This window comes from Periplaneta americana, chromosome 13 (genome assembly GCF_040183065.1).
Source record: "Periplaneta americana isolate PAMFEO1 chromosome 13, P.americana_PAMFEO1_priV1, whole genome shotgun sequence".
In the NCBI taxonomy this organism is placed as follows: Eukaryota; Metazoa; Arthropoda; class Insecta; order Blattodea; family Blattidae; genus Periplaneta; species Periplaneta americana.
This window is the reverse complement of record NC_091129.1, coordinates 121,296,008-122,378,870: the sequence shown is the minus strand read 5'-3', so window position 1 is coordinate 122,378,870 and position 1,082,863 is coordinate 121,296,008. Positions and strand designations below refer to the sequence as shown.

The 1,082,863-nt window shown below is 36.1% G+C and overlaps 2 protein-coding genes across 9 annotated transcripts; both read left to right on the top strand.

Moving 5' to 3' along the window:
• Positions 1 to 6,165: 6,165 nt before the first annotated feature.
• On the top strand, positions 6,166 to 110,585 carry BicC (protein bicaudal C). Its single transcript, XM_069843982.1, has 16 exons — positions 6,166 to 6,497; positions 35,807 to 35,850; positions 43,001 to 43,070; positions 68,999 to 69,078; positions 74,435 to 74,647; positions 76,109 to 76,348; positions 78,108 to 78,326; positions 79,505 to 79,670; positions 80,611 to 80,727; positions 86,721 to 87,140; positions 88,944 to 89,057; positions 91,413 to 91,553; positions 93,928 to 94,064; positions 94,827 to 95,028; positions 97,160 to 97,279; positions 99,810 to 110,585. The coding sequence occupies exons 1-16, from the start codon at positions 6,278 to 6,280 to the stop codon at positions 99,884 to 99,886; spliced, it is 2,580 nt and encodes an 859-aa protein (XP_069700083.1). The 5' UTR covers positions 6,166 to 6,277; the 3' UTR covers positions 99,887 to 110,585.
• A 2,837-nt stretch (positions 110,586 to 113,422) lies between these two features.
• On the top strand, positions 113,423 to 1,065,675 carry bsk (mitogen-activated protein kinase dJNK). Of its 8 annotated transcripts, XM_069843974.1 has the most exons (12): positions 472,488 to 472,712; positions 549,340 to 549,395; positions 705,918 to 705,945; positions 885,232 to 885,299; positions 1,026,265 to 1,026,462; positions 1,048,962 to 1,049,091; positions 1,051,128 to 1,051,325; positions 1,053,076 to 1,053,210; positions 1,055,398 to 1,055,527; positions 1,057,253 to 1,057,411; positions 1,059,620 to 1,059,744; positions 1,059,863 to 1,065,675. In XM_069843974.1, exons 5-12 carry the CDS (start codon positions 1,026,323 to 1,026,325, stop codon positions 1,060,067 to 1,060,069), a joined length of 1,224 nt encoding a protein of 407 aa, XP_069700075.1. In that variant the 5' UTR covers positions 472,488 to 472,712; positions 549,340 to 549,395; positions 705,918 to 705,945; positions 885,232 to 885,299; positions 1,026,265 to 1,026,322; the 3' UTR covers positions 1,060,070 to 1,065,675. The 8 variants fall into 8 exon arrangements, with proteins under 8 accessions (XP_069700074.1, XP_069700076.1, XP_069700075.1 ...); XM_069843973.1 differs by lacking the exons at positions 472,488 to 472,712; positions 549,340 to 549,395 and adding an exon at positions 113,423 to 113,563; XM_069843977.1 differs by lacking the exon at positions 885,232 to 885,299.
• Positions 1,065,676 to 1,082,863: the final 17,188 nt, after the last annotated feature.

Here is a 1,082,863-nt window from a genome sequence, read left to right as displayed (position 1 = left end):
GGACCGGGATTCGAACTTGGGTCATCTGGTTTCGCGGCCAGACGCGCTGACCGTTACTCCACAGGTGTGGACAGGACAATATCGATGGCTAAGAAGTGATACCAGTACCTCTCATCTACAAAAAAAATGGTCATTTAGTTTAACTATGTGATATTATTGTTTAGATTAACTACATTATTATAATGTTCACAAAATTGGTAAGTTGACTAATATTTTGTCCTCAAAACAGAAACATAGGATATGAAAAGTTTGAGAGAAATTAATTTTTAAAACAGTTTTCTGATTCACCTGCAAATTCACAGATACGAGGTATCACCACAGTCTAGTATATACAGTCACGAAGCTTGAGTTGTAAGGGTGCTAGGAAGAATAGACTGTGCCGGTAATATTTCGCATTGTCTGTAATGAGGCGATATTAGCGATCCTAGTAGTTAGCAACTATCTATGGATGCATATTTACTACGTATTGAGCTTCGTGACTGTGGTATCACTTCTTAGCCATCGATATGCGACTTAATACACCCCACTTTTTTAAAACTCGGTTACATAACGATGCTGTAAAATCGAACCCACGCCCAAGGGCGCCCGCAGGATCCAATCTCAATGGTAGCAAGATGGTTAGAAAATTAGAGGAAACAGATGGACGAGGAGAGAGAAAATTGAACATGAAAAATAGCCAGTTCTGAAATCTAAATTACCTTGCGCACGCATTCACAGTTTAAAGCACTCGCTTTTGTTGAATTGTTTACCGAGGGTTTGAGAAAACATGTATGGGATACGTAGAGAAAAATTTCGAAAAAAAAAATTGCGCCCGAGCGCAACAGCAAGCAACTGCGCTACCGCATGAGCTACGCCGGTGACCAGTGTTGGGTATAAAAGTGTTAAATTTAACCCATATAATTGGCGATTATGGAGCGTGTGAAATGGACAGACAGAATAAGAAATGAAGCTGTGTTGGAAAGAGTGGGTGAAGAAAGAATGATGCTGAAACTGATCAGGAAGAGGAAAAGGAAAAGGAGTAACCTATTTGTTGGATCCCTTACCAAGAGCTGTTATCCAGGACTTGTTCAGCCCAGTTCACTCGAATCCTGAAGAATAGCTCTTGGTAAGGGATTCTGCCTACTTTCATATTGGAGCCAATACGTACAGTCCTATTTTATAAGTAGGGACCGGATTTTTATGTAATATCAAGGTGTGAAATATGTAAATATTTATGTAAGAAAAAATAAGCTGAATATGTACCAAAATATGTAAAATCATGAAAATATTTAATATCAATATGTGGCAGGTATAGGATAGGCAAGACTCTCCAGTTGTGATTTCATAGAGCACCCTAATTTTTTACCGCATACTTGACACATTGCAATTTTTCCATCTGTAGTGAAACCTTCGTCCATCGCAATCCATGATTTTATTTTTGTCGTTAGGATTGAAGATACAGGGACCTTTTTGTTAGTTAAAAGCAGTAGATAAACTCACTTACGCTTTATACTGTAAGTACTAAAATCAGAGAACTGAGTGAAATGAATGACACAATAGTACTGCAAGCACTGTTTCGCTTTACTGGATTAGGGAAAAATAAGAGGAGATGTGGGACACATGCATTTTAGTTGCTCCCTGTAAGAAACAAAGTAGGCCTACCTACTAAAACCTCAAACTATAGGCATTTAATAACTGTTGTTTGCCTGGAAATATATCCTTTCTTGGGTAGATAAAAAGGCTTTTTAAATCTGTGTATTTCAAATTGTAAACTTCCCTAACGGAAGCTTTTCCTCTTAGAGAAGTAAAAATGAATAAACCCCCTAAATATGTAGATTTATGTAACATCAAGCCATAATATGTAATGTGGGATAAATATGTAAAAATATGTAATATCAAAATTTTATTATATTAATGGTAATTACAAGATTCGCAAAGATTTGTTATTTATATACGGTTAGGTTGAAAGGAATATAATATGTAATCACATAAAAATCCGGTCCCTATTTATAAGTCTCAGAAACGAAGCAGTGCGCATGATCAGAACAACGAAACAAAACTAATTTCATTACCTAAACTAGTCGTTCTGTAAACCAGGTAGCTTGTCCTTCGATCGTGCGCACTACCTCCTTTCTGGGTCTTCCGAAATATCTGTGCGACAAAACTTTTTTCTAAGACTGTCCCTGATGTCCCTACATCTATGATACAGAGCCACCGGCGTAGCTCGGTCGGCTAAGGCGCTTGTCTGCCGATCCGTAGTTGCGTTCGGGCGCGGGTTCGATTCCCGCTTGGGCTAATTACCCGGTTGGGTTTTTTCCGAGGTTTTCCACAACCATAAGGCAGGTAATTTAAGGCGAATCCTCGGCATCATCTCGCTATCACCAATTCCATTGACGCTAAATAACCTCGTAGTTGATACAGCGTCATTAAATAACCAAGTAAAAAAATAGATGATACAGCGGAAATACCCCCAACCAAAAGAAAATCTCGAACCGCGTTGATGACTGTTAAAGTCTGAAATAATATTAAATTTGTATTTTTGAAATAAGCCGGACAGTCAAGAAGGAAGTGCCTACAGTCAGCGCAGGGGATCGAACCCAAGTTTGTGCAGTAGTAATCCTGCGATCTAGATTTCTAAGGAGTGTGTAACAACGCCGCACCGTTTTTGAAAATGCGACATGGCAACACGAACCTCTCAAACAAATTTTTGAACAACAGTAATGACTATTTATAATGCTGGTGTATAAAAAATGAAATGTAACAACATGGATGATGATCGCAATAACGGTAATAAAACGTTACGCCAAAAAGATTAACAAATATTATGTGAAGTTGAATCACAAAACCCAGAAAGCAGCTGTATTAATTAGCCTACGTGTCATAAGAAGAAATTAAAAATAAATAAGGGAATAGACAAATCCGTGGAGCAAGACGACTGCTGATCTCACGTCCACATGACTCAGCAGAGGTGAACTATCATCCAACCAGTACTGCAGTAACGTGTGCTTAGCACGAATATCCCCCCCAGCCGTTATAGCTAGCTTTAGAAACTGCATTTTCTTACTGTCTGTAGCTCCCTAAATTCACCACCGTGCTGGGTGAGCACCGGTCCAATATACTGTCCTAAATTTTATTAGAAAATTCCGTAATGAAAACTCGAATCACCGCTCATTCATTATTGTTAATCTAAGGTATGACGCCTTAAATCACGCGGCTACGCTGCGGGATTAATCATAATTTGCTTGTCTTTAGAAGCTAGTAATGCAGTGTTCGAATTGATAAAAATGTACAGGTGGGAAAATTTCTCGTTGACATTACTTTTTATATATATTTTTAAAGTATGTATATCAATTATGATCAGGGCGCGGATTTTGATGACATATCATCTTTTTTTTCTTTACATCCTTTGCAACGCCAATAAATATAGGCTATACATCCTGGATACATACTGCTTGTTACGGAAATGTAGAGTTTCTACGTCATTTTTGGTCAATTTTCGCTGTTTTAACCTTTTAAGTATTTTTTTTAATATTGAAGGCATTTTTGGTCAATTTTTTAAATTTTGAGGGTATTTTTGGTCATTTTTTAAATTTTGAGGGAATTTTTTTGGTCATTTAGATTTTCAGATGATTGTTTTAGTCACGTAAGCTAAGACTTCAATGACGAACTAATATAGGGAAACTCGCAAAATTAGTACGACATTACCCCATTCAAATGAGAAATCTGAAAGGATTTTGTCGATAGTAAATGCTGTCAAAAGGAAAAAGAGGAATAGAATAGTAGCTGAAGCTCTCGGCTCAGTTGTTGTACGCTCTGCCTTCTAAACAAAAGGACTGAACTGCAGCTCCTTTGAAGTCACCAACGTCCATTTTAGTATCCGCCATTGAGATACACTATGCTATATATGGAGGAGGTTTGGTGACTGATACATTTATCTTTCTCTTTTATTGTAGTTAAAACAATTATAGCCTAATTATTAATTGTAGCTCATACTGTACGTTGTGGGAAAATTTGTGTTCGTTTGGGAAATTTTATACCTTTATGTGGGAATACCAGAGTAGACAGTTTGGAGAGCTGTTAATTTAGGGTAGGATTTTGATTACGTATGTATAGGATTGTTTATTTTTAGGTCATTTTTTTCAGCATTTTAGGTCATTTTCTAACATTTTTTTTGTCATTTTATGGGTCATATTTAGGGTTTTTAAGATCATCAAAATCCACGCCCAGATTATAACATATTCGGCTTTAAGGTTTATTGCTATATAGTTAGGTATTATTATTATTATTATTATTATTATTATTATTATTATTATTATTATTATTGTTGTTGTTGTTGTTAACGTCCATTTTAATTACTGTGGTAACTGACATGGTATTTTGAATTTGTGATACCTACCACGATAACTTTCTGTTCTAACTTATAATTTAATGGGTACTAGATAATTCACAAATTAATTACAAAATTACTCCACCGGCGTAGCTCAGTCAGCTAAGGCGCTTGTCTGCCGATCGAGAGTTGCGCTCGGGTGCGAGTTCGATTCCCGCTTGGGATGATTACCTGGTTGGGGTTTTCCGAGGTTTTCTCCAACTGTAAGGCGAATGTCAGGTAATCTATGGCCAATCCTCTTCCTCATGTCGCTATCACCAATTCCATCGACGCCAAATAGCCGAGTTGTTGATACAGCGTCTTTAAATAACCAACTAAAAATACAAAATCGTATTATGAAGACCATTGGTATTTCTGGCATAGTTCTGAAAAAGACACAGTCTAAAATGTTTTAATATACTATATCCTATAACTTTTTCTAAGGTCAGAGGAAGAACAATTGTTTGTATACATCTGAAGTCTGATTAGTGTAATATGTAGCTAGTCAGCGATGTATTCAATGGAGGGGGAAAGGAACTGGCCATCCGATCCCATTACCTCTTGTCTTAATTGCCTCATGAGTGGTGCCTTGTTGGTATCACTTGTGAGGTTCAGACCTGTCTTCGGACAGTTGATTAAACAAGAACAATGTTGAAGTCCAGATGATATTTACAAACGAAGTTCAGAATAAGCTCACTATAGCAAGTTCACTCTGTAGGAGGAAATGTTTTGCCCACCGTTCAGTAAGATTCCGGAAGTGCAATTTTAGGAATAACATCGCTATTCATGCCGGTATGGTACTAATTATATTAACCCATTCAGACCTGAATTTATATTTAAAAAAATTGAAAAACAACTGGTCACATCATCATTCTGGGGATCCAAAATTCCCAAATCAAGTCTTCACAGAAAATCAAAATTTCGGGACAATTTTGACCCCTGGGCCCCAAAATTAAAAATTTTTGTTTGTAATTCAGGTATAGAAATGTTTCAAAAATAATATTCTCCATTTATATCACATTGAATTTTTCAAAATATTTGAAAGTATCGAAGACATTCCAAAAAAAAAAAAATAATAATAATAATGTACAATATAATGTACATCAGGTTTGAAGGGGTTAAAATATAATTAGAGGGGAATTTACTTTCCACGGTTGGGGAAGAACACAGAGTGTGCAGAAGTTGGGGAATAAAATCCAGAAGCGGATAATTCCTCGGTTTCTCCCTCTTCAATTTGATAACTGCGTTAATGATTTGAACTTTGACCAAAGCATTATGTACGACCTGTTTGCTTGGAGGGATTCATTCATTCGTAGTGTTCTGCTCAAGGCCAGGTCTTTCACTGTAAACCCAGCATTCTCTAGTCTTTCCTATTTTCTGCCTTCCTCTTCGTCTCTTCATACGATCCATATATCTTAATGCCGTCTATCATCTGTTGGAGGAATGGTTGCAAAATATTGATTAGTGGGTAGCAAAGTAATAGTTAGTATGGAATTGATTGGTACCGGTATTTTATTTTCTAAACAAGAAACAATTGAAAGCTAGCTTGGCTCCAAGAGAGATAATTCTAACAGTCCGAAGTACAGACGAGAAAGGACAAGGGACAGTGGGAAGAATAGAAGAGAATGGCTAGCCGAATTGTGGGACTCATTAGTGATCCGCGAACTTTGACCGATGCTTTACGTAAATTCTGTATAATTACTGAATTTTGGCCGAGAGAGATTGAGCGTGTTTCATGTACACACGTATAGATGGCAGTGCTGCGCAGGTGGTGGTGCCATTATCAGAGTCACATCGCGTATCGTGCTATCACATATCAGTCCGTGCAGATACTCCAACCGGCGAGGTTGCGTCAGTGGCATTCAGAGAGGGGCGGTTCCATGTGGCGGTGACAGAGTACCCGGGTTCACGTCTAGATAACTGCCGTGCAACATGGAGGATCCGATTATTAACAACAAGTGTTCCGATACATTGTCGGAAGTGTCTGATGGAGGAACGGCAGGAACTAGTGCCTCCGGACAGGAGAGCAGCTATGGGGGCAGCAACGAGAACCTCCGGGACATCGCGGGACTTCTAGGACTCTCAAGCATGATGGAACTGCACGAAGAACGATTCCGAGTCGACAGACGGAAGTTGGAAGAAATGATTCAAGGTGAGAGATATTTGTTCTGTCGAAATTAAAATTAGAGTTTTCTGTAGGTGTGCACTGAAGTCCAATTATATTGCGGCTCATAATGAGAATTTTATCTCGCTATACATTAAAAGTGAATTAATTGAAATATATAATATGTTACAATTCTTCTGGTAGGTAGACTGAAAAAAAAAAACTATTACAGTTTCATTTCATGACTAGAAAATTCTTTCAGGCTTCTCCCATTGTAATTATATTTTCTGATCTATTCAACCGGAACGGTAATTTTTTTAATCGGTTTGGCGAATCCAGCGCTCTGGAAGTTCAGGTGATTTTGGAAGTGAAAAACGTCGTATTTATAATGGATTGTTTTTAGATGAAGTGTAATATTTAAAGCGCTATACTTCAGTGACGGCGTGGCTCAGTCGGTTAAGGCGCTTGCCTTCCGGTCTGAAGTTGCGTTTGGGCGCGGTTCGATTCGAGCTTGGCCTGATTACCTGGTTGGGCTTTTTCTCGAGGTATTCCCCAACCGTAATGTATGGCGAATCCTCGGCCTCATCTCGCCAAATATCATCTCGCTATCACCAGTCTCGTCGACGCTAAATAACTTAGTAGTTTATACAGCGCCGTTAAATAACCAACTAAAATAAAATAAAATACTTCAGTGAAACACAGTAGCATTTTCGTAAAAGAGAGTATTTTCCCTGAACCAAAAATACGATACAAATGGAGTAAATATAGTGTTTTGTCGTGGACCAAACTAATAAAAAGAATGGAGTATTTTTCGTCTATATTTGTGCTAAAACGATTTATGTACACATTATCGTGACTCAGTGAAGTTCATCTCGCTTAAGGTATTTGCTGTAAATTCGACAATATGCATTTTCAAAATCACCTGAACTTCTCGTGAGCTAGAATTTTCATTAGTTCAACATTAAATTTGTGCATTTTATTATTTTTTATTTCTAAAAAAAGTTTCTTTGCTCTGTGTAGGCTCTCGGGTACTGCAAACTGACAGACCTGTTAGGTTTCAATTCGTGGTTAAAACATTTATAGTTGAGGCGAGACTTGGTATGTGAGCTGTGCGATAGGGAAAGTATGAGCTATCAGAAAGAGAGTTCGTTTCACTAAGTTTTCAAGGAGTATTGAAATCCAATCGGTCTCGGTGGCGTAGTCAGTATAGCCACAGTCTACTATATACAGCCACGAAGCTTGAGTTAGGGTGCTAGAAACAATAGACTGCGACGGTACTATTTTGCATTGCCTGTAAAGAGGCGATATTAGCGATCCTAGTGGTGAACAACTATCTAATGTTTGCATATTTACTACGTATTGAGCTTCGCGACTGTATATACTAGACTGTGGTATAGCACTGGCCTTCTGTGCTCGAGATTGCGGGTTCGATCCCGGCTGTTTGATGGCATTTAAGTGTGCTTAAATGCGACAGGCTCATGTCAGTAGATTTACTGGCATGTAAAAGAACTCTTGCAGGACAAAATTCCGGCAACTTACGACCCTGATATAACCTCTGCAGTTGCGAGCGTCGTTAAATAAACCATAGGTAATTTAAAAAAAAAATTCAAATCGATTTGAATACATTTACTGTACTGAATACGGCCCCCTCCCCGATCTCCGTTTTCATGCAATATTGAAAACGATCTGAATACGGAAGCCGAAATTTCGAAAGTAGTTATGTTGGTTAACATGTCGTCGACATTAGCCTGTTAGTCACTCTATAGGCCTTCCCTATAAACATTGAGTTTTCTTAATAAGACGCATGAAAACTTAATATTATGGCTGTCAATGAAGAATGGTAATGATGATTTTCAGGAAAATACAAAATGTTGTGTATTATAACACGCTTTTTGAGCTCGCTGTTGATAGAACCGCTGACGCATCAAACAAATGACGATCGATCACGCGCTTAGCGTATTGAGATCGTTTTGAATAATATGATACGCTTTTTCATGCAAATTTGAATAGGCCTACGATCCGATTCCACTTTTTATGTGTATCGGCCTTCAAATTCACATACTTTTGAATCACAGTTTTCGTGGAATTTTAATGCGGTAATCATATTCAAATCGGAAAACATAGTTATTACACGAATCTACCGACACGGAAGTTCATCTCAGACTAAAACCGATCTTCCCCCTCCATTCGTGATATAGCCACGGCACATAAGGTCATAGGACAGATCTTGCTTCTCTACTCTACCGAATGTAGGCTTCTTCATATTCTGGAATCGGGGTAATATTTTCACGGGCGCTTGGTATGGCTACTGCAACGTCATCTGAAATGGTTACTATGTGAATGAAATTATCCGGAATTATTGTTATAAATGTTGATTAATATTAACTATAATTTTGATTTTGGTTACCGTACTATTAATTGCGTTGTGGCTTTGTGGATAGCGTGCGCTCTTCCCAAGCAAGCGGTCCGAGATTCGATTCCCGGCGTGGATAATGACTGAAATGTACACTCTTAGACAAAAAAAAATGACCGGGCTCCAGATTCAATGTCCGATTCAGAAGACTTCGGGTGCATTCGTCAGAGCACGACACACGCAAACGAATATCTTCTGTCATAAATGTTTCCAACACTCCACTGCCACCACTATATGATGATTATATAACATGCTTCTTAAAGAGTCACTGTCTCTCTCGGATAGCGTAGTCTGTAGGATTGTGACCTTGTATTCGAAAGGTTTCGAGTTCGAATCTCAGTCTAAACTTTGTTTTTTTCATTCTCATTTTTTACTTCTGGTATACTGATAATAACCAGTATTGTGAAATATTTAACAGAAAGTTGAATATTTACAAAGGGCAAGTTAGATACATAATAGCAATCCTTTCCCTTCTATCTTGTATTTAGAGAGACTAAACGAAATCTTCTCGCATAGAAATAAAGAAAAATAAACCTTAAGTAAAAGAAATCCTCCTCGGATAGGAATAAACAAACATAATTCTTTTCTTTGTTTTAAACAAAATAAAGAAATACATCTCGGAGATCAATAAACAAAAATCAAAATAGACAAAAAATTCAATACCGGGTATGTAATCCCTCCGCATCTATAACCGCCTGCATCCTACTTGGTATGGATGCGATCAGGCATCTCAGGTACTGTCGACGTGAAGATACACGATCCCAAGCGTCCTCGATAATGTTCCAGAGTGCATCTTTTGTGGTCGGCCGACGTGGCATTGTATTTATAATCGCGTTCACAGTTTTCTTCACCTCCGACCACACATTTTCTAGAACATTCAGATCTGGTGAACAGGGAGACCATTCTATCAGTCTGATATATGGCCTCTCTGAAAACCATCTCATGACCTCGACACATGTGTGAACACGATGATTATCCTGTTGAAATATATCATCATCATCATCATCATCATCATCATCATCATCATCATCATCATCATCATCATCATCATAATCAGGATACATAGACTAACATCCGTACAGAGGGAAGCATAACATTTTCCAATAAGACCTTGTGTTGGGTATTAAGATTTCCGTCGAGCCGCCATAGAACACCCAGGCCGTCACTTGACATCCAGCCCCAACATTGAACAGATACACGGCCACTGCGAAAGCGAGTTGCCACATGCGTAGGATCGTATGGGATCCCCGTGAACGGTAGACTATTTGCCGCCCGTAATTGTTAGAGGAAAAAGTAACTTCGTCTGAAAATATTACCTTATTCCAATCGAAATTAACATTTTCCTGTCCACACCTGTGGAGTAACGGTTAGCGCGTCTAGCCCCGAAACCAGGTGGCCCGGGTTCGATTAACGGTCGGGGCAAGTTACCTGGTTGAAGTTTTTCCGGGGTTTTCCCTCAACCCAATATGAGCAAATGCTGGGTAACTTTCGGTGTTGGACCCCGGACTCACTTCACCGGCATTATCACCTTCATCTCATTCAGACGCTAAATAACCTAAGATGTTGATAAAGCGTCGTAAAATAACCTACTAAAAACATTTTCCTCTGCAAATGCAAGGCGGAATAATCTGTGGTCATCAGTGTTGCACCCTTTCATTGCTGCCACTCTTGGATAACGTCCTACGTCCCGCAGACGCCTTATGACAAGATCCAGCGAAACGGGCATTTACTCTAATAGAAGAAGTGGGTTCGCTTCTACTTCTGCAACTAAAGCAGCGTCCTGTGCACGAGCTGGCTGACGATGTTCAATTCCTTCCCTGGACAATCTCACCCATCTTCTATGTAGCTGTGGAATCGTGCACTCCTAGTCGCCTACCTGCCTCAGTAGCGGAAAATCCGGCATCCCTCACAAGAGAGAGAAGAGCTTGCCTACACGTATCTGGCCTATGTCTTCTGTCAGCCATGTTACCCCTGATATTGACAAGAGAGAATAGTTGTTTCACGTTTGATATGCGCAGTTACATGTGCGCAGAACTATGTTTGTTTTCAGAAGTTCCAGATGTCTCTAAATAAATTACACATCAATATAGAAATAAACAACTGACGTCCTTACGGGGTACACGACCTTGAATCGCCTACACAAGAAGCAAGGCTGTTACCACAGAGCTATTACAAAGCAGATATGTAACGGCATTATTTACGAGTGTAACGCATTGGTTTTGTCTTTAACATAATTCATCTCGTTTTTGCAATACTATTAACTTTGATTATTATTATTATTATTATTTTTATTATTATTATTATTATTATTATTATTATTATTATTATTATTATTAATATTATTATTCTCGGGTTTGTAATACTATGAATATTATTGTTATTATTCTTGTTGTTGCAATATTATTATTATTAGACTTTATTATTACTACTACTACTACTACTACTACTACTACTACTACTACTACTACTACTACTACTAGTACTACTAGTACTACTAGTACTACTACTAATACTAATTTTAGTAACTGAGCAATACTCCTTATGGAGAAGGGAGAAGATCCAAGAACTTGCATCTGTTTTAATTCAAGAGTAATTAGGAAGAAGTCTCCGATATTACTGAACGTTTTTGTTTAATTTCCAAACTCCTGTGCACGTTAATAAATGTATCATTCGTTTTCAGCTATCAGCTAGAGAAAAAATAAAACGAAATAAATATATATATACTTATCCGAAGGCGGATACGAACCCGGGTTTTCTGCGTGTGAAGTCAGAGTTTTACCACGGAGCTATGACACATACACAGTTCAAACCGTTGTTTACCGGCATAAGAGTATGTTCTTGGATCTGGCTGGTTTCGTCCTTATTACTCTGTGATTTTAGTCTTGTGTATCAGGCGCACAGTCGAACGGAACTTTGACAAATTTACGCTTCAAGAGTCCGGTCATTTTTTTTGTCTAAGAGTGTACAGGAACATCATTTTGTTTTTACTAACATTTTTAATATTAACCTGGCTATACCTTTGGATTAATGATTGAGACCCGGAAACACCGTTTGCTACCTCCTTCCATGATTGGAGTTCGATGATACTGGCGTAAAATACAAACAAATCACTTTACTAGGTATAGGAGGGAAGAAAAGTAGTTCATCCATTTACGTAAAGTAGGAAATATCGCGATTTTGAGTGTGATAATTTTCATTAGGTTTTGTTTAATCAAAATACAGTACAGTATTAACAATAAGTGTTTTTACTCACGAACTGAGTTATCCATGCGAACGTATTCATTATGCAGTGTATATTATACTGTCTACAGCACATTATCGTACGATGTAGAGAATGAAGTTAAAATGAAAAATAATCATAATATGGATATTTAAACACATTTTTGAAAATGGTGGCCGTTCATTTCGATACAGGCTTCAGTTTTCTTGTGCGTATTATGGCATTATAGACTACTATAACTAATTCCAATTACCAGTTTCGTCCTTCGTATTAGTAAGTCATGTTGAAATAAATCTGTACCTACTCTATAAAAGAGTACCTTACGTACTGTAAATTCAGACTTCACTTTTGCCCGACCCGCACAGATAAAATTACTCAGATATGCTATCTACTGTCCGTCCAAGTGGTTATGTCGTAGGATCGTAGAAAGGGGGGGGGGAATCACGTGATAGTTAATTACTTAACGAGGCCATTTTATTTAATTTATTTTAAACAGTTGCATAATATTACGTAGACGTCCAATTAATTCCTAACAGAAATTAATGTTTTCAGAAAAGAGCTAAGACAGCCCAGCCACTGGTCTTTACAGTGGAGCGAGCAGAAGCAGGTGGGGGAAATCGGGGTCGACGTAGGCAAACGGACGACAGTACCTGTGCGAAAATATGATTCAGTATTGGAAGCTTTCGTCACTGGAAAACGCGAACATATTTCTGAAACGTACTATAATCACTAACTCAGTACTGCGGTCTTGGCTCTGTGTGGAGGACAGTTGGAACTTCGTTAGTAGAAGGGGTGAGAGTGAAGTACATTCAAAACCTCAGGTACAATAAAAGTTGAAGTAAAAATAAAATGATGTCCCTGTATCTACCGTCCACGGGACTGGGTATATGCTTATGATTATCCTGTGATGTCTCTGCGGTGGTCCTGCGTCACGCCGATGACCAGGAATGTCTGCATTTGTGGATGTCTAGTGTACGATCGAAAGAATCTACCTCCCTTACCCGCAGTGTTGTGTAAATTAGAGAAAAAGAGAAGGTTGAAGAGACAAAGAAAGAAAGAAATAATATTAATTGTTTATACAAGGACATCATTTTATTTTTACTTCAATTTTTATTGTACCTGAGTTTTTGAATGTATTTCACTCCCACCCCCTCTACTAGTAAACTTCCAACCGCTCTCCACACAGAACCAAGCGTATACAGTCAAAGTCGTCTTACGGTCTTAGTAAAAACAAACAGTACTGAGTTAGTGAGTACAGTACGTTCCATAAATATGTTCGCTTTCAATATTAAATCGTATTCTCGCACAGGTACTGTCATCCGTTTGCCTATGTCGCATCCCGGTTTCCCCACCTGCCCTCCCTTTGTGACTGGGCTGTCTTAGCTCTTTTCTGAAAACATTAATTTCTGTTAGGAATTGGACGTGGACGTAATATTATACAAGTGTTTAAAATAACTTAAATAAAAGGCCTCGTTAAGTAATTAACTGTCACGTGATTTCCCTCCTTTCTACGACCCTCGACAAAACCACTGGAACGGACAATAAATAGCATGTCTGAATAATTTTATCTTTTCGGATCGGGCAGAAGTGAAGATTGAATTTACAGTACGTTAGGTACTCTTTTATAGAGTAGGTACACAATTATTTCAACATGAATTAGTAGTACGAAAGACGAAACTGGTAGGCTAATTGGAATTAGGTGCAATAGTATATATTGCGATAATATGCAAAAAAGAACAGAAAATCTGTACAGAAATGAACGGCCATCATTTTCAAAATTGTGTTTAAATATCCATATTATGATTACTTTTCAATTAAACTTCATTCCCTGTATTGTACGCTAATGTGCTATAGACAGTATAATATGCGCTGCATAATGGATACGTCTGAACGGACAGCTCAGTTTGAGAGTAAAAACACTTATTTTTAATATTTTACTGTATTTTGATTAAAGAAAAACCTAATGAAAATTATCAAACTCAAAATCGCGATATTTCCTACTTTACGTAAATGGATGAACTACTTTTCATCCCTCCTATACCTAGTAAAGTGATTTGTTTGTATCTTACGCCAGTATCATCGAACTCCAGTGGAAGGAGGTATGAAACGGTGTTTCCGGTTCACAACCTTTAAGCCAAAGGTATAGACAGGTTAATATTAGAAATGTTAGTAAAAATAAAATGATGTCCCTGTAGAATTTACTTTACATAGTACCACCTGAACCGATTTCGCAACAGCCATGATGGCCCGTGAAGTATGAAAGTACGTGCATTCTGTTGGCATGCTTCTTCCAAACTGATCTTTGCAACCAGGACGACAGGTTGTTTTTTTGTGTAGATGTTGTAATTTAATTTTAAATTAATGCATTTAATTTTTGTAGTTAAGAAGTTTGTTTTCCTTTTACAAAATTTATTTCTTTGTTCTGCTTAACCTTTCTAAAACTGTACGAAGAATTTATTTTTCAAATCATAATACGAAAATTGTAATAAATAATTGAGAACGAGATATTATTTGCCAAGGTCGGCAGTCAACAACTGAAAGCGAGGTCTTGTTTAGTAAGAACAGACTAAGATTATTTTGCATCGTGCTATAGCTCGTATTGTTTTAAAAACTAAAAACTCCGCACAACGTAAAATATAGCGAGAGTTTTGAACCCCTTCGGTTAACAGAAATACACGATTTACTTTTGACTTGTATATTCGTGTCGCACTCGATGGTCTAGCCCAGCCGTGGCGAAAATGTGACTCACGAGCACATTGTGGCTCGCAATGATAGCTATGCGCTTCCTACCTCCCACAACCCCCACCCTCTCACTCACTGGAGTCAAACTCCGTTCCATTTGTATTTGTCTCTGACCTGCGAGTGGCGTATCGTCGCAATGTCTCTCTAGAAACCATGCACCTCTACAAAAACGAAAGTTTCAAGTAGGATGGGAGGACGCATTTTTCTGTTGCCATTTAAGAACAGCTTAAAACACCTTTAAGAACAGCTTAACACCTTTAAGAACAGCTTAAAAGATAAACTTATTAGCATTTCACTCCAATCATACTGATTTAAAATATTACTGACTACACTGTTGCTTTTTTCTTTAGACATCATCCTGATTGTGCTGCATTCTCAAAATTGTCTCATAATAATCTCTTTCTATTATCTAATATCATTTGAAATATATTAACATTCTATGTATTTTAGTTTAATTCTGCTACACATTTTATTTCAGTGTTTAATTAATAGTGCATAGTATTTTGTTGATTAATTCATAAATAACTCTTGTATATATGTAACTCTCACCTAAATCAAACTGTTGAATTCTTTGTAAGTTCATGCATATGTATATACACTTTTTGCTGGTTGAGTGGAAGAGAAGGCCTTACGGCCTTAACTCTGCCAGCTAAAATAAATCATTATTATTATTATTATTATTATTATTATTATTATTATTATTATTATTATTATTATGAGGAGAATATTAAATGTATGATTTGTTCACAAGTATTACGAGGAAAACAGTTGTATAATATTAAACGGCATTGTAGTACATGTTACTGATGAAACATTAAAAGGTTAAATGTTATCATCATCATCATCATCATCATCATCATCATCATCATCATCATCATCACCATCATCATCTCCTCTGTACTTAGTCTTTTTCAGCACATGTACGAATAATGCGGTTAGATCTTCAATTTAAAGTCACAGATTTAAAATGTGATCTTAAAGGAAAGCTAGATGTAAGGACTTGACAAATGTTGAACTTTTCAAATCTTTGCCAAAAAATAAATATCCGAAGCTTCGTTCTTCGCTTGCTCTGTTGAAGCCATGTTCGCTACAACTCACATTTGTGAAAAATTATTTTCAAAAATGAAAATAGTAAAAACCAAATTTAGATCACGACTGACAGACAAATATCTTCGTGATCAACTACGACTGGCAGTAAGTGACATAATTCCTTATTTTGAAACTCTGTCGCAGAGAAATTCTGAAGACAATTAATAGGTTGTGACAATGTGGCCTATGTTTTCTTGTTCATTTCTTTCTTCGTTACACGTATTAAACATTAGTTTGTAGCCGTATACTGTATAAAATTATATTTAAATGCTTGACGTAAAGAAAATGAAAATCCGTTAATAAGTCAGACAGTTGCTTCACTTCCTCTTTGGGTGTCCGCCTCCCTCCATAGGTGCTATGCACGTTGCAGGTTACACAGTGGCTCGGCGCACGATCGAATTTTCGCCACGGCTTCTAGCCTAAGAACATGCTTAACATTTGGATCCGAGATCCGACCGAAGCAATGAAACTTTAGCATGGCTTTCTCTGGGAAAGTAGTAAAACTTCAGGTCCATTTATACCTTGTAAAAGACCTTGCCCTTGATAAGAGGGCCCCATACAAAATTTGTCTCTCATTTCTCGTCCACGACCGTGTTTCTGCAAGTATAGATGTTCACCGACTACGTTTTCATGGAGTACCGGTATTCAAATCGATCTGATTACATTTTCCGTACTGAATACGATCCCTGTTTTGTGCAATTTTCAATACGTATTGAAAACGATCTGAGTGCGGAAGCTGAAGTTTCGAAAGTGGTTATGTTGGTTAACATGTTATCGACATATTAGCGTGTTGGTCACTCTGTAGGCAGTAGCTATAGACCAATGGTGGGCATTCCTGCGGCAATGCCGCAGTGACGTAAGACCTCAGCGAAGCATCAAACTTATCCCCTACCTTCCCCTTCCCCCACTCCATGAAAATACTGCGCGTGTACGTGGCGGATTATACTGGATTGCTGTACTTCGGAGCTTTATTAGTGATACAATATCTTTCGTAGAATCATATGAATAGAGAGGATATCACACTTACAAGAAAGACGGTTCTTTCATTTCTCATGTTTAGGATTAGTTACAAATATTCAGAACGCGAACTTAAATATGTACATTCTTAAAATAATCACCTGTTATACGAGTTCAAAGAACACAGATTCAGTGATTTTCGAAGGATGGAGAAAGATTTCAATATTTTTTCCACTCCTTTTCATGTTTAAATTGAAAATGTTATCCCAGAATTGCAGTTTGAGGTACTGGATTTGCAGAATGATGGCTTCTTGAAAGCAGAATATGAAGGTCTACTGGGGGCTAAAATTTTTTTTAAAGATGTCCAGTACTACATATCCACTGCTTAGACAGTTTGCTTCAAAAATGAGTACCGTCATTTCCCATAACTATGGTCCTGGAACATAACTATTGTCCACGATACAACTATTCAAATTTTGTACTCCATAACGTAGTACCTCGTTTATCTATATTATTGTTCTACTGTAGTTTGAATTCAAGTCACTGCAGCTATCTACGAATGGTTTGTTACTTCTACAATGATATTTGAATGGTTGTATCGTGAACCATAGTTGTATTCCAGGACCATAGTTACGGGAAATGACGGTATGTATTCATCAACCTACCAGTGCGAACAGCTGTTTTCTAAAATGAAATTTATAAAGTCCAGCCACAGATCCCCCTTAAGCGATGCTCATCTCCTTGCGCAACTGAATAGCATGCAGAGATATAAATCCAAATTTCGAAGAAATTGCTTTGAAAATTATTAATTAAATATCAAGTGAATGGACTATTCTAATTACATATGGTAGGTAGGAGTGTAGTAGCGCAACTGTCTGTAAATCCGTTACTGCACTGTAGAGTGCAACCCCTCCCACAGTATGTAGTTGCCATTTAAATCCTGTCTTGTGGGTTGCGTTCATTTTGCCCACCACTGCTATAGACTAAACAATGTTGCGTTTTCTAAATGAGACGCATGAAGACTTAATATTCTGGCTGTTAATGAATAATAGTAATACTGACTTTTAGGAAAACACTCTTATTCAACATACATATTTCTCTCGCTGTTGGTAAAACAGCTGACACATCAAATGACCATCGATCACGCGCTTAGCGTATTGAGATCGAATTGAATACGATACTCGTTTTCACGGAACTCAATTCGAACTGAATACGATCCGATCCCACTTTTTAGGCATATCGACCTTGAGACTCAGGTCGATTTTTCTTATTTTAGTAGGTTATTTTACGACGCTTTATCAACATCTCAGGTTATTTAGCGTCTGAATGAGATGAAGGTGATAATGTCGGTGAAATGAGTCCCGGGTCCAACACCGAAAGTTACCCAGCATTTGCTCATATTGGGTTGAGGGAAAACTCCGGAAAAAACCTCAACTAGGGAACTTGCCCCGACCGGGAATCGAACCCGGGCCACCTGGTTTCGCGGCTAGACGCGCTAACCGTTACTCCACAGGTGTGGACGACTCAGGTCGAATCGAATCCCCGTTTTCATGGAGATTTCAATACTGTAAGTGTATTCAGATCGATCTGAATACTTCATCGATATGAACACTTCATGAAAATGTAGTAAATATTTGGTGTCGTCTATCGATTCAGCCGAATGCTGTTTCGATGAAGTCCGCGTTCAACGCCTCTTCGTCCCTCTGAGCATTTCGCAACCTCCTCAAAATGATGCCATCTGTACGCAAGTCAACGATACTACAATCTGCTGCATACTTTGGATGATCTGGAACTTCTGAATGATAAATGAAGTAGAAATCAACCAGACGTCCTTCGCCTTATAGCCACCTCCGTAAAGAAATGACAGGGAATTTCAGGAAATTCCTACTGTCCGTCCGAGTTACGTCGCATGCCGGTTATCCCCACCAGTTTCTGTTGGCCCCTCTGTAAAGGCTAGTTACTGAGAGCTGTTAGACTTTTTCTGAAAATATTTGCTCTACGGAATTAAAGTTCTACGTAATTTTATACAACTTTTAAAAATAATTTAAAGAAAGAGTGGCGTTAAATAAGTGACGTGATTTTCCTCGTTTCGATGACCTTGCGACATAACCACTCGGTCGGACAGTAACGTCTATACAGGAAATAGGATAAAGAAATACAATTTGCTAGTTCTTTATTACTTTTTGTTACTGGTTTTTGTTTTACCTTTAGGACCATTCTTACAATGTTCAGTTTATGTAGGAGTAAAATTAGCCTCCAGTTAATTTTAAGGTCAGAGTAAAGTTGCAGTAAAAGTTACTTCGTTTTTTTAATTTTCTATTTAAAGTTTACTCCCGACTAACATAATATATTGGTGCGAAATTTATAGGAATTGGTACATTTGTCAGATGTTTATTATAGTCATTTATTTTCATTTTTTCCCGTGGCTGTTGATATAAATCCATATAAATTAATATGACCGACATCAAAAAGACATGGGAATTTCATTTTAACGAAAAAATATATATTACTGAGAATTTTTAATGATGAGAAACGGGACATTATTGAAAATAAGGAAATGGACACTGTAATGTGGGAGCAAAATAATAGGTCTAAAGCATGGAATGAGGTATGCGAAAGATTTGAAGATGTGACACTAGGAAGACCACTTAAGAATTGTTTATTGAATTTGGTAAACTATTAATAGAAAAAAATCTCTTGATTATCCAAACTTAAGTAATAATTTGTTGTTGTTACTATTATTTTAGGTCTTTTTACGTGTATCTCGAACTGTACATCATGAGTACCGGTAACGCTTTCAAAGAAACTACAAGATTTCTTTTCGCTATTTTGTTCAGTCCATCAGAACATAACCTCAAAATATCATCCAGTTAGGACTTTGCTTGAAGATATGGAACGGTAAAGATAAGTTCCAGTTAGGAGATATTTTACCGAGGAATGACTTCTAACCGAATATTGTAAAAACAAACTGTTAGTAAAGTCTCAGTAAAATTAACCGTAAATTTAGAACTGGCGATCGTAAAAATGGGCCTTAGTAGTGTATGTTTTTGCCCCCGTGTATAACCTATTGCCACTCTTTTTTTAATTTAATAATTTTCACTTTCTTCTACGCTTCCTACAGTTAGGTATGTATCGTGCATATGTCTGTTTCGCGTCCATGTCAAAGCATAACTGAATAGTGAATAACGTGGATTATAATAAACTCGAGTAATCTGCCTTTATGTATAAATAGAAATGGACTCGTTAAATTGCTATTTGATCGGATATGGCGCAAGCAGTTCTATAGCAACAGACGTCTGATTTCCTTTCCATAAAATCCTTTCATTATTCTGTTAGCGTAAGTCGAATATACGTAATGTTACACTTCAGTAGAGGAGGGGGAAGAAAAATAGCTTCCGATAAGTTAGCGGTGACCAAAACTCGAATGGCAGTGATTACACGCGAGAGACAGTTTATGAAGTAAAGAGGCGAGGGAGAAGTCCTTGGCATGAAAACTACAACCAGTGGTGGTTCGTGCACTAACATTGAGTTCATCAACCCGCTAATAAAAATCGCAAGCTTTGCTGTATCAGTAATGTTAGTACTGGCATCAAGAGCCAATAAAAAATACATACAAATTTTCTTGCTTTTTTAAAATATTCTTCATGAACGCAATCAGAAATCTCTTGAATTCTCTTCTGGATATTTAGTCGAGAAAGCGCAGTTTTTCCAAATTAATTAACAACTTTCATTGGACAAATTATTTCAGCCACCTTGATCATTACACTTTTAAAAAACTCTCCTTCGTTAAGACTTAAGAGAACGAGCTGTTTCGTTCGCCACTAGATAGCTGGCTTCCTTACATCTGATTGAATATTACGTGCTAATGAAACTAGCTGTTTAACTCCAAGAACTGAAATCAGCCATAGATCATCGTCATGAAGAGAAAGATGACATAAATAAAATGTAAGGAAGCCAGCTATCTAGTGGCGAACGAAACAGCTCCCCTTACCAGTACGAATGTCTGTGATTACGCTGAATACACAGGCATAACAGGTATTATTATTATTATTATTATTATTATTATTATTATTATTATTATTATTATTTATCAGCAAGTGTTACCATAATTCTTATATACTTGCCTGAATATATAGGTCTACATCTTCCCTTGAAGGATAAAATAATTACTAGACTACGCTATATCTCCATTTTATTCTCTTTTTTTAAGTCTTAACGAAGGAGAGTTTAAAAGTGTAATGATCAAGGTGGCTGAAATAATTTGTCCAATGAAAGTAACACTTGCTGATAAATAATAATAATACCTGTTATGCCTGTGTATTCAGCGTAATGCCCTGTAATGTCGCTTCTATATACTACTACTAATTGAACCGTTGAGTAAAGCAACATATTACATTTTCTCCGACAGAACAGCGAATAAATTCCTCTTCCCATTCTGTACGAAACCTTCTGTTCCTGCTCGTAGAGACGGAGGGTTTGTAGAGCGACAAGGTGCCGACACTGCTTACCTTCAGTACGTGAGCGAGACAGAGAGCAATGTATAGGAAACTCCCCTTACCAGTACGAATGTCTGTGATTACACGATGTAATCACGACACTCGCTTTGGTCACCGCTGCTTTAAGTACAGAGACGTGTGAAATGGAGCCCATGTTTTCGTTGAGCTTATGGATGCAGTATTAAACACTATATTAGTAACCAACATTTTACAAGCTGACTAGAAGTACATACGTTTATTTACTAATTTCATGAGCCTGCCAAGATACAGAGTGTGAATATTCGACGAAATATTTAAAAGAAAACAATAATGAAAAGTTCCTTTGTATGGTTTATTATTTCCTTCTCTAGAACATTCTTTCATTTTATTGGCTGGTCAGATAGAGATTTCCTGCTTTACTTAGGATATTAAGGATAAATTCAAAGTGAGACTCGTGGTCAGTTCTTGTACTAAATATGTAAACAGACACGCTCCCTTCATCAGATTGACTCAGAGACGCATGAGCTATTTTATTACAATATTCCTTACTTTTGAACCACCAGGTCCACCGCTGATAGTGAAGTAAACAAATACTGTTTTCTTTACATGAACGGGCAGCCATAGTAAGAGCTCGAGAATTGCGGTCACTAGTCTCTACGCTGAATAACCTCTACTGTTAAAAGCGTCGTTGAATAAATACATGATACGCATTTTCTGCATTTCGCGACTTCTATACGATGTGGTAAGAATAAACATGAGTATATAGTATATACTGGACTTTTTTTTTAGTAAATACTCTTGTTAGTAAGAATAAACATTGGAGTTCCTACTCATTTTTTATTACATACTCATAACATGGAAGCATAGTAGAATATACTCAAGCGTCCATCTTGTACAGAATATATACTCATCTTGATAAGAATAAAAGCTAGTATATTCTCATATTTATAAGTTCGTTCTCATGTTATTCTGAGTACGGTTTGTAGCAGGCTCAAAATTCTGAATATTTGTTGAGTTGTGTTCAGTTTAAAGTTAAATAAAAACAAATGGCAGAATTTATGAACGATGTAGTGCCTCATGGAAAAATATAGAAAAAGACGTGAACTTCAGAAGCCTTTAACACTTCACAAAAGTGAACGTGAAAAAGGTTAAACACGTATTTGTTATTCATAAAAACATAACCTATAAAAATATGAATGACTATCAAATTATAAGGTTAGATTGTATTGTTAAATATAATTAACAATTACAGTTTAGTTTGTAAAATTTGAATTGCAAAATGCAATTACTTGTAACTTTAAATTATATAACTCTCCATAATAAAAAATAGAATTAGCATAAATGGAATTCTAGAAATGGATTGTATCTCTATCCAACATCCCGTAATGACGATTTCCCAGTACTATTTTTTTGTTTCCTGTTTTATTAAAGTCACTTATCTGATTCACCCTCTCTTTCATGTTTATTTATTTATGTAATTAATTAATTTAATTAATCTATTTATTCATTTTATTATTTAATTTATGTAATTATTTATTTATTTACTTATTTATTTTATTTATTTATTTATTTATTTAGTTGTTTTAGTTATTTATTTATTTTTTATCAAAAAGCAAAACACAAACCACTACAGCATGCGGACAGCATGTGAGTCTATAAAAAAACTGAGCATCACAGTGCAATGTGATCAAAGAGGATAGGTAACATGAGTATATACTAACTTTCAAACGACCAAGAAGGCTGTAGAGATGAGTATATATTCGCGTTAGGTAGAATGTCTTTATTCTTACGAATATGAGTATGTTCTAGTGGTTACGAGTATATAATCACAGGAAGTGCTCATACTCATAAGTGTAAATATCTTGAGAACGTACTTAAGCTTTATTCTTACTACCCTATTTAGGCTCCGTATTCCAGCTACCTATAAGCTGGAATGAGGTTGCCTGTTTCGAAGTATATGTGACGTCACAGCGCAGGTACAGGTACGTTCGTATACAAAATAGTTACGCATCCTCTGCCCTCTTCTGAACGCGTCATAGTGAGTAGTTTTATCTATCACTGCTCTTACTAGTCGTATTATTTAAATAACTACATCTTTGTGGCTGATTGAAGGTTCATTGCAGAGGCAAAATGCCTTAGGTAAGACGCTCAAGCGTGTAATATTGCAGGGCATAGTTGAGGATATTTGAACTAATATTTTCACTATCAATATAGACAACATTACATATAAATTGTGTAAAATAAACTTAAAAGTGACAAAAACAGTGCACTGACAGACACTGCAATACCAAAAGGCGCAGAAAGTGTGTTGAACGTAATCCAAAAGAACCAGTACCATCACAATCTGAAAAGTATGAAGATTAACTCGACGTTTAGCATGGATTTGTGTAGCGTACCATGATGTTCAGTGCCAACATCCCAATAATTAATATATTAAATAATCAACATTTCAGGGAGTTTCTAGAAAAGTAGACGTATATCGAAAATTAGTGGTTTTCAGTGATGGGCGACATATGCAATATCCTAATGAAACACGAAAAAATATCACACAATGGGAATATCTTGTACTACATCATGCACCAATAACGTCATGTGCTATTGAAAGAATTTCTTGCAATATAAAATCATTCACTGCAAAAATCACGACGACAATGAACATCACGGCTCAAGCATGATTGTGTTTATTAGTATAGCTTCAGAATGTCGGGGGTTGATTGTACTCCACGAACACGCAGCGACGACCTGTTTGTTTATATCCTTATCCGTTGCATCACCAGTGTTCGGCGTACTATAAACCCAATGTGTTTTTAACTTCAGTCTTTAGGTGGCTGGAATACGAAACCTAATAGTAATTAATAATGATTGTTCAAACTAAAATCGTAACGAGTGAAGTTCATCCTCCCAAGTGTTTAGAGACTGTATACACTGCCTGGTGATTAGTGATGGAAGTTCGGACACCGAACCTATTAAGTTAACTACGTCGCGTGTTATACAAATCGTGTTGTTTATATCAACCCATGGAGGAAGAGAGCACTGCTATGCTTGAATCAAAACATTGCTCGGTATAGTCAGACTCAGGTGACTAAAACACATAGGGTATAACACACATTTACGAAAGCACTGATATAGTGCAAGATAAATGCTATACGCGAGGTGTAGCAATAGGAAAGAAATTATGGTAAGAGTAGTAAAATTTTGGTTTAGAATTTAAAAAATGGAAGAAAGAGATTGTTAATATTTGTTACAAATATTTGATAAAAATGGCAATAAAATAAATTGGATTAGCACTTTAAAAAGTTAACTTGACGATTGGACTGGGGCAACTCTGGAGAGAAAATCATGAAAGTGAAAATAATGTTTTGAATATTATAAGACAAAGGTGTAACGATATAGGGAACCAATAAATGGTAGTTACATGTATGACAAAACTTCACTGCAAATTACAGGAAAGTTAAAACTGTACGGAGTCAAGAACCATATAAAATGATTTGTGGTAGAAATGCTAGAGTTGGTTTTGCATGGATTAGATTGGGAGTGTTGACATTGAGAGGTTTTAGGGCAGGGGCGTATTTTGCGGACTACCGGGGCTACCGGCGGAAGCCCAAGGAAATTACAAAAGAAAAAGTTTATAATATAACATAATGTAATAATTTTGTATTACCCTATTAGTTTTACCACAGTAATTAAAATTAAAGTAATTGTTAGATTTATATGCGCTCTCTGCTCTCGAAAGAAACAAGTTGTCAAGGCGGCATCACTGGAGAAACCGCTGCTACGAAGGGTAGCCTGTGACCGTTCCGCTCACGTCGCACAACTCCCCGTCCCCCCGCTCCCTCCTATTTCCATCGTGCACTGTAGGTGGGTGAGTTGCCGCTCTCGTGATCGGTTTCTTGGAAGGCGTGAAGCAACAATATGCTTAGTACGCTAGCTCATTAATGTGATTGTGTTCTTGCAGTGCAGTATTTTAAATTTGTGATTTGTTCGAATGTCTAAGAGTTATATTAATTGTGAATTATTAAGTTTTTAATTTCCCAATTAAGTGATATTGTGAAAAATATGGCAGAACAAGTTTCTGGAGAGGTTTGTGTTGAAAAAGACTGTGTAATAGAAGGTTTATTAAAAGTGCCTTTTAACCGTCGTACATACAACGAGAGAGTTGAAATTGTGAAAATGGAAAGACCAACTCCTGAGTTAAATTTGTCCATGGACATAAAAGAAAAACAGCGTGAGTACACACGCCATTTCACTTCATCATATGGTAAGTGGAATTGGTTGTGTGGTAGTTCTAAACTGTCTAAACTATTTTGCTGGCCATGTTTGTTATTTAGCCGCGAAACTAATGTGTGGTCAAAAGAAGGGTTTTCTAATATGAACTCCCTTCGAACGGCAGTCCTAAAACACGACAAATCAAAAGCTCATATTTATAGTAGCATGAACTTTGCAAACTTTGGGAAGACAAGAATTGATTTACAGCTAGATAAGCAAAAAGTTCTACACATCAACCAACACAATGCTCTTGTGAAAAAAAAATCGGGAGATTTTACTGCGTCTTATTAACGCAGTCTGCTTTCTAGGAAAACAAGAATTGGCTTTTCAGGGTCATAATGAGAGTGTGGAATCAGACAATAGAGGAAATTATGTTGAATATTTAAGTTCCTTAAGTAAATTTGATCATTTACTGGCCAATCATCTTGAGAGTTCAACAGTATTCCGTGGTACTTCTCCCGCAATTCAGAATGACTTAATATTTGCTATAAGTGGGGTTATGATAACGAACATAAAATCTGAACTAGAAGAAGCACCTTTTGTGGCCATTGTTGTTGATGAAACAAGTGACTGCTCTAATCAGAGTCAATTGTCCACTGTTTTAAGATACGTCGACAGTACTGCCAATGTTCAAGAACTGTTTATAGGATTCACAAATGTCAGTTCGGGCAAAACTGCTGCTGCTTTGTTTCAGCATGTGGAAGGTGTTATAGCAGAATACAATGTCGGCAATAAGTTAATTGCACAGACATACGATGGTGCTTCAGTTATGGCGGGAAATATTAATGGCTTAAAAACAAAAGTTCAAGAAAAGTATCCTCAAGCACTATTTGTCCATTGTTACAGCCATGTTCTCAATTTAGTTTTGCAACAAACTACTTTATCCATTCCAGAATGCCGCATTTTTTTCAAAACACTGTCTGGTTTAGCTGCATTTTTCTCATGATCTCCTAAAAGATCAGAAAAACTCAAGGAATTTATGAAAAAGAAACTCCCAAAAGTAGCACCAACTAGATGGAATTTTACATCTCGGCTTGTAAATACAGTAAAGTAATACAGAGAACAACTGACTGCTTTCTTTGAAAATATCATTTGTAATGACTCTGAAGAAAACTGGGATGATGATGATGTAATTGTGCAGGCTCAAGGATATTTGTATTTTTTCACACAGTTTCAGAACATATTTCTTCTTGAAGTCTATGCTAGAGTGTTCGCACATACAGATGTGCTCTACAATATTCTTCAGACAAAAAGTCTAGACATAGCATACTGCTTGCAAGAGGTATCAAAGTTAAAACATACTATATCCGAGTTCAGACGTAGTGGGTTTCCGTCCATATGGAGTAATATGGAAAATAAAAATTCTTCAGACAATACAATGGAACCACCATTAAAGCGAAGAAAAGGAGATGATGAATTGAAATACAGGCAGCTGTACTACAGCATACTAGATCGTATGCACATGGAAATTACTGACAGATTTTCTGATTATGGAAAGCTTCAGTTCACACATCTTCTAGATTCTAAAAAATTTTCTGCTTATAGAGAAAACTTCCCGAATGAGGCACTAAATATATTATTTCAGTCCCATAACAGTCACTTTGATCAAGTACGTTTGAAAAATGAATTAAGTGTAATATATTCAGCAGAAGTCTTTGATTTTTCGAACAAACCTATCCATGAAATATCTGCCATATATGAAAACCAGCTGAACCAAGTTATTCCTGAAGTCCTTAAATTGGCAACATTAATTGTGACAATACCAGCTACGTCAGCATCGGTAGAAAGAACATTTTCTGCGTTGAAGAGAATAAAATCCTACTGTAGATCAACTCATACACAAGAACGTTTATCCGGCTTGGCACTGATGTCAATTGAAAAGTCGTTTCTACAGAAACTTCGCAAGCGGCCCAACTGTAATTTCAATGACGAAGTCATCAAAGTATTTTCGTCCCAATCAAGACGTCTGGAATTCACATATAAATAGGTAAGGAATTTTATTATAGGGTTTTTAAAATATATTTTGTGTAATAATAGGGTCAGTGGTAGCCCAGACCCTTAAACCAGTATACGCCACTGTTTTAGGGGTAATACAGAAGATGACGGATGCATATTATGTGGCGAAATAGAGACTATGAAGCATATATTGTTAACATGTGTCAGGAAAGATTGGAGTGAACGCAGTTTTATGGAAAGGTAATGGCTAAATTTTAGTAATGCAATTGAGGGGCTGGGTGCAAGAAGGGCATTTTAGAGGATGCGCCCTTTTTGAGTAAAACGCTTTATTGTGTTCTCTGATCTGTTATGCATATGATCACCAAGTTGTAGTTCAATACTGTGATTATAGACGTCAGGAGTAACCAAAATGTAAATGCGTGCATAGGTAACATCATTACGGTTTGAATTTTCAACACCAATTTTCTCAAAACTTGCATTTAAGAGAAGTGCCTTTCTTGCACCCAACCCCTCAATTGTTTTAGCCATAATATCAAGAATTACAAATGAACATATAATAAAATTCTTAGGAACATACTTACTTCTGAAAAGTTAGAGAAAAACGAAATAGGGAAATAAATAAGTTCGAAGATTTGTAAAATAAATTTTAAAACGTATGTGTGTAGCTATATAATATAAGAAGGTCTACCTATGTATATATAAATTGTATGTTGATAAATGAGTGATAGCTATATGACCGGAGGTCAATGCCGTCATTCAACATTGTAACGCACTGCAACCAAATAAATACATTATAAATTATATAAGTTAGGTCAGATACAACAGTGTTCATGAGTGGGATAGTTATATACAATAGAAGTGATTTAATACAGTTATATGAACACTTTTTAATGATTGAATAAAATTAATAAAATCGATTAAAAACCAGACATGTTTCGGAGGAGCATTCCTCCGAAACATGTCTGGTTTTTAACCGATTTTATTAATTTTATTCAATCATTAAAAAGTGTTCATATAACTGTATTAAATCACTTCTATTGTATATAAATAAATTACACATTGTAAAAAAAGTTATCAAGTGACACGATGGAGAAAGATTCAATTTTCGCAGCTGTTATCTCTCGATCTCTGAAGCTGTATCAATGAACAGGAAACATTAGCGACAGGTTATAGCCATAATTAGCGTGTCGACTTGGTATCGCTGCGATAAGATAGCGGCCATCTCATAAACACACTCTCATACAGCCTGATAACCTGATAATGTCAGTAGGAAATTTTATGTCTGTAAATTTGTTCTTATGACCTGCAGAGAGGTCAGATACGAAGACCTGTGCCAGCTGCTACAACCTGGAAGCAGATAGTTGCAAACAATGTTGCTTTCAGGGTTGCCAACTCTCCTCTAGACCTACGTCTGAGATTGCTGTAATTAATATTGTATGTATAATGTTTGCTAAATGTTTAGTGTTAAGAAGCTTCTGCTTATCTGTTCGGCAGCCCATCAGTGAGATGAGAACATGTTTAAATTTAAGTGAAGTCATAGTGATAATTAATTATTAGAAAAGCAAATAGATTTTTGTGTTCGAGATACAGAAGAGAAAAATCATAACGTAACATGTCAAGTTGGCAGCATGACTAGCTACCGAACACTTAACTCATAAACGAAATTGCTGAGTCACCACTTTTCATGATACTTTCAAAGTCTATACTTGTTTTTTTGAAAGATGGGACATGACAGGGGCGTTGCGATCGGAAAAACAACTGAATGCCACATAGCGTGGTAGGCCTGTTGCTATGGTAACAACGGTTGAGTTGCCAAACTTACCGTTCCAACGTGGCGAGTGCTTAATAGCTCTCTTGGCCCCATTTATTGTGCACACAATGTTAGCATTGGTACGTTTCGTGTTTGATTCTGTCGATTTTTGTATTGTTTTCTTACCTTCGCGTCAGTTGTCAATGAATGTTTTAACGTCAGCCATCTTAACGTCAATTGCTACCTTCCATCAGCTGGCAACATGATAGTCCATACTGGCAACATAGCACTGTAATTCCAAGCTCGGCCGCTTAACTGTCATGTCCCATCTTTCAAAAAAACAAGTATAGTATATACAGTCACGAAGCTTGAGTTTATGAGGGTAGTAGGAACAATAGACTGTGCAGGTACTAATGTCTGTAATGAGGCGATAGTAGCGATCTTAGAGGTTAGCAACTATCTATGGATGCATATTTACTACGTATTGAGCTTCGTGACTATATACTAGACTGTGATACTTTCATGAAATGAAGAAATAAAACGCAATCTTCTTCTACAATGTGGACATGGAAAGCCCAAAGCAATAAAACTGGGTTACAACAGTAATTTCAATCAATTACTCAACTTCTGTTGATGATGTGCAGGCTTCGAGACTTCGGACCCGATAGAGCAGTAGAGTGGGAAATCCGCATAACGGCGTACTGAGTATAGTGGTAAAGCGTACAGTGGGTGGGGGTACTGTAGAATGAATGACAACAAATACGCAAAGGAAAACGCTCTGGATTTGAAGGTTCTGAGGAATAATTTGGTTTTCATACAAACTGTGTCTGAAAGTATTACATGGTTAGAAAAGTCAGAGCAAGAGATGCCGGAAGCCCTCAAATTAATTTAGAAAATGATGCAGAGAATTAATGAGACACCAAGTACACCGGTTACTGAACGTGTAAAACAGAAGTGGAAATCAATTTTATGTAAAAATAACGGATATGGAGCATTGTGTACCATAAACAGCAAATTAGTAGACATATAGTCAACCGAGAATAAAGGACTGTCTCTTAGAGACTGCAATGATGTTAGGTTTTCTCGTTTCGCCCCTATCACGTCATGCGACGTACTGTAGAGCGCAGCTTTCTACAGTACAAACTTTGGCAGATAACCGAAAAAGATTTACGTTTGAGACACTGAGAATGTATCTTGTAGCAGGTACATTGCAATTCGGTACTGTAACTGCACTTCCTAAAGACGACCAATAGGATAAATGAAAAAAAAAAATTCTACATGATTATTTCCACCATTAACACTGTGTATAATTAAACACAAATGCTTATAAAAGACAGGAGAATAGACTAAATGCTTTTCACATTATTTTGACATTATCATTGTGTAATGTATATTTACTTTCAGAATCTACACATGTGTGTTTCCCCATACTACCGTACTCTACTCTAAATAGCAACGTTGTTACCTCAACACATCTCTATCTACCTGGAGCGAGTCAACAACCTATAGTGCATGCACAGTAAACTTATTGTATCGGGTCCAAAGTCTCGAAGCCTGATGATGTGTAACGAGCAACGAGCAATGTGTCCTATTCTACTGTTATGAAGAAAAGAGACTGCAGTTCGAAATTATAACCTTTAATTCTGTGAATTAAGTCAACTCGGTTCAAGTGTATCTTATCTATGAATATAGTTTTTCACAATTATAGGCACAAACTGCAGGGGTGACTAAAGAACAATGAAACAAGACAAAAAAAAGTCCCAATAGACATACAGTACATAGGTCTGGAAACCCACAGTTTCCGAGTTACAGTTGATTGTAGTAGTATTCGTCCACCCTATCTTCAGAAAGAAAAATTAGTAAATTTGTATGAAAATCGTGAGGTATGACCCAGAAAAAAAAAATCATCCGAAGTACAAGTGCTTAACAATATGGCTACAGAATAACTTCAGTTATTCGACTTGGAGAATAGTAGGTCTTACTTACTTACTGGCTTATAAGGAACCCGTAGGTTCATTGCCGCCCTCACATAAGCCCGCCATTGGTCCCTATCCTGTGTAAGATTAATCCAGTCTCTACCATCATATCCTATCTCCCTCAAATCAATTTTAATATTATCTTCCCATCTACGTCTCGGCCTCCCCAAAGGTCTTTTTCCCTCCGGCCTCCCAACTAACACTCTATATGCATTTCTGGATTCGCCCATACGTGCTACATGTCCTGCCCATCTCAAACGTCTGGATTTTATGTTCCTAATTATGTCAGGTGAAGTATACAATGCGTGCAGCTCTGCGTTGTGTAACTTTCTCCATTCTCCTGCAACTTCATCCCTCTTAGCCCCAAATATTTTCCTAAGAACCTTATTCTCAAACACCCTTAATCTTTGTTCTCTCTCAAAGTGAGAGTCCAAGTTTCACAACCATACAGAACAACCGGTAATATAACTGTTTTATAAATTCTAACTTTTAGGTCTACATAAAATAAATAAATACAAAATTATGAAAAATGAATCCTGCAAATGTATCCGTCCACTTTGTTTACAATGCTTTATTACAACTAAATAGTACGATCTCACTACCTGAGCGAGTCAAGGTTACCTGCAATGTCTTTGAGTAAACATTTGCATCAGGAGCAAAATCATAAAACAAGAGACAGAACTGTCAACTGAAAGAGAGCGACTTTTTCAGTTACATAAAGAAGGAAAGCCCCAACGAAACATTGCTGAAAAAAACTTGAATACCACGAACAATAGCAAGTATAATTAAAAGTCTAAAAATCGTAATTTTAAAACATTTATACAAAAATACACTGAAAGAAAACTTCTTTGTGCAATAACACTGCGTTAAAATCACTTTGCGACCTGCTATGGAAATATTTCAACATCACAGAAGGAACGTTATTGGAGATAAGGAACTATGGGTTTCGCCAGATGAAACAATACATGCAACTGGGAGTTTCGAAGGTCATGTTACAGCGGGAACATTGCTACCGAATAGTATGACGATGCAGATATATGTGATAAGTATTCCAGATTTTGTATCAGTTACTTCTTAGAGGTTGAATGAAGTTTTTCTAGATAAAAGCATAGAGAAGAAGAAATCTTTCATTTGAAGCACTAAGATTATGTAGTTATTTGGTATTGTAACGCCTGCAAACATGATCGCTAAGTAAGTTATATGTATAATTTCGTTTTTATGTAGTAGGCCTAATTTACAATTTTACAGGGTTTCCCATTTGATTTTAATTTAATTTTAAGTTTTGTATTTATTACGTAATTTTTATGAAGCCTTTCTCCTTACAATAATGCCCTCTTGTATAGGCTATATATGTAGAATTACATGGCATGTGAAATACAGGGCTATTCATAAGTCCATGAAACATTTTAAAAATTCATAACTACTAAACTACACAACGGATAACATTTTATTTTACACTAAAATAAAGAGGAAACTCTCAAAGTTTTGCTACATAGCTCACAGATGCTCAATGTGTCCACCTTTGCTAATACGTCATACATCCATGCGGTGATCCATCTCGTCCCATACACGCTCCAGCATATCACGGTTGAACAGAGCAACGGCAGCTGTAATCCGGTGGCGAAGTTTCTGGAGATCCGCGGTGAGCGGAGACACATAGACAAGATTCTTCACAAATTCCCACAAGACGTCACACGGAGTTAAATCCGGTGATCGTGGTGGCCACTTCATTACAGTCATCTTCTCGTCTTGTGCGTCCGATCCATCTCTGTGGAAAATTTTGATTAAGATACCCTCTCACGTTGTGATAGTGTCAGGGAGATCCATCTTCATGAGAGATGTAATCATTGCTGTCTTCATTCAGCTGAGTCATCAGCCAGTTTTGTAACATGTCCAAGTAAATCATCCCAGTGACGGTGGACACTACAAAAAATAGCCCATACACCTTCTCTTTCGAAATCACATAGAAGATATTTACCTCGCACATGCTCAATGACATTGTGCCGATTCACTTTTTTGGAGAGATGAAAAATTGCTTTGTCGCGATGAGAAAGTCTGCGAAATCGTCTGCTTCAAATCTTTGACGAGGTCCTTGCATATTCCAACATACAAAAGGATTGCTCACGTTTAGTAAACGTCATTTTGCCATTATTGATAACTACTGCCACCTAGCGATAAATCAAGGCAACTAAGAGCGAGCTTTTCTTATTAAAAAACTTGGAGAGTTTCTCGCTTTCGGCATGTCAATTAAAATGTTATGTTGCGTATTTTATTTGTTATTACACTTTAAGGGTGCTATGCATAGATACTTCGCTAGCCCGCGCTACGTGTGTGCTAAACTAGCCCCGGCTATCGACTGATTACTTGTACAGGATTCATATCATATATCGCTAAACTGATTTATGAATACGAAATCGTTAGTTCGCTGATCATCCACAGGAAGCCCGCGCTAAGAGCGTCTATGAATATGACCCTAAAATGTTTCACGGACTTATAACCCCGTATTACTGAAAGCATTGTTTACAGTTGCATATAATTTGTCAACAGTAATAAATATATATATATATATATATATATATATATATATATATATATATATATATATATGATACGCAAGAGAGACAGAAGTACCCAGACGGACCGTTCCTCCTTTTCACTGCATACTTGGTGTTACATGTGACCAAACACTGGTCACTAGTCATCACTGTGGCCACTAATTGAATACACCTCGTACATCTACAACCTCATTTCTTACCTGGCAGATTTAATGGTCGTGGGTAAGTCTTTTTCCCCAATATGAGCTATGTGACCTTCAATTTTGTGGATTTTGTATGAAGATATTTTAAATTTTCAGTATATTCTAGCCCTGTGGATAATGTTAACGAACTCCGGAAATGCATTGCCAATTGTCAACACAGTAGAAAGACGCTGGGGATATTCCAACATGTTCAGCTGTTAAAAGAAAAAGTGCGCGCTCTCGAGAAGCTAAGTTCCCTTCGGGTATCTTCGCTACAATGCGGAGACAGGCAATGTTACATGTTGTTGGACCACATTGCCTGATATCTACAGTTATAATTAGTCTTCTGCGTGTTACTGTTGTAGCGTAATGGTAGCGTTTCGGGCTGGTATTCGTGCGATCGTGCATTCGAACACAATTAGTGCTCTTTTTTTTTTTTAAGAAAGAAAATATATTTGCTCCTGTTGCTTTTATGACTGTTCTAGTAATTAACATCAGGTTCATGAATGTATTATGCCATGACTTTATCATTATTATGGCTGCAAATGGGAAGAAAGATTTTATTCTCAACAAAAATATATTTCGTGGTTTAAACAAAACAAACTTACTGGCGTCTGCCTTAGAAAATTGAAACAATTAGAAGTTAAAAAAGGAAAACAAAACAAAAAGCCACGATTCAGTATTTAGTCCATCTTCCTTCCATATCAGTCACATCTTGCAGTCGAGTGGGCATGGAATCGACTAGTCTTTTCAAATAGCCACAACATCCTGAACGAGCATCCCAGGCATCCTGAACGAGCTTTCACAAATCATCAGGGTGGAGGGGATTGCGCCAGTTTTTCCACATATGCTTCTTTGCTTATGCCCCCGTAGCTCAGTCGAAAGAACGTCGGAATTTAGATGTCAACGTCTCAGCTTCAAATTTTCTTCATCTCTTTTCATTTTATTGTGTTTCAGGATAGTTTAATGTAATAATGTAAGAATAAACAACTAACAATAGTATTATGCAACTGTATTGTTTCAAATTTAACATTAAATTTATATTATTTATATCGCTAAAGAACGATAGAAGAATACAAGCGATGACTTGAATATTATTTATATCGCTAAAGAACGACAACAGAATACAAATGATAACTTGAATATTATTTATATCGCTGAAGAACGATAACAGAATACAAATGATAATTTGAATATTATTTATATCGCCAAACAACGATAGCAGAATACAAATGATAACATGAATATTATTTATATCGCTGAAGAACGAGAACAAAATAAAATAACTTGAACGAGGCTCGAACTCACAACCTTCGAATCATTAAGCGAGCACTCTACCGCTGCTCTACGAGACGGTCGGCCTGGGTAGCGCAGTTGGTATAGCAATGGCCTTCTGTGCTCGAAGTTGCGGTTTCGATCCCGGCCCAGGTCGATGGCATTTAAGTGTGCTTAAGTGCGACAGGCTCTCAAGTCATTAGATTTACTGAAATGTAAAAGAACTCCTGCGGGACAAAATTCCGGCACACCGGCGACGCTGATATAACCTCGGCAGTTGCGAGCGTCGTTAAATAAAACATAACATTTAATAACATCGGTTGCATCTCTTGAAGATTCACCCTGTGGTTGTGGCATAAGTAAAAGACAAAAAAAGAGACTAATCGTCTACTGAACTTGTTTGTTTCCACTCTTAAATGCTTTGACTTGGTTTGGATTTTATTTGACAACACGGTTGTTGTTCACAGAATCTGGTAACTGATGTTCTCTTATTCTTTGCAGGTCAAAATGACTATCCGGAATCTGCGGATCAATTTTTCCAGAAGGTAAGAACGGAAGCACTTTCCTTTATACTTTTTCTTCTCGAATAAGGCCATTTATTGAATAGTAGTGACCAACGTATTTGAGATGCTTTTAAGATAGTTGGAAATGTGGTAGGTATAGATTTTAGTAGGTATGCCAAGTATTGTAAAAATTTCAAACATTCAAAGGACAGAAGTAAAATCCTTTCAAATATATATTATCATAATACTCTGGTCTCTTAAACTGACTGAGCATATTGAAAATTAAATCATTTGCTTTTCCAAAACACGCATCTAAAATATTTCATATAAAAATGTTTATCTCGAAAAGGAAGCAAAAACGAGTAAAAATTGTATTAAACTTTTTTGTTTGAAATATCTCGAAGAGTAACCCTCTGAAATTGAAATTACATACAGTTCACGCTGCATACTGTTTAATACAATACTTACTTACTGGCTTTTAAGGAACCCGGAGATTCATTGCCGCCCTCACATAAGCCCGCCATACGTCCCTATCCTGAGCAAGACCAATCCAGTCTCTATCATCATAACCCACTTCCCTCAAATCCATTTTAATATTATTCTCCCATCTACGTCTCGGCCTCGCTAAAGGTATTTTTCCCCTCCGGCCTCCCAACTAACACTCTATATGCATTTCTGGATTCGCCCATACGTGCTACATGCCCTGCCCATCTCAAACGTCTGGATTTCATGTTCCTAATGATGTCTGGTGAAGAATACAATGCGTGCAGTTCTGTGTTGTGTAACTTTCTCCATTCTCCTGTAACTGCATCCCTCTTAGCCCCAAATATTTTCCTAAGCACCTTATTCTCAAACACCCTTAACCTATGTTCCTCTCTCAAAGTGAGAGTCCAAGTTTCACAACCATACAGAACAACCGGTAATATAACTATTTTATAAATTCTAACTTTCAGATTTTTTGACAGCAGACTGGATGATAAGCTTCTCAACCGAATAATAACAGGCATTTCCCATATTTATTCTGCGTTTAATTTCCTCCCGAGTATCATTTATATTTGTTACTGTTGCTCCCAGGTATTTGAATTTTTCCACCTCTTCAAAGGATAAATTTCCAATTTTTATATTTCCATTTCGTAAAATATTCTCGTCACGAGACATAATCATATACGTACTTTGTATTTTCGGGATTTACTTCCAAACTTGCTTCAAGTAAAATTCCCGTGTTTTCCCTAATCGTTTGTGGATTTTCTCCTAACATATCCACGTCATCCGCTTAGACAAGCAGCTGATGTAACTCGTTTAATTCCAAACCCTCTCTGTTAACCTAATGGCATACTCTAGAGCAAAGTTAAAAAGTAAAGGTGATAGTGCATCTCCTTGCCTTAGCCCACAGTGAATTGGAAACGCATCTGACAGAAACTGACCTATACGAACTCTGCTGTACGTTTCACTGGGACACATTTTAATTAATCGAATTAGTTTCTTGGGAATACCAAATTCAATAAGAATGTCATATAAAACCTCTCTCTTAACCGAGTCATATGCCTTTTTGAAATCTATGAATAACTGATGCACTGTACCTTTATACTCCCATTTGTTTCTCCATTATATGTCGAATACAAAATATCTGATCAATAGTTGATCTTTTACACCTAAACCCACACTGATGATCCCTAATAATTTCATCTACATATGGCGTTAATCTTCTCAAAAGAATATTGGACAATACGTAGTAATAAATTACAATTATTATTTTAATGTGTATAAACAAGACTAATTGTTATCGGATACTGTTAGAAATTGAGTTTCTTTATTTGAAGTAAATCAATTTTTAGATACAGTTGATAAAGTATTTACAATTTTAACTTGAAGAATCACAGGAACTGTGCGTTTAGTGAGTTAGATGCTTCACTATGCATTGAAGACGTTTGAAACAGCAACAAAAATTTTGTTTCGAGCAGCCTGAAACAGTTTGTTTGCCGCAATGAGGAACTAACCTAAGTGTTAATCCTACTATCTGAGGACTATACTTTTAATTCGTAAGCAATATTTCTTAATAATTAAATGACTAATTTTTATCAATGTTTCAGCTAAGTTCCTTTAATAGTAATTCCGTATATTGCAACTTTTAAAATTGAAACTGTAAGTTTTTATTTAAGGGGGGAGGATGGTATTTTTTAAAACTTTTTTCCTATTTTGTTTAAAATATTAATTGTTTGTATGTAGAAAGCTCATAGCTGTGGCAACTCAACCAAATAAAAATATTTAACAAATATTTGGGGGTCCAAATTTGAAAAAAAAAATACACAATGCAAGATTGTACTAAAACCGATATATCTAAACCGTTTTTAAAAATATATTCAAACAGTTTTATGCAATGTATTTGCAAAAGCATGTTCTACAAACTATCTGTAAGAGAATTTTGATATTAGTCCCTACGTTTGTAAAATAAACAATTAAAATTTAATAACAATTTTCTGAGTTCTTTTCTTGCAAACAAACGGATGTATTTTTAAAATGAAATCAATTAACAAAATTCTGTTACAGAGAAAAGTTTCCTAATAATCTAAAGAATGTGTGTTCTAAATTTAATGCATGTATCTTTAATAGTTCAGAAATTATATCCATTTTTGTCTGCCAATGTAGTAAAAAAGAAATGAAGTTACTGGAAACCGATAAAAGCGGGCGTGTCATTTAAAAATCCATAGCGCAGGAAGTTTAAAAATGACGCCTCAACATCCGATAAGGCTACAAATACCCACAAAATGTTATGCAATGCATTCCACACATATCAAAGGGTATTTTAAAGAAAAAAAATTGAAAATTTAATTTACCGGAAACAACAATAAAAGTGGGAGAGTGATTTAAAAATCCATAACGCAGGAAGTTTAAAAATGGCGACTCAACATCCGATAAGGGCACAAATACCCACAAAATGTTATGCTATGCATTCCACACATATCACAGGGTATTTTAAAGACTTTTTTTTTTAATTTACTCATTTTTCACCAAAAAATACCATCCTCTCCCCTTAAATTTCCATCAGTAGTGATTGATAGCCTGTGATATTTTTTTCTTCATTTTTCATTAACGGATTTTAGTAATTATTTATAATGAAGGCTATTTTCTGCGATGTTTCAGATTTTCTTTATTACTTAGAGCCACGTGTTTCCGAAGATGAGGCAATTGAACTATTATCTTTCCATTATCTTTGTTTATAAGATTTGAGTCTTGCACAGGGGTCACTTGTACAGCTTTTATCTCGATGTTAAACAAATTTACCCAAGAACTGGGCACAATGTAATCAGTACAGCGTGACCTGTTGGACATAATGAAATCATTAGCTCGTAGTTTCGGTGCATACTGATATGAACGTGTTTTAGTCACTCTGGAAGCTGTGATCGTACTACTGTTATTGTTGAAGGAGGAAATTTTGAACTTCAATTTGGTACGGATTATGTTAGAAGACCACAATGGCACTGGATGTTATAAAGTCTCTTGTAAGTAGGCCAAACGAAAAATTAGCAATGCAACTTAAGAATTAATATTAGAGGAGATATCCCGAGGTTCACTCAGCCTCCTATAAAATTGAGTACCGGGTCTTTCCCGGGGGTAAAAGGCGATCAGAGCGTGGTGCCGACAACACCACCTCATTCTGGTGCCGAGGTCATGGAAAGCATGGGTCTCTACCTCCATGCCCCCCAAGTGCCTTCTTGGCATGTGACGGGGATACCTTTACCTTACCTTTATTATATTAATATCATATTAAGTCAACTGTCATTATACAAGGAGCGCACTCACTTGAGCGACTTGGTGGCCGGGATTCCACAGTAACGAATTTTTCTCCTCTAATATTATTTGTTACCATAACAGATATATCTTTAGGTCCACACCTGTGGAGTAACGGCTAGCTTGTCTGGCCGCAAAACCAGGTGGCTCGGGTTCGAATCCCGGTCGGGGCAAGTTACCTGGTTGAGGTTTTTTCCAGGGTTTTCCCTCAACCCAATATGAGTAAATGCTGGGTAACTTTCGGTGCTGGACCCCGGATTCATTTCACCGGCATTGTCACCTTCATCTCATTCAGACGCTAAATAACCAGAGATGTTGATAAAGCGTCGTAAAATAACCTACTAAAATAAAAAAATAATCTTTACGTAGAATGTAACTTAAGACTTATCGTCGCGTCGTTCAGACAGTGTAGTATAACAGTGGTTTTTATGACTAGAGTTAAGAATGACTTAGTGGACGAATGCAAGAATGAAAACTGAAGTCTGAAGGGATATTTTACATAAAAGTTTTATATAATGTCGTTGTTCCTGCAATAACTCCTATGTGACATATTGATCGATTTTCAGATTTTTTCTCTATTAAATAACTTAAATAATGATACAAAAAATAATAAAATCTTCTATATGTAATTATATTCCTTTCTTTCGAAAAAAAAGTTAAGAATTCACAATCTCCTACGCACTACTACCATAGAAGAATAAACGTGTTTTTTCTTTCTACTGAAAAATGTCATATTTTGCACATGGGAGTTATTGCAGGAACGACGATATACTCTTTGCGAGCATAACGCCAAAAGTTACAAATTGGCAAGTTTTAGAATTTTATTTTCAGTGCACTTTCAGCGGACATTCTAGCAAATTTCCCTTCAATTTTAAAAGAAGTTCAGAGAAATTGAAGGCTGTTGTGGAAAACGGATTTCTGATCCAATCATTAGCTCCGATCATTCATGAAACGTATAAGCTTGTTATAAATTTCATGTAACCCCTAAAAAGTCTTCGCGCATCCCGGATTGAATACCACAGGACTAGAGTAGCTATAAATAAATTCCTAGGGAACTATAGGCCTACATTGTAGAAATACGGACCTTGAACTGACAGGTTAAATCAACATACTGTGGCTGTTTTGAAATGAGTGGGTCTGGAGTGCTTATCACTATATGATTTTGTGGGCGGAAATATCAAACATAAACATGTCGGTAGCAGCGACCAATATCCATTATGCACGCCAACTGGGCGACAGGTCTTACAGGACACTGGGACTGAGTTTTGAAACTTTTAAAATTTTTGATTAATTTCTCTCAAATTCAGCGGGCTTGTTATGTCTGTACGTTTAAATAATAGTACCAAATTTCATTAAGTTTCATTCATTAGTAATACACAATATTTCGTGTAATGAATTAACAAATGATTATTGTAATTGCCCACATCTAACACCTTCCACACAAGTCAAATATTTAGGAATTATCATAAATCAGCATTTACGTTGGGATAAACAAATTGATTTCATGTGTACAAGTATAAGAAAGACAATTTATAAATTCATAATACTTCGAAATTTTATCACTAAGGAGGCATTGAGAAAAATATTTTTAGCTTTCTGTACAATCATTAATACAATATGGTATAATAAATTAGGGTGGAGTAGCATCATTTGTACTTAATCCATTAATTTTATTACACAGGAGATTAATAAAAATTTGTCTGACCAAAAATACGGATTACCCAACAAATTTAATTTATACAGATTTTAATGTATTGCCTATTGAAGAAATTTATAAGTATAGTTTACTAACTTACTACCTCAGAAATAAAATAAAACATAGATCTAATGGACATGAATATCGTACTCGAAGACAAAATTCTACTTTCCCATTAATTGAGCCAAAATGTCATACAAGTGCATCTCTTAAACATGGTGCTAGTTTCGGCCCAACACTTTATAATAAAATTACAAACCATTTCCCAAATTTGAAATATTTTAAAATTGAAGCTTTTAAAAAAGAAATTTGTAAAATTATCCATGATATATAATATTAACAAATGTATTATTTTTTACCTTTTATTTCTGTCGGCTATATTCATGTTTTTATTGAATATCACTGGCCTCTGTCAGATTGGCAATTTATATTAAATGTGTATTTTTCTCTATTTTCCTCTTTCTTCTTTATTTTTGCTCTTGTGTGTTATTTATTGGTTTGAATGAAGTTACTTGCTGTATTTAGTAAACTGTTTTTGTAAATTTTATATTATATTATTGGCTGAGACCACACCGTACACGAGCCTGGCTTTTACGGTAGTGGCTAGAAACATTTTTGTTTTATGTAATTTGTACTCACTAACTAGCTAGTTAAATAAATCAATAAAATAAATAAATTAGTTCCTTAGATATTTATTTTCACGTATTTAATTATATTAAATTATGAGTAAATTCAAAACATCCCTGTCGACTTCAGAATTGTTGTTGCTTTTAAGAATCTTCAGTGAAGGACTTACTTTTCATGATAAAGAAAACTACACAAGGAGTTTTAAATTTGAGAATTGGTTCACGAGATAAAAATTTCCTTACAAATCGTAATTTTGCTTGATAGTTTTCTTCAATTTTTAGAAGTTAAAAATCCATAGCATGAAAAGTTTTCAGTGAAGAGCTGATTCCATGCACAACTTTGTGTATTGCAATATGCTGAATATTCTTGCAAATTTTCATGTAAATCTGAGCAAATGGAAAGCGCTAGGAACTTTATTATTGACCAAAAACGTAGTTTTGAGAAAACGCAATTTTAAAAATGGTCTCCAGGCCTTTAAAAGTAGTAGGCGGGTGATATATATATATATATATATATATATATATCTCATACCTTTAAAATATTCCAAAATGATTCATTATAACGTTATATATATATATATATATATATATATATATATATATATATATATATATATATATATATATATATCATACCTTTAAAATATTCCAAAATGATTCATTATAACGTTGTAAAAATTACATCAAATTATTGCTGAAAGTTTTTGTACATCTGGAGTTTAAATATTAAAAAAATATACAATTATTTTTTTCTTTGTGTTCTCCTTAGAAGAATTTATTTCTTGAGATAGCTTTAGTGAAGTTAATTTACAAATTTATACCAAAATCTCAACCTCGTTAACTATATTCGACTTAATTGTATTTGTTTTGAATGTAGGTATACTAGTTCATAATCAAAATCTGTACTTCGTCATGTACAAGTAGTTTAAAGACCACTAATTGTAATACCTATTCTTATTTCGGTAAAATAATGTGGTCGTCGGCAAGTAAAATTGCATGCGTCTGTGTAGCTTCGTTATTAAAATGTGACTTCAACACCATCTCCTGTGCACAGTTTACTTAATTATAATTTATTTTGCAGATCATGGATCAAACGAACACCTACATCCTATGGCCATCTCGTCTCAAGATAGGAGCAAAATCCAGAAGGGGTAAGTTTTTTCTTAAATCACGTATCGTATCGCCGCATATTGTCGCATTGTATCGCTCCATGTCTTCATTGTGTCATATCATGAAAAAAGAAATCATATAGCAGAACAAGGGAAAGCTTCAGACGTAAATTTCCTGGCCAGCCAAGTTCCGTGTAGAAAAACATTACTAAATTTAGTGAATAGGTACAATGAAACGTGTTCTGTAAATGTGTGGAGAATTATTATGTATCACACAAGATGGGCAATACTTCCAACAGTTACTATAAGGAGGGTGAGTACCGAATGTTACTCATATAATATAACCTAGGCCACTTCCATGCGCGAACAGTTGAGTAGGGGAAATGTGCGTGGAGATCGTACATAGTAATCTTAGCTAGGAGGAAGAAAAGAAAGAAACGAATGCTGTGGTTACTGATATGTTAGATAACATTGGTCATACCTGCATACTGTGAGCGATGACAAAATTTACTCCCGTCGACAGATATCCCTGTATTATTTTGAATACATTTTATTTGGCTTCCTCCAAGTGAAGGCTGCCTAGAAGACAAAGCTTACCATAAAATTGTTTTTTTTTTTTTTTTTTTTTTTTTTTTTAGTAAATGGTAGGTAAACAATTATAATGGAAAAAAGAAAACAATGGAGAAGGAAAAGAAAAAGTAATAACACAATTATAAATAATTGAAAACGACTATACAAAACATCATTAATTTCAGAAGAAACATACAATTTTCTAGTATCTACTGTATTTGCTATCAGGTGATCAGTCTTCTATTTAGCGCTAGTTGCAGGACCTAACTTAAGTGAGCAGATCGCCATAGGAAAGAGGTCAATGTATTTAAGTGTAGAGATGGTTTCTTAGGATTTTTATAGATCCCTTCACTGCAGACAGAGATACTTGTCCTAGACCAAACTGCTTGCAAAAATGCGCGAATCTTGTTCAATACATTGTTCACTTTTCACTGACAGTGACCCAATAAGTTATGACGTAGTAGATATGAAGAAATCCTATAGTGTTTTCAAAACGTTTTCCGCATTGTCGCACGTAATATAAGATATTAACTCTGTGCATTAGTATGGCACACTTGTATTTGCACCCGCAAGAATCACTTGTGTACGGTTATTGCTTTATTAAAAGTGTCTTATTGTTCTAATTTTATTTGGTGATAAAGATGCTGAGTGTTTTTTTCTATGGACATTTAAACATCAGCCTATTTTGCGTTAGATGAAAACATAATTAAATTGTTCTCTTTTTAAATTTGATACCGAAGTTGTAGACATAATATTTTTCTGTGCAAAATTATCTTCTAACGACTTAAAGGAAAGGTGTTCTGTACAATTTGTCTGACCGCAATTTGTTACAGTGTCGAGTATATGTTGAATTTCGGAAGGTCATATTTAATAGAATACATAGCGTTTAGCTTTGTTTTCGGTCTGCAACGTGCGCATAAGACATGCTTGCATGGCCGATGTAGACTGAGTCGTTATCATCCGTAACCTCTCGTGCATTCGTACTTCTACTCCTATAACTTCGATTAACACACTTAAACCTCCGTACAACGAAGATCAATATAACGATAAACCCGCATTAAACGATATTTTTTTATAATTTCGGAAAATTTCCTATATAAATAACGTTAAATATCCCTCATTATAGCGATGAAGAAATTTTAGAAACGTCCTGTTACAACGATAGGCTATGTATTTTTAACTTCAAGATTTTTCGTAAATCAGCAGCTTGGTTGGGAATTTCTACGAAGGGATGGACGTGTAACCAGTCTTTCTAGTTATTTTCCAGTGTACAGGTGAGGCGGTGGGAGTAAGTAGAGATGGCGATGGTTTCTGCTAAACGGAAATCAATAAGTTTGGAAACTAAATTGACTGCATTTAAAGATTTGGATGGAGGAATGAAACAGACAGCAATTTCACAAAAAAATGGATTTTAACAATCTACATTGGCTACTTTTCTTTAAAAAAAATGAAAGAAACTGAGGAAAGTGTTACAAGTGGCAAATTTGATCCAGCACGAAAACGATTGAAGATGGCAGTTTCAGATGATGTGGACAATAAAATGGTTTGTGTCAGTGGATGTTAGTATATCAGTGTTTGCAGAGTGCAGTGATGAATCTATAATTGAGGGGCGTTTTCACAAAACTCGTTATCTACAAAATCTTTTTTTTTTTTTTTTCTCAAGAGAGCTCTTTTGTAAAATACACAACTGTAGATACCGAGTTTTGAAAAATCTCTTTTATATCAAGGTCAATTTACTGATATACTTACCAACTTTAGCTTAATTCTGATAGCACCATTGGATTGTCCTGACTCAAAAACATAAGGATACGCTAAAACTTCAAAATCGAAAAAAATGTAACCTTAACCCTTAATCAGTAAACAGAATATCACAGTAAATTTGGTTTAGTACAACCGGTGAAGTGAATGGTCGTGAAGTAATAATAATGATGATGATGATAATGATAATGATAATGATAATGATAATAATAATGAACCCATTTCAAAACTCAGACTTGTTTCTTTCCCGTAGAATGTGTTATCTACATTTTTTTCGATTTTGAGGTTTTAGCGTATCCTTATGTTTTTGAGTCAGGAGAATCCAATGGTGCTATCAGAATTAAGCTAAAGTTGGTAGGTATATCACTAAATTGACCTTGAAATAACCGAGATTTTTCAAAACTCTGTATCTACAGTTGTGTATTTTAGAAAAAAAGAGTTGTCTTGAAAAAAAGAAGATTTTGTAGATAACTAGTTTTGTGAAAACGCCCCTCAATTGCAGAATTGAAGGATGGGAAGGTAAAAGGCAGCGAAGATGAAGATTCCGCAGATACTGATTGTGGTGACAGTGATGTAGGAAACAAAAAGAAAAGTATCTTATTTAGAACTGCTTGGATACATAGAACAAATTCAGTGTGGTGCATGTTCTCTTCAATGTGTTATAAAGGAACAACTAATTTCTTTGGAATCTTAAAGATAAGCGTTTATTAAAGAAGCTGTCAAGAGCAAAAAGCAAAGAGAAATGTCAAGTTTTTTTTTTTCGAAAATAGATGTATGCAATAAGAGCTTACGTAACAAATGCTAGTACTCGCTATGAAATTAAATTATTATTGTGTGTATGCTATTATTAATCAAAGATGCAGAAGAAAAATTCAGGTACAGGTCGATAATGACCCCATCTACGCCGGCCATGCAAGCATGTCTGATGGTGCGTGTTCCTGGCCGGATCCAAGCTGATCTCTGTTCTTACTTTCTAATGCTTATCCTCGACGTAATCCACTAAATTTTGTAGTATTTCGGAAAATTCTACACTTGTGGTACTCGTCTCTTGGTTGAATTTTAATTCTCAAGTTTTGTGTATTTTAAATATTGTTTTCTTTAATTTTTAAGCATTTAATTAAAATGATTTCAATAATCTATTTTACAGGTAAAACTTAAGAAATTCAAATACTATAAGATTAAATAATTTAACCGATATGTTAATATGTAACGGCTAACAAACAGTCTGATGAAAAGATAGTGTCCCGAGAAATTCTCAAGAATCGCGCCTACTTTCAAGCGATGCGTCCAACAATAAGATGATCTTATCTGGAGATTCTGAAGTGCACGGTGGATATGGCGCAATTCGTCAGTTAAACGTCTGTATTAGTTTACGTAAACGATTTTTCGTGTTGCTTCAAATTTAAAGTTACTATTTTTTTTTGTTTAATTAATGTCTATATTTTTTTAGTACAATTTTCGAGTGTAATTCACGTTTAGTTTGGCATAGTGTTGATCTTGCTTTTCGTAATCGAGAGGAGCCATTAGTCACGATGGAGGCAGGATGTATGACACATTTTGCCGCAGATAATCTTAGCCTGATTTGAAACCGATGTCGGTAATTTAATCTTGAAAGATATATATGGAAAATAATACTTTGTGGCGTGTTTTATGCAGTGAACTTATCAAATTAGTGAACGTTTTACCAGAAGAGATGATTGTGAAAGGTAGGAAGGAAATTTTACAGTTAATTTCAATCGTTTGTGTGCATTTAGTTATCTATTACAAGGTGCCAGTGGAATTTTGATTGTTCTACAGGTAGCTTGATATTAGAATAGATAAAATTTTGACTACGTCATTCTGATTTGTTTTAATGAGTGTTCATAATAGTTCGTGGTGTTCATAAATTTTTGGTGTCTCTGTCGTTCACCTTGAAAGATTTCTTTGTAAACATTTAATATAATATTTGTGTTGGTAACATAGTGACATTTTGTTAGCACGAATTATGCGTACGACTGCGTAATACATGTGAAATTGATATTGCTTGGAACTGAACGTTTTTCATAGGATCGATTCTTAGCTGTCTCGGAGAAATTGGGATTATGTATGTGAAAGTGGCGGGAAGGTGGGGAATGACGTCACTTTAGCAAATGCAAAATACAGTTTTGTAAATTCTGATAGCTGAATTTTGCACAGCAGTTATTTATTTTATAAAAATTCAGTTCGGAGCAGATCTCTAGATGTGATTTTTTTTTTGTTTAATATTTCAAAGGTACATACGAAGATATTATCCCAAGGGCTGGGGTAATTTCGCTACAGCATGCAGTATCATGATGAGGGAAGTGAGTTCGGTATGTTTCTTCATTACTCACTTATTGTAGTTTTATCATCTACTGATAGTCTTACGTAGTGTCTATAACAACTGGCTTGTCATAAAGGGGTTAAAATTAGAAATTTATATAATATTTTATACAAAATTATGACAAATTACACAGAAATGAATAAATAAGGACATGTGTTTTATCGATAGATCGATTTATGATAAATACATACAATGAGGCGTAAGTAGAACGAACCATAATTATTTCTCAAATCTTTTCTGGTCTGTCTTCGTGATTAAAATGCATAAATTACCTGAATAGTTGACAGGAGAGTCCTAACTGCAGTGCAATTTGAGTTATTAGTGTGTGTATGGATGTTTTTCAGTAAGAAATTCTATATATTTTTATAGTAAATTTTTCATTCTTACGCTAGAACTAAATTATCACGTGTTTCTGAAGTTATAGTAAGTTAAAGCTGAGAACGTGAGATTATTTAAATTTAGAATTAATTTAAGTGAACAGTTATATTGTCGGCCATCTTGTGTCAATTTTCATTACGGAAGTAATACATTTTTGTTTGGATTGTTCCCTTTCAGTAGGGTTACCAGACATCTCAGTTTCAGGAGACAGTAACGGAAAATTACTACGGATTATCCCCAGAGAATAAACGTCAGCATATTTGTCCGCGGAAAAAAAAAAAAAAAAACATTGTCCCCTGAACTTCAGTTTCGTTGTATTAACATCTTACTTGTAGACTGTATATCAAGTATGTTGGCGGAACTGTTGCGGTTAATTGACATTTCTGAACGGTGTTCTCTGTTGGACCAAAAAAATCTGATCACTCCACCTTTTAGTTTCGTTGAAACTTGGGCTAAGTCTAAGGAAGCGTGTACAGCGTGTTGAAATAAGCAACCATGAAATTAAAATAATAGGCTATATTGTTGTTGTGAGCAGGAAGAAATATATAATTTTTGTACTTGATACAACATATTAAGAATAATGTGAAGGTGTACAGTATACAGGGCTTTCATTTCAAAACTTCCCAGTCTAAATAAATAATTGTTTAAATTGAATTCAATTTAAACAAAAAACACGTCAATTTAGATATTGAAGGGGAAGTCTGAAACCAGGCTTAATTGCATTTTAAATTCCCCCCCCCCACCCTCAGCCGCCTCCAATTTGAAATTTCAAATGGCACCCCTATATTTTTATACTTAAATATGAAATAGCATTTTTATCATCCAGTCTGCTGTCGAAAAATCTGAAAGTTAGATTTTATAAAACAATTATATTACCGGTTGTTCTGTATGGTTGTGAAACTTGGACTCTCACTTTGAGAGAGGAACATAGGTTAAGGGTGTTTGAGAATAAGGTTCTTAGGGAAATATTTGGGTCTAAGAGGGATGAAGTTACAGGAGAATGGAGAAAGTTACACAACACAGAACTGCACGCATTGTATTCTTCACCTGACATAATTAGGAACATTAAATCCAGACGTTTGAGATGGGCAGGACATGTAGCACGTATGGGCGAATCCAGAAATGCATATAGAGTGTTAGTTGGGCGGCCGGAGGGAAAAAGACCTTTAGGGAGGCCGAGACGTAGATGGGAAGATAATATTAAAATGGATTTGATGGAGGTGGGATATGATGATAGAGAATGGATTAATCTTGCTCAGGATAGGGACGAATGGCGGGCTTATGTGAGGACGGCAATGAACCTCCGGGTTCCTTAAAAGCTAGTAAGTAAGTATAGCATTTAATTGTTTATACACCTCATTCATTTGTTTTCACATCTTTTGTTTTCTATCGTCGCCTGGCAACCTGGATTGTTGTTATTGTTGATTAGAGCTGAAGAGAATAAAGCTACAGAAACTTACTGAGCATTTCATATAATAGTTCTGTGTATTAAATTATTTTAAAATGGCGTATACCCTTCAAGAGAGAACATAAATCATCCTTATTGATTAAATTTAGGGAATTACACAAAATAAGCTTTGTTTTTATCCTACAATCAACTAATAACAACAAAAATACAGGTTGCCAAGCGACGATATAAAACAAAAGATGTGAAAACAAATGAACGAGATGTAGCTATAAACAATTAAATGATATTTCATATTTAAGTACAAAAATATAGGGATGCCATTTGAAATTTCTAAGTGGGGTGGCTGGGAGTTGGGAAGTGAAATCTAAAATGCAATTAAGCCTGGTTTCAGACTTCCCCCTCAGTATCTAAATTGACGTGTTTTTTGTTTAAATTGAATTCAATTTAAATAATTAGTTATTTAGACTGGGAAGTTTTGAATTGAAAGCCCTGTATATTCCCGATCAACTGTGAGGTACATTGAATAATTTCGAGGAAAAAATTGTTCCGGGGCCGGGTATCGAACCCGGGAAATTTGGTTAAACCTACCAACGCTCTACCAACTGAGCTACCCGGGAACTATACTAGACACCGATCCAATTTCTCCCTCTATATCCACAGACCTCAAAGTGGGCTGACAACCGTCAAACAACCAACATTGAGTGTACACTAACTCTGTGACTTAAATTGTGGTTTTCTGTTAACGAACAATGACGTGTATTATGCAAATCAAGTGAGGCGCATTAATTTTAATGCGTTACGTTTACATTCGCCTAATCTTTCAATTTGAAGTTCATAAATATCTGTTCAAGAATTTGGTAGTGGAAATTTTATTAGGTAAATATGCTGACCATTTTTCTTAATAATAGCTACGTTTGACTACCTTCAGTAAGAAGGAGAAGACATTTATATTTTCTATTAACATGCCTATATGAGAAGGTCTTTAACTTCAGAACTGAAATTTTATAAATCCTAAAATGAAGTAATATTAATTTAGGCCAGTGGTCGTCAGAATTCGCTGAAATGGGTAACGGGTAAGGAGTGTATCGCAATATATCACTGTCGTGCAGAAGGGAGAGGGAAAGAGAAAGCATAATCGCCAGCAGCCACGGATGCACGATAGTGCAATTTCTTATCCCCGGGTAAGAGACGCTAGCCCGAGGTTGCACTGTGCTGATGATCGCTGATTTAGGCAATCAGCATAGCGCAGGCGGTAGGCGCGTATACCTGCTGATCCGGAGCTGCGCTCTGGCTTGGATTAGATTCCCGCTTGGGCTGATTATCTGGTTGTTTTCTCTCTCTCTCTCTCTCTCTCTCTCTCTCTCCCCCAACCTGTAAAGCAAATGTTAAGTAATGTACGGCGAATTCTCGGCCTCATCATTCTAAATAGTAAATACCATCTGGCTAGCACCAATTCCATCAACGCTAAATGACCTAGTAGTTGATCCAGTTGTCAGGATCTATAAACTTTTCCTTAAACCAAAGTCTTGCAATAAGAGTATCACACTTTTTAAATGAAATAAATTGTATAAACGAAAGAGGTTTGTTTATTTATTTAATTATTACTATTATTTTGAAGCACAATTAATGCCACTACGTATGGAACAGAAGTCAGTTAAATGGCCGCCGCGGCTTCTTTGGGTTACGCGTATACGGGTCTTCCAATTTTCAATAACAGACAAAAATAAACCAGGCTCAATTTCACGAATAACGCACGTGATATTGTTCCTTAGGTCGTGACTTGTTAGCATAAACCCGTTATTTAACATAACCCCATAAGAAGTAATCCATCGGCGTAAAATCACATGATCTTGGGTGCCAGTTAACATCACCACCACGCGAAATGATGACGCTTGAATTGAAAGAGGAGGGGAATTGGGAGGACAATTTAAAAGGTACGCAAAACGCGTCCTTGCAAGGGGTTCGGGGCTGTATGAAACTAAATATGTGAGCTCCAAGCCTGTTGGTCACTAGTCTCACTCCGGGTTACGCTGCTCCACTGATGGAGCTCTAGAAAAAATTGAAGGGGAAAACCGAAAATGGACGTAACCTCTTGGGTACCACATACGCGAGGGGACGGAAATGTGATCAAAGTGATCACGGGACGAGAGGAGGAGGAAATGGCTGGTGTAATCTGCACATTGAAATGAACTGTGTCATATCGCAGTGCAGGAGGAGTCGAGAAGACTCTGTCGTCTGTTGTTCTATGACAAGGCAGGTGAAGACCGTCAGAAGAGACGCCATGAATTCTGAATCTGCAAATTGAAAGGTTCCCTGTACTTTCGTATTGCGACTACATGAGTGACCTTGCACATTTATTTCGTAAATTTATTGACTCTGAACTAGGACATTAAGTCGTTTGTTAGAAAAAGGGGGAATTTATGGGGAAGGGCATATAGGTCCGTGGCCCATTTCTCTTAGGGCTCATCCCGACATTTGTCTTAACGCCTTAGGAAAACCACGGAAATACCTTAGGCAGGATGAGTTGTCTCAATATAAGAGACTAGCCAATTTGGCTTTTAGGAAGCTTCTGAACTTCTCCCTTAAAAGGTCGACTGTTTCGTGAGCAGTATGACACGTGATGCCATCTTGCTGAAACGAGACGTTTCTGAGATCCATACCTTCCAATTGAGGCCAAAAACAATCCCTTATCATAGCCCTGTATCTTACACACACCGTTCACTTCACGTGATACTAATGACAGACTACAGTCGCTAATCGCGATTAGCATTATCGCGATTATCTCCAATCGTGATTACCAAAAAAGTGTTGACACACTAGGTCACGCTTGGTCCCGTCTGGTCAACAGCTGAATTACCTTAGAGTAAATAATTTTCTCTATGTACATTCTTATCACAGTCTAGTATATACAGTCACGAAGCTTGAGTTGTGAGAGTGCTAGAAACAAAAGACTGTACCGGTACTATTTCGCACTGTCTGTAATGAGGCGATATCAGCGATCCTAGTGGTTAGAAACTATCTATGGATGCATATTTACTACATATTGAGCTTCGTGACTATATACTAGACTGTGTTCTTATGTTTGTTTACCTCCTGGACAACATCTGAAATTCATACTTTGTTTTTATGTTTGTTCATTGTTTTTCCTTGTACTAATGTCACAAAATAGTTCGCGAGTACTTAAGTGTTAAATACTTCCTGGGCTGTCCGAATTCTTCTGGCTTCTTCTGTGTTAGTACTAATTTTTCGAGTGTTTCTATATTTGGAAATTTTAGTTCGTCATTGAAGTCTAGCTTAAGGTGAGAGGATGGTATTTTTTGGTGAAAAATGAGTAAATTAAAAAAAAAAAATTCTTTAAAATACTCTGATATGTGTGGAATGCATTGCATAACATTTTGTGGGTATTTGTAGCCTTATCGGATGTTGAGACGTCATTTTTAAACTTCCTGCGCTATGGATTTTTAAATCACACGCCCGCTTTTATCGGTTTCCATTAACTTCTTCTTCTTCTTCTTCTTCTTTTTTTTTTTTTTTTTTTTTTTTTTTTTTTTTTTTTTTTTTTTTTTGCTACATTGCCAGACAAAAATGGATTTAATTTCTGAACTATCAAAGATACACGCATGAAATTCAGAACACACATTGTTTAGACTATTAGGAAACTTTTCTATTTAACAGAAGCTTGTTAATTGATTTCATTTTAAAAATACGTCCGTTTGTTTGCAAGAAAAGAAATCAGAAAATTATTAAATTTAAATTGTTTATTTTAAAAACGTAGGGACGAATATCAAAATTCTATTACAGACAGTTTGTAGAACATGCTTTTGCAAATACATTGCAAAAAACTGTTTGAATCTATCTTTAAGACGGTTTAGATATATCGGTTTTAGTACAATCCTGCATTTGGTATATATTTTTTTTTTTCAAATTTGGGCCCCCAAATAATTTTTTCAAAATATTTTTATTTGGTTGAGTTGCCACAGCTATGAGCTCTCTACATACAAAAATTAATATTTTACACCAAATAGGAAAAAAAAAATTAAAAAATACCATCCACTCCCCTTAAAATGGCGAAAAATAGCCAAATAATGACCTCAAAACTCTAAATTTGTCACCAGCAGCTCGTATCCAGGATTTATATAATTACGGGCGAAGGCTGTAAAGAAAAAAGATGACATGTCACCAAAATCCGCGCCCTTATAATCAGCAGGCCGCTACGTCAACGTTTAAGAAATCGCGAAGCAAGAACACATTAGATGGAAGATAAATTTGCGCTTTTGCAGGGATCGAACTGAGCTGATTTAACTTGCAGCACGGATGAATGAAATCGCTTTGGCTTTCTCGAGGTCGTATTAGATTAGTTTCTGGGAAAAGAGGAGTTTAGAAGACTTAAAACGAACTCTCTGAACCAAGCTTCGCGCAGGGACATCGAATTAACCTGGTTGAGCATTATAATGACAGGCTTCAAATGGCGATACACGACCCTCCGGCACGGAGCTTACGACCCCACCGGAGAGGTGACGAAATAGTTGCGAACTGTGTGGCTTGGCTTGCGCAATTCTATCTTCATGGAAACAGATACAGCAGCAACTTGGCCATGCTCACAGTTTCAATCAATGATGGTAACTGGTAAGTCCTTTTGAGAAACTTTGCCTTTTTCTTCACTAGATTTTTTTTTTCTCATGCAATAACTTGTCTCATCTTGTACTGGTCACGGACTGGCTGGGACTCTTTCAGCATAGAAAGGGCAAATTTAGTTTGAGAATTACTGAATCAACTAAATTACATAATTTTTACTGATAAAATAATGATAAAGCTGATCAAATTTTTACATGGTAAACTTGTTTTTGTTTTTGTTTAGTCAACTGTCCGAAGACAGGTTTAAACCTCATAAGTAACACCAATAAGGCATCACTTATGAGTAGGGAAAGGAAGTTCATGCATTTGCATATTAGTTCTCTATCGTTGTGTGAATATGCTGAAAGATTATCTACATGAATCACAAATTTCTGAATACAAAGATATTACTTTTATTGTGTATAAAAGTGCATATTTTGCCTTTATTTATAAAAGCATCATATTTTAACATTTATGCAGGGAAACTGCATATTATGTACAGTATGTTTAAGCTCGACCATGCCGGAATGTAGTAATTATACACCTGCTATCAGCCCTTTAATGGACCTCATTAAAGTACACCTATTCATTAAAGTTTAGGTGTTCCACCAATTAGAAAATACCATTGTAGCAATATGAAAGCGCAAGTATTGATTATTCCCGGATATGCCACGGAGGCTGGAAATCCAATACTGTCGCAGAAGGTTATGTTGAAGAATCGATTCAAAATAAAATTGAAATCTCAAATACAATATTAAACTCAGTCGAAAGAAACAACACACAAATTAACATCAATTCACAGTCATCTTCCAGCCTTTCACAAAGCACATTCCCGCAAATTCATTTCACCAATTGCACAATAAATCACCTATATTTGAAATAAAGTCAGTTCTGTTACTATAATAATTAGCGTTAATTTGTAAATAATATTCAAATAAATTCAATTTGTCATCTCGTTTTTCAATGTCTAATTCAATTTCAAGTTTATATCAAGATGAATGTTTATTTTACTCTCTAGATTATATAAAGGTCCATGTCGACATTTGTTTCTCGGAAGAAATCAATACTTTCGCGTCTGCGCACATCTCACAATTTACGAGGTATTGCACAAGGTTAGTTCCGCTCCTCAGTCAGATAAGAATAACATGAATACTTATGAATAATTTCAAGTTAGAAATATGGTCGAGCATAAAAAGTCGTATGAAACTTGACTATAATGGTAATTAAGACTCTCATATGAAAATTATGAAACTCGCTTGCGCTCGTTTCATAAACATACTCGCGTCTTAATTACTACCATTATAGGCTCGTTGCATAATGTACTATTATTTGTCTTTCCCTAATTTTTAAAAGTGTGTAACCTCTTAAACACGACTAATTTATGTTTATGAATTTTGAACGTAACGATGACGCCCTCACAGGGAGCCTCTCAAGTTAGCAATTAGTATTCCTTCACTGCAGTCTTTAGCAGATTTCGATAGAACAATATCCAGTTTAACATCAGTTCCAGGAAATGTAGGAGATAAAGTGAACTAGAAAACAGCAAATATTCTTTCCAAAACCTCTGGCTTGTATCAACTTAAAGAAATTCAATATATTCTCGAAGGAAAAACACCACAAAAACCAACAACATTTTCTATAGAACAGCTCACAACTTTTGCGCAAGCCCCTCTTGCTTCTTGTGACGTAGAACGAAGGAGATAATGGGGTGAGGTGGCCAGTTCCTTTACCCCTCCATTGCATACATCGCCGATTAGCTACCTAATTCCACTAATCAGACTTCAGATGCATACAAACAATATTGTTTTTTCTCTGACATGTCGTCAAGTGAGATATACTGTAAAGATCGATATTCTGGCGGAAATACAAGTTTCCGTAGATTTGTCAGTGGTCTTTATAATGACAATGCAGACATCGGCAAAATTGTAATCGAAATCACTAGCAATAGTTACGTCGCAGGGGTAGCGCAGTAAACTGTCTTTGCTTCACCTTCCTTCCGTCCAACTCCCCTACAACGCTAATACACAAGCATCTATCAATGGCGCGTTTTTTGCTTAGATTTAGATTGCTTCTTTCTTAAAATCTACGTCTGTTTGGAAACGTGTTTTTAAGGAAGAATGGAAGGAAAAATATTTGTTGTGCACATGGTGACAATGTAGATGCCGTGTGTGTGTGTGTGTGTGTGTGTGTGTGTGTGTGCGTGCGTGCGTGCGTGCGTGCGTGCGTGCGTGCGTGCGTGCGTGCGTGCGTGCGTGCGTGCGTGCGTGCGTGCGTGCGTGCGTGCGTGCGTGCGTGCGTGCGTGCGTGCGTGCGTGCGTGCGTGCGTGCGTGCGTGCGTGCGTGCGTGTGTGTGTGTGTTTTTTTTTTTTTTTTTTTGTATATCAGCATGCTCCATTACATTGGAGTAATACTACATGCTTTACATAAAATATTACAATAATTAGTTACATAATTTATGAGAACAAGATATTTACAATTTTGATTGCGATCTTGAAATTCTTATAGATACAAGTGTTGCCTAATTGTACTTCTATATATTTTAGGTTACCATCATTGTTAATATTATTTCTAATTTCAATTCTGTTACATTTTGCCAAATTCTATGGATTTTATAAATTTTCTGAAGCTTTTGAGGTATGCTGTTGTGAACTGATCAAAAGGTGGAGGCCAGGTTTGACCTGTGCGTATTATACTAGCTCGTAGGATTCTTCTTTCTTTTATCAGTGTGGCACATCTTAGTAGTATATGGTAGACTGTCTGTTCTTCTTTTAGTCTGCAAGGGCACGTTGGAGTTGGAATAATCTTGAATCTGTGAAGGTACGATCATTGTTTGTATGTATGTATGTATGTATGTATGTATGTATGTATGTATGTATGTATGTATGTATGTATGTATGTATGTATGTATGTATGTATGCATACTTCTTCACTGATACAACACACTTCACTGACACAACATAATTCTTCACTGATACAGCACTTCAATAACAACATATCATTTACACCCTTTAAATACTGTGTATAATTACCGTCTATTAGTAAAGTCCTTAAGACTATTTTTAAATACATTTTTGGTTGTGTTCTGAATTCTAACAGGGATTTATAAATAAAGTATAGAGCGACATTATGACCATGCCATAATCATTATCACGAAATCATAGGTAAGCATGAACATATATAATCTAATTGTAAACGGAAATGTGTTTAGTAGAAAATAAGAATAAAATAACTTTCGTTTCGTAGGGTTGAACGGAGCGAAGCAATTACAACATTTAAAAAACGAAATTCAAATAATGGTTCTGGTACTAAAATATGATTAAACACGATACGAGTGAACAAAACTCTATGCCAGTTATGTTACTGCTTTCGAAATCGCGAAATCATTGAAGTGCAATAATGAAAGAGAGTTCATGCATCCACCACTGATGCACAGTGCCTTCTGTTTGTTTGTAAAGCGGTGTAAGCAGAAAGGACACGGGCGGGAGTTTCCGAGTTCCCTTGTATTTCTCCGTTGTGCCTAGGGCTGGTCTTGACTCACAAGCTTGTGTTTGTGAGGAAAGGTTGACGGCAGGCGAGCGATACAGTGCGTAAGCCCACTCACGAAGCTAAACAGTTACGGGCAGGCCTGAATGAGGGTTTGCCTGTCTCTGGCCTACATATATTTTGGTGCAAAAGTTTTGTTAATCATACAGGAAAGCAGAAATTTATCATCCGAAAAATTGAAGAATTTGAAATCACGATGTTTGAATTTCCTGATTAGAGGGTACGCATCATCTATACCAGTGGTCGTCAGCACTCGCTGAAATAGGTAGAGTACATGGAGGGTAAGAAAATATGCTCCGTCGTGCATAAGGGATAGAGAGACAGCATACCCGCCTGCAGTCACGAATGCACGCTAGGGCATTGTCGTGTCCGCGGGTAAGGGACGCTAGCCCGAGGGTGCAGTGTTCTGATGACCGCTGATCTATACGGAAGATTATGCTTCTTTCAGTGATAATATGATAAAAATTAGCCAGTAAGATAGTCCCACTTCTTGTCAACTTTGTATTGAATTTTCCATTATTAACTAAATATGTTACAGGCTACAAGATATAAATGCGTAGCCACCGGCGTGACTCAGTCGGTTAAGGCGCTTGCCTGCCGGTCTGAAGTTGCGTTCGGGCACGGGTTCGATCCCCGCTTGGGCTGATTACCTGGTTAGGTTTTTTCCGAGGTTTTCCCCAACCGTAATGTGAATACAAGATAATCTCTGGCGAATCCTCGGCCTCATCTCGCCAAATATCATCTCGCTATCACTAATCTCATCGACGCTAAATAACCTAGTAGTTGATACAGCGTCGTTAAATAGCCAACTAAAATAAAAATATAAATGCGTAATGGGCGGTGTTAAGGAACACTGCAATAGAATTGAAAATTTCAGCTTAACTGAATCTTGGATTACGGTCCGAAAGTGGGACACCCATGTTTTCAAAAACTCTCAGGTTTTACGATGTCATTTCCGTGTCCGTCACATTCGTCAGCCAGTGTTAAGGATGTTTTTGATGGTGAACAGTATGAAAACAAAAGTAAGGAATCAATTAGGCAGCCAAAGAATATTTGGACTCCACATTCAAACACACACAAAGAGATTCGTTGTGATTCGTTAAAGTTGACACAGAGCTATTACGTCGTGTGAATGGCTTCATCTACAAACGGATTAGAGGAGCAAGGTGAATTCTTGGAATCGTGAATGGAGTTTTTACATTAATTTTACACATTACAGTTCTGGCCTTGAAATATCAAAGGTTAAAACTGTCATTTCTTTCGAAATTGAGATTTTCACATTGATATGTGCCATGTACCATTCAATCGGGGCAAGTGCCATGAAACCTCTAACGAGTTCAGACCATGACCGGTACATGATGTTAGACAATACTGTAAGGACGTTTTGTAGTAACAGTTTTTCTCAAATAACTCTGTTCCTTATTTTTGGCATTTAGCACCTTTGTTACTTCAAGGCCTCAATTTATAGACGACTTACACTTGTACGATAAAGCATTTATTTCAAGGCTTACCCAACTTTTAATCCATCCTTCCGAATTTTTAATATCTTCCTATTGGTCTTTACGATCTGCAAACACTTCTGAGACATTTTCCCGCAATTTTATGTTCATTCTGAAAATTTCTAATTATGAATTTATTAAAAATGGGTTAAAATTCTATGTTACTTGAATTATTGAATGGTTGTTTTCATCCTGCATTCTTTGATATCGCACGACTAATTAGTCTGTTTACATTATCGATATCTCACCTTCAAAACTCGTTAAATATATTTTCGCAGTATTATTGCAATGCTGGTAAGATAAAAGTGTAATGGCCTCTCGATTACAAATCACAAAAATAAGATAACGCTGAAGTGGACAGACGAACTTGTCATATCTATGATATGGGTGTAACATACTAGAATAAGTCTCTATTAACCACACTGTTACAATACAGCAATAGGAAGGTCCACCTTAGTCACACCAGGAAGATATGACGTCGTTGCAAAAGCAAGAAAAGTTACGTCACTTTATCGGACTCGCAAAGCAACTTAATAGCTCGTGTCAAAATCTCCTCTCAAATAGGTCACATAGCTCTTGCACAGAATGTTAACATAAGAAACTAGTGTGGCTAAGGTAATGCGTACTTCTTCATTGTAGATTTAGCACATTCCGAAAGAATTTAATGTGTTATGTTATCAATTACATTTCTGTTTGTTACGTAACAACATAATTTACACTTTACGCTCGATCTCCATCCCAGGTTCATACACGTTGACACACGTCCAAACACGCAAACCCATAGAACAAACTGTTCGTCAGAGAAGAAAATAAAAGGGAAAAGGAATAAAAATGAAAACATGAAATACGAAGTGTAACACGTGTAAAAAAAAAAAAAAAAAAAAAAAAAATTTGATAGGCCTATAATTTATAAACTGCATTGCTTAAGTAGATACAAATATAATAAAAAAGTTTGTCAAATTTACATAAAATAGCTATACGCCTATATTAACAAAAACATCGCGAAATTTTTTGATTTGCGCTGGTTGTCCTGAAATAAGACCCCTTTAACACGGAAATGACTAAAAACTTCATTCAGCGCGGTTCTAGTCTCTATTTATTTCCCCCTCCACCAGATGGTGAGGAGGATGGTATTTTTGATGAAAAATGAGTACATTTTCAAAAAAAAAATCTTTAAAATACTCTGTGATATGTGTGGATCGCTATTTTTAAACTTCCTGCATTATGGATTTTTAAATCACTCGCCCACTTTTATTGTTGTTTCCGGTAAATTAAATTTTCAAATTCTTTTTTTCTTTAAAATACCCTTTGATATATGTGGCATGCATTGCATAACATTTTGTGGGTATTTGTGCCCTTATCGGATGTTGAGAAGTCATTTTTAAACTTCCTGCGCTATGGATTTTTAAATCACACGCCCGCTTTTATCGGTTTCCAGTAACTTCATTTTTTTTTGTTACATTGCCAGACAAAATGGATATAATTTCAGAACACACATTCTTTAGACTATTAGGAAACTTTTCTCTGTAACAGAATTTTGTTAATTGATTTCATTTTAAAAATACGTCAGTTTGTTTGCAACAAAGGAAATCAGAAAATTGTTACTAAAGTTTAATTGTTTATTTTACAAACGTAGGGACTAATATCAAAATTCTGTTACCGACAGTTTGTAGAACATACTTTTGCAAATACATTGCAAAAACTGTTTGAATCTATCTTTCAAAACGGTTTAGATATATCGGTTTTAGTACAATCCTGCATTGGATATATTTTTCTCAAATTTGAGCCCCCCAAATAATTTTTTTTTTCAAAATATTTTTATTTAGTTGAGTTGCCACAGCTATGAACTCTCTACATACAAAAAATTAATAATTTACACCAAATAGAAAAAAAGTTAAAAAAAAAAAATACCATCCTCTCCCCTTAAAACGTCCATCCAGAAATACTAAAGCCTTGGTTTTTCTGAACCAACGAGTGCGAGGTGCGAGGCCCGCCTCGCACAAATCTGGACTACATGAGAGATAGTGAGTGGTTTCTATGGCTGCGATCTGCGGAGGTTCGCAGAGAGGTCTCGCTGCGTCGCCTCGGACAGATTCGTCCGGCCGAGTTTGTGCGAGGCGCGCACTGCGAGGCTTCAGCAAATAGCTTTGCATCTAGAGGGAAGAAACAATGGTGGGTTGTATACGAGAGATGTAGATTGGATTATTTTTACATTACTTAATTGTGAATTAATTCGGAGAATGGTTTTATCTTCGTCATAGGTGACAAAAGGAGAGTGAGAAGTTGAAGATCAATATGAGAGTTCACATAAATAGATAAATGAAGAAAATAATGAAGTATATAGGAAAATAATATTATTATAATTTAGATATGTTGAGTAGGGAAAACTTCCATTCACGTCCACGTCGTGGTCCCGGGGGCAGTGTAATCCGTGGTTACACTGAACAACAAATTTTTAATTTTTCTCTCGCTTCGAAACAAAAATAGGTGAATATTACTAATGTGTATCCTAAATATGAATTTAAAATCCAAATTGTCCCATCACGTACCATTTTCCGCGGAAAATGAATTGAATTTTTTTACGAAAACTTCTTATTTTTAATTTTTCACTGCTTCTGGTAAAATGACAACACACTTGGGATTCAAAACGCCTCATAATATTTGATAAATGTGTACTGGATACAAACATGATGTTATATAGTTTAAAACAGAACGACAATAAAAATATTTCATGCATATAATGAGAAAAATTTCGGAATTTGAATTTACATTAAACGAATTTTCTGGATCACTTCCGTTTATAACTAGACCCGATATTGTCTTTTACAACGAATCAACAATAGTTCCCAAGCATCCTGGATGATGCTCTTCCTTTATGTCGTCTTTCCATTTCAGATATTTCTTGATGAACTTTTTTCCCATGCTCGTCGCTTGCCTCTCCAAGGTTGGGAGAAAAGAAATCCAAATGAGAATGTAAAAAGGTATTTTGAGAGACATATTACACCCCATTTTCTCATATGCACATGACATGGCTTCCACAACAAGTTCTATGTGGTTGTCTGCCATAGAATTTCCAAGGAAATTTCAGCATACATCTTTGAAAGGGCGTCATGCCATTTTTCCTGTAACGGAAAGTTTTTCCTCAAACAAAGAGTCAGCCATAACTTTGTGAATTTGTGGACCGATGAAAATGCCCTCTTTTAATTTGCCTTTACTCAAACTGGTAAAATTTTCTTTTAAATACTGAAAACCACACCCTTGTTTATTCATTGCGTATGCCTCATGTTGAACTGTCCTGAAATTTATTGAATAGAAGGGACCAATATCTGTTTATTTATTAGGAGTACAAAATAAAATGCCAACAACCATAAGAAACCGGAAATAAGTTATAATCTCATAAAATGCATTCGCTTTAGTTTTGGTTTACAACCTCCAACCCGCGCCAGATGTTTCCTAGGACAAGGCTTATCGAAAAGTGAAATCATAGTATCTCTTAAAACCCTTATGTGATTCGAAAGAAAGAAATGCATTTTCGGATTCAGCGCACACAAAACCATAAGGAACACATTGTTTTAAGTCGGAGCAAAATTCTTGTTGTTCAGTGTTATAGCAAACTGGAGAGAATGAGAGCGTGGGTCCGTCCCTCACAAACTGGAATCCTCTGGCTATGGGATCATACCTAGATAGAAAAGCAGGCAGGTTTAGAGGCCTTAAGGTAACAGTCCCACCACGAAACTCAGAAATTGAGGGACTAATGCCCTATTCTGAGGATATTTTCAAATATTCGAAATTTTCAGGCGAAAAGTCGGAAGCGGTGGAGAGACCAGCTTTTAACCAGCGTTCAGTCTGAAGCGGAACAGACGAGAAGGCCTAATCCAAGATAATTAATGATGATGATGATGATGATGGAGGAGTAGGGAAATAGTGTCTACTGGATGCAAATAACCGTGAATCTAGTAGTAGAATATCATGGGGAAGCGTAAATCTGTAGAAAATGTGTAAAAAAAAAAACCGGAAATCAAACCTCAGGAAGGTTTAAACTCGGTCGAAGTTTTCAGATGTCCCCATCAAGCAACCGACTTTAAACCTCCCTGGCGTGTGCTGAGCTATCATACAGCAATATTAAAGCTAAATAGAAAATATTACAACGCCATCCCACGTGATTCGTTTCGCAGCCGGAAGATGTAGGTTAGTTTATTTTACGACGCTTTATCAATATCTTAGGTTATTTAGCGTCTGAATGAGTTGGTGATAATGCCGGTGAAATGAGTCCGGGGTCCAGCACCGACATTTACCCAGCATTTGCTCATATTTGGTTGAGGGAAAACCCCGGAAAAACCTTAACCAGATAACTTTCCTCGACCGGGAATCGAATCTGGGCCACCTGGTTTCGTGGCCAGACGCGCTAACCGTTAATCCACTGTGTGGACCACAGATCATAGAGAACTACAGTAAGTACATGGGTTAATTGGAGCATGATAACTTGTTAGCAGGCAAATATGCGACTTCAATCCATGGAAAAGAATGGTCAGAAAATTGGATATGGATATAGTAAATGGTTGGATTATGTACCTACAGAGAAATACATGGACGAGATTCCCTGGACCTACTTGAATTCCGATGATACTTGGCTGTTCAATATCTCAAGATGTTTTCGAACTGCAAGAGAATGAGGCGCCCTATTTCATCACCTCGAGGAGTGAAATTTGATATGATGTTTGATAATAGAGATCATTTCATGACAAATCGACCCTCTCAGAAACACTGCCGGAAGGAATGGTGTAAATGCAGACCAGTAACATTTCGCAAGAAGTGTGATGAAACTCTGTCAAAGATGCTTTGAGCCTTACCACACTCGGTAAAGACAGACATTACTAAAATAAGTGTTTCATTATTGCTGCAGCATTGTATCGTTGCTTTAAATACTAAAACCGTTATAAATATATTTATTTATATTGGTGTAAATGTTTCTGGTTATAAAACATTAAATATACAAAACATATATTTACTTTATAGCAAATGAATACGCAGATATCATAAGTGCCCACCGGTCTATTTATAGACAGGATGATATTCAACTACTTGGTGCACGGCAGAAGGAACAAAACATAATATTCTTGACATCTTATGGATTAAATTTATGAAATAGATACATTCTTTTAGTTTTTTAAATAAAAATAATTTGGGCTTTAATGGGTTAATTAAATACAAAATTCTATAGAAGAGGTCCCTTGAGATTCCAAAATAACTTTTGAATTTTGTTTCACTGTCAATCAGATGGCGGTTTACAAGAATATTGTAAGCACCCTCGCTTTTCCTATTATTGAAGATATCACTGTCTTCACCAAAAAGAATGCAGGATCAGGGTCATTTTCCTCTTCATCATTATCTTCCTCTTTCAGCATTAGCAAACAGGCGACGAGATCCACCATGCGCTCAGCGACTGATCCACGCGATCTCACGGCTAAAGAAACCACAAGCCTCGCAGCGTCATTGCGAAGATGGTTCGCAGCGGCGGCCTCGCATCTCGCACGTCACATGCGTCGGTTCAGAGAAACCAAGGCTTTACTGTATGCTGTATGTCGCAGGCTGCTATGATAGTTAATATTTATGTCGCTTAATTTGGCATTAGTTATTTTTGTCGCTTGATTTGGCTTCTCTGCGTGTAACATTCTCGTTTTACAATCTGCATAGGTATACCAAAATACCCAGCGACTGTCGCACAGTCCTTGGTGCAGAAAATACTGAAACTATGCTACGAGGGTTGTTTGAAAAGTTCATAGTCTGACTTGGAAATTAAACCAGAATTATTCTGAAACAATCTTTATTTCTCAACATAACGTCCCTCCCCCTGGAATTCACACACTTGGTCCCTTCTTGTACACAAATTCTTCAAAATCTGCAAAAAAAAAAAAAAAAAAAAAAAACCTTCTGCTGTGATATCCTCTTCATTTGACGAAAATTTCTTCCCAGTCAAATGGTTTTGAGCTTTGGGGAAAAGAAAGAAGTCCGAGGATCCCGAGATCTGGTGAGTAGGAGAGGAAGAGTGCGGCAAAAATTTGAACCGTATTTCGTGTAGTTCAGCAACTGCGATTGCAAACTTGTGAGCAGATCCATTGTCGTGATGAAACGATACTTTCTTCTTGGTCTCTTCTCGGGAATTTTCCCTTTCAGTTGCTGCAGGAGATTTGAATAATTTTCCTCCGGTTATTATTCTCCCCTTTGCTAGTTGGTAAATCATGATTATCCCCTTAGAATCTCAGAACACGGTCGCCATGACTTCCGCAGCCAATTGAACAGATTTTGTTTTCTTGATTGGCGGAGAATCACTGTCCTTCCATTGTTTCGACTGCTGTTTTGTCTCTGGTATGTAGTAAGGATCCAGGTTTCACCAGTAGTCAAAAACCGCCTCAAAAAATTGGACGCATTTTTCTCGAAAAGAGCCAGATATTTCCTCGAAATTTGAACTCGGGCATGCTTTTGTTCCGGTGTTAACAAACTCTTAACCCACCTTGGGGAGACCTTGGACATGCCCAAGACATTGACTAAGATGTAACTCACCCGTTCAGTTGAGGTACGCATAACCTCGCACTTTCAGTCGACGATCATTCATAATCCTTAAGCCAGCGATTAACTTGAGCCGAGCGCTGTAATGTAATGCTCACAGTGAGCAAATGTTACAAAGTGAGCATTCGCGTGCTCCATATTTGAGAGGTCGGATATAGAAGTCGCGAGTACCGCTTTCATTCTTATGGAATGATATTATTTGTAAAAAAAGAAGAATCAGAAACGATTGTGGCAAGTGTTGCTATATAGAGCCAGAAATGTTAATGGTGCATCGAACTTACGGAATATTTTGAAAGAAATCAAGAAATCAGTGATCAATATAAAAATTCGTTAGAATATATCTTCTACAGATTTCGAGTACTTATTTGATTTAATTGACCAAGAGTGGCAAAAGAAGACACTACGTTCAGTTTCATAAAAATTGTTATATGAAGAGTAGTTGCTCTTACAAAAACATAATAATAATAATAATAATAATAATAATAATAATAATAATAATAATAATAATAATTTTATTTTAATAAAAATTTAATAATAATTTATTTTATTGTAATAAAAATTAATAATAATGTATTATAATTTATTTTATTTTACCTGGAAAAGTTAAGGCCGTAAGGCTTTCTCTTAAACTCAAGCAAATCTATAATAATGATAATGATAATGGGAGTTTCCACAGAACAATATTTATTTATTTATTTAATCTGACAGGATTAAGGCCATAAGGCCTTCTCTTCCATTCTACCAGATAGCACATATAAATACAACAAATAAATGCAAACACTGGTGAAAATAATACAAATTAAATTAAAGCCCTGTAGAGGGTCAACAGAGTCAAAAGAACACTGTAGAGCTCTCATCGAGCTAATACAAGGAAAAAAGAAAGAAAAACAGAGATAGCAATGATGATGGTGATAACATGATGATGATAATAATAAATATACTATATTATACTTGGGCTTGAGTGGTATATATCTTTGAGCAGCACAAGCCATGGCATTTCATTTGCCATCATAATGAGGATAGCTGAATGTCGTACATTTTGTTGAAGCAGATTTACAAAAATGGCGATTCTGTGATTGCAAACCAGTGGCAATTTCGTACCCATTTTAGAGTAGGTCTACATGAAAGAATTCCTGTTAAGGAAACCATATTGTTATGGGTGAAAATGTCTAGACAAGACGTTCAACTGTCAAGCAGAAGTCGTCTGGTAGATGTCGCAACGTTCAGACTTCCGAGAATATCGCAGCAGCGAGGCATGCAATCACTTCAGCCAAATGCGACCTTCAGCCAATGAACATGCTCTGGTATTGGGAATATCCGAGCGGAGTTTCAGACGAACCTTACATCTAGATATCAAGTTCCAGCACTGCAAAGTTACGGTAGTTCAGGAACTTCGCCAATGTGACTGGCTCACCCGCCAAGATGCTTACGAAACCATATTGGAAAAACTGTTCCAGTAGTGCTCAGTAGTGACTAACAGCAAACATTCTGATAGGGCAGATAAAAAAGTTAAATTTCTTTCTTCCACCATGTTAATAATGTCAAAAGAAGTGCTTATATAAATTTTGGCCACTCGACTACAATTACGAGGGCCGTAAAAAATTAAGTTCGCCAGGGGCCGTTACTAGAAAGAAAACGCAATTTTATTGGAAACATTTATTGGAACAGACAAAGCAATTATTATTACGCTATTTTTCAACATATTTCCGATCGGAATTGTGATATTTGTCATGGCCTATCATGGAATCGACAGAAAGATGAGACGGCTGTCACACACTGGTTCCGATCCCAGGTGGCAGACTTCTACAATACAAGAATAAAAAAATTGATCCTATGGTATGACAAATGTTTCAATTCCAGTGGGGGATATGTTGACAAATAGCGCAACAATTGCTATATCTGTTTCAATAAATCTTTCCATGCAAATGTGCTTTCTTTCTGTAAACCGTACCATGGAAAATCACTTTCTGGACGGCTTTGTAATTGCGGTCGAGTGGCCAAAATTTGTATAAACACTTCTTCTAACATTATTAACACGGTGAAAAAAAATTAACTTTTTATCTGCCCCCATTAGAATGTTTGCTTGTAAGCTCATTCTCATTTGTCGAGCTGCGTCACCAAACAAAACGTTCGGTATTGAGCCCCAGAAAATCCTCGAGAAATGCATTAGCGACCTCTCCACAGAGAGCGTGTCATTGTTTGATGTGCTGTTGCACAATTTGAAATGATAGGGCCATACTTTTTTGAGGAAGAAGGACGCACAGTCACTGTTTCAGGAGTGTGTAGCTCTTGAGGGTAAGCATTTGAACGATATTGTCTTTAAAACGAAGTGATATCAAAATGGCAAGCATTCTTCTGTAAGATGGTAAAATAAAATTCTGAATGTGATCTATTTTGTTCTTTTTATTTGTGTTTCAAATCGTGGAGATCATTCTGCCGGACCTTGTAGAAACGAAATCAGAATTTATACACAAATATATGCTACCTGTAACTCTTGTACAAAGTTTAATGCAAACTTGTTATATAGGAGAGAAGTTGTTAATTTTATCCCACTAGTTTTGCGTTCTGACCCACTGTGCAACTGTGTGATGCAAGCCATGCTCACTGACTTGTAATGTAACACTCACAGGGATCGCGAAAAACCGACAACCGAGTGGAGCACTCATGCTCACATTGAGCAGCTCGGCTCGACTCTCGTTTCCCTACACTGACCAGCGAATGCTCGTGTTACATTACAATGTTCGACTCAAGTCAATCGCCGGCTTTAGGCCTACAATCTGACATTCAAGAGAAAATTGCTTTAGTACGTACCTATGTCATGTTGTATTTTTTTTTTTCCATAAAATACTACTCGTAACTTGAATAATTATAGTAGCGTCGCTATTATTTCCGGCGTGACTCCTCCTCTTTGCTTACGCCTTAGGAAGTGAAGGATCTATAAGTCTAGGTAGGTAGTATCATTCGCCATTTTTGTTCTTTCGTTGCCGAGTTACCAGACGAGGAATCTATTTGCCGCACCGTTAAACATTATAATGTCGTAGCTCCTATGATAATAAATCAAACGCACTGTAATTGAGCAAATAAATGAGCGGCAAATAACGTCCTCATGTGGTTTCTGCGAACGCCAACGAAAGACCCAAAATGGCCGGCGATTATATTAAGTATTTAGGAAGTGCATAACGTCATCAGCAGCGAATGAAAAGACGCACACGTGATTGGCTGCCGGAAATAGGGGCGACGGTACTTATAGATGTATGATGTACCCTACTGATGTTTTAATGATATTTTTCAGATCCGCACGTTAGAGTCGCTGGACGACAGGATGATGTGAAGGTGGCCAAGGAGAAGGTGTTGGAAGTCCTAGATACGAAGGTACTGCCGGTAATTAGGCTATTTCTTTTATTAGAATCTCCGTTCATCAGGGTCTGAGAGCATGGTCTATTGTGGTCGCAAGGAAAGAAGCACCTTTTGACAGCTACATAATGTATAACGTATATTTTTAATTTCCGTTCCCCGAAACTCTCAGCCAACGGGAACTGGATTCGTCACTAGACTTTCTGGTGCCACGCACGAAGTAGACACGATGTTGCCCTGTATATAAGATTCCCTAACTTCCCTTCCACGTTTATCTGACTGCCCGTCCACACGCCCGCCCTCCAACTTTCTGCCATCAGGGTGAAAGAAGGGAAATGATGTTTAGTTGCAACATCGCGCTTTGGCTCTAACATTCCATGTGCTTTATTAGACACGTCAGAAGTTGCATCCTTCTCTGCGACCATAATAGTCTTCGCTTTTATTTTGCTATGTCAGATCTAGCTATCGGTCTTTGTATAGGCTACTCATTACATGAATATGGTTAGTAATTCGAAGATGCACGTTAACCCCAACAAGTCCTAATGGGGGTGGAAATGTAGTTACAAATATTTTTAATTGTAATTATATTAATAATAATAATAATAATAACTTAATAATAATAACTTAATAATAATAACTTAATAATAAAATCAAAAATAAAAAAATATATAAATTAAATTAAAAATTAAAAAAATAAAAATAGAAAAAATGAAAAATAAAAATATATAAATAATAATGCCACTGGCGTAGTTTGGTTGGCTGAGACATTTGCCTGCCGATCCGGAGTTGCACGTTCGGGCGTGGGTTCGTTGGTTGTTTTTTTTTTTTTTCGAGGTTTTCCCCAGTCGTAAGGCGATGTCGGGTAATATATGACGAATTCTCGGCCTCATCTTGCCAAATACCATCTCGCTATCACCAATTCCATCAACGCTAAATAACCGAATAGTTGACACAGTGTCGTTAAATAATAATAATAAAAAATGATAATGATGATGGCAAAGGAAAGCACAATTCAGCCAGTTCGTCTAGCTTCCGCAAAGACGACATTGCGACGCGGAAGATGGAGCATGATGTGGAATTACATGATAATGAAGGCGTACAGAATTGACAAGGAGGTGGTTCGTGGCCTCTAGTAATAACAGTATCCCGGAATTCACCAGGAGAGAACTTGAAAACCACAAAAAAAAAAAAAAAAAAACACACACGTCTCAATAATCGGCCCTTGGAATCGAATCTTATTGTTTCATTATTATTATTATTATTATTATTATTATTATTATTATTATTATTATTATTATTATTGTTGTTGTTGTTGTTGTTGTTGTTGTTGTTGTTACTGTTATTAATAGTAATGTTGTTGTTGTTGTTACTATTATTAATAGTAATGTTGTTGTTACTGTTGTTATTACTGTAATATTATTATTGTTGTTACTGTTATTATTAATATTGTTATTGTTATTGTTATTATTATTATTATTATTATTATTATTATTATTATTATTATTATTATTATTATTATTATTATTGTTACTGTTGTTATTAATGTTATTGTTATTGTGTTACTGTTATTAATGCTGTTATTATTGTTGTTATTAATGTTATTGTTATTATTATTGTTGTTACTATTGTTATTAATGTTATTGTTGTTACTGTTGTTATTAATGTTACTACTGTGTTAATGTTGTTAGAAAACTACAGATTTCAAAAGTCAGGTAGTAAAAACAACGTGGATATTGGCAAAAGAACAGATCAATGAGTGAAGATGGTAAAAAAAAGAAAATAGAGTATATGAAGCAATAGTCTTTCCCTGTATGGCTAAGTGGCTGAAGCTAAGCATATGCTATAAAATTAAACGCTCGAAGTGAAAATATTAGGCAAACAGGTGAATCAGAATAGTAGGCTCTAAGTCAAGATATGAGACAGGTGTAAAGTCCAACTGTAAGAGAATGAATACTTGGATATAAAAATTATGTAATGCTCACATCACAAGAATGAATGAAAATATTGAAAATGAATGGTAAAAATAGCAGTCTGATGGAACTAAGCTTGTAGGTTGAGCAGACTTTAAACTTAATTCGAATGTGCATTTCAAAATATAAAATGAAGCTTTTAAATTGGGAGAAGTGCTGAAATTGCAAATTGGGCATTTAAATGTGGTCTCTTGAAAAACCTTAATTTACGGTATAATCTATTATTTCATGATAAAGTGAAATAGGCATTAAATTTCCGACTGAAGTGTGACAATATTAGTCAAAAGGAAGTCTCGTATAATATACATGCTGATCCAGGTTGTGTGTTACGGAAATGAGTGCTTCTGTCACTACAGTTGTTTTTGTTGACAAATGCACGTTGTGCACTTGCAGTCTTGTTGTCTTATTCATTGTTTATAGAAATGGCGTACAGATGCAATTGAATCATTCAGGCTGCATAATGAAAAATAACCAGTTGTCATAGTGAGATTTTTTTGTATGAGGGATTGACAATGCATTAGCTAAACAAGTACCTATAAGTGCACTGAATAATCCTTTTAACGAAGGTTCAGAACTAAAATACACTCCGTAAAACAAATCTACAAATGAAGAAAACGAGAAAGAAAACTTAAGTAGACTATATTACACAAACTGTAACACTGTTCTTCTATTTGTTGAAATCAATACCAAATATAAAATTTAAATTTAAAGAAGAAATTGGCAAATGTCTCCAGTAATAATGACACTATCACCATTATCATTATAATAATAACAAATAAATTTAATCTGCACTATACTGTAAATACAATATGTATGTATGTATGTATGTATGTATGTATGTATGTATGTATGTATGTATGTATGTATGTATGTATGTATGTATGTATGTATGTATGTATGTAGGTACGTATGTATGTATGTAGGTACGTATGTATGTATTTATTAGCCGTCAGAATACAAGGATTCATGGCATCGTCAGATAACAATTACATGTTAATACAATAGTATAATAGTAATGTAAACAAATACAATAGTAATGACAACAATTATAATTACAACATAATAATAATCACTTTCTAACTTGGCAGTTTGTCTTATGACCAGCGTGCTTCTACCAGGTACATGAAGAGGAAGGTAAGGAGCAGTAAACAGAGAAAACAACAGCAATCAATAACAGTATATACTGGTACTTAGCATTAAAATGCATTATTTCAAAATTTCTTTGAAATACGAGAACATTACATTAAACTAAACATAAGGCATTTAATGTTAATTAAAAATATTAACCATCCCAATGATCATAGTCTGATGCCTGAACTTCAAAGGGAAATTATGCTGTTCACAACTGAACAGGATTCGACTAATTAAGAAGTAAATCTGAAAGAGGAGATAGCTGTTACCAGTGTGATGAATATAACATGTAATTTCATATTACCTGTGTTAAGAGTTTCGAAACAGTTCAGTTTATAGGAAGTTTGTGTGTAGAATAATTAATAAGCCATTCACAGTAATGGTTCATAGCCGATTGTGACAAACTTCGATACGACAGTTTCGAGGTACACTGTAAAGCTATGTTGAGGTAAAGAATATTTAATTATACTATCTATAATAATGATTGCATTAATTTTTAGATTTGTTAGGTAAATAATTGGAATATTTTAAGCCTGCGTGCTTGAAACTTCTAGGATAAATTATTTGTTAAATACAGAGAAAAATTCGCTCCAGTGCCAGAGATAGAACCCAGGACCCCCAGTTCTAAGCACTGGATGCCCTACCACTGAGCTACGCTGAGGCTCAATCCACAGCATCGGATCGAATCTCTCTCCTTGGGTTTTTCCCTTCGTGTCTTTATTCCATGTTTGACATATGAGCTGTTCAGAGCAGAAGTGGTGTAAGTAAAAAATGGGTAATGAGGGTTAAAGTAAACATTCTGTAAAATACAGCGCAAAGTAGCAACTAATATTCAATTTATTCAGACTATTAGTAGTCAGTGAATAGCAAGAAGGACATATTAATTGCTACTTTGCTCTGTATTTTGCAGAATTTTTACTTTAAACCTCATTACCCAATTTTGACCTGCACCACTTTTGTTCTGAAGGGCTCCTATATTAATCATACAAGGAGTGCACTCATATGATTGACTTGTGCGGCCAGAACTCCACCTACTTCTAATTTCTTTTGATCAAGACTTCTTACAGTTGACTTTAAACATGGGCATAGTTCATAGAACATATGATATTTAATGTTAAATTCAATGGCTACTCTCATAATGTAACAAACATGCTATAATTTCAAGAGACATTAGAAGAAATTTAAAGTACCAGAAGATACCGGTAACTGAAAAAGTATAATGTATGAAAATGAAATGTCTTGGGAGTTGCTGAATCAGGCTGTAATCAGGCTATATGTAAATTACCACAACCAGAAGTCCTAGAACAACAGGCAACACTCGACTTTAAAATAAAATATGAAGGAAAAAACTGTTTCTGATATTGTTTTGATAAATAAATTTACAACAACTCCTAGTTATCACTCTGATACCCATAACCATCCACTAAAAGCTTATTTTCTAGTAATTTTCTCATTACTGATTATCATGGATACGTATTATATTATGCAATACCGAGACCTAGATAACAGATATAAAAATTGACATTTTTAAAAATAAATTACAGAAATTTGGCGCTACAGACCCAAGAGCAATATACTTTACCTGTTATAGTCATAACCCAAGGGCGTCCACAGGGGATAGCCAGGGGTAACAATTGCTACAACAGAGATTTTTATTTTTTACTTGTTTTTTTTATTTTCTTTTTACGTGTTCGATACATGTTTTTGCAAATCCTCGGTAAACAATTCAACAAAAGCGAGTGCTTTAAACTGTGAATGCGTGCCCAAGGTAATTTACATTTCAGAACTGGCTATTTTTCATGTTCAATTTTCTCTCTCCTCGTCCATCTGTTTTCTCTAATTTTTTAAACATCTTGCTACCACTGAGATTGGATCCTGTGGCCGCCTTTGTTATAATCATAAGAACTTAATTTAAATATTACCGGTATTAATAATAGCAAACTATTGTAACATTTCGATAATTGGGCAATTGTACGTACTTATTATTCCAGTTAGTGAAAATTGTCAAGTGTAATTAAGAATTACTGGCAATTTTATTGTTACAGTTATATGAGCCTAACTGCATTCGTCATATGTGCAATGCTTTATATTCAGACTGCTTCTAACTTTCCAAACAAAATATCTTCCCCAACTACAGTTGGGAATTTCATAATGGAGGCCCACTTTATGCTTAAGTTTTCAAAGGTTATTGTGACTCATTAATTGCCAGATGCATGCTTCGAGCTGAAACAGTGAGTTGTTTATACTGTGTCTTGTAATAAATTGTGTTGCAGAGCAATTGTGTGCAGTTGAAACTGGACGTGAGCTACACTGACCACTCCCACATCATCGGCAAGGGAGGGCACACCATCAAGCGCGTGATGCAGGAGACCAGTTGCCACATCCACTTCCCAGACTCGAACCGCACCAACGTGAACGAAAAGAGCAACCAGGTTTCCATCGCCGGGCAGCTTGAAGGAGTTGAACAAGCCCGGGCTCAAATTCGGGTAGGGTTACATGTTCAGTTATTGGTGAAACTCTGACTGAGACCTGAAGCTTTACAAGCAAAAGTCGTACAAGAGAGCTTGGAGGAAGGGAGGAAAAATACTGTTTTTCTTCTGGTAGCCTGTTCCTCACAAGGGGAGATTGTATATGATGGTTGTAGTGGTGATAATATTTTGACGATGCTTTCAACTGCAGACGGCATTGAATTTCGAAATGTTACATGGCCGAGAAATGGCAGAAAAATGTTGCTTGAAGCTTTCTTTCTGGGACGAGATTCTTTGAAAAGCTATAAATGTGTGATTTCCTGAAGAAATCTGTGCTAATAATTTTAGACAAATTGATATCATATCGATAAGTTAGTCTAGACCTCAACAAAAGTATAAACAAATATCCACTCCCCTCTGAATCAAAAGCTCTTGCAATAGAAACAATCCATACAAACTATCAATCAGCAGAATGAACATTGCCAGAGTGTTCACATTGTCTTCTTTCATGTTGAAACGTAAATCACTCACTGTCTTGAGTAGGAAGAAAATAAATGTTCATTACCAATATTGACACACTGATACCAAACTGACTGAAGAGCTTTGCTACTAAATTCACGGTGACTGAAGCAAACTGCTGTATAGTCAGAACTTTCAGAGTACCGGTACACATCTTGTCATCTCGTAACTTAATTAGATTGGTTTGAACCCTTGCAATTCGCTCACTGTACCCTTTTATGATCACAGAATAATCTTGATTTCCAAAGAATGAACGGAATAGCTTTCACCTTTCCGCACTAGGGTCATGTCTACATTAAGCCTAGCCTACTGTTAATGATGAATTCTGGGTTGAATATTTAAAGTGCTGAATTCAAAATGGAATGAATGAATGAATGAATCGATCGATCGATCAATCAATCAATCAATCTGAAATAGATTAAATTAAATGAGAAAACAGATGAAATTAAATGGGGGATTAGGTGAAATGAAATGGGAAAATTGATTAAAAATGAAAAGGAGAAAATTGATTAGAAATCGGAAAATTGATTAAATGAAATGGAATGAAAGAGTAAATAAAATTAAATCAATATTAAAATAAAGATTTAAAAACCACCAAATGCGATTTCGCGCTATTATTAGCATGAAGTTTATAATTAAAAAAAATCACGTTATTAATCTCACGTTTTTCTCGCAAAAAAAAATAATTTCAGTTTATTACTATATATAATGCCTAGAAACAGTTCCCGAAACATATTGGGATATATGTAACAAAGATCGGCTTTATCGCAAATGCGGAAAATGTTGGTCCCTATAGTTTGTTCTGCTGATGAAGTGTTTTAATTTTCCCAAATAGTATCCAACTACTGAATTAATGTTGGGAGCAGTAACAAAAGTAAGACCTGGCCTTTGCGGAGGATTTTTAGATGGCTTCATCGATAGAAACAAGTAGCCTAAGCAATTGTGAACATCATGTTGCAGAATTTGACCCCACTGATCTTCAGTTTTGAGCTGCCAATCATAGGAACTCTGCAGCCTCTGCCAGATAGCAACTCCCCGATCCTGCGCAATATCGAGGAGAAGTACAACGTGCAGGTGATGTTCCGCAAACGCCCTAAGCTGTATGGCACTATAGTTCTGATAAAGGGCTGTGAGTGGGAAGTGGCCGGCGTACAAGAGGCCACAATGCTAGTCATACATCACTTGTGCGAGTCTCTTGATGTGAGTATGGCGTTCATCTTCTTTCTTTCTGCTCTCCATTTTTGTTCAATGCAAATTTTTGCTCCCTTGACCTACTTTCTCTCTCCTCCCTTCCGTCACTTCTTTTCCTTCCTGATTTTTCCTTTTCTTCCATACTGCATTTTCTATTTTTCGTACGTACCTTTCTTTTTCCCGCTTTCTCTTTTCCGTCCTTCTCTTTTGTATCTTCTCTACGATTCTTCTTTTTTCTTCTTTTTCCTTTTCTTCTTTCCTCAGAATCTTCTCTCTCTTTTTTTCTTTCTTCTAGTTCTCTTACTTTTTTTTCCCTCTCTTTCGGCAACATTTTTCTTTCCTTTTCCTTCATGAATTTCCCTCCAACATTGCTTCCATACCGAGAGGATCCATTTTGGTACAATAAGAGTAAATACATGTTGGGTATTATTGATTCAACAAAATAGAACTCTCTTCATAATAAGGGTAATATTGTTCTGGAAAATTATGTGATAATAACTGAAGACCTTCCTGGAATAAGGATGTAACCTATAAAACTGTAATTTATTCATGTTTCAGGAAGGAGGAAACTAAATTCAGGGGCATATTTCTTTAGGTCTATATTTACCATCGCAACCATTTGACTAGTCAATGATAAAAGTTTATTCAGCTACTGAATACAATAATTTATTTTTGTAAATAAATGCTTCAAAATTACTTTTTTCCATCTAAATCACATATTTCAAGAATATGATGTTACATTCTTTTTCTGGGGAGGTCTTCAATTCTAAAACTGATAAGATTAAATTTAATTTAATTTGGAGCACAAAAGATAATCTCGATATTGTAATATTTTGTGTTTTCCATTGTTTGTGGAAGAATGAATAATTTTTCACAGAATACAGTGCGGTGATAAAAGTATTTTATTATTTTAGTAATGTTATTGAAATTATTTCGATAATTTAGCAGTTAATATTCTTCTAATACTTAGCCCTTCAATTGATATAACTGTAGTACTTACCCAGTATTGTACTGAGGACCTATCGTGCTTAATTTGGTGAATATATTATATTCTGGTTGATAGCTCAAATAGTGAAAATAAATTTATATCATACTTGAATTACTTTTATAGTATCGATAATTTTAAAATTTAAATTGGAATATTGAATTATCAGTTAGAAAGTTTCAAAGTTACCATTTCAATAGAATCTAGTTTGCTGGAAAACATGAGAAGTAATAGAGATTTCTTTGATAAGGTGATCACTGTCTTTGCATTGCAAGAAAGAACAATGAAGTTCAACTCTTGATAAAACTGATGCTATAGTACAGATGAGTCAATTTTTTGTAACTGAAACAAACAGATGCTATTCATATGAAATAAAATAGTAGTGGTAGTATTATTGTAATAATATCATTATATACCGGTATCAATAATAATAATAATAATAATAATAATAATAATAATAATAATAATAATAATAATAATAATAATAATAATAATAATAATAATAATCTAGGAAATTTCTTCACCTATATTTTTGTATCACCTCTCACCACTGTCGTCCATGGTCTCGAAGTTAGGTTAAGTTTTGATTTAAGACCTCTCTTAGCGACACGTAATCCTGATGATTCCATCATATCATTGGGGTAATGTAACTCCACCTTCTTGGTCCCTCAACCTCAGAAGTGGATTGCTGCTAAGCCACTACCAGAAATGGACCAGAAATGTCGAAAGACAACCTGGGGGCATTTGGAAAAAAAATAACATCTGCAGATGTTGTGCTTTCAGACTCAAATACAAGTGCAGATGGCGCTAGAGATATCGCCACAACACCACAGCATTGTACTGGGCAAAGGCAGCGGCAACTTGAAGATGATCATGCAGCAGACGTCCACGCAAATCATGTTCCCTGATGCAGACGACCCCAACATCCCGACCCTCAAAAAGAGCAACATCTGCATCACGGGTTCCGTGCACAATGTGTATCTCGCAAGACAACAGCTCATGGTGAGAAGAGCATTCTAGTTTGCAATGAAGCGATTTGATTTTTGTAAATAATTGATTAAATGCCGATCTTACTCGTGTTAATTATCATAATTAACACGAGTAAGATCGCCATTTAATCATTATTTATATTCAAGTGTTAAAAGTAGTGTACGAAAGATTAAACATAGATTAATTTTTGTCTTTCTCTTCCTATTCAAACGTCCCTACATTCTCTCTCTCTCTCCCTCTCCCCTCCCCCTCCCCCTCTCCCTCCCTCCCTTCCTCCCTCCCTCTCTCTCCATTCTCTCCCTATTCTTTTTCTCTCTAGCTCTTTGTCGAGCTCTTCTTCCTTTCTCTCTCTGTCTTCTAGATCTTCGCCAGCTCTCGTTCTCTCTAGGTCTTTGCTCATTATCTCTCTCTTTCTCTTCACCCCTAGTCTCCCTAGCTCTTCGCACCTACTCTCTTTTTATTTCTAGTGCTTCGCCTTTACTCTCTATTTTTATATCTAGCTGCTCTTCGTCACTTTTCTTTCTTTCGCCCAGCCACTGGTGTAGCTCACGTAGTAGACGCGTTTTTTTTTTTTTTTTTTTTTTTTTTGTCAATTGAGTAGGGATTTGATTACCACTTTGGCTGATTACTTGGTTTAGTTTTTTCCAAGATTTTCTTAATGCAAATGTCACATAATTTATGGCGAATCCTCAACTCATCTCGCCAAATACTATCTCATAAACTTCATCGACCTAAATAACCTGGTACTTGATACAACGTTGTTAAATAAGATTAAAAAACTTCTCTCCCTCCCTCTTCGCTGTCCTCCCTATCTTCTCTGCCTCCTCTTCCTTCGCCACCTCATTTTCTCTTTTTCTTTCTCTCCATCATCCCTCTTTTTCTCTTTGCGCCTCACCTTCTCTCTCTTCTTCGTCCTTTCTCTGTCCCACTTACTCATCCTTTTATTGAAAGATATCTACCAATAACTATGCAGGTCGAGTTAGATTGAGTCAACAGGGCTTACTGAGGAGAGCTAGGTTGGATTCTGAGAGTTTGTGGGACAGGTTTTTTTTCTGCAAACTTACCTTTCTATACCGCGATTGCTGCAGCATTATGATTATATCACCTTGTCTCTGAATAGACCCTATAGTTGAAAAATGAACCAACTTGCGCCAGTTAATGATAATTTGTATTCCTTTTTGTACTTGCAGGGATCGCTGCCGATCACACTGATGTTTGGGCTACCCGAGAACATGGTGGTGGATCGGGAGAAAGTGATACAGCTGATGCAGAAGTTGGACGTGGACATTACCATTAGACACAAGCCCAAGCAGAACGTCGTCACCGCAGTTATCAAGGGCATCGAACGCAACGCAAGTGCGTCCTAATTCTCTTTAAACTTTGTTTAGTATGTTGCTCACTGTGTCCGTCTTAGTCTGTACATGTACATTTCTATAGATTTCTCATATAATTTTCAGTATTTCCTTTCTCATATTTGGTACCGGTACTGAATAATGGTAGCCTACAAAATAGATCAACTCGTATTTGCCGAAAACTAATTTTCTTGGAATTGGTGTGTTTAATACTCTTAACTTTTCTATTTAAAAATTAACTCTTATGAATTTTTCCAGTCTTCAACTATTTAATATCCCAAGATTTTTCTATTCTTAGGAATATTTACTCATTTTGAATGAAACTGGGTCACACTTTTAAGAGATTGTTTAATGCAATAATATCATGCACGTTAGAATGGGATTAAATAAGGTCCTTTTGAGAGATTAGTCAGGACATGAGTTAAACAATGAAGTCTAATATCATTGTGGTATTTTGTGAACAGATTTCGAGAAAAGTATAATTTTCAATTAAACTTTGGAATGCATATTACAGGAAAACTAGGGATGTTGGAGAGGTAACGTTCGGGGATTTTGTGGAGAAAATACCAACAAATGTGTCCTTTAAGTTATTGGTTTGTTCTGTAGCATCGACGGTTTGTGACGGTTTGGCCATAATTTCATTTCAGATTGGTAATAAAGTGTGTGACAGCAACCATACATTCAGTGATAGTAGAAGCAAGTCGGAAGCAAGGCTAGAGTGGGAAGGAGGAAATGCACAGCCATCAATGCCCTTCTGTGACGGGTTAGGTTACTGAACCTTTTGTGCATTACATAATTTGCGACTCAACTGCTACTGTTACGAGAATACATATTGCAGTATTGCTATGTGTTCAATTTTATTTGTATGACGACGCAAGTTTAACTGCAATTCAATAATACTTATTCTAATAAGGAAAGATTAATGTAAAAAATCTATGTTACAGGTAATGTTTATGAAGCAAGGAACAAGCTGCTGGATCTAGACGAGCCTAAAGTTGTGGCTGACATACCTGAGACATACAACATCCCCAACAAGTTGCCTGTCGACGCTATTAACAATGGTGAGTACTGACATTTCCTGAGATTTATATTCGATATATTGGTATATAGTCCCTAGTTTAATGAGGACTACGTTGGGATAAGCTTTCTCGTGGTGTTGCCATTTACTTTCTATCGTTCTGATAACTAAACATAATCAACCATCATCCATAAAGCAAGTATACAGACAGGAGTACTATCACTGTGTTACGTCATTGTCCATGGATCTGACGACCGACAACAGATACAATTATTTGTCAAGAGAAATAAGCTTATCCTTTCAGATTTCGTAGCATAGGTATAACGGTACCAGCTGTTATCTTGTCATATAATTTTATTTTACTCAAATAATAAAGGATTTAAATACATTAAAATATCTCAATCTATATAAATGTTTTGCGAGTTAATTTTAAAATCCAAATACTTGATTAAATGGCGATCTTACTCGTGTTAATTATGTAAGCATGTGCAGCTTACAGCTGTTTCGGTGCTACTTAACACCATCATCAGAGCCTTCTGTGTGTCAGCAAAACAAAAACTCAACAAACACACAAAACACAACACAAACACAAGAACACAAGAAATACACCACACTAACATATGAAAACAAAAACACACACAAGATTGCATCCTCATTCAGAAAACAGAAATACAACCAGTGGCGGCTCCTGCATATTTCTTAAGAGGAGGAAAGAAGTTAACAGCACGAAAGGACACCTTCTTGAATGAAACATGCTACAAATTAGCCTACATGCATACATGTAAGACCAGGTAGTGTTGGGGTTGGCCTTCCCTTCTGTATAGAAATAATCTGTTCTTGTAAACTGAGTTTCCTAAATTGTCCAAAATATATTATGTTTTCACTTCCATTCATTGTTGAATAATTGCGCAAGTTAACAGTTACAAGGAAATTCACAACCTCGTAGCATTTTTCGAGCACACTACAGCATCACACGTGTTGGAAGAGACTAGCTACTAACTCGTAACTGGAACCGTTTTACGGAAATGGAAATGGGAAATAATCTGAGGAAAGCGAGAACACTGCACCCACCCACGTGGTCTGTGTTGCTACATGTATATTTTACAAGTTCAGTATCACATGCTTTTGAAGAATGTCAGTTCTTGTAAAGTCATACTATCATTATTGTTCAAAGCTGCCGGTGGCCGATTACTTTTTTATGTTAAACATGATGTAGTTTGGAGTACCTACTTTCAGTTTCAAATATATTTGTACAAAACTGACAACTTGGCTGTTGTCCTGTCTAGTAATAGAAGTGAATTTCAGGGGCCAACTACGTAGAACTACTTCCTCTTTGGTGCACATAAACCCGACTTTAACTTTGAAACATCCACGAAAGTTTCAAACCATGAATAGTAGTAGCCTATGTAAAGTGCTATGAATAATATTTTTGATTTATAATTTAAAAAAAGTTTACATGGTGTCTTTCATAGCGCTGCGTTAAAACTGTTTTTATTGTGCCTCCTCCTAGATGTGTTATAGTCTGGTTGAATGCAAGATCGTTAGATGGCAGCGGTAGCAAGCTTGCTGCATGATCAGTCAGTTTCTATTTCCCGCCCATGACTGATTCAGAGGAGGATCTCCTCCCTCTCCGTTCATTTACTTGCTTTAAACTCTGCTTCTTTCTCTGGCCGCTAGTGCGCTGTTGTCTATGTGTGTTAACTGCAGTAGAGGAGGAATGGAGTGCCTTTCCTCTACACATACAATCTCGTATCTTTCTCACAGTTTTCTACAGCACATGAGCGCGCGTCGTTTAAAACTCGATCAACCGAGTTTTTCTTATAGCTGTGAACTTAAATATTATCGAATCTTCCTCGAATTTCAAGGCACATATTTTATTTGGTATTTACTTTCAAAAGAAGAAAATATGAGGAAGACGTTCCTCCCTTTCCTCCCCCGAGGAACCGCCACTGAATACAACATAGCATACAGAACAGAAAACACACTACAAAGACATCTCAATACACAAACAACACAAAAAAATAAATACAACCACACAGACATATACAAATTCACATGCAATAGTTGCGACAGTTTCTACATTGGACAGATAGGCAGATCATTCCAAACTCGATACAAAGAACACATTAAAGCAATAACCAGAGGACACAATACATCTACATATGCCGAACACATAACTAATGCTAACCACACATACAATAACATACAGATATGGAAATCCTACACATATAACCCAAAAACCAAAAACTCAACACACTAGAACAATATGAAATATACACACACACACACACACACACACACACACACACTAAAACACACCCTAATATCAAAGTCTCAACACACAGATCAATTTCAGAACACACACACTATTTGATACAACTCTTCATCACACGAACGCACCTACACAACAGGCAGCGAAGTTGAGATGGCGCCGAGACACAGAAGGCTCTGATGATGGTGTCAAGTAGCACCGAAACAGCTGTAAGCCACACATGCTTACATAATTAACACGAGTAAGATCTTCATTTAATCAAGTAATTATATTCAAGTGTTAAAAGTAGTGTACGAAAGATTCAACATGTATTAAAATCCAAATTGTACAGCCTTCGAACTTCTGCGATAATCAGAAGTTAAATATGGATTATGTAGATATTTTTTCAATTCTGAATTTTTAGTTACCCGGCATCGGTACTGATTTTGTGACTTCATTTTTCGTTCCTTTTGGTTTTTTTCTTTCTTTTCGTATGTTTTTTCTCTTTTTCTTCTCTTTAATATGCATATATTCATAACATGCTGGTATTCATTGCGAAACAGTTTATTTCTTAAATTTTTATTATTTTTTAATCCTATTAAAATTATTTTTCATTTTAGTTATTTTTGGAGTCGAAGAACTTGCTATAGAGTGAATGGCTTGCCTTTAAGCCACAGAGCACAACGGCATTGTTAAATTTTATAAGTTCCTAGAGGAGCTGTTGTATTACAATATGTATTATATACATATAATCTCCAATTTAATAAAAACTTGTGATAGCTTTTTTGACACTACTGTAAAAATAAGGAAATAAAAGTATAGAAAAGTAAGTGTCTGTGTAGTTAATATCTCAAGACCTGTAAGAGTAGTGGATAACACCCAAATCCATGCATGGAAAAAATGAAACCAGAAACAGAAGCATTCATAACCACCATTTAAGATTAAATGTTGAGAATAATGCATGTAATGCTGGTAGGCCTATTCGAGAACATTTTGAAACAATCGGAAACGTGATTTCATCAGGTTTCATGTCAGTAAGTTGGTCTAATAAATATTTACGACGAAACAAGACCAACAATGATGTACTGGTAAGTATCTTCATTGACAAATGTATCAGATTTATCTTCCTGACATATATCAGAAATGGTATGTTCTTTTACTGATACCAGTTGATTTTGTACATGTTGTTGTTCAGTCAACTGTCCGAAGACAGGTCTGAACCTCACAAGTGATACTTATGAGGCAACTAGGCCAGGAGATAATGGGATAGAGTGACCAGCTTTCTCCCTCCTTTGCATACATCGCCGATTAGCTACATACTTCACTAATCAGACTTCAGATGCATACCTTCCTCTGACACATATCGTCAAGTGAGATGTACTGCCTGATAATGTACCTACATAATCGTATGATTTTATGAGTTAAGCAGATGTACACTAACAGGCAATAAACTGGATATTTTAATCTGTAATTTTGATAAGAAATCATGCTAGATACAGTAATTGACTTTGCTGTAGGCTACTGTGAAGATCTCAGAACTTGGTGTGTAAAGAGGAGAGCTGGAAAGGAGCTAATATAATAATTTGGAATTGTGATGAGTCTAATGTTGTGAGCAAAAACTGAGATTATACCTGTTGTAATTGAATCAATTGGTCACACATTCCGGAAGTTGGTACAACTTGACAAAACTACCAGCACAGGGAGAGGAAAAGGAAAATCTAAGACATATTTTTGTAAATGTTTGTACTCCTATCTTCAAATCTGCTTCTGAGGAAGCTAATTTATCTTCGAGTGAATCTTCTATATACCTACAACCTTCTAGTTGTTGGTAATAATGAAATGGTGGTATGAGATGTCTACAACGACAGTGATGTAAGATGAGAGAAGATTTCGAGAATGATATGAGCAGAGATGATGATATAGTATGAGTGATGATGATGATGATGATGATGATGATGATGATGATGATGATGATGATGATAGATATTGGTGGAGAATGATGATGATGATGATGATGATATTGGTGGAGATTGACGATGATATGAGATATGATGATGATGATGATGATGATGATGATGTGTGATGGTGATGTACGATGATGATGATGGCGAGGATATGAAATGGTGATTTTTGACATATTGATGATGTGATATAATATGATATGTTGACAGATGAATATGATGATGTTGACTGATGATGATATGTTGAAATGATGATGACATGATGATGATGATGTGAAATGGTGTATTATTATTATTATTATTATTATTATTATTATTATTATTATTATTATTATTATTATTATTATTATTCCCATTCTATCCTCTACATAACAGAAAACAAAATCTGTTTCCTTGGGACGGGCACTTCCCACTACCATCAAATTAAGCTGACAAACCATGAATTCTTGGGACTGATCTGCATAGAAACACTATGTATATTTTTATTTATAACAGTGTACCGTAACATAATATGATGTAATAAAGAGAATATAATTCAATCCACAACAGAAAACTTGTCACTCAAATGAAAAATCAAACTATTAAGTCAAATTGGCGATGGAAACTGAATGATACAGGGTCTTCAGTTGGAGTCTGGAACCCAATCTCCGCCTTGATTCTGTGAGTAAGTATGTAAATCATTTTTATGCTAAGAGGTTGCTGCTCATAGTTTGGTGCTTAGTACTTCTGTGATAATTCTTATTGTTTTTTTTTTTCTGAATCAGTAGGACTTCAATTTATTACTGTTTCCCCACACCAGGATTCCATACTTTAATATGCTATGAAAAAAAGTAAAATAAACACATCTTAGGTACTGCCCGGGTATTTTGTCTCTAATTACTCTTAAGAAGTAGTACAGGACTCTGGACAGTCTTCGAGAGATATATTCGATGTGGCAATCCTAGGTTAGTTTTGCATCAAGATGGATCTATCACCTTTCCTTCAGACCCTTCTTCTTTTTTCAATGTCAGAATTAATTTTTGAGTCTTCTTTTCCTTTAAAATTAACTTATTTGCTCTGAACCATTCTGCTGCTTCCACAAGTGTACTTGAGGTTAGCTGACGCAGTTCTACTGCACTAGTCGAACATGTTATGAAAGAAGTGTCATCTGCATATAATGTTGATTTATCCATAATGTTACATTTAAGTGACTTTATGGTCATTTTTGACAGTAGTTTTTTGAGTCACTGTTAACATAAGAATATATCAATGTTAACAGTGACTCAAAAAACTGTTGTCGAAAATGGCCATAAGTTCATTTAAATATGCGCTCCTGCATACATTACATGTCTAAAATGCAGGTAGTAGGCCATTGATGATACAAAGGAGGAGAGTTCGGACGGCACCATGAATTGGGTCTCGGCATAGCTCAGATGGAAAGAGCGCTCAGTGCACAAAGCTGAGAGGTCCTGGGTTCGATTCCCAGTGCCAGAGCGAATTTTTCTCCAATAATATAGATATTAAAATTACGTTTGACTATAATGTGTTTTAATTTTATTTAAATTACATTTTACAAATTCGTTTCTACCTTTGGAGTTTGTTTCATTTTTTTTCTTCTACCATTCATTTCCTATTCTTTCCACATGCACATATTACTGTACTATATTATAATATTTTCTGTTTCAGTAATGTATTTATCAGAAAAATTCAGAGTTACTTTTTCTGAGATTAGGTTATGGTTGCCTGTAAGATTGACACCAATGAAAATCTGTTCTGAACTAAATTTGTATTTTGAAATGAAGGGTATACAGCCTATATTTGTGATCAATCTCTTTATGTTGGCAGACATGTATAACGGCACTGGGAGGTGTCAGTTTCTCCGCAACCACCTGACGCTGAACACTGCTGGCTGTGTAGGCCTCCCTGGCATCAATATCTCCCCACTGTCAGCCCCGATGTCGCCATCATACCCCTCTCTTGTGGGCAACGCATGGGGCAATGGCTACACCTCGCCGGTGTGCTCACTCATGCATTACCCCATCATGTCGTCAGCCTCGGTCAATCCATTCATGAATATGCAGCAACACCAACACCAACATCCTCTAATGATGCACCAAGTGCCACAGACCGTACCCTCGCGGGGCTCGTCTTGCAGTGCCTCGGTGGCTGGCAGTACCAGCAGCAGTGGCTATAGCAGCCACCGCATGCTCGGCAACTTCTCCAACAGCAGCTTGTCTTTGGCGTCAGACACCAAAGATAGCAATGGTGAGAAACTATACTTCTCTGAGGAGGTAGAGGAAATTATGTTTATTCGTTACTATCTTTAAAATTAAAACAATTGAAATAATGAAACAATAGTCTTTAGAGACAATTAATATTAGGTACCCTCCACAAAACTGGCTTCATTTATACACCGACGGATCCTTGATCTCCAGAGAACAAGGTGCTGGTGCAGGTGTTATGTGCTGTCTCTTCTCACTTTATAGATCTCTTGGATATGGAATAACAAGTTTTGATGGAGAAATCATTGCAATAAGTGAAAGTCTCAGGAATCTTCTATGCCACATAAATAAATTTAAGAATGCAGTTATATTGTCAGACTCCAAAGCAGCTATTCTATCAATAGTCTCTAAACACACACCTTCATCTCAAACGGCAGAAATAACTAAAATGCTCTCTCAATTAATATCACTCAATAAAAGAATTGTATTCCAATGGATACCATCCCATTGTGGAATCCTGGGAAACGAGAATGCAGATGCTTTAGCAAAGAAGAGCAGCACAGCTACTTACAGACCTGTTACTAAATCTACATATTACTCTGTGAAAAGATTTATTAAATCTACATACTTAGACATCAACAAACAAAATTTGATAACATAATCCCAAGGGAAAAAATGGAACTCTCTGCGTCATAATCCAGTTAATTCCCGATTTACCACGAAAATCGGTTGTAGCTGCATTTAGATTGGCAACAGGCCATGATTGTTTGGCCAAACACCTGCATAGAATTGGAATACATCAGTCTCCTAACTGCCCATTGTGCAACTCAAACCAAGAAATGGATTCGGAACACCTCAAAATCTGTGCTTCATTGGCTGGCCAGGAGACTATCTTTGAAAAATGTTGAAGTGCAAGAGGTCAAATGACTTTATTGTCAAATGCCTGGCATTAGAAAACAGCAACAACATTCTTTGCTGTCTGGCATATTTCGTCCTGCTCTGGAGTGTCGCGGTTTTTTTTATGTTCACTTCTGCTATTAGACTACTGAAACCGTGATTAAATAATTATTTATGCTATGAATATTAGTGCAAAATGCTATGGACAGAGTCAAGACAAAATACAAAGATTGAAAACATATATTAACATTAAAATATAGAAATTCAGTTACATCATAAAATGGATTAGGTATTAATTTACCAACAAAAAAAGTACAGTTTGAAATCTTAAAACATTTACAGTAAAAGCCTCTTGACGTAATTTATTAAGCAACATAGTATCCAAAACATTAGGTACGGTACCTTCATTTCATTTTAGTTAATCTGGCAGTAGGCATCAGACAGTATTGCATCTTGTTGGATAATCATGAATATCAGATCTAATATAATGCTCACTTAAGGTAGACTTAATTCTTATCAGAATTGGTTACTTACCAGTACTTACAAATGGCCTTTGTATTAAAACAATTATATTTTGTGAGGAGGAATAGAAGTTATCCCTGGCAGGGATGTTAATATGAATTTATGAGAGGGAGATAACTTTCCAACAGGGGAGAACGAAATCCTCCTCATCCCAACTGTTAATTCACACCCAGCGAACAGATAATTTTTATGTATACTAAGATTTGAACAGAGTAGCTCTACCAAGTTTCAAATTGAATTGGAAACATAGTAATAAAACTGTTCAACTATGAAATTTTTTTGGAAACAGCTCTGATATGAGAAAAAGATCCATTAAAGGAACGAATTGCATAATAACTCCTTTTACTGTGGTAACTTAAATTTCTTAGTTATTCAACTCAGAGGATGTAAGATGACATTCTACATTGTCAGAATTTTGTTGTTGCAGTATTTTCATCTCTAAGCAGTAACGCAACTCCTTTGTCAAGTCCTGCACTGAGTCCTCAGCGAGGTAATTCACCAGTTCAGAAGAATGGGATGCAAGCAGATTCGACCAATGCTGGTAAATAAAAACCGACTTCTTGATTTTAAGGTTACAAAATGGGAACAATTTTCAGCTCCAAGTTAGCTGTAGAATTTAACTTCATTTCGAATGAAATGAAATGGGTAATGAAATCTTAACTTTTATTTAAATATACCAGTACTTTCTCTGAACAAAGGTTGCCGAAGAGATACAAAGTGTACGAGAGAATTTTAATGTACAATTAATATAATTTTTATTATTGGAATCGAAGTTCTTTAGTTCTTCAGAGGAATAGTAAGAAGTGCCAATGAGATGGAATAACAAAATTACGTAGTAAGATTCCAATTTACAAGGGTATCATGTAGAAAGATAGTATAAGTAACAAAGATATTGGTACATAATAAGATAAGAATACAAAGTTGTCATTTTTTAAATATTGGATAATAACAAAGACACATATAAGGGCGCCTATGTGTATTTTCCTGGTGGGGGGGGGGCTGATGAAGGTCTGAGCTACCAGAGTGATGTGAGATCTACCATGAAAAAATGTTCAGTAATTTGCCCTTGTGAAAGGAATTTTAGAGCATCTGAACATAAGTATTATGAGCCAATTATTTAAGGGTTTCAAGCACAAGTTTTCATAAAAATGTGGCTGAAAAATAATTAACAAAAGATAAAATTAAGACACCTGAACACAAAGGAAATACATATATTTTTGTCAATATAAATCAAAGTAATATCTTTGTAATAAATTTAAAACAATAATAATAGGTAGGTAAATTTAAAAAATGCAATCTTCGCATACAAAGATTGAAGAACATAGTAACTCTTCCAGAGTTTCACATTGAATTGAAAACACCATAATAAAATTTTTAAAACTACATAATTCCTGCTCTCTTTACGAAGTCCAGACCTTTTATCTCTTCTACAAATAATTGTTAGGAAAGAAATTATGAATTAATGTTCTTAATATTAATTTACAGGCAATTCCAACATACATAATTTAATTTCGGAATATAAAGTATATATCCTGGGCTTACAAGGAAAAGATACTAAATCCAAGAAGATAGTACCGGTATTGAGATAAATCAACTTGAAAGTTTGAATGTTTATGAAAAATCTGGTTTTGCATTTAAAATTATTTATTCCTTCTTGTTAAATAATACATGTATTAAGCTACATATTAGCACATTTTGCAGATGGAATTATGGTTTTAACACAGCTAGGGCAGAATTGAATGAAACTATATATTCACAGATTTTGGACTTCATGATATAAAGAGTGCGTTAAATGAGCGATCTTTTTAGAGGCTAAATCACAAGCTTCCTAAGAGTACCAGTACTCTTTAGAATCAACACTTATCATTTCCACAGTAATGCACAGCAGGTACTGGAACTGTGTCACATGTTGGCAGAGTGTTGTACCAGCCATGCAAATTTTCAGGATATTTGCTCGACAGACTTTTATTACCATAAATAACTCATTTTTCGCATTTTTGTACTTGATACCTTTTCCTTGTAAGCCCACGATATATGCTTTCACGTGTTAATTAACTAGTCAACAAGATAACATAGTAATCTTCATCTTACGATGTTTGGTGACGTAAACACGTCCGTTGATGTGACATATTAATGAATTTAAATACTATTATAGTCACAATCATCCCATGGTATGAAAGAAAAATTTCACAACCTCGAGCGGGAATCGAATCTGCGACTTCCTGTTCAGTGGTAGAGCGCCTGACCGGAGAACAGGAAGTCGCAGGTTCGATTACCGCTCGAGGTTGTGAAATTTTTCTTTCATACCATGGCATGATTGTGACTATAATAGTATTTAAATTCATTAAAGATAACATAGTTAATTAACACGTGGAAGCATATATATGTACTTTATATTCCGAAGTGATATAGCGTTAAAAGTTGTGTAATCAAGATATATACATAATTTAATATTTTACATAAATAAAGCTGAAAAGTTAATATTGTAGAGCTTGGCAAGGAGGATTCTTTTTTTCTCCTCTTAATCCGCGCCCATGGATACATAATAAGATTACAGTAAGCAAAGTTTATCATCTAAGATGATTTCTTAGGAGAACCAATAAAGAGATGTTCTTAATGAAATGATTGGTGAGGTTCAGTTTTTCACAGAAACTTGCAAACAGAGGTACCGGTACACTTCCCCTAGTATGCGACTTTTAGAATTCCTTTATTATATGTCCTTATCTTTCATATCATTATTAATGAATGCAGATAGTGGTAGGTTGCCTTGTCTGACTTCTTTATTAATAGATACGAAAATCTTTATTACAAATAGCCTATTTATCCATTTCGTCTTCAGATTGCATCGGAAGTTATAAGAACAAAAATGTGAAACTCTTCGCTCCTTCTGTTTCAGCTCTGTGTAACATGGGACCGGACCTAATGACTTGTACTGACCGCAGAGCCCCTGGGTGTGAGAGGAAGTCCCGGGAGCTCGCAGCCCAACAGTCATTCAACACATTTGATTTCGACAAAAAGAAGCTTCTGGCTTACCAAGGTATTAATTAATGTTACTTTAAACACCCGGTTTTTGCTGGTCTCAGGTTCACATAATTATTTCTGTCATGAACTGAAGTGATCTATCACTGCTGTTAGTTGCACGTGTTAGAAGCTGTTCCACTGTAGTTGAAACATGGCATAGTCATCTCGCGCAGGTTACGTGGGTGGCAGCACGTGAATATCTTACGGAGTAGATGCATTTTCGATCACAGCCAGTGGCGGCTCCTGCATATTTCTTAAGAGGAAAGAAGTTAACAGCGCAAAATGACACATTCTTGAGAGAAAATGCTACAAATTAGCTACATGTAAGACCAGATAGTGTTAGGGTTGGCCTTCCCTTTTGTATAGCAATAATCTGTTCTTGTAAACTGAGTTTCCTAAATTGTCCAAAATATGTTTTCACTTTCATTCATTGTTGGATAATTGCACAAATTAACAATTACAAGGAAATTCACAAACTCGCAGCATTTTTCGCGCACACTACAGCATCACAAGTGATGGAAGAGACTAGCTACTAACACATAACCAGAACCGTTTTACGGAATTGGGAATGGGAAATATTCTGTTAGGAAAGCGAGAACACTGCACCCACTCACGTGGTCTGTGTTGCTACATGTACATTTTACAAGTTCAGTAGGCTATCACATGCTTTTGAAGAATGTCAGTTCTTGTAAAGTCATACTATCATTATTGTTCAAAGCTGCAGGTGACTGATTAATTTTTTATGTTAAAAATAATGTAGTTTGGAGTACTTTCAATTTCAAATATATTTGTACAAAACTGACAACTTGGCTGTTGTCCTGTCTAGTAGACAATGAATGGAAGTGAATTTCAGGGGCCAAAAATATCTGCGATACTAACGTAGAACTAACTACTTCCTCTTTGTTTTATATAAATCTAACTTCAACTTTCAGATATCCTCGAAAGTTTCAAACCATGAATAGTAGCTTATATAAAGTGCAATGAATAATATATTTTTTTTTATAATTAAAAAAAAAAAAGTTTATATGATGTCTTTCATAGCTTTGCGTTAAAACTCTTTTTATTGTCTCCTCCTAGATGTGTTATAGTCTGGTTGAATGCAGCATCGTTAGATGGCAGCTGTAGCGAGCTTGCTGCACGACTAGTCGGTTTCTATATTTCCCGCCCATGTGCTGATTCAGAGAAGGATCTCCTCCCTCTCCGTTCATTTACTTGCTTTAAAACTCTGCCTCTGTCTCGCGCCGTTAGTAGCCTACTCTGTTGTCTATATGTGTTAACTGCAGTAAAGGAGAAAAGGATTGACATTTCTCCACACAAACAATCTCGCATCTTTCTCACAGTTTTCTAGCAGCACATGAATGCGCGTCATTTAAAACTCGATCAACTGAGGTTTTCTTATAGCTGTGAATTTAAAAATTATCGAATCTTCCTCGAATTTCAAGGCATATATTTCATTTGGTATTTACTTTCAAAAGAAGAAAAATGTGAGGAGGACGTTCCTCCCTTCCCTCCCCCGAGGAACCGCCACTAATCACAGCACACACAAGGTCATGCTTCAACCACCGTGGAATGGCTTCGAACTGTGCCAATCTGCCCTTTAAAACTGGAAGTAAAGGCACATCGTGAGTCAGCTAATCATTAATGCATTTTACTCTCTTACATTGTCTTGTGTCGCAGTGGTTATACACAACGAACCGTGAGTAATGTATTTAATTTAAGAGGATTATTCTTCGAGATATTTCAAACAAAATTTTAATAGAATTTTGATCGATTTTGCTTTCTTTGGGAGATAAAAATTATTTTATATGAAACATTTCATAGCGTGTTTTGGGAAAGTCATTGATTTAATTGCCAATATGCTCAGTCAGTTTAAGAGAGCAGTGTATTATGATGATGAAAGATTGAAAGAATTTTAGTTTTGTCCTTCAGATGTGCAGAAATTTGATTCGAACAAATGTAGCATTGTAGAACTTTTTGCAGAACAAAAAAGTTAAATTTGTTCGCATCAAGGACAAGCCTTGTGTAATAATTATTGTCAACAGATCAAAAACTGAAACTGGGAGTGATGGTTCAATACATATAATTATATATATATAGCTTTATATTGTCTAATGTCGGGTACTTGACTGTTCCTCATTCACCCACGATGGTTCAATATAAATTTTATTTCACTTGTTCTGCAGCATTCACTATTATGCATTGTTTCTTTTGTTATTAATGGGATAGTTTTAATTATTTTTCTGCAAACTGGACACTGGTATGATCATTTCAAGATTAACCTATTATTTCTTGTATAACCAGTAATGTTGTTTTCAATTATTAGTTTGTTATGAACATTCGTCCATTTTAATAGTAGAAATGATCGAGATAATTTGTTATTACGTTGGCAGCTATGCAGAACAACAAGCCGGTGCCTGGGGACCTGCGCATACCAACATCTGCGTGGTCTGGCTACGGCTTCAGTCAGTCCAGCCCTGCACCTAATGTGGACCACAAGCAAGAGAACTTCGCCTCCCCAATACATGATGTAATAAACTTCTTTTTTGGTTTAGTTCTTGGATGTCTGTACCTTCTACACCCGAATGCATTTGTTGCATTGGAGTAATACTGAAATTAATTCATAATGTTTATACGAATTACTGGTACCTTCGAGATACAGTTCATAATGTCTGATGAAACATCATCTGTGGTTTGGGTTGGTTTGATTTGATTTGGTTTGGTTTCTATCATACTTCGTCTCTTCCCCCAATTGTCGGGAATTCATTTTGGCTCAGGTGGATTTAAGGTAGAAAAAATACGATGTACAGCTTTCATCGAGTCTCAAACTAATATGTTTGAAAACTTGCAGCAGATTTACTCCATATGAAAGATGCCTTTATTCATGAATGAATATGAACAAAAGCAAAATTCTATATTCAGGTCCACCATTACTTTTTCAATGTAGATACAATAATGATTCTGGTGGCCTTTGGTAAAAAATTAGTACTAGTGTTATTTGCGACTCATGGTGTTAATCATAGTACAAATTTAGTTATTTTTGCATTGCTGTTCATTGATGCTTAAACATTCAGCGCTTTCATCGTCAAGAAAGTTGGGGAGAGAGAAACTTACTTGTTACCAGCAATATGTAGCTTTGTAAATTTGGTGTGTGAAAGATACTTGTGCTTCGTAATTTTACATAATTTTCAATAGCGAAAGTACAGTAGAAGTTTCAGAACTAAGCATTACAGCAGCTAGCTGGTCACAAGTTGAAGCTGTAAACTAATTGCATTAGTGTTGTTGGTTGCAGGAGACTCCTGGCACTGAAGCAAGTCCAAACCAATATTCGCCCTCGATGCTTCCGAACTCCACTGCAGACTTGGAGGGCCCGTCTTTGGGCACAAGTAACTATTTAGATTCCACCCCGACCTCTACTGTAAACCAGCTAACTGCATTGAACGCTCCAGATATGGTTACTCTACTCACGACCCTTGGGCTTGAAAAGTATATACGTAAGTTTAAGGCACAAATGTGCTAAAGAAACCAGAATAATCAATAACTTTAAAAGTTGGTCAATAACTTATCTGTTATATTTGATATAATTTAATAAGTAGTCATGTTTTATTTAAAAATTTTCTTTAACTGGGCAAATGTTTTCAACTTTATAGTTATCGTCAGATCCTTTTATAAATATTTTCATTTATGAACATACAGACATTGAAATTAATCTCTTAAATAAAATTATATAAATATGTATAATTACAGTTCTTAAATGTACCCTGGTTTTACTATTTGATCAAAATTATTTCATATTCATTTAAACATCCTATGTTAAAAGTGATTACCTCTTCTATAACGAAAAACGTGTATGATTCCTCTGGCTACATGGGAGATGATCTGAATTTGTTGTCTGTTGAAAGTAGTGCACGTAAAATACATGTACGTTTATTTTCTTTACGTAATTAATAAATTAATTTCGACACGAATGTTTTATGAGCAAGTTTAATACTATGATCTGAGACAGTCACGCTGCCGGCATTAGAACTGACATACAGCAGAGAAAAACCACAAAATTGTTCATTATTATCAAATGCATATGTGTGTATATTTTTAACTGTTCAGTATTGAACATTGATTTATTACTACATGAATTGTTTGATTTATTTATGACTAGATTATTCTCAATATTTTGTAGCCGTAATGTAGTTTCTTTCTCCTCAATTTTTGCCTCAGAATTAAAAAAAAAGGGGGGGGGAGAGAAATTACGCAAGTAAATACAATATTAGCTTCATACTTTTCCCTCGTATAGATCCTTGTTAACATTATACGCACTGGTATCTGTTCAATTTTTGTTGTGAATTTTTTATTTTTATTACTTTATATGGTATTTTACATCTTTGTCGCTTCCTAAATCATACTCAATTTGTCTATATAGTCACCATCCTTATCTTCCTTCTTTCTAATCTCTTCCTTATATTTTTATTTTTTCTCTTGAACTCTCTCCAGTTCCCCTCTTCAGCCCTTTCTGTCTTCCCCTTTTTAGTTCTCTGTGCATCTTCTCCTTTTTCTAATTCTCTGTTCATCTTCCCCCTTTTTCCGACTCTGTCCGTCTTGCCCTTCTTCCATTTCTGTCCACCTCCCTCTTCATCCATCTCTCTATTCAGTCCATTCTCCTTTGTTTCAACTCTGTTCATTTCTCTCTTTCTGACAGTTTTTTTTATCTTCATGCCTCTCTTTCTGCTTCTCCATTGACGAATTGTTGTTGTTGTTTTCTAATGCCAGGCGTTTGACAATAAAGTCATTTGACCTCTTGCACTCCAATATTTTTCAAAGATATTATCATGACCAGCCACTGAAGCACAGATTTTGAGGTTGTTATACAGCCAGTATTCCATTGTAAGATGTTTAGTTGATTCTGTACCATTAAAGTAGTCCCCGCCCTGAGGTCTGATTGGGGGACTATTTTACCTCCGTATAATTTTACCTTAATGGTACTCATTTCATATTGGAATTAAATGGCAAGTTGTAGCCGATTTAAGTGAACACCATATTTTAACGTTTTGGTGGCTGCTTCATTCACACACAACCCCCAGAATGTATGGAGGATCACACCTGCTGTTGGTCGATGGGTCCATTGGACCTAGCTGGGAGATCTTGTTGATCACCAGCTTTCCCTCCTTAAGCCACTGGAGGACGATTTTAGTGCCATAGCAGGTCAGCACTAGGAACAGAAAAGTAGAAAGAGGAGGAAGGAAAGGGAAATGAACCCCTAGGCCTCGAATGCTCTAATGCCGTCAGGGTCGAAGAAAGTAAGAGTTCAGTCAGAGGACTGGATAGGAAAGGGTAAAGAGGGAATTAGGTATTGGATAGAGGAAAATTATACCAAATTCAGTCTATAACTCATCAAGATGACCAGTGCTAATGGATGAGTAGCCCCTCCCTTTAGTTCAGCTCGTAAAATTATGCTTGACGAATTACAGACGGCTTTTTACCTCGCAGATCTTCAGTCGGAGGTCTAAATTATTTTCCCCACACCTCTGAACACCAGATATATAATTCTGTTAAATGAACATGAATGATTTTGAATGGAATGTACATGTTCCTTTGTAATGTTTTTAATGTTGATATTCTCGTGTGTTTTAGGTCATTTTTCTAATCATGAAATAGATCTAACTACATTCGCTTCACTCAATGACTCTGATCTCCGTGAAATTGGAGTGACTGCTTTGGGAGCTCGCCGAAAGTTACTTTTGATAATTTCTGGTAAGTTGAAAATTGTATCTTTTGATAGATACGAAGTGTATCCACTGTGTAGTCTTGAAAGTTTAAATTTGACACTTACAAACTTCATTTTAGAATGTTGTGACTGACTGAAAATGCAGAACATTTAAAAAACGATGACTCCTACTGTGAGATGACCAGGTCTCTTCTGTCGAATTGCATTATTAGTCATGTCAGTGTCTCGCAGTAGCATTCGGCATTGACGGATCTCCTCTCTCCTAATCATTGTCCACACCCAGATCACGATCTTTTACCAACAGGGGTTTTTTAAGTTCGTGAAGCGGGGGACAAATGCATCAATGTCTGTTGGGACTATGTAGAAAAATAGACGACTAATGCTTCTTTCTACCCACATCATCTAGTATCTCGTCAATAAAGTTCCCTGAACTGACTAGGGGAAACTTATTTTCCGATATCCCTCGTATTTTGTATGCATCATTCTCAGATAAATAGACTCCTAGAAATGCATAGTGAATATGAACAAAATTCTTCCAGTGCTTCAGGAGAAATTGCATAAAGAGACTATATGCCCGAAACTACTTCTTCAATATTGGAGATGCTTAAAACGTGTATTTCCGTGAAAATCTCGAAATAATAATTTTGTAGTAGTACAATACTTCATATACAGTACCGGTAATTAGAAAGTAAATAAATCTATGAAGTCAATCAATATAGCAAATAATGGAAGAAAGCATTTATAAACAAAATCCAATTGCAAACAGGTTTTTTAAATGTACGTACTTTGAAAATGGTTCAGACAAATTTTACAGTCACATTTGCTTTATCGGTACGCATTTTATTTATGTATTAAAATAATCACTGGTTGTTAAAATAATCAGTGGTTATTCCTATCTTCAAAAAGAGAGAAACTTTTCCAGAAAATTACAGACCCATATCACTTCTACCAGTCTTCTCCAAAGTCCTTGAAAAAGTAATGTATAAAAAATTATATCATCTAGAAAGTTATAACATTTTCGTCCCAAACAGTTTGGATTTAGGAAAAATAAATGCACGGAAAATGCAACATTTAGTTTAACTGAGAAAATTCTGGAGGCAGTTGACAAAAATTACAAGTCGGAGGGATTTTGTTTCATTTATCCAAAGCATTTGACTGTATAAATCATAATATGCTGCTAGGAAAATTAGAATATTATGGAATTAAAGGCATTGCAGACCTATGGTTTCACTCATATCTCACAGATAGAAAACAGAAAGTCGAAATCAATGCAACTATGAAATCTAGTTCAAGTTAAAATTCAGCCCATAATGTCCCCTCAGGGCACGGGCCTCTTCCTAGGAAGGCGGCTGGTTAAGGTGATCCTGGTTAGCCATGCTGGAAAGGCTTCTCCTTTAAGTTGTAACACTTTTTGCACGTGTTTGGGCAACTATTAATAATGAAATTTCTTAAGAATCAATATTAGATCCCCTACTTTTTCTAGTGTTCATATTAATGATCTTGCCCCCCCCCCTTAATAAAAAAGACGTAGGTTATCCCGTATTATTTGCAGATGACACAATTACAGCCAATAACTCCAACGCATTCCAATCCTCAACAGAGGTAATTATCCTCAAAATGTGATTTTTTTTTTCAGCCAATAAATTAGTATTAAATTGTAACAAAAATAGAATAATCCAATTTAAATGCTGTCAAAATTCAACCTCGCAAATATGAAACCCAATAATTAATAACAGGTTACTAATAGAAACAACAACAACCAAATGTCTTGGCTTACAGATCGATAATGTGTTAAATTGGAAAAATTATATTAAAGAGACTAGGCCCAAACTTGCTAGCAACAGGCATCTATAATGAACATCGATCAAAATACCCCTCATTTCTCGTGAAAGACAACTGAATAGACTACAGTGGACTATATTGGACTTTATGTTGTCAGCAAACAGCTGGATACATTAAGAAGATTGATTGATTGAAACTAACCCCAAACTAAATTCAGCATATTTTGCTATTAGATTTATGCAAGAAATAGTAAATATCAATACCTTAAAAACAATGTGAAGAGTTCGCGGGAAAAACGATGAATGTCACAGTTTTCTTAAGGTTGGTGTCATTATCTAATTCAATGGATCACTGCGAAATTTAATGTTGTTCTTATGAAAAATGGTAAAAAGGAGAATTATCACCACGAATACAGTGATCCTTTCCTTTATTTTCTATAGAAACAGCACTACATCTTGCAGTTATAGACTCAATTAGATCATTATCTAATCCTTAACAGAAATGTGACATTCATCATTTTTCCCGCGAACTCTTCATATACTTTGCATTCATCCACTCGGTAATGAGTTTTAGAATAATATTCTGGGGAAATTTCACAGATAGTAACAGTATATTCCTACTACAAAAAAAGAGTAATTAGAATAATAGTAGGTAGCTGTATTATGTCTTCTATCATCAGTGATCATATAAGTGTTAAAAGAAGTGTATCCAAGAATAAAGAGTGAAAGAAATAAAATCAAATAAAATAAATTTATTGCGGATTTATGTTTACAGAGTTCAACAGACGTCAGAACCGATTTTGTGGGAGTGCTGCACCAGGTGCTGAACGCAAAGGTTCGAAGCGACTCTAGTAAGTAACATTGCTGCTGCGGTCTAAGTTTGGCATGATCTCAACACGGACTTGTTAGGAATTCGTTACATGACAAATATTTATGTATAAAAACGTCATATTTCTATATTGTTTAAAGACTAAAAGACTAACACTGTTGGTTCAATATTAATATATAAAGCTTTACACAAATATAAAATGTTATACGAATTTGCTCAAAGATAGCAGACTGTTCCAAGAAAAATTACAAGGGGAGTTTCGAATCCCCACATCTAGGATGTTGCAATCGTGTTACCATATTTTTTACCTTTGTAGAGTTTTTGAAATTGTGATACTTATGATATTAACTTTAATTATGTATGATGTTTTTATTTAAACTATATATTGTATTTATTTACAGTGTGTATGTGTGTGTGTTTAGTAGTAGTTCGTAGTATGAATGTAGGAATTTGAATACCATCATGATAATGTGCCTTAACAGAACTACACTTTAAATTTAGAATACTCTTCATTCCGAGAAAAATTTTGAGACTCCGAAATGGAAACTGTTGTAATGCATTGGTTCCACACTTTGAACGAAAGCTTTAAATCAATTTGCATCTGTAATGAATGACAGCATGGTTTTATAGTAGTGTTCTCTTCGTGAATGATGTTCGTTAGTAACATAATGGAATAGTAATTTTAGACTACTATTTTACATTAACCTATTTTCACATCCATTTTAAACTTGTATTTGTGTGTGTTGTCATTCGCAGTTACCAGGTATTAACGCTCAACTTCATGCAAATGATTTGTGATGTTACTTTGCATTTAAAAATATCATTATAAATTTGTACAACTATATTTGGAGGTATATCAACGTGTCTCCATAGATGTAAGTTTAATATTTGTTTATTTATTTTTCTAGAGTTTTGATAAGGTTTTGTATGTTAACATGTAGTTTTTCGGCATTTAACTTGTCAATTTACTGGCAGAGTTAAAAGTAATCGAATGATACACGGTTGAGAATTTTTGTATTAGATAATTTGTTGTGGGCGTTACAGCTTATTATTTCGACCTGTCAGTGGAGAAAGAGATTTTGTATGTGCGTGTTTGTATTAACGTATACATTTCTTGTATTCTGTGTTAATCATCACTTATTCCATCTTTTTAGCGATTAACACAGCATACAAGAAATATAGAGTGATAAACTCGAAATAAAATTAGTTTGGTTGTGCAACTCCATTACGAGTTGTATAAGGTTCATTTGCTAACAATTTCTCTGCAGAAATTTGTGATTTTGAAGTAACGATTTTCTTAGTCCGTCTCAGATTTCAAATATATATATATATATCTGGGTTAAGATGTTAAAATTTTGTTGTTTAAATGAATTCATAACTTAATTTAATTCGTCTAAAATTTCAAGTTTTCTCGATTTTCTCAAATCTATTATTCTTAGGATCAGAAAGCTCAAAGCCTTCACAGTAACTTTTAATGAAGTTTTCTTCATTTCATCTCGTTTTATTAAGAAATATTGAATCTGTATTATATTTACTAAATTTTATAAATTAAATATTTGGTTTCATTAGTTGATTTGTTCTGAAATAGAACGGCTGCATTCAGCTAAGAGCATAAAAACACGGACACTGCACATCCAAAACTAAAATAAAATAGTAGTAGTTCATAGCACTATGCTGGACATGTGGTGAAATGCAGCAGTATGTTGTATGGTAGTGTTATAAAGTCTGTTTATGATGATGGATAGAGACTCGGAATGTGGAACCTTGCATTAGAGACGCGTTGTGTACAGGAGCAAGCTCTCCTTCCTCTATTGATATAATATGTAATTGATAAATGTCTGTCCGTCCGTTTCACCATGTTTCTCAGAAATTGCACTTCGATGGAATTAAGGATTACATTCTTATAAACCACCGATTCCCAATTACTTTTCTTCAAGGGTCATGTAGAAATATTAATCTTCAGATGCGGACCAGAAGATATATGACCATGTAATACTTAAATACTTGAGACAGAATTTTCAATTTTTGGTTAATTACAGTGTTGAAAATGTTTTTCTTGATGCTTGATATTTATTGGTAGTAACCTTTAATTCGTAGGTAATAACTTCAACAAATTGTTTTACATCTGTTTTATATTTAAATTGACTCAGGAACATCTTATTTTTTATTTTATTTTCACCATAAATTTCCATACAGAAATATCGGTTTCGTCAAGATAATTGAAAATATTCTATATTGTCATTTACACTATAAAAACAATGTAAAAATTTTCTTACAGCGTGATATGAGCACAATGTTCATTGGGAATTTCATTTAAGGGGTGGATAATCTCAAAGCATTTACAGAGGAATTCAGGAGAAAAAAGGGCCATTACATTGAGGGATTATAGTACGGGCGATTCTAAATGGGAGGGGGGAGGGAACATTCTATAAACACAAGTCTTATTCACAGCGGTTTTGGACAAGATCAATCAAAACCACGAGGAACATGAACAATGTAGGTGATAGTAAATTAAGTAATTGTTACCTGTTGTATTTAATTGCTCATTTCTCTTTACGTAACATGTTCAAAAGCACCACAATCAAACTCGATGCACTTTGCAGCTCGTGTAGCCAGGTACCTTGCTGCTGCTAATTTGAGCTGGTTCGAATATTTCTTAATGTGGTGATAATCATTTAAAACGTGGCCAAGTAATTGCTCCCTTGTTTCCACTTTGCGCTCTTAAGTCAACCCCACAAACAGTTTAATGGTGTAAGATCAGGTGACTTCAGTGGCCAAGAAATGACACCATCATGACCGATCCGATGCCCAGGATAGGTTTCATTGAGATACTGGATCATTAGACAGCTGGAATGTACAAAGGCCTCATCATATTGTCATGCTGAGAGTATATACTAACCTGTGTTGCCAAAGAAACATCCTCCAAGTATACTGGTAACACATGCGCACATGCACATGGCCAATATAACAAAGACAATAGTGCAACCTAATGTCGTTTTGGTTGCGTCTGCATCAATGTGAGCCATTATGTGAGATTCATGCCTGTTATTTTCAAATAGCTATTTCTCTCATTGAAAATAAGACATAATATGTTTATTTAATGTTTTTGCTTTAGAATTGCCCATACTATCACCACTTAATGCATGGCCCTTTTCTCATGAATGATCTTTTAGAAGGCAGCTGTTTGGCGTCCATTTCTGAAACATTCTTTTATAATTTGTTTGTGTCACAGAAGCTTGATTGACACTTGTAAGTTCATGTAAATATTTACAAAATGTATATTGGTATTGAAAGTTTCTTGAAATTTGGAATATTATTCAACAAATTTTGCCCAAAAACAGTAATATCATAAATTTAAAATTGTAGCAGGATAGAATTTGCACAATTAGTTTGGTCGAAGTTAACATTGATAATTATAAAAATCTTACATTATAATAAATCATTCGTTAATTGGAAAATTTGATACAGTACCTAGTCTCAAATCTTCATGAAATCTATTAAACTAGTTTAGTGATATATTAAAACAGTTGAATTCCCCTTACCCCAGTTTTTATTTAACTTTCCTTAGTGTTTAACTTCATTGAGTTGATCTTAAGTTGCAATTGCTTTTCTTGGCAGAATTGTAAATATGCCGACATTCTTCCATCGTAATATAAAATATTATATACTTCCCATTTTGTCTAGAGTGAATTCTAGGCAAAAACTAGTTACAATGCGAATTTGAAGGCACATTTCATGCTGTTAAATTTAGCCTTTTCTCCTGTGATATTATTGCTGTAATACGCAGTTACAAAGTTTGTTTGGGACCACAATATAGCCTATATCTGGTAATGTTCATAATGCTGACATAAATGGATATACATAGCTGACATCGAACTGAAAGATATGAATGACGTTACACATTTTCTACAAGAATGTCTGTGTATTATGCACAGAATTGACAAAGGTGTATACTGGAAAATTTTCGTGCTTTAATGATCTGATTTTGAAATAAACACTGACTTGTGCAAATGAAATGCACTGCAAGAATTCTTTATACTGGTACAAGTTTGATCTGTGGACTAGTGAAAATTACACATATTTTTAGTTCTCAATTTTATCAGATTTTGACTCTGAAATCACAACTGTTCATTTGGTGTATATTGATAAAATTTTTGATCTTTTATGTTATTAACTACTGGTCCAAGATTTACTGCAATAATGTTATGAGATTGTCAGTAAAGCCTCATTTGCGAGAGTATTTTAACATACACCTTGTTTTCATTATATGCCTTTGGAGGTTTCTCCATTTGTATCTCATTCATATTAAAAATTAAGAAATAGATTTAAAGGTTATGGGTTACATTCTGCAGAAAGAATCCCTCTATAAATTAGAAAAAGTAACGTAACTAAACATTTCCTACATTATTATTATTCCTATATTTTAAACTTCTTGTTTGGGAAATTGAATTAATTTTTAGGTACACTGGAAGCACGATATACCCCTAATAGATTGTTTGAAGGACATACTTCTCACCTGCATTGTAGCTTACCCACTGTATATCAGGTAAACTGTAGAGTGACAAATGATGAGTCGGAAACGGTGGAAAGAAGACTTTGCACTTACTTACGGCTTTTAATAAACCCGGAGATTCAGTGTCATCCTCACATAAGCCTACCATCGGTCCATATCCTGAGCAAGATTAATCCAGTCCCTGGCATCATATCCTTTTACCCTCAGGTCTCCCAGCTAACACTACCGGTATATACATTTCTGGATTCACCCATATGTGCTACATGCACTGCCCATCTCAAACGTGATTTAATATTCCTAATTATGTTAGGTGAAGAATATAATATGTGCAGTTCTTCCTTGTGCAACTTTTCCATTTTCCTGTAACTTCATCCCTCTTAGCCTCAGATATTTGCCTAAGCACCTTATTCTCGAACACCTCTGTTTCTCTCTCAAAGTGAGAGTTCAAGTTTCACAACCATAAAGAACAACTAGCAATATAACAGCTATTTTATAAATCCTAAGTTTGTTTGTTTGAAAGTAGACTGGATGACAAAGCTTCTTAACCGAATAATAGCGTTTCCCATATTTATTTTCTGCATTTAATTTCTTTTGAGTGTCATTTATATTTGTTATTGTTGCGCCAAGTTACTAGGGAGGATCGGAAAGTAATGCACAACAATTTCTTTACGGTATACAGTACTATTATGGTTAGGACGTTTGCAGATAGTTAGTTTGAATCTTGCGCTACAGACAGCAATGGCTCGATTAAGTGTCGCCCTGGTGGAACAAGCAGTAATTACTGAGTAAAGATAGAATGTGTGCTAGCATCATCTACTTGTGAAGAGCAGTGATGTGTAGTCCGTTTTTTCTGAGCAAAACAAAAAAGCCCGAATGAAATCCATAGGGAAATGTTGGAGATATATGGTGCTGATTGTCTGGACCATAGCAACATCTCCAGGTGGTGCATGTTCTTCAAAGAGGGCAGAGTAAATCTTACCAACGAAGCACGTTCCGGCCGACCAGTGACTGCTGCAACACCATCCAATGTCAGAGGCATTGAGGCGGCAGTCACCCACCCTACAGTCCAGACCTCGCTCCATCTGAGTTTCAACTCTTCAGACCAATGAAAAAATTCCTAGAAAGCCAACGTTTTGGTTCGGATGAAGAATGAAATCAGTCGTGCACAGGTAGTTATACGCCCAGAAAACGGAGTTTTATGAATGAGGTGTACTGAATCTGGTGTCACGATGGGGGAAATGTGTCGAGAGGCTTGGTTCATGTGTTGAAAAATAGGTAAAACCTGTAGCTTTTTCTGCATTATTTCGTTTTGCTTACCTATTAAATACGTTGCTACAAAAAATTGTTGTGCATTACTTTTCGATCCTCTCTCGTATTTAAACTTTTCCACCTCTTCAAAGGATAAATTTCTAATTTTTATATTTCCATTTCGTACTATGTTCTGTTCATAAGACATAATCATATACTGGTACTTCGTTTTTTCGAAATTTACTTCCAAACCAGACTTTGCACTACTGTACATAAATTTAAGTTCTCTCTCTCTACTTCTCTGCATTTAAACCATTAACAAGTCCATACACTTGTAAACTATTTAGAAACAAAACAATCGACCATGCTCCATTATAGTAATAATGGGGATGGAAATGGCACGAGACCAACTCCAAATAATGGGGTTAGCGATAAATTGTAATGCAGAATCTTTCTATGCATGCTAATTTACTGAAACTCTGAAATTAATAATTTCACTAATAATGGTGTTTTCTCTTGGATAACATACTCATCTCCTCATTACATCCAAATCCTTGGAATATTAGACTGCATTACAGTGTGTTATTCAAATATAGATATAAACTGCAGAAGTGACGAGAGAACGGTGAAACAAGGCAAAAAGTTCTAAAAACCATAGGTCCGTTCCTAAGATATGTCATCACTGTGGCCACCAACTGAATTCACTTCCTACATGTTCGAACCTGATAGACTTAATGGTAGTGCTTACTTCCATTTTTTATTTACGTAATCTTTTGGATGATGTGCCCCTTCGGGAAAAGCAGCTGCTGTGGTACAAACATGACTAAGCTCCGGCTCAATATCATTTGAGCGTTTGTGAGTTCTTACACACAAGCTTCCGCAATAGGTGTATTGGCCATGGCTTACCAAAACCATGGCCTCCCAGGTCCCCAGACTTGAATCCTCTGGATTTTTTAGGGTATATTTGAAATATTTTGCGTATTCCAGTCCTGTTGATAATGTTAAAGAACCCGGGAACTCAATGTCAGTGGTTGTCAGTATATTAGAAACACACGAGGGATATTCGAGCTTGTATGATTGTCTAGAAAATGTCTTGATGCCTACCTTGTCATGAACGGTGGTCATACTCATAATTGAGCACAAATTTTAACACTCTCTTCTTCCAGTGCATATCGGCTATTATGTTACCCCAGAGCACCTGTACTAACGAGACATAATAGAACCCCATAGATTTGGGAAATGACTGGTTTCTGGATCTAAGTTTATCAGGACTTTTTGCCTTGTTTCATTGTCCTCTACTTACCTCTGTAGTTTGAACTTGTAATATTATGAAACATCCTGTATATCAGACTTGTACTGTAGACCTGTATTTGATGGACTTATTTTCTTTTTAATTCCTTCGCAATTGTCTTCAATTTGGAAACTTTTAGCCTGCTTGAAATCTAGCATTCCAGTAGATCTACATTTAGTAAAGATGTGAATAGGAATGATTGCGGGGGGGGGGGGGGGGTTCAGTCAATGTTAACCTGTATCCACTATTCTGTCTCCTTCTCAACATCCTGGTTTCAATCCACATATAGAATGAAAATGAAGCTAAACTTTTTCCAAACACTTCCAATCCAATTTACCCTTTATTATTATTATTGTTTAGATCACAACTTTATCTTAGCATTTACTTTACAGCTTAGTTTTTCACTGTGCATAAACTGACAATGTCCTCTTTAAATAATAATAATATAAAAAGAATCATACCGGTAGTTCAACTTCATCTCCTTTTTGTATATCGGTAGGTGATGTGTATATAGAAAACTAATCATATACTACTACTTACTAAAATTTCATATTAATACTTACGTTTGCTCATAACAATTTAAATTATGTGGCGCACAAGAAGGATGGTTGCACACCTTGGTTAAATTCAGCTCATTCGAATTCTTCCTTTCCAATTACGAATGCTGATGCCAATACTTGTTCGAAAATCACGTTCTATGGGATCCAGTTTCTCAATACATTGAAAGTTTTGTTGCTTTTTGCAGAATGATATCCAATTATTCATAGCAAGTATTTTCATTATTTGTTAAACACTATAGGTGAATAGTGTTCAGATCAATAACAATTATATTTGAGTATAATGGTTGAGATGGTAATTGTTCCTCTCTTAGGTTTGTATGTTTCATTCATTATACGAAAGTGGTTTCACAATTACAAGATAATTACAAATGACATTTAGTCTATTTTCTTATCGAAAAGTAGGCCTACTTATCTGCCTCGTGGGCACACTACAATTTGTTGGCTTATTCTATTTGATCTAGCTTGTTTCAGACGAATAATTCCAGTCTCAGGTCCTTTATTTGAAAGTTGCTAACCTATTTTGGTTATATTCCAATGTTTCAAAATATGATCACTACTTTGTATTTTTTACGTAATGTCAGACTGTTGCTTAAAGAAGATTTCCATTTAATTAAATTCTCGGTTTGTGGAAGAAAAATGCAAATTACACTTAAATTTAACTCTTAAAATTTTGTATATAACTTATTATTGATTTGGTTTTCGAATTGTAACTGTTTTTTTCCCTCATTCTTCTGCCAGTAAACAGTTCGCAGTTATTCTTTCAAATTTGGTTTTTTAACATGTGTTGAAATCTTTAGATTCTATATTGCCATGCATAGTCAACTGTGTACACCATATATACGAGGTAATATCCAAAATATTCAGCACTGGTGCTGCCATCTGGTCAAAAACTTATTTTGGGCTTAATGACCGCCATCACCTTCGAAGTAGCCCCTTCCGCATGTACACATCAGTCTCAACAATGCTGTCGTTTTTAAAATCCATCCTAGAAGTCTTGTTCTTTGAGGGTGTCCACATCACTGACTGCATTTCTTCTTGAATCATCTCAATTGTGTCGAACCGACGGCTTTTCAACTTGATTTTCAATCAGGGAAATAGAGCAAAGTCGCAGGGTGACAAATCAGGCGAGTAGGATGGGTGGGGGGCAACAGTCATCTTGTTTTTGGTAAGAAAGTTTCTGGTGAACAAGGAAGTGTGACAGGATGCATTGTTGTGATGCAAAAATCACCAAAGTTCGGACGACCTCTTTGCACATTTGCATGAAACCATCGCAGAATGTCCCAGTAGTACGTGGAATTGACTGTTTGATTTGCTGGGACGAATTCTTACTTAGTGCACAATCTCCTTGTCTCGCCTTTTTTTCTTTTTGTCTTGATGAGATTAGGCTCTTCCACTGGGGGGATTGTTGCTTGTCTCAGGGTCATAACTGTAAATTCAACTCTCATTGCCAGGGTCTCCATAGTACTTTTCTCGAGATTCGCACAAAATTTGATGCGCACTCACTGTTCCTTTCTCGGATCGCTCTTGAAATCGCAACACACCACAGATGAATGAAACGCACAAATCTTAAGATTTTTGTAGGCCTATACAATTTTCATTGCCTGATATGGCTAACATAAATTTGAAATATGTTGCTTGAACTGAGGTATAGTGGTTGATTACATGAACAAAGGACGTTTGAAGAAATATGCAGATAGTGTATTTCTTTGAAAACTTGTTATCTTGATACTTTTTAAAGGACTAACCATGTAATCAGTATTCTTGGATTCATTAAAGACATTTGTGGGAAGTTAATCTCACGATTGGTGCGATTTCACCTGCACTAAATAAGTGTCTTGTCAAACGGAAACCAAATTTAGTTACGAAATGTCTTCTAATTGTGTAATAAATGTTTCCTGACAATGATAACGTGGCATCAACTATGTCAACTTTATAGTGCTAGTAAGGTGGAATTACAACTTGTGTTTTGTAAGTATAGTATAGCCTAAATCAGTTTTGTTACAATGTGACCATGGCGATAAATAACGACAATGTAAAATACAGTCTAGTATATACAGTCACGAAGCTTGAGTTGTGAGTGTACTAGGAACAATAGACTGTGTCGCTACTATTTTGCATTGTCTGTAATGAGGCGATATTAGCGATCCTAGTGGTTAGCAACTGTCTATGGATGCATATTTACTATGTATTGAGCTTCGTGGCTGTATATAATGTTAATGTGAGCAGTATTGTTACACTTGATATTCAATCTACTGACTTGAATGTATGAAAGACTGAATGGTTCTGTGGAATTCAGACATCACAATGACACGAAAGAAAAAGTAGCATCAACAGAGTTGGCTACTGTATGTATATTGAATGTGGTATGTAATTCCTTTTATTCATGAGGTGACATGCTGTATAATTTCTTAATTGTCTACAGTAAACTGTTTGCATTGGACATAAAGTTTCTTTAAATATTTTGTATGAGATACTTTAACATAATTATGTTTTGTTGGCAGTGTCTCATAAAAACTAGGTAGGCTTATTTTTTTTTTTTTTTTGACTTGTGGTAATTTTCATACACACATACGAAGGTTAAATGCAAGTTTTCTCAACTTAGCATTAACGTGTGAACACTTACTACCCTTTTTTACACAAAATGAAAGATTTTTTTAAGTATTGATGTACTAAATACTCTTTATTCAAAGTCACTGATATTACGTTGTTGCATTTATAGAGGTTCCTTCTTGTCTGTCAGCAACTTTAGCTAAAAACAAAATAGAATTAAAATTTAAAATGCTGGTAACACTCGATTGGAAGACAGTACCAGTATTTACATATTTCGAACTTTTGTTCGTCATGATTTTATACGTCTTCCCCAAAAAATATTCCTGTTTCAAAATTATTCAGTAAAATTTTCTCTTGTTGACATATAAAAATATGATATTTGTAAATAGCGCCTGGAGTTTTCTTTTTGGACTTACGACGCATAATTTTAAATTAATGAGAAGTTAGCTCTAGTAGTGATGCTGTATCTTGTTACCTAAAATCTGATTAGACTTGTTTTCTTAATCAACACAAAATTTTCGTATGGTACTCAATCTGCTGAAATCAAAATAAAAAAATAATGTATTTTTAATCTGTGACAATTACATCATTGTTAATCGGTTTTGATAATTGTTAAACTGAAACTGACTATAGTACCTTGTAATGTTCTTATGGTTCCTCATATTAACCTTAACGTGGATGTTTATAATTATTACTTATTATATTATTGACTTGCATCACAATGAATCAGAACTAGACAATATATCTCAAACATTATTGCTGTGCTAGTATTTAAGCAGCTGTGACAGGGTTTGTTGCCCTAAATTAGATTGTTACTGCCATTATCATTATTGTAATAAGAAGAATAATTGTCGTATAACAAAAATGGAAAAAAATGGTTTTGTAATTCTATATTTCTGAGACAAGGTAAATTTGTTTTAAAACTTTGATAAGAGGAATTTCTTCCGAAATTAGTTTTCTTCAAGTTACATTTGTATTTTGATATGAAAATAAAAATATTTTCTTGAAAAAAAAAAAATGCTGTTAATCTGATTGAATCTAACTCCAACCAGACTCCTTCAACAAGAAAATAAAACTTGATGGACATGATGTTCAATGTTAGGAATGTTATGAACGAACTCCTACATCCTGACCCGATGTTCAACGACTTCTTCCATATTGCTTTTAGTAGCGAAGTAGACCTTACCCTGTTCTATTGTAATAAAACAGTAAAAGTAACTTTGTACAATTTCCTTCATGAATCACAAGTGATTGTCTTCATAAAGAAAGTAAGAAGCAACGCATTTGCAACCACAATTAGTGCTGCCAGCATCTTCATTCAGTTCCTTTGCACTGGTCATAGTTGTCTTTGAAACTAAACTATGTACCAGTACCTATAGTACTTGGCTGCATAAGGTCCTATTTTAAAGGAAATAAAACGTCACTCAATGTAGGTAAGTAAAAAATGTAGACCTGATCAAGTTCCTGACATACAGATTTCATTTTTTCCTTTCATTTATTGTATTCCATGGATTTTATGTCAGCATGTAGCGTTGAAATGTGGAACAAATAAAAAATTAGACCAATACAAAAAATATATGACTTGTAATAAGCAGATTAATTCAATTTTCAGGCATAAACAATTAATAGACACATAAGATACGGTACACTAATTGCTTGTCTTGTCATAGATCAATAGGTCTACTCTCTATTTGTATGCCGAAACACGTATATAACATTTCAACGAAGATAACTGCAGTTTCATTCCCGAAACTGGGTGACTTATTCTATGTGCTGGTGTATTTCTGATGCAGCGGAAAAAAAACAACTAGATCTAAGAGGTAACATAAATACCAGACTAAAACAATGCATGGCATATGCATATCATATAATAATAACCAGAAGAAATATGCCAGCATTAGTTGGAACTTTCAAATTATTGAAAGGAGAATCAGGCAATTATGGATTGATAGTTAATAATGCTAAAACTAAATATTTAAACAATAACACAAAAAATAGAGCAACAAAAGATCTTAAAATAGAAAATATTAGTTATCAAGGAGTAAATTCGATTAAATATTTAGGTTCCATTATAAACCAAAATAATAATATAGAAGAAGAAATAAATGAGAGAATTGCTCTAAGCAAATAAAGCATATTTTGCGAACAAAATGTTGTTCAAAAGTAAATTAATATCCAAGTCAGCAAAATTAAAACTATATAAAACAATTGAGGCTATCAAATGCAAAACTCGCCTTTTCCAGGTAAAGTGATTTGTCAGAAAACAGGAAAAACCGTTATGGATATGGACAGGTTTGCACTTGATAGTAGTTTTCTGAGCTCTATGGAAGAGGAATTAGACAAGATTTGCATAAACTGACTGTATCAGTAGATAGAGAGCTGCAAGAAGTACAACATCCCGTATGCACCACTGATATATACTGTATATCTGTGTATGTTTGTGTGTGTAAACAAAACTGATAGTTTTTTTTTAATTTTAGTAGGTTATTTTACGACGCTTTATCAACAGCTTAGGTTATTTAGCGTCTGAATGAGATGAAGGTGATAATGCCGGTGAAATGAGTCTGGGTCCAACACCGAAAGTTACCCAGCATTTGCTCATATTGGGTTGAGGGAAAACCCCCAAAAAAAACCTCAACCAGGTAACTTGCCCCGACCGGGAATCGAACCCGGGCCACCTGGTTTCGCGGCTAGACACGCTAACCGTTACTCCACAGGTGTGGACCAAAACTGATAGTATATGACATTTCTTCCAAAATACAAATCTTGGTTTGATGTGTAGAGAACAAAATAACATTTTGAATACCGGTACTGTGTAACAAACATGTTTTATGTTGCCTCATAAGGAGGTATAAAGTTATTCTAACTTTATTTGAAGATTATTCAGAATTGGGCATAATATTTGCCTCCTTCCAGGGCCAAAAGTACCTGTGGAGAATAAGTAATTCATATGAATTATTGAATTATTATAAATGTTTAATACCAGTACTGTGTAATAAACATGTTTCATGTTGTCTCATAAGGAGGTATTACTCGACCAAGGCTAGTGGAGTCCTGCAGCCAGGAGCTGTTATGCTACTGCTTCTGCGTTCGTAATATCGCATCGCGATAGTTCACATTATGTCCTCGGCTTCACTCGCCGTGGACGAGTAAAACTTTATTTGGAGATTGTTCAGAATTGGCCCTATATTTGCCCTCTTCCTGGGCTAAAAGTACCTGAGGAGAATAAATAATTCATATGAAGTATTGAAATGGCCAGTTGTTATAATACAGAAATATGACAAAGCAATTCAAAAATTCGCGCCAAAATAATGGTTTAGCTACTTTCCGAAGGCTGCCACCTGCCTTCTCGAGCATCGTTGCTGTGAATGTATATGGTTTCATGTTGAATCTCGAAGGCTGTCGCACTGGTTGACGTCATTGAATGTTGCATTGCTGTAAAGTGGGCTGTTTCATGTTTTGGTGAGGAAATGGGCTGGAATAAGAAATTTGTTGGTGAATCGTGCTTCCTAACATTATAAATTCATCATATAAAAAGGTAGGAAACTTCTTTTGTAAACCGGCATTCTTAGATGAAGAAAAATATTTAATGTTTGATTTTTCTCGTGGGTTACATTGATTTGTAGAATGACACATGACGGTGAAATGATTCGGCTTGCGAATTCGGGAGTTGGGCGTGTTGTAACTTGTCAAGTACACCCGGCATCCATAATATCTCATTTTACAATACTAGACCTGTTAAATGTAATTGAATATCTTATTGATGTGTTAGCATTGTGTGAAAAGTGCAGCTTTTAATTTATTTTATGATGGCAAGAGACTTCGTAATTACAGGTTATGAAGTTTAGGTTATCATTCTGCAATATATTTATTCCATTTTGTATGGTCTAAACTTTGCTAAGCCGTACGTTGAAGTAAATGTTATGTATAAAAATGTAGTTTTTAAAGTAGCTGTGGTGTTATTAAAAATAAGACGCGAATGAATTGAGTCAATATATTTTGGAAATAGCTGTATAATTTAATTTGATTGTCGATTAGTTGCCAAAAATGTTTTTTTGATATGCAAGTTGCATAGTAGGCCTATAGTTGTCAATGTTACATTAAGCATGTACAGTATTTGGGTGGAGATTGTATTCGGTTTTAACACAGTTTAATGTCGAAACATTTATAAATTAAAATAATATCTTGGCTAGTAGAGGTATTTGATATTTAAGCGGTTTTTACTAAAAATTATCTCTAAGGTTGTGAATAATAATACATACTTTGATTTAGTCATTAATTAAGCTTGTTATGAAAATGTATTTTTTTTTTTTTCGTGGAAGTCCTTTTGAATTCAGTGTACCGGTGTCTCCATAGGCCTAAGTATAGTCTTAAGTTATTTCTGTTGTATTCTTTGATTACTAAAAGAGTGGTGTGATAATCTCGCGCGTGTTCGTGACATCTTGTGGTTAAATTAAATAAATTTATGTTTAGACGTACCTCTCAAGACGAACCTTTTTGCCATGAGGTCACCCTGCGGAAATAGTATTTCTATTAATCGTTGTACCTAGCTATGGTGATTTCAATCTCTCTCTCTACAGGTGTTGGGTTTTTATTATTAATGTAGCTTCCCCCCCATCATGACTGAATTTTAACCACTGAAGTTTTGTCTTGAAACTCTGCATGGTTGGTTCCTGTGTTTTTCATAATAGCCTAGCTGGAAGCTTTTCTGCGTTGCATTTTTCTCTTCATTCTGGCGTTCGTTTCGATGAAATGCGGACGTCAGCAATGGATACAATTATTTATAATTGCCTGTAGGCTAACTTTATATTTGTGGTAATTATTTTTAAATGCCAGTAACTTTATATATTTACATGTTTGTTCGTAATATTGATAGTCATATATTGGGTAAATGTAGGAGTAGACTAATTGTCAGGCAAAGGAAATAAAATCACAGATATTACTACAATTTTATTGGCAAGTAATTTTAAGGTCATTCTGTACTTGGTTTATTGTTCACGGTATAAACTTATAATGTTTATTATGTAAAATGATATTTCATTTTAGACACATGCAAATTAAATAGTAATAGACAAAAAATGTTGAGGTATAGATTATCAGAAATTGACATAGGTAGTAGTATTTGACATTGTCAGGTTATGAGAATTTTTTTATTGAAATGACAAATTTTTGCAGCAGTAACACAAAATGCAACCTTCATTGTAAAATAATTATCCATGTTAATCTATAAAAATTGCAGGAAAAATGGTTAAAGAGGAAGAAACATAATAAGTTCAAGCCAGAGAGCTTAAGAAGGAATAATATATTTTCCATTTTTGGGATCAAAAATGCACATGGACGATTTAAATAAGCGAGAAAGGCCAATTTTATGTTTAATACAGGATTTGTCATAGGTAGGCTACTTAAAAATACATTCTCTGTCTGGCCATTTCCAGAAACTTTTCATCATATTTTGATACAGTATATAAGAACCTGGCCAGGGTAGAACTCTTCATTGTACTGCACGTGTCAAAATCATTAGTTGCAATAGGATTTGATATTTTTCAGGAACTGTGCCAATATCACCGTCTTCATCACTGGGTTCTCTCCGTAAGCCTACTTCACCTTCTTACTGAAGAACCATTTTCTTATTCACTATCTGAAGAACTGGAATTATGCAGATTTTTTTTATCATTTTAGACAACATATTTTCTTTCCTATTCTGATTTGTTTTTTGTTCAACCTCTCGTTTATTCTTCTGTTTTTCTTCCCGTTTTCTTTGTATTTCCCTCACTTTTCAGATGATGCAACAGATGGAATTTTATCCCTTTTTCTTTGGTTGTACTGGGTCGTGCTTCTGGCCAAAGTAATGTTGACTTAAAGGTGATGAGATATAATCTGTGATTTTCTGGCACTGTTTTCCTTTGAGGAAGAGAACTCTACACTTAGTTGTTCATCATCTCCATCTGCTCTTTCTTCTTCAACCACATTTATCTGTGGTAGCCTATCTCTTTATCATTTCCTACCTGTGATAATTTTTCTCGTCCATCATCTCCATCTGCTCTTTCTTTTTCAGCCACATTTACCTCCATCTCTTTATCACTTGCTGTCTGTGATGATTTTGCTCTTTCAGTTGTAACAAGCTATGGAACAGTAGTCTTATTCCAAAGTTGTGCTGTATTATTCCTCAAATGTTTTGAGGCTGTGTCTCAAAGCTCAAGTCCAAACTACACACTAGTGACTAGCAACTAGTTGACTTGTAAACTACACACTATGGAGCCTTGGACATGTATGTTTGAAACATGGCCTTCTTCATAGACTATTTTTCTAAAAAAACATGACATCACGGTGCAGCACTGAATTAAGAAGGCAGTGTCCTAATGCAGTTTCATTACAAGTTATGTGAAAAAGATAAGGACTTAATATATTACAATATTGTTTAAAACATTGTACAGAAGGTACTAACAATGTCAGTGTTCAAAGTTAACATGTTATTCTAAATTATATTTACATTATTTCACTTCCAAAGCATTTTCAGATTTCATAACCCCAATTGCTGATGAGGTATCCATGTTTCTTTAGTGAACAAGTCAACAATCAAGAAGCATTTTCGTTTACTAGCTACTACGGACTTGATTGCTATGCACTATGTAGCTTTGGATCATAACTTCTGATGTCACATCCGGCTATTTAGTCAACAATCTAGTTCACTTCAACTGAAAATGTAGCTTTGAGATACGGCCTGAGTTCCTCATCAAGAACTTGCTCTAATTCCCTTAGGAAAATCTTGGGAACTTTTGTTGATTCTCATTCATCTGAAAACAGACAAATAGTTACTAGATATTTAATAATACGTGAATTAATTTTAATATAGCTTATGTCTAGGCCTACATTGCAGTAGATCGTGCTTATGAAAGAAATCGTGTTCATTGCTACGCTGTCAATTTTTTTAGATGGTTATTTAACGACGTTGTATCAACTACTCGGTTATTTAGCATCGATGGGATTGGTGATAGCGAGATGGTATTGGCGATCTCGCCATAGATTACCAAACATCGGAAAAAACCCGACCAGGTAATCAGCCCAAGCGGGAATCGAACCCGTGCCCGAGTGCAACTCCAAATCGGGAGGCAAGTGCCTCAGCCAACTGAGCTACACTGGTGGCCTCCCGTCAATTGACATGGCTGTCAATTAATACAAAATCATTGTAATCAGGTGTTAGTAATTGACATCCCTCCTAAACATACTATCATGATGCACTATTATTGCGATCTAACTTTAAATTAGTATCCTAACTTTTATCACCAACAATGAAACTGTGATGTTTTTTTAGTTCGGGAAATTGTTTTGTTACAGAAAAACGTTTACTAACCTCTATGAACTTATAAGAATTTCTACAAGAACAAAATTTCTCCATCATCTCTCCTAAGACGCATTCTAGGCAACAGCTATCAGTAAATTGGTCTGCACAACTAGCTTTGTATGTTAATTATTGTTTAAATAATTACCTTTAAATGTGTTAGAATGAACCGGTATTTAATATGTATTTTTGTAATAAATAATATTGATCGAAAAAAAAAAAAAACTAAATAAAATACTTACATATTAGAGATCAGCTGTCCACCCTACTGTAACACGTGGAGCCAATACGACATCACTTTTGACTGCATGCAGACACATGACTGAGTTGTAACATACAACTTCTAAGCATGAAATAACTGTGCATCAGTTGCATGAAGATTGTTGCACTCAGTGCTATGCTCCGTATGCCGAGGGACCGAAAATCCTCTGTCTGCTTAATAACACTTCTAATTTATATTGTTGTAATGATTGCGTGTATCTCTTGAGATGAATTACTATGGACCAAAAAGGGAGAAGTGTTGAAAACCAAAAAAATGCTGGTGCGATTAACTTTAATAATCAGGAGATAGAATGGATCAAAGACCTAAGCAGTGACGTTATTGGTGGTGGCAGTATGCGTGAATATATTGGTCGAATTTTAATGGCGTGATTCTTGATGTTTGTGTCAATGTTATGTAAATATTTAATTTTTGCATTGTGATTGAAACCTTAATCCAAATAATCTGAACTTTTACTGACAAATCAATCTTCTGTCCAACAGTGATATATTGTTGCTGGCAGGTCTCTGGCAGTGGAGGTACCATAGGCAGATTCCATATTGAATTAACTAGCCTAATTAATTTCTTCTAAGATTCCTCACATTATAGATAAGGTAGATTATTATAAATAAAGACCAGTTTGGAAAGATGGAATTATTTATTGACACTAAAACGACTTATACAATTTGGCACAAGACAGAATTATTTATTGACACTAAAACAACTTATACAATTTGGCACAAGATAGAATTATTTATTGACACTAAAACAACTTATACAATTTGGCACAAGGTAGAATTATTTATTGACACTAAAACAACTTATACAATTTGGCACAAGATAGAATTATTTATTGACACTAAAACAACTTATACAATTTGGCACAAGGTAGAATTATTTATTGACACTAAAACGACTTATACAATTTGGCACAAGATAGAATTATTTATTGACACTAAAACAACTTATACAATTTGGCACAAGATAGAATTATTTATTGACACTAAAACGACTTATACAATTTGGCATGTCATTGAATTTCCTCCTGCTATGCTAGCATCTTCCTTTTCAGCTCCTTTAGATACTGCATCTGAATGGCGTGATTCTTGATGTTTGTGTCAATGTTATGTAAATATTTAGTTTTTGCATTATGATTGAAACCTTAATCCACATAATCTGAACTTTTACTGACAAATCAATCTTCTGTCCAACAGTGATATATCGTTGCTGGCAGGTCTCTGGCAGCGGAGGTACCATAGGTAGATTCCATATTGAATTAACTAGCCTAATTAATTTCTTCTAAGATTCCTCACATTATAGATAAGGTAGATTATTATAAATAAAGACCAGTTTGGAAAGATGGAATTATTTATTGACACTAAAACGACTTATGCAATTTGGCACAAGATAGAATTATTTATTGACACTAAAACAACTTATACAATTTGGCACAAGATAGAATTATTTATTGACTCTAAAATGATTTATACAATTTGCCACAATATAGAATTATTTATTGACACTAAAACGACTTATACAATTTGGCACGTCATTTAATTTCCTCCTGCTATGCTAGCATCTTCCTTTTCAGCTCCTTTAGATACTGCATCTTCTGCTTCCACACCAGCAAACCACCAGTGGACACCTTCTGCTTTTCACTTTCTTCTGCTTATGCTTCCTGCTGCAACACTCGCACTTGTGCAGTTTCCCTGCTGCAATGTCCACGTCTTCTGCAGCTCCTTTAGATACTGCAGTTTCTGCTTCCCTACCAGTGGTACCTTTTGCTCCTCCTGCTTCTCGCCTACTTCAGCTTATGCTTTACAATGGCGGCAGCGATATCCTCTTCAAGATTTTTTCATTGTAGTGTCGCCTATACATATCTTATGCTTGTTCGACAAAGATTTCTCGTAGTGAATTTGTAGAGATACTTCGTAGTGAATTTGCAAAGATATCTGTAGTGAACTTGAAAAGTTACCTTGTAATAAGTTGCAGAGCAGCAGAACGAGACAGAGCATCTAGCTGTGTCATCCATCTTTTTAGAGTCAATAGTGACTCCAAAACTGAATATTTAATTTTTTTTGGCGGAATGACAAGGAAACACAGACATCAATGATTTAAAAACGCTCATAGTAGTTTGATTGGCTTGATGTATACTCCCAAATTTCATATATTTATCCTGAAGTAACCAATGAAATATACTAGACCACTTTTATAGAGAGGATAACTGTTCATTCTCATACTTTGCAATTTAGGCAAAATAAATTTGACTTTTTTGGTATAGATTTCAGTAAATTACTTCCTTCGCTTTTTGCTTCGTAACACTTTCAATACACATGACGTCACCATTGTTGAGTCTGTGCCAGGCAATCACAAAAAATTGCTTCTTGCTTCTTCTCTAAAGTATAAGATTTGAATGTAAATTTTATTAATCATGCAAATATTAAGTATTTTGGCTCAAAAAATTTGCAATCAGGCTGTCTGCTGCCTAAATAATAAACATAAATTTTCAAATCATGCAATTATTGGGATTCCAGTACAGTCTTTCGGTTTTCGTGTGTGACATATGGTTGGTGAGTAGAAGACGTACATACAGTATGTATGCAATGAAGAATTCATTCCTGACAGGACTCTGCTGAGGAAGTATGAGATATTTCTGTTGGATGTATACTATAATAGAATACAAATAAATTGATTAATTAAAGGAAGAAAATTTCATCTAAATAAGAGGACTCTGGGAAGGATGCAAGAATACTTGTGGCATTACTGCGCTGAATGGCAATACCAATGCGCTGACGTAGATATTGACTGCTTCGAGGGTCCCCAGAAAGCTGCACTAAACTTCTGCCTATGGTGGATGAGGCTTCACTACACCATGATCCAAACGTTTCAACCGCAAAAGGGACAAAAATATAATTATCTGCAAGATGTTTATATTTATGGTGTTTACTGACAGCGGCACTTTCTGCTGCAGATCCTGGTGTCTTAGAGGTTGAAGGGGTCAGTGTATCCACACATGTGGAATCCCAAATTAAGGATTTGCCTACTCGCCACGGGACTAGAGTCAGACCATCGGGTCTCTTGCTGTCTGAATGGCTGATTCCAGAAGGTTCTAAGATGGATGGAACCCCTGAGGATGTTAATGCTCTTTTAATGATGTCATTGAATGATGAATGACGAGAGAGACGCTCCTTACTCATGACAATTTAAGGCATGGTGGCCATAAGAATCTACAATATTGCCACAGATACATTTATGAATGTGACAGATTTTGCAACCGAGGCATAAAGCGTTGGTATACTTGGCATCTCAGACGAAATCATTCTATCAACCAGCAGTTACTTCGTATTTTATATATATAGTAGACCATGCTTTCACGTACCTACATATAAATCACTCTTGTAGTCTCATTGGTAACATCGTCACCGGACGATCATCCTTTAGTCCTTCAGTATTTTTCTGTTTGGGCGATATTAGGAATTTAGTTTAGAGCTCTTAATGTCTTGCATTCTATTGATATGTTGAAACTACGTTGATGTAAATCTAAATTGTTGTGAAGTATCCAATGTTACATTGTCTAGAAGCATGTGTCTCGTCTTTCGATGTATAATCATTCTTTTCAATACTTAATTCAGAATGCCCATGTGGACTCACTTTATTTTATGTGTTATGTTACTTTTTTTGTAAGCAAAAATATGCGATATTATAAAACATAAATGTAGTCATTTATTTCAGAATCGTCTAAGTGGGAGTTTATAAAATATTTCACAAATAAACACAATGATTTATTATCATAAAGTTCAGTCTTATTGAATATCGCGTATATTTGAACCCAGGACACTTTGTCGAGCACAATTGCGACAGTTGTTCCACAACAACTTATAGCAAACATATATAATATCTATAAAACAAATCAAATTGCAGTAAGGTGTGACAATAAATTATCACATTGGACAGAAATTCATACAGGAGTAAGACAAGGCTGCAGCCTTTCACCGTTGCTATTTATTATATATATGAATCAAATAATTAGAGAATGGAAACAATTGCTTCATGGATATATACAACTCAGTAGACATTTACAACTAGATTCATTACTTTTTGCAGACGATTTAGCTCTGGTGGCATCCTCAGAAGATGAATTACAACAAAATTGGAATTAAATATGATATGAAAATCAATAAAGAAAAAACTAAAATTATGGTCTTCTGCGGAAAATACCCTGTGCCAGCAATATATGTTTAGATTCAAAAATATTAGAAAGGATAAATTATTTTACATATCTCGGATACACATATTTTTTCGATGAAGTAGACATTTCACAAAAAATTTCTAAATACACAAAAACAATGGAAATAATTAACACCATTATGAAACCTTCCCCAGTACAAAGGCATACTCGAATTCGCCTTTACAAGACCTTGGCGAGACCTGTACTTTGTTATGGCAGTGGGGCATATTCATTGAGGAAGAAAGACGAAAGCAGAATAACAGCTAATGAAATGAAATTTATGAGATATACAGCTGGATATACGAAATGGGATCACAAACGCAATGAAGATTTAATGGAAGAATTACAACTGGATAAATCATCTGCATTGCATGCATAGAGATAGAATCCCAAAAGTCATGCTCCACTATTGTCCAAACGGGAAGAGATCTCTCGGTCGTCCAAAGAAGCGCGGGATTGAAAACTCAACTGTGAGATCGTAACAGGCCATTTGGCCTAATACGTGAAGGGGAGAAGAAGAAGATATTCTTACTGCAACTACCTTTCCAGTGCTTGGTCTGTAATACATTCAGCAAAAGACGGTTTCTGTTAGCATTTCTCTCCAATTTGGATTTCTGGCTATCTGGTTGCATAGCTCCAGGCCATGTATTGCTTTTTGAAGCCTTCACAGCTTTAAGGTCCATGGATCAATTACGAACTATGTGCAACTGTCTGGCTGGTTTCTGGCCTTTCATGTGATAACAGGTTGTAATAACGGATGTAGTCCAATCTCCAGAATATACAGTAAATAGAGTTAACCATTTGTACAGCTTGAAGGATATCAAACGCTCATTTATACAGGTGAACCATAAGTAATGTTATTAATTTCTTTGAGACATTTCAAACAAAAAAGTTTAATACAGTTTTGCTCGTTCTTGCTTTCTTTTCGAAATAAAAATTGTTTTATATGAAACATTTCATAGTGTGTTTTGGGAGTCATTGATTTAATTCCAAATAGCCTATGCCCAGTCAGTTTAAGAGAGCAATGTATTATGATAATAAATGATTGGAAGAATTTTAGTTTTATCCTTTAAATGTTCAAACATTTGATCAAACAAATGTAATATTTTAAAATTCCTTTGCAGAATGAAAAGTTACATTTGTTCACATCAAATTCCTGGAAATTTTAAGGACAAAACTAAAATTCTTTCAGTCATTTATCATAATACATTGTTCTTTTAATTGACTGAGAATATTGGGAATTAATCCAACAACTTGTCCACACTTGTGGAGTAACGGTCAGCGTGTCTGGCCGCAAAACCAGGTGGCCCGGGTTCGAATCCCAGTTGGGGCAAGTTACCTGGTTGAGGTTTTTTTTTTTCCGGGGGTTTCCCTCAACCCAATATGAGCAAATGCTGGACCCCGGACTCATTTCACCGGCATTATCACCTTCATTTCATTCAGACGCTAAATAACCTAGATGTTGATACAGCGTCGTAAAATAACCCAATAAAATTAAATCCAACAACTTTCCCAAAATAGTCTACACCATGAAATATTTCATATAAAGTAATTTTTTTCTTGAAAAGGAAGCAAAAACGAGCAAAATTGTATGAAACTTTTTTGTTTGAAATATCTCGAAGAATAACCCCTTGAAATTAATGACGTTACTTACGGTTCATTCTGTATAGCCCAGTTGTTATTCAGGTAAATGCAAGATAAATCGAATTAATATCGGTCATTAAATTGTATGTAAATTAATATGATACAAGCACAATGTATCAAAAGGAAGGTTGAACGATATGAAATAGCGATACGTAATTACTAGGGGATGGATGTTGATGAAAAGTCATCTTCTTATTTTTCACAATAGGACGATGCCTATTAATATAGAAATCCTTTCTATGTTAATATCAACGTGAAAAATTAATGTGTTATATTGAATTTTTTTGCGTTTTTGAACTAATGGTTCATTTTTATATTTTTTTCGGCATTTTTAGTCATTTTTAATACTTTGCAGAACTTTTAGATCATTTGGAATGCATTTTACTTTCTTCTTTAGAGACAGTCCTCTTAAATCTTTTTCTATGTAAATATATCAGTAGTGAATAAGTGAATAACAGTGAAGTTTGAGTTTTATAATTTGGAACAGACTCTAAAGTTCATCCCTCATTCCACTGAAGGCTTCGCCTCACAGAACTGCAGTAATATAAAATGTTTGTCAACAGCTTAATTAAGTGAGAGCTTTGACAGCTATAGCCTATAACCAACAGTGGATAGAGCATCCGCATGTAGAGCTGAAAAACCCGGGTTCAAATCCCGGTGCCGGAGAGAATTTTTCTCCGTTCCACTCATCTTTCTTCTTATCAAATGAAGTTAATATATAGGGTTTTTCAAAGTAATAGGTGACTTTAATTCATCATATTTTCTTCATTTTATACACTGTCTTAAAAATTTTGGCACTAGCTTATTGCACAAGAAATGTTTTTTTTTTTTTAACTCTACCATGGAACGAACTGGTTTATTGCTAATTGTTCTGGTGGTAGTGTTATCAGTAGGCACTTTCCTGTAACTTGGCCTGCAAGATTGTGTATCTGTTAGAAGAAACGAATATTCTTGAGCAAACCTACGACAATTGGTGACATGAAGAACTTCATCGCACACACTGTGGCAGATATTTCAGAACATAAACTCTGAGCTGCAGAAGACAGCATTGAAAAAAGGCTGTTGTGCAAGATCCAAATGGTGGACACATACAACATCTACGATGAAATTATGGCAATGGGTGGTTATACAAAAAGTCCCATTTCTTGTGCCAGAATGTTTAAGATTGTGAAGAAAATTAAGAAAATATGAGCAATTCAAGTTACTTCTTACTTTTGAAAAACTACATATTTGAGGCCCTTGGACAAAATCAGTATAAAAAGGTTGATAGAATTCGTATTTAACTATTCCTTTTGGTTTATTTCAAACTTCGGAAACTTGTACATTATGTGATACCCGAGTGCTATTATACCCTACAGAGATTCCCAAACGTTTTGGTCTGTGGTGTCCCTAATGTGTCTGTCACGTTAAAGAGTAGCCTGTTGTAAAACGTTCTGCATGTGTGGTCATGTGATGCCATTTAAGCCTATCCGTTCAGTCGCTTGCTAAATTCGTTGCTTTATACAGTAATGGTGAAATTTTGTTAGTAGACTAATACGTGTTACAGGAATTATAACATTATAGATTACTAAATTTCACCATGCAAAGTGTATTTAGCATGGATCAGGCTCTTCATAGGCAGGCGAGAGCGTTGGTTTTCTTTGTCTGCAGACAGGGCTGTTTACATATTCAATGTTGCTAGGGTATAGGAACGTACTTCTGAATCTGGTTTAGAGTTTTACTTTCTCTTTCTTGACTGTCACTGATTGGCAACAACGCATTTAGTATCTACAGTATTTTGTTTCCCTGTGCGTCACTAATCTTCCGACACGAGGAACTTTCGAACGTTTGCGCAGTACCTATAGGAAAAAAAAAAGTATCACTTCTTTTTCTTAAGGAAGGAGTTGATGCGTGAAATTTTGGCCATTTTCGAAAAAAAAATTATGTCAACAAATCTACGCACATTAATGACATAACATAGATAACACGGTTCCTTTTTAATATTTCTGTTAACTTTTTTGTGAGTTTTATGTTAGTGTACTGTATTATCTGGAAAAGTGCTATAATTGAGAGATAATAGTCAATATTGAAAGTTACATAGCTTTCCATGGAGTCAAGAATTAGATTATTCTTTCTTTGAAAATGAATTTGATATATTCAGACTGCAAGAATTTGTGAATCTTGATGAACTGTGTGAGGCTTTTTGTGAGATTGAGTTGTTTTATTAGAACGTAATCATTATCAAGGAAGTGATGTTGGTAAGGGGCTTTATTTTTTTCTAAAGTTTATAAAGAAAGTTTTTCAATCATAAATAAAGTCATAATCAAGGTTCCTACTAGCATTCTACCTTCTAATACCTTTGTAGAAAGAGTTTTACAGTAATGAAAAATAAATGGACATTATTGTTATAAACAGGAGTCATCCTGAATAATCAAAGCATAACTACAAATTGTACTGAATTTGTCTTTCATTTGTGAACATTTTCACTAATTTGCAGGAATGAAAAATTGTTAAGAGCAGCTAAATCTCAAAAGAAATATTACAAGGAATAAATTCAATGTAAATTATGTTTTTTATTTTTATTTATTTATTTCTCATCAATCTTGTCTGGACATGGCGGATTGATGCAGTCCAGTTCAAATCCGTTATTCCCATATCAAATACAAAGTAAATACAGTATAACATAATAATTTCACAAGTACTAACCTATGAACTACTACTTAATTTTCCAGCTCTGCTAATAATAATAATAATAATAATAATAATAATAATAATAATAATAATAATAATCCGTGGCGTTACAGCCCATGAAGGGCAAAGACCGACCAGCCGGCTGCTGGCCTCACGGCCACATACCGAAGCAGAGGTGGACGATCATCCAACCAGAATGAAGATATTGTGTGGTTAGCACGATGAGCTCCCCAGCCGTTATAGCTGGTTTGCGTAACCGGATTTCGCTACCTATCGTAGCTTCCCAAGTGCATCACGATGCTGGGTGGGCACCGGTCCCCTACACTGGCCGAAATTTCATGAGAAAATTTCTTCCCCCATGAGGACTCGAACCAGCGCGCATTCCGTAACGCGAGTCCTAGGCAGGATGCCTTCGATCACGACGCCACGGCGCGGGACCTAATAACAGTATAGTACTATTTAATATCGTGTATCTACCACATACAACACGAATGTAGTAGTAATCAAATAATAATAATAATAATAATAATAATAATAATAATAATAATAATAATGATAATAATAATATCGTAATAAACACACTTAACTATATTTATTATTCCTAATTGTTTTACTATTATTCTGTTTCATCTTTTCACTTGTTTACTAAACTGTTTAACAAGTTATTAATTTGGTTATTCCTTTACTAATAGCTTTTGTAGAATGAAGGATTCTCTCACATCATAATCTGTCTTCACCTAGTTCTTTTATCTTCTTTTTCCCATTTAATTTTGACTCTGAACATAAATTTACCTAATGTAGATTATGTAAACAGCAGTGTTTATTCAGTGTAATAAAATAAATATATTGTGGCAAATTTTCCGTTTTTTTTTGTTCACAAAAACTTGGCAGGGTGTTTGAGTAACCTGACGATGTTCATGGACATGCTGTGGTATGTTGTGTCAATCAGCTTTTGTATCATATTAGTGAAGACAAAATCCAGTTCAATTTCAGTGTGGATTATCTTGAAGACGTGTTAGTTCCGATGGTAGTGTGACACACTGCAGACTGGAGGGGCATGAATTCAAAGCCAGGTGGACATGGGACTTTCGTTTCTTTATAACTTCCAGAACGGCTCTGGGTCTGTGAAATTGAGTACTTTGTCACTGCCAGGGGTTGAAGACCTCTGGAATGTGTTGCTGACCACGTAATCTCCTTCCAGTGCGAACACGGAAACTTCACTTCCTCCCTTCTGTATGCTTTAGTGACGTGAGCAAGGACATCAAATAATTATTAAGATGCCACATTCGCATGAGTATTTTAATATACGATAAAAGGATTATCAAAGAAACTATTCGTAGAAGTTGCATGTGGAAAGTTTTTGCGATTTTGCTGCAGAGGTGCCAACTATTACTGATTTTCCATAATTATTACGGAGTTCCTCTCATTATTACGTAATTACGGCCAGAGGGAAAATGATTATGGAGTTGCAAAATTATCAAAACATTATTATTATTATTATTATTATTATTATTATTATTGTTATTATTATTATTATTATTATTATTATTATTATTATTATTATTATTATTATTATTATTATTATTATTATTATTATTATTATTATATAGATTAGGAACGCATTAGCAGCATCTTCCTGTTTCCAAAATCTTCACTCTTTATCTTCTTTCTTCAATCTTCTCTGTCTCCCATTTCCCGTTCCTGTCACACATTACTATCTTGACTTCCTTCATCCATAGGAATTTGCAGCAAACCAATGGGATACTTTTCTGAATAAGTACCTACATTATAAGTGGGTCTAGAATTATGCGAATTAGGCCAGTTTTTTTCAGAAATTAAAGTGGACAAGTAAAGTATATTAGAGTCTCGATTATCCGGACTATATTTGTTTCTGGGTCTGTACATAATAAATGAGTAGTTATTCATAATACCGTACAGTATGCAATTCACCTAAAAAAACGTTCTTATTCAGTACGTACTATATATACATACAGTACTGTAATTAAAAGAAGCAATCCGGATAATCGGGACTCTTATATGAAGATGCAAAAGATCACGATATCACAAGAATAAGTATGTCTCAAGAAGAAATTTGCAAGAAAGAAGATGCAGAACATGCCACAAAGCATTCTTCTTCGTAGAAGTGGCAGATAATGTGTTATTAGGAAACGAAATTGGGACACCAAAACTTTGCCTAGATGCGGCTACAGATTTAAGAAACACAGGATAAAGGATGACGTTAGCTGTTTACTGATGTATCTTCAGGTTCGTATGGAAAATGAATGACTTCGCGTGAAATGATCTCTGTTCGTTCGAAATTTAATGGTGGGGGTTTTGTATTGGATCTAGTGTCGGAGTGAAATTAAAGTGTTAAATGCCATTGAAATGAGTCCAAAGTCCAGTGCCGATAGTTACTCAGTATTTGCTCTTAATGAGTTGAGGAAAACCTCAACCAGATAATTTGTTCAACCAGGATTCGAACGCGGATCACTCGTTTCATAGTCAGACATGTTAACCGTTATTCCACAGGAGTGGGACCGATGGTTTATTCCAAATGGGACCGATGGTTTATTCCAAAAGTCTGCTTTTCATCAGTTAATACAGCGCAATAAGTTTTGTATTGTTTTTTCCTGTAATGAACTTCGAACATGTTGGGAACGTTTTGCAATGGACCGCTGTTCAGCGAAATCATACTTGTGAAATTACTGAAGTTTGCTTTTGTTGTTGTTTAGTAAACTTTCAAAGATAGGTTTGAACCTCATAAGTGACACTAATAAGGCATCACTTACGAGACAACTAAGTTAGGAGATAATGGGGTAGGATGGCTAGTTACTTTCCACCTCCATTGCATACCTCGCTGACTAGTAACAACACTCATGTTTTGAGATCATATTGTTACTAAATTCACTGTTGTTGCCCTCTCAATAAATTTTTTATGTAAGATAAAATAATTTTTGAAGTTATTGTAATTTATGGCAAACCCGCTCTTTCCTGGTACAGAAACCCATGCATTTTGTGTTCCATTCAAAGAACTTCGATATGTGCACCACAGTGGCATGGCAGATGTCCAACCTGTACTCCACCTCCACCCAGATATTCAGAAACATTTGCAATGTGAAGTTGTCGATAGCCTGACGAGTTTTACGTCCAAAATCAATCATGTTCTCCACAGGCGTCACTTGGTCCTTCACAAAATCCCACAGGAAAAAGTTCGGAGAAGTAAGATCTGTAGAGCATGGAGGCCTACGTCTTAACTCTTATGTCAGATTGACTTTATCAGAATTCTTGTGAAGGTCGTGCGAATCTTTTCCGCGTTTTCCTCGGATATTTCCCGTCTACCATACTTCCCATGCCACACCAGCGCCACGGTGTGGTTCTTTTCATAAATTGCCACAGATACTGTATCATATATAGGCCTACACAAGGATTTCCAACCAGAATGTAATACAACGGAAGTTATAAATGTAATGTTGAGGTGGACACGTTGTTTATACAGTAATTAGTATGACCTCTGTGTTATATTCATAAAATTAATTGAAGTTATTTTTTTTCCACACTAATATACAGGGTGATTCAAACGTTTACTTACAAACTTTATATAGGCCTACGTGTTCCTGGAACAAAAAAATTCCCTCTCGACATGTACTCACAAATTTTGAACCTAAGATAGTAGCCTGACCTCTGTTTTGTATTCATAAAATTAATTGAAGTTATTTTTTTCCACACTAATATACAGGGTGATTCAAACGTTTACTTACAAACTTTATATAGAGGCCTATGTGTTCCTGGAACAAAAAAATTCCCTCTCGACATGTACTTACAAATTTTGAACTTAAGATGGTAGCCGATATAAATTTCAATGAGTTTTCACTGCAGCGTATAAATTCAACGTATTAAGTCCAAGGTTGTTTAATTAAAGCAAATTCTCGTCCGCATGTTCTTAGATGAAAATAGCAGAAGTGCTTTTAGATGTTTTAATTCTAGAACAGTAGCTACCGAGGTCATCGGATGTGACTCCATTGGACTTCTGTGGTGTCATTTGAAGTCGTTAATGCAACACCCATAAACAAAAGACGACCTGTGGGAACGTGTGCAGAATGAATGCCAGTTGATTTGGGGAAGCCCTGATGTATACAACAGAATCCGCCGATCTTGTGTATGTCTTGGTCGGGGGCACATGTGAAGAGGAAAGAGAAGCCATTGCACATCCATTATAATGCAACATCTCTATCCTTTTATACGTGGGAGTGAAGACTTATCTTGAAACTCATTTTAGGCTATCATCTTTAAAGTGAAACATTTGCAAGCATATGGCCAAGGAACATTAATTTCTTAATTTTGGTACAGGAACATCTACATCAATGATTGTAAATCTGTAGTTGAAAATGTAACTTAAATAAAGAATTGCGTTTTTAATCAATTTGACTAATATGGTATAGAGGTCATATTATTGTGTACTAGTATAAACTGAACTTAACAGGTGATAAACATGTCACTGTATTGATTTAGTTAACGAACTGTGCTGACCGTAACGTCATGTGCTATGAAAATGTCAACTTTGCGGTCGGTGAGTTCTCGGCATAGTTATGAAACGTTACATTGGAAAGGAATGTAATTTTTCCGCATTAGAAATCGGTGTTGAATGCTATTACCTTTGTAGGCGGGAGGCGTTAGGATGCAATTAAACTGCTTAACCCAAACACTGCATTCATCGCATGTTCACTTATTCACTTGTTAATTATTCATGTACGAACTTATTTTCAAAGAATGTTTTATGTTTAAGGAGTTCGGGAGTAAAACGTGGTAAGTAGCGTTTTAGTGTTTTGAAGTTATTAGGTAGGTAAACATTTATAAATGCAACAGTTTGTATAGTTACCAGGAAAGTAAAATCTGTATGGGCTATTCGATATGAAATCGATCAGTAAAAAACTTCGCATTTTTTATACTCTAATTTTTTCCCTATTTATACAAGGTGCTGAGGAGAGTGCATTTGAAAAAATATGCTATCGAAAGTCAAACGGTTTTCGTATTGTTGAGCGACAAATTTAGCGTAGTTTAGAAAAACAAGCCTCTTTCAGCGCTCAGAATTCGAAACCATTTACTGCAGAACATTGAACGAGAACTCATTTTGAAGCTGACATTTGGTAGGTTATGATAAGAAGTAATCCTTATTTTTATTGTCTACAGAGAGACAGATAATCTGATTTTACTTAGTTTTAGGCTTTTTGCCCATTTGGAAAAAAAAAAAAAAATTGAGAAAAAACCTTGCATTATTAAGAGGGATTCGGCATTGTTTGCTTAGTGTCACGGCAATAAGTTTCGGGAGTATTAAATAATTTTTTTTTTCATACGCCTAGACTTGAAAGGCGCAACACAGCACGGACTGGCCGAGAGATGAAGATAAGCGAGCGCTGGGCGTCATTTTACTCCTGTGTTTATGAAAACCTGTGATAAAGCTAGCCCAGCTATGCGCTACTAGACGAAACATCACGTGTTGATGTCTCCTGGCCTTGCTTGCCTAGGCTAGCTCCCGCCTTACAGTCAGCTGGTTAGCTCACGCGCGTACTATTTATTTTCTTTATTTGATTTTTCAATACTTTCGTATTAATGGTGCACCAGTAAAAAATACGTGTTTATTTGTTCTTTCAATGCGGAATCTAACCATATATTTTAAAAATATTTTTTCGTGGGCGAAGGTGTCTTAATTAAGAAAAATCTAAATTTCTGTTTACATGTCAATATAAACTTTAACTTTTCAGCATCAAAATAAACCATGATTTTGATCATTGAGTGAAAGGGTTTCGCAGCCACAACAGTTTAAAGTTGCTAATTTTATGAAAATACGATAAATTAAAATATTTTTAATTTAAACACTATGAAGTTCTGATGCCTCAAACTTTGCACAAAGCATTGTATCATAGTTGTCTACGGACAGAAAAAGTTTCATTGTATTTAAAAATTGCAAAGTCAATTTTCTCTATATTTCGGTCGATGTGAGATGGAATAGCCCGTATATTTCTGCCATGTGTTGAGAAACTAACTACTGCATTAGACGCAGAATGTAAAATACGGTACCATATTATACGCTACATATCTCATTTTTTTTTACTAAATGTTAGTTACCATATTTTACGCCCGAGCCCCTCATTTAGAACTTTAAAATCGCAAAAATAATCCTGAAATATGGACACGTGAAAAATAACGAAAGGAAAGACTGGAAAAATATGGACAAAACTGTCGATCAATCAGTCCGTGAATGACTCATTCATTGAATGAATTAACCGACCGATCAAAACTAAATTCCTCCATTCTATTTTCCCTTATTTCAGTGTATTAACCCATGTTGTTTATTTTTTCACGCAATTTTATTTCATTATCTTTTATTTAATACTTCCTACCATTGTAGGCTGCGTACACAAATTATAAAATAACAAGGAATAAAATTTCATATTCATACAAGTATTCTGAAAAAAAAAAATTTGATAAAGTTGAAAAAGTGATCAAAACTAGTAAAAAAGAAAATAATTTTAAATTTTACAACAGTGATTCTTATAAATTTGAAGCGACCTCTTTATGGTTAATAGCGCTATAGTTTTCATGTTTTGGAGGTTTAGTTGGAATAGTTTCCAAATCTTGGCCAGGTGTTTCGATATCGTGCATGTAGTTCCAGCTAACATACCGTATATATGAATCCTTTTGAGGTGATATTTTTCCAGCTAATACGGAATTGTAGGCCCGTACATTTGCCGTTTCTCATTATCTACCTCTTCTAGTTGACCAATACTTTTTCTCAAATCCATAGCCTACACGACTCGATAAAATAATGTTCTAATTTTATATTGTGTATATTGAACTACTACTAATAATTATAATGCAATATACAGTAGTATTTATGTCTTTGCATTCATGTAATGTAATGGTGTATTATTGAAGCTTGATTGATATGGATTGTTGCTATATTTATAATTTTATTAACTTTTTATTTATTTAATTTTATCTGAAAGAATAGGAACTAACCGACAAATCTTATTTGTAACACAAACAATAAATTCAATCGAATGATTACAATTATATGTTTTTTTCCTCTCATTGTACGGAGGAGGGATCCGAAGGCTTATACTGCAGCCTGAGGCTTATTGTGCTTACCACTCCTATTCTGTGAATGACTGGGTAGCCGAACAGCCGCGTTCTTGTACAAGTACAACACGCTGAACCGTGAACTTAACTCGGGCTATTGTATGAATATGGTAATATGTGAATTACTGATGGCGAAATGAGTCTGAGGTCCAACGCCGAAAATTACCCAGCATTTCTACTTCAGTTGGTTGAGGGAAAACCTCAGAAAAAACCCACTAGGTAATTATTTGTTCCAACCAGGATTTGAACGCGTTTCATAGCCAGACGTGCTGACCATTACTCCACAGCGGTGGACATGTTATATGTTATGTTATGTTTTGTTATGTTATGTAATGTAATGTAATGTATTGTGTGTTTAGGCCTATGTGTATGCATGTATGTGTATGTGCGTATGTATGTATGTATGTATGTATGTATGTATGTATGTATGTATGTATGTATGTATGTATGTATGTATGTATGTATGTCATCTGAATACCTGCATTCATTAACATATGAAGATTCAAGCTGAGGGACAATCTGTCGTGTACGTGTAGAGCAGGGGAACAGACTGTCGATCACCTCCTTTTCGAGTGCCCGAAAATGGACAAAGAAAGACTAGCGTTCCAGCGGGAAATGTTAAGGAAAACTGGCAAATGGACTTTCACAAAGCGTAAACTAATGCAAAACATGCGCATACATTCACAAACTATGTCAGTACCATAAATTTAGAAGAGTAAACCTAGGATAATTTAATCTAGGATAGATAAGAGTAGGCACTAGATATAGTGAGAAACTCAGATTTTCACAACAAAATAACAAACCTACATACGCCAAGAGAGTGACAGAAACGAAGCATAATGTATTATATTGTAAACATACATCTTGTGAGGCATGTAGTAGGCCTATTACCTTTATTGTAATGGGACATGCTGTTTAACTAATATAAAAAGAAAAGACTGCCATTTTGGTGTATGTATGTATGTATGTATGTATGTATGTATGTATGTATGTATGTATGTATGTATGTATGTATGTCATCTGATTACCTGACATTTATCAACATATAACTACCATTTTGGTTTATATTTGTTGATTTTTCAGCTTCTTTCTGTTATATTATGTGTTGTAAAGCTGTATCTTTATTTCGGAACTTTAAACAAGTATTCTAATATGGTTTCTTTATTTCTGATTAGCACATTTTCTTGTATAAATTTTTATTTCTCGTAGAAGTATCATCTTTGCTGCTTACATTGTCTTCGCACATATCTTCTCGTTGAACACGTTTCTCAGCTATGTTGAGGGCTATGAATTGTAACATTATAGTTCAGTTTTCATATACTTATGCGTGACAGTATAAATACAGACTTAAGGAAGATAGCTGATATTTTCATCAGGCAGCGTTACCTCAGCCAGATTTGAACCCGTAGTGCTTGGTTGAAGAGTGCTGAGTCCAGAGTTGTGTCTGTTGTAACAGCTGCTTTGATACTGGCTTGTATAACCAATTAGCCTGATTCTTGCCGATGAGCCCCGAGCTCAACTCGGTGTGTGCTGCATTGTTTCCAATTAGGCTGATCAGTTGTGTGCCGCTGCGCACTTGTTTGCTTCCGGTCCAAATTGGAGATAGGAAAGAGTGCGGGATCACTGTTAACGACGCTCTGTATTCTTACCAGGTAGCTAGCACTCATTTGCACGGTACATCGTTAGCCACACGGCTAGACCACAATCTCCTCTGTAATAAAAACTTCCTCCACTTCGTATTTCGTTTATTGCGGAGTTAAAAAGAACCAGTAATATAATACACAGACGTTTTTGTTTTCGGATTTTTTTTTCACAATATCTTGGTTCTCCCAGCACATTTTGCTGGATGTGATACTTTCCAGATAGATAGATAGATAGATGCTATGATAATGTAGGCTATGAGAAGTGATGGTGAAGGGTTAATTTGGTCCGGAAGAAGGCGAGTTGTGGCCCTTTAAATTGGTGATATCTTAGCATTCGCCTGGAGATGTTTTTTAAAATATGATGATGATGATGATAATAATCATAATAATAATATATTTATTACAAATATAAAAATAAAATATAATGCAAAAACACAATATCGTAATATAAAATACAGTAATAAAAAATACAGTGTGACGGGGAGGTTGAAACCCTTGCCCATGTCCTGGGAGCCTGTCCACTCGGTGAACTTCTACGAAATACGTGGCATCATACAGTGAGATCTGTAATAGCAAATGCCTTAGGGAACAAAGGTTATTCAGTATATGAAGAAGTACACGGCATATCCAGTGAGGGCAGTAATCGAAGAATCGACATAATTGCATTTAAACCTCCCTCTCTTGAAGGTTACATCATAGATCCTACTGTGAGATTCGAATCGCACGAATACCAGCCAGAAGAAGTACACGAGGAAAAATGGAATATATATGAACCTTCCATCAGTTTTTATAAGGACAAATACCATGTGGAATCCATCGTCATTACGGGACTAATGGTAGGAGCCCTTGGGACCATACCCCAGTTCCTAGTCGACTTCTGTAAATCTTTTGGCCTGCATAAAAATATTTTAAGAGATCTAACAATTGCAGCACTCAAAGGCTCAATAGCTATTTTCAGGCATCATACATATGAACCATGAATAATTCGCATCTCCTTGACATTACTTCGTTTAATATCATGTGTTTCAATATAATTCAAATTGTTATTTTTCACTCTAACAACACTGTATCACTAAGGCTGAAGGCATTTACTCTATTGTATCATGGTACTCTGTGTCGATGGCAACCTGTAGTGGTTACAGGAAGAAATTAAATAAATATAAATAATACAATATACATACAGAAACCATGTAAAACCCGAGTGTCTCGAATCAGGAGACCAATTCATTAGCCTACCCGAGCTATATAGTTAGCCAGATTAACTCTAAAGTCGGCCTGGTTGGCGAATTGGTATAGCGCTGGCCTTCTATGCCCAAGGTTGCGTGCTCGATCCCGGACCAGGTCGATGACATTTATATGTGCTTAAATGCGACAGGCTCATGTCAGTAGATTTACTGGCATGTAAAAGAACTTATGCAGGACAGAATTCCGGCACATCCGGCGACGCTGATTTAACCTCTGCAGTTGCGAGCGTCGTTAAATAAAACATAACATTTTTAACTCTAAAAGAAATTGAAGTTTTTTTTAACAAGCATATTCCAATAACATACATTTTCAGGAGAAACAAAAAAAAAAAACTATGATACTTCAATTGAAATGCATCGTTTCTTAAGGTGTTGCAGAAACTTGGGAAAACTGAAGTAATTACATTTATAACTTAAATTGCCTCATAGAAATATATGCGTAAATGCAAGTAACTGTGGACAGTGGTTGTTTTAAGAAAAAAATACTCTGTTGTGGCTGAAGTGTGATTTTCCTTTAATCTTCTTTTTCTTTATTATATCCTGTTTCTACTCCTTTCTTTGCTTATGTTTCTTTCATGGGGTTACTTCTGCACCTAAAAGATGACTCTATAACTAATACAACAATTCACGTGCTGAAATAAAGTAAGTTTAAAATTGTATGGATAAATGTTTCAAGATGGTGTGAATGGGATATTTGTAAATGCTACCATCGTCGTGGATAATGGCTGTTTTCACAAAAAAAAAGTCTTTGGACTATGGTTGTTTTATGAAAACCACTGAAAATTTCCGCTTCTATGACACAGGGCAATGTTTTTTTTTTTTCAACTGACAACTAATTCAGTACGCTCACCACATGCTTAATATTTCAAATTTGAATTTTTTGGACTATGGTTCTTTTAAAAAAACCCTTCAATTGCATATACTGTTGCTATAGGTCATTCTTTATCTCATGAAACCAATAATTGCTTTCGTGCGTCGTAGCTTATAGTAAGAAACTTATGGTGGGAAAAGTGAGCTCGCTAGCTACGAGTAGAAGCGTAGTGAGGGAGGGAAGCTCCTCAGTTCACTTTCTTCTTACCCTGACGCGCAGGTAGGTTTTACGAGATAACGAATTGCCTATTATTGCTCGTACGTTCGATAATATATGGTTTTATATCGATGTGTGTTCAGTTGTTAGGGATTTTGTTTACGAAGGACAATATGTGATTTAAAAAATGCATGTACATATTCGATATTGTATTATACAAGGTGTTCCAGAAGGTGTATAAAATACTTCGGAATAATGTAATTTGAGTTAAACTACATCGATTTAACTCTATACATCTCTGTCCGAAGTCGTAACGGTTGGGGGGTAATTAAGGGAGAAATATTGCAATGTCTTGCAGTTTCGTGTACTTCCACATTATACCAGCATAGCAGCTGAAAGAGGATATTTCGAGCAGCTAGCGTAAATTGTAACTTACTGTACAATTCCAGCACTTTACTGCATTATAGCTAGCTACCCGGTTGTATAAAAAAACCTGTGGAAAAATGTGACTGTACTCTAGTACAGGGATGTCAAGCGCGTAACTGCGTGCTCTCAAGAGCCCGCACATTTCCTTAAGAGTGATGATATATTTTATCTTACTAAAAAATGAACCTTGTTGGATTTGCAATGCTTGTAGAATGAGCACGTCATACATGCACTTTGACATCCCTACTCTAGTAGTATAATACTCTGTGCTCTCATACAGAACGTACTGATGGAACTTGCAAGCATTTTATATGTGCACTGCATTTTATATCTGTGCTTATCCAGCTGGTAAAATGGAAAAAAAAAAAAAAAAAAAAAAAACAACCGTGTGATCACGGAGACTTCCTGGGCTGTAGTGTGAAGGTCAACGGTCACATAAAAGTAAACATGAATACACCTCCAGCTGTGGTAGGTCATGGAATGCATAAGAAGGGTAACTTCAGTAAATTATTTGTGTAATTACTTTATCTTCTTATTGAGTTTGTACTTAGTGTTGAATAAATTTCTTAAAAGAGCACTAGATACATTATTTTCAATAATGCGTCGTATTACTTTGTTCTAAAACGTAGAAATACTTGTATAATGTCTCTGCACTTAAAAGTTCTATTATAACCCATAAGATTTCGATTAAATCGATGTAGTATATCGCAAACTACATTATTCTGGAGTTTTTTTACATTTCACCATTTTTATCTTGTGCACCTATTGTAACTTTCTTGTTTGGATAGGTATTGGAATTTTTGTTTTTGAGAGTTATATTAGAAGGAGGGGCTAACATGAGTGTAGAGATTTGGTGCATGTAACTCAGTATGGTACAAGATACACGTGACGTCATCAATTTTTCAAATGTCACTACATACTTTAATCATGTTACATTGATTACACACATTAAGACGAGTTCAAAAATGTATCACAATGTCACCTTCACAATCAATAACAACAAAATGCGTGCTGGGTAACTTTCGGTGTTGGACCCCGGACTCATTTCACCGGCATTATCACCTTCATCTCATTCAGACGCTAAATAACCTGAGATGTTGATAAAGCGTCGTAAAATAACCTACTAAAATAAAAATAAAAAAAAAAACAAAATGCGAGATGAATGACATCAGAATATGCCGTTTGTTGTGGTGCTCCTTTCATCTTGTGTATTAACTTACACAAAACGAAAGACGACTGACGTCCGTACACGTCGTGTTTGTGTGTTTCCTGTCTTAACATGTAAATAAGCGACAACAATTGTCGACGCCACAATCCACATACAGTGGCCTGCACGATCTCCGGACCTGTCGCCACTCGACTTCTTCCTGTGGGGAACTGTAAAGGACAATGTGTACCAGAACATTCTGACAACATCAGACGACATGCAGCAACGCATTCGACAGGCTTGTGTGTCCATTCAGCCAGCAACATGCCGGGCAGTCATACAGTATTTCGGTGAACGCCTTTGTATGTGCATTAATGTGAATGGTCACCATTTTTAACATCTTCTATGACTCTCAAAGCATAACACTATCACATTGAAAGTATGTTTTTGTTTCGTTTTGTTGTTGTTATTGATTAGGAAGGTGACATTGTGATACATTTTTGAACTCTTCTTAATGTACGTAATGAATGTAACATGATTAAAGTATGTAGTGCTATTTGAAAAATTGATGACATCACGTGTATCGTGTACCATATTGTAGTTACATGCACCAAATCTCCACACTCATGTTAGCCCTTCGTTCTAACACAACGCTCAAAAACAAAAATTCCAATGCCTACCCAAACAAAAAAGTTATAATAGGTGCACAAGATAAATAGGACACCGTGTATAATTTTATATGGGTTATATATAAGTGCTTCGGCCTCGGTAGCGTAGTCGGAATAGCGCTGACTTTCTGTACTCGAGATTGCTGGTTCGATCCCGGCCCAGGTCGAGGCATTTAAGTGTGTTTAAATGCGACAGGATCATGTCGGTAGATTTACTGGCATGTAAAAGAACTCCTGCGGAACAAAATTCCGGCAAACCGGCGACGCTGATATAACCTCTGCAGTTGCGAGCGTCGTTAAATAAACCATAATTTATTTTAATTTATATATAAATGCAATAATTATTTGTTGATCTGTATACAGAGATTATCTTTGAAAGAAATTGAATATAATTTTTCATATCACAGATTGCAGAAAAACGATTTACAGTAAATTTTGGAGTAAAAATGAGATATCAAACTATTTTGAGAGTTGCAGCAAGACCTTACATGCCTCGTAACGGCGCTGTATGTTTCGATATGTATCATTTTTAAAGCTGTAGTCGTGAAACGTGTTTGTGGCTAGGCTGATGAAACGAAAACACTCTAATTTTAGGAAATGCATGCGTTTAATGCGCAACATGTATTAATAAAAGTTAAAAATTGGCCCCATTGACATTATGGCAAACAAAAGATTGGCAAAATGATTGACTCGTTCTCTGAAAGATGCCAGGGATGTCTGGGTTATTTTTGCTGCAGCCATAGTGTGCTGTACCAAGATTCCTTCATTCTCAACTAATGTGTTTTAAATTGCGTCCTTCATTGCATCTCAGAGGAAGAAATCGACCGGTGTTAAGTCAGCTGACTAGCTACAAAAATGTTTCACGAATACAGCTTTAAAGGTGATGCATCTCGACTAATGAGCGCTGTAACGAATCGTCTGCGGTCCCTTGTTCCTATCCTCAAAATACAGAGTTTAGTACCTTCATTTTAGTCACTTTTATGTAAGTCGCTTCACTGTAATCTGTATATAGTATAAATCTCCGTTCTTTCTCTCTTAAAATCCGCAAGCCAATTTCAAACAGCAGTGTACGGAGGACAATGCTCCCTTAATGTATCCTCTATATGGGCATAAATTTCCTTGCAGATCAATGCTTTCAAGCATAAGGTACAGCGATACCCAGTTTTATCAAAATTGAATACAGTATTTATCTGACGGTTTCTTTAAAAATTCATAATATAGATCATTTAAACTTTTTGTCACTAAATATGGAGTAACTATTTATCAAACAACATAATTTTTTCCATAGTGACAGCTTTCAAGGCTAATTACATATCAGTATGATTTCATTTCTGTATATCTTGTCAAAAAAGAAAACTACCAACAAGAATGTCGTTCATAACATAGTAGAAAACTAAATTATTTTAGAACACACAAAGCAATGAAGTGAGAGAAAGTAGTATGTATCATTTTATATAACGCTGACTTTGTTTTGTTCCCATTTATCACCGATACCGGTCACTGAGAAAGTAGAGAATTTCATGAAGAAAGGAAGGCCGTGGTTAAAAAAATCGTGTGTTGGTACTTCTTAGATATATTCAATACAGTGTACAATGAGGGACATAATAGTTGAGCGACTCGAGTATTTTCTAAGTACTCGTATTTGCGCATGTTCCGAGTAGAAAGCTTTGGTTTAAATGAGGAGAGATTCGTTTCGCTTTTCTGTTTAAGTATTACAGTCTGTGCCGAGAAGGAATTAAAATTGTAGCTTCTTATGAACTGCTCTAAAGGTTGAAACAGTTTCTCTCGCTCAACAATTATTATGTTCCTTACTGCACATTACACGATTATTTGTACGTTCTTTGTTCATTTTCTACGAATTTCGGTTGAGAAATTGAAGAAGTATCCTTGTATAGAGTTGCTGGAAAATTTCATTACTAAGGATTTACGAAACAATACTTTACGTGTAGTTGCTATGTAATTTAGAAACTGTATTTGTGCTCGGTGACTAGAGAATTCAGGTATGAAGTAATTAGGAAGTATGATTAATAGGGGATTATAAAGAATATAATGTGATAGAAGATGCCCGAATTATTGAAGCACATACAACTAGATGGCTAAAGCGAAAGAAAGAGAAGATTGGAAAACACTTCTGAAGAAGGCTAGCACTCTCGAAGGGTTGTTAAGTCGATGAAGATGATGATGATGATGATGATGAGGAGGAGGAATTAGAGAATTATACTTACATTGAGTTGTTAGGTATTTTAATTATTGAGACATTTTGAAATTTCATTTGTGACTCATGGGTGGGAAATTCTGATATGAACAAATTAAAAAGAAAGCTATTCTTGTATTTAGTTGCTCTAAGATTCGGTTAGTAAGGAGTCGGACAATTATATTCATGCTTTGTTGCTAGGTAATTTAGTTACTAAGGGATTTGCGAACTCTTGGACAAAGTAAAATGTATGCCGGCTGTAATTTGCTAATATATTTTGTTATTAAGGAACTACAGAACTGTCTTCATGTCTAGTTGCTGAGAAATTTGGTTACAGTGTAACTTGAAAACGATTTAAGAAAATATAATACATTTGGCCAGTAAGAATCTGCAGAACTGTCTTCGTGCCTACTTCCTGGGAAATTTAATCACTAAGGAAATTGAGAACTTTGTAGCGAAATACATAATATAATTCTTGTCTGTGTTCACTTACTAATATACTTGATTAGTAAATAATGCAGAGCTGTCTTCATGTCTGATTTTTGGGGAATATAGTTACTGTGGACCGTGAGAACTATTAAAAACTAAAATTTATATCTTATAAATGGCTTTTAGAGAATCCCGAGATTCATTGCCGTCCTCACATGAGCCCTTTATCGGTCCCTATCCTGAGCAAGATTAATCCAGTTCCTAGCATCATATCACAACTCCCTCAAATCCATTTTAATATTATTTATGTTCACTTAATAATAGATTTGGTTAGTAAGAAACTGCAGATTTGTCTTATATCAAGTTGCTGGGAAATTTAGTTAGGCCTGCTAAGAACTTGAGAACTATATAGTAAAATACAGTTGATGTCTGCATTGACTTATTAATAAATTTCGTTAGTGAGAAGCTGCAAAGTTGTACCTATTTGGCGAAAAGTTTACTTACTAAGGAACCTAAGAACTATAGGTTAAAGTGCAATAATTGATGTGTTAACTTAATAAAATTTTGATTAGTATAAAAATTAAGATTGTCTTCATGATAGTTGTTGGGATATATGAAAAATTTGGTTAATATGAAAATGCAGTTACAAAGGAACTTGAGAACTATGTAGTCAGATACAATTGATGTCTTTGTTTGCTTACAAATAAATTTGGTTAGTAAGAAAATGCATAATTAGCTGTCTCAGTGCCTAGTTGTTGGAAAATTTAGTCCTAAGGAACTTGAGAATTATTAAAAAAATATTTTTATGCTCACTTGCTGGAAAATTTAGTTTCTAAGGATGTTGAGTACAAATTAAAAGTATAATTTAAGTTTATGTTTACTTACTAGTTGTTTGAAAATTTGATTTTGAAGGAACTTGAGAACCATTTAAAAGAATTAGATTTATTTTTTATGTTTTCTTACTAATAAATTTGCTTATTGAGAAATGTAGTTGTGTTTATTGTAGTCGCTAGGAAATTTAGTTAGGTACTAAGAAACTTAACATGTACCGTATATAATGAAGTACAACTTATGTCTGTGTTCACTTAGTAATACACTTGGTCATTAAAAAATGCAGAGGTATCTTCATGTCTACTTTATGGGAAATTTAATTACTGAGGAACTTGAAAACTATTAAAAAAATTACAAGTTGTAATATCTATGTTCACTTACTGGAGTTGGTTAGTAAGAAACTGGAGGCCTGTCTTTGTTAGTAAATGTAGTTAACAATTAGCTTGAGAACTATATATCGAAATAAATTTGGTTATTGAGAAACTACAGAACTATCTTTATATCTCGTTGCTTAGAAAATTAGTCGCTAAGAAATTTAAGAACTATTTATTAAAATGACTGTTCTGTTGCTAGAAAATTTGGTTAGTAATACTTTACAGGACTTTATAAAATAATATTTACTAGCCGTACCCGTGCTCTCTGCTGCACCCGTCAGAAATAAATATAAAGTAATTACATACTGTAATTAAAATAGGACATTTGATCCAGGGAACATTCGTGTTTGATAGAAGGATAAATCTTTTATTATGTTACTTAATTGAAATCGTATTAAAAAATTAAAATGCGATCACTTTGATCCAGAGACCACTCATTTGGTCATAAAAATTATTTTAGGAAATACAGGAAACGAATGCCTATCAAGTTTTCTGTGCATAAGAAGCTATTTTAATCTTACCTGTCCTCGATTCACTTAGAAGTTACTGTAATAACATTATAGCATTATGTCCATCTAGAGAAACTACACTTTCCAATGGTAAATTAATAATTAATTAGACAAATCGGTTAATTTAGCTTCCGATATTACTTCATACAAACACAGAAACATTCTCTGTAGGCTACCGTATGTTTTATAGCTTTCGATTGTTGTTGTCCAAGGCCCCTTATAGACGAAGGCATTTGTTTTTTATTCCATTACACCGCCTTAGATGGTGTTGTTATTGTAATTTTGAAACTCATTTATCTCATTAAATATCAGTCCTATCAAAATTTTACATGGAATAAAACTTATCGGAAATTATTTTTAAATAAACTTTTGTTATGTAATATTTTTCATGAAAATTAATAATAAGGGAGATATTTCGACTTATTTAATTCAAGTCCCCTTATAACCCCCCTTTTAAATAAAATATTTTGAATGCCATATAGCCTAAATTCTAAGTTACAACGAACTTAATTTATATTCCAATTTTCATATAAATCGGTTCAGCCATTATCGCGTGAAAAGGTAACAAACATCCAGACAGACAGACAGACAGACATACAAACAAAAATTTCAAAAAAGTGATTTTCGGTTCAGGGCGGTTAATTGTATATGTTAGGACCAATTATTTTTGGAAAATCGAAAATTACCAGAAAAATTTCGGCTACAGATTTATTATTAGTATAGATATTCATTTTCTGGAGGTTACAAGTGTTTATCGATCTCTGTGTTCAGTGACTGAGGACGACCGTCTTGTTTGGCAGTGTGGCCGGCGCAACTTTGGGATACGATTGTACTCGCTATTGATCTGCGCGGTGTGGTGCAAGGCAGCCGCGTGGTGGGAGGGCTGCGGAAAGAGGTGGAAGTATAATAGAAAGAGGGTGAACCCTGCCACAATACTTGAATCTAGTTACGTTGCACTCGATTGTCTTCTGTTTTACCTGAAGGTCGGGAAGAACTTAACCTCCAAGTAGACGATTACCTAAATGATATTGCTGGTTAATGTTGAAACTGTATGAAGCAGAAAAATGGCAATGAATTATTGATCTAACACCAAAACCCGCGAGGACGTAATTGCATTATGAAAATTACGAATGTATGAAAATATAATTTGGTCACGGATGCTGAAATATGCATAAATATTACTATCATTTGTGTGTTTATATGCATTTGCAAGTAATATATGTAGAGCTTCACGTCGTTGCTGGCATTATTGACAGAGAGATAGACATTTATTTATTGTAAGCACACATATATAGACGGAAGGATGGATGAACAAATGAATGAATAAATAGACGAATGAATGGGAAGCCTGATAAATGAATGAGTAGATGGTCCGCCGGATAGAAAGATGGATGATGGGTGGACGGTTGGTGGATGAATGAATGGATTAATTGTTAATGAATAGATGAATAGATGAGTTGTTAGACGGGTTGATGGACGGATGGATAGATATCTTGGCATTTGTGTATGTATTGTAATTAACTTCACACGAAATTATTGTTGGTATGTGCAAAGGAACTGGATGTTTATGAAACGCTTAAACATAATGAGAGAGTATTATCTTCCTGACATCTGTTTTTTCGTATTCATTATCTTAAGGAAACAGTCTGCTGTAAAAAAATCTGAAAGTTAGAATTTATAAAACAGTTATATTACCGGTTGTTCTTTATGGTTGTGAAACTTGGACTCTCACTTTGAGAGAGGAACATAGGTTAAGGGTGTTTGAGAATAAGGTGCTTAGGAAAATATTTGGAGCTAAGAGGGATGAAGTTACAGGAGAATGGAGAAAGTTACACAACACAGAACTACACGCATTGTATTCTTCACCTGACATAATTAGGAAAATTAAATCCAGACGTTTGAGATGGGCAGGGCATGTAGCACGTATGGGCGAATCCAGAAATGCATATAGAGTGTTAGTTGGGAGGCCGGAGGGAAAAAGACCTTTAGGGAGGCCGAGACATAGATGGGAAGATACTATTAAAATGGATTTGAGGGAAGTGGGATATGATGATAGAGAATGGATTAATCTGGCTCAGGATAGGGACCAATGGCGGGCTTATGTGAGTGCGGCAATGAAGCTCCGGGTTCCTTAAAAGCCAGTAAGTAAGTAACGATTACGATACTTCAATCCTACGTACTTAGATTATGAAATCTTAACGTTTAGTTTATTTTTAATTGGCTAAATGTGTTTTTATCTAATTGTTGCATCGTTTTATGATAAAACTCAAAAATCCTTTTATTTTAATTTTGTTATTTCATTGACAATATTGTGCAGACCTATAATATTACAAGAAGTGTGTGAGGTACATATCTACATCAATATAAATTATCATATGCTGGTGCTATAATCTGACTCTCTGGAAAATAAAATCACACGACATAACTTTGCAATGTAATAAAATGAAAAATGTTTAAGGAGAAGGTATGTGCACTTTATGTATTTGTACCATCAGCTTTCAGTTCAATATCCATAAAGAGTTCATGCTGTATCGAATTCTGAAATGAAGCCTGGAAATTGTATTAATCGTTATTCCAGACTACAAGCATAGTCAGTGTGCCGGAGAAGTTACCGATCGTTCACGGGGAAATGTGTGCTTCTTGCATCCTTTTTCTTTGAAAGTATCTGTGTGTTAGAACGAGGAGTTAGCCGTGTTTTTATGTACAAAAATAATAAACAGCACATCATTATAACGTCTAATGGATATTCTGTAAGATAATAATAATAATAATATTAATAATAATAATAATAATAATAATAATAATAATAATAATATACTACTACTTTTAAATTTTGGAATATTGCAGAGAATTTTGTATTTTATATAAGGAAGATATAATCTTAGAATTAATATGTTTCGACGAAAATGACAAAGTCTGCGCTGAAATCTAATACCTGTATTTTTTTTATATATTATGAAAGTAACGATGATTTCAGACTTGAAAAAAAACAGTGACTGAAAGTATGAAGTGTCACTGCAGTGGAAAATGGGAATTGTCTCAATCTACGATCTATTGCGATATTATTGTCATTTCATTGACAACAATATTGTGTATAATATTAAAAGAAGTGTGTGAGGTACATATCTACAAAAGGTTGGATAAAAAGTAATGGCAACAGTTCGGTATTTCTGAAATGGCTTTATTCACAGGGTTACAACATTTACGTATCTTCAATACAGTCGCCCCCCTTATTTATCACCTTTTGCAAAATGTTTAGAAGGCGTCGTACACCATCAGCGCGTCCATGTTTGTTGATGTTCCGTACTGACTGCTCTATAGCACAGATAAGTTCATCTCTGGTATTGCACCGGGTCCCTCACAGTTGTTCTTTCACTTTGACGAAGAGATCGTAATCGCATGGACTCATATCGGGTGAGTACGGTGGATGTTACAGAATTTTCCATTGCCAACGGCGCAAGAGGTCCTTGACAGCAGTAACTGTGTGACTCCTTGCATTATCATGAAGAATGATGGGGTTCTGTACCACCAAGTGTCGTCGTTTTCTCTTGAGCGCTGGACGAAGGTGGTGGTGCTTCACGCAGTCCCTGAAAACATTATTGTGCACTACGACCTCGTGCCACATCAATTTTGATGCAGGAACTTTGCTCTAGTTTTGTGGTCTTAGGGCGCTCGCACTATCCCTATGAAAGTCAACATTCTACACAATGCAGCAGATTGACAGAGTACTGTCGCCGCTTGCTGCTCTAACTCATCTGATAGTCCTTGTTCATGTCCACACAGCTGGCAGCTCTCAAACGCATCATCGTCATGTGACAGCAGTGTTGCCAAAACTTTTTATCCAACCCTTGTATATCAATATAAATTATCGTGTGCTGTTGCTATAATCTGACTCTATGGGAAATAAAATCATACGATATAACTTTGCAATGTAATAAAATGTAAAATGTGTAAGGAGAAAGTATGTGCACCTCATTTATTTGTACCATTTGCTTTCAGTTCAATATCCATAAAAAGTTCATGCTGTATCAAATTCTGAAATGAATCCTGGAAAATGTATTAATCCTTATTCCAGACTACACGCATAGCCAGTATGCCGGAGAAGTTGCCGAGCGTTCACGGGAAAATGTGTGCTTCTTGCATCCTTTTTATTTGAAAGTACCTGTATGTTAGAAGGAGTTAGCCGTGTTTTTATGTACAAAAATAATAAACATCACATCATTAGAACGCGTAATGGATATTCTGTAAGGTTATAATAATAATAATAATAATAATAATAATAATAATAATAATAATAATAATAATAACAATAACAACAATAATAATAATAATAATAATAATAATAATAATAATAATAATAATAATAATAATATACTACTTTTAAGGCGGCCGGGTAGCTCAGTTGGTAGAGCAGCTGGCTACGGACTGCAAGATCCGGGGTTCGATCCCGAGTGATGACGGGATTTTTCTCATTGCCAAACTTTCAGAACGGCCCCGAGGTTCATTCAGTCTCCTATAAAATTGAGTACCGGGTCTTTCCCGTGGCTAAAAGGCGGTCAGAGCGTGGTGCCGACCACACCACCTCATTCTAGTACCGAGGTCATGGAAAGCATGGGGCTCTACCTCCATGCCCCCCAAGTGCCTTCATGGCAAGTGACGGGGATACCTTTACCTTTACCTTTTGCTACTACTTTTAAATTTTGAAATATTGCAGAGAGTTTGTATTTTATATAAGGGATAAAATCTTGCAATGAATATGTTTGGACGAAAATGATATGAAAGGCTGCGCTGAAATCTGATACATGTTTTTTTTTTAATGTATTATGAAAGTAACGAGGATTTCAGACTAAAAACAAAAACATAGTGACTGAAAGTATGAATTGTCACTGCAGTGGAAAATGGAAATTGTCTCAATTTACGATCTAATAATAAATTTAAAAGATATGAGGAAATCAGAGGAGTAGCCGACACTGTTAAGAAATCAAATTCTACCGTTCAGTACCTATGTTAAAAACAGGTATGAATAAAAAATCTTTGCAAATGGGAACGTTCAGGACATGGTTCAGACAAATGCATTTATAATGTGTCAGATGAAATCGAGATACAAGTTTCTTATGAACTTTTACGCTTATATATGAGCATAAATGAATAAATTACTTTCTGTCACCTTCATTATACAAAACATAATATTATCTGTGTGTTCGTCTATCAATCATTTTATACTACAAAAAATAATTTAGGCAAAGTATATGGAGACTTTTCTATCCAACTGTATGAATCTACAATGTTATATTCTCGTATTAAAACCCGAGACTCGTGTCGCAAAAGGTTTTTGTGGGAAAAATGTCTGATGCCAGGCACAATGGACACTTTTGTGGCAAACCAGCGACTGACGGTATCTCCATGGGAACATTTCAGATGGGGGCCTGCTGGTAAACATCTGCCTACAAAGAAGACTACTCAATAGCTTTTACTTCTTCATGGGAATGAAGTCACGTGTCCAGAAGCATGCAAATAAACTGGTCAGAACTGAAAGCAGAGAGACGAGGGACACATTCAATTACTACATTTGCTTGTGACATGGTATTCGTGTATAAAATGCGCATTTGTTGTTGGGACACTTTGTTTTAGTGCCTAACTTTCAGCTTATAAACATTATATAATAGAGATTGACGAAAAAGAAAACTCAAGTAATAAAAATATTTTCCTTAATGCCATTCTAGAATGTCTTCATTTTCTCAGAAGGAATCTTTGTCGTTTGAAGAACTCATCAATAACACCATTTTCACGAGATTCTTCATTACATCACTAAAAATTCGAATAACTGAAAGTGTGTAATTGTTCAGATATAACCTCTGATACATTATTGGATCCAAATTAAGATACGGATAAAAACCTGCTGGTAGAGCTCTGGCTTACGACGACCACGGACCAGAGTTCAAATCTCGGCGATAACGTTATATTTGTCGTAGTTTTTCTCGGCGTTCTCCCGTTTTCCCTCTGCATTCATCTAACTCCACAATTCCTCATCATATCCGTTTACAAAAATGTGGCGTCTCCTGTGTTTGTGAGACGTCAGCGTCACCGTCACCGTCCACTGCAGTAGATATTCCTCGCGGGTTGTATAAAAATTCGAAGATGGCAATGGTGGTGATTTCTGAAGAACTTTGAATACGATATGATATATATGTATAGATCTGTGAGGAACGGCACATCGCCACCATAGGTATGTTGTACGGATTAGAATGGTATCACTTTAAGTGGAGATTTTCATAAATGAAATTAATATTAGACAATATGTCTGTTTTATGTAAATTTGTGTGAAATTTATACTGCTTAAACCGTGCGGTAAAGTCAAATGTCTTGGAATATAAAAATATAAAAATTGGAAATTTACCCTTTGAAGAGGTGGAAAAATTCAAATATCTTGGAGCAACAGTAACAAATATAAATGACACTCGGGAGGAAATTAAACGCAGAATAAATATGGGAAATGCCTATTATTATTCAGTTGAGAAGATTTTGTCATCCAGTCTGCTCTCAAAAAAGCTGAAAGTTAGAATTTATAAAACAGTTATATTACCGGTTGTTCTGTATGGTTGTGAATCTTGGACTTTCACTTTGAGAGAGGAACAGAGGTTAAGAGTGTTTGAGAATAAAGTGCTTAGGAAAATATTTGGGGCTAAGTGGGATGAAATTACAGGAGAATGGAGAAAGTTACACAACGCAGAACTTTATCGCATTGTATTGTTCACCTGATATAATTAGGAACATTAAATCCAAACGTTTGAGATGGGCAGGGCATGTAGCACGTATGGGCGAACCCAGAAATGTATAGAGTATTAGTTGAGAGGTCGGAGGGAAAAAGACCTTTGGGGAGGCCGAGACGTAGATAGGAGGATAATATTAAAATGGATTTGAGGGAGGTAGGATATGATTATAGAGTCTGGATTGATCTTGCTCAGGATAGGGACCAATGGCGGGCTTATGTGAGGGCGACAATGAACCTCCGGGTTCCTTAGAAGCCGTAAGTAAGTCTTGTTTTTTTTTTTTTTTTTATAATAGAGAACACCTTTTGTGTGCAATTAAGGAAACAAAAGTTCACTTTATTTGGGGGCATTTTATCATAATGAAGGCCATTAGGCCTTTTCCGTTTTCAGATGAGAAGAGGTTAAGACTGTTTAAAACTGGTGATTTCATTTCCTTTTCATTTGTCCAACACCTTCCTTTTGGTTTACATTTGTAGAGTATTTGTGGTAAACGTGTTGGTTCTATTCAGAGCACATGTTCTCGCCTCTTTGTGCATATTGTGTTCATATCAGAGCGTTTAATTTGTACTGTGTGTACCATAGTTTACATAGTGATTTAACATAGGAAATTAATTAGACCTGTTTGTAAATATTATTTTTGATGTATGTTTCATAGGACAGTTTCATGAGGGGAAGCGTTTAAGGGACTAAAATTATATTGCAGTGCATTAACAACTATTTTACTTCCTTAATAAGTTCAAAGTTGTTAATAAATAAAATTATTAAGAAATCTAGCTTCATTTGCTTCTAGATTTTGCCTTTACAGACGTTTCAACAACTTTATTTCATTTTACGTTTTCTGCCGTGACCCCATTAAATTCGATGTTACAGTAGAAATAAAAAACATATTATTTGAGAAAATGAGTGGAATAAAAATATTACTTTTTCAATTACGCAAGCATATTGAGATAAATTTCCATATATTCATTTTGTCCTACAGAAATAGAACATCTCTCTTCACATTTTCAGTACAGTACTTGAATTAAATATTTGAAAATAGTAGTCCATTCATTTTGAAGAACTATGTAGTTTACATTAACGTACAAGATTTTAGTCCTTTATCTTAAGTAGTTTCTGAGTAAATACGTAGTTCCTGAATTTAGAACATTTTTTTTCAATACTCTATTTTACTGCCATTCCTGTATTGAAACAATGAAAGATAATTTGTTTTTATGGCCAGCTCACAACTCACCAACATTTATTTATCACACGGTGCAAAGGACATTTATTTATATTTATTTATTTATTTAATCTGACAGGATTAAAGCCACAAGGCCTTCTCTTCCATCCTACCAGATAGCATATATAAATACAAAAAAAGAAATACAAACACTGATGAAAATAATATATATTAAATTAAAGCCCTATAGAGGGTCAACAGAGTCACAAGAACACTATAGAGCTCTCATCGAGCTAATACAAGAAAAAAGAAAGGAAACAGGGATAGCAATGATGATAGTGATAACTGATGATGATGATGATGATGATGATAATAATAATAATAATAATAATAATAATAATAATAATAATAATAAATACATTACATATTAATTGTCAATTTTACAACAGCATAGTTACAATATTTACTGTATGTTGTGGGTTAAGGTGAAGTTGCGCAACCTGACATGTTCAACAAGCAATTCCATGAACTAGAATGTGTTTTTTTAATTTAAATTTGAATTTTGATATTGTCCGACAGTCTCTGACATGGTCAGGGAGAGAGTTCCAGAGGCGTGGAATAGATATACTGAAAGATGAGTAGAAGGATGTTCTATGCAGAGGAATAGAGAGAAGGTACATGTTCCGGGTTCGAGGTAGTAAAAGGTAAACAAAACGAGATGCTAGGTAAGAAGGTGTGGAGGTGTGGATGATTTTAAATAGTAATAAGAGATTGTTGAAGAATCTTCTTTCTTTAAGTGGACTCCAAGACAACAATTCTAGTGACGGTGTTACATGATCGAATTTTCTAATGTTACAAACGAAACGAACGCAGATATGTGAACACGCTTTAGTCTATGGGCAAGATCAGTATTTAGAGTCGTGAATCGCAATAATCGAAGTGGGACATCACTAAAGTTTGGATCAGGTTCTTTTTAAGGCTGAGAGGTAAAACATTAGTCTGTGTTTGATAGAAACAGAGGAAAATATTCATATTTATATGCGAAAATACTGTTAACAGTCTACCTAGTACCCTTAAAAGGGTACGAAACTAGGGTAATGGAGTTTGCTAGGCCCAGGTGAGCTAGAAGTTCTGCGCCACGTTTCTAACGCCCACAATTTTTTCAATTTTCTGAATGGATCCAAAAACGTACGTTGTTAGCTGCTTGTTTGTGTTACGCGACGCTCTGCTGGAATGTCGTGCGGAATACAGCGTTCCTTTGTTCTTATTAATTGATAACGCTTTGGTATGTTTTACAGTTGATTGGCAGTCAGTCAGTCATAGGAACGCAGGGAAAACCCGACATCGGTGTTTGAAGGTCAGATGTGTTCCGTCCTATGTTCTGTGCCGAAACACATGACGGCGCTGCTGTTGCATCGTTGCACAATTTGCTTTTAAAATAATGTGCCATATGCATAATATGGAAAATACATTTTTGTTAGCTACCGAACATGTTTAGACGTGTTCAAGGAATTTCATGTCCTTGTGGCTGTTCGTCTGTGCTGTCCGATAAAGCTTTTTCCATTTCGACTCTACAAAAATATACAAAACGTGGTAGTTCTATTTGTACTTGCTTATGATACGAAATGTAAGTAGAAGGTTGACTGTTCTGTCAAGCTTATTTGTATTGCATTGCCATAATTCAGAATTGTGTAATAAGTAGTCTGTTTGGCCTATAGCTAAATCATCTGCATGTCCGGTTATGTATGGATATATTCTGTTTCCTTCGTTCTGAATTTACAAAGTAATCCTCTTCGTTTTCAGTTATTCGTTTTGAATTGGTTATAATTACATACGATATTTTGAAAATGGCTATGTTACAGGTAGAGTCACGAAGCTCAATACTTAGTAAATATGCATCCATAGATAGTTGCTAACCACTAGAATCGCTAATATCGCCTCATTACAGACAGTGCGAAATAGTACCACCACAGTCTGTTGTTCCTAGCACCCTCACAACTCAAGCTTCGTGACTGTATATGGGCTATTCCATATGAAATCGATCAGTAAAAAACCTCGCAGTTTTTATACTCTAATTTTTTCCCTACTTATAAAAGGTGCTGAGGAGAGTGAATTTTCAAAAATACACTATCGAAAGTCAAACTGTTGTATTATTGAGCGACAAATTTAGCGTATTTTATAAAAACAAGCCTCTTTCAGCGCTCAGAACTCTGGAACCATCTACTGCAGAACATTGAACGAGAGCTTATTTTGAAGCTGACATTTGGTAGGTTATGTTAAGAAGTAATACTTATTTTTATTGTACACAGAGACACAGATAATCTGTTTTTAGTTGCTTTTAGGCTTTTTGGCCATTTGTAAAAATGTAAAAAAAAAAAAAAATATTGAGAAAAAACCTTGCATTATTAAGAGGGATTCGGCATTGTTTGCTTAGTGGTACGGCAATAAGTTTCGAGGGTATTAAATAAATTATTTTCACACGCCTAGACTTGAATGGCGTAGTACCGCACGCACTGGCCGAGAGCTGAAGATAAGCGAGCGTTGGGCGTCGTCATTTTACTCCTGTGTTTATGAAAACCTGTGATAAAGCTGGCACAGCCATGACTGCTAGACGACACATCACGTGTTTGTCTTCTGGCCTTACTTGTCTCGGCTACCTCCCGTCTCACAGTCAGCTGGTTACTTCACGCGCGTACTATTTATTTTCTTTATTTGATATTTTCAATACTTTCTTATCAACATACCATCAGTAAAAAATATGTGTTTATTTGTACTTTCAAAGCGGAATCTAACTATATATTTTTAAAATATTTTTTCCTAGCCAAAGGCGTCTTAATGAGGAAAAATCTAAATTTCTCCACTTCCATAAAAAGTAAGAAAATCTGTTTATATGCCAATATAAACTTTAATTTCTCAGCATCAAAATAAACCATGATTTTGATCATTGGGTAAAAGGATTTCGGAGCTACAACAGTTTAAAGTTGCTAAGTTTATGAAAATACGATAAATTTAAATATTTTTAATTTAAACACTATGAAGTTCTGATGCCTCAAACTTTGCACAAAGCACTGTATTACAGTTCTCTACGTACAAAAAAAGTTTCATTGTATTTAGAAATTGTAAGGTAATTTTCTCTATATTTCGGTCGATTTGAGATGGAATAGCTCATATACTAGACTGTGGTAACACGGAGGACAAAAATTACATACTACACATTTTAAATATCATGTTAAACCTTTGAGTTGGTTACCGTGTCTTTATGACTTTATGTACCAAAACACAATGTTGCATTCTGACTTAGTATTCAACAGCTGTTTATTTACTAAACATGAAGCTTCTGTTCGCATACACAGCAAGTTTCCAAAACCGATTCGAATGTGCATTGGAATGTCATCTATTGAGAAGCATGTGTGCTACGTCATGCCGATAACGTATTTTAAAAGAGTCCGAGCAATGAGTGATCCAACGCTAGAGTCGGGCAGACTGCCTCATATTATCGCCCGTTCTCGGTTGCGTAATCACCGCAGTCTCGCCCAGTGCGCGAGTACCTAACGTAGCCAAATGACTCATTGATAGAGGACACGAGATTCTCTTGCTCCCGAGATTACCGATACTAGATCACTCCCGACAGTCTCGGACGTCTATGCGGGACTGTTGTACTGATAAGCAAGCAATATCGCTCGGGCCGTGCTCCTATAGGAAGCATTGGCTTATGCATTTCCCGGTTCTTTAAATATATATCATGTCGTAGCTCCTATAATACTTCATCAATCGCGCTGTAATTTTTTGGATTGATAGCTCAATGTCTAAGGAAAACATAGGAAAAAAATCGAACTGAAAATATTTTTTGGAAAGTGAGAAAAAAAATATTAACTTCGATGGAGATTGATGTGTTCAGAATAGACATTTGCAACTTCACCTTTCACCTTTGAAAGCTTTTTTGTTTTTCACGTTAGATGGGGGGTCAAAGCGAGAGAAATGTTGAGAAAGGATGGAAATTACTTTTAAAAGTGATGGCCACTCAAAATTTTTACTGGTTCTCGAATAACTGCGAGTTAACCTGTTAGCGCAGGACTCATGACTCAAACGTTTGTTCCGTAAAATTTGTGCGGAATCTTTCAACGCATGAAAACTCGTTATTGGACGGATAGTATTAATTGATATTTTAATAAAGATAGTTGAAAATGAGGCTATATAGTCCAAGATGGTTTACACTTTATAGTAATTAGGCTATCTTTTATAGCAACTAAATAAAAAAATTGTTTGTAACACAATGACATGAAACATGAAAATATTAAAAGCTGGTTCACAATAAACCGAGAACGGAAACGGCAACGAGAACTAGAACGGAAATATTTTTAAAATAAATGTATTTAAAGGTAAGCATTCACAATTAACTATTCTGAATGCTCACATTTAATACTGTACATTTATTTTAACATTATTTCCGTTCTCGTTTCCGTTCCCGGTTTATTCTGAACCAGCCTATACTATAGAAAACTACACTTTCTATTGGTGTGCACGTTATAAATTATTGTTACAGAACAATCATTATCGTATTCTAGCCATGTTACAATATAAAATTATATAGGCCTATATGATTTACAATAATTATCCTATGTTATAGGAACGAGAATAACAAATTAAGAATTAATCAGATTTCTAATACTTGTACCTAATGATAACTTACAAGACAGTAATAAATAATAACCATCATAATAATCCTGATAATCATAATCTTAATCATCCTAATGATTACGATAATGATGATAACAGTAATACTACTAATAATAATGATATAATAATAATAATAATAATAATAATCGCTGTAGAGTAAACGGTTAGCACACCTGACTGTGAAACGATCGGCTTCCGGTTCGAATCTTGGTTGGGACAAGTTAAGACTGGTTCACAATAAACCGAGAACGGAAACGACAACGATAACGGAAATATTGTTAAAATAAATACATTTGAATGTGAGCATTCACAATTAACTTTCACGTTCCCGTTAATCTTCTCGTTAATTGTGAATGTTCACATTTAAATACATTTATTTTAACACTAGCTGTACCCGTGCGCTCCGCTGCACTTATTAGAAATAAATATAAAGTAATTACATAATTAAAATAGAACATTGGGTCCAGGGAACATTCGTGTTTGATAGAAGAATAAATCGTTTAATATGTTACTTAATTTAAATTGTATTTAAATAATTAAAATGCTATCATTTTGATCCAGAGACCACTCATTTGGTGCAAATATAACTCGTTTAACATTTTTCTAAATTAGTCTTGAATGCATCCTTTAATAAATCACTCCAAATTAATAGAGTTGATTGTGTAAAAATGTAAAAATTCACGATCTTCTATGCACTACTGCCATAGAACGAATAAATTTGTTTTTCTTCCTACTAAAAAATTTAATAGTTTGCACATAGCAGTTACGGAACAACGACGCTACAATCTGAGGCGGCGGTGGAAATGTATTGTTATTTTAAAACTCTTTTATATCCTTAAATATCAGAGCTATCAAAATTTTGCCTGGAATAAAACTTATCGAAAATCATTTTTGAAGAACCTTCTGTTATGTAACATTTTTCACAAAAATCAATAATAAGCGAGATATTTTGGTTTATTTAATTCAGGCCCCCTTACAACCGCCCTTTTAAATAAAGTATTTTGAATGCTACATAGCCTAAAATCTAAGTTACAACGAACTTAATTTATATTCAAATTTTCACTGAAATCCGTTCAGCCATTATCGCCTGAAAAGGTAACTAACATCCAGACAGACAGACAGACAGACAGACAGACTTAAATATCAGTCCTATCAAAATTTTGCCTGGAATAAAACTTATCGGAAATCATTTTTAAAGAAATTTTTGTTATGTAACATTTTTCACAAAAATCAATAATAAGCGAGATATTTCGGTTTATTTACTTCAGGCCCCCTTATAACCCCCCTTTTAAATAAAGTATTTTGAATGTCATATAGCCTAAAATCTAAGTTACAACGAACTTAATTTATGTTCCAATTTTCATCGAAATCCGTTCAGCCATTATCGCGTGAAAAGGTAACAAACATCCAGACAGACACAGACAGACAGACAGACAGACAGACAGACATACAAACAAAAATGTCAAAAAAGCGATTTTCGGTTTCAGGATAATTAATTAATTATATATGTTAGGACCAATTATTTTTGGAAAAGCGAAAATTACCAGAAAAATTTCGCTTACAGATTTATTATTAGCATAGATTATTTCTCGTTGTCGTTTCCGTTCCCGGTTTATTGTGAATCAGCCTTTACCTGGCTGAGGTTTCTCGCCTCAACCCATTGAGAGCAAATGCTGGGTAACTTTCGGCGCTGGACCCTGGACTCATTTCGCTGGCATTATCATCTCATTCAGACGCTAGATAGCTATAGCAGTTGATAAAGCGTCGTAAAGTAACTAATTTAATAATAATAATAATAATAATAATAATAATAATAATAATAACCCTCTTTTATTCTCTGTTGTTATAATAAAGCAAATATAAATGACACTCAGGAGGAAACGCAGAATAAATATGGGGGGAAATGCCTGTTATTATTCGGTTGAGAAGCTTTTGTCACCCAGCCTGCTCTCAAAAAACTTGAAAGTTAGAATTTATAAAACAGTTACATTACCGGTTGTCCTGTATGGTGGTGAAATTTGGACTCTCACTTTGAGGAACAGAGGTTAAGGGTATTCGAGAATAAGATTCTTAGGAAGATATTTGGGGCTAAGAGGGAAGGAGAATGGAGGAAGTTGCACAACGTAGAACTGCACGCATTGTACTACACCTGACATAATTAGGAATATTAAATTCAGAGGTTTGAAATGGGCAGAACATCTAGCATGTATGGGTGAATCCAGAAATGGATATAGAGTGTTAGTTGGATGGCCGGAGGGAAAGGACGTTTGGAGAGGCAGAGACGTAGATGGGAAGATAATATAAAAATGGATATGATGGTAGAGACTGAATTAATCTTGCTCAGGTTAGAGACCGATGGGGGGCTTATGTGAGAGCGGCAATGAACCTCCGGGTTCCTTAAAATGCATTTGTAAGTAATTATGATCAATTTGTGAAAGGATCTACTCTATTTCGTAATTCTGTCCTTCCTCTTGCAAAAGTGTTTCCATTTCACATGCAGCATTTTATCAGTTGGGAAACAAAAATATCTTTTGCCAGAGTCTTTGGTCCTTTATAATATAAATAAGTATTAATTATTTTATTTCGTCCTTACACAGCACAATAATTACCCATGCTGATGAAGATGCCGTTGCATAACAACGAAACATCCAGATGTGCACGCGCAATATAATAATACAGTCGTGTGTTATCCATTACTATAGCGTATACAAAACACTATCGAATGATTAAATATGCAATGTCAACGAAATGCTGATAGCGAGAAAGTATATCATAGCTCCAACCATAACGTGTTATTGTTTTAGACTAGCTTAGGATTAGGTAACGACTGAAAGTGCTGCATTATTTTGCTTCTCCAGAAAGGCAATAAGTAGTTCATTAAAACAGTGTGACTTCTGTAAGAATGTCGACAATCATAATGTGCTGTATTATTGCATACCACACTGCTGTGCCTTCTTAAATTACTTTATGAACATTAATATTTCAGAAAGAGTCACGAATTGCAGTGATGAGCGGCAATTAAGCCGGCAGTCAGTGTACGCATTTCGTAACGATAAGTCGGCCGTGCGATAACAGGCCGGGACCCGGTATTCCTCGTTCCCGAGAGTGCCAATCTCGAGATTACGATTCTCGGAACTGGCGTTATCGGCCAGCCAGTCTCGCCTACGAGACGAGCGGGAGTAAGAGGCTGTTTGCCCGACTCTATCCAACGCTATGTGCGAGGTGCTTGGGAAAGAGGGGGGGGGGTAATAAAGACTCCTCGAAAGGAGCGAGAGTCAAAGAGATAGCTCGCATCAATGAACGATTCCGACTCATTTCTACTTGTAACTGTTATTTCTGAACTGTTGTTCGGAACATGGTATTTTTCCGGAACCGGAACAGTCGGAACTGTTCTTGGAAAAAACAACTTCGCCCATCCCTTGTGGACGACATACTGACTCTTTATACGGATGAAACTTAAATCATTTTGAGTCCTCGTAAAACAGATCGTTGCGATATAATTCCTGCGCTGTCTAGAACAGGCCTGCACAAACAGCGCTCGACGAGCGCTCGCGCTCCTTCAGAGCGGGAGAGCGGTGTTTACCGCTCGCCGAAACGGAGAGGAAGATAAGTCAGAATGACATAGATTTGCTATAGGTAAAGGAGAGGGAAACGACCACTCAGCTATCTAGTGGAGTGCAGTGTGTAGGCCTATTCTCAGTAACTGTTTCACGTTGCTTACCTACTGCTACAGTACAGTATGGAGGAATCTAAAAGACGGAACATAACATTTAACATTTAACGATTTACAGCTCGAACTTATTGATCTTCAGTGTGACCTAAGGGCTAAAGATCGTTTGAATAATACTACTAGCCTGGTTGAGTTTTACAAGACTAAACATTAGCAATAATATCCACGACTACACAGGCTGGCTGTGAAAATGATTGCTATGTTTGGCTTAACATTTATATTTGTGAGCAACTGTTTTCTATAATCAACTTTAATAAAGGCAGGCATCGAACATCTGTAACTGATGTTTCATTACGATCAGTAATGTTCCTTTCAGCTACCAACAGCATAAAACCTCGTTTTGATGTACTGTTAAATAAAAATATAACAAAATGATATTGTACATTTAAGTAGCTGTAGAATTTCTATTACTTCTGTAAAATAAATATTTCTTTATTAATTAATAATAGTCCAAGATAGTTTTGCAAACTGAACGGGAATTCATTTCATAAGCACTAGTAATAGTACTTCCTTTTGCGTATATTTTTTACGAGATCACCCCTTCTTCCAGTCCACCCTTATACAGAGCGCAGGTAATATCTGCTTCCGCTCATGAGCTGTGAGCCGGCTCGGAGAGCGCAAACCTTGTGCAGGCCTACTCTAGAAGATTCGACTTCGGACTTCGCACCAATCTTGTTCGCACATCGTCTACATTTTCTGTGAGGGCTCTCTTTGCATATTGACTGGGACGGTTTCACACCACTTCTTAAACAAGTGAAGGACATTATTGCTTGGATTTTTAGTGCATCATAATATTTTCTCTCGGTACATCGTGTGGAGAGAGTGTTAAGATCTCATACTCAAGTTCAATAGGAAGATGCTCCTTAGGGGAATTGAGCATTTGCATCGGACCCGGCGGTACAAGTGGTCTTTGTTGATGTAAATTTAATCTGCGTGGCGATGTTTGCACAATCTTTGGCACTGATAATGCAGCGGGCTGCGATGCGGAGACACGGACGAGCTCTCAAATTACAGGAAGCAAAGACACAGGGCGTGCAACACAACCGCCAAGTGTATACAGTAAGTACGTACTGTAATATTTTATTTAGCAATAGATAACGCTGGAACGATGGGGCGTGAGTGGCAGTGAAAACTAAAGTACTCGTTAAAAAGCATATCCGACACTTTCTCCAGCACAGGGCTCTTCCATGACTGATTCACTATCCTATTGTCGAAGGGCCGTCTTCTGACTGAGCCAGGTGATGGTGATGCGAAACCGGATCCGTGATTACTCTCCCTTTTCTCCAATTGTTCGTGGGTCTCTTTCCTAGGTGTGTCTTCCTGACACCCTTTTCCCGTCTTTTTATGTTCCACGTTCTCTTCTTGTTTTATGCTCCAGCCTCGTTTCTTCCTCCTATCTCTGTTATTGTCCGATCTCACTCTCGTCCCACCTCTCTCTTCTTGTTCTAGCTCTCTTTCGGTATTTCTCTTCCTGTCTATCTCTTTGACTTTCTACACCATATCTCTATACTATTCCTTTCTTCATGTCCTGTCTCTTTCTTTTTCTGCCCGATCTCTTTCTGTCCGTTCCTGTCCGATATCTCTGTCTGTCTCATTTCCTCCTTTTGTCTTTCTCTTATCTTTCAGTTTCTATCTACACATTTCTTCCCTCTTGTCTCTCCCTATTTCTACCTAGTATCCCTCGCTTCATGCCTTATCTCTGTCTCTCTCTCCTTCATTTATCTCTTTCACTTCCTACACGATCTCTCTTTTCTTGTCCGATTTTTTTCATTTCCTTTAATCTTTAATTTTTTCTGCAGTCTCTCTACATCTCTGTTTACCTATAAACTCTATTATCCTGCAATCTATCTTTTTCTTTAATCTCTTTCTCGCTTCTTCTCTTTTTTCTGACTCTCTCTCTTTTCCTATCTTCTCTTTCTCTTTTCCTGTCATCTATTTCTATTTTCCTATGTCATCTCACTTTATCTGATCTCTCTTTTACTTCTTGTTCTAGTATCTTTTTTCTATCTTCTTTCCTCTCCTTTCCCTGTCCTCCTGTCTCTATGCATTTCTTTCTCTCTCTATATTACTTTTTGAACTCCCTTTTCCTGCTGTCTTCCTCTTGTTTCTTTCTGACAGTCTTGCTGTTTATTTGTCTTACTCTAGCTGTCTTTCTTCCTGTGTTTTTCTATCCGTCTTTTATCTATAGTTCTATGTATTTAATGAATCTTTTCACATCTTCATCTCTCTATCTATTTCTGTCTCTTTCTGTGTATTTGTCTCACTTATCATTACATCTCTTCTTTCTTATCTGTGTTACCTTCCTCTTTGTCTCTCTTTTCATGTCTACAGCTGCTCTTTTCTTCCTGTTTTACTTTACCTCCACATTTGTTTTATTTCTTTTTATCTCTTTTTTTTGGTTTGTCATTTTCTTCTTTTTCACTCTTCTAATTTCTCTTCCTCATTTTCTCTCCCTGTGACTTTGCCACAGCCTTCTTTCTCTCTTACTCCTTTTTATAAGTATACCTACAATACAGATATGTATATATGTATGTATATTATAGTGCTTTGCGCACGTATTGTTCTCTATGCATTTTCCTCTTCAAGTGGAGTACAGCACCAGTAGGATATATGTAGCCCATGGGAAGTGAAGCACAGTTCATTATTGTGTTCGGGACATGTAGTGTACAGGCTCAGGGTCGACTCCCGCGCGGGCTCGTGTTTTCCTGTCAATGGACGTTACACCGCCGGAAGCCGCACTATCACTCACTTCAGATTAATAATACAGACACTAGCACCATGCTGCTCTGTTGTGCCTTCCTGTTCCGTTGGTAGTTTCCGCGTTGCTAGAAGACGAAGTATCAGACAGGACAAACCTGTGGAGGCTACCATAATCCTACCCTTGAATATTTATCTTGATAAATTCAGCATGCAATCCCGATTTTTTTTCCATCCAGTAGGTACCCACGATAGGCTTCAGGTATCTACCGGGCATTTGAGGTAGAAAAAAACTTCGTGTGATCAATGGTGAAAATTTTTATTTTTATTATTTTTTTTTACAATAATTACAAAATTATAAAAATTGGTAGAATATGTAACGTCGAATGGAATTCATGATAGTAGGATGGTTTTTGGCAAAATGAGGCAGGATTCGCCGTGACAGAATATGGCATTCGTCTTACGTTTGGGGGAAACGTCGGTAAAAAAACAACCAGGTAATCAGCCCGAGTGAGATTCGAACCCACACCCGAGCGCAGTAGAAGAACCCGCTATCTCCTAAACTACACGGGTGACTTAGGAATTACTATAGAAAATGGCTTTGTGTACAGTGCAGAAAATGAAAGTAGTTTTCCATATTTAGATGCATAGTAGTCTATACCTATAAATTTAATTTCAGTTCCTCTTGTAAATGATGAATAAGGGAAAGAAGCCACAAACAGAGTATCGTTGGTATCTTGTCATTGATTTTTATTATTAATCAGTGCTTAGATTAAGGTCGGTTTCCTAGACAACTTCAAATCTCTAAATTTATACCTGTATTGAAATAAGATGATGTATGCTTGCCAGATAATTGCAGATCGATTTCGTTAATTTCTGTACTGTCTCAGGTTTTTGAAAGTGTTATATTGAAACAGTTGGCTACATATTTTGAGGAAAACAATTTACTATATTAGAACAGTTTGGTTTTATATCTGGCAACTCAATCATTTTAGCTACCGGTATCGAATATTTGGTCCGTTAGATATTGCAAGTGCAGGGTGGCAGTCGCTTTCCCCAAACACTTTCTTACATTTAATTGCATTGGACGTTTAGACACTGATTTACAGTTGGCAGGACACAACTCACGATTTTAATTGATTTTCACGAATGACTGTTCGATCATCTGTGCAACTGATGCAGATCCTGCGGTTTCTAAGCCCCCCCCCCCTCCCAAAGAAAAAAAAAAACTTTTTTTCAGGAAACCTCACAGCGAAAAATCATGTGGCGTCAGGTCACGTTCTGTGGTTAATTTGCAAGTCATTGCAAGAAACCAGTTTTTGCATAGAGACGCAACCCAATACAATAAAACAAAACAACAACAGTAACAAGATATGACATAGGAAAAACAATTGACGCACGAATATGGTTGTCAACCCACCAGCTACTTTTGACCCACCTTGTATTTGAGGATAAACAAAATGCTGCTGATTGTATGTGCGACCTTAGCAAAGCCTTTAACTGTTTGCCTGATGATATTATGTTAAATAAGCTTTCATTTTATGGTGTGAAAGGAAATGAATTACCTTTAATTAAGTCGTATCTCACGTGAAGACCACAAATTGTAGATATAAATTCTTAAAAAATATGTGTCAGAGAAGGGCAATTGTTTGGAGTATACATCTGAAGTCTGATTAGTGTAATATGTTGCTAGTCAGCGATATATGCAATGGGGGGAGGGGAAGGAACTGGACACCCTACTCGTTATCTCCTGGCTTAGTTGTTTTATGAGTGATACCTTATTGGTGTCACGAGGTTCAAACCTGTCTTCGGACAGTTGACTAAACAACAATGGTAAAAAAATCTTCTATCCAGCCTATAAATATAGGAGTTTCGCAAGAGTCCATATTGGGTCCTTTTCTATTTATAATTTTTGTAAATGATTTTCCAGCTGCCATAGCTGATAAAATTATTTCATATGTAAACGATAAAACTATTTTGAAAGCTTGTAATGACATAGATATGAATATGACAAGCACACTACATAATTTATGTGAATTGTTTAGTGCTAATGTTATCTTCAGTCTTACCTGAGTGAAATCAAATTTTTTATTTAACATTTATAATAATGTTGGCAGTGATAAATATGCTAAACTTTTAGGCTTTTATCTCGGTAGCAAACGTACTTGGAACATGATCGTTGTGTGTCAAATTGTCAAAATATTATTTTACTTATTAAGAAGATTAAAACAATTGGTTCGTGTCAATACCTTATTAAAAGCCTGTCTTGGTTTTTTTCAGTTCAATTGAATTATGGAATTTTTCTGTGGGGAAATAGTGCCACTGCAAAACATGTTTTCTCCTTCAGAAAAAAAACTGTGCGCAGTGCTAAGAATTGTAACAACATTGTAAGCCCTTATTCAGTGAATTTGGAATTCTAACTCTCTCTTCATTTATGTTTTTGCTAATATTATGTTATATATGAACATTTACGTGAATATGATTCTGATAATACGGTACATTCTCATGAGACTAGAGATAACCAATAACTGTTCCTAAATGTACTGTATATTAGCCAAGGTTTGTAATAATCATTTTGTTGTGCGCGTAAAACTTTGATAAAATTCTTAATATTACACATACTAATAATATTAGAATTTTTAAAACAAAATTAAAATACACATGCTCTTAAGCAAAAACTTCTACATGGTACAGGAACATATTTAATGTAATTTTAATTAATTTGTATGAAAATAGTTTTAACTTTGGCTAAGCTTGTTGTAACTTTGTATTATTCAATGGCTTTTTAAATAAAGTAAATAAAAAATAAAAGAAAATATAAAGATAAATTAAAGTCAACCCCATTACAGGCCAAATGGACCTAGAGGGTGGCGGACGTTAAAATTCCCACCTTACAGACAAACTGGACTAATGGCAGTAGGAACGTATGTCCTACGTCTCCGCCGTCTTTACCCCCAAAGAAATGCCCCTGGTATTCATTTCTGTTGAGGTTGAATAAATTCTAGGGCCATTGTGCAGCCGAAAGGATGGGATCAATGGAGGAAGTCCATGTCACCATGTGAAATCAAACCCGCGATCTTCCGGCTTTGCGGCGTTGCGCCTAACCACTACGCTACCGCGCGCCCCAAGCGAGTGTCATACGCATTGAATTAAAAAATAGGATTTCTCTTGTTTTTTACTGGATTGGATGAGTCAGTGAGTGATGTGTCTAAATTCTAAATTGTGTTCTCATCTCTTTGCTGGTCTTCCCACTTGTCTTTTGGTGCTATTTTTGACAGCCCACTTTTCCGACGTGTGCCTTACATAAAAATAGTAAGACAGTGAACTGCAAACTGAGTAGTTTTGACGAAATTATCTGGAAATGGTGTATTTTTTTTTTAAACATGCTTTTGATGTTGCACCACGTTTTCCTCTTCATTAGGTATAGGCTAACTTAGGAATTGACTGTCACATAGAATATGCAACTCTTTCTTGTTATCCTTGTATACCCCCTTTTTCTCCTTGTCTGTCCCTTGTTCTCCTCCCATTGTTATCCTTGTATACCCCTTGTTCTACTTGTACATTCCTTGTTTTCCTTGTATACCCTTTGTTCTCCCTATACAGGGTGATTAATAAATATCTGTACAAACTTTGTGGGTGTAATGTAGAGGTAAAACTAAAACTAAAATGTTTTATACAACTTTCCCCACAAATCCTTACTTTCAGAGTTATGATGCAAAATGTCTTACCTTTCTAGGTATCAAAAATATGGACCAGTAAAGCCTTTGGATGTGTCATGTTCTCTTACATAGCAACTGCATTAGATGTTTGTATTCGTACACCCCACTGCATTTGATTCCGACCTGATAGGTCTTTGTTTACTGTACGTAAGTATGAACTGATCTTGAAATTTTACAGACCCCGTTCAACTCATTCCGAACAGTTTCATAGCCATTTTGATTTCACTGTTGTAGTTCTGCTACGTTCGGAATTTGATTGACATCAACGAACGCCTTCAGACGACCCCAAAAGTAGAAGTCCGGTGATCTGGCTGGCCAAGTGACTGATGTTGCACGATCTATCGTACCGCACACAACTGAAACCTACTGAACTAAAGTCGAAATGAATGCGTATTTACGAAACGTGGTATTGTAAGAACTGCAACAGCGCCATACAGCTACATACCTACATACCTATCAGATCGGAAGTCCACACCTGTGGAGTAACGGTCAACGCGTCTGGCCGCGAAACCAGGTGGCCCGGGTTCGAATCCCGGTCGGGGCAAGTTACCTGGTTGAGGTTTTTTCCGGGGTTTTCCCTCAACCCAATACGAGCAAATGCTGAGTAACTTTCGGTGCTGGACCCCGGACTCATTTCACCGGCATTATCACCTTCATTTCATTCAGACGCTAAATAACCTAGATGTTGATAAAGCGTCGTAAAATAACCCAATAAAATAAAATCAGGTCGGATAGTGGGGTGTACGAATAACAAACATATACCGCTATGTAGGCGAACGTGACACATCCGAAGGCTTTACTGGCCCATGTTTTTGATGCCTAGCAAGGTAGGACATTATGCATTATAACTCTGAAAGTAAGGATTTCTGGGAAAAGTTGTATAAAACATTTTAGTCTGAATTCTACCTCTACATTACACCCATAAAGTTTTTACAGATACTTATGAATCACTCTGTATACTCCTTGTTCTCCTTGTATATTTCTCGTCCTCGTATTCCCATTTTTATCCTTGTATTTCCTCTTTTGTATTGCCCCTTTTCTTCTTGTATTCCTCCTTTACTCCTTTTATTCCGAAATGTCGGAAACTGATTGATTGTATATGCAATGAGATAAAAGAGGTGGAGATGGTGAGCTCTATTGAGTTGTTAACAGTGCCATAATCATAAACATGTACATTTGGTGAAAATCGGTAAATTAATATTAAAATGCTTGTCCGCCGAGTTAGCTCTGTGCTAGCACGTCTGCCTCCAGACTAGCCGGCCCGGGTTCGATTCCCAGCGGGATCAGAAATTTTCATGTAAAATTTCTACCTCGGGACTAGGAGAGATGGCGGTGCACAACTTCTAATCACTAGATTGTGCACCAATATCGCTGTGTTAAATCCCAAATCTCTCCGCAATGCATATGAAGAGAAGGCATATGCCACTGTTGATAGTGATTCGTCCGTCGGATGGGGACGTTAAGCCTCACGGTCCCCTTGCTGCTATTCGACAGGAGTGGGCTAGGTACCGGTACCTCGTTTCTCCTTCTCCCTTCCTCACCTTCACCATCATCCTCACCCGTTCCCTACAATACACTTACACATACACTCACCTAGTACATGATATAACTCTTCACAGATACATATCATGCATAACGTGGCCCGCCGAAATGGTGTGCAACTTGAAAATGAGTCACAGTCCTGCCATCTATCCGCAGTATGTGGGATCCGAATCACGTTAAGTGAAGTGGGTAGGCATTACACACACGCACACACACACACACACTTACTAAAGTGCTGAATTTTTTATTTTTACCACATCAATTTTGCATTCTCGACCACTGTAAATATATACAAATATTTCACAGTTGTCATAAGTTTTTTTTTCTACATAACCTGAGTCCTGTATTAAGTGGAAAAGTGTGTGCAATTTACATTGGATTTTTTTGACGTGTCATTGATTCTTTATGTGCGAAATAATTTATTACTTAATTAGCTATGTAACTGGTATCTCATTATTAATTTTTTTCCTTAACAATTTTCAACAAGAGTTTAAGGGCAATAAACCTTAGGAATCCGTGTCTATAGCGCTCACCTCCAAGTGCCATAAAATCGACGTGTCTGGGCGCAGACCGAATAAAATGCTACCCGGGGCCAGTACCGACAGTAATTCACAGAGGGCGGCATTCCCAGTTCTGTTGTTAAAAACGTGCGAACTCTGCAATTCCTTTTGTTATCTGATATAAGCAGGCCGATCACGCCATTTGCCCATCACGTCGAGTTATCGATTACCTGGCACAACACAAGATTACCAATTCCGTAACATGCAAAGCAGAAAGCTGCGGAAAACCATCGCAAGTGATACTGCGCCTTTTTGACGAGCGACAACAATAGGTGCTTAGAAATTATGTAGCGAGACTATCGTTGATTACCTTGCGAACTTGTAAAAATGACTGTAAGCACGAGAGTCAAATTAATAATCCCTGAAGTCAAGTAAATATTGTACGTAAGGAAATGGACATAGGATGCTATTAAATTACACGTATATCTCATTATTAGTGTTACTCAGGTGTGTGTGCATAGGGAGTGGAAAACAAAACATGTACAGTAGTGGCAAAAAAAACCGGACCGACGGAATACGAAGTCCCCGAAACGAGCCACTGTGCATGCCACGCCCGCATTCACAAGATAGCGAGTAATCTATTGAAATTGTTGTAGTCTCGACTGCTGACGTAGCCTATTTTGAAAGCCATTAGAAAATAAGCTGGTAAAATTCTTGTTCTGGGAATAATAAGTTAATTAAGTAGTAAAATATCGCTGCAATCGAAAAGTATTGGGAATAAATTTGAATAAGGAACAAAAAAAAGTTTCCTTCCCAGGCAGGATTCGAACAACGAAAGTCTTAGTTACCAATCTATCGTGCTGTCACTGTGAACAAGGTTCTGAAATTTGTTACAAGGGTCGGTTTGGTTTTTTTTACCGATACTGTACTTCTTATAGTCTCAGCATCTCAAGTTATTTCATTCATATAGAAAACACACTGCATGAAATATTTATTTATTTACTTATTTATTTAAACTTCACCACCAACACAAGCAAGCTTCCAATTATAGGTGGTGATACATATAAAAATACATAAGTGAAAAAAACAAAACAAGCAGCATAAACGAAAGAAAGAAAGATACATAATAGATGCTAGAATATACTGCAGTTAATGTTACTGCCAAATGTCAATATAATAATGCAGAATTATTTCAAAATTAGAGTAAAAACATTTATTTATTTTATAAACTTCCCCTAAAATAGGGGTTGCCCAATTTTATGAAAATGTTTTCGTGAGAAATATAATTATTATTATTGTGTTATTAATTTACGTTATATATGTGATTTCTCAGAAGATAGATTGAATATTTTAGAGCTATCAAAGAAACAGTCTTGGCCAAAGAGGATTCAAGATTGAACTCTTTGCAAAAATTAATAATTTTTGTTGTAATAGTGCCTCTAGCACCCACTAATAACCCAGTAATTTCAATGGTTTGTAACTTATACATATGTAAATAATAAGGTACACTTATTCATAGGCCGCCGGTGTAGCTCAGTCGGCTAAGGCGCTTGCCTACCGATCCAGAGTGGCACTCGGGCGCAGGTTCGATTCCCGCTTGAGCTGATTACCTGGTTGGGTTTTTTCCCCGAGGTTTTCCCCAACCGTAAGGCAAATGTCAGGTAATCTATGGCGAATCCTCGGCCTCATCTCGCCAAATACCATCTTGCTATCACCAATTTCATCGACGCTAAATAGCTTCGTAGTTGATACAGCGTCGTTAAATAACCAAGTAAAATAAAAAAAAAACTTATTCATAATTTAAATGCCTAAGGAAATATAGTTCTTTTTAATATTTTATGCTCGACCATGCTGAAATGTAGTATACACCTGGTATCAGTCCTTTAATGCATGTCATTAAAGTACACCTACTCATTAAAGTACAGGTGTTCAACCAATGACAACTCAGCTTACAAGTGTTCAGCCAATGACAAGTCAGCTTTGTACCGTTATAAAACCGCAAGTATAGATTATTCTCGGATATGCAATCGAAAGAGAATTAGCGAAAAGTCACGGAGGCTGGAAATCCAATACTGTCGCAGAAGGTTATGTTCTGTTACTATAATAATTAGCGTTAATTGTAAATAATATTCAAATAAATTCAATTTGTCATCTCGTTTTTCAATGTCGAATTCAATAATCAAGGTAATATCAAGTTTAACGGGATTACATCAAAATCAATGACATTATGGTTCCTCGGAAAAAATCAATACTTTCGCGTCTGCGCACATCTCACAATTCACGACCTAGAACAAGGCCACTTCCGATCTTGTCAGATACAAATAAAATGTATACATCTGAATAATTTCAAGTTAGAAATATGGTCGAGCATAAAAAGTCGTATGAAACTCGCCTATAATGGTAATTAAGATGCTCGTATGAAAATTATGAACCTCGCTTGCGCTCGTTTCATAAACATCCATACTCGCTTCTTAATTACTATCATTATAGGCTCGTTGCATAATGTACTAGTATGAAATTTTTTAACTGATAAACATTAGTTGTAGTGGATTTTAAACTCAGATTCTTTTCACTTTACATGTAAAAATACCAATTTAAGGAAATGTCTAAATGAAAGAAAAGTTATAATGAAGAAAATATTTTATTTTATGGAATTCACATTGAACATTAGAAGAAACATTGCATTGTGTGTATCGATACCAGCAACATCAGCAAAAATGCAAGGAGCCGTCCCGGGTTCCGTCCTCAGAAAAAACTGAGGTTGTAATGCCAGACAAAATGAAGCTCTTCTTAAAACTCAGGAAGTAGCTATTTTGGTTTGTTGTCAGCAATTATTTTGCCAATTTTTTTCATCAGTTTTCAGTTAGATTATGATGTGGACTGTATCCCGGCCATTGTTGAAGTCTTGATAATTTTGAGTAGTAATCCATTGTTTTGAAATGTGTAGATGAAGAACCATCCAAATATGTAAAACGAATCAAAATCTTATAAAAAATTATAAACAAATGGAATTATAATCCACCTTGACCATTTTAGGTCATTCGTCTGGAGCTAAATCGTCCTGGAAGATACAGCCACTGGTATCCCCAAGGCGTTCTACCTATAAAATTTAATGAGCATAGTTTCAAACCATATTAAGGTCACCGGCAGACGAAATTGAAATTGAGTTTGATACTTTTTCGTAGGCTATATTTTCATATTCAATCTTTCATGCTATAAAGTCTGATAGTGTCTAAAACGTGAAAACAAGCATTTAAAAGTGGCTGTTGGTTCTTTTCTCCCGTTCAATCTCGCTGTGACGATAAAAAAAACTTACTTACTGGCTTTTAAGGAACCCGGAGGTTCATTGCCTTCCTCACATAAGCCCGCCATTGGTCCTTATCCTGAGCAAGATTAATCCATTCTCTATAATCATATCCCACCTTCCTTAAATCCATTTTAATATTATCTTCCCATCTATGTCTTGGCCTCCCTAAAGGTCTTTTTCCCTTCGACCTCCCAACTAACACTCTATATGCATTTCTGGATTCGCCCATACGTGCCCATCTCAAACGTCTGGATTTAATGTTCCTAATTATGTCAGGTGAAGAATACAATACTTGCAGTTCTGTGTTGTGTAACTTTCTCCATTCTCCTGTAACTTCATCCCTCTTAGCCCCAAATATTTTCCTAAGCACCTTATTCTCAAACACCCTTAATCTCTGTTTCTCTCTCAAAGTGAGAGTCCAAGTTTCAAAACCATACAGAACAACCGGTAATATAATTGTTTTATAAATTCTGACTTTCAGATTTTTCGACAGCAGACTGGATGATAAAAGTTTCTCAACCGAATAGTAACAGGCATTTCCCATATTTATTCTGTGTTTAATTTTTTCCCCGAGTATCATTTATATTTGTTACTGTTGCTCCCAGATATTTGAACTTCTCCACCTCTTCAAAAGATAAATTTCCAATTTTTATATTTCCATTTCGTACAATATTCTCGTCACGAGACATAATCATATACTTTGTGTTTTCCGGGATTTACTTCCAAACCTACCTCTTTACTTGCTTCCAGTAAAATTCCCGTGTTTTCCCTAATCGTTTGTAGATTTTCTCCTAACATATTCATGTCATCCGCATAGACAAGCAGCTGATGTAACCCGTTCAATTCCAAACCCTCTCTGCTATCCTGGACTTTCCTAATAGCATACTCTAGACTAGAGCAAAGTTAAAGAAGTAAAGGTGATAGTGCATCTCCTCGCTTTAGTCCATAGTCAATTGGAAACGCATCTGACAGAAACTGACCTATAAGAACTCTGCTGTACGTTTCACTGAGACATGATAAAAAAGAACAGCTGTAGAAATTCAAAAGTAACAGAAATCCTCCGGCCACTTGGTGAACATGGTTCAAGGTCACCGCTGCAGACTTGTGAAGTAAAGTCGAAATAACGCTTCATTGCCACTACCGGGAATCAAACCCGAGTGCACTCAAAACTCTACCTCTTGAGTTAGCATTTAAGAATGAAAATACAGGTGATATGTAGCAAGTTAATTTCGTAGAATGATTTCAGTCATACCTACATATTTGACGACTAGAAGCGCAGCTGTGTTGTACGTGTTATACACGGCCAACTTGACATTGTAGCGGAGTTTGGATTAGGTCAGTGCGTGGCGTCTTTATTTACCTTATAGCATGCGTAAGGATTACGTGGCAGTGTTTAAAAGTGTGGCGCCCTTTCTGCAGTGAACGAAATATTAATAGATTGTGGGCCAGGAATAGCGTCCGCCCGGAATAACATTCTATGCTTAACTCATTTCCGTAAAATTGATGACTAAACTTTCTTCTGTGATGATGATGCATTATTCACAGCGGCTGTTATAAACACTGACCTAATACGAATACAAGTACGCGTTGGTTTGGTTGTCATGGAAATTAAATAACAAAATAAATGTGCACCGCTCGTTTGGTAGTATGTATAACCTATAAATTATCGTAAGTATGCATAAACTCCGTTTGTTAAGTTGGTTGCCATGGGAACAAATTATACAATAAATTTCGTACGTGCGTATTTGTTACTGAGACCTGTAGATAATATGTGTAAACTGATTTGTTGGGTTGGACACCATGGAAAGAAATAAGCAAATAATTTATATACGCTTTTGACAATATATGCTGTTGAGGGATACATGATTATGTATTAACTGATTTATTGTGTTGGTTATTATAGGAACAAATAAATTTATTTCCTATGCGCGTTTTTGTTGTTTTATTTTACTTAAAGGGACGCAGTTATGTTTGCATGGGTTGGTTGGCTTGATTACCGTGGAAGGAAATAGTAAAATTACAGCAGAACCTCTATTATCCGTGGTAATGAAGGGGACGGGTTGGATGGTTAATCGGAAAAAGTCGGATAATCCGTTTCATAAAAAATTTTCTTAAATTTAGTGAATAATAGTTACACTTTCGTAATTTTCTCTATGGTCTTGTATTGCACATGCTAGGTAGTGGATCAGAAATTCACAGATTTAAGTCTCGTTGTTAACAAAGGTTTTTAAGAGGCAAGCAAACTCCTTGTAATGGCTCTCTGTAAAATGACAGGAATAGTGGAGGTTTCATGTTGTAGATTTACATTTTTATATACTTTATCCTTGATTTTTATTAAATTGCACACAGTTGTGATTCCAGTCTCATATATTGAGATACTGTATAACTTCTATATAAAATGTCTTCCACGGGTAATAAAAGAAGTGTTGTTCTAAGTATAAAAAATTGCAAATAACTGAGTGGTTTGGGGAACGAGAAACTGTGGCCTTATGATAATGATAAATAAATAAATAAATTTATTAACACTGGAATTGGGTATAGTCCCGGTGGCGGTGATATTTATTTCATCACTACTACAGAACATGTTTCAATTACAGTAGGATAATATATAACCAATAATAATAATAATAATAATAATAATAATAATAATAATAATAATAATAACAATAATAATATATGTTAATATAATGTATAATAATTAGACATCGGATTTTTAGGCACTAAAAATTGCAGTTTTAGGCGCCTAAAATAAGCTCAAAATTTGTAAATTTAGGCTCTCTTTTAATGAAAATAGGCATTTTAGGCACATCAAGGTATAATACTTATTTCTTTCACTGAAATTTTTAGTTATACACTAAAATACGCACAAAAAAGTATGTTTAAACATTAAAAAAGAATACTATATTATATTTATAAACAGAGCTGCACAAATTTAATATATTGAAACTAATGAAATAATGATTATTGATGTCAAGATTACTCATTTTAAGTTATTGAAATTCAGTTCCATGCTCAGACTTTATTATAATTATCTGCACAGTACACCACCAGAATTTTTTCTAAATTCTCCACAGTTAACCTTTGCCTTTTGTCACTGAGAATCATTTTGAAAGCAGAAAAACTTCTTTCAACCGAAACTGATGTGAGAGGCGTAAATTTTAAATTAGGTACAATAGAAACATCAATACTTACTGGAACATTTACACTTTCCCCCGATATCACTCTTGATACTTTTTCCAACGATGAAAATCCTACATTCTTATTTAATACGTTGTCACACTTATTTTTAACTTTTTTCCCAGTTTCGCCCAAAGCAGAATGTATGTTCACTTGAGCTTCCTTTACTATTGCTTTTTGGCTACAAAGAGATTGTTTTTCACGTTCTAATTGTTCAATGCTTGCAGGTATGAAAGAAATGTTTGATGTTATGTAGGCAATATCGTTTTTCACTCGTGAGTCATTCAGACAATCTTTCACTGCTTTCACACACGCTGCACTCTCAGTTTCAGGTAATTTATCAATAACTGTGACCACTTCTTTAAAATACTTAGAATAATACACCACTGACTGAATCCAGGTTCCCCATCGTGTAACAACCGGCTGAGGTGGGAGTGGGATATCTGGAAAGTTCTCTCTGAATAATGAAATCCTGGATGGGGCTTTACAAAAACACTTTTTTGTGTTAGAAATAAACGAATTGACAAGAGGAAATTCATTCCGGATTGTTTCAGAAACCCTGTGAAGGCCATGTGCTAGACAGGTTACATGCGTAAGGTTAGGATAAAATGTTTTAAGAAGTGGAGCTGCAGCAACCATGTATGAGGCAGCATCAGTACAAAACAACAGAACTTTAGAATCGTCTATATTACCTGAGTATAAAGACTGTAGGCCTTTATTTACAAAATAAGCAATGGCTTGGCTATTCACTTTCGAAAGTTCCTTAACACATACGAGGTGTGGAATCGAAGATCCATCAGGACTAAGTTTTCCTACTACCATATTTGCTATATACCTATTCATAGGATCTGAGGTTTCATCCACAGAGACCCATATGTAAGAATCACCTATATCCTCCCGAATGGAAGCTAAAGTTTCATTGTATATTCTGTCTAAGTAATTTTTTCTTAGGGTCGACTCAGATGGGATATTTTGTTTGCAGTATTTTTGTAAAAACTGTCTTAAAACCGGATTTTCAATTGCATTCCAGGGAATGTTAGCAGCAACAAACGCTCTGTTTAAATCAGCATAGAAATTGGCAAAAAACATTTGAAGAGGTTAATAAATGTACTGGTAACACAAGGGCTAATAAGGCATGGAAAGTGGTCAAAGGGTTAAGAACACAGAACAAAGACACAGCAGGATTGAATATTATTCAGCTGGAACAGTGGAAAAATTACTACGCAGATTTGATGAAAGAACAAAGGAAGGAATTCCTGGAAGTTGGAGCTACAGATGGGAGTGAACAATTTGAGGAAGAAATTGAAGAAATATCTGTGGCAGAGATAAAATTAACTTTATCTAAGATGGAAAATGGTAAAGCTCCAGGACGTGGTGGTATAAATGTGGAACTCTTAAAAAATGCTCCAGATGTGCTAATTGAAGTTCTGGTCGAATTATTTAATAAATGTTTGAAAGGCGAAAACCCCCCTGAAGATTGGAAAAAATCAATCATAACATCGGTATACAAGAAAGGGAACCGACGAGAATGTAGCAATTACAGAGGTATTAGTGTAATCTGCACCATGGCAAGATTATATGCAAAAGTCATTAAGAAAAGAATAGAAGGAGAATATACAGACTTAGAAGAACAAAATGGCTTTAGACCTGGGAGATCGTGCATTGATGGGATATTCACGTTGAAACAATTGATGGATAAGAAGGTAGAGAGGGACAGAGAGGTCCATTTTACATTTATAGATCTGCAGAAAGCGTATGATAATGTACCTTTAGGTAAACTTTGGAAGCAATGAACATAAAGAAAACCTATATAAGGGCGGTTAAAAAATTATATTGTGGATGTAGTAGTGTTGTAAAGGTAGGAAGCCACTTATCAGAAGACTTCGCAGTTACAAAAGGCCTACGCCAAGGATGCTCACTTGCTCCAACTCTTTTCAAGATTTATCTCCAAGCAATTTTGGAACAGTGGAGGAAGAAATGTGGTCAGATGGGTGTACCAGTCGGGGAAGATACTTTATATAGCCTACATTTCGCTGATGATCAAGTGCTGATAGCGGCAGATGAAGAAGATTCCAGCTATATGTTTCGTAAATTGAGTGAGGCTTATAAGGAAGGGGGCCTATCATTTAATTTCAAGAAAACAAAATACATGGTTGTGGGTAGTCGCAGCAAGGTAAATTTAGATACTGGTGATACACAAATAGAAAACTCTGAGTCATTCAAATATTTGGGTGTTACCCTCAACAGTCAGGCCAAAAGTGATGAAGATATGAATAATAAGATTGGTCAAGGAAAGCGGGCCATAAGACAATTAAATACACTCCTGTGGAATGACAAGGTAACAAGGAAAACCAAGACAAGTATATATAAAACTATAATAGAAAGTATATGTACCCATGGCTCTGAAACTTGGGAAATGAGAGACAGGTTGAAGAAGAAATTGTTGGCTTTAGAAATGGATTACTGGCGCCGTAGTTGTCAAATTTCGAGGATGGACCACATTAGGAATCAGGATGTCCGTAATATAATGCAAGTATCAGGAGATATCTTACAATCAGTGGAAACTAAACGCCTGATATGGTATGGGCATCTCCAGAGAATGTCAGCCGACCGCTGGCCTAATAAGGTCTTCAACTGGACTGCCCCGGAAAAAAAGAGAAGAGGAAGGCCAATGAAAAAATGGAGCAAGGAGGTTCAGGAGGATATGGTCTGCAGGGGTTTACAAATGGGCGATTGGCAAAACCGGAGTACCTGGAAGTTGAGAAGCGGGAGACGGCGACAGCCGTAAAATTACTCGCAATACATACATACATACGTTACGTATGACGACTTGTAAAGGCAATTTGTTTACACATCAATTGCAGTTATTCGTTTCATACAGTACTTCAATCTGAAGTCTGATTAGTTAAATATGTTATTAGGACTTAACTAGCGCACATACTCCTTGCATATACGAATTAGTTTGGTTAATTTAGACTTTTATTATGCCTTGTTTATAGGATCAAATGCATTTCCACAAAAAAATAAATTGTACGGTTTTTACTTCCGAAATCACAAGAACTACCTCAGCGCTAGTACTCAGTGACGTATGCAATGGAAGGGAACAGGAACTGGCCACCCTACCCCCATTATTTCTTGGCTTAGTTGCTTTATGAGTGATACTTTATTGGTCTTCGGACACTTGACTAAATGACAGCTGTATTGCAATAAGGCAACCTCAAAGCAACCAGATTTACAAGGTTATGTTGTCATGTCGAATGTGAATGTGATAGCACAATTATTCAAATTACAGACCACTGTATTAATATATGTATAAATATATTGCTGAATAATTTTTTTTTACAGCGAAAGAAAGCATTTGTGTTGAGAAATCTTCACATATAGGCTACTAGTTATGGACACTGATAAAGCATTTCCGGAAAATATCAGGAATGCTTAATGTACTCAGTTCAAATTAAGAACCAGTTATATAATATAACCATTTCTGTCTAATTTTGATGTTCTCCAATGCACCGGCATTCCATAACTACGTTATGATACCATATAGGAATTATAGGTTATGTTTACTGTATTTACCTCATATTTCTATATCCGCAATTTTAAATCATAATTAAGCATAATGTCACGTATGATACCCCGCACTTTCAATTGTATTTAATTAACTTATTTATTATGATACTGAGTTGTATTGAATTGTATTTATCGACTATCTACGAGGGAAAGTAATATACAGTAAGCCTAACCTATGTAGGCTACATTTCATAGGAGAGACTGTGGTGAATTTTCTACCTACAATTAAGGATGGTAATCGTGTTCTGAAGTCTATCCTAAATATATTCTTCTTTATTAAATCTCAAAATAGCTTTCGTTCTCAACTTAAAATGTTAATGCAAACAGGTTATGTTAACATGCTGAATTCTCTTCACATTAAAATTAACACAGTTTTATAATTATACCTGCAACATATTATGCAACAAATAAATGGAACTTATGCACACTTTACACTAAATAAACATTTTAATTGTATTATTTATTTGTTTCTTACTATACTGGGTTGTATTGAATTATATTTATCTACTATCTACCAGAGGACGTAAACTAATATCATAGAAGGGACTGTGGTGAATTTTCTACCTACAATTAAAGAAGGTAAATGTGCTAAATTCAAATAAACTCTCACTTTGAGAGAGGAACATAGGTTAGGCGTGTTTGAGAATAAGGTTCTTAGGAACATATTTGGGGATAAGAGGGATGAAGTTACAGGAGAATGGAGAAAGTCACACAACGCAGAACTGCACGCATTGTATTCTTCACCTCACATAATTAGAAACATTAAATCCAGACGTTTGAGATGGGCAGGGCATGTAGCACGTATGGGCGAATCCAGAAATGCATATAGAGTGTTAGTTGGGAGACCGGAGGGGAAAAAACTTTTGGGGAGACCGAGATGTAGATGGGAGGATAATATTAAAATGCTTTTGAGGGAGGTAGGATATGATGATAGAAACTGGATTAATCTTGCACAGGATAGGGACCAATGCCGGGCTTATGTGTGGCGGCAATGAAACTGCGGGTTCCTTAAGAGTAATTTGTATTGTTATTTGAGGTTATAAGGCTGTTTTGGTTTTGATTTCTCTTTTCGGCTGAAATGCCATCAATTTAAAGTAAATCAACTATAGTGAATATGATTAATGAATCAAAGGATATTTTATTCGATGCTTTTTAAAGCATATTAACAAAAATGGTAAAGTAAACCAATGAACAAAAATGTTTGTAATGTTTGAGGCTATGGAACTGATACCTCAGAACAAAGATTATGCATACGTTAAGAAAGCAACTTTGACAAGTACAAATTCAAGTTCACAGTTAGTATCATAATATGAACATATTATGTAGCCAGTGTGTCTACTGCCAACATGAATGCCACTTAATAGGACTTGATGAAAAATTCGCAATTTTTTTCAGCTTTACATTGATCTATTCATAAACTAGTGTAGCTTTATATTTAATTTGTAGGCTAAAGTTGACAGGTCAGAAGAACTGGCGGTGGAGGAGGGAAGCTAGCAAAAATTACTGCAGTTGATGAATTGATATTAGATTATTAAGAAAAAATTCTGCAAGTGTTGCTGGTCTAGGACAGAAAGACCTGATGGCATTGGAAAATATGCCAAATAATCAACATTCCAATTTGTAGAGCAACTTGTATTTGAAGCTTTGCTCATAATGCATGACTTCTATTTGTTTGTCTTGTTATGGCAGGTCCCACTATATTTAATAACTCTTCAAGTTTTTCAGCACTTTACCTAATCTGTTCATTATATTTAAACAGTGCTTCCATAATGGAATAATTGTTCTTTCTGGATATGGTTTTAGCTCTTCTCACAACAACTTCATCACTTGAATCGCAACCAGTAAACCACATATTAAAAAAATAACTACAATATTTTGTTTTGATTATCTGAGAAAGGTTTTCACTGGTAACTGATAATATAGAAACCATCCAATCTTTAGAGTCTTGTAGCAATATTCCTGTTCAATACTAGTATAATCAACTAAATCAGCATTTTAAGAAACAGAAACACTTATGAACTGGTGAAATCGAACAATATTACTAGTCTGTGAACTGGTAACTGCTACTTTACCCTTGTAGTTTCTAGAAACACAGACTTTATAAAAATTTTATTTAATAAACTAATATTACTACTGTGCAGACTAATATTATTACGGTAGTCCATGAGTTTCGAGAAACAGGCCCCTGGTCTAGATCGAGAAGGCCTTGATATCAGTCTTCAGTTTGAACCCAGTCAGGGCTATATTTGCCAAGTTCAATCTCCGACATTAATTATTATGTTTGGCTTCACCAGAGTCACATTCGCTTCCATCGAATATCCGTCTTCAGTTTGAACCCAGTCAGGGCTATATTTCCCTAGTTCGATCCCCGACATTTAATTACTATTTGAAGGGCTCACAACCAGAGTTGACCAAGTCCACCCGTGATCAGTTTGTGGATTAATACAATCTCGGATGAAGAAAACTTAGATTTATCCATTGCCATAACAAACAAAGTCCATAACTCATTTGTTACTCCACAGAGGACAGCATTTCCTATGGAAGGTGAATGAAGACTCAATATCTCAGAACTATTCCAGATGAACTTGGTCCACTCTGGTTGTGAACCCCTATGTAGGTATAATGAAATCGCTGGAAAAATGTAAAAGCATGTATAGAAAATGAACCTCTCACTTTAAATGTCAGTCCACAGTTGGAACCCACTGACGGCTATATTTCCTCAGTTCGAGTCCCGAAATTTAATTATCCTTTATTCTAGGTATAATACAATTGCTTGAAAAAAAAAGTATGCACAATTACCCTCTCACTTTAAACTTCAGTCCACAGTTTGAACTCAGTGACGGCTATATTTCTTTGAGTTCGAGCACCGAAAATTAATTATTGTTTTATTATAGATATAATACAATTGCTGGAAAAACCTAAAAAAAAAAAAGTATACAAAATTACCCTCTCACTTTAGACATCAGTCTACAGTTTCAACCCAGGGCGATTATATATTCTCAGTTCGAGACCCGAAATTTAATTAAATTTATTACATTACTAATTTTGACAACAGCTTTGCTTGTTAATTTAAAATGGCTGTATTATTACATTATTGTGTATACAAGTTTTTAGATTTTTACAGCAATTGAATTATACCCCCAATAAAAGTAATTAATTTTCGGGGCTCGAACTCGGAAAATATAGCCGTCACTTGGTTCAAACTGTAAACTGAGATTTAGAGGGAGAAGTTCATTCTGTATACACTTTATTTACATTTTTCGAGCAATTGTATTATATCTATAATAAAGAATAATTTAATTTCGGGGTTCGAACCGTCGACTGACATTTAAAAGAGAGGTTAAAGTGACAGACATTCATTGTGTAAATATGTTCATAGACAATTAATATAATTGCGCTTTTTATATACCTATAATAAAGAATAATTTAATTTCGGGGTTCGAACCGTCGACTGACATAAAAGAGAGGTTAAACCGTCGACTGACATTTAAAAGAGAGGTTAAAGTGACAGACGTTCATTGTGTAAATATATTCATAGACAATTAATATAATTGCGCTTTTTATGTACCTATAATAAAGAATAATTTAATTTCGGGGTTCGAACCGTCGACTGACATTTAAAAGAGAGGTTAAACCGTCGACTGACATTTAAAAGAGAGGCTAAAGTGACAGACGTTCATTGTGTAAATATATTCATAGACAATTAATATAATTGCGCTTTTTATATACCTGTAATAAAGAATAATTTCATTTCGGGGTTCAAACCGTCGACTGACATTTAAAAGAGAGGTTAAACCGTCGACTGTCGACTGACATTTAAAAGAGAGGTTAAAGTGACAGACGTTCATTGTGCAAAATATATTCATAAACAATTAATATAATTGCGCTTTTTATGTACCTATAATAAAAGAGAGGTTAAAGTGACAGACGTTCATTGTGTAAACATATTCATAGAAATTGATATAATTGCGCTTTTTATATACCTACAATAAAGAATAATTTCATTTCGGGGTTCGAACCGTCGACTGGCATTTAAAGGAGAGGTTAAAGTGACGGACGTTCATTATGTAAATATAATCATAGACAAATTAATATAATTGCGCTTTTTATGCCACTCTAGTGTCAGCTTCGTAAACTACGCCGTCAATTGCATGCATAAAACCGTCAGACTTCTTTTACAGTATTATGGCAGTGCTTTTGAATCCCGTTGTACTTGCATGCGTGCAATAACGACCTAAGCAGGGACCGCTAAACTTTACGATTGCCTAGCTCAGTCAATGTATAAATATTATAGGCCTACTCATTAAAATTAATAGAATTTATATATTTCAACTATTGTTACATACCTGTTTGCTACAAATCTTGCAGAATATTATTTTTCCATCATAAGTGAATTCTGAATATTCTGTTAGCCATTGCCGGATCGATGTAGAGTTTGCACTTATATTTTTCGGCATTATCGCGTTAAACTTCACAGGAAAACGTCCTACCGCTCAAAACTTCTCAACACAAATAAGGTGAGGGAAAGAGCAACTGTTAACGAGCATTCAAATGAACCGTTGTTATTGAGATTCAATTGGACAAAAATACAAAGTTCCACTTATTGTTGCATTTCCTGGTAGTGTTAACACTAGGAGGGCCATTCTTTTAAATATTTTGTAACGGTTTACCCTACTAATTCGCAGTTTTACGACTTTTCATAAACATTTAAAAAACACTCTTTCTCCAAAAATTGTGATTTTATGACACTCTGAAGGGCAATACAGCTAATCGGTTTCAGACCGAAAACAGTCATTTTTATAGTATAGTATATCTCTGAATCGGTAGCAGCACATGTTGTGATTGTTGCCTGCTTCAAAACTAAGGTTGGTTCTTTGTCGGCATTTATGCCTCCAAACATGTTAAATTCGGTGAAATCTATTGCGAGTGTCGTGAGATTCAAAACATTTTATTTCCTTTATCAATGGTTTCATGGCCGGTGTGAAGCAAACTTTCCACTTTTTAAATGCCTTAAATTTCGCAGTGAATGCATGTATAAATTATAAAAAGTAAGAGTAAAATGCGAAACTTTACAGTGAGTTAGGCATTTTTAGGCGAATATTAACAAATTAGGCTCTAATAACCGTTTTAGGGCATTTTAGGGCACTATAAAACTCTTTGAATACCTTTCAATTTCCATGAAACACAAATATTAATAATTATTTTTACTTTTCTCCTAAAGAAACAAAATAGGCATTTGCCCTAGAATCCGATGTCTGGTGATCGGCGTATGTAGATGTATTGTGTCCTCTGGTTATTGCATTAATGTGTTCTTTGTAGCGTGTTTGGAATGATCTGCCTATCTGTCCAATGTAGAACTTGTCGCAACTATTACATGTGAGTTTGTATACACCTGTGTGGTCGTATTTATTTGTTTGTGTTTTTTGTGTGTTGAGATGTCTTTGTAGTGTGTTTTCTGTTCTGTATACTATGTTGTATTTCTGCTTTCTGAATGAAGATGCGATCTTATGTGTGCTTTTGTTTTCATATGTTAGTGTGATGTATTTCTTGTGTTCTTGTGTTTGTGTTGTGTTTTTGTGTTAAGTTTTTGTTTTGTCTGTCTTATGATGATGTCTATTATGTTTGGATTGTAACCGTTTTCTTGTGCTATGTATTTGATTGTGTTCACTTCTTCATTGCAGTGTTCTTGGTTCACGGGTATGTTGAATAATCTGTGTACCATTGTCCTGAATGCAGCATGTTTGTGTTGTATGGGGTGGTTAGATGTGTTGTGTATGTGTGTGGTGGTGATGGTTGGTTTTCTGTATATTTTGAAGTCCGCTAGTTAATCAATTACTTATATTCAAGTGTTAAAAGTAGTGTACGCAAGATTCAAAATGGATCAACCAGATAACTTGTCCTAAACAAGATTTCGAACCAGGGCCCGCTCGTTTCACGGTTAGACATGCTAACCGTTACTTCACAGCGGTGAACTATGCTGTTGTTAGAATACCAATTTCACAGTGTTTGTTTCTTCAAATATATTAATTTTTTACCCATGTTTATTAGACTTTTCTTGTCTTTATGAATACTTCCACCTTTCACAATACAGAGTGCACATAAAATCTCGATCCATTTTAATGAAGTAATGGTTCCTGCAAGAAGGAGGAGGAGGAAAGACCTACTGCACTAAAATCACAGTTCATCATAGGCTAAATGCTTACGAGTCTCTGAAAGGATGTGTGAAATGATTGAACTCTCAGCAGGGCGAATTTGCAGAGCTGGAAGTACCAGACATTTTTCCCAAGTAGCGGAAAAACAAAGATCATCTGGCTTTATAATCCGGCTATGTTTAAATCATCGACACCTGGTTTTGAGTCGAGTAGTAATCTGACTAAATACCGGTACACATAATCGTCATCACCGGCATTCTTACGCCACTCTGTGGAATATATTTTGGAAAATTAATGAAGAGAAACGTACGATGAATTAAGAGTTGGTGGTCTGAAAATTGGAAGGTTGAAAAGGAGTATTATACTAATTAACACTGTCCTCAACTCAATACATCTCGCCAAAAAATTGTAGAAAATTGCAAAATTGTAAAAAGTGTAAAAAAAATTTAAAATTGTAAAAAAATTTGTAAAATTGTAATTGTAATCTTGTAAAATTTTGACTTGTTCCATATCGTAAAGCTTCATTGCTAATGTAAGATTTATGCAATATAATAAATGAAATGAAATAAAATGAAATGAAATGAAAATACCCTTCGCAATTAACAGCAGTTTAATCGTAATTAACATTTCAATCATAACAACATAAACATTCGTAATAATCAGTAACATCGGCAGTATCATAATCGTAATCGGCGTCATCACATTCGTAACTAGCGGCATCACATTCGTAATCTGTGGCATTGAATTCTTAATTGGCGTCATCACATTTATAATCTGTCGTCAGATTCGTAATCGGCGGCATCATACTAGTAATCGAAGCCTTTACATTGCTAATCGGGTGAAATTACATTGACAATCGGCGTCATCACACTCATAATCGGAGTCTTCAGCTTCATAATCAGCGTTATCGCAGTCATCATCGGCGTCGTTATTTTCATAATTGACTTCATCACATTTATAATTGGCTTCATAACATTTATAATTGGCTTCATCACATTTATAATTGGCTTCATCACATTTATAATCGACGTCATCACACTCGTAATCGGAGTCATCACATTCGTATTCGGCGTCATCACATTCATAATCGGAGTCATCACATTCATAAACGGAGTCGCCACATTCATAATCGGCGTCATCATGTTCATAATCGGAGTCATCACATTCAAAATCGGAGTCATCATTTTCATAATCGGGGTCATCACGTTCATAATCTGAGTAATCACGTTCATGATCGGAGTCATCATGTTCATAATCGGAGTCATCACGGTCATAATCGGAGTCATCATTTTCATAATCGAAGTCATCACGTTCATAATCGGGGTAATCACGTTCAAAATAGGAGTCATCACGTTCATAATTGGAGTCATCATGTTCATAATAGGAGTAATCACGTTCATAATCGGCATCATCAGATTCATAATCGACGTCATCATATTCATAATCGGCGTCATCACATTCGTAATCGGTGACATCATATTCATAATCGGCGTCGTCACAGTCGTAATCGGCATCGTCACATTCCATACAGGCGTAGTCACATTAGATATAGGCGACATCATGTTCATAATCGGCGTCATCACGTTCATAATAGGAGTCATCACGTTCATAATCGGAGTCATCATGTTCAAAATCGGAGTCTTCACGTTCATCATCGGAGTCATCACGTTCATAATCGGCGTCATCAGATTCATAAACGGCGTCATCACAATGACAATCGGCTTAATCACATTCGTAATCGCAGTCGTCACATTTGTTATCAGAATCACCACATTCGTGATCGACGTCATTACATTGGTAATCAGCACCATTGTACTGATAATCATCAGCACCTTAACAATGAGCGGAAGTACCACCAGTATCATACTCATAAACGGCGTCATCACAATGATAATCGGCTTCATCACCTTCGTAATCGCAGTCTTCAAGTTTTTTATCAGAATCACCACATTCGTGATCGACGTCATCACATTGGTCATCAGCAGCATTCTACTGATATTCATCAGCACCTTTACAATGAGCGGCAGTGCCATCAGTATCATAGTCATAAACGGCGTGATCAGAATAATAATCGGCTTCATCACCTTCGTAATCGCAGCCTTCAAGTTTTTTATCAGAATCACCACATTCGTGATCGACGTCATCACATCGGTAATCAGCAGCATTCTACTGATATTCATCAGCACCTTTACAATGAGCGGCAGTGCCATCAGTATCATAGTCATAAACGGCTTCATCACCTTCGTAATCGCAGTCTTCAAGTTTTTTATCAGAATCACCACATTCGTGATCGACGTCATCACATTGGTCATCAGCAGCATTCTACTGATATTCATCAGCACCTTTACAATGAGCGGCAGTGCCATCAGTATCATAGTCATAAACGGCGTGATCAGAATAATAATCGGCTTCATCACCTTCGTAATCGCAGCCTTCAAGTTTTTTATCAGAATCACCACATTCGTGATCGACGTCATCACATTGGTCATCAGCAGCATTCTACTGATATTCATCAGCACCTTTACAATGAGCGGCAGTGCCATCAGTATCATAGTCATAAACGGCTTCATCACCTTCGTAATCGCAGTCTTCAAGTTTTTTATCAGAATCACCACATTCGTGATCGACGTCATCACATTGGTCATCAGCAGCATTCTACTGATATTCATCAGCACCTTTACAATGAGCGGCAGTGCCATCAGTATCATAGTCATAAACGGCGTGATCAGAATAATAATCGGCTTCATCACCTTCGTAATCGCAGCCTTCAAGTTTTTTATCAGAATCACCACATTCGTGATCGACGTCATCACATTGGTCATCAGCAGCATTCTACTGATATTCATCAGCACCTTTACAATGAGCGGCAGTGCCATCAGTATCATAGTCATAAACGGCTTCATCACCTTCGTAATCGCAGTCTTCAAGTTTTTTATCAGAATCACCACATTCGTGATCGACGTCATCACATTGGTCATCAGCAGCATTCTACTGATATTCATCAGCACCTTTACAATGAGCGGCAGTGCCATCAGTATCATAGTCATAAACGGCGTGATCAGAATAATAATCGGCTTCATCACCTTCGTAATCGCAGCCTTCAAGTTTTTTATCAGAATCACCACATTCGTGATCGACGTCATCACATCGGTAATCAGCAGCATTCTACTGATATTCATCAGCACCTTTACAATGAGCGGCAGTGCCATCAGTATCATAGTCATAAACGGCTTCATCACCTTCGTAATCGCAGTCTTCAAGTTTTTTATCAGAATCACCACATTCGTGATCGACGTCATCACATTGGTCATCAGCAGCATTCTACTGATATTCATCAGCACCTTTACAATGAGCGGCAGTGCCATCAGTATCATAGTCATAAACGGCGTGATCAGAATAATAATCGGCTTCATCACCTTCGTAATCGCAGCCTTCAAGTTTTTTATCAGAATCACCACATTCGTGATCGACGTCATCACATTGGTCATCAGCAGCATTCTACTGATATTCATCAGCACCTTTACAATGAGCGGCAGTGCCATCAGTATCATAGTCATAAACGGCTTCATCACCTTCGTAATCGCAGTCTTCAAGTTTTTTATCAGAATCACCACATTCGTGATCGACGTCATCACATTGGTCATCAGCAGCATTCTACTGATATTCATCAGCACCTTTACAATGAGCGGCAGTGCCATCAGTATCATAGTCATAAACGGCGTGATCAGAATAATAATCGGCTTCATCACCTTCGTAATCGCAGCCTTCAAGTTTTTTATCAGAATCACCACATTCGTGATCGACGTCATCACATCGGTAATCAGCAGCATTCTACTGATATTCATCAGCACCTTTACAATGAGCGGCAGTGCCATCAGTATCATAGTCATAAACGGCTTCATCACCTTCGTAATCGCAGTCTTCAAGTTTTTTATCAGAATCACCACATTCGTGATCGACGTCATCACATTGGTCATCAGCAGCATTCTACTGATATTCATCAGCACCTTTACAATGAGCGGCAGTGCCATCAGTATCATAGTCATAAACGGCGTGATCAGAATAATAATCGGCTTCATCACCTTCGTAATCGCAGCCTTCAAGTTTTTTATCAGAATCACCACATTCGTGATCGACGTCATCACATTGGTCATCAGCAGCATTCTACTGATATTCATCAGCACCTTTACAATGAGCGGCAGTGCCATCAGTATCATAGTCATAAACGGCTTCATCACCTTCGTAATCGCAGTCTTCAAGTTTTTTATCAGAATCACCACATTCGTGATCAACGTCATCACATTGGTCATCAGCAGCATTCTACTGATATTCATCAGCACCTTTACAATGAGCGGCAGTGCCATCAGTATCATAGTCATAAACGGCGTGATCAGAATAATAATCGGCTTCATCACCTTCGTAATCGCAGCCTTCAAGTTTTTTATCAGAATCACCACATTCGTGATCGACGTCATCACATCGGTAATCAGCAGCATTCTACTGATATTCATCAGCACCTTTACAATGAGCGGCAGTGCCATCAGTATCATAGTCATAAACGGGTTCATCACCTTCGTAATCGCAGTCTTCAAGTTTTTTATCAGAATCACCACATTCGTGATCGACGTCATCACATTGGTCATCAGCAGCATTCTACTGATATTCATCAGCACCTTTACAATGAGCGGCAGTGCCATCAGTATCATAGTCATAAACGGCGTGATCAGAATAATAATCGGCTTCATCACCTTCGTAATCGCAGCCTTCAAGTTTTTTATCAGAATCACCACATTCGTGATCGACGTCATCACATTGGTCATCAGCAGCATTCTACTGATATTCATCAGCACCTTTACAATGAGCGGCAGTGCCATCAGTATCATAGTCATAAACGGCTTCATCACCTTCGTAATCGCAGTCTTCAAGTTTTTTATCAGAATCACCACAATCGTGATCGACGTCATCAGATTGGTAATCAGCAGCATTATACTTATAATCATCAGCATGTTAACAATGAGCGGCACTACCATCAGTATCATATCCATAACTAGCGGTATCGAATTCACACTCTCAATCAACATATAATCGCACAATAGATAGTCATAGCACAAACTGACTCTCCATCAAGAACATCGCCATTACCATAGTAATATTCCACATTGTCATTGCCATAGTCACGGTCAACATTGCCGTTGCAGTTACAATTAACCTATTAGTAGAACAATCAGCTCCATCATCATCTTTAACATAAGAAGCTGCAGCATCATTGTCATGATTATAATAGTCGTGATTATAATCATAGGAATGTATTCAAAATTATCGTTAGCATAATCGTAATCATCAGCATCGCCACAGTAGTATTTATTCTCCGTTGTGAGCTGTAATAAAAGTATAATCATTATGATCAATTAATACTGTCTGTAGGTGCAACTTGTACTTTCAAATATCGGTCCCTTTGAGCGCATTTAGGCCTACATTCTCATTCCTTTGAGAATAATTGAAGACTTAACATTCTAAAGGTGCTAAGTGCCAAAAACAACTTTGAGATATTGATTAAAATACACTGGAAATGCACCATCTTTTGGGACATGAATGAGTTACAGTTGATCCACGACAAAGACAATTTAGTATGATATGCTCATATGAATGTACTTCCCTTAGATTCAATGAAATAAAATTTGAAAATTTGGCACTTAACACCTTTAGGAAGTTAGGTCTTCAATTAAGAGCAACATTGCTGTAATAATAAAATTATGGTTTTATGCATCATTTCTTTAAATCTAAATATAAACTTAATGTATATTCTATTCTTTTTATTAAAGTATGACATAAAGTCTTAAGTTAAATTTCAATTGTTTAAGTCCTAAGAGACGGAAAATCTTTCAAATTACTTTTGTCATTCTTTTAAACCGATTATTGTTTTCTAAATTTTTTATATTTTGTATCAGATGTAATAGCGAGCGTGAACTTGTAACTAGGTGATAACATTTTCCGGGCTCTTCCGTGAGTCGGGATTTCAGCCGTGGCTTGGATATCCTCCTGCTAAAGTCAAGACTACATTTATCTTAATGAAATGGAGGAATTTAAAAATCTCGATTAAATTTACGCCCTTAAACATTGGAATGGAACTAGATTAAAGAGGGATTTCAACTTAAAGGAGACGTGTTGAGTAAGAATGAAATAGACGGAACAAATATGTGGGCCTGATCGTATCTTCAGGCCTGAAAAGACCAGTACTCCACTCCGGAGCTCTCTTTTTGAGTCCCATTACAATTTTTCTTCTCTCGTCTCGTAATTAATTCACGACGGCCGCCTTTTCTCTACTTTTCTCTCCTATTCCCATTCTCCTATTCTTTATTTTCCGGTCATTATTACTCTTCTTCCTTAATTTATTCATTTTATATTCCCCCTTATTTTCTCAAGCTTAGTTTTGGCTTCCTCTACCCCGCCTTCAATACAGTACTATCTCTAACCTTTGTTTTTCATGTTCGTATCCCCAGTAGTTTGAAGGCATCGTGTCTGACTTCATCTTCCCATCTCTTCCTGGAGTTTTCAACCTTGAAGTTTCGAGAAAATGGCCTTTTACGGTGTGAGGATCTCAACATTAATGCCCAACCCCCCAACCTGGAGGACCAGGTCTCCACACTTATGTCCGCTGGAGACAGTGTGATTCGGTTATACACCCCTGTCACTGGGTACCCATTTTAGTCGCCTTTTACGAAATGAATGGGCTATATTGGGACTGTTCTTCAACCCAGTCACCACACAGAGTATCTCTTTGAGTGGGAAGCCTTAATACTTCGTCAAACTAAAGGCCTTTCGGGATCTCTAATAGAATGAAATTATTATTATTATTATTATTATTATTATTATTATTATTATTATTATTATTATTATACTCTCTATTATTAACTAAGATTTAGTACAGGGACATAATTTTATTTTTACTAACATTTTTAATATTAACCTGGCTATACCGTTGGATCAACGCCGTTTGCTACCCACGACTGGAGTTCGATGATACTGGCGTAATATACAAACAAATCACTTTACTAGGTATAGGAGGGAAGAAAAGTAGTTCATCCATTTACGTAAACTAGGAAATATCGCGCTTTTGAGTTTGATCATTTTCATTAAGTTTTTGTTTAATCAAAATGCAGTACAGTATTCACAGTGAGTGTTTTTACTCACGAATTGAGCTGTCCATGTGGACGTATTCATTATGCAGTGTATATTATACTGTCTACAGCACATTAACGTACAATATACAGAATGAAGTTAAATTGAAAAATAATCATAATATGGATATTTAATTACACAATTAGAAGAATGTATATACAATTAGAAGAAATTAAGTACTCTAATACAACAAAATATGAATTGACTTATTGAAATTCTATTTCACTAATGTTAGCTACACCAAAACATTTGAACGCAGCCGCCATTTTCAATTGACTGTCTATGCTGTAACCAAATGACGATTGCAAAGCATGTTTTATAGTACCGTAAAGAATTTGGAGTTTGAAATGTTGGCAAACAAAGAAACAAATGCTAGGGTAGTGATGAAAACAAACAAATGCTAGGGAAGTGATAAAATTAAACAAATGCTAGGGAAGCGATAAAATTGTGCGATATGCGGCCATGATTGGTTGAAAGACGAACATTCGTACCGTTTTATTGGTCAAAAGTAGTATAATAATATGTTTTAACAGATGTGTCAACACTCTTGAAAGAGAGCTATCGCACCCAGCCGGGAACTCACCAGTCAGTCCAAAACCACTTCAAACAGTGGTTTGTGTTACGCGATTAATTGAACGAATAAACAAGTGATAATGGTTGAAAATATTAGCACAAAGTGTAAGTTTTAATAGGAATATTTAAGTTTGAATTGGTTTATGTTTAGTGTAAATGTATGTGATAGCTATAAGGGATATAATTTAAGATTAATTCAGTTTGCTATTTAAAAAGAATAATAAAGTGCATGTTACTCGATGTTACGAGAATAGTAATAATGCAGCTGTAGATGAGTTCGTTATTTTAGAATTAGAATTATTACATGAATATTTTCTAAAATATATCTTCAGAACTACTTCTCTTTATCTAAAAGCAATGCCTTGTCAATGAAACCATTCTTCTCTTCTTTCGGCTACTCTCCATTTCTTGATTATCTTGACATTCTGTGATTGCCATCGTAACTTTCAGAATCGTCTTCAGAGGTCTTCTCTGTTTTTCCTCCCAAAATTTTACATTCAAGAGGTATTTTAAGGTAATTGTTGTAACATTATATATAATCAGAAATGATATTTTTCTATTGTTGATTTAAAAAATTAGTGATCTATCTTCTTCTGTTTCATCAAGTTTGTTATTTCGTTATTTTATCTGTCTACCGTATCTTTGCCATTTTTCTCCATTGCTACATTTTAATTGTATCCAATTTCTTTTTGTTATTTTTTATTAGAATCCAACTTTCACAAGCATATAACAGTAATTTATTTTTAACTAAAAAAATGTTCATTTTACAATAACTTTAATAAAATCTGACGAAAGTGCTATAGAATGAAAAATAAAATGAAAGAAAGATATAGCAGTAAGATGCATCAAGAATTTAAGCTCTCTCCATATGATTCATCTGAAATTGAATCTGTTGGTGGATGTTGGATGTCTTGTCGTCATGGCCATTCAAGAAAATTGTTCTCTTAATTTTCTAAGAAGAGCTAAAGGAGGAAAACTGAATATTCCGAAGAAGCTGCTGAGTTTGCTCTTGCTTTTGTAAGTTCAAAAAACAGAAACTATCGTATTTCCCATTTCGTAGTTATACACTAACAAACTTGTTTTTCTCTGCATGGGACAATGAAACTTTTGATAGATATGCGTGCAGACACATGAATTTAACACTTTTTTTTAAAGGAATTAGAAGAGTTTACTGGGATTTATAATTTTTAGCCTATTCATGTTTTCATATTATTTGAAAATCTCGCGAAAAATTAATATTCATAATTTATTTTCTTTGCATCGAACCTCGAAACCGATGATAGATATTGGTATAAACACACGAGTTTAACACTTTCTGAAAGAATTAGCACAATCGGTTGGAATTTATAGATTTTATTAACGTTTATACAAATCGAATTTTCGTCGCCTGAAACGATCTTTTGTGCGAGATAGTGCGTATTTGCTTGTTTTCCGCACAGAACCACTACGCGGTAAGTGTGAAATACCACATTCAGTATTCCCAACGTAACACACATAACAATTTCCCTCTTCTTACCGCTTAAGCGCGACATTCATTTTACTGCTTTAGGCTTTTAACATATTATTTTTAGAGACGTTTAACATAGTAATAATTATAAATTGGAAACTTACCACTGCAATTTCACCTAAATTGCACTCTTAATTGTTGTTTTTAAATATTTGCAAAAATTAAGTAAACTCTACAACACCACAAAAGTTACTGCATTTTAATGCAAGTAACATTAAGGAAGCCGTGAAAAAATCAACAAGATTCCAGATGCCGATGTTATTAATGCAATATGTTATATAAATAATATTGTTAAAATATTAAAATGAAAAATAAATCATTACATAACCTTACCGTTTGTTTTAAGTTCGCATTTATAGACTGGGGGAAAAAAAAGACAGACGTATATCACGGCCTGCTGGAATATAGTAAACACAGAAAACATTTTATAGCAACAATGTTGAAGATAGATATTTTTGTTTTTAAAAGTTGCCATCATTGAACAGAAACCAAGATGGAGATTTCATTGCAACTAATTAGAAATTCGTCTCTCAGGTATGTAATAAACGATCTTCGCACAAAATAATGTACGATACACGAGCGGTATGTTTGTTTTCATGTTCTCGGAAATTAAAAAAGCTCAACTACGTTTCGCTTTTCCAATCTTTTCCTCGACCATGAAAACGTCAACATACCGCTCTTGTAACGTATATTACTATTTTGTATCTGTGATAATATTTTATTAGGTATGTTGTTTTTGGGTTTAGAAATATCGATTTAATTTAATCGCTGTTCAGTGTAACTTGAGTCACAAAAATCCTGGTTTTTTATTTATACCAGAACAAATATCAGAATATATGTAATTTTAATTTACTTCTTACATTAAATTATGCTAAACACTGGTAGAAAGTTTGAAGATTATATTTGTATATTTAGTATTTTGTCCCACTTTGAGTCATTTCTGCCCCACAGTGACCGGCGGAAACTGGTTGTATTGATCGCACCCTCGTGCTGTGTTTCAGGATAGTTCGAACCCCGCTCAGACTGATCACTTGATTCGGCTGTACGAGGTTTCCCCAAATATAAAGTAACGTCATGCAATCAATCCATGACGAATCCTTTACTCGGTTGTTGTTTGTACGACCTCAGTTCTTTGGTCGGCGGGAAAAGGCACATAAATAAAAAAAAATAGATATTTTTTTCAGGAGATACTTTTTTTTTTAATTTACTCTTAACTGAATATAAGTATAATAATGAAATTCATGTATGTTGGTCAAAGTAAGACCCTTTTAAATTTAACGTACAAGAAATTTAGTATTTCAAAAATTAGAAAAAAAAAAAAACCTTGAGTTATGTGATTAGGTACAACTGAAAAATCGACTTCTTCTTACTTATGTTCCTTTTTCCGCTGACCAAAGAATTTCATCGACGTCAGATAACATCGAAGTTGATAGAGAATCCTCAAATAACGGATTAAAAGCCAAGGTACATTCATCAGTATTTATAAACAAATTAACGTTTGTTTTATGTAAGACATCCAATGAAAAATGAATGCCATTTATATGAGTACTTGGGGACGCACTTGTAAATTTTATGGTGCGAGTTTGTGTTATTAGAGTTTAGTGTAGAGGAAGCCATATCCAACAGGGAGCTCTTCATACCCGCCTTTAATTTATTTCGCCGTCTGGATCACACGCACACATGCTCCCCGCTATTGCCTCGTGTTCAATTTACTGTCCCTATTTAATCAAGTTTTGAAATGCGAGCCCCCGCTCTTTCTCTAGCAAACATCTGTAACTGGCTGAGTGGCCATTTCTGTCTCGTATTTTCCTTCTTTTACATAATGGAGCCGTTCTCTTTGTATATTTTGCGAGTCTCGCTATCAAATTAAGTAACTCCTGAGGCCTGGTCTGGTCTCAGTTACGCCTTCGCTAACGTATCGATTGCACTTCCGTTGTTTAAATATTAACTGAAGGTTAAAGAAGGTCCCATTCATGGAAGGTTTTAAGTTGCTGCATGTCACAGAAGTTTCGTCGGTTCACCTTATGTCCTCGAGTCTCTTCTTCGCCTTCTTCTATCTCGGCTTTCTTTGTTTTTGAATTATTAATGCCGGTAGTTGATTGCAGTTGAGAATTTGCAGGATTAAATACCGGCCGAGCTCAGTTACACAAATAGCTAAAGCGTCGGCTTTTCGGGTAAAAGACCAGATTTCATATTCTTGCAGCTGTGTCGAACTTGTGAAGAACAAACGGTGTTATTCTCACGTGAACGGCTTAGTTGAACTTTATATATAAAAACTAGTGTCAGAGGTTGACATGTCTTTCACAAGATCTTAGTTTGTTTACCATATTACGGATACTGTTGGTATTTATAGTTTATTTTATTGAGCTATTATTCATAAATGTAATAATTTAGTATAGATACTGATGAGAAAATGAACTTTCGTAGTCTGAATTGCACACAAAAGCATTTATATTCCCAAATTACAACATCGCTTAATTTATACATTGTAAGGATTAAATACTTGTAAAAATTGTTTAAAAATATAACCCAAAATAGTTAAAAGTAGGTTGTAATCATTTATAATATTTTATACTCGACCATGCCGAGATGTAGTAATTATACACCTGGTAGTAGCCCTTTAATGCACCTCATTAAAGTACACCTATTCATTATAATTCATTTTTTTCAGCTAATGAGGAATCTCCATTGTACTGAATTGTACCATTATAAAACCGCAAGTATCGATTATTCTCGGATATGCAATCGAAAGACAATTAGCGAAAAGTCACGGAGGCTGGAAATCCAATACTGTCTCAGAAGGTTATGTTCTGTTACTATAATAATTAGCGTTAATTGTAAATAATATTCAAATAAATTCAATTTGTCATTTCGTTTTTCAATGTCTAATTTAATTTCAATATTACATCAATATTAATATTCAGTTTACTCTCTAGATTATATCAAGGTCAATGTGAACATCTGTTCCTCGGAAAAAATCAATACTTTCGCGTCTGCGCACATCTCACAATTTACGAGCTATGCACAAGGTCACTTCCGCTCTTCAGTCACATAAGAATAAAATGAATACTTCTGAATAATTTCAAGTTAGAAATGTGGTCGAGTATAAAAAGTCGTATGAAACTTGACTATAATGGTAATTAAGACGCTCGTATGAAAATGATGAAACTCACTTGTGCTCGTTTCATAAACATACTCGCGACTTAATTACTACCATTATAGGCTCGTTGCATAATGTAGTATTTATTCACCGGTACGAAAATCCCCATTTATAAGTGCAGTTAATGTTAAAATATAGGACCATTAAAAAGAGTACACCTATTTCAAGTGTTACTAACAAGGTCATTTGCATAGATAGTATTCGGTTTATATTAGTTGTAGAGAAACGCTCCAAATTTAATCACTGATCTTCCATATGTGCACTCTGGCCACATCGTACACATGTAGCACTCGCTGAAATGGGTAGAGTGCATGGAGGGTAAGGAACTCTGCTCCGTCGTGCACAAGGGATAGAGAGACAGCATATCCACCAGCAGCGACGATTGCACGTTAGGACTGTGTCTTGTCCGCGGGTAAGAGACGCTAGCCCGAGCGTGCAGTGTTTTGATGACCGCTGACCTAGATGAAAGATCAGTGCTATAACGCTGAGCCACAGGCATGGCACTTGGTAATTAACACTGTAATGTTGAGTTTCCATACGTGACGTTCCATTAGAATTACATTTCCAAAAAACGCTGAGATGATAATAATTGTATCTAATTGTTAATTATTTAACGTGCCTTTTAAGCTCGGAACTTATGCAGAAAAAATGCTAATTGTAAAAAATTATTCATTTAGCGTCCCTTTTAAGTTATACAGTCTGTTTAGAGACGAATTGGATGGCACTTAATTGTAATTATTTTTAACGTTCATTTGCAACTGTTAAACTCTGTCGAGAGGTGAAAATATGCTTATTATAATTACAGTTATTAATTTTCATTTCATTTGAGCTACAGAAGTCATTCATTCATGTACAGCATGATAGTTTTAATTTTAATTCCACGGGGAAAACTTACCTTGCTACAAGTCTCGAAGCCCTCTTTGCGAAAAGTCCTTATGTGACTGAGCTGCTGCGGTTGAGTCTTGCCGCGAAGTTGGAGACTTACCGTGTATTTGTAACTTACAGAAGTAGTCTGCAAGACTTCAAACATCCCTCCCTTGTAAGGGAAGTAAAGCCGCAGGTGTCGTGTAGTTTCTTCTTCACAGATACTTATGTTCCAGGTTATGAGGCCGTGCAAGTTGCTATGGCAATTGATGTTGCGCTGTTTGAAGTAAGACGTACAGTTGAGGACTATAATGCGAATATGTTGAATGTCGTTTTAGTTACTATTAGAAAGTACGCTACAAACCATGAGGAATTACCAAATCTGTACTTGTAAAGTAGTCTAATGTAATTTTAATGCTGGGTTGCAATCAGGATTCAGCGAGTAAATTACCTGTAGGTACTTTACATGTAAAACACGTAATGTAAAAACAATTTTATACATCATGATATAATAAACTAACATTCAATTGATTTTGACGAATTAAACAATAATTGCTTTATTATTTTTATGTCTATAGGCCTAGGTCAGCCCTGGGCATAAAGGGGAAGGAAAGAGGAAAGGAGTTATCTCCGCCCATTGTTTTAGAAATGAACATATAGTAAAGCACTGTGCATCAGTGGTGGATTTTAGACGACCAGGGAGAACTGAAAGCTATGATGCATGCCTTATAAAATCCGTCACTCTGTAATGCTTGCCTTCAGGTCTACTCGTATCGATCTGATACATAACTGTCTCTGCCGGGGAATATGGAGTGGGGGGTTAAGGGATAGTCTGCAGTACCTTAATTGAGGTATTAACGCCCAGGACTGGCCTAGGTACTTCTGTTTGACATGATAGCAGACTCGAGAGGGAGATTTCGCGTTTCGATTGGTTAGCGTGAGCAGAGGAGAGGATGTTAGTTGGTTGGAAAGAAAGCATGACTGTTACCACATGTTACTTTCATCCCAAGATAGGGAAGAAAATTTGTGTACTTTGTTATGTATTTTAAACGATGTGCTCGCGTTGAAATCAGAGCGTCAAATGCCCTATGTGACAAACGTGTTAATCCTCATATTCCATCCCGATATCCCCACGCGCAGAAAGTATTTTGGCGAGCTATATTTCTGTACGTGTCTATTTGGGTCTATTGGTCACAGAAAGAATGTTCTGGATTACAATTATATGACTTGAATTCCGTATATTTCAGGAACAGGAATGCATGGGACAGCATGTCAGTATAAGAAGATGACTCGATTACTTCGTAAATATTAATTGGCTCCTTTCACATGGATCATGCAACGAGTTAAACTTAGCATAATACTGCAGCCTTATGCTGACGTTGATTTTTCGACATCACCACTTGCACGCTGAGATTGGAACTCTATATCAACATGTTTCAGTTCTAATTCTTGAACAACATTATCATCATCATCATCATCATCATCATCATCATCATCATCATCTTCTTCTTCTTCTTCTTCTTCTTCTTCTTCTTCCCTTCAAGTATTAGGCCAAATGGTCTGTTACGATCTCACAGTTGAATTTTCAATCCAGCGCTTCTTTGGACGACCGAGAGATCTCTTCCCGTTTGGACGATAGTGGAACATGACTTTTGGTATTCTATCTCTATGCATGCGATGCAGATGATTTATCCAGTTGTTCTGATAATGTTTTACGCGATTAATTACAATTATCAATCCGGTTCATCCGAGGCTTATTGTGAGATTTGAAAGCAGTTATGAAATTACTGCCCAACGGGTTGCCGGCCCGAAGGGGTAGAATTGGTGAGGTGAATATCACTTAGGGCCGTATTCATAGACATTCTTAGCACGGGCTTCCGGTGGATGATCAGCGAACTAACATTTTTCGTATTCATGAACCAGTGTTAGCGATATGATATGATATGAATCCTGTACAAGTAACCAGTCGATAACCGGGGCTAGTTTAGCATGCTCGTAGCGCGGGCTAGCGAAATGTCTATGAATAGCACCCCTAAAATATATAATGAAGGTTAAAGGTTGTTAGAGGTTTTTCTTTACTTATTTTACGTTACGTCAATTGCGCATAGAAAAAAAACTTTGGTTCGCTATAAAGTTCCCTAACTGACATGTCTAATTTTAACTGTCCAATAAGTTAACGGTCCCGTTAATAAACTGTAAAAAATCTACTAGCTTCTGAAAACAAAAGCGAAAGTTAAGATTTCTTGTATTTCAAGACTAAACAGAAAACAAATTTGCATTTGTGCATAAATGATAAAACGAATTATAGGTCATCTTTGTCATACATGGATATGGAAAACTTATATTTACGGGGAAAAGGAGGTTATTTACTAGCTTATCAGTATACAGGATGATTCACGAGGATTTACCGCCACTTACGGAGCTTATTTCCGAAGATATTCTGAGCAAAAAATGTCATGTAAACATGTGTCCTAATCTCAATATTTTCAGAGTTACACTAATTTGAAGTTGTTTGTAAAATACCATTATTCTTTAGTTTTAAGTGGAAAAGAATATTACAGATAGAGAATGAACTATTCAGAAGTATCATTTCTTCAATTAGCTAGTGTTCTGAAGCTAAAAATGTGTTGTGAATTCCATAGTTGCTTCGTACAGATTTTTTTTTTTCGATTTTTAACTACAACATTACATTTTCCTACGCATTTATCACAATTGTTACAAATCACGTCACACTTGTAAATTCTTTAAGACTGTACATTAGGATGCATAATTAAACTGTAAAGAATCAAGTTCTTTAAGTCATATGGTTTGCAATAATTTTTAGTTAAAAATTGAAAAACAAAATCTGTACAAAGCAATTAACAACACAGTTTTAGCTTCAGAATACTAGCCAATTAAAGACATTATGCTTCTGAACAGTTCATTCAGTGGCTGTAATATTCTTTTACCTCTGAAACTAAAGAAAAAAAGGTACTTTACTAACAACTTCAAATTAGTGTATCTCTGAAAATATTGAGATTAGGATACATGATGACTTTTTTTTTTTGCTCAGAATGTCTTCGGAAATAAGCTCTGTAAGTGGCGGTAAATCCTCGTGAATCACTTTGTAGATTAACTACTGGCAGATGGTCTTACGTCTAGTGGCGAAAATCCTTCAAGACATTCGGCCAAATTTCAGGGCTAAACTGCAGGAGTGCACAGTTCTGATTTAAGAGAAATGTATGACAATATTGATTTTCTTCTGTAATGTTATTTTACGACGGTATGATAACTACGAGGTTAACTAGGGTCGGTAGAATGGGTGATAGCGAAATTGTATTTGGCGTGATGAGCCCGAGGATTCGCCATAGAATTACGTGCCAATCGCCCTGTAATTAATTCCATAATTGTATAGCATTGTTTTTACTGTGGTCTTGTGTTGTAGTCGTAGTACTGTGAGATACGACGATTGTCTGCGAGCAAAAGTGGCGACAAGCCGGACCGTTGCCTACGAGGAGAATAGCGTTTAAACAGGGCGTTTTCATGCTTCTGTCACTATGTAAGTTACACCGTCTTTCAAAATTATGGTGTTATTTTCATACGATTATTATTAATTATTAATGATACAGTAACTTTGCACATATAATATTTGTTTAAGAAACTCTCAAAACTTTTCATTGGTACATTATAAACGCTCAATGTGAGAACATCTTACGCGACATAATCAACACGGTAGTCAGATTCTTTCCTCTCCAACATATTATCTCTGTTTATGGATGCAGTCGCAGTAATGATCCGATGTCTTCTTCAAGGTTTTGGGGTTTGGTGGCACATAAACTACATTCTACACATACCCACAAAGACAAATCACATGGTGTCAAGTCTGGTGACTCGGGAGGCCAAAAGCGAGAGACAAGATCAGCGACGGTAGCACGTCCAGTCCAACAGTGTGATAGGTTGTCAGTTCGGAAATGCCTACCCAACAACTTTTGTTATTGAATTTGTTCCCGGAAGTTGCGGAACGCAAAACGATTTGTGTTATAGAGTTTCCATATTTCAATAATGTCTTCTGTAGCAACAGAAATATAAGTTTTCTGAAACTTAGGACATGAAACTTTGAGAGTTTGACTATCAAATGATGTGTACCATGTTAATTTCTCATTAATACTTATTATCAATAATATTGATAATAGAAATGAATAAAACTAGCTGCCGCTCTCGCTCGTTGTGTTCGCTGCATATGTCTTTCGAGTCTCGGCTCGTCATTCCCGCTGCGCTTCGAGTCTCGCTCGTCATTCTCGAAACAGCATTTGGTCGGCGTGGAAAGATTTCGTAACCTTGAATAACATACATCATTTAAATAAATAACAAATGTTTAAATGAGACAAAAAGACAAAACAGAACAGTATCTTAGTTATCAAAATGTTCTGGTTCTATTATATGATCTGTGGTTATATAAATAAAAAAAAAAAAAAAAACAATTTGCAAATAAATTTGCATTTCTAAGAAACATAAAACATGACATTAATATCTTTTTACTTGAGATTGCACACTTGATCTTAAACATATGAAAAGAAAATTCCAAGCCTTTTAATAAGGGTCTAGTAATTAAATAAAGACTGGGGAACGGATTATTATACACTGAAAGGTAGAGATGTTTCAGATAGGTTACTTTATTGTTTATACATATATAACAGTTGCCAAAGTAGATAAAAGTTCGGTCAGGTATAAACAACTGCTGACTTCGGGACGTCGGGACTTGATCACAATATCGAGTCTTGGAAGATCCCAACCTGTCTTTACGTCAAGGACGCGACGTAATACAACATTGTCGAGCTGGTTTTCGGCTTTGCGGGCGCTGTTAGTCTCGTTTTCTCGATCGTTGTTCATCTGTAATTGATAATGCTATTAATGATGATGATAATAATAGTAATAATAACCTATTATTATTATTATTATTATTATTATTATTATTATTATTATTATTATTATATGAAAATATTTCTATCATTTTGAAACACATGGTATACAGAGTAAACTGTAAGCAATGTCATTAATTTCAGCGGGTTATTCTTTGAGATATTTCAAACAAAAAAAGCTTAATACAGTTTTGCTCTTTTTGCTTCCTTTTCAAGATATGTTTTATATGAAATATTTCGTTACGTGTTTTGGGAAAGCCGTTGATTTAATTCCTAATATGCCCAGTCAATTTAAGAGAGCAGTGTATTATAATAATAAATTATTATTGAAAGAATTTTAGTTTTTTCCTTTAGATGTGCAGAAATTTGATACGAACAAATTTAACATTTTAAAATTCTTTTTTCAGAACGAAAAGTTGTATTTGTTAGGATGAAATTTCTGCATATTTAAAGGACAATCTGTTAGAATGCATTGCCCCTTTAAACTGGCAGAGCATATTGGGAATTAAATCGATGATTTCCCCAAAACATGGTATAAATGTTTCATATAAAATAATTTTTCTCTCGAAAAGCGAGCAAAATCACATTCAACTTTTTTGTTTGATATATGTAAAAGAGGAAAAATAATCCCCTGAAATTAATAACATTACTTACGGTTCACCCTGTATATGAAGAAATAAGAGATAGAAGTGATATGTGTAGAGACAAACAAGAGACTGAAGAGAGACATACGTACCAAAAGAGATGGAGAAAAAAGACATAAAAGAATCAAGAGAGACAAGAGAGAGTAAAATAATGAATATGCAAACACACAAGAGGTAGAAGAGACACTGAATAGAAAGGGAGATGAAGCGGGCACACATAGTGACAAACAAGTGATAAATGCAGGCAAGAACAGAAGATATAGAAAGGAGAAACAAACGTAGAGATAGAGGAGGAACTCAGTTTTGTTATTGAGATACCCACTGAATTGCTGTTTGCAGCGGTGTATCTGAAGAGCCTTACAGCTTCAGTGTTGAAGCACTGCTGTTAAAACAACTGGAGTCCTTTTTGCAGTTGCATGAATGTAGAGTGGAGGATTCGTTGTGTAGCGTAACGAGTCGTTACTGAATTTTTGTGTTTGCCATATTTGGCGAATGTTTGGGATGTCCTCTACGTCGCTTAGGGCTCTGTTCGGGCTTTGGTCTACACAGGAGAGGGGGAGATGGATGAGGGGGTGCGGAATCGATCGTCTCTGAGGAAAATGAGGATTCTATTGTCTACACAACAGTAATTGAATTGCAATTTAAACGCAGGCATCACCAACCACTTTGCAGGATAACTACATCATGGAAGGGTTGTCGGCTTCCAACAGTTTTCACGCAGTGTTTATCCCAAGAACCGGTCAGCTAGGGGAGGGCTGCCATACGCAGAATTTCATTCCACTAGATTTATCAGTAAATACTGGGGTTTTGGCGGATTTTAGCAGGAAAAGTTTGATACTAGGTATTTCGTGGTAGTGCTTGAGCCAGTAAATATTTGCAGAATTGATTTCCCGTGTGATCGGTGTTGTCACAACAAACATGTATTCTTGTATTATCTCTTTGCTTGTTCTCGATTAATTTTTTGATTTTATGCTTTTGTAGTATTCAGTTCTTTATTAACTTTTTGACTTACTATTATTATATATATTCTCTCTAATATGTATTGATTTTATTTAATTAACATCCCCTTAACTCCCACATATATTTGAGGTTTTGTTCTTTGTTTTGTACTTCAGTTGTTCTGAACCATGAGTTTGATTTTTATTGACGAAGTGATCTGGTAACCTCAGTACTTGTGAATGGTACTACAAGATGTCTGTTTTAAATAATTTTTATTTGGTTTCTTTTACGACGCTGTATCAACTTGTACAGATCGAGTGGAGAGACCTGGCATGTGAGCTACGTGAGAGGGAAAAGGATACAAGATCAGAAACAAATTTTGTTTCTGTTTGGTTAATACTAGACAAATATACCAACAGGGATTTTCAATTCAGACTAAACCTTATTTTCCCCTTCCGTATCCACTGCGTGTGATAAGGCGACAGGACAGATCTTACCTCCTCTACTAAACCACGCACGAGTTACTTTGTCTGGAGGTGCTTCTGTTGGATATTTCGTACGAAATCTCCGTTGTACCGTCACAACCGACTCACATTTAGCGAATTCTAAGACGCGGAAAACTTCTTTTTTACAATGAGGTCTATACTAACTGGAGGCACCACCGCAATACTCTTTCCTGTCTGAAAGCGTGACTGTTGGTGAAGGTATTGCTCTCTCTTTCTAACTAATGTGTTTCAATGAGTCTTTCGTGAGGTTCATGTTGCACATGCGCAGTAAGCAATAAAAATACCGTTAGTGTAAGGTAGAATTCACTGCAAGAGAGACAAGGACAACACTATGTTAGAAAGAGATAGCAATACGCTCAGACGCTCAGCATTCGCGTCACGCTTTTAAAGCATTGAGTTGTGCCTCCAGTTTAGTTAGTATAGAGCTCACTGTTTTTTCACCACTGAACGCCATGTTTTCGTTATGACTGCCCTCTAGTGGCTAAATCTATAAGTACGCCATGGCGCCTGTTACAAATGCAAACTTAGAAAGATTCTCTGTCTGCTGATACGATCGTTTGTGCTGTGTCTGTCAAGGTTATTGTGCTGTCGACTTCCGAAACTCCGGAGGGACTTCGGAATCACCCCGTATTTTAGGATTCGTGATAGCGTGAAAATTGTTTTCTTCAAGGAAGCAGCATAAGTAATTGAAAAGGATCCTTTAATTGCTAATGTTTCGAAATATACAGGAAATATTGTAATGCTGTAAAACATCTATGGGGGCGAGCGGTAGCGTCGCGGATGAGGAGTAACGCTGTAAGACAGAAGGACACAGGTTCGATCCTGTATCGTGGATTTTTCAATTGATCCAATCCTTCCAGCTGCACTATGGCCCTGGGGTTTACTCAGCCTCTAACAGAAATGAGTACCAGCGGCATTTCCTTGGGGGTAAAGGCGTCGGGCACGTAGGACTGACATCCCTACTGCTATTAGATGCCGATTGTCTCATCACCCTCTGGGCCGTATTGAGCTGTCATGGGGTTGACTTTACTTTTAAAACATCTCTGAGAGTCTACCTCTGTCTCTTAAGCGTTCAGAAACTTGGTGATTTGTCACCAAACGGGACAGTGCTTGATGAACGACTTCTATATATAGGTTATATTTTTTTCCAATCGTTAATTCTGAAACATAATCTAATTGTTATTTTTTCTTTCTGTTCTAGGTGAGTCAAATGTGGTTTCATTTTGGATGTAACAGCTATCAATTATTGTAAAGGTAAGGTCGAGGCGGCCGCCGCCACCACCACCACCAACACCACCACCGCCGCCACCACAACCACCACCACCACCACCACCACCACCACCACCACCACCACCACGTCCATACCTGTGGAGTAACGGTCAGCATGTCTGGCCGCGAAACCAGGTGGCCCGGGTTCGAATCCCGGTCGGGGCAAGTTACCTGGTTGAGGTTTTTTCCGGGGTTTTTCCTCAACCCACTAGGTAACTTTCGGTGGTGGACCCCGGACTCATTTCACCATTATTATCACCTTCATTTCATTCAGACGCTAAATAACCTTAGATGTTGATACAGCGTCGTAAAATAACCCAATAAAATAAAAATAAAACCACCACCACCACCACCACCACCACCACCAAATTTTTGTTGTTATTTCTGTACTGTGGCATAGATTGTAATATCGTTCCTTTTCCGGCACGGGGTTGGACATACATTTTTTATTAGGAACTGGAAGTGTGTCCATAATTTTGTGTTTGATCTGTGTTGTCTTAACAGCAAACAGTCTCATGGGGCAGATAAAAAAGTTAATGTTTTTCTCCAACAATGTAAATAATGTCAAAACAAGTGGTTATACAAATTTTGGCCAATTATGAGGGTCGTGTCCAGAAAGTAATTTTGCATGGGGCCGTTTACAGAAAGAAAACATTTTCATGGAAAGATTTATTGGAACAGCGGTAGATCTGATTCAAACTTAAAAATCGTGTTTCCTACAAGGACCCTGCTGTTATTTTGGTTGCATGCACAATCATATCGTTTTTCTGGCAATAACTCCTATGTGACATATTTATCGATTTTCAGATTTTTTGCTCTATTAAATAACTTATATAGTGATACAGCAAATAATAAAATCTCCTGTATGTAATTATATTTCTTTCTTTCTTTTGAAAATGTAAGAATTCACAATCTCCTATGCACTGCTGCCATAGGAGAATAAATGTGGTTTTTCTTCCTACTGAAAAAATTCATTTTTCGCACATAGGAGTTATTGCAAGAACAACGACAATATATTCCGCTGTCTCCTTAATTCCAATACAATACTTAAATGTCATTTGCATGAACATACCTGTGTGAGTGTATATTACCTGCTTTGGTCATCTTGAACAAAATAACATACAAAAGTAAACATAATGTTGAGCTAGATTTGTGACTTGGAGCATCTACATTTGAGTCAGATTTCACAAAACTGACAGCTGCAAGATAAGATCAACCATTCCATTGACAACCTTATAACACGTTTAAAAAACTTTTTTTTTCACAGCAAAGACATGATGTAACGTAAAATATCTTTATATTTATGTAGTTTCAGACTAGATTTAAAACTAATATTTTATATCGCTATCAATTTGTTAAGAATTCTTAATTCACTGCATTAGCCGAATATTTAATGAGTATAATATGCATTGTGCCTAAATTATACGAACCTTTTTAAGGAATCTGTGAAAATGAACCGTGAGCTTCAAAGGGCCCGTGACATTCAAAAGATTGGGAACTGCTTGGCTACGCTGTCGTTTTGCAAGCAAGCTGTAAATGATGGGTAATGATGAAACCTGACGAAAACACTTCTAAAAATGGAATCTTTCGAAAAATATGGCTGAACATGTTTGGTTGTAATCTGAATCTGTATGCGTTCGAGTCTTTTATTTAAACCCAACAATTTGCTACCGGTTTCGTTAAAATATCTCGTCCTCCTTTTGTGAGTTGCTGACGGATCCTCGAAATGAAAGAATGAATGAAAAGAACTGTACATAGTAATATGATAAATGAAAACTTCAACACACTCAGGTGGACAGGATGGTTGATGACAAAATGGAATGAATTCTCTGTTAATCTGAAATGCTGGAAACATCATGCTAATGCAAAAGAGTTCAAACAGAGGACTTGCTTGAGAACTTCCACGCCCCTAGGCGTGTGACGATGATGGATAGGCAGGAGGGGTTGTTTCTGTATTTTCCTTCGAAATTGCGTACTCCTAAGCTTCCAGGAATTGAGATCATTGTTAATTTCCACAAATAACGATTCTTACTCCATCACTCGTGCTTTCGTTTTTAATTATTACGAGAGGCATTTCCAGTGTTCTCAGAATCGCGAGGTATTTATGTGATGTTAAGATTTAATTATCGCCATAAAAAGGCAGTCAAAACTGTTTTTATTTTTAGATAATGGGTGCATTGGTTTCACATAGTTTTACTACCCACACTGTTGGGTTTCCCAAGTAATATTGTAAGAAACATAATCGTAAAACTGCCTAACACATGTAGGCCTATATATATTAAATATTTATGTGTATGTATACGTGTATGTTTAGGTACCGCTATGTGACTTGTACGTACACGTATGTAACATAATTTACTTATGTGTGTGTAATGTATGTATGCATGATATAAAAGCTGTAGGCACAGACTAATTCATTTTCTATACTCTGAGCTGGTTTATGAGGGCTCCCCAAATCTTTTTAGTCTAAGGAATGACCAGCAGATCAGCGGCGGCTCGTGAGTGTGGCTGGGTCGCTTACAACACGTGTGGATCTATGTCGATATTAAAGTCGTACATATTCGCCTCTCTTCTTTCAGTTTTCATGGATTTTGAATAAGTTAATAGTATATTTGTGAAACGGGAAGCACATTTGTTAGAAAATAATTGTTTTATTGTTGTAGAATTACTCGTATTATCTTTAAAAGTTAATGGAAATGAAATATATTGGCAGATTGAGGAAAAGATGGCTGGAAAAATGTAATAGATTCAAATTCGTGAGACTGGAGCAAGCCTATAGAGTTTAATACTGTACTAGTAGATGACGATGCTGCGGCATGTAGTCTACACATTATTATTATTATTATTATTATTATTATTATTATACGTTATCATCCGTATTATCACAATCAGAACAGACCGTAGGTCCTCTCTAATCCATTCATTCATTCACTCATTAATTAATTAATTCATTCATTCATTCCATAGTGTTCTACTCAAAACCAAATCTTTCATTGTAAACCCAGCATTCCACAGTCTTTTCTATTTTCTGCCTTCCTCTTTGTCTCCTCATATGATCCATATATCTTAATGTCGTCTATCATCTGATATCGTCTTCTGCCCCGAACTCTTCTGTCGTTTACCATTCCTTCCAGTGCATCCTTCAGAATGCAGTTTCTTCACAAACAGTGACCCAGCCAATTCCTTTTCCTCCTTCCGATCTGTTTCAGCATCATTCTTTCTTCATCCACTCTTTCCAACACAGTTACGTTTGTTATTCTGTCTGTCCACTTCACAAGCTCCAACCTTCTCCATATCCACATTTCAAATGCTTCTATTCGCTTCTCTTCACTTCGTCGTACATGTTTCTGCCCCATACAACGCTACACTCCACACAAAGCACTTCACTAGTCTCTTACTTAGTTCTTACTCCAGAGGTCCGCAGAAGATGCTCCTTTTTCTATTAAAAGCTTTCTTTGACATTGCTATTCTTCTTTTGACTTCTTGACAGCAGCTCATGTTACTGCTTATAGTACACCCCAAGTATTTGAAGCTGTCCATTTGCTCTACTGCCACATTTAGAATTCGCAAGTTTACACTCTTTACTTTTCTTCCTATAACCATGACCTTCGTCTTGTTGGCATTTATCTTCATTCCATACTGTTTACAGTTGTTACTTAACTCCAGTAACATATCCCTTAGTATCATCTCTTCTGCTAACAGCGCCATATCATCTGAAAAGCTTGTACATTTTATTATTCTTCCTCCTACTATCACTCCTTCCATGTTGTGAAGACAGTTCTTTACTAAATTTTCCAAATAGGTGTTGAACAGGATAAGTGATAAAAGGAATCCTTGTCGTACCCCTCTTCCTATTTGACTTCCTTCTGACATTTCTGATGAGAAAAATTAGTTTTAGCGAACTTACACAAGAAGTTTAAAAATACACGGTATAACTTAAGGAATGAGTTTCTCATATGTAGGCAATAAAAATAATTTGCCAATATAGGGCCGGAAATACATTTTTCTCGAGTACTTTCCAGACTCAACGGGGCAGGTATACAGACATTTTGTGAAAAAAAAAAAAAGAAACATGCCTGATTTTTTGGACGATACGCTACTGAACATTCATCAACGAGCACACATACGCAGGATGGCACTCTCACATACTTTGGTCATGCGCTCAGTTATCTGAATGAATCGAAGGTTCCCTGGTTGGGGGATTGGTGTAAATGGACCAGTTACCTGGTCTCCACGCTCACCTGATTTAAACCCACTAGATTTATACTTGTATATTCGACTGTCATAGCTGATGTGAAAACTCTGCAATCGAACTGTTGCAGGCTGTGAGACAATACGAAACACGCTAGGAATTTAAGATCGTCTTTCACGGCCATCAGACACTTGTATTCAGGCAGAAAGTGAAAATGTTGAACATTTAAAGGTGATATGAACAGTTAGGTGCCATAGGCAGACCATTGTAAGGTTATGTAAAAGTTAAATGTCATAGACCATTGTAAGGTTATGTGAACAGTTAGACCTAAGTGTCATAGACAGAACTTGAAAATTCGGAAAACAAGCATTTGCGGCCCTATGTTGATATAAATATTATTTTCGTTGTTTACATGTGAGGAACTCATTTCTGAAGTTATGCTGTGTATTTTTAGACACCCTGTATGCTGGTTTTGTAGCAGAATACATTACTACTAAAGCGAAAGAGGACGATAGATTCATGTTACTTAAAATCTCTTTACAATTCAGACGTTATTCATGTAATTTAATTTAGAACGTCCATCGTATTGATGCGAGATTTTTGCCCTTTTGCACATCCAGATTTATGGAGATCCCTGTCGCCTTCTTCATCTGAAAGTGTTCTTTAATTCATATCAACCACGAGTTGCTTTTGTTGTTGAAGATCAATGTTAGAGGATTCTCATTGCCAGCACCTAATGATATGAACTCTGTGAAGTCGTGCTTTTCTGGCAGGATTCGAACTTATGTCCGCCCGGTTGCCAGCTTGATGTTTGACGTCATAGAACTCTGCCCACACCTACCTGAGCTGTGAGCTATGTGTGAACGTAGTCAGGCAGCATTTGTCCGATTTGATATCGCACACTCTTTTTGTCGGTGTACGAAGTTCATTGTTGTGTATTTCATACAAAAGTGACGGAATTTTTAATTCCTGTCCGTCTCTGTTTCTATTTTTATACATTCAGTTCAATATAATAGCTCTCTGATCCAAAACCAGTTTAATTTTTAATTCCTGAAGAATATCTGTATTATTTTATTTTCTCTTACACAATTCAGTTCAATATGTAACTCTCTGGTCGAGAAGTTGTGTGAATTTTAATTACTGAATAATAAAATATGTTTCTTCTTATCGAGAACCTGCTTTCGTCACTTATTAAATTCATTTAACAACACAATTTCTGCCGAAACTTGCATAAACTCGTACGACTTGTTTTTCTGTAAATACGTTTCAGCAAAGAAAATAAGTTACTTTAATGTATGTCTAGCAATTTTTAAATGTATGTGTTTCTCAATAAAGTTCAGACAGCTGACGGTGAACGCTAGCTTGGTGCAACATTTAATATACAAAACCCACGCATTGTGTCCTGGCCCGACCTTTAAACTAAGCTGCAAGCATTCTTACCCAGCCGCCGAAATTCCTGTATGGGAATTGATGCGTTGAATTTTCGTGACCTCATATTATATATAGTGTGTCCCAGAACTAAAAAATAATAATAATAATAATAATAATAATAATAATAATAATAATCCGTAACGCTACAGCCCATGAAGGGCATAGACCGACCAGCCGGCTGCTGGTCTCACGCCCACATGCCGAAGCAGAGGTAGACCATCATCAAGCCAGAATGGAGGTATCGTGTGGTTAGCACGATGATTTCCCTCCCCCCACCCGTTATAGCTGGCATTTGCAACCGGATTTCGCTATCTTTCGTAGCTATCGGTCCCATACACTGGCCGAAATTTCATGAGAACATTTCTTCCCCCACGAGGACTCGAACCAGCGCGCATTCCGTAACGCGAGTCCTAGGCAGGATGCCTTAGACCACGACGCCAAGGCGCGGGACTTTTCGATCGCACTGTATATATATATATATATATATACAGTGCGATCGATGTATATATATATATATATATATATATATATATATATATATATATACAGTGCGATCGAAAAGTCCCTCCGCAGCTTTATTAGTTCTAGTAACTCCAGAATACAACTCTAGAAAGTTGGCACTTCCCGATTCATACCGGTTTGACAACCTCACACCCCCAGTCAATCATATGTTTAATGGCCAGTACTGCCACTTGAATTCTCTACCAAATACACTTGAATTCTCTGACTATTGGATTCTCGGCTACAGAAGCACTGCGGAGAGACTTCTGGATCTCACTGTATATATATATATATATGTATATATATATATATATATATATATATATATATATATATATATATATATATATATATATGGAACGTAATAGAGGAAATTTTGAGCAATTGTTCCGAAAATTCAGATAAGTTCTCCACATTTTCGTTAATAAATAATTCACTAAACGCTGAAAATCATTTGCCAGGCTGTAGTTCCGTGAGACTGCAAGAATTTCTTTCCGTGGGAACTGGCGATCTTTTAGCCAGATTGTAGTGCCGAAAGACGGCAGGAGTGCTGTACCTTTGGTTTCATTCTTTTTGTATTAGGGTATAAACAGGGCCGGATTTAGATATAGTGCCGCCCCTAGGCAGTGCTAAAATTTGTTGCCTTCCCCCAACTCTCACAAACAGTTTATAAGCAGCTATTATACAGGTCATATTTAGTTTAAATTAGTTTTAAATGAAATGCTACTATTCAGAAAACAATAAATTACTGGAATCAAAATACATGCATCTTACTTGTGAAGTATAAAGATTTACTTCTCACTTTCTTCACAGAGGAAGTACTGATGATGTCATCAAAGATGATCTGACGAAGCACATCAGACTCGATGCATAGAAATATGTTCATTGTTGAAACAAAATTGATTTGTGAAAGGTAAGCTATGGTTTATTTTTAAGCATTGGTTTTATTGGTGGTATAATTATTACGAGTATTTCTTACCTCGATAGGAAGTATAAAAGAAATTGAACAATGAACTCCAATTCTTTGCGAAATAAATCTTTCATATCACATTAGATAGTGCACATGGTGGAAAGTGATAGTATTGTTGACGATATAGGGTAAAGGTTGGTAATATCGTGATAATTTGAAATAAAATGTAGTTTTGTTCAAAACAAAATTTAATAATATAACTAAATTGACACTGATGGAAGTTCAGAGTGTTCCTTACACATATATTATAGAATAAACTAAAAAAATTTAAGATTTTGGAGGAAAAAAGTTAATTGATTAAATGAAATTATACCTAGTAATATCTTGATATATAGAGTATTATCGTGATAGATGTTTGGTAATATCGTGATAATTCTTTTAACTTAGACTGCAAATATACAAATTCAAATTAAACTTAATTAAAGGTTGGAATATTAACTTCCAGTCAACATAGTATCTAATACAAAGTCCCTTTCAAGTAATATTGCCAACCTTACAATTAAAGACACTGAAAGGTCCTTGCAAACTGAACACTTTAAGCACTAATCACTTTAGTCATTTGAGAATTCCACGGATTTGTAGCATTCAAAGCACGTGAACTGGGGTGAATTATCAGCATTCGCACATAGTTCATGATACGATCTTGTGCAAAATATGGACTGAATCCACTGTGCCCCATTACGAGCTGCAACATCTCTTGAATACGTGCCATGACACACTTTGCAAGCCGTTTCATTCTCTTCAGAACTAGACGATGAAGGCTCTGTTGAGGGAGCTGCGTTTCCTGCTTCTGTCTTCTTTGGTCTACCACGAAGTCTTTTCTCTGGTAGTGGAGTAAGCACTCTGGCCTTTGGATCTACATTTCTGCGGCGCTCACCAGCATTGCCATCAGTGCATTTGGGCAAGCACAATATGTTCCATATAATCCCGTTGGCACTGTCTGATGGAAGTGTTCCTGTTCGAGTTTGACTGAAATCTCCATCCCCAGCTGTTAGGCGAGAAGATGCAATTGCTTCAGGTTGTACTGCATTACGATTCATGGGATAAATTCCAGCTTCTCTCAACCCATTTCTAATCTTTTCTGTACTAAATGCAATTGCATACGGCACAGAAAACAACTTGCCAAAGTCGAATCTAGTTGGAACACCTACAGGATTGTTATGCTTGTAACGGTCAAGTTCGTTGGCCCATACATTCTTAAATGATTTATAAACGCTGAGATCCAGTGGTTGAAGACTGTGGCTGCAATGACTCGGAAATGTCATGAAGTGGATATCATTTTCACGAGCAAAATCAATGACGCCTATTCCCACATGTGATGCGTGCGAATCTAATAATAGAAACACTGGTCTGGCTGGTGAAATGTTCCTTACAAAGTGATTCATCCATTCTAAGAAAAGTTCTGAACTTATCCAGCCATTCTTCGATACTCTGACTAGTGATCCTGTTGGAGTGTCTTTGTCCAAACCATTTAGTAGTCTCACACCTTTAAAAATTATCATAGGCGGAATTGCAGTTCCAGAGGCACTACAGCAACCTAATACAGTTTGTGTTACTCCCGACTCTGCAAAAGTTTTGCTGTAAATTATTTTCTTTCCTGTTTCCGCGACGATTTTCGAAGGCTTCATCACAAAAGTGACTCCTGTCTCGTCACAGTTAAAAATTCTTTCTGGCTTCTGTTGCAGCTGAAGCTTGGCTACTGTCTGTTCCAGTTTATCGTAGAAGTCCTCAATGTTTTCTTTATTAGCTGTAACAGCTGGACTTCCTGCCAACTTTTCTGGTGTTCTCAATGATAAGCTATATTTTTGTCTGAATGACCACCATCAAAATGGTCCTATTTTTTCTTTGTCTTCATTAAATGAAGATTTTTTAAAATGTTTTGATAACTCAAGTGCAAGACGCTTTATTTTGTCATATTAAGCCCAAAATCTTGCATTTCAATTATGTACTTCACTAACCTCAGTTCTACTAATTTAGGTAGCACGAACGGACACCCGAGTTTAGGAACATCAAATGGCCCGCCCTCTCCAACATCAGCATTTCCAACGTTACGACTAATATGATCCTTCAGTGTACTCCAAGGTACACCACACTCCTTTGCTCCCTTTTATATAGTCCAATTATCATTCAACACCTTTTTCACAGCATTTTGTAGGTTGACAACACTGTACGTTCGTTTTTTTTTTTTTTACTTTCCTATCACCGTTGCTAGCAGAAAACGGAACGGAACTGTAAGGAAGAAGGCATAATTCGTAAGCCTCCCTCCGCTATATGTATCAAGCTATATAAACTGCTTGCACTCTAAAAAATCGAGACGATGTTACACTTGTATAAAATCATCAGAGTATGTGTCTATACAGCATATTAAAGACGTACTGCTAATATATCGATAGACACTAAGTTTTATGTTTACTCACTTGGTTTCACTACACTTTTCATTCTTTGTTGAAGCCTGTACACTCACACGTGCCTTCTTCTGCGGCGCCATTATGCTCACTAAAGGGCCAATGTCTGTCGGTCGGACTGCCTTGACAAACGCGCTTCTATTCCGATTGGTAATTCCATGGTAGACCTTCAAACATAGTATCACAATATTACTGCTATCACGATATTACCAACCTTTACCCTATTATGTTGGAAATGTAACTGAGAGTTTTGGTTACTATTCATAGCGATAATATAATAAACACACATCCAACTTGATTTTCAACAATGCATTCTTGTTTATACAAGCAGTTAAATTTAAGCAGTTTCACAGTATAATAATGTGATAACGACAGTACAATAACTATGCAGCTTTCCTTTTACTCTCACCTTGACCACGACAATGCGATAACAAAACAGTATCCGGCTTCCACAAGGTGTTTAAAAACAAACTTCAGAAAAAGTTTACTAACAAGTGTTTTAAAAACAAATTTCACTGTAAAATGAAAAAAAGGAAAGAAAAAAGGAAGAGAAAGAGAGAGAGAGAGAGAGAGAGAGAGAGTAATTTTTCGTGTGAATTCTTCATAAAACCTGTTTGTTGTTGAAAATATTGTGATTACGAAGTAGTTTCATGGATTTTATCATTTTTTGCGAAAATTTGCTGATATATTTCACTTAATTTTGGACTTTCATTATGAGATTTGCATTTTTCGTGCATAAAATTACGTTTTTAACACATTTTGCGTATATCGGTAAGGGGAGTGATAGTGAAATTCTATTTTCTACATTTCTCAAGCTACGTCCTTGATATTTTGTAGGCCTACACATAATCAAGGTGTGATAGATAATGATGTGAAGTTTCATTTCTGTAAGTGAATTAGTTTCTGAGTTATTAACAGACATATTTTGAAAAGTTTGCATAATTCGAAATGAAATATGTCGCTCAATTTTTCAGTGAAATGTTTACATTTATTTTTGGCAAAACCAGTGGCATATTTAGAAAAACATCACGCATTAGTTTTCCTATATCTCTACTACAAAAGGGGAGAGGAATTTTATAACCACTCTATACATAAAAATATAAATTTTTCATTGTCACTATAAATATTTCATTTTTTATTTAAAAAAATATTCATTTAATCATACAACCCATGCGCTGTTTTGTTAACCACAGTGTATAGAAACATGCAGTAAAAATTTCATGTTCCTAACATCACAATTGTAAGAGGCTTTACACTTCGGACCTGACAAAATGTGCCGAAAAAAATGTGAGAAAAACTTGTAAAATTTGCATGGAATTAAAGTTCTAAGGTGCAGCCATTTATATATTGCGTAATTTTTATGCTTTCGAGCGCCGCAGAGCATTGAAACTTGCTGAGCGTATGAATAAGAGGTCGCTGATTCATTTTTACAAGAAAACGACAATGCGATTTTTGACTGAAAAAAGACCAATTTTGACCCGTCACCCCCCTTAATACAAAAAAAAAAAAAAAAAAAAACGCTCGGAAGTATTTCTATCACTTGAAAATTCTAGATCGTTTTAATGAATTTTCACCGTAGGGCTAATTAATAAAATGAAGAGATTTTAGCTACTTTTTCTGATCAAGATACTGAAATATACAGCGCTGCGTTGGCGCCACATTCACGGAATATCTCATTTCTCTTTCATTCTGGAATGGTTATGTTGAAATGACAGAAGCTTAACGTGACCAATCGAAAGAAGAGTGAATACAGCTCCAACAACGTAAAGATACGTGCTGCTGTATTCTGAGAAACATTAATAATTCCTATACTCGGCCAGTGCTAGAGGAGACTACGAAGATCTCGGCTCCGAAGTGTGCATTTTCTGACCGAAGCATTCATCTGTGCGGGTTGCGAAAATTCTCTTCCCCAGTGTTGTAGCCAGCCAGCAGTAGCTGTGGCAGCGGTGGTGGACGGGTGCGGGAGAGGAGGAGTGTGACGTCAGTAAACGATCAATGAAAACTCGCGGGTGGGCACGCCATAGATAGGCCGAGGGTGGTCGAACTTGTAGGGTGAAAGGCTCTAATAAATGGCTTATAATGCGCCCTTCCCGTCACTTTAAATTATTTCTGAAGGGTGGTTGTTGGGCAGAAAGGGCTGGCCTTGTGTTGCGTTTTTTTGTGCAGCTTTGATACTTCCAAATCTGTGAAATGCAAGAAGACCACGCCCTTTAATAGAGATTTTGAAATCGGATTTCGTGTAGGAGGAACATACGCATTGTATTAGCTTCGCGTATTTACATTTGTTACATTTTGCATAGGATTGTGTGTACAGAGCCCGTGTACTAGTATGAGGGCAGTTGTCATTAAATTAGCAGTTTGACGGAGCCAGTGACTGAACCGTCCAATGTTTGACATTAGAAACTAATCAACCATTATGTGGAGAGAATATACCACTACTACTGCTGCTACTACTGCTACTCCTACTACTATTACTCCTACTACTACAGGGAGTCTACCGGTACAACGAAAAAGTAACTAATTTAAGCAATTGAAGCGGCTGCTCAAAAAAGGGCCCAACTAGCAAGTTTTTTAAAACTGACTTTCTTCCATTTTATTGTACCTCTTCCGAAGGCGCATCTGGTCTGTAGAAACAGGGCCCAGTCATAAATAAACTAATTCTAGCATAAAGCACAATTAATATCCCAGTTGGTAGAAGGGCCCAGTTGTTACTTTTGAGACCTCATTGCAGGCGTCTCAAGGCCAACGCATAAAAGTTGTTACAGAGAGCAAATGTAGATAGCGTAGTCAGCTGAAGAGATAAGCGCAGTACCCGAAGATAGCCGATCGCTGATTCATGTCACACGCATGAGTGAGCTAAGTTGTAACTGTCGCGGGAGAAATGCCACAAAGCTGCACTTTTGAGTTCTACTGCCACAATAGACGGTTGTTTTCGGAAGGAATAAAATGTCGGAAGTAGTTTGCGATAATAATAATAATAATAATAATAATAATAATAATAATAATAATAATAATAATAATAATAATAAATTTATTTTTTAGTTATGTATTAATGAGTAAAAGGAAGATGTCTGAAGCATGAAGAATCATACATGTTACGTAATTATTTAAGCACAAGGAGCTGACCACCCTACCCCATTATCTCCTGGCCTAGTTGTCTCAAAGTGGTGCCCTGTTGGTATCATTTGTGAGGTTCAGACCTGTATTCGGACAGTTGACTAGACGACAACAATACTTCATTTCTAGTAAATAGTTTTTGGCATCTCTCTTTGTTTTGAGTTTATACTATATTTAATAAAATAAAATTCAATTAAATAATAATAAAATTACAACTAAACTTGATTGTTGTTAAGGTACGTATTCTTACGATAGGTCGATATTAATATATTAATTACAATAATAGTTAAATAATATGTGTCGTAATGTTTTCAATAATTAACAATAACAAAAACATCTTAGAAATTCACAATTATTTTAAATTAGAATTATTCAAATCTTAAATCTGGTCTCCAATTCTTTTCTTAAGTCCTTCAGTACTTCATTATATTTGTTACACTGGTCTTCATTCAAATTAGGTAACAATTTTAGATTAATGAAGTGGTAACAGTTACCCACTGAAACTTGCGATTCCCACTTTCCCTATGAAAGCTTTTATTTCTTCATACATCTGCGGTAATAAGGACATTCTTTCCTCGGAGATGGAGACAACATCGTAGCGGTTGCAGATGTCTATTCAAACGACGCGGTCAATGACGTCATCCGGAGATACACGAACTGCGCCCGCATCTTGTTCCACTCTTACATTAAAAAATAGAGAGAGAGAGGAGGAAGTGCTCCGAGAAAGCCCTATTGAGACGTCTGCCTTATTGTAACAATACCATATTTTGGTTTGTAGAAAAACGGCCCAGTCATTTACAGTTGGGCCCTACTTCTGCCAGCATCGATTCATAAGACTGTTATTTAATTAATATAACTCGGTAAATTCACAATATGATACACTTTGTAATTTGGAGTTCCAGCTTTCTTAGTCTCATCTATTTGAATTTAGGCCTACTTAATGTAATAGCTTAGAATTTGGTTTGTGTTCAAACCTATTAATAATAAATATTTAAGAGGAATTTTGTTTCTAAAATAGTAGATATTCTAGAAGAAGTATCCAAGTCTCTTATCTTCAAATTACAATTAAACCCTTTTCAAGCAGTGACAGGAGGAATAAAATTGTCATATCTTTTTGGAAATGATTTAAATAGCCTATGTGATAATAAAGAATTAACTTTGTACCGGAATTTAGTACTGAGATATTCAATTTCTTGTTTCTCCTGTAAAATTTTAAAATGACGAGTTTGGGAGTTGACACGTTGGCATCTAGAATATAAACTGTAATACTTGAAATAATCACAGTTTTCCTCATTACTGTTTTTGGATTTACGGTACTGGTCACAAATGTAACGATTAATAATAATAATAATAATAATAATAATAATAATAATAATAATAATAATAATAATAATTAATAATAATAATTATTATTATAATTGTTATAATTCTAAATTTAAGTTTATAAAAGTTCTTTAGAAATAGTTATTTTGCAATATTATTGTCTTCATATATGAATAAGAGGTGACTTTTCCAGTCGTCTTTATAAGCGCACATGTTATCATTTTTTCTTATTCAAAACCGCATATTTAAATCAGTCAGAAACGCACTCATAGACAAGACAAATGTACACAGTGAACTCAGTCAGAAGACACATTTTCCTTTCCGCTTCACCAGACTTAGAACTGTCTGTGAAATACATTACATATGCGGATAAAATATTGTGTGCATATTATTTGTCAGAATGTTCTAATCTGGATAGTTACGTTAAAATGGTAATGATTTAAAACAGACTTTCTTAAGCGTGTGATATTATTTTCGCTCTACTTTGTTAAACACTCTTTTAATTTGTTATGCTCGGCCATGCCGAAATGTAGTAATTATACACCTGGTAGTAGCCCTTTAATGCAACTCATTAAAGTACACCTATTCGTTAAAGTTCAGGTGTTCAGCCAATGCCAAGTCACCTTTGTACCGTTATAAAACCGCAAGTATCGATTATTCTCGGATATGCAATCGAAAGACAATTCGCGAAAAGTCACGGAGGCTGGAAATCCAATACTGCCGCAGAATGTTATGTTCTGTTACTATAATAATTAGCGTTAATTGTAAATAATATTCAAGTAAATTCAATTTGTCATCTCGTTTTTCAATTCTAAATCAATTTCCAAGTTATAGCAGACTAATGTTCATCTTATTTTCTATCAAGGTCAATGACATTCGGCCTCGGAGAAAATCAATACTTTCGCGTCTGCGCACATCTCACAATTCAGGTCAGTTCGCACATAACCATAACATAACCTAATTTTGAATAATTTCAAGTTAGAAATATGTCGAGAATAAAAAGTCGTATGAAACTTGCCTATAATGGTAATTAAGACGCTCATATGAAAATTATAAAACTCGCTTGCGCTCGTTTCATAACCACTTGCGTCTTAATTACTACCATTATAGGCTCGTTGCATAATGTACTATTATTCCACTGATAGACATTTCTTCTTAGAGTACTAGATTTATTCAGTTTTCAGTTACGTTTGCAGCTGTTCTTTTTGCACTGTGTCTATCACCAGATGAATAGGCATTTGCTTTAAAATTACGATGGAAACCTTCGGCGCCGTTAGTGTTACGAGGTAAGGCTAATAGTGTGTCTACCCTTAATATCGGCGGAAATACGTCGTTTTCTAAATAGTTACTTACAATTAGGATGTAATCAGCAAAATTTATTATTAATTGGTTAATTGGATCATCTGACATTAATCCGGTAAATGTGTGCGTCTCTGACTGCATCACATTTCAAGAAATGTAGGCTAGTCCAAAAAACTTGTTTCATTGATGTACTGTTAGGGTAATATTATTTATATAAACGAGGAATCCCCAATTCAGAAATTTCCCTACACCAGCGTTTCTCAAACTATGGTCCGCGGACCACCTGTGGTCCTCAATGTCTGCCCTTGTGGTCCTTCAAAAAAGACAGAAGAAAAAATAAAATTCAGTCAATTGCGTATCACACTATAGCTGAAAATCTCAGAGTATGTAAAAGACACATGGCAATCGCCTTTAACTTTTTCTCCCAGTGCTGATATTTTATGAAATTTATTTACCCTACCCGTCTATCGCTTTCCCACTCTACTCTCAGCAACAAAAGAGGGATTTAAAGCACTATGAACATGGTGTTTCTCGCCATCTTTCCCGTGCAAATCTGGCGCTGTGCCTGTTACCCAGCTAGGGACCACCCGAATTCATAACAGGACCAAAGTACCGAACCTTTTCATGTATTTATGACTTTGTTAATAGTTTTGCTGACAGCCAGTCTGCACATTCAAACGGTCACGTACAGTACTTAAAAAAAGTTTAAGACCATGAGCAAATTTCATATAATTATTTTCTGGTCCTATATTTTTGTTTCTATTTCCCTCATGAATATTTTGTCAATTATTTGGACTGTGAGATATCTATCGACGCAAAGAAAGTAAAATTATGACATTTAGTTTTCGAGTTATGATTTTAATGAAATATTTTGTTACTGTAAAAAATGTTACATTTATAATTACGGAATAATTTATTCATGCTAAACCAACATGTTTATTGTAGTGATGATTTTTGCAAGCAATTTGAGAAGTGTGAGAACACATTGGTACCAGAAAGAAAAATTTAAAAAATTTTATTTTCGTTTTATAATTTTTTGCATATTTTTCCAAAATAAGGAAAATAATAGTAGAAATAACGTTAAGTAAAGGCATTCATAGCTTCACTGTGGAATAAGCTATGAATGCCTTTACTTAACGTTATTTCTACTATTATTTTCCTTATTTTGGAAAAATATGCAAAAAATTATAAAACGAAAATAAAATTTTTTAAATTTTTCTTTCTGGTGCCAATGTGTTCTCACACTTCTCAAATTGCTTGAAAAAAATCATCACTACAATAAACATGTTGGTTTAGCATGAATAAATTATTCCGTAATTATAAATGTAGCATTTTTTACAGTAACAAAATATTTCATTAAAATCATAACTCGAAAACTAAATGTCATAATTTTACTTTCTTTGCGTCGATAGATGTCTCACAGTCCAAATAATTGACAAAATATTCATGAGGGAAATAGAAAAAAAAATATAGGACCAGGAAATAATTATATGAAATTTGCTCATGGTCTTAAACTTTTGTTAAGTACTGTACTGTACGTCGTACACCAATAATAGAACATGCAAAATTGCATCTTTACTTGCTGAAAATCGGGCATATTTTCTGCATTATTTTTTTTATTTCTGTTTTTGCAAATGACGATATAAGAAATTTTCTTCTATTAACATTAACTTAATTAGTTAATACTAATATAAAGTTAATAAATTAAATTAATTTTAATTAATTATTTCTACATTAAAATGTAAGTATACTGGTATTAAAATATGCTACATAAATAATAAATTTGCTTTCGAAGGGAACAAGAGTAAGGTGGTCCGCAGAACTGTTCTGACTTAAAAAAGTTGTCCCCACTTCAGAAAAGTTTGAGAAACGCTGCCCTACACCATTTTCAGCCGAGTTGAAATCGGTAACATCTTCATACTTTGTTAGGAAGGTGTCCTGCCACCGCAGTATGTGAAATTAATACTTTTCATTAAAAGTGAACATTTAATTTGGGCTTTTGAAACATGGAAGAATTTTCAGATGTTCTCTTATGATATACCAGGAACAGTCGTCGTTTCACTAGAAACGGCAAGCTTGCAATAGCTCCATCCCGCCTTAACTGCGGTTATGCCTTGACTTAGAGTATTTCACAAATTACAAATTTGTTTTCCGGACCTTCTTCGCATTTGAGATTCAGAGGATAGCAGACTGCCCTCATCTGTTACAAGTTGTCATCCTAATAATTAGAGTAACTCTACGCGTACCTGTGATACAGAAGGTGTGCTGACGAGATTAAACTGTCAGAGACAAGCACTGTGCCGTTTAGCAGTGTATGTGTGTAACAAGATTTCTTTGTCATTGTACGAATGTAATGGCCATCTACGATGAGGGTTTTAACCCCATTACGAGAAGGCGTGTACAGACTGCGGCAAATGTCTGCCAGCCATAAATAACCGCGCAGCAGTCGGATATGATAAGACCCAAGAATGCTTGCCTATGCACTGATCTTTGTTAACTGATAAACTTAAATAAAGCTTTGGAGCTGTAATGGTCATTACTAGGGGGCGGATATTGATGAAAAGTAATCTTCTTATTTTTCACATTAGGACGATGCCTATTAATATAGAAATCCTTTCTATGTTAATATCAACGTAAAAAAATAATTTCTTATAGTGAATTTTTTTTTGCATTTTTTGACGTTTTTGAACTAATAGGTCATTTATATATTTTTTCGGGATTTTTAGGTCATTTTGAATACTTTGAAGAACTTTTAAATCATTTGGAATGCATTTTACTTCCGTTTTTACCGATAGGTCTGTTAAATCGTTTTCTAAGCAAATAGGTCAGTAGCAATTACCTACTGAATAAGTGAATAACAGTGAAGTTTGAATTCTATAGTTTGGAACAGACTCTAAAGTCCATCCCTCATTCCACTGAGGACTTCACTTCACACAACGGAAGTAGGCTAATATAAAATGCTTAACAACAGCTTAGTTTAAGTGAGGACTTTGACCGCTTCTGTTCTTTTGTCGGTACTAGGGTGTCTTTAGAATTTATGTTAGGAAGGGGGAAAACTTTCACCCTGTTCTGGACAGGACGTGGTTCGCAAGGAATGTCTACTGTAGTAGACAGTATTTTTAACACAAAGATTGCAAGAATGCACGCTGCGCCCACAATTTGTTTTGTCATTCACATTCCCGCATTTGGAAGATCTGGTAACAAAAGTTAAGCGCGGAAAGAGACAGAAAATGAAGGCACTGGCATGGACCACCCCTGATTGAAACACATTGTAAACCCTCATTAAAATCTAAAGTTTTTCCTTAAAACCTTCATTTTGTTGCATATTCTTTTTTTATCTTAGCTAAATTCCAGGAAGTTGCCTTCTCTCTGGGGGTAATATAGGCGTAATATCCGATTTGTATTGGGGGAAGAGTGCTTTATAACATGTGCTCAGTATGGTCACCGTTCATGATGAGTAGGCTTCGTATTTCATACCTAAACTAGAAAGAAGTTGCCTGATTCGAAGTATATGTGACGTCACAGCGTAGGTACAGATAGGTTCGTATACAAAATAGTTACACATCCTCTGTCCTCTTCCTCTAGAAAGTCAAAATCGAGACGCATTCATAGTGAGTAGTCTTATCTTATTTAAATAACTGCATCTTTGTGGCTAATTGAAGGTTCATTGCAGAGGTAAAATGCCTTAGGTAAGATGTTCCAGCGTGTAATATCGCAGAACATAGTTAAGGATATTTGAACTAATATTTTCACTGTGACAACATTACATATAAATTGTGTAAAATAAACGTCAAAGTGACAAAAATAGTGCACTGAAAGACACTGCAATACAGAACACAAAGTGTGTTGAACGTAATCAAAACCAATACCATCACAATCTAATTATTATGAAGATAATAACTCGACATTTAGCATGGATTTTGTAGTCTGCCAGGATGTTCAGTGGCAACATCCCAATTAATAAATTAAATAATCTACATTTTAGGGAATTTCTAGAAATGTACATAGAAAATTAGTGGGTTTTCACTGATGAGCGACATGCATTATCCTAATAAAACACAAAAAAATGTCAGAAAATAGAAATATCTTGTTCTACATCATGCACCAATAATGTCATGTGCCATTGAAAGAATTTCGTACAATATAAAATCATTTCAAGTTCCGTAATTTACAAATGCGCGTTATTATTCAATGCAAAGATCACGACGAAAATGAACACCACTACTCAAGCATGTGTTTACTAGTACAGCTTCAGAATGTCGGGAATTGACTGTACTCCACGAACACGCAGCGACGATCTGTTTGTTTATATCCTTATCCGTTGCATTACCTGTGTTCGGCGTAGGCGTATATACGCAATGTGTCTTTAACTTCAGTCTTTAGGTAGCTGGAATACGAAGTCTAATTGTGAGTCAGGTATCAGTACGTTTCCTCAAATCCCTTTTAATATTATCTTATTTGAAGGATTCGTAACAAGCTGTTTTTTACGGTGATGGGTTGTTAGCCCTTCGCCCAACCCCCAACCTGGAGGACCACACTTCACCGGCTGTCCGCGACTGCATATTCAATATATTCACAGCTACCCTCCATATCTGGAGGCCGTCTCCCCGATCCGCAATCTGAGGACGCGCCATGCCGTGGTGATAGGGACCCACAATACAATAATTACTAATTAATAATGTTAATATTGTTGCTCAAGAAAAACCATTTGCAGTAGCCTACAGGTTTAGTCACTTGGAAATTTTTCCAATTTGGAAGACAAAGTGATTTCATTTATAGCCATTCGGAAAAGCGGATTTTGAAATAATGTTATTCGGAAAAATAGCCATTCGGAATAATATTTTTCGAAAATGATCGGCGATGATACAGATATGCAGGGTGTTTCATAGTTATAGATACAAACTGTAGGAGGTGACTAGAGGAGAACGAAATATATGGGGTTTTATTGCTTCGTCAGTGTCAGTACAGTACTCTGGGAGTAATATTAGGCCTAATATCCGATTTGCATTGGAGGAAGAGTGCTTTATAATATGTGCTCAGTATGGTCACCGTTCATGATGAGTCAGGTATCAGTACGTTTCCTCATTGAAACTTGTATACTTTTGTATATCCCTGGCGTGTCTCTAATAAGTTTTCAGCAATTGGCAATGCGTTCCCGGAGTTCTGTAACATTATCAACAGGGCTGGAATACACAAAACTTTTCCATATTCACAAACCAAAAACATTCAGATGATTGAAGTCGGGGAAACTGGAAGGCCATGGTGTTGGTAAGTCATGGCTGATACAGCTGTTGTGGAAGCTTTGTGCGTAAGAACTCTCAAACGTTCAAATGAAATTGAGCCGGTGCTCCTTCATGCATGTACTACAGCAACTGCCTTTCCCAAAGCGACACGTCATCCGAAAGGTCGCGTAACTCATGTTGGAAAAAAATGGAGGTACGCACGACCTCTTGGAAACTTGGTTTTCGGACCTATGCTTATTAGGACTTTTTGCTTTGGTTTATTGTCGTCTGCTCACCCTTGCAGTTTTTACCATGCGTATACCTATGGAACGTTCTGTATAAATAGATAGGCAGGCAGAAGATAGCCAGATCGATAGACAAGCAGATGAAAGTGTATTGGCGTTTTGAGTGGTAGTCCTATATCGAAATCTCCATTACGTTTTTGACTCATATTCGAATGAATAGTTCGATGGGTGTGTGGGTAGGTAGATAGCTTGTTAGATGCGGATGTGTGGACGAAATTTTAAGTGTCTGGCTTGCCCTCAGGGGGAGTTGGTCATTATCGCATGCAAAATAATGGTAAAAATAGCCTATCTTCTAGCAGTCATAAATATATTTTTTTTATTTTAGTAGGTTATTTTACGACGCTTTATCAACATCTTAGGTTATTTAGCGTCTGAATGAGATGAAGGTGATAATGCCGGTGAAATGAGTCCGGGGTCCAGCACCGAAAGTTACCCAGCATTTGCTCAGCTTGGGTTGAGGGAAAACCCCGGAAAAAACCTCAACCAGGTAACTTGCCCCGACCGGGAATCGAACCCGGGCCACCTGGTTTCGCGGCCAGACGCGCTGACCGTTACTCCACAGGTGTGGACAGTCATAAATATAATAGTCTACTATTTTTCAGTGGTCTTTCATTTTTGTTACCTATGTGTGTATACATATTAAGCTTTAAAATGAAAAAGAATGGTGACTCTAGAGTAAATATGTATCCTTAAATTAATTTTTTTAATTAAGCACAATTTTTTTTTATAAATTCACTACTTGTCTGTGATTAGGTACACTCTATTCACTTATTATAGCACATACTGAATTGAAAATTTGACCACTTACTGCTAATAGATACTAAGCATACCCTACTAAAATTATTCATATATCTGTAATATTATGGGCATAGGGCTTATAGTAATCATCACCGTCAATAAATTAAAAAAAAATTGAAAATTAGTGTAAGCCCTATGCCCATAACACTACAGATATTTTAATAATTTTAGTAGGGTATGTTTTAGTATCTATTAGCAGTAAGTGGCCAAAAGTTTAATTCAATGTGTGCTATGATAAGTGAATAGAGTGTACCTAATCACAGGTATGTAGTGAAGTTATATAAAACATATGTTTAAATTCAAAAATTAATTTAAGGGTAAGATTTAAACTAGATTAACCATTCTTTTCTCATTTTAAAATTTAATGTGTATACATATATCACTAAAAAAATGAAATAGCTGTGATAAATAGTATTACATTTATGACTGCTTAAAGATAGGCTATTTTTACCATTACTTTGCATGCGATAACGTCCAATTCCCCTCAAATCTGCAATATGTATTTGGATGGATGGGTGTAAGTTCTGAGGACTGCATGATTGGATGAAAGGATGAGTTGTTGTACGTAGATTTTCTTTTGAGAGGTATGTATGCTTACCCTTAAAATGCCGGTCAGCCAGTGGTTTTTTTTTTAACGGGTATGAGAATGACACGTCTTTTTCATACCATTGTCATAGAATAATGTGTATACTGTATATACGTGTATTCAAAGCATTATTTGAATGTAGGAAATTTACGGATTTATTTGTACGTCTGCCAATTTTCGACAGTAATCTCACTAGAGGTTTTGATTTATCTAGAGAAAATCAAAACTCGAGTGGGATTTAATTGACTATTACACGATTAGAAGAAAGTATATAAAGATTAGAAGTAACGGAGTACTCCAATACAATAAAATATTAATTGACTTACGAAAATACAACTGTCTTCAAATGTAATATTGTACCATCTCAACATTACAAATATTATGCGAGATGGCAGTAGTGTGTTATGATTAGCTGTTTTCTTGTTATCAGTTGTGCCAACTATGGAATCTTCATTGAATTCTGTAGACGGTTACTAGTCAAGAAGGCTTTGTTGATTCAATTTAATTTTTATTAAAACAGTTGCATTCCGCTTCAATTATCCGGATCCCAGTAATCAACGTCACTTGACAGATGATTTTCAATAAATCTTAGTATTAAATAATCTCTGATACGTGACTATGCATAATATCATATAGCAGAAGCTATAACAAACATAACCTAAATAATATAAACAAGTGTTAGAAACGTTTTAATTAGGGATGATGAAATAAACAAGAAACGTTTTAATTAACGATGATGAAATAAAAAATAATCATGAATAATTTTAAAAGAAACAATTATTGAAAGTACAATTTTCAAATTTTAATGTTTTAGTTGTTGGTGGTTCAGTTGATATTATATTGGACGTGTGCGTAAAAGAAGTGGAACTCGTTGATGTACATGGTGTATTCCTCAACTTATTCAGGATTTTCGAATGGTGCTCTTCATTTATTTTTAAATAGGGATTCAGGGAAGATGCCAGATGACCAGTGATCTTTATTAATTCTTGTTCTTGAATGCCAGTGCGAGTCATGTTTGAACTGCTGTGCATCGACTGGAGTGGTTTGTAATTTTGTGTGTGTGTTTTTTTTTTTTTTTTTGACGTCCAGACCTGTGTAGTTTGAAATGTTGGCAAACAAAGAAACAAATGCTAGGGTAGTGATAAAAATAAACAAATGCTAGGGACGCGATAAAATCGTGCAATAAGCAGCCATGATTGGTTGAAAGACATCCTTTCGTACCGTTTTATTGGTCAAAAGTGTTATGACGTAGTAAAAGTGTAATAGTCATTATAAAACATTGGTATATATTACCTTTACTTTCAGTTATGAGGGTGTAGTTGATGCGCCATAATTTGCCCATACATTTCTGAATTCATTGCTATATTGGTCATACACTGTTAATATTTTGAACTAAATAAGACTTCATTTTTAAACAAAATAATTGAATAAACGAGACTTTTTTCATTATTTTAGTTTGGAGTAAAATAATTTTTTTACAGTATTTTAAAAATTTATTATTTTTCTGTAACGGATGTGACATCCATATCTGACGGGTGACAAGCAACAAAAACAATTCAATTTTAATTTATTATTAACTAATTATTGCTTAAATATATTATAGACAACAGTAATTTTATACAGGAATTAAGGAATATAATTACTTAGTTATACAAAAAATTATGCAAACATTTATTTTAATTTTTTTACTCAAAGGTGTCACTTATAAAAGAACGGCCGCAGTACGTTTTCTTGCTAACATTTCGGCGTCTGGTGGGTGTGTGCGCATTGCTATAAAAAAAGTGAATGTAGGGATTTCTGAGTGGAAGTCGATTTAGTACTTAAGAGATACCCTTACTCCCAAATCTCGAATATTTTTCCGGTAATATTCGGACTGTCGAATGGCTGGGTGAGAGTGTGGTTAGATTAATGCAAGTATGACTATTATATTGATACATTTTTGATCGGAAGATGTCGATTTTAGTTATTACAGATAATATGCATACCCTTAAATCTCGAATATATTTCGCCGCTAGTATTGAATATTAGATGGATAGATTTTGATCTGGAGGAAGTCGGTTTTATTTTTAAAAGATATGCTTAGATACTTAAAACCACTCTTATATTCATTATTATTATTATTATTATTATTATTATTATTATTATTATTATTATTATTATTACCGGTATATATTGGCTTCAATTTATATTATTTTATTATTAGTGTATTAATTAAGGTAGGCTATTATTGGCCAATGACTGTTGTCTAGCACATTAATATCGTAAGAAATAAATAAATAAATGAGTAAATAAGTAACTAAATTAATGTATAAATAAATAAATAAATGAGTAACTAAATTAATGTATAAATAAATAGAGTAATTAAATAAATAAATAAATAAATAAATGAGTAAATAAGTAACTAAATTAATGTATAAATAAATAAGTTAATGTATAAATAAATAAGTAAATAAATAGATAAATAAATGAATAAATTAATTAATTAATTTCGCATACGTTTTTCCCGCATATTCAAAGGACAGACGGAAGGGCGATTATAGCCTATTTATAGTTTATGCAGGGGTGAATATTAGGATGGATAGATTTCTATTCGGGAGGAAATCGATTTTATTGCCAAGAGTTATGTTTATCCTGGCTTATCCTGAAATATGGAATACGTTTGCCGCTAATACACAGACGAATGGACGGGTAGTTGGGTGATTGTGTATGTGTGTGTGTGTGTGTGTGTGTGTGTGTGAATGCATTTTAGAGTGGAAGCGAGTTAATTTACTCGCACTTGTTGAGAGATAAATTTACTTCTAATTTCGATTAAGATTTGCTGCCAGTATTAGGACGGACGTATGGGTAGGTAGTGTGTCGATAGATTAATACAAGATGAACATTAGATGGATAGATTTTATCTATGAAAGTTATACTGACCTGAAATGTACAGTATGTTTTGCCGTTTGTGTTCGGACGGACGAATGAAGAATGGTTGAACGCATGTGTAAATAGATGAGTGGATGAATTTTTGAGCGGAAGGAAGTAAATTTTGTTTTTAAGACGTAGACCTATGCTTATTTCAAAACCTCTCAGTATGTTTTCCCGCTAGTTTTCGGATGGATGGATGCAGATGAGTGAATGAATATTTTAGTGGAAGTAGATTTAGTTTTTAAGAGGTGTGCTTACTTTAAAATCTGCAGTAGCCTACGTGTTCCCGCCTGTTTTCGGACGGACGGGTGTATTAATAGATGAATGCATGTGTGAATTGTTAAGTGGATGGATTTTTGAGTGGGAGTAGATTTCTTCTTTCATGATATTGTTACTATTTACTTTGTATCCAAGGTATTTATAAGACTTTGCACCCTATACAATGCACTGTCAATGTTCAAATTAGTTACTTCATTATTCTTGCCGATACATTTGAGATATTTTGTTTTGTTGCTGTTCATTACCAAACTATATTGCATAGATTGTTCTTAAAGATTCTGAAATATTTCAATTAGTGCTTGTTTTATCCTTGTTAACAATAATTCTATCATCTGCATAAGCTAAACACTGCTTCAATCGTGTACTTACGTTACTCCTTAAGTCTAATAGCTTCATTATTGTATCTATTACTAGGTTGAATAATGTTGCATAATAGTGCCTTTTATGAATGTTGGTTTGTAGAATCTGGTTTTTCCACGTTATTTGTCTATTCAGAAAGAAAATGAAAGAAAGGTACCGGTAATATGGTTTCGTGGCATCTTACTTGACAATTAGTCTTTGGACTTTCCAGTAATTCTTCTTTTTGTTACACTGGAATTGTCAATCGCCAAATTTCGCTCGTTACAAGCCGGGAGCCAAAATATTTTCTTTTTAAGAGCTATGTTTACACCGAAATCGAGAATGATTGGTACTAGTGTTCGTTATGTTAGGTTTTCTCAAGAGGCGGCGAAAATTTCTTCCCTGCTTTCTAATCTCGTAAATCTTGGTCGATACGCATATTTATAAAAAACGACCCAGCATCTCTACGAGGCACTAAGGAAGTAGTTTGCGCGAGCCCCGCGAGATGGCTTATCGTGTCTGTTGCGGGTTGCAGCTCTTGGTCGATAATTTGGTATGTGGGAAGCTGTTCTCTCGGCCTCTTCTCGTTAATTCTGTTACAGAAGCGTAGGCTTGTAAGTGAATACAGACTATACTTTCCCCTTGAAAGAAAATTCTCAGGTGTCTGTCAGAATTAGTATTTTCTGTTCTTTCCACGATCGTTAACAAATTATTATTTTTTCTTTTCATATTCTTAGACGAACGATTAACAGTGACATGAGCCACCTGCGTAGCTGAGGCCGTAGCGCGTTTGCCTGCTGGCCCGAAGTTGCGCTCGGATGTGGGTTCGTTTCCCGCTTGGGATGATCAATTGGTTGGGGTATTTCCCGAGGTTTTTCCTAACTGCAAGGCGAATGTCAGGTAATGTATGGCGAATCCTCGGTATCATCAATTCCATCGGCGTTAAATAACCTAGTGCTTTATTCAGCGTCATTAAATAACCAAGTAGAAAACAGTGATATGGAAAACGTGGAATTTCCTTCTGGATGTGTGTAATAATCGCTTCTTCTTCTTCTTCTTCTTCTTCTTCTTCTTCATTGGATACTACAACTTCGTAGCAGTTTTGGCCTTCTCAGCTCTTTTGCGCCATTCATTCCTGTCTTGGATATGTTTTTGGCCAATTCCATATTTCCATATTTCTTATGTTTTTTAAGACGTCAGCTATTCATTTTTTTGTTCTTCCTCTGTTCCTTGTGTTTATTGGTTTCAAATTAGGAGATCTTTCTGACTAATTCTGTAGTGCTCGGGAAAAGTGACACAAGTCAGTTTCCACAAACCTTTTTTTGATAATTTATTGACAACGTACGGAACATCTGTTCGCTTGGAAAAAAATACATAGGTATTCCTCCCATTACAATAATTCATACAGAAAAAAATCAAATCGACATAAACCAGAGTAAGTTGTCAATAAATTATCAAAAAAGGTTTGTGAAAACTGACTTATGTCACTTTTCCCAAGCACTGCAGAATTTATCTTCGTTCGTGCGGTTTATATTATGTTCAAACCAAGCTAGTCTTTGCGCCTTTATGTAGTTTATTATATTTTCATTTTGAATTAGTTTGTTTAATTCATTATTATTCCGAATTCACCTATTGACATCTCTTTCTTTTATTGGGTCAAATATTCTTCGTAATATTTTCCCTTTCAAAAATGAATAGTTTTTTTTTTGTATTGATTCTTATTTAAGAACCTGTGTTATTACAACTGGTCTTACTGTTGTTGTAGAATCTTAATTTTGCTTGTTTAGATGGAAGTTTACTTTTAAATAGCATTTTATTGGAAAATTAGGTTTTGTGTACATAAGACAATTCTCTATTTGATTTCTTCTTTTATGTTATTGTTACTATTTACTTTGGATCCAAGGTAGGCCTATTTGTACGATTTCACAATCTATACTGTAGTATTGCACTATCAATGTTAAAATTAGTTATTTCGTTATTCTTGCCGGTACATTTGAGATATTTTGTTTTGTTGCTGTTCATTACAAAACCATATTGCATAGATTGTTCTTAAAGATACTGAAATCTTTCAATTAGTGCTTGTTTTATTCTTGCTGTTAACAGTAATTATATCATCTGCATAAGCTATACACTGCTTCAATCGTGTACTTATGTTACTTCTTAGTCTAATTGCTTTATTATTGTATCTATTACTAGGTGAATAATGTTGCATAATAGTGCCTTTTATGAATGTTGCTTTGTAGAATCTGGTATTTCCACGTTATTTGTTTATACAGAAAAAAAATAAAAGAAAGATACCGGTAATATGGTTTCGTGTCATCGCACCTGACAATCAAGGCTGATTCACAATAAACCGGAAACGGAAACGACAACGAGAACGAGAACGGAAATATTGTTAAAATAAATATATTTAAATGTGAGCATTCACAATTAACTGTTGGGAATGCTTACATTTAAATACATTTATTTTAACAATATTTCCGTTCTCGTTCTCGTTGTTGTTTCCGTTCCCGGTTTATTGTGAACCAGCCTTTAGTCCTTGTACTTTCCACTAATTCTTCCTTTTGTTACAGTAGAATTTCCAATCCCCAAATTTCACTCGTTACAAGCCGGGGGTCAAAATATTAAAAGAAAGGAAGGCAGAAGTAGCATGCTTGCAAACTGCAATTTTGTATACTTTTGTGTCGAATTGTGTAGTGTTGCTATAGCTCCTGTTAGAACTGCAGGAAGAGATATTGTGTAAAAATGGATTGTGGGAAAGGAATTTCTAAAGACGGACGGTGATGTATTTTATTGTGATTGTTGTAATAAAAACGTAGGTACTTGTGTATTTTGGGCGGATAGCGTCGCGGTTAAGACGTTATGCCGCAAAGTCAAAGTCGCGGGTTCGATTCTCCATAGGGTCATGGTCATGCGGAAATGCAAAAAACTTACAATTCGACATCACTTTGCCTCATATTACCTTACTTAAGTACCTGTCACTTCTTATGATGTAAAAAGGTCACTTTCTGTGTTCAAGAAAATTTTGTGAAATTAGTTGTAGTAGGTTGTTTCAAAACAAAATATAAATGTAACCTAATGTAGAACTGAATTTTGGTAGTACCGGTACATATTTTTACTTTTTTATTTTTGGCTTCATTGTGGCTGTTTTGTCATATGATAGTGCATGAATACATGCATGTTTTAATAATAATAATAATAATAATAATAATAATAATAATAATAATTTATTTAACCTCGCAGAGTTAAGGCCATACGGCCTTCTCTAACACTCAACCAGGAGTAAAACTGCGTTACAAAAAACACTACAAATTTACAAAGTACACTACAATTTTATACACAAAACTGAATTGAGATAATAGTAATAAAATGTAAACAACAAGTAAGTAGATATCAGACATAGTATATAACATACAGAAAGAAAGAAAAAAGCATAATAAAATGTGAACAGCAGGTCAAAATAAATGAGACATACAAAGTATAAAAAAATAAGACAATTATTGATAATAATAATAATAATGATAATAATAATGATAAAAAGAATAATAATAATAATAATAATAATAATAATAATAATAATAGTAATAAAATAGTGCAGTACAAAGCATACAATGAATACAATATTTTTAAGTACACACAGTAAGGAAAATTATGATTATATATAGCTCAACTTATCACATTATAGATATACCATTATCGGAAAATATGGAAACAAAAATATAAAATTAGTTCAATATCACTAGAACGTAATATATATATATATATATATATATATATATATATATATATATATATATATGAATATATATATATATATATATATATATATATATATGAATACGTGGAATCATGCAATACAACACTTTTAAGATTTGAAATCCGTGCTCTAGTCATTAGTTATAACCAAAGCTCGGAACTTGGGGACTTGTGTCTTTGAACGTGGCTAAGCGACCGGACTTCAATGTCAACAAACTCCCGCTTCCAGCACGGAGGTACTGTCAGGTCTGCTATAAAGGTGGTTCCCGGCTGGAACAACATATTGATAATATTATGGTAGGTTGAAAGACGTAATTTTATAGCATATATATAAATAAACGTGCAAAATATATCAAATTTACAGTTCTGCTCTGTACATTTTATTACAGTGTATGACTACATACATTAGAAGATTTTCGAATCCATAACTTCTTTGTCTGTTAGTTAAACATGATTTGAAACGAAAGAAACTTATTTCCACGTCACATGAAGTGACGGGAGCAAACTTAATTTTTTTTAATTTTATTTATTTTAACTAGCTAGCTAGCGAGTACAAATTACATTTATAAGATAAAAATGTTTCTAGCCACTACCGTAAGAGCCAGGCTCGTGTACGGTGTGGTCTTAGTCAATAATATAACATAAAATTTACAAGGACAGTTTACTAAATACAGTAAGTAACTTATTTCAAACCAATAAATACAACACAAGAGCAAGAATAAAGGTGAAAGAGAAAAAGAGAGAAAAATACACATTTAATATAAATTGACAATCCGACAGAAGCCAGTGATATTCAATAAAAACATGAATATAGTCGACAGAAATAAAAGGTAAAAAAAATATATATTTGTTAATATTAGGGCCTATATATCATGGATAATTTTACAAATTTCTTTTTTAAAAGCTTCAGTTTTAAAAATTTTCAAATTTGGAAAATGGTTTGTAATTTTATTATAAAGTCTTGCGCCGAAATAAAATACTGAATGTTTTCACTGTCACTGTTTTCTGTTCGATTTTCAGCAGTTGCTAGCTGATCTCGTATCTGAGAAAGATAAGCATCCTAAATTTTTCTCGAAAATAGTTTTCAATTTCTGTGTCACTACTAGGGAAGGTTCCACTACGAGTTGATCCATGGCTATGGACAAATTTTCCACCGATTTAAAGGACTGCAATGTATTTCAATGAATGCCCGTTTCCAGTCTCTAGCTTGTGTGGCACAACTTACAAAATATAAACTCTCACTCGAAGAAAATAATGTATCTCCTCAGAATTCCTCCACGAAATTCTGTACCTAAAATTTAAGAAATATATTTTCAAACGTATATAATACCCGGGGCGGCTGGGTAGCTCAGTTGGTAGAGCAGCTGGCTATGGACTGGAAGGTCCGGGGTTCGATCCCAGGTGGCGACAGGATTTTTTCTCGTTGCCAAACTTTCAGAACGGCCCCGAGGTTCACTAAGCCTCCTATAAAATTGAGTACCGGGTCTTTCCCGGGGGTAAAAGGCAGCCAGAGCGTGGTGCCGACCACACCGCCTCATTCTAGTGCCGAGGTCATGGAAAGCATGGGGCTCTACCTCCATGGCCCCCAAGTGCCTTCATGGCATGTTACGGGGATACCTTTACCTTTTTTATATAATACCCATTCGAATAATACGTATTTTCTAATTCCTCAAATAGACTGTTTACCTCTAATTATCTGAATGTCATTGGCTTCGACACGACAGGGTTTCCTCGTCCCTCTTCCTGTCATTCGATGTGACCACTTTCTTAGTACATACGACTGTCCCTGAGCACTTGCAGCGTGAGCTTTGTGTACGTTGTACCTGTAACCTTACTCATGCACACGACACACAAGTCCCCAAATTCCCAGCTTTGGTTATAACACTTGTTGTAAGACATTTTAAATAAAGCTTTATACTTTAGTTTTATTGTTAATAAAATGACTGTCGAAGAGATTCTTTTACGTCCATCTTGCGGGCAACATAACGGATGCCGTTAGCGCAGCTGCGGAGAGTCAAATACCGCCTAGTGATGAGGAAATAAATCAAGCATTCTGTATAAAGACACAAATAAATAAACCCGTAATAAATACATAAACACAACAGTCGAGATGTCGGTGCTCTCTTTATCATTTTCTTACTTTTTTTTTTTTCAAAGAAATAAACCAAATTAGAAACAGAAGACAAATTTTAAAGGGAGGCAATATTAGTGACATGTTATTAGGATTAGAATGTGTTCGCATCATTACCGTCGCTGTAAAGGGATTAGTCAAGCCGCGCCGTTGCTCGACACGGTGCAAGTAGCCGAAATCCCCGCATCATTGGCGCGCGTCAGATTGCAGACCCTCCCGTCCTGCCGACAGGTGCGCGAAGCACGCAATGGAGCGGCTATTGGATACGGAGGAGCAGGTGGATCTGCTGGGCGCTGCGGAGATGACAGGCCTAAGTCTGTCGTGGAAACAATTCAAGCGAAACGTCATAATACTTCGGCTGTTGTATGGACGGATAGATGAACGTATCGAAAGAAGGGACAGCGCATAACTGCATAGGCAAAAGAATGTGAGTTCATAAGTAAACGGGTCCATAAATGTTTGTGCAAGTAAATGGATGGAATACAAGGAAAATGAGTGTATGATTATGTTTACATGGATGGATGTGTAAATGGATGTCGTAGAAGACCGTTGGAAATGTAAATGGGTGGTTAGGTGAGCGTAAATGGAGGAATAGACGAATGTATAAGTGGAATTATGGAGAAGAATGGAGCATTTGAAGTGGACAGACAGAATAAGAAATGAAGCTGTGTTGGAAACAATGGGTGAAGAAAGAATGATGCTGAAATTGATCAGGAAGAGGAAAAGGAATTGGTTGGGTCACTGGCTGAGAAGAAACTGTCTACTGAAGGATGCACTGGAAGAAATGGTGAACGGGAGAAGAGTTCGGGACAAAAGAAGATATCAGATGATAGACGACATTAAGATATGTGAATCATATGCGGAGACTAAGAGGGAAGGCAGAAAATAGGGAAGGTTGGGGAATGCTGGGTTTGCAGTGAAAGACCTGCCCATGGGCAGAACACTTATGTGGGTATGTGTGTGTATGTATGTATGTATGTATGTGTATAGATGAAGTAAATGGAAGGATGGCGAGAACGTAAATGGAGAGAGATGTGAAAGTGTAAATGGAGGGATGGGTGACAGTATAAGTGGAGAGATGGCCTAAATAGTGAGATAGGTGAAAGCGTAAATAAAGGAATAGTTGAAAGTGTAAATGGGGGGATGGGTGAAAGTAGCCTATAAATGGAGAGATGGGTGAAAGTAGCCTATAAATGGAGATATGAGTGAAAGCGTAAATAGAGGGACAGTTGAAAGCATAAGTGGAGGAACGAGTGAAAACGTTAATGGAAGGATGGGTGAAAGTGTTATAGGCGGGATAGGTGAAAACGTAAGTGGAGAGATGATGAAACCATAAATAGAGTTATAGGTAGAAGTAAATAGAGGGATGGGTGAAAGCGTAAATGGAGGGATAGGTAAAAACGTTAATGGAGGAATGGGTGAGACCGTTAATGGAGGATAGGTGAGTGTAAATAGAAAGATTTGTAAAAGCAGAAATGAAGGGCTAGGTGAACATGTAAATGGAAGGATGGGTGAAAGTGTAAGTGGATGGGTGAAAGCGTAAATGGAGGGATGGGTGGAAACGTAAATAGAGATATAGGTGGAAACGTAAATAGAGATATAGGTGAAAATGTAAATGGAGGGATAGATGAGAGCGTAAATAGAAGGGTGGGCGAAGACGTAAATGGAGGGATGGGCGAAGGTGTAAATGAAGGGATGGTGAAGGCACTGATGGAAGAATAGGTGAAAGTGTAAGTGGAGGGATGGGTGAAAGCATAGAGACTTGGGTGAGAGCATAAATGGAGGGATGGGTAAAAATGTTACTGAATGGGTATGTGGAAGCGTAAGTGGAGAGATGGGGGTAAGTGTAAATGGATGGTGAAAGGGATATATGAAAGCGAAATTGGAGGATAAATGAAATTATTTCGAGGCAACGAGTGGGACTCGTGACGCGAGATTGCCTCGGACGTGGGTTCTTCTAATAACTTTGGCCGATTACTTGGTCAGGATTTTTCCTTTCCCCAACTGTAAGGTGAATGTCAGATAATCCAACGACAAAACCTCGGACTCATGTCACCAAAATACCATCTAGCTATCCCAAATGAGTGAAGTAGTCATTGTTATTGCCGATGTACAGCTTTGCTGCAACAAATTGAATGTGTTTTCTCTTTTCAGGTAAGCGGTTTTCGAAGTTTAATGGCCAGAGAGAGTTTCGGAAGTAAAACATCAGGGGCTATGAAGGTATGTGTCAGTCTCTCGTTTTCTGAACGAATGTAAATGCGTTGACGTGTGCCACTCTTGTTGCGAACCTTGTTCTCGTCAAAAGAGCAGTGCCACGGACCGGACGGCGGGCAGGTAGCTGAAATATCGACGCTGTAATTCGGCATGAAGTTGGAAGACCAGTTTTTGTCTCGTCGTCATTCTGAGATTGTCATTTGTCTCATTAATTCCCTCTTCCTCTCTCGATGTGCTTCAGCAATTTTGGGCGCCTTGTTCCCACTTTGAAAAGGCTTTGAGCAGTTCCGTATCGCACCAGACATTGAAAGTCCTTGGCTCATATCTAGTCGATTGTGTGAATGGACATTTTAGGCAACGTCTGAGCTGATATTCAGAATCTAATTTCTTCAGTCAACACTTGGAATAATTTAGGTTTATGCCAGCATCAATATATGAATTCTGAAGAGAGTAATATATGTAGTTATTTCAGAACTTTTCAGATTCGTTACGAGTCCACACCTGTAGAGTAACGGACAGCGCGTCTGGCCGCGAAACCAGGTGGCCCGGGTTCGAATCCCGGTCGGGGCAAGTTACCTGGTTGAGGTTTTTTCCGGGGTTTTCCCTCAACCCAATACGAGCAAATGCTGAGTAACTTTCGGTGCTGGACCCCGGACTCATTTCACCGGCATTATCACCTTCATATCATTCAGACGCTAAATAACCTAGATGTTGATACAGCGTCGTAAAATAACCCAATAAAATAAATAAATAAATAAGATTCGTTACGAAATATCATTAGTTCTTTACGATTCTGTTATCGGTGTTATCGCCATTTTAAAACTAATACGAGGGAGAGTCAGAAAGTATCCTTAATAATTGCTTTATTAATTGAATATGTGTGAAATAAGACTACAAACACTTCATCAGTTTTCAGCATAGTCTCCACTACGTTCAATGTAAGTGTTCCTGTTATACTATGTTGAAAAGTGATGGAGTGTTTGTAGTCTTACAGTCTTACTAATAAACCGTGTATAGTTTTTATACGAGACTTATGCAGAGTAGAGACAGAAAACTTTACTAATAAACCATGCATAAGTGATGGATGTATAAACAGACTGTAACTATACAATTGGAATTGCTTTGCACTAGTTATATACACGAAACCCCATGTTTAAGCGTTGTATATAGAGAGAAAATGGCCGCCCCGCTAACAGCTGTTCGTATCGACTGTCATTTTATGACGATGGTTGCCTTGTAACCACACAAGAAGAAGCCAAAGAGCACAGAATAATTAGAATAATATTGCTATAGCTTGTACTCTTTGACCAAAATATAGTGTGGTAATCGATTAGAGCCAGTTGTACTATCGATACATAACACGCCACACTACAATATTTTCGCTGTAAGAAAAATCGTAATAATATATACAATGGCACGTGACTGAAGTGAGGCTTCATTGGCCACTGTTTGGCGCCATAGATTCTCAGTACGTGTTCCCGCCTACTGTTGTACATTCTGTTCCATGTTAAACATTTCCCGTTCCTCGTCAAGTAGGCCTAACCTCGCTACTATGCATTTGTTTGCTTAGGAAACATTTACTTTATAATTACTGTAATTAAAACTCACTTAACTTATTATATACAGTTAAGACTATTTTGTTTTTCTCCGTTTTTGAGAGGGTTTCCACTCTTATGATTAATAACCAGGAACACTGAGAAAGCAGAAGCCATACTTCAGTACCACGTGCTTACGTGAACAACTACGAGCTCAAGTGACGCCAGCTTGTTACAGGAACAGACTACTTCGGTATTACTGTTGGTATTCATCCGCGTTCATAGTACATAACAAAATATAAAAGTAGCTTTTCTTTTACATAACGTTTTACATATAAGTGAAGTTATATGTTTAATCGTATTTAACAACTAGAATTCAATTGTTTATTTTCAAATAATACAAGATTATGGTTTCCAATTACGAACTATATTTTCCTGCGTCATGTGAGTGTTTCGACTGGGAGCCAATCATGGGTATGACAGCAACGTACTCATGTTTACATTAGGATTTTTCTAACAGCGAAAACAGTATAGAGCGCTCTACCAGATGCAATAGAGAACCTCAGATATTCTGTTACCTTTCGTAACGAAGTAATGACGAAACTATGACGTAGCTGTGTAACAGTTATACTGTTATACACCACATATGTAGTGATTATTAATAAGGAATTTACACACGACGTATAAACGACCTACTCATTGTATAAGTATAAGACAGTTAAACGTCTGTATATAGAGTTTTTATTAGTAAGATCGTTAGTGTACATATTTAATTAATGAAACAATTATTAAGGTTACTTTTTGACTCTCCCTCATATACCGGTACCGGTACCGGTACACGTTTACATTTTTCACTTATAAGGTTATTGATTATTATCCTCGTCGTCGTCATTCTCCTCCTGCTCCTCCTCCACCCACTCCCACTACCATTATCACCACCAAAAAAAAAAAAGTTTTCAATTTTCCACAACGCAATTAGGGATGTGTGAGCTAGTGCACTATCCTGAACGAACAGCACATCTTTGGAAATTTCATCACATTTCTCCACAATTTTGTACTGAAGCGTAATTAATAATAAAGAGTAATACATTCCAGGTCACAGTAAGTTTAATTTCGTATTTTGAATTTTAGACTGCAGTAACAACCCTTTTACAAGTTCTTTAACAAATACTTAAACATATTTTATGCTCGACCATGCCGAAATGTACTAATTATACACCCGGTAGCAGTCCTTTAATGCATGTCATTAAAGTACACCTACTCATTAAAGTACAGGTCTTCACCAATGATAACTCAGCTTAAATGTGTTCAGCCAATGGCAAGTCAGCTTTGTACCGTTATAAAACCGCAAGTATCGATTATTCTCGGATATACAATCGAAAGAGAATAGCGAAAAGTCGCGGAGGCTGGAAATCCAATACTGTCGCAGAAGGTTATGTTCTGTTACTATAATAATTAGCGTTAATTGTAAAAATATTCAAATAAATTCAATTTGTCATCTCGTTTTTCAATGTCGAATTCAATGATCAAGGTTATAATATTATAATATTATCAAGTTTAACGGGACTACGTCAAGGTCAATGACATTATTGTTCCTCGGAAAAAATCAATACTTTCGCGTCTGCGCACATCTCACAATTCACGACCTAGAACAAGGTTACTTCCGATCTTGTCAGATACCTACAAATAAAATGTATACATCTGCATACCGGTAATTTCAAGTTAGAAATATGGTCGAGCATAAAAAGTCGTATGAAACTCGCCTATAATAGTAATTAAGAAGCTCGTATGAAAATTATGAAACTCGCTTGCGCTCGTTTCATAAATATCCATACTCGATTCTTAATTACTATCATTATAGGCTCGTTGCATAATGTACTGTTAATACGATTATGAAATGCGAATGAAAAGAGTGCTTCAAAGAGAGCTGTGTCATTTTTTGGTTTCTTCAGAATGTGGGGACGCAAATTTAACACATTCCCAAAAAAAAAAAAAAAAAAAAAAAAAAAAAAAAAAAAAAAAAAAACTGGCTATTCTTGAAACGAAGTTAGTTCTTTTTTATGTTTTGGTTGGCGACATTGCGAATCACAAACGATTTTGAATACGTGCCGAGTACTGTTACAGTAACATAGTTAGCAGCGATATTAACTAGTGGTCAGTCCGTGGTTATGGGAAAACTTGTCTTTTTCTGGAACTGATCCATGTGCTTCGAGTCACACGAAATGGAGGTTTCAAGCAACAATATTATAAACGAACTGTGAGCACTTTGTCTGAGTTGAAGTTCTAGAAGGATATATCTGACAATATGTTGTTCCTTATATTTCGAACGCAAGCAGTCGTAAGATTTGTTGTGTTCGTTGGTAGAATTGGTGATTGCGTGATGTTACTTGGCGAAATTAGTCTCCGTATTCGTCATTAAAGTTTGCTTGCAAATCGCGCTTATTACTACTGGCTTAGATGCCTCTTGAGTGATGCCTTATTGGTGTTACTTATGAATAGATTCCTGCGTTTGGTTACGTAGAGGCTCCACGAAACCCGCAGCAGTGTACGTATGTATGGAGTATAGCGCGTCGTACCCTGCGGTTCAGTGAACGTAACAAAACAGAGCTACGCGCTTGGATCTCGTTGTTCTAATAGAAGGGTTTGGAAGAGAGCCCTTCATTAGGAAAGAAGAAAACTACTTTATTAGAAAGAAGAAATTTTTCTTTTGATACACTTAAAATATTTACCGTCTCTCGTAATTTGTGAACACTCGTGAAGCAAGTGGTCAGTGTAAATAATTTTTTTTAGTCTGATTTATTCTATTATTGTAATTTCCATCATTTATTTATTTATTAGTGCTTATTTATAGACGCGTTCATACATAGACTGTGTCCAATTACAACGTTCACGTGTAAAACAAGTACAATATTCATAATTAATTTCTATTATCTGGCATTAGAGACGGTAATACATGGAGACAAAGAATACCTACAAACGTTCCTAAATGAACAAATGTTGAAACATCATGGCCGAAATGTATTTGACATATTTCAGTATTTCAATAACTTTTCTTATTTACTTCTAATAAACTCATTTTCATTCTGATAAAATGTATTTATTTATTTTAGAAAGTTTAATTTAAATATTTAAAACTCTGTAAATAGGAGACAAATAATGAGGATTGGATTTTATTTTTTAGATGAAAAATGTATTGTGAAACAAAAAACTAGGTCTATATAGAATTAGAAGCGTTTTACTTATTGTGAGAACAATCTTCTGTTGACTGTAAGGTGGCTAAATATTTAGTTTGTTATTTAATCCATGTGACAGTATATTTTGTATGTGGGTACTATTCTCATTGTTCAGTCCTATGCGAATAAGCAGATGTGAACACACGAAACGGACCGGGGAGACTAGTCAGAGCTCTCCGATCCAAGCGAAGCTCGTGTGATCTATGTACACCTTACTTATGCTCAAAGCAACTTAGCTAATTTCACTTATCATCTTCAGACCATTATTTTTTACTTTAGTTGAAGCGTTTTCTCGATAACATTTATTCAGAACTTCTTGATTTCGCTTAAGGATATATATGTACGTATTGCTGTTTAGTCAACTGTCCGAAGACAGGTCTGAACCTCACAAGTGATACCAAAAAGCACCATTTATGAGGCAACTAGAGTAGGAGATAATGGGGTAGGGTGGCCAGTTCCTTCCCCGTCCATTATATACATCGCCGATTAGCTACATGTTACACTAATCAGACTTCAGATGCATACAAACAATGACTACAAATAATATCAGAAACTGAAGGCTATACATTTATAAAATTTTACAAGAAAATGAACTCACAAGTGGACAAAAATTACAATGTACCATAACAAGACTTATTACAGCTTAAAAAAAAACCCGTTAGTAATAATAATCTTTTAAAAGCTAGTTTTATCAGAGTATGAAGAATAATTATGCAGTTATATTATTTGCTAACCATAGTATTGTTAGGGTTTCTTTGACATCTTTAATTTTCTTACTGCATGTAAGAAACACTTATTTTTAAAAAGTGGAATACTCTCAGACATGTAGAGTTATTAATTTTAATACACTTAATTTTTATGTGTCCTATATAAAATATATTAATATTTAGTTTTTATGTGTCCTATATAAAATATATTAATATTTACGTCATGTTTTGTGACCTAATTAAAAAAAATATGAAAATTATTATAGTCTACTTTTTGCATAAATTGATGTGAAATTAGTGTGCAAAATTTCAGCTTTCTATCTATAATGGTTGCGGAGTTATGAAATAATATGTGTGGAAAAATTACAACTTTTGGGAAATTTAATTTAAAGTTAAAAATGAATGTCTTAGCTGACCTGTATTGTGTTGGATACATGTCCATTTAAATAGCACAAATAAATAAATTAACTATATAAACTGTGTATCACTGGATTCAGAAAACTCTGCGTAATCTTTTAGTACAAAAAACATGAGTTTTTAAAAAAATACTCACGTATATTTACCCTTAAGGGATATGTATGAACTATTTAAATTGAGTGGAGGCACTGTTTTTTTTTTTTAATTTAGCGCGAGGCAAAATGGGCAGTCCATCTCATTAATTACATTACAGCGCCCACTATAGAAGGAACACAAAAACACCAACTTCAATCGCCTCCTGTCAACAATACCGTACACTGAAATCTACCCAAAAATACAGAGCTTAAAGTCGTACATAGGCCTACCAGCTAACTAGATAAAATGAAATTAATTGTTTCCGCTCAATTTTAGTAGTTTGTACAGTAGTGGCAAAAGAAACCGGACCGAACCTTGTAGCTGATTTCAGAGCCTTGTTCACTCCAGAGCACGATAGACTGGTAACTAAGACTTTCGTTGTTCAAATCCTGCCTCCGAAGGAAACGTTTTTTTTTTCTTATTTAAATTTATTCCCAATATTTTTCGATTACAGCGATATTTTACTACTTAATTAACTTATTATTCCCAGAACATGAATTTTACCAACAATAAAAAATTATTGGGAATAAATTTGAATAAGGAACAAAATAACGTTTCCTTCCCAAGCAGGATTCGAACCACGAAAGTCTTAGTTACCAGTCTATCGTGCTCTGGAGTGAACAAGGCTCTGAAATCAGGTACAAGGGTCGGTCCTGTTTTTTTGCCACTACTGTACATATTCTTCAAGTCAAATCAAGGAGTTCTGAATCAATTTTGTCGAGAAAAAGCGCCGTCAGCTAAAGTGAATAATTACTACAGGTTTTACCAAAGACCAGAAAATTAGAAACGGTTTTTCGCTATAAAAATGAAAAATACGCATGGAATATACTCTTAATGCCCAAATATGCACGTATATGCACGAACAACCATTCGTCAATCATTTTAATTATACATGTAACATATAATTACTAACATATGTTTTATTAAGATATGCAGCTCCGATATAAATAATATGCGTTTGCATATATTTCTCATCACTAGTCATATTTTTTTTTTAAACGAGACTTGGGCTTGAAACGATTAAGACCCCCTTCACCGTAATGGTTTCCATTTCTTTAATTTTTCTGTTCTGCATAATTATCTAAAATTATTTCTGCCACATGACGATACAAGACCATGAGCTATCAGTTCTAAATGCGAACACAGCGACTGTGTAGGCTAAGACAAAGAAACGGGCCCGTACTAAACAAAAGGAGGTGCGGTACAGTGATGTGAAATCACCCCATACAGACGAAAGATCACGCTTTAAATGAGGCTTAACTAACCTTCTCTACAACTTGGCAGTCCCGAGAAAAGGAATAAAAGATGGTGCCACGATTCGTTTAATAGACCGCATAATTTTTATATTGCACATCTCGATAATCCCTTTGTGGCGCCGACAGCTTCCTTAGTTCACCATTCGTCTTCATTTAGTAGATAACACCAACTGTTCGGCAAAAATCTAAGACGACTGTAAGTTATTACAGGGGATTCTTCTTTTTCTTTTTTTTTTGACCGGCAACAGGCACGTAACTACATGCATTTCAGTCTACGAAGTCCAAGTTTTCGGATTAGAGTCTCAGTAAGGAAGTGACAACTTTGCTGCCTTCTGTGAGGGTTGGATATACGTATAGTATGTATTTATTTAACCTGGTAGAGATAAGGCCATCAGGCCTTCTCTTTCCTTCTACCAGGGGATTAGAACTACAATATTAAGACTACAATTACAATTAATACAACCACCCCACACAACACAAACAAGCTGCATTCCGAACAATGGTACACAGACTACTCAACATACCAATGAAGCAACAAGATTACAACGAAGAGCTAAACACAATCAAATACATAGCACAAGAAAACGGATACAACCCTAACATAATAGACAATACAATACGTAAGACAAAACATAATCACAAAAAACATAAGAATACAACACAAACACAAGAACACAAGAAATACATCACACTAACATACGAAAACAAAAACACACAAAATTGCAACCTCATTCAAGAAATTAAATTACAACATCGCATACAGAACAAATAACACTCTACAAAAACATCTCAACACACAAACAACACAAACAAACAAATATAACCACACAGGCATATACAAACTCAAATGTAATACCTGCAACAACTTCTACATAGGACAGACAGGCAGATCGTTTCAAATACATTACAAAGAACACATCACAGCCATAACAAAATTACAAAACACCTCCACATATGCAGAACACATCACAAATGCTAACCACACCCACAGAGACATCAACACAGACATGGAAATACTACACATCCAACCAAAAAGCCAGAAACTAAACACACTAGAACAATATGAAATATACAGATACACAAACACACACCCCAACGAAATTCTCAACACACGACTCAACTTCAAAACACACACACACTCTTTGACTCTACACTATACCACAGGAACACACCCACACAGGAAACAGAACAAGTGGCGCTAAGACCAATAACGACCAGTTCTGAAGATGACCCATAAATAGGTCAAAACATGTAAACGAGGTACGTTGAAATTTAACACATGGAAGTCTTACCATACATATTCCGAAGTGATACAGTGTTAAAAGTTGTGTATCAAGATGTATTAATATTAAATTTGCAATTACAATAAAAATCGAAGTACTGAAAGATTACGAGATTAATAAAGGCTAAACAATTTATTGTAGCAGTTAAGAACAAAGAAATATTTGTTTTTATGTCCGTTGTCCTGGACCGGCACATCTGCTGTCTGCTATGCTAGACTGGCCGGCACAAAAAGAAAACGCAGCACATGACAGAAGTTTAAAAAAATGATAATGTACTTTTCTTTTTAACAAAGGTTCAGCACTTTCTGATATTTTGTTTTATGAACAAGGTTGTCGTGTTGCCGGCTATGTTGCTGTGTTTTGTGAGAGGTTACTGCATTAGAGTCTGGTTTATGGCACTGTACAGTTTACGTTACGTGATCTCTTACTAGAATTGTAGGCTATGGTAAGAAATTTCCATATTCTTCAGAGTGTAGTTTTAAAACTTAATCATTATTGAATGAGAGGCAAGTTTTAAAACATAATCATCATTGAATGGGAGGCAAAGATGTAGAAAATCATCTTTGAGTAGGCTATTTCCTTTTTAATGCAACGTTTAAATTCTAATACATAAGCTGATGTCAATAACGATAACTTGATTAATTAATTCATAGTGTTTTACCCTAAGGAAGATCTTTCACTGCAAACCCAGATTTCTCCAATCTTTCCTATTTTCTGCCTTCCTCTTTGTCTCCATATATGATCCATATGAAGGATACACGGGAAAAACGAACAATGTCACAATTCCTTTAAGGGTGATGTCGTTATCTAATTCACTGTATTACTACAAACTTTAGTGTTATTTTTACCAAAAGTGGTGAAGGAGAATTAGAGCCACGGATTCACTCATCATTTCCTTCATTTCAAGTAGAAATTTTGCAGTAATATACTGAAATACTGTAGATTATTATTTCAACCTTAATGGAAATGTGACATTGTTCGTTTTTCCTGTGTACCCTTCATATATCTTAATATCTATCATCTGATATCTTCTTCTGACCCAACTCTTCTACAGTTCACCATTCCTTACAGTGCATCCTTCAGTAGGCCTAGGCAGTTTCTTCTCAGCCAGTGACCCAACCAATTTCTTTTTTCTCTTATGGTGCCGATTATTTTGAGTGTTAATTGGATGTTTCAGGGTGCATATAATTATGTGTGTACAGTACATATGCGTGTATTGTATGTATGTATGTATGTATGTATGTATGTATGTATGTATGTATGTATGTATGTATGTATGTATGATATTTATATTTTGCTTGTGGTCGACCTGGTTGGCGAGTTGGTACAGCGCTGGCCTTCTATACCCAAGGTTGCGGGTTCGATCCCGGGCCAGGTCGATGGCATTTAATTTTGCTTAAATGCGACAGGCTCATGTCAGTAGATTTACTGGCATGTAAAAGAACTCCTGCGGGACAAAATTCCGGCACATCCGGCGACGCTGATATAACCTCTGCAGTTGCGAGCGTCGTTAAATAAAACATAACATTTTTTTTTGCTTGTGTGGGGAATAACTATACAGGGTGTTTCAAAAATACGGGGCATAATTTCAGGTATGTATTTCCCACATGTAGACAATCAAAATAGTTCATTACAACATGTGTCCGGAAATGCTTCATTTCCGAGTTATGGCCTTCACAACATTGAAATTCACCGGAACGTTTTTCTATCCGCAGGTCGTTGTCATTACAGAAGATGTTCAAAATGTCCACCTCCTGCTTGAATACAGACCTCACATCGATGTCTCATTGACCTGCGAACACGATCCCAAACTCCAGGAGTATTGCGTATGTCCTCAGAACATGCCACAATTCGATTCCGAAGGGATTCCAAATCAGGCACCGGAGACGAATAAACCAATGATTTTCAATGGCCCCACAAGTAGAAATCGAGGGGTTCAGATCAGGTGAGCGTGGAGGCCAAGCAATTGGGCCACCTCTACCTATCCATCGATCAGGAAACCTTCGATCCAAGTACCGGCGAGCCGTACGACTGAAGTGTGCAGGAGAGCCATCATGCAAGAAGTGAATGTGTTGACGATTGATCAGTGGAGTGTCTTCTAAAACATGAGGTATGGTTCCGGTGAATTTGAATGTTGTGAAGGCCATAACTCGGAAATAAAGCATTTCCGGACACATGTTGTAATGAACTATTTTGATTGTCTACATGTGGGAAATACATATCTGAAATTATGCCCCGTATTTTTGAAACACCCTGTATATATATTTTTATTGGAAAAATAAAAAATATTTCTCGTATATGAATGTGGTAGGGCTGTAGAAAATAACTAGGTTGACTGTAGGTAAGAAAAAAAAGTATTTACTTAATCTTTAGAATTTCGGTGCCTCGTGCTAGTTATACTCCGTTCTCTAGCACATTTTCATAGCGAGCAAGAAAAATGTGTTCATAGCATGGAGTCTGCTTGTACAGGTACAGTAATTACATTATGCGGCCGCTCTCGCCAGATGGCTGTGGCGGCCGAGAAATTAATGCAACGCACAGGCGTTAAAAAGTGCTTACCTCGCAGGCGTGGGTTCTTGTGTGTTTGTCTGACAATAAATAAACAAGGAAACAGATAGCTAGAGAAATAAAAGACTAAATGACATTCTGAATAAATGAATAGATGTATGAATGGGGAAATGAATTGAAAGAGATAAGTGCTTTAATCTGAGGTCTGATTAGTGTAATAGGCAGCTAGTTAGAGATGTATGCAATGGAGGAGGAAACGAACTGGTCACCCTACCCCGTTATCTCCTGGCTTTGTTGCCTTATAAATGGTGCCTCACTTGTGAGGTTCAGACCTATCTTCAGACGGTTGACTAAACAACAATAACGACTGAACAAGTGCCCAAATTAGTGAAAAAAAAAAAAAAAAGAATTGTAGAAGAAAAAATTAGTGAATGGATACAGCCGTGAAAAAATTAGGAATAAATTAGTAAAGGGTAAGCGAGTGAGTGAATAAATGGCAGAATAAGGAATGTAGTGCCTATATATAGTATATATATGTGTGTACATAGGTTTATGTATATGTGTATATACAGGGTGGCGCAGGGAAACGATAAATTTTGAATTAACGCGAATGGCACGAATAAACACAGTACAAACATTATTGATGGAAGTGCATGTACATAATATGCTATTTATGTTGCCATTATTACACAGTGTCACTTGTCATATTACTTCTTGAAGATGACATCGGAAAGATGTGCTCCATTTCGGCCTACACATTCTGATGGCCTGGTGTGGAAACAGTGGAATGCTCGGTGTATCATGTCTCGAGGAATGCCAGTGATTTAGTTCAGCAATGGTTGCAGGACGTTTGCGGTACATATTGCTTTTAAGATGTCCCCACAGAAAATTACTATGCTTGGAACATTCTTTTTTTACGGAGACTGCACAATCTCAACATCGAAAACATGTGGTTTTGGCAGGACGGAGCTACGTCACATACTGTTCGCCAGTTGTTCGGAAGGCGCATCATATCACGTAACGGCGAAATTCCATGGCCTGCGAGATACCCTGACCTCAGTGTTTGCGATTTATGAATGAAGAAAATGACAGACTAAAGGAATTAATAGCTGAAGAAAATAAATGGAAATAAAAATGAAAGCGGGAATGAATTAGAGAATAAATGAATATATGAATGAAGAAAATGACTGACTGAAAGAAATAATAGCGGAAGAAAATGAATAGTATACATTTAAGAAGGAAATGAATGAGAATATGATTGAAGAAAATGACTGACTGAAGGAATTCATAGCTATAATATAACATAACTAGAAATAAATGTAAATGGGATAGTATGAATGAATTAAGAAAATAACTGCCTGAAGTAATCAATAGCTGAAGAAAATAAATGAAAAAGGGAGTGAATGAATGAAATGTCTCCCTGAAGAAATTATTAGGTAAAGAAAATAAGTGGCAAAGGGAAATAATGAATGAAGAAAGTGACTGCCTGAAGGAATTATTAGTTCTGGTAAAGAAAATAAGTGAAAAGGGGAATGAATGAAGAAAATGACTGCCTGCAGGAATAATTAGACCTTACTTACATTTGCCTGTTATAGAACCTGGAGGTTCACTGCCGCCCTCACATAAGCTCGCCTCCTGAGCAAAATTAATCCAGTCCCTACCCGGTCGCGCCAAAGAATCAGTCCCATCCGAAGCTTATGTTGGAGTTTTGTAACAAGTTCTTTTTTACAGTGATGGGTTGTTACATCTTCGCTGAACCCCCAAGCTGGAGGACCACTGCTTATCGGTTGTCCGCGACTGCTTATTCAATATATTCGCAGTTACCTTGCATATCTGGAACCGTCTCTATCCGCAACTTGAGGACGCGCCATGACTTGGAATTATTAGACCTAGGTAAAGAAAATAAGAGAAAGAGGGAATGAATGAGTGAATAAATGAGTGAATGAAGAAAATGACTGCCTGAAGGAAATATTAGGCCTAGATAAAGAAAATAAATGAAAAAGGGAATGAATGAGTGAATGAAGAAAATGACTGCCTGAAGGAAATATTATTCCTAGATAAAGAAAATAAGTGAAAAAGGGAATGAATGAATGAATGAAGAAAATGACTGCCTGAAGGAAATATTAGGCCTAGAGAAAGAAAATAAGTGAAAAAGTGAATGAATGAATGAAGAAAATGACTGCCTGAAGGAAATATTAGGTCTAGAGAAAGAAAATAAGTGAAAAAGGGAATGAATGAATGAATGAATGAAGAAAATGACTGCGTGAAGGAAATATTAGGCCTAGAGAAAGAAAATAAGTGGAAAAGGGAATGAATGAATGAGTGAATGAAGAAAATGACTACATGAAGGAAATTTTAGGCCACATAAAGAAAATAAGTGAAAAAGGGAATGAATGAATGAAGAAAATGACTGCCTGAAGGAAATATTAGGCCTAGATAAAGAAAATAAGTAAAAAAGAGAAAGAAAGAATAAATGAATGAGTGAATGAAGAAAATGACTGCGTGAAGGAAATATTAGACCTAGATAAAGAAAATAAGTGAAAAACGGAATGAATTGATGAATGAAGAAAATGGCTGGAGATTATTAGGTAAAGAAAATGGAAAGGTAATGCAATTAATGAATAATTTTGTAAAGCTGTAAGTGAACTGTGAGGCAGGCAGACGACGTGCCCAAAACTGTTTTTAAGTATCGACTGCTTAAGTGTGATTTTTCGTAAAACTGTCGAAATCATAGGCCTATCAACAACTGAAATAGCGAGAAAAAATCACCATAAGTATAAAAAAAATATACATATAACGACTTGGTGGGACATCATCGAGATTGAGGAAGCATTTATTCTGCTTAGACAACATTGTTCGCGAGTTCATGGGCAGAAGAAATGGAATTGTTATTGAATGCATCTTGATTTTCTAGTAGGGGTGATGTTCACTTACTTTACGCCCTACTTCGTTGTGTTTTATAAATATACTTATTCTTACCGCCTTATATTTCATAAAGAAGTTTCATTTTCGCTGATAATTTTAGATTGTCTGTTACTGACGAAATCGAAAGGCTGCGTACTATTCCAGATTTCCGTTGGTCCGAACTGTGAGAATTCAGGCATTGTTCAACTGTGCGGACAGTGCTCGTTTTTAAGCCTCTGTTCCAACATATACATTAAAATCAAGTGACATTATTTTATCGTTCCGCGATACTCTGTTGAACGTGGTTAATGAAGTACAGAGGCATTTCCCGTGTGTGAGTGGGCCGTCATTTCGACGCTTCATTGTTCGAAAGCCTCCGGATTGTCCTATCTCTTAGAGACCTCACGTGCAATTTAGTTCCGGACATTTTCCTGCAAATGAAGTTAGGCAGGAAGGAGAGGTGAGAGCGCTGGTTGATTGTTTAATGTCGTTACCTGTGGACGGGTTTGTTCGGCTCCTCATGGTAATTACGCTGCCCCAACTTTGTCTTGTCTCTACAATCCTTGGGCTGAGAAAAGGAACGGGCCCGTGCTATTAGGTGCTCTGTGCACAATATGCCGCTTGAGACAACACAGCTGGCTGAAGTGGCTGTGTATAGTTCTCGAAGCTCTAGTACGCTGGTCGTGAAAACGTCCGGAAATCATTGTAGGTTGGTCGTATGTAGTTCTGCACATGAGTCCCCAACTGGTTAAAAAAGAAAATGAAATATTGCTACTGAACTCCCGGCACTCCAGGCAGTACGCAAAGCTCTCCCGTCTTGCGAACTGCCTCAGTGTTGGTTTAACGAATGTTCGATTTGTTTCGCACTCCTTATGGGTGGACTGCTCTGGGGTATAAAAGGCAGGTCACATTGAGACATCCAGGTTTTAAGGGTATATGTATATGAACGACCACAAATATTATCAGAAGCCACCGGCGTGGCTCAGTCGGTTAAGACGCTTGCCTGCCGGTCTGAAGTTGCGCTCGGGCGCGGGTTCGATCCCCGCTTGGGCTTATTACCTTGTTGGGTTTTTTCCGAGGTTTTTCCCAACTGTAAGGTGAATGCCGGGTAATCTATGGCGAATCCTCGGCCTCATCTCGCCAAATACCATCTCGCTATCACTAATCTCATCGACGCTAAATAACCTCGTAGTTGATACAGCATCGTTAAATAACCAAATAAAAAATATATATGCAGGCTCTAAATTTCTAAAGTTTTATAAGAAAATGAACTCTCAATTGGACAAAAATTACGAGGTACCACAACAAGACTTATTAGAACTTAAATATGTGATAAAAGTATAAAAAAGAAATTTAGAGCCTGCATTTTCTGATAATATTTGTGGTCGTTCACGTACATATACCCTTAAGGTATTACAGTTGGATATCGTCAAAAGCAGCAACCATTAGGAATCTGAGAGGACGGTTATGCGTAATCTACATCGCATCCTCTGGGCACTGGTATAAGTGACGTTCTTCCACTCAGCAGTTGAACGTTACCTCGCTCTGACATACTCCTGCCGATGCGACATACACAGTCACATTTCTTGGGAGTAAGAACTCGCCGTTAATAAATTGGCATGGGCGCGCGCCTTTGTCACTTCGTGTAGTATATTTCCATTGCTGTAGCAGCGACATTTAAAATTTGAAAGTAATCTTAAAATATTAATTATTATGTGTAACAGGTATAATAATAATAATAATAATAATAATAATAATAATAATAATAATAATAATAATAATAATAATAATAATAATTTATTTAACCTGGCAGAGTTAAGGCCATACTGCCTTCTCTAACACTCAACCAGGAGTAAAACTGCGTTACAAAAAACACTACAAATTTTCAAAGTACACTACAATTTTACACATAAAACTGAATAAGATAATAATAAAATGTAAACAACAAGTAAGGAGAAATCAGACATAATATATAACATACAGAAAGAAAGAAAAAAGCATAATAAAATGTGAACAGCAGGTCAAAATAAATGGGATATACAAAATATAAAAAAATAAGACAATGATTGATAATAATAATAATAATAATAATAATAATAATAATAATAATAATAATAATAATAATAGTAATGATAAAAACAAGAATAGTAATAATAATAATGATAATAATAATAATGATAATAATAATAATAATAATAATAATAATAATAATAATAATAATAATAATAATACTAATAGTAGTAATAAAATAGTGCAGTACAAAGCATGCAATGAATACAATATTTTTAAGTACACACAGTAAGGAAAATTATGATTATATATAGCTCAACTTATCACATTAGAGATATACCATTATCGGAAAATATGAAAACAAAAATATAAAATAAGTTAAATATCACTAGAACATTAAAAAAAAAATGTGAATACGTGGAAACATGCAATACAACACTTGTCATAATAGTAAGTTAGTTTGGCAACTCGTCATAAGATAATTTTCTAATTTGGATTTGAAAGATTTCAATGTTCGGCAGCCCTTGACTTCAGGCGGAACGATGCATACAAAATAAAGTACCAGTAAATAACGATAAATATTCAGGGGATGTGACACATCACCTGCATCCATGCACGCTACGCCCCTGATGGGACGAGCAGTGGCAAAACCGGACTGCTGACGGTAGACTCCACTTTTCGTTGCATCTGTCTGTATATTGGGTTTCATAAATAATCCAATTTGTAGGAAACGTGGGTTGGATGTTAAGTCATCACTTCACATTTTGTTGGATTCTCCAGGTTTATGCCATGTTAGGCATATCGATACTTCGGGAAACACATGTCTCCCGAGAAGATTCAGGAAATCAAACCCAGTAGCATCATGAAGCTAATCACCCACTACTGGATGATTTCCAGTGTACGGGATGCACAACGGGCCATTCGTGCCTAAATGCTTCAATATTTGTTTGCGCTCTTAGCTAGAAAGAAGGCGATAGTTTGAATCTACTCTTCAAGCCATGCAATCTTCGTTTTAGGTGAATAATTGAACGATTAAATTAACAAATAAAAGGCAAATAACGAGAGAACTGTAACGTAACGCACTCCTGCTACAGACACTGGAAGTGTGTGGCGAGGACTTCTTTATAGCTGTTCACCACGCTGACAAGCAGATGAGCGCGGTTTCTTTTAACAAGGCCGTGGCGCTCCTTTGTGCGGCTCAGCCCTCGTAATTGGATATCCCGATAATTGCCTATTATCTCGGCTCCTTCCTCAACAAAAGAAATGTAGCAGCCGGATTCCTTTTATTACCTGAGATTAATGAGTCTTCCGTTCTGATGATATCTAATAGTAATATTACTAATTGCCGTCTTTTCCTGCAGATAAATCTCAAGTGGATATGTTTTATTGTTCCTTAAGATACATAGTTAAATAAACAGTAGCATATTCATAATATAATTTTAAAATTGCGTGAAGGGTTTATTAAATTTTGCAGGATCAGTTTCTTACTGATAGGATTTCTTTGTGTTTTTTCAAAACTCACAATTTGAAACTGTAAAAATTTGATTATCAAATGACATGTACCATACTAATAAGAAGAGCTTTCTCCCAAAACGAGTTAAGTCCACAAAAATGAAAAAAGACGTATTGCTGTATTCTTAATATTCTTTGAAATCGTCAGAGATCTGCTGTATGTTTTGTCTCGAAACTCACCTCCATGAAGTAAACATCGAGGCTGAAATGTGACGATTTAATGTAAAACAAGTTAAACCCATAGCCCGATTTCCATCGGAACACTTCAACTCCTTCCCGCATTTGTGCAGGAAACAAGTCTTTTGCACTTTCATATTTGTTCGGGAAGCAGAAGTCCTTCGTGAATGCACATTTGTTCAGGAAGCAGCTGAATGTGAAGATGGCCGCTGTCAGCCAAGACATGGAGAACGACAAAGGTTTTCATAGTGACAAATCGGAGGCTATAGGTAAAATAGACATTGGTGATTCGGTTTATGGGCCAGAAAATATGCAGGAGGCAGCAAACAAGTGCGAGGTGTGTCAAAGTATCATGTTTACATGGTTCCACGTACTGCTGGATGTTTCGCCCTGTTGTTGCCAGATGTTCGCCGTTGACTGTAGGGCAGTAGGCAGTATCTTGTTGCATGTATGTCGAGGTGTATGATGAAAATTTTGTATAAATGTAAGGTATAAATTTGATCTAAATGAGGGGTTGGAAAGCAATGGTGTATCATTAATGTTTAGGTGAGGGGTTTGGACTTTTTCCATTGCTGGTTGTCACAATAAAAAAATTAAGACAACGTTTCGAAGGGTGGTTCTCCCTTCGAAACGTTGTCTTAATTTTTTTATTGTGACAAGCAGCAATGGAAAAAGTCCAAATCCCTCACCTAAACAAGGTATAAATTTACGAACACAAACATGTTTTGTACTGCTCATGAGATTTTAGCCAATAAAAAACATCACACAGAATTTGTGTTAATTTAGTTGTTTAGAAATGACCCTATTTAAAACGTGTATTTAAACTGAGGATTTTATTTTACCTATGCTGAAAACATATATTTGTGTATACCTTATTTTATTTCAAGGAGTGCAGTTCGGTGGCTCCTTTGAACACCTACTTACAGATTTATGCCTTTCTACACAAACAACTCTGACAGTTCCATCCTTTCCCCTCGTCCCAACATTGCACATTTGCCACAATCCTGGTGACCCTCGAAATTATGCAGTGAAACTGACGGGATTCTTGGAATTCGGAAAAGATGCAGCAACTCTGCCTCCACGTGGATTTGACGAGTACCTGCCAATTCTTCTGAACGAGGGTTGTGATTTGTTACTAACAAGAGAAGACAAGATTTCCGTCACAATAAGGAAGACATTTATTTATGACAACCAATTAGTAGGGGGCAATAGGTCTGTCGGCAAAGTCCTTTCTATGAAACTGCACTCCATGAAAAAAAAATAGAGCATACAACGATAAGAAGCCATCTGGAAATATCCAGCATAAATCGAAACAGCATCCAAAATTTGTTGCCCTTCCTGTGAAATTAATGAAAATAGACTTAACTCGTTTTGACAAAAAACTCTTTAATTTTTCATCAGTACTGTTTAGTAATCCTCTGATTGAGGTTCTGGCTGATATGTACCTCTGTTGAACTATTGTTTGTATGCATCTGAATTCTGATTAATGTAACATGTAGCTAATCGGCGATGTATGCAATGGAGGGGGAAAGGAACTGGCCACCCTACCCCATTATCTTCTGGCCTAGTTGCCTCATAAGTTATGCTTTTTGGTATCACTTGTGAGGTTCAGACCTGTCTTCGGACAGTTGACTAAACAACAACTGTTGTTTAGTAATAATATTATGAAAGTGTTACCATAATTTTGAAACAAGGTTTATTATACTATACACACATTGCAATGTAGCAAAGTCCTGTGAAGGTGCCTCTGATGACAGCTGCTATGTCACATTCCGTCAGCGCACTGTAACCAATCAGCCAGTTTTTGTAAAACGGACAGACATGCAGTACGACAGACCGTAGTTAATGGATGCTTTTCGCACCGATGGAAGTGCGAACGCGCGTATAATAAATACCTAACGATGTTTTTGTAACAGTCAGTGCAACTGCGTAAGGAGCTCCAGGTACTGGAGGGAAGGCAGAGGACATTAGGGAGCCCAACTACCAATATAGCTTGCGCGTACAATACCGCCTGACGTGTTCCGGTGACGTCTGTATCTTAATGAGTGATCGTATCAATAAATAATTAATAGGGCTCGAAAGTTGATTAAATATATTTTTTTCTGAGATATCATAGACAGTGCAGGATGCTACATAAACTCGATTCACTTCAACACGAAGCACTATAGCCTTTTATTTTGCATCTTTTTGCATTTTCAGGTCTTTATTTATCTATTGGTCATATTTTTTAAAGAAAACTTTCCATGTTTTGTTGCATTTTTTCCCTTTTCTGCTTTTGAACGAACTTTTTTTTTTATGGTGTAGTTGTATATTCGAGAACCTACTGTAGATTGCTTGAGAAATTCGATTCATACAGGAATTTTCCTTATGATTGCCAGCCGTGACTCCTGATCACGTGTGTTACGCTCTTCCCGTACAACAGAACAAATACTGCAGCCGTAGTGCCTGCAGTCAGCATATTGTGTATCACAAGTGAAGACATGAAAATGCCGAAAGTAAAGCAACCAGCGATCCTTCAAACCCGAGACCTTACGAATGGCGATGGCTCTTTACTGCAATGCTGAATAAGAGGCACCGTCTGGGAATTCCAGTTCCTCCTAATGTTTAAATGTGCATTGACGTAATTTCGGAGACATTATTGTTATAATAATAATAATAATAATAATAATAATAATAATAATAATAATAATAATAATAATAATAATAATAATTAATAATAACTAAAGCCCGGATTCTAAGCACAATCAACCAGTAAAATAAGCAAGCAAATAAGCACGAAAAATGGTGAAAATAAGCAGCAAAATAAGCAAAAACGAATACACGGAAACAGTAAAATAAGCAAAAACGAATACACGAAAACAGTAAAATAAGCACCAAAATAAGCAAAAACGAATACACGGAAATATGGTGATAAATTATTTGTTTCGTAGAACTCTTACTTTATTGAAGGCTGTTGCAGTATACAAGGAAGGTCATCCTGAGATTTTCCTGTGAGAAGCTCCTGCGTCTGTCAGTGAAGAATGATTGGTAAAGTGAAAATGTTCTTTCGACGTCGCATGACGTCACAGGTGCATGTGAAAAGCACCACAGTTCTTCTTCGCTGAATTCCTCTTCAATATCTGTTTCTTCACCAGCAAGCTTTTTATAAATTTGACACAGTGTTTTGGCGGGGAATCCCAAGGTTTTCTCGTCATTAGAACTACGCAGTATTATTTCACAACATCCTGAGTCATACTCTAGCATTGCTTTCTTACGTATTCGACTGAAGTTAATTGTTTATTAGCCAATAAAAAAAAAGGGAATCAGTGATAAATGACGGCTAGAGTGAAATAGGCACTTTTAAAATTGCAGTTTTGGGTAAAATATGCTTTTTTAATTAAAAATCGTAAAATAAGTAAGCAAAAACGTTTTCCTGCGAAATAAGCATTTATAAGCACTAACAAACATAGTTAAAATTGCTTATCTAGGCGTGTCTTACGAAGTATAAGCTTTCTGCTTACATTTAAAAGTGTGGAAAAGAATATGCATTTTGCTTAAAAATCCGGGCTTAATAATAATAATAATAATAATAATAATAATAATAATAATAATAATAATAATAATAATAATAATATACTTAATAATAATAATAATAATAATAATAATAATAATAATAATAATGTTAAAATGTTGGTCTTTTTTATTTTTAATGTAATATTTTCAGAAATTTATGGTCTTTTATGTCATTTTTCTGTGTTTTTTTAGGTCTTCAGTTTCTGAGCCCTGGTATAATTAAAAGTGCTGTTCTAGCGATACGATGAGTTAATTTTTAGTTGCTTCTGCGTGATAATGATTACAAGGTATGGAGAAATAGGAAAACAATAACAAAGAAAACTGGAGTACCTCGAGACATACGAATATCGTGTTTGTCCACAAGTTCTACTTGTTTCGCCGATATTTGAACCTGTATCTCCGGCGCGTAGGGCTGACACCAGGAGTTCGCATTCCCCATGTTTTAATTGGCGCTAGTACAACTGGGGAAATCAGCTGCACTCCAATTACTGTCCTGCGGGCGGATCCATTAGCAAGGAAATCCGTCCCACCTTGAATTAAAGATGCGGCGCGCATTTCAAAAGCTTCCGCCGCTTTGACTTACTGCCTCGCTATAAAACGACCGCAGGTCGACTCAAATTCCGTGTAAAGTGCGAGATTAGTGCCTTTGGCACAAATTTTAGTGCCTGTGGGGTCATCAGCGAGAAGCGCTTTGATTTTATGACTCTGTTACGGTTCTTTGAGGGCTTTGAAAACGGCCCTTCCCACTCCTCGACCACCTCTGCGTCTGCAGTCCCATTGTGTGCTGATAACACAAAGGCACAGAGGAAGGTGTGACGAAGGAGTGAAGAAACGCAATTGTACAAACTGAAGACCTGGCCGTAACTCGTTTTGCTGAATAATTGTCAATAACGAGACTGCAATTCGATTTATTGCAGGTTCAGTAATAGTACATTATGCAACGAGCCTATAATGGTAGTAATTAAGACGCGAGGATGTTTATGAAACGAGCGCAAGCGAGTTTCATAATTTTCATACGAGCGTCTTAATTACCACTATAGGCAAGTTTCATACGACTTTTTATGCTCGACCATATTTCTAACTTGAAATTATTCATAAGTATTCATGTTATTGTTATGTGAGTGCAATAGCCTACCTCATAAATTGTGAGATGTGCGCAGACGCGAATGTATTGATTTTATCCGGGAAACGAATGTCGACTACCTTGATATAATCTAGAGAGTAAGATAAAAATTAATCTTGATATAACCTTGAAATTGAATTCGACATTGAAAAACGAGATGACAAATTGAATTTATTTGAATATTATTTACAATTAACGCTAATTACGAGTATTATAGACTATTGGATTTCCAGCCTCCGTGACGTTTCCCTAGTTGTATTTCGATTGCATATCCGAGAATAATCGAAAACCTGAACTTTAATGAATAGGTGTACTTTAATGACATGCATTAAAGGACTGCTACCAGGTGTATAATTACTACATTTCGGCATGGTCGAGCATAAAATATGTTGTGTACGATTGATTCGTTTTTAAGCTTCTTTTTCGTAAACCATTGCGCATAACCTACAAATATCTTTTCTATACATATTTATTTTATATTATTGAAGTATGGGGAGTATGAAGGTGAAATGTTATATAGCCGCAAAAAATCGATTTGGACAATTTCACTCATGCACCTCTCCTGTAGGCTATACATAAAATGGTTACAGTGGTTTTGGTCATTCCATCTGTCTGTGCAACCGAAACCTTTCAAGCAGTGGTACGCCCACTTTTAAAAAGGACTTTTCTGTTAAGATATATAATTACGCAAATTAAACAAGTTGCTTAAAAAACTACAGAGTCCGACAGAAAGATCTGACTTTTTTGAAATGAGACAATACACTTGTATTTTAATGTAAGTTGCTTTTTATTCTTGAGGCATCATTGCCATTAATTGATACAAAAGAACAAAATTAGATTTTGAAAATTACACTGTCAAATGACTTCCATTTTTTCTAATGTACTCCTGGAGCATTGCCCTTCTACCATGTCTTGCGGTATCACGTATCTTTGGCCTTCCTGTTGACTTACGTTTAGATGCCGAAGAAGTCGTTCTGAAATTGTTTACCGACAATGACATTGTGTTACGCCTGGGATCTCGCCCATGTCGACCCACACTAAAATGGTGCCGGAACCTACGCTACATCTCCATGTGAAACGCCAATGTGGTGCGTTCCACGGATCCATTGCAACTGAAATGATATCAATGTCGTTCATACCCTATCCTCCCACTGCTGCGCGATTGTCTTAGCCTCAGTTACCGCCAACCTAAAAAGGTCGGATCTTTTTGTCGGTCCCTTTATTTTATCGATAATTAAACAATTAAGAAATGTTATTAAAAAGTTAGGAGGCAAACGAATTAGAACGAGGGATCTCTTGATCTGCAGTGGAATATGCTACCACTGAGCTACAACTCCGACTGCTTTTAGCGTGACTATTGCATTTTTACTACGTCATACTACTTTTGACCAGTAAAACGGTACGAAAGGACGTCTTTCAACCAATCGTGGCTGCTTATCGCACAATTTTATCACTTCCCTAGCATTTGTTTATTTTTACCTCTTCCCTAGCATTCGATTTTATCACTTCGCTAGCATTTGTTTCTTTGTTTGTCAACATTTCAAACTGCAAATTCTTTACCGTATTATGAAACGTGCTTTGAGATCATCGTTTGTTTCCCGCATAGGTAGTCGACTGAAAATGGCGGCTCCGTTTAAACGTTTTGGTGAAAGTAACGTGAAATAGAATGTTAGTAAGTCAATTAATATCTATTTGATTTTATTAGAGTACTTTGATTCTTCCTTTTTTTAGTGGGTTATTTTACGACGCTGAATCAACATTAAGGTTATTTAGCGACTGAATGAGATGAAAGTGATAATGCCGATGAAATGAGTCCGGGGTCCAACACCGAAAGTTACCCAGCATTTAATTCTTATAATCTTTATATACTTTCTTCTGTTTTATCACCTGCCTAGCATTTATTTGTTTGTTTGCCAACATTTCAAACTGCAAATTCTTTACAGTACTATAAAACATGCTTTCCAATCGTAATTTGTTTACTGCATAGAGAGTCAACCGAATGAAACTCATAGAGTACGTACTTACTGCAAATTCGAAGTAAAATAGCACTTTGGTACATCTTTCATGTCCTGCTCCATGGAGTAACTAATTACCATCTTTGAATGAATGACTCCATTGATCGTTCTAGTGTTGCTTACTGAATGAATGTACAAGCATGAGTAATTCGTTGCTGCATGTCCTCTGGTGTTGCTGAAACAATTCGAAATACAGCGTCCTTGACAACTCTCCAAACGGAAAAGTCTAGTTGCGTAAGGTCAAAACACGCACGCTAACTGGTCTACCACGTCCAATCCACCTACCAGGATATTTTCGAAACTGAACACGACAGGTTCATAAGGAGCTATGTGCTGGGCATCCATCATACCAGTACCACATAGCCATTCTGTTCCTCAAATATATGGGCTCCAAAAGATCTTACACATCTGGCATATCGTCTGCCATTTAGGTACCATTAATAAAATTAAGCCCAATAACGGTATTGCATTGCGAAAAAAAAAGAGTAATTTTACTTTGGACTAGCAGTAAGTACGTACGCTTTGAGTTCCATATTTTTTGCATCCCTCAAGGTTTTGTTTATTAGAATGGTAGCCATATTATTATGTATTTTTGAACAGGCATTAAAGAGATTAAAACAGAGGCGGGAAAAATGTGTGTTGCAACACAAAACAAACTCTTTGATCGCCGTGAAGTCAGATTTCCTCCAAGCGAAAAACAAAACCAACCTAGATATCAGTGCTGTATTTCTTGTTCTTTCCACCTTGTCACTTTGATGTTATGCAGGCTGTATCAATTGCTCCTTACATTTTGTCCGCCTCTGGGTTAAATGATTCATTGAATAAAATGCACATGGTACCATTTAAAGAAATTGTCATTAATTCCCCATTGTATTTAAATAATTTTTGTTTGAAAACAATTTCAGCAAGATAAATGAGACACTCTGTATAGACCTACATTAAAATTTTATGCTAATGGACACTATTGTTCCTCAACGTAGTATTGTCTATGTATTTTCCCTTATATTCCTGTGTACAGTCAGTCTCATTTATGTTAAAGTATATTGTTTCTTATTACCTATATTTTTCTTATAATTTTCGGTTTCCAGGTAAGCAAATACACTATCAAACAATCCTTCAAAGTGTCAATATATTGTAACTAAATCACGTAATAACTGATGCCATAATGTACAGATTCGGAATCTAAATTTTGCAATATGAAGTGACGAAAGAGACGCCATCGTTATGGTCCCATCCGTCACACGACAGAGGTAGATTTATAGTACCTGCGCCAGTAACTCATACTACAGCTGTTACCGAACAGTAAACAATTACATAAATTACCGCACGTGGCGCTGCTATGTCTAAATTTAGCAGGCTTTGTAGCTGGGTGGTAAAGCGAAGCACTGCCAAAACCAAGTCACAATGAATGGATTACGTATCATTATCCAGACAAATTAACAACACACATAATGACGCGAAATCAAAATTCCTACTTAGCGTCTGAATAAACTAAGCCAGACAGATAATTTATGATAATTATAGGACCTCCCCCCCCCCCATACGTAAATTTGTGGCCAATCGGCCGTGACTTGCACGCACGGCATCTGCGGAGGCTGCTGTATCCATTAAGTGATTAATTTTAACCGGAACGGAGTTACAGCATCCAGCGGAACCCGGAACATAACTCAGATAGATGCCTTCATCGCCGTTAATATTATTTTTAAACCTCCCACATTCGAAGCGGTCCTGTAACAGTACCTTTATTTGAAGTCCTGATTTGCTAAGGTAGAAACATTTGTCGGCGGTTTTAAATATCTCTACCCCATCAATGTTCTTCATAGATGTGCTGCCCAGTCGTTGGCGGAAGGGCTAGAACGTCGGCTATTCTACGTCGGAAACCCGAGTTTAAATCCCCCTGTTCTCCTGCAGCGAAGAACCCATTGTTTACACCTAAAGGAAATAATAAAAGTCAATTAGCCTACCATATGATATATAATATAGACATAATATAAAAAATATACATAATTAGAACAGAAAAAAGTATATTCGTATAACCTCATTCTAGAAGTCATACTCACATTTCTTTATTTATTGAAAACCGGTAGAATGGCTTTGGCTTGCTTTGTTGTCTGTAATTATTATATCCATATACAGCACTCATTTTTATGGTGTTAATTGTCAGGCTTTGGATCCGTGACACTTTAGCAACCAATGTACGAACAACTTGACTATAGAGTTCCTTGAACATAGTAGACAGACATACTGTGAATGTAAACAACGACGTCAATGTGCTGCGTTATATTCTACTGTTAATAGTACAATCTAGTGACGGTGGAAAATGATGTAGAATACATACTTCACAAGTTTTCATGTCCTTCGGCGACGTTGAAGGCGTTAGCGTTACAATGAACAACCTTGTACATATTTGCATCTAATTCGAAAAAAAAAAAAAAAACTGTTCACTGTGGTGAATTGAAAATGCACTGTGATGGCCTGAGTTCGTTGAGACGAAAGGATACTGTATCTCCGATCACGAACCGGATTGTACGGTAACGCACAGGTAAACAAAACTCAATACACCACCTCACTCCATCTGTACTCCGTTGCACTGTAACTTCACTTCATTCTTAAGTTATCTCGGATCCTAAGCCTGGTAATTATTATATCATCTTCACATTGGATAACAGCTGATCAGGGCGGGATGTTAGTGTTAACTTCGTGCCACTAGAGTGAGTTGGTATCGGTGTCGCAACTTTGTAGGTAGATGAAAGATGGGTGGAACGGAGAAAAATTCTCTCCGACACCGGGATTTGAACCCGGGTTTTCAGTTCTACGTGATGGACGCTCTATCCACTAAGCCACACCGGATTCCCATCCGGATGTCGGATCGAATTGTCTCAGTAACGCAGAATATCTGCACGGAAATATATGTACTTCGGTAAATCATAATAATATAGGCCTATGATATGCGAAAAATAATCACTTAGTGACTTAAAAGACGCCGCTTATTGCGTCGGATCCCAGCCACTTAGTCACTCATAACGAGTGCACCTCTGCACATGTGTGGACATTGTGCCACTGTCATACATCTATGACGCAGTGCATGAGGGTAGGCCACTAGAGGGAACCCAAGAGGTGGAACTTAAACTGAGAGGATTCGATCCGACATCGGGATGGGAATCCGGTGTTGCTTAGTGGATAGAGCGTCAGCACGTAGAGCTGAAAACCCGGGTTCAAATCCCGGTGCTGGAGAGAATTTTTCTCCGTTCCACTCATCTTTCTCCACTCATCTTTCATCATATGATGACGCAGAATATCTTCACGGAAATATCATATGTACTTCGGTACAGCATAATAATATTTGTAGGTAGAGTTTTCGCTATGATCTTTATAAGCTATTTGCTAACAGTTCAGTAGAATCGCTCTATACATAAATCATACCGAAAACCACTTTTCCTGTACCAGGGATCCTGAAAATGTGGTTTTTTTTTCAACCTGAAAACATTTTCTACTTGTACTTCGTATAACGAATTGAAAAAAAAAAAATAATAAGTACTACTCCATGATTAATTTCGAAGCGTCAGTTAACCCTCTTGTTCCGTCATTGAGGTACAAAAATTACGTGTTATGTGAGGTCAATGAAAGGAAGCGTGGAAGAAGCGCGATGTTGGCAATTTTCAGTGAGTAATTAATAAATTTCTAGAATACTGTTTAATATAGACAAATGGTGTTTCAGCATTTCTTTTCCTCTTTTCGAGATGTGTAGCCCCTGTTAATTTTGCTCATCATTTAATTCCCTTTCACCTCGCATATGTTCCTCTTTCCAGTTCACAGCGAGGCTATGTAGCAATTATACTTAGTGATTAAATCAGGGCTCTTAGCTGGATGAAACTCACCCGCCCTCTTAATAAATTATGACGACAGTTGAATAAGTACATACAAGGCTCTTTAGTGCCTTACGTGCTTAACTTCACTTGCTACATACGCATTTAAGCTGCAGTTACTGTACATGTGAAACGAACTTCAATAGATATACAGAAGAAGGAAATCTCAACTAGGAAGGATATAAAACATAATGATAAGCAATTAGTTGGATCTAACTTTACGTAAAATGATGGATTAAATTAATGCTTATAAACTTAAATGTTCTTCGCTATTGCTAAAGCAATAACGTTCCTGGTTACAAATCCTGCAGAATTAGTTGGTTCCTAATTCTGACATGAGTGAAAACGAAATGAGAATATGAACCTGATCCTTGAAATAGGTGGTAAAGAATATGTCAGTAGTAATCTACAATTTCTTTAAACTTTCTTTTTATACAAAGTATGAATAGAAAGTAACGTAAAGGAGTAAAAAAATGTTTTAGTAGTTTTTACACCAATACAAGAATCTCCGATACCGGAAGTACTGGTATGATTTGTCCATCTTATCTACATGTTGATTCAGGAGGAATAGTAGACCTAAATATTTTAGGGGGCGGCAGTGTTGACTATCTTGAGTGAAAAAGTTCATATACGAGTAAATATGTGTCCAATTTTCATCGGGTGTGGCGATACACCTGTTTGAATATTGCATATAACAAACCTTACAAATAGTATGAAGGAACGACAAATGACTATACACAAAGAAAGTAAATGTTAAGTGTCGCTATTCTGAGGTCTGAGAGAAGCACTGTTCAGCTGCTTGTAGATGCCTTGTCTGCAAGAATGAGCGTATTCTTCCAACATGACGAAGCCCCCGTATATTTTAACTGTGAAGGGACATATCATCTAAATATCACATTCCCGGAATGATTGATCAACCGCTGTGGTGACGTGCATTGGCCAAATAGTTACCAGACCTTATTCCTGTCGAGTTTTTTTTCTGTAGAACTGGATGAAAGGCGAAGTATACAAAAAGTAAACACAAAGGACGAATATTGTTCGCTCACACTATAAATAGTTCAACCCTAATAGGTAAAAGAACAAGACGACCTCTAAACAGCAACACATTATGTTGCCAACAGAGCCGAAAAGTGAATTGAACTGTTGAAATGTAACGAAAGCATGCAAAAAAAGAAGCAGTATACTTGTATGTAATCAGTAATCACTAAGTGTTTTGTCTTTTCTTCTTTCCATTAGTAACGATTGTTATGCGTAACATTCAGACAGCTGTATTACCACACCCGTTGATACTTGAGCACATGTTTGTATGAACTCTTTTACTCAGAATAGTCCATACTATCACCCCTTAAAATATTTACTATTCCTCCTGAACCACTCTCCATATACGGGGTGATTCATAAGTCCCTCCAGGGTTTCGGAAGTCGTTAGCGCAATAACTATGACACACACAGCAGAAATGCTCATATCAGTAGATAGAGAATCTCTCAAGTTCGCCATGGCGTGCTTAAGACTTCGTCGCTAGGGAAAGTCATAACGATGAGATGGCGAGGTGAACCGTCACAAGTACGCATTTGGGGCACGAAACATTCTCGTGTAACTGTGGAACACATCCGTGCTTACCATAAAATTAATGTTTTCGGCCGGCCCGGTCGTCTTGCAGCGCACAGGCAGCCAGTCTTCTGGAACTTGTACCACGCAAGAATTGTTTCGTCGGTAGGTGCTTCTGTTCGATAATTCGTGCGAAATCGCAGTTACATCGTCACAACCGACTTACATTTAGTGAATTCTAAGACGCAGAAAGTTTTCTTTTCACCCGTGAACGCTATGTTTTCGGTAGGACTGCCACTCCATATTGTTTGTAATATGTATGTATGTATGTATGTATGTATGTATGTATGTATGTATGTATGTATGTATGTATGTATGTATGTATGTATGTATGTATGTATGTATGTATGTACAGTAGCGTGCAAATTAATCCGAACACGACATATTTTTACATTTTCTGTCATTGTTGGCCTCACAGCTGCTCATACCGCTTTAATTGACATATGTAGTACGTGTAATTCCATTGTTGAAGGTATGTCATTATTTTTTTTTATAATATGTGACATTTTGCCTGTCGTTTTGTACTTATAAGCATTTCAGTTGTGTTGAAGACTTAATACTGCAATCCTATGTACATTCTGTCGTCTTCACAAATGGATACAACTCCACGAAAACGGTCTAAAATTATAACATTAGCAGAGCATTCTTCTATGACACAGAGGCAAATTGCTGCAGAATGTCACATCGGTTTGGCTACTGTTAATTCGATCATAAAACGATACAGGGACACTGGATCCATCACACCCCAGAAAAAAGGAAACTGTGGCCGGAAAAGGAAGACTTCACCTACAGATGATCGTTTAATTGTCAGGAAAAGTAAATTAAATCCTAGACTAACTGCTGTCGACTTAACCCGCGAGTTAATGGCTACCACTGGGGCGAATATTCACGTCACAACAGTGTGGCGTAGGCTTTTGGAAGCTGGACGAAGGGCTCGTAAGCCTATTAAGAAGCAACTGCTAACCCCTGTTATGTGCAAAAAAACGCTTAATGTGGGCAAAATTACATCAACACTGGACAGTGAATGACTAGAAGAATGTACTTTTTTCCGATGAGTCTCATTTCGAGGTCTACGGCCACCGTGTTTCTTACGTACGGAAAGGATCCGAAAAAGTAACAGCAGCTCATTTCCAACAAGCACCCAAATACCCCCCTAAAGTAATGTTTTGGGGTTGTTTTACACATGAAGGGCCTGGAGCATTAATACCTATCAAGGGAATGATGAATTCTGACAAATATATTCACTTATTGGAAACCAGAATCGTACCCCAGCTGCAAAAATCATTTCCGGATGGCAGAGGTGTGTTCCAACAAGACCTGGCACCATGCCATACGTCTCGAAAAACTACAGAATTCTTCAACAAGAAGAATATTCAGGTACTCCCCTGGCCAGGCAACTCACCCGACATCAACCCCATTGAGAACTTGTGGTCAATTTGCAAAAGAAGAATGCAAAAAATGGATTGTTCTACAAAGGAGAAGATGATTTCTGCCCTCATTGGTGTATGGTTTCGCGATGAAGAAATGAAGAATATTTGTGGGAAATTAGTGGAATCCATGCCAAATCGTCTCAGAGCTGTTATTAGGAACAAGTGAGGCCACATAGATTACTGAGGTAAGTCTTAGATCCTTTTTTTTTTTATCCCGTTTGAGTGTTTTTGCATAAGTAATTACATTGTTCGGATTAATTTGCACGCTACTGTATGTATGTATGTATGTATGTAGTAGTAGGTTTATTTTGCCTGGCAGAGTTAAGGCCATGAGGCCTTCTCTTCCACTCAACCAGGTTTCAATAATATACATGAGATACAAATTTGATTAAAAAACAACACAAAAGAAAATACTTTAGAAATTACATAAAATATAGTAGGAAATTACAATAGACAAGATCAGTTACATAATATAAAATTACAAATGTGTATGTATGTAAAAAATTAAATTATGGTTTATTATCGACGCTCGCAACTATCGAAGTTATATCAGCGTCGCCGGTGTGCCGGAATTTTGTCCCGCAGGAGTTCTTTTACATGCCAGTAAATTAACTGACATGATCCTGTCGCATTTAAGCACACTTAAATGGCATCCACCTGGGCGGGATCGAACCCACAACCTTGAGCACAGGCCAGTGCTATACCGACTACGCTTCCCAGACCGACTGTGTATGCATGTATGTATGTATGTATGTATGTATGTATGTATGTATGTATGTATGTATGTATGTATGTATGTATGTAATACAGAATATTTCAAAGTGATGGTCAAAAATTTGTGAATGAGAAATAAAAACTAAGAGAACCAAAAAAGTTCCAGTATGCATGAATCCGCAAATAACCGTTTATGATATAGGCCTAATGCCATTTTTATGCTGGTTGGGGCCGCCAATAAACTGAGCGCCTCGATACGGTAAATCGGCAACATTCATGCTTCGTACGCATGTCGCTATTCCTTTTTCTTCTAAATGTGTAACGATATCTAAACAGACGATATGATGGACGGTGGGTAGAGAAAGATCTGTACCTAGATCACCGGATTTAAATCCTTTGGATTTTTATGTTGTGAAAAAAGCCTAGTTTACACAACAGACATCATCACATCTGCAGCATCGAATTGTAGATGCCTTCCAGCAAATGAAGAATGACCGAGGATTTCTCGAGCGCATTCTTGCGTCTTTGCGGAGAAGACTAGACAGACAGATGCATTCAAGTGCATGGTCAGCATTTTGAACACCTGCTGTCAAATTCTTCAGTTCACATGTTCGTACTGTTCTGTGCCTTTTTTTATACATAACTTCACTATTATTCAAACAAAAAAGTTTCTTTTGTGTATGTTCAATCACATTTCTGTGGTGTTGAAGCCAAACTTACTAATTTTACTGTCTCTTGATTAATAAATTAAATAAAATTGTCACTGATTTTGTTGGGATTAGTACTTAGTATTCATCGGGCCCTAACCAGCACAAAATGGCATTATCTCGTAAACGTTTGATTTGCGGACCCATGTTTACTGGAACTTTTTTGCCTCTCATCCCTAAATTCTTTACAATCACTTTTGAAACACCCTGCATGTATATAATTGAGATTTCGCCTAGTTTTTGGATTTGGGGTGAATGTTATTTGCAGCAGTCGACAGTTTCAACTTGAACCAGAAGATTACATCTGTAATGTATAAGTCACGAAATTATGTTGTCGAATGTTATCGCACTGTATCACTACTATTAGGCCTACATGTCCATTTCACTTTTTGAACGGCGTCGTACTGAGCGAAACCTGTCCCCAGGCGTACACTCGCTAATATATTTTGTCCCTGCCGGTGAATGACCGTTGTGTTTATGGTGTCTTGTCTAGATCATGTGTGTTGAGTACTAATGAAGCAGAACAATAGACATCTGCTTGACTTGAGCCTAGCAGATCTGCTCTCTAATGTGCGTGTCGGAGCATTTGGGCTAGTACAACCGTTCCACCCCACCGTAAAGTATGACGTCGCTCACCGACAGATAAAATACAGGATTTGTATGTCAAACTTCAGTTTGCCCTATAGAGGGCAAAATTTTAGGGTTGGATTTCACACATGTAGAGGATCAAAAAATGTTACACAAACATGGATCTAGAAATTGATAATTATTGAGGTATCAATCTAGTATTTTATGTTAGTACGTTACTAGCTCCAGTTTACATCACATATTCATTTTGTATGAGGTCTCGCCCACCTCATTGAATATTACACGGCTACTATGAAGTAGCCAATATGTATTATTACTATTTAATACGACAAAAATTCGTACCGGCACCGGGAATCGAACCCAGGACCTCTCAGCTCTGCGCGCTGAGCGCTCTTTCCAACTGAGCTATGCCGGGACACGATCCACGGCGCCGGCCGAACCCCTCTCGTAATGCTTTTACGGCCCTACTACCTGCATTTGAGACGATACAAGTCATATGAATATGTGATGTATTAACTGTTAGCAGTTGTCACAAACTGATGTTGAATATGGCCATAAAGTCATTTAAATATGCGCTCCTGCATATATTAAATAGTAATAGCTCCGTTTAGTTTTACAATGTTACACCATGGTCAGTACCTTACAAGTGGTGTTCGAAATTCCCACTCTGCCATATTGAGCTTCTTCTCGTCCTGGTGTACGTATTGTTTGACAACCCTGCATAATTCTTGCGTGAAGTGTTGCTTCATCCACAGCAGTTGAGCCAACGACTTTAAATATTCCAACACAAAACATCCAACGGGTTTAGATCAGGTGAGCGTAGCGTGGAGGCCAAGCAATCGGTCCACCTCTACCTACCCAGTGATCAGGATAACGTTCATCCAGATTGCTGGGGCACCATCGTGCATTAAGTACATCTCTAGCCGGACTGCTAGTGGACCCTTGTCCACAGTACAGTAATGGTGAGCCCATGCCTACTTAGTGTTTAAACTAATACAATCCATCTATCAGTGCTAACAGATTCCGTTCAGCACTGATTTTTATTAGTCACGACTAGCTACATGTAATGTATTAAGTTCATTTCGTGCAATTAATTTGCATCATTAACATACTTCAGTGTCTAATAATTCAATAATTGTCAATTTCCGGACCCATGCTTTTATAACATGGTTTATTGTTTCCTTGTGTGGAATCCAACCCTGAAATTTTGCCTTGTATTTTTTAAACGATCTGTATAATGTGAGTGTAAGTGTTACATAGAAACTTACGTAATGACATTCGTTTTTCATAAATATAGTCTTACACAAGACAGGCAATACATTGGCAATGAGATAAGCCGATAATGGAGTAATAGTGACATGAAATACTAGCAGATTCCGCCAGAGTTCGTCGTTCCTTTGAACCCCGCGGACTCGAAACAAACATTTGGTAAGAAGCCGCGTCATGATCCGCAGATGGACCCCGCACCAATGCATAAACAAGAGTTATCTACACTACATACCGAAATGCAATTTCCCGCCTTTGGCATGACTCTCGGCTCCGGAAATGAGGGAAGAGGGTAAATATGCGGATGTTTGGGAATTCGGAATGTAAAAATATCTGCAGTAATACAAATATGCTTCTGCCCAAAATAAACAAGCGGATATAATTCAAATATTGCAAATTCCGTTGGTTCATACATCACAAACCGGATAACATACCTCATCAATTAGTGAACTTTCGAATTAATTAAAAGACTTAAATCGTGCCAAAATAAAATTGTAGGCCGAAACGTAAGTAGCAGAATGGTTTATCTCGCCGGGCACCGGCGTTTATGCACACTGTACATAATACATAATACATACATACATGGGCCATTTCTGAATTTGTATAACAAATGATGTCCATCAATTCTTACCCTTCCCATTATTGCATTTATAACGATAGAGTTATAAATTCCTAACAGTGAGTAGTTTCAATACTAATGTAGTAAACTTCACAAGAATTATTTCCTTCATGTGAAGTAATTCACGAGAATAAAATAAAATTCTCATACTGACAGCTAAAATGCAATGTCCATACTAGTTAAGTTTTTAAAATGGAGCATGATTATGTCCAGATAAATGTTTGTTTAATAATGTAATTGAGAAAAAAATTAAAGAAACATTTGGTATTATCAAAACTTCTTCATTTATGTCTGAGTTTATATTTCCTTAAATATGATTACATAATTACTCTAGTCCAGTAAATCAGTCAGGTCTGTTACACTATTCTTCCTATGGATACACAGTTGAAAAAGAAATCCTACAGGTGTCAGCACAAGCCAAGATGATGCACAAAGACCCATTTTGATTGTACTGCTATGTTCACTCATTTTGACTTGGCGAGTTTATGTGTCAAACTCTTGCTTTGTGTTTTAGTCTAAGCGTGCATTTTTACTCTGTCAGATCTGTTTGTGTTGTGTTTTCCACAAATAATAACATATAAAGTCAAGATCAAGAGGTCTTTAACAGTACACGTGTCCAGTAGTTAAGTTGCTATTTTGAAGATTTTTAAACAAACATTTTAGGTTCCCACATGCTTGTTTTCTTTGTCATGTCTGTTACCTGTCAGTTCTGTTACTCCATGTCATGTCTGTGACATCATTCAAAAAAGTGCTGTGAAGCAAGGTGAGTGTACAGTGGTTGATTACTATGGCAGAGACATTACACTATATTAATACATGCAGAATATGCACTAAATAGTACTTTAATTTTGACGTTCTCAATCGTCCTTTTGTTTACAATTTTTGCAAATGACCCACATACATACATACATACATACATAATAGAGCAAGTCTTTCACTGCAAACCCAGCTTTCTCCAATCTTTCCTATTTTCTGCATTTCTCTTCGTCTCCTCATATGATCCATATATCTTAATGTCGTCTATCATCTGATATCTTCTACCCCGAACTCTTCTCCCGTTCACCATTCCTTCCAGTGCATCGTTCAGCAGGCAGTTTCTTCTTAGTCAGTCACCCGACGAATTTTTTTCCTCTTCCTGATCAGTTTCAGCATCATTCTTTCTTCACCCACTCTTTCGAACATAGCTCCATTTCTTTTCCTGACTCTTCACTTCATACGCTCCATGTTTCTCCATATCCACATTTCAAATGCTTCTCTTCACTTCGTCGTAATGTCCATGTTTCTTCCACATTCAATGCTACACTCCATACAAAGTACTTCACTGGTCTCTTCCTTAGTTTTTTTTTCCAGAGGTCCGCAGAATATGCTCACATTTCTATTGAAAGCTTTCTTTGCTCTTGCTATCCTCCTCTTGACTTCCTGGTAACAGCTCATGTTACTGCTTATAGTACACACCAAGTACCTGAAGCTGTCCACTTGTTCTAATGCCTTATTTAATATTCGCACGTTCATCTTCTTTATTTTTCTTCCGAGAACCATAGTCTTCCTCTTTGTTGCATTTATCCTCATTCCGTACCTCTCCCAGCTGTCATTTAGTTCCAGTAGTAGAGATCCCTTAGTATTATCTCCTCTTCTGCTAACAACGCCATATCATTAGCAAATTTTATACACTTTATTCTTCTTCCTTCTACTATCACCCCGCCCATGTCCTTCATTAAATCCTCCAAATAGATGTTAAACAGGGTTGGTGATGAAGGTTATCTTTGTTGTTCAGTATAGTAAGTACATGGTTTAAATTAATTTTTCTTCTTAGTATACTTCAAAGCACCATTTACAATTTTAGGGGGAGATTATAAGTGAAATTTCTGGCTACAAGTATTCATTTACCCGTGTCATTTTGCAACGTTTTTACAAGACTGACTGGAAATTGTAATCTGTCAGGGTTTCAAAGTAACGTCTTGCTGCTACAATGGTTGAAAGAATAATTTGAGCGTGTACGTACGGAGAAGTCGTTTATTGGAACACATGCACGTCAGAGCTCGGTTTGAATGGAACATGTGTCAGGAATGTTGCACTAATTTTAGATGTTACACTTTTCAGATCCGTGGCAATTATAATTCGAGCGCCGCGCCAGAGCATTCCGCGGTGTCATCGCCAGCATGAATTATGCATACATTCCCGGTGTCAAAATACACAGACATTGCTTGGCTCGGATCTTAGCAGAATAGATATTAACTGCATCCATTGTAGAAAGAAAGGGAAAGAGTCATTGTTGCGTCATGGACTGCAGCGCAGTCGAGCGGAAATCCGTTGTACTATGTTATAATCTCAAACAGATTTCAAGATCCGTCGAAAAATCTGCCTCAGATGCTTGCTGGCTTGCTTTCAGTGTTGTCAGAATGCGTAATGTTCCCCAGGAAAGAGTTAAAACGTTGTTTTAGATTGATACGAGACCCTCTATGTAGCAATATCAAAATGATCAGCCGTGTGTGGTTTCATGAATGTCAAAAATTATTATAACATTGTAGACAGTTGCAAGAACACGAACTACTACATTACTAAACGGTCCCCCGAGTTAGCTCTGTGGTAGCGTGTCCGCCTCCAGACTATCCGGCCCGGGTTTGATTCCCGGCGGGATCAGAAATTTTAATGTAAAATGTAATGTTAAATCCCAAATCTCTCCGCAATGCATTTGAATATAAGGCGTATGTCACTGTTGATAGTGATTCGTCCGTCGGATGGGGACGTTAAGCCTAGCGATCCTCTTGGTGCTATTCGACAGGAGTAGGCTACGTGCCGGCACCGAGTTTCCCCTTCTCCCTTCCTCATCTTCATCATCACCACTCATTCCAGACACTACACTTACACATACACTCACCCTAGTACACGACATAACTCTCCACAGATACACATCATTAGGCTTCGAGACTTTGGACCCGATACAATAAGTTTACTGTGCATGTGCTATAGGTTGTTGACTCGCTGCAGGTAGGTAGAGATGTGTTGAGGTAACAACGTTACTATTTAGAGTAGAGTACGGTAGTATGGGGAAACACACATATGCACATTCTGAAAGTAAATATACATTACATAATGACAATGTCAAAAGCATGTGAAAAGCATTATTATTCTCCTGTCTTTTATAAGCATTTGTGTTTAATTATACACAGTGTTAATGGTGGAAATAAACATGTAGCAATTTTAATTTCTTTCATTTATCCTATTGGTCGTCTTTAGGAAATGCAGTTACAGTACCGAATTGCAATGTACTACAAGGTACATTCTCAGTGTCTCAAACGTAAATCTTTTTCGGTTATCAGCCAAACATAGTTTGTATTGTAAGAAGCTGCGCTCTACATCGCATGACGTGATAGGAGCAAAACGAAAAAACCTAACATGATTGCAGTCTCTAAGAGACAGTTCTGTATTCTCGGGTGACTCTATGTCCACTAATTTGCCGTTTATGGTACACAATGCTCCATATCCGTTATTTTTACATAAAATTGATTTCCACTTCTGTTTTACACATTCAGTAACCGGTGTACTTGGTGTCTCATTAATTCTCTGCGTCATTTTCTTAATTAATTTGAGGGCTTCCGGCTCTCTTGCTCTGACTTTTCTAACCGTGTAATAGTTTCAGACACAGTTTGAAAATGGGTTTGTATGAAAGCTAAATTATTCGTCAGAACCTTCAAATCCAGAGCTTTTATCTTTGCGTATTTGTTGGCATTCATTCTACAGTACCCCCACCCACAGTGCGCTTTACCACTATACTCAGTACGCCGTTATGCGGATTTCCCACTGAACTGCACTATTGGGTCCGAAGTTTCGAAGCCTACACATCATGTACAGTGTGACCCGCCGAAGTGGTGTATAACTACAAAATGGATCATATGCCATCTATCCGCAGTATGCGGAACCCGAATCACGCAAGTGAAGTGGGTGGGCATTGGATACACATACACTCATTACTAAACGGTAAGAGTAATTTTATTGTTATTACAGTTTTGTCATACTTATTAGTATTATTATTATAAATTTAATTTGAATAAAAAGTACGTCAATTTAAAGATATTGAGAGGGAAGTTTAAAACCATTGTTAATTGTATTTTAGATTTTATCTCCTCAACCCCCCCCCCCCACGCCTTCGACATTTCAAATGGGACCCATATATTATAAAACTGAAATTTGAAAAAGTATTCAATTGATCTCATACATTTGTTGTAACAAGTTATGTCTGTCGTCGCCTTGCAACCTGTATTGTAATTGTAGCTTGGTTGTAGGGTGAAAACACAGTTAATTTTACAATTCATGTTGGAAAATGTTCAGTTAAGCCTCGTGTTAATAACAAATATCAAAATATGATTAATTATTATTCAGTCAATATGGCTTAAGCATTGCATTACATATGAAAAGAAAAACATATGAGAAAAAATATATTGATGTGTTACATCCTATTTAATCTTGATACAAACGTTTTCGCCCCTAATGGGGCATCTTCAGGTACAAAATATAAGTATCATCTAAAATCAATTACAATACAAGCTTACATTTAAAACTACCTTGACTAGAATAAAGTATGACATGGTGACTATGTTATCTATATCAACATCACTCCACATTTGATAATATTAGATTTTAATTTGTATAGTTATAGTATTTTATTGACAACACAATACATTTGAGATACCATACGAGTGATCTACTTAGCATGGCTAAGCACAATCACATTGTTTTAAAATGAATTCGTTTTTAATTTTGACAGGACAATTAATGTTGATATAGATAACATAGTCACCATGTCATACTTTATTCTAGTCAAGGTAGTTTTAAATGTAAGCTTGTATTGTAATTGATTTTAGATGATGCTTATATTTGTCCCTGAAGATGCCCCATTAGGGGCGAAAACGTTTGTATCAAGATTAAATAGGATGTAACACATCAATATATTTTTTCTCATATGTTTTTCTTTCATATGTAATGCAATGCTTAAGCCATATTGACTGAATAATAATTAATCATATTTTGATATTTGTTATTAACAGTTAATTTTGTTATAACGTAAATCCCAACTTAGGTTTTCATTATCCTCTATCCTGTTTAAAATTTTTATAGAATATGTTTATAATACACAGCCATAATAATCCTTAATATTAGTTTCTGTTATACCCTGAAATAACCTGTAATCAACAGTGGTTTTTGTAGTTTTATTCTAATTATGGTTTTGATATTATGGCAATGCTATGTAGAGGAGTTCCGAAATAGGCTGTGTTAATGTCAGCCAACAGTGAGGTACATTTTCAAGATTTAATTTAGTAAATGTAATTAATTAAATGTAGGACCTGAAATAAACTGTGTTTTCATCCTACAATGAATTGACAATAACAACAGTACAGGTTGTCGGAGAACGGTAGAAAACAAAAGATGTTAGAAGAAATGAATAAGATTACAAACAATATTGAATCCTCTTTCAAATTAAATTATCAAAATATAAGGATGCCATTTGAAATTAATTTGTAAGGTAGTTGTGGCGGTGAGGGGGTGGGACCTAAAATGCAAATAATACCGGTTTTAAAGTTCTTCCTCAGTATGTACTAAATTTACATGCTTTTGTTTAAATTAAATTTAATTGAAATATTTTTTAGACTAGGAAGTTTTGAAATGAAAATCCGGGTATGATATATAAAATTATATTATATACTATAGGAAACTTGATACATGATCTGAACTCAAAGAATAAGCGGTTCATATTGTGTCCTCGGATGAAGGGTCTTATAAATGGACGATATTTTATCAACAGTAATCTCACTAGAGGTTTTGATTTATTTGAGAAAATAAAACTCGAGTGGGATTTAATTGACTATTACACAATTAGAAGAATGTATATATATACAATTAGAAGAAATTAAGTACTCTAATACAATAAAATATGAATTGACTTGCTGAAATTCTATTTCACTAATGTTAGCTACACCAAAACATTTGAACGGAGCCGCCATTTTCAATTGACTGTCTATGCTGTAAACAACTTGTTGATGGGTCAAATACTGAAAATAAATTACTTATCATTTCAATATATGATTTTTATATTAATTATTTTTTTCTATTAATGATTTAATTGTAATATATGAGAAGTTATTTATAGAATTAAATAATGTAAATATAATAGAGAAGAATAAAAATAGTATTAATCATCTTAAAGGTATTATTTGTGCATGTTTTATAGTACCGTAAAGAATTTGCAGTTTGAAATGTTGGCAAACAAAGAAACAAATGCTAGGAAAGCGATAAAATTAAAGAAATGCTAGGGAAGCGATAAAATTATGCGATAAGCAGCCATGATTGGTTGAAAGACGAACATTCGTACCGTTTTAGTGGTCAAAAATAGTATGACGTAGTAAATGTATAATAGTCAAGGTATAATATCGCTGATAAAATCTTCTGTTACTGTAGTAACTCGCATAGAAATGACACTGATATCAGCGCCTGTTATTATTTTTGATAATGAAGAAAAATGATTGCGGGGAAAAAATGTATTTTTTGAACAGTGGAAGAGACCTGGCCGCTTGGAACTGTGGGAAAAATACGCTTCGAGTTTTAACAGCGGGTAAATTTTAATAAGGGATGGTTATAAATCTGTGTAATAAATGTGAATCGTAATCTAAATTAATTATGAACGCGTTCGTGTGCTACATTTAATGCTTATGTTATTTATTGGAGCAGGCTGCCCAACATTTTTGGCGTGGGAGTGCGTAACAACAATGCGTAATCCTAACTCACGACGATCAGATTGCGAGGGCGGCAATCGTTGATGCAGAATTTGTGAACTGTTACGGAAATCAGAGCTTTCGAATATTACATCATTAACTTTTAATGCAGAGAGTTGTCATTAATGAATTCACTGACAATTTTGTAACGAATGAAATTACGCCATATTAAGCTCTGATTTATTTTAGCGTCATAGTTGCATATAGTCCAGGGTGAATAAAAAACTTAATTTGAATGAACATTTGGATAATAAACGTAATGGACGAGACTTTTAGTAGGTCCTACGTATGTGTATTATTTAATAGTTGCCGAAGTTGAATGTTTTTACCTCAAATAGAATCCGGAGAGTATGAAATGTTGAATGGTTTTAGTGAATGTAATATAGAAAAACCAACACAATAAAATAAAAAGGATAATTACGCGGTCACAAATTAGCGACAAGATGAGAACTGAGACGAAGGAAAAAGAGGAACAGTGAGAAAAGAGAGGAATAGAAGTAAAGGAAAGAGGAAGATTAATAGGAAGGAGATGGAGAGGAAGAACAGGAGTATGGAGAGATGGAGCAGAAAGATGGAAAGGAAGAGCTGGAGGTTAGATAGAGAGAGAGCACGAATGTGGGAAAGAAGAGCATTAAGCTGGGGATCAACTGCAGAAATATGATGACGAAAAGAAACAGGAAGATGAAGAAGAGGCAAAGAAGAATGCGAGGAGGAACGAAAAAATTAATTACTGGAGGAGGATAAACAGGAATATGAATATAAAAGGAAAGATAAAAGAAGATGAAAAAGAAAAAGGAAAAGAAACAAAGATGAAGAGCGGCATGTTGGAGAAGAGGAGAAACGGGGATATGGAGAGAACAAGCGACAATATGAAGAAGTGAAACAGATGAAGTGAAGAAACAGGAAGGTGGAAAAGTAAAGGATGACGAGAAGAAATTGGAAGGTAAAGAGGAGAAACGGGAAGATGATAAGAAACGGCAAGATAGATGTCAAGGAGGATAAGTAGGAAGATGAAGTGGAAAAACAGGGAAATGAAAAAGTGGAGATACAGGAAGATGAAAAAATGAAGAAACGGAAAGATGAGATAGAGGTGAGAAATAGGAAGATGAAGAGGAAACAGGAAAATGAAGAAGTGGAAAAAAAAGGAAGGTGAGGTGAAGCAGAATTATAAAATGGAATAGCAGGACGATGAAGTGAAAAATAGGAAGATGAAGAAATGGAGAAATGGGAAGATGAGAAGAAGCGACAAGATGAAGAAAGAAGTAGGAAGATGAAAGGGAGGAACGGGAAGTTGAGGAGAAAAACGATAAGCTGAAAAAGAGAAGTAGGAAGATGAAATGGAGAAGTGGGATTTGAAGAAGTGGGGAAATGGGAAGATGAGGAGAAGCGGTAAGATGAAGAAGCAGAAAGATGAAGTTGAGAAACGGGAAGGTGACGAGAAGTAGAAAGATGAAGTGGAGAAGTGGGAGTTGAAGAGATGGGGAAAGTGGAACATGAGAAGCGGTAAGATGAAGAAGAGAAGAAGCAGAAAGATGAAGTTGAGAAACGGAAAGGTGAGGAGGGAAGCGATAAGGTGAAAAGGAGAAGTAGGAAGGTGAAGTAGAGAAGTGGGGAATTGGGAAGAGGAGAAGCGACAAGATGAAGAAGAGAAATAGAAAGATGAAGTGGGAAAACAAAAATGAGGACAAGGGGCAAGATGAAGACGAGAAACAGCGACGTGAGTAGGAGAAACAGGACGATGAAGGAGAGGAGGAGGAGAAACAGGTATATTGAAAACAAAACAAAAAAAATAATACCGTATTTACCGATGTTTGTAGACAAGAAAGTTTTAAACACGGTACCTGACTGTAGCATTGCAGTGAGATGAGGAGCCCCGCGATCTCTTTGACGTCACAAGTTGGAGGGCTCCAATACATCACGAGAACTTCGTTGGTGAGATGATGGATTGCGTGGCCAAAGGTTGTCTGCGATCTGTTTGACACTAGCGCGAGGGGTCGTATCGTTTGAAGTGCTGCGTGAAGCGCAGAGTTGCCATATATTGAACCAGTAGAATTTCCATTCACCCTACGTAAGTCTACCTTGACGGTTGCTGTCCAGTACTTAAATATTTACATGTTGTCACCGCATCCCGGATGTAGGATGCATAGTGTGTGTAATATTAGGAATTACAGGGTCAAGCGATTCTTGGTTGCGGTTTTGACATGCATTTGATAATGGTCGTAAGTGCTTATTCTAGTGAGTGTAAAAGGTGGAAGGTGACCGATGCACCATAATTTAAGAGGTGATTCTACATGTTAAATATAACAAAACTTTTATTACACTTCTCCTTCGATGAAGCACCGTTAAGCAGGAAGAAAAAAGTCTTTGTCCAATGTTTGCAGCGCTCTGTACAAACATATAAGTAAAGATAAGCTGAATAGTTATTGTATTCAGTGTTTTTTTTTTTTTGCAAATTAAACCGTTTAGCCATGAATTTAAATTGAATAATTGCGAAAATCGTTAAAAATAAATCTTGCAACGTAGCGTACTGTCGCGTGTCACCGATTGAATACAGCAAATGAGGAGGGAAAGGTAAGAGATGGGTAGCCGCTCTTGCTAGAGTTATTGCAGTAGCCATGATGTTGCCAAATTTTTATTTTTATTGGGAACATAAGTATTTCTTCTAAAACGGCGAATGCTAGAAAAAAAAACTTATTTAGATTTTTGAAACCTCTCCTCATGTTCTATTGTCAGTTTCATTTTGGTGCAGTGGTTACCTTCCATCCTGTGTAAGGAGATTAAGTGTTTTTTTAAGTATGTTACTTGACGGTATTTGGAGCAAAAAACCTTACTATGCTAAGTATCTGTTCTCACGTTTAATATGAGAAACCAAAAAGAATGTTTTCATATTTCATTTACCTAGGTTCTTATATCGTATTAACTTTCAAGGTAGACGGCAGCAGTGTTGAAACAGTAGGCAATCACTGGCTGCCGTTTTAGCGTATGGGCGAACGGGGGCCTCAAATCATGGCCATAATGATGGTGGTGATGATGATGATAATAATAACAATAATAATAATGTTCCAAGAATTGTATTATCGTCACTGCCATTCTCGAGAACTTAATACTTATACTCACATTTGCAGATTGTCAGATTAGTAATGAGGAGCTTAGGAGATGAAAGGAGCTCAGAATATATAGATACATTCTTTCCGATAATAAACACTCTGGTTTCTAGCGTAGAACTCCGAAATGAAGCTTCTGTAAACATTTCAGAGATTTTTTTTTTTAATCTGCGTGTGTTGGGTAGTTCAGAAATTTCGAAGTATTCTGAAAACCTTGCAAGTTTTTATAACGGATATCTTATTTATGCTGAATTGATATCTGAATGTCACCACTTAGCTGCATATCTGAAATTGAATATTACATTTTTGCAAGAATTCCATGTCCCAAGGCCAGCCTCTTCCCACTTCGGTTAACTCGTGATCGGAGAACTGCTGTGAATAATATGATAATGGAATGAAGGTCGGCCGGAATTATGTTGTTGCCTATCATGGGGAAACAGAAGAACCTAGAGAAAATTGCTAACTGCGATATTGTCCGCCTAAGTGTTGCTTTGAATTCTTCAATGAAAAGCCGGGATTCGAACCCGGACTGTCCGCTTTACAGGCTGATGGTCTAGACCACGTAGCCACCTCAGGAATAGGTTTACTTTGTTTCATACGCCGTACATGGTGCAATGGTTTATTCTTGTCCCTTAAGGAAAACTGTCACATTCCTTCCCGAAGAACTGAACTCAAATCCGGTCTCGTGTTGATATTAGTCACCTGCTTATCTTCGTGTTTTTATTGTATTCATGGCGAGTTTCTGTCGTTCATGCATGACTCATTGTCTTTTAACAAGTCTGTCGAGTAGCACTGTGCCATATAATTCTCTCTTTGTCAGAGAGATAAGCTTGTTGAAAGATATTATTCCAGAAAGACGTAAACACCACCATAACCTTGCATTTATATATGTCATTTTATAATTTCCTGCCTGAATCATTGCAATCCTACTCTGTTAACTGTCTAGAGGCAGTCTCTATGTCCGGGCTTGTTTGGAAAAATAAAGTAGGCCTATATTATATATTCACTTGTTTGTTACTCAGTTTATATACTGTTAGGAACAGTTTGGTTATATACTACTTTACAGTACGATTTTTTTAGTCCTGACAATCGCCAGAGATGTGCGCTTGGGACAGGCGAGTTCATTTAGTTACGCCAAGGGGTGTTTGGGTTATTCACTCGCTTACCTTCACCGACCGCTCGCCCTTACTCTACTCCGGAACTCTCCCCACTCCTCCTATTACTTCCCCTCTTTCGCGTCGATGAGCTGTCAGGACTAAATAATCGGTCTGTACCCAAATTCGAGGGCTTCATGTGAAATTAACGTACCGTAACTATAATCTATATTTTATTCGCAACAAAATTCTTTACAGGCAATAAGTTTATTTCACATGAACTAAATCATCGTGTTTTGTAGTTACGAATTGTATTATATAAAAGACTAAGTTAGGATTTTTTGTGACCAAGTAAAAGAACGAATTATTAACACTTGGTATAGAAACCTAAAAAATCAATTTTTGATTAACACCTAAACAGATGTATTAGATATTTTCAATACAATTTAATCAACGCGTATTCATTACAATTTAATCAAATACATGAATATATTCACAATGCATAAATACAGTATCTTATACCAGAAAAGTTTGATGTTGATTCTCATTCTGATTCAGCTAACAAAGAGTGGACTCATTGGCTGAAGGCTTTTGATAATGTATTTTCACTGTTATCTGTGTAGCGTGGGGAAATATCGAAGTTTCACCTATAAATACTATAACATGCCGCAATGTAATAATGATACAATATTACATCGTGATTAGATCATTGACTAGATAGGTGTCCAATGCTATAATTTCGAATTCATGTTTTCATGTAAATAGCTATCTGTGAAAGTGAATTCCACTTCCCAGTGTTTGTAACAGTTTACAGTATTTCACCATTATAACGGAAAAATTAAAGAAATATAATTAAAAGATGTACTTCTTTCAACAAAACAACCATTCCCTTATGAGTTAGAAAGAGAGAGAGATACGCTTCAGGTGTGCCAATAGTACGGAAGTTACACGTCACTTTTTTCAGCATTTGTCTACAGGAGTATTTGTAATTTTAGTTAATTTTTCTGTACTTAATTATATTTGAATTTCTATTAGATTGGTTGTTGTGTATCCAGTTTATAATGTTGAGATGACTGGTTGCATGCATCTCGACCCAAGTCTTCCGGTATTACGTCGTGGCGAATACGTTATTGCTATTATTGTCACGCGTGCCATAATAAACCGATTACGAACGATATTGAATGTAGTAACAACCTGTTTATAATGGTAGGATGTAGAAATGAGATAAACTGTTCTTTTTAAGAAACAGTTTCGACTGTAACTGTTTCATGAACGAAGCTCTTCCAAAATAACAGTTTGAAAGAAACAGTTTCATAAAAATATGTTTCCAACGCCTTTGACAACGTCAATGCCAACTGTTTCAACTTCTTATCTGCTTCAGGAACATGTTTCAAAGCCCTTGAATCGTCTTTAAATCAGCTGTTCAGTGTATTATAGCGACGAAAGTTATTGTTAAAGATACATAAATAACTATAATTCAAAATTAATCGTTTTTATTAAAAATAACGCATATAGCCCTAGGAGAGTTTAATAACAATAAGACATCAGCCGATAATATTTTCGCGGTATATTAATAATTAACACTATGTTTGGGCACCATGAACATATTCTTCATCAATGGGCGGCTAATAATAATTAATGTCACATTTATTAGGGAATTTGATTCATACAATTAAATTGCGCTGTCCTACATAGGCTACTGCTGCACGAAGTTCGTGTGGAACATCGATATTATGTCTACTTTCGATTGGAGGTCGATGGTAGCGCTACACGTGGTCTTTGCAGACAGCAAAGAACAGGGAAGCTGTTAGAAATTGAACTGTTTATCTCTTGAAACCATGTGGAACGTTAAAGTGATCACTGGAACAGTGTAACACTCTTTGGAATAGTTGGAACAGGTTATTTCGCGAAACTGTTTCAATTGTGAAAAGTTTCAAAAAACTGTTCTAGCTTTTTTTACCCATCTGTAGTAGGATGGCACAAATAACTATTGCAAAATACGTAAAGCCTTCGTTTTAATGAGAAGATATGTGCAGTCTTTATGACAGTAGGTTCTTTGTCAGTTTGTCTCATAAATTATAAAAGTTGTTATAACTTACTGTAGTTGGATCTAACGACTCACTCGATAGACAGTCATGTAGGCCTAGGCATGAATACGAAGAATATGAAGTCCATGTCCATCAGTTTTCTTTAAAGTATGTGGGGAAGCACTGAAAAGTATTGACACGGGAGCGTGATGCTGAACCCTTGTGCCAGACCACCCACTCGGTGTGACTCATGCGCACTAATCGAGTGTCCTCGGTTCTTTCGATCGAGAGGTCGTTAGCTGGTCGTTGAGGAATCTGAAGCTGACATGTGCTCGTAGCTTGTAATGACAAGTGTACTCCGCATTGTACGTCGGGCATGGAGATCCCTTCTTTTGTAGCCCCATACACCGGGATCAGCTCCCCCGGGCTACGCGAGGGTGGACTTGTCGGTAATCCTCGTTACGTTCTCTGCGGTCTAGTGCTTGTAGCGTACGCAAATTCAGTCCGAGTCGAGAATGGTGGTTTGTAAAACGTAATGAAAAGCTCTAACGTCGTTTTCTTCGGAATGGAAAAAATTCCAAGGTATGTACCGCGTTTCAGAAATATGCCTCGTCTCTGAGTGAGAGGTGTCCAAGAAAGTCCCGGTTCTCAATTTGATAGAAGGCTGAGTGAACCTCAAATATAAAAAAATATAGTTTAAGAAAGATCATAGCTATATAAATAATTTCATTTAAGGAAAAGATGCAAAGAGAATTGATTTGAATATACAGAAAATTTATGTAATATATGCATGAGATGAAAATGCACATGAATCATCCACGAATTATGAAAGAAAAATGACGTTGACTTTATTCCACATCAAGAATCACGATATGATTATTTTCCAATATGCCATATCAATAAAAGGTGCTTGAAATTCCGCAGTCTAATAATAACCATACCAGCACCACCACCACCACTATTTTCATCTTCTTCATCTTATATCTTTTGTGTAGGTCAGTAGTGTCAGAGTTGTAAGCTCCGAAACCGGTTGTGGAGCTAGAGACGTCCAGTCGGAGCGTGAACTTGCTTATGTCTGTGGAAGCACCGGAGCACGCAACGAGTTATAGTGGAGCACTCCGCTCCGTTTAGGCTCTGTCTGACAACGCTGGTGTAGGTAGTCAATTTCATTTTCCGTTCAGAGTTAAAAATTACTGCACTATTTTAATACGTAGTATTGTCATGCTTACGGTATGGATTTCTAGGTAGGAAAGACTATTGTACCTTGAAACACTTTTCACATTTTATTTATTTAATTTTTTTTGTAAATTCTGGGAAATTAAATTTTTTAATGAAAAAAAAAAAAGCTTGAGATAATTACAGAAGATTTAATTTTATAACTTCCTATATATATTCTCCTGTTTTAAAGCTCTATTAAGGATAGAAAAAATAAAATGAAGGGATATACTCGTATCTGCAGTGCTTGGGAAAAGTGGTATGTCAGTTTCCACAATATTTTTTTTTATTAATGTATTGACAACTTACGGAACATCTGCTCGCTTGGGAAAAGAGACATAAGTATTTCTGCCTTTAGAATAATTCATACAGAAGAAAATCAAATCGACATAAACCTGTGTGAAGACAGTTTTTTCCTTCTCCTTTAAAATTAACATTTTTGACTTGTGCCACTTTTCCCGATTAGTACAGATATAATATGTTCGAAGGTACAACAGGTTCATGTACCTTGGAACATACCCTCTTGTAAGTTGTAACACATGGTGGGAAAAACTGATAATCATATTTAAAATATATTTGCCATAATAAACCAGAGAAGGCTTCTCTGACTGAGATTTCATTTCTGCAGGAGCAATAACTGCTTCAACAGTTTTCTTCAAGACATCCGGATTAATTGGGGGCCTCTTAACTCCAGACATACTTCTACTTATCTTAAAATAAAAGAAAAATAGAAACCGATAGTATCGTGTACCTTGGAACATGTTCCGTGGTACAAGATGTTTTGTGTTCCAAGGTAGAAGAGGGTGCAAGTTTAAACAAATATGGGCTCCAAGCGACCCGCAGCAGTGTACGAGTATATACTGTAGAATAGAGTACAGCTCCGTGGCACTACCCCCCCCCCCCCTGCACAATTGCGTTCTGCTGTTCAGTGAATGAAGTACGCGATCAACATGCCAAAACAAACCAAAGGTAGGCGCTTGACGATCAGTGCTCTGGTAGAGGAATTTGGTAACGAGTATTTCATGCAGAAAGAAGAAAACATTTTGTGTAAGGTATGTAACAGAAATAAAAGTCAACAAACGGCGTTTTATAGAGAAACATTGCAACACGAAAACACATGTTGACTTAAAATAAATAGTTTATTCTTATTGAGTCTTATAAAATAATAATTTATCGCATGTTTACTGTAAAATATGTCGTATCTACTGTTCACAAAGTACACACTCAGAGACGCAAGATGTAAACACACAGTACAGTAGCGGGGAGACTGATTCGCTGCTGCTTGCACTGTTTTGCTTGACAGGACTCTCCACAGCGAGATTAGAAATGCTCGACTTATGCCTAACTTGTATCCAAAGTGACTGAAGGCAGGGCTCTAGTTATTACTCACCAGATGATTGGGAACACATTGGACTTGATTGATAGTCACAAATACAACTTGTTTTTGTGTTAGAAAACATATATCAACGAACGAAATATTTACTGTACGTTTGCTGGTAAAAGAAATTGTTTTGTCCACAGGACTCACACTTTGCAATAAATCAAACCGAAACTATGACCAGAGATACTTAGCGGCTTTCTCTACATTATACTTCAGTTTGAGTCCTCTAAGTAGCAGCAAAAATTGAAAAACAAAAAATGTTCAAAGGTACACTATGCTGAAGGTACAACAGTCTCCCCTACTAAAAAGAAAGATGTAGGACTTTCTAAAATCCAGTTTAGGACTTTACGTGTTTATATAAAATTAACATTTAATAACGTTAATTTTAGTAGACTAAATATTCAATTTTAAGTGGAATTTCTGTACAAAGAACTGGTGCTGACAATGAGTGCTACTGAACTGAAGACTCAAGTTCTATTAGTGTTAGATACTGATTGCTGATTGGTCAGTTTTATTTCGCATAACGAGGGATGCACCGACGCGAAAACTAATTTTTAAGCTCTCGCCTAACCTGAAAACCTACCACCCCTTTTATGTTAAATGGACTTTTCCAAACGAACTTCGGTTCCAAGAAATTAGGTAAAACCTTCTTCCCTCTCCTTCAAGACCAATATGGAACGAACTTGCCCGACCAGTGTTTGTCTCTAAGAGTTTTCTCCTTCGTCTTTGTTTTTTACATTTAAATACTAGCATGTTTCGTTTTTTTTTTGGGGGGGGGGATTTTTGCATTTTTAGTGTCGATATTTTTATTTTAAATATACGCAAAATATTAAAAAGGTGCTGTTCAGACACAAGCATAGTTTTCAGGTATCTCTAGGCGTTTTAGGTCCTATAGAATTTGAATGGCAGAATCCTGTGTACATGAAACGTAGAGATACGTATCTGAATAACATACAGCTAAGGGACTACAAATCCGTTCCCTAGTCATGATCAGGCTTCGGCTTAGGGACACAACCAGTATGAGGTTTAGAGTACACGGAGTATAAATGACGTCAAGACCCGTGTGCAGTCATCCGACTGCAACAGCACAGTTGGGTCCGTAATATGCATTACCGTTGTGTGTATTGCTGCTTGGCTGCGGTACGTGTAACAGGCTTCGGCGTAGGGACACCTGATTGAAGGTTACAACTCACGTTAATACTTTAATGGTAGACATTTATTGTATACACTAGGAATGAACTGTATATTACTGCATCTGTACAGAGTGAAATATATTTTATGCCGTATTGTGACGGACTGTTTACACGTTGAGACACGAAGTAACGGTGCGCTCCATCTCCCACTCCACTCGACCAACACAACACTATCTACTGTGCGTTCTGAACTTCATGCGTTTCTGTGCCCAGGATCGAAGCATGGTCATAATATAGCACGCGCATTTGGGTCACAGACTGCTGTCATTAAATTCTTGAGTTCGCATAAAATTTATGGTAGCTGTCACTTTTTCCTCAGATTCATTCAAAAATGAGTACGTGGTATATATCACAGTTTTTAATTGCGTATGTTTGGCTACGTCTTTTTGTTATCCTAACCTGGTTTACTGAGGGACCTGACTTATGAACACAAATTGTATGACGTGAGACATACGGCTTGTGCGACTACAGCTTATTTTATTAAAGATGAAAGTATCCACTTTACACGACATGTAGACGCATGGGGGCATAGCGATAGAACTCCATGACTTCATGGCCTCGGCTCTAGAATGAGGTGGTAAGATCGGCACCACGCTCCGACCGCATTTTACTATAGAAAATACCCGATACTCAATTTGACGGGAGGTTGAATTGACCACGGGACCTTTCTGGAATTTCATGCAACGGGAAAAATACCGCCACAAACCGAGATTGAAACCGAAATCTTCCACTAGAGATGAACAACGATCGAGAAAGCAAGACGACAGTGTTTTATACGTCGCGTCGTTGACGTAAAGACTGCTTGTGAGTGTTCCGAGACGTCGAGATTGATCACTCCCGAAGTCTCGAACGTCAAGCAGTCTTGAATCGCCACAGTTGTTTATACCTGACTGGACTTTGATCTACTTTGGCAACTGTTATACATGTATAAACAATCAAGTAGCCTATTTGAAACATCAATTCTACCTTTCAGTGTATAATAAGCCGTTACCCAGTCTTTATTTAATTACTAGGCCCTTATTAAAAGGCTAGGGATGTTCTTTTCATATGTTCAAGGTAAATGTGCAATCTCAAGTAAAAAGACAACGTTATGTTTTATGTTTCTTGGAAATGAAAATCTATTTGAGAATTGTTTTTTTTTTTTCCTATTTATATAACCATAGGTAATATAGGAATAGAACCAGAACATTTTGTTAACTAAGATACTGTTCTGTTTTGCCTTTTTGTCTCATTTAAGCGTTTATAATGTTATTTATTTCAATGATGTATGTTATTCAAAGTTACGAAATCTTTCCATGCCGACCAAATGCTATTTCGAGAATGATGAGCGTGACTCGAAGCGCACGAGAATTACTAGAATGATGAGAGAGACTCGAAGCGCACGAGAATGACTAGACGAGACTCGAAAGACAACGAACACAGCGAGCCAGAGCGGCAGTTAGTTTTGTTCATTTCTACTAGGTACTCTTCCAATTGGCTACACGGCCGTCCATTTATTTAAGTCGCCGTTTTGTGTGCTTTTTCATTCAAACAAAGGCACAGTAATTTTTGTTTATTAGAAATGATTTGGTGTACACCTTACGCGCTTAAAGTGACTTATATTAAGTATTGTATATGAATTAATCCAGCTAATAGATTAGGAGGAGTCATTGTACAGACAAGATAGCTTGACGGAAACAACTTTTGTCTCTCTGAAAACATGTATTTCTGTGAAATTCTGGCAATTTGTATTTTGTAACATTACAGTACTTTCTCTATATGTGTAATATAACGAGAAAGTATATATATTTTAAGTTAACCCTTTTACTGTGAATGTGCTAAATAAATTGCAAAGAACACTTGATTTAATTCTGTGAGATTAGGTTGGACGATGTGTGGAAACTGCAGCGGGAACTCCGTTTGAAGTACAAGCAATAAATGAAAAATATAATTCCTGGGATTGGAGAAACCAAGAATTGGAACCATTTCTCAATGAACCCCTCTGCCGTCCCTGCGGGGCAGTAAATCCACCCTTCTCAGAACGCGTTACGCCCTCTGCAGCAACTGATCCGACCAGGAATCCATTAGCCGCCACCCTTACATAAATCATTACCACCCCTCGAAGAACGGACCTGCTGTTGTTTACTTCGGATAGGATTGCTGCCATTTCTATCATGTCAGGCAAGTCCTGCAAGAAGTGGTACACCTTACACTCCGTCGGCACAATTGTGGCTCGGAGAACAGACAAGCAAGGATTGGGGTCCTGCCTGTGCAATAACTTTTTCCCCACAATGCAGCTATATTTTTGTTTTAAGAGACGTTGTTAGAAACGGCTTTCAATTTGTATTGGATACATATCTAAATTTTTTATTTTGAACTTACGTGCTACGAATATATCCAAAAATTTTAATAAAACTTACTCCCAATCATCAGTATGGATTTGACGTCCAACTGTCCAGCAGTACAAGATGGATAGGTAGATAGGTGTGTAGGTGCGTGGGAAGGTGGGTGGATCTCAGCAGCAGAACAAAGGCCACATTAATTAATAGCTGTACAGTAGATGCAACAGTGGGTGGGAGATAGATGACAGTTGCGGATGTATGCACGAATTCCAATAAATCCTATTCATGCTTAGCTGTGCATTGCCAAATGTCCGTTTTGTAAGTGTTAAAATATTAATTTGATTATACATCTTGATTACACAACTTTTAACACTATCATTTGGGAATATGAATGATAAGAACTTTCTTGTGTTAAATTTTAACGTACCTTGTTAACATGTTTCGACCTATTTTGGGTCATCTTCAGAACTGATCGTTGTTGGTCTTGCCGCCTCTTGTTTCCTGTGAGGGTGCGTTCGTAGTGTAGAGTCAAAGAGTGTATGTGTTTTGAAATTGAGTTCTGTTGGGGTGTGTTTTCGTGTGTCTGTATATTTCATATTGTTCTAGTGTGTTGAGTTTCTGGCTTTTTGGTTGGATGTGCAGTATTTCCATGTCTGTGTTGATGTCTCTGTAGGTGTGGTTGGCATTTGTGATGTGTTCTGCATATGTGGAGGTGTTTTGTAATTTTGTTATGGCTGTGATGTGTTCTTTGTAACGTGTTTGAAATGATCTGCCTGTCTGTCCTATGTATTAAGTTGTTGCAGGTGTTGCATTTGAGTTTGTATACGCCTGTGTGGTTGTATTTGTTTGTGTTGTTTGTGTGTTGAGATGTTTTTGTAGAGTGTTATCTGTTCTGTATGCGATGTTGTAATTTAATTTCTTGAATGAGGTTCCAATGTTATGTGTGTTTTTGTTTTCGTATGTTAGTGTGATGTATTTTTTGTGTTCTTGTGTTTGTGTTGTATTCTTTTGTTTTTTGTGGTTTTGTTTTGTCTTACGTATTATGTTGTCTATTATGTTGGAATTGTATCCGTTTTCTTGTGCTATGTATTTGATTGTGTTTAGTTCTTCGTTGTAATCCTATTGGTTCATTGGTATGTTGAGTAGTCTGTGTACCATTGTTCGGCATGCAGCTTGTTTGTGTTGTGTGGGGTGGTTGGATGTGTTGTGTATGTGTGTTGTTGTTGTTGTTGTTGTTGATTTTCTGTATACTTATTAATTTGAATTGGAAAATTGCGCCATGTAAGTCTTAATATTAGGTTTGTTCCACCAAAGCAATTCAGAACGCGTTCCGAACTAATACAGAACTTCTTTCGATGCATGCGCCAGTTATGTACGGTGTGAGAACTAGTTCGGTATTTTACGTTGTCGGAACATATCCTGAGCTCTTATTTCACGGCATTCGGAGTTTCTTCTCATATTAAAATTATATCAATCTTTGGAACTTAATTCTTCGTAAAATATATCGCTATCACCTTCCAAATCACTCATGACTATTTTTTTTTAATTTTAACCTGCCTAGTCTCGAAGCATTTTAACCAGAACTTCAGTTTAAACCATCTGCGCATGCGTCAGCAATTCAGAATTCCTAGTTCCTGCTCTTAATCTAAAACCAACTTCACTCGTTTCGAACGAGTTCTAAAGCACGTTGGAACAGGGAACTCAGTATCGGTTCAAAATCAGTTCTTGTCTTGTTGGGAAACGCATAGAGCTACTGCGCATAAGCAGGCAGTTCAGAATCGATTCTTTTTTTTTATTTGGTTATTTTACGACGCAATATCAACATCTAGATTATTTAGCGTCTAAATGATATGAAGGTGATAATGCCGGTGAAATGAGTCCGGGGTCCGGCACCGAAAGTTACCCAGCATTTGCTCGTATTGGGTTGAGGGAAAACCCCTGAAAAAACCTCAACCAGGTAACTTGCCCCGACCGGGATTCGAACCCGGGCCACCTGGTTTCGCAGCCAGACGCGCTGACCGTTACTCCACAGGTGTGGACGAATCGATTCTGAATCGTGCTGGAACAAACCTATGTTCCCTCGCTTACTAATAGATATTCAATAGTGACGTCATGAGAAACCGGAACTCCGGATATTCACTTTGATTGGAAATGTGTCTTTATCATGTCTTTGTACTTTGTGTTTCTGTTGTGTGGTCAAAGAAGGAACTGGTAAATCCATAGTAATCGATATTTTAATTGTGCTGTCGAAATAGCTCGAGAAGCGAAATTCTGTTGGTGAGGATCCTTCACTAAATAAATAAATAGATAAATATATAAATAAGTAAATCGGGCAAATCGCAATATAGCGAACGTAGAAGCTCCGCCCACAACCCCTTCCACTTTTCCCCTACTAGCTCACCAGACACTCTACGTGATAGGCGAGTGTTGTATCGAATGCACATTTCATGTGGGTGGGATAACTTCCCCTACTGGCGTTCGCTATATTGCGATTTATCCAGTAAATCAATAAAATATATAGATAAAATAAAATAAATTGTTTATTTAAAGAAGTGGGAAGAAGTCTATAATTAATTGCTTTGTGCGCACGCGGAATAACCGCACTGAAGCTCACAATGGACCACAAATGGTCAAACACCAGGAACAGATGCTTCACTGTTTTAATTAAATCAAAATTGCAAGTTTGTGCCAATTCCAAATTGAATTGTCAAAATTTTTATAATGTAAAAAATAATATGTCATTGTTAAGAGATACTAGATCTTCAGAGGAATATAAACAATCAAACTGGGGTAAAATAACTCTTCTCGGGTTCTCAGCCAGGTGAGTTGGAGATTAGCTTCCAAGCTTTCGACGGCTAGCTCTGCCATCTTCTTCAGATCCCTGAAGAAGATGGCAGAGCTAGCCGTCGAAAGCTTGGAAGTTAATCTCCAACTCACCTGGCTGAGAACCCAAGAAGAGTTATTCTACATCAAACGCCGGGAAAGCCTCAAGTCATAAACTGGGGTAAATTTGAAAGTATTCTTTCTTTATGAAAGTCAGCATTAACATTAGTCTTTTTCAGTTGTTTTTTTAGTTGGTTATTTTACGACACTGCATCAACATCTCAGATTATTTAGCGCGTGAATGAAATGAAGGTGATAATGCCGGTGAAATGAGCCCGGAGTCCATCACCGAATGTTACCCAGCATTTGCTCATATTGGTTTAGGAAAAATCCCGGAAAAACCTCAACCAGGTAACTTGCCCCAACCGGGATTGGAACCCGGGCCACTTAGTTTCGCGGTCAGATGCTCTAACCTAGTGTTTCTCAAACTTTTTTGAAGTGGGGGACCACTTTTAAAGTCAGAGCAGTTCCGCGGAGCACCTTACTCGTGTTCCCTTCGAAAGCAAATCTATCATTTTAGTAGCATATTTTAATACCAGTATACTTAATTTTTAAAATTGAATTATGGTCCGGTACTTTGATCCTCCGTTATGAATTCGGGTGGTCCCTGGCTGAGTTACAGGCGCAGCGCCAGATGTGCAAGGAAAAGATGGCGAGAAACACAATGTGTATAGTGTTTTAAATCCCTCTTTTGTTGCTGAGAGTAGAGGGGGAAGTGGGTAGACGGGTAGGGTAATAAATTTCATAAAATGTCAATACTGGAAGAAAAAGTGAAATTCGATTGCCATGTGTCATTTCCAAACTCTGAGATTTTAAGCTGCAGTGTGATATGCAATTCGTTTGAATTTTATTTTTTCTTCTATCTTTTTTTTGAAGGACCACAAGTGCAGACCCCGAGGGCCACAGGTGGTCCGCGGACCATAGTTTGAGAAACGCTGTTCTAACCATTACTCCACAGGTGTGGTTCAGTTGATAGGGCATTCATTTTATAAACAACCTTAATGAATTTAATAAACAGTGCCACAAATTTAAAAATGTTTAAAATACCGATTTCCCGAATTTTTGTTAAAAAAGAGGGTATTTTCCTAATTTTCACGAAGTCCATGTGACAACCCACTCACCACTGCGTGCATGTCTGTGTCGCATGCAATGCGGCAGCGTTATGTAACAAGAGAGAGTTGGGCTGTTTTCCACTCGGTCCGGCTGCTCAGAAACAAAGAAGCATCTACGTGCGAAGCATGTTCATAATTGCTACGCTTTGACGTATCCTTGCGTTTGTTTCAGTATTTCTGCCCTCGGGACAGATTTCTTCCTTCCTGCTCTCCACATAAACAATGGAGGAAGGAAAGGAAGAGAGTACTTTACTTTCGTCTCCACGTGATGGGAGATAGCATTGATTGCACAGAGCTCTTTTATTAAGCAGCAACACAGTTTTCAAGAGCACCTCACAAAGACAGCTGTGTATGTGCGTGTGTCCGCCCTTAATATTGACGGGCATTTGTTTTTATCCCATCTTGTTATTAATAGCCTTATACTGCATCGCATGTAGTAACGTCCGGTTGGAGTGTTGGCTGACCTGAATTCGAGTCTCGGTTCCTGTGTGTTGTTTTATGTCCTTGTATTACTGAGACAGCTTGCAAACCTAATAGGTCAAGGAAAATTTATTTGGTATCTATAAAATTTAAATCAAGAGCGCCAAGACGTTTTTGTTTCGAGGGTCAGTAACTACAAAGATGATCGGTCGCAGGCCATATGTTATACTAAAGACAATTCCAAAATTTACAAATACATTTAACGTACGATAAATTTTCAGTAAATATTTCGCAGGAAAATAACAGTATATGCATTTAATTTTCCTTCTAATACTAGTTAATTTAGCAAATTTTTGCAGTACAGTGCATGAGGCAAACCAGTATATATTTTTAAACGTATATGGTCTATGGCTTAAAAATATATGAGCCGTTCAGAGCAGAAGTGGTGTAAGTCAAAATTGATTAATGAGGTTTAAAGTAAAAATTCTGTGAAATACAGCATAAAGTAGCAATTAATATGTCCTTCGTGCTATTCACTGACTACTAATAGTTTAAATAAATTGAATATTAATTGCTACATTGCGCTGTATTTTACAGAATATTTACTTTAACCCTCATTACCCATTTTTGACTTACACCACTTCTGCTCTCAACGGCTTATATAATGGTTTGCCACATAAAATTAAAAATACGAATGATTTAAGCTATTTTAAAAGATACGTCAAAAGAATTTTAACAAATCTCTGTCCTTAAAATTTAGATGAAATAAGTGTGTTTACATTGGTCCTAATTTATTGTATTTTATCTGTTTCAATTATTGTTTTCTGTTTTAATTAGTTTTTTCTATCCCCCTCTCTTTCTCTCTCTTTGATAATCCTATGGTTTTAACTCTTTTATAGACAAATAAAAGTGAAATGAAATGAAAATATACAGGGTGTTTCAAAAAAGGACCTATTGTGCTAAGCTAACCTTATATAGGGATGGTAGTTGAAGCCCGCAGGATTGAATTCCTGTATCATGATTCACTACTTGGTGCCATCTATCGATTCAGCTACAACATTCAAGAGTTCGCGTGATCAACCAGGAACGCTCCTCCTGTGATGTTACGCCAACTTATTCTCATGTAATTGAATCATTTTTATAAGGCATGGTTGCGTATGACAATTAACGAACCCTGAACCCCAAAAACTGATGATACTCCTTGGTCTGCTTGGTATATTGCAACAGTTGTTGATGAATAGAACCCCTCGTACAAGTACCACGAAACCACGAAACTTGTTGGAACTATTTCATCAATTGTAATTGGATTTAACCAGTAGCTGACTTTGAGAGTTAGTCGATAAATATCCGTGTAAAGCGGAATATATCTTTCTGTATCATTGCTTGTGTGAGGTACGTCTGTGATCCTGTGACAGACATACCAGGATTAAACATCAGAATAAACCATCGTACATATTTACTCAACTTAGAAATTCTACTGTACGTTATTTAGTCTCCTTGGATCCAAGGACCCCAGCCACAATCCCGAAGATAGTAAAAGAGTATCCACTACACCACACTCCTTCTCCCTGAGAGTTCTGTAGCATCCTCAAATGGATGAAGTCTGTTTGCGAATGCATCCCATATTGATCTCAAGATCGCATTACTGCGTCATGATTCACTATTTGTTGGCATCTATCGATTCCCCTACACATCCAAATCCGATAGGGTCCATTGGGACTTTGCACTTCCCTCAGATAGCTGCCGTTTGAATGAAAACCATGACACTACACCTGTTGGATCTTCGGTCAACACGAATCTATTGAAAGTTGAAAGATGAAGTTGAAATTAATGAAGGCGAAATGAGTCCGAAGTTTTTTTACTTGGTTATTTAACAACGCTGTATCAACTACGAGGTTATTTAGCGTCGATGAAATTGGTGATAGCGAGATGGTATTTGACGAGATGAGTCCGAGGATTCGCCATAGATTACCTGATATTTGTCGTACGGTTGGGGAAAACCCCGGAAAAACCCAACCAGGTAATCAGCCAAAGCGAGAATCGAACCCGCGCCCGAGCGCAACTCCGGATCGGCAGGCAAGCGCTTTAACAGACCGAGCTACGCCGGTCCAGCGTCGAAAATTACTCAGCATTTTTGCTTAAAAAAAAAACAAGTAACTTATTCAAACCAGGATTTGAAGCGGGGGCCCGCTCGTTTCATTGTGAGACTGCTAACGGTTACTCCACAACGCTACTAGGGCTCTAGGCGGTCTTTTCTGTTGTCTGCCATCTAGGAGGTCTTTTCTGTTTACGCTCTAGGACAGAGCTGGGCATCGGGAGCGGAACTAGACTCTAAACGGGGAAGCTTAATATTCATCCGTTACTGAATCAACGCTGCGCGGTGTTCAGCGGGGAAGAAAGGGGATGAAGAGAAATCATATGGCTCCCCGTGAGAGAGTAGAATCCGCTCTTGCTGCCCAGGCCTGCTCTAGGAGGTCTTTATACTTTGGTCCATGTCATTTAAAAGGCTTTGTTTCTCGCTAACTGAAACTTTTTTTTATTTATCTTCTAGTGTTTAGGAGGCGGTTGTTGCTGTCATGGATACGCGTACTTTCAACATTATAAGGTTCAGACTGTATTTCCTTTTTTTTTAACACGGGCCTGTAATAATGGGCAGGAAAGCAGACCAGGGCCTGGAATAGCCATATCATTGCAGCACCATTAAATAAAACAAACTCCTGCAATTAATTTTGCTACGTTTGCTGGAAATGTTGAGTTGTTCTCCGGTTGCCGTGATGTATTGTGGGATGTTTCTGCTGACGTCTGCAGAATGAATTGCAAGACGAAGCAGGTCTGTTGCACCGCAGAAAAGACGCGTTCAGAAAGCCACCCTGTGTCTTTGTCATGTATATACTGAACGATTGATTTATCAGTCAACTCAATTGTACGGAATAATTTTATTTGACTGTCCCACTACGCCCCGACCAGCGATTTGTGGCTGATGCGGAGTTTGCCATCGATCCATACATGCACCCTCCCTATCCCTATACGTATATTGTGTATGTATACGTCGGTTTGTTACTCAAAAGTTAACGCAGTTGGCGGGATGTTACACCAGCGTACTCGCAGTCGATGGCGTGTTTATAAATATGTTGCGGTGTGTTCCATCATCTCTCTGTATACGAGTATAAATTTATATAGTGCAGCAGTTACAGAATTTTCTTCATATTTGTAATTATAGAGTCGACAAAATATAGGGCTACGATAATACCATAACATGTAGACCAGAGAGAAAACTGTAAGCCGAACACGGTGGTGCCATGCCACAGTTGGCACACCTGCATTATATTCGAGAGATCTGGGGTTCGATCCCGTAGGCCGGCTATCCTGACTTCGGTTTTACTTAGTTTTAGAAGTCATGTTTTCTTCTTCACTTTCTTTCGTACAGCTTAGGTCTTCGGAAGACTTACGATGTTGAAATGTATAACAAGTCTTTGGGGTGTGTAAATATTATCTTCAATGGTTAAAGAAACTGCTGATGACTAGATCTATCAGTAAAATGTTAATTTTAAACTTAAAAATATTATTTAAAAAATTCCACATATTCCAAAGTTTATGAACTGCTATATTTTTAAATTGTAAACTGTCACGAGATACCGTAAGATAATAAAATTCTGATATGAACTACAGTATTTAAATATGTACCAATAGCTTTCAATTTCTTACAACTCTTCGAAACCGACATCAAGCACTTCTTTCTATCCGTCTTTATACTCATCTTCCTATACTGTAGAAATACCTCGCCTCTGGAATTCTTTACCTAATGACGTCAGGGACTGCCGGACTTTATCACAATTCAAAATTAAATTGGAAAATTTTGTAGTTAATGTTTTTAGGTATTGCTAGAAGTATTTATTTGTGTTTTTTTTTCTATTTCTTTTTTAATCTAGATTAAAATTGCAAATTTCTTGTCTATGTTAGTGAATTAGTTAGGATACAATTAATTAATCATTTAAAGTTTGTGTGACTGCAACCTGTGTATATTTTTGTGTGGCTTTACTTTGTTTATAGTGTTTTCTCTCTCTCTCTCTCTCTCTCTCTCTATTTCTTGCGTAGCTTTACTTTGTATGTAGTGTATTTTTTCTGTTTATTTCTATTCTTGTATTTGTATTCCTGGCGTTGTGGAAGAGAAGCCCTGATGGCCTTAACTACACCAGAATAAATAAATAAAAGTAAATGAATAAATAAATAAATAAATAAATAAATAAATAAATAAATAAATAAATAAGAAAGTGTAAATAGCATTGTGTGATGTAGAAATAAACTTTTTGTTTTTAAGAATTGAGTGACGATGGAAGAAGCTTTACGTTTCATAATTTCAGAATGTACATAACTGAAGGGTTTGGTTGAAGAAGGGCATATCCCACATTTTGAAACTTTAGAGTAAAAGGCAAAGTATTTTCAGGGCAGGATATTTTAAAATCTTTTTACGAATTTCATATTTTGGGAATACATTCTTAACATATCAGGCTATATGTCTACAAATATGCAAATAATTTGGATTAAAATATAAGTGAAATTAAATAAATAAAAAGATGAAAATGAAAATAAATGGAATTAATTTAAAAACTGTGAATTCGTATGAACTTTTCATATGACAGACATTTTATTAGAACACTTGATCATAAAGAGCATTTGTATTATTGAGCAGTACAGAAATTGAAGATATCATTTTGCCATGTCAGCTAACTTACGTTTATTTACTGGAACATGGGAACAAGAGGAAGTATAATTGGAGCTAAGCAGAAAGATGTCGTCCTTTCAGCCAATGTTAATTGAGCTTACTACTCATTTCGGCAATCAGTGTTGCAAATGTGAGATAGAGCCTTCTTCTCCCAAGAAGTGAACGGTGAATTTATTCTGCTCTTCCTGAATAAGAAAAATAACAAGGTTTAGCATTGTTTAAGGCGCAAATGGGACACAAAGCATGGACCGACATCAATGCTAGATTAGCAACACCATACTTAGGCAGGGCAGATCATATTAGGAAATTTAAATATAGAAAGCAAAGAACGGACGTGGCAAAATTTTCCTTTGTTAACCGCACAATAGTAGACTGGAACAGCTTACCTGCGGCAATCTTTCAGGGTGGTCCTCTCAAAATCATTACATTTAAGGAAAGGTTGAGAAGATTAGACTGAAAATGTAATTGTAGGTACAATGTAATTATCTAAGTTGTCGTGTAATTAATTAAGTTGATATGTAATTTAGTTGATATGTAAATAAAGTAAGGTGATATGTAATTAATTAAGATGATATGTAATTAAGTTGATTTGTAATTAATTAAGGTGATATGTAATTATTTTAATTGGTAATAGTTGGGTGAAATAGAAGTACTTATACAGTAAGTAGGTTTACTTTTGCTTATTGTAGGCGTTGTTATAGAATAGTTTTTATTTATAGTCCTCGGTTTATTGCATCTATGTATTTATAGTTAGAAATAAATTTAGGTTTATTTTATTTTATTTCTTTTTTTTTTCTTTTATTGCTGTAATTATTGTATAATTGTAATGGTATTATTGTATATTATATCACTGCCACCGGGTGTATACGCAATTGTAGTGTTAATAAATACATACATTCAAACCACAACAAAGAACTTGTAGAATTAAACACTAGATGATACTAGCACAGCCTACTATATACAGTCACGAAGCTTGAGTTTTGAGGGTGCTAGAAACAATAGACTGTGACGGTTCTATTTTGCATTGCCTGTAATGAGGCGATATTAGCGATCCTAGTGGTGAGCAACTACCTAATGTTTGCGTATTTACTACGTATTGAGCTTCGCGACTGTATATACTAGACTGTGGTACCAGCTTTCAGATTTCGAAAAAAAAAATGATTTTGATAGAAGAATGGGCTAGAGCCTTCTTCCACCAAGCCCTTCAATTGTTCTCATGTTGTTATATACTTTTTGCTTGTAAATATGTCGTATTAACCTACATAATATAACATTTTTTTCTCCCATTTATCTATTATTACATATTCCGTAATTCGAACTTGCACATACATACTATATAAACGTAATAAACTTTGGTATTAGGTATATTTTGTGTTTATTTATGGATATGAAGTCAAGTGTGTTATTTTCTGTTTGATTCACCTAACCATACCGAGCACGTTGTTTACACTCCGCTTGTTCGCTCCCTTCTTCCTCCTACGCTTGTATAATCCACCTCTTCTCTATAGAACATGTTGTATTAAACTTGGAGGTTAGTTGAAAATAAGCCGGGGTGAAGTTTTGAAGTGGTAAGGGTTTCCGTACTGATATAGGAAGGGATTGGGGTTCCGGACCCTAGGACTTCATCAGGCTACTCATCAGAGGACGGGAATGCCTCCGTGAGGGCTGTGGCAGGATGGCTGGCCTGTCAACGTGGAATTCACGAATGTTACCCGGGCCATCTGTCGTTTAATAATGTTAATTTTATGGCACAAGTCATAGTAGAAGTTATAACGTTTTAGTTGACATCCTGTAGTAATACTTTACGGGCCCTGGAACTATAATGTGGCATATTATGCACGATTTTGATTAACAATAAACACTGTTTATAATTGTGGTGTACAATTTTTTTTTATGTAACCAGTGATGAAGTAGAGGAATTATTCTTTTTCCGTCTGGTAATTATAAAGCTAAATTATCATGTATTTTCTTCTGTTACAGGTACGTGTTTTCATACAGTTTGCTGTTACGTAATGGAAGCAGGACTTCAACGCCTAGTAAGTTGATATAAATATTGCAGATTTATTTAAAATGTGTTACGAATATATGATTGTTGCATACAATTGAAGAATTATTGTAATCCACACCTAACTTCATTGTTATAGAAAATATTAATATTCTGCTTTTTAGTACATATTTCTACAACCAAGTGGAACTAGGAAACTCTCCCAGCTGGTTTGAATTCACATTTTTAAGAAGTATGGCCTAAAATTTCAGTAATTTTATTGATTTTTTTTTAAATTTAGTCATTCAAATTATTTTATAAATATAGTATCGCTTAATAGTAAAGAGATAGATTTGGAAGTAAATCCTGAAAAGACACAGTACTCGTATATGATTATGTCTAGTGACCAGAACATAGTATGAAATGGAAATATATAATTTCGGAAATATATGCTTTGAAGAAGTGGAAAAATTCGAATATCTTTTAGCAACAGTAAAAAATATAAATGACACTCGGGAGGAAATTAAATTCAAAATAAATATGGGAAATGCCTGTTATTATTCGGTTTAGAAGATTTTGTCATCGAATGTGCTCTCAAAAAGCTGAAAGTTTGAATTTATAAAACAGTTATATTACAGGTTGTTATGTATGGTTGTGAAACTTGGACTCTCACTTCGAGAGAGGAACAGAAGTTAAGGGTGTTTGAGAATAAGGTTCGTAGGAAAATATTTGGGTCTAAGAGGGATGAAGTTACAGGGGAATGGAGAAAGTTATACAACGCAGAACTGCACACATTGTCATCTTCACTTGCCATAATTTGGTACATTAAATCCAGACGTTTGAGATGGGCAGGGCATGTAGCACGTATGGGCGAATCCAGAAATGAATATAGAGTGTTAGTTGGAAGGCCGAGACGTACTGTAGATGGGAGGATAATTGTAAAATGGATTTGAGGGACGTAAGATATGATGGTAGGGACTGAATTAATCTTGCTCAGGCTAGAGACCGATAGCGGGCTTATGTGAGGGCGGCATGAACCTCCGAGTTCTCTTAAAAGGCATAAGTAATAAATTGTAAGTATCGTTTATTGGTTGTGCAGTTAAGAATGAATCCGATTGTAGAATCTAGATTCTATGACAGTAATTGTCGGTCGATCAAAGAAATAATGCCTAAATTATTAAAATTCGTTCCAAAAGAAAGAGATCATTTATTATTGAATGCAGCTTTTGAATTACAGAGGCGATTTATAGAGGGAAGGATTATATTTGTAATTTTAGCTCTTTATTTAACGTTCCTTTTAAACCAGAGAAACAATTTGAACAGTAGAAGATGATAATTTAGTTCTTTACTTAACGTTTCTTTTTTATTGGTGATGTCTTAGTGGCGTCGCTTATGATTTCCTATCTGTCTCCACACAGAAAATTTAATTTTTTTAAAATTATGGTTTATTTAACGACGCTCGGAACTGCAGAGGTTATATCAGCGTCGCAGGTGTGCCGGAATTTTTATCCCGCAGGAATTCTTTTACATGCCAGTAAATCTACTGACATGAGCCTGTCACATTTAAACACACTTAAATGCCATCGACCTTGGCCGGGATTGAACCTGCAACTTCGAGTATAGAAGGCCAGCGCTATACCAACTGCGCTACCGAGAGCGACTCTGGGATGGATCTCTGGTCGCTTTTTGTATGAATTTCCCAGTCTGTCTGCTGCTGTTTAGTGTCATATATGATTTGACGTGTATTTTGATGTAAGCGAACTATATTACAGTGTGTATATACAGTAATTGTGTTCAGTGAGAGTTGAGTCCGTAACCGCGGAGCGGAATAAGAGGCGGACCTGTGCACGCTGATGTTGGATTCTTACGTACGTGCGTCCTCATCAAGTATTAACCAGCCATCCAGCGCGTTATCTACCCCACCTTCCTGCTCTTGTTTTCCCATCCCCTTTGGCAACCTCTTGAGTAGCTTTTATAGCCCTCGTATAGGGTGGGCAGAAATCCCAAGCTTTTGTCACTCGTAATTGGCATGTTTACGATGAGTGCTAAGATTCGGTGGCTTTCAGCAACTTCTTTTGTAAGTGGATATTCCTCATATCTGTCAGTCTTTGTGTGCCAGTTATCAGTACGGCCAGTCGAGTTTTGTCAGAGAGTATGTCCTGCCCAGTCATGCAGTAATTTCGGTACAGTTAATAAATCAATAAGTTCAGTCGAGTTTGACCACAGAATGCATTCTGGTGCATTTGCACTGCGTGCACCGAGTGAGAGTGCTTTCTCTCTTGTATAGTGAGGATCACGTAAGAGTAGTTCCTAAAAGCCTAATTTCGCCATCTCTTCAGTGTTGCCAACTAATACCAGATATCACCAAAGAGGGTAAAATCAGAATTTTACGTATTGAAATAATAATAATAATAATAATAATAATAATAATAATAATGATAATAATAATAACAGCAACAATAATAATAATAATAATAATAATAATAATAATAATAATAATAATAATAATATAGTGTTAACAGTAATAATGTCTTGTTTATTTACCACATCTCATCTTTATGTTGCAATATATATTATTTTAATGTACCGAAGTACATATGATATTTCCATACAGATATTCTGCGTCATCATACGATGAAAGAGTAATGGAACGGAGAAAAATTCTCTCCGGCGCCGGGATTTGAACCCGGGTTTTCAGCTCTACGTGCTGATGCTTTATCCACTAAGCCACACCGGATACCCAACCCGGCGTCGGACAGAATTGTCTCAGTGTAAGTTCCAACTCTTAGGTTCCCTCTAGTGGCCGCCCTCTGCACTACGTTATAGATGTCCATGAACGTAGGACCGAAGTCCACACATGTGCTGAGGTACACTCGTTATGAGTGACTAGTTGACCGGGCCCTACGTTCATAGACATCTATAACGTAGTGCAGAGGGCGGCCACTAGAGGGAACCCAAGAGTTGGAACTTACACTGAGACAATTCTGTCCGACGCCGGGTTGGGTATCCGGTGTGGCTTAGTGGATAAAGCATCAGCACGTAGAGCTGAAAACACGGGTTCAAATCCCGGTGCCGGAGAGAATTTTTCTCCGTTCCATTACTCTTTCATCGTTTTATGTTGCAAGGTTTTTCCTAAATGGCTCAGTAATTTATTTATGAAATATTGTATTTTCCTCCTGGACTTGTCGCATATTATGTTGGTAATTAGGTTTAGTATGATCTAATAATACAATTTATTTTGTCAGGCGACATGAAATTTATTGCTTTCAGTAAAGAGTTTACGATTCATGACACCTAACCTAAAACTGTATTTACTTACTTGCATTTTCATCAGTTTGCTTTATTGGTAAACCGAAATCATTGCTGCCAACATAACAGAAAATAACTGCCAGTTGTAGTATTTGTCAGTACTCGAAATTCGAAAAGAAGTTGGTAAAAGAAAATTCAACCTGAGAGCTAGAAAATCACTATAATCCACTAGCATATTTAGTAATAGTGGAAAAATGGTTAGGTTTCACCCTTAGGGTATTAAGTAAGCTGATCCGGACTATACACTGTTCTGAAGAGTGTCTAGCCCACAGGCGTTCAAAAGTGAAGTTTTACGAGTAACACCAACCCCTGCCTGGAAGGAGAAAGGGGTATACTTCGTAATACTGACGCAGTACGTACCTCCTTCCACCCCTTCCGCGCGGCTATTCGAGACAGTAGTGGCATTTAGCTTGCTGTTGTTAGCAGTGTCTGTGTTCTTCTGGACCGTTGTCCAGAAAAAGGAAATTTATTTCTGAGTGGGAAGAAACGTTCTTTTGTCGCGAGCGTGAGGGCAACATCCAATGCCTTATTTGTTCTACAGTTACACGTGGAGTATATAAAACTAATATAAGGCGACGTTACATGACCGATCATTTTATGTATTCACAATTAGAAGGTAAGCTCCAAATTATTTCTTGCACAACTGCGTATTGCTGTAACCCATATAACACCTGATTTTGAATCCATAGTTTCTAGTCATAGAAGCTGCGCGAAAGAAAGTGAAGAAGAAAACATGACAATGGAAAAGAAACAAAATGCCAATAAAACGTGAAAAAGAATAAACTGAAAATTAAACTGACACTTTGGGGCCGTTAAACATTTTCATTTTCAGAAACTATTTGATGTTAGGCTAATTACCACATGACTATTTATTAATTATGTTAATGAGATTACAACTTCGTTAACGGTTCATAAACACAATTAATGTTTTTGTTTTGTTTAGGTTAAAAATTTAGGGGTTTATATTGAAAAATAAAGTTAGGCTATATTATTTTCATGCAGGTATTTACAATTTTGAAAGTAAAAATGAATATTTTTGTTTTTGTAAATAGTACTTTAAAAGTTTGACTGCCTCCGTGGTCTGTTGATCAGCATGCTGGCTTCCAGATCAGGAGGTCCCGAGTTCTATTCCCGGGCTAGGCTCTCGGTGAATTTTTCTTGAAGAAGAATTCCCTGGGCGTCTAGAGTCTGGAAATTTGTATGAATGTGATTGTGTGTGTGCCGGGTTAATATTAACCAATCATCACAAAAATAAAAATACATCAGGACTGTCGCTGGGCAGTAACCTGAACACGCGTTTCAGCGTCACATTGTTGACAAGTAACTACATCTGTTAGCACAACCATAAAGCATCTAATATATGCTATAGAGTTACCAACAACGAAAAAAAAAGAGTACTTTAAAAGTAACTATGCCATATGGTTACTGATTTCATAAATGTTTGTAAGTTAGTTGACGGCACTAAATGGGCCTATGCTTTATTTTCGAACAAACATTATCTTTTTTAATATATCTTAACACTAATGCAGTGAAATGTTTCATAGTATAACTTTGTTCTATTTATGGCCATCCTAGTAACTAGATACATAGGCCTACATTCTCATTAGCAAAGCACTATAATCCGCCGCTCCTTCAGTTCTTTCTTGAAATCGCCTCCCACCCTACACTCAATTTACCTGTGTGTGTGTGGGACGCATTTCTTTGAATCTCTCCAGCTTATCGTTTTGAGCACGTCTGGTCTAGCCTGTAGGCGGTCTTGACTTATTTTTCTCGCTTGTCAGTGATCTTCAAACATCGTTTGCAGCACTTAGGAAGCCTAATTTCCAGGCGCTCTTGATTTCCTTCTCTCGCTAAGTTAGCGACCGAAAAACATCGTTTGCACCACAAATTCTACTTTTTTTGCTAAGTCATTGATCGAAAAAATCGTTTGTAGCATTGGAAAAGGAAACTAAAATAGTAATCAGTGTTTTATATATTTTGATTTTTTTCTTGTATTATTTTATTCCATTTATATGTTGTGTTTTAGCTCATCTTGTATTTGTGTGTAATGCATCGTATTTCATCTGTAAATATTTTTATGCATAAGGTTTAAATATATACATAAAAGGGGGGGGGGAGGACCGAGCTGTTGTGAACCAGTTACAGTATAGCTAATACGAATGATAAACGACGCTTATTGTCCCAATTGAATCCTCCATGGGGGAGTGATTATTTATTTTCGGAGGTAGAAATTTGGACACAGTCTTTAGTTTGTAGAAAAGTTATTATTACTGTTAGTAAATTCCATTTAGAGCGCCAGTATAAAACATACGATATTAGTCAGTATATAGTAGATGTGAAGCCCTTCTGAATGATATTTGAAGGGTTCAGAGCCATAGTGGGCCAAGCGCCATTTATTAAAAACTGAGAAAGCAAGGATTAAAGTTCAGTGAATACCATAGTTTAATGAAAATTGACACATCATTGTATCATTGAGTTTTAATATGTATTACTTATATTACTTGCTACATGTTTCCAATGAATTATGGTAATAACTTCGTTTTAACCCTTGTTTTCTACGGTTTTAGTAAATGGCGCTTGGCCCACTATGGTTCTGAACCCTTATTTGTAATGATAATAAACTTGTCATTGAAATAAGTTTGTTTAATCATACTGTTTACCATGAATATATTACGCTTTATCCTTAGAAGGAAGAATGTTTTCATTCTTACTTCTTTTCAAAGAAGCATTTTATTTACTCTGTGTTCTTTTTAAGTGTGCTGAAATTTTTAGATCTAGGTGAGATACGTATTTAAGATTAAAGAAAAATGCTTACAGTATAAATCACTTATTGTTGAAACTATTAAAGTTACTTATTATTACATACTACTGTACTCGATTTATTTCACTCTGTTTCACCGGTCAAAAAAAAAAAATAAACTCACTAATCTTAGCCTAGCTTCTCATGTGCAGTCCAGTCTATTTTATGGAGTACAGAAGGGCTGGGCATCGGGAGCGAAACCAGTCTCTAAACGGGTACGCTTAATATTCATACGTCCCTGAATCAACGCTGCGCGGTGTTCGGCGGGGAAGAAAAGGGATGAAGAGAAATATGGCTCTCCGTGAGAGAGTAGAATCCGCTCTTGCTGCCCAGCCCTGGAGTACAGTCTAGGTAATCATGAAATCCCTAGTGGTAAACTAGTCAGTAATTCCAGTTTAGTAAAGCAATCAGTAAGTCGAGCACGCGAATCGGTAAGTCCAGCCTATTGAATCATTTCCAGTTATTGACAAAAAATCTGGACTAGTTAGTCGGTGCAATCTACTCAACCGGTCAGTCTAGGCTAATTAAACAGTGAGTGAGTCCTATATAGTTAAGCAGCCAGTACGTTCAGGCCATTTAATCAGTCAGCAAGCCCATTTTAGTTAACGGGTCAGTAATTCCAAATAGAGTTGGGTCGATTCGTGAACGAATCGTTCATTCGAACGACTAATAATAAAGAATCGTAAGAATCGATTCCTGGTATCAACGAATCGTCGTTCAAAAGAATCGTAACGAATCGTCGTTCAAAAGAATAATAAGGAATTGGCATGGTATCGTAACCCATGATTCTATTAGTTGTTTGATGTAACCTGTCAACGGACATTTCCGAACCGTGCCGAATGCTCCCGAGCGAGTGTGAAATCAAAAGTTAAGTATGGAAAATAATGAACACAAACCTGAAATTTGAGTAGTTAAATAGAGATGTAATGCAAAAAATGTACTTCATAAGGTTCAGTTGATACATTATAATTTAGAGACATTATCTTGGGTAATTTTGTAGACTAATGGAGGTCATACTGAATGGTTCCAGCCAATGAGAAAGAGACAATCCAATATCTCGCCTCTTATGCCATCTATGCGAGATATCTAGAATGTTTTTGTTCTACGTGTGGTTTGCAAAGGAAAGTGTCTTGCGACGATTCAAAAGAATAGTTGGAATCGCAGACTGGGAAGAATCGTGAACTCGTTGACGATTCAAAAGAATAGTTGGAATCGCAGACTGAGAAGAATGGTGAACGAATCGTTAGAATCGATTCGTAATGTGTGATTGAACCGCTGGAATCGACTTCTGAAAAAGAATCGTGTTGCCCAGCTCTAATTCCAAACTAGTTAATGAGTCAAAAAGTCCAAATTAGTTAATCAGTTAGTGAGTACAGACTTGTAGGTTAATGTTAATAAATTCAGGGTACTTAACCAGGCACAAATACCAATTGTTCAATAAACTGGTCATTCTGTCAGACAGTCCAGGTAATTTACCAATTCACTATTTCTTTTTGTTTATAGTAATATTCTGTTTTTAATGTTACTATCTTCATATGACTATACTATATGTACTGTCCAAATTTCACGAGAGGACCCCTGCGAGTGGAGTATGGTCCTTGCGGGGTAAGAGAGAGTAACCAGTAACTCAGCGTTCTTGAAGGAGCAGGTGGATAGGAGTGGTGTCATTGGCCGGCTGGGACAAGCAAGACTCAGTCAATGGACGGCCTGTTCCGAATCAGGGATAGGTTATAAGAGTGGGGGAAAAACACGCATTCCTTGCTCGGATCTTCTCGTGAAAGTGGTTTAATCTGTGGCAAATCCTGTGATTCTTGTGTTGCATAAATCTTTTGGACGCGTGTTCTATTCTTTCCATTTCTGCTAATGTATTATCTCATTATTGCCCTCATTTTACCTTGTCATTTGTTGGTCGTCTTGAATTGCCTTTGCAATTTGAAGATAATGTCGGGAAAGGAGTTGGAGTTTTATTGTCCCCATCAATAAACAACGCTATGGCTGCGGTTATTCCCTGTGGCTTTTATGCTTCCATCAACATTGCAGCATTGCTCCCTTTTTTACGCGTTTTCAGTCTGATCATTTCTGAATAGCGTTTGTAGTTTGCAAAGTTGTTAAAGAAGCATCTTCTTAGCAACGCTGCACCGCCTCACAGAGGGAAGTAGCTGCAGTGAGCGAGTCTAGCTAATGAAGTGCCTTTGAGAGGTGGTATAGCGATCAATCGGAATCTCTAGCGACGCACATCTTCGACCTACATCCCAAATTAAGTCAAAGACGCTTTGACTCGTAATTCCGATCACTACTGAAGTCAGCCCCGCAGTATTGAATATAGGTAGGCATACACATTCTTTACTCGATATACGAAGTACGGTATAGAAAGTATTATGTTATAATAATAAATAAATGTAAAAAAGATGATAAAATACAAGAAAATCGCTAGCATTGAAAGTATGCCTCAGTCCGGACTTTGTTTTTGAAATGTACAGGGAGTTGCGAAATAAATTTGGCACTACTGCCATATTTTATGGGACTTAACGTTAGGTCTTTGTTCAATTTTAATAATAGAGAGTTTTCTCACCATACTGGTACTGTAAATGGTTAGTCCTATGTTGACGTCATTGATGAAAGAGCCATTCACCTCACGTTATTTCAATAGCGGATCCGCTGTCTCTAACGTGGACGTGAACGACGTTTACCGTAGGCTTAATTTGGTGTTAAAATATTACATCTCATTTGAGATTTACCAAGGTATTCATCTACTTATAACAGTTCAAGATGGATAAATTATTCAGGCCGAAGTACAAGAAGGCTTAGGAAATAACTTTTTGTCGAGATTCCGACAGGTAAATGGTTGAGTCATGAGTACTCTGCCAAGCGAAAACGCTTTTTTTTTAACTTGCCGTAACTCGAAAACCAATAAAGATTTTGAGTAGCTACCACTTTTAAAAGTAATTTCCATTCTTTCTCAATATTTCATTCGCCCCCCCTCCCCAATTAAAGTGAAAAAAAAAAGTTTGCCGCTTACCAACTTTTGAAGGTGTAAATGTTTATTCTGATTAGACCATATCGAAGTTAATATTTTTTCCTCACTTTAAAAAAATAATAATTTCAATTTTTTTCTATGCTTTCCAGAGACATTGAGCCATAAATTTTAAAAAAAATTACAACGCGGTTGATTAGAGGAGCTACGACATGATAAATCTTTATCAGAGCGGGAAATATCGTATAATAGAACCTTACGTTAAGGGAATACATTCACCGATCCCTTACGATTCCTTCCGGAGTTTTACGAACGTGAACATACGCCATCAAATACGTCACTACTGACGTCAACATAGCTTTAGCCGAATAGCTGACGACGAGGATGCGAAAACTCTCAATTTTGAAAACAGTAAATGTAGCTAACATTGCTCAGGAACAGACAACAAACGCCACTCCAGTTTTATGTTGATTAACTTGGTTAATGCGTTTATTGTGAGAATATTTGTAATATTTAAAAGTAAAAAATATACGTGGAAAAAAATAACAGTTTTATAATTTATTCCCAGCTTTATGTACCTACAGTTTAAATTTGCAAGCAATAAAAGTCGCTACGTTATTGATAAAATCATTATGGTAAGCGGCAAGACTTTAGTTTTGTTGGTATGAACGACACTGTCGCTACCGATGACGGCTGCTGTAGTTAAGTTGAATTAGTAACCTGTCTCTTTCACATCTCGTATATCACTTACATGTTGAATATCTCAGTGAAATTGCTGCGATGTGAGGTTCCCGATGTCTCTGAAAACATTTTTCACGCTATCGGATTTTCACTGAGGCATTTTTAACGGGGATTCCACAGAGAACAAAGAGATCGGCACTGTTTCGTCTGTTCTGAGATTCCCTAGTGAACCGCCTTACATATCTGCAAGGCATTCCGCTCTCTGCTTATTGTTCAGTCACTAGTTTTCTTTTATCTTAGTTCGTATGCTGTGGCATACAGAATGTTTCAGTTTTGTTCAGTTCGTATAGAGGTTGTTTTATTGTCCCTTTTGTCAGACTTCTTGTGTTTGATGATTTAGTATTTCACTTGATTCACACCTTAAACATATAGATAGCGGGACTAGAGAGACGTAAACTCCTGCAAGTTGAAAAGAGCCCATCACATTGATCAGGAATAACAATTACAGTTTAATTTTTACGTGGTAAGATTTATATTGTGTATGCAGGTACAAATATTCGGGAGGAAATTAAACACAGAATAAATATGAGAAATGCCTGTTATTATTCGGTTGAGAAACTTTTATCATCCAGTCTGCTGTCGAAAAATCTGAAAGTTAGAATTTATAAAACAGTTATATTACCGGTTTTTCTGCATGGCTGTGAAACTTGGACTCACATTTTGAGAGAGGAACATAGGTTAAGGGTGTTTGAGAGTAAGGTGCTTAGGTAAATATTTGGGGCTAAGAGGGGTGAAGTTACAGGGGAATGGAGAAAGTTACACAACACAGAACTGCACGCATTGTATTCTTCATCTGACATAATTAGGAACATTAAATCCAGACGTTTGAGATGGGCAGGGCATGTAGTACGTATGGGCGAATCCAGAAATGAATATAGAGTGTTAGTTGTCAGGCCGGAGGGAAAAAGACCTTAGGGAGGCCGAGACGTAGATGGGAAGATAATATTAAAATGGATTTGAGGGAAGTGGGATATGATGATAGAGAATGGATTAATCTTGCTCAGATTAGGGACCAATGGCGGGCTTATGTGAGGGCGGCAATGAACCTCCGGGTTCCTTAAAAGCCAGTAAGTATAGTGTAGTATAGTATGCAGGTACAAATACATTCGCTTGGTCCGAAAGGTTGTGGGTTCGAGTCCCGCCTTGGGCATGGGTGTTGTGTACGTATTAGTTTAAAGTTTAAGAAAGCGGAAAAACAGAGAAAGAGAAACAAACGAAGAAGGGGAAAAAATAAGAAAAAAAATATAAAAAATAATAATACTGTTGATAATAGTCTATAAACAGAAGAATAGATGGCGGTACGTATACGTAGTACTAAATACGTTTAAAAAAAATGGAGGAAAAAATGTAAAGAAAAAAAAAATACAAAGAGCTGTGTTCGCAGCTGGCAGTGTATATCCCAGCCCAGCTTCGCTCCCCTTGTAGAGTTTGAATTGCACTGTGGGAAATAAATATATACCTACTCAGAAATAGTAGAAATGAAAGTAGGATGTAAGTACTAATTAAAGTAATAAGGCAGTCTGAACAGTCGAATAAAGTTGTTTCGGCCCTCTCGACCCATTTCATAAGTTGGCTTGCGGTGATGGTCAGCTATCCGCTTGACTTCATATAAGGGTGCTTCATTCAAGTGAGGTCAAAGATCACAGAAACCGCTAGACAGCAGAGAACTGCTCACAATTAACTAAGAAGCGCCGTGCGCGAGCCTCAACGTCATATTATACAAGACACGTTTGTTAATTCGTTACTACTTTAATTACAGTGAAATTGGGTATTACTGCTTATAACCAGAGCCGGGAAGTTGGTACCAAAACTGTTAAGTTGTGTGAGCTTGGAACTATATCTCTACCGAATGAGAAGTCTAGTACCGCAGCTCTCGATGTCAGTGAACCAGAACGACAAACATGTAGTTTAGCCGGGTGGTAATCAAACATTTCCTCCAATCGTCTACGGCCTTAGAACAAGAAAATAATAAACGAATAATATAAAAAAAAACAATTTATAATTATAAACTTCGTAACTCCCAATCTAAAATAATTTATCCATATATATATATATATATATATATATATATATATAAAACATACAAAGTGTGACTTGAGGCTTTCCCGGCGTTTGATGTAGAATAACTCTTCTTGGGTTCTCAGCCAGGTAAATTGGAGATTAGCTTCTTCCAAGCTTTCGACGGCTAGCTCTGCCATCTTCAGGGAATGAAGTGATGTGGGACGAAAAGAAATCGAAAAGAGGGGAGAATTGGGAGGACAAATTTAAAAGATACGCAAACGCGTCCTTGCAAGTGGTTGGGGGCTGTACGAAACTAAATATGTGAGCTCCAAGCCTGTTGGGCACTAGTCTCACTCCGGGTTACGCTGCTCCACTGAAGGAGCTCTAGATGATGTGGGACAATGTCTAGCCGGTATATATGCCAAAATATGGCTTCCCGCTGCGGGCCAATCAGGAGCTAGTTCCTAGTCCCGACCGCCAGGCGCATTCTGGTTGGTGGAAGCGGGAGCTAGTTGCTGGTCCCGACTGTCTGCCGTGTGCTGGTGGTCTAAGCGTATTGATGGCAGGCTTCCATGCTGTACTAAGCTGTAGACTCCCGTCTCTGTTGAAATTATTGCCATCTAGCTGGATTTCGATGTCTTCCTTGATAACCAAGTCCCAGTAACCTGATGTCTTGTCCAAGATGGCGGTGGCGCCTAAATCTATCTTGTGACCAGTTTCTAGGCTGTTTTGGACTACTGCAGACTTATCGGGGTAATATAGTCTTATGCCCGAGAAGAGTTATTCAACATACAAAGTATACAATTATGATTATAACATCATTATAACGTGAACATTTTCATTTTATCAAAAGAAATACTCCTTTTATGTTCAGAAAAAAAATTAAAATATTTGTAGTCTTAAAAATATTTATTCTATGCCACAAGACGTTACTGGAGCAAATATGACATATGTTACAGTATTTCTTAATATAATCAGGTGAACAACAATAATAATTGTTTTCAAGAAAATTTTCATTTCTATTGTATTGACAGCTAGGAAGTTCGTATCGTAATTCCGATGTTGAACTTGGACTGTAACGCAAGCGAATGCGTAGCAGCACGAGACGTCAACATTTAACGAAGAATAATCGGGGAAAAAATAAACACTCCTGGTTGCATAATTATTTAATAACAGATGAGTTTACTTTTTTGGAATCGTGCATAATATTAACACTCCTGGTTGCATAATTATTTAATAACAGATGAGTTTACTTTTTTGGAATCGTGCATAATATTAACACTCCTGGTTGCATAATTATTTAATAACAGATGAGTTTACTTTTTTGGAATCTTGCATAATATTAACACTCAAAGCCTATTAGCCCACTTCGAGAGTTCTATGATATATTTTCTCTACTTAATCTTCATGCCTTATTGTTAACCGAGACTTGGTTAAAACCTTCCCTTTGATCGGCTCTAGTCAACATAGACGGCTACACGTTACTGCGTAATGATCGGTCTAGAGCAGTGATGTCAACTGATGCCCATAGGAACAAACGCGCGCTTTAGAGCCCAGGAGAGCCTGAGCGCTTTACAGCGGAAAGGAAAGAGATAGACGAAAGCGGTAGTATAGTCTATGCCGCTTAGTCTAGCTATATACAGGGATGGCCAGTACTGATTCAATGGATAAAGGGAAGAGAACTTATTAAAATTGTATCCATGTTGATTTTTAGATTTGTCTGAGAAGTATAAGTGCATTATAAGAATGTAAGTTTTAATTTTAATGTTCATTTCTCACAGGTTTGCTTTTTTATTCAAAAGGAATATTTTCTCAACTTTTTTACAGAAGAGTGAAATTTTCAGATATGTTTGTTTAGTAGTCTTACAGGTACTAAAACAATGTTTTCGTAAGTCTAATATATCGTAAATACGTATTACTGAAGGTAATTGTTTATACGTGTCAATATCGAACACCTCTCTAACAAAAGTTTCTGGTACGTACCAGAAATGTTTCTTACACATTTCTCATCAATAAAACTGAATAACTGGCCCTTGAATATTATTTTTGTAAGTTTGGTAAAAGAATTCACTCATTTTTGTGGGTAGAGAAGCTAGTAAAAAGCAGCACGCTTTAGTCAATCACGTGATAGCGTGTACCGCTAAAATTCAAAGACTCTGCGCAAGAAAAATAGAGAAAAGTAGAGCGTTTTAATGCGCTACTGTAACAGAAACTTCTGTTACACTGTGTATTATATACTTATACTCTGTGTCCCAAAAGCCATGGTGCGGTTTCGGAGGATTATTTTTCTTGAATTAATAAAGGTATAAATGTAATATTAGTGCCAGATGAAAATAAAACTCCAAGATTTCCGTCTAAGTTCGAGGCACTGAAGGAAACAAAAGACGAACAAAGGCAATAATTTTCATTGTTGCAATTAATTATATAAGCTGGATGTCCCAAGAAAAGTGCAATGTGTTTGGTGACCCTACTGTGACTTCTGTTAATATTGTTAGTGCTTCCACAACTGTCAGTACTGGTATTGCTGCTTCTGTTGTTATTACTCTCATGCTACCCTGTTACTAATGGTTCTACCAACACTTTGTACATAAGTTGTGCTAGTAGTAATACTGGTTTCTATAATTCAGGGTATCCAGGAAAGACCTGACGAAAAAGAAGTAATTATATGTCTGAAACTGTTACAGTTATTACCTCAATGTTTTCACAGTTAGAAAGAGAAACTCGATAAGTTTTGTTACCTAGCAGCATGTTACACGCGTTCGCATACCATTGCGCTAGGAGAAAACGAGAAAAAGCTCGTTCTGAGCAGCGTATATAGACAGCCTTGCTCTCATAGCTGGGAATGCAAGTTGTGCGTGTACCAAGTGAACAGCCGAACATTGTTTACCACAGTAGAAAAGCAGAATGCATTTTATGACTGGCTGAATTTAAGTCAGTCAAGCGTGTACAACGTCGTTTCCAAACGGACAAGAGCTCACAGTAACAGGTAATACATACCTGGATATGCTGCGAAATTACGCTGTCCCACAACTACCATCAGAAACCGTTTTTCAACAGGATGGAGCCCCCCACACTATGCTAACCATGTGCGCGTTTTCCTCGATGAGACGTTTCCTGACCGTCGAATTGGAAGAGGCGGACCTACACCATGGCCATCACGGTCGCCGGACATGACCCCACTGGATTTCTTTCTGTGGGCCTTGTGAAGGACGTGAGTTACGTGGTCGAATGTACGAAGCAATAGGACTATTCACACCGGAGATGCTTTCGTGTGTGTAGCAGGAGATTGTGTATCGCCTGGACATAGCCCTGGTCACAAATGGTGCTCATATAGAAGTACTTTAAAATTTATTCTGTTTCTCTTTGTAAGTGTGAGAACATCACGGCAGTAAATGGAATAGTTTCAGAGATAATATATAGTTATTTATTTTTCGTCAGGCTTTCCCGGACACTCTGTATATTAATGCCGTTATTAGTGCTGCTACTAGCAGTGTTTGTGTTTCTACTACTGCTATATTTGACTGCTTTCTAGAGTATAGTACCTACATAATATAAACCGGTATGGGTTGTCTGTCTGTACACCCTTGATTGCTGCATCTGTTTGCTTAAAGGGACTGCATTTTCCTTGACATTCTTCATTACGAGTGCCTTTCCCCGTGTTTTCATAAAGACGATCTGATAACTCTCCGGTCCGACTGTGAATATTTTATGGAACAACAGTTCGCTCCACGCGTATAGGTCAGAGGTCGCTGTGACGAGAAACTAAATTACTACCGAAGCAAACGAGGGCTCCATTCATGGGAGTTCTGTTTAAAGTCTACTGTAAATCTAGCTCCTAGGACAGAAAGCGCGGCATCTACCCGTCTCATAATAATAGTGTGAATGTGAGATGACGGAACAGCAGAAGGAGAAATTCTCATATAAGTGTCTTAACTCTCTCATGCACAATTTGTAAATTGGTAAGTTAACTGTTTTGTCTTCAGAGCATATCCAACGTGAACATAAGTGACAGGAGTTGTACCATAGCTGTAAATATTTTGTAGGACTCGTTTTGAAAAGTAATCGTCTGCTTATTTTCTTGAAAGTGTGATTGTGCAAGCGAAATTCGACTGTTACTTATGTGAATCTTTTTAAGGGAACTGGGTAGTGATGCCTGTTCGATTAGAAAATTTCAGTACAAAAGTTTAATTCAATATTTCTAGGCTTTTAGTGCTCAAATTAAAATAACAATTTTCATGCCTATACAATCAATCATTCTGAATTCAGTGATATAAGAGACAATTAATTAGTTTCGTATCCAAGTGCAAAAGAAAGGCCCTAACTGATAACCTGTTTTCCCACTTTGCTAAGTGTAGCTCATTCTTCAGGTGCACACTACTTTCTAAAATTTTCACTCATATACCTTGTAATTTGCATTTGTGTGCCTCGTTTTATCGTGACAACGCTTTTTAGTTTTTTTTTAGCACTCTGATTATTATATTATTTAAGTTTTTGTTATATTAAGAATTTTAGATAAGGGCGCAAATAGCCATAGTAGCTGACGCGCCCTTCTTAAACCCTACTACTACTACTCCTTGTAATTTTTTTAATTATCTGGTAATGTATACTGTAAATTCTCAAGCAAAATTTGATTCAATATTTCACCTCTAGTGAAATAGAAAAATATTGAACTTTGTTTAACATTTTCTTTCATTTTTTTTTCAATGCATATATATTTTTATGCTCGACCATGCCGAAATGCAGTAATTATACACCTGGTAGCAGACCTTTAATGCATGTCATTAAAGTACACCTACCGTACTCATTAAAGGTCAGGTCTTTCAGCCAATGACGACTCAGGTTACAACTGTTCAGCCAATGACAGGTCAGCTTTCTACCGTTATAAAACCGCAAGTATCGATTATTCTCGGATATGCAATCGAAAGAGAATTAGCGAAAAGTCACGGAGGCTGGAAATCCAATACCGTCGCAGAAGGTTATGTTCTGTTACTATAATAATTAGCGTTAATTGTAAATAATATTCAAATAAATTCAATTTGTCATCTCGTTTTTCAATGTCTAATTTTATTTCAGTGTTATTTCTGTAGGTTCTTTTGGCCTAGCAAGGTCAATGTGGACATCTGTTCCTCGGAAAAAATCAATACTTTTGCGTCTGCGCACATCTCACAACATACGGGACATTGCTCCTGGTCAGATACAATAAAATTAATAATATCAAGTTAGAAATATATGGTCGAGCATAAAAAGTCGTATGAAACTCGCCTATAATGGTAATTAAGAAGCTCGTATGAAAATTATGAAACTCGCTTGCGCTCGTTTCATAAATATCCATACTCACTTCTTAATTACCTTCATTATAGGCTCGTTGCATAATGTACTATTTTCTCGTGTTATGTGTGTGATATTCTTAAACTCGTAGGTCTACTAAGTAGAACACAGACTGCAAAACACACTATAAAATTTTTATGTAAATTGATTAAGTAGTTTCAGAGAAATATGCACTTAAGTTTGAAAAATATCAACTTATGGAAAACTGCAATTAAAAAAAAGAAGGATGTATGAATTTCATGCACCGTCAAATTTCAAGAGGCTATTTAAAGGGCTTATCTGCCCTAATCACTACCTGGTTCCCTTAAGTTTCCTCATGAGTTTTGACGTGGATACGTCTTTAAAATCGGTACCCTCTAGGGAAATTTGGGCGAGAAAAAAAGTGCGGGGTGGTGGTAGAATTTTACGTAATATCTCAAGAAGTATAACCGATAGTCAAAATGTGAAAACTGTCTTCCGTAACAGGACAGAAACACCTTACCATAGCTACTTCAAAGTGCATGCGGGGGAAGTGTCCTCCATCTTTTGTTATTTCGCTCTGAGTCACGTGTGGTCAAGTCAATTTATTTCTAGACTGCAACGCGATAGGACGGTGATATTGGTTTCAAACGATTCGTCTGAACGAGATCTGACCGGAAAATTCTATATCATAAGCATCTAAACGGATAGTGAAAAGTTATAGGAGAGAATTTCTAAAAAATAATTCCCCGCGGCTTGAGGAAATCGGTCGACGCCACACATGCCTACTTTGAATTTTGAGGTATACATCCATATTCTCATTTACTATTACGATTATATACATAAAATTAATTTCAATAAATCAGAGTTGTAAACGTAGATTTTATACGCCTTTTTTTAAATACCTAGTTACTTCCCGCTCACCCTGTAGAATAACTTTTGTATAGTTTTCAATATAATTTTTATGGCGGTTTTATTTTGTCTCGAAACAGATTAGACGTTATTTAGGCGTATTGAGTAAATTAGTGTCACGAAGACGGCATCTTATATCTCATATGTTTACGTGTTCCGCTGAATTCAGTTCTCGTTTGCTGCGAATATTTTACCGCTTGTAGTAGGGTAAAGGTTAGTAATATTATGATACGAACGATATTGTGATAGTTGTTTATGAGAATCCATTACAATTTTACTGAGCGAGAGGAAGATCAGTATTAAGGGAATGTTCGTGGACAAGTTGTTGCACAAAACCGGTCCTTCTCTCGCTCAGTAAAATTGTAATGCATTCTCAAAAAGAGAACAATATTACTCGTATCGTAATATTTCCAATCTTTACCCTATATTTTCTCAAGACGTTACACAATACATGTTACATAGTAATACATAAGTTATAGTGTACTGTAAACCAAAATGAGACGAATAAACTTTCGTTCAGCGGATTGCACAAAAAGGGCATTCTCTACAATTATGGCAAAAGTAAAATATTTTATACTCTTTATAAATTGGTATGATTTAATTGGATGTAATTACTTTTTACACATATTCACATAAATAGTTTGGTCATTTTGTAAGAGTTTTAATTGATGAATAATAGTAATTTAACTTATTAAAAAATAACCGCCACACAGCATTGGCGCTGAGAGTAGCGGGCCAAAACAAGGCCTGCATTTACGAGTACAAGCCAAAGGCTATAGATTCCAGGTCGTGTTTTCGTGTTATCAAGGTATGACAGTTTATAACTTTTCTTTGTATATAGGTGAATTTTGAATAAAGCTAAGTGGTTCAATTTAAGTTCTCCAGCCCACAAAGAGTTTTCATATACTATTCATATGTGTTAACGATAAGATGAAGTTCAGAGACGGTTCAGAGTTCAATTCCCCCGAATTAGTGTTCCACATTGTTCCACTATAGGGTAAAGGTTGGTAATATTGTGATAGTGCTTTTTGAGAATTTATTACAATTTTACTGAGGCGAGAGGATTTTTTTTTTTTTTTTTTTTTGCGTCAGTGTACTAATGGAATGTTCGTGGACAAGTTTATGCACAAAACCGGTCCTTCTCTCGTTCAGTAAAACTGTAATAAATTCTCAAAAATAACTATCACAATATTACTCGTGTCACAATATTGCCAACGTTTACCCTATACAATTTGGTGAATGAATTTTGCGAGACCGAGCGGGCTAGCGGAGTGGTAGAGAGCTGGCCTTGCATTCGGGAGGTTCGGGGTTCGATCCCATTGGCCGGAAATCCTGAGTTTTTCATGGTTTCCTCAGTTATTTCCAGGCAGATGCCGGGATTGTACCTCTTGAAAGTCCGGCCTTGGACGGCGATCCTTCCCTTAATGCTTTCATATGTGTGAGTGAATGCTGTGTAATGTCTTAGGCCTAAATGTTTATGTTGTATCGGAAGTGGCCCTGGCATTGAACTGATCCCTCATCCGGGGAGGCCCTCCATGTCCTTGTGTGGTCAAAAAAGTATGTATGTGATCCAATAGATTAATTTCTCTCTCGACAGGTCGCGGACCTGTAAGGCCCGTGTGGCGTGTGTAGTATAACTTAAATGAACCTAAAAGGGAGAGGTTAAACTGAGGTAAAGAAAGAAAGAAAGAAAGAATTTTGCGAGTCAGAAGTGTAACAAGAGACGTTTACAGCTAGCGACCTGTAGTTATTTAAGAAAAGGCGTGCTTAAACTAGTGACCGACAATCTTTTAAAAAGGGTTCTCTTTACTACTTTTACATAATACATCTGGTTGAAGAGAACAACTTCAGAAGACTAAACTCGCAGCGGAATGAGGCAGTTTTATAAATAGTGATTAATTTCTAATAGAAAAAGGCTGTTTTTTCTTTGATATGAATCAGGCCGTATGTTTTTCTATGTTTTTCCCAACAAATTTTTATCACTGAAAATGTTTCCCTTTTCTTTGACTTCTCTTATGGTGGAGTAGAAACGTAGTTCCGATATGTTGGATATTTACAGTACCGGTCAAAAGTTTTCGATCTGCTATGAAAACAGTTATATATATTTTATTTCAATGTACAAACACATCGGAAAAAAACTAAATGGACCAACAAAATAAATATTTTCTCTCTCTAGCATTATGATATGATAGAATATTCAAAACAAAATCCCTATTTTGACTACAAATCCATAGTTGTGATAGGTGATCGAAAACTTTTGACTGGTGGTGTATATATAAGTTTCTCTGTGCAAATGTGTAAATGGCGACTTACAACATTATGGATGTAATGTGAAGTATGTTCCGATCTCTCGATTTATCACGCGTGCTCCACTTTCAGCAACACTCTTGTGTAGCATGTGAACTGTTTGTTGGACATACGTGCTGAGGAATGTTGTAACTTGAGCACTCGCTCTAATTTAATTCCTGCCACGAATACTCGTGCCCATCAACCTCAACCCTCCCCCCCCCCCCCCCCGGAGTTTGTAAACAAGCAAATGACCTCCCCCTCCCCTTCACGACTGTCGTCGTCTTGACCAACCAATTTGCACCCCTGCGCTGTTTTTCCGTCTCCTCGGTTTAAACCTCATCTTTGCATCCCCCGCATGTGCAAAGTGTGGCGATTCTGTTTGGTGAAAATTACATGCACCGGCTGGTACACTGAGCACCCCACTGCAACATCAACACGAGGGATGGATAAGCTACTGGGCGCCCCGAAACTGTAGGGCTGCTGAGTATAAATGTCACGAATAGCAGTTCATGTAACGTCCTTTCTGGACTAGGCTGCTCAGAGACGATAATATAACATTAAATAATGTGCTCTTCAGGATTGATGGGATGATATTATTAATAATAATCGTTACTCAACGTTCCTTTTAAAGCACAGAAGCTCTTCAGTGACCGTAAGATAATGATTATAATTCTATATTTAACTTCAGTTTTGAAATACGGAAGCTCTTCATGGAAGATAAGATAGTAGTATTAATTGGAATTCTTTACTTACCATTAACGTACATTTTGAAGAACAGTAGCTCTTCAGAAAGGATAATATCATACGTTTAATTATAATTATTTACTTAACCTTCCTTTTAAAAACAGAAGCTCTTTAGGAAAGAAAGTCGATAATATTAATAATTCTCTACATAACGTCCCTTTCAGAGTAGAGAAGGTGTTCAGGAGCGATAAGGTGATAAGTTATAATTCTTTACTTAACTTTCCTTCAAATATACAAAAGCTCTTCATGAACGATAAGATGTTAATATTAAATGAGCCGTTCAGAGCAGAAGTGGTGTAAGTCAAAAATAGGTAATGAAGGTTAAAGTAAACATTCTGTAAAATACAGCGCAAAGTAGCAATTAATATTCAATTTATTTAAACTATTAGAAGTCAGTGGATAGCAAGAAGGACATATTAATTACTACTTTGCGCTGTATTTTACAGAATTTTTACTTTAAACCTCATTACCCAATTTTAATTTACACCACTTTTGCTCTGAACGGCTCAAATATAACTCTTTACTTAATGTCCCTTTAAAGTCCAGAAGCTCTTCAGGAACGATAAGATTATATCAATTAGACTATAATGCTTTACTTAATCTCCCTTTAAAATACAGAATCCCTTTAGGATCAATAAATTGATTATATATTATTATTATTATTATTCTTTACTTAACTTTCCTCTTAAAGTACAGATGGTCTCCTGTGACGATAATTTGACAATATCTATTATGATTTTTTTTTTTTTTTTTTTTTGCTTAAACTCCCTTTTAAAGTACCGAAGCTCTTCATGACGATAAGTTGATAATACCTATTATGATTATTTACTTAAACTCCCTTTTAAGGTACAAAAGCTTTTCAGTGACGATAACTTGAAAATATCTATTATAGTTCTCTACTTAAATTCCTTTTAAAGTGCAGAAGCTCTTGAGTAACGATAAGATGATAATTATCTATTATGATTCTTTGCTTAAACTCCCTTTTAAAGTAAAGAAGGGTTTGAGTGACGAGGTGATAATATCTATCATGCGTCTTTGCTTAAGCACGCTTTTAAAGTACAGGCTTAAACTGCCTTTTTAAGTACAGAAGCTCTTGAGTGACGATAAGGTGATAATATTAATTATAATTATTTAGGCTGCTCAAGTTAAGAAACAAACTGTGAAACAAAATAGAGAAACGACGTTATCGTAAGCATCTTATTAATTGTGATTAAATCCTCATACGATATAAAAAAATCAATAATTAGAACATATACATATAAACTACCCAAGATGTTAGATAAGGTGGTGTTCATCACCTACTATTTTAAAAATGTATATAGACATCCTCATAAGCAAATGGAAAGGAATTAGAAATTGTCATTATACACTGCGTCAATTTAAATACATTGTTATTTTATGTTGATGATCAGGTAGTTATCCAGCAACATAACATAACATTAAACAACTTAGTAGTGACAGTAAAAACAAAAATGTTATAAAATACTTAATCAGAGAGCGATTTAGTGATTTTACATTTTTATAATAGGGTAAACATTGGTAATTTCATGAAAACTAATTTAAAATGCAAATGTGTAAATATATCCTTATTCCGATTTTTTCATCTAAAAGACGATAACTTGCTGTACAAATCTGGAGACATAAAAGATTGGATACGTTCTTGAATGTGCCAAAAGCCACTTTTACAACTTAAGCTGAAAGGTTGGTTATTTCGTGATAACCTTGGTAATTTCGTGATATTGCATTGATAATTTCGTGAGAGGTAGAAGAATTGTGGAAAAATTCATTAAAATCAAATGAAATTCTCATGTATTGTTACAAGACTTCAAACATAGTAATTCCGTCTAATATTCATAGCAAGAAAACATAGAAATACATATGAACACATAATAAGAATGAAATCAAAGTAAAAATTGAAATTGAAAAGGGATATTCTTTGCCCTGAAAGGGTGAACATTTTTATTACGGACTTTACTATAGCCTATATTCTAGGGTAACTCCAAAAGTAATGCATAACGTTTGTTTAAAAATTATATTTTTATCCTACAGCGTTGCTATTTTCACAGAATGTAGAACCATCCTTAAGGACCAAAATGTCACTTTTCCACATAATCCCCGTCCCTTTCAACTCCCTTACGTAACCTAGGAACGAGGGCCTGTAGACCAGCACGGTAAAAGTTTGGACCAACACGTTTGATCCACTCTTTAGCAGCGTGCACAAGGGAGTCATCTTCTAACCTCGTTCCGCGAAGGGATCCTTCAGTTTACCAAAGAGATGGTAATCGCACGGTGCCAGTTCAGGACTGTAAGGCGGGTGTTTCAGTGTTGTCTATCCGCATTTTCTGATCTGGTCTGTGGTCTTGTGACTGACATATGGCTGTGCGTTGTCGTGCAATAGCAGAACATCCTGCTTCTCCCGATGTCGTCGAACACGACTCAGTCGAACTTGAAGTTTCTTGAAATTTGCAACATACCCGTCAGAATTAATGGTGGTTCCGTGTGGCATGATGTCCACAAGCAAGAGTCCTTCTGAATCGAAAAACACAGTAGCCATAACGTTTCCTGCCGAAGGTGTACTTTTGAATTTCTATTTCTTTGGTAAATTTGCATGATGCCACTCCATTGTCTGCCTCTGTCTCCAGTCCAGAATGGTGGAGCCATGTTCCATCTTCTGTCACAATTCTTGCAAGTAAGTCATCTAGCACTTATCATTGACACTTAGCATGAAAACAAATCAAACAGAAGCTACACTGAACCCATTGCGTCTCCGTTTTCTTTTTTGTTATCACATCCTGTCTTCCGATTCCTAAAATTCCTATTGCAATACATTTTATACTATTTTAAAAATTGTAACACTTAATGCTCAACAAAATTTCGCCTCAAACAGCTAAGATTTCTATCAGTAAAGCTAAGCCTATATGGCGACTACAGATGTATCTAAACTTCCAAAAACATTTCCTAAAATTTCATGAAGATACAATAAATCTTTGTACCAAATATCATATGCTTACCTTTAGTAATAAGCCTGTAATGTAATTACAAACATCCACAAAATGTGTACGCCTGAGAAGTCGACGCAAACTTGCTCTCTCAAAACATAAAAGCTCACTGAAGCAACTACAATAGTCACACAAAGCTTAGCTGTATGTTTCTGGAAACTGGACAACATATGCAATCCCTTGGCGGAAATTTGGATCTCGTAACACCATTGGTTAGTTCACAAAAGAGCAAAGAAAAAGTATCACGAAATAACCACTGCCACGAAATTACCAATGTTTACCCTACTGCATAGATATGATTGTCGTGAAACATGAATCGTAAGCTAGGGAAATGTAAAGCGTTCTGTGGAACAAATAAATACATTTTAAGTAGAAACACATTAAAAAAAGGCACAAATGAATTCACAAGGAGATATCTACGTGTTCCACAGTGTCCTGGAACTTATGGTTTTTTACGTTTCTAAACTGCATACATCATCATGGCATACAGTTGCTTCCTGAGAGGTCAAACCACTCTCTTGGACTCGGTATGTCCGGCTACTGCAGACAACTGAGCCAGTTGAATTATTCAGTATTTTGCCTTTTGTTTTTAATTAACAATTTTGTAGTAAGACTGTACTTCATTCCCACATGAATTGACTTGTAGATACTGAATACTAACGTAATCCACAGAATATTTACAGGAAATACTTGTACACACAAATTGATAGTTTCAGAGGGAGGGGAAAAAAATTGATTCTGTGAAAATCTTCAGTTTTTCGCGATATCAGTAGAGGAAAGGGGGGGATATGGAATACCAGAAAATCATCACTATTTGGTTCTTCCATCTCGTGGATACTATCGTAACTTCTCCCTTATGTTTGAGTTACCATCATAACATGGCAGGTGCGCTCTGGAAAGAATTGTCTTACAACAAGGGAAGAAACTCTCTTTTGTGGCTAGAAGAAATTTTTTTCAGGTATGTACTGTATAAATTACACTTAGAACAAATACTGCTGTGAATTATCTGACTGTTCATAGGTTATCTTGAAGGGCTTGAAATGTTGTTTGAAATAATGTAGTTAACTGCTTTTTTATGAATGAGATTAAGAATGACTTGTATCTATTACTAGTTGAGACGGGTGTTGTGGAATACGTTTGGAAGCTACGGAGCCCTCGACAACAAATTCAAATCATCGTAAAGTGAAATTGAAAAAATCGAGTGACGAAGATTTTGGAAGTTCCAAACCATAAGATAACAATGCATACTGTATATTCTGTGGGAGTTTTTTTTTTTTTTTAAGATACCGGGGGAGAAGTTTGGGTAATGTGTAGTCAGTGTGCTTTCTAGGCCTATGAAGAGTGCGCAGAATGTGAACCATATCGATATTTATGATTTTTGTGATTAATGTTATTTTTATTGGTTATATCATTGGTATTTCATAAAGATACTCCTCCCTATTCCTTAAACCCAATCTTTTTTCTACCTTTATTCCTTTTTAAAGTTTGTTTACTGTACGCATAATGTATTTTCTGTGATTATGATGTACTCAAGTCTAATAAATGTACTCTGCATTACCACAAACACAAACAAACTGTATTTTTATAAGAATATTTTAGACGATAGGATTAAAATGGAATTGGTATTCCATACCACCCTCCACTCCCTCTCTCTTTTTCTCTCTCGTATGCGTGTATGTATGTATGTATGTATGTATGTATGTATGTATGTATGTATGTATGTATGTATGTATGTATGTATGTATGTAATGTATGTATGTATGTATGTATGTATGTATGTATGTATGAAATAGATGGTATGTTTGTTTGAATAGAAAGATGAAATTTCTCTAAAAGGCTTCATTGTACAGAGTGTTAGGAAAGTGCCGTTCTAGGTTCTTGTTGTACAATGACAAAAACTTTTTCCTTGCATTTTTATTGTACATTTTCTGTGATTATTATGTACTCAAGTCTAATAAATGTACTCTGCATTACCACAAAAAAAAACTGTATTTTCATAAGAATATTTTAGACGATAGGATTAAAATGGAATTGGTATTCCATACCCCCTCCTCTCCCTCTCTCTTTTTCTCTCTCGTATGCGTGTATGTATGTATGTATGTATGTATGTATGTATGTATGTATGTATGTATGTATGTATGTATGTATGTATGTATGTATGTATGTATGAATGAATGAAATAGATGGTATGTTTGTTTGAATAGAAAGATGAAATTTCTCTAAAAGGCTTCATTGTACAGAGTGTTAGGAAAGTGCCGTTCTAAGTTCTTGTTGTACAATGACAAAAACTTTTTCCTTGCATTTTTATTGCACCTTCTTTTTTTGACTATACCATGCAGGGTTTGCTTAATGATAAGTTTTATTGCCATGGTAATATTTTACACTGCATAGCTACAATCAGAACATAGTTAAAAATGCAAGGAATAAGTTTACCATGTTACTTTAGATTTGCGGCACGTAACAAGTGTCCACACCTGTGGAGTAACGGTCAGCGCGTCTGGCCGCGAAACCAGGTGGCCCGGGTTCGAATCCCGGTCGGGCAAGTTACCAGGTTGAGGTTTTTTCCGGGGTTTTCCCTCAACCCAATACGAGCAAATGCTGGGTAACTTTCGGTGCTGGACCCCGGACTCATTTCACCGGCATTATCACCTTCATTTCATTCAGACGCTAAATAACCTAGATGTTGATACAGCGTCGTAAAATAACCCAATAAAATAAAAAACGTAACAAGTACATCCCTGATAAAAAGCTCCAGGTAACATTTGTCTCTTTTGGAGGATGCATCATGAACCCATATTAGACCCATATTAGCGGCATAACTGCGCGTGAACTTTGTCCCAGTCTCCACCCGTAATCTATGCCATACCGTATCATAAGTATTTTCTGTTGGAATTTTGTTGAGCCACTCTGTACCGAAGAGGGAGCGCGAGTGTTTCCCTTCACTTGGATGTAGCGGATGACATCCCGACGTCCCAGCGCACGGAAGTAGGCACAAACAGCTTTGCAGTAGTAAGACAGTTCAAGAGGGAATATCTCAACGGAAACTACATGTGAACTTCTAGTAGGCGCATAAAGTTATTTGCATATTTTACCCGCCTATAGTTACCGTCATATACGTAGACGGCATTGATTGTAGCACCTCTGCGCACAGATTGTTGCATGATCTCATGAAACAGTGAATTTAATTGAGAACTGAAGTATATTTTCATCTTCTTGCTTGAATGTCTATTTTTATAGCAATAATAATAATAATAATAATAATAATAATAATAATAATAATAATAATAATAGTTTATGTAGTGATTTGTACCTGCCGTGTTGTCCGCCACAGGTTACGAAGAATAAATTTTATTTTTCCGTTCTGATTTTAATGGTCCGTTTACTTCCTGATTACTTATACAAAGGATCAAGAAGAGGAATTGAGACGCTGAAAAATCGATTTTGAGTCTTTGTCGGATATACAAGGTGAATCTAAATTCAACGGACAAACTATGATGACTGATATACATAATTTGAAGTATTTTGAGGTAGTAAACTGCATGCTGGCAATTCTTGTTTCTTAGAAGGTGTCCAGGAAAGAATTCGATAATAAAATTACTTCCTCTAGGACGTATGCTCTCACACTGTATCTCAACTCAATATACTGGGTGTTCATTTCAAAGTGTGTCATGACGTCACTGTTGTTGGGTCACCGATTTGAAGCGAGTTTCAGCTGATATGTTAGAGAAGTTGCCTATTATTTAAGGCGTTCTTCAATCTGAACTTGAGAACGTGTACGGTATAACTTGAACGTCGTAGATGGCGGTCTGTACGGTCTGTGTGCTACCATAACCTCTTTCGAACTGTGTTTTGCGCCGGCAAGTCGTACGCAGGGTATTTGTTATCATCGGTTGCGTACGGCAACATTCCACAACACAAATCAAATGCTCCGTGTCCATGTTGACCGTCGAAGTTAATGTCAACAAATACGTAAGTAATCGTCTTAACCCTCTCCCCATATCCCGACAGTACGTATTTCCAAATAGTTCACATTCCTGCCACTACCGGCGTTACCGTACGTATCGTTACGTACTCTTCAGAATGAACGCCGTACTTGCTAGGCAACTTCTCTGCCTCTTAGGTTATACACCTCTGCGGAAGTATAGGAAGATTGAATTCTCTAGGCTCATCAGCCGATGAGCCACATGACGGCATATAGCAAGCCATGACACATTTTGAACCGAACACCCAGTATAACGTAAGACACTTCTGTTTACAAATCACCAATCTAAATATTGCAATGACTTGGAATAATTCAGCAGTACTTTTCCTGATAGATGGATTGGACGTCATGGTCCAGAATCCTGGTCTGCTTACCCTTTACGGTGGCCGAGTGGCCAGACCTTCAACTTATAAGGCAGGCGGTGCGGATTGCAGCCCTGGTCACATTAGGAATTTGCGGCAATTATGGTGGTCAAGTTCGCAGTTGGGGTTTTCTTTGGGTTGGTTTTCTCTTTTTCCTATATTAGACATCTACATAATACCGTCAATATTTTTCCATTTCTCATTTGTGTCGCTTCTCACTGTTTTTGATTTTGTATAAAATTCAAGTTCAACATCAAATTTTAGGGTGGACTGAAATTACATTGTGTATATTCTTAATTTTGTGTCAGTTGTCATCAGTTGACAAAAGTTTCTTTTTATCATTCCATTATATTTTTATGTCTTAGTCTGCGCTATATTCCCAATTTTCATTTCCCAAGTAAATGAAGCTAGTCGCCTGTTCAAACATTTTCATGTTAGTTACCCTCGGCACTTCGATGCTCTTACAAAGATTATTTTACTACTAACAAGGAGAGGACACGCGCTGTATATCACCGAATGAAATAAGATTGTGTGAGATGAAAGTACAAGACGTACTGTTTAAAGTCATACCTGGTATGGGTGGCCAATGACCCCTCTTTTTGGAAATATTGGCTATTGTTTGTGACATACTTCCGTTAAGTGCCTAACAGGGAAGCATTAGACTGTGTAACAGCGTAGCTCGTATGGTTGGGTGCTGAGTTTTTATCCAGCAATCTGAGTTCGAATCTTAACTGGTGCTATGTTTTTTTTCTTTTAATGATGATTAATAGTGTGATCACAGTAATCTATTTACATATATCATATTTCTCACTGTATTGAACGCTTCATCATGTTTTGAACAAATTACTAAGTAACTAACATTGTATTGTAAAGGATAAAAAGGAAAAATTGCTCACGTAGGCAGGTCACTGGTGTCTGTTCTGTTTCTATTCCACTTCGTTTTGTACATGATTCATTATGATAAATGTCATAAAAACACACAAAACATACATATTTCCTGCACCATGCACAGCAAATGAAAGAAGGTTGTCCGCAGTCACACACATTTTTCCGCACTTCTGCTGCGAAACAGACATTTTTCACATTCACAAACACTTCTCGTTCGTTTATTAATTTTGATGCATACCACGCATATTTCAACATGGCTTTGAATATAGGAGCTGACAACTGAAAGTGAATTAAGGAGTGAATTTTGAGGGCATTCTCCCTTGAAGCAATTTGTCGTCCAGTTTGTAAAAGGAAAGAGCTATTTTGCAAATATTTGATAAAAATCTTCACCTGTCTAAAAAAAATAAACATCACAGGACTGGCATAATCCAGTACATTTGGGTGAAATCACTTTAAGGTTGCACGTTACTTCATTTTCTTCATTTGTAAATATTTCATCATACAAAGAAGGTTTTACCTGCCCTTCCGACGAGTCCAGAATTAGAAGAAATGGCTGCTCTTTCACATATGTCTTTATTACTACTTTCTCCAGGTATTGCTTATGGAGTTGAGATGTCAGATTTCCTGATGGGGAACGTGTTACATATATATTTCCGAATTTCGAAGTGAGTTCATCTACTTGACTTTGCACTCTTGGGCCAAATTGTCCTTTTGGTTCTAATAAATAATAATAATAATAATAATAATAATAATAATAATAATAATAATAATAATAATAATAATAATAATATCAAATTAAAAAAAATGAGAAGACATCGGGATTCGAACTGGTGTTGCCTGGATGACAACTCAGCATCCAACCATATGAGCTACGCTGTTACATAGTCTAAGATAGCTAGATAGATAGATTTATTCGTTCCATAATATTCTTACATTTGCTTTATAGCATAGAATAAAGAACATGTCCAATTCTTACGTTTAACAATAAAATGCAATACATATAAAATGCAAATATGAAATATGTACAGAATTAATAGCTTAATAACAATAATATTTTATACAATGTAATATGTTTACCATTTAATAGTATTATAATATTTACACAGTACTGTGAAATGTCAAGAATTCATCTACAGAATAGAAAGTGTGAGATATTAAGTAATTTTTTAGTTTTGTCTTAAATAATGCAGGGTTTTGGCTATGATTCTTAATGTCTTCAGGAAGACTATTGAACAATTTTATCGCCATGTAACGTACTCCCCTTTGAAAGCATGATAAATTTGATGATGGCGTATGGAAATCATTCTTTCTGCGGGTATTTATACTATGTCTTCGGACCCTTAGTCAGTTTTGTCACTAGTTGCTGGATCAGTATTACACACAAAGACGTTGTAGTTATATATCTAGACACATATTTGGCACTGGTGTCGTGTACAAATTTGAAACCTCTCGCGCAGCTTCGCGCGACGCCATGTTTGGGGAGCACGAGAATGATTGTTTCTATGAAGCATTGGGAGTTTAGAAAATACCATTGAGTATATAGGCGTTTTCTTAGTGGATTTCCTCCTTCACTGTAATATAACTAAACTTATTTAGTTATATTACAGTTATTAGTCACCTAACAGAAGTATGTCACAAACAATAGCCAATATTTCCAAAACGAGGGGTCATTGGCCATCCATACCAGGTATGACTTTAGCTAAAGGTGATATTGCATCTGCCTGATTTAGCCCGCAGAGAACTTTACTGAAAACTCTGGAATAAACAGTACGTCTTGTACTTTCATCTCACACAATCTTATTTAATTCGGTGATATACAGAGCGTGTCATTTCCTTGTAAGTTACTATACTGTATGTGTAAAGATAATATTTTTTACTGAGTCAAGTTTTAAATGAAAGGTGAGAATTTCAGTGTTCTATTTCGTGATTTAGTTACGTTGGAAATATTAATTCAGTAAACGGAGGGACGTTATAAGATGCTATATGCGTCAAGGACGTCCGTTTAAATAAACCAAACAACTAACCAAGTAAGTACCGAACACATCTGGACTAGGCTCCATTTTCTCTGTCTAGTGCACCATGCGTTACTGCAGCAACCAGTTTCATTTGTAACCTTTCTGTTTTGTATAATCGTATCTCAGGAGAGTTCATGTATGGTTGTATAGCTTCTGGGTTCTCTGTATTGCATATGATGTATTGTGTATAGGTGAATGTAAATGCTGACAGGGAAAGGAAAATTAAATTAATGCAGTTGGCAAGCTTGTAGGGATTCGTCGGCAGCAGCTTTTACTCTTTCTGGTCACATTTGTTTCCTGCCAATATACATATAAAATCAGATAGTTAATGTTTTGAGCCCTCTAGCTAAAATGAGTTGAAACCTGACAAAACTAATTGAGAGAATGAATAGCAAAGTTCGGGAAACAATTGTTGTGCGCTAGTGAATTGTGCTAATACCGCATTTTACAAATTTAATTGGATCATTTCTCTCTCACTTGTTTAATGCATTGCTTGAGCTTCAGGGTATATTACTACCTGGTGCGATCATATGCATGGAATTTCTACACCTCATGGCAGCTGGAGAGAACTTTGTTTTGCTTTCACATTGTTCGAAGTGTAACGAGAAAGTACAGGGTGATCCGTTTAAGAAGATATAAGATAAAAACTATGTAGCATGAGAACTATTGCTGTTTATTTTTCAGTAATATGTGAATAATAATAATAATAATAATAATAATAATAATAATAATAATAATAGTTTTATTTTCGCTGGCAGAGTTAAGGCCATCAGGTCTTCTCTTACACTCAAACAAGATGAAAACACTAACTGGAAAATTCATATACAAGTATTAACTTAAGAAAAAGATTGAATACATATAAATACTGTATGTATACCCTTCTCGAATTCGGAGCTCTACAAACGTCATACTCATGGTTCAAACGACGTTGAACTGATGATACTCCATGGTTACACTTTAAATCCTGCAAACCACAGCACACATTTCGCTAGTTTTCTTGTAATAATAATAATAATAATAATAATAATAATAATAATAATAATAATAATAATAATAGTATAATAATAATAATAATAATAACAACAACACATGGGTTGATTTTTTTTTTAGTAGTGGCAACTATGCTGCAGCGATGCCGTGCAAAGGAGCTAGGAAATATCGTCTATACCACAGGTTGCTTACATGCCTCCTCTCCCTGAGAGCTAATGAACTCGCCCTCCCCCCCTCCATGTCCGTTCACAGTGACAACAATAAGAGAGCATACAGCAGGAGTTGTGTCTGAATTGTTCAATCGCTGGGGCTGGGAAGTGCTCTATCATCCGCCATGTTCTCCGGACTTAAGTCTCTGCGACTTCGATTTAATCCCTAAGATAAAGTACCCACTTCGAGGGATTCGCTTCCGAACAGTTGAAGACGTTTTACAGGCAACCGACCGCTCTATGCGCACTATCAACAGATTAGGCAGTGCCAACGGGATCAAACGGCTTTCGCATCGCTGGGAACACGTTGTACGCAATGCTGGTGACTACATCGAAGGCTTTTAAAACTTAGAACCGTGTAAGTATGGTGTGTATCGAGAAAAAAATACTTGCCAGAACTAAAAAATCAACCTATGTATAAAGCAATTTCTTAAGGGATGCGTGGTAGCGTCGCACTTAAAGCGTTGCTCTGCGAGTCGGATGGTGTATTCTTGGCGGAGATTAATGGGAATTTTGGAAAATACAATTATTTTGAAATTGAAGTATTAACTCAGTATGGATATTACTTTCCAAATAAGTAACATTAAAGGTTCGTTGGATTCTTGTAAAGGTGCTGTATGGCCAATAGACAATATTTGTTGGATTGAAACTGTATTTAACACACATTCATTAAAAACGGGGAAGGGGGGAAATTGCAGCCTTCAAATTAGCACTTTCAAATTATTAGTGAAATGTTGAATTCTCCGTCTTTCGAGTTCACTAATGTAATCAGAACACCTGGAATACCATGTAATGTAGCCTACCTGGGTATATAATAATTTCAAGCGAAAAAAAATACTCAGGATATGAAATTCGCTATAAAACGACGCAATAGTAATAATTCGCGAATGTGTTCATATTTCGCTATTAGAACTCTATTTCGCGATTTGTCGCGATTGTCTTATCCGTATATTATTAATCAGAATCACTAATTCGTAAAGATTAGTAAACATCTATTGTATATCTATTATGTCATGATTTTTGCGATCTCCATAAATACCCGGCCCTGCCTATAGCTTTTAATTGGAATATTTTATGAGCCTTCATATCGTGTGTGATGAGGATAACATATTTTTGAAGTGATCAGTCAAATGGTGTAGATAGCCTATGTTCGTATTCAGTATTTTATGTCGTATAATTTGAACATTATTATATATACCTTCTGAAATTACTTAATGAAATGTATGTGAATTAGGGACCTAATGTTACAAAAATAGAAGATAATATATTTTCTATTGTTTTTTTAGATATTCTGAATTTCACATGAGGTATGAATAAATTGTGTGTATGTAGGCCTACTATTTCCGTCGTCACTATAATTAATATTTGTGTACGAAGTGATAGGGACAGGAAGCCTGCTGCTTAAACTATATATTTCTTTTAACAATATGACTTACCGTACATATTAATTCTTCTTTTTTTTCTAAGCCGACCACGGGTGGGGAACTGGAACGGACGGACACCACTCAAAAGGAGGGATTCGGGCACAATAGTCCCGATTTTTAGGTATTTTTTTAGGAAAAGGAAGAGACAAAATATTCACAATTTTTTTTTACGTGCGAGAATAATTATGTGAGATCACGTTATTGAAATAGTAATTATGTTTTAAAATGTAGGATGCTAATTAAGAGTTATTTCCTTCTTTGTGGGGACATCTTAATGAACTAATTATGTATTTTAACATTCATTAAAATATTGATAGAAGTGAGGCCCCGACAAATGTTTGTGCGGTGGTTCATAATTCCTATGGGCGGTCCTGCCTAGATATTTGTAGGAATTTAATTCAAACCAAGTGACGAAATTTTAAGAAACGTCATCGACTTCCCATTTTATACTGTGGATCGAGTTACGGCGTAGCTTAGCGGTTAGAGCGCCCAGTACGTAGAACTGGGGAGTCGGGTTCGATCCCCGGTACCGGAACGAATTTTTCTCCATTAATAACCAACAGTAAAAACTAGTTTAAACAAACAAAGACGTGGAGAAAATGTGTACTTTATACAAGGCCTACCAAACATAACCTGTCACTGATTCTAGACCTTACGAGAACTCACGTTGTATCTATCTACATTTGTTTAATCTAGATTTTACTAGTTGACACTAGTTTTTACGGGTTTCGAGTTTTAACTGTAGCATATATAATAAAATTTCCTTTTTGTTTCTTGCTCAGTTGAACATTCGGCGTTACCATTGAAAACTAGCGTAGTAGACATTGACTTTTGCGAGTCGTTGCTTTGAGTAACTGCTAATGTTAGGACACCCCTGATAACGTGTTGTTGCCTATATTCGCGCTTCACTGTCGATTGACTCTGTGTATGTGTTTGTGTGTGTGTCTAATCCTTGTTTGATCTCTGACGTCACACTCTCTTATTTTTATCCTCAATCTTTTCATGCTATCTGATGTCGGAAACCAAGATGTCGTCATTGTCAACATCTGTAGAGTAGCTTGCCTTATCCTTTTGTTTCAATTTTCTGTTGCTTGGTTGTAATGCTGGTAATGCTGATTTCAAGTATTGCTCTCTGATTTCATTGATTGTGTGTGCTATGTGTAATGAGTTTATTCCAGAGTTTTATATTGTGTTTATATCAGAAAGTTATTTTCTTTAAATTATAAGTACATAATAGATATATAGACAACATGAATGTTACATACGTTTTTTGGGACCTTCGACATTTTTTATTTGTCAAACATTTTACGTTCCGTAAATTGTGGTAAACTTGACCGCTGGAGTAAACTTGACCACACAAAAAAGAAGGATTTTAATCATGATATCAGCCCTAATTGTGACAAAAAATAAAAATAAAATATTTAAAGAAACGAAGAAAAAATAATGAACTTTAAAAAATATATTCAGTGCATTTGATAAAATTTACTTATCTTTTTTGTGGGCAGGTTTACCCCAGTTTACGTTATTGTAAATGCATATTGGGGTGGAAGTATTATTTATTTAATATGTTTCCTTATTTATGCAAAATAATTGCACGCTTTTATTGATATTTTTACATTTTGAAGTACACTTATTAAGAAAGAATTTTATTTTACGATAATGGTTAAGAGGAAAGTTATTATGTTTTTTAGTATTTAGTGATAGTAATCTTAGTGTTCTTTTTCTGAAATGCGTGATTATCGTCAGTAGGATAGGCCACTTCGGCAGCTCAGTTGGCAGAGCATTGTCTTGCGACGACGGAGAACCCGAGTTTAAATCTGGGCGATAGCACAGTTGTATTTGTGGTGGACAAAGCCAAGATTGTGAAGGTTATTCTCTGAGCTGTCTCTCGTTATTCTATAAATCATCTATTTTCTTTTCATTGGGATTTCCATCTCGTTAAAATATGACATCTCCTGTCTTTGTGAGACGCCAGAGCTACCGTCCGCCGCAGTTTATGTTCCTCGCGGTTTGTCCGGAGATTGATAGATGTCAGTGGTCGTGAGTTCTAGACGAGTCAGAGTTCTGTATAAGAGGCACCGAAGCCGCTATTTGTTCCTGCCTGCTTGTACGGAGTATGACGACTCATAGATACAAATCTATGAGGTACGTCAGATCTCCACACATAAGTATAATCCACAAATTAGAAGGATGGACAGGAATGTCTAGTGTTGCGGATGGGGTGGGGTTGGCGTAGTGGCACAACACTATCGGCACACAATTAATTCCAGTGCTGGTGTGTAAGAATCTTCTTTAGGCTGCTTTGCGTAGGAATGCTCTATGTCCCACGCGACAAGCACCTGTGTACCTCTATGGGTTGTAATATCATACTGGGTAGAAATAAGATTTACACTGTTTGGAACATTCTTCAGTGGTAGACATAGAAGTTTCACCGAGGAATATCTCAGAATGACTTTTCTTATTATTCTGCAAAAGCAGATAATAAGATAATAAAATTAATTCAGATAGTAATAATAATAATAATAATAATAATAATAATAATAATAATAAACTAATAATATTTCATTTGCACGCATAATGCCAATGCAAATATGTTTCTCGTTAACCACTTAACGTATGATGCTATGATTTAAATTATTGCGTAATTGTAGTTCTGAGGTTTTTATCAAGTACAGGAGTGATAAATGATTTAAATTTTACTGGCCCGTTGTTGCTTACTCTCTGGACCCTTTACGTCTGAAGGATATTTCAGTTGTCTGTTGTTTTACTTAAACGTTACTTTTCAGACCTTTTACATCCGAAAATGTTATATGTCAGATTGCCAGATACATAATTCTGTACCTCATTTTTCGGGGGGGGGGGGAAGAGTTAAATTAATCATTAAAATATGATAGGGAGGGAGAAAGGAACTGGCCATCCTACCCATCATTTGCTGGCTTAGTTACCTCATGAGTGATGCCTTATTAATGTCACATATGAGGTGCAAATCTGTCTTCGGACTTTTGGCTAAACAACAATATGAAAGTAGGGACATTTTACCGTCTCGTCAGAGCCACATCAGGATCCGCGAAATTTTATCTGAATTCGGAACTTTCCCGAAAAAATTAGGATGGGTAACAGCCCTAATCCTCAGAGTCCTGGGTAAAATTGATTTGACGTTTAATTACTAAGGAGTGAAATATATATATATATATATATATATATATATATATATATATATATATATATAAATCCCACAAGGGTACTTGCCCTTCAATAAGGATTGCAGAAAGACACAGCGTACTAAACAAATAAAAGTAAAAATAAACCTTTGTGTTATGATAGAATTGAAGGAGGTTTCCATTTCTTGTGACAACAGTAAAGGCTTGATTTTTTATTGTTACCATCTCGCCTTCTTTTTATAGCAATGTCTTTAAGTAACTCATAAAAATATACAAGTGTTCTCATTGGATCCCAATATATAACATGATATTTTAGAATACTAAGGCTGTTAAACTTGGCGTGAGTTTTAGGTATTTCAGAATGTTATGCGACACATAGGTTTCGTAAGGCCATGTTAGGTTTCCTGAAAGGAACCTGTATGGATATATCACCGCCGACATCCTTGTCATCGCCGGAGAGGGGCCTACTCTGTTTCGAATGGGGTGTTGCGCGGGGGAGTGTTTCGAGGGAGAGTCCCTGTACTTGGAGATGGGAAGCAGGAAAATCCATACCCGCGCTGTGCGGGTTGCGGATTACGCAGGCGCCGTCCGCTTCATTCCCTGTCTCTGTTATTCTTGCTTTTTGTGTCTTGCTCGGCTCGGCTCGGCATACCTCTGTCAGAGAGTGTAATCAGGGGGATGTGGCCCCTGTCTGACCATTTTGAGATCGTGACGGAATTAAAAATTGCAAGTCTTTGTGTCGTTTAGCGGCACGCATTTTGTTATTTGGAGTGATAAATGATTTCGCTCTCATTGGAGGGTCACTTTCAATGAATTCTTAATGCTATGCTAACACATCTGCTGCCGGCATTATTAAAAGACTGTGATAGGTGACCGCGTGTGCAGTAGAGAAGGTAGGGATGGTCGGATTATTCTAGAGGAGGGGTAAGTTGCTGCTGGTCGACTAGCGTTTTCACTGCAAGGAGTCTTTTGTTACTGTTACACTCAACAATTAACTCACCTATTTCCTTCTATAACTTTACCCATAACTTTCTTACTGGCTTTTAAGGAGGTACATTTCCGCCCTCACATAAGCCCGCCATTGGTCCCTATCCTGAGCAAGATTAATCCAGTCTCTACCATCATATCCCATATTCCTCAAATCAATTTTAATATTGTCTTCCCATCTACGTCTCGGCCTCCCCAAAAATCTTTTTCTCCTCCGGCCTCCCAACTAACACTCTATATGCATTTCTGGGTTTGCCCATACGTGCTACATGCCCTGCCCATCTCAAACGTCTGGATTTAATGTTTCTAATTATGTCAGGTGAAGGATACAATGCGTGCAGCTCTGCGTTGTGTAACTTTCTCTATTCTCCTGTAACTTCATCCCTCTTAGCCCCAAATATTTTCCTAAGAACCTAATTCTCAAACACCCTCAATCTCTGTTCCTCTCTCAAAGTGAGAGTCCAAGTTTCACAGCCATACAGAATAACCGGCAATATAACTGTTTTATAAATTCTAACTTTCAGATTTTTGGACAGCAGACTAGATGACAAAAGCTTCTCAACCGAATAATAACAGGCATTTCCCATATTTATTCTGCGTTTAATTTCCTCCCGAGTGTCACTTATATTTGTTACTGTTGCTCCAAGATATTTGAATTTTTCCACCTCTTCGAAGGATAAATCTCCAACTTTTATAGTTCCATTTCGTACAATATTCTGATCACGAGACATAATCATATACTTAGTCTTTTCGGGATTTACTTCCAACCCTATCGCTTTACTTGCTTCAAGTAGAATTTCCGCGTTTTTCCTAATCGTTTGTGGATTTTCTCCTAACATATTCACGTCATCCGCATAGACAAGAAGCTGATATAACCTTATACCCATATTCCTGCGAAATTATAAAAATCTAAGGGTGCTGTTCATAGACATTTCGCTAGTCCGCGCTACGAGCGTGCAAAACTAGCCTCGGGTATCGACTTGTTACTTGTAGAGGATTCATATCACATCATATCGCTAACACTGGTTTATGAGTACGAAAAACGTTAGTTTGGTGATCATCCACCGGAAGCCCGCGCTAAGAATGTGTATGAATACGGCCCCAAAAAGACCTAAAGAAAGCTGGAATTGTTGTATTTTCCTAATTTTATCGTCATAGAGCACTATGCGACATATCTTGCATTGTTTGATCTTTCCATGAGCATTGGGGTATTTCTTCAAAGTTTTACTTTGTTGAGACAAGGTGGGAATTTTGTTTTAACCATTGCCTACACTGTGTACTTCCTAATTACAAAGACATTTTAGTAGAAAACTGTTTTCTTTATGAAACTGAACTTTAAGATATCATGATCAATTGCTGCTTGATTTTTCATGCAAATTTAAGGAATTTAAGATCAGTTTTTCTTAATTTATATCATTATTAAAAGTAGGGATTTATACCACATGTGAGGATATTAGGTTGTGGTCCGTCCCAGGAATTTGCAGAGTGACTTGACGCATGTGGGAGCGGAGTCTATCTGTCCCGGAATGTATTGCGGACAGCATCAGCTCGAGGCCGCTAAGGGGTAAGATGCTCATGGTAGAGACATGGATAAATATATAAAAGGATGCGAAACTACGGTCAGCACCATCTGGCGGTGGGGAGGCTGAAATGAGATGATCAGCGCCCAACGTCGTTGGTGATGAACATTAGAACTACGTGTTGGGTACATTACCCAAAGTTCTCTATTTATCCGTTCGAGATATTGCTCGAGGACTCGACGAGGAGCCAAGATGGCAGACAGAAACTTACTAATAAGTGAACATAAAGTGATATTATATGTGTGTATAAGCAGTGTATGTTAAACAGTGATGTTTATGGACGTTGTAAAAATAGTGTTGTTGAATGTATTGTAAAGTAGGTAATAGTAATATAATAAATTGAACTAAGTAATTTTTTCAGACTTTTCAATTGCGCTGCACAATAAATACCCAAAGAATACAATCCCTATTATCTAACCTTTTGCTTTATTTTTTGTCTCTGTCTGGTTATATTTTAATTGGGTAGTGTAAAATAGATCGTCCCTTTTATCTTCCTGTTGGCTCAGGTAAGAATTTTCAGTAGAAGCTGCTGTGAAGAATAAAAATGTAAATGTTTTATTTTAAATTGGGTTAGTTTTGAATATCGATGAGGGTGGGAGGGAATACTTTCTGCACAGTTTAACATTTTCGTCACCAGGTGCGCTGCTAAATGCATGGAGTAATTAGTTTTTATTTTCGCTACTTGGAGCGCTGCTAGATGTAATAACGCCCCTCCCTCCAACAGGTGGCAGCAAGATCATTTTCTACAACAGCGTCACTAGTATTTGTTACTGGAAACTCGGTAAGTTTCGCATCCTATTATATATTCATCCGTGGTAGAGTGTTCAGATAGCCCCTCCCTGCAAGAGATTGGTAGTTTCGTTCAACCAATGCCTCACCCCAGAACGGTCATTGGCCCTAGCCCTCCCACATACCACTTGCGCAGAGGTCTTGTTTCGTCTTTCTGCTCCACAGATACCTGGGACGGACCATAGTTGTGCTTAGACTGTCGTTACGTCATGAATGACGTGAAGCCTGAGGTATAGCCAGGTTACAACTGAAATGTGTTTTGTGTCGCAGCAATTGAATGGGGATACTTTTTTCGTGCGTAGGGTTCAGCATTGTGCTCCGACACATAACCACATAAAGCTACAGTCTCACCCTGCTTATACCACGGCAGAATTCCCTAACATGCACCTGCATTGCTAGCTACGCTCACTCTCTCTTTCAACAACGAACACTCTATGCATACCTAACCTTGTAGTCTCTGTGGGTAAATTCCTGTCTTTAATCACGATGTAAGATCAGGCACGGGCACGGTAGGGGAAGTAGATAGGACACAAAGAGTGGGTGGCTTGAAAACGGGTTTGATAGAAAGAGAGAGAGAATACCACTACAAGCAGTGGTGGGTCATAATAGGTTCGTTCCAATAACAGTCAGGAACCGTCCGTAACCATCGTGAGCATGCGCAGTACAGAAAAAGCGTTCCAACACAATTCGAACCAGTCCTGAACCGGAAACATGTACTGCAGTCGGGCGTTCCAACAAGCTTTTGACACGGGTTCGGAACGGTCAGAAATAGTCCGCGGATTGAGGCATGTACGGAAGAGTACGTGAGACGCGCATGCGCATAAGCTCACCGACGTCTCCTGGATACTGAAGAAAGACATGATCGACTGTTCACATCAATGAGGTTAAAGATGAAAAGTGATAGTACAGACGAATAATAAAACTAGAGATTTAATTTAAATTTTCGCCAAAAAGAAAGGGAATGGAAATTATTTGTGTATTGAAATAGTTAATTACAATTTCAACATGCAGCTTTGATTAAGAGTATAATAAATAACGTAAATACATTAATAATTGAAAAAAAAAAAGAACTATTTTTAGATGAGAATCTCCCATTACACGACATCGAATTAGCGGAATTCTTGCCTTCCATATTTTTTGTCGTCTTTTTATAGAAAATGATCGAAATTCTATTTTCTGCCATTAGAATTAGCTGCAAAACGATAATAATAAGCATCCCGTTCTTAGCAAAGATGATCACAGTTCTAGCATCTCTGGATTTAGTACATAACGATCCGCGAAAGCGTTCCAACAGCGTCCAGTCCAGTTTCAATCCCATAGCAGATGCTCAACTAGCGCATGCGCATAAGATGGTACAGGAACCGTACATGAACTGATCCATGAACCGCTTGTTGGGACGAACCTAATACCGCTTATCTTTGTTTTCTTACCGGACGATTCACGACAATTTGCATTAACACTTGTTTCAAGAATAACTAATAGTATATTACGAAATGGCGTATTAGTAAATATAACAATAATTTCCGGTATATGTTTGAATTATTTTAAATTTTAATTTTAGTCATACAACATAACACAGTAGAACGTTCCAACTAAGCTATCGAGGAAAAGTAATAAATGAATTAAATATCTTAGCTGCTGCAGTACAATATAGTCCAGCGGTCATCAGCACAGAGCACCCTGGGGCTAGCGTCCCTTACCCGCGGAGAACACAGTGCACCATGGTGCACTCGTAACTGCTAGCGGGTATGCTCTCTACCTCTTCCTGCTGCACGACGGGGCACACGGGACGGCTCCGCTTACCCTTTGCACATTTCAGCGAGTGCTGACGACCACTGCAGTATACAATAATATGAAAGTGAAACTTCTTGACAACAATTTCTGCATTAAATAAATTATTCATCAGTTGCTTTTATGAAATTAACTTTTCAGTGAATTGTAGTAATCTAAACAGTATTAGTATTACGAAAAACGATATTAATATTTGCTCTGAATTATTAAGGCCATTCTTAGATAAAATTTGATGTCCCAAGTCGCAGAACCGAATTAAAATTTATGTTGTTTATTTGACCTTACAGAAGATTTAATGATGTTCATGTGAGAGAACAATTTCTCACAAACATGCATAGATTCAAATATTGCCATTAGCCTGCTGCAAAATCATGCATGTGTACAGTAGGTATTTATCTTTCCGCAACTTTCTGAATAAATCATTTCCTCTAGGAGACGAATACGTACTGATTCCTGACGTGCACCGTGCCATATACAAGTTCAGTTACTTCCATTTGTAATATTTTCTACTGCAAACGGATTCTAAAACAAACTACCTACTACAGTAAATAACTTTTACTAAATTTCTAAAATCTTGAATTTTTTATTATATTTTTTCTTGTAGCTTTTAAAGGATATTACCATATTCTTTACGTCTGTCATCTGAAATATCACGAAAAGCCTTCAGAGATGGAAAATGAAACAGTTCGTTGCGATTCATCTGTATCTTCATCTGACGTGACACACACGCCACTGTCCTCTGTCTTGCAGATAGCGTGTACCTATGCTGTAGTGGTGGGGGTGAGGTAGTACGTCACAGTGACGTATTTGGATATTTTAACCAAGTTTGCTCGTCCCTGATTGTAAGCAAACTCGTCTAAGATTTGGTTTTTTCAAAGCCCTGGGTTATGCAATATAATCGGAAACTTTATAGGCCTACTAAGTCACATATTATAAGAGACCAATACATATGCTGATCCGTCAGTCAACTAAACTATCCACCAGCAGATCAACTAATCAACTGACCAACCAACCAAGCAGGCAGTGAACCATCGGACCAGTCAACTAACAACCGATTCAGCTAACCAAGTGACCATAAATCTACTTGATATTAATTGTACAAATTTGTATAGCTTAATGAAAGTATGCTTGTAAATTGAATTAATCTGCTTACTTTGTATTGTAGGTATATGTTTGTATAGTTTTGGCCGATGAATTGTATATGCTTTAACTTGAATAACTTAGTAATCTGTATAGCTCTATTGATAAATTGTTTGTGTTTGTAATTTGAAGTAGTTTGCATGATATGTATTATCAATTTCTGTATATCACAACTGATTAAATTGTTTATGCCTTAAATTTAATTAACTTACTTGTTTTGTATTATACATATAGGTCAACTGATGAATGATCGTTTGCGTTTGTGAATTTAATAATCTGATTGGCTATGTATTGTATATTTTTAGTAGAGACATCGATGTAGCTCAGTCGGCAGATTCGCTGGGCTGCTGATCCGGAGCTGCGTTCGGGCTTGGGTTGGATCCCCTGTTGGTCTCAATGAATGGGTTTCTTCCGAGGTTTTCCCCAGACGTGGGACTGAAGCCGGATGGTCTATGGCGAGTCCTCGGCATCACTTCATTTCCCCCTTTGATTTGATTACCTGGTTGGGTTTTTCCGAGGTTTTCCCCAACCAAAAGGCAAATGCCGGGTAATCTTTTGGCGAATCGTCGGACCTCACCTCATCATTGTAGAAAATTACTACAATGTAAAACTGTAAAAATTGTAAAATATTGTAAAAATTGTAATTGTAATATTGTAAAATTTTGACTTGTTCCATATCTTAAAGCTTCATTGGTCATGTAAGATCTATGGAAGATAATAAATGAATGAATAAATGAAATAAACATTGCATATGAACTTATACAGTTTGGCTTACCTTTCAAAAAGTTTCGTATATGTCTTAAAGGAACTACAGTCTAAAAACGAGTACAGTTAGTACAAAACACGACCTTATTCTTCTGGCTGTCGACGAGATGGGTTGTTACTGTTGTTTAGAATCACCCTGTATCGGAGATGAGACGCACTCAGTCTGGATGTAGACGTTAAATTCCCAGTAGTGTTGAGAAAACCGATTTTGTTCCCTTTCTATTTTGCAGCCCTCCCTCCCCAACTCACTCGCTCATGATTCTTTCGGACGGTCCTATCTTCACTTCTCTCTCTCTCGCTGGAGATTGCACAATCTCGTTTGTGGTCCAGCGGAGAGGATGTTGATCGACGTATGATGCATCTGATGTTGGCGTGCGAATTGGTCCATTGAATTCGGTATTGTAAAAATGTAGGGGAAAAATCCTCTTTGGAGCCAGAGTTTCCATTTGTATCGCCTGTGTTGAAATATTCATGCATCTGCTGCGAAGCCGCTTATCCCAGACTACTGACAAGTTTTGTTCTACCGATTCAGGGTTTATTACCAAGGCCGGCTACAAAGCTTTCTTTTCTTAAATTCTTCGTAGCGTAAGAATATAATGTTGAAGCCTGCTAGAATGAAGAATTACTTACATATTTTTATGATAATTCATTTGTCTTTGTATTTTGAATCGTACATCTGTAGCTGTCATCTGACAACATCTGCATAGAGTGGTCGGAGGTTTGAATCTGAAAATATTCTGTGAGATTTAAATTGCCGTGAATCATTGTGGCACATATCTGTATTATTTTGACTTCTCGCAACTGTTAACGGCTGGTTCACAATAAACCGGAAACGAGAATCGGAACGAAAACGAAAACGGTAAAATTGTTAAAATGTGTACATTTAAATGTGAGCATTGACAATTAACGTAAAGCTTGCCGGAGCCCGGGATCGGGAACGGAGAGTTGGCCAAGTTTCAACTTCGGCGTTCACGTTTCCGATCACAGCCCACTAGATTCATTCTATTGCTATCTAAAAGCTATTTTGTCGTCGTATATTTTGTAGCAAGAAGACCGTGACATAACCTGTACATTATTTTGTTCTGTGCTGTGCATCATGGAGCAAGTTTTATTTGATGAGATTCTAATATTGAGTGTTGAGGAAAATCCTCACGTTTACGATAAGCGGCGCGCCTCGTATAAAGATGAGAAAATGAATGAGAATACGTGGCTTTTAATAGCTGCATCTTTGAACACCGATCGTAAGTGAATCATATTTTATTACTGTATTGGTTGTATTACACACTACATATTCATGCTCCAATTCAATAACTACTGTTGTGTTCATTTTTGTTCTATTACAAATGTTTCTTCTCTAATTATTTTACGTTATGGTAGACTTAAAATAGGTTGTGATAATAAAGATGCATGGGCATATTTATAGTACCGTACCTAATGAAATGTTTCAGTTGAAATTTCGAAGTTGGTTAACCTGTGTTTATATTGGCTGTCTTGTACTCATGAGAAAACGCCATTGGTCAATTATACACAGATAACATCAGAATGCGTAATAATAATAATAATAATAATAATAATAATAATAATAATAATAATAATGATGATTTATTTAACCTGGCAGAGTTAAGGCCATACGGCCTTCTCTAACACTCAACCAGGAGTAAAGACTGCGTTACAAAAACATTACAAATTTACAAATTACACTACAATTTTACACACAAAACTGAATAAGATAATAATAATAAAAAATAAACAACAAATAAGAAGAAATCAGACATAATATATAACATACAGAAAGAAAGAAAAAAGCATAATAATATGTGAACAGCAGGTCAAAATAAATGAGGCGTACAAAAAAAAAAGACAATTATTCATAATAATAATAATAATAAGAATAGTAATAATGATAATAATAATAATAATAATGATAATAATAATACTAATAGTAGTAATAAAATAGTGCAGACTTTATCGACTTTACTTATCGTTATTGACATGCATATCGATATGCATAGTCGTCTACGTTCTCGGTTTATTGTGAATCAAAAATTTTCATATTCATGTCCTCTGCTTCTCGTTTTCATTCTGGTTCTCGTTCCCGGTTTATTGTGAACCAGCCTTAACAGTATGGAGATGACTTTCACAAACTTAAAACCTTATGCATTACTTTGTGCTACTCGGGACAGCTATCTTTACCGGCGGCGAGTTTATAAATCAACTCGACTGCGCTGCGATATCGGGAGTACACTCAACAGCAAATTGATGTAGCTACTCTGTCACTGTGCGGAAAGGAAGTTACTTCGGATTTGGAAGTATTCTATACGTTGTGTGTAATTTTGAAACGTGGAAACTCCTCCTAGGAGAAGACACCACGGGAAAAATACGTTCGTAAATTAGAAAAATATTATATAATGTATTTAAGTTGTAAAAAAATGATGGTCTAGCTATTCCTCTGAAAAGAGCTGTGGAAAGAACAGTGAAAGCAGTGGGAAAGAGTGAAAAATCGGTGAGAAATACAGCATAAGAATGCGAGAAAGCTAGTATTTCGGGCACGCAATTTTTGCCTATAACATAGCGCATTTTCCCAGCTATAGATAACATTTTGATATGTAGTGGTATGTAGCCTACTACCTTCCTCCGTGCCCTCTTCTCTGCTACGATTATACAGGGACATCATTTTATTTTTACTTCAATTTTTATTGTACCTGAGTTTTTGAATGTACTTTACTCTCACCCCTTCTACTAATGAAGTTCCAACTGTCCTCCACACTGAGTTAGTGAATATAGTACGTTCCAGAAATATGTTCGCGTTTTCCAGTGACGAAAGAGCTTTCAGTATGGAATCATATTTTCGCACAGTCCATTTGCCTACGTCGCATCCCGATTTCCCCCACCTGCTTCTGTTCGCCTCTCTGGGCTGTCTTAGCTCTTTTCTGAAAACATTAATTTCAGTTAGGAATTGGACGTTTACATAATATTATATAACTGTTTAAAATAATTTAAATAAAAGGGCCTCGTTAAGTAATTAATTGTCACGTGATTTTCCCCCTTTCTACGATTCTGCGGCATAACCACTTGGACGGACAGTAGATAGCGTGTCTGAGTAATTTTATCTGTGCTGGTCGGGCAGAAGTGAAGATTGAATTTGCAGTACGTAAGGTACTCTTTTTATAGAGTAGAATTATTTCAACATGAGTTACTAGTACGAAGGACGAAACTTGTAATTGGAATTAGATGCAATAGTCTATAGTGCGATAATATGCACAAAAAAACTGAAGCCTGTATCGAAATGAACGGCCACCATTTTCAAAAATGTGTTTAAATATTCATATTATGATTATTTTTCAATTTAACTTCTTTCTCTATATTGTACGCTAATGTGCTGTAGACAGTATAATATACACTGCATAATGAATACGCTCGCATGGATAACTCAGTTCGTGAGTAAAAAACACTTATTCTTAATACAGTACTGTATTTTGATTAAACAAAAACCTAATGAAATTTTTCGAACTCAAAATCGCGATATTTCCTAGTTTACGTAAATAGATTAACTATTTTTCTTCCCTCCTATATCTAGTAGAATGATCTGTTTGTGTTTTACGCCAGTATCATCGAACTACAGTCGTGGAAGGGGATAGCAAACTGTGTTTCCGGTTCTCTAAAGATATAGCCAGGTTGATATTAAAAATGTTAGTAAAAATAAAATGATGTCCCTGTATCTTCGATGTAAGTTCACGCTCCGAGTTATTCATGTGTGTCTCATGTAGTAGTCTACTGCATCTTTGCAGGTTGTATACATGCTCTCTCTCTTCCCCTCCACACACCGCTCCCGCCGTAACACGCATATAAACATGATAGTGACGCCCTCAGACAACAGCGGTATTCCTATTTGTCCCGAGTAATATTATTGACAAGATTACCAAGCCAACTGGATGGGCCATCTACAATGGATGTCATCGCACAGAATCTCAAGAGCTGTGCTTCGTTATCTCTCTCAAGGAAAGATATCACTGGAACGTCCCAAGAAACGCTGGAGGGACAATTCTTCTTTGAGACCGTAACGGGCCACATGGCCTAATACTTGGAGGGATGATGATGATAATGACGACGTATTCATTGACGGTTACTACTACTACTACTGCTACTGCTGTGGCTTGTTTCATAGAATCACAGATTCTGTCGTCATTATTGCTGTCACTGTTGCTTAGTACTACTACTGCTACTCTTGGTGCCAGTGTTGTTTATGCTTTATTTAACTCTTACGGTGAATTTCTGTGAAATCCGGAGGGCCTAATTAACAAATCCACTCTCCTCACCTCCACACTGGGCACTTCTAGGATCTTTTGAGTTGCGAAAGAGAGAGTAATGTGCGAAAAGCAAAGGGAAGCTACCGCATTTATCACTTCCAAGAAAAACTGTTAACATGGCATGAGGCATTGAATAACATTTGCTTTGTTAGAAATACTCAGACGTGAACGTATTTGTTACATGATGCCTTAACGGTATGCGGAGGCGTGGATTCTCGTCACAACAACAGACCACGTACTGTCATTTATTTCATTCAGTGTTCTGCCCAAGGACAGGTCTTTCACTGCAAACCTAGTTTTCTCCAATCTTTCCTATTTTCTACCTTCCTCTTTGTCTCCTCATATGATCCGCGTATTTTAATGTCGTCTATCATCTGATTTCTTCTGCCCCGAACTCTTCTCCCGTTCACCATTCCTTTCAATACATCCTTCAATAGGCAGTTCCTTCTCAGTCAGTGACTCAACCAATTCCTTTTCTTCTTCCTGATCAGTTTCAACATCATTCTTTCTTCACTCACACTTTCCAACACATTCATTCATTTAGTGTTCTGTCCAAGGGCAGGTATTTCACTGCAAGACCCAGCCTTCTCCAAATCTATCCTATTTTCTGCTCTCCTCTTCGTTTCCTCATATGATCCTTATATCTTAATGTCTTCTATGATTTGATATCTTCTTCTACCCCGAACTCTTATCCCGTTCCCCATTCCTTCCAGTGCATCCTTCAGTAGGCAGTTTCTTCTCAGCCAGTGATCCAGCCAACTACTTTTCCTCTTCCTGATAAGTTTCAGCATCATTCTTACTTCACCCACTCTTTCCAACACAGCTTCACTTCATATTGTTTGTCCACTTCACACGTTCCATTCTTCTTCATATCCACATTTCAAATGCTTCTATTCGCTTCTCTTCACTTCGTCATAATGTCCATGTTTCTGCCCCATGTAGTGTCCATACAAAGCACTTAACTAGTCTCTTTCTTAGTTCTTTTTCCAGAGGTCCGCAGAAAATGCTCCCTTTTCTATTAAAAGCTTCTTTTGCCATTGCTATTCTCCTTTTGACTTCCTGGCAGCAGTTCATGTTATTGCTTATAGTACAGCGCAAGTATTTGAAGCTGTCCACTTGCTCTACTGCGTCATTTAGAATTCGCAAGTTTATCTTCTGTATTTTTCATGCTCTTCGTCTTATTTGTATCTTCATCCCATACTGCTCACAGTTGTCATTTAGCTCCAGTAGCATATTCTTTAGTATCATTTCCTCTTCTGCTAACAATGCCATATCATCATCAAATCATATGCACTTTATTCTTCTTCCTCCTACTATCACTCCTCCGATGTTCCGAAAACTGTTGTTTACTAAATCCTCCAAGTAGATGTTGAACAGAGTAGATGATTAAGGACATCTTTGACGTACTCTTCTCCCAATTTCACTTCCTTCTGACATTTCTTCTACTATCCTTTCCAACACATCTTCATTCATAATACTGTCTGTCCACTTCACACTCTCCATTCTTCTCCATATCCATATTTCAAATGCTTGTTTTCGCTTCGTCATAATGTCTATGTTTCTGCCCCAAACAATGCCACACTTCATACAAAGCATTTGACTAGTCTCTTCTTTAGTTCTTTTTCCAGAGGTCCGCAGATGCTCATCTTTCTATTGAAAGCTTCCTTGGCTATTGCTATCTTCCTTTTGACGTTGTACTGTATTGCTGTTTTCTTTAGACTCGAGCGCATTCTACTAAATCGACGGACTCCACTAGCTTATTACTTCTGCTGGTGACACTGTCACTTGCTAATGCTGCTGCTATCATTTTGTTGGAATCGATGGGATCGATGTTGAATCGATAATGAGGGTACGTTAGTAGAGGAAGTTAATGCTGTAGGAACATGCCTCGAGTGCTACGTGGAACCTTACAGACTCGTATTTCAAGGGTTAAGTTGTTCCGTCCTGCGACAACCTCAAAGCTCCGTGAGCGCACGTAGGCCGGGATTGACTGCACTCGTCTCGCAGCTGAGCTGGGATTCTACCAGTCCAGATTTACAGCGTCTGCTGACGCACGCTGATGAATGCTCTGTAAGTTTACGGACCTCAGAATGTCATTCCCATTTGCGTGGATTAACTATTAACTGCTGGGTCACTTTTTACTGTTCGACCCCTTTCTTTTTTTTCCTCTAGTCGAATCGAGTGGGTCTTGCATTATTGATGGCCTGACGGAGTGGTTATACTCACAGATGTAGCTGGGAGGCGCTTTCTCCCATTGTGAGCTGGGAGTGAATGATGGTAGAAGCCAATCTCTTCCGCTTTATGTATAGATATACTGAATACGTTTTGCTTGAAATCACGATAATTTTTGTGCGAGCTGGTCTCCCTTAGCTACGTTCCCGCCTGCAAATTTTTACGAAATGTGGACAAGCACATCTGTTATTAGTAGGCTGAGGCTATTTCCTAAAATGCCTAATTGTTCCTGTAACTGATAAATATACAGGGACATCATTTTATTTTGCTAACATTTTTAATATTAACCTGACTATACCTTTGGGTTAACGATTGAGAACCGGAAACACCGTTTTCTACCTCCTTCCACGACTGGAGTTCGATGATACTGGCGTAAAATACAAACAGATCACTTTACTAGGTATAGGAGGGAAGAAAAGTAGTTCATCCATTTACGTAAAGTAGGCAATATCGCAATTTTGAGTGTGATAATTTTCATTAGGTTTTGTTTAATCAAAATACAGTACAGTATTAACAGTAAGCGTTTTTACTCACGAACTGAGTTATCCATGCGAACGTATTCATTATGCAGTGTATAGTATACTTCTACAGCACATTAGCGTACGATATAGAGAATGAAATTAAAATGAAAAATAATCATAATATGGATATTTAAACATATTTTTGAAAATGGTGGCCGTTCATTTCGATACAGGCTTCAGTTATTTTGTGCCTATTATCGCACTATAGACTATTGCATCTAATTTCAATTACCAGTTTCGTCCTTCATACTTAGTAACTCATGTTGAAATAATTCTGTATCTACTCTATAAAAGAGTACCTTACGTACTGTAAATTCAGTCTTCACTTCTGCCCGAACCGCATAGATAACATTACTCGGACATGCTATCTACTGTCTGTCCAAGTGGTTATGTCGCAGGATCGTAGAAAGGGGGGGGGATCACGTGGTAGTTAATTACTTAACGAGGCCCGTTTATTTAAGTTATTTTAAACAGTTGCATAATATTACGTAGACGTCCAATTAATTCCTAACAGAAATTAATGTTTTCAGAAAAGAGCTAAGAAAGGCCAGCCACTAGTCTTTACAGTGGAGCGAGCAGAAGCAGTTGGGGGAAATCGGGAAGCCTTTTAAAATTTTAACAAAAATTACCTATAGAGTAAAAATAAATTATAATTGAAAAAATTTAATCAACAACATATACGAAAACAATAAATTAATTTTAACATAAAAAATAAAATAAATAAAAAAATAATTGAAAATATGGTTCAATATTGGAAATTTTCGTCACTGGAAAACGCGAACATATTTCTGAAACGTACTATAATCACTAACTCAGTACTGCGGCCTTGGTTCTGTGTGGAGGACAGTTGGAACTTCGTTAGTAGAAAGGGTGGGAGTGAAGTACATTCAAAAACTCAGGTACAATAAAAGTTGAAGTAAAAATAAAATGATGTCCCTGTACAAAGTAAAGTTAAAAGTTCGTTTTGGGCATGTTATGACGAAGAAAATGCATTTATTAGTGCCTATAAATGCCTATTTGACCGTTAGCGCTTATTTTGCGATAAGTGCCTATTTAAGCAACTAGAACGTAGTTTTTATTTTTTTATTTAATTAATTTAATCCAATTGGCTAGAAGATTTAAAGAACAAGGTGACGATATTAGGTGTAAGACGGTTGTGGGTTAAATTGGGGTAATGAATTTAAATGTAATTTGTACAATCGTAAAAGAAAGGTGTAACGAAATGACAAGAGTTATATCAAAATCTCAAGGGATAAAAAACATTAATTAATTTTAAGGATATAAAACAAGAAGAATATGTAAGAATAAATAATAGGGAAGTGAGGATGGCTTAGCTTGATGGAGACTAGGAATATGGACATTGAAAAACAGGAGGGGTACCGTAGAGAAGGATATCTGCCCCCTTTGCGGCATCGGAGAAGACTCTTTACATATAGTATTAGAATGTCAAGAAACAGACAATACAAGGAAAAAGTACGAGTAGTTAGATGAAAAATTTTTGAGTGTTATGGTACTGGAGCTAAATGACAGATGTGAGCAGTATAGAATGAAAATAAATGCCAACAAGACGAAGACCATGGTCATAGGAAGAAAAGTAAAGAAGGTAAACTTGCGAATTCTAAATGAGACAGTAGAGCAATTGGACAGCTTCAAATACTTGGGATGTACTATAAGCAGTAACATGAGCTGTTGCCAAGTCAAAAGGAGAATAGCAATGGCAAAGGAAGCTTTTGATAGAAAAAGGAGCATTTTCTGCGGACGTCTGGAAAAAGTACTAAGGAAGAGACTAGTTAAGTTATTTGTGTGGAGTGTAGCATTGTATGGGGTAGAAACATAGACGTTACGACGAAGTGAAGAGAAGCGAATAGAAGCACTTGAAATGTGGATGTGGATAAGAATGGAACGTATGAAGTGGACAGGTAGAATAAGAAATGAAGCTGTGTTGGAAAAAGTGGGTGAAGAAAAAATGATTCTGAAACTTATCAGAAAGAGGAAAAGGAATTGGTTGGGTCACTGGTTGAGAAGAAATTGCCTACTGAAAGATAGACTGGGAGGAATGGTGAACAGGAGAAAAATTCGGGGCAGAAGAAGATATTAGATGATAGACGACATTAAGATGTATAGATCATATGCGGAGGCAAAGAGGAAGGCAGAAAATAGGAAAGACTGGAGAATGCTGGGTTTGCAGTGAAAGACTTGCCTTTGGCCAGAACACTATAAATGAATGGATATATAGCATAAATAAGAAAATATGTAGTATAAGTAATATAAGAGATTTAATTATTGTCCGGTCACTTCTGTGAGGTTGAGAGGACATTCAATTTAAAAACATCCTGACTGAAAGAAGACGTAATTTATAGCAGAAAATTTTGAAGAATACCCTGTAGTCGGCTGTAATGTAGCTGAAGAAGTTGTCCAAAGTCCAGTGTTGCCAACTCAGAATTCTGTTTACCGCTGCACAAGCTTAAAAAACCCGGTAAACTGTAGTTTGAAAACTCCAGATTTTTCTTTACAAATCACTTCCAAATTTGAAATACAAACTATACAGTTTTAGGAACTGGAGAATTATATAAATATGGACTAAATTATAGTAAGTGTGTATAACTTTGTAGGCTCTATGTTCTATGCGAAATCGTCTTCATCCTCGTACAGAGTTTTACGCGGCATATTTCTTCAAAATTGAATGAAGTAGATGTAGAATATACTGGACACTTCGGAAATAATCACATTCACAATCACACCAGTCGGTTGGAAATCTGATTTCACACAGAGTTGAAGACGTACCTACCAACAGTGAGCCTGGTTTTAAGTATTAAGTATGTCCGCGTTACATACACTATAATGCGGAATGATAAATTAAATAATATTGTATCATAAATGAAAATAATAATTCAGTTCATTATCTATTCTTTATGATTAAATACTGTCCTACTTCAATTTAGAAAAAACAATGCATAGACTTACATTAGATTAAGAGTTTAACGAATGCCGCATACATTATTTGTAAAACAATGAATGAGGCAGGAAATGGACGTGGTTGCACCAAATCGAGTTAACATAAAACGTTGATATTTTATACTCGCACAATGAAAGAGTGTTTTAATATCGTACTAAATTCTGGTTTATGATAACTAACATTGTTGTCCGCAAGTAGGCCTACATATGAAAGCAATTATTGTAACATTTTTACAGAAAAAAAACTTAAAAATATCATCTCGCTCTGTCGGAATCATAAAAAAACTCCAAATAAATAGCTAGCCGCTAACGGTAAAATTCTGTAGCTGAAAACACCAGATTTAGCTACAAAACCGCTGACTTGGCAACACTGCCAAAGTCTCTCTGACGGTCAAGGTCCAATGAGGAGGAGCACCATCCTGCTGGAGCATGATGTCAGGTTGAAGGTGTTCAACCTGTGGAAGTGCAAAGTATTCCAACATGTCCAAGTAAGCATCTGAGATTATTGAGGGTTCTGCAAAGAAAAAGGGGCCCACCACGTGGTTATGAAATGTGAAATCGCACAGGTTAACGCGGAAATACTGGGCCGGACCTGGGCGGAAGTGGAGTACCGTCTTGATATTCTGCTGTTACAAATGGCGCAAATATTGAAGTTTTGTAAATGGCTACTAAAACTTCAAATATGTCTGAATATAATGCAGAAAACAGCACCTTTCTATCTCTTTCCGTTTCCAAGTTAATAGCCATCAAAGTTGTAAAGATCTCTTGGGACACTCTGTATTTTACAGTAATGCATTACATTAATTATATCGTTACATTAATCAGCTCGCTGTTGTTAAAAGGTAACTTTTCTTTTGTTGCAGGTATGAACTTTTTTCCTGTTTGCTGTCCTGTAATGCACATGCGGACAACCTGCACCGAGTAAGTGACTGTTATATAGTGCTGCTTTTGATTAGGTTTTCTGCGGAGCAGTTGTTTGCGCTCTTTCAATCGGAGACCTCCGGATTACCTGCGATTGATGCCGGGCAGGTTGTATATGTGCTGTGGCTCAGAAACACACTTTCCGCAGAGCATTCCTTTAATCGGATCAGGTAGTGATTCGAGTCCGCTGACGTCCGCATATCTTTTAAAATAAGTTGTAATTTGTTGTTGTTTATTCTCTCTTTTATGTTAATCTCTCTCTCTTTCTTCGGCTCTTTTTTTGTTTTTTGTTTTGCTACGTTAGCTGGCAGACTTTTTTTCTAGTTTTGAAATTCATAGTATATGTGGAAAGGGGTATTAGTTTTATGTCATTGATCAAATTAATAACATTCAATCTAACTGCAAAACTAACGCAGAAGTAAAGCTTTTCAATAGCTAATATAAACATTTATACTGTAGTTCTCCTAGAAACTCTCGTTTAATCGCAAATAGTGTTTGTCAATTATAATTCTAATCGGTTTAGTTTAACGTAAAATATATTAAGAGAGCTTCTGAATGGAACAAAAGAAACGTGGGCTATCAATGGGTTAAAGTTTACTGTCCAACATAATTTATTCAGATTCTTCACCGGACAGGATTGTGATTATTGTGTTAAAGAGTGTCAGTATTTGAAGCGCCTCTTCTAAAACGCGCCACTCTTTCTCTTTAATAAAAATATAAGCGGATATCAACTTAAGGATAATTGTAATTATATTAATACCACAGGTTTCTTTAGTTTCATTCAGAAACTCAATATTTTAATCCAAACAGAAGTTGTCTAAACAGCAAAATATAAATCAGGTTATCTAAACAGCAAAATATAACTCAAGTCGTCTTTTAAGTATTTCATATGTTTTTTATTGCCTCGAAAGTTACGTTTTAGAGAAATTTCAAGACTTCTTCCTCTACTGTGGGCCTTTGGGAACAATAGGACTAAAACAATTTAAAAAGAAATCGTATCAAATGTTTTGCGTAATTGTTTCATTAAGTTCGCGATTGTGCGATCGCTTCAAATGGTCTAACAAATTCGAAGTTCCACCACCCTTAGAGTAAATTCGCCCACAAAGTTTACAGTGTGCGACTTTATTATTACCTTCAACTACGCCAGCGCTGATCGCTGGAGCCCGCGGTGAACGTTGTAAAGAAACCAGCTCCGTATATTTATCATATGTTTACACATGAAGTTTATTGAGCTGCATTGTTTGATCGGCGATGATGATGATGGTAATAATAATAATAATAATAATAATAATAAATATATATAATAAAAAAGAGACTGAATACATAATCACAAACAGGAAAATACATTCTAGTATACAAGTATTAACTTAAAAAAAAAGAATTAATACATATGAATATAATCTCACAACTAAAGGAATAGTACAATTAGTATGATCAGCACAGCACGTGTTATATTGAGACAATGACAATTACCTAGATATTAGCGTTAATGGAAAAATAAAGTAATGACTGTGTAAAATAATAATAATAATAATAATAATAATAATAATAATAATAATAATAATAATAATAATAATAATAATAATAATAGGCCTAATAATAATAATAAATAAAAATTATACCTAATTATTCGCTATTCGCTATTATTCGGTTGAGAAGCTTTTATCATCTAGTCTGCTGTCAAAAAATCTGAAAGTTAGAATTTATAAAACAGTTATATTACCGGTTGTTCTGTATGGTTGTGAAACTTGGACTCTCACTCTGAGAGAGGAACATAAGTTAAGGGTGTTTGAGAATAAGGTGCTTAGGAAAATATTTGGGGCTAAGAGGGATGAAGTTACAGGAGAATGGAGAAAGTTACACAGCGCAGAACTGCACGCATTGTATTCTTCACCTGACATAATTAGAAACATTAAATCCAGACGTTTGAGATGGGCAGGGCATGTAGCACGTATGGGCGAATCCAGAAATGCATATAAAGTGTTAGTTGGGAGACCGGAGGGAAAAAGACCTTTAGGGAGGCCGAGACGTAGATGGGAGGATAATATAATGGATTTGAGGGAGGTGGGATATGATGATAGAGACTGGATTAATCTTGCACAGGATAGGGACCGATGGCGGGCTTATGTGAGGGCGGCGATGAACCTTCGGATTCCTTAAAAGCCATTTGTAAGTAAGTATACCTAAAAAAACTAATTCTGTGGATTTAAAATATTTCTAAACAACCTAATTTTAAACAACTGAGGACTAAGACTACCCCTGATTTCCAGCGGCAGCGAATTTCTTGAGCGCGCCATGGCTATTGAGAAAGAACTTGATTACAGAGATGTCTGATGACGTGGTATTGATATCAACAGATTGTGCTGTGAACGTGTATTACGATTATGATGTGAAGCTAGGAGAGTAAACCGAGAGACAAGGTAGTTGGGTGTGGAATCGTGTATAATTTGATATAGCAGGCAAAGAGAATGTACTAAACGTCGATCTTGCAAGCGGAGCCAGGAGAGTCGTAGAAAATATTCCGAAATATGATCATGTCGGCGGATATTGAAAATAAATCGGACGCAGACATTATGTACACGTTGAAGTTGAGAAAGTTCAGCACTTAGGTCGCTACATTAAACATCACAATAGTCAAAGTGATGATCGCCATAGCGGAACCATAGCTTTAGAAACACTACGATGACACGGCTCTGATCTTAAGTCAGTGACTCAAGCATTGTAATGAGTAGACCTCGGATTTTTAGGCACCTAAAATAGGCCCTGAATTAAAAAAAAAAATATGGGCACTAAAAAGGTAGATGTAGGTACCTAAAAATAAAATTTGAAGCAGCTAAAAATACTATTTTCTGCAGCTAAAATGTAATTTCTATCTACACAAACTACAGTAACTATAAAAATGCAATTAATGAGAGAGCATTAAGCATTACGGTGTTCGTGACAACAGTAAAAAAATTATTGCGATTAAAAACTTTATCTTTAGTTAAGTCTTGAATTATGAATACCGGTACGTAATTTTTAACGAATTCGTCGGCATCATTGCTTTAAGGCTGTTAATACATAAATGCTCATGTTATAATTAAATGAATTAATGTACACATTATTCATAATTGGCATTGCAATACAAAACAACGTTTTTCTCTAATTTTTTATTGTGAAACTGCCTTTTCTTAGAATCATTTTATAAGCGAAAAAAGCTTACAAATGATACCGAAGCAATGGATGCATATTTAAATCTAGCAATATTTGCCATGCTGATTTCTTTAGAGAGAACTACATCTTCCCGATTCATCACATTCCTACTGTCTGCTCAAGTAAACAAGACACCTTCCAAGAATTTCTTAATTCTTACAACAAACTATTACAGAATATTTGAACTAAACTCACCCCATGACATTTAGAACTTTCTCTTACACGAAAATTTAATAGTACATTAGGCAACGAGCCTATAATGATAGTAATTAAGACGCGAGTATGTTTATGAAACGAGTGCAAGCGAGTTTCATAATTTTCATACGAGCGTCTTAGTTACCATTATAGGCAAGATTCATACGACTTTTTATGCTCGACCATATTTCTAACTTGAAATTATTCATAATTATTCATGTTATTCTTATCTGACTGAGGAGCGGAACTGACCTTGTGCAATATCTCGTAAATTGGGAGATCTGCGCAGACGCGAAAGTATTGATTTTTTCCTAGAAACAAATGTCATTGACCTTGATATAATCTAGAGAGTAAAATAAAGATTAATCTTGATATAACCTTGAAATTGATTTAGACATTGAAAAACGAGATGACAAATTGAATTTATTTGAATATTATTTACAATTAACGCTAATTATTATAGTAACAGAACATAACTTTCTGCGACAGTATTGGATTTCCAGCCTCCGTGATGTTTCGCTAGTTGTCTTTCGATTGCATATCCGATAATAATCGATACTTGCGCTTTCATATTGCTTTCTGATTGGTTGAAAACCTGAACTTTAATGAATCGGTGTACTTTAATGAGGTCCATTAAAGGGCTGCTACCAGGTGTATAATTACTACATTTCGGTATGGTCGAGCATAAAAAAAATATGCAACAAATAGAAATAGGCAATTTTAGGCTCTAAAACCTTAGAAATGGGTCTCAATTGGCAAAATACGCATTTTAGGCACCATAAAACCGCTTTCAAACGTTCATATTTTATATAAAATGTGAAGATATTTAACTAGTGTTAGTTTATCCCTACAGAAAAAAATAGGCATTTAACCCAAATTCCGAGCTCTACTAATGAGAGCAAGCAATGGTAGGTTTTTGGATGAAGCGTAGCTTGAACTTTTTTCATTGCTGATGAAATATACAACAGAACATAACGAAGATTGATTGTAAGTTTTTATATAATTCACCAGAATTGGAAGAAGTCCAAGTTGTAGTTCTTTCAATCAAGCGTCTTTTATACAACTGTTTTTCACATTATGGTTCGCAGACCGCTAGTATTCCTGAAGATCGCTGTGTGCGCATTACGTTTTTAGGAAATTCGGTGTACATATAGAATAGTACATGAGTTTCATAATTTTCATACGAGCGTCTTAATTACCATTATAGGCATGTTTCATACGACTTTTTATGCTCGACCACATTTCTAACTTGATATTATTCATACGTATTCATGTTATGGTTATGTAAGTGAGGAGCGGAACTGACCTGAATTGTGAGATGTGCGCAGACGCGAAAGTATTGATTTTTTTCCGAAACACAAATGTCATTGACCTTGATATAATCTAGAGAATAACGTGAACGTTAGGCTTGATATAATCTGGAAATTGATTTAGAATTGAAAAACGAGATGACAAATTGAATTTATTTGAATATTATTTACAATTAACGCTAATTATTATAGTAACAGAACATAACCTTCTGCGACAGTATTGGATTTCCAGCCTCCGTGACTTTTCGCTAATTATCTTTCGATTGCATATCAGAGAATAATCGATACTTGCGGTTTTATAACGGTACAATGGTGATTTCTCATTGGCTGAACAACTGAATTATAATGAATAGGTGTACTTTAATGAGGTGCATTAAAGGGCTACTACCAGGTGTATAATTACTACATTTCGGCATGGTCGAGCATAAAAATTATAATGAGAAACTATAATAATGTGGTTGAAAATCTCGTTTCCCTGTTTTCGGAAACCAGCCCAGAGGATTTGATGTTAGCTGACAGCCGAAATAGCTGGTGATTGATTTCCCATCATGGCAGGGGGCCGGATCAGCCGTTTAAAAATGGAAGATTCGTGATTTCCTGGGCTTCCCTTGAACTGTCGTGCTGGCTGAGTAAGAGAGGGGCGTGTGATAGTGCGTGATATGTCCGGCATATCGATTTGTTACGGTGGCGACTTGTGCCTCTCTTGTTTTCGCGGCGTCTTGTTAAAATATTTGTGTACAGTTTTGAATTCACAATACTGTTTGGATGCAGGCCAGACCGCTTGATGCTGCCAAAGTATGCATTTGCTGGGGGATCGTTTAGAAGATAATCTCTTAAAGACTGCTCATAAGAGAGGGCTTTCCTTTCCTGCTTCTCTTTACTTTATGTGGGCTTCTTGAAATTTCTCGATAAATGCCTGTTGGAGCGTATTCTGAGTTGCGGTGGATTTAATCTTTTTCTAACTGCAACCGACTCTTTTCTTCTTACGCTTTCATAAGAGGCAACTCGACTTTTATTCTTTGTGTATAAAACAGTTGTATTTCTCCATCTCTTTGCTTATAGTTTTTACTTCACATCAAGTCTGGACAACGCTGTTTTTATTAGCTACTTTAGCGACGCTGTATCGATTTGCATAATTATCATTTATATTCTTTATAACTAATTACACTCAATAAAAATAACACATAATTTACTTCGAAAATTCCTTACTTCGGGGCACTTACAATATATAATTTGTGTTGTAGTCTAAATTGTCTGTTGTATTTCCAATAAGTTTATCAATGATAGCCTACCTAACTACGGTTTCTATTAAAAGAAAAAATGGAATTGAATATAAATATTCAATTAGAATTGATTAGGAGGCCGATAATTAAACCCTGGTTGGGACGGCTATTAAAAAAAATATATATTAGTATTGTGGGTTTTAATCGATTAATCGCTCAATTTCTGTTGTAAGATTAATCGATAAAAATATTTAATCGAATAATCGAGTCGATTAAAATTAATCGGTTGTAGTTGATATTAATTACTATTTTGTTAATACAAACTCATACTAAAAATCCGACAATATTTCTTTATCGAAAATTGCTTACTTAAAAGCACAATAGTACTGTTATTTTCTAACTGTAAACCAAGGAGCGAAGGGAAAATCTTTGCACAAACACTTCGGAAAGAGATGGAGATTTGAGGACAGCGATCTAGTCTACCTCTATTGAAAGTTGAAACACAATGCGAGAACCTTATTTATTTTATTTTATTTATTTAACTAGCTAGCTAATGAGTACAAATTAAAATTATAAAACAAAAATGTTTCTAGCCACTACCGTATGAGCCAGGCTCGTGTACGGTGTTGTCTTAGCCAATAATATAACATAAATTTTACAAGGACAGTTTACTGTATACAGTAAGTAACTTAATTCAAACCAATAAATAACACACAAGATCAAAGAGAGAGAGAAAACAACATTTAATATTTATTTAGTTTTATGGTTTTCGAAGAAAACTTCCACCTTGTTGTCAGCTCATCTTCCTAGCATATGAAATACATACTTTTCTGGAATTCGTCCTCTTCTCTTATAAAATAGCCATGTCTACGCTGTCTGCAAATGAGAGCGTAACTATCTTCTTCTCTATCTAAAATCTGCTAATTCGATTACAGTAGAGACCAGTCTTCTGTTTCGACCGCTGTACTTTTTGCACTTGCAGTTTCTGTACTGAGTGTGTATATGAAGGTTGTGTGTTTAGTTTGATAAAGAAAAAAAATCAGTTTTCTGTGGTTTGTGAAAAGTGTAAACTCCATTATGTCATATGAGGATTTGAGAGGCAAACTCGGTGAAACGATTGGATTTGAATTGAACGATCGTTAAGAAGTGGTTGACAGAAAAAAAAAGTTCTTTCGTGTTTAGTGATGCAGGAAACATTGTTACTAAACGTAGAACGGCAAATTCAGAGCATGCGAATACACTCATATGTTTAAAATCATGGATGAAGAAGTATTAACTAGGTGAGTCTTCATACTCTTTATTTATGTTTGCCTCAAGAATTCCCGGATAAATTAACACATTAAATTATAAGCCTTATAATAAATATGTTATTAAGTAATTAAAGTAGGGGAGAAGTGGGTACAGTAAGACAGGGAGAACAGTGAGACATTTTTTGTTAGATGGTAAATTTTGATGTTGAGATGTTGGTAACATTGGAATTGTATGTTGCATGAGTAAAGTAACAGTATTTTCATACTCGATTTGATTCTAGTTATAAAGGTGAGTGATGAAAAAAATAATTCGTAATTTTTCACTCTAGAAGTAAAATTTTGGCTTGTGTTCAATGAAGGTTATATTGGATATACAAATGAGATATGAATATGAATGTTTTGTTACCTAATACTATGGTATTTGAGATTAGGTTTGGCAAAGTTTCGTCTTTCTTGTTTTAATTTTGAAGTGATGGCGTCATTTTTAAATGAACTATGCGTAAAGGGAACAGTAAGACATACCATTGAAGGGTACACTGATACGTCTCACTGTTCCCATGTACCCACGATTTGAAAAAAACAAACAATTATATTACATTTACCAGTAACTAACATTAAAAATGAACATACTAGTAATCAATTTAGGGACTGTAGCTTAAAATAATGGATACATTACGTTTTAATGGTTTCATAAATAAAAAAATTATTCACAAAATTTAAGGAAATGTTAAAAAATAATAAAGAATTACATTACATTCTTATAATTATAAGATTTGTTGTCACCAAAAATTCATTTCAATTTTTTCGCAAAAGACTGAAATATTATGGAAAATTCACTTTTTCCAAATGTTCCAGATGTTTCAATGGTTTCGAAGTCAGACATCAAAATGATTCTAAATAAGCCTACAGAACATGTCAAGATAAAGAGACAGCAAGTTTTTGTCGTCTTTTGAAATAAATGTAAATCATTTCAATGTCCGTTAATAGACACTGTGGTGTCTCACTGTACCCTCCTGAATGGGAACAGTGAGACATTTGCATTTTTTTTTAGAAACACGTATTTTATATTATGTCCTTTATCTATTAACATTTTTGTTTACGTATTATTATACTCCATGTTTTAATGTATATTTCTATTGCACTTGATTTTAAAAATACTTGAATTATCACTTGGATACATATGTCTTAATATTTTGCATCTCACTGTACCCACTACTCCCCTAGTTGTGTTGTAATATAAAGATACAATATATACAGATATACAACATTTAATACTTACGCTTATCACCAAACACAAGTTAAATTTAACAGTTATTGTGTATTGCAGTATATTACAATATTTTTCAACTCGATCAAAACTCGATTAGTCGACTAAATTGAAATAGTTAATTGATTAAATATTTTGATCGATGAACAGCAGTAATATATATATATAGCAGAAGCTGATGATCTATGATCTAACCCCCCCCCCCCTGTTTCTACTAGTGTGTGTGGATCTGCTCTAATGGATCAGCCCGTAGTCCCGGGTTCGATACCCGGCTCCGGAACAATTTTTCCCTCGAAATTATTCAAATCAACTTTACAGGAAGTTATACCTGAAATCTTGATTTGCATAATACACGTCACTTTCGTTAACAGAAAACCACAATTTAAGTCACACGGAGTTAGTGTGCACTCGAAGTTGGTTGCTTGACGGTTGTCAGCCCACTTTGAGGTCTGTGGATATAGAGGGAAAAATTGGATCGGTGTCGGTTAGAGTTCCCGGGTAGCTCAGTGGTAGAGCGTTGGTACGTTAAACCAAAGGTCCCGGGTTCGACACCCGGCTCCGGAACAATTTTTCCCTCGAAATTATTCAACTTTTGGTCTGTTCTCTCTGCGCATGGTGAAGCTTGGTGAACGGTGCTCCATCGTACCTGGACGTGTATTAATGAAAATGAAAAATGTAATCATTTCCTGAAACGGAATCGGGAGTGCTCGCAGTAACATCCTGGCTGTTCAGTACAGATGTTATTGGTATTTTGCTGGGATTTGAACTAGAATTTCGGTGTGCGAAGTCGACGCTGCAGCCGTTGTCTCGCTCTGCGTGACACACCTCAGCAACAAACAACAACAAAGGCTGCATTTTATTAACACAAATGAATTAGCTGTCCTCTAGTGCTAGATCAAAGAGATGCTAATATGACGGCTACTCTGTAATTACAAGGGCAGACTGAATTCCCTGCCCTATATTCGTCATGTCTGCCTGCGATAGACGTACAGCACTGACCACTACCACAAAAATCCCTGTCAGGGACATGAAGTATGTATAGGGTTTGGCGACAGGAGTTTTGAACCTATTTATCTGCTTTGTCATGTTGCGAGTATATATTATTGTTTTGTTTTTTTTCTTTTGTTAGATTATATTCCTTGACCTTTTATTCAAAAGACAGAAAGACACGTGGAAATGAAATGATTTATACTGTATATTCAGATAAAATCCAATGCAGTAGCGTCGTGCTGTAAGCCGGCGAAAACGTCATCGTGCGCCGAGCCACTGTGTAACCTGCAACGTGCATAGCACCTATGGAGGGAGGCGGACACCCGAAGGGGAAGTGAAGCAACTGTCTGACTTATTAACGGATTTTCATTTTCCTTACGTCAAGCACTTACATACAATTTTATACAGTACAAGGCTACAAACTAATGTTTAGTACGTGTAACGAAGAAAGAAATGAAGAATGAAACATAGAACACATTATCACAACCTAAAATTAACTGTCTTCAGAATGTCTCTGCGACAGAGTTTCAAAATCAGGAATGATGTCACTTACTGCCAGTCGAAGGTATTTGTCTGTCTGTCGTGATCTAAATTTGGTTTTTACTATTTCCATTGTCGAAAATAATTTTTCAAAAACGTAAGTTGGTAGCGAACATGGCTTCAAAAGAGAAAGCGAAAGAACGAAGCTTCGGATATTTATTTTTGGCAAAGATTTGAAAGTTCAACATTTGTCAAGTCCTTACATCTAGCTTTCATTTAACATCACAATGTAAATCTATGAGTTTAAATTGAAGATCTAACCGCATTATTCGTACATCTGCCGAAAAAGGATCGATGTACAGAGATAATAATAATAATAATAATAATAATAATAATAATAATAATAATAATAATAATAATACAACCTTTAAATGTTTCATCAGTGACTTGTAGTAAAATGCCGTTTTATGTTATACCACCGTTTTCTCGTAATACTTGTGAACAAATCATACATTTAATATTCTCATCATATTGACAGCAAAAAAATGCGTCCTCCCATCCTACTTGAAACTTTCGTTTTTGCAGATGTACATGTATTCGAGAGAGACATTGCGACGATATGCCACTCGCAGATCAGAGACAAATACAAATGGAACGGAGTTCGACTCCATTGAGTGAGAGGGTGGGGGTTGTAGGAGGTAGAAAGCACAGCTATCATTGCGAGCCACAATGTGCTCGTGAGTTGCATTTTCGCCACCGCTGTGTAAGGCATCATGCATAGAACTCCCGTTAAGGAACGAGCGCTGATTCGAGTCTCATGGGGAAGGAGTTTTCTCATTACATTTTGGCCAGTGTATGGGACCGATATCCACCCAGCATCGTGATGAATTGGAGACCTCCCCGGAATAAGGATGTAACCAACAATACTATAATTTATGATTCAGGAGAAAGAAAAATAATTTCAAGTGTATATTTCATTAGACTTATATTCCATAGAAAACAATTTTTATGTCGATTGCAGCGATATTTTACTACTTAATTAACTTATTATTCCCAGAACATGAATTTTACCAGCAATCTAAAAGTATTGGGAATAAATTTGAATAAGGAACAAAAAAAAAAAAGTTTCCTCCCCAGGCAGGATTCGAACCACGAAAGTCTTAGTTACCAGTCTGTCGTGCTCTGGAGTGAAGAAGACTCTGAAATCAGCTACAAGTGTTGGTCCGGGGGTTTTTTTTTGCCACTACTTGTACATGATGATTCACGAAGATTGTACCATACTCTAGGATCTGGTTTCTGACATCATAGTGATGAAAAAGTTCATATGAACATGTCATATTTTTTAAATTAAGTTACACCCTCCTGAATGTTAGACATAAATGTGGAAATTATGAAGGTTGAAACATTTAAGTTTCTTACGAGAATGATATTGAGTGTGTTATAAATTAATTAAAGAACATTCACATTATTACTCATCTGAAAAAATGTGAATTAAACCCGGCTTTCAAAGACCCCATCTTCTGCAGCAATACGTAATATAGCCTGAGTCTGAACTGCGCGCGCCGCATTCTCTAACTTCTGTTGTTCGGATGTTTGGTAGATACGTTGTACCGGTGTTGCTTTATCTCTAACCCTGACCCTGATGTCATGAGATTTTGATATCAGGTGTACTGTAACACACACAGCTCCAGACTTCCAGAGGGAGAGAGAAGTTCACAAGGATGCGTGTTACGGAAGAAAGAACCATGATTTTATCCAAAAGCATTGAAAATCGGACACATGTATATATGAACTTTTTTCTTCATTATGATGTCAGGATTCAAATCCTAGAGTATGGCATAATCTTCGTGAATCACTCTGTACATATGTTTAAACCCTAAAAATATTCAATTGCGCATGTAATTCTGTAGCTAGTATTATTATTATTAGTTTTTTTACTTCGTCAGAAATATAAAGTCTCTTTTGTTGCTTTTCCATTACGGATATGTCAACCTATAATAAATGATTTTCAAATATCAATTCATGTCTCATGAGGCAGTTTTTTTGATGCAAGATGGAAAAAAGAATTAGGAGGAATGATAAGGCGAAAGAACTCAATTCTTGGAAGTAGACATTATTATTATTATTATTATTATTATTATTATTATTATTATTATTATTATTATTATTATTATCTAGCTATGGGTTAATCGGTTAGACGACGGTCTTGCACCGAGGCGATAGGACTTCGAATCGAATCCCGGTAGTACCAGCGAAATTTGTGATGGACGGACAAATCGGCTCTTGGTCAGATCTGAGTGCTCTTCTCCTGCCAGTTCATTCCACCTTTGCTCTGTCATTTATGTGTGACCGTTCCAAGAGTGTACGATAACCTGTCCAATCTCAACAGATTATCCCCATTGGTCCACGAAGGGGACTTCTTATATGATGCTCTTCAAATGTCGAATGAGGGATTTAAGATGAAGATATTATTATTATTATTATTATTATTATTATTATTATTATTATTATCATCATTATCATTGACGGTGGTGGTGTGCAATAGTGATGATCAGGGAAAGGATTTATATGTAAATACATATTTACTTATAAAGCTAATATAATTTATATTTTGCATTATCTTTATGTTTCACAATGTGTAGGGTTGAAAAATCCTACTTTTATTTTCCATATTTTTCCATATTTTAGAGTTTAGTACATATTTTCGTTAATTTCCATATATTTTCCATATTTCATATAAAACAGTCCATATTATATTAGGTTTAACAATAAAACAAAACAAAATTCCATTAACTTTTAAAAATACATTTCAACAATAGAGATTTAAACACATGTTCAGTAATCCCTTTAACATCAGAGTTATTTGAAAATTAGCAGTCCTATCAACAATGGGAAAGTAAGTTACAAAACTGTATTAATTTAATTTAAAATTTTTAACAGACTTCAGTTGTGCAGCTCAACAGTTAAATGCCAGTCAGAGTACACATAGGTTCAGTTTTGTAAATCATACTATAAAGACGGTAAATATGCCAAAAGTACGTCATTCAGTCAATTTAAAATCAAAACTAACAAGTTACATTTCAGAATTTAAAGAAGATGGTTTATCAACTGACAATAAAATATTATTTTGTAATTTGTGTCAGTGTGCAGTATCATCTACACAAAAGTTCCTGGTGCAACAACACATTACAACTAGTAAACATCAGGCCAACAAACAACTAAATTCCAAGCAGAGACAATTGTTTTTAACACAACCAACAACATCGAATGTAAGATCTTAGTTTAACATCGACCTGTGCCGTTCTCTCATCTCTGCTGATATTCCTCTCTACAAACTAAAGAATAAGGTCTTCAGGGAATTCCTTGAAAAATATACTCAACATACAATCCCGGATGAGTCAACACTTAGGAAGACGTATGCTCCATCCATCTACGATGAGACAATACAGAAGATAAGAGATGAAATTAAAGATAGTTCAATTTGGGTTTCCATTGATGAGACTCCCGACAAAGAAGGTAGACTTGTTGGTAATGTAGTTATCGGTTTGTTAAGTGAACAATATTCTGAACGAATTCTTTTACATTGTGATGTTCTAGAAAAGTGCAATAACAAAACTATAGTTAAACTGTTCAACGAAGCTATGGGTATCCTGTGGCCAAAGGGTATTATGTACGATAATGTGTTATTCTTTATTAGCGATGCTGCCCCTTATATGGTCAAAGCTGGACAAGCATTATCTGTTGTATATCCTAAATTGACTCATTTTACTTGTGTGGCGCATGCATTTCATCGTGTGGCAGAAGTGGTCAGAGACAATTTCCCTAAAGTAGATTTGTTGATTTCATCAGTGAAAAAAGTATTTCTCAAAGCTCCCAGTAGAGTTAACGTGTTGAAAGAAATGTACCCTGAAATTCCATTGCCACCAAAGCCAATTTTAACTAGATGGGGTACATGGCTAGAAGCAGTTGAATATTATGCCGAACATATAGACTCTATTAACAATGTTCTCCTTGCATTGGACTCTGAAGATGCAGTCTCAATTGATACTGCGAAAACAGTTACCTGTGACATAAGTGTGAAGAATGACTTAGCTCACATTCAGCATACATTTTCATGCATCATAAAAACGCTCAAAAGTCTCCAAAATAGGCACCTTTCACTATCTGAAAGTTTTGAAATTATAAATAGTACTGTGGAACAACTGAATCGTGGTAGAGGTAAAGTTGCAGATGCAGTAAGAGCTAAGGTGGACACTGTACTTTCAAAAAACCCTGGATATGAAGAACTACAAAAGGTTGTTGCTGTGATGAGTGGTGAATCAACAGTGAAGATTAACTTGGACTTATCCCCAGCAGACATTGTGAAATTGAATTATGTACCAGTTACTTCTTGTGACGTCGAACGCTCTTTTAGTCAGTATAAATCTATCCTCAGAGACAATAGAAGAAGATTCACTTTTCAGCACTTGAAAGAAATGTTTGTAACCTATTGTTATGGTAACAGACAATAAAAATTGTGTTTTGTTGAAACGACATTGGAAGATAAGGTACGTCCATTATATTTTTTTGTTTAGTTTGATTAAAATGTACCAATATTTAACGTACATAGTCATTTTTTTATAATTTTAAGTCCATATTTAATTCCATATTTTGGTAAAAATCCATATTTAATTCCATATTTTGGTAAAAATAACTACATATATATTTACATATTTCATATATTTTTAGTCCATATAAATCCGTTCCCTGGTGATGATAATGGTGACGCTGATTATAATGATAGGACATTCCTTGGAGTAAATAAAGACTCTCTCCACCCTTGAGCTTGTTTCGTGTGTATGTTAATGTACTGCAATGTGCAGACATACAGGCGGGGTTTGCTGCTATGCGGCGATTGTACTGCCCGTCTGAAAACATCGTCGAGTTTACTTGTCTACAAGAAGTGAAAGATACAAATTAGGTCTGTGTAAGGAGAGGATGGTTGATTTGTTACTGACATAATTTCGTTATATAATAGGCCATGATTTTGTAACGTGGGATGCTTGTTTTACTTTGCCAATATGAGAAATGCATACCGGAGTTATTGTGATGCTGTAAAAATACAGTTTAGATATTGTACTGTGAACGATTCCAGCAACCCTGATTCCGGAGAAGGTACTTTTTTTTTTTTTTTTTGTAGACATTCCTTTTGTTTTTCAAAGTCTATTGATTTATTCTAATAACTGAAGAATTTTGTCCATGTTCATTTTCTACGTTTCGATTTTTTCGGAATGATGAGCATAAAATACGAGTGTAATACATTTTACTAAAAGGAATATCATGACACTTAACAGTACTTTTTCATTTTTACTCATTTATAATTTTTGGAGTAATGTCGTTTAATATCCACAAAAATAAGAGAATGAACTTCCGTTTTCGGGATTGTACACTGACGGAAATAAAAGGTGACCGGCCGTGTTTTTTTAAATTGACTGCCAAACGGTACATTTAATTGCATAAATTCAACCTGAATATAAATTAACATTAATACAGTTAAAACTGATTCTGATGATGTGGCATACAATAAAATGCATAGTAATTAAGATTTAGAATGTTTGTCCACACCTGTGGAGTATCGGTCAGCGCGTCTGGCCGCGAAACCAGGTGGCCCGGGTTCGAATCCCGATCGGTGCAAGTTACCTGGTTGAGGTTTTTTCCGGGGTTTTCCCTCAACCCAATACGAGCAAATGTGCTGGGTAACTTTCGATGCTGGACCTCGGACTCATTTCACCGGCATTATCACCTTCATTTCATTCAGACGCTAAATAACCTAGATGTTGATTCAGCGTTGTAAAATAACCCAATAAAATAAAATAAAATAAAATAAAATAAAAGTTTATAATGTTGAGAAACTAGATTTGTGTGTGTAAATACTTGTCGATCAAAAATAAATATTAGAGATAATATTAGTAAATACCTACAGCGTTATATGCATGCATCCCGTATCTCCTCCGTAGCTGAATGAATAACACATTAGCCTGCTACGAAAATGTTCCCTGTTCGTATCCGTGGCCTGACTATTTTTTTCATTATGGTTTCGCAATTTGAACATGTGTTACTCATTGTCAGAATTATTGTATGTTTCTTGAATACATTTTGGAAATATTATGTAGCCCTGAAAAGGATATTCTTGGGTGTCATTCAATGTACACACCAATAATATAGGCTATTTTGTCACTGGCTTCTTGTTATAGAATGAGAAGGCATTCACTGATTGCTAATACTCGCGGAAGCATATTTTAAGACAGAAACAGACATGTAGATCGGAACAATAATTAATTTATATTCGTCAGCTATAATATTTGACTAATGTTATCAAGTGATTAAAGAATTAAGGACGGGGATATGGACAAAATAGTTACAACGTTCATTCTGCCTAAGGTTTTTCCGTGGTTTTGATGGCATAATGCAAAATTTCTATGCAGTTGTACAGCATGGCTGCTATGAAGACGTTTCTCAGCCGGACATATTTCTTTTCGTGAGTGTACACGAAAGGTAGTACTTGCAATTCTCAAAAGGAATTATTTGATTGAATTCTTACATAGCACTCTTGAGATAGGTCATTCGTTTAGTGTTCTGCCCAAAAGCAGGTCTTTTACTGCAAACCCAGCTTTCTCCAATCTTACCTATTTTCTGCCTTCTTCTTTGTTTCGTCATATGATCCATATATTTTAATGTCGTCTACCATCTGATATTATTTTCTATCTCTAACTCTTCTCCCGTTCACAATTCCTTCCAGTGCATCCTTCAGTAGGCAGTTTCTTCTCAGCTAATGACTCAACCAACTCCTTTTCCTGATCAGTTTCAGCATCTTGAGATAGGTAGCCTATGTGTGATTAATGTAGCGAAAATATACATCATATGGCAACACTGTGTTCCATTGCGGATAAAGAGGATTTTACGTTTAAGAAATATCAAATAAACTGAAAACATAATTTTTGAATAAAGAGCTGAAGTAGGATCCCCAAATGCTATTTATAAGTACACACCAAAACGCCCAAGTTCTGTGGGATGATAATTTTATACAAGATCGTAACAGGTCTTAGTGCCTAATGCTTATCAAATGATGGTGATGACGATGATGATGACAACGACGTTTAGGAGATTGGCTCTTTTTCTGTATTTAAGTAAACAAAAATGCTAAGATTTTGAATTTATGATTTCCATGAGAAACCCTAGCATTTCGGAGCCATGTGTGTTTAGTATTCTATACCCAAAATATAATTACAGGACTATGGTATCGAATTATGAAAATTTTATTCCGAGACAGACTGGCCTTATACAGGGTCCAGCGAAAAGATCTGAGGTTTTTTTTTGTCTTGAAATGAGACAATACAGTTGTATTTTAATGTATCGAAAAGCGGCATTGTTGCCATTTACTGATGCAAGAGCACAAAATTAGGTTTTGAAAATTACACCCTCCAAATGACGTCCATATTTTCTTATGCACTCCTGGAACCTGACTCTGAAGTTCAGCACTTCCCTGCCTAACATATTTTGTGGTATCACGTATCCTTGGCTTTCCTGTTGATTTACTTTTTGATGTTGAATTTGTTTACCCACAATAAAATTGTGTTAAGCCTTGGTTTTTCTACACCGACGCATTCGACGTGCGAGGTGCGAGGCCCGCCTCGCACAAATCCGGACTACACGAGAGATAGTGAGTGGTTTCTGGAGGTGCGAGGTCTGCGCACTATCTCTCGTGTAGTCTGGATTTGTGCGAGACGGGCCTCGCACCTCGCACGTCGCATGCGTCGGTTCAGAAAAACCAAGGCTTTACGCCTGTGAACTCGCCAATGTCGATCCATTATCGGAACCTACGCTGCGTAAGAACTACTGAATCATTTGTTTGGGGTGGGAGAAAAAAAAACATCACGGCATACGCCCGATCCATTGCAACTGAAATGGCATCAACAATGACATTCACTCCCTATTCTCCTATCGCTGCGCAACTGTCTTAGCCACAGTTACTGCCAATCTAAAAAGTCAGATTTTTTTTTTTTGCCTGATTCTGTATACTTTACAAAAAAGATGGTGAATTTCCGGATATAGTTGTTTTCAGTTATTTCTTTTTAGTTGTTTTGGAAACGTTTATTTTGAAATGTAACAAATGGCCGCTAGTTAATTTAGTCTTATGTGGGTAATTGCGCCTCTTTTCTGAAAATATAATCTTCGAAATAATTTTTTTCTTACCCCCACAACGAATTAGTCTTATCTAGTGCAAATTTCCGAACGATTTGAGAGGATTTACATTTTCAAATGGTTTGAGGTATGGGCCCTGTAGTCCGTCTTTATTCCGGAAGTTTCGAGAAAAAATTTGTGTCTCGTTGAGATAGACAAAAGCATTGTTAAGATAAATATTTTACTTCATCTGTATTAAAAAAAACAGTATGTGAGTCTCTAACAGAAACTGATGTTGATATATGAGAAAACTGCAGATTGTGGTATATTTGTTAATTTTAAACATGATATTCTTTCTTCTTCGTGTAACTGTAGTAATAGACTTAGTAATAATTGGATTTTCCGCGTAATGCTAGCAGGAGGCCTCCGGCAAATTACGCGGATTGCCTCTTCTCAATTTCACGCTAAAAATTCGGGGAGAGAGAAAATTTCATCGGATATGCTGGAGCTGCAACAGACGTTGCGATACCAGGTTCTTGCCTCTGGACATAATTTCTCTTCAGATTGAATTATGAAGACGATTGTAATGGATTCTCAGAGGAGCCTGCGAGACATTTTAAAGCTGATTTTCGAAGTTTGATTTTAGAATTTCTCATTATATGAAACAAACAAAGGATGAATTGTGATACTGCATAATGTGGAGTTCAGGGTATTCAAGGAAATGCAGTTTTCAGCATCTGTGTTGTCGAAAAAGCGAAAAAGTGGTTCGCGGTAGTCCGTCCGTCTCTCTGTGCACGTAAAGTGATTGTCACCTACAGGACGGAGTTTGTTCGTATTTGTTAAATAAAAAATCAGTTATAGCCTACCAGATTATGCAGGAAGAATACAAATTTTATATCTGAAAAAAATATTGATTTTATTAAAATAACTCAGAATGGGTACTTATTCGAAATAATGCCTGTTTTTGTTTCATTTTTAATACACAGGCTAATAACACGATAAATGAAATTATGTAGCAATTATGTTCCCAAATCATTTTTTCAGATAAGGATTTTTCTTTAGTAGTGACTTCGCAAAATAGTTCGTCGTTATTAGAGTTGAAGTGTTACTCGTACTTTTTTTAATTGGTTATTTTACGACGTTTTATCAGTTACTGTGGTTGCCTAGGTTCTGAGCGAGATGTAGGTGATAATGCCATAGAAATGAGTCCAGGGTCCAACGCCGAAAGGTACCCAGCATTTCGTTGTTGTTCCTGCAATAACTCCTATATAACATATTTATCGATTTTCATATTTTTGCTCTATTAAATAACTTAAATAGTGATACAGCAAATAATTAAATCACCTGTATGTAATTATATTTCTTTGTTTCGAAAATGTAACAATTCACAGTCTCCTATGTACGGCTGCCATAGGATGAATAAATGTGTTTTTTCTTCCTTAATTACTTACAAATGGCTTTTAAGGAACCCGAAGGTTCATTGCCGCCCTCACATAAGCCTGCCATCGGTCCCTATTCTGTGCAAGATTAATCCAGTCTCTATCATCATATCCCACCTCACGTTCCAAGTGCCAAATCTCAAAACCTTATTCCTTTGCTGTGGTCGTGCCAGAGAATCAGTCCTATTCCGAGGCTTATTGTAGGGATTCGTAACAAGCTGTTTTTTTTACGGTGATGGGTTGTTAGCCCTTCGCCCAACCCCCAAGCTGGAGGACCACTCCTTATCGGCTGTCTACGACTGCTTATTCAATATATTCGCAGCTACCCTCCATATCTGGAGGCCGTCTCCTCTATCCGCAACCTGAGGACGCGCCATGCCGTGGTGTTAGGGACCCACAATACATGGGTTTTTTCCTACTGAAAAATTTTATATTTTGCACATAGGAGTTATTGCAGGAACAACGACTATTTGCTCTTAATGAGTTGAGGGAAAACCCCGGAAAAAACCTCAACCAACCAGGAGTACGTTATGTTTATTAGTTAACAGCTAATCAGTAAGGTTCAGTTTTACGCTTCAGTACATGTAGAATACAGTTGGAAACAACGATTTCGGCTTAGTTATGTTATTTATTGTTATTTTTATTAACTTGTATAAAAATATGTAAAGAAGAAATATTTATCTGAATTTCTAATAGCAGTATAACTGTAGCAGTTGGTAAATCGGCGTAAAATAACTAATTAAAAAACATGTCGTACTAGACAATAACTGATCTTATTTGCAATCATCACCTCCATTTCAGTGGAATTCAACATAATTTATCTCAATAATAGACTTTCTTTTTTTCTCGTTGAACAGTGTAATCTACAAATGTCTGTCTGAAATAATTATGGCATTGTGAGACGTAAATATTGTAGACTTTAATGGTGTGTGAACGAATTGCTTCCTAAATGGTTATAATGCTAATTATTATAGAAATATAATAAATAGAGGAACCACTCCTCAAATTTCTTTCAGAACGTTGATTTCTATTTGGCTGAAAATCATTTAAAGCTAGAAGGAAAATTGGAAATTATTTCCTTTCACTATAGGTCTGGAGTTGGGTATTTCTATTCTAGGAACATCTAATGAGCCCAATTGTCAAACTGCTAGGCTACATCTGGTCGATCATTACATCTGGTATTACCGAAATCCGTACGCAAGTTTATGCCGTAGACGCTGTTTGTTAATGACATTAGGTGGGAATATAGAGTGAAATTTTGATTGTTGCTAAAATGAAATTATTCGTAATCTTGAGAGAAACTGTAGAACCCCGCGGAAAATCTTCATCCATCGATCTCTGTCACAAGTTTGACTTAAGTCAGCATCGGGAATCGAACCTTAGTCATTGGAATGATAGCTCGCGCTCTCATTCTGATTCTGGATAAACATAAACCATTTTTTTTTATCATTTGCGAAATTTTCTCTTTCTCGATGCTCCTTTTATGAATTCAGAATTATATTGAAGGAAAGAAGAGTTGAAAATGACCTTGAAAGAGACATTGGAGTTCAATCCCTTCAGAATTTTCACGGGCCGATATCTTGGCAGCTGCAAAGAGACATATGCGCAAGTTGTTGATCGACCTGTTTTTGTCGACTAATTCGCCGTATCAATAGCAGATAGAGCCACTCACACCGTGGCCGTTGCGACCAATTTGTTCTGGAAGTCTTCCACTGTATCGAAGCTATTATGAGCTCATAGCTCCAATACAACACGCTTTGGGTTACGCCTTATTTTAAGCTAGTTTCCATAGCAACACACTGACGTAGGAATATTTGTTCGTCTATCTTTATATCCGAATCCGAACTTTACTATGCAGTATTTATGTACGTTTCTTTTTTATTGTACAAAAAAAAAAAAGTCCCGAGTGAGTTGGCTCAGTGAGCACTTACATTTGGGAGGTCTCGGATTCAAATGTGAGGGTAGCCAATCTGATTGTGACTCTTACTTTTTTGCTTGATCATAACTAAGAATTTGGTTATTTCTTTTTTTCTTGTTTTGTTGAATACTACCACCTCTCAGAATATTGAAGGGCCTTTAAATGGAAAGTCCCGCGCCGTGGCGTCGTGGTCTAAGGCATCTTGCCTAGGACTCGCGTTACGGAATGCGCGCTGCTTCGAGTCCTCATGGGAAAAGAAATTTTGTCATGACATTTCGGCCAGTGTATGGGACCGGTGCCCACCCAGCATCGTGATGTACTTGGGGAGCTACGATAGGTAGCGAAATCCGGTTGCGAATGCCAGCTATAGTGGCTGGGGGAATCATTGTGTTAACCACACGATACCTCCATTCTGGTTGGATGATCGTCCACCTCTGCTTTGGCATGTGGGCGTGAGGCCAGCAGCCGGCTGGTCGCTCTAGGCCCTTCACGGACTGTAGCGCCACGAATTATTACTATTATTATTATTATTATTATTATTATAATTATTATTATTATCATTATTATTTTAAATGGAAATCACCTTGAGCATAATCTGTGATATTGATGAACGAGTATTCATATCTTGGAAGATATAAATTTTAGTACCCATGTTTATTAGACTTTTTTTTGTTGTTTCGATGAATATTGTATGCCTTGTTTTAACAATCTATGGAACTAAAATTTACTCATTTTATTGTTAAAATCTTTATCATTTTCAAAAGCAGATAGCGGTATCCTAGATAGTTAAACGTATTAGCCTGCTCTGTCATATTTCCTTTTGGCTGTAAAATGAATCTATCGAGCAAATCTGTTAATTTATTTCTATATTGCGTATCTTATCTCGGAGAAGTATACATAACTAATAAAATACATTGGCGTAGTCGACCTGGTTGGCGAGTTGGTATAGCGCTGGCCTTCTATGCCCAAGTTTGCGGGTTCGATCCCGGGCCAGGTCGATGGGATTTAAGTGTGCTTAAATGCAACAGGCTCATGTCAGTAGATTTACTGGCATGTAAAAGAACTCCTGCGGGACAAAATTCCGGCACATCCGACGACGCTGATATTAACCTCTGCAGTTGCGAGCGTCGTTAAATAAAACATAACATACATTGGCGTGGTAGACTGAATGAAGTACTGTGAAGAATAAAGTAGTGATACCTGAAGTTGTAAGGAAGAAAGCAGTAGCAGCGGTCAATGGTAACGAAAGAAGCATATAAAGGATTCGAATTGAATCATCCGAGAATAACTGGAGTAACACCAACTCCATACAAACAAACTGAGAAACTTGGAAATGAAAGAGTCTACTTGGTATTGAAACACACGAAAGAGCAACTTGAGAGTTTTATCTCCAAGGAAACGAGACAGACAGCCTGAAAGATGGATGGACAGGAAAGCAAGGACAAAAAATTCCCTTGGGCCTACCAATTGGTCCCGGGGGACAAGACAATAGATTAGAATGGAGAAAGGCCACTGTCAACTCTTGTTACATGAGGGTTGCAGCCCTTCCCGGCATGCCAAGTTCTTTAAGTGAGACGAACTGCCTTCTATTGCATGTACTCTGATGCTAAAACTGACAGGCAGCAATTTCTCACTAAAGGAAGCTAGTGTCATTCAAAATAGTATGTTAGATTTGTTACGGACATTCTCTGAGAGATTTAAGTATGTTAAGAAGATGATTTACGTATTAAGATAAAACAATGATTTTGTATCTTTACACTAGAATCGTAGTAGTTTCTTCATTTCGTGAATGCTATTAATAGTCGAAACGATTCATACAACAATATGACGCGATTGAGTGGTTTGACCTTTGGTGGTTTAAAATAAAAGCGCAAAATGATACAAAAAGAGTGGTCGATGATTTGACTGAAAACTTGTTCTACAGTTTAAACAGCGAGGAGTCTGGAATAGTTCTATACAATGGATGGATGGATTGAGTGGATTTGGTGGATGATTTGGCTTTGGATGGATGAATTGATGGATGGGCGAGCGGATTTGATGGACGAAAGGATGGAGGAACAGACACGCGACGGATTTATTTAACATGTCCTATATCTACGACACGGAAATCATAGATTTACTGCGTACAATTTCATCGCCCTTTAAAACCTAGCGTCCTCGGCCAGGTGTGAACTCGCGAACGTTGGACACAGCGGCTGGCGTGTTAACCGCAAGATTAACTAAGTGAAATCCATTAATTTCTCTCACTGTCACCGGTGTAGCTCAGTCGGCTAAGGTGCTTGCCTGTCGATCCAGAGTTAAGCTCGGGCGCCAGTTCGATTCCCGCTTGGACTGATTACCTAGTTGGGTTTCTTCCGAGGTTTTCCCCAACCGTAAGGGGAATGTCAGGTAATCTATGACGAATCCTCGCCCTCATCGCCAAACACCATCTCGCTATCATCAATTTCATCGACACTAAATGACCTAGTAGTTGATACATGGAGACATACATACATAAATACATGGCTACTGTTCTGCCAAATGGCACGTCTGTCACTGCAAACCCAGCATTCTCTAATCTTTCCTACGGAAGTTGTTTCCGATCTCTGGAAACGAATTTTGAATGACGTCGTGTGCGTTGGGAGTCACACGACAGCTGAACTGTGGTGACAGGTGACAGACCAGTAGTGAGTGATTTCATAGTCAAGAGTCCACGGGTCTCACAGCAACAATGCCCAAGAAAATCGAGCCTTTTTGCGAGGGGTACATTACGATTCTTTCCGATGCCAACTGCAATCGTAAAAATCATAGGAGTCTGCAAAAAAAAAAATAAATAAAAAAAAAATAAACGTGGTTTCGTTATTTCCAAGAATGGCATCTTCTGTGTACTCAATAAGACTGGCAAAGCTCTGATGGGATTAATTCCAGAGGGGAAAAAAGCAAGCAAATCCACCCTCCGAGTTGATACAAATTAATTCCATCCCAGCTTTACCAGTCTTATTAAGTACATAAAAGATGCCTTTCTTGGAAATAACGAAATCACGTTTTTTGCAGGCTTCTTTTATTTTCACTTAACTGTAGGTACTTGACATTGGAAAGGCTCGATTTTCTTGGGCATTGCTGCTGTGAGACACCGTGCACTCTGACTATGAAATCTCTCACTACTCGCCTATCACCTCTCATCACAGTTCAGCTGTCGTGTGATTCCTGATACACACGACGTCATTCAAAATTTGTTTCCAGAGATCGGAAACAACCCTCTGTATTTTCTGCCTTCCTCTTAGTCTCCGTATTTGATCCATATATCTTAATGTCGTCTATAATCTGATATCTTCTTCGCCCCGAACTCCTCTCCCGTTCACCATTTCTTCCAGTACATCCTTCGGTAGGCAGTTTATTCTCAACCAGTGACCTAATCAATTCCTTTTTGTCTTTCTCATCAGTTTGACAATTATTCTTTCTTCATCCAATCTTTCCAACATAGCTTCGTTTCTTATTCTGTCTGTCCGTATTACACACTCCATTCTTCTCCATATCCACTCCTCCTCACTTTGTCGTAATGTCCATGTTTCTGCTACATCCAATGTCACACTCCACACAGCATTTCACTAGTGTCTTACTTAGTTCTCTTCCAGAGGTCCGCAGAAGATGCTCCTTTTTCTATTAAAAGCTCTCTTTGCCATTTATATTCTCCTTTTGACATCCTGGCAGCAGCTCATATTACTTCTGATAGTATAGTTGATATAGCGTCTTTAAATAGCCAACTAAAAAAATGTCTTTCATTGAATAGGAACGAGAGATTAACAGATTCTGTTTTTTTTTTTTTTAATTCAGGCTATTTTGTTTATCGTGACATCACAGCAGCACGCGTTGCATGTGATTGATTGTTGGTTTAGTTAGAACTTTATTTTAGATAGTTTGTCGCCGGTTCGAGATTGATAGACTAATAATATAGGTCGCCACCGTAACGTAGCGTTTGTTTGGGTGCTCTGCTGCCTTGATATGTAGGTACATAGTATGTCAATACTGCTCGAGGCACTACTCACTGTTCAGAATTATAGATTTCCGTTACCATGTTATGTCATCTGATTAATGGCTTTCGTAGAATGTTGAAATGTTAAGCGTTTTGACATATTCATGTCTAACATAGCGTGACTATGACATGACTTTGAAACCAGTTAGCGGAAATATAGTTATGTACATATAATACAGGGTGATCTATTTTTGTACTTATTTTATTATAGCTTAAAGGTGAGAGATGGTTAGTTTCTGTTGTAGTACTTTTATTTCTTAGAGAATATTGAGAGAGAATGAAATGGTATTGTAATTATTATAGTTCTGAGATTAAAGTTCCTTTGAAAATTCAGTGGATATTCAAAGATCGTGAGATTATAATTGTAATTCTTAATTCAAGAGTCCCTATTCAGAGACGATAAGGTCGTAATAATTCTTTATTTCATGTTTTTAAACTACTGAGTTTGTTCACAAATGAAGTTATGTTTCAGAGACAGTAAGATGTTCTGCATTTAAATTATATTTAAATTACAGGTATTATTCGAGGACAATAAGATGGTAATTGTAAATATTGATTGAACTTATCTTTCAGACTGCAGAAAGTAGTAGAGGACGATAAGATGGTAATTCTAATTACTGATTCAACTTATCGTTTAGACTACAGAGGCAATTCGGAAACGATACGATGGTAACTGTAATTATTGATTTAACTTATCTTTTAGATTACAGAGAATATTAGGGTACGATAAGATGGTAATTCTAATTACTGATTTAACTTATCTTTTAGACTGCAAAAAGTAGTAGGGGACGATAAGATGGTAATTGTAATTATTGATTTAACTTATATTTTAGACTACAGAGAATATCAGGGTTCGATAAAATGGGACTTTTTAATTATTGATTCAACTGATCTTTTATACTACAGAGAGTATTCGGGAACAATAAGATGGTAATTGCAAATATTGATTTAACTTATCTTTTAGACTACAGAGGCTATTCGGGGACGATATGGTGCTAATAGTAATTATTGATTTAACTTATTTTTTAGACCACAGAGTACTCGGGGACGGTAAGATAATAATTGTAATTATTGATTTAACTTACCTTTTATACTACAAGAGGCTATTCGGGGACGATAGGATGGTATTTATAATTATTGATTTAACTTATCTTTGAGACTACAGAGGCTATTCGGGGACGATAAGATGCTAATTGTAATTGTATTTTTTAGACTACAGAGAGTTCTCGGGGACAGTAAGATAGTAATTGCAATTATTGATTTAACTTATCTTTTAGACTACAAGGAGCTATTCAAGGACGATAAGATGGTATTTGTAATTTTATTGATTTAACTTATCTTTGAGACTACAGAGGGTATTGGGGGACGATAAGATGGTAATTGTAATTATTGATTTAACTTATCTTTCAGACTACGGAGGGTATTCGGGGACAATAAGAAGGTAATTGTAATTATTGATTTGACTTATCTTTTAGACTACAGAGAATATTAGGGGACGATAGGATAGTAATAAAATTGTATGCGTAATTATTGATTTAACGTATCTTTTGAATATCTGTGACTATTCGGGGATGATAAGATGGTAATGTAATTCTTGCTTTAATGTACCTTTTAAACCTAGAGATAATTCGGAGACGATAAGATTATAATTGTAATTATAAATTTAATGTGCATTTTAAACTGTAGAGATTATTCGAGATAGTTGTACAACGATTTCCAATTTTATTTTTTCATGTAACGTTCCTTTTAAAATCAGGATGCTATTCATGAACTATGAAAGTATCATAATTGCAATTCTTAGTTTAACAAATTAAACTACTGACGCTATCCAGAAATAATTAATATAATGATTTTAACTTTAACTTTTGTTTTAAAGAACGAACAGGCTATTCAGTGCCGATGAGATATTAATTTTAATTTCTAATTCTTAATACCTTTTCTTTTAGACTGCAGAATCAACAGTGAGAACAACAATAGATATTTTTACTTAGTCCATTGAAGGTGTTGTAAGAATTACCCTTGCTGTGACAGGCTTACTGAGTTACAGTATGATTGATTATAGATGAGAGACTAGCTTTGCTGTAATTGATTTATTTTACAAGGAAATATGAACACTGTGTTAATTGTAATATGTTAATGAACGAAATATAAATAATCTTAATCAACATTTTATTCTTGATGAGAATTGGTTTTTTGGTTATTCTCTAGGTGTCTGCTGTAGTATGAGTATTTGAGGTAGTGCCTATGTGCTTTACTGGTTGAAGGTCCTGTTTCATTACTCTCTCTGGCTACTTTCGGAATATAAGCATTCATCTGGACGAGTTGTCACGAACTGGACGTAGGTATAAAGCTTGTGACTGTTAACAGATAATCCCGTCCGCGCATATAATTTCAGGATCTCTGCTGTTAGAATTAGTCTGCTGTCTGACCTGACTGCACCGAACATATTCTGTTGATTGTGGCAGTTCTGTAAATCGTGTGGCAGCCGTCATCTGTGCTCTAGTTATGAGGCACATAAGAGTCATTCAAATCGCTCACAAAATGGAACAGATTTTAACTTTTATATGCGTGATTGCCTTTATGTATTTTTTTTATTAACGCTGCGGTTCTAGTAAACTAATGCGTGTCTTTATTTCCGTCTAAGTTCATATGTTTAAAAATATTGCTTGTTAAAATTCGTCAAAAAATAACGCACAGTGCAACATTTAAAGCATATCGAGGGACCAGTTCAAAGAGGACATAATTCAAAATTTGAAGTTTTTGAGAAAACTGCGTTTTGGAATTTAATGTCGCTGTGAAAAATCCAATTAGCTCACTATAATTTGAAACTTATATTGTATTTATAGAACATCATTAAAAGACTTTGAAGTAATTTTAGTGATCCTTGGATTTTTCATAGTAACATAAGCTTCCAAATGCGTTTCTCGAAACTTCAAATTTTGAGTTGTTTCCGTTTTGAAGTGGCCCGACGATATTTCTGAGAATTATTGTGATTTTAATTTTTTTAATGCACCTCAATGCTTGATAAACCATTCTTCATTAAATATTTACTGATTTTACGGTAATTATTGAAGTATGCGCGGAAAAAAACAATGCTGAAAATAGAAAGTACGCTGATTGAAATCTCATATGCTAAGCGGTAATCCGAACGTCAAATTTAGCTACAAGAATTACTTATTTGCTATCGATTTTATAGAAATTTATCGACTTTTCAACGTCTCACAGGACGAAAACATAATATCCATAAGCCACAATACGGGTATTTAACCCTCCAGCACAGTTTCTTCAAGGCGTTCTTTGAAATTGAGTCGCCAACACTTACCCTGTATAATTACTTGCTGTAGAAATGACAACCAAACATGGAAGAAATTCCTACGAGTTTGAAGAGAATTTAGTCATAGAAATGTTTTTTGCACAACTTGCACTTTCCTGTTTTCGAATATCAAGAATTCTTATTAGGACAAGGATGTCGTCTGTTTATGCTGTTAAGTTTGTAAGTACAGTGTACACTTACAGTATGTCTTCTTTCCAAGATATTATGACTATTACACTTCTACTACGTCATACTATTTTTGACAAATAAAAAGTACGAAAGGATGTGTTTCAACCAGTCAAGGCTGTTTATCGCTATAATTTTATCACTTCGCATTTGTTTGTTTTTATCACTTTCCTAGCATTTGTTTCTTTGTTTATCAAAATTTCAGAATTCAAATTCTTTATGGTACTGTAAAACACGCTTTGCGATCGTAATTTGTTTACCTCATAGTCAACTGAAAATGGCGGCTCCATTCAAACGTTTTAGTGAATCTACGTAAAGAGTAACTTCTGGTCCTACAGAATTTATCTTTTATGGTAACAATGGTTATTAGAGGAGAAAAATTCGCTCCGGTGCCGGGGATCGAACCCGGGTCCTTGGTTCTACGTACCAAGTGATCTAATCACTGAGCTACGCCGACGTTCAATCCACAGCTTCGGATCGAATCCCACTCTAGTGTTTTTCCCTTTGTGGCCTGACTCCATGTTCGGCATATATGTTGACATATATTAAGTCAACTGTCATTGGTAACCATTGTTACCTTAACAGATAAATTCTGTAGGACCAAAAATTAATCTTTACGTAGATTCGATCCCCGGCGTCGGAGCGAATTTTTTTCCTCTAATAACCATTATTTTGGTGAAGTTAACAATAATGAAATACAATGTCAGTAAGTCAATTAACATTATATCGTATTAGAGTACTTTATTTCTTTCTCCTAATCTTTATATATTTTCTTCTAATCGTGTAATAGTCAATTAAATCCCACTCGAGTTCTGATTTTCTCTAGATAAATCAAAACCTCCAGTGAGATTACTGTTGATAAATCAAAACCTCTAGTGAGATTATTGTAGATAAGATAAATATAAGAATAGAGAGAGCTAACAAAAATATATTAACTATAAAGGAATACAATCAAAGAAAAGAACTAGAAGCAGAGCAAATTAGATGAGTATGATCCATCCACCAACTTCACAATTACATGTTTAGCACGGTATCCAATAGGCTACGGACCTCTTTGGAGCGGAAGCACCTTACGTAACAACTTACAGACTTATAAGAATGAGAAGAAAGCTCTGAATCTGAAATCCTGAAAACAGCAATTCTGCAGGGTTTTCAGGTGGATATTGATTTTTCATTAGCCTATATGTGAAGATCAACCTTAGCTCATTTGAATATAATTCCTTAAAATATCCTGGAGGAATAAACATTCTTTAATGTCACTTAAATTGATTAATTTTATATAAATATCACATTCGAACATAATTAATATAAAAAATTTATTCATTAACTAAAGTAGTCTATAGGATATTAGAGTCCTCCGGGTTGCATTCCCTTGAGCATCATCAATTTGTATAATTATTATCGTAATTTTCTGACTCGAGAGTCTATTTATTCACTCGACATATTGAGTATTTATCTAGTACAGACGGAGTTATCTCGTTATTTAGCTTCAGATAAGTTCTGGGAAAGTTTTCATACTCAACAACTGCTATCAGACGTTTCAGAAACACCTACGGAACAAATATTGTTATCGAATAGATATCTGACGTTGCAGAATTCGGCCATTAGCCAAGTAGTGAATCTACAATATGTCTAAATATTACGGGAAATGAATAAATATTTGGTTTCTAGGGAAAGATTCGCAGTAGCCAAGCGATAATTTCAGTGGTTTGTTTTGGCTCATAGTAAAAATACCATATACCATATTATAGGAAATGAAAATAATGTTGAGGTTTAAGTAGGTTAGCAGTAGTAGTGATAGTGGTGGCTGTATTAGTGATAAGGATAGCAGTAGTAGTGGTGGCGGTAGGGGTATGGGTATGGGTTAATTATAAGAAGAGTAATGGAAAACAGTGAAAGGGATTGTTAATAAAGAGGAGGAAGGAAGAGGAGGCGCAGGAAGCAGTGAGCGCGCACGGAATGTGAAGATGGGTGTGCATGTTCACTGCTGGGATCAAAGGGCTGGCTATCCTTCATCGCTTAGTTTTCGTGCAATCACGCGGTACAGTAGACGTAAGCAAGGCGGGCTGTCTAATCCCTTATCTGTGCTTATGTGTGCCGATCAGGACTTCGTTCTGTATGCAATTACGCGGAATTACCGTTGGATGAAGACTTGCATCACGGACAGGTATTGAGCGCGGCTGTTGAGATGATGGGGGAGGTGATCAGGCAGGGACAGCTATGAAGATCATTACATAAATGGTGACAATTGCGACGATATTGGCGATATTGATGACACTGACGATACCTACGTGGACTATGACGATTATGACTTCGGTGACATGATCTCGATTACGATAACAGTACACTGTGATGGTTGTATCTAGGGTTATCAGATGAAAAAAAATGAAAATCAGGAATTTTTCTTGAAAAAGCAGTATTTTCCACCAAAAAACAGGACATACTTAAAATTGTGGCAATAATTTCGAATAATTTCACCCCTCCCCTCGGAAAAGTAAGACAATTTGCGTTTTATTTTACTAGTTTCACCAGCCTTCGACATCTTAAAAGATCTGAAGTTCGCACAATATTACAAGGATAACTTAAACACACACACTACAAAGATTCGCCACATGAATTCAAACTCGCATGCTCAGAGGAAACGGAAGGTCCGGAAGTACACTATTCGATAATCGAAAGCTAGTTCCGCTTCCTGAAATCGATATTTTTTTCATGATCTTAGCAACACCGCTGCGAGATCACGGTTGTCATTCGATGTTCTTTGGTCATTCTGTGTATTTGACTTTGATCTGTGATAAAGTGCAAGTATCACTTACGTTATAACGTACATCGCGCGAAAATTTGTACTTTATGTCCAGTAGCATTAAAAAGCAGGTTAAAGTACGATTTTCTACCATGCCTGGCCGGACGCAGGATACACACCTAAAAAGCAGGACGTGTCCAGCGAAATCCGGACATGTGGTAAACCTAGTTATGACGATTATGACAACGTTGACCATTATGTCGATTCTAATGATTATGGCAATGGTTACGATTGTGATGATTGTAATGATTATTACACTTGCGACAACTGTGACGATTATGACGACTGTTACGATTAGGGCCTATGGCAATTATGACGACTGTGACGCTTATGGCAAATGTGACGGCGATGTTGAGGACTGTTATGATTGTGGCAATTATAACGACTGTGACGTTTATGATGATTGTGACGACGATCTTTTATCGCAATTATGACGACTGTTACGATTATGACAACGATAAATGATTGCGATTATAATGACTGTCAGGATTATGACAATTATGACGACGATGAATGATGACGATTATTAGACTGTTAGAATAATGATAGTTATTACGACTGTGGCGGCTCTGGCATTGTAACGACGATGATAGCGATTATGACTGCTACGATTATGACAATTATGAGGACTGTTACGATTATGACAATTATGAGGACTTATGATTATGACAATTATGAGGACTTACGATTATGAGAAGTATGAGGACTATTACGATTATGAGAATTATGAGGACTGTTAAGATTGTGAGAATTATGAGGACTGCTACGATTATGAGAATTATGAGGACTTACGATTATGAGAATTATTAGGACTGTTACGATTATGAGAATTATGAGGACTGTTACGATTATGAGAATTATGACTACTGTTACGATTATGACAATTATGAGGACTTACGATTATGAGAATTATGAGGACTTATGATTATGACGATTATGAGGATTTACGATTATGAGAAGTATGAGGGTGAGGACTGCTACGATTATGAGAATTATGAGGACTTACGATTATGAGAATTATGAGGACTGTTACGATTATGAGAATTATGAGGACTGTTACGATTATGAGAATTATGAGGACTGTTACGATTATGAGAATTATGAGGACTGTTACGATTATGACAATTATGAGGACTGTTACGATTATGACAATTATGAGGACTTACGATTATGACAATTATGACTACTGTTACGATTATGACAAATATGGCGAATATTACGATTGTGGCAATTGTGACGGCAAATGATAGATGACGATTATGACTGTTACAATTATGACAGTTATGACGATTGTGACGACTGTTAAGATTGTGACAATTGAAGACCTCCCTCGAATAAGGGTGTAACCAACAAATCTATGATACGCATTTGCAGGATAAAGGAAAATAATTTCGGGGCATATTTCGTTAGGCCTATATTTAGTACCAGACCCATTTGATTAATTAAGGATAAAAGTTTATTCAGCTATGAATGCAATCATTTATTGTTATAAATGAATGCTTCAAAATTATTTTTCATTAATTTGATGTTACACTCTTTTTTGAGGGAGGTCTTCAATTATGACGACTATGACAATTGTGGCAATTGTGATGGCAATGGTAGATGGCGATTATGAGGACTGTTACAATTATGACAGTTATGACGATTATGGCAATTATGACAACAGTGATAGATGGCAATTATGAGGACTGTTACGATTATGACAACTGTGACGATTGTGGTTGATATAACGAGGATGAGTGGTGACAATTATAACGCCCCCTGATTATGACAGTTATGACGACTGTGAGAAGGATGATCAATTACAACGATGAACGGTGGGGATTATGACGAGTGTTACGATTATGACAGTTATGACGACTGTGATTATTAGGGTGATTGTAACGAGATTAATGACGATTATGACTTTTACGATTTTTGTCATTGTGATGACTGCGCGATAATGGAGATTGTGACGATTATAATTGATGACGATTGTGGCGACGTTGATGGCGATTGTAACAAGGGTCGATTGCGACTATGTTGATTGTGATTAGAACAATGAATGATGGTGATTACGACGACTTCCAATTATGACGACTGTGACGATTGTCTGTTGTGACGATGATGACCGCGGTTAGGTCGTCAATGATTGTTGGCTATCATGGGGTTTTTAGCGACAGTGATAGGTGGCGATTACCAAATATAATAACGATTATTGTTGGTGATTATTAAGATGATCTTAAATAACGATTATGACTATGATGATTGATGGCGATTAATGACGATGCGGATAGTGATTATGACTATTTTGTATTTTGTAGGAGTAAAGAAGAAGTTCGTAACCATTGGTGAGTTGCGTGTTTCAATTAGGACGTGACGGACTAGCTCGCCCGCTCCATTAGAGCTGAATCCTCATGTACTCTTCCCTGTAATTGCTAGCAAGGTGGTCTTGGTGGTCTGATTCACGGACGTGACGTGATACCAGAATTGCAACAACTCGAGGTGTAAAAAGTTCTCTCTATCTGATACTTCACCGGCATACGAATGCATCTGGAACAGCGGTCACTTCTTATGAAGAACTTGGTTCTTCAAAGATAGAATACATCACCACATTAAGACGCTTAGAAAATCATACAGATATTGTAGATCTGTTCCTCATGAATTGACGTATGAACATGGTCAATGCAAAGTGGATATCCGTCGCCAGCTTATTAATAATGTAATGCAGGCGTCTCAAGGCCAACGCATAAAAGTTGTTACAGAGAGCAAGTGTAGATAGCGTAGTCAGCCGAAGAGATAAGCGCAATACCCGAAGATAGCCGATCGCTGATTCATGTCACACGCATGAGCGAGCTAAGTTGCAACTGTCGCGGGAGAAATTCCACAAAGCTGCACTTTTGAGTTGTACTGCCACAATAGATGGTTGTTTTCGGAAGGAATAAAATTTCTTAAGTAGTTTGCAGTAATAATAATAATAATAATAATAATAATAATAATAATAATAATAATAATAATAATAATAAATGGAAGTATAAGGGTACAGTACATCAGTTATTCATAGATTTCAAAAAGGCATATGACTCGGTTAAGAGGGAAGTATTATATGATATTCTTATTGAATTTGGTATTCCCAAGAAACTAGTTCGATTAATTAAAATGTGTCTCAGTGAAACATACAGCAGAGTCCGTATAGGTCAGTTTCTATCTGATGCTTTTCCAATTCACTGCGGGCTAAAGCAGGGAGATGCACTATCACCTTTACTTTTTAATTTCGCTTTAGAATATGCCATTAGGAAAGTTCAGGATAACAGGCAGGGTTTGGAATTGAACGGGTTACATCAGCTTCTTGTCTATGCGAATGACGTGAATATGTTAGGAGAAAATCCTCAATCGATTAGGGAAAACACGGAAATTTTACTTGAAGCAAGTAAAGCGATCGGTTTGGAAGTAAATCCCGAAAAGACAAAGTATATGATTATGTCTCGTGACCAGAATATTGTACGAAATGGAAATATAAAAATTGAAGATTTATCCTTCGAAGGGGTGGAAAAATTCGTAGTATATCTTGGAGCAACTGTAACAAATATAAATGACATTCGGGAGGAAATTATACGCAGAATAAATATGGGAAATGCGTGTTATTATTCGGTTGAGAAGCTTTTATCATCTAGTCTGCTGTCAAAAAATCTGAAAGTTAGAATTTATAAAACAGTTATATTACCGGTTGTTCTGTATGGTTGTGAAACTGGACTCTCACTCTGAGAGAGGAACATAGGTTAAGGGTGTTTGAGAATAAGGTGCTTAGGAAAATATTTGGGGCTAAGAGGGATAAAGTTACAGGAGAATGGAGAAAGTTACAACAACGCAGAACTGCACGCATTGTATTCTTCACCTGACATAATTAGGAACATTAAATCCAGACGTTTGAGATGGGCAGGGCATATAGCACGTATGGGCGATCCAGGAATGCATATAGAGTGTTAGTTGGGAGGCCGGAGGGAAAAAGACCTTTGGGGAGGCCGAGACGTAGATGGGAGGATAATATTAAAATGGATTTGAGGGAGGTGGGATATGATGATAAGGACTGGATTAATCTTGCACAGGATAGGCACCGATGGCGGGCTTATGTGAGGGCGGCAATGAACCTTCGGGTTCCTTATAAGGCATTTGTAAGTAAGTAAGTAAGTAAGTAAGTAAGTAGTAGTAGTAGTAGTAGTAGTAGTAGTAGTAGTAGTAGTAGTAGTAGTAGTAGTAGTAGTAGTAGTAGTAGTAGTAGTAGTAGTAGTAGTAGTAGTAGTAATAATAATAACTTTATTTTATAATTATATATTAATGAGTAAAAAGAAATCTGAAGCTTGAACAACCATACATGTTACGTAATTATTTAAGTACAAGGAACTGGCAACCCTACCCCATTATTTCCTGGCCTAGTTGTCTGATAAGTGATATCTTGTTGATATCACTTGTGAGGTTCAGATCTGTCTTCGGACAGTTGACTAAACAACAACAATACTTCATTTCTAGTAAATGATTTTTGGTATGTCTTTTTTTTTACTTTATACTATATTTAATAAAATAAAATTCAATTAAATAGTGATAATAAAATTACAATTAAACATATTGGTTGTTAAGGTACGAATTCTTACGATACGTCAATATTGATATAATAATTACAATAATAGTTAAATAATATGTTTCGTAATGTTTTCAGTAATTAACAATAACCAAAACATCTTAGAAATTCACAATTATTTTAAATTATAAATATTCTGATCTTAAATCTGGTCTCCAATTCTTTTCTCAAGTCCTTCAGTACTTCATTATATTTGTTACTGGTCTTGATTCAAATTAGAAACAATTAGATTAATGAAGTGGTAAATTGACCCCCACAATTTCTCTATGAAAGCTTTTATTTCTTCATATATTTTGCGGTAATAAGGATATTCTTCCTCGGAGATGGAGACAGCATCGTAGCGGTTGCAGATGTCTATTCAAACGTCGCGGTCAATGACGTCATCCGGAGATACACGAACTGGTCCCGCATCTTGTTCCACTCTTACATTGGAAAAGAGAGAGAGGAGGAAGTGCTCCGAGAAGGCCCTATTGAGACGTCTGATGTAATGGATAATGGATTTGGAAAGTGGGTATATTACATCAACCCTGACACCTCAAAACAATGGTTTGATCCGAGTCAATCTGTCAAAGTAGTCGTTAAACAAAATCGGTTAGGTCCCAAAGTAGTGGACTTTTGAAGGTCTGATTCACTGGGGGTTTGTTCCAAATGGATATGCAGTCGATGCGGATCTTTATTCTCAACAGGTAGAACGAGTTCATGATGTTTTGAGAGAGAGGTACATGACAGTTAATCGAAACAGAATTCGTTTGCGACAGGAGAATGCGAGATCCCATATCGCTCGCTCGAACAACCATCGAATAGAATCCACGGATTTGGAGGAATCGAACTGCTATCACGTGGTCTTGCGCCTCATATTACCATCTGTCTCAATCAATGTCCCACTTCCTGCATGGAAGAAATTTCCAAAACTTGGAAGACATTGAAATACTTATCACCGAATTCTTCGCATCAAAAACCAGGAATTGTTACCGTCGCAGGATAACAAATCTCGCTGGAAGGTAGCCGAGGACCGTAGAGTCTAATGGCTTTTACTTTGAAGATTAGATTAATTCTTGTCAGAAAACAGTGCAACTAAAACTTTGCTTCAAAACCGACGTTATTCATGAATCTTAGACTCGTTTCGTAAGAAACTATGGATGCATTTGGTCCCTTTCGCAGATCTCTTGATTGTTCTGATGTTGAACCAACGCTAGCCATTCATACGTAGCGATACTCTGGTAGCCTACATTGGCCAACATGACTTAGTGCCAACGCTTGAGACAATGTGCAACAGACACAAAAGGACACCGAGCTCCTAAGCAAAGGTGATGAATGCATGCATTCCTGGTCGGAGGCGGTGCTTTGTAGCTAGCTATTGTACCAGTATTATAATAGTACTTGCAATAATTCATGAATTAACCAGTCACACTTCTGTTACGGCACTGTTCGTCTCTTCATGTGTTTTCAACATTGTGGCCGCTGCGTCTCCATTGTTTAGCCTCCCGTTGGAACCATCGATTCGGAGTGACGCCCCATTCTACACGCGGACAATGGATGCATATCATCGACTATCGATGCGATATCGCAAATGGACTTGTAATGGTTCGTCTCAATTGGACTGTTAAAACCCCAGATTATCAGCTATCCGCGCTCATGGGCCTGGAAGCTCAAGATCTCGCATCATTGGATAAAGTAGTGACCCGGTCGAATGCTATCATTGTTGGGAGACTACATATCGTGAGTGAAAAGTTTTCTAACTATTGGCTAGTTCTGACTTCAGTGGTACAGGTGAGCCATCCGCTTGTTTGAGCCTCAGAATTTTCGGAAGAAAGTTACTATACCAACTGTAACTATAAATAAGCTTACCACACTATGAGAGAAGTTAGGGGAGACAAGCAGGGACATTTTTGTTATGTACATACAATGTCAAACGTTATTTTATGCTCGACCATGCCGAAATGTATACACCTGGCATGTCATTAAAGTACACCTATTCATTAAAGTCCAGGTTTTCGATTATTCTCGGATATGCAATCGAAAGACAACTATCGAAAGGTCACGGAGGCTGGAAATCCAATACTGTCGCAGAAGGTTATGTTATGTTACTATAATAATTAGCGTTAATTGTAAATAATATTCAAGTAAATTCAATTTGTCATCTCGTTTTTCAATGTCGAATTCAATTTCAAGGTTATATCAAGACTAATGTTTATCTTACTCTCTAGGCTATATCAAGGTCGTCGACATTCGTTTCCGCGGAAAAAATCAATACTTTTGCGTCTGCGCACATCTCACAATTCATGAGGTAGGCTATTGCACTCACATAACAATAACATGAATAATTATGAATAATTTCAAGTTAGAAATATGGTCGAGCATAAAAAGTCGTATGAAACTTGCCTATAATGGTAATTAAGACGCTCGTATGAAAATTATGAAACTCGCTTGCGCTCGTTTCATAAACATCCTTGCGTCTTAATTACTACCATTATAGGCTCGTTGCATAATGTACTATTTTGTCGGTTAGCAGTATTTTATGAGGTTACAGTGATTAAACAACAAATGTTACATATAATGAAACTCCTCAACCGCGGACACCCTCTGGGCATTAAAAGATATCTGATATTGAGAAGTGTCCCTTATTAAAAAATAACACGAATTGAAACTACGGTGTTTTGACATGACAGAGGATGGACACTGGAAAGTTTTCTTTTCTCAATCATACTATCAAGGACTGGAATGCTTAGCCAGTAGGCTTACTAAAGGCTTTACCAATAACCAAAAATGTATTTAAAAATAGGCTTAAGGACTTCACTAATAGACGGTAGTATATTACTTGCTGGGTTTTAAGGAACCTGGAGGTTCATTGCCGCCCTCACATAGGCCCGCCATTGGTCCCTATTCTGAGCAAGATTAATCCAGTCTCTACCATCATATCCCGCCTCCCTCAAATCCATTTTTATATTATCCTCTCATTTACGTCTCGGCCTCTCCAAAGATCTTTTTCCCTCTGGTCTCCCAACTAACACTCTATATGCATTTCTGGATTCGCTCATATGTACTACATGACCTTCCCATCTCAAACGTCTGGATTTAATATTCCTAATTATGCGTGCAGTTCTGTGTTGTGTAACTTTCTCCATTCTCCTGTAACTTCATTCCTCAGCCTCAAATACTTTGCATTACTGTGTGTTGTGCAAATTCTTTTGTAAGTAATTGGTGGTTCCATCTTCGGTGACACAATAACAGACGCGTGTTACGTACACACTGAGTCATTTTATTGAGTTTCAAACGTTTCGCAGAATGTAATTAAGTAAAGTTTTCACACTATAAGGGACTTAGGGAAGACAAAAATGGAGATATTTTCATTGTATACTGTACATATAATGTGAAGTGTTATTTTTCGTCCGACAGAAATCCTTCATGAAGAGAAATTACATACGGTGTCTTTTGTATGAAATGCAGAAAATGAAAGTCTGTCTTGTTTTGTTGCATGGTAAATGATTTTATTTAAAATGTCTCTTAATGATAGTTCAAGAGAATCGACTATAAAGAATAATACCACTGGAAACAAAACAGAAGACCCAAGATGTTGCGATGCTTGTGAAGTACTGCACTATTTCAGTATTTCTTCTAGTTTTTCCCGTAATATGTCCAGTGTGTTAGAAATATTCCCATCGGAGTCACATAGAATTTAAAGTGAGATTCATATGCTGTTCAGTTTTTCCACAGTTACTGAATTCTTTGTGGGAGTAAGATGTAATGTCAGTAGTTCACGAAATTGTTAGAATTTGTTGGAAGACGGAAGTTTCATTGCGTTGCAAAACCTTAGAAATGATAGTTGCGCCTGATAAACATTGTTTAGGCTTGTTGCATAACTGCTGTGGTAGAGAAGTTGCCGGTTCCCCGGCGTACTATTCTTCATTTCATGCAGAGCTTGTCTGCCACGCTCTTGTATAGATGTGCTATTTGCGTCTTTGTTGTATTGCAAGTTGTTATGTCCTCTTCTGTAAATTCTATATGTAATTAGACGTCTCGTATACAGTCAATAATGGTATTGTTGAGTATTTTATTTTAATGATGAAAGCTCCAATATATGAAAATTTCCATTGATATGTACTGTCGAAATGAAATGTCAGGGTCCATTTGCAGAAATATTCGTAGTGAAATGCCCAAATAACAGGAGGTCCGTGAATAGTAATTCAGTATTGCGCTGTTTCTGAATGAATAGACAGGCCTACACGTTACATAATCATACTGTATACCCCATGCCTGTCAAACTTATGCTCCCAAGACTCGAACGAATACGGAGGGGGTGGTTACAAAGAGGGAACCCAAGACGTGGAACTTAAACTGAGAGGATTCGATCCGACATCGGGATGGGAATCCGGTGTGGCTTAGTGGATAGAGCGTCAGCACGTAGAGCTGAAAACCCGGGTTGAAATCCCGGTGCCGGAGAGAATTTTTCTCTGTTCCACTCTTCCATCATCAGAGTATAGCTAGTCACGTTCCTTTTTTTTTTTTTTTTTTTTTTTTGCGAAATGATTTTACATTTGAAATTACATGGACAAGTAAGCTCACTGTGCTTTTTGTTTGTTTGTTTGTTTGTTTGTATGTACTTTTGACGTGAATACTGTACATATATAAACTCGGTCCAGTACTAGAGTGCCATCCTAGAAAGTCGACCGGCACATTTTTTTTTCAGGCCAGTTTTTTTAGCGCCTATAATTTCTAAAGTAAATTGCGGCCGACAGACGAAGGATCAATGCATTCTACGTCACTTGAGTTGGAGTGAAATCATCTGCCAATACGTGGGTTGATGGTGGGGGATGTAGAAGCTAAGGCACGAATAGTGGGTTTCTCTGCAGCCCAGGCAGTGTGACTTGAGAATGCGGTGCGGTAGAACATTCACAATGGTGTCAAACGGTTCACAACGAACCAGGCTACAATTCTGATTGAGGAACAATCAATAGTCGACAAGTTAATTTTGGAAAATTCGTGAGTGAATTTGAGTGAAGAGAGAAAATTCACAATGTCGAGGCATATACAACGCAAATGGGATCCCATTCTGAGAGACGTATTCATGCATAAAATTTGCTGCTGTGTCTCTGATACAGCCTATCCCTGAAAACCCCTTTTTTCCGATGTCCATTACAAGTATCTCAACCCCTGAGTTGGAACTCGCGTTGGCGTGATCATAAAACTTCCGATTTGACGCTGAACTATCGGAGATTGTCGAAGACATGTTAGTAATGATTTTCAGTGTTCATCAGTTCCTTGAAATTTGCTTCCTGAAAAAGAAGCGGTCGTTAACGACAATTGGGTCAATATATTCTTAATGTCACCTGTCTGTGGATACTTTGTGACGTGCGTATTGCGTGACTAGTAGGGGCTGCACGAACAGTACTTTGCCAGTGGTGTAGACGTTTCCTAGCTGTCCAGGCCAAATCGTAAACTTATATTCCTTACTCTCCAGCTCGTTTCTTATATCATGATCTCTGTATTTTAACAATATGATGTTCACTCAATCCGTACGATTCATACTTATATTTTCTTGCATGCTATATTCATGTATGAACATTTATTTTATTGCTATTAGATGGCTGGATGGATATAGATATAGATGTATATGGCTTTCATTTGTAAATCTCCAAGTCTAAATAACTTTATAATTTAAATTGAATTTAATTAAACAAAACTCAGGGAGAAGTTTAAAATCATTCTTAATTGCGTATTAGGTTTCACCTCCTCACCCTCAGCAACCCCCATTTCGAAATTTAAAATGGCACCCCCGTCTTGTAATACTTAGATTTGAAAGAGTATTCAATTGTTTATACATCGCATTCATTTGTTTTCGCATCTTTTGCTTTCTATCATCGCCTGACACCCTGGATTGTTGTTATTGTCAGTTGATTGTAGGATGAAAACATAGTTTATTTTGTGTAATTTGCTAAAGTAATTAGTAAGGATGATTTCTGTTGTCTCTTGAAGGGTATACACCATTTTGAAGTAATTTAATACATAAACAACTATTACATGGAATGCTTAATAAGTCTTTGTAGCTTTTTTTTCCTTCAGCTCTAATCAACAGTAACAACAATCCAAGCTGCTAGGCGACGATAGAAAACAAAAGATGCGAAACCAAATGAATGAGATCTACATTTAGGCCTATAAACAATTGGGGTGCAATTCATAGACATTTCGCTAGCCCGGTCTACGAGCGTGCTAATCAGGATTCATATCATATATCGCTGACACTGGTTTATGAATACGAAAAACGTTAGTTCGCTTATCATCCACCGAAAGCCCGCGCTAAGAATGTCTATGAATACGGCCCTTAAATACTCTTTCAGATTTAAATTGTCACATCATTTAAACTATGAGCTAAGCTGTGAAAAGATGGCCAAAGATCATTTTGGAATGATCACCTCGGGGAAGGAGGAAGCGTGCGAGACCAAGAAAAACATGGAAAACCGGTGTCATGCAAATGATGAAGGACCGACACATGCAGGAGGAGGATTGGCGGGATCGAGAAGGATGGCGGAAGGGAATTCAGGGCAATCGCTGAAGAGTGGAGAAGCCCACCAAAAAAGAAGAAGAAGAAGCTAAGCTGTGAGATATTTCTACAAAACTGAATTACTTCAACTATGCAATGAATACCATTAATAACATTTTCAAACCCTCTCTTGCCTAAAAGCGCACAAAAATTAAAGGCTATAAAACACTGACGAGACATGTTCTCATGGATGGAAGTGAAGCTTAGACCATACGTAAATGTGATGAACACAGAATCATTACCAATGAAATGAAGTTTTAAGAACTGCTGGCTATAGGCCTACTAGATTAGACTATAAGGAAAATTGAGATATTTTGAAAGAATTAAATATTGACCCAATTTTAGAGAAAATTCAAAATTATAGACAGAAATGAAAATCCCTTATTCTCAGGATGCCTAGAACAAGAATACCACGCCAAGCACTAAATTACCGCCCTTTAGGAACAAAATCTTTGGGCCGTCCGTTGAAACGATTGAGTGAGACCGTAACAGGTCACCAGGCTTAATACGTTATAGGAAGAAGAAGAAGAAGAAGAAGAAGATAGGGGCGCCATTTAAAATTTCAGAGTGGAGCAGCTGCTGGGTGAGGGGTGAAATCTAATACGTAACTAAGACTGATTTTAAACTTGCTCCTCAATATCTAAATTGACGTGGTTTTGGTTTAATTAAATTCAATTGAAATTATATAGTTATTTAGACTGGAAAGTTTTGTAGGTGTACTGTTTTCGCTGTAAGATAAATCCTAATGTAAACATAAGGACGTTGCTATCATACACGTGATTGGTTCCCAGTCGAAACACTCGCATGACGCAGGAAAATATAGTTCGTATTTGGAAACCATAATCTTGTATTATTTGACAATAAAAATTGAATTCTAGTCGTTAAATACGATGAAACATATAACGTCAGTCATATGTAAAACTCTTATGTAAAAGAAAGCTACTTTTATATTTTGTTACGTGCTATGAACACGGATGAATACCAACAGTAATACCGAGGTAGTCTGTTCTTGTAACAAGCTGGCGTCACGTAAGCACGTGGTACTGAATTATGGCTTCTGCATCCTCGGTGTGTGTGGTTATTAAATATAGGAGTGGAAACCCTCTGAAAAGCGGAGAAAAACAAATAGCCTGAAATGTATATAATAAGTTAAGCTAGTTTTAATTACAGTAATTATAAAGTAAATATTTCCTAAGCAAACGAATGCATAGTAGTGAGGTTAGGCCTACTCAGTGACGCTATAGTTACTTGATGAGTAACGGGAAATGTTTAACATGAAACAGAATGTACAACAGTAGGCGGGAACATGTACTGAGAATCTATGGCGCCAAACAGCGGCCAATGAAGCCTCACTTCAGTCACGTGCTATTGTTTACATTAGGATTTTTCTTACAGCGAAAAGATTATAGTTAGGTAGGTACAGATAAGTAGTTACTGGTGTGTGGGTTGGTAAGTAGTGATGGGTGGTTGGGTGGAAAGGAAGATGCGTAGACACATGCATAGGTACGGGAAAATGGATGTTAACGCTTATTACGCCATAAGGACATTATAATATCAACTCTATAGCAAAATTAAGAAGTCAGAAGAAACACTGTGCTTGTATCTTGTTATTGAAAATCATCACAGCGGTAAACAGTGGGATCGAACACGGGAATGCACTGAACTGCCCGATACCTGATGATCATGTGGCAGGGTTGATTGGCCGAAGGACATTTTGTCATTTATTGCGAAGGGATATTCATTTATCTGCGCCGTTACTCGAATCGACCGTATAATTTGTAGCTTTGTGACCCGACGAACTGCACTGCCACGGGTCTCAACGCGCACGGGCGAATTGTTCGGGATAGACAATCGAGACAGATGAATTATAGATGTGGAATTCTACAACTGGTCACGAACGTGAATATTATGTAACTTTATTGGATTCTGCATGTTCATTGCAATTCAAATTGGCTGTTGAATAAGCAGGAAACGAGCGATACACACTATGCTGTCAGATCCTACGTTAAATATTTTATAATGTGGACCAATACAAAATTTTAACCTCTAATTGCATTTCCTCGCAATTTGTCAGAATTCAGAATAAATTTATGATTATATGAGGTGTAATTTTTTTTGTGGTTTATACAACGTTTGAATCGTAGTTCTCTTCTAATTACAAATGATAATTAAATATTAATGAACCTTTTGTTGAATTTTAATATTGTTACATTTTTATATACTAGTTATTGATTAGTTTTCTGTGAAGGGCAAATTTTTATCTTTACATGGAGGATGTGAAATGGACAGACAGAGTAAGAAACGAAGCTGTGTTGGAAAGAGTGGATGGAAAATAATGATGCTGAAACTGATCAGAAAGAGAAAAAGGAATTGGCTGGGTCACTGGCTCAGAAAAAACTCCCTGCTGAAGGATGCACTGGAAAGAATGGTGAACGGAAGAAAAGGTCGGGGCAGAAGAAGATAGCAGATGATAGGCGACATTGAGATAAATGGATCGTATGCGGAGACTAAAAGGAAAGCGGAAAATAAGAAAGATTGGAAAGACCTGCCATTCGGAGAACATTATGAATGAATGAAATAATAATAATAATAATAATAATAATAATAATAATAATAATAATAATAATAATAATAATAGTAATAATAATATAATTGGCTTTATTAATGTTGAGGACATCTTCGAATTCCTAGCAGCTATTCATTTCTATCTATCTAGTCTTCTTCTTGCAACTGTCTTTCCCACATAGCAGCACATATGCCTTTTCTCCAAGATATTGTAGGTCTTCTTCTGCACATTCGTCCCTCTTATCTCCAATTCATTATGCATTTAGACAGACGTTCTACTTCCATTCTTTGAACATATCCGTATCATCTACGTTTTTGGGTTTTGATATAGCCTACGTTACATTGATATCATACACTTTCATTTTATCCCTGTTCACTGAATATTTTGTCTTGTCCATTCTTGAAATTCTTGCCGATCGTCCATTCCGGTTGCGAAAAGATTTTGATTAGGTTTAGTTTTTATAATAATAATAATGATAATAATAATAAATTAATTTTTAACAAAATAAACTGCTCTCAATGAGGGTGACCATAAAGATCCAAAATAAAAGCACTACAGAATAATTTAGAACGACAAAAAGATTAAATACAGGAATTGTTTAGTAAAAAATTCAAAGAAATGCAAACCCAGTAGAATCATCAATGGCCAAAGTATAAATGGTAATGTAATATTTGTTTTGAATCCTTAAGAATATTCAATAAAATTTTTTGAATTTAAAAAAATCGGAGACAAGTGGTTTTAAAATATTACATGTGAATTTAGGAAGTGTGCCACGTACACCAAACAAAAGACCAGAAACACTCCACTGACTAGTGGGAATGTTATATTTCTCACTTAGGTATGGAATGCAGGACTCATAAATGGATCTCTTCTCCTCATCAACGTGCCTGCAGAGCATCCCTCTCAAACCGGATTGTAGGATGAAGAACTATTCCTTTAGATTGAGTCCTGTGGATGGCTACAATATCTGCTCTTCTGTTCGAATCTAAGGATGAAACACAGTGGATCTCGTGTAGGCCTACCTCCCATTCACGTCGCTTGAGGACATCAGCAATACCGGTCCTGGTCTTATGGTGTTGATTCTTGCTCAGCAGCTTCCTTTTTCGACAGAATCCCAACACGTGACCAAGAGTTTCCGTCTCGTTGCAGCCAGGATGACGTTGAAACTTGTGCCGGTTACAGACCTCACCGCAGATAGATTGCTGGACATTTTAATTACATTAATGTATTCTGAAATTGATAAATTTGCTTTTGATGACATCCAGGAATTTGCCTTGGGGCACTCAAAATACAGATAACACCTTGCGCTTATGAGCTAATTTGATTCGAAACTTCTGTTCTGCAAGATCTCCCTCAATTGTCGACCTTTAGCTCTGGGAGCAATAGAAGACTTATTGATGTTTAGTCTACGTAGACTCAGTTGCTGTTCAAGGTGCAGGTTCCTTACAAAGTTAAGATGCGTGTCATTAATACGGTGAAGACGATCACAGATGTTATAATGTTGAATGCTGTCCTCCTACTCTGCAAAAAGAATTCCCAAACCTCGGACTTTTTTACTTGAGTATAACAATGAATAATAATAATAATAATAATAATAATAATAATAATAATAATAATAATAATAATATGGTAATAATAATAATATGGTAATAATATTATTACCAATAATGTGTAAAGTAACAAAGACTAAGTTGAGACTTGCTTCTTTTCTCCATCCGTCACGTCTCCCGACTGCTTTGTACACTGCAGCATGTTGTGTTTCGCATATTCTCAACCACGCGGCAATATAATCCTCTGCAGTAAAATCCCCGTTAAAAGTAAAAACGATCGTACTGGCTGGACTTGTGTGATATAATCGCGACGCTGGCACGCCATAACATTTCACCCACTTCCACGCAGACCAGACGTCCACTATCCACATTGCGTGATTACATAATGGGGTGAAAGGCCTCGAGCAACCCAGACGTCTGGAATCGAACCAAGGACTATCGAGGTCTTCGCATGTGTAAACGTCGAAGTCATTCAGAAATCTGTATGTTAACTCTGTCCGACATGTTTCCATGTTACACTGTTATTAGCAAGGCTTTACAGGGTGTAGCATTCATGTTGAAAGTGTTACAGGAACATTTTGTGATCCTGTAATTTCTTCCACAGTTGTCCTCATTGGTATTGGTAACCATTCGTATCATTTCGGTTCCAAGTGAACTTATTCAAGACTAGGAGATTTATTTTTAAGGTTCGGTAAAAAATACTTAGTGTCTCTTTCTTTAGAAGACAATAATGACCAGGAATCTGTCTCGTAGATTTATGTCACATGACGGATGTACGCCTGGAAAAAGGTTTCGCTAAGTACGGCGACGATTGATAAATGTCATGGGCAGTTAACATGCCGCTTAGCGGCGTTTCAGCGCGTCTGCTTTGCCCAGTAAAAGCTCACGACTTATTTATTACATTGCAGTTGTGATTTATTGCCTTACCTTAAATGAAAAGGGAGATAGTTCTAGGCCATAGCCTATGTCAGTGAGTTTTACTTAATTTAGAACGAGATTTTTTGCATGTTCCTTTTATTTTTAAATGAGCCGATTTCTCACTTTTTTTTTCAACAAATTATTATGGATTGTTCACTCTGACTTGTTGAGCGGCCATCTTTGTCCCCAGACTCTCGTGTTTCAGAAATGTTAATTATTGTGTGCAGATTTACAGTATTTACATGTTTTGTTTTGAAATATTTCTTAGTTTGAACCAGGAACCTACAAAATTTTTGCCCAGTTGTAGCTTCCAACACAATCGAGCTGATTCATTATCAAGAAGTTACCTTCCTCTTTAAATCTATTTTAAGAGCGGATAAAGAACTAAAGGAAGAGTTAAAAGATTTATAGTTGAAACGAATAAATCTCAGTATAGCAGTGTAACATTCATCTCACGTCTAAACGTCAATTTTTGGAAATACGAAAATGTTATTACAATTTAAGTTTGGTTATGTTATGAGTGGATTGGAATAAAGTTATGGGGTCCTGAAGAAAATTGGTATGGATTGAAAAGAGAGGAGGCTATTCTGTAAGTTTTATATGAAACAATGAGTCAAAAGGATAGGAGAAATGTCACAGGGAAGAAGAATTAGAAGAGGAGTACAAGGATGCTCTTTATCACCTAACCTGTTCAACATCGACTTGGAGGATTTAGTGAAAAATATGAGAATATGAGAGGAGTGATAGTAGGAGGAAGGGAAGAAATAAAGTGTAAAAGATTTGCTGATGTTAGCAGAAGAGATGTTAATAAGAGTTATGCTACTGGTGTCGTATGACAGCCGTGAGCAGTATGGGATGAAGGTGAATGAAAACAATACGAAGACCATGGTTATCGAAAGAAAATAAAGGAGGTAGACTTGCGAATTTGAAATGAGGCGGTAGAACAAGTGGACAGCTTAAAATTCTTGTGGTGTACTATAAGCAGTAACATGAGCTGCTGCCATGAAGTCAAAAAGAGGATAACAATGACAAAGGAAGCTTTTAATAAGAAACGGTCCATCTTCTGCGGACTTCTGGAAAATTAGCTAAGGAAGAGATTTGTGAAGTGCTTTGTGTGGAGTATGGCATTGTATGGAACATAAACGTAGATATTGCGACAAAGTAAAGAGAAGCGATTAAAAGCATTTGAATTGTGGATATGAAGAAAAATGGAGCGTGTTAAATGGACAGACAGAGCAAGAAATGAAGTTGTGTTGGAAAGAGTGGGTGAAGAAAGAATAATACTGAAATTGATTAGAAAGGGGAAAAGAAATTGACTGGGTCACTGGGGAAGAAGAAACTGCCTACTGAAGGATTAACTGAAAGGAATGGTGAACGGGAGAAAAGTTCTGGGCGGAAGATGATATCAGATGACAGACAATATTAGGATATATGGATCGTATGCAGAGATTAATGGGAAGGCGGAAATAGGTAAGATTTAAAAAGTGTGAGTTTGCAATGGGCAGAAAAATGTGAATGAATGAAAATAATTAATGTGTACTTAAAATATACAATTCAACATGCATGTTTGTAATCTGACGTAATCGTTGTAACCGTAATCCAGAAAACTGAAGTTAATCTTTGTTTGTGGGTTGGTATTAAATGATTTCATTTAGATGTGTAGAGTCGACGGCAATTCGGAAGGCGGTAGTCTGCTAGCGTTTGCGTGGAGAGAGACAGATAGAGAGAGCAAGGCAGTGTACAGCATTGCCACATCGTACTTCACGCACACGTGCAATGCGCAGGAGAGAATTTAAATTATCAAAAGACAATATTGACCTTAGCCGTTGATTACTATAAGCATAAGACCTAAGAAGTCCCCTTTTCTTCACTAACAATATTCTTTGCAGGGTTCTCAATCCCACACCGCTTGCTTCTGGAGTCGTTTCTTGCACGTTGGCAACGTTGCAGCCTGCATCAAGATGGCCGGTAGCGTTATGCTCGTCAACATTTTTTAAATAATTATACACCTTAAACACTTTCCCGCGCCTGCCTGTGCAATACTTGTCGGTTTACAGTCTGTTCTTCCATTTATTTATCTTAAAGACACACAGTAAATGTTAGTTTTACTTATTCAATTTATTGAAACACTCATACGCGAACAAACGAACTCGAGAAGTACTTGTTGTAGACTGATTCCGATTGGTTCTACTGCACAAGCTTGTGACGTCACATACCAGAAATGCTACGGCGCATATAGCAGCTGACCGCCTTCCGAAATGCCGTCTAGTCTAGTAGTTGAAGAAAATAAACTGTAAAGAGTAAAATCATCCGCAACGTGGTAAAGAAATTGAGGTTTGCTAAATGCGTGTAATGTGCAATGAGAAAGTATGCGACCCCTTCGTGAGTTTTATTTTACAGTGCCACAATACTTGCACTTTTACTTCATGCAATGGGGAAGTAGAAATTCAGTTGAATGACTTCGCAAGGTAGAGGATACCATTTTATCAATTTATACAGACAAATAATGTTGGGAGTGATAGAATACACGCTTACGCTTGGAGAAACCCTTCTCTGCAATCATGATTGTAGCAACAAATCAGTTGCATCAGTTGGACCTGCCATGATTTGAACCGGGTTCTGCAGAGTGGAAATTGATGCTCTAGGTCTAGAATTTCTGTGACCGGGCCTGCTATATGATATATTTAGACCGCACTTTAGATATTGACGTGTGTTGTGGATCGTTGTAGTGTGCCCGCTGCCACGTGGGAAGCGAGAGCGCTTGCTTCTGTCAAGCAGTAATACTGACAGTTATCTCGTAGTGGCTTGGGATGAACTGGGCATTAACTATTAATGGAAGAAACTGTTGTTTACGTCATAGCAGGCTTGTCTTTGTGTAAACTGAACACTCGAGTGCTTCCTTTGGCAGACATCCACATTCGCTGTCCATCTCGGAACAAATGGCGGTTTGATTTTAATTCAGGGTTTCCCAAAAAGAACGGTGGGTTTCTAAGAATTCGTCTAATTACTTAGTTATTTTCAATATCATTGAGATTCTCCTTTTGTTTTGATGGTAATCATAGATTAGAGACTTATTTTGCATAAATACCAGTTTTCAAATGCTATAAAAATTTAATAGCTCATTGTTACTACAGCATTAGACTATACTTTAGTAGGCATTACTTGCGATTAGAGCGAATTCAAAATTAGAGTTCTTTTCTCATTAGACGATTTTAGACACTCAATAGACATTGAATAATTCCGAGGTAAAAATTGTTCCGGGGCCCGGTATTGAACCCGGAACCTTTGGTTAAACGTACCAACGCTCCACCAAATGAGCTGCCCGGGAAATCTACCAGACAACGATCCAATTTTTCCCTCTATATCCACAGATCTCAAAGTGGGCTGACAACCGTCAAGCAACCAACATTGAGTGCACAGTAACTCTGTGTGACTAAATTGTGGTTTTCTGTTAACGAACAGTGATGTGTATTATGCAAATCAAGCCTTCAGGTATAACTCCCTGTAAAGTTATTTGAATAATTTCGAGGGAAAAACTATTCCGGGGCCGGGTATTGAACCCGGGACCTTTGGTGGAGCGTTGGTACATTTAACCAAAGATCCCGGGTTCAATACCTGGCCCCAGAACAATTTTTCCCTCGAAATTATTCAAATGAACTTTACAGGGAGTTATACCTGAAAGCTTGATATGCTCAATAGACATTGTTTCTGTTTAGATATTTCGACATTAGACCATGCATCAGTAGACATTGCTTGTGATTAAACTTATTCAAAATTAGACATTTTGGCATTAGACCTTTTCCCATTGTACATGGATAAGTTGTAGATTTATTTTTCATTAGACGTAATTGTTGATTAGACATTATGTACTTTAGATCTCGTACATTTAGACGTACTGACCTGAAAGCGTTCGAAAAATATATTAGCAAGGATGACTAATATAAGAAGCGAAAGTGTGTTCGAAAATAGGTTTACATATTCCTATTTCTCGTCTTGTAGGTTGGTGGTATTAATTGGTTTCACTGGTCAACAATGATTTTGTTAAACGTACAATTTCTGCTGTTTCTTATGTAATGTCATCTGCTGATTCGAAAAATTAAGTCATAATTTTTCTACCACCCACCATTTTTTTTTTTTTGTAATTTTAGAAAAATTGTTTTATTTTTATTGCTATATACAGTTCTTAACATGCTAATGGAAATAAAATATTTCAAATATTTCATTTTATTGCTTTAACAATTGATCTATAACCTTAGATTACTGTTGCCTGTGAAGTCAGAATTCATAAAAATTAGTTTTAATCTCCATAAGACTGCGAGAGTTGGTATTAAATTCTCAGTTGAGTTGGAACTTACAATCATGAAACAAATTTCATAACCCATGTTTTTTTGCCCTAATTTTATGTGTGGTAAATGTATCTTACAAAAGTGAAATACACTCAAAGTACTGTGTAAATCACAAACAATTTTTGTTACGTTTGTGGTTAATTAACTTTGAAAGCACACAGGTAAATTTTACTACACTAAAGCGCTTTCAGAATAAGAAGGCATATAAGGCGGAGCTAGTTCAGGCCGGTCTATCTCGACTAGCCAGTGACAGTGAAGCGGTGTTGCCTAGTTAAATCGTCGCGAAGTCTCGCTGAAGCGTCGCGTATTAGTTTCTTTCTTGCGCGCACAATACTTATGGCTAGGAATGAATTTTAAGCTATGCCATTCGATAGAGCTCCTAATTCTGAATCCAACAGTACAAGAATGGCAATTGTATGTCAACTGGTTCGCGTGCTATCGCTTTAAGACTAAACAGAGATATCCAACCTACAGCATAGAACATATTTTGCTCTGAATTCCGTCTCTGTAAACGAAGATAGAATCTGTTTATTTTCAAATTCAGATGTGGACTGTTTTCTCTTGTGTGATGTGTAACTTAGCGTAACAATGTCTCTTGAAGGGATTGCAGTTCTTCACAAACAAAGAATCTGACTGCAGAGGCGTGTGGTTTAGAAGTGCATACGTTATCTCATATTCTCGGACAGGACAAAGAGACAATTAAAATAGGTGGTATACTTGAATTTAACTCTCCTGGAAAATAACGCAAAACAAACGTGTTAATTATTTGTACAATTTTCAGAACCGTGTATTACGTCATCGTACGATATTTGAAATACATTAGTAGTATGTGTTAGCAATGCCATTATAATAGAACGTGGAAAGAAGAAGAAACATGAGAATAACCATAGGTACGATTTTCACTTTTCATTGGAATATTATGCATGGTATAAGACGAAATATTACATAAACATATGAGATATTTGGATGACATTGTAAACATAAACACTCCTGCCTCTTTTTCCATGAATTATACGAAGAGCATTAACAACATTCTTCCTTAAGAGCATTAGAAAACTTTATAAAATGAAGCACATTAACTACATTTCACTTTTAAAATAAATACAGGGATGCTAGGAACGAGGAGATTTTATAATTCCAAAACTCAATTTCTATTTTAAACACCTTTCGTTATATATATTACACTTTATACGTTTTTTTTTCTAATATACAATTTTATCTTCAATATATTAACGATATTATTGGATTACGGTTTTCATATTCGCTTCTGTACAACTACCTTACTCGTAGGTTTATATTGCCACAGGCCAGAGTGATAGAACATAGAATCCTGGACTTCTAGGTAGGTATAAGCTTGAGGATTAAATTAAATTAGGTAGACTTGATTTAACAAAGTAAAAGAAAGTAATCTTCAGTTTCAATATGAGTACTGAATTAGGCCTACATATGAACAGACATGCTTATATTCTTATAGCCGGATTCTTAGCCAGACTATGGAACACTGGACCTCTACATGTGTAAAAATTAGATGATAAAATAAAATTAGATACTTAGTTTAACAGAGAAAAATAAAATAATCTACAGTTTAAGTATGAGTACTGAATTAAATATGAACACACATTATGATTACGTTGCATTATAGCCAGATTCGTAACCAGAATGTAGAACCCTGGACCCCTAGGTATGTATAAGCAAGAGAAATAAATTAAATTATATAGGCTTCATTTAAATAAAATACTTTCCAACTTCAATACTAAATTACGTATCTACAGATACGTTTTCGTTTTGTTATCGCTAGATTCTTAGGCTGCCCCTACAAACAAACTGTACCTTATCTTTCCTCTGGAGAAATAAACAATAATAAATTCAGCTTTGCTGTACAAGGAAGTCTGAGTAAGAATTAAAACATTCTTTCTCAGACATTAGCAAAGTAAATTTCTACATATCTGTCACTTTATTTCGCAAGTCAGTGACTCCAAGAGCTACTGATCTATGAAGCGAAGAAGTAATAAAAATTGAGATGAGAATTACTTCAGTAAGATTACACACAGTGAAGAAACAGGTCTCGACTCGCTCGCTCAGCGAGAGGGCTGCAACTGATATGTTCTGTCCTTATCTGTTGTCTCTGTCTTCCACGTCTCGTGCATCGTGCACCGTGTGACAACGTCGAACTGTTGCTAGCACTCAATTGGCTTAGTCCATATGCCTTCTTATTCTGAAACCGCTATAGTTAAAGAGCTTATGTATGTTCTTTTGATTGCTAAATAGATGAGGAAAGGAACTGAGTCCCTGAAATCTGTTGTGCTTATGTAACTCTTATTAGCCTAACTGATTGGCTAAAAGGATCTCATCATACGCCTTTTCCAGTTCCAATGATATGCCGGAAACTTAAGGATCATTCAACAGACTATTGAGCCACAGATCAGAAGATTACAGATTACTTGTCACCGAACTGTTTCAGAATTATAACATGATGGGATATCATGTATCTCTCAAAATAACTTCTTGGGTTCTCGTCTAGTTTTTTTTCCTCAAATTCTTCGGGTAGTGAGCGACGAACATGGGGAACGTTTTCACCAGAATTTTTCTGAAATGGAAAGGCGCTACCATGAAAAATGGAGCCCAAATATTCTGTCAGGCTACTGCTGGACACTCAAAAGAGAAGTATAGCCTAAAATTTATTTCACACACATTTTATGTAAATAAATATGATCTTAGGTAAAATGTTGCAAGGTATATCAATACTACAAAAATCTGAAGTACATTTTCATATTATTATTAAAAAAGCCTGGGTGATAGAAACATTTTGGAAACAGGTCTGAAATCAGCACGAAAAATGCTACAAGAATCACCCACTCTTTATCTTTTAACAAAAAATATGTTTAATTTTGTTGTCCAGTGTTTTGAGACAAATTCTGTGTTGTTTGGATAAAGGGAGATAAGTCATAAAAATGAGTCTTGAGATAAATGAAAATAATTCAACTTCGGACCCTTATTGCAAATAATTTTCTACACAAATAAAACACACCAAATGCTAGTATTATATTCTTTTTGCACACCCACTTGTATAATTTAACTTGTGTGTTCATCTGTCATTTGAGGGAGGTGGGATATGATGGTAGAGACTGGATTAATCTTGTTCAGGATAGGGACCAATGACGGGCTTATGTGAGGGCGGCAATGAACCTCCGGGTTCCTTAAAAGCCAGTAAGTAAGTAAGTAAGTAAGTTCATCTGTGAAACAAAATTCCATCTGCACAAAAAATGACATCCCCCTTTACATGAACATCACAGAATTATCGTTGTTTTCGTTTTTTATTGAAATTTGTATTTTTCGGATAGGGTTATGTACTACTACGGTAGTGGTGGGGAGGAGAAGAGTAACAAAGAAATGTCTCGCCCAAAAGTGAGTCGCCGCTTGAAAAGTTTGGGAGCCACTTAGTTATAAGGTAAGCGCAGTAGATCTGCAAAGTCGCAGTACTAGGTCGTAGTGGCATCCCCGCTTTGAAAGTATTAATACTTAAGGTGATGTTGGTAATTGTTAGTTATTGTCAATGGAAAAATCGCTGGACTATCCGTGTTGGCTGTCTACACTGAATGCAAGAAATGAAGTGTCGACAGTGGCTTTCTTGCACAGGGAGCGGTCCAGAATGGAGATAATGGAATAGAGTTGAGGAGCACTCCAAGTTGAACTTTGTGTGTTCCTCATTAAGAGACCCGGGCTGACCGACGTCCACTTGGCTGCTGTCGTCTAGCCCACTTACCTGCCGCTAATATGATACAGCCCACTGCCAGGGATGTCCATAATGTAATGCGGAAAATACCATTTCATGCCGAGTTTTGATTTCGGTGATATGCTTTTGTAGCCCTTGCTTTGTTCGTGTTATCGTTACTATAGTAGGGCAGACTCTGCTAATTTCGTGATAGGCCTACAGAGTGTTTTTAATGTGTGTAGATTCCAGAATTTACATGTCAGCATTTTACCTAAAATAAATTTATGCAATAGTTACAAACAAGCAGTACATATAAACAGAAGAAAAATAGGACTCTAAGAAGGGCTGGTATAATTTCGTGATAGTACGAGGGTATTTTCGTGATAGTCTTAAATTCAAAATGTTTAGGCATAGTCAGTCAAATTCTCACCCACAACTCAAACAATTAAAGTTCTTTCGGTATTTCGAAAGGTCTTGACATGTTTCATGAAACCGCTGATTACACCTGGCACACTGAATTCATCTTTCACCATGCTTGTCGTCCTCGAAATTTCCTGATCTAGATCGCAACAAATCATTAGGCTCATCTTTAGGCACAGGTCTTTTTGTATAGCTCCAGAAGATGATGCCGTTTCGTTGTCTAATTCTTTTAACTCACTCGAGCGGCTGGAAATGTCATTCTCTTTGACTGCTCCTTTGGTACCTTCTGGTCCTCGTTGAACTTGCCAAGAAAAAAACAAGTTTTCTCTGCGGCAGTTTTTCTGTTTTTAATACACAATCAATTACGTGTTTCGTATAATTTATATTGTATTTCTTTCCACACTTAACTCTGCAATTATCTGCCATCTGCAACATGTACGTTATGCACAATATTTATCAGAGATACTATGAATACACATACAAATATTTTACGTTTCATGCATTTAATACTCTTATACCACAGAGTGGAAAAATTTAAAAAGAAAAAAAAGTGGCTTCGGGAAATGAGCAAAACGCTAAGAAAATAACCTCCCAAGATAAGTTTGTTACATAATCAGTGTATTGATAAGCGTAATTTTTTTATCATAAATTATACATTGTGAGTTCTTACCATTGAAAACAATTTGGACCACAAAAAACAACAAAAAAACTAAGCTTTTAACAAAGGAAACCGGAGGTGGATTCACTCACAAATTCAAAGCTCACAACTCAAGTAATTCCCAAAAAAACCCGCTCACGTCACTGCAAAAGCGCAGTGAACCAAATAAATATAGTACATCTTACGCCATTTATACTATACCTATCAAAATAACATATTTTGTCGTTGGTATAATTTCGTAGTAAATATAAAAATAAATATATCACGAAATTAACCGTATCACGAAATTAGCCGAGTTTGTTATCTCCTTATGATCTTTGAATAATGTCTGTAATTTGAGTGAGGCGTTGAGATCTGAAATGCAGTTTATAATTATTACAAGTTTGGTTCACGGCGTATTAGCAGGTTAGCTGGCAGACGGGAGGGTCGGTGAGCTGTTTAAATGGTCAACTTTTCAAGCGTTTTAAGATGTTTTGCACTTGCGGATAACTAGGGATAAATTTGCCACTCAAGATTATCCTCTGCATCCCGATGTAATGAATATTGTATGCTTTAGGAGACTTGCACTTTATTAAAGTTTATTTTCTTCTTGTATGAGTGCTGTTTTACAAGATATGTTTAATGCAGAATTTGAAACAGAATTATTGTAATATTTGAGTATCTCTAGATTAAAATGACGTCTTGTCATTAAAATTGCCACTTTATTAGTCCTGAATTATCTCTGTTGTTGAAGAGAAACATTAAATAATGTCGATTGAAAATATCACGCTCTCGACTCTGAATGGCTTTCTGACTTAAAAGAGACGTTTTGTAAAAAATTACCAATGTTATTAATTTTGACTCTGAGTATTTTCTATAATTTAAAAGATAATTAATATAAATAATTACAATTATTGTCTTAATATTTTACATAATTTAAACGAGAATTAATAGAAATAATTACAATTACAATTATGGTTTATTTAACGATGCTCGTAAATGCCGAGGTTTTATCAGCGTCACCAGTGTGCCGGAATTTTGTCGCAGGAGTTCTTTTACATGGCAGTAAATGTAGTGACATGAGCCTGTCGCATTTAAGCATACTTAAATGGCATCGACCTTGGCCGGAATCGAACCCGCAACCTCGAGCACAGAAGACCAGCGCTATACCGACTACGCTATCAAGGCCGACTTATTGTTTGAATATTTTCTTTAATTTAAAAGAGAATTAATGTAAATAATTACAATTATTATCTGAATATTTTCTATAATTTAAAGGAGAATTAATATAAATAATTATAATTATTGTCTGAATATTTTCTGTAATTTAAAAGAGAATTGATAATTATAAATAATTACAATTCTCTGAATGTTTTTATAATTTAAAAGAGAATTATATCGATAATTAAAATTATTGTCTCGGTAGCCTGTATACCTTAAAATAGATGTTTTGATTCAGTACAGTTCAAGAGAGAGAGAGAGAGAGAGATCCGCGGTTTTAGAGAACATTGACGTATCATGTTTAATTTGACTTATTTTAGCTTATTTTGGACAAGAAACATTTTGTGCATCCCTGACTACGGTCGGTGGCTGCGCCAGAGATTCCGTTTTCGGGACTGGAGTGGTACAGTGTAACCTGATTTTCTTGTGTGCAGAGAAATGCACTCTAAAATAATTGCATTTCGCCTGTGCCTTGAACATTGTTACGTCCTCGCCCCGGTTTATACCATATAAAGTTATTTTTAAGCATCTCATATTCTGGTGCCTCCTCGCGAATACATACATAGGTCTACTGTAATGTGCGAATCGGTATTTGTACATCTCGGGATATTAAGGACGGCTCAGACCTCGTTTCTTTCCGTTCCGATGAAGGAAATATTTGCACATAGAGTTTCCCGCTATATCTGTAGACCAGGAAGTGAAGTTGTTTTGTTGCTACAGAAAATTGTTTTCAAGGTTGTACACAATAACAGTGATTCGTCTTCTCCTTAACCCGAGATGCCATCATAATTGGATATGTCAAGGGTACAACTGAAGAATTTGAAGAACATATCTTTAAATTTAATATACTGTATCAGAACAATTTTCAACTCTGGGAACACACTTTGTCAAGTTCTCTCTAGCAATAAACGCAAACTGAACCTCAATTGCACCACAGACTAAATGTAGTGATTCATATAAAACTATTTTTTATCCCTGGTTTATTTATTCATTTGTTCACTTATTTAATTCAGTTATTTTATTTAATTCGTTTATTTGTTTATATAATTTATTAATTTAATTTATTTCATTCATATATTATTTATTTATTTATTTATTTATTTATTTATTTATTTATAGCTAAAAATAAATTGCCTACTAAAGGATGCACTGAAAGGAATTGTGAACGGAGGAACAGTTCGGGGCAGAAGAAGATATCAAATGGTAGACACAAGGATCACATGCGGAGACTACTAAGAGGAAGGCGGAAAATGGGAAAGATTGGAGAATGCAGCCTTTGGTCAGAACACAATGAATGAATGAATGAATGAATTAATTAATTAATTTAATTATTTTATTTGTTTACTTGGTTTTCATTAAATTTCTATTTGAAAATATCGCAAATCTCAGTTTTGCTTTCTAATTACACGGGAGTTGTAGGACTTCCGTTCATATATAATGAAATTGCGGAATTGTTTAGGATTTTCCAGCTTTCTCCGCCATGGTGTCTTAGTCACTGTGAAGGTGCAATACACCGCTGCAGCAACGGTTATCCTTGTTAAAATTCGACAGGGAAACAGCTTTATAATGCTGTACACCTTTACGTAGAACTACGTGCCATCACCTGTCGACAACTGCATAGCTTTACTATGCTGCATTTTTTAGGGTTATGGACGAACAATGAGATCAAAGGGAATACAGGGAAAACTCGGTAAATTGAAGAAGTACGAGGAGAGGAAAGGAAATACAAGGAGATCAGAGGGAATACAAGGAGAACAGGGGGAAATAATAAAAAGCGGAATATAAGAAGAACAAGGGAAATACAAGAAGAGCAAGAGGAGTACAAGGAAAACAAAAGGGATATAACTACAAGAAGATCAAGGAGAAGACAATGAAAACAAAGGGAATACAAAAAAAAAAAGAAAGGAAATGCGATGACATTGGGAAAGAAAGAAGAACAGTGGTAATATAATAATAATAATAATAATAATAATAATAATAATAATAATAATAATAATAATAATAATAATAATAATAGAAAAAGATAAGGGGAATGCCAGGATAACAAGAGGAAAACAAGGAGAGTTGGCTATACTGGAGACTAAGTGGGAGTTGCAGTTTTATGTGGTAGGTATTTCCAAAATTTCCCCGTCCATAACTAGTGATGAGTAAGACATAGCCTAGACTAGTAGTTCTACGTCAAAATGATTGGATAATTAACTCGGTTGCAGCTACACAAAGGGCATACCGGATAAATTAGGACATCCGTAATCTACTCAATATCATTATCTAGAATCTTAACTTATTTCGATTTACGTCAGTTTTCGTGTTTATCTGCAGTCTGCTAGATGCGCCGTTTCCCGCTAGGGGCGCTTGCAGGTTAGGTTGCTACGCGTCATAGAAGTTGTCGAAACTTTCTGCCATTTTGAGTATTCCATCATCCCTGAGCCATTGCAAAAGAACTAATTTAAGGGGAGACATATATCTTTGAGTATTAAAAATTTGGTAAATTCAGTATGTTTTTATTATTATTTCTGTGTACTATTTACTGTATACTCTGCTATTTGCAAAAACGTCAGGAGTTTTGTAAATAATCGCTGTTGCTACAACTGCGTGAGTAGCCACTTTTACATTATCTGTCGGAATCTCAAGACCAAACGTTTCGTCTTCACTCACAAAGATAATGTGCAAGTGAGATCGGGCGATCGAGGTGGCCATAGTACAGGCCCATTTTCGAATGCCTATGAATCGACGGTCATTATTGTTAACTGTTTTAAAGGGAGACGTACAGCTTTGACTATTGAAAAATTGGAAATTCAATTTTTTTTCTTCAACAACGAATAACTCTGTAACTTTGAAATTTTATATGCTCTGTATTCGACATTTCTGTAATTCTATACTATTTTCAGATTTAGTATAACAATTACCGTTACAGGTAATTAACAATTCAGAATGACGGCTTCATTTTGTGCATTGAACTGCCGTTTCCCAGATAATTTCCACAAATGTCAATATTTCTCACATATTTGTTCATTTTAATTGCTATTGTAAAGTCCAGTTTTTAATTAGGTACTAACTGTAAGTGTTAAACCAATGGTTCTACGTAGATTTGTTCACATATGAAATGCAGTTTCACTCAAAATTTCACTGCAATATCTTAAAAACTGTTATGAGAGAAACCGTATCAATAAACACAAGTTACGAATGTGTCATTTTGTATTGATAGTTACCCGTAATTGTAATGGTTTTACACAACCTGAAAATAGTATATATTATCAGAAATAGTGTATATTAGTCATGTTAAATTTTAAGGTTACAGAGTTCTTATTGCTGAAAAAAATTGAATTTCATCAGTTTGAGTACTCAATGCTTATGTCCCCCCACCATTGACATCTGTATTTACATTGTTGCGTTAGTTAATATATTTGAACACGTCTCTCGCATGATGTTCGGATAGTAGGTGTCGATAATGTAAGGTAGGTGTATCAAACAAATCCCACCTAAAGTTTGGGACCGTCTATGTTTTTAATGGTTAAATCGTTATTTTCTGTGTTCACAGTTGAGTTAGTACTTTCTTAAAAATATGTTCTAAATGTATGTTTTTAAGATTTTGGCCGTGGTAATTATTTCAAAATTAGTTGTCAAGTGGGCCTTATTGACAATAAGGCCCAGGACTGCCTTCATCGTTGATCATAGGAATGTTTGTAGATTCTTCACTGTTAATGACTGCTGATGTTAGATCAGTGACATCATCAGGATCATCAATTTCTGCCTCTTCGTCGGATTACAGATCTGGTACATCTGCATTTGAACCTGAGGAAAAATTCCTGTTCCTCGAAACCTTGCAATCAAAGTACCTGGAATCATTGCTCTGAGCCAAGCAGGTGAAAACAGTTCACCATATCTTGGACGTGTAATCGTTCTGACACTTCATGCACAAAACAAGGTCCACCCGGGCCTTAATGGAGACCTGCAGTTTTTCTTCAGTCTCTTGCTCACTTCTTCCTCGCCACCAATTATATCTTAAATCTAATTATATTATCTTCGAAGGAATAAAATAGTTATCGAAAAATGCATAATATCTGAAATATTAGTTACAATGGCTGCATAAATACGTAAAAACTGCACACCAAACCATAAGGGACATATTGTTTTAAGTCGGAGCAAAATTTTCTTGTGTTCAGTGTAATTAGGCAGGCAAACAACTCAAACACAGCAACTTACAAAGGTGGCAAACCAGTTACAGCTGACATGTGATATTAGCACTGTTAAATGCGCACTAGTAGAGGATCCAATCGTTATTATCATTAGCAGATATCGCATACACTTTTAGCAAAAGAAGGGGTGGGCCTTGGTAAGAGCTGGACCTTGTTTGATACATCTACCTTATAATGTTTTAGTAAAGTAGAAGCGAGAAAAGAGCTTTTCTGCGGCTCTCACATTTAACCATAGTCTTATTTTAATTGCTCTCAGCACAAAAGAACCTCCCCCTCCCTCGGCTTTATTTCCCTACCGAAGGAAATGATAAGGATTTTCGTAAAATAAATTATTTAACGTCGTATTTTAGTGGGGCAAGCGTTCTTTGCATTCATAAATCTGAATAGGTGGTCTTTTGGCAAAGCTGTATGTTCTCTGTCGGTTGCCAAGGCAACGCTGTGATGCACTCTACCTGCGTGGGGCGACTCGCCCATGCCAGCCGGTCTGCGATGATGAATTGTCCGCCCCATGATATTTAGTTACCGGGGAATTAACTGCAGACTCATAATCCTGCACTTGATGCACTGCTCCGACTCGTCTTCTTGGGGGAGCTTTCCGCTGCGTAGCTTGCAGTCAGACGTTTCGACATGCTGATTATGCTGCGTTGTTGCAGTTATTATTCACAATATGTAGTCCGTTAACACATTAATATGTAACTCCACTGTTGTAACGTGATTCGAGATAGCATTCAGGAGTGGGTTCGAACTAGGTTTTAAGCTAGAAAATAAATAATTGTCGCAAAAATGCACAAATGAAAAATTATATTCGTGGAAATTGCGAAAATATTGTGCAATATTATATGCTAAATAAATGTACAGAAAGATAAAATTAATTAAGTATGCCGAAACAGAAAGTTATGTAATTTGTTTCTTTGAGTTGTATTACTTTCAATCCATCTTATCACACACTACTTATGTAAGTAACCACGTTATACAAAACACTTGTGAGATCAACCCTGATATTTGCTTCAGAAACATGGACCATTTCTAAGAACGGTGAGAGAAGACTTGAAATTTTTGAAAGGAAGATTCTTCGAAGAATATATGGTCCAGTTTTTGAAAATGGATTATGGAGAAAAATATATAATGGGGAATTATATAGCATGTTTAAAGAGCCCAATATAATAAATATAATTAAAACTAATAGATTGAGGTGGGTGGGACATGTAATGAGAATGGATGCATCAGAACCTTGTAAAATAATTATTCTCACAAACCTTGGAGGTCAAAGGAGACGAGGACGACCACATCTGCGATGGATTGATGGAGTGGAGGAGGATCTTGTAAGATTGGGATACAGGAATTGGAGGACTGTTGCACAGGACAGACACAGATGGCAACGCCTACTGAGGGAGGCCAGGGCTCATAACGGGCTGTAGTGCCGATGATGTTGATGATGATAATGATGATGATGATGACTTATGTAAGTAAATCGTTAGACGTAGGTATGTTTAGAATCAATTAGGCCTACTGCTGAATTTACATCACATTAAAATACGTTATTTTATGGATATTCTAAACATTGAAATTCTTTACGAGTAGGCCCTTCAAGATTTATCAGCAGCTCATTTTACTGAAAGGCAATTTGTATTACAGTTTTTACAAGATTCATGCAACTAAATCCTCACTCACAATTTACAGTATGTGGTGGAATTATATAAATCAATTAGAAACAAATTGTTCACTTAACTCACTGAATTGCACTAACTCTTTGAAATCCATTCCTGAACATCTATTGCTAAATACGTTTTGAACATTTTCCATTCCATTAGCATTTCGTTTAAATTCAGATCAGTTCATACACATGTCTGATTTCATTTTCTCCATTACCATCTTCGTTTCTGAAGTCCAATGTGGTTGTCGCATTGTTGCACGTTTACATTCAAAGTTTGCTGCATTTTTAGAAGTTGAGTAGCAAAATGCGGCAGTGGCTATAAACCCCGGTTCGAATCCTTCCGTACTAATTACGTGGTTGTGTTCTTTTCACAGCTTTTCCCCATCCGTAATACAAATGTCAGGTAATTCTACGGCGAGTCCTTGGATTCATCTCACCAAATACCTCTTCGCTGTCATTCCATCCATAATATGACAGGAGTCATAGTAGTTTTGGTATGTAGTTTAACGGAAATTGTTTCATAGTAGTCCAGATTTCAGAGTTATTTTAAAAGGATTGGATGATTGACCTTTACTGGTTCCCATTTTTCAGTAGTTGCGTTCAGCTCCTGTTTCTATTCTTCATTATCATCTGTCTTGCCACTGCTTTTCTAAACATCTTTCCTGCATTGGCTTTGATTACTTCGCCATATCAAAAATTAAAAGAATTCTTTCTACCAGGAGCAGGCCAACTAAGAAGAAGTTTTGACAATCTTTCTTGTGACTTTTTTTGTACCTGTCGATACCATTTTAGAGCTCGTTCTTCTAATCTATTGTTTCTTATGCATCCATTTCTGATCGAATGTAGTCTACTCATTCTTTATATAGTATGTTGCATTCTTGAAAATATTTAAATTATGTTTTATTTAACGACGCTCGCAACTACTGAAATTATATCATCGTCGTCGGTGTGCCGGAATTTTGTCCCGCAGGAGTTATTTTCCATGCCAGTGAATCTACTGACATGAGCCTGTCGCATTTAAGCACATTTAAATGCCATCGACGTGGACCGGGATCGAACCGCAACATCGAGCACAGAAGGCCAGCGCTACCCAGATCGACTGCATTCTTGATATTCTCATACTTCTCGTAGGACCATCCATCTCTGTCGTCGACACTGTTCTTCGTAATTGTTCTTTCATCGTCCAATCTTCATATGCATAGGTAAGAATGCTTTCCGCTATTAATTTTTATATATTTTGTTTTGTTTTTCTTGTTAATTCTCTACTCTAAAGAATACCGTTCTATGATCTGATCGTCCATCTTGCAAAATTGAATCTTTTCTGAAGATCCTTTTCACACAAACCACACTTATGAACATTAGATTCAAGTTAATTAAAGCGTTGAACACTTCAAACTACGAGCGAGCTAGTACTTCAGTCACAGATGCGGCAACTTGTGTGAAAGTATAATACATTTTATTTGCGTCGTCACATTACGTTTTTCTTGTGCTTCATGTTATGCATGTAGTTTGAGAATGGACAGTTATCTCATTCCGAAGGCACTTTTGGATTAGTTTGTTTAACATTATAAATCCGATAAGTTAAGTGATTACAATGCAATTCTTATTTAAGTTTCCATCAATACCTCGATGTTGTTTGGGTAAAGGGAGATAAGTCCTAAAAATGAGTTTCGAGATAAATGAAAATTAAAGTTCGAACCCTTATTGCAAATAGTTTTCTATACAAATAAAACACATCTAATGCTAGTAATATTTTGTTTTTTGCACACCCACCTAAATTCAGATTTGAGCAGCAGGCTACAACGTGTGCATAACGCGTGCGTCCGTTATATTTGTAATATTCGTAAGTATGATCATGTTTCCCCGTCTTTCCAAACTCTGTCTTGGCTAAGGCTAAGCGATCGACGAGCCCTGCATTCTCTTGTTCTCTTATTTCAAATTCTGCGCACCGCTTACCCCAATCTATTTGGCTTCTCGTTTTCAAAATTTATCCGCATATCATCAGCTAAGTACAAGATCTCATCATAACAATTTACTCATTATACTCTATCACAAGACATCTTTATATTCTTCATCTTATACAGTTTCAGTTGCTAGAAATTGGAACTCGCTACCGAGTGATGTAAGGGGTTGTTGGACAATAACTTAATTTAGGTCAAAATTACATAAATTTTTACTTAACAAATTAATTGCTGATTAATATTTATTACATATAATGAAACTAACATCTAACCATTCTTATTATCATTAATTTCTCTAAATAGGTTTACAAAACCTCTAATGGCAATTATATTAATATTCTCATTATAGAAATATATTTTAGATTTATATATATATATTTTTTTCTCCCTGTAACATAGTTCTAGTAAGCTTATATTAAATTAATTTTCTTCGTTTTACCAGCTATCTCAAATCTCAAATTAATTATAATTGATTGAATTAAATTAGCTTATAAATTAAGTTACTACTTTACCTTATAGGTTTATCTAAATTTAAATACATATGTAGTCTACTAGTCGTTAAAACTTAACTGAAGAAAATTGCTGGAGAACCTTTTAAGTGTAGTGTATTGTGTATTGTATTGATTAAGGCTGGTTGAGTGGAAGAGAAGGCCTTATGGCCTTAATTCTGCCAGCGAAAATAAAACATTATTATTATTATTATTATTATTATTATTATTATTACTTGTATAATTTAACTCGTGTTTTCACCTGGGGAAGAAAACTCAATTTGCACAAAAAATGACATCTCCCTTTACCCGAACAGCATCGAACTTATCCTTTATTATCAAAACCTGTAATAAAGGATAAGTTACTGACGCAAACTTTTGGATTATCTGGCGAAAGTAAAAATTTTCGTTTTCTTAGAATGAACTTCAATAAACCCTATTATCTAAGCTATGATGGTTGTATGATATTAAGTATTATGATCCTTGGTGGTGGTGTTGATTTGCATGCATAATTCATTAATTGTTTTTGCATACGTCGGGCTTTGTTTGCGACTCATTTTTAATTAAACTCCTAGAGAGCATGTCACCGGTTTTACTACAATAAGGTCGAAAGAGGATTAATGGCGGGTTGCCTGCGATTTCCTGGAAGGCGCCCAATGAGAATGCAAATGACGGCTGGAGCATATCGCAGCACGACCGTATGAGAATTCCTCCTCATCTTCGCGTGACAAAGTATATCGGAGTTATTTTTGGGGTCTGTACTTGTAAATAGAGTTCATTCACCTGTTCGCTCGATTTCTGAAGTCAGACGGGTTGCAGACATCACCTCCACACGCAACGCCGATGCAGGTATTTCATTTACAGCCGGGAATACAGAATAGTGGCTGAAAGTCGCGGGTTATAGCTTTTTATTTCTGAATGTCTGGGTATAAATGGAAAGCATCCTGATAGCGAGCCTGCAATACAGTTTGAAGATGTTGGCTGGTTTGTATGCTATTTTTTTTATCATTAGTGCTGTAGAAGTTCTATTAGACATTCTTTCTGTCTACTCCTTTTATCTCTCATGAACCATTCAAATATTGAAACGTTTCTGCAGAAAAAAAAAATGCCGTGGTGCTTCACTCGAAATATGGTAGGTAAGAGTTTCTGTAATTTTTGTTACTTAAGATAGAGTAAAAAGTGGATGTATTGTGTCCTCTGGTTATTGCTTTAATGTGTTCTTTGTAGCGCGTTTGGAATGATCTACATACGCCGATCACATAACCAATGCTAACCATATATAGATTAACATAAATGCAGACATGGAAATCCTACACATACAACCCAAGAACCAAAAACTCAACACACTAGAACAATTCGAAATATACAAACACACTAAAACACACCCCGATCAAATTCTCAACACGCAGATCAATTTCAGTACACACACACTATTTGACTCCACTTTTCAACACCCACATAACAGGCAGAGAAGTTGGAAATGACGCCGAGATCTAGTAGGCTCTGAGGATGGTGTGATGAAACACCGAAACAGCTGTAAGCCGCACAAACTTACATAATTAACACGAGTAAGTCCGCTAGTTAATCACTTATATTCAAGTGTTAAAAGTAGCGTACGCAAGATTCAAAATGGATTTAAATTATAATTTTCCGTAAAAACTATTAATTTTAGGTTTCATGTCTATTGGATTTTTTTTGTTATGCGTACTACGACCCCTCAACATATAAGACCCTTTATTTAACACCCTATACGCTCATGTTAGGTAGTAAAATATTTCATAGTATTGTTAATTAAATATTTTTACATTGAAGGAAACAAGCAAGGGTCTTAGTCTTTTTATTTCAATTTTATTACACTATTTTGGAATATGTTTTTTTAAAAATTAATAACTTCCTTGTGCGGTAATAAAAAAATATGCACTACGGAAAAAAACGTGGATTACACCATTCTGCATGGATTTTGTTGTTTTGAAATAAATGACCGTTTCTGAATCACAATTTCACACTGATTGCAAAAATGAAATCCGTTTTCGCGTGCCACGTCAGAATTTTTTACAATTCAAAATTTTATGTTTTCAATATTTTTCGTAATATAGTAATATTACAGTGTGCTTGTCGTTTGTTAAAAAGGCACGACAGCATATAATTTAAAATTTATTACCTACAATGTGACAATATATTTTATTATGTTTGTATTTGATATTTATTAAAATCTACTGACTATATCCGCCCTTGGAGGATGTACAAAATTGTATCCTCCCCCTTAAAATGAATCGAGGTTAAGAGATCCGTTGTTTATTCTTGGAGATTTTTACCTGTCTGCACCCAACGTTATCTATAAACAGGAAGTTGAAATGTTTAGTGTCTCAGTTCATAAAAAATTATGAAGAAAATATTTACTCTTAGAGATTGCTATTAAAACTAACAATGAATTGGAGAAATGGCATAGGGTCCCTGTATATATATTTATGGAAGTGCAATCGAGCTTATGAAGCTACAGTTTCCTTACTGAGATAATAAACCTATTCCCTTTTAAAAGTTGTTTTAAAATTAGAGGTTCAGTTTTGTGTTGTTGGTTGTCGTGTAAAAGTGAAGTGTGTGAGTTCTCATTTTTCTTGAGAGTATAACATAATAGTGTTGTTTCATAGAAATGTCGAAACGTGGTTGCGTAAATGATTCAAATTTGTTTTGCTATATGTGTGGGTCATATACGTTAGTAAAACAGAGACACAATAGCTATAACAGCTTTTGTAAAGAATACTTACTTTCAGTATTTTGGCATTGAGTTAGGAGACCAAGACAAATCCTGTACCCCCACAAAGTATGTCGTAGTTGTTGGAAAAATGGAAAAAGGAAGTCATTGCCCTTTGGTATCCCTATGATTTGGAGGGAACCTACAAATCATGGAGACGGTTGTTATTTTTGTACAGTTAAGGTAGCTGGATATACTGCTAAAAACAAGAAAGAGATTCTATATCCTAACATTCCCTCTGCCATTCGGGCCGTACCTCATGGTCCTGATATTCCCGTTCCGCTACGCCCTGAATCAGATACATTGCCATCTTCATCCAGTAGCACTGAAACTGAATCTCCAGTGGATCATACTTATGAACCATATAATACTGGTGATGATAGATGTTTTAATCAAAGTGACCTTAATGATTTAGCGAGGGATTTAAATTTATCTAAAGAATCAACAGAACTATTAGATTCTAGATTAAAAGAAAAGAAAGTATTGGCTCAAGGTACATATTTTTCATGGTACAGGCATCATGAGAAGGAACTTGTCCTTTTTTTGCTGAAGAAGAAAATTTAGTGTATTGCCAAGACATCATTGCCGTCTTAAATTTTTAAAACATAAACTATAATTCCAAAGAGTGGAGGTTCTTCATAGATTCTTCTCAGAAAAGTCTTAAAGGTGTTTTGCTTCATAATGGAAACATTGCGGACTATTGCTGGATGTTAAAAAGGGACTGCTCTGAACAATATGCGAGGAGGTCAAAGAGGAGAAAATTTGAAGTTCAATATTGAGGTAAGTTATGAAAGTGTTTATAATTATTAATTAATATTAATTAATGATTAATTAGTGGCAAATAGCAAATTGTGGCCTAGTTTTTCTCATAAAATTCTTGTTGAAAATAATTTTATGACTTTTCACAAAGCAATAATTTCATTTCTAGTTATTCATGGATTGTTTGAAAACCTGACGTGATGGAGAGAAATGAAGATTATTTTCGAATTCAGCACAAAAAATCCGTTTAGAATCGCCGATCTGATTGAAAACAACAGAAAATAAGTTTTGAAATGCAGAACGGTGTTATGCTTTTCTAATTTATTATTTTGAAATATTTATTTAAATATAAAAAATTTGAAAATAGATCTATGTGTTTTAAGTGAAATAAAATTAGATTTAAGGAATTAGGACGATAGTATGTCCAATATTTTATATTAATTCAGGTTCGCCCATCTGTTTACAAAAAAAATTTATATTCACAAGTATCCGCTTCATAATGATAATAGTTCGAAGATAGTTATGATTAAGGTAATGATGGTGCTGTTGCTGATGATGGTTAAGCAGTGTTAGTGGTAATGTTTGTGATGGTAATGGTGGCGAAGATGATTATGTTGATGTTTAGGAGGATAGTGATTATGATGGTGATTGTGGTGATGTCGATGGCGGTGGTTTTATTTTAATGGCCATGTTAATGGTCTTCCCTCTTATCAGGAAATAATTTAAAACCCTTTGTTGTCTGAAACAAATTGTAAACGTGATCTCTCTCTGTTTTCAATCCGGGGTTTGTTTGTTTTCATTTCGATGTAGAATTCCAGTCCTCTGATAATGAAACTGTTATCTGATATACCGTAGCGCTATCTTTGTGCATGTATCCATGTCATTGGCTATTGTCAGACGATGTTGATCGTTCGTTTATCGTATTTCCCAGACCTATATGTCAAAGTCCTGTGCAATCTGTTTCTGAAAACCTTGCCAACATACTCTGCAGAAAGTTTTTTTTAATTCACAGACCACGAAGAAGATTGTCGTTTTAATAGGTTATTAGTATATATTGATTTTTAGTAGGTTATTTTAGACGCGTTATCAACATCTTAGGTTATTTAGCGTCTAAATGAGATGAAGGTGGTAATGCCGATGAAATGAGTCCGGGGTCCAGCACCGAAAGCTACCCAGCATTTGCTCATATTGGGTTCAAAGAAAACCACACAAAAAACCTCTACCAGGTAACTTGCCCCGACCGGGAATAGAACCCGGGCCACCTGGTTTCGCGGCCAGACGCACTAACTGGTATATATTGAAGGCTGTACAATGTTGTTATATGCATCGGACCGTTTACCACACAGAACACTATGGAGATTTCAGGAAATTGATTGTTTAGATAAAATCATTGATATCAAAAACGAACCATCGTTATTGCTAACCAGAAGTGAAGAATTTAAGCAGGAATTAGAAACCACTTTAAAGGTCTTGGTACAGCTTACAGCAGTAAAATTGTGGAAATATATAACATTTTTTCCCTCCATTACTATATTCTGTACAATAATGAAAATTGGTATGTGTAAAATACTGTCTTCTGCTATATGAAAAAAAAAAAAAAAGAAATATTTTTACGATTTAAAAAAAAATTATTTATATTTTTTCTCAAAATTCAAATTGATGACAGTTCACTGTGCAGTGTTTCCCTCATAACTCAAAAACTATCCAACATTCTGTGATGAAATTATTTTTTGTATACTTATGTAGCTATGTCATTTGTACAATATGATGCAAAATCACTTCTCTACCGTTGATAGATTGTGTAATAAAAAAAGAAATTCATTTTTAAAAATGGCCAAATATCAGTATTATCTTCTAACACAAAATAAGAAAAAGATATTATTTATTAAGGAATGTATTTGAAAGAGCATGATATTGTAAACATGAGTTTCAGCAATAAAATAAAAGAGAGCGAACATAAAAAAAGTTAACGAGTTTATGAGTTATGAGGGAACGCTTCATCACTGCACAGTGAACTGCCACCATTTTGAATTTTGAAAAAAAAAAATTCTTTAAATCGTAAAAATATTTGTTTATATATAGGCCTAGCAGAAGGAAGTGTTTTACACCTACCAATTTTCATTATTGCAAAAGATACAGTAATGGAGGAAAAAAATGTTGAATGTTTCCAAAAACTTTACTGCTGTAAGCTGTACCTAACCCCTTAATAGGGTTAAATAGGCCTACAGACTATTATACTCTGTTTTTTACACGGAGGGATACTTCTCGCCGTTGAATTTAAATGTTACAGCTATCTCTTGTCAATCAGTAAGAAGAGGGGTTAGGGGTGTAATCGTACTACCATATACCTGTTTGATAAGATGTTCCTACAGCAAATTAATGTTCTTTGCTATCCTCCTTCAGTCCAGGTCTGCTTGCAACCTATTAGTTCAGTTTTAGTTTCGTCATTTTCAATGAACTGTTCATTCAAGATGATAAAATTGAAGTCAATCTGTTACCGTTAGACACTTAAAGCGACGGGTGTGTCTAAAATTACGGTTTACAGTTACATAAGAAAAAATTAAACGGAAAGGAAGCTTAGAATTCCTCCTAAAAACATATTCCCGACTCTTCTGTTACAACATCGAACACATTTAATCAGGAAGCTTTAAAACAGTACTTGCTTCATATGAAGAAGGTTTTATACGCAGTTTAGACGATATTTTACTGGAAGATCGCAAAATACGAAAAACACTACATATTAAAATTTCACGTTCCTCATTGCGGAAAGTACTAGAAGCTATTGGATACCAGTACAGCAGAAATGAGGACAACAAGAAATATTTAATGGAACTTGGCGACATTGTTGTCCGTCGCTACGAATTTTAACAAGAGTGAGAAAACGAAGGAATTAGAGAGAAGAGGAGAATAAATCCATTTATGAGTCCTGCATCCCTTATCTAAGTGAGAAATATAACATTCCCACTAGTCAGTGGAGTGTTTCTGATCTTTTGTTTGGTGCACATGGCACACTTCCTAAATTCACATGTGATATTTTAAAGCACTCGGATTCCGATTTTTTTTTTAATTTGTTCAATATTCTTAAGGATTCAGTCCAGATATTACATTACCATTTATATTTTGGTCATTGATGATTCTTTTGCATTTCTCTGAATTTTTAGTAAAGAATTCCTATCTTTCGAAATTATTCTGTAGTGCTTTTATTCTTGATCTTTATAGTCACCCTCATTGAGGGCAGATTATTTTCTTTAAATATTTATATATGATATTTTTAAATGAAATTATTTATAGTGTAGTTTTGTATTTTGCGTTCGTGTGTACAGTTTGTAAAATTTTGGCAGTTCATATCGATTACACCCTGTATATTGAATGAAGAGAAGCAACTAAGAAGCATTTGAAATGTGGATATGGAGCAGTATGGAGCGTGTGAAGTGGACAGACAATAAGAAATGAAGCTGTGTTGGAAAGAGTGGGTGAAGAAAAAAATTATGCTGAAATTGATCAGGAAGAGGAAAAGAAAATGGTTGGGTCACTGGCTGAGAAGAAACTACAAACTGAAGAATATACAGAAAGAAATGGTGAACGGGAGAAGAGTTCGTGATAGAAGAAGATATCACATGCTATAAGACATTAAGATATATGGATCATATTGCGGAGACAAAGACGAAGTCAGAAAATAGGAAATATTGGAGAATGCTGGGTTTGCAGTGAAAGACGTGCCATTTGGCAGGAACACTATGTATGTCATGTATGTATGTATGTATTGGAGTTGTTAGTGTCTGTGTGTATTTTTGATGACCAAAATTATATTATTTTTAGCCTCTTTATCTGTTTTGTAAGTTATTTTCAGTTCCTAAAATCACGTTTCTACAGTCTAACATTACGAGGCTTAGTGATGACATTAAATTCGTCGGAATTCACAAAATATGTGAGAAAGTATGTGTCACTTGTGCAGCAATTTTTTTTAGGGATTATACATAATGCGTTCTGGGTATGACTCAGGAAACGAAACTTTATTATTTTTCGGCGCACAGTAATTTTTTTTTATTTCTGTATTTCATTTTAATAATAGTTTAAGAATATATATATAATTTGAATTGGTAATGGAAATTACGGGAAAACGGCTGAACGCATTTTAATAAATGACCCCTCATTTTGAAGCTTGGAACTCAAAGTTTTTCAGAAAAATAGTAGTTTTCAGTGAAATATCAATTTTTCAACATAATTTTCCTATTTTCCATAGTCCATCTGTCGTCAGTTTTGGGAACTAGCTAATTGCATTCACGACCGACTTGATGTTACCTTCGCTTTTTTTGTATATGGCCTTGACAATAGTAATCTTATGTTGAAATTGGATAATTTCTCAATTCCACCACGAGGCACTGTCTGCCAAGGTGTGGTGTCCACAGAAGAAATACTCAATATGAATTAAAATAAATGATTAAAGAATAATAATAACATTTATAAATAATAAATAAGAAAATAATAAGTATTATTATGTTTAGTTCTGTTAATTATGGTAAAAGCGAGAGTTTAAAAGCAGGGAAGGTAACACATAGTAACCTGTTCAGTTTAAGTAACATGATGACAGAGGCGTAATTTTGTAGTTCATTCACTGAGTAGCACCCCTAGGCTACACTGTGATGTTTCAAAGTAATCACTTGGGTAATTATTTACAGTAACTTGTACCAAGTTTTATAATTTCACTCACTGCACTGATACATTCCACTTGATATTGCAGATTCAAGAATCATAGTTTCAAGATTTTGCGATTCAGTGGATTATAAGCCGCATTCTTCGAAGGAACAAGCTTTTCAGTTAAAGCTGCTGCAATGTTATCTAGAAGTGACCTAACAAATTTCACAGTAATGATATTAGCAAGTCGTTTTTGGCCGTCTTCATCACAATTTGGCATTGCAAGAGAGGGCGTCTACACAGTAACGGCTCAATTCCTGAACACAAATTTTCTAATATATATATATATATATATATATATATATATATATATATATATGTGTGTGTGTGTGTATGTAGACTATAAAAAAAATATAATTGGCTAAATGTTGCGTTAGCACCTAAAACCTATCATGATAATGTACTGTATCTACATGCAACTGTTTTATTTCTTGTGTTCAGGTTCGTAACTCTTCGAAAATTTGTATTTTGGTCTCTGTAAGTTTTCTTCTGTTTGGATAATTTGCGTTGGAAATAATGAGGGATATAGAGAAAAGATATCTTACTAAATACGGGAGTGAAATGAAGTTTCACGGCATAGGCCTATATATTACATTGTAACGCGGCGTCTTCGTGATTTCAAGACAAACATGTTGATTGATTAAAATAAAGAGACGGGAGCAGATCTTAGGGATATAGAGAGCTTGATATTCAATTGTCTGCATTTCCTTCCCTCTCTCTCTGTCGTACTCTCCGATGTTCTTGTGTTCGTATATCGTCGAATTAGTCCGTACAAAGCTGATTTTGAGCGTTCTGTTCTGCAAGGCTGCTTCTCTCCCAGGAGCTGTCCTATAAATAAGCAATTTTCCAGCAGAATTCTCCCACCGTGTCTCTTACAACGCTTCGTCTGTGCTTTAACTTAAAAAATTTCCTCATGATAACAGCATTTCTTTATTTAACAACAGAGGCCATCTAGAGAGAGGAAAAAAAAAAGTGGTGAATATGAGGTGGTAATAGAGGGACTGGGGGTGAGAACGGGGAAGGTACAGAATTATTAGAAGAATAGCTGCCGTAGAGCTCCTGCATTCATACTGTGTTTACATGATGTGCCCGATATAATAGTACCGACTTGTTTAATGAGAGAAGCGGTAGAATAAAACTCGTGAAAGGGGATGCAAAAGAACTAAAATAATGCAGTAATTTTAATAAATTAACAGAATTAATTAAATAACTAGATGGAAGGCTAAAAAGGCAGAGAAAGCAAACAATAGAGGAAAGTAACCAAAATTGATGAATAGTAAAGAACAAAAAGAGGATATGTGGCATGTGAGAGGAAAAGAAGTAAAAAAATACGTTATGATCTAATGAAGGGAAGGTCGATAAAATGAGATGAGGACTGTTAGGAAGGAGAAAAAACGAAAAGATAACTAAGAGATAAATATTATTTGTAAGGCGAATAGAGAGAAGAATTAATGAAAGGCAAATTAGAAGTAAGAAAGACGATAGAAGACTTAGTGAAAAGAGAACTCGAAGGAAGATAATGAATTAAGAAAGAAGAGAGAGAGAAAACTTTGTGAAATGCGGATTAGAAAAAAGAAGGTTAATTAACTTAAGAAAGAAGAGAGAGAACTTAGTTAAATGCAGATTAGAAAGAAGATAGTGCAATTAAGAAATGAGTGAAAACTTACTGAAAGGCAGTTGGAAGAAAGAAACCTAATGCAATTAAGAAAGAAAATAGAAAACTTAGTAAAAGGCGGATTCGAAGGAAGAAAGATAATGGAATTAAAAAATAAAGTGAAAGATTAGTGAAAAGAAAGAAATATAATGGAATTGAATAGAAAGAAGCGTCAGTGAAAGGCAGATTAGAAGGAAAACTTAGGAAAGGCAGATTCAAAGGAAGAGAGATAAATGGAAATAAGAAAGAAGAGAGGAACGTTAATGAAAGGCAGATTAGAAGGAAGAAATACAGAGTGTTTCAGGATCTTTGTGACAAACTCTGAAGATCGATATATCTCGCAGTAAGGATCATTTTTCATGACCCATGTACTCCACTGTTTAGGAGTTACGCGACATAAAAAAAAACAGATTTTATTGACATACAATTAATTATGAAATTATTAATTTATTTCTCAAAGTATCCTTGCGGACAGGTTACAAGTGTCCTGTAATTTTGCTGCCACGTTTGAATAGAGCGCACTTCTGAGGATGTAGGCTACCCTTCACGATGTGGGGGGGCATGTGATTGCAACCATGACGTCCCGATGCACTTCATCTTGGCTGTACGAGCAGATCTAAACAACATCTATGGGGAGCAATGGATTGGGAGAGCGGGACCTGTTGCGTGGCCAGCGTGAAGACCCGACTTCACGCTTCTAATATTTTTTTCTTTGGGGACATGTGAAGTGTACTCCACTCGAATTGACACCAGAGAGGAATTGACTGCACGATTATTCGCTGCTTTTGATCAAATTCGACACAGACAGTGGGCTTAACGTTCGACAATCCGATAATCACTGCTACGACGGTGTAATGAATGTAATCAAGTTTAGGTTAGATACTTTGAACACCTATAACTTATCAACAAACATTCTTGAAAGCTAGTTCATTTCATAATTGAAGCGTGTAGTTGCAAAACCAGATACATCACTTTTTTTTTTTTTTTCTAAAATGAGTTAATGTTATGTTTTATAATTCATATACAACTGCTATAGCACTGTTATTCTCCAAAGTCAGATACAGCACATGGATTTGTATGATGAAAAATAGTATTAGTTGCAAATCCTTGGTTCCTTGCAAACATTTTTCCTTCATACTGAAAAATTATATTTAGTGATGTATCTGATTTTGCAACTAAACGCCTCAATGTCACTAAAATGTGTATTATTTTTTTCGATGTCGCTTACCTCCTAAATGAGGTATATGAGAACATGAGTTGTTCAGGAAAAATGATCCTCATTGCGAGATCTATCGATTCCCAGAGTTTGTCGCAGAGGTTTTAAAACACACTGTATAATGGAATTAAAAATAATAAAGAAAACTTAGTGAAATGCAGATTAGAAGGAAGAAAGAAAGTGGAATGAAGAAAGAAGAGTGAAGACTTAGTAAAAGGCAAACGTTTTTCCTTCATACTGAAAAATTATGTTTTAGTGATGTATCTGATTTTGCAACTAAACGGCTCAATGTCACTAAAATGTGTATTATTTTTTTCGATGTCGCTTACCTCCGAAACGAGGTATAGGCCCTATGAGGACATGAGTTGTTCAGGAAAAATGATCCTCATTGAAAAGTCTATGGATTCCCAGAGTTTGTCGCAGAGGTTCTGAATTACACTTTATAGTGGAATTAAAATAATAAAGAAAACTTAGTGAAATGCAGATTAGAAGGAAGAAAGAAAGTGAAACTAAGAAAGAAGAGTGAAGACTTAGTAAAAGGCAAACGTTTTTCCTTCATACTGAAAAATTATGTTTTAGTGATGTATCTGATTTTGCAACTAAATGGCTCAATGTCACTAAAATGTGTGTTATTTTTTTCGATGTCGCTTACCTCCTAAACGAGGTATATGAGAACATGAGTTGTTCAGGAAAAATGATCCTCATCGCGAGATCTATCGATTCCCAGAGTTTGTTGCAGAGGTTCTAAAACACAATGTATAATGGAATTAAAAATAATGAAGAAAACTTAGTGAAATGCAGATTAGAAGGAAGAAACAAAATAGAACTAAGAAAGAAGATTGAAGACTTAGTAAAAGGCAAACGTTTTTCCTTCATACTGAAAAATTATGTTTTAGTGATGTGTCTGATTTTGCAACTAAACGGCTCAATATCACTAAAATGTGTATTATTTTTTTCGATGTCGCTTATATCCTAAACGAGGTATATGAGAACATGAGTTGTTCAGGAAAAATGATCCTCATTGCGAGACCTATCGATTCCCAGAGTCTGTCACAGAGATTCTGAAACACACTGTATAATGGAATTAAAAATAATAAAGAAACCTAGTGAAATGCAGATTAGAAGGAAGAAAGAAAGTGGAACTAAGAAAGAACAGTGAAGACTTAGTAAAAGGCAAACGTTTTTCCTTCATACGGAAAAATTATGTTTTAGTGATGTATCTGATTTTGCAACTAAACGTCTCAATGTCACTAAAATGTGTATTATTTTTTTTCGATGTCGCTTACATACTAAACGAGGTATATGAGGACATGAGTTGTTGAGGAAAAATGATCCTCATTGAGAGATCTATGGATTCCCAGAGTTTGTCGCAGAGGTTCTGAAACACTCTGTATAAAGGAATTAAAAACGATAAAGAAAACTTAGTGAAATGCAGAAGAGAATGAAGAAAGAAAGTGGAACTAAGAAAGAAGAGTGAAGACTTAGTAAAAGGCAAATTAAAAGAAAGAAAAATAATGGAATTAAGAAAGAAGATAGTAAAGATGTAGTAAAAGGCAGGTTCGAAGAAAGAAAGAGATGAATAAAGAAAGAAAGAACATTTAATTAAAGCCGGAATAGAAGGAAGAAAGTTAAAAGGAAGGAAGAAGACTTAGTGAAAAGCAGAATGAAAAGAAAAGGGGGGAAAAAAGAAAGAGGACAATGTGCTTCGGTTTGGAAGGAAAAAAGATGAAAGACAGAAAGAAGAGTTAATGAAAGGCAGGTTAGAAGGAAGAAACGCAATTAAAAAAGGGAAGAAAGAAGATTTAACGAAATACAGTTTTAAAAGAAGATAGAGAAATTTTAGAAAGAAATACTTTGGAAATGACTCTGAGGAAGGAAGTGAAATAATGAAATGATAGAATGGTAGCAGTAGTCTACTACAAGAAAGATGATCTCATAGAATGAACGATCGCAAAATGTAAGTGGGGAGGGCAATAAATGAATTGAAAGTGAGAAAATAGAGAGAAAAACCACAGTGTATTTACTCTTATGTATGAAAGCGAAGAAAGTGATTGGAAGAGGGGTGGGAAAGATTGAAAGACAGTAAAATACTAGTAAGAAACAAAACGCAATTCTAAGAAGGGTAGAATGAAGAAATTGATATATTAATATTAATAGAAAGACAGACGTGGGACGGCGTAGGAAAGAGATTGAAAATGAAATTAAGTTAGAAGGAAGAGAGTGTAAGAGAAATTGAATTAATAATGGTAGGAATAAAACATGAAAATTGGGTGAAAATAAATAAAAAAGAATGATGTAGAAAGAATAAAGATGGAACGAAATACAGATTGAAAGTAAGAATGAAGGAGAACGCAAATGAAACAGTGGGAATAGAAAAGAAGTTATGAGGAAAGTTAGATATTATAAAGGTAGTATAAAGAGTTTGCAATAATTGTAACAGTTGTGGAATATTCTACGAGTTCTCCGCATTTACAGGATGTGCCTAGGTTTAAACTCCGGACGCCTTGCTAGTAGACGTCATACGACCTATTTTTGAACTCAGATTGTGTAAGATACCGTAGTTGAACGTTGCTACCTTGGCGGTGACTTGCAGGCATTGCCGCAACCTTTGTGTACCAATATTGATATTGATATTAATTAGCGGTGGCGGGAAGCATTCCAATGCCGCTCTGCCCACCCCTGCCCTTGCCGCGTAGTCGACTGTTCTGGTATCGATCCCAGCTCTCCGGCTCCGGGCTCCTGAGGGGGTGTGCGGGGACTCCCCCGTCTGCTGCAGAGCGCAGTGGCGGATTTTTCGTTCGAAGGGGAGGAATTTGGTGTTTATCGCAAGTTTTACGACAGTTATGTATTACGTGGTTCATTTAACGTTACGAACTCTTATAGTTTCACACATGTATTATTGATACATATGATTAGTGATGCGTCAGGACACTTTGGAGGAAGAAAAGGTTAGGAAAGAAATCAGAGGAAGAAGAAGAGAGAAGAGGAAATTAAATAATAGTCCTGGTAATTTGTATAACGACGCTTTTAACTGTGGTAGTGGTTATTTACCGTCACATTTCTATGTGTGGATGAATTAAACGACGAGTTTCAAGTTTTGCTTGGAAAAACATGTCATGGGCAAAGGTTTTTTGTACAGTAAATCTACAGTACGAGACCAACAGTTTTGTTTCCTCCCAGTAGAATCTAGTTAAGGATTTTACCGCGCTCTGTGGAGTTTCAACTCGGGATCTAAGGGTGACATATTATGCTACAGAGAGCGAATTAAGAGCAACTAAGAAAGAAAGACAGCAACGAAGTTAGAAAAACGAAACATTAAAAAATTAAGAGAAAGTAAGAAAAGAAAATAATGAAAGATTGGGATATTCTAATGAAAATTTATACTGTATTTGCACTGCTTTTCTTTAAAATCATTAATTTTGAATAGTGATATCATTACAGTTTGATTATAATTATTTGAGTAGTTTAATATAAAATAAATATTGATTTGTGGTGTTAATATACTTATCTTATTTTCTGATATAACCTATATACAATTTGTTTTACTAGATTTATTTATATATATATTCTTATTAGATTTTTGTGATTTTATTTTATTATAAAATGTGATATTTATTTTATTGAATGGGATATTGATTTACATTTAAGATATATTGTTATAGCATTTTAATTTGATTGGAAATCTTGAATATTTACAGGATTTATATTTATTTTTTTCTTTAGTTATTTTATGTTCGTGATGAATACATGGAAGGTGATATAAATATTAGTCGTTTTATTTTGTTAGTTCTCATATATTTGTTACATCAATAATGTTTTTAATTATTTGTCCGAATTTAATTAGAATTTTGTTGGAATGAGATGAGGAAGAAAATGAGAGCAAGAACGGAAGGGAGGGAAAGGAAGAACTAAAGAACTAGAGAAGAACGGAAGTTAAAATAAAAATAGAAAAGGAAGAGCACGAAAGTGACCGGGGATTCACATGGTCCCGAGAACTGTGTGAATAGATCTTCATGTTATTGTTTTATTTGCTATTTTTATGGTTGGTATTAATTTTTTGATACAATTTTTTAAATATATTTGATTTTTGATTATTATTAATAACTTCCTTGACAGTAGCCTTTCTTATGGAGATAATGCTAGTATCTTATTGGATAACGCTTATTGTTTATTTAATTCCAAGTAGATTACGAAACCCTCGACAGATGGCAGGACACGTAAGCTTCGGCATGTGCAGCATCTAGCGTGGAGTTTTTGAACTTAATTTTACGTTAAAATGTTCGATTTTCTCATGATTTTTATCTCCAACAAATAGCTATTCGCGTCAAAATTGAATAAGGCGACAGAAAGTCAAATAAGCGATGAAGGACTGATGAAAGAGAAATCAAGAATGGGAGGAGATGAAAAATGCATAAATGGTAGAAATGACAAAAGGGAAAGACATATGAATACCATAGAAGAATGACAGAGAAGGGGGCGGAGAAGAATTGTAAGTGAAAGTTAGATAAAGAGCAACAAATAAAGCATAGGGTAGAGATGAATTGGGATAAACAAAGGTAAAATGACAAAAATGAGGATAATAAATATTGTCAGGTACGAGAGACTGCGAGATAGAAATACAGGGTTCCTACAAAAGACCTTTACGGTTTCGAACAAATGTAATTTACGTTGTAGGCCTATGTGTCAGGTGCATGAAAATAGTACCAATGGAAAGAGAAACAAACAGTTCAGTTCATTTCCTTACCTTACCTTACCTTACCTTAAAGATGTCCAATTGTAACACGGCACACATCAAGCCTATAGTAAAGTTCCACGTAGGTACGCGGATTTTCCGACCCTCAGATTCTGAGGTTATGTCTGCTAATATTACCAGAAAGATGAAAAGTGGCTTCGTCAGAAAACACTACGAAACGAATAAATTAGTAATCTTTTCAATTAAAGTCTGCGTACTTAGCAGAAATTTCTTCGTAGCACTTTATCCGCTGGTTTTAGGGCTTGTAGCAACTGTAGTCGGTACGGATGAAATCGCAACCGCTTGCGAAGAATCTTACCTTAAAATCAGTGTACCATTTACGGATTGTAGGCCCATTGGGAGGATCTGCATCAAACTTTGTTCGGTAATGCCGTTGCACATTAATAACCGACTGGTTCACATGAAAATCAAGCTTTTCTGTCCTCTATAGCAGTAATTTCGCCGCAACAATGAACAAATTTGTTTATATGTGCTATTACGAGGCATTGTCACCAACTAGGAAAACAATGTTGCCACAACTAAACTTTTTGAGTTTCTCTTAACATTTTTGCTATTTTCATGCATCCCAGATTCATAGAACGTAAATTGCATGTCGTTTGTAGGAGCCGTGTACAGCTGTCAAAAAAAAAAAAAAAAAAAAAAAAAAGTGGCCGCACTCGTGAACAGCGAATATTTTCAAAGTCCACTTCGGGTCGCGGCGATGTTACACGATGCATGTGCTTGTACAAGCAGTTCCGGAACTATGGAAGTGTTCCATATCTGCTCCTCGCAGACCAGCGGTAGAGTGCTTGTTTAATGATTCAAAGGTTGTGGGTTCGCGCCTTCTTCAAGTTTTCATTTTATTTTTTAATCGTTCTTTAGCGATGTAAATGATATTCAAATTATCATTTATATCCAGTTATCGTTCTTGATGGACATCACGTTATTTATATTTTGTTATCGTTCTTTAGGGATATGAATAAAATTCAAGTCATCATTTGTATTCTGTTATCGTTTTATAACGATATGAATAATAATAATAATAATAATAATAATAATAATAATAATAATAATAATAATAATTATTATTATTATTATTATTATTATTATTATTATTATTATTGTATCTCCAGTGGGGGTTAGCCCTATTTTACATATGTATGTTAGGGCTATAGTTTTATACACAAAACAGATAAGCATAAAGAGAAATGGAAAAGAAAATTAAATTAGCTTACGCGATGTAAACGAAACATAAACAATCCGTAAATTAGGCATTGCGATTGCAAAACAAATATCAGTTATCAATTTGAAACATACAAAAACATTAACAACACACATACGTAACACTTCTATAACACAAATATGCAGCTTTCCATACCATACATCATAAATTAATACACAATAGTCACACAAACACAATCAAACTATAATTACGACATTGCGACGACATCAAGCATCCCATAACTGACTCACATACATAACAAATCAAGCATCCGTTGCAACACATACACTTCAACATAGTAACCACACTTTTAAAAGTTATAAATTTGGCTCCAAGAAGAATAAATAGGACACTGTTACTAATTACTATTCTTCTACAATTTCTTAAATACATATGTAATAAATCTGTGAAATTCCGATATGAATAATATTCACGTTTTTTATATTGTTATCGTTCTTTAGCGATATAAATAATATTCAAGTTATCATTTATATTCTGTTTTCCTTCATTAGCATTATAAAATAATATTCAAGTTATTTATATTGTTATTGTTCTTTCGCAATATAAATAATCTGTATTTTATGTAGGTAATTATTATAACACAAATAAACATCTTTCTTTGGTAAATAGGTTACTTTATTTAGATAATTAAACACGTATTATATAATATCTTATATTAATTAAACAAACCGATATTTATAATTTATATTGTGTTATCGTTCTTTAGTGATACTGTGTAAATAATATTCAAGTTATTTATATTGTAATCGTTCTTTAGCGATATAAATAACATAAATTTAATATTAGGTTTGGAAAAATCCAGTTGCATAATACTGCTATTAGTTTTTCTTTTTGTATTATTACATTATACTATCTTGAACCACAATAAAATGAAAAGGAGTAACGAGGAATTGAACCTGAGACGTTGACATCTAAATTCCGACGTTCGTCCGCTGAGCTACGAGGGCAAAAGTGTGGAAACATTTTCGGAAAAATTGGCTCTATCACACTCTAAGATTTTCTGATGATTCGTAGAAACTAGTCCAGGATGCGGGGGGCAAAGGCTAATTGAGATTTCCCGATCTCTGATAGGGTCAAACATCCTGATAGAATTAATATTTAACCCTTGCCGTGACTTTCGGTGAAGTCCGGAGGACCCAATTAGTCAAATCCACTCTCCTCATCTCCACGCTTGGGCCCCCTGGAATTTAATAAGATGCGAAAGAGATAGTGGTGTGCGGAAAGCAACGGGATGTTACTGCATTTAGGCCTATCCTTCCCAAGAAAAACTGCAAACATGAACAAAGGAAGCTTTAAATAGAAGAAGAAGCATCTTCTGCGGACCTCTGGAAAAAGAACTAAGGAAGAGGCTAGTGAAGTGCTTTGTGTGGAGTGTGGCATTGTATGGGGAAGGAACATGGACATTACGACGAAATGGAGAGAAACGAATTGAAGCATTTGAAATGTGGATGTGGAGAAGAACGGTGCGTGTGAAGTGGACAGATAGAATAAGAAATAAAATTGTGTTTGAAAAAGTAAGTGAAGAAAGAATGATGCTGAAACTGATTAGAAAGATAAAAAGTAACTGGTTGGGTCTCTGGTTGAAAAGAATAATAGACGACATTAGGATATGTGGATCATATGCGGAGACTAAGAGGAAGGCAGAAAATAGGAAAGATTGGAGATTGCTGGGTTTGCAATGAAAGACCTGCCCATGGACAGAACACTTATGTATGTGGGTATGTTCAGAATGCCTGGAATATCGTGTCTAAAAACAGTCACTATTTGCATAGACTAGTCAATTCCATGCCCACTCGACTGCAAGATGATCGAGATAAGAGGAAGATAGACTAAATATTGAATTATGGCTTTTTGTTTTGTTTTTTGAACGCTTAATTGTTTGAATGTTTTAAGGCCGACTCCAGTAAATTTGTTTTGTTTATGCCACGAAAGATATTTTTATTGAGAATAAAATCTTTTTTCTTTCCATTTGCAGCCACAATATCATAATGATAAAGTCATGGTATAATATATTAATGAACCTGATGTTAATTACTAAAATAATCGTAAAAGAAAAAGGAGCCATTATGTATAGTTTGTCTCTCTCAAAAACAGAACAAAAAAGAACATAAAAAGCACGTGGTTGTAGTCGAACGCAGGACCTCATGAATAAGAGGCCTGAACGCTACCATTATGCTATCGATAACACACAGAATACTTCAATTATAACTGTAGATATCAGGCAACGTGGTCCAACAACATGTAACATCGCCTGTCTCCGAATTGTAGCGAAGATACCCGAAGGGAACTTTGTTCCAGGAGAGCGGCCACTTTTTCTTTTGACAGCTGTACATACAGAAAAAAGAGAGGAGTAGTTGATAGGTCAAGATAATGTTATCTCGAACAAACAGGTATTTCGCGCCAAAAATGAAGAAAGTGAGAGGAAGTATTAAGAAAAAGTCAAGTAAGGTATGAAGGACGGATGAGAGAGAAATAAAGAATGAAAGAGGAGGTGAAAAATGCATAAATAATAATAAAAAGAACAAAAGAGGAGGATATATACATATAAAAGCTATAGAAAAACGACAAAATATAAAGCATGAGGGGGAGATGAATTGAGATAAACAAAGGTGAAATGACAAAAATGAGGATAATAAATATTGTCGGGAAGGAGAGACTGCGGGATAGAAATACATACAGAAAAAAAGAGAGGCGCAATTGATCAGGGAAGAGAAAAGAAGCGGTGTAGAGGAATGAGAAAATAGACAATAAAAGTTACGGGTGATTTATGAAATATTTTGGGTTCCATGTACTTCTTTATTCGTGGTATGTAATTTTTACGTTATATAAGGACGGATTTAAGGCAAATACTATCACAGTCAGGATGAGGACTTACATTCTACCTAATATTTACATAACTGAGGAGACGGACGGGACACATTAAATAGAGAAAGGAGTGAGAAGGACCATGTGGAAAATAATGATGCACGAAGTTCATCTTACACGTGTTTCCATGATACCACGAGTGACGTCAGAAGCTAAACCTTTCATATCAAAACATTCCAAATTTTCTCTCTTGGAGCTGGAATAAAGATGTTTAAGGTCAAAAGATTGCAAGAAGGAAACAAAGTGAATGTAACGGAGAGATTGGAAGTAAATATAGAATGTTGTTTGTCATGAAAATAAAACTGGATTGTGAGAAAGAGAGAAAAGTAGGTATATACTTTATTAAGGTCTATAAGCCCTTTGTGTATCTTCCAGTTAACTCAGAATAGCCTTCAGGTTGGTAAGCAGAGCAAACAAGCTCGGCCCACTGAGTATGCGATGGTTGAAGGCAGTGTTAAAGGAGATGCGTTCCGCCTAGTCGTGGGCGTGCTACGCCACTGATGACTCTGGCGTTTGGAGCAAGCGCCGCTCTCGACCCCAGCGTGTGGGGGTGGCGTACCCCGCCTCAGATGTTGCTTGTACTGCTGAACTTCACTGCGATGCGTTCACTGCTCTGGTTAACTCCATTATCTTCTTCATTTATTGCGTATTTAACGATGCTTGGTTACTGCGGAACTTAAAATTGTGATGATTCAAGGAGATGTCGAGTATCTTATTGGAGTACAAATATACAGAAAAGTGGATTACAAAATACGTAGAACGTGGGTGTTTACCATTAACATTTTCAAAGCCACCGGCGTGGCTCAGTCGGTTAAGGCGCTTGCCTGCCGGTCTGAAGTTGCGTTCGGGCGCGGGTTCGATCCCCGCTTGGGCTGATTACCTGGTTGGGCTTTTTCCGAGGTTTTTCCCAACTGTAAGGTGAATGCCAGGTAATCTATGGCGAATCCTCGGCCTCATCTCGCCGAATACCATCTCGCTATCACCAATCTCATCGACGCTAAATAACCTAGTAGTTAATACAGCGTCGTTAAATAACCAACATAAAAAACATTTTCAAATTCGCCGCCACAGTGATCTACTGGTTAGAGCGATGGACTTACAAAATTTTGTGGACCCGGGTTCAATCCCTGGCGTACCCCCGATTTATAACTTGTGTCGGGCAAGCCCGTGGTCCAGGTGTCACGGGTTTTCTCCAGGAACTTCAGTTTTCCTGTGGCAGCCCAACAAATCGATCTACACAACTGGCTTCATATGGGTGAATGACGAACAGTCAAATATCCGACATTAGTTTAACCCTTTGCAGCATAGTGGTTGTTCAGAAGAACAACAGTTTTCTTTCTTTCTAAATTTTATGGCACTGTTATTCCACCAAGGAATCACCTCTTGAGTATACATAGAGGTGCCATCTATGTTTTGTAATGTGTGCAGAGATAAAATGTTGAAAAAAATTGATCGAAGCTTTGTTATGATCCATGAAATGAAAAACATAAAAAATTAATTTGTGCTGCAAAGGGTTTAAAAATCCAAATATGTGTGTTGATAAATATGCGTCTTGATTTTTACGCGTAATTTGCAGATAGCATGCTAGTAACGTCTAGATCTGACTAAAGTCATAGACATACAGAGCGTTCAATTACATATTTACTTTTCATTTACCTTATTTAACATCTTACCTAACCTTACCTTATATGAGTATTACCTTGCTCTATCATATCTTACATTACCTCACTTTAATTGCGTTTATTTTGCTTTACCTTGCGATAGGCAGCAATCTCACAAGTGAATTTAGTACGCTTGTCTCTTCAGTGTTGTTTCCCTTACGGAACCTCCGTTAAAGACCGAGGAGTGGCTCGTAAACTTGGCTTGTTCGCGCGGTGACGCCGATTGGAAGCTGTCGCCAGAGGATTTATACTCCATTTTCCTCGGAGTTCATTTGGCACAGATAATGAGTGGGGGGTTGGGAGTGGTTTCATATCCAGGGCGCGCCCTTTCGTTTCGTTTCACATTGCATATTTAATCTTTAACGCATCGTCTCAGTTAAAACGAAAACGCCTAGTACTGAAACGATTTGCTGCTGTATTACTAGAATTGTTACACTTCGGAATAATGCAGTTTGTATCAAAACTTTATTTTCCACTAAGTAAACTCAACCTTAAACCAATAATTCTCTTTAAACCTCAAAAGCTTTGATTAAACCAGTCCCATAATATAGAAAAAATCAGATAAGCTAAATTTACAAGATTATGTTTTGTTTTTGAGCAACATTAAACTGACACAGAGAATTTGTTTTAACAATAAGAGTAAAATTAAATTTCAGTCATTTAACATTATTCATCTCATATCTATATACAATCAGCTCATGATCTTTGTTACTCTGTCAGAATAAATCACAACCTTAACTAATCATTACAGCATACAGACTTACGATGTGGATTCGTTTTAGCATAGCAAAATCTCTAAGTGCCACGGCCGATCTTCAAAATGAAAAGGAAAACATTTTTAGAATTTAAATGATTTCACCAAACTCCCAAAATATGCCAAAAGAATAACTCGCCGGGCTATAATTTAATTAGTTTTAGAGAAAAACCCAAGTACAGTTAGTTTACCTCCACATCATTGGTTGAGATATCCGAACAAGGACACCAAGCCTTCCCGGTCTCAGCTGATGCCTCCAGCTCTAGTCAACAACGCACTGACCCAGCCTGCATCATCGAGCTGGCGGCCAAAGGGCCATCGATGCATGCGTATAGAAATGAGAGAACATCAGAATTTGCCACATCGAAAATTCTTTTTTTGAACGCACATACCGTAAGATTATAGTACACAAGATACTAGTGTTAGGTCCACTTCTGTGTTTCGGTATTTACTTTGCAATTATAAATGCCTGCGTGTTATTCATAACACGTAGTATTTAATAATAAAGTAACGAGTGGCGGTGACAGAGATAAACTTTTCAAGAGCTGGAGTAGGATAAAATCCCCGAATAATTAAAATAACTTATATTTAGAAGATGCGAAGTTCACGTAAATGACACCAATTTTGTCTGGGAACATTTTATAGAGCATCTATAGTCGAATAGGCCCAATATTACTGTAACAAGGGAGCTCTTGATGACCATATGTCGAAACCAGCATCTAGACTGCGCTGCATAGTTAAATCTCGACATTGTATAGGTATAAAACATAGCTGCCGAAGACACTCGAAATATTATTAGATGAAGGATTTATGTATACTAAAAACTGCTAAAATATGCTTGGAACTATTCACTGAAAACGTTGGGAATATGCACCAAAATTAAAAAATGAGTAGACTCTGGAAGCCTTTATTACAAACTGTAATGAAAAATACAGGTAACTTGTAACTACACTTTCTTTGCAGCATTGTCACGCACTTGTGTTGACAAAGACAAGACTTTGCTCTTCTTCGACACGATTTCAACATTCAACGATCTAAACACAAATGGTGGTAATATAACAGAGTTTGAGCAATTGTAAACCGCAGAGCGATCCACATATCAGTGCCCCTAGAGAAAAACTGTGCTTCAAGATCTCTGGCACTTAATAAAATGTCGTTACCTCTTATAGGCCTACTGTCCCTGAGACTTTGCAAACCCCCTTTTGAAACGTTCTATAGACACTTACAAATCAATATAAAATAATAGGTTTATGGATTAATAGACACATGTACATTCATTCAGTCATTCATTCATTTATGCCCAAGAGTAGGTCTTTCACTGCCAACCTAGCATTCTCCAATCTTGCCTAATTTCCGCCTTCCTCTTAGTCCTTCCATATGATCCACATCTTAATATTTTATCATCTGATATCTTCTACCCTGACTTTTCTCCCGTTTACCATTCCTTCCAGTGCATCTTTTCTTATGGAGTTTTTTCTTAACCCGTGAACCAGTAAATTTATTTTTCTCTTCCTGATCAGTTTCAGCATTGTTATTTCTTCATCCCTTCTTTCTAGCGTACCTTCATTTCATATTCTGTCTGTCCATTTCACACGCTCCATTTTTCTCCATATCCACATTTCAAATGCTTTCAGTCGTCTTTCTTCACTTCGTCGTAATGTCTGTGTTTCTGCCCCATACAATGCCACACTCCACACAAAGCATTTTACTAGTTTTTTTCCTTAGTTCTTTTTCCAGAGATCCGCAGAAAATACTCCTTTTCCTATTAAAAGCTTCTTTTGCCATTGCTACCCTCCTTTTGACTTCCTGACAGCAGCTCATGTTACTACACCCCACGTATTTGAATCTGTCTACTTGTTTACTACCTCGTTTCGAATTATCTTCTTTATTTTTTTCCTATTACTGTCGTCTTCGTCTTGTGTGCGTTTATCGTCATCCCATACTGTTCACAGCTGTACACTCCCTGGTCTGCCGTAGTCCGTTATGAAAGCCACTACGACTCTCTGGGATCTGTGCAGGTCCTTCAGACGTATGGTATCTGTAGACGAATTACGTCTCATGGTCGACCTGAAACTATTGAAGATATTTGAAATTGAAGTTAATGAAGGTGAAAAATGAGTCCGAGATCCAACGCCGAAAGTTACCCAGCAATTCTACTTCAAGTGGTTGAGGAGGGAAACATAATAATAATAATAATAATAATAATAATAATAATAATAATAATAATAATAATTATAATAATCATAACTTGCCCTAACGGTGTTTTGAACCAGGGTACGCTCGTTTCACGGTGAGGCATGTTAACCGTTACTCCACAGTGGTGAACTGACATGCGTCAGTAGACACACTTGCATGTGTTAGTTATGTTAGTAGATACATGCATGCGTTGATGATAAGCACGTGTATGAATTAATATGTATGTATGTATGTATTTATTCACACTGCAAATGGGTAAATACCGGTGGCAGTGGTAACTAATTACACTGAGTACGTATGACAATGAATAATAACACAATTAATATTGAATATAATTAATCAGAAATTAATGATAATGATAATAATAATAATAATAATAATAATAATAATAATAATAATGAGTATCCTAAATTAAATGAAGCACGATCACTTAAAATAACATTTAAAGTAAATCTAATTTGTATCTTAACCCTAAGTTCGAACTAAAACCCACGAGTATGATATGTTCATACCTGCACAAGTACCTTTCAGCACTACACATTTCGCTGTCAACTCACTCACTGCACTGGAACTAAGACACATTTCACTGATATTGTTCTGATTTCACTAACAATTCAAAAACATTTCACTGTTCAAATACTTTGCTCTACCACTAGAAACTATAAAACTTCATTGACACAACACACTTCACTTACACGAACACACTTCACTGACAACACACTTCTTCACTGGTACAACATTTCAAATAACAAAACATCAATTACAATATTTAAATAGTGTGCATAATATACTACCGTCTATTAGTAAAGTCGTTAAGCCTATTTTTAAATACATTTTCGGTTATTTGTAAAGTCTTTAGTATGTCCGCAGGTACGAGTACATGTGTATGCATTATTAGATCATGTGTATACCTAAATAGTTACGCAGATATGTCATTAGGCACGTGTTTACGTCAATAGACAAATGTTCACATTAATATAAACATTTTTATGGTACTAGAGACTTGTGTATATTAACAAACACATGCATACATTAACTGATACATGTATACAGTAATAGGGTTTTTTTTTTTTTACTTTAATATACAACCCACTGTTCTTTAATGGTCGAAAGCACAGATAATGAACACATCTATTTATTAAGACACATGTACAGATTATACAGATGTTTATAGTTACATGTGTAAGTTACATCAGCACACACATTAATACATAAATGCAAATATACATGAATACATATGTAAACATCAATATACACATGTGTATATCAGTTCACACATGTAGAGATCAATATACACACGTATGTAGTCTTAATTTACATTCTTGTCCAACACTGTGGATTTAATGTTAGCATGTCTGACTGTGGAACGAAAGGGCCCGGGTATTTCAAGTTACCTGGTTGATGTTTTTTCCGGCGTTTTCCCTTGAACCATTAAGAGCAAATGCTGGCCGCTCGACCCTGGACTCATTTTTCTGGAATTAATACCTTCATCTCACTCAGACGCTACATAATCATAGCAGTTGGTAAAGCGTCGTAAAATAACGAATTAAAAAAATTCACATTCGTGTGTGCATATAAACTGACATTGTTCATAGTAAAATGTTGATGTGTTATCTCTCACTTATATCCAACTAAAATGGAAGAGAAAGTTGATGTTAATGCTTGGGAGAACTGGTGAATTTTCGGGACGTATAATTCTGTTGAGTGGATTACAGGGAACCACAAATAAGCAAACTAGACGAGTCTATAAATTGAATGTGTTCCCTCCCAGTTGTGTTTGAGCACAACTGCACTCCTTGCTGCATGTTGTGTTTATAGCTTAAAATTTTGAGCTCCTCTAGCACCAAGTGTTTACTTTTAAAATAGGTCAGACTTATGGAGAGTATTGTCTACCAGCTAAACTTCCACAATATTGTTTATTACGGATGCCATTTTGAAAACATAGTTTAGATTAAGGTCGAAATATTTTGGTGTCTCTCTTCAACAACAGCATTTCTCTTTTCTGTACATTTATGTTCTCTGCTTTTCTTCACACTCTTACTCTTTCTTTTAATGTTCTTCCTCTCTTTCCCTTCCTGTTTGTTTCTCTTCGTATTCTTCTTTGTTTTTATTTGTATTGTTCTTATGCAATTCTTCGTGTTTTCCATTCGTTTCTACGAATATACGTTCTATTTTTGTTTTTTTTTTGTTTTTAATTTCCACTTTCCTTTAAGTTAGCGTTATTATTCTTTCCTGCGTGTTCTTCTGTTAGTCTACCGTGTTTTTCCCCTTTTGTCTTCCTCTTACTCCTTTGTTTTTATTTGTGTTTCGTTTAATTTTTTCCTCTCATATTAAACATTCTGCTATTTTTCTGTTTCTGTCAGTGTTTTCCTTTGCATCGCTTGACGTTCTTTCTCTTTCTTCTTCATGTTCTTCCTCTGTTCCTTCGACTTCCTTCTTTCTCGTGTTTTTCCTCTTTTTGTCTTCGTATTCTTCCTCTGTTCGTATTTGTGTTTTTCCTCTGTTTTCCTTTGTGGTCTTCCTCCATTTTTCTTAGCGTTCTTCCTCTTTTTTCGTGTTTTCTCCTTTCCTTCGTGTTATTTCTTATTGATATCCGTGTTCTTTGTCCTTCGTTTCATTTCTCTGTTCCTTTTTGTGTTAATTTTCTTTTGTTTTATTCGTTTTTCTGCTATTCTTAGCATTCTCCACATAATTTTATTCGTTTTCTTCTTTTTACGTTTTGAGTGTTTTTGTCCTTGTGCTTTGAGTGTTTTTCTTCCCTCTTATTATTATTATTATTATTATTATTATTATTATTATTATTATTATTATTATTATTATTATTATTATTATTATTGTATCTCCAATGGGGGGTAGCCCTATTTTACATATGTATGCTAGGGCTATAGTTTTACACAAAAAATAGGCCTAAGCATAAAACAAATTGAAAAGAAAAATAAATTAGCTTACACAATGGAAATAAAACCTAAACAATCCGTAATTTAAACATTGCGATTGCAAATCAAACATCAGGCATCAATTGAGACATACAGAAAATAGTTACAACACATAAACAAAACATTTCTTATAGCGGTACTCTATAACACAATTAAGCAACTTTCCCTAACATACATCATAAATTAATACACAATAGTCACACAAACACAATCAAGCATCCCACAACTATGACTCACATACACAACAAATCAAGCATCCTCTACGACACATACACTTCAACATGATAACTATACTTTTAAAAGTTACAAATTTGGCTGCAAAAGAATAAATAGGACACTGTTACTAAATACTGTTATTTCTACAAGGTCTTAAATACACCTGTAATAAATATGTGAAATTCCTTTATGCAACATTGCTTCAGAAGAACTTTTGTTATTGGTGGTGAGAAAGTTGTATCACACATGCTAAGGTGGGTTTCTAGCCGGTATCTCTTGCGTTCTTGTAGTGGGCACTCAAATAACAGGTGGTCGACTGTTTGTGTGGGGTGTTCACAGGAACATAAAGAGCCATTTGGGTTGTCAATTTTGAAACGTTCAAAGTATGAATTAAATTTTCCGTGTCCAGTCATAAATTGCGTGGATATGTAAGATGGTTCATAATTCTTTACGGTTAGTCTATCTTTAACTGTGGGAAAATATAGTGATTTTGTGATTTGACCATTTGTACTATTTAACCCTCTTTCGTGTTATATTTCTGTTTATGTTTGTTTGTTTTTTTCTTTATATTTATTCGTGTTCGTCTTTTGCTTACTCTCCATACCCTTCTTCTGTTTTTCTTATTCTCCCATTTTGTTAGGCTTCTTCTCTTATCTTTATTTTTTTCATGTGTTTCTTTTCGTGTTGTTTTGTTTTGTGTTTATCTCTCTTACGGTATATACAGAGTGATTCACGGGGATTTACCGTCCCTTACGGAGCTTATATCCGAAGATATTCTGAGCAAAAAAACGTCATACAAACATTTGTCCTAATCTCAATATTTTCAGTTACACTAATTTTAAAGTTGTTTGTAAAATATCTATTTTCTTTAGTTTGAAGGTTAAAAGAATATTAAAAATAGAGAATGAACTATACAGAAGTATAATTTCTTTAATTGACTAGTGTTCTGAAGCTAAAAATGTCTTGTCAGTTGCTTTGTACAGATTTTATTTTTAAATTTTTAACTGAAAATGACATCATTCTTACACATTTATCACAAAAATTGTTACAAATCATACGACTTTAGGAACTTGATTCTTTACAGTTTAATTATGCATCCTAATGCACAGTCTTGAAGAATTAACAAGCGTGGCGTGATTTGTAAAAATTGTTGTGATAAATGCGTAAGAAAATGTAATTTTGTAGTTCAAAATCGAAAAAGAATTCTGTACGAAGCAACTATGAAATTCACAACACATATTTAGCTTCAGAATACTAGCTAATTAAAGAAATGATACTTCTGAATAGTTTATTCTTTATCTGTAAAATTCTTTTACCATTAAAACTAAAGAATAATAGTATTTTACATACAGTTTCAAATTAGTGTATCTCTGAAAATATTGACATTAGGACAAATGTTTGTATTGCATTTTTTGCTCAGAATATCTTCGGAAATAACGTCCGTAAGGGACGGTAAATCCTCGTGAATCACTCTGTTTGATGCAATATCTAATTACTACATCATTATACAGAGTGATTTATATAGAACTGACACATTTCTTTCATTAATTGTTTCAAAACGAATTGTGCTGGCGACAACTTATTATACCTAAAATGTGGAGTAATTTTGTGAGATTATTTACCTCTATAGCAAATGTTATCCGGCATTGTCAAATCCGGAGATCTCGGTGGCCACAGGTTCCTGGAAATTATTCGGTCGTCACACAACCGGATAAATGGAACCATGCTTCATCTGTGAACCATGTGATGGACAATATGGCAGGATTTTGCACAATGAACGTCTGAAACCAACAGCAGAATGTTCTGGAATTTCGATTCCTTGTCACTAGATGCGCAGATGTTTATGTTTTATTCCTATTGTTGGCAGCTGTTTTCGACATTTTGTGTCAACGTGAAAATGCAGTACACATTAAATCAACGACTCTTCCTTGTGAAGCAATACTGGATTACGAATTCAATTACAGCTACTCAAACGGCATACCATAGAGAATTTGGTGTTCGCAATCCTCCCAAAAGAAACACAATACTGGGACTGGTAAACAAATTGGAAACAACTGGATCTCTGGTGAGTGAAAAGGGCAAGCATCGTTCATCTAGGCTTCCCACGGTTGTTGTTGACGTAAGAGCACGACTGGAGAAGTCACCCAAAAAATCATTAAGACGTTTGTCGCAGGAGACAGGGTACACCTACTCAATGTGTCAGAGAGCCTAAAGCCATATAGGGTTACGGTTGTTCATCAGCTACAAGAACCAGATAAGGATAAAAGATTGAATTATTGTCGATGGTTTCAGACGTTCATTGTGCAAAATCCTGCCATATTGTCCATCACATGGTTCACAGATGAAGCATGGTTCCATTTATACGGTTATGTGACGACCGAATAATTTCCAGGAACCTGTGGCCACCGAGATCTCCGGATTTGACAACGCCGGACAACATTTGCTATAGAGGTAAATAATCTCCCAAAATTCCTCTACATTTTAGGTATAATAAGTTGTCGCTAGCACAATTCGTTTTGAAACAATTAATGAAAGAAATGTGTCAGTTCTATATAAATCACTCTGTATGTTGGCTATATAAAAATGGCAGGAGTTCTGCTTAGCAATCGAGAAACAAAATATGATTACAGCGTTAGCAGTGTAAATACATGTGGTACTATTGACGGGAGAGTAATTTTTTAGTTTCCCTTATTAAGATCGCGATCAGTTCTCGAATTTTTAAAAGAGCCATATAGTACTCATATGTAATCTATGTTATCACAGGTTTTGAAAATATATGAGTTTAAATTCTCACTTATTTTCTTATCTTGCAGGTATGTGGTTTCTTGCGACTTGTTCCTCTACTATGCTCGCAGTAGACATCAATTCAGTAAGTAGCCTTATGTGCTGTATTATGTAGTGTCTGTTTATGTGGGAATTGGTTCTTAGCCCAAAGTGTTACGTTTTGTGGTTGGTGATTGTTACGTTTGAAAGAAAACATACTTGATCTCTATGTTCAGCAATAACAAATCCCATTTGAACTTGTCATAATTTAAACTCGTATGTCTATAATATTGGAAAACGACACTGCAGTAGCTGTTGCACTCCAACGCTATTCCGTGTATGTAACCGCACAGCTGCGTTGCCAAGCATGCGATAAATTACCGCGTTATGCGATATTTTAACCATGATGCGATAACACTTATAGGATAATGCGATAATTTTCGTTAGTCATATAATTCCTCTGAATTCATTACGCGTTGCTTTCCATGTGAAGAAATTACGAGTATCACATTAATGAAGCACATTTGAATTTATTCTATTCTGTGGATAAACGTTTTATATCTGTCCCGCTTTCCGTTAAGGTTCTCAGGGAAGATCCAGATTTTTCTCCAGTCTGTAATAAGCTTGCATCGTAGTTTGCTAGTCAGTTAATCTCAATAGTCTGTTCGTAGCTGGCGTTGGTGCTGCTTCTGTGTGAGAAGTGATCAAAAGTTTATTTAGTACTAGCCATATTCATGCTCTTCGCTGCACTTGCTGTAAACAAATAATTTTTTTTCTCAACATGGCTCAGTAACTTATGACACCAAAGGGATTAAGCATTTTTAATAACTTATAGTCAACTTAAAAAAAATTCCCGGTGTTTTAAGAAATATTTAAGAAAAACGTTTTTGGCAAGATTATTTATTTTAATTCTCGTTTTTTTATTTATTTGATGGTTTCAAACTTTTTCTGCTTTCTCCCTAAAACTTCAGTGATACTTTACTATTCTTACTTATTTTCTTTCTTTAATTCTTGTCACGTTTTATGATGTTCACAGGCTCTACCCCTTACGATTTGTTATTATGTTGTATAACATATTATGTATTTGGTCTTGTATAGCCTCTGAATATGAGTTTTACCTTTTCGGGAATATTGAATAATAACAAAAAAAGTATTAAGTGAATTTGTTCCGCTGGTAGTACAAGGTCACCTTAAATAATTGCAGAGTCGTTATTTTTATTATATCAGCCTGATTAATGTGGTACTGATATATAACACATTGTTATTTTGAAACTCATATATTTAATTAAATATCAGATCTATAAAAATTTTGCTTAGAATAAAACTTGTCGAAAACATTTTTAAAGCAACTTTTTTATGTATTAATATTATCCTAAAAAATTAATAAGTAAAATATTTCGATTTATTACCCTCTCCCATCCTTTAAAAAACTTTTGAATCCCGAATAGTCTAAAATCTAAGTGGGACCTAACTTATTTCACATACCACTTTTCGTATAAATGGGTTCATCCATTATCCCGTGAAAAAGTAATAAACATAGGCCTACAGACGTACAGACAAAGATGTCAAAAGTGCTATTTTCGGTCTCTGAACAATTCATTGTACTTGTTAACATAAATTATTTTTGTAAAAGTGAAAATTACCAGAAAAATTTAGGTTACAGTTTTCACTCCATTCATTCGGTGTTCTGCCCAAGGGCAGGTCTTTCATTGTACGAGTAAACCCAGATTTCTCCAATCTTTCCTATTTTCTGCCTTCCTCTTTGTCTTCTCATATGATCCATTTTACAGTTTTATTATTAGTATAGATTGTATAAAGTTTTGATAGTATGACATTATTATTGTTATTAATATTGTATGTTTGCGATAATTTAGTGGAAAATCGGATACTGCTAGACCACAATTCCATAATTTTGTGTTAGAAGGTTGGAAACGCTGCCGTACAGCCTGTGCCATTGGTTTGAATGAACTTATAGAGTAGACATTATTGGTTTAATAGGGGGAGAAAAAACAGGAGGCTATTTGTTGTAAATGAAGTTCTGTCAGTTCTGTTAAAGGTGCTTGTTTGTAGTCTGTTTGGAATTACAGAGACTTTTCAGACGTAATATTGGAGATGTAATGGAATGAAATTGACAGCAGGAACCTGAGTATTCGGATAGAACTACGTCATGGAGGATTTCTGCACCATGTGAGACAGCTAATTAGTTTTAGCGATTTCACTAGCTTAAGCAATGATTCAGCACAAGGCGAGGGGAAGAGAGGATATAATTATATACAGAAAGGAGGAAAGAACAAGGGAAAGTAAGAATAAAGAGAAAGTTGAGGAGAGAGAGAGAGAGAGAGAGAGAGAGAGAGAGAGAGAGAGTGAAAGTCAGAAGTAGTGAGAGTACGAATAGGCGAAAATGAATATAAGAAAGATGAGCAGGAAAACTAATAGAAGAAAGAAAGAAAATGGTGGAGAAAGGAAATGAAGAGTAGAAGAAAGTAAGACTTGCATGAGGATGAGAGTATTGTCCACCGCTTTGAAGTAACGGTTAGCACGTCTGACCGTGAAACGAGCGGACCCGAGTTCAAATCCTGGTTGGGGCAAGTTACCTGGTTGAGGTTTTTTGCGAGATTTTCCCTCAACCAATTGATGCAGAATTGCTGTGATCATGAAACGGAACAGAATGCGATCAAACGTTTAGGTTGAACGAACAGATAGGCGGGCTGCATGCCCAAACTACTACTATATCGATATCAGAGATGTGGAAACATGTATTTCTGCAAAATCTCGCAGTTGGTTTTTGAAGCAACACAATACCTTCTCTAATGAGGAAGAAAGAAAAGGAATTAAAACGAGATGAAGACAAGCGAAACTGATATGAATAAGATGAAAGAAGAGAGTGATAAAGTGTAGGAAGATGCAGGAGGAAATTTATGAAACAAAAAGTGGGGGCAGATGTGGAAAAGAAAATCGAAGTAAAGGAAAATTAATTAAGGGAAGATAAAAGAGGAAACACCAACAATAGAAAGAAGTCCTGGGTAGATTGTATCAGAGACATAGCCGTAAGTTCTATGCACGAACACATCTTTCGGGATGGGATGTTAAATGTACGGGATCCGTTGCTTGTACGCCCTGTCTGATTTGCTCTGCACATGTTTTCGGCACTCAACTTCACTCGCGAATTTTTTTCAGTTTTATAATAGACTTCTAGTCCTTGTTGTCTTAAGATATTGGCAAGCATTGTCCTTACCCTGTGATGGCGGTTGTTTCGCAGTAACTCAACACATGTCGTGGTGTTTCAGTCTCGTCACAGCCTGGGTGGTTGCAACGGGTTGTGTTGAATGCTCTACCTGGGGCTGACCGTGCTACAGAAAGGTTGCATGACATCTTCACCGCATTAATATATTCAGATGATGACAGGCCTTTTTTATTGAATATCCAGGAATTTGTCTTAGGACATTTCACATAAAAACTGACTCCTTTACCCTTATGCGGCAGTTGACACCATGCAGAAAAGATTCTTTCCTTAGAATTTCTCTCAGCTGTCCTTTCTTTAAGTTCCGAAATACATTTTCAGACATTTTAAGATTAGTTAGATTATTGTTGTTATTGTTACTGTTGTTATTGTCACGCAATGCAGGAAAGGAAGTTGCAGGGCTGGAAAAAAAAAAAGACTTCTCGAATTAAATTGACTATTTCGTTTATATGACGTCATTCCATTTTCGGCCAATGAAGTGTAATGAAATTTTGAATTCCAACCAATTACAGTCATACATCGTGATAATTTTTGCAGCTCGTTTTATCACTATCAATTTATCGCATGATCGTTCGTTCTAGTCAGTATTGCCAACTGTTCCTCCGTAAATCGATGAGCATGAATGCATTGTACTAAATAAAGTGCGAAATCCTACTTCTACATCTACATTTTCATCTTCTAATTTCATACCCATTGTATCTAAAGAAAATTACATTCCTTCATAACAGTTGTTCATTTAATTAATGTATTAATCAGGTTATTTGTAATTGTGTTGCAAAATGTTTAAATTAAATTATGATTTTAGCAGAGCATGAAATGTTAAAATGTTATGTTTTATTTAACGACGCTCGCAACTGCAGAGGTTATATCAGCGTCGCCGGATGTGCCGGAATTTTGTCCCGCAGGAGTTCTTTTACATGCCAGTAAATCTACTGACATGAGCCTGTCGCATTTAAGCACACTTAAATGCCATCGACCTGGCCCGGGATCGAACCCGCAACCTTGGGCATAGAAGGCCAGAAAGCGCAGTAGATGTAATTAACATTGTTAAACGTGTATTTCGCTTTTCTCAATTGACATTGCTGAATAACATCCAATTTCTTTTCAGTATTCATCTATTTCAACGTCCCAATGTCTGAATAGGTTAAGTATTCATAAAAATACAATTATTAACATTTTGTGAGCGAATTTTAGGCATATAGTATTAATAGTCCTAAATGTCACTCGAAGTCTGAGATTTCCCGATAAATCCTCTAGCGAAGCGACATTACCATAGAAAAATGGCTGAAGAATGATCGTTGTCTTGCTGTGGTATCAATGTTAACCATTGGGACGTTTACGTTTATACTAAAAAAAATCCTCGAGTGTAAGTGTTTTTGTTTTTTACGCATGAAACGGGCTTTTGTTTACATTGTAGTCTAATTTGTTTCGCGGCCTCGTCATTTATAATTGTTATCATAGTATTGTTCGTTTAGCAATAATTGTTCAGCGAAAAAAAATTGACGAGCTAATAATGACGCAATCGGAAATAGATACTGGGCTATCACTTGTCACTACTGATAATTCGCGTATGCTTTATTGTTCTTCATTCAGTTTGCGTTATTGCGTTTTATCCTGTCATTTATTTCCGTCTGCTGCTGTCGGTATGTCGTGGTTGTCACGACTGCACTATCAGTCCGCACGCGGTGCTATTCAAAATAGCTTAATAGTAGGAAGCGTTTTGTTAATTGACTCGTTCTGTGATATGGTGAGCGGAAGATTAACACATTTTTTTTAGATTGCTTATAAGAGTCAAAAGTGTAATATTTTGTTTTATAATAGACGATATTTTTATTCGATTCTGTGTTTTTTTTTATTTATTTTCACGCAACCCCATGCTTACGCTGATTGTTCACTAACCGATCGCTGAGAACCGGATCTCCATATAACTCTTGGCATACCGTTTAAAAGCCTAACCCAGCTGAAGATTAAGATTTTCATTTAGAAATATAAAAAAAAACAACATTTAGATTGGTCAAAATTATATATTGGACTAATTTATCATCATCATCATCATCATCATCATCATCATCATCATCATCCGTCACGAATTAGTCCTGTGTAAACCTGTTTCGGCTCCCCATCTAGGAGTCTTCTAAAGAGTCTTCCTAACCGTCGATGTCCTCTGGGTTGATATTGCATGGACTAATTTATTTTGGACAAAAAGTCATATTGGACTAAATGTCCTTCTGGATATGTGTTCCATTGGACGAAAATGAATTGGACCAAATATTTTAGACGAACTGCTCTCAAATCGCTAAATGCTATATAGCAAGCCTGCTGAACTCGCAAAGTAGGGGAACTATGACGTCAGCCTCACTCCACTTCTATTGGTGATGATCGACTTCCGCCCCGAGAATGAATGTTGATGCAGCCGAGCGTAACTAGAACGCCGTGACCGCACAGGTAGAAAAGGTGGGTGGGGTAAGAAAGGGGGGGGGATCAGTCGCTCTCAAGAGCTACAGTTCTGCAGGCCTGCTATATAGGAATACTTATTACTTCACTAACAAATTATTAAAAAAAGAAAATTGATTTTAACAACTTCGATAACAAATAAGAAAATGCGTTATAAAATTAGCGACAAGCTTGAGATATATGTACGAGTATGTGTTAAGTCAGTGGTTCCCAAACGTTTTGAAAGCCCGACCCACTTTTGGGCGAGACTTCAGTTTTTGATCACTAGCGTACCTGTTCTTGACTTCATGACAAAAATACAAATTTCTGTAAAATCGCAAACAATTATAATTTTACTCAAAAGTAGTGGATACCAACCACCCCAAGTACTATTTCAAACAATAGCTTTTTGAGTATTTTTGAAAGAATATACAATAACGACAGTCGCAAATAGATACTGAATCCATTGCGTTTAACTAGCTGAGATGCTAAAAAATATGAAGAAAAAACTCACTGGAATATGTACCTACTTACGAAATGTTGAAACTAACTTTTTTTTTTCGCAGAGCGTTGACCAGTTTGACATCAAAAGAAAACCTCGAGTTTACAAAGGAAGCCTTTAAATTGTTTAGAATTACCATCAAAACAACAGCGAGAAATCTCGAACTTCAAAAGTGATATCACTGTATATGTATCGAATATTTAGTCCATACTTGAAAGGCTACGTTCTGAAAAACATAACATTAATTATTTTATATTTTGTAAGTGCTGAAAAAAATTACGTTCAACTTTGTTTATGTTTCTAAATGTAAATTTGTATGTTAATGAGGCGTTTTTGTTTTATTTTGTAGATCATCTCCGGATCCCCTCACCTCTTTACACGACCCCCACTTTGACAACCACGGTATTAAGTGATAACATAAAATATTACAACTACATATTTTTATAGCATTTATTGCATTAAATTTCCATAATATTTTCAATTTGCGGTAAATAAAACGCAGTAGGTTTGTGATACGTTACATCCAGTGGTGGGTAAATTTTTGGGAACTTTGCCGTCGGGAATATTTCCAGGAATATTGCCTGAAAAATACTCAGTAACCAAAATGGAAGAGATTGTTAATATTAGAAATCACATTGGAAATTGTGCAGACTTTTTCATTGTGTAAAACACAGGAAACCGTTTTTTTAACGTATCAGCAATGTTATTGCTATTTGAGATTGAAGTAAAAATACACAGAGTAAGACATAAAAATAATATGGAGATATGTAAGTCTAAAAGGCTCCTGAACAATAGTAAACATGTTCAATATACGTACAAATTACGAAATACCAAATTGTTCAGAGGATACTTCATATTACAGAAGCAGATCTTGAAGTTATTTTTGTCGAAGACGGAGACAACGATTTTTCACCGAGATAATGTTGAGCACCAATAACTTTGTGAAGATATGAGTAGAATTTTTTTTTCATTAAACATAATATGTATTCAGAAACAGAAGTCCTGATTGTGTATACAGCTGATTATTTCTAATACACTAATGCAGGGTTGGAAGAAAACATACCTATAAATAATGTATTCCTCCATTAGTTAGTGGACCAATAAAATTAGTGGATTGTCGGGTTACTGAAGAGGAATTTAACGGTACACTAGTTACTTGATCGTTAACGAAGCATCTTTGGATTTCACAAGTGACACAGTAGTATATGAATGAATAAAAATTGAACACCGGCTACTAGAGTGATGTCTGACATTTCTTTTATTGTTGTCAAAATTTGTATTAAAATACTTATAAACTAATACGGACCATAAAGAAAGCAGGAACAGAAGTTTCAGTGAGAAAGATAAATATGCCTATTAGCTATTAGAATAGCGACGAGTGCATTGATTTTATAGAAAATAATAGGACGGACTACAGAGCACATAATCTCGTCATCAGACGATGAACTAGAATCTGTAATAAAGAAATAAATATTAACTTTGCTATTCGAAAAATGAATGAATGAATGAATTAATTAATCAAATTACCGTATATCGATGGCTAAGAAGAGATACCTCTATCTGCAAAAATAGGTTGTAATTCAACTACATTATTATTATTATTATTATTATTATTATTATTATTATTATTATTATTATTATTATTATTATTATTGTTATTAACTATATTCTTATTTTCACAAAATTGGACAGTGTACTAATATTTTGTTCTTAAATAGAAGGCCTTGCAAAGCAAAAACATAGGCCTACATAAGAAGTTTGTCTATTTTGAGAAAATAATATCTAAAACAGTTTTCTTTATTTACCTGCAAATGTACAGATATGAGGTATCATTTCTTAGCCATCGATATGCAATATTATTTTAATATCATGTATATAGGCCTAATATACAAAATATCGCATGCCTGAATCTCATACAGGCAACATTTTTTTTTAACCTTGGGGATTTAGTGAAGTGAATTTTTAATGGCAGGCAGAGTAACTATCTCATGCCCCCATGTTTTAGATTGCTACCAGTGCACTTCATTAGAATCAGGTACCCAGCTTCGAAGCCGTTAGCCCTGTGAACTTACAATATATTTATGTTCCCCTATTATCATAATTCAGGGTTGTTATCTAAGAAATTAGCAAGTTCTTTGTGATAGTAGAAGAGAAAGAGTGGGGGAAGGGAAGTGGTCCGTGGCCCATTTCTACAGGTAACATTATGACGAAACAAATTATATAAAACTACTCGACAATACACAAAATGTACGTAAGATGGCTGTCTAACGGAGGAATAAATATTATTATAGGAGGGAAATCAGATCTCTAAGTTAGTGAATCCTTTAACGGACCAATAACACTAAAGATGTTTCTTGCAACGCGTCTTTCGAACTTATTGGTCCGTTAGCGGCTAACGAAGGAATAAATGCGTTCTTGCAACCCACCATAAGAGGCGTTGAGAACGGGGGGGGGGGGAAAATCCCTCCAATAAACACAGCGCCCTCTAGAAATGTTTGAATGTCGTTTTTCGCAGTGCTGCTATACTAGATGTAAAATGTTTGATGCTCTGTAGCCGATCTCAAATATTTCTTCTTCCAGAGAACACCTCAGTTTCACCACACCTGATATTAGGAACAGTTTGTGACAACCGCCAGTGTATGAATTTTCAGAGCCTGCTGGGATTCGTATTGTGGTACGTGGGCAGTTAGTTGCTATGCAACATAGCCCGCGCGGCGGGTTGCAGAGCTGCCAGGGATTACAAGGACAAACACTACCGCCACTATTGATTCTCGTTCTTGACCTACTGCGTTCAACTGTTTCTTCTTAACGGTCGTGCATTGTTACGATGTCCGCTCATCTACTTCAGCTGCTTAGGAGTTGTAGCCCGCGTTGAATAAACACCAGATTTCTCATAATGTTGTCGTATTGTTTGCAAGAAAATTGTACACCAAGACCTGGTCCAAAGTTGTCATTATCGAGAACTGTAGAGAACTTCGGCTTGTCCTCCAAAAAGTAACTTTCTGGTTTTAATGTAGGCTTATGTAGAGTTGCCAACCCTTTCGTATTTTCCGGGATGTCCCGTATTTGTGCCTAATTTTTTAGTCTCCCGGCTCCCGTATTATTCTTCTCTTCGAACATTTTTCTCCCTTCTTTTTGCATAATGTAAACATTTTTATTCTAAAAATTTGATTTTGCCATGAATGATTGTTTATATGATGAATTTTGATTTTCATGAGATGCATTAAAATCTGCAGTTTTTTTTATAGAAAGTAATGCTTGCCAGAAATGGGTTTTAGTGCTCGCCCATCTAAAATAAATATTTATCTTTCTATAGTCCAAAGTTTGACAACATATGGAGCGAAAATATGAAAGCTAAATCAAAATTTGCGATCAAAATTATTAGCATGAGAAATGGATATTTTTACGACTTTCCACCAGACATTCTAAAATTGAAAAAATAATAAATGAAGTGATCAGACAACAGATGAATAAAGAAAATTCAATATCAGATTTCGTACAATATAGATAGTCAGTTAGAAAAAAATGTTAAAATGTTATGTTTTATTTAACGACGCTCGCAACTGCAGAGGTTATATCAGCGTCGCCGGATGTGCCGGAATTTTGTCCCGCAGGAGTTCTTTTACATGCCAGTAAATCTACTGATATGAGCCTGTCACATTTAAGCACCCTTAAATGCCATCGACCTGGCCCGGGATCGAACCCGCAACCTTGGGCATAGAAGGCCAGCGCTATACCAACTTGCCAACCAGGGCGACTAGTCAGTTAGAATGGTATGGACATGTAAAGCGAATGGATGATGGAAGGCTATCAAGAAGAGTTTTAGTTTGGATTCCGAGGGAAGGAGAGGTACAGGTAGACCGCAAAACACCTGGTTACAAAACATAAATAAAGCGTTGGCAGAGAAAGGACTGCAAGAAGATAGAGAGAATTGGAGAGAAAAAATAAAAACTTAGGACATTTGTCACAGGAAGATGCGATATTACATTGTAAACATATTTGTAAAAATATTATTATTATTATTATTATTATTATTATTATTATTATTATTATTATTATTATTATTATTATTTGGAACGGTGGAAACATTCAAGTATCTTGGAGCAACAGTAACAAATAGAAATGTCACTCGAGAGGAAATTAAACGCGGAATAAATATGGGAAATTCCTGCTATTATTCGGTTGAGAAGCCTTTGTCATCTAGTCTGCTTTCAAAAAAACTTAGTCAGAATTTATAAAACAGTTATATCACGGGTTGTTCTGTATGGTTATGAAATTTGGACTATCACTTTGACAGAAATACAGAAGTTAAGGCTGTTCAAGAAGAAGGTGCTTCGGAAATTATTTGGGGCTAATGGGGATGCAGTTACAGGAGAATGGAGAAAGTTACACAAAGTAGAACTACACGTATTAGGAACATTAAATCCAGACGTTTGAGATGGGGAGGGCATGTAGCAAGTATGGATGAATCCAAAATTGTAGGCTATATGGGTTGTTAATTGGGAGGCCGGAGGGAAAAAGACCTTCGGGGAGACCGAGACGTAGATGGAAGGATAATATTAAAATAGATTTGAGGTAGGTGGGGTATGATGGTAGGAACTGGATTAATCTTGGACAGGATAGGGACCGATGGCGGGCAATATTAGTTTATCACCATCATCATCATCATCATCATCATCATCATCATCATCATCATCATCATCATCATCATCATGCCTGAGAAATATATGCCGTTATACTACCAGTACTCTTCGTGCGCCTCTAACTTTGAGTAGGCCTACGTTTCAGAGTTGGGGTGGGTTAACAGTGGCTTTCGTTCGTTTGAACTCGTGCTTATTATCACGGTAAGTTAGTCCTCAGCATTTGTGTGGTGGAAAGCCACTCCTTTGACTTCGAAACATAACTATCTGCTAAAGAAAAATTTAAAGGCATCATTTTCTTTGTTAAAGAAAAATTGCACTATTTTAAAGACATTTTATTTTCTGTCTGTAGAAAATACACCTAATATAACATTGACAGCCTTATCATTTCACTGTGTCAGTGTGATGGTGTATTACGTTTTTGTTTGTTTTACATAATTTTTCATGTCATATATTGTTGCAGTGAATAACAAATCACATTTTCAAGAGAGGATGATTTCCTGTTGCTAGAAAACACAGCTTTATATCTAGAAAAACTTCGTTCCACTCCTGCAGAAACAATGAGGACATATTTGAAATGTTTTATACAAGCATTATCTATCTCAAAATCTGTATCATTATAAGTTTCCTCATTTGAAATTGTCACAAATTTTACATAGAGCTAAATATTCATAATGTTTATCCAGTATTTTTTTCATCTTGTTTGCTACTTTTTTTTTTCCTATTTCGTGTTCCAACTATTCGGTTCGTCATAATATCATTGACTACATGGTATTTTAGGTCTGTAGAAAACACATCTAATATGACATTGACAAGTACTAGCCTTATTATTTCATTATGTTAATATGATAGTGTTTTACGTTTTTGTTTTACACAATTTTTCATTTCATATATTGTTGCAGTGAATAACAAACGATATTTTCAAATGTTCAAAGGAGAATGATTACCTGTTGCTAGAAAAAACAGCCTATATCTAGAGAAATTTCGTTCGACTTCTGCAGAAAGAATGGGGGAAAATTTGAAATATTTTACACAAGCATTATTTATCTCAAAATCTGTATCATTGTTATAAATTTCCCCATTTGAAATTAAGTCACAAATTTCGTCCTCGGCATCATTATTCTTTACAGGACATTGAATGTTGCCTGTTACGAATAGCAGTATTCGGTCGTAATGTAACCGATCAACTAAAGTTCACTGCTGAACGAAACACACTGAAATCCCCCACCTCAACGAAATTACGTACTGGTATCTAAAGTCAGAGACGCATGTAGCGCAATACAATTCTTAGCCCTAATAATAATAATAATAATAATAATAATAATAATAATAATATTATTATTATTATTATTATTATTATCATAATTATCATTATCACCACCACACCTGAGTATTTAGTTGATAGATTTTGTTGCAATATCGTGCTTGGGATTCTTGTAGTCTTGAAAGGTCGTCAGTACTTCACTTGTGAATTTTATTGCCATGACACGCTGGGAAGCTTGTTATATCGACTGTTCATATTTCTATTATTTTATCTTACTCTTACCAGAATAACATCCCTCGATGTCTGATGCCATACCAGCCCGTCAGTTCTTCATTATGTAAAGTAATGTAGTTACCATAATACTTTGCTTCTCTTTTTAGTTATTTTGTAATAGATGGAGGTTTAATTTGTATTATGTGGATTTTTTTAGCTTTCAGTATAGTTGTCGTAGAATGCTTCGGTATGTGTTGTAATACTAGCTCTTAACTTCTCCAGTGTTGCCATAGCATTCTTCGATGTTTGTTATCATAGCAGCCGTTAATTTTTTCATTGTCATGAGATCTTTCGATGGCTAAAATCATAGCCGGTAGGTTTTTTTTTTGGTAATGTTGTTGCCATGGCATCTTCGATGTATGTTGTTGTAGCAACCCTCAAGTTTTCCACTGTTGTTGCCATGGCATCTTGGATGTCTGTTGTTGTAGCAACCCTCAAGTTTTTCAGTGTTGTTGCCATGGCATCTTCGATGTCTGTTGTTGTAGCAACCCTCAAGTTTTTCAGTGTTGTTGCCATGGCATCTTCGATATCTGTTTAGCAGCCCTCAAGTTTTTCAGTGTTGTTGCCATGGCATCTTCGATGTCTGTTGTTGTAGCAACCCTCAAGTTTTTCAGTGTTGTTGCCATGGCGTTTTGTCTGTTGTTGTAGCAACCCTCAAGTTCTTCAGTGTTGTTGCCATGGCATCTTCGATGTCTGTTGTTGTAGCAACCCTCAAGTTTTTCAGTGTTGTTGCCATGGCATCTTCGATGTCTGTTGTAGCAACCCTAAAGTTTTTCAGTGTTGTTGCCATGGCATCTTCGATGTCTGTTGTAATAGCAGCCTTAAGTTCTAGTATTGCTGTAACATCCTTAGATGGTTTTGTTGTATTAGCAGCCATTAAATTTTTCAGTTACTATAATAACCTTTTGTTGTTACAGTAGTTCTTATATTTTTCAGTGTGTTTGTCTTTGCATCCTTCCGTATCTGTTTCTCATTGTTTCTTCCCATAACATATGGGAATCTATTGTGATAGCAGTCAATTTTTTCAAACTGGCTACCATATTGTTGTTTTTCATTCAGTTTTCAAAAGTAGTTGATATAATATCCTTGCATTGCTGTTGTCAAACAACTCTTCATTTTTCATTTTAAATGAGGTTACATAAAACTCCAGAATGGCTATAGAATAGCAACCCTCCAGTTTCTCAATTTCAACATCCTAGTATGGCTGATGCCTCAGTAACTCTTCAGTGTTTCAATTTTGAGTCTACTATTCCTAACATCCTACTATGGCTGATATAGTAACTCTTGTTTTTCAACTCCAGTTCTTGTTGCCGTAATAGCCTCGCAAGACTCTTCAGTTATGAATTTAAATTAAATATTTTACCGTAATAACCCAGCATGGCTGATATCGTAGTAACTCTTCAGTTTTTCAATTTTAAGTCTTGTTGCCCAAACACTCTAGCATAGCTGATACCTAGTAACTTCAGGTTTTTACTTTTAAGTCTTGTTGCCAGATAACATTCTGCTATGGCTGATAACATAATAATTCTTCAGTTTTGCTATTTTGAATCTTGTTACCATATCACCACACTATGGCTGATGTAATAACTATTCAGTTTTGCAATTTTATGTATTGTTACCATAACATTCTACTATGGCTGATATAGTAACTCTTCACTTTTCCATAACACCGACTTTGACTGATATAGTAACCCTTCAGTGTTGCATATTACCTATTTTGGCTGATACAGTAACTTTAAGTTTTTTATTTAAGTATTGTTGCCATGACAGTATAGCATAGGTGATGTCAGAGAAAAATTTTCTACACTTTTGCTTATTTGCCATTACCAAGGCTGATATGATAAATTTTCGACACTTTTGCTTACTTTCGATAACAATGGCTGATGTCACAGAAAATATTCTACACTTTTGCTTATTAATCATGACCAAGGCTGATATGACACCAAATTTTCGACACGCTTGCTTTTTTTATAACAATGGCTGATGTCACAGAACATTTTCGACATTTTTACTTGCTTATCATAACCATGACTGATGTCTTAGCAAATATTCGACACTTTTGCTTGCTTACCATAACCGTGAATTATGCCATAGCAAATTTTCGACACTTTTGATTGATTGTCATAGCCATGGCTGATGTCATGGCAAATTTTCGACACTTTTGATTGGTTGTCATAGCCATGGCTGATATCATAGCAATCTTCCGACACTTTTGCTTTCTTACCATAATCATGAATGATGTCATTTGTAAATTTTCGTCGCTTTTGCTTGCTGGCCATAGCTATGGCTAAAGTTATAGCAAGTTTTCGACACTTTTGCTTGCTCCCCCATAACCATGGTAGATATCATAGCAAATTTTCCGACACTTTTGCTTGTTTGTCCATAACCTGGGATGGCCAAAAGAAATAGATTGTTACCATAGCAACTGAGCATTATTTTTCCAAAAGTGGTTAGCATAACCACGTATGTTGACACAAGGCAAGCAGGCAGGAGTGTTGTTGCGTGCGTCGCGACGCGCGCGCCGCCAGCGAGCGTCCCGGAGCCACTCGCCCAGTCGGCCGCTGCATGTGGTGGGTGCGGGCGTCGTGAGGCGGAGCGCGGCCTAACATGAAGCAGTGCAGAGACGCGGCGACGGAGTTGAGTGTGGACAGTGGCTAGTATGTCGGGGATTGAACACCAGTTTGCTTGGTGCTAGGCTGTTTTCTGACAGCTGGTCCCGTTTCGTGCTCCTGCAGCGTGAAGGGGAATTTGTTAGACGTGAGGTGACAAGTCAGTGGCCAGTAAGTACTTAGGATTACAGATTTGCCACTTCTAGTGCATTGTTGCCAGAGTAGACCAGTCATATTTTTGTTTATATATATATATATATATATATATATATATATATATATATATATATATATATATATTCATATTCATATTCATATTCAAGTGTTGGTAGGAATCCCTTAATCCTATAACTTATTTTATCTAGTTTTGTCGGGAATCGAACTCCGGTCCCCTTTCTGCTAGCTTGTTTTGTAACATATTTGGTCCTACTTTGGCGGATGCGCAAAATGTATTATGCGTGAAGTGAAAAATAGTGTGTAGGAAGTGTCCAGAAATTTAATTTTTTCGCTGTTTTACGCGTTGCTATCATAACAGAATTTCCAATTATTATTATTATTATTATTATTATTATTATTATTATTATTATTATTATTATTATTATTATTAATTTTATTGTTATTATTATTATTAATTTTACTATTATTATTATTATTATTATTATTATTATTATTACTGAAGAATATTTATTTATTTATCATCAAAACATTTATTTGGTTATAGGGGATTAGATACTTTCCAGTTAATTCTCTATTACCAATAGAAATAAAATTACAAAACAATTTATATGCTGTTATGATCATACCTCCACATACATATAATGCAGGTATAAATTCCATACATTACAAAATAAAATTATCTCTACCTCTCACTTTCTTGCAACTTTTTCTTCTAAAATTATATTCACTTTTAATAATTCTAAAATTCCCCTAATGTTGCTAGTACTCTGTTCAAACATTCACTTATTTCCCTAATATCTTACATTCTACTAGCTACGCTACTTTGATCCACTCTAATATAGCTTTATCAGAGTAAACGATTCTTCCTATTTACTATCATACTTCATATTCACCTTTTATCTTATCCTTCCCATCTTATTTTTTACTCGTATAATAGGGATTTTCCTAATTTCAATCAATAATATAAATATGCCGGTACTAATATAGTTACAAAAAATGCCAGTAAAAATCTAGTACTTAAACTTACAGATAAGTAATTAACTTACGTACATTTATAATCTATAACTGTTCCAAATAATAAACGCATAAAATACAAAAAATATCTTCCGGACGAGCAGAGCTCGTGTTTGCAGATACAGTAGAAAGAAAAATCTGTGGAACAGACGTTTAGTGTCAATAGAAAAGGAAAAATATAATAATTGTTTTTCCGTACTATTTAAGAGTTTAAAAGGGCGTGGGAATGAAATTTCTGTTGGATTGGTCTGAGAGACTAATTTTATATTTAACTTTCAAGAGCCATCCTTTATTGTCGTAGTAGTAATTCAAAGTTCAAAACTTTTGGTTCTAGTTCATTGTTACCACAGCAGTAATTCAGTATTTTATCTACAAGCTCTCGCACATTAAAATTACATCAGTTTTTCAAAACTTAACTTTAAGCCCAACCGTATTGTTCTAATAATAATAGTTTAATAGCTCATACATTATTACCGTAACAATAGTTAATCGTTTCATTTTTAAGTCCGGCAGCATTGTTACCATGCGAATCGACCAACATTTAATTTTACGGCTCTCGTGTTGTTACCCTAGCAACCACTGAACATTTCATTTTGAAGCCTAATGTATTGTTAACATGGAAAATTTTATTCATTTTTGGATGTGCTCTAATATTACTAGAATGACGTTCAGCTTTTAATTTTGAGTGATTACATATTGTTAACACTGTCGCGTTTATTTAATCTCTGATACTTTAATTCTTTCAACACTTCAAGACAAGTTTTGACGCATTGTTACTAGGACATCTGTCAGACATTTCATTTTAAGTACTAATGTAGACTATTGTTACCTTGAGAACTTTGCAACACCTTCATTTTAAGTTCTGACGCATTGTTTCCATGGCAACTTAAGGATTTTAGGTACTGATAAATTGTTACCGTGGGAAACTTTCAACACGTCATGCAAAAATGCTTATGTATTATTATCACGGGATATTTTTAACATATCATCCTAAATGCAAGTGTTTTGTTATGGGAAATCTACAACATTTCATGCTAAATGCTAGTGTATTGTTATCGTAGGAACAATTAATTTTCACTTTCAGTTCTAGCACATCGTCATCACAATGTTTCTTTTTTAAGTGTGTACACAGCTTACGAGCATGTTTATTGACGCGCATTCAATCGCAGAGTAAGCCTATTGAAGGTCTGTTTCCTAGTTGTTGTTTTTGGCCAACTTGGTCCTTGTATATAGTTGGCCTACTGGAACTTATAGAGAATTTTCTTACGAGTGCTGGCTATTAAGAATTTAGAATTTTGGCGCATTGTTACAATAGTAACGGCAACGTTTAATTCTCTAAATGCTAGTCTATTGTGAACAGATCAACCATTCACTTTTTTTTTCAGTTTGAATGTACAGATTCTGTTGCGCGTTATCATTAAACTTTCCGGGAATCGAATCCCAGTTTCCTTGATGTTGACTCTTTCCTGACGATAGGTTCCTATTCCCATTGCACTAGGGCACGTTATTTTTGTTGACTTACGTATAGTGAAACATTAATGACTAGTAAGTGCTTCAGAATGAAGTTCAGCAAATACTAAGAAACGGTTACCTTGACAACTACGTAGTCTTTTTGTAACGTAATGTTTTTATAGTATCCACCTTTGTTTCCTTTTTTTTTGTGCTTACGTATTGCTAAACTAGCAACGATTCATCATTTCATTTTTAGTAGCTAACTGCTACTGTAGAACTTTTTCTGACGAACTGTAAACACAGCAACTAGTTAATGTTACACTTTTAAGTCCTAGGCTATTACTACAATATCATACATACAAAATTTAATTTGTAAGTGCTAATACATTTATATTCTTACAAGTAAAGTTTTATAATTTATGACGCGTCTCTATACAGGTAAGCTGCAGTGATGCTTGAAAATATTATTATTATTATTATTATTATTATTATTATTATTATTAATATCACGTAATATTGCCGGAATCTATAACTGACAGTTGCTGTGGTACTTATTGTCTTTAAGAGAGGTTTACTAGGCATAAAATAGGAAATTCAAGACGAACCAATAAGTGCCAAGGAGTGCATTTGTTACCTTAGCAACCCCTGCAGAATTTAGTTGGTGTGAATGGACGTCACTATCTACGATTTTTTAAGGGAATAATGATCGGCAGAGGTTAGTCGCACGGCATTGGTCGAAGACTGCGATGACGTCAATGATTGCACGATATGCGATTGGATTAAGCCGTGTGCTTCAAGGAACACGTGGGATTCGCGTCAACGAACCAATAGGTGCATGTTCATTTAACGAGAGTTAACTCTCCAGAGGTTATTTATTGTGTGTGAAATGTTGGTTTGTTCATAATTAGGAAAATTGGTGCCATTTATCCCAGAATATGGACTCAAAAATCCACTTCCAAAGTGATATCAGAACGAGAAGACTAGATATTTCATTTAAAAACTTACGATTTTTTTTGTGTTTGAAGAAAAGTAGTGAGCACTACTGTGTTACAGACGTAGATTGACAGAATTTTTAAGTAGGGTACTGTAATGTAAAAAGTGGTTTTATTTATTTTCGTGAAAATACTAGATTTCAGCTTTACTATTATCGAGGAAGTGGTTTCGAGCAAGATTTCAGTTTATAGCGAATTCTTAATTTAGAACCTTCGTTATGAAGAAAAGCGAAATTGATCATCACGGAAAAGAGTGTGCTGCTTGTTAAATAGTTACTTCATGTTTAGTGATAAACAAGTTTAGCCGATTGTATATTTTGAATGTTTTAATGTGGCAGATATAAAAATTCAATTATTAAGAGTGATAAAATTCATATTTTTGAAAGAGCTATCAGGCAAGGAAATTCATTTTAATATAGTAGATATATTGAGGGAACATTGTCCTTTGTACGCCACCGTTAAAATTTGGGTTGTCGAATTTAAGAGAGGAGAAACGGAAGTCACAGATGAACACCGTGTTGAAAGATCTCTTTCTGTAGTATATCGTAACGTTTTATATTATAATAAGAGATTGGAAAGTTGTCAAACGAGGCCGCAGGCCGAGTTTCATAACCAGTCGAGTATTGTAATGTGAAGTTAGATAAGTATATCGCACAAAGTTTTATCCATTTTGATATAAAATATATTTGCACACTCATGCTTTTTTTGCATACTTACCATCATTATTGAATCCATGTAACTTTAAGATGCAACACGTTCAATGGTTACTATGGAAACGCTGAAAATAACAGTGCAGTAAGTAAATTACTTACAAAACAGTGTTGTAAGTAAATTCTCTACAAACTTAAGATAAAGTCACTTGTAAATTAAAAAAGAACAAGAACTTTGAAAGAACAAGCGGTAAGTTTATTAATTAACATGAAAATTGAACGTGAAGTTTGAACAATTTTTTAATGTTATGGAATAAAGACTGTCATTGAATTTCGTATATTGCAATAGCTTTTGATTTGTTTGGACAATGCATACACATAAAATACAGTCGTATCCAACAAATAAAGCAAAATAATATAAAAACACTGTCACCTAGAAAATTATACTTTGTCATTAACACAATGACAAACGTTCAGTTAAAAATTTTTAAATAACTATAATACATAGTAAATAAAGTAAAGATATAAATTATGATTGTGGAAAAAGTAATATGCAATACGAGCCACCGGTGTAACTCTGTCGGCTAAGGCGCTTGCCTACCGATCCGGAGTTGCGCTCGGGCACGGGTTCTATTCCCGCTTGGGCTGATTACCTGTTTGGGTTTCTTTCGAGGTTTTCCCCAACCGTAAGGGAAATGTCAGGTAATCTGTAGCGAATATTCGGCCTAATCTCGCCAAATATCATCGACGCTAAATAACCTCGTAGTTCATACAGCATACAATTAAATAACCAAGTAAAAAAAATGCAATACGCGGGCGTTAAGTACGTAAGAGAATCTGGAGAATTAAAAAAGCTCGGCGCAAGCGCCTCGTCTTTTCAAACTTTCCCTCGTCTCTGTTATAGAGCACTTACCAACCTAGTATCGCAATATAGACTACTATTTTAAATAAAAGTAATTGTATCATTTTTATTAGTTTTTAACGTGTCTTTTGTGGGGAAGTGATATTATTATTATTATTATTATTATTATTATTATTATTATTATTATTATTATTAGTTTCTTCCTGGGAGGAGCTATTCATCTATGTTTGTTTTGTTAGATATGAACACGATAGGCTTTGGTTTTATAACAGAAGAACAACAGTACTATACCATAAACTTATATATTGATGCTATGCGTGACATAATTTTGGAGATTCGACAAATTGGGCTCAAGTGTACATTATATCATAGACTTAGAAAATTTGCAACGAACGTATGAGTCACACCATTCATATATGATGAGTTGGGTATGAGGAAATTATCTGCTAAATAGATCCAATAAATGCCAGAACGTTGATCAAAAACGAATCAAGAGTGACAATTTCCAAGTCGTTTTCCCTCCATTTTGAAAAGGATTATTCTATCATATTTTATCGTATTGTAACTATGGATCAAACATGGTTCCATGACTGCAGTCCTGAAGCAAAATAGCATTCAGATGCATGGAAAGACTCTGGTTATCCATAAAAAGGAAATTTTACTTTCAAAAATTGACAGCAATGCCATCGCATTTTTTTTTTTTTTTTTTTTTTGGGAGGGAGGAAGAAGACGGAATAAGTTTGACAGAAACTTAGAACAAGGGAAATATCTGACGGGGAAGCAGCATTCTTCATTAATAGCTAAGCTTCAGGGAAAAATTGTCGTAAAATTTCCGCATGTGTCGTGTGTTCTTCCAAGACAATTTACTCGCTCGTAAGTTGGTGATTGCGTTGCAGAAAATTAATGAAATGTGAGCTTCGGAATTGATTGACCATCTCCGATATTCTCGAGATATAGCCTTGCTATGCAATCAGTGTTTTGTTGACTATTACACTTTCACTACGTCATACTACTTTTGACCAATAAAACGGTACGAAAGGAAGTCTTTCAACCATTCATGGCTGCCTATCGCACAATTTTATCGCTTCCCTAGGATTTATTTAATTTTATCGCTTCCCTAGCATTTGTTTGTTTTTATCATGTTTTTATCACTACCCTAGCATTTGTTTATTTGTTTGCCAACATTTCAAATTGCAAATTCTTTATGGTACTATAAAACATGCTTTGCGATCGTCATTTGTTTACACTTTACAGCATAGACAGTAACTGAAAATGGCGGCTCCGTTCAAAAGTTTTAGTGAAGCTAACGTTAGTGAAATAGAATTTCAGTAAGTCAATATTTTATCGTATTAGAGTACTTTATTTCTTCTAATCCATATAATAATTTTTTCTGTTTTATCACCTCCCTACCATTTATTTCTCTGTTTGCCAACATTTCAAACTGCAAATTCTTTACGGTACTGTAAAACATGCTTTGCGATCGTCATCTGTTTACAGCATAGACAGTCAACTGAAAATGGCGGCTCCGTTCAAACGTCTTGGTGAAGCTAACATTAGTGAAATAGAGAATTTCAGTAAGTCAAGTAATATTTTATTGTATTAGAATACTTTATTTCTTCTAATATTTATATAATTTCTTCTAATCGTGTAATAGTCAATTAAATCCCACTCGAGTTTTGATTTTGTCGAGATAAATCAAAACCTCTAGTGAGATTACTGTTGATAATATTTGTTACTCGTAAGTGAACTAAAATAAGGTCTGATATGTTATCATTGATGTCACTTTTAAATGTTTATTTTGATAAATATAATATATTCCAAACCATTCAAATATCTATAGATGTTTTATTTTTTGTTTGTGAAAAATGAATTACATTACATGTGCCTACTTAAACGGTGCAGCTTATTAGTAAATACATATATAAGTACATAATTAAATAAATACATACACACAAATAAATAATTAACATGTGTTAGTTTTAGGATTATAGAAATACCGTTTTGTGTGCAATCCACAAAATGGGTGCTTAACTAATTTCATTTATGCATTTTACATATTCGTTTGTCATGTTGTACTCCTTTTTTATTTCTTCCTTATTTTTCCTTTGTGTCGCCTTACATTTCTTTTTTTTCTCTCTTTGTTCATGTTCATTTTCTGCTTTCTTTGTTTCTTTTTCTCCACATTTGTTTTCTTTCTTAAAAGTCTTTATATAACAATGACACCTAAGAGAGATCATAGGTTCCTAATAGTTTCATGCAGTTACAGAGATCCTATGCATCCCTTATTACTTTTAATCGAAACCAGTACCTAACAAATAACAGAGATTGCATTTATTTGAAAAACCTGAATAGTTATATGTAACATATTCTGTAACAAATCTAACATATACAGACATATCGAATTCTTCCAGTAGAAGCCTCATTCTGCAGTGAATATTTTGCTCTCGCATCTCTCTGAGAATTTTCCATGTAGTAATTTCTTTTGTGGTGTAGTGTTATACATTGCTTGTCGTTCAAAGTGGAAATGCCTTATTTTACACTGCAGTTGAAGGATGGCTCCATTGAGGGGACGTTCTGTTGTTTTCCTGAGCCTACTAGATAAGCATGATCTACCGCATAAGGTCTAACCTTTAAATTTTATGAAGATTTTAATAGCAATGTCCTAGACTGAGAAAAAGCCGTGATGTAGCCTATGTGTTTACTGTATATCAGGTAGGAAAATTTTGACTGCTGAAATTAAAAAAAGATGCAGTTAAATATTTCTTTCAGGAATGAGGTTTGTTAAAAAGAAGACGATTAATATGAAATTCATATATTACAGCATTTTTGTTGTAAAAGCAATACTAGATTCCGGATTGAAGACAGATTATAATGCCTATACCAGTAGTCGATTTATAGTTCAGATAATTTCATCATGACATTACTGTCTTATTGCTTTCATTCATTCATGGTTTTCTGCCTAATGATAGGTTTCACCCACTCTTTCCAACACAGCTTCATTTCTTATTCTGTCTTCATTTCACACGCTCCAGTCTTCTCCATATCCACATTTCAAATGCTTTCAGTCGCTTCTCTTCACTTCGTCGTAATGTTCATGTTTCTGCCCCCATACAATGCTACACTCCACACAAAAGCACTTCACTAGCCTCTTCCTTAGTTTTTTTTTCCAGAGACAAGCAGAATATTCTTCTTTTTCTATTAAAAGCTTCCTTTGTCATTGCTATCCTCCTTTTGAGTTTCTGGCAGCAGCTCATGTTACTGCATAACACTGGATAATGCTAATTCGCATATGGAGGGACAAAATTATTATTTTTGGCGATGTAAGACTGGCAGGAAGGACTCGCCTCAGCATTCGTAATAGTTTGAATCCCGTCGATTTCTTCACAATTCCAAATACAAGTTTTCAAAGTAACCGAAAGAGAGGAATTAAAATTGAATATTGTATTGTGCCCATGAAAACATTTTCTTTGTGAATGAAATATCGTTTGACTCTTTACTTAAACGCTACTTTTTAACGAAGTTCATGCTGTTTCAAGAGTGTTCTGACTTCTCAACAAGTCATTACAGTATTATAATAAAATTAGAATGTATAATTTAATTCAGTGTGTCTATACCTACCAGAGAAGTAATATGGTCATACAGTAGAACCCCGATTATCCGACACCCTATTAACCGATTGACGGATTATCCGACTATCTTTGCCTCACTTTTTTTTTTTTTTTGCTACAGAAACATATGAAGTACCACTGTACAGTACGTTATATTAGTAGACTACGTATTTTTTTTATAGAGAGTGTTATTACAAGCTTTTACACTTACGGTCTTACAAATAAAAACTCTATATACAGAGGTTTAACTGTCTTATACAATGAATAGCTCGTTTATAAGTCGTGTGTAAATTCCTTACTAATAATCACTACATACGTCGTGTATAACAGTATAACTGTTACACAGCTACGTCATAGTTTCGTCATTACTTCATTCCAAAAGGTAATAGAATATCTAAGGTTCTCTACTGCATCCGGTAGAGCCTCTAGTGTGCCGTGTTAAGTGTCGATAGTACAACTGACGCTGATCGATTACCACACTATATTTTGGTCAAAGAGTGTAAGCTACAGCAATATTATTCTTATTTTTCTGTGCTCTTTAATTTGTCCTTCTGTGGTTACAAGGCAACCATCATCAAAAAATGAGTCTTTACGAACAGCTGTTAGAGGGGCGGCCATTTTTTCTCTATATACAACGCTTAAACAAGGGTTTTCGTGAAGGTTATATAACTACTGCAAAGCATTTCCCATTGTATAGTTACAGACTGTAAGCTTATGCAATGTTTATTAGTAACGTTTTCTGTCCCAACTCTGCATAAGTCTCGTATAAAAACTATACACGGTTTATTAGTAAGACCGTTACGGTATCCAGTTTGGTGTACTGTTCGAGTTGCCGTACCGGTACTGTACAACTTCTATATAAATTGTATTCCATGTGTGTCAAAGGAAAACGTTTTGTGATAAGTATCGAAAAAAATACAAATAATTGAGTTATTTGGGAAAAGAGAAACTGTGGCTCATATCGCATCAGAATCCGCCGAGACTGATGTTACAACTGTGCGCGATTTAATAAGAATCAATGATAAAGCATGTAAATCTATAACATGAGACCTCTACTATTCCTATCTTTCCGCTGACAGCCATTACAAGGAGTTTCCTTATCCCTTAAAAACCCGTCCTTGAAAACCGAACTTAAATTAGTGAACTTCTGATCGACTACCTAGCGTGTTAAACACAAGACTATGGAGGAAATTACGAAAGTGTAAATATTATTCATTTAATTTACGAAAATATTTTATGGTACGGATTATCCGATTTTTCGATTAACCGTCCAGTCCACCCCTTCATTACCACGGATAATAGAGGTTCTACTGTAATAGCATTAGCTAGATTTTTTTTTATTGGGAATTATTTTCGTAGATGCGTTTTGTGTGTCAAGTGATCTCCTACAGGACGAATCATTTAATAATACCCGCGTATAGTACGTAATGATGAAGTATTTGCCGGTTGTCATAACAACGCCGTTAGTCTGTTGTTTGAATATGTATAGCGCTGACCAGTCTTGGCGCCTGTTTCGACGCACTGCGACGCGTCGCGTGGAGGCGGGTTCCTTGTCCCACTTTTTATTATGTTGGCTGCATTGTGCGAGCAGTCGATGGTGATAACGGATGGCTTATGATTCCGTTGGGACGGGAGCATCAATCAGGGGACACTGCGACACTGTGCACAGTGACACATGTGTCTCAGCAGGAAAGAGTGCATCTGCGGCCTCAATTTGCTATTTTAACATAATTCCTGAAAATTGATGACTCTCTTAAGTTTAGAGATCGTATTACTATTTATCGCGTTATTAAACTGTAGAAGCTATTCAGTATCTGCGATGTGGAATAAGTAAGCATACGTGCAAAGGTTATTACAAAAACATTGGAGCTACCGAATTTGGCAGAAGGACTTCATTAATCTGAATTTCAAAGGGAATTACTCACCAGTGCAGGTTGGTTGATATTTCTGTCACAGACTGCAGCGACCGTGGATTTGTCATACTGTTAAGAGTAAATACGAGTGGCTCGTATACAGAGTGGCTCATAACCAGAGCTAGGAAGTTCGTACCAAAGCAGTAGATTTCAGTTGAGTATATCGCCTCGCCCTGCTGCCGCTCGCTGCGGATGATACACAGTGTGGTTACAGTCTACTATATACAGTCACGAAGCTTGAGTTTTGAGGGTGCTAGAAACAATAGACTGTGCCGGTACTATTTCGCATTGTCTGTAATGAGGCGATATTAGCGATCCTAGTGGTGAGCAACTATCTAATGTCTGCATATTTACTACGTATTGAGCTTCGTGACTGTATATACTAGACTGTGGTATGGTCACAAACAACGCATAATGACATTCTGTGGATCTGTGTAGAGTCGTGTATAGTTTGAAGAATATTGTTAATTTATATTAATATTTTAGGTTCTGAACAAAGTGAGCTATTCTGTTATTATTGCATTATTTACGTAATATGAATATAATGCACGATTCCAAAAAAAAAAAAAGTAAACTCACTTGTTATTAAATAATTATCCAAACAGGAGTGTGTAACACATTAGGCGAAGCAATATTTTCTCGGTTCTGACTACGCAATGCTTGTTTCTTTTAACATCGAAAATGTAGGAGACATAAGTCCACCCCTGTGGAGTAACGGTTAGCGCATCTTGCCGCGAAACCAGGTGGCCCGAGTTCGATTCCCAGTCGGGGCAAGCTACCTGGTTGAGGTTTTTTCCGGGGGTTTTCTCTCAATCCAATATGAGCAAATGCTGGGTAACTTTCGGTGCTGGACCCCGGACTCATTTCACCGGGTTTATCACCTTCATCTCATTCAGACGCTAAATAATCTGGGCTGTTGATAAAGCGTCGTAAAAAAATCTACTAAAATAAAAAGGGGACATACTGTAAAATTATTACAAACGAAGGCATTTACGGTACGATATCGAATCCACTCGGAATGTACTGTGTTTCACAGGTCTCCACCAGTGAAAAATAGAACATAACTAACTTGGCGGGAAAAAATACTAGATCTGAGAGAAAAGAACTGAATTAATTTTTCTCACAATTTTACCAATGATTTTTTAATTTATTTTGTCTATAATGTAATACTTGAATTTATCGAGTTTTTCTTTCCATTTATCCATAATTGTTTTACAGATACCGGCACGTAATGTAAAATATAAAACACATAAAATAGGAACTTTACACAATTTAATCACAAGAAACTCCTTTAGCCGTTTATTATTCAGATATTGACATAGTTTCTCAACTACAAATAAAATATAAAACGTGGCAAACACTATAGAGTAACCTATTTATAGCTAAATCTTGAATTAATATTTTCACTCAATATTTTAATATTTTATTCTTTGTAATTCAATTCACTGTACATATTTTTCACAGGTAGTGACAAAAGGCAAAGAGATAATGAGCCCATCCGTCAATTACAAGATGCAATAACTGTGCCACTGTGCATTTGGTCTCAAGTTATTGTTGGGATTCGCAAGACAATGTACATCACGTGATCTCTGTTCACATAAAAGCAATCTCCCACGGATGAGGAAAGGCATCTGTACGCAGGATATTTGGCAGAATTTTAAAAAGTGAAAAAAAAATGGTACTAGATTTTCTAATTAAGTACTAGCTTATTAAAAAGATTAGTACTGGATCTAGTATTTTTTTTAAGTAGTGGGGATGGAGACCCAACTGGTTCATCGGTATGTAGGCCTTTATATAACAGGGGCCTTGCACAACAACAAATGTAAGCTACTTTTTATATGGATATAACATTCTATGATGGTAATATATAAATGTATAAATATTTATCTATCCACGCGAAATTGTTAACTTTGGAATTAACACCATAATAATTAGCCTATATGAGCGGAGGGTGTGAAAATATAAGCGACGGAGAGCGCTATCGCAAGTCATTTATACAAGACAACGGAGACTCGTTGACTGGGCACTACCATAGAGGTTATACGCCAAAATCGGTGGCGCAGATTTTACAGCGGAATCATTTCACTTTGCCTCTTTGTTGAGGGATTGTACGATATCCACAGCTGTTTCGTTTTGAAAGGTGAGCCTGAACTTGTACAGAGGCTACGATACAAAACCACTAGGATATTTAGTTTGAATAATGATATTGCTGAATATTTAATTTACTTTCATACTCCACAGTGCAGGGAACAGCAAGAATAGCGACAAAAAAATAAAAAAAAAGAACTTCGAATAACTACTGGTAAACCACTTTGCTTACATCTGTTTTCACGACGTTCAATACTCTGGAATGTTGGAAGCTTTACAGCTATGTGCACTACATGCAGGAACTGATATTATGTTTGCAGGAACCAGAAACAAATGAACAATCAATTATAGGGCGGTCTTCTTCTACTATTACCTAGCTGCGTTGCTAAGCAGCGTTTTATTTTGTTGTAGTCAAACGTAAACATCTCGCAAGCTGCAGTGTAAGAGAGTAACATGCAAGTTATTGCCAGGCCAGTGTTTCCAACGTTACGTCCCGCCATCTGCCAGCAATTTCATTTCTAACGTTTGTAATTCGGAGTGACATATGCTAAAATACAAACGAAAAGGTGGAGTTACATTTTCTTGTGTGATGTAAACAAAAGAGTCATGATAAAAATGCAAATTTTAAGATTTTGACGGAAATATGCGCTTTCAACTTCACCGAACACAAAGAGTCGTGATTTTTGGCTTGCTACAATATTAGAAAATTTAGTGAGACTGGCAGCGTAGGAGAAGTGACATGCTTTGATCTAGGAAACCCTGAACGATATAACTTTTCATGTAAAACATTTTAAATTAAGTTGCGAGTTTTCATTTAGTAACAATTAGTGGTAATATTGAGTATTATGCGTGAGGTTCTTTTGCAACTATATTGCGGACCACAGAACGAAAGCCGATAGCCCCGTTGAGAATGCGAGTGCCGCTTAGTGGCAAGTTTATACATTTGACGCGCTGTAGAAGCGAACCTATAGAGGATTCCAGCTTAACAAAAAGCATTGGTCTTATGGGCCTTGCCTAGTACACTGTTGCCGCAAGATGCCTCCGTTAGAAGAAAGAGTGAGGTATAGTATCCCTGTCTCACTCTGTAAGACTTGCAAGAGGAGAATGTAAACAAAAACATCACACAGATATGTTTGGATCAAATTACTGTACATACGTAACAGTTAACACATTACCGTATACTTAATATCGTTTCTAAATTAATAATTTATTGTTAATTTCTTCAAAGATAATAACTTAAATGGATATTGAGTTACAGAACGTGTATTCGTAATAATGCTATTTTGAGTTTACACCAAATGTAAAGGAATCGTTAATGTAAATAGTTTATTTTTATAAAATGTACTTTCTTTAATATTTTGTAATTACGTAAAAGCAAAGACTTCAACAGATAATCTACTGTAAATGTTAAATAAGTTTCATGCTATTAAATTTAGAGTTACAAAAGTTATAGCATAATAAAGAACGTTAAAAACCAAACAGTTTGCGTAATTAATTCATTGACTACTTTACGTTTTTATCTACAGTAATTTGATCGAAACGTATTTGATGAGACGTTTTTGTTTACATTTTCCTCTATCAAGTCTTGCGAAATGGATGATTGGAGTTACACTCACCCCCACTGCGGAGCAATACCTCAAGTAGCACTGGCACTTTTGGTAGCGTTGCAACACGTTACATTTCGTATTCTCAAAACTATTGGACGTATCAAAAAACTTGCTTGACAAAACTTGTTCGCATTGACTTGATCTATTACCTATGTGAATTCCCTTAACGACGCTCGCAACTGCAGAGTTTATATCAGCGTCGCCGGTGTGCCGGAATTTTGTTTCGCATTAGTTCTTTTACACGCCAGTAAATCTACTGACATGGGACTTAAATGCCATCGACTTGGGCCGGGATCGAACCCTCAACCTCGATCACAGAAGGCCAGCGCTATATCAGCTACGCTACCGAGGCCGACAATATTGTTTTTATACATCTGAAGTCTGATTAGTGTAATATGTAACTAATCAGCGATGTATGCAATGGAGGGGGAAAGGAACTGTCACCCTACCCGATTATCTCCTGGCCTAGTTGCCTCATAACTGGTACCTTCTTAGTATCACTTGTGACGTTCAGACCTGTCTTCGGACAGTTGACTAAACAACATTAATCTCAAGTGGCTTTCATAAAAAGAAAAAAAAAATCCTTTGTCATTGTGCCTCGCACATTGCTGAGAGGTCATGATTTTGACTAAAGAGGTAATGGAAAAGTCATGAATTTGATCCATTGGAAGTCAATAGACACCCTGATATCATCCCGGAATTTTGTCTCGCAGGAGTTCTTTTATATGCCAGTAAATCTATTGTCATGAGACTTAAATGCCATCGACCTAGGCCGGGATCGAACCCTCAACCTCGAGCACAGAAGGCCAGCGCTGTAACAACTACGCTACCGAGGCCGACAAAATTGTTTTTATACATCTGAAGTTTGATTAGTGTAATATATAACTAATCAGCGATGTATGCAATGGAGGGGGAAAGGAACTGCCACCCTACCCGATTATCTCCTGGCCTAGTTGCCTCATAAGTGGTGCCTTCTTGGTATCATTTGTGAGGTACAGACCTGTCTTCGGACAGTTGACTAAACAACATTGATCTCAAGTGGCTTTCATAAAAAGAAGAAAAAGTCCTTTGTCTTTGTGCCACGCACATTGCTGAGAGGTCATGAATTTGACTGAAGAGAATTAATAATTATATATAATAAATTTTCAGTCAAATACACTTTTCAATTTGTGAAGTCAGATAATCTGTTACATCACAATATTTAATACGAAGTCACTAATATTTTCGACTTTAAAAAGTCATCTTCAGGTGCATGAGATGCAAACAATTTTTAAAATTAGGTGATAAGTTGATCTAGCAATTAATAACATAATAAGTAATGCACGTCCTGGCATTTGCATTTATATAAATTTCGTGCCTCTTGAGGTAAACTGTACATGGTAAAGCTGAACACTGATGCTAGATTCTCGTATGTATATAAGAGACAAGGAGACGGCACAGCATGATATTAACCTTATACAATTAAAGGCTAAGTATTCTCATTAGATCGTATCATTAAAATTAAATTTGTACAGTTTGATATTAACTACAATGGTTCAGTTTATTTTATGTGCATGCCAAAACCCTGCACATTGTGCAGTTGTCCCTGTGCAATGTGCACTTTCTATTCCCCTACTTGAAGGGAGTGAATCGGCTTGGAGGAGAGCGCGACAGGGCTGTACAGTACCTGCAGTATCAGATCAGCTTTTGTTTCAGTAACACAGTTTTAGTACAGTTTCTGATTGAGCTGTGACCGTGAATAAATTATGAAAAATAAAGTGAGGAGTCCACAGATATAACGAAGAGAAATCACGAATGATATAACATAATTGTTATAATGTTTTTCTCAGCCAACAATAATTATTTTAAAATGAAAAGCTTTCATCAGCCCTTATCGAGCTAATAGTTTTGTGACAGTTTAGATGAGATTGTAAAAAGATAGGTTTCGAAGTAAATCCCGAAAAGACAAAGTATATGATTATATCTCGTGACGAGAATATTGTACGAAATGGAAATATAAAAATTGGAAATTTATCTTTTGAAGAGGTGGAGAAGTTCAAATATCTGGGAGCAACAGTAACAAATATAAATTATACTCGGGAGGAAATTAAACACAGAATAAATATGGGAAATGCCTGTTATTATTCGGTTGAGAAGCTTTTATCATCCAGTCTGCTGTCAAAAAATCTGGAAGTTAGAATTTATAAAACAGTTATATTACCGGTTGTTCTTTATGGTTGTGAAACTTGGACTCTCACTTTGTGAGAGGAACATAGGTTAAGGATGTTTAACAATAAGGTGCTTAGGAAAATATTTGGGGCTAAGAGGGATGAAGTTACAGGAGAATGGAGAAAGTTACACAACACAGAACTGCACGCATTGTATTCTTCACCTGACATAATTAGGAACATTAAATCCAGACGTTTGAGATGGGCAGGGCATGTAGCACGTATGGGCGAATCCAGAAATGCATATAGAGTGTTAGTTGGCAGGCCGGAGGGAAAAAGACCTTTACGGAGGCCGAGACGTAGATGGGAAGAAAATATTAAAATGGATTTGAGGGAGGTGGGATATGATGATAGAGAATGGATTAATTTTGCTCAGGATAGGGACCAATGGCGGGCTTATGTGAGGGCGGCAATGAACCTTCGGGTTCCTTAAAAGCCAGTTAGTAAGTAAGTAAGTAAGATATTAACTATGTTAAAATGTTAAATATAATGTATAAATTTAAAAGATGGAGAAGCTGTGATGCAAATGCTGTTGGTGGGAGAGCACGCAGTCTAATTCGTCGTGGTGAATGCCATAGTTGTATAGTTGTTCAGTTGTTTGCTTCCAGACAAGGGGGCGTGTTTTACCCGACGTTACATGTTTTAGACTGAGTGAGCATTTGCATCACAGCTTCTCCATCTTTTAAATTTATACATTATATTTAACATTTTAACATAGTTAATATCAAACTGTACAAATTTAATTTTAATGATACGATCTAATGAGAATACTTAGCCTTTAATTGTATAAGGTTAATATCATGCTGTGCCGTCTCCTTGTCTCTTATATACATACGAGAATCTAGCATCAGTGTTCAGCTTTACCATGTACAGTTTACCTCAAGAGGCACGAAATTTATATAATTGTAAATGCCAGACGTGCATTACTTATTATGTTATTAATTGCTAGATCAACTTATCACCTAATTTTAAAAATTGTTTGCATCTCATGCACCTGAAGATGACTTTTTAAAGTCGAAAATATTAGTGACTTCGTATTAAATATTGTGATGTAACAGATTATCTGACCTCACAAATTGAAAAGCGTATTTGACTGAAAATTTATTATATATAATTATTAATTGTATTCACACTTTTCTGAACCAACATGTCTTTCAAATTGACTGAAGAGGTAATGGAAAAGTCATGAATTTGATCCTTTGGAAGGCAGGAGACACCGTGGTATCATCCCTAAAATTTTGTAAGAGAGCCATAGAATCATTCTGTAGGCATGTAGTGTAGCCTATACTGTAATTTTCATATAAATAAGCTCGGCTCACTGTGTGTGTAGTTCGCGCAAGGGGACCCTCACACGTAGAAGCTTTGTTTTTCATTAGCTGCTCATGCAAATACAGTAGAAGGTTAAAGTGCAACAAGCGCTGTGACATCCCGAAGACAGTGTGTTGTGATCGGACATCAGTCTGCGGTGAGGCAGTAATTCTGCTGGACAACTCCCCGACTTTGTTACTGACCGCCGTGCGTGTCATACAGAGTGTTCCCGGCAGATAGCGCGGTACTGCTATTTGTATAATGCTTCCCCAGTGAAATTTTAGTATCCATTCTCTTTTATCTGCTCCTCCCCTCATAAGAAAGAGAGACTACACCCTCTGACAGACTTCGGAGGGTTTTATCCCGATTCCAAATGCCATTTTCTTGTCTTGCAATTTACTTTTTTTATATTAAAGTTTGTCTTTTTCCTTTCCGTCCTCCCCGCTTTCCCCCTGTGTGTGTTTTCTTCTAAACACCCCCTGTGCTTGCATTCATTCCCACCCTTTTCGTGTTGTGTGTTTCTTTTCACCCCCATCAGTGTTACCGTATATCGCTCGCTCTCATGCTGAATCTTGGATCGCAGAAGAGTTCCTCTTGCTCAACATTACTTCTTGTGCGGGCACAATGAATCTCATGTAGCCTGCTTTCGGAACCTTAAGATATTTTATCCTTCTACAAATTTCCACGCTGTAGACATTAGTTCAAATCTCGACAAACCTGACTGTAAATTGTGGAGTTGTGAGATTCCTTATTGCTCTACCCCGTTTTATGCAATTTAGTTTTTATGTTCTCTTTTCTTTCATTTGTTTACTTATTTATTTCTTCAGTCCTTTCTGTTTGTTTCCTTTTCTTTATTTATGTTTTATTTCACTTCATATTCTTTCTTGCCACTTCGTTTAGTGACTTAGTTTAACTGTAAACATTCCCAAAACATATGGAATCCATGATATCATTCCTAATAAAGCATTGAAGGGTCTGTGGCAATTCTGAAAAATCATTTATATCGAATATCATAATTCCCCTCCCCCTTTTCTATTTGAAGAGTCCACTGCAAGAATGATGGTTGTCACTTTCTTATCGAAAATGAACCAAGATTGTCAATGCATAACTTAAGACATATAGAATGTACATATAAAGTTATATGGCATTAACACTGATAGTCATTGTCCAGTAATGATCGGAAAATCTCAATTAAGCTTTGAGCACTAAGCATTTCAAACTTTCAATTGCTTCTCCTGCAAAATGTATTCCAAATGACATCCATCATTCTTGCAGTGGACTCTTCATTTGTCAGTGTGTGATTGTTATAAATATATGTATAATTTATATTATTTATAAAATTCATGTTCTAAGTTCGTATTTAATTTGACTCATCTATTTACTGTAATCTGTTATTATTCTTGAATGCGTAACATTATTCTGTGTTTTTAGCAACCCAGGATGCCTAGGCAGACGATTTCTTGGAAATGAATTGTCATTCAATGTTCTGCCCAAGGGCATTCTCCAATCCTTCCTATTTCGTTTAGTATGCTGTTTTTATTTATATTGTATTGTGTTTCCTTTCTTTTGCATTTTGTCTTGTGTACTAATCTTTCTCCATCGTTCTTTTTTACTTCCTTTTTCATAATTATTTCTTTCATCTCTTTTTTCTTTTAATATCTAATCTTATCCCGTGTTTCTTTTCTTCGTTCTCTCTTTGCATTTGTTTTCATTTTCTTTCCATTTCTTCAGCTATTCCTCTCCTCTCCTCCATTATCTCCTGGCTTAGTTGCCTTATAAGTGATGGCTTATTGGTGTCAGCTATGAGGTGAAACCTTTCTTTGGACAGTTGACCAAAAAAAAAAAAAGAAAGACACTAATCATAGGTGCGTGTGTGCGTGCGTGCTTGCACACATAGTCATCTAGTTCACCATGGTTGAGTTTGTGCTCGCTTTCTGATTCCATTGTCAGCTACGTTGCAAACGGTTATTATTTCTTGTGTCGGACTCCAAAATCAGTGACTGAAGGGGAGGATTCATTCAGTAAGGGACCAGCCGATATTTTACCACATGTAAATTAATGTTAACTAGGCCTTGTTTCATAAATGTTAATGACTGATTCATGTTCAGAATTTGAGGCGTCAAGGCCAAAGGAAAGCAGCGCTGCTATGGTATCTCGTATTGATTTTGGTTTTTGATATGGTATGAAATTGGTTTACATATTTTTCCACACTCTATTAGGCCTTATTAAAATAGTGCTGTAGAGAAAGCTATGCGGATAGTAGAGTTGGATAGCCTAAATAAAGCGCGAAATGGCAGTTGCATTGAGAAATATAAAATGCGTTCTAACCACAGGTAACGAGAGAAATACGTTATTGCATATTGATGCAATGTAACGCATATAAGAGTTCTTCCCGTGCAACTTCTCAGCAAGAATATTGTCATTGTAAATTTCAGCACCGTATGGTGAAAAAGCAGTTGGTGGAATGAAAAAACAAGCTCAGAGAAAAGTGATTTGCCGATTCTGAGAAATCTATTGAATTTTTATATCACACCAATAAATTGTTTTTTTTTTCAAGTAATTTTTTTTATTTCGTTTCATTTTATTTACATTCTAGCCTAGAAAAATAGGCCTAGAAGTTCGTAAGTTTTCAAGTGAGATGATATAAGATTATAGCCTATTTATATTTCGTATTAAAAGACGCAACTTTTGACGGAATATAAATCAATGCATGTTTACATTTTCGTGAGTTCGTATAAACGGCATTGGCTCAGGTTTTTGGATCGTCCCTAGGATATTGGCACCATAATATGTCTGCGCGAACGCTCGAAGGCGAACAAGTAATGAATTTCTCATTTCCGCGATCGTATTCTGTTTCTAAGCGCTCGATACACGTCGCACTTGTTTGTCTAGCCTTCGTATTTTTAGCCTCGGCCAGTCTTCTCCACGTCTTCATCAATTTGTTAGTTGATCTGTATGCGCTATAAACTGTTGTTACGTGATGCGTTTATTCGACACACGTGTTATTGATGGACCCAGCCATGTTTGTCTCTGTTAGACTTCCCGAACATAGCTGTTTCTATAGGTGAAAAATGTTTTATTTTAATTTATTCTAATTTCGTTCACGAAGTTTATCGATATCTTACAAGCTGGTAATCGTGATTTTGTTTTATTGTCGTTTCCAATAATTAATCCGTTAAATTTCTTTATTTATTAGTCATTTTATATCAGTACTGCAAAGTTTCACTTCGGACGGAACCATGTTTACTTCAAAGCAGGGGTTTAAAGATTTATTTCCCTCGATTGTAATTAAATGTACCCCTTTGTTTTGTTTTTCTACTCTGTTATCTTGAGACAACATTATGCTGAATAACTTCCATATTTTTTAAGGAAACTTTCAATAAAGAATTACAAACATAAGTTTATCGCTTCCGACGCAGAACAAAGATTACTGTAACAACAATTATCATGTCGTTTCTGATTAGTCTGTGTAGTTTATGAGAAACATTAAGATATAATAATTATTATATTATCGTTTTTAGTGTAATTAGTTCAAAATGGTTACAAAATAAACGATAAAAATAATACAAGCTGCAATCAATGTATTTCCGAACTGCACTTGTATTTATTGTACCGTTAAACATATTTCTGTGCGTGTCATTGAAGATCATTGCTTCCATGCCTATTGATCCAGTTTGTCAAATAGCGTCAGATTGTCTTTAAGAACTGAGCTTCTACACGTAATTTTGTACAAACATGTCAAGGATCTATTGCTGTTATTCCTGACCTCTCTTCATATCCTACGTCTTAGGCCTAGTCTTCTTCTCTGCATTTTAAGTGGTGCATTTAGCATATGTCCCAGGCGTTTCCCTGGTTTTAGATACCTTCTCCGTTTCCTATGTCTTGTGTGTTGCCTACATTCAGAACAGTCCGGAAACTTATTGATTGTCCCTAGTAATTATGATCTTACCATCTCTGAATAGCTACTACAGTTTAATAAGGGACTTAACAATAATAATTAGTTGCCAAATTCTCGTCTCTGAATAGATGTTTAGTAGAAAACGAATGCTAAATAAAGCATTACAATTACCATCTTATTGTCTCTGAATAGTCTCTTTGCTATAAATGGGATACACAATGAAAAATTTCAATTAAATTGCTATTAGATCGTCTCTGCGTGCCCATTACAGTTAAAATGGCACTTCACAATTTAAAAAAAAATAGTACTGTTATCATTCTATTGTGTCTGGAGTCGTTATAGGCTATTAAAAATATTGTCAAATAAAAAAATATAGTTAAGTACTATTTTATCGTCTCTGATTAGCCTCTGTACTTTAAAGGAGATGGTAGGTAAATACAGCATTTCAGTTAATTATAATTATCATCTTTTGGTCTCTGAGTATCATCTGTATTTAAAATATTTATTTATGCAACGAGGCTAGACCTACTAAACTTGAAGGCTATGCTAGAAGTAATTTTCACGAGTTCCATAACCAAGAACATATATAGGATGTTTCAGTAAAAGCGTGCAAAAATTAAACAGGACGTAGGGGATGCTCTACTGAACGTTTTGAGATGGTGAACTTGCGATCTGCGAAGTCAGCTCAAAGAAAAATGGGTTTAGTATGTGGAAGACAGCTTGAAGCTATGTAACTCATTATGCATTTTTTTTTTTTTTTGTTCACCTGTCGTCCACAAGGTAGCTCTTGCCTTATCGTATTTACATTGTCACATGACAGAACAGGCTATGAATTAACGACAGATCTTTTCATACATTTGAAGAGTCAAACAGTACGGTGAAGCAATACCGGTACATCTGGATCCTACATTTTCTGGTCGCTGGATTGGAAGGGGAAGCCCATTACCATGGCCTTCGAAGTCAGCCGACCTAAATCCATTCTATTTTTTATATAGGGATATCTAAAATCACTTGTGTAAAGGATCCCAGTAGACATGGACATGGAATTAGTTGCCAGGATTGTAGTCGTCTGTAATGTGATTCTCCAGGAATATTATAAAGAGTGCTGTAGCACAGTCTAGTATATACAGTCACGAAGATTGAGTTGTGAGGATGCTAGGAACAATAGACTGTGCCGGTACTATTTCGCATTGTCTGTAATGAGGCGATATTAGCGATCCTAGTGGTTAGCAACTATCTATGGATGCATATTTACTACGTATTGAGCTTCGTGACTGTATATATTAGACTGTGGCCGTAGTATCTCGTACGCCGAAGTCGTGCTGCATTGTAGTTGGTTACCGTCGTGTAAGTAACTGTTATTATGTAAAAACTATGATATTTCAACTCCGGTTTGTCAGTGATATGGTACTGTACAGTAATAACTGTAAACAATGTAAAAATTAAATGTAAATGAATACGTGTAAAATTAGCTATAGCCTAAACAATCCAGGAAAGAGAATAATAGTTATAGACATGTTTAAAGCCCATTTGTCCTTACGCTGTCTTCTCAGACCCTACGTTCCCTATGTCCTGTTTAATTTTTGCACACTTTTTCAAAAACACTCTGCATACGAGTTAGATACGTTTCATCCAATGGGCTATATTTAACTTCCTGTGTACTAACTCATAGTTTCTGCTTTAGGTAACCTTTTCAGCACGCTTGCCATGAGATCTCAGTATGGACTTTTTGATCGTCATAATAACCTGTTTATAATTCTGGGATTGCAACCATAGCTATATCATGAAACTAGTTTATAATGTTATACTCATTGCATGAGTCAATATTTAGGGAACGAAAATTATAAACGTGTTTCTTACGCAGTTTTTTTCTACGAGAGCATTATAAAACCATTCATAAAAAAATAACGTATCAAATTTGTGAATATATAAAAATGGAGCGTTTGAAATATACAATAAAATAAGAAATGAAGATGTGTTGGAGAGAGTGGCTGGATCAAGAATGATGCTGGAATTGATCAGGAACAGAAAAAGGAATTGGTTGAATCTTTGACTGAGAAGGAACTGCCTACTGAAGGATGCACTGGAAGATATGGTGAACGGCAAAAGAGTTTGGGACATAAGATATCAGATGATAGACGATATTAGGATATTTGGATCATATGCGGAGGCCAAGAGGTGGCAGAAAATAGGAAGTATTTGAGAATGTGGGGTGTACAGTGAAAGATCTGCCCTTGGGCAAAAACTATGAATTAATGTATCCAGATAGTTTAATATGTTGATCTATGAAGAATGGGTCGCTATGACAACAGTGATATATTCAATATTATTGGATGGAAATTTGTTTCATAATATTAATTTTATGACACAAGTTACGCCTTTATAATTGAAGGCATTGCGTTTTAGTTGGCATACTAATATTTTATGGCGCTGTTGGTTCAATAATGTAGCATAAACTGCACTATTTTGAATGAATATTGTTTGTAATGCTGGTGTTATAAAAGAATGCGTTAAGTAAAATATTACAGTATGCAAGGTTCTTTGGTTAAGGTGTATAGTTTAAGAGGAACTATTGGTAAAGCATTACAAATAAGCCTAAGCCTATAGTTGACGTCTTGTCGTCTCTAAAAGGGTATTTGATTTAAATGAAACGTTAATGAAAAAATTGCAGTTACAAATATCATCTTATAATTTTTTTATGCTCGACCATGCCGAAACGTAGTAATTATACACCTGGTAGCAGACCTTTAATGCATGTCATTAAAGTACACCTACTCATTAAAGGTCAGGTCTTTCAGCCAATGACGACTCAGGTTACAACTGTTGCCAATGACAGGTCAGCTTTCTACCGTTATAAAACCGCAAGTATCGATTATTCTCGGATATGCAATCGAAAGAGAATTAGCGAAAAGTCACGGAGGCTGGAAATCCAATACTGTCGCAGAAGGTTATGTTCTGTTACTATAATAATTAGAGTTAATTGTAAATAATATTCAAATAATTCAATTTGTCATCTCGTTTTTCAATGTCTAATTTAATTTCAATGTTATCTCTGTAGGTTCTTGTGGCCTAGCAAGGTCAATGTGGATATCTGTTCCTCGAAAAAAATCAATACTTTCGCGTCTGCGCACATCTCACAACATACGGAACATTGCTGAAGGTCAGATACAATTAAAATTAATAATATCAAGTTAGAAATATGGTCGAGCATAAAAAGTCGTATGAAACTCGCCTATAATGGTAATTAAGAAGCTCGTATGAAAATTATGAAACTCGCTTGCGCTCGTTTAATAAATATCCATACTCACTTCTTAATTACCTTCATTATAGGCTCGTTGCATAATGTACTATTATGTTCCCTGTCATTTAAGATAGACTTGAACTGCACGATTACAATGAAATTATGTTACAATGTTTGAATAGCTTCTTTTGACTGTGGCAATAGTCAGTCTGCTTCGTGCAGGCGGTTTCCAGCGTCTGTAGAGTTCTGCAGTACACGGAGGCAGAATGAGCCGTCATTTCCTCCCTGTCGGCGGCATCCCCTTTCTGCGGGGTGGCTGCTGCTTGACTTCGCAGTCTCTCGTAATGAGAACTTCTGGTTTTCCATTCCTACCAAACTTCGTCATCTGTATTCTAACGCATCGAAAGTTCCCTACACTGTTTACGCAGTCGGTACAGGATCTAAGTGTAGTATGTTTCCACACGAGACTATTCGGGTTTGAAGTCCTTCTGGTGGACAGAGTATAGACTTAGTTGTAGCTCAGTCATTTGGTTGAAAGCTTCTCGACTAGTATTTTACCAAAGATGAAGTTCATGTAAATTACATGAGATTTATGGCGCACTCGTGACTTTGTATGTGTGTGCGTGCATATGTGTATGTGTGTAGGTCTTCTCTGAGTAGCTTGATTTTCTCTTTCTCACTTATGGCTTTTAAGGAACCCGCAGGTTCATTACCGCCCTCAAATAAACCCTTATCATTTTCACGGATTGTGACTCGTTAAAAAATGAGAGCAAAATGTGGTACAACTTATATTCTGCGAGGTTTTGTTTCCAAGAATAAATTTCAAATGGTTCAGTAGGTTTGCCTTTCTTAAGTGGAGATGAGACGTAGGCCTAAATATCACGTTATGAAGAATGGGATTGTTTATATAACATTTGGTACAAAGCTGATGCTTTCAACGCCTCTTGTACAAGGGGCAATCAATAAGTTTCCGGACTGCCTTGCCTATAGGACATAGGAAACGAAGAAGTTAACTTGAACTAGGGAAACGCCTACAATCTATACTAAATGCATCACTCAAAAGACAAAGAAGAAGACTAGCCATAAGGCGTATATGGAGATTCCAGGAAAAATCGTAATAGATTCTTGACGTAATACCACAAACTCACGTGCAGAAGCTGAATTCTTAAAGACAATCTGACTCTGTTTGATAGACTGACTCAACATGCATGGTAGCAATGACCTTCAGTGACTCGCGCATATATGTTTAACGGTACAATATATACAAGTGCAGTTCGGAAATATATTCATTGCACCTTGTGAACAGTGGCTTTGTATTTGAATAGTCTGACACCTAACAATCGTATCATTCATTATTATTTTATTTCTGACATCTTATCTCTACCTAAGAATGGTAAACCCCATTTGGTAGTACATCTTCAAAACAAAATCACGCAGAATATAAGCTATATACATTTTCTTTTCATTTTGAACTACGTTGAGTAATGCGGGAATTTTAGTTCACACTGTATAATGGCTGCTAACGCAAAAACTTTCAGGATTTATTTTCGATAAAAATTATGACCTGAGTTATATTTCCTCTTTCCTGACTGTAGTCGTTTGCGAGACTGCTGGATTTGTAGTCATAAATGCTGTCATTTTAGTCACAATGGTGTAGTAGGGGTGCTGGTACTGCATAAACGAATGGAACCTAATATTGCTAATATATTTTATTACAGGTATAATACTGCATCTCTCTCCCCTTCTTTTAGTGTTTTCAAGGTAACCTGCAGTCTTTTGTTAAAACGTTTCCATGGTTATAATGTTAGAGAGTGTTAAAAGCCGCGTCGGAGGTTTTGATGCCCTTTGATACGACTCCATAACAAGCTGCGTTTATTGGGCCTGCTTGAGGATGAATAGTTAATGCGCATACGCCCGAAGAAGGCTACACTTGCAGTTACGTTTAAATCCAGATTAAAGGATTATATTCTGCCGCTTCAGTTTTTAACCCCCTCCCTCCCCAACATATAAAGGAGACATCAGCAGCTACCTCAGCGAGAACCAACCCTTAACAGCGGTGTTGTAGGTTCCATCCCTCCATTTCATTCCCAACTTTCTAGATTATCCTCTGCACCAAGTCTTTTCGCTGTCCGGAGAGTATTAGATAAAGTCTAACTGAACAGAATAATGTCTGTGCTTGGTGTACAGCTGGAAGTTGTGTTTTCGAGTGTGTTAACTGACGATTTCTCATCAGAATACGGCAAAACTTGCCGTAGTGCCAAACTCCACTCCACGGTGACATCTGCAATGGTCATCTTTCTTCTTTGACTATACAGGGTGTATTATAAAGTATTGTTATCTTGGGAAATACTGATTTAATATTTTCCAGGATAGTTTGTTTTCAGCCTTTCCAATACAGAAAAAAGTTGCTTTGGTCATCACGCTTGTCTGTCTGTTCACAAAATTTTCTTCTAAGTCTTATAAAATCAGACGGTTTTCTTCGTGGTTATATCAGTATACGAATTTATATTCGACATCAGTTTGCCAAATATTAATTTCTTGCATCTATTTAAGCCATGGGATTTATAAATTAATCATTGGTGATACTGTTTTGGGATTACAAAAATATATTTTTTTTTATTCGGAATGTAGAAACTTTGTCCCGCGCTGTATCTGCATGATGTAAAGTGTCATGCCATGAACTAGGGTTATTTAATGGGCGCAGATTTAAGTGTTATTGGATGAAGAAAGTTTCTCACATGAAATTTCGGCCACTGTATGGTACAGGTGCTCACTCAGCATTGCGATGAATTTGGGAAGTTGCAGAGAGTAGCGAAATCTGTTTTCTCAAGCCAGCTATAATGGTTATAGAAAATATTGTGCTAATCAATCGTTACTCCCGTACTTGTTGGATGATCGTCCATTTCCGCTGAGACATGTGAACGTCATGCAAGCAGTCGGCACGGAAGTTTAGCTACCTATGGGACATCGATTTGCTTTTTTTTCTTTCTTCTTTTTGTGAAAGATATTATCTTGTTTAGTTTCGATGTAAAATGATTTATTCGATGTACGTGTATATAAATGTTTTATTTGCGTAATTTAGGTTTGTCGAAAACAAATATTATTAGCTATCTTGATTTAGGCCTTCTAGCCTGTTCCGCTTCATTTTGAACGCTATTGAGAGCTGATTCTCCACTGCTTTCTTGTTCGTCCAAGGACTCTCTTTCCACAAGGATTGTAGTTACTAGTACATAGACTCTGACATAATCTGTTTTTGTGCATCCGTGATATGTTTCAGTATGTTGATTTGGTATCAGTGGTGGCAGTTTTATTTAATTGAATCGTGAATTCCAGAAACCCTCACAAGTCACAATTTTTTGTCAAATTCAGATTTTTATATGGCTGTAATATTCATATATAGGCATCTCAAGTCGTGCAGAAATCCCATACGTCTCGTGTTCAGTGTACATTTCACAGAGGCAATAAGTTACAATGAATTGCAGGCAATTGCAGGAACACCACAAATCCAGGGCTTATGGAATTGTTTAGAAAGTAAAAAGAATGCATTTTGATTTTCTTTCTTTTCTTTATATTGGATTAAAGGAATTTTAAACAATTAAATATGCTGTGCGCATAATTTTGCATTTTTATATATTTTTTTGTTCTTTTTTCAGTTTCTTGGCTTAAATATGCATTTAAAGTTCTTTGTAAGATAAAAAAAATTGCCCTCCTCCGTCTTCTTCGCCTAAAAGTTGTTTAAAAAAATAAAATGATTGTTACTAGTCGTAAATTGCAGAGACCCCACGTGTCCAGGCAATTGAGATTTTTTCCCAGAAAGTACTAAAGAAAAAAAAATTAAAGTTCGTGAATGTCAAATACTAGAACTTATTATGCTTTCATAAAAAAAATAGTCACTTCAAAATTTCAAACGCTTTGAAGATAATCCGTTTTCTGTGCCCCCTGAAAAATTTACTGAAATGGACATGCGGGATTTCTGTAATTCACGATTCAATTAGTTCCAGAAGTCCACATTCCATTTGTGATCATATAGAATTATAGAGCATGCCTGTCAAACTCACGCTCCCAAGACGTGAACGAATACGGAGTGGGTGGTTGCTATAAATCACGTCATTCTTGTAAACTCTTTAAGACTGTACATTAGGATGCAAAATTGAACTGTAAAGCATGAAGTTGCTAGAAGTCGTGTGGTCTGTAACAATTGTTGTGATAAATGTGTAAGAATAATGTAATTTTTAGTTTAAAATTGGGGGAAAAATCTGTACAAAGCAACTAAGGAATTAACATATTTTTAGTTTTAGGATACTAGCTGATTAAAGAAGGTATACTTGAGGCGTGTAGTTGCAAAATCAGATACGTCACTTTTTTTTTTTTTTTTCGAAAATAAGTTAATGTTATATTTCGTATCTTCATATGATATTACAACTGCTAAATCACTGTTATGCTCCAAAGCCAGATATATCGCATGGATTTGTATGAGGGAAGAATAGTATTGTTTGCAAATCCTTGGTTCCTTGCAAACGTTTTTCCTTCATACTGAAAAAATATGTTTTAGTGATGTATCTGATTTTGCAAATGCCTCACTTGTGAATAGTTCATTCTCTATTGTAACATTCTTTTACCCTTAAAACTAAAGAATAAAGGTATTTTGTAACAACTTAAAAATTGGACACATGTTTAGGTTGCAGCTTTTGCTCAGAATGTCTTCATAAATAAGCCCCGTAAGTGGTGGTAACTCCTCGTGACTCATTTTACTGACCAATAGGGCTATTGAGAAAGACGATGATAAAGTTATTACAGTAATAAATATATACCAAAATAGGGGTGCAAAGTATATCCAAAGTACCAGCCGCCACTGTTACTAGTACAACAGCTCTGTTTACGTTAACGCGCCCGGCCCTACCTTACGTTCAGTCATTGCAAGGGACATGAAGCAATCAAGAGACTAGTAACCACTCCCTCCGTATTTGTTTGCGCCTTGGGAGCACGAGTTTGAGAGGCACGATAAAGAGAATGACCTGCCCTACGTCTTATGTAGTCTCATTTCTGTGACTTCTATTCTTCTAAGTTGTTCCAACGTTAAGGCATATGTTTCTGTCATCCGCTATCATAATTCTGTAATCTCCACAAGTTACGAACTTAAATATCCAACATGTAGCGTGTAACTTACAAGGAAAGTATGCCATTGACTTCGTAAGCAGTGTTCTGTGATGTGTAATGTAATGTCACTGTGGACATATGTCATTGGTGTGTACAGAGCTGTTTAATATTGTTGGACACGCCTCTAGCCATTAGTACAAAATTCACAGCATAGTAAAACAATTGCAGGGGGTATTAATCACAAATAATAATGACGGTATACAATGCAGGGGGCTACATTCAATATACATAGCGTGCAGTCGAATCCAAACCGCATCGAGGCATCGATTAGAACGGATGGTGGGGAATTATGTGTGAAATTAGGTGAAAATTGTGACGTAATAATAGATTTGGTAAATTATCTGTCTCTTGAAACTGTTTTACGTTAAATGATGTGTAACTATAGCAGTGTTTCCAGCGTTGAATAATTCTGGTATAGATAACGCGGCGTTGCCCGGAAACCAATCACTTTAGTTACACAGTTGGGAATTTTGTTAGCTTGCGTTCAAATGTTTATGACAAATTATGTTGCATGAAGCTCCGTAAGTGTGTTTTAAGGAGTACTCGACGGTAGTTTTGGATATATAAACATATTTATTATTGAAAATATTATTATTATTATTATTATTATTATTATTATTATTATTATTATTATTATTATTATTATTATTGCTGTAGGAAAATAAATGCGAATAAATAAATAATTAATCTAAAAATTTGTACAACAATAAATATATATATAACATAATTTAATTTGGAAACGCATCTAACTTTCCTATAATTCGTAAAAGCATTTGATACTGTGAAATAGTCCACACCTGTGGAGTAACGGTTAGCGCGTCTGGCCCGGGTTCGATTCCCATTCGGGGTAAGTTACCTGGTTGAGGTTTTTTTCCGGGGTTTTCGTTCAACCCTATATGAGCAAATGCTGGGTAACTTTCGGTGTTGGACCCCGGACTCATTTCACCGGCATTATCACCTTCATCTCATTCAGACGCTAAATAACCTAAGATGTTGATAAAGCGTCGTAAAATAACCTACGAAAATAAAAATACTGTGAAAGATCTATAGGCTATCCTAGCGGATTCGCTATCTCGTGGAACTACCTGCGCTTGAGGGGAAGAAAAAAGTGGACTCAGAAGCTTCCCTCGCTACGCTCCGACTAGCAGCTAACCAGCTCGCTTATCCCACCATAAAGTTCTTACTATGAGCCCTTATCACATACACATATGTGATCTGGTCTATGAGCTTCGACGTACGAATGCATTTGGTTTCACGAGATAACGAATAACCTACTGTATATTTCACCATTATCATCATCCAAGTACTAGACCTAGTAGTGTTTTGCGATCTCAATGGTCGACCTATATTTGAAATGTTTAAACAGAACGAAATTCCAAATAAGTTGTATATTGTTTCTTTAGTCAAGAGTCCGAAGACTGGTTGAAACCTCATAAGTGACACAAGCACACTCATGAGGCAACTGAGCCAGGAAATAATGAAGGGTGGACGGCTCCTTTCCCCCTCTATTGCGGACATCGCTGACCAGTAACATATTTCACAAATCAGACTTCAAATGTATACAACAAATTGTTATTCCTCTGACGAATATCGTCAATGAAATTTCTCAAAGCAACAGCAGGATATATTCTTTTAGACTTCAAAAGAAGTGAGGACAATAGCTTAGAAGAATTTGTGGCATCTTTTGAAAACAAAGTTTAAAATATTAGTATAATTGGCTATACCAGGTATCTAGAATGGACTGCACAAAACTGCAAAGATAATATTAGTGACCAAAGGGATACAGTGAACCAGACAGACGTCTTAGACGATTAGTGGATGTCATTGAAATAGGTTTAGAGAGGCGTAATTCATGGTGGATTATGACGACGGCGGCGGCGACGGCGGCGGTGGCTTCGATTTCCAACCGTAATCGGCATTCGCACATCAACTTTACAAACAGTCGATGTGCGCATGCTCATGATGGTTGCAAACCGTTTGAAACTGCTGCAGAATCTATTAGGATGGCTCCTTTTTAATTGACTATAAACCAATGTTTACAGAACGAAAATAAATTTTGTAAGACAACGTTGTGAGTATTTTTGTATAGTTTTTATTTTGCATTTCATAGGTGGTACAGTTGCAAGTCCTGACTTGTTTTCTGCAGGAGCATCATCATAATCATAATCAATGTTGCATAGATATTTTGAATTTCAACAAATTGTTCTGAAAACTGAAACAATCGCAGCTTGTAACGTCACATCTCCATGTACAACACAGAACATAGGCTACCGCTTAAAAAGGACAATTTTCCGACAGTTTGTACTGTAAAAATGGTGTCCTTTTATTCGAAATAATTGCGAAGGTTATGTTACGAAACAATTGCGAAGCACAAAAGCTGTGTTGGACATGTTGCATAACACAGTAAAGTTGTTTACTGCAGAGGCAGGTACGTGCAGTCTCGTATGGATGTGTCACATGCATATGTCGCGGTTTGTTTGTTTATTGCCCATAATTTTGAAAAGTATTATCGACATATTGCAGGCGTAACGCAGCTTTTCCCATGCAGTGTAATTACATTCATCACAACATCGATTGTAACGATTGTTTACTTTTCTTACGTCATTATAATTGTCTTTTAAATGAGTGGCTCAATGCAAGAGTTGCCTAAATTTTAAGCTTCTGATTTCTGCATAGAATTAATTTAGGCCTATGGTTTATTTAACGACGCTCGCAACTGCAGAGGTTATATCAGCGTCGCCGGTGTGCCGGAATTTTGTCCCGCATGAGTTTTTTACATGCCAATAAATGTACTGACATGAGCCTGTCGCATTTAAACACACTTAAATGCCATCGACCTGGGCTGGGATTAAACTCGCACCCTCGAGCATAGAAGCAACTACGCTATTATCATCATGCTATTTATCGTGCAACAAAATAAGATTAACCTTTGTTTTCTAGATTGAACAGTAAAATCATTCATTATAACTCCAACTGCAAGCAATTTGACTTTACTGGTATAGCCCTTATTTGTAAGTTTTAAGTCCACACCTGTAGAGTAACGGTTAGCGCGTCTGGCTGCGAAACCAAGTGGCCCGGGTTCGAATCCCGGTCGGGGCAAGTTACCTGGTTGAGGTTTTTTCCGGGGTTTTTCCTCAACCCAATACGAGCAAATGCTGGGTAACTTTCGGTGCTGGACTCATTTCACCGGCATTATCACCTTCATATCATTCAGACGCAAATAACCTAGATGTTGATACAGCGTCGTAAAATAACCCAATAAAAATTGTAAGTATTAAAAAAGTGAAAGAGGCAAGTTTTGAATCTTTTCCATTACAGAAAAAAAATTATAGAATTAGGCGTCTTGAATAATATTTAGGAGTGGCTACCAAAATCTGAAGAAAAAAAGAACCAATATACTGCAAAGCATATACTAGGTGCAGTCAATTTAAAATCAGTTTTAATTTTAATCTTATTTCACTTAAATTGTGAATTGTAGATACTTTGTATTGAAAATTGTCGTGCAGCCCCCACAGTGGATAATCAATGTTAAGCAGTATTGCAATTCGTAAATGTAACCCTTCAGATGTGATCCTCAGTAAAAATGCGTTAACTCTACTCGCGGGTGTTTTGGAACTGAGTAGATCGTTGTAGAACATTCATAAACAGTATGAAACCCATTGGAACATTCCGGAACGATTTGTAAGTTTCCAGAACGTTTTAGAATCTTGTGTTGTAATGCAAAACAGTCCAGTACGTTCTAGATGAAACTAGGGCCTGGCCTGATGCTGTTGAAGAACCTCCAACAGTATACTCCATTTTATTTCATGAAGTGCAGTTCGGTGGCTCCTTTGAACACCCACTTACAGATTTATGACTTCCTACACAAACACCTCTGACAATTCCATCCTGTCCCCTCGTCCCAACATTGCACAGTTGTCACAATCCTAGTGACCATCGAAATGAGACTGACGGGATTCTTGGAATTCGGAAAAGATGCGGCAACGGAAGCTTGTCATTTCTTCTGAACGAGGCTTGTGATTGGTTACTAGCAGGCAAAGACAAGATTTCCGTCACAGTAAGGAAGGCATTTATTTATGACAACCAATTAGTAGGGGACAGTAGAAGGTCTGTCGACGAAGTCCTTTCTATGAAATTGCACTCCATGAAATAAAATGGACTATACAAGACTGCAAACTCAACAGTTGACAACACTGCTCTCAAGAAGCCTGCTCGTTATCTGTGATACCTCAGCGAAGAGCGGGTTGTCCTTGCTTTCTTTTTTTGATAAAAAACAAAGATATTAATATAGATACAAAAGTCAAAATGATGTCAGTGAGGACCTCTCAAAGATCTGGATAGCATTTCGAAGAAAAGTTTGAACAGTTTTGTTTCAGCCAACACTTTGAGGTTTTTCGACATACTTGATCTTGTCTTCACACTTACAGATTGGATCCCGAACTCTGCTCTTGTGATGGGATCTATATTGTCAAGTAAGATTGTATGAGATCCAGCTTATACTATGTTAGTATTGTTACATGTGACAATGAAGCATGGAAATTACTAACTCTAAATTTTATATGCTTTGTATAATATTGTAATGTTTTAAACGTATCTCATCTAAAATGTACAAAATCTTGCAAATATCATTTTTTAAATATCGCAACAAGATAGGTCTAGTACGATTTAAGTGTATAATGTAGTAATTAATTTTCACAAATTTAAATAAAATAACTTGGTAGTTATTTCTGGAGACATTGATAAGTTCTTATCCAAACATGGAAAAAGTTAGTGGATTTCAACGAATTTTTGTTTATTCATCATAATCACCCTTCAAATCTGTAGACTTAGCACAAGGTCATAAAGCAGTTCTAAGATTTCTATATGTTTGTTCTGGTCTACAATTTGCATATTAAGTAATATTATCCTCTGTATTAAAATAAATTCCGAAAGTAATATATCTTGATGTAGATATCTTAACTGTTTTTCACTATTGTCTAATCCAGTGTGATTCAATCTGTGATCTGCGTACGCCTGTACCCCCAGGGGTACGCAAGGTTGTCTCAAGGCATACGCATCCCACTGACTACGTGTGTAAAAATACTGGCATATTTATTGCACTTGTTTGTAACTATTGCAGTTTACATATTTTCTTTTACAATATTAACTCTGGTTTTTCTTGCTTCATTAACATTTTACATAATTCATCACTATTATTGCATCAATAACAGTTGTTTGTACAATAATAACAAGTGTAATAATAATAATAATAATAATAATAATAATAATAATAATAATTTATTTTGTATAAAACATCAATCACAGACTTTTGTTTCTTATATAAATTGCTATGCAGTTCGTGAGTATGAAGGTAAAAAAAATATATTTTGGGGGTACCCTAACAAAAAAAGATTACATATCACCGGTCTAGTTAACAGACTCGCAATTCTTTCACGTATATTGTTTTCTGATACTCGCCGCGCCGATTTGTTTTATGTCGCGTGTGTAACAAATTGTGCGAGCTCAGGTCGTTATAGCAACTACGTAATTTTTGCAGAGATCGATTGGAAATTCGAATTTGATTTATGTATCGAGGTATTGTGTGTGAAGGGCAGGCTTATCGTACAGTATGAGTTTTCCAGTCGGTCCGAAACAGTCGAAAGCAATTGAAACTTTATCTCTTCGAATTTGCTACAAAACCAGTCCACATGTTGAGGCAATTTTGCTGTAATGTTCGTCCATTTGCTTTGAGGTGCTTTAGTATGAGGGACTCCAGGCTTCGTTTTGGTTTTGGAGTTTACCGCAAGACTTTACTGCTTCAGTAATGCTTTTAATAGAAACAAGTCCACACCTGTGGAGTAACGGTCAGCGCTAAACCAGGTGGCCCGGGTTCGAATCCCGGTCGGGGCAAGTTACCTGATTGAGGTTTTTTCCGGGGTTTTCCCTCAACCCAATACGAGCAAATGCTGGGTAACTTTCGGTGTTGGACCCAGGACTCATTTCACCGGCATTATCACCTTCATATCATTTAGACGCTAAATAACCTAGATGTTGATACAGCGTCATAAAATAACCCAATAAAAGTAGAAACAGAACTTGGTTATCTTTATTTAGTTCCTCTGCTTTAGGGTTACAGCTATCACATGTGGTGAACTGTACACGATCAAATTTTTATTCGAGTTCAATACTTTACAAGAACGCTTGTCTAAGATTAATCAATATTGGAAAAGATTTGCCAAAGACTGTTGCTAAAGATTTGACAAGATTTTAACGTTGTGCTGTAGGTTAATTTTAATCTATGAAGGTCTACCTATCAAATATAAATATGTAAATACTTTGGAGAAAAGCTAGGCTACACAAAACAATATTTGTATCACTTAGCTGTGCGATACCCTAAAACGAAGAGTATTACAATTTATTGCATATTATTTTAGAACAAAATACTTACGATTGGCATTCGCCTGGGCTATAGGTTAGATTTCTTTATTAAGAAGCACATTTATTGGTAATTACTGGATATATCCGCTTGGCAGTGTTCTCATATACATCTTTTCCAATTTTCTTTTCGTTTTCCACAGAACCCACGACGTACAGGCATGGATTCAATTCGTACAATTGAATCAACTTGCAATGAACTTCTCTCGACTAGGACGCCATGTTTTTTGTGGTTCTTGACGCCGTAATATATTTCAATCCTATTGGACCAGATTCTTAAAAAAGTTGTCAAATTTTTTTATCTGTTGGAGCATGTTCTTATTTACTTTCAAGACAATGGATGACTGTTACAGTATTGTAAGCGATGGACAATAAAGCTTATAAAGTACTGACAGATCTTGAATCGTCTTATGATGTGTTCAGTTTGACGAAAATTTGGTCGTGTACAAGCAGCTTAAAACAATTGGAGTTCCATCTTAAATGTAGTGCAAATGTAGACTACTAACACAGTCTAGTATATACAGTCACAAAGCTTAAGTTGTTGAGGGTACGAGGAACAATAGACTGTGCCGGTACTATTTCGCATTGTCTGTAATGAGGCGATAGTAGCGATCCCAGTGGTTAGCAACTATCTATGGATGCATATTCCCTACGTATTGAGCTTCGTGACTGTATATGCTAGATTGTGCTGCTAATTTGAAATTAAAAAATGTCTTGCAGAAATCAGCTGCTTTCTTGCTAAGGAGCCATTTTTTCATGCGATATAGAGGAACCGTGAAAATATGCTACGTTCTGAAAAACTTTAGCAAACAACCTGAAATTTCTCAAAACCCGATTCACATAGAATAAAATGACACATTTTTCTTCCATGTATGACGTAGAATCACTCCTTAACCCAGATATGCCTGAAATATTTTTTTGCAATTTTTGTATATTTTTCAAACCTCATTTAATGCAGTAGGCTATATAACTGAAGTATTTGTATGGTGTCGGAACATTCTAGTTGTAACTGGTTGAGCTAGAAACAAGTGTCCTTTTAAAAGGACAGTATGCATATCAGCATACATTTTGAGGAATAATTGTATACTATGCTTACATGAAAGGAAACAATGTAATTGTTGTAATTTACAACTATTATTATTATTATTAATATTATTATTATTATTATTATTATTATTATTATTATTACGTTGCTATTTTATTATAGTTTCTTTATTACTACTACTGATATTATTCTGAAGAATGATGCATTGTGGCTAAATTCGTTTTAATTCTGGAATGCTTTCGACATTGAATAATATCGTATTGCTATTGATACGTAAAAATAAGTAATAGGCGAAAAGAGTGTTGACGTTTCGAGGAGGAGGTTATATTGGGAGAAAAGTGACTACACATATAATGAAGCAATTGCTGTGGCAATGTCGAAAGACAGGTTTCAGTTCATTTTCTAAAATCTACATTATTATGTCAATGACAATTTAGATAGAAACTAAGACCTCTTCCAAAAATACTAAATGAAAAACAATAGAAACTTATGTCCGTTCAATACCTCCGTCCAGAACGTCACCAGTCCTCCACTTGTAAACAGATATTGCTGTGCAAATCTAGCTTTCGGGAATATCTCCCTGTGAAGCAGACTTGATAATTTCAAAGGAGAAATTGTTCCGGCGCCGGGTATCAATCCCGGGACCTTTGGCTTAGCGCACCAACGCTCTGCCGACTTGCTACCCAGCAACTACACCCGACACTCTCTCAACTTTTCCCTTCATATCCACACACCTGAGTGGGCTGACAAGACGCCGGAAACCCAATTTTGAGTGCCACGAACTCTATGTGGCATTTTTAGGCTGCATTATAGTGATATGTCTGTATTTGAGGTGAATTTTCGCCTGTAGCATAATTTTCAATCGTAGGTAGCATTTCATGCAGGGAAAATCCACTAAAATTGAAACAGCGAAACAATTTCAATATATATGGGGATATGCCTACTGGCCTTTTAAAAGGACATATAAGTTTTCGTCATTGTCATGTCGCAATGAATAGATAGTTCGAACACATTGTGGTTTCACGTTATATTTATGTTTATTAGGAGTCATTTGATCTACAACAATTTGTAAAATAATTCCGAACTGTAAAAATATTTAACATTCTTATCTGATTTGCGTCTCGGATGCCATAGCTGAATAAAACGAACAATTCTCACGTCCACATCTCAAACTCAACGATGACCAGAACTCTAATTACCAGTGTTACCACACCTAGCAAGCCTCTAATTAAGACCAGTAATAGTGACACCTGTGAAAAAGTAAATGCGTTGACTGTAGAGAGGGTAATTTGAAACATTGACAACTGTCCTTTTAATAGGACAGTAGGCATATCTAGGTTAAAATCGAAAGCAGTTGGTTATCTTCTACTCGTATATCTGAATTATGTTAGACCCAGGTGTGTTTAGCGCGATTAAAATAATGTCATTATTGGTATTGATGAACTGTACAATCACAAAACAGACATCAGTTGCCTGTAGCAAAAATTAAAACTTTCGTAATTGGAAATCAAATGCATGTTAAAATGGTTGCTTTGTTGCTGCTTCTGAAAGACAAAGGCAGAGTAAATCAATTTATTCATGTTCATGTTATGAAGCAGGCTTCGAAATTTTTTCCGCACATACCGATATACGAGAAGGAATTGAATTAATTCGCAATGATTTTCGATATATCGATTATCGAATAGCAGCGGTTTCGTTGTTGCCGGCATTATTGTTGGACGTGATGCACATCCGAAGCAATCATCTCCACGATCGATCAGTGTCGATGGAAAAACATGCAAATCATGCCGTAGGGCGAGGGGATGATGTTTTCTGACATTCATAATGGAGACTGGCTGGGGTATGAATTTGGCTTGGTGCCTAATCGCGTCGGTTTCTGGACCCGTGGGAAATACGGGATGGATGGAGTGTGGTAACCGAAGCTACTCCGAACCCCAATTCATCAATACGGACTCATTCCAGTCCACTATCTATCAAGGGTTGTCATAGCTCTCCTCGGAATTTTGCACTTCATTCCATTGTCGAATTATTTCAAGGAGTATCTGAGAGGATCTCCTGACGTAGGGACGACAAACCCTCATGCGTGCATCTGAGACAGCATAGCACTGTTAATGATCTGCAGTGAATTGGAATTTATATCCATTGCTGTCATGCAATGTTAACTATTCAGTACGTGTGAAGTTTTACGTCCTTAATATAAGCATATATGACAAATGTGTGCTGTAATATAGTACACAATAATATGCTGCAGTGTAGCACAACACAATGTAATGCATTTTAGTCTAATGAAATACAATATAGGTGATCTAGTATGATAAAATGCACATTATAATATGTAGTAGGACCTACCCTGCCTTATAATATTACACAGTATGATACAGTGGCAATAACGTGATACGGATACGGTACATTATAATACAGGATGAATCAAAAGTCTGAAACCATATAAATTACTATAGGTGTTACCAGTATTTGTAAGACCAAGTGCTCTACCAGTGACGCATTAAATTTTATTCTAGCCCTCAGCTATCTCAAAAGCCGCCATTTTAGATGAAAATTTGAAATTTGAAATGGAAAGGGGGTCATGTAGGTACTCAGAATCATGTGAAATTTTCTGAAAAAATAAAATAAAATAAAGGTGCAATCCGTTTTGAGATATCTCTAATCTTTTTCAAGTCATTTAAAGATAACTGTCTTAATGACACAAACATTAGTTACTGCATCTACAGATATTTTGTAACATGGTACAATACTAAGGAGGCTTTGGAAAAAGTATTTTTATGCAATTCTGGTATTAACTTTGCCTGCTTTACTGTTTGGTTAACGTGTGACAGTTTCAATGCATTGTTGTGATTATTTGAAACTTTTCTATAACAAATTTCTTTATTTTCGTAATGGTATTATCGAAAGAAGAAAGAATTGATATTATTCATTCTAGTGGGTTAGCCACAGAAATGTTGCAGTAGACTGGACGAACAGTTCTATGTACATTGGATTTGTAGGCGTGGACCAGTAGAATGGCCGGCTAGTTCTCCAGATTTAACACCCCTTGATTTTTGCTTTTGGGGTTACATAAAGAGCTTGGTATATGAAGAAAGAATTGTGAATGTGGATAGAACATTTTGTAGCATTTCCGGGGTGACTTTAGCACAGGCTTCAATGATACGGTTCTTTAAATGTTCCAACTAATGAAATTTGTGGTGGACAGAGCAGAAATTTTAGAGGGTTTTTCTCGTGATACCCTCGTTTTCTTCTATCATTCCACAACACTCTACACTTCCCCATCATTTCGTCAGTTTTCTGCAACAGTTAAAAATATGCTGAGGTTAAGTCTTGGAGGTAAGATGTGTCTGACTATATCCATCATACATCCACACCTGTGGAGTAACGGTTAGCGCGTCTGGCCGCGAAACCAGGTGGCCCGGGTTCGATTCCCGGTCGAGACAGGTTACCTGGTTGAGGTTTTTTCTGGGGTTTTCCCTCAACCCAATATGAGCAAATGCTGGGTAACTTTCGGTGCTGGACCCCGGACTCATTTCACCGGCATTATCACCTTCATCTCATTTAGACGCTAAATAACCTAAGCTGTTGATAAAGCGTCGTAAAATAACATACTAAAATATAAAAAAAATCCATCATACTGCGGTTCTGTTAGCTGTTTGCTGTGATATAAACTACAAGGGAGCTTTTTTTAAAAAAAAAAGCTGTTAGAAAGAAATTTACTGACTCTTTGTCTGGGATGAATTTATTTGGCATCCATTCTTAGAACACTTCAATTTTGGTACACCATAGACTAAAATGTAACATTTCCAGTTCTTATTCTGACATTGCGAATTTCGGAGACTGAGATCCTGATCGATGTGGCTGTATTCGATGCGATTCACGCTGCCGCTGTACCGAAACTATAATGATGTTTCTGGACCAGCTAACAAAGATATTGGTTCATCAATTGAAAACATTCCGTATGCCCTTGTGTACCACACAGTCTGTCGGGTTGGTAAACATAATATTATTTTGGCAGACATGAATGTGGCCGGAAAACCGCTAAACTAATTTAAATTCAGTTTGTATTTGCAGTCATTCCATTTCCGCGGCGTTAGTGTTGCGTCACTTCGTTGTTTGAAATTGGACGCGATGCTTTCCTGTTAAGTAATTTATACCAGTGTGTCTGCCGCATTAAATTCCCTATTATGAGCCATTCATACCAACATTTTAAGAGCGCCGGTCCCTGCAGTCGATGTTCCCTAAAAATTTATAATGACAGCGTCGTGTTTACAGTGCGGGTCGTCCCCACTATAAACACGTGGGGTTCATGTTTAAACAGGTTGTGCAGTGTTGCAACATTGTCACCCTTATCGCGTTAATGATTCTAGAGGACCTTTCTAAATGATTATTGTGGCTTTGTTTAAAAGCGGAAATTGTTTGGTGTTAAAGCCAAACATTGGGAGTGTCTCGAGTGGAGAAAATATGCGGAGCATTAACATCGCTGTTTGGTAGAATGTCCTGTCGTTTGTGCTAAAATACTCACTGTATATCTTTAAATTATGTAGCAAATGCGATTGCATCACTAATATTTACTTGTCTTCCCTCATAAGTAAGCAAAACGTAATGGAATATGTAGTTTCATGCAGGATTTTTTTTTAACATGTGGGATCCACTTTTGGGACGGATACGATACTTGAAGATAAGTGTGTTTGTGAGTGTGTACACGGAAAATAGATGACTGTCTATCTGCTTATATACCATGCAGGCATATCCGTTAATCGTGTACTAAGGCCTATCCGGGCAGTAGAAATGAGATGAATGGGTGACGGAATTTGAGCCTCGGAAATGCCGCTGAGAGGAAAAAAACAGGTTCCTTATGGTTACCAAATAACACGTATCACTCTCCTAATATGTCCGTCGAGTTAGCTCTGTGGTAGCGTATCTGCCGTGCCTGCCTCCAGACTAGCCGGTCCGAGTTCGATTCCCGACGGGCTCAGAAATTTTCTTGTCAAATTGCTATCTCGGGACTAGAAGAGATGGCGGTGCACAACTTCTAATCACTAAATTGTGCACCAAATATGCCTGGGTTAAATCCCAAATCTCTCCGCAGTGCTATGAAGACAAGGCATATGTCATTGTTGATAGTGATTCGTCTGTCGGATGGGGACGTTAAGCCTGGCGGCTACTTGGTGCTATTCGCCAGGAGTAGGCTACGCGCCGGCACCGGATTTCCACTTCTCCCTTCCTCACCCTCACCATCATCATCATCCTCACTCATTGCTTACACTACACTTACACGAACACTTAACATACACTCACCCTAGTACACGAATAACTCTTCACACAGATAACACACCATGTACAACGTGGCCCGCCAAAGTGGTGTGCAATTTGAAAATGGGTCACAGTTCTGCAATCTATCCGCAGTATGCGGAACCCGAATCACGCACGTGAAAGTGGGTTGGCATTGGTAAAACACACACACACACACACACTCACTCCTAATATAGTCGATATCATACGACACTAAATTGTAACTTAAGCATTTTTCCCCCATTAGCCTACTTGATCACCTGCTTAAATTTAGTGATTACCTGGCTGTTAGGTTCACTTTTCTACGAACAGCATTTCCTTAAATACACGTATGTTACAGATATGAGGATAGTCAGTCATTTTGTAACTGTTATTTATTTGGTTATTTAATGACGCTGTATCAACTACGAGGTTATTTAGAGTCGATGAGATTGGTGATAGCGAGATGCTATTTGGTGAGATCAGACTGAGGATTCGCCATAGATTACCTGACATTTAGCTTACGATTGGAAAAAACCTCGGAAAAAGCCCTTCCAGATAAGTTAATCAGTCCAAGCGGAAATCGAACCCGCGCGCGAGCGCAACTCCGGATCGATAGACAAGCGCCTTAGCCGACTGAGTTTTGTAACTGTTGGGTTTGCTCAGTTTGAGATGTTTTACAAGGAAGTTACTGTAAGAAACTAAGTTCACTAATTGAGAGAGTATATCGTGTGCATATTTTATATCGATATTATAGTATAACATGCCAGTAATACGATTATTTTGCGGAAATGTTGTTATAATGCAATCTAGTTTTACAAAGAAACTTTTTAAGGTATGAACATTAATTAATAGCATTTAATACATCAGATACAAGGTTAGTAACATTGAAGTGCCAGCAATCTTTGACTCTTAGTAAACTGCTCCTTCGATATAGCAGAAAGCCAATGTTTACTTCGTTAGGTATAACATACGGAGCAAGTCCACTACAATCGGGAAGCATCATCTTTAGATAGAGCATGAAACTCAAGGAATATTATGGACAGTAAAATATCGATCATACAGGAATGGGTATTTGAGAGTTCTTAGTTCATTATAAAATGTGAATCTAATACAATGCTAATACAAATACGAGTAAATAAGTAAACAAATAAGCAAGTAAGTAAATAAGTAAATAAATAATTTTATTAAAGAGATTGAATTAATGAATAAGTACGTTAATACATAAGTCAATAAATATTACCGCAATGTCCTTAATATGTGCGCCATTTTGAAGACGTTCAATAATATTTACTTTGTCAGAAATACTCAGACGTGAACATGTTTGTGACATAATGCCTTAGCGGTATGCGGGGGCTTGGATTCTCGTCACAACAACGGATTACGGTGTACTGTTTTGCTGAATTCTTTAGAGTCAGACGGATTCTACTCGTAGTAAATCGGCGGAATAGTGTACCTCAGCATATTGTTATGAGTAGGCCTATAACAGCAGGCTGTTATCTGTGAATACAAGCGAGGGACGCTGTTCAGCACCAAAAACATCCCTGATACGCCAGCAGATTACACGCATTTATTATGTAGCATGCGGAAATATTTTCCATATTCAGCGCAGAAACGTTACTTCCAGTGCCATTTTCTTGTCGAAGATATTATAAAGAAAAAGTTCTTCTGTAGATGCATATTTTATTAGAAAGCATGCGGAAAGTGAGTGCGGAAATATTTTCCGTATTCAGCAAATGAAACTTTACTTTCAGTGCCAATTTTCTTGTCGGAAATATTATAAAAACGTTCTGTAAATATATTTATTAGGAAGCGTGTGGAAAGTGAGTGCGGAAATATTTTATTCAATGCAGGAAATGTTACATCCAGTGCCAGTTTTCTTATCGGAAATATTATAAAAAACGTTCTTCTGTAGATGCATTTATTAGGAAGTGTACGGAAAGTGAGTGCGGAAATATTTTCCGTATTCTTTGCAGGAAATGTTAGTTTCACTGCCAGTTTTTTTTTTTTTTTTTGTCGGAAATATTATAAAAACGTTCTTCTGTAGATGTATTTATTGGGAAGCGTGCGAAAAGTGAGTGCAGAATTATTTTTCGTATTAGATGGAGGAAACGTTACTTTCAGTGCCCGTTTTCTTGTCGGAAATAATATAAGAAACGTTCCTTTGTGGATGCGTTTATTAGAAAGCGTGAGGAATTTTAATGCGAAATTAGTTTCCTTATTTAGTGCAGAAATATTATATTACGATACAAGGTGGGAAAGTGCATTTTACAAAATCGAGGAAAATTAAAAAAAACGAGCAGAGCAAGTTTTTCAATTTCCGAGATTTTGTAATGCACTTCAAAAACGTGTAATTTACATTTTTTTTTGCACTATCATATTTTTAAAATTGCAAAAACAATATATTTTTCATTGAAAATTTAGAGTAATATTATTTCAGAGCCTCCGCAAAACTGCATTGTAATGGTAACTAAGTAACAATAAGTGCACTGTAATGGGGTCTATTTCAGTATACTTTTATGTTATGAAGTAGGCTATGGTTTCCCTAGCAACAAGTTTCTGTGTGGGAATTCTAACTTTCAAGGCCTAACAACAATAGCTGTAAATACAGCAAAAACACGATCGTGCAAAAAAGTACTTTTCGCACGCTAGCTTATAGTAGTCGAATTTTATCACGCCTGTGTAGAGTTAAATGCTATGCTTTTTAGGAATGGCTTCACATCGTTAAGTGGCATTTTATGTATCATATAGTAATGAATAATGTTGTAAGTGGGAAGCATGTAGTTCAGGTTACATTCTTATTTCATCGCCGAAGTGGAATAGATGATAGATTAAACTGTTAGCTATCCATTTCGTCAAAAAGCAAACCATGCGAATTTGATTGATCGGTGAGTTTAGGTGTGAAAAGCGAACATGAATAACCATTCGGGGAGCAAATTTTCCTCCGCGACTTGTCAAGACGTCGCTATTCATCACATCATCTCCGACGTCACGCTTGTCGCAGTATTAACATATCAGCAGCCCTTGAGGTGCTCACAATGGCTGCACCTTCCCCACGTCAGGTGGAAATTTCTTTAAAAATAATCCTCGAAGGATTTATCTGGAGCTTGGCGGAGGACGGCTCCTGCAAAAATATACCGGGGTTCAGTTTGTGCCTCGGATCTTTGTTTAACAAACCATGTGTTAGGTGGACTTAAACTACTGATATTCTCGTTCCATAACTAGCGTTCCTACACCATTAATTAGTTTTCTTAGTTCTGAGTCCACATACAACTTAATTCTTACGATATGATATTAATGGGCCTAACATAGGGGAGAGTCGGGTAGTATCGGACATCGGCTAATATCGGACAGTGCGTTTCTTTCATCTACCACCATATGGTAGTATCTGAATGACATGGTTACGTTTCTCTATGCGATATCACAGAAACGTACTCATGTCAATCAGGTACTATCATCGTGTGGTAGATGAAAGAAACTCACTGTCCGATATTACCCGATATCCGATACTACCCGACTCTCCCCTATACATACAATACCATACATAGGCACTTTTCTTTGTGGTAATTTCATCTCAGAGTAAGCGCTTCAATTGATGAAACAACGCTGACACTACAATTTGCTTTCTTCCAGTCTATATAGATAACTTGCCTATCTATCCATCCCGGTGTTGCCGTATTAGCAAAACTAAGATCCATCCACGTAACAACCAAATTCCACATACTTTCACACATCACTTTAGAATACATTTTTGTGCATCATCATATAGAATATATATATATATATATATATATATATATATATATATATATATGTGTGTGTGTGTGTTTAAGAAATTTAATCTTAGCATCTACGGTAATAAAATATATTTGTTACTAGTCGTACATGGAGCAGATTAGAGAGACGAGGAAACCCGTGCAAGTGACTGAGCGTATAATTGCTTTCTTCCCCACCCTCTCAACATGAACCATAACAGTAAAATTTGTTCTCAAAGCCGACACTATCCCCCTCAAGCTCATTGTCAAGTAACGGTTTGAGTCCTTGAACGAAGTCCACTACTTCTTGTAACTCAGAAAGCCTGGAGTAAGTCTAAAAAGAAAGGGTAAAAAAACTTCAAACAAAATGAAAAAACCCAAGCTACTCCTACACATTAAAGGTAATTTAAATAATCCTCCCACGGCTACTATAGAGTCAATGTACTGGTATTTTTATATGCACATTTATTTTTTAATTAACTAAAAAAATTAGAGGGTCTAGCAGTGAGAATTCCACACAGCAATCAAAATTCCACACCTTTTGTGGAATTCCACTCAGTTTGGCAACATTGATCTATCCCCTCTCCTCTCTGTCGAAGCAGTAGTTTTTTTCTTGTGTGGTTTGATTACTCTGAGGAAACATTTTCAGTTAATACTTGTCTATACTTACACTTGCACATCCAAACTTCTATATTTCCTGAACATGTCAGCCGGACTTCATCATCATCATCATCATCATCATCATCATCATCATCATCATCATCATCATCATCATCGTCGTCGTCGTCGTCATCGTCATCAATCATCATCATCATCATCATCATCATCATCATCTCACCTCACCTGTCTCAACCTTGGTCTCGCCATTTTTCTTTTCAAATTTACATTTCAAGGTTGTATCATTAAACCGCCCATTCTCTCCTTTATTGAGTTCCCCCCCCCTTTTTCTTTAGTGGTTTATTTTACAACGCTGTGTCAACTGCTATGGCTATCCAGCGGCTGAATGATGTGAAGGTGATAATGCCAGCGAAATGAGTCCGGGGTCCAATGCCGAAAGTTACCCAGCATTTGCTTGTAATGGGTTGAGGGGAAACAACCCTCAACGAGATAACTTGAACCCGGGCCCGCTCGTTCCACGGTCAGGCATGCTAATCGTTACTCCACAGCGTTGGACGTCTTGAAGTTTCGTGGTAGTGTGTGTTTTAAAGAGGATGACGAGTATTCCTCACTTCCAACTCCCCCAACCTGTAGGAACTGGCCTTCATAACATTTTATGACTCCTGGAGGCAGGGTGACTTGGCTACATTCCTAAGTTCTGGATGCCCATTTTTATTGTCTCTTATGACATGCATCCGCTAGAGTGGAACCATTCTTTGATCCCGCCTACCATACGGGATAGTCGGCTTTCGCAGTACCTATGTAAATAACTTTTTTGCGCAATAGTGTGTTTTTTCGTCGTTATAGCAAATGGCCGCCACGATTGAAAGTTGATTTTACTGAATTCAGAGTTGCCAACCTACATAAGGATGTAGTACAAATAACCGCTCTAGAGATGTGATGAAAACCACTGCTTTCTATGTATGCTACAGTCCTACAATGCATGTAAAATTCATACGCAGAATTAATATACCTTATACGAAACAAAGCACTCCATTTAAAATGTACTGAACTTTATTTAAGCAATTCAAACTTCACTTAACAAAAAGAAATAGAAATCATTCCATTTGAACACAAAATATTACAAGTACCTGAATCATTTTTACTCCTTCACATTGAAGTTGATGGTGAAGTTTGTACGTTGGCCAGACTGCTATGCTTCAGTCAGCTGTTCATAGTGTAATGTACAGGAGTGGCAAAAAAACCGGACAGACCCTTGTAGCTGATTTCAGAGCCTTGTTTACTCCAGAGCACGATAGACTGGTAACTAAGACTTTCGTGGTTCGAATTCTGTCTGGGAAGGAAACTTTTTTTGTTCCTTATTCAATTTTATTCCCAATACGTTTCGATTGCTGCGATATTTTACTACTTAATTAACTTATTATTCCCAGAACATGAATTTTACCAGCAATCGAAAAGTATTGGGAATAAATTTGAATAAGGAACCAAAAAAAGTTTCCTTCCCCGGGCAAGATTCGAACCACGAAAGTCTTAGTTAGCAGACTATCGTGGTCTGGAGTGAACAAGGCTCTGAAATCAGCTACAAGGGTCGGTCCGGTTTTTTGGCCACTACTGTACGTACTGTATATTAAAAAAAAGTTATTTTCAAGATATACTATCGTGCAAAAAAAATACTGTACAATACACGTTTGTGAAGTGCATTACAAAATCTCGGAAATTGAAATACTCGCTCTGCTCATTTTTCAAACTTTTCCTCGATTTGGTAAAACGCACTTCTCAACCTTGTATTGTAATATAGAACTATTATTTTCACGATCGTTCTTTTGTACTTACCGCTTTTGTTGGCGAAGTGTAGTAAGTTGGATTCAAAATATGCAGACTGATTTCTAGAGAAGCATATCGTTAATTTACAACTCATAACGGTATTGATCCTCTTACAGGACATGATAGTACTAGGACAGATTTCTCAGGAACCAATGAATTGCAGCCATTTTTTTATAAGTCTATGATGTATCGGATGTATAACACCAACTTTTTACTATTTTTAGCAAAATAATACTCTCTTGAATATATAATAGTTAAATTAACTGAAATAGCTGAGCATCAGCAAGCTCTGTTCTTATTGGAGTTATTAGTAGTCATGGAGAATTGGTCATTTATTGAACGTGAAAGACATGGGTCATTTAGATTTTAGAGACAAGGCGTTGAACACATCATTTACGGTATGAAAAGGATATAGGAAAGAAAACGCAAAATGCGGTGGTTTGTTTTTTACAGGATAGCCATAAAATGTGGACGAAGGCATTCATTATTTTTCCCCCTCTTGTTTCTTTTCTTCTTTTTTCTATTCGTTTCCTCAATATTTTCCTCGCCTTATTGTCTCTTTTTTTTTCTTCATTTCATTCATATCACCATTTTTTCTTTCCTTCTTATTTTCTCGTCTCTTTCCATTCCTTTTCCTCCACATTTTCTTTTCCTTTGTATTGCTGATCTCTTTCTTTTTAATTTTCTCCCCGTCGACTTGTTTTCCCTTCTTTTCATCCTCTCATTTCTCACCATTTCCTCTTCACCTCCGTTTCCTCTTTTCTTCCGTATCTTATCCTTTCTTTCCATTCTTCTCGTCATAATTTTCTTAATCTCTCTTCATTTCCTCGTTTTTTCTTCCTATGTTCTCTTCATTTCCTTCGCATCTTCTTTTCTCATTTCTGCTTATTTTCTGTTCTTTTTCTCCGTTTCATCATTTTGCATTCTGAGTTTTTTCGTCGTTTTCTTCCACATTATTTTTACTTCCCTGCCCCCTTGTCACTATCCTCTTCGTTTTATGTCATACTCACCTGCTTCTTTTCCATTTTTCTCATCTTTTCTTTCTTTTGTCCTTTCCTTCCTCATCATTTTTACATTTTTCCTAATCAGTTTGTCCTTTTCTTCATTTTTTTTTCATCCTGCTCATGTCTTCTTTCCACCTTTCCCTCCTAAATTTCCCTTCCGCTATTCAACTCTTCCTTCTCTGCTCTTCCTTGTGTGTGTCCAAGGTACCGGTGATCGTAATGGATAATGAACTGTCGAATTTATAGACATGTGGATGTATGAGAGGCCGTCACAACGGTGTGTAGCGGAAGCGGAAGGCGTGTCTCTCTCAGAAGTTTACAAGTTCACAGGTAACTCGTTTTGAAATAGTTTCACCTTTCACCTTTATCGCTTGGATGTGGGATTTTCCTGAGCTCGGAGAGCGATACGGGAAAAAGGAATTGCAATTTTATATATTGTGCCTATTTCTGGCAATGGAAACGTTGTCCATTATTTTTTCATTGCTTTTCTTTCGTGAACGTCAGCCGCGTTCTAGAGCTCGGAAGTTCAGACATTTATTTTTGGTGAAATAAGCAGAGAAGTAGACATTTAATTCAGGAAATAGGCAGTAAAATATTGAAAGATAGACATTTAAATGTACAAAAATATACAGTAAAATCGTCAAAATAGTAATGTAGGCTATTTAATAAACCTGTGTATCATATTTCAGTACTTTTATTTTCTTGGTTACATGCTACAACAAGATGTTCTTTCAAGTTCTCAACTGTTAGCCAGACTGCTGTCAGAGAGAATGTTTTTCATCATGGAAAAAGACTATAATTTCGACCGTAGTGACTGGAGCATACTTAAAACATGCTACGTATTATGAATGATGGCCAGGTAGCTCAGTTGGTAGAGCAGCTGGCTACGGACTGAAAGGTCCGGGGTTCGATCCCAGATGGTGACAGGCGGTCAGAGCCGACCACACCACCTTATTGACCTCATTCTAGTGCCGAGGTCATGGAAAGCATGGGGCTCTACTTCCATGCCCCCCCAAGTGCCTTCATGGCATGTTACGGGGATACCTTCACCGTTACCTTTTTTACGTATTATGAATAGATGGATTGATATCGGTAACATCGTGCACACTAATGTGCCAATCCTGTAAATCTATTTCAATACGATTCCACCTGGCAGAGAATTTTTCTTTTTCTCTCTCTGCGCTGCTTTCTTGGAAACTGATCCTCTCAGGCGAGACAAACCAATAATTGTCTTTTTTTTGTTTGTTTCTATTTTCTATCTGTTTATAGATAGTGTTGTAAACAGTTATAACTTACATATATATTCAAGGGGTAAATTAGGTGCAAAATAAACATCTTTTCGCTAGTTGTATCAACCAGACGCTGACCGAAGTGGACTTAGGCAATTTGACGGACGGGATAGCGGTCATTTCTTGTGTCTAAGACTGTACATGCCATAATTCGATTTTTTATTAATATAAGGAATTATATATATATATAGTCCACACCTGTGGAGTAACGGTTAGAGCGTCTAGCCGCGAAACCAGGTGGCCCGGGCTCGATTCCCGGTCGGGGCAAGTTACCTGGTTGAGGTTTTTCCGGGGTTTTCCCTCAACCCAATATGAGCAAATGCTGGGTAACTTTCGGTGTTGGACCCCGGACTCATTTCACCGGTATTATCACCTCCATCTCATTCAGACGCTAAATAACCTAAGTTGTTGATATAGCGTCGTAAAATAACCTAATAAAATTTAAAAAAAATTATATATATATTAATTATTTAAATAAAATAACCTAATTTACTGGCTATAAGTATTGGAGAAAATATATGAATTATCTACTTTATAATCTATTCAATATTAACTTTAACAATCATTATAATCGTTAGATCATATCAAATTTCATTTACCAATCAAACATTTCTAATATTTCAGGCAACATATGACAGGGAGGTAGAGCTCCCAAACTTTTTTGACACTGTCACTGTCACACTCTGAAAAGTTTCACCTTTCATGGAACTGAATCCAGCTTTTTCGGACCATAGTTTCTCTACCGACAAGTCCAATCGACGTCTCCACATAATAGTAGCTAGGCGTATATACATATAATCGAAAATTTGTAGTTGTTTGTCACATCTGTTGCAGTAAATTCTAACAGTTGAGTTGAAGATCCTCCCTTGACAGGTGGACTTGTACCCTTTAGTGTGGACTTGGGCCTCTCTTGCATACAACATTTGAAGAGCATAAATACAGAGCGCAAGATCAGAACTCCACGGTCTTCGGGGGTCTGTAGTAGCAAGTGTACAGCAGAAAGCTTTTACTGCTGAGCAGCAGACAGTCTGTGGAGCTGGCGCGTTTCAACTGTTCTTTAATTCAGATGTAATGCCGTGGTGACACCTGGGACGTTTCAGGTAATGGTAGGACAGGCACTGAAACTTGTGAATTCTGTACGCTATATTAGGTTCTTCAGCCAATAGTCAGGCCTCTCACCAAATAAAGCCTTGGTTCGGTTCCAAAGAGATGTTATGAAATTACAGTGGATATAGTTGCCGTCGGTCTTGGTTTGCTATGATTTTTTAATTTTCTCTATTATCCTCGGTCCGCCATGCCTTTGTTATTTGTGATCATTACATCATGTATCGATTCCTCAGAAAGGGATATAATAATAATAATAATAATAATAATAATAATAATAATAATAATAATAATAAAGCAATTGTAGTAAATGTACAATTTTGAATGGGTGAATACAGAAATGGGATGAGAAATATTTGTAAGGTACGCAGAAACGAGTCCTTGTAAGGGCAATGAATGAATGGGGAAATGGAAGGAGAAATATTTAAAAGGTATGCTAAAACGAGTTCTTGAAAGGGCAATGAAAGTACGCGAAAACTAGTCCTCGCATAAAGACAATTAATTGAATGAAGGAAAGAATGGAGGAAATGGAAGGAGAAACATTTAAAAGATGTGCTAAAACGAGTTCTTGTAAGGGCAATGAATGAAGGTACGCGAAAACTAGTCCTTGCATAAAGACAATTAATTGAATGAAGGAAAGAATGGAGGAAATGGAAGGAGAAACATTTAAAAGATATACTAAAACGGGTTCTTGTAAGGGCAATGAATGAAGGTACGCGAAAACTAGTCCTTGCATAAAGACAATTAATTGAATGAAGGAAAGAATGGAGGAAATGGAAGGAGAAACATTTAAAAGATATGCTAAAACGGGTTCTTGTAAGGGCAATGAATGAAGGTACGCGAAAACTAGTCCTTGCATAAAGACAATTAATTGAATGAAGGAAAGAATGGAGGAAATGGAAGGAGAAACATTTAAAAGATATGCTAAAACGGGTTCTTGTAAGGGCAGTGAATGAAGGTACGCGAAAACTAGTCCTTGCATAAAGACAATTAATTGAATGAAGGAAAGAATGGAGGAAATGGAAGGAGAAACATTTAAAAGATATGCTAAAACGAGTTCTTGTAAGGGCAATGAATGAAGATACGCGAAAACTAGTCCTTGCATAAAGACAATGAATGAAGAAATGAAGGAAATAGAAGGAGAAACATTTCAAAGACATGCTTAAATGAGTTCTTGCAAGGGCAATGAATGAAGGTACGCAAAAACTAGTCCTTGTATAAAGGCAACGAATGAATGAATGAATGAATGAATGAGTGAATGAATGAATGAATTAATGGCGTAAAATAAGACGTGGACATTAACTGCGACAACTGTATGGGTAAACGAAACCGGAAATTCTTATTATAACTCTGACACCTTGGTGTGATGACTGGAAGCGTTGGATGGACACGCCGAGGGGACGTGGGCACCCTGGAGTGTTGATACTTGGGAATGTCGTTAATTAGCAGAGAAGCCTGAAGTGGACTAAAGGCTTTCAGTTAGAGCACCTAACGTGCAGGGAAATGCATCTCAAAACAGTAACTTTCGTTTATCAGATACTTCAGATTCTCCTTAGAATGCTTCTTGTTACCCTTGACTTCATATTTAGAATTTAGAATTTAGCCTATGACATCCCTTGAGGGCTAAGGCCTCCTGCACGTAGGCAGGGTAGCTCTGATTCACTCTTTAGGTGAGCTAGCCTAGAGAGTGTTCGACCTTGTTCTCTTGTTCATCGTCTCTCGTGTTGGGTATGAAGCACTTTCACTGGTTTACGATCACTATTCACTGATTCTACCGCGCACTTTGCATCATTTCACTATTCACATATTCATTCGCGTTACTGCTGGCACTTCAGAACACATTTCACTTTCCACCGATTGATGTTTCCTTCGACAGTTTTTTCCATGTTGATCTGCTTCTTGCGCGCCTCGTCCACTGCTTCCCCGCTCTCTGTGCGAATGTATCCGCCCATCTGGTTCTCTGTCTTCCTGCGCTCCGCTTCCCTATCCTGGGGTCCCACATGGTCACTCTGTATGTCCACTGCGTGTCACGCATCCTAGCTACGTGGCCTCCCCAATTCCATTTACGTTCGTCTGCAACCTGTACTGCGTCTTTCATGCCCGTGTTCTTCCTGAGGTCCACATTGCGGATTCGGTCTTTTAGCGCCATTTGCATTATTTTTCGTTCCATTTTCCTCTGGCAGACTTTTACCATCTGTCTCAGCTTCTCGTTCAAAGATCATGTTTGACAGCCATTAAGCAGCACAGGAAAGACACATTTCTCGAGCACCTCCACTTTCAGGCTTGTCTTCAGAGCTTCATTTTAATTATGATTAAATTTAATTTCTTCACACATTTATTTCTATGTCATTCTACGTTTCTGACTTTTTATCTATCTTACTTACCAAATAATATTACGAAATCTGCGCATTCTACGTATTCTGTTACTGTTTATCCCTGTATGTATAGTCTTACAGAAGAAAATATGGGATTTCTTCTTCTTCTAGTACTTTTCCCCCTTTATATATAGATTTGCCGTTTTCAGTGCTAATCTATTACTATCATTCCAGTTTCCTTCCTTCAATTTTCTGTCTTTCATTATAGTTCTGACATGGGATTTCCACTTCAGTCTTGGTCTTCCACGTTTATTCTTTCCTGGTGTTGACCACTGGAAAATATTTTTGGACCATCGTTCATTCCCCATTCTTTGAATACGGCCATACCATATGAGAGTTTGATTTTCCATTCTCTTTATAGTGGATGTACTAATTTTCATTTCCTTCTAAAATGTTTCATTTCTAATTTTATCTTGTCTTGTCTTTTGTAAAGTTCTCCTCAAGTAGTCAAATTCAACAGTCCTCATGTTATTTCTTTGTTGATGAGGTAAAGGCCAAATTTCACTTCCGTATAATAAAATATTCTGTATAATATTCATAAATTTTAGTTTAGGTTTCTTTTATAACATTTTTGTTCAAGATTATTCCATGTATGCATCTGATAGCATTTTTTGCCAAAGCTATTTTTCTTTGTATATCTCTTTTTTTTTTACATGTTCCTGTATTTATAATAACTGGCTCTAAATATTTAAAAGACTCGCTTACTGATTTTTTCCGTTTCAATGAATAGTTCACCTACATCCTTTCCATGTACATATATTCTGCTTTTTGTAAATTAATTATCAAATCCCATTTTGTATATTCTTCTATTAGTTTATTCAACATATAGGCCGTATCTTTTTCATCTCTTGCAAATAAAACCTGTTCGTCCGCAAATAACAGGAAATGTAATATGTTGTTATCCATAGGTAACCCCGTTTCAGAACATTTTTATACCGCTGATTAAGAGCTTGATCTAAAATGTTAAAAAGAATTTGTGACAAACCAAATGGGAGAAATTGTTAAATAATGATTTATGAACCAGTCCCTTAAAAGAGAAGTCGAAGGGGAAAGATAACACTACGTTCATTAGTTATTTTGACTATCATCCTTGTTCTTCTTGTTTGTTTTCATTCAGTTTGTCCCAATTTGGACTTCCAAGAACGTTTGTCTGGTTATAATCTTTAGTTTCTCCGAGTCTGTCTTACAGTTACTCTCTATGCACGTGTGAAAATTAAATGTACATTTTTGTAGGATTTATCTGCCACACAGCCACTGGAATATTTTTCTTTACAGTTAACTTTAAGTAGAAACATTTGTCAACTTCACTGTAATCTTGAAATTAGAAAAGTAGTGTAACTTACTTACATTGCACCGTTTCGTTACAATGATGTGACGCGCCTGTGCGTCTCTTATTGACTTACTCTTTGATCCTGAGTCTCGTCAATACGGACTCTTCTCATAATTGTCTCACGGTAAAATATGAGTCCCCCCCCCTCCCTTTGTAGAATCGAATAGCTAATTAAATTCCACCTCTCCATTAAGACACGCTGGCAGGTCTTAAGAAACAAGTACTCGCCGTCTGCAGCGGAGCTTTACGCATCTCTTACGGTAAAACAATTATTTTCACTAAGGAAAACTCCTGTTACGTCGGCGGAAAGTGGAATCTGCTGTGTTCAGTCTAGCCCCAACTGTGTAATCTCGCTTCTACATACCTCTTTTGCACTCGTGTCATTATTATTATTATTATTATTATTATTATTATTATTATTATTATTATTATTATTATTATTCGTTTACCGTGTCCATTTTACCTGTTCAAAGAGTGACTTTGTAAATTTTCCTTGGAAGGGTCTTTAAACACCTAACACAATCAACATCTCTAGTTATCCGTCTTTTTGGAACATTTTTACATTATTATACAGTGAGTGCAGAAAGTATTTGTACGGTGAAATTCTTTTGTGGGAGTTACATGATACAAATACCCGGCTTCAGTTTCTCTAGAGACATTTTTACACCCTTATACCATAGTCTAGTATATACAGTCACGAAGCTCATTACGTAATAAATATGCATCCATAGATAATTGCTACCCTCTAGGATCGTTAATATCGCCTCATTATAGACAATGCGAAATAGTACCGGCACAGTCTATTGTTCCTGGCACCCTCACAACTCAGTCTTCGTGACTGTATATACTAGACTGTGCTTATACTGTGAGCGTAGATAGCTTTCATACAGTAGTGAGCTTTTCTTGGAAATATGTTACAAAGTCTCATATTGAGTGCCCCCCCCCCAATTTTAAGATATTTTTAACAATATTAGACAGTGATTGCACAAATTAGCTGGACATTTCTTAGACTTTGATTAGACTTATCGCGGAAGACTACGTTATAGGAATATTTTTACATTATTGTACAGTGAATGAAGAAATTATTTATGGAATTTTTTGGAGAAGGATCTCAGATGTTTCACACGTAGGGTAAAGGTTGGTAAATTGTGATATGAGTAATATTGTGATGGTTCTTTCTGAGAATTTATTACAATTATACTGAGCGAGAGGAAGACCGGTTTTTTGCTTCAACGTATCAAGGGAATGCTCGTTGACAAGTTTATGCACAAAACCGGTCCTTCTCCCCTCTTTATGCCTTTCAGAGACTGTCTAGCTTTCGTTATTGGAACTGGGCTTCAACAAATTCACAAAATGGAAACTTGAAATATATTTGAAATGGGACTGTGAGGTTTTCACTGGCATATTTCTTTTCTCTGTGGCTACTACCACAGTTAATTTGTTTAGATACTCTGTATGGAGCTGGGATAATCTAGAGAGAGATATGTAATAATAATTTAATATTTAATCTTCCTCAACTTGGTGAGGTTGTCAAAGACAAAGAATATTAAACAGTAACATTTAAGATGACATTAAAAATGTCTTACAAGTAATTTGTTTACAATAAACTAAAATTTGCAGTAGATAATAATTTACATAATGAAAATTTGCAGTAAAGTAAAAAAATGCCGATAAAAAAATAGAATGAGAAAATTAAACTGTAATTTGAATTGAAATACAAGTGTCGTCGTAAAATCTGCAGAGAACCCTTCAAAGCTATCATAGAAATTTCCTTAATTGTTGCTGTTGGGACTCCAAATTTATGACAGACTGATACGAATTGTTTTGTTATGGTCCCTCTAGCGCCCACCATTAATCCGATGACTTCTATAGCCCTGAGTTTATATGATGTTTTGTAATAAGGGATAGAGAATAGAAAATGTAGATATAGATAGAGAAAAAGAGAGAGAGAGGGAGTTAAGGAGCTGAGGAAGTTTACATATATAGGCTACATTATATTTATTAGGTATATAATATATGCATACTTGACTAAATATAGGAATAGACGTTGAAGCAGGAAGAAATATTGTTCCATTCCTGGAAAAACGCAGAGTGAAGGAAAATAGGAAAACAAGTGCAAGAGTAAAATGGGAAAAAATCAGGGCAAAGGAGCTACTCCGGAAATGGATGGACGGCTGAAATGGAGGGTTTAGGAAGCAACCTGAACTAAGAAGAAATTGAGAAATAGATTAAATGAGGGGAGAAAAAGAGGGGCAGAATATATAGAGGTGGCTCCTTAGCATTCACGGAGCTCTTTAAAAGCCCTGTCATTAAGGGAAGATGTTGATGTGGCATTTCTAGATTACGAGACGCTGATGACGTCATCGTTGTACTCCATCATTCCTTATTACCTACAACATTTCACACTCGTGTAGTTACAGAAGAAGACATGCTAGCGTGATCACAGTACGTTCAGAAAGTGAAAATTATACCCTTTTTCATGAGCAGTGGTCGTTGGTTTAGAGATTTCCATACTGGTGGTTGGATCTGAGTTTCCAGGGTCCAAACTGGCCGAGGACAATGAATTTTTTGAAATGCGGTAAAATTGTTTGCAGGGTTTCATCCTCCGGAAGGAAAGTAAGATTGTAGTTTCTATGTAATAGATTTACGGAACTTAAAGAATGAGAAAGATGTCAGGTGAAATTTATTGGTATTTTCTCGTTCAATTTACGACTAACGTCTGTAGTTGAAGGCGTCATGGAATAAGATATTACTGCTAGACATATGCAATGAAATAAGTGAAAAGAAAATTGAGGAACTCCTCAGGAAGTATGGTAATGCAGTTAGGGTAATTAAATATAATTTGCTCTAATGTTTAAGTGTGTCTAATGAACGGAATGAAATGATCAAATGACCTATGAATAACTGTCAATGTTTCAACATTAATAATACTTAAAAATGGCTTTTAGGGAACCCGCAGGTTCATTGCCGCTCTCCTGAGCAAGATTAATCCAGTCCCTACCGTCATATCCCATCTCCCTCAAATCCATTTCAATATTATCCTGCCATCTACGTCTCGGCCTTCCCAAAGACCTTTTTCCCTCCGGTCTCCCAACTAACACACTATATGCATTTCTGGATTCATCTATACGTGCTACATGCCCTGCCCATCTCAAACGTCTGTATTTAATGTTCCTAATTATGTCAGGTGAAGAATACAATGCGTGCAGTTCTGTGTTGTGTAACTTTATGCATTCTCCTGTAAAATAATAATAATAATAATAATAATAATAATAATAATAATAATAATAATAATAGGCCTAATAATAATAATAATAATAATAATAATAATAATAATTTAAAGTAAGATATATTACTGCGTGCAGATGATGTAATATTATTAGCAGATTCTAAAGGTAGCCTCCAATGTTCTGTTTTCCAATTACAATTCATTTCTGAGGAATACGGGATGAAAATTTCAATTAATAAATCTAAAGTAATGGAATTCATCGGAAAAAATCATCTTCGCAGCAAAATTTGCCTTTATAATAAACCTGTAGAACAGGTCTCATTTATTTTATTTAAATTTAAATGTACAGAATAAAGAATAAATTACAAAACAAACAAGAGAAATAGAAATAAATTAATACAAGCAATATAAAAAGAAGATACAGTAGTATTAACAAACTTTGAGACCGAATGAGCAGCGCTCGTGCTCGGTCGCAGTTCAGATATAATATTAAAATAAATAATAATAATAATAATAATAATAATAATAATAATAATAAAAATAAATAAGTAAAATAAAATAGGAACTAAAGTATAATTACAGCGGCAATGGAATTATATAATATAATATTAACACTAGAGAAGAATAATATCGCACGTGAAAAGTAGGACTAATATATATTTCAGAATTATAGAATACAAATATAATATAGGTTGATTAATTCATACACAAATGCTATAAGTGTATTTAATCAAATTGAAGATATTAACACGTTTCTAATTTTCTTGTTATATGTTAGTGGGTTACATGTTAGAAGTTCTGGGTGTAATTTAGTTAAAGCATTGTTCAACCGAAGGCCAAAATTAATGCTATGCTTTAGACCAGCAGATGTGAGACATCATATTTTAAATATTTGGGGTATCATTTAAGCTATGAACAAGAGCAAGATATTTTTACAAAACTGAACTACTTTAATTATGCAATAAATACCATTAATAACATTTTCAAAACTTCTCTTGTCCAAAAACATACTAGAATTAGAGCCTGTAAATCATTGGCGAATTAGAGCGTGTAAATCAAGTATGGAGGTGAAGCTTGGACCATACGTAAATGTGATGAACACCGAATCACTGCCAATGAGATGAAGTTTTTAAGAAGAACTGCTGGCTATACTAGATTAGACAAGAACGAAAATTGGGATATTTTGAAAGAATTAAATATTGACCCAATTTTAGAGAAAATTCGAAATTGTAGACAGAAATGGAAATCTCATATAGCCTACTCAGCAACAAGGATACCACGCCAAGCACTAATTACCGCCCTTTAGGAAGAAGATCTTCGGGCCGTCCGGTGAAACGATGGAGTGAGACCGTAACAGGCCACCGGGCTTAATACGTGATAGGAATAATAATAATAATAATAATAATAATAATAATAATAATAATAATCCATCAAGAGAGAATGTACTGTTAAGGGGACAAGTAGACAACTGTTTTTAGTCATACACAGTCATTATTTAACGATCAATATGTAAGCATAAGTATGAGAATGTCCCGTAGTTATTGTTATAGCTATTTATCCATCTGTATGTGAGCAATGCCAGACTTTTATTAACGTTCTACAGTTATGCTTACGGATGCAATGTACGGACGTCTGTTCCACGTCCATGGCGAATCACAATTGTAGTCTATAGCATTTTTATAAGTACATCACAACCTCCCCCATAGATCATTTATAAACTCTTTCAAGCAGATTATGAATATATGCGGACTTTCTTTCTGCACAGGAAGAGATTCGCGTCCACCGCGGTGCAGTAACGGTTAGCCTGCCTGACCTGAAATGAGCGGGCCCGGGTTTAAATTTTGGTTGAGACAAGTTACCTGGTTGAGGTTTTTTCCGGAGTTTTCCCTCAACCCATTAAGAACAAATGCTGGGTAACTTTCGGCGCTGGACCCTGAATCCTATACTTATTTCGCCGGCATTAACACTTTCATATGATTCAGACGTTAGATAACCATAGCAGTTGATAAAGCGTCGTAAAATAACCCCCCAAAAACAGACTCCCTTACGTTGACATTCGGATATTACGTAAGCATTTCCTTGGCAACGTAGTCTAATTTCCATTCCACAGTATCGTGTATTTTTTTCTCTTAATGCAGGTTGAATACAGACGTTAAAAATATTTTAACTTACTATATAATTTTTTTCTTCTCTAATACTTTTCACATACACAGTGCTGTGTACGCCGTATTTGAACATTTTTGAGAAACTCATTCGACTATAACTGTCAAGTCGTCTTCAGTGATATAGCGATTATCATGCTTGCCTGCGGATCCGAGTTTGCACGTGTACAAGACTAGCTGGAGGTAATAGAGTTTTAAAAATTGTAAAATCGTTAACACGGTACATGGCTTAGTGATTAGCACGCCTTCCTTGTACTTCGTAGGTTCGAGATTCGATTTCAAGAGTTTTCTGTCTTGACTTGGATTTCCAAATGTCTCCAGGCGAATTCAGGAATACCGTACTGTCCATATAAAGGGACACAACAATTCTGTAATTCCTCGTCGTCACACTATTTCGTATCTTAGCCCTCCATCTTCCGATACAAACCTGCCAACTGTCCGATATAATATATCGAAACTGGCTGAAAAGCCACCGGAGTATCTCAGACAGTAGACTTATATGCATGCTGATCCCTATGTGCGCTCGGGCGTGGGTTCGATTCCCGCTTGAACTGATTATCTGGTTGGATTTTTTTCCCCGAAGTTTCCTCAACTGTAAGGCAAATGTCAGGTAATCTCACGGCGAATCGTCGGCCTCCTGTCGCCAAAATAACTAGTAGTTAACAGAGCGTAGTTAAATTGCCGATTAAAATTTTTCTTGGAATGGAATGCTGTGTTCCTTATGCTAGGCTTATACCTTTGTGAGACTGCGAAGTCTAGATGAGCCTATCACGGAGACGGTTCGGATTCGTATCTCGATCAAGCCTGCATTGTAATGGGAACTATGTAACAATAAGTGCTGTGTATTGGGTCTGTTTCAACATAGTTTTATGTTATGATGAGTGGTTTCCCTAGCAACAAGTTTCTGTGTCGGAATTCTAACTTTCAAAGCCTAACAATAAGTGTAAATACAGCAAAAATCACGATCGTGGAAAAAATAAATTACTACACTGTACTAACAACAGCACAAGTATAAAATTTCAATTATCTGGGTTGTGAAATATCTTATCAAAATGAAAAGGATGTGAACAAGAAAATTACCAAATTTACACAAATTCTAGGAATAATAAACAATACATTAAAAGCTAAATTAGTACAAAAATCTACAAGAATAAAAATATATAATACATTAGCATTACCCTCCCTTTTATACGGAAGCGAGATTTGGACATTAAAGAAAAAAAGACATGAACAGAATCAAAGCAACGGAAATGAAATTTTTCAGGAGGACAGCAGGATATACTCTTTTAGACCGAAAAAGGAATGAAGAAATTTTAGAACAATTAGAAGTAGAGTCAGTAGAAGAAAAAATCAGCAGATACAAATTAAATTGGCTAGATCAAGTAAGAAGAATGGAAAATTCAAGAATCCCAAAAATTATGATGCAGTATAAACCTAGAGGACATCGTCGACCAGGAAGACCATTTAGAAGACTGCTAGATGGGGCCGAAACAGGTCTACAGAGGCCTAATTCGTGAAGGATGATGATGATGATGATGATGATGATGATGATGATGACTAACAACAGCTGAAGAAAATAAACTATACCGTAACTGATTAATATCATTCACAACTTAATAATAGAACGGCATTTCTGTGAAACGTGAAAAGTATTAGAGGAATATACCAACTTCATGCTAACAATTTTTTTTGTATGAGACTTTGGAAACTTCAATTTCCGTAAAATTCTCCAAATGGGTTTTTACAGCGTTATTATACTTTCTTGTAAACTGCGTGTAATGAGCGAATGAAACAATAATAAATTGCGTAGAGCCACATCCTGATGGCTCCACGCAATATACGCGGAGTTTTAATCCTGCCTTCTCCAACTTGAAACTTAATTAAAGCCTTGGGGCAGTTGAAAGCGATGATAAATTCACGTGTTGGAAGAGGGCGCGATATTTCGGCTTAACACTCCATAATACGATTAGCAATATAGCCGCCTGTGTGGAGAGAAGCTGTTGCTATGACAACGTTTTACGTACTGGTCGCTATATAAATATGAACGACGCTGTTTTCCTCCCCCCCCCCTTTTCAAACGACCGATTATTCGAACATTTATATAGATATTTTATGTCTGACTTCTTGCATTTACTGAGCTGTAATTTATTGGTATACAGATCCACTTTTTTTCGATTTCAGAATGAAATTGAAAGTTTCATGTACACAATATTCCGAAGTCAAGTTACAAATTAATGACAGTAAATTCGTACATCGTTCCGTATTTTTTTTAATTCTTGGTAGCGGTGTTGCGTTTTGTTGCAGCGATAATTATTGTCGAATAGCTTTGTGGCTGTTATGTAGAATGCATACTTTATTTATGTAACTGTGTCTACTTCGATTCTGTAATGTGGATTTTACATCACTAGTAAAAATGTGAGCACATTCATTACGCAACTAGTTAGGTAATGATCATATAGCGTTTGTCCACACCTTTGGAGTAACGGTTAGCGTGTCTGGCCGCGAAACCAGGTGGCCCGGGTTCGATTCCCGGTCGAGCCAAGTTACCTGGTTGAGGTTTTTTCGGGGTTTTCCCTCAACCCAATATGAGCAAATGCTGGGTAACTTTCGGTGCTGGACCCCGGACTCATTTCACCGGCATTATCACCTTCATCTCATTCAGACGCTAAATAACCTAAGATGTTGATAAAGCGTCGTAAAATAACCTACTCAAATAGCGTTTGTCATCTGCTTCCAGTAGGTATCTGTGAATGTTCTCTTTTGAAAAGATACTAATTTCTTAGTCTGGTAGCCTTCACCTTTTCGTTTCAATAACGCGTACAACTGCATGTACCTACTTATGTCGACCTTGTTCTTCAAAAATACCATCGAATAGTGCGTCCACAATGAACTTGCTTTTCGCAAGCTGCTTTCTCACTAAAGTATGCCAGCATTAGGCCTACGTTCTCCGATACATTGTCTACATTTTTCTTGGAACATCAATCTTCAAATTTTTTATATTCCACTTCATATATTATGCGGGATTTCGATTACATTCAATTCCAGAATTTGCAGTAATTTCAGTATTTGAATCCTCGTTTGAACTCATTTTAACAATGTTTTTTTTTCTCTCGTAGTACATGGCTTAGTGCACACATGTGGGAAGTGCTAATTTCTTAATTTTGAAAAAGAAACAAGTTTTAATTTTCGGTATTTAATTACACTTCAATTAACATCTATTCTCAAAAAGTGAACATAACATAAGAAAATCTTATTATTCACTTCCCACATTTGTGCACAGTAAAGATACATCTCACAGGAGTTCGATTTTGTACTTAACTCAATTTGACCGCAAAATGTACTTAACACATGTGTGCACTAAGCCATCGAATGTTCTTTTGTTATAAACAAAAGTCTGTCGTGTTCAAAACTAATAAAACAAACATAAACAATTGTTTTTCTCAGAAAGAAGTTAATAATAATACCAATCGCCTCTCCACAAAGACATGTTCAAAACTAATAAAAATAATAGAGCTACTTTTATTAAATAAAAATATTTTTTATCTAAGTGGATAAAACTTTATACGATATACTTATCGTAATTTCATATTACAAAACTTCACTGATTATTAAACTCGTATTGTAATATGAAACGTTATTATATTCACATCGTAAATAACTATTACTTATGTAGCTATTGGAGACAGTTATATCTCATTGTTAGTAAACATTATAGCCTATAAACTATAAATAAGTATAATCCAGCAGAGCAGCATCTGTAATATGAACAAATATAGTAGTTCGGAATGAGTCTAACTAAAGTTACCGGCATTCTTACCGAGCCACGACGTTGCTTTTTGACGGACAGCGCTTTTATTTTTCCCGGTTGTTTACTCTAAGCCCGGCACAGGATAAAATGTCTCGGTTTTTTCTTATTAATTTTTTTACACTAAGCCGGCGACACAATTCTGCTGTCACTTTCGATTGTGTATCTGCGTTAGTGTGTTATCTGGACTATATTGAGAAAGACATTTTCGGCACCAACACAGGTATACAGCAACATTTCTATTACCATGTTAGTCCTAAATGAGTACTTTTTTTCAGAGAAAATCACTTTTCCTTTAATATTAACACTATTTCACTCTGTAAGTACTATACGTACGATTCTGATTTTTACTCATCATTAGAAAACTGATAATCAATTATATATCCATGATTCGTTTCGTTAAATTTCAGGAAGTTGAAGGAAGCATGTTTAGCTCAAGTTCCACACCTACTAGCATGTCTGCAGGAGTTTCTTGTCTTTATAGCAGCCACTGTTTGATCGATCACTGGATTGTCTACTACATGTGTTTTCTTGCACATGCATTGACAGCTATGACAGGACGGATATATCCGTCAGTGACCTCCGACCGTGAAAGCCTCTGAGATTGCATCCAGGGACTGAATTTAATAGCTCGCTGACATCACAGGCTGTACAAGATTGTCCAACTCGATGTGTATAGAGCATTCGTCAACAGTGTATCACATGCAATTACGAACAGGATTTTTATTCATCACTGCTAAGTACGTAGGGGGTATTAGGATTCTAGAAATGCATTTATCCATTTAATGAGATTTCATGTTTTATGCACGTAAATTTTGTCTTGCTGTCGATTTGTACGTCCATCTGTGTACAGCGGTATAATCGATTCGAATACTAACGGATTAGTGCGTACGTCAAGTACTTCAAGCGGTACATGTGCCATTTTCACTTGCAGATAACACGGATAAAACAACCTATTGCGGTTTTCAAATAACAAACTCTTTGTCCTTGAGAGCCTCGCGGCCAATATCCAATCAGAAAGAGCGAAAGAAAAGCAGTAGGCATTCTGTATACATGAAGCGGTAAGCTTTCACTAATCCCATTCACTGTTGCGTAATTCATCAATAAAACTGCTTTCATAGTGACCCAATATTTATCTATACTAATAATAAATCTGTAGCCGAAATTTTTCTGGTAATTTTCGATTTTCCAAAAATAATTGGTCCTAACATATATAATTAACCACCCTGAAACCGAAAATAGCAATTTTGAAATTTTTGTTTGTAAGTCTGTCTGTATGTTTGTTACCTTTTCACGCGATAATGGCTGAACCGATTTATATGAAAACTGGAATATAAATTAAGTTCGTTGTAACTTAGATTTTAGGCTATATGGAATTCAAAATACTTTATTTAAAAGGGGGGTTATAAAGGGGGCCTGAATTAAATAAATCGAAATATCTCGCTTATTATTGATTTTTGTGGAAAATGTTACATAACAAAAGTTTCTTTAAAAATGATTTCCGATAAGTTTTATTCTTTACAAAATATTGATAGGACTGATATTTAATAAGATAAATGAGTTTTAGAATTAAAATAACGCCAGCTAAGACGGTGCAAAGAAATAACAAATGACTTCGTCTATAAGGAGCCTTGGGCAACAGCAATCGAAAAAAGGGGCCTTGGACAGCAACAATCGAAAGCTATTAAACTATTCCTATGCACAGAAAATTTGATAGGCTTTTTTGTACATTCGTTTTCTGTATTTCTTAAAATAATATTTATGCACACACTCATTTTAATCTCAGAGAATTAATGAACAACGAGAGTGTATTGATTTAGTATGCAGTAATAGTACGTTAGCTTAGCAATCCATTATTTTATAATTCAAATTTTAACTATGCTCAATTGAATCGTGTTAAAATACATAAAATAGATTATATATGCAATAAATGCAATGCAAAAAAAAAATTGGGTAATGAGCCAAGCAGATTATGTTGCGCTGTTGTAAAGGTTGTTGCGTCTGAGATTTAAGAGCCCCCACAACAAATTAAAGCTTTCTTATCGGAGTACATCCGTTATCAACGCACTTTTTATATAATATAATATAATAATAAATATGTAGCCGAAAATTTTCTGGTAATTTTCTCTTTTCCAAAAATAATTGGTGTTAACATGTATAATTATTCATCCTGAGACCGAAAATCGCTTTTTTGAAATTTCTGTTTGTATGTCTGTCTGTCTGTCTGTTTGTTACCTTTTCACGCGATAATGGCTGAACGGATTTCGATGAAAATTGAAATATAAGTTAAGTTGTAATTTAGATTTTAGGCTATATGGCATTCAAAATACTTCATTTAACGGGGCCTGAATTAAATCGAAATATCTCGCTTATTATTGTTTTTTTTTGTGAAAAATGTTACATAACAAAAGTTTCTTTAAAAATGATTTCCGATAAGTTTTATTCTATGCAAAATTTGGTAGGTCTGATAGACTTTTAAAATAATAATACAATACGTTTTCACCGCCGCCTCAGATTGTAGTGTTGTTGTTCCTGCAGTAATTCCCATGTGCAAAATATAAAATTTGTGAGTAGGAAGAAAAAACACATTTATTCATTCCATGGCAATGGTACATAGGAGATCGTGAATTCTTACATTTTCGAAAGAAAGAAATATAATTACTTATCACTGTTTATGCTGTATCACTATTTAAGTTATTTGAAGGTTTCAGAACCATAGTGGGCCAAGCGCCATTTATTGAAGACGTAGAAAACAAGGGTTAAAATTAAGTTATCATAATTCAATGACACCATATAGCAAGTAATATAAAGTATACACAATAAAACTAAATGATATGTCAATCTTCATTAAACTATAGTTGCGTGTAATAATAAATCAGAAACATGTTAAAGGAATTGTCATTGCACCAAATGAGTGGTCTCTGGACCAAAATGATCGCAATTTAATTATTTAAATACAATTTCAATTAAGTAACATATTAAACTATTTATCCTTCTAACAAACACGAATGTTCCCTGGATCAAACGTCCTATTTTAATTACGTAATTACTTTATATTTATTTTTAACAGGTGCAGCGGAGCGCACGGGTACGGCTAGTCAACAATAAAATTGTTACCTTAGTAACCTTAATCATAGTCCTTCTGTATAGCATACAGTATGAAATTTTGTGCGAGATCGTGCGCATTTGCTTGGTTTCCGCATAAAACCAATCCGCGGAAAGTCTAAAATTCCACATTCAGTATTCCCAACCTAACACACATAACAATTTCCCTCTTCTTACCGCTTAATTGACATATTGATTTTACTGATTTATGCTTTTAACATATTTTTAGAGATGTTCAATATAGTAATAATTATAAATTTGGAAACTTATCAACTGCAATTTCACCTAAATTGCTCTGTTAATTATTGTTTTTAAATATTTGCAAAAATTAAGTAAACTCTACAACTCCACTAAAGTTACTGCATTCGTGATGCAAGTAACAGTAAGGAAGACGTGAAAAAATCAACAAGATTCCAGACTCATCATAGACTGGGGGAAAAAAAAACAGACGTATATCACGGCCTGCTGGAGTATAGTAAACACAGAAAACATTTTAAAGGAACAATGTTGAAGATAGGTATTTTTGTTTTGCAAATTTGCCGTCATTGAACAGAAACCAAGATGGAGATTTTATTGCAACTAATTAGAAATTCCTCTTTCAGGTATGCAATAAACGATCTTCGCACAAAAATAATGTACCATACACGAGCGGTATGTTTTCTTTCAATTCTCGGAAATTAAAAAAGCTCAACTACGTTCCGCTTTTTCAAACTTTTCCTCGAACATGAAAACTTCAACATACCGCTCTTGTAACGCATATTACTATTACATAACAAATATGTTTTCAGATGATATTTAAAAAGAACTTTAGTGTCATTTAAGAAGATCTCGATGACATCAAAGTCGCATAGCAATAATCGCAAAAACATTTCGTTTCTATGAAAATATTCCTTTCTAAATACAAAGACTGACATGTCTAAACTTTTCGTCCCAGATCCCTTCATTCAAGTGTAATTCCCATTTTATGCGTTATTTTTTAGACATTTTGTACGAGTATATAAAATACTAGGTACACTACCGTTAGTATAGGTTCACTACTACTACTACTGCTACTGCTGTAACAAGTATTTCCAATAAACTAGTTGTATTAATTGAAATGTGTCTCATTAAAACATACAGCAGAGTCCGTGTAGACCAGTTTTCTGTCTGACGCTTTTTCAATTCACTGCGGGCTAAAGCACGGAGATGCACTGTCATCTTTACTTTTTAATTTTGCTCTATAATATGTAATTGGGAAAGTCCAGGAAAACAGAGAGAGAGTTTGGAATAGAAGTGATTATATTATTAGTTGCTTGTTTATGCGGATGGCAATATGTTAGGAGAAAATTCACAAACGATGAGAGAAAACACGGAAATTTACTTGAAGCAAGTAACCAGATAGGTTTGAAAGTAAATCCCGAAAAGACAAAGTATATGATTATATCTCGTGACCAGAACATAGTATGAAATGGAAATATGAAAATAGGTAATTTTATCCTTTTCAGGTGGAAGGATTTAAATATCTTGGAGCAACAGTAACAAATATAAACGACATTCTAGATGAAATTAAACGCAGAATAAATATGGGAAATGCCTGCTATTATTTGGTTGAGAAGCGTTTGTCATCCAGTCTGCTTTAAAAGAAATTGAAAGTTAGAATTAATGACACAGTTATGGTACCGGTTCTGTATGGTTGTGAAACTTGGACTTCTGCTTTGAGATAGGAACAGAAGTTAAGGGTGTTTGAGAATAAGGTGCTTAGGAAAATATTTGGGCTAAGAGGGATGAAGTTACAGGAGAATGGATCAAGTTACACAATGCAGAACTTCACGCGTTGTTTTCTTTAACACATTTAGAAACATTAAATTCAAAAGTTCGAGATGAGCAGGTAGCACGTAGCTACGACTGCATACAGAAATGTATATAGACTGTTAGTTGGAAGACGTTTGGGGAGGCCGAAATGTAGATGGGAGGATAATATTAAAATGGATTTGAGGAAGTTGGAATATTATGGTAGGGACTGAATTAATCTTGCTCAGGATAGGGACCGATGGCTGGCTTATGTGAGGGCGGCAGTGAACCTCCGGGTTCTTTAAAAGTCATTTGTATGTATGTACTGCTGTAACAAGATTACAGACTAAATCGTACTATTTTTGGGTTGCGACATATGCACAATTCGGTACATTGTGTGTTTTGTTCAGTACCGTCTTTCGTCGTCACTTGGTTATCTTGAACTTCTTGAATTCAGTAAATCGTGAAATAGTGACATTTAATGCAGTATTTATAAACCGCTGCATTCAGTTCACTGTTAAATATGTAACCGGATTGGAGATGTGAACTCCACAGTTTTGGGCCATATGCTAACGAGCAGCAGGTACTTTGATGCACAGTTTTACGGGCAACAAATGCATTTACATATAAATTCTGCGGGTCGTGTCATCAGCCTCCGTAACTGCAGCCCATAAAGATTGCGTACGCACATAAACTAACTGGCCGAGACGTATTTTATAGCCCAGCAACATAGTTGCAAGATTGAGTTATGCATTTGGTACAGCCTGTTGGTACTCTGTAACCGCACTGGCTCTAAATCCTGTGCGTCTACATCTGGCACGAAAAATATACTAAATTCTCACTGTGTTATCCATAAAATCCACATCTGATGGTTTTATCCAAAGTGAACACTGCTTGGACTTCGAGCAAGTGGTGTTTGTGTTTGGAAAATTTGGTTAGGATATTGATATCTGCGTCCATTGTAATTTCGATATAGCTCTGTTGTAGCTGTATCGCTCTAGAATAATTTCTGTGGTTTCCAAGGATGTTTAATAAAGATTTACAGTTAAAATTAATAATATTACAGTATCTACTGGGCCTTTGTAGTTCTAAAAATACATCTGCTAAGAATTACAGTCATTATTACCGTATTGTGATATGATTAGTCTCTCCAGGGTGGAAGTGAAATAGCCTTGCAGATTTTCAGAGCGAATAGTTCATTTTATATGTAACAAAAAACTATAATAATTGGTGGAAAGCTCAAAAGTTTTACAATCTCTTATTCGGTAAATGTTGCGAGTAGGTTCGTGATTTTTGTCATATCGATAGGAAAACTAATAAAGAATAATTTATCCCTCTGTCGTATTTCAATAGTTTGGGCGGTTTTCGTGTAAATTTAATTTTAAAATCTTCTAATTTCAAGCCACTGCACGATGCGAGTTGGTTGCAACACAGCGCCAGAGAACAGCTCATCTAACGAGACACACCGAGTTCGTTGACCTCTGATATCTGTATCACGACTAGAGTCTGTTAGCGGCGATGTTGCCGGACTGCTGAAACTTCAAACTTATTTTTCTAATTAACCGTGCATGTAATCATAAAACGTGTGTGTGTGTGTGTGTGTGTGTGTGTGTGTGTGTCTAATGCCTACCCACGTCATTTTGCGTGATTCGGGTTCCGCATAATGCGGATGGCAGGACTGTGATCCATTTTAAAATTGTATACCACATCGGCAGCCACGTTATGCATTATGCGAGCCGTTCAGAGCAGAAGTGGTATAAGTCAAAAATGATTAATGAGGGTTAAAGTAAACATTTGTAAAATACAGCGCAAAGTAGCAATTAATATTCAGTTTATTTAAACTATTAGTAGTCAGTGGATAGTAAGAAGGACATATTAATTGGTACTTTGCGCTGTATTTTACAGAATTTTTACTTTAAACCTCATTATCCAATTTTGACACACCACTTTTGCTCTGAAAGGCTCATATGTATCTGTGAAAAGTTAAGTCGTGTAGTAGGGTGAGTGTAAGACGAAGAGCATGGTCATAGGAAGAAAAATACAGAAGATGAACTTCTGAATTCTAAATGAGGCAGTAGAGCAAGTGGACAGTTTCAAATACGTGGGGTGTACTATAAACAGTAACATGAGCTGCTGCCAGGAAGTCAAAAGGAGGATAGCAATAGCCAAGGAAGCTCTTAATAGAAAAAAGAGCATTCTCTGCGTACCTCTGGAAAAAGAAGGAAGAGACTAGTGAAGTGCTTTGTATGGAATGTAATTGTATGGGTCAGAAACATGGACATTACGACGAAGTGAAGGAAAGGGAATAGAAGCATTTGAAATGTGGATATGGAGAAGAATGCAGCGTGTGAAGTGGAGAAAGAGAAAAGGAATGAAGCTGTGTTGGAAAGAGTGAGTGAAGAAAGAATGATGTTGAAACTGATCAGGAAGAGAAAAATGAATTGGTTGGGTCACTGGCTGAGAAGGAGCTGCCGCTGAAGGATGCATTGGAAGGAATGGTGAACGGGAGAAGAGTTCGGGGTGGAAGAAGATATCAGATGATAGACGACATTAAGATATATGGATCTTATGAGGAAACGAAGAGGATGGCGGAAAATAGAAAAGATTGGAGAAAGGTGGGTTTCCAGTGAAAGATCTGGCCTTGGACAGAACACTAAATATATTATTATTATTATTATTATTATTATTATTATTATTATTATTGTCATTCCTCAGCATATCTAATATATTTTTAATATACAAATGAAACAAATTTGTTTCCTTAAGAGAGTCACTAGCTAACTCAGGCCTGGGTTCGATTGCCGTTTGGGTTGATTGCCCAGTTTGGTTTTTATGAGGTTTTTTTTTAGCTGTAAGGCGAATGTCAGGTAATTACGTGGATAATCCTCGGTCTCATCTCGCCAAATACCATTTCGATATCACTGATTCCATTGACGCTAAATAACGAAGCATTTGATACAGTATCATCAAACAGCATACTAAGAAAATTCACAAAATTACTTACAGCATATCTACTTGAACAGTACAGTTTATTTATGAAATGAGATGAATTACTTTCGGGATTATAATGACTACATAATCCAGAGAACTATATATTTTTCCTACTAAGCGATATAATTTATGTACCGGTATCTGAAGATTACACAATGAACTCTAATATTATTGACAACTTAATGGAATGTAATGGAAGTGTGATAAATCTCGTAAAACGTATGATAGATTTTGTGCAGTTTTCGAGACACTCATTTTTAATTTGAGTAACATGCTGGGATGCTTGAATATAAATAAGTTATTATGTTGTTAGGTAACTAATCTACAAAGTTAGTGGGATACTAAAGTAGAAGAGCGTTACGTGAGTGACATTTAACGTACCGTTCCATTAGCAACTGTGCATTTAGAGCGACCAACGTCGACGACTGTAATCAGTTACAGAAATTCCACAAGAGATGACACCATAAATTTCCAGTTCAATGCAGAATGCCCATAAAACTGTCCTTTGATACACTAAACCGATATAATAAATCTATGTTGTCACACGTTTATCCCAGATTAGTTGTGTGAAATCCTGCAGTTTAGCGTTGAAAACAACTATCGTAGAACATTAGTTAAGATTTTCACCACTAGATGCAGAGTCTACCCGCAATTGATGGTATTAACTAATAAACGAATAAATAACCTCAATAAATTTTCCGAACTATGTACTTTTCGTAGGCCTATATGTGTAAGGTGATCGAAGATACACAGTGTGTTTCGAAATTCCTATTACAAACTCCCAGTGTTTGTAAAGGTGACTGTGTAGATAAAGTTTTGAATAGGAGTCTATGTCCGAAATGCACCGTCACACAAGTCAAACGAAATCAAATTAAGTATTTATAAAACAATTGAAGATTCTTGCTTCTGCTGGATCAAAGAGGGTTATTGACTTGAATGCTAATTCTGATAAAAAAAAGAAAGAGTATTATACAGGCAGTGTATAAAACACGTGACATTGGTATCATCTTATGAAGTAAGGACTGCGCCCCTTGTCAGCGCTGGTTATCTACCGTTCTGGCAACTTGAAATATCTGTTTTATGTGGACAGATATAAGCGCTGTTTGACCTAGCGGAAAAAAATATGCTCATTTTAATTTTTATTTCTGTTATAAACACTTGAATTCATTTTGTTTTAGTTGTGGGACGGCGAGTTTTCGAACATGTGTTTCTGTTCAATACTTTATCTAGCCTACTTGGCGCACTTTACAAGCCCTGGGGGTTTGTAATAGAAATTTAAAAACACCCTGTACTGTAATTCATTTTATCACTGATGTTCAAATCTGAGCTTGTTTCCTAGCTAATCTTTAAATATAGTGAATCCATTTTTTTAAGCTAGTGGCGTACGAAGTGTTACCCAAAATGTCTGAAAATTTGAATACCCCGCGCAAATCAGTACTAGTACGAAACTGCGCCGCTAGATATGTCTTCAACCACTACTCTATCGAGGCCTTCATAAGTGCATGAGTTTCCCAGTTTTGACTGTGTTCTTTACAAAGTATGCTTGTGTATCGGCGCACCCGTTCAGATTGCCAACGGGAATTTTTTACGATATTTTGAGACTTTCTAAGGAAAACGTGAGGCGCAAACGGCCTGAGATGTGGAAAACCGGAGATTGGATGTTGCATCATGACAATGCAGCTTCACATACCTTGCTCGTTGTGACGAACTTTCTCCCAAAAAATAATATGATCATATCCCTCCCCCCACACTACCTACTCTCCTGACCTGACCGCTTTGAACTGTACTTTCCGCTCAAATAAAACTAAGGTTGACTCCATTGGAGACATCCAAACGAAATCGCAGAAAGCGCTGAAGATACTAACTCTGGAAGACTGTAATGAACAAATGAAGAAAATCACTGGATCCATTGTATACGAGCCCAAGGCACATATACTGAAGGTAACTGTGGAAATTGGGATTTAAAGTAGCTAAATATTTATGTTTTACGAACATAAATTAAATAAGCCATATTGTCGGATATTTTGGTATTACCTCGTAGGCCTATTTAAAGCATACTAACGAAGCGTTAAGTTCTTAGAGAACAAAACTCGGACGTTATTTGTATGTATTTATTTACACTGCAAGTCGGCAAACACTCGGTGACATTGGTAACTTAATTACACACAATAGAAATAATACACAATACAATTAATACTCAATAATTACAATTAATAATAGGCCTACATAAAATAACCTAATTTTCCATTACAGCCTACATAAGTTTCATATTGGTACTGATAATCTTTCATTTCATTCTCATCTCATTCACTGCACTGGCACTATGACACACTTCACTGACACTTTAGAACATATTTCATTGACACTATAAATTATCACTGATCGAAACTATTCACTGTCATTGTAAACCATAGCTTCACTGACTCATCACGCTTCACTGATACAACAGTTCAAATAAGTCAAACAATTAAACCCTTATTGTTCCGTAAAATCATACTTATAAACAAAACTACATTAAACTAAACATTTCTAGTCTAAGACCCTTTACAAGCTATCTTAAACTGATTTATAATTGAAATCAATACATGTCACTTTAAGTAATGTAACGTATCTTTTTTTTTAATTTACACTTTATATACAACTTTTTAAGTTATTTTTTAATCTCCTTAAGGAAGGACAGCCCTCAAAGACCGCTCCAGGTAGGTCATTCCAATCATTTATAGTTCGATTAAAAAATGAAAATTTACCTACATCTGTTTTCTTTTTCCTACATATGTTTTTAAAACCATGATCGTTCCTACCATAGTTCGTTGACTTCTCTAACCGATCCGTTTTGTCTACCCATGCTTTTTGACCTAGATGTGCTCTGTACAATGATGTTATTCTATTTTTTCTACGTCTGTTTTCCAATGTTTCCCATTTAAGTTCTTTTATCGTATCATTCCCGTCTTCTCTTTTACCTTTAACAAATTTAGCTGGATTCTTTCTAAGAAATTTATCTGATATATCCTATAGGGATCCCAACATGTAGTTCCGTATTCCATTATTGGTCGCACTAACAGAAGACTTCGATAATTGACTTGCAACTGTGTGTTGGTGCTTATGCCTTATATGACTGTTACGTTTTAAGGAACCCAGCAATGGTTGCTGTCTGCCTCATGAAGTAATACAGTAAACAGATAGAAGAGGTGAAGCTGACTTTGTCGCGAATTTTGCATATAAAGAGAGAGCGGGGGTTGTAACCGAGTTGATCATCCCCATATAGCATCTCCTTAGCTCTTACGCCATTTTGTGCTATGATTTTTACGGTAGATTGAAGTGAGGAGAAATTTAATTTGAAATAGGGTGTGTTGGTGGAATAAACTTTGTAAAGTTGATAAGGCTGCTTTCTGTGCTGAACTTCTGAGGCATACAGAATCTGTATGTATGGCCTATGTTGGATTTTGCAGTCGTCTCTGATGAAAATAATTTCTTATTTCTGAGGCGCTCCTGTAATTTTGCTAATGCGTGTCTGTTTTGTGTTGCAGGTACGTTGCAGAGAGTTCGTGTTTATGATGACAATCTGTCTTTCTCCGTAGTAAAGGTGAGTGTGCTTGGAATTGTTGCAACAGAAATCCGAAAACGAAGTAGCTGGTCTGATGTTGGATCTGCAGCTCTTGCATATTTTTACTTTATCATAGCAATGAGGTAGTTCATACTCGTACCGACAGAGAACACATTTGCCGAGTGCAATACTTTGCGGATAGATGGCAGCCCTATCACGAGAGATGATAAGATGATGGTGAGGGGTTAATTAAAAGTGAGTCATGATCCGTTAAATTGGTACTTTCTCAGCATTCGCTGGAGGAAGTTGGGAAACCACGAAAAAATTCCAAATGTGGATAGGTGCCCTTGGAATCGAACTCCGTACCTATCTAACAGAAGGCGGAATGATAACCGTTAATAATAATAATAATAATAATAATAATAATAATAATAATAATATGAAATTGCTTATTGAGTGCCTGTATCTTTCAAAATAGTAATGAATCAGGTGTGGGAATGTTTCATATTCGCTAAAGAATTATAATAAAAATATATTCGGGGAACACATCATCATAGAATTTGGGAAACTGTTTTTTTTAATTGCTCAAATGCCAAGAAAATGACAAATTTTAATGCAGTTCTTATTATATTTTGTAGCGTTATCTGCAAATACGGGATTTCTAAAATGTGTAGGCCTATATGATGTGCCGAAAAATGCTACAGTGTAAGCATATAGTACGTACTGTACATACAAATATTTCACCCTCGTCGTATGGACATGAAAATGAAGACTTTGGTGGTGGTGGTGGTGGTGGTGGTGGTGGTGGTGGTGGTGGTGGTGGTGGTGGTGGTGGTGGTGGTGGTGGTGGTGGCGGCGGCGGCGGCGGCAAAATTTTGTTCAGCGACCATTGCATTCCAGTGTGCCGTTAAATGCAATGTATGGCCAACTAAGGTACTCCGCTGCAGTTTCTTTCGGCATTTTGCCGGAAACCAGAGAGATTTATCTCGCTTGCATCGGTACATTTTTCTCTTCTTCCTCGGTCGTCCCATGTTTTATCCAAGTTGAGACGTGTTGTCAAAGTTGTGCTTGCTCCTTTCTCCCCGTAGCAACGACTAGAGCTCCCAGGAGGCCGTGACATCGCGATGTCGTAACTCACTTGTCCATCGAGTGGAACCGATTTTACAAAGATTTGATTTGTGTGCGCCAGAGTGCACTGATGTCGTGGCAGTGGAAATACTTTTGAATGGCTTTGTTTACTTTCTGTAGTCAAAACTACTGACGTAAATTATTGTGAAATGGGTGGAGAAATGCTGATTGATTGCCGCGATGTAGCAAAACAAATGACTGAGTGACATTGTAGATCTTCAACTTACAACAACGGTCGTTGCCAAGGCGTTAAAGGAAGTCACCGTTTATTCAAAGATGAAACTTTACATGTGACTGTTTTAATACACGTTTTAACACCTCTGATCATATGTCGTGTTTAGGATCTATGAGTAGACTATTGTTACTATTTTTGAGTTCGTGTTTGTAATGTGTATTGTAGATGACTTGTGTTCATGTAACAAAATTTGATTAATGTTTATGATATTGGTGCTTGAGGCCGTGATGAATCGTGGTATGTAAATTTCCAATGCGGCATTTGCTTTTGTGACTGAGGGAAACCATGAAAAACCCCAGTCAGATTGGCCAGCCACGGGATTTGAACCCGAATGCAAGTCTCAAACGCTATCGTCTCAGCTAACTCGCTCGCTTCTTAATCCGATGTTACATACTTCTTTTCTTTTTTACTTTCTTACGTACGATTATAAAAAGTATTGTGATTATGCAAAAAAAAAATCGACTTCGATAATTGCGAAGAATTATACGTTTTGAGCATCACCCATACTGAAGTTGTGAACATCCTATCTGTTTTTCGTACAGCGATTTCTTCTAAACTATTGCACGTCGGAAGTCTTTGTGATATCACACACGTCTCCAGGTGCGCACGGCACGTTGATAGCCACTGGCGGCGTAGTTCAGGCTGTAGGCGCTTTGACTCCTGGTTGAGTTTTATCCGAAGTTTTTCTCGACTGTATGGCGAGTGTCAGGAAATTTTGTGACAAATCCTCGGCCTCATCTCAACATATAACGTCTCACTGACACTAGTTCTATCTACGCTAAATAACCTAGTAATTGATACAGTTAATTAACCGACTTAAAAATCGGAGTAGTGTGTATCGGAGAGACAGCCACAAGTTTTATACATAAATACTTATCTCAGGATGAGATATAGAATGTACCCTAAATAAGGTATCCCTTGCTTATACACCCGCAACCATTTGCGTTCCATATGTCTCTACATTGTGAATTTTCTCCCTTCACTAACTTCGTCCCCGAATATTTCCAGTTCATCTTGTCGAGTGCTGATTGTTGCTGAATTGAGGTTGTAGCCTGGTTCGTTAAAAATCGTTTGACACCACTTCAAAAGTTCTATCGCTTCACATTTTCGAGTTACACTGGCTCGGCTACTGAGCGAACCGCCAATTTGTGCCTCAACTTCTCCCTTTCCGCGTATCGTTAGGTGACAGCACCCTCTCAAACTCAAGGTCACATTGGATACACTGATTATTCGTTTGTCGATCGCGATTTGCTTCTTGGCATATGTCGTGTGGTTTAGAAACTTTAGAAGCGACAAAACTCCTGAAAATGTGTCGGTCGACTTTCTGGCATGACGTAGTGATATTGGATTTACAGAATCGCAATGACTGCGTGAATACTTTATGTTCTTTTTTTACTTTATTATTATTGTTTGTCGGTTATTGTTAGACTACGCAGCACTCGACAGATTGCAGCACACATACTCTGTGACATGCGCAGGATCTAGCGGAGACTTCTTGAACTCCGTATTACTCTAAAAGGTGACATGTTCTCATCAGTTGTAGCTTGAACAAAGACATGTTTAAGTAAAATATACCACATATTAGAAGTTTTAATGGACTGTATTTGTGTCGCTTTTCTAATTTCTTACAGTAATGAAAATCGCTGTTGGTAATTTCATGTCATCATACAATCTACATTGAAGCTCAGTTCTTACCATCGTCTTCTGTCACTTTATCATGGTGGGTAGTGAATTGCTCGTTAAAGGTGACCCAGCTTATTGTCCATGTTCGACACATCAAGTTCTGTCAGAGACCAAAAAGATCTTCGTGATCATAACCACAGGTGTTGGCAAGTAACCAACATGGCACTTTGATCATTCTGTGTTAAGAGAGCGGACTATTCTTTCCGTGGTTTCTTATTGCATAACCGGTGCTCACTGGAATGTTTATTTTTGTAGACATGTTTTTTTTTCTTAGGGTTGTCGTTTTTTCTTCAACTTTGCGAATTTTATATCTAGCAATGCTCCCTAACTTAACTCCACATTAACGATTCCTGAACAATATGATATCATTATTTTTTTCTGCAACAAATAATTATATATCTGTTTGATTAATTTTTAGGTTTAAATTGACAGAATTGACGTTTGCCAGAGAATATAAACATTTTACTGTCATATATCAAACAATATCTGAGAAAAGTGCACCTCAGTATGTGCAAAGAGAAAAGAAGCAAATTCGGTCACTGAAATAATACTTTTTCATAAATAAATCTGTGAAAAAGTAGTATTACTTGCTATAGCCATTAAGTGATTCTTAATTTCCTTTATATTAATATTAATAATCTTTAGTACTGTAGTTGGGCAAAGATTGGTAAACTGCGATACGAGGAATACTGTGATAGTTATTTTTGAAAATTTATTACAATTTTACTGGGCGAGAGGAAGATCGGTTTTTTTCGTCAACGTATTAAGGGAATGTTCGTGGACAAGTTGCTGCACAAAACCGGTCCTTCTCTCGCTTAGTAAAATTGTAATAAATTCTCAAAGAGAACGATCACAATATTACTCGTATCACAGTATTACCAACCTTTACCGTATATTAAAAATGCAATGGTTTCAAATATTCTAATTTTCAAGCTCTCTAAGCAGTCCTGTTAACTATTTAGAGTCATCAAATGGGCCTTTATGCATTATAGTAGTTTCTAGTATTATTTTTGTTTGTGAAAAGGTCAATATGTTTTTTTTAATTGCCGATATTATATTTATTTTCGGTTTGTAATGAAGTACGAATTATATTTATTTGCTTTCAAAGAAGCGAATAGTACCGCGAAACCAAGTTGGGTTAAGAAGACTATTTTTCTTTTGTAGTAGTCTTTCCTCGCACCGAGTATGGGTAATCGTTCCGAGGTCAGTAGTGAAACAAAATTGCATAATTTCAATGCTGTAACAACACTGAGCTGCAGCCGAATGCTTATATTATAATTATTTAGGCCAGGGATGCAAACTTGTGCTACAATTGTGGCACTTGTCACAAGCCGGAACACGTGACTCATCCCTTCCTTTCATTAAATATGGTAAGGGAAGAGGAAATACGTATTCATTGTGCTTGCGGACGTCACAGATATGTAATTCAAGGCCGGGGGATTATGGACTGGGAACAAATTCTTTCCCCAAGCTTCCCCAGTTCTGCATCCATGATTTCGGTCATGAACCAGTGTAACTTTTGTGACCACGCCCAATAATGCTACCTCTTCTTCCTACGGGCATGAGAGCACCGAAGTTGCGTAAAAATTAGTCGTAGCTCGCGGCCTCTCAGTAATATCTCGGCATCGAGAGCAGCTTACATTTGTGCGACCACTCCTTTGATTTGTAATCGCGAGTTCTGTAATATTGAATTGATAATAGCCACGTAGGGTACAATTTTGGTATAAAGTTTGTTGCGAGCTGGGACTAATTTCGGAATGTCTTTTCATATCAAGAGAAAATAAATTGTATGCCCTTTGTTAAATATTTTTATCATATACCTATACTCTGCATTCATAAAGTGAAAGAGAAATCTGGATGTGGTTGTGTCGGGACATGGCCGTTGGTTTTACGTGAATACGTTTGGCTTAAATCGACAGATCTAGGTGGGATCTTTCGTTTGGCACCGAAATCAGCGTTCTTTCACCTCGGAGTCGCAAGATATACTGCCCGGAAATTTTCACCCACGTCCAAAATGACCGCCAGTCGCCTGCGGGCCCGGCGTCAACTCAAGGTCATACTCGCATCGTAGTCGTATATCCGACCGAACAAGACCACATTTATTTCAATCGTGTTATTAGTCACGAAGTTATAGTGTTGGAATTGATCATCCTGTAAATGTTACATCGCCGTTTCCTTCTCGGTACCTCATGTGTCGATTTGATTTTAAAGACGTATTCAGTCAAAATAGAACATTGAAATCAACACAATAGTTCCATTGCCAAAGCTGCGTGATATGAAGGGTTTGCGGGAAAAACGATGAATGTCACAATTCTGTTAAGGCTGATGTTATTATCTAATTCAGTGGATCACTACACAAAGATTTAGTGTTGTTCTTACGAAAACTGGTAAAAAAGGAGAATTACCACCTGGAATACAGTAACACTCTCCTTTATTTTCTATAGAAACAGCAATATATCTTGCAGTTATAGACTCAATTAGATCATTATCTAATTCTTAACAGAAATGTGACATTCATCGTTTTTCCCGCAAACCCTTCATATTGTATCTGTCGTTTTATCCCTCATACAAAGCGGAATATATTCTTACAGAAAACGAAACATTTTTATTTTCCCTTAATTCAGAATAATTCGAGTTAAGCTGATTTGTAAACTCGAAATGTGATCAAAATTTGTCCGATAATTCAGTAAAAATTTTTGTACACAGACGACGAGTCGAATGCCGTTTTCACGGTATCGCGGTGTTGAAAATGGCACCGGTAATCAAAGTTATTTCAAAATCGATTTTTGCAGCATCACAATATTTTCATTTGCTTATTCTTTTTTTTATAAGCGTTGTCATAAAATGTCCCCTTGTGATGTAATTTAAACGAACAATGGAGTTTCAAATGTATCCATGATATTATGAGATTGTTTGTCATATACCTGAAAAATAGTTTCAAATCCAAATTGCGTGTGCCAGTTATTCTCGTCTTTTCCGAGATTCCCAGAATAGCTGGGGAGGAGTGAAAATCAATGATCAGACCAGCCCTCGGATGTTTAATGTAGGGGGCCAGCTCACGTGAACACTAGGAGAATTTTGTGTCTGACAAGCTAGCCCAGAGCTCGGGTATGGCTTTGTGCGTGTTTTTTGTCTATATATTTTCGCTGAGTATAGAAAGGTCCTAGATAAGCAACTAGAGGTAGGGAGGCCATGGTCACTAACGTAAAATCTCTATGGCACGGGGTATTAAAGTAATTATGGCTTGGAACTCATAAATCAATAATAACGGGAAATAGGGTAAGGAGTTGTGTTACAATGACTTAACACCTTAAAAGGAGTATCATTGTTAATAACTCACCAACAACATATTGAAGTCTTTGAAAGGTTTTTTTGTGTCTTACAGAGTAATAACAGACGCTGTGTACTGCCCGTCCTGTGGTAACATGCGCAATTTGAAAAATTAGGTGGTCTAAGGGAAATTGTTGAGATTGACGAAAGCAAGTTAATGCTGTAATTTAATCTTTTTCCATTTGCTCTTTTCGTCTTTCAGTTGTTGCCAGTACTGTAACTCCTGCCACGACGAAACCAATTTTATTGGGAGATAGTGCAACTCATAAGAAGATGAAAAGTTGCGAACCATTAGTGCAAAGTCGATGTTCACCTACTTAGAAAAAAAAACACGCGGAGCAAGTCCCCTGCAATCGGTAAACATCATCTTTTGGTAGAGCAGTGATATTCAATCTATGGTACGCATACCCCCAGGGGTACATAGGGTGTCTCAACAGGTACGCATTCCACTGATTGCGTATGTAAAAATGTTGACATATTTATTGTATTATACTTGCTGATAATTATTGCATTATATTATAGTTTATTTTACAATATTTATTTATTTATTTATTTATTTAACTAGCTAGCTAGTGAATACTGTACAAATTAAATTATAAAAGAAAAATGTTTCTAGCCACTATCGTAAGAGCCAGGCTCGTGTACGGTGTGGTCTTAGTCAATAATATAACATAAAGTTTACAAGGACAGATTACAAAATACAGTAAGTAACTTAATTCATACCAATAAATAACACACAGGAGCAAAAAAAAAAAAAAAAGAATCGACTCTTGTTTTTCCTTGCTTGAATACCATTTATGTAAATCATTACTACTATTATTATTGCATGAATAACTACCGTATAATAATGATGATAATAATAATAATAATAGTGATAATAATTTATTTTAGTACAATATCAATCATAGTCTTTTATTAATTCATACCTAGTTGCAATGCAGTATTGACGTACAAATATGTTTTGAGGGTATCTAGCAAAAATGATTGAATACAGCGTTAATACAAATTAATTTTATTTCCCAGAATATAATTGAGGACCCACGTGCAATAATGGGGGTAAGTATGAATGTAATTAATATCTACTTACCCTATTATTGCACGTGGGTGCTCAATTATATATATATATATATATATATATATATATATATATATATATATATATATAATGGTCCTTGCAAGAAATTGACTCTTACTATACCTTTTGGAACCAGAAAAGTAGGGAGACCTCAGCTAGGATGGCTGGATGAAGTGGAGAAGGATATAATAGCAGGAGGTGTTAGAGGATGGAAAACAAAGGTGTTAGATCGAAGGACATGGAAAAGCATCGTTGGGGCGGTCAAGGCTGGAACCCGGCTGTAGAACCAAAGAAGAAGAAGAAGATATATATATATATCTCAAGAAAATACAATAATGAATTTAATGTATGAATAAATGAAATGAATGAATAAATAAATATATGTAAATAAATAAACTAATAAATAAGTAAAGAAAGAAAGAAAGGCAGGAAGGAATGAATGAGTGGAGCTATGAAGGAAGGAAAGAAGGAATGAATGAAGGAAGGCGTGAATGAACGAATGAAGAAATAAGTGAATAAATTAAGAAATTAAATAAATAAAGAAAAATAAAAGTAAATAAATATTACCTTACTCTCTCTGCAGCAATATCCTTATCATTTGTGCCGTTTTCAAGGCGTTGAATAATATTTACTTTGTCAGAAATGCTCAGACTTGAAAATGTTTGTGACATGATGCCTTACCGGTATGCGGGGGCTTGGATTCTCGTTACACCAGATCGCGTTGTACTGTTTTTTGTTTTCTATAGATTCAAACGCGTTCTACTAAATCGACGGAGCAGCGTACATATTGGGATAAAATAAACGAAAAGAATAGCAAACAGTTAAACCCGTAGAAAAGTAAAATAAAAAAAATCCTAAGTCTATATGTTGAGGTCGTATTTTGTGATATTCTTAATGAAAAATGACTTCTTTATTGTCACAGATTATAAATAGTTTCTGTACCGTAAAAGTGGTACATAGTGGTAATGGAAAGTCGTTAGTGGTTTATAATGGTGTCCCTTTGCTGAACATTCATTTCCTCTTTTCTATAGACATGCAAGGTAACTAATATATCACCGACTACGACTCTTCTGTCAATGTGTGTGAGATGAGAACATAATTATGTGTCATTTAATGACACCCACTTTTTTTGTGATGTGTACGAAGCTAAATTGTATCGTAGACATTCCTTTCTTATTTTGTATACAAAACGCTCCTATTGTTTATCTGTCTTCTAATTCCGTCTGTCTGGAATGCGGCATTGAGGCTATGAACGGAATGAGCAAGTTTTGCCCATTCTATTAACATACCAGAGAGATGATTGGCCTACTCTTGGCATGTGTCTGAATGCTGCATTGTTGTGATTTGCTCGTAAAACTCGGAGGCAATTACCCATTACGCTCAAATTGAGGCGTTCGTAATACTATCGTGTGTGAATATCTTTTAAAGCTGTATACCAGCATTGATATATGCGTAGAGATAGTAGGGAGAAGGGGGGGGGGAAAGGTCTGGTCTGGTGCCAGAATTTGCTCACATCTTGCTCTCCACCTCATTCTTCATCAGCCTTCATGTCACCACATTCTGCAAATACCAGACTCTCTTTCCTTACATCTGTTTCTCTCTATCTGACGTCGTATTTCATAGTCTTGTATTCAAGTTTCTTTCTTTCTTTTATTTATTACTTCTTTTGTGTTTTGTTCTGTATTGTTATGTTTGCAGTCTGCCAAGGCTGTTTCCATGGTAACTCTAGATTCTCTAGAGCTCTTGGTCGTCGGCACGGTCATTAAAATGTTCCACCGTCGCTCTTCTTAAAAAAAAAAAAAAAAAAAATCTGAAGCACGATGCAAAGAAAGTGGAGCCACATTGTAGCTCTGTGTTTGAGAAGAAAGGAAAGTTCTTGCAATGCCTCAGCTTAAAGAGATTGTGTACTTGACTGCAAAGGGCAAAAGCCGATGTTTATTATGGATAAAACCTCGTATAACATATTATGTTTGGCGTTTCTATATCATCAGTTCGCCTTGTATATGTCAGAATGAACACGCAACGCCTCGATTTGATATCAGGTAGAGATAGATATCTTGTGTGTCTGTGTTATACACATCAACAAAGACGAACCTTCAGGCATTGTGTTGTGAGTCCGAGTAGGGTCATAGAATATTCCAGGTATTTTTGTGTGTTGTTTGGTTTCTTGATTCACTTTGTTGATTGTTTTTAATTTTATTCACCCATTGTCTGTTAAGTAGACTGATTTAGTTGACTGGCGTGATATCCTGACTTCTTGGTTTGTTTCATTGTATTCAATGGTTGGTAGGTTGATTGATGAATTTTACTTCGATATTATTTTGATTGGTTGTTTGGTTGAGAGATTTCGGTTACTACATAATACAATTTTTTATGTTACTCGTTCATTTTCTCACCTAGTTGATTTTTTTTCCTTAGTAATCTGTTGCTTGGTTATTAGATTTAATTTATTGTTTGGTTGCATTTTATAATTTGTTATTGTTGATTTGTTCCTTATATGCGTTATTTGTAAATTTATTTTGATTTGTTGAGTTGTTAATTAATAATTTATTTGATAAATTAACTATTGAACTATTTAATTGGTTAGTTTTAATTCACATGTATTTTTGTTTCGATTTTCTGATTGGTTGTTGATATCTTGTGCCTGATTGTTAGACGTAATTGGTTGGTTGTTGGACTTGAACATTTCATTTATCATTTCTAAACCAATGAATTGATTTTTCTGATTGGTTATTTTAGTTGGCTTGGTAGTTTCCTTCGTTTGATTTGGCTTTTTTGTTGCCAAATGATGTTTGGTTAGTTTTGATGAACGATTGATGTATTTGGTGGTTTCCCGGGTTGATTTATTACTTTTGGCTATGTGATTTCTTTATTAGTTGCTGCCTTGGTTTTATTGACTTTTGCAGCAATTATGTCAGTTCATTTGGCTGTTCTTTATTATGTTATTAAATTGATTTGTTACTTTATTTATAGTTTGGTTAATTTCATTGACATGTTCGTTTAACCGTGTTGATTTGCTTGATTGTGTTAACTAGTTGTTTTAATTTATTTTTTCTCATCTGTGTTATTGATTTGAGTGCTCTGTCTGATTTGTTTATTTAAGATGGTTTTATTGATCATTATGTTTGCTTGATCAATTTAATTGGTATGATTAGATTTAGTAACTGGTCAGTTTTAAGTGTCATGTAACCACCCTGCATCAACTAAGTGGTTGTTTGTTGTCTGTTGAATTGATGGTAGTGGAATAGTATTTTATGGGATTAGTCAGAGTATTTTCCACAGGATTACTGGGTATTCTTCTTGTAGTTCGAAAAACCTCGGGAAAAACTAACCAAATAACCGAACCAATCGAAATTCAGAGCTACGCCTGAGCTGAACTTCGAACTACGAGTTACTTTCGTCACCAGGAGACTACGACGATAATTTTGACCCCGTTAAATGGTCGGTTTGAGTTCATTTCTTTTGGTTTTTAACTGCAGATTTGTCCTTATTCTTGCATTAATTAGGTTTTTAATGGTCCATTTGGCAGATAGTTGATTTAATTTGGTTTTTAATTAGTCTTCTTGATTTAGTTGGTTTTGTTCATTCATCGCTTTGACTGTTTTCTTAGTTTGATTGTTAGGTTGAGTGAGGTAATAATAAATTATGAAATTTTAAATGTTATAGATTAATTCAATAAATTTGTTACTACTACCACCACCACACCACTACCACCACCACCACCACCACCACCACCACCACCACCACCACCACCACTACTACTACTACTACTACTGCTACTGCTGCTCCTGCTGCTGCTGCTGCTACATTATTTACGAGCTATGAAAGCTGATTTCTGACCAATGTATACTAATTTAATTTTTTGAATGGGAAGTATAAATTGAAATGTTATATTGAAGAACCCTCAGAATTTTGTGAAAGAAAAGCAAGGGATTCGCGTATGATATAGACACTTTCACTTAAGGAACTAAAACAGGACGTTATAAATTCTTTACATAAATCATTTGTAGAAGAGTAGCCATTCGTAAATTGTAGAACTCCAACAGGTGTAAGAATCAGATATACAGAATAAAAGTTATAATCACACAGTACTTACAAAAGATGTGCTATATGAAATTGCAGGAACACTTCCCCTTCCATTCTCAGTGCTCGAGTGTGCAGTGTATTCTGTCTATCCCTGTAGCGCAATTCAACCGCTTATAAGAACGTTATTTTTAGCTTTGGCTTCCCAGGAATGCGATCAAAAGAAGTTATTAAACGCGTTAATGTTCCGCAAAAGAAGAATCTATCACGCTGGGCATCGATCCAGCGACTGCGCGGGTATATCTCTGACAGCAGATGTGAGATTTACTTCTCTCTATTAAGTAGGAGGGATATCGTAAACAGCCAAGATGTCTGCAAACATCACTATGACAACAATAGTAATCACATTTCAGTTGTTTTACGACTTCAGTGTCTTAAGCAACAACGGGATTGAATTTTGTATGAAAACTTTATTTGTTTTTTTTTTTCTAATATATTATTTGCTCTTACCTCTTTAAAACACATTATTATAGGCCTACTCAAATTGTATCCGTTTTAATTTTTCAATTTTCTGAGTAGGGGTATAGAGGTTTTAATTTTAACGCTCATTCTTCATAAATTTGCGGATTTTAAGCGATTTTGTTACTTTCCTAATTAAATCTTTCATTTTTTCTCTTTTAAATTCTGTATCACACAGTTTAATATAACTTTATTGTAATCTGTCAACAACCGTCACAATATTGTTGTCGACGGGTTACAGTGAACTTACATTAGGCCTAAGTACATTTTCAACCTTTCGATTCATAATGCCTATAGAATCGTTATCCCACAATGGTAACATTATTGATGGGAGTATTCGAATAATAAAGTACGAATTATTCTATTCTTCGAAGTTCTCGAGATATATCTCGAATCGTGAACTAGTATTCGAATACTTTACTCAGATGGTAGATGCTGAACAAGTATTCGAATACTTTACTCAGCTGATAGATGCTGAACAAGTATTCGAATTCTTTACTCAGATGGTAGACGCTGAACAAGTATTCGAATACTTTACTCAGATGGTAGACGCTGAACAAGTATTCGAATACTTTACTCAGATGGTAGACGTTGAACAAGTATTCGAATACTTTACTCAGATGGTAGATGCTGAACAAGTATTCGAATACTTTACTCAGATGGTAGACGTTGAACAAATATTCGAATACTTTACTCAGATGGTAGATGCTGAACAAGTATTCGAATACTTTACTCAGATGGTAGACGTTGAACAAGTATTCGAATACTTTACTCAGATGGTAAATGCTGAACAAGTATTCGAATACTTTACTCAGATGGTAGATGCTGTGAGAAGTGAAGAATGAGAACAGAAAGAAACAGTATATGAACGTTTACCTATTGCTCATCAGTCGTTTCATCGGCTAATCTGTTTATTGCAATTTACATATTTTCTGTTAGGTCTGCAATAAAAACTCTTTTTTGTCGTGCTTCAGTAACATTTTGCATAATCTATTATTATAATTTCATTATTGCATCAGTAACTACTGTATAATACCAATAATAATAATAATAATAATAATAATAATAATAATAATTCCACAAACGATTAGGGAAAACACGGGAATTTTACTGGAAGCAAGTAAAGAGATAGGTTTGGAAATAAATCCCGAAAAGACAAAGTATATGATTATGTCTCGTGACCAGAATATTGTACGAAATGAAAATATAAAAATTGGAATTTTATCTTTTGAAGAGGTGGAGAAGTTCAAATATCTGGGAGCAACAGTAACAAACATAAATGATACTCGGGAGGAAATTAAACACAGAATAAATATGGGAAATGCCTGTTATTATTCGGTTGAGAAACTTTTATCATCAAGTCTGCTGTCGAAAAATCTGAAAGTTAGAATTTATAAAACAGTTATATTACCGGTTGTTCTGTATGGTTGTGAAACTTGGACTCTCACTTTGAGAGAGGAACAGAGACTACGGGTGTTTGAGAATAAGATTCTTAGGAAAATATTTGGGGCTAAGAGGGATGAAGTTACAGGAGAATGGAGAAAGTTACACAACACAGAACTGCACGCATTGTATTCTTCACCTGACATAATTAGGAACATTAAATCCAGACGTTTGAGATGGGCAGAGCATGTATCACTTATGGGCGAATCCAGAAATGCATTTAGAGTGTTAGTTGGGAGGCCGGAGGGAAAAAGACCTTTAGGGAGGCCGAGACGTAGATGGGAAGATAATATAAAAATGGATTTGCGGGAGGTGGGATATGATGATAGAGAATGGATTAATTTTGCTCAGGATAGGGACCAATGGCGGGCTTATGTGAGGGCGGCAATGAACCTCCGGGTTCCTTAAAAGCCAGTAAATAAGTAAATAATAATAATAATAATAATAATAATAATAATAATAATAATTTATTTGCGTATAACATCATTCATAGTCTTTTGTTATTTCTTATATAATTGCAATCGGATATGAGGGTACGAAGGTTTAAAAAATATATTTTGAAGGTACACTAGCAAAAAAAAAAAAAGATTGAATACGACTGGTCTAGACCACGCAACGATCGCGGAGCAAAGTATGGGACATAGCACAGCGGGTAGGAGCTCGGGCGTTGAGGGCAGAAACGTCAACAGTAAGGCCTGCAAAGCAATCCTCAGCGAGTGCACACAAAGAAAGGTCAGCAGGCTATATATAACATCGCACGTGGACACAAATGCCGATATAACGACTTTCTTTCATGTTGATCCTTCAGACCTCATCTGCATCGACATCATTAACGTCCGAGGCAATATCTGTCAATGCCTTGCCCTACTTTGGCAAATGAACTGCTACACTCATTACCCTATTTTCCTTTTACATAGCAAGGGACAGAATTGTGCGTATTGAGATACAGTCTCCACTGACAATGTTGCATTCAAAGCCTATAGTGCTGGGATTTTTAAAAAACTGTAGATACATTTTTGGTAAGTCCAGTTTGGATTATTCCGTATTTTTGTGGTATTCATTGAATGATGTCAAAGGAAATATAGCAGAGTTAGAGTAACTTGAAAGGTTCCGTGTTAGAAGTGAAATGTACGATATGTCAACATTCGTCAAAGATCCACGGTAGAAAAGAACTTATAGAATTGAGTATTCTAATAGATAGGACATGAGTTCAGAGAGATTTAGTTTACTGCATTTCTGTCAGTCTGTGTGTATGTCTATATAATATATGTACAGATTTATTCGGTCTTTCTGTTTGTTTACCTTTTCACCCACATCTTGCTCATACATTTCTCGTTATACCAAATAAGAGAGAAAGTATTGCTGTGGTGCAAAAAAAAAAAGGTTTCAAAGTTTTCCCAATAATATGCGTTTTCAGCATCACTTTTACACACAAAATTGTTTTGGATAGGCTTATGTCTACTCTGTTTGCAGCAATTCCCCCTAAACTGTTGCTCGAATTTTGTTCAAACCAATTTATTCGGCATTGATAGGGATATCAAACGTCCCGTTTTACCCAGGATAGTCCCCTTTTAGGAATTCCTGGTGTCCCAACAAAGTCCAATCGGGACGCTAATGTCCAATTATTCACGAAAGGATCTGAGAGAGTGCCGGTAATTCTAAATTCCCGCCTCTCTCCAGGTTTTTTTTTTTTTTTTTTTTTTTTTAAGGGAAAGAAAATTCTGCGAAAGGACAAACTTTTCAGTGTGCAGACTTACACCCTAGATCATACCCAGATTGCTCGGCATTATCGGTTTTGACGGTAACAACTTTTGTCAGGTTTACTATGCTGCCATCTAGTTGTTACATGAGGAGTCACGTCATAACTCCCATTTGAAATTGCATTAGCGACTGAACTGCCATCTCGTGTTCGTTTACGGCGGACGGGTGGCAGTTGTACTCTCCAAAGTGCAACCGATTTTAACATAGAAATGAGCAATCGATATGTGATCTGGGCTTACACTTTCCGGCGTTTCTTTCGATTCTACAGTCAGCTTGTTCTACACCTCACCCTTTCCCCGTTATATGGTGACCATTAGATTGCCTCCATTTTGGGCTTTTTTCTCGTTTTCAAAGTATTACAGAGTTTCTTCAGTGGAGCAGCGAAACTCCAGAGTGAGATAAGTGGCCAACAGGCTTGGAGCTCACATATTCAGTTTTCTCAGCCCCGAACTTCCTTGCAAAGACGCGTTTTCGCGTACCTTTTAAAGTTTATCCTCCAATTTTTCTCTCTTTCAGTTCACTATTACTTTACTTCTCGAACACGGACTACCTGCGTAGTGGCCCAATGGTTTATATCATATAAGCATTACATGGGTTCTATTCGATAATGCAGTTCTCTGTTGATCGATTAGAAGTAAATATTGAAAACAGTATTTTCATTACTTGTCGATACAGAACTTATTTATTTATTTATTTTTGCGCTGTATCATAAGTGGCTTCTTAGCTCCGTAACTTTGGATGTTTATATATCTCGTGACACAGTGCAGAGTTCCCACACTATATATATATATATATTTTCGCCTGCTGACAAACCATGACCCTCAGCAGAATTTCTGTTTGTCTAGAATGAACATCGTGGTAGAGTAGGGTAAAGTTTCCTTTTTCCGTGATACCTCTAATCCCGTGATATTTTTAAAAATTGAATGTCGGTCAAAGTTTTGCCGCTCGACGGTAGCGCCAGACATCTTTCTCGAAAGAGTGCATGTTTCCTGCATCTTAAGAGGACATAGAAGACAAGCCTGAAATACCTTATGACCCGATAGTCACTCTAAAGCAGGCCCTTTCCAAACAGCGCTCCCGGCGCAGCAGCACGCCAGTCACGCTCCAGACGACGCGCCGGCGCACACAACTGATACAGGTGTTTACCACCCCTCTCGCTCACCCCTCCAGGCTGCATAGAGACCGTGGCATTTTCTCCGCGCTTGGTGTATGTGTAGACTATAGACTATACTTGTATTGAATTGAAAGAGAGGGGAAATGGGAGGAGAAATTTAAAAGGTACGCGAAAACGCGTCCTTGCAAAGGGATTCGGGCTGAGAAAAACTGAGTATGTGAGCTCCAAGTCTGTTGACCACTTGTCTCACTCCGGATTACGCTGCTCCACTGAAGGAGCCCTAGAAAATGTTTAAGGGGAGAAGCCGAAAATGAACGTAACTTCTTAGGTACCACATACGAGGGGAGGGGGATACAGTGACACGTGTATGCTTGATGGTAGCATTTAAAGGTAAACTGTAACTACGGCGAGTCGTGAAAAGAAACGAGAGTCGTCGATATTTAAACAGGTGTGCGAGGTAGCCTACTTCTGCATTCCACATAGCGGAAACGCAAAATGCCTTCTATGTGACGTTCTGCTTTTAAATTTAAAGAAATATTCCTTGGAACGCCATTATAATCGAAAACACAACGATACAGCGCTGGTTAGGCGTCGATCGTGAAATGAAGCTGAGCGAACTTAAGCAGGCGTTACAGTTTACAAAACACATAGAGGTAAATGGTTTTAAGTTGTGTTCAATTTGAGTGTGAATATAAAATACATCTATGCTACATGTAAAATTCCTACGGCGTTTGTCTGGCCAGTGATGTCAAAGCAAGCGCATTTTTCTGACCTTGACGTCGTGCGCGGGCATTAAGCGCTAGGTATGCTAGGAGGAATAAGCAGCCTGTTGGATTAAGAAAACAGTGGTGCACAAACTTCAAACGGAACGTGAAATTTTATGTCGTTATTTTTATATGGCTTCTTTCTGTTTGTTATTTTCTATATTGTCTGTAAAACGAAAGTACTAACACCTATTTCTTAGCCTAATATTGCAGTTTTGTTTTAAACGTTAATAACATAATAAAGAGTAAAGAAGAAATATTCACACAAATTCCATAATAACTACAACTATACTGTACTAAGTGAATTAAACATAAAGAAAGTGTTATCCCAAAGAAAGACACTGAATATGACATGATAAGTTGAAATTGATATTGATGGTATCTTTAGCCTTATAAAAGTAATCAAAACAATATTATAGTACAAAGCAAAGTTGTTTAGGTATTTGTTTTAACTGTAACTAATATTACATAATAAAACTCCTATCGCATTATGCTTTTAGATGATATTGGTGCGCAACTTTCTGTTATCAGAATATTAAATTATCTCGAAATCTGCTGAAGCTATAGAGCTGACGTTTTACCAGCACATAGGCATATATCTTTTGTTTGTGATGTAACAGTATTTGCTTTGTTAATTCATTCCCTTACAAACATATTCCATGCGAATATTTTCAAACATTTTAATACACTATCTTCAGTAATACGTATTTACGATATATTAGATTTACGAAAACATTGTTTTAGTACCTATAAGGCTACTAAACAAACATATCTGAAAATTTCACTTTTATGTGAAAAAGTTGAGAAAATATTCCTTTTGAATAAAAAAGCAAACTTGTGAAAAATGAGCATTAAAATTAAAACTTACATTCTTATAATGCACTTATACTTCTCAGACAAATCTAAAAATTAACATGGATACAGTTTTAATAAGTTCTCTTCCCTTTATCCATTGAATCAGTGCTGGCCATCCATGTATATAGCTCGACCCAGCGGCAAATACTACCTCTTTCGTCTGTCTCTTTCCTTTCCGCTGTAAAGCGCTCAGGCTCTCCTGGGCTCTAAAGCGCGCGCTTGCTCCTATGGGCATCAGTTGACATCACTGTGCTACGCCATCGCTCTTGATCATGTTTAGAACCGCCAATGTCGCAACCAGTGACAAACATGACAGCGACTGAAAAATCGAGGCTGTCTTAAAAACGAGTAATGTAAACTAGTTTATTTATTGATTTATAACGAACATAGACATAATATCATCAGCAGACCGGGTAACAAACACTCAATAATCTGTGCAGTTGAAAAGTGTTGTTGAACCCGTTGTGAGTAACCCGACGCTCGCTGTAATCTGTATGAAGTGGTCACACGTTCTCTAGTGTCTGTGATTGACAAGCTCGTCAGTCCTCCATCACTGCCAACCGTCTGTCGACAGGACTGCCAACTTGAATAGATGGACATGTCCATCGTTTTCACATCCAGCTGCCTGTTCCTCATATTACGTATGAGCAAATACTCTTGCAAGGGTTAAAATTGTGTATCTCACAACAGATTGTGATGCACATGAAGTTTTTTACCCTATGTTGCCGCATGAGTGATGCCATTCATCTCATTTCATAAAATGTCTTGGTTCCATTTTCGAGATAACATTTATAAATTCACGAGTATGTAAGACTAAATTGCTCGTTTAACAATATTAGATCGGGCATTTCAAACTGCTGGCTCTGTGACGTCACATGTCTTTCTCTCGAGGTTTTTGAGAGAGGAAGCATAGGCAAAAGAGCGAAGTGGGGGTAATAGCAGTGGAAAGGATGGAGATGTTTAAATAGTGATACACAACATTACCGATAATCTCCCAAAGATGATCCAGATCCCTGATGTTTATAGCGTGTACCTGAGCTTTGAGAATACCCATACTGTATGGCAGCCGTGGCGAAAATGTGACTCGCGAGGACATTGTGGCTCGCAATGATAGCTATGCATTTCTCTTGCTTCCTACCTCCCACAGTCCCCACCCTCTCACTCACTGGAGTCAAACTCCGTTCCATTTGTATTTGTCTCTGACCTGCGAGTGGCGTATCGTCGCAATGTCTCTCTCGAAACCATGTACCTCTACAAGAACGAAAGTTTCAAGTAGGATGGGAGGACGCATTTTTTTGCTGCCAATATGATGAGAATATGAAATGTATGATTTGTTCACAAGTATTACGAGGAAAACGGTTGTATAACATAAAACGGCATTGTACTACATGTCACTGATGAAACATGAAAAGGTTTTATTATTATTATTATTATTATTATTATTATTATTATTATTATTATTATTATTATCATCATCATCTCTGTACGTCTATCCTTTTTCATCAGATGTACAAATAAAGCGGTTAGATCTTCATTTTAAACTCACAGATTTACAATGTGATGTTAAAAATGAAAGCTAGATGTAAGGACTTGACAAATGTTGAGCTTTCCAAATCTTTGCCAAAAAATAAATATCCGAACCTTGGTTCTTTCGCTTGCTCTGTTGAAGCCATGTTCGCTACAATTTAAGTTTATGAAAAATTATTTTCAAGATAGTAAAAACCAAATTTAGATCACGACTGACAGACATATACCTTCGTGATCAACTACGACTGGCAGTAAGCGACATAATTCCTGATTTTGAAACTCTGTCGCAGAGAATTCTGAAGACAGTTAATTTTAGGTTGTGATAATGTGTCCTATGTTTTCTTATTCATTTCTTTCTTCGTTGCACGTACTAAACTTTAGTTTGTAGCCTTGTACTGTATAAAATTGTATTTAAGTGCTTGACGTAAGGAAAATGAAAATCCTTTACTAAGTCAGACAATTGCTTCACTTCTCCTTCGGGTGTCCGCATCCCTCCATAGATGTTATGCACGTTGCAGGTTACACAATGGCTCGCTGCACGATCACATTTTCGCCACGGCTGCTGTATGGCGTAGTCCATGGAGTTCATGTCGGGTAACCGTGTAGTCCATTCACAGGGAGATTAGAAAACAGTAGGCCTATATAGCTCTATGTTTCCAGACTTCATACCCAGTCTTTTTAAAATTGTAATACAATATAGCGAGGAGTTGAAAAGGGATGTAAGTTTTGAAGATTACACGATTGACATTTATATTTTGAGAGCTTGAAAGAAGTGATATAAAATCCTAGGAGTAGTTAGAATTATTTCTTTGTTCGTAGCTATGAGGCAATTGAAATGATTTAATAATAATAATAATAATAATAATAATAATAATAATAATAATAATAATAATAATAATAATAATAATAATAATAGAAAGCGTATTTAAGGTGGTTTAAAGAAGTGTATATAGGAAAGTGTAGTCTTCAATTTCCACAAACATGGAAACTGGCCCATGTCCTGAGATTTAGTCCGTTACGTCATCGGTCGAGACAGACTAATGACCTCGTTCATGTGCTGTCTAGGTGTGGTTACTGTTATTTATTAGTTTGCTCCTAAGTAAATTGTTGCTTGAGTAACAAACTGCCACCCTGCACGGAACCTGCTTATCAGCTCGACAGGTAATAAAGAAGCAAGGAGGCTTATTGGGCCCAAAATTACTTAATATCCACCCTTTTTCGTGCAGCAAGATTAAATTACGCCAATTTTGTTATAAATCCAAGCCTTATACGAGGAGACGAATATAAAGTTTACTAAAAGGAATTAAAATCAAAACAAAAAAAATATTTATTTGTGCAAAATATTGAAACCTGCTCTTTGTTAAAATTCTGTGACGGAGGGACAAATTTCAGAGAGTAAATAAAGTTAGTAGTGATTTGGCAGATGTGGTAAGTGGGTTATAATATTAGATCGAATTATCTGATTTAATGAGAGGGTAAAATTGATCTTCATATTTCCCTCAGAAACTTAAATTTGTTAAAGAGGACAGTTGATTTGGTTTATGACTTCGTCTTGTTGCACGTGTATGTCTTACTTTTGCACCATGATAAGTGTGGAAGTTAAACGGATCCATCATGAGGGAAGACAAAGAAAGGAGAATTTGTCGTTTTCGTTACAAAGAACTGTTGTGTGTGCCTTATGCTGTAAGCGTTACATAGCTTGAAAACTTTGGTTAATTCCACATTTATGTCACGGTTAAAAAATTTCGCATCAACGCTGTGGGTGATTGGTTGGTTAGTTACTTAGTTAATAAGTTAGTTAATTAGTTGGTTAGTTGGTTATTTAGTTATTTGTTAATTGGTTGGTTAGTTATTCAATTAATTAGTTGGTTGGTTAGTTAGTTGATTAGTTAATTTATTTGGTTAGTTAGTTAATTAGTTAATTGGTTGGTTGATTAGTTAGTCTTCTTGGTATGGCTGGTTGAGTACTTGTGTTGTCTAGGTTGTTGATTACATAAGTGTTTGTGTTTAAATTGTGGATCGGTCTCTTTGTTTATTTGATTGGTTTTGTTAGTAGGTTAGATTATTAGTTGTTTAGTTGAACTGTTGCTTGGGTTAGATTGGCTGAATCATTATTTTTATTGTTTAGGTGAAACGTATTTAGGCAGGCCACGAGTCGTATGCAGCGGGTAGATTTTCTACGTTTTGTTGGTTGATGCGATGGCTGACATGTTGTATAGGAGGGTTGACTGGTCGGTTTTCTACCTACAGTGTTTGGTTAGATGGCTGCATGGTCCAATGAGTGCAATGAAGGAATGGGGAAATGGGAGGAGAAATATTTAAAATGAACGCGAAAACTCGTCCATGCAAAGGAATTGAGGCTGAGAAGTGTAGCCTATATGTGAGCTCCAAGACTGTTGGGCACTTGTCTCACTCCTATTTTTGCCGTTCCTTTGAAGGATCAGTAGGGAATTTTGAAGAGGAAAGCCGAAAATAGGGGGAAATGTAAATTCGTCTGAAACTGGCAAACACATTGCATTTCGAAAGTGTGACAATTTAATCGAACATGTAAAGTCGTCCACCTAGTGTTTATTTATTTATATTGGTAACATGTAAACTCGTCCTCCAAGCGTTTATTTATTAGCATTGGAAACATAGGAGCCATTTCAGAAATTAGAGTCATTTAGATGAAAATGAAACAGTAGTTCTTATTTAATTTTCTAACATCTAGGTACGAGTACGTGAGAATTGATTTTCAGAACGAGTATTCATGTCACTCAGAAACAGTGCTTGTAGATGGAACATTTAAATACCGTACCAAGTTTTTTACCCAAATGTTTACAATTCATGCACATTTCACTGGACACTATGTACCTCCCATGTTTTGTATCTTACCTGATAAGACTACTACTATTTATAAAGAGACTTTTCAGATCATTTAACTTGAGTGTGATAAATTAGGATTGGAATTCTCTCTAAAGACTATTGTAGCAGATTTTGAAGTAGCAATACAATCTGCAATTAAGTTCGAATGGCCACCGAACTCATAGGTTGTCGATTTCACATTCCTCAAGCCTGGTGGCGAAATATTCAACATCTTCGATTAGCTATGGAATACAATAATAAGACTGATATAGGGGAATGATTAGGATATTGCTTTCGCCTTATCTGGTTGGAACCTGAGGATGTGGGCGAAGGTTTTGTGATTGAGCTGTCATCAATACGACCAGAAGATGAACGGCTAGTAAAATGTTCTGTTTGGTTGATAATTACATATCAGAAGATGGTACATTACCTCCTTACATGTGGGCTAACTCCAATAGCGTTTGCCACATAACTAACGCATGTGAATCTTTTCATGCAAATTTCAACAAGAATTTTAATACTGCTCATCCAAACATTTACGATTTTATCAACGTTTTAAAAGAATTTCAGACGTACATCAAGCTACAAAGTATAAATACACAGAGAATAATTAAACGAGCTACCAGGAATAAGCAACTGCGTATATGCAGAGCTTTAGAAAATTATAAAGCAGGGAATTTGTACATGGTGGATTTTATTAAAATTACTTCTTATTATTTTAATCCAAAATAAGTTTGTCCATGGTAGATTTTATTAAAAGTACTTCTTTTCATGAGGAACATTTTTAACAATCCCATTTGCCAGTCCTACGCCTGGGTAAAATGGGAAGGAAAATGTTCTGTTTAACATTCGGACGAGTTTACATTTCCATGATACTGACATTAAGTATGTATGCGGACGAGTTCTATGATATCGATGTTTAGTAGGAATGCGGACGAGTCTACATGTCAGATTATAGGTAATTATTTCCATCGGACGAATTTACAGTTTCCCGAAAATGGACGTAACCTAATAACCACCACAAAAGGGAGGAAGGACGACCGAACAGCAACAGGTCAGGATCACCGAAAATGTTCAAAGCCTGAACATCAAGCGGGACACCGCAGTCCTCGCAAGGGAAGATCCTGCCTTTGCACTGTACGAGAGAGCTCGTCCCAAAATGTTTCTTAACGCATTATGAAAACCACAGGCAGGGTGACAACTAAAAAGGGACTCATCGACCTTGAGTGCTTAATGTTGGGAATGCTGTAGGCAATACATTTTTTTAATAGCCAGAATTTGTATTTTACTATGAGATAGAATGTTGAGTTGTTTCTAGCATAAGATGAGCCGAGGATGGGTGCTCATTCTAAGACTCGATCAGGCAACAACTGTATGGTATTGTTGATGGTTGGTTATTCAGATGGTATTTTACTTTATCCTTTAATTAGTTTAATAGAATGGTTGGTTCTTTTCATGGGGTTCTTCATCGTGGTTTCTTCACTTAATTCTGTTGTTGATTGCTAATTTTTGGATATTTTAATATTTCAAGAGATCGAAAATATTACATTTTGGATGCTTATGAAATCGAGTGTATGTATATGGTGAAAAATGTCCATTTCGATTTATTACACCATGGCAGCACTTTTTACGTACTTGGTATACAATAAATTACTTCAGATGACTTGCCTTTCCCCTTCTGCAGATTTCGCTGCATCAACACTTTTGTTTTCACCGTTGCCTAGCAACGCGGTGCGTTGCCCTCACGTCGCTTGTGCTAGCAAATAAATTGTTTAATTAAGTCGTGTGCTAATGAAGCACTAAGTGCTGAGGTATTTCTGGACAAGTGGTGCACTCTTTACATTTAAATAGTTTGGCCGGTTTGAGTGCATGGCTCGAATAAATATTCCTCGCGGCTTTTAGTACCATCTGTTTTGATAGCCCTTACGGTTGCTTTGACAAAGATTTTTGCGGTGAGGGCGTTTCTGTGAAGAAAGATGACAATTTTTCATGTCTTCTGAACAATAAGGACCATTTTCAATTTCTCTTTAAAATCAGTGCTACAGTATGCTGCATTTATTGGTTGCTTATCAGAGGGAATATTGATTAAAATCGTCGCTCTTCTCAAAATATCTTAACTGTTATCTTTTTTTTTTTTTTCAGATGATTTCACTTCAGCTTCCTTCGGAGGTGTTGAATCTGAATGTTTGCATTCGCTGCTAGCAGTCTTTGTTTATGATTGTGTCGGTGTGCCTATCATCCTTTGTAAAGCTCGCGCAAGGAACGATTACCGAAAAGCAATGTTGACGTTGCTGTCTGTTTTGACGTGTGTATGTAGGCACGCCGAGGGAGTGAGAGGTACGGGCCGATAGAAGTACTGTCTCTTCCAAGAAGATGAACAAATGAGGACATCGCTGTGGAAATGAACGTAGAAAGAGAAAAATTCGAAAGATAAACGCGCAACATATATTTACAAATGAAATAATAATACCGTGCGAAACAAGACACGTATTCAAATGCAATGGAACAAACTAAAGTCGTGATGTAACTAACGCAAGACTGAGTCTAGCGATGTCATTTCTCTTCCGACTGTACTCTTGAATATCATTCAAGCTATCTCGTGACCTTTCCTGTCGCCCGCTCTTCCTATCGCATTGTTTCTTTCTCATTCCTTCCGTCGGTATTCCCTACTTGCGAGACCTTTAACAGTGATATCAGGAACTCATGAACGTATTGGAAATGTTGGGAACAAAGTTAAAGTATACTTCTTTTGCTTTCATCAGTCAAATTTCTGGGCACACATAATGCGCACACGTTAAAGACTTCATATTTCGAGTTTGCAAACGCTGATGTTTAAATATTAATAAATATTATTTTAAACGAAGCGGGGAAAAACAGGATTTAAGCTACAGTCGCATTTGTCGCATTTTGCCACTCGACTTCTAAAAATGCGACAACCACATTGGACTTCAGAAACGAATATGGTAATGGAGAAAATGAAATCAGAGATGTGTTTGAAATAATCTGAATTTAAATGAAATGCTAATGGCATGGGCAATGTTCAAAAAGTTATTGAGCAATAGATGTTCAGGAATTGATTTCAAAGAGTTGGTGCAATTCATGGGTGTTAAGTGAACAATTTCTTCTAATTGATTTATATACTTCCAGCGCATACTGTAAATTGTGAGCGAGGATTTAGTTGCATGAATGCTGTAAAAACTGGTGTTAGAAACCGCCTTTGAGTAAAAGAGTTAGCACTCTGCTAACAATAAATCTTGAAAGGTTTACCAGTAAAGAATTTCAGTGTTTAGAGTGCCCATAAAATAATGTATTTTGATGTGTTGTGTGATGTAAATTCAGCAATAAATTGATACTTACATAAGTATATCTAGAGTGTGATGAGATGTATTGAAAGTTGTAAAATTCCAAGAAACAGATTACATAACTTTTTGTTTCTGTATACTTTATTAATTTTATATTTCTGCACGGTTATTTATAAAATTGCACAAGCATTTCGCAATTTGCACAAATATAATTTTTCATTTGTGCATTTTGCGACAATTATTTGTTTTCTAGCTTAAATCCTGTCCTGATCAGATTGAAATCATACATGTAAGTACATGAAAGGGATATATAAGGAATTGACAAGGTACTTAAGCAAAAGTCGTATATACTAGAATTAAACTAATAAAATACAATGTGTATTTTTTAACACTGTAGTGTATCTTATTTGATATCCAAATATACATAACCCATATACCCAATATTTCCGTTACTATTATGTGTAATCGCTATGGAAAAAAGGGGAAATTGAGAGGAGGATAAATGTTGCGTATTATGTATCCTTGCAAGGGAATTTGAGTCTGAGAGGAAGTGTCTGTGTGTGCTCCAAGTCTCTTCGCCACTCGTGTTACTCCGATTTTGTTGTTCCCTTGAAGGAACATAAGAGAATTTTGAAGGAGGAAAAACAAAAATGGACGTAGCTATCACATGATGAGGAGGAAGGTAAATATCAGTGAATGAATCAATGGAAAAGGGAAAAAGAAAGAATTGTAAATTAAAAGGTACACGTTGAAAATCGCGTCCTTGCAAGGGCTATTGTGACTCATCTTAAGCTTTATTTGAGTTCGTAGTTTAAAGGCCATTTGTCTCACTTCGTTCGCACTGTCCCACTGAAGGGACTTAAGAAAATTTTGCCGGAGAGAAAGGCCGAAAAGACTGTTAACTAGTAGAACGTTAAGCTAGCCGAGCACGATTACGCGCAACAGCATTGACAGTTACTACCGCTGCATCTCCAGCCCAGTTTTCGAGCCGAGAGAGAAAAGCAGCACCGCCAAGGTCGAGTCCCGGATGCCTCCTGGTGTTTGGAAAATTCTGCTTATGCCAAGGCCCTGTTGTGAGTCGAAGATAAGTGAACGACAGAATTTGGAAGTACGAAATGTTTACTTGTGTGTGACAGGTCCGTGGCTTATTTCTCCAAGGGCTCATTACGACATTGGTCTTAACGCCTTAGGGAAACCACGGGAAAAACACAGGCAGGATGATTGGTCTCAATTTAGAAGACCGAGTCAATTGGCCCGTTAGTAATAAAATCGAGGGATCCTTTGGAAAGGAAACACTAATTATAGGGTCCTAAATCTCTTATAAAACTAGTTTGGTCTAGGTAGGATGTTAAAAGTCCTGACTATGTGAGAGATTGAGGGTGAGCATGATTGTTATCCTCGTTCTGACGAAGTACATCAGTCGCTGATAGCATCATCCTGGTTGGTTGGTTAATTGAAGGGTTCAAAGCCATAGTGGGCCAAGTGTCATTTATTAAAAACGGAGAAAGCAAGGGTTAAAGTTAAGTGAATCGCATAGTTTAATGAAGATAAACATATCATTTAGTTTTAATGTGCATATTTTATATTACTTGGTATATGTTTCATTAAATAAAGGTATTCGCTTAATTTTAACCCCTGTTTTCTCCGTTTTTAATATATGGCGCTTGACCCACTATGGCTCTGAACTCTTAAATTTATTTTCAAACTTCTTGTCTTGCCCAATGGAGCATAATTTCAGCCTTAAATGTATCCTTATGTAAACAATCGAGAACAATATGGTAATATCGTGAACGTAGCACTCAATAATTTTACAATACAAGAACGTAATTACAAAAATTCTTTACTAAGTTGTAACTTCTCCTTATACTTATAAGGTGATTAATTATAGGGTGATTGATGCACCCGTCTGCACTCTACCGAAACAGGCCGATGAATCCGAACATCATCCTTAATGCTGGTTGCCGGACAAGCCATACGCCGAGTCCAGCCCCATCAATCTCTCCGGAATACTGTAGGTAAAAACCAATCGACAGTAAAAGATAAACAGATTATAAACGGAGACTTTGAGAAGTAAAGGATAAACGGGAGAGAGGTGGAAAAAGAGGAATGACGAAGGAGAAATGGAATAAGGGAATTGAAATAACAGATGATAGATTAGAGTACAGACTTTAGAAGAGAAAAAGAAGCGGGAATTGTGAAAAAAAGAGAGAGGAAGTGACTGGAGAACAGGACAGAGGAGGAATTAGAGGAGAGGATTTAAAGAACAGAGGTTGAAGCAGATATAAGAAGACGAGAAGCATATCGTAAATTTCTGCGTATCACTGCTTGTGGTCAAATATTCATATAGTCCATTACGTAGTGAGTGGTGACCACACTTGGCTTGAATGCTGGTGGATACAGTGCCCTCAGGTTGGCAAGGGTATATGAGTGGGTTAATTAAATTAATTGAGGAATGTATAACCAGGGTAGCAATTGGCAGGCCTGGCGCCGCATACTTCGCATTCCTGGCTTTATCGTGCTGATTGGCGTGGTGCATTAGGCGTTACTAATTCTGAATCTCTGTCTGGTGTGACAGGCTGTGTTCTGAGTGGAATGCACCTGGTTACCTCCACAGTTTAAAATAAAGTCCGCATACCACTGTCCGAAAGAGACCTCGATATCATTACATCGGTCGGTTTGTTCATGAAGAGGACGTATTGACCCACATACCTTCTGTTTTATAGTTATCAATATAATAATCATCCTTGGCACAATAGTCGACTGCCACCTGTGGTTTTACTCAGAAGCTTGGTCCAATCATGTGTCTCCGAGCCAAAACTATACAGGAGGGACATACATGTATTTTATTTCCCATTAGAAATTGGATGTATTGCATAGCGCTTCAAAACGCGAATCTAGGGGCACAAAATTAACTTCAGTTACCTTGTGATTATCTGTAATTTTAATTTTTTATTTAATGTCTCTTGTTAAGTAAAGAAGTAAAGAGGTCATTAAAAACGATGAGATGATTTAATGTAATTGTAATTAATTATAAAGTCCATCTTATTGTACTAAGGTTGTTACTAGATGATATGATAATCGTTCTTGCAGTTCTTTACTATTTATTGTCCCTTTTAAATTACAGTGACCATTCATAGATGAAATGTGATAATTGTAACTGTAGTTAATTATTTGAAGTCAATTTTGAGTACAAAGGACATTGGTAAATGACAAGATGATTTGTACTTCTAATTCTTCATTTATCGTTTCTTTTAAACTACAGGGGCCATTTATAGTCGACAAGATGATAATTGTAACTATACATTTAGAGCTCAAAGAACAAAGAGTTGACAAGATGATTTGTAATTTTTATTCTTCATATATCGTTTCTTTTAAACTACAGGGGCCATTCAAAGATGACAAGATGATAATTGTAACTGTAGTTAATTATTTGAAGTCAATTTTGAGTACGAAGGGCATTGGTAGTTGATAGGATGATTAAATTTGTACTTCTGATTCTTCGTTTACCGGTTCCTTTAAACTACAAGGGCCATTCATAGACAAGATGATAATTGTAACTGTAGTTAATTATTCGAAGTCCATTTAAGTATAAAGGACATTAAAAGGTAAGGTGATTTGTACTTCCAATTCTTCATTTATCATTTCCTTTGAATTACAGGGGCCATTCATAGACTATAAGATGATAATTGTAACTGTACTTATTTATTTGAAATATATTTTGAGTTCAAAGAGCATTGGTAGTGGACAAGATGATTTGTACTTCTAATTCTTCATTTATCGTTTCTTTTAAACTACAGGGACCATTCATAGACGACAAGATGGTAATAAATTGTAACTGTAGTTAATTGTTTGAAGTCAATTTTGAGTACAAAGGACATTGGTAGATCATTTATCGTTTATTTTAAACTATAGGGACCATTCATAGACGACAAGATGGTAATAAATTGTAACTGTAGTTAATTGTTTGAAGTCAATTTTGAGTACAAAGGACATTGGTAGATGACAAGATGATTTGTACTTCTAATGCTTCATTTATCGTTTCTTTTAAACTACAGGAGCCATTCATAGACGACAAGATAATTGTAACTGTATTTAATTAATTATTTGAAATATATTTTGAGTTCAGAGAGCAAAGAGTTGACAAGATGATTGTACTTCTAATTCTTCATTTATCGTTTCTTTTAAACTACAGGGGCCATTCATAGACGACAGGATGATAATAAATTGTAACTGTAGTTAATTGTTTGAAGTCCGTTTTGAGTACAAAGGCCATTTGAAGATGACAAGATGATTTGTACTTCTAATTCTTCAGTTATCATTTCCTTTAAACTTCAAGAGCATTCATAGACGACAAGAGGATATTGTAACTCTCGTTAATTATTTGGGAGGATAATATTGAAATGGATTTGAGGGAAGTGGGATATGATTGTTGAGACTGGATTAATCTTGCTCAGGATAGGGACCAATGGCGGGCTTATGTGAGGGCGGCAGTGAACCTGCGGGTTCCTTAAAAGCCGTAAGTAAGTAAGTTAATTATTTGAAGTCCATTTTGAGTACAAAGGGCATTGGTAGATGACAAGATTATTTGTACTTCTAATTCTTCATTTATCGCTTATTTTTCATTTCGTTTTAGACTATCATTTTTCATATTACGATACGACATTATAGGATGGGGAAGTGCTTATAGTACCTCCCTCATGCCAATAACTCTGCAACAAAAAAGAATAATAAAATATTCCTTAATAAACCTCTCGATTATCCTTCAGAAATGTTGTAGCTATTCACAATTTAAGCTGACTTCCATCAAATTTATAACAATGTATTATTGAATTTCGTACATAAAAACCGAAATATATTTAAATTATATTTACACAAATATGAAACCAAAAGATCAGACAACATATGCTTGACAGTACCCAAATCTACCGCAACTGTAGCATATAATCATAGTAGCAACTTCGGTCCAATGTTATAACATGATAATAGCTAAATTCCCAAACATGCTAATGCTCCTTATTTAAAAAAAAACGAATTAAAATTACTGATTACAAAGAAAATTTGAAGTTCAATTATTATGATATCTGTGGTTTCCTTCGTCTTTTTTTACTTTGTTATTTAATAAAATGTCTTCACATTATGTGGAATGCCCCCTGAGCACGAGTATGTAACTTTTTCTGGGGGTGCTAGTGTTTTATATAAAAAATAAATATGTAGGCTATCTTTGTTTCGAAAATAAAGTACAATTATTATTATTATTATTATTATTATTATTATTATTATTATTATTATTATTATTATCGTTCCTTTAAACTACAGAGACCATTTATAGACAAGATGGTAATTGTAACTGTAGTTTATTATTTAGAAGTCCATTTTTAAGTACAAAGGACATTGGTAGATGACAAGATGATTGATACTTCTAATTCGTTTATGGTTTCCTTTAAGCTACAGGGGCCATTCAGTGACGATAAGATGGTAATTTCAATTGTAATTTATTACTTAGTGTCCATTTTGAACTGAGCTGGTAAGATAATTGAGCCCTAACTATTAATCGACATTTTAAAGTAAAGAGGCTATTCAGGGAGAATATGGAGTAATATTACAATAATTGCATTCTTTATTCCACGCCCATTATCAACTAAAGACACTATTGAGACTCAATGATTGTAATTCTCTATTTAATGTCCCTTTCAGATTAAAGGGGCTATTTACAGGCAGTAAGACGACACTGCAAAGTCTTCGAAGTTTCAGTCTGTTATCCGCTGACAGTTGTCTTGCTCTCTTAAGCGCTGTCACTTTGGTGTTGGCAGTGTTGATGGTACAGAACAGTGCAATGTGCAAGCGAGGAATGTTGATTACGAGACGAATACTTGGCACGGGCAGCCTGTCCGGCAAGTGGCATGCAGGCGCCAATTCCGGGGTTCGATTCTCTGCTGTATCTGGGACAATTTTCTGGAAAATATTATTCGTATTATCTTGGAGGGGGAAAGTGACTTCCTAGAGGTATGTGACAGTTTGCTAACGTTCTTGCAACAATGTTGCATGTTGGAAAAAGTGTATGTGTTACAGAAGAGTGTGTAAAACCAGGCTATATAAAATGTTTGTATTGTTCAGTAGCGCTTTGTCCCAGTCATTTCAATCCACACTGTCATTGTTTAAGGTGAGCTAATACCTATGTTAAATTCACATTGGGTTTGTATTTCAGCAAGAGTACCATATTAATTTAAGTTGAGAGAAAGAGAGAAAAAAGACTAGAACATTAATGCGAGAGCTGTGAGGACCGAGTGCGCGCAAGAAGCGGCATAAGTAGCATCGATTTTCAAGTTATATTTCGTAAACAAGGAACAAGCGAAACGAACGACTATCACCACGTTTCTTAAGGAACGAAAATTAGCTTAAATATGCATTTTCATTAAATTTAAGCACCATGATCTGGGACGGTTCCCTTGTTAGTATACTTTTTCATACAAGCAAGCCCACATTTCCTTAGATCATTCTTCTCCTTACGTCACAAACCACTGATTGGAGGAATGCTCAGGGCAATTTTAAATTTATTTAGCCGATTATATATATTACATATGCCATATTTTTTCTACATTTGTATCTTTTATCACTTCTGAGAAAAGTGCATCCAAAATTGAGGAACTTAACATTGCAGGATATGGAAACTTTGACACCAATTTTTTGCACTTTCTTATTTTGTGACAATGGTACACTTTTCTCAGAAAGTATTGTAGCCAGAAGGCTGAAATTAATGTACAATATCAATGTGATGGCATTTTACACAGTAGGTTAAAAAATTAATTCATTTTTCTATTTTCCAGATAAATCGGTTCAAGATTATAAATTTATTTTGAAGTTTTTAATCCTATGATTTATTATTTTTTTTGCGAAATCATTATGTGCTAATACATCTTACAGAAGAAATGTTATGAAAGTTTTCGCCATCATCAGATATTCAAAATGTTACAACGAAATCTAAACATAAGTCCAATAAGGTTCACAGTACTAAGCATAACAATGATTCGAATAATTAATCGTAAGTTTTATGTAATAAAATCTGATACTGGTGTGAGAAATGCTCAATTTGACTAATTTGTGTTGTTTCGCCGCCTTGCCGAAAAGTGAAATATCAGATTTTATTACATAAAACTTATTAATTATTCACATCATTGTTATGCTTACTACTGTGAACACCTTATTGGACGTTTAGATTTCGTTGTAACATTTTGAATATCTGATGATGTCGTATAGGTGAAAACGTTAATAAAACTTCTTCTGTAAGATGTATTAGCAAATAATAATTTTGCAAAAAATGATAAATCGTATGATTGAAAACTTTAAAATAAATTTATAATAAATAATTTAGTTTGTTTCTGTCTTCCGCAAAAATAAAAAATAATTTGCAGTCATTCTTAATGCAAAATATGTTATCAATGATTTTTTTTTGCCAACCATTCAGTGGAATTTTAAATGTATTTAATTGGTTGTATACGTAAAGCTATGTTATATATGCCCTATATTTCTACATTTGTATCTTTTATAACTTCTGAGAAAAGTGTACCTAAAATTGAGGAATTTAGGCTAACATTGTGAGATATGAAAGTATAGACTCCCTTAATGCTTAGAAATCGAGCGAATTCGCGAATTTCCTAAACATTATTGTGATAAAGTATAATCATTATGATTTAATTTCATATACTATTACACTACGGTTATACCCTAAATACTGATATCGGTTCTTTATGACAGAGAGAGAGAGAGAGCGAATGAAACAAGACAGCAAGAATATGGAGAAGTCTGCTTTAACTTTAATTCAATTTTCCTTCAGTAACATCATCAGAGCTATTATGAGGGGGTGGTGCAGTGGTGGAGAAAGAGCGGAGGGAGAGGGGTGTAATGAAGCGTGCTTTTTTAAGTCTATGTGGCAATACTTTGGAGAAGCGATGGAAATTGCTTGGAAACAAAAGAAAGAGGAACGAACTTGCACGTGCGAGGCTCCCACGTTTCTGTGCGACGCTAAGTGGTCAACATAGCCTTCAGTACAATTTAAATGAAAAGTCTGAAGCCATCAAGATAGAAAGTGAAATAATGTGAACTGTGTAAATGTTCCGATTGTGTTATATAAGAATTCTTTCCGTAAAATAAGAATCTTGTGTAGGTAATTTAAAGGTCTCTCTGTAGTAACAAATTAAATTTCACCAACAATCCCGTGCCGCAGCGTCGCGGTCTTAAGGCGCGTATCCACGAAGCGAGGCTGCCACGCGCGGCCGCTTCTCGCTTGTTGTTTGCCTCGCGGTTTTGTTGTTTTGGTAGCTTGACAAGAATGTAAATCAGCGTGAGCTACCATTTGCTGCTTGGCAATTGAAGCAGTAACATCGGGTTGCGTGATGACATCTTCACCAACGAAGTCCACACTGAGCGAGTTAATCACTGCGAAGCATCTTCGATCGCATCCAAAAACCGACTGGAATTGACTCACGGATGAAACAACCTCGCAACCCTTGCAAGGCAAGATATTCAGTGAGCTAAGCGAAGATCATGAGGTAGCCTCTTCTTATGGATACGTGGCTTAATGCTTCATCCAAGGATTCGCTTCACGGAATCAGGCCAGGTTCGACTCCTCATGAGGAAGAAATATTCTCATGAAATTCGAGTATTGTGCGGAATATGTGGTCATCAATCACCGTGATGAATTTCTGGAGCTATATTATCCAGTACTAATTGTACTATTCCTTTAGTTGTGAGATTATATTCATATGTATTAATTCTTTTTTTTTAAGTTAATACTTGTATACTAGAATGTATTTTCCTGTTTGTGATTATGTATTCAATCTCTTTTTTTTATTATATGTACTGTATATTTTTTATTATTATTTTAAAGTTAATACTGATTGTTTATAAGTATTCATTCTCTCTTTTTTACTTTATTATGTTTATTATTATTTTAAGTTAATATTAAATTTGCATACCGTTATGTATTTTTCTGTATGTGATTTGATCCTGGTTGAGTGGAAGAGAAGGCCTGATGGCCTTAACTCTGCCAGGGAAAATAAATTTATTATTATTATTATTATTATTATTATTATTATTATTACCATCCAGTTTGCTCTCAAAAAAATTGAAAGTCACAATTTATAAAACAGTTAAATTACCGGTTGTTCTGTTTGGTTGAGAAAAAGAATAGAAAAGGGAAGAGAAGATGTTGCAAAAACAGGCTAACTTAAAGGGAAAGCAGAGGAGAAAAAAGAGAGATAAGGTAAGAGAAGGAGGAATGGGTGCTTGTCTGTGTGTACAGACTTCGCTCACCTTGTGCAGTCTAGTTGTCTCTTACGTAAATCACTTGTCTTGTGTTCCGTAAGTTGTTCATTCTTTCTTTGTATTTTAGGTTGAAAACGCGATTTCCCTATTTTCTGCTCTGGTTATGTATTATGAATCTGATTTTTTTCTGGCGGCCAGAGAGGAGATAATGTAGAACAGATGCCAGGCTGTATGATCAGATTATACAAGTTGTTCGAAACTTGGGCTTGCTCAAATTGTTTTTCGCTCCGTTACACATTCAAGTCCGTAGGTTTATAATTAACTACTCAGTTTCAAAGTCTGGACCTTAATTTTTGTACGGAGCACGGCAAGTTTTTAATTAGCGGGGTTAAGTTCGCTACAGCCCCTGGTCTCCCCCCTCCCCTTCCCTTTTTTAGGCTTGGTTTCCAAGGAAGAATCAAGATATACAAGATGGGAGCCTGTGTGTCCGCATTACTTACGTACTTACTTATGACTTTTAGAGAACCCGAAAGTTCATTATTGCCCTCACATAAGCCCACCGTCGATCCCTATCCTGAGCAATGTTAATTTAGTCTGTGCCATCATATCCCACCTCCCTCTGTACAGTCTAATTCGACCAAATTTGGTGCTCACGTAGGGCCAACGCTCCATTACTTACGGTCCTACCTATCGTCGATAAAACTGGTAATAGCTAAATGGTATTTATTATTTTAATGTACCGAAGTACATATGATATTTCCATGCAGCTATTCTGCGTCATCATACGATGAAAGACGCACCTCAGCACATGTGTGGAGTTCAGTCCTACGTTCATAGACATCTATGACGTAGTGCAGAGGGCGGCCACTAGAGGGAACCCAAGAGTTGGAACTTAAACTGAGACGATTCAGTCCGGCGCCGGGGTGGGTGTCCGGCGTGGCTTGGTGGATAAAGCATCAGCACGTAGAGCTGAAAACCCGGGTTCAAATCCCGGCGCCAGAGAGAATTTTTCTCCGTTCCATTACTCTTTCATCGTAAATGGTATTTGATGAGGTCTCCATGGTGTTAACTGATATTCGACTTGGGGAAAGCCTGAAAAAATATCCAACCGGTATTCGAACCCACGACCCAGCTTACTCTCGGATCAGTAGGCAAGCGTGCTGCCACCTGTGGCCTCCTAGTGCAATAAATTTGATAGCTATCTTTAGCTTTATGGTACGAGTGCGTACGGTATAGACAGTGATAAGTGCTATTAAGTGGTGGCGGCGGCGGCGGCGGCGGCGGCGGCGACGACGACGACGACGACGACGACGACGACTACTTGCACACCTTGATAGAAACTGGTTGATCAAACGGCCGCAGTGTGGCTTGTGGCACTGCAGTTTACTGGATTGTGTTGTTAATAGTGGTCTGCTGGTCCTGAAACTTTGATTTCCTGTTCCAATTGCACACGCACACCTGAATGGTTTGCTGATTGACGTGAGGGCCGATACTGTTGATTTACGAGGTTATTGTTCCCCGCCATGAATAACCACGTGTTCGAGGGAGGCTGCCTTGAAGCGTGGGGTGCCCAGCACACTGCTTCACGATACTCAATCATTTATTTTTTTTTAATATTTATCCCATTTCAGAGATATGTGGGAGCGTAGTTGCAGGTTATTCTCAATTTGGGTAATTTTTTATTTACAGATTTATTGATCACGTATATTGGAGTTAATTGCGAGATATTGCCCCTAGTTTTGATTGTATTTTACAGTATAAATTCGAAGTCCGTATAATTCTTAGTATCAAAACTTCGAAGGTATTGCTATTGATCGAAATCCATGAAGCCGCTTATGTATGTATGTATGTATGTATGTATTTATGTATGTATGTATGTATTTATTTATTGACACTACAATTGGGTATACACCCGGTGGCAGTGGTATATGTATAATATACAATAATACCATTACAATAATACAATAATTACAGCAATAAAAAAATAAACGTAAATTTACTTCTAACTATAAATAAATAGATGCAATAAACCTAGGGCTATAAATAAAAACTATGCTATAGTAACGCCTACAATAAGCAAAAGTAAACCTAACCTATTTCACCCAACTATTACCAATTTAAGTAATTACATATCACCTCAATTAATTACATATCAACTTAATTACGTATCATCTTAATTAATTGCATATGACCTTAATTTATTTTCATATCAACTTAATTACATATCATCTTAATTAATTACGTATCAACTTAATTACTTACATATCAACTTAATTAATTGCATATCAACTTAATTACATGACACAACTTAGTTAATTACACTGCATCCACAAATTACATTGTCAGTCTAATATTTTCAGCCTTTCCTTAAATGTATTGATTTTGAGAGGACCACCCTGAAAGATTGCCGCAGGTAAGCTGTTCCAGTCTGCTATTGTGCGGTTAACAAACGAAAATTTTGCCGCGTCCGTTCTTTGTTTTCTACATTTAAACTTCCGAATATGATCAGCCCTGCCTAAGTATGAAGGTGTTACTAATCTAGCATTGATGTCGGTCCATAAATATACAAACGTGATATTTGACTCATTATTTCTCATGTTTTTATAGGACAACTTGCGTTGGATGGCTCACCTGTCAGCATCGGATTTACGAATGCCGACAGGCTGACAGTGGGGCAGTGTATGACTGTGTGCATGTATCTCTCCCCGATAACTACGTTCGAAAAGCTAAGTCGAGCTGTCCGCCTGACTTGGGCGAATCCTTCTACTTACGTTTGCATTGGCCTATTATATGTAATTGTCATAGCAGCTTAATAAAGTTGTGACATCATACGAATGAAACAGTGTTTTCAGCCAACAGCGTAACTCAAGCGCTAGCGCGTTTGCCTGCTGATCCAGAGCACACTCGGGCATATATTCGGCTAATGTTGGGTTTTTCCGATGTTTTCTCCAATCGTAATTAGTATCTAATTCATTCATAATGTTCTGACCAAGGGCAGGTCTTTCACTGCAAAACCAGCATTCTCCAGTCTTACCTATTTTCTGCCTTCCTCTTTGTCTCTTCACATGATCTATATATCTTAATGTCGTCTATCATCTGATATCTTCTTCTGCCCCGAACTCTTTTCCCGTTCATCATTCCTTCTAGTGCATCCTTCAGTAGTAAGTTTCTTCTTAAACAGTGACCCAGCCAATTCCTTTTCCTCTTTCTGATCAATTTCAGCATCATTCTTTCTTCACCCACTCTTTCCAACACGGCTTCATTTCTAGTGTACAGCTCGATTCAACGATCTTGGCCCTTGTCCTTGCTTGTTTGGCTAGTGAGCGAGCTGCGTGTTTCTTCATAAGAAAGAAATTTAATCACAAGCGTGCATAGGAGGGGTAGAATGACGAGGAGGAATGAAAACAATATCTATGCTCGTAGTTGAGGAACACTCCATGTCAATAAAATAAGTTATGTCATCATGACATTGTTTGGTCAACAGACGTAGTGGTTAGTAACGGGACGTGTGGAAGAATATTGTGTTTTAAGACGGAGCGTACAGCGACATGATAATTAGGACGTGTTAGGTGTTATGACTGTGCGGCCTGCACTGTGCGACCCAGCCCGCCAGTACTGATGTGATGAGAAACTTGCTCTTAGTCTATTTACTTTTTGCAAAGGCCAAAATCCGTGAATCTAGCTGTTATCTATGACATCCTCGGCCTCATGTTGCCAAATTCCATCTCAATGTCAACTCCATCGACGCTAAGTAGCCTAGTACCTGATACAGCGTCGTTAAATGACCAACTGAAAACATTGGTTTTCGGATCACGAGATAAATATAGGCCGTTTAAGTATAGTGTTATCGAGATACTTAAACTTTTTCTGAGTTTTGAAATCATGTTGTAACATTTTGGAATTTGTCACTAAAATCGAACTATTTTCCATAGAAAACATAAATGCATGTATATTTCCCCTTCCTGTATAGGCCTACCTTTAAAACACTACATAACTAATTTAGATAAGGAATAAATAAAACCTAGAATTCCAGATTCAAATATATATTATGCTATGGCTAATAAGCTTCTAAGTTCCAAATAGAAATACAACATTTCGGATTTATAGAAGGATTGTTTTGCCTGCTCTCCTCTATGTTACTTTTAACTGGGTATTGAGTAAGAAAAAAGCTGGCCTGCACTAACCACATTTGGAAATAAAATGCTGCGAAAAAGTTGACGACTAAGTAATGAAATATCACATGGAAAACCCGAAGCAACGAAGGTCTTAGGAACATTTTAACAATGGACAGTCTTAGAAAAAAGTTTTCTCCAACAGATACTTTTATAAGTCCCAGAAAGGAGGCAGTGCGCATGATCAGACATACAACGAAACAAAACTAATTTTATTACCTCAACTAGTCCTCTTGTGAGAAGGTCGCACGTCCTCTGATCATGCGCACTGCCTCCTTTCTGGGACTTACAAAAGTGTCTGTGCGACAAAGCTTTTTTCTAAGACTGTACACCCTTTAACACGGAAATTGATTGCTAATCGGAGACTAAGTCCCATCTCGGAATGACTCGGAATTCATCGTGTGCGCCGTGTTTACACGAGTGCGTTTTACATTGAGAGATTCGAAGGCCGATCTTTGTAACGAGACGAAAGAGTTCTATAGCTAAGCCATAAAGGTTTCGTAGGGAATATGTCGTTTCGTCACATACGGATACGTCGCTGCTACGACTTGATTTTATCCTCGGACCTCCGTGCTTAATGCTCTGCGCAATCAAAACAACATAACTTCACACACACATATTCAAAAACTCTCACAAAAATCACGCACGTAGTACAAAATTTGTAGGAGAAATGGCATTTTAAGTAAAGAAAAATGTGCAAAAATTAAAAACCGAGAAAAATTAGTTTTATAAATTTTAAATACCTACCCAAAGCGCGTAGCCTTTAAAAATGGCCGCCGTAACATGCAATAGGAGCGGCATAACGCCATGAAAATTTGCCCAAAGTTTCCTTAGACCATAAACAATTGTTCAATGTTAAAATAAAAAAATGTTATATTTTGACCAAAAATGACCAATTTTCATCTCGGTGTATCCTTACTTTCTCATACAAATTTTGAAAACATAATTTCTGTATAGAATCTCAAATACATATCGAAGAACACTGAGAGTCCTATTCATATTTTAAAAATGTGTTCTGCTGAGAAAATGAAAAGAAAATATTTTACTTGCTCAAGACATACCTTAAAATGGGGTGAATAGGGACGCAGGGGGTGAATAGGGACGAATTTTTGTTTTTTATTTCTTTGTGTCAAAAATTAAATATAACAGTAAGAATGTTTATATTTTCATTAATAATGAGTGAACAGATAAACACACTTATTATATTTACTCTTTTATACAAAGAAATAAAAAATAATAAAACTTCGTCCTTATTCACCCCATTTTACGGTAATTGCTATGTGCTTATTGAGTAGTTATTTTTTTTATTTCTAAGAGTAACTATAATATCAAAAATTCAATGCTATATTTAATTAACCGTACTTCATGAAGCATGCAGAAATTAATTCAGCGTCATGGCTTGAAAATTATAGAACTGTCATCATTACTGACGGTTCCAAGTGTGATAGAATGCTGGACCTTTGGTGACACATAGGTCAGGGTCTGTGCACGTTAGATTAATTTTTTTCATCAAAACCAACCAAAATGTTATTTTTAATTAGAAATAGTTGAAATTTCATCCGTCTCCCCCCCCCCTCTTAAAGGGACTGTGTACTTTCATAGCTCACGAAATTAAATTCCTCAGTTTTGAGTGCACTTTTCTCAGAAATTATAAAATCTACAAATGTAGGAAAAATAGGGCTTTGTAACATACCTTCATGTATACAACCGGATAAATAAATTTAAAATATCACTGAGTGGTTCACAAAAAAAAAAAATCACTGATAACATTTTTTGCATCAAGAATTACTGCAAATTATTTTTTTATTTTTGCTGAAAATAGAAATAAACTTTTTTTAACTTACTGTGTAAAATGCCATCGCATTGATACTGTATATTCATTTGAGTCTTATGGGTACAATACTTTCTGAGAAAAGTATACCAATGTCATAAAAATAAAATGGAGAAAAATGGTGTCAAAATTTCCACATCTTGAAATGTTACATTTCTCAATTTTGGGTGCACTTTTCTCAGAAGCGATAAAAGGTACAAATGTAGAGAAAATAGGGTATATATAACGTACTTTCATATATACAACCGCTAAATAAATTTAAAATTCCACTGAGCTGTTGGAAAGGAAAAAATTTTTATTGATGACATTTTTTGCATTAAGAATTACAATATTTTTGCTGAAGAAAGGGCTAAAAGCTGACAATTAGAACATATAAAATCATATTATCATTTTACACGTATTAAGCTATCGAAAACGATATATATATATATATATATTTTTTTTTTTCGTAAAAATTTGGTGCACAGACTCCCCTAAAGTTAACTTCAACCACCCATAATTTACACCACGAACCGCCACTGACTGTAATTGTAATATGTATACCCTTAGCATTGATAGTTCTGTCATCCCTATTATTTGCTCACTGTCGATACTAGTTGACGTCACAGTAAACCCAGGAATCTTAGAACCCGGGTCTAAGGTAGAAAATAAATAATTGTCGCAAAAATGCACAAATGGAAAATTATATTTGTGCAAATTACGAAAACCTTGTACGATATTGTTAATAGTTATACACACAGATGAAATTAATGAAGAAACAAAAAAATGTTATGTAATTTGTTTCTTGGAGTTTTATTGCTTTCAATCCATGTTACTACACTCTAGATATGTTTATGTAAGTAAATCATTACATGTAGGTGTATTTAGAATCAATTGCTCTTGAATTTATATCATATTAAAATACATTATTTTATGGGCACTCTAATTATTGAAATTCTTTACGAGTAGGCTCTTCAAGATTTATTGTTAGCAGAGTGCTAACTCTTTTACTGAAAGGCGGTTTCGAATTCTAGTTTTTGCAAGATTCATGCAACTAAATCCTCGCTCACAATTTACAGTATGCGATGGTATTGTATAAATCGGTTAGAAGAAATTGTTCACTTAACTTACATCAGTTGCACCAACGCTTTAAAATCCATTCCTGAACATCTATTGCTCAATACCTTTTTGAACATTGCCCATGCCATTAGTAGTATTAACAAAATTTGAGACCGAATGAGCAGCGCTCGTGCTCATTTCATTTAGCATTTCATTTTCTCCATTACCATCTTCGTTTGTGAACTCCTATGTGGTTGTCGCATTTTTGCACATTTCCATTGAAAGTTTGTTGCATTTATAGAAGTCGAGTAGCAAAATGCGACTGTGGCTTAAATCCTGCTTAGAACCGAACATCAGCTTTGTTGATTGATATCAACGTAGAATGAGCCAAGTAACACGCCCTTCATTTCCCTAATATTGAACATCGAACACCCTGCACTAGCACTTGAGTGCAGTGTCACTCTTGTAAAGTAATGAATGGAGCTAATGCGACCGAGTGGTATTGTAGCAGACATTGAAGGAATTTCGATGTCCACTGCCATTCTGTTACTCTGCTAATTCAGTTGTATCAACTGTGGTAACGGTTATGTGTAATAATGTCTGTAAATTGTCCTGTGTTAGTGTAAATCACGTGGAAATGCTGGCTTGTGTAATCCCATTAGCATATCTGTAATACCAGGATATTGCTCATAATTTGTAAGAAGTTCTCTGCACTGCGATAATCGTGTTCCTGTCCAGATGGTCATAGGGACTGAATGTGTCCTTTCTCTTGTGTTTGTACTGTACAGGGTGGACCGCTCGAATGTACCTAATTTCAATTGTATGTGACTAGTAAACGGTTGAAGATAGAAACCTACAGTAACGTTTATATGAAAGGAAAACTCAACAAGTTTTGAATTGCATATCACCATATCTCCACGTGATCACGACTGTGGTGGCGTTAACTTTATCTTTGACGTAGCCCCAGAGAAATCGAGCGGTGTTAAATCCGGAGATCTCGGGGGCCAAGCGATCGGTTCTCCCCTACCAATCCAATGGCCAAGGAACACGTTGTCTAAAGTCGTACGAACGTCATTGATCAGGATCGGCGCCGAGACGGTTTAGCATCGTATTGACAAATTCCACTCGTTTGGGTTTGTCATCCGTTCCAGACGTTGCATTAACTGCACTTTGTATGCGTATAGTTTGAGACTTTGTGGACAATTCGTTGCAATGTTGATTTTGGTACTTGAAGTTCCCGCGAAGCTCTTCTTAATGGCTTCCGCGGGCTTCGCTCATACGCGGCTTGAACATTTGCAAGCATTTCGTCGGATTTTCTACGACCTCCATCATGCTTCTTCAACACATGCTTCCTGTAGCTAAAAATGTATCGTGCCACTTCGTAATGATTTTAGCAGTTGGAGCATTATGGTTAAACACTCGCCGATACTCCCTTTGAACTCTAACAATTGATTTAAATTCCGCATACCACAACACAGTTTGCGCTTTCATCTGCGGTGTCGCCATTTTGACAATCGATTAAATCTACGAAAAGAAACTGTGTCTCCGCAATATTTACCGACACGATTCGAAACTTCTTGAGTTTTCCTTTCATATAAACGTCACCGTAAGGTTCTATCTTCATCCGTTCACCAGTCACATACAATTGAAATGAGGTACATTCCAGCGGTCCACCCTGTATTGTCACAATTAGCGTCGTGCATTACAGTCGCTAGACCTATGTTCGGTTCAGATTTGTCGAGTATAGCGAAGTTCGATATTCGCCGATGTTCGCTCTGCAGGAGGAAGCCTGTCGTGTTTCCTCCACCTTTTTATAAAAATATTCGCTGCCTTCCACTCCCACTCTCACTAGAGCAGTGGTACTCATTACGCGGCCCGCGGGCCGCATGCGCTCTCGAGGACATTTATTGTGGCTCTTGGAATAATTTTACTTTCATTACATTTACATCTAAATTCTAAGTATAAATAAATAATCTTTAATGAAATTCTACAAATCTTTGGTTATTCCTGTATCATTCCTAGCAGAGCAGTGCAATCAATTACCTTACTATAATAATACCGGACAGCTGTATACTAGTAGCATTGGCGTGAGTGCGAAATATCGCGGACCTGACATCTAGCGGAGGGGGGTGGAATTACGTCCACATATACAAATATTAACATAGCGAGATTCGGACTATTGTTTAAAACGTGAGTTACTAATGTGGAATAATATATGAAACACTTAAGAAATGTTGAATAGTATTTAATGTAAAATTATCACCTTATATCAGAGCTGCATATTATGAGAATATTGCATACTTCATATTACTTTCCGTAATTATTAATTGTTACATATTTTTTCTTTGCTTTAGTCAGACAAAATCAGTTCTGACATTAGGAATGAATTCACAATAATGCTTTAGGGCCTATATACCCATTGCTGACAACTGCAAAAATTAAAATGGTAGTATTCTGATGCTTGTGATAATTATTAGTAAAGGCATGTAGACAACAATAAAACTTAATTTGCTAAAACCTTAAAATTTCCAATATATTTTAACTTCTATTCATTTATTAGGCCTAAATAAAAAAGCTAATTTTTATTGTTCTATCAACACAGATACAAAGGCATTAGGCCTAATAACGAATTTTGTTGACTCACGTTTTATGAACTGTCGGAAATCGAAAGTACGATTTGGAGCAATTTGTAATGGTGTAATTGTAGCAATTATAAACAGCACACATACACCCTGACATTTTAACACAGCATTAATTATTATTAATAAAACTATTAACTAGACCAGCAACAATATACATTGCAGTTGATTACAGCTTATTTCGCGAGTATCTCCACACCGGCAGATAGGTAGCAGCACCAGCTTCGTTCGCACGCAAAACTGCTAGCTGCCCGGTATTATTATAGCCTAGTAAGGTATTTGGTGCAATGCAGTAGTGCGCGTGTTCAACAATGCAATGTATTAAATTTCTGTGTTCAGCCTTATTATTTAGAATTCGCAGATTTACCTTCTTTACTTTTCTTCCCATGACCATGGTCTTCGTCTTGTTGGGATTTAAGTTCATTCCATATTGCCCACAACTGTCATTTAGCTCCAGTAGCATATCCCTTAGTATCATCTCCTCTTCTGCTAAGAACGCCATATCATCAGCAAATGTTATACACGTTATTCTTCTTCCTCCTACTATCACTCGTCTTATGTTCTGAAAACAGTTCTTCATTAAATCCTTAAGTAGATGTTGAACAGGGTAGGTGATAAAGAACATCCTTGTTGTACTCCTATTCCAATTTAACTTCCTTTTGACATTTCTTCTCATATCCTGACTTTGAGTCATTGTTTCATATAAAGGTTACTCAACAGCCTCCTCTCTTTCCAATCCACGCCAGTTTTCCCATCAGTTTATTCCAGGGGTCTCAAGGCCAACGCATAAAAGTTGTTACAGAGAGCAAGTGTAGATAGTGTAGTCATCTGAAGAGATAAGCGCAATACCCGAAGATAGCCGATTGCTGATTCATGTCAAAAGCATGAGTGAGCTAAGTTGTAATTGTCGCGGAAGAAATTCCACAAAGCTGCACTTTTGAGTTGTACTGTCACAATGGGCGGTTGTTTTCGGAAGGATTAAAATTTCTTAAGTAGTTTGCAGTAATAATAATTTTTAATTATGTATGAGTGAAAAGAAGATATCTGAAGCATCAGATATCTTACATACATGTTACGTAATTATTTAAGCACAAGGAATTGGCCACCCTACCCCATTATCTCCTGGCTTAGTTGCCTCATTAAGTGGTGCCTTGTTGGTATCACTTGTAAGGTTCAGACCTGTCTTCGGACAGTTGACTAAACAGCAACAATACTTCATTTCTATTAAATGATTTTTTTTAAGTTTATACTATATTTAATAAAATAAAATATAATAATAATAATAATAATAATAATAAAATTAGAATTAAACTTGTTGGTTGTTAAGGTACATATTCTTACGATACGGCAATATTAATATATTAATTACAATGAAAGTTAAATAATATGTTTCGTGATGTTTTCAATAATTAACAATAACCAAAACATCCTAGAAATTCACAAACCATAATTATTTTAAATTAGAACTATTCAAAACTTAAATCTGGTCTCAAATTGTTTTCTCAAGTCCTTCAGTACTTCATTATATTTGTTATACTCGTCTTGATTCAAATTAGGCAACAATTTTAGATTAATAAAGTGGTAACAATTACCCACTGAAACTTGCGACTCTCACAATTTCACTTTCCCTATGAAAGCTTTTATTTCTTCATAAATTTGAGGTAATAAGGGCATTCTTTCCTCGGAGATGGAAACATCGTAACGGTTTTTATTCAAACATCGCGGTCAATGATGTCATCGGGAGATACACGAACTGTTCCCGCATCTTGTTCCACTCTTACATTAAAAAATAGAGAGAGGAGGAAGTGCTCCGAGAAGGCCCTATTGAGACGTCTGGTTTATTCCAATCCACTCTGTCAAACGCCTTTTCTAGGTCGGTCCACAAATACTATATACACAATGACTTACAATTGTATAATGGTTCAATAAAATTACGTTTCATTGTAATTAAGACGATGATTACAGTTTCAGAAATTTTTTATTGAAGAAAGACATAAAATAATTATAAGATTAAGATTTAGAATTCCGTATAATTCATATTTAACGTAAGATTTCAGGCGTAGTGCATAATAAATATTTTTTTTTATTTCTGTGCGTCTTGTATATAATAATTGTCCAAAATGAATTGCGTTAGAATAATATAATTTACATTACTTTCAATAAGATGGAGAATTGTATTGTCGCCAAGCACGTAAAACGTATAATGAGAAAGCAAGCGTCAACTTCCTATGTTAGCTCACGATGCGGAGGTAAGAACCATGTCATTGTGGTTCTGTACACGCACCATAATTAGCGAGTTATATCTGATAAACTTGCTGGAAATTTGCTCCCCATCGCTCCTTCACGGTCTGCTGGCATTCATCTGGCGTAGTAACCTCCCTCGCCGCTTGGTGATTGGGAGGCGCTGCTATCAGTGACGTAGAGGATTAAGGTCGTTATTAATGACTCCGAGGTTTTAAATTAGGGCCCGCGCGCTGGAGCGGCAAGGCAGGCTTCGATGAGAGATAAATCGCAGCGGCACTCTCGCTGCTATTGTGTCTGCTGCAAGTCGTGGCAGACGGCCAGGAGCGCAAGCAAATTGCTCGGCTTGCTTGGTACCTGATAAAGGACGGATTCTTCACAGCCCGTATGCCGCGTTCAATACGGTGGCACTTAGTAAAGTTGCTATTTTGACGCTCTGTAGAAGCTTTCATGCTTCAGTCTTTATTTATATGTTTTGTCCATAGTAATTCAAAATTTATCTAATTCCGAATTCGTTTTCAAATTCAACTTTGTAAGAATTGGTGTAATGCTAGAAACATAATTCGTATGTTGTGTTATACCGGTATATTTATTTATTTATTTATTTATTTATTTATTTATTTATTTATTTATTTATTTATTTATTTATTTATTTATTTATTTATTTATTTATTTATGTCTATAACAGGGCAAAGCCCCAATTACAATAGACAGTACAAATATTTGCTTAGAACATAAAATTGGAGATAGCATGAAAAAAAAGATAAAACAGATACAAATGCAAGACATAAGTGTAAATACAAATGAAAAATGAAATTAAAAAAAAAACAGACAGATGGCCTACTACGTAAATAAAAGATCCAGAATATATATATATATATATATATATATATATATATATATATATATATATATATATATATATATACAATAAAAATAAATGAAAAATAGATAAGCATAGATATCATAACCAAAATATGTTAAATATAGCTAAGCTTAGAATTGGCAAATTACAGAGTAACAAATAGATAGCAATATTATTTAAAATCAACTACCTTCAGTATATTAATAAGAAAATCTTTATATTTCATGTAAGAAATGCTGAAATCTAGACCCCTTGTTTCACATACCTATTTCATTGAATTTTGAACACATTTTTAACACTGGTGAATTTTTATGTCCTGAAGTGTTTGGTTTTTTATAATATAACAATCGACGATTTCTTAAATGTGATGTTCTATCGTTAAGCTAGATTTGTGATAATATTTCGCTATTAGCCAGTAGACTATTGAAGTTTTAAGAGTGGCCATAACAAGTAGATGTTCTATTGTTTTCCTAAGTCTACTTTAAAGTCATAAATATGACTCACTCTATAATCCATATCCTTGGAATTATTGTACATAGATACGAAATGACAACGCTAAATCCCTATTTCCTGTACTCAGAGGAACACCTGGCAGGCATGTGTATGTATTTATTTTAGATTATTTTATGACGCTTTATCAACATCTTAGGTTATTTAGCGTCTGAATGAGATTAAGGTGATAATGTCGGTGAAATGAGTCCGGGGTCCAACACCGAAAGTTACCTAGCATTTGCTCATATTGGTTTGAGGGAAAACCCCGGAAAACCCCTCAACCGAGTAACTTTCCCCGACCGGGAATCGAATCCGGGCCACCTTGTTTCGCGGCTAGACGCGCTAACCATTACTCCACAGGTGTAGACGGACCTATGTATGTATGTATTTGACTTCTGTTACCGAACAAGCAATAAAAGTACTATTTTCTATTGATCTCTGTAATCCTGCATTGGGCTGTACTGTACACCCCTGCACTTGTGGATGAGTATCGGAAATCCGTCACGACATGTGCCCAACTTTCCATTTCACTAGCAGTCGCGTGCCGAAGCTTTCCGGATCGATTCCCGTGACCGGACCGTTCTCAAAACCAACAGACCCGGTCGCAAATCAACACACTCGCATAGCTGCATAGAGGACCTGGGCTCGTTTACTATATTAGTCTCTTTTAATCTACTGAGAGTATCTAGATAGACGCAGTCAGTGATGCCGAAAATACAATGGAACAGGGGTAGAATTAAAATGCCCCAAAGTCCTTTTGTTCGTTAAAAATATCAAGAGTCGGGCGAGGTTCAGTTACTTGGCTCCGTTGTTGAAAATCATATAGTAACAATGGTACAGGTATTAGTAATGGGGTGTGAGAAGGCTACAGAGTAAAGGAGGAAATCATAGGGAATTTGCCTCAAAATTGATCTTCACAAAAGAATAATAAGAATAGCCATTTGCAATCGAATTATATCCCTTAAGATACAGTCTCATTGAGATGAGAGAGTGTAGGAACGTTTTACATAATGCAGGGGTTCAGTTATTTATTTTGTAAAATAAATAATGTAACCAACGAATTTTCACACAACTGCTGTTATTTGTCCCGATAAATTATAAATGCTTTGTAGTTTAGTACTATTCGCTCGTCTCTCAGTTTCTGGTTACCAGTTATAGTCTATTTTAAGCTATTATTATTATTATTATTATTATTATTATTATTATTATTATTATTATTATTATTATTATTACACAGGATGTTTAAAAAAAAGAATCCAATATTTTAGGAAGTGATAGTAAGCATAAAAACAAGAAAACAATGTCTAATAAACATGGGTCCTGTGACCCATACTTTCTGAGATCTGAACATTTGTTGATAGGAGGTGCTCAATGTGACGTCCATTTATGGCAATGCATTTCTCTGCCCTACAATACAGCAGACTACCAGATAATCATACCCTGACACCCTGGCATGGAATAATGATACCGTACGTCGCAAGGAATACTGAAAACTTAAGTCTAGTTGCTGATATGAGCGGGATTCAGCAGAGATGAAGTTGTGAATTTTCGTAATCAGCATGTGTGGCCTGATGAAAATCCCCATGCAGTTGAAGAAACAAGGGATCAGCACCGATTCTGAATCAACGTATGGGCAGGCGTTCTTGGTAATAGATTAATAGGGCCATACGTGCTACCACAGAGATTAACTGGGGCTCGTTATCAGGAATTTCTTATTAATGTGTTAACAACAAATTGAGTGCGTGATTCCTTACGCCAAAGGACTGAGAAATGCATTGCCATGAATGGACGTGACATTGAACACCTCTTATGAACAAGTGTTCAGATCTCAGAAAGTACGTGTTGTAGGACCCACGTTTATTAGACATTATTTTCTTGTTTTGATGGATACTAGCACCTCTTAAAATATGGATCCTTTTTTTTTTTTAACACTCTGTATTTATTTGAAGATGACAGGGATTATACATTTACTAGCTGTGCAGTTACTTATCTACGTTCAAGGTTATTAATATGGGGTATAACTTGTCAATCTTCGGTCTTTCTCTACTATCACAAAGAACTTGCTAATTTCTTAGATAAGAACCCTGTATTATGATAATAGGAGAAAATAAATATATTGTAAGTTCACAGGGCTAACGGCTTCGAAGCTGGGTACCTGGTTCTAATGAAGTGCACTGACAGCAATCTAAAACATGGGGGCATGAGATAATTACTCTGCCTGCCATTAAAAATTCACTTCACTAAATCCCCAAGGTCAAAAAAAAATCTCATAATTTACAGATTTTAATTGTTAGGTTATTAAATTAAAACAGTACTATTTTATTTAGCGGGAAGTCATATATCAGAATAATTTCGTTGAATAGATCACGTTGCTGACCCACAGAATCTCCTAACTTCATTTTCAATTATTGTCTTAAAGTTATGAAGCCATCACCATGACAACCCACAAGCCTACCGGAGATGCTGCTTTAATCGAGGCCACAAACCCAGGTCGAATTAACACCATATGCGGACTCTGGGGAGCTCCTGGCTATGCACGCTATTGTTTTCCCGTGGGAAATAGAACACGGCAGCGTGTCGGCGTGACTAGTTGGCTGGCGTGACACAGATGTCAGCACGCGACGCATCGATCGCCATGGCTTACGTTTTCTAGTCAGTCCGCATCCCAACTGCAGTAGAGTCGTGATAATGCGTTTGCAACAGAGACTGAAAGTATTCTATGCCCGGTGCCAGAAAACAAATTATCATAATTAAGAATAAAATACGATTATTGTCTGAAAATTAGTACCTTCTTTTGAGTTTGGTTTTATTTATACACACTTTAACATCTAGGTCACATCGCGTGTGTAGAAACTTCGGATATATGAATAGGCCGTGAATTATTGTGATATGTTTCTGTTGTCCTATGTTATACAGAGTGATGCACGAAGAGTTAACACCACTTACGGAGCATATTCTCGAAGACATTTTGAGCAAAAAAGTCATATAAACATGGGTCCTATTCTCAATATTTTTATAGTTACATTAATTTGAAGTTATTAAAAAATACCTTTTTTTCTTTCGTTTTAAGGGTAAAAGAATTTTACAATTGGAGTCTGAACTATTCAGAAGTATAATTTCTTTAATTAGCTAGTACTCAGAAGCTAAAAATATGTTGTTAATTCCATAGTTGATTCGTACAGATTTTTGTTTTTCAATTTTTAACTGCAGTATTACATTTTTCTTACGCATTTATCACAACAATTGTAAACTTACATTAGGATACGATGAAAGAGTAATGGAACGGAGAAAAATTCTCTCCGGCACCGGGATTTGAACCCGGGTTTTCAGCTCTACGTGCTGATGCTTTATCCACTAAGCCACACCGGATACCCATCCCGGTGTCTGACAGAATCGTCCCAGTTTAAGTTCCAACTCTGGGTTCCCTCTAGTGGCCGCCCTCTGCACTACGTCATAGATGTCTATGAACGTAGGACTGAAGTCCCACATGTGCTGAGGTGCACTCGTTATGAGTGACTAGTTGGCCGGGATCCGACGGAATAAGCGCCGTCTTAAATCACGAAGTGATTTACGCATATCATATATATTTTAATGTACCGAAGTACATTATGATATTTCCATGCAGATATTCTGCGTCATCATAACGAGTACACCTCAGCACATGTATGGACTTCAGTCCTACGTTCACAGACATCTATGGCGTAGTGCAGAGGGCGGCCACTAGAGAGAACCCAAGAGTTGGAACTTAAACTGAGACGATTCTGTCCGACACCGGGATGGGTATCCGGTGTGGCTTAGTGGATAAAGCATCAGCACGTAGAGCTGAAAACCCGGGTTCAAATCCCGGTGCCGGAGAGAATTTTTCTCCGTTTCATTACTCTTTCATCGTATGATGTCGCAGAATATCTGCATGGAAATATCATATGTACTTCGGTACATTAAAATATATATTACATTAGGATGCAAAACTGAATTGTAACATAAAATTATGTCTTAAATTTTCATGAGCCTTGGAATGTGACTTGATCACTTTTACCAAGAAACCGACGATATGTTAATTTCCAATCCGGCAGTGACGTTTATTTTCCTTTCACTTCAGACTGTATTACGGCCTGATCTCATTGCACTCTTTCCATCTGTCACTATTTTTCTCTTTTGTATCTTGCAAAGGACGTTGTGTTAATGCGAGCATGTTTTTGCTTTTCGTCGTCTACTCGTGTTGATTTCGGCTTTCTCGTATAACTATCTCTTTATCACTCTCTTACTCTGTCTCATCTGGCAAGTATTTTTATTGGCAAGCTGTCTGCGGAATAGGACTATTTGAATATCTTCTTTTCCTTCTTCTCGAACTCAAGAGTCTTGATTTCGGCGTGTTTCGTTACCAACATCTATATCGGATTTTCTATGTCTTATCTTCAAGCAGTTTTTTTTATTGGCAGGCTGTCTTGGAAAGAGGACGATGTTATTTTCTTGGCAATCTTTGCCTTTCTTCTGTCCTTAAGAAATTTAGAGTTTCAAATTTTCTGATACCCAACACTTTATGGGCCATCCTCTGTTACGTTATTCGAAACACTGACCATGTAAGATTGTACAAGGTCATTTAGCGTTGCATTGTCTCTCAACTTGACCGCTAAATGCAATATATATTTGTTTGTATGTAATTTACAATTTTAGGAAGTTTCCTGTTTGATTTAAATTTAATTTCAAGTTTTGCATGTTATATTTTAATTTTGTCCTTTCTCATTTAGTTATTTAGATTAATCATATTAATGTAGATCTTAAGCTTTGTTTAATAGTAGGTCTATACAAATTTAAAATGTTTAATGTTTTAGCATTACCTTTTTTGTTTTGTGTTATTGTAATTGAAGAGTCCACTGCAAGAATGATGGATGTCACTTTTTTTGTCGAAAATGAACCAAGACTGTCAATGCATAGCTGAAGACATATAGAATATACATAGAGAGTTTTATGGCATTAACACTGATAGTCATTGTCCAGTAGTGATCGGAAAATCACAGTTAAGCTTTGAGCGCTAAGCATTTCAAACTCTCAATTGCTTCTCCTGAAAAATGTATTGCAAATGACATCCATCATTCTTACAGTGGACTCTTCAATTGTAAACGTTCTTGTTTTGTGTAATTGAACGTTATTATTAATCAGTTTCTTCGCTGCTCTCCTAAAATTTTGTATTGTCGCACCATCGGATCTGTGCCCCTTCAGCGCTGTCGTCGTTCTTCGAAAAGTTAACGCCTCTACTCACCCCATTCCACCCGTTTCTCTCCCACTACGTCAAACAGCAGGCCACGAACTTTGCCGAATATGGATGTTGCCAAACTTCCGTCAAACAGTGTCATGTCTATTGAATATTGCTTATAATAATGTAAGGTTAATTATTACTTATTCATAATTTAATTTAAGTAGGTCTAATGACGCTGACTGACTTACGATTGTTTGCAGATAATTATATTATTACAATGCATATTTATTGGTTAAATGGAAATTACGCGAAAGGAATCTATTTCGTTTTTAAAGAGAAGTATTTTCGTCATAAATATTCCTCCTTCACTTCATTATCTTATTTTGTTAGGTTTGGAACGTGATCTTGAAGTCCTAATGAAATTGTAAAATTGTGGGAATGAATGAACACATAGTCATGTACCCTCCTTCTTTCTCATCCGGGCTGCGGATCGGCCATGGCGAAGTTACTACATGCTACGATCTTATTTACATATTTACGTACTATATAACATAACATATTGATAATGTGCAGGAGTTCTGATTTATGCTTATGAAAATAATTTACAATTTACATATTTACAAAAGACCAAGACTCGAATTAGGCCTATACATGAAACTACAGAGGGCATATCCCGGACATATCTGAATCCGAGTCACTACTATTGCTGCTGCTGCTGTCTTCACTCAAATTGATAACAAATCGAGCCACTTCCTCTTCCATTAATCCGTCCTTCTCTCTATATTCTTCCTCTAGCTTCTGTACGTGGAAATTTATTGCTTCTCTCGCAACCTTCAATAATTTCTCCAATGTCGGAACTTCTTTCTGCATCGTATAAAATTCTTGTATCTTTCTTCTTAAAATACATCTGTCCATATCATCTACAAGAATTAAAGGATCCCTTGGTCTGGTCTTCCCTGGTGACTCTAGCTTTTCATTTCCTGCACAGACTCCCTCTCTCCTGATTTTCTTTATTAGGCGCTCTGACCTGCCTATATAAATTACATAAAAAGTTGTATTATTTTAGTATTAGTTAAGTAAGTAATTTTAATACGTAATCAATTGAAATTAAATTAGCCTCACCTGTGATCGCAGCTGCTCTTTTCGTTGCCTGATTTATAGGAAACAAATATTGACTTGTTTGTTTCTCTTCATCGCAAAATGCTATTACTTGCTTAATAATATTTCTTTCACCACTCCGTGCTACAGTATTCATGTTAAGTTGACAACACTGGACTGCAAGTGCAAATAAACTGTCCCGCAAGAAGGCTAAAAATTGTGAGTAGTGGGGGAGAGAGAGAGGGGGGTAGAAAAGAGAGAAATAGGAATACAGGGAGAGAAATGAATTGCCGAGGCTGAAAAGGAATTAAGGTTCAGTTCACATATCTTACGGGGGCACAGATCCGATGGTCGGACTATATGTATATATATTTCTGGTGGCGAGGAAGAGAAGGCCTTAACACTATGAGAATAAATAAATTTGTTATTATTATTATTATTATTATTATTATTATTATTATTATTATTATTATTTTCTTGTAGCTTTTCCTTACAACAATACCCGGTTCTATAGGCTATGTCATAAATTATTTGGCTTATTAAACATTTGCTGAAAACATTGTTTACAGTCTATACAATTTATTGTGCAGACCAACTGTGCCTGCATATATGATACACAAGAGAAGCGAAAGTACCTAGACCCACCGTCTTCTCCTTTTCACAGCCTTCGACATATAGTCACTGCTTATCTAACTTGTGCTTAATGTGACCAAATACTGGGCTTCAGTCCAGAGTAATGCACGGTAGCCCACAGCTCAGTACTGCCAGTCCGCATGCGTCAGCAGCCCAGCCCACCCAAGACCAACACTGACTGACGCGGCCGCTTCCTAGCCCGTCGCACTGGACTTCGAAATCCACCGTAGCCCACCGCACTGCTCAGAACTGCACTGACATCAACCCATCAATTGGTTTCATTCACTGCTTTTCCGCTTGCGTGCATTGGTTGTGCTTTCGCTTCGCGCGTAGCATGAGCATACCGGACAACCACTGCTATCGAACACAGATTTAAAAACTGACTCAATGGTGCTTTTTTAATTTCCATCCGACTCTGTTATTTTAAACTCTCTAGCAGCGATTTTATCCTTCACCACTTTTTATCTTTAGAGAGACTGTATTTTAGAATGTGTACTTCCACGATCGATGTCTGTGATGAAGGTTTTCCGGGCTGAGATGCTATTTACCAGTCTACCATTAGACTACGGTATCTCAGCCCGGAAAATATTCATCACAGTAACTATATTTTCTTTGCTGTGCACCATTATTTGGACTCATCTTGAATAACAATTCAAAAACTAAACCAAAATGTTTGAAACTGTAGCTGATCGTTGATCGAACCGCACACGCGAGCAGAAGCCCGCACAAACTCAATTAATAAGTGATTGATAGAAAAGGAGACTTAGGCTCGATCCACAAAACCGCTACGCAAGCAGCCCGGCCCGGCCATTGCGATGACGTCAAGAGCTTGCTCTGTGCGAGACATGAAGCCCATTGCGGTGCAGTGCGGAAGCAGCGCATGGGCTGGGCCGTTGTGCAGGTCTCTGCTTCAGTCATCACCATGTTTTTCGCTGTGGATATAAGTTTAGTAGTAGTTTATTTTCCTACATAATCAGCGAATCTATAGTATATTAGTATATAGTGTTTTGGGAAAGCCATCGATTTAATTCCCAATATGCTCAGTCAAATTAAGAAAGCAGTGTATTATGAATACAGGTAAAGAACAGACTTTTATCTACCTTCTACAAGGCCTACCTTTCCAGCCAACATCGGACATAATACACATGATATGTTCAGTATCTGTACCGTAAATGAATTTCTGAATCTCCTTTTATTCTTCGTAACGTCACAGTTGGTACTGACTAGCAGGAATGAAGGCTCTCAAATATCTACTCATAGTTGCAAACCAACTGTTCTTGTTGATCTTGGTCCCACATGTGAATACAGCAGCATCATCCCTCTTTCGTTACTGCATTTTCTCCGATTTTGGAACCTCGTTTTTGTTGGAGTGAGATATAACGTTTCGAGCTGACCCTGTTTATTTGCTCTGTGCTAGGCAGCCCTCTGCTAAAGCCTTACAGCAAACCCGTGGCTTCTTGTCTGATCCAGCGTGTACTGAAACTTGTACCGCCATTTAATCCCCTGTGCGAGTTGAATAAAGTTCCGCTCAACTTTACGGGAGCTACAGCCTCTGAACTTGATTCCAGTGAAAGAAACAATTCTTGTAAAATAAAAAGTACACTGTCAGTCATTACACATATACGACTTAAAGATAAATGTTACCAGGGAAAGTCGCTATATGGAAATGCTATTTTTGTGAAAACAGCACCAAATTTTAGGATTTAATGGAACGCTTGAGTGCTTTTTTAAACTTTTACAGTGTTCATCCAAAATTTATGCATATTAAACAACATAAACATGTTTACACTCAGTTCTTTCAGTTCAAACCAAATAACTTTTTTCTACGAAAGTGTGGGAAAACAGCATTTGTAGGAGTGGAGGGGGACTGGGATTATAAACTGAGTAAATAAATTTATTCGCACTCATTTTCTGCGCGCTTTCTATTAAACTCGTATCTATAGATATTTAAAATATTTGTTTAAATATCTTAAAGAAATGCATAGGCATTTTACATAATCATTTATACAATGTTTCATTTTTTTAACTTTCAAAATTGCATATTGTATTATGATTGCAACCTACTGTATTGATTTCTCTCTCTATTACATATATGCATTTCTTTAATTGTTTTCCGGACCTATATGGTCACCTGTTATGACAGGCGGGTATAAAATAAATAAGTCCACACCTGTGGAGTAACGGTCAGCGCGTCTGGCCGCGAAACCATGTGGCCCGGGCTCGAATCCCGGTTGGGGTTTTTTCCGGGGTTTTCCCTCAACCCAATACGAGCAAATGCTCGGTAACTTTCGGTGCTGGACCCCGGGCTCATTTCACCGGCATTATCACGTTCATATCATGCAGACGCTAAATAACCTAGATGTTGATACAGCGTTGTAAAATAACCCAAATAAAAAAATATATAAAATAAATATAATTAGCACTTTATTATTAATCGTATTAGATTGAAACATTTCTACAGTGATTTACAAATACGGTATTGCTATTGATGGTTAATATCAATATTTAGGTTATTTTACGACGCTTTGTCAACAGCTTAGGTCATTTAGTGTCTGAATGAGATGAAGGTGGCAATGGCGGTGAAATGAGTCCGGGGTCCAGCACCGAAAGTTACCCAGCATTTGCTCATATTGGGTTGAGGGAAAGCCCCGGAAAAAACCTCAACCAGATAACTTGTCCCGACCGGGAATCGAACTCGGTGCCACCTGGTTTCGTGGCCAGACGCGCTGTTACTTCACAGGTGTGGACTAATATCACTTCACTGGTTCACTGAACTTGTAAACATTTATATGGTTAAAGTACTCTTTGTCCCTTGTGGCAGCTCACGAATAGTGAGAAGATTTCTAAATTTTAGTAAGGATCGTATATGTTATAAAGTTGGGTACGTACATTAATACACATAAGCCACTGCCAAGAGAGAAGATGAGAAATGTCGGAAGGATACCTGGTGGCAGTGGGAAAAAATATACTGTATATAATAATATTAATAATAATAATAATAATAATAATAATAATAATAATAATAATAATAATAATATGATCCTATGGAGTCCGATTACGATGCACAAAATCTCTGCTATTTGCAAAACCTTATCTCTTTTTTCCTTCAGGTTGCGGCCTTTGTTGGCGATATTGAAGTGTCCAGGAGACTAGCTCTCCCGTACTGCTTGTCGTTTACTCCCATAGCAACGATGCACTAGGTAACGATATAGGAAGGAATCGGTGATTTAAAATACCGGGGCTACCGATCGTCTGTTTTGTACGGCTCGTGTGGAATGTGCCCTGGCAGGACCGTCGGGGCACCGGGGCTTTCCCGTGCCACTACGCGGCCTTGGCACGGCAGGAATGTATTGGAACTGAGGGTATAAAGAGCCGCACGCATGCCGAAGCCTGATTTATGGACGACCAAGTCAATTCGCGGCTTCATTTCATACTCTCTCCCGTCCAAATAGCTGCCATGGTTACTGCAAATATGCTGCACTTTTTTTTTACGTTTCCCAATATAAACAGTACTCTCCTGTGTCTCACTGAGACTTCTATAAAAAGGTGTTGCGCTCGATTCTCGCTGTCGTAGCTGACAACCTTCTAGTGAAAAGGTTCTGGGTTCGATTTCTCGTACTTAGCCAAATTTTAGTCAATAAAGATGGCTGAATAGAGACTTACACACCATTGCATTTTACCTTGCGAGATCGATGTGCTATGGCGATGTGCATCACCCTCCGCTAAATGCATAGAAATTATAGGGTTACCAATTCACGGTCAATAAGCTACCCTGGTTAAAATGTAATTTCGGTGCACCATTTATAATCATCGGTTATTTACACATGGTTCGCTGATACGTCATTTAACCACTGTCAAGTCTGTGATAGTACTTTTTTTTTTTTTGCAAAGTGACAAGAGGAAAGTAAAGATGATAGTTCATAAAATTATATATATATATATACATATACACCGACATAAATTCACTCCACTTTGCATGTTATGTCTATTCCTATAGAATAACTTTTTGTAGTGGAGCCAATAAATAGGTTATTCTTTCGCCTTTCCTGAAGATGGAGCCCATATGCAAGGGATAATCAATAATTTTCCGGACTGCCCTGAATGTAGGCAACATATAGGACATAGGTAACGGAAAAGTTATCTAGAACCAGGGAAACGCCTGGAATCAATTCTAAATTCATCACTTGAAAGGCAGAGAAGAAAACTAGCCGTAAGGCGTATATGGAAAATTCGCATTATGTTTGCACAAAACCAGTTCTCAGAGACAATCTGACTTTGTTTAATAAACTGACTCAACAAGCATGGAAGCAATGATTTTCAGTCACACGCGAATGTGTATTTAGCGGTACAATAAATACAAATGCAGTTCAGAAATATATTGATTGCACCTTGCATAGTTTCAAAACGATCGTTGTGGTGTTGGTGGTGGTGGGGGGGCGGTGGTGGTGGCGGCGGCGGCGGCGGTGTATATAGTATAACATATGTAATAAGATATAACTTGCATATTCGTGAAACTGTGTAATCTTGAATGTGACTTTCCTGTTCAACAAGCCAAGTTGTATCACGTTTCCCCTTATTGTTATGCTTCCAGGTAAGACGTGCCTGCCGAAGTCCTACACAAGCCTGTTGAGTGCCGCTACCTGTTAGGCTTCCTGATCGTTTCCTACGTAAGTCGTTTCTAAGTTTAGCTTTGAGTTCCCTTTGTGCTTGCCACGATTTAGCAAGGCAGGTGCATTCTCCTTGCAGATATATTTTCATGAATTCCAGGTTGATTCGCGAAGTTGATCCGAAATAGCTAATATGAACTAATGTTAGAGGCAATTGGATGCAAAACTGGTCTTATCCAAAATAAAAAAAAAAAGAGTGAGCTACGGTATCGCATACTTCATGTTCTTCACTACCGTACGGAATTTGCTTCTACATGAAAACTTGCCTTTTTATAGATGTATGAGGTCTCGAAAATCGTTATTAAATGCATAACTCACCTAATCAATTATACAATTTGATGCAAAAGTTGCATGGACCTTCCATAAAGTTCTGAGCAAATCCATTCTTCTCCCTGGGTTTATGCCTCTTTAATGGTAAGTCTTGAGGAAAACTTGTCTTGGTCTGAACTGAAAGATTATAATATAATAAATTCGACGAAAAACAAATTTTGATCAAAAGTAATAAAAAAAGAAATCTTTAAATGTAGGACTTTTTTCACTTTTCCCGGACAACCAGACACAGGGTTAAAATGTAAGAAGAGTGGTCAGCCCGTGACAGTATTACATTCAAGATATTACCACAGTCTAGTATATACAATCACGAAGCTCATTACGTAGTAAATATGCATCCATAGATAGTTGCTTACCACTAGGATCGCTAATATCGCCTTATTACAGACAATGCGAAATAGTACCGGCACAGTCTATTCATCTATACCTGGTAATGTTTATCTTGTTTCAGTAGCAATAAAACCAAGTCCCTTCAAATGAGGGTGGAGATTATAGGAGGGTTGTAAATTTTCAGGATTCCTTTCAAAATCTTGTTATTGTACAGGCTACCGGAACTCAGTTTCTTGAAAGACAAACTCAGTGACGGAACTACACTACGAAGAGAGATATTTTGTTACTTTATTTTGCGCTACAGAATATATCAACTAGTCCCTTCCGCCACTGGAATCGCTTCACTCCCCCCCCATCGCAATAACAACACAGACGAGGTAAGACATATCTCCTTTCTCTCTCTTTTCACAGTGAGACAAGATTCATCACACTGACTTTAGCACCCTCACAATTCAAGCTTCGTGACTGTATATACTAGACTGTGATATTACTGCTGGCTTGATCAGCGAATGCTGCATTTATTTCCTCGCATTGGTTACGATATTGATTGAAAGTTCAATCTATTTCATTTATGATTATCAATCGGTGACTTAGGATTATTTGAAATCACACAACCACCAATCACTTAAACATTCCACGCAGATATAGTTATTCTACGAATTCCCTGCCTTCTTTTTAAACTATTATTAAATGACGCTGTATCAACTACTAGGTCATTTAGCATTAATGGAGTTTGTGATAGCGAAATTGTATTTGGCGAGATGAGGTCGAAGATTCTTCATCTGATCACCTGACGTTCGTCTTATAGTTGGGGAAAATAAGATAATCAGTCGACCCGGCCATCGAATCCACGCCCGAGCTAAGTTCCATATCAGTAGGCAAAACTACACATATTTATAGTTTAATATCGTTAGTATTATATAGAACTGATTTGTTACTACATGCGTGAAACATTTGGTCAGAAAGTACTTGTCACTTCATGACACCATTTATTTTTCGTCTTGCAAGCCTGTCGACCTCTACACAGCGGCCCACCTTACTTTCAATTGCCGGTGGACGTATTGATTGTCTGCCGCTGCTGATGGAGGAGGTCTTGCCTCTCAGCGTCCTGCGAATTCTCTGCTCTTGCCGCTTCGTGCTAATGCCCGGTTGGCTGTCGCGAAAAATTTACGGTGGAGACCAAGGCGTGTTCTTTAGATTGCAGACTGTTTCTAGGATGAGCACACTATCCAATCCTGAAAGTACGGTTTTTTCATTATTTCGTCTACATTACAATGGATGTGATTTAGAAGTGCTTTGTCGTCACCATAAAGGAATGTATGTTCTACAACTCGCCACTTTAGAATGACAAAGTTTTATCTGCCATTTCTATTATATGGATAAAACTGCATTTTAATATTCAAACCGGAATAATTTTTCCAGTTTTAACGAAAACCATAGGCCTAAACATGTTCTGAATTACCTGGGAGACTACATAGACGTATGATGTCAGAACATCTATATCATTTTGATTATACCGTAAACTGAAAGCATAAAATGCGGTTGGAACCTTGTTGCTCATGATAACGCAAAATCATAAGTTGACAAGGTTCTATGTGCTCTTGAACCTTTTCTTGTTACACTTCACAAGCTTAATACATGATAATGACTTGTTTGCCGTCTCTGATTCATGTAAAATCACTTCAAAGTTTATAATATGCATTCTGGATATAGTCTCGTGACCAGAACATAGTACGAAATGGAATTACGAATATTGGAAGTTTTTCCTATGAGAAGATAGAAAAATTAAAATACCTTGGAGCAACACTAACAAATATAAATGACACTTTAGAGGAAATTAAACGCAGAATAAACTCGGGAAATACCTCCTATTATTCGGTTGGGAAGCTTTTGTCATATAGCCTGCTTAAAAAAAAAAAAAAAAAAAAAAAAAAAAGTTAGAATTTGTAAAGCAGTTAGGGGAGAGTCTGGTAGTATCGGACGTCGGGTAATATCGGACAGTGAGTTTCTTTCATCTACCACACGATAATAGTACCTGATTGACATGGTTACGTTTCTGTGATGTCGCATAAAGAAACGTAACCATGTCATTCAGGTACTACCATATGGTGGTAGATGAAAGAAACACACTGTCCGATATTACCCGATGTCCGATACTACCCGACTCTCCCCTATATTACCGGTTCTTCTATATTGTTGTGAAACTTGGACTCTGATTTTGAGAGAGGAACAGAGATTACGGATGTTTGAGAAGAAGATGCTTAGGAAAATATTTGGGGCTAAGAAACGCATATACTGTAGAATGCTAGTTGAAAGATTTGAGGGAAAAGGATCTTTGGGGAGGCCGAGACGTAGATGGGAGGATAATATTAAAATGGTTTAAGAGAAATGAGATATGAAGCTAGGGACTGGATTAATCTTGCTCAGGATAGACACTGATGGCGGTGTTATGTGAGGGCAGCAGTGATCCTCCGGGTTCTTTAAAAGCCATTTGTAAGTTAGTGTTCTGAATATACAGTGCGATCGAAAAGTCTCTCCGCAGTGCTTGTGTAGCCGTGAATCCACTAGGCAGGGAATTCAAGTGGCAGCACTGGCCGCTAAGCGTATGATGAACTGGGGGTGTGAGGTTGTCAAACCGGAATGAATGGGTGAGTGTCAACTTTCTACAATGTTACTGGAACTAATGGAGCTGCGGAGGGACTTTTCGATCGCACGATAGTAACCACGTATATGGGATAAATTGAATTTCTAGCCTAGAATAAAGATATCGCTATGAAATATTCACAGCAGTATTCCTCAAGAAACCGTAGTTTTTTGGGGATCATTAAAAAAATGAAAATTACCAAAATTGACTAAAACTCAGTAGCGCTTCTCCTTTATGTATTGAGCAGACTAGGAAGGAACGAGTGCCTTCAAACTGGAACACTGTAATGGAATTGAATGTTCATACAATAGATTCTACGTATGAAGTGTGAAGGAATATAGAAACACATGTTGCAAACTTCGAAATCTCTCGTTATTGGATTTTCTAGACTGAGAAATCGTGAGGATGCTGTAGTTCGTTTTGGACCGGCGGATGTTAGAAATTGTCGGAAGTTTTGCGGACCATACTGTCTCATGCTATATAAAAGTTGACTTGATTCTGGATGCCTGGACTTATTAAAAATGTGTTTGCTTAGCTACCGACCGCCTGTGCTGCTTAGAGACGGTCTCACGATTTACAATGGCGTCTCGTAGCAACCAATACTTTTCATAAAATTCGAATCGTATAGTTCACGAGAAAATAAAAGCTTCATAACACAATGGACTAGCATATATATGTACTGAGGCATTAATATAGGAATCTCTTCTTTATTGGAAGCCATATCCGCTCTTCATAGAATCGATATACACACGCTGGCTTTTCAAAGTCATCCGATACATCAGAAATAAAAAAAGGCTGATACTTTGAATAAAGTTTGTAGCGGATATGCAGATTGGCTGATGTTAATTGATTACAGCTTCCCTTTCTCTTCACAAAGAGTAGTCTATACTTTTTTTTCTATTATTAGATATTGTGATATTTCAAAATTCTATTTCGAGATTTTCGCGGAAATACAGAATTCAGCAAAAACAATGAACATGTATAATCATTGACACATTCGAGCGTCCATGCTTGTAGTCCGTTTATCTGTGTGTGTCTACATCTATTTCTGCTAAACTATTGAGAGTGTTGAATATTCGGCATACGGGCTTGAATATAGTAATCGTTAGTAAAATAAATAACGTCTCTTTATTTAAAATAATAAAACATAATATATGCTCAAGTCTGTTCAGCTGCAAGGTTTTACGTAGGACAACGTCGTGTGTTGCATCATAAATTAGAAAATTGGTTTTGAATAAAAGTAAATTGCTATTCCGGACAACCGGTAGCGAGCCAGGGACAAGTTCGATAGTTGAATCCGAACATTGTCGACGACTCTAGCCGCGGATTCTTTCTTGCGCTCTTGAAACCGTTTAACTCGCTCGGTACTGGTGATTTCAGGGTTGTTCGAAGCCTTTTGACCTATCCTTGCCTCCTCTTGAGATTTTTGTAATTTCTTGTTACGCCCATAAGCGGCATTGCTTAACATCTTAAAAATTTTATATTTATTCGCTTTAAAACGACATCAAACACGGATGGCCGAGATAAATTGAGGTAAATTCTACCGGGTGTCTGAAAAATGACTTCATCTTCGAGCGCCGCCTGAGGAAGATGGGGGGGGGGGAATTTCGTCTCACTTCATTGGTCAATAAATGTTTGTTGTGGCATTCTTGGAAACTTTGTTATAGGTCGTTACCTTTTTGAAGGCAAAGTTACAGGGGAAACGTATTGCCAGTTTGTCAGGTGTGAATTTTTATTACGTACATTCTTGGACAATATACCCCTCAATGTAAGACCAGAAATGTGTATCTGTTTTAGCAGGATGGTACGCCGTCACATTTCGCACCAAATACATTTGAATAATTATTAAACGACAAGTTCGAGGGTAGATGGATTGGACGTGCTGGACCTGTTACGTGACTACCCATTTTGATTATTTTTATGGTGATACGTAAAATAATGTCATATCTACAGCACTTACCAACAAAGAGAATATGAAGGAAGGAATACGTGAGTGGGTGCCTATATAAACTAATAGTAGTTCGTTATTTACATGTGATTAAATGAAGACCGTATTAATTGAATATAGGATGCCTTCTCTAGAAGAAGAACGTAAGTACAAACTCTTGAATTTGAGATATATAGCATCAAATATTTTAGATCTTGTCCAAAAGCCTTGCGCAGAACGGCATTCAAATGTTTCCAGAGAGTGCTATATTTGTTGAGGAGGATAATATTTTATCAGGAGTTAGATGTGTTATTAAAGATGCAATGCATGCCGGAAACGATAAAACAACGTAACGTATGTTAAGTTGTTATTCCAAAGAATACCACAATGTGTTTTACTCTTAAGGTAGGCCTTCTCACTTTTGGTTTAACAAATAAATAAATCGGTTAAACTATTGATATTTGATAAATATGTAATGCAGTGCTTTCTTTTCATATTTGGGATCTTATCTTGTAATGATGAACAGTTTATTGTTATCCATGTTCACGTTCTTGTAGGATACATTTACTTTTAAATATATTTATGTAATAAGATGCACATGCCATTGTGTGACTTCTTTGGGAATTGTGTTATTGTTGACCGTGAAAAACAGTTTCATACTTACAGAACAGTTGTAACGATTCTGTGTTTCCTGTAAATAGAAGCAGTAGGAAGCCACTAACGTAACATTGTTAGAAATAGATTTCGTTGCTACAGCAACTCGAAACAAAAGACAAGTACTTACTGAAAATGTTGGGAGATAATGTTAATTCAGTCTTAGCTTATGGATCATTTAGCTGATTCCCTTGGTGATGACGCGATTACGAATAAAGGGCAATGGCGCGGGCTTCGTAAAGTGGGAAGGCCCCATCTGATAGCGGCGTCTCCCTTGCAGTTTTAAAGAGCTGTGTCGATTAAGTGAGGACGACATTTCCGAGTTCTCCCCATTATTTTCTTAGTTCTCGGAAAACTGGGATGCTAAGAGAGCTTGATTGAATTTAACAATGTTAGATATTCTGACAGAGTTGTCTATGTGTGTGTATTTTTTTTTATTGGTCGTCGCCTGGCAATAAGTTAAAGGACTGGAGTTGGAAACCAATTTTTTAGTGTCAGAGGAGAAGAAACATCTACTTTTTACTCCTGTGAGAGATATCTTTATTCATTTCTGTATCCTATTTTGTCAGAATATATCCTGCACTATTTTAACTGGCATTTTCTACTTTTGGACGAAGTCTCTGTTTTGAATTTGTATTTGTTTCTTTAGAGCAGCCTTGGCGAGAACGTGACTCGCGAGACATTGTGGCTCGCAGTGATAGCTGTGCATTTCGCTTGCTTTTAACCTCCGCCAACCACCCTCTCACTCACTGGAGTCAAACTCGGTTCCATTTGTATTTGTCTCTGACCTGCGAGTGGCATATGTCTCTCTCTCGAAACCATGTACGAAAGTTCCAAGTAGGATGGAAGGAGGCATTTTTTTGCTGTCAATATGATGAGAATATTAAATGTATGATTTGTTCACAAGTATTACGAGGAAAACGGCATTATACTACATGTTACTCATGAAACATCAAAAGGTTAAGTGTTATCGTTGTTGTTATCATCATCATCATCATCATCATCATCATCTCTGTACGTCGACCCTTTTTCAGCAAATGTACGGATAATGCGGTTAGCTCTTCAATTTGAACTCACCGATTTACTATGTGATGTCAAATGAAAGCTAGATGTCAGGACTTGAAAATTGTTGAACTTTCAAATCTTTGCCAAAAAATAAATATCCGAAGCTTCGTTCTTTCGCTTGCTCTGTTGAAGCCATGTTCGCTACAACTTACGTTTGTGGAAAATTATTTTCAACAATTAAAATAGTAAAAAACAAATTTAGATCACTGGCAGTAAGTGATATAATTCCTGATTTTGAAACTTTGTCGCAGAGACATTCTGAAGACAGTTAATTTTAGGTTGTGATATTGTTCATTTCTTTCTTCGTTACACATACTAAACATTAGTTTATAGCCTTGTACTGTATAAAATTATATTTAATTGCTTGACGTAAGGAAAATGAAAATCCGTTAATAAGTCAGACAGTTGCTTCACTTCCCCTTCGGGTATCCGCCTCCCTCCATAGGTGCTATGCACGTAGGTTACACAGTGGCTCGGCGCACAATTACATTTTCGCCACCGCTGCTTTAGAGTATTGTGACTGTAAAAATGTGTCTCGACATTTTCGCGCAAGTACACGTCACATTAATAGAGCGCACAAGTAACCAATTTAAGCCGTAAGTGTGATGCTGCTTTAAGCCTAAAGAGTGTAGAAGTGTGTTTAACTCCTGCTGTGTCCCGCACTTATCTGCCTGGTATGAAACCCTCTTCTCCTTGATAGTGGGATGTTCTGCGCTCTATTTAGTCACGGTAGAGCTATTGTATGATCTTCCTGATAGTTTTCTGCCGACATTGTGATGCCACAAGACGAAAGCTGCCTTTGTTCACGTTTAAGTAATTGAAACTTGGTAATGTCGCTTAAATTGACTGCATATTCAGGGTTACGGGCAGCAAGTACTTCACTGGATTTCGTTTTACATGTGCTACCCTTCATTAAGAACGACGTTCTCAAGCCTTCCCACGTAATGGTGTTTCGTGTTAAATTTCCATCTTCTCTGTTATTTGATACTCATAATTCTGCGCATAGTGTTAGTAGGATCGTGAAATCTGATAGCTGTGCTGTCTTTTTCGGTGGTCCATCGGTTACCTTGTCCACACCTGTGGAGTAACGGTTAGCGCGTCTGGCCGCGAAACCAGGTGGCCCGGGTTCGATTCCCGGTTGGGGAAAGTTACCTGTTTGAGGCTTTATCCAGGATTTTCCCTAAAGTCAATATGAGCAAATGCTGTGTAACTTTCGGTGCTGGATCCCGGACTCATTTCACCGGCATTATCACATTCATCCCATTCAGACGCTAAATAACCTAAGGTGTTGATAAATCGTCGTACAATAACCTACTAAAATAAAATAAAAAAGTCGGTTATCTTGCTAGACTTTGGATTCGAGATTCCCCGTTTCGAACCCGATCGGGGAGAAAAATAAATTTCTTTGCATGGCTTCCATCTGGGCGAAAATAAAGTTGGAAGGTCATAGATTTACGGCACGTAATAGAACACTATTCCTGGTAGAGAGCTTCATGCAAACTTTATTTACTACTTCCTGCTTAGGTTAAAATTCAGTGCCGGATAACATCTGTAGTTGAGCCTACTAGGCCTACTGCTATTCATCCTCGTAGCTCAGTGATCAGAGCGCTTGGTACGTAGAACCAAGGACCCGTGTTCGATCCCCGGCGCCGGAGCGAATTTTTCTCCTAAAATATTAAGTGTCAATATTACAGATAAATTCTGTAGGACAAATTAATATACCTATAATATTCTCTCAGCTCAGCTAGCAGTGCATAATAACTGCGGATTCCCGGCCAACAAGTCACTCAGCTGAGTGCGCTCCTATTATAATGGCAGTTGACATTGGATAAACGTCAACATATATATGCCTAAACTGGAGGCAGGCCATAAAGGGAAACATCGAAGGAGGAAAGTTCTATCCGGTGCTGTGGATTGAATTCGGCGTAGCTCAGTGGTCAGAGCGCTTAGTACGTAGAACCAAGGACCCGGGTTCGATCCCCGGCACCGGAGCGAATTTTTCTCCTAAAATATTAAGTGTCAATATTACAGATAAATTCTGTACGACAAATTAATATATCTATAATGTTTGACAGAGTTGAATGATGAATGCTGCGAAGGTATAAAAATTGTAACGACGTACTTTAGAGGGCATTCAGTTTTAACAGCTGTTGCAAATTTTCAGAACATATGTGGGATATTACATTTCATTTCTGTAACAAAATTACCGGAGATCGACTTTTCGGACGCATAGGCCTAGCTCCTTAAGGACGTGTTATCGAGCGTATGTTACTTAACAAAATATGACCCTCTCTGCGTTACCTATTATCAAAGTTTGTCGGTTAGGTGTTGTTGTCAGAGAGGGGTACAATTCAGCGCGTCTAGAGCAGAACTATCTTCGCTCTCGCGTCTAGCATTGCTGCGTGGTATATGTGTTTGCAATGTAATTAGTCCAAGTCAACTTACATCTTGATTGGTCGCGATCTCTGGTGTTCATTACGTTCGAGTTGTAAAACTTACTTATTTTGCATTGGTTTTAATTCTTAATCGCACTGTAATAAAGGCATTTGTTTTGTTTCTTACCCCACCTGAAAGTTTACTTATTAATGGTTCCCTTACAGTTTGAATTAGGGGTTGATTTACCTTCATCTTTCCAAAGAGAGTTTTGTCCTATTATTTTTGGAAAGTACCCTTGTAAGAATTGTACCATGACTTTCGAAATGTTGAAAAGATTAAATTTCTGCACGATAATGTAGTTACAGAAAACTTCATCATACATAAATTAAGCGCAAAATATCTGTAGTAGTTTTCTGCATTCTCTTCCGTCTCAGACGTGTGTTCTTTATAACAGTCTCATCAGGTCTTTCAATCTTGAAAACAGTAATAAAATTTTTGTATCACGTACAAAGACTTCAGAGATGGAGGGCTAACTTTAGCGATATGGCTATCACGATTTTCCCATTCTTGGAATTACGTAATTGTGTAGTGGAAATCTCTCCGAAGGCCACCCCTATTGATGTGAACTCCAAAGCATATCTCTAAGCCTCGGGCTAGCCGCCACGCCAAACCCTAACTCTGAACTGCGATAGCTTTTATTATGAATTCAGCTTCCTGCCCGGGGCCGCTTATTGATAACATTAGCATTTAAACAGCAAATTTAAGGAAAGAATTTCCAAAGGCAATAAAAAACTAGTTCGTTTCTGAGATATGGAGTGTCAATAAACATTCAGCAGAGAAAATGCCTTTCGGAACTGTCCATTTTCTTTTAGCGTGATACGTATGAAACATTGCTGTTTATAGTCCATGTTCTTGAATTATTATTCACGATGTATGAGCCGTTCAGAGCAAAAGTGGTGTAAGTAAAAAATGGGTAATGAGGGTTAAAGTAAACATTCTGTAAAATACAGCGCAAAGTAGCAATTAATATTCAGTTTACTTAAACTATTAGCAGTCAGTGGATAGCAAGAAGGCCATATTAATTGCTACTTTGCGCTGTATTTTACAGAGTTTTTACTTTAAACCTCATTACACAATTTTGACTTACACCACTTTTGCTCTGAACGGCTCATATATACAAATAAAATTGTTTAATATAATCTCAGATAAGAAGGTGAATTTCCTATTTCTGGATTACACACAAACTTCAAATATGAGGAATTTACTTCATTTATACATTGTATACAATCGCCATATTGCATTCATATAAAATATTTTTTTAGTTACGAAAATATAAAGCTGAAAGTAATACAGGGTGTATCAAAACATGTGGGAAAGCTGTAGGAATTGATGGAGGACCTGAAAACAAGCAAAAAAAAATCAAATAAACGTATAGTAAGTTTCGCTAAGTTTTTTTAGTTACAGTCATTGTTTGTGGTGTACATTATATCTGTGGTGATAAAGTTTAATTTACAACTTACAATACTTTTTTCTCATACAGAAACTTTTAACTTCTACAGAAAGTGCTCAAAATGGTTACCGTGAGCTCTGATGCAGGCTTCTGAGCGCCGCATAATCGACTGCCTTACTTTCTCCCATATTCCAGGTGTATGCCGTATCTGCTGACATCCTTCAAGTCGCTGGCGAAAATTTCCACGTTATGAATAGGTCTAGAATACCCAATGATCTTTAAATATCTCATATGTAGAAATCCAACGGATTGAGATCGGGAGAACGAGGAGACCAGGATGTTGGTCCCTCATGACCTATCCATTTATTAGGGAATCTAACAGCAAAAGCAAAATGAGGCAGTGTTGGGTAAATATCTATCTTTTGTTCAGCACACAAACGTCAGCCGTAACCCGTCCAGTTCTGCAGCTCAAAATTATGTCCGTACATTCTCAAACTGTCCAATACGAGGAAACATATGAACCGTTCAGAGCAGAAGTGGTGTAAGTCAAAAATGGGTAATGAGGGTTAAAGTAAACATTCTGTAAAATATAGCGCAAAGTAGCAATTAATATTAAATTTATTTGAACTATTAGTAGTCAGTGGATAGCAAGAAGGACATTAATTGCTACTTTGCGCTGTATTTTACAGAATTTTTACTTTAAACCTCATTACCCAATTTTGACTTACACCACTTTTGCTCTGAACAGCTCATATAATGGCCTGTACACATCCACGATTGTCGCGGAACGAAAAACTATGAAGAACACATTGATTCGACTGTGTGAACCCGACCCTGCATATCTAGGCCCAATCTCACTGTCAAAAGAGAAGTAAAAGGACCTCCAATTTCTAAAGTGATTTTTCAGAGAAGATGCTCAAACTTCCTGTTCAAAATTATACAAATGAGAAAGAAGAATGTCATGAACTTTCAGAGGATCGAGATAGTGACTATTAACATCTGTGTCATAGTATGTTGTATTTAATCTGTAAGTAGAATACTGAATAATTTCATGCTTTGCAGATATTGTCTATTTATTTCTATGAATCCAGAAAAAAAAACTATTAGAGTCCTGTCAAGCTTCAACTAAACTCTGATTATACAAGTACGTAAGCCACTTACGAATATAATATTTCTTATAGACCCTTAAAACTTTTTCTCAAATATGTAGAGAACAGTACTGTTGGAAAATTGTAATCCTATTTTTGGAGGTTAGTGTTCAAACTTTAAAAAGCTTCTCCTGTAAATTTTGCTTCTTGTGACTGTTCATTCTTTGTCTGTACCCTTCTTTTTCAAACAACATAAGTGGTAGTGGTTGCAGTAGTACTAGGGGTAGTTTCCAGTTCTACTGTACGTGACTGTCTCCTTTACCCAAAGAAAACTGTATGGTGCTCATCTCTGCTAGGAGCTGAGTGATGAATCCTAAGGATACCGTGCAACCGGAAGGATTAAATCAACAGAAATGCATGATTCCATAGACAATCGAACCAGCGACCATCTCACTTGCAGAGGAACGCCTTAACCGCGCACCCCATTTCCGTATCATTACGATACTTTAATGCAGAAAAATCACTCGTCGATCGATGGCTTCAGGCTTCAGAATTTTTCTCTGAAGAAGATGTGAAACGCAATAACAATTATTTTAATAGACTAGTGTTTAATTTGTGTCATAAGGATATTTTTTGAGAAGTAAAATTTGCAGCTATTTGTATAGAGTATGTAATCTTGATGAGTGGCCTACAGAAATAAAAAAAAGGGTAGAAATTGAAACAAACCGTGGAGTAAAGAGGAAAATATAGTGATGAAGTAGGTGGGAAGAATAAGGAAGTAACTATACTGAAAGTGTATACTAGGAAAACACAATATATTAGTGATGAAAGTTCCGTGCAGTTCGTGATATTCCGTCAGTCTGGCGTTCCGGGCTGTCTGTTTCTTTTAGAGGGGCGAATCCATCGTTGGGGCGAGGCCCTAAGCCTCTTGACCTGCACAGGCGAGTGACTTCTGGCGCTGAAAGCATCGGGCCATTATCGGCCATCGTATTAAGACAAATCGTGAGGGGAGTTGTCGAAGCATGGCCCCATAAAACACATTGCCAGTAATGCGGGCCGTTTCCAATGCAGGGGCCGCCACTGCCACCGCATTCTGACGCAGCTCTGTGCGTCATGGCTAATTACTGCACTCGCGCATGAGCAAATAAATCTCACAATGCAGACTGTACGAGATCAGGTTTAAAATGTAAGATGATACGAGGCTTGAAACTATTAATGCAAGCATTGCAAGAGTATGTAAGTGCTGTTCATTTAATAGACAAGCGCTTTTACTGCATGGAATCTATCTATCTATCTATCTATCTATCTATCTATCTATCTATCTATCTATCTATCTATCTATCTATCTATCTATCTATCTATCTATCTATCTATCTATCTATCTATCTATCTGGCCGCGAAACCAGGTGGCCCGGGTTCGAATCCCGGTCGGGGCAAGTTACCTAATTGAGGTTTTTTCCGGGGTTTTCCCTCAACCCAATACGAGCAAATGCTGGGTAACTTTCGGTGCTGGACCCCGGACTCATTTCACCGGCATTATCACCTTCATATCATTCAGACGCTAAATAACCTAGATGTTGATACAGCGTCGTAAAATAACCCAATAAAATAAATCTATCTATCTATCTATCTATCTATCTATCTATCTATCTATCTATCTATCTATCTATCTATCTATCTATCTATCTATCTATCTATCTATCTATCTGTCTGTCTGTCTGTCTGTCTGTCTGTCTGTCTGTCTGTCTGTCTGTCTGTCTATCTATCTATCTATCTATCTATCTATCTATCTATCTATCTATCTATCTATCTATCTATCTATCTATCTATCTATCTATCTATCTATCTATCTATCTATCTGTCTGTCTGTCTGTCTGTCTGTCTGTCTGTCTGTCTATCTATATATCTATCTATCTATCTATCTATCTATCTATCTATCTATCTATCTATCTATCTATCTATCTATCTATCTATATATCTATCTATCAATCCATCCATCCATCCATCCATCCATCCATCCATCCATCCATCCATCCGCTTTTCCACTTACCTACTATCTTTTCAAGCATCCATCTATAGGAAATAAATAAACCCTCTGCACCCAATATCTCCTTTGTCCACCACAAATTGCTACTGGCTAGGGATCGAACTCGGACCGCCTGGTTGGAAGTTCAGCGTAGCTAGCACTTGACGCTGCTTCATGGTTATTTTGAATAATCTCACAACTATGGATCAGCTGAGACAGTCTCCTTGCAAATCGTAGATATTTCGTAAGGTGTGTTACAAAATTATGTTCACGGTGCTTACAATTGATTGTAGCTACTTGAAGAGCAACGTGGTGGACATATTAAACATTTCAACTACATTAGATCTAAGTGGACTAAGGCAGTGCGTAGCATACACTTACCACTTACGGGCATTTCAAGCGGTCCTAACGCGCGAGTTCAATGCGGAGATCCCACCTTTCGCATGAGAGATAAACGAATCGACAGTGATTTAAGCGTGTAATCCGGTACAAATAAAATTTAAATTTTTAAGTTATGTTTTATTTAACGACGCTCGCAACTGCAGAGCTTATATCAGCGTTGCTGGTGTGCCGAAATTTTGTCCTTCAGCCAGTAAATCTACTGGCATGAGCCTGTAGTATTTTAGCATACTAATGCCATCGACTTTGGCCGGGATCGAATCCGTAACCTCGGGCTCAGAAGACCAGCACTGTACATACTGCGCCATCCAGACTGATATGTTCATACATCTGTGACACGGTGCAAATACCCAAAAACTTCACACCACGTTGATCACCGTAAAAATCTCAAAATTTACTTAATTGTAGATCGTTCACATCCTTTGGTAAATTTGCAATGCAGTGTGCGAGTTGCCTCATCTCAGACCAGACGCTTCGTGAAATGTCTGCTATGTCGTGTATCGATGTCCATTTGTCAATGAGCTTCCAGCGTCCGACAGCGTTCTTTATTTTCTATTCTTCGAACCTTCCTGTCTCTATCTTTTTTTTTTTTTGTTATTTTTTCCTCCCTTCTCTGTTTGTCTCTTTTATATCTTTTTTTCGTTTCTTTTCCATTTATATCATATCCGATGTTTTTTTTTTTAATTCCAGTATTTTCTCTGTTATTTTATTGTGTTTTTTTTTCTTTTACTTATTTCCATTTGTTTTTTCCTCATTGGTGTCCTCATTTACCCTCCATCTTGTATTCTTCTCTCTCTCTCTATCTCTCTCTTATTTTTAACATCGTTTTCATTTTGTTTTCTTAATGTCTTTCAAGCTTTGTTGAAATGATTCTTGGGAGTAAACTAAGAAATTTATATAATTCAAACTTAAAAATCGAATTCGGGAACCAAAGAAACTTTTTTTTTTTTTTGGAAAAATATTAATACAATCTTGAACCGACGTAACACCATTAGAAATTGACCTTTGGTAAAACTTCTTTCGACAAAATTATCCCGTAAATATGGAGAATGTTGTGTATCAAAATTATTTATTTATCTTGAACCATTCAAAAGATATGCCACATTATATATGCACTTTAGAAAAAAATATGTATATATGCGTATATTTTTTTAGATAACGTAATTATAAAGGATTGAAAATAATGATTTTAGTTTATAACATAGCCACATGTTTAAGCTTTAATTTGGTACTTCAATGAAGTCTTTTATTCAATTGAAAGTCTACTTTTTGTCCTTCGGAAGGATAATAAAAGTCGGAAAATGTGAACTAGCAGAAGACAGACACAAGCTGGCGTAAGGTGAATGAAGTATAGTGCGCTTATATTGTAAATGCCCAAATAATTATGAAATTGTTAAGATAATGGTTACAAGTGATATATTTTTGAAAACTTGAAGAAATAAGCTTCCAGATGAGGCAAAAACATTATTTACCAAAATTTTTAAGAAGTCTGACATTTCTAGAGTCGATGTGTACCTTAGTGTAGGTATTATCGGGCCCTGGGTTTAGGTCATTGGCACTCTTCCTTTAACTCCGCCCCTTCCATTATTTAGCAAAAAGGTGCAACAGTAATTGAGGACCGTTTTTGCAAAACTTTCTAACTGAAAAAACTAAATTTTACTGGAAAGACAAAACACTATAGTAACCAAGTTTTGCTGTATCTCTCACTTATAGCAGAAAGCAAGTTTTGAAAAAACGATCACACTTTGACACACTACAATGAAGAGAAATAACACAATTTTACTAAGACGCTTTGAACATCATGTATGAACATTATGGTAACGAATCCATCAAAATCTCAATTTTGCAAATTTTGCAGTTAGCAAGTTTTGCAAAAACGGTCCTCAATTGTGGTATTTCGCCAAACGAGAAGCTCTGTTTATAATAGTAATAATAACAATAATAATAATATATTCCTTAAACAGCATTCGAAAATTTCTCCCGCTATCACTCAAAAAAATAATAGTAGAAACACTAGTTATGCCCCTTCTTGATTATTGTGATTTTCTATTGACTGACTTCAATGTCATCCAGTCGCAAAGATTACAACGTGTTCATAATTCTTGTGTTGGTTTCGTCTGCGATGTCCGTTGCGCTGACCACATTACTCCATCCTTCCAAACTCTAAACTGACTACGGCTTAACGAACGTAGAAATGTTCATTCCCTTGTTCTCCTTTTCCAAGTCCTTCACACCTCTACACCTACTCTTCTTGCCCCCCCGTTTCAGTTACCTGTCATCATATCATAATCTCTTCACACGCACGCAAAATAGCCGCATACTAGCCATACCAACACATAAGACATTATCGTATTCATCATCAAACACAATCTCGCTATCGCGCTTGTGGAATACCCTACCCAGTGACATCAGAGACTGTCGGAATTTAACAGTGTTCAAAAACAAACTCATTAAACATTTTCTTACAGCGTAAAGTAGGTTTAATTTTTACTTAAATAAGATAATCTTTTTTTGTTATCAACTTCTACAATAAACTGTCTAGCCTTTATTAATGAGTTACTCTTTTAGTACTTTGATTTTTATTGTATTTGTAAATTTAATATTAATGTAAGTATGATTGTAATTGTATTCTTAATATTGTAGTTGTAATCTCCTGGTAGAGGGGAAGAGAAGGCCTAATGGCCTTGTCTCTACCAGATTAAATAAATAAAATAAATGCTACTACTACTACTACTACTACTACTACTACTAATAATAATAATAATAATAATAATAATAATAATAATAATAATAACAAATATACATTTTTAGTTAGCCATGTTGTAACTACAAGCAAAGTAATACAGAAATAAGTACTAAAAAAGCAATTTACAAGAAAGGATTTTTCCTTAGTTGGGCTTTAAGAAATCTGTCGATCACCTTAGATAAGTTTGTTTTCAGTATTACGTCCTTTCCAAATGCATTCATGTTTTTGTCCCAAAAAATCTTTCATCAGAGTTTTGACTCTTCTTAGGCCGGAAAGTACTCGTTCTGCAATGCAATGAGTGACTCGTAAAGTTAGGAAATTCTCTAATATAATTTCCAAATTAAGGAACGTACAGGTTGGTTGTGGCTAAAATAAGAATATAATTCTGGTATGGCTGTCAGTGCTTCTAGGTTGACGTACATAATGTAGGCCTAATGAGAGTACTTCTTACTAAATCATGTTAATATCTTCTTGATAGCACTGAGCGAAGCTTATTAATATCTTGGTTTGCTGCATCAGGTGAGGGAAAAAGAGAATCAGTTTCAAAGCGATTTGTCAGTACTTCATGCTTTTCTCTTTGGCGAGTTAACTATCACTTAGTCAATTATTTTGAGAAACACACTTGTCGTCTTTAAAATATAATCCCAGAACACAAAAAGGAAAGCAATTTCAAAATTATTGAATTTAAGCTCAAGACCCTAAGCTTTCAATCAAAAATCTTTCTTAAAAATGCTTACTCTTTCGTTCTCTAAAATATTGCGCGCCCAGTCTTCTCAGTTATAAAACAATCTGTTTGTTATTCTATTGTCACTAGAAATAAGTGAATATATTTTTGCGTAACGCTGGCGCAACTTCGTCTTTGGATACCAATAACTAATTACTTCATATCTATTGCGAACCTTTTTATAGGAATATGTAAATGAAATAATAAATACTAATCTATCCAAAAATTATGTTTATTTTCTTCTGGAAAAGATTGTACGTGTTTTAAACAATAAGCCAGAAACATGCAGTATTTTTCCCAATTTTACAGACTTTCAACCGCTGTTTATGGCTAAATCGTAAAAGATGGATCGGGTTAAATGCGAGCGAAATACGTTAATAAATGTCATGTGTCTACAGGAAACATCCGCGCAGATTGGGCATGTATGATACGAACTGAATGTGATTGTAACTTATCTCTTGGTTGCTCCGTGGAAGTAAACATTTCGTATAAAACATGTCGATGTGGGTGTAAGCCCCCGAATCTTGAGTGGTAACGAATGCGTTGTGGGATGAGCATCCATCGCTGATGGCTGCCACGGTCACCATAACAATCGTCAGAGATAAAATGCCTATAGTTTTACGAGGTCGCCAACGGTGGCGTCGGATTCTGCAATCGATAAACAACATCGATAGTAAAAACTTTATAGATACTCATTTGTGTCGGGGCATAGTAGATCCATACGTCATACATCCCTTCTTCTCCAGCCATAGGTCTACTTTACCACTTCATTCGAGATTTGGAGTTTACAAGCGGTTGAGAAGGTGATTAATTTTAATAGCTATTACATTTCTTAGCGTGTCTCAAATCTGTAGCGAGGTAGAGCAAAGATTTGTAGAACACAGTGTGTTAATGAGAAGGCTGGAGCCAAAAGTGTCATACTGATTTTCCTGTTTTGCGGATACCTATATATATGTCCATGAGCTTCGAGACTTCGGACCCGATAGAGCAGTTCAGTGGGAAATCTGCATAAAGGCGTACTGAGTAGAGTGGTAAAGCGTGCAGTGGGTGGGGGTACTGTAGAATGAATGACAAATTCGCAAAGGAAAACGCTCTGGATTTGAAGGTTCTGATGAATAATTTGGCTTTCATACAAACCTATTTTCAAACTGTGTCTGAAATTATTACACGGTTAGAAAAGTCAGAGCAAGAGATGCCGGAAACCCTCAAATTAATTGAGGAAATGACGCAGAGAATTGATGAGACACCAAGTACACCGGTTACTGAACGTGTAAAACAGAAGTGGAAATCAGTTTATGTAAAAATAACGTATATGGAGCATTGTGTAATATAAACAGCAAATTAGTGGACATAGAGTCACCCGAGAATGATGGAACGTCTCTTAGAGACTGCAATGATGTTAGGTTTTTTCGTTTTGCTCCTATAAAGTCATGCGACGTAGAGCGCATCTTTTCACAGTACAAACTTTGTTTGGTAGACAACTGAAAAAGATTTACGTTTGAGACACTGAAAATGTATCTTGTAGTACATTGTAATTCGGTACTGTAACTGCACTTCCTAAAGACGACCAATAGGATAAATGAAGAAATTAAAATTGCTACATGTTTATTTCCACCATTGACACTGTGTACAATTAAACACAAATGCTTATAAAAAAAAAACAAGGAGAATAAATGCTTTTCACATTCTTTTGACATTGTCATTGTGTAATGTATAGGCTATTTACTTTCAGAATGTCCGTGTGTGTGCGTTTCCTCATACTACCGTACTCTATTCTAAATAGCAACGTTATTACCTCAACACATCTCTACGTTTCACTACCAAAGTCTCGAATCCTAACCATGACTATGGTGGAAGTCATTAAACCCCAGAAACCTGAGACGGAAAAAGCAGGAAACGAAAAAATTACATTCAAAATAATAATCCAATTTCGTTCCGTGCATTCAGGGCTGGATAGTGTCTTATTTCTGAAAAGGAAGTGTAGTAGTCAGGGGTACTGTTGAGTACGAAATGTAAGATGAAGATAATACGTGAATTGCGAGTGGAGCAAATAAGAGCAGTGAGCACTGTAGACGCTCACGCTAGTGAGCGTCAGCTGAGAGTTCAGTGCTGGCTCTGTCACGTGGCCGGAGGTGGATTCATAAAATTGGCTGCAGTACGATAACACTTGGAGATTGAACATGACGCGATCCATTGATCTTAATATTAAAAGAAAAACATTGTTGAAATAACAAGGCTCCAAAAATTTTGTCAGTCAACCAAATATTGTAATTGTTTCATATATTTAAAATAATTGATTCCACACCCAACTACCTTGCCTCTCGGTTTGCTCTCCTAGCTTCACATCATAATCGTAATAAAAGTTCATAGCACCATCTGTTGCTATCAATACCACGTCATCAGACATCTCTGTACTCAAGTTCTTTCTCAATAGCTATGGCCCGCTCATGGAATTCACTGCCACTGGAAATCAGGGGTAGTCTTAGTCCTCAGTTGTTTAAAATTAGGTTCTTTAGAAATATTTTAAATGCACAGAATTAGTTTTTAGGTATAATTTTTATTTTTATTATTATTATTGTTATTATTATTATTATTATTATTATTATTATTTATACAGTCATTACTTTAATTTTCCATTAACACTAATATCTAGGTAATTGTCATTGTCTCAATGTAACCCGTGCTGTGCTGATCATACTAATTGTACTATTCCTTTAGTTGTGAGATTATATTCATATTATTATGTATTAATTCTTTTTTTTTTAAGTTAATACTTGTATAGGCCTACTAGAATGTATTTTCCTGCTTGTGATTATGTATTTTTTATTATTATTATTTTTGAGTTAATACTGATTGTGTATATGTATTCAATCTCTCTTATTATTATTATTATTATTATTATTATTATTATTATTATTATTATTATTATTATTATTAAGTTAATATTTGTATACCGGTATGTATTTTTCTGTATGTGATTTGATCTTGGTTGAGTGGAAGAGAAGGCCTGATGGCCTTAACTCTGCCAGGGAAAATAAATAAAACTAAAAAAACTATTAATAAATATTTCGTCCACTATTAATACGAACTTCCTTTAATGTGTTATTGTAAATATTTACAAGTATATAGATTTTTGTATATTTATGATATACTTAGCCATATATTAGTCTGATATTCTTAGGATAGGTCAAACTTGTTCAAATATACAGAATGGAAGTGAACCTATATTACGTTTTGTTAATTAGAAAATTAAGTTTGAAGTTTCAGAAGTTCGGCAACATCGCCACTAACATACTCTTCTCGTGATACAGATGTAAGAGGTCAACGAACTCGGTGTGTCTCGCTAGATGAGCTGTCGTCTGGCGCTGTGTTGCAACCAATTGGCACCGTGCAGTAGCTTGAAATTAGAATTGTTCTTTATTAGTTTTCCTATCGATATGGAAAAATATCATGATCCTACTCGCAATAGTTACTAAATAAGAGGTTTTTAAACTTTTGAGAAAAAAAAAACATTATTTTCTGAAAATACTATTAAATTTCCACTAATATGATATTATAGTTTTTTTGTCACTTGTAGCATACACAATTATTTACATCGTACCGGGAGTTATTGCACGGGATTTGTTCTCTTTACAAATACTGGGTACTTGAACCCTATGTATCAGGTTTCGGTTGATCTATTACGTAAAATGAACGACTGCAAGACAGTGAAGATTTCAACAGTAGATATTGACTGGATAAATAAATCTATAAACACAAATCCAGACAAATTAGTATTAATAAGTGGAAAGATACGTTACGAAAGTCGTTGAGAGATAGTAGTTTTGAGAATACGACAAGGAAGACGAAGTCGCAAGTTAGTGCGAAAAATCCCTCAAGTAATGTACGTTCTTGTGTGTTATTTTTGTAGTATAGTCCGCGTCACCGTTTTTGGCGTGTGAAATATGTAATGGGAACGTTAAGTGCAAGTGTTTTACATTTGCCGCAGTCAGCCTGACAACTGTGTTGGCAAATGACTGAGGTGACGTGTATAGAAAGTGGTTCCATTCTCAACTACACTAGCAACATTCGCACAATCTGGGCACTATATATCTAGGAAATACGCCAAAAACGCTGGCGCCAGCAATACTTTAGTAATTGTATTTTAATTTACACTTTACCTAGTGTTAGTTGGACTATGTTGTGTTTTGCCACTGTAGTTTATTTTAGAATTTTATCAAGGTATTTCGTTTCAGGAACATATTTGTGAAAATTCTTGTTAGGAGATCTACTCACAGCTTTCTCTTGTTGTCAGAAAGGAGCTGTTTAAAATGTATTACTCTCATACAGTCAGCATGTAAAACTTTGATTGTTATTGTCTTCATTATTAACACAATTTATACTTAACAGATAAGCCATATTTGGGATAGATAGTGAATATTCTGGACAGGGGTTCAAATTCCATCCCCCAACAATTTCTCAACAATTTCATTTTCTTTATACATTATTTATTGTTACAATTTTCATTAATTTAATGGTGTCCCTACATCTCAATACTGCAGTTATTTTCTGATAATAGTGTTATTATTTGATCAATATTGTATGTTTATTCATAATATGACATTGAGTGTAACTTTAATAAATTACATGATGTTAATTCCTATTAATATATAGCATTTAAAAATAAATGTAATAATCATTTTATTCATAATTTAACCTTTTTATTGATTTTGTATATATCCTAATCAGGCTTCGGTCCTGGGCACAGAAACGTATGAAGTTCAGAACGCACGGTCGATAGTGTTCTGTTGGTCGAGTGGAGTGGGAGATGAAGAGCGCCGTTACTTCGTGTCTCAACATGTAAACAGTCCGTCACAGTACGGCACAAAATATATTTCACCCTGTACAGATGCAGTATATACAGTACATTCCTAGTGTAGACAATAAATGTCTACCATTGAAGTGTTAACGTGAGTAGTAATCTTCAGTCAGGTGTCCCTACGCCGAAAAGCAGCAATAGGCCTACACACAACGGTAATGCACATTACGGACTCACCTGTACTGTTGCAGTCGGGTGACTGCACACGGGTTATGACGTCATTTATACTCCGTGTACTCTAAACCTCATACTGGTTACTCTGTGTCCCTAGGCCAAGCCTGATCATAATATTCTGATTGTACAAAACTGCTTCTTGTCTGTATTCCCCAGTAGCATTTCTGTGGAGTTAAAAATGTTACAAACTTTTATGATGTGTAATATGACTTACAGTAGTATACTTCGCTCAGTGTACAAAACATATTGATAGAATAACAGTCTATGTTGCCCTTCCGATAGTAAATTTATGAGTGGAATTATGATGTAACATTTTTGTTTCTCCTGCACAAATATCAGATTGTAACATATTTGGTCCAACGCTTAATTTTTCTTCCTCCGACACATAACAGTAGGTACATAGTAAAATACTGTCATAGCCGATATATTGTCGTCGACGTTGGCTCGCTGGAAATATATAGCTAAATGTTTAATGAAACGATAATCAACAGTCCATGAAATTCCACTTACGCAAAGCTTTGTAGTCTATAATTGAGTGGCCCATTAACTTCAACGATTCGTTACCCAGTGATAGAATAACTTATTTATTGGCTTGTTTCCTTGCATCCTTGCCATAATATTTTTTTTTCGGCAAAAATATGTCATGCTTTGATGAACAAGCAAGTAGCAACAACTTAAATACAAAGACAGAAAAATTTCACTTCATCTGAATCGAGTAAGTGCTGTTTTAATAACATCGTGGCTAGAGAAAAGCTATGGCGCGACGTCACATTCTTAGTAATAACATGACCAATATTGAAGAAGTTTATATATAAATGCACGTTTAACATGAGTTTAATGCAGCAGTTGCCTTTTTTTTTTTTTTAGAAATTGGAACATGTATTTATATTATGCGATTGTCATGATGACCATGACTAGGCCGAGATAATCATGTGACTCCGATTCACCCCGTAGCTTGGCTTCTCGTTAGCTACGTACAACCAGTGCCACCGTTTCTGACGTGTGAAATAAGACATAGGAAAGTTGAGAGCGAGTATCTTATCTTTGCCACAAAATGTGAGCGAGAAAGCTGACAACTGTAATTGGCAGATTACTGACGTCACATCTGTTTAGGAGATGGTAACACTCTCAGACGAAGTGGCAACTAATGCCATTGACTGGACAGTGTACTCGAGGACACACCCCAGAAACGCAAAATGCGAGTGTCTTGCCTTTGACGCAGTGGGCAGATTGCTGACGTGACATGTTGGCTGGTGCCGTTCTCAGCTGCACTGGCAACAAGTGCTTACTGACTGGCTTTTTACTCAAGGACACGCGCCAAAAACGCTAGCACTGGTTAGTTAATAAGTGAAAAATACTAATGTTATAAATAATATAGAAACTGCGATACATTTATTATGAAAGTCTGATTCTCAACATTATGCGACTGACTGGTCAGGGGTTAAAATAATAATACATAGGTTCGATAAAAAGTTATGGCAACACTGCTGTCACGTGACGATGGTGCGTTCGAGAGGTGCCAGCTGTGTGGACATGAACAAGGACTGTTTGATGAGTTAGTGCAGCCAGCGGCGACAGTACTCTGTGAATCTACTGCAGTGTGTAGAACATTGACTTTCATAGGGGTAGTGCGAGCGCCCTAAGACCACGTTTACAAAACTAGAGCAACGTTCCTGGATCAAAATTGAAGTGACACGAGGTCGTAGTGCACAAGAATGTTTTCAGGGACTGCATGAAGCATGTGCCGATGCAGCGTTGCCATATCGCACAGTGGCACGATGGGTTAAAGCGTTCCGGGAAGGCAGGGATGCCGTACAGGACGACCCCGCGTGGAGGACAACACAGTTCAACTCCTTGCTTCTCTGTTAGATGCTGATCGCCGATGGACTGCGCATGAGTTAGCAGCGGAAGTCGAAGTATGTCACAAAACTGTGCTCCACATTCTCCAAGACATTCTGGGTTACCGCAAAAATACAGGGCGTTGGATACCCCATGGAATTTCCGAGGTTTAACAATAGCACCGCTATGCAGTCGCACAGGCCTTGTTGGACCGGTACCAAAGGAAAGATGACGACTTTCTTGGACGAATCTTCGCTATGGACAAAACCTGGGCTCGATCATACGAACCAACCAAACTCGAAACGTCAATCAAATGAATGGAAGCATCCAGGTTCTTCTCGTCCGAAGAAAATGCGCCCTACACAAACTGCTGTGAAGGTGATGTTCATTGTGGCGTATGACATTGATGGGGTAATACTGCACCACGCTGTACCTCCAAGGTAGACGACAAACGCGGACTACTACTGCAGGTTCCTGCAGCACCACCTTCGTCCAGCCCTCAGGAGAAAACGACGACACTTGGTGATACAGAACCCCATCATGATAATGCAAGGAGTCACACCGCTGCTGCTGTCAAGGACCTCTTGCGTCGCTGGCAATGGGAGATTCTGGAACATCCACCGTACTCACCCGATATGATCCATGCGATTACGATCTTTTCACCAAAGTGAAAGAACCACTACGAGGGATCCGGTACAATACCAGAGATGAACTTATCCGTGCTATAAGGCGGTCAATACGGAACATCAACAAAGATGGACGCGCTGATGGTGTACGACGCCTTCCAAACATTTGACAAAAGGTAATAAATAAGGGGCGTAAATGTTGTACCCCTGTCAATAAAGCCATGTCAGAAATATCGAACTGTTGCCATTACTTTTTATCTAACCTTAGTATATAGTGACGCCACACCAGTGGAATTTCATTCTCGATTCACATTACTTTTTTATTGTTTGTAATTAAGCCGAGAATGTTTAATATTTAAATATATTTATTATAAACTACATTACGTTATTTGTATTTACTTCTAGTTTATATTATTGATTTTGCCTCAAACAAATATTTAAAATGAAATTTATTAAATTCTTCTAATAGTGTTCGTCTATAGCCCACCGCTGTGGGTTAAATGTCAGCATCTCTGACCGTGAAACGAGCGGTCCCGGGTTAAAATCGTGGTTGGGTTAAGTTACTAAGTGTATGTATGTATGTATATATATATGTACGTATGTATGTATTATGTATGTATGTAATAAAATGTACTCATGTTCCCAGTTATAGACCTCGTTCAGAGGTGTTTGTACAAAAGTAATTAAACAACTGATACCTACGAAAAGAATAGCAGAAAAACGTACATAAATATTAATACGTTATTTATGCTGCACTAGGCCAGTTGGTTATATATCCGGCTAAAATCGAAACTTTTCATGCTCGATTCGCGGGAAATTTGTTAAAATTTAATTTATCTCTCTGTACCTATACTAGTGTTCAAAGATATACGACCTCCGATTTTATGATCGTGTAAGCGAACTTTTTAACCACTGGATAAGTTAGAAGCATAAATATAAAAAAAATAACAAACCTTGAAATAGTTCCGCTAGTTCTCAATAGATGACACTATTATTGGGACAGGTTAAAATGTCTTGTGGTGGGGGGGGGGAATGATGATGTACATTAAGTATTAATTATTCTCATAATTGATTATACCAGTGATTTTCCGTATAAATCTAGTGCTGTTTACACTCAGCAAAGGGGGATGCAATTTTGAATATTATATTGCGGGATATCTATGCATATTGGCGGCACTGACTGTAATCTTTGCCATCTATCCTTAGAAGTAGTAACTAAAGAAACCACATTTACATGAACAAATTATCGATCACTATCGATTACTAGGGTCAGGTATCTTTGAACGTCAGCCTAAAGGCCCATTCACAATGAAAATTAAACATAACCGTAACATAAACACAGAAGTTTGCGGCCAGGTTATCAAATGGGATCATTCACAATGATTCACATAAACAATGACATAAACATTGCCGTTAGAAGTTAACATGAAAGTTTGCAAACTCCAAACTTTCATGCCTATGCTTACGTGATTTGAAAACAGTACACAATCGTGGAGCGCTGATTTATACGACAGAATTTGAGGAAATGGCGTCGTTGTTACGTTCCCATGGTTACCAAATATCTTTGCGGTTATGTTTGTGTTCCCATCGTGAATGTTCTTGATTTTACCGTAACATTTACATTTTTAAGTTAACGCTTACGTTTTGTTTAATTTTCATTGCAAATGAGCCTTAACTCTTCGTGTAGGATATTTGTTCTGCGTTCTCACAATCTATAATCACAATATGCTATGTTGAAGGCAATATTTATAGTTGCATTTCTTAAGAATGACTACTGTTGGTTGAAATAAATTCTTACAACAGTTAAAAACGGAAACTTTAATTGGGTCAAATGCGTGTTATTGATGTTGGTATAAAATAATTATATTCTTACATAAGTTTGTGAGTCAGAGTTGATATTAGACCCTCTTTATTTCTCAGAATTTCTATAAACGTTAACAAAGCTAAATGTACAGCAAGAAAATGCAGACAATCTACTACGCGCTTTATTTTCTAACCTTCTTGTTTGTGCATCTAGGAGTTCATTGCCGGTGTACGTGTAGGCGGCTTTGCTTGCAACAAAGAGCGAGCGATCTTCATCTTTATTTAGACGAATTTATATTGCGAGTTTCATGTCCTCATTTGCTTTCAGATGTAATATAATGCGTTGCTTTCATGTTTCTTAATAATCTCAACGGTTTTTTCTCTCTTTTCCGTATACGTTTTATTCAGATGCTAGGAAACAAAAGACAGTGAGTCTGTGGTTCTCTTTCAGCGCAGAACAAACAAACAACGGAAAGCGTTTCACTGTTATCCACTTATTTTCCTGTTTATGTATTTGTCAGTCCTCTGAACTATTCCTACATGTGGGATGAGTATGATCTTCGCAATTTTGTTCGAGTTTGGCGTTCATATATCAATTGTACATGATGTTTTAGACTAGTTGAATGGCGCATTATTCACTAGTCGCGCTTTCGTAAAGAATTAGCGGTTGCTAGTTCAGAATCTTTGTTATACTTAGGTGATTATAGATAGAAGCAATTAGTTTTACAACTTCCCACTTGAACTGTCTGATTTCACAATATTGCTGGTTATTAGACTAGAAAATAATACAATTAGAATCTGATTATAAGCCGCTAACGCCACTTTTATATCCCGATATTCGTATCGTCGTAAGCGTAGCGTGGCTTAGTAAGCAACGATGATGCCAGTTCAGTTCAGGCACCGGCACTGAGCACATCACAGACGGTAAGAGATGTCTGTCAAGCGGACGTCGAATTGAAATGGCGAAAACTTTAAAAGTATCGCAGATAATTATAATATTAGTTTGCCCATGCATAATTTCGCTGCCTGCTGGGCTAAAATTTCCACTGAAACACTAAAGACTTGCTGGAATAAATTACTTCCATATGAAGTCGAAAGGGCGACTTCTGAATAAAGAAACCTGATGTGAAATCTACCAGTCATTATGCTGCAGGCACGACTCTTATCAGAGCTGTTTCTAAAATGCTATTTATTCTTCTTTCAGAAGACAATAAAACTATTAGTTTGTTAAGAACTTTTTGGATCTAAAAATATTACAGTTCATAAAAGAAAAAAAGTCTGTGACTTATATTACATTTGATATAAAAAGATTTAATTTGTGTTTAGTATTACAAGAAATGTCACATTATACAGTATAATACTGCATACTTTTTTGTGGTCCTATCGTGATTATGAGTCTTTTCCTAGTGCGAAATTAATGAACCAAAAGATGTGGGCTCTTTCTGTGGTGAAATCATTTAATTATACCTCTTATTGTTACTATTGCTCCAATAGCTCCAGTGGTCTTATAATAACTATCATTTTAAGTTTGTTAAAATTTTATTTTTTTAGATTTTGATTTATTAATATTTAATTGTTTTATAGACAATTGGAGTTGTACTGTATGGAACTGAAAGTAGTTTTTATGTGAATTTTTGCAAAATTAGTAACATACGTTCAGCTATATAATTTCTACAATTTATAAATTGAGAATTCTTACTTTCTCGGTCGGATTACATAGAATGCCTTTTGTGTTCACTTTAGAGAACGAAAGTATTTTCTCTCTCTCTCTCTCTTTTGTCGGTGCAAGATACATTATACATACAAGCTTTTTCAAAAGTGATGCATAATTGCAAAAAATACAATAAAATAAAATAGGGACTTTTGCACAAAATGTTCATATTCATCAAACCTGTTATTTAGAAAGCAATATTTTTATGGAAACAGAATTTTTTTTTAGACTTCTTGTGCGAGTTATGTCATCGAGAGCATTTTTAAATGACTCCCCGATAGTTTCGTATACAATAATACATTTTTTGTTTAATATACAAACACTATAGGTATGTTTATTGTAGTAACAATTTAATATTTGATATATTCTGTTAGTCCTTGTGTAATGAAAGCAGTTTCGTTGATGAACTTATCATAAAACAAGATGTTTTTAACAGAACATGAGAGAATTGAGGTGGTGGTGCTGATGATGACTATGACGATGACGACGACGAAGACGAAGACGACAGAGGGCATTCACAACAGGAGGTATGCAGAGCTATGCACTCTTTTTAACCAAACTCGTTCAATTCCGCCACCTATTTCTCAATCAACTGAACTGTGAGTAGAAGAGAAGCGAAATTCAGAGAACATGATCTGCAGCCTTCTATCAAATTTGTCTTCCATTAAGGGGTTAGGTGCACCTTACAGCAGTAAAATTTTGGAAATATTAAACTTTTTTTCCCTCCATTACTGTATCTTGAAAATTGGTATATGTAAAACACTGTCCTTCTAGTTAAAAAAAAAATATTTTTACGATTAAAAAATTATTTACCGGTATATTTTTTTCTTGAAAAATCATTTCACTGTCAAGTGATGAAGCGTTTCCCACATAACTAAAAAACTATCCAACATTCTGTGATGAAATTTTTTGTGTGCATTTATGCATATCATATCTACAGTATGATGCAAGATCCCTCCTCTACCTTTGATAGATTGTCTGATAAAAAATAAATTCACTTAAAATGGTCAAATATCAGTATTTTCTTCTAACACAAAATAAAAAAAAATTATTTGTTAAGGAATGTAGTTGAAAAAGCATGATATTGTAAACATGTGTTTCAGCAATAAAATAAAAAGGATAGAATATGAAAAAGTTAACAAGTTTATGAGTTACGAGGGCAACGCTTCATTACTGCACAGTGAACTGTGAACTTTGAAGAAAAATATATATAAATAGGCTAATTTTTTTAATCGTAAAAATATTTTTTTCATATAGCAGAAGGTCAGTGTTTTACACCTACCAATTTTCTTTATTGTACAAGATACAGTAATGGAGGAAAAAAATGTTACTGGTGTAAGCTGTATCTAACACCTTAACTTCTGCAGGGTTTGACTTGATAAAGATGATATTTAGTGCTGTGCAATATTTTCCAGGCAGTTGCTTTCCAGATAGATGTAGATTCTGTTCCACGGAGAGTAGAATGTGGTTTCTTATTTCATCATTAGAAAAACACCGCGTTTCACACTGTGGTCTGTTCCACAGAATTTTTCTCCTCTAATATCTTTTTTTTTTTTTTAAGTAGGTTATTTTACGACGCTTTATCAACATCTTTGCTCCTCTAATATCAATTGTTACTATAACTGATGTATTCTGTAGGAGCAAAAATTAATCTTTACCTAGATTCTTCGAGCAACAGTGCATATTACTGTGGAATCCCGGCCATCAAGTAACTCATTTAAGTGCACTCCTTGTATAATGACAGTTTACTTAATATAAGTGTCAACATACATATCGAACTTGGAGTCAGACCACAAAGGGAATAACACTGGAGGAGAAGGATTCGATCCGGTGCTGTGGATTGAACTTCGGCGTAGCTCAATGGTTAGAGCTTTTGGTACATAGAACCAAGGACTCGGGTTCGATCCCCGGTGCCGGATCAAATTTTTCTCCTCAAATATCAAATCTTCTTGTGAAGTTTGTATCCATGGCTTGATTAAGGATGTGTTTGTAGAAGATCCGGGAAAATTTATTTGATGGGAATTAAGTGAAATCTTGTTTTCGTTTTTTAACATACGAGGTTGCCCTTTCAGATGGTATTAAAAAACTATAGATTGTCATTTAAAAAGTCCTCTTTGAAGTAATATATCGCACAATAGTCGCAAAAAATATTTTGTTTGCCTAAAATTATTCGTTTCTAAATGGAAGGTTTAAGTGTCTGAGCTTTTTTTGTCCAAAATCCGCACATTTGATTTCAGTTGCAATTATGCGTTACTTTTGAAAATCACCGTAACTTCTGTCGAACAATAGCTCAATAAAATAAAACTACTGAAGTGGTGCGAAATGCGTAAATGGTATGACAAATTATGTATCTTTTAATGACTTCCATTTTTATATTGTGTGAATCTGCGGCTGTACTTTTTATGACTCTTCTTCCTCTTGTGTCAAGGTGTTGTAAACATATTTAAATAGTTAGAGAAGTAAAAAGTTACGGCCATGAATTGTGAAATTTCGCCGTACTGTTTAAAATGTTCGCGTTTTCAGTAAGAACATTGAGTGCTGCCATAAATTGAATTCCGTAACGTAAGAGTTCGTCCAAACATCTATTCGAGTTGTAAATTAAAAAAGTGTTATTGTGAAATAATTTTGATAGCTCTAAACGTCTAAGGAAATTTATGACTTGGATAATGGCCACAGCTGTAATTGTTTGTTGAATGTGTAGGTTGGCGCCTGTTTTATATGAGTATTGCCCTCTTTTAGAGTTATAAACTGCGGTATGTCTGCTTTTATTGTGCGTCTGTACCAATGTACATTAAAATAGTATGTTCTTGTAATTATTAGACCTACACAGATCTTTATGAAAATAAAGTAATCTGTGTGAAGATGATGAAGTATCTCATAAATTTTTGAGGATTTTGCTCTTTCAGTTCTCTTATAATTTTATGAATGTCATAAACTTCTGTTTAAAATATAATATGGTTAAGTGTAATAAATTACTGAACATCTAAGTGAAAGAAGAATCGTCTATGTCCTTGTATTACACACAAGGAATTTTAGTTTAATTACAGACTGTCACGAAAATGACAGGTATTTTCTCATATGTTTTTCGCGTTTCGCAATACTTGAGTCATGTTGCGAATAATACTACTGTTTATAGTTAATTTTTATATACTCTTTGTATGGGTAAAATAATTTAGTGTGTTTCAAAATAAGGTGAATTTTTTATTTGTATATTATACTTGAGAGATTTTTTTATAATTTCAAAAGTAAGGCATTTGAATTCATTTGTGCATTACATTATGGTTCAAATAGATGTCATTAATATTACATAACATACTTATAAGATCATTGTAAAGGATTCTAATATATATTTTTTTTAATCTCTACATGAAGATAATCTACAAGTTGTACTCCAGGCATGCAGAAGTGGGGAAGAAAGGGGTGGAAGCATGGAGAAAGAGGTTATTTCCAGTCCACAATTCCCCGTCCTTGAATTACATATCAGTGACGTCCGCAAGCACACTGAATACATATTTCCTCTCCCCCTACCATATCCAATGACGTGTGGAGGTGAAAGGAAGGGTTGAGTCATGTGTTCCGGCTTGTGACGTGCCACAATTGTAGCACAGTTTTGCATTCCTGATCTACTCCATCAGTTCATGCTGAGTTCCCAGAAATATGATTTAAACATTAAAAAATAAAACCAAAACCTTGACAGTTAGCAAGGAACCACTTGAGTGCAAATTGGAATTTCAAGGAACTTATATTACGATACAAGATTGGGAAGTGCTTTTTACAAAATCGAGGAAAAGTTTGAAAAATGAGCATAGCGTGTATTATACAACATTATCTACACAATCATATTTTTAACATTTCAAATACAGTATATTTTGCATTGAAAATTTAGAGCAATGTTATTCCAATACCTTTGCAAAACTGCACTATAATGAGTCTGTTTCAGTATAGTTTTATGTTATGAAGAATCGTTTCCCTAGCAACATGTGTGGGAATTCTAACTTTCGACAATAACTGTAAATACAGCAAAAAAACACGATCTTGCAAATAATAATAAAACACTTGACGAGTATAAATTATTTGGGAGTTCAAAAAAACGAATAATGCTACACTGCAATCTGAATTGGGGCAACAAACATATAAGGCCGCAAGAAATACAGGATGTCTCAAGGATACAATGTTCTTGTTGTTTAGTCAACTGTCCGAAGACAGGTCTGAACCTCAAGTGATACCAACAAGGCACCACTTATGAGGCAACTAGGCCAGGAGATAATGGGGTAGGATGGCTAGTTCCTTTCTCCCTGCATTGCATACATCACCGATTAGACTTAAGATGCATACAAATATTCTTCCTCTGACACATATCGTCAAGTGAGGTGTAACTGCCTGATAATAGTTGTACAATACATATCAGCTAGAAACTCAATCAGAGGCAAAGGATACAATATGGCAGAATAAATAACTGAGACAAGAAACTGAAGCAGAATTTATAAATGAGTTAAGTATACGGCCTGTTCTTACTTTTACATCTGAAGTACGAGCGAATACAAGGAAAAGCTGAACAGATCATGGAAACAACAGAAATGAATACCATAAGAAAAATGATGGAGAGAAAGACTCGTACATGTTAGAAACTAGACTATTAGAGAGCAGTGTGAAATGCAACCGGTAAAAGAATGGAAGACCACACGAAGAGTGGAATGGAATAGTCATATTTCCGGGAAGACAGAAGAGCAAATTATGAAGATTGTTAGAGACAATTCACTAACAGGGAGAAGTGGCCGGGAAGACCTCCAAAAGATGTTCCGAGTGTAACTCTATATAAATAGTTTACCATATAAATGAGGACAGAAGAAGAAGAAGAAATTCTGTACTTAAAAGTGTTGCCATATTAAGATGTATATAAATTTCTTATCCAATGGGAAGTGCGCAAGTAGTCAGTCTTTCTATATGAGCCTGTGTCTTTTTTTCTGACATATGAGACCAGCTGTACTGAAAACTGTCCCGGAGATAACTCTGTCTGTTATAATGTATGTACCGAGTGTAACAAAGAGGTATGTCAAAACTTTAGGGAAATATTTCTCACATGTAGATGGTGAAAACATGTTATATAAACATGTGTCCAAAAAAACCTTATTTCCGTGTTAGAGCTCATTTTCTACAATTAGTCCTTCCCCCAGTTTACAAACAAGAGCTTGTAATCTTACTGTAGTAGTGTTTACGTCTGATTAGTGGTAGTGGGGTCGTGACGTAATTCTTCGCTTCACCACCAGTGTTTATTTGCAACTGCGACTCACTTCATTGCTTGACTGCGTCGGTTGGTAAGGTTCCGTAACAGATTAATAGGGAGAGGTGGACGAATTCCTTGACCTCCACGCTCTCCGGACCTAAACCCACGACTTTTACATATGGGGGCATTTGAAAGATCTTGTTTATAAAACCACCGGTGCAAGATGTAGAGAGTCTTCGCGCCCGTATTGTGGAAGGCTGCGAAACAATAAGACATTCTCCAGGGATACTTCAGCGTTTCGGGATGCAATGCGACGGTGGGTTGATGCATGTATCCGTACTAATGTAGAACGTTTTGAACACTTCTTGTAACACAGAGTTTCATGTGGTATGTTCCTTTGTGTTCACCATGATATGTACGCAAAGTTGTAGAAACTGAGATCTAACACAGAAATTAAGCGTTTCGGATCCATGTTTATGTAACATATTTTCATCCTCTACATGTGAGAAGTATTTCCCTAAACTTTTGATATACTTTTTTTGTTACGCCCTGTATATTGATCAGTTGTATTCACAGCATTGGATAAGTCGTCTTTCTTTCTCAGTAGGCAACTGCGTTATCAGAACAAAATATATCCTGAGTTGATATGTATATCGAAAAAATGTAGAGTCCTTTTCCCAAAGTATCGATCGCTTTCGATACTAATCGAAAGTTAGTGTCGAAGACCAAACCATGTAAATAGCATTTTCCTTTAAAATGAAATACTAGAGAAAAATTATAAAAAAAAAAAGAAAAAGTGACAAATGAGAAAGGATAGAATATAAAATACAACGTCGACCTGTGTATTTAATATCATTTTGCTGCATACAAACTGAATTCCATAGATCCTAACGGCTATATGCATCAGACAGCTGTGCTCTTTTCTCTACTATTTATATTATCTTTGATAAAGTGGGTAGAAAATATGAGGACTTCAGTTGCTGTGGTACTGAAATAAGAAACTGAAAGCACTACAGAAAAGCTAACGTACTTCTTTTGTTGTTAGAATAATCGACCATCGTATTGTGCTTTCAATTGTTTTACAAAGCAGACTGTATTGAATTATGTAAGACTTGTTTATAGGAACATTTCACAGCGTTGTTCCGTTTTCTCATTAATTCTGCGTTTTAATCATCCGATATTGTGTAAACACCAGCTGTATCGATGCTAATTGCATGAGCCATTATGCCTGGCATTCGATAGCATACCGTCAGCTACGATGCATTATTGTGTGTGCAGATTTCATTGTAATGCATCTTTAATGTATTGCTATTCTTTCCCTCGTTCAGTCTTTTCATTTACGTTTTTAATTCTTTTCTTATTTCATGCTTTCATTTATTTCTTAAATCCATTCTCGTTTTGCTTCCCACTCGTAATCATTCGTTTGATGTTTATGTCTTCCACATTTTCATTAATTCTATACTTCTCTAATCTCTCACTGTTCTATCCTTTCTTTATCCCTTTCATCTTCTCTCACTTTCCGCTTATATTATTCTGACTAAATAATGCGTTTCATTTCTTTCGCCCTCATTTGTTTCCCTTAATTCATTTTTCCATTGTATTCATTACATTCGTAATTCCTTCCATTGTCTTTTATGTTTCAATTTGATCTCTTCTCCAGTCTCTTCGCTTTCGTTTTCCTTTTTGTTAATACTTTCTGTTTAATTTCTATTTCCATATAATATAAATAAAATATATTACCGATGTATATTTTTGATTTCTTTCTTTTGTTTATTTCTGTTATTATTCTAATCTTCCCTCGTACTTACTTGTTTCTTTTTCTCATTTTCCTTTTATTCATTTTTAACATCTAACCTTGTTTCTTCGATTAGTGCATTACGTTATTAGGCCTTCGTTTTTTGTGTTGTCTTTGTTCCTTTCTTCACATTATTTCCACAGTTTGTTTATTTTGGCTTTCCTTTATTTATATTTTAAAATTATTTCTTGTTTTTTGTTTTTCTGTTGTGTTTCCTTGCTGCCTTTCTTAAACTTTTTTTCATTTTCTTTACTTCTCTCATTTGGGATTTCTCTTTCATTCCCTATTTGTCGTTTTTCTGTTACTCTATTGTTATTTGCTTTCTTATTTAATTAATATATTTCCTTTGTGTTTAAACTTTCTTAGTCTTTTTTTTTTCGTTTTTTATTTTAATTTAATTTTATTTATTTTTCAATTAGCTAGCTAGCTAGCTAGTGAGTACAAATTCAAATTATAAAACAAAAATATTTCTAGCCACTACCATAAGAGCCGGGCTCGTGTACGGTGTGGTCTTATCCAATAATATAACATAACATTTACAAGGACAGTTTACTAAATACAGTAAGTAACTTAATTCAAACCAATAAATAACACACAAGCGCAAAAAGAATAAAGAAGAAAGAGAAAAAGAGAGAAAAATACACATTTAATATAAATTGGCAATCAGATAGAAGCCAGTGATATTAAATAAAACATGAATATAGTCGACAGAAATAAAAGATAAAAAAAATACACACATTTGTTAATAATATATATCATGAATAATTTTATAAATTTCTTTTTCAAAGGCTTCAATTTTAAAATATTTCAAATTTGCAAAATGGTTTATAATTTTATTATAAAGTCTTGGGCCGAAACTAGCACCATGTTTAATAGCTGCACTTGTATGACATTTAGGCTCAATTAATGGGAAAGTAGACTTTTGTCTTCGAGTACGATATTCATGTCGATTAGATTTATGTTTTATTTCATTTCTGTGGTAGTAAGTTAGTAAACTATTATTTATAAATTTCTTCAATAGTTAACACTTTAAAATCTGTATAAATTAAACTTGTTGGTAATCCATAATTTCGGTCAGACAAATTTATATTAATCTTCTGTGTAATAAAATTAATAAATTAAGTACATATGATGCTATCCTCCCCAATTTATTATACCATATTGTATTAATGATTGTACTAAAGCTGAAAATATTATTCTCAATGCCTCTTTAGTAATAAAATTTCGAAGTGTTATGAATTTATAAATTGTCGTTCTCATACTTCTACACATAAAATCAATTTGTTAATCCCAACGTAAATGATGATCTATAATAATTCCTAAATATTTGACTTGTGTGGAAGATGTTAGATTTGGGCAATTACAATAATTATTTGTTAATTCATTACATGAAATGTTATGTATTACTAAGTAATAATATTGTTGATTTCCTTTTCATTTTCTTCGTTTGTTAATGTCATCCTCTCTTTTTCCATGTGTTATCAACTCTTTATTTATTTATTTGTTTATTTATTTACCTATTTATTTACTGATTTACTCATTTATTCATTCATTATCTGAACCTATGTATCGCATTGTAAGCCGGCAGTTTCTTAACATCTAGCTGGCCTTCACGATCACCACAGATGAACACTTTCAATTTCTGAGGTTGTGTACATATGTAAGAAAGAGTTAGTATTTTCCAATTTTTTATTACTGAAGAATTTAAACGATCAATTGCTTAGAGATGTAGAACATTCCGTAGAACTTTTCCCTGAATGCTACACCTAGCCTGGAACAAGAACTTAGCCTAATGTTACTTACTTACAAATGACTTTCAGAGAACCTGGAGGTTCATTGCCGCCCTCACATAAGCCCGTCGTCGGTCCCTATCCTGAGCAAGATTAATCCAGTCCCTAGCGTCATATCCTACTTCCCTCAAATCCATTTTAATATTATCCTCCTGTCTATGTCTCGGCATCCCCAAAGGTCTTTTTTCCCCTCAGGTCTTCCAACTAACACAGTATAGGCTATGCATTTCTGGATTTAACTACGACGTGCTACATGCTCTGCCTATCTCAAACGTCTGGATTTAATGTTTTTAATAATTATGTTAGGTGAAGAATGCAATGTATTCAGTTTTGCGTTATGTAACTTTCTCCATTCTCCTGTAACTTCATCCCTCTTAGCTCAAAATATTTTCGTAAGTACGTTTTTCTCAAATATCCTTAACCTTTATTCCTGTCTCAAAGTGAGAGTCCAAGTTTCACAACCATACAGAACAACTAATAATATAATTGTTTTAATAAATTTGAAAGAAAACTAGATAACAAAAGCTTCTCAACTCAATAGTAGCATGCAATTCCCATATTTACGAGTATTTTGCGTTTAATTTCCTCTCCAGTGCCATTTCTGTTTGTTAGTTGCCCCAAGATATTTGAATTTTTCCACCTTTTCGAAGGATAAATTTCCAATGTTTACATTTCCATTTCGTACTATGTTCTGGCCACGAGACGTAATCATATATTGTTTCTTTTTTTCGGTATTTACTGCCAAACCTATCTTATTGAGGTCTAATGATTGAAGGATAAAATCTATATCATTTTTTATTTGAATTAATCGTGGTTTATATATCTACTTCACAATCTTTTGTATGGTGTATTTTTTCAATTGTAATAAGTTTTCAGCGACTTCAGAGCATCTGTAGGTGTACTGTTTTTTAATTACTTGTGTTTTAATACCGGGTCGTTTCTCGTTGCAGGTCAGTACGCACCTCCACAATTATCCACCTTTTACTTCCACTATTGTCGTAAGTACCTTTTATTTCCATAGAAAAACTTTATTAATCCTCGATCATACGTTAAATACGAGATTGACAGGTTTAATGTAGGGTCATACAATTCTTAACCAGGCCTTTTCCGGTAAGAAATTGAAAGCTGATAGAATCTTGTCATAGACCAATATTTCTTACACTGTGATCTGCGAATCCCTGGAGATCCGAGAGTTAATAGTCAGGGGTTAGCAAATGAGTTTTCAGACTAAAATTTGATTTGTCATTTAATTATGAAAGCTATAATAAAATTATATTAATTTTCATGCAGACATTGTATTTGTAATGTCTTTTATTACTAAGAAAGCTATTTTTTTTTTTTTTTTAAGTTTGTAAGCTAAACTTGAGCTTATAATAATCTGTAAAGTTAAACATGAGATTTAACTAAACGAGCGACAGCGAATTCAGTTATCCATGTGAGTATGTTAAGTTCTTATAACGGTCGTGTATTGTACAACGTTTTGTGGTATTTTGAATCGTATATTGTAAGAGAAAATAAATTAATAATTGTATTTTGCATATTGTTGAAATAGAAATTATTGAGAATTTGTAGATAAAATAAGAATGGAGAAACGTCTTACTCAGTTACTGTGATAGTGAAAACGTCATGATTTGTTACTATGGTAGGAAAATAAAACAAAAGTGTTTACTACAAATGATTTTGTCTGATATCAATGTGTAGAAATGGATTCTATTGAAATTCCTAACGAAATATTGGTAGAAACAGAACAAGCAAGCCAAAGAGCTATGTAGGAAAATCGCGAGATCGATATTATAAGGAGCTGTCGTTATTTAATGAATGGCGAAAAAAAGAAGCCAGTGAGTGAGATGTTAAATGAAACAGTTGTGTAGCCCGTTAAGTCGTACTTTACTTATATAGATGCACCTCTATTAAATAATCTTTACGATTCAAAATACCATAAAAATAAATATTTACTTACATGAAAAGATCGTCTTATTTTGTGCTAAACAAAGTATGAAGTTAATGTGTCAAAGGGTTCGGCAAAATGCACATACAATATTAACTATTCAGGCTAAAAAGCCTACTAGACCAAACAGTATGACGTGACTGACTGATCTGCGATTGGCTGAAGGCCACAGCCAAGATGCACTATAAAATATAGTACCGTAAATATTTAATTATAACTGACATGTTTACACATATTATATCAATTCAAATCAGTGCAATGTAATTAACCATTATATTAGATTAAAAGAAATCCGTTGTTCCTGTACATAAATGCGTACTTGATCATTTCTATTTACCACAGCGTAGTGATACATTAGTATGGTTCTTGACTCGGATAGATAATAATATGACAGGCGTCCTCGAACTCTAGAGTCTTCTCGACTCGTCCTTCACAGCGAAATTACACAGTTCCTTTCAGTGTGCAGATTTACACCAGCCATCTCTTCCTCGTCCCGTCCCGTGATCACTTTGATCACATTTCAGTCCCCTCGCGTCTGTGGTACCTAAGAGGTTACGTCCATTTTCAGTTTTTCCCCTTCAAAATTTTCTAGAGCTCCTTCAGTGGAGCAGCGTAACCCGGAGTGAGACAAGTGGCCAACAGGCTTGGAGCTCACATATTCAGTTTCAGCCCCGAACCCTTTACGAGGATGCGTTTTGCGTACCTCATAATTTCTCCTCCCAATTCTCCTCTTTCAATTCAATTCAATTCAAATAGAGTTTAAAAACCGCTGTGACACATTACAGAACACTGTCTCTTATAGAGACAGGCAATGATTGTGGGTTATTTCTCACCAACGCAGAATTTTGCGGAATATATTTTCAAGTATTCCGAAGACTGTTATTAAAAGCGTCACCAGTCTTGAGTTCCATTTTATTTATTTCTCCCTTGTGCTGTGTGCTACTATACGTGTACTGTAATATTATTATGGTTTACTTAATTGAAGGATGAGCTTAAAACGGTTACTGTGGAATAAAAAAGTCGAGGTGAGAAACTGACTCATTTGCTAGTAACGCATTATTATTATTATTATTATTATTATTATTATTATTATTATTATTATTATTATTATTGTATTATTATTATTATTGTATTATTATTATTATTATTATTATTATTATTATTATTATTATTATTGTTTCTATATGAAATAATTTATTTAACCTGACAGAGTTAAGGCCATACTGCCTTCTCTAACATTCAACCAGGAGTAAAACTGCGTTACAAAAAACACTACAAATTTACAAAGAACACTACAATTTTACACACAAAACTGAATAAGATAATATTAATAAAAAGTAAACAACAAGTAAGTAGAAATCAGACATAATATATAACATATAGAAAGAAAGAAAAAAGCATAATAAAATGTGAACAGCAGGTCAAAATAAATGAGACATACAAAGTATAAAAAAATAAGACAGTTATTGATAATAATGATAATAATAATAATAATAATAATAATGATAAAAATAAGAATAATAATAATAAGAATAATAATAAGTGCTTTAATATCCAGTATGATTTGATGCTTATGATGTTGATGATAGAATAATGATGGATCTTCAGTGAAATACCTTGCCTTAGAGATTTACCCCAGTCTTGTTTGTAAATGCAGTTCTCTCGGTTCATGAACACTTTGATGTGGTTTAAATAGAAGCTGCTAGCGTCGAGTAAGGATCGTGTGCAATAACCCCCGCATTGTCCAGGACTGATCCCTGTAATTAGCATCATTTGTATTCCGGAATGGAAACCGCAGGTGTCAGGGCTTAAGGGCGGCTTGGTCCCGATGTGTGCGAATTAATGAGCCCCTGTCCTGCTTCCTGAATGCTCGCTCGCATTCGAAGATTTTTTCGCCCCTCGTTTGTTTCCAGGTTCGGTCGCTAGGTTACCGCTCTTGACTTCCTGTCTCTTTGAAGAGTTTTCTATAGCCTTGCGAAGTATTCCGTAACAAATTCAGGACGTGTCGGAACCGTAATCTGGATTGACGGGTGATGAGGTGTGCCGTAATACAGTCTGATCCGTTTGGGTATGGATAATATTAATTTATCCATGACCATAACGAAAAACATGCCTTTACTAAATACTTTTGCGTTTGTAAAGTAAGCTTTTATTCAACATTACTTTATTCCACAAGTGAGATAAAGACTTTACCTCACAGTTTGAACTTTATCTCAAGTTCATTAATATTTTCCTAGTACCCGGGTACACACGTATACTTTCCCATTGAACTATTATTCAAGAAGTTAATATACTGTATTAGTTACTAGCTGTCACTACCTCTACTTCTTTATTACCATTTCTTAAATATACATACACTCAATCTCCTTCTCTTTTCTCTATCTACTACGTTGTAATTTGTGCATTGCATCCATATCTAATATGTATATTTTTAAAAATTTGTAATAATTTACCTTTTGGGAGGCGAGGAGACTTGAACCTGCGAAGTTTGGTTTATAGGATTTAATAATTTAATAACACGCGTTAGTCAACTGAGCTAAACTGACACGATGAGTAATTACATTTTAATATGTCTCTTAAGTTTACAGAAGTAAAATGTGAAATTAGTTCAATCACATTAGTCCCGTGAATACTTCTAAATAATTCCTGAAACTTCAAAAGGATGAAAATTCACGTTTAAAATGAAAAAAATATATATTAAAAATATAAAATTAATTATAATTTATTTAGCCAACGCCTTAGATACCATTCTTCACTAATCATGGCCTCCTACGTCATAACCTACCTAGTACACGTATCGATTCTAAAATCCATGCCATGATATCTGATTATATGAGGACTTATTTTCAACATATTTTCTTTTATAAAACATAATCTTTCGTTATGATCATGGATAAAATTACGTATGGTACTTGTGAGCGTGATCTTTATTGCGCTCGTGTAATTTAAGCACAAGGCTGACGCCTCGTGCTTAAATCTTTCCATTCGCGCAATAAAGATGCACTTACCTCACAAGTACCATAAATAACTATTATTATTATAAAGCTATTATGATAATAGGTAAAATTTCTTGCTGGTTATATTATGATTAAAAGATGGAAGTTTCCATATATGACAGTCAACAATGCGTAATCTGAAAGGACAAATGAAAATCGTAGATGATTAAAATGGCTACTACAAATTAACAGCGGGCACAATGTGTTCTTTGGTGTGCTAAATTTGAGAGTGTTAAAAGAGTTCAAAGGGAATTTCGACTTGAGTACGGTATGCGTAATGTACCTAAATACAATTCCGTAATGTTCAGGAGGTCGCAGGTATTTGGGGCTAAGAGGGATGAAGTTACAGGAGAATGGAGGAAGTTACACAACGCAGAGCTGCACGCATAATTAGGAATATTAAATCCAGACGTTTGAGATGGGCGGGACATGTAGCACGTATGGGCGAATCCAGAAATGCATATAGAGTGTTAGTTGGTAGACCGGGGGGGAAAAAGATCTTTGGGGAGTCCGAGACGTAGATGGGAGGATAATATTAAAATGGGTTTGAGGGAGATGGCATATGATGATAGAGACTGGATTAATCTTCCACAGGATAGGGACCAATGGCGGGCTTATGTGAGGGCGGCAATGAATTTGCGGGTAAGTAAGTAAGGAGGTCGCAGGCGAAACCCAGTACGAAAAGCAGCTATCACTTGGCTTGGTCCCCAAACTCCCCAGATCTAACCCCTTCTGACTTCTACGTGTAGGGTTCTGTTAAAGACATTGTCTATTCACAGAAATCCAGGAACATTGATGATCTGAGAGTAAAAATTGCTCAAGCTTTTCAACAAATTACCCCTCTTATGTTACCACGGACATGGGCTGAATTGCATCACTGTTATGAGTTGTGCAGGTGCGTAATGGGGGGTCATGTTGAGCTCTGAGGAATCTCCCATCTTTCATTGTTATATGCACAAAGTTTCAACAAATGAAGTTCAGTAGTAAATGTTTTACGGTGTTTTTATTTTATCCATACCCAAACGGATCACCCTGTATGTTTACAATCGGCACGATGGCGGAATTGAGAGAAGCGTAAGTAGTTGTGTCGACATTAGAGGACTGTAGGAGGAATTGAAAATGAACGTGAAGGACTACTAGCGATGGTTGTCCTCTGTGGTCTTACTGTCGCCATGTTAGTAGTTGGATCAGAGGTTCACGGGTTCAAATCCAGTCGAGAACAATAAAATCAGTACTTGGCTGCCTCACTGTATGGATGTAAAGTGCTGGATCCATTGTCGTACATTTCCAGTATGTAGAAAAACCCTGTCCTAGTAGAGGACTTCAGAGAAGATCCATTTGTTATTTTTCACCCACGTTGACTTTCGATGCTGAATATGTTCTGTACAATGTAACGTAGCATACTGAGTTGCAACTTCAAAATTTTTCTTCCCGTTACTTGATCACCTGCTTATATTTTGTGATTTCCTAGTTAAGTTCACTTCACTACTAACACTTCCTCCAGTACACACTTATTACAGACGTCAGGATAGTCAGTCATTTTGCAACTGTTACTTTGGCACAATTTGAGTTATTATTAGACCTCGGATTTTTAGTCACTTAAAAACTAAGTTTGGGACACCTAAAATAGGTCCTGAATTTATCAAAATAGGCACTAAAACATAGATTTAGACACCTAAAAATGTAATTTCTATCCATACAAACTACAGTAACTATAAAAATGCAATTAATTAGTGAGTATTAAGCATTACAGTATACAGTACAGTGACAAAAACAGGTAAAGAAATATTACTGTTAGAAACTTTACTTTACTGCTAATACATAATTGCTCATATTACAATTAAATTGATTAATTTACCAATGAATTTACAATTAACATATTATTCATAATTAGCTTGTAATGCGTAACATCGTTTTTCTCTAATTTTCTATTGTGAAGTCCACACCTGTGGAGTAACGGTCAGCGCATCTGGCCGCGAAACCAGGTGGCCCGGGTTCGAATCCCGGTCGGGGCAAGTTACCTGGTTGAGGTTTTTTCCGGGGTTTTCCCTCAACCCAATACAAATGCTGGGTAACTTTCGGTGCTGGACCCCGGGCTCATTTCACCAGCATTATCACCTTCATTTCATTCAGACGCTAAATAACCTGATGTTGATACAGCGTCGTAAAATAACCCAATAAAATAAATAAAATCTATTGTGAAACTTTACCGACAGAGAGAGAAGGATAATTGCTATTGACCCAATGGCAGGGATTTCATTCCACGCTTGTCTTGAAGTTGGGCGGTCTGAAGCGATCTACCCCCGCTCAACTTCAAGACAAACGTGGAATGAGAACTCTGCCATTAGTTGAATAGCAATTCTCTCCTCTGCTGGCAATGTTTACGTCGCCTGTCAGACATGGAACGAAGTACAGAAGGTAAAATAGATGAAAAATAAAAATAATGTGAATCTAAGTGAGCTGAATAATACATAAAAAAGTGAAATATGCAAAGAAAATGCGAAAAGGGTAAAGAAAATATAAAAACATATAAAAAGGTGAATGTAAAGAAGGAGATTAAAGATACAAAGAAACAGAAATAGAGAGTTGAAGGTAAAGTCGATGAAACATACAAAAATGTAAAAGAAAGAGATTGAAAAAATGAAGCACGAGATGAAGAAGATAAAGAAGTAAATGAAAGGTAGAGTAGTGGAAGAGGTAAAGAAGAGGGTGAAGAAAGAGATAAAGTGAAAAAAGCGAAGAAGGGTGTTTAAATTCCAAAATGTAAGGTAAGTGACATAAAGAATAGGATGAATAAGATGAAGGAAGACATGATGAAGGGAACGTGAGATAATTATGGGAAATAATAATGAAGATAAAGAAAGTAAATAGGTACAGAAGATAAAGGAAATGATGATAAAAAGAAAGAAGTGAAAAATATCAATAAATATATTACGAAACTGAAGAGAGAGATGAAGACAAATGAAGATATGGATAAAATAAAACGGAAGAAGCCATGTAAATAGGAGAAGATGAAGATGTAGTAGACAAGAAATAGATCAAGAAACTGAGAGGTGAGTATAATGAGAATGGAGAAGGAAAAGAAAGGCTACAAGAACTGATGATCAAGGAAGGGAAGAAGTTAAAGAGAGGAAGAGAGAAATAGGTAGAAAATGCAATATCAGAAAGGAGATTATGTAATGAAGAATTTGGAGACGAAAAGGAGAAAGGAGTAGAAGGCGAATGATCAGAGAAGAGGAAGAAACGCAATAGAGGTTATGAATATGAGGACAAAACATAAAGGAAACATGAATATGTGCAAGAGAGTAATGTATGAGAAAGAGCAGAAGAAGAGAAAGTTAATGTTCCGAATGGAGCTTATGTTCCCCTTCCCTAAGTATGGTTTTCTGCGTGGGTTGCCGTCCATCCCTGCTGCAACTTCCGTACGTGATATTACTTTGAAATCTTTAATTTAAACATGACATCTTTTGAATCTCCACTTTATTTGAATTAGCTCTGTACGTGTACAGCGATTTAAAAGTTGCTCGTGTTGGATGGAAGTTTCTAAGAATCTCAGTTGCAGTTTGTATTAAAGCTCGCTTCCCCCTGCCCCAACTCTTTGTTAAGAGTTTGAATGAAGCGGCTGTCATTCCATAAGAAGCGCAGTTTTAAGTTTTCTTTGACTCTTTATGTAAGCATTCTATTTTTAGCCTAGCAACCGGTCTTAGTAACGAGTACTCCTGTAGATTAACTAACTTACCTTTAATATCAGCATACTTATACGTTGGGTGGGTTCACGATTCTAAGGCATGGATGCTTCTCTACTATTAAGTGTGTTGTACTATATTGTCTAACGAGAAATCCCTGCGTCATGCCGATGCTGTCAATAATTAACCACGTTTATCCGAAATAATCCGAATAAAAATGAGCTATCGAGTTATATGGAAACGTCCGAAAAGCAGATAAAAATCTCTTTTCAAAAGTCGACCACTGAAAGGATCTGTTTAGTAAGAATAAAATGGTGGACACATATAGGATATACGATGAATTTAGGAAAGTGGATGATACTGCAAAAAAAATCCCATTTCTTGTGCATAATACCAGTCCAGAACTTTTAAGATTGTGTAGAAAATGAAGAAATATAAGCAATTAAATTCACCTCTTGCTTTTGAAAAACCCCATAAGCTTTGTGACTTCGACCTTCCATATCTTGCTCCATTACTATTGGCAAGTAGTACAGAATATTTTACTGCTTGCAAAGTTTTATTTTTTAGTTTCTCTTACACGCATCGCTCGCGAATTTCTTAATTTTGACGAGTGCAATAACTGTATAACATTACAAACGTTATTTTCGTACGACAACATTATAAAACAATTAATAAAGAAATAACGTGGGATTTGTAATGATGGGTAGTTTGATATCTTTGTCTATGAAGAAAGAGGTTGCTATGACAACAGTGATGTGTTAAATTTTATAGTAGCGGTCATCAGCACAGTACCCCTCGGGCTAGCGTCACTTACCCGCGGATAAGAGATACACTAGCGTTCACCCGTGGCTGCTGGCGGGTATTCTTTCTCTCTCTCTCTTCTGCACGACGCGACGGTGCATATTCCGATGCACTCCTTATCTGTTACCCATTTCAGCTAGTGCTGACGACCACTATATTATAGCATGGAAAATCGTTTCATAATGTTAACTTTATGGTACAAGTTATGCCGTCATAATAGAAGTCATGACGTTTTAATTGGCATGGTAATATTTTACGGCCCTGGTACAATAATATGGAATATTATGCACGATTTTCACTAACGATAAAGAGTTTATAATGCTGGAATAAAAAAAAAACAATCTTAATCGTTAGTGAAAATCGTGCATAATATCCTAGATCAGGGATCGTCAGCACAGAGCACGCTGGGGTTAGTCTCTCTTACCCGCGGAAAACGCAGTGCACTAGAGTGCACTCCGTAGCTGCTAGCGGGTATGCTCTCTATCTCTTCCTGTTGCACGACAGTGCAAACGGGATAGCACCGCGTACCCTTTGCACATTTCAGTGAGTGCTGACGACCACTGTCCTAGATCATATATACCCAGATTGTTCGGCCTTATAGGCTTTGACGGTAATAAATTTTGTCAGATTTACTATGCTGCCATCTAGTTGTTACATAAGGAGTCACGTCATAACTCCCATTTGAATTGCATTAGCGACTGTACTCGTGTTCGTTTACGGCGGACGGGTGGCGATCCTGGCGGTTGTTCTCTTCAAAGTTCTACCGATTTTAACATAGGGATGAGCAATCTGTATATATGATCTAGGATAATATGCTACATTACGCATCAGTGCCGTAAAAATATTACCATGCCAACTAAAACGCCATGAGTTCTATTAAGAAGGCATAACTTGTATTATAAATGTAACATCATGAAACGTTTTCCCAATGCTATAATATTATTACTGTCATAGTAACCTCTTTCTTCACGGACCATGAAATCAAACTTCCCATCATTAAAGATCTGATATTATTCCTTTATTCTTTTGTTTGGTGCACGTGGCACACTCCCTAAATTCACATGTGATATTTTAAAAGCACTCGGACTCCGATTTTTTGAAATACAAAAAATTTTGTTGGATATTCTTAGGGATTCAAATATTACATTACCATTTATATTTTGGCCATTGATGATTGTGTTGGGTTTGCATTTCTCTGAATTTTTTACTAAACAATTCCTTACTTACTTACTTACAAATGGCTTTTAAGGAACCCGAAGGTTCATTGCCGCCCTCACATAAGCCCGCCAGCGGTCCCTATTCTGTGCAAGATTAATCCAGTCTCTATCATCATACCCCACCTCCCTCAAATCGATTTTAATATTATCCTCCCATCTACGTCTCGGTCTCCCTAAAGGTCTTTTTCCCTCCGGTCTCCCAACTAACACTCTATATGCATTTCTGGATTCGCCCATACGTGCTACATGCCCTGCCCATCTCAAACGTCTGGATTTAATGTTCCTAATTATGTCAGGTGAACAATACAATGCGTGGAGTTCTGTGTTGTGTAACTTTCTCCATTCTCCTGTAACTTCATCCCGCTTAGCCCCAAATATTTTCCTTAGCACCTTATTCTCAAACACCCTGAACCTATGTTCCTCTCTCAGAGTGAGAGTCCAAGTTTCACAACCATACAGAAGAACCGGTAATATAACTGTTTTATAAATTCTAACTTTCAGATTTTTCGACAGCAGACTGGATGATAAGAGCTTCTCAACCGAATAATAACACGCATTTCCCATATTTATTCTGCGTTTAATTTCCTCCCGAGTGTCATTTATATTTGTTACTGTTGCTCCAAGATATTTGAATTTTTCCACCTCTTCGAAGGATAAATCTCCAATTTTTATATTTCCATTTCGTACAATATTCTGGTCACGAGACAAAATCATATACTGTGTCTTTTCGGGATTTACTTCCAAACCGATCGCTCTACTTGCTTCAAGTAAAATTTCCGTGTTTTCCCTAATCGTTTGTGTATTTTCTCCTAACATATTCACGTCATCCGCATAGACAAGAAGCTGATTTAACCCGTTCAATTCCAATTGTTACGTATCCCTATAATAAACAATTCCTGTCTTTCTAAATTATTCTGTAGTTCTTTTATTCTGGATCTTTATGGTCACCCTCATTGAGGGCAGATTATTTTCTTTAAATATTTGTATATAATGCTGTCATACAAAAATATAACGTATGAAACACGTTTATAATGCTATAAAATTATTATATTATAAACTTGTTTCATAATATACTATTAAATAACGGATTAAAAATAGGATAAATCTGATATTACCGTCAGTTGAGAGAATAGTACCCCACGAAAACTACCCTATATACCTACTGTCAAATTGTATTAGTTTGCCTTCTTAATGTACGCCCATGGTGAACATATATTAATGCAAGAGAATGTTGATCAGTATTAATGGAGAGATAGTATATTAGTGGCAGGAAATGCTGAAATTCTCAATGAAAACCTACAACTGAACACCGTCTTTATCCACAAGAATTGCAAAAGTGCTCCTTAACTGGCAGGGAAGTGAACCCGGGTTTCAGGCTTTCGCAGAGGATTCCTGACGGCACTTGTTAAAATGTATACCATACTGTCTGGTGAATATCTGACGTTGATTGAACTGCTAAGGAAGAATTGTCGGCATGAGAACAGCCCAGTGACTTGTAAAGCGCCAGTAACAAAAACACAAGATTCTGGAAGACGACGAATTGCAGAATTAATTCCGAGTGTTGTACAAGCCACTCGTAACCTGTGAAATATGTCAGCGGTTGTTGTAGCAATTTCTCACATGACGAGATATTCCGTGCTGTCTGCTTCTGGGACGGAGGCAATCATTTATAACCGAATCACGCCCCATCATCTGACGTAGGCAAGCAGACGTAAACCAATCAGCTCCAGCATGCCGTCACACACCCTACCGGATAAATAGCAAAACGCGTTCATTCAAATCTCTGCCGCATCGGCGATTTCCTTGTGAAACTTATCACTTACGCCTGTTTCACATTGCGTTGCCTGGTTACCAAGACGAACAAATGAAACGCCAGATTCACACTGCCTCGCATCGCCTTTTTACCAAAACGAACAAGTGACTAACGCCAGATTTGCATTGTGTTGTTTTGTTACCAAGATGAAGTGACTGGCGCCTCATTTACACTGTGTTTTGTTTAGTTGGTTATTTAACGACGCTGTTTCTACTACTATGTTATTTAGTATAGATGGAATTGATGATAAAGTGATTGTATTTGGCGAGATGAGGCTATTTGCCATGTGATTACCTGATATTTACCTCACAGTTGGGGAAGACCTCGGAAGAAACTCAACCAATCAACCTAAGTGGGAATCGAATCTGTGCACGAACGAAGTTCTAGATCGGCAGATAAATACGCCAGTGGCTACACTATGTTGTCTGATTAGTAAAACAAACAAGTTACATAACGCCTGTTTTGCACTGCGTTGCCTGGTTACCAAGACGAACAAGTGACAACACCTGATTCACACTGCGTTGCCTGGTTACCAAGACGAACAAGTGACAACACCTGATTCACACTGCGTTGCCTGGTTACCAAGACGAACAAATGACAACACCTGATTCACACTGCGTTGCCTGGTTACCAAGACGAAGAAGTGACAACACCTGATTCACACTGCGTTGCCTGGTTACCAAGACGAAGTGACAACACCTGATTCACACTGCGTTGCCTGGTTACCAAGACGAAGAAGTGACAACACCTGATTCACACTGCGTTGCCTGGTTACCAAGACGAAGAAGTGACAACACCTGATTCACACTGCTTTGCCTGGTTACCAATACGAAGTGACAACACCTGATTCACACTGCGTTGCCTGGTTACCAAGACGAACAAGTGACAACACCTGATTCACACTGCGTTGCCTGGTTACCAAGACGAAGAAGTGACAACACCTGATTCACACTGCGTTGCCTGGTTACCAAGACGAACAAGTGACTAACGTCTGATTCACACTGCGTTGCCTGGTTACCAAGACGAACAAGTGACAACACCTGATTCACACTGCGTTGCCTGGTTACCAAAACGAAGAAGTGACAACACCTGATTCACACTGCGTTGCCTGGTTACCAAGACGAAGAAGTGACAACACCTGATTCACACTGCGTTGCCTGGTTACCAAGACGAACAAGTGACTAACGTCTGATTCACACTGCGTTGCCTGGTTACCGAGACGAACAAGTGACTAATGTCTAATTCACACTGCGTTGCCTGGTTACCAAGACGAACAAGTGACTAACGTCTGATTCACACTGCGTTGCCTGGTTACCAAGACGAACAAGTGACTAACGTCTGATTCACACTGCGTTGCCTGGTTACCGAGACGAACAAGTGACTAACGTCTGATTCACACTGCGTTGCCTGGTTACCGAGGCGAACAAGTGACTAATGTCTAATTCACACTGCGTTGCCTAGTTACCAAGACGAACAAGTGACTAACGTCTGATTCACACTGCATTGCCTGATTACCTAGACGAACAACTGACTAGTACCTGATTTACACTGTGTTACCTGATTAACGAAACAAACAAGTAACTGACGCCAGATTCACACTGCCTCGCCTTGTCGCCAAGATGAATAAGAAACTAACGCCTCATTTACACTTTTTGTGTTGCCTGGCTATCAGGACAAACGAGTGACTAAGCCACTGCACTGCCTAGTTACCAAGACAAACACGTGACTGACGCTTGTTTCACACTGTTACTTGTATTGCTTCATCGTTAAAACGATCAAATAACTAACGCCTATTCCATAGGCTACTGCGTTTCCTTGTTGCCCAGACGAACAAGTGACCAACAGCTGCCTTGCGTTACAATAAATGCCAGCATGTAGGCCTACTGGCTTGTTCGCCGATAACACATATTCCATGGCGGTCGATTATCGGCTGGATCACTCCGTAGTATGTAAAAGGCATGTATTGTTAAATAATATCTACTGTTGAAAGTTAAGTATTTAGAATGCCATTTAATTGTTGTATTTTGTATTTGTCGAAAATAATGTCTTGTCGATGTTATAAGAAGTTTTGTTAAACATTTCTCGAACATGTAACTTCCCTAGTTTTTTGGCAATTTAATTATTAATGCGTTATTTTTCTTTGGCAGGCATGGCAAAATTTCCTTCAAAAATGAACATTTTCTTACCCCGCCATCACTGGTCAGGGATCGAAGTCCGACTGCCTCTGGTGAGAGACCTGCGGAGTGAACTGCGCTTGTCTCTGTCGAACCTGTAATACATTTTTAACTTCCAAGTCCACTCGAATATACAGTAGTTCAATATACATAGAGCAAAGTGATGTATAAACCAGCGAAGATAAAGCGATTTCATCGCGTAATTGAATTTACTGATGATCAGTTTATCCCTGGAATTCGTCGGCGTATGTCGGCATGAGAGTGTCCGGTGCAGGTATTCACATATACATAATAATCTGCATTGTTTGCCAATATGATTTGCACCTGATATGCCAGCAACTAGCTCGGACAGTGACTTGACTACTGTATTATTAATCTGAAATTATGCCTATTAAGGCTGGTTCACAATAAACCGGGAACGGAAACGAGAACGGAAATATCGTTAAAATAAATATATTTAAATGTGAGCATTCACAGTTAAAGAGAAGCTTTCCGGAGCCCGGAAACGGGAACGTGAAAGTTAATTGTGAATGCTCACAATTTAATACATTTATTTTAACAATATTTCAGTTTTAGTTCTCGTTATCATTTCCGTTCCCGGTTTATTGTGGATCAGCCTTTACACTTTTACTACGTCATACTACTTTTGACCAATAAAACGGTACGAAAGGACGTCTTTCAACCAATCATGGCTGCTTATCGCACAATTTTATCACTTCCCTAGCATTTGTTTATTTTTATCACTTCCCTAGCATTTGTGTGTTTTTATCATTTCCCTAGGATTTGTTTCTTTTTTGCCAACATTTCAAACTTCAAATTATTTACGGTACTATAAAACATGCTTTGCGATTGTCATTTGTTTTCTGCATAGATAGTCGACTGAAAATGGCGGCTCCGTTCAAACGTTTTGGTGAAGCTAGCATTAGTGAAATAGAATTTTAGTAAGTCAATTGAGGGGTTTGCCGGAAAAAAGGCGTATACGTCAATATGGCAAATTGAGATACATGCAATCTAAGATTTTAAAACGCACCTGAATAAAATGTTATACACGCACGCAGCCCTGTCCTGCAGGTATGTACAGTACAATCAAAACAAAGTTTCGCTACTATACTTAGCGAATTATTCACTACATTTTAAACCGTTTTCCCGAAGAAGGGCGTATAGGTCTATCCGCCTTTCTTCCGGCAAAGCCCTCAATTAATAATTTATTAGAGCACTTTATTTCTTCTAATCTATATACTTTTTTCTGCTTTTAGCTCGTCTCTACCATTTGTTTCCTTGTTTGCCAACATTTCGTCTTTATCACAACAGCCGTAATGTTGTCAACATTACAGCCATCATCATGACTATCGCCACTATCATGTCATAATCGCCATGATCCAGGTCATCATTATTGTATTAATGGTCATTAGTGTGGTCACTATCATCATCATCAACAGAAACGCTGCCATCACAGTTGTCTCATTTCACATATCGGATATTCTCTCACATTTCGACCTCAGGTTATTATTTTGCATTCCATCTCCTTCCTCCACCCTCCCAATGCCTCCATTTCCACTTGGCTGGTACTTGTACGCCTTGTAATGAAATGCTGGCGTTCCCATTCACGGCATAGGATTTTGTCTCTGTTTTGCTGTATAATAATATGTTTCTTCTTCATTTGGAAACAGCTTTTCTATTCTTTCAGAATCCTTTCACTGTTCTTACATGGCTCACTTTTGCTGCTTTTTTTTTTTTTTCGTTAGTTGTTTCTATTTTACCCTCGTTTCGCATACATACGAAAGCATGGCACCAGCCATTGTATTCTCTGCTTTTGCCGTTAATTTTGAGCGTGTACGTCACGGAGCTCTGTGATCATCTCCACACGCCCCGGCAGTCTGGCTGATAACTCGTAAACCTCTATCAATTATGCATAGCTGCGACGAGGCACACAACACGGGTGCAAATTGATATCAAAACCAGTTGCCATAGCGACCAACAGGCGGGGCTAATACGCTCTCATCATCTCCTCATCTTATTGTACGCCCACGTGTAAACATGCAAGACATTTCGTAATTATAATTCCTACCATAATGCTCCTTTGCTCTGCAATATGCCATTTTGTTACAGTGAAATGAAAAGTAAAGAGGAGAACGAATCACTTGTAGAAATGCTGCTGCGTCATGGTGGTGTAGTCGCGGATCGAAGCCGAGCCACCCACATGTTGTGCTTTTGAAGTTTATATTGTTTGTTTCTGCTATTTTTAAATATGTGTTTGTGTTAGGTCGTTCAAATGAAACCCGACTTTTGGTAATAAAAGAAAAGAATGAAACATGAATGCGTAAGGTGAAATCAAATCAGATTTTGAAAAAAAAAAAAAAAAAAAATTCATTTTTGTCCGAAATAATTATTTCAAATTTTCTGCGTAATTTGGTAGACCTATATAATTTATTGTTAAACACAGAATAAATATGGGAAATGCCTGTTATTATTCGGTTGAGAAGCTTTTATCATCCAGTATGTTGTCAAAAAATCTGAAAGTTAGAATTTATAAAACAGTTATATTACCGGTTGTTCTGTATGGTTGTGAAACTTGGGACTCTCACTTTGAGAGAGGAACATAGGTTAAGGGTGTTTGAAAATAAGGTGCTTAGGAAAATATTTGGGGCTGAGAGGGATGAAGTTACAGGAGAATGGAGAAAGTTACACAACACAGAACTGCATGCATTGTATTCTTCCCCTGACATAATTAGGAACATTAAATCCCGACGTTTGATATGGGCAGGGCATGTAGCACGTATGACCGAATCCAGAAATTCATATAGAGTGTTAGTTGGGAGGCCGAGACGTAGATGGGAAGATAATATTAAAATAGATTTGAGGGAGGTGGGATATGATAGAGACTGGATTAATCTTGCACAGGATAGGGACCAATGGCGGGCTTATGTGAGGGCGGCAATGAACCTCCGGGTTCCTTAAAAGCCAGTAAGTAAGTATGTAATTTATTGAATAATGTTAATTGTAAGTGATTTTAATTATTTAATACGTTTTATATCTTAAAAACTTTTTTTTTAAAGAAATATAGACTTTCACGGCCGGCGTCATAGGGATCGATGTTATCCGGGCTAAAGGGCCGTGGTCTGTTGGAACTGTTGCTACCATATGTTTCGTCTGCTACTCCGGTACACATCATCAGTGGCGTGGCTTAAAGATCTCCTTAGCGTGCTGGGAACGACTGGGACCGTGAATGAATGAGACGTTTTCACGTACCTTTGAAGTTTTTCCTCCCATTTCCCTCTCTTTCATTCATTCATTCATCCATCCATCCATTCATTCATTCATTCGTTCGTTCATTCCAATCGTCACAGTTCCAGTTGTTCCCAGCACGCCAAGGAGATCTTTGCGCTCCCGTGTGCCATATCACTGATGATGTCTGCCGGAGTAGCAAACGAGCCGTATGGTAGCAACAGCTCCAACAGACCACAGCCCTTTAGCCCGGACAACATCGATCCTAACTTTTTTTTTATCTCATCCTTGAACTACTGCATAAAAATATATCTCTGAAACAGTTTGATAAAGAAGGTTTTGATTTGGCGTGTTTTGTAGCTGAATGTTTGTTTCACGAGTTGGCGGCATTGTTGAAGATTAATGACTCGCTTTGTTGTAAATTTTCAAAACAAGTTTTGTAGCCTGTGTTCTTGAAAGATTTTAAGTTTTTCTAACAGGTATCGAACAAATTCCAGCAGAATTAATACAAGAGGGTGGAAGGTCATTATCTAGCGAAATTTATATGCTTGTACTTGCTATTTAGAAAATGGAAATTGTACCAGGAGAATGGAAGGAGTTTATATTTGTAGCTATCTTTAAGAAGGGGGAAAAGGCTAACTGTAGTAACTTTCGAGCAATATCACTTTTGTTGATGTCGTACAAAATTTTGTCCAATATTATTTTGAGAAGATTAACTCCATATCGATCGTCTAGTTCAAAAGTGCGACAACTAAAAAAAAAAAAAAAGAAAAAAAAAACAAGTTTTGAGATATCTTCAGTTGAAAGCTTCAAATAAATCACTTGGAAAAGAACAGAGTTCTGGTTCATAACCACGACAATTAGAAATGAGTCAGTATTCAGGACGAGTTTATCACAATCTTCCAGTTCATTATTAATACATTTCGAAATGTACTAATAATGAATTAGTGAAGTCCATAGTTATAATTATTTCTAAAGCAGTTTATTTCGTTTTTTTTTCTTTTTGGTTGTAAATATGACTTATCTCAATATTGAATCGGAAAGAGCTCCGAAAGGTGCTTTCAGTAATATAAATAACTAAAACATAGAAATTTTTTAGTTGTCGCACTTTTGAACTGGACGATCGATATGTAGATGAAATTATTGGGGATCATCAGTTTATCATTATTTTTATTACGATTATTATTGCATTCGTGTTGTGTTGTATAGTATAATATGGTACCTATGCAATATTAAATAGTACTGTATTGATATTAGCAGAGCTGAAAAATTAAGAAGTAGTTCATAGGCTAGTACTTGTGAAACTATTATGTTATATCTGCAATGCTTGGGAAAAGTGGCATAAGTCAGTTTCCACAAACGTTTTTTATCAATTTATTGACAACTTACGGAACATCTGCTCTCTTGGGAAAAGAAACATAAGTATTTCTCCCATTACAATAATTCATACAGAAGAAAATCAAATCGATATAAACCAGTGTGAAGACAGTTTCTTTCGTTCTCCTGTAAAATTAACATTTTTGACTTGTGCCACTTTTCCCGAGCACTACAGATATTTACTTTATATTTGATATGGGAATGACGGATTTGAACTGGAACGCATCAAATCCGCCATGTCCAGACAAGATTGATGGGAAATAAATAAATAAATTTCTCCCCTTAATTAAATTACTTCCCAACCGTTAGACTTCGTACAGAGGTATATTAGGTTAAATCGATGTAGATTAATCCCAAGTACATAATCCTAAAGTTTATTTTACATTTTCCCTGAGACACACTGTATGTTTGACTTACTGTTTGGTCACTGTTTAATAAATCAGAAACTAATAAAAGACAAGGAGAGACACGCCTTTCGTAATGAGGGGACATAAAACTCCGTACATCTGCCTTGATTAGAACATGAAACCCATCGATTTATAGGTACAATGGCCTCCACTTCAGTGACATTCATACACTTGTATGTAGACCTATATCAACAAATTTTGTGATTGGTATTTTTAATTAGTGTCAGCATGGATTCGTTGCAAAGCCACTAATTAAACACAAACAGAGCGGGCTGTATCCAGATTTAATTTCGTAAATGCGTAGTATATTGTGCGGTTCCGCTCGTGAACGCCTTGAGGGGTAAATATGACCGATGTCATTCCGTCCCGCTTGTTATTTTGATCGAATTAACCCCCTCATATCAAAAACTTGCATGAAACCAACTCGAAGGCATGTTTTCAATTTAGATTCGTTCACGTTTGTGCTGTAAGGGGAGACAATATTTCGCTTTGCCCGTCGGTTTTTTTCGAACGTCACTCCCAGTGGATTGATTTTTACCATCATTCTGTGCGTAGCTCACAAATATAACGAAGGAAAATATCAGTGTTTATATATTGTTTGTCAGGACTTCAGCGATCTGTTTTGTACACAGGATCTGGCATAACTGCTGCTAGGAAGTCAAAAGGAGGATGGCAATGGAAAGTTTTTAATATAAAAAGGAACATCTTCTGCGGACCTCTGGAAAAAGGGCTGAGGAAAATACTAGTGAAATACTTTGTGTGAAGTGTGGAATTGTATGGGTTAGAAACATGGACATTATGGCGAAGTGAAGAGATGAGACTAGAAGCATTTCAAATGTGGATTTGGAGAAGAATGGAGCGTGTGAAATGGACAGAGAGAATAAGAAATGAAGCTGTGTTGAAAAGAGTGGGTGAAGAAAGAATGATGCTGAAACTGATCGGGAAGAGAAAAAGGAATTGTTGGGTCACTGGTTACGAAGAAACTATCTGCTAAAGGATTCACTGGAAGGAATGGTGAAAGGGAGAAGAGTTCGGGACAGAAGAAGTTACCAGATGATAAACGACATTAAGGTATATGGAACGTATGCCGAGACAAAGAAGAAGGCAGAAAAATAGGAAACACTGGAGAATGCTGGTTTTGCAATGAAAGACTGCCATTGTGAGAAAATTATGAATGAAAAAATCCGCTATGAGGCAAGCTTCTTGGCTTTTAGATTCATCCAGATTGGTACTATACACTAAAGTACTAGTAAAAAAAAAACATAATTTAATTTGGAGACATCTGAGTTTATTCTCTTTAAAAATACATTTGACAGAATTAATTAAAAAGGACTAGACATTTTGAAAGATGATTTTGTTCTAAATCAGTTAATAGATGCAATTTACAAATCACGTGCATGTAGGGAACAGAGTTAATGTCAAGAAATCACAGTGCTCGCCATGATTGTTTATTGTGATGGATCACATGATAAAAAGATGGAACTGAACAAAACGTGGAAACTTGAGTATTAAGAAAAAAAATTACGTTTGCAGATGGTGAGGTATTAATTGACGGATTCTGAAGATGAATTCCAACATTCTTTTTTTCAATTGGAACTTATTTCTGAAGAATACAGGTTTTAAACTCCAATTGATGAAACTAAAATAATGGGTTTTGTAGGAAAAGAAAACATACTCATAGTAAAACCTGCATTTACAGTAGAGCTTTAAAAGAAGTTTCGTATTGTAAATATCTACTCTAGAATTTTGGCTATGATTGGAAAATGAAGTAGCAGCAAAATCTAACAATTTTAATAGGCTAATATTCATTGAATTATGTTAATAACATTTTCAAACTTGTTTTTTGTTCTTTAAATGGTATAAAACACTGGCGACATCAATTGTCGTGCATGGTAGTAAAACTTGGACCATACGTAAATATAATGAACATCATATCATTGCTAATGAAATGAAGTTATTTTGAAGAACTACAGGCTGCACTGAATTACAGAAGGAAAAAAAAATACTGACATTTTGTTGGGTTGTATGTAGCCTATTTACTGCAATTTTGGAAGAACCAAATGAAGATCTCGTGCCCTTTGAATTACTAGGCTTATTGAAATAATACTTTTTCAAATGCGAAATTACAATCTACGAGGGAAGAGATCGTTGGGCCGTCCCTTAAAAATGGAACCATAATAGGCCATTAGGTCTAATGCATGAAAGGAAGAAGAAAATATTGTCTCGTCCATGACGCTCTGGTCTTCTATCCATGCCGCCCAGCCCGACATGTTTTTAGTTTTTTTTTCATTCTATAAACACGTTTAATAATCAGTTTTACAATCAGTAAATAAGCATATATTATATGATATTTTTATTATTTATAGTTCACAGAAAAAAGTACATACATAATTATAATCATTGAAAACTTACATTTACACACTTTATAATTTTACACATAGGTATACAATTTTAATACGAATTTCTAAAATTAAATATTTAATATAAGATGTTTATCTTGCACTTGCGTCTAGTTAGTTATTTAACGACACTGTTTTAATTCGGTTATTTACCCTCGATGGAATTTGTAATAGCGAGATGGTATTTGGAAAGACGTGGCCGAGGATTTGCCATAGATTACCTGACATTCGCCTTACAACAGGAAAAAAACCTCGGAAAAAACAAACCATGTAATCCGCCCAAGCGGGAATCAAACCTATACCCGACTGCAACTCTGGATCGGCAGGCAATGGCCTAGCCGACTGAGCTATGCCTGTGGCAGCATGACCTGTTTTCCATACGTAAAAGTTATACATATTTCCTTAATGCTTGCAGTTTCTGTTCTTGTATTGCCGTTAAGGTTGTCTACATTCTATTGTGTTGGTGTTATTCCTGTTAGGTACATTATAATATTTAAGGTTTCTTGGGGTGTGGAAACAATTTCATCAAAAGATGTCTGGAACGAGTGAATGCACGGACATTTAGGCTTCCAGACTTCGGACCTTCAGTGGGAAATCCGCATAACGGCGTACTTACTATAGTGGTAAAGGCTGTAGTGGGTGGGGGTACTGTAGAACGAGTGACAACAAATACGCAAAGAAAAACGTTCTGGATTTAAAGGTTCTGACGAATAATTTGGTTTTCATACAAACCTATTTTGAAACAGTGTCTGAAACTATTACATGGTTAGAAAAGTCAGAGCAAGAGATGACGGAAGCCCTCAAATTAGTTGAGGAAATTACACAGAGAATTAATGAGATACCAAGTACACAAGTTACTGAACGTGTAAAACATATGTGGAAATCAATTTTATGGAAAAATAACGGATATGGAACATTGTGTAACATAAACAGCAAATTAGTGAACATAATCACCCGAGAATAAAGGATTGTCTCTAAAGGGCCGTATTCATAGATATTTTTAGCGCAGGCTTCCGGTAGATGATCAGCGAACTAACATTTTTCGTATTCAGAAATCAGTGTTAGCGATATGATATGATATCAATCCTGTACAAGTAACCAGTCGATAGCCGGGGATAGTTTAGCACGCTCGAAGCGCGGGCTAGCGAAATGTCTATGAGTAGCACCCTTAGAGACTGCAATGATCTTACGTTTTTTCGTTTTGCTCCTATCACGTCATGCGACGTAGAGCGCAGCTTTTCACAGTACAAACTGTGTTTGGCAGATAACCGAAAAAGATTTACGTTTGAGATACTGAGAATGTATCTTGTAGTACATTGCAATTCCGTACTGTAACTGCGCTTTCTAAAGATAAACAGGATAAATGAAGAAATTAAAATATTGCTACATGTTTATTTCCACCATTAACACTGTGTATAATTAAACACAAATGCTTATAAAAGACAGGTGAATAAATGCTTTTCACATTCTTTTGACATTGTCATTGTGTAATGCATATTTACTTTCAGAAAGTATGCTCTACATATGTGTATGTTCCCCCATACTACCGTACTCTACTCTAAATAGCAACGTTTTTACTTCAGCACATCTCTACCTTTCACTACCTGCAGCGAGTCAACAGCACAGTAAACTTGTTGTATCGGGTCCCAAGTCTCGAGCCTAGGCATCACTTTGAACAACTGCTATAATACAGATTAGTAGGTAGTCTTACGAAATAAAAATATAATTGCATCCTATTGTAATCAAAGTTATTGAATAAAATTACGCTGGAAGTTATTGATCGATAATGACGTCTATGCCGTCCATGCAAACATATCTTGATCCTCGTGTTAGTAGAATCCTGAGAATATCAGGTTGGGCAGCGGACAGTAAGTGTACATATAATAGAATAAAAGAACAATATAGGGGAAGGTGTTGTACCTTGGGCCATTTTTACATTTAATTTCTATTTTTACCATATTATGATTATTAGGTTGTCCAAATTATAAAATAAGATGAAGCTACTCTTTGAGATATCATTGGTAATCTTTATTTACGAATTTAATTACTCTGATAATTTTTATATTCAATTAAATGTATACAAGTATAATGGACCAAGGTACAACATGAGGTTGTACCTTGGGTCACCCGATGTTGTACCTTGGGTCACATTATAAATTTAGCCTACAAGAAAAGAAACAAGAATACAATTGTAGATAAAAATAAATATGAATGCAAAGTGTAGGCTACATATCTAAAAATCACGAAACTTCTGGGATATAATAGGAAACAAATTAAAGATACAATTCCTTTGCAACATGTTCATGCAATAATGCATTTTAAGCAGATAACAAACACAAAATCGATCTACTTAACATCATAACTACTGAAATCAACTGCGAATTGTAGTTGGGAAGTTTGTCTCTTAGATTAACCTTGTTGGTAGGGAGGTGGTAGCTTCATGACTAAGCCACATGTCGCCAGCTTTTTTCTCGATTTTCCAGTTCTCTGGAATAGCCAAATTATTTTCATATATCCTTACTGATATCCAAGTTTCAGAACTTCATTTCTATTTAGACCGTAATGTAGCTTTGCTACCTTTTCAAATACTCTACTAATTCAATCTCTTGTGGCAAAGTAAACACTTTCTTCACATCATTGTTAGCTCTGTACACAAACTCATTTTCATTAGAATCCTGCATATTTTTTAAGTGCCTAGACAACGTAGTTTTCGAAATATCAACATTTTTGGCAGCAGTTCGCACTTTAGTTCCATTTGTTAACGCATCCTTTATAGCCATGCGAAGTGCTTCTACATCTACTTTTTCCCGCTTTTTTCCATTCTTGCTTCTTGGCATGGTTCTATAAAAATAAAAGTATGACGATATAATATTTCCAACATATTGAGCAATAAACTATATTAAATTAATTAATAATTTATATTGATTTGTACACTTCTGCTCATCATCAGTTCAATGTTGTACCTTGGGTCGACCCAAGGTAGAACGCTTCAAGTGGACCGAGGTACAACTACTGCTCATTGTGAACTGAACATCATGTTTCAAAAGTTAGGTTATATTCTAACAATAACCTAATATACCATTCGAACAAGGAAGAAACAAAGATCTTACCTTACTATTTGAAATGTCTTGAATTATAACACAGCCCCGTAAAAAAAAATAAAGAACACACTACAAAAAAAATACTTTCTGAGATCAAAAACAAATTTCTTCACAAAGAAAGCAAACCACTGTATCTGAAGATCACCAAAGCTTTGTGAGAGGACTCTTGTGTACAAATATGTAACTTGATTGTAATACTTCATTTTTCAAAACACAGACGGTAGAGAAATGATGAATGACCCAAGGTACAACTGACCCAAGGTACAACACCTTCCCCTACTCGTTCTTGCATATCCCGAGCGCCCAAGTAAATATTTGATATTAAAAGCTTGATCAGCTTGGTGTATAAAATTCCCAGTGTTGCATAGTTAAAAAAAGAAGAAGAAGAAGAAGAAGAAGACTACGACAAAAATTGTTTACGTACTCTGAACATCCAAGTAATACTAGTATTTGAGGGTAGCAAACTTGTAGTTTGAACTCCTGGCTTGGCTGTAACTCGCATGCTGTGTGGTGCTGTACTTGTTTTTGAACAGAACCACGCGGGGGGTTTACACGTTAACGGCGTTGGCGCCGCGCTCTATCGACTTATCGGCAGCGCAAGCTGCGGCTCGTCATCACAGCTTCCGTCTCCGTGGAATTCTTAATTAAAATTACGGCATAATGGAAGTGCGCGCTTATCTGTATCGATTGCGCGCGTGGGTGGATGCGGCAATTAAACTGCATCGTCACAGCCTCCGAGTGCGGAAGGAGTACAGGCCATGCGCGCAGCGACCTTATCGGAAAATTGAACGGTACAATTCAAACCTGAACAGAGCTGAGAAAAATATATTTTACATCTTCGTCCATGTGCTATGCTGGAGCCTACTTTAAGGTACATCTACACGGTTTTACTTTTCTTTCAACTTTAAGCATTCAAGCAATGCATGCAAGATTGATATTTAATATTTATAACGTTCAAACCGACGCATCGTGTAGACACAAAATCTTCACGCATATTATTTGAACGCCCGTTTTGAATTCGAGTCTTTCAATATTCTTCCCAGATTGCATGAGTATGCGCATGGGAAATTGAACCGTGTAGATGCAACTTTATTCCTGTTTCCGCTTCCCATTTTCTGTAGCTATTTTTATCTCCAAACTCATTTTTTTACGTTCTACTTCGTCGGCAAGAGGCCTTAAAAATCTTATTGGTAGGGACGGTTTTTTTTTTCGTAATAGCGATACGTGCGAAAATTTCCACAATTATTACTTTTTTTTTTTTTGTTACATTACCCCTTCTAGATACCTAAAATATTATATATTTAAGCAAAACTGACTCGCGAAACAACTCAAAAATTTGAATCATTGTGTGAACTATGCCAATAACCACGAAATATAGCTACCGTCAAATGGGATGAAGTTGAACACGCAAATCAGATATATCTGTAGAAAAGTTTTCTCTTTCGTGCACTCTTTGAAATGCCTGCAAAATTTCCTTCCTATTAAACTCTTAAGTTCTATTACAGATCCTTGTAATGCCTCACTTTGACTATTGTGACGTTTTAAATAGCGACATAAGTGCCGAACTTTCTCAAAAACTTCAACGTGTACATAATGTCTGCGTCCGATTTATTTTCAATATCTACCGACATGATCATATATCGGATATTTTCTGCGACTCCCCTGGCTCCGCTACATTCTCTTTGTCTGCTATATCGAGATGATTCCACACCCAACTACCTTGCCTCTCGGTTTACTCTCCTAGCTTCACATCATAATCGTAAGACACGTTCACGGCACCATCTCTTGTTATCAATACCACGTCATCAGACATCTCTGTACTGAAGTTCTTTCTCAATAGCCATGGCCCGCTCCTGGAGTTGGCTGACGCTGGAAATCAGGGGTAGTCTTAGTCCTCAGTCGTTTGAAATTGGGTTATTTAGAAATATTTTAAATAGGCCTATACAGAATTAGTATTTTGGAGGTATAATTTTTTATTATCATTTTTGAATATAGTCATTACTTTGTCTTTTTCATTAACACTAATACCTAGGTAAATGTCAGTGTTTCGATGTAACCCATACCGATTATAGACCTACTAATTACCCTATTTACTATTCCTTTAGTTGTGTGATTATATTTCTATGTATTATTATTTTTTTTAAGTTTATACTTGTATACTGGAATGTATTTTCCTGTTTGTGATTATCGTCATATGTATTCAGTCTTTCTTATTTTATTTATTATTATCATTATTATTATTATTATTATTATTATTATTATTATTATTATTATTATTATTATTAAGTTGATACTTGTACCTATACCGGTATGTATTTTCTTGTAGTGCTTTGATCCTGGTTGAGTGGAAGAGAAGGTCTCATGGTCTTAACTCTGCCAGGGAAAATAAAACTATATTATTATTATTATTATTATTATTATTATTATTATTATTATTATTAGGGTCACATTGTTATGTGAATCGTTTCGAGAATCAATTTCTCTCGAGACTAGGCCTCGTGGAATAAGAAAGCAGTTATTATGTAATTAACAAAAATTCTTTGTGGTTATTAGAGTAGAAAGTTCGTTCCGGCACCGTGAATTGAACCCGGGTCCTTGGTTCTACGTACCAAGCGCTCTAACCACTGAGCTATGCCGAAGTTCAATTCACAGTACCGGATCGAATCCCTCTCCTCTAGTGTTTTTCCCTTTGTGGCCTGACATATATTAAGTCAACTGCCATTATACAAGGAGCGCACGTTGCACTTAAAAATTCTTCCAGTCATATCTGTCGTTCCCCCAACACACGGGGCTTTCCATTTTGGATTCTTTGGAACTTGGAGTCGGGCCACAAAGGGAAAAACACTAGAGGGTAGGAGTTCGATCCGGTGCTGTGGATTGAACTTCGGTGTAGCTCAGTGGTTAGAGTATAGATGTCCAATTCTAACTCGTGCGAGGTAACCCCTGGCGTAAGCAACCCGCAGCGCATATTCTTTAAGGTAGTTTTTCCAATTTTATATGGAAAGTTATTGACCTTAGCAGAGCTTGCTTGACGTGCAATATCTCCTGGTTCTATATGGGTTTTGTCGACCTGGTTGGCGAGTTGGTATAGCGCTGGCCTTCTATGCCCAAGGTTGCGGGTTCGATCCCGGGTCAGGTCGATGGCATTTAAGTGTGCTTAAATGCGACAGGCTCATGTCAGTAGATTTACTGGCATGTAAAAGAACTCCTGCGGGACAAAATTCCGGCACATCCAGCGACGCTGATATAACCTCTGCAGTTGCGAGCGTCGTTAAATAAAACATAACTTTAACTCTATATGGGTTTGGACACCCATGGGTTAGACCACTTGGTACGTAAAACCAAGGACCTGGGTTCGATCCCTGGCGTCGGAACGAATTTTTCTCCTCTGATAACGATTGTTACCATAACAGATATACTCTGTAGGACCAAAAATTAATCTTTACGTCAAAATTCTCCAGCTTATTAAATTTAAATGCGAGGATTGTAAAGCCACATGAAAAGAAATATTCAAATTTTATTTCAGGTCCCAAACATCCTTGTAGCTCTAACTGTGCTCACAATAACAGTCACGAACAATGTAAACGTTTCACGTAATGCAGTGATTCGATCAACCCCCCCCCCCGTCACATTTTACACTTATGAGTAGTTGGAATTTGAATCTTAACTCCACCGTTTGAACTTGTGTACAGTGTAGAATTCAGCAATGAGGAAGCTTCTCAAAACAATAGACAATAAAATTGATATATAGCCAGAAATTAGCAGAACAACGGGATAATTAATTGTGCTGCACGAATGGTGTTTTAAATTCATTAGTGTATGGATTTAATAAAACACGGGAGCGAGTTGCAAATGTTTATATGTGGTATTAGTGCCGCTACCGGCAGTTGGCGCTGTGGAGCGCTGGTCGTGGTAATAATTCAGCCTGGGGCCAGCGCAGCGGTCCGAAGATAAAGCAGTGACTGAATCTGCAGCGCCGCTCAGTTTTTACTGCACTGACGCAGGTTAATTACTCCAGAATTAAAATTTGTTTTATTCAAATAATTTAAAAGTTTATTCTGCTGTGTTAGTACAGTCGTACCATCTTTCCCGCGTACAATTTATTGTTTATAATTCTCAACTCCCTCCAAATACTCGTCTACGTTACAACTATTACGCCTTTTTTGTTTTTGTAACCGAATTTAAAAAGTTAAGTGATATTCTGGTTGTATAAGGGCCTCGGTCCGAATTACGAGCTGTGCTCATTCTGTTGTTTTATGTTATGTGAATCGCTCACCACTGGAGTCATATAGTGTGATTAGTGTTTTAATGTCAGTCTGGGCTGAGTGATTGACGTCACTAAGGGTCAATACAGTTGTGTGATGGTGATTCGGTTTGATCTAAATTAGTAGTTGCCAGTAGCGCCAACTTATATGGGCCTGGGAGGCCCAAGCCCACCCATTAATTTATTATTATTATTATTATTATTATTATTATTATTATTTATGACAGTTATTTATTTTAACTAGTTTTAACTTTTATCTCTAATGTTTCAGCCCACCCGATGTTTTTCAAAAGTTGGTGCCACTGATGGTTCCCACACTTTTTTAAGCCGTGATCCACTTTTGGGCGAGACTTTCTTTTGCGACCCCCCCCCCCCCCGCCCCACTCTTGTACCGGCACTTAACCCGATTCAAGAATTCTTGTAAAATTCAAAATAACGACAATTTTACTCAAAACCATTGGATATCACCTATATAACAATCACATTCATTGCAGTGATTATAGTAGTTGTGGTGCTCATAATGATAATGCTTGTGCTAAATAATGAAAGAGACTACGTCACAAACAGCGTATTCCGAATCCGAAATTTCCGTACTGCCATCTCGTTCAAAGAAAAGAGATCATAAACAACTTATTTCTTGAATCGGTAGTAATAACTGGTCCGTTGACATGTTCGCTCATAAGCCATTAACATATTGTTTTTACGTTGTGCTCATTACAAACAATACAGCAGAACTAAAGCAGAACACACCGCCATGACACAACAGTGCACGATGTCATTCGTCTGCTAATTCCCGCCCTATACAAGAAACAATCAGATTCACTGATGGCAGCTGATGGAGACTGCCACCACCTCTGCAAGTTGATGGCACCGGTGCGACACCTGTGGAGCATCAATGACGTCATCGGTGGAATTTGGAACACCGTGATGCCATCGGATTGCTCACCGGTGAGATTCGGAATACGCTCAAAGAAAGGAGAGCGAGATGACGAGAAACAAACAAATTACGCTTTACTGCGGATTGTTATGCGTGTATGTTAAAACTGAAAACATCGACTACTCACCGCTACGTATGTTGCTTCTTAGGCTGCGGCCACATTGGAGGCACGCTTGGACAAGTAAAATGGAAGTGCCTGTTTGCCCAAGCGTGCCTAGAAGCTTGCTCTGGAAGTGTGGCCACATTGGATACAAGTAATCGCTTCAACTTCCAGTTCATTTGTCGAAATGGATTCCTCAAATGAAGAGCATTTAATGTTAGAAAATGATGTGCTGAAATTTTTAATGATGAGGATGCATTAAGGGATGAATGGGTGAACGATTATTTTAAGGGCAGGGAGGAAAATGGAGAATATAAACGAATTTCTCCCGATCTTCTTAAACAGCCAAAATTATTCTTTAATTATTTTGGAATGATGCCAGTAACATTTTATTACGAATACATACTTGAAAAAGTAAATCACTCACAAAAACAGCTACAAATATCACTTCACACAGGCAAGCGTGCTAGAAAAAAACAAATTTCTTTGATCGGCGGAGAGAGTGAACAAGCGTGCACAAGCCTGCGCTTGTAACTTGCTTCCAGTGTGAACACCTTCGCCGCGCCACCAATAATTTCAAACAGGCAATCACTCATTTTGTTTCTTCAGGGACGCTTGGGCACGCAGGCGTTTCCATTTTACTTGTCCAAGCGTGCCTCCAATGTGACCGCAACCTTATTTCAGTGAAGAAAATGTGTCTTATAAAGGCAGTAAGCGTGTCTTTTTAATTTGAACAGTGTGAAGTATTTGTTATCATACAGATGTCGTCACACCTGTGTCTCCTCCTCGCAAATCCGCTTCCACGGATCGAAGTTGGTATCGTAAAGGTCTTCAGGCTCGGAGATACTATCCTTGGCCACTGTTACGTCAGACAGGGGGTGCTTAAGCTACGTGCGTATGCAGTGGAAGTTTCTCCGAGTCCTGTAATAAGGCAGGAGCAGAAATGTCTAAATAGTCGTTAAACATGTTGATGAGCTGCACCGCAGGCCGGTCGGAGTTGCTTCCTGCTTCCCAAGTAATCAAACTTGCAGCTCCCACCACCGCAATCTCCTATCTGTCGATTATCGGCACTTGCGATGTTGCCAGATGGTGCAATTACCTGCCTTACGAGGTTTACATGCGAATTAGCTACTCCAGGTTCCGTCCTCCTCTGATTCTATCTCATCAACCCACCGTGTCAAGCAAACGTCTATGGATTTGCGCTTAAGAGAAACTTACTGCCGCTTTCCAAAGACGCCCCATCCCGGCAGGAAGTCGTACTACAGCCGTAGTTGTTAAACGATGAATTCTCATCAAAATGAGCCTGGGTTTGATTCTGGTGTATATACTCATTCATTCAAGGGCAAGTCTTTCATTGCATACCCAACATTCTCCAGTCTTATCCCTTAGTCTCCGCATACGATCCATATATCCTAATGGTTATTTAGCGTCTGAATGATATGAAGGTGATAATGCCGGTGAAATGGGTCCGGGGTCCAGCATCGAAAGTTACCCAGCATTTGCTCCTATTGGGTTGAGGGAAAACCCCGGAAAAAACCTCAACCAGGTAACTTGCCCCGACCGGGAATCGAACCCGGGCCACCTGGTTTCGCAGCCATACGCGCTGACCGTTACTCCACAGGTGTGGACCCCCATATATCCTAATGTCGTCCATCATTCGATATCTTCTTCTGCTCCAAATTTTTCTCTCGTTCACCATTCCTTCAAATGCATCCTTGAGTAGGCAGTTTCTGTTTCTCTTCCTGATCAGTTTCAGGATTATCCTGTACACAATATATGTCGGTAAACCCACATCTCAAAGACTTCTATAATTACATTCTGTTGGTTCCTGTTTAGTGTTCATTCCACAAAGTCACATATGAGTAGAAATGCAGGAAAAACGTAACAGCGAACAGTAATTTTTATTTCAACTGCAGTGATAGATCTGATGAAATTTAAAATATTTTCACTTTTATAATTTAGAAATCTTCTCACCATTCCTGAGCTGCCACAAGGGACAAAGAGCCCTTAACCATATAAATGTTTACAAGTTCACTGAACCATTGATTTTGTTTTGACAACGAAATTCCTACAATTACAGAGCTGGAAATACATTTTTAGATTAGTGAAAATATATCTAGTTTTAGAGAGAGAGAGAGAGAGAGAGAGAGAAGTATTACGAAAAAAAAGTAAAGAGGCTAATGAACTTAGTTTGATTTTGAATATAGGTGGTACTTTAGTAGCGCAATTGATCCTTTCAAAACAGCTAAGGTTACAACCGGAATAATAGATGTAGGTATTTCAAGCCTCTTAAACACATCTTTCATGAAGAGAGTAGCGGTACCTCTTGCTCCAACCAACCTCCGACTACTTCAAGTTGTTTGTAGGTAATAGGGAATGGTGGGATTGTAGATACTCTTTTTTTTTTTCCTTATCCACTTCAGCCAGCTGTTCCTCATTCGTTTCGAAACGCACAGTGGGATCAATTATGAAACCAGATCTTGTAGATTCCTTGAAAGCTATTTTATCTATGCGCCGTGTACTGCCAGTGACGGAGAGACCATGTACTTCTTCAGAGGTGTTGTAATCGACATCTTTAAGGGCAGTGGCTATAATTGATCGTACTTGGTAGTGTCTAGCGTTTCGCAGAACTTCGCCGTGCGGACATTTCTGTTGAATTGTGAAACACCCTGTATATTAATCATAGCACATTTCTTTCACATTATATACTCACATTCTCCGAGTCCATATCAATGCAGCTTTGGCTACTCAATTTGAATAGCGATCGATATAAAATTCCGAAGGACAATAACGAAAATGTTAATACACATCACAATACAGGAACATTTCCAAGACAATAAAACCGATTTTGACATGAAAAGCAAGGCTGTAGGCGGAACCCATTGCAATTTATAACAAAAATCAGATTTTTTTTCATAGAAAAATGCCGCGGTCTCTATTCTGAAATTTATAGGTCGGGTCTTGATAACAATACATCGCTTCGCTTCTTATGACAATGGTGATCGTTGTTCAACCCTTTTTTCAACTACAGAGGTTGGCATGCGTGGACTTTATTGTACATAGGTGGAAAATGGGAGAAACCTACGCGAATATGGGCCGCTCATACAGAACTATTGTGTTACCTTCAAAGTTGAATTCTGACATAGGCGTGAATTAACCGGTATTTCTAACCTGAAATCCCCTCATTGTAGACTAGTTCTTTTACATCCTAACCCAGGGCTGGGTAACGAGAGCGCATCCAGACTCTAAACGGGGACGCTTAATATTCATCAGTCACGGAATCAACGCTGCGCGATGTTCGGCGGGGAAGAAAGGGGATGAAGAGAAATCATATGGCTCCCCGTGAGAGAGTAGAATCCGCTCTTGCTACCCAGCCATGTGGCCTAACCTATGACACAAAGCCATCAGCTGTACTTCTTTTTAGAAGGAATCTTGCTAAGGATTTCTCTATTTTTCTCAATCCTATCCTATTGACCTCGACCAGATCTGAATCCGAGAAGCTTGGATCCAGTACCAACACTAAGCTATGGAGGACGAAGACTATATATTTATTAGTGTCTCCCCTGAGAGGAGGGGCATGGCTTGGGGATTGCCCTCGGACGTAGGCCGCTTGGATGGGCCCATTTTACTAACCGGAATTGAAAATTGTGCATGCTCTAAGGCCGCCCCCCTCCCCGAGCTACAGATACCCTTGCATGCCGTCTTCGAACTTCCCTACAGACGCTTTACCCTACAGCCACACCGGATTCCAATCCCGATGCCGGATTGAATCCTCTCAGTTTAAGTTCCACCTCTTAGTTTTCCTTTAGTGGCCGACCCTCATGCACTGTGCAACAGATGTGTGAAAGTGGCACAATTTCCAACACTGTGTGCAGAGGTGCACTCATTAGGAGAATGAGAGGATTCAGTCCGACATCGGAACTGGAATCCTGTGTGGCTTAGTGGATAAAGCGTCAGCACGTAGAGTTGAAAACCCGGGTTCGAGTCCCGGTGTCAGAGAGAAATTTTCTCCGCCCCACCTATCCTTCATCATATGGTAATGCAGAATTCTTGCACGGAAATGCATCACAATAACTTACAGCTAATGCTAGGTGACTCACATTATAGTAATGTGAGGAAAATGAAGATCTCATCATCAAAAAGGTTTTTTTTTAATAATTTATTGATCGATCAGCGCATTTAGCGATATACAGATCATTTCTAAATAAAATATAAATACAGTACATGACACTGAATTGAGGGCAGCCTAGATTGGGCTCCTCAATGAACAAAAATAATTGTTAATAAATAATTACTTACATAGGTTGGTGTGATTATAATATGAGGTCCATTGGAAGTCGGCTCTTGATTCTGGTGGGAAATGTGGACTTCCTTCCGAGAGAGTAGTGGATGGCGCCTGGAACATTTTCTAGGTTGTTACAGAACTTCTTAGCTTGTGAATGAATAAACTGTTTGATTGTGTCAATACCAGTTTCTCTGTGTAGTTGGATGTTACGGACAAACCAAGGAGAATTGAGTGAAATTCGTAGGACTTTATTTTGAAATGACTGGATGTGTTTAATTTCACTTATTGCAGCTCCTCCCCAGACAGGACAGGCATAAAGCAGTAGAGGTCGTAATAGAGATGTGTAAAATAGCATGCAATTTTGTAGCTTTAGAGATGATTTCTTGTTGAGGAGCGGATATAATTTAGTGAGTCTTGAGTAGGCCAATTTAAGTTTGTTGTTGATGTGATGTTTCCATGATAGACGGCGATCTAAGTGCACTCCAAGATATTTTACAGCTTCATCCTTTGGTTTCCATGGTATCACGTTGGTTGAAAAATTTATGCGTGGAGGATTAGCAGGACGACACAAAGTAAATATCATTTCTTCGGATTTATTTTCAAAAAGGTTGAGAAACACTGATACATAGGAGTCACTGTTTTTGTAAAGGAATGTACTGTCACTAAGTCTGAGGTTTTCTGTGTTGCTCCTGGGTAAAATTCTAAAAAGACATATTGTTTTACAACTGTCCTTGTATGTCTGTTTTCACAGTACTGTAAGTTATTTGATTAGTGGTTGATGTATTTAGGAATTTATCCTATCTCTTTAAGTATCGAGTATTTCTCTTCTAGCTCTAAATATAAGAGAACTTGATCTATTTATTGAGTGCCGATATGAAGTCATTATTTGTGACAGGCTCTGTACTTTGTTTCCATTCAACCAGACATCCTGGTAATATGTGGAAATTGGATTTTTCCTCCCTTCTCCGGCCTGGGTCATGCTGTCTTCTTTCCGGTGTTCTGCTGCATGACAGCGCCGTGTTTGCAGCATATGAACCGTTAATAACAATGCCAGGTTCCGTTGTAAACAACTGTCTTTTGTTGTATACAGTATGGCTCTATTTCTATTTACAAGCAGGCTAGCATGCAACAATAGCTTCTTACCCTGAAAAGAGAATGAATAAAACTAAAGTTGAACCTCTGTCATACTACCTGCGCATTTACCATTATTAGATTTTTTTAGTTTCACTTTTTTATTCTGGAATTCAACTTCTCTCTCCCTGTCTTAGAAAATCTCGTACTCATACCCCACGTTGTGCTATTATCGTCAGATGATGACACATGACCTTTGCCCTCTAATATACAATGTTTTCATGAAGGAAATATGTGCATCCCAAGTCCTTCATGTACCCGGGGGCCATGAAATAAGAGACTGATGTTTGATGAGGAATAAAAACTTTAATATTGTATTACTTACTTTATCACCACTATGAAGTCCACACCTGTGGAGTAACGGTTAGCGCGTCTGGCCGCGGAACCAGGTGGCTCGGGTTCGATTCCCGGTCGGGGCAAGTTACTTTGTTGAGGTTTTTCCCGGGGTTTTCCCTCAACCCAATATGAGCAAATGCTGGGTAACTTTCGGTGCTGGACCCCGGACTCATTTCATCAGCATTATCACCATCTCATTCAGACGCTAAATAACCTAAGATGTTGATAAAGCGTCATAAAATAACTCACTAAAAACACTATGAAACCTGTGAAATAATTTAAAACATATTCGGAAACATTCTAGTTATGGATTTGCTACATAGTGGTCAATTTGGACAAAATTCACGTCGATGCAAGCTTGAAGTCTTAATATGATGTTTTCGCATGCCTTTCTGCAGAATTCCACGGGAATTGAACAGATCACTTATTTCGCTCTTTAGAATTTTTTTCTTCATTGTAGCGTTCAAAGTTAACTTTGTTTTATTACCAACAACTGTTATCACCTGTAGTATTCACTATTGAGGTAGAATTCTTGCCTATATGAGCGGTAGATTGGACGTCATTAAGAATTTGTTGCAGATCAGCTTCGTTTTGAGTGATATGCTTGTACACTTGATTATTTAAAAGTCCCTAAATAAAAAAATTCTAGCGGTGTTAGGTCGGGAGATCTTGCGGGCTATCCAATAGGCTCCTGACGTTCTAACCACGGTCTTAGAAACCATCCGGCCATTCTCGTACTATCTGTGCGTAATGCAGCAGATCTCCTTCTTACTGTCATTACAAATCTTCTTTGTCATTAAATATTTGCCCCTTATTTCGTGGCCATCCGGTAGGTCCATTAGGGATAAAATCACTGGGAAAAAGAGATGAGAGCCACCTGCAAATGGTACGGATAACGAATTGTTCTAACAGTGCAGAGTAGTAGTCGAGAGTAGGTTCGAATCCCGAATATCTGGTTGCGTTTTTTTTTTCTCTAGGTTTTCGCAACTGTAAAGCGAATAATAGGTTAATCCTCAGACTCTGAGCTTCAAATCATCATGTTAAATACCATTTTGCTGTTGTCAGTCTTGCCAATGATAGATAATCTCGTAGTTGATGCTGGATCGTTAAATAGTCAATTAAAAGGATTAAAACTGACAAAGGCTTTGAGAAAATTGCAGTAATAATGATAATAGTTTTATTCATCATTGTACAGGATGGATGGTAAACTGTGCGCCAAAATTTAAGAGGTGATTCTACATTTTAAATATAACAACTTTTATTACACTTTTCCTTCGATGAAGCACCGTTAAGCAGCAGCAGCAGCAAAAAAAAAAAATAGTCTTTGTCTAATGTTTACAGCGCTCTATTGCGGTAATGACCCGGCAAAAAAGATTGATTGCTATACAAGCAGATAGATAAAAATAATCTGAACATTTAATGTCTTGACCCTTTTTTTTTTCTAATTAAAACGTTTAGTCATGAATTTAAGTTGAATAATAGCGAAATCGTTTAAATAAATCTTGCAACGCAAGCACACATCGTGTGATTGGTTCAACCTACCTAGATATGTTGGAGTTGTATGTCGAGCCACAGCTTCCTGCAGAAACCATTTATCAGCAAGATGACGCTGATCCTCGCTTCGCATAGGAGGTACGCAAGTTTCTTAATGGCAGTTTTGCCAGACTCTGAATTGGCAGAGGATCCGAGACAATCGCTTGGCCACCAAGTTCACCAGATCTATCACCATTTGACTTTTTTCTGTGGAGATTCGTCAAGGATCAAGTATACAGAACACCAGTAGCTGACCTCGATGATTTGAAGCTCAAAATCCGCCTTGCGATTCAAAATGTCACTATTGATATTATGCTGGGGAATACTGGAGAGAGGTGGAAAACAGGCTCGACATCTGCCGTGCTATAAATGGTAGTCATGTTGAAGTGCATTGAAATTGCAACTCTTTAGCTATTAGAAAATGTTAACAGTTTCAATTAAATAATTTTTTCATTAGAGCTATGGACTTCTATTTTATTGGTGTTTTAAGCGGGACGCGGTGTATTACCCCAACTCTGTACAGTGTACATTATCCACGAGCCTAGATGTCAGTTCATATTTATTATTCTGACCCGCTTTATATTCAGTTTTTCTTGGACATACTATGTTTCTGAACTCATAGAATGTAACTATTGTTGTTTTTTTCTGTTGTCTGTTTTATCTTCTCTTTTTAATACAGACCGTCAGTCCAATGCATTGTAGCGAATGTATATCTTCACACCGACGGTAAGACAAACACACATTGTGGTCCTTCCTAGTTTTGTGATCAGCACAGCACAACCACCGCTGAGACAACACTGGACAGCACATGATAAGGGTCAAACTCCCAGTCTCGTGGACGGAAGATTAATCTCTTCCATTTTTCACGTCAGCAATCGAACCACGGACCGCTTGGACGGGACTCGCGTACGTTATCCACAGAGATAAGGCAACGGACAATATGTAGATAAATATAGTACACTAGTGGCTTGTGCAGCAAATGCTGCAAACTAAGTTCATTAGACGTTCAAATAAACATTTTTCAGATTTATTTTCAATGAAGAATACCAGACATTCGGAAAGTTATTTGCTTCCATAACAATGAAAGATACTCTCTCTCGAGCCAATACTGAAGAGAACCACGCATATAGATATCTACACCACACTGCCATTAAATATATGAAAAAGACATAACCCCACTTGATTAATAATTATAAAAATATTTGATTTTTTATAATATTATTATCTTACGTAAGTGTTATAGCTTTCAGTAACATATACTATATAGCCGCCACTCAGTAAAATATAGAAATCAAAATCTAATTCAAGTTATTCTCTACATCTACTTATATAACCCCAAAATGTTTCACTTTCATATCATCAATATAGCATTAATATGTATAATTAATGAAAAATAGTCACATCATGGCATTAACTACAATAATATTTCACTTCTAATGGTAATAATGTCATCAAACCACCTCAAGTTTTGTAGTTTTTAATATCCAATACACAGCTGTACCCAGAAAATTACACATCACAGAATCGAACCTATAAATTATTTTTAGTAAGTTAAGTTTTTAATGACCAATTTAATTTGAGCTCTAAATATGTCAGCATTCTTGCATTCTTGCCTTCGTGTAATATTGTTTACTGTAGTATGTGTTTTGTTTTATTCTGAAATGCAACACGGCCGACTTGATGCTCGTTTCGCTTCTCCTTTACAAAAAAGCGAAGGGAATATCAAGTCGGCCTTGAATGCTATCAGCTAGTTCTCAAAACTGACGACAGATGGATTTTGGAAAATAGGAAAATTATGTTTAAAAATTGACATTTCACTGAAAACTACTATTTTTCCGAAAAACTTTGAGTTCCAAGCTTCAAAATGAGGGGTCATTTATTAAAATCCGTCCAGCCGTTTGCCCGTAATTTCCATTACCAGTTCAAATTATATATATTGATAATAAAAAGCAACTGAATTGCTTAAGGTTTAAAATATATCACGAGAAAGTGTTTGTCATCTTAGTGGCAATTTTTTTTCTGGAGTACGAAAATAATTCCTATCTTCTTCGTATAATAATGAGAAATTAAAATGCATTGGCACGGCAGCCTCACGACGGCATCTGTTTCCATGGAATCAATAATCGATTGAATGAAGGCCGCCGCAATGACGCAACGAGGGGGCGTTTCCTAGCATCCTAAGTGAACTGTCGAATTCATAGCTGCTCCTTGCGCAGTTTCTGAATTGATTTCGAGTGATATTGAATTCCTTTATAAAGCGGTTCAAGGAATTTACTTAATCGTATTGTTCGCATTTCAAATTCTGACGGAAACTGCGTTTGATAAGGGCATGCTGGGTCAGGTTTTCTCATGGTGCTACCTTTTTCTCTGCCGTCCTTCAACCCATACTTCCCCATCACCTCACGTCTTCCTATGGGGTGTCCGACTATGCTAGTCAGCATTGAAAGTTTCTAAGTTAATGCCATTTTTAGCTGTTTCACTCTACCTAAGAACGTCAATTTATGACCACAAGACGTACGAAGCAGTAAATGCGCTTTTTATGCTACTTGCTGTTAGATTAACAAGCGCTAAAACTCAGGTGTGAGTTGATATCCTGCTATTGTTGATCACTAATTGACGTTTTCCCAAACATTTCCACCAACTATTATGCCGATGTCACGTAATCTCATGGCAAATTCTCGTCAAAATATCATCTCGCTGTCACAAACTCTTTCGACGTTATATATCCGAACAGTTGTAGTAGCATCATAAAGTAACCGATTTTAAAGCAAGGAAAAACTTTCCCTTTAAAGATTTATTTATTTATCTATTTATTTATTTATTTGTTTATTTATTTATTTATTTATTTATTTTATTTTATTTATATATATCCAGACATTTGAGGTTTTCCCCAACTACAAGGCAAATGCCAGGTAATCTTTTGGCGAATCCTCGGGCCTCACCTCATCTCACTACATCTCGCCAAAATGTTGTAAAAAAATTGTAGAAAATTGTAAAATTGTAAAAATTGTAAAATATTGTAAATAGTTTGTAAAAATTGTAATTGTAATCTTGTAAAATTTTGACTTGTTCCACATCTTAGAGCTTCATTGCTAGTGTAAGATCTATGGAATATAATAAATGAAATGAAAATGAAACAGGGCATGTTATACGTATGAGCGAATTTGAAATGCATATGGAGTGTTAGTTGGGAGACCGGAGGGAAAAAAAACCTTTGGGGAGGTCAAGATGTAGATGGGAAGATAATATTAAAATGGATTTGAGGAAGATGTGATATGATGGTAGAGACTGGATTAATCTGGCTTAGGATAGGTACCGATGGCGAGCTTTTGTGAGGGCGACAGTGAACCCGCGGGTTCCCTAAAAGCCATAAGCAAGTAAGTAGGCCTAAGTAAGATACGATTTTAATCAACAATAAAATTGAAACTGTAATAACATGACTTACCAAAGTTGATGTAGAAGTCCTGGTAGCAGTTACATATTATATCAAAAAACGAATCTGCTTTTCCAAATCAGGCGAATTTAGGCTGATATAAATCTTCAGTCCTAGCTCCATTTTTTTTATTTTTCGACTTTTTAGTTCTTGGCGATGCACTGTTTTAAGGGTTTTTAACTTTTTTTGAACTACATCTACGTCAATGTTTTCGAAACCTTGTTCCATGAGCTCACTGGCTAGTTTCTGAAATAATAAGTCCCTCTTGTTTTTATTCAGGTATTCTTTGTTCGTATCTCTCATACACTTCCCAAAACTTTATGATATCATTGGAATTCCACATAGGGGCGCTCATTATTAATTTACTTCGACAATAGCCTAAAACCACACACACACACACACACGACAAATGCTCTGTGCTTGCAGGTTGCTACAAGTTAGCATTCAGACGCGGAAAGTGGTGGATCAAGTTGGTCACATGATGGGAAAGTGGCCACAAAAGTTGACGAGTCGGCAATTCCAATTCTGCTTGTCCGCTAAGTCACAACTGGACTTTCTCGACCATTTGAAAGGCATGTTGGTCCGACAAGTTAACAAATTTAAAGAAATAAATATCAAAAGTCCTTCAATAACTGTCTATTCAAAATACAAAATATTACATAGGTTACATGAACGTATCTTTGACTAGCGCTTTCGCTATTATAATAGCATCTTCAGGTCAGACTTGCGTGATATTAAGCTTTTCATATAAAGACATAGATGGACAAGTAACATCGAAATGTGTTAAGGTACATGACGTGAGGATATAAAAATACAATGATAAGAAAAACAAGTAAAATTTGACTTATGAACAGTCTAATATATATATATATATATTTATATATGACAGTTAAACCTTCATGAGGTCTCAAAAATTAATACATAAAAGTATTTGGAGTTAAAGCCTGCAGAAACATGTGTGCAGCTTATAGATCAAAATTTGTTTAAAAATTGAAGTCTGCAAAACATATATGCAGCTTAAAATTGAGACACAGACAGTTAAAAGCTGCATATATATTTTGCAGGCTTCAATTTTTAAACAAATTTTGATCTATAAGCTGCACACATGTTTCTGCAGGCTTTAACTCCAAATACTTTTATGTATTAATTTTTGAGACCTCATGAAGGTTTAACTGTCATATATATATATATATATATATATATATATATATATATATATATATATTAGACTGTTCATAAGTCAAATTTTACTTGTTTTTCTTATCATTGTATTTTTATATCCTCACGTCATGTACCTTAACACATTTCGATGTTACTTGTCCATCTATGTCTTTATATGAAAAGCTTAATATCACGCAAGTCTGATCTGAAGATGCTATTATAATAGCGAAAGCGCTAGTCAAAGATACGTTCATGTAACCTATGTAATATTTTGTATTTTGAATAGACAGTTATTGAAGGACTTTTGATATTTATTTCTTTAAATTTCTCGACCATGTCACACGGGAAAGTTGAAGGAAAGTCGACTTGCTTCAAGCACTTGACTCCTGAAAACTATTTCCAAGTGAATCAGGCCTAAGTGTTGGGTTTAAACTGTTTTTTTTTTATATCGCCTATCATAAAGAAATTTCTTTGGAGTTTTCAGCTGTTTATATCGTCCATCATAAAGAAAATCTTTTATGCTTCTGCATTTAAATGAAACTACACTTGCAACAGTTCAGCTAATTAGCCAATATTTGGGGGGAGGGGGAAACGTACCTATTATTTTACGATTTTATTCTACAGAAAGAGAGGAGAAGAGAAGGCCTAATGGCCTTAAGTCTGCCAGGGAAAATAATAATACTATTATTATTATTATTATTATTATTATTATTATTATTATTATTATTATTATTACTATTACTATTATAAAAATGGTTGAAAGGTAAAAACGTACTACTTTCCCGATCTTCTTTGACGTTTCGCCGCGCCTTCTCACCAGAGTTCAGATTTTAGAACAGTTGGCAACAGTGTTCAAAACCACTTTTTCCATATCAGGGATTCTGAGAACTAATAGTTTAGCAATTTTTTTTTAATTAATCCCTAGAAGTATCACTTCCTCAGTTGAGAAAATAATAAGTGTAGTTTATAGAAAAATGTTAGGTATGGGACCTTCATTTAGTCATGTGTTCATTTGGAGCATCTGAAAATAAAAACGAAGAACCTGAATTTGAGATGAAATGCGGATCTCTGAAATACACTGCTGGGCTCTTAACTAGAGTTAGGTTGTTGAAATTCCGAACTGCAGCCACTTTGGAAGTGCTGCTACTTCTCTAAATTCTTGTCTGGTAATTTAATCAGAACCAATCACTGCCTGGTAAAGCTAATAGGTTATGTTTGCTTCCATGTAGAATGCCCCGTAGCATATATGCAGTTCACAATGCTGGCTGATCAATGTGATTATAACCTTCCCTCGCATGTGCGCCTGCAGGCTGCATCTGGAATTCTGGATGTGTTGTTACACCGCGCACGAAAATACATACCGGTAGCTGAAGGTGGAACACTGTAGGCGTACAGTAAGTCATACCCCGTACAGTCTTCAAACAGTATTCTGTAACAGCAGTAGACTGACGTTTAATGTTACATTTCAATTTACAAACGCTAATCACTTGAGGTAACAGTAAACTAAAAGGGGCAAAGGTGCAACCAATTCATTGGAAACCAAAGTCCTTGGCGAAATCCTGTTTTACATTCTCATACCTTCAACAATATCAAAAAAGTCAAAGAAAATTATTGTGATTGCGCTTAGTATACGTGCAGAGGCTGTTTAGACGCAATAAAATAATTGCAATTATAATACATAATGTTTAAGTACTAAGATTATAGACTGTAGAAGCTATTGACAGACAATAAGGTGGTATTTTTACTTGTAGTTCTTTATTTAACGTCCTCTTCAATTTGCACAAATTATTTGGAGGCTGTAAGATGGCAGTTGTAATTCTTTTTTAATGCCCTTGCGAAAATACGGAGGCTGTTCGGAGACTGTAACTTGATAATTGCGATTTTTAATTGACGCTCCTTTCTAACTCCACAGGATATTCAGAAATGATAATTTGATGTTATTTGTTTGTAGGTCTTTATTTAACGTCCCCTTCAATCTACATAACTTATTTGGAGAGGATAAAATGGCAGTTGTAATTGTAATTCTTTATGTAATGTCGTTGCTGAAATACGGAAGCTGTTCGGAGACTGTAACTTGATAATTGCAATTCTTAATTGACGTCCCTTTCAAACTCCACAGGATATTCAGAAACGATAATTTAATAATGTTATTTGTAGCTCTTCATTTAACGTCCCCTTCAGTCTACAGAAATTATTTGGAGAGGATGAAATGGCAGTTGTAATTGTAATTCTTCACGTAATGTCCTTTATAAAATACGGAGGCTGTTCGGAGACTGTAACTTGATAATTGCAATTCTTAATTGACGCCCCTTTCAAACTGCATAGGATATTCAGAAACGATAATTTGATAGTTATTGGTAGTTCTTTATTTAACGTCCCATTCAATCTACGTAAGTTATTTGAAGCGATAAGATGGGTGTTGTAATTCTTCACGTAATGTCCTTTATAAAATACGGAGGCTGTTCGGAGACTGTAACTTTATAATTGCATTTCTTTATTCAACGTTTCTCTTAAACTCCATAGGATATTCAGAGACGATATAATTTTAACTGTAATAATTGTAATGATTCTTATTTCATACCCTTTTTAAACTACACAAGTTGTCAGAGATTGATACAATTTTAACTCTAATAGTAATTTTTTTCACGTCCCTTTTAAACTACAAAGACTGCTCTAAAATGATAAAATTTTCACAATAATAATTATACTTCGTAGTTTCACTTTTTTTTAACTACACGAGGTACACATGAAGAAAGCTTAACGGTAGTTGTAATTCTTTGTTTCACTTCCTTTTCAAACTACAGAGACAATTTATAGATTATACGTTATATTTTACTATGTAATTATTTTTTCACATTCTTTTTAAACTATACAGACTATTCGCATAAGTCAAAAATGCCACTGCAACTGTAATTCTTTCTTTTACGCTCATGTAAACTACATAGGCTGTTCACATATATATATATTTTTTAACTATAATTGTAATTTTTTGTTTCTCGTCCCTTTTAAACTACACAGGCTAGGTACTCAAAAATGCGTAAGTGCAAGTTTGAACCAATAAATTATTGAGATTTGCGATAGATTAATTAGTTTAGGAAATTGTATATTTATTATGTAGAACTACATTTGTATGTAGATCTTTTGTTAAATTATTAAGTTTTGTACTTTTGTGAACTATATCAATAAATCTATCTATCTATATACTCAAAAATGATAAAATGTTCACTATAATAATTATTCTAATCCTTAGTTTCACGACGTACTTTTTAAACTACACAAGCTATACAGAAATGAAGAAAGTTTAACTGTAGTTGTAATTCTTTGTTTCACGTTTCTTTTAAAGTACACAGGCAATTTATACGAGTATTATACAATATTTACTATGTAATTATTTTTTCGCGTCCATTTTAAACCATAGAAACTATTCAGTTAAGATCAAAATGTCACTGCAATTGCAATTCTTTGTTTTACGCTCATGTAAACTGTTGTAATTTTTTGTTTCACGTCCCTTTTAAACCACATAGGCTAGGTACTCAAAAATGATAAAATTTTCACTATAATAATTCTAATTCTTTGTGTCATATCCATTTTAAACTACACAAGCTATACAGAGATGAAGAAAGTTTAACTGTAGTTGTAATAATTCTTTGTTTCACTTCTCTCACTACACAGACAATTCATAGATTTTTATACAATTTTTATTATGTATTTTTTTTTTTCAGTTTCATTTTAAACTACACATACTGTTCAGATATGATAACATTTTGACTGAAATTGTAATTATTCTTTGTTTTACGCTCATGTAAACTATATATCTTAAGCTGTTCAGAGACTCTGTGTAAGATTTTTAATGCATTTATTTAATTAATATTACTTTTAAGCTATGAAATCGATTAAGTATTCTAAGAGGACTGTAGGAACATTGTTGTTAGAATGGCCGGTAATCCAATATACTGCTAGAAAACATTTCCATATGCCGTTTAGCCCTTGAGCAATTTTACTGTATAAGCCTACATCCGAAATTGAATTCCGTTCCTCCTTGTTGAGAGCCCGTCGTACCATGTTGTCCCTGACTGTAAACACAAACCTTTCTGTACATTTAAATGTAGCCTATATTATATTCAATTAGTGCCGACGTCTTGGTGATGGAGGCGTTTCACGTGTGGCTGGTTCATTTAGCAGCTGGTGTGAACTGCGAACTTCTCTCCCCCGCCGCGCCGCGCCCGGAACAGTAGCGCTCGTGCGGAATCGCAATCGCTCTTTGTTACTGAGATAAGTCTGACGTTCATGCTGAGCATGTTCCTGATTGCAGCCTATTTGAGAGTAACTTAGTGAGCTCTTAGGAGGAAGGTAGCCTAAAGGCGGATATCATATTGTGAACCTCATTTTTAATCTACCGCTCAGGAATGGTAAATCTTTTCGTGTCCCAGAATCTAGAAATGGATTACTTGCATTACCACATTATTATTATTATTATTATTATTATTATTATTATTATTATTATTATTATTATTATTATTATTATTATTATTATTATTATTAAGCTCCGCCAATGCCGGTCCCAAGACCGGATGAAAAAGGAGGAGGGGAAGGAGTAACACCTTGTAAAAAAACCTTGGTTCAGCTGGCTCCGGCTGATAGTACCTTGTGAGGGCTCCTTGCCAGGGTTACGGCGAAAATCTCAACGGCAGAATCGGCAGAGAAGTAGACCTTCAGCATGGCGAAACTGGCGGAAGAGGCAACCCTCCTGATGGGGCTAGTACACAGGGAGTAATGATCATGTACTCTGAGATGGCAACCCCATCATGATCTTACCCTACAAGGGGTTAGTAACCTCTTTAGGGGACATTACCTTACTCAAAGTCTCCAATCAAATATTAGCCGGACTGATTTACCTATAACGACTAAGGCAAGGAACAGGAATTGAAAACTTGGAATTGATAGATTTTTTAAACTGGCAACTTGGAATGTACGCGGTCTGACAAATAAAGAGATTGAATTAGAACATGAATTATACAACATGAATATTGATTTTGCCATTATTACAGAAACTAAGAAGAAATTCAAAGGCTCTAAAGAATTAAACAAATATGACATGATTTATAGTGGAGTTCCCCAAGGAAAGAGAGCGTCTGCTGGAGTCGCCATTCTAATAAATAAATTTTGGAAAAACAAAATCCATTCATATACATTTATAAACGAGAGAATTCTCACTATTAGAATAAAGATAAAAAGGGGATATCTAACGGTAATAGGTGTATATGCTCCAGAAGAAGGTAGACATAAAGATTCTGAAGAATTTTACGAAGAGTTGCAAAAATTACTTGACAAAATTAATAAAAATGATTATTATATTATAGCTGGGGATCTAAATGCAAGAATTGGCAAAATCCCAATAACAAATATAGTTGGTACAGAAGGAGAAGAAGTCATAAATAATAACGGTTATAAACTAAGAGAGTTTGCATCACATAATGAACTCCGAGTAACAAACTCTTTCTTTAGACATAAAAAAATTCACAAATACACATGGTCAGCAAGAGGTTACTCAACATTAATAGACTACGTTATAGTAAATAAGAAAATGTGGCCCACGAATCAAGATGTGAGAGTATTTAGAGGCCCAGACATATCATCTGACCATTTCATGGTCGTTGCCAAAATTGCAATATATGAGAAATGTAAGAAAATATCCTCCAGAAAAGAAAAACAAACTGAATCGACATTATTTAAGGTAAACCTTCTCAAAGATCATAGTATTCGCAAACTTTATGAAACGCGACTTGAAAATTACATAAATATAACCCCGAAAAGTAATAATATAAATCTTGAATGGAACAATATCAAAGAAATAATAGCAAAAGCAGCAGGAGAGGCTCTCGGAAGAAGGAAGAAAAGAAATAACAATAGAGGATTAAAATTTTGGAATGAAGAATTAAAAGAAATAATCGAAAATAAAAAGCAAGCCTACTTAAAAATGATAAGTTCAGCAAATGAAGTAGAATTGAAAATTGACTATAAAAGAAAATCAGCTATAGTGAAAAGAAAAGTAAGAAAAATTAAAAGAAACAGTTGGGACAGATATATAAGTGAAATTGAACATGATGCCCATGGAAGACAAGATAAGGCATATAACATTATGAAACACCTTAATAAAATAGATAAAGATACGTTAAAACTGAACTCAATAACTGAAGACGAATGGCTACAATACTACAAACATCTCTGGACCAGTGTAGAAGATAGATGCATAATAGTACAAGAAACGGATGATAATGTAGATCCTATCACTTTAGAAGAACTACAAGAAGCAATCGCTTCAAGCAAAAATAAGAAATCTCCAGGAAGCGACGGAATTAATATAGAATTAATTAAGTATGCACCTGATACAATGAAAAGAAGAATTTTGGATTTCATTAATGTATGCTGGCAGAGTTATTATATACCAGATGAATGGCACGTAGGTCAAATATGTCCTTTGTATAAAAAAGGAGATAGAAATAAATGCGAAAACTATCGTGGCATCAGTCTTTTAAATACTTGTTACAAATTATATGCACGAATAATAGAAAAACGACTCTATCCAATAACTGATAGCATGATACTGGATGCACAACATGGTTTTAGAAAAGGCAAGTCATATGTAGACTGTTTATTTATTATCACCCAACTCATAGAAAAACGTCGCGAATTTAATTTGCCAACATATTTCGCTTTTATAGACTACGAGAAGGCTTTCGACAGAGTAGACCGAGAATTATTATGGGACATACTATTTAATAGAGGAGTACCTCCACACCTTATCAAAACGATACAGAGTTTATACAGAAATAATGTCATACAGATTAAAATACAAGATAGCACAAAAAAAATGGCCGAAATAAACCAAGGAGTTCGACAAGGGTGCCCTCTCTCACCCACTCTTTTCAATATATATATATAGATGAAATAACAAGACTTTGGTTTGAGAAGATTAAACATTTTAATATTGACAATGTAAATTTTACAGCACTTTTATTTGCAGACGATCAAGTAATTGTCAGCCGTAACGAAAATGATCTGCAAATAGCAATTATTAAATTGAATGAAGTTGCCAGTAAATATAATATGATTATCTCCACAGATAAAACAAAAGTAATGGCATTCTTAGGATCTTATCCAATCAGAACAAAAATTGTACTAAACAATAAAACCATAGAACAAGTGAACACGTTCAAATTTCTAGGCTGCAACGTCACTTATAACAAGAGCTGAGAAATAGATGATAAGCTAAATGCTTTTAATTATTTTTGTGGAACAATACGTCGAACTTTAGGTAGGAAAGTTCGGAAAGAAACATTACTAAAGTTTTACAAAGTGATGGCTTTACCAGCTTTACTGTATGGATGTGAGAACTGGGTTTTAAGGAAGAAAGACGAGAGAAGAATTGAGGCTGTTGAAATGAAATTTTTTAGGTTTGTGGCTGGCTATACACTATTTGATAAAAAGAGAAGTGAAGACATTAGATCCGAATTAAAAATGCACAATATTATAGATATAATAAGAAGACATCAAAACAATTGGAGGGAGCATATACAGCGCATGCCAGAAACGTCAATTACCAGAACAATATACAGTCACGACCCCCGTGGGAGAAGAAACCCAGGAAGACCCACAAAAAGATGGCGGGACCAGTTTTGATTTGATTGGAGTGGAACGGATCTTATGGTCCATACCGTAATGCAGATGATGATGATGATGATTATTATTATTATTATTATTATTATTATTATTATTATTATTATCATCATCATCATCTTAATCATGATGAGCATCATTCTCAATTCTTTAAATTTTGTCCGGGCTTGTGTGTAGAATATGAGCCAATCTATATTTACACGTAAGTTATAGCGAAATATTTCACATAGTGTGACGGAAATTGATGAATGAATCGAAAGACAGAAATACAAGCAGGATGGATTGGTGGACGGATGAGTAGAGGGGATAATTGATGAGTATATTAACGGATGCCTGGACTGACAGACATGCAAATAGATGGATGGATGGATTGGGTGGGTAGGTGGATGGATGGATGGATGGATTGGGTGGGTAGGTGGATGGATGGATGGATGGATGGATGGATATTTGAATGAACTTTTGGGTACATACATTGAATGGACAGACGAATGGATTAATAGACCGGTCGATAATGGAATGGAATGAACATAAACAGACCAATGCTGATGGATGTGTACGGGGATGGATACACTGACCGCTAAGTGAACAGGTAGATGACTAGACAGACAAATGCATGTGTAGTTCCATGTATGAATGAACATAGCTACTGTACATACTGTTGCCTGTGTGGGTGGTTGGATGGATAAGCAGATAGATGGGAAAAGAGGTGAATGGCTATTCAGGTGGATTGATGGTTGGATGGATGGATGAATGGACGGACGGACGGACAGACATATGGATGCATAACATTATTGGTGGATGGAGGATGGATGAATGGGTGAACGGATGGATGGATGGATAAATAAATAAGCTTTAAATAAATAAATAAGTGAATGGAGATATACTGTAGATGGGTGGATAAACAGTAGATTATGGACGGATGGATGGATGGATGAATCATCAAAACGGGTGAGTTTGTAGTTGAATGTATGAATAGACAGAAACATGAATGAATGAATGAATAGAAGAATGGATATATAGATTAATAAGTAGGCCTACATAGACTATTGGTTGTGTGAATGGATGTATTCATTTGTTTGTTCATTCATTCATTGATCTATTCATTTATCTATTTGTTTATGTATTCATTTATCGATTTATTTATTTATTAGTTTATTGATTGATTGATTGATTAATGTACTGTTGAACACAAACATTTCAATGAAGGATAGATGGAATGTGAATATATAAAAGGGTATGTGTGTGTGGTTCGATGAGTGGGTGGACGGACGGATGGATGGATGGATGGATGGATGGATGGATGAATAGACAGGCTATTGAATGTGTTTATAGATTGATGAATAGACAAACCGGTGAATAGTGGATGGGTGAATGGATAAATGGACGGATGTACTGTTCTCCAACCAGGAGATTAACCGTGAAAGGAATGTGCTTACTATTGCATCATCTATTGGAGCGAAGTAGATAGATAATATTACCGTTATAACGTCAGTTTAAAAACCATGCGCTCTCCTGCATATGTTATTTTCTGTATGGAGGGATTAAAAGACCAGGAGATTAACAGTAATCTAATTTTGTAACTAGGGTAGTATAAGTATGTGTGTATCAGTGTTATCGTTTATGCTGTGAGAGTTAGCCAATAGAGATACGTGCACCCACATGTGTGATCTTATGACATCAACATTCATTCACAGCATTACCCCGCTGCGTCTCATTCCCCTGAGACTTTCTCCTGATTGGAGTACAGTATGTGTAGATGGATAGATAAATACACAGAAGGACGGATGCGTAGATGGTGTATAGGTGTATACACAAACTGTTGGCTTTGTGGTTGAAAAGATGGATGCATGGACGTTAAATGTACAGACGTTTTGGATGTGTGGATGGATAGATGGTTGAATGGTTGGGTGTGTGTGTAGAGGATCAAATGAGGACGGATTGATGTTGTGGATGCAAGAATCAGTGGATGAATGGATGGACAGGCAGGCAGGCGGATGCATATATGAATAATTGGATGGATGAACTTACAGTTAGATGATAGGTAGCGTGAATGGATTTCTGGATGCACAAATGAATTAGGGAGGGTCGGATTGATATCTTCAAGTTTCTATAGTTTACTATTATCATGTAGACCTACATGTTTTATTCGCTCACTAATCAGTATAATCTTCTATTTTTATTATTATTATTATTATTATTATTATTATTATTATTATTATTATTATTATTATTACTCTCACAGTTCGGTCAGTGAATTATGCTTAAGTTTTTCACTCAAAAAGTCCCAAAGTATACAAAATTGAAACGCTACTAGTTTGAATGTTGCATGTTGAGAAGTTGGCCGTGGAGGAATGCGATTCACATTTTTCACTTGTTTAAGGTGCAGCACGCGACTCATTTATTTGAAATCAGAGATAAAAGTCTGAATGAAATGCATATTATGATTAGCTTTGCAGATTAGTTTGCACGCTGCACGCACGGGCCGCTTATTGTACAGCTCTATCACAATACATTGACTGCAGTGCGTAACTTCGTTGGTTGGTGATTCAGAAGATTGGTGAGAAAATAACAAAGAAGCAGACTTTTTAATTTCAACATTGCCTGCCCAGTTATTTAACTGAAGAGAAATTTTCACTATAGAATCCAAATTATATTATTGATTATATACTCGGCTTTGTCAGTCGTAAGGGTCAAGAATACGGACCTTCGCGTGTTGAGTTCTGCCGGTGCTTTCTCAGTAAAGTAGAATCAGGACTTTTGGATCCTCCGTTTTTTCATTTCTTCAGGTAAGGCCTGGTTCAGCCTGTCAGGGTATGTTAACTCGCAGAACATGCGCCATTATGCATCAGTAAATCCCCATGATTACTTGGAAGAGCCGTTGCATAATCTCAAGATTGGTGTTGGTGCGCAATGTCAGGTGTAAGTATTACAGATTTTCTGGGCCAGTTTTATTTTCCCCACCTTGTACAACTAAGCAGAGTTGTAGAAAAAGAGCTCTAAAGGTAAGCGTTCACTACATCGTATCGCACTGCTCGTACGAATCGCACGCAACGGATATTTTAAGTGCAGTGCGTTCACTGTAACGGCTGTATAAAACATGACGTCGTACGATATTGACATTACTGAAAGCGAAGGAGTTGAGGTTAGGTCTATTAATTACGTCTGTTAGCGAATAAGAATTTGTAATTGCTTCATGCGTCTTAATTGAATAGGAAGAAACGGAAGAAATATTGGTTACATAATATATTTGCAAGAAACGACTTGATTACTGTAATGGGAATGCCTCAAATTACAGTATATAATTCTTCGCAATTTTCTACACGCGAAATAAGTTTTCTGTCTGCCATTTTGGCGCGACACTGAACATGGCACAACATAATAGTAACAGATGACCAATTAAAATTGATTTATTAAAGAAGGCCATGATCGCACGCATCGGAAAAGTTGTCCATCCGAGAAACGTGGACTGATTTGCCGAGAGGCGATGCGTCCGATACGATGTAGTGAACGCGGTTACATAACAATTACAGCAAAGATAGTCTTTTTCCGATTCGTTCGATGCGTGCGTTACGATGTAGTGAACGCTTACCTTAACAAGAAAATAAAGCGTTTCGGCATCGATGTTCGTACAATATATTTTCATCCTCTGCATGTGAGGAATGTTTCCATGACGTTTTAACATACTTTTTTGTTACACCCTGTATATCATTCCGTTAAGTTGAAGAGTGCATGCCGTGCCGAACGCTTGCAAAAACAGAACTACAAGCTGAAAGCTTCGAGGAAACTTATGATTGCAGTAAATTAAGGTAAAAACTGTAACGTGATTTCACTTCTGATTTCTTCCATGTCACTTACTCCATTAATATATTCCTTTGTGGAACATATTTTCCAAAAACATAACTTGTAATTTGTAGTCCATGCCTTTGTGAAAGAGGCTTCTGTAGTTCTTCACTTAAGGGAACTGCTATCCTGTAATACGCCCGGAAATAAAAACTCTAAATAGAGATAAGCCCTCTATTTACATTCAACATATGCAAGAAATTAAATTCAAGCCTCCAGTACATGCACGGTAAGCAGAGTAAAAACAGCATTTTATATTAGAGTTGGGTATTAAGCAAATACTGTATTCCCCAAGGATGTGTGGAGAGCCTGCATGCAGGAGTTTTCAGTTGAATATAATCATTTGAAATTCATATCATTTCTCTCTCGCAAAGAAGGACCCGAAAGCGAACACATTCACATCATGTTTATTTTGTACGCTACCGACTGGGGGGACAGAAACAGTTCTTATATAGGCTACGTCACCACCAGATTTTGTGTGTTCTTTGATAATTGTGCATCGGTCAGCATCTTTACCTGCATTTAATAACAATTCACACAGCCACCGGTGTAGCTCAGGAGGTAGCGCGTTTTTCTGCTGATTCGGAGCTGCGCTCGCTCGTGGATAAGATTCCTGCTTTTCGTGGATTACCTGGTTGGGTTTTTCCGAGGTTTTCCCCAACTGTATAGCGAACGTTAGGTAATGTTGTGGCGAATTTTCGGCCTCACTTCGCCAAATACCATCTTATTATCACCAACTTAATCGGCGTTAAATAACCTACTAGTTGATCATCGTTGTTAAATAACCAATTAATAATAAAATAACTTACTTATGGCTTTTCGAGAACCCGGAGGTTCATTTTCGCCCTCACATAAGCCCGCCATCACTCCCTATTTTCAGCAAAATTTAATCCAGTCCCTACCATTATAACGCACCTCCCTCAAATTTATTTTAATATTATCCTACTATCCTCGTCTCGGTCTCCCCGGAGGTATTTTTCCCTCTGACCTTTCAACTAACACACTATGCATTTCTGGATTACCCCATACGTGCTACATGCCTTGCCCATCTCAAACGTCTGGATTTAATATTCCTAATTATATCAGGTGAAGAATACAATGCGTGCAGTTCTGCGTTGTGTAACTCTCTGCATTCTTCTGTAACTCCTTCCCTCTTAGCCCTAAATATTTTGCTAAGCACCTTATTCTCAAACAACTTTAACCTCTGTTTCTCTCAAAATGAGAGTCCACGTTTCACAACAATACAGAACAACCGGTATTATAACAATTTTTATAAATTCTAAAGATCAGGTTTTTTGAGAGCAGACTGGATGACGAAAGCTTCTCAGCCGAATAATAACAGGCATTCCCCATATTAATTCTGCGTTTAATTTCCTCCCGAATATAATTTGTTTTTGTTACTGTTGCTCCAAGATATTAGAATTTTTCCACTTCTTCAGAGCTAGATTTCAAATTTTTATATTTCCATTTCGTACAATGTTCTGGTCACGAGACATAATCATATACTTTGTCTTTTCGAGGTTTACTTCCAAATCTGTCTGTTTACTTGCTTCAAGTAAAATTTCCGTGTTTTCCCTAATCGTTTGTGGATTTTCTCCTAACATATTCAGTCATCCATATAGACAAGCAGCTGAAATCCATTCAATTCCAAACCCTGCCTGTTATCCTGGACTTTTCTAATATATTCTAGAGCAAAGTTAAAAAGTAAAGGTGATAGTGCATCTCCTTGCTTCAGCCCGCAGTGAATTGGAAAAGCATCTGACAAAAACACACAAAAAATATCATTTACGTATTCTAATATATAGCCTACTATAGACCTATGCATATGAAGCAATTTATAAGGGAAAATTAAAGATTTTATTGACTTTTTCGATATTCAAAGTTTATTTTCATAAATTCTTTATTACATTTTTTGTAATTGTTATATTATTTTCCTTACACGCGCTTTAACATGTACGGTAATATCGTGTGTGTAGGATCTGACAAGATTTTTTCTTTTTGTCATTCTCATTGAAATGTTTTGCTTGTAACTGTTGAGATGTGAGAGGTTTCATTGGCAACTATTGTGATTTAATGACTTCTTTGGCAACGGTTGTGGCCTTAGTAGTTTTCTTCGCAACAATTGTGTCTTTAATGGTTTCCTGGGCAACGATTACAATGAAAATGCAACAGTAATGACTTCAATGTGATGTCAGTGGTTTCCATAACAACAATAATGACTGAAATGGTTTCCTTGGCAACTGTTGTTACATGAGTGGTTTCCTTAGCTATAATTTAATAATTTGTGGTTTAAATATTTTCTTGGCAATGATTGTGACGTGAATGGTTTCCCTTGCAACTATCGTTACTTTCATGGTTTCCTTGGCAACTGTAGTGACGCGAATGAATTCCTTGGCAACTGTAGTGACAGAAGTTTCCTTGGCAACGATTATTACTGGAAATGATGGTTACCTTGGCAACGACATCACTTTCTTCCCTCTTTTCATGCAGTCACTTGGTTCTGAGTTGGCATTTCGCGTTGCGTCAGTTTTAGGAACGCGCCTTGCCGAGTCCTCCAGCTGAAAGCAGGGCGCTATTCATTACGCCACATTTACTGATTGCAAGGGGAGGGGGCGCTATAAACCGGGGTGGTTTTCCTGCCACTACAGTTTATTGTTATAGACGGGGGGCCTGCTTTATTACCCGTTATAGAAAGAAACAAGAGCAGCAGATTTTGAAGTGGCCGCTCCTCGCTTTATTGTTTGAGTGGCGTGAGGATGTGTTGCGGGCTGCAGATCTCTCCTTAAGAGTCGGTCTGGATATTCTCTGCCTTGTCGCACAGTACTCGTAGACCCTCTACGACTCTACGTTTTATCGTCATGTTTTTCTCTGGCATAAAATGCATGTGTATATAAACATTGCAAGAAGTCTGGAAATTAAGGAACAAACACTTTTTTAGCCACGGTTTCAATTCCGGCGGATCTGGGTTCAGAATAGCACCTGATATCTATAACCGGATATTTTTCTGCACTTTCATATGAAGGGTACACGGGAAAAACGATCAAGGTGCATCAAAAATCGAAATTGAGTTAATAATGCTATCTTATAGTGGAAAAGAAGTACTATCATGTGGTCTAGCTAGTAATAAGAAATCATCGTTCTTGACATTCCACTACGTCAATTTCTATTAAATACACACATAACAAAGTATTAAGTGCTTAAACTTTAAAATTCGTTTTTCTCGAAACTTTCTAAAATGGACCTTGATCGTTATTCCCGTGTACCCTTCATATCGATATTTAACACAACTCTGCGTTTTCTTTGCATAAATTAAAATTGGATATGAAAATGTGTTACGGTGCGTAATTTAGACTTTTAGATATTATTACTACGTTTTCATGAAGTATTCAAATCGATTTGATTACGCTTATCGTATTGAATATGATCCCCAATTCCTATTTTCATGCAATCGATACGTATTGAAAACGATCTAAATACGGAAGGTGAATAATAGTAGGTAGTGGTGGTGGTGGTGGTGGTGGTGGTGGTGGTCTGAAGTTTCGAAAGTAATTATGTTGGTTAACATGTCATCCACATCTTAGCATGTTGGTCATCCTGTAGGCCTTGGCTATAAACAACGTTGCGTTTTCTAAATGAGGCGCAAGCATACTCAATATTCTGGCTGTTAATATAGAATGGCAATAATGACTTTCAGGAAAATACAAAATATTAGGTGTAATAAATACGAATTTTCAACATACAGAATTGCGCTCGTTCTTGGCAAAACAGAGGACAGGTCAAACAAATGACGAGCGTATTGAAATCGTTTTGAATACGATATGCTTTTCATGCAACACAATCCGTATTGAATACGATTCGATCTCACTTTTTAGGTGTATCGCCCTTAACACTCAAATCGTTTTGAATCCCCGTTTCCATAAAGGTTTCTGCTTTTTAACGATCTTTTTTACGTTGTGCCCGTAGTCTATATTCGATTGCAGATTGCTTACACAATTCGATTGGATCATGCAGGAATTTTCATTGTGGTTGCATCAACCTTGAGTCCTGATCACGTGCCTTACGTGATCCCTCCCATTCAACGCAACAGAACAAATAGTACAGCCGCATTACCCGTAGTCAGCATATTATTGTATCTCACAAGTGAAGACGTACAAATACCGAAAGTGAAACAAAGCAGACAAACCTCTTTGCGACAGTTAATGACTGAGTTTGGTGACGATGTATTTTCCACAGATGGAAGTTGTGTGAAATTAAAGTAAGTGCAGATGCAGCCAGATATATGGTAAAAGTGGGCATGGCAATTAAACATAATAATGGTTCACGTAACATGATGGCTCATGACCTTCACAGAGTATGTGAAAAACTGCGTGAAAAATTTCTACCAGTTAACAACCTCGTGTGAAATGGAGAAAAAAAATTCTGAAGTCTCCTGCATGAATAAGACATTTTCGTATCGAAGAACATTTGCAAATGAGGATAAATCGCAATATAGCGAACGCCAGTAGGGGAAGTTATCTCCACCCACATGAAATATGCATTCGACACAACACTCGCCTATCACGTAGAGTGTCTGGTGAGCTAGTAGGGGAAAAGTGGAAGGGGTCGTGGGCGGAGCTTCTACATTCGCTATATTGCGATTTGCCCCAAAAATGTGTAGGAAAATTCGACAAGAAGTTAGAAGATGAAAATGTGTTGGAAAAACATTGAATACCAGTCAATGCGTAAAGTCGAGAACGTTCTGCAAGGTGAACATTTTTATCTCAGTTCGTTTGGTGATTTTTCACCAGGGAACCTTGGGCATTTCAAATATGAGCTCGTGACGTCAGTTTAAATAGGGAGGAGTTTTTATTATTATTAAAATCTTGGTCATTTTTTAAATTGTGTCATTATTTCGGAAATTATAGGTCATTTTATAGGTAATTTTTCTCTGATCTTTATATCACCAACTTCGGAGCCCTAATGATAATGATAGAGTTGGTGACACTATTGGTGCTTTTGTGATACTGGTAATGGTGATGGTGATTGTTGTGATGATCGTGATGATGTTACCTCTCCTTGATGTAGACAGATATATCTTTACTTTCCTGCGGCTGTTGAACCACAGACTGTTATTAGAATAATAGTTTATGCTACAAGAGAGTAAAGTAGGATTTTATTCACGAGTGGAATATTTAGCGCACGAGGCGCAAGCCGATGGTGATAATTTCTACTAGTCCCGTGTGGCATACAATATTTTATCCAGTACGACGTGAAATAAATCGTTGCAATGTATAAATATTACAATTTCCTTGAGAGTCCATTACGCTGATCAGTCTGTTATAATGTGATCAGGGATTATACTATACTTATATAGTAAGTAATTAATAACGAAAATAGTAATGTTTTTTTTTTCTTTTGTTCATAGGGTAGAGTGGCTGCAGTTTGAAGACAACGTAAGTACAGAACTTTTTCTATGATTTGTTTTAGATTTATCATCCGTCACAGTGATAGGCCTATGTGATCTCAGAAGATAACAACATGTTTGATTTTGGACTTCACTTTTTCGTAGTGGGAGACTTTTGTATATTTGCATCATATCATAAACTTAGATACAAAGAGAGAAGGAGCTGATATTTAGATAACGTCTGCAATATATAGTTTCCCTCCTTCCCTGATAATGGAGCGGATATATAGCTTCGAAAATTTGGATGGCCTGCATCTATGACTCGGTGCAGATACCCATAAACCTGGCACTTTACAACAGCGATTTTATTTGCGTAATTCTTATAGTTTTGTGTTTAGTTTCGGAATTGTTGTATTTTTTTAATTATATGAACAATTTTATTTAAAAGCTTCATTTTGCTTGTCGCGTGACAATAGGACAATCAGAAGCTGAAGTTCAAGAGCAGTATATAGGGTGTAACGAAATTACTTTTACAGACTTGGAGATAATGTACGGGAGACAGAAATGAATACGTTTTCTTTATATTATCTTTTGAGCAGTAAAAAAAAAATTGCCTTAGTAGAAATAAATTCTGGCAATATTGTAAGTTCGTTACATTTTTATGTACGTTTTATCATTCTGTGCATAAATCTTGGCACGGGAACAACTTCTTTACGATGCAAAACCATGTAGGATCATGTTCATAAACGTGACTGTGAGTGAAGACTTCCAGAGTCGAATTTTGTAGCAAAGTTTAACTTTGTTGAAAGTCCTATTCTTAGACAATACTTCTGAAACTTTGATTTTGACTTTGGTAAGTCGAGATTTGACGATCTGGTTCTGTGGCAATCACAGTCATGGACGTCTAAACGGATTGTTAATTGATAGCCGAAACAGCGTAGGCATTGCCACAAACAGAGCCATCTTATGAGTCACAAATCAACGAAACAATTGAACATCGGTTTAAGTTACACGCGTACTCTCGATTTGTAAACCGAAACGAAAATAAAACCTTTAAACCAACACAACTGTAGTTTAATTCCCAGAACTGGACGACGTATTCTATGTGCCGATGTATCCCTGATACAACACAGTTTTATTTTATTTATTTATTTATTTTATTTATTTATTTATTCAATTTATTTTATTTATTTTATTTACTTATTTATTTATTTATTTTATTTGTTTATTTACTTTATTTATTTATTTAATTAATTTATTAATTTGATTTTATTTATTTATTTTATTTAGCTTATTTATTTTATGTTATTTATTTTATTTTATTTTTGTTTAATTTAATTTTATTTATTTTATTAATTTATTAATTTAATTAATTTATTTAATTTAACTTATTTATTTAATTTTATGTATTTATTTAATTTTATGTATTTATTTAATTTTATTTATGTATTTTATTTATTTAATTCTATTTATTTTATTTTATTTATTTTTTATTTTATTTTATTTATTTTATTTTATTTATTTTATTTTATTCTATTTATTTATTTATTTACTTATTTATTTATTTATTTTGCTTGTACGGAGGAGAAGCCCGAAGGCTAGTACCGCAGCCCGAGACAGCTTGTGCCTTAAAGCTGCTTTATTTAGAAATGATTGTTGAGTACGAACGCCGTCTTTCTTTGTAGATGTTGCGATTCAGCTATATGGTGCCATCTGTCGATTGAGCCATGTAGGCTCAAGGGCCCGATGAAGTCCCACTACAGCACCCCTTCATCCCCACGAAAGAGCACTACGCCTCGTCAGACTGATTCCATCTGTCAATACTACATCACGCCGCATCCTTTTGGGTAGATGCTAGATGGCGGTAGAATTATGAAGGAAAACTGGAAAACCCCGAGATAAACTCTTAGAAATCTTAGCTTTGTCCATCGCAAATATGACTCCACCAATACCAGAATTCGAACCCGGGTCTATATTCATCGTAGTCAGCGCTGTGTCAACTGAAGTGGCAAGGCCTCTCAGCATAATGCTTTAGATTTCTGCTTCGGCTGATTACCTGGTTGGGTTTTTCCGAGGTTTTCCCCAACCGTAAGGAGAATGTTAGGTAATCTATGGTGAATCCTTAATCTCATCTCGCCAAATACCATGTCGCTATCACCAATACTATCGACGCTAAATAACCTAGTAGTTGATACAGCGTCGTTAAATAACCAACTAAAAAGAAAAGAAAGAAAAGTGCCTTATACCACTAAGCTATGATGCAAGTGTTAGTATCATTATTAAATGTAGAAATTTATACCACAACATGAGGATATTAAGTCAGCTGTGCTTACAAGCAAACGTTCTGATAGGAGCAGATAAAAAAAGGTAAATTTTTTTCTTCAGCCATGTTAATAATGTCAAAAGAAGTGCTTATACAAATTTTGGCCACTCGACCGCAATTACGATTCCGTCCAGAAAGTGATTTTCTCTGGGGCCGTTTATAGAAAAAGGCGCAATTGCATGGAAATATTTATTGAAACAGATACAGCAATTGTTGTGCTATTTGTCAACATATTACCCGCTATAATTAAGACATTTTTGTCATACCATGGGATTAATTTTTATGTCGGAGAAGTCAGCCGCCTGGGATCGGAACCAGAGTTTGACTGCGTCTGCACCTCTCTGTCGATCCCATGATATGAGAAATGTCTCGATTCCGATGGAAAATATGTTGAAAAATAGCTCAACAATTGCTGTGTTTCTTCCAATAAATTTGTCCAATGAAATTGTGTTTTTTTTCTGTTAACGGCCCCTGGCGAACTTATTTTTTAGGGCCCTCGTAATTGCGGTCGAGTGGCCAAAATTTGTATAAGCACTTCTTTTGACATTATTAACATGGTGGAAGAAAAAAAAATAAACTTTTTTATCTGCCCCCATCAGAACGTTTGCTTGTTCGACTGTCGTTACGTCATTCATGACGTGAACCGTGAGTTATGGCCAGGTTAAAACTGAAATGTTTTTTGTACCGCGGCAATTGAACATCTTATGCTTACCTAATCTTGTAGTCTCTGTGAGTAAATTGCTATTTTTAATCACTATATAAAACGTAATTTCGTTCATTTAGATTGCTTAATTTAGACTGCTTAATTACGAATGGCAGGTTTTTTGAGGCGGCAATGAACCTCCGGGTTCCTTAAAAGCCATATTATGTAAGTACGTAAGACTTCTTAATTATTGACAAATCGTATATGAAAAGTTTTAAATAATAATTGGACACATTTAATGGGTATTTAGGGCATAAAGTCCTGGATTATCCCATTAATGTGCATAATTTTGTATTAAAACGTCTTTAGTATGTATCACACACCATACTGAGATTATTTTACTCATGTAAACATTAAATAACGTAGCTGATGGTAGGGGGCCTTGTTAAAATTCGCTCCAGAATAGGAACGCTACTATAGTGCGAGGGTTCTTTGTATAGTTCCCCTGGCGCTCCCTTCTTGCAATTATTGCGTCATAAAAACGTATAACACAACAATAACTGCTGTATGGCTGCAGATCTATACTCCAGGCGCAACCACGGCCTCCTGCGGTGGCTTATAGACTCACCAATGTGTTGCCATGGCAAATCTACCGAAAGTAATCCCTCCACTCGTCCCTGTTTCGTATATGTTGCTTTCTTTTTTCAACTGTCAGTAAAGAATGTCGCCTTTCTGCCGGCAGACCGCTGCTTATACGACCGTCAAATGGGGCACGTCTTCATGTTTACGAGCAAGGCGAATTGTACAAAGTTCTATAGCTCAAGTTTTTGCTTTCGTAAAAATTGAATCCCGGATCGGAACTCAATAGAGAAGCGGACATGTATCTCTCATCTGTAGGTTGCGGGTGTGTCCTTGCCTTGTGTATGTACTGAGTTGTCTTCAGTAATGGCCCATCGCCGAGTATTCCACATGGCTAGGGTATTCCCTCTACTTGCGAAAGTTGATTATATTATAAGGTTAGCAGACGTCCCCATTTTCCGGGGACAGTCCCCAAATTTTGCTTATTTTTTTTTTATCCCGGGACAGAATTCGTTCCCGAGATGTCCCCTGATTTAATAATTGGACGGAGTTACGCAATAAGAGACCAAACGCCAAAACCTGTTTCGAGATACTGGCCATTGAAATAAATCTGTTTTTATAAAACTTTTTATGCAAGAAGTATTATAACATTCATACTATTACAAAAAATAGCACAAATAATACCAAAAAAGGCTAACCGATTTTTGACAAGAGATCAGCAATTGAATTAATATTTCAAAGCAAAATAAATAAATGAATTTTATGCAATAAACGAATTTTTGCTTATAAATAGCAGCAAAATTCAATATCGCATTCTTGATTTTTTTTCCGAGTTAAATTAGTGTCCCATCAACAGTTTTGTGCAAATATCTCATTTTTTTCAAATTGTCGGTTGGTCTATTATTGCGTAACTCCGTCCTATTTGTCCCCAGATATCCCCGGATTTTAAGTTTAATTATTAATATGGTTTAACGATCTTTGCACATTGCCGTGAGTTTTTCTAATGCAACTTTGCCGCTTTTTCATAATGTCACAGTCAAGACTGAAGGTTGAGGACATAAATGCAGCCAAGTCTTGCATATTGTTATCAAGATTAATAAAAAAATGAAATCCTGGAAAGAAGGTACATTTATTTCATCTGCAATTAAGGTCCACACCTGTGGAGTAACGGTTGGCGCGTGTGACTGCGAAACCAGGTGGCCCGGGTTCGAATCCCGGTCGGAGCAAGTTACCTGCTTGAGGTTTTTTCCGGGGTTTTCCCCTCAATCCAGTACGAGCAAATGCTGGGTAACTTTCGGTGATGGATCCCGGACTGATGTCACCGACATTATCACCTTCATTTCATTCAGACGCTAAATAATCTGAGATGTTGATACAGCGTCGTAAAATAACCAAATAATAATAATAATAATAATAATAATAATAATAATAATAATAATAATAATAATAGACTAATAATCTTCAATTAAGCAACTTTTAGAAGAAGTAGTTCTTAATCCACAATAGAATTCTCAATGTCTCGTGAATTTTATGAAGATGCTGTTGAATATCTCAATGCCTGTGTTATTTATTCATAGGATAAGATATTTGTGGAATGTATATTGCTGTGATCTCCAGAAAGAGAAAGATTAAAAGGAAAATATATTATTTTTCTCAAAAATGTAGATGGACTTGGTCTGGATGAAGGTAGTTTATTTGGAGAAATTTCTTGCTTGAAATATGTGTCTTCAGAGAAAATAGCAAAATGGAATGATGAAAATGCTCGTCATGCTCAAATGTAAGTGGTTTTTTTAATTTTTTTTCTGGGGGGGGGGGGGACTTTTCTATGCACATCGCAGGAGTTGATTGAACTGTTTGTGTCTTCCTGGAAGTAATGTTTGAGTAGAGAGATTTTTTCCTTCAGTTAATATGATGTGGATAATCCAAAATTTCAAAATTACTTTAGAAACTGCTCAAGCCATGCTTGGTATCTTCACCAGCTTCAAACATGACCTGTCAGGAATTTGCTGCAAACTTTGGATTCAGAGAGTACCTGCTTAAAAATATTCACTCTTCTGAAAAAGAATACCGGTAGTTTTAGTGAAATTAATATAGGTATTTTTAATGTGTAGAGCTTAATAGAATGAGTACGTCATTTCTTTAAATTGTATAAAAACAATACATGCGAATGGTGAACTAACAGTATCTGTCGGTATCTGTCCCCAGAAATTGTGAAAAAAATATCTTTTAACCTTATTATATTATGACCTTTTAGTCTCTCACGTAAAATCGTAGAATTGTTAACAATAAAATATTAAGCGCACATCCATTCTTGTACTACACTATAAACAGACACGCCCTCTTTTATCATTGGCGGATTGCGTCAGAGAAATGTCGTAGACAGTTCTACCGTCCAATCGAAAGTTGAACTCATTAGCTTCGAGTAGAGTTGTGTTCCAGCAACGAACTTTAATAATCAGGAATAATGAGGAGAGATCGAGAGTTGGAAACTCGATATTTGAATGAAATCCGTACAAAGTTGTTGAGTCTGAAGAGCGGAGTGTAGCACGCCAGGTTATGACGGAGACTATCAGGCATGAAGAGTGCTGGAAAACGTTCCCATCCTAAGGTTTTTGGTTACTCATCAGTTGCATTTTGTATTTCATCAGTGGGCCATCCGAGTTGACAACATCCCATAGTGACATGCATGAATCTTATCGTTCGAATATAATTTTCCAACTTCATCTTAGCTCAGATGGAAAGAGCGCTCAGCTGAGAGGTCTTGGATTTGATTCCCTGTGCCGAAACGAATTTTTGTCCATTAAATAGGTACATAGCCTATCTACTTCTCGACTACATATAGTCTTGATTATTCAGTGAGGACGGCGAGGCTTCATATATGAATATATTCATCTTTTTTATTTACCATTTTTAGTTTATTTGTTCGGTAACTTTTGTGTTATGATTACAAGAACACTTCTTGTTGATACCTATTTGCAAGTTTAAACGCATTTTTGGTATATCGAATGTTTGGCACATACATACATACATACATACATACATACATACATACATACATACATACATACATACATACATACATACATACATACATACATACATACATACATTTTAAGTCGTTATTTAAATGCATGTTCCATTACAAGAAAGAAGTAATATTACATGCATAAGTTTATCTTAGGTTACATTGTATTTCTATCTTATTCCTACTGTAGTTGATACAAATCAAGGCTAAGTATAGCTGTTTGCTTAATGACCTTATACATTGAGAAGAGTTTCTGCTTAATACTATTAATTTTTATCTTAAATAGATTCTATTGTCTAAAGTCGTCATTAATTACATGTTATTTTAGTAGATTACTATACAGGGCTGGGAAGTGCTTTTTACAAAAACGAAGAAAAGTTCACAAAACGAGCTGAAGGAATTTTTCAGTTTCCGGATTTTGTAATGCACTTCACAGACGTGTATTGTACAACATTTTTTTGCACTATCATATTTTTAAAATTACACATACAATGTATTTTGCTTTGAAAATTTAGAGCAATATTATTCCAAAGCCTTCGCAAAACTGTACTGTAATGACAACCAAGTAACAATAATTGCACTGTAATGGGTCTATTTCAGTATAGTTTTATGTTACGAAGAATGGTTTCCCTAACAACAAGTTTCTGTGTGAGAATTCTAACTTTCAAAGCCTAATAGCAACAGCTGTAAATACAACAAAAAACCATGATCGTGCAAAAATTACTTTACTTACTGCCCTTAATCTCGCTAATTGCTACCTTGCTTTTACTTAATTACCCTTTGATTTACGATTTACGTATTGTTCCAAATTACTGTCCATTATTTATTGTAGTTTGTCGAAGTCTATAATAATATATTCTTTGCGAACTTGGTTACAAATTAGATATAGATATAGTTTTTCCCTAATTTGTTCTTTTGTACAGGCCATTTCCCATGACTCTTATTAACTAATTGAATTAAAGTTTCTCTCTGTGTTTTTTTAATCTCTCACATATATTATGTGGTCTACTATTTCATCCCCAACCCACATACATACATACATACATACATACATACATACATACATGCATACATACAGCTGTTAAACCCCAGAGCCTCGAGCCCCAAGCCCGTCCTATATCAACATTGGAATCCCATACTATTCCTTGTACTATCCCAGCCTCTTTTTTAACCATTCCAGATATGTGAAATGAGGGGAAGGTGAAGAGTGTTAGTGGAGTGAGAGGAAACGGAAGTACCCTGAGAAATCCCTCTGCAACGTCTGCTTTGTCCACCATCGAGACCTGTCCGGGATCGAATTCGGACCTCTGGATGGAAGATCTTGAGCCACAGACGTGCATGGAGTACTGTTGCATTAGTGTGTCTACTATAGCCTCATATGGAAGACATCTGGCGTGCGGTCTAGGTCAGAGGTGTCAAAGCGTACTCGTACTACAAGCAGTTCAAATCCAACCAGGTTCACTCTTTAGCAAGATAAAGTACAATCATCGCTCTTTTGTGCGGATTCTTGAGAACACGCAGTGCAGGCTCTTTGACGTCTCTGGTCTAGACTATCTTACCCTGTACAAAAAGTAACTTTAGGCACGTAGTTTGTCATTAGACTATGAAGTTCCATTGTTGATTTAATAAAAGCTGGTTAATAGCTGTAAGGGCTTATTTTACGAACACTCATGTATATATGCATATTTCTGTGGAAGATAATGTATATAACTGCAGATTGAAAGGGAGAATAGAATACATTAAAATAAATAAAAAACCTGCTATGCGTTTTGTATTAATAGTAAATGCATAGTTAATTAGGAAAATAGGCTGAAAGTGTGCGTAGTTTGGCAACAGCGCATCGCCGCATCAGGTTTAAATAGCAGCATTCCGTCCCTTAGTCACTGCAGTAGGGTTGCCAGTCTTCCTAATGGTAGAAAATAACGATACATGTTAATCTTTTCATTTAATTTGCAAGAAAAACCGTCCATTTTATTACAAAACTGTAAAGGGATAAATTATTCTTTATCGGTGTAAAAATCTGAATCGTTTGGATAGTACTTACAGTACAAAACCGTGTTAATATTTATGGGAACATTATTTTTTTTTCTGAGAAAAGTATTCATTTTGGACTAATATGGTATTGGAACTTTTTGTTGTACTTTATCCAAGGAATAGGCTATTAAAATTTCACATTTATATTACTTTCATATATATATATAATACTCCACACCTGTGGAGTAACGGTCAGCGCGCCTGGCCGCAAAACCAGATGGCCCGGGTTCGAATCTCGGTCGGGGAAAGTTACCTGATTGAGGTTTTTTCCGGGGTTTTCCCTCAACCCAATACGACCAAATGCTGGGTAACTTTCGGTGCTGGACCCCGGACTCATTTCACCGGCATTATCACCTTCATTTCATTGAGACGCTAAATAACCTAGATGTTGATACAGCGTTGTAAAATAACCCAATAAAATAAATATATATTTCTCCCCCCTCCCATGCGATGTAAGACAATGCCCCAACCTCCAAGTAGTCCTGGAGTGATGTATAAAGCCTTGATGGGTTGTCATGTTCCCTTCCCGCAAGAAATAGTACCCCGGGCTGACGGATTGAGAATTTCTGGAAATGGCGCCAGGTTTTGTTTGGCAGATCCCTAGGGACAGGGACGCGGCGTCGGGTTCCACTAACATCCAAAAAGACGGGCAGACACACAGACGGACGGAGTGTGGGAGGAGGGAGCGATAGGCAGACATGACTGGGACCACAGCGATCAATACGTGGCTCTGTGATATTCATGCCCGAGGGTTAACCCTTTCAGTCCCAGCGCTGCTTTCACATATATCACGGAACAGGTTCCGTGTTGTTTTCTCATGTATTCTGATTACTTACTTCATAGTTCCAGTGCTGTTGTTACTGCTTTCTGAATAATTACCCCTTTCAGTCCCAGTGCTGCTCTCGCATATATTTAAATTAGTTAACCCTTTCTATTCCAGTACTCTTCTCTCATACATAGTTCTCTGATTAATTAACCCTTTTGTACCCAAGTTCTGTTTACTTTACCCTTTGAGTTTCATTATGCTTTTGCCATAGTATTCTGATTAATTGGTCCTTTCAGTTCCAGTATTCTTGTACTATTATATTGATTCATTGACCACTTCAGTTCCATCAGTACTCTTGCAGTAGTATTCTAAGAAATTAACTCCTTCAGCTTAGATACTCTCGTAATAGTATTCCGATTAAAAATAATCCTTTCAGTTTCAGTACTCTTACAATATTCTATTTAATTAATACCTTTAGTTCCATTACACTTGTAATAGTATTCTGATTGTGTAGTCCCTTCAGTTCTAGTACTGCTGTAATTGCATTCTGATTAATTAATTAACCTTCTCGGTTCCAGTATTCTTACAATATTATTCTGATTAATTAATCCCTTCAGTTTCATTACACTTGTAATAGTATTCTGATTGAGTAGCCCTTTACTTCAAGTACTCTTGTAATAGTATTCTGATTAATTAACCTTCTTAGTTCCAACATTCTTGCAATATTATTCTGATTATTTAATCCCTTCAGTTCCATTACACTTGTAATAGTATTCTGATTGAGTAGCCCTTTACTTCAAGTACTCTTGTAATAGTATTCTGATTAATTAACCTTCTCAGTTCCAGTATTCTTGCAATATTATTCTGATTATTTAATCCTTTCAGTTCCATTACACTTGTAATAGTATTCTGATTGAGTAGTCCTTTACTTCAAGTACTCTTGTAATAGTATTCTGATTAATTTACCTTCTCAGTTCCAATATTCTTGCAATATTATTCTGATTATTTAATCCCTTCAGTTCCATTAAACTTGTAATAGTATTCTGATTGAGTAGTCCTTTACTTCAAGTACTCTTGTAATAGTATTCTGATTAATTTACCTTCTCAGTTCCAATATTCTTGCAATATTATTCTGATTATTTAATCCCTTCAGTTCCATTAAACTTGTAATAGTATTCTGATTGAGTAGTCCTTTACTTCAAGTACTCTTGTAATAGTATTCTGATTAATTTACCTTCTCAGTTCCAATATTCTTGCAATATTATTCTGATTATTTAATCCCTTCAGTTCCATTAAACTTGTAATAGTATTCTGATTGAGTAGTCCTTTACTTCAAGTACTCTTGTAATAGTATTCTGATTAATTTACCTTCTCAGTTCCAATATTCTTGCAATATTATTCTGATTATTTAATCCCTTCAGTTCCATTACACTTGTAAATAGTATTCTGATTGAGTAGCCCTTTACTTCAAGTACTCTTGTAATAGTATTCTGATTAATTAACCTTCTCAGTTCCAGTATTCTTACAATATTATTCTGATTAATTAATCCCTTCAGTTCCATTACACTTGTAGTATTCTGATTGAGTAGCCCCTTTCTTCAAATACTCTTATAATAGTATTCTGATTAATTAACCTTCTCAGTTCCAGTATTCTTGCAGTATTATTCTGATTAATTAATCCCTTCAGTTCCAGTACACTTGTAATAGTATTCTGATTGAGTAGCCCCTTCAATACTAGTACTCCTATAATAGTATTCTGATTAATAACCTCTTCAGTTCCAGTACACTTGTAATAATATTCTGATTAATAACCTCTTCAGTTCCAGTACACTTGTAATAATATTATGATTAATTAACCTCTTCAGTTCCAGTATTCTTGCAATATTATTCTGATTAATTAACACTTTCAATTCCAATATTCTCATAATTGTTCACTAACCTACAAGTGGCTATTAAAGAACCCCGATGTTCATTGCCACCCTCACATAAACCCACTATTGGTCCCTATCCTGTGCAAGATTAATCCAGTCTCTATCATCATATCCTACTTCCCTCAAAACCATTTTAATATTATTCTCCCATCTGCGTCTCGGGCTCCACAAAGGTATTTTCCCCTCAGGTCTTTCAACCAGCATCTTATATGCATTTCTGGATTCCCCCATACGTGCTACATGCCCTCCCCACCTCAGACGTCTGGATTTAATGTTCCGGATTATGTTTGGTGAAGAATACAATACGTGCAGTTCTGCTGTGTGTAACTTTCTCCATTTTTCTGTAACTTCATTCCTCTTAGTCCCAAATATTTTCCTAAGCATCCTTAACCTCTGTTCCTCTCTAAAAGTGAGAGCCCAAGTTTCACAGCCATACAGAACAACCGGTAATATAACTGTTTTTATAAATGCCAGCGCTATTTTTATTTTCGCATATATGACTGATGGTTAATCTTTCTAGTTCCGTTGCTATTCTCACTTGTACCTTGTGTGGTAAGCCTTTTCTATTTCAATGCTGTTTTCACAGATTTGCAGAATGAAGTAAAAATTCAAGAAAAAAACTGTTGTAGTGTTTTACACATTGCTAGATAATGCAGTCAGCCACATTTTCCTAGAGAGCTTTTTGTGTTGTCTGCCTGTTTATTTATACCTTCCTGACAGGCCTCTTCCTGTATTATAAACTCCACAATGTGTACACAGTCGGTAACTTCACTTACCTCTACTTAATCCAGCCGTCACTTGTTCTGACATATTTTTCCGGAAGTGGCACTGAAATATGAAATAGTAGGGTTGTTGGCAGCTCTGTACACGCACCTGCTGCACCACCCCGAACTCGGCACGTATGAGTTGCTACCACCGAGTTATGTCCCGACTTTCTTTTGAGACTGCACAAAGCCCTCCTTTCAACGAATTGTAAGTGCGCGTTATTTCGAGAGAGACTGGGGAGTCTTCGACATTCTGAGATGCGTGGAGGTTCTGAGAGAACCACTCACTGCGTGGTCCGACCCTTACTGCCCACATGGCTTGTTCACATAAAATGCATCATCTGTAAGTGGCGAAGACAATTTCTAGTGTTGCGATAGAGTTTCTATGGTCGTTTAAGATTTTTGGAGATACGCTTGGGCTACAATTGTTCAGATTGTCGATGATTTTCAGGTTTGGTCATAACTAGAGATCGTACTTTGTCCCAGGGGCTACAAGATTACTGGGGTTTTTAAGTGAACGACGCACGTGCATGTAGCTATAGTCCCGTCGCTCTAATTTCCGGCAGCCAATCGTGTTGCAGGTCGGCTACATTTAAACGTGTGCGTCTTGTGATTCGCTTATGAAGACGTTATTCATTTCTTAAGGCTCGATAAACACTTAATATAATCGCCCTCCATTTTGGCTCTTTCGTTGGCGTTCGCAGAAAAAACACGAAGACGTTATTTGCCGCTCAATTATTTGCTGAATTACAGTGCGTTTGATTTATTATCATAGGAGCTACGACATGACAATGTTTAACGATGTGGCAAATAGATTCCTCATATGGTAGCTCGGGAAAGAAAGAACTAAAATGGCGAACGATACTACCTACCTAGACTTTATAGAGCCTTCACTTCCTAAGATGTAAGCAAAGAGGCGGAGTCACGCCGGAAATAACATCGTCGCGCATATAGCGATGTACTTAACTGACTACTCTTGCTAGTCTTGTTTCGTAAAGTGGGGCAGAGCAAAACATGGGCCACTTTAAAAATTACACTAATATTTACAATTTAAATTATTTAAACTATGTATACTAGAGTTCCGCGCCGTGGCGTCGTGGTCTAAGGCATCCTGCCTGGGACTCGCGTTATGGAATGCGCGTTGGTTCGAGTCCTCATGGGGGAAGAAATTTTCTCATGAATGTGTATGGGACCGGTGCCCACCCAGTATCGTGATGCACTTGGGGAGCTACGATAGGTAGCGAAATCCGGTTACGCAAATCAGCTAACGGCTGGGGGGCTCATCGTGCTAACTACACGATACCTCTATTCTGGTTGGATGATCGTCCACCTCTGCTTCGGCATGTGGCCGTGAGGCCAGGAACCGGCTGGTCGGTCTTGGCCCTTCGTGGGTTGTAGTGCCACGGATTATTATTATTATTATTATTATTATTATTATTATTATTATTATTATTATTATTATTATTATTATGTAGCCTATACTAGAACTTGCAACGTTTACTAATTACCTATACACTATAATAAAGAATGTAGACCTACATTGATAAAAACATTATCTACACTATTTAGCTTGTGTACAGAGTTGTGTATTGTAACGCAAAGTAGGCCTATTTTATTTCATAGTACTATGACGTACGGTTTTTTTTTTTTTTTTTTTTGTACAATAGTGTAAATAATGTTTGATCAGTATAGTCTAACAAGCAAACGTTCTGATGGGCGCAGATAAAAGAGTTAAATTTTTTTCTTCCATCAACTCCTGGTTAAGTGTTAGAGAAGGCCGTATGGCCTTAACTCTGCAGGTTAAATAAACCATTATTATTATTATTATTATTATTATTATTATTACTATTATTATTATTATTATTATTATTATTATTATTGTCAAAAGAAGTGCTTTTACAAATTTTGGCCACTCGACCTCAGTTACGAGGGCCGTAAAAAAATAAGTTCGCCAGGGGCCGTTAACAGAAAAAAAAGCATAATATCATTGTATTATTATCATGTACCGAAGTACATATGATTTTTCCCTGCATCTTTCATTATAATATCATTGGACAAATTTATTGGAACAGACACAGCAATTGTTGAGCTATTTTCAACATATTTTCCATCGGAATTGAGACATTTCTCATATCATGGGATTGACAGAGACAGGTGCAGACGCAGTCAAACGCTGGTTCCGATCCCAGGCGGTTGACTTCTAAGACACAAAAATTGATCCTATGGTATGACAAATGCCTCAATTCCAGTGGGGGATATGTTGACAAATAGCGCAACAATTGCTGTATCTGTTTCAATAGATATGTCCATGCTATTGTGCTTATATCTACAAACGGCCCCAGGGAAAATCGCTTTCTGTACGGCCTCGTAATTGCGATCGAGTGGCCAAAATTTGTATAAGCACTTCTTTTGACATTATTAACATGGTGGAAGAAAAAAAAAACTTTTTTATCTGCCCCCATCAGAACGTTTGCTCGTAAGCCAGCGGTTATCAGAATACTGCACTCTCGAGCTAGCGTCTGTTACCCGCGGACAAGAGACAGCCCTAGCGTGCAATCGTCGCTGCTGGCGGGTATGCTGTCTCTTTATCCCTTGTGCACGACGGAACATATTTCCTTATTCTCCATGCACTCTATCCATTTCTGCGAGTGCTGACGACCACAGGCCTAAACCTTCATTCTTTATGATAGTGTGATAGTAAAAATAGCGTGTTCTAGTGTACCTAGTGTAAAGGACTGTCAGACATTGACTACTTTCAAAGCCGGATTGTCAGAAAGACTGCTTTTCGTCTCTAGAATATTCTGATCTTTCTTCAAATATTATTTTTGTAGAAAATTTTTATTTTTAATGTATCAATTTTTCTTCATTGTGTTAATCATTCTTTCTATCCAAATTGTCTTATTTAACTCTAAATTGTAATTGTTTAATTCTTAGAATTACATGTAACAAAACACATCTTCATTTTCCTCAATATTTACTTATTGTCTATTGTAGACAGATTGTAAATGTGGCATAAGTGTTAAATAAAAAAAAAACATTTTCCTCTTGCCATTATTAGTATTATTATTCCATTGTTTTCTGTATTTATGTTATTTATAGTTGCTATGTATTTTAATACTGGTTGAGTGGAAGAGAAGACCTTATGTATTTAACTCAGCCACTACCAGTAAAAAATGAAATAAATAGATGAATAAATAATTCAAATTGTAGGAAAGGTCATCTTAGTATCAATATTTATCACTAGAATGAATTTTCAACAATCTTCGAGATCTAGTTTTAAATCAAGAACAACTGCAGAACAAAGAAGATGCAAGTGTTCCCTGATTTTATATTACTTCCGTTGTGTGAAGTGAAGTCTTCAGTGGAATGAGGGATGGACTTTAGGGTCTGTTCTAAACTATAAAACTGGAACTTCACTGCTATTCACTTATTCAGTAGGTAATTACTACTGACCTATTTGCTTAGAAAATGATTTAACAGATCTATCGGTAAAGAAGAAAGTAAAATGCATTCCAAATGATCTAAACGTTCTTCAAAGTATTAAAAATGACAAAAAATGCAGGAAAATGTGGTATAAGAAATAATTTTTTTACGTTGTTATTAACATAGAAAGAATTTCGATATTGATAGGCATCGTCCTAATGAGCGTATTCCGAATCTCAGCGCTGAGCAATCTGATGGCATCACGGTGTTCCGAATTTCACCGATGGAGCCACTGATGCTCCACCGGTGTCGCACCGGTGCCATCAGCTTGCAGAGGTGGTGGCAGTCTCCATCAGCCGCCATCAGTGAATCTGATTGGAATGGCGGTGTGTTCTGCTGTATTGTTTGTAATGAGCACAACGTAAAAACAATTTGTTAATGGCTTATGAGCGAACATGTCAACGGACCCGTTATTACTACCGGTTCAAGAAATAAATTGTTTATGCTATCTTTTCTTATAACGAGATGGCAGTACGAAAATTTCGCAAAATTTTGCTAGCGTAGCACAGACAACAACTTATACAGTCGCCATGACAGCCATCAATCCTTCCAGCAGTTTTGTTCCTTATTTCTCTGCAACGTGACGTCATTGATGCCACAGGACCGGTGAGATTCGGAATACGCTGAATGTGAAAAATAAGATAATGACTTTTCATCAATATCCGCCCCCTAATCATTATATTTTGCGGTCTTAATGGGTCTGCCTTGAGGGTATTTTTCTGTCAGAGTTGTTTGTAATTTTCCAGGTTTCTCTTTTCCTTCCTGAAAACTAACAGTTTCATATACATCCACATCACATTATGTATATTTCACATCAACTTCATGTCCTCCTTGAAATCTGAAACCTGGTGCTTTTCTGAAATCAATGTGATCACCAGATTGTGATCTGTTTATCTTACACAGCTTAGTCGTAAGAGGAAATAAATTTACAAAGTCTTTAGACTGTATTTCTACAACACAAAATGAGTTTGTTTTGTAGCCTTAAAGTTCTGCCTACTGTTGTGGTGTGTCAATGTATCGCCATTCTCTTTTGCAACAGTTCACATCTAATCGCAGTTTGGCTGGTACACACTTTCCATTTTTAGATATATATATTCTTTTCCACTACTCTTTGACTTCTTTATAAAGTTCTCTTTTCATGTGTCTGGACATTTTTTTCCTTTTCTTCGGTGTTTTTATCACAGACACTATTTTCATCCATTATAACCTCAATATGCTCAACAGAGTCAACCATCGTGATTTTCCATAATGATATAAAACATTCTTTCCTATTGGCCAGTTGGCAAAGAAGCTAACCAATAAGATTAAAACTTGCATTGTTTTGAGGGATAGCTACCTTTTTCAACTGAGCCTATTGCTGAAGCTGTAGTTTATAAATATTAATAGTACATTATGCAACGAGCCTATAATGGTACTAATTAAGACGCAAGTATGTTTGTTTATGAAACGAGCGCAAGCGACCATATTTCTAACTTGAAATTATTAATAAGTTTCATGTTATGGTTATGTAGGCCTAAGTGACGAACGGAACTGACCTGAATTGTGAGATGTGCGCAGACGCGAAAGTATTGATTTTTTCCGAGGCACGAATATCATTGACCTTGATATAACCTAGAGAACATTAGTCTTGATATAACCTGGAAATTGATTTAGAATTGAAAAACGAGATGACAAATTGAATTTATTTGAATATTATTTACAATTAACGCTAATTATTATAGTAACAGAACATAACCTTCTGCGACAGTATTGGATTTCCAGCCTCCGTGACATTTCCCTAGTTGCCTTTCGATTGCATATCCGAGAATAATCGAAAACCTGAACTTTAATGAATAGGTGTACTTTAATGTCATGCATTAAAGGACTGCTACCAGGTGTATAATTACTACATTTCGGCATGGTCGAGCATAAACGACTTTATACTTTAGAATAGGCCTATCCTACACTTAAATAACATACCGAATTAATAGAATAATAGTTAAACTTTCACCTTCTGCAAGTAACTCTATCTCAGAAAAAATGAGGGATAGGTCCCTTTTTCTACTGACCCCTTCAATTCCAGAATCTCATTACTTCTGTATTACATTTCAGTTTTTTTGTCTTGATGCTTCATGTAGTAAGAGAGTGAAGGACAATTGAGTGTCGATGATGGCTCCTAAATAAACCATTGCATGGCGTAAATCGCTGACGATGATAGTTGTTGATGTTCGTACAGAGATGAGCGTCATAAACGAACATGATCTTCATACTTTGTCATGGTTATCCGTAATACTACAGCTTGTTCACAGCTTAGTAGATAATGAGGCACGTAAATTAAACGCGTTGTCATGGTAATTCGTGAAGTATGCCCATCCCAATTTGATCTCTGATGTTAGCTACAAAAGGTGAATATCACTGACTGTCTTCATTTTCATATATTTGTTTACGTTTTCATAGAAATTTTATCCTGATTTTAAATAATTATCATTCTTTCTTCACCCACTCTTTCCAACTCAGCTTCATTCGTATAGGTATTTATTAACATCCCTGAAAAGTTGAATAGTGTACCGATGTAATGAATATAAAAATAAATTTAAAATTAATCTATAGTTTATAATTCAATAGATAGCAACATTTTAGGTTCATTCATGGCCAAAAGTTCCTTTTATTGACCATAAAAAAATATAACATAACTGTCAGTTCCTCTCCACAGAACACCCGCGTATTCTTTGTCTTTTACAATAGCCAATATCTGTTTTTGGTATTTATTACCGGCAGATATTAGGGACTACCCGACTTTAAATGCTTTCATGTCTAAAGTAAAACATCTTAATTTACATCACACAGTGTCCCAGGGTATATATTATATAATTCACAATAATGTAACTAATTTATTAAGTAATCATGTATTTTAATTTATCATCTAATATAATTAAGTATTTATATTCGTTATTCTTCTATCTTATGCATATTTCCCAACTTCGATTTTCCCTTAGGTATATAATAATTATATACCTAATGAAAAATCGAAGAAAATTTTTTCATTTGTATCAACACTGTAATATTATGTATTTCCTTTTCGCCATATGGTTGAGTGGAAGAGGTCTTACGGCCTTAACTCTGACAGAATAAAAAAGCATTAGTATTATTATTATTATTATTATTATTATTATTATTATTATTATTATTATTATTTCCCTGTGTTCTTATAGATTTTTACCAAATTCCGATTATAACTATGAGACTAATTGCGAATATTTCAATTGCGGTAGTTTGTTTACCAGACGTCAGGATCTTGATTATTTATTTTTTTGTAAAGTCATTAAGGGTGATATTCATTGTGAATCATTCATAAGCAATATCAGTCTTCGTATTCCTGCTAAGGGTTTAAGATTTCATAAATTGTTTTATAATAGGAATTCTAAATCTCTCTCTCCGGTCTGCAGATGTATTAAATATGCTAATTTGCATGGATTGAACTTGGATCCATTTAATGTGTAGTAATACTTTTCGAGTTTTATGTCAGTTTTATTATTTATGCCATTGTTAGATATGTATCATACTATTCTCGTCATTTGCATAACTTTACAATATTAACTATATGATTCCTGTCTTCATTTATATGATTTCATTAATTCATTTGTAATACATTTTATTTAATTGCCATTATTTTAATTATCTCACTGAACTAATTTTAATAATATTATTTGTGCTATTTATTTTGTTGCATTTTGGTCAATTGAGTAATGTAGACTATTATATTGATTGTATTTTCATCTCATTGCCATTTTCTATCATTCATTCTCATCATCATTTGTTGTTGTTTCGTTTTGTACCTGTGCTAAACTGTAATTGGCCTTGTGCTGTTGTTTCGCACATTAATATTCTAAATAAATAAATTATTATTATTATTATTATTATTATTATTATTATTATTATTATTATTATTATTATTATTATTATTGGAAGCTTTTATCATCCAGTTTGCTGTCAAAAAATCTGAAAGTTAGAATTTATAAAACAGTTATATTACCGGTTGTTCTTTATGGTTGTGAAACTTGGACTCTCACTTTGAGAGAGGAACATAGGTTAAGAGTGTTTGAGAATAAGGTGCTTAGGAAAATATTTGTAACTAAGAGAAATGAAGTTACAGGAGAATGGAAAAAGTTACACAACGCAGAACTGCACGCACTGTATTCTGCACCTTACATAATTAGGAACATTAAATCCAGATGTTTGAGATGGGAAGGGTATGTAGCACATATGAGCGAATCCAGAAATGCATATAGAGTGTTAGTTGGGAGGTCGGAAGGAAAAAGACCTTTGGGGAGGCCGAGACGTAGATGGGAAGATAATATTAAAATGGATTTGAGGGAGGTGGGATATGATGATAGAGACTGGATTAATCTTGCTCAGGATAGGGACCAATGGCGGGCTTATGTGAGGGCGGCAATGAACCTTCGGGTTCCTTAAAAGCCAGTAAGTATTATTATTATTATTATTATTATTATTATTATTATTATTATTATTATTATCATTATTATGACCAGATCTATGCGAAATCTTTTTAGGCATTTTTTTTTCTAATTTTTCATGCACCTTAACAACCGTTTTCCCTTAAAGACTGAGAATACAGCATATGTTCGGAAGATATTTTGTGCTCAAAGTAGTCCATAGAAGTGGCTCCCTAACTGGTGTTGAATCGTCATCAATCACCCAACTTAAGTCTGAATGAACTGGACACTTGAATTATTCCGATATATCACTTACTATTTTTTAAGTATATAAACAAAATAGGGACCATATTTGTATAGTTTTTAAATTTTTACAGTGACTATAAAAGACTTGTAAATGTATATTGAGTGTGTTACGTGAAACGTATCTCCAAATGAACTGAAGTCGTCCTCGATGGTCTGGCGGTTATCATGTTGACCGTTAGATCCGAAGGTCGAGGGTTCAAATCCGACAGAGAACGACGGATTTGAAATTATTTTAATATCCTTAGCACAGATTCCTTCCGGAGAAAAGTAAAACGGGTCGCTTAAAATTATGGCGCATAAAAGAATCCTATTTCTGATAGAAAGCTCGGTGTAAACTCTGTCGTAATTTGTCTACATTTGAAAGCGCAATTAAATTTATAGTGCAAATATAATAATAATAATGATCTTGCCGGATGGTTGTAGATCCTTTTAACACAAACGTCGCGGTAGTTGGCAACCGTGTATGAAGTTGGGAACACTAGAATAGTTCCCTGCACCTGGGACCAATTTGCAGTTAGAGTTTGAAGATGGAGAAACTCGAAGGAACAAAAACGTGGGAGGCAAGATTCACAAGTCGTGAATTAACCGCATACAAATTAACACCAGCGTCGAGTGCATCATAGAGAAGAAACGGCCAGACCGCTGGCTGACGCACATCGCATCCTCCCTGCCTCCACAAATTATACACCGAGATGCGATTTTATGACGTTGGGTAATATGTGCATTAAACCTTTTTATACTGCTCTCAAAGTTGAGACAGTTGCATATGTTGCAATGACAGCAGGATTTTGTATGTGCTCTCTGATACGAGCGTTTATATTACACAGAAGTACTAACAAGCAAGAATGCTTTAACGGGGTACATCCACCGTTGAACACTATAAATGAAAATAAAGTGAAATATGTTTTTTTCTCAGAAACAAGAAACTATATTAAACTCGAAATAAATTTGTGTGTCAAAACTTTACTACCTCTACTTTAAGAAACGTTATTCAGATATTTAAAATAATTCCTAGTTACCGGTAATTAAAATGGGACTTATAAAAATGCAGTGAGAAAGCGTTTACCACCTAATTTCGATGTTTCTCAATATGTTCTTATGTTCTCTTTTCCAATTTATTCATAAATCGTATCTAGAAAATGTACCAGATTATTTTATCTATCTGTGTGATAATTTTTTTTTTTTCATGAGTTCTGAATTTTGTAACTTCTAGGACAGTTAATATTTTATATTATGTAAAGCAGTGGTATACAATCTGTGGTACGCATACCCTGCAAGGGATACGCGGGGTTGTTGCAAGGGGTGCGTATCCCACTGATTAGGTATGTAAAAATACTGTCATTTATTTTATTATACTTGTTGGTAATGATTACAGTTTAGGCCCTACATATTTTCTTTTACAGTATCAACCCTTGTTTTCCTTGCTTCATTAACATTTTACATAATTCATTACTATTATTATTGCATCAATTGCTATTGTACGTATAATAATAATAATAATAATAATAATAATAATAATAATAACAGTAATACAATAATGTAGGCTATTTCGCATACAACATCAATCACAAACTATGCTATTTCTTATACAGGCCTAATTGAATCGCACTAAGGAACAAAGTCAAACTTTGCTTCTCTTCAGGAGAGCAAAAGAAATTATTTTCATGAATAAATACTAGTGTACCAGTGCCATACTATAAACATCAACTTGACACAGGGAAAGGTTTGAAAGTTTCTTTGTGTGCCAATCAATGTGTCTTGGAAATACTAATAATTTCATCAGTAAAATAAAAATGGCAAATTTTGGCTTAGTTCCTTTGTAAGAAATGCGATTCAATTGCAGTGCAGTTTGGTGGTACGAAGGCAAACAAAATAATGTATTTTGGTGTACGCTAGCAAAAAGGATTGAATACCACTGATTTAAAGTATTCATTCTACACAACTAATTCTGGTACAGGACGTACGAATGAGAAATTCATGAGTAGTTCACAACAGAAGTCAACTGCATGCATGTAACACCCGACAAACGCCCTTGAACTTATATGCGTACAACAGACGCACTGTGAGAGGCAACGTTTCTATACTCTGTAGATTGCGAGTGGGGTGTAAGACAGGGTTACGCGTACATAAAACATGGACAAGAAGCCCTCTTATTAGTGATAGAGATTCTTTGCTTACCGTAAATCTACGACTCGAAACCTATAACGGGACTTTCCTCATTCTAAGTATTTGTATTGCCCTTTGCAATTCATCGTTCTCAGCCCGGATTGAACGCGACAATCTGGGATCCAGTGATATACGTGGTGACCACTAGACCACGGAGGGCTACCAAGAGTTATCTTGTATTATTATTATCATCATTATCATCATCGTCATCGTCTATCACGAATCACGCCTTTGTAAAACTGTGTAGTCCCATTCAGTAATAATTTCAAGTGCATGATCGTTCATCTATGTCTATTTGGTTCCGTAAAACACACTATAGTCCGGGTCAGCTTACTTCATACCCTAAGAGTGAAACCTAACCATTTTTCCCCCATTACTACATATGCTAGTGGATTGTGGTGATTTTCTAGTTTGCAGATTGAATTTTCTTTTGCCAACTTCGTTTCGAATTTCGACACTGACGAATATTACAAATGGTAGTGAATTTGTAACTGGTATGTTGGCAGCTGAGACAAATGTCGACAATGTTTGTTAGTACTGGAGTTTCATGAAATTAAAATTGTACTAGATTTCTGAGCCGGTTACTGGAAGCTAGTGAAATTTGAACATGCTAATAATTAATTAATATCAGTATTAATATTAATACATAATAGTTATTTTATATGTTGCGTTGTGGTTATAATTCAAGACTATAGTCAGGTAAGTTTTCGGAGTAAGTACTAATAATTTCATATGGTCAAATAAAACACATTTTTAGGTTAGGTCTCGTGAGTCAATAGTTTAGTCAAACCAATGAATTTCTTACTGCCAGACAAAATACTTGACATGTTGATCCCTTTCTCGTATAGTTTGCCTATGAAAATATGTTACAAATTATTGAATTATTTAGAATAACCTTCCAACATAAAGTACGGTAAGTAAATAAGTCATTTATTACGAAGGATCGTGTGATATCTGGTAACAGCAACACTGACAAACGACAATATTTGCTGTTTAGGAACTGTTCTTATGTGACCCTCACTGTATCTTTAGAATTATTGTGCCGTCTGATTTAGGTTTCTGGTACTCCCGTTTCCTCTACGACATTCTTCCAATGCTCCATTAATCATCATGCGGTGTTATGTTGTTCGTCTTCCATGGTGCCTGAAGTATCGGCAAAAACAATTGCTTCGTTGCATCACTACCTAAGGCTGCTATTAAATTGTCAAAGTTCTTTGACAAAGAATATGATAAAATATTTTATCAAAGATCTTTGATGAAAGATAGGATTTGGGGTATATTACACTACATAAAAAATTTTATAAAATATTTTATCGAAGGTAACCTAAAATTAGGAACAAAAGCTCACCTAACACTTGTTCCACAACAGTAAACACATGTTCCGAGGATTTGCTGATTCTAATATTTACGCGTTAAGTTTATGATTTGTTGATACTAATACATTACCGTTAAGTGTATAACAACATGAATGAAGAACAGTATTATGATTGTTTAGTTACATTTACTTAAATTATTACATAAGCATTTTACTGAAAAAGAAACAGAAAAGTCTACACCTGTGGAGTAACGGTCAGCGCGTCTGGCCGCGAAACCAGTTGGCCCGGGTTCGAATCCCGGTCGGGGCAAGTTACCTGGTTGAGGTTTTTCCAGGGTTTTCCCTCAACCCAATACGAGCAAATGCTGGGTAACTTTCGGTGCTGGACCCCGGACTCATTTCACCGGCATTATCACCTTCATTCCATTCAGACGCTAAATGACCTGAGATGTTGATACAACGTCGTAAAATAACCCAATAAAAATTAAGAAACATAAAAAGGAACGCCTGTGGGTTAAACCGTGGATTGCAAAACGTGTTAAGAGAGATATCCGTCAGAACTTATTGAAAGAGCTATAATGAGAGGAATGAAAAGTTATACTTAGTACATTATGCAACAAGCCTATAATGAATGTAATTAAGAAGTGAGTATGGATATTTATGAAACTCGTTTCATAATTTTCATACGAGCGTCTTAATTACCATTATAGGCGAGTTTTATACGACTTTTTATGCTCGACCATATTTCTAACTTGATATTATTAATTTTATTGTATCTGACCTGGAGCAATGTCCCGTCTGTTGTGAGATGTGCGCAGACGCGAAAGTATTGATTTTTTCCGAGGAACAGATGTGCACATTGACCTTGCTAGGCCATAAGAACCTACAGAGATAAAATTGAAATAAAATTAGACATTGAAAAACGAGATGACGAATTGAATTTATTTGAATATTATTTACAATTAACGCTAATTATTATAGTAACAACATAACCTTCTGCGACAGTATTGGATTTCCAGCCTCCGTGACTTTTCGCTAATTGTCTTTCGATTGCATATCCGAGAATAATCGATACTTGTGGTTTTATAACGGTAGAAAGCTGACCTGTCATTGGCTGAACAGTTGTAACCTGAGTCGTCATTGGCTGAAAGACCTGACCTTTAATGAGTAGGTGTACTTTAATGACATGCATTAAAGGTCTGCTACCAGGTATATAATTACTACATTTCGGCATGGTCGAGCATAAAAATTATTATATAATATTAATATTACTGGCACGGAGCTGATCCCTCGTCCGGGGAGTCCCTCCATGTCCTTGTGTGGTCAAAAAAGTATGAATGTTATCCACAGTTTAATTCCTCTCCCGACAGGTCGCGGCCCTGTAAGGCCCGGGTGGCGTGGGTCGTGTAAATGAACCTACAAGGTAGAGGTTAAACTAAGAGAAAGAAAGAAAGAAAAATTAATATTATATTATACAAATTATTTATTTACAACATTTAATTTACTTCACACTCCGATATCAGAATTTTTGTGGTAGCAACTGTCCAGTTATATTTGCGTTTCGCCATATTTGTTTCAAAATATAGAAATCTTTTATCAAAGATAACAAGATGCACTTACATTTTATAAAAGATCTTTCATCAAAGACATTTTTATAAAAGAAAACCCATTACACTGTCATATATTTTATAATATATATTTTGTCAAAAAACTTTGATAATGTAATGGCAGCCTAAATGGGGGACGCTTGGGCGAATGGCTGGCTGTTGTTTTGTGCGGTAATAAAGGAAATACATTGTTATTATTGTTATTATGATTATTATTATTAGACTATTATTATTATTATTATTATTGTTATTATTAAATGTTTTAAATATAAAATAGTTTACATTGAAATATCCAAATTATGTCTGTATAATATCTATGTTTGTTTCTTTTTAATTGTGGGTTGCTTTTGTTTTACGTTGCCATGGGGACCGAACTGAAAGCTCCTCTATTCCATTACGATCAGCTGTCCAGCTGTCGCTTCGTTAGATATGCTGAAAGGTCAGGCCCATTAGCGGACATTTTGTTGTCATGAAATATGGCCAAATAATTAAACCAAATTTAATTTTGTGAGGCCATACCTCGCACCTGCCAACTTCCCCCTCACATATCGAAACACTGATGAAATTCAATCTCTGACGTCATCGAATTACTGTCAATAGCAGACACTCGCTTCCCATCGAGTTCGGCAGCCCTGCCATATACCCGGGTTCGGATATCAGAGAACACAAAACACCGGAATGAAGATACTCGTATCTTCTCCTTTTAAAGGATATATGTCATTTATAGTGAAAGAAGGTTTATTCGACGATATTGGAATAAGGTTGGAAAGATGCGTGTGTGGTAAAATTCTTCTAAGTAAATCCAGACATGACATGTTTGGTTACTAATAAGTGGATAGGAGTTCGATACTCTGAACAAAGGAGTGGAGAATTATCTCCAACCACTCGGACTGGTTGAGTGCGTAAAAATAATAATCATCATAATGTAAATGAAAAAATGGTATCTAAGAATGTGATGGTGGATAATTTATAAAAGAAAAACCTTTGTTTAATGTGGCACTTATTTCGATAAAAAAGAGAGATTCGTAATAATGTGATCGTGGGTAATTTAAAACCTTTACTTAATCTAGTAGGTTAATAAAAAGATCGGGATTTGTAAGAATGTGAATCTGTCAACATCTTTACTCATTATAGTAGTTACTTTAATAAAAGAAAAGGATTTGTAAGAATATGATGGTGAATGACTTATCAGAACCTTTGCTTAATGTGTAGTAAAAGAAACGTATCTGTAAGAATGTGGTGGTGGATAATTCATTTATGCAAACCTTTGCTTAATATGGTGGTTATTTTAATAAAAGAAAGTGATCTGTAGGAAAGTGTTAGTAGGTAATTTAACGAACCTATATGACGTAATGTATTGAGTATTTAAATAAAAGGACGGGATTTGTAAGAATGTGATGATGGATAATTTATCAAATCCTTTATTTTATATGGTGGTTATTTTAATAAAGGAAAGGAATCTTGTAGAAATATGATGGTGGATAATATCAATCAAAACCCTTGCTTAATATGGTAGTTACTTTAATAAAAGAGAAGGATCTTTAAGAATGTAGTGGTAGATGATTTAACAAACTTTTATTCAATGCAACGGTTATTTTAATAAAAGAAAGATATGTAAGAATATGATGGTTGATAATTTATCAAAATCTTTACTTAATATGACCGTTATTTCAATACAAGGAACTGATATCCAACAACGTGATGGTGGATAATGTAACGTACTTTACTTTATGTAACGATAATTTAAGAAGAGGAAAATTATTAGAATATTAGTTTGGTTAATTCAGGAAACATTTATTTAACATTATAGTGTTTATTTTAACAAAAAAACTTTCACATTTAATAAAATTAAATTACCATAATATGATTTTAGATAAATGAACAAAATTGTATTTAATATATTGGTTATTGTAACAAAAGAAAAGGATATGTAAGAATGTGTTGTTGAATAATTTAATAAACCTCTACTTCATATGATGATCATCTACTAAATTACAATGATCAGAACGTAATTTTGGATGATTCAACGAACATTTTAGTGGTTATTTTAACACAAGGAAAGGATCTTTTAGAATATGGTGGTTTATAATTCAACAAACCTTTATTTAATATTGGCTCAGTGATTATTTTAGCAAAAGGAAATGATCTGTAATAATATGGTGGTTGATAATTCAACAAACCTTTATTTAATATAGTGTCTGTAAATTAATTTTTGCGTAATACCTGTAGCCAGGAAGTATGTGATACTTGATGACAATTTTTATGGATTATAAAGACCACTTTACTCTATTCACACAAAACATGTTATAGCTCTAATTTGTAAATAGAATTAATTTGCAGCAGAATGAGTGTGTGGTCTTCCTGTGATATAAATTTGTACAGTATATAATTTTTATTTGTTTATTTTCTGTCTGCTCTTCAATGCAGTACTTTGTGGTATTAACTTTCCACGTGCACACCTCTAAACTGAAACTTGTTTAAATATTAAAGCATGTGAAATGATAATATTTGATGCTGTTTTATTGTGAAAGAGCTATTATTCATGAATTTGGCGTATAAAATATTTAAGCGTCGTGTCCGTGGTTTTGAATACGAAAATGCTAGCTACCAGAGTTAATTTTTGACGCACTTCCAGGCCGGGATATTATTTACAGGTTTCGCATTAGACTGGGCAATAAATTAAAATTTGGGATTAAATTTGTGGTTCAATATTTTGTTAGAATTATCGTTCTAGTGCACTCTGGGTTCAACGGTGTAATAATAATAATAATAATATAGTGTGTCCTCATTTGTTCAGTGGGAATACTCACCGTGGGAAATCTTCACTAATAAATGCAATATCACAGAATTTGTAGGCCCACCGGAGCTGGGTTCGATTTTCTGGAGGGTAGAAAAGCTGTATTTTTTTTCTCAAACAGATAACTATTTGTGTGTCCTTTTTTATGTGCTTTTTCGCTGCGTTATCCTGAAAACTGTTTCCTCTGTGCTCACAACTGGACCAGAGTGTATCGCTAATATCAGAGGTCTCCAAAAAGCGTATCGTCATTCGTGCTCTCGATGCTGCCCGCCGAACACAGTGTGCTGTAAAGGCTACAGAAGGGGAAGAGACTCGTACCTCAACACATGGGAGCGATCAGTGGGGGGATCGCGGCAACGGTCTGCTTAAGTTTACAAATAATAACATCAAAAGAATAAGAAATATCATACGTTTGACATACTATGAAGCTGGAGCCCCGTCTATTGCTATTGACACAAGCCATTGCAAATTCAACCTCTTCTGTTCTATGGTGCCTTTCAGTGCCTGGAAAAGATCTTCTCCAGTTGTATTTCGTAATTACATCTAGAAGACATTCAGACACAGTAAAATGTTCATTAACTCCTCTGATGAAAATGGCTAGGTGAGCTTTGTCATTTCTATCTGTGCTTTCGTCCAGTGCAAGTGAATAAGCTACAAACTGGTTAATTGTGGTTTCGACCTCAGATTCAATTACATTTACAATCTTGAAATTCCTTCTCTGTACTGTAATTGGAAAACATTTTAATTTTCTTAAACTTTGACTTTATTCTGTACACAGTATTTTAGTAACGTCCTGTATGCACGATTTTACAAATGATTCTTCTATAAAGGGTTTCATTGATTTTCCAATATTCCAAGCTAAAACATAGCTAGCAGAAAGCTTTTTTTGTTTAAGACTGAGGACACGTGTGTCATTTGTGTTTGTATTTTCTTGTTTTATATTTATCAAAATATTTGTAGGCCTACGCATTTCACTTAAAATTAAACGAAAGACTATATGTTTGTCATGCGGAACTGAGTGTAAACGTTTTGTAATATACTGATTATTATGTATAACCAACAGCTATTCAGATAGCCCCAAAATAAATTATTTTCACATGTCCAACATGCCTGTAATTGTATGATATTCTTTGTGAAGAGTCGAGTATTGTCGTCGCATGTTGAATTTTAACACAGCCTTAAGAATTTTCGAACAAATTAAACATTTCACATTCTCCCCACTAACTCAAAAAAAAAAAGTCTCTTCCTATTCATCCTTGAATGTACTACGTCCATGATTAGAAGACATTGTGAAAAGGTGGAACGCGGCGACCAACACAATGATAATGGCAGTCCGCCACTGCTCTTCGTTTACGCATAAACACTGAGTACAGTACAGGTGGAGATACGTGAGGCGGAGCGCGCTCATTACGTGCTGGCTTCGGTTCCATTCAGGGGATTACTCGCGAGTACGCTTTTGGAGACGTCTGGCTAATATGAATGTAAATGTGGATTTGAAACTTTGACAGGTCGTATGTGTCCGAAAATGCAAAGATTGAACTTTTTAAAATCTTTTATTAGTATTATCTTTATTATTGTCAGTATTATTTTTATAACAGATCTGTGAGCAGTATGGGATGAAGATAAATGCAGTTGAAACGAAGACCACGGTCATAGGAAAGAAAATAAAGACGATAAACTTGCGAATTCTGAATGCAGTAGAGCAAGTGAACAGCTTCAAATTCTTGGGGTGTACTATGAGCAGTAACATGAGCTGCTGCCAGAAAGTAGGTGTAGGTTTATTACAGTGAAATTACTTATCAATAGTACACACGTTGAACCATTATGATATTACATGAAATGGTATATAATAGTAATAGGCCTGCTTTACAAGAGCGGTATGTTGAAGTTTTCATGTTCGAGGAAAAGTTTGAAAAAGCGAAACGTAGTGGAGCTTTTTTAATTTCCGAGAATTGAAAGAAAACATACCGCTCGTGTATCGTACATTATTTTGTGCGAAGATCGTTTATTACATACCTGAAAGAGGAATTTATAATTAGTTGCAATGAAATCTCCATCTTGGTTTCTGTTCAATGACGGCAAATTTGCAAAACAGAAATATCTATCTTGAACATTGTTGCTTTAAAATGTTTTCTGTGTTTACTATACTCCAGCAGGCTGTGATATACTTCTGTCTTTTTTTTTCCCTCCAGTCTATGATGAGTCTGGAATCTTGTTGATTTTTTCACGGCTTCCTTACTGTTACTTGCATCACGAATGCAGTAACTTTAGTGGAGTTGTAGAGTTTACTTAATTTTTGCAAACATTTAAAAACAATAATTAAGAGTGCAATTTAGGTGAAATTGCAGTGGTAAGTTTCCAATTTATAATTATTACTATATTGAACGTCTCTAAAAATAATATGTTAAAAGCCTAAAGCAGTAAAATCAATATGTCACTGGCGGTAAGAAGAGGGAAATTGTTGTGTGTGTTAGGTTGGGAATACTGAGTGTGGAATTTTAGACTTTCCGCGGATTGGCTTTGTGCGGAAACCAAGCAAATACGCACGATCTCGCACAAAAGTTTTTGACAAACGTTTTCGCCATAACTATGGCATCTTCAGGTCATATTAAAGGAGAACACAATAACACATGATGAACACTTAAAATATTCAGGTGAAGCAATCGTTAAAAAGTTTAAAAACTGGTGTAGTAGGCAGTTTGAACATATGCCATTTTAAAATACACATGTAGCATGAAATTAACACCATGAAGAACATAGAATATGCTATTAACACTGTGATAATTGATAATTTTTAATGGCATATGTTCAAACTGCCTACTACACCAGTTTTTAAACTTTTTAACGATTGTTTCACCTGAATATTTTAAGTGTTCATCGTGTGTTATTGTGTTCTCCTTTAATATAACCTGAAGATGCCATGGTTATGGCGAAAACGTTTGTCAAAAACTTTTATATACCATTTCATGTAATATCATAATGGTTCAACGTGTGTACTATTGATAAGTAATGTGACTGTAATAAACCTACACATATTTGATACTTATACTTATCGGATCCAACATGCCTTTAAAATTGCTGCCAGAAAGTCAAAAGGAGGATAGCAATGGAAAAAGAAGCTTTTAATAGAAAAAAGGAGCATCTTCTGCGGACCTCTTGAGAAAGAACTAAGGAAGAGACTAGTGATGTGCTTTGTATGGAGCAGAAACATGTACATTACGATGAAGTGACGCGAAGCTAATAGCAGCATTTGAAATGTGGATATGGAGAAAAATTTGGAACGTGTGAAGTGAACAAACAGAATAAGAAACGAAGCTGTGTTGAAAAGAGTTGCATAGGGTACTTCCAAACCCACATTGGCTGGCTACATTAAGCTTCGCTGTGTACCTAGGTTTCGAATAGGCAACGCCACTCGTCCCTAGGCCAGCCCCCTCTGTGCGTTGCCAGTCTATGTTCGGGGAATGTTATGAAATTATATCAGAATGATATAGACCACTGATATAAGGAAAACGGAAGAATCTCGAGAACCCCATCTTCGACTTTGTCCACCAAAGTGTTACTATTGAAAAATTCCTTCCCAGACCGGGACTCGAACCCTCGAAAGTCTTACCACTCAGCTACCGAAGCAGACTGTCAGAGATTAACTTGTTTCACTGCTGATGATTTTGCTCCATTTGTATTTCTGTCAGAATGGCACTTTTGTTGTTTCATTAACACATTTCGCTCACCACACATGATTGAGAAACCACTGTTTTTGTCTAGAATACATTTTAGCATCTTTTTAAACTTTTCAGAATATGTTAAAGGTCCACACCTGTGGAGTTACGGTTAGCGCATCTGGCCGCGAAACCAGGTGGCCCGGGTTCGAATCCCGGTCGGGACAAGTTACTTGGTTGAGGCTTTTTCCGTGGTTTTCCCTCAACCCCATATGAGCAAATGCTGGGTAACTGTCGGTGCTGGACCCCGGACTCATTTCACCGGCATTATCACCTTCATCTCATTTAGACGCTAAATAACCTGAGATGTTGATACAGCGTCGTAAAATAACTTACTAAAAAAATAACTTACTCTGTTAAAGGTTTTGAATAGTTCATCTTTTTAGATGAGTGTCGGGTCTTTGCTGGGAGAAAAATGGCTATCAGAGGCATGGTAATGATAATACAGCCTCGTTGTAGTGCTGAGATCATGAAGGCATGGACTTCTACCTCCATGCCTCTGAAGCGCTTTTTGGCGTGTATAGGGAATACATATGCCTACCTACTACTATGGCATTTTTATCTCAGGTTTTTTCAAACATGTTTTCCTTCTCGGAAAATGGCCAAAATTCTTTATGAAATCTAAAGTAGACTTGAGCTTATATTGGTTTTTGTTACTACTATTCGGGATTATATCACTAGCACACAACCTTTGCTTTTGAGTGACGCATTTATTTGCCCAGCGACTGTACTCACGACGTCCGTGACGTAATGTAAGGCTGAATCTGTAGACTCATTATTTCATGGGATACACAGGTCTTTAATTCCCATTCCTTCTTCGAAATAAAAGGATATCCTGGAACATTTGTCTCTGCCTGTATATTACCCTAGATCATATGTAACAGATAGGTCATCGCTATGTTAAAATCGGTAGCACTTTGAAGAGAACAACCGCCAGGATCGCCACCCGTCCGCCGTAAACGAACACGAGATGGCAGTACAGTCGCTAATGCAATTCAAATGGGAATTATGACGTGACTCCTTATGTAACAACTAGATGGCAGCGTAGTAAACCTGACAAAAGTCGTTAACGTCAAAGCCTATAAGGCCGACTTATCTGGAGTATATAGTTTTTTTTAGTTGGTTATTTAACGACGTGGTATCAACTACTAGGTTATTTAGCGTCGATCAGATTGGTGATATCGAGATGATATTTGGCGAGATGAGGCCGAGGATTCGCCATAGATTACGCTGCATTCACAATTACGGTTGGGGAAAATCTCGGAAAAAACCCAACCAGGTAATCAGCCCAAGCGGGGATCGAACCCGCTCCCGAACGCAACTTCATACCGGCAGGCAAGCACCTTAACCGACTGAGCCACGCCGGTGGCTGGAGTATATATGATCTAGGTCCTAGGATATTACTGTAGTGAATTGTTAGCATCCGAAAATCTATGGGTGCCAACCGCAACAAAAAGAAATATATTTCTAATATTTTTGAATGGTCTTTCTTAGCGATACATTAGACACGTGTACTGTTACGAAGGCACTCCAATGCACAGCTATCCATCCCTGTCTAGACGAGATGACCCTCTTGCGACGAAGGACTCCGCCCTCCTGGGGCGAGGCAGACAATTCACCTGTGCACGACGTGTATGACACTTACTTCGTAATCCCATTTGCATCACGAGAGGTCTCTGCGTGTCCAGCGTCAGTCTGCTGTTATTTATTGCAACACGGTACAGAACAGCGAGAAATGACGAGTTCATAATGAATGGCGAGCTGAATGCTCTGGGAGGCAGAGATCGTTAACCGTTGCTAGGCGACAGAAAACTGTCGGAAGCAGGAGTACAAACCATGAAAATTATTTATATAACGATGAACTGGTGGCATACGCGGCAAAACGCTAAATACCGAATTCGTCTTTCGGCAAAGAAGTGAAGATTTTCTTCTCTTGAGAATCTGCGTTTTCCAAATGGCGGAATCACTGTATGCTGAAGCTTAGCAATTACAGACGGAAATGTTGAAAGACCGGAAGTGTTATAATGGTACGAATATATAGACCTATTTTCACTACGGAGATTGTCTGTGTCGTTGTCCTCTATGGTCTCGGGGTTACTTTGCTCGATGTTGGATGTAAGGTCCGCGTATTCAAAGTCAGTCGAGGGTGATGTATTTTAAGAGCAATAAAATCCTTAGTCTGACTTTCCCTTAGGAGAGAAGTAAAACGATGTGTTGTGTATCTTAGATTTAAGAACCCTGTCATTGATAGAAAGTTTCAAAGAAAATTTTTGCAACAATTCCTCACCCAACTTCAATTTCTTTGCAATTGAACGTGTCATAAAATAAATACAGAATCTTGCACAGATGACGTTTCCCTCGCAACCACAGTCTCAGTGGCATTTTCTGTTAGATTATTACCCTCCATGTGAATTGCAATGTGTATGAAATTGTGAAATACGGATAAATACAGAATCTTGCACAGATGACGTTTCCCTCGCAACCACAGTCTCAGTGGCATTTTCTGTTAGATTATTACCCTCCATGTGAATTGCAATGTGTATGAAATTGTGAAATACGGATAAATACAGAATCTTGCACAGATGACGTTTCCCTCGCAACCACAGTCTCAGTGGCATTTTCTGTTAGATTATTACCCTCCATGTGAATTGCAATGTGTATGAAATTGTGAAATACGGATAAATACAGAATCTTGCACAGATGACGTTTCCCTCGCAACCACAGTCTCAGTGGCATTTTCTGTTAGATTATTACCCTCCATGTGAATTGCAATGTGTATGAAATTGTGAAATACGGATAAATACAGAATCTTGCACAGATGACGTTTCCCTCGCAACCACAGTCTCAGTGGCATTTTCTGTTAGATTATTACCCTCCATGTGAATTGCAATGTGTATGAAATTGTGAAATACGGATAAATACAGAATCTTGCACAGATGACGTTTCCCTCGCAACCACAGTCTCAGTGGCATTTTCTGTTAGATTATTACCCTCCATGTGAATTACAATGTGTATGAAATTGTGAAATACGGATAAATACAGAATCTTGCACAGATGACGTTTCCCTCGCAACCACAGTCTCAGTGGCATTTTCTGTTAGATTATTACCCTCCATGTGAATTGCAATGTGTATGAAATTGTGAAATACGGATAAATACAGAATCTTGCACAGATGACGTTTCCCTCGCAACCACAGTCTCAGTGGCATTTTCTGTTAGATTATTACCCTCCATGTGAATTGCAATGTGTATGAAATTGTGAAATACGGATAAATACAGAATCTTGCACAGATGACGTTTCCCTCGCAACCACAGTCTCAGTGGCATTTTCTGTTAGATTATTACCCTCCATGTGAATTGCAATGTTTATGAAATTGTGAAATACAGATAAATACAGAATCTTGCACAGATGACGTTTCCCTCGCAACCACAGTCTCAGTGGCATTTTCTGTTAGATTATTACCCTCCATGTGAATTGCAATGTGTATGAAATTGTCAAATACGGATAAATATTCGAGTAATTGAGAAAATGAAAGAAATGGGAAGTTCTTTGTACATTTTGGCATATACAGTGTGTATCCGAGGTGGTGTTACAAACTTTCAAGGATGATGGCGAAGGGCACATATATCAATTTGAGATACGGAACCCTGGTCCGGAAATTACCGAGTCGAAAGTTACAAGCAAAAATAGTTGTGTGGAAATTAAATAATTTTATTCCTCTGTACGCCTTATTTATGTGTATTTTTCTGTACATCTTACACATACTGTATTCATCTGACGTTGTTTACGTTGTCTACCTACAGTATTCAATTCAATGCGCTGTCTGAGGGATGGGGACAGGAAACTACACTAAAGCAATGCAGATAGCGTAATGTGTAACGGATATGGTCGGTCCTTATCTGTACGTCTGTAGACAGCAGTGTGTGTGTGTACAAGTTACAGTGTCCAGTCGATCAGTCCTAGTGAAATGGAGGAGTACACGAGAGCGGAATATGCAGACCTGATTTTCGAATACGGATGTGCCAATAGGAACAGTAGACAACCTCATACACTGTAATACAAGTACCCACGTAGGAGACATCCGGCCCATATCATCTTCCCACGACTGTTGCAAAGGTTAAGGGAAGGAGGGTACGTGGTGCCAAATTACAATTCCATTTTTGCTTATAACTTTCGACTCAGTCATTTCCGGACCAGGGTTCCTCATCTCAAATTGATACATGTACCCTTCGCCATCATCCCTGAAAGTTTGTAACACCACCTCGGAAACACCCTGTAATGTAATGTTTTTATGCATTAAAATATAATGTTCTTAGATTAATTAATGAGTAGGCCTATTGTATTCAGGTAAACGAACTTAGAACAACTGATTATTTGAAACTTTTGATCAGCAAATCTTTCTGCAGACAGACTAATTCATCTGTCGTTTAAATGCTGAACTCGAAAGAGATATTGCCTCGATACAGAACTAAGGAAAATTGAAGCAGTGTTTGAAATTGGTATTAATTTTATTTATCTCCTGCCAGTATATTTGTATTTTCTTAACACCCTGTATTTGAAAGTGTTTGGACTTCTTAAATATACAGTAGATTAATCTCTTTTTGTTGTGTGGAACATCTTGTATTTCTGTTGTTTAGCTGTACTCAAGAAGGCCGTGGAACGCCTGTACGTATGTGTGTGTCACGGCCTGGTAGATGTAACTGAATTAAAAGTGTTAGCTGGATCGATGGTGGGTTGTGCCTAGACGCATAGCATGTGGGATATATGTTTTTCAATTCATTTCCTGTGGGAACAAACAGACTCCCATGTACCACTCAGAACACAATCCAGCTGCGCAGATATTCAACAAGAAAAAACAGTTGACACATTTACTTCAGTACAGAACCCACTCGCGTCGTGTCCCTTTGCATCGAGGTACAGTAGTTAACAATCGTGCCAGTCCAGCCACGGTTCGGACAGTATGTTAGCTTCTCAGAAATTAGGGTTAGATTCCAGACATGTAACGGCTGATTTGTGATTTAGGGACAGTTTTTTTGGTAGCCAAGAGTATTCGAGAAAACAAGCTATTGTTGTATTTGGATAGCTTGGCCGGTCTTATGCGCGAACATTTTAGCAGAAGTGATGTGGAGTGACTCAGTTTCTCAGCATATTCAGTGGGGCAGGAAGGGGAAAGGAGAGAACTGCCTGCATGCTGACGTATATATATATATATGCCCCCCAGCTTTTGTTAACTTTATACCATCTATTAAAACAGTTATATTACCGGTCCTTCTGTATGGTTGTGAAACTTGGACTCTCACTCTGAGAGAGGAACATAGGTTAAGGGTGTTTGAGAATAAAGTGCTTAGGAAAATATTTGGGGCTAAGAGGGATGAAGTTACAGGAGAATGGAGAAAGTTACACAATGCAGAACTGCACGCATTGTATTCTTCACCTGACATAATTAGGAACATTAAATCCAGACGTTTGAGATGGGCAGGGCATGTAGCAATTATGGGCGAATCCAGAAATGCATATAGAGTGTTAGTTGGGAGACCGGAGGGAAAAAGACCTTTAGGGAGGCCGAGACGTAGATGGGAGGATAATATTAAAATCGATTTGAGGGAGGTGGGATATGATGATAGAGACTGGATTAATCTTGCACATGATAGGGACCGATGGCTGGCTTATGTGAGGGCGGCAATGAACCTTCGGGTTCCTTAAAAGCCATTTGTAAGTAAGTAAGTATACCATCTACTAGTATTTTATGGTTGTGCTGACTGATGGAGTTACTTGTCAACAATGTGACGCTGAAACATGTGTTCAGATTACTGCCAGCGACAGTCCTGTTATATTGTATTTTATATTTGAAGATTGGCTAATCAATATTAACCTGGCACACTCACAATGACACCTACATTCATACAAATTTCAAGACAATATACACCCAAACAATTAAGGGGTTTGGTACAGCTTACAGGAGTAAAATTTTTGGAAATATTCAACATTTTTTTCCTCCATTACTGTATCCTGTACAATAATGAAAATTGGTATGTATAAAACACTGTCCTTCTGCTATATGAAAAAAAAATATATATTATATATATATTTTATTCTTCAAAATTGAAAATGTTGGCAGTTCACTGTGCAGTGATGAAGCGTTTCCCTCATAACTCATAAACTTGTTAACTTTTCCATGTTCTCTCTCTTTTGTTTTATTGCTGAAACTCATGTTTACAATATCATGCTCTTTCAACTACATTCCTTAATAAATAATATATATTTTTTTATTTTTGTGTAATAGAAATACTGATATTTGACCGTTTTTTTATAATTTATTTTTTATCAGACAATTTATCAAAGATAGAAAAGTGATCTTGCATTATATTGTAGATATGACCAGTGGCGGCTGATTGACTGAGGCAAGTGAGGCCGGTCCTCAGTCACTTGGCTTAACTGAAATCAAATTTTGTGTTTTTCTATATAATGTATTAGTTATTTCAATGAAGCATATATAGCTGTAGAAGCATTTGAAAACTTTGTGATGTATATAGACCTGTCTTGCAGTAAAATTTGTTCCTGAGACCAGAATCGCTCGTGCCGGGTCTGGCTTGTGATGTATATAGACCTGTTCTGCAGTAAAATTTGTTCCTGAGGCCAGGATTGCTCGTGCCGGGTCTGGCTTGTTATGTATATAGACCTGTTTTGCAGTAAAATTTGTTCTTGAGGCCAGGATCGCTCGTGCCGAGTCTGACTTATGCATTTCTTGTCTTCCCGCGGGCTTTGAGTTGGCGCTTAAAACGTTGTAGCTGAGGCACAATTCGTCTGGCCTCGTGGCCTGGTCAGGTTTCACTCCTCCCATCCATGGGCCGGCCTCAAGGGTAGAGTGGGGTGGGAATAGCAATGGTGATTTGTCTTCCTTAATAGGCCATAAACAATAAAATTCCAGCTCTTTGGCAGGCAGAGACCCACTCTATTCTCTCTCCTTATGTCTTAATTTATGACTTAAGCGAGGGTGTTGTACTATTGTACTTCGTAGTACAGTAGTGAATCTAGGCCGATGTTATATAGGCCCATTTCGGGAAAATACAAACAGAAACAAATGAGAGAAATAATGCTGGTGCAGTTAATTCATTGTTAGAGTGTCCTTTTTCGAGAAGAATTAATACTGGAAGAAAGGAAGTTTTAAATAAAGAGAGAGAGTACCGAGATACCTACGACATCGCTGACAATTTTTCTGACAGATAATCTTAAAACGCGAGTTTCTATTGCATCCGGGTATGGGCAACATAAATTGTTAAGTGGTAATGTGGTGCAAAATAAACTTCTCTTAGCCTTCTTTGTTGCTGTCAAATGAAAAAAATAAAAAGAAAAGAAAGAGGAATTTCAACATATAATACATGTTGTTTTATCACACTGAAACAATCACTGAAACTCACAGCATAACAGCTTATTTGGTGAGTGAAATTATTATTTTTCATGAATGGTAATAATAATAATATATTAATAATGATATTAATAATATAATAATAATAATTAATATCATAAACATTTCCTATCGGAGGCACTTAAAGTAGTTGCATCTGGCCTCACCGAGGATTTCGATCACCGGCCGCTGTTGGATATGACATGCATAAATACACACAAAAAATTTCATCACAGAATGTTGGATAGTTTTTTAGTTACGTGGGAAATGCATCATCACTACACAGTGAACTGAATTTTGAAAAAAAAAAAAATATATATATATATATATTTTTTTAAATCGTAAAAATATATTTTCTTTTTCATATAGCAGAAGGACAGTGTTTTACACATAGTATTTTTCATTATTATACAAGGTACAGTAATGGAGGAAAAAAATGTTGAATATTTCCAAAATTTTACTGCTGTAAGCTGTACCTAACCTCTTAAGTTATGTTGAAAAACATTGTTCGCGTACCTGCACTCCATGGGCGATTACAGTTTTTCCACTCACTGCTATCCAAACACACAACACAGTCTTCTCTTTTCAGTCTTCCACTCACAGTAAAATAAACTACAATGTCTTTATTGGTTCCATTACGGTACTAATGTTTTTGCAATAGTATACTACGCACTTGAACGAGGGGAAAAACTCTACAAAAGTTTCACAGCGACTAACCCATGCCCTTTTCTTTTTCTTATCAGTAACAAATGAGCTTCCCTGCGAATAAATTACGACCGGTCAAGTTATCTAAACGCTGTTTCAACTGCTAGATAATTTAGCGTCGATCGGATTGGTGATAGCGAGATGATATTTGGCAAGATGAAGCCTATGATTCGCCACAGATTACCTGACATTTGCCTTACGGTTGGGGAAAACATCGCAAAAACATCTTGGCTGGGATAGACATTAACATTTCATATCATCTCTTTTCCATTTGAAATTTCGAAGTTGCAGCCAATGTTACATGTCTGACCGCGAAATGAGCGGGCCCGGATTCAAATCAGGTTGGGACAAGTTACCTGGTTGAGGTTTTCACCAGGGTTTTTCCACAATTCATTAAGAGCAAATGCTGGGTAACTTTCGGCGCTGGACTCTGGACTCATTTCGCTGGCATTATCACCTTCATCTCATTCTAGATAACCTTAACACTTCATAAAGCGTCGTAAAATAATCAATGTTATGGGAACTTTAATTTGTGATTGTTTTCTGTAGTAATTGAAATATCTTAAAACCCATTTTGCCGTTGATATTGTCATAGAATTTTACACAATCTAGAGTGGCCACACGACCCCTTTTGCACTTGAAATTTCAGACTTGCATCCAATATGTCGGTTTTCACGGTGACGGACTGTCACTGTTACTGTTATAATAAATGAAAACAAATATTCACCTAACATACAGTATCAGATTTATAATAAGGTGGTTACAGAATTTTTTATTCTGTCTGTAGACATTTGACTATAGAAATTGCTCTCACACGATTTTAATTCATATTTCATTTTGTAGCGGATTCAAAACCAATTAAAAACATGATTAATTGACGTTGAAACTGCATAAGTGCGTATATATTGGAGACAATTCATAGTTATCTCCGTTACAAAAGTAACCACCATCTCTGTATAACATATAATAAAGATAGCAAAACATGAATTTCCGTTGAAAAGTTAAATTTACTGCGTTCGCGATAACTATATATTCTCTACAAAGAGTCGTGGAGATGTCAGACGTCAAATTGCGCACATTTACATCCGTCGGTTCTCGATTGTTATGGAGGCACTCACTTCTTTTAACACTCCATCGCTCCCGATGAATCGCACTTTCGCTTCCTCGCCCACAGATATCGATTCGCGCGGGGAAAACCTCGACCGCAGCAGAGTCGCTCGCACACGCCTCCCTGCAGCCTCTGAAACCATAGCAACGATTCGGACGGTTCTTCAGGAGGCTGGGCTTTGCCATCATGCAACGCTGTGGAGATTTTTACATGTGCAGTGCGGACTACAGTAGCAAATAGTTTGCTCTAGTTTTATCTTAGTGCTGGCGAAGATAAGTGATAATGGCGGTGGTCTTGAATTGTCGAAAATTGACAGGGATGAATGAATTATATACGGTATACTTCAAGGATGGGACACACCCACCCACACTTACGACACAAATATTGGTTCATTGCAGGGTTTAAGCCACAGTCGCATTTGTTGCATTTTGCTACTCGACTTCTAAAAATGCACCAAACTTTTAATATAAATGTGCAAAAATGCGACAACAATATTAGACTTCAGAAACGAAGATGGTAATGGAGAAAATGAAATCAGAGATGTGTATAAAATAATCTAAATTTAAATGAAATGCTAATGGAATGGGCATTGTTCAGAAAGGTATTGAGCAATAGATGTTCAGGGATGGATTTCAAAGAGTTGGTGCAATTCATGTCAGATAAATGAACTTACTTACTTACTTACAAATGACTTTTAAGGAACCCGAAGGTCCATTACTTACAAAATCATCTAGATCCGTAACCTTCACTGGACCAGAATCATCAACTTCACCCGTAACCGTTTTACACTCGCCTTCTTTTTGCAAATCTAGTCTTTCAGGTGAAGCTCCCTGTAAAGCAGATTTGAATAATTTCAAGGGAAAAATTGTTCCGGGGCCGGGTATCGAGACGGTGTCGGGTGGAGTTCCCGGGTAGCTCAGTGGTAGAGCGCTGGTACGTTCAACCAGAGGTCCCGGGATCGATACCCTTCCCCGGAACAATTTTTCCCTTGAAATTATTCGCCTTCTTTTTTCTTCTTTTTACCTCTCCATATTTCATCCCATGCACTCACAAAAAACACTTTCACATCTCATCTCTGCACTGACCTTTCCTCCTAAGCTATTTAATTCACTTTTGGAATCACTTGAATTTTTACTCGTGCAGCTAGACTTTATTGCACTTGTGGTACTTAAGCCGCTCTTATCTGTTTTCTTCTTATATATTGTTGGTCTCAGAAAACATGTCGTATAAACCTAGGTCAAATTATGGTTAACTTTTTATTTATATAATTCCGTACATCGTACTGCGACCGCGGAGACTAAGCGAAAGGCGGAAAATAGGAATACTGTGAACCAGGCTTGTTTCTGTCTCATTACAAACAGCGGGACCTGCGCTAAGGGAAACGGTGTTCGCTATGACGTGAAGTATCGGGAGAGGGACAGTTTTGGTAATTGATAAATTAAGAGACCAAGCGGGCTAGCGGTGTGGTAGAGGGCTGGCTTTGCATTCGGGAGGTCCGGGGTTCGATCCCAGGGTCAGCAGTGCTAACAGGTTTTTCATGGTTTCCTCAGTTATTTCCAGGAAAATGCCGGGATTGTACCTCTTGAAAGTCCTTCCCTTAATCCTTTCATATGTGTGAGTGAATGCCGTGTAATGTCTTAAATGTTTGTATATTATTATTTTATCATCTTTCATTAAATGTTTGTGTTGTATCGGAGGTGGCCTTGGATGATCCCTCATCCGGAGAGGCCCTCTATGTCCTTTTGTGGTCAGAAAAGCATGTATGCAATTCAGTAGATTGAGTCCTCTCCCGTTAGGTCGCGGCCCTGTAAGGCCCTGTGTTATGGGTCGTATAAATGAACCTAAAAAAGTGGGAGGTTAAACTAATATAAAGAAAGAAAGATAAATTAAGAGAAGGAAGGGATACATTATTTGGACAGTTCTCTTCCAATTAGCGAAGAAAGTAAAATAAAATAAGTGGAAAAGTACCCCACACGTATGCTAAATCAATAAGCCTAATTATTGGTCTAGTACCATGAAATAAGGATCGGAAATATAGTCTACGCGAGAGACAATTTAGCCGAACTTTAGGAAGAGAGTTATGGTATGTATTTATACATTGTCTTTCAAATGAATACCTATTATTTTGTAATTACTAATGTGTTCCATTACTTTAAAATAGCCTTCTCTTGGTTATAGACAAAATCTTCTACTCTACAGGACATAAATAAGACTCTGCAATAGCAAGCAATGTCCCAGATTTAATTCTTGACTTGCGAAATCAATCTTTAAACTGAAGTAAATGATCTCCTCCGCTTATGTTTGAATTCTTGTTCACTGCACTACTTGAAGATGAAATCTTATTAGGCCTACATTAAAATGTATTTTTTTACACTTTTATAAATTTTACCAAGCACAAAATATTGATAGAGAACGTGATCGCGATTCTATTTTACAAATGACCAATTTTATGCAACAAAGAAAGGAACCTTGATGTCTTAGGAGGGATTCGAACGCACGACGGCGTTACAACTGCACCGTACACCGCGTCAGGGAAAGTCTGTGAGCACGATAATAAAATATCTTGAACGTCACAGAATGATTACATTACCAGTTCCTTTCTTTTCATAAATTTAATGTAATTCCACGTCTTGCTATATCTGGTTTTTCCAGGTCACGTACTTCTTCCAGAAAGAGATCTTGAGACGTAATTGCATTTAAGCTTGCTAAATTCATAACAAGGCCTTGAAGAAACACAAATTCTTGCGGCCCTCTCTAACACAATTTGTGAATGATTTGTATTTCGTGCGAAGCTCTTGATATGCTTACGTAATTGCATTGAATTCCAACTCTTGCTTTTGCTCAGCTCTGTCTGTTGTGTTCTGCTAAATCCAAATACACAAACATAAGCAGGCCTTGGTTTGAGAAAGGCTCAGTATATAAATTACAAATGTGTACTTATTAGTCTTTCTAAAACTATTTTCGATTGAATTAATTTATTCTCCATTATCCCTTTTTCTCCCTTTGAGAAAGTAATCTTAGTGAAACAGCTGACAAGCAAACATTCTGATGGGGCAGATAAAAAAGTTAAATTTTTTCTTCCACCATGTTAATAATGTCTAAAGAAGTGTTATACGAATGTTGGCCACTCGACCGCGGTTATGAGGGCCGTAAAATTATAAGTTCGCCAGGGGCCGTTAACAGAAAGAAAACATAATTTAATTGGAAAAATTTGTTGAAACAGACACAGCAATTGTTCAGCTATTTTTCAACATATTTCCCATCTGAATTGAGACTTTTGTCATATCATGGGATCGACAGAGAAGTGCACACGACTGCCAAACGCCGGTTCCGAAGCCAAGCGGCTGAGTTCTACGACACAAGGATACAAAAATTGATCCCATGGTATGACAAATGTCTCAATTCCAGTGGGGGATATGTTGACAAATAGCGCAACAGTTGCTGTATCTGTTCCAATAAATCTTTCCATGGAATTGTGCTTTTTTTCTGTAAACGGCCCCAGGGAAAACCACTTTCTGGATGGTCTCGTAATTGCGGTTGAGTGTCCAAAATTTGTATACGCACTTTTTTTTTTTGACGTTATTAACATGATGGCAGAAAATAATTTTTTTTACGGAGACCATTTAGCAGTAGATTTGAACTATGTTCTAGGGACCTTAAGGCATTCGGTACAACAGTGCTGTAAATCAGTGTTTCTACCGGTGACCATTGAAATCTTGTATTACGTAATACAGCAGCAATTGTTACCTAATAAATTCGCAATATTGAAAGTCTCGAAGTAGCCATATTTTGTAAATACAGTGATTGTCTCTGATTTGTAGTAAACAATATAGCCCTAACTATTTGGGGCTAAGAGGGATAGAGTTACAGGAGAATTGAGAAAGTTACACAACGCAGAACTGCACGTATGGACGAATCCAGAAATGCATATAAAGTGTTAGTTGGGAGGCCGGAGGGGAAAAGAAGTTTGGTGAGGTCGAGACGTAGATAAGAGGATAATATAAAAATAGATTTTATTGAGGTGAGATATGATGATAGAGACTGGATTAATCTTGCACAGGATAGAGACCGATGGCGGGATTATGTGAGGACGGCAATGAACATGCAGGTTCCTTAAAAGCCATTTGTAAGTAAGTAATTCATATATGCACAGATTAAGCAATCAGGAACAGGAACAACAGAAACTCAGATGAGAATGAAGTAAGTTACGTAAATTTGTTTCCAAACAAGAAATTAATGAAGTTCAAACATGACAAAGAAATGTGTTGTATTTTCGGGGCAAAAAACATTCAAGTCGACCGTTTAAAAAAATCTATGGACGAAAGAGAACTCACAAGAATATTGGTAAGGACATAAAAATACCACTAATTTCCTAAATTATCGTGTAAAAAATCAGTTTGAAATTAATGCACTTTCAATTTTTGTGGAGAGCTTTTTTTTTTCTTCCGTAAAATTTTCATTTCTGGACTTGACCGGTTTTTTCACCGAGGTCTTCAAATACTTGTACACAGGTGGACAGATAACATGCCCGTTTGTTTCTCCATGTCAGAGTTCCTTAAAACATGAAAATATCGAAATAGTCGGCTTTTTACCTTATCTTTCTATTTGTCCCGCGCCGTGGTGTCGTGGTCTAAGGCATCCTACCTAGGACTCGCGTTACGGAATGCGCGCTGGTTCGAGTCCTCATGGGGGAAGAAATTTTCTCATGAAATTTCGGCCAGTGTATGGGACCGGTGCCCACCCAGCATCGTGATGCATTTGGGGAGCTACGATAGGTAGCGAAATCCGGTTCCGAATACCAGTTATAACGGCTGGGCGGGATCATCGTGCTAACCACACGATATCTCCATTCTGGTTGGATGATCGCCCACCTCTGCTTCGTCATGTGGGCGTGAGGCCAGCAGCCTTCTGGTCGGCCTTGGCCCTTCACGGGCTGTAGTGCCACGGATTATTATTATTATTATTATTATTATTATTATTATTATTATTATTATCTTTCTATTTATACTTCATATAGGTAATGGTGAAATTAAAAATGTTACATTCTCCCCGTGTGAAATTCGAGTATAATGTCGTTTCTACATGGCGTCAGAAACCAATGGGTACATTCTTCATGGAACGTAACGTATATTATGCAATAATTTAAGGCTGCATGACTAGTTCCTTTAACTAGACACGTGCGTTTTGCTCTCTCTCTCTCTCTCTCTCTCTCTCTCCCTTCAGTGTCGCTTCCTCTCAGTGCTGGAGGACTTTAATTGCAAATGGAGAGTAATGGACTACAGCGTGAAATCCATCCAAGTTACAATATTAATTAAGGGGTAATTGCTGGAATGTCATGCTAATGGACGGAATGGCGTAATGTTTGTGCGTTATGAGGAATTTCAAGTCCGAATGTTTGATGTCGGCTTATTATACACAAGTTTATGTCGAATTTTTATGTGCCGGTGCTCCACCTTTTATATTAATTAAATGTAGGTTACGCTGTTGCTTATTGTGTACATGAAACCCGCCTTTCCGCTTTCTTATATTCACCCCACAGGTAAAATTACGCTTCTGTAAACAATTACGAAATGGATATTTCGCCATTACAGTTTCAGTATTTATTTCGTGTTTGGATATAAATTAGTTTCTTAGTAACAACGACGTTCTTTCATATTCTCTCGTTTTAAAACATAAATTAGTATACCTGTAGTCGCGTTGCTGTTATTTCCGGCGTGACTCCTCCTCCGCCTTAGGAAGTGAAGGCTCTATAAATTCTATGGTTCGTCCCAGGATTCTGTGGAGTAGAAAGACGAAATAAGACCTATGCGCAAGTGATATGTGGAAGGGCCAGGACCAATGACCGCTCTGGGTGGAGGCATTGGTTCAACGAAACTACCAATCGCTTGCAGAGAAGGGATCATTTCTATAAGAACTCTACTACGAGCATCTTACCCCTTAGCGGCCTCGAGCTGATGCTGACCGCAATACACTACGGCACAGATAGACTCCGCTCCCACAAGCGCCAAGTCACTCTACAGATGCCTGGCACGGCCCATAGGTGGGTAGTATCGTTCGCCATTTTTGTTCTTTCGTTGTCGAGCTACCAGACGAGAAATCTATTTGCCGCACCCTTAAACATTATCATGTCGTAGCTCCTATGATAATAAATCAAATGCACCATAATTGAGCGGCAAATAACGTCCTCGTGTGTTTTCTGCGAACGCCACCGAAAGAACCAAAATCGCGGGCGATTATATTAAGTATTTATCGAGCCTTAGGAAGTGCATAACGTCACCAGCAGCCAATGATAAGACGCACACGTTTAAATGTAGCCGACCTGCAATGTGATTGGGTGCCGGAAATAAGAGCGACGGGATGTAGTATTATTTACGTTTTAGTTTGTTTGCCTTTCTGTTTGGACTTAATATCAAAATCAGAACAATGATCTTTCGGTTTTCTTTACATCTCTTCATAAAGTACTGTATTAGTAAAATCTATTTCATGCCTTCTGTATTTTCACATACGAGAATAAATAAAATTGTCCTCGTATAATAGTAATGTATGTAACTAATGTATAATGAAGATTATAAACATGTTACAACGTTTTATGCTATTCTAGCATTAATATGTAAGAAAAACTATTATAAATTTACAATATATAATCTTATGACGTAGTAGACACACGAGTACAGAATATGACGTAATATATTGTAGGGTTGCTTAGTAACTGTTTCTAAGATAATGCTATTTTGTTATTGTTTTGAAACTTTTACATACAGGTACATTACATATAATTGTGTTGTGAAGGCGGTGATGGAGTACTAGTTACTAGGTAACCTTTTCTGGCACCAGTGTCGGAATTTGGCCAATTTTGTGCACGATTTATAGCGTCATAACAAGATTGAATAAATATTCTTTTTCTCTTGTCGTGGTAGTTGAGATACTTTTTTTTCTTTTCTCTTGTTTCTGTAATTATTTTAGTACCGTACCGGTAACAACAATATTCCATTCTTTTGGTACCTATACTTTTATCTCATAGCCATATTCTTCTGTTCTCTTGTTTTTATACAGACCTACAGTATATTCTAACGACAATGATATGATAATGATTGTCGTTTCTTTCTGTATGTGAATTAGTAATTTGCTAACAACGATGTATTTTTTTTCTCTCTCTTTTAATTGTAGATTATATGAACTAGTATTTTCCTCCCAATGAGATTTCTATTCTCTTTTATTTAGGTGCATCAATTTTTATTTTGCTAAAACATTGTTTTTATTATTGTTTTATTTCGACACATGAATTAATATTCGCTAGCAACCAGTTTTGTTCTCTTTTATTTCGATACATGAATTAGCATTTTTCTAAAACAATGTTTTTGTTTTGTTTCATTTCTGTACCTGAATTAATATTTTACTAATTACAATGTTCTTGTTCTCTTTTATTTCGATACATGAATTAGCATTTTTCTAAAACAATGTTTTTGTTTTGTTTCATTTCTGTACATGAATTAATATTTTACTAATTACAATGTTCTTGTTCTCTTTTATTTCGATACATGAATTAGCATTTTTCTAAAACAATGTTTTTGTTTTGTTTCATTTCTGTACCTGAATTAATATTTTACTAATTACAATGTTCTTGTTTTCTTTTATTTCGATACATGAATTAGCATTTTTCTAAAACAATGTTTTTGTTTTGTTTCATTTCTGTACATGAATTAATATTTTACTAATTACAATGTTCTTGTTTTCTTTTATTTCGATACATGAATTAGCATTTTTCTAAAACAATGTTTTTGTTTTGTTTCATTTCTGTACATGAATTAATATTTTACTAATTACAATGTTCTTGTTCTCTTTTATTTCGATACATGAATTAGCATTTTTCTAAAACAATGTTTTTGTTTTGTTTCATTTCTGTACCTGAATTAATATTTTACTAATTACAATGTTCTTGTTCTCTTTTATTTCGATACATGAATTAGCATTTTTCTAAAACAATGTTTTTGTTTTGTTTCATTTCTGTACATGAATTAATATTTTACTAATTACAATGTTCTTGTTTTCTTTTATTTCGATACATGAATTAGCGTTTTTCTAAAACAATGTTTTTGTTTTGTTTCATTTCTGTACATGAATTAATATTTTACTAATTACAATGTTCTTGTTCTCTTTTATTTCGATACATGAATTAGCATTTTTCTAAAACAATGTTTTTGTTTTGTTTCATTTCTGTACATGAATTAATATTTTACTAATTACAATGTTCTCGTTCTCTTTTATTTCGATACATGAATTAGCATTTTTCTAAAACAATGTTTTTGTTTTGTTTCATTTCTGTACATGAATTAATATTTTACTAATTACAATGTTCTTGTTCTGTTTTATTTCTGTATACATGAATTTGTATTGTGCTAAAAACAATGTTTTCTTATTCTGTTCTATTTCGGTACATGAATTAGTATTTTGCTAAAACAACGTTTTTGTTCTGTTTCATTTCTGTACATGAATTATTATTGTGCTGAAAGAACGTTTTTGTTTTGTTTTATTCTGTGCGTGAATTAATTTTGTACTAAACACAAAATATTAATTCTGTTTTATTTCTGTACATGAATTAGGTTTTTTCTAACAACGATATCCTTTATTCTTTTGTCAAGTATTATTTTTGCTGAAGTCAGTGTTTTTCTTCTCTTACATTTCGGTACATCAGTTAGGTTCTTGTTACAATAATATATTTTTCTCTCATTTCGGTACATGAATTAGGATAAAATCACACCTTAACTTTTGACGTGTTTCTTAATTTTCACAATTTCACTGTAATTTTGTATGTTCTTATACTTATTTGTTATTTTCAAGCCTTTTAACTGGAAATGCACGTGTTAACACATTGATAACATTGAATTTCTACCACCATTAACAATGTTTCATCCCTAAACGTTACAAAATGCTAAATACGGGCATTAAAAGTGCTGTAAATTGTAAAATTGATTTTTAAAGAGCGAAATGTTTAATTTTAAATAGTTAAAATCTACCATCTTTAATATGTTATTTTATTTGGTAGAATATTAAAAATTGATATAACTATTAACCCCTTAAAGGATTATTTTGTAAACAATGATGTAAACCTGCTCCATGTGATTTTGGAACGAAAAAAATTTAGGATTGAAATATTTATTTCATATTTTGGCAAAATGTTCTTCATATTATATCGGTCTGTACTCATCTTTCAATTTGTGAGGGTTTGATGAATCGGCTGGTTATTCTCTAATGAAGTCTGGACTCCATTACGAAAGCAATGAAAAGTTACTATTTTAGGAACATCGACATTCTTTTATTCTCTATTGGTTTTGTACGTAATGAAGTGCCTTTGTCATAACATTTTTTTGTCCGTTTTTAAATGTAAAATATATCACAGTGAGACAATTTAGTCAGTTCAGCGAGTCAGTCAGGTTTGTGCAAAGCACGGGTTAGGGCTCCATGTAATTTTATTCACACTCCGCCGTTCACAGCTGCATAATTCCGCTGGCCGAGAGAGCCGCCCGCTAATTTTATTTTTAGAGTAAAATCAACTCAAACGTCGCCCTAAGCGTTGATAACAGCCCTCACTTCACGGCGCGGCGTCTGATTAAATTGCAGGGCTCGTCAATTAACTTAACAAATTAGTAGGCTTCAGACGACAAGTAAATGTCGGGCGCTATCACAAACAAATTACGCCAGGATTTGTATGCAACCAGCATATCACTTAGCTTACATAGTCGAGTTTTTTTTTTTCATCGATCTGTTCATTTGGAATTGATTTTTTTATTGTTATTAATTTTTTGTCTGTCCTAACAGTTGGTATCAGTATACTGATAGTATTTTATTTATTTATTTATGTCTATAACAGGGCAAAGCCCCAATTACAATAGACAGTACAGATTTGTTTAAAAAAAACATAGAATTGCATATAACATGAAAAAAGAGGTAAAACAGAAACAAATGCAAGATACAAGTGTAATTACAAATTAAAAATTAGAAATGAAAAAAAAACAAATAGATACTATCTAAAACATAGAATTGCATATAATATGAAAAAAGAGATATCATAGGCAAGAAACAAATGCAAGATACAAATGTAATTACAAATTAAAAATTAAAAATGAAAAAAAAAAACAAATAGATACTACCTAAATAAAAGATACAGATATAGATATAAATGAAAAATACCAAATAAAATTCAATTTAAAAGAGTTAACTATAGATATCATAGCCAAAAATATAAAATGTAGCTATAATTGGCAAATTACAGAGTAAATATAACACTATGTTAATAAATTCAGTATATAGTATTATATAATAGGGCTAATAGGCTTTATTTATTTATTTATTTATTTATTTATTTATTTATTTATTTATTTATTTATTTCTATAACAGGGCAAAGCCCCAATTACAATAGGCAGTACAGATTTGTTTAAAGAAAAACAGAATTGCATATAATATGAAAAAAGAGATAAAACAGAAACAAATGCAAGATACAAATGTAATTACAAATTAAAAATTAAAAATGAAAAAAAAAACAAATAGATACTACCTAAATAAAAGATACATATATAGATATAAATGAAAAATACCAAATAAAATTAAATTTAAAAGAGTTAAGTATAGATATAGCCAAAAATATAAAATGTAGCTATAATTGGCAAATTACAGAGTAAATATAACATTATTTTAATAAATTCAGTATACGGTATTATATAGTAGGACTAATAGGCTTTGTATTTATTTATTTATTTATTTATTTATTTATGTCTATAACAGGACAAAGCCCCAATTACAATAGACAGTACAGATTTGTTAAGAAAAACCTGGAATTGCATATAACATGAAAAAAGAGATAAAACAGAAACAAATGCAAGATACAAGTGTAATTACAAATTAAAAATTGAAAATGAAAAAAAAAAACAAATAGATACTACCTAAATAAAAGACACAGATATAGATATAAATGAAAAATACCAAATAAAAATAAATTAAAAAGAGTTAAGTATAGATATCATAGCCAAAAATATAAACTGTAGCTATAATTGGCAAATTACAGAGTAAATATAACACTATGTTAATAAATTCAATATACAGCATTATATAGTAGGACTAATAGGGTTAATTAATTAATTAATTAATTTATTTATTTATTTATTTATTTTATGTAGGGAATGGTAATGAAATTGTGTCAATTTTTAGACAGATTTAGGTATTCTTGTGGGTAGTATCAGAAAAATCATTTAAATGGATTGAAGAAATTTATATGTCAGAAAATCCTTTAAAATTCTTGTGGGTAGTGCTGGAAGACAATTTTCTTTCAAACGGATTTAACTCTTCTTGTAGCTAATGTCAGACGACATTTTTTCTATTTAACAGGCAATTTATTGTTCTTGTGGATAGTGAAGAAAACAGTACTCTTTAAACGGATTTAATCGTTCTTGTTGCTAGGGTCAGGAGACCATTTTGTTTCAAACGGACTTACGTTGTTTTTATAGATAGTGTCAGAAGGAAATTTTCTTGTAGACTCACTTAACTGTCCTATGGGATATTATGAGAAGACAGTTTTCTTTTAAAAAGACTCAGCTGCTCTTATGAATAATGTTGGAAGTCAATTTTCTTTTCTTAGATAGTGTCAGAAAAAAATTTCAAATGGATTTAACTTCATTGTGAATAATGTCAGAACAACTAATTTTTTTCTTCTTTACGTATTCAACTGTTCTTGTGGGTAATGTCAGAAAAAAGTTTCTTTTAAACGGATTTAACTTTATTGTGAACATTATCAAAACAATCTCTTGTTCTATCCCTGTTCAACTGTTCTTGTGAATAGTATCAGAAAATAGTTTCTTCTAGACGGATTTAACGTTATTGTGAATAGCATCAGAATAAAATTCTTCTTCTATATTGAAGTGTTCTTGTAGGCAGTGTTAGAATAAAGTTTATTTGAGCCGGTTTAACTCTGTTGTGAACAATATCAGAATAACAAAATTATTCTATAAGTATTCAGCGTTCTTCTGGGTAGTGTGAGAAAAAACTTTTTTTTTGTGGGATTTAACTTTGTTGTGTGGGTAGTGTCAGAACATTTTTTTCTAACGGACTTAACTGCTATTGTGAATTGTGTCAGGAGACAATGTTCTTTTGAACGGATTTAACTTTCTTGTGGGTAATGTCAGAGGAGAATTTTGTTTCATACGAATTTCGTTGTTCTTGTGGATTGTGTCAGAAAACAAAGGGGAAGAACGTGCTAAGTCACATTTTACTGTTTTTACAGGAGAGCAAGTTTAAAGTTTCAAGGTCCATTACATTCTATTGTCTCTGAGTTATCATTTTTTAAATATTTCTGGCTTAATCAAGTTTTTACTCTGTACAATTAAACCACTGAAATCTCTATTGCCTGAGGTATTATTTGGCATCCAAAACAAAAAATTGATAATTTTGGACTTAACACGTTTTTCCCCTGGACCCTTCAATTTTCTTTTAAACAGTCTTAATAGTTTTTGCGGATAGTATCAGAAGTCAATTTTCTTTTAAACGGATTGGGGTTTCTATCGTTTTTTGTGATGTTATAACATTTATGGTGCTCTTAAAATGATCATGGCCACCGGCGTAGCTCAGTCGGCTAAGGAACTTGCCTACCGATCGAGAGTTGCGCTCGGGCGCGGGTTCTATTCCCGCTTGGACTGATTACCTGGTTCGGTTTTTTTCGAGTTTTTCCGCAATCGTAAGGCAAATGTCAGGTAATCTATGGCGAATCCTCGGTCTCATATCGCCAAAAATCATCTCGTTATCACCATTACTATCGACCTTAAATAGCCTCGTAGGTGATATAGCATCGTTAAATAACCAATGAAAAAAAACATGATCGTGAGATCAGCGAATGAAAAAAAAAAAGAAAACATGATCGTGAGATCAGCAATTCACCAATCGAAAATAGTTGTTTATTATGAAATATACATGTTCGTAAAGATGTAAGATGGAATTCCAGCTATATTTTATGCCGCATTGCAATTCCACCGATTGTTATTTGTCTATAATAATATCTTGAATGAGAAGAAGTAAATTCAGTTGCAGTATTTTGTATCAGTCTGTTGTTCTTATTGCTTACAAGCAAACATTCTGATGGGGGCAGATAAAAAAAGTTAAGTTTTTTTTTTTTTTTCACCGTGTTAATGACGAAAGAAGTGCTTATACAAATTTTGGCCACTCGACCGCAATTACGAGGGCCGTAAAAATTAATTCGCCAAGGATCTTTAACAGAAAGAAAACACAATTTCGTTGGAAAAAATTAGACGCAGCAATTGTTGAGCTATTTTTCAACATATTCCTCACCTGGAATTGAGACATTTGTCATATCATGAGATCGACAAAGAGGTGCAGACGGCTATCAAACACTGGTTCCAATCCCAGGCGGCTGACTTCTGCTACACAAGGATAAAAATATTGATCCCATGGTATGAGAAATGTCTCAATTCCAGTGGGGGATATGTTGACAAATAGCGCAACAATTGCTGTATCTGTTTCAATAAATCTTTCCATGCAATTGAGCTTTTTATTCTGTAAATGGCCCAGGGAAAATCACTTTCTGTACGGTCTCGTAATTGTGGTCGAGTGGCTAAAATTTATATAACCACTTCTTTTGACATTATTAACTAGGCGGAAGAAAAAAATTAACTTTTTTATCTGCCCCCATTAGAATGTTTGCTTGTTAGTTGGAACACTACAATGAAATACAAAAATAACAAACTTAGGAGCAAGATTTTTTTATTCAGATTCTCTGTAAAATTGTTTGTTGTTTGTCATTTGCGTGACTTTAGTTGTCACGTATATAAATACTCTATATAAAATATACACACTGCAATCATTTTATTAACTGCGATACCTTTCAACGAAAATTTTAAATTATACTGTTTGTTTCTGTTGTAAAACTATAGTTGGAAAAAATATATATATATTGTGTCAGATTGTGCTCTGCTTTATACAATTTTTTTTATTTTAATTTTGAATAAAAGTGCGCCTTTGTAGCGTGCAATGTAAAACAAGCGTGTAATAAAAAACATGACGCTGATGTATTGTACGGTGCGTTGTCGTAATTGTCCATTACACTTTTTTTCTTGTCTATGACAAAGGTCGCATAATGGCAGTATGTACTTAGGACACATTCACACTCATCGATTTCAGGTTAGCAGCGATTGTTAGTAAAGTTGTTACGGTTTTGTTACATGCTAGTTCCCTGTGCATGGATGTTCTGATGTTAATTGTACGTGTTTTTATACGCAAGTCTTCACCCTTTATTTCTCCATAGTGCATTGCAGTTTGTTGACATCCATTTTACTAATATATTTAATTATTGCATTCATTCGTTTAGTTTTCTGCCCAAGGGCAGGTTTTTCACTGCAAATCCAGCGTTCTCCAATCGTTCCTATGTTCTGCCTTCCTTTTCGTTTCCTCAAATGGTCCATATATCTTAAAGTCGTCTATGATCTGATACCTTCTTCTACCCCGAAATCTTCTCCCGTTCACCATTCCTTCCAGTGCATTCTTCAGTGGGCAGTTTCTTCTCAGGCAGTGACCCAGCCATTTCCTTTTCCTTTTCCTGATCAGCTTCAGCATCATTCTTTCTTCACTCACTCTTTCCAACACAGGTTCATTTCTTATTCTGCCTGTTCACTTCACACGTTCCATTCTTCTCCATATCCACATTTCAAATGCTTCTATTCGCTTCTCTTCACTTCACGTTTCTGCCCTCATACAATGCCACACTCCTACAGAGCACATCACTAGTGTCTTCCTTAGTTCTTTTTTCAGAGATGGGTTTATTTATTGATTCAGTTAATTTTATATATGCACATATTTTGTCAATTTTATATGTATGGAAACGTTGCAAAGTCATCCGATCGCACCATATTTTCCTTGGAAAGTCATATGCGACGAAGTATTGTAAAGGCGATCTTAAGTATCAAGAAATAGTTACCAAAAGGAACAATAAGACTCGAAGATAGCGTAAACGCTGCATTTGAGTAAATTCATTGTCAACTGTTGGAGCACTCGTGCTTGACACTGTCTTCTTACCAACTACACCTCTAGACAAATATAGACGCATTCCGCGCTCGATTTTTTTTTCATCGCCTTTTGACGAGAAACATTCATATTCAAACTGCAAGAGAGAAAATTTGTAACATTTTGACATGAAAGATTTACTATGACGTCGTATGTTCAGTTATGTTGCTGAGATTGCCCCAAACCCAATATCTGACATACAGTTTCTACCAAAAGTTTAAACACACCGCCCCACCGCTGTGGAGTAACGGTTATCGCTTCTGACCGTGAAACGAGCAGGCCCGGGTTCAAATCTTGGTTGGGACAAGTTACCTGGTTGGGTTTTTTCGGGGTTTTCCCTCAACCAATTGAAACAGTTGCTGGGTAACTTTGGCGTTGGACCTCGGACTCATTTCACCATCATCAATTCACAAATCATCATCCATACCATATTCCGAGTTAAGTTCACGGTATGGCGTGCTGTACTTGTTCAATAGCGCAGCCGTTCGGCTACCCAGTCACAGCACAATAAGTCTCAGGCTGCAGTGCAAACCTTCGGGTCCCTCCTCCGTACAAGAGAAAAAACAGTGGAACATTTCTTTTAAAAGGGTGTCCTTAAACTTTTGGTAGAACCTATATTGTCTTGAGAACCGTTGAACTGGTCGATAATCTTACAGGTTCAACTTTGTAAGTGAAATTGCACTGAAACGAGTGCCTTATAATAATAATAATAATAATAATAATAATAATAATAATAATAATAATAATAATACTTAGTTACAAATGGCTTTTAAGGAACCCGAAGATTCATTGCCGCCCTCACATAAGCCCGCCATCGGTCCCTATCCTGTGCAAGATTAATCCAGTCTCTATCATCATACCCCACCTCCCTCAAATCCATGTTAATATTATCCTCCCATCTACGTCTCGGCCTCCCTAAAGGTCTTTTTCCCTCCCGTCTCCCAACTAACACTCTATATGCATTTCTGGATTCGCCCATACGTGCTACATGCCCTGCCCATCTCAAACATCTGGATTTTAAGTTCCTAATTATGTCAGATGAAGAATACAATGCGTGCAGTTCTGTGTTGTGTAACTTTCTCCATTCTCCTGTAACTTCATCCCGTTTAGCCCCAAATATTTTCCTAAGCACCTTATTCTCAAACACCCTTAACCTATGTTCCTCTCTCAGAGTGAGAGTCCAAGTTTCACAACCATACAGAAGAACCGGAAATATAACTGTTTTATAAATTCTAACTTTCATATTTTTGGACAGCAGACTGGATGATAAAAGCTTCTCAACCGAATAATAACACGCATTTCCCATATTTATTCTGCGTTTAATTTCCTCCCGAGTGTCAATAATAATAATAATAATAATAATAATAATAATAATTTATTTAACCTGGCAGAGTTAAGGCCATACGGCCTTCTCTAACACTCAACAAGGATGTGTTCTTTGAGAATCGTAATGTTTTGTTTTTTGTATCGCAGTTTTACTCCTGGTTGAGTGTTAGAGAAAGTGTTAGAGAAGTCCGTATGGCCTTAACTCTACCAGATTAAGTAAACCATTACCATTATTATTATTATTATTATTATTATTATTATTATTATTATTATTATTAAATTGATCGAAGAAATGCGTTTTGATAACTTTGCATTTCAACTTCTGTATCCGAAATTACGCCAGAACGACTGCGTTATATTTGCGTTCTTTGAGAACCGTATCAGCAACAGATGATGGATGATGCTCTTTGAGCTTTGGGAATAAAAAGCTGAATTGTTTGTTGCTCGTGTCGGTCGGAAACTACGACTCTTTTAACTTCTCAGCTTTCACGTTAACACAAGGCTTCGCCTGTAGCAACTGTATAGACTATTTGCATCACATGGAAGCCGGAGAAGTCACCGCCCCAGATAGGGGACATCGTAATGTGATTCTCTCAGTTGGCAATGTGCTTTTGTGATCAAGTCGAAGTACAGCGTCATTATTGGATCTACCTGACTTGTTTTACCTGCGTTATATTTTACATAACTTACAGTTGTTCTTCTATATAAAATACCACAGAAATGAAGTCGCCTTTGGCTGTCTGCTTTTTAACGTCTTTTCTCATAGGAGTCCAAGTTGTAATTCAGCCATAGCTACTAAAATGGTTCATTTTTTCGCGAAACAAAATTCATATTCTCCATGGCTGGACTATGCTACCCTGACAGAGATATATTTAGGGGTGGAAATAGCCATTCTTTTAGGTTGAGATGCTAGTGAGATTTCATGTGCGAGATGCTTGTAGACTGGTGCCGTTTAAGTGAAGGAACTGTAGATAATTTTGAAGTCGAAAGCCGAAAATGGACGTAATATGGTTTACTAGGCACTCCATTGTGTAAATAATTGAGCGAGACGGACCACGTGGAAAACGAGGAGCAAAATTGTGTGTCCATGGCGTATCACGAGTGACGTCAAAGTAAACTTTTGATGTCAAAACGTTGCAATATTTATTTCTTGTACTTCGAACACAGACGATTCACAGTAGAATACGAGTATTATCGCATATTATTTGACAATATTTACGTACTGTGTTGATTCTAATGTTTCATAAAATTTATAGTGAGAAATTATATCTCTCATGCCGACTCCCTTTTTCATATTAGAGATACTATATTATATACCTAAATCATAAGTAAAACTGTGTATAAATATAGATTATTGACATTCTATGTGAAAAAGTATGAAAGAAATTGACTTTTAAAGCCATATATTGTGGAAATATTGCAGCTACGAGTGTCCCCATGCCGTCGGAGCATGTGGTGGTTGCAGTCATTTGTTTGGTACGTGACGTTTTGGTGTCGGCCATGTTGTGTGATATGAGGGGGCCAGGCGTTGCGGCCAGGCGTTGCGGCCAGGTGATGTATGCTTCCAATTACTGGCCAGTCGTCGTATATCGCACCCCGGGGTCAGCCGTCAGATCAGATGCCCAGCTGCTCCTCCGTGTTTCTTTTTTATGAATACTCCTACCGCTCCCCTTTGTCCTTTTCCTGTTATTCTCTTGTTTTTCTTCTTCACAAATATTTTTTTGCGTTTTGCAATTTGTACTATATCGTGTCCTTTATCACTTCTTTTTTATAATGCTCGTTGTATATGTATATGTGTGTAGATATGTATGTATATAAACGAATTTACATGTGGCTGCTGATAGTTCACAACATGTAACGGTGTGCTTATCTTGTCTTTCTACCTACATATCTGTCTGCCTGATTGTCTATAAGTTATGTCTGTCTTCCTGCCCATCTTTCTGCCCAACTATCTTCCTGTAGCCTATATATTCTGAAGTCTGATTAGTGTCAGCGATGTATACAATGAAAGGGGAAGGAACTGCTCACACTACCCCATTATCTCGTGGCTTAGCTGCCTCATGAGTTGTACATTATTGGTGTCACTTGAGATTCAAACCTGTCTTCTTACAGTTGACTAAACACCACACACATACATAAATTATCTATCCATCTGTCTGTCTGTCTGTCTGTCTATCTATCTATCTCTCTGTCTGTCTGTCTATCTGTCTGTCTGTCTATGTATCTATCTATCTATCTACCTACCTATCTTATCTATCTATCTGTCTGTCTATCTGTCTGTCTATCTATCTATCTATCTATCTATCTATCTATCTATCTATCTATCTATCTATCTATCTATCTATCTATCTATCTATCTATCTATCTATCTATCTATCTACCTATCTTATCTATCTGTCTGTCTGTCTGTCTGTCCGTCTGTCTGTCTGTCTGTCTGTCTGTCTATCTGTCCGTCTGTCTATCTGTCCGTCTATCTACCTATCTATCTATCTATCTATCTATCTATCTATCTATCTATCTATCTATCTATCTATCTATCTATCTATCTACCTACCTATCTTATCTATCTATCTGTCTGTCTGTCTGTCTATCTATCTATCTATCTATCTATCTATCTATCTATCTATCTATCTATCTATCTATCTATCTATCTATCTATCTATCTATCTACCTGCCTATCTTATCTATCTATCTATCTATCTATCTATCTATCTATCTATCTATCTATCTATCTATCTATCTATCTATCTATCTATCTATCTATCTATCTATCTACCTATCTACCTTATCTATCCATCTATCTATCTATCTATCTATCTATCTATCTATCTATCTATCTATCTATCTATCTATCTATCTATCTATCTATCTATCTATCTATCTATCTATCTATCTATCTATCTATCTATCTATCCATCTATCTTTCTATCTATCTACCTACCTACCTATCCTATCTATCTATCTATCTATCTATCTATCTATCTATCTATCTATCTATCTATCTATCTATCTATCTATCTATCTATCTATCTATCTATCTATCTATCTATCTATCTATCTATCTATCTATCTATCTATCTATCTATCTATCTATCTATCTATCTATCTATCTATCTATCTATCTATCTATCTATCTATCTATCTATCTATCTATCTATCTATCTATCTATCTATCTATCTATCTATCTATCTATCTATCTATCTATCTATCTATATATCTACCTATCTTATCTATCTTATCTATCTATCTATCTATCTATCTATCTATCTATCTATCTATCTATCTATCTATCTATCTATCTATCTATCTATCTATCTATCTATCTATCTATCTATCTATCTATCTATCCAGCTAACTATCGATCTATCTACCCCTGTCTGTCTGTAGGTATGTACAGTAATTTATGTATGTATAGAATGTTTTATTTTCGCTGGCAGAGTTAAGGCCATAAGGCCTTTTCTTCCACTCAACCAGGTTTAATCAATACAATAGCGGCATATATATTTAAATTATGAATATTTGCAATACACTAAAGTTTCTCCAGCAGTTTTCTTGAAGTAAGTTTTTACGACTAGTACATTTTTATCTAATTTGAGATGAAAACCTATACGAAAAAGAAATAACTTAATTTATGAGCTAATGTAATTCAATTCATTCTATATGCAAAATGTAAAGAGTTATAATTAAGTCGAGATAGCTAGTTGTTTAAATAATGAGAACTAATTTAATGGAAGTTTACTAGAACTATGGTTTGAAGAGCAAAATATAAATCTGAAATATATTAATTTAATGTGAATAATATTAATGTAATGAGATTTTGCCATTAGAGATTTTGCATTTTATTTAGAGAAATTAATGGTAATAATAAGAATGGACAGATGTTTGTTTTATTATAAGTAACAAATATTAATCGGTAATTAATCTGTTAAGTAAGAATGTATGTAATTTTGACGTAAGTGAAGTTATTGTCCAACAACCCCTTACATCACTCGGAAGCGAGTTCCAATTTATAGCAACTGAAACTCTAGGCCTATAGGATGAAGAATATAAAGATGTCTTATGGTGAGGTATATTGAGTAAATTGTATACGTGTATGAGTGTGTATGTACGATACGGAATTAAAAATGGACCGAATCTTGGTAGCAGTCCTCCTCTATGTAGGCAACATGCTTCTCAAGACTGTCCACAGGTAGCGTACATTTAGACGCTCTCGTTTACTGCACGTGCGCAAAGCGTTGTATCTATACGTGTGCTTGTTCAGTTCTCCATATTTCGCTGTATCCATTTATTGACTCATATATTTATTTACTGACCGAAATATGGAATGCAATTTTGTTTCATGACTTTCAATCTGATTCCGATTTTCAACCTGTATCCAGTGGAAAATCGGTAGGCCTATATTGTTATAAGCAGCGCAACACACTCTGTATCACACTGTGTAGCGTTTACACTGTTGGCAGTCTTAAAATTTGTGTGCGTAACCGTTGTGTCTTACCCGTCAGTGTAACTTTCTGAATTGTTTGCCAGTGGTCTTACAAGCAAACGTTCTTATGGGGGCAGGTAAAAAAGTTAATTTTTTTCTTCCGCTATGTTAATAATGTCGAATGAAGTTGTTATACAAATTTTGGCCATTCGACCGCAATTACGAGAACCTTAAAAAAATCATCTCGCCAGGGGCCGTTAACAGAAAGAAAATTTTCATTGGAAACATTTATTGGAACAGACACAGCGATTGTCGAACTATTTTTCAGCATATTCCCCAATGGAATTCAGACATTTGTCATATTATGGGAAAGACAGATGTGCAGACTGCTGTCAAACGCTGGTTGCGATCCCAGGCGGCTGACTTCTACGACAAAAGATACAAAAATTGATTCCATGGTATGACAGATTTCTCAATTCCAGTGGGGTAAATGTTGACAAATAGCGCAACAGTTGATGTATCTATTTTAATAAATCTTTCCATGGAATTATGATTTCTTTCTGTAAACCGTCTCAGGGAAAATCACTTTCTGGACGGCCTCGTAATTGCGGTCGAGTGGCCAAAATTTGTATAAGCACTTGTTTTGACATTACTAACATGGTGGAAGAAAGATATTTACTTTTTTATCTGCCCCATCAGAATGTTTGCTTGTTAGTCCATAAGCAGACCTATTTCTAGCGAAAAGATTCAGTGTAGGAGTGCGATATGGAAGAACTGTGACCGCTCCATGCTCGTGGTTGATGCGTGCTGAAGGACACGTGTGCTTGTGTAGGGTGGATGACAGGATTAAGTGCTGCATTGTGGGCTAATCCTCTCATCGGGCCGGGCGTCAGATCCTAGCCAGGTCACAAATCAATCCTGGTTTAACTCTACAAATTATGACCACGGCGTGTATTGTGTGGGACAGGACAACTGCTTTGAAGCCGACGTCACTTGTTACGCTGTTTGGAGATCAGGGAGTGGCTTATAGATGGGGTGTTACAACCCTAAGTCGACAAGATATGTAGTCACGTCATGCTTCTTGAGGCTGACGTACAGCGCGACGATACACGTCAAGATATCTCAGTCAACACGGAAATGCAGTAAACAACACTCGACCGCGTGACATTCAACTATCTCATAATGGAAATAATTGTGCTATAAAAGATTGATTTCAATTTTTTTTGCGCAAGTAGGCCTACAGGCTTATACAGTAATTTGTGAGTTGAAAAATAATTTTAGACGTTTTTCTGTTTGTGTACAACGATTTCTCCTGATGTATGCCACGGCTTTTGTTACTGTTTAGTATCTACGAGTCAATTTATTGAAGAATCTATGCACGTGATATGCCGTGGTAAGAATAAACATGAGTATATAGTATATACTGGACTTTTTTTTAGTATATACTCTTGTTAGTAAGAATAAAAACATTTGAGTACCTACTCATTTTTTATTACATACTCATAACATGGCAGCATAGTAGAATATACTCAAGTGTCCATCTTGTACAGAATATATACTCATGCTTGATAAGAATAAAAACTGGTATATTCTCATATTTATAAGTTCGTTCTCATGTTATTCTGAGTATGGTTTGTATCAGGCTCAATTCTGAATATTTGTTGATTTGTGTTCAGTTTAAAGTTAAATAAAAAAGGCAGAATTTATGAACGATATAGTACCTCATGGAAAAATTTAGAAAAAGACGTGAACTTCAGAAGCCTTTAATGCTTCACAAAAGTGAATGTGAAAAAGGTTAAACACGTATTTGTTATTCATAAAAAACATAACCTATAAAAATATGAATGGCTATAAAAATATGAATGGCTATCAAATTATAAGGTTAGATTATATTGTTAAATATAATTAACAATTACAGTTTATTTTGTAAAATTTGAATTGCAAAATGCAATTACTTGTAACTTTAAATTATATATATATAATAAAAAATAGAATTAGCATACCTGAAATTATAGAAATGGATTGTAATCTCTATCCAACATCCCGTAATGACGATTTCCCAGTACTATTTTCTTTTTTCCTGTTTATTAACGTCACTTATCTGATTCATTCTCTGTTTCATGTTTATTTATTTATTCATTTATTTATTTACTTATTTCTTTAATTTATTAATTATATTAATTAATTAATATTTATTTATTTGTTTATTTATTTACTTATTTAGTTATTTATTTATTTATAAAAAGCAAAACACAAACCACTACAGCATGCGGATAGCACGTGAAAATCTATAAAAAAAAAAAAACTGGAGCATCACGGTGCAATGTGGTCAAAGAGGATAGGTAACACGAGTACAGACTAACTTTTAAACGATCAAGAAGACTGTAGAGATGAGTATATATTCGCGTTAGGTAGAATGTCTTTATTCTTACGAATATGAGTATGTTCTAGTGGTTACGAGTATATAATCACAGGAAGTGCTCATACTCAAAAGTATAAAGTACTTAAGCTTTATTCTTACTACCCATTACATGATTAGGGTGCGGATATTGATGGAAAGTCATCTTCTTATTTTTTACATTAGGACGATGCCTATTAATATAGAAATCCTTTCTATGTTAATATCAACGTAAAAAAATAATTTCTTATAGAGCATTTTTTGCATTTTTTGACGTTTTTGAACTAAATAGGTCATTTTTATATATTGTTTCGGCATTTTTGATCATTTTTAATACTTTAAAGAACTTTTAGGTCATTTGGAATGCATTTTGCTTTCTTCTTTACCGATATGTCTGTTAAATCATTTTCTAAGCTAATAGGTCAGTAGTAATTTCCTATTGAAGAAGTGAATAACAGTGAAATTTGAATTTTGTAGTTTGGAACAGACTCTAAAGTCCATCCCTCATTCCACTGAAGACTTCACTTCACACAACGGAAGTAATATCAAATGCTTAACAATAATTAGTTTAAGTGAGGACTTTGACCGCTACTGTTCTTTTGTCGGTACGAGAGTGTCTTTAGAAATTACGTTTGGAAGGGGGGAAACTTTCACCATGTTCTGGACAGGACGTGGTTCGGAAGGGATGTCTACTTTAGTAGACAGTATTTTTAACACAAAGATTGCAAGAATGCACGCTGCGGCCACAATTTGTTTTGTCATTCACACTCCCTCATTTGGAAGCTTGATAACAAAAGCGAAGCGCGGAAGGAGACAGAGAATGAAGTCACTGGCATGGACCACCCCTGATTGAAACACATTATAAACCCTCATTAAAATCTAAACTTTTTCCTTAAAAACCTTCATTTTGTTGCATGTTCTTTTTTATCTTAGCTAAATTCCAGGAAGTTGCCTTCTCTCTCCGAGATTTGCAGGGTAGTCATTGAAACAAGGTGACTAATTTTTATGACGTTGTGGTGCGAGTACGGTGAATAATATTTAAATGTCATTTTTTATTTTATGTCATCTTTCCATTAGTTTAAGGGAATTTTAATGATCATTTTAAGTAGATTTTTAGGTCATCAACATCCGTCCCCTAGATATGATATATTTTATTCCACCAGCTTCCATCGGTCGTGATGGCCTTCACATTTCTGTATACAGGGCCATCACTCGCTTGCATACATATTCTGCTTAAGCTTTTTTAGATATAAGTGACACTGATCACTTTTCTATCACGTCTCTCACCTCTGTTTCCCTCCCTTCTTTTTCTACTTAGATCTACTCCTCCCTTTCCCAGTTATCTATCTTATTCTTATATATTATTTTATTTTATTTTATTTTATTTGATATATTATTTTAATGTACCGAAGTACATATGATATTTCCATCCCGGCGCCGGAGAGAATTTTTCTCCGTTCCATTACTCTTACATCGTATCTTATTCTTACTAATCTCATTTAACTAAACAATCATTTCTCTCAATTCCTTATTAATTCTTCCCAACATTGTTTACATTAAGTTGTTCTGTTCCATAGTGTCAACTTATTTATTCACTTGAATCACTAACGTTCACTGACCACTTATTCCCACTAATCTAATCTGTATATTTTCAGACGAAATAATTTCTACACTTTTATTATATTTCCAGTACCACTTTCTTTATTATATTTGTATCACTGCTTGTTTATTACCACTTGCTGGTTATTACTTGTATCTTATCCTTTTTCACTATTATTCCCTTGCCTTACCGTCTTTTCTGTCACCATCACCATTTCCACTTTATTCCTTTCCTAAATTTTGTCCCTCATGCATACTATTGTCACTTTATCACTTTCCTAAGTTTTGTCACTCGTGCATACTATTTCCACTTTATCCCTTTCCTAAATTTTGTCACTCATGCATACTATTTCCACTTTATCCCTTTCCTAAGTTTTGTCACTCGTGCATACTATTTCCACTTTATCACTTTCCTAAGTTTTATCACTCATGCATACTATTTCCACTTTATCCCTTTCCTAAATTTTGTCACTCGTGCATACTATTTTCACTTCATCACTTTTCCTAAGTTTTGTCACTCATGCATACTATTTCCACTTTATCACTTTCCTAAGTTTTGTCACTCATGCATACTATTTCCACTTTATCCCTTTCCTAAATTTTGTCACTCATGCATACTATTGTCACTTTATCTTATCACTTTCCTAAGTTTTGTCACTCGTGCATACTATTTCCACTTTATCACTTTCCTAAGTTTTGTCACTCATGCATACTATTTCTACTTTATCACTTTCCTAAGTTTTGTCACTCATGCATACTATTTCCACTTTATCACTTTCCTAAGTTTTGTCACTCATGCATACTATTTCCACTTTATCACTTTCCTAAGTTTTGTCACTCATGCATACTATTTCCACTTTATCCCTTTCCTAAATTTTGTCACTCATGCATACTATTGTCACTTTATCTTATCACTTTCCTAAGTTTTGTCACTCGTGCACACTATTTCCACTTTATCACTTTCCTAAGTTTTGTCACTCATGCATACTATTTCTACTTTATCACTTTCCTAAGTTTTGTCACTCATGCATACTATTTCCACTTTATCACTTTCCTAAGTTTTGTCACTCATGCATACTATTTCCACTTTATCACTTTCCTAAGTTTTGTCACTCATGCATACTATTTCCACTTTATCCCTTTCCTAAATTTTGTCACTCATGCATACTATTGTCACTTTATCTTATCACTTTCCTAAGTTTTGTCACTCGTGCACACTATTTCCACTTTATCACTTTCCTAAGTTTTGTCACTCATGCATACTATTTCTACTTTATCACTTTCCTAAGTTTTGTCACTCATGCATACTATTTCCACTTTATCACTTTCCTAAGTTTTGTCACTCATGCATACTATTTCCACTTTATCACTTTCCTAAGTTTTGTCACTCATGCATACTATTTCCACTTTATCCCTTTCCTAAATTTTGTCACTCATGCATACTATTGTCACTTTATCTTATCACTTTCCTAAGTTTTGTCACTCGTGCACACTATTTCCACTTTATCACTTTCCTAAGTTTTGTCACTCATGCATACTATTTCTACTTTATCACTTTCCTAAGTTTTGTCACTCATGCATACTATTTCCACTTTATCACTTTCCTAAGTTTTGTCACTCATGCATACTATTTCCACTTTATCACTTTCCTAAGTTTTGTCACTCATGCATACTATTTCCACTTTATCCCTTTCCTAAATTTTGTCACTCATGCATACTATTGTCACTTTATCTTATCACTTTCCTAAGTTTTGTCACTCGTGCATACTATTTCCACTTTATCACTTTCCTAAGTTTTGTCACTCATCCATACTATTTTCACTTTATCACTTTCCTATGTTTTGTCACTCATGCAACACCTCTGAAGTTAAAACTTTTCTGTCCTTACAAGTGAAAATGGTCACAGTGGTTCTCATAGTTCTGGAACTAGCCACCTCTTTCATTCCGCTTACAGACAACTACGTAAAGTTTGTTAGAAAGTATCCACCCCCAAGACAATGTTTCCCCGTCCTGAAGAGACAGGGGTGACGATAGCTTCTTTGTCAGGGTGGGGGTTGTAATGGACTTACTCCGTTTATTAAAAGCTGCTTATTGCAGTCTAATTAAAGACTCTTCACAATGAAGACTTTAATCGAGAATCTCTTCACAAACTTTCCATGCCATAAAGAGCAGTTTCGAAGTCTATCACCAGATAGTGTTGCTACTTATAGGAGGTATACATTAAATTACAATATTTCCTTAAGCACATGGGATTTGGTTGTCTCTGGGTTCTTAATTACAAATCAATCAGATTGTTGTTTAGTCAGCTGTCCTAAGACAGGTCTGAACCTCAGAAGTGATACCAATAAGGCATCACTTATGAGGCAACTAGACCAGGAGATAATGGGATAGAGTGGCCAGTTCCTTTCCCTCGCACCATTGCATACATCGTCGATTAGCTACATATTACATTAATCAGACTTCAGATGCATACAAACATTTGTTCTTCCTCTGACATATCGTCAAGTGAGATGTACTGCCTGATATAATAGATGCACATATTAGCCAGAACCTCAATCAGGTTAGGTGCTCGATTTTTGGAAAGGTGATTTATTATTTCTCTCTGTGCGTTTTTTATGACGTCTCGCTATGCCGACAATGCCAGGAAGTCCCGTGAATGACGACCTGGTAACTCATTTGGTATAGTAACTGGCTAGAGACTTATTCCCGAATTCAATCCTGAGCGGTACTGGAAATTTTCCCGTTGCTAAAACTTCCATAACTGCTTCGGAGCCCACTTAGAGCAAACATTCTCATGGGAGTATATAAAGAAGTTATTTTTTACTTCTGCTGTGTTAACAATGTCAAAACAAGTGCTAATTTTGGCCACTCGAGCGCATTTACGAGGGCGGCCCAGAAAGTAAGTTTGCCTGGAGCCGTTTAAAGAAGGAAAACACAATTTCATGGAAAGATTTAGTGAACATACAACAATTGTTGAGTTATTTTTCAACATATTCCTCACCGGAATTAAGACATTTGTCATATGGGATCAAGTTTTGTATCCCCGTGTCGTAGAAGTCTGCCGCCTGTGATCGAAACCAGTGTATGACAACCGTCTGCATCTCTCTGGTGTTCCCACGGTGTGACATATGTCTCAATTTCGGTGGGAAATATGTTAAAAAATAGCGCAACATTTGCTGCGTTATCGGGACAATATTATCGAGCTGTTGGCAACCTGCTGTACCGAATACAGAGACATAATTTACGTCAAAAACTCGCTTTAATTTGGTGAATAATTAAGTTTATGTTTTATCTAATGAATGATATTTCAAGAGAATAAACTGTAAACAGAAAGATAAAGATGTACATTCTTGTGAATCGCGGGCTCCCATTTTTCTTACGAGCTCTACTCGTTTCTCAGCTCCAAGAATCTGGGAGTATCCTTCTGGGAGAGATTCCCGATCGTATTTACTGGAATACCTGAGTGGCTGGTTTTGGGCAGTGAGATGTGAGCTAACAAGACACAATACCTGTTCCGTTATGTCTGCCCGCAGCTTGTAAATATGGCGGTCTCTAATTAGTGTCCTGGTTGAGTCGTTGCAGCAGCTGAGCTGTCTGGAGGGGTCTTCAAAGTTTCAGCACCCTCGCATCGGGCCACGTTCCCCTCGTGCTTGGCATTCTTTACATGCGGAGTTAAATTAACTGTGAGTGCTGCCAGGTGCCAAATTATAATTTGGATAAAGACGCGCGGCGCATGCGCGGTGAACGACACCAGGTACTGTAATAGTTATGCGCACAACCGTAACGATATCATATTTGCGAGCAGAGTTATACAGGGTGATACCGGATCTCTATGACAAACTCTGGGTATCGATAGATCTCACAATTAGAATCATTTTCGTGAAACAGCCCACGATCTCCGATGTCTCGTTTAGGAGATACGCGACATAGAAAAAAAGATAGGTTTTAGTGGCATTAACAATTATGAAGTGGATTATTTCAGAGTGTCTACGCTGAACCTGATTACATTCATTACACCGTCGTAGCAGTGATTATCGGACTCTGTCGAACATTAGGCCTACTGATCTGTATCGAATTTGATCAAAAGCAGCGATTATTCGCACAGTCAGTTCCTGTCTGGTGTCAATTCGAGTGGTGTACACTTCACAAAAGATTAAGAGTGTGAAGTCGGGTGATCACGCTGGCCACGCAACAGGTCCCGCTTTCCCTATCAGTTGCTTCCTGCACATGTTCATATGTGTTCGTACAACTAGGCTGAAGTGTGTTGGGACGCCATGTTGAAATCACATGTCCCACATCTTGAAGGTTTTTTTTACAAGATTACAAGATTTTTATTGCAAGCAAAAATTACATACAATAACAAAGATTTTACAATACTATTGTAATACTCGTATATGAATATTTTTCAAAATTCGAAATTGATTACAAATCTCATATAGTCAAATAGTCTACATATTACAAATTATTGTATAAATACAAGGTAACTGGGTCACACCCGAAAAAGCAAGATGCTTGAGGTCGGGTGTGACCAACAATGAAAACTGGATAGAAGAAAAAATAATAATAGTAATACTTACTTACTGGCTTTATGGAACCCGAAGGTTCATTGCCGCCCTCACATAAGCCCCCCATAGGTCCCTATCACCACGGCATGGCGCGTCCTCAGGTTGCGGATCGAGGAGACGGCCTCCAGATATGGAGGGTAGCTGTAAATATATTGAATAAGCAGTCACGGACAGCCGATAAGGGGTGGTCCTTCAGCTTGGGGGTTGGGCGAAGGGCTAACAACCCATCACCATAAAAAACAGCTTGTTACGAAACCTTCAATAATAGTAGTAGTAGTAGTAGTGATAATAATAATAATAATAATAATAATAATAATAATAATCTGATTAAAACTGTTAAATGTAATTACACATAAAGTTTAAAAAAATAAGAAAAAAACAAAAACAACATCCTCCATGATTAACGGAAGCGTGTTTCGAAGGGCACTCCATTCAAACGGGGCAGCAAAATGACAGGACACTTGTAACCTGTCCATAAGAGTGGTTGAAGAAGTAAATGAATAATTCATAATTAATTGTAAATGCCACTAAAACTTTTTTTTATCATGTTGCTCCTAAACGAGACACCGGAGAACATCGATTGTTTCATGAAAAATGATCCTCAACAATTTACTATGTATATAGATTCTACGTGCGGATTATCTCCTGGAAGGGTTCTTTGTCCTTGCTAGTGTCCCGATTGTCCTGCTGCAACTATATTCGAGATTCTGAAGTTTCAACGCCTTCAAACAGTGATAATTTTTTGAGAAATAGAAATTCATTGACTTTTCGTAATAGTTGCTTTGTTGGAGGGACCGTTTCTTACTCTCACGTGAGAGAACTCCGTCTCTCTGAATGAGAGAACTTCAGGTAATATTTTCTGATTTTTCTCGCCAACGTGAAAGTTTAAAATAGCAAAATTCCCTGTCATACCATAGCATCTGGTGAAGGTCCAGCGTCTTATGTTTGCACTGCCACATTACTGCGGATTAATGCTACTTTTGAAGTATAATATTAATTAGATTCTAAAAAGTACTTTTAGGCGGCAGGAAAAGCTTAAGCTATTTCTGTAATAATAATAATAATAATAATAATAATAATAATAATAATAATACTTACTTACTTACTTACTTACTCACTGGCTTTTAAGGAACCTGGAGGTTCATTACCGCCCTCACATAAACTCGCCATCGGTCCCTATCCTGAGCAAGATTAATCCAGTCTCTACCATCATATTCCACCTCCCTCAAATCCATTTTAATATTATCTTCCCATCTACGTCTCGGCCTCCCTACGGGTCTTTTTCCCTCCGGCCTCCCAACTAACACTCTATATGCATTTCTGGATTCGCCCATACGTGCTACATGCCCTGCCCATCTCAAACGTCTGGATTTAATGTTCCTTATTATGTAAGGTGAAGAATACAATGCGTGCAGTTCTGCGTTGTGTAACTTTCTCCATTCTCCTGTAACTTCATCCCTCGTAGCCCCAATAATAATAATAATAATAATAATAATAATAATAATAATAATAATAATAATAATATAGTCCTCTGTTGTTCAGAGTAGTCCTAATGTTTGCCATTAGCTGTTAAGTTCGAGTTATGGAAGCTTGTCGAGAGCAATGGATATTTAAGAAAAATAGAAATGTTTTGCATATCTCAAAAAAATAATAAAAGTTACAGGCCTTTGTCATAGTTTTGCGACACATAAAGGGATCCTGTCCTCAAACAAGAGACTAATTCCAAATCTAGTGACTATTTCTTGTCTACATGAAATTTTATATGTGGAACGCAGGCCTACATGAATTGCCTTAAATGTTTAAGGTGGAAGATAGGCCCGCATGAATGGCCAATGTAGGAGGTTTTACAGAAATAAGCGCCTATGTTTGAATCATGTGGAACAGTGAGAGGAATAAAGAAATTCTTGTAATATTTTGACTTTCGTTATAGAATTTAGTGCAATGCAACAATTAGATGTTTTCAGCCTAAATAATAGTGCCTTCACATTTCAGGTACATGAAATCGGAATGATTGATTCATTGGAGATCTTTTAGGCCCAATTGTATAAAACTCCCTGACTAAAGATCAACTTTGATCGAAGATCGGAAAGTGAACCGAGTTCAGACACTTCTTCTATTTTATAAAACTTTTCTGCGATCAAATTACCTTGGTTCAAATGCAATCTAAGTTCACGTGAAAAGGATTTGGCAACATCGCATAAACAGGTGAAATATGTGATGCACGGACCATGTTGTACAGGTTTGTTCAGTGTTGCCAATCTAGCGACTTTAAATCTTTTTCAACAACAATTTTTTTTTTAACTTTTATATTGCTTTAATAGGTATTTAGCGACCTTTGTAGCACCCCATAGTGACAAAATTTAGTCCTTCTTTGTTGATAATGAGAAATGTAGCGACTTTTCAAGTACTTTTTGGCGACTTTCCGTTCACTCTGTTGGAGACACTGGTTTGTTTTGTGCAATGTAAATAATGACGGACAATAAGAAGAAGGTTGACTGTTCTCCAAATTGTTATCATGTTATGGTGTTTGATATAAAGCTTTATAAAACGACAATTTTCGTTTAGTAATACAGTTAATTGAAAATTTATGAATGTACCTATCATACCCTTTAATAATTAATGGTTGTTATAAACATAATATAATTATAGGTTATGTTATTTCAGGACGTCCAGGTTGTTTGATACTGCTGAACATGATAGAGCCTTATAAAATATAAGATTGTTTGTGTATTAAGGCAAGAAATTGAAAAAAAATATATATAAATGTACCTACAATATATATTAATAATAATAATAATAATAATAATAATAATAATAATAATAATAATAATGGATATTTTATTTGCACAATCTGTAACTCGTATATTTCAAACAGAAAAGAAATAACTGAACTTGGATCATCTAACTTAATCGGAGAGATTTCTTCAGTCAAAGTGACTTTAGTTTGAGACAAATTAATCTCAGATTAGACTTTATACAACACAAAATTCCAAGTTCAGCTAGAACAAGGATCAATTTAACTCTGATCTAAGATAAATGGTTTATACAATCGGCCCTTAAAAGACCGAGGATACTGACTTGCTGCAAACAGCCTAACCTAAAACATTGTAGCTTCGTACATTGCTAAACAGTGGAGAAACTTTTACCGTAATGAAAAAGTTAGATCACTTATGGAATATCGATCAAGTGACAGTATAGTTATGCTACTGATGAATATGTGAAGGATGGTTTATAAGTCTTACACGTGTAAAAACTGAAGAGAAGGGCCTGTTCGTTGGTTGTATGCCACGATTATGATACCATATTGTCTGAAGAGCTTCACAAGCATTTCCGTAATCGCAAATGAAACTGTTCATACACAACAAGGCTGTGTAATTTCAAATCAGTAATTGGTCGTGGGATCCTTTCCAAGCGCTCACAACTGCAAGGTGCGGTTCAATGAAACCGTTAATGAAACAGGCTGATTGTGCATATGCAATCGAGATAATCCTCTGAACTATACTAATTTACTGCTCATGCCAATTCAGATAAAAGGCTGAACGTCAGTATCGAGTTTAAATCGCAGAATTATGCGTGTATAGTCTACTGCGTACGCATTTCCACAGAAAACCTACCTCATATTCTCCACCATAAGCATTTCAGTAGCGCATAAGCATTACTTACGGTTCACCCTGTATAAATTCATATGGTCTATGACTTAAAAAAATATGTATGTATGTATATATACCTTTTTTTGAGCAGCATGTTCCATTACAAATGAAAAGTAATACTACATGCCTAGGTTTACCTTCAAGTACATAATCTTTTACATTATATATTATTATGTTGCCATTCTAGATTAAAGGTGGACTAGTGTAGTTCATCTACTATGTGTAACTGCCAAGATAATATTGGTACTTCTTAATCTAACTTATTTTCCTATTCCTAACCTATGAAGTACAAGAATCTATTTACATATTCTAGCATTAAAATATTTACAGTATTTACATATTTACTATCTCTTAAATTATACCCTCTAATATTGTAGCTTATTTACAGAATGTAAGTAACCTATTTTTGACCCTTATCACTTAATTCTGACTTTTAACCTATCTTCCCAAATAACTTATCCTTATATACTAGCCAGCCTACTGTAGTTGTTCAAAGTCTATACTATTTGCAAACTTTATAAAATATTCTACATAACTTTTCACTAATTTTGTCTTGTCCACAGGCCACTTCCCACCACATTTATGTATAGACTGGATTAGTGTTCTTCTTTCCTTTCCTAATTTCGTACAGTCATAAATGATATGATCCACTGTCTGATCCCCATCCCCACATACACATGTCGCACTATTCTTGATTTTAAATCGATGAAAATATGCGTTGAGTCTTCCGTGTCCGGTCAACAGAGTCGTCAAGTTAGGAGTTACTTCTATCTTCAGTTTCAATCTATCTTGGACACTAGGGAAGAACGCCTTGGTTAGAGTACTTTTGGAAGTAGTTGACCATTCACTTTCCCATTTTCCTTTGGATATATGTATGTATGTATTTATTCACACTGCGAATGGGTATATACCCGGTGGCAGTGGTAACTAATTACACTCAATAATGACAATAATAAACTCTCTCTCTCTCTCTGTACCTTAGTTTAACCTGTCCCTTTTAGGTTCATTTACACGACCCACGCCACACGGGTCTTACAGGGCCGCGACCTGTCGGGAGAGGAATTACTATGGATCACATACATACTTTTTTGACCACACAAGGACATGGAGGGCCTCCCCGGATGAGGGATCAGCTCTATGCCAGGGCCACCTCCGATACAACACAAACATTTAAGACATTACACAGCATTCACTCACACACATATGAAAGGATTAAGGGAAGGATCGCCGTCCATGGCCGGACTTTCAAGAGGTACAATCCCGGCATTTGCCTGGAAATAACTGAGGAAACCATGGAAAACCTCAGTTAGGATTGCCGGCCCCTGGGATAATAATAAACACAACTAATAAAAACAATAATTAATAATAATAATAATAATAATAATAAAATAATAACAAGGAGCATCCTAAATTAAATGAAGCATGGTCATTTAAAATAACATTTAAAGTAAATCTAATTTGTATCTTAACTCTAAGTTCGAACTAAGACCCACGAGTGTGAAAGGTTCATACCTGCACAAGTACCTTTCGGCACTATATGTAATGGTTTGTTTGATGAAATTAATAATATGAATGATTTAAGGTGTTTTGAAATATATATAGATATAGATATATATCTTTATCAAAAGTATTTTAACAAACCTTTGTCTCTACAATTTATATGAAATACATGTAGGTTTACATTGGTGGTATTAATTGTAATTTTAATGTTCTTGACAAGTCATTGAAAAAGATTCAAAAACGGGCTCTCAAACGTTGTCGTAGCAATTCACCATTGAAATGGGACACACTCACGGACAGGAGAACGCGAATTCGATTATCCGCAATGTTCAAAACATAGAGGCGAACCTGCCTGAAGAGAAATAAAAAATAGGTTGCAGCCGCCAAATTACTCTTCAAGGAACGGCCACTCATACAAATTGAGGGAAAGAAGACAGAGGACGGACACTGGAAAGTGTTCTTTTCTCAATCGTACTATCAGGGACTGGAATGCTTTACCTGCAGACTTAGTAAAGGCTATGACAATAACCAAAAATGTATTTAAAAACAGGCTTAAGGACTTTACTAATAGACGGTAGTATATTAGACACACTATTTAAAAGGTGTAATTGATGTTTTGTTATTTCAAGTGTTGTATCAGTGAAAAAAAAGTGTATTGTGTCAGTGAAGTGTGTTGTGTAAGTGAAGTTTTGTAGTTTATAGTGGTAGTGCAAAGTTTTTGAACAGTGAAATGTTTTTGAAGTGTTAGTGAAATCAGGACAGTCTCAGTGAAATGTGTCGCAGTTTCAGTGCAGTGAGTGAGTTGACAGAGAAATGAGTGTAGTGCTGAAAGGTACTTGTGCAGATATGAACAAATCATACTCTTGAGTTTTAGTTCTAACTTAGGGTTAAGATACAAATTAGATTTACTGTAACTGTTATTTTAAGTGATCGTGCTTCACTTAATTTAGGATGCTCATTACTGTTATTATTATTATTATTATTATTATTATTATTATTATTATTATTACTGTTTATTATTAATTGTCATTATTGAGTATAATAAGTTACCATTGCCACCGCGTATTTACCCATTTGTAGTATAAATCAACTCATACACAAGTTCCATGGTTTTAAGCTCTTTGATGGACAAACAAGGAAATTCATAAATATATTTGATTATTTCTACCTCTGCATATTTTACAACGATAATAATTATAGTTTTGGTATTGCGGATTATATTAGGATGCTCACAGACCACACACGGATATGAACCAGTGTCCCCATCATCTGCATACACGCTTCCGGAGGGTCAGAAGTGGAAGGGGTAGCTTATAGAACCATAACTACAGCCCCAGGGGCCCACAAAAAGCTTCCCTCGGCCATCAGGATAGGTGTGCATATAATTACTGCTTTCCCCTCTGCCTACTGCCCAGGGGCAGACCCCCCGATTACACGTGGCAATTTATCACCATAACAGGGGTCGTGTACAACGTTTTTATTCAGCTGCAGGGGAAGTCCGGGCTGGGGAAAGGCTAATAGCACGAATCACAAGAAACGGGGAGTGCTCCAGACAACTCTACATGGTTGCAGTCGGCAGTTTCTAACAGGTATCGGAAATGCTACGCGCGCCCGTATTTACTTCACGTCTGACCGGAAAGGTGAGGTAATATGTCAGAATTTTGGATTATTATGCCCAACATTATATACTACTGAAAGACATTTATTAAAACATTACATGACACACACTTACCGCGAATTTTCATAGAATCTGTCTTTCTTTTATCGCACTCTACATTTCACAATTTCTTGTGTTTATAGGCTAGGTATCTTGTGAAATATAATCTACAGACGCCTTTGATTTAACCCTTCAGTAGTCGCGTGGGGGATACCTGTCAACCAGCGTGTTTCTTTTCACTGTTGTATTTCCTAGAATGGATTTACAAGCCTGAGGCTTTAAAAACCTCCAAACCAAGCTCACATAACAACATTCTTTAGTTTCAGTGTTGAAATTGCTCGTATAGGTTGAGTAGCTCAGGGTTTATTATTCTGGGTGACAACTGTCAACCGTGCGACTTTTACGCTACGATTTCTGAAAAGTTTCGGTAAGAATTTATCATAATTTTTGTGAATTATATCCTAGATCACATATATAACAGATAGCTCATCTATATGTTAAAATGGGTAGCACTTTGAAGAGAACAACCGCCAAGATCGCCGTAAACGAACACGAGATGGCAGTACAGTCGCTAATGCAATTCAAATGGGAGTTATGATGTGACTCCTTATGTAACAACTAGATGGAAGCATAGTAAACCTGACAAAAGTTGTTACCGTCAAAGCCTATAAGGCCGAGCAATCTGGGTATAAGCTTATATGATCTAGGATTATATATTATATTATTAGGGGTAATTTCCTCTATTGAACTTCAGTTTTGTAAATTAATGTGTCTATAAAGCCACAGAGTCAGCGTAGGTGTACAGTCCTTCAAATTCAGTAAACCAGCGTTTCTCAAACTGTGGCCCGCGGACCACCTGTGGTCCTCGAGGCCTGTCCTTGCGGTCCTTCAAAAAAGACAGAAGAAAAAATAAAATTCAAACAAATTGCGTATCACATTATAGCTTAAAATCTCAGAGTATGTAAATAACACATGACAAACGAATTTCACTTTTTCTCCCAGTACTGCATTTTATGAAATTTATTACCCTACCCGCCTATCGACTTCCCACTCTACTCTCAGCAACAAAAGAGGGATTTAAAGCACTATATACGTGGTATTTCTCGATATATTTTCCCTGCACATCTGGCGCCGCGCCTGTAACCCAGCCAGGAACCACCCGAATTCATAACAGAGGACCAAAGTACCGAACCTTAATTCAATTTTAAAATATAAATATAGGCCTACTGGTATTAAACTATACTACGAAAATGATAAATTTGCTTTCGAAGGGAACAAGAGTAAGGTGGTCCGCGGAACTGTTCTGACTTTAAAAAGCGGTGCTCACTTCAAAAAAGTTTGAAAACCGCTGCAGTAAACCATACTTCAACTTAGTGTATTTGGTGCCCATGTGTTTTCAACCGATGGAACAGTTTTGGTTTGTAAGGTTTGTGAAAAGACAGTTAATCACGAAAAAAAAGCATTTTATAAGTCAACATGTGTCACCTACGGAGTAAATATGTGAGTTATGTTGATATAATTTCAATTTATTGCTAAAATGTATTATGCCTTTTTAAAATTTATAATGCCATTTTCAAAGACTATTGCTCCTTTTTTACGTTTTTATTGCCTTTTTTGCTTGCCTATTTTATAAATGGTATAAATGCCTAAATATCCGGGCTCTACTTATGACTGATGTTTAAATTTTCTTCGTATCTTGTTTAGATAATAATTTACTTTTAAACCTTGGAGATTGCCTAATAGTGGTTGCGCAAGAATTGTACATGCTCAGTATTCAAAATATTCTAATCTTCTTCCTTCGTAGGAGTTAATATCTGAAGGATTGGTGTCACCACGCTTGCCGTTTATGCAAATAACAAAGTTAAGACAACGCTTGCAATGTGGAATCGTTGGGCAGATCGTAAAAACTTCTCAAACAATGAAAGGGATTCTATGAATCTCCTGTCATGTCACTTTTATATTTAACTTAAGATTATTTTGGCCTCTCTATATTAAAATGATGGCAGGTTTCTCAATTTGCCAAGAAAGACATCTGTTAGTGGTTGCGCACAGTTCATTCGACACGTGTTTACATAAAGTAATGGTTTTATTAGTTACTGTTTAAAATATACAGTAACGAGGAAGTACGTGTCAGTTACACGTGACAACGATTTTAATACACCTCTTCGTTGTTCCTTGCTACCATTTTCTTGTTGGAGAAAATACACTGAGCATTTGTTTTACGACTTGGCACTAGTGAGTCGAAATTATTTTTAAGAGCCCGATGTCCTCTTTGATTGTGAAATGAAACCTTTTATTATTTTAATGATAGAGAAATAACTTTTATGGTTTACACCTAGACCTGTTCTGACACTGATAACAAAACGGTAAATCGTAAAAATGTACATTTTAATGTCCAATCGCATTTCTGGAAGCCGGCAGCTGTCTGCCGTCGTAAAGAGATGCAATTACCATGGCAACTGCCGGCAGTAAACATTATAGCTTAATTTATGTATTCATGGGTGCACATGATTGTTTGTTTTATGTGCGGGGTACCTGGATGGCGACAGTCGGCAACCGGCGTGGTTTTGTTACAAGAAATTTATTGCTGTCCCATATACTTGACCTCGAGCTTCTCCAAATTCCTCCCTTAATCAACTGCTTCGTTATGCATGAGAGAAATAATTTGATGAAAGACTTATGTAAAGATTTATTTAGTTCTGCCCAATTAGTTTTTCTTCTTACCTACAGGGCGTAACATTTCAATACATACATTTTTTTGTTATTTTTACTCAACTGTAGCCAAAGTTGTGGATACTCAGCGAGCCTGGGATCGATTACCATCAGAAAAACGAAGTTTATCTCACAACCACAGGTTGAATAAGTGCTCCTGTTTCTTTATGTTTGACCCGTATTGGTTTAAGTGTAATAAAAATCGATATAACTTGCGTCAAAAGAGAGAGAATTCGGATATAACTCTGTAGAAAATATTTTCCCCGAGAAATTCATCATTTTCCGTAAATATAGTCTTTGAAGCTCTTTGGCATTCGCGGTGAAATTTGAATTTTGTTTGGCAATCGCATACGGGTTGTGAATATAATGTAGAAGAATTGAATAGCCGCCCAGAACAAGGTTGTAACCCTCATTTCTGATTGCTGGTAAAATGCATGTTCTGGGAATAGTAAGTTAATTAAGTAGTAAAATATCGCTGCAATCGAAAAGTATTGGGAATAAATTTGAATAAGGAACAAAAAAAAGTTTCTTTCCCAGGCAGGATTCTAACCATGAAAGTCTTAGTTACCAGTCTATTGTGCTCTGGCTCTAAAATTAGCTACAAGGGTCGGTCCGGTTTTTTTTTTTTTTTTTTGCCACTGCTGTACATATCAGCCAGAACCTCAATTAGAGGATAGACCCGAAGTATAGTATAATATATCTGCATTGTGCCCTAACTGTAACCTGCAGAATTCTTTCAGCATGTCAGTGACTTTTTTTTGAAGTGTAGAATTATATTGAACTTTAAAAATAGAACAACAAATGTCTCAAGACTCAGGAGGTTAAGTTCAATTTTTAAACATATCATTTACAATTACTTTTCATTAAGGATGATGGAATTTCTGATTGGTGTGTTGGTGTACTTACAAAGAGAGGACACGCTCTGTATATCACCGAATGGAATAAGATTGTGTGAGATGAAAGTACAAGACGTACTTTTTAAAGTCATACCTGGTATGGGTAGCCAATGACCTTTCGTTTTGGAAATATTGGCTATTGTTTGTGACATACTTCCGTTAGGTGCTCAATAGGGAAGCATTAGCCTGTGTAACAGCGTAGCCCATATGGCTGGGTGCTGAGTTATCCAAGCAACCTGAGTTTGAATCTTAACTGGTCCTATATTTTTTTTCTTTTAATAATGATTAATGTTGTGATCACAGTTATCTATTTACATACCTATATCATATTTCTCAATGTATTGAATGCGTCATCATGTTTTAAACAAATTATTAATTAAGTAACATTGTATTGTAAAGGATGAACAATGAAATACTGCTCACGTAGGAAGGTAAGATGTGTCACTGGTGTCTGTTCTATTTCTGTAGCAGCTATTCCATTTCATTTTGTACCCGATTCATTATGATGTCATAAAAACACACAAAACATACATATTTCCTGCACCATGCACAGCAAATGAAAGAAGTTTGTCCACAGTCACACACATTTTTCCGAACTTCTGCTGCGAAAAGATATCCTTCACATTCACAAACACTTCTCGTTCGTTTATCAGTTTTGATGCATACCACACATATTTGAACATGGCTGACAACTGAAAGTGACTAATAATAATAATAATAATAATAATAATAATAATAATAATAATAATAATAATAATAATATCAAGCTTTAAAAAATGAAATGGCATTAGGATTCGAACTCGGGTTGCCTGGATGACAACTCAGCATCCAACCACGTGAGCTACGCCGTTACACAGTCTAATGCTTCCCTATTAGGCACTTAACGGAAGTATGTCAGAAACAGTAGCCAATATTTCCAAAACGAGGGGTCATTGACCACCCATACCAGGTATGACTTTAAAAAGTATGTCTTGTACTTTCATGTGACAAAATCTGATTTAATTTGGTGATATACAGAGCGTGTTTTCTCCTTGTTAGTGATTACTAGGTTCAGTTGTTATATTTTTTTCCTGGCTTTCATTTCAGTCACAGTGTTGAATTAAACATCAATGATCACTATTAGAGATTTTTGATGTGTTATATATGTATTTGCACATTTAGGTCTCAAAATTGGTCATATCGTACATATTTTTACGCTTTAAGGCCATATTTGGGTTATTTTTGCGTTCTTATTTTCCTTTATTTGAATTTGTCTTTGGCAACTTAGTTCTGAAACATCCTATACAGTAGCACCGTCTCGAAGTGGAGGTAATCAGACCGTTTGAAATTTCTCTCTTTGTGAAAAACAAAGTATAATAGCCAAATTTTGATCATTTACAAAGCAATGGAATCGGTACCAGATGGTCACGGACCGCTGTTTGTTAATTCCTTCCTCCCTTATGCTCTCACCCGACTGTCTTCTGTCTAATTAGCAGGAGAGGGCATTATGCTTGAACCCCTGCCCTCTAGCTTTATTTATAATTACTTCATCATATTTGATCTGTCAGGTATTTCAGCTGCCGAGGTAGCCATGGGGGCCACACATTAATTTATCTAATGGAGATCAATGGTAAGAATGCAGAGCACGCGCTGTTTACAGTGGAATCCAGCCATGCGCTTAAATCTCTTGTCATTTGTTTTCACTCTTCACATAAGCTCGAATATAATTCCTGTTGTCAGATTAAATTAATTTGCATGTGCCATATACCCGTGATATTGATTGTTTTAGTGTAGATTGCACTTTGAGCAGAGCTAAATTTGTGTATCACGTTATAACTGCATTAGACCGTAGTTGCTAGGAAACGATTTGAATGGGCTATATTACAGAAAGTGGCAAAGAGTATTACATTTTTTGTTTAATTTTAATTTTCGTGTAAAAGTTGGATATGTTACTTCTGTTTTGTTCCTGAGATTGGGGCTGTAAATTGGCTTAATAGGCTTTTGTGCAGTACTGAATTCCATAGAACTGAATATAATAATTATAATGAACGTACAGGATTAGATGTAATGAATATCGTCTACATATATTATTTTATTTTATGAGATAATTCCACGCTAAGTTTATCAGCCAATCACAAACCTTATTAATGCTCAATTGATGAATGACATTCAAATTACATTGACCACCGCCTGCTCGAACGCATCCATGCACCCGATGCTGTTTACACTGCCTGCTCAGTCAGTGGTCAAACATGTAACATGAATAGAAAAAAAAATTGTCCCTAAATGGCAGCTCCTAACGGCTAGTGAATCGCTTGTGGTTATAGGTCCTATGCTTTATGTTTGTGGTATGTGATTAAAATATTACTTTGTTTCGCGACTCTAATAGCTTCTTCTTCCTCTTTTTTTATTTTAGTAGGTTATTTTACGACGCTTTATCAACATCTAAGGTTATTTAGCGTCTGAATGAGATGAATGTGATAATGCCGGTGAAATGAGTGCGGGGTCCAACACCGAAAATTACCCAGCATTTGCTAGTATTGGGTTGAGGTAAAACCCCGGAAATACCTCAACCAGGTAACTTGCCCCGACCGGGAATCGAACCCGGGCCACTTGGTTTCGCGGCCAGACGCGCTAACCGTTACTCTACAGGCATGAATTTTTTCCTCTTCGTTTATCCATTATATTTCTTGCTCTTGAAAGAACAAGAAAACCGGAAAACATTTTGTGTGTGGAACTTCCATAGACTTAGTAGAGGTTTCACAAATTTATCCACAAGAGTTTCTGATGGTTATTATTACTAACACACTTCAATATGTCACACTGGCACAAAATGGAACAACGATTTTTTGTTTCATAGTTTGGAGCAGACATACGGATCAACAGTATATTTGGTGCTGCCACCTACCATTTCAGGGAGAGCATTGTTAGAATCGTCTTATGAGCAGGCGGTATAAGGAACCATAGGATATCGGATGCGTTCAAGCAGGCGGTGACGTTGTCAGTTTCATGTGTTCGAAACTAATAAGTGATCATTTTTTTCGAATGAGTTCAGAGGAGGAGCTCGCGAAAGGGAATTGTTTGTTTGTGATGCATTCGCGGACCTCTCGTGCAGTGCCAGCGTGATTCTTACCTGGATTTATTTTCTCGTGTACATTCCAGAACAAATCAAAAAAGTTACCTTCGTGCTCCGGTTACACATCTTGCATATAGAAAAGTTAGATTTGGGTAGGTTAGGTTTCTATTAATTTATTCGCCCATACGCGGACAGCCAAGATGATCCTGTCGCGAGCTGTCAGTTTTATTCCAACATGGTGGAAAGTTAAAGAGGAAATGCTTGCACTCTAACGCTTACATCAAGCACAGAATATCAATATGGAAATGTCGTTACTTATAACGATGTCTCGCCGGTGATGGAATGGTTAGCCTCTCTGCCTTTCCACAGTGGCGACCCGGTTTCGATCTCTTTCTTAGTCACGAAGTAATTTGTGTTGTGGTGAATAGAACGGGCGCGAGGGATTTTCCTCGGTGTACAACCGTTTCCCCTAACAAATCATGATTCACCTATACTCCACCATCACCCTCACTGCGAAGTTTCGAGCCAGGCCACCAGAACAAATAGAAAATGCTGAAAGTTGTAGGCCCTACACATCTGTGTTTAAAGACTATTGTTGTTATTATTATTATTATTATTATTATTATTATTATTATTATTATTAATTTTGAGACGGTTCCTCGTATAGGATAAGGAGATTTTCATTAGATTAGTATTTCGTGTTAATATTCTCATATGGATAGGATGCGCGGACGTGTAAGTTAGTTTCAAAATCTGAGACGGAAGTAACAGGTGGACAGGAAGACCGAACCCAAGCTAGGGGGACAGGAAACATGTGTCCAGGCGTGGAGTTGACTGATGAGGGAATGTATGGACTTTGCCTGCGGGTGGTCAGTAAGATGACGCCAAGCCAGGTTCCAAAAGAGATGATCTGGTATATGTCAGAGAATAGGACGCCGGAAGTAGGAGATGTTCTAGTTAACGAACAATTTTTGAAGAACGCGTCTTAAGTGACGTAAGTGTAATCATGGCCAATCAGGATTCTTAATAGAGACACGTGATATATAGATAGGAGGGCGAAATTCTATGTTTGGTGGTTGAAAGTAGGGGATAGATTTGGCAGATAGACAGAAGGCTTATAGAACGCGTACGGTGAAGTTGCACTCCACATATTCTCGGCAAACCTAACTCGGAAGTATAACAATTTACGGACTTAGAATTTTTTAGTGGGTGTAGTAAGAAGTCGTGTGTTGCATTATTATTATAAGCCTGAATTCTTTCCTCTCATCACGTTATCAACTGTCCGTTATATTACTGGTGTTTTATAGTACAAAAGATATAATTACGTGAACTCAGAAATTAGTATACCAACTTGCGGGAAGTGAGAGCGAGATATTATACACTTGGACGCGCATTTCTGCTGATCTGAAACGAACACTTAATAGTAATAATAAACGCTTTCATAGTTCTTACCAACAACTTCTGGTGTGCGCCTACATCATTTCAACCTACGAGCACGTCTCCCAAACCCCATGTCCCGACCGTTTTGCAGCTGACCTGGGAACCTCATACCTCTACCGGAGTAATCTCGAGGAGGCTGGCGCCCAAATTAATCAGTGTATATAATTAATTATTCATATCGACGTGCCATCCTCGAGATACTTTCCATATTTCGGAGCTGGCAGCCGAGGGCGACGACGACGGTTACAAAATTTGGCGCCCAGCGTGGGGCACGAGATGAGCAGCGAGGCCCGAATGAACAACGAGCTACAAGATGAACACCTGATGGCGTGAGGAATCCACGGCGGGGATCGACGCGAGAGCCGACAGCCGACGCAGGGTTAATGCGGCTCGAGATGGCAACAATGACCACGGCGGGGATCGACGCGAGAGCCGACAGCCGACGCAGGGTTAATGCGGCTCGAGATGGCAACAATGACCACGGCGGGGATCGACGCGAGAGCCGACAGCCGACGCAGGGTTAATGCGGCTGATGGCAACAATGATCGCAGCGGGGATCGACGCGAGAGCCGACAGCCGACGCAGTGTTAGTAGAGCAGCTTGCAGTATCATGCAGTGTCAACGACCGACAGCCACAACACCATGCAGACCCCAAACAGCTGAGAACAAAGATGGACGGTGGGGGAGACGATCACCCAGGCGTAACCTAGAAGACGTCGATACGTAAGCATAAAGGGTTTCATTTCAATTGTTGTATCCATATATATGTACATGTGTGTAATTCATTTTGGTAGGGTTTATTTTGTTTTTGAGTTTAAGGGGAATTGTTGAAGATATATTATATATTACATGTTGCTAAGGAGCCAGACTAGAAGTAAAAAAAAAAATGGAGACTACAGCAGGGACGAGTACTAGCCAAGATAAAGAAAGTTCGCGAGGTTCGGACAATGTCATGTCGAATAATGTGTTAGAGCGGATATTGGAGCAGATGAATCAGATGAGGAACGAAATGATAGAAACTAGTAATAATTTGAAGAGTGAGTTCGTTAATTTGAGAAATGAAGTAGCCGGGTATTATAGGAAATTGGAATCTATGCTGGTCTGGAATTGTAGTGAATTGAATAATAAGATAGCCGAGAATAGTAATGAAGTGGAAAGTAAATTGATTGAGGATATTGGTGAATTGAATAATGAGGTAGCCGAGAATAGTAATGAAGTGGAAAGTAAATTAATTGAGGATATTAGTGAATTGAATAATAAGGTAGCTGAGAATAGTAATGAAGTGGAAAGTAAATTAATTGAAGATACTAGTGAATTGGATAATAAGATAGCCGAGAATAGTAATGAAGTGGAAAGTAAATTAATTGAGGATATTAGTGAATTGAATAATAAGGTAGCCGAGAATAGTAATGAAGTGGAAAGTAAATTAATTGTGGATACTAGTGAATTGGATAATGAGATAGCCGAGAATAGTAATGAAGTGAGAAATAAATTAGCTGTGGATATTGATGAATTGGGAGATAATCTAGATGAGAATTGTAATGAATCGGATAATAAATTAGAAGAGAATATTGATGAAGTGAATAATATGGTAGCTGAGAATAGTAACGAAGTGGAATTTAAATTAGCTGTGAATATCAATGAGTTGAAAGAGAAACTAGATGAAAATAGTACTGAACTGAAAGATAAGTTAGCTGAGATTATTAATGGATTGAATAATAAGAAAGCAGGAAATAGTAATGAAGTGGAGAGTAAATTAGCTGAGGATATTAATGAGAATATTGGGGAATTGAATATTAAGGTAGCCGGAAATAATAATGAGATGGAAAGTAAAATAAATATGGATATTAATGGATTGGACGATAATCTCGATGAGAATAATAATGAATTGCAGTATAGACTAGCCGAGGACAGTATCAGGTTAGAGAGCCAGGTGTTAGAAAGTTATAGAGCATTCAAGGAGCAAGTAAATAGAGTAATCGAAAAGTTTTATGAGTTTGGGAGCGAGAAAGAGAATGCGGAAACCATCACAAACATGGGGCGGAGGGCAGAAGAAGCCTTCCCACCCCACAGAGGGTACAAAAGCAATGACCATAATGACGGTTGGAGCAGGGATCGGCCACACAGTGCTGGCGGTCATGGTTTACAACCCTACAATAATGACAGGCGGTACTGCAACGATCAAAGGAGTGAATATAGGAAGGGCTATTGGAGGCCTCATTTTTCTGCAGGAGGAGAAAAAGTTAAGTGGAAGCATGCTGGTAGATTTAATGTGAGGAGTAGCGTGTCTCCACGTGTAAACTGTCAATTTAAGAATGGCACAATGACATATGAGGAAGGCCGCAGACGATCCCATTCGGAGAATGACGATCCGATTTATGATAGACATCCAGGCGACGTACCAGGTTAATAAACGAGAATTTGTGTAAAGTTGAAAATAATATGATTTTAATTATAAGAAAAATAAGAATGTGTTTGTTTTGTGCATGTAGTCTTTGAGCGGTATAAGCGACTAGAACCAAGAACTAACGTCAGTGCTGAAAATGTTAACTTTGGGAAAATTTTTGTTACTTTTGTTTTCTTTTTTGCCACCTTCAATTAGTTGTTTTTGTGTGTTTTCTTATAAGATCACGCGATAAGTAGTATTCCCTGTGGCAATAATTTAAAGATGATATTAATAAGAATTAATAATGATTAATAATAATGATAGAATATTTTTTTTAATTAACTTCATTTATGTTCATTCATTTGTAGAGGTTGAATGATTCGATTTGAATATGTATCCATTTTTTTAGAATCAATATTAAGTGCCAGACCATCATTTTTATTTCGAGACATAAAGTTGTCCTCTATATTGAGGGGACGTTATTCGAGATGTGTATTCAAGGTTGCAGCTCATGTATGAGATATGATAAATAGAGTCAGTTAGTATTTCAGAAGTATTATGTATCGTTTGGTATAATTTTGATTCTGGTTAATAATTATTTCGGTTTTATGGACGTAAATGTGTTTTCAAGGCTGAAGCTAATGTATGAAGTATGATATAAAGGGTTAATTGGTATTTTAAAATGTATTGTGTATTGTTTAGCATATTTTTTTTCTGTGGTTCATAATTCTTATTTCTATGTTATAAGTATAAGTATGTATCAAGGAACCGATCATGAATGTGAGTGAGAGAGCGCCATTGTATTCGGATGTGCCCTGAATGTTACGATTGGATGCTGTATATATGTCAGGTAGAAGTCAGTTAAACTGGCGTGTAAGATGTAAGCAGGCGTGAGGTGTGTATATAGATTCATACATGTGAATAGTTGTAAATATGTAATAATTGTAAGTGTAAATTTGTACATTGTTTATAAGCATAGCAAAAGGTGTATCCAAGTGTGACTAATTAGGGGACACCGGAGACTAGTAGCGAAGGTATTATTTTGGGGCGTCTCATAACAACAAATATTCCCTTGGGAATATTCTTTGTTATGAGAGGGCATTTGAGACGGTTCCTCGTATAGGATAAGGAGATTTTCATTAGATTAGTATTTCGTGTTAATATTCTCATATGGATAGGATGCGCGGACGTGTAAGTTAGTTTCAAAATCTGAGACGGAAGTAACAGGTGGACAGGAAGACCGAACCCAAGCTAGGGGGACAGGAAACATGTGTCCAGGCGTGGAGTTGACTGATGAGGGAATGTATGGACTTTGCCTGCGGGTGGTCAGTAAGATGACGCCAAGCCAGGTTCCAAAAGAGATGATCTGGTATATGTCAGAGAATAGGACGCCGGAAGTAGGAGATGTTCTAGTTAACGAACAATTTTTGAAGAACGCGTCTTAAGTGACGTAAGTGTAATCATGGCCAATCAGGATTCTTAATAGAGACACGTGATATATAGATAGGAGGGCGAAATTCTATGTTTGGTGGTTGAAAGTAGGGGATAGATTTGGCAGATAGACAGAAGGCTTATAGAACGCGTACGGTGAAGTTGCACTCCACATATTCTCGGCAAACCTAACTCGGAAGTATAACAATTTACGGACTTAGAATTTTTTAGTGGGTGTAGTAAGAAGTCGTGTGTTGCATTATTATTATAAGCCTGAATTCTTTCCTCTCATCACGTTATCAACTGTCCGTTATATTACTGGTGTTTTATAGTACAAAAGATATAATTACGTGAACTCAGAAATTAGTATACCAACTTGCGGGAAGTGAGAGCGAGATATTATACACTTGGACGCGCATTTCTGCTGATCTGAAACGAACACTTAATAGTAATAATAAACGCTTTCATAGTTCTTACCAACAACTTCTGGTGTGCGCCTACATCATTTCAACCTACGAGCACGTCTCCCAAACCCCATGTCCCGACCGTTTTGCAGCTGACCTGGGAACCTCATACCTCTACCGGAGTAATCTCGAGGAGGCTGGCGCCCAAATTAATCAGTGTATATAATTAATTATTCATATCGACGTGCCATCCTCGAGATACTTTCCATATTTCGGAGCTGGCAGCCGAGGGCGACGACGACGGTTACAATTTTAAGAATTGTACTATTAATTCGTATTAAAGTGAGTTCGCAATAAAATATATAATTAATTTTCAAAATTGAGACGTAATAACTTGCGGAGAAGGTAAGTTTTCTTGCGTTGGAAAATGGTTCTCTATTTCTGCGATGTTGCAATTTTTGTAGAAACAAAATCGATTTTGCAATAAATGAAAACAAGTAACGTAAAATGACAAAGAAAATTCTGTTTCTTTGATCTTAAGGGATTAGGTGCAGCTTACAGCAGTAAAATTTTTGTAAATATTCAACATTTTTTTCCTCCACTACTGTATCTTGTACAATAATGAAAATTGGTATGTGTGAAACACTGTCTGTTTGCTATATGAAAAAAATATTTTTTAGGATTTAAAAAAATATATATTTTCAAAATTCGAAATGGTAGCAGTTCACTGTGCAGTGATGAAGCGTTTCCCTCATAACTCATAAACTTGCTAACTTTTTCATGTTTTCTCTCTTTTATTTTATTACTGAAACTCATGTTTATAATATCATGCTCTTTCAACTACATTCCTTAATAAATAATATATATTTTTTTTATTTTATGTTAAAAGAAAATACTGACATTTGACCATTTTTAAATGGATTTATTTTTTATCACTCTATCAAAGGTATATCATATTGTAGATGTGATATGCAAATAAGGTGCTTAGGAAAATATTTGGGGCTAAGCGGGATGAAGTTACAGGAGAATGGAGAAAGTTACACAACGCAGAGCTGCACGCATTGTATTCTTCGCCTGACATAATTAGGAACATTAAATCCAGAGTTTGAGATGGGCAGGACATGTAGCACGTATGGGCGAATCCAGAAATGCATATAGAGTGTTAGTTGGGAGACCGGAGGGAAAAAGACCTTTGGGGAGGCAGAGACGTATATGGGAGGATAATATTAAAATGGATTTGAGGGAGGTGGGATATGATGATAGAGACTGGATTAATCTTCCACAGGATAGGGACCGATGGCGGGCTTATGTGAGGGCGGCAATGAACCTTTGGGTTCCTTAAAAGCCATTTTTAAGTAAGATGTGACATGCATAAATACCAAAAAAAATTTCATCATAGAATGTTGGATAGTTTTTTAGTTATGTGGGGAAAGCTTCATTACTGCACAGTGAACCGAATTTTGAAAAAAAAAAATATATATATATATATATATATATATATATATATATATAGGGTAAATGATTTTTTTAATCGTAAAAATTTTTTTTTTTTTCATATAGCAGAAGGGCAGTGTTTTACACATACTAATTTTCATTATTGTACAAAATACAGTAATGGAGGGAAAAAATGTTGAATATTTCCAAAATGTTACTGCTGTAAGCTGAACCTAACCCCTTAAGGATTTACTGTCTTTGAACAACATAACACCCTCTATTTGCAGTGACACTTCAATAATTGTGTAACAACAATAATAATAATAATAATAATAATAATAATAATAATAATAATAATAATAGGAAGAAAAAATTGAATACAAGGGTGTCGCGGTTGCACTGTAGATTAATAGAGATTCCACGGTGCAAAAAGTTTGAGGAAGACTGCGATAGAGTACAGAAACCAGAGGAATTTAATTTACGTAATTTGAAATTGATCGCTTTTTCTGGAGCACTCTGTATAGTCCAATGTATTTCTGTAGAGCTATAAAACAATCTTCAGGAATTTCTTACCAAAATATTTTGGGTAGTGCGCCCATAGGTCGTATATTACATAAAAAAACGTTGGGTATTTCATTTTGCTGTCAGCCAAGAATCCGAAGTGCATCCTGGATTTATATATAACGAGAGAAGTGAAAGTACCGTACGCTCTCAAGAGTACGTAGATAGCTTAATTGAACTCAGGTGGGGGGAGGGGGATGGGGAATCTGCGGTAAATCAATCTTCCCTTTACACGCATACTTCATTCCTACACTAAAATGTTAAAGAGTGGAAATAAATAGTGGGACACTGTAAAGTGAGGTTTCAAACTGCAGAGTTCAGAAACATTTACACGCGAGACTTCACAAAGTAAATGAAGCTTATTGTCGTTTTTTTGCAGTCCACTATTTGTATTTGCCATTATAGTTGAAGACAGCGGGTTCATACTGAAGTCGTCGTCATCATCATCATCATCATCATCATCGTCCTTGCAGGTATTAAGCCTAGTGGCCTGTTACGGTCTCCGTCCATCTTTTCAAGGGGCGTTCCAAAGATCGTCTTCCATGTGGAATATATAGCGGAGAATTTGTCTTAGGAGTCTGGAACGGTTCATCCTATTGACATGGTTAAGCCATTTTTATCTATAGTGTTTGAGGTGTTCATAAATAGATCTAATTTTCAATTCTTTTGTAACTAGTTCATTCCTTTTGTAGTCAAGCAAGCTGTAGCCGGCAGTCCTCCTTAGAAATCTCATTTCCGCAGTTGTTAGGCGTTGAGCATCTGAGTTTCGGACAGTCCAGGCCTCACTACCATATATGAGGACAGGTCTTGCTAGAACTTTATATGCTTTTAACCTGGTATGTTTTTGGGTTTTCCTGGTTGTGAAAACCTGGTTGATGGTTCTTAAGGCTCCATTAAAATGTTCATTATTTTCAGATATATCAGTAACAGGTAAATATGTCAAAAATATTTAAATGAATTTACCTGTTCTAACGTATGACTTCCAATGCAAATTTTACTTCTAACTGGCTGTTTACCTTGGAACGCCATAATTTTTGTTTTGTTTGGGGAAATTTTCACATTGAAATTTTGTGCTATTATATTCAGGTGATACGAGGCGCATCCAGAAAGTAAGTTTCCCTATTTTTTTTTTAAAGAACACACTTTCAGGAAAACATTTATCGGCAACAGGTACAGCAATGTTTCAGCTATTTTTCAACATAGCCACCATCAGAATTGATACACTTGTCGTTTCGTGGGATCAACTTTTGTATCCCTCTGTCGTAGAAGTCTGCCGCCTGTGAATGGAACCAGCGTCTTCAGCTCTTCGTCGTTGCCAAAACGCTTACCGGAGGACAGGAATTTCTTGAGGTGCAAGAAAACGTGAAAATCGCTGGGAGCAAGATCAGGACTGTAGGGTGGATGATCAAACAACTCCCAGCTAAATTCCGTCAAAACAGCTGCTGTGCGCCGAGCCGTATGTGGACGAGCATTGTCATGGAGGAGCACAACACCTCCAGTAAGCATTCCACGCCTCTTGTTTTGAATGGCACGTCGCAATTATCGCATTGTTTCACAGTAACGGTCAGCGTTCACTGTTTCACCTCTTGGAAGGAAGTCAATGAGCAGAATGCCCTTCCTGTCCCAGAACACCGTGCACATCACTTTCCGTACCGGCTGCTCAGCTCCGTAATCGTGAAGCGACGGTTCTCCATGATGCACTGCCGCACCAGCTGAACACGATCATCATTGATGAGGGACGGTCGCCCACTGCGCTCTTCATCATGGACACTTTGACGATCTTCGGAAAACTGCCTACACCAGCGACGCACCATCTGCTTACTCATGATGTTCGGCCCATAGACCTGACAGAGCTGCCGATGAATTTCAATTGGCGCAATGCTTTGTGCATTAAAGAACTTTATCACCGACCGAACCTCGCAGGCGGCGGGAGAAGGAATAAGAGCTTCCATTTCGGACCACTGCTGCCACGCTACTGGCACCAGGCGGACCTGTCCGGCTGGCATATGATTGATACGTCATAGATCTGTTACGCATGCGCAATTGACACGGCTAATTACGTTTACTTTCAAGGGAAAAAATCGGGAAACTTACTTTCTGGATGCGCCTCCTATATTCAGTATTGTAGCTCGTCTTCATTTGTAGCAAAATCTACTAGTAGTACTGGAGCCATAAGTTAAAAATCCTTCGGAAGGTAAGTAAAAGGGACTATGCATCATATATTGTACGAGTAATATTATGTCATGTAAAAGAACTTCGTTCCTGACTGCGACGGTTTGAGTCAAAATCCACGGGTTTGTTAATAGTTTGCACAATAATAAGCTTACATCGTGCCTCAGAATGAGTTGACACAGAAAGTCATTGAATCTTCCCATCTTTTTATTTTTTTTTTATTTTATTGGGTTATTTTACGACGCTTTATCAACATCTAGGTTATTTAGCGTCTGAATGAAATGAAGGTGATAATGCCGGTGAAATGAGTCCGAGGTCCAACACCGAAAGTTACCCAGCATTTGCTCGTATTGGGTTGAGGGAAAACCCCGGAAAAAACCTCAACCAGGTAACTTGCCCCGACCGGGATTCGAACCCGGGCCACCTGGTTTCGCGGCCAGACGCGCTGACCGTTACTCCACAGGTGTGGACATCTTCCCATCTTAAGTGAAGCTTGTATTGCCATTCAACTTAGTGTATTGCAATGCCGAGATTTTCTAATTCGAAATGTCTGAACTTGATTTTAATTTACGGAGAGACGAAATGCAACTCGCGTGCTGTTCAACGCTTGTATGTAGAAAGGTTTTCGGTAAGATAGTACCTAATGCAGACAAATTCATCGCTTTCTGCTAGCTGGTCCGTGACATGGACAGCGTAATTCCAACATTCCGAAATCGGGGTCGACATGAAATTATTGACAGGGAAGAAGAGATTTTTAAATTTGGTCTAGAAAAACTTGGGCCGAAGCAGTCGATTGTGCAGTACGTAATCTTTCCGATGAATACATTGTCTCCGTGTGGAATCTTGGGCATTGCGACGTTGCCAGCGAGATTAAACTTTTGATGCACTTCATCGCAAAATGTATAATAGACTTTTTGTTTATTTTCATGTAATCTATCCCTCCTTTCAATATACAGGATTATATCACTTCTACTTTGTATTTATATTTTAGCACTATTGTTTGTATGTTATTGTAATCATTTATATGTATTTTATAGTTGGATTAGACTTAAATTATAAAACAAATAATTTGTGTACTGCTGCTATAATTGGAGCATTTGGTCTGTTGTGGCTTATAAATAAATACAAGGAGAAAATTAAGGAAAAACAAGGATAGAAATGGGAATATAAGGAGAACTAGTGGAATACAAGGAAAACACTTATTCTGCATAAAGGTTTGTAGCATACCATTTGTCGATTATTTTCCTTCTTTTTGATAAATTTGTTCAGTTTTACAATTCATTTTGAACGTTTTTCAGATAAGTCTCTGGATAATATCAATGAATGTTTTTTGGTTTCAGTCAATGACATATACAATATTCAAGGAATAAATCCTTTATATTACATAGTTTATGATTTGTATAAACGTTTTCGTCGCACTTCCAACATCATCAGATACATACAATTTCTATAATATATTAACCTCAGTTGTAAGTAGAGCAGATATTAATCAATATTACAGGTGAGTGCTAAAATTAGGTGAAACTAAAAAATGTAAAGCATTAAAAACATATTGAAATATTACGAGCCTTCACTTATACAATAAACATTTTTGTTCTGTATTTATGATTAATCAAGCAAAGTTGTGTAAATTGTTAATTAGTGTGTTTGTGAAAACTCGTGTACATTTTTGTTTACATGTTAAAATTGTTTGTATTCTGTATACAGTAGACTATCGTAAATATTGTTGACTGATATTTATGTTGCTTCATATGATTATATGGTATAAAATTTGATAACGAAATGTATAGTCGCTCTCGTGTATTAATCTTGTTTATTAATACCTGATAATGTTTTAAATTTTTTACTTTTACCTAATTTCAGCATCTTCTCTACTTATAACTGAGGTTAATATTTTAGAAATTGTACGTATCTGATGTTTAAGGACTGGATTTTTATATAATTACATATTATATTCCTTTCAACGTAATCGTATATAAATAACAAATCTTTGCGAATCTTGTAATTACCATTAATATAATCAAATTTGATACTACCGGTACATATTTTTACATATTTACCCCACATTACATATTATGGCTTGATATTACATAAATCTACATATTTATGGGGTTTGTTCATTTTTAATTCTGTAAAATGAAAGAAAAAACTTCTGTTAGGGAAGTTTACAATTTGAAATACAGAGATTTAAAAAGCCTTTTTATCTACCCAAGATATATTTCGGCACGAAACATGATGTCCTTAGTTCCAGGCAAACAACAGTTTGTAAATGCCTATAGTTTGAGGTTTTAGTGGGTACTTTGTTTCTTACAGGTAGCAGCTAAAATACATGTGTCACACATCTCTTATTTTTCCTAATACAGTAAAGCGAAACAGTGCTTGCAGTACTGTTGTGTCATTCTCTAGTTTTAGTAGGCCTACGTACAGTATAAAGTGCAAGTGAGTTTATCTACTGCTTTTAACTAACTAAAATGGCCCCTGTATCTTCAACCCTAACGACAAAAATAAAATCATGGATTGCGATGGACGAAGGTTTAACTACACATGGAAAAATTGCAATGTATCAAGTATGCGGTAAAAAAGTCGGGTGCTCTATGAAATCACAACTGGAGAGTCTTACCTATCCTATACCTGCCATATATTGATATTAAATATTTTCATGATTTTACATATTTTGGTACATATTCAGCTTATTTTTCTTACATAAATATGTACATATTTCACACCTTGATATTACATAAAAATCCGGTCCCTACTGATGATGTTGCAAGTGCGACGAAAACGTTTATGCAAATCATAGAATATGTAATATAAAGGATGTAGTCCTTGAATATTGTATGATAAGTCTTTGACTAAAATAAAAAAAACATTCATTGATAAAATTGTTCATGCTTATGTTCTCGTGCTTCATTTTGACTGATTTTCAACGATGTCCAGAATATGTTTTGTAATAATGAGACAGACAAAACTATGATCTGAGAAGGACCGCAGGTTATCTTTTCTTGTTTATGTCCTTGCTCGTTAATTGCGGCTTGTCGGGTCGAGATTGGCGCACGGGGGCGTGGCGCGCTGCCGGATCGATGCAGCACAATTCAGCAAACCATTACCTTCGTCTTAAACTGACGGACGACCCCTGGGAGAGCGGGACGGAATAATCAGTTACTACCTGCCTGCCTGGAGTCTTACAGCATTCCACGCCACGCCCTCGCCATGCCCCCGTGCGAGTTCACCAAGTTGCAGCACGTGTATATACTGTTCGTCCAATATCGTTGTAAAAACTGTTACGGGAGGGAATTCGTGAAATGTTGATCATTTTTCGAAGAGAAATTCATTTTAGGTATTTTGCAAAAAATAATAATTTATATATTGACCAATTTTATTAATATAATCATCCTCAAAATTCGTCCTTTAGTTATATTTCAAAATTACAAACACATTTACGTGAAGGAAAATCGAGGTTCCAACAAATTTCATACTAAGAAGCTAAAGCAAATTACATCTTTTGAAAAGTAAGGTTAACAAAACTACAAAGTCTTTCTGGGGGAGGGGAGGGATAAAGTAAATATTTACACAATTAAAAAATTAAATATATAATTCGGACACTAAAGAATTAAAATTTTTAAAGTGATTTGATGAATTTTTTTTCGGGTCACTCATACATTTTAAAATTGAAATTGTGGGTCTACTCTTAAATTATATTTATGTCAAAGATGTTGTATATATTTTTAGGTTGTAATTTATATTTTGTTGAACTATATACATTTTTAAAAAGTGGGGAAAAAATAAAATAAAAATTAAAATTAATAACCAAAAACTATCAAACTGATATTTACACTTAAGAGCATGAATACTAATAACAGGAGGTTTCTATGTACAAAAAATTTAGTCCCTGGCTTAAAAAATGTAGAAAATATAAATTTCACTCACTTCATCCCTTAATCAAATGTGTACTAGGTATCATTGTCACCCACAATTCAAATTTACATTTTTATATTGAGATTTATGTGCATTGAAAACCGCCGTAAAATATGCAAGCAAATACATGTACTAAAATGTCACATACACATATTTTTTGTGCAGTGACAGTGCGATGAACTTGCCGTTATTTACCACGACTCTACGAGCGTGGATGCACTTTTACATACAGTTTGGAAGTGAAATAACCTTGCAGCTTGGAAGGTAAACGTAAATGACTAGAAAATCTATATTAAGTTTTGTGATTAAATGCGCGGTTAATTAGAAAATAAAGTTTGAAGTTTGAACAGTCCGGCAACATCGTCTCTCTACTCGTGATGAAGATGTAAGAGGTCAACGAACTCGGTGAGTCTCCGTACGTAAGCTGCATTCTGCCGAGACATTGCCACTTGCTCGCTTCGTACAGTGGCTTGAATTTAGAGGCTTTTAAAATTAAATTTACACGAAAACCGTTCATGCTGTTGAAATACGCCAGAGGGATAAATTATTCTTTATTAGATTTCTTATCGATATGGACAAAAATCACAGTCCTACTCGCAGTAGCTCCCCAATAAGAGAATGTTAAAAATTGCGGGGTGGGGACTTTTTTTCTGAAAAAAAAAACTGTTAACTTTCCATCAATATGGTATAGTTTTTTGTTACATATAATATGAGCTATTCGCTCTGGAAATCTGCAAGGTTATTTCACTTCCATCCTGTATAAGAAGTGTTTAAATTCAACGAACTTTCGAATCGGATATTAAGGAACAAATCGGCTACAGTGTATTGAGTTGACTGCTAATTTAACAATGCAGAAAGTGTTTTTTTCTTTTACTTTGTATTATCTCTCTCTCTCTCTCTCTCTCTCTCTCTCTCGAAAGCAGTATGGCGTAAAGAGTAGTGATTGCTTTGATTAAAAACTATTATATTTTAACGAATTATTATAATGTTGATTAAATATAAAGTGGAATGCTGGGTTCGTGTGAAATAAGGTGGTGAACATGGTAGACTGTAAAGTATAAAGCGATCATTGTCATTAATAAATGGCTTATTCGAACCCAGAACTTCGACCTTATACACATTGTGGCACGACACAGCAACGCAACGCAGCTGCACTGCTCGCATTACGAGCCAGCTGGCCAATTCACGACGCATGACTTGGTAAGTTATTTAATTTCTCAGTACCTATATTAAGAATACCATTTTGAATTTTTCTAGGATTGTATGAATATCTTCGAGGTAGTCATGGAATTTTTCCACAAATTTTAAAGCCAGTTTCCGACATTGAAAATAATGTTCACAATATTAAGTGTTCTTTTAATAGTAAGTATTAATAGAATTGATTTTTTGCTTTACATCTGAACGAAGTACATATTTTAACCTTCAAAATGAGCCAAAGATCGTAAATCTCTTACAGCTAGTATCAGAAATATTCATAATTAACTGCAACGATGCGCGCAATATTTCAGGAACTTCGACGCTTTCTAGTTACCAAAATAATCAAAAAGGAGACCCTAATAAAAAAATACAGGTTTCGTTTTTTCACTCATAGAATATGTCAATTTGATTTCAGCGAAATCGGGAACACGAAGGTCAAATTTTCTTTAAATTTATGCGATTTGACGTGGAATGTCTCGTATAACAGGTTAACAGTGTACAGGTATCAGATTTACAACATCCACACGTATATAGCACATCATTCGCCACACTCATTGTACTCTCACCTCACTGCACTGACATTGTAATACATTTCACTGTCACTATAACACTTTAACATAATAATTACTACGTTTTCATGGAGTATTCAGATCGATCTGAATACACTTACCGTATTGAAATCTTCATGAAAACGGGATTCAATTCGATCTGAGTTCCAAGATCGATATACCTAAAAAGTGGGATCGGATCGTATTCAATTCGAAGTGAGTTCCATGAAAACGGTTATCGTATTTTTTTTTCTGCCTGTAACATAGTTCTAGTAAGCTCATATTAAATTAATTTTCACCATTTTACTAGCTATCTCAAATCTAAAATTAATTATAATTGATTGAATTAAATTAGCTCATAAATTAAGTTGCTACTTTACATTATAAATTTATCTAAATTTAAATAAATATGTAGTCTACTAATCGTTAAAAATTAACTGAAGAATATTGCTGGAGAACCTTTTAAGTGTGGTGTAAATATTGGTAATTTAAATATGTATTGTATTGATTAAGGCTGGTCGAGTGGAAGAGAAGGCCTTGTGGCCTTAACTCTGCCAGCGAAAATAAAACATTATTATTATTATTATTATTATTATTATTATTATTATTACTATTATTATTATTATTCAATTCGATCTTAATACGCTAAGCGCGTGATCAATCGTCATTTGTTTGATGTGTCAGCTGTTTTACCAACAGCGAGGGCAATATTTATATTGAAAAAGTGTGTTGTAAAACATAATATTTCGTACGATGAAAGAGTAATGGAACGGAGAAAAATTTTCTCCGGCGCCGGGATTTGAACCCGGGTTTTCAGCTATACGTGCTGATGCTTTATCCACTAAGCCACACCGGATACCCACCCCGGCGTCGGACAGAATTGTCTCAGTTTAATTCCAACTCTTGGGTTCCCTTTAGTGGCCGCCCTCTGCACTACGTCATAGATGTCTATGAACGTAGGACTGAAGTCCCACATGTGCTGAGGTGCACTCGTTATGAGTGACTAGTTGGCCGGGATCCGACGGAATAAGCGCCGTCTTAAATCACGAAGTGATTTACGCATATCATAATATTATTTTAATGTACCGAAGTAATATGATATTTCCATACAGATATTCTGCGTCATCATACGATGAAAGAGTAATGGAATGGAGAAAAATCCATATGTACTTCGGTACATTAAAATAATATATATAATATTTCGTGTTTTCCTAAAAGCCAATAGGCCTATTACCATTATTCATTAACAGCCAGAATTTAAAGTTTTCAAGCGTCTCATTTGGAATAGGCAACATTGTTTATAGCTAATGCCTACAGGGTGACTAAGACGCTAATATGTCGATGACATGTTAACCAACATAACTAATTTCGAAACTTCAGATCGTTCTCAATACGTATCGAATTTTGCATGAAAATAGAGATCGTATTCAGTACGGAAAATGTATTCAGATCGATTTGAATACGCCATGAAAACGTAGTAACTAATAATGATGATGATGATAATAATAATAATAATAATAATAATCATCATCATCATCATCATCATAACAGCTCATATTCGCCGCACCATATTATGCACCTCTGCACGAAGTTCTACAGGTTGGCGTCTTCGCAGAAACGTTCCACACATTAATTAAATTCTTCTGTACGTGAGTGCTCGGTATCATGGCCTTCCCCTGCTGAATAAATGCTTCGTTTTCTTTTTCGCTATCTCTGTTAAAAATGGAAATTGTTTTATATAATCAGGCTTATCTTGCAGTACAAGTTAGGTAATGAGCAAAATTTGAAACAGTTTTATTCTAAACGAAGGGACGAGATCCAGCCACTTCCACCGCCCTTCCTAGAAATATTATACACAAGTTGATAACAATCGCAAACTGAAAGTTTTAATTAGTTTGGCTGTTCCATCTCCCCCTTCAGTATTCTCTATATGTAAACAATATTAAGAGTTGTTGATGAAATATTTTAACAGTGGACGCGGTACAAAATTAGCTCTCTTTTATACCCGCTGCAAAGCACGGCTGTTTCTGACGTTCAGAACCCACACGCCTCCTTTAGCATACAAAAAATGACATAAGGTTTCTTTGCCATTCTACGTCACGCATTCTGTTATTAAGTTGAGAATGCTAATACTGTTTTAGACATATTCCTAAAACTACATCTTTTAACACTAGGCAAACCTGTTGAATATTGACGGTAGCGTGCTAAAAGTACTTTCAACACTAATGCGAAAAGTATGTTTAATACTGACTTTCAACTGTTTATACAGATGATCAATTGTTTCCCACCAAATTAATGTGATCTTCAGCAATCGCAGCCTATCAATAAAGAGCTTAAAACAATGCCAGGCTTACTTTTTGAACTTGTTTTGGTTATGAAACGTACACAAATTAAATTAATTAATAATTCAACTTTTTTTTGTTGGTAACCATGGCTATTTAAAACATGTTAAAAATTGTGATATTAATGATGTAGAAAAGTTGTTTGTAGAAATTCTTTGTGTGGAAGCATTACTAAGAAATAAATACACATTTTAATAATTTTTTTTATCTTGCACCATTCCATAAACCTGTTGTATTTCATTTCATTTCATTTATTATATTCCATAGATCTTACATTAGCATTGAAGCTTTAAGATGTGGAACAAGTCAAAATTTTACAAGGTCACAATATTTTAGCGAGTTGAAGTGAGGTGAAGCTCTTTCTTGACTTTGCTGATAATAATTCCAATGTACGGAGGGGAAAGGAATTGGCAATTATCTCCTGGCCTAGTTACCTCATAAGTGGTGTCTTCTTGTTATCACTTGTGAGGTTCAGATCTCTCTTCGGACAGTTGACTAAACAATTCCAATTTTAATCCCCCTGCAGCTTCTTTGATTTCTTCCTCTTCACTTTCAGAATCATTCATTTTCGAACGCGAGTTTGAAACTCTAACCATCATGATTAATTAATTTACTGCTAAATGACATTCAGTGAGATACTCATCGTGTGAATTAATACTGTAAACAGAATTATAAATTTGTCTCCCAAAACAAAAGATCAGATAACATGGATTCCATTTTAACGTTTATACTTTAAACTCAGATTGTATGCCTAAAAAATGAGTTCATATATAATACTTTTTAATTACTCTGAGTAGATGAATTATTATTTAATTAAGAGATCATTTTAAGGGGTTAGGTACAGCTTACAGCAGTAAAATTTTGGTAATATTCAACATTACTGTATCTTGTACAATAATGAAAATTAATATGTGTAAAACACTGTCCTCCTAGAGAGAAGAATCCAAAAAGGATAGCTGCCCTTGAAAAAGGGGTACCGAGCGGTAACAGCACCTAAATTAATTGTAGATCAACAATATTCTATTTTAAATTTAAATTTTATTTTTATTTTATTTTAATTTAATTTATTTTTGGGGGCAGCTATCCTCGACATGAATAATATATATTTTTCATATATGGAACTGTACAGATGGTTATTTACAATTAACGAGGAATGTATTAAAACATTAATGGCTATATCTTGAAGTTCCGAAAGATCGATATGGAAACGATGAAAGAAATTTATACAAAATCTTGATATAGTGCTCCTTGCACCAAAGAGCAAGCCAATTACTTCCCAGCGACAAACGGGTATGCGGTATTTCTCTTCCAGATAAGGAAAGCAGGGTTCATAATGTCTTTTCTTTTCCAGATCTACTTCTTGTGGTTGGAATTCGGCACCCTCAAATCTTATAGTGGGATCGATTATGAAGCCAATCTTTTGATTGTTATCAATTGCTATGATGTCGGCACTTTTGGTGGAGCCAGTGGATGAAATACAGTGTACTTCTTCATAAATGTCAAACTTTCCAGACTTCTTGAGACATTCAGCAATTCGGCTTCTAACCCGGTGATGACGATTGTTCCGCAACAGTTCCCCTTTCCTGCAGACACCAAGAACATGAACACCATTAAATATTTAGGGGTCACATATAACATAACATATGAGAAAATATTTTTACGATTTAAACAAATTTATATATATATATATATATATATATATATATATATATATATATATATATATATATATTTTTTTTTTTTTTTTCCAAAATTCAGTTCACTGTGCAGTGGTAAAGCGTTTTCCAATAACTCAAAAACTATCCAACATTCTGTGATGAAATTTTTGTGTGTATTTATGCATGTCATATCTACAATATGATGCAAGATCACTTCTTTACCTTTGATAGACTGTCTGATAAAAAATAAATTCATTTCAAAAAATGGTCAAATATCAGTATTTGTTTCTAACACAAAGTAAAAAAAATATATATTATTTAGTAAACAATGCAGTTGAAAGAGCATGATATTGTAAACATGAGTTTCAGCAATAAAATAAACGAGAGAGAACATGAAAAAGTTAACAAGTTTATGAGTCATGGGAGAAACGCTTCATCACTGCACAGTAAACTGCCACCATTTTGAGTTTTGAAAAGAAAATATAAATAATTTTTTTAATCGTATTTTTTTTTCTTATAGTAGAAGGGCAATGGTTTACACATACCAATTTCAATATTTCCATAAATGTTACTGCTGTAAGCTGTACCTAACCCCTTATGAAGACAGAATGTTATTTAACAAAGAATGTTATTTTTAACACAAAAAAGTACTCTCAGGTTCCTTATGGTTGTGAGTTTATGCTGCATGTTGTTGCTCTTGACGATACTAAACTGTAATAATAGGATGGCTCAGTATGATCTGCCTTTTATAGCCTAGAGCCGTCCATCCGCAAATTACACGAATCAAATCGACCATATGTTAAAGCGAACATTGAGGCAGTCAGTAAGACAGTGCTTTGCGTACTGCCTACAGCACCAAGCACTACTCATGACCTCGTAGTCAAAATGGTACAAGTTCACGTCATAAGAAAGATCAGAACAAAGACAAGACAAAGCACTCGCATATAGTCCGTGTGGAAGAGAAGAAATCGAATACACGTCCGCTCTACATGCAGCTTGAAATAGCTATTACCTTGTTTATGTACATCAGTAATGGATATGTACCAGCGAACTCTAATATTTATTGTTATATGTAAATTTATTAATACTTGTGGTTGAAGCAAATATTGGTATGTCCAGTTCATTACTCATTAACCGTATACTGTGTTTACTTTGTAGAATTCAATTATAGCTTCCAATTAAGTGAGCAGTAATATTGTTTATTATTACATGTCTGTATAAGTAAATGAATAAACTCAGTCCACCTCATATGCAACAGCTTGTGAAGTCAGGCGCTGACTTGTTCTTATGCAGATCTACAGAATGCCACAAAAGTCATTTTCAAATGAGAAAAATATTTTCTTTTAAATGACAATTGTAGTCAGAACAAAGTATTTCCTTTAGAAGAAACCTCTTGGCCATTGACATTTTCTATCATGCTGCCATGTACCATAATAGTACATTATGCAACGAGCCTATAATGGTAGTAATTAAGACGCGAGTATGTTTATGAAACGAGCGCAAGCGAGTTTCATAATTTTCATATGAGCGTCTTAATTACCATTATAGACAAGTTTCATACGACTTTTTATGCTCGACCATATTTCTAACTTGAAATTATTCATAAGTATTCATGTTATTCTTATCTGACTGAGGAGTGGAACTGACCTTGTGCAATATCTCGTAAATTGTGAGATGTGCGCAGACGCGAAAGTATTGATTTTTTCCGAGAAACAAATTGCCATTGACCTTGATATAATCTAGAGAGTAAAATAAACATTAATCTTGATATGACCTTGAAATTGATTTAGACATTGAAAACGAGATGACAAATTGAATTTACTTGAATATTATTTACAATTAACGCTAATTATTATAGTAACAGAACATAACCTTCTGCGACAGTATTGGATTACCAGCCTCCGTGACGTTTCGCTAGTTGTCTTTCGATTGCATATCCGAGAATAATCGATACTTGCGCTTTCATATTGCTACAATGGTGTTTTCTGATTGGTGGAACACCTGAACTTAAATGAATAGGTGTACTTTAATGAGGTCCATTAAAGGGCTGCTCCCAGGTGTATAATTACTACATTTCGGCATGGTCGAGCATAAAATATTGTACAGTATAACATTATTACAGAATTACCACAGTCTAGTATATACAGTCACGAAGCTTGAGTTGTGAGGGTGCTAGGAAGAATAGACTGTGTCGGTACTATTTCGCATTGTCTGTAATGAGGCGATAGTAGCGGTCCTAGTGGTTAGCAACTGTCTGTGGATGCATATTTACTACGTATTGAGCTTCGAGACTGTATTTACTACATTGTGGTGTTACATTACTCTCCGGTAAACATGACTAGGTTTGCATGTAAATATTACAGTTTTTTGTCCACGTGTACAATAAACTACCGCAAATTATTGAAAGTGTGTTCCATTTACTTCAAGACTGTGTCGCACTCGATCCTGACATTTCTCTGTCACTTTGTTCCACAGAAAATAATTTACCATTTGAAAATCATATTGTTTTGCTAAGTGACTTTTGTGTTACACTGTATTATACTCGGAAATTTCACGAAAAAGGAAAATATTTTCTCTCATCTTCTTTCGTAGATAGCGCAATCATCCAGCGATCTCATATTGATGTTTATAATAATATTTATTTGGCTGCAGTGCGTTACAATGTTGAATGACAGCATTCACCTCCGGTCATATAACCTACAAGAGAAGGAAGAAGACATTTCAGATTAGGTTCTGCAGTAGGCCTAGTTTCTGTCAGAATACAAGAGTGTTTCTTCGCTGCAATTCCTATACAACCTTTGCTTTATCTTCGCAGTGTCATCTTATAGTCGACTCGGAATAGCTTCTGTATTTTAAAAGGGTCATTAAATAAAGAACTGCTTGCCATATAATATGAAAGGTTTGTAGTAATTCGTAAGGCAATATAATTCTTCGTCCCCTCTTCCGTTCTCAGATGATTGCCTTGCGCTAATGGACTGTTGGTAGATTATTCTACAAGGGAGGTTGAGTGGGACTATCACCAGCAGGAACAACGAAGCCTTCTGATACATTATTTCCCCTATTCCTCTTATAACGGCGTTGATATTAAAGACGTTACATATTTCAAATTATCATTTTGTAGCTTCCTTTAGAGTGGATATCTTTAGGGGTGCGCTTGCTTCCCCTAAAGTACTAATAATTGCCCATTTCAAGTCTTCGCTACCTGCACATTAAAGGGGCGACTTAACGTCCTCGACAGAGCGACTGAACGACAACGCTTCAAAAGTCGGGATGTTACATCTTCGCCAAAATCATACTTCTGTCTTCCTGTCTTCGTCGTTTGCAACCTTCGAAGGAACTACTGAAATCGGTGGTGTCAGTTCATTTATCTTCTGGTTGGTGCGCACTGTAAATAAGATGTGTTTTTATGCGGTGTTCCGCGGATGGCAAATCTTACTTGTCGGGTAACGATTTATCACTAGTGGGCAAAAGGTTTAATTAATTTTTGGTACATTTGAATGTATCCTTCAGTACGAGTTAGAATTCTGCAACTGTAACTCGTTAACAATGCAAACTTTATCGTTAACATAATCTTATTGAGGAAATAAAAGTGAAAGAATAAAATCGAGCTTTCAGAATGAGATATATGTAGTAGAGCGTGACAACAGACTATACATAGCTTTGTTTCCGTTCTTGCTGACGCATGATGTCATACTTTCACACCCATTACTTGATAACGAGAGGCGTGACAGAGAGGTACGCCAATTTACACTTTAACACAGTGATGTCAAAGCAAACGCATTTTTCTGACCTTGACGTCGCGCGCGGGCAGCAAGCGCTAAGTATGGAAAGAGGAAGGGTTGTGTATATGCGTGATTTTATGTCGTTATTCTATTTAATATTATCTATATTGTCTGTAAAACAAAAGTACGAACACTGATTTCTTAATATTGCACTTGTGTTTTAAATGTTAATAACATAATAGAGAGTTAAGAAGGAATATTACTTAAATTCCATAGTAGTATAATATTATACTGTATTAAGTGAATGAAACACATCATTCATAAAGAAAGTGATATTCCAAAAAAAAAAAAGAGCTTGAGTATGACATGATAATTGGAATTTATATTGATGGTATATTTAGCCTTACAAAAGTAATCAGTAAACTAATCAAAGAATATTACAGTACAAAGCAAAGTTACCTAGGTACTGTATCTGTTTTAAGTGTAACTAATATTACATAACAAAACTCATCGCGATATGCTTTTAAGGTGATATTTGTGAGCAACTTCCTATCATCAGAATATTAAATTATTTTCTCGAAATGTGCTGAAGCTATAGAGCTGACATTTTGACAACACATGGGCACGTATCTTTTGCTTATGTTGTAACAGTAGTTGCTTTGTTAATTCATTTCCTTACAAACAACCAACTCCCCATAGCTGATTCCATTAATGTCAATAATACGTAGAAATAAATTTAATTGGGCATTCCTTACATACTGTAAAGTTTATCATTCTGAATGCTCAAATAGAATCGAAACCCGACGATTAATTTCTGCAATACAAAACATAAGAAACAATAGATTTGGTTATTTCTTACGTACTATACATTTACGAAAACATTCTGTAAGGCTACTAAATAAATAGACTTATACCTGAAAATTTCACTTTTCTATACGAATAGTTGAGAAAATATTTCTTTTGAATAAAAAAATCAAACTTGTGGAAAATGAGCATTAAAATTAAAACTTACATTCTTATAATGCACTTATACTTCTCAGGTAAATCTAAAAATTAACATGGATACAGTTTTAATAGGTTCTCTTCCCTTTATCTATTGAATCAGTGCTGGCCATTCCTGAATATAGCTCGACCAAGCGGCACATACCACCTCTTTCGTCTGTAGCTTTCCTTTCCGTTGTAAAGCGCTCAGGCTCTCCTGAGCTCTAACGCGCGCTTGCTCCTGTGGGCATCAATTGACATGCCTGCTTTAACATTACCCTAAAATACTCTAACGTAGTAGGAATAAAACAATGCCAGAATAAACCGTACTTCACCGAGCAGAACAATACTCTTCAAGAGTTTCAAGACAAATGACACTTAATCTCCACTCCAGTATAAACGTAGAAGCACTTGGTTTCTACACATTTGTTTGTTACCGGGCTTTACGTGAAGAATTGTCCATTCTGTGGATGCTAATGTTTTACTGATTGTGGATAGAATCGATTGTGGGGGTCGACCTGGTTGGCGATTTGGTATAGCGCTAGCCTTCTATGCCCAAGGTTGCGGGTTCGATTCCGGGCCAGGTCGATGGCATTTAAGTGTGCTTAAATGCGACAGGCTCATGTCAGTAGATTTACTGGCATGTAAAAGAACTCCTGCGGGACAAAATTCCGGCACATCCGGCGACGCTGATATAACCTCTGCAGTTGTGAGCGTCGTTAAATAAAACATAACATTTAAAAAACATCGATTGTGGGAAGTGAATTGTATTTGACCATTCAGAATGAAAAATGTATAGTACGTAAGAAATAACCAAATCTATTGTTTCTTATGTTTTGTATTGCAGAAATTAATCGTCGGGTTTCGATTCTATTTGAGCATTCAGAATGATAAACTTTACAGTATGTAAGGAATGCCCAATTAAATTTATTTCTACGTATTATTGACATTAATGGAATCAGCTATGGGGAGTTGGTTGTATTTGAGCATTAAAAATAAGAAACTTACAATACTTACGTAAAAATAACCAGTTTTATTTGTTATTATATGTTATTTGTATTAATGGAATCGGTTGTAGGATGTGGATTGTATTTGAGCATTAAGAATAAAGTATATTACGTAAAATACATGAGTTGTAAATGTTTACTAAACGAATTATTTATCCATCGCTAAAGGTTACCACGGATTTGGCAACACACTGGTACAGTCCAGCCATGGTCAACAGCAAGGAGACCTTGCCCTAACCTACTTGTTCCTCACAAATGGGTGACCTGTGCGAGCCATATGTAGCCTACGTAGTAGAAGGTGGAGTAGGGTTCAGTAGAAATTACCCCCTCTTGCAAGCATTGCTCTCTTCGTTCTAGCAATACCTCCCCCCATATCAGTCATTGGCCCTAGCCCTCCCACATGCTACTTGCGCAGAGGTCTTGTTTCGTGTTTCTAATCCACAGATTCCTGGGACGAACCATAGATGACGTCATCCGCTTCAAATCAAAGTCACATTGGCTACATTGATCCTTCGTCTTTACTTCATTGGAATATATCGTGTAGTTTAGAAATTATAGGTCTGAAAATGTATCGGTCGACTTTCTGGGATTGCACCCTAGTACTGGACCGAATTTATAAACGTATTCACGGCAAAAGAAAATTACTACCTATACTAACTGTAACGGTGTATTTGATTCGTCTTCCTCCTTGATTCCCTATCCTGTCACGTGACTTGTGACATAAGCTCGTGCATTCAAAGCACTTCGCCAGCTGAATGAGCACTATACTTACTCAAGTAGAAGCTCTTAAAGTTGTCTGTAACCTTGTACTCAAGCTTTAATTTCGTAACCTTAGTCAGTATGAACGGCTGATATTTTTTACTTTTGCTGACGAGATCGATTCATGTACGCAGTTTTAAGGGGAGTCTGTACACTAAATTTTGACAAAAATTGAAATTTTGGTTTTTATTGTTTGTCAGTAGTTTTATATGTGTAAAATGATAATGATTTTATTCCTTATAATTTTCAGCTTTTAGCCCTGTCTTAGCAAAAATATTATAATAATTCATAATGGGGAAAAAAAATGTTATTAATGAATTATTTTTTCCTGACCGTTCAGTGGAATTTTAATTTTATTCAGCCGATTCTATACATAAAGGTATGTTACATATACCCTATTTTTCCTGCATTTGTAACTTTTATCACTTGTGAGAAAAGTGCTCCCAAAATTGAGGAATTTAACATTGCATGATACGGAAACTTTGACACTATTTTTCTGTACTTATTTTTGTGACATTAGTGCACTTTTCTCAGAAAATATTGTACCCAGAAGGCTGAAATTAATATACAATATCAATGTGATGGCATTTTACACAGTAGGTTAAAAAAAATAAGATTATTTCTTTCTTCAGCAAAAATAAAAGAATAATTTGTAGTAATTCTTAATGCAAAAAATATTAGCAATGGAAAAGAAATTGCCAACGGCTAAGTGGAATTTTAAATTTATTTAACCGGTTGAATACGTAAAGGTATGTTATATAGGCCCTATTTTTTCTACATTTGAAGACATTACAAAAACAGGCCTAGTTATTTTTTAATGAAATTGAGTTGAGGACACATATGCTACTATTTCAAATGTTTATAGGCTCCAAAAACGACCCATGTCAGGTGCAATAGCCACAAGGATAAACACCAGTTGTACCTACAGAAACAGCTGACATGTGTTGTTCTATTTATTTTTATTGTTCTTCTGAAAAATAGCAATTTTGACAAGGGTTGTTTTTGTAATAATGTCTTCATTTGTATCTTTTATAACTTCTAAGAAAAGTGCACCCAAAATTGAGGAATTTATCATAGTAAGATATGGAAGTACAATCTCCCATTAAGACGGGCTTCGACATAAGCTCATTGACAATTCCCCTTCGAGTTTGAATTTTCCTGCGTTAAAGGGTTTTCACTCGCATCCTTGCAAGCGCTGCTAGGCCTGAATTGAGATATGAATCAGATTTTTTTGTTCACTTTTCTCTGTCTTTCCTTGTCTTCTTTCCCGTTTCTTTCCTTCCTTGCTAATGAGTTTCAAAGTAACTTTAAAATATTACTTACCCGGTCATACCATTTATAACTGCGGACACTGAAAAATGAACTCTAAACTTTTGCACGTTGTTCCATCCTTCCCGAGTAGAACGCAGGAGGAAATTATCTAAAATGTTTCACTTTTTGTTTAGTTTGCAGTATGAGAAAAATTATTACTGACTTCAGCTTCTGTTGAATGTGTACTTTAGTATTCTTTCAGGGCAGTTCTTTGTTTAATGTCGCTTCACAACTACAGAGACTGCTTCATAGACGATAAAGTTATAACGCAATTATTAAACACAGGTTTTGATCTACATTGAGAAGATTAACTCCACATGTAGATGCAATTATTGAGGATCATCAATGTAGCTTTAGCGTAACAGATCGACTATTGATCAGATTCTTTGTATTCGATAGATATTGGAGGAAAATGGAAGTATAAGGGCACAGTACATCAGTTACCCATAGATTTAAAAAAGGCGTATGACTCGGTTAAGAGAGAAGTTGTATATAATAGTGTTATTGAATTTGCTATTCCCAATAAACTGGTTCTGTTAATTAAAATGTGTCCCAGTGAAACGTACAGCAGAGTCCATATAGGCCAGTTTCTGTCTGACGTTTTTACATTTCAGTGCGGACTAAAGCAAGGAGATAAACTATTACCGGTACCTTTGCTTTTAAATTTCCGTCTAGAATATGCCATTAGGAAAGTCCAGGAAAACAGAGAGGGTTTCGAATTGAATGGGTTACATCAGCTGCTTGTTTATGCGGATGACGTGGTTGTATCAGGAGAAAATCCACAAACTATTAAGGAATTTTACTTCAAGCAAGTAATGGGATCGGTTTGGAAGTAAATCTCGAAAAAAAAATAGTTATATATAGGCCTATATGTTTATGTCTCGTGACCACAACATAGTACGAAATTGAAATATAAAAATTGGAAATTTATCCTTTGAAGAGGTGGAAAAATTCAAATATCTTGGAGTAACAGTATAAATGACACTCGACAGGAAATTAAACGCAGAATAAATATGGAAAATGCCTGCTATTATTCGGTCAGTCAGGAACTTTTGTCATGTAGTCTGCTCTCAAAAAACTAAAGTTAGAGCTTCTAAAGGTTCTAGGAAAATATTTGGGGCTAGGTGGAATGAAGTTACATGAGAATGGAGGAAGTTACACAACGCAGAACTGTATGCGTTGTATTCTTCACGTAACATAATTAGAAATATTAAATCCAGACGTTTGAGATGAGCAGGGCATTTAACACGTGTGGGTGAATCCAGAAATGCATGTAATGCCTGAGGAAAAAGACTTTTTGGGGAGGCCGAGACGTAGATGGGAGGATAGTATTAAAATGGATTTGAGGGAGGTGGGATATGTTGCTAGGGACTCGATTAATCTTGCTGATGGTATTTACGGATGGCGGGCTTATATGAGGGCGGTAATGAACCTCCGGGTTCCTTAAAAATCATTTGTAAGTACGTAAGGTTTTAAACTGCAAGGATCAGTGTTGAAGAGGATATTTCGAGACCATGAGTTGCGATAAAATAGTAGTCGTAATTATTGTAATGCATTGTTTAAAACCGATATACTTCTCATGCTCATTTCGACCCCCTACTGTAAATAGCTCATAGAATGTGGTGAGAAGTAAAGGTGAAGGTATCCCCGTCACATGCCATGAAGGCACTTTGGGGGGCATGGAGGTAGAGCCCCATGCTTTCCATGACCTCGGCACTAGAATGAGGTGTTGTGGTCGGCGCCACGCTCTGACCGCCTTTTACACCCGGGAAAGATTCGGTACTCAATTTTATAGGAGGCTGAGTGAACCTCGGGGCCGCTCTGAAAGGTTAGCAACGAGAAAAATCCCGTCACCACTCGGGATCGAACCCCAGACCTGTCAGTCCGTAACCATCTGCTCTACCAACTGAGCTACCCGGCCGCTCGTGGTGAGAAGTAGCGCTAACAATTATGTTCGTAAAATTATTTACTAGCATAAAACCTGTGAAGTATCCGCAAATATTAGTGATTCTATCCGCTGGGAGTCGAAGTTGGGATTTGCGGACGTGTCTTGCGAACTTGGAATGGTCTGTAAATATGTTGCCGAGCAGTTGGATATTAAATCTCTTGGAAGTAGAAGTTGATCTTCCACAGATGCAGAAATCTACTAAGCCGAGAAGTTGCGAGTGATCCCGTTATACTGTGGAGTCTGCGTCCCGACTCAAAAGTTTGTTTGCTCTCTCCACCAACTTGGAATAGTTGAAATCCGTGCCGAGTGACGCCGCTTTTCCCTCTGTAATCACTAGAACCGGAGCGCACGTGTGACTTCAACTATTATGTCGGCTTTTCTATGTTACAAGTATTCCGAGATGCCTAAACTTTAATGCAGAATTGTGTGATAGTGTTTTGTTTTGTAGATGATGATACGTATAATATGTAGGTATGCTTTCTTCCATGTAGATTATGGAAAATTATGGTTTATTTAACGATGCTCGCAACTGCCGAGGTTATATCAGGGTCGCCGGTGTGCTGGAATTTTGTTCCGCAGGAGTTTTTACATGCCAGTAAATCTACTGACATGAGTCACTACTGGACTGGCTGAACTAGATTAACTACTGGAGTGGACAGTACTGGACTGACTGAACTAGACTAAATACTAGAGTAGACAGTATTGAACTGACTAAACTAGATTAACTATTGGAGTAGACAGAGAGTACTGGACTGACTGAACTAGATTAACTACTGGAGTAGACAGTTCTGGACTGACAACTAGACTAACTACTGTAGTAGACAGTATGGACTGACTAAACTAGATTAACTACTGGAGTAGACAGTACTGGAGTGATTAAACTAGATTAACTACTGGAGTAGACAGTACTGGACTGACTAAACTAGATTAACTACTGGAGTAGACAGATATGGACTGACTAAACTAGATTAACTACTGGAGTAGAGAGTTCTGGACTGACTAAACTAGATTAACTACTGGAATAGACAGTACTGGACTGACTAAACTAGATTAACTACTAGAGTAGACAGTATTGAACTGACTAAACTAGATTAACTACTGGAGTAGACAGTACTGGACTGACTAAACTAGATTAACTAGTAGAGTAGACAGTATTGAACTGACTAAACTAGATTAACTACTGGAGTAGACAGTTATGGACTGACTAAACTAGATTAACTACTGGAGTAGACAGTACTGGACTGACTAAACTAGATTAACTACTGGAGTAGACAGTACTGGACTGACTAAACTAGATTAACTACTGGAGTAGACAGTTATGGACTGACTAAACTAGATTAACTACTGGAGTAGAGAGTTCTGGACTGACTAAACTAGATTAACTACTGGAATAGACAGTACTGGACTGACTAAACTAGATTAACTACTAGAGTAGACAGTATTGAACTGACTAAACTAGATTAACTACTGGATTAGACAGTACTGGACTGACTAAACTAGATTAACTACTGGAGTAGACAGTACTGGACTGACTAAACTAGATTAACTACTGGAGTAGACAGTTATGGACTGACTAAACTAGATTAACTACTGGAGTAGAGAGTTCTGGACTGACTAAACTAGATTAACTACTGGAATAGACAGTACTGGACTGACTAAACTAGATTAACTACTAGAGTAGACAGTATTGAACTGACTAAACTAGATTAACTACTGGATTAGACAGTACTGGACTGACTGAACTAGATTAACTACTGGAATAGACAGTACTAGTATGACTGTTCTGGATTGACAATACTGGGCTGACAGTATTGATCTAGACTGCGGTGCTGATCTGACTTCACTAGAATGTCTGTGCTGTGCTAGACTAACTGTAATGGTCTGTCTGCACTAAAGTAACAGAGCTGGACTGACTGGATTAGACTGGCAGTTTTAGACTTGTTAATTGGGCTAACTCACAATACTGGTTGAGACTGGTAATACTGAACTATGTTATGGTTGAACCCCGCACTATTTATTCGCACAGAACGAGGAGAAAAATCGATGTTGCGAACTTTCAGAAGTTTCTGCTGTCGGGTCATGTTCAGTTGCTCTGTGCACACTTCCAGATCATCGCCCTTCTGCTCTTTGTTTAACGTGCCACCGATCAGAATTTAGGCAACTCAGCCGGAAGAAATGCCGCTGCAGTTTACTAACAGAAGAGACTCGTTCAATTGTGTGAACAATTTTGTGAATCCGTGATATACTGCATAGGCGATCCACAGTTCTTGATTTCTTGCGTAGTACTTGTGTCTATAAGATGAAATGAGTTACACTTACATATTTGAATACGTTGTTTGACGTAAAAGTCTGTGTTCGAGTTACAAGAGAGGAAAAATTGTAACGTTTCAACATGAAAGGTTTACTCTCACGTCAGTGATGTTACCATGGAAATAAAAGTGCAAGATGAATCTCGTTACTTGTAGTTTACCACAAGGTCCGTCTCCCTCCTTTTTTATTTAATGTGCCTCGAGATCCTCCACACAACAGCCATGCAAATACGTATTGGGTATATCGGCTATATTCAAGCTGCAATCAATATATTTCCGAACTGTACTTGTGTGTATTGTACCGTTAAACATACGTGTGTGTGTCATTGAATATCATTGCTTCCATGCATGTTGAGTCAGTCCATCAAACACAGTCAGATTGTCTATAAGAACTGAGCTTCTACACGTGATTTTGTGCAGGCATGTCAAAGACCTATTGCGATTTTTTCTGTAATCTCTCCAAATACGCCTTATGGCTAGTCTTCTTCTCTGCCTTTCGAGTGATGCATTTAGTATAGATTCCAAGCGTTTCCCTGGTTGTAGATAACTTCTCCGTTTCCTATGTCCAGTGTGTTACCTACATTCAGGGCAATTCGGAAATTTAATTGCGTCTTGTATATAGCTACATGAATATCAAATAAAATACATTAGTGTTAAAGACAGTACACCTTTTGTTTTATTACTCCAGTTCGAGTAGGCTTTAGATGTTATACGCAATCACTGGAATTCCCTTGAGCACCCTCTCAATTTTTTTTATATTGGTATGAATTTATCGTTCGGATACCAACCTCTGAGCCCATACCAGGACTTAAGACTTTAGGCAGGAAGAATAAAGATTTATACATTATTTAACGTTTAGTGTTCATAAAGCTCTTCACCGTCGCATTAGTTTTGAAAACAGAGGAGGGATCATCACCTGTTTATTAGGGTTGTCCTGCGTGTTATGGAAGTACTTGTCTTTTATAAAGAAGCTCTTGTAGTAAACAACAATGGGCGCCGGTGTTTTATGACAGTTCCCGCTAAAAGCTGCAACTTTTCAGTAAATATTTTTATGAGTCGCGCTGACATAAAGAGCTATGCCCGTCTGCACGTGCCATCCTTCTTGCTCCTCCTATGTAATGGCTTCCGGAGGATGGAAGGGGGTGAATTGACTGAACAAACTTATTAACGTTCGCATTCAAATAGGTATGCACTGTAGTCTATGATGGTCGAATATCCGGCTTAAGATTTGTGAGTCCGGGGTTCGATTCGTTGCAGGAAAGTGGAGTTACATCACAGTCTAGTATATACAATCACGAAGCTTGAGTTTATGAGGGTACTTGGAACAATAGACTGTGCAGATACTATTTCGCATTGTCTGTAATGAGGCGATAGTAGCGATCCTAGTGGTTAGCAACTATCTATGGATGCATATTTACTACGTATTGAGCTTCGTGACTGTATATACTAAACTGTGATTAAATCTTCCTGTTATAACAACTGAGTCCCCTTTCCCTTGCGTATGTTGTATTGAGAAGTGTGCTCACGAAACTAACGATTTGAACTCAACTGTATATGGTGCAATATTCTGTGATTTCTACACTGTGTCAAGTAAAACCATCCATCATCGTTTGAAGCTATTGTCTAGGACATAGATCAAGCTCTTTGTCATGGTAACTTATAGAGCTTTAGATACACACTTAACTGTAAGTGATCTGTAATAATTCACATTCGTTGTTATGGTAACTTATTGGGCTAAATATATCAACGTAGCTGTAAGTGATCTACAATAATTCACATTCGTTGTTATGGTAATTTATTGGGCTAAGTAGCTGTAAGTGATCTATAACAATTCACATTCGTTGTTATGGTAATTTATTGGGCTAAGTAGCTGTAAGTGATCTATAACAATTCACATTCCTTGTTACGGCAATTTATTGGGCTAAATATATGAACGTAGCTGTAAGTGATCTATAATAATTCACATTCGTTGTTATGGTAATTTTTTTGGGATAAATATATGAAAGTAGCTTCAAGTGATCTATAACAATTCACATTCGTTGTTATGGTACTGTATTGGGTAAATATATGAACGTAGCTGCAAGTGATCTATAACAATTCACATTCGTTGTTATGGTAATTTATTGGGCTAAATATATAAACATAGCTGTAAGTGATCTATAATAATTTACATTCGTTGTTATGGTAACTTATTGGGCTAAATATATGAACGTAGCTGCAAGTGATCTATAACAATTCACATTCGTTGTTATGGTAATTTATTGTGCTAAATATATGAACATAGCTGTAAGTGATCTATAATAATTCACATTCGTTTGTTACGGTAATTTATTGCGCTAGATATGTGAACGTAGCTGTAAGTGATCTGTAATAATTCACATTCGTTGTTATGGTAATTTATTGGGCTAAATATATAAGCATAGCTGTAAGTGATCTGTAATAATTTACATTCGTTGTTATGGTAATTCATTGGGCTAAATATATCAACGTAGCTGCAAGTGATCTATAATAATTCACATTCGTTGTTATGGTAATTTATTGGGCTAAATATATGAACGTAGCTGTAAGTGATCTATAATAATTCACATTCGTGTTATAGTAATTTATTGGGCTAATATATGAACGTAGTTGTAAGTGATCTATAAAAATTAACATTCGTTGTTATGGTAATTTATTGGGCTAAGTATATGAACGTAGCTGAAAGTGATCTATAATAATTCACATTCGTTGTTATGGTAATTTATTGTGCTAAATATATGAACGTAGCTGTAAGTGATCTATAATAATTCACATTCGTTGTTATGGTAATTTTTTGGGCTAAATATATGAACGTAGCTGCAAGTGATCTATAACAATTCACATTCGTTGTTATGGTAATTTATTGTGCTAAAGATATGAACGTAGCTGTAAGTGATCTATAATAATTTACATTCGTTGTTATGGTAATTTATTGGGCTAAATACATGAACATAGCTGTAAGTGATCTATAAAAATCAACATTCGTTATTATGGTAATTTATTGCGCTAAATATATGAACGTAGCTGCAAGTGATCTATAATAATTCACATTCGTTGTTATGGTAACTTATTGGGCTAAATATATGAACGTAGCTGCAAGTGATCTATAATAATTCACATTCGTTGTTATAGTAATTTATTGGGCTAAATATATGAACGTAGCTGCAAGTGATCTACAACAATTCACATTCTTTGTTACGGTAATTTATTAGGCTAAATATATGAACGTAGCTGGAAGTGATCTACAATAATTCACATTCGTTGTTACGGTAAATTATTGGGCTAAATATATGAACGTAGCTGTAAGTGAGCTATAATAATTCACATTCGTTGCTATGGTAATTTATTGGGCTAAATATATGAACGTAGCTGTAAGTGATCCATAACAATTCACATTCGTTGTTATGGTAACTTATTGGGCTAAATGAACGTAGCTGTAAGTGTTCTATAATAATTCACACGTGTTCTCATTATTTTGCTAGGGAAATAAAATTAACTATAATTGAGCTAGAATAAATCATACGCGTTGTTACGGTAACTTATTAGGCTAAAGATATAAACGTAGCTGTAAGTGATCTATATAGTAATTCGCACGCGTTGTCATGTTAACCGATCGTAAGAACTTAATGTGTCTGTGCAATTCGTATTTTTGGAAGCATCTTTCTTTCTGTGAATAAGTTCCGCGCTTCAGGAGTGTCGTTAAATAAATTTCACACTGCGATGGTAAGGCGGTTGAGTTACTCTCTGCTAACATTTGACATGGCTTCCATTTGAGCTGCAGTCCATCGCACCTTGACAGACAGCTCTGTCTCTCTCCCGTCAGTATAATTGTTTGCTCTGCTCTTCTGTCTTTCCAAGAGATTTTTCACTCATTGCTTGTGCTGGAAAGTTTTAAAATAGAGCTCCAGCTGTTCCCTTGTCTTTTCGTTTTAATATTTAAAAGCCGGTAATTAGCAAGTGCCACATTATCTCCGAGTTTGGCATTAAAATTCTAATTTTCAAGTAATCCTAGCTTCAGCTCGCGCGCTATTTCAAGCCTTTACATTGTAATTTCTACGTTCTGTTTATTTTATAGGGTTTTGTTTTCTTTATGAATTCTTTTACAGACCTTCATTTTGACGTGGGTTGAATTCGTACTTCTGCTAGTTTTGTTCTCTCTATTACAGAATAGGAACCAAAGGCTTGCAGCATAACCTGAACCCTATTGTGTTGCTCTTCTTAGATAGAGATGATTGTTTTTAAGGGGTTAGGTACAGCTTACAGCAGTAAAATTTTTGGAAATATTCAACATTTTTTCCCTCCATTACTGTATCTTGTACAATAATGAAAATTGGTATGTGTAAAACACTGTCATTCTGCTATATTAAAAAATATATTTTTACGGTTTAAAAAATGTGTGTATATATATATATATATATATATATATATATATATATATTTTTTTTTTTTTTTCAAAATCCATAATGGTGGTAGTTCACTGTGCAGTGATGAATCGTTTTCCTCGTAACTCATAAACTTGTTAACTTTTTCATGTTTTCTCTCTTTTATTTGATTACTGAAACTCATGTTTACAATATCATGCTCTTTCTACTACATTACTTAATAATTGTTTTTTCTGTTGGAAGAAAATACTGATATTTGACCATTTTTTAATGAATTTATTTTTTATCAGACAATCTATCAAAGGTAGAGTGGAGTAACGGTCAGCGCGTCTGGCCGCGAAACCAGGTGGCCCGGGTTCGAATCCCGGTCGGGGCAAGTTACCTGGTTGAGGTTTTCCGGGGTTTTCCCTCAACCCAATACGAGCAAATGCTGGGTAACTTTCGGTGCTGGACCCCGGACTCATTTCATCGGCATTATAACCTTCATTTCATTCAGATGCTAAATAACCCAGCTGTTGATACAGCGTCGTAAAATAACCCAATAAAATAAGAATAAATCAAAGGTAGAGAAGTGATCTTGCATCATATTGTAGATATGACATACATAAATATACACTATAAACTTCATTACAGAATGCTGTATAGTTTTTGAGTTATGTGGGAAACGCTTCATCATTGCACAGTGAAGTGAATTTTGAAAATATATATATATATATATATATATATATATATATATATATATATACATTTTTTTTTCGTATAGCAGAAGGACATTGTTTTACACATACTAATATTCATTATCGTACAAGATACCGTAATGGAGGAAAAAATGTTGAATATTTCCAAAATTTTACTGCTGTAAGCTGTACCTATCCCCTTAACGCATTTCTGCAAGTATCGTGAGTTACTGTTTGGTGCCATCTATCGATTCGGCCCGACGGAATTCGTGATGAACGCCCCTCCGTCCCCCTGAGTTGTCATCTGTACATCTTGCTGCGTCCTATAGGCTGTATTGACTTGAAGATCGTGTTACTGTAGGTATCGTGATTCACTATTTGTTGCCTTCTATCGATTCAGCTACACAAAACCAGAGTCCGCGATGAGCGTCCCTTCGTCCCTCGAGAGTTCTGCTGCTGTATGCATCACCTGTCGAGCTAGAACTATTGAAAGATGATAAATGAAGTTGAATTTAATGAAGCGAATTAAGTCCGAGATCCAACACTGAAACTACCTGTGTGGCTCAGTCGGTTAAGGCGCTTGCCTGCCGGTCTGAAGTTGCGCTCGGGTGCGGGTTCGATCCTCGCTTGGGCTGATTACCTAGTTGGGATTTTCCGATGTTTTCCCCACCGTAAGGTAAATGCCAGGTAATCTATAGCGAAACCTCAGCCTCATCTCGCCAAATACCATGTCATTGTCACCAATCTCATCGACGTTAAATAACCTAGTAGTTGATAGAGCGTCGTTAAATAACCAGCTAAAAAAATCCAATACTGAAAGTTACCCAGCAATTTTGCTTTATTCGGTTAAGGGAGGGAAACTTCGGGGAAAACTCCTCAACCAGATAACTTGTACCAATCAGGATTTGAACCCGGCCCGATATTTTCACGATCAGACATGCTAACCGCTACCTTCGGTTGATTGCCTGGTTGAGTGTTTTCCGAGATTTTTAAACTGTAAGGCAAATATCAGATGATAGGCCTAATTCATGGCGAATTTTCTGCCTCATCCCGCCAAATACCACCTCGCTATCGTCAATTCCATCGACGCTAAATAACCTAGAAGTTGATACAGCATCGTTAAATGACCAACTTAAAATACAGCCTCTGTAGTTTTTAAAGGGACGTCAAATAAAGTATTACAGTTCTAATCTTGTCGTCTCTGAATGGTTGTTGCAGTTTAAGATGTGTTTGAAGTGAAGGATACGTTCAATGTGCACATCAAGTAGGAACTGTACGTATTCTCTGTTTTCTACAAGTTAGTAGTACGTGTTCCTGCTGGTGATACTGGCGTCGTAAATGTTTATACGGTTATTTTATATCTCTTCCCACTTTCCTCTCTGTCTATACGCTTCGCGGTTTCTTCCAGCTTCTTTGTTGTTCAGTTGAGAGGAAATGGAATATCGATTCCTTTCTCCCCTTGAATTCATTTTACTCAATTATTTTTTGTTGTTTCTCTCTTTGATGATGAATATAGACACAAAATTAAATTTATCTTCCTTTCCATATTTTAAAAGTTTAAAAGTGTTTTAACAGGAAGCCTAAAACATTTCGTGTAATGTATGCTGTGTAACTGGTGTAGCTATGTGCAGTATGTCTGTACCTCCTATGTAATTGAATTAGGACATTGTATTAGAGAATTTCTTATTTTTTTACTACTACCACATATTATATTTCACCAATGCTTACGTCATTTCATAGACTCGAATAATTATTCTCATCATTCTCCGCAGTTGCAAATCACCGATAAAAGTAAAACGAAAGAAACTGGCAAATGAATTGTGTTGCTAGAATATGACATCATCAAGCCGCGTTCGTTTTCTTAGTATTCTTCATATTAATGTTGTTCCTTTGTTCTTCCATCCTAATTTCGAACTCTTTCTCTGTCTTCTCTCCTCATTTTTCCCTATTTTTTTCTTCCCTTTCCTTTCTTCTCATTTCTCTTTATTTTAATTTCTTCTCAGTATTCCTTCTCTTAGCTTGTAATTTCCAGTTATCTTTCCTCATTTCTGTTTCTCTTACCTTCTCATTTCTTTTTCTTTTCTCTTCCCATTTCTATTTCTCTTCTCATTTTTCTTCTCTTCCCTTACAGTTTCTCTTTCTGCTCCTCTTCTTTTCATTTCCAGTTATCTTCCCTTTTGTCTCATTTCTCTTTCTCTTCTCTTTCTTTTCATTTCTCTTTCTCATCACTTTCTTCTCATTTCTCTTTCTCTTCTGTTTTCATTTCTTTTTCTCGTCCCTTTCTTCTCATTTCTCTTTCTCTTCTATTACTTTTCATTTCTCTTTGTCATCCCTTCTCATTTCTCTTTCTCTTCTGTTACTTTTCATTTCTCTTTCTCATCCCTTTCTTCCCATTTCTCTTTCTCTTCTCTTACTTTTCATTTCTCTTTCTCATTCTTTTCTTCTCATGTCTCTTCCTCTTCCTTATTTTAATTTCTCTTTCTCATCACTTTCTTCTCATTTCTCTTTCTCTTCTGTTACTTTTTATTTCTTTTTCTCATCCCTTTCTTCTCATTTCTCTTTTTCTTTTACTTTTCATTTCTCTTTCTCGTCCCTTTCTTCTCATTTCTCTTTCTCTTCTGTTACTTTTCATTTCTCTTTCTCATCCCTTTCTTCTCATTTCTTTCTCTTCTCTTACTTTTCATTTCTCTTTCTCATCTCTTTCTTCTCATTTCTCTTTCTCTTCTCTTACTTTTCATTTCTCTTTCTCATTCTTTTCTTCTCATTTCTCTTCCTCTTATTTTAATTTTTCTTTCTCAATCCGTTCTTCTCATATTTCTTTCTCTTCTCTTCCCATTTCTACTTCCCTCCCCTTCTCACATTTTATTCTCTTCCGTTTCTCCTCATTTCTCTATATCTTCAGTGTCTTCTCATTTCTATTTATCTTCTCTTTCTTATTTCTATTTATCTTCTCTTTATTCTCATTTCTCTTTTTCTTCCATGTCTTCTCATTTCTCTTCTCTTCTCCTTTCTAGTTCCCTCACCTTCTCACTTTTCCTTCTCTTCTGTTTCTTCTCATTTTTCCTTCTTTTCACTTCATATTTTCTCCTTTTCTTTCCTTTTTTCCACGGTTTCTTGGGTTTTGTCCTTTTTCTTTTTTTTTCCTGTTGCTCTCATTGTCTCCCTTTTTCTGCTCGTCTCTGCATTTTCTTTTATTGTCTTCCTTTTATTTTCACCTTAATCATATTTTCATCTCTTTCTTCCGACCTGTAGTGTCTGTGAGGCAAAATATGGTTCCATATTGTCATTAAGAAATTGTGTAGTCTGTATAAAAAAAAAAAAAAAAAAAAAAAAAAAAAGGAACCAATTAATTTGAATATTTGCTATTGGACACGCGTTCATTTCCTCTCAGTGTTTTCTCTCTGAAAATATTTATTAAAGAAATGAGGGCTAGTTTATCTGCTTTGTTGTGTCAGGTGGTGATTTCCTCCCCTTCCTTATACTATCGTCTCCTTGCGTTTCATTTTATGGCCAGCAGACAGTGTATCGCGCACCACAAGTTGCGGGACAGACATATAATTTGTCGCTTAGGAGTTCTTCGCATTCCTCATGCTTCCGGCCGAAAACTTTTAAAATATTTGCGAGCGACTTCCTGCTCCAATTTTCACGCTGGCCAAACTGATTTCTTTTTTTCATCATCGGGTTTTGGCAGTAACGATTTTAGAGCGGCCGACCCCTCCCCCGCTGCTTCCTCCAATAGTAAGGTCATGTTCTTCACTCCGTGCTGCGTGCCTTCGGTGCAAGAACGGAATATATGCAACGCTTTCTGTTACCATGACAACTTAATGTGTCGTTGCCATAGTAACTCATTGAATTATTGACGTAAACTAGTTCCAGGTGATCTGTGTACAAGCAGTACGTATTGTTGTATGAAACCATTACAAACTAATGGTGTAAGCTAAAGTGATCTGTATATGCTGTATGTGTTACCATGGGAGCCACTGCACTAATGATACGATCTGAACTGTAAGTGGGGTGTATTAACTCACTTGTGTTATGTGATACAATACTGGGTACCGGTACATTATTTATTGTATGGTCTCTTGAAAACGGCATACAAACGTCAAACTAATTGAAATTAACTCTATGAGTAGGCCTAACTATATTTTAAATATTCCTGGGAAAAAGATAAAGACCATATAATTTTCAAAGCAAAATTCATCTAAGAATAAAAATGACACAAAAATTAGAGAACCAGAGACAGGTGTGAGTTACAGAGGTGCTATGTTTTCTTTGTGATATAAAATTTAAATAAATTGCAAAAGATGTAATAAAAATAAAACAAATAACATTTGTTTAAGAATAACAGCAACAGTGGCTCAATGCTAGAGCGCTGGACTTACAAGTTGGGAGTCCAGATTCAAATCCTGCCATACCTTGAATTTATAAACTTGTGTTGGGCAAGCCCGAAGTCCAGGTAACACGGGTTTTCTCCGGTTACTCTGGTTTCCCTGTGATATCTCAAAAATTCTCCATCATCATCAAGTATGGGCACCTGTTCCGATATCCGTTGTGAAACAAAAAATGGCAGAATTGTAAGTGCTTATTGTAATGAAATGTGACTTTGGCCACAGCCGAATGCTAATGTTATTAGCAGTTAGGCCATGAACCGATGTAACTTGTGTGTTCGCGCCCAATGATACCACCTCTCCTCGCTACTGGCATGACAACACCTAAGTTACGTATAAAATTAGCAGTGCCGCGCGGTCTCTCTCGGTAATATCTCGGCATCGAGAGCAGTTACATACCTGTGCGTCCATTCGTTTGATTTGTGACCCAGGTTCTGAAATATTAAATAGACACATCGATACACTTTGACTAAATCATAGCGAAAAATTTGTTGTGAGCTGGGACTAATGTCGCTGAGTATGAAAAGAAAATACAGTCTGATCCGTTTGGGTATGGATAATATTAATTTATTATTATAAAGCTATTATGATAGTAGGAAAAATTTCTTACTGGTTATATTCTGATTAAAAGATGAGAGTTTCCATGTATGACAATCAACAATGCATAATCTGAAAGGACAAATGAAAATCATAGATGATTAAAATGGCTGCTACAAATCAACAGCGGACACAATGTGTTCTTTGGTATGCTAAATTTCAGAGTGTTAAAAGAGTTCAAAAGAATTTCGACATGAGTGGTGTGCGTAATGTACCTAAATATGATTCCATACTATTGTGGTATCGAACATTTGTAGAAACAGGTTCTGTGTTAAAAAAAAAAAAAAAAAAAAAACATGCAGGAAGTTGCAGATGAAACCCAGTACGAGAAGCAGCTACCTCTTGGCTTGGCCCCCGAACTCCCCATATTTATTTATTTATTTATTGAAATCCACCACCAACAGAAGCAGGCTTCCAATTACAGGTGGCTTACATAGATACATACACAAAATACATAATAAAAAAACAAAATAAACAACACAAACGAAAGAAAGAAAATACATAACGGTAATAGATGCTAGAATATAGTATTGCAGTTGATATAGTGCCAAATGTCAATATAATGATGCAAACGTATTTAAAAACTAGAGTAAAAACATTATAATACACTTCTTCATTTAAATATCTAAGGAAATACAATTCTTTTTAATATTGTATGAAATTTGTCAACTGTTAAACTGAAATCTAATTGAGAATCACAGTTTAAAGACAGATAGTTGTAAGTATTACACATAACAAACAATGGAGAGTTCTTGAAGAAACAGTTCTAGGAATGGGAATAACAAAAAGTTGCCTATGACGTAATTCTGTTTATATATATATATATATATATATATATATATATATATATATATATATATTGGACTGAAGGAATTTAAGAAAGCCACAATTATGCAATATACCGTTAACAGTCTTATAGAGTAAAATTTGGCTATTTATTAATCGTCGAGATTTTAAAGTTTTATAATTAAATTCAAAAAGTAACTGATTGTATGAAATTTGCTTTTCATAAGACGACACGTGATGTTTTTTAAAATATAAATAACGTAAAAATCTTTTCTGTATCCTTTCTATTTGCTTCTGATGGGACTGGAACTGAGGTGACCATATTACAGACGCATACTCTAGCTTACTCCTAACCAGAGTTTTATATAGAGTACCGGTATCAATAATATTTATATTTTTTAATTCTTTTATATTTCTGATTATAAATCCTAATTTTCTATATGCATCAATTACCACGTGATTTAAGTGCATTTTAAAACATAAGTTGTGTGTAAAATAAATACAAGATCCTTAAATGATTCTACTCTAAGTAATTTCACACCATTAATTTCACAGTGACAGTGCATGAGGATTGGCCACTAAAGGGAAACTAAGAGGTGGAACTAAAACTGAGAGGATTCAATCCGGCATTGGAACTGGAAATATCATATGTACTTCGGTACATCGCAATAATATGATGTGCGTAAATAATCACTTAGTGATTTAAGACGGCTCTCATTCCGTCGGATCCCGGCCACTTAGACACTCGTAATGAGTGCACATAGTGTGTTGGACATTGTGCCACTGTCACACATCTGTGACACAGTGCATGAGGGTTGGCCACTAAAGGGAAACTAAGAGGTGGAACTTAAACTGAGAGGATTCAATTCGGCATTGGAACTGGATCTCGGTGTGGCTTAGTGAATAAAGCGTCAGCACTATGTTTTAAAACCCGGATTCGAGTCCCGGTGCCGGAGAGAATTTTTCTTCACTCCACCCATCCTTCATCATAGTCTATGGTAATGCAGAATTTCTGCACAGAAATATCATACGTACTTCGGTACATCGCAATAATAAACTATTCAAGTCACACAACTGTATTTTCATTCTCGAGACTAGGTGGCGTTTCTTCGTGCTGAATTTTTTCACTTCTGCCATGCGTAGAGGCTAGGCATTCATTTCTTTTTTATCGAGTCGTTTATTTTTAAGGGTTCTTTTAAATGCAGTTATTCTCCATAGCGCTATTCGAACAAGATTCGCCAAAGCCCATCGCAAAGCAGTATTCAATACTAGCGCTTAGACAGGGTGAAACCATAACGAAAATTGGAGTTGAGGTTAGTTTCCCCGTAATACAAAGCCAGCAGTAAGTTCGTTCGGTTGCGGACTGGATTTAAGGCCGGTGTCAGTTCTTACACTATTCAGTATTTTCTAATATTTTTATGTCCTCTCTGCAGCGCGAGCTCTAATCCTCTCAAGGCGACGACGGTGAGTCCGTTAGAGAAAATCCGCTGAAATGTTGTCGCAGGCTTAGTGGGATGCCCTGCGACTCTTCTGCCAACTTCCCAAAACGGAATTCTGAGAGTGCTGTGTCAGATGATGCTGCTGCAAGATCTCCGAACTTCGTAAATCGACCCCGCATATATGAGAAAACATCTCTTCATAGAACATTGTCTGTTTAAACTAATAAATGAAATGAATTACAGCAGGGCGCATAACCTGGATTATACCTAACCCACTGCTACAGTATTTAATCATAGTAGTAATTTAGGCCCAAGAATATATATAACACATTTACTTAATAGATTGGTGCATGAGTGACAGAACATAGGAATGTGATAAAGTGAAAATAATATACAGCGTGAGTATAAATGACTTCCCTGATTACGAAAATTATTTGTGGACAAACGATTGAATCTATAAAAATTTTAAATATACATACCTTATAGATGCTCTATATGGACTTTCCTTGTGACCCTGCAGACATCAAGCCGGTAGTCCAGTTCGTCCCACACACGCTAAGTGTATCCATATCGATTGCAGCAATGACGTTGATGATGCGGGCGCGTACCTCTGGCAGATTTCCCGGTAATGGAGGTACAAAAACAGAGTCTTTAACATACCCCCCCCCCACAGATAGAAGTCACACTGTGTTAAGTCAGGGGAAAGTGGAGGCCAGGACAAGAGCCGCATGTCGTCTCTCCACGTCACTTCCAAAACGAAGTCCGGACATTCCTGAACGACCGATTCCCAAACAGATGGATTGATCATTAGGACACCTGTGTGGACATTTCTTGTAAGAAAACCTACTGCATCCATTTATATTTAAACATGAATATTTACATATCATTCTACTACATTTTACTTACTTACTTTTACTAAGAACCAGGAGGTACATTGCCATCCTCACATAGGCCCCATCGGTCCCTGTCCTGTGCAAAATTAATCCAGTCTCTGTCATATCCCACCTCCTTTAAATCCATTTTAATATTATCCTCTCATCTACGTCTCGGCTTCACCAAAGGTCTTTTTCTCTCCGGCCTCCCAATTAATACTATATGCACTTCTGGATTCGCCCATTTCAAACGTCTGGATTTAATGTTCCTAATTATGTCAGGTGAAGAATACAGTGCATGCAGTTCTGCGTTGTGTAACTTTCTCCATTCTCCTGTAACTTCATCCCGCTTAGCCCCAAATATTTTCCTAAGAACCTTATTCTCAAACACCCTTAATCCCTGTTCCTCTCTCAAAGTGAGAGTCCAAGTTTCACAATCATACAGAACAACCGGTAATATAACTGTTTTATAAATTTCAACTTTCGGATTTTTTGAGAGCAGACTACATGACAAAATCTTCTCAACCGAATAATAATAGGCATTTCCCATATTTATTCTGCGTTTAATTTCCTCCCGAGCTATCACGTAATTTAAATAAATAAATGTATAAACTGGCTCGAATGTGTCCCATTTAATCATACCCCGTAGAAGGAAAATGCAAACAAGGAAAACAAAGATAAGAAATGAAGAAAATGTGAAGGACGGAAGTCAAAGAAGTTAAGTGAAAAGAAGAAATAAGATCAGAAAGAGAGACGAAAATTAAAGGAACAGTGGAGGAGGGAATGGAGGAAGAATGCGAGGTTGAGGACGAAGTAGAGGAAAGGATAGAATTACAAGCAAAATAAAAGAAGTGGAGAGTATTTTCGCCATAGTCTATGTATATTCTTTTCAAATAGCAGTAAAAATTATTACACAGAGTTAGTCAAAACGTTATAGAAAATCAAAATAAATAGTGTGAACAAATATTTTTAATGGCACATTTATCCCTAATACTGCCTTCTTCGTTTCAATTGCACGAATGCAGTGCTCCAATATCAACATTTGAATCCATAGCACAATTTCACCGTTTTTTAATGTAACTTTTCATGAGTTGTGTGACAATTATGTCGTTGGGATCGGGTTTCAGTAGAGCAACTGCCTCAATATTTTATTTCCTTCCACCACTGCTCCACTATCAGCATAGGGTCCACACCTGTGGAGTAACGGTTAGCGCGTCTGGCCGCGAAACCAGGTGGCCCGGGTTCGATTCCCGGTCGGGGCAAGTTACCTGGTTGAGGTTTTTCCGGGGTTTTCCCTCAACCCAGTATGAGCAAATGCTGGGTAACTATTGGTGCTGGACCCCGGACTCTTTTCACCGGCATTATCACCTTCATTTAATTCAGACACTAAATAACCTGAGATGTTGATTGAGCATCGTAAAATAACCTACTAAACACCAGCATCTATGCTTACAGGCTAATTTCTCATGTTCTCTTAGCACCTTCTATGTGAAGATGTGTACGGAGTAATGAAGATTTTGTTTCTGTTGATTGAGTTCGTAGTTCATATTCTCTTCTAACGCCACTATTGCGCTAAACGGCGCCTCTGTGGTGACGTCAGAGCGTCTGCGAAGTGTCGCGAGGAATTCAACGCATTCCATTAGGTCGAGGAAGCCATTGGTGCTGTCTGGCCCTAAATATAGATTACTAGTCTATCCGACTTCATGTCGGTCCGGCCGGGTTATGCGTGTTCAGTGCTCCAGTTCCTTCGTTACCTGGTATGCAAAAATGAACAAGACGTGTTGCCATGACAACTCAGGTGGCTTCGCATTCCAACGAAATTAAGTTTTATTTTCTCTTTAGCAACTTTGACGCCGCCTGGAAGCCCCTATCTAGGTTCGATTATCGATTTGATGTTCTGTATTGTTTCAGGCTGATGCTCAGCGTCGTACTATGTAACATATTGCGGAAGTCTCTCTTATTGGAACGGAAAAACAAATAGAGTAAATAATGCATGGAAATGAAAATCGATGAGTAGGTGATTGGGTGGATGAATGGACGCAGCAACTGTGGCTTAAATCCTCGGGAGAGAGACGAAATATACCTCATCCATCTATCCATCCATCAATTATTTATTCATGGATTCACGTATATATTATATACGGAGTGTTCTCCTTTAACTTTCCAGCTACTTATCTAGAAAACAACGCATTCGCGAGAACACAAATTTGAATTTCCCTTTCCTCGTTTGAAAGGGAAAGCAATGGCATTATTTATTTTATATTTACTGGGGTTTATCAGGGTCATTTGAATGTCAACTTTTTTAACGAGAACATTAACTTTTTTCATCAAATTTTGACTTCATTTTATTGTATTCCATGGATCTTACATTAGCAATGAAGCTTTAAGATGTGGAACAAGTCAAAATTTTACAAGATTACAATTACAATTACAATTTTTACAATTTTTTGGCGAGATGTAGTGAGGTGAGGTGAGGCCGAGCATTCGCCAACAGATTACCTGGCATTTGCCTTAAAGTTGGGTAAAATCTCGGAAAAAACCAAACGGGGGTGAAGTGAAGTGAGGCCGAGGACTCGCCATAGACCACCCGGCATCAGTCCCACGGCTGGGAAAACCTCGGAAGAAACCAACCAATTAGACCACACGTGGAATCCAACCCAAGCCCCAGCGCAGCTCCGGACCAGCAGGCCAGCGAGTCTGCCGACTGAGCTACATTGATGGCTCTACTAAAAATATACATTACATAGCCAATCAGATTATTAAATTTACAAACCCAAACGATTATTCATCAGTTGAGGTATAAAATGAGCCGTTCAGAGCAGAAGTGGTGCAAGTCAAAAATGGGCAAGGAGGGTTAAAGTAAACATTCTGTAAAATACAGCGCAAAGTAGCAATTAATATTCAATTTATTTAAACTATTAGTAGTCAGTGAATATCACGAAGGACATATTAACTGCTACTTTCCCCTGTATTTTAAAGAATTTTTACTTTAAACCTCATTACCCAATTTTGAATTACACCACTTTTGCTCTGAACTGCTCATATAATACATAGCAAGTAAGTTAATTCAATGTAAAGGTACAAACATGAAAACAACTTTTATCTTCATCATGTTTTTAATCAAAACCCTATTTTGTAAAGTATTTAACAAAATTCAATAACATATGTACACGATAATCACTTGGGGTGCTATTCATAGACATTTCGCAGCACGCGCTACGAGCGTACCAAGCTAGCCCCGGCTATCCACTGGTTACTAGTACAGAATTCAAATCATATCCTATCGCTAACACTGGTTTATGAATACGAAAAACGCTGATCATCCACCGGAAGCCCGCGCTAAAAATGTCTATGAATACGGCCCTTGGAGATTTTACTTTAATCAGATTTATTTTGTTTGCCTTCCACATAAACATGAACATTCGTATCTTTCCAAGTTTTACCGTGTACAATAATTTAAAAAAATTAGGGTTTGATAAAAAGAAAAGATCGGGTTTCTATTTTTTTAAATAAATAAACCCTAAAATGACCTTGGCAACCTCCACTAAATAAAAATTAACTAACGCCATTGTTTTTCTCCTTCAAGTGGAGAAACGTTTTTTTTCAAAATTGTGTTCTCGCAAACGTATTGTTTTCTAGATAAGCAGCTGGATATTACAATATAGCAGCGTTTCTCAAACCTTTTAAGTCAGAACAGTTCCGCGGACCACCTTACTCTTGTTCCCTTCGAAAGCAAATTTATCATTTTTGTAGCATATTTTAATTCCAGTATACCTATATTTTAAAATAGAATTAATTAATTAAAATTAATTTATTTCAATTAATTTTATATTAGTATCATTTAATTAAGTTAATGTTTATAGAAGAAAATTTATTTTCGTTTTTTTTTTTTAATACTTGAAGGCTGATAGAGTTTGGATAATCTTTAACTTATTAATTAACAAAATACATAAATGCTGGTATTCACATTAATAATTCTACAGGTTTACTCTTTACACTTGCGTCTTTCGTCTCTAAGTGCCGTTTCAATTTCGCTGGTTTCATACACTCATTTGAAAGCACTTCGTAACAAACAACGCACCGAGGTTTTGGTTCACTGTCGTTGCCACACCAAGTAAATCCAAGTTCCAAATAACTCTTGTAATATTTTACGAAAGTATTTTTTTCTTTGAACAGGACTAGATATTTCTTTAATGGCACTAGAATCACTGATATTAATATCTTCACACACAGCTTCTGAACTATTAGCACTACCTAAATGAAGCATATAATCACGTTTCTTTCCTTTCAAAGATCCGAATCGAAGACAGTTTTCCATTATGTATAATGGGCATTATCTAACAGAGACATAGAGAACTACTAGCGTGTATCACATAAGAAGGATTTCATGGTCCTCTGTTATGAATTCGGGTAGTCCCTGGCTGGGTTACAGACGCGGGATGTGCAGGGAAAAGATGGTGAGAAACACCACGTTCATAGTGTTTTAAATCCCTCCTTTGTTGCTGAGAGTAGAGTGGGAATTCGGTAGACAGGTAGGGTAATAAATTTCATAAAATGTCAGTACTGGGAAAAAAAGTGAAACGCGATTGCCATGTGTCATTTCCAAACTCTGAGATTTTCAGCTATAGTGTGATACGCAATTTGTTTGAATTTGATTTTTTTTTTGTCTTTTTTGAAGGATCACAAGGGCAGATCTCGAGGACCACAGGTGGTCCGCGGACCATAGCTTGAGAAACGCTGCAATATAGCATTTATGTTTCCAAAAGATCTAGATATAGATTATATTATGTGTGAAAACGATTGTTAGAAAAATATAGACTGCATGTTTTCAAAAGATCTAGATGTAAAATATAGGTTCTATTTCTGGCTACGGACTGAAAGGTCCGGGGTTCGATCCCTGGTGGTGACAGGATTTTTTCTCGTTGCCAAACTTTCAGAACAGCCCCGAGGTTCACTCGGCCTCCTATAAAATTGAGTACCGGGTTTTTCCCGGGGGTAAAAGGCGGTCAGAGCGTGGTGCCGACCACACCACCTCATTCTAGTGCCGAGGTCATGGAAAGCATGGGGCTCTACCTCCATGCCCCCCAAGTGCCTTCATGGCATGTTACGGGGATACCTTTACCTTTTTTTATTTCCGAAACAGCGTACTGTATGATGAGATACAAACGGTACATCGCCTCTCAAGGAAACTGCTTTGAAGAGGTTAATATGGACTGGTGGGTGAGAATTATTGAGTTTAAAAATGAAGTTCATTCAGTTCGGAACTTTATTGAAACTGCTGTAAAAGTGTGGGATAAAAGCTGTCATTGTGCCAGGTTATCTTCATCACACCACTGGAACCACTCAGCTAGCAGAAGTACTACCAATAGGAGCGTCCGTGCCACCAACAAATTACACTTTGGTGAGGCACAGATTTGTGCTGAATAACTGTGTGTTGTGAAATTGACGTGCGCATCTCGTTGCATGCTTCGCTCCGGGCAGGTTTGATATCACAAACTCGACGTTTTTATGGGGTAATTGCAGTTTGACCCCACCCAATAACTCCTCATCGATGCACAACAATGGCTCATATTTAATCTGCGTGCGATCTGTCACGGATGAGCGCCAGGCTTTTCCGCTGCGCTGCATCCCGATTTCATTGACAGTGACCGTTCCATACGTCAACCAGAGCGCTCGTGCATTATTATTATGGTTGCTGATGCCTACCGCCTGAGCTACGTGGCCTGGAATCGAAAGAATTCAATCATATGATTTCCATTATCAAAAATTCTGCTATAATGTGAGAGTAAGAAAAGTCTGTTAATATATATTTTTGTTTTCGAAACAGTACACAATAAATGCCTCCATCGTCATAATTAACACAAATATCACAACCATTTACCTCTGACTGAGGTTCTGCCTGATAATGTATATCTATTAATTATCAGACAGTACATCATTGACGATATGTGTCAGAGGAAGAACAAAGGTTTATATACTGTACATCTTAAGTCTGATTAGTGTAATATGTAGCTAATCGGTGATGTATGCAATGGAGGGGGAAAGGAACTGGCCTTCCTACCCCATTATCTCCTGGCCTAGTTGCCTCGTAAGTGGTGCCATGTTTGTATTATCGCCGCGCTCTCATGGTTAACATTCGGCATGTAAAAAAATTGTACAAAATTGTAAAAATTGTAGAAAATTACTAAATTGTAAAACTATAAAAATTTGTAAAAATTATAATTGTAATATTGTAAAATGTTGACATGTTCCACATCTTAAAGCTTCATTGTTCATGTAAGTTCTATGGAATAAAATAAATGAATGAATGAATGAATGAATGAGCGGCCTCGTGCATAACATTCGGCAGGTCTTTGAAATATAATTGCATTATTGTTTTCAATTTCTTATGTCGCCGCTCCAATCATTCGCCTCAATTTCAATATTGCAACCAATAAGCTGCTTCCATTATTAAATGACACCTACTTGTCTAATCCACGTGGACTAAAACCGAGGTTGCAATGTCTTGTGCTGAGGACGAACATTAAGGTATGTGCTTAAGAATTATTATTAAGCGTTAAGAATGTCAGCGTACTCGTATATGAAAGAATAATTATTATAATTATAATTATTTATTTATTTATTTATTTATTTATTTATTTATTATGTGCTGGACAACAGCCATAGGCCAATAAAAGTCCAGCACAGTGATACAAATAATAACAATAATAATAATAATAATAATAATAATAATAATAATAATAATAATAATAGCCATTTAACAATATAACAAACTAGTGCTTATTCTTATCGAGGAAGTAGACGTGACGTGGCGCTTAGAGTGAAACCTACAGAGCAACAATCGGTCGGCAAAATTATGTTTTAAAAGAACACCTCGCGTTATTGTATGATGCCGACATGTTAACCATGAGAGCGCGGAGATAATATCACTTGTGAGATCAGACCTGTCTTCGAACAGTTGACTAAACAACAACAATAACACTACCATTACTACCACTATTGAAAACATCACCACTGTAAAGAAATTCACCACAATTGAAATACAAACACTATCGAAACCATTAGTCCAACTGTCGAAGTTATTACCACCAGTATAGAAACCAACAACATCGCTCTTGAAACAATTATCAAAACCATGATCACCACAATCGAAACAACAAACACTAGTACCAAAACCAGCATCACTAAGTAAATCATTACCTGCAGTATCAAAACTAGTAACACCGCTATTGAAGTCAATAACACCATTATTGAAGTTAATAATGATCGAAACCATTTCCTTTGTTATCAAAACCGCCACCTCCCTTATCAAAATCATTAATATTGTTATCGAAACTGTTACCACCGTTTTCGAAACCATCGCCTCCAGTATCGAAACCACTATCAAAACTATTACATCCATTTTCGAAACCATCACCTCCAGTATCGAAACCGCTATCAAAACTATTACATCCATTTTCGAAACCATCACCTCCAGTATCGAAACCGCTATCAAAACTATTACATCCATTTTCGAAACCATCACCTCCAGTATCGAAACCGCTATCAAAACTATTACATCCATTTTCGAAACCATCACCTCCAGTATCGAAACCGCTATCAAAACTATTACATCCATTTTCGAAACCATCACCTCCAGTATCGAAACCATTATCGCAATATCGAAATTAACTCCACCAGTATCGAAACTGTTACGGCGACTATGGACACCAAACCAATAACGTCACTATAAAAATCATTACCATTACTATTAAAACCGTTATTCCCAGTATCTAAATCACAATCGCCATTGTCGAAACCAATATCACCAGTATAGAAACTAATCCCGCAACTTGCGAACCCATCACCGCCACTATCAAAGTCAAGTATTTAGTATCTGCGCACTAAATCATTTGCTCTTCCCGTCTCTGCTCAACTGGAACCCATTTGAATTGCTGCACCTCCCACTAGTCCATTGACAGGAACATCACACTGATTGTCTCGGCGAGAGTTAAGTACCGGTATCTTATTTTGTTGGCTATATTTCCGTAACATCTAGGAGGACTTTAATTTTGAATAACCATTCTTTAAAAATACAAATATTCTTATAATCCAATTTTTTGTTGTCAGAAGCTTTCGATCAATAATAATAATAATAATTTATTTTAGCTGGCAGAGTTAAGGCCGTAAGGCCTTCTCTTCCACTCAACCAGCAGAAAGACCAAAAAGATTGTAGGTATTACAGTAGTTGTGTAAATAAGAAACGTAAAAAATTATATATTACAGTTATATGAACACTAATAAATATAATATAATTATTAAAAAATTAGTAAAAGTCAGACATGTTTCGGAGATGCTTCTCCATCCTCAGTGACTTTACCACGACGGCTGGTTCAGGTGATCGAACCGCGTTGTTGCTTGGCTTAAAGGAGACTTTATTATATTATATTATATTTATTAGTGTTCATATAACTGTAATATATAATTTTTTACGTTTCTTATCAAATCTATGAACACTGTATAATTGACCCAACATGTGTGGTTTATCTTTGAATATTGTGTAAACAATATTCATTTATCTCAAAGACAACATTTTTGGGGACATCCTGTCTACACCATTTCGTTATAATAACCTAAGAGGAGATGTAATAAGAATACTTTAAAATATGTTCAAGCCATTTTGTATTTTTAATAAGGTAGTTATATTTCATGTCGATCATTTCCGAATAAATTGACTGAATATAAACAAAATGTGCCCCATAGTTAAGGAGAAATCGCTGCACACACAGACTGCATTCCGAAAAACAATCTTGCAGTATGTTACGAATGCCGAAAAAGTGTACATTCATGAAAATAACTAAATCTATTCTTCGGAACATCGCAATACTTTTTATCGTGTTTCGTGTAAATAGAATGTAAAAACAGAACTAAGAATTGTGCTTGAGACAAGATTCAATGTATCTGATTACAACAGAGATTGACTTTGGACGGGAGATTGATACTCTGTAAATTGAAATTTCCGTTGATCGACAAGAAAAAGAACCGCTGCGGTTTAGAAGTTTCCAGACTGATTGAGGAAGGATTTCTTGGAAAAGACTTTATTTGATGGCTTCGGGGAAGTTTATTCTTCTCACGCCTCCGATCCTCAGCGAGATATGATGACAAATTGCAGTGCTGTCCAAATCTGGACACTGTCCACATCGCACCAAGTATGAAACGAGGAGTGAAGTGTCCGGTGTATAATCCGTACACACAGGAGCAAGCGCGCGCTTTAGAGCCCAGGAGAGCCTGAGCGCTTTACAGCGGAAAGGAAAGAGACAGACGAAAGAGGTTGTATATGCCGCTTGGTCGAGCTATATTCAGGGATGGCTAGCACTGATTCAATAGATAAAGGGAAGAGAACTTATTAAAACTGTATCCATGTTAATTTTTAGATTTGCCTCAGAGGTATAAGTGCATGATAAGAATGTAAGTTTTAATTTTAATGCTCATTTTTCACAAGTTTGATTTTTTTTTATTAAAAAAAAATATTTTCTCAACTTTTCGTATAGAAAAGTGAAATTTTCAGGTATAGGTCTATTTATTTAGTAGCCTTACAGAATGTTTTCGTAAATCTAATATACCGTATATACGTATTATTGAAGATAGTGTATTGAAATTTTTGAAAATAATCGCATGGAAATTGTTTTTAAGGAAATGAATTAACAAAGCAACTACTGTTACATCATAAGCAAAAGATACGTGCGCATGTGTTGTAAAAATGTCAGCTCTATAGCTTCAGCAGATTTCGAGAAAATAATTTAATATTCTGATGATAGGAAGTTGCTCACAAATATCACCTTAAAAGCATAATGCGATAAGAGTTTTTTTATGTAATATTAGTTACACTTAAAACAGATACAGTACCTAGGTAACTTTGCTTTGTACTGTAATATTCTTTGATTAGTTTATTGATTACTTTTGTAAGGCTAAAGATACCATCAATATCAATTCCAACTTATCATGTCATACTCGAGCTCTTTCTTTGGAATATCACTTTCTTTATGAATGATGTGTTTCATCCACTTAATACAGTATAATATTGTACTACTATGAAATTTAAGTGAATATTCCTTCTTAACTCTCTATTATGTTATTAACATTTAAAACACAAGTGCAATATTAAGAAATCAGTGCTCGTACTTTTGTTTTACAGACAATATAGATAATATTAAACAGAAAGAAGCCATATAAAAATAACGACATAAAATTTCACGTTCCTTTTGAAGTTTGTGCACCACTGTTTTCTTAATCCAACAGGTTGCTTAGTCATATACACAACTCTTCCTCTTTCCATACTTAGCGCTTGCTGCTCGCGCACGACGTCAAGGTCAGAAAAAATGCGCTTGCTTTGACATCACTGCCGTACGCCGTTGAGGAGCAAGGTTGACACTAAGAACTGTATTTTAACCGCGTATTGAGACCGATCTGCAAGCGCGGCATATACAACTTACCAGCATTATAACCGGTCGTAGCGCTCGTATCGGAGAGACCTGACCGCTCTCTCGCACGGAAGAAAAACGAATCGGCAGTGAATGACTGTGATTTAGGCTTATTGTCCCGAACAAATAATGCGCCGCCGGTAAGGGGTAATAAGGAAACGTTACATTGATCTTACCTTTTAACAAAGCATACGTAGAAAATGATGTCACATTTCTGGATGCAAGAATCACATCCGTGAAACAAGAATGGGACAAAAGTCAATATTAAGAGAAATGAAAATGCTGCACTTCTATCCTTATAGAATGACAGTGGTTTTTCGATTAGGCTTGCAGCATATGAAGCCAGCCAGGAAACTATGTTTATCCACTTTGATTACAGTATATAATGTGGACTTTACAGCACTAATAAAAATTTGTAAACATTCATTGCGTAACTAGTTAGGAATGATACTTCTATTACGCAGCTAGTTAGGTAATAATAATATTACCTAACTGGGTGCGTAATGTGAACCACATATCATTAAATTAAATAAAATGGAATTGATTTTATTTATTGTAAACATTAACAACAATATGCTTGACACATTTTCTACATTTTCTTGGAACACCAATCTTCTAGGTTATTATATTCCACTTCATATCTAACGCGAGATTTCGGTGATACTAAATTTAATTTGTAGAATTTGCAGCATTTTCAATATGTGAATTCTCGTTTGAACTCGTTTTAACAATATTGGTTTCTCCTGGTACTCTGGTTCAGGTATTCTTCTGTTATAAACAGAAACCTGTCATGTTCAATAAAACAAACATAAACGAATCGTCTCTCGTAGGAAAAAAACTAATAATACAATCGCCTCTCCACAAAAGACATGTTCAAAACTAATGCAAATAATGAAACTGGTTTAATTAATTTTTCTTTGAAAGGGGATAAACCCTTGTAACGATATACTTATCGTAACATCTTATTACAATACTCGACTGGTTACCAAACTCGGCCTGCGGACTCGTTTCACAACTTTCCAAACTCATATTGTAATATGAAACGTTATAATACTCATCATAAATAACTAGTATGTCTCCTAATTTCATTACCCTACTACACACAATGCAGGGATTTCCGTAAACATTTTTTTATGGATTTGTCTGTCTGCTGTATAAATCTAGTTGCAGGCAGTTTGAGGTAGTGGCGTAACTAGAAGCTTGGAGGCTCCTGTAAAAGTATTTAGGTGCCCCCCCCCCCACCACTTTTGAGTTCTACAAAATGACATCCTTACATGTTCTATAATATCTTAATAATTTCTCTGCCACACATGTTAGAAATGCGTAACTCTAAATATAATTTAAATACAAAATAGACTATTAGAATTTATTTCTAGTTAAATTTTATGAATGTACGTGTAAGATTTTTCATATCGGCTATCCGGCTATTGTTGCGTTGAGAGAGACATCTAGCACTGGTCATTAGAAACTGTTATGTCGTGCTGTTTCAATTGATATGTATGTCATTCACGGGCGACTCGTGATTGCAGAGATATAGAGCTTATTGATATATGGTGTATTTCTACATCTGTGACACTTCTCGAAAGTCCGCGTGTACTAATAAACTCTCTTTAATAAAGTGAAATTATTTACTTTGAGTTTATTATTGTAGGACAAATTTACAGCCAACAGATATTTCTCCTGATAATAATAATAATAATAATAATAATAATAATAATAAGTAAAATAAATTTCTTTGAATTTATTATTGTAGGGCAACTTTAAAACGGACAGATACTTGTCCTGATAATAATGATGGTAATAATAATAATAATAATAATAATAATAATAATAATAATAATAATAATAATAATAATAAAATGAAATTATTTTCTTTGAATTTTTTATTATTATAGGACAGATTTAAATTTGACAGATATTTGTCCTGATAATAATGATGATCATGATGATGATAATAATAATAATAATAATAAAGTGAAATTATTTTCTTTGAATTTATTATTGTAGGACAGATTTAAAAAGGAACGATACTTGTCCTGATTATGATGATGATGATAATAATAATAATAATAATAATAATAATAATAATAATAATAATAGTAATAATAATAAAGTGAAATTATTTTCTTTGAATTTACTATTGTAGGATAGATTTAAAATGGCCAGATACTTGTCCTGATAATAATAATAATAATAATAATAATAATAATAATAATAAGTGTTAATAATAGGCCTAATAATAATAATAATAGTAATAATATAATAAAGTGAAATTATTTTCTTTGAATTTATTATTGGAGGACAGATTTAAAACGGACAGATACTTTCCTGATAATAATAATAATAATAATAATAATAATAATAATAATAATAATAATAATAATAATAAAGTGAAATTATTTTCTTTGAATTTACTATTGTAGGATAGATTTAAAATGGACAGATACTTGTCCTGATAATAATGATAATGATGATGATAGTAATAATAATATTAATAATAACAACAACAATAGTAATAATAGGCCTAATAATAATAATAGGACTAATAATAATAATAGGACTAATAATAATAATAATATAATAAAGTGAAATTATTTTCATTGAATTTATTATTGGAGGACAGATTTAAAACGGACAGATACTTGTCCTGATGATGATGATGATGATGATGATGATGGTAATAATGGTAATAGTAATAATAATAAAATTATTTTTTTTAATTTCTTATTTTAGGACAGATTTACTTGTCCTAATAATAATTATAACAATAATAATAATAATAATAATAATAATAATAATAATAATAATAATAGAGTGAAATCATTTTCTTTGAATTTATTAATGGACAGATACTTGTCCCATGCCGGATATGAACCTACATCTGTGCCTTTCGTACCATGAAATAGCTTGCTTTTTAAATATCATAACAATGAGTTATACTTCTCGAAATAGTCCACAACACTTTCATTCGCTAAATTACTCGTCGCATAGTCAAAAGTCTTTAACATACCTGCGCGGTGTTTGAACTGGGCCTATATAAAGACGCGTTGGCTGGCATCGACTGATTGCTTGTCCAGATGTCGCAGTGTTGAATGATATTGACGGCCGTCTTTGTTAGCCGATGATTGATGTGCTGGACGTGGGGATAATTATTGAATTAAGCGCTATACTCACACGCCACTTAACGGTAGGCAACCCGCATCACTAAAGTCGTCGTTAACGGAAATTAATATTAGAAAAATTCGTGAATATAGGAGAATAGGCCTCTGATCGCATTGTGCTAAACTTGTATTCCCGTCCACTGTACGAATATTGCTTGAGATAGAGACGTGGGGAATATTTAGTAGTAAGTACAGTTTACACAATTCAAACACATACGCTTGTACCTTACTGGTAAGGGTTTGCTTAGCAGCAGCTGAACTGTTGACCCTAATGTTTGTATCTTGTTTATGTTGCCTATACAGCTACTTAATCACGGTGTTGAATTTTGTCGCAAAAGTGATATGCACACTCAAATAATGGCCGACTTATATCAGCGAGTAACTTGGCAAGTGTAAGTTTTTTACAGTTTTGTATTAAATTCTTTTTTCATTATCAGGGACGACATAGATTTCACTCAAGCCCATACAGCTTTACCACAACGGGAGCGAACGCTGATTTACTTTTATTTCTTGTCGCTGGTTTTATATCAATGGCGGATATGCTTAGTAATAATACGAATTCATTTACTTGGTTATTTAACAACGCTGTATCAACTACTGGGTTATTTAGCGTCGATCATGGATGGGTAACTCGTGCTTACAAATTGCTAAAAAAAAAAACTTGCAAGAAAGAAAGAAAGACAGACGGAGCCAGCTGCAGCGGTTACAAGTTGCTTGTAGTTTCGCTGCAGAATCAATTCACTCTCACGATGTGCTCTGGCGGCTCATGCAGGTGGTCGTGATATCTGCTTCATGATTTGAATTCCAGAATGACGCATGGTACAGTAATATAGTAATTTTAGACAGACTCTACCTAAACACATAACAAAATTATATTATTTCCAAGTTTTGTAAATTAGTTTAGTACTGGAAATACAAACTGAATACAACCTTTTCAAGATACAACAAATAAAGCTTATTATACTTGTATTCCCTTTATTCTCGTATTCCCCATGTTTTCCTTGTCTTGCTTTTGTTCTCCTTGTCTTCCCCTTGTTCTCCTTGTTTCCTTCTTTTTGTTGTACTCTTTTTCTTACTTCCTCTTGTTCTCCTTGTCTTCCCCTTTTTCTCCTTGTTTCCTTCCTTTTGTTTTACTCTTGTTCTTACTTCCTCTTGTTACAGAAATGTGAAGAGCCAGCAGGACCGACGTTTTTTGAGAAATATATCAATATCAATATCAATCAATACTTCCTCTTGTTTTCCTTGTCTTCCCCTTTTTCTCCTTGTTTCCCTCTTCTTTTTGTTTTACTTTTGTCTTACTTCCTATTGTTCTCCTTGTCTTCCCCTTATCCTTGTCTTCCCCTTTTTCTCCTTGTTTCCTTCCTTTTGTTTTACTCTTGTTCTTACTTCCTCTTGTTCTCCTCGGCTTCCCCTTGTTCTCCTTGACTCCTTTTTCTCCTTGTCTCCCTCTTCTTTTTGTTTTAATCTTGTCTTGCTTCCTCTTGTTCTCCTTGTCTTCCCCTTTTCCTCCTTTTTTCTCCCCTTTTTACTCTTGTTCTTACTTCCTCTTGTTCTTACTTCCTCTTGTTCTCCTTGTCTTCCCCTTATTCTCCTTGTCTTCCCCTTTTTCTCCTTGTTCCCCCCTTTTTTTACTCTTGTTCTTACGTCCTCTAGTTCTCCTTGTCGTCCCCTTGTTATCCTTGTCTTCCCCTTTTTCTCCTTGTTTCCCCCCTTTTTTTACTCTTGTTCGTACGTCCTCTTGTTCTCGTTTCCCCTTTTTCTCCTTGTTTCCCCTTTTTCTCCTTGTTTCCCCTTTTTCTCCATGTTTCCCCTTTTTCTCCTTGTTTCCCCTTTTTCTCCTTTTTTCACCTTTTTCTCCTTGTTTCACCTTTTTCTCCTTGTTTCCCCCTTTTTTACTCTTTTCTTATTTCCTCTTGTTCTCCTTGTCTTCCCCTTTTTCTCCTTGTTTTCCTCTTCTTTCTGTTTTACTCTTGTTCTTACTTCCTCTTGTTCTCCTTGTCTTTCTTGTGTTCTCCTCTGCCCCTCGTTTCCCTCTTCTTGTCTTCCCCTTTTTCTCCTTGTTTTCCTCTTCTTTCTGTTTTACTCTTGTTCTTACTTCCTCTTGTTCTCCTTGTCTTTCTTGTGTTCTCCTCTGCCCCTCGTTTCCCTCTTCTTGTCTTCCCCTTGTTATCCTTCTCTTCTCCTTGTTCTTCTTGTCTTTCCCTTGTTCTCCTTGTCTTCCCCTTGTTCTTCTTGTCTTCCCCTTGTTCTCCTTGTCTTCCCCTTTTTCTCCTTTCCCCTTTTTCTCATTGTTTCCCCCTTTTTTACTCTTTTCTTATTTCCTCTTGTTCTCCTTGTCTTCCCCTTTTTCTCCTTGTTTTCCTTTTCTTTCTGTTTTACTCTTGTTCTTACTTCCTCTTATTCTCCTTGTCTTTCTTGTGTTCTCCTCTGCCCCTCGTTTCCCTCTTCTTGTCTTTCCCTTGTTCTTCTTCTCTTCTCCTTGTTCTTCTTGTCTTTCCCTTGTTCTCCTTGTCTTCCCCTTGTTCTCCTCCTCTTACTCTCCTTGTCTTCCCCTTGTTCTCCTTGTCTTTCCCTTGTTCTCCTTGTCTTCACCTTGTTCTTCTTGTCTTCCCCTTGTTCTCCTCTTCCTCTTACTCTCCTTGTCTTTCCATTGTTCTCCTTGTCTTTCCCTTGTTCTCCTTGTCTTTCCCTTGTTCTCCTTGTCTTCCCCTTGTTCTTCTTGTCTTCCCCTTGTTCTCCTCTTCCTCTTACTCTCCTTGCCTTCCCCTTCTTTTTGTCTTTCCCTTGTTCTCTTTGTCTCTTTGTTCTTGTCTCTCTTTTCTTCTCTTCCTCTAATTATCCTTGTCTTCCTCTTGTTCTCCTTGGCTTCCCCTTCTTCTTGTCTTTCCCTTGTTCTCTTTGTCTCCTTGTTGTCTCTCTCTTCTTCTCTTTCTCTAATTATCCTTGTCTTTCCCTTGTTCTCCTTGTCTTCCCCTTGTTCTTCTTGTCTTCCCCTTGTTCTCTTCCTCTTACTCTCCTTGTCTTTCCCTTGTTCTTCTTGTCTTTCCCTTGTTCTCCTTGTCTTCCCCTTGTTCTCTTCTTCCTCTTACTCTCCTTGTTTTTCCCTTGTTCTCCTTGGCTTCCTCTTCTTCTTGTCTTTCCCTTGTTCTCTTTGTCTCTTTGTTATTGTCTCTCTCTTCTTCTCTTCCTCTAATTATCCTTGTCTTCCCCTTGTTCTCCTTGGCTTCCCCTTCTTGTCTTTCCCTTGTTCTCTTTGTCTCCTTGTTCTTGTCTCTCTCTCTTCTTCTCTTTCTCTAATTATCCTTGTCTTCCCCTTGTTCTCCTTGTCTTCCCCTTGTTCTCCTTGGCTTCCCCTTCTTGTCTTTCCCTTGTTCTCTTTGTCTCCTTGTTCTTGTCTCTCTCTTCTTCTCTTCCTCTAATTATCCTTGTCTTCCCCTTGTTCTCCTTGCCTTCCTCTTGTTCTCCTTGTCTTCCCCTTGTTCTCCTTGGCTTCCCCTTCTTGTCTTTCCCTTGTTCTCTTTGTCTCCTTGTTGTTGTGTCTCTCTTCTTCTCTTTCTCTAATTATCCTTGTCTTCCCCTTGTTCTCCTTGTCTTCCCTTTGTTCTCCTTGGCTTCCCCTTCTTGTCTTTCCCTTGTTCTCTTTGTCTCCTTGTTCTTGTCTCTCTCTTCTTCTCTTCCTCTAATTATCCTTGTCTTCCCCTTGTTCTCCTTGGCTTCCCCTTCTTGTCTTTCCCTTGTTCTCTTTGTCTCCTTGTTCTTGTCTCTCTCTTCTTCTCTTCCTCTAATTATCCTTGTCTTCCCCTTGTTCTCCTTGTCTTCCTCTTGTTCTCCTTGTCTTCCCCTTGTTCTCCTTGGCTTCCCCTTCTTGTCTTTCCCTTGTTCTCTTTGTCTCCTTGTTGTTGTGTCTCTCTTCTTCTCTTTCTCTAATTATCCTTGTCTTCCCCTTGTTCTCCTTGTCTTCCCCTTGTTCTCCTTGGCTTCCCCTTCTTGTCTTTCCCTTGTTCTCTTTGTCTCCTTGTTCTTGTCTCTCTCTTCTTCTCTTCCTCTAATTATCCTTGTCTTCCCCTTGTTCTCCTTGGCTTCCCCTTCTTGTCTTTCCCTTGTTCTCTTTGTCTCCTTGTTCTTGTCTCTCTCTCTTCTTCTCTTTCTCTAATTATCCTTGTCTTCCCCTTGTTCTCCTTGTCTTCCCCTTGTTCTCCTTGGCTTCCCCTTCCTCTTGTATTTCCCTTGTTCTCTTTGTGTCCTTGTTCTTGTCTCTCTCTTCTTCTCCTTCTCTAATTATCCTTGTCTTCCCCTTCTTCTCCTTGTCTTTCCTTTGTTCTCCTTGTCTTCCCTTTTCCTCCTTATATTCCTCTTGTTCTCCTTGTTTCTTTCTTCTTCGCCTTGTTCTCCTTGTCTTCTCGTTCCCTTCAGCGATAGGTGTTTGCAGTTTTATGTCACGATCAGTCCCCAAGTAACTCCCCATTCCTGGTCCGGCGAAAGACTTAGTTCTGTGACAAAAACAAGCAAGCTTCATCGTTCTCGGTTGGCCTTAATTCCGCGAATCCATGTACAAGTATAGTTTCTTTGCAGTCCCCAAGAAGATATACACGGGAGAGTATGGCGAGTTGCCGCATTGCAGGCGGTGCGAGAGCCGCGTAACGCATGGCGAGCGATGGTCCATCAGACTGTATCGATTGTCCGTCAATTAGACGAGACGTGTCCACCTGTCAACTTTACACTTGCTTGTGTTGGTGCATTCTTAGAAATCCGTCGGGCCGTATGGATTACCTGAATAACACATGAGCCGCGCTCAAGCACGCGACTGTGATGCTATTGACTTCCTGCCATTCTATCGCTTTCTTTTTAGCCTCGTTTCCGTAAAAGTACTCGATTATAGCACAGCCTGGAATTTAATACCCTTTAATTTTTGCATTTTTTATTCTACAGATTGTGTAACTCAGTGATGTCGTCAAAGCACCTGTATTACACGCTCATACTACAAGCGACACAAATCCAACAAGATTCACGTTTTAGCAAGATAAAGTACAAACGTCGATCTTAAGGAAATGTTGTGCGGGTTCTTGAGAGCACGGAGTCACGCGGTTTGACATCCCTGGAACTTGAAAGAGAATGATTTATTAGTTTTTGTTCATTGTTAGTGAAATACAGGGATAACAGAGAGCGTCTTTTTCTTTTGGTAAGAATAGGAAAAATAAGATCATAATCTTCGAGGCCTTAATAAAAGCTAGATAACTGCAGCAGTTGATAAAGCGTCGTAAAATAACCACTAAAAAATCAACTCTCCGAAGACGGTTTGCAAACTCGTGACACCAATAAGGCATTACTCATGAGGCAAATAACTAGAAGTTAATGGGGTAGAGTGATCAATTCCTTTTCCTCTCCATTGCAGACATCGCTGACTAGCAACGTATTTCACTAATCAGACTTGAGATGTATTCACAGTCTAGTATATACAGTCACGAAGCTTGAGTTGATGAGAGTACTAGGAACAATAGACTGTGCCGGTACTATTTCGCATTGTATGTGATGATGCGGTAGTAGCGATCCTAGTGGTTAGCAACTATCTATGGATGCATATTCCCTACGTATTGAACTTCGTGGCTGTATATACTAGATTATGATGTACAGGGACATAATTTTATTTTTACTAACATGTTTAATATTAACCTGGCTATACCTTTGGATTACTGATTGAGACCAGGAAACACAGTTTGCTACCTCCTTCCACGACTGGAGTTCGTTGATACTGGCGTAAAATACAAATACGTCACTTTACTAGGTACAGGAGGGAAGAAAAGTAGTTCATCCATTTACGTAAAGTAGGAAATATCGCGATTTTGAGTGTGATAATTTTCATTAGGGTTTGTTTAATCAAAATACAGTACAGTATTAACAATGAGTGTTTTTACTCACGAACTGAATTATCCATGCGAACGTATTCATTATGCAGTGTATATTATACTGTCTACAGCACATTAGCGTACGATATAGAGAATGAAGTTAAAATGAAAAATAATCATAATATGGATATTTAAACACATTTTTTAAAATGGTGGCCGTTCATTTCGATACAGGCTTCAGTTCTTTTGTGCCTATTATCACACTATAGACTATTGCATCTAATTCCAATTACCAGTTTCGTCCTTCATACTTAGTAACTCATGTTGAAATAATTCTGTACCTACTCTACAAAAGAGTATCTTACGTACTGTAAATTCAGTCTTCACTTCTGCCCGACCCGCACAGATAAAATTACTCAGACATGCTATCTACTGTCCGTCAGACATGCTATCTACTGTCCGTCCAAGTGGTTATGTCGCAGGATCGTAGAAAGGGAGGGGGGAATCACGTGATAGTTAATTACTTAACGAGGCCCTTTTATTTCAGTTATTTTAAACAGTTGCATAATATTACGTAGACGCCCAGTTAATTCCTAACAGAAATTAATGTTTTCAGAAAAGAGCTAAGAAAGCCCAGCCACTAGTCTTTACAGTAGAGCGAGCAGAAGCAGGTGGGGAAAATCGGGCTGCGACGTAGGCAAACGGACGGCAGTACCTGTGCGAAAATATGATTCAATATTGGAAATTTTCGTCACTAGAAAACGCGAACATATTTCTGAAACGTACTATAATCACTAACTCAGTACTGCGGCCTTGGTTCTATGTGGAGGACAGTTGGAACTTCCTTAGTAGAAGGGGGGGGGGGTAGTGAAGTACATTAAAAAACTCAGGTACAATAAAAGTTGAAGTAAAAATAAAATGATGTCCCTGTATTTGTGAATGATATTTGATTCTGAGGATATTGTAAACGTACATTTCCATGAAAATTTCGAAATCGATTTATGTGGCCTCGTAATACTGGTACTATACTTTATCCTTATATTATGTGGTCGGCCTTATTATGTGCTGGCCTTCTGTGCCGGAAGTTTCGGTTCAATCTCTATCCAGGTCAATGTCATTGAAGTGTGCTTAAATGCGACAGTCTCATGTCAGTAGATTTACTGGCATGTAAAAGAACTGCGAGACAAAATTCCGGCACACTTGCGACGCTGATATAACCTGGCAGTTGCAAGCTTCGTTAAATAAAATATAATTTTAAAAAATGTTTATTATGTGTAGAGAGAAAATACATACAAAAGCTCCACTGTGTGTTGTGATTAAGATGTTAAGGATCTCAGCAGCTTCTTCTTTCTCTAAGTACTGACATGCAGATGTTGAGTCCGGCATATTCAACGCTAATTCCAGCTTTGTTGAAACCCTCGAATGTCTGGGAATCCGCTGTATCTTTGTACAACATAATTAACTCGTATAACCAGATCTCTCATTCCATTCGCCTTGTTGGACCGCGCCCAGAGCGGATTTCGTCTTCTTTATACTATATTATCTTTGGGAGAAACATCTCCTCGTACCTGGGAATTCATTATTTACACATTACGACTCAAAACTGGTTTCGGAATTATCTTATTCTCCGTGAACAGTTGGACCCTACTATCTGTTCCGTTGTAAATGATAGTGTTGTCAACCAGGCAGGGCCGCCGACAGAATTTATGGGCCCCTATGCAATACTGTACTCAGACCCCCGTTGAAAAAAGTAACAATTACAAGTTACCAGTTATTGTAACCATAATAATTATTTGCAAAATAAATCAAATATAACCCCATACACAGATACGAACCTAAAAATATACACTTTTATTACGTTGAAAACTTTTAGCAAAACTTCATATTAGCACAATATATTATATTCATAAAACATTATTCCTAAACACCTGTAATTTTTAACTTGCAGTCCAACATTAACAAACAACTCTCCTTGACTTCACTGATGCAAAATCATCAATTATATCACCAATATTTAAAGACTTAGCAAGATCAGGCCAAGGTTACTCAGTCGTTCTCGACACATTGTTTATCTGAATACATTTTTATTTCCTTCATTTTGCTGAAGGATCTTTCAGCATCAGCAACAACTGTCACATGAATTGTATAGAATATTCAAATGGTTATACAAATATTTGGAAATAAACTGTCCAGTTTTAATCCCCTCAGACTATTTAGGAGATTCATAGGTTTCAGTGGGGTTGTCCCCAAATTGGAGGCATGAATTGATTTTAAATATTTCGGCTCATCACTGATCTCTTTGTTAATGTCTTCATAATATTTTTCACGCAGTCTAGCACCCATATTAATATCTTCCAATTTTTTCTGTCTCCCCTTGTGCTTCTCAGCTCCCGACTTATGCCTGTACTTGTCCATTGTGCAGTTAAACTGTAACCAGTAACACTAATGAACAAAATTTACTAGACAAACGACAACGAAAAGACGAAAGTTTCGACACGAAACATACAATGTACTCAAAAGGAAACGTGATGCTGCGACTTCGGTTTGAGAGAGTCCACTAGCATATTGTGGTGGGCCAGCAGGGGGTTGGTAGTTAAAAAGGTCAAGCCAATAAATAATCGAACGTGTTCAGTACAAGCGACGGGAACGTAGTTCAGGAAAATGCTGGGGCCCTCAATTGTCGTGTCTGTGAACGTTAATGCGGGAAACCGATATTCTATTATATAAAAGTCAAATATGTACATATGTAGTGATAATTTGTATTACTATTGTTGATTTAATATGTCAAATTTATGTAATAAATATTCTTATAAAATTTTATAGTACCGGTATGTATCTGTGAATAATTATTCCTGATAATAAAAAGTAATCAAACTCTCTTAATCTGACGGGCCCTTATTGCTCACGGGCCCATATGCACTCGCCCCCCTTTGTCCCCCCTTCTCGGCGGCCCTGCAACCAGGATTCATGAAACTACTTCGAAATCCACACAAAACCTGTTAAGAAGGAAGAGGATGATATTTTTGTCATTTTCAATTAAACAATCGCATTTTTCTTTTTTATGTAAAACGAATCAGCAATTTCTTATATGTCAAGCAAGTTTCAGTGCTCACCGGCGCTTGGAAGCATAAAAATTACGCCATGTTTAAATGGCTGCATCCTTGAACTAGAATGCCATGCAAACTGTACTAGCTATTTTATCACACTTTATTTTCAGCACATTTCATCATGTTGAAAGCGTAAAGGTTATTACAAGAACATGAAATTTTTAGAATTCTACTGTGGTTAACGAAACGCAGTAGCGATTTTTTGATAAAATAAAATACTTTAGAAAGTAAAAAATAAAACATATTGAGTGGACACTAAAAATTTTAATTTTGTAGTTGCATGTAGGCCTATGTTTCTCGTTTAATTTTCTCTCCATTTATAGATGTACTGTATCCTAAATTTAAAATTCTAACCATATCAGAGATGTAAAAAAAAAAAATATGCATGAAAATTAAATTTTGTAAGAGGAGATAGATTCTGAAAATATGAATTTTTTTTTTTAATTTTGTATAGGCCTAACTCAAAACCATTCATCTGATCTTAATGGAACTATAAGCAAAAATACTTATAGCAAGAGTTAGAAGTGTGTGCTATATGAAGTTTCTGCCTTAACAATTGTAGAAAATAGAAATTTCACTTATCACCTCCCTTAAGATTTCTTTGATCGGAGCAACAATTCAGATATTTTTTTTAATGTATAAATAACTTTTTAGGTTTACTTACAAATTTTCTAGCGTATAAAAACAATTCTTGGTCATAATTCATTCATTCAACATTGTAGTTCTACACTACGCTCTGCCCTGTAAAAGAAAAAAAGTGCAATATCAAAAGTAACCGAGCATCAAATCAAAGTTTTTCAACATATGAGCCGTTGAGAGCAGAAGTGGTGTAAGTCATAAATGAGTAATGAGGGTTAAAGTAAACATTCTGTAAAATACAGCGCAAAATAGCAGTTAATATTCAGTCATACAGAATAGCTGTACGTAACGATCCCAACAGTAGGTTTTTTCCTTCTCTCCTTCGAAACGTTGTGTCTAAATTTTTTATTGTAACAACCAGCAATGGAAAAAGTCCAAACCCTTCACCTAAACAGTTAATATTCATTTTATTTAAACTATTAGTAATCAGTGGATAGCACGAAGAACATAATAATTGCTACTTTGCGCTGTATTTTACAGAATTTTTTACTTTAAACCTCATTACCCAGTTTTAACTTACACCACTTCTGCTCTGATCAGCTGATATAAAACTGTCTTCTTTTAAATGCATTTATGAGATAATGATTTTTTTAAAATATTTGTTCAATATTGCTCCTTAAAGAGCATAAAATGTACTTCCATAATTACAGTCTTAACCATTTTTAAACTTAGATTTTGATACATTTTAAAGTCTGTATCAGATTAGCCCGACCTTTTTTACTGTATCATATTAGCCCTACTTGATCGTATCTAAATAAATTTCTTTGAAGTTGGCAAAATTAATTAAGGTACTGTAGTCTTTCCATCTAGTGTTTGTTCTTCTTTTGTCACGTCATTTTTTATGCGTCATGTGATGTCATTAGCAAATGTATGGGGCATGGGAAGCAACAGAAGAGACATCTGCCTATTTACATCGAGACTGATGTACTGCTGGGAATCGGAAAATTGGAATTGAAAATGCAATGTATACAAGATGAGTTGAAATTGACTCGAATTTGAAAGGTAAATCGAACGCGCCGCTGCGTTGTTTGTGCAGGAATCGCGTTACATGGCACAAAATGCAATTGGAAGACTTCTGCTCCACGCGATGAAATGCCAGCGCTGGATATTCGATTGTATGGCGCGAGTTTCGTGTTACCGCACTCTGTCCATCGGGGAGAATGGAGTGGGCGTGTTGCAAGCTTTTAAGCCTGCTTCGTTTCACATAAAACAGATCACGCGCACTTGAACCATTATGTTATATTCAGAGTACTTCCTGTGATTGTAGAAGCTTTAGATACTCTAGAAATAAAAACAAATAAATACTGTATATAGTATTTCTGTAAGTCTAATTTAACATTGAATTTTGCATGATTATTAAAAATTTCAAAAAGAACATATAATAGGAACCACTCATCACCATAGAGCAGCCGTGGCGAGAACGTGACTCGCGAGACATTGTGGCTCGCAGTGATACCTGTGCATTTCGCTTGCTTCTAACCTCCGCAAACCCCCACCCTCTCACTCACTGGAGTCAAACTCCGTTCCATATTTGTCTCTGACCTGCGAGTGGCATATGTCTCTCGGCGAAACCATGTACGAAAGTTTCCAAGTAGGATGGAAGGACGCATTTTTTTGCTGTCAATATGATGAGAATATTAAATGTATGATTTGTTCACAAGTATAACGAGGAAAACGGTTGTATAACATAAAACGGCATTATACTACATGTTACTGATTAAATATTAAAAGGTTAAGTGTTATTGTTATCATCATCATCATCTCTGTACGTCGACCCTTTTTCAGCAGATGTACGAATAATGCGGTTAGCTCTTCAATTTGAACTCACTGATTTACTATGTGATGTCAAATGAAAGCTAGATGTAAGGACTTGACAAATGTTGAACTTTCAAATGTTTGCCAAAAAATAAATATCCGAAGCTTCGCTCTTTCGCTTGCTCTGTTGAAGTCATGTTCGCTACAACTTACGTTTGTGAAAAATTATTTTCAACAATTAAATTAGAAAAAAGCAAATTTATATCACGACTGACAGACATATACCTTCGTGATCACTACAACTGGCATTAAGTGACATAATTCCTGATTTTGAAACTCTGTCGCAGAGACATTCTGAAGACAGTTAATTTTAGGTTGTGATATTGTTCATTTATTGTTCATTTCTTTCTTCATTACACGTACTAAACATTAGTTTGTAGCCTTGTACTGTATAAAATTATATTTAAGTGCTTGACGTTAGGAAAATAAAAATCCGTTAATAAGTCAGACAGTTGCTTTACTTTCCCTTCGGGTGTCCGCCTCCCTCCATAGGTGCTATGCACGTTGCAGGTTACACAGTGGCTCGGCGCACGATTACATTTTCGCCACCGCTGCCATAGAGCTTCAACATTTTTTAGTTTTCCTATTATTTACCCCATTTAACTCTTTTGATTTTTGGTTTTGTTTTACCAGTTGAATTTATTATCAAATTAAGTAGTGCTATTTTTGTAGGGCCTATATAAAGTTATTAAGTAGTTAATATATAAGAATATTATATTTATTATTATTAGTTAGTCATATTGTTTAAATCCCTAATATGAAGTAAGAACTCCTTTGTTGCTAAGTTACCGGTCGGATATTAATGAAATGTTTGTTTCTAAACAATAAATTATTTCACATATGATGTAGGGAACCGTTTCTGACAGTTCGTAACAGTTTGATAAGCAGTGCATTATGTCAATAGGGTAGGATAAAATACATCTTTGCACGATCGTGTTTTTATTGTATTTACAGCTATTGGTGTTAGCACTTGAAAGTTAGAATTCCCACACAGAAACTTGTTGCTAGGGAAACCATTCTTCATAACATAAAACTATACTGAAATAGACCCATTACAGTGCACTCATTGTTACTTAGTTACCATTACAGTGCAGTTTTGCGAAAGCTTTAGAAAAATATTGCTCTAAATTTTCAGTGCAAAATATATTGCATTTTGCGATTTTTAAAATATGATCGTTCAAAAAAATGTACAATACACGTTTATGAAGTGCATTACAAAATCTCGGGAATTGAAAAACTCGTTTTTCAAACTTCCTCAATTTTCTAAAAAGCACTTTCCAACCTTGTATCCTAATACACTATTTCTTGTCAGCATGGTTCATTAGCTTATGATGCAAAACGAATTGAGCATTTGTTAATAACAACTTATAATCAACTTCAATTACAGTACAAAGTTTTGATAATTTCGGATGTTTTAAGAATTTAAAAAAAAACTTTTTGGCAAGAATATTTATTTTAATTTCTCGTTGGTTTATTAATTTGATTATTTCAGACTTTTTTTCTCTTGCTACCCAAAAAAATTACTGATACTTTTTTCCTTGTCATGTTACATTTTTTTTTCATAGGCTGGTGTAGTTTTATGATTTGTTAAATTCTGTTGTACGCCATATGTATATGTCTATTCTTTTACAGTCCCTGAATATGAGTTTTACTCGTTGGGGTATTCTGTAAATTAAAAATCAGCGGAAATAACAGTTGATTAACGATTTTTAATAATTAATGATAAGCTATAAATGCTACCGAAATAAAGAAATGTAATAATACTGTTTAATTTTGCATTCCCCATGAATCACACAATACAGAAATTATAGTCCACGAAAATATTCACAATACAGAAAATGAAATAATAAATTCATTAATAAAATATTTTATAATCGACCTACTATATGACTTGTTCCATATAGAAATAGACCTAAAAATAATGAAATAAAGATAAGGGATATTTTCCATCTGCCAATAAAGCAAAATTGGAGTACACTAGACAAAGCATACTTTTCAGTAAGGACAACTTAGAAATACGTAGGTATAGGTCATCCGTTATCTCGTGAAACCAAATGCGTGCGCGCGCCGTAGCATTTAGTAATAAGAACCTTATGGTGGGGGTAAGAGCGAGCTCGCTTGCTACGAGTAGGAGCGTAGCGAGGGAGGGAAGCTTCTCTTACTTCTTCCCCTGACGCGCAGGCAGGTTTCACGAGATACCGAATGGCCTATAAATGTTCAGCTCAACACCGTCACTTCGTAGGAACGATATATAGCATTTTGGTACGGGGAAAAAACTAGTATTTTAAGAAAATTAATTCTTGCCACTTCCTAACAACGCCATATTGTATTTTTGGTTCAGAGATAATACTGTTTTACGAAAACATTCGTATATTATATTATATCATCGTACCATATATTTATATTATATTATATTATATTATAATATATTATATTATATTATATCATATGCCTGTCATATTATGTTATGTTCCAATCTTATTGGAAAGACTAGAGAAAGCTGGGTTTGCAGTGAAAGACCTGTCCTTGGGGAGAACACTATGCATGAATGAATGTTACGCTACGTTATATTGCATTACGTTTGTGTTATGTTGTGTCTTGTTACATATTATATTGTATTAGATTAAATTATATTACATCACATTATATTGTATTATATCATATCATAGGCCTATCATATCATATTATGTTATGTTCCAGTCTTATAGGAAAGACTAGAGAAAGTTGGGTTTGCAGTGAAAGACATGTCCTTGGGCAGAACACTGTTACGTTTGTGTTATGTTGTGTGTTGTTATATATTACAGTATATTGTGTTGTGCTGTATTATATTATATTTTATGCTCGACCATGCCGAAATGTAGTAATTATACACCTGGTAGCAGCCCTTTAATGGACCTTATTAAAGTACACCTATTCGTTAAAGTTCAGGTGTTCCACTAATCAGAAAACACCATTGAAGCAATATGAAAGCGCAAGTATCGATTATTCTCGGATATGCAATCGAAAGACAACTAGCGAAACGTCACGGAGGCTGGAAATCCAGTACTGTCGCAGAAGGTTATGTTCTGTTACTATAATAATTAGCGTTAATTGTAAATAATATTCAAATAAATTCAATTTGTCATCTCGTTTTTCAATGTCTAAATCAATTTCAAGTTTATATCAAGATTAATGTTTATTTTACTCTCTAGATTATATCAAGGTCAATGACATTTGTTTCTCGGAAAAAACCAATTCTTTCGCGTCTGCGCACATCTCACAATTTACGAGATATTGCACAAGGTCAGTTCCGCTCCCCAGTCAGATAAGAATAACATGAATACTTATGAATAATTTGAAGTTAGAAATATGGTCGAGCATAAAAAGTCGTATGAAACTTGCCTATAATGGTAATTAAGACGCTCATATGAAAATTATGAAACTCGCTTGCGCTCGTTTCATAAACATACTCGCGTCTTAATTACTACCATTATAGGCTCGTTGCATGATGTACTAATATTATATTATATTATATTATATTATATTATATTATACTGCAAATGAATTGATGTATTATTTGATATAAGTCTGCGCATCTTCACAGAGCTCTGGATGATTTCTTCACAAAGATTCTTGTTCTCGTTTTCCCCTGTGAGAGATCCAGAAGCGTAATTGAATTCCGTGCATTTAGCGCTAAGGTATCGGACGGTTATTGAGTTACCGTGAAGTTAGCGCTTGCTGGCCGTCGTAACTTTGTAAGTTACCAGCCAGACTGTCAGTTGTATGCCGCAGCAGGCTAATGCATTCCCCGCGGCCATCAACTGGACTTTGAAGTTTATGAATGTGCTTCCATATGGCCAAAGTTAAATGTATGGAAATTAGTAATTATTGTGGGTGCCTGCTGCAACTGTAGAGGACTCTGCTGCATGAATGTTGAGTGGATGAAGCCTCTGTCGTTAATCTCGCGTTTTCCTAGGCGCTGAAGTGGAAATTTACTGAGGATCGCTTTTATTTAATGCGCTATAAGAATGTTAGTTGTTTACCGTCACGCCTATATACGTCACAGCTATAAACTTAGATTCACAAGCCCATAAATTTTGGGGGCTTGTGTTGCCCGTTTCAATACTCGTAGCGGTGTTGAAATTCGAAATAAATAAACGGTGTCTTGTCACTGGTATATGCTTCCTCATACATTTTACGAAGTAAACAAAAATCCGCTGTTTTACGTAATATTGTTTCAAGTTAATAACTGTGACAATTTAGTGTCCTGTCATCCTTTATACCAAGGATTATGTCCTACATTTTGTGGATTGTTAACAGAGAAATTGTCAGTTTTGTGTGTATGTGTGTGTCAGTTGTGGTGTGATTTTTTAGAAAAACATCACAAATTTTTGTTACGATTCGAAATAGCTTCTCAGTTTTTATTCGTTCTGTATGGAAGTGTTTCTGAATTCTTCGCGCATGCTCGATTGTATCTGCATATTAATTCTTTATCCTCAGGTTATTCGCCGTATTATCTGTTTATCGCATAGAGCTATAGCTCGCACAAGGAACGATTATCGAAAAGCAATGGTGGCGTTGCTGTGTGTTTTGACGTGTATATGTAGGCACGCCGAGGAGGCGAGAGATACGGGCCGATGGAAGTACTGTTTCTTCCAAGAAGATGAACAAATGAGGACATCGCTGTGCAAATAAAGAACGTAGCAAGAGAAAATTCGAAGCTAATTAAACGAGCAACGTATGTTTACGAATGAAATAATAATACCGTGCGATACAAGACACGTATTCACATGCAGTGGAACAAACTAAAGTCATAATGTAACTATCACAACGCAAGACTAAAGGCTCATTCACAATGAAAATTAAACATCACGTAAGCGTTAACTTAAGAATGTAAACGTTACGGTAAAATCAAGAAGTCATACCATCATTCACGATGGGAACATAAACATAACAGGAAACATACTTGGTAACCATGGAAACATAACAACGACGCCATTTCCTCATATACTGTCGTATACTTCAGCGCTCCACGATTGTTCTGTTTGCAAATCACGTAAGCATAAGCATGAAAGTTTGGAGTTTGCAAACTTTCATGTTAACGTGTAACGGCAATATTAATGTCAGTGTTTATGTGAATCATTGTGAACGATCCCATTTGGTAACCTGGGCGCAAACTTGTGTGTTTATGTTACGGTTATGTTTAATTTTCATTGTGAATGGACCTTGATTCTATCGATGTCATTTCTCTTCCAACTCTACTTTTGAATATCATTCAAGTTATCTCGTGATCTTTCCTGTCGCCCACTCTTCCTTATCGCATTGTTTAATTCGCATTCCTTCCGTCGGTGTTCCCTGATTGCGAGACCTATAACGGCAGGAATGTGTCGAGTGCGTTAAGTTTTTTGTTTAAGATTATGTACCATGAAACGTCTACCTTGATATGAAGGGTATGCGTTGTTACGAATTGCTTAATCTTTATTTAGCGCCTATTATTGATGTATCTTGGCTTGTAGTTGTCACGTGACAGTTTTTTCAACAAGGGGAACCAAAATTTTATCGATTCCCATTCATCATTTTGTACTTTCTGAATAGCCTTTGTGCTTAAAAGGAATGTTAAATAACTACTGTTAGATTCCTGCCTATTCTGTTTTCAACATTTAATACATTAGCTTTTCTCTTTCTTTCTTCAATTCTTTCTACCTTATCTTATTTCGTTCTTTCTTTTATTGTGTCACTTTTCTGTCCTCTTTCTCCGTCTCTTTCCCCTCTTGTGTCGTTACACAATTATTCTTCTTTTCTTAGATTATTCATCTTCATTATTTCATCTTTTTGAATTTATTATTTTTTCTTCCTTTCGTCATTCTGTCTTCGACATTTTCTTTCTTTTTCCATATTTTCATTTTCTTTCTTTGTTTTACTTTTTATTCCATCTTTCTCTGTTATATCTCACGGTCATTACCATTGCACTCTTGTTTTTCTATTTCATTATTGTATATCGAGTATCGAAAAATTGTAATATCGAGCTATCGACGCATCTGTTTCCTTTCCTCTTACTTACCTTTTTTCAGTTTACTCTGTTCTCCTGCGTCCTTTTTTCGTTCCTGTTCTGCTTTTTGTCTCATTTTTCCATCTCTTTCATACATGAATTCTTCCTTTATCTTGTCGTCTTTCTGTACCTTATTTTTCTCTTTTCTGTTTCTACCCTTCCCTTTTTTATTGTCTTTACCCATTTTCTTTCTTTTTTTCCTTGCTCTCTCCATATGTCTTCCTTTCATATCTCACCTTTTTCTCTCTCCTATTCCTTTTATCCTATTCCTTATTCCCTTTGTCTTCCTTTTATTCTTTCTGTCGATGCTTTCGATATCCCTTGTTTGTTGCCTTCCTTTGTTTTCTGCTCTCGTTTTTATTTCTATACATTTTAAAATTCTTTCCATTTTATTTTCGTTTTCACCTTTTTCCTCCATCTCTTTTCTTTCCACTTCCAGCACTGCGATCATCTCGTCCAGGCTGTCTTGTAGATTAAAATTCTGTGTGGCTCAGTCTTTCTTTGTTTTTCTAACAATCCTCTTAAGAAGACAGACACTTTCCGCAATCGAGAAGCTTTTTCATTGGTTAAATTGTGCTGTTAAAGAATCAACTTCCAGCCTTCTCCCTCCTCTCGCATTCCTGCTTCTTTTCGTCGTTTGCTCGACAGGTGTAAACTGGGTTTCGACGTGATCAGCCTGGCAGAGACTTTTTGTCGTTGGAATGCCTGAGACGTGTTCAGCCCACTTCTGCTGACAGTATTTGTCTACGTTAATTTCCCGGTACACTTGATGGAACTTCCTCATCTACATGGAAGTCTTCACGTAACCCTGTGGCTTTTCTCTTTTAATCCGATTTACACACTTTGCCAACATGAAGTGAATATGGATATACGTCGGGACTTTTAGAACGTGTGGTCAGCACAACGGCGCGCCTCCGAACAAGACAACAGAAGGCAACAAATGCACGGTTATTATTATTATTATTATTATTATTATTATTATTATTATTATTAATTTACAAATAGATTTTAGAGAACCCGGAGGTTCATTGCCGCCCGCACATAAGCCTGCCATTGGCCCTGTCCTGAGCAAGATTAATCCTGTCCCTACCATCATATCCCACCTCCCTCAAATCCGTTTTAATATTATCCTCCCATCTACGTCTTGGCAGCCCCAAAGATATTTTTCCCCTCAGGTTTCCCAACTAACACTGTATTCGCATTTCTGGATTCACCCATACGTACTATATGCCCTGCCCATTTCAAACGTTTGGATTTAATGTTCCTAAATGTTAGGTGAAGGGTACAATGCGTGCAGTCCTGCGTTGTGGAACTTTCTCCATTCTCCTGTAACTTCATCCCTCTTAGCCCCAAATATTTTCCTAAGCATCTTGTTCTCGAATATCCTTAAAATCTGTTCCTCTCTCAAAGTGAGAGTCCAAATTTCACAATCATACAGAACAACCGGTAATATAACTGTTTTATAAATTCTAACTTTAAGGTTTTTGAGAGCAAACTGGATGACAACAGCTTTTCAACCGAAAAATAGCAGATACTTTCCATATTCATTATCCGTTTAATTTCCTCTCGAGTGTCATTTATATTTGTTACTCCTCCACGATATTTAAAATTTTCCGCCTCTTCAAAGGATAAATTTCCAATTTTTATATTTCCATTTCGTACTATGTTCTGGTTACGAGTCATAATCATATACTTTGTTTTTTCGGGGTTTACTTCCAAACTTATTTCCTTACTTGCTCCAAGTAAAATTCCCGTGCTTTTCTAATAGTTTTTTGGATTTTCTCGTAGCATATTCACGTCATTCGCATAAAGATGCAGTTTTTTTTAATCATTCCGTAACCTAATGTTGGGATTTTGTAACAAGCTCCTTTTTTCGCTGATTGATTTTTAGCCCTGTTATTATTATACGAGTATCACGTACATTTAAATATTTAGGTATAGTGATTAATATTAATCAGCAACAGACTCACAGGATGAAGCCTGTCAAGCAAACGATACAAACAAAATATGAAGAATAGACGGGGAAAACAATTATTAAAGTCACAACACTCATAAGGGTGATGCCATCATCTATTTCAGTATATAACTGCAAACTTCACTGTTTTTTTTTCTTATCAGAATTGGTAAAGGAGACTTATTACCACAAATACAGTCATTCTTTCCACATTTTCATTAGAAACAGCAAAAAATTTTCAATAATATACTGAATTGGAAGATAAAATCACACTTAAGGGGAGGCAGAGGTGAAATTTTCGAACAAAACTGAAGAAAAAGTGAAAATTTGGTTTTTTCCATTTTTATTGTCTTTATTTTGATATTCCGATGTTAGTTTTTGATTTTGTGCCCTTAAAAGTATGAAATTAAAACCAAGATAACTGTATTACTATATTATTCCCATAATAAACTAATACTTATCATTATTTATATAGCTACCTTCTCTGAACATATAAATAAAAAGAATTATTGAAAATTTCTTACAATATGGTGCATGGAGCATTTTATATCAAACGATATAAAGTTTTATAAAATTATTAATATTTACAGAACTATTGTACTTAGAAAGTTGAAACTTGGTATTCCCATTACTAATAACATACTTAGTATCCATGGTCAATTTCAAACAAATCGGATAAATTTTGTGGATTTTGAATTATTCACCTCTGCCTCCCCTTAAGGGTATTGTGCCTTTGATTGTTTTTCACCTGTACTCTTCATATATAAATAACTAAACGACACTATTTGGAAAAATAAAAAATTTGAGAATAGAAACGTAAGTGAGATTATATAAATTCATCATAACACCATTATTAATTTATGGCTGCGAATGTCAACAGGAACTCAAAGAACAAAACAAATTTACGAAACACCAGACATGAAAGTCTTAGGAAAAATCACACAGAAATTATTTAGAGACCAAATTAACAGTTCTCTTATTAGAGTTGAATGCAAAATCGAACCAGTAAACATTTGAAATAGTGACAGAAGAATGGATTGGAACGAACACATCAACCGAATGGATGACAACAGATCTGTGAAGAGCGTATACGACTGTTATAGGCTACCTTCCTCGCTATTTTATCTTTTCCTCAATGGAAGGAAGAATCTAAGGTAGAGTAAAAGAAAGAGACAACAATAAAATGAGGAGATAAGAAAAATGAAGGGGATAAGAAAAAATTCCTGAATTTGAATGAAAAGTGAAAGGCTAGTATAGTCCCCAAGCATCACAAATCCAAGGATAGACATAATTATTATTACTATTATTATTACTTCGGAATATGTATTATATGACTTTCTTGTGTTAAATTCTATCGTACCTGGTTTACATGTTCGACCTATTATAGTTCATCCTCAGAATTGGTCGTTGATGGTCTTGGCACCTCTTGTTTTGTTTCCTGTAAGGGTGTGTTAGTGTGGTGTAATGTGGAGTCAAAGAGTGTGTGTGTTCTGAAATTGAGTTGTTTGTTGAGAACTTCATTGGGATGTGTTTTTGTGTGTCTGTATATTTCATATTGTTCTAGTGTGTTTAGTTTCTGACTTTTTGGTTTTATTTGTAGTATTTCCATGTCTGTGTTGATGTCTCTGTAGGTGCGGTGAGCAGAAGAAACATACCAACAACGACCAGTTTTGAGGATGACCCATAATAGGTCGAAACATGTAAGCCAGGTATGATAGAATTTAACACAAGAAAGTCATATAATACATATTCCGAAGTGATACAGTTTTAAAAGTGTGTAATCAAGATTTATTATTATTATTATTATTATTATTATTATTATTATTATTATTATTATTATTATTATTATTATTATTAGCAGCCGTACCCGTGCGCTCCGCTGCACCCGTTAGAAATAAATATAAAGTAATTACATAATTAAAATAGGACATTTGATCCAGGAAACATTCGTGTTTGATAGAAGGATAAATCGTTTATTATGTTACTTAATTTAAATTGAATTAAAAAATTAAAATGCGATCATTTTGATCCAGAGACCACTCATTTGGTCATAAAAATTATTTTAGGAAATACAGGAAACGAATGTACAGAATAGCCTATCAAGTTTTCTGTGCCTAAGAATCTATTTTAATCTTACCTATCCTCGATTCACTCAGAAGCTACTGTAATAACATTATAGCATTATGTCCATCTAGAGAAACTACACTTTCCAATGGTGAATTAATAATTAATTATACAAATCGGTTAATTTAGCTTCCGATATTACTTCATACAAACATAGAAACATTCTCTGTAGGCTATGTATCATAGCTTTCGATTGTTGTTGTCCAAGGCCCCTTATAGACGAAGTCATTTGTTTTTTATTTCATTACACCGCCTTAGATGGCGTTGTTATTGTAATTTTGAAACTCATTTATCTCATTAAATATCAGTACTATAAAACTTTTACATAGAATAAAACTTATCGGAAATTATTTTTAAAGAAACTTTTGTTATGTAATATTTTTCATGAAAATTAATAATAAGGGAGATATTTCGATTTATTTAATTCAAACCCCTTATAACCCCCCTTTTGAATAAAATATTTTGGATGCCATATAGCCTAAATTCTAAGTTGCAACGAACTTAATTTATATTCCAATTTTCATATAAATCGGTTTAGCCATTATCGCGTGAAAAGGTAACAAACATCCAGACAGACAGACATACAAACAAAAATTTCAAAAAAGCGATTTTCGGTTTCAGGGCGGTTAATTATATATGTTAGGACCAGTTATTTTTTGAAAATCGAAAATTACCAGAAAAATTTCGGCTACAGATTTATTATTAGTATAGATTATCGCTGAAATTTTTAAGCTCAAACAAGCATTATGACAAACTGCATCCCCATTTCACAGCCACCTGGATAACTGCAGTCGAAAATATCAATAAACGGTTGATTCCTAGTGTTCCAACTTGTATTCCTCGGGATCTGGTCTCCTGTCCCCGTCTTGTAGTGCCTTCAGCATCTGTCAGTGCGGTCACTGCATAAAGAATTGATGACGTGTGTTGATTCCCTGCCTGCCCTGGTTTTGTTCCCGGTTCAGAGCCGGGTCGACCCCTCTCCCCCGTCATCATCGATCCAACACTCCACCGGTCTCTCTCTGCAGTGATACAGGCTGCCCGGCAACCTAGACCCCGTACCAGCATCGCTAGAGCATGCCGCGATATTCATGCCCTTCGTAAGGCGTCTTCACAACTCCAGTGATAGGCTGTGCTGTTCTGTTGGTGGATAGTTTTATGTTTGTTATATAAGCGGACCTACCGTGTTGAAAAGTTTTATACGGATGAGTAGTGCGAAGAAAAGCTTAAATACAAAAAAATAAGTAATAATAATAATAATAATAATAATAATAATAATAATAATAGTAATAAATAACTGCTAATGGGAACTGCAAGGCAGAAAAAGCTACTTAAAAAAACGTCTTCCAGTGTCCCTCTTGCAAATTGAGTAGTGGTTCCAATTTTAATTTTAAAAATGTCTAATTGTAAACGTTTATCTTCACTTATTTTGTATTTAGCTTTATACAACCTGGAACATATATCTGTAAAATTTCATTTCATTTGCTTGCAACCTTGATTTTTCCTTTTCGCTTAAGATCCATGTTTCACTGCCACACATTGTGCCGCGTATGTATGAAGGGCTCAGAGCCATAGCGGGCCAAGCGCCATTTATTAAAAACGAAGAAAGCAAGGGTTAAAGTTAAGTGAATACCATAGTTTAATGAAGATTGACATATCATTTAGTTTCAATGTGGATATTTTATATTACTTGCTATATGTTTCATTGAATTACGGTATTCACTTAATTTTAATCCTTGTTGTCTCCTTTTTTAATATATGGCGCTTGGCCCACTATGGCTCTGAATACCACAGTTTAATGAAGATTGACATCATTTAGTTTCAATATACATATTTTATATTACTTGCTATATGTTTCATTGAATTATGGTATTCACTTAATTTTAATCCTTGTTGTCTCCTTTTTTAATATATGGCGCTTGGCCCACTATGGCTCTGAATACCACAGTTTAATGAAGATTGACATCATTTATTTTCAATATACATATTTTATATTACTTGCTATATGTTTCATTGAATTATGGTATTCACTTAATTTTAATCCTTGTTGTCTCCTTTTTTAATATATGGCGCTTGGCCCACTATGACTCTGAATACAATAGTTTAATGAAGATTGACATATCATTTATTTTCAATGTTCATATTTTATATTACTTGCTATATGTTTCATTGAATTATGGTATTCACTTAATTTTAATCCTTGTTCTCTCCTTTTTTAATATATGGCGCTTGACCCACTATGGCTCTGAATACAATAGTTTAATGAAGATTGACATATCATTTATTTTCAATGTGCATATTTTATATTCATTGCTATATGTTTCATTGAATTATGGTATTCACTTAATTTTAATCCTTGTTGTCTCCTTTTTTAATATATGGCGCTTGGCCCACTATGGCTCTGAATGTAATAGTTTAATGAAGATTGACATATCATTTATTTTCAATGTGCATATTTTATATTACTTGCTATATGTTTCATTGAATTACGGTAATTACTTAATTTTAACCCTTGTTTTCTCCGTTTTTAATATATGGCGCTTGGACCACTATGGCTCTGAATGCCATAGTTTAATGAAGGAAGATTGACATATCGTTTAGTTTCAAGGTACATATTTTATATTACTTGCTAAATGTTTCATTGAATTATGGCATTCACTTAATTTTAAACCTTGTTTTCTCCGTTTATAATACACCTATGGCGCTTGGCCCACAATGGCTTTGAACTCTTCATATATCTTTTTTTTATCAGTGTTTTCTAAATATGCAATTATGGTGCCAAGGAATTTTGATTTATTAACTTTTTTGCATAAGTTTATTTATGCACACTTTTACATCTATGGTCATATCGCGTGTGTAGCTTCTTTGGGCATAGCAGTAGACCGTTTTCTTTCTTTACTACTGTTGAGCTTCTGTTTCTGTTGTGTGTTGTAGTTGGATCGTATTCATGTAATTTATTTTAGATTTTGATTAATGTTCTTCATATTGATTGAGACGGTAATGAATCATAGTATGAACATTTCCAATCCGACATTTGCCTTTATGATAGAGGGGAACCATGATAAATCTCAGTCAGATTAGCCGGCCACGGGGTATGAACTCGGGAATTCCCGAATACGATTCTCAATTGTTATCGTCTGAGCAACTCGCTCGGTAATTTTTTTATTGTTTTGTTTTTTAAGACTAATTTAGATCGTCTTGCATTTCTGGTGTAAAATGCCGTTGTTTTAATTTTGTTCGGCTAATATTTTTAAATTAAATTGATTGAATGATTTATATCTCTTTCTGTAAAAATGACTCACGGTATATGCCTGTAATCCTGCTGTGTTAGTATGTGTGCTTGAGACCTTTCAGTAAAATTAGTATAGTTCTGAATGACTATTACACTTTTATTACGTCATACTACTTTTGACCAATAAAACGGTACGAAAGGACGTGTTTCAACCAATCATGGCTATTTATCGCTAAAATTTTATCACTTGCCTAGCATTAGTTTCTTTTTATCACGGCCCTAGCATTTGTTTCTTTGTTTGCCAACATTTCAAACTGCAAATTCTTTACGACACTATAAAACATGCTTTGCGATCGTCATTTGTTTCCCGCATAGATAGTCAACTGAAAATGGAGGCTCCGTTCAAACGTTTTGATGAAGCTAACATTAGTGAAATAGAATTTTAATAAGTCAATTAATATTTTACTGTATTAGAGTACTTTATTTCTTCTAATCTTTATATACTTTCTCCTGTTTTCATCACCTCCCTACCATTTGTTTCTTTGTCTACCATTTCAAACTGCAAATTGTTTACTATAAAACATGCTTTGCGATCGTCATTTGTTTACCTCATAGATAGTCAACTGAAAATGTCGGCTCCGTTCAAACGTTTTGGTGAAGCTAACATTAATGAAATAGAATTTTAGTAAGAAGTCAGTTAATATTTTAATGTATTAGAGAACTTTATTTTTTCTAAACTTTATATACTTTCTTCTAATCGTGTAATAGTCAATTCACTCCCACTCGAGTTTTGATTTTCTGTAGATAAATCAAAGCCACTAATGAGATTACTGTTTTGAAAAAAATATTACCTCTCATAATTATCAATATCTTTATCGCTGCAGGTTGGCAACACATTGGACAGCCCTGCGTCGCACTTGAGTTTCGTTGTGTCAAGAGGTGGAAGCCATTACAACGAGACGAGAGTAATGAAAGCCTGAGAGAGAGAGAGAGAGAGAGAGAGAGAGAGAGAGAGAGAGAGAGCTCGAAACACTGAAAAGAGAGCACAAAGCTCACCTGAATGAAAGGAAGCCTTCTCTGACGTCACAGGCTGCCTATTAGCCCACGTAGCTCCTGATTTAAGGTTTATAATAGATACTCTGACGTCACAGAGGAAGTAATTAACACGTCTTACTGTGGCGCTGCTAATGTTTTCTGTCTTGCTGCAATAAATTATTACAAGGAAGCGAATTTGTACTTATTCATGCGACAGATGAGACGTGCTTGTTAAGTATCAGAAACAGTGGAGGGGGGAGGTCTGACGCCACTTGCAAGTCACGGGCTTGCGTTTGAGTCCCGCCTTGGATATAGAAATGTATTCCTTGTTAGTGTCACCTTCTCGCAGAGCACAAATTTTTTAGAATCGAACATTATAGCTGTGTTTTGTTGTAAGAGGTCAATGGATAGATGAGTAGATGGGTATAGATGGATGGGTCTGTAAGTAGGTGGATATAGATCAGCCGTGGCGAAAATGTAATCGTGCGCCGAGCCACTGTGTAACCTGCAACGTGCATAACACCCATGGAGAGATGTGAACACCCGAATGGGGAAGTGAAGCAACTGTCTGACTTATTAACGGATTTTCATGTTCCTTACATCAAGCACTCATATATAATTTTATACAATATAAGGTTACAAACTAATGTTTAGTACGTGTAACGAAGAAAGAAATGAACAAGAAAACATAGGACACATTATCACAACCTAAAATTAACTGTCTTCAGAATGACTCTGCGACAGAGTTTCAAAATCAGGAATTATGTTACTTACTGCCAGTCGTAGTTGATCACGAAGGTATTTGTCTGTCAGTCATGATCTAAATTTGTTTTTTTTTTTTTTTTTTTTTTTTTTTTTTTTTTTTTTTTTTTTACTATTTTCATTGTTGAAAATAATTGTTCACAAACGTAAGTTGTAGCGAACATGGCTTCAACAGAGCAAGCGAAAGAACGAAGCTTCGGATATTTGTTTTTTGGCAAAGATTTGAATAGTTCAACATTTGTCAAGCCCTTACTTGTGGCTTTCATTTAACATCACATTGTAAATCTGTGAGTTTAAATTGAGGATCTAATCGCATTATTCGTACATCTGCTGAAAAAGGATCGATGTACAGATATGATGATGATTATTATTATTATTATTATTATTATTATTATTATTATTATTATTATTATTGTATCACTTAACCTTTTAATGTTTCACGAGTAACATGTAGTATAATGCCGTTTTATGTTATACAACCGTTTCTTCGTAATACTTGTGAGCAAAGCATACATTTAATATTCTCATCATAGTGGCAGCAAAAAATGCGTCCTCCCATCCTGCTTGAAACTTTCGTTTTTGTAGAGGTTCATGGTTTCGCCACTCGCAGGTCAGAGACAAATACAAATGGAACTGAGTTTGACTCCAGGGAGTGAGAGGGTTGGGGTTGGTGAAGGTAGCAAGCAAGAGAAATGCAGAGCTACCATTGCGAGCCACAATGTGCTCGTGAGTCACATTTTCGCCTCGGCTGATATAGATGAATATATGAAGACTGAATAAAAGGTGGATCTGTGGATAGATACATCTGTGGATTAACGACTACATTAATAGAGGGATGAAAGCATTGGATGGATAATAGTTGGGTAAGTGGATATATGGTTAAATAGATTTGTAAACATAAGATTAGGTAGACGAATGGGTGGATAAATACAGTAACTTGATAGACGAGTGCATAGAGGCATGAAAATTTAAGTTACGGTTTATTTAACGACGCTCGCACCTGCCGAGGTTATATCAGCGTCGCCGGTGCGCCGGAATTTTGTCCGCAGGAGTTCTTTCATATGCCAGTAAATCTACTGACCTGAACCTGTCACATTTAAGCATACTTAAATGCCATCGACCTGGGCCGGGATCGAATCCGCAACCTCAAGCACAGAATCCCAGCGCTATACCGACTGCGCTACCCAGGCCGATTAGAGGCATGAATGACTTACGGACGAATACATCGGTTTATGAACAACTGGATAAATGTGAGTGGGTGTATGGATGATCGTATGGATAAGTTAGTAACTGGGTAGGTGTAGGCTTATTAGCGGATAATGAATATATAAGTAGGTGTATTGACAGGTAATGTATTTATCGGTAAGTGTACTCACGAGTAATGAACATTTGAATGCTTGTAGTGACGAATAATAAACATCTGGATACCGGTACGTCTCTTGGCTGATAATGAATATTTCGATACGAGTATTGATGGATGTAATGAATACTTTGATAAATGCATTGACGGATAGTGATTATCTAGGTACATGTATTGACGGATAGTGATTATCTAGGTACATGTATTGACGGATAATGATTATCTAGATACATGCATTGACGGATAATGATTATCCAGATACATGCATTGACGGATAATGATTATCTACATACATGTATTGACGGATAATGAACAATTGTATAGCCTATATGAGTATCGATGGATTATAAAGATCTGGATACGTGTAATGACGGATGATTGATATCTGGGTACGTGTATTGACTAAAATTAATATCTGCATACATGTATTGACGGATAATGAACAATTGTATAGCCAATACAGCGAATAGGGAATATAAAGAATGGACACTTCGCGTCGGTACCTTTGATGTAGCCGGACTGATTTCAATGACCTTCAAGCCAGCTAGAGCGTGAGATTCTGCTTTCTCCCTAGAGTTGGCGCTGACATCACATCAGCTAGCAGTCGACACAGCGGAAATATAACACGCATAATTAATACATCTAGGTACATTATGTACTCAAATAAAATAAATTGGATCCATAAAATAATAAATCCGTCATAACTGTAATGTCTAGATTATAGAGTTCCTTTATAATGAGAGTTGAGACGTTGACCCCAACAATAATTAAAATATGTAATGATTTGATAGCAGTGAAAATGGAAAAACAAAACTCTTATGAGAAGTAAAGCCATATACCTGTATTATGTTATATATAAATAGTACACGAATTTGATACATAATTTTATAATGTATTATATCATTTTATAATATAATTTATTATATCTGAAATATAAAAAAAATATTATTACTACTAGTTTGTCATTGAGAAATAAGGAAAAGCTGTTAACTAGAATTTATTTGAAGCAAAGCGTTACTGGATTATGCAATAAGGTAGGCGATGTTTGGATCCTGTGTCTCAGCTCTATACTCAATTATTATCTTAGCGTATGCTCGATTACACTAACCTCTAGCGCTTGAAAGTGGAACTAAACGCTCGCGCACAGAGAAACAAAACACAGGAAAATTCGCTCAGTGTCCATTCTTTATAATCCCTATCGCTGGTCTATATGAGTATCGATGGATTATAAAGATCTCGATACGTGTAATGACGGATGATTGATATCTGTGTACGTGTATTGACTAAAATTAATATCTGCATACATGTATTGACGGATAATGAACAATTGTATAGCCTATATGAGTATCGATGGATTATAAAGATCTGGATACGTGTAATGACGGATGATTGATATCTGGGTACGTGTATTGACTAAAATTAATATCTGCATACATGTATTGACGGATAATGAACAATTGTATAGCCTATATGAGTATCGATGGATTATAAAGATCTGGATACGTGTAATGACGGATGATTGATATCTGGGTACGTGTATTGACTAAAATTAATATCTGCATACATGTATTGACGGATAATGAACAATTGTATAGCCTATATGAGTATCGATGGATTATAAAGATCTGGATACCGGTACGTGTAATAACGGATGATTGATATCTGGGTACGTGTATTGACTAAAATTAATATCTGCGTACATGTATTGATGGATAATGAATATCTTGATTACATGTATATTTACTGATAATATAGGCCTATATGTGGACAAATATTTTGACGGACGATGTATATTGGGATATGTGTATTTACGGATAATGTAGGCCTATATGTGGACAAATATTTTGACGGACGATGTATATTGGGATATGTGTATTTACGGATAATGTAGGCCTATATGTGGACAAATATTTTGACGGACGATGTATATCGGGATATGTGTATTTACGGATAATGTAGGCCTATATGTGGACAAATATTTTGACGGACGATGTATATCGGGATATGTGTATGTATTTACGGATAATGTAGGCCTATATGTGGACAAATATTTTGACGGACGATGTATATTGGGATATGTGTATTTACGGATAATGTAGGCCTATATGTGGACCAATATTTTGACGGATGATGTATATCGGAATATGTGTATTTACGGATAATGTAGGCCTATATGTGGACAAATATTTTGACGGACGATGTATATTGGGATATGTGTCTTGACAGATAATGTACTGTATATCTGGATACGTGTATTTACGGGTGATGTATATATGGATATGTGGGCCTATATTGACGGCTAATGTAGGCCTATATCTAATTGGGTATATTGACTGATAATGCATATCTGGATAGCTACTCGTATATTCATGGATAATAAATATCTGGTAAGGGGCATTGGTGGATAAAGAATTCGGGCTAGCCGTTTTGACTGATAATGAGTATCTAGGTAGGTATATCGACTGATAATGAATATCTGGATATGTGTATTGACGGATAATAAATGTCTGGATAGTTATATTGACGAATGATGTATGTATGGGTAGTTATATTGATGTGTTAGTGCCTTAGTGTATTTATATTGATTAATAATGGAATATTTGGATGAATTTATTGATGGATAACGAATTTTGTGATAAGTGTATTAATGGATAATAAATATCTCAATACATTGACGGATAATGAATATTTCGATTGGTGTGCTGTATTAATGGATATTGAATGCCTGGATAGGTGTAGCTAGCCATATTGATAGTTTTAAATATGGATTTATAGGTATGCATGAAAGAAGAATTAGGTGACTGGATGGATTGGTTAATCAGTTGTAACCGTATGAGATGGAGTGAAATTATAGCGAAAGAAATCTTAAATAGCGGAGAGCATCTCGTTGCTCTTTTTCTTTCCGACGGAAGTTCCTTGGGAACGGTTCTTGCTCCTGCCTTTTTTCTCGTTTTATTGCTATATACTCTCTTTGTGAGGCGACCGAGGGAGTTGCTATCGGAGGAATTTTTTTGAATATGTAACAGGAAACGTGTCTGACGATAACTGCTGAATTCAAGATGAAGAAGCACTTAACAGAATATTTCGTATTTCTAAGTAATTCAAATTCTCGATATGTTATTATCTTTCATAATTGCGAGAGACATTTATTTCGTTTATTTCGGAGGGTTATAAATTCCCTCTGTGGATTCCGCTGAACAAAATATGACGAAATTTGGAACTATGAAACCCGGCCATTTAACATATATGATGCTGAAAACGATTATGACTTAAGAGCGAAAAAAAAAGAAGAAAATTTTGGCAAAATACTAGATTTATATCCCCAAAACATGAAAAAAATGTGACATTTTCTTGAAAAATATATTATGTTAATGCAGGAAGCACGACACGAAATGAACTTAGGTTAGCGTTGCTAAATCAACATGAATGAATCTGGTACAGAAATCCTGAAATTCAGTTACAAACATCAAAATTAAGTTAAAACCAGGAGATCTCATAAAAACAAATAACAATTAAACATAAGCCTCCCAACCATTTTAAAAACTAGTTCTTTTCACGCATATCTCTCTTCTTGTCGACTTGTAGCGATACTTTGAGCAAAACATTGTAACCATTGTGTCAACAGAAGTCCATTCGTAAAGAGCGGCACATCTGGAGATAGTATTCCTTACTTTTGAGTAATAAAGAAAATCGACGATCAGTCCTACAGTTTTACATTTGGAAGATGGATGTGTTTGAGGTGTGATTTATTGGGATATAGCCTATATGTACATTAGGCTACATACATACTTTTTTTAGTAGGTTATTTTACGCCGCTTTATCAACATCTTAGGTTATTAGCGTCTGAATGAAATGAAGGTGATAAAGCCGGTGAAATGAGTTCGGGGTCCAGAACCGAAAGTTAGCCAGCATTTGCTCATATTGGGTTGAGGGAAAACTCCGGAAAGAACTTCAACCAAATATATATTATTTTAATGTACTGAAGTACATATGAATTTTCTATGCAGATATTCTCCGTTCCACTACTCTTTCATCGTTCAACCAGATAACTTGCGCCGACCGGGAATCGAACCCGGGCCACCTGGTTTCGCGGCCAGACGCGCTGTTACTTCACAGATGTGTACATACATACATACATACATACATACATACATACATACATACATAAATACATACATACATACATACATACATACATACATGTTCTGTCCATGGGCAGGTCTTTCACTGCAAACCCAGCATTCTCCAATCTTTCCTATTTTCTGCCTTCTTCTTAGTCTCTGCATATGATCCGCATAACTTAATGTCGTCTATCATCTGATATCTTCTTCTGCCCCGAACTCTTCTCCCGTTCGCCATTTCTTCCAGTGCATCCTTCAGTAGGCAGTTTCTTCTCAGCCAGTGACCCAATCAATTCCTTTTTGTCTTTCTGATCAGTTTTATCATCATTCTTTCTTCAGCCACTCTTTCCAACACAACTTCATTTCTTATTCTGTCTGTCCACTTCACACGCTCCATATCTACATTTCAAATGTTTTATTCGTGTCTCTTCACTTCGTCGTAATGTCCATGTTTCTGGCCAATACAATGCCACACTCCACACAAAGCACTTTATTAGTCTCTTCCTCAGTTCTTTTTCCAGAGGTCCGCAGAAGATGCTCCTTTTTCTATTAAAAGCTTCCTTTGCTATTGCTATCCTCCTTTTGACTTCTTACGATTGGATCCACATACGAAGAATAATATAAAAACAATGCCCTATTTACGCTATATTTGGTGATGAAATACGAAGCCTTTGGTGTTGAAGATCAAACTACCTTCTTGTGTAATTTTTACAGCGAGTTTATTTGAGTCACATCGAAACGAATCATTAATGTTAAATTATTTTAATACTACCCACTCCGTTCATACTATAAGCGTAGGCTAGTATTACGTTCGTTGCTAATAGCAACTTGCTATAGTAGGCCTAATAGGTTATAGCGTTACATGGCCTATTGGGGAACAACTGAAATTCAGAGCCTCTTTAAAACAGCATTTCATGTAACATATCGAAGTAGGCCTCGCTGCTGAGAACAATAAAATGTGCAGCGGTTGCTGGGAGTTGCAGGGACTTTTAAGATTTGTGTGTTTCTACTGCGACAAAGTACTGCGGCATTTTTGTGGCTGTGATGCATGCGAGAGAGGTGAGTTTGTAAAGAAGGCTATTTAAATAATGAATTCTTGCAAATAGCGAACACAGTTCTCTCGCTTTAGTCTCATCTCATTGTACTGTCCCCTGTGATGTAGTGGTTGTTACGCCTACGATTGGAGCCGAAGTTTGCGGGTTCGAACTCTGTGGATGGCGATGCGTTTTTTAGGAACGGAACAAATACTTGGCTCACAAAGACGACTGTAATAATTCTTGTGTCCCCATGCATGTACATCTGAATGCTGACGTGTACGATGATGGTTATCATTTCAATGAGACTTGTATGTGAACACATGGAAAAGTCCTTATAAGTCTGTTAGTGTTTGAACTGCAGGTGCACGAAACTTTGAAGCCATAATTTTATGTAATCTTTACAGAGTTATAATGGATTTTTTAGGAATAGTTCAAGGAGTAAAAGGTAACTTTTAGGTGTATGGTTTTTTATTTACTGTCACACAAGTATGATGATAATGTAATTTTTTCAAAAGTTTTTACGGAACAGGTCCTGGAGGACCTGAGCCAGATTGTTTCCTTGATGATTATGATGATGATGATGATGATGATGATGATGATGATGATGAAAGTTGAATTTTCATACATGAGTTTCAGGGAACAGATCTCAAAAAGAGCTTTTTGTGTATTTTTTTATTGGTAGCTCTTATTATGATAATCATTAAAATAGACCATTATACAATCTTGTTTCTATGATTGGTTATGTTGAAACTAATGATTTAATTTATCTGAAATCGCTCTATTTAAAATACGTAATTATATATATAATATTTTTTAATTCTTACTTCATTATCATAGGAGACTCCTTAGGTATAGTGCATAATCATTAGGATCAGTACTTTGTCTCAGGAGACTACAAGATTAAGTATTACTGGAGTTTTTTCGGTAGCGGATAACGTGCATGTAGCAAGCGAAGTAAGTCTGTCTATCACGCGACTCCTCTTTGGTCAAGTTGAGCAGAACAAAACATAGGCCTAGACCACTTTAACAATTACACTAATATTTACAATTTATATTATTAAAATTATATACATTATAATACGCTATTTTTACTATTTTTGCTATGATAAAGAATTGTAGGCCTACATTGATTGAACACTATTTACACTACTATGTACAGCGTTGTGTATTGTAATGAAAGATATTTTATTCATAATAATATAACCTACTTATCTTGTAAATTGTGTATAGTAGTGGCAAAAAAAAACCGAACCGACCCTTGTAGCTGATGTCAGAGCCTTGTTCACTCAGAGCACGATAGATGGTAGCTAAGACTTTCGTGGTTCGAATCCTGCCTGGGAAGGAAACTTTTTTTTGTTCCTTATTCAAATTTATTCCCAATACTTTTCGATTGCAGCGATATTTTACTACTTAATTAACTTATTATTTCCAGAACATGAATTTTACTAGCAATCGAAAAGTATTGGAAATAAATTTAAATAAGGAACAACAAAAAAATTCCTCCCCATGCAGGATTCGAACCACGAAAGTCTTAGTTATCAGTCTATCGTGCTCTGGAGTGAATAAGGCCCTGAAATCAGCTACAAGGGTCGGTCCTGTTTTTTTGCCACTACTGTACAATAGTATATGAAGGGGCTTCAGTCATTGATTACTTTCAAAAGCCGATTTTTCAGAAAGACTGCTTTTTGTTTCTAGAATATGATCTTTCTTCAAATACCTACTATAGCTTTCTGGAATATCATTTTTATTTGTAATAATTAGACTTCGTGGAATTGCCACGAGAATCGCAAGGTTCAGTGCGCACGCGGTATAGACTGCATGAGAAGAGGGCGTGCAACGGGTGGAGTAATTCTCTGATGTAAACATTGAGCAGTATACTGCGGTTACAATAAAACTTGTATCCTGCATTCAAGAAATATAATGAATGATCATTGAAGTAGGAAATGTCTAAACATATAAATACACAATTATTTTATAGTGAGATATAGTAACTCTTAAAATTTAATGTAAGATACATCATCCTTGAATATGTACATTGCAGTGAAGAGTTACGTACATTTTGAGCGACTGCAAAGTAACCTCCTCCGATGGTTACTTAAACAGTTTTTATTTTGGGAAAATGTACGTTCAACATCACACGATGTAATAATTTACGTACATATTTGAAGAATGGAAAATCACTACTTTTTAGTACACCAACTTCAGATGTCTTGTCGTGACCTGATGGTACATCATTTATAATACGAAGTTGTGGATAGGCAGAATTTTTATCAATAATGTTTCTCAACTTACATTTCACTTTTTCTGAAATTAGTGAATTGTTATTTTTTTATAATAATTTGTGATACTTTATCCACTATATTAAGGGCTTCTGAGAGTTGTAGTTTAGACGATTCTAACAGGATGATGCTTTTGGACACGATTTTAAAATTAGAATCAATGAACAGAATATCTTCCAATAGCTGTTCAGAAGGCAATGATTTTACAGCTGCAACAGTGGAACTGTATGTGTTATCCAATGCATCAATTACCTCAATTATTTTGCCGTAATGTTCTGCATAATAATTAACATCCAACCACGTTCCCCAACGGGTCAAAATTGGCTGCGGGGGTAAGGGTATTCCAGGGGCAATTATTTGGAACAGCAATACTCTCACTGTAGTATGTTTGATTGAATTCTTGTCTGCACTGAACAAATGTTAAGCTTTGACTATTCCAACCACAGTAATGCAAAAACAAGTGCTTACATAGGTATACATTAGCTGTAGCTGCTCCATCTATTTGGACCGCTCACAACTCTTAACATGAACTGCTTATACTACGAGTCCGTGCGGTCGCTCACCTCCTCTGTACTACCGTACATCGGCAACCTGATTGCATGATGCGTGTGGTAATTCAACGAAGTTTAGTAATAATATATCAATTTGTCCTTCATTGTAAAATATTTCTTTGACACAGATTGCCTAATACTAAATTGTAATTGTTTAACTCTTGGAATTACATGTAACTAAACACATGTACATGTGATATTATTATTATTATTATTATTATTATTATTATTATTATTATTATTATTATTATTATTATTATTAAGATTTAATTCCAAGCGGGCTCGAATGCCATTATCCATTTCTTCTTTTTTTATTACATATTGTACATATCCCTTAAATCTCCACTTACGAAGTTCATAAGCGTACGATTATTAAGGAACTTATGTTACGAAATTATAACCTTTCTTTCTCACTAAACGTTCCACAGTAAAAATTTCCTGTGCTACAGCGAAAGCCATTTCACTTTCTTTATTTGCCAAAAAGTAACACTCAGAAATAATATCACAATGAATACAACGCTTGACCAATACATTCGAACTCAACCGTATTGGGCTGCTGAGTGCTGATTGCTGGCGGGATACCCCGTCATACATTTCACAACATTCGTGGCCTTGTGTGCGCCGTTGGGAACTTCACCGTTCGTTGGATCTCATGATATTTAATTTGTATTTTATAACGCATAAGAAATCAAGTTATGAAAATGAAATCTTTAAAGCTGAATTTAAGCTAATAGACATATTGTGTTTATTTTATAAATGCTCAATCATTTTCTTGTAAAAATGTTTTTCATATGCATAATTCTGCTAAATATTAAATTTGAAATAAATCTATTCAGTAATTTAGGGAAGCGGCATTATAAAAATAATTTGTTCGTTGCCTGTGGTGTTTGGAATGTTCATTTCCATGAAAACCGGCTAACTAATTTTTTGCGTCGTATTAGTTTTTTTTTCTTTTGAACTAGTGCAATATGATAATATGAGAAATTGACCAGACTGTCTCGAGACAAGGTTTATAAAATAAAATAAAAATATGGTAATTCTAGTGACGACGATGACGAATAAGTCGTCATACATTCTTCCCACCAACCTGCTTCAGAATTGCTTCTAGTTAGTCTTCGATTAAATAGCTGGTTAATTTTTGTTACGTAAAATACGTAGCAAAGTATCTGCTACTTACATTGCACTGTTTACTTGTTTCAGGTTCTGATGGTGCTGGTGTGCATGCTGGTTGCTTACGTCATTGTTTCTTAAGAAATGGGCCGCTTATGGTGAGCGCACCAAATCTTATTTGTGTATTGTTATAGCTCAGTTTGTTAGTACTTCAGTAACCATAAGTCAATTCTCACTTGACAATACGTGTTGTCTTCGTAAGTTTTCACATTGCTGGATACTGTTTAAGAGTATGCGAGACCACTTGATTAGCCCTTACAATATACAGGGTGAATGGCAAATGCCCTCTTAGAAGACCACATCAAAACATGCTTAAATAAGATAGGAACCAATACTCTATCTTGGAATTTTTTCCAAATTTCTAATGGGGCAAGTATTATTTCCATGGGAAACGCTTCTGTATACACGGGTTTAAGCTCAGACTGTAACTGCCACATGCCCTCGTCGAACATCCCGCACTTAAAAATTTCACTTTTGTTACTCCAAGCATCGCGCACACAGGTTTTCTAGGATTTAGTTCAGTGTCGGACAACGGGTGGGTCGCACAGCACGCTTTGAAAACCGGTGCCTACTTGACGTACACATCAGTGATTACTTTACTTCATAATGCGAAACAGATACGTATTGTAACATCAGTTTAAACTGTGCCATTGCACAGAGAACTCACAGTACAGTACTTGAAAACAAACCAGCTACATATATTTTATTCGTAGTTTTTGCGCTAGAACCAAGAAATCCGACCATTTCAGGGAAAGATATATGCCACACACATCACATTTAACTCCAATTATTGCGCGCTATGGATTAAAAGTAATTATTACTCTTTTCACTTTTGGGTATTGTCTCTATATCTCCATAACTAATCACCATACCATTACGATTCGTATCTCGAATTACATCGCCCCAATATCCTCTGTCACACTTTGGTCTTCGAAGACTGCATTTATTAATCATGCTGTATAGCTAGGAATGTAAGACATCAACCAAACATTGGTATGCGCCGTAGATTATGATGGCATCTCCTCTGTAGTCTGTCGAAAAGAAGTAAATGCTTTTCCCGCTGCACGTGTCTCATAAGATCTGTTCCAAACATTGTATGTGCAGTAGGCCATGATGACATCATCTTTTGTAGCTGCTAGGACAAGGGATTAAATGCCTTCGCCTCTGCACAGATTTGTCTCGTGTTTAATCTTCCCAATAATACATGTTTATAAATAAGGCCTTGATTTATATGCACTAAAAATTAATATATTTACTACCGGTAACTATAGTTCAGAAACAGTCTTGTCCCTCGCCTCTTTTAGATGTCATTCTTGTTATTCAGTATTTCGTTAACGGTCTTACTCCGCCACCTACAGTTAAGTGCGCGATTTACAAGATTCATTCTCCAGATCTTATGACTCTGTTATCTGTTGCTATATTTCGGAATCTTGTGAACCAGCCTTGAAAACTCTCCCGAAAGACGCCACATCCACTCTGGTACATCCGCTGCCAGTCTTAACTTTTAATGAATATACAGGCTGTAAAAAAAAAAAATGTCTTGCATAACGTGAAATTACACCTGAAACGTTATATACCGGTGTCCCCCAAAAACTGCAGTTTAAGAGAAATTAATTTTTACATGGATACGTAATTATGTCTCCGATGAAAAACTTGTTACGACTTAAGTTTTGAGATTTAATGATATTCACATGAATTAATAAAATTATCGCAACGCTAGCCGCTACGGAAATAGAGATAAATTTAAGTTACTACTTTATTATTATGTATAATCTTTACTTTCAATGTGCCAGTGAGTTACGGAAGTGACTGCACAGCTTACACGTGTTATGGCAGCTCAATTAAATTTACATTCTTGAAATTTCTGGTTAGATCTACTCACTTGGATATAGTATTATGAAGGTAAGGAAAGGGCAATTTTATATTGTGACTGTTAGTAGTGAAATAAAGAAAGTCGGTGTCCTAGTCTGTTGCTGTTTATTCTCTTCCGCTCTCTATGCGACAATCTCCAGGGAATCTCCTTCAATAACGAATCTGCTCTTCAAAATTGGCTTGACAATTTCTTAAACTCCGAACCATCGGTTTTCTTCGGGCGTGGAATCGAAAACCTGCCGGAACGAAGTGTGCTGTCGATCTAATATCGGAAAAGTGAGGTAAACGTAATTGAGAGAAGGTAAAAGGGAGACAGCTGTAGGTATTCTCAGCCAGTAAAAAACATAATATGTTTGTGAGGTACAGCCTCTATAAAATGTACTCCCTCCATTCCAAAACAAGTTTGTTTATTACGCCTATACGCGCACGAAGTGTTTCGCGGTGTGGTATTCTGTTCAATTGTGAAGAGACTGTCATACAGTGCAGTTGTGAATATTTCTAATCTTCTGTAGTGCATAAAACTATAATATTTAAATAGTTCATTATGAACAGAAATCAAATGGGCTCCTGCTGTGTTGTTCCTGTTGCAGAAAACGTAACACCAACCCAGTCAATTCTGAATAGAACATCTAAGGCTCAACAGTCGTACAGAAACGGGTTATAATTTATTGCAGTTTTTATGTTAATTTGCCTCTCTCAAAACAATGTTTGTTTTTCTTTTATTAATTTGACATCACACAGAAATGTACCTAATGTTTATGCTTTTCTTATGTTAATTTATCAAACAAATAAGTATCTATAAGATGTATTAAAATTGCATTATATTACTGAGAACTTTAACAAAATGTATACCATATTTTGGAACAGAAATAATGACATCTTTCTATATCATATTGTATTAACTGTTAGCAGTTGTCACAAACTGATGTTGAATATGGCCATAAAGTCATTTAAATATGCGCTCCTACATGTATGACTTACATTGTCCAAAATGCAGGTAGTAAGGCCGTAAAACATAACGAGAGGGGTTCGGTCGGCACTGTGGATCGTGTCCCGGCATAGCTCAGCTGGAAAGAGCACTCAGCGCGTAGAGCTGAGAGGTCCCGGGTTCGATTCCCGGTGCCAGAACGAATTTTTCTCGAATTAAATGGTGATAATACACATTGGCTACTTCATAGTAGTCGTGTAATATTCAGTGAGGTAGGCGAGACCTCATATATAATGAATATGTGATGTAGTAACATGTAAATATGTATTGTATTGATTAAGGCTGGTTGAGTGGAAGAGAAGGCCTTATGGCCTTAACTCTGCCAGCGAAAATAAAACACTATTATTATTATTATTATTATTATTATTATTATTATTATTATTATTATTATTATTATTATTATTATTATTATTATTAGTAGTAGTAGTAGTAGTAACATGGATGTTTACAACTTTCAAACACAATCCTGAACTTAACAAATCCAGTGATACATATATATATATATATATATATATATATATATATATATATATATATATAGCGAGATTAAGGAACGTAGCTTTACTTGAAGTTTTGAAGTTAACCGTACAAAAATTAAAGAACTTTGTAATGCTTCCTTGCTAAAAACAAGTGTTGAATTAACGATGCTACGGACAAAACAAAAAGATTTAAAGTTTCTAAATTTTGAATTGTATAGATCAGATATACTAAAGCCAAAAATCTGTCCACATAAATCGGTTACCCTACATTGATCTAGTCCACAAGATGTTACCACAGTCTAGTATATACAGTCACGAAGCTTGAGTTGTGAAGGTGCTAGGAACAATAGACTGTGCAGGTACTATTTCGCATTGTCTGTAATGAGGCGATATTAGCGATCCTAGTGGTTAGCAACTATCTATGGATGCATATTTACTACGTATTGAGCTTCGTGACTGTATATACTAGACTGTGATGTTATCTTACATCGTCATGAAGCCTTCTCTCTCAAGAGAGAGCGATTGATCCTAACCTTATCGCGATGAAGTCTCCGGGCGAGTGACGATGAAGCAACATATCACGTCGAGCTGGAGTCGGTGCGCAACCGAACAAGAACATTAAATCCTAGAAACATTAGTCGATAATCACGATTAGGGACTGTAATCTGCCACTAGTATTAGGCCCAATTGTATAAAACTCCCTGACTAAAGATTAACTTTGATCGAAGATCGAAAAGTGAACCGAGTTCAGACACTTCTTCTATTGTATAAAACTTTTCTGCGATCAAATTACCTAGGTTCAAATGCAATCTAAGTTCACGTGAAAAGGATTTGGCAACATCGCATAAACAGGTGAAATATGTGATGCGCGGACCATGTTACACTGGTTTGTTCAGTGTTGCCAATCTAGCGACTTTAACTCTTTTTCAACAACAATTTCTTTTAACTTTTATATTGCTTAAATAGGGATTTAGTGACCTTTTTAGCACCCCATAGTGACAAAATTTAATCTTTCTTTGTTGATAATGAGAAATCTAGCGACTTTACAACTACGTTTTGGCGACTTTTCGTACACTCTGTTGGAGACACTGGTTTTTTGTGCAATGTAAATAATGGCGGACAATAAGAAGAAGGTTGACTGTTCTCCGAGTTGTTATCATGTTATGGTGTTTGATACTGCTAAACATAATAAAGCTTTATAAAACGACAATTTTCGTTTAGTAATACAGTTAATTGAACATTTATGAATGTACCTATCATATCCATTAATAATTAATGGTTGTTATAAACATAATATAATTATAGGTTATGTTATTTGATACTGCTGAACACGATAGAGCCTTATAAAATATAAGATTGTTTGTGTATTAAGGCAAGAAATTGAAAGAAATATATATATATATATATATATATAAATGTACCTAACATATCTATTAATATTAATAATAATGGATATTTTATCTGCACAATCTGTCACTCATATATTTCAAACAGAAAAGAAATAACTGAACTTGGATCATCTAACTTAATCGGAGAAATTTCTTCAGTCAAAGTTGACTTTAGTTTGAGACAAATTAATCTCAGATTAGACTTTATACAACACAAAATTCCAAGTTCAGCTGAAACAAGGATCAATTTAACCTCTGATCTAAGATTAAATGGTTTATACAATCGGGCCTTAGAGTTTATCGTGTATAAAAATAATCGGCAAATTATGTGCTTTGCCTTCTCATTTAGGGACATGTTTATTTTAATTGTAAACCCCTATGGGTTGAAGATAAATGTGAACAAGACGAAGGCCATGGTTTCTGAAGAAAAATAAAGAAGGTAAACTTGCGAATTCTAAATGAGGCAGTAGAGCAAGTGGACAGCTTGAAATACTTCGGAAGTACTGTAAGCAGTAACATTAGCTGCTGCTAGGAAGTCAAAAGGAGTATAGCAATTGCAAAGGAAGCTTTTAATAGAAAAAGGAGCATCTTCTTCGAACCTCTGGAAAAAGAACTAAGGAAGAGACTAGTGAAGTGCTTTGTATGGAGTGTGGCATTGTATGAGGCACAAACATGGACATTACAACGAGGTGAAGAGAAGCGACTAAGAAGCATTTGAATTGTGGATATGGAGAAGAATAGATCGTGTGAAATGGACAGACAGAATAAGAAATGAAGCTGTGTTGGAAATAGTGGATGAAGAAATAATGACGCTTAAAATCTGATCAGGAAGAGAAAAAGGAATTGGTTGGGTCACTGACTGAGAAGAAACTGCCTATTGAAGGGTGCAGTGGAAGGAATGTTGAACAGGAGAAGAGTTCGGTGTAGAAGAAGATATCAGATGAACATTAAAATATATGGATCATATGAGGAGACAATGATGAAGGCAGAAAATAGGAAAGATTGAAGAATGCTGGGTTTACCTGTCCTTGGCAGAACACTATGTACATAATTAGGGGAGAGTCGGGTAGTATCGGACATCGGGTAATATCGGACAGTGAGTTTCTTTCATCTACCACACGATGATAGTACCTGATTGACATGGTTTCTGTGATGTCGCATAGAGAAACGTAACCATGTCATTCAGGTACTACCATATGGTGGTAGATGAAAGAAACGCACTGTCCGATATTACCCGATGTCCGATACTACCCGACTCTCCCTAATATAACACTATAATCGTATCTGATTGCTCGAAGTTCACACCTGTGGAGTAACGGTCAGCGCGTCTGTACGCGAAACCCAGGTGGCCCGGGTTCGAATCCGGTCGGGGCAAGTTACCTGGTTGAGGTTTTTTTTCCGGGGTTTTCCCTCAACCCAATACCAGCAAATGCTGGGTAACTTTCGGTGCTGGACCCCGAACTCATTTCACCGGCATTATCACCTTCATTTCATTCACACGCTAAATAACCTAGATGTTGATACAGCGTCGTAAAATAACCCAATAAAATAAAAATAAATAAAAATGGCTCGAATCTCAGCTGCAGTGGCGAGTACGGTGGCCGCGGCTGTCCGAATGTGTTCATATGACGACCACTGAACAGCAGGAAGTCGTGGTGGAATGGCAGGAGTCTGTAGACGCATGGCGGGATGACAGCCTGGGTCGAAAGCCGTTTAAACGACCTGCATGACACAAAGATGGCGGATGCGGCGTTATTAATTGCTGCTGGCATTGTTCGCGGGGCAATTATACGGCCCAGCACAAGAAAACCTTGCTGTGAGCAGCAGCTCATTTCTTACTACTGCATTCCCTGACAGCGATGTATTGAGGGTTGTCAGCTCTCGCCCGGACTGTTTACCGTGGCGCTTCATTTAAAAATACACACCCAGAAAAATAATTCGCGGCTATTTAAAAAAAATGATAAATGCATCAGTAATGACACGATAGTTCTTCAGCCTTCTCGTTATACTTCTCCATCTGCATTTTATTTTCGTATTCCAGTTCTTTCACTTCTCCACCTTGGAATAATTGTTATTTCTTCCTTTTCTTCTTCCCTGCTAGTCTTTTCTCATGCTTTACATTTTCTTCTTATTTTTCTTACTTTTCCATTTATTACTTTTATATTTTACCATTTTCTCCATGTTAGTTTTTTGTCTTCTTCACACCGTCTTCCTTTTCTCATTTTTTCTTCTTCTGATTTGTTTGTGCCTTTCTCTTTTTTTTTTTTTTTTTTTTAAGTAAAGCTTCTTTATGTAGGATACTAATCGAACGCTGTGAAACAAAGCCTCTGGGCTGCACACTCATTTTTCCTCTCCTATTTTCTTCCTTGGTCCGTCCCTCTGTTGAAGTTCTTATTGTACTTCTTTTCACGTATTCTCCTTTTGTTCTTTCCTTCTTTTAATCTCTTTCTTATCATTTTATTTTATTCCTTCTTTTTTCCTTTCACTTAATCTTTATTCTTTCCTTTTGTCGATGTATTAGACTATTTTCCTATTTCTCCCCTTTTTATTTTCTGATTCTGATTTCTCGATATTTCCTTCTTTTCATTTTTACTTTCGCTCATTGTTGTCCAATCTGATCTTCCTTTTTTTCATCATATTTTCTTTTTCTCCCCTCAGTTTGCATCTTAGGCTAATTTCTTCCCTTTTCTTGCTCTCTTTTCACTTTTATATCTTCTTTCCTTACTTTCTTTTTTTCTTTCCCTCCTTATCTTTATCATTCTTCGTTAAATTTTTTCATATTCGTCTCCGTGTTTTTTTCATTCTCTGTATGTCCACTTTTCCTGTCTGTTCTTTATCCTGTTTAATCCAGACGTTTGAGATGTGCAGGGCATGTAGCACGTATGGGCGAATCCAGAAATGCACATAGAGTGTTAGTTAGGAGACTGGAGGGAAATAGACCTTTGGGAAGGCCGAAACGTAGATGTGAGAATAATATTAAAATGGATTTGAGGGAGGTGGGATATGATGGTAGGGAATGAATTAATCCTGCTCACGATAGGGACCGATGGCGGGTTTATATGAGGGCGGCAATGAACCTTCGGGTTCCTTAAAAGTCATTTGTATGTAAGTAAGTTCTTTATCTTTTTTCTTTCGCTTTTATTTTCTTTTCTTTCTCCTTTACTTCGCAATTTCTTCCTTTCTCTTGCTGTCTTTTCACCTGCATGTACTTTCCCGCTTTTCTTTTTGTCACGTCTTCCCCTTTGTTATTTTCTTTATTTTTCATCTTTCTTTGCCTGTCTTTGTTATTTCTCCATTTTCTCTTCCTCTTTTTCATTTTTTTCATTTTCGTTCTCCGTCTTCACACCTTACTTCCAGCTCTCCTTCTTTCCTTCTTCCTGTCCCCATTCATCTTTTCTCCTGTTTTTTTAACTCTTTTTCTTTCTCTTACCTTTTTATCTGTCTGTTTTCCTTCTTTATTTTTCTATTTCCTTTCCGTCTTTTCTTCTTTCTGTTTCTTTTTCTTTTCGTTCTCCATCTTCATTTCTTTGAGTTCATTTTTCACTTTTCTTCCTTTCTTCCTCAGTTTTCTTAACCCTTTAACTTTCGATATTTCTATTTCTCCCATTTTCGTTTATCCCCTCCCTCTTCTTCCCTTCCCCTTTAGTACCGTAATTTCCTTGCCAAGATAACATTTTGTTACACTCTGTAAAACTTACTGAAGAGATAGAAGAGTTCCCTTGTTTCAAATTCCCCATTTAGTTCGTTTTCCATTCTGCTTAGTTTCCCTTGTTCTATCTTTCGTTCTGTCTATGAGGTAGAAGTACCGGTAGGGCTATTTTTGTTATGCATGGAGTTGTTTAAAAAAAAAGAGTTCTTAACTTAGTGACTTCCTTGATGAAGTACATAGGCCGTACAGAGACATTGGTAAGATTGTAACATGATAGGGGAGCACTAGTAAAAATAATGATAGTGAAAAGCTTCTAGTGAGACAACAAATTTTTATTTCGCTCTTTCTGTTCTTTTTTTCTTTTCTCAATGTCGTTTTCACGTTCCCCTCTTCTTTGTCCACTTCTTCATAGAAAAATAGCAAGAAATGATAAACAAAGATTCGAAATCTAGACCTATCCGTCTATACACTGAGCTACTAGGGCTGCCTCATTTAAATAGGAAGGAGATATACCTGCAAATGACGGTAGACTGGAACTTCCGCCTCCAATAACTTTGCAGCATTCGATCGTTGTAATAATTTGGCTTTCCAGTACTTAAGTTTCACAACATTTACTTCCATCCGGAGCACTATCGTCAAAATCGGTGATTCCAAAGAACATAATTTTGTCATAAGTTTCGAATCGAGGCCTGGCCTGGACATGTGTTGTAAAGTAACCTCATTATGTGTGGGAACTGCATTGACTCCGAGAGGTTCATTAATAAGTCAGAGCCTACTGAGATGACGACATCCATAATGCAGGCTCCTGCTGAGATCTGCAGTAAATAAATTGCAAGTTCTAACAAAGTGGGCGGAGGCCTGCCATGTGAGAAGCATGACGCAGAGAGGCTACTTCACCTTATTGCAGATTCACTAATAATGTGCTTCAAAGCCAGCGCTTCTGTGAACAACAGCACACAGCAAATATGACAGTAAGTGTTGACATTTGACAGTAACTTTATAAAACGCAGTTGTAATATAAATGTATCGGTTTCATGCGTTATTTCTGACGGATTTTCATGAAGACGACGAGATTCGATCCCGGCTACTGTGAATATGGTCTACCTATTATATAGTGGCTATACATTATACGTATCAACATTGAAAATAGTTTCATTCAGCTACGATGCACTTCTTCAAATGTCGGTAGTTTGGGTTGCAGCCATTAAAATTTACTAGATTGTAGGGCATTGAAAAGGAGGGGGGGATACTTGAGTGACTAAAATATGTCTGTACTGGTAACAGAACCCACAGAAAGTTCCACAGTCTGGGTTAATACTCAGTGCTGTCCAACAAATAAGTTCCATTGCCTGGTTTAATCCTGGAGAATAATTCTTGGCATCCAACAGATAGGTTACCACTTCTGGTCCAATCCTGGAGAATGGATATAGGTTCCACTATCTGGTTAATCCTTAAGAAGAGATTTTGGTAACTGATTCAACAAATACATCCCACTGCCTGGTTCAACACTAAGGCATAAATCTTGGTAGATGTCCAACAGCTATTTTGCACTATGTAGCTCAGTCTCGAAGAAGATATCTGGCTAACTAATCCAACAGATATCGTCCGCTATCTAGTTAAAACCTGGAGAATAGATCTTGGTGATTTATTAAAGAGGTATCTTCCACTATTTGGTTCAAACCTAGAGAATAAATCTTAGTAATTGATCCATGAGATAGGTTTCATTATCTGGTTCGAACCTTGGAGAACAAATCTTAATAACTGATCCAACACCTATGTTTCAGTATCTAATCCGATCCTAGAGAATATATATAATATCTTAGTTACTGATTCAAGAGGTACTTCCCGCTTTCTTTTAGAGTCCTGAAGAATAATTGATTTTTAATCCGTGGCGCGACAATCCATGAAGGACCAAGGCCGACCAGCCCGCTGCTGACCTCACGTCCACATTCCTCAGCAGAGGCGAACGATCATCCAACCAGAACGGAGATATCGTGTGTTTAGCACGATTATCTCCCCCACCCGTTATAGCTGGTTTTGGTAACCTGATGTCACTACATTTCATAGCTTTCATAATTCATCTCGATGCTGGGTGGACACCGATCCCATACACTAGCCGAAATTTCATGAGGAAATTCCTTTCCCACGAGGACTCGAACCACTGTGCATTCCGCAATGTAAGCCCTAGACATGATGCCTTAGACCGCGACTCTACGGCGCGGGACAGTTCTGAAGAATAAATGTTCGTTTTAGTTCAACTTTCGGTTAGCGCGTCTGGCCGCGAAACCAGGTGGCCCGGGTTCGATTCCCGGTCAGGGCAAGTTACCTGGTTGAGTTTTTTCTGGGGGTGTTCCCTCAACCCAGTATGAGCAAATGCTGGGTAACTTTCGATGTTGGACCCCGGACTCATTTCACCGGCATCATCAGCTTCATCTCATTCAGACGCTAAATAACCTAAGCTGTTGATAAAGCGTCGTAAAATAACCTACAAAAAAAGTTCAGTTTTAGAGAATAAAGCTTGGTGACTGATCCGACAGATAAGTTTCACTGTCTGGTTCAATCCTGGATAATAAATCTTCGTAACTGATCCAACAGATATGTTCCTCTGTCATATTCAGTCGTGGAGAAGAAATCTTTGTAACTGATCCAATCAATAGATTTCTTTTTCTGGTCTAATCTTGAAGAGTAAATTTTAGTAACAGATCCAACAGATCGGTTGCCATCTCTAGTCAAATCGTGGAGAGATCCTTTTAATACTAGATCCAACAGATAGTCACCTATCTTTCTTTTCCCTCATAACGGAGGCAATATCGAGATTCGAGCGTTAGGCATTTCTTAACCTAGCATAATTATATCTTGTAGAATCCCATAGGGCAAAGACCTCTTGTAACGATTGATACCTGGGTGGTTCCTATTAACTCACTTGGTGAGATAGTCCAGGTGACCTCTTCAACTCACCTAGGATACTATGCAAAAAGTCCAGACATTTTAATTACTACGCTAAAGTACCACTCTTGTCCGCAGTAAATTACACTAGGACTTGCCTGGGTTTTCTGTCGGATATAGAATTTCACGCTGTGTCATATAACCTACTCGTATAGTGAAATATAATACGCTCCACTCTTCAGATCATGTTCAACCTTTGGTGGACGAAGTCACAGTGCTGCAAACTTTACAGAGTCCCACAGAGGAACTAGCGATTTTAAGGAGAATATATCTCACAGCACAGTGTTGAAGGAAGATAAACTGCGCGCACGTTCTATTGCGAATTCAGTGTCATTTAGTCATCATGGAAAGGTGGAGCGGTGCACAACGTGCTGTTGCAATTAAAGGCTTTTATAAGAACAAGAGCAGTTTTGAGGCCACTAGGCATGAATTTCATTTTAATGTATGGTGCCATGATCCCGTCCCATCTGCTCATGTAACTTACAGTTTCATCCATAGAAAATGCAGATGGTCCATAACATCGCGATATTCTTAACCGAAGGGTGTTATATGAGAAGATTTTAAATCGCATGAATGAAGATGAAGACTTTAATCACACTTTGTGGATGACTGACCAAGCACATTTGAATCTATTTGTTTTGAAAGGACATTAGTCATCACTATTTGCATCATTTGAAAATTAGGAAATTTACACAAAATAAATCATTATACGAGAAATGATGAAGAAAGACTGGGACTTTTTTTTTCCACAGATGTTTATTACTAGACAGTGTATGCGGGATGACTTAAGGAAAAGTCTAGTTGTTTCGTATCAGAGTATATGGCACGTGCCGCGTCGTCCGTCTTTTGTGTACCTGGCGAGTACAGCAGCGTACAGGACGAAGGAACCCGGGTCCGTTCATAGTAACATTGCAACGCAATGTGTGCAGTTGTGTTATCCTGCCCAAGTATTTAGTACGAGTTGAATAGTGACGTGCTGATCCATTCATAATGTCGAAGGCAAAACGTTAAATTTGCTCAGAGATACGAAATGCAATTAAGAAGTATGGGAGTGACATTTTATGTATTAACGAAGACAATATCGTGTGTAATGTACGTAAAATTGAAATAAAAAACAAGACAAATCAGGTTATAGAGAAACATTGCAACAGTACATCGCACAGGAAATCCATTGAAATTAAATATGAGGAACCACCACCACCACCATCATCATCGTCATCATCATCATCATCATCATTTAGTTGTGCGGGTCTAAACGAAACGTTTTGCAAAGACATGTGCAACATGATGCTCACTGCAAATATTCCTCTAAAGAAATTGAGTGATCCCCATTTTAGAGGTTTTCTTCAGAAATTCTCTCGATACAAAAACTGTTTAAGCGATAGGCGAAGACTATTCAGCTTCGACAACTTACGAGAATATATCGTCGTTTACTGCAACGCTGGTAATTCCATCAATGATGACGAGGACTGAACCTTGCAATATATGTGCTACAGTACGTTATTTTTCTTTTCCTTCTGACTGTACGGAGATACAGTAGCATGTTGACGTCGTCTGTTTACGTTCAGAACCTGTTGAGCCAATGTAGTCCCCTTCTACTTGAATGCACTTGTTATAGCGTTTTTTTCAGTCCTCGAACATAATATGATGCAGGCCATTCTTTATCAGGTCCTTGAGAATCGCCTCACGTTTCTGGAATTAGATCACGCTGATGAGTCATAGCTGCATCACTATGACACTGAAGAAAGACAACTCAGCACAGTGTGGAAATCGCCAAGTTCGCCAACACCAAAAAAGGCGAAAATTGTTCCATCTGTATCCGCCTTATAGCCCCGATCTCGCTCGCTGTCACTTATTTTATTCTCGTCACTAAAGACAAAGTTGTGTGCCTCGTTTTATCGTGACAACGCTTTTTAGTTCTTTTAGCACTCTGATTATTATATTATTTATGTATTTGTTACATTAAGAATTTTAGATAAGGGCGCAAATAGCCATAGTAGCTGACGCGCCCTTCTTAAACCCTACTACTAAAGACAAAGCTCCGGGGCATTTGAGAAGTCTGCAGCAGTGCTCAAGAAATGTGAGGCGATTCTCAAGGACCTGACGAAGAATGGCCTGCATCATATGGTCGAGGACTGGAAGAAACGCTATAACAATTGCATTGAAGTAGAATGGGACTGGTTTGAAAAAGATCATTTAAGGGGAGAGGATAGTATTTTTTAAACCTTTTTTCCTATTTGGTGTAAATTATTTTATTTTTTGTATGTAGAGAGCTCATAGCTATGTCAAATCAACCAAATAAAAATATTTTGAAAAAAATTATTTGGGGGCCCAAATTTGAAAAAAAAAAATATACCTAATGCAGGATTGTACTAAAACCGATATATCTAAACCGTTTTTAAAGGTAGATTCAAACAGTTTTTGCAATGTATTTGCAAAAGTATGTTCTACAAACTGTCTGAAACAGAATTTTGATATTAGTCCCTACGTTTGTAAAATAAACAATTAAAATTTAGTAACAATTTTCTGATTTCCTTTCTTGCAAACAAACGGACGTATTTTTCAAATGAAATCAATTAACAAAATTCTGTTGCAGAGAAAAGTTTCCTAATAGTCTAAAGAATGTGTGTTCTAAATTTCATGCATGTATCTTTAATAGTTCAGAAATTATATTCATTTTGTCTGGCAATGTAGCAAAAAACAAAATGAAGTTACTGGAAACCGATAAAAGCGGGCGTGTGATTTAAAAATCCATAGCGCATGAAGTTTAAAAATGGCGTCTCAACATCCGATAAGGGCACAAATACCCACAAAATGTTATGCAATGCATTCCACACATAGCAAAGGATATTTTAAAGAAAAAAAATTTTTTGAAAATTCAGTTTACCGGAAACAACAATAAAAGTGGGCGAGTGATTTAAAAATCCATAATGCAGGAAGTTTAAAAATGGTGATCCACACATATCACAGGGCATTTTAAAGATTTCCTTTTTTCATCAAAAATACCATCCTCTCCCCTTAAACAATGACATAGAGTAATAAACATCTGTGAAAAAAAAAAAAAGTCTGTCTTTCTTGATAAACCATCGTACATTACAAATTCTCCTCAAAATATCACGCACGTTATTAAGAAACATAAAAATTTGCAACACTCATTTTTTAAACTCTTACTATAGTTTTTTTTTTTTTTTTTTTTTCCCGTAAAATGTACATAAATTGACTGAGCATTTGTACATGGGGTTCATTTCCTTTCAGTGATAGTCACTTAAGGACGTCCTTTTAAATAAATAAATGACAGGCTGTATACTTTAATATCTCACATGTACACCGTCGTGAAGTAATGGTTAGCCTGCCTGACCGTGAAATGAGCGGGCGTGGGTACAAATCCTGTATGGGACAAGTTACCTGGTTGCGATTTTTTCCCAGGGTTTTCCCTCAACCTATTAAAACCAAATGCTGGATGACTTTCGACGTTGGACCCCGGACTCATTTCGCTAGCATTATCAACAGTAATTTCACTAGAGGTTTTGATTTATGTAGAGAAAATCAAAACTCGAGTGGGATTTAATTGACTATTACACGATTAAAAGAAAGTATATAAAGATTAGAAGAAATAAAGTACTCTAATACAATAAAACATTCATTGACTTACTGAAATTCTATTTCACTAATTTTTAGCTTCACCAAGACGTTTGAACGAAGCCGCCATTTTCAGTTGACTGTCTATGCTGTAAACAAATGACGATCGCAAAGCATGTTTTATAGTACCTTAAAGAATTTTCAGTGTGAAATGTTGGGAAACAAAGAAACAAATGCTAGGGTAGTGATAAGAAGAAACAAATGCTAGGGAAGCGATAAAATTAAACAAATGCTAAGGAAGCGATAAAATTAAAGAAATACTAGGGAAGCGATAAAATTAAACAAATGCTAAGGAAGCGATAAAGTTAAACAAATGCTAGGGAAGCGATAAAAACAAAGAAATGCTAGGGAAGTGATAAAACTAAACAAATGCTTCGGAAGCGATAAAATTAAACAAATGCTAGGGAAGCGATACAATTAAAGAAATGCTAGGGAAGCGATACAATTAAAGAAATACTAGGGAAGCGATAAAATTAAACAAATACTAGTGAAGCGATAAAATTAAACAAATGCTAGGTTAGCGATAAAATTAAACAAATTCTAGGGTAGTGATAAAAACAAACAAATGCTAGGGAAGCGATAAAATTAAACAAATTCTAGGAAGCGATAAAATTAAACAAATGCTAGGGTAGTGATAAAAACAAACAAATGCTAGGGAAGCGATAAAATTAAACAGATGCTAGGGAAGCGATAAAATTAAACAAATGCTAGGGTAGTGATAAAAACAAACAAATACTAGGGAAGCGATAAAATTAAACAAATACTAGGGAAGCGATAAAATTAAACAAATGCTAGGGAAGCGATAAAATTGTACGATAAGCAGGCATGATTGGTTAAAAGACGCCCTTTCGTACCGTTTCATTGGTCAAAAGTAGTACTATGACGTAGTAAGAGTGTAATAGTCACCTTATTTTCATTGAGACGCTAGGTAGCCACAACAGTTGATCAAGCAAAGCGTCGTAAGTTAACCAAATAAAAAAATATATCTCACGTATCTCATTTTCAAAGATTAAATTCTTGAGTCAATAGTCAACTATTTATAATCGTACTTTCCTCTGCATTTTGGTTTCTCCTCGCAGCTCTCGTTCTCTGTAGCCCCATTATAGCCGCGCCATCATCTCACAGTCTCTGAATAGCCCCTTTAGTTGAAAAGGGACGTTAAATAGTTATCGATTACCAATCGTAGTCCGGAAATTATAGCGAGGGATCAGAACTGTTTGCGCTGTTCGGGGCTTTTTCTGGACTGCGCTTTGTGGTATCTCTCCCGGCCCCACTTCCTTCTCTGGCGGCCAGGAAGTCGGTCGGTCGGTTCGCTCGGGGATGTAATCACGACCGTGAGCGCCATTTTCGTTAATATTAACCTGCTATCATTAGCGAGAATTATTATTGAATAGTTGATTATCTGCGGGTCGCTGTTATTAATGACGGCTGAATTACTCAAATTGCGGCGGAGCGGTCCTCTAATAGCCTCTGGGGGCCAGTCGCACAGACGGAGAGTCGCAGCGCGTTTTTGTGCTCACTGTTCTGTTACTGCCTTACCTGCTTCTGACGCAACGGTCTTAGATACGGACGGTTAATAATAATAATAATAATAATAATAATAATAATGGTAATAATTGTAATAATTCACTTACGGCTTTTAAGGCGCCCGGATGTTCATTGCCGCCCTCACATAAGCCCTCCATCGGTGCCTATCCTGAGCAAGATTAATCCAGTCTCTACCATCATATCCCACATCGCTCAAATCCATTTTAATATTATCTTCCCATCTACGTCTCGGCCTCCCCAAAGGTATTTTTCCCTCCGGCCTCCCAACTAACACTCTATATGCATTTCTGGATTCGCCCATACGTGCTACATGTCCTCCCCATCTCAAACGTCTGGATTTTATGTTCCTAATTATGTCAGGTGAAGAATATAATGCGTGCAGCTTTGCGTTGTGTAACTTTCTCCATTCTCCTGTAACTTCATCCCTCTTAGCCCCAAATATTTTCCTAAGAACCTTATTCTCAAATATCCTTATTCTCTGTTCCTCTCCCAAAGTGAGAGTCCAAGTTTCACAACCATACAGAACAACCGGTAATATAACTGTTTTATAAATTCTAACTTTCATATTTTTTAAAATAATGGTAATAATGATAATAACAATAATAATAATAATAATAATAATAATAATAATAATAGACTAATAACAATAATAATAGCAATAATTCACTTACTTACGGCTTTTAAGGCGCCCGGATGTTCATTGCCGCCCTCATATATGCCTATCCTGAGCAAGATTAATCCACTTTCTACAGTCATATCCCACCTCCCTCAAATCCTTTTAATATTATCCCCCATCGACGTCTCGACCTCCCCAAAGGTCTTTTTCCTTCTGTTCTCCCAACTCGGTATGGCATAGTTGCGCTCCGCGGTCAATTGGGAGGCCTAGGCATGGCATAGTTGCGCCCCGAAGAAATCAGTTAGCAGAATGGACATGGCATAGTTGCGCCCCGAAGAAATCAGGTAGCAGAAGGGACATGGCATAGTTGCGCCCCAAAGAAATCAGGTAGCAGAATGGACATGGCATAATTGCGCCCCGAAGAAATCAGGTAGCAGAATGGATATGGCATAGTTGCGCCCCGAAGAAATTAGGTAGCAGAAGGGACATGGCATAGTTGCGCCCCGAAGAAATCAGGTAGTAGAATGGACATGGCATAGTTGCGCCCCGAAGAAATCAGGTAGTAGAATGGACATGGCATAGTTGCGCCCCGAAGAAATCAGGTAGTAGAATGGACATGGCATAGTTGCGCCCCGAAGAAATCAGGTAGTAGAATGGACATGGCATAGTTGCGCCCCGAAGAAATCAGTTAGCAGAATGGACATGGCATAGTTGCGCCCCGAAGAAATCAGGTAGTAGAATGGACATGGCATAGTTGCGCCCCGAAGAAATCAGTTAGCAGAATGGACATGGCATAGTTGCGCCCCGAAGAAATCATGTAGCAGAAGGGGCATGGCATAGTTGCGCCCCGAAGAAATCAGGTAGCAGAATGGATATGGCATATTTGCGCCCAGATGGGCATAGTACACACGAAAGTGATTGTCATAAAATAAATAAATTACTTAAAAATATTACGAGTATAGTGATAGCTGCATTAAAATCAGGTATGCCTAGCATATGATCAATTTTGCTATTTAAAATAACACTTTTTTATCGATCACACACAATAAATGAACTGCATTTTTCCTTTGTACATCGATATCTTAACCCTACGGTACAGGGTTTCGAAAATTGAAACTTAGAACCATTACCCTTTTCACTAAACTTAACATTCATTTTAAATTAACCTCGCTATATGCCACAGTCGGTGTGAAAATCACTAATAATGGCAATTACATTAATATTCTCATTATAGAAACAGAAATATATATATTCTCCCTGTAACATAGTCCTAGTAAGCTTATATTAAATTAATTTTCATCATTTTACTAGCTATCTCAAATATTAAATTAATTATAATTCATTGAATTAAATTAGCTCATAAATTAAGTTACTACTTTACCATATAGATTTATCTAAATTTAAATAAATGTGTAGTGAAGATTATTGCTGGAGAACCTTTTAAGTGTAGTGAAAATATTTGTAATTTAAATTTATGTATTGTATTGATTAAGGCTGGTTGAGTGGAAGAGAAGGCCTTATGGCCTTAACTCTGCCAGCGAAAATAAAACATTATTATTATTATTATTATTATTATTATTATTATTATTATTATTATTATTATTATTAATAAAATGTCAAGACTGCTAAGGCCCCATATTCCACTCACTCATTTGAATATGTCAGTTAATAAAGTACTGCCAACTTCATGGTGTTTCTTTTAACGATAGGCTATTGATAATCACTGCATAAACATTAGAAAAACAGTTAATAAAGTACTGCCAACTTCATGGTGTTCATTTTCGGTATCGATAATGAATATTAAATCGCATAAGAAATCAATAAGGTTGGTTGATTACGAGCCTCGAGTTTCCGTAGTATCTTTTTCTCTATCTATTTCATCGGGGCGCAACTATGCCATGCCCCTTTTCTCTACCTGATGGGACGCGGCGCAACTATGCCCACAAAAGAGGGGCCCTTTTTATCTGCTGCATCTTATCTGACCTATGCCCTGCCCTCACAACTAACACTCTATATGCATTTCTGGATTTGCCCATACGTGCTACATGCCCCGCCCATCTCAAACGACTTGATTTGATGTTTCTAATTATGTCAGGTGAAGAATACAATGTGTTCAGTTCTGCGTTGTGTAACTTTTTCCATTGCCCTGTAACTTCATCCCTTTTAGCCCCAGATATTTTCTTAAGCACCTTATTCTCAAACACCCTTAACCTCTGTTCCTCTCTCAAAGTCAGAGTCCAAGTTTCACAACCATACTGAACAACCGGTAATATAACTGTTTTATAAATTCTAACTTTCAGCTTTTTTGAGAGCAGACTGAATGACAAAATCTTTTCAACCGAATAATAACACGCATTTCCCATATTTATTCTGCGTTTAATTTCCTCCCGAGTGTCATTTATATTTGTTACTGTTGCTCCAAGATATTTGAATTTTTCCATCTCTTTAAAGGATAAATTTCCAATTTTTATATTTCCATTTCGTACAATATTCTGATCACGAGACATAATCATATACTTTGTCTTTTCCGGTTTTACTTCCAACCCTATCTCTTTACTTGCTTCCAGTAAAATTTCCGCGTTTTCCCTAATCGTTTGTGGATTTTCTCCTAACATATTCACGTCATCCGCATAGACAAGCAGCTTATATAACCCGTTAAATTCCAAACCCTCTCTATTTTCCTGGACTTTCCTAATGGCATACTTTGGAACAAAGTTAAAAAGTAAAGGTGATAGTGCATCTCCTTGCTTTAGCCCACAGTCAACTAGAAAAGCATCCGACAGAAACTGGCCTATATGGACTCTGCTGTACGCTTGACTGAGACACATTTTAATTAATCGAATTAGTTTCTTTGGAATACCAAATTCAACAAGAATATCATATAAAACTTCTCTCTTAACCGAGTCATATGCATTTTTGAAATCTATGAAGAACTGATGTACTGTACCCTTATAATCCAATTTTTTCTCCAATATCTGTGGAATACAAAAAACCTTATCAATAGTCGATCTATTACGCGAAAACCACACTAATGATCTCCAATAATTTCATAGCATCTTAATTACATTGCAAGTAGTACATTACTTTTAAATCTTAGACAAATCTTGTCAAATCTAGGTCATGTGAAAACTCACTTCTTAAACTTTAGAAATGTGGTCCGTCAAGTTAGCTCTGTGGTAGCGCGTCTCCCTTTAGACTACCTGGCCCGGGTTCGATTCCTGGCGCGGTCAGAAATGTTCATGCAAAAATTTATACCTCAGTACTGTGAGAGATGGCGGTTTACAACTTCTAATGCTAGATTGTGCACCAACATGCCTGGGTTAAATCCCAAATCTCTTCGCATTGAATATGAATAGAGGGTATATGTCACTGTTGATAGTGATTCGTCCGTCGGACGGGGACGTTAAGCCTGGCGGCCCGTTTGGTACTATTCGACAGTAGTAGGCAACGTGCCGGCACCGGGTTCATCTTCATCACCATCATCATCATCCTTACCCAGTCCCTACACTACACTTACACGAACACTTACACATAGCCTACAATCACCCTGGTACACGGCATAACTCTTCACGGATATACTTCATGCATAGGGGGCCCGCCGAAGTGGTGTGCAACTTGAAAATGAGTCACAGTCCTGCCGTCTATCCGCAATATGTGGAACCCGAATCACGCAAGTGAGTAGGCATTAGATACACATACTTTTAAAATGTCTACATCTACAATAATAACATATTAAAACTATTCTTTATTCCAGTGTTGCAGCTGTTGACCTTGAAATTCACTTTTTAGCGCCTATAGTGAATAGATATCAGTAATTTGCAGCCTGGGTCATCTTGGAGTGTTCGTGGAGCTGTTATAATATGACGCTAATGTGAATTTTTCCAGGAAGATAATATATTGGCCGCGCACCTGTGTATCGGTAACGTCACGTGCTCTCTCCACTATCTGAGTTCTGATAGCGACTCCGACATGTTCACTTCTTTGTTCAGACAAGTTCGGATTATCTGCAAGTCAGTGCTGTCATGCGGTTACATAGCAACGGCTGCTTTTGTTTCTGAATTGTGATACTCATTTTGCTGGATATGCGACTGTGAGGTTATAAACGACAAATTGGCAATCGTTTATCATGGTTTTATTGTCACCGTATTTTTCATATAGCATTTGAAAGAGATTCTATATTTCGGTAAGTGCACATTTTTCACACATACTTTTAAATACATTTTATGTACAGACTTACCAAGCTATGAATTTATTAATTGACGAGACATGTGCTATACATAAGTATACGCTTTTTTATATATAGATGAGTAGTCAGAAAGCGAGTTTTCCGTAAGGTCTAGTATCAGATAAAGAGTTTTCGTAAGGTCGAGAATCAGTGACAGGTTAGGTTTGGTTTGTTCTGGCTTTTGGCATGCCTTCCAGAAGTATACGCTTTTTGATACATAAGTAGATACGTGTAGCTAGAAAGCGAGTTTTCTTAAGGTCTAGGATTAATGACAGGTTAGGATTGGTTTGTTCAGGCTTTTGGTATGTCTTGCATATATTCATATAAAAATTAACTATAAAATCCTCGGTTCCTAAACTTCATCTCCCAGAAAAGTTTCTTATAAAATCGACTATTTTCACTCTGGTTTTACGCTATAATAGAACACATCAAGCACTGGACAAAAGCTGGTAATTTTTGTTCGTGAAGTTGTCATTACTAGTCTGTGAGAAGCAACATGAAAAGTGTGACTTTGTTTTACTATTATTTGTTGCGTTGTACTATGTTTCAGTGTTTCTTGCATTATTATTCAGCAGGGTAGATGAGGGTAATTGTAAACAAATGCTGTGAGAAATACAGAACTGTCAATATAAAAATTTTAATTCGGGGGAATATTTAAATTAACATGTTGGCTAGCCTACAAAGCAGTTTGGCGCCAAATAGGAGTAACTGCTTAGTTGTGAACGAATGTTTTGTAAGAGTCTACAAAAAAAGTTGAGAAAGAATTTTGATTCACCTTCATTTTTGGCATTGTAAGTAAACATACAGTGCTATTTTTTAAGAATATGTTGTTTTATGAGTAATGTGTAGTAGTTAACATTTATTACAATGGTTTTGAGATCTCCCATAACCTCATTTCATTAAATTATGACGTGTTTACATTTGCCCCATAGTTTTAATTGCTTGGGGTATTTGTAAACATATTTTACTATGGTTACATTTCGTACTTTCCAGTAATCAAAGAGACCCCCACCCAACTACACTGTAGAGGATTTAGAGAGTGTTATCACAGATGTGAAAAATAGTAACTACAGTTATCGTGAAGCTCAGGAGAGGTACTGAGTTCCTATGTCGTCATATATCATAGGTTAAAAGAACGAAATGTACCAGTGACCAAAATTGGAGTTGGAAGGAGTACAGCTCTTTCTTCTGAAACAGTACAAAAAATGTTCAGTGTCTGATAGCCCGTGCGAAAATTGGTGTCCACAATTACCCCCTCCCAAAGGGATAAAATGTAAACAGGTGGGGTAAATGTAAACCAGCAATTAAAAGATGATAAAAGTCAACCTTATTATTTTAAATCCATTTGCAGGGAAAATAAAGGTCTAAAAATAATATAATGTTTCTTTGTCATGCTTACCGTTGCTGAGGATTGTGTAATGTTGAAATAATGTTTGAAATCATTGAAAAGTGTTTACTATTACCCTGGTCTACCCTATTTCTATGTATTTCACTTTACATGTTCTCGCGTGTTTTATATTCCTTCATTTCCTTTTTTACTATAATCCTCCACATATTCAACTCCATTATTACTATTATTTTTATTTTAGTTGGTTATTTAACGACGCTGTATCAACTACTAGGTTATTTAGCGTCGATGGGATTGGTGATAACGAGATATTTGGCGAGATGAGGCCGAGGATTCGCCATAGATTACCTTGCATTCACATTACGGTTGGGGAAAACCTCGGAAAAAACCCAACCAGGTAATCAGCCCAAGCGGGGATCGAACCCGCGCCCGAACGCTACTTCAGACCGGTAGGCAAGCGCCTTAACCGACTGAGCCACGCCGGTGGCTTTATGACTATTATGACGCACCTATAATTTCAAATGTAATTTACTACATTTTCGAACAATTCTGTATTTTTAATTTCGCTGTAAAATCCTGAAATATTTATCTCCATCTCCACAAAAAAAAAAATCGTGTAAATTATACGATTTTTCACTTCCTAATTCACTAAAAATTCTGTATGCTAGTTTCTCGTCACTCCTAGTCCCTGTATGTGTCTGTCTGCCTGACTGTCTGTGTACGGCGATTTATTATAAGCTGTTGAACAGATTTCGATTATATTCAATTTCTTAGGATGTTGATTCAAGAATAATTCACATGAAATACAGAGCGTTCGCTTCGAGTCTGGGCCGAGAAAGCGGGCCGAATCGCAGGAAGCTAATCCCATGCCACCTCAAGGCCTTTGTGTGGATAAGATTAAGATATGTTGTTACTTCTACTGTTAATTTTTTTCAAATGTAATTTGAATGCGTGTGATTAAATCAGTTAGATTGTCATACCATTGAAATGCCAGTCGAAAAGGTCACCTGGGCAACGACTCTAAGGGTAAAATTGGTCTGCATAACTCGTTTCATGTTGGTGAATGACGAATTGTCAAGTACCCGCCATTAAAAAGAAAAAGTTCACGTTAGAACATATAATTTTTATGTGATACACATAAAAACAGACACACGTCGAGACGTGTGTAAGTAATGTAGTGAGATTCCCTGGCGTTCTAATTCCAAGTAGATCAAGGGAAGCTGGATCGCTGAACGATAAAATTTCTAACCCTAAATGAAGAGTTCTAACGGACAAAACTTAATGAAATTGGCGCATCATGGCAACGTTCCCCAAAGAAATGTCTACTTCATGTGTCACAGGAAGTGGGCGTTTCAGAAACAGTCTGGATTCTAGGATGGAACAGGGTTTATGGCATCCGGATATTTGAAATTTTTAGAGTTTGTAAACACAACAATAGCACAACATCTTTCGCGTCAGCTGCCATTAATGTCGTAAATTTTACACTCACCTTCTGTCTGGCTACTTCTGGCTGCGAATTGCCATTGTCTTTTGAATGAGTGCTAAATTGTCCTTACAATACGAAATGTTCATTGCGAGTAACGGAAGTTTTCCATCCTTGGATGCGTCCTTGTTCAGAACTCAAGCCTGCTGCAGGTTCCCCGAGATTAGACGCGGGTTATCTGCAGTGCCGTCCGCCGCTATCGAGAGACGGTCGATGCGTTATCACGTGACCTTGACCTCCTTGCTACCTTTGTGGCATTATTTTCGCTCAGCTTGTCCACAGCTGACCTAGATGCGACCTCAGGTATCGACTGCTAGCATACAGGTGAGGGAAAGTGGCTATCGGAAAATGGGATGTTTCGCTGAAATTCTTTATTATACGAAAAATAAAAAATTGCTTTGACGCTACAAGAAATATGTTTTGTGTTATTAACGCAAATTTGGTATTTCCAAGAAACTAGTTCGATTAATTAAAACGTTTCTCAGTGAAACGTACGGCAGAAACCGTATAGGCCAGTTTCTGTCAGATGATTTTTTTTTCAATTCCCTGCGGGCTAAAGCGAGGAGATGCACTATCACCTTTACTTTTTAACTACGCTCTAGAATCTACTATTAAGAAAGTCCAGGTTAACTGACAGGATTTTTAAAGTGTGATAAAACTTTATGAATTAAATCAAATATGTTTTTGAACAAGTTAATAGCTTATCAATGTATACTTTTGGAATTTGCTTGTTTACACTTGAAATTGTTTTTTAAACGCCACATCCTTCAGGTGACTCGTCCATTTGTAATGTACTTCTAATGTCGCAATTCATAATGACACGACTCATAATTATGTTTAATTTCATCTGGAATCTTTTTCTTCAGTTCTGTAATATTCTTACCTATGAGAGAACATCCGCTGTTTCAAATACCCGCACAAGCAACAAATCTGGAGCTGCCAAAGTGGATGACGTTAAAGAGTGTCTTCTTGCTGAAGATCTATGACTACATTGTACTGCGACCCTTAATCTTAGGTTAATTTCTGAAGTGCTTAATAACTTTTTATGATGATTTGATTTGTTTTTAACTCTTCAAATTTTGTGATAATTCATTTATCCATTTATTATAAAGTTTTGCGTGAAAGAGCTGTCTCGACCATCCCGATCACCGACTTCTTTTCGAAAAGCACGTTGAACTTGTACAACCGTTTCTGATTTTATAAACTGCTCCATATAGAAAACGCGTTTCGGAATGATCCAACGCTCTATTGCAAAGTAAAACCAAAATTGTAGACTTCAAGTAAATAAGGACCCAAGTTTCATTTTCGTGAAAATTATGTTTCTAGTTGAATAGAAATTTATGTGTTAGTATCTAGCCCTGCAACATAAATAAGGATCGAAGTCCAGACTTGTTCTTTTATCGGTTTAGGAAATGCATTTGTCAGTAGCTTCAATGGATATTATAACTCACTTTTTCTCGGAAGTCTGAAAATGCTACTTAGATCATTATTTATTTCAAGTCTTCAATTGTGAATCATTTGTTATCTTCATTTTTTCCGCCATGGCCTTCGTTAATTAGACCAAATGGAACATAATTTACAGAAAATGCTGCATAGAAGTCAACCGAGTGATTGCTATCTCATTTATGGGTAGTGACTTAGTATTTGTGTCGCTTGGGGCTTTGGAGTTTGGGTCCGGCTTCGTCAGTTGCCGATGGGAGCTTACCTGTAGCATCCAGGAAAGATGGGCCGCCTTCCTACCTTCATTTATGCTCTGGACATGGTGTCCGTCCCCTTTTAATAAAAGAAGGCAATTTCATTTTCCGTTTTTATGCTATCCGTCATAATAGAAATGTTTCTGAGAACAAAAGGCAATCCTTTGACTGTGCAGGATTAGAAATAATAGCAGAGTAGTGTGCCTGAGAACAGAATGTCAACCTTTCCACGGTGGAGTGAGGCAAGGTCGTCGCGCGTTGCCTGGATTTACAGTACAGCTCATTGTCTAGGAATCACTAATCCTACCTTTGTCCTTTGACTAAAGGAGTAAGAAACTTAGAATGTTGTTCTCAACACACTCTTTCACTTTTATACAAGAAGGTCTGACTTCAAATAAGAATTTGTCAGGATACAACTCTTGTAACTTCAATTTTTAAGGTTCACTATAACCGAAGCGAGGGTTCACTATAAAAGGAAATATTAATGTATTTTTAATGTATGCGAGTCGAGAACAACGATTTAGGTCAGCGGTGGCGAAAATGTAATCGTGCGCCGAGCCACTGTGTAACCTGCAACGTGCATAGCACCTATGGAGGGAGACGGACACCCGAAGGGGAAGTGAAGCAACTGTCTGACTTAGTAACGGATTTTTATTTTCCTTGTGTCAAGCATTTAAATAATAATTTTATACAGTACAAGGTTACAAACTAATGTTTAGTACGTGCAACGAAGAAAGAAATGAACAAGAAAACATAGGACACATTATCACAACCTAAAATGAACTGTCTTCAGAATGTCTCTGCGACAGAGTTTCAAAATCAGGAATTATGCCACTTACTGCCAGTCGTAGTTGACCATGAAGGTATTTGTCTGTTAGTCGTGGTCTAAATTTGGTTTTTACTATTTTCATTGTTGAAAATAATTTTTTACAAACGTAAGTTGTAGCGAACATTCTTTCAACAGAGCAAGCGAAAGAACGAAACTTCGGATATTTATTTTTTTGGCAAATAATTGAAAAGTTCAACATTTGTCAAGTCCTTTCATCTAGCTTTCATTTGACATCACATTTTAAATCTGTGAGTTTAAATTGAAGATCTAACCGCATTATTCGTACATCTGCTGGAAAAGGACATTTTAATGTTTCATGAGTAACATGTAGTATAATGCCGTTTTATGTTATACAACCGTTTTCCTTGTAATACTTGTGAACAAATCATACATTTAGGCCTAATATTCTCACCACATTGGCAGCAAAAAAGAAAATGCGTCCTCCCATCCTACTTGAAACTTTCGTTTTTGTAGAGGTACATGGTTTCGAGAGAGACATTGCGACGATACGACACTCGCAGGTCAGAAACAAATACAAATGGAACGGAGTTTGACTCCAGTGAGTGAGAGGGTGGAGGTTGGGGGAGGTAGGAAGCAAGGGAAATGCATAGCTATCATTGCGAGCCACAAGGTCCTCGTGAGTCACATTTTCGCCACGGCTGATTTAGGTTCACTATATCCAAAGTTGACTGTATTTGGTATTGTCTTCATATTTTTCTCCGCCGTTTTCGTTAATTAGTAATACCAAATTAAAAATAGTTCGCCAAAATGTCGTGTACAAGAGAGGTCAGTGGTAATAGCTGTCTCATTTGTGGATGCTGCATTAGCGCCTGTGTCCAGCCAGCCTGAGGAATCGAATAACAATCGCAGTCCCAGGTATGCGACTCGCTGTATAAATAAGTCGCTTGCCAGCCTGCACGCTTCATTAGCGGTAGGAATCGCCGCTATCGACAGGCCTGTTTATGTTGGAGGCGCTTCAGTGACGTCGGAATGTCGAGTCGGCGTCGCGACGCCTTACGTCGCTTCGTGGTCAGACATTCCTCTGATTACCACTGCTCTGGTATTTCCTGCTACCGGGTGTGTCACGAACACTTCCAACAACAATATCCATAAATTTCATCTGCTGGCCGACCGACTAGTGTGTCGGCATTCCATTCCGAACACCCGGGTTCATGTCCCGGAGAGCTGTGGAAGATTTCTACAGAATCCGCCCGTTTCCCCTGACATTTTCAACTGTTTGTACAATCATTAACGCCCATGAAATGAAATGTTTGTTCAGAGTTGTATTGCTGATGTTATATGCCCACGGATCTCATTTTTTAAATTAATTATTTACTGTATTAATTGCTTGGTTGTCTAGTGTCGATGGAATTGGTGATAACGAGACAGTATTATCACAGTCTAGTATATACAGTCAAGAAGCTCAATACGTAATAAATATGCATCCATAGATCGTTGCTAACCCCTAGGATCGCTATTATCGCCTCATCACAGACAGTGCGAAATAGTACCTGCACAGTCTATTGTTTCTAGTACCCTCATAAACTCAAGCTTCGTGACTGTACATACTAGACTGTGGTATTATGTAGAGATCTGTCGGGTGATTCGCCTGGGGTTGCCCCATATTCGGTTTATAGTTGGGAAACATCTCGGAAAAATTCCAACTAGGTAAATAGTCCAAGCGAAATTCGTATCCACGTCCGAGCGAAGTCTGGTAGCGTGCCTTCATCTTGCTAAATCCAGATCATACCAGTGCCCACGCATCTGATGATCCACTGGAGCCTCCACATTTATCGTCAGCGATCATGGTTCAGTAAAATTAAGAGATAAATCACATACGCACGTACATTTTTTTTTATTTATTTATTTTTTTACTTGGTTATTTAACGCGGGGAAGATGGACGTTCCTATTTCAGCTCCCGCCGCGGTCAGTGATAAAGTTTTTGAATGCACAGGGCATAGCGCCGATTGAAATTTACCGTCAGCTGTGCCAGTTCTATGGGCAAGCAGATGGTGCGTTGCTGCTGTAGACAATTTTCAGCAGGACGTCAAAATGTGCATGACGAGGAGCGCAGTGGGAGGCCAACCATCATCACAGACGACCTTGTGGAGCAACGCACTATCTGCTTGCTCATGACGTTAGGCCCATAGACCTGGCACAGCTGACAATCAATTTCATTGGCGCTATGCCCTGTGCATTCAAAAACTTTATCACTGACCGCACTTCACACTCGGCGGGAGCTGGAATAGGAACGTCCATCTTCAAGCAATGCAACGAAGCTACTGAGAGCACTCGGGAAGTTCCGCTAGAGCATGCGCCATGCCAGGACATTACTCTATCACGTGCATGCAGTCGCTTCGCGCAACATATGGTTTGCTAGCTGTGGGACGAGTGGGAAAGTTACTTTATGGACGCGCCTCGTACATACATACATACATACAGTCGGCCTGGGTGTCGCAGAGTGCTGATCTTCTGTGCCCGAAGTTGCGGGTTCGGTCCCTGCCTAAGTCGATGGCATTTAAATGTGCTTAATTGCGACAGGCCCATGTCAGTAGACTTACTGGCATGTAAAAAAAACTCCTGCGGGACAAAATTCCGGCTCATCGACGACGCTGATATAACCTCAGCAGTTGCAAGCGTCTTAAATAAAACACAATTTATTTTACATATATACATACACATATATAAGAGTGACAAGCTAGAAATAACCTGTCATTTAAACTTGTGGTTATGTACTCGTATGTAATGAATGACACTACAACAATTTCGAAGTTAATTTGTGACGTCTTATAGCAACAGAGCAAGATTCGTTGATGTCAAGTAATGTGCCTCTAGTGTCACTTTTATACAGTTGGATGAAACAATAGAACGGAGAATAAATAACAAAAATGAACACTTCAGTCCAGCAAAACAAACGCCTGCCACGAAGAACAGCTGAAAGTGCTCTCGATCGCCATATTGATTCGCACTACGTCAGAAGCAAGAACCCCAATAAAACTAGAGCGGAATTCTGAAACCTCTAGCGAGAGGTTTTGGAACTAAAAGCTGTGTGACCTCTCTGAATGAAAGAGCGGAATCCCGGAACCCGAATCACATCAAAATGTCAATTGTGGCCCATGCTTCATTCGAAAATAATTGCCTGTCAGGGCAAGGCAGCAAGACAAAGAGGCTAGCGCCTTCCAGCCAGCAACAATGGCGCACAATGTTTCAGGCGCCCATTCAAGGAAACCTTTTCCGATCCATCAGGCCTGGAAGGAAATTGCCAAGTTTTGCAAGAAGAGTTGCTCAAGTGCATCAAACTTTATAATCCGTGTAGAATTGACACTGTAACAATATGAAGTTAATCAAAGGAAAATTACATTTTTGAAGACGCCGCGATCTTTTTGCTTTTACAATGAAACTAATGATTTCATATTATATTTCATATTTTAATTTCTAATTTATTAACTTGATAATTTTCTGTTCTAATATTAATCATCTTATGTTATATATTGTACTGTAGACAGATATTGCTTACATTTTTACATTTTGTACAGGGCTTTCATTTCAAAACTTCTCAGTCTGTGTAACCAATTATTTAAATTGGATTCGATTTAAACAAAAAACACGTCAATTCATATATTTAGGGGAAGTCTGAAACCAGGCTTAATTGCATTTTAGATTTCATCCCCCCACCCCCAGCTATCCAACTTTGAAATTTCAAATAGCACCACAATATTTTTATACTTAAATATGAAATAGTTTTCAATTTTATTATATATATACCTCATTCATTTGTTTTCGCATCTTTTGTTTTCTATCGTCATCTGGCAACCTGGATTGTTGTTATTGTTGTTTAGAGCTGAAGAGAATAAAGCTACAAAAACTTATTGAGCATTTCTTGTAATAGTTGTGTTTGTGTATTAAATTATTTTAAAATGGTGTACATCTTTCAAGAGTGAACATGAATCATCCTTATTGATTAAATTTAGGAAATTACACAAAATAAGCTGTGTTTTCATCCTACAGTCAACTGATAATAACAAAAATATTCCTTATGTTTATTGTCATCAAAATTATTATTCTTTTAGAGATCCAGTTGTTTCCAATTTGTTTACTAGTCCCAGTATTGTATTTCTTTGGAGGGGATTACGCACACCAATTTCTCTCTGGTATTCCCTTTGAGTAGCTTTAATTGAATTCGTAATTCAGTATAGCTTCACAAGGAAGAGCCGTTGATTTATTGTGTACTGCATTTTCAGTGACTAAAACAAAATGTCGAAAACAGGTGCCAACAATAAGAAATAAAGAAGAAACATCTGCGCATCTCGTGACAGGGAATCAAAACTCCTGCTTAATTTGACTTTAAAAACTAGTCATTAAGTCGAATAAATAAGTAATTTTCAACATTTGCTATAGAGGTAACTAATCTCCCAAAGATACTCTACATTTGAGATATAACAAATTGTGTCTAGCATCATTCGGTTTGAAATAAAGAAAGAAAATGTGTTAGTTCTATATAGGGTAAAGGTTGATAAATTGTGATACTAATAATATTATGATAATTCTTTTTGAGAATTTTTTACAATTTTATTGAGCGAGAGGAAGATCGATATTTTGCGTCAACGTATCAAGGGAGTGTTCGTGTACAAGTTTCTGCACAAAACCGGTCCTTCTCTCGCGCAGTAAAATTGCAAAAAAAAATTCTCAAAAAGAACTATCATAATATTATTAGTATTACAATATTACCAACTTTACCCTACAGTAAATCACTCTGTTCAAACACCCACACGATTTTAATGCCACGGTAAGGATTTAATACAAAATCTAATATTTAACGTTATCCGACGTTAATACTACAACCGAAGTTCCTTGTTGTTGTTATTATTATTATTATTATTATTATTATTATTATTATTATTATTATTATTATTATTATTATTATTTTATTATTATTATTGGTATTGTTATTGTTGTTGTGCAAAGTTTCCATATAAAAAATTTGAACACAAAGTTCCTGTAGATAATGTATTTTACAAACACCTATAGCTCTATGTCAGATTTACATTTCTGTACGGTACGTCATTGTTGATCCGTTCATTTGTTCAACATGACATAACAAATGTCTGACAGAAGGAGCTTTTGCGTCAATTTGTTTGCTGTAGGTGCGAATGGGAATGTATCGGAACACGTGACAATGGCCGCATTCTTGGAAACTCGACAGCAATGTCGATACAACATTTACAATCCCGGACGTGGAACAAATTGCTCTGCCATCAGCATCCGCAGCCACATCTCGCGCTTAGGTTTATCCCCAGCCTTCTTTATCTGCTATGTAAATAAAGAAGGCCGTGCCTCATCACGCAGGAGGCCATGCTCCATCACACAGGAGGCGTTGACGCTAAAATACACACGGAGGCGCAGAACAATGTTTCCGGTCACAAGAAAGTAAACGGCAGGGTTCAATGAAAATATGTTATTTGTGAAGATTTATAGTTTTATGTAGGTCTATATCTCTTTGCTCAAAGTGTCGTTAGGTATAAGATAGCTCTTGTATCTTGTATTTGGAAAATCTGATTTTCTAAATTGACACAATGGCATTGATATAGGAGGGCTTATCAGACTACTCGTCTGAGAATATACAGAATGTTCCGAAATTCGTACACACGGGCTACATCGTGCGAATACTGGACGCCACAATTTCGTTCGAAGAATTTTTAATTGAAAAATTGAACAACATTGCGCAACATACGAGAGAGAGTCAAAAGGTAACCTTAATAATTGTTTTATTAATTGAATATGTACAATAAGACTACAAACACTTCATCACTTTTCAACATACGTTCAATGCAAGTGTTCCTGTTATACTATGTTGAAAAGTGATGAAGTGTATGTAGTTTTATTGTACAGGGACATCATTTTATTTTAACTTCAATTTTCATTGTACCTGAGTTTTTTAATGTACTTCACTCCCACCCCCCTCTACTAGTAAACTTCCAACCGTCCTTCACATAGAACCACTGCCGCATATGCAGTCAAAGTCGCCTTACAGTCATAGTAAACACTACTGAGTTAATGAGTATAGTACGTTGCAGAAACATGTTCGCGTTTTCCAGTGATGAAAGAGCTTTCAATATTGAATCATATTTTCGCACAGGTACTGTCGTTCGTTTGCCTGCATCCCGGTTTCCCACACCCGCTTCTTACTCGCTCCTCTGTAAAGGCTAGTGGTTGGACTGTCTTAGCTTTGCTCTGAAAACATTATTTTTTTTTAGAAATTGAACGTCTACGTAATATTATACAACTGTTTAAAATAACTTAAATAAAAGGGCCTCGTTAAGTAATTAATTGTCACTGATTTCCCCCCTTTCTACGATCCTGCGGCATAACCACTTAGACGGACAGTAGATAGCATGTCTGAGTAATTTTATCTGTGCGGGTCGGGCAGAAGTGAAGATTGAATTTACAGAATTATTTCAACATGAGTTACTAGTACGAAGGACGAAACTGGTAATTGGAATTAGATGCAATAGTCTATAGTGCGATAATATGTACAAAAGAACTGAAGCCTGTATCGAAATGAACGGCCACCATTTTCAAAAATATGTTTAAATATTCATATTACGATTATTTTTCAATTTAACTGATTTCTCTATATTGTACGCTAATGTGCTGTAGATAGAATAATATACATTGCATAATGAATACGTTCGCATGGATAACTCAGTTCGTGAGTAAAAACACTTATTCTTAATACAGTACTGTATTTTGATTAAACAAAAATCTAATGAAAATTATCGAACTCAAAATCGCGATATTTCCTAGTTTACGTAAATGAATGAACTACTTTTCTTCCCTCCTATACCTAGTAGAGTGATTTGTTTGTGTTTTACGCCAGTATCATCGAACTACAGTCGTGGAAGGGAGTAGAAAACTATGTTTCCGGTTCTCTAAAGTTATAGCCAGGTTAATATAAAAAATGTTAGTAAAAATAAAATGATGTTCCTGTACTATGTTAAAAGTAATGAAGTGTTTGTAGTCTTATTGTACAGTAGTCGCAAAAAAACCGGACCGACCCTTGCTGCTGATTTCAGAGCCTTGTTCACTCCAGAGCACGATAGACTGGTAACTAAGAATTTTGTGGTTCGAATCCTGCCTGAGAACGAAACTTTTTTTGTTCCTTATTCAAATTTATTCTCAATACTTTTCGATTGCTGGTAAAATTCATGTTCTGGGGATAATAAGTTAATTAAGTAGTAAAATATCGCTGCAATCGAAAAGTATTGGGAATAAATTTGAATAAGGAACAAAAAAAAGTTTCTTTCCCAGGCAGGATTCCAACCATGAAAGTCTTAATTACCAGTCTATCGTGCTCTGGCGTGAACAAGGCTCTGAAATCAGCTACAAGGGTCGGTCCGGTTTTTTTTTTGCCGCTACTGTACATATTCAATTAATAAATCAATTATTAAGGTTACTTTTTGACTCTCCTTAGTACAATGTTCTAGTAGTGCACTATAATGTAATTTTTACCATGTTTTTACCATTGTGAGTAACAAACAAAAAAATACAAAAAATGGGTAAACAATAATGTATTATGATGTTGCGAAGGAATACTGGCCCTTAATGCAACACAGGAAGATAATTAAAACAAAAAATAATAATAAAAAGCGCGGAAGTGGTTTGAACTAGAAAATTTTCATTTAAACAGCGTGTGAATAGCTTGAGCTACGATCACAGGTGTAACATTGTTTTCAAAATACTTTGTTGCCATATTGTGCAATTAATAATTCTTCGTACGAAGTTTTGTCACTAACACTTTCGTGTCTATTTTCGTCTGTCCATTTTCCATTGTTTGATTAAAATTAAAATTATTATTATTATTATTATTATTATTATTATTATTATTATTATTATTATTTAAACAGTTATTAACATAACGAGATTCATCATTATGGTACAAGACATAATTACCACCTTGTTACTCATAGGGTTAGATTAGCCAAGTCTAAACAATAGTTTACATCATACCTGCACAAACTTCGCTCAGCGGGAGAGCTATGTTTATCGAACGCCGAAACGGAGAGGAAGATACATCAGAGTGACATAGACTTGGTATAGGTAGAGGAGAGGGAAACGACCACTCAGTTATCTGGAGTACAGTGTGTAGGCCTATTCTCAGTAACTGTTTCACGTAGCTTACCTACTGCTACAGTACAGTACGTAGGAATCTAAGAGACGGAACATAACATTTAACGATTTACAGCTCGAATTTATTGATCTTCAGTGTGACCTAAGGGCTAAAGATCGTTTGAATAATACTACTAGCCTGGTTGAGTTTTACAAGACTAAACATTAGCAATAATGCCCACGACTACATAGGCTGGCAGTGAAAGTGATTGCTATGTTTGGCTCAACATTTATATTTGTGAGCAACTGTTTTCTATAATCAACTTTAATAAAGGCAGCATCGAAATTCTGTAACTGATGTTTCATTACGATCAGTAGCCTACTGTTCCTTTCAGCTGCCAACAGCATAAAACCTCGTTTTGATGTACTGATAAATAAAAATATAACAAAATGATATTGTACATTTAAGTAGCTATAGAATTTATATTATTTCTGTAAAGTAAATATTTCTTTATTAATTAATAATGGTCCAACATAGTTTTGCAAACACTGAACGGGAATTCATTTCATAAACACTCGTAATAGTACTTCCTTTTGTGTATATTTTGTACGAGATCACCCCCTTCTTCCAGTCCACCCTTATACAGAGCACAGCCAATATCTGCATTCCGCTCAAGAGCTGTGAGCCGGCTCGGAGAGCGCAAACCTTGTGCAGTCCTGGTTTACATCAATTGCATTGTCTGTGTTTAATAAACTTGTTTATAGTGCACATATTGTTAATTTTAATAGATTTATGTGTGTTATTCGTGAGTGGCTAATTGATATAAATGAATTTATGGAAACTAGTGCTGATATAGTATTTTAGTTTGTTTATCGTGTTTTTTTTTTTACTTTGTCTATGTATCTGTGATACCACGACTGTTTTTATCAATAAATCAATTCACGCTATGTAATCCGTGTGCACGAATTTTGGGACACGCTGTGTAGCGCGCACTGTGGGCCAGTGTCAGGCTAAATGCAAGGTTCCGTTCTGGGTCCGACCCTCAAAAAAGCCAAGCGAAGGCAAATCACTTAAATTAAATGTAAAAATTCAGTGTGGAAGAAATCGGAAGCATTTAACCTATTTATAATGATTGGAATTTCATTGCCAGGATTCTTAGAATCTCACTGATACAAGTTCAAGTATTTCTTATCGTTTGCATGTGATATCAGAGAGTCTCGCACGAATTCTAAGTAAATTTGGCCGCGGATCATATCAATCGGTTGCAAATGATTTGCGGGACACCGAAGTTTGATCCCAGATTTTTTACCGTGTGTTACACAATAGTGTGGCGGATTTAATTTCGGTCATTCGTTTTATCTAACCATTCACTTTTTTTGTCTCTTTCCGTTATCACCCTGTTATCTGTAAACTGTCCCTACAATTGAACGGTAGATTAAATAAAGAAGTGCAATTCATTTGTTAAAACAACTTCATATATATTGCCGTGATATAAATTGGGAGTTAATCAGTGTTACATTCCTTTTCTTAAGTTTATTTATACATCTGTGGTCATATGGCTTGAGTAGGATCTTTGGGTGTATCAATAGCTCGTTTTTAACTATTCTTGAGTTCTCATTTCTATTGTCGTATATTATAGATGGCTCGTACATGTAGAATGAAATTAATAATAATAATAATAATAATAATAATAATAATAATCTTTATTTTATTTAATTGGGTTATTTTACGACACTGTATCAACATCTCAGGCTATTTAGCGTCTGAATGATATGAAGGTGATAATGCCGGTGAAATGACTCCGGGGTCAGACGCCGAAAGTTACCCAGCATTTGCTCGTATTGGGTTGAGGGAAAACCCGGAAAAAACCTGAGCCAGGTAACTTGCCCCGACCGGGATTCGAACCCGGGCCACCTGGTTTCGCGGCCAGAAGCGCTGACCGTTACTCCACAGGTGTGGACAATAATAATAATAATAATAATAATAATAATAATAATAATAATAATGGCAGTACAAATAGTTAACGAAATATCGCTATTAAACTTTTATCCTTCACATGGAATGCTTTTGTAATAAAATAAAACAGTAACAAGAAGCGGTGATTTTTTTATTGCAGTAACTATAACAAGAGAAAGTGATGGTGATGTTCTTATGTTGTTACTTACTTACTGGCTTTTAAGGAACCCGGAGGTTCATTGCCGCCCTCACATAAGTCCGCCATTGGTCCCTATCCTGAGCAAGATTAATCCATTCTCTATCATCATATCCCACCTCCCTCATATCCATTTTAATATTATCCTCCCACCTACGTCTCGGTCTCCCTAAAGGTCTTTTTCCCTCCGGCCTCCCAACTAACACTCTATATGCATTTCTGGATTCGCCCATACGTGCTACATGCTCTGCCCATCTCAAACGTCTGGATTTAATGTTCCTAATTATGTCAGGTGAAGAATACAATGCGTGCAGTTCTGTGTTGTGTAACTTTCTCCATTCTCCTGTAACTTCATCCCTCTTAGCCCCAAATATTTTCCTAAGCACCTTATTCTCAAACACCCTTAACCTATGTTCCTCTCTCAAAGTGAGAGTCCAAGTTTCACAACCATAAGGAACAACCGGTAATATAACTGTTTTATAAATTCTAACTTTCAGATTTTTTGACAGCAGACTGGATGATAGAAGCTTCTCAACCGAATAATAACAGGCATTTCCCATATTTATTCAGTGTTTAATTTCCTCCCGAGTATCATTTATATTTGTTACTGTTGCTCCCAGGTATTTGAATTTTTCCACCTCTTCAAAGTATAAATTTCCAATTTTTATATTTCCATTTCGTACAATATTCTCGTCACGAGACGGGACTCTTTTCGGGAGTTAAGGCTCGTACATGTAGAATTAAATTAATGATAATAATGATAATTATAATAATAATAATAATAATAATAATAATAATAATAATAATAATAATAATGGGAATGCAAATAGTTAACGAAATATCGCTATTGAACTTTTGTCCTTCACATGGAATGTTTTTGTAGTAAAAAAATACAAAACTAGACATGGTGATTTTTTTATTGCAATAACAATACCAAGATGAAGTGATGGTGATGTTCTTATGTTACTTTATTTAATTCAAGTGTAAATAATTAACACCTGTACAATTCATTGAAAGTAAGCGGATAGTAATACAGTATAGGAATTTAATAAGAATCTTCAGCTGTTTTTCAGTCTTTTCTATTTCAAATGAACTGTTCAAAGCTATCTTAACCTGTTAACGTAAGTCTAGAACATAGTCTGCCTGGGTGGCGTAGATGGTATTGTGCTGGCCTTCTGTGCCCGAGATTGCGGGTTCGATCCCGGTCTATGTCGATGGCTTTTAAGTGTGCTTAAATGCGATAGACTCATGTCAGTAAATTTACTGGCATGTAATAGAAGTCCTGCTGGACAAAATTCCGCCACACCGGCGACGCTGATATAATCCCGACAGGAGCGATGGTCGAAATCGGGACTGTCCCGGGAAATACGGGACGGTTGGCAAGCCTACCTGTATAGCAAGACGAATTCTGTGAATGGTAAATTATTATACAAATATTATGGTGGGATAATGCGTAGATAAGTACAGTAATACATCAGAATGTGTGATGAGACAATTAAATACGTAAATAGATAAAATAAGTAATGTTGGTCATAGGTTCCCGTCCGTGTGCGCTCGTAACTAATTCGCTTCAGATGTTGGCGTGCTGTCGCAGGAGGATTGGTTTCCGGGCCTGGCGAGTGGCCACGCTCACGGACAAGGTGAGATTTATCTGTCACGCGGCGTGCGTCTTTGTCACTCGTTGAATACATTCCGGCCCGTATTAATAACTCCGCGGCCTATTGTCCGCTCTCGGCGTTGACTCTAATAAATTCGTCCGCGTTTCGCTTCCTACCGGCCAGAAATCCACCAGCTAGCTTCCTAGTAAGAGTTCGCATATTCGAATCCTACTATATAATACTGTATACTGAATTTATTAACATAGTGTTATATTTACTCTGTAATTTGCCAATTATAGCTACATTTTACATTTTTGGCTATGATATCTATATTTAACTCTTTTTAATTTATTTTATTTGGTATTTTTCATTTATATCTATATCTGTGTATTTTATTTAGGTAGTATCTATTTGTTTGTTTGTTTTTTTTAATTACACTTGTATCTTGCATTTCTTTCTGTTTTATCTCTTTTTTCATGTTATTTATTTATTTATTTATTTATTTATTTATTTATTTATTTAACCTGGTAGAGATAAGGCCATCAGGCCTTCTCTTCCCCGCTACCAGGGGATTACAACTACAATATTAAGAATACAATTACAATTATAATTACAATTAATATTGAATTTACAAATACAATAAAAATCAAAGTACTAAAAGAATTAACAGACTAATAAAAGCTAGACAGTTCATTGTAAAAATTAAGAAGAGAGAAATTGTTTTTATTAACTAAGTAAAAATTAAACCTACTCTACGCAGTAAGAAAATGCTTAATAAGTTTGCTTTTGAACGCTACTAAATTCCGACAGTCTCTGATTCCACAAGCGCGAAAGCGAGATTGTGTATGATCATGAATACGATGATGTCTTATGTGTTGCTATGGCTAGTATGAGACTATTTTGCGTGCGTGTGAAGAGATTATGGTATGATGACAGGTAACTGAAACGGAAGGCAAGGTAGGTAGATAGAGGTGTGAAGGACTTGGAAAAGGAGAACAAGAGAATGAAAATTTCTACGTTCGTTAAGCCGTAGCCAGTTTAGAGTTTATATGCAATTCTGTGTTTTTTTTAACAAATCTATACTGTCTATTGTAATTGGAGGTTTGCCCTGTTATAGACATAAATAAATAAATAAATAAATAAATAAATAAATAAATAAATAAATAAATAAGTAGTACTTACTAGAAATGGACAAAGTTACTTTATCGTAACAGTTCTAACCGTTTCAGTTCTCTAAAAGTATTAGGTTCCAAATAACAGTTCCGAAATAACAGTACCATACGAAAGATGCAATTGCACTGCTACGAACAATCGGCAAAAGATACCTAGAGAAGAATAAAGAAGTGTACATAGTATTTATGGACTTAGAAAAGGCGTTTGACAGAGTGGATTGGAATAAACGGATGGGAATCCTGAAGAAAATTGGCATGGATTTGAAATACAGGAGGCTGTTCAGTAATTTTTATGTGAAACAACGAGTGAAAGTCAGTATAGGAGTAGAAATGTCAGAAGGAAGTCAAATAGAGAGAGGGGTACGACAAGAATGCTCTTTATCATCTACCTTATTCAACATCTACTTGGAGGATTTAGTGAAGAACTATTTTCAGAACATGGGAGAAGTGATCGTAGGAGAAAGAAGAATGAAGTGCTTAAGATTTGCTGATGATATGGCGTTGTTAGCAGAAGAGGAAATGATACTAAGGGATATGCTACTGCAGGTAAATGACAGCTGTGAACAGTATGGGATGAAGATAAATGCCAACAAGACAAAGACCGTGGTCATAGGAAGAAAAGTAAAGAAGATAAACTTGCGAATTTTAAATGAGGCCGTAGAGCAAGTGGACAGCTTCAAATACTTGGGGTGTACTGTAAGCAGTAACTTAAACTGCTGCCAGACAGTTGAAAGAAGTATAGCAATGGCCAAGGAAACTTTTAATAGAAAAGGAGCATCTTCTGGAAAAAAGAACTGAGGGAGAGGCTAGTGAAGTGCTTTGTGTGGAGTGTGGCATTCTATGGGGCAGAAACATGAGCATTACGGTGAAGTGAAGAGAAGCGAATAGAAGCATTTGTAATGTGGATATGGAGAAGAATGGTGGGTGTGAAATGGACAGACGGAATAAGAAATGAAGATGTGTTGAAAAGAATGGGTGAAGGAAGAGTAATGCTGAAACTGATCAGGAAGAGAAAAAGGAATTCGCTGGATCACTGGCTAAGAAAAAACTGCCAACTGAAGGATGCACTGGAAGGAATGGCGAACGGGGAAAAGTTCGAGACAGAAGAAGATATCAGATGATAGACGACATGGATCATATACGCAGACTAAGAGGAAGGCGGAAAAGGGAAAGATTGGAGAATGCTGAGTTTACAGTGACTATTACACTCTTACTACGTCATACTACTTTTGACCAATAAAATGGTACGAAAGGACGTATTTCAACCAATCATGGCTGCTTATCGCACAATTTTATCGTGTCCCTAGCATTTGTTTAATTTTATCGCGTCCCTAGCATTTGTTCAATTTTATCGCGTCCCTAGCATTTGTTTAATTTTATCGCGTCCCTAGCATTTGTTTAATTTTATCGCGTCCCTAGCATTTGTTTAATTTTATCGCGTCCCTAGCATTTGTTTCTTTGTTTGCCAACGTTTGAAACTGCGCTGGCCTGGACGTCAAAAATATATATAAAATTACAAACCACTCCAGTCGATGCACAGCAGTTTCAAATATGACTCGCATTGGCATTCAAGAACAAGAATTAATAAAAATCACTGATCATACCTATGCATCTTCTGAAATCCGATTTACAAATAAATGAAGAGCACCATTCGGAAATCCTGAATAAGTTGAATACACCATGTAGGCCTAAATCAACGAGTTCCACTTCTATTATGCACACGTCCAATATAACATCAATTGAACCACCAACCACATTCAAATTTGAAAATTGTACATTCAATAATTATTCCTTTTAAAATTATTCATTCGGAAATTCTGAATAAGTTGAATACACCATGTAGGCCTAAATCAACGAGTTCCACTTCTATTACGCACACGTCCAATATAACATCAATTGAACCACCAACCACATTCAAATTTGAAAATTGTACATTCAATAATTATTCCTTTTAAAATTATTCATGTTAATTTTTTATGTCATCGTCGTTAATTAAAACTTTTCTAACACTTGTGTATATTAGTTAGGTTATGTTATAGCTTCTGCTCTGAGAGGATAAAAAGAACTTCTGCTATATGATATTATGGATAGTCACGTATCGGAGATTGTTTAATATTAAGATTTATTGGATAGTAACTTAATCATTAGTGTCTGTATAAAGACACTACTGCCATCTAGCATGCATCTAGCGTAATATTTGTAATGAAATGGTACAATAATACATTTGAAGACAGTTGTATTTTCGTAAGTCAATTAATATTTTATTGTATTGGAGTACTTCGTTACTTCTAATCTTTATATACTGTGACTTTTCATCTCCGTTTTCACTTCACTTATGTCGTTCTTCACTCCACTTATATCGCTTTTCAATTCCGCGATGGCTTGCAGGATCAGCTGTAGGTTCTCCATTGTCGATAATATCCCACTTCTGACACCAGTGTGAATTTTTATTTCCACTCAACAAAAGGGTTTTATTCTTCCAACAATAATTCCTTTCTACAATTCACCTTAAATTCTCTCGTCAACAATAGGATTTTTACTCAACACAGTATTCGTTATAGCACTCCAGTGACGGCAATGTCAATTTACTTGGACTATTACGAACAACAATGAACTGTTAATCTTAACTAATATTTACAAAGCACTATTTACAAATCAGAACTATCAGTTCTCAGTTCACAGTTCTTCTACCTCAGTCACTCGAGTTCACAGTATCTCGAACCACAGACCTTCAGAGACAGTCCACTGTACTCGAACTCAGGTCCCTCCAACTGCGGTCCACTGCACTCGAACTCAGGCCTTCGGATGCTGGCACAGTTGCGGACGCACACTCAAGTCGAACTCCGGTACACAAGACTGGCTAGCTTGCTCTGTTCACTGGCTTACTCACTGAACTAATCATGAATGACACACACACTCCTTCGCGTCCGTAATTTATAACCACAGCAACGTAACCGAGAGACTTCGAATTCGCGATTTTTCCACTTCGACGGGCTTCTGGAAGAGTCGGGAAGATCCGTTCCCCCTTCACTCCGTAAGCAGCTGCGCGCGCGATCTCCCCTCGTCGCGTGGGCCCTTTCCCCTCTCTCCGCCGCGCGCCGTTCCTCAGTGCTCCGTGAAACCCGCGCGATATGCTCTCTCGCGGGACGCTGGTCGTGAGTTCGAATCTCACGTCGCTGTCACAATACTTTCTTCTAATCGTGTAATAGTCAATTAAATCCCACTCGAGTTTTGATTTTCTCTAGATAAATCAAAACGTCTAGTGAGATTACTGTTGAAAACCCTGTCCTTGGGTAGAAAACTGTAAATGAATATAGTAACAAGAATATAGTTTTAAACCTAAGAATGCAAAATTAATGTACCAAATTTTGAGGTCAACATTATATAAGCAGGATGTGTTTGAATCAAAGAATGCAGTGCCCAGATATCAAATTTAGGTGTAAACAGTTTGAACCTAAATGTCCAGGACTAAAGTCTGTGTGATGTATCTTGTCTCACTGTGAAAAGAGAGAGAAAGGAGATATGTCTTACTTCGTCTGTGTTGTTATGGCGATAGGGGAGTGGAGTGATGCCGTCCATCCATCCAATGGCGGAAGGGACTAGTTGATACATTCTGTAGCGCAAAATGAAATTATACAATATCTCTCTTCGTACTGTGTAGTTCCGTCACTGAGCTTATCGTTCAAGAAACTGAGTTCCGGCAGCCTGTACAATAACAAAGTTTTGAAAGGAATCCTGAAAATTTACAACTCTCCTATAATCTCCACCCTCATTTGAAGGGACTTGGTTTTATTTCTACTGAGACAAATTAAACCTTACCAGGTATAAGATATCAAGTTTCGCAATCAGCATTGAAGATATACAATAGATTTGAACTTAAGGATCAAAGGCAAGCATATCAATATCGAGACCATCATTTTTAATAGAATAGGTTTGAAATGAAGAATCCAAAGCTAAGGTATTTTATTTCATCCTATCCGCATTATGTACTTTACTCTGTATGTAATATTTTGTTATTCACTTAATAATATTTGCATCAAATGATTTATTCCTCTTACCTGTACAGACATTTAGTTCCCTGAGTTGCAGTTTTATTATGTATGTTTTAGCTCATAAATCACTTCAGATTTCAATTCTACGACGTCTTCTAAATTTGAATTACTTGCTTCTCTTATCTTCCAGTCGTTAAATACAGTGGAAATATTTTACGGTCATTGTCTTCTGTGAAAGTTACAATTTGGCGCATTCAATCAGACATCATTGAGGGAATGAAAGGCTTTAAAAGTTCTACAACATTGAGACTGGATTTTAATTAGTTTTGAGGGGCGGTCTTCTTCTATTTTGACAAAATACTTCGCAAAAAATAATGAAAAGCATCCCGTAGCCAGGCGTGCTTTGAAGGGAGGTTTTGATGATTCCACCCCCTTGTAACTTTACTTCTAATTAATTAGCAGAACCCTTCAGCTCAGCTCCCTTGGATTTCTATAATGAAGCGTACTTCTCCCCAACCCCTAAATCCCTCCCCTCTTGAATTCCAATCTACCTGCAGCATTAAGACACAAGAGAAGGGTGTCCATGCCTCTCTATACCAATAATTGACTCAAGGCGTGGGGGTTGGAGGTGGAGGTAGATCTCTATTTATGCTTAGTTGATTGCTTGCTGAATCAAATTAGGGGAGTAATAGATTCCACCCGAGGACTTACCTGTTCGCTTGATTGTTCAGCGTTGTGCAGTTTTGTGGCGGTTTGTGACGTGGTCATGTACAATATTCTCTTGTACAGGGTGTAACAACAATCTTGTGTACAGACTGATGATGCCTACCTGAACTTTTAATTGTATACCGCTATGACTTAATAAAGATATGTAATTTTTGTTCTGTTATCTAGCATAAAATTAAGATAGTTGTATAAGGGTGTTCAGTTCAAAGTGTGTCATGGCTCACTGTATGCCGTCATGTGGCTAGCCGATGAGCCTAGAGAATTCAATCTTCCTACACTTCCGCAGAGGTGTATAACCTATGAGGCAGAGAAGTTGCCTAGCAAGTACGGCGTTCATTCTGAAGAGTACGTACCGATACGTACGGAAACGCCGTTAGTGGCAGGAATGTGAACTGTTTGGAAATACGTACTGTCGGGATATGGGGAGAGGGTTAAGACGATTACTTACGTATTTGTTGACATTAACTTCGACGGTCAACATGGACACGGAGCATTTGATTTGTGTTGTGAAATGTTACCGTACACAACCGATGATAACAAATACCCTGCGTACGACTTGCCCGCGCAAAACACAGTTCGAAAGAGGTTATGGTAGCACACAGACCGTACAGACCGCCATCTGTTGCTACGACGTTCAAGTTATACCGTATATGTTCTCAAGTTCAAATTGAAGAACGCCTTAAATAATAGGCAACTTCTCTAACATATAAGCTGAAACTCGCTTCAAATCGGTGACCCAACAACAGTGACGTCATGACACACTTTGAAATGAACACTCAGTATAGCTATACCACTGTTCTTCAGTTGGTCCCCAAACAAAATATCAACAACGTGAGTAGGTTCCAAGGCTGTGTGGGAAGGGATGTTAATCGATCATGTAGCAGAGTAATGACAATGTCCAAATATCAACAACGGGGATGAGGTAGTTGTTATTGCTTATAACACCACTTATATTCGATCATGACCCGTGGTTTTATATACGTTAAAATATAAATACCGATCATAAGTTTCAGTGATTATCAGAGTAGTGGCAGTGGAAGTACAGGACAGCCGTATTGCACTTAATGATGGATTTCATTAGTATGCTCGGTGAAAAGAGGAAGAAACTCTTAGTGGTGAATGATCGGTTTTCAGAAAACATTATCAGGTGGTGTGGAAAGATATATTTGTGTTAAAAGAGGATGTAAGTGTTTCGTGAATCTTTCTGATTCAGATATTATAATGGAATGCAACGTCGAACATAACCACGACACGTGTGATATTGCAACTTTAAATAAAATTATGAAATTATTCGACGCAGGGTGTTCGCTAAGCACAAGACATTTTTAGCCTACCTACTACCGTAGACAGTAGTTTACAGTCCTAAGTTTGTATAAAATGGGAGAGGAAATGTTTTCTGGGTTAATCTAGCGCGGGAACCAATTGCAGTATACTCGTATAGATGAAATCAACCTGGAACCAATTCGGGTATAGCTCTAGGACGAACTGGGAACCGATTCACAGATTTGGGAACCAATTCCAGTACGTCCATATATAAAGGGCGTAACATTTTTAAGTCAGGGTGTCAAGCACCTGTATTACGGGCTCATACTACTAGCAACACAAATTCAACAAGGTTCACTTTTTAGCAAGCTAAAGTACACTTACGGAAATGTTGTGCGGGCTTTTGAGAGCAGGCATTGCAGGCGCCTTGACATCCCAGTCAAGTTTTCATTCCTACATGAAGTTGAACAATGCGTCTACAAATTCATGTTCCACTGTAACTTAGTAAATGTCATTTCTTTATCGGTTGTAATAATATAAAGTGATTGCTATTACTCGACCGAGGCGACTGGAGCCACGGGCTTAATGTGAACTATCGTTATAACGTATTACGAACGCAGGAGCAGTACAAGTGGCGCTCCGGGTTGCAGGACTCCACTGGCCTCGGTCGAGTAATACTTATATAATATTGCGACAATTAAAAGTTCTTGCTTATGTTCAGGTATAAGTTGTATGCGAGCATATAACTTTGTGGTAACTAAAGCCCGAATTTCTAAGCACAATCAAACACTAAAATAAGCAAGCAAATAAGCACGAAAAAATGGTGAAAATAAGCAAAAAAATAAGCAAAAACGAATACACGGAAATATGATGATAAATTATTTGTTTCGTAGAACTCTTTCATTATTGAAGGCTGTTGCAGTATACAAGGAAGGTCATCCTGAGAGTTTCCTGTTTGAAACTCCTCCGTCTGACAGTGAAGAATGATTTGTACAGTGAAAATGTTCTTTCAATGTCGCATGACTCAGAGACGCATGTGAAAAGCACCACAGTTCTTCGGTGAATTCCTCTCCAATATCTGTTTCTTCACTAGAAAGCTTTTTAGGTATTTGATACAGTGATTTTGTAACCGGAATTTTTCTGTAATACGTAACTGAGATTGTCGAACGCAATTTTTGCAACCTCATGTGTTTCCGAAGATAATGTTACCGAAATTTCGTCTATCAGAGGAAGTGAATGTTCCAAGGAATTATTTCGAGCTTCCAACTGCTTTAATATTTCGGGTATTTTGGAGAAACGGTTGTGTATGTACTGAATCTTTTTTGGCGGGGAATCCCAAGGTTCTCTCCTAATTAGAACTACGCAGTATTATTTTACAACATCCTGGGTCATACCCTAGCATTGTTTGCTTACGCGTTCGACTGAAGTCAATTTTTTATTAGCCAATATAAAAAAGGGAATCAGTGATAAATGACGCTCTTTCAAAATTACAGTTTTTGGTAAAATATGCTGTTTTAATTTAAAATCGTAAAATAAGTAGGTCCCCTAAGCAAAAACGTTTTCCTGCGAAATAAGCATTTATAAGCACTAACAAACAAACATAGTTAAAACTGCTTATATAGGTGGGTCACACGAAGTATAACCTATCTTTACTACATTACATTACATTATATTATGTTATATTATATTATAATTATATTATAATATATTATATTATATGACATATTACATTATATTATATTATATTATATTATATTATATTATATTATATTATATTATATTATATTATATTATATTACATTACATTATATTACATTACATTATATTATATTGTATTGTATTACATTGTATTATATTGTATTGCATTGTATTGTATTACATAGTATTATATTGTATTGTATTATATTGTATAGTATTACATTGTATTATATTGTATTACATTATATTATATTACATTGCGTTACGTTATATTATATTACATTACATTGTATTATATTATATTATATTATATTATATTATATTATATTATATTATATTATATTATATTGTATTATATCATATTGTATTATATTGTATTGTATTATATTATATTACATTATATTATATTACATTATATTATACTACATTATATTATATTATATTATATTATATTATATTATATTATATTATATTATATTATATTATATTATATTATATTATATTAATGATGAACACGAGAAGATTTCGGGGCAGAAGAGTTTATCAGTTGATAGACGATATTAAAATGTAGGAATCGTATACGGAGACAAAGAGGAAGGCAGAAAATAGGAAAGATTGGAGGTTGCTGGGTTTGTAGTGAAAGACCGTCCCTTGGGCAGAAAACTACGAATGAATTGTATTATTATATTGTAACCACCTTCCGATTGTCCTATCTTGCACTTCACTGCCTGAGAGTCCCGCAGCCCGCTCGACGCGCCGTCACGTTGGGTTGCACTGAACCAAAATATCCCGCCGCATTCTGGGCACTACTCCACCGTTAAATGGCTCGCAGACATTTTTCCTCTAATTTATTATATTTGTTTAGTGGCGGAGGGCGTGTCCGTCTTGTTGGCTTCTGTTTGTCCGCCCGCCCACGGCGGTTCATTTGAGACCGCATACCGGCGTGCCGTCTCGCTACCGGCGGGGACCACCAGTTGCTTGATAACTCAAGTGACGGAGCAACGACAGCCACTCAGTTTGCTTGGAACATGTATTTATTTATTTATTTATTTATTTATTTATTTATTTATTTATTTATTTATTTATACGTCATGTATTTAGGCCTATATTTATATTTGCATGTCAAGATTTAATAAGATTATTATAATGATTTGTATTAGGTAAAAAAAGATCCCAATGAGTATAACCGTGTGAAGTGTTACGAGTTAGATGTAATGTAGAAAGACGGAATTATATATAAATTTAGTTAGCAAGATTAGAATGCTGAAAGGAACGTAAGTGTGGAACGAACAGATGGTGGACAGTTAAGATCAATGAGAAGAAATTGACTGTTTGGAGTTAAGTTAATAGCGAGAGTAGATGAGTTATTTGTTTAACAGGCTGTCGGGATTGCATGCTAATTGTAGGTATATTAATAGAAAGTTATGGTGAAACCCGTATACATAAGTTGTGGTACACCATAACTAATATAAATATTGATGATAAATAAATATCTATCTATCTATCTATCTATCTATCTATCTATCTATCTATCTATCTATCTATCTATCTATCTATCTATCTATGTATCTGTATGTATTTATTTATGTATTTATCTATTTATGTGAAGAGAACTTCAATTGTTACCATGCATTTAATTTAACCCATGTTTCTTAGAGAAATGCGCAAGTTTGGGAATTTGTGTAGGTTGATTATTGCCAATGAATCACATGGTGAGTGACATAATCGCCAATTTGTTTTTCTTAACGCGGATTATATTATTTAGTTTATTCATTTACTTATGTATTTGTTTATCTACTGTATTTTCTTATTTATTATATATTTATCTATTTATTTATTTATTTATCTACTGTATTTTCTTACTCATTATTTATTTATCTATTTATGTATTTATTTATCTATTTATTTATTTATCTACTTATGTATCTATATATTTATTTATTGGTCTATTTATTTATTCATTCATTTACTTATTTATCTACTGTATTTTCTTACTTATTTATCTATTTATTTATCTATCTATCTATCTATCTATCTATCTATCTATCTATCTATCTATCTATCCATCTATCTATCCATCTATATATCTATGGGTATCTATCTATCTATCTAGCTATCTATCTATATGTATTTATTTATGTATTTATCTATTTATTTACGTATTTATTTATTTATTTATATATTTATTTATTTACTTTATTTATTTATTTATGTACAGTACAGGAGCCGAGACCTGTCCTGTGACCTTATCATGGCCGTGTCTGTATCACCAATGGGTATGGAGGTGGGGAGATAGGTTTTAGTTTGAAATGTACTACCATGTCGCATAATACTAGTATTAACCATTATGAAACAAACTCTTTCTGATAGCTCATTCTCTCCCTTTTCGCACAGCTCATATGCTACGTCTCGCCTCCTCGTCTATTTATTTATTATACCATCTTCCACCATAGGACAGCCACCTGTCCGTGAGAGTACCATACTTGAAAAGTGTGTCCTGTAGCGAGTATGACAGAGAACCAATCAGCGCGGAGAAATCCGAAACATGAAAATTAAATGTAATTCGGATGGAATAATCAGTGAATGTACACAGTGGTCAAGCGGACATTTCAGAATCTACATACCGATAAGCATTATTTAACAAACAATGAATAGGTCTTTCAGTGCATAATAAGTACAGCCTCCTATAACGTTTCCATGGCAACACGTGGATGTTGAATGTGGTGGTAATTCCGCAAAGGAAGGAAATCAAAGGGAACTTCATTAAATATAAATAAATGGCCGTCTGCCTCGCGCAAATATTGGGTTCCCGGCGAGGGGGTTCAAAGGACGAGACTCCGACACATCACAGGACTCCCTTTATTAACTTAAATTCTCTCTCTCTCCCCGTTAATTTCAGTTTGTTGTGCACTCCTATAGTTCTATTCGATTATAAACCGGCGACCGCCGTGTTCACCACGCACGCGCACGTCGTGTGAGATGCTACATGTGACTTTCGCTTTGAGCTGCAGCATGTCACGTTTTGTGATATGTAAGTGGTGGTTAGTCATTCATTAGGAGTTTTATTTCCTCTTCACCGAAATATGGCGTAATACACTGATCATGATGAAAATCAGTTTCCATATTCCTTTGAAATATAGTACATCATGAAAGTCTCAGAGAAATTTTCACACTTAAGTTTCGGATTTGCAGGGTGATAAAAATCGAAAAGATTTATTTTCTTCGATGGACAAAATCGCAAATCGACAAGATTTTTTTGGTGGACGAAGTCTCGACCAATCTTGTTGTGACACTGTTGTCTTTCCTACTTTAATTTCATAACTTTCATAATTAATTGTTGCATTATTATTATTATTATTATTATTATTATTATTATTATTATTATTATTATTATTAATATTATTATTATTATTTGTAGAAGTAGTAGTAGTCCTAATGATAGTATAATAAAGAATTCTTTTATAATTTCAGTCAACAACTTATCAATTAATATAGAAAACAATTTTCTGTTTTTATTTTTTTATTTTTTTTTCAATTATCTTCATGCAAGTTTCTTTGCCTGACTGGCTTCGATAAATTTAAAAGTCGTATTGAGATTAATATTTCAGGTAAGTTGAAAGTGTAATAAAAAATTGTTTTATAATTTCAGCCAACAACTTATCAATACAGAAAACAATTTTCTGCTTTTTTGTATTAATTGTTTTCTATATTAATTGATAAGTTGTTGACTGAAATTATAAAACAATTCTTTGTTATACTTTCAACTTATCTGAAATATTAACCTCAATATGACTTTTAAAAAAATCTAATGATAGTAGTTTTACTAGAAGTATACATAGTATTTATTTATTTATTTATTTATTTATTTATTTATTTATTTATTTATTTATTTATTTATTTATTTATTTATTTATTTATTTATTTATTTGTTTATTTATTTATTTATTTATTTTAGGGGAGTGGTGGTAGTGGTGGTGGTGGTTGTATTGATAGGTTATTTAACGAAGCTCCCAACTTCAGAATTATGCATGCAGTGTCGAAATTCAACATGCGGGAGAAATGGCTGACAGATTTTGCCAGGAGCTATCAGAGACAGGGTGCCTTTACGTACCGTACATTAAATTTACGATACGGGCCTCCTAGGCTTATTGTAAGTCATGTTAATGATTTTATCGCCCTTTGAAATCCATCCCCCTCTAATACAACGTGTAGCATGTTCACTGTTAAACCACTGACGACGTTTTTGTATTGAAAAGTTAGCTTTCTCGTATAGCCTACAGAGTGATTCAGGCCCTCTGCGAGGGCTAATAGGTCTCGAATGAAGGAACACTTTCTCGTGCCGTTTGAGTGGCAATGTTTACAATGTTCATCCGAATCATTCCTCCTTTTCCTCGCCCCTTCTCGTATGTCTGTGTACACTAAACTCACGAGAAAAAAAATTGAAGCTGGCAACGCTGTAAATTATTCGTTATGACCTTATCAACCCCCACACTTCAATGTTTCTCCGTGCATGCTGTGTCTTGTTGCTTACTTTGAGGTCCTTCGGAACACAATGCCCCTGCTCGTGGAAAATGTACCGCTCGCGATTCGAAGGGACATGTGGTTCCAGCGTGATGGAACCTCGCCGCAGTTTACTCTTGCTGTGCGAGCATATATCAGCAACAGTTAGAGGGGGGCGGTGGACAGCGCGATCGCCCTACTTAACACCTCTTGATTTTTTCTTTGGGGACATATGCCTTTCAAAACTTCACCAGAGACCCTTCATATTGGAGAGATTTAGACAGTTAATGTTGGCTTAATTTAGTTAATGTTGGCTTAATTTTACCGGGATGGATCTCTACACTTAGGCACGCTTTGACTCATTGTGTGTTCTATGTATGCGATGCGACAGGTAGCCTGGATGGTAATCGTGAATTCTATGCTGAGAGGTGGGCCACCTTGCCTTAACCCCTGATATAGTCAGTCCCATCTGCACACGAGTAGCGTGATAAGCCCAATGGGTCCCCGCCAAGCCCTTCGGCATCGAAAACACGTAGGCTACTACCCCCCAAGACTTCATCCCAGCGTATGGATTCCAAACGTTACCAAAGAGTATATGAGAGCCAATTTAAATATAAAGGGTCCGACAGAGAAACGAGCTATTTTAAGAGCGTGTACAGGGTGATTCACGGGGAAAGATAAAAAATTTAGAATGTGAATTCTGAAGTCATTCTGAGTCACAAAGTTCATATGAATATACGTCCGTTTTCGAACTGTTACGGAGATATGGCTCTTTGATTTCACAAAAACTTTCGGATTTCATTGTACTAACTCGCATTTAGAGACAGATGAAGGACAAATTTAAAGTTTGTATTCACGTATGCATACATACCTAATATTCTAGATGTCGGGGTCGATGTTTCCGCACATTTTCAAAGGTACCTCCTTCTGCTTCAATGCACTGTTGCGCTCGGGAGTGAATCGCGCTTATCGCTCGGGAGAGTTGCACGTGGCTGTTCTTTATGTGGCGTGCAGCGTCCAAAATACGGTTGATTAGAGCCTCTCTCGTTTCCACCTTTCTTTGGTATACCAAGTCTTTCATCCAACCCCATAGACAGTAAATACTCTTCGATATGGTACCCTTCTGTTCGGAAAGTGTCGCTCATATTCAGCGTCGGTACGCAAGGAACTTCCATCACACAAACCATAAACATACACAATATCGGCGTATTCTGTAGTCGAAAATTTATAAGGCATCTTGAAAAACACAACTTAACATTTCCGATAACTGTACCTGTATAACTACTGTACTGTAGGTAGCTGACTGAACTGCTGTGAACCGATAAGCGATAGTGTATTTGTGTTATGCGCGGGATCTGTGTCATTACATCAGATAAGGGTGCCTGATTGGACATTTGTAATGCCCCATCACCCTGTTTGTGAGGTGAATGAACTTATCCACGTCTCTCACAATGCAGATTCCAATGTTACGTTATTCACTGTGATCCGTGACCTTGTCTCACATCTCACGTCAGCAGCATATGGTAACGTCTGATTCACATTGGGGCGAGACGTTTTACCAAAAAAATGCATCTAGCTCCACCATCGTTCGAAAACGGACCTATGTTCATATGAACATTTTTCACTCAAAATGCCCTAAGATATCGTATACTAAATTTTTTACCTTTCGTCGTGAATCACCCTGTATATCTCATAGCACAGTTCAGGGCCGATTAACTGCGCGCACATTCTGTTGTGCATACAATACAATGTAGTCATCATGAGAAGGTGGAACGGTGTACAACGTGCTTTTACAATTAAAAGATTTTACAAGACAGTTTTGAGACTACTAGGAGTGAATTTCGTCATTTTAATTTGTGGCGGCATGATCTCTTCCTATCTGCTCATCCAACTTACATTTCCATCCATACACAAAACATCGCGATATTCCCAAATGAAGGGCGCTTTGCGATGAGATTTTAAATCACATGGATGATGATGAGGCTTATTGACATTTTGTGGATGTCTGAAGAAGCACATTTCCACCTCAGGGGTAGTACTTTAAATGGTAGACCATGTACTGTATGATCTCACGTAACCTGTGTCATTTTGAAAAAAAAAAATAAATTCTTGATTCAATAACCAACTATTTATCATCGCCTGTTCTTCTGCCGGATTCTGTACAAAAAAAAAGATAGAAAACGAAGGTTTATTGTGCTTAAAACGTCCGGAGCCATAGGGGTGAGATGACACAATAATTAATCACAGCGGCATTCGTGTTACCCTGAACTTTTTACTCGAAATGAACTCAGGATCAAGGTTTTAAGTAGGGGGTCAAATTTGATTAATCACACTGTAATACGTTACTAGCTTATAACTAAGTTAGTCTTGACGGATTTTGAACCCGGATTCCTGCTTGGAAGACGCACACTCCAGCTGTTCGTAGAACATTCTGCGCCTTAAATGCAAACAGATTAGTAATGTACATCTCTTGTACTGTTGGAGATGCCCAGAGCTGTGGCCGTGATGTTTGTTTCGGCTAATTTCATCACGAAATCCACAATCGAAGCTTAATTAATATTCCACTCGGGGCGGGTCAATTAACGCCCACGGAGGCAATATGGCGGACTTAATTGCCTTCTTTGTGCGGCGCGCTGAGGTTCACTTAATTAAGAAAGTATTCCAGGCATTCTGTAATCTATCAAATAAACAGGAGGCGTGATCGAGTTGCAATGCTGCCGGGAAATCCGCTCTCTAAAGAGAACAACTATTAGGTGAAGATCGCGAATGTTTTGCTGACTTACTTCACAATATTTGTGATGTGAGAGCACAGATTTTATGATGAACGTAGGTCGATGAAGGGGAAGGTGGTTTTTGTTTATAATACAGTAGGGTAAATTAGGGTCTGTTGGACAGTCGGGCATGTTGGACACTTTGTATTTTAACGTGTTACCTCGCCACTTGTGGGCACCACATTCTGCTAGAAGTCAATGACGGAAGTAGCCACGAGTGGGTAGTCACGAATGATTGGGTGATAACTGTATTTTTTTAAATTCATTGTTAACTGGCTAGCATCTGTTAATCCTTTCTGGTTGTGCTAACTGATGGCATTACATGTTCATAATGTGACGTTGAAACTTGTATCAGGTTTTTACCCAGCTGGTCCTGATATATTGTATTTTATATTTTGAACTAATAACCAATCTTTATAAATTGAAAACTTTGCTTGTAAATTGTAAACTTCTGTTTCACAATCTTTGTTTGTAATGTTGAACTTTACAAAGGAAATCAAATCTTTACAAATTAATCTTAAAAGTATTTATTTTAGTCACTGACTTCACAGCATATGTTTAAGGTGCTATACCTTTACATTACATATTTAAAAGACGTATGAACGTTTTCGTTGGTCTACGCCAACATCATCAGATACGAAGTACATTTCAGCAATATCAGTGCTCTCTACATAATGTCTACAAATACAAAACATATTTAGTGGCATGCATTTGTAGATATTATGTAGAGAGCACTGATATTGCTGAAATGTACTTCGTATCTGATGATGTTGGCGTAGACCAACGAAAACGTTCATACGTCTTTTAAAAATGTAATGTAAAGGTATAGCACCTTAAACATATGCTGTGAAGTCAGTGACTGAAATAAATACTTTTAAGATACAATATAGACTTCTCTGAAAATTAAAAATGAATTGCAAAATTTACAACTTAAGTTTTCCTCACTTTACAAGTATTTTACAAACGTGTAAACTTTACTTGTAAAATGAGCACATTTTCTACAATACCTCTGAGATGTGTAAAGTTTGATATTGCAACAAATTATGAATAAATATAATAAAGAAATATTTATTAAGTTAATTTTTTAGTAACTGGATAATGTTAAGAATTAAACTAAAGCAGATTTGATGTTATTAAGGAGTTCTAATGACTCAGACTAAGATATTGGATTTAGGCCTAATCAAACGAAGACGTATACGTAAAATTCTCCGGCCAAGAATTAATAACACTTTCGTATCATTGTATGAATTTAATGAAAGGTTTCGAATGAGTCCCACGCTATACTTCAGAATACCACGTAAGTATTTATATGCGAAGACTGTATTTAATAAATACTCACACTTAAAAAAGAAGTTCCCTGCACCAAAAATAAATAATTCAATAATGCAATAACGACACTACTTACGCGGTATTCTGAAGTCGTTTCGAGTCCCGTTTCGCTGGAATCTCTCCTACAAGATATGGGACATCATATCCAACATCCAAAAGAGAAAAGTGATGCCCTAGCCCCTAACCTCAAAGCGAGAACTGGATTGTTTTGCATTGCTTGCATACTAGCTGTCAGTTCCGTGGGTTAGCGGATAAGCACGGAATTTCTAAGATATCAGTTTGCAAAAGTGCCCACAGGGTAGTTGATGTTAAAAGAGTTAAATTCGGGGCAGGTTTTTGATCACCGAAATGTTATTTACTGTAGCACAGAATTTTTATGCTGCTGCTGGGATCACTAACGTTTGTGAGGTTATGGATGCAACATTAATAAATACTGATGGATCAATACAAAAAATGAACCTGATTTTGTGGTTAGACATCGTAATTATTTTATAAATTGCATATTTGTACGTGGGCCAAATCTGTTATTTACTTATTTGACTGAATTTGGTGCTAACTTTGGTCATTTAGGTAATAGACGTAATAGACTCGACCAATCACATCACATGAAACTCCATAGTCGCCAATATATAAAAATCTAAATACTTTTAATTTTCTTTAACAATACTTTATATTTTCTGTTGGTGAAATATGAATCAGCAAGCTTAGAATTATCTATTTTAGTACAAAATATAAACATATGTATCGATAGCAGTAAAAATACAGCGACTTTAGCTCTGCTCCTTAGCGATTTTTGTAAACTGTCGTTGGCGATATTGTGTAACCATTAATGCGTATTTGTAAATTTCTTTAGCTGATTTTGTAAAGTTCGTCAAACTTTACAAATTAATAAGATAACATTGTGAAACACAGTGTACAATATTTGTAATCTTTTACTTGTTATTTGTAAATTGTTAATTTGTAATTTGTAAAGATTGTGAAACGGGCCCCAGACCGCAGAGACAGTCAAATTGTAATGCTTCATATAGTGACTTACTCGACCCGTATATTGTACTCAGAAACTATCACATGACGATAACGGAGCAGTGGTGTAATGAAAACCAACCTGTGTGTTTGAATAATACGTCATCTTCCAGGAATCGATTCCGGTCCGCTACGTGAGCAGTCGTCCACTGTTTTGCGTCACGGCGTGTTGATGGATGATTCTGGTTTCTTTCGCCGCTGTTTGTGAAGGCAATCCATTTTACTCTTATTGTCCTGGCTCCTAGCGTAGTGATATGCCTCGGTGTAATAACTCTCTGGAATTACAAAGTCCGTCTTTGTCAGCTGGTCTGCCTTATCGGGTTTCCATGGTGACAGCTTGCTTTAAAAATCTACCTTCTTGTTCGATGTTGTGATTGTAAGTAATGTCTTCGCTTCAGTCTCTCTCAGATCTTGTTGACAGCTGCTGTTTAGACAGAATTCATATCCCGAATGTATCATGGGGTTTCATTTCAAAATAGTAATTACATGGTAATTTCTCGTTTTTATCTGCATACAGTGAAACCTCTCATTTACGGACATCGAAGGGACGTAATAATCTGTCCGCATCTGGGAGGTGTCCTTTATTGGGAGGGAGGCTCCCCAATCTAACAGTAAATTTATAATATGTATTACATATTCCTTTACGCTTTAAATGAAATTTATTTCTGTAGTTTAATTCTAAATACAGTCTACTGTACTACAGTAAATTCTTTAGAACTTTGAACTACAGTAGATAAGACCGAAAAAGAAAAATACAGTACTGTGCCATGCAATTTTATTCTAGGTCTACAGTTATGCAGTACTGTAATTTACAGTTTTCAACTTAACCTTTACGTTCAGGTGCCATGTCTCTTGAAACAGAACAAATGATTGAAGTGAAGAGAATAATCCTACTAACCCTATCATGTGTCGAATACAATTTCGCGATCGCGGAAATCTTGGACCCATGAAACAGGTTAAATTTTATGACTTTGTTTATCCATCCGCTCCCAGCTAACAAGGGGTAGCTAGCTGGGCTAGTGGTAGCCTACAAGACTCTTATTGTCTTCTTTCATGTTAAGGAATTTCTGTACAGTTCAAAAACTAAATTTTCCTTACCTCCACAAACCGTGGGAGAACTTCGTGAAACACCCTGTACTTTTCGGAAGCTGCCCAGGAAAACCTACCTAAGTCAATAAATTTCACTTTTTTTTTCTGGGTTGGAAAGATTAGAAATTGTTTAAGATTTTCAAAAGATGAAGTAATATTTAGAGACAGAAAATACAATGTTAATATTGAATTTTGAAAAGCTTAACTTTATAAGGCCCAATTGTATAAAACTCCCTGACTAAAGATCAATTTTGATCGAAGATCGAAAAGTAAACCGAGTTCAGACACTTCTTCTATTGTATAAAACTTTTCTGCGATCAAATTACCTTGGTTCAAATGCAATCTAAGTTCACGTGAAAAGGATTTGGCAACATCGCATAAACAGAAGAAATACGTGATGCGCGGACCATGTTATACAGGTTTGTTCAGTGTTGCCAATCTAGCGATTTTAACTCTTTTTCAACAACAATTTCTTTTAACTTTTATATTGTTTAAATAGGGCTTTAGTGACCTTTTTAGCACCCCAGGGTGACCAAATTTAATCTTTCTTTGTTGATAATGAGAAATCTAGCGACTTTACAACTACTTTTTGGCGACTTTCCGTATTACACTCTGTTGGAGACACTGGTTTTTATTTTTCAATGTAAATAATGGCGGACAATAAGAAGAAGGTTGACTATTCTCCAAGTTGTTATCATGTTATGGTGTTTGATACAGTTAAACATAATAAAGCTTTATAAAACGACAATTTTCGTTTAGTAATACAGTTAATTGAACATTTATGAATGTACCTATCATATCCATTAATAATTAATGGTTGTTATAAACATAATATAATTATAGGTTATGTTATTGATACTGCTGAACACGATAGAGCCTTATAAAATATAAGAATGTTTCTGTATTAAGGCAAGAAATTGAAAGAAATATATATAAATGTACGTAACATATCTATTAATATTAATAATAATGGATATTTTATTTGCACAATCTGTCACTCGTATATTTCAAACAGAAAAGAAATAACTGAACTTGGATCATCTAACTTAATCGGAGAAATTTCTTCAGTCAAAGTTGACTTTAGTTTGAGACAAATTAATCTCAGATTAGACTTTATACAACACAAAATTCCAAGTTCAGCTGAAACAAGGATCAATTTAACCTCTGATCTAAGATTAAATGGTTTATACAATCGGGCCTAAAAGACTTTTAGATTAAACTCCAGTTTAAAGGTAAACAAAAATTTTGTTCTTGGATAGAAATGGAATAATATCCTAACGATCATAAAATGGGGAAGGGAATAATATTTTCTTACTCCTTTCACAAAATGTTCAATGATTGCATCAAAATGGACATTTTACCCTTCTTCCTTTATTTTGCTGTACTGAAAAATTTACATCTGCCAACTTAAGATGGGTTTTTCCAGGCACCCACACTTTTATTACAGATACTTAATCTCTTAAAATTGATTAGCTGGCTAATTTATTCACTCCTCTATCTCTGCAAGATCATTGGGTCGTTTGCATTTCTGTCCACATGTAGAAATCGACTATTTGCAGGCATGTTATATTTTCTCCTTGTATTCGGTTAAAGAACATAGAAATGTCTCCTCTTCGGGTCTCACCTGTCTCTCTAATGCCTCGGTTCGATCGGCACCGTGTGATAGCTGGGTTATAAAATTCATACCTGGTTGTTCTCTTTTATGGCTCCGCGCGCACCACGCAGGTTTATTCCCGTCATCAGCGCCGTTCTATGCTAATGGAGTGCCTCGACGAGCGGTTGCGTGCACCCCCATAACTCGCTCTTTCATTGCCGGTTTGTCATTCAGAAATTTTTTTGCTTTGTCTCCCATTATGAACCACGAAAATGCCACCGTTACACACACACGCACACATTAATGGCCATTTATTATACAGGGTGGGAAAGAAATTTTTTTGTTTTATCTTAGTTTTCGTTCAGTTCACGTTTTTCATTTGTTCAACTTACCTATCGAATTTTTGCGGAATATACATATCTTCGTTCATTGCTGAATTTACATATCTCATGCTAGACTCAGATCGATTTTTGCTCCACTTACCGCCACTATTTTTATAATTTAATCTCATTAAATGTGATATTGGATCATTTTAAATTTAAATTAACGACACTCGCAACTGCAGAGATTATATCAGCGTCGCCGGTGTGCCGGAATTTTGTCCCGCAGGAGTTCTTTTACATGCCAATAAATCTATTGACATGAGCCTGTCGCATTTAAGGACACTTAAATACCATCGACCTGGGCCGGGATCGAACCCGCAACCTCGAGCACAGAAGACCAGCGCTATACTGATTACGCTACCGAGGCCGACGATATTGAATCATATGGATAAGGAAGAGTAGTTACTATGGTCTTTCAATTTTTGAGCACTTACTCTTGTTGATATGGATAAAGATTGTACTGTAGTGGCAAAAAAACCGGACCGACCCTTGTAGCTGATTTCAGAGCCTTGTTCACTCCAGAGCACGATAGACTGATAATTAAGACTTTCGTGGTTCGAATCCTGCCTGGGAAGGAAACTTTTTTTTTTGTTCCTTATTCAAATTTATTCCCAATACTTTTCGATTGCAGCGATATTTTACTACTTAATTAACTTATTATTCTCAGAACATGAATTTTGTAAGCAATCGAAAAGTATTGGGAATAAATTTGAATAAGGAACAAAAAAAAGTTTCCTTCCCAAGCAGGATTCGAACGACGAAAGTCTTAATTACCAGTCTATCGTGCTGTGGAGTGAACAAGGCTCTGAAATCAGCTACAAGGGTCGGTCCGGCTTTTTTTGCCACTAATGTACGCGTAATTTCCGGGACTACTTCCAGGGAGTAGCGCAAGCGGACAACGGTCATTTCTTTTTCCCGCAACAACTGTGATCAAGAAGGCACCGTCCCTCACAGTCCAATGAAATTGAATTATGAATTTAATTAATGGTGGAAACAATTTTCTGTTACTTTCAAAAAGATTGTTTCAATAATCATTTAAAAAAATGTTATTGTGTTATTTTTTAAGTTTCCTTAGAATACGAAATATGCACCAATTTGCTTATTTTCTTTACGAAATATTCAACGAAATTAAACCATTTTAATCACCGAAATCAGGATTAAATAATCATAAAATCACACTCCTAGCCATTCCCATCTTAAGTATTGAGAACTTTTTATTTCTGCCAGGCGAAATTAATCGTTGTAGCATCCGTTACTGGATCTCCATAAATTCTCTCTGGTTTGAGACAAGCAAAGAGCAAGATGTCGACTGATTGAAGATCTGGTGTAGAATATGGAAGAATCGGAATGTCGGTTCATTCCTTTTCGGAGATTCTAAAAATGTATAGAAATAATCTCATTTTCAACCACTAGTTAACTGGAGTAGTTAAAAGTGTATCCGTGAAAATGCAGAAGAACGCAATGGTGTATTTACCTACTACTGCCCTCCATCTTGTCACAACGACAAGTTCCCAAAGAAGATGTGTGATATTTTGTCTCTGAACCCACGAGTGATTTCTCAGGTGTCATTAGAAGCTGCGAACTTTTCGCTCTTCACGAAGTAGTTGGTGTCTCTTCTAGATAAGGATTTTGTGCATCTCCGAAACTTTGAGGTCGTTGCGAGTGAAATGTTGCGACGATTCTTTTTTGTTCTGCGTTCTCATTTTGTTTCCCTGGATACAGGGGAATAGCAAACGAAGCAGATAACGTTATTTTTATGGCGCAGAAAGAGATAGAAGTATCGTAAAACTTCCTTCGTTAGTACATTTCGGCGAGAGGGGGAAATATGAGTAGGAAGTCTTGAATTATGCAAATGTATTGAAACAAATATCTGCCGGCCCAACTCGTGCTCATCGATTCCATCTCGATTCCTTTGTGTCTGATCAGGCATTATTTGCATCTTGAAGATGTGGTAGTGGATCTCGTTTCATTTTCTGTCGGAGGTCGTCGTTATGGCAACGTTCTTATACTGTACCTCTCGAGCTCCTATGCTGATTAATTTTGTTCCTGTTTATAGTTTGTCAAGATCAACTTCCAAGAAGTCACAAGTTGTAGTGGCAAATGCATCAGGTTTACACGCTTTAGATCTTGTTTCGAATCCTGAACAAGAAATGCTTCACTTTTGAGGAAGCCTGTGTTGGGACAGATTAATTGTTCCGTATTCTCTCCTCAATCATATTGTATTTTTAATTTAACCTCTGGTTTGTATTCTGGATCCTAGTGGTCAGCCGTAGATTTCAGCCAGATGTCCAAAATTGTGTGTTATCATTTATCTGCTGTGATGTATTACAGGGGATTCATATCTCACTAGTTACAGAAATAGAAATAAAATGAATACGTAACTCTTAAGAAATTATTTTTCTTGCATTGTATTAAAAATAAACTAATTTTTTTCTCGAAAAATGATTGTTTATGCGGAATATGTATTATATGTCTTTCTCGTGTTAAATTTTACCGTATCTGATTAGCATGTTTCAGCCTGTTATGGGCCATCTTCAGAACTGGTTTGTGCTGGTCCTGGCGCTTTTTGTTTGTTTCCTGTGGGGGTGTGTTTGTGTAATGTAATGTAGAGTCAAAGAGTGTGTGTGTGTTCTGAAATTGAGTTGTGTGTTGAGAATTTCATTTGGATCTGTTTCTCTGTGTCTGTATATTTTGTATTGTTCTAGTGTGTTTAGTTTCCGGCTTTTTGGTTGAATATGTAGAATTTCCATGTCTGTGTTTATGTCTCTGTAGGTGTGGTTAGCATTTGTGATGTGTTCTGCATATATGGAAGTGTTTTGCAATTTTGTTATGGCTGTGATGTGTTCTTTGTAACGTGTTCGAAATGATCTGCCTGCCTGTCCTATGTAGAAGTTGTTGCACGTGTTGCATTTAAGTTTATATACGCCTGTGTGGTTGTATTTGTTTGTTTGTGTTGTTTGTGTGTTAAGATGCTGTTTTAGGGTATTATTTGTTCTGTATTGGATGTTGTAATTTAATTTCTTGAATGAGGTTGCAATCTTGTGTGTGTTTTTGTTTCTGTATGTTAGTGTGAGGGAAGTAAAACTACGGGTCCCCTGCTGTAATTTGGCACTTAAAATAACGCTGTCAGTGATAGAGATCTCCAGACAAAATCTATCGGTCATTTCTAGTTCACGCTGAATTTCGAAGCTGATTTTTTTTCTGCAATTGAAAGCGTTATTAAATGAAATCTAGTACACCTACTACAGTTAACTGTTACTATCACTATTACTATGATTACTACTATTACTATTGCTAGTACTATTACTACTTCCGCTAATACTAGTATTACTACTGTTACTACCAGTATTGCTAATACTATTAGTACTACTGCTAGTACTAGTATTACTACCGCCATTACTATTACTAGTGCTATTACTACTGCTACTACTATTACTATTTCCGCTAATACTAGTATTACCACCGTTACTACAAGTATTGCTAATACTATTACTACTACTGCTAGTACTACTAGTATTACTACTGCTATTACTATTACTACTACTATTACTACTGCTACTATTATTACTACTTCCACTAATACTAGTATTACTATCGCTATTACTAGTTCTGCTACTACTAGAATTACTACTACTAATATTAGTACTGCTAGTATCAACGCAGACGTTTGAGATGGGCAGGGCATGTAGCACGTATGGGCGCATCCAGAAATGCATATAGAGTGTTAGTTGAGAGACCGGAGGGAAAAAGACCTTTGGGGAGGCCGAGACATAGATGGGAGGATAATATTAAAATGGATTTGAGGGAGGTGGGATATGATGATAGAGAGTGGATTAATTTTGCACGGGATAGGGACCGATGGCCTGCTTATGCAGGCAATGAACCTGCGGGTTCCTTAAAAGCCATTTGTAAGTAAGTATTATTACTACCTCTGCTACTACTACTACCGCTACTACTAGCATTACTACTACTGCTACTACTATAACTACTGCTACTATTGTCAGTACTACTAGTATTATTTTACTGTTACTACCGCTACTTTTATTAGTACTACTAGTTTATCACTTCAGCTACTACTATTAATACTGCTACTATTCTACTAATAGTATTACTATTATTGCTACTGCTGTTACTGTACAATTATTGCTACTACTAGTATTACCAATATTGCTACTTCTATTATTATTATTATTATTATTATTATTATTATTATTATTATTATTATTATTACAAGTACTACTGCTGTTACTACTCCTAAAATTTACTGAAGTAATACAATTTATCGAAGTTCAATGTCTTACTTTCGAAATTGTATCCAATGTTTTGTTATTTGGGTACATAGTAAATGATTTGATTTACGCAATGTCTTCTGAGTAGTAATTCAATAAAATAAACTGTAGATAATATTATCAATCGCATTGTGTTAAAAAAAGTTACTAGCTTCAAAACGCATCAAAACATGGGGTGAAAAAATATAAGTCCCGATTTCTTATTTATTTTACCATTTAAGAATAAGTAACGGATTTTTAACATCATGTGGATGTCGATAATGGTAGTGCATTAACTGTTGGTTAGAAACTTCTCCCCCCCCCCTTCTCGTGGGACATCGCAACGAGAGTTACTCTCTCCATGTATCCCTGCCGGCGCCATATTGGATGCATATAGTACTTGCTTGTAGCAGATTATGATTGGGAGGGGTAGAATCAATATTCCTCTGAAAAGAATGGAACGATATAAGAGATATATGGGGGCGATAAAATTTCAGCAGCTGCGTTGCAACTTGTTACGAGGAAACTTAGCTGCTTTCTTTCATCACTTTAGCGCCCGCTCTGTAAGTGGCGCTTTTATACCTTTCTCCCAGAACCACCCCAGGAGGGAGGGTTTCATTACATTCCGTGTCTCCAAGGGGGGACTACCACATGCAAGGAAGAAAAGCATCGTTTCGCATATATGTTTCTTTTTTGTTCACAATTAAAGCTGCTGTTTGTCATGCTTGTTTCTTCTATAAGTACTTTTTTTTTTACAACTAAAGTCCTCGTGTATCATGTATTCAGTCTCTTCTACCCTGTTAGATACAAAAAATAGCTTCCGAAAACATTGTGAAACCAGCATTTGAGAAGCGTTTTTGTCAGGCTGTTAGAATGTAGGCCTAAGTGTTTGATTTCTCGTCACCATCAGCAGAGAGGGTGATGAATGTGTCTTTGGCTCAAGGGCTAACCCTCTGTTCTTCCAGCTAGTTGACCCGAGTTCGACCCCCGGCCAGGTCGTGATGGAATTTGTAGTGTACAAAGCAGACGTTACATAGGGGTTTTCTCGGGGTACTTCCGTTTCCTTCTTGCCATTTCGCCAACACATTACACCTGACCCTCATTTCATCTGTGATCTGCAATAGTAATATAGGTTGGAGCGAAGTCTTGGGGTAGTACATGTTTTCAATGCTTATATAGGAAGAGCTTGGGCCTCCGGTCTCTTGAATCTTATCAGGCTACTGGTATACGGATAGGACCTGGCTGAGGCAGGATGGCGCACCTGTTAGCGTCGGCTGATCAGGTAGGACTTGGGGCTCTGGGACTTGTCAGGCTACTCGTCCGCGAAATAGGAGCCTAGTTGTAGGCCTAACAGGGGCTCAGACAAGATAGTTCACCTGTCAGCGTCGGATTCACAAATGCTATCCAGAACATCTGTCGGACTTTGACAATTATCGCATATGTATATAGGGTGCAAAATGGGCCTAAGCGTGCCAAAGTGTACGAATCCGGTGCTCTAAAAGCCGAACCAAGCCATGGAATTCTTTACAGCTATTCGATATTACAACATAGGTAATAGCAGATAGAGATTGATCTAGTCAAATTGTAACTTACAAATTAAGTACACCGATTACCTCTATTATAACCTTCGACGTGATGCATCTGATTCGCCTTCCCTCATTACAGCATGGAGAAGTATATACTCAAATACTAATCGGAGTGGAATATTTATAATTTTGTGTAGTTCCTTCGTCACTTTGCATACAATATTGCTGATTTTATGTTACTTTCCTCAACTATTATTCGAAAGACATTAATAAAGTAATTTAATTTGAAGCAGCAATTCACTCACACGTAACATATTATGTGAGCAGGTCAGTTAGTATTCCTAGTACTACAAAGCGTTCAACTTGGCTCCCGGCCGGGACATAGACATCAGACATGCTTGTATGGCCGGCGTACACTGCGACATCGAACCGTAACCAACGTATTTTTACTCATATACCTTTGGTTAACAATAGCAAGCATACCGTTATATATTTATTTCATAATTAGAACTATCCTGTGTTATGGCAGTTATTCAAGGTGATATCTATCTGCATTCACACATTACCGACATATTTTGATACATTTATTATTAACACGCAAAAGATACATATTTCCGTAATACTTGAAGTGTTTCATATTGTGAGCTCGTCTGTACTGTGAGAAGTATTCCTGTATATCCTAGTTTTTGGTTCTTTAGAATGTGAATAAGAATTTCTATTATACCTGTCTATTTCTTTCCATTTGTCTATATATACATACCTATCTATCTATCTATCTATCTATCTATCTATCTATCTATCTATCTATCTATCTATCTATCTATCTATCTATCTATCTACCTACCTATCTACCTATCTATCTATCTATCTATCTATCTATCTATCTATCTATCTATCTATCTATCTATCTATCTATTTTAATGTATAAACACTTTGAAAGCGGGTTTACTTTTCAGTTAAACACTTTGAAAGCGGATTTACTGGTCAGGCTATAATAATAATAATAATAATAATAATAATAATAATAATAATAATAATAGCCATCACCATCATTATCGTTATCTTAGACCCATATTGACCTCAAGAATGTGACAGTTACAAAGCATAACTTAACACGACTCTATGGAATGGAGATTATTTCGTATTCGAAGCAAACTCAAGTTCCTTGGTTTTTAGTCTGACTACCTAGCACCACCACCACTTGATAACAGCATGGATAGTATCATGGGGGAGCTGCGTCGTTCCTTTCGAATCTATGAAGTGTTTTGTTTTAATATACATCCGTGCTCGGTTTCATTGCCTGCAGAAAACTTTAGTCGTGAGTACCAAAGGAGGGCAGTCCAATCAGGCTTTCCTCTCTTGAGTCGTGGCGCCCCTCGAGAAATGTTGTAATGTTGGCAGAAATGTCAACTGCCTACGTCCACTTCGCAGAGATTCCCAACCTTCTATTGATTGCTGTACGTCTGCAGCTTTTCAAGGACCAAGGGACAGTCCCACTCTCCCTTTTGAGTTTACTTGGGTGGTAAACTTTCATTCGGGATTTTGAAACTTGATATCTTGTAATATACTTTTTAAAAATCAGAGACATAGTCTATGATGTCACGTACTATGTCATTAATTGTAGCCTACATTGTGCGTCTTTCACAACTATTCAGTTCTTGTGTAATTTTTCGAATGATATTACTGTGTAGGCCTACATTTTATTTTCTTCAACAGTTGTCTAAAGATGCCATCCTGGTGGCCCAAGCGTTTAAGACACTCTTCTTCGTCGCTGTGGGAAGGCTACGTATTGAGTGTTTGTCGTTAATACAGTGCGTTCGTAGATCGGCCGGACCGTTCCGCGGGGGCCTTGGACTGGGTGAAGATTGGCGGCCAGAGTAGCGTTGTAGCTACCGCTGACGCGCCAGTCAGTCGAGTTGGATTCGTCGTGAGGGAAAGACGTCTGTGCGCGTGTTGTGAGTAAAATTGTGTTGTCTCGTGGTGATAAAGTGTCTATTTAATAATGGATGAGTACACTTGAGAACAACGTATTTTTCTCTACGATGCGTATGTGAAATACTCTTCTGTAAGAAAGTATCGAAGAGAATTTGAACATCGGTTTGCAGGTGTTCGAATTCCTAGCAGGTCAACTATTCATGACCTTGTCAATAAAGTCAGACGTACAGGATCTTTTTTGAACAAGAAACGTGTTCAACAACGCCGTGTAGTGACAGAAGAGAAGCTTGATGAAGTAGGGGCCCGATTAGAGCACTCACCCCGCAAATCACTGCGACGTTTAGCACAAGAGGTTAACATTTCCAAGACGTCAGGAAATAAAAGCGTTTTCGGACCAATGTCCATATAGTTTTACATCCTCTCTATGATAGGAATATGCCTCTAAAGTCTTGACATACATTTTAGTTACATCCTGTATATATAAATTGTAACGTTACTGATATGAATGTGTGTTCGTCATAAAAAAAAGGAGGAACAGACATGCATAATATCAGATCAAATTGACTTAATGGCGAGGAGATATTACAATTCTAATTCTTGCATCATTTGTATACTGTTAAGATAATACGTGCCCCTTAAATATTTCACGTTTATCGATAAATAGAAAAATTCGAGTTCGGTTAGTTGCGTCCCCATAAGTAAGAATCAGGTTAGTTGCGTCCACCCGCTGATTAAATTACTGGTCAGTTATGTCCCTTAGCGTTACCCAAGAGACACCACGAGGAGATTGACTGCATTGACACAAAAAAAAAATTTATGCATGTAGACAGGAGTTTCTTTCAATTTGGCAAAAACTTATATGACAGTGATTTTATAAAATCAAATCGTGGTATGGAGTTGATTATTATTTTACCATTTCTTTGCTGACAAATATTTCTTTCTCCACTATATTTTGTGTTTTCTTTCTTCCTTTTATGCTTCTTATTTTGATGTATACATCACACTGTATTTCCTTCAGAACGTCGACAAAATTGTAGGTAGTTAGATGCGATGTGTAAAGAGACCCGTTTAATTTAGCGTGAAAAAATTCGCAGTTGCTTGTTGTACTGAACACTGCCCAAATAACCGGTGGAAACAGGGCTTTGTCCGAAATATAATTATAAAAAATGTAATCAGTAAACATTGCAATTCTTTCGTCTCCAGGCTGAATGCTCATGATATCTTCAGTAAAACAGTAATCGATATGTTCTGGGTTTAAAAAAATAGTAAGCAAAAAAAGGACTTCAGAAACTTACTTTTTTCTGAGTTTGCTGCCAAATCTAGATTTTAAATTTTTTTCCACGAATTCTGGCCTAGGTGAAACCAGCAGCCTCTGATTTTGACTGAAGGGAAAACAAGTTTGGCAGCGGTATGTACAGAGTGATTTATATAGAACTGACACATTTCTTTCATTAATTGTTTCAAAACGAATTGTGCTAGCGACAACTTATTATACCTAAAATGTAGAGGAATTTTGGGAGATTATTTACCTTTATAGCAAATGTTGAAAATGTCCTCCATCCTGCATAAGGCACAACTCAACACGTCGTTCCATGTTACTGGCCACTCGTTGGAGGACTCTATTGTTAGCTTGAATCTCCTGAGTGATGTTGTGCTTCAGATCGTCCAATGTCTGGGGACGTGTGGCGTAAACCCTGTCTTTTAAGTAACTCCATAGAAAGAATTCCGGCGTTGTGAAATCCGGAGATCTCGGTGGCCACAGCTACTCAAAGGGCATACCAGAGAGAATTTGGTGTTCGCAATCCTCCCAAAAGAAACACAATACTGGGACTGGTAAGCAAATTGGAAACAACTGGATCTCTGGTGAGTGAAAAGGGCAAGCATCGTTCATCTAGGCTTCCCACGGTTGTTGACGTAAGAGCACGACTGGAGCAGTCTCCCAAAAAATCATTAAGACGTTTGTCGCAGGAGACAGGGTACACCTACTCAATGTATCAGAGAGCCTAAAGCCATATAGGGTTACGGTTGTTCATCAGCTACAGGAACCAGATAAGGATAAAATATTGAATTATTGTCGTTGGTTTCAGACGTTCATTGTGCAAAATCCTGCCATATTGTCCATCACATGGTTCACAGATGAAGCATGGTTCCATTTATCCGATTATGTGACGACCGAATAATTTCCAGGAACCTGTGGCCACCGAGATCTCCAGATTTCACAACGCCGGACTTCTTTCTATGGGGTTACTTAAAAGACAAGGTTTACGCCACACGTCCCCAAACGTTGGACGATCTGAAGCACAACATCACACAGGAGATTCAAGCTAACAACAGAGTCCTCCAACGAGTGGCCAGTAACATGGAACGACGTGTTGAGTTGTGCCTTATGCAGGATGGAGGACATTTTCAACATTTGCTATAGAGGTTAATAATCTCCCAAAATTCCTCTACATTTTAGGTATAATAAGTTGTCGCTAGCACAATTCGTTTTGAAACAGTTAATGAAAGAAATGTGTCAGTTCTATATAAATCACTCAGTATAACGAGTTCAAAATCCACATACATTTCTATTGGGGCAAATAATACATCTCGCGATTCACACTGTCTTATAATACATTGAAACATTTCTGTATAACTTTCGATTTGTTTATTTGGCAGTAAGATGAAAAATAAGGGCACATATATTTCAATAACAAGTCAGATAGAAGGGACGCAACTACCCGTCCTGTAGTGGGTGAGTAGCTCAATTAGGACTCAACTAACCGCCATTCGATAAATTACCGTCCTTCGGTCCGCTATTACCAACTGCATAATGCATAAGAGACAATGTGTAGTTTATTCTGTACCCTTTTCTGTTATTTTTGGGCCCTCTGTTGTCTTTTTAGACTCATATTCTTTGATTAAATGGAATATTGCTGCAGCAGGATTGAATATAGAGGCCTATATGTCAACTTGGAACAAAATGGCGATTTAAAAATTATACATTGCTCCAGTTTTTTTTTTTTTTTTTATAAATGGACTGAATAAATGTGGGAGCTCGTTCGGTGACAGCTTGCCGATATACGGGGAGCGGCTGATTGATACGCTTTACCCATACCCCCCGTACCCCACATCGAGGGTAGTTTGAAGCGCGGGACATCAAACATCGCAGTCTTTGTTCTCTGCCATTGTTTCTCCCGACATAAACTCTACACTCCGCCTTTTGATTTTTTATCTGTTGCCGTTACTATGGTTACTTTGAACTAAAATGCCTTCTCTTTTTTACCCCCGAGAATTTCGCTTTCTATACGTACCTTCACGTGGAGATCTGCACCATGACATTTTTTGTTACGTCTTCTTTCGCTTTCTCCAAACAGAAGGTCCTCTTTCTCCTATACTTTGACTGTATGCGAGGTCTTTTCTGTGTTCTATCTTACAAGTAACTCTCCCCTCCCACTTTATTATTTACGTCTTGAGAGCTGTTGTAAAAGCTGCATCATACTTGATCTCGCAAGAATAGGAATTCCTTTGATAGAGATCAACAATAAAAATAATATGTTAGTTGAGTAGGAAATCATCTGTAAGGGATATGCGAGAGAGCTAAAAAAGTAACAAAGGAATAAGGAAAGAAGGAAGATGGTAAGATAGTAAAAATATAATGTGATCTGAAAAATGGAGGAACATAAGGAAACAAGCGAGAGAAAAAGAAAAGGGAAGAAATAAAAGAGACGGGATTGAAGAAAGAAAAGGGAAAGATGAAAAAGAAAAGGGCGAGAAGGAAGGCGGGAAAAAGAAATACGGGAAGGGAAAATAAAAAGAGAAAGGCGGTAAGGAAAAGAGAAAATAGAAAGACGGCAATGAAGAAGGAAACGAAGGCAGGAGGAAAAACAAGAAAAAGAGGCGGGAAGGAAGAAGGCGTAAAGAAAGACGGGAAGAAAGAAGGAAAAAGGAAATGTTAATGTTATGTTTTATTTAACGACGCTCGCAACTGCAGAGGTTATATCAGCGTCGCCTGATGTGCCGGAATTTTGTCCCGCAGGAGTTCTTTTACATGCCAGTAAATCTACTGACATGAGCCTGTCGCATTTAAGCACACTTAAATGCCATCGACTGGTCCGGGATCGAACCCGCAACCTTGGACATAGAAGTCCAGCGCTATATCAACTCGCCAACCAGGTCGACAGGAAAAAGGAAATACAGGAAGGAAGAAGAAAAAGCGATAATGAAAAAAGAAAACAGAAAGACAGCAAGAAAGAAGGAAAAGAAAGAAGGGAGGAAAAAGAAAAGAAAAAGACAACAAGGGAGAAGGAAAAGAAAGACAGGAGGGAAAAAAAAGAAAAAACGGGAAGGAAAAAGACGGAAAGGAAGAAGGAAAAAAGAAAGACGGGAGAAAAAAAAGAAAAAGGCGGGAAGGGAGAAGGAATATAAAAACAAGAGGAAAAAAGAAAAGAAAAAACGGGAAGGAAGAAGAAAGAAAGACGGAAAGGAAGAAGGAAAAGAGAAAGACGGGAGGAAAAAAGAAAGAAAAAGACGGGAAGGAAGAAGGAATATAAAAACAAGAGGAAAAAGAAAAGAAAAAACGGGAAGGAAGAAGAAAGAAAGAAAGACGGAAAGGAAGAAGGAAAAGAAAGACAGGAAGGAAGAAGAAAAAGAAAATGGGTAGAAGGAAAATGAAAAGAAACATGGGAAGGAAGGAGGACAAGAAAAACGGGAAGAAAAAAGACAAAGAGGAATACGGGAAGGGAGAAGGAAAAGATAAAGATGGGAAGGAAGAAGAAAAAGAAGACGGTAAGGAAAAAATAAAAGAGAAAGACGTCAAGAAATAATAAAAAGAAAGACGGTAGGAAAAAAGAAAAAAAACACGGCAAGGAAGAAGGAAACGAAAAACGGGAGGAAAAAGGAAAAGAAAAAAGACAGGAAGGAAGAAGAAAAAGAAGACGGTAAGGAAAAAGAAAAGGAAAAGAAGGGAAGGAATAAGGAAAAGAGAAGGGCGGGAAGGAAGAAGAAAAAGAAGAATACAGCAAGGAAAAAATAAAGAAAGACAAGATACAAACAATGAAAACAGTAAGGAAAGAAGAGAAAGTAAGGAGATAGCAGGATGGAAGTCACAAAGAGATCAAGAAGAATAGGAAGGAATGATGAAAGAGTAAGTAAAAAATTGAAATATAGAATAGAAGGAAGGACAGTTAGAGACTAATGAAAGAAGATTCTCGGAATGATGACTGATTTAAGACGTTACGTCAAACTTCTGTCAAATCTTGTGAGATTTGTAATGCACAAAACTGTTCTGTTAACGCTGATGATAACTTTTGTCTCCCATGCCATTACAATTACACCATTACTTCTTCATCACTGTATTATCTCAGAATCTCTGAATAGCCTCTGTAGTTGAAAAGTTTTGTTGAACAGTGAATTATGTCGTTAGATAATTAAAATTCTCATAGAAGATTCTTAAGCAGTCTTCGTACTTAAAATCTCATTGTGTGAAAGAAACTCCTCCAAAAATAACAAAAACAACATCGTTGCAGAGTTGTAAAATTGTCGCCGAGTATGCGACGTAGGGGGTAATAAAAATGATAAGCAGCTCTGTGGCGTGAAATAAAAAAATTTCCTTCTTGTTATAAAGTTTCGGTGGTTTGGGGTGAATCATGTATCATAGCAACTTTGTTTTGTTTTTATTCGCTCGCTTAATATCCTAGCAACAAGATCTTTAGTTCTAATATTTGTTCTTCATTTACATAATATATGCAAGTGTAATGGCAAACTTGGATTTTTAAGATTCAGACGTTTCTTAAACACCACAATAGTCAGAATATCAACTAAGATGGCATATCTGCTTCCATTGTCCCACTTAACACTACTTTGTGTTGCACACTGCAGAAGTAACGAGATCCTAGTTACCTAACTGAATTCTGTCTCATTGGCATAATCATGGGTCCATTGTTTACGTCGCCGATGGAATTGTCTGTATAGTCTAAAAAGAACGTTAAGTAAAGGATTATATTGGGTATTCATTTCAAAGTGTGTCATGATGTCACTGTTAGTGAGTCAGCGATTTGAAGCGAGTTTCAGCTTTTATGAAAGAACAGTTGCCTATTAATCAAGGCGTTCAATCTGAACTTGAGAACGTGTACGATATAACTTGAACTTCGTAGCAACAGATGGCGGTCTGTGTGCTACCATAACCTCTTTCGAACTGTGTTTTGCGCGGGCAAGTCGTATGCAGGGTATTTGTTATCATCGGTTGTGTACGGCAACATTCCACAACACAAATCAAATGCTCCGTGTCCATGTTGACCGTCGAAGTTAATGTCAACAAATACTGTACGTAAATGATCGTCTTGACCCTCTCCCCATATCCCGCCAGTAAGAAAAAAACTCACCTCAGTACATGCTTCCAAACAGTTCACATTCCTGCCACTACCGGCGTTACGGTACATATCGGTAAGTACTCTCCTGAATGAACGCCGTACTTGCTAGGCAACTTCTCTAGCACATAGGTAATACGCCTCTGCGGAAATGTAGGAAGATTGAATTCTCTAGGCTCATCGACTAGCCACATGACGGCATACAGCGAGTCATGACACACTTTGAACTGAACACGCAGTAGTTGCCATTTTATCGTCTCAGAAAAGTCACTTTCCTTTAAAAGGGGCATTAAATAAATGCTATTACAATAATTATGAACTTACATCTTCTGTAATTTAAAAAGAAATCAGTGTTTCACTAATGAAGTGAGTAGAAGAGTTTATAGCCATAGAACTACGTTTGTCAGCGAGGGTAACTCTGGGCGAAATTGTCGAAAGAAATCCTTTGAATTTGTTTCGTTTTTTGAATAAGTGACTGGTTTAAAGAGTACACATATGCTTACAGACTAACTAACAGTACTTGGATTCAATGTTCGAGCCGATACAGACGGTTGTGGTGACACGTCTCATGTGCTTTGCTACTCTCTTGCTCTCTCTCTGTGTGTGCCGTCTCTTGGACTCCGCAGCAATGGTCTTGGGCTTCTTTGATTTGTTTTTGGGATACGTTTTTCTTCTGTTTTGCTCGTCTCCGCTTTCGGATTCTCTCAGCGTTTGAATTTCGAGGCATTTTGAAAGTCCACAAATTTTCACGACTACTTTTTTAAACTTGAGGGTTCAGTTTATCCTGGGTATTTTTTTTTTTATTTCGCGTTTATTTAGTCGAGCTCGTCACGCTCAGCAGCGAAAAAATTTCTGTTTGCTTTAGTTGAAGTCCTGTTTAGTCCAATGAGAAGCTCTGTTATTACAAAGTAATGGTACGTTCAAGTTTTGTTACCGTATATATTATTATACTTGGTTTTTATTTTTTTTTCAACCCCCACCCCGATAACTAAATTTTGGCTGCGCCACTGATTTAATATACATGCACATCATTTTATTTTTACTTCAGTTTTTATTGTACCTGAGCTTTTTAATATACTTCACTCTCACCCCTTCTACTAATGAAGTTCAACCGTCCTCCACACACATCCAAGACCGCATATACAGTCATAGTAACCTTACGGTCATAGTAAACAGTACGTTCCAAAAATATGTTCGCGTTTTTCAGTGACGAAAGAGCTTTCAATATTGAATCCTTTTCGCACACGTACTGTCGTCCATTTGCCTACGTCGTATCCAGGTTTCCCCCACCAGCTTTTATTCGCCAGCTAGTGGTTGCGCTGACTTAACTCTTTTCCGAGAACATTAATTTCTGTTAGGAATTGGACGTCTACGTAATATTATACAACTGTTTAAAATAACTTAAATAAAAGGGCCTCGTTAAGTAAATAACTGTCACATGATTTTCTCCCTTTCTAAGACCCTACGACATAACCACTTGTACGGACAGTAGATAGTATGTCTGAGTAATTTTATCTTTTCGGATCGGGCAGAAGTGAAGATTGAATTTACAATACGTGAGGTACTCTTTTATAGAGTAGGTACAGAATTATTTCAACATGAGTTAGGTACTAGTACGAAGGACGAAACTGCTAATTGGGATTAGGTAGAATAGTCTATAGTGCGATAATATGCACATTAGAACTGAAGCCTGTATCGAAATGAACGGCCACCATTTTCAAAAATGTGTTTAAATATCCATGTTATGATCATTTTTCAATTTAACTTCATTCTCTATATTGTACACTAATGTGCTGTAGACAGTATAATATACACTGCATAATGAATATATTCAAATGGACAGCTCAGTTCGTGAGTAAAAACACTCATTGTTAATACTGTACTGTATTTTGATTAAACAAAAACCTAATGAAAATTATCAAAGTCAAAAGCGTGATATTTCCTAGTTAGTAGTAGTAGTGGTGGTGGTAGTGGTGGTGGTGGTGGTGGTGGTGGTGGTGGTGGTGGTGGTGGTGGTTTGCCTGGCAGAGTTAAGGCCATGAGGCCTTCTCTTCCACTCAACCAGGTTTCAATAATACAAATACATGAGATACAAAATTTGATTACAAAACAACACAAAAGAAAATAACTTAGAAATTACATAAAATATGGTAGGAAATTACAATAGACAAGATCAGTTACATAATATAAAATTACAAATGGTCAAGATCAGTTACATAATATATAAAATAAAGTAGAAAATTACACATAATCAAAATCAGTTACATAACATAAGGGGAATACACACACACACGCACACAAACACACAATTTATAAGATCTAAAATGCCCGAGACAAATTGGACGATTAATTTACTTGAGATATATTATTCAGTTAATATACTAATTGGAGAATACATATGGGTGACAAGACATAAAATGTTGATTAGCAGAGTCCTATTAAATGGCATACAAACACAAATGATTAAGTAATATATGAAGATAATAAAAAAAGAAAAGCAAAAAAAAAAAGAAGAGAGAGGAGAAAAAAAATAACAACTTGGTCATTTAAGACTATTTAGAAACTTCCGCAAGAGTCTAGTTCTGTTCATTAAAGACATTTCTAAGTAGAGTGTACTTAAAAGATTTTAGACTCCGACTGCTCCTGATTTCCTGTGACAAGGAATTCCAGAAACGAGCTGTGTGTATTGTGAAGGAAGCGGAGTAGAGAGATGTTTGATGGAGTGGAATTTGGACTTTGTCTTTTCGGGTTTTGCTTCTTACTTGCTTCAAATAAAAAAACTCAACAAATAACAGAAATACACGCTGAATAAGTTATGATACCGCACCTAATAGCATTGGACTCTCTAATTTAAATACGCTCTCCTGTAAAGTAAAGTTTTTGTGTAGCTTAGGACTATATCATTCTCACCCCTTCATCGTACAATTACAGTTACCATCTTACCGTTTATCATTATCGTCTGTAATTCAAAATGAATGTTAAATAAAGAACTGCAGTCATCAACTTACCGTCTTTGAAGAACCTCTCTAAAAAGAACGTTAAAGAAATCATTCGATCTCACGCCTGTACTTACAGCATGGAGCTGTCTCCGATTGGAACAGACTGTTGCCGGGCATGAGACCTGTTATTGACGTGCAGGCTCGAACTTGAGTTCTCCTGGGAGAGGATTACCCCTGACAGCTAGTGAACAGTTCTAGAAGATGCCGACTGTGTTTTGTTAGTCCTTTTGCTACTACACTGGTCGAACGCTGGGTGGAATATGTCACGGACGAGACCAATCAATACGGCAGCCAGTGAAACTTTTCGCCAAGCAAAAAGTATCTTTGTGGCCGATTTTTGTCACAAATTCTGCGGAAAATATCTTACATCGAATTGGTATCCTTTCGATGGAACACTGTCGCTCGAACTTTAGCTGGGATTTTTGAATAGGCCTAGGATAACAGGAAGAATTCAAGTACAAGATGATGTGACAGCTAATGAGATACACTGATGAGGGAGCAATGATGAAAACAAATAATTGAATTACTGTACTCGAAAGAATGCCCTCGAAGTTACGGACAATGAAAGAAGAAAAAAAGAATATCCTTCATTTAATGATGTTGTCCTGCGTTCTGTATTGACTTCATCAGGACGCCTGCATATTTTTTTTCAGTAAATGTCACAAATTTTGTCGAGGGATAGCATTTTAAAAAATTATCGAAGAAGAAATGCAAGCCAGTCTTGAAGAATGGAAAAGAAAGTTACTGTATGTGCTTCAACGATTCAAATTTGAGGAGCAATTCTCAGAGTTGTTGACTTTGTGCCAGTATATCTTCAGCATACCTGCTCATAATGCCAATGTTGTGAGTGTTTTCTCTGTAATTAATGAGAGTGGATAAAAAGAAACGAAATAAATTGAATATGACCACTACAGAAGGTATATTGCAATTTAGACCTAAAGGGAAACTGGACTACAACTGCAAGGAATTTTCCAACCACATTCTTCAAAACAAGGAACCAGTAAGGGAAACTAAATCTTTAGGAATATATCATTAAAGAAATACGTTCGGTATCTAATATAGCGATCGATGCTTCTAGTTTGTACTTTAAGATACACAACTAATTTTAATATGACTATGTTGTATGTAATATTGTTCTTATATCTCAATGTGCATGTGCTAGATAATTCAAAATTATTCAAATTTAACTGGGTGTCTGTACCTTTATTTAGTAAATCTATCAACCCTCAGGAAACACGCTGTATGAGATACTATAATAAATAAGTAAATAAATAACTAAAAAGTAAATATGTAAGTAATTAAATTAATTAATTAATATTACCTTAATCTCTCCAGCAATATCCTTAATATTTGCGCAATTTTCAAGGGGTTCAATAATATTTACTCTGTCAGAAATACTCAGACGTGAACGTGTTTGTGACATGATGTCTTACTGGTATGCAGGGGCTTGGATTCTCGTCATAACAACAGACTACGTTGCTCAGGAGAGCCTGAGCGCTTTACAGCGGAAAGGAAAGAGACAGACGAAAGTAGTAGTATATACCGCTTGGTCGAGCTATATTCAGGGATGGCCAGCACTGATTCAATAGGTAAATGGAAGAGAACTTATTAAAGCTGTATCCATGGTAATTTTTAGATTTGTCTGAGAAGTTTAAGTGCATTATAAGAATGAAAGTTTTAATTTTAATGCTCATTTTTTCACAAGTTTGATTTTTTTATTCAACTTTATTAATAGAAAAGTGAAATTTTCAAATATAGGCCTATTTATTTAGTAGCCTTACAGAATGTTTTGTAAATCTAATAAACCGTATATACGTATTACTGAAGATAGTGTATTGAAAATTTTGAAAATATTCGCATGGAAATTGTTTGTAAGGAAATGAATTAACAAAGCAACTACTGTTACATCATAAGCAAAAGATACGTGCCCATGTGTTGTAAAAATGTCAGCTCTATAGCTTCAGCATATTTCGAGAAATTAATTTACTATTCTGATGATAGGAAATTGCTCACCAATATCACCTTAAAAGCATAATGCTATAAGAGTTTTGTTATCGAATATTAGTTACACTTAAAACATATACACCACCTAGGTAACTTTTCGTTGTATTGTACTGTACTGTACTGTTTTGATTAGTTTATTGATTACTTTTATAAGGCTAAAGGTACCATCAATATCAATTCCAACTTATCATGTCATACTCAGTCTCTTTTTTGGGTATATCACTTTCTTTATGAATGATGTGTTTCATCCATTTAGTACAGTATAGTTGTACTACTACGGAATTTATGTGAATATTCCTTCTTAACTCTTCATTATGTTATTAACATTTGAAACACAACTGCAATATTAAGAAATTGATACTAGTACTTTTGTTTTACAGACAATATAGATAGTATCAAACAGAAAGAAGCCATATAAAAATAACGACATAAAATTTCACGTTCCGTTTGAAGTTTGTGCACCACTGTTTTCTTAATCCAACAGACTGCTTATTCATATACACAACCCTTCCTCTTTCCATACTCAGCGCTTGATGCTCGTGTACGACGTCAAGGTCAGAAAAATGCGCTTGCTTTGACATCACCAGGCTTAGAGACTTTAGACCCGATAGATGAAAACAGTGCGATTTCAAGTTGGATAGCAGGACGGTAGTGGGTGGGGGCAGTGATGGTAGCGACCTACCTGTCGTCCCATGTGCTTTATTTACTCAGTCATACTCATAAGGCAGGGAGAGGAGGTACTGTTCTGACAATAAAAACAGTCCCGTACACCTAGTTCACTTTATCAGAAGAGAGGACAGAAGATAGCTAGTAGTCTAGTTTTGATCTGCATCTATGTGATTAGTCTAAGAATATATGCGATATTCTGTGACATAAAAGACATGCTAGCAGGGAAAAGTCTACGGACACTGCTGGGGTAGCGAAGATAGATTTCAACGACTTAGTGTTTTTTAGTTTTGCATTCATTACATCATCCACACCTGTGGAGTAACGGTTAGCGCGTCTGGCCGCGAAACCAGGTGGCCCGGGTTCGATTGCCTGTCGGGGCAAGTTACCTGGTTGAGGTTTTTTCCGGGCTTTTCCCCTCAACCCAATACGAGCAAATGCTGGATAATTTTCGGTGCTGGACCCCGGACTCATTTCACTGGCATTATCATCTTCATCTCACACACACGCTAAATCACCTAAGATGTTGATAAAGCGTCGTAAAATAATCTACTAAAATAAATCCGTTACATCATGTGATGTAGAGCGGAGCTTCTCCCAATATAAACTTTGTCTTGCCGACTACCGAAGAAAGTTTAGTTTTGAGACCTTCAGAATGTGTGTTGTAGTAGGCTACATTGCAACAGTTGTGTATATTGTGTAGAATTATTATGTTGAGTAAGCAATGCACTTGTGCTTATGACAGAAGCCGAAAGGAAATGCATATTAATTAATTTTGAAAATTTCGCATGATAGGTTTTTTATTTTAATCTATGTAAAGATTAATTTTTTGATCCTATAGAATTTTTCTCCTCTAACAATCATTTTATTTTAATGTTTGATAAATTAGTTGCCTTTTTTTGGAACGTCGCTGTACAGCACCAGCAGACTGGACTGAACTTGGTTTCATGTATACATGTCTCTTCTTCTGCCGACTCCCATCCCCCTCTAACACAATGAAAAAGCTGCCTATAATATGGACGTAGTAAACTTATTCTATCGGGTCCAAAATCTCGATGTCTGGACATCACTGCTTTAGACTCAGAGCATTCGACTAAATCGGCGGAGCAGTGTATTTACTCACCATATTTATGATGATTCGTCTGTAACTGAACTCCGTTAGCTGTCTGCACACGAAAACTGCGCACATTGCTTTAAGTTGTAGGCTATCATCCGTGTAGCCCAGCTTTCTGTCGCGTCCTTGTATCTTCTCAGCGCCACTTTACATTCATCGGGATTGGAGCCGGAGACTCTTGCGGAAGTCGGTGTTGGAACAATTTCTCTTCTGGTACTGAGAGAGTGCAAGTCAACACAAGACAAAGGGACCCGTCCACTTTCAACGGAAATCGAACTTGTGACAGACGGGTTTGTATCCACATGGACTACCACAGCGCATTGATAACAAACCAAATTACGAACGACAGACAGACAGCCGAAGCTTCCTGCATTATGATGTGTGATCGACAGACCTTTGCTTTCCACCAGAGCACTCTTGTTCGAGGGCCAATTGTGATGTGGAACAAACCACGTCAAAGAGCAATTATGCAACTGACAGGGTCGCCAGTTGCAGAGGAGGTCGATACAACGGCCAGAATCGAATCCTGCGACCGGGATGCTGGTTTACACAAGCCAGATCTGCTTTTAAAACGGGAAATGAGCGATATTTCACGGAAATCCATTACACGATCTAGTTTTTAAACAGGATAGCAGCGATGGTTTGAGGTCCATTATATGGTTTTTCTACATAATTCTCGGGCCCTTTATTTCGCGAAGAATTCGGCATCTCCTCTCCCCACTCGCAGTGTAATAGTGATTGCTCCAACCTATTCTTTGGCGCGAGCTAGATCGTCAGCTAGTGCTCTCAAGAGAAAGTCGTTCAAAAGAGTCAGTTCGTTTGCGAGCTGTCTAGTCGTTCGCGTACATGTCGAAACTGTTTCAATCAGTGGCGACTCGTGAACTTGTGGATTGGGGGCGCTGCAGTAGATTTTGGTATATACAAATTTCACTTCAATCTTCTCCGCAAGGGAAAGGTGAGAAAAATTAATATTCTGTAATTCACACACACTCATGCTTGCACATTTGCACTGGTTAAATTACGGTACTAAGATGTCACACCAAAGCAACACTCGTATATACTGATGGTCAACAATTTTCTAAAACTGGAAAGAGGTCTCTTTCGTATTTTACATGATATATCAAAAGGATTCTACTCGCGCAAACTTTTTGAGTTACGGAGGCTGGATATATAATAATAAGGCAAAAGAGGATATTAATTTCGTTATATTAACTCGATAAGATTCTACAACAATAAGTAGGCCTATGTGAAGAGAAAATAAAAATTTTGTCATTGAGTTTCAAGGGAATAGAGAATCCATTTGACGCAGCATTACAATAGCTGTGTGGGAGGGGAGGAAAGATCTTCCCTTGTAGCCTGGCTCTGCAAGTCACTGCAGCGAAATATGGGTTTTAAACAGCGGCAGTTTCCCTCTGCTTCCCTTCACCTCTCTACCTCCTGACCATGCAATACACACTTTCCATGAGCTGTCCCACCCTGCAGATCCCAGGACGACTTTGAATGCAGTGTCAATTTCAATACAGTCGATGCGCAAAAATATTGTGCATCAGATAATAGTACATATTCCCGGCCAGATGAAATATAAAGCAATTTACTTAAGAATATCTATAAAAAATTATTCTACAAATTAAAATTAAAATTATTTTTATTTTCTTGACAAAGCAGGGAGTGCTGCAGCTCCGCAGCTCTTATGGACGAGCCGCCCCTGGTTTCAATAATAGTCTAATCCAGACCTGCAGAACTGTAGCTCCTCAGAGCGACTGCTTTACCATCCCTTCTACCCCACCCACCTTTTCTACCAGTCCGGTCATAGCGTTCTAGCATAGATCATAGGCCTATATGTAACAGATAACTCATCGCAATGTTAAAATCGGCAGCACTTTGAAGAGAACAACCGCCAGGACCGCCACCCGTCCGCAGTAAACGAACACGAGATGGCAGTACAGTCGCTAATGCAATTCAAATAGGAATTATAACGTGACTCCTTATGTAACAACTAGATGGCAGCGTAGTAAACCTGACAAAAGTTGTTAACCTCAAAGCCTATAAGGCCGACCTATCTGGGGTTCTAGTTACGCTCGGCTGCATTAACATTCATTCTCGCGGCGGCAGGTATACAATACGCTATCAAGAATTACAAATGAACAGATAATAAAAATCCTTAGGAACATACCTTTAGAAAGTAAGAAAAAATGAATGAGGGAAATAAATATGTTAAAAGATATGTAAAATGAATTTTAAAATGTAAGAAGGTCTTCCTGTGTATATATCGTCTTATTACTAGTAAAGCCGATTAAGTCCACTTTTTGTGTAAAATAAGTTAAGTACAGTCCCCGACTTGTCTTTCCGTGCTCTGTATTCTACTAAAATAGAATGAGTTCGAAATGTTGCATGCAGGCAACAAACCAATTACCTTATTTGAAGAATTTATTATGATGTTTCGTGCATTAATAAAGTTTTAATTCTTGTTTTTATAACACTTGCATTACTGGTCTTACCTGGTTTCACTAGTAATAGGACGATAAATAAATTGTACGTTGATAAGTGAGTGATAGCTATATGACCGGATGTCAATGCTGTCATTCAACATTGTAACGCACTCCAGCCAAATAAATAAATATACAAACGCGTACTGCAGTTTAAAGATAACTGGAATATGGCAAAATCTAAACCCGTGAAGAAATACTATTTCCAAAGGTAATGGGAATATGATTATTTTGTTGTTGAAGATGAAAGAATTGCTTGTTTACTGTGTCCCATCCAATTTATTTCTACTCGTCATTTCAATATTAAACCACATTTCAGCAAAGCCCATATTAAGAATTATGGAATGCACAAACTATGGGGTAAGTTCATTATTACAAACTGTATATTGATTATTTATTTATATACTGTTAAATTAAGGACGTCATTCGTTGTGTTCATTTTGAATTGAAATTAATAGTGACTTTCAAGGTTCATTACGTAAATGCTATAAATTTATGTTTCCGAAGGTGATGATAGGAGGATAGTTTTCGAAAATCTAAAGCAGGCTAGGTGCAAAGAAATCTCAAAGAAACTACCGACAGGAAATCTAGCATAATTGTAAATCTTGAACGAGATAACGCATTATAAATACAATGAATTTATTACAATCATTTTTGAAAATTACAGTGCCGCCACTGATGGACCTTGCACGGGAAAATAATATAAATAACTCTACACGGAAATCGATCATCCCCAATAGAAGTGGAGTGAGGCTGACTTCATATTTCCCCTACGTAGGGTGCTGCAGGCATGGTCTAATCTAATGACATTAGGAATCAAAAGCAAACGGGCACAATCATATTAAGTTAAACAGAAATAGATGAAAAGCTAAAGCCTACAACATTAAACGTTATACAATAAGTTTGTTTCTGCAACAAGTTTGTGATGGTTTGACAATGTTTGAAAACTGTTCCAACCTCGACTACTGCGGATGATCAGCGATGATCGGTTTGAAATTATTTTGAAACCATCTCTGCACGAACGCTTATGTACTGCAATAGTAATATGCGTTACAAGAGCGGTATGTTGAAGTTTTCATGTTCGAGGAAAAGTTTGAAAAAGCGAAACGTAGTTGAGCTTTTTTAATTTCCGAGAATTGAAAGAAAACATACCGCTCGTGTATCGTACATTATTTTGTGCGAAGATCGTTAATTACATACCTAAAAGAGGAATTTCTAATTAGTTGCAATGAAATCTCCATCTTGGCTTCTGTTCAATGACGGCAATTTTGGAAAACAAAAATATCTATCTTCAACATTGTTGCTTTAAAATTTTTCTGTGTTTACTATACTCCAGCAGGCCGTGATATACGTCTGTCTCCCCCCCCCCCAGTCTATAAATGCGGACTTAAAACAAACGGCTTCCTTAATGTTAAATGCATCACGAAATGCAGTAGCTTTAGTGGAGTTGTAGAGTTTACTTAATTTTTACAAATATTTAAAAACAATAATTAACATTGCAATGTAGGTGAAATTGCAGTGGTAAGTTTCCAATTTATAATTATTACTATATTGAACGTTTCTAAAAATAATATGTTAAAATCCTAAAGCAGTAAAATGAATTTGTCACTTAAGCGGTAAGAAGAGAGAAATTGTTATGTGTGTTCGGTTGGGAATACTGAATGTGGAATTTTAGACTTACCGCGGGTTGGTTTTGTGCAAATACGCACGATCTCGCAAAAATATTTTACTTACCTCATATATTCAAGATGTTATTTAATTCACAGTATATTTGAATAACCAAATGTAGATGAGCATGAAAACATAAAGTATTAATCAATTATATTAGGTTACTGATCAGTCAATACTTACCATTTAAAACAATGAATTATATTATTGAGTATAAAAATATATTTTATGCTCGACCATGCCGAAATGTAGTAATTATACACCTGGTAGCAGCCCTTTAATGGACCTCATCAAAGTACACCTATTCACTAAAGTTCAGGTGTTCCACCAATCATAAAATACCATTGTAGCAATATGAAAGCGCAAGTATCGATTATTCTCGGATATGCAATCGAAAGACAACTAGTTCTGTTACTATAATAATTAGCGTTAATTGTAAATAATATTCAAATAAATTCAATTTGTCATTTCGTTTTTCAATGTCTAATTTAATTTCAAGGTTATATCAAGATTAATGTTTATTTTACTCTCTAGATTATATCAAGGTCAATGCCGACATTTGTTTCTCGGGAAAAATCAATACTTTCGCGTCTGCGCACATCTCACAATTTATGAGGTATTGCACCAGGTCAGTTCCGCTCCTCAGTCAGATAAGAATAACATGAATACTTATGAATAATTTCAAGTTAGAAATATGGTCGAGCATAAAAGGTCGTATGAAACTTGACTATAATGGTAATTAAGACGCTGGTATGAAAATTATGAAACTCGCTTGCGCTCGTTTCATAAATATACTCGCGTCTTAATTATTACCGTTATAGGCTCGTTGCATAATGTACTATTATTTTATGACGAGCTCTTTCGTCTTACGGCATCATCAGGTCTCATCTGAACATGACAAAAACACATTATAGAATATCTGGTTGACAACTTACAGCATGCATGAATTGTACCATTACGGTTAAAACCAGAAACTCAGTTGAGTTTTTTAGGAGCATGTCATTTGAGTTTGAGTTCTCTGTCAAGTGAGATGTACTGCCTGATAATGTACAGATACGGAAATAAAATTTGAAGATCTCTTATTGTATAAGTTTCGCTTGCAACACACTGCGCATGTGCAATACATGCTACTTTTGGACAGTCGTGCGAAATTGTTGCCTACAATGTTTAATGTTATGTTTTATTTAACGACGCTAGCAACTGCAGAGGTTATATCAGCGTCGCCGGATGTGCCGGAATTTTGTCCCGCAGGAGTTCTTTTACATGCCAGTAAATCTACTGACGAGCCTGTCGCATTTAAGCACACTTAAATGCCATCGACCTAGCCCGGGATCGAACCCGCAACCTTGGTCATAGAAGGCCAGCGCTATACCAACTCGCCAACAAGGTAGACACTCCCATCAATACCCGTTCCAAATTTTAATTCCATATCTGTACCTATCAGCCAAGACCTTAATCAGAGTGTTCTGACAAAAGAGCAATATTTCCACTAAGGTCCACTACATGACCTAATTTTAAATATGGAAAAATCCATATTTTTACGGAGGTACGTTATGGTTATGTGTAAATACTGGAAATATTAAACTGCTGATCGGAGGGGGCAAAAAAGAAAGATTATGGAGGCGTTGGCACATGAAAGTCGTTTGTGGAAATGGACGAACTGATCTGTCATTTGTCTGGGATGGTGGTGTTGGCGGTGTATTCATATTTCTTAGTGCAGGCTGCTTTGCATATACGCTTATGGATTTGTTAACCAACTCAAAGAATTTAATGCATTCATATTATACATACAGTACCCATGGAAACCAGCCATGAATTTTGTTCGCTGTTCATCCTATTACCACAGTCCTCTCGCTTTGCTGCGGATGCCGCTTGTCTTTTTTTTTTTTTTTTTTTTTTAACTCCAAAGAATCGTTTATTCTCTTTTCACAGTCTTGCCACTTCTTTTTTCTGTTCGATTTCTTTTGCAAACTTTGAAACATTCATTATTCTTCCATCTTCTTTTGTGGGATGTCCGTTTTTTTCTGCGCTTGTTTGCCATCTGTCATTCTTTGCCCATTTCATATTCATTTCTTTCCAGTTCTTCGGGTTAGACTGCGTGAGAAGTAGCCATATTGCAGGCTCCTTAAAAGCGGAAAGAAAATAATTTTAAAAGAGCTACGGGAAAGAAAGTTCGATGCGAATCAAATGTATTTATGCAAGGTAGGAAACTTCATGTTGCCACCGTCTTACGATATTTCTTCTATAGTTCACATAGCTAGTTTACACTTTTATTTCAATATAATATCGACTTTTTGTTATTTTACGTCATATCATTACAGCCTATACAGTAGAGGTATCTTTATTTTATCCCGTGTTCGTATTTTTTTTATTGTTGTTATTATTATTATTATTACTATTATTATTATTACTACTATTATTATTATTATTATTATTATTATTATTATTATTATTATTATTATTATTATAACTATTTCATACCAGTGTTTATTATTGTCACACTAACATTACTTATCCAACTTTCATTATTTACTTTCATACTGTTTTATGATATAGATATTAATGTAATAACTATGTAAGCAGTTGTATTCTATTAGAATTAGAGTCTGGCTGGGCGGAAGGGAAAGCCTACTGGCCTTAGCTCTGCCAGATTAAATAAATAAATAAATTATTATTATTATTATTATTATTATTATTATTATTATTATTTTATCTTTTTGTAAATTCTAGTTCTTTTTTCCTTCTGTTTTTTGTAGTCTTTCTTACTTCCTTCTAATACGGATTGTAACGCTGATCATCTCTGTTGTGGTGATCTAGTGGTTAGCTGATGTAATTAATCTTCATAACGAGGATAGTAATAATTAGAGACCGTAGGCCTCTTAGAATGGAAGGATAATATAAAAATGGGTTTGAGGGAGGTGGGATATGATTGTAGAGACTGGATTAATCTTGCTCAGGATAGGAACCGATGGCGGGCTTATGTGAGGGCGGCAATGAACCTCCGAGTTCCTTAAAAGCCATTTGTAAGTAAGTATTCTATACTAGGGCGTACGGAGATATGGTTACTTGTCCATAGACTATATTGACTTGACAAATTTGACGCGTGGCACAGTACTATCAGGGAATACTTATATTTTGTTTGAGCTGCAGTTTACGTTCAGTTCATGAATACTTACTTACTTATTTACTTACTGGCTCTTAAGGAACCCGGAGGTCCATTGCCGGTCTCACATAAGCCCGCCATCGGTCCCTATCCTGAGCAAGATTAATCCAGTCTCTATCATCATATACCACCTCCCTCAAATCCATTTTAATATTATCTTCCCTTCTACGTCTCGGCCTCCCCAAAGGTCTTTTTCTCTCCGGCCTCTCAACTAACATTCTATATACATTTCTGGATTAGCCATACGTGCTGCATGTCCTGCCCATCTCAAACGTCTGGATTTAATGTTCCTAATTATGTAAAGTGAAGAATATAATGCGTGCAGTTCTGTGTTGTGTAACTTTCTCCATTTTCCTGTAACTTCATCCCTCTTAGCCCCAAATATTATCCTAAGAACCTTATTCTCAGACACCCTTAACCTATGTTCCTCTCTCAAAGAGAGAGTCCAAGTTTCACAACCATAGACAACAACCGGTAATATAACTGTTTTATAAATTCTAACTTTCAGATTTTTTGACAACAGACTGGATGATAAAAGCTTCTCAACCGAATAATAACAGGTATTGCCCATATTTATTCTGTGTTTAATTTCCTCCCGAGTATCATTTATATTTGTTACTGTTGCTGCCAGGTATTTGAATTTTTCCAGGTCTTTAAAGGATAAATTTCCAATTTTTATATTTCCATTTCGTACAATATTCTCGTTACGAGACGTGATCATATACTTTGTCTTTTCGGGATTTACTTCCAAATCTATTTCTTTACTTGCTTCAAGTAAAATTCCCATATTTTCCCTAATTGTTTGTGGATTTTCTCTAACATATTCACGTAATCCGCATAGACAAGCAGCTGATGTAACCCGTTCAATTCCAAACCCTCTCTGGTATCCTGGACTTTCCTAAAGGCACACTCTAGAGCAAAGTTAAAAAGTAAAGGTGATAGTGCATCTCCTTGCTTTAGCCCGCAGTGAATTGGAAATGCGTCTGACAGAAACTGACCTATACGGACTCTGCTGTACATTTCACTGAGACACATTTTAATTAATCCAAGTAGTTTCTTGGGAATACCAAATTCAATGAGAATATCGTATAAAACTTCTCTCTTAACCGAGTCGTCAGAACCAACTGCCTGACCCTATAGAGTAGGCCTACATTAAATTTGGTGCGAATTGATTGAAATATCCAGACATAAGTTACACATATCTGTCGTAAACCGACGTAATAAAGTAGATTTTACTGAAGACAGGGCAGCGCGTCCACAGAATCTTGCGTGATGTCATGGAGAGACAAATATGTCCAATATGGTGGGAGGAATGTCGCAGATAAAGTGTCTGGAATGGAGTAACAAACAGAGTGACTCGCCGGCACAAACTACATTGATTAAATTCTTGTGAGAGAGGTCTTTTCATTTAAAAAACAGCCGTGTTTCTTCCCTTCGGAATCCAGTGACAGGATTCGAAAGTATCATTTGACTCCCTTGTATGGATTGTCTTGCCTCGGCGATACAGGAAACAACTGAACATCAGACCTCTCATCGATATAAAAAAAAGAAGACAAACATGTGCAGAATAAAACGTATGTGCAGCGCGGTTGTGATCGGATAACAACAGTAATACACTACGTGGACTGTAGCACGTAGGGGGGAATTGAAGAAAGGAGGAAATTGGAAACAAGATGGCTGACCTCTGGAAGATGGGAAATGAGACAAGAGAATGATATCGTGGGGTAAATATTATTTTTGCTGCAGCAAACCTGTAGTTTCGAGTATTGCTTAGTGATAATGCCTTGAAGGGATGAAATTATTAATAGGCCTACATGCTTTCTCTTTGTACTAAATGCCTCACGCTATAGCTGTGTCGTCACAAAGGCATCCTACCTTGCGGAATAAGCGCTGGTTCGAGTCTTCATAGGGGAAAAAATTTTCTTATGAAATTTCGGCCAGTATATGGAACCGGTACCCACCCAGTGTCGTGATGAATTTCGGAAGCTGGTAGCGAGTCCGGTTTCGCAAGCCAGCTATGTCGGGTGGGGAGATGATCATGTTAACTACATGTTTCACCGCACTGGATGGATGAACGTTCATCTCTGCTGAGGCTTATGTATGTATGTATTTATTCACACTGCAATGGGTATATACCCGGTGGCAGTGGTAACTAATTACACTCAATAATGACAATAATAAACTTATTAATTAAAAATACAATTAATAATAATAATACTAATAATTAATACTAATAATAATAATAATAACAACAACAACAGGGAATATACTAAGTTAAATGAAACGATCCCTTAAAATAACTTTTGAAATATTCTAATTTGTATCTTAAAACTAAGATCGAACTAAAACCCACGAGTATATGTTCATATCTGCACAAGTACCTTTCAACATTACACTCATTTCGCTGTCAACTCACTCACTGCACTGGAACTGCGACACATTTCACTGATTCTATCCTGATTTCACTAACACTTCAAAAACATTTCACTGTTCAAATTCTTTGCACTGCCACTATAAACTATAAAGCTTCACTGACAGGAACACGTTTCACTTACACAGCACACTTCACTGACACGACATACTTCTTCACTGATACAACACACTTCATTGACAACATAATTCTTCACTGATACAGACTTCAATAACAACATATCATTTACACCCTTTAAATACTGTGTATAATTACCGTCTATTAGTAAGGTCCTTAAGCCTATTTTTAAATGCATTTTTGGTTGTTGATAAAGCCTTTAGTAAGTCTGCAGGTAAAGCACTCCAGTCCCTGATAGTACGATTGAGAAAAGAAAACTTTCCAGTGTCCGTCCTCTGCCTTCTTTCCCTCAATTTATATGAGTGGTCGTTCCTTGAAGAGGAACGTGAGACCAGGAGTCGGCTGGCAGGCCTTTATCTTTCATGGGCTGTTGCGCAATTATTTTATCTATTTTTATCTACATTAATAGGAAAAAGGAAATGATTTAGTGTAGCCCTTGGCATAAAAGGTAAGTGAAAGGGACGTCCATGTCCTTTTCGCTTACACCGCCTTACAATCAAACGCACATTAAGGCTCTGTACTTTAGCGTCTTGCATTACAGGCGCAATGTTCGGTTCAAGTTTGTCGAGTATGGCGAAGTTCGATATTCGCTCTGCAGATGGCAGCCTATGTTGTTTGTTCGACTTTGTTATGAAAATATTCGCTGTCCGCAACTCCCACCTCTTCATGCTTTAACCACTTACCACAAGTATTGCTATTAATTTTTCATATGGAATAATACGAATTTTCTAATATCTTGGTTGTCTATATCATGTTCGAACATTGCAGCGCACTACTGTACATCAGTAGTGGATTTTAGGTGACCAGTGAGAGCCGAAAGTTCGTAAAAGCTACAATCCATCACTGACCTTCCTTTCTGCTTTGGTTGCCAAGGAAATGTTTACGATTTATCAGACAAACTAAACAATGTGGGTGAATCCATTCTTATACACAAAGGCAATTCGTGTTGCCTATAGTATATGTATACATAATCTACTTCGAAAAGTTTATCATAATTCATGCAGGGGAAGGGCGTTTTCAAGAAATGTTATTCAGTTGATTCATTTAATAAACAAGTTTCAGCACATGCTGTTCCATCTTCAGTAGCTTTGGGGTCTGGTCAGCTGATCCTGAAACATGAATTTTAATTATATTGTATGTATTTTTTAATACTGTTGGATTTTAACATGATACACTGTTACATTTTATGACTAATGAATACAAATATGTCAACTACAATTTTCTTTGAATAGATAAGATTTGTTTATTGATTAGACCTTCTCAGGTGCCTCTCCAATCACAAGGAGAGGTAACACATCTACCAATGATGCGTTATCACTTGTAATTGACGTGCCGATAGCAACTCCACGTTGAGTATACAGGGTATAAACTTTATAAACTGTCAAAAAAAGTTTCTCGCTTTAAAGCATAAATAATTAAAGAAAAACAATTTTAAAAAGTGTTTTTCTGTAACTGCCAAGCTTTTCCCAGAATTTTTTTTTCAGTCTAACTTTTCTGAAAATGAGAATAGAGTCATTATTTACTTTGTCCGATATGTTCACTGAAGTAAAAGTCTTATTAATGTTCTGGTAAAGTTGATTCTATTCCATGTACATAATTTCGGGTGAATTGATTCGTAGATACCGAACGTAAACAAACTCGAATAGTTTAGGAGAAATCACTCTACAAAAACCTCTTTTCTCAGGGTAAGGGATGCTGAAAAGTGTAATTTTCTTTATAACCTTGAAATCGATTATTTTAAACAACGCAGGGCTTCACTTTGTACTTCGCATACTGAGTACCTTAGTAGTTGCACATTTAAGACGCTTACAAAAACGACTTTCATCAGATATAGTAATTGGTCAAATCGACCACTGTCTGCTCGTCCGCCTATACAGGATGTAACAAAAAGATATTTCAAAACTAGGGAAATATTTCTCACATGTATAGGATGATAATATATTACATAAACGTTGGTCCAGAAACGCTTTATTTGCCTGTTAGAGCACTGTTTCTACAACTTCGCGTACATATTTTAGAAAACACACAGGGACATACCACATGAAACTCAGCGTTTACAAAATGTTCTCCATTAGCTGATGTATCCCTGGAGAATGTCGTATTGTTTCGCAGCCTTCCACAAAATGGGCGCGAAGACAGAGAGTACCAGGGTTTCATAAACAAGAGTTTTCAAATGCCCCATAAGTAAAAGTCTAGCGGGTTTAGGTCCGGAGAGCGTGGAGGCCAAGGAATTGGTCATCTTTCCCTATCCATCTGTCACGAAACCTTTCATTTAGCAATCTACGTAGTCAAGCAATGAAGTGAGTTGCACGACCTTTGTACGTACAGTCGCAAATCAACACGGTGATGAACCTAAGAATTACGTCACGACCCCACTACTACTAATCAGACGGCAACACTACTGCAGTCAGATTACAAGCTGTTTGTTAACAAGCTCTTGTTTGTAAATTAGTTGTAGAAAATGAGCTGTAACACGGAAATAAAGTGTTTCCGGACCCATTTTTATATATAACATATTTTCATCCTCTACACGTGAGAAATATTTACCTAAAGTTTTGATATACCTTTTTGTTACACCCTGTATATCGCCTTTCCTAAACTTTTGCAAGAGATTGCTTGTCCTCAAAATAGACTCTTATTATTATTATTATTATTATTATTATTATTATTATTATCATTATTATTATTATTATTATTATTATTATTATTATTATTATTTTGTTTAAGTCTCATTTATAATTCCTTTTACAATACGATCAAGCGTTCATCCGATATCCTACGAGAGATGAAATGTGGGAGTGGGAATTTAGTAGGATATATTCTCTTTTTTTTTAATAATAATAATAATAATAATATTGAAAAGGAAAGGTAACTTTAAACATGAAATTTATTCGAACACCTCTAAATCCCGGAGATTATCGTATCAGTGCGGAAGTCGTGAGCTAACTTCGGTGACTCGCGCAAAGTTGGTAGGTCTGTAATCTAACCACAAATTGTTGACAACAAACCTACAGCAAGATCTGCTTCCGATTCGGCTTTGTCCCCATACCTACTGCTAGATCATATCGCGACTGAATTCTGAGAATGTTGCACAGTTTATACTTGGGTTTCCCATTTTTTGTCATGTACCAGCCACCGTATACAATAGTGGATCCGGTCACGTGAATCACTGTTATTTTGTATCATTGTTGTGGAAGACCTGGAGACCAGTACGGCATATATTCTTCTCGAAATAACCAAACTCCTATTCATTTGTAATCAAGAAAACCACTAACAATTCCAATTTCGTGGGCTGACCACGGAATTTGATATCGGAACTTGCCGACTGTAGGTCTAGTGTTTTCCACTGAACCACCTCCCTCGGTCACATGCTGTTGCAGATTTAATACACCAGCGAAAGTTTTTCGTTCTTCTACTGGGTGTTCATTTCAAAATGTGTCATGACGTCACTGTTGTGAGTCAGCGATTTGAAGCGAGTTTCAGCTTTTATGGAAGAGAAGTTGCCTATTATTCAAGGCGTTCAATCTGAACTTGAGAACGTGTACGGTATAACTTGAACGTCGTAGCAACAGATGGCGGTCTGTGCGGTCTGTGTGCTACCATAACCTCTTTCGAACTGTGTTTTGCGCGGGCAAGTCGTACGCAGGGTAGGCCTATTTGTTGTCATCGGTTACGTACGGCAACATTCCACAATACAAATCAAATGCTCCGTGTCCATGTTGACCGTCGAAGTTAATGTCAACAAATACGTAAGTAATCGTCTTAATCCTCTCCACATATCCCGACAGTAAGAAAAAACTCACTTCAGTACGTGTTTCCAAACAGTTCACATTCTTGCCACTATAGGTGTTACCGTACGTATCGGTAAGTACTCTTCAGAATGTACGCCGTACTTGCTAGGCAACTTCTCTGGCACATAAGTAATACGCCTCTGCGGAAGTGTAGGAAGATTGAATTCTCTAGGCTCAACGACTAGCCACATGACGGCATACAGCGAGCCATGACACACTTTGAACTGAACACGCAGCATATTGGTCAAATCGATCACTATCTGTCCGTCCGTCCATTCGTCCTTTTGTCTGTATTTCACCTTTCCTAGACAGTTTGCAAGATTTTATTTCTACTGCGAACCTCAAAATGTTTCCATGTATCCGTCACTGGCTTCTGCATTTAAGAGAAAGACTTACGCATTGCGATCGTTGCTAAGATACACACATCGGGTGAGTACGTTTTTGAGTGACAGACGGTGTCGTCCGTCACATTCTATAATCTCTGGTTAAGTAGCTGTCAGCGCCACGCATGGCCGCCCTCGTAATTGGATGACAGTTCATAATTGGATCTATTGACCGCATTGTGTACTCTGGTGGTTGCCGCTTCCACTATTTATTAATATGACGACAAGATAATGGCTTCTGCGGTCCGGGTTCGAATTTCTGACGGAGATGCTGTTTGTTTTTCCTGAATCGCACGGCCGAGGTCATAGGAGCCCGCGGAAGAGCGGAGCGGAAACTCTTTATTTCCATTGGATATGATGAAGCCTCTGTCCGAAGACTTACGAGTGCATAACTGAAGAAAATATTTTTGTTCTCATCATCATCGTCGTCATCATAATTATCATCGTAAATAAAATATTTCATTCCATTTAAATATGACATCAATCTAAGAAAAATGTAACAAGAAGAGTACTTTAGAGATTATGTAAATGTGAACTAAGAACTAATTCAACCTAAATACTACTGCTGCGAATGATTAGATTGTATCCGGAGCAGTTGTTTGCGCACTTTCAATCGGAGACCTCCGGATTACCTCCGATTGATGCCGCGCAGGTTCTATAAGTGCTGTGGGACAGACATACACTTTCCGCTGAACATTCCTTTATTCCGATCATATAGTCGTTCGAATCCGAGTATTTTTAATACGTGTGTAGTTTTTTGTTTATTCTCTCATTTTTTTTTGCTCACTTTCTTTCTTTTCTTTTCCTTTCTTTTTCTTTTTTTTTTTTTTTTTCTTTTGCTTGGAGTACTACTTTAACTGACAGATTTTTTTCTACATTTGAAATTCATAGAATTTTTGGAAGAGCGTGTTAGTTTTATGTTATTGATGAAATTAATGTCATCAAATTCCATTATTGCGAAATCTACAGCAGAAGTAAACCTTTTTAGATTTTAGAACATAGTCTCTTCTTCTTCTTCTTCTTCTTCTTCTTCTTCTCCAAGATTTAAGCCTTTTAAGGCTTGTTGCGGCTCCAAATTAGTTGCACTCATTGATTGATCCATCTTTTCTTAGGTCTACCAATGTTTCTCCTCCCTTTAGGTATGTAATGCATAATTTGTTTAGGATATCTATTCTCGCCCATTCTCTCCACGTGTTCCAGCCATTTTTGTCTATAATTTACTATTTGTTCATTTACATTATAAATTTGTAATCGGTTTCTTATATTTTCATTTCTAAAGCCTTGGTTTTTCTGAACCGACACATATGACGTGCGAGGTCCACCTCGCACAAATCCGGACTACACGAGAGATAGTGAGTGGTTTCTATAACTGCGAGATACGAGGTCTGCGCACTTCGCAGTTATAGAAACCAGTCCGGATTTGAGCGAGGTGGACCTCGCACATCGCATGCGTCGGTTCAGAAAAACCAAGGCTTAAGTCTGTCTCTTCTTGTTACTCCCAGTACAGACTTCAGAAACCTCATCTCTGTTGCCTGTAATCTACTTTTATCTCTAGAATCACATTGTCCATGTCTCACAGCCATATAGCGCTCCCGGGATTGCCATAGTTTTATAGAAATTTATCATTCTGTCTTTTCTGATTTTGTTCCTCAGTGTTCTCTTAATTGTACCACACATTCTCGAAAAATTTTCAATTTAGAACATAGTACGAAATGGAAATACTCGTCCCACAGCTAGGAAACCATATGTTGCGCGAAGCGACTGCGTGTACATAATAGAGTAATGTCCTGGCATGGCGCATGCTCTAGCGGAACTTCCCGAGTGCTCTCAGTAGCTTCGTTGCATTGGTTGAAGATGGACATTCCTATTCCAGCTCCCGCCGAGTGTGAAGTGCGATCAGTAATAAAGATTTTGAATGCACAGGGCATAGCGCCGTTTGAAATTGATCGTCAGCTGTGCCAGGTCTATGAGCAAGCAGATGGTGCGTTGCTGCTGTAGACAATTTTCAGCAGGACGTCAAAATGTGCATGACGAGGAGCGCAGTGGGAGGCCAACCATCATCACAGACGACCTTGTGGAGCAACGCACGATCTGCTTGCTCATGACGTTAGGGTCAGATGGAAAAATAGTAATGTGTCAAGTGTGTGGTAAAAAAGTCGGATGCTCTATGAAATCACAACTGGAGAGTCTTACCTATCCTATCTATACCTGCCAGATATTGATATTAAATATTTTCATAATTTTAAATATTTTGGTACATATTCAGCTTATATTTCTTACATAAATATGTACATATTTCACACCTTGATATTACATAAAAATCCGGTCTCTAGTGATTACACGATGTAATCACGACATCCGCTTTGGTCACCGCTGGTTTAGAAGGAGAATTTGGGTTTTCCATCATGTGCTGACTGATATAGGGGAGTAGTGGGTACAGTGAGACACAAAATATTAAGACATATGTATGCAAGTGAAATTTCAACTATTTTTAAAATCAAGTGCAACAGAAATATACATTAACTCATGGAGTACAATAATACATAAACAGAAATGTCAATAGATAAAGGACATAATATACAATGCGTGTTTGTCAAAAAAGTGCAAATGTCTCACTGTTCCCATTCAGGAAGGTACAGTGAGACACCAGTGTCTATTAAAGGACATTGAAATGATTTACATTTATTTCAAAAGAAAAGAAAGCTTGCTGTCTCTTTCTCTTGCCATGTTCTGTAGACTTATTTAGAATCATTTTGATGTCTGACTTCGAAATCATTGAAACATCTGGAATATTTGGAAAAGTGAATTTTCCATGACTTTTCAAACTTTTGCTAAAAATAAAATGAATTTTTGGTGACAACAAAGCTTATAATAATTATAAGAATTTAATTTAATTCTTTATTATTTTTTAATATATTTTTTTTAAATTTTGTGAATAATTTTTTATTTAAGAAACCATTAAAATGTAATGTATCCATTATTTTAAGCTATAGTTCCTAAATTGGTTACTACTATGTTCATTTTTAATGTTAGTTACCGGTAAATGTAATATAATTACAGTTTATTTTTGCAAATCATTGGTAAATGGAAACAGTGAGACGTCTCAGTGTACCCTTCAATGGCATGTCTCACTGTTCCCTTTACGCATAGTTCGTTTAAAAATGGCACCATCACTTCAAAATCAAAACAAGAAAGACGAAACTTTCAAAACATAACGTCAAATACGAAAGTATTAGGTGACAAAACATTCATATTTCTATTTAATTTGTATATCCAATATAACCTTCATTAAACACAAGCCAAAATTTTACTTCTAGAGTGAAAAATTACGAATTATTTTTTCATCACTCACCTTTTATAACTAGAATCAAATCGAGTATGAAAATACTGTTACTTTACTCATGCAACATACAACTCCACTGTTACAAACATTTCAACATCAAAATTTACCATCTAATAAAAAATGTCTCACTGTTCTCCCTGTCTGACTGTACCCACTTCTCTCCTACACTAAACGTTAAATTTGCTGTTGTCAACACACTATGTTCACGTATTCATCGGATAATCTGAGATTTTTATCGTGTTTTCCCCAATGATAAATTCCCACGAGTTATCAGTGGAAACTCCCTGCCTTATTACGTAGCTGGGTGTTCTATAAACGAAGTGATGGGTCAAATTAAGTGGGGATCGAAAACAAAACAAAAGAGAGCAGTTGCGTTTATTTCGAGGCAGAGGGCAGCAGCTCTATCTCTGAGCACCAGACCTGTGGCAGTCATTCATCCATGGACGATATCTCAACGAATTAAAAACACTATTGATTTGTTTGGATATTCTGTTACGTAATGGAAAGAAGGATTTCAAACTAAAGCTCTGCTTTTTTTTATCACTAAAAGTATTCTGTCCCTTTTTTTTCTCCCGTAGAACACAATTTCCTATATAAACGTTTTAATTAAAATGAACATCGTCCATGCGTAAATTAGGTACAAAAAAAAAAGTGAAAAGCATTTTCACTGAATTTATATTTTTCATTTACAAATGTTGTTGAGCGTTTTAAAATAAACGTTATTTCTTTTGTTTACTGAATAGGATGTTAACTTCTGCAGTATACTCTTGGGGATGCAGTGGATAAGGTTAAATATACAACACTAAATATCCGTTAAAAATTGTTTTGAGAATATTATTCAGAAGAGTTTTAGATTGGACGTTTTCCATTGCTGGTGAATAGTATAATTTTGTGTACATGTAACTGCGCAACGCTTCAAAGGTTTGGATCTACCTTCTTGTTCATTTGGCAAGTTGAAGTGAATGGGCAAAGGTTTTTTGTTCGGTCGTTAGCTAATTCTACGTGACTTACTAACCGCTGAAAACAGAATGCGAAGTATTATGAATGAACAAAAAACGAAGGGAGTTTCTAAGACTTTTACAGTAAACTCTCCAAGTTGAACACTTACAATTCCACCAAAATGTGTCCAACGTACCGAGATGTCCAAGATAAATAGGGGCAAGGGCGGCTTTACAATAAGAACTGCAGAACCGTCATTTACATGGACCTGTAAAATTAAAAATGTAAAACGTGCTTTTATGTAATCTAGTTCATTGTTTCATTTATATTTCCAATTCATTCTCCTTCGATTCGAGATGTTACTATCTTTAGGGGCCTTGAACTGCTCGAGAATTTTATCTGTAGTGTACTTTTCGGATCTGTGACCGGCAGTTCCTGGAGCTCAACGTACGGTAGTCGGCAGCAGGAAACTGGTTTCCTTCGCCGTCTTATAAGACTGCATTGAATCTTCTCAGTTTAAGCTCCACCTCTTAGTTTCCCTTTAGTGGCCAACCCTCATGCACTATGTCACAAATATATGACAGTGGCACAATGTGCAACACACTATGTGCAGAGGTGCACTCATTACGAGTGACTAAGTGCCCGGGATCCAACGGAATGAGCGCCGTCTTAAATCAGTAACAAGGAGAGGACACGCTCTGTATATCACCGAATGGAATAAGATTATGTGAGATGAAAGTACAAGACGTACTGTTTAAAGTCATACCTGGTATGGGTGGCCAATGACCCCTCGTTTTGAAAATATTGGCCATTGTTTGTGACATACTTCCGTTAGGTGCTTAATAGGGAAGCATTAGACTGTGTAACAGCGTAGCCCATGTGCTTGGCTGCAGAGTTGTTATCCAGGCAACCTAAGTTCGAATATTATCTTAACTGGTCGTATTTTTTTTCTTATAATAATGATTAATATTGTGATCACAGTAATCTATTTATATATATATATATATATATATATATATATATATCATATTTCTCAATGTATTGAACGCTTCATCATGTTTTAAACAAATTATAATTTGCTAACATTGTATTGTAAATGATAAACAATGAAATATTGCTCATGTAGGCAGGTAATATGTGTCACTGGTGTCTGTTCTGTTTCTGTAGCAGCTATTCCACTTCATTGTGTCCCGATTCATTATGATAAATGCCATAAAAACACACAAAACATACATATTTCCTGCACCATGCACAGCAAATGAAAGACGGTTGTCCGCAGTCACACACATTTTTCCGCACTTCTACTGCGAAACAGATATCATTCACATTCACAAACACTTCTCATTCGTTTATTAATTTCGATCCATACCACGCATATTTCAACATGGCGTGGAATATAGGAGTTGACAACTGAAAGTGAATTTAAAAAATTAATAATAATAATAATAATAATAATAATAATAATAATAATAATAATAATAATAATAATAATAATATCAAGCTTTAAAAATGAGAAGGCATTAGGAATCGAACTCAAGTTGCCTGGATGACAACTCAGCATCCAACCATATGAGCTACGCCGTTACACAGTCTAATGTTTTCCTATTAGACACCTAACGGAAGTATGTCACAAACAATAGCCAATATTTTCAAAACGAGGGGTCATTGGCCACCCATACCAGGTATGACTTTAAACAGTACGTCATATACAGGGACATCATTTTATTTTTACTTCAATTTTTATTGTACCTGAGTTTTTTAATGTACTTCACTCCCATCCCTCGTACTAAGGAAGTTCCAACTCCACACAGAACCAAGACCGCAGATAGTAAGCAGTACTGAGTTACTGAGTATAGTACGTTCCAGAAATATGTTCGCGTTTTCCAGTGACGAAAGAGCTTTCAATATTGAATCATATTTTCGCACAGGTACTGTCGTCCGTTTGCCTACGTCGCATCCCGATTTCCCCCACCTGCTTCTGCTCGCCCCTCTGTAAAAGCTGGGCTGTCTTAGCTCTTTTCTGAAAACATTACTTTCTCTTAGGAATTGGACGTTTACGTAATATTATACAGCTGTTTAATTTAACATAAATAAAAGGGCCTCGTTAAGTAATTAACTGTCACGTGATTTCCTCCCTTTCTACAATCCTGGACGGACAGTAGATAGTATGTCTGAGTAATTTTATATTTTCGGGTCGGGCAGAAGTGAAGATTGAATTCACAGTACGTAGAGTAGGTACAGAATTATTTCAACATGAGTTACTAGTACGAAGGACGAAACTGGCAATTGGAATTAGATGCAATAGTCTATAGTGCGATAATATGCACAAAAGAACTGGAGCCTGTATCGAAATGAACGGCCACCATTTTCAAAATTGTGTTTAAATATTCATATTATGATTATTTTTCAATTTAACTTCTTTCTCTATATTGTACGCTAATGTGCTGTAGACAATATACACTGCATAATGAATACGTTCGCATGGATAACTCACTTCGTGAGTAAAAACACTTATTCTTAATACAGTACTGTACTTTGATTAAAGAAAAACCTAATGAAAATTATCAAACTCAAAATCGCGATATTTCCTGGTTTACGTAAATGGATGAACTACTTTTCTTCCATCCTATACCTAGTAGAGTGATTTGTGTTTTACGCCAGTATCATCGAACTCCAGTCTTGGAGGGGGGAGCAAGCGGTGTTTCCGGTTCTCTAAAGGTATAGAAATGTTAGTAAAATTAAAAATGTTAGTAAAAATAAAATGATGTCCCTGTACTTTCCTGTCACAAAATCTTATTTAATTCTGTGATATACAGAGCGTGTCCTCTCCTTGTAAGTGATTATTTAGTTATTTACGCATATCATCACGGCGCTCATTCCGTCGGATCCCGTCCACTTAGTCACTCGTAATGAGTGCCAGTGCCGGAGAGAATTCTCCGCTCCACCCATCCTTTATCATATATATTGCTGCCAGGTAGCTCGCGCTATTTCCTATACAGGGTTGTTTCCGATCCCTGATAACGAATTTGAATGGCATCATGTGCATCAGGAATCACACCGACAGCTGAATTGCGGCGAGAGGTGACAGACCAGTAGTGAGTGATTTCATAATCAGAGTGCACGGTGTGTAACAGTAGCAATGCCCAAGAAAATCGAGCCTTTTTGGGAGTGGTACATAACAACTCTTTCCGATGCCAAGTACAGTTACTTGAAAATCGTAGGAGTCTGCAAAAAACGTGGTTTCGTTATTTCCAAGAAAGTCATCTTGTGTGTACCTAATAAGACTGGTAAAGCTCGGATGGGATTAATTCCAGAGTGGAAAAAGCAAGCAAATCCACCCCCGTCACAAGTCGCCGCACCCCACGAGATGATACAAATTAATTCCATTCGAGCTTTACCAATCTTATTAAGTACACAGAAGATGCCTTTCCTGGAAATAACGAAACCTTATGTATTGCAGGCTTCTTTTATTTTCACTTAACTGTACTTGGCATTGGAAAGGGTCGTAATGTACCCCTCCCGAAAAGGCTCGATTTTCTTGGGTATTTCTGCTGTGAGTCGCCGTGCACTCTGACTACGAGATCACTCACTACTGCTCTGTCACCTCGCGCCACAGTTCAGCTGTCGTGTGATGTCATTCAAATTCGTTATCAGAGATCGGAAACAACCCTGTATATACCTGTGGTAGAGTTACAAACCTATTTTTTGTATAGTTGAACCGTAGTATACCTTTAAATTATAAAACACGCATAGAAGTAAACAAAGGTATGAGACTAATCGTAGTACTACCTGTTCCACTTCACGTTACCTCTCGGAGTGATGTCGCTACCGTCTCTGTTTACATCAGAACTACGGTGACTGCGGGCAGCAAGCGGAATTGCGGGGGTAGGAAACCTGGTACAATACGTGTTGCAATGTTATAGACAGTATGTAGGTTCTCGCATACCATGCAACAGTAGAATGGAAGCGATCATAGTATAACAGGATTCCTTGACGTCTGTAGTACCTGTCAAAGTCGTCTTGCTCTACTACTTTTGTGCGTCTTGGGTTTTTACCGGGAGTTAATATTTGAATTCCTAGTTTTTCTGCTCTTTCACACTCTTTCCCAATTGTTTTTATTGTTTTTTCGCTTATCCCAACGGCTTTTGCTGCTCTTTCTACTGCTTTTGCTAAAGATAGAATGAGACCCGCACTTTTTTCCTCTCTACAAAATTTCAATACGTTATAAATTATCTTCCTGCTTTGAGAATTGTACACTTTTGGGGATGGTTTCTTCTTTGGAAGAGTTTCCATATTTTGTCACAATTTCAGTCCTTCCCTGAAAATTCCACACAGTACATTAGGCTATCTTATGGATTCGGTTATATAAAACCTAAACTGAACTTAATTTGAATTCACAGTGTATTCAATGATACAACTAAATAAACCACTAATGCAGTATTAGAATGCGTCAACGGCATGTAAACACGAAACGTTTTATTCAATACACAACATATTAAAAGATATTACAACTAAATGAATCACTAATGCAGTATTAAAATGCTTCAGTGGAGTATAAATACATACCGTTCGATTCAATGCACAGTATATTCAATGAAAATACAACTAAATAATTCACTAATGCAGTATTAAAATGCTTCAGTGGAGTATAAATACGTACCGTTAGATTCAATGCACAGTATATTCAACGATAATACAACTAAATAATTCACTAATGCAGTATTAAAATGCTTCAGTGGAGTATAAATACGTACCGTTAGATTCAATGCACAGTATATTCAACGATAATACAACTAAATAATTCACTAATGCAGTATTAAAATGCTTCAGTGGAGTATAAATACGTACCGTTAGATTCAATGCACAGTATATTCAACGATAATACAACTAAATAATTCACTAATGCAGTATTAAAATGCTTCAGTGGAGTATAAATACGTACCGTTAGATTCAATGCACAGTATATTCAACGATAATACAACTAAATAATTCACTAATGCAGTATTAAAATGCTTCAGTGGAGTATAAATACGTACCGTTAGATTCAATGCACAGTATATTCAACGATAATACAACTAAATAATTCACTAATGCAGTATTAAAATGCTTCAGTGGAGTATAAATACGTACCGTTAGATTCAATGCACAGTATATTCAACGATAATACAACTAAATAATTCACTAATGCAGTATTAAAATGCTTCAGTGGAGTATAAATACGTACCGTTAGATTCAATGTCCAGTATATTCAACGATAATACAACTAAATAATTCACTAATGCAGTATTAAAATGCTTCAGTGGAGTATAAATACGTACCGTTCGATTCAATGCACAGTATATTCAATGATAATACAACTAAATAATTCACTAATGCAGTATTAAAATGCTTCAGTGGAGTATAAATACGTACCGTTAGATTCAATGCACAGTATATTCAACGATAATACAACTAAATAATTCACTAATGCAGTATTAAAATGCTTCAGTGGAGTATAAATACGTACCGTTCGATTCAATGCACAGTATATTCAATGATAATACAACTAAATAATTCACTAATGCAGTATTAAAATGCTTCAACGGATTGTAGACACGTCCCTCACGCTGCTCTAGTCTGGACTGATAGACTAATATTCTCTCGCGACTGTACAGCGTATGACGTAACGGATGGTTCACGAACACGCCGCGGGTAACGTGAGCTGAAACGGGTTGTATATGATCATTTTCTTTTGAAAAAATGCATTAAATCCGAAATCAGGTGTACCTAGGACTTCACTGAGTATCCCTTTAGATAGATCTCATCCTAAGGAATTCAGTAGTGCCATGAACTTAGAATTGAAGAATTTGAATTTCCCATACATTACCTTTGTGGTATAGGTAATAATTGTTACAGGCAGGAAATCCTAATAAATGCAATCTGACGAATTAGAAGACTCTTCCCCTGGAACATCGACAACATATTTTTAGCCTCCACCTCTGTCTCTCTCTCTCTCTCTCTCTCTCTCTCTCTCTCTCTCTCTCTCTCTCTCTCTCTCTCTCTCTCTCTTTGCGCCAAAGTCCAGGAACAAAACCGAACGGACAAAATTCAGACGACTGTTTGTAAAATTCATTGTGAAATATACACTGTCATAGTTGTCCGTACATTGTGCGGGACAATGCAGGACATACCTCCATTGAATTCCCAGCACTACATCCTTTCAATTTTATCTCCATCCCGCACTCATTCATCGCCGACATGTTGTAAATGATACCAAGACACAGAATTATGGCTTTTCCACCGCGTTGTATCTAAACACCCAAGCGTAAATTCGTCCAATTGACAGCGAATTGTTTCCACGGTGATTCCAAACAGAATGCAGGCAGCGCGCGTTTTTAGCAAACAAATGAAATCAACGTTTTATATAATTCAATTTATTAAATGTACATTTACAGCAATACAGCTTTAAAATATGGACACAAAAAATGGTGCCGTGAAGATGATTCATTTTTTTTCACATTATGCATTTTATGAGTATAGTAATAATTAGCTCTTTTGTTATTAATTACGTACCAGTTCAATTTTCATCAAATGAACATAAATTACGTAATTTCCTATCCTCCCAAACAGACTCACTTTCGTTTACTGTAATGTACGCAGCAAGCTTTTAATTTAATATAACCACCATTTTAACAGTTTCATGATGCATGTTTTATTATATCGGTAACGCTTTTGCACTTTAATATATTTCGTATGTTTGTATTTTTATATTAAAATACATCGTGATACACCAATGTACGCGTTGTTTTCCAAAAGTAACGTAAAATTTCAATTAAAATTGAATGAGGGTTTTTTAGATGAGAGACTTCAAACCTTGTTACAAAGTAATATTGTTATGTAAACAAAATATTTTTGCGACTATTATGTATGAGATGTTTTTGATAAACATGCGAGAATAATAACTTTGCCTATTTCTTTTAAAATTTTCAACAAAAATATTCAAAAATAAATATATTATTTACTAATTTCATCATAATTATAAACAAATAATAATTTAATAAAACAACTGACGTCGAGAGAATAATTAAATAATACCTTACAGTTTTTAATAGAATCTGAAAGAGCATATTTTATACAGTATTTATTTTGTTTTATACAGACGCACTTTAGTTATGATTACTATGGCGACAATTTTATTGTTAACTAGCCGTACCCGTGCGCTCCGCTGCACCCGTTAGAAATAAATATAAAGTAATTACATAATTAAAATAGGACATTTGATCCAGGGAACATTCGTGTTTGATAGAAGGATAAATCGTTTAATATGTTACTTAATTTAAATTGCATCCGAATAATTAAAATGCAATCATTTTGGTCCAGAGACCACTCATTGGTGCAATGACAATTCCTTTAACATGTTTCTAATTTTTATTACATGCAACCATAGTTTAATGAACATTGACATCATTTAGATTTAATGTGTATACATTATTTTACTTGTTATAGGTTTCCATTGAATTATGGTAATAACTTAATTTTAACCCTTGTTTTCTACGTATTCAGTAAATGGCGTTTGGCCCACAATGGTTCTGAACCCTTCAAATAACTTAAATTATATTATATAATATAATATTATATTATATTATATTATATTATATTATATTATATTATATTATATCAGAAGTTACTGTAATAACATTATAGCATTATGTCCATCTAGAGAAACTACACTTTCCAATGGTGAAATAATAATTAATTATACAAATCGGTTAATTTAGCTTCCTATATTACTTCATACAAACACAGAAACATTCTCTGTAGGCTATCTTTCATAGCTTTCGATTGTTGCTGTCCAAGGCCCCTTATAGACGAAGACATTTTGTTTTTTATTTCATTATACGGTCTTAGATGGCAGTTATTTTAATTTTAAAACTCATTTATCTCATTAAATATCAGTCCTATCAAAATTTTTCAAGGAATAAACCTTATCGCAAATTATTTTTAACGAAACTTTTGTTGTATAACATTTTTCACAAAAAATCAGTAATAAGCGAGATATTTCGATTTATTTAATTCAGGCCCCCTTATAACCCCCCCCCTTTAAATAATGTATTTTGAATGCCATATAGCCTATAATCTAAGTTACAACGAACATAATTTACATTCCAATTTTCATCGAAATCCATTATCGCGTGAAAAGGTAACAAACATACAGACAGACAGACAGACATACAAACAAAAACTAAAAAAAAAAGCGATTTTCGGTTTCAGGGTGGTTAATTATATATGTTAGGACCAATTATTTTTGGAAAATCGAAAATTACCAGAAAAATTTTGGCTACAGATTTATTATTAGTATAGATACTTTTGTTTAGTCCTACATTAGAAAGTAGTTTTATTCATGAAATCAACCTAAAATAAGATGTCCTTAACAGAAAATAAGAGAATTGAGACCCACGTGATGGTAGGATTTAGTAACAGAAGATGTACGCAAGAGATGTGTACACTTTATAACAAAACGCACTCAAGTCTATTACCTATTTCTCAGTCAGTTGTGAATAGAATAGAAATGAAATTTATATAATATCTAAGTCATCTTCCATTAACTCCTGCAAAGGTTTGACTTTATAAGGATAATATTTAGATTTGGTAATTTGGTTCTGTGCAATATTCTCCAGGCAGCTAATGTAGATTCTCTTTCACGGAGAAAAGAATGTTGTTTCTCTTTGACCATTAGCAAAAAGTTTCAAATCCTTTAGTGGACCTTCTGCCATATCTTTTTATATATCTGACATAGGCCTATCAATGTTCTGTGCAATATTCTCCAGGCAGTTGCTTTCGATATATCTAATGTAGATTCTCTTTCACGGAGAAAAGAATGTGGTTTCTTTTTGACCATTAGGAAAAAATTTCAAATCGTTTAGTGGACCTTCTACCACAGCTTTTTATATATCTGACATAAGCCTATCCATGTTCTGTGCAATATTCTCCAGGCAGTTGCCTTCGATATATCTAATATACTGGGTGTTCAGTTCAAAATGTGTCATGGCTCGCTGTATGCCGTCATGTGGCTAGCTGATGAGCCTAGAGAATTCAATCTTCCTACACTTCCGCAGAGGTGTATAACCTAAGAGGCAGAGAAGTTGCCTAGCAAATACGGCGTTCATTCTGAAGAGTACGTACCGATACGTACGGTAACGCCGGTAGTGGCAGGAATGTGAACTGATTGGAAATACGTACTGTCGGGATATGGGGGGAGGGTTAAGACGATTACTTACGTATTTGTTGACATTAACTTCGACGGTCAACATGGACACGGAGCATTTGATTTGTGTTGTGGAATGTTACCGTACGCAACCGATGATAACAAATACCCTGCGTACGACTTGCCGGCGCAAAACACAGTTCGAAAGAGGTTATGGTAGCACACAGACCGTACAGACCGCCATCAGTTGCTACGACGTTCAAGTTATACCGTACACGTTCTCAAGTTCAGATTGAAGGACGCCTTAAATAATAGGCAACTTCTCTAACATATAAGCTGAAGCTCGCTTCAAATCGGTGACCCAACAACAGTGACGTCATGACACTTTGAAATGAACACCCAGTAGATTCTCTTCCACGGAGAAAAGAATGTGGTTTCTTTTTGACCATTATGAAAAAATTTCAAATCGTTTAGTGGACCTTCTACCACATCTTTTTATATCTGACATAGGCCTATCCATGTTCTCTAAATTTCGCTTCTGTTATACTCACTGTTGATTGAGAAATATGATATAATATTCATTTGTCAGCCAATTTTACAGTTCATAGTTACGGTGGACCTTCACTAGCGACAGCGAGCTGGCACTCAATGAGTGCACAAAGTATTTCCCCTCTGTTACCCCTTCTACCACTCTCTCAAACTCACCCCGCTACGCGCACTGTTTACGTAACATTACAGAGCTTTGAAGCAAGCAGTGCTGTACTACGTTACCTAAGGAGTATGGCACAGCCAAAGAGAAAATATTCTTTCCGTAAGGAATGGGAATTAGATTATTATTGTGTTGAACAAAATGAAAAAGCGTTTTATTGCACATCTTAACATCAGACGACAGTTCAATACGAAGCATACCAAGTAGTATGGAAAAATGTAATTTCAGATATTATTTATGAAATATCATTTCTGTAGAATTATTGTAGCTCTAATAAACTAAATATGTAATAAATTACAAAATTAACTTATCAGTTAATATTTAGCTGCGTCAAATGATTGTTTACTAATAAATTTAACGATTAGCGTAATGTAATTCTATACGACTTTACAGCAATGTAAGAATTTGTTATCTATTATAGGGGACGAGAGAAAGTAGTTGTTAGAAAGTTTAAAAAGGCAGAATACTGAAAAAATCGCACAAGATAGTGAACAAACCACAGCACAGAAATTGGTTCGTGCCAGCTACCGCATTTCAAAATATATTCGGGTAGAATGAAACCATTCGCAATGAGAGAGAATGTTAAAGGCTGTTTAGTTTTAGCTGCAGAAGATGTTTGCCCTAACATCGTCCAACAATTCAAGTGCATCAGTCTGTCACGTCACACCAGCCAGGTGCTTACATTACATTGCGTAAGAAGAAACATATATTGGTACGTAAATACATATACAGACTGCAAAATAAAAAATATATTATATTCTAAGCTTCCATTTCATTGTTCATCTACTGCAATTGCAATGTAAATAATATTAAAACACATTCTCTTACATTACAAGAGTTCATTTTTCTCATTTGAAGGACCTGCTACAGACTTTTGACATTTATTTTTAAATATAACATTATCTAATTCATATAATATTACGTTATAAGTTGAAATCCTTAAAACTGAACATAAATAATTGTCTATCAGTCGACTCCGTGCATTAGATTTGTTAAGTTTCATGAAAGACAACTGTTTACACCTATATGTACTGCCGAACTTTGATATTATTATAAAAAGTAAAATTTGAAGTAATTTGAGAAAATTGTGATTCTTGTATTCTTTAGCATGAGGTCGAGTGACGCACTATATTAAATTTGTACAGTACGATTATTTAGTCCTGACAGTCGCCGGAGATGTGCGCGTGGGACAGGCAAGTCCATTTAGTTACGCCAAGGGGTGTTTGGGTTATTCACTCGCTTGCCTTTACCGACCGCTCGCCCTATCTCTACTCCGAAACTCTCCCCACTCCTATTACTTCCCCTCTTTCGCGTCGCTGAGCTGTCAGGACTAAATAATCGGTCTGTACTCCCCTATCACGTCTGCCGTATGGCTGCAGATAAGGTAGCAGGAGAGGTAAGGTTTGAAAGCGCGTCGTTGGTGGATCGAAATTGAATATAGCACGTAATAGAACGTGATGACATCGCTGATCTAGACCAGCGGTCATCAGTACAGTACACGCTCGGGTTTAGTGTCCCTTACCCGTGGATAAGGCATTGCACTGACATGCATCCGTGGCCACTGACGGGTATGCTCCTCCCTCTTCTTGCTGCACGACGGAGCATATTGCGAAGCACTGCTTATCCTATACCCCAGTGATGTCAACTGATGCCCACAGGAGCAAGCGCGCGCTTTAGAGCCAGGAGAGCCTGAGCGCTTTACAGCGAAAAGGAAAGAGACAGACGAAAGAGGTAGTATATGCCGCTTGGTCGAGCTATGTACAGGGATGGCCAGCACAAATTCAATGGATAAAAGGAAGAGAACTTATTAAAACTGTATCCATGTTAATTTTTAGATTTGTGTGAGAAGTATAAGTGCATTATAAGAATGTAAGTTTTAATTTTAATGTTCGTTTTTCACAAGTTTGCTTTTTTATTCAAAAGGAATATTTTCTCAACTTTTTTACAGAAAAGTGAAATTTTCAGATATATTTGTTTAGTAGCCTTACAGGTACTAAAACAATGTTTTCGTAAATCTAATATATCGTAAATACGTATTAATGAAGACAGTGTATTAAAATGTTTGAAAATTTTCGCATGGAAAATGTTTGTAAGGAAATTAATTAACAAAGCAAATACTGTTACATCACAAACAAAAGATATGTGTTGTTAAAACGTCAGCTCTATAGCTTCAGCAGATTTCGAGATAATTTAATATTCTGATAACAGGAAGTTGCGCACCAATATCACCTAAAAGCATAATGCGATAAGAGTTTTATTATATAATATTAGTTACAGTTAAAACATATACCTAGGCAACTTTGCTTTGTACTATAATATTGTTTTGATTACTTTTATAAGGCTAAAGATACCATCAATATCAATTTCAACTTATCATGTCATATTCAGTGTCTTTGTTTGGGACAACTCTTTCTTTATGAATGATGTGTTTAATTCACTTAGTACAGTATAGTTGTAGTTATTATGGAATTTGTGTGAATATTCCTTCTTTACTCTTTATTATGTTATTAACGTTTAAAACACAACTGCACTATTAGGCTAAGAAATAGGTGTTAGTACTTTTGTTTTACAGACAATATACAAAATAACAAACAGAAAGAAGCCATATAAAAATAACGATATAAAATTTCACGTTCCGTTTGAAGTTTGTGCACCACTGTTTTCTTAATCCAACAGGCTGCTTATTCCTTCTAGCATACCTAGCGCTTGCTTTGACATCACTGCTTTATCCATTTCAGCGAGTGCTGACGACCACTGGTCTAGACCAGCCGTGGCGAGAACGTGACTCGCGAGACATTGTGGCTCGCAGTGCTTGCTTCTAACCTCCGCCAACCCCCACCCTCTCACTCACTGGAGTCAAACTCCGTTCCATTTGTATTTGTCTCTGACCTGCGAGTGGCGTATGTCTCTCTCGAAACCATGCACGAAAGTTCCAAGTAGGATAGAAGGACGCATTTTTTGCTGTCAATATGATGAGAATATTAAATGTATGATTTGTTCACAAGTATTACGAGGAAAACGGTTGTCTAACATAAAACAGCATTATACTACATGTTACTGATGAAACATTAAAAGGTTAAGTGTTATTGTTGTTATCGCCATCATCATCATCATCATCATCATCACTGTACGTCGACCCTTTTTCAACAGATGTACGAATTATGCGGTTAGCTCTTCAATTTGAACTCACTGATTTTCTATGTGATGTCAAATGAGAGCTAGATGTGAGGACTTGACAAATGTTGAACTTTCAAATCTTTGCCAAAAAATAAATATCCGAAGCTTCGTTCTTTCGCTTGCTCTGTTGAAGCCATGTTCGCTACAACTTACGTTTGTGAAAAATTATTTTCAACAATTAAAATAGTAAAAACCAAATTTAGATCACGACTGACAGACATATACCTTCGTGTTCAACTACGACTGGCAGTAAGTGACATAATTCCTGATTTTGAAACTCTGTCGCAGAGACATTCTGAAGACAGTTAATTTTAGGTTGTGATATTGTTCATTTCTTTCTTCGTTACACGTAGGCCTACTAAACATTAGTTTGTAGCCTTGTACTGTATAAAATTATATTTAAGTGCTTGACGTAAGGAAAATGAAAATCCGTTAATAAGTCAGACAGTTGCTTCACTTCCCATTCGGGTGTCCGCCTCCCTCCATAGGTGCTATGCACGTTGCAGGTTACACAGTGGCTCGGCGCACGATTGCATTTTCGCCACCGCTGGTCTAGACTAATGACTCTTATTGACCTGGATTGCGTTTGAAGGCGCGGACTTGTGAATCAGTGGCAAGTTTTGTAACCGTGGTCACTAAGAATGTCGAACAGACTTTAAAATGGGTTGAGTAAGGAATACGCGACCCTTTTATGTGTCTCTCTCTAGTAATGTAAACAGGAATGGCCGTTAAGTGGCATGGAAACAGTTGGAGCATCACAAAGCAAACATAACGTCTTTGTTGGTGGATCGAAGTCTGTAGGGACACCTTCAGGGTAATTCCAGGGAGGAACGGAGTGAGTGGGGCGGAGCGTCTCCATCTGACACCGGGATAAGCAGAAGGGGAGGCAGGCCGGAGATGAAATTAATTAAAGCAAAAACTAGGTGCGCCACCGCACGGCTGGCACCCCCTCCAATATCTCTGCTTCAATCTATATTAAAGTTCTTCCGAGCCTCGCGCTGCAAGACAAAGGCTCCGATATTTTGCTTGTGCATAATTTCATTTTCCGTGCCGACAGCTCCAAAGAAAGTAATTGCTCCAGTGAGAGGTGACATCTGTCAAATAGCGAGAAGCAAGGCTTGGTTTCTGTTTTTCTTCACACTTGAGCGACCTAGAAATTGTCTACATTTGACGCTTTATGACGTCGAAATGTAATTTAAAGAATGGACACCTATGAACTCGGGAGAAAAATCTACAGGGTGTATCTAATCCTTGTTGATGACGCTGTTATTTAGCGTCGATGGGGTTGGTGATAGCGGGATGATATTTGGCGAGATGAGGCCGAGGATTCGCCAAAGATTACCTGACATTTGCCTTACGGTTGGGGAAAACCTCGGAAAAAACCCAACCAGGTAATCAGCCCATGTATCAGTATTCAAGTCAGATATGTTAAAATAATTGTACGTAATTCATAAACTCTATCCAGTCAGCTGACTTTATATCCTTGTAAATATTGTAAATCATCAAAGCACTACTATTACTACAAATAGTACATTGGTTTTCAATGATAAAAGATGAGTGAAACGGAGAAAAATTCTCTCCGGAACCGGTGTGGAGTAACGGCTAGCGCGTCTGGCCGCGAAACCAGGTGGCCCGGATTCGATTCCCGGTCGGGGCAAGTTACCTGGATGAGGTTTTTTCCGGGGTTTTCCCTCAACCCAATATGAGCAAATGCTGGGTAACTTTCGGTGCTGGACCCCGGACTCATTTCACCGGCATTATCACCTTCATCTCATTCAGACGCTAAATAACCAAAGATGTTGATAAAGCGTCGTAAAATAACCTACTAAAAAAAATCTCCGGCGCTGGGATTTGAACCCGGGTTTTCAGCTCTACGTGCTGACCTCTATCCACTAAGCCACACCGGATTCCCATCCCGATGCCGGATTGAATCCTCTCAGTTTGAGTTCCACCTCTTGGGTTCTCTCTAGTGGCCTACCCTCATGCACTGCGTCATAGATGTATGACAGTGGCACAATGTCCACACATGTGCAGAGGTGCACTCGTTATGAGTGGCCGGAATCCGACGGAATGAACACCGTCTTAAATCACTAAGTGATTATTTTTCGCCTATCATATATTATTATTATGTACCGAAGTACATATGATATTTCCGTGCAGATATTGTGTGTCATCATATGATGAAAGATTAGTCCAACGGAGAAAAATTCTCTCCGGCACGCAGAGTATCTGCATGGAAATATCATATGTACTTCGGTACATCATAATAATTAGTTTTCAAGTTCTGACAGAATGTAAAAATAGTGTAGCAACAAATGTGTATAGTATTGCAGTACTGCAATGGAGCATACTGAATAAAAAGAAAAAAAAGCTGTAGATCTACTATTATTTGTTCATATTTAAATATGCTGTAATAGTGCAACTTTTGAGGGTCTTCGAAATTCTACATATGCCCAGATTAGAAGTGTTTGCAGAAGCAGGTGTATTCATTCGCGAGAAATGACATAATTCTTATCGTTTTCGTAAATTTTTCAGCTTGTATAGATTTCGTGTAAATTTCATTAGCAAAATTTCACTAAGTGTTCACTATTGAACATTTTGATACACACATTATATGCAGGATTTTTTTAAAAGAATTAATAGGTATCTTACATGTTGACTACATAATCTTGATTATTCAATAAGTTTCACCTCAGAATTATTTCTTTATCAGCATTTCCAATTTCGTTGCTAGGGAATTTCTTTTGGACTAATGTCCCGCACTCTGTAGAAGGTATCTGTAGCTTGAAGCTATTATCGATAGCTTTTCGATAGTTTCTCTCTGTATCGTAATTCATTAGTGATGGATTGCCGGCTTCAGTCCACTGGGAATATGGCGCTGGGAAATGTTTGGGCCGTTTAATTAATTTTTGTCTGGTTAGAATGTGAAGGAGGGTGGAGTGGGAGTGCGAAATGCGTGTCCGAACTGTGACCCTCAGAATTCAATCTCCTCGCAAACAAAGCGGTCAGTCTCCTGCACAGGTTACGTACGCCAATTCATGTCACGTATATTAACTTCTAAGTTTTGTAAGATAGGTAGTTTTTTTTTTTTTGCCTTATTTGTACGTAACTATTTTTAGTTGGTTGTTTAACGACTCTTTATTAATTATTTATTGTCGACAGAAATGGTGATTGCGAGATGATGCCGATAATTCTCCATAGACGACCTGAGATTCGCCTTGAGTTGGTAAAAACCTCGGGAAAAATCCAACCAGTCAGTCAATTCAAGCGGGAATGGAATCTACGCCCGGGCGCAACTTCGAATCAACAGACAAACGCCCTTCCATACGTAGTTGGAGGGGGGAATTTTAAGACCATTAAGACGTAGATTCATGAATCTAGAAACTAGACTCTAGTTTCGATGTTGAAAGCTCGGAGGCGTGTAACTAAGTTAATATTTCTGCACTTCGAGGTATATGAAAAACCAGTAGATTGGATACACATCACATTTAGAACACTTCTTCAAGTACGAAAAATACGGAACTAGGCTTGTGTGACAGCGCTATGTGAAGTTTATGAAGAGGAGTTTCATGAAGATCCACCATCAAAAAAGAACAATGTTAGTCTTGGTGAATAAATTCAGGCGAACTGCCTCAATTTTGTGTTAACGCAAATGAAGAAATGGGAGGATAAAAACAGCTACAGACAATGCACATATGGATATGGTGTGTAACAAAATTGTAAAGTCTCCTACGAAAAGCCAGTGGCAATAAAAAAAAAATTTTTGAGTAATCTTCAGGAGCGTTACGCATCATGTCTAAGGAATAATGGAGAATTTTTACAAGATGTACAGCTTAGGCTATAGACCTATTACTGGTTGATACTGCATGTTTCTCAATTAAATTTAATTTTTCTTTAGATTCGGTAATTATACTTTATTCTAGGCCATACTGTGGAAATGTTAATAAAATCGATAAATCCAACCGATTCTGCTATTTTTTTTTTTCAGAAAGTATTATGTATTTTGTTATGTTACCAACTCTTTTCCTAATATTAATGTAACGATAAAGAAACGTATTTTGGGGCAGTAACCAGACTAGTCAGAAAAGACTAGCTTCAACCAGTGGCGGCTCGTGACTTAAAATACAGGTGAAGCTTTAAACACTCGTAAGCATAAAGTTTCGGGTAAAGTGGGTTAAATAATTTTCTGTGGAAATGGAGTTCTGGTCCCCAGGTGAATACACAAGTTAAATTCTACAAGTGTGTGTGCAAAAAACAAAACAATACTAGCATTTGATGCGTTTTATTTGTGTAGAAAATTATTTTCAATAAGGATCCGAAGTTTAATTTTCATTGTCTCAAAACTCATTTTTATGACGTCTCTCTTTACCCAACAGCCATCGATATGACTTATTGGGATAATTTTTCAGTGATGTCATGCAATTCCCGCTTCACTGTGAACTTGTGTAGCATCGTTCTTGTCCCATGGAGTTGCGGAGATAAGTCTTTATGCGATTTAGTGTAAACATTATTCGCTCATAAGAAACACCCGTTAATGTTAAAGTCGAAACTAGAGTACTATACGTTTCATGCAATAAGTGTTTGTGTCAAAGGAAAATTATTTTGAAGAATCCGTGGACTTGGTTAGAAATAGGAAGTCCAAATTTAACATTCATATTGAAAGTTATAAGACCTTATATGAAAATATAGCTATGCTGAAAATATGATTTGAAAATTTAAGAGGTGAAGTGCAGCTTCACTTGCTTCACTTGAGGAACCGCCCCTGGCTTCAACCCCTACCGTCATTAGAACTTCAAATAGTTTTGGATTCAGATCGTTTCTCTGTAAAACCAACAGTAACTTACTAGAAGGAACAAGAGTATTGTTAAGTATGATTTGATAGTTTTACGCTGTTAGAAATAGTGCAAGATAAGTTTTTGCACGTATTATAAACGCAGAAACACCTCATTTTTCAAAGCTGCGTGTGGGAAAAGTTACCAGAAAATGGAAGATGTACTTATCAGTTGAATCGGTCTGGAGAATTGCTACTAATAAAAGATTCAATATATAGATTTTTCTTTTCTTTGTCTTCGATGATAACTATGCCTGTAAGCATTTCCGAAACGTTGAATGTTTGGAGCTTCTGTGACACTGTAAAACCCCAAAAATTCCTCACCAAATAAATTGCCCTTCGGCTAACGGTGAACATTATACTTTAATTACCATTTTGAGTTCCTGGAGTGTTTCATGCTGTAGGTATATGTTCGTTACCCAGACATGTACCAATGGGAGAAACATGTAATGATTACAGAGTTCTGACTGGAATACTCTAGGGGAAAGAACGAAACGGAGTAAAGGGTTGGATTGCAGAAACGACATGGGATGGATTTGGGAGTCAGCCTCTAAATCAACCGAGATTTGGAAGCTAAACGTATTCCAAGCTTGCAAACAAGCCGGAATTAAAGCAATAAGTCTGTAAGGTAGGGTGCTCGCCGGTTGTGTACAGGACGCTAATTAAAAATAAGTTCAGCTTGCAAGACCAGCAATTAACCTCTCCCTGCACCACAATTAACAGACCACGGCAAGGGGTCAATCCCTCAAAGGAAGGGCGAAGAAACACTGCCTGACCAAGACAACACAATTCGGAGGGGAGTGTATTACAGCCAGTGTCATTTACTTCATTAATGTACTTCAACACAACCCCAAACAAGACTTTATTTTGCAGTTTTGTAATTGCAATTCTTTACTTAAGCATGGAGGGTAAATATAGATGATAATGTTGCAGTAATATTGTAACTCTACGGGCCGATTGTATAAATCATTTTATGCTCGACCATGCCGAAATGTAGTAATTACACACCTGGTAGCAGTCCTTTAATGCATGTCATTAAAGTGCACCTATTCATTAAAGTTCAGGTTTTCGATTATTCTCGTATATGCAATCGAAAGACGAGGGAAACGTCACGTAGGCTGGAAATCCAATACTGTCGCAGAAGGTTATGTTCTGTTACTATAATAATTAGCGTTAATTGTAAATAATATTCAAATAAATTCAATTTGTCATCTCGTTTTTCAATTCTAAACCAATTTCCAGGTTATACATTCTCTGCATTACATCAAGGTCAATGACATTATTGTTCCTCGGAAAACATCAATACTTTCGCGTCTGCGCACATCTCACAATTCAAGAGCTATGAACAAGGTCACTTCCGATCTTCTGTCAGATACAAATAAAATGTATGCTTCTGAATAATTTAAAGTTAGAAATATGGTCGAGCATAAAAAGTCGTATGAAACTTGCCTGTAACGGTAATTAAGACGCTCGTATGAAAATTATGAAACTCGCTTGCTCTCGTTTCATAAACAAACATACTTGCGTCTTAAATACTATCATTATAGGTTCGTTGCATACTGTACTATAACCTTAGATCAGAGGTTAATTGATCCTCGTTCTAGCTGAACTTGGAATTTTGTGTTGTATAAAGTCTAATCTGAGATTAATTTGTCTTAAACTAAAGTCAACTTTGACTGAAGAAATTTCTCCGATTAAGTTAGATGATCCAAGTTCAGTTATTTCTTTTCTGTTTGAAATATACGAGTGGCAGATTGTGCAAAAAGAATAACCATTATTATTCATATATGGTAGATATATTTATATACATTTTTTTCAATTTATTGCCTTAATATACAAACATTCTTATATTTTATAAGGCTTTATCGTGTTCAGCAGTATCAAATAACATAACCTATAATTATATTATGTTTATAACAACCATTAATTATTCATGAATATGATACCTAGGTACATTCATAAATTTTCAATTAACTGTATTACTAAACGAAAATTGTCGTTTTATAAAGCTTTATTATGTTTAGCAGTATCAAACACCATAACATAACAATTTGGAGAACGGTCAATCTTCTTCTTATTGTCCGCGATTATTTACAACGCACAAAACAAACCAGTGTCTCCAACAGAGTGTGCGGAAAGTCGCCAAAAAGTAGTTGGAAAGTCGCTAGATTTCTTATTATCAACAAAGAAAGATTAAATTTTGTCACTATGAGGTGCTAAAAAGGTGGCTAAATCCCTATTTAAGCAATATAAAAGTTAAAAGAAATTGTCGTCGAAAAAGAATTAAAGTCGCTAAATTGGCTACACTGGACAAACCTGTACAACATGGCTCGCGCATCACATACTTCACCTGTTTATGCGATGTTGCCAAGTCCTTTTCACGTGAACTTAGATTGCATTTGAACCTAGGTAATTTGATCGCAGAAAAGTTTTATACAATAGAAGAAGAGTCTGAACTCGGTTTACTTTCCGATCTTCGATCAAAATTCATCGTTAGTCAGGGAGTTTTATACAATTGGGCCTACATCTCACTTGACGATGTGTGTCGGAGGAAGAACAATTGTTTGTATCCGTCTGAAGTCTGACTATAGAGTATTCGGACCTTAAATTGCAGTAGAACAAAGAATGGAAACTATTCGTCTCTTTCCTTCTCATGAATTTCAGCATAAGCGCTATCCTTTTCTAATCTAACGAGGTTGCCACATTTCCGTAAAATATATAGTAATCGATTAAAACATGAATATATAGTTACGTAGAGAATTTGAAGCTGCATCTGTTGGCGTTAATGAAAAATGTCTTACGAAGTAATTAAGGGTTATAATGTCAATAAAATGAAAATTTACCCCAAGTGCAAAATCTTCGCTACACGGAACCTATCACGTCATAACTCCTATATTAAATCCGTTAGAAACTTTTCCTTTTTACTGTTGGTAAAGAAACATTCACTCTCCACGTACGTAAGTTTAAATCTACATTTGAATGATAAAAAATGCAGAATGTCTCTTTCTTTTTAGTCACAGTCAGAAATTTTTACACGAAAAAGTCAGCCAGCGGAAAATTTTTTTCGGTGTTGTCTATACATGGGGTCAAAGCGGGAGAAATGTCCTTCGAAGATGAAAGTTATTTTTAAAACAAACCCCAACTCTGTAGCTCATTTAGTTCCAGATTTATGAATTAGGAAATGTTGGATATCTGTTCTGTTTCGTTTTGGCGCGCCCTCTTGCAGCTATCGTACAACATACACACATTCGAATTTTCCCTCATGGAGATCACGGATTTATATACATTTCAATCTTGAAACGGTCACGGCATTGACGATCATAAGTAATTTTATAGTATAATATATCCAATTATATACAAGTGAGGATAGTAATTTTATGTGTGTGTGTGTTTGTGGGTAGAGTTTCTTAAAGTAAAATTTGTGGAAGATAAAATAAGATATAGGCCTATATGATATTATCAGAGTGTAAAATGGATTCTCAAATTAAGAACAAACGTTTCATAGATAAGCTTATGTAGTTCTAACGTTTCGCTTAAGCCACTCTTGCGCGCAATCTTCTGCAGTTAACGTCGCAACAACGTACTCCATAAGCGCTGGACTGCAATTTAAGATCCGAATACTCTATAGTGTAATATGTAGCTAGTCGGCGATGAATGCAATGGAGGAGGAAAGGAACTGACCAACCTACCCCATTATCTCCTGGCCTAGTTGCCTCATAAGTGGTGCCTTGTTGATGTCACTTGTGAGATTCAGACCTGTACTAAACAACAACATAATGATGTGACAACATTCCGGTAAGAGTCTTCCCGCTTGGGACACTTAGGCCTGTAGGTTGGGTCGCACCTGCACACAATACCGTCGATGCCAGAGACTTTGTGAATGCATAATTCCAACATCGTTGGATTGTCAGATGTGAGCCTTCACATAGGTCATCTCGATCCCCAGTCTTACCTTTATGGATTACTTTTACTTTTTTGGGAGGTCTGTGTGACTTGATGAATATTACAGTGCGTATACTAACTGGCTCCGCAGTGAAGCAAGCAGCAGTATTCGACCCGGCAGCGGTGCTTTAATTTTCAAACAAAACCTTATCAAAAAGCAAGCATCACAAAACTTTTTTTTCTGGTTTTATCTTTTCTTTGTACAGTAGTGACAAAAAAAACCGGACCGACCCTTGTAGCTGATACAAAAGAATCCTGTGCTGTATATTGTATCAAACTGTGGTAATTTCAATATGGATAGTGAAGCCAGAGGTATGTACTGCTATTTAATGTAAAAATACTCAGTTATCTTTGCCGAATAGAGGTAGAAATGTAATATTGATGCCAGATGAAAATAAAACTCTCGAAGTTTTTTTCGTCTGTAAGTTTGAGGCACTGAAGGAAAGAAAAGACGGTAAGAATGGAACAAATGCAATAAATTTCGTTGTTACAATTAATTATACAAGATGGATGTGTTTTGTGACTAGCAAAATTTGAATCTGTGATCCTGAAATCAGCTACAAGGGTCGGTTCGGTTTTTTTGCCACTACTGTACATAGATTTGTACATGTGCTTAATGCACACCCTATATTGTATTTATTTGCATTGTAACTCTGAAATAAACATTTTTGAAGATTCTGAAATAACATTATTATTATTATTATTATTATTATTATTATTATTATTATTATTATTATTATTATTATTACTTACTTACTTACTTACTTACTTACTGGCTTTTAAGGAACCCGGAGGTTCATTGCCGCCCTCACATAAGCCTGCCATAGGTCCCTATCCTGAGCAAGACCAATCCAGTCTCTATCATCACATCCCACCTCCCTCAAATCCTTTTAATATTATCTTCCCATCTACGTCTCGGCCTCCCCAAAGGTATTTTTCCCTCCGGCCTCCCAACTAACGCTCTATATGCATTTCTGGATTCACCCATACGATTATTATTATTATTATTATTATTATTATTATTATTATTATTATTATTATTATTATTATTATTATCATTGCATCATCATCATCATCGTTATCTGTTCAATATATCAAACATTTTACACTGACTTTTCAAGCGCTGTGTATGGCCTTCAGCTTTTGGAGCCTAGTTTTCAGATTCAAGAAAATGCGACCCGCGTTTTGCGTAGTTGAGAAGTGTTGCATGAGTAGTAAGTTCGGTGAAAGTCTATTCAGTTGGAGGAAGACCTGCAGGAACATACAGACGGCCATCTTATAAGTTTTCTCTTTTCGGAAATCTCCTTAAAAATTAGACAATAATTATGAGAGGGTGATATAATTTATTTGGCAATCTCTTAAGAACTTAAAGAGGGGGAAACTTTGCAAATGAATCTTTAAGACACTCTTCCGGTCGGTATTTTGAGTTGGAGTTTCCTACTAAATCCGGGAAAGGCTTTCTCCCCGCATAAACCTAGTTCATCTCCTCCCCTCGTGCATACTTGAATACAGGAGGGGGTGCATCCAATAGCGACGGGACAAAAACAACCCCTTCCAGAAGGGGCAGGAAGCTACAGTAATGGAGGGTGACTCTACACGCCGTTTCATAAGCAGATACTCCCTATCCCCTACGGAAACAAAATTCCTTCCTCGAAATCATGGTTGGAGCTTTATTATCAGGGAACGGATTTATATGGACTAAAAATATATGAAATATGTAAATATATATGTAGTTATTTTTACCAAAATATGGAATTAAATATGGATTTTTACCAAAATATGGAATTAAATATGGACTTAAAATTATAAAAAAATGACTATGTACGTTAAATATTGGTACATTTTAATCAAACTAAACAAAAAATATAATGGACGTACCTTATCTTCCAATGTAGTTTCAACAAAACACAATTTTTATTGTCTGTTACCATAACAATAGGTTACAAACATTTCTTTCAAGTGCTGAAAAGTGAATCTTCTTCTATTGTCTCTGAGGATAGATTTATACTGACTAAAAGAGCGTTCGACGTCACAAGAAGTAACTGGTACATAATTCAATTTCACAATGTCTGCTGGGGATAAGTCCAAGTTAATCTTCACTGTTGATTCACCACTCATCACAGCAACAACCTTTTGTAGTTCTTCATATCCAGGGTTTTTTGAAAGTACAGTGTCCACCTTAGCTCTTACTGCATCTGCAACTTTACCTCTACCACGATTCAGTTGTTCCACAGTACTATTTATAATTTCAAAACTTTCAGATAGTGAAAGGTGCCTATTTTGGAGACTTTTGAGCGTTTTTATGATGCATGAAAATGTATGCTGAATGTGAGCTAAGTCATTCTTCACACTTATGTCACAGGTAACTGTTTTCGCAGTATCAATTGAGACTGCATCTTCAGAGTCCAATGCAAGGAGAACATTGTTAATAGAGTCTATATGTTCGGCATAATATTCAACTGCTTCTAGCCATGTACCCCATCTAGTTAAAATTGGCTTTGGTGGCAATGGAATTTCAGGGTACATTTCTTTCAACACGTTAATTCTACTGGGAGCTTTGAGAAATACTTTTTTCACTGATGAAATCAACAAATCTACTTTAGGGAAATTGTCTCTGACCACTTCTGCCACACGATGAAATGCATGCGCCACACAAGTAAAATGAGTCAATTTAGGATATACAACAGATAATGCTTGTCCAGCTTTGACCATATAAGGGGCAGCATCGCTAATAAAGAATAACACATTATCGTACATAATACCCTTTGGCCACAGGATACCCATAGCTTCGTTGAACAGTTTAACTATAGTTTTGTTATTGCACTTTTCTAGAACATCACAATGTAAAAGAATTCGTTCAGAATATTGTTCACTTAACAAACCGATAACTACATTACCAACAAGTCTACCTTCTTTGTCGGGAGTCTCATCAATGGAATCCCAAATTGAACTATCTTTAATTTCATCTCTTATCTTCTGTATTGTCTCATCGTAGATGGATGGAGCATACGTCTTCCTAAGTGTTGACTCATCCGGGATTGTATGTTGAGTATATTTTTCAAGGAATTCCCTGAAGACCTTATTCTTTAGTTTGTAGAGAGGAATATCAGCAGAGATGAGAGAACGGCACAGGTCGATGTTAAACTCAGATCTTACATTCGATGTTGTTGGTTGTGTTAAAAACAATTGTCTCTGCTTGGAATTTAGTTGTTTGTTGGCCTGATGTTTACTAGTTGTAATGTGTTGTTGCACCAGGAACTTTTGTGTAGATGATACTGCACACTGACACAAATTACAAAATAATATTTTATTGTCAGTTGATAAACCATCTTCTTTAAATTCTGAAATGTAACTTGTTAGTTTTGATTTTAAATTGACTGAATGACGTACTTTTGGCATATTTACCGTCTTTATAGTATGATTTACAAAACTGAACCTATGTGTACTCTGACTGGCATTTAACTGTTGAGCTGCACAACTGAAGTCTGTTAAAAATTTTAAATTAAATTAATACAGTTTTGTAACTTACTTTCCCATTGTTGATAGGACTGCTAATTTTCAAATAACTCTGATGTTAAAGGGATTACTGAACATGTGTTTAAATCTCTATTGTTGAAATGTATTTTTAAAAGTTAATGGAATTTTGTTTTGTTTTATTGTTAAACCTAATATAATATGGACTGTTTTATATGAAATATGGAAAATATATGGAAATTAACGAAAATATGTACTAAACTCTAAAATATGGAAAAATATGGAAAATAAAAGTAGGATTTTTCAACCCTACACATTGTGAAACATAAAGATAATGCAAAATATAAATTATATTAGCTTTATAAGTAAATATGTATTTACATATAAATCCTTTCCCTGTTTATTATTATTATTATTATTATTATTATTATTATTATTATTATTATTATTATTATTATTATTATTATTATTGCAACCCGATTATTTCTCTATCGGAACAGAAGTCCATTTTATCGAGCTTCCCCCTTTCTTACCTGTGGCATGGGTCAACACGACGTCGAACTCCCACATAAAACAAAGCAGTATGTTACACTGAAAATGGACATTCATTCCATAGACGAGATTTCAAGCTACGACTGTGACTCTCATACATTTTAAAGCTATTTGAGATATTGTATGTATTGTAAATTACGTCCCTTAGCTGTAGTAGTTAGCTTGCCTTCCACAAGAAGTCCAGGGATGGATTCCCGGCTTTACCGAAAATTAATACAAAGAGTGTACGATATAGAACGGAATTCACTAAGCCTCCCGAACGGAAAATTGGGAAATCACGATACGTGACAAATTCCGGTTAAAGAAAAGCCGAATAATAGCATCTGTGTGGACTGGCAGGGCTGACCATGCAGTGCCCTTATCCCGACTGGTTGTCACGCAATTGACTGCTAGGCGGCAGGTGCACAACTCATACATTTCAGGGTGTTTCGTAACATGTGAGACCCACTTCATCGGTGGATAGGGGACACAAATAGAAGGAAGAAGTTCAAATAGACTACATAGTTCTAAGTGTTCTTGTTTCAGAGTTAAAGCTAATAGAACTACGTACGCGCTACCTCTCGACCTTGTTTGCTATATATATATATATATATATATATATATATATATTTATATATATATATTTATTTATTTATTTATATTTATATGCTATGGCTGGCCTCCGCGTTCTCCAGACTTAAATTATTTGCTCTTAAAACTATTGTTATTCGCAATCCATTTCCAACATTGAAATACTTTGCTAGCGTTTCCAAGACGGATGTCAACGTATCTGGAAAAATGTCTGGTATTTTTAAAAAATATGGTAGTCTCCAACACAATAACTACATAATTGCATTCAGGCTGAATGTGGCCATTTTGAGCAAACAGCTCCACAGTGCTTAAGTACAAACATGACAGTAACTTGGAACCTAAATGAAACAGGATACATGTTTGTTTCAATGTTTTGCATTCAAGTCTCCTGCTTACCGATGAAGTGGGTTCCACATATTACGAAATGTCATCATTAGAGCCCGGATGTTTGGAAAAATGCCTTTTTGACTGGGCGAAAGTAAATCATTATTTGCATAGATATAAATGTGATTTGGACTAAAGCAAAATGATAGGGCCAATTTTTATTTTGTTTTTTTAAGGTGTTTCTTACTAATAAATGTTTTTTTTGTCATCTTAAAGCAATGTTTCTTGTTTATTTGCAATTTTCTAATTAATTGTAATGTAATGTGTATGAAATTAAATGTATGAGACAGTGACACACATTAGTAACAATAGTAAATACAAGTAATTTATTTCGATGCTTATCTGCTAATAATAGTGCTTTAATACTATTGGTGTAATATGAATAATGATCGACAAAAATATGTCATGTCTTCACAATACCAACAATCAGCTTTATAATTTTAAATACTAAGCCCGTTCTCATAGAAGTTGTCACATAGCATTTTTTGTTATTGTAGGAAAAAGAAATTTGAGTGACGAACAGTCAGTTATTGTCGGGTGACAGAAGGTATAAGATCAGTTAGGTAGAATGCCTAATTTCAGTAAACCATTGAAAAGTAAACTTCATGCTTACGTTAGTGAATTTGGTGCCCATGAGTTTTCAACCGATGGAACAGTTCTGTTATGTAAGGTTTGTGAAAAGACAGTTAATCACAAAAAAAAAAAAAAAAAAAAAAAGTATTTTATAAGTCAACATGTGTCACCTACGAAGTAAACATGTGAGTTATGTTGATATAATTTAAATTTATTGCTAAAATATATTATGCCTTTTTTACGTTTTTATTGCCTTTTTTGCCTGCCTGTTTTAACTGTTATAAATGCCTAAACATCCGGGATCAGTCATCATCATCATCAACCACAAAGAGAACCAATAGATCCGTTCGGGCTATTCCATATGAAATCGATCAATAAAAAACCTCGCATTTTTTTAATACTCTAATTTTTTCCCTATTTATACAAGGTGCTGAGGGGAGTGCATTTTCAAAAATATACTATCGAAAGTCAGACGGTTTTCGTACTATTGAGCGACAAATTTAGCGTATTTTATAAAAACAAGCCTCCTTCAGCGCTCATAACTCTGGAACCATTTACTGCAGAACATTGAACGGGAGCTCATTTTGAAGCTGACATTTGGTAGATTATGTTAAGAAGTAATCCTTACTTTTATTGTATACAGAGAGACAGATAATCTGATTTTACTTACTTTTAGGCTTTTTACCCATTTGTAAAAATGTAAAAAAATTGAGAAAAAACCTTGCATTATTAAGAGTGATTCGGCATTGTTTGCTTAGAGGCTCGGCAATAAGTTTCGAGGGTATTAAATAAATTATATTCACACGCCTAGACTTGAACGGCGCAGTAGAGCACGAACTGGCCGAGAGATAAAGATAAGCGATCGTTGGGCGTCATTTTACTCCTGTGTTTATGAAAACTTGTGATAAAGCTAGTCCAGCTATGCGCTACTTGACGAAACATGACGTGTTTATGTCTTCTGGCCTTGCTTGCCTAGGCTAGCTCCCGCCTCACAGTCAGCTGGTTAGTTCACGCGCGTACTATTTCTTTTCTTTATTTGATATTTTCAGTACTTTCTTATCAACGGTGCACCAGTAAAAAATATGTGTTTATTTGTATTTTCAATGCGGAATCTAACCATATACATTTTAAAAATATATATTTTTTTTTTCGTGGGCAAAGGCGTCTTAATGAAGAAAAATCTTAATTTTTTCCATTTCCATAAAAAGTAAGAAAAACTGTTTACATGTGAATATAAACTTTAACTTCTCAGCATCAAAATAAACCACGATTTTGATCACTGGGTGAAAGGATTTCAGAGCCACAACAGTTTAAAGTTGCTAATTTTATGAAAATACGATAAATTTAAATATTTTAATTTAAAAACTATGAAGTTCTGATGCCTCAAACTTTGTACAAAGCACTGTATCACAGTTGTCAACGGACAGAAAAAGTTTCATTGTGTTTAAAAATTGTAAGGCCAATTTTCTCTATATATCGGTCGATTTGAGATGGAATAGCCCGTTCCTATCACACAGGTTTATATCCAGTCATCTGGCCATCTCCTTCTGAACGACCCACATCACGATATCCAAATGGTTGGTAGTTTAGTACTATTACGAATCGTCCTATATCCTAATGAAATGTTATATCGTACCCTTTCACAAAAATAGCTTTTCCTGGTCGAAAATCGCTGGTGTTAATATGCTGTCTGACGGGACCTATGCACATGGGAATGCTACAGTGAAACTGTAGGGTTGAATTACCTTTGGCACACTCATATGGAATGTTCTGGCTACGCCTATGGCGTTTAGCTTGATTTTAGTGTATTTTAAAGTACTATTTAAACGAAATAAAATGTATTTAAAAACAGTTTTAAAAGGGACAGCTTTCTATCGGCAATTAGCGCCCTTGCATCAGAGCTGTAATATTACGGGATAATGACCGAGCAGTTCGCTCCGAATTGGTATGCAACCCGGCATGCATGCCTCCAACCCTCGTCCCACGCATTCCCGGATCCGTGTATCGTGAAATATGTCCGATATATTGACATGAAATTTCTGGCCTAATGGCACTACAAACCGACCCTGTTGTACCAGCTTTTAAACAACGAATTGCTCCTATTTACAGCCCGCATATTCAGTTTTCAGGGAGTTTGGATGTGGGTTGTTAGTTTACAAATAGTTCTCAGCTCTCGTAGAACTAATATGTCAGATGTGTTTGTACAGGTGGCAGCTTACTTTGCTCAACTTTGCTCAACTCGTGGTATAGGTTTCCTTTAGTAATATTTTAGTAAATGCAACATATTTTGAACATTATGAAGAATGTCAAGGACGGAACAAGTGATTGTAGCAGATCAACACATGAAAACAGGAGTGAATAGTAATGAGTTCAGGAACCCACATACTGACGTACGAGGAAGTGTAAAGATGATGGCACAGCAAGGAGAAGAAAACAGTAACGTGATCATGCAGCGTAAGCGGATTCCTAGTCTACATGCGATGGCGGTAAGGTTAGCGCACTCCAGAAGGAATGCTGACAATAACGGAACAAGAAACACGGGCGCTAGAAAAAAGGCGAGGGGTGATAAAAAGAGAAACCAAGAGTTAGGAAGTGATACGGAAGAAAGTAGTGAAAATAATAAGGATGCGAGTGTAAGTGGAAATCTAGGATGTGAAAGTGAAAGCATGGGGGGATAAATAAAGGAGGAATAGAAGAAGAAATAAATAGAAAGAAATACAGACATAGAAATAAGGCAGAATCGAACAGTAAAGAAAGGTTAGAACCTGCGACAGCTGATGATATAGCAGTGGTATTAGATATGATTAAAAATGTGGGGATTTTATCAAAAAAATGCAAGTAAAGTGAAATTGTAAAAGATTGAGAAGTATAGGGGAGAGAGAAAGCGTATAAGCAGATGTGTAGAATAAAATATAAATATTTATAGGAAGTGAGAATAGTGACAAAGGATTAGGTGTAAGCAGAATAGTGAGAAAGTGAAAGTGAGCGAAAATAGGAACGAGTGAAATCAGTGAAAAAGGGGTAATAGAAGTGAACAAGTGACAGCATAAAAATAGTTCTAACATTTGAACGGTGGAACAGTAAATGAATATAAGTGAAAGATAGAAGAAAAGGTCAAAAAACAAATAGAACAAATAATTAAATATGATAATTTATAGAGAATAATTGAAATTGAGATTTTAGTGAATAGTAGTTAGAGGAAAAAGGAGGTTTGAAAGGAGTATATAATATTAGGTATATTAGGAATAATGAACAAATAAAGAATAGCAAAGGAAATGTAAGAGAAATAAAGAAGGGGAGATTGACCAAGTAACAAAAAAGGTACATAGTGTAATTGGGAGTATTTGTGTAGACGTGTACTGCAAATAATGTGTTACTGTAATAATATGTAAATGGTGGCACCGGATACAGAAATGTGAGGTACACCATTACATGTAAAGAAGTGCTGTGACGAAATATATCATATCATATCATATGAAGAATGTTCACTGAGGGATTGATTATATTGCACTTATTTTGAGGAAATAAATATAAAATACGATATAAAATTCGTCCAATGCGAGTACATGTAACTATTAAAATAACGCCTAAACATACTCGTCCGGAAACAGAATTGAAAATTTGTTACTGTCATTGTTGTACTCACATTGCTGTCCTTTTCTGAATGTTGGAGTAGTAATATTTATTTAATGACACTTTCAACTTATATAAGTCGAAATAAACGTCGGCAAACATATTCTATCTTTAGTTCTCTTATTATGGAAGCGTTTATTTTATGCGCTATAAATGTACGACACGGAACCTCATCTTTACTTCCCTCCCGGAGGAAACATCCTTGAAAATACAATGCCTTTAACCGGGTTTGACCTCTTGAATCTTCGATCAAACGGCTAGCTTAGTAAGTACTAAACCACCGAAGACGATTTCATTGCTGTGGTAGTTTATATTTACAGGTTTTTTTAAGGAATGAAAACAAACACATTCTAAAGAAGTGAAATAGTTTTTTTTTTTTTTTTTTTTTTTTAATGTTCATGATTTTCAGTGGTAGTCTCCTCTTAACTACAAAATCTTGAATTTGAGATCAAACATTTTATATCTGGTATAGAACATCAGACGACACTCAAATTTTTCTACAGGTACATCATTTTATTTTTACTAACATTTTTAATATTAACTTGCCTATACCTCTGGATCAACGCCGTTTCCTATCCCCCTCCACGACTGGAGTTCGATGATACTGGCGTAATATACAAACATATCACTTTACTAGGTATAGGAGGGAAGAAAAGTAGTTTATCCATTTACGTAAACTAGGAAATATTGCGCTTTTGAGTTTGATCATTTTCATTGGGGTTTTGTTTAATCAAAATACAGTACAGTATTAACAATAAGTGTTTTTACTCACGAACTGAGCTGTCCATGTGGACGTATTCATTATGCAGTGTATATTATACTGTCTACAGCACATTAGCATACAATATAGAGAATGAAGTTAAATTGAAAAATAATCATAATATGGATATTTAAACACATTTTTTTAAATGGTGGCCGTTCATTTCGATACAGGCTTCAGTTCTAATGTGCATATTATCGCACTGTAGACTATTGTACCTAATCCCAATTACCAGTTTCGTTCATCGTACTAGTAACTCTATAAAAGAGTACCTTACGTACTGTAAATTCAATCTTCACTTCTGCCCGATCCGAAAAGATAAAATTACTCAGACATACTATCTATTGTCCGTCCAAGTGGTTATGTCGTAGGGCCGTACAAAGGGAGGAAATCACGTGAAAGTTAATTACTTAACGAGGCCATTTTATGTAAGTTATTTTAAACAGTTGTATAATATTACGTAGAGGTCCAATTCCTAACAGAAATTAATGTTCTCAGAAAAGGGCTAAGACAGCACAGCCACTAGCTGGCGAATAAAATCTGGTGGGGGAAACCGGGATACGACGTAGGCAAATGGACGTGTGCGAAAATGATTCAATATTGAAAGCTCTTTCGTCACTGGAAAACGCGAACATATTTTTGGAACGTACTGTTTACTATGACCGTAAGGTACTATGACTGTATATGCGGTCTTGGATCTGTGTGGAGGACTATTGAACTTCATTAGTAGAAGGGGTGGGAGTGAAGTACATTCAGAAACTCAGGTAGAATAAAAATTGAAGTAAGAATAAAATGATGTCCCTGTAGAAGGCATTGTGTTTATTGGAGAAAAAGAATACTTTGTCAGGAGAGAGATATGTTTTTAAGGATTCATTATATACTAGGAACAAAAAAAACGACTTATCGTACTAATGTCGCGAATTTTTTTTTTTTTTTTTTGCCTCTCTTCCGAAGCCCAGAACTCCCGAATAGAAGAAAGAATGACGTCTACCACGAGGACCACCCTGGACAACGCACTCAGACTTATTGCTTCCTTCACAGTCATTAAGTTACATCATGGCTGACGTTTTTATCCCGTACATTCTTCTAAAGTAGAATTCTAGACTTGCGCCGTGTGACGTTTGTTTAGACTACACGACTGACACCGAAGCCGGAGAAGTTGCCGCGTCAGCACGGCGAATTGCTGTCATTTGTTTTCGTGGATTCCGGACGTTTCTGTGCTAGAGTAAATTAACTTTACGACACCCCATTTGATTTTTACGATGTCTCATTTCAACAGGAGACCTCGTTTACTTCTATCTTCTTTTTTTTTTTGTTGCTTTGTTGTCTCTGTGAACATAACTTGAACGTATCTGATGCGTGACTATAGCAACCGGCCCAAGAAATTCGTGTCCCTTTATTTTGAACAGAGAGTTAATTGAAATTTCACCTTAAAATATAATTCTTATTGTTAGTTTCTTCCTTTATTTACTTTTAACAATGCAGTATTTCATTTCTTGTTACAATACAGCAGCCCTGGCGGTATTCTACATAAATTCAGAAATGAACAAATACAACAGAGGCTTCATTTGAATTATAAAGAAAAAGAGAAATTGCTTGGATACGTGATGGCAGCGTGACAAACAAAACGCATGCAAAAGCATTGAAGCCATAATCGAGGTAAAATGATAATATTGAGAAGTATCTAAAATACCACGCATAGATGATCGGCTGAACTCTTTTAATACAAATATGGCTTACCGTAAAACGGGGTGAATCCGGTATTGTATTATGAAACCCATCAGTTATGTTCTTTTGGACCAAGAACGGTCCGCAGATATCGCTGGTAATTTGAAAGAAATTGTTGACACTCATGTGTCTGAGAAATATAATTCGTCAACAACCACTTGTATTTAAATAATGCCCAACTCTGTTCAGTAGTGAAAATGATTCCCAGGTGCGCTACATTTTTGTGTTGGAACATTCTTGTAGAAAACTTGTACTGCACTTCATTATTTGTTTAAAAAGCAAGTAACACAATATTTAATTTCACAAGAGTCCTCTAAGAGTTAGTGTAAAGTATTCTCGACTATTTCGTTTATATGACGTCATTCCATTTTCGACCAATGAAGTGTAATGAAATTTTGAATTCCAACCAATCACAGTCACACTTTGCGATAATTTTTGCAGCTACATTTATCGCTATCAATTTATCGCATGGTCGTTCTTTTGTTTAGTCGTTGTCGCCAACTGTTTCCCCGTGAATTGATGATCATGAATACATTAAGATGCAACTACACGGTTAAACTTTTCTTTCATCTTTAAAGCAATCAATGCAAGATTGATATTTAATATTAATTAATATATTTACGCAGTAAAGACGACGTTCAAAACGGCGCACCATGTAGACACAAAATCTTCATGCATCCTAATTGAACGTACCTTTTAAACTTGATACTTTCAATATTCTTCCCAGATTGCACGCATACGCGATTGGAATATTGAACTGTGTAGATGCAGCTTTAGTTCCGTTACACATTACAGCGAGAATACGTTTGTCGAGCTATAAAAAATGCTTTCGTGTAGCACTGATTGTAACGGTCGAAATAAGACAGCTGACATTGGTCCTGCTCCTACAGGTAACATAACCTATAAGTCGCCTATAAAATTTGTATTTTGTGAAGAAATGAAACAATTAATAGAAAGTCAGATGTTCAAATTTATGTAACGTCATCGCACATCAAACGCAATGACCTTGCATAGTAATAATAAGGTCTTTTCATCAAACTGCCTTCCGTATGGCGTAATAAAATTCGTGTTTTTATTAGGCCTATCTATACAGAGATGGCTTCACTGTGTAGTAACATGTCTCGCTGTGAATACATAAGCATTGGTATATAGCTGTCCTCACTGTTACTGTTAAATGAAATTATGATTTCAGCAGATAATGAAAATGTATTTATGTTATAATAATAAGAGGAAAGTGCAGTACATGTAATTAACATTGTTAAACCTGTATTTCGCAATTGGCATTGCTGAATAATAACATCGAATTTCTTTATTGCAGTAATAGATATTCATCTACGAGTATTTCAACTTCACAATGTCTGAGTAGGTTAAGTATTCGTTAATAAACAATTATTAACATTTTGTGATCGAATTTTAGGGATATGTTATTTACATTTTTATTTTATTCACGAAATATTCCTAATAAATGCCACTCGAGGTCTGAGATTTCCCAGATAAATCTCAGACTTCTCGTGACATTACTACAGATAAAATTATTTTTGTTTTTATTTTATGCCCTTTTTAATGTAGTGCTGTTGCTTTTTAAAGTGACTCCAATCATGCGCGTATATAAGGAAGAAGCCGGTACAGTGAAACCTCATTTACGGACATCGAAGGAACGTAACAATCTGTCCTCATCTGGGAGGTGTCCTTTATTGGGAGGGAGGTTGCCAAATCTATCAGTAAATTTATAATATGCATTATGTATCCCTTCACGTTTTAAATTAAATGTATTACTATAGTTTAATTCTAAACACAGTCTACTGTACTACAGTAAATTCTTTGCAACTCTGAACTTCAGTTCATAAAACTGAAAAAGGAAAATACAGTACTGCGCCATGCAATTTTATTCTAGGCCTACAGTTATGGAGTATTGTAATTTACAGATTTCAACTTAACCTTTACGTTCAGGTGCCATGTCTCTCGAAACAGAACAACTGATTGAACTAACCCCATCATGAGTCGAATACAGTTTCACGATCGCGGAAACCTTGGACCCATCAGACAGTTTAAATTTTATGACTGTTTATCCATCCGCTTCCAGCTAACTAGGGGTAGCCGGCTGGGCTAGTGGTAGCCTACGAGACCCTTATGTTATGTTCCATGTTAAGGAATTTCTGTACAGTTCTCAAAACTAAATTTTCCATTATTGTAACACATTAGGTCTTGAAATCCAAGTTCACCTGTGGGGTAAAGGTCAGCGCGTCTGGCCGCGATACCAGGTGGCCCGGGTTCGAATCCCGGTCGGGGCAAGTTACCTTGTTGAGGTTTTTTCTGGGGTTTTCCCCTCAACCTAATACGAGCAAATGCTGGGTAACTTTCGGTGCTGGACCCCGGACTCATTTCACCGGCATTATCACCTTCATTTCATTCAGACGCTAAATAACCTAGATGTTGATACAACGTGGTAAAATAAGCCAATAAAAAAAAATAAAATAAAATGAATCCAAGTTCTGTCCGCAGTCAGGAGGTAAACCAAGCTTTAGGACTGTGAAACAACTGTCCGTGTCCGTGTCTGAGAGTGTCCGTAAACGAGAGTTTAATTTATCATTATTTCTATGTTATTTCAATTGGGACATAAAAATCTGTCCGTCTATGAAGAGTGTCCGTATCTTGGGGGTGTCCGTAAGGAGAGGTTTCACTGTAATTCATTATTTCGAATAATTTTGTTACTATGTTATGCTCCTTTATTTAATTTTCGTTACGTTGTAGGCTAAATTCAACAATGTTACGCAAAGGAGCTAGGATAAGAAGAAAGTGCAATTGCAACTCATTGCGCCTTTGTAATGTTGCGAAAGCTTTAAAATTTGGGAAATTAAGCATTAGAAAAGCTATGGAAGAATATGAGATCCCTTACACAATAATGAATGATAAATTAAGCTATCAGAAAATAACTTCGCTATTATAAGGCCCCCCACTAAGAAAAAAATAAAATATTTCACCGGGATAATGAATAGAAAAATAGGAGATTACTTGTATGAAAAGAACTTCCTCCGAACAAAGGTGGGAGAGGGTGATACAGTTTTATATATCTTGCCACTGAAGTAGAAGAAGGGCAGATATTTTGAGAGATGGTGCAACAAACCTTGCGGCGTGGAAAATATACATTATTTAATATTTAAGTCTACGATATTGTCATTTATGATCTTCTTATAAATATATTTTGTCATAAATATTGAAAAATTCTTTAAAAAACTGTTTTAAAACTTCAATTAGTGATCGTTTTCACACATTCAGCTGTGTATATCCGCTTTTAAATACGTGATCGGATTCACCTCTCCTGTTGAGGTGACATCGATGAACAATAAAAGTTTTAAAAAACCAAGTAGAAAACAATGGATGATATTTAAATTCGTTATACACGATTCTGGAAAATAGAGATTATAAAATTAAATCGACACTTTGTTGGGGATGTAACCTTGCATGGTCAGCGCTTAGAAAACTGAAAATTTTGATCGGATTCACCTCGTTACGGTAACATTATTTACATACTAACGTGAATCTACATGACATTCAAAACTTTTATTTATTTATTTATTTATTTATTTATTTATTTATTTATTTATTTATTTATTTATTTATTTATTTATTTTTTATTCATTTATTCATTTATTTGGTCGTTCGTTCGTTCGTTCATTCATTCACGTTCTATCCATGACCATGCGAAACCACCAATTTAGTTCCGGGCGAGAATTCGATTCCCGGTTAGACTCGTTTCCTAATTTAGTTTATTCCGAGTTTGTTTCTAACAGTAAAGCGAATGTCAAGTAATAACACGGCGAATTCTCGACCGATAGTCACGAAATACAGTCTCGTTATAATGATTTTCATCGAAGCTAAATAATCTAGTAGTTAAAACGACGTCGTTAAATCCGACTAAAAAACAGGTTAGCACAAGAAATACGTAGTCGCATGCAGTAGACATATAACAAACATTCAGAGAAGCAATTGAATTATTTTAAATATTTAAAATATCGCTAACGAAAAGACCATTATTGGAGAGTTTTCGCCCTCCACACATCCGTAATTCGTTAACGCTATCTTGACGTTATTAATCGTAGAGTCAGAGTTGAGAGCCATACGCTGTTGTAATAAGCTTAGCGGCTGTTCAAAAACATATAACGTTAACCTTAACGGGGATCGAACGCGGGTCCACAGAATTGAGTCCAGTACTCTAGCCACTGGACCACCGTAGCGGCTAGTTTACAAAATGTTAGTGACGGTAAATTAAAAAATCTCGTTAGTGATATTATTTTAAAAGAATAAGTATTTGTTGACTGTGTATTTCTGCATTTAAGTAAATACAATTATTGAAGGATGCAATTCAGAAAATGTACATGTACATTCATATCTGAAGAGCAGGATATGTAAGTATTCTTTCTGCATTGACATCATAAATAATTATAAATTTTGAAGTTGTATTATTTCTGTATTAATTGAAATGTAAGTTTTAAACCATCTTTGTTTCTTGTCTATCTTTGTTAAATGTGTAAGAATTGCTTCTTGAGAATGATTTTTACTCTTTCAAGGATACGCTAGAACTTGTATTCTTATTTATATTTGTAGAGAATTAAGTGTTTTTTGCTAGTATTAAATCTGTCTTTATCACATCTGAAGTTTTCGTAAACATAACTTGTAAGTTCAAGATCTTCTCAAGAATCCTCACAATTTCTCTCTTTATAGAAGAAAATGGGAGCACTATTATAGACATACTTGACGGTAATTCTTTGCGAGTAATTTCGAATCTAGTTAAAAAATTAACAGCTACAATTCTGCGTTTCGCTTACGACATTCTCGCAAATCCCGTGATTATTGTTAAACTTTGCACTAATATGTCCAAGTTTTGCGTACGAAATGTTCCATAACTTCACGTCGTTATACAGCAAAGTAAAAGCGTTTCTTGACATGGATGTCAGCTCTTGAATTTACAATAATTTGCATTCCTTAATTGAATGAGATATTATGGAGAATATTTCGTAAATTGGCATTGCCGTGTCTCTGCGAACGTAGTGTGAGCTTCAAGGTGTGTCCGGGTGATAAGATAAAGCCGAGTGAAGAGCGGGGTGTAAAAGATAAATTCAAATTTCTTCATCTGCAGTTCAGATGCGATTTCTTCGACTCAGCGGGAAAAAAAGAAAAACCTTGTTTCCTCTCTAATATTCATACAGAGTTCAAATGAAGAGCAAGAAGCCACACTCATTTGTTTCCTGTTATTACCCAACTATGTTAATGCTTGATACAATCTATTTTGAATGGCTACCTCATGTCAGAAACATTTTCTTTTACTTTCTATTTATAGGAATACAGACAAATATGTTGTGGTTCTAAAAATATCAGTATCTGGGTTTTAATGGACATTTCTGTAATGCGTAACATATTAATTAATAAAGAATTGCTGTTATAAGTATCGTCTTACGTGTTAAAATAATCCGTCTGGTTTCAAAAGGAACGTAAAATAAAGAATTATAATTACATTATAATCTTATTATATTTTAACAGCGTGTGTGCTGTAGTTTGCTTAATGGATAATAATTAATGTATTACATTTACAGTTATCTTATCGCATTTGAATAATGCTTGTAGTTTTCAGAGACGAAATATATATTTTTTTTTATGTAGAGAGATTATGGCTATAGCAACTCAACCAATATAAATATTTTGAAAAAAAAAATTACTTTGGGGTCCAGATTTTAAAAAAATTGTACGCAGTGCAGGATTTTACTGAAACCGATATATCTAAGCCATTTTTTTAAAGATAAATCCAAACAGTTTTTTACATTTTACTTGTAAAAGCATGTTCTACAAACTGTCTGTAACAGAATTTTGATATTAGGTCTTATATTTGTAAAATAAAAATTAAAAAAAAAAACACTTTTTTTTGCAAACAGACATATTTTTTAAATGAAATCAATTAGAAAAATTCTGTTACAGAGAAACGCTTCCTAATAGTCTAGAGGATGGTCGTTCTAAATTTCATGCGTGTATCTTTAATAGTTCAGAAATTATATCCATTTTTGTCTGGCAATGTAGCAAAAAAATGAAGTTACCGGAAACAACAATCAAAGGAGGTGTGTGATTTAAAAATCTAGAGCGCAAGTAGTTCAAAAATGGCGTCTCAACATCCAATAAGGCAGAAATACCCACAAAATGTTATGCAATATATTTCACACATATCACAGAGTATTTTAAAGTTTTTTTTTTTTTAATTTTCTCATTTTTACCAAAAAATACCGTCCTTTTCCCTTAAGTAAATGATTGCAATTACAATAAATTATCTCATCTCCTCCGATCAATCACATCATTTAAAGGGAAGGGAATTAAGTAACTACTGTTCAGATCACCACCTTTTCGTCTTTGCGTGGCCTCTGCAGTTTCAGAGGGATGTTAATTAAATAATTAAAGTAATAATTTAAAAAATTTGTAAATACTATCTGCAATTTAGACGAATGTCTAAGAAAACAATTGCATTTATCATCCTTGAATAACGTCTGTGATTGCAAAAGGGATTCTAAATACATATATTGCAGTTATATTTATCGTATTGCCTTAGAATGTTCTCTGTGATTGGATTGGGCCTTTATATAAAGAGCTATATTATCATCATCTCTGAAAAGCCTTTAATTTCAATAGCTGCGTTAAACAAAGAATTTAAATTATAATTGTTATCTTATGTAAATAGTCTCTATTTTTTACATAAAGAATTAGAATTACAATAAATACTCTCAGAATAAAGTTCTCAGTTCTAAAGCTGCATTAAAAAAATAATTTAAATTGAAATCACAGTTATAATCTTATCGTCTTAAATAGTCTCTGTTGTTATATAACGAATTACAATTACCGTCTTATAATATCAATGGTGTTTAGGTACACTACCGGTCAAAAGTTTTCGATCAGCTATGAAAACAACTATATACTTTATTTCACTGTACAAACACATCGGAAAAACTAGACCAACAAAATAAATATTTTCTCTCTCTATCATTATGATATGAAATAATATTCAAAACGAAATCCCTGTTTTAACCACAAATCCATAGTTGTGATAGGTGATCGAAAACCTTTGACCGGTGGTGTAAAAGGGTTATACCACAAAAGAAAGATTTGTCAGAATCAACAACAATTATATTTTAACATACTGTATTAATATTTGTTATCTTAAAATTCAAATTATGATTTATTTAACGAGCTCGCAACTGCAGAGGTTAATATCAGCAGTATATTCAGTGTTATACAGTCAGAGCACACAACATAGTGCAATTGACAAAGTCAGTAATATATAGTAAACAACAAAACAATAAAATTAATTCAAAAACTCTCAACAAAGTTGACATTAAAAAACTCATTAATTTCATAAAATGGTTTGTTGATTAACCAACCAGAGACAAGTCTGTTAAAAGACTTCCTTTCCAGATTAAAAAGATATCTGGGAAATTTATTTGCTATTTTTAAAGACATAATAAAATAATTATTCATTGTTTTAGTTGGCCTGCATTTAGGTATGTCAAAAGGTCACGGTTTCTGGTGTTGTATAAATGTGAACATCATTCCTATGTGTCAACATATGTGAATTTTCTTTAACGAAATTTAGGGCTTGATAAATATACAGTGACGTTACAGTCATATTTTTTTCATTTACAAATAACGGTCTGCAGTGTGCCTTCATTGATGAATTAGTTATAATTCTAATAGCTTTTTTGTAACATAATAACCTTATTAGTATAAAAACTATTACCCCATAAAAGTAGTCCATAAGAAAGTATACTATGAGTTATTTTACATGTCAATAAATCTACTGACATGAGCCTGTCGCATTTAAGCACACTTAAATGCCATCGATCTAGGCCGGGATCGAACCTGCAACCTCGAGCACAGAAGGCCAGCGCTATACCGACTACGTTAACCGAGGCCGACTGTTACCTTAAATGAAGGAATGTAAACATAATTGTCAAAAACATATATTCACATTTTGTAATTAAACTTTAACTAATTACACTAATTAGAGCAAAAAAATCAAATTTAAAAAAATTAGGGTTAAGCCCTTATATCTAAACACCATCGATATTATTACTGTCTTCTTGTAGCCTCAGGAGTTCAAAGGAACCTTATAATAAATAATTTAAACAGTTTTATTCTGTGTTTTCTACACATTTACAACCTTTCCTTACTTGTTTGCTTTGTAAATCTGATTTAAGATAAATAACGAGCCGCCACTTCTTGTGTTACAGACCAGAGGACTGGAGCCGCCGCTTGCACAGAGCCGAGCCTCCCGCTGCTGCCCCACGCATGCCGTTCCTCGGCCCCAAGATGTCCTCCAGGCTCTCCTCCATGTTCTATACTGTGGAGGTCGGCGATACGAAATTTACCATACTCAAGCGTTATCAGAACCTCAAGCCCATTGGCTCGGGAGCTCAGGGAATCGTCTGGTAAGAACGTCTGACTTTATAAAGCTCTATGGCATGACTTATTTAGTAATTATAAAATGTGAAGGAAGACATTGGTCTAATGTCCATTGCCTTCGTAATATTTCACATAACTTCTGTAAGTGTGTCAAAATGAATATGAATGGACGGAGTTACGCAATAAGAGACCAAGCGCCGAAAACCTGTTTCGAGATATTAGCCATTGAAATAAATGTTTTTTATATAAAACATTTTACGCAAGAAGTATTACAACTAGACTTCGTTGAATTGCCACACGCAGCATGCAATCAGGTTGCCGATGTACGATAGTATAGAGGAGGTGAGCGACCGCTTGGTCTCGTAGTATAAGCAGTTCATGTTAATAGTTGTGACCGGTCCAAATAGATAGAGCAGCTACAGCTAATGTATACCTATGTAAGCACTTGTTTTTGCATTACTGTGGTTGGAATAGTCAAAGCTTAACATTTGTTCAGTGCAGACAAGAATTCAATCAAACATACTACAATGAGAGTTCCAAATAATTGCCCCTGGAATACTCTTACCCCCGCAGCCAGTCTTGACCCGTTGGGGAACGTGGTTGGATGCTGTTAATTATTATGCAGAACATTACGGCAAAATAATGGAGGTAATTGATGCATTGGATAGCACAGACAGTTCCACTGTTGCAGCTGTAAAATCATTGCCTTCTGAACAGCTATTGGAAGATATTCTGTTCATTGATTCTAATTTTAAAATCGTGTCCGAAAGCATCACACTGTTAGAATCGTCTAAACTACAAATCTCAGAAGCCCTTAATATAGTGGATAAAGTATCACAAACCGTTATCCAAAATAACAATTCACTAATTTCAGAAAAAGTGAAATGTAAGTTGCGAAACATTATTGCTAAAAATTCTGCCTATTCACAACTTCGTAGTATAAATGATGTACTATCAAGTCACGACAAGACATCTGAAGTTGGTGTACTAGAAAGTAGTGACTTCCCGTTCTTCAAATATGCACCTATTACATCGTGTGATGTTGAAAGTACATTTTTCCAAAATAAAAACTGTTTGAGTGACCATCGGGGGAGGTTACTTTGCAGTCGCTCAAAATGTACGTAACTCTTCACTGCAATGTACATATTCAAAGATTATGCATCTTATATTAAATTTTAAGAGTTAATATATCTCTCTATAAAATAATAGTGTATTTACATGTTTAGACATTTCCTACTTCAATGATCATTCATTATATTTCTTGAATGCAGGATACAGGTTTTATTGTAACCGCAGTATACTGCTCAGTGTTTACATCAGAGGCATACTCCATCCTTTGCATGCCCCCTTCTCATACAGTCTATACCGCGTGCGCAGTAAACCTTGCGATTCTCGTGGCAATTCCACGAAGTCTAATTATAACACATACTATTACAAAAAAATAGCACAAATAATACCAAAAAAGGCTAACCGATTTTTTATAAGAGACCAGCAGTTGAATTAATATTTCAAAGCAAAATAAATAAATGAATTTTATGCAATAAACGAATTTTTTGCTTATAAATAGCAGCAAAATTCAGATATCGCATTCTTGATTTTTTCCGAGTTAAATTAGCCTGTCATCAACAGATTTGTGTAAATATCTTTTTTTTTTTTCAAATTGTCGGTTAGTCTGTTATTGCGTAACTCCTCTGTCCACTTTTAGTAATTGACTGTACAAAGAGACTCATTTATAAATCTGTTTGATTTGGCAAATTTATAAAGGACTTTTACTAATATGCAAAGGCAGCAGGGTTCCTTAAGTAAATAATTATATAGGCCAATTTAACTTCGTCGAGTTATTTTTTGCAAATATGTAAAGATTTCAAGCAAGAGATTTCTAAACTCTTTTTACTTACCTATGGAAAGAATTTTTCGAACGTATTAAGATGTGAACTAAAACATTTCTATTCCGATTTGACAATATGAAGTATTTAATGGCTTTTGCAAATGTGTCAAGATGTCACTGAAAATGTTTCAGTTGCATTTAAACTTTAAGAAAAGACGTTTAGTTCTATTTTACTATGTAAGGTCACTTCAAGACTTTGTGAAAGTAAAAGAAAAAGAAAAAAATGAGGGCAACGTTTCAGAGTCATTTGTACGCCATGAAGTGCGGTAATGCCTTTAAAAATGTCGAAATAGAAGTAAAATGTCTAATCCCATTTCTTTCTGTAAAGTACTACTTGAGTTTCTCAAGTATGCCATTATGTGGTGGAAAATATTTCGACTCATTTCATCGTGTGTAGAAAGACACTTAAGGTCCATTTGACTGTACATTTTTTTAATCGTCTTCTGCGAACATAAGAGTATAGAGGAACCATTTTTAAGTCCATTAGGCGAGATTTTAAAGACGTGAGCATGTAGAGAAGAATATTTTTACTCAGTTCGATTGTTTAAATGTAGCAATTTTAGACTCGTTTTACTTTCTGAAATAACTGTTAAGATATCGCTAATTTCTTTTTATTTTTAATTCGTGCCAATTTCTGAAGAAATGCCAATACGCAGATGAATTCAATATAATTGTAGCCCTATTTATTTGCACGAAGGAAGAAATTCTCAGTCTTATTTTACTGCAAAAACTTGCCAAGGAAAAAATTATTTCGAGACCCATTTTACTTTATAGAGTTCTAAGTGATTTCAGCAAAGATATCAAGACGCAGAACAATCATTTCTAGCCCCATTTGATTTCATACCATTCCAAACGATTTTCATGAATATGTTAAAATGTAGATAGAGCACAACCGTTGGTGTTCCAATTTAGTGTATAAATAAGACATTTATAGTTTTATTTCACACAGAAATTTTCCAGGCAACTTCATAAGGATCTAAATATATTAAAAATGTAAAAATTAAAAATATTATTTTAAAATTGTGACGTGATAGAAAGAAACGGACTTAAGATCTGTAATCAGCACACTTATATTGGGGTTGGTACACTTGTTTTTGTTCAGTAGCAAAATCATTGTAGACCAGCGATATTAATGTGCCATTTTTTACTTCACCAGAGATACCTATATTTTATGTGTAGTTTTTGTTTTCACCGAGTTTCTTTTCGTGTGTTGTTTGTTACGGTGAAAAACATCTCATAAGTTTCTCCGTTGTCGATCTATACCTTGCCCTTCATCGATCAAACGTCCACCAGACTCATTCTGTGCTCATTATTTACTTACCTTAACTGAGGAAGAAGTTCGTTGGCTGTCTCTGTCTTCAGTGAAACGACAGCTGAGATTGATGGTGAAGTACATTTGTCAGGGGAATTCCATGTTCAAACCCGTGATAGTGGAAGACATATAATAAATTGTCGAGTCCTAACACTAGATTAGTATTTTGCTCAGCTGTTTGTATATTGAGAAATTTTCTTTTTTAATCTTCACGCCTTTTTGATTGGGTTCAAAGACGTAATAAATTGCTGAATTCCAACAATAGATTTGTATTTCGCTCAGCTGTAACTTGTTTAGAAATGTCAAAATGTAGGTTAAAACATTTCTGATCCCATTTGACGTGGAGTAATAATTCACTCTCGCAAACAGCTGGGTCAGACATCATACAGGCCTTTCTAGCTCCGAGTGGAGAGATGCGCTAAAGGTGACCGGTAATGTTGCTCCTCTACGAGCTGTTCCAGGCAGAACTCAAGACAATAACCACTGTAGCCGATGCCACAGTGAGGTTGAAACTTTGGCTCATGTCTTGGGTTCATGCCCATTTGGCGAAACTCTTCGTAACAGCAGACATCACAAGATCAGGTCTGTAAAAGCAACATGCCTTAAGTCCAATGGCTACACTACCTATGAAGAAGTCCATGGAATATCGGATACTGGAAGTCATCGGCGTATTGATATTATAGCATTTAAACCTGGAGAGACAAAAGGTTATATTCTGGATCCGACCATCAGATTCGAGACGCATCAGAATCAACCTGAGGAGGTTAATCTAGAGAAAAGGAGAATTTATGATCCCACTATCCCTTATTACAAAACATCATATAAACTCAGGGATATAGAAGTCATCGGATTAATGGTGGGCGCTAGAGGGACCATAACAAAACAATTTGTGTCATTCTGTCATAAATTTGGAGTCCCAACAACAATTAAGGAAATTTGTATTATAGCTTTGAAGAGTTGTCTGCAGATTTTACGGCGACATTTGTATTTCAATTCAAATTACAGTTAAATTTTCTCAGTCTATTTTTATCTGTATTTTTATAAATGTTCATTGTGTGAAATATTATCTACTGCAAATTTTAGTTTCTTGTAAACAAATTTCTTGTAAGACATTTTAATGTCATTTTAAATGTTACTGTTTAATTCTTTGTCTTCGGCAACCTCACCAAGTTGAGGAAGATTGGATTATATATATTATATATTTTATGTTATTGTAATGCTAAATTTTGAAGAAACTTCTGCAAATACATCAAAGAGTAGATGAAAATATTCCTAATCCCATTTGACTACTCACAGGAATACTTTTACAGAACTCTTCAAATTGTATCACTTCGTTCGTGTAACAGTTTTCTTTGATAAATAAAGTACAGACTTCATTGTGAGCTGTAAGGTTTACGTCATGGAAACTATAGCTTTTGGCAGTTTCCCAGTTTTATTGGGAAATAACTGTATCAGCATACTGTGTCCCTCACAATCTGGCATCTCATGGAATTTATATGATTTTTAAAATAAGGAAGCATGGCGGTTTTGACGGAAGTCATCTACTTTGTGAGGAAATGTGTCTGAAAAACTAAAGGCCAAGCAGACAAAAATACGTGTGTTAAAAAATCGTGTTCATAGAAAGGGTACTGAACTCAGACAAATTCGAAGCAGATGTTAAGGACGCTGCTGAAGCTGAATCGAACAACATTTGTAGAATCGCTGAAATATCAATACAACCTGACTCCTCTTCGAAGAAACGTCCAATATGTAGGGTAAAGTTGCCTAATTCCGTGACATATTTAATAAAGTCTATATTTATGCCAAAATTGTAATAAAAATTTTCAAATAACACCTAAATGACGTTATTTGGACCTTTAGCTACAGTTTTTACAACATTCACTGTCAACAGTTTCACAAGTTTGGTATATAATATGTGATTCTTCATTCTTATACAGTGGCTCCTAAATCCGTGACAGGGATCCAAATTCCGTGATAGTTGTTTCCTAATTCCGTGAGTGATATCCTAATTCCGTGATACTAAAATAATCCTCATTAACTGCTCAGAAAACAAACGTGCATTTGGAAAAACACTTCAAAGTCATGGTATATTGTTTTAATATGGATTAAGCAAGAAATTACAACATATAAAAAGGTCCTAAGTGACAAATTTTATAGAAAATACTTGTGTAACTGCAAGAATACGTATTACATATTAATACATTATAAACAAAATAAACTAAAAGTTAAATTCAATACAAAATCAAATTTGAATAAATTGAATTATAACACAATTATTTCTCATTAATCATATTCCTAACAACAGCAGTAATGAAGTCAAATATATGCCCTATTATTTTATTATAATTATTTCTATTATTATTTCCACAACTCTTTTCTTTCATAGACATTAATTTTCGCAATTGAGCGTTGGCATCACTGGTCGAGTGAGCCAGGAAGGAGAAATATGGAAATAAATCCGAAAATGGGAAAGCTCCTGTAGCATTGTTATTGTCTCATAATGTTCAAATAATCATACACATTGATTCAGCTGGCTTTAATCTACAGTAATATATCATTTTTATAATGCTAATATTAATTCTTACCTCAAATATAAAATGTTTCTTCAGGAGCGGTCACAAGAGAAAGAAAAACTTACTGGTCAACCACCTTTCACTGAACAAAAGCTTCTGCAGTCGACTGCTTCTATTCAAAAGGCGGGTAATCAATAGAATTGAAAAGAAGACATCTCCTGGCATCTGTTAGATATTTCAAAAACTTAAAAGTCAGTGACCACAACTCCATGGCAGTCAATTGAAATTGTATCACGGGAATAGGGGTATCACGGAATTAGGCACCTTTACCCTATAATCTTAGACAAAAAAATGACGAACTGTCATACGCTAAGTCCTCTTCGGAAGACTTCGACTGATTCAGTGGGAGCTTAGGTTCACACATGAACGAATTTCTTATGCATGACACCGTTCTGTTTTTCTTTCTTTTTTCTTTCTTTGTTTGTTTGTTTTTGTTTCTGTTTATATATAATGTGTTATACATAATCTACAAAAATACTCAAGGGATAAATTAGGTACAAAATAAACATTTTTTCCTTAGTCGTGCAAACAAGGCGGTGCCCGAAGTGGACTTTGATAAATTCACGCTAGGCTATAGGAGATGGTCACTTGTTGTGTCTAAGACTGTACCCATCTGTACTCGAATACAACCAGAAAAAAAACTACGTAAATGCATACACATTTGTAGTACTGCGGCTCTTTCAGTTTAGTCTTGATATTCTTAGGGTAACTGACCATTTCTTTCCAGTGTCTTCTAGCCACCCTAGTTTAGGTCTTTCACCACCCATTTTTGCATCTAATAGCATTTTGATTATTCGGTTACTATCCATCCTGATTATGTGGCCCAGTCACTTCAGCCTTCAGATATAATAGCACTTTTACGTAATTTTTGTAATTAAGTTTGTTCTTATTCTCCAGATTCCTTGATCATAAGTAGGTTCAAAAATTCTCCGCTATACTTTTCTTTTCCACTCCACTCTCTACTGTTTAGTTTCCTCCGGACGGGCTCTCCACACTACCATCATATAAGCCGACGGAACATGACTACTAGGACAGATCTCCAGAGGAACGCTCTGTATACATACCGTATAGTTTGTCTCAGATATACCCACTTCTAGTCGTATTTGAGTTATTATGTATGCTGACGGTAATACTAGCATACGGCTTACAGTCCTACAGACGCTGTTACACATTACAAAGTTATATAAATTCGGTTTTGGAGTGATGTAAAATACGCAGTTTTATTCAGCAGATGTAGAAAACGCTCAAAAGATAATATAATCCTTGCAGTTGAAAACATTGTTAAATAAAATAGCTACTGCTGCTACTACTAACAAATTGAAAACTCGTAATCTTTCACGTATACTGAGAAAAAGCATGAAATTTTACACATACACTTCAACTGAGATAAAACCTCCTGAAACTTGAATGAATGTATTTTCCTCGTCTTTTAGAGTGTTGAATCTATTGAGAAAATTGATACCTATGATTATTTTTTTTTCTTTTAATGTTGTTGGGTTATGTAGATGGTTTTGGTTACACTTCTTTTCACAACTTATTGTTTTTCTTTAATTGCAATATTTTAAAATATAATTTAAACAAGTACAGTTCATTTTCTTTCTTTACTTCAATGCCTTTTAGTATTTCACGTTCAGTAGCTATCTTTTTGTAAGAAAATTGTATTTAATTTTGTTCTAATGTTAGTATTTCTTAGAGAAATGTTGTTTCTATTAGATTTCACACTAGAAATGTTTGTAAACTGAATTAGGAAACAATAATAATTATTCAAAATGAATTGTGCTTGTAAATATCTTTATTGCATGGATTGTTATTTATAATATATATTTATTATTACCAATTGTTGCACTGTGAATTATGATTTTCTTTTGTTTGTTTAGTTGTAAGTAGAAAGACCCTCCATACAATGATGTATAGTTGATTTTTATTTTTTTTATTTTACACCAAACACCTTCCTTTTTCTGGTTGGTTGTTTTTTTTTAATTTAGTTCAGTAGCATGTGACCAATTTATTTGGGGTTCAAGCCCTGGTGGAGGGCGTAGTCTTCCCTCTAGAATTACGTAGATTCTCTATTTGGGGTCCGGTCTTCCAAACTACTTCAAACTGGTCGTTAAGAAGCATTTTATACTTGATATTATTTTACTACTCCTGAAATTATGCAAGGTAAAGAAAATTTCGATATAGGCTACACGTGATGGCATTTCCATCAGCAGGCACACCAACACAAGAAACGTTCACTATACTCCCTTTCAGTTGCGTACTACCTGTCGTAAATTGACCGGTGTTGATTCCACGAACTAGCAAAATGCATCGTACCCCTCCACGAATGCTTTGATCCTCTCATTGCCCCGCAAATCGTAATCGCCTACGATTTCTTGTATAAGACAATGGCTCAGCGGTCAGTGACGTGTAGTATGTCATTCGAATGTTCTGCGCATTCGTAGTCACGTTATCTCGCTTGTCAGTATGTTTTTGATGTATCACAAGTGCTGAAATAATCACTAGGGAATGAATTTTTAGATACTAAAAGTTAGAAATGATACCGAGTATACTTGACTGGATATGATGTCGGTTAGAACCGTTTTGAGGCCTTGTTCACAACCAGGGTTGTGAAGTTCATGCTCTACGGAGTAGTATTGTTACTTAGGGCAGAGTTGGGTAGTATCGGACATTGGGTAATATCGGACAGTGATGTTTCTTTCACCTACCACCAGATGGTAGTACAGTGATGTTTCTTTCATCTACCACAAAATGGTAGCAGCAGTGTTCTGATGTCGCATACAGAAACGTAACCATGTCACTTAGGTACTACAGTCTGGTGGTAGATGAAAGAAACATCACTGTCCGATATTACCCGATGTCCGATACTACCCAACTCTCCCCTAGTATATACAGTAGTGCTCAAAAGTATTTTGTAGAAAGCATATGTCACAATTGCATTAAGATAAGTATTGAGTAGAAAAAATGCCGGTGGATACTTGAAAAGTATGTATTTCTAATCCATTTAGTACGAAAATGCATTTAGTTTAAATAGCGTTATCCTGCCAAAAAAAAATAATTGAAAATTCTTCTGGATCAAAAATAATTTGTAAGTCCAAGTATGTAATCATAAAACAAAAATATCCTGGACTGTGAGAAAAAAATCAGTGTTTCGTTGCATACCCCCGAGCTTTGATCACAGCAGCACTTATGTTAGGCATTGGATCCACAAGATTTTGCATTCGCTCGAGTGGAAGTTGTGATCATTCTTCCAATTGTGTTTTTGTATTAATAAAATTATAACCGAGTCACACCCGGAAAAGCAAGAAGCTTGAGCTCGAGTGTAAGAAATATTAAACTGTATCGAAAAAAAATCAATTACAACTGCGATTAAACTGTTAACTGTAATTACACATAAAATTAAAAAGAAAAAACATATTACATACACATAAACATACGAATTTAAGAATACGACATTGTTAAAATGACAAAAAAAAATAAAATATAAGAATTGAGCTTATATGATAATTATAATTTTAAAAACAGTTCCAGCACTTGTTTTTTCAATAATGTATTGTTTCATAATTTTAGTTTAGGATTCCTCTTTATAAAATCATTATACAATCTTGGTCCTAAATTAGAACTGCGCCTTACACCTGTTTCAGTCTTATATTTTGGAATATTAGTTTTTAGTACTTACCTGAAAATCCGTTCCCTGATAATCACATACATTATAAACTGCGCGTGAAAACGTTTTACTCGGCATTGCAGAATTTTATTTATGTTTCTTTTAGTGAAAAAATAAAATTAATATAAATTATAATATTAAAGTCCACACCTGTGGAATAACGGTTAGAACGTCTGACCGCGAAACCATGTGGCCCAGGTTTGAATCCCGGTCGGGGCAAGTTACCTGGTTGAGGTTTTTCCGAGGTTTTCCCTCAACCCAATAGGAGCAAATCCTGGGTAACTTTCGGTGCTAGACTCGTACGATGAGAAAGTACAGAGTGAACCCTAAGTAATGTCATTAATTTTAAGGGGCTATTCTTTGAGATATTGCAAACAAAAAAGTGTAATACAATTTTTGCTTGTTTTTGCTTCCTTTCCGAGAAAAAAAAATATTTTATATAAAACATTTCATAGAACAGTGTATTATGATAATAAATGATTGAAAGAATTTTAGTTTTGTCCTTCAAATGTCCAGAAATTTGATCTGAACAATTTATTTATTCATTAAAGACATCAGCTCAAGGGTCCTGAATACAATAAACATGTACAATATAATGTGATTTGAAACATTAAAGAAAAAAGAAAGTTAATTGTTAAAGGCAAATATATAAGTGGATTAATTGAAATAGAGATGATGATGTAATATTTGAAGAGAATCCTTGATAATATTTATAAGAATAGACATTACAAAATCTAAAGGAATGTGAAGTTCCTTAAGATAATTCCATGTAAATTTTGTAATAGAACCTCTACTGCCAAACAGCAAACCAATGTCAGGCCATTGTTTAAGAGGGACGTTGTACTTTTAAGGAAGATACGGCAAACAAGGTTCATATATAGACGTCTTCTCAATATCTACTTCGGTGGCCTGATTTAGGTTCCTTTCGAAACGGATAGTAGGGTCAAGAACAAGAGTTCGTTTTAAGCGTCCGTTAATAGCAATAATGTCTGCCCGTCTGAAAGAACCATCTGATGATACACAATGCATTTCCTCATGAATCTCCCAATTTAAAGTTTTTAACGATGTCACCACAGCATGTCGTACACGATGATGTCTATACTGTTTTCGCTGTAAGAAAAATCCTGATATAAACATAAGCATGTTGCTGTCATACCCGTGATTGGCTCCCTGTCGAAACACTCACATGACGCAGGAAAATATAGTTCGTATTTGGAAATCATAATCTTGTATTATTTGAAAATAAAAAATTGAATTCTAGTTGTTAAATACGATGAAACATATAACTTCACTTATATGTAAAACGCTATGTAAAAGAAAAGCTACTTTTATATTTTGTTATGTACTATGAACGCGGATGAATACCAATAGTAATACCGAGGTAGTCTGTTCCTGTAACAAGCTGGCGTCACTTGAGCTCGTAGTTGTTCACGTAAGCACGTGGTACTGAAGTATGGCTTCTGCGTTCTCAGTGTTTGTGGTTATTAATCATAAGAGTGGAAACCCTCTCAAAAACGGACAAAAACAAAATAGTCTTAACTGTATATAATAAGTTAAGTGAGTTTTAATTACAGTAATTATAAAGTAAATGTTTCCTAAGCAAACAAATGCATAGTAGTGAGGTTAGGCCTACTTGACGAGTAACGGGAAATGTTTAACATGAAACAGAATGTACAACAGTAGGAGGGAACACGTACTGAGAATCTATGGCGCCAAACAGTGGCCAATGAAGCCTCACTTCAGTCACGTGCTATTGTTTATATTAGGATTTTTCTTACAGCGAAAAGATTATAGCATTGATCAGCAGCTCGCCTTTAGGGCATTGTCCAAGCACATGTCCAAGTGTTTCAAGCTCACTACAGTCTGGATGACGGCAGCGGGTTGTGCTTAGAGTTCTGCCCGGTATTGCGCGAACCGCCGAAATATTGCTTGACATTTTTAAAGCATTGGTCCATTCTGAGGAAGATAGGCCCTTTCGATTGATTACCCATGAGTTAGCCTTGGGGAGATCACTATAAACAATAACCCCTTTACCACGCAACTTTTCGTTCTGGAAAAGAATTTTAAAATGTTACATTTGTTCAGATCAAATTTTTGCACATTTAAAGGACAAAACTAAAATTCTTTCAATCATTTATTATCATAATAACCTACTGTCTTAAATTGACTGAGTATATTGGATATTAAATCAATTCCTTTCCTAAAACACGGTATGAAATGTTTCATATAAAACAATTTTTATCTCGAAAAGGAAGAAGAAAAAAAACAAGAAAAATAGTCTTAAACCTTTTTTTTTAATATCTAAAAAATTAACCCCTTGAAATTAATGACATTAATTACGGTTCACCCCTGTATTCATAAAAATAACGTTACAGACACAGTTTGAAGTTGTTTGCCTTCTTGATTAGTTTAGTTATTCTAGATAGCTTCTTCTGTAACCTGTATTATGGGTGAGAGGGCGATATTAATATTATTGGTTGAGAAAAATGGAGTAGCCAGTCACAGATTTAGTAGTTTTTTTTTCTTTTAGTTAACTAACGACTTAAAAAGAAACATAACTTCTCTGTATTCAGGATCCTTGTGGTCACTCTCACTGGAGAGCTGATGATTTAATCAAATCCTCCTCTCTCTAAACATTTTTCTCGTGGTCAACTGCAACTTGGTAGCTTCAGCGATTATCTTTTCGCTGTTCAAGCTTCAGTTAAATTTTACTTTTCGTTTATTTGTATTTTGGGTTTATAAAATATATTATTTTAATAAACAGATTTTCGCTATTTTGAAATTACATTCCTGAATGCTTTAATGATCAAATTTCTGAATTCCGTGTGCTCGCAAAACAATTAGACTTAAAATTGTATGACTGCCCTTACTGTAATTATTCAAGAAAAGATAAGTATTTTGCTACATCAATAGGCAGAAGAAGAAATTAACGGATGAGATGTTTGTGTGAAACTCTTGGAAAATTGCATAGTGATACAAAGACCAAAAAGTATAAAATTGAAGGGTTTAGAGCCATAGTGGGCCAAGCACCATTTATTAAAAACGGAGAAAGTAAGGGTTAAAGTTAAGTGAATACCATAGTTTAATGAAGATTGACATATCATTTAGTTTCAGCGTGCATATTTTGTATTACTTGCTGTATGTTTCCATTGAATTATGGTAATAACTTAATTTTAACCCTTGTTTTCTACGTCTTTAATATATGGCGCTTGGCCCACTATGGTTCTGAACCCTTCAATTATAGGTTGTACATTTTTGTTAATAAATTTAAGAATGCAGTTATATTGTAAGACTCCAAAGCAGCTATTCTATCAATAGTCTCTGAACACACACCTTCATCTCAAACAGCAAAAATAACTAAAATGCTCTCTCAATTAATAACACTCCAATGTATTCCAATGGATACCATCCCATTGTGGAATCCTGGGAAACGAGAATGCGGATGCACTAACAAAGAAGGGCAGCACTGCTACTTACAGACCTGTTACTAAATCTACGTATTACTCTGTGAAAAGATTTATTAAACCTACATACTTAGACTTCAACAAACAAAATTTGATAACACAATCTCAAGGGAAAAAATGGAACTCTCTGCATCATAATCCACAGTTAATTCCCGATTTACCACGAAAATCGTCTGTAGCTGCATTTAGATTGGCAACAGGCCATGATTGTTTGGCCGAACACCTGCATAGAATTGGAGTATATCAGTCCCCCAACTACCCATTGTACAACTCAAACCAAGAAATGGATTCGGAACACCTCAAAATCTGTGCTTCAGTGGCTGACCATGATAATATCTTTGAAAAATATTGAAGTGCAAGAGGTCAAATGACTTTATTGTCAAACGCCTGGCATTAGAAAACAACATTTTTTTTAAATATTTGATTTGAGGTAAAAGTTCAATTGCTTAAGTATGTTCGCCCTATGAAATCTGATTAGTACGATTAACATTTTCATTGCGATTTTTTTCTAATTGCAATGATCTTCTTTATTTTTATCCCCAATGAAATAAGATGCAGAAAGTATAAAAAGAAAACAATAAAAATAATAATGATTAAACTATTCATCAAAAACTTGTCTAACACACATAAAGGGATAAAAAATTAAATCTTAGTAAGGCTTTAAAAATATATATCAATTCGCAAACATTGTATATAATATTTCTTCATTAGAAGGCGGATGTATACGTAAAAGCAAATACTGAAATACACATACAAATATGAACAGAAATTTACTTAAATATCCACTTTCCATAATGCAATTACAGGTATTACAGTTAGAATAGTATGTTATGATAGTGGACTTATAATAACGCTGAGCATCTCCTTTAATGTTGAAAAATGAATACTCATATCTCGGCAGATATTAACTTTAGGACTCAGGTTTGTTAAAAAACTTTATTTCTTATTTTGATGACTACTAACGATTCTCAAAATATTGAATGTTTTTAACACCTATAGGCTATTTATAATCATTTTCAAAATAAAGACATAATATCTTACACATTTCACAATAAAGTATTATAATAGTATTTAATATATTAAACTCAAATGTTCACTTCTTTTATTACTAGGGCAAGGTCTTTATTTTCTCAAATGTTTATCAACGAATTTCATATTCCAGAAGGCTTAGGTATGCTTCTGTAACCTCTGCTTTCACAGAAAGATAATGGAATGCACTCAAGGAATAAGATTATTTTCGCCTGGGAATTATCTAGCCGAATACAACTTCTGGTGATAATTTTATGTTATCAGAAGACTATCGGCACTTCTGGTATTGTCATTGATAATTATAATTAACATCAACTTACGGAGTGTTGGTAGGAGAAACGGGAGTATCCCGAGAAAGCTTACAACACATTCTTTTTCCACTATTGATTTTTATGAAATCTCCAGAATTTCAACTAGGGCCAAGATCAGTAAATAAGCGTGATAAAGTGTGTTTTCTTATGATCACATGTCTGGGCGAGAATTCGGAACAACAGTGCTTTTCTTTTGGAATGTGAGATGAACAAAACTAACTGCCGCTCTCGCTCGCTGTGTTCGTTGCATTTGTCTTTCGAGTCTCGGCTCATCATTCTCGAAATAGCATTTGGTCGGCGTGGAAAGATTTCGTAACTTGAATAACATACATCATTGAAATAAATAACGTTATAAATGTTTAAATGAGACTGAAAGACAAAACAGAACAGTATCTTAGTTATCAAAATGTTCTGGTTCTATTATATGATATTACCTATGGTTATACAAATAAAAAAAATTCTCAAATAAATTTGAATTTCTAAGAAATATAAAACATAACGTTAATATCTTTTTACTTGAAATTGCACACTTGATCTCAAACATATGAAAATAAAATGCCTAGCCTTTTAATAAGGGCCTAGTAATTAAATAAAGATTGGGGAACGGATTATTATACACTGAAAGATAGAGATGTTGTTTCAAATAGGCTACTTGATTGTTTATACATATATAACCGTTGCCAAAGTAGATAAAAGTTCAGTCAGGTATAAACAACTGTGACGGTTCAAGGCTGCTTCGGGACTTCGGGAGTGATCAATCTCGGAGTCTCGAAACACTCACAAGCAGTCTTTACGTCAACTACGCGACGCGACGTATACAACATTGTCGTGCGGGTTTTCGGCTTTGCGGGCGCTGTTAGTCTTGCTTCCTCGATCGTTGTTAATTTGTAATTAGTAGGCCTCTAAGTTCGCACGCTAGGTAACCTACTAAGGATATGAATAAAAATTAATGCCAGTGTCTGCGAGCTTTAGAAAACAATAAACCCGCTTCGGATGTGGCAATATTTATTCTGCGTTTAATTTCCTGCTGAGTTCATTTATATTTGTTACTGTTACTCCAAGATATTTGAATTTTTCCACCTCTTCGAAGGATAAATTTCGAATTTTTATACTTCCATTTCGTACAATATTCTGGTCACGAGACATAATAATATATTTTGTCTTTTCGGGATTTACTTTCAAACTTATCTCTTTACTTACTTCAAGTAAAATCCCTGTGTTTTCCCTAATAGTTTGTGGATTTTCTCCTAACATATTCACGTCATCCGCATAGACAAGAAGCTGATGTAACCCGTTCAATTCCAAACTTATAGTACTCGGAGAAAATAGTCCTCACACCGTTTTGTCCACCACAATTCCTGCACAGTCTCCCGAGCATTTTGAGATAAGTCCTTTTAGGGACCTGACAAGCAGGGCATACTTTTACCTGGATAGGCTACACCATATAATTATAATCATAGTCATCTTTGTGAATCCAACCCTGGATCATCCGAATTTATTACGCACATTCTCATGGCTGACTATTTGGTCTTTGTACTATTACGATTTTTATGCTCGACCATGCCGAAATGTAGTAATTATACACCTGGTAGCAGCCCTTTAATGGACCTCATTAAAGTTCAGGTGTTCCACCAATCAGAAAACACCATTGTAGCAATATGAAAGCGCAAGTATCGATTATTCTCGGATATGCAATCGAAAGACAACTAGCGAAACGTCACGGAGGCTGGAAATCCAATACTGTCGCAGAAGGTTATGTTCTGTTACTATAATAATTAGCGTTAATTGTAAATAATATTCAAATAAATTCAATTTGTCATCTCGTTTTTCAACGTCTGAATCAATTTCAAGGTTACATCAAGAATAATTTTTATTTTACTCTATAGATTATATCAAGGTCAATGACATTTCTTTCTCGGAAGAAATCAATACTTTCGCGTCTGCGCACATCTCACAATTTACGAGATATTGCACAATGTCAGTTCCGCTCCCCAGTCAGATAAGAATAACATGAATACTTATGAATAATTTCAAGTTAGAAATATGGTCGAGCATAAAAAGTCGTATGAAACTTGCCTATAATTGTAATTAAGACGCTCGAATGAAAATTATGAAACTCCCTTGCGCTCGTTTCATAAACATACTCGCGTCATAATTCCTACCATTATAGGCTCGTTGCATAATGTACTATTATGGGTTATTTTGTTACGTTTTATTAACTGCTATGGTTATCTAGCATCTGAGTGAAATGAAGATGATAATGCCGTTGAAGTGAGTCCAAGGTCCAGAGCCGAAAGTTAACCTAGCATTTGTTCGTAATGGGTTGAGGGAAAACCCCGGAAAAAACTCAACCAAGTAACTTGTCCCAAGCAGGATTTGAACCCGAGCCCGTTTGTTTCACGGTCAGGCATGCTAACCGTTACTCCACAACGGTGGACCTATTATTATTGTTATTATTATTATCATCATCATCATCATCATTGTTATTATCTTTATCCCTTTGTGCCATGGAACATTTGAGAAAACAAAGCTTTGCAAAATTATTCTGTTACGTACGTTTTCCAGTAGTCTCTGCATATTAGGTTCACATATTTTTTTATTTTATCAGTTTATCTGAATCGTGGTCTTTCTTCATGGTCTTTCTTCAGTAGGACTTTTTCCTGCGACTTGTCATCCTACCGTTCTTTATATGCAATCGGGAATAGTACAGACTGCAGTTAACCAAGCGTTTCACACTTTTCCAAGAGGATAGTAGCGATAGGGCGAGGGAAGACTGACGCCCTCCACCAGGTTTGTGGGGCATCATTTATGGAAGGTCCAGGCAGCAATAAACCCGAGATTTTGGATGCAGCAGCCGATGAGAGTGCTGCCAGTAGCTTTCTAGAACCACGCCGTCATGTTCTACACCGTGGAGTTCGGGGACACGGAGTTCTCCGTTCCAAGCCGTTACTTGGACCTTGCACCTAAGGGGGTGGGTGCACAGGGCATGGTCTGGTGAGTAACCTGCATATGAGAATCTAACACAGTCGCTAAGGCTTTCTTTATACTATTAAAATCTTCGCTTCTATAATAACCCTGAACAAGCAAAGAATGTGTACCCCCTCAGGTTATAACAAAATCCTGACCAGCATACCTGAATGACATGCTTCGTTGGAAAACCAGTCGAAAAAAGCACTTTACTAGGTCTCATCCTTTTCGAGATATGGAAGCTCAAAATATGCAGCGAGTTGTGTCGTGATCTATCACAATTGAGCCGTTCATAGCAGGATTGGTGTAAGTAAAAATTGGGTAACGAGGTTTAAAGTAAAAGTTCTGTAAAAATACAACGCAAAGTAGCAATTAATATGTCCTTCGTGCTATTCACTGACTACTAATAGTTTAAATAAAACAAAAAAAAGAGTCTTATTTTGACCTCGTAAAGCATTTAAACTTTCAAAACACTCTGAATGGTTTGTTTCTTTGCACTACTGGGTGTTCAGTTCAAAGCGTGTCATGGCTCGCTGTATGCCGTCATGTGGCTAGTCGATAAGCGTAGAGAATTCAATCTTCCTACACTTCCGCAGAGGTGTATTACTTATGTGCTAGAGAAGTTGCCTAGCAAGTACGGCGTTCATTCAGGAGAGTACTTACTGATACGTACGGTAACGCCGGTAGTGGCAGGAATGTGAACTGTTTCGAAACATGTACTGAAGTGAGTTTTTTTCTTACTGTCGGGATATGTGGAGAGAGTTAAGACGATTACTTACGTATTTGTTGACATTAATTTCGACGGTCAACATGGATTTGATTTGTGTTGTGGAATGTTTCCGTACGCAACCGATGATAACAGATACCCTGCGTATGACTTGCCCGCGCAAAACACAGAAAGAGGTTATGGTAGCACACAGACCGTACAGACCGCCATCTGTTGCTACGGCGTTCAAGTTATACCGTACACGTTCTCAAGTTCAGATTGAACGCTTTGATTAATAGGCAACTTCTCTGACACAAAAGCTGAAACTCGCTTCAAATCGCTGACTCATCAACAGTGACGTCATGACACACTTTGAAATGAACACCCAGTATAGAAGCATTTCAAGAAAAAAGTATCACGCAACATTTTAGTCTTATTGTAACCTATACATTGAACATTAAAAGAACGCTATAATATAAACTGTCAAAATATTGAGGGGCTATAATAGATTCTTATATTATGTAAAATCCTTTCATACCGCACATAAATATAACGCGAATTAGAGCATGACAAGAAAAATGGATGTAACAAAGTGCAGTTTGTAGTAAGAGTCGTTCATTTTCTGACGTATATACTCAACAGAATGTAAGGGAAAACTCCATTTTGTCTAGCTTTGAAGGTGCTACTTCATTATCCGTACTTCTTCCATGTTGAATAACACAACAGATGTCCATTATCCTTCCTTTGCAATTATAAAGATTTCTCTCTGTTTTTTTCTCTTATCTGCTTCCAATTCCCATTACACTCTGCTCAGAAACACCAAATGAAGATTTACGAACCTTTACATGTTAGACCAACCATCTGCGAGAGATTTGAAAATCAAAAGCTTTAGGGGGACACTCCACTAAAAATTACAACTTTTTTTCCTAATCTTTTTTTTTTTCAACCAAATTTTGAGAGCATGTTAACTTCTCTTCTCAATTCTGTAAGACCCTAGGACTGCACAAATCGTTTTTGAATGAACTGGCCCTCCTCATAATTAGAGAGTCGTCAAACTTTTACGAAACACCTATATGAACTCTAATTCAATGTACTGAAAAACTAACGCAACATTATCTTTTTTCTTTCTCTTATTAGCTTTCATTGCTTCTTTACTTGTAACTTTTTTTTTATTCTGTAACTTGCCATTGTTTGTTTGTTTGTGTACTTGTTTACTTTTTTCTTACTCTATGATCTTTCATAATTTATATTGTTTTGTATGCTTTGTCTAATGGCAGCCTCTAATATGAGGAAGCACAATAAATACAAATGGACTAACAAAATCCAAACTTTGAACTCCCAAATATTTTTAGCTTTTGATTTTTTTCTATAAACTTTTTAGAAATATGTTCAAACTCAAGTTTTTAGTAGAAGATCTCGATTTTTAAGCTTCTTTTTTTTTACAAGACATAGAGAAACATTTTTATGAATTCATTTTATGAAAATATCTCATTTATTCACTTTGATTTTTTTTTTTTTTTAAATTTAAAAAATGTTATTTTTTCTATAATTCATAAAAAATAAAATAGACCAGCAACATTTCTCACAAAATAAATGCACAGAAACATGAAGCTGTCTCATAAATACTTGCAGTAAAAGTTTCATCCAGATTGATTAATATTTGGCATAAAAAAGTTGATGTTGAATAAAAAAAATAAACTTAAGGAAAAATGGATTTGAAAGTAAAATGAATATTTATGTAAATTAAAATTCTCCTCCGCTATATTCAACTAGTAACTTCAGGGAGCCAACTTTAGAATAAAAAGTTAGCAGATTTGTAATCAGAAATTTGTAGAAGAGAATTCTTTTATGAAAAAATCACTTGGGCAGCTCTTCAATTGCCAAGCCCTCTTACAGCCTTAATTTAAACAAAATTTTAAACATATTTGTGATCAGAATTGAACTAAATCCATTTGGAATATGAAAATATACATTCTAGAGAAGTGAAATAACAATAAAATTTTTTTGGAAAAATTTCATGATTTTCAGTGGAGTCTCCCCTTAAATGCTGAACGAAAATGAAGATTAAATGTCTCATACGGTTGTCGATTTCTTTCTCTCACAAAATAAGTTTAGATATGTTCACAGAAATACATATTTTCACATTCTATATTGTTTATACAGTTCTCTCTTCGACAATCCTTACAACCATTACTCTACATGTTTATCTATCCATTCATCTGTATCCATCTATTCATCTGTCCATCAGTTCAATCAACTGTCAATCCATCTGTTCATTGACCCATCAATCTATTCATTCTTCCATTCGCCCATCCTTCTCTCCATCTATTGATATATCTATCCATCCATCTGTTTTTCTGTCTATTCATCCATCCATCTGTTCATCTACCTATCCGTCTCTTTACCTACTCGGTCATCCATCTGTCCATCTGTTAATCTATCCATTCATCCATCTGTTTATCTATCCATCCATCCGTTCATCTAACTCTATATCCATCCGTCTCTTTATCTACTCATTCATCCATATGTTCGTCTATCCATTCATCCATCTCTTCACCTATCCATCCATCTGTTCGTCTGTCCATTCATCCATATGTTCATCTATCCATTCATCCATCTGTTAATCTCTCCATTCATCCATCTGTTCATCTATCCATTCATCCATCCATCCATCCATCTAACTCTATATCCATCCGTCTCTTCATCTACTCATTCATCCATATGTTCATCTATCCATTCATCCATCTGTTCGTCTGTCCATTCATCTATTTGTTCATCTATCCATTCATCCATCTGTTAATCTATCCATTCATCCATCTGTTCATCTATCCATTCATCCATCCATCCGTTCATCTAACTGTATATACATCCGTCTCTTTATCTACTCATTCATCCATATGTTCATCTATCCATTCATCTGTTCGTCTGTTCATTCATCCATCTGTTAATCTATCCATTCATCCATCTGTTAATCTATCCATTCATCCATCTGTTAATCTATCCATTCATTCATCTGTTCGTCTGTCCATTCATCCATCTGTTAATCTATCCATTCATCCATCTGTTCATCTATCCATTCATCCATCCATCCATCCATCCGTTCATCTAACTCTATATCCATCCGTCTCTTTATCTACTCATTCATCCATATGTTCATCTATCCATTCATCCATCTGTTCTTCTATCCATTCATCCATCTGTTCGTCTGTCCATTCATCTATTTGTTCATCTATCCATTCATCCATCTGTTAATCTATCCATTCATCCATCTGTTCATCTATCCATCCATCCATCCGTTCATCTAACTCTATATCCATCCGTCTCTTTATCTACTCATTCATCCATATGTTCATCTATCCATTCATCCATCTGTTCGCCTGTCCTTTCATCCATTTGTTCATCTATCCATTCATCCATCTGTTAATCTATCCATTCATCCATCTGTTCATCTATCCATTCATCCATCCATCCATCCATCCGTTCATCTAACTCTATATCCATCCGTCTCTTTATCTACTCATTCATCCATATGTTCATCTAGCCATTTATCCATCTGTTCACCTATCCATTCATCCATCTGTTCGTCTGTCCATTCATCCATTTGTTCATCTATCCATTCATCCATCTGTTAATCTATCCATCCATCCATCCGTTCATCTAACTCTATATCCATCCGTCTCTTTATCTACTCATTCATCCATATGTTCATCTATCCATTCATCCATCTGTTCGTCTGTCCATTCATCCATTTGTTCATCTATCCATTCATCCATCTGTTAATCTATCCATTCATCCATCTGTTCGTCTGTCCATTCATCCATTTGTTCATCTATCCATTCATCCATCTGTTAATCTATCCATCCATCCATCCGTTCATCTAACTCTATATCCATCCGTCTCTTTATCTACTCATTCATCCATATGTTCATCTATCCATTCATCCATCTGTTCGTCTGTCCATTCATCCATTTGTTCATCTATCCATCCATCCATCTTTTCATCTACCTATTTATCCATGTGTTCATCTACATATCATCCATCATCTGTTCAGCTATCCAGTCATCTATTCATCCCTCTATTTATCTGTCTGTTAACTTATCCATTTGTTCATGTACGTATTCACGCTTCTGTTCATCCATTGATCTGTATGTGTATTTAGGTATATTTAACTATTTATGCGTTTGTCTGACTCTAATTTATTTGTAATTGTTACTAATTATTCCAATGCGATAGAAATAGTTTTGTCGACAGTACATATAGATCAATGTCTTCTTACATTGTTTTGCCTGTCTCCAGATGCCCGTCGAATAAACTTTTATTACTTACCAAATTTAAATGAACTTGTTTCTGGAAACACGGAGGCTTTATTTGAATAGAAGAATATACGTAATATCGGGACCGTTTATATCTTTATTGGGTAAATGAATCAAACGATATTCATTTTTCGTAATTAAGACGCATTAAATTTGAGATAAAAATATGGAATGGTTGTGAATTAAAAGGTTTTCTTTAAGGCTTGGTGTGTACTTGGAAGCTTGTAAAACATAATTGAATGATTCTTATGAGAGATTGGCACTGCAGATGTTTTTCATGGAGCTGGTTGTGTTGCAGTGCTGCATATGATACCGTGACCCAGCAGAACGTGGCTATCAAGAAACTGAGCCGTCCATTCCAGAATGTCACGCACGCCAAGCGCGCCTACCGGGAGTTCAAGTTGATGAAACTCGTCAACCACAAGAATGTGAGTGATGTCACTCGGCCCACCTCCCGTCTCAAGTGCATCCCTCTTCTCCTCATCATTTTAATCGTCACTCCCATAAACACAATTTTACTAAATACCGACTACTACAAAGATTTTTCGTAAATCCTCACGTGACACCAGTAAAGAAGTGTAAAGGCCCATTCACAATGAAAATTAAACATAACCGTAACATAAACATAGAAGTTTGCGCCCAGGCTACCAAATGGAATCATTCACAATGATTCACATAAGCATTGGCATAAACATTACCGTAAGACGTTAACATGAAAGTTTGCAAACTCCAAACTTTCAAGCTTATGCTTACGTGATTTGCAAACAGAACACAATCGTGGAGTGCTGAAGTATACGACAGAATATGAGCAAATGGCGTCGTTATGTTTCCATGGTTACCAAGTATTTTTACGGTTATGTTTATGTTCTCATCGTGAATGATGGTATGACTTCTTGATTTTACCGTAACGTTTATATTCTTAAGTTAACGCTTACGTTATGTTTAATTTTCATTGTGAATGAGCCTTAAATATGTTGCGAATTTCTGATCAAAGAATTCGATGGAACTTGCAGTTCATGTTAAGAGGCTACAGTTCTTGTTGCTCAAAAACAATTTTAATCGATTGAATAGAATTCTGATACTACGAAGTTTGAGGTGTATGCCGGTAATGGTATTAAGGCTGGTCCACATTAAACCGGGAACGAGAACGGGAAGCAGAGGACGTGAACGTGAAGATTTTTTATTCACAGTAAACCGAGAACGGAAACGACTATGCATATCGATATGCATATCAATAACAATAGTCGACCTGGTTGGCGAGTTGGTATAGCGCTGGCCTTCTATGCCCAAGGTTGCGGGTTCGATCCTGGGCCAGGTCGATGGCATTTAAGTGTGCTTAAATGCGACAGGCTCATGTCAGTAGATTTACTGGCATGTAAAAACTCCTGCGGGACAAAATTCCGGCACATCCGGCGACGCTGATATAACCTCTGCAGTTGCGAGCGTCGTTAAATAAAACATAACATTTAACATTTTCAATAACAATATGTAAAATCGATATTACGCATTCTAATGTTATTAGTGTATAATTATTGACCATTGGCGTTCTCTCATGAGTATAAGCCAGCCAACATAAACAAGGGTTACCTAGCTTCAAAATTTAAGACACAGAATATTTAAGAACTCAATTCACGTGGTAATCTGGTCACATATACAGGTAGCATATATTGTAAGTGAGTCTATTGCATTTCTGAGTTAAAGACGATGCATGAAGAAATTATGTCACGGCCTCCTTGCTATAAAATATACGTCGATAGAATAGCATCACAGTCACGAAGCTCAATACGTAGGGAATATGCATCCATAGTTGCAAACCACTAGGATCGCTACTGTCGCCTCATCACAGACAATGCGAAATAGTGCCGGCACAGTCTATTGTTCCTAGTACTCTCATCATCTCAAGCTTCGTGACTGTATATACTAGACTGTGATAGCATTATGATGACAACAGAAAGAATCTAGTAGGCTGTGATTGGAAACTAGAATGGCGAAGTTAAAACTTCGTCAACTTTCACGTTCCCGTTCCCGGATTCAGCAAGCTTCTCGTTAATTGTGAATGTTCAAATTTAAATATATCGTTGATTTTATTAAACCTTCTGTGTGCCAGTACAGAACATAATTTTTTCAGGAGGAAGAAAAAAGTAATTAAATATCAATAAACCTACGTTAGAATATTATAAAAATCGGTAGGAAACGTTGGCGAATATGATAACATCATGGAGGATCAGTGTAAGTCTATTGATATTTAATTCTTTTTTCTTTCTCCTGAAAAATTATTCTCTGTACTGTTACATAGGAGGTTTCGTAAAATCGACGATATGTATTTTAACAATTCTTCCGTTCTCGTCCTCCTTGTCGTTTCCGTTCCAGGTTTATTGTGGATCAGGCCTTATGAATAAGATTTCAATTGATTTCAGTAGGAGAGTAGTGAGCGGCAATTTCTAATAATACTTTGTGGTTGCAGATAATTGGCCTGCTGAACGCGTTCACCCCTCAGAAGTCGCTAGAGGAGTTCCAGGACGTGTACCTGGTGATGGAGCTGATGGACGCCAACCTGTGCCAGGTGATCCAGATGGACCTGGACCACGAGCGCATGTCGTACCTGCTGTACCAGATGTTGTGCGGCATCAAGCACCTCCACTCTGCGGGCATCATACATAGGGTCAGCTCAATCATTATTTAATACAATATTAGCCGTTTCTATTTATTCATTTATTTATTTAGTTATTTATTCATTTATTTCTTTATTCATTTATTTATTTATTTATTCATTTATTTATTATTTCTATATATATGATTTGAACTGGTAATGGAAATTACAGGATAACGGCTGAACGGATTTTAATAAATGACCCCTCATTTTGAAGCTTGGAACCCAAAGTTTTTCGGGAAAATAGTAGTTTTCAGTGAAATGTCAGTTTTCGTACATAATTTTCATATTTTCCAAAATCCATCATTCGTCAATTTTTGAGAACTAATTGCATTTCAAAATAAAACAAAACACACACTACACTAAACAATAGGCTATTACACGAAGGCCATGACCTGCAGGATTGCTAGAGTTCAAATTCAATTGGTTATGAAAAGCTGCAAAACTTACTAAAAATTATTTACAGGTCTGATTCTGCGGTGTGTAATTTTCTGAGTACAGCTGGTATTGGATATTAAAATCTACAAAACTAGAGGTGGTTTGATGACATTATTACCATTAAAAATGAATTATTATTATTATAGTTAATGCCATGATGTTAATATACAAACTACAAAACTTGCGTAAGATAATAATATTATTTTTTACAAATCAAATATTTTATGTTATTAATCAAGTGGGTTGGGTCCTTTTCATATATTTAATGGTGGTGTGGTGTAGATTCCGTATTGGCTCGAGAGAGCGCAAAAATTACAGTTCCTAAGGAAAGACGGTATTACTTATCGATAAAATAAGAGACCTAGAAAATTTTGTAGTATCCCGATCATTTCAGCAAGATCTCTTAGCAGGATAAAATGATTTTACCCAATACATTTCAAGCTCTACATGCAGCAGCTACACCAAGATGGTATGTCTACTGTTCCAAAGCATAGCAAACCTGACTTTCTTTAACTTTCACCTACAATCCACAATGATCTGAAATAGCTATTGCTTTACTCCCACATGAAAACCCCATTGTTCATCCTGACATTTTTACTTACGTTTTCGCGTTGAAACTCAAAAACTGAAGGTGGATAGGTTCAAGAAAAAGTATTTGGCATACAAATAATATTCAGAGGTAGTATGTTTCATTATTATGGAAGCAAATAATTTTCAAAATATCTGGTATTTTTCGTTGAAAATAAATCTGAAAAATTTTTATTTGAACGTCTAACGAACTTAGTTTGCAGCGTTTGCTGCACAAGCCACTAGTGTTTATTTATTTATTTATTTATTTATTTATTTATTTATTTATTTATTTATTTATTTATTTATTTATTTATTTATTTATTTATTTATTTATTTATTTGTTTGTTTGTTTGTTTGTTTGTTTGTTTATTCATTCATTCATGCATTTATTTGTTTTGTTTTTACATATTGCTTATTTATTCATTACGTTATATATTTGTTTATTTATTTATTTTAATCACATATTTCGTGCATATTCAATTATTATTTATTTATTTACTCGTAATTCATTCATTCATTCATTCATTGTCTATTTGCTGTATGTTTATCTGTAGCCCTTTGTTATTGTTCACTACTTTATTTAAATTTATTTATCCTGCAACTTATTTGTTACTTATTCAGTCATTATTTTTGTTCGTTTTATTTGTTATAATATATTTATTCATTATGGTATTTACACATTCATGGTTGCTGTTTGTCAGTCCCTGTATGGCTAGCCCATGACACTTAACACTGATTTTATTTTTCCCTGCAGGACCTGAAACCTAGCAACATTGTTGTAAAGTCAGACTGCACCCTGAAGATCTTGGACTTTGGCTTGGCCAGGACGGCAGGCACCACCTTCATGATGACCCCCTATGTCGTCACGCGCTACTACAGGGCACCCGAGGTGAGGGCAGCAGCATACTAAGTGATCTAATGGGTTTAAAAGTCAGAAACTGACTTAACAAGCATTTCCATTATGATCTGTTTTTCCAACCATAAAGAGGAGTTTTATTTAGAATTTTAAAAAATGTAGTGTAAATAGTATTTAGTATAGAGATAGTGTAGCATATGAAGTGTATTTATTTTGAGAAATTGTGTTCTTTTAGGTCTGTATAAAGTACTAACCTTAAAATTGCATGTTATTTAATGTACTTAATCTTGATCTGTTGTGTGTTACCCTCCTTGGTGACTTACAAGCAAATGTTCTGATGAGACCAGATTAAAAAGTTAAATTTTTTTCTTCCACCATGTTAATAATGTCAAAAGAAAAGCTTATACAAATTTAGGCCACTTGACTGCAATTACGATGGCATCCAGAAAGTGATTTTCTCTGGGGCCGTTTATAGAAAAAAGGACAATTGCATGGAAATATTTATTGAAACAGATACAGCAATTGTTGCGCTATTTGTCAACATATTCCCCACTAGAATTAAGACATTTGTCATACTATGGGATTAATTTTTGTGTCGTAGAAGTCAGCCGCCTCAGATCGGAACCAGAGTTTGACTGCGTCTGCACCTCTCTCTGTCGATCCCATGATATGAGAAATGTGTCAATACCGATGGGAAATATGTTGAAAAATAGCTCAACAATTGCTGTGTCTGTTCCAATAAATTTGTCCAATGAAATTATGTTTTTTTTTTTTTCTGTTAGCGGCCCCTGGTGAACTTTTTTTTTACAGCCCTCGTAATTGTGGTCGAGTGGCCAAAATTTGTAAAAAGCACTTCTTTTGACATTATTAACATGGTGAAACTAAAAAAATTAACTTTTTTATCTGCCCCCATCAGAACGTTTGCTTGTTAGTGGTTATGAACTTGACACTTCAATATAAAGATTCATGAGTTAAATTAATTTCTTTCTGTAATTATTTATTTCCTTTGCAAAAAGCCACAGTGCAGTGTGTGTGGTCTTCATATACTGTAATACTCTGAATTTTTATCTATTTTGCAGAGATTTTGGAAAAGTATTTTAAATTTTCTTTTAGAAAAGATGTTACCATGTAGTTCCTAGAAGCTCCCCTTATATTGCAGTCACTGTTCAGGTTGATACAGTATGATTGCAGTTTATAATATATAATAAAAGAATATTATACAAACAATACTATGAATTAGCATGAAGATTGGATGATATGTTGTTGTTGTTGTTATTATTATTATTATTATTATTATTATTATTATTATTATTATTATTATTATATTTTAACATCTGTTTAGATTGATTCAGTACAATTAAAATCAATAATAGATAATCAAATTATTATGCTATAGAGGAAATAATAATTCATTAATATAGACTCGGATTTTATGAATATTGATATTCTGTTTATGCTCGACCATGCCGAAATGTAGTAATTATACACCTGGTAGTAGCCCTTTAATGCACCTCATTAAAGTACACCTATTCATTATAATTCAGTTCAGCCAATGAAAAATCACCATTGTACCATTATGAAACCGCAAGTATCGATTATTCTCGGATATGCAATCGAAAGACAATTAGCGATAAGTCGCGGAGACTGGAAATCCAATACTGTCGCAGAAGGTTATGTTACTATAATAATTAGCGTTAATTGTAAATAATATTCAAATAAATTCAATTTGTCATCTCGTTTTTCAATTCTAAATCAATTTCCAGGTTATATCAAGCCTCATGTTCATGTTATTCTCTAGATTATATCAAGGTCAGTGACACATTCGTTCCTCGGAAAAAATCAATACTTTCGCGTCTGCTCACATCTCACAATTCAGGTCAGTTCCACTCTTCACTTACATAATCATAACATGAATAGTTATGAATAATTTCAAGTTAGAAATATGGTCGAGCATAAAAAGTCGTATGAAACTTGCCTATAACGGTAATTAAGACACTCATATGAAAATTATGAAACTCGCTTGTGCTCGTTTCATAAACAAACATACTCGCGTCTTAATTACTACCATTATAGGCTCGTTGCATAATGTACTATTATTTATTGGTTGATCGTGTTGATTCATTGAGATCACTTATGGTACTACAAGATTATAGAATATAAATGTGCAGTTATTTAGGTTGCTTAGTTTGGTGTGATCAACATTACATTGTTTCTTTGCAGGTAATATTAGGAATGGGCTACAAAGAGAATGTCGACATCTGGTCGGTAGGGTGTATTATGGGTGAAATGATACGCGGTGGAGTGCTGTTCCCAGGCACAGACCATATTGATCAGTGGAATAAAATCATAGGTGAGTAATTCTAGTGATGTCTTACTGTAATACTCTGTTAGTTAGTTTATCACTAACATTTTCACATTTAAGTATCAGTAAGCAAATAAACGTAATCTGCAGTCTCTAATTGTATTTAATGATGAGAGCAAAGGGCCTGTAGACACAATTCCAAAGAGACGTATTTCTAAGAACACATTTAATTAACAAGATTGCGTCATACTTTCAGTCTTTCATTTCATTATTGTAGTTAATGTTCCACTTCCCTTTTTTTTAGTGTAAAGAGACATTGTTGTGAAGCTAAAAGCCTATATTTATTTTTTCAGCACTAACCGTACCCGTGCGCTCCGCTGCACCCGTTAGAAATAAATATAAAGTAATTACATAATTAAAATAGGACGTTTGATCCAGGGAACATTCGTGTTTAATAGAAGGATAAATCGTTGAATATGTTACTTAATTTAAATTGTATTTAAATAATTAAAATGCGGTCATTTTGGTCCAGAGAACAATCATTTGGTGCAATGACAATTCCTTTCGCATGTTTCTTAATTGTAATTACATGCAACCATAGTTTAATGAAGATTGACATATCATTTAGTTTTAATGTGTATACTTTATATTACTTGCTATATGTGTCAGAAGTTACCGTAATAACATTGTAGAATTATGTCCATCTAGAGAAACTATACTTTCCAATGGTGAAATAATAATTAAACAATTAATTAGCTTCCAATATTACTTCATACAAACACAGAAATATTCTCTTAGGCTATGTTTAATAACTTTCTATTGTTGTTGTCCAAGGCCCCATATAGATGAAGTCATTTGTTTTATTTCAGTACAGCGCCTCGGATGGCGTTGTTATTGTAATTTTAAAACTCATTTAACTCATTAAATATCAGTCCTATCAAAATTTTGTATAGAATAAAATGTATCGGAAATTATTTTTAAAGAAACTTTTGTTATGTAATATTTTTCATGAAAATCAATAATAAGCGAGATATTTCGGTTTATTTAATTCAGGCCCCCTTATAACCCCCCTTTTAAATAAAGTATTTTGAATACCATATAGCCTAAAATCTAAGTTACAACGAACTTAATTTATATTCCAATTTTCATATAAATCGGTTCAGCCAATATTCCTTGAAAAGGTAACAAACATCCAGACAGACAGACATACAAACAAAATTTTCAAAAAAGCGATTTTTGGTTTCAGGATGGTTAATTATACATGTTAACACCAATTATTTTTGGAAAATTGAAAATTACCAGAAAAATTTTGGCTACAGATTTATTATTAGTATAGATTTGTTCTAATCATTTTCGTGCAGAGGTTTTTTAAACACATGAAATTATGTAGATCACAAAAATTCTTCTGTCGTATAAATTAATTATTATTAATTGAGTATTGTCTACACAAATACGCTTCTAATCTTAAAAAAAATAGACGCAGCACTAGGTGTTAATGGACAAGGTACAAGAAATAGCTGTGCTTTCACAGAATCTTTTGTACTGTAATAATATAACTATAACAGAGCAGAAACTTCCCAAATGTAAGGACTGTGGTCACGGGTAAAGTAACAAAAAATTTATTTATAAAAGTGGTTATTTTAATTGCTGCGTAATATGTATAGTGAGTAGTACATGTCACTTAATGACACCAATTTGTTCTGGTACATTATTTGTTTTGGTACATTAGTATGTTGCGACTCTGCTCATTGATTCGTACCTTTTGCTCCACAGAGCAACTCGGCACTCCATCACAAGACTTCATGAAACGACTACAACCAACGGTGAGGAATTATGTGGAGAACCGACCTCGGTATCCTGGGTATGCATTCGACCGGCTCTTCCCAGATGTGCTCTTCCCGTCCGACTCTTCTGAACACAATAAACTGAAAGGTTAGGGACCAGATGTCTGCAGTATGGAATTGATGAGATAAATGTCTAATAGAGTGAAGAAGACTTCATTGGGATCAATTTATAAATAAAGGAAACAAATGTAAATAGTAAGAAAGGAAAAAGATGTGAGAGAGGTAAGAGTGAAAGAGGTGATAGGTAGAAAAATAGTTAAATGAGAGATATTAAAAGAGGGAAATGAGGTATAGTAAAAGAGAGAAATGAGTAACATTAAGAGACGGAAATGAAAGACAGTAAAAGAGGGAAATGAGGAACACTGAGAGAGTTACAAGGGAGATAGTAAAAAGGGAAATGAGGAACACTCAGAGAGTTACAAGGGAGATAGTAAAAAGGGAAATGAGGAACACTGAGAGAGTTACAAGGGAGATAGTAAAAAGGGAAATGAGGAACACTGAGAGAGTTACAAGGGAGATAGTAAAAAGGGAAATGAGGAACATTCAGAGAGTTACAAGGGAGATAGTAAAAAGGGAAATGAGGAACACTGAGAGAGTTACAAGGGAGATAGTAAAAAGGGAAATGAGGAACACTGAGAGAGTTACAAGGAAGATAGTAAAAGAGGGAAATTACAATTAAATCCAATTTCATAATAAAATTTCAAATAATAATCCAATAATAAATATAAATGTAATCTATCTCCACGAAAACATAAACTGCACCATTCAATTGAGTTTCTTGTTTGTGTTGGAAATAAAACACGCTGAGAGAGGGAAATGAGAGACAGTAAAAGAGGGAAATGAGGAACATTGAGAGACGGAAATGAAAGACAGTAGAAGAGAGAAATGAGAAACATTGAGAGACGGAAATGAAAGACAGTATAAGAGAGAAATGAGGAACACTGAGAGAGTTATTTGAGATATAGTAAAAGAGAAAAATGAGAGACAGTAAAAGAGGAAAATGAGAGACAATAAAAGAGGGAAATGGGAGACAGTAAAAGAGGAAAATTGGAAACACACAGGAAAGGAAATGAGAAACGTTAAAAGAGGGGAATTGGGAACATAGAGAGAGTTAAATGAGAGACAATAAAAGAGGAAAATTGGGAACACTCAGGAAAGGAAATGAGAAACGTTAAAAGAGGGGAATTGGGAACATAGAGAGAGTTAAATGAGAGACAATAAAAGAGGAAAATTGGGAACACTCAGGAAAGGAAATGAGAAACGTTAAAAGAGGGGAATTGGGAACATAGAGAGAGTTAAATGAGAGACAATAAAAGAGGAAAATTGGGAACACTCAGGAAAGGAAATGAGAAACATTAAAAGAGGGGAATTGGGAACAGCGAGAGAGTTAAATGAGAGACAATAAAAGAGGAAAATTGGGAACACTCAGGAAAGGAAATGAGAAACATTAAAAGAGGGGAATTGGGAACACCGAGAGAGTTAAATGAGAGACAATAAAAGAGGAAAATTGGGAACACTCAGGAAAGGAAATGAGAAACGTTAAAAGAGGGGAATTGGGAACATAGAGAGAGTTAAATGAGAGACAATAAAAGAGGAAAATTGGGAACACTCAGGATAGGAAATGAGAAACGTTAAAAGAGGGGAATTGGGAACACCGAGAGAGTTAAATGAGAGACAGTAAAAGAGGAAAATTGGGAACACTCAGGATAGGAAATGAGAAACGTTAAAAGAGGGGAATTGGGAACACCGAGAGAGTTAAATGAGAGACAGTAAAAGAGGGAAATGAGAGACACTGAGAGAGTTACATGAGAGACAGTAAAAGAGGGAAATTAGGAACACAGAGAGAGAGAGAGAGAGAGATGGGAGACTATATAAGAAGGAAATTGGGAACACTGAGAGAGTTACATGAGAGATAGTAAAAGAGGGAAATGAGAGACACTGAGAGAGTTACATGAGAGACAGTAAAAGAGGGAAATTAGGAACACAGAGAGAGAGATGTGAGACTATATAAGAAGGAAATTGGGAACACTGAGAGAGTTACACGAGAGATAGTAAAAGAGGGAAATCGGAAACACTGACAGTTACATTGAGACAGTGAAAGGGAGATTAGGAACACTGATAGGGTTAAATGAGAGACAGTAAAAGAGGAAAATTGGGAACACTCAGGAAAGGAAATGAGAAACATTAAAAGAGGGGAATTGGGAACACTGAGAGAGTTAAATGAGAGACAGTAAAAGAGGAAAATGAGGGGCACTGAGAGAGGGACATGAGAGACAAAAACACTTTATGTTCACAGCAAGCCAAGCCAGAGACTTGCTGTCGCGGATGCTTGTGATCGACCCTGAGAAGCGGATATCAGTAGACGATGCACTGCTGCACCCATACATTAATGTGTGGTACGATGAGGGAGAAGTCAATGCTGTGAGTATATAGACTTTATCTTGTACATAAATTCAGGTTCTAGTGATAAAAGATTTAGATTGTACTCCTTTTTAATGGTTTGAAGATGTTAACTGGAGCCATGTTGCTCATTGCACAGCCTGCGCCCGGCCCATATGATCACTCAGTTGACGAGCGCGAGCATACGGTGGAGCAGTGGAAGGAGCTGATCTACCAGGAGGTGATGGAGTACGAGATCACACATGGCCACAATGCTCTCAGCTCGGCCCACTGCACGGCCCGCGCTCCCAACAGCACCGACGAGGCTGAGGACCTGGTGGATGGCCAGCGTGCGGCGCGGCGGTAGAGCCCGGAGAGCCCGCCCATTTCGGGCGAGGGCGAGGACCCCCCGCAGTAGCCGGAGCCTCTCTCACAGACTTCCTCGTAGGGTATCTAGCAGTCGATGAAGTGGGTGTCATTACTATAGCTCACCTGACTTTTTTTAAACCAGGAAGATTGTTAAAATGTGCAACATGTGTATTGTTATCCAAGGCGCTTCTCGTTTTATTAATTAGTAGTCTGTATCAGAAGTGAGGAAGGAATGGGTTGGTGGGTTTTATTAAGGCACATCTGAAACTGTGCCAGCGTCAAACTTTTTGAGATGTAACGAAATATTAACATTATGTAAGGGTTTTATTTTGATTTTTGTTTCAGTGATACCAATTACACAATCACTAAGGTTTGATTTATATTAGACTAACGGAAAGGTTTTACTTGTGTAAACATACAAATATTGTTGTTCCACAAAACGAAAAAGAAACTAGTTTTATAAAGTCTTGCAGAATAATCAAGCACTATTCGTAAAGAAAATTCTTTTCAGATGTAACAGATTTCTTGTGTGAAAGTCTAAGAACCTTTCTTAGTTGCATAAAGTCTTACAAAATCATGAAATTATAGTAAAATATTGACAATTCATAAGGACGTTTGTTATAATATTAATTTTACACAGAATAAATGTCTATTTGTTAAAGAAAAATCTCATTAAGATAACACATTTTTTGTTTTTGGGAAGGGAGGGGGGGGGAGGAAAAGTTCCTTACACTTTTAAGAAAATCTTGCATATTGATTTACAGCAGTTGTAAGATTTTTCACAACTTTCTGGAAAATTGATGCTAAAGGATTTTAGAAAGGACATTTTAAAATGAGAACATTTTTAGGTTTAATGTGTTAAATTTGATTACGAACATTGAGATTTAAATTTAGAACTGTATTTTGTCACGATACATTGTTCATTGGACAAACTCTAGAAGTTTATATTCATTCATTAATAAATTATAATTATGTAATTTTATTTTTCGGTAACAGGAATTGTCCAGTTTAAAGTAACTTGTTATATTAAATACAGATCTGATATTTCTCTGATGTCAGGATTGGAAAATCAGGCATATATTGGCAATCAAGAATTTACGTAAATTTTTAGACATCAGACAGAAGATATGAGATACTGTTTTGATTTTTTGCTGTGGTCGAAAGTCATTATCAATTAGAATTTTGTATTTCTATTTTTTCTCAGCTGATGAAATTACTTCTGTCCTGTTGTCGAACAATATTGAAGTGACGTTGAAAACCCTTTTACAGAACTAATGACTAATATAGGAAAGTTGTAATGGAAAAATAGTTTTATTTATTTGAAATTATCAGAGAATTATAGTGAAAACATTCAGTATCTCATTGTAAGAAAAGTTGTCAATATGAGAAATATAGAATAAGAGCTTTCATTCAGTTCCGAAAATAGCACGCAAAACAAATATTTTATTACTGTAGATATATTAAATAGGTTTTACTAACTATTCCTGAGAATTGTAGGAAGTGACTTTGAAATAAAGTTGACACTGATTTACATATAGGATCTGTTATATTAATGTAGAACAGAAATAGAGAAAATTTGAGCTTCAAAATATCTCTAAAATTTTTAATGTAATATTACTATATTACATTCCTTCTTTATCAAGCAAGTAAAATTTCTTTCGCATGTTAGATATTTTCTCATTAAAGGGCAAATTCTCCAGCCATGATTTTAAACAATAAAGAGTCGTATTTTATCAGTTACAGAGTTTTTACGTATCTTGATAGGTAAGGTTGTGTAGTTGTAACAGAACATTCCATACACCCAATTCAAGAAATATAATTGAAGTGTTAGTAAGTATAATGTAATATAAAAGTCAATCATAACAGAACTTACCTTTTTTATTACCTACTGTTTACATTCAACACAAATAATTTTGCTTAGTTCTTGTTGTACTAAAACAGTACTGTACAATTTTTATCTCTCTGTAACTTCATGCTATGAACTGATTCTTATAATATTATGTCAGTCATATCTAGTTTCACTTTTAAACATTATCATCAAACCAATTAAAATACATTCCATGTTTATCTTCTTCTTCGTTAGTCTTCTTCTACCTGTCGTGTAGAGATCCATGTTTATTACATAACTAGTTATCCTCTCTTTTTGGCATAATAGTAAAAATTGTAAATTACATAGTATAATCTTAGGTATTAGTTGACATCGAATTTCTCAAGCACTTTGCTTTTGCAAGTACTGTAATATCAGTTCAGTAACTTATGTTATCAAAATTGATTCTATAGCAGTAAATATTTCAATATGTCGAGAGGAAATTTCACCTTTTTTAAGGTATCAGTAGACACATGACATACGTAGTATTTTCAACAAAATGTTTATAAAGTAGTCAGTTGCATGCATCGATGCATATCTGACAAATTGATAGATTTAAGATATTAATATTAACGTAGAAACAACAAACAAAGAAGAGAAACTACCCACATCATAAGCAACAGATAGTCCACACAACATTTGATCTTAAAATCTTCAGTGTGAATATAATTATTATTAGATTGTCAAGATTGGAAACTTTACTGTATTGAGTTTGTAAATAATAGCTTTGTTAACACATTGTTTCCAGTCTTAGTCGTTGCAAATTCGTTAGAAAGATGAATATTCAATGATGGAAATTTTCAGTATGTACTGTATAACAATATTTTGAACAATGGCAAAATTAATTATGTTTGTCAATCACAAGTTTAGTTCGCAGAGCTGATTCGACATTTGATTCATCTATTACATATTGTTGCATCATAGGGGCCGTGATTGTCATGATTTCTTTGGATTTGTTGGGAAGCCTTGTAAAGTATCACCAGCTGATTCCTTCCTCAAAACCCACTTCATTTTTCTCTGGCTATTAGAACAGTCGGAGAAGTGAGTTCAGAAAGCAAGTCCCCTCCAACCAACCTCTGTTGGTATCAGTCAACACACATGAAGTTCCCTACATGTAAAATTGTAGCTCAGAACTCCTCATTCAGAAGTTATCTTAGTAGTACAAGCACTAGCATTGTGTGTGTATTAGTACAAACATACATACAGACATACTGACAGGCTACTCGGAGAGGGCTGCACGTTTCAGTTTGATTTGAACGCTTTACACTGGGAAGACAGGGAAGTTATTTATGTTAAATATACTTCTAACAAAAGAAACAAATATATATTGGGGTTGTCATAACCTCAATTTTAAATGTAAGTTTTATGACTTTCAAAATGGGAATTGTGACTAATTTCTAGCTGCAATTTGTTTTTATTTTCATACAAACAGACTCATTTGCATGAATTGTTGAATTACGGTGATATTTTTTGTCATAATAATTGCAGTAATAATGTAAATATTATATACGGAGCAGTTAGCTCAAAAAAAAATTGGTTCCAGCAAGCAAAGAAAAAAAAAGAGAGAGAGAGCGAACGAGAGCGAGTTTTTCATCACTTGATGGGACTTATCTTTATAAACGGCTGGTATATTTCTATGCACAGTGCAAAAAATAATAATAAGAATGGATTTTGGTGTGTGGATATATTTTTTATTATTAATGTTATTCTATGCAGGAACAAAATATGTGTTAGTGAACTCTTGAGAAAATGAAGTGATTGTGTAGATGACTGTGTCAAGAAGTGATGGACATTTTTCAGTTCTTGCTTAGAACACTTCTTTTTTTTTTTTTCAATGAAAGAAGACTTCACATCTTCTTCCAACAAAGAACTTGAATCACACGTTAAAGAGGTTTCAGTCCGGTCCAATGAAATCAGTTTTTATGTAAAAACAAACAGTAAAAAAAAAAAGGAAAAAAAAAAAAAAGAAACACACTCAACAAGACATTGTAGCAGTATCAGTTGAACAAGAGAGAAGAGACGAGAAGTGTTCGTGCTTTTATTTTCCCTTGCTGTCTGTGATCTTTTAGGGCAGAATGCAGTGAGTGTGGTGAGCCGTTTATTGGCCGCCGTGCGGTGCAAGCTCGGTTATGTGAGTGTCCTGCCTCTTTGTCCACTGGCCACCGGAACGGCCAAAGGCAGGGTAACAGTTCCATAATAATCAATTTGTCGGTGTCCGTGTGAGTCCAGCAATGTTGATGTTTTAGTAGAAGACGACTTATACCTTTCCCCTTGTAGCGTCACCATTAAGCCATAGCAGGTAATTAAAAACCAAGCAAATCTTAAAAAAATAAAGAAAAGACCCTCTTCCTCTACTCCCCTGGAAGTTCTTGCACTTGTGGGTATTCTGCATATTGTAAATACGGTGCCGTTCCGTTCCTTTTGTGAATAAGTATATAAATCTGATTATTATATAAATATAAATATATAATCTTAGTAGTGTATAACAAGAAAATGCTGTAGAAATTTTTAAAAGTCTTGTGTATGGTTCGGATCATTGGCGATGAAGAGAAAATGGTGGGTGACACATTGTTTAGTGGGGTGTCAAAGCTGATCTGTACTTAGTAGAACAACTGTAGGACTTTATCATTGTAAGTTTTATAGATTCCTAGTGAAATTGGGAATGGCTTTGTTTCTTGAACCCTACCAATATGATTATTATTATAATTATTATTATTATTAAATCGTCCTTGTTTTTACAAAGAAGAATGTGCTCAGAATTTAGAAAAAATTCAAGAAGGTGCAATAACAGAAATCAACTTGTGTGCTGGAACCTGTAACAAGAGCATGCTGCTCAGTCGTTCACAGATGATGCATGATTTTAACTGAAATGTATAAGTGATTGGATTGGTAATTTAAATCAGTGTTTGATATAATAACATAACTATTGATGGACACCAATAAACCATGGCCACTTATAACTGAGCAAGCAAGCAAGACGATATCATTTTCATCATCCTCCCATCATGTTATTAGTAGTAATTAAAGAACTCGTCATCTCCATTATTTCTATTATTATCAGTGTCATTCAGTAAGGGTTGACGACCCTGACAATGTGATCTTATAATAATGGGTGCATTTCCACTTTAGCTTCGATTGTGACAGCATTTTTCAGGTTTTTGAAGAGATCGTTGATCGTTTTGAGAACTGCCAGTGAGTTTTGTGTTGGCTATTATAACACTGAATTTCATATTTTTGTGGTTTTTGAATACTGTGGGGACGCAGCTGAAAGTTGTAGCCTTGCACATGGCTCCTTCTTACGAGCTTAGCAGCAACATTAAATGAGGAAACACAGTAATTCACTGATTGTGAAATAGTATCAGGAATTATGAGTTTGCACCTTTTATTTTCCACCTTTATAAAATGGAAAATTTTATTTCTTATATAATATTCTTTCGATAAGACAAATTACATTTTAGGAAATGAAAGAAGGGTCATTTTTTTATTCAAACATTACTAAAAGAGTAAAAGTCTTCTTTATGAAATATGTTGTATTTTGTAACACATGCATTACATTATAGTACATGGAGTATAAAAAGGAAAAGTAATACATTAGAAAATGTCAAGGATACCTAGACTATGGCTGTCTTCTAACTTCATAGCCATTGTTATTCCTTATTCATTGTATTCCCATTGTGGATCAGTTTACACACACACACACACACACACACACACACACACACACACACACACACACACACACATACATATACATACACCCAGAAAAAATGCTGAGAAGGTGAACATTTTCTTCCTGAATAATCAAAGTTAGAATGGGGAAAATAATATATCAGAGAGGCGCATTTAATGGATCTGAAAACATTGGGAAAGCCAACACCAAAGCCACGTATCTATTTTTTTTTTTTTTTCACAAGCGTGGTTTTTTGCTGTACCATATTTACAGCTATTGTTGTTAGGCCTTGAAAGTTAGAATTTCCACATAGAAACTTGTTGCTAGTGTAACCATTCTTCATAACATAAAACTATACTGAAATAGATCCATTACAGTGCACTTATTGTTACAGTAAAATCCCTCATATCCGGCACTCAAATAACCGGCAATACCAAAACAACGGCACTTTTGGCTAGGCCAAAAAAAAAAAAAAAATGTCATTCATGCAAAACGGAAGAGTCGGACGAAGATGCGAGTGGTTTTCATGGATCACACATGCCGCTTTTTGTGTTTATTCTTTACATTGTTCATGCGTGAAAACACAGACAAAAAAACCTGTTATGTCTCTGGAGTATTAACGGGTAGCATCAGTAAGCTGTCACTTGGGCCTTGCAAACAATGCACAGAGATGATATCTTTAAATTTACCATTTGAACTTGTGCGTTTCGAAGGGGTGTTGGATGAGTCTAAATAGGAACGTGTGAAATTCTCTGTTTGTACAGTGTGAAAAAATTTCATTCGAGTGATATCATGGCTATTACTGCTAAGCGCTGCTGTTGCACAATGGATTGTGTGAAACTCAAGCGAAATGTTCTTACGCTCAATCATCGAGCACTACTTCATTGTCTTCATAGTTCGACATTGGCTACCCTGCTCTTAACGTCACATGACTCACTTGACCTCCATTTAAAATTATCGTAAGGTTACAAAAACTTTTAGCACTTTTTACGCTATTATGTATTACTGTATTACAATAATTATGAACTGATGAATGTACATTACCGAATTCATTATTAAAAATAAATATTGTATGTACCGGTATTTGAAAACTTTATTTTTAAATATCTATATGAAAATTAGTAAATTTAAACATGGAAAAAAATGTTTGTGCATTACATTATGTCTTTACATAACCTATAAACGTATTTTCCAATTATCCAGCAAAATCAGTTGTCCAGCACTGGTTTTGTCCCACAGTTGCCAGATATGAGGAATTCTACTGTACTTAGTTACCATTATAGCGCAGTTTTGTGAAGACTTTGGAATAATATTACTCTAAATTTTCAATGCAATTTTAAAAATTATGATCGTGCAAAAAATGTACAATACACGTTTGTGAAGTGCATTACAAAATCGAGGAAAAACACTTCAAAACCTTGTATCGTAACAATTACTGTGTACTATTACGTTATGACTGAAGTACCGTACTTATTGAAAATAAATTATGAATAATCTTTTCTGGGGGGTAAAGAGAGAAAATATTCAGAATGAAGTACTGAAAATATTAGTGTTTTATTTTCCAGAATATTACCATATCACAGCACATTCATTAGAGTTTAGTACATGAAATACAGTATACAGTGAACAAATTAACAATAACACTGTCACATTGTTACATCAGAAAACAACCACAGTCAGAGCCCACTTTTAAATTGTAGGTATGAGTTTCTACAGTGTCCTAAATATTGCAAACATTTTTTGTTTATCCTGTTTGGGTGAAAATTCTTATATGTTAAATGAATCCTATTTTCCATCAGTACTGCTACTATTTGTAAAAAGAGTGAATTACCTTGTTTCCTTTCCTGTTGTCAGAATACGCAACAAAGCTCAAAAAGTAAAAGAAAATCGTTAAGATTTGCATACCTGTAGAGTTAAGTACAATGTTATGGCATGGTCCCTCTATTCCAGAGCATGACACAGTGTGTACAGACATTCAATAAAGTAATTCTAGATTAATTAGATTTATATATCCGTATGCAGTGTGTTGAATAATTGGAGAATATTGAAGTATTTTTATTCTAACTCATAAAGACGCAGTCAGTGCATACTCCCTATTTTTGTAAATGTTTTCATTCATGATTACTTATCCAAAATTTGTATTTTGTGTATAATGTTGAAATTTGAACTGTAAAGTCCGATCAGCTAATTCAAAATATAGTTATTTCGAAATAAATGAAATTCAAATGGTGCCTCAGATGTCTTTTAGGTACAGGTTCTTTTTCGTTACTTAAGAAAAATATCTTTATTAATTTTGGTTTAACAAAATTCTAATAAAAATTTTACGCAGTGTAAAATGAGGGATTTTTTTCTGTGCTATGTACCAAAATCAATTCATCACAAGAATTGTATATTTAAACTTTTGCATGTCACAATAAATTAGCATTTACGCACTTTAGTGTGTGTTATGAAATATAAAAGTGACTCTCATATTCAGAAATATACTAAACTTATTTCAGACTCTAATTAAGGAATTCATCTTTGGAGTATGTGTGAGAAATTAGATATGGTACTTCTTCAATTTGTAAATCATTTTTCTATATTGCTCAATCAATTTCTTTGGGAATATTGTTATATTTACTTGCATAATAAATACCAGTACTTTATTAATTTTCTGTGAGATTGACAGTGAATTTAAATACACGTATTATTTATTCTGAAAGATGCAAGTGTCGATAAATAATTATTATTGACATGTACAGTTTCCCTTGGTTGCCAAGTATTTACAATGCGTGCTGTAAGATTCGAGGTTTGCAAATTTAAACCCTTTTGAAGACGATGGGTTAAAAACTATACAAATACTTAAAACAGTCTCCTGCGGAAAGTTAGTGACCTAATGACGTGTATTTAAGCTACGAAAAAGAATTCTGTTTCTAATTCAGAGTGCTCCAGGCAAAATGACTGTGCAGTTGTTCCTTTTTTTTTGCAAGTTCCCTGCTTTGCAAAACATACGTGTCTGCAAGATGTTTCATGAAATTAGAGACATCCTGGCAAACAAAGCTAGTTCAGTTGTAGAGAATAGCTCTTGGTAATGGATCCAATAGATAGATTCCTTTTTCCTTATCTTTCCTGATGATGGAGCCAACATGTAACTTTCAAACATTGAATGTTTCTCTATTTCAGACGCGAAACAAAAATTAGCAATGGAAGCAGGATTTTGAGACTTCTTTCCTTGAAGAACTTCTGCAAGATTAATATTAAGAGAAATGACGTTCTAGTTTAGAAAGATATATTTTGTCTTTTGAGTCTTTTGTATTCACGCATATACACAGTGAATCTTAGGATCACGCAGTAACTAACAAACGTGTGCTACCTTGTCAAAAGTGGGCACTCTTCCCAGTTAAATTGCTCCCACAACCACGGCAAGAAAAAAACAGACACATCATATTTATTTACAGGTTTTCATTCTTAAGACGCTGGACATGCCCTCCATTGTATGTGATACACAATTGCAATCTCAGTAACAAATTTCCATTCACACATCAAATATCAGCTGTCATTCATTCGTAGGTTTCTGCCCAATTGCAGGTCTTTCACTACAAACCCAGCATTCTCCAATCTTCCCTCTTTTCAACCTTCCTCTTTGCCTCCGCATACAATCCATATATTTTAATGTTATCTATAATCTGATATCTTCTTCTGTCCCTGAACTCTTCTCCCGTTCACCATTCCTTCCAGTGCATCCATTCTTCAGTAGCAGTTTCTTCTTAGCCCAGTTAATTTCTTTTTCTCTTCCTAATCAGTTTCAGCATTATTTTTTGCTCCATTCTTCTCCATATCCACATTTCAAATGCTTCCAGTTATTTCTCTTCACTTCCTCGTAATGTCCATATTTCTGCCCCATACAATGCACATTCCACATAAAGCACTTCACTAGTCTCTTAGTTCTTTTTCCAGGTCCGCAGAAGATGCTCATTAAAAGCTTCCTTTGCCATGCTATTTTTCTCTTGACTACCTGGCAGCAGCTCATGTTACTACTTATAGCACACTCTAAGTATTTGAAGCTGTCCATTTGTTCCACTGCCTCATTTAGAATTCGCATGTTTACCTTCTTTATTTTTCTTCCGATAACCATGGTCTTCATCTTGTTTGCATTTACCTTCATTCCATACTACTCATAGCTGTCATTTAGCTCCAGAAGCATGTCCATTAGTATTATCGCCACTTCTGCTAACAATGCCATATAATCAGCAAATCTTAAGTACTTTATTCTTCTCCCTCCTACCATCACCCCTCCCATGTTCTGGAAACAGTTCTTCACGACTCTGTCAGTAAATTGGTCTACACAACTGCTTCATATGGGTGAATGACGAACAGTCAACGCCATTGTAAAAAAGTACTAAATCCGCCAAGTAGATGTTGACCAGGGTAGGTGATAAAGGATATCTTGCCGTACTCCTCACGCTATTTCACTTTCCTCTGACATTTCTTCTCCTATCCTGACTTTGACTTGTTTCATATAAAGATTACCGAGTAGCCTTTCTCTTTCCAGTCCTCACCAATTTTCTTCAAATATTTGTAATTTCTATTCTCAAGTTTTCTTGCAGATCAAGCAATATTCCTGGATTATTAGTATACACTTGAGATTTGATATATCCCCAAAGAAAATAATAACATGGGGTAAGATCAGATAGCCTGACTGGCAGACGTTGTTACTGATAATTCTCTCCCAAAGACTCTTTTCAATTCTTGTAAGGGCTTACCCGAGGTAGGAACAGGTGCTGAGTTGTGTTGAAACAAGGCAGACTGTTTTTCTTCTTCTGCCAATTGCGGAATGAATCCTGGCAATGAAATTTGATTTAGTACTCATTATGGGAAGCTGGCCTCAGCTTGTTCATTTAGCACCATCCTGGTTATACGTGTGGCTTAAGGAGTACAATGGATGCAAATAACATTATCCCCCCTGCAGACCATCTACTTCAGTGAATTTTTTTTTAACAAGGATAGGCAAGAAGTAAAAGACATTTCCAGTCTATATTGGGAAGCTAGAAGGAATATGACGTAAAAACAAAGATCTCGATCTTTAGGAGGAGGAAGAAGAAGAAGAAATGTGACTTATGTAGAAATCACTGGTAACATAAAATATGAAGTGTATTCAAATAATCCACGATCATTACTTGATCTACAAGAAAACTTTAGAATAGAAATTAGAAATATACATCTGATTTTCTTTGATGTGTGAATGGAAATTTGTTTTTTGGAGATTGCAGTTGTGTCTCACACATAATGGAGGGCATTTCCAGCATTTATGAATGAAAATCAGTAACTAATTACAGTGAGTGTACTGTTTTTCTTGCCTTAGTTATTGGATTGAGTTAAATGAGGAAAAACACCTGCTTCAGCCAGGCAGCACACTTTCATTAGTCGCTGCATAAACTTAGAGACTCACTGTACTGCTTGTTTTACTTATACCGGTACATTACTTTTGTCAGACATTTTAACATAGTGTTACATAATACGCTGTAACGTAACACACTCTCACTTATAGCAGGCAGTATGCACATAGCTTATTAATAATTTAATCACTGTAACCACTTCAATTACATAGAATCCGATTCCACATTTTGAAAGCTCGTGACTCTCACACGAATTTCATACACATTATGTCCAGATCTATCTCCTACAAGACATCTAAACGTGTTTATTATGAGTAAATTTTACATACCAATTTCATAAACCTGTAATAAATGTAATGATATTATAGTTATAATAAAACAATCTACAGGTACTTAAATCTCTTTTATTTTCTGAATAATTTACATACAGGTTATAATAACCTTACTTTTACAGAGTTATGAAGCTATAAAGGGTAGTTATGCAGAAGTCTAAAGTTTAGGTTCGTAGATAGACGTTATTCACGTCAAAAACTGAAAATCTCGACATTGTGAAAGCCCCAAATCATATTTCGTAATCCATTTTGAATCTTGCGTACACTACTTTTAACACTTGAATATAATTAATTGATTAACTAGAGGACTTACTCATGTTAATTATGTAAGATTTGTGCGGCTTACAGCTGTTTCACTGCTTCACGCACCATCCTCAGAGCCTACTAGATCTTGGCGTCATCTCGAACTTTTCTGCCTGTTATGTGAGTGTGTTTGATTGTTGAAAGGTGTTGAAGAATGGAGTCAAATAGTGCGTGTGTACTGATATTGATCTGTGTGTTGAGAATTTGATTGGGGTGTGTTTTATTGTGTTTGTATATTTCGTAAGTTCTACATAGGACAGACAGGCAGATCATTCCAAACACGCTACAAAGAACACATTAAAGCAATAACCAGAGGACACAATACATCTACATATGCCGATCACATAACTAATGCTAACCATACATACAATAACATAAATGCGGACATGGAAATCCTACACATACAACCCAAGAACCAAAAACTCAACACACTACAACAATACGAAATATACAAACACAATAAAACACACCCCAATCAAATTCTCAACACATAGATCAATTTCAGTACACACACACTATTTGACTCCACTCTTTAACACCTTTCAACAATCAAACACATCCACATAAAAGGCAGAGAAGTTCGAGATGACGCCGAGATCTAGTAGGCTCTGAGGATGGTGTGTGAAGCACTGAAACAGCTGTAAGCCGCACAAATCTTACATAATTAACACGAGTAAGTCCGCTAGTTAATCAATTAATCATATTTCGTAGTTAACAAATTAGAAAAAAAAATATAGCAAACAAAATAGGCTAAATGTTGCAGTTGATTCGGAGATTGAAGGTAAACAGATAACCAAAAAAATAACACCATTAAAAAAAATCCATCATCTCTGTTCAGGCTTGAATCTACAAACCTCAGATCTAATAGCAACCATGGTAACTGCTCAACCAGTAGCCATGCCAGACAGAAGTCACAGGTATGTGTACGTTTTCTGTAAAGTTTACAGTCTTGATACTTGCAATGCGTTTCCTATGTTTGGAGTTTGTTAAACAATTGCTCAATTCGTTGAATTGCAATAATGGAGCTTGTGTGCAAGGTGCAAGAGCTTGGAATCTGTTCGTCGAGGCAAGACATACTGAGAACTGCCAGAATTATGTACAAAGAATTGTCCCTAAACCTATACTTATTGTTTAATTCGTGCAGTAACATCTGCACGTTTGTAGGGTAAGCTGCCTCCTTTAGCCAGTATTGTTACATTACCTACTTCTTCTTTCTGTGTTTAAGTCAGTTTAGAGTAGAAATGTTTTATCCTGTAGTTTAAAAGAAGACTGACTACATAGTTTGATAGAGTATGTGTTAACACAGAACACGTCTATACATATAATATAATAATGTGCTTGGGTGTTTCCACACATTTCTTTCATCTTTCAGTCAGACTTAATAGTGAAGAGAATTTTTATTTTTGTTTTGGGAAATGTAATAACTTTCTTTCATTTATTCCAATAGCAGTGATGTACGTATTGTTGGCTCTGGCATGTTGCCAGGTTTACGCTCTGCTGGGCTAGTGAATAGTGGTGAAACTGTACTCTTTGCGATCTAATTGATGATTGATTGAATTGTCCATATGTGATCGAGACCTGCCATCCACAATTAAAGAAAAAATGTATGTTTCGAAAACAAGTGTAGGGGGGGATGAAGTTGTGGGTGATTTAAGGAAAGTAGTAGTTTTTTTGTAGTGCATTTACTTATTAGTGCGGTTAAATTAAAATCAATTTCTTGGTCGCTGAGTACTTGCAGTGTGGTCCCATGTAATAGCATTATTTTGCATTCACAAATTATACAGGTACTGATAAAAAAAAGAATAATGTTAATGAAGTTGAAATGACTCAAACATTTTTATAGATATGAACTCTATTTCTTTGTGTCCTTTTTTGTTTTCAGGCATGTGATCAGGTTTTCCTACGACAAAAGAATCCAAATTTCCCCACCTTTTCTCCTTCTTCCTTCAACATCCAAGTTTGACTTTTTTTTTTTTCCTATATTAGATGTAAGATCGTCTTCAAGTTCTTCTTCAAGTTTGTTCTACTATCAAAGCTTTACATTTCTAGCCTAACAATGATAACAATTGCCAAAAACATTTTGAGTGGCAGCAGCACCAGCTCAACTATCCAAGCCCCACTTTGCTGAGATCTAATATAATACAGTATTTACAATTACTCCATAATTTCAGAAGTAAATATTTTATGCTTATCCAAATCTTTATTATTTCCCTCTTTAACTGACACTCATCACTAATCAATTTTGTTTAACCTTTTAAGAACATATTAAAATGTACCCATCATTCAGTCCAATATTATAATTCGGAAATAAAACAGTTTGCATTAAAAATAAAATCTAAATATTTCCATGTCTATTGAACACTTGCAAATTAGTATACAAAAACTATTACATGAGTATAGATAACAAAATATATTCTTTATGACGTTGTCCTTCAAAGGTTAAACACACATTAAACTCCTTAAAGAAAGAAAAGTTCCTATCTGACTCACCATGTTTCCCTTACATTTTCATTTATTAAAAGTATTTAAGAAGTCTTATCAGTAAGGTTTAGATAAAGTAGCTGTATCAGGATAGGCTTTATAGCTGTATAGGATAGGGCCTTGACTTGCTTCATACTAAGTAAACACTATCTCTTTCCACTAGCTAAAACCCTACCTGTTGGGAAGATTGCAACCCAGCCCCTAGCTAAAACATCAGTGAATGGACAATACAACCAATAGAAACTGAATATACGGACATCGTCACTACTGTCGGCTGGACAACACACAACTAGTTAATGTTTGTAAACAAAACGTAGGGACGAAGAATGCCTATCCTGATACACATACTGTATCCGAACCTTAGTCATCAATAAATAAAACATCTGCTGTTGTAGTACAGCACAGTGTGTCAACAAATGATCTTTCAAGTTTTGAACATATGTAACTTATGTTTAATGAAACTCGTATGCATAAAATTAGTATCATTAGGAAGAAAAACTCTCAAAGTTTTAATACCTTATTCCACAGGCATTCAACATGAGCTCCACAGTAACTTAGCGCAGGGCTGCCCATAGGAATTGTAGCCTCGTAACAAACATTTGTCAGGGCCCTCTCCACTTGCCAATATTTTAATAAATGTTGAAATTCTGTCATTTAAATACAGTACTAATAAGACAACATGCTAAGGGAATTTTATTATATTGGCAACCTTGTTTGTTACTGAAGTTGAAGTGTTACTTGGACAAGACAAACAGTTATAAACATTTTTAATAATGTCTTATAATCAGTAAGAAAAATAATATGTAATTTTAAAAATAAATGTAGGCATACTTTAGTGAAAATATTGAAAATATATTTCAGTAAAATTAATATACAAGATATAAATAAGTGAGTGTAATGTTGCCTATTTATGATTTAACAGAATAACTTCTTTCACATAAAAAAAGTTTTGTGAATATTTATTTTGTGTTTTCCTCTCTCTAAAATATTATGAAACTTGGTCCGGCCCCCTCGGTTCCCACTATGGGCAGCCCTGCTCAGCACACATCAAGTCTGCAGTCAAATTCCATTCAGGCACATTCTAGCACAGCAAAGTCAATTGATCCGATAGTTCCTGTGAGATACGCTTGTAGATCAAGCATGGTCTTTGACAAGAGAGGAACATAGAGACTATCATTAACATACTACCAAATGAATATATACTATAGTGGACTTTATGTTGTCAGCAAACAGCTGGATACATTAAGAAGATTGATTGATACTACCAAATGAAAAAGTCAAGGAGGGGTCAGGTCTGGGGAACGTGATGGCTAATGAACTCCACTGTATCCTCGTTTACTGAAAAGCATCTGGTTGATATTCTCTTACAAAAGCATCTCGTTATCTTAAAATCGGATTACTACCTACAAATTGTTGCATGGCTGATCCACCCATTTGATAGTCAGTTATTGAGCTTATTTTTTACTTCTATGTGAAAATTTGGCAGTGTGGGCCTACCACCCTGGTGGAGGATGAAACTGGAGCTGTGGTAGGAGCCGTTGCTGTAGCATGTCTATATATTGAATTCTATTGATTGATTGCTTAGTAAAAAAGAAGGGACTATACACATTCTCATGGCTTATAGTGCAGAACATGTTCACCTTAGGGGAGTTGCGCATATGCTCCATGAAGAGACGTGTCTTTTTTGATCCCCAGATTCTGATTTATAGTCTTCCAGTTTGAGGGTCAGTAGTAACTGTAGTTGGTATAGATGAAATCGTACCCAATTGCGTAGAATCGTCCACAAAGTCGACTTCGGGATTTGTAGCTCTTTGCTGGCTCTGATGGCAGATTTTTGCGGATTACATGAAAAACTTGCACGAACCCACTCCACTATATCCTAGTTTACTGAAAAGCATCCGGTTGATATTCTCTTACAAAAGCATCCTGTTATCTTAAAATTTGATTGCTAACTATAAATTGTAGGCCCACTGGATGAATCTGCAACTAACCTTATTCAAAAATGTCGTTGGATACTAATAACAGAATGGTTTAAGCTTACATGAAAATGCAGGATACAAAATGTTCTGTCCTCTGTGACAGCCATTTCGTCTCAACAATGAACAATGTTGTTATATAGCAGTGTTACCACCTGTGATCCACCAGAACAAAAACAAAACAAAACTTTGAGAGTTTTTCTTTCTATCAGTACAAATTTACTGTATCTGAGTTTCATTAAACATAAGTTACATGTGTTCGAAATGCGAAAGATCATTTGTAGAAACCCTGTATTTGAGCATTTGACTACAGAAGTTTGGAGGTCATTCAAAGCTAGGGAAGTGATAACTTCATCCCGACATTCTGCCTTTCATATAGAAATTTATCGGGGATAATGATAACAACAGTGGTAAGTTTACATAATGCTGTGAGTATTTTATGTGTATTTGGACACACAATAGAAAAAATAAATAAGATATAGCTGAAATTTATTCAAACATTTATTCCTTGTAAAAGGGCCCACAATGGGTAATATTTCTTGCTATTATGAGAAACAAAGGGAAGAAAGGAACTGGCCACCTTACCCCATTATCTCCTGGCCTAATTTCTTCATGAGTGATGCTTTGTTGGTGTCACTTGTGGGGTCCAGACCTGTCTGCGACAATTGACTAAACAAGAACAGTGAGAAACAAACGGCAGAACTGTGGTGTAATTTTTGGTATGGTATGTATAGAGGAAACTGATACGAAAGTTTAAAACTTTGGCTACCATTTTGTAAGTAGTCAGTCAGGATGTACAAGTTTTAACTGAAGCAGGAAACGTATAGGATCGAAAAACAAAGGAAAAAATATCTTATACAAATAGAAGGTATATTTTTGCTTATTTTTCGAGTTACAGTTGCTTTTGTCATTCGTGTCAAATGATATTTAATCATGATCTTAGCAAATATTCAGAAAAAATTTCTCATAGGTATTATAACACCTTGGTGATCGTTATTGTGACGTCTGTCGACATTAAGTTTCTGAAGGTGCATATTATTCAGGTTGATTGAGTCTTCCATTCTGCGTTGAAGATTGACAGGAGAATATTACCAAAGTTCTTCCATGGCTAACAAGAAAGAGAGGCTACAGCGTGACATCACATTCTTAATCTTAACATGGTCAACATTGAAATAGTTTGTATATGAATGCACGTGAGTTTAATATAACAGTTCCTTTGTTTTTCGGAATTTTGAACGTGTACTGTAAAATGGGGTCAATCGGGACGAAGTTTTATTATTTTTTTATTTCTTTGTGTCAAAGAGTAAATATAATACGAGTTTTTATTTGTTCACTTATTATGAATGATAACATAAACACTCTTATTGTTATATTTAATCTTTGACACAAAGAAATAAAAAAAATAAAACTTCATCCCTATTCACTCTCTGCGTCCCTATTAACTTCATTTTACGGTATTTATATTAGGCCATTATCACGACGACTAGACTATGATAACCATGTGACTCGGATTCGCTCTGTAGCCTGTTCTCGTTAGCCACGAGTTCTTCGTAAATCATAACACTGTGCAGCATGATTTTCTATGAATTGAAACTAAATAGCGTTTCTCATCAACTTTTGTGTGCTGATTACGAAAATGTACTTAGTTTTTGCCCGTCACATCAGAATATTCCACAATTCGCAATTTTATTTTTAGTTACGGGATGCGAAGCCTGAATTTTCAAACTTCCACATTTCTTGACATTTTCTTAAAATTTTTACTGTCAACTTGTCTCTACCATCCATATGCCTGGGGGCTGTACTTCACACTACAGATAGAGATGAAGGAGCTCTATTCGCCGCACTTATCAGCTTTGTTCTCACTACACATACTGCGAGATTAAAAGTAATAATATTACCAAATTTAAATTTAATCAGACTAATAGTTATTAAGTTGGGCGGCCGGGAAGCTCAGTTGATAGAGCAGCTGGCTACGGACTGGAAGGTCCGGGGTTCGATCCCAGGTGGTAACAGGATTTTTTCTCGTTGCCAAACTTTCAGAACGGCCCCGTGGTTCACTCAGCCTCCTATAAAATTGAGTACGGGTCTTTCCCGGGGGTAAAAGGCGGTCAGAGCATGGTGCCGACCACACCACCTCATTCTAGTGCCGAGGTCATCGAAAGCATGGGGCTCTACTTCCATGCCCTCCAAGTGTCTTCATGGCATGTTACAGGGATACCTTTAATAATTATTAAGTTATTATTTTTTTTAATTATTTCTTATATGCAAATAATGTCAATTAATCAAACATTCAATGGGCCGCTGTTTTCTAGATATAACATTAAATTTAATAATATTTCTTTTGCGTATGAATTACAGTCATAGAAATACTTTTACAGCGAGATATTTAGTATAACTGATTTTATTTAATTGTAATATTTTTGCGGGGGATTGTAGACCCTATCCCCACTATGTTAATTTTACCTACTTTAGGTACACTTTTCTCAGAAACTATCGCACAGTTATGAAACTTTGCACATTTATAGTTTAGATCTTTCTGAATCTTTGTGTATTTTTAAAGTGTGTTCGTACAAAAATTAATATTTTTAATTATATTTTGCTGCAATTTTAAAGTCATTCATTCATTTAGTGTTCTGCCCAAGGGTAGGTCTTTCGCTGCAAACCCAGCTTTCTCCAGTCTTTCCTATTTTCTGCCTTCCTCTTCGTTTCCCCATATGATCCATATATCTTAATGTCGTCTATCATCTGATATCTTCTTCTACCCTGAACTCTTCTTCATATATCTCTCTATAAGTCATTAGGTTAATGTGGATATGAATTAAATATTTCATGTTCTCACTGCTACCTTATGTCTGGCCTTTGACACTGGTAGAATTTTTCCATCCCTTAATAAGCTGCCACTCCCTGATTTTTGTACCTGAAGTAAATGCACATGGATTTGCATGTGCCTGTTCCTATCTTTAGTATATTTATGACCAGATACCGGAAGTTTAGGCATTATGAATCATTAAAATAGGCAGGCAAAAAGGCATCATAAATAGCTAAAATAGGCAGGCAAAGAGGCATTATAAATAGCTAAAATACGCAATAAAAGGCAATTAAAAAAACCTTGCACTAGACCCACAACAAAGGGATTTCGGCAGCAAGGAAAGTTTTACATAAAATCGAATGCAAATTGAGATTTTCGAATGATGTTGCAGTTACTGTTGGAAGCAAAGAAATCTTCTTCCCAGTAGGCTTGGAAAGTGCATTTTTGTGTTTGGTTGTACTGATATGTCGCGATATGAAATATTTAGCTAGCTAAAACAACGTCGCAATGAAAACTGAAAGAAAAATAACTTTAGACCCGCACTCATTGTTGCCTTGTCAAGTAAACACAAGTGATAATTTAAACGCTTACTGTTATACATTTTTACATGGCAGCACTCATTGTTGCAAAGAGAATATGAACTGGCTGAAAGACAATAATATACATTCGGTGAAGTCACTTTCATTGTAGCGGTTATAGAAATAAATTAAAATATACCTGTAGGAAATTTTTAATGGAAATTTTTAATAATAAATTAATAACTGAAATAAAGGCAAAAAAAAAAAAAGCATTTATTTTGTAAATTAGGCATTTATATTTAAAACGGCAGGAAAGGGCAACATAAAACTGTGACGTTTCAATCACAAAGATATAATTCGTACAGATTTACTTTCAAAATGAAGATAGAATTAACACATTTAAAAAGGCATTCTACCAAAGTTCCGGTCTCTGTTTATGGCTGTTTAAAGTGTTTTGTAACCAATATGTCTGAGCTACTAAAATCTCGAAATGTCATGCACAGATGAATAAAACATGTGTAATTGCACTTTGTAGCAGATTTTAGAAATTGAGCTTCTGCATAACTCAAAAATAAATCGTGGCGTGGGAATATTTAGGCTCTGCCTTCATTAGAATATGACAAATGGAATTGAAAGATTTTCGTTAAAATTATTTTTGTAAATTAGCTGAATAGCTAATCAGTCTCCAGACTGAGTTTAGCACTTTCCAGTGAATAATAATGACCTGTTATTTATTTGATTATATCGTATACTAATGTCTAATATAAACTATAAAGAACCCAATTACAAAAAAATGGTTGAAACTGTGTTGGATAACTTCAGAACCTTGGGCTGCAATATGAGTATTTTTCTACATTCACACCTCAATTATTTTCCCGAAAACTTAGGCGCTTTTAGTGAGGAATTTGGTAAAAGGTTTCATCAGGACATCAAAGACATAGAAACCAGATACCAAGGAAAATGGAGTGTGAGTATGATGTTTGTTTACTGCCAGATGCTTAAGAGAGACAATTCTTCAGAAACACCTTCCAGGAAGTCAAGGAAATGGAAATTTCAAGTGGAGTGAGATGCACATATGGTTAAGGTAAGGTTACCAAGTGTAAATATTATATTACTATCTATTTTATTCAGTTAATAGTTATAATTTTATGACAAACTCTGATTTACATGTATTTAATAAATATTAACGCCATATACAGTATTTGCCTGTAAAAATATTGTTTTCAGATATTTTGGTTTTTTTGTAATTTGTGAAAAATTCTGACGTGATGAAGGTCAGTTTCGAATTTAGCACAAAAAAAACTGTTAAGAATCAGTTATCAGATCAAAATCATCGGAAAAAAAGTATTAAAATGCAGCACGGTATAATCTTCAAGATAGACTCATGATCTGTTCCGATTATATAGTATGAATTTAGAAGTCTTCTATCCATTTTCTCGGGCACCCCACATTCCTGTGTCTAACAGGTCTGTATTGTATAACTTTTCGAGCTGTCTTCCAGCTGTAAATAAAATAGTACCAGGGCACATTGCGGAAAGTTCATTATTATTATTATTATTAGGCCTACTACTACTACATTTCTTATTAGTAATGCTGCTGCTGCTACTAATCTATAGGCCTACTTATAAAATACAATGTTATGAAATGAGCAGGTCCGGGTTCAAATCCTGGTTGGGACAAGCTATCTGGTTGATGTTTTCTCTGGGGTTTTCCCTCAACTCATTAAAAACAAATGCTGGGTAACTTTCGGCGCTGGACCCTGGACTCATCTCTAATATTATCACCATCTCACTCAGACACTACATAACCATAGTAGTAGATGAAGCGTCGTAAAATAACCAATTAAAAAATACGAAGTTGAGTAAGAAGCAAGTAAGACAACAGTTATTTTAAAAAGTAAAAATAAAGAAGCAGGGCGCTCCCAGGTTGCAGAAAAAAGTACCATGGCGACGCCCTGGCACTACTACACCCCAGCTGTCTTCTTAAACTCATTCGCAATAAGTGCTCGTGCCAGTTGCTTTTCTTGAATGCAATCATTCCACATAAGTTGGACATTTTAAATTCTTTGTTGTCTCTTAACGTATGTCCAGCTGTTATTCTTAAGAATATCATCTCACTATTTCAGTGGCGGTTCCTTGAGGGAGGGAAGGGAGGAACGTCCTCCTCACATTTTCTTCTTTTGAAAGTAAATACCAAATAAAATATGTGCCTTGAAATTCGAGGAAGATTCGATAATTTTTAAGTTCACAGCTATAAGAAAAACTCTATTGATCGAGTTTTAAACGACGCGCGCTCATGTGCTGTAGAAAACTGTGAGAAAGATACGAGATTGTCTGTGTAGAGGAAAGGCACTCCATTCCTCCTCTACTGCAGTTAACACACATAGACAGCAGCGCACTAGCGGCTAGAGAAAGAAGCAGAGTCTTAAAGCAAGTAAATGAATGGATAGGGAGGAGATCCTCCTCTGAATCAATCATGGGCGGGAAATAGAAACCGACTGGTCGTGCAGCAAGCTCGCTACCGCTGCCATCTAACGATGTTGCATTCAACCGGACTATAACACATCTAGGAACAGACACAACAAAACCAGTTGTAATGCAACGCTATGAAAGACATCATGTAAACTTTTTTTAAAATTATAAATCAAAAATATTATTCATTGCACTTTACATAGGCTACTATTCATGGTTTGAAACTTTCGTGGATATTTTAAAGTTAAAGTCGGGCTTATGTAAAACAAAGAGGAAGTAATTTTACGTAGTTGGCCCCTGAAATTCACTTCTATTCATTGTTTACTAGACAGGGCAACAGCCAAGTTGTCAGTTTTGTACAAATATATTTGAAACTGAAAGTAGGTACTCCAAACTACATAATTTTTAACATAAAAAATTAATCGGCCACCAGTAGCTTTGAACAATGATGATAGTATGACTTTACACGCACTGACATTCTTCAAAAGTATGTGATACTGAACTTGTAAAATGTACTAAAATATTTATAGTGGCAATGGAAAATTTCTATTTTTAGGTAGGCAGTGGTTGTAAACATTTTTCCCCCTTTATAGTAAAGATACAGAAAAACTAAAGTGTGATGTTTTTCTAAATATGCCACTGGTCTTGCAAAAAAAAAAAAAAAAAAAATTTCAAACATTTTACTGAAAACTTGAGCAACACATTGCATTTTGAAATATGCAAATCTTTTCAAAATATTTTTGTTAATGACTCAGAACTAATTCATTCACAGAAATTAAACTCCATACCGTGATTATGTGTACAAAAAATCAAGAAAAAATTGTAGAAAATAGAAATATCATCCCCCTTAAAAGCTATAACATTTGATTTTTTAATGTTAATACTGTTCTAAAAACCACTTGGTCATCAGCAAATAAAATTGTGTTCAGTATGAATTCTCCTATTTTAAATTCTGTTTTCAATTTCCGTTGCCATTTTACAGTCTCAATG

Coding starts and splice junctions, on each gene's coding strand:
- bsk (XM_069843975.1), top strand. CDS start 1,026,323: ATGCCGTTCCTCGGCCCCAAGATGTCCTCCAGGCTCTCCTCCATGTTC. Junction 1,026,463..1,048,961: donor GGAGCTCAGGGAATCGTCTG/GTAAGAACGTCT, acceptor GTTGTGTTGCAG/TGCTGCATATGATACCGTGA. Junction 1,055,528..1,057,252: donor TCAGTGGAATAAAATCATAG/GTGAGTAATTCT, acceptor TTTGCTCCACAG/AGCAACTCGGCACTCCATCA.
- BicC (XM_069843982.1), top strand. CDS start 6,278: ATGGAGGATCCGATTATTAACAACAAGTGTTCCGATACATTGTCGGAA. Junction 74,648..76,108: donor AAGCCCGGGCTCAAATTCGG/GTAGGGTTACAT, acceptor ATCATGTTGCAG/AATTTGACCCCACTGATCTT. Junction 79,671..80,610: donor GGGCATCGAACGCAACGCAA/GTGCGTCCTAAT, acceptor TCTATGTTACAG/GTAATGTTTATGAAGCAAGG.